The sequence below is a fragment of the Mustela erminea genome, chromosome 20 (assembly GCF_009829155.1).
Source record: "Mustela erminea isolate mMusErm1 chromosome 20, mMusErm1.Pri, whole genome shotgun sequence".
NCBI lineage: Eukaryota > Metazoa > Chordata > Mammalia > Carnivora > Mustelidae > Mustela > Mustela erminea.
In genome coordinates this window covers 1,561,583-2,691,625 of record NC_045633.1, presented here as the reverse complement: position 1 = coordinate 2,691,625, position 1,130,043 = coordinate 1,561,583, and the positions used below count along the sequence as shown (strand labels likewise).

General features: G+C 52.9%; 19 protein-coding genes, 4 long non-coding RNA genes and 1 pseudogene across 88 annotated transcripts; 9 read left to right on the top strand and 15 right to left on the bottom strand.

Annotated features, from left to right (window-relative positions):
* Window positions 1-29,716: 29,716 nt before the first annotated feature.
* On the top strand, window positions 29,717-33,279 carry C20H16orf82 (chromosome 20 C16orf82 homolog). Its single transcript, XM_032328618.1, has 2 exons — window positions 29,717-29,841; window positions 31,280-33,279. The coding sequence occupies exons 1-2, from the start codon at window positions 29,717-29,719 to the stop codon at window positions 31,794-31,796; spliced, it is 642 nt and encodes a 213-aa protein (XP_032184509.1). The 3' UTR covers window positions 31,797-33,279.
* An 81,033-nt stretch (window positions 33,280-114,312) lies between these two features.
* Window positions 114,313-144,320, top strand: KDM8 (lysine demethylase 8). 3 transcript variants are annotated; one of them, XM_032328591.1, is made up of 8 exons: window positions 114,314-114,477; window positions 132,273-132,775; window positions 134,369-134,535; window positions 135,295-135,427; window positions 137,482-137,526; window positions 142,503-142,652; window positions 143,442-143,534; window positions 143,637-144,320. In XM_032328591.1, the coding sequence occupies exons 2-8, from the start codon at window positions 132,290-132,292 to the stop codon at window positions 143,799-143,801; spliced, it is 1,239 nt and encodes a 412-aa protein (XP_032184482.1). In that variant the 5' UTR covers window positions 114,314-114,477; window positions 132,273-132,289; the 3' UTR covers window positions 143,802-144,320. The 3 variants fall into 3 exon arrangements, with proteins under 3 accessions (XP_032184485.1, XP_032184482.1, XP_032184484.1); XM_032328593.1 differs by lacking the exon at window positions 114,314-114,477 and adding an exon at window positions 114,506-114,720; XM_032328594.1 differs by lacking the exon at window positions 142,503-142,652 and having other exon boundaries at window positions 114,313-114,477.
* Window positions 144,321-147,921: 3,601 nt separating this feature from the next.
* On the bottom strand, window positions 147,922-223,603 carry NSMCE1 (NSE1 homolog, SMC5-SMC6 complex component). 4 transcript variants are annotated; one of them, XM_032328597.1, is made up of 12 exons: window positions 222,952-223,603; window positions 213,625-213,758; window positions 200,912-200,984; window positions 196,257-196,389; window positions 194,191-194,290; window positions 176,437-176,583; window positions 154,066-154,187; window positions 153,129-153,206; window positions 152,039-152,185; window positions 149,595-149,711; window positions 148,547-148,667; window positions 147,922-148,123 (listed from the first exon to the last, which is right to left on the bottom strand). In XM_032328597.1, exons 6-12 carry the CDS (start codon window positions 176,540-176,542, stop codon window positions 148,044-148,046), a joined length of 771 nt encoding a protein of 256 aa, XP_032184488.1. In that variant the 5' UTR covers window positions 176,543-176,583; window positions 194,191-194,290; window positions 196,257-196,389; window positions 200,912-200,984; window positions 213,625-213,758; window positions 222,952-223,603; the 3' UTR covers window positions 147,922-148,043. The 4 variants fall into 4 exon arrangements, with proteins under 4 accessions (XP_032184488.1, XP_032184489.1, XP_032184486.1 ...); XM_032328598.1 differs by lacking the exons at window positions 194,191-194,290; window positions 196,257-196,389; XM_032328595.1 differs by lacking the exons at window positions 194,191-194,290; window positions 196,257-196,389; window positions 200,912-200,984; window positions 213,625-213,758; window positions 222,952-223,603 and adding an exon at window positions 182,393-182,527.
* Window positions 157,455-167,030, bottom strand: LOC116581422. Its single transcript, XR_004282058.1, has 2 exons — window positions 165,845-167,030; window positions 157,455-165,807 (listed from the first exon to the last, which is right to left on the bottom strand). It is a non-coding gene; the product is annotated as an uncharacterized LOC116581422 (long non-coding RNA).
* Window positions 223,604-223,926: 323 nt separating the features above from the next.
* Window positions 223,927-259,300, top strand: IL4R (interleukin 4 receptor). Of its 6 annotated transcripts, none has more exons than XM_032327319.1 (11): window positions 223,927-224,053; window positions 235,395-235,553; window positions 243,325-243,412; window positions 244,057-244,195; window positions 245,103-245,254; window positions 246,590-246,741; window positions 251,349-251,505; window positions 252,694-252,790; window positions 254,402-254,480; window positions 255,878-255,927; window positions 256,729-259,300. In XM_032327319.1, the coding sequence occupies exons 3-11, from the start codon at window positions 243,343-243,345 to the stop codon at window positions 258,248-258,250; spliced, it is 2,418 nt and encodes an 805-aa protein (XP_032183210.1). In that variant the 5' UTR covers window positions 223,927-224,053; window positions 235,395-235,553; window positions 243,325-243,342; the 3' UTR covers window positions 258,251-259,300. The 6 variants fall into 6 exon arrangements, with proteins under 6 accessions (XP_032183210.1, XP_032183208.1, XP_032183206.1 ...); XM_032327317.1 differs by having other exon boundaries at window positions 243,322-243,412; XM_032327318.1 differs by lacking the exon at window positions 223,927-224,053 and adding an exon at window positions 232,295-234,190 and having other exon boundaries at window positions 243,322-243,412.
* A 31,066-nt stretch (window positions 259,301-290,366) lies between these two features.
* IL21R (interleukin 21 receptor) lies at window positions 290,367-323,869 on the top strand. 2 transcript variants are annotated; one of them, XM_032328076.1, is made up of 9 exons: window positions 290,367-290,471; window positions 309,879-309,949; window positions 312,526-312,628; window positions 314,966-315,165; window positions 317,899-318,044; window positions 318,976-319,153; window positions 319,439-319,538; window positions 320,722-320,806; window positions 322,427-323,869. In XM_032328076.1, exons 2-9 carry the CDS (start codon window positions 309,895-309,897, stop codon window positions 323,195-323,197), a joined length of 1,638 nt encoding a protein of 545 aa, XP_032183967.1. In that variant the 5' UTR covers window positions 290,367-290,471; window positions 309,879-309,894; the 3' UTR covers window positions 323,198-323,869. The 2 variants fall into 2 exon arrangements, with proteins under 2 accessions (XP_032183967.1, XP_032183966.1); XM_032328075.1 differs by having other exon boundaries at window positions 318,973-319,153.
* A 6,902-nt stretch (window positions 323,870-330,771) lies between these two features.
* GTF3C1 (general transcription factor IIIC subunit 1) lies at window positions 330,772-402,857 on the bottom strand. Of its 3 annotated transcripts, XM_032328070.1 has the most exons (39): window positions 402,561-402,856; window positions 398,334-398,543; window positions 394,439-394,615; window positions 393,750-393,893; window positions 388,898-388,994; window positions 384,104-384,227; window positions 371,328-371,495; window positions 369,417-369,532; window positions 368,044-368,350; window positions 367,274-367,491; window positions 366,772-366,885; window positions 364,998-365,134; window positions 363,878-364,031; window positions 361,647-361,750; window positions 360,298-360,479; window positions 358,575-358,847; window positions 358,158-358,303; window positions 357,184-357,281; window positions 356,550-356,646; window positions 356,259-356,436; window positions 353,555-353,696; window positions 353,050-353,185; window positions 352,572-352,653; window positions 352,242-352,430; window positions 350,212-350,369; window positions 348,471-348,613; window positions 346,679-346,760; window positions 345,910-346,022; window positions 343,838-343,900; window positions 342,851-342,944; window positions 339,240-339,412; window positions 337,745-338,032; window positions 336,578-336,837; window positions 335,514-335,794; window positions 333,881-334,436; window positions 333,088-333,139; window positions 332,109-332,301; window positions 331,585-331,781; window positions 330,772-331,284 (listed from the first exon to the last, which is right to left on the bottom strand). In XM_032328070.1, exons 1-39 carry the CDS (start codon window positions 402,779-402,781, stop codon window positions 331,275-331,277), a joined length of 6,477 nt encoding a protein of 2,158 aa, XP_032183961.1. In that variant the 5' UTR covers window positions 402,782-402,856; the 3' UTR covers window positions 330,772-331,274. The 3 variants fall into 3 exon arrangements, with proteins under 3 accessions (XP_032183961.1, XP_032183960.1, XP_032183962.1); XM_032328069.1 differs by having other exon boundaries at window positions 330,772-331,781; window positions 402,561-402,857; XM_032328071.1 differs by lacking the exon at window positions 366,772-366,885 and having other exon boundaries at window positions 330,772-331,781.
* Window positions 402,858-402,973: 116 nt separating this feature from the next.
* Window positions 402,974-575,685, top strand: KIAA0556 (KIAA0556 ortholog). 3 transcript variants are annotated; one of them, XM_032328072.1, is made up of 30 exons: window positions 402,974-403,068; window positions 421,540-421,595; window positions 451,206-451,282; window positions 458,418-458,587; window positions 460,331-460,428; window positions 469,308-469,439; window positions 473,342-473,470; window positions 492,906-493,179; window positions 494,141-494,272; window positions 508,982-509,154; window positions 509,633-509,698; window positions 511,016-511,137; window positions 512,230-512,332; window positions 516,587-516,802; window positions 527,418-527,555; window positions 542,635-543,502; window positions 549,551-550,276; window positions 551,076-551,281; window positions 553,573-553,651; window positions 559,296-559,473; window positions 563,775-563,940; window positions 566,675-566,832; window positions 568,161-568,225; window positions 569,075-569,185; window positions 570,886-571,025; window positions 572,615-572,716; window positions 573,176-573,336; window positions 573,422-573,510; window positions 574,077-574,514; window positions 574,545-575,685. In XM_032328072.1, exons 1-29 carry the CDS (start codon window positions 403,062-403,064, stop codon window positions 574,133-574,135), a joined length of 5,001 nt encoding a protein of 1,666 aa, XP_032183963.1. In that variant the 5' UTR covers window positions 402,974-403,061; the 3' UTR covers window positions 574,136-574,514; window positions 574,545-575,685. The 3 variants fall into 3 exon arrangements, with proteins under 3 accessions (XP_032183963.1, XP_032183964.1, XP_032183965.1); XM_032328073.1 differs by lacking the exons at window positions 573,176-573,336; window positions 573,422-573,510; window positions 574,077-574,514; window positions 574,545-575,685 and adding an exon at window positions 572,828-573,169; XM_032328074.1 differs by lacking the exons at window positions 566,675-566,832; window positions 569,075-569,185; window positions 570,886-571,025; ... (3 more) ...; window positions 574,077-574,514; window positions 574,545-575,685.
* Window positions 575,686-582,030: 6,345 nt separating this feature from the next.
* Window positions 582,031-779,531, bottom strand: GSG1L (GSG1 like). 2 transcript variants are annotated; one of them, XM_032328342.1, is made up of 7 exons: window positions 779,040-779,531; window positions 712,236-712,283; window positions 654,247-654,399; window positions 618,641-618,752; window positions 607,153-607,320; window positions 594,251-594,438; window positions 582,031-583,247 (listed from the first exon to the last, which is right to left on the bottom strand). In XM_032328342.1, the coding sequence occupies exons 1-7, from the start codon at window positions 779,386-779,388 to the stop codon at window positions 583,150-583,152; spliced, it is 1,116 nt and encodes a 371-aa protein (XP_032184233.1). In that variant the 5' UTR covers window positions 779,389-779,531; the 3' UTR covers window positions 582,031-583,149. The 2 variants fall into 2 exon arrangements, with proteins under 2 accessions (XP_032184233.1, XP_032184234.1); XM_032328343.1 differs by having other exon boundaries at window positions 594,368-594,438; window positions 779,040-779,529.
* Window positions 777,401-781,249, top strand: LOC116581251. The gene is made up of 4 exons (XR_004281966.1): window positions 777,401-777,512; window positions 777,653-777,803; window positions 778,015-778,154; window positions 780,394-781,249. It is a non-coding gene; the product is annotated as an uncharacterized LOC116581251 (long non-coding RNA).
* Window positions 781,250-803,342: 22,093 nt separating this feature from the next.
* On the bottom strand, window positions 803,343-904,588 carry XPO6 (exportin 6). 4 transcript variants are annotated; one of them, XM_032328572.1, is made up of 24 exons: window positions 904,092-904,586; window positions 873,311-873,401; window positions 869,614-869,726; window positions 868,451-868,648; window positions 862,229-862,388; window positions 860,352-860,429; window positions 852,354-852,807; window positions 848,970-849,096; window positions 842,385-842,494; window positions 833,753-833,861; window positions 831,337-831,426; window positions 830,094-830,163; window positions 823,832-823,991; window positions 820,477-820,569; window positions 817,675-817,819; window positions 816,165-816,311; window positions 815,093-815,282; window positions 810,686-810,841; window positions 809,598-809,712; window positions 809,250-809,421; window positions 807,718-807,879; window positions 806,909-807,007; window positions 806,517-806,747; window positions 803,343-804,040 (listed from the first exon to the last, which is right to left on the bottom strand). In XM_032328572.1, exons 1-24 carry the CDS (start codon window positions 904,092-904,094, stop codon window positions 803,939-803,941), a joined length of 3,375 nt encoding a protein of 1,124 aa, XP_032184463.1. In that variant the 5' UTR covers window positions 904,095-904,586; the 3' UTR covers window positions 803,343-803,938. The 4 variants fall into 4 exon arrangements, with proteins under 4 accessions (XP_032184463.1, XP_032184461.1, XP_032184462.1 ...); XM_032328570.1 differs by having other exon boundaries at window positions 831,337-831,429; window positions 904,092-904,584; XM_032328571.1 differs by lacking the exon at window positions 830,094-830,163 and having other exon boundaries at window positions 831,337-831,429; window positions 833,683-833,861; window positions 904,092-904,588.
* Window positions 904,589-931,431: 26,843 nt separating this feature from the next.
* Window positions 931,432-977,252, top strand: SBK1 (SH3 domain binding kinase 1). 2 transcript variants are annotated; one of them, XM_032327901.1, is made up of 4 exons: window positions 931,432-931,509; window positions 973,018-973,250; window positions 974,551-974,753; window positions 975,358-977,252. In XM_032327901.1, exons 2-4 carry the CDS (start codon window positions 973,025-973,027, stop codon window positions 976,207-976,209), a joined length of 1,281 nt encoding a protein of 426 aa, XP_032183792.1. In that variant the 5' UTR covers window positions 931,432-931,509; window positions 973,018-973,024; the 3' UTR covers window positions 976,210-977,252. The 2 variants fall into 2 exon arrangements, with proteins under 2 accessions (XP_032183792.1, XP_032183791.1); XM_032327900.1 differs by lacking the exon at window positions 931,432-931,509 and adding an exon at window positions 954,711-955,558.
* LOC116580978 lies at window positions 950,534-954,303 on the bottom strand. Its single transcript, XR_004281846.1, has 2 exons — window positions 954,132-954,303; window positions 950,534-952,258 (listed from the first exon to the last, which is right to left on the bottom strand). It is a non-coding gene; the product is annotated as an uncharacterized LOC116580978 (long non-coding RNA).
* LOC116580977 lies at window positions 968,396-978,043 on the bottom strand (annotated as a pseudogene).
* An 11,704-nt stretch (window positions 978,044-989,747) lies between these two features.
* Window positions 989,748-1,006,819, bottom strand: LOC116580641. 4 transcript variants are annotated; one of them, XR_004281746.1, is made up of 5 exons: window positions 1,005,928-1,006,819; window positions 1,001,937-1,003,794; window positions 997,209-998,317; window positions 991,281-991,459; window positions 989,748-990,359 (listed from the first exon to the last, which is right to left on the bottom strand). It is a non-coding gene; the product is annotated as an uncharacterized LOC116580641 (long non-coding RNA). The 4 variants fall into 4 exon arrangements; XR_004281747.1 differs by having other exon boundaries at window positions 989,748-990,292; XR_004281748.1 differs by lacking the exon at window positions 989,748-990,359 and having other exon boundaries at window positions 991,341-991,459; window positions 997,209-997,989; window positions 998,215-998,317.
* A 547-nt stretch (window positions 1,006,820-1,007,366) lies between these two features.
* On the bottom strand, window positions 1,007,367-1,011,886 carry LAT (linker for activation of T cells). Of its 2 annotated transcripts, XM_032327119.1 has the most exons (12): window positions 1,010,973-1,011,886; window positions 1,010,795-1,010,822; window positions 1,010,653-1,010,687; window positions 1,010,304-1,010,391; window positions 1,010,103-1,010,155; window positions 1,009,979-1,010,008; window positions 1,009,837-1,009,894; window positions 1,009,659-1,009,753; window positions 1,008,166-1,008,228; window positions 1,007,984-1,008,046; window positions 1,007,768-1,007,863; window positions 1,007,367-1,007,639 (listed from the first exon to the last, which is right to left on the bottom strand). In XM_032327119.1, exons 1-11 carry the CDS (start codon window positions 1,011,064-1,011,066, stop codon window positions 1,007,775-1,007,777), a joined length of 696 nt encoding a protein of 231 aa, XP_032183010.1. In that variant the 5' UTR covers window positions 1,011,067-1,011,886; the 3' UTR covers window positions 1,007,367-1,007,639; window positions 1,007,768-1,007,774. The 2 variants fall into 2 exon arrangements, with proteins under 2 accessions (XP_032183010.1, XP_032183011.1); XM_032327120.1 differs by lacking the exons at window positions 1,007,367-1,007,639; window positions 1,007,768-1,007,863; window positions 1,007,984-1,008,046; window positions 1,008,166-1,008,228 and adding an exon at window positions 1,008,235-1,009,409 and having other exon boundaries at window positions 1,009,595-1,009,753; window positions 1,009,837-1,010,008.
* A 101-nt stretch (window positions 1,011,887-1,011,987) lies between these two features.
* Window positions 1,011,988-1,019,810, bottom strand: SPNS1 (sphingolipid transporter 1 (putative)). Its single transcript, XM_032327118.1, has 12 exons — window positions 1,019,175-1,019,810; window positions 1,019,011-1,019,076; window positions 1,017,278-1,017,414; window positions 1,015,964-1,016,115; window positions 1,015,777-1,015,843; window positions 1,014,824-1,014,969; window positions 1,014,375-1,014,530; window positions 1,013,913-1,014,102; window positions 1,013,469-1,013,534; window positions 1,013,113-1,013,211; window positions 1,012,613-1,012,784; window positions 1,011,988-1,012,332 (listed from the first exon to the last, which is right to left on the bottom strand). The coding sequence occupies exons 1-12, from the start codon at window positions 1,019,413-1,019,415 to the stop codon at window positions 1,012,238-1,012,240; spliced, it is 1,587 nt and encodes a 528-aa protein (XP_032183009.1). The 5' UTR covers window positions 1,019,416-1,019,810; the 3' UTR covers window positions 1,011,988-1,012,237.
* A 5,659-nt stretch (window positions 1,019,811-1,025,469) lies between these two features.
* On the bottom strand, window positions 1,025,470-1,034,826 carry NFATC2IP (nuclear factor of activated T cells 2 interacting protein). 3 transcript variants are annotated; one of them, XM_032328040.1, is made up of 8 exons: window positions 1,034,389-1,034,826; window positions 1,033,499-1,033,571; window positions 1,031,198-1,031,315; window positions 1,030,422-1,030,502; window positions 1,030,145-1,030,331; window positions 1,029,011-1,029,155; window positions 1,028,784-1,028,893; window positions 1,025,470-1,026,611 (listed from the first exon to the last, which is right to left on the bottom strand). In XM_032328040.1, exons 1-8 carry the CDS (start codon window positions 1,034,785-1,034,787, stop codon window positions 1,026,453-1,026,455), a joined length of 1,272 nt encoding a protein of 423 aa, XP_032183931.1. In that variant the 5' UTR covers window positions 1,034,788-1,034,826; the 3' UTR covers window positions 1,025,470-1,026,452. The 3 variants fall into 3 exon arrangements, with proteins under 3 accessions (XP_032183931.1, XP_032183932.1, XP_032183933.1); XM_032328041.1 differs by having other exon boundaries at window positions 1,034,458-1,034,826; XM_032328042.1 differs by lacking the exon at window positions 1,025,470-1,026,611 and adding an exon at window positions 1,027,997-1,028,615.
* Window positions 1,034,827-1,041,241: 6,415 nt separating this feature from the next.
* Window positions 1,041,242-1,047,050, bottom strand: CD19 (CD19 molecule). Of its 7 annotated transcripts, none has more exons than XM_032326794.1 (15): window positions 1,046,902-1,047,044; window positions 1,046,405-1,046,659; window positions 1,045,899-1,046,102; window positions 1,045,476-1,045,790; window positions 1,044,345-1,044,455; window positions 1,044,063-1,044,111; window positions 1,043,715-1,043,803; window positions 1,043,167-1,043,280; window positions 1,042,926-1,043,030; window positions 1,042,769-1,042,837; window positions 1,042,603-1,042,662; window positions 1,042,449-1,042,505; window positions 1,041,811-1,041,903; window positions 1,041,602-1,041,709; window positions 1,041,242-1,041,448 (listed from the first exon to the last, which is right to left on the bottom strand). In XM_032326794.1, exons 1-14 carry the CDS (start codon window positions 1,046,987-1,046,989, stop codon window positions 1,041,612-1,041,614), a joined length of 1,707 nt encoding a protein of 568 aa, XP_032182685.1. In that variant the 5' UTR covers window positions 1,046,990-1,047,044; the 3' UTR covers window positions 1,041,242-1,041,448; window positions 1,041,602-1,041,611. The 7 variants fall into 7 exon arrangements, with proteins under 7 accessions (XP_032182685.1, XP_032182686.1, XP_032182687.1 ...); XM_032326795.1 differs by having other exon boundaries at window positions 1,044,345-1,044,452; XM_032326796.1 differs by having other exon boundaries at window positions 1,045,476-1,045,769.
* A 4,605-nt stretch (window positions 1,047,051-1,051,655) lies between these two features.
* On the top strand, window positions 1,051,656-1,079,832 carry RABEP2 (rabaptin, RAB GTPase binding effector protein 2). Of its 4 annotated transcripts, XR_004281674.1 has the most exons (14): window positions 1,051,661-1,051,862; window positions 1,052,328-1,052,537; window positions 1,055,566-1,055,723; window positions 1,057,863-1,057,973; window positions 1,058,061-1,058,408; window positions 1,058,626-1,058,721; window positions 1,058,834-1,058,932; window positions 1,059,783-1,059,938; window positions 1,060,713-1,060,890; window positions 1,061,024-1,061,035; window positions 1,061,118-1,061,173; window positions 1,061,393-1,061,509; window positions 1,061,931-1,062,213; window positions 1,079,821-1,079,832. XR_004281674.1 is itself a non-coding variant. In XM_032326801.1 (13 exons), exons 1-13 carry the CDS (start codon window positions 1,051,802-1,051,804, stop codon window positions 1,062,030-1,062,032), a joined length of 1,704 nt encoding a protein of 567 aa, XP_032182692.1. In that variant the 5' UTR covers window positions 1,051,661-1,051,801; the 3' UTR covers window positions 1,062,033-1,062,613. The 4 variants fall into 4 exon arrangements, 3 of the variants coding, with proteins under 3 accessions (XP_032182694.1, XP_032182693.1, XP_032182692.1); XM_032326801.1 differs by lacking the exon at window positions 1,079,821-1,079,832 and having other exon boundaries at window positions 1,061,931-1,062,613; XM_032326802.1 differs by lacking the exons at window positions 1,061,024-1,061,035; window positions 1,079,821-1,079,832 and having other exon boundaries at window positions 1,051,659-1,051,862; window positions 1,061,931-1,062,613.
* Window positions 1,062,569-1,077,559, bottom strand: ATP2A1 (ATPase sarcoplasmic/endoplasmic reticulum Ca2+ transporting 1). The gene is made up of 23 exons (XM_032326785.1): window positions 1,077,239-1,077,559; window positions 1,076,877-1,076,894; window positions 1,076,404-1,076,486; window positions 1,074,901-1,075,005; window positions 1,074,071-1,074,209; window positions 1,072,098-1,072,178; window positions 1,071,144-1,071,229; window positions 1,070,692-1,070,989; window positions 1,070,409-1,070,575; window positions 1,068,846-1,068,934; window positions 1,068,473-1,068,575; window positions 1,068,128-1,068,259; window positions 1,066,638-1,066,760; window positions 1,066,311-1,066,529; window positions 1,065,270-1,065,605; window positions 1,064,911-1,065,131; window positions 1,064,607-1,064,809; window positions 1,064,326-1,064,411; window positions 1,064,100-1,064,233; window positions 1,063,861-1,063,978; window positions 1,063,568-1,063,685; window positions 1,063,269-1,063,313; window positions 1,062,569-1,062,853 (listed from the first exon to the last, which is right to left on the bottom strand). The coding sequence occupies exons 1-22, from the start codon at window positions 1,077,354-1,077,356 to the stop codon at window positions 1,063,309-1,063,311; spliced, it is 2,982 nt and encodes a 993-aa protein (XP_032182676.1). The 5' UTR covers window positions 1,077,357-1,077,559; the 3' UTR covers window positions 1,062,569-1,062,853; window positions 1,063,269-1,063,308.
* Window positions 1,079,833-1,081,486: 1,654 nt separating the features above from the next.
* Window positions 1,081,487-1,089,834, bottom strand: SH2B1 (SH2B adaptor protein 1). 7 transcript variants are annotated; one of them, XM_032326789.1, is made up of 11 exons: window positions 1,089,733-1,089,807; window positions 1,087,936-1,088,113; window positions 1,086,740-1,087,752; window positions 1,086,356-1,086,457; window positions 1,086,020-1,086,111; window positions 1,085,739-1,085,914; window positions 1,083,718-1,083,930; window positions 1,083,321-1,083,532; window positions 1,083,013-1,083,184; window positions 1,082,450-1,082,549; window positions 1,082,147-1,082,274 (listed from the first exon to the last, which is right to left on the bottom strand). In XM_032326789.1, the coding sequence occupies exons 1-11, from the start codon at window positions 1,089,736-1,089,738 to the stop codon at window positions 1,082,256-1,082,258; spliced, it is 2,283 nt and encodes a 760-aa protein (XP_032182680.1). In that variant the 5' UTR covers window positions 1,089,739-1,089,807; the 3' UTR covers window positions 1,082,147-1,082,255. The 7 variants fall into 7 exon arrangements, with proteins under 7 accessions (XP_032182677.1, XP_032182682.1, XP_032182681.1 ...); XM_032326788.1 differs by having other exon boundaries at window positions 1,082,182-1,082,274; window positions 1,082,957-1,083,184; window positions 1,089,733-1,089,808; XM_032326786.1 differs by lacking the exon at window positions 1,082,450-1,082,549 and having other exon boundaries at window positions 1,081,487-1,082,274; window positions 1,089,733-1,089,808.
* A 10,857-nt stretch (window positions 1,089,835-1,100,691) lies between these two features.
* Window positions 1,100,692-1,103,906, top strand: TUFM (Tu translation elongation factor, mitochondrial). The gene is made up of 10 exons (XM_032327434.1): window positions 1,100,692-1,100,830; window positions 1,100,931-1,101,125; window positions 1,101,402-1,101,568; window positions 1,101,739-1,101,843; window positions 1,101,931-1,102,095; window positions 1,102,238-1,102,370; window positions 1,102,456-1,102,560; window positions 1,102,677-1,102,828; window positions 1,102,925-1,103,044; window positions 1,103,544-1,103,906. Exons 1-10 carry the CDS (start codon window positions 1,100,788-1,100,790, stop codon window positions 1,103,715-1,103,717), a joined length of 1,359 nt encoding a protein of 452 aa, XP_032183325.1. The 5' UTR covers window positions 1,100,692-1,100,787; the 3' UTR covers window positions 1,103,718-1,103,906.
* Window positions 1,103,907-1,105,694: 1,788 nt separating this feature from the next.
* On the bottom strand, window positions 1,105,695-1,118,426 carry ATXN2L (ataxin 2 like). 25 transcript variants are annotated; one of them, XM_032327418.1, is made up of 24 exons: window positions 1,117,908-1,118,426; window positions 1,116,158-1,116,194; window positions 1,115,914-1,115,970; window positions 1,115,758-1,115,829; window positions 1,115,262-1,115,412; window positions 1,114,342-1,114,466; window positions 1,113,407-1,113,498; window positions 1,112,792-1,112,992; window positions 1,111,648-1,111,823; window positions 1,111,373-1,111,486; window positions 1,110,508-1,110,720; window positions 1,110,348-1,110,419; window positions 1,109,819-1,109,889; window positions 1,109,349-1,109,644; window positions 1,109,202-1,109,271; window positions 1,108,577-1,108,723; window positions 1,108,381-1,108,453; window positions 1,108,100-1,108,287; window positions 1,107,705-1,107,834; window positions 1,107,497-1,107,618; window positions 1,107,122-1,107,334; window positions 1,106,735-1,106,978; window positions 1,106,426-1,106,462; window positions 1,105,695-1,106,313 (listed from the first exon to the last, which is right to left on the bottom strand). In XM_032327418.1, exons 1-23 carry the CDS (start codon window positions 1,118,204-1,118,206, stop codon window positions 1,106,431-1,106,433), a joined length of 3,195 nt encoding a protein of 1,064 aa, XP_032183309.1. In that variant the 5' UTR covers window positions 1,118,207-1,118,426; the 3' UTR covers window positions 1,105,695-1,106,313; window positions 1,106,426-1,106,430. The 25 variants fall into 25 exon arrangements, 23 of the variants coding, with proteins under 23 accessions (XP_032183309.1, XP_032183311.1, XP_032183317.1 ...); XM_032327420.1 differs by having other exon boundaries at window positions 1,105,695-1,106,158; XM_032327426.1 differs by having other exon boundaries at window positions 1,106,789-1,106,978.
* Window positions 1,118,427-1,130,043: the final 11,617 nt, after the last annotated feature.

Sequence of the window (1,130,043 nt, the reverse complement as noted above, 5' to 3'; positions counted from 1 at the left end):
AGAATATTCCCCGATAAACCAGTCTTCGGAGTGGGAGAAGATACTTACAAACAACATATCTGATAAAGGGCTAGTGTCCAAAATCTATAAAGAACTTACCAAACTCAACACCCAAAAGACAAATAATCCAATTAAGAAATGGGTAGAAGACATGAATAGTTATTTTTCCAAAGACATCCAGATGGCCGCCAGACACTTGAAAAGATGTCCAACATCACTCATCAGGGAAATACAGATCAAAACCACAATGAGATACCACCTCCTGCCAGTCAGAATGGCTAAAATTAACAAGTCAGGAAACAAAAGATGTTTATGTTTCGTGGAATATTATTCAGCCATCAAAAAGAATGAAATTTTGCCATTTGCACTGACATGGATGGAACTAGAGGGCATGATGCTAAGTGAAATAAGTCAGTCAGAGAAAGACAAACACCACAGGATCTCACTCACACGTGGAATTTAAGGAACAAAACAGATGAAAACAAAAACGGGGGGAAAAGAGAGAGACCAATCACAAAACAGATTCTTAACTATAGTGAACAAATTGAAAGTTGCCAAAGGGAGGGGATGAGAGGGCGGGTTAAATGGGTGACGGGGCTTGGGGGGGGCACGTGTGACGAGCACTGGGTGAAGGAAAAGAGAAGAGAAGGGAAGGGAAAAAGAAAAGAAAAGAAAAGTTAAGTTCCCCTGTGATCTAAACGAAAGCGGTGTTTGCAGAATCGGAAATACGTGGAATGACTTATTAAAATTTAGTAGGTAGACTTGATGGTCTTACTCCAGCCCCAGGGGCTCTGCGCCGGCTGCATCCTCTTTGGGAAAACCCTCAAGGCTGGCCTTCCCGGGGTGTTCGGAGCTCCCCTTCACAGTCACCCCTCTGTAAGTGGCCTGTCCCAGAGGGAGCACACGCGGGCAACACACCCAGGCAGGCCTCGCCCTCTTCCTGGTTCCATTGTCTTTCCAGCGCTCAGTGCTGCCTGAATCACCATGTAAATGAATTCACTTGCTTGCTGGTTCATTACGGCTCCCTCTGTTCACACACAAGCTCCAAGGGTTAAAGACTCTGTTCTACTCAACACTGAGTGGAAGCATCGAACACAGTGCTGGGAACACAGTAGGTGCTCAATTTAAAAAATAGTATTATTTTTATTAATATTATTTTAATAATAATTTAAAAAAGTAAAATAAGGACAAATGAAAGGAGATGGGAAGATTGAAAGACTCTTCTTCTGGCAGTTTCTATCATCTCTGTGAGCTAGGAGATCGGGTCATTTGCTAAGAGGGAGGGGGGTGTCCTCTGTTACAGGGAAACGGGAGAGTGAAGAGCTTATTGGGGTTTTCTAGGAAACATGGAGGATACAGCTGAGGATGGAGACCATAAGACTGCAGCACCATCATTCCGAGAGTATTGGTGGGTTCTTTTCTTTGAATGTATAACAAAAAGTAAGATGGACAGTTGGAGATCCCGTGGCCGGGTCTCCATGGATAGCTGTCATGGCCCCAAGGCCCCATGGCCCCATGGCCTCCGTCCATCCAGGCCCTTTGGCACTGCCTTCCTACCAGACTCCAGGACTGACCACTGAAGACTTGCTTTGGCCCGCAGGATTCCAGAAAACTTGACACAAGCTGAGATTTTTGAAAGTGCCCGTGTATTCTGACTCCCTCTCTTGTGGCTCTACTTCTGCCATGAGAACATGTCCAGGCTGGCTACATCGTTCTAGATCAGCCAGCCCCCAGCTGACCCACCAGCTGACTGGGGATGCCTGGGCAGCCGCCCCAGCCCAGAATGGCCAACCTACCCAACTGCCCCGTAGACTCAGGAGGAGCCATAAAGGGTTGTTGTTTTAAGTCATGAACTTGGGGTTGAGTTGTCGTGTGGCAATATAATGACAACACGTAACTGACAGAGGATATGACATAAGGACCAGCACGTGAAGTCATGAAGACCTTCGGCCAAGTGAGCGATGATTCTAAGTCATGTCTTCCCAGATCACTTTCCACCACATCACTCAGAGACGGTCACCCAAAGGCTTAGGCAAGATTGGCCCCAAGTGTTCGAGGCTGCTGGAAAACTCTCTGAATACAGAGATCAGTTTTGGCAGATCTCCCCAACGGTTACCCACAAACCCCCAGGCTGGGCCGGCAGGGGAATGGATAACAAAGTCTCTGGACCGTGTGGCACAGCAGGACAGTCTGGACATGACCCCATCGAATCCTGGCAGCAACTCCAGGTGGTAGATGTCTTGTCCCCCTTGTACAGATGGGGTAACTGAGGCTCAGAAGGAGGTCGTGGCCATCTGGACTCCCACAGCCAGTGAGCGGGAAGGCAGGCACCGGCTGCTCCCCGCACGCAGGCTCCTGAGCGAGAGGGTCTGGGCAGCAGGTCACGCCCAGCCTCATCCCCACTCCACGCCACCTCCTGCCAGCCCAGCCCCCCTCTCCCTTGCCCTGACTGGTCTGCTGAGTGCTCAGCCTGCTAGACCATCCCCCTTTGTTTCAAATCTCTTCAGCCGATGGAAGGAAACTTGGCAATTTCCTCTGCACACAGCTTTAAGTACACACACTGGCCAATCTTTACAGATTTAATTGTCTATAAAATTACTCTGTGTGCAATCCCCATATGGATCCTGAGGGCCCGGTCTGCAACTCAGCCAGGGCTCTCTCCCAGGCTGGGGCACAGCCACCGATTAGGGGCAATCTGCTCTGTGGGTTCAACACAAAATGAGGCTACTGACCAGATGTGTGACTCTGAGCGGGTGACGAACCAGCCGGGGTCCCGGTTTCCTCATCTGCGAATGGGAAGAATCACGGTAACTTGTCATGGGGCAGGAAAAGCGACAATCAAACAAGGCCAGTGAAACTCTTGGTACCAGGCCTCACACAGTGTGGCACCTACTGTGTTAAGATCTTAACCCATGCTTTTCCTTTCTGTTTTCTGGAGCCCTGTGTCTCCCCTCTGCACTGTTCAGCCCTGCGGCTACTTAGTCCCACACCTATTGACTCAGGGGACTGCCGGCGGGTGGGGGCCAGAGAAAGTAAGGAGATGCAAGAAATAAGCAAGTCTTGAGAGCTTCAAACCACCGAGCCCTGATGAATTCAAGGTACAAGGTTTGTACCGTAAGGAACAGACTGGAAAAAGAATAAATGAAGAACAAGGTAGCAGCCAGGAGCCATCTATCCTCCAGCAGGTAGCAGGAAACCCAACTCCAGGAGCCGACTAAAACCTCAACAGGACTTCACTGGTTCAGGTTCAGTCCTCAACAGGACTTCAACGGACGGGGCCGGTTGGAGAGCTGCTTCAGAGCAGGCTGGCCAGGAGCTCAACAGCGTCACCCCACAGGGTCCACCCGCCCTCCCTGCCTCAATGGGGGCTGCTCCAAACCAAGGCTGGAGGCTTTCGTGGAGACAAGGCCGCTGTCGAGGTTTCCAGGGCTTTCTTCTCACAAGGGGAAGGCAAGCGGGCATCCCCAGGTAGCTCCTCCCAGAGCCCTCCGGCCAACATTCTCTCTCTCTTCTCATTGGTCCAAAACAGGCCACATGCCCATCCCTGAGCCAATCCCTGGAGGAATGACTCAGACAGATTGGGTAAATCCAATGAGAACTCATCTCTGGGACTGTGGGTCTCTCCCCTCCAATCACTGGAGGGCTACGGGGACGGGGAAGGGAAGCAAAGCAGAGCTTCCTTAACTAGTGAAGTATTCAAGGCAAAAGGAAACAGATGAACTGAAGATTATATACTAAAAAAAAAAAACTAAAAATTATATTATCCATACTAAATCACCACTGCTCTGAACAATTTGGGGGGGGGATACACTTTATTCATTCAACTGTTATTTATAGGGAAGTTCCTGTGGGGCACTGGTGGTCAAGGCAGCTGTCATTGTCTCCTTTAGGATACCACACCCAGGTGGCAGGGAGGAAGAAACAGAGGGGGAGACAAACCAGGAGAGACTATGGACTCTAGGAAACAAACTGACGGTTGTAGAGGGGAGGAGTGTCGGCCGATGGGTGAGCCCGGTGATGGGTATTCAGGAGGGCACGTATTACACCCAGTGTTATATGCAAACAATGAATCATGGAACACGACATCAAAAATTAATGATTTTTTGTATGGTGACTAATTTAAAAAAAATACACAGGAGAGTTTAAAAGAAAAAGAAAAAAAAGGAGGCCTGACAAGCGCGGAGTATCAGGGACCTATCGCCTCTGATGATGATAACAATAAGTAGCTAACATTCATCGAGGTGTTACTGGCTGCCAACCATTTCATGTATTAACTCTTCTGATCCACCTCAGAGCTCTCTGACAGTACGTCCTGTTAATTACCCCCATTTTACAGAAGATGAAACAGAGGCACAGAAAGTGGCAGTAACTTCCCCGAGGTCCCACAGCTAATCAGTGGAAGACTGGGATTTAATCCAAACAGGCTTGTTCAAGCTGGTATGCTCTATGGCCTCTCTTTCTACGATGCCGAAGAAACTCACAGAAGACTCCTGCCAGGAATAGTCATTCATTCGCTTGGCAACCACTCATTGACTGTGGTACGTCAGACAATCCATGAGAGGTTTAAAATTCACTCATCCATTTCTTCGGCAAGCATTTTTGAATGCCTGCTCTACCTACTTAGTGTCAGGAGACACAGTGGTACTTAGTCCTGACCTAGCCCTCACCTTCATGAAATGCACAATCTGTGTTTTCTTGTGAGTAGTGTTGAGCACACAGTTAGCTAAAAGCTCAGGGCTGTCCTGTACAGTTGTACAGTGGGCACACTACACAAGGGCACCCAACCGATGGAGTGCATGAGGGCTGAAATCCACCTCTCCCTCACCTCACCAAATTCTGTACTCTGGCGCTCAGCTGAAACCCTCCCAAAAGACATCTTTTCTGTTAAGAAAGTTCTTTGACGCACCAAGCCACGTGCTAGCAATGCCACATCCACCCAGCAGGGGCACTTGCTCTAAATTACACGAAGGCACTAGGGAGAATGGCGCTGTCAAAGCTGCTCGGGCTTCCACCCCCACCCTCCCGCCCATTACAAATCAGGGTCTTGTTTGTGTTGATTGCACGGTTTCCACAAGAGCTGCTGCTCAACTATGCCTTTGGTTCCATTGTCTGTCCACTGGAGTGGTTTGACCTGAGCCCAAGACCTAGGCCTGCTCCATTTTCTCTCCAAAGAGCTGATCCTCAGGCACGTGGGTGGCTCAGTGGGTTAAAGCCTCTGCCTTCAGCTCAGGTCTTGATTCCAAGGTCCTGGGATCAAGCCCCACATCGGGGGAATCCTTGCTCAGCAGGGAGCCTGCTTCTCCCTCTCCCCCTGCCTGCTGCTCCCCTGCTTGTGCTCACTCTCCCTCTGTCAAATAAATAAAATCTTTAAAAGGAAAAAAAAAAAAAAAGAAAGAAAGAACCCCCCCCCCCTGCGACTACAGTTGAGAGTCCCTAGGCCCTGAGAATCCCAGCCTGTCCACCTCCACCCCAATCCCAAGCAGAGTGGAAGCGGCAGAGACCAGCGTAGCCACCTGATGCAAGCATTGCCCAAGGCCCTGTGGCAGGGGCTGTCAACCCTTCATGTCTACTCTATCAGACGCCGCCGCCATTCTCAGGCACCCCGACTCCCGATACACTTTGTTATGCTCTATCCTGACAGCCAGCACCTGCCCCTCTTCTCAGGAGGCCCACCTTCAGGCTGCTGGAGCCACTTTGCTTGTGTGCAGAAGGAGCCAGAAGTGGTTGGGGGCTTATATCCCGCCCGTGCCTCGGAAGCCCTTAGCCAGTGGATCTTGCGGGGGGATAAACACCCTGGCTGCCTTTCCCAGGCTGGCTCCAAAGAGGAGGTGCCACCGGCATGCCTCGGGGGCCTGCCAGTTAGAACAGAGCTCAAGGCCCACGGAGTGGAGTCCACCTTGCCTGACGTCACCTTTGTCCCGGCCTTACTTCCCTGCCGTGTCACTCCTTCACTCCCCTACTGATTTTCCCTGGGAATGCTTCCTGAGAAAAATCTTAACACACCAAACTTCGTCCAAGGGTCTGATTCAGGGAAATTGAACCTAGAAGCGGGCCAAGCCATGCATGCTGGGCACCCCCTCGGCCCTGCCCCTTTCTAAGCCTGCTCTGTCATTTTGGGAGACATATGTCAAGTGTCACATGGGGCCAGGCCTGAGCCATTTAACTAAATGCACTGGCTCCCCATGGAATCAATCGCTCACATTTTTTCCCCCAGACCTCCACGAGAAATGATTTGCAAAGCGCTCTCTCTCTCTCTCCTTTTTCCTTTTCTCTCTCCATCTCTGTTTCTCTCTCGTTAAACTTGGGTGATGGTGTTCAAGGACTCCCCGAGATGTTTCTCTAACTGACAGCTTTATGGGACAATAGCTGCTGATGTTATATGTGTCCTCAGATAGGCAGGTCTTTTTATACTGTGTGTGTCCCCATAAAAATGATTGGTTTTAAGTTGTTATTCTAATATTGCTGTGATTGTAACATTGGAGCCGACAGTCTCCGAAGGAGATGCGTGTCGAAGCCTGATGAATAGAAACGGGGAGGCGCCATCCGTCTGCCCAGCGGGAGCACGAGGCTGGTTGGCCACTGCACGCTGGTGGGTCGGGGCTCGGAGCCTGTTGTTTTGATGTTATTATAAAGATGCTGATTAATAAGTGATAGCATCGTAAATAATCCAAACTGCTTTCCAGCCTGGATCCACCCAGAAGTGGCTCACTGTGGCCCGAGACGGAGGAGATGGGCAGCATCCAGAAGAATGCAGGGAGAGACACACAGAGAGGCACAGAGGGACAGACGGAGAAGGGTGGAGGCTGAGGGGAAAACGAACCCAAGGGCTCCAACAGAGACTGGGAGACAGGGCCACGGGACAGCTGGACAGACGGTGGGGGAAATAAGGAGACAGAGAGACCCACGGACAAAGCACAAGGCTGGCCCGGGGACAGAGAGAGGCACAGACACACCAGACACACAGCCAGAGGCAGACACGGAGACAAGGACCAGACGAGATGTCAAGGCAGATGACCAAGGTCAGGACAGATGGGCGGATGGAGGCAGAGATTGACCCCAATCCTCAAACCAGGAGGAGGCAAGCGGAGACACAAACAGACCTTCTGTGGGGCTTGAATCTGGGACAGAGAAGCTACAAGGGTGCCAGCAGGAGGCAAAAAGAGAGAAGCTTCTAGGTCCTAGGTTTGCCTCATCTGGAAGTTCCAGTGCTCTGTGAGCACTCACGAGGCCCACTAGGCATATCAAGCCATATACATAAAATGTCCTTGATTCCTCTCAGCAGCCCTGTGGGGTGGGAAGTACTCTCATCACTGCCCTTTTACAGATCGGGACAGGGAGGCACAGAGACGTTAAGTGACTTGACAAAGGTCACAAAGCTAGTAAGTGCTGGAGAGATACTCAATCCCAGGCAGACGGACTCCAGATACCTTGCTTATAGTCCCAGTGCTGTTCCTCAGGACATCCAGAAGTTCTTAATCTGTGGCCCCTAAAAAGCCTTCAAGAGGTCCCCATCCTCCTAAGTTACCTATAAAATTGCAGTGACCCACAGAGGTGTCCCTGCACCTGTGACTATGCCTGGGACCACCGTCCATATCTTGTACCAGATTCTCTTAGAAGTTTATTGCTCAAAAAAAGGTCCCACTCTGGTCCAGTGTAACTTACCCCTCCTCCTACCTATTTTGCTGAAGAAGAAACTATTCCCCAAAGAGATCATGCCTGCCCCAGATCACTCAGAAAAATGAGTCTTGGAACCCCTGGGCCATGTCCAGGACTCCCCTCTGGGGTGAGACAGTGTGTTCCAGAGCTCCCAGGGGAACGCGAGGGGCCTAAGTCCAGCTCGTTATCCTATGCTGATGGGTGCACGGGACACCGTTGTCCAACCCCGACTCCCTATGCTGTCCATCCCTGCCCAACAGCGAACCCACTGGGCTCCTCGTCCTGGAGAAGACCCAGGCTGAGGAAGTGGGGACAGGGCTTAAGAGTTGCTGAGGCCCAGGACTAAAGGGGACGGGGGCTCCTGGGTTCACCCTCCCACGGCAAGACAGGAAGAACCCAGCTCAGGGATGGGAGCTAAGTTGATCGTGAAACCGATCGTCCTAACCTTACAAGGGACCCGATGATCCCAGGCAGAGAAGGACCACCAGAACGTCCCCCGCCTTTTCCACCTCGTCCTCAGGCCACCCCACTGTTTCTAAGCTGCCAGAACTCGGGAACTGTCAAAGCAAATGAGGTCCTGGAGTTCTAGCCGGGGCCCAAATCGTGGGAGATCCTGCAGACCACGGTGAGCAGTTCAGATTTTATGCCCAGCACCCCGGGAAGCCACGGGAGGAATATCAGCAAAGAGTGTTCTGGTTACACTTATGTTTTATTTATTTATTTGACAGAGATCACAAGTAGGCAAAGAGGCAAGCAAAGAGAGAGGAAGGGAAGCAGGCTGCCCACTGAGCAGAGAGCCCGATGCAGGGCTCAATCCCAGGACCCTGGGATCATGACCCAAGACAAAGGCAGAGGCTTTAACCCACTGAGCCAGCCAGGCACCCCTGCACTTACGTTTTCAAGGATCTGTCCTGTTGGGTGGTGGACAGACCGTAGTGGGCAAAGGTGCAGTCAGGAACACTGGTTAGAAGGCTGTTGCTGTGTCCACTTGAAGCAAGAATGGGAGAGGGCGGTCCACCCAGAGAGGCCAAGCAGACAAGATCACACGTCCTCCAGCCTCAGTGTGTCTCCGTGTACCAGTTGGTTGTGTCAGGACAGTGCCATGTAACAAGCATCACCTACATTAGGGGCTTAAAGCCGTCACTTCTCTCACTCCCGGGGCCGCAAGCTGACCACAGCAGCTCTGCTTGCATCTCACTGAGGCCCAAACTCAAGGGACAGTGACTAGTGGGGACTGCTTTTCCAAGGCTGTAAGGCAGAAAGTCCCAGGGTAGCAAGCAGGACGCGTGCTGTTCCTGAAGGCCTGGGCTCTGAACTCCCATGTGGTCCCTTGGCCAAAACAAACCTGACATCAAGGGGCGGGGTGGGGCTATTTTCTGAACAACAAACAAATCCACCACCTTCCCGTGGCTGCTTCTCAGCACTCAGCTAGTCTCTCCTGCTCCTCGCTACTCTCCTGCCCCTCCCCGGGGGGGTCCCTTCCCCAGGCTACCAGACCCTCCTGCTCCAGGCTCCCAAAAGCTAAGGGGTCCTGTCATATGCGCTTTCCAGACATTAGCTGCCTGACCCCTCCCAGCAATTCTGGAGAAAAGGACATTGATTTTCCCCCATTTTACAGATGAGAAAACAGGTTGTCCAAGGTAGGCCAGGAAGTATCAAAACCCAAAAAGGCCAACTCCAGAGTCTGGCATCTTTTTTAAAAAAAGAATTTATTCATTCATTTGAGAGAGAGAGAGAGAAAGAAAGAGCACAAGCAAGAGGAGAGGCAGAGGGAGAGGGAGAAGCAGGTTCCCCGTAGAGCCTGGAGCCCGACGTGGGGCTCGACCCCAGGACCTGGAGATCACAACCCGAGCTGAAGGCAGATGCCCAACCCTCTGAGCACCCCAGAGTCTGGAATCTGAACTAACCACATTCTCTGCCTCCCCACACCTAAGGCACAAGCTAGTGCCACGAGATTCACCTGAGAAGACCCAGAGTCCACACACTCCAGAAGGGGAAGCTCAGCTTTTGGCTGCGTGTCTTTAGGCAAACCACTTCCCGTCTCGGCCCCCTCAGTCTCCTCACCTGGAGATGGAGAGGCACACGCTTTCCTTACCTGCATGTGAAGGTTAAAGCTAAGGTGTGCCACACACCTGGCACGTGGTCCACTCCCCACAGAGCGAGGAGACAGCCACCCACAGGCGGTACGTGCCAGGGAGGCAGACGTCTCCTTCCAGACAGCCGTGTCTGTCGCCTTCACACCCGGCTCTCCAACCCCCACCACTCCAAAAACATCACAGATGACCCACAGCTCAACGGTCAACAGTGTCTGTTTTCCAAGACCCTTGTCCGTTGTGCTGACAGAGAAGCAGCCTGTGGAGCATTTCAAGCCCATCTGACAAAGGCAATTTTTTTTCGGCGTGAAACCGTCTTTTCCTGAATGTCCATACGGACACCCAGACAGAAAAAGAAAGGGACAGAATGAAAGGCTGTCCGTGGCACTCTTTCGCGGGTGATGGGGTATTCTGAGGGCGGACCCCAAGCTGTGCCGTCACCATATGAGGCTGGGGTCCATCAACCAGGGGTTCCAGGCTCTCACGTGCATGGTGGTGTCCCCAGGGGTGAGGTGGCATCTAGTGGCTCACCTGCCCGGTGTTCTCTGAGCTTCTCGCTGCATCTGTGCAGAGGCGTCGGACCGCAGGGCTGTGGGATCCCACCCCATGCCTCCTCGAGTCCCCAAGCGAAGCACAGCTCCAGTCGAGGGCCCGAGCCAAGCCCGAACACACTGGAAATGCCAGCTCACAGCAGACAGAGCTAGAAGGAGACTTGCTGCCCCAGGATGAGCACCAAACGGGCCTGGAGGAGGCCCTGGCAGCTTAGCCCCAGGGCCCCTGCATCTCCAAACCCTGGCCTGGCCCACCCAGCCGTGCTCCTCTCTGAGGAGCGACCCAGGCCAGAAAGGCACCTCCTTGGCCACTCCTCGGCTCTCTCTCTCACGATCCCCCACACTAGCAAGCCGAGGCCAGCCAACAAACCTCTCCCCTGGAAACTGCCCCTCTGCTCACAGGCATGTTGTACCATAGGACCCTGATAATGGGGCCACTCTGACCCTCTCTGGGCACGCATACAGTGTCCTGTTTGCAAAAGACAGACCCCCCCCCCCCAATCAAACAGGCCGAAGCAAAATGGGAATGTATGTGCTCACGGTAACAAAAATCCTAGGAGAGAAGAGCCGAGGCTTAGCTGGATCCAGAGACTCAAAAACAACAATTTATTGAGACTCTGTCGTGACCGAGCTTTGCTCTAGGTTAGCTTTATGTGTCAGGGTCGTGGGTGACCTCTCGCGCCACATGGCTATGCTAAGGCCTTTGCAACTGCGGGCCAAGAGAATGTCTCTCTCTCAAAAGTCCTAGTGAAAGCTCCACGGTGAGGACCTTATCTAGCTCCTATGACCATCCTGGGAAACAGAATCACAGTAGCTAGAAGGGGGTTAACTGACCCCGGCTGGGTCACTGGTTCACTCTCGGAGCTGGGGCATGGGGCGGAGGGGAAGAGTCCTGGCTCAGCTGCACGGACTCCGGGGCGAGGGTGGGAGAGGCATTACCCAAAAGAAAATCAAGGAGCTCCTCCCAGAAGAGTGGGGTGGCTGCCGGACAGACCCCAACAGCCGTTCTACAAATCTCTCAGGGATCGGGACGCCACACCTGTCAACACGGTTTCATCCCACGGACGGAGCGTGAGCTAGGCATGATGTGGCCATGATGTGTGCACAGAGGCAGAGAGCGGGACAACTCACATCGGTCACATGGAGCAGAGCGACGAGAAGTGATCCCTCCGCGGATCACTGAAGATTTTCAACTTCTCCGTCCCTCGTGAGCCCGGACTCTGACCACATTCTCATTAAGTCCAGGAGGAAAGAGATATCCCTTTGCAGAAGCACCTCCTCCTCCCCAGTTCACGGGGCTCAACTGAGGCTGGCCCCAGGGCTTCCCACCAAAGCCAAAAGGGTGCACGCGACCCAGCCTAGCCAATCACCTCACTCCGTGCCACTCCTGGCCAGTGACTGGTGCAGAGACAGGCCTAGAGCAAAGCCCGGACCCTAGGACTCCGTCTCTGGGACCTTTGTTGGGACCTCTGGGCCAGGGATGGTCTCTGTAGGCCGGACTGCCTGGAGGAGGGCTGCTGTCACCCTGAGGCCATGACGGAGCCGTAGGAAGAAGCAACCAGCACAGCTTCCGCAGAGGGAAACAGAAAGGACAGACGGAAATGTATTCTCAAGACACTGAGCTCTGAGCTTCTAGATGCAGCTATGCCTGCAGATTCCATCTCCTGGAGCTTTTGTCAATGCAAAGCAAAGAATACCTTTTTTTTTTTTTTTAGGTTTGATAAGTTAAAATCGGAGCTTCTGTCACTTGTAATCCAGAGAGCCCTGATTAACACATTCTCCCTCGAGCCATCCTCCTCCCTTTGGTTCTTACTGTTTGCTTGGTTACCTGTGAGGAAGCAGACAGAAATCAGAAGCAGCAGCAGCAGCACCAGGAGCCTGAGGAGGGTGTCTCTCCCCGGAGAGTCTCAGTGGCGGATGGCAAGTACCACCAGCGTATCTGTAAGATCCAACCTTCCCTACGCAAGCCAAACCGGCCCGAGCTGCAGCAGGGCCCCACAGCTCCACGCAGCCCATCTGGTGGGCTCTGGAGTGAAATCTCCCATCCGTGTCCCAGGACAAAGCCTCCCTTAGCCCTGTATTCAGGCCTCCTTTGCGACCAATCACTCCATGAGTAAGAACGGGGTTAAGACAGTCAGGGACTGCCTGATCCTTCCTTGTTTCTTTGTAGATGAGCTACATAAGTGGTCCCGAGGTCTCCTCTTGCTGGTGCCTTGTGCCATTTTATAGACAAGCTAGCTCATGGTCGGCCTGACTCATGGACCCAGAAGCCACCTGAATCTGTTCCTGATGCATTCCTCACCATCCCCCCGCCCCGAGAAGACACTAGACGTGTCCGCTGGGCCCTTCATGAGACAGCAAGATGGATGTGATGCAAAGAGCAGTCTCGGAAGTCGGATCGGGGACCCTGAAGTCCCCTCCCTGAAACTCAGTGCCTTCACTTATGAAGTAGAGGGCTGATGCCCACCTTGCAGGAATATGTAAGGAGTAAGTAGGACACATGGGCCTACCCTCAGGGCCTGGCACAGAAGGGGCCCGAATAAATTCATGTTGCATGGAAGGCAGGCGAGAGAGACGGGAGCTGGGGAAGGGGCCAGCCCAGCCCCATCTTCAGCATATCGCGGATACGGAACACTCACTCATCCCTCCTACCCCATCTCCCTAACAACCCCGCCACTTTCTGTAGTTTGCCCCGGTGTGGTCTGGTCCGGTCCTGACTCCACTCCCCGAGCCATCAGCCCTGGCGGTGGGTCACTCTGTAGCCACAACCCCTGTTCCCCCAGCAGGGGCTCCGCTATCCCGCCGCCCAAAAGAAAACAAAGCCTCCAGCCTGGTGATTCCAAGCCCCAAGAACCCCACAGATGACCTTCAGACGCAGCTTTCCCATCAGCCTTCTCGTTCAGCCCGGAAATCTGGGGCCGAGCCGCACCTGCCGCCTGACGCCCTCGAGCCCCGCCCACCTGAGACTTCCTGCGGCTGCAGGAGCAGGTGCTTTTGTTGACAGAACACCTATTTCGTGCCAGGTTGCAAACTGGTGCAAACCCACTCCAGCCCACAGATGTGTTTTGTTGGCCTGACAGGTGTTTAAATATTTGAATAACTTACTGACATTGAAATATCAGAAAGTCTAACAACAAAAATCTCCTTCAACACAATCTCTGCAACCTGCAGGGCCAGGGGCTAGCAGCCCCTCTGGACTGGAAATGGACCCCATTTGCCACGGTCTCTGCCCCATGGGCCCCTGCAGGCATTTGGAGGTAGAATTTCTGATGTAATAATAACACATTCTGGCATATAGATTAGAAAGTAGGAAATGAAACTAACTCCCCATTTGCAGACGACATGATTATCTATGTGGAAAATTCCAAGGAATTTATACACACACACACACACACACACATGAACTGATAAGTGAGTTCAGCAAGGTCACAGGTTACAATAGCAACACACAAGGACCCATTAAACTTCAATATACTAGCAACGAACGGTAGAATCTGAAATTAAATACCATTTACAATTGCCAAGAAAAATGAAACACTTAGGCATAAATCCAGCAAAATATGACAAGGGCTCTACACTGAGAACTACAAAATGTTGATGAAAGAAATCAGAGAAGATCTAAATAAATCGAGAAATATACTGTGTTCAAGGATTGGAAGACTCATCATAGTAAAGATATCCATTCTCCCCAAGCCGATATACAGATTTAGTATAATTCCTATCAGAATCCCAGCAAGATTTTTTTTTTTTTGTAGATAAAAGCAACCTTATTCTAAAATGTATATGGAAAGGCCAAGAAACCAGAATTTGAACTTTTTGTAAAAGCCGAAGTGGGAGGAGCCATACTCCCCACTTTCAAGATTTACTCTACAGAAATGAAGACAGTGTGCGACTGCTAGAGGAACGGACGCAGACATCAATGGAACAGAAATAGAAGACCCAGAAATAGTCACACATAAGCACAGCCAACTGGATTTTTTTGTTTGTTTATTGTTGTTGTTGTTGTTTGAGGACCCAGGACCTCCATGGGAAGTCCTTTTTTTTTTTTTTAAAGATTTTATTTGTTTATTTGACAGAGAGAGATCACACGTAGGCAGAGAGGCAGACGGTGGGGCAGGGGGAAGCAGGCTCCCTGCCAAGCCGAGGGAGAAGCAGGCTCCCCACTGAGCAGGGAGCCCAATACGGGACTCGATCCCAGGACCCAGAGATCATGACCTGAGCCAAAGGAAGAGGCTTAACCCACTGAGCCACCCAGGTGCCCCCAACTGGTTTTTGACAAAGGTGCAAAAACAGTTAAATCGAGGAAGACTAGTTTTTTCAATAAATGGAGCTGGAGCATTTGAGTAGTCACAGGGAAAAGTAAGAATAAATTTAATAAGTGAAGGGATGTCCCTCTCTTTTTTAAAAAGATTTATTTATTTATTAGAGAGAGAGAGAGAGAGAGAGCAGGGAGGGAGACGGTCTCAGGCAGACTCTGTGCTGAGAGAGGAGCCCCACACGGGGCTCGATCTCACAACCCTGAGATCACGACCTGAGCCGAGGGATGCCTGGGTGGCTCAATCAGTTAAGCATCTGCCTTCAGCTCAGGTCATGACCCCGGGGTCTTGGGATCGAGTCCTGTATCGGGCTCAGAGCCTGCTTCTCCCTCTGCTTGTGCCCCCCCCACCATCTCTCTGACAAATAAATAAATAAATACAATCTTCAAGAACAGCCCAAGCCAAAACCTAGAGTCAGACACTTAAGCAACCGAGCCACCCAGGCAGGCACCCCTCGCTCTGTTTTGTACACAGCTCTATCCCAGGCACCGAGCATACTCATCGGCAGATAGTAAGTGCGTAGGATGTGCCAAAGGCTGAGTAGTGATAAAAGCATCGTGTTCCAGGGATAGGTGTCCCTCCATATAATAGGAGGGACGTGTGGAGCACAGAGAGGTCAGGGAACTTGCCCGATACCACACAGCCAATACAGAACATACACGATTTCATGTGATCGTCCACTGATCGCCTTCTGCCCCCTTTCCGCCGATGGAAGAAACTCAAGTTCAGAGAGACCGCCTGGATTTCAGAGGCCCCACAGCTAGCAGGAGGCAAAGCCGAAACCCAATCAAGACTCTGACCGACCCCAGGACACCTGCCCCTGCTTTCCAAAGCCTTCCCGGTACGAGTTCTCAGATCATACGCAGGCGGCGCTGCCCCTCTCCGCAAACCCCATCTTTGCCAGTCGCTGCTCACAGCCTGCCGGCACGCGTGGCTTAAACACCATGGCTCCCCGGGGGTGGGGTGGGGGGCGCATTTCGCCGAGCCAGCTCATTTATTCATTAATTTGCTTTCCATATTTCCAAACAGAAAGCGGTCGTTCCAGGCAAGGCAAATCAATACCGTCCTCCGCGGTTCATCTTCATTCGGACCACGTCCCCGCACGCTCTCCCCGGCGCTTGCCACCCAGCCGCCTCCTGATGGGCTCCTGGATGCTGACGAATAGGATTCTCGGAGGCAGCCACGCCACGTTAGCAGATTAAATCATTAATATCTGCATCGGTCATTTTTACGAGCCTCCCTTACCCCAGACTCCTCACCACCCTCGTGTTGAGTACACTGTTAGCGAGCCGGGCGGGCACGGGAAAGATGAAATTGCCACTCCTGAGATGTTACAGGCTGCAAGCTCAGAATTATTGATACACCCCCCCCCCCCCGCCGCTTTTCTGAACTCAGGTATCCTGCCCAGAGTTGCGGAATTTCTTGAGATGGGAGATGGATATGGACTTGCTGTTTGCCACGGACCTTCCTTGTCTTCCTGCGAAAGGGGGAAAGGCAGTCTCCTCACACTTGTTCTGCAGACACGGTTTAAAATACAGCACTGACTCTTGGCCAACCCTTGCTAAGCACTGTCCAAGCAAGCAACGCTCCTTGAGGCCTCCCGGCTCCTTGCAAAGGGAGGAGGTACCATGAACTCTTTCACTGGGGTTCTGGGGCTTCCCCCAGATCACAGGGGGCGTGCATGCAGGTGCGCCTAACTCCAGTGACCGTGCTCTTGACTGCACCCACCCTCCCATCAGCTCCAAGAGTGCGCACAGGTATAAAGAGAACAGACGTTTAGTGTGACAGATGGAATGTCTGTGTCCTACCCCACCAACGCACGCGTCAAAGCCCTAAGCCCTAATGTGATGGTACTGGAAAGGGGGCCCTATGGGAGGTCATTAGTCTAGATGGGGTCACGAAGATGGGCTCTCCTAATGAGATCGGTGGCCTTTATAAGAAGAGGAAACCACCAGAGCATGTGCTCTCACTCTCTCCCTCTCTCTCTCTCTCTCCACCGTGCGAGGACACCGTGAGAAGGCAGCCGTCTGCCAGCCAGAAAGAGAGCCATCCCAGGAACCGGACCATGCTGCCACCTTTGGCGTTCCCAGCTGCCAAAACGGGGAGAAACAAATCTGCGTGTTGAAGTCACCCAGTCTATGGTATTTTGTTAGAGCAGCCGGACAAAGTGGACAAAGACATCATAAGCCTGACTCTGTGCAGGAGCAGGAGCTGCGGGTCAGCCCAGGAAGGCAGGGAGGACAGAGGCAAGATGCTGGAAGGCCCCCCCCCCCTGCCCTGGGAGAGCCCACCAACCCGAACGTCCCCCACCCTCAAAGCAGGAGAGAATTGAAGGCCTTTCCTCTTAAGTTCTAGAAAGTTCAACTTTATTTCCGAAGAAGCAGACAATAAACATTTTAGGCTTGGCGGGCCACACAACTCTTTTACCAGGCTCAGGGTCTGCCACTATGGCACAAAAGTGGCCACAGACAACAGGAGGATGAATGGGCATGGCTGAATTCTTTTTTTTTTTTTTTTAAGATTTTATTTATTTGACAGAGAGCACAAGCAGGAGGGGCAGGCAGAGGGAGAGGGAGAAGCAGGCTCCCCGAACAGCAGGGGAATGCCGATATGGGACTCAATCCCAGGACTCCGGGATCATGACCTGAGCCTAAGGCAGTGGCTTAACCAACTGAGTCACCCAGGTGCCCTACATGGCTGCATTCTAATCAAATTTTCTTTACAAAAACAGGCAGCAGGCCAGGTGTAGCCTGCTGGACATAACCTCCCATCCTGGGGGACGGGGATTTTAGGAGCAAGAGGGGTGTGTGATTTCTGGACCGGCGACCCTGAGCTGTCTTGCATCACACAGTGGGGCCAAGATGTAGGACATGTTGGCACAGGGAGGGGAGGACCAGAGCCCCCAACAACGCAGGCAGAAGAAAAGCAAATCCTCTTCTGTGGAGTGGAAGCCACTAGAATCAGCCAGGGTAACAGGGCAAAAAAGTCTCATGCTAATGATAAAATAAAATTAAAAAAAAAAAAAATAGTCCTTACAGCGGCAGAACAACACAACCATGGAAGGTGGAAGAAATAACCAGTGTTCACAGCTTTTGGCCCTGTGTTCGCTCTGGGGCTCCTTCTTACACAGCAATAGCTAACTGGCCGAGGAGACTGTGCCCCCCACTTGCTGTACAAATAATAATACAAGCATCTACTCTGTCTGCTCTTCCAAGTTCTTCATCAGGAACATGAGTATCATAAAACTTTTACTCCTACCCTCGCCCGATGTTCCAGCAATACTCAGCACTGTTTCACACCCCTTTTCTGAAACTCTTCCTCCCCTTGGCTTTTGTGGTGCCAGAGTCACGTGGTTCTCTGGCTTCTTCCCTCTGCTCCCAGGCTGATCTGACCGCAGAGTTTGGACTCACTTCATCAGTGGTCAGCTAACTGGGATCCCGGGAACCCCGCAGTTCGGCGGGAAGCACCGGAGAACAAGGAAAAGCACCCTGTATTCGGTCCCTCTCTTTGACGACACGTGTTGCCCCGGGAATCATGAACCCTTATCTCCTCTCCTTACCCAAAGCCTTCACCTGGAACCATGAACCTCACCTGGAACCATGTACTTCACCTGGAACCATGAACTTCACCTGGAACCATGTACTTCACCTGGAACCATGTACTTCAACTAATCTCGGACTTGGCTATCAACACCTCCTCTTGACTTCCCTGGTTCCTAACCCTGCTTCCTGTCCAAGGCCTCCTGCTTACCACTTGGATTTTAGACTCTCCGTGCTACCTTTTCATCTCTATCCTCTGACTTCTTTCCAGAACTTCCAGCCAGACTCACCCATTAGAGAAGACCTCTTCAGACTGATCTGTTCTTCTGACCGACACGGCTCCTTCCAGCTCCAGGACCCAGTATCTGACAAACATCCTTGGTTCATCCTACCCTGTGAGTGGGACTGGGGTCCCTGGTGACCGTTAATACTCATTACTAACCTTGGCAGCTGATTCAGTCTTCCTCTCCACCCCCAAGTCGTTGGGGACTTTGATGTCCAGTGCGAATGAACCAGTTCCCATCTTTACCTCCCTGGCCCTTAACCTCCCCATTCCAATGGCCTTCCATCCGCTTCAACCACCCACATTCATGAGCGTGACATGCTCGAGCTTGAGCTTAAGTCCCAGTCTCCTCCTTCAACCAGAACCTCCTATCACTCCAGCCAAGCCCCCCCACTTAGGTTTGTACTCACAACCCCTTCCATCTCTTCCTGTTCCCTCCCCACCAGTGATCCCTCTCTTACTTGTATTTTCAGCCTCTTCCTCATTCTCACCGTTCAATCACGACAAACTATGTTCATTCAGTCTGGAAAAAATGAACCCCCCCCCCCCCACCAGCAGCAGACGCTCTCGGTGCCCTATCCACAGCCCCTCCGGTTCTACTGGTGGCATTAAGTCGATCCAATGTCCGATTGCCATCGCCTTTGTCTTGTCACCTGAGCACTTTATCTGGTGGCCAGAGCCCACGCTCCCCGTGCACCTGGCAGGCCAAGTGCCTGGGATCTAACGCTTCCTCGGCCCCTGAGGTTCAGCGCTCACCCAAGGGTGGGAACTGGAGGATAAATCCTCCAGCCCCCTCGCCACTCATGGGCAGGAACTCATGTGTGTGTCTGTGCTGTTTTCTAGAACTACGCAGTGAGATTAAGCCCCATCTTCCCTCGGTGATTACTCCAACACTGGGCACACCATTTACTGACTTCCTTAGCTTTTATGTCTCACTTCTTCACTCCTCCGCTGGTGTTTCCTGGGATCACCTCCAAAACAAACTTCCTGCACGTAATCCTGTCTTGGGTCTGCTCCTCCCACATCTCCTCTCTTGCTTCTCGGTCTGGTACACCATGTACATGTACTCATCTCCCTGCCATTTAATCTGCGACCCACCACACTCTGGTTCCCACCTCTGGTGTCTCAACAAAACTGTTTTCTTCTGAATGTACAGAACTGCCTTCCATTTTATTTGGCTCCCGCCAAACTTTCACCGTTTTGCCCCACTCTTTCTTAGAACTCTCTCCTTGGCTTCATGATGCCACCCTCTCCGCTTTCTTCCTACCTCTCTGCCCCTCTCTGCTACCTCTCTACCTCTCTTCCCCATCAAGTTCTTTCTCAGCTCCTTGAAACGTCAGCTACCCTCTAAACATTGAGATTCCTGAAGACTCCCCCACCCTGGGCCGTCTTCTCCTCTTATTCTGACTTTGCACACTCTCTTTGGATGCCAGTTCCAATTAGGAGTGACCGGTGACTTCCCAACGCTCTGTCCACATAGCGCACAATTCCAAGTGTCAGGCCTCAACTCTAACTGCCAATCAAGTCCCTCCAAAGTGCCCTGAACCCAAATCATCCTTTCCTTGCCCATCTCTGATTAATGTCACAACTATCCACCCAGTCACGTAAGCTCCTTGGAGCCACCTAAACTGCTTCCCCTACTTCACCCAGGATGCACGATTCACCGCCCAGGCCTGACAGCCCTGTCTCTCCTGAACATCCCTCTTCTCCATCTCCATGGTCATGACCACAGGTCTAAGCCACATCCACATCATCTCTTGCTCTTTACCATTTCCCAGGCTCCACTGACTCCAACCCCACCCACCATCTACACTGCTGGCAAGGTAATTCCTTCCGAAGTGTAATAGGAACCCTTCTTCCCCTGCCTGAAACCCTTCCACGATGTCAGTACCCTCAGAGAAGACTCGAACCCATCATAGGTTTCCAGCCCCGTCCAGGAGCTCCCTCCGGCCTACTTCTCCAGCCTCGCCTCCCACCACTTTGCATGCTTTTTAGCCTAGGGACTCCTAACCCTGGCTAAACACTAGCATTACCTGGAGAGCTTTACCAAAATGCCAAAGCCTTGACAGCACCCACAGACACACTGAGAGGTGAGGTGTAGGCACTGGTATATTTCAAAAGCCCCATGTATTTCTCACATGCACCCAGAGCAGAGAGGCCCTGCCCTAACCACAGTGAACAGCTTCAAGTTCCCCACTCCTCCCGTGTTCTCCCATGCCTCGTGCCCACCCACCCCTGCTCCTGCAATACCCTCTTCTCTCTTTGCTTCACATGACTGACACCTAATTGTCCCTTAAAGCTCAGCTTGGAGGAAGTGTCCTGACACCCAGCTTCCCAGTCTGAGCTAAAAGCTGTCCTCTGAGTTCTCACAGTCCCCTCTGCTTTAGCCTGTGTAAACATTTGCCACACTGAGTGTGAACTGTCTATAGCACCATGTCACCCCAACACCAGGGCTTACACAGTTAGTAGACTGTTAGGTGACTTAATACCTGTTTGTTGAATGAATAAATGAGCACCATTCCCTTCTGGCCATTGGGATAGGAAGTGTGTTATCTTTTCACTTTGCCCTCCTCCTCTTCTAGTTCAATGCCAATGCACATAGTAGGTGCTCAGTAAATATTTGTCGAGTGAATCAATGAATGAATGAAACACAAGAATTAATGAATCAATGAGACACAAGAGACAAGCATCCACGCATCCACCCCCTCCTCATCTTCCCAGGAGAGCTCTGGGGAGCAGAGACAAATCAAACTGAACTTCCTACAGTTTTACTAAAATGGAATTTGCCAAAGACGTCCTGAAAAATGGATTTAATTAGGCCCGTTAATAGGGGAGTCATTGGTGGCTAAGATTTAAAGCTGAGGCTGGAAAAGGTATCGATGATTTTACCACTTTAAATTATATAGGAGGTTATTTCTTAAGCCCGCCTTAATTAGAAAAATGCATCTTGACAGAACCTCAGCTTTGGAGGTAAATAAAGCCAAAGGTAGGGGTGATATCTGATATTTCATCGAAATGGAGCACCAGGTATCACAGCAGAGTGCGAAGAGGCTCAGCCCAGGTGTGCTCAACCTGGAGAAGGGGATTAGTAGCATGGCACAGCCAGACCTCATTATGCTAATACTTGTCTGTACAACCCAATATGGCTTTTAACTGCAAGATACATCCAGGAGAGGAAGAGGTATGGTGGTCTCTAATGACAGCATGAAATTCCACGTAGGTTTTCAGAGCCCCGTGGATGTCTTGCATTCTGTTCTCCCCTTAGGCAGTCGTAGAGGTCGGAGTTCTAATGGGTTCGTTGATCAGTTCCTGGAAGGGATACCCCTTTATTCTTTAGCTTACCACTAGCAGAAATACCCAGCCATCCCAAGATTATGGGACAGGTAAAAGCAGCTCTGTGCTGGCGCTCTGGCTTTCTTTAGACCCAAAGAGCCTGGAATACCCATTGGAAGACTTCCCTGGGAACCCAGGAAATGTCCTGATACCTAACAAGGCATCATCCATTCTACAACACTTTATTGAATATCGGTAGGTGACAGGCACCATTCCAGGGCAGAACTGGGACTAGGATAGGACAAGAGGGGAACTCAAGTGTGAAGCTGAAGAGAGTGATTAAAAAAAAAAAAACTTCAGCAATCGGGATAACCAACATTTTCATGCAGTATCTTTAAAAATATAAATGAATGCAAGAGTATCTACAATGAATGAAGTAACCCAACTGTCATCACAGAGAGGATCGAAGCCTGCCCTTGCAGTACCTGCCTCACCCGAGCCCGCTCTGGGTTCGAGGCACTGGGGATACAGCAGTGACCCGATCAAAGCCCGTCCCTCACATAAATGCCGGGATGCGTGGGAGACCAAAACATGAACCAAATAACAGAGTCAAATATACAGGGCTGGTGAACGGTCTGAGGGGAGGGAAATAAAGCAGAGAAGAGGGTAGTTCCGCTGTAAACATCCCCAAACCCCCTCCGCACCCCAGACTCTCTACTACCCAGTGTAGCAAAAGGCATAGGGGCTCTTGGGTCACTCCAGGGACAGCTCCCAGTCCCAGGACCCACTTGCATGACATCTCAGGGCAAGTCACTTGCTTTCCAGGCTTCCTTCTTGCGCTCCATCCCCGGACACGAGGAAAACGAAAGTTCGTAACAACAAAGACATCTGTGAGCAATCGCTCTACAGGCAGCCCGGTGCCAAGCCCATGGCGTCTGTTCCCTCACGTCACACTCACCGCAGGGCAGCGACAGTGGGTATTTCGACCACATGGCAAGCTGACCCCCGAGGTCGAGCAGCCTGCCCATGGGAGAGTGAGGGTTTAAGGTTCTGCAGGCCGAGTTCCCAGATGTGATGTTGGGCACCTCCAACGAAAGCCGGGTTCTGTGCCTAAGTGACCTTGAGCAAGTCCTCTGGATCTCTCTGAGCCTTGACGTCCTCATCCGCAACATGGGGACACTCGGGAGGCTCCCCCTCCCAGGACCACTGAAGCCAGGTGTCTGGCCTTGGGTGAGTGCCCCTGAAAGTGAGCGCCCCTCCTGCCCCTGCCCCAGCTGCGGTACCAGTCTCCAAGGCGACAGGGCAGAATGGGCGGGTGAAGTTCAAACGCAGCCCATTTCCTATTTTCCTGACAGCCTATTTCATGGATCACAGAGGCGCAAGTACAGCTGCTTATTCAACAGAGGAAAGAATGAATTCATTTTCATTCCTTAATACCCGATGTGACCTATTCTCGGTTGATCTCTCCTTTCCAAGGCTGCAGCCCTTCCCGCGGACTTTCAATTTGGCCAGAAAAAGAAAATGTGCAGTAATGACAGAATATCCTGCCCGAAGAATGCTGGGAGCCGGAGCACCACCGTGCTGGTAATAAGTCCAAATGAAAGATATTATGTCACCTCGTTTGAATTAAACAGATGAACTATAGTCCTAGACCATTAAAAATGAACCAATCTGCTGGAAAGCTTCCAAAAGCTCAGCGTTCAGGGCCCCTAAAAGGTGCTCGGCTCTGGCGGGGTTTTATATCCTCATTTTCTGCCAATAATTCCTCCACTCTGCGAACGCGGAGGAATAATTTGATGAAAGGGAAGCTGGCCCTTCAGTGGTGGCCCCTTTCCAAGGACAGCCCTGGCTGCGCTAACTCGGGCCAGCCAAGTCCTCGCTGGTGCACCCTGCCTGTGAGCAGCCTGGGCGGGTGGGTGGGGCGGTTAATTGAGAAGCTCCAGGGAGACACAGGGCAGGCGGCCAGGGCCCATCTGCAGACTGGGTGATGCTTTCTCCTCCAGGAGTTAAGGGGTGCTCCCTACCTGCACCCCAGAAGCCCAGAAAGAGAGGCAGTCGGCAGTGTTGTCTCCATTTATAAACAAGGAAACTGAGGCACCAGAGTCCAGCATGTCTGGGGGCGATGGCTGCTGGGGACCCTCCTGGTCCTGCTCTGCCATGCTGCGACCCTCTAGGTCCCTGAGCACGGGGCTCCCACACTTTCCACACCAAGCCTTCCACAAACCCAGCAGCCTGTCCCTCAAGTTCCTATCAGCAAGCCTAGAACGCCCAGGTGCCCCCTGGAGTACACTGGACCGGGAGCCAGAAGACTGGGTCAAATCCCAGCTCTGCTGCGTACCAGCCACGCGGCCCTCAGGAATCTCCCTCGGCTCACTGAGACTCAGTTTTCCCCACCTGTAACTTGGGAGTTAATAAGACCGGGCTGTTCTCTAAAGCTTCCTCCACCCTGACACCCCACCACAGCCCCAAGGCCCACCAAACACACATTCAGAGCCCTCTGGCTTAAGGACTCAGCACCTGGGTGAGACATAACCATAGTCTCTCATTTAATCTACTTCGAAATGCACAAAGTCTAGCTTGCCTTCCATTGATGATAAAGAGGTTTTATATCAAAACAGCATCAGTCACTGCTTTAGAGGCTCTCCATGTGTTCATTCAGCAGAACTTTCTGGAACATGGGAGCCTCTTCCAGGCTCTGGGGCCTCAGCAGTGTCTGCACACACCCCCTCCCCAGCCTCAAGGCTATCGAGAGCTTTTACTGGCCCCCTTGCTCAAAAGAGGAAACCACGCTAAGGAGGTTTGGGTAAGGTGAGTGGCTGGCACAGCCAGTGGGACACAGGGCCTGTGCGGAATCCACGTGGGTCTGACCCCATAGCCACGCCACAGAGCCCTCAGCCAGAGCCGCCAACATGCCTAGGACTTGTGGGTAGTTGAAGCCCGACGGGGGGCAAGCCAGGGCCTCTGAGAACGGACGGCCCCTGACCCGGCATCTCACTAGATGGTTCTCACTAGATGGTTCTGTGCCTTAGATCATCTGAGGAGGCATCTCTTCCTCCTCCTCTTCACCGTCCTGCCGAGTGGAATCAGTTTCCAGGGGTCATACTGATGACAGTGACTTCAGCTCAGGTTAGGATGGCCTGCTTCTCCCAGGCGACTCAGTACCATTCAGGGTTTTTGTTTTTGTTTTTGTTTTTGTTTTTAAGATTTTATTTATTTGACAAAGACAGATCACAAGTAGGCAGAGAGGCAGGCAGAGAGAGGAGGAAGCAGGCTCCCCACTGACCAGAGAGCCCGATGCGGGGCTCGATCCCAGGACCCTGAGATCATGACCTTCGGCAGCGGCTTAACCCACTGAGCCACCCAGGCGCCCCAGGACCGTTCAGTTTTAAGACAGCAAGACCCACATCCCAGAAACCCCCTCGGTCACATGCTGAACAGAGACATCAATTCCCACAGCCTGGTTACTGCCCTGGATCCGTGTTCAGTGGCCTCTGCTAGCCAGAGAGGGGACCCCACCGCCCCTGCCATCCCCAGCCTCGGGGGGCACTGATCTCCCTCTGGTGGTCTCCCGAGACCCACTCCGCTCAGGCCTTGTGTGTTGCCTGAGGCGGACAAGGCAAAGCCGCCTGGCATCTAGCTCTGGGAGTGCTGACCTCGCCGCACCTGGCAGCCTGAAGCCCCCAGAGCAGGAGACACGACTTTCTCTCAGAAGACCTTCGGGCCCAAATCATGACCCCGCTGTCCAGGCAGGACTCGGCGGCCGCGGTCTCTTTGACCTCATCTCTCCAGGCGATTTGCCCGAGCAGGTCCTCCCACAACCTTCGGGGAGCACAAGGCTGGCTCCGGACAATTCGTGCTTACTGAGCGCTTACTGGGCTCATGGAAACTTCACGACAACCTAAGAAACAGTCAGCCTTCGGACAAGGCGATTTTAGCAGACAGGCCTCCATCCAAGCCCTGTTGACCCTCTGGGGTCACAGTCTCAGGGACAGAGGGTGCTGAGGGACAGCTTCTCATTCAAGCACTGTGTCTGCTACCCTCCCCCGCCACCCCCTCTGCCTCAGGGCTTCCTCAGGCACCCCAGAGGCTTGCTCAGGGAGCCAGCGGCGAAACCTCCAGGCTCAGCTGGAGATGTGCTCCACACAACCCCTGACAGGCCCCGAAGAAGGGGCCAAGTCGATCGGCACCTTCTCGACGACGCCCCCGTGACTGGCTTTCCTGCCCTCCCTGCCCCGCTGCCCCGTCTCTTCACAGGGCTTCCTGGGACCACCTCTCAGATGAACCACTGGCTCCAAGTCCATGCTTCCGGGCTGCTTCTGAGGGAACCCAAACGGGGACAGAAAGGTTAGGGCACTTGCCGAGGATCCCACAGCTGAGAAGGGGAACAGCCCGGATTTGAGCTCAGACCTCTGGCTTCAGATGCCGAGTGCTCGCTTAGTTTGCTGCACAGTTCCAGGCTTGACCTAAGGAATCCTGGTGCCCTCCTCCCCCTCCTCAGCCTCTCCTCCGTCTTCCCTCTCCCTTCCCTCCCTCACGCACGGAGTCCACAGTGAGGGCACAAGACAACTGTCTTGCCCCGGATTACGGGAGCTGGGTGACCGAGCCCTGAGCTTTCAGTCATCCCAGTCTCCTCCCGTTTCCTGGCACCCCCTACCCCTCACCCCGCCCATGTGGGGGCAAGTCCGTGACCTCATCTTTGGCCGAAGCTGACCATTCCAAATGGCCAGGTTTTATGACCAAATAATGCAGGCCACAGATCACACGGTGATTCAGTCCATCCTGGGGCTGAACCTCACAGAAACATTCAGGAAGATGAGGCCCCAGGGCTGGAGAAAAATGTCTGTTCTATTCATTACGTGCAATTAAAACAAGTCGAAGCTTTCATAGTCTGTTTGGGACACGACTTCCCAGAACTTCGCAGGGGATATGTCCTGTGAGAGACACACGTAAAGGGAGGCTTACTGCGAGGGAGAGGGGGAATGACCTACGTGTCCATCGGTTGGAACGGATGAATCAGGACATTCGCCAGGAGCATACTCTACGGCAGTGACAATAAACCTGAGCCGCGCACACTGCCCGGATGAGTCTCACACGCGTAACATCGAACATAAGTTGTAGACGCGTAGAGAACGCCCTTTATATCCAGATTAATAGCATGCGGAACAACTCCATGTTGGTTCAGGGATACGTCCTTCTATACTCTAAGTATTAAGACGTGCATCAGATTCAGTGATGGGCAGGCGATTCTGGAATGCCACAGAGAGACGCCTTGGGGAGGGGTACATGGGTTTGGAGGTTTATCGGTTTTGTCTTCTCAAATGGAGTGATGGGCACATGGGATGACACGGGTGTGCACCTTACTCCTCCCTTTTTGTCTGTGTAGGCCTTACATGATGTTAAGAGCTGGGGGGGGGGGTCAATCCCATGATTAACGCAGAGGAAGAATCACGCTTCTTCCTGGACGGATCACTCCTCCAGGTCATGGCTAGGCTGACTCTCTTTGTCTAGCTCCCTGGAGAAGGTTACAAAGTCCAGGGTCCTGCCATCAGGGACCCAGGTCCAGCCCCGGCAGCCACCTGTTCAAGTGCCAAGTGCACCTAAGTAGGGAGGTGCCCCCCACTTTGGGCCCCCAAGAATGCCTCTCCCTATCCCCATGACAAGTGGGCGGTCAGGAGCTGGGCCTCGGGGCAGACAGAGGACGAAAGGAGGTTACATGAGAACACGCGGGCCGACGTCCAGCACGGATGATCAACGCGTCCTCCCTGTGTGGTCCTCCCACCGCGCCAGCACTGGTCTGGGGAGTCCCCGGTGCTCACCGACCGCGCTGGACTCACCTCGCAGCCCGGGAGCACGCAGCAGCGCTCCGCAGGGAACAAAGGCGGATCCCCGTCCACGTGGGGTCCTGGTTCTGGGGTTTCAGAAAGTGTGCGTGTCTATATTTCCTTACGTATGTCTTCACACGGATATACCTACACACGTACATGCATATGGATACACATTCTGATGTGTATATTTGCCTCTACACAGATTCTTGTGGATTCCCATATAAACACACACACCGTGAATGTGTTTGCATACACACACATATGTACTTATGTGTATATTCGTATATGTGTGTGTGCCAATATGTTCTGTCTTAAAGTAGAAGGGTCTGTGAGGGCCTTTGCTGGAAGCTCTGGGCAGACCCTAGCCAGGGGTCCCCTGCCAGTCCTTAGGGTATCCATCCAGGGAGCGTTCTGGCCAGCGCTGCTCCATTTCCCAGGCTGGGAAGCTGCGGTCTGAGACGTTAGGTTGGTCACATGACGTCACCCAGGTGGAGGACACAGGCTGTGACCCGCCAACATGCCAGAGCCCCAAGCCTTACGGAGAGGGACAGCTATGCTACTCACGGCCCTGCCCAGGCTACCCTCCCACTTGTGCCTTGCCCCTGTGCCTGTGCCCCCCCCCACCCCGTCTCTCAACTGTGAGGTCCACCAGGGAGGGACTTCTTCCTGGCTGTCTCTTGAGGGTCTCACAGGGCACTTTGCATTTATTTCCTCTCAGTTAATGCTTGTGGAGGATGTAATCCCCACCACCCATGTGGGGCATCGTTAAAAGCACAGCTCCCAAGTGGGGAAGCTGAGGCTTGAACTCATGTTGATCTGATTTCCAAACCACTAAGCTCTGCCCTTCCTCGGGCATTAGTGAGGTGCCCACCACTCCGCCTGCTTCACAAGGAGGCTCTGCCGTTTCTAGAAGGCCATCTAGCCCCAGATCCAGAGGCCCCTGGACCCCACAACTGGCCTTGACCCTGCTCTTCTTCTAACGCCCACATCCAGTCCCTCGGCAAGCCTGTCCCCACTGCCCCCCACATGGCAGCCTGTTCAAACTCCAGTCCAGGGGCACCTGGGTGGCTCAGTGGGCTAAAGCCTCTGCCTTCAGCTCAGGTCATGATCCCAGGGTCCTGGGATCGAGCCCCACATTGGGCTCTCTGCTCAGTGGGGAGCCTGCTTCCTCCTCTCTCTGACTGCCTCTCTGCCTGCTTGTGATCTCTGTCTGTCAGGTAAATAAATAAAATCTTAAAAAAAACAAACAAAACAAAACCTCCAGTCCACTCATCACTACTGAAGCCACAGGTCCCAGCGTCCCCAGGGCTGCCCCTGTGACCTCTCCTCCTCGGGCTAGTTGGCTCTGCCTGCAGGACAGTGGCCTGCAGTGGTCACATGCGCAAACAGCATCCGGGCGGGGCAGCTCTGGTCTGACCCCCAGCCTGGGCAGGGACAAGGACACCACCCTCAGGTGGCTTCAGGTGCAGGCAGGAAGGAGAAGGCTGGACCCAAAGGACAAAGAGGTCCCCGAGATGCCTTCCTGAGACTTCAAGAGCAACCGAGAGAGACTTCCAGGAGAAGAGTGCTGGGCCAAGCCATGGCCATTGACACGGCCTTGCCTCATCCACAGGCTACTACTGACTCTGCTGCTACATGAGCCAGAGAGTAGGAGTGGTCTGGTCCCTGCACAAACCCCCAGGAATCCCCTCCAGTCCTCTGGCCCATGTGCACTGTGCCTGGGGCAGGCGGGATGGGGACAGGAGGGAACATGAGTCCCCGTAGGCTCCCCATTTGTCCCCAGCATTGGGGCTCCCGTCCCGCTTTGGACTCATCCAGGGCCAGAGCCAGCCCTGAGCCCCAGCCTGTGTGCCTTGAGCCCGGCCCTGCCTCTCTCCTACCAGCCCCCTAACGCCAGACCCGGTCCCCGCTTTTCACAACAGATGGATCCCACCACAACATCTCTTCTGAGATCGCTGCTAAGCCCTGCATCTGTCCTTTCCCTTGTGTTCCCTAGCAGGGAACGTAGGGAAGGGATGGGGAGCCAGACAGCTATGAGAAGCCCCTCATATCCCAGAAGGATCAGAATTTCTACAGCAAAAGAGATGCCTCTGTGTACCGCAGAGAGATGCTGAATGGCCCTGGGGCAATGGGAAAGGAATTCCTAACAGATGACAGTGATCATTAGTGCTGACGCGCTGATGACTGCCAAGGGGCTGAGGCACTCTCCAAGGAGTGCCTTCCTCCTCCACAGCCCCTACATCCCAGACAGAGCCAGCCAGCCCTCTCCAGACCCATACCATCAGGCCAAGCCCCAGGGCCAGCTGTATCCCAAATGCTAAGGCAAGAGTGGAGCTGAATCATCATGCTTCTTGATCTTTGGAGGATCAGGGATACACTTAAGACTCTGACAAAGGCTGTGACTCCTTCCTGGTGGGAAAGCAGGAGCCCATCGCAAAGTCTGCTACAATTTCAACAAATTTCCCCTTAGAACTCACCTATGACACCTTAAAGGGTCAATGACTTTTGTTTTAATTCATTCAGCCATTCAGTGGAAATCTCTTCAGTGTCCGCTAATAAGTGCCCCAGTGGGTGTTCTACAATATTTGAGCATCTACAATACTACTTAGCCAGGGTAGCCCGGCAGAATGCTCTACCAGCAGCACATTTGGCTGAGCCTCACCTCCTGGCACCATAGTTCTCAGCGCTGGCTGCGCGCCAGAACCCCTGGAGAGCAGTTTAAAATTCTCATGCCAAAGCCTCACCCAGATCATTTAACTCAGAACCTCTGGAAGCGGAACCCTAGGGCTGGTTGGGGATGCAACCAGGGGATAGAACCACTGCCCAGGAAGATCCAATCATGTTTGTTTGTTTTTTTAAGTTCCCTAGGTGGTGGGGATACACACCCTAGAGCAGTTAATTCATGCATACATTCAGCAAATGTCTAATGAGCATGTACTATATCCCAGGCAGGATGCTGGGCGTGGGGGGGGGGGGCACAGCAGAGAATGAGAGATCAAAATTTTGGCCCTTGCAAAGATGATATTCAAGCAGAGGGAACCAGCAATAAGTCACCAACACATAAAAAGATATGCAAATTGTGTTTCATGCCACAAGGCTCGTAAATTAGGAAGTGACACGAGGAATAATAGAGGGACCTTCTTGTAGAAGACAGGGACATTTCATAAGGACCACTGGATCTGAAGCTTGGAGGCCAAGGGCCTGAGGGAAGAGGTGGTAGGAAGAGCCAGTCCAAAGGCCCTGTGGCAGGTCAGAGCTCAGAATAGGAAAATGGCCAGTGTGACCCTGCCTCGAGGTGAGGAAGAGTGTGATATGGGACCAGGCTGACAGAGAGGAGCCAGACCAGATCTGGCAAACGACCTAGGATAAACTCCTGTCATATTCTCTCCAGTCCTCCCAGTGGTCTTGGCATGGAGTACGTGTCTCAGAAGAAGTGACACCCTAAAGAAATACAGTTCAGAAGGAGCTTGGCTGGGATGCACACCCAGGTCTCCTGGAATGGCAAAGCAGAAGCCACAGGCCCTGCAGTAATTAATTGTCCCTAGGATGGTGGTTCTCGCCCCTCACTGCCCACCTCCAGCCCCAGCCCCTGATGCCACTGCGGGGGAGGGGGAGGGCATTGTCCTTCCCACCCCCACCCCACCTCATAATCCCATCACCGTGGGAACAGAGCCAGCCAATCAGAAGGCTCCCCTTTGCAAGGCCACCCTATAAATTGAGCCTCCTCTTCCCAGATGAACCAGACCCGCCTACCACTCAGAGGCCTCCCAGGGCCCCCTCCCCCTGGATAAACCAGATCAGTTGCCCCCCACCTTCCTCCAGGGTAGAAACGGGGAGTCTGCTGCCTGGGATGTTCAGGACCAAGCTCCAGGCCTCCCAGCCCCCAGCGTAGAGCCCCAGCCCCCAGCGTGGCCACACCATGACACAGGAGCAACTCCAGGGCCCCTGAGACTTTCGGCAGGTAACCTGGGAAACCCGTGGACCAGCGAGAGCGGCGTGCTGAGCCTGCGACAGCCCAGCGAGGAGAAATGCAGGGCAAGTGACGCCAGCCTGTTGAGCAGCGGGTACGCAGGTGATGAGGAGAACAGTGAGGTCAGCCTGGTGGGCGGCACTCCCACCTTGAGGTTGCAGAGAAGGCACCGAGCCCCGGCGGTCAGCACCCCGACCAGCCAGCTGTGCGCCGTCTACTCGCCTAACCAGATCAGGAGCCGGCTGGCCAGCCGCGCCTGCAGCAGCAAGCAGCCTGGAGGGGAAAAGTGAGACCAGCCTGCCCGGCAGCGGCAGCAGCAGAGCCAGCAGCCTGACCAGCATGAGCTTCATCAGCCTGGGCAGCAGCGCCCTGAACTACCAGGTGAGCAGTGGGCTGCTCAGCTCCGCCAGCAGCCTTCCCGCCAGCCAGGCCAGCAGCTGCCAGAACATCCCGGTGGACGGTAATGTGCAAAGTGCGGTGAAAAGTCACACCAGTCTTCCGGAGGACAAGTCTGGGGGCAAGGTCAAAGCTGGTGACCAGAACACCGAGGGGAAGCAGCCCGCCCAGAGGTGCATGCCTTTATGAGCTGGCTCGCTGGCCACCAGGTTCTCAAAAAATACAGACGCGATGACCCAGCAAGGATAGTCTTCACCCAGAGTGGTTATGGGAAAAAACAAAGACCTTTAAAAAAGTAGACACTGTGTCAGAACCATGGATAGCGCCATTCATAGCCATGACCAGCAGGCGCCAGGTGGCGTGTAGTGAGCACTATTGACACCGAGCACTATCTCCTCAGACAATCAGCAAGCCACAGTGAGACCGTCTCTACTGAGAACCACTGTTGGGAAGAATGGCTGTATGAAGAGCCATCGGTGCTGGGTCCCCCTGTATCCGCCTGCACTGGCCAGACCACCGTGAGCCCCGGGGACAAACCAGTCCTAACAGGATCCATCAATGGCAAAGCCATCTGCATTGAGAACCATTGTAGTGGGATCACTGGTGCCAAAACCCATCGGAAGGGTCAGCTGTGACCAGCAGCAAATACGAACACTATTTAGAACCATCTGAAGTTAGAAACTCCCATGGAGAATCCATGCTAAGTGATGAACGCCATCTATAACCAAACCAATCATGATAAGCTCCAAGCTTGAACAAGCCCCAGCCTCGGCTGGGACTGTCCGCTGTCCAGAGCCAGCCAAAGGAAGCACCATCTGTGGGGACCCACAGCCCTGGGGGAGCTGGATCCCCACCCAGCTCTGGAAGAAGAGCTGCTCACAAGAGCCAGCAGCATCCTCCAAGTGAGCTTGCCCTTTTATTTCGAGCACTGTTTCCGGGTTGCTTCGGCCCAGAATCTTCCCAGGAGCAAACGTTCCCCGATGGCCCCATCTGTCTCCACATGCATCTCAGGGGAGGTAGAGACAAGAAAGGAGGCCAGAAATCGTCTTAGTTGACATGACTGGGACAGTGCTTCCTACAGTAGGGCAATGCCATGATCTGTGCTTCATAGTGGCAGAAACCAACCCAGCCAAGAACGGCCGGGATGAGACAACTCTGTGCCATTTAGCACACGTTTCCTAGGTGGGTGGGAAGGCTTGAGACCTCCGTCTACCCCTTCTCAAGACACTAAAGTCCTTCCCTGGGGGATGGCCACGCAGACCTTGAGGAGGGAGTGTGTCCACAGAGGGGCGGTGGTCAGAACAGTCCTGAAGACATCCACTAGGTTCTAGAAGGAAAGCAGAGGGGACACCAAACACAATAAATGGTGTCTGGAGAGGCTATAAGTGTGTGTCCGTGTGTGTGTGCCCGCCGAGGTCACAGGGACAAACGCAAACCCACCAAGGAACCATGTTGAGAGGAGGGCTCGGCTGCCAGCTCTGCATACCTCTAAGCGGGTGGTCTGGGGCAAAATGCTTATAATTAGTGAGCTCAGTTTCCTCATCTGGAAAATGGGAACAATAACCTCTATTTCATACACCCGGTTATGTGGGAACAATAACCTCTATTTCACACGGTTATGTGGGTTACGTGAAAATGCATATTAATTACCTGGAGAGTAGTACTAAATGTGTGTTTCCTCTCCTTTCCTCACTTGTCTGTAAGATGGCCACAGACATGGTTTCTGCCCTGCATTGCTCCCAGCACACAAAAGATCATGACTACTAACATAGATGATGTATTCTTGACCACATTAAAAATAAAAAAAAAAAAAAAGACGGAGCCATAGCATCTAGTTAGAAGTCAGAATGGATCAGCAGATGGTTTGCTGGGTTTCAGGGGTCAGTGTTTCTGGGTTTCAGGGCACCATGTGTCTGGACCGATAGGGCCCTTCCCCTCGTGCTTCAGTGCCTTCGAGTACATTCTCCCCTACTTTGTGCAGGCAAAATCACTCCTCAGGAGCCCAGCACCCATGACCGAGGCAGACCAGAGGGGCTCCCTACCCCCAGCCCTGCCTAAGGGAGCCCCTGTCCATAGGCAGGCCCTGGGTTGGAGGTGGGGGAGCTTCTGGGGAGGCTCTGCGGCTGCCTCACCTCCCCGCACCCCCATCGCTGCCTTGCTCTCCTGTCTCAGCTTCTGTGTGCCCTCTATCCTCCTCTGAGAGAGAGGCCAAGCTGTAGGCAGAGCAACGCTGGACAGCTGGAGACCTCAGACTGGAGCCACAGACTCCCTGGACCCCGTGGCCAAAATGAGCTCACCCCCTTCTCCTGACTCCCCTCCCCTGACCACTGCCTCCTGCGTCCCTTCTCAGCAAATGACATCATCCCACCCCATTGTTCCAGCGGGGACCCTTGTCACACTGGACCCCACCTGCCTCAGCCCCATGTCCCATCAGTCCCTAACACCTCCCCTCCCCTGCTGCTGCACCCCCCGCAATCCAGGTTGTCCTCTTCCTCCCAGACCAGTGGTTCCCAGCCCTGGCTGCAGAGTAGAACCACCTGGGGAACCCTTACAAGATACAGATGCACGGGCATCAGTGGTGTTTAAAGTCCCTTGGGTGATGACATTGTCCCTTCTGGGCTGGGAAGCACCACCGCCCTCGCTCTGCTTCCCTCGCGAATGCACTTTCCACCCCTGGGGTCTAAAATGGACACCTGCATGGACCAGAAAGCTACACAAGGGAGTAGGTATGGGGCTCAGGCACACTGGCGGACATGTACCCTGTCTAAAGAGAAGCCAGAAATCCAGAATTCTCTATGTAAGATCTCCTGATGAACAATCGCCACAAATTCAAATTCTTTCCCAAAAGGGGGAGGGGCAGGTGAAAATTTCTGAAGGCCATCTCAGGACCACACACTCAAAGGCTTCTGCTTCTGAACAGAGAACGCAGATATCTTTCTGGAACAAAAATCTGCATATATCCCTTAAACGCTTAAAAACTTCTGAATCTTCCCACTGTCCAAAGGATTAGACAGGGCATTCAAAGCTCTTCAACAAACTAACCTATGGTTAGCTTCCCTGGACTCCTGCTACTTCCTCCAAAACCTCTCTGTATGTACCACCTCACACCTGTCATAACGCATGCGGTAAAATGTCCCCTTCATTGCCCAGCTCTATGGATTTTTGACGAGCAGACATAGATGGGCCAGGCATCTGCCACCACAGCCTGAATACCAACTAGTTTCATTGCACCCCCAAAGTCCCCCTTTGCCCCTTTTGGGCAGTTCCTCCCACCCCAGCACCGCTGACCAGTTTTCTGCCCATATGGTTTTCCAGAACACCACGCACGTGGGATCACGCTGTACACGGGAGCCTTACAAGCCTGACCACCTCCGCGGTGCCATTTATGACTCAACCATGTTGTTGGTTTGGTGCCGAGTCACGGTCCACGGCCCATCAGCTCTCCGGTTGAGAGGCACTGGGTTCTTTCCCAATCGGGGTGGGGGGTAGGTTGTTGCGAAGCGAGTAGTAAACATTTACGTAGAGGTGTTTGTATGAACAGAAGTTCATCGTCTCGTCTGGGTGAATTCCCACGGGTAGGACGGCAGGCTGGGACGTGCGTCTGGCGTCGTTAAGAAGCTGCCCGGTCACTTTCTGAAGGGACCAGCACTTCGTCTTTGTCCGAGTCTGCGTTTTTCACCCCGCTCTCAACGTCTCTGTTCATTATCTTAACAATAAGAGGTCCTTTGTCTCAGTCTCCCACTGTTAACTGTTTTCTACAAGGGGAAACAGAGGCACACAGAGGCCTACTCTGTGTGAGTGAGTGGGGGTGGGGGCGGCTGGGATCTGAACCCTGGCAGTCTGGCCCCTGACTGTGAACCTCTCTACCCTCTTCTCCCTGCTTTGGATATTTAGGGTCCTGACATGCCCAGGTGACAGGCCGTCCCCAGACACAGTGCCCCTGGCCAGCTGTTTCTTGTCTCGAGCACCTTAAGTGTGGCACCTCTCACTGCATGTGCCTGCCTCCCTGAGGACAGGTGTCCCTCCCCCAACCCCTGTCATTTCCCAGTCAGTGGCAGCGGTGGCTGACGAATGAATGGACAGCTGAGAGACAGTGAGTGAAGGATAAATTGCTGAATCAGGTAACAGAAAAAAAAAAAAGGTAGATCCTCTCTACGACTTGCACTCTAGTAACTACATCCCACTGTCCCAAAACAAACGTGGTTCAGGATCCAAAAATTAAACACTGTTCGGCGTGCACGCCTGAGCCTCGGGCACCGCTCTACCCTTCTCACTGTCTGCCCAGCAGATCCGTCTCCACTCGGCTCTCTCCCACCCCAGCACGGGGGATGCAGCAACACTTGAAGCAAGAACCATTTTTCAAGCAGGCACGGTGATTTTTTCTTTCCTGTCCACTAGCTTGGTGTTCAGGGTGCAGCGAGGTTGGAATGATGGGTTGGCTGCAGGCATTGGCTCCTGAATTATTAACTGGGCTGGGGAGAGAGCTGCTTACAAATGCTGTCCGTCCAACAGCCCAGGCGGCCCCCAGACTTCAAACGGGCCTAGAGCAGGGAAACGGGAAGGGGAGGGACTCGGCTGGTGGGCCCCACACGCTGACCAGATCTGAAGCCTCTCTCCCCGAGCGCTCACTTGGCCTCCATAGCCTGGCCTGGAAAAAGTTTCTTTTTCTTGAGTTCTTCACACCACAGTTCTTGCTCTGTGGATGGCGGATACCTGACATCTCCCCTCCTGTCCGCCGCAAAACCATGGGCAAAAATGGATTGAGTCTAGGGATTAAGGGTCACTCTGAGCCAGGGGCTTGCTGGGTAAGCCAGACCCTTGGTCTGTGGCTCATTGTGGGCAGGGAGTAGAATAGGGTGCCTGAGGTTGGGTCTCTAGAAGCAGAGCCCGAGATGGGTGTTCTTGTAAGATTTATGGAAAAGGTGTTCCAAGGAGAAGGGGGGTAAGGGACACAGGATGGGGCTGGAGACTGGCTCCAGGCAGAACGCATGGGGAGTTCTGGAGCTTCTAATGCAGCTCTGAGTGGGTCTTACCATCTATCAAATGGAGGCAGGGCCTTTGTACCCCCACACCCTGAGTGAACACAACCTCCTGTGTGGATCAGCTCCAGCCCAAACAGGCAACTCTCCAGAGAAGGGAAAACCAGGAGCCACTAAAGAGCCACGTGGGGCAGGTAGTCCAAACTGGTATGGTGGCTCCACAGAGTGATCAGGACCCCAGCTCTTCTGGATCTCCATTCCACCCTCCTTAGGATGAGGTCCCCACCCTCATGGTCCAAGGTGGCTGCCCAAGCTCCAACAACACATGTCCATCCAACACAACAAGGAGAGCATGGGGAGGAAGGAGAGAAGAAAAACTTGACCCTTCTTTTATAAGGAGTCTCTCTAAAAGTCTCACACAACACAGCCACATGGGGCTGTTAAGGAGGGAAGGAAATCCAGTCTTTACTCTAGGAAGCGATGTGGAGGAATAAAAATAGGTTTTTTGTTACTAATAACAGAGGAAGGAACAGATACTAGGTAAATACTGCCTCCCGACCGTTCCCTCTAAAGAAGCTAGAGGACCTTTTAACCCTCTAAAAAAAAAAAAAAATCAGTCTTCTACTTAAAATGTTTGCAGTAGTTAGCAAAAATGACCCAAATTCTTGGCAACTCCTCACACGGAGAAGAGGAGTCTACTTCTCCATGCCCTGAATGGGGACCCATCTCGTGATTTGCTCTGACCAACAGGATGAGATGCTTGGCACTTCTGGGTCTAGGCCTTAGGAGGCCTTGTGGCTTCTCTGCACATGCTTTACACTCTGCAGCCATCCTGTGACCAAGCCTGGGCTAGCCCGTCACAGGAGGAGAGAGGCCATCATGAACCAGCCAGCCCCATGTGACCACCAGCTGACCACAGACATATGAACAAGTCCACCTAAGATCAGCTGGGCCTGACCCAGACCAGAGGATCCCCCAGCTGAGCCCAGCACAAGCTGCTGCCCTATAGGCTCCCAAGCTAAAGAAGACATGGTTGCTTTAAGTCATTAAGTCACTGTAAGTTTGGGGATTGTTTGTTACACAGCCAAAGCTGACTGAGAGCACTCTGATGACCTTCTCTTGTTCTCAGGATAAAGACCAAAATCCCCACCACCACCACCACGGGTCTGGCCTCTCTCTGTGGGGCCTTCGCTTCCGCAGACCCACTGACCCAGAACCTTTGCAGCTGCAAGTCCTCAATCTGGAACATGCTCTGCCCCCTCATGTGGTTACTGCCCACTCTTCCTGCAGACATATACCCATGCGTCCCTTCCCTGCCCCCCTCCACCTATCCGCTCTCCCCAGAACACACTCTCAGGCCACCATGTCCCTCTCTTTCACGGCACTTAGGGCTGGTCGTCACTTGACAATTCCTTGTGTGGTTCTTGGATTGAAATCTGCCTCACCCACAAGTCTTCAACTCCATAGGAACAGGGACTGGGTCTATTTTACTCACGTTTATGCCCCTGGAGCCTAGAACAGTGCATTTTCACAGTGAGTGTGACATTATGTCGCCAGCTTCTAGAAGCCTGCCTTGTACACAGTAGGTGCTCAATACACACTTCGGAAGGAAGGAGTTGAATCTGAGCACTGTGAAGGAAACTGGTCAAACCTTAATTGTAACGTTAGCTCTCAAAATATGAAAGGGGACAAAATGGGAGCCAACAGAGGTTGAAAGTGGCTCACGCACACACACTCATCAAGTCTGTCAAGGTCATGTACGTGACTGTCAACAGAGTTCCCTCTTGGGCTCATCCAAGGCCTCACCTCAATGGATGTCAGTCGTAGACCATGAAAGCTGATGAAAATCCTGCACTTTCGTATCATGTTAACCCCAGTGTGGACACAGGATAGCCTCACGTTGATCCTGGAATTCACAGGGGTTGCAAAGACAGACCCTGGGTTCAGAATCTCTGGGCATGTGTCTTGGCTCCAACACACACTAGCTCTATGCCTTGGAACACGTGCCTTTACCTTCTCTGATCCTCGGGGTCATTATCTGTAAAATGGGCATGAAAGCAGTCCCTCCAAGGGTTGTTGTAAAGAGTACACTCATTTGCATAAAGCCCCTGGGGCCCGGAGCACACAGTAGGCCCTCAGTAAATGACGGTTATCATTGCAATGAGCCCGAGGGCCGGCATGACTGTCCTTGCAGGCGGCTCCCCATTCAGGCTGTTTCTGTTACTTGTCTTCTCCCTGCCCTGCAGCCCCAGCTCCTGGCTCAGGGCCCGGCACAAGGTGGGTGGTGATGAATGTTCGCTGAACAAAGACAGAGAAACTGAAGAGGAATGAATGAATGAATTTGTTCAGCGTTCACGAGCTCTGGTGCATACTAGGTAGAAGGGAAGCAAGTCAGAGAGTAAGGCTCCACTTTGGACAACAAGTTACTCCGTGCTGGGGCCAGAAATCAGAACTGCCAGCTCACAGATCTCACTCGCTACCTGAGAGCTGGCAGCCCTGGACCCCAAGCCCACCTGGCAGCAAGCAGCAGGCTGACCTCCCCTGCTCCAAACACTTTGTTGGCTTGGCCCATAGGCCTTTGTGTTTATAAACCTGGGCAAACAGTGCAAAGAGTCCAACAGAGCCCGGGAGACGGAGCCCAGGAGGCCAGGCGCCTCACTCAGCCCGCAGCCTGCTGCCCAGGGGGGAGAAAAAGACAGGACACGGGCTCTGTTCCCACATAAGGACCATGCAGGTGACAACGGGGCAGGTCAGTCCCCTTCCCTGGCTTTAGTCTGCCCCGAAGGGACATGAAAGGGCTCTAGCAAGTCAATGGCTTTTATGTATTTTTTTTTAAAGTATTTGAAAACATCCCTGCACCCCACTGAATGAAAGTACCCCTAAATGAAACCTGCACCCCCCCCAAATGAAAGTAGACACACACATGCGTGGGAGCAGCGCTCTCTTGGGAGAAGGCTGGCCATGGGGCAGAGCTCAAGTCAGATGGACCCTCACACCCCACATTTGTCCCCTTCATGGTGCCCCAGGCCACAAGATTCTGGGAAAAACAATAGAAAAGATGGTTTTGACATTTGGGATTCTGAAACCACATCTCATCTGTCCTCCGAGGCTCAAACCAACCAGCGCCAGGCCAGGCAAGGAACAGAAGTGAGTGTGGCAGGGGCCGGATTTCAACCAGACGCACATGTTGTACATATCAAACAACGATTTTTTTTATTTCCATCAAGAAAATCTGTGCTCTCCCATTTGTCTTAAAATATGTGGCCCTCTTGGTCATCTGTCTTTCATTTTCCTGTGTGTGATGGAGACGTGGGTATCAAGAAATAGTTTACATTCTTCCTCGTCTGTAGAAGAAAACCAGTGTTGTAACGGGCAGAGATAATGGCAGAGAGTAGCTGCCATCAGCCTCCGGACAGGAGGTGACAGGGAAGAGTGGGGACCGTCCACAGGACAGAGACTACTCAGCTCCAGCCAGTGGCTGCCTTGAAGGAAGAGGGTCCTGGGGTGGCCATGTCTGCTATTTCTAGAAAATCAGAGTCCCAGGCCTTTTATGAGAAATCTCCTGATTTTTATTTCTATTTTTTATTTTTTAAAATATTTTATTTATTTGAGAGAAAGAGAGAGAGTGACAGAGAGAGCGAGAGAGAACAGAGGCGGGGAAGAAAGGGAGCAGCAGGCTCCCTACTGAGCAGGGAGCCTGACACGGGGCTCGATCCTAGCCCTGCGCTCATGATCTGAGCCAAAGGCAGATGCTTAACCAACTGAGCCACCCAGGTGCCCCAGAAATCTCCCAATTTTTAAATATTATTCCTCATTTTTTCCCCCAAACAACACACTGCTCCAACAAAACATATCATAGGTCTGGATTTACCCCAGAGCAACCAGTTTGAGCCTTCCACTCTAAGTCTGGCCTAGGAAGCCAGTTCTCCTTAGGCACTGGCTGCCTTCCTACCCTGAACTTGTCAAGATCAAGTCTGAGCTAATAACTCAGCAATGGGGGAGGGGGATGTCCCTCTTGGGAACCCCGCACAAGTTCCCTCCCGCCTGCCGCAGAGAACAGACATGCAATGTATGAACGAGACAAGAACACAGCTTGAGACCGGAAGGACCGTAGAAACAGGAAGGACAATGTTTTCAAAATAGTGACAGGCAATCCGTTTGACCGGGCTGAGGAGGGTTTAAACCAACACCCTGAGGGTTTACACCGGAAGACAGGAACCGCCAAGTGCTCCACACACCAGTGCCAGGATCTTTCTAAAACAAATCAACTGAGTTTCCGGCCCCCTGCTTACACATTTGCTGGCTCCCCATCGCCCTCAGAGTAACGTCCAAATGAAAGGGGCTTAACGCGACCTTGATGCCTTAGAGGATCCAGCTTCTTCTCTGGGCCCCTCTCCCCAACTGCCCCGTGTCCCCCTTGCTGTCCCCACGAAAGGACTTTTCCTTCTGTCTCTACTGGGGCTTTGTACAAATTTTCTCTATAACCTGAAACACCCTCCTCCTGCCCTTCTTTTCCTACCCAGCTCTCACCATAAGACTCAGTTCAGGTGTTGCCTCCACCAGAAAGCCTTCCCTGATCTCACCTCGGGCTGAATTTAGGTGTCGCTTCTGCACCCACTACCACTTGCTTCACTCCATCTTTGTCCAAGTCACTGTGAATTGTAACTGTGCACCAGGGAGACAAAACCCCCCGTGCTTAGCGCAGGGCAGGCACGCAGCACATGTGTGAGAGAAGGAAGGAGATCTGAGATGAAATCGACCCCGGCCTACAAATGCTCCGGGGTACAGATCTCCCTGGGAACGGAGGCTTCAGTGGGTACTCAGAGTCCCCTCCACCGTTTGGACCTCAATGAGCTGGAGTCGGCTCAAAGTTGACAGACATGCTGCTCAGAGGGGACAGAATTCATCAGCTGTCACACAGCAACATGGGGGCAAACCCGCAATGAAAATTCAGATCAGAACTCTGATGTGCTGTTGGCTTTTATTTACCTCCCCAGATGCCCCTTCCCCCCTCCGATAAGGGCTTGGGGGTGAGGAAAAGTCAAGGTGACAGAGTCAGTGGCTAGGGTGGCGCGGACAGACACAGAAGGTGTTTTCTCTCCCAGGTCTTCGTGGGCATTAGCTCCGTGAATTATTCATCAGAAAATCTGCTTGAGGTAGTGTCTTAGTCTTAATTTTCAATTCCCCTAATGCTGGCCAATTCTGTGCTGAAAACCACTCAATTATTAATGTTTCTAAAACAATATTTGTTTTCTCCGCATCTAGCAACAACCAAGGCCTCCTAGCGAGTGATCCTGCCCCCGGAATTCCCACAGAGAGGTCTGCCTTGCTGAGGAAGCGTTTCAGAGGGGTCAAGGGTGTGTGGGGGCACAGCAGCCAGACTGAGACCAGTAAGCCCATGCAGACACAGGTATCAGGAACTCCCAGGACAAAAGAAACTGTAAAAACAGCAAAAACAATTACTATGTATGGGCGTCTTGTGTGCCACTGGTAAAGCGAAACACTTTACTTTTACTTATTTAACCCTTGGTTTGCTTTTGAAATTCAAATAAGTCCTTTAAACTGAAAAGAAGTCTTAAAAGTGCATTTAGAATCAAACCCCTTTTGTTCTAAAATTCCGAGGGAGTATTTCTAGGGAAGACGGAGGTATTTCTGGATTAACAAGACTGGATCTGACTTGGACTGGATTCTACAGAGAATGGAGGGGGGAAATGGTAATTTACAGAAAATGGTATCAGCATGGGTACTCAGAGGCCCACACCCGAGAGAGAAGATTCTTAAGTCTATGCTGACATCGCAGAAGTTGTTCTCAGAGAGCTTAGCTTTATTTTCAGCCATCGGATGCTCTTCGAGAAGAGTGCCATTGGCAGGCATACCCAGTGTGACCACAGGGCAGGGTGGGGCCACTTCTGGAAAGAATTTCAGGAACCTCAGTGCAAAAGGTAGATGAACTTGGCTCCCTCGCCTCTAGGGTGACAGCCTCCTCCTCTCTATTAATACCTCTCGTTTGCCAAAACTTGGTATTTCTGATCCCACGTTTCTGCTCTTGGAGGAAAGCTCGCTCTGTCTTTGGCACAAGAGGGGACACCAGGGTCCCCAAGGTGGCTGAGATCGCCACGTACACATGCACATTCACCAGAAGGCAACTTTTCCTCCACAGCTTCCCTTGGCTCCGGAATTCCAAGTCCAACATTGCCTGAAAGCTTTTCTTGATTTGGAGCTTCCAATACCAGTGCCAAGGGGACTCGGTCAGCTTCGCCCCTCAGCGTGACGACGTCTTCGTTGCCGGCACAGTTTTGTACATTGGACACGCTGGTGGGGTTGCTTGCACCAAGGAAAGGCCACGGGGCAGGGCATGGGAAGGAGATCTGCCAACCAACACTCAGGCAGCTGGATGCATCACAAACACATGTTCCCCCAGCCAAAGGGCCATGCCAGGTGGGGAGGTTCAAAAGGCCATGTGGACCAGAACTTGACCCAGGGTGAGGCAAAGGCAGCATTTACCTCGGGTATAATATTTAGGGGGCTCAAAAACACTCAAAAATCACAATGAACATTTTTTTATAAAGATTTATTTATTTATTTGAGACAGAGAGAGAGAGCACGCACCGGAGCGTGGAGCAGGGGGAGATGGAAACAAGTAGACCCCCCGCTGAGCAGGGAGCCCACCTCGGGCTGGATCCCAGTGATGAAGTCCCAGAACCTAAGTCAGGTTCGGTGGGGTGAGGAGGTTCGGAGCCGACGACTAAAGAAAGAATTCTTAAGACGTCGTTGGTGCAAAAGGTGATTTATTAGAGCACGGGGACAGGGCCCGTGGGCAGGCAGAGATGCGGCTGCCCCGGGTTGTGAAGGTGGGCATGTTATATACCCCACGGTTGGGTAGGTGAGGACAAAGGGGTGTTCAGAAGGGCTATTGGGGCAAAGAATACTATCAGGATATTGAAGGCTTAGGTGCTATCGAGTAAAGACAATTGGAAGTCTGGTGGAATGTTCCATTCCTGCTATCAAGCATCCTTGTTAATGAGATTTAGGTTTAGAAGAAATTGAACTTTATTTACTTTTCCTTCTACCTCCGCCTCCTTCCGTTTTCATGGAGGGGAGGGTGACATTAGGGCTTGAGGAACTGAGTTCTGTGTCCCTGGAAATTGGGCTATTGATAAGGTAACTTCTTTGTTGTAATCTCAAGGAAATTTGCAAACCAAGGGAGACTCCTGTCTTGCAGGATTGCGATCTCAGCAAGTTAACTATTTATCATTTTATGGCATCAGGGGTGCCTGAGGAATGCTACACATATGGAGGGGAACAGATGAAGGGGGGGGTGCAAGGCGCCAGCTTTTGCTTTGTCCTCAGCCAGCCTCCTGCTCCCTCATCACCAGGACCCTGAGATCAGGACCTGAGCCAAAAGCAAGAGTCAGACACTTAACCGACTGAGTCACCCAGGCGCCCCTCACCATAAACATGTTGAGGCAATATGTCCAAAAATCGAAACTGATGCAAAATTACATAAGGCACAAAATGAAAACATTTTCAATCAAGATAGGCCAGTCACCGTGCTGTGGCAAGCCCTGTGAGAGCATAAGACAAAAGGGAAAAGTCAATGATACCAAGCCTACGTTCATTTAAACTGTCTGAATTTTGCTCATCCTAGATTTTTTTTGCAGTAACTTTGATTTTTAAAAATACGCATTAAAATATTATCTACCAACACAGGCTTCCAGGAAGATGAACTAGGTGTCCCTTTCTCCAATTCTTCCCACTTAGCTCTACTGAAAAGCCCTTGCCAATATATATAGAACAATCATGAGACTCGGAAAGGTGGAGAGGAGGAGGCAGAATGGCTAAGGGCATTGGGACCCAAGGCACGATATGACAATGAGTTCCCTAGGTTTTCTTTTTGCCTCATATATCCCAGACTTAGGACTGAAGAAGCCAACAGTCCAGAAACATCATCAGTCACAGACAAAAAGCCCCAACAGAAGCTGGTTCTTTCTAGCCAAAGGAATGTGAAAGGGCAACCTAACAATGCAGAAAATGTGCGGACAATAACCACTCTAGGGCAGCCAAGCACCACTAGAAGAGCTAGGCCTGTCCCCCAGCCCGTGCCAGCAAGGCTTATTAGTGGGGAACCTAGACTACCAAACTCAACGGCTGGAACGAGACACCCAAACTCTCCCAGGGTCCAGTGGGGAACCTCACCCCACAGGGTGGTGAAGAGCTGCCCATCACATTGGTATCAGTGGAGACCATATACAGAACCTGAACTTCAATCAGACAGTAATTAGACACCTCTCACTATCCCCCAAGTCAGAAATTTCACTACTGTCCAATGATAATGAAGACATCATGACCATGGTACCATGAAGACTAAGTGGGCACCAAAAATGAGGCTAACTTTCCTATCCAGCGAGATATCCATGATATTCCTAACTCCTAACTTTCCCATCCAGCGAAATATCCGTGGAGGCCTAGTCAGGAGGTGGGCTCCCAATTCTGCCCAGAAGTGACAAGGAGCCTCCCACCTGAGTGTCAACAGGGGTCGAATGGGTAACCCAGACTTCTATCCCCACCTGGTAGGAATGAGGTTAGGACCCTCTCATTCCCTGCTAGAGGAATGTCAGAGGAAGCCAGCTAAAAGAGAAGGTTTAAATAAGACTCGGATTCCTAGAACATAATACAAAAATGTCCAGGTTTCAATAAAATCACTTGTCAGGGTACCTGGCTGGATCACGTCAGTAGAGCATATAACTCTTGATCTTAGAGTGTGAGTTCAAGCCCCACATTGGGCATAGAGCCTACATTAAAAAAAAAAAAAAAAAAATCACTGATCATACCAAGAAAGAGCTCAACTTGAATGAAAAAAAGACAATCAATAGATACCAACGTTGATATGACAGACATGTTATGATTATCTGACAAAGATTTTGGAGCAGCAATCATAAAAATGCTTCCAAGAGCAATTTTTAAAAATCACTTAAAACAAATGAGTAAATAGAAAGCGTTGGCAAAGAAATAAAGTCTTTAGAGAAGACACAGAACATATAAAGGAGAACCAACGGGAAATTCTAGAAGTGAAAAATAGTATAAATGAAAGAACCCAATCGGGGCACCTGGGTGGCTCAGTTGATTAAACGTCTGCCTTCAGCTCAGGTCATGATCTCAGGGTCCTGGGATCGAACCCCACATTGGGCTCCCTGCTCACGGGAGTCTGCTTCTCCCTCTCCCTCCCCCTGCACATTCTCTCTCTCTCTCTCTCTCTCACTTGCTCTCTCTCAAATAAATCAATCTTTAAAAAAAAAAGAAAGAAGGAAGGAAAGAAGGAACCCAATAGATGGGCTCAACTGAAGAAAGGAGGAAACTAAGGAAGGAATTAGTGAACTTGAAGACAGAACAATAGATATTATCCAGTCAGAATAACAGAGAGAAAACAGACTTTATAAACTTGAATGGGGCACCTGGCTGGCTCAGTCAGTGGAGCATGTGACTCTTGATCTCAGGGTCATTAGTTTGAGCCTTGCACTAGGTGTAGAGATTACATAAATACAACAAAATAAAAATCTTAAAAAAAAATTGGGGTGCCTGGGTGGCTTAGTGGGTTAACCCTCTGCCTTTGGCTTGGGTCATGATCTCAGGGTCCTGGGATTGAGCCTCATGTTGGGCTCTCTGCTTGGCAGGGAGCCTGCTTCCCCCTCCCTCTCTCTCCCTGCCTCTCTGGCCTACTTATGATACCTCTCTCTCTCTGTCAAATAAATAAATAAAATCTTTTAAAATAAATAAATAAATAAATAAATAATAAAGTAAAATTGAACAGAGCCTCAAGAACCTCTAACATTGGAGTCCCTGAAGAGGAGAAAGACAGTGGGGCTGAAAAGGACTTGGAGATGTCAGACTTCACAAATTTGGCAAAGGACATAAACCCACAGATGCAAAAAGCTCAGCAAACAGGCTAAAACTGAAGAAATCCAGAACAAAATTTATTATATTCAATTCCTGAAAAACTAAAGAAAAAGAAAAAAAATTGTAAGTCAGTAAGAGAAACAGTACTTTAACAACGGGGAAAATAATTTGAAAAACCATGGATTTCTCATCAGAAGCACAAAAGCTAGAAGAAAGTAACCCATTTTTCAAGTGCTGTAAGGAAAGAACTCTCAACCCAAAATTCTATATTCGGCAAAAATATCCTTCAGGAATGAGGAGAAATCAAGACATTCTCAGATAAAGGAAAGCTAAAAGAATTTGTCACCATCTGGCCTACTTTAAAAGAACAACAAAAGAAAATTCTCCAAACAGAAAGAAAAGGATTAAAGAAGGAACCCTGGAACATCAAGAAGGAAGAAAGAACAATAAAGAGTAAATAAAAGAAATATGGGTGGGGCACCTGGGTGGCTCAGGTCATGATCCCTGAGTCCCGGGATCGAGTCCCGCATCGGGCTCCCAGCTCCATGGGGAGTCTGCTTCTCCCTCTGACCTTCTGCCTTCTCATGCTCTCTTTCTCTCTCACTCTCTCTCTCTCTCAAATAAATAAATAAAATCTTTTTTAAAAGAGAGAGATATGGGTAAATGCAGTATGTTTTCATCTCCCTTTGAGGTTTCTAAATTATGTTTGATGGTTGATTCAAAAATTATAATCCTATCTGAGGTGTTTCTAAATCTATGTAGAAGAAATATGTAAAATCATCTTGTAAAGGATGTAAAGAGAGGAAAGTCTTTTACATTTCATTTAAACTGATGAAATACCACACCAGTAGACTGTTAAAATTTATGTATATGTAATGTATATCCAGGAACACCGCTAAAAAAGGGCGTACAACAATATACTCTCAAAAAAGCACTATAAATTAATCAAAAAGGAATTCTAAAAATTATTCAAGTAACCCACAGGAAGGCAAGGAAAAGGAAACAGAGAAATTAAGAACAGGGAGAACAAGCATAAAACAGAAAAATAAGAAGGCAAACTTAACCCTTATCATATCAGTAATTACATTAAATATAAGGAGTCTAAATACATCAATTAAAAGAAAGAGATTGGCAGACTGGCCTAACTATATGCTCATTACAAGAAGCTCCCTTCAAATGTAACAATGTGAGTAGATTAAAAGTGAAAGGATGGAGAAGCACCTTGGTAGTGCAGTCAGTTAACCATCTGACTCTTGGTTTCAACTCAAGTTGTGATCTCAGGGTCATGAGATCGAGCCCCAATTCCGGCTCTGTGCTCAGCAGGGAGTCTCCTTGAATTTCCCTCTCCCTTTCCTTCTGCCTGCCCTCTATCTCTCAAATAAATAAATAAATCTCTCTTTTTTTTTAAAAAAATAAAAGGATGGAGAGCTATGTATCCTGAAAACTTAACCAGAAATAGCAAGATATATTAATGTCAGATAAAGTAGACTCCAGAGCAAAAATAATTATCACAGACAGAAAGCAACACCATATATAGATTAAAAAATCCATCTGCCAAGACGAAATAGCAATCCTAAGTTTGTGTGCAGCAAACAATAGAAGTATAAAATATGTGCAACAAAAATGGATAGAACTGAAAGGAGAAATAGACAAATATACAATCACAGTTGGAGACATCAGCACCCCCTCTTAACTGGTCAGAAATTCAGTAAAGATACAGAACTCAACAACACCATCAATCAGCAGGATTTAGTTGACATTTATGGAACACTCCACCCATTATCAGCATAATACATATTCTTTCCAAGGGCTCACAAAAGACAAACCCAAAGAGACCATCTCCTAGAATAGAAAACAAACCTCAATAAATTTAAATCATATAGAACGTGTTCTCTGACTATAGTAGAATCAAACTAGCAATGAATAACAGAAAGAGAACAGTAAAACCTCCAAACATTTGGAAACTACACAATACACTTTTAAATAATTTATGAGTCAAAGGGGAAGTCTCAAGGGAAATTAAAAATACATTGAAATGAATGAAAATAAAAATACAACATAACAAAATTTGTGGACACAGATTAAGAAATGTTGACAGAGAATCTATAGCTTACATAAATGCTTACAGGAGAAAAAAGTAAAACTCTCAAATAATAATCTCTGCTACCGTCTCAAGAACTGAGAAAAAAGATAAATAAGCTCATAAGGAAGCAGAAGATAGGTAAAAACAAAAAAATCAGATGAACTAAAAATGGGAAAACAGCAGAAAAAAATCAATGAAATATAAATCTGGTCCTTTGAAAAAAATCAATAAAATTGACAAATTTCTAGGAAGACTGACAAAAACAAAAAGAGAAGACATGAATTGCCCATATCAGGAAAGAAGCGAGAGATATTACTACAGACCCTGCAGGCAACCAGATGATAATAGAGGAATACTAAAAATGACCCGTACAGGCTACACCCATACATCTCGTAACATAAATGAAATGAACCCACTCTTTGAAAAGCACAGGTGGCCACAACCCACCGAGTATGAAACCAGCAATTTAGGTAGCCCTGTAAAGTATCAGGAAAAATGAATCTATAGTTTGAAAAATCCCAAAAGAAGTCTCTGGGCCCAGAGGGTTTCACTGGAGAAGTCGATCAAATATTTACAGAAAAAAATAACAATTCTACACAATCTCTTCCATAACATAGAAGAGGATGACCCTTTAGGTTCACTTTAGGAAGCTGCTGTTTCACTGACATCAGTATCAGATGAAGACAGTAAGACAAAAAGAAAGCTAACAGATCCAGAGTGAAGATGAGACAACAGGAAAGGGAGATGGACCAGTAAAAGGTACATCAAGGAGCAAAGGACCCCTGTGGGCCCCTGGAGCTCAGCCCCACTGGGGAAACCAGCTGAGGAACCAAAAAGAACTACTACTGGACACAGAATCGGTCCACTGGAGGACAGGGAGTCCGAGGAGCTCCCATGCCCCATTGGCTGGAAGTAGCCCCCACGTGTGTTAGCTCCCCCGTACATCTGTGTAGTATGCACACACAGCTGAGCGAACTTTGGAGGCTTTGGAGCAGCACTGTGTGATGGGGTTTTTACAATGATGGACATGCCCGGCACCTTGGGAGAAAGCAGAGACCTCACCGCGCTCTCACAATATGGCGCTAGGAGGAGCAGAGCAGCCCACAGTAGCCAGGCTGAACATGTCTGCCACAGACAATCAACAGAATTGGTAACAGATTAGGAATGGGTTGGGGGAGTGCGGGGTGGTGAGTGGCTCTGAGCAGGGTATGTTAGAGACGGCCATAGGTTATACAGGTGACATTTGGGGGACCAAGACTAACCAGTGCCATAGGGCACAACTGGGAACCTGACATCTGCTGTCAGGAAGGGTCCAGAAGAGCACCAAACGGTCCCCCACTGCTCTTCCAAGACTAAGCCTCCTTTGCAAAGGGTAAAGCAACCAGTTCTGCAGGAGGCAGTTTAAGGTGAGAAATATTAGTGTATCTGGGGTTTCTCATTTATTTCACGGTGCTCTAAAAGTGAACGTAATTACAGCAGCATTTCTTTCAGAAAAGCACAACAAGGTCCCCACCTGAAGGAAGTGATTCTGGTAGACTACGCTGATGACAGACTTGGCAAGTCTCTCGCAGTGCCTACCTGCCGACACATTACAATTTTTTTCTTGATAGACATACTCTGCTGTTACTCAACCTGACTCCTCTGAAACTGCTGCTGATAGCCCAATTAAATAGTTAGCTAAATATATTAGTGCACATTGCTGGGTATTTGGTCCTAATGAGGTTTATATGAAATGCATTTTCCGGACCACAAGAGCTCCAAAGGTGGAAATTGCTGGTGGCTTGGTACTCGTTGGCCACAGCCACTGGCTCCAGGTGAGCCATCCCTGAGAAAAAGCCTCTTGATAAACCAAGATGCCCAAGTGATAGCAAAGGAGGTAGACAGATGACTCAATATCCCCAAGGGTAATAATCAGTCTTAGGTCCGCTGCCACAACACATTACCAGAGACCAGGATGGCTTTAACCCAGAGATGTATTCTCTAGCAGTTCTGGGGGCTAGGAGTCCAAGATCAAAGTGTTGCTAACTACGGTTGCTGGGGAGAGCTGTCATCCTGGATCGCTGCCCCTCACACGCCCAGCCAGGGCTAGTCTTGGACAGATGCATCCCTCTAAACAGAAGTACCCAAATCCTCTCTGCTTTTGCTTATTCTGGTGGATCTGGGTCACCTCAGCCAGGAAGGGTGATTCTGTAATGGGGTATCCCATGCTCCTCTGACAGATGTTTCCTGAGCACCTACTAGATCCCAGACACCAGACACTAAACTGGACACTACAGCTCTTATGGTGAACAAGAGGTGCTATCTGCTCTCAGAGTCTGGAATGTCTGGGAGAAAGTGCAGGATACCATGGGAACACATAAGAGCATTCCCAGGCATGACCTCGAGAGCCCTAGAAGGCTTCTCCAAGGAGGAACTTGAATACTGAGTGACAGACAGTAAGTGATTACAAGTCATTTTTCCAGGTGAAGGACGTGGAGATGGTAGTGGAGGGGTTTCCCAGGGGTGCGGACGACACCTATGCAAAGACCCTGAGGTAAGAGACCAGGAAACACAGAAGAACAGAAAGGCCACCACGTCTGGAACAAATTCTTTCCTTCCCAGCTCACAGCAACACCAGGGTGTCGTAGGCAACCTGCCCCTTAGCTCAGAGGCCGGATGGTGCTTAGATCTTCACTGGCTTTACTTTGTAAACTTCTAAGACAACTAGAGTGAGCAGTGTCCTCTCACATCAGAGAGGTTGGAATGTTCCTTGCTAATCTGGGGTGGCCTCTTGAAACCCAAGGTGACTCTCAAAACACCTGCCTCGAGAGGCGGGCCTGGTCTGCTGATTGGCTTTTAAGAGTCAGCACTTTGACGTGACCACACCTCCAATGGCACCCCACCAGTCCACAACGCAGCCCCCAAATCAGGAAGTCCCTATGTTGTACCGTGAACCACGACTGGGCACTGGAATCAGAAAGACCAGGATTGGAGTCCTGTTTCTGCCTCTCCTGGAAGCATGACTTTGGGAAAGTGGCTCACCTCTCTGAGCCTCAGTCTCCCCACATACAAGATGAAAACCTATCCCACAGACTGGTTGCTTACTGTGTGTGTGGCAGAGGCTGTGCTGGGGGCCTGTGATTGGGTGGTGAGCCCAACAGACATGAGTCACTTTTAGTCCCAGCAGGGCAGACAGATCATCACCCAACAGATAATGATCGCGTGAGATTAGAGCAAGGATGGAAACGTACAGGCTGTCGGGACAGAGAGAATGGGGTGGGGAGGATCCGTTTCCATAGGGAGTCAGGGAAGGCTTCGTGGTGGAGGTGACATTTGAGTCAAGACCAGAGATGAATAATAGTGCTTAACTCTCAAGGGGCCTTGTGAGAAGTACACGATAGAATGCCCATAAAGCACCAAGCACAGCGCCGACCACACAGGTAGAACTCAAAATGTATGGGCTTTATTACCAGCCCCTAAAAGGTATGCCCCTTTATAGTGAGGAGCAAGCCTTGGTTTGCCGGAATTGTGCCTGGCACAGGCAGAGTCAACTGAATTAACAAGCTTCATATTTTCTCATGTTGTTGTGTTGCTTGCTACTGGAGTCTTTGCCTCTTCTCGTTCTGAAGGACAGTTTGACCAAGTACTGTACCCGAAGTCAACAATCACGCACAGAACCCTTAAAATTCATTAAAAGGATAGATCTCGTGTTAAGTGTTCTTATCACAATAAAATTTTTAAAAGCGTTTACTGAGTTCATCTATAATACTAATAGTAATAGGAGTAAGAGCAAGAGTAATATTTGTTGGCAGTATTAGTCACAGGGCAGTAATAATAGCAGCAGTAATAACGTTAGCAATTCATGCTATGGGCAACCCCCTTGGCGAGGGCACCATGTTGCGGTGGAAAGAGTGAGATTTTGAGTCAGGCAGAGAGCCGCACTTGAACCCCGGCCCAGCTACAAGATTGCCGTGAAGCTGCTTTCCCTCAGCCTCGGTTTTCTCATCTATGGGATGAGGACAACAATGTGCATCTCCCAGGGAGGCTGTAGGAACAGGGGACGTGCGGGTCTGATGGCTGGGACAGAGCAGGCCCACACTAAATGGTGGCTCTCGAGATGACGCATCTGCTACCCCAGGTAACTGAGCTCCTGGAATCTGCCACTCCACCCCCTTCTTTGGGGACAGACCCAGCAGCCACACAAGCTTAAGCAACCCCCGCCAGGAGCCACTACTTATCTGGGTTTGGGCGCCTTGGTCTGTTCATCACTCCCAGACCATGCTGGTCTGGGAAACAGGAATCCCTTTGAAAATAACTGCATTGAACTAAACTAGGTAACAGTTCTCGACTGAAATTCCAGTGGGTGGAGAAATGGTTTTGGCATAATTAACTGTCAAAAAATTCATATCTATCCATCAAAACATAAAATAACCCAATCGCAAAATGGGCAAAATATAGAAAAGGCAACTCATAAGCAACAAAGAATAAGGATGGACTAACATGTAAAAACCCCACAAAGTATCACGGGAAAAGAATTTTAAAACAATGACAAACCCTTTCAGATTGATCAAATGGAGAAAAAAAACACCACAAAACCTGCAGACGGGCAGGATCCAGGCTTGGTGAAAGGGTGGAGAAATGGGACTTACACACACAGTGGTTCTCAACTGAAAACTGGTAGGTTAGGGAGTACAATGACAGCAACTGCTACGATCTAGTTTATTTATGTTTTTGTAAGAAAAAGAGAGCATGAGCAGAGACGGGATGGGGGACAGAGGGAGAAAGAATCGCACACAGGCTCCCCGCTGAGTGCCGAGCCCAGCCTGACACAGGGCTCAACCTCAGGACCCTGAGATCGTGATCTGAGCCGAAATCGAGAGCTGCACACTCAACTGACTGAGCCACCCACGTGCCCCTTTTATTTTGTGCTTATTTTTATTTTTATTTTGCCTACAGCAATTTAAAAAGGGTGTATTATTTCAGCCACTGCTAAGTGAGTATCCTAGAAAACTACTCATATTCAGGTCCAAGGAGGCATAAACGGTGGTTGCTGCTAATATCAACTGTAACAGTGAAAATATGGAAGCAATCTCAACGTTGACAGATTTAGAAACGACTACATTAAAATAATACAATCATATTACGGAATACTATGGAGGAGATAAACAGGAAGAGCTAGATCGAGATAAATGACCACAGACAGGAATCCCAGGACATATTAAGTGGCATAAGAGTGTCACAGAATAATAAGCACAGTATAATCCCATATGTATTGGAACTAACAGAAGAAAACAATGTGCACTATTCCTATAGGAATGTGTGTGTGTGCACATGCATGTGGGTGTGCATGTGCATGTGTGCACAAATACACAGAAAACAGCTGAAAGCACATTTACCTGCTAAGCATTGTTACATCTGGAAAGGGGGATGGATCCAGGGGGATTTCAAGAGCTTCAGTATCAGCCACACTTGAATTTTTTTCAAGAATGTATCCATGTAAGAGAAGATATCTACACCACATGAAACAAACCAGCAAAGCATTTTTGTTCAAATTCTCTTGAGAATTCCCCCATGAATTGGCAAGTAGAAGACAAAACCCATCAGGAAAAAGAATGGCAGAAGACACCAACAGGAATTTTCCAGGAAAAGAAATTCAAACAACCGATAAACATAGAAAAGATGCTCCCTCTCATTTGTAGTCATAAAATGCAAAATAAGCCACAAAGAGATATTAATTCCCAACCAAACACACGGGCAAAAATTTTAAAGTAAAATATTAGCAAATGCAAGCAAGTGGAATGACCGGAATTCTCACACGCACTGCGAGTGGGACGTACATTGGTCCAAACACTTCTGAAGCCAGGCTGGAGCTCCCTCTCAAGTTTTAGGTAAGAAAACCCCCCTCTGAGCTGACTGTCTGCCCCCAGGCATGTACCTAGATCAACCTATGAACAAGTGTACCAGAAGGTTCGTAATCCCCTCAAATGAAAAGCAAACCATGTGTCCGTTTGGCAGAACTGATAAATACTCTGTAGTCAAGTCATGCAACAGGACACCAGGCAGCGGCAAAAAGGAAAACCACATGAGCGCAAAACTCAGGACGGCGGTGATTTTTGGAGAGGGGGGGTCACACCGTCACTGAGGAAGAGCATCCAGGACGGAGGTTCCATCCGTAACGTCCTATTTCTCAACCTGGGTGTTGATTTTAGTGTCATTTTTAAAACACTGTGTGTGTGTGTTTTTAAACACGGTTTTGTGTGATCGAAAATAAGCAGAAGGTACAAGGAAGGAAAGAGAAGAGAGCATCCTGGGTCCCAGCGTTGCCAGAGGCTTCCCTGCACTCAGGAGAGGTCGTGGGCTTTTCCGACTCCCTCCTGGAGCCCTCAGCGAAGACCTCAGGCTGGCGGAACCCTCCAAGAGTCAGCAATGGCCAGAGCCCGCTAGGACCGTCTGCATACTCGGCTCCCCACCGCTGCTGCAACCTTGGCCCTAGCGGGTTTGGAGGGAAGGAAGACGCTCACGGTCACAGCCGACCTGGGACCTCTGGGCCTCCCAAAGACCCAAGAGAGAGGGGGTGTGGACACGGCCGACCTGGACCTCTGGGCCTCCCAAGGACCCAAGAGAGAGGGGGTGCGGACACGGCCGACCTGGACCTCTGGGCCCCCCAAGGACCCAAGAGAGAGGGGGTGTGGACACGGCCGACCTGGACCTCTGAGAGGGGGTGCGGACACGGCCGACCTGGACCTCTGGGCCTCCCAAGGACCCAAGAGGGGGGGGGGTGCGGACACGGCCGACCTGGACCTCTGGGCCTCCCAAGGACCCAAGAGAGGGGGGGTGCGGACACGGCCGACCCGGACCTCTGGGCCTCCCAAGGACCCAAGAGAGGGGGGGTGCGGACACGGCCGACCCGGACCTCTGGGCCTCCCAAGGACCCAAGAGAGGGGGGGTGCGGACACGGCCAACCCGGACCTCTGGGCCTCCCAAAGACCCAAGAGAGCGGGGGTGCGGACACGGCCGACCCGGACCTCTGGGCCTCCCAAGGACCCAAGAGAGCGGGGGTGCGGACACGGCCGACCTGGGACCTCTGGGCCTCCCAAAGACCCAAGAGAGAGGGGGTGCGGACACGGCCGACCTGGACCTCTGGGCCCCCCAAAGACCCCAGAGAGAGGGGGTGTCCCCGGATCAACACGGCTGGCCGGTCTAGCCCGAGGGGTCTCAGCCTCCCTTGCCCACTCTCACCACCCCCGCCTGACCCGGCAAATGACCTCCCCACGCGCGCCTGGGCCCTGTCCACCGCCGGATCCAGCCCACGATCGGAGCAGCAGGAGCGAGACGGAGCCCGATGGCGGGCAAAGCCCTGAGCGAACCTTGGACGTCAGGGACGGGCTGGGGATCCGCGTCTCCCGAGACGGGTCCCGGCCGCACGCCCGGAAGCCCGCACCGTCCCCGACGCCCAGCGTGGGAGCCCGGCCGCCGCGGCCGCACCGACTTCCTGCCCACCCGGTTCAGCTCCACGAACCCCCCGAACCTCTGCCCCGAAGGAGGCGGCCGGGAGATGCCTCCGTCCCCAGGCCGCGCGGGAAGCGTCGCCGCGTCGCAGGCAGGGCCGGTCCCCGGCACCACAGGGCCCAGCAGAGGCAGCGGCTCACCTGCAGGAAGCCGCTCCTCCGTGGCGTGGCTGCTCCGCCTTCGGCAGCGGCCGAGCGCCCCCGGGTCAGCCGCCGGGGTCCCTCGGCCTCCGCGGCCCCGAACAGCCGCTCCCACGACGCCTCGTCCGGGTCGCACCTTCTCGGCGTCGGGCGACCACCCGCGACTGACCGGAACTTCCTGGAGTCTGAGTTTAAGTAGCCGGAGAGAGACTCTGATTGGCGAAGCCCATCCCAGCCTCCCTGTGATTGGCGGTGGGCCAGCCTATGGATAGGCAGCTGATGGGTCACGTGACCACTGTTGCTCCAATCAGCCGCGGCAGGGACGTGAAGGGGTGGAGTCATCCACCACCTGCGCGGTCCCTAGAAGGTGGAGAAGGCTGTGCACCTGCTCCTTGGACAGGTGAGAACATCTCTAGTCCTGGAGCCCCTAAGGACTGAAATGATGCCCCTCGGGGAACCTGCCTCCTGGAATCGGAGCGGAAGCGTCAGGGCTGCCGTGGGATACAGATCTCAAGCTGGAAGCAGGACCGTGACAACAGGTAAGAGGGAAGCCAGGGTCGGGCAGCGATGGAGTCCTGCCCCTGCCTCCTGCCTGCGGGCTGGGTGACCTGGGGCACGGTACGAAACATCTCTGAGCCTTCGTTGCCTCAGCCGCGTCACGTCATTTATCCTAGCACCTGCTTGGTAGGGTCGTGAGGATTACATGTTGACGGGACACGATGCCACGTGTTAGCACAGTTCCCAGAAGGGAGAAGATGCTCGAAAATCTCAGTGTGCTCTTGTGAGCCGAGGAACCTCGTCGGCGGACACCCGGCCACATCCTTTGATGCAGGTGGGCCTGAGGTCATTTACCTGGAACCTTTTGGATAAACAAACAAACTCCCTTTTGTTTGCCAAAGACGGTTTAACTGGTTCTATAGTGCCTGCGGCCAAAACGTGTCCTGAGAAGCACAGCGGTCAGAAAGTTGCTCCCTCTTAAAACACTTTCAAATCCGTTTCCCTGCAGACAAAGAAAGCCGTGGATCCGCAGCTCGTTACTGGGGATTGCATAAAACCTAGGCTCTGCTTTGTCTGTGCTTCTGATCATAGGCTGCGTATGTCCCATAACATACTCATGTGGATGCCATTTGCTTTTGGGGGAGAAGGGGTAGGGAGGTTGAGAACCACTGGTCTAGATCAAACAGTTGATCTGATTATAGCCTTTCTCAGTAATCTAGGAATGAGATGCACATGGAGATCCACCTACCCAAACCTGCCTTTTTTCAACCAGGCCACAGCTCAGCTCCTAAGGATGTGTCCAAAATCCAGGGTCACCACACATTCCATATACAAACACACACACACACGCACACACACGCACTGAGATCCCTGGGCATTTCTGACAGTGCCAGTCTACGGTCAAAGAGCAGGATTTCAGCTTGGGCTGTACAGACACACGGACTCCTCTGCATTAGAACTTTTTTCTTTCACAGGCTCATTGTATTTTTCATTTAATTACCCATTCTTCTTCCAAATGCTCACCTCCTCTGAGCCACACTTTGTGTTGGGCACAGGGGGCACAGAATGAATTGCCACCGTCCTGTAGAATGAAAGCTCACAGCCCAGTGGGGCGATCGGCCACAGAAATAAGCGTATGATGTGGCAGGTGTCAGAGGAGAAGAGCAGAAACTGGTCTACATTTCCAGAAGGAAACCCCAGGACTCAGGGTCTCAGAAGCTTCTCGTAGGCACGTGATAGGGATGTGGAGACTGTGAGGGACAAAGCGTGGTCAGCAGTGAGCGCGGTTACAGACATGGTCCGGGCAGGAAACGGGGATGCAGTTAATGTGACAGTCAGTAGGGTATTTCGGAAATATTCCATCTCTCAGTCTTCTGGTTACATGGCAAAATTGCATTTCCTTTGATATGAGCTGTGGCCGTATGACTGGACATGTGACATGGTTGTTAGCCATGATGTACGAGCTGGGATGTCCCAGATGGTTGGATTCTCTGTCCACCAGGTTCCTGCATGAAGAGGGGCTTGTGAAGGGCAGAAAGCATGACAGAAATTGAAATCTTTGCGGGAATGTTTGTTACCACTTCATGACCCAGCCTCGCCTCACCGATACAATCAGAGGCGGGGACAGTGGCGGGGACAACAGGGAACAAGGGATGAGGACAGGGAAGGACTGGAACTAGTAGATCCTGCCCCTTTCCTTTTCAGCGCTCCTTTCCCCAGGTCTTGTGCTGCAGAGTCACTGTCTGAGCCACGGTCACAGCCCGGGTCCCTGACACTAAGGAAGACAGACAGAGAAAGACACCAGGTGTCTTCATCTTCATTCCAGGAATTTCCCTTGATTTCCCCGGAAGGGGCCTGGGGAGCCCTCTCTCTTGGTCTTTATTACATTCTGAGGATTCCTCCTTCCCTCTGTGGAGCCTGCATTTTTCTTGAACTCTATCAGCACCACTGAGCAGCCATAAACCAGAAGCTGTCTGAAAGAGAATCTTCAGAGAAGAAAGTCAAATCTGGGGCTTTGTTCCTTGGGCACAGAAGAGATCCCCCAAAATGAAGGCCCCCCCCGGATGGTGCCGAGTCCTCCACATGTGTAGACTTTGTCGGGGCCCATGGTGCCAATTTCACCTGCTGGGATCCAGGGGGACTAAATTCCCGCAAATATAAGACGCCATCGATTGAAGGGGGCATCTTTATATCCCACTAAGAAAGAAAAAACACCGCCAATTAAACCAAGACATGATGCTTTATTATCACTCCGCGCTTTTATTTTCCGTCTGTTGAAAGGGCTCATTTAGACTTATTTAGACATAGATTTTTATACTCTATCACCCCGGTGCACATATAAAATGGAAAATTTCAGCAAAATAAACTGGTCAAGTTAGCCTAAGACATCTTCTCACGCAGAGTCCAACTCTCCAGAATCTCTTTTCATCTCAAACTCATTGATGTGTGCGTTTTTCACACAATGTCCTCTTCTGGGACATCAAGAGTGCGGGTGGTGTGACACTTCTTAAGAGAGCATGCCACCTTGTCCCATAGATTTTGTTTCAAGTCGACACTGACTCTTTGAGTTTTGATGCTGGTACTATTTTTTTTTTTTTTTTTAAATCTTGCCAGAAGTTCTCGGGCAACCATGTCACTATCACCAAGCCAGCGACAGTTGGGAGACACTGTGGATTCGAAGATGGACCCTAATTTCAGAAAGGTTAAAGTGTGTGTGGAGGGGGACACGGGTGTCTTTGGATCTTAGGACTCTGCTCCTCCCCCACTTACTGATTCTGCTTGTAAAGTACTAGATAAGAGTCTTTGGTCAGAAAGGTGTGGCTTCAAATCCCCACCACTCCACTTCCTAGTTCTGTGATATATTCTTCAAGGTTGGCTGGAATCTGCCACAGTCACAAACAGCCCCCAAATCTCAGCAGCTTACCCCAGTAAAAGTTAGTTTTATGCATATCTACTCAAGGTCAGAGCGACTGAGCAGGATGGCTGTCCTCCTCGTGCTAACTGCTTCGAACTTGTGGTCCCAACCCCTCAACAAAACCTGGTCCTCGGCCACCTGGATGGATGGGCAGGTGGAGAGGAACAGATTCCATAATTACAGAAGGGTTTTCCCAGCTTCAGCCCGGAACAGGCACCTAATCACCTCCACTCCACATTTCGTTGGCCAGAATAAGTCCAATGGCCCTGCCCAAAGGCAAGGAACTCAGAAACTTGCTTTTGTGGGTCCTCAGGAAGGAGAAAAAAGCCAAACAGTCGCGCCAGTAGTAAAATCTGGCACAGTGACGCTCGGCAATTTGCTAAGCCCCTCTGAGCCTTCGTTTCTTATCAAAAGGAGAGTTAGGAATGTGTCTGTGTCTTAGGGCTGTTCGAGGGGTGCCACATGGGACACACTTTGCATTGTGCCAGACCCACTCTGGCTGTGATGTATGATGACCTCCTAAAGGCCCACGGAGCGCCCTTCCCACCTGGGAACGACTAACTGCACCCCCCAAGGCATCTCATCTTTCAGATGGTAGAGTCCCAGCAACCCTATCTCCTTCTCATGATTTTCAGGCTCCTCTCCATTCAGGTCTCTCCCTGGAAGAGACCTTCATAAGAACTAATCACTCGTCTGTGTCTCTGCTATCTGATCCAGGCACCTCTGAACACTTGCTGTGTGACCTTTGCCATGTGCATAGCCCTCTCTGGGCCCTGGCTTCCTCATCCATGAAATAAAGTCCTAGCACAGCTCCCCATCTCCCTCCTCTTTCTAGCCCACTAGTGCCAGATACACAGGGTGGGGATGGGGGTAATGAGTTGGGGGGGGGGGGTAGGAGGGTTGTTGGCCTGTTGCCAGAGCTCTTGTTTTTCAAGACAAGGTGAAAATCCCCATTTTTGTCAGAAATCTGCCAGCTCTTTAAGGTTGACAACCATTTCTTAGGAAGAAAATTAACTCTATGTGCGGCAGACAAAGAATGTCAGTGGAGGCGTTTTGGCAAAGTTTACGGGCTTCCTCTACGGGTTGGGTCAGTGAGGCCGGAAGTGGGACATTTTCCCTTTGAATGGGTGTTCCTGGGCCCAAACCCCTTTCTATTTCCCCTCTCAAGGGGAAGCAGTCGTTCCCAGGAAGCAGTCTCTCCGAGAAGGACCACTAGGCAGCTGGAGGGGCCGATTCCAGGGAAATGAGGGGCTCAGGGGGTTGCATTTTGCTGGTGACCTGTCAGCTGGTGTGCAATGGTGTGCAGGTGTGTTTGTACTTGATTCCTTGAGGGGAGAGAGGCTGGAGTCTCAGGAACCAGGGAGCGGGAGGAGAGGAGACAGGGGACAGAGGACGTCCCCACTCACCCCCAGTTTGTCTCAGAGCCGAGCACTGGTTGCCCTCCATCAAATAGTCTTCCCAGCAAGTCTCCACCGGCCTACAGAGCTCGCAGAGGTACCCATGTCTGGGTCCCAACAGAGTTTCCGGAGAAGCCCAGGAATCAGCACTGTTTTAAACTGTTTTCATTTATCTGCTTTTGTAAGTATCTGCAGACAGCCAAGGCGGGGCTCATACTCACAACCCCGAGATCAACAGCGGGATCGTCCCCTTACTGGCCAGCCGGGTGCCCCCCAGCTTTGTTTTAAAAGGTCCCCCAGGTGGGTCTAAAGTGCTGCAGGAGTGGAGAAGCAGAGCGAGGGGCCGGCTCCCGCACGGGGCACTCACTGGGTGCCAGGCTTTCTGCAAGATTCCTCTGCAGAGGATTCACTGCAACCTCACAGCGGCCCGTCAGTGAGGCTGGCCCTGGTGTCCTCACTGCCCAGAGACGGGCGTGGGGAGGCAGAGAGGTTAACAACCTGCCCAGAGACGTGTGACTGGCAGGGGAGTCCGAGGTTTGTTTTTCTGACTCCAGGATCCGGAGGACGAAAAGTGGCGGGGGGTGGGGGGGTGGGGGGGGCAGAATTTGGAGGAGGGATGGACGGTTGGACGGATGGAACGGAGGAAGAAGAATGGATGGGTGGCGGGTGGGAGGAAGGGAGGGAGGGGAAAAAAGTCAGGGAAGAAGAAAGGGAGGCATAGTAGTGGGGGGGGGAGGGTTGAAATAATGAAGACGCAGAGAGGATGAGTCCATGAATTACGGGAGAGATGAACCGGGGCGAAAGGGCGGCAGGCTGCGGCCCTCGGCGAGCTCGGATCCTAGGGGACCAGGGCCGCCCGAGCGCAAGGTCGGCATTAGGAGGTCTCGGGCCGACGCCCTCCGCCCCAGAGGCCCAGAACCGCGCCCGGGGTCGCCACGCCGCCGCCCGCTCCCGCATCCCGCCGCCCGGCCGGGACGTGCTCGGCATTCGCGGCGGGGAGCGGGCGCCGGGCATCCGCGGGGCCTGGCTGCACCCTAGCGGCGACGCGCGGCACTGCAGCACCCTCTCCGGAGGCCGCGCGCGCCGCCCCGCCCCGCCCCGCGCGCCGCCCCGCCCCGCGCGACGCCCCGCCCCGCGCCCCGCCCCGCCCCGCGCGACGCCCCGCCCCGCCCCGCCCCGCGCGTTCCCTAGCAACCGGCCCCGGCGGCCCGGGTCCGCGCTCCCGCCGCGGCGCGCGGGCTGCGAACTTGAGCATCTCCAGGTCTGGCCTCCGCCGGCGGGAAGCGGGGGAGAAGCGTCTCCCGCGGCTGCTCCGGCAAAGGTTTTCTCTTTCTCGCCTCCGTGAACAAGGATCCCGGGATGGGGGGTGGGAGCAGGGAATGGTTTCAGTCCATTCAAACTGTCTGCCTCGGGCCAGCATCCGAAGAAGGTCCCCCCGTGATTCGGGGTCACGTCTGAAGCGGAGGGGAAGCTCTTTGCTGCAGCCCAGCGGCCGCACGGTGCAGGCGCCGCTTGGAGAGCGTCCCACGGAGGAGCCGGTCCAGGCCTGGCGGGCGGGCTCCATCCTGGACCCTCGCACAGGGACCGAAGGCATGCGCTTTGCCGGGCACTTTTATTATTTTTTATTTATTTATTTATTTTTAAAGATTTTATTTATTTATTTGACAGCGAGAGATCACATGTAGGCAGAGAGGCAGGCAGAGAGAGGAGGAGGAAGCAGGCTCCCTGCTGCTTGAGCAGGGAGCCCGATGCGGGACTCGATCCCAGGACCCTGGGATCATGACCCGAGCCGAAGGCAGCGGCTTAACCCACGGAGCCACCCAGGTGCCCCTGCCCGGCACTTTTCATACGTAGGCTCGTTTGACCTGCCGGAAGCCGTGAGGTTGGTCGTATGCATCCCCACTTGGCGGAGAGGAAACAGAAGCCCAGCGGAGTTAAGGACCCAGAGCCAGCGAGGGGCGATGCCCGGGTGTTAAGCCGTGAAGGCCCATCCAGAGCTCGCTGTCTAAAGGGCTCTGCTGAAAGTAGTCGCCGTGACTGTCCCCGGCCTACCAATAAAGACACTGAGGCCTCCAGAGGCTTACCTGAGGCCGCGTGTCTACCGTCTGCTGCCCAGACCCTCATTGCACGCTTTACCCCTGAAATCTCCCCTAGAACTCTGGGAACTGACCTCCTACAGCTGCGCGGCCGGTCGGGGAGTGTCAGGAGCCAGTCTCCGAGGCGGTCCCCAGGGTGCAGACCCTGTCAGCGGTCCCGATGACACAGGCTGTGTGCAGGGCCCCGTGTGCAGGCTTCCCCGGGAGGCTCAGAGGCTGAGCCCACCTAAACCCTCCCCATCTATCTCCTGCCTCCCTCCTCCTCCAGGTCCCGGGGGCCTTCATTCCACCCGACGACTCATTCCTGCCTTCAGTCGCTCTTTCCCCACTGTCTGCAGGTGCCAGACACTGTGCTGGACAGCGAGGAACCGTGGTGGACCATGTACTTAGTGATGAAGGCAGGCAACGAAGAAGTCGACCAAGGAATGCTCACGGTGATTCTGGATCCTAAGAAGTGCTGGGAATAAATGAGACAGAAAGGACTCCCTAGAAAGGACTGGGGTGGGGGACCCCGTGGTCACTGGGTGAACCCACCTTTGCCACCGTACCTATCGAATTCCGACATGTGTGCCAACGTCTGCAGCTGTCCCCCCACCAGGCGTGACAGCTCTGGTGCCGGCTGACTAAGGGAGCTCAGAGATGGCTGCCGAGTCCCCTGAGAGGCGTCTGCGCCTCACACTGGTTTCAGGAAGGGAGATCACAGTGATGGTCAAGGTCACTGAGCCCTTGCTCTGTTCCATCATATACCTCGTCTCCATCAATCCCAGCAACAGCCTTGCAGACAGAAACTATTGCTAGACCCATTTCACAGATGTGGAAACTGAGGTCACACCTCTCTCGAAGGAGAGCTAAGATTTGAACAAAAGTGCCCTGATTTCGTACCCTACTGTCTGACACCTAGCTGGCCTCAGACTCGGTGGGAAGTGTTTTAGGGAAGGTCTAAGACGTTGGTGTGTTACCTTGAGCAAATCACTCCCCTCTTTGTGCCTCCGTTTCCTGAAGCCCACCAAAAAGGGGTAAAGCGGAATGCTCATCACCTTGGCTGGATTGTTCATTTTGGGAATAAAATGAGATAATCCGATTAACCTGTCCAGCAAGAAAACTGGAATTCAGGAATGGGTTTTTTAATTAGAGGATGAATAAATGAATGAATGAACTTTATAAATGTTGGTTTCCTTCCTTGTTCTCCAATTCTATAATAACAGTAGTTTTTAAAAAGCAAATAACTTCCGCTGGGGCTGCTTCTATGTCCAAAATCCTGCATGCCACAGCCGGCCATGTCGGCTTGCAGACTGTCTTGAGGGCAGATCTCTGTCTTGAAGGCAGATCTCACTGGACAGTGGCACAAGCCCCAGTTTGTGGCTAACGTAGAAGGCAGGAGACCCCATCAAAGTCCTTCTGCTCAGGGTATTTGTGAATCAGATGGACCCGGGTCCAAATCCCCATCTGCACCTACTTGCTGTGTGATCATGGGCAGATGTCTTAACCTCTCTGATGTGTGAACTCTTCACTTGTTATAAAAACACCTGCCACACAGCACTCTCTTCAGGATGTCATCCAAGTCTCCTTTCCCTATGAAGTGGCGGGAGTGGGACACATCCAGAGCGTGTCACACACACGTACGTAGTTATTCACTTCCCGAACTTCAAGTCGCCCATTATTCTCTTCCTCGGGCTCCTTCCTCACACGGCCATACCCCTCACCCCATCCAACCCGCCAGCAATCCCTGGCCATTTCTGATCAGAATATAACCCTGATCCCAGGCTCTTCTTCCTCACTCTCTGTGGCATCCCTGGTCTCTGCTACCGTCCTCTCCCAACCCCCCAGACAACAAGAACAGCCTCCAAGCTGCTCTCCTGGTCCTGCACTGCCCCTTCCCACCACACCCTCTCCCCAGAGAGCAGCCAGAGAGGCCAGAGGACTTCCAAGTCAGGTCACTCCCCAGTTTATGCCCCCTGGTTGCTTCTCCTTGAACTCAGAATAAAGGGCTTCCATTGCTGTGCTGGGCATCCGCTGTTTGTCCCCCAGGTCACTGTCCATCCCTGTCCACCTGTTTGGTGCCCCAGAGGCAGATCTGAAGGTCTACATCCGCTTTGCCCCCTGGCTTCTGGGGCTCTCTTACTCGTCCAATAGGGAGTGCAAGCAGATCGGGGGCAGGAAGAGAGAGAGGTGGGGGTCTGCGTCCTCCCTGCTTGGCTAAGGGGTGGCAGTGGCCAGGTCCCTCTGATGGAAGCTTCAAGGGGCCTCCTATAGGTACAACTATTCCCAGGTTCCCCCCTCAGGACTACGGGTGACCAGGGGTGCCTCGGCTGCTGATCCCAGGGTGTTTGTCACTTTGCATTAATATCCTTCAACACTTCTCCCCTCTAGAACCAGGCTCCAGACCTCTGGACCAGTCCCTATATCAAATTCCCACAGTGTACCTCCTGTTACCTGTCTGGACAGCGACTGGTACTAAGACCCCCGTGATCTAGTCTCTGCAGCCCTGCGTCCTCTCCTTACGCTGAGCTACCCTCTGGCCACAGCCAGCTTCTTTCTGCTCCTCCTGCGCTTCCAGCCTGTGGCGCATCCAGCCTGTGGCCTCCTCAGAGTCACCGTACTTGCTGTTCCATCCAGCCCAGGACACTGTGCCTGGATTTTTTTTCCCCCCCACAGCTGGTCTCAGCCCAAATGTCACGGTTGAGGGAGATTGTTCCCTGGCCAGCTGTCACACACACCCGTGTTTGCTCCAAATGCTTCGGACACCAAGATGTAGGGTGTCTTTTCCATACCAACAACCAATTCTCCAACTCTTGCAGACACCATCTGGGTGTCCTCTCATTCAGTGTCCTACCATTCAGTCCGATTCTGAGGCTAACCACCCACGGATAGTGCCCTCACAGCTAAGGGCTCAATCCCACAAGACTCCCCAACTTCAGACGCCAATTACAAGCCCCAGCCGCCCCCCCTGTGCATCTGATAGATGGGCTATAAACTGGGGTTCCCACAATCCCTCCTCGGGTTTGATCATTCGCAGGAATGATTCACAGAACCCAGGAAAACAGTTTTCCTTGTTAGATTACTAGCTTCTTTTAAAAGGATACAACTCAGGAACAGACAGGTGGAAGAGATGTGCGGTGTGAGGTATTGGGGGGGCGGGAGCAGTGGGTGCATGGAGCTTCTGAGCCCCCTTTTGGCCCATCCCCCTTCCCAGCACGGTGATGCATTCCCCAACTTGGAAGCTCTCCAGCCCCCATTGCTAAGGGGTTTTACAGAGATCCCGTTACATAGACACTATTGATTAAATCATAGGCTATTGGTGCTTGAACTCCATCTCTGGTCCTTTCCGTCTCCAGGGAGGTCAGCAGGTGGGGCCGAACCTTCCGATGTCCTACTCAGGCTCTGCTCTCCTGGCAATCAGCCCCCCTAGCTACTGGGTCTCCCCTCCAGCCGTCATGAGCATACAACAGACACTCTTTAAAGATTTTATTTACTTATTTGACAGAGAGAGAGACACAGAGGGAACACAAGCAGGCGGAGTAGTGGGAGAGGGAGAAGCAGGCTTCCCGCTGAGCAGGGAGCCCGATGCGGGACCCTGGGATCATGGCCTGAGCCAAAGGCAGACACTTAACAACGGAGCCAAGCAGTTGCCCACAAAAGCCACTCTCACCACTCCGGAGATTCCAAGGGTCTTAGAAGTTCTGACAGCAGGAACTAGGCACGCCCAAATGTTACAATAAATGATATTCTTATCACCCCATCACTGAGTAAATTATAAGGGTCTTAATAAGAGCCCTGTCCTGGGGCGCCTGGGTGGCTCAGTGGGTTAAGCCGCTGCCTTCGGCTCAGGTCATGATCTCAGGGTCCTGGGATCGAGTCCCGCATCGGGCTCTCTGCTCAGCAGGGAGCCTGCTTCCTTCTCTCTCTCTCTGCCTGCCTCTCAGTGTACTTGTAATTTCTCTCTGTCAAATAAATAAATAAAATCTTAAAAAAAAAAAAATAAGAGCCCTGTCCTAGGAACTGGGGACAAAACCCAAATATATATGTTGTAATATCACACACCCTCATTAATTTCCTTCACTGGACTCGCATCAATCCAATATTCGTCCTGCTAAAAAGAACACCACAGGGGCACCTGGGTGCTTCAGCGGGTTGGGCTTCTGCCTTCAGCTCTGGTCATGGTCTCGGGGTCCTGGGGTCGAGCCCCACGTTGGGCTCTCTGCTCAGCGGGGAGCCTGCTTCTCCCTCTCCCTCTCTCTCTCTCTCTCTCTGCCTATTTGTGATCTCTCTCTCTGTCAAATAAATAAATAAAATAAAATAAAAAGAACACCACCTCCCCCAAATGGAGTCGCTTAAGCCATCTGAGCAAACCAAGACTTACTACCTAACCTAAGTACACGCTCAACCCATCAGGAATGTGACCTTTAACTAGACAACATGGAATTTCTGGATCAATATTGAGCATTTAATGATAGGCTCCCCTTAGGACCACGACCTTTCCTAAAGCGTACATCTCTTGCTCCCTCCACTTGCTGGATGGGATGCCTCCTGATTCATGGATCCTTCCATAAAACCAATTAGATCTTCACACTTACTCTGTTGAAGTTTTTTGTTTTGTTTTGTTTTGTTTTTAAACAATCTCCTTGTGTATTCGTATGCTTGGGAGTTTTGTCTATTTCTGCCTATAGACATGTTAGTTCTGCAAAGGGCAGTTTTCTCATTCACTGCTGAACCATCGGCCCTCCCTGCCATGCCTGGAACATAGGAGAAACTCAGTAAATATTTACGGAATTGATCCAAGAGCTGTCTGTTGTTCACTTAGAAGGAGAGACTGAGGACACGCGCTCTGAAGCCCTTGAAGCAGAGGGAGCCCTTGAGTGTCTGTTAAGAGGATGTGATCGTGGCTTTATTGCCTCGAACCTCTCCATGAGTCGTCTCTGGGCCCCAGAACCCTGGCAGCATGATGGTCCCCGCACGTGCTGCCTGGAGAAGGGGGGGGGATTTAGATAGAAGACTCTTAGCTCCGGAGACAGACACCATCTGGGCATCTGGGTTTGAATCCTGGCTCTGCTCTACCTTTCACGTCCCGGGACCTCCGTTTCACTCACAGCTGAAAAACGGGGGTCATTGTGAGGATGGCGAGATTGGGTATGTAAGGTGTCCGGCACCGCCCTCCCCCTGCACCACGACTGAGGACGAAGGATTAGACAGGATGCAAAGGGAATGTGTGATGTCGCTATGTCCCCAAGAAAGGGGCCCTGGCTGAGCCCCAAGTTGGGGGGCGTAGGCAGCTCTTGCCTCTGTAACCTGACTCAAGGGGTTCACCATTTGGGGTGCATTAAATTGAACACGACCCAAGAAAGTGTTGGAAGCAAAGAGCTCCTTATTGCTTGTGACAAGTAAAGAGGCAGGGAGATAGGTCTCCCAGCACCATCGCCCCGTGGGGTTAGTACAAGAAGCTTTTATTCAGTGGATTAGGGGGCAGAGGCGGGGAGTTTTCATATACATTAAGGAACTTATACATAGTCTATGACTTCTGCACTTTGGTTCAACTGCACACGTGTGCACACCTACCGTGCCAACAGGCCAGTGTACACACTGTATGTTCAAAAGTTGGTGGAAAAAATCCCTCTGATTGAGGACCTCCCATGGCATCCCAGCTACCGCCATTCCTGGGCAGAGTCTGAGCACCCGGCTTGATGGGACATCCAGGCTGAGAAAGGTTCGTGGAGCCCCCCACATGCAAGCACAGAGAGAAGCCCCAGAGTGGGTCCCAGACATCCGGAGCAATGAGGGCATCGGGGAAGGACCACGGGCAGCCTTCGAAAGGCTCACGGGCTTCCCTGTGTCTTCTCGTTGAGTGTGACATGGAGCATCCCCCCCTTCCGATCCCCACACACCCGGAGGTTAGCAAAGGGGTGGCGAGAAGCAGTTCTCACACTTGGATGGGAGCCTGGTATGTCCCACAGCAGCCCGTGTGGCCCGTCCTCCAAGGACCTGGGGAGAATCTCAGTGGATGATGAGTTGCCTTCTCCAACCCCTTGAATCCCCCCCAACCCCGACAGACCTTAAAGGCAACCCCAAGGCAAAAAAGCAAATCTAAATTGACAGAGACTTGCTTCCCACCACCCAGAGGAATGGAGTTCAAATGACAACTTATGACAAAGTGAATGAATAAAGGGGTGTCTGGGGGCCTCAGTAGTTAAAGCCTCTGCCTTCGGCTCAGGTCATGATCTCAGGGTCCTGGGATTGAGCCCCGCATCATCGGGCTCTCTGCCCAGCAGGGAGCCTGCTTCCCCCTCTCTCTCTGCCTGCCTCTCTGCCTCCTTGTGACCTTTCTCTCTGTGTGTCAAATAAATAAATAAAACCTTTTTAAAAATTTTTTTTAAGTGAATGGATAAAGAAAGTAGCATTTCGGGGAGCCTGGGTGGCTCAGTCTGTGAACTGCCTGCCTTCAGCTCAGGTCACGATCCCAGGGTCCTAGGATTGAGCCCTGCCTCTGGCTCCCTGCTCCATGGGGAGCCTGCTTCTCCCTCTCCCTCTGCCTGCCACTCCCCCTGCTTGTGTGCTCTCTCTCTCTTTCTGTCAAATAAATAAATAAAATCGTTTTTAAAAAGAAAAGTAAGGACAAGAAAAGAAAAACCAGCATCTTTACACATCCGAGTCTTGGACTGAGACTCCTTGCCACCACAGGGCACATTGCCAGGAGCCCCCACAGGACATATGTCTTCCTTGCGCCCTGAAAAACACTAGCTGGAAAAGAGAAATCTCGAGGGGCCCCGGGCTTCTGAAAGGCTGTCCTGGGCCAGGGACAGCAATTCTGTGGCATTCTAACAGGGACACGTAGCAAGGGCCAGGGGTGCACGTGTTATTCAATGAATCCCAAGAAGCCCCTCCCGGATGGTGTTGCCCAGTGCGGGAAGGAACCACTTTGAGAGGAAGTGAGCCTCCCGTCCCGGCAGGTATGCAAGTAGATGCCATCCGAGGTGCGGAGAGGTGACTCCTACTAGGGGGCTGGCCTGACTAAAATAATGAAGCTTAATAGACTACAAGTCTGTAAGTGAAGCCCAGAGTGATGGTGAGGAGTGAGAGCTGGGATGTTAGCGGGATGTACCGGGAACTGAGGAAGAGGAACAGGAGGACGAGAATAGAAGGAAGAAGAAAACAAGGGGCCCAGCTGGGAAGGGGATGTGGTTCTGCTCTTCTGATACAGAGAAAGAGTTCTTCGTAGGCAGTATTTCCCCAAGGGGGGGCCACGCACTCTGCAAGTCAGAAAAGCTTACGCCGAGCCACAGAGGAAGCCAACCGTGATCTCAGCAAACCCCAACACCATCCGATTCTCCATGCAAAGTCTGGAGCTCTGATTTCCGGAGCACATGGCCTCCAAGCGGAAGAGAGTTTGAAGAGGACCACCAACCCTTAACCCCACAGCACAACCCCAAAGCAACAACGATTGCGGCCACTCGCGGGCCATCGGCCAGAACTGGTCCCATGATCCCAACCATCTGGTCTCAGCCTGGGGTGATACGCCTTTCACAGCTCTCGGACACTGCTCATCTCCTTTATCAATAAATAAGTGGCTGGCCTCAGATTCAGAGCCTGCAGGAGAAAACAGAACATGTTACTGAGCCTACAAAATGCTCTCCGTTCCTAACGCTGTTCTTCTCGTGATTATCTCCTCTGTAGGGCAAATGACACCAATTTTCCATGTGGGATACCAAAGTAAGTGTTCCTTTCCCAAGAAATGTATTTATTTTTTAAAATGGAGTCCATTTCAAGATGATTATTAATTCTGTTCCAAGTCAAACTGGGCAGCACATATATTAATATTTATTTTAGAAGAGGTAATAGAATACATACTTCAAAATTCAGAAAGTATTATCGTATAGCTCGTGAAAATTCAGCTCCATTCCCAGACACACAATTCCCGTTCCTGTTAACACTTTTTATAAATGATTTCATGGATACTTTGGCTCTTACAAAGAGCACTGAGGTGAACCTCGCTGTGTGTACTCCTTTGGGAGTGTAAACGGGTACCTAAAGGATAAATCCCTAAAAAGAAAATCCTGGAGCTCCAGGTGTGGGCATATCCCTTCCCGTGGTTCAAGATGGCACACGGCTGCCATGTTAGTGGGACAGGTCATACACGATTTTATTCGTTTACTCAACACACCCTGAGAAGCACCAATCCTGGGTCAGCCCTGTGCTGGGAAGAAGTAATAGGAAGAGGCGTTGGATGCAGTCTTGACCTCAAAGAGTTCACAATCTAGTGGGAAAAGGCAGACACACAAGACAGTTGCTACGGTTATCTACCGCAACGTGGTTTACCACTCTGAAACACAGAGGCGCCAAGCAACAACTAGGAGGGTGGTGGAGTGTATGGGCCAGCAATTCAGAAAAAGCAGGGTCAGAATGGTTTGTCTCTGCTCCCTGATATCTGAGGCTTCCTCTGGGGCGACTTGAATGAAAGCGGACTGAAGGATCCATTTCCTCAGTGGTTTCTTCACTCCCAGTTCTGGTGCCTATGCTGCTAGCATTAAAGAAAAGGCTGAACTGAGACTGTCACCCAGAGCCTTCAACATGTGCCTCTAGAGCAGGGAAGTCACAGGGCGCTTAGATGTCCCTCAGGATGGCTTAGGGCTCCTAGAGCAATACTTCTAGAGATCACAGCAGAAGCTGCATGGCCATGGTTGACTCAGTCTTAAAAGCCACCCATTATCATTTGCACCACAAGCCAGCCGTCCTTCAAGCAGAGGGATGAGCATTTTGAAGCGGCCACACTGTCGATTGTCATACAGGATACGTGTTGTGGCAGAGGCAGGTCCAGCAGCACAGAGAGCCCCGTCCAAGAGAGACAGCTTCATTCCCTCGCAGAGCGATAAGAAGACACTCAGGGAAAGCCACTGAAAGGAGGTGACACCGAACTGAGAATTGAAAAGTACAAAAGTCTGAGCGAAGTTACCAAAGGCTAAAACGGAATGGGAGGAGGAAGGGAGGGTTTCAGGCAAAAGGAACTGTGTGTGTAACGACTTAGGGGTGCTTCGAAATGTTCGTGCTTAGAAAGCTGGGGAACTTCCATGCAGGAGGGTAAGAGGCCAGGCTTGGAGTCGTGAACGGGAGCAGAGATCTTAGCTTTACCCCTTACTGGCTGGGTGTCAAGTGAGCCTCAACTTCCTCACCTATAAAAAGCCCCGGGGTTCTGCAGTCGTTTGGATTATTCTAAGGAATAACTGAAATAAGACAGGGCCTGGCATAAAAGTGTTGGAGGCATGTTCGCCCCTGACATCACCATGAAATCTTGGCTGCACACTGGAATCATGGAGGGAGCTTTTAAAAGAACACTGATGTAACTAAAAGCGCAAAACTTTCTACACTCTGAAAATTACAAAACACTGTTGAAGGAAATTAAGGAAGACTGGAAGAAATAAGAAGACATCCCATGTTCATAGATCAGAAGACTTAGTAGAGCTCCCCCCTCTTAGCGAGAATTCCCAAAGGGATCTAGTTTCAACTCAATCCCTGTCAATAACCCAGCTGACTCAGTGTATCTGAAAATTCACATGGAAATTCAAGGAACCCAGAATACAGTCTTACATTCCCGAAAAAGACGGCGAAGTTGGAGGAATCAGCCTCCCTCTTTCGAAACGTACTACAAAGCCACGGTGATGGAGACATTGTGGTATTGACGTTGTACACCCATGGAACCAAACTGAGAGTCCAGAAATAAGCCCCTATGTCTATGGCCAATGGATTTGGGGTGCTGGTCCATTCAATGGACAAAGAACAGTCTTTCCAGCAAATGGTCCTGGGGCAACCAGAACCCACGTGCAAAAGCGTGAACAAAGTTGAACTGTCTCCTTGCACCACGTGCAAAAATTATTCAGAATGGATCAAAGACCTAACTGTAAGAGCTAAAACTACCTAAATGCTTCAAAGAAACGTAAGAGAAAATCGTGGTGGTCTTGGATTTGGATCTGAGATGGGACACCAAAATCAAAAGCAACAAAAGAAAAACTGGATGAATCCGACTTCATCAAAATTAAAAACATTGTACCTCAAAGAGCACCATCTAAAAAGGGAAGGGGCACCTGGTGGGCTCAGTCAGAAAAGCATGCGACTCTTGATCTTGGTGTTGTGAGTTCGAGCCCCATGGAGAGATGACAGAAAAAATTTAAAAATAAATAAAAATAAAATTTTTAATTAGAAAAGGGAAAGGACCACCCACAGAATGGGAGGAAAAGGCTATCAATTCCATCGCTAGTTTGTACCTACAATATGTAAAGAACATTCACAACTCAATAATACAACACGAATAACCCAATTTTTAAAATGGGCCAAGAATCTGAATAGACCCTTCTCCAAACTAAGATAGACAAAGGGCCAAGAAGGCTGTGAAAAGAGGCTCAACATTATCCCTGGGGACGATGCTGAACACCACCCCCAGGAGAGCCTGTCTCACACCCACCAGCTAAGCTAAAATCCACAAGATAGACAGTGACACGTGCTGGTGAGAATGTGAAGGGGTAGGGACACTCCCACCCCCCAGACGGAACGTAGAATGGTGTGGCCACTTCGGAAACAGTCTTCAAACTGATAAACATAGAGGGGCACCTGGGTGGCTCAGTAGGTTAAGTGTCTGCCTTTGGCTCAGGTCATGATCCCAGGGTCCTGGGATCAAGCCCCACGTTGGCCTCCCTGCTCAGTGGAGAGTTGGTTTCTCTCTCTTTGCTGCTCCCCCTGCTTGTGCTCTCTCTGTCTCTCTCTCTCGCTCTCAAATAAATAAATAATCTTTATAAAAATTCCTGTACAGGAATCTTTGCAACAGCAGAATTCACGATAACCAAAGAATGGAAACAGCCCGAATTCCATCAGTTGGTGAAGGAATAAATAAAACATGGTATATCCGTATAATAAAATACGACTCGGCAGCAACAACAACAAAAACGAGCTGCTGAGTCATCCTATGACTGGATAACCCTTGACAACAAGATGTTCAGTGAAAGAACCCAGGTTCAAAGGACCCCGTATGGATGGTCCCATTTCTGTGAAATTTCTAGAATGGCCAAATCTACAGAGATCAAAGGTAGATTTACTTGTGACCTATGGCTAGGGGTGGGGGTGGGGGGTGGACAGGGGAAGATGGGGAGGATTGGGGAGTGACCGCTAAGGGGTGATGACATCTTCTTGGGGTAATGAAACTGCTTTTACTTTTTTCTTTTTTTTTGAGATTTTATTTTTAGGTAATCTCTCCACCCCACGTGGGGCTCGAACTCACAATCCCAAGATCAAGCGTCTCGGGCTCCCCGTTCCTTAGCTGTTCTAGAAGAGTCTGCTTCCGTGATTCTGGAGGACGGGACAGCTGGCCAAGAGCCCCCGAGCTAGGAAAGGGGCAGGCTGAGGACGGAGAATGATGGACACAGAGGGCAGCAGAGCCCAGCAACACGTTCCACGAACAAACATGGGTCAGGACGCCACCGAGGGGCGGGTAGCGTTGTGCGTGGAGGTCAAACAGGATGGCTGTTTGCAGGTGACAGGGAAGGCTCCCCACCAAGGGTGTCCTCTACGGGGGTGGGGGGCACAAGGGGCTGAATCCAGCCAGGCTCTCCTTACCGATCCCTGAACTCACCGGGCTCAAGTCCCTCCCCTTTCTGGAGCAGGCACAGGGGGTTGGGAGTTGGGCTACCCCTTTCCAGGCGTCGGCCTCTAGTGAATTGACACCTCACTTCGCAACAGCACATCTATTTTATCTCGGTGCCTAATTGGAATCTCGATTTTAACATCCTGTTACACAAGACCGTCGTACAGATAACAAGACTGAATTATACTCATTACCATTCGGTGAGCGCAATGACGCGAAGCAAGCAACATCCTTTGGCAGCTCCTGGAGACCAGCTCCTATGGGCCCGATCCCCATTCCACAGACGGAGAAACCGAGGCCTGGCGAGGGAAGCGGCTTGGCCAAAGGCACCTGGTGGGAAGGGGAGAACTGGGATTGGAACCCAAATCAGACGGAGGCCAAGCCCTTGCCATTAAGACGTAGAGCCCTCGCAGCCCTGAAGTTCTTCAGTGACCAAGTCAGGAGACGGAAGTCCCCTGAGGCCGAGTATCTCCCTACTGGTCAGCACAGCGAGAACACTGGCATCGGTACCCAGATCCCTGTCACCGAAGCTGGCGACTGCTCTAGCTAGCTGCCTGTTTGTGGGGCACCCAGTACACAGCAAGGACATAATAATGTCAGCACCCTTCTTCCACGCCCAGGAGAATCACCCAGTTCAATTACCCGAGTGGCTTTCCTTCCAGGGACTCCCCGTTTCTCTGGCAGATCCCACAGGCATGGCCAAGGTTTCTGAGGATGTACACCAGCCGTCCCTGCTCAAGAAGCCCCCTCTGTTTTATGCCTCACTCGCTATCCTTGGAAAGCCCTGCTATGGTCCTCCCTTCTCCCAGCGCCCAGTACTTCTCTCCCCTCCCAGGCGCTCACTCCAGACGGATTATTCACGGTAAACCCATTTGTCCTGAATGCAGATGTAATATGTAATTCCCCAAGAATTCAAATGTAATTTAAAGTTATTTTCCAATATCTAATTTGCCTTTTATTTATTTAGGGCAATATTTCAGCGGGAGCCTCCAGCTAAAGTGCCAGTGTTTGTTTACGGGGCCGGGCCTCCCGACGGCGGGGAGCCACACGCCCCAGACTCAGACGTTACCGATTAAAAAAGTAATTACAACATTGAACACAGCCTTAAATAAAAGTGAAAATGCAGGAGACAGGAAAGGAAGCAAAAACATAAATTGGGAACAATGCCGTTTTCCCCAGACGTTTTGTAATATTTGCAGCCTGCCTGGCTGTATTAGCCACAAGCAGCAGGGAGGGGTGGGGTGGCTCTCCCCTGTAAAGAGGTGGGAAGAAGTTCTTAATTATCAGAGATCATCTGTCTGCCTGTTTCCCTGTCTTTTAGGGTAATGTCTCCAGTCTAACGTAACACTCTTACACTAAATGACCAAAATCACCAGTCAACTCAAACTGACTTAAAGAGAAAATAGGTATGTTCTGGCTCATGAAAGACCATTAGTAGTGTTGGCTTCAGGCATAGCTGGATCAAGGTGCTCAAAAAAATCTTTAAGCATCTCTCTATGTCTTGGCTTGGCTCGCTGCAGAGTTGACTTCTTTCTCAATCTGGCTTTGTCCTCTTGCTGGTTAAGAGAGAATCCTGGCCCCTTCAAGCTTCTGTCTTGCTTGCTTACCATTCCCAACAGAAAAAGGGTGCTTCTCATCCCATTGTTCTAGCCAAAATCTCAGGTGGGTCTCTCACTGGCCCTATCTGGGTCATGTGCGGATCCCTTGAACCGGTCACTCCAACCAAGGAGTTTCAGTCCTCTGGCTAGAACGGGGTTAGATTCCTACCCCTTGAGAACAGAAATAGGCTCAGCCTGGCCCAAACCACACAGATGAAGACCAGGGGGCAGGAGTGGTTCCCAAAAAGAAAATTGAGGTTCTTTGAGGGTTAAAGGGGCAATCGGGCAAATGCCATTGATTTCCACCACAGATACAATTTCTGTCTTTTTCCAGTACAGGTACTGCTTCTATCTTAGCTCTAGACCACACTTTTTACCTTGTGAGCAATGCAGTGTACTCTGTCCTCCATTGGTAGGAGTGTCGTAGGACTCTAATGGAGAATATCAAACATGTGGATTCCTCCCTCAACTTTACTTAAAGAAAGAAGTCCTCTGCTGCCAGTTATAGCACACTATGGCTAGGAAGAGATGACATTTTGCAATCACTAAGGGGGGCCTTCAATAGAAGGGCAGGTACGAGGGGCACCTGGGTGGCTCAGGGGGTTAAGCCTGTGCCTTTGGCTCAGGTCATGATCTCAAGGTCCTGGGATCGAGCCCGGAATCGGGCTCTCTGCTCAGCAGGGAGCCTGATTCCCGCCCCCCCCCCCCCCCCCGCCTGCCTCTCTGCCTACTTGTGATCTCTGTCTGTCAAATAAATAAAAATAAAATCTTTAAAAATAATAATAATAATTAGGTCCAAATAGCTATCTGGTAATTATGTCAAAGGGGAAACAGGAGGCAACAATAATATTTAAGGTGCTCATTGGAGTGCCTGGCTGGTGCAATCTGTTGAACTCAGGTCACGATCTCAGGGTCCTGAGATCAAGTTCCATTTTGGATTCCACACTCAGCGCAGAGCCTGCTTGAGATTCTCTCTCCCTCTCTATCTGTCCCTCCCCACCTCACACTCTCTCTCTAAAAGAAATATATCTTTAAAAAATTAAAAAATAGGGGCCCCTGGGTGGCTCAGTGGGTTAAAGCCTCTGCCTTCGGCTCCGGTCATGGTCTTGGGGTCCTGGGATCGAGTCCCGCATTGGGCTCTCTGCTCGGTGGGGAGCCTGCTCCCTACCCCTTGCCTGCCTCTCTGCCTGCTTGTGATTTCTGTCTGCCAAATAAATAAATAAAATCTTTTTTAAAAAATTAAAAAATAAAGTGCTCACAGGTCCAGCTTACACCCAAAACGTGACTGTGTCTATGAACGGGCCATCGACATGTAACACTGGGGTCCAGTTCGTGTAACTCTTGGCCACAGGTAGCACTAAAGAAATTGCATCATCCTCTCCCAGTGGGCATCCTGTACAGGACGGAGCATCCACGAGACCATGCAAAACCTAGCCTGCCCGGCGACCGCTTTAGGACCAGGAAGGAAGCAGCTGCAACAAGGGACCAACCAGACTCCTGTCCTTGCTGTGCCTGCCTTGGAGGCGGACAGGTTCCCGTTGGAACTAAGAAATCCTCTGGGGTTCCTAGATCATCTAGGGTCAGGGCGGGGAGCAAAAACCTTGAGAAAAAGGTTATAAACAAAAAAGGCGGGTGAGTGCCCAAGCAACTGATCAGGAAAATAAAAGCACTCTGCTTTAACGATGCCCCCCCATGTTGGTGGAAAAGTTCTTGCCGATGGTCTAGAAATAAATGGGAGAGCAGATGGGACTTGGCCCGCCTGGAACGCAGCAATTGCGCTAGTTGTCGCTGGCCATGCGCCAGGATCAGCTCTTCTCAAATGCTAGCTCGTTCCAGTCCGTCCTCCCAAAACTTTGAGAAGCCCCTTGGCCTTATTTTTCCTCTCCTCCCATCACAGATGAGAGAATGACATGTCAGAGACGTGAGAGCCCAAAGTCTACCACGGTGGAAAAGGGGCTAAACCCAGATTTCTTGCTTTCTCCTCCAACGCTTTCATACACAAAAAGCCTTTTTATTTCCAAAGGCAGTGGACAAACGGAGATAGGAAGCTTGTGTTTGTTGAGCACATCCTATGTCGGCCACGGTGCCCAGCGGCATCACACATGTGCTCTTCCCATCTCTCCCCGCAGCCCTGCCAGACCCCTGTGTTACCATCACCCCCTCTCAGTAACGGACAGCGGAGGCTCAAAGGGGCGAGGTAGCTCTCTCTGCATTCTTTGACCCTTTTGGGTCTCGGAAGGGATTCAGCATCTGTAAGAAGGAACCTAGAAAGTCTCTAGGAAGGGGCACCCCTGCTCCCCAGAGGGCTATCCTCACCTCTGCTCTCTGAGGCATCCCTGGGGTGTCCTTCTTTTCCCCAGAGAGACGGTCTATGCCTATGCGCACCCCACGGCCCTCGGGGACCCCCAGCTCTGCTAGCCGGCTCCAGTCAAGACAGGGATGTCTGAGCTAAAATAACATTGCAGGGATTCTGTAATAAAGCAAGAGACAGAGGGACAGACAGAGCCCGAGGGGACTCAGAGAAAATCTGGAAGGACAAGGAGGGTGTGTAGGGACAGGTCAGAAAGGACAGAGAGAGAGGAAGAGGGTGGACGGGCATTGGCAAAGGTAACAGAGGACAAGAGGACAAGGGAAGAGGCAGGAGTTCGGGTGCAAACACACATAACTTTTGTAATAAAGGAAAAACGGAAGTTCTTCATTCCATCTCTTTCGTCTCTAATCTGTACCCAGCGCTGTATTAAGCATCACACAGACAAAGTCCGCATTCTCAAGGGATTGTAAAATGAGGCCAATGTTCCGACCTGGAAAACCCAGATTCCCCCACTGAGATGTCAGAGAAGCCTTCACTGAGCTGCAGATGGGGCATCGAGAGTGCAGAAGAACTTTCCATACAGACAAGGTGGGGAAAGCCGTCCAGATAAAGGGAACTGCAAACACCAAGACCTGGAAACGGAGGAGGGCATGGTGTCCAGGACCAGCAAGGAGCGGGTTGTGGCCGCAGCAGAGCACAGGACAGAGCCGGAAATGAGACAGGGCTTGGTCACACTAGAGATGGAGACTTTATCTTGACGACTAGTGTCTAAAAGTGTCATTAAAGAATCCCCGAGAATTTGCCGATTTATACTTAGGGATTTATGAGTGCTCAGCAAGGATTTTTTTTTTCAGGATTTTATTTATTTATTTGACAGAGAGATAGAGAGCACAAGTAGGCAAAGCAGCAGGCAGAGGGAGAGGGAGAAGCAGGCTCTCCGTGGAGCCGAAAGCCCAATGCAGGACTCGATCCCAGGACCCTGGGATCATGACCTGAGCTGAAGGCAGCCACTTAACTGACTGAGCCACCCAGGCGCCCCTCAGCAAGGGTTTTTTTTTTTTAATATTTTATTTATTTATTTGATAGGGAGAGAGATCACAAGTAGGCAGAGAGGCAGGCAGAAAGAGAGGGAAGAAGCAGGCTCCCTGCTAAGCAGAGAGCCCAATGCGGGGCTCGATCCCAGGACCCTGAGATCATGCCTGAGCTGAAGGCAGAGGCTTTAACCCACTGAGCCACCCAGGCGCCCCTCAGCAAGGATTTTTAACACTACGGTGTGTTCACCCGACACCAGCACATTCTGGATCATGCCCCTGACAACCAGCGTAGAACGAGAAGATGTAGAACCGATACACAAATGATGTGTTTGTGCCAGATAAAGGCCAATCGGTGGCTTGCTTTGGCAATGAAGGTTCTTAGGGAAAAAAAGGTAGGAGGATTACTTCTCCCACGCCCCAAAATAAGAGAAGCAGTAGAACTCAAGAAAACCTGGGCTAGAACAGCAATTCATCTTTAGTAAGTGGCAAATTAGCTTCACCAAGACTACATCATCAATCATGTCAGGTAAACAATACTAATTTGAATTTTATCACTTTTATTTGTACATAGTTCCTAATTTGTGTGTGTCTGATCACTGTTTAGGAACTTCTTTTGTCATTGAGTCTAAAACATAATTTTTGTCACATTTTGACTCTGAAATCAGGATCCATCTTAAAATCTATGGCCTCTTACAAGTACAACTGACAGGGGTGCCTGGGTGGCTCAGTGGGTTAAGCCTCTGCCTTTGGCTCAGGTCATGATCTCAGGGTCCTGGGATCGAGTCCCGTATCAGGCTCTCTGCTCAGCAGGGAGCCTGCTTCCCTCTCTCTCTGCCTGCCTCTCTGCCTACTTGTGATTTCTGTCTGTCAAATAAATAAATAAATTCTTAAAAAAAAAAAAAAGTACAACCGACAGCACTTTTTCCTTCTAAAAGAATCCTGTATCTTACAATGAATGGTGGATTAAATTTGCATGAAGAATAAGTAGTACCTGGTTTTGTTTGTAAATAGCTGAGTAACATTACAATAAAAAATGTTTAAGCCAATATGAGGTATCTTGACTACTCTCTACAGAAATAGTTTATATAACACTTAAGCTGAGTACCAATGATGAGGAAGAGGCCATAAGAAAAAGTTTTAATCAACAGAAGTCAGATTTTCATATTAGGAAGACATTCCAGCACCACACTGGCTAGAAATGGACCAGTTTTGCAGGAGATCAGCTGAGAAATTATGAGAACATATATATGGAGAATATGTTTATTCACATATATATATATATGTAAAGATGAGAACATAACAAAGAGATGTGCAGGAGGTAGAATCAATGGTATTCAGCGCTGGATTCGATGTGAAAGGGCGGGATGTTGGGAAAGGGAAAGTGGGACAGGGAAGGCCCAAAAAGGATGGGGTTTCTGGATGGGATGAAGAAGCATCTCTAAGGCAGAGGATGGTACTTAAGGTTGGGATGCTAAGTTGTGGCAGTAATGATGGTGATAGCAACAGTGGTGTTGAAGACTATGGTGGCGATAGTGGTGGTGGTGATGATAACAGGGATGATGGAGATGATGGAAGTGGTGATGGTGAAGTGATAGTGACAGTAATGGTGGAGGTCATGGTGGTGGTGATGGTGATGATGGTGATGATGGTGGTTGGTGGTGGTGATGGTGGTGCTGATGGTGATGCTGGTGATGCTGTTGGCAGTGGTGATGATGGTGGTGATAATGGTGGCAATGATGGTTATCATGGTAGTGATGGTGGTGGTGGTGGTAATGGTGGTGATGATGGTGTTGACGGTGATGCTGGTGACAGTGTTAGTGGTGGTGATGATGGTGGTGGCATTGGTGATGGTCATGGTGGTAATGATGGTGATGGTTGTGATGCTGGTGGTGGTTGTTGGTGGTGGTGGTGGTTGTGAGGGTGGTGGTAGTGGTGGTGTTGGTGGCAGTGGTAATGGTGTTGTTGTTGTTGGTGGTGGTGATGGTGATGATGGTGGTGGTGATAGTGATAATGGCGGTGATGGTAGTGGTGATGATGGTGATGACTGTAGTGATGGTGGTAGGGATAATGGTGGCAGTGATGGTGAGGGTCATGATAAAACTGGTTTTAAGCAGTGATAATGGTAGTGGTAGAAGTAATAGTGATGATAATGATAGTATAGTAGGATTATAATCATGATGTCATACCAGGAGACCCAGAAGTAAAAGTTGGGGATTGGGCTCTCCAGCTGTCCCAACTTGATATCAATCATCAACCGGAAAGAGCCGACTTTCTCTAGGCCTCATCCATGAAATGAAAAATCACTCCTCTCTCCTCCTATCATGATGGTAGACATCAGCCTCACTCTCTAATCACACAATGAGAAATAAAATATAAATGAACACTAGAATCAACGGATTCCCCCCAACAGCGGGGAATAACCATTATTTACCCATAAAAATATTTTGAGGGTTATTAGCATATAAACTGTGATTAATTAAATTCACAAAAATTGTTTCTGCAGCATGTAAATGAGGTGGTGCCTGCTGGGCGGCACTGAAGCTTCACTCTCCTGGTGGCTGCTGGGGGGGACAGTTGGGGGGAAGTCACTCAACACATCTGCTCCAGAAACTTTGGGAAAAACTACAGAGCCCATCTCAGAGGTGGTTCTTCCCTGATCTCTTCCGCGTTCATCCTTCAGGCTTGGGTCTACACAATTCAGGGGATAAGTTTGGATGCCGGTGTCCCCATTTAGGAATTTCTTCACATCTATGAATCCTGAAGGGACCCAAAGATGACGGAGTTTGAAGGAACCAGAAGGGAGGAAATCAGCTTGATTTTAGTTCACTCTGACCGCTCTGTCCAGGAAAGGGCCAAAACTAACTCAAGGCTACATAGATTCCTTTCCAGGGCTTTCCACATCCACCCTAAATTCTTACAGGGTTTTCATGAGGTCAGTGAGACTCTGGATCACACACCCAAAGGAAGCTGGCCCAGATCGGCAGCCAGAACAAAGGGACAAGTGAAGGTGGAAGGGAGCAGACTGAGTTGTGCTGTAGTGACCTCCAGATCCGAAGGGTTAGACCACTGTCTCTGTCTTGCAAGCCTCCAGAGATCCAACTGGCTGACTCTCTAGCATTGGTGCCATGATGCCTGGAAGGTTTCAGTTACCCAAGAATGCATCTAGGTCTCCAATGCCCACCCTGGTGCAGACCAAGAACTCTTCTCCCTACAACCTACAACCGCGAGTCCAGTCTTTGTTTCTGCCCACCCCATGGTGCCCACCTCAGCATAGACACCTGCTCCTGTCGGGTTGCCAGGAGAAGGAAAGAACTGTGAGTGTCTGGATGGAAGTCCCAGTCCCTTCAGAGACGTGCCTTCTCCTAGTAGGACCCAAGTCCAAACTCAGCTAACACTCATCTGCACTCAGCCAGGTGCAGTGTTTTCCATTTCTACACACAGCTCTGTAAGTGACACCACTACTCAGGTTTTCCAAGTTGAGGAAATGGAGTCAGCTGTGCCTTGAGGAGACCAACACCACCAGATGGCTTTGACATGCCAGGCAAATCCCCCACACAGGCCACGATGCCCCAGACCACAGACAACTACCAATATAACTAGACAAGGCTCAGAGAGTTTCACTCTCCCCAAGAATACTTCCTTCATCACTGAGCGCAGCCCACTGTCCTGAGGCCTGCTTGCTCACCCACAATTCTCTTCCCCATTTCTCCCAGATGACCGTGACAGTTTTGAATGAAGCACTTTGGAAGTTCTCAGATGGAACCCTTTGAAGAAGGGGAAAGGGTTTTTCTGGGGGGAGATAAAAAGACTCAGATATATCCTACTCAGGTCGGATCAGGAGGAAGAGACGGATAGACCATGCCTGAGATTGGGACCAAGGAATCAGGGAGAGGAGAGCCTGGCCCAGAAAAGAGACCAGAGTCATAAGTGTCCCTAAGCCCTGGGAACTCCAGTAAGTCCAACTCAGGTCCCAGGCCCACCCCAGCAGGCCTGCAGATCAGAGCACCCGAATACCAGGAAATAGCAGCCACCAGCCACCAGCCACCAAAGAACCTCACTGGGACAGCATCCAAGCAGCTGCAAGGTCTGGAAGATTAAGTCCCAAGGGACCCAATAGTAACCCCCACGCGAAGTCCTGATAACTAACAGAATTAGAAACACAGCAGAACAATAGCGGGAGAACTCCGTTCTCTTTTGTGTCTCCCTGACATCAGTCCATGCAGAACCAGCCTAGAACAATCCCAGGCTCCTTTCTTCCTCCTGGCATGCACCCAATCTCTTGGAAAGATTGGATCTCTGCTATTTCTCCACATCATTCCTGCCCACAGGGTTTTGGAGTCCTCTTAGGGAAACCCAGACCCCCGGCCCCATAAATAACCTTTAGGGGGCCAGGGCTCTTCACAAACTCCATACTGATGTTGCATGTGAGTGGGCTGGTGCCATGGATGGTGTTGGTGGTTCCAGAACCTGTTGGGCATCCAGATCGCCTGGGGACATTTTCCCCCTGCAATTAACAAGACGAGTACCCAGCAGCGATAATGGTGGTAATAAATGGAACTGGTATCAGAGGGCGTAGAGTCGGAATGTGATTTGTCCCCCAGTCACCTCGTCCCCATTGGCAGTCCCCACAGGGGACCCCTGTAACCACTTTAGGGGGTTCCCCTTCTAGAGAGAGTCATGCAAATACAAGCAGACGCTAATAGACCCCCCCCAACTTCCCCTCCCCCCTTCAAGTGGAGACACCGCCAGGAAGGTGTTCATCATCCTGCTTTTTACACTTAATATTTATGGGAGGAGATGCCATAACAATGTCTGTAAATCTGTCTCATACTTTTAAACGGCTGTGGATAATCGTAATTTATTTAACGGGTCTCCTTCTGACAGGCCTTTGAGAACTTGCTAAGTGCATCACATTCTCTCCTTGTCTCCGCCTCACGAGACGCCTGTGTTATTCCATGAATTTCGAAGGCCAGGTCCTTGTACCCCCCAAAAATGATTTGAACAGGCGTCCTGGGATATTGTGATTTATTATAAGAAATAAGTCTGGTCTTTGTCCCTGTTTCCGGCCCCAAGAAACAGGAACAATCAAGGTGTCTTGAGATTCAGACCAAACCCCCATCCAACACACCTGACTCCCTGTTAAGGAGGGGACTTTTGGAAAGCACCTGAGGATGGGGGCTGGTTGCCAGGGAAACCAACCATGTGACTGAGGGACTTTCAGTCCTCTCCCCCCCACATACCCCCACCTTGAGCCCCAAAGAGAAGAAAAGGGGCTGGAGATGGAATTAATCACCAACAGCCGCAATTTAATCAGTCATGCTTATGTGATGAAACCTCCATAAAAACCCAGAGGAGAGCTCCTGGGTTGGGGACCATGTGGAGACGCAGGGAGACGGATGCCCAGATAAGGCCTGCAAGCTCTGCGTCCTGTCCCATACCTTGCTCTAAGCATCTCTTCTGCCTGGCGCTTCCAGCATTCCACCCTTTGCTTATACACTGGTGATCTGGTAAGTAACGCGTTTCCTCTGAGCTCTGAGAGCGGCTCCAGCAAACTAACCAGCCCCGAGTGTGGCTTGGTGGGAACGTCCAACTGGTAGCCAATCAGAAGCCCAGGTGCCAAACTGGACAAACGGGTGTTTGGAGTAGGGGCCGTCTGGTGGGCTGGAGCCCTAACCCGGTCTGACGCCATCTCTGGGTGGACGGTTGAGTCATAGGACGCCCAGCTGGTGTTGGAGACGTCCTTGGTGTGAGGACAAACTTGCACAGCAGAGCTGGGGTCAGGACTGGAAATCCTCAATCCTGGCCTCGCTGTAACTTCTGGTCCGAGTGTTCCCCCCACCCCCACCCCATCCTGGGCCTCAGCTGCTGGAGCCTCTGGACGGCCTGGCCTGGCTTTGTTTTTATTTTGTACTAAAGTTGCTATTTCTCCTGGAGGCTGCAGCCTCTAGGCTATTTCTCAGGACATTAACTTTTATGGCCATCGTCTGCCACTGTCTCTCGGGGTGGCCTTTGATTCCATTCAGGAGACCTGGGGATAAAGCAGCTGCAGCAAAAGTAACTGGAAAGTTAATATCCCAGGATACCCATACGACTGCCCTTCCCAGCGGGGACTAGTGGGGGGTGTCTTCTGGGGCATTTCTTTTCTTTTTTTCTTTTTTTCTTTTTTTTAAGATTTTATTTATTTAACAGACAGAGACCACAGGAAGGCGGAGAGGCAGGCAGAGAGGAGGAAGCAGGCTCCCCGTGGAGCAGAGAGCCCGATGTGGGGCTCGATCCCAGGACCCTGGGATCACGACCCGAGCCGAAGGCAGAGGCTTTAACCCACTGAGCCACGCAGGCGCCCCTGGGGCATTTCTTCCTGTCCCCAGCAGAGTGGAGCTTCCTCTGTCCGTGGCACATCCTTGAGTTCTTGCTTCCCTGCCGCCAGGCAGGCCCCTGGACCAGCAGTCTGGGGCAGCACCAAACACATTGCACCCTTCCCAGTCACGCCCCCCGCAGGCATCACTAATGGATCAGGACACTTCCCCCCACCCAGCCCTGTGGGGCAAGCTCTCCTTTCCTGACTCCGGACAGACATTACCAATCGATCAGCAAATAACAGTTGCCATTCTGAGGGGTGCGTGGTGGTCCATTGGGTTAAGCATCTGACTCTTCTTGGTTTCAGCTCACGCCGTGATCTCATGGTCGTGAAATGGAGCCCCACTCGGGCTCCACGCTCAGCTCGCAGTCTGCCCGAGATTGTCTCTCCCTCTCCCTCTACCCTACCCCACTCATGCTCTTTCTTTCTCTCTCTTTCTCAAATAAATGAATAAATCTTTAAAAATAAATAAATAAAAAGAAACTAGTTGCCATTCTGAAACCATCCATTTTATTTTATTTTATTTATTTGACAGAGAGAGATACAGCAAGAGAGGGAACAAGCAGGGGGAGTGACAGAGGGAGAAAAAGCCAGCTTCCCACCGAACAGGGATCCTGATGCCGGACTCAATCCCAGGACCCCAGGATCATGACCTGAGCCAAAGGCAGACACTTAACAACTGAGCCACCCAGGCGCCCACAACCATTTGTTTTCTATAAAAGGAAAGTGAGAAGAAGAGAAGAAAAGTTCTTAAATGGTGTATGTGGTAAGTCATTTTGGCCACATGGACACAGAAGCAAAGGCACACGTGTGGGGAGGATGGGGGACAGTCTGCTGGAAGCACCCTGAGTGGTCAGTCCTGGGGATGAAAAGCTAGCCTTGGCCTGGAGCATTCCCCAGTAACCCACCCTGGTTGGCTGATAACAATACTGAGCAGACCCTTGCTGAGTCTGGGGCACGTTTCACACATGAGGCCCAGTGGTGAGTCCTCCAAACACATTCATCACTTCTCATTCCTACACCATCCCCAGGTGGTGGATACCCATAGAGGGCATGAAGTCAGTCCCTTTCAAAGATGGACACTCAGGGAGTGACAGCACCAAGCCTCTCACTGTGTGAGAATCTAGTATGTGACGGTGATCCTGTGAGTGGGCTAGGATCACCCCTATTTTATACATAGGAAAGTTGGGGCTTAATGGGGTTGAGTCCTTTGGCTGAAGGTCACGGAGAGGGGATGGGAATGTAGACTGTCTCGTCTATCACCAGTGCTTACGATGACAAATGTTGAGGAACAGAGAAGAAGGGTTTGAACACACCCCCTCCATTAGCCCGATGCCATCAACGCTAAGCTTTATGGACAGTCCCCACTGCCCATCTCAGGGTAATGTTAGGGATGGGTTTAGAGCTGAGTCTGGGACCCTGGGACCATGCCATCTGCGGAACAGGGCAGGACAGAAGCATAGCATGGTCTCCCCACCCCAGGCAAAAGGTGACCAGCCAATCAGAAACCATGATCAAGGGGGCTCTTCATCCCCACGGCCAAGTGCAATGCCTGTCGTGGGTCAGGGGCCATTAAATACTTGCCCGGTGGTGGTGGATTCAGTTTTACTTTTATAGCAGAGCAAACTGTCCCAAAATGTAGTGGTTCCAGCCAATGGTCACTTGGTTCAGCGCATGACTAGGGAGGTCTAGCTAGATGGGCTCCCTGGAGCAGGAGGGTCTAAGGTGGTCCCTCGCATGCTTGCCGGCTGCTTCTGGGCCCCCAGGCGGGCCAGCCCAAGCATGTTCTACCGGGTCTCTCATCATCCAGCCTTCTTCCCTAGAAGGTCTAACGCCAGACAGAAGGGACTAACATCAGCAACCCAACCCTGTGGGCGTCCCCTAAGCAAGCTCAGATCCAAGATTTAGAGAGCTAGGCTCCATTTTTTACCGGGAGAAGCCTGAGTGGCTGTATGTGGTAAGTCATTCTGGCCACATGGTAAGTCCATTTTGACCACATGGACTTACCATGTGGCCTTGCCACACACACCACATACACCAGGTGGACTTACCACATACACCACATACACCAGGTGGACTTACCACATACACCACATACACTTTGTACTTTGTGGTTACAAAGTAACCACATAAAGGGATGGGAATATTTTGTGCCCACTTTCCTTGCAACGTGCCACCGCGTTTAAGTGAATAGACGGATAAATCCAAAGGCAGAGAGGGACTAACATGAAGGCACGTCCAGCTCAAGCCCCTGAATGGTGTCCGACCTCGGAACCTGTCGTATTATCCTATTCCCAGCGAGGAGCAGGGGACAGAGCAAAGCCTCTTGGTAGGGGTGCCGTGGCCGGCGGGGGACAAAAGGAGTCTGGAGCCTGGGCTGAATGGGGGACTCTGGCCAACGGGTTTCCATGCTAGCACCAGTCCCCATGCAGGCTTGTGTGGCTGGCAGGTTTCTGTGTCCCCCACCCCCCGCGTCCCCTTCCCCCCAAGTCCACATGCCTGCCTCTTGCCTAAGCCTCCCCTCTGCCCACCTGAGCATCCTTCCCAATCCCGCCTGTGCCCCGTGTGACGCGTCGCGCCATGGAGCGTAATTGCTGTAGTGATTACTTAGAGCCATTACATTAAGTTTTAAAACGCTCCCTTCCAATTGAACAATGTTTTTTCAAAGTCAACAGCTGGTTCCCAGCTTGAATGCAACCGTTAGGATAAATTAAATAAAAAGGGTAATAAAATCACAGTCTAAATTTAATTTCTGAAGAGTGCATAGCCTCCGAAGGGGGGGTAAAAAAAACCATTTAAAACATGCCTTTAAAATACAGCCAAAAAAGCCGAAGTTAATTCACTCCCTGATTATGTCATCTAATGGAGCCATGAACCACAGAGTGTCCCTGGTGTGGACTAAGCCCCGAGAGGTCACTCCCAGGACCCTGGGTGGGGCGGGGCGATTCCAACAGGGCGGGGCTATCCAACAGGGCACGGGTCCATGCAGACAGCCCCACACACAGGCTGAGAACGAGTTCACCTCATCCCTTGAGGCACAAGCACAATGAAAATGATGTCCCAGCCAGGCCTCCATCCCAATGCATCACCCCATTACCTGCAGCTGGCTCCTGGGGGGCGCTCAGGCCACCTCAAAATAGTCCACTCTGGCTTCTGCCAGAATTGCCTTCACCTCCAAATAATCCTTATTTGGAGGTAAAGGCAATTGAGGAAGACGAGGAGAGAGGAGAAAATCTCTTTGCTGTCCCTCCACTCACCTAAGAGCTAAACATAAATTTATAAAGGTGCCCCCCTCCCCTCTCTACCAGAAAGGCCAGAAGGAAATCACCAGAGGCACCTCTAGACTCTTACCCGCCCAGCGAATCGAGAGTAAACCTCACTAACCAGCCCTTACCTTCCGCGTAGTGACCTTCCCTCAGTCTGCTGCCCCGGGAGCTCCAAGTCCTTCTTCTCCCGTTACTTGTGTAGGACCATCCTGTCCTTTGTGAAGAGGCGAGGCTTGCCCAAGTTCGAACCGCACTTTTAGATGCTCAGCATTGCCTGTGTTCGTAAACTCCTGGTTGTTTTTCTCTTCTTAATCAGGGCCTTTGTGGGTCTAATTCAGGAGCTCCATCCATGAAACTAAGATGGGTAGAGGGAAAAAGAATTTGTTTTCCTCCCTTACTCCCTCCCCGGATGACAACTACCTTAAAAGGACCAGTCCAACACTTCCCCGCCCCGCCAGGGTTCAGGACCCACACCCCAGAGTCAGCCTGGACTTGAATCCAGCCTCTGCCATTTATTTGCCAGATGACCTTGGACAGGGATCAGCTCATTCCTCAGAGCTTCAGTCTCCTCCTCTGACAAAAGGGTACTAATTAATTCTTGCATGTGATGAATAAATATTTACGGAGCACCTAAGCTGCCGCAGGCCCTGTCCCAGGAACCCACAGGACAGCAGTGAGCCAGCAGACGGAAATCTCTGCCTGAAGGAGCAGATATCCTAGTGGCAAGGCAGACAACACACACACTCAGGAAGCAGTATATAGAGAATGTGAGTAGGAATTTGGGGAAAGTTAGAGAGGGAAGGTACTGTAATTTTAAGGTGTTTGGGGAAGGTCCCACGGGAAAGGGCCTATTAGAATACAGGCCTGAGGGAGAGGTAGGAGGGTAGGAGGCAGCCACGTGGATTCAGGCAGCGGGCACAGACATGCAAAGGTCCTGAGGCAGGTGTGCCTGGAGAGGCTGGGAGCAGCATGGAGCACGATAAGTGGGTAGAGTGGCAGGAAATCAAGTCAGAGCTAACCGGGCAGTAATTACATCCAGTTCCAAGGGCTGGTTGATTCATTCAACTAGCATTTACCGAGCATTTAATCCACACATCAGACAGAAGTGTTACAGGGAGGATTAAGTCAGACAAAGCAAGAGCAGCTCTTGGAAAATGCAAGTTCCTAGTGGCTGTTAACCACTCCTCCTGCGGACAGGTGGACCCCCTGCTTCCTGGCCAGGTGGAGATGGGTACACTGTCCCTGAGAGCCTAGATCCTGGCTTGGCTTTCTCCACCTGGAGGCTCCTGTTCCGGGGACCCACCTGGTGCAGCCTCAGCTTCAGAAATCGGTCACTTACCGTAGGGTGTGCACCCGGGCGTGCGTGTGTGCATCCATGTGTGCATGCGTGAACACGGTCTCTTCGCTGCCGATCTGCAACCCGCCTGCAATGTCACCATTATTTCCTTTTCTCCCTTGTTCCCACCAAGCCTGGGCACCCCATTCCATTCGCCAGCAGGCGGCGCTCAACGTGCCCCTTTCTCCTCCTTCCTCACATCCACGGCTCAGGCCGCACACATGCACACACACACACACCCGCACACACACAGAGGTAACCTGGGGGTTCCTGCTTTTTCAGGACCGCCCCCCACCGCCCCCACCAAGAAGCCCTGGGTGGGTCCCACAGACCAGTTCTACAGAAGTTCTGGGCCAAATGCTTAGGTTTCACGACTGTGCCCCAAAAGGGTCTTTCTTCACCCGAGGGAGAAGTCCTGAACACAGACAGCAACAAAATGCTTCCCACATTTGTGATGGGAGAAGGAGTAGGGGGTGCGCCCCTGTGCTCCGGGCCCCACCTTCAGCTGCGGCCCAGGCAAGATGGTTGGGGGCGACTTCGCAAGGGTTTCAGTGCCCGTGCACCCTAAGCGGCACCTTAAAATACAGACCCTGCCTGCCTCAGTAGTTCTGGGGTGGGGCCTGAGAACGGGCATTGCGACTAAGCCCCTGGATAGGCCAACACAGCTGCTCCAAGGCCACAATGGCTGATAACAGTAGGAAAAGCCCCCTTTCCCTCTCCAGGCAGATAATGGATATTCCCTAAAGCACCATTTATGAAAAACAGAATATTGAAAACACCCAAGGCTCCAGGTAGAGCAGGCTGGTCTGCGAAGGCCTGGGGTAGCCACTCAGCAGGCGCGGTACAATTAATGTTTAACAAGCAGCTCTCCAAGAGGGGAAGCCCGGGCTTAAGGAGCGCGCCCATTTCTGCTGTTTGCAAATACTTCCAACAAGGCCAGTTCCAGGCTACCAACATGCGGTCCACTGGCTCACAGAATTTTTGACAGTTGAAGAATCCATTCTCCAGAGCCAGGAACGGCGAATCCCAGGGTACCCCTTGGCGCAAGTGTGAAATCATATATATCATAATGAAATGGCTCTCTGTGTGAGGGTATGGAAAGAGCTCCTGAACATACTGGTAAGGGGAAAAGCCAAGGCATGATACAGTATGGGCGGTTGGCTATGTTTTGAGTAAGTAAGGGGCATACAAATACACACACACACACACACACACAGAGTGCTTGCACTCACATTAAGAATGGTTGGAAAAAGATAAAGTTACCAAATGTCAGCTAAGGGAAGAGAGAGACCGCAATCCTGCAGAGAAAGGGATTGAGGTGTTTTTTTTTTTATAAATCTCTTTCTATAGCATTTTGACATCTGAACTATGTAAATACAGCATCGCATCTGTTCCAGAAACTAAGTTAAGAAAGCAAGCATCTGAAAAATGCAAGCAAGAGACTTTTTTTTTTTTTAAGATTTTATTTATTTATTTGACACAGAGAGAAAGATCACAAGTAGGCAGAGAGGCAGGCAGAGAGAGGAGGAAGCAGGCTCCCCACTGAGCAGAGAACCCGATGCCGGGCTTGATCCAAGGACCTTGAGATCAGGACCTGAGCTGAAGGCAGAGGCTTAACCTGCTGAGCCACCCAGGCACCCCAAGCAAGGGACTTTGACATTCTTACTGGGGCCCAGGGTAAGAGTCATCCCGTAACTCTGACATGTAAGATGGGTCCCATTTCTTTATATTTCCAAATCAAGTCATAGTCCATTAGCGATGTAGATAGTAAGCTTGACAGCACTCTGTTCCTAGACACATCTCCTCTCTGTGGATCTTATAAACCTGCCAGGGTTCAGACCAAACTAATTAGCCACACCGCCGTCACCACCTCCAGAACCTTCGACATCTGCCCACCTATTCCCCAAGGCCAAAATGTCCCCTTCCCCCTCAATGGCAACCCCTTTCACCTCTGCATACCACTCCCCAAGATGGGCCAGCTCAATTCCTCTCCTTAAACTTCCAGCGTTCTTATGACCACATCCGAGTCTCCAGAAGTGCCTGTTAAAAATGCAGAGTCCTGGGCGCCTGGGTGGCTCAGTGGGTTAAGCCGCTGCCTTCGGCTCAGGTCATGATCTCAGGGTCCTGGGATCGAGTCCCGCATCGGGCTCTCTGCTCAGCAGGGAGCCTGCTTCCTCCTCTCTCTCTCTCTGCCTGCCTCTCTGCCTACTTGTGATCTCTCTCTCTGTCAAATAAATAAATAAAATCTTAAAAAAAAAAAAATGCAGAGTCCTGGGGCCACCCCAGAATCGGGGGGGGGGAGAACCCGGGAGTCTGCATTTTCAGGCAGCTCCCTACATTCTGGACTCCCAAGCTTAGAGAAAGGTCCCAGGGAGAACATGGGATAAAGAGCTCTCTTATTCCCTTCTGATGAACCTAAAGCAGTGAGAAAAGAGACAGCGATTAATTTTTCAATAATTCACACAGCTCCCTTCAAATCAGTTTGAATCAACTGTGATTTTTGTAAAAGTAAATCGTCTCCCAACATTGGTATTTTAACCGCTTTTAATACCAAATGATTACAACAGAAGTCCACCTCCGACGACAGACCCCTGCCACAAATCTGGAAGGTGGGTAGTAGGGTATGAACTTTTCAACCCTCAGAAAACTTTCTGTCCGCCAACTCGTGTCCAGAACGCTGAAACAGTGTGTCACATTTCATGCAAATTTGCATCATGTGACTTGGAAATCAGGCGATTTAAAAATATTAATAAAGACTCGCCGTATGCTTGGATTTTGAAATAATGCAGATCTTGCTTTACATTTATCCCACTGGGAAATTCAGTCTTGAATAATGCATAGCTTCAGGAATGAATCCCTTGCATAAATCTGATAAAAGCTGATCTGCTCTGATGGGGAGAGGTTGCGGGGGAGGGGTGAGACCCAGCACTTAACCCTTTCCTCCCCACGTCTCCCACAGGTACCCGGATGCTGCTTGGGGGTTCCTTTAGTTAGCCTCTTGGCTATGATTTCTCGAACCACTCACTCTGCTGAGACCTGTGCACCCATCCACTCAATGCACGTCTGTTAGGCACGCACTGGGCACCCACAGTGTAATGCGGACGCGGGATGGCAAGCAAGACCAGGTTCCCACCCTCATGGACTTCACACTTGGGTCCAGCCCCAGCAACAGCCTGAGAAGCCAGCATTATTTTTTCCTTAAGTTTTATTGATTTATTTGAGAAAGAGAGAGAGTGCGCACGCTCCTAAGTAGTGGGGAGGGGCAGAGGGCGGACGACAGAGCCCAACCCGGGCTCGATCCCAGGACCCGGAGATCATGACCTGAGCGGAAGGCAGACGCTGACCCGACTGAGCTACCCAGGAGGCATTATTAATATTCCAGCATTCATAATACTATTAATATTCCTGAGGACCAGCCCGAGGTCAAACAGCGAGAAAATTACGCAGAAGTCACAATGGAAGGCAGATGGTCTGAGTCCAAACTGTCCCAGCCGTGTGCATGAGGGGGAGGGTGTTTGGGAACCTCCGATCCAACCACGAGTCTGCTGGGGGAGTCGCTGTGACCGGGGTCACACTCCATGAGCCCATCCCTACCCCACCAAACATATATATTCACTCGAGTTCTGATATCAGAAGGGGAAATGGATATTGGGCAGGCAATCCTCCTACGGTGTCTGCGGCCAAACGCAGGCTCCAGGGGTCTGGAGGAAGGATCGCGATGTTCCAGTCGGACAAGAGCTGGGAAAAGGCAGACTCCACATAGTTGAACATTCAGAGGCAGGAGAAGGCATCTGCGGTCTTTGGAGACCCAGACACAGAAGATGGGGTGCCGGGTGCGGGGGAGCAGAGAACAGGACAGGAGCCTGTGGGCAGCTGCCATAAGGAAGCCCTCCCCCGTGCCTGGTGGCCAGGACCCCAGATGGAGGGGAAAGAGGTCCAGAGGTCTGTGCTGCTTTTCGCACATGCATGGACTTTGCATATGGACAGACGGGCCATCCCCACGTGGGTGTTTCACGCATCCCGTGACTTAAGCCTCTTGTTCATAAAAGCAAGGGATTTTTCTCCCTAGGGAAAGTCGAGATTACATGAAACATTACATTTCGCTTTGCTTCTGTCAAACCAACCCAAAAGCTTTCTTCTCACTTTTAATTCTGCATATCTTTAGGGCCCGGGGCCCTGGGAGGGGGGCTTGCTGTCCCTCCCGCACTGGGCACGTGGCAGGTGTATGAGCTCGTGGACACCTGCAGCTCCCCAGGCCCGCTTGCCTGATGAGCGGTGGTGACGCCGATGTACCTGCTTTTATGAGAATTTCTGGCCTCGGGGGTCCCATTCCTTCTATCGGCGGTATTTATGGCATTACCCAGAGGGTACCCACCTGTGCTCACAACTCTATCCGACCCACTGGGAGTGGCTGCTACCCCACCAGGCACCGAACCTCCCACAAGCCCTGACCTCCACATGTCCCTGTAGGCCTCCGGGGTGGGGACCAAGAAGTGGCGGGGGGAAAATTTTTGATTTTTGAAATTCACCTTTGTATCAGAGTCACTTGAGCTCAGCGTGTTCCAGAATAAAACAGCTCTTTCCGTTTTGATCTATAGCCATCTTCAAGCTCTAGAGCGAGTCGGGCGCCCACAGGGAGGGGCCTCCCCAAATATCAGACTGGCCTCTTTGGTTTCAGCCACAGAAATGCTCTTGAATGCGGTCGATCCTTGGGGTATCTGTCCAGCTCACAACACATTCCCCTTCCCCAGGAGCTGTATTTCTTGCAAGAATTTGTTGCTGGGGCCAAGAGACATGGGGTCTATTTCTGGGAGGGCCAGAACGCGTGAACATGGCCCACGTGAACCAAAAAATCTGAGAAACCGTATCTGTGCCTGTGGATAAGGAGAAACTTGGATGAGAGACAGGAGGAAAGAGCACACTGCTGCTTTTCCATTTCCCTGCGCTTGGCCTGGCCCTGCTCTGACCACTGGAGCAGCTGGACAAGTCTGGCTTCTTCCCGGAGCTGGGACAGAAAAGGACACAAGCGAAGTCCTTGGGGTGCAAAATGTAAGGAGGCACTCACTCTCGGGCTCCTGGAAGGGCAGTGAGCTCTTCTTGGCTCTCTGCATCCTGCTCCTTCTTGCCCTGACATGACCTCTGGGAGGAAGTGATCATTTGTTGTTTGCTAACAATGTAGCAGCCATTGCATGAGTCAGGATAAGCACTACCAGCTGCTGTAACAAAGAAATCACAACATATCAGAGGCTTACACAATAAGCTTTTCTTCTTGCTCATGGTGAGTCCCACATGGAGGCTCCTGGCAACCGTGCAGCCACTTTCTAGGTCATTCCTCAGGGCTCCAGGCTTTTCCCATCTCATGGCTTGACCATCCTCCAGGGCAAGGGGCAGCAAATTTTCCTGTAAAAGCCCAAAGGCAAATATTTTTGGCTCTGTGCATCATAGAGTTCACCACAATTGCTTAACTCTGCCCTGACAGCACAAATGCGCAGCCATCGATGATATGAAATGAATGGCCGTGGCTGTGTGCCAATAAAACTTTACTGACAAAAAACAGGTGGCAGGCAGGACGCAGCCCTGTTCTAAGGTACCAGAGCCATCTGCTGGCGCCCTTCATCCAGCAGACAGGGGTTTGGCAAGAAGGCTCATGGGGAGAGGATGTAATAGGCAGGTTTGGAGGTGATGTCGTGAGCCACAGATTCATCCTGTGGTCATTTCCCATGGCAACTGGGACTGGGAAATGCGGGCCAGGGGCTCAGAGGAAAAAGCACAGGGATTCTGGTGAGTGTACTGCCGTCTCGGCCTCACACATTCTACAAGCATTCTTCATTCAGTAAGTGGCAGAGAGGTTGAAAGAAGGATTCAGTGGCCCCAATACACAGCTGGGTATGCTGAGGCTCAAAGAGGGCAAGGAACTGGCTGGGGTCGCAGAGTCAGTGGCAAAGACCTGTGTGCTTTAAGCCTGCAAAAGCAGAGTTTTGAGGGAGACGAGAAAGAGACCGGAGCGCAGCCCTGGGGGAGGGAAACATTAGGGGAGGATAAAAAAAACTTCACAACAGAGGATGGGTCAGGGCTCAACTATGCTCAAGACAAAACCCGGATGTCAGCCCTGATTTCATCTTCTCCCTAACCCTGACAGGTCCTAGATGCAGACAAGGGGGGGGCTCACACCTCAGAGGACCCTGCCCCAGTCTCTCCTGGTAGCCACTTTCTGTCCCAGAATCCCGAGGAATCACAGAAGTCCTAATGCAAACCTGGCTTTCTGGGTCCCGACAAAGAGAGAATTCCCAAGACAGGAGGGCAGGATATATTTTGTTTAATGGCAGTGTTAACTTGACTTCTAAAGACGGGACACACGGTACAGGGATCTCTGTGGGTGCTCTTCCCCTGCCCTGCGGACAGGAGGGGCGGGGGAAGGCGTGTCCTTACCTCCCCGCCCAAGGCCACGTCTTAGCTTTGGCAGACTCCATCCCCCGATGCCTGAATCTTTCCCAACCCTACCAACTTCATCCCGACTCAGCTGCTCCCGTGCTGGTCTATACCCTCTTCTCCTCTGCCTGGACAGGGGCAGTGAGTATCCTGATGAGCCTCCCTGTGTCTCCTGCAGCCCCGCACCGTCTTTGGTCCGTACAGCAGCCAGAGCCATGCCTGCAAAGTGCAGCTTAAACCCCGTTACTCCTCTATTCAACATCCTCCAGCGGCTGCCTTGTACTTCATATATCATCCAGATGCCTTGTCACAGCCGCATCCCATGTTCACCTGCCCACCGCCTACTGTTCCCCAAGCTCTTGCTACTCTTTCACTAAGCCAGCCTGTTCCTACCTCAGGGCCTTTGCACTTGCTATCCCTCCTCCTCCTCCTTCTTCTCCTTCTGCTTCTTCTTCGATAGCAACCTAATAAGATGGTGAGAACTAATTAACACGATTCTCTAAATGGGTTCTTCTCAAAAAGCGCTCCCCAGACCAGCAGCATAAGCATTACCTAGGAGCTCGCTAGAAAGACAGCTTCTAGGGCCCCACTGAAGACCTACTGAATCAGAAACAGTGAGGCCGGGCCGGGCAATCTGTGTTTTAAGGGCCTTGAACACCAGATGATTCTGATGCCTTCAGGAGTTGGAGATTATAAACGGCCCCCTACTGTGCCACCCTAAGAATGGTATTTTTATTTCTGGGGGAACAAACTGGACCCCCAAAGAATGAGCAATGTATGGCCTCCGCCTTTCCTGTCACCTACAAATTGGATGGCTTGAGAAATATATCAGTTTTTAACACTTATTTTCTTAACCCGCTGACTCTCCCTGACTCTTGCCTTCTGTTTCGCTGAGCCAGGCCGGCACCAAAGCAAAGACAAACCTTCTAGACTGGTCTGCTCCTTTCTGGGGTCGGACCTGCGTCTCAGGCTGAGATGGTAGTCAGTTTGGGTGGGGCATGTGGGGGTCTCTGTCCCCATGGGTTACCCCTGAGATGCCCGTCGTTCCTGTCCGCATGACCGTTTCAAAATTCTTTCTGGCTTCAGAAGTTCTCCAGAAGTTCTTTGTGGCTAGAGACCCTGGGAAGTTCACTGAGGCTGCCTCTGCCCCGTGATCCAGAGCTGGGGAACTCAGATGCCCACAGGGGCTAGGCTGATCAGAAAAAGGAACCAAGGGGGCGGGCTGGGTCTGCGGGGAGCAGCAAGTTCCTGCTGGCCCGGTCTCCTCTTCAAGTCCAACTACAAATCTGAATTTTTCCAGGGAAATTTGAAATAGACAACCTGTTAAATGTTGGGAAGGAAAAAAAGAGCACGACCCAAAGCAGGCATCACTGTGGGCAGGGTACAGCCCAGGGGGCCTCAGTTGGGGTCTCTGGTCTTAGAGGCAGTCTCTTCCCCAGGGCCGGGCTGCCTCCACAGGGAAATGCAGGCCTGGCAGCACTCCCCCTCCCGCCCCCCACCCCCAGCCAAGCGCAGTCCCCTCTGTCATCTGTGGTGGGGTCCCATTCTCCCCCAACTCTTGCTCCAAGATGTTTCATGGCGCCTCAAATCCCTGCAGCTTCTAACGTCTCCTAAAAGAGAAGAAAAGCCAAAAAAGACTTATGAGCTATTTCTTCCACCCCTTCTGCTCTATTTCTCCCCCGAGGCAACGGCTGCCTGGTTTGATGAGAAGGAAAAGGGGGGAACTGAGGGAAGGAAGAACAATCGAAAAGATAAAGTCACATATCAAAATGCAGTGCTGCTCGGAGCACGGCAGCCCATGGGAAGAGGTGGGGGAGGGGACAGGGCAGCCCCACCGGGATCTCAGGCCCCTGCTCCGGGGCCATTCCTCTCTGCGGGACTGGGCCACGGTCTGGGTTACCAGAGGAGATGGAGGTGGTCAGGGAGGCGTCTCGGAGGAGGTGACCCTGAGACGACCCCTGCACGTCCTAGAGGGTGGCAAGCAGGAAAAGGAGTTTTAGGTCACCTCTGTCGGCTGTGCGGAGAAGAAGCTGTAGGGGCGCAACAGTAGCAGCCAGGACGGGGGAGGCCTTGAGGTTGTCTGCGTGGGAGATGGGGTGGCCCAAGCCAGGGGACCAGCAGAGGAACCGGAGACGGGAGGTTGCATTACGGGCGGATTTTAGAGGTGCTGCTGGTCAGACTCGCTGGTGTTGGGCAAGTAAAGAGAAGAGGGCATTTGGATGATGCCTTTATTTATTTATTTTTTAAGATTTTATTCATTTATTCATCAGAGAGAGAGAGAGAGCATGAACAGGCAGGGGGAGCGGCAGGCAGAGGGAGAAGCAGGCTCTCCGCTGAGCAAGGAGCCGGGTGCGGGACTCTGTGCCAGGACCCTGGGTTCATGACCTGAGCTGAAGGCAGTGGCTTCACCGACTGAGCCAGCCAGGCGCCCCTGGGTGATGCCTTCTTTTTTGCCTGGAGCACGGCTGACTGTCAGCTTGGGTCATTGAGTCATCTCCTTATTCAACAGTTCATTGAACACCTGCTGGGTGCCAGGCTCTGGCTAGACCCTGGGGGGAGCCCCGGAGATCAAGAATACAGGGCTGCTGCCCCAAGGAGCCACCCTAAGTGACTCGGGCTTTCGATGACCCACACCCCTCCCCCCAAACTGCAGAGAGGGAGGGTAAGACGGGGTAATGTGTCCCACACCCCGAAATGAAATAAACTTTCATGGAGTCAGCAGATCTCTACTGAGCACCTGCTGTGTGCCAGGTACAGTCCAGCAGTGAACAAGACAGACAAGGACCTTGCTTCGTGAGCACCTAACCTAACCTACTACAAATATCAAAGTTTGGCCTCACCTACCTTAAAGGTATGCAGAGCACTTAGATTAGCCTGCAGTTAGCCAGAAGCGTCTGACACAGAACCCATATATTTATATTTTTTAAAGATTTTATTTTTTTTGACAGATAGAATCACAAGTAGGCAGAGAGGCAGGCAGAGAGAGAGGGGGAGGAGGAAGCAGGCTCCCTGCCGAGCAGAGAGCCCTATGTGGGGTTCAATCCCAGGACCTTGGGATCATGACCTGAGCCGAAGGCAGAGGCTTTAACCCACTGAGCCACCCAGGCGCCCCAGAGCCTATATTTTCTAAGTAAGTCTTGACTAGCTCCGGTAATTGAATACTGTTCTGAAAGCGACAAACAGAAGGGTTATGTGGGCACAGGATAACTGTGAGGGTCAGCGGCTGACCCCGGCGATCGCCTGGCCGGCTGCCCCTGCCCAGCATCCCACAAGGATGTGTGCCACGTGTCACCAGCCCAGGGGGAAGATCCACACTGCAAACTCCAGGTCTGGTTTCTACTAAACACGTACCGCTTTCACGCCTTGGGAAAGTTGAAAAATCCCGAGTTGGGCCGTTGAACATGGGGGGCCTCTGTGGTCGGTTCAGAGCAGTGACGTGGGATCCCCGGTGGAGGGAATCCCGGAGGAGGAGAGCTCCAGGCAGGGGAAGCTGGAGCCTCAGAGGCCCTGGGGAGGGGTGCACACAGCACATTCGAGGAGTAACGGGGCCCCCCTCTGTAGGGTCTTGTGTGGACCAGGGGGAAGAGGATTTCACCCTGAGCTCAACAGGGACTCTTCAGAGGGTCCAGCTCAGCAGGGACCACCCCCTCAGCGACTCTGCCGTCCTCCCACACGCCGCCCTTGAGTCCCCAAGAGGGCCAGACCCAGCCAGCCACTGTCACGGGCTTCTCCGGCTCACCCAGCTCTGCTGCTGTCTCTCCGGGCTGGCAGCGTACATGATTTACACGTCCCTCCCTGGGATCGTGTATTTGGGGGCATCTGTTCCATTTGTGTTGCTTCTGGCCAGGGCTCTGGTGCCCCTTCACAGATCACCTCCCTGCCTCCCTTCCCGGCTCATTCAAACAGCTGGTTCCCGCTCACCAGTTCCCCGGCTCTAATTGCCAAGGGAAGAATTATAAATAAATGTGTACAAGCAGACAGATGCTGTCATTTAAAGAATCGATCCATCTAGCAGAAATGCCCCACTTAGGACTGAAGTGGCATACCGCAGAGCATGTGTCTCGGTGACACTCTTAATGAAATCAGAAAAACAATGGCGGAGCTCACTAATGGATTCCAAAGGAGCAGACGGCCAAGGACAGAGGGAGGGACCGTGTGGCTTCAGCATCCAGGACCCATAGGCATAAAAGAAACGCGGGGCTCCACGGCTGTTCCACACGTGCGTCTCTCCCCTTTGTCCTTCCTCCAACCCACTATGACGTCAAGTCGGGCTCATTCAGTATAAATCTGCGAGGCTCAGAAGCAGTGGCAACCCTCATGCCATGGCTTCTGGGAACCTTGATCCAGACGGAGGTGCCATCGGCTTTGATACCCCAGGGGCACAGTTAGGACACCCCCTAGCTCTCCTTGTGGGCAGGTTTGTGCTAAGAGCCTGCTGGAGCCAGAACCGAAGGGGCCACTGTCAGGCCTGGCCCATCAAAGTCTCCCATATGAGATCCACCACCATCACTCACACCCACGGACTGACGGACTAGGACTTGGAGGCTCCTGCAGAGGACGGAGCTTTGGCTGGAAGGAGTGTGGGTCCCTGAGTGCATATGTGGAGCAGAGCCTCCTGTCCGTTTGCATTGATGTGAGACAAGACAGAGAAATAAATTTACTGTCTCAGGCCAAAATTTGGGGAAAAGTTTTTACTATTAAAATCCTACCCTGACTAATACACACTGTGTCCCAGAATCCATTCATTCATTCACTCATTCACTGATCATCTAGTAAAAATAATACCTTCGCACATCACAATAATCTCATGTAAAGAATGGCATGAGCCCATTTTCTGGATGGAGAAACTGAGGTTCAGAAAGCTAAGGAACCCTCTGAAAGATGGACAGCTGATAATACGAGTAACAGCTATGATTTATCGAACACTCGGTATGTGGCAAACACTGCGCTACATGCCTCATACGTAGTATCGCCTTTATTCCTCAAAAATTCTCATAGGTGTTGTTATCAGCCCTATTTTACAGAGGTGGGAAGTGAGGCCTAGAGATATGAGTCAACTTGCTCAAGAGAGGGAGGAAGAAAGGAAGAACATACGATTCACACGAGAAATCTAACAGTGCCTGTGCTCCCAACCCCAAGAAGGAGTCTTTAATAACAAGCTAATCACATTGCAACTTAAAATACCAGCTTACCCCCAACCAGCTACCCTCGCGCATGCACACACACACACACACACACCCCTTAAAGGTTGAAACCGACACATCAAAATAAAACATATGGCCACCCAAATCTGCATTTATTACATCTAAATGGAAGAGTCACAGTCAAGTACGTGAATAGTTTAGCAGTTTCCAACAAGCAAATCACCGTACCAAGGCCCAGTTACCCACGAATCAACACACCCGTGCCCAGCTTTTGGTGCACCGGGTTGGAATGACAGTCCATCCTGTCCCTCCTGGCTGCAGTGTTTGGGTGTTCTCTCATTGCGAGTCAGTTATCATTTGTTAAATGATAGGACCCCCAGGAGCAGAAAGCCTTAAAGAGCCCCCCTCACCAAGTCTCTGCCCGCGACTGATGTCTGGAGAGCATGAGGCAAAGGCAAGCTGTTTGGCTCTCAAATCCAATAGAAAATGCGGATCTTTTCATGTAATCTCTGACTAATAAGCTTTAATGAAGAGGTTTTTGATGATTGTTGTTGAAGCCACAGGACATCCAGGGAACAAATGGGAATGAACAGAAATTCACTTTCTGGCCAATTCCAATAAAGACCAGAGTTCCCCCGCGGACAGCAAGAGAAAAACACAGCCACAGTCTTTGTCCAAATTCTGCTCATTTGCCTCTTTCCACGAGGGTTTTTCACCAGGTCTGACTATCCCCTAGAAAATTATTTACCGGGGCGCCTTGGTGGCTCAGTGGGTTAAAGCCTCCCCTTCGGCTCAGGTCATGGTCCTGGGGTCCTGGGATCGAGCCCCGCATCGGGCTCTCTGCTCAGTGCAGAGCCTGCTTCTCTCTCTCTCTCTTTCTGCCTGCCTCTCTGCCTGCTTGTGTTCTCTGTCAAATAAATAAATAAAATCTTTAAAAAAAAAATCTTTAAAAAAAGAAAAGAAAAGAAAATTATTCACCAATTTTTCTTTGAAGCCCTCATGGGGGGGAGGGGCGGTAAATCTTGCATTGTTATGTAAATGAAAAATCCAGTATCCCTCACCCCGTTTAGAAGTTGTATTAGTCAAGAAAAATTGGGCACCGCAGCTCTAATAGGTGCTCCCAAGAGTTCAAAGGTTTAACATAGCATAACCGATGGGGGTTGACGGAGGGCCTCAGCAGAGGGGGTCATGCCATCCTGCAACAGGAAATGACAGACCTGGAGCATCACTCTTGGGCTTTCAAACCATCCACGCACGGCCCATTGGCCAAAAACAATCACGTGGTTCTCCCTACCTGCGAGGGGAGGGGGAAGTGTGGGGGTGCGCACGCGTACAGGTAAGCGGTAACCGTCTCCGCTGCAGAGAGCAGCTCCCAATAAGTATAATAAAAATAAGACAATAGGATTAAGTTCTCCCTCGAAGGCTGTGCTGTGACAAGGCTCTGAGGCAGGACATCACAAAAGAAATCCGCAAGCTTTATAAATGCACCAAGGACGTTACAGCAGGAAGCTGAGATTTTCTCCTTGACCTCAACACAAGGACTAGGAGAGATCTGGGAAGGCGATGGGCGTCTCACGCGGGCACCCCGTGTGATGTAGGGTGTGTCCCTGTATCAACCTAAACCGTCTTCAGGCAAAACCAAACCATGGAAAGAGTTTTCTCTGAAGCAAAACAGAAACCAGATGGGAATGGAGAACGTTTTACGGAAGATAAGCATCCCTGGGCGCGCAACGGCACCACTGATGTGGGGCATGGTGCTTTCCAAAGATGACTCCAGATTGCATCTCTTAAGCTCTGACAATGTGACAAGGACAGACCTCTACCAAGAGGCGGACGAGTCCACATTCTCTGCCCGTAATTCTGAGTGGGCCTGTGATTACGGCAGAATTAAACTCCATGATTTCGGAGGCTTTGTTAAAAAGGCTGCTACACCCCAGTGGCAATGAACGCACCTGGCATCCGATCTTGGGTTCTAATCTTCTCCAATAATAGGAACCAGGGCTCCTTGGAGAAATGGCTGATGTGGGCACGAGGACAGGAAATAAATGCAACAAATCTGGGCATCTTAGAGTGCCAAAAGGTAAGGAAATGCTCACATGGGCACGTGTGCATGCACCTACACGTGCGTGCGCGCGCACACACACACACACACACACACACACTGACCTACCCTGAAGAGTTCCCCAACCATCAATGCTGGAACAATTCAAGCAACAGAATAAATAACATACTATTGGATGATGACCCGAAGTAGAAAATAACTAACCACGAGTCAACACAGATATAAATCAATGCTTGCATAAATAAATAAATTGGGAAGAATAGACAAATCTTTCATTCCAGAAGAATTCCAAGTAAATTCTGTAGTTGCTCTAGCCTCAAGGGGATGGAGTGACTCCCCACTCCCGGCGTGCAGGCTACACAGAGCTAGTGGCTTCCCTCCAAAAACTAACTGTGTCGAGAAGGGGCAGGAAGAGTGATTTTATGGCAGGGACCCCTCACCAATACCCCTGCAACCAAGTGATCGACATCAACATCTCAACATCAACAGCAATCGGTCCTGCTGATGATACGGATCCCGGACATGATGTGTTCAGAAGGGCCCTTCATCTCTGCAGTCTTTGTCCCCAAAACCCATTCCCCCAGTACAATCATGAGAAAAAACATCAGAAGGATCCCAACTGAGAGACATTCTGCAAATTGCCTCACTGGCGCTCTTGGAAATCATCAGAGCCGTCAAAGCAAGGAAAGTAGGAGAGGCTGTCCCAGCCCTGGGAGCACAAGGGACACATGATAATTCCATCTAACGTGGTATCCTGGATACCTTGGTCTATCCTAGGACAGGAAAAGGACCTTAGCTAAAAATAAAGAAAATCTGAACAAAGATCGGGATTTAGTTATAAAGGATAAGAATGTGTCCCTATTGCTTCATTAATTGTGACAAATGTACCTCAAGTTAAAAGAGGAAATGGGGTTTGGGGTTCCTAGGAACTGTGTTATTGCAGCAGTTTTTCTGTAAATCTAAAACGATTCTAAAATCAGGGTTTTTTGTTTGTTTGTTTTTGTTTTGTTTTTTGTTTTTAAAGATTTTATTTATTTATTTGACAGAGAGAGATCACGAGTAGGCAGAGAGGCAGGCAGAGAGAGAGAGAGGAGGAAGCAGGCTCTTGCTGAGCAGAGAGCCCGATGCGGGACTCGATCCCAGGACCCCGAGATCATGACCTGAGCTGAAGGCAGCGGCCCAACCCACTGAGCCACCCAGGCGCCCTGTTTGTTTGTTTTTGAAGTGGAACAGCTTCCTCCTGGTTCTCTCTCTTAGGACACAGACCTGAGGGGCCCTGCGCTAACACATGCAAGCTCCTCTCCTAGGCACTATCCTGAGATAGATGAAGAGACATGCATCTAGAGGTGTCCAGAGAGCCCCAGCGCTTCCAGACCCTGGAGTCTTCCCAGCTGTCACCGTCTCCCCGGCCTGGGGGACAGATGCGTGCAAGGGGGCCTTTCAGATGTCCCCAGGGTCTGGCCTTCTAGCTGTTCCCGCAGACACCCAACTGGAACATAGACAAGCTGTCCCCACCAAGCTCTGCTCACATTGTACATTCATGCAGAAAATAAATGTTTTATGAGGTCACGAAAGGCTGGGATGCTTTGTCACGCGGCATTAGTTAAATGGGACAACTGGTCTGCAAACCCGGCTCTGGGCATTGATGGCTTTCCTTGACACATCTGCCTTTACCTCTGCTAGGGGCCGGGCAGAGGAAACAGAGTCACAAGAACAGGGCCCTGCTCTTGCTCCTGGGAGTGTTAGAAACTGAGCCCTGTGAGAGGAAAAACAATGCAGGATCCAAGCAAATGTTGGTGAAGTGAAGGCTCTTGGTTTTCCTACCTATAGAATGAAGGTATTGAAGAAGGTGCTCCCCAGGGATTGTTCTGTCTCTGGGGCGTTGGTTGTGCGTGGGTTTTGTCTGCCCAGCACTGTTCCCCTTCTTCCAGTAAGAGCACCCAACTTCTGTGAACAGAACTGTCCAACCTCCTCTCTCAGTCAAGGGGGGAAACACCCCGTCTCAGCCCGTGGTAGTATCATACCCTCCTTACCCAGCAACTGGCTCAGGCAAAACCAGAGAGACTCAAACCAGGCCAGTGAGAGTCTTCTCAGGGCCCATTGCCGTAATTCTTAGGAAAGAGGGACTCTGCCTCCTCCGGAGTTGCCAAAACTTGGAGGTAAACTTGGAGCTGTCAGGGGCTATCATAAGAGGAAGGTCTGCCTGGAAATAAAACCAGCTCAGAGGAAAGAGAGGGCAAGCGATGAGGCAACATCATCTGAGCACCTAGATCCAGCCCTGCCTGAAGCAGGACTTCAATCCTTGCAATTTTCTGTCCTATGAGTCAATAATTGTGATCATTTGACTTGCATTTCTGCAATTTATAATGGGAAGATTTCAAATGCAATTCAGTGACAATGATCCATGCTAGCGTTTAAGTCCTTATTTTTATGCCCCTTATTAGTGTTAAGTTCATAAAATGTGCCTTTTTTGTCTTTGTAGCTTTACCCCCAGCCCCACCAGTGTCTAATAGTGCCTGGCACATAGGAGGGCTAAGGAAAGCGTTGCACTGATGGGCATCACCAGTCACTTTCACCCCAAGCCTCCTCTGGCTCTGGGACCTTATCTTCCCCTACATGTTACAGGCTGTGTGACCTTGGGCAGGTACTGCCTGAGCTTCCTTAGTCACCTCTTTTGTTTATTTTTTAATTAACACATAATGTGTTATTTGTTTCAGGGGTATGGGACTGTGACTCATCAATCTTACACAATTCACAGTGCTCACCATAGCACAGACCTTCCCCAATGTCCATCAGCCGCCACCCTGTCCCTCCTACCCCCTTCACTCCAGCAACCCTCAAGGGTTAAGAGTCTCTCATGGTTTGTCTTCCTCGCTGGTTTCATCTTGTTTCATTTTTCCTTCCCCTCCCTTATGATCCTCTGCCTTGTTTCTCAAATTCCTCATATCAGGAAGATCATATGATAATTGTCTTCCTCTGACCTTATTTTGCTTAGTATAATACACTCTGTTTCCATTCATGTTGATGAAATGGCAACATTTCAGGTTTTTTATGGCTGCATAGTATTCCTGTGTGTGTGTGTGTGTGTGTGTGTGTGTGTGTGTGTGTATCACATCTTCTTTACCCATTCATGTATTGATGTACATCTGGGCTCTTTCCATAGCTTGACTATTGTGGACATTGCTGCTATAAACAGTCAGGTTTACATGCCCTTTTGGACTACTACATTTGTATCTTTAGGGTAAATACCCAGTAGTGTGATTGCTGGAGCATAGGGTAGCTCATTTTCAACTTTTTGAGGAACCTCCGTGCTGTTTTCCAGAGTGGCTGCACCAGCTTGCATTCCCACCAACAGTGTAGGAGGGTTCCCCTTTCTCCGCATCCTCGCCAACACCTGTCATTTCCTGACTTGTTAATTTTAGCCTTTCTGACCAGCGTGAGATGGTATCTCATTGAGGTTTTGATTTGTATTTCACTGATGGGACTGATGTTGAGTTAGTCTCCTCTTTTATTTTTATTTATTTTTTTTTCAATTTTTCTCAAAGATTTTATTTATTCATTTGATAGAGATCACAAGTAGACAGAGAGGCAGGCAGAGAGAGAGGAGGAAGCAGGCTCCCCACTGAGCAGAGAGCCCGATGCAGGGCTCGATCCCAGGACTCTGGGATCATGACCAGAGCTGAAGGCAGCCGCTTAACCCACTGAGCCACCCGGGCGTCCCTAGTCTCCTCTTTTAAATTTAGTTTTAGTATCAATGTCTTCAGGAACACAGGCAAAGATAAGAGGAGACAATGTATACATAAATCACCCAGTTCAAGGTTAGGGCCCTAACCCTCAAGGAATGGCAACTATTCCGATTGTCATAAACAATCCTAATCCAAATCCCAGCGGTGATGATGGTGGTACAGTCCCCCCTCCCCACCGTCCTGCAGTCCCCATGGAAAATCAGCTGAGCCTGAGGACAGGACAGACTGCTCTACTCTTCCTTCCTCTTCATCCTCAGAAACATTAACGCACCAGGCTGGGAGCAGCTCCCAGAAAGCTCCCACAGCTGGGGGCCAGCAGGGCCAAGGCTAGGCTGGACCTGGCAAGGCTGGGATGTCTTTGCAGCAGGGTCCCGTGCGGATGGGACTGGAATGATCTGTAAGGAGCAGAGCCCAGGCTGCTCCCCCTTAAGACAGGCCAGGGTGTCAAGGTCCCTCCCTCCCCTGCTTTCATCCTGGACTGAAATTCCCACAGGAGGAAGAGCAGAGGCTCCAAGATCCCAGGTCCGTTCGGATTGCAGAAGGAGCCTGGAGATGGACAAGCAGGGGGCGAGGCCCGGAGGCAGCAACCGCAGGTTGGAAGAACATGCCTCCCCATGCCTCCTGGTGCCAGCAGTGCAAACAGCCTCACTCAGGGAGCTTTGCTGTAAGTCACCACCATGGGCTGTCCTGCCCTGCCCCTGCCCCCCCCCCCAAGCCTTCCTGCAGAGGGGCTGTTTTCTTTGCCTGGAACACCCTCTCCCCACGGCAATGTATCTGAACTACTCATCTTCCCCTTATTTAGTGGAGTAAGAGATGGCTTGGTGGAGACAACTTGTCTCTGCTCTGCAACATCCAGGGTTCCGCTGGGAAGGCTCCTACAGCTAGAGCTAGAATCTCCCAGAGGCTTGTTCCCTCTGTGCCCACTGCCTGGGCACTGCCCACGCCTCAAACACTAGGCCTTGGGGTGGTCAGACTTCTCACGCAACAGCCCCCAGGCTCCCGAGGGTGCCAGGGAACAAAACAGAAGCCGCCTTGCCTTCTGTGACCCAGGCCCACATTTCCATAGCATTCCTCCTGCCCTATTCTACCAGCCAAAGCAATCCCAAGCCCACAGACTCACCGAGAGAGGCACACACTGTACCTTTCAGCAGGAGCAGTGCCAAGGGCCTGTGGCCTGTCTTTAAAAGCGCCAACTCCTCCCTAGGCTTCTCCACCTGGGACCCGCGCTTGCAGCTGCCTGTGCCTCACCCGCCGGGACGCTCCTCTCTGTGCCTGCTGTTTCTCACACCTCTGCCTGGGGTTTCCTCCAGCCCGCGGGCCGCAAAAAACCTCACTCCGACCACGTCACTCCTGGCTCCCGAATTTTCCACGAGCCCCCGCTTCACTCAGAGTCAAAGACGAAACCCTGATGACAGCCAGAGCAGCCCCGCCCAATTTGGCCCCCATTTCTCTCTCTCTGACCTCGAGGGTTTCCACGCCCCCCACTGGCTTCCAGGACTCCAGTCCCCGCCCCCCCCCCCCCCCCAGCCTCTGCATGCTTTCTTCTGCCTTGAAGCTCTCTTCCGGCACATGAACACAGGACCTGGTCTCCCCCTTTCTGCAGGTGTCTGCTCAGAGGTCACCTTGTCAGAGAAGTCTTTGCTGCATAAAACAGGGACCCCCCCCCAATCCTACATACACCTGCCATCGCCTGGGTCTTCTTCCTCCACTCCATTTATAAATTACACGCATGTGCAAACAAGACACTCGCAGCACAACTCAGAGTTCCTCTCTCCAAGTGGCCAATTCTCTTTCCTTACTCACCTTGAATCTGACTCGCCATGTGAATGACTTTGGCCAATAGCACATGCCTTGATTTACCCAACAGAAGTGCCTTGTGCCACCGAGGCATCCAAGCCTTAAGAGCCATGCAGTTAGTTCCCTTCCCTTTCGTGGAACCCCACCACCGTCATGGAACCAAGCCCCGGCTTGCCTGCTGTGTGATGGGTGACCCCTAGTCCCAGCTGACCCAGCACAGACCACCAGACACTTGAGTAAGACCAGCAACACACAAGCAAGCTGCACCAAGACCCACTGAGCCAGACACAGATGACTGTCTGCAGTCAAACCACCTAGATGTTCTGTAGTTTTAATGTTTTAAGCTTTTCAGTTTGGGGACTGTTTGTTACATAGCATTATTTGCAGTAAAGCGTAACTGATACATGCATTTAGCCCAGTGTCTGCATGGAATACGTGCTCAATAAATGTTTGCAACACAAATGAACCGATGAATGAAAAAGAGGAAAATGTTCGTCCTGCTGGTCATGATCACTCTAACACTGAGCACAGTACTTGCCACATACTGAGGAGGGCAGGTCCTATCATCCAGCCTAAGCAACCCAACAAAAAACCTTTGGCTTTCAAAGGCTTAGGAGAAAAAAATCTCCTGGGACCCAAGGAGGAGGGGAAGGTAGTAGTGTGTGGTCTCTAAGGGAGCAATGCTTGAAAGTCTGTCCTGACCAGGATCTTTGGGCTGGCGGTGGCCTGGGCAGTGGTTGGTGTGAGACTCCAAAGAAATTCTGGTGGAGGAGGTCTGTGCAGCAGCAGGAAAAAGGACCCAACCTGGCCATGAGGCTCTGGGCCTCTCCCTCAAGTCGGCTTTTGCAGCTTCCAGAACCCTCTACCACCTGCTCCGCACCGATTCAGACATCTGTGAGCCCCTGAGCTGCCTCTCTCAAAATGCAGTTACCATCTGCCTTGGAGTTGTCCAGACAGCTAGTGAAAATGCAGAATCCTGAGCCTAACTCCAGAACTGCTATAGCAAAAAACTCCAGGGGCGGTGACCAAGAGCCTGGGTTTCAAGAAACCCCTCACTGCCCTAGGGGACCCATGGGCGCAGAACAGGAAGGGGGACCTGTGTTAATAGGTTGGAACCCTGGGATTCCAGAACAGGCTAGGGAATAGAGGCTGGAGACGTATAGCTGTCCTATCAAACCTCACCACCGCAGGGGATATAGGTCCTCATACGCACTTCATGGAGGTGAACACTGAGGTTCAGAGAGGTAGTAAGTATTTCAGGCTGCCTGACTTCCTATCCACGACTTTTTGCTTCCACTCCAGCGGCATCCAGTCAACAAAATACTTTAGGCTTTTGCCCTCCTACTCTTTTAAAACCATTTCAGGCTACTAGCTTCTTGCTGAGGTGGTAATGCTTAAGGAGAATGAAGGTACCCAAGGAAGGTTGGGTAAGTGACCAGCCTTAGGTCCTTCAGTGAATGGAAGATTCAGTACCAGGGGCGGGCGGGGGGGTAGGGCAGGGTTTCACACCACCTTTAAGCAACTGGAGTCAATTAAATGTCTCTTCTGTGGCCAAGCTGAACGTTGTTTTCCAGCTTAGAGTTTTGTTTGTGTGTGTTTTAAATAAATTTGGTGATTAAGCCACAAATGTTCCCAGCACATTTGGATATATTTAAATTACAGGCTGCTTATCAAACGGAGACAATTCACAAACACGGACATAAGCGGTGCCTTTTGTTGGTTCCCAGCCTTCCCGCGGCACTCAAAGTGTTCTGTCAGCTTGATGGCCAATTCCGAGGCTGCCTGGGACGAGGGGAGGTGGGGGGGGGGTGGGATTGGCAATGACACACAGGACGCCAAGCCCCACGGTGAAAGACTGTGATTCTTTTCTTTTATGAAAACATTTCAGTGGTGCTTATAACTCATCTCAACAAGCCAGTTTTGAAAACACAAGTTGGCAAAGTGATGTTTGTCTCTGCGTGGCATCCCTACTCACTGGGACGGGCCAGAACCCCATTCCTGATCACTGTGGTAGAGAATCCGAGGGTCCTGTGTTCTCTTTGGACCCTTTGCTGTAGGGCCTGTTTGGGATCCCAGAGGTCCAGAGTCCACCCTCCCATAGTCTCTGCCCACCCACTGTCTAACAAAGAATAAAAGAGGAAGGAGTAAGGGCAGACTTCCTTGTGAGCATGACTGCAAGTGGGGAGAGAAAAAGGTGACCATAAAGTCTGTGAGCATCTTCAGGGTTAGGCAAAAGATTTTTTTTTTTCTTTTATAGGCTGCGGAAAAGAATGAGGAAATGGCATGATAAGGTTGCCTAATGGGATAGTAGTTCAGAGAACATTCTGCCCGGTTCTTAGGAGGGGCTGTCTGCTCCCTTAGGCCTCTGGGAGGCCAAGGTTTAGGGGCTGGAGGAAGGAGAGAATTTAATCAAATTTGGTTAAGAAGGATTTTGCTCAGATTGATTACTACGGACAAGCAGTTCACTAACCACTTATAAGGCAAAGAATGGGAATTTGGAGGGTCTGTGTCTGGCCTGGCCATAGGTAAACAGGGAGAGGCATCCATGAGTTTGCCCTAAGTCCCACGGAAAAGAGGGTTCTTTGCAGCAAGTCATTTTCTGGAACACAAAAGGGTGTGTTCCAGAGGGGAATTCCTTCAACCGTCACTGTTTTCTAGGCACACAGGTCTCAGGCAAAATTCAGCATTGTCCCCGCTCAACGGGGGGGGTGATAATTATGATAATATTCTATGAGTTTAGTATTTTTTCCCAGATTTTAAAAATTAATTTTATTTATTTGAGAGAGAGAGAAAGAGAGAGAGCATGAGAACAGGAGGAGACACAGAGGCAGAGGGAGAGAGATGATCTCAGGTAGGCGGCGCACCGACTGCCAAGTCTGATGCCGGACTCAATCTCACCACCCTGAGATCATGACCTGAGATCAAAGAAATCAAGAGTCGGAACAGTCAGATGTTCCACCGACTGAGCCACCCAGGTACCCCATGAGTTTAATATTTTAAAGCGCTTTGAAAGTACAGGTTTGTAGTAAATGCTCAATAAATATTTGTCAATCTCTCTTATCTGTGAGCTTTTCCAGGGCAGGGGCTGAGCTCACATGATGTTTACTTTAAGACTAACACACTAACACCACTCTGCTGAATGGGCCTTGAGCAAGCCCCAGTCTCCTCATCTATAAAACATATTAATCTCCACCTAACTGGGGTCTTAAGATAATCACAAAATACTGAGGAGTCTCAGGGCCCCAGAAAATGCCCAGCACGTCCCTAGCCAGCAGTGACAAAGACCCTCTCTTTGAACTAATGTTAGCAGGCTCTTCTGAATCCTTTTTCTGACTGGACGTTTGAGCGCTGTCCTTGGCTTGTGGAGCCCAGTTTTAGCAAGAATCCTCTTGGGCCAGTTCAGCAAAAATTCCCCACCTCTGATATCTGATCAAATTCCTTATTCTCTACCCCTGATACCTTACCACTCTGGCCTGTGCAGTCGGTTTAGCAGAATTCCCCTTACCCCTGGTGCTTCCTCTTAGTAATGTCTATGCACTGTCCTAGACCCTCCCCTTGGCTATAAATCTGCACTTGTCTTTATTTGCAGTTGTGCCCCTCTTCTCCCTATCACCAGCGCCCCCCACCCCGCCCGTTGAGGAGGTATGTCGTCTGCTTTACCACCTTTGACAGGTGTGGTGAGTTTTTCTTCCGTACCAAGAAATGAATTCCCTTCCCTTTCCTCCTCGGACTCCAGACCCAGTACGAGCAGAACTTCCTACTGCCTCTGCTCCTCGCTTCGAAAGGCCCGAGTTCCTGGAAGCCGCAGGCAGTGCGCTCAAAACCCAAACCCTCAGGGATGCCCACAGCACTCGGGGTCGGGGCAGCGCTGGCCGGAGTGATTCTGGCCCCCCCACCGAGACCCAGGACCTTCCCACGTGCACGGGCAGTGGATGCAGCACGTGGGGGCTCACATTTAGGATCTGTGACTTTCCCCAAACACAAGGATTTGGCCCCTTTATTTCGCTGGGCATTTGCTGGCCTCTCTGTAAACCAGGGGGGGGAAAGGATCATCTTAACAGGACGGCCCGGATGGAATGGTGGATGCGACGCCGACAAGCCCACCTAGTCATCAGGGCGGAGGAAGTCGCAGGTGTCCCCCAGGTGGGAGGAGAACCGGAGGAAAAAGCCTCCAGCCGGCCGGTCTGCAGCCCCGAGCGGGACGGGGCGGAGCCGCCGCATCGATCGCTCGGCGCTCGGCTAGCGCTCCGTGCCGATAAGGTGAGCCCCGAGGGATCGATGCGGCGGCAAGCCCGACGGCCCGAAGGAGGAGGCCGGAGCGCTCCGACGGGACGGAACACGTCGTCGCCAGCCTCTGGGCGGCCGCACAGCACCCGCACTCGGAACCGGTGAGTCGGAGCAACTGCAGAGGACGGGCGGCTCCGGTTCTGTAGAGCCGGAGGAGGGGACCGCGCAGGCGCTGTGTGGAAAGCCGGGCGGGGGCGGGGGGGAGAGAGAGAGAGAGAGAGAGAGAGAGAGAGAGACGGCCTCGCGCGTGCGCCTTGGAAAGCCCGCGGCGGCCCTACGCGAGAGAGACGGAGCCAGACGGCCTGGCGCGTGCGCTCTGGAACGACCCGTGGCCGCTCTCCAAGGTAGCAAAACGGGCGTGCGTGGGGCGGTGAAAACGGAGGGCGCATGCGGCCTGAGCGCGCCTCCGTGCGCCGGTGACGAGCCCGCTCGACATACGCCTGTCGTTTCGGTTTGGCGCATGCGTAAAGCCCCCGTAGGCGGTGTGGGCCTGCGCCGTGCTCCGCTCCCCGCCTCGCAGGGGTGCCGCCCTAGGGCGCCTGCGCGGTTCCCCTCCGCCCCCGCGGTGGGGTCCCGCGGAGCTGAGTCTCGGTGCTCGGCAGGCCCGGGGTCGGCGGGGACGCCCAGGCCCGGGACGGCGCGGCCCGCAGGATGCCAGACGGACTCTTGCGCGGGTGAATGAAGCGTTCCAGGTGTCCCCAAGCCTCCCTAGAAAGCTCTTGGGGTTTTGCACAGCTTTCGGGGAACAGTGCCACGGTAAAACTGCAGAGATTTCAACACTGACCGCGCAGACTGTTCTCTCACCCAGAAAGCTGGTTCGAGGGTTCTGTTCCGGAGGGCACCCGGCCAGGCTTCGCATGACCAGCCTGCGCTCTTGGGGCAGCCCGAGACCTTGCTGGGGGCCCTTGGGGCAGGGAGTGCAGCAGTTGGATAAGGCCCACCTGACCCCTTCTGCGAATCCTGCTGAGATTCTTTTTTTTTTTTTAATTAATTTTAAGATTTTATGTATTTATTTGCCAGATCACAAGCAGGCAGAGAGTCAGCAGAGAGGTGGGGGGGGGCAGGCTCCCCGCTGAGCAGAGAGCCCGATGCGGGGCTCGATCCCAGGACCCCGAGATCATGACCTGAGCGGAAGGCAGAGGCTTCACCCACTGAGCCACCCAGGCATCCTTCCCGGTGAAATTCTTAAACCATTTCTTCAACCAGTTTAAAGACTATCCTGGGAGCTGCCTTAGGTTGTTAAAGATAAGAGAATTCTAGGATGACTATGGTGGGTTCCTAGCAGGCTTTCTTTTGTAACCCCCAGAACCCACTTGGGCTGTTCGCTAAGGAAAGACTAGTTTTCTTCCCTAATGTGCTCTGGGTGGGTGGTGACTTTAGGAAGTCAGGACCAGAGTCCCTGCAGGCTGTCTTCCATAGCCTATACTTGGCTCCTCTTTGTGCGTGTGTGCGTGCGTGCACGCGCGTGTCTTTAAAGATTTTATTCATTTATTTGACAGAGACACAGCGAGAGAGGGAGCACAAGCAGGGGGAGTGGGAGAGGGAGAAGCCGGCTTCCTGTGGAGCAGTGAGCCCCATGCAGGGCTCCATCCCAGGACCACCTGAGCCGAAGGCAGATGCTTAACAGCTGAGCCACGCAGGTGCCCCTCCTTTGTGCTTAATACCACCAATAGGAAGCTTTTCTTGAAGTCAGCATTAGGTTGATTTACAAAGCCCAGATCGAAGCCACTCAGAGAGGTTAGTTCCGATAGCCTTTATGGGAGCCCCATGCCAAGATTAGCCTTTTGTGCATCAATAAAAAGGCCCTGTTGATGCCAAGACACAGTCCACTGAGAAGCTATTCTCTGCAGTCTGTACCTTACCTTCCCCTGAAAGCTGTCCCCTCTCACAATGCTAGTACATTGGTGCTCTGAAAGGTCAGTTTAAAAAGTCAGGGCAGGGTGCCTGGGTGGCTCAGCCATTGAGTGTCTACCTTCGGCTCAGGTCATGTTCCCGGGGTCCTGGGATCGAGCCCCACGTCAGGCTCTCTGCTCGGCAGGCACCCTGCTTCTCCCTCTCCCACTCCTCCTGCTTGTGTCTCTTTCCTTGTCAAATAAATAAATTTAAAAAAAAATTTTTTTTTTTAAAGTCAGGGCACAAGAGCGCTTGATCTGACAACCTGCACCGTCACTTCCTTCCCCCAAAAAAGGCTTCTGTGAGCAACAAAAGGTCTCTAGGCGGATACCGTGGAGTTCTAGGAGACCGACTTGAATGTGGTGATATAGGGCCCCTCAGGCCTTTTCAGGATGAGGGTGACCAGTGGTCTCAGTTGGCCTGGAATGACCCTAACTTCTGATTTGTCCAGTCCTAACTATTAACTATTTAGATAAGAAATACTGAAATTTACATATATATGAAAGAAAGCTACTAACAGCCATCCGGGTACGTAGCTTGTGTAAAATGAAATTCTTGCTTGCACAAATGAGAGTTCCAAGCAATGAAAAACAACATTGGAGGAAATGCTAAGAATACAAAATTTTACAAGAGAAAAATGGATACCAAGCCCCCCCTCCAAAAGGCGGGGGGGGTGGCGACAGGGTCTTCTATATAGCCTCCTGGTTTGTTAGAAATATTCTGTAGTTAACCTTCCCATCACTGACCTCCAGAAGGCCGTTTCTCCCATCTCTGCTTAGGCCTTTTCATTTCCTGTGGAACCCTGGGAGTCCGACTGGAAGACCAGTCTACAGCACCGCTCGGAGAGACTTGCACGCCATTTATTTTTTACTCCCTCCTCTGGAAAGCTGTTGAGTATAACCTTTTATAAAAGGCAGTTCAGTGAGGAACTCTGGGAAGCCAGTCGATAAAGCCAGGTCTCAAGGCGACTCTGGCTGATGAATATAAATACCAAGAAGCCCCCCCCCTTTTTTTTTGCCAGACCAGTACATGGGGATGCTAGCGGGCTGATTTGTAAAGCCAGGACTTGAGGCCACTTAGAAAGGAGTTGCATGTAGCCTGTAACGGACCTTCATCTTCAGTGGAGGGCCAGAGCGAATGGCCGGTTGGGTGCAGGCCCCTGCTTGCAGCCCACGTGAGGCCACCTGCTCTGTCAGGTTCAGACAGTCAGCAAGAAGGTGCTTGGCCAGCCCGCGCAGGCCTGCTTCTCCTGTGAGTCCACCTGGTAATGGGAGCTAACGGGAGGGTTCCTTGGTAGAACATACCCTGGTTCCTGGTTTTCCGGAGACACCGGGGTAAATCGATTGGTTTGTAAAACTAACACAAAGCCTGGGTTTCACCTGGTCCCCAGACGAGGGCCCGATGTGTAAGGAAGCCGCTTTCTGAAACCCTTGATGAGTCCTCTTTGAGAGCCTGCCCCATGTAGTACCTACCGCATGGCCCCTCCGCCAGAGGCTGTTTGCTATGGCAACTGTTTAAAAGGCAAAGGCTTGGGGCACCTGGTCGGCTCAGTCCTTGGGCCTCTGCCCTCAGCTCATGTCCTGATCCCAGGGTCCTGGGATCCAGCCCATGTCCGGCTCCCCACTTGGCGGGAGGCCTGCTTCTTCCTCTCCCTTTCCCCTGCTTGTGTTCGCGCTCTCGCTCTGTCTCTCTTTCAAATAAATAAAATCTTTTCTAAAAATTTAAAAAAAAAAATAAAAGGCAAAGGTTCTAAGAAGCTGTAAGATTAAGATTGCTGCAAGATTGCTCAGATAACGACCAGCCTGCTTCCTCCCCGTGCATCGCTGCTTCGTGCTGCCAACAGACGGTCTTCTGGGAGGCTAGTGGGTTTTGGTTTGTTCTTTTTTGTTTGTTTGTTTGTTTTTTATTTTCTAAGATTTTTAAGCCATTTTAAGATTTATTTTAAAATTTCATTAGTGTTCCAGGATTCGTTGTGTATGCACCACACCCAGGGCTCCATGCAGTACGTGCTCTCCTGATTCCCTGTCCTCCTCTGCTCCGGAACCCTCAGTCTGTTTCTCCGAGTCCACGGTCTCTCATGGTTCGTCTCCCCCTCCGGTTTCCCCCAATTCACTTTTCCCTTTCTTCTCCTGGTGTCCTCCATGTTATTCCTTATGCTCCACAAATAAGTGAAACAATGTAAGTGACTTTCTCTTCTTCACTTACTACACTCGGCATCATCTCCTCCAGCCCCGTCCATGCTGGTACAAATGTTGGGTGTTCGTCCTTTCTGATGGACGCATAATGCTCCATTGTATGTATGGGCCACATCTTCCTTATCCATTCGTCTGTTGATGGGGCATCTTGGTTCTTTCCACAGTTTGGCGACTGTGGCCATTGCTGCTGTGAACACTGGGGTACAGATGGCCCTTCTTTTCCCTACCTCTGTATGGGGTAAATACCCAGTAGTGCAATTGCAGGGTCATAGAGTAGCTCTACTTTCAGTTTCTTAAGGAATCTCCACACTGTTTTCCAGTGTGGCTGCACCAGTTTGCATTCCCACCAACAGTGTATGAGGGTTCCCCTTTCTCCACATCCTCTACAACACTGTTGTTTCCTGTCTTGTTAATTTTGACCACTCTAACTGGTGTAAGGTGTTATCTCACTGTGGTTTTGATTTGAATCTCCCTGGTGGCTAGTGATGATGAACATTTTTTCATGTGTCTGTTAGCCATTTGTATGTCTTCTTTGGAGAAGTGTCTGTTCATGTCTTCTGACCATTTTTTTTACATGATTATCTGTTGTTTTGTTACTGGGTTTGAGGAGTTCTTTATAGATCTTGGATACCAGCCCTTTGTCTGTAGTGTCATTTGCGAATATCTTCTCCCATTCTGTGGGTTGCCTCTTTCTTTGGTTGACTGCTTCCTTTGCTGTGCCGAAGCTTTTTGTCTTGATGAAGTCCCAAAAGTTCATTTTCTCTCTCTTTTTTTTTTTTTAAGATTTTATTTGTTTATTTGACAGAGATCACAAGTAGGCAGAGAGGCAGGCAGAGAGAGAGGGGGAAGCAGGCTCCCTGCTGAGCAGAGAGCCCGATGCGGGACTCGATCCCAGGACCCTGAGATCATGACCTGAGCCGAAGACAGAGGCTTTAACCCACTGAGCCACCCAGGCGCCCCTCATTTTCTCTTTTGTTTCCTTTGCCTTTGGAGACCTACTTTGAAAGAAGTTGCTGTGGCTGATGTCAAAGAGGTTACTGCCTACGTTCTCCTCTAGGATTTTGATAAATTCCTGCCTCACGTTGAGGCATTTATCCATTTTGAGTTTATCTTTGTGTATGGTGTAAGAGAATGGTCAAGTTTCATTCTTCTACACATAGCTGTCCAATTTTCCCAGCACCATTTATTGAAGAGACTACCTTTTTTCCACCAGATATTTTTTCCTGCTTTGTCGAAGATAATTTGACCACAGAGTTGAGGGTCCATCTCTGGGCTCTCTACTCTGTTCCACCGGTCTATGTGTCTGTTTTTGTGCCAGTACCATGCGGTCTCGGTGATCACAGCTTTGTAGTAAAGCTTGAAGTCAGGCAACGTGATGCCTTCAGCTTTGTTTTTCTTTTTCAACATTTCCTTAGCAATTCGGGGTCTCTTCTGGTTCCAAATTTTAGGATTGTTTGTTCCAGCACTTTGAAAAAGGCCAGTGGAATTTTGATTGGGATGGCATTGAAAGTATAGATTGCCCTAGGCAATATAGACATTTTAACAATTTATTCTTCCGATCCGTGAGCATAGAATGCTTTTCCATCTTTTTGTGTCTTCTTCAGTTTCTTTCATGAGTGTTCTGTAGTTCCTCGAGTACAGCTCCTTTACGTCTTTGGTTAAGTTTATTCCCAAGTATCTTATGGTTCTTGGTGCCTTAGTAAATGGAATCACTTTTCTAATTTCCCCTTCTGTATTTTCATTGTTAGTGTATAAGAAAGCAACTGATTTCTGTGCATTGATTTTGTATCCTGCCATGTTACTGAATTGCTGTGTGAGTTCTAGTAGTTTGAGGGTGGAGTCCTTTGGGTTTTCCATATAAAGTATCATGTCATTTGTGAAGAGAGAGTTTTACTTCTTCTTTGCCAGTCTGAATACTTTTATTTCTCTTTGTTGTCTGATTGCTGTTGCTAGGACTTCTAATACTATGTTGAACAAGAGTGGTGAGAGTGGGCATCCTTGTCTTGTTCCTGATCTCAAAGGGAAGGCTGTCAGCTTTTCCACATTGAGGATGATACTCACTGTGGGTTTTTCATAGATGGAGTATATGAAGCTGAGGAATGTTCCTTCTGTCCCTATACTTGAAGAGTTTTAATCAGGAATGGATGCTGAATTTTGTCAAATGCTTTTTCTGCATCAATTGAGAGGACCATGTGGTTCTTCTCTCTTCTCTTATTGATTTGTTCTATCACATTGATTGATTTGCGAATGTTGAACCACCTTTGCAGCCTAAGGATAAATCCCACCTGGTCATGGTGGATAATTTTTTTTTTTTTAAAGATTTTATTTATTTATTTGACAGACAGAGATCACAAGTAGGCAGAGAGGCAGGCAGAGAGAGGAAGGGAAGCAGGCTCCCCGCTGAGCAGAGAGCCCGATACGGGGCTCGATCCCAGGACCCTGGGATCATGACCTGAGCCGAAGACAGAGGCTTTAACCCACTGAGCCACCCAGGCACCCGGTGGATAATCGTTTTAATGTACTGTTGGATCTTATTAGGATCTTGCTGAGAATCTTGGCATCCATATTCATCAGGGATATTGGTCTGAAATTCTCCTTTTGGGTAGGGTCTTTGCCTGGTTTGGGGATCAAGGTAATGCTGGCTTCATAGAGTCTGGAAGTTTTCCTTCTGTTTCTATTCTTTGAAACAGCTTCAGAAGAATGGGTATTATTTCTTCTTTGGATGTTTGTAGAATTGCCCCGGGAATCCTGGACTCTTGTTTTTTGGGAGGTTTTTGATCATTGCTTCAGTCTCCTTACAGATATTGGTCTCTTCAGGTTATCAATTTCTTCCTGTTTCAGTCTTGAATAGGTCTTTATAGGTTTCCGGGAATGCATCCATTTCTTCTAGGTTGCTTAACTTGTCAGCATAAAACTGTTGATAATAATTTCTGATGATTGTTTCTGTTTCCTTGATTTAGTCGTGATCTCTCCCCTTTCATTCATAATTTTATTTATTCGGGTCCTGTCTCTTTTCTTTTGGATTAGTTCGGCCAGTGGTTTATTGATCTTATTAATTCTTTCAAAGAACCAGCTTCTAGTTTCATTGACATGTTCGATTGTAGCTCTAGTTTCTCATTGATCTCTACTCTCATCTTGATTATTTCCCTTCTTGCGCAAGGGGTTGGCTTAATTTGTTGTTGATTTTTCCAGTTCTTAAAGGTGTAAAGAGAGCCGGTGTTTTCAGGATTTTTCAGTTTTTTTGAGTGAGGCTTGCGTGGCTGTGTATGTCCCCCTTAGGACCGTCTTTGCCATATATTACAGGTTTTGGACCGAAGTGTCTTCATTCTCATTGGTTTCCATGAATCGTTTTGGTTCTCCTTTGATTTCCTGTTTGACCCAAACATTCTTGAGCAGGATGGTCTTTAGCTTCCACGTGTTTGAATTCCTTCCACACTTTTTCTTGTGGTTGACCTCCAGTTTCTAAGCATTGTGGTCTGAGAATATGCAGGGAATAATCTCAGTCCTTTGGTATCGGTTGAGCCCTGATTTGTGACCCAGTATGTGGTCTCTTCTGGAGAAGGTTCCATGTGCACTCAAGAAGAAGGAGTATTCTGTTGTTTTAAGGTGGGACGTTCTGTATTTACCTATGAGGTCCATCTGGTCCAATGTGTCATTCAAAGCTCTTGTTTTCTTTTTTCTTTTTTTTTTTTAAAGATTTTATTTATTTATTTGACAGAGAGAGATCACAAGTAGGCAGAGAGGCAGGCAGAGAGAGAGAGGAGGAAGCAGGCTCCCTGCTGAGCAGAGAGCCCGATGCGGGACTCGATCCCAGGACCCTGAGATCATGACCTGAGCCGAAGGCAGCGGCTTAACCCACTGAGCCACCCAGGCGCCCCAAAAGCTCTTGTTTTCTTATTGTATGTTTTCTGCTTGGATGATCTGTCTTACTGAGAGTGACGTGTTAAGATCCCCTACTATTAATGTATCATATCAGTATGACTCTTTACTTTGTGTTGGCTTATGTAGTTGGCTGCTCCCCTATTGCGGGCGTAAGTATTTACAATTGTTAGATCTTCTTGGTGGATATACCTTTTAAGAATGATATAGTGTCCTTCAGTATCTCTGACTACAGTCTTTAGCTTAAAATCTGGTCTATACGAGAATCGCTACCCTAGCTTTCTTTTGAATCCCGTTGGCATGAAAGACGGTTCTCCATCCCTTCACTTTCAGCCTAGATGTATCTTTAGGTTCCAAACGTGTCTCTTACAGACAGCATAATATGGGGCTTCTCGTGGCCCCCTTCCCTGTCGCTCTCGACCCGCAAGAACGACCCGCAGACGAGGTTGAGTGGCAAACTTCTTTATTGTCAGTCTTCTACATATCTTGATCCGGGAACCCCGCTCCTCAAATTAAGCCCCTTATTATAGTATCAGTAGTTACAAATGCCCAATCACCATATCACGTGATTCACCTAAACACCAATCAGGAGGACTGCTAGTCACCTTATCCATGAGCATGTGAGATGCTCGTGAGCACCTACGTGACTCCATAGGTTTCTATTGTTCTACAGATCTTGTGCCTTTCCCAAAACTACAAGTTAATCATATACCCTCCTTGTGACTCCAGGCATTGAACGTGCGTCGTCCACGAGCGCACCCATTTTCCTTGGGTTAAACATTCACAGTCCCATTATCCTGGGCCTAGTCACCTACGTGACTGCCATCCACAAGTGCATGGCTCCCCACATCTCCCCCTTTTCTTTTATATATGGCAGGGATCGTGCCTGTCTTAGGTTGCCAATCCTCAACACACATGCTTACCCGTCATCGGGTACTCCCCCTGGCCGAGGAGCCCCTGTCTTAGGTTGCTATGGTGAGGGATCAGTCTTACCCGTCTTTGGCTACCGATCCAGCATACTAAGCCATATTTGGGGAGAGGTACCAGCTCCAGAGCCCACATACATACGTGAGTTAAAATTGTCACGCGTGTGGTAGACATATAGCCTGAGGAGGGAACAGGAGTCAGAGGGCAATAGAGCAATATTAATATACTAATGATCAAAGAAGGTAAGGCAGAAATCGCAGCATGGTTATTCCAATACTTCTAATAATTTTTACTTCATGCTGCACCTTTTATATTATTTTTCTTCTTATGCTTTGATTGTATCATATGTAACTGAGCACATGTTTTCTTTTTGAAGTTGGACCAGACCTTTAGAAATCCTCCTCCTATAAGCAATAGACATAAGATGATTCCCAAAATTCCTACTAGAATCCAGAAGGTATAATGTAAAATATTTCCTGGGTTAAACCCCTGTAAAGCATCTTTTAAAGTAGTCAAAATACGACCAGCCATTTTTGCTGGATCAGATATATCTAATCGCGCATGCCCAATGGTAGTGATTTCTCGTTGTAACTGTAAAAGATCTAGACTAACATTAGTATCATGCCAAATTCCCCGCAAATGGTTGTGTACTTTTTCCCAAGAAATATTATTTGCTGACAAGGGCGTCACACAAATATGTTGATAGGCACCATGGCACATGAAAGACATTTGCGCTTTTAGAGCAGAGAGTTGTGTGCCTAGATATTCTACAGCCTCTTCTATTCCATCAAGGCGTGCTAACAATTTCTGATCAACATCTTGTTGTATATGTAATGCTAATGAAATATTTTGAGATAACGCGTTAACATGATCAGCAGTATGTATGGTCTGTGCCAATGCGAAAGAGGATACCGTAGCACTAGCTATTAAAGTAATAAGAGCGCCTATTCCAGCTATTAGCATTCCAATAAATCGCCTTTTTCTAGACAGCGCATTTTCTAGTTCTAAGGCAAATTGATAACCATAATTAGCATACCACGGTCCCTCCACCTCAACAGGTAACAAGAAAAAAGGTGGTTGCATAACTAAAAACACATGAATAGGTACATTGGGATTATACGTATCAACGGGCACACAATTAGAAAGCTTACAATTAATACAACTTATGTGATAGAGACCATTATCCTTAATCACTTGCCCCCTCCCTATTACAAGCAAAAATGGTTTAGGTACACAAGTACGAAAAGTAAGACTTCCCGATTCCGGTATAGCTCTAGAATTATTAATAGGTCCCATAGCGGCGGCTCTTTGATCCTTGAAGATTCATCTCTTGTTCCGGCCTCAGTGGAATTGGCTCCATCTTCCGGAGGACAGGCAGCAGAACAGTCATCATCATTCTCACCATCAGCAGCAGCATCTTCCACAGGTTCTACCGCGACCAGCCTGGTGAGGCGTTCCGGTACCCAGATTGGAGCAGGCGCGTCCTGCGGAAAAACACAAAGAGAACCTCGGTGCCATCTAAGCACCGGGTCGGGTTTGGATAATTGGCCTTGCAAGTCTCCTGCCCCTTTCAGTGTCTTCCAAGCCCTGAGGGCCGCCGTGGCTATCTGTTGATACACCGCAGGGGGGTATGTACTCTGCACTTGGGCCCCGAGGTATGGCCCCGTGCCTGTCAGCATTTCCAAATTCCATTGCGGGTTACCCGCGGCTGCATTTCTCCGTGCTGTGTCCAGACAATTGTCCTGATTTTGGATTTTCCATTCTAGATATTGTCCTCCACTTAATATCGCCCTGGCCAAGTTGGCCCAATCCTCGGAAGCGAGATAGAGTGTTCCCAGCGACTCCACAAGGGAGACCGTAAAGGCTGCCTGGGGCCCATAGCTGCTAACTGCCTCCTTCAGCTGCTTCACCAACTTAAAATCTAGTGGCTGGTGGTACCTCTGCTGATTCTGATCTTCTAACACTGGAAAAAAACCTTTCCCCGGGCCAAGGACCTCTCTCCAATTCTCCGCGGCGCAGCCCGAACAATAGCACGTCTTGGTGCAGCTGGGCTTATAAGGCGGGGGCCACTCATGGGGTGGCGCTGTGGAGCTAGAATGCGGAAGCGGCGCAACTTTCGTTTTTAATTTTGATTGTGCCATAACTGCGGCTTCCGCCCCTGTTCTCAGCTGCGCCATTACTTCTCCCTGCACTCTTAACTCTCCTAATAGTTTTTGCAATTCCGCCTCTTTATCCTCAAGTTGTTGCCTCATGGCTCCCAAGTCTGTCTGGAGACCGGGAGATTCCTCCTTCTTGTTGTTTGCCTCTATCTTTCCTAGCTCCTGCAACTCGCTTTCTGACATCCCTTCTGAGCTTTCGCTTTCAGGAGTCAGGGTCTCGGGAGGAGCCCTTACGGGATTCTTCTTTCACTTGCTTAAAGACTTCCCCTCCCTGTAGTACTGCTCGCTGCAGGGGCTCTCGGGGGGAATGCAAACATACTTTCACCAGGGACCACACGGCGAGAGTCCCCGGGGATGTAGAGAGGCAGAGTTTTAAATCCTCGCCCAGGTGTTTCCATTGTGGCACATTTAAAAGCCCTTCCTCTATAAACCAGGGGGCAATCTCTGCTACTTCTTTTAAAAAGGCTCGGGCTGTTTTTGCCTTTAAGGGGGTACCGTTCATCTTGAGAACGTCTTTTAGGGGATCTTCCATTCTACGTCTACTAAGCTCGTTCCCCATCCCGAGGAAACTTTCACTTGTATCGTCCCTGCCGAGGGAACTTTCACTTGTATCGTCCCTGCCGAGGGAACTTTCACTTGTATCGGCAATTTCACCGGCCTCTTTTAAGAAGGCGCGAGCAGTTTTAGTCTTTAATGGAGTGCCATGAGCTTTCAAAAGGTCTCTCAATGGACCTTCCATTTTATAGCGGGCAAGTTCGTTTCCCATCTTTGGAAACCCTTACACCTCTGAGGAACCTTAAAAAATTGCCCACTAACAATAGTCCCCAGAGACTTCACCCCCGTCTAAAGACAGGAAATAGGCGCGCACTTTAGCTCGTCACCCTAGGGCCCTTTAGGGTGAACTTTCTCGTTGCTCTTACCCCAATCCTCGGTCCACGTCCAGAGTCGGGTTCCCGGGTTTCGGCACCAGATGTCGCTCTCGACCCGCAAGAACGACCCGCAGACGAGGTTGAGTGGCAAACTTCTTTATTGTCAGTCTTCTACATATCTTGATCCGGGAACCCCGCTCCTCAAATTAAGCCCCTTATTATAGTATCAGTAGTTACAAATGCCCAATCACCATATCACGTGATTCACCTAAACACCAATCAGGAGGACTGCTAGTCACCTTATCCATGAGCATGTGAGATGCTCGTGAGCACCTACGTGACTCCATAGGTTTCTATTGTTCTACAGATCTTGTGCCTTTCCCAAAACTACAAGTTAATCATATACCCTCCTTGTGACTCCAGGCATTGAACGTGCGTCGTCCACGAGCGCACCCATTTTCCTTGGGTTAAACATTCACAGTCCCATTATCCTGGGCCTAGTCACCTACGTGACTGCCATCCACAAGTGCATGGCTCCCCACACTTCCCGTTCTGTTTATCCTCCCATTTCAGTCCGAGTGCTCCCCCTCCACAGTATCTCTCCATTGATGATTTTCTGCCCCCCGCAGAGATCCGGCAGTGTATAATCTTATATCTTAGGCTGATTTCATGGGTGTTCAGAGTGTACTGGTAGATATGTAGCTCAATTCAGGGGACCGGTTGAAACAGGGTCTCCTACCTCTCCGCCATCTTGCCCCCTCCATTAATTTTAAGATTTTTAAGTAATCTCTACATCCAGCGTGGGGCTCAGACTCACAAGCCTGAGATCAAGAGTCCCACACTCTACCGACTGAGCCAGCCAGGCGCCCCAGAGAGCCTAGTGTTACTAAAGCTACTTTATGTGGCCAAGAGGAGACTGTCCCATGCGGGCCCTCTCCCAGAAGGCTATTTGACGTGGCCGTCTCCAGGAGGCCCTCTCCAAGGCTGGTTTGCAGTGCAACACAGGGGCTGCCTGAGGAGGCTGATTTCTGGAGACGGAACACAAGCCTTGGGAAGCCTGTCTGCGAAGCAGTGCTCGAGGCCACGTGTAGAGGCTTGCTTTATAAGGCCCCACTCAGCCTCACAAAGGGCTTCTGTTTGGGAAGGTCACCCTGAGAAGTCAGTCAGCAAAGTCCATAATCTGCATCCCAGGGAACCAGTTGGGAGCCCATTTAAAATCCTCTGGGAAGCCATTTTTCTAAGGCCACTAAGAGACCAGTTTACAAAGCTGGTGCATAAGGCCCTAGTGGAAACCGTTTTTACAGTAAGGCAAATAAGTGGTCTTCTGGGAGGCTTTTTTATAGACCTTTGTGAGAAGCCAGGATATGAAGTCTCTGAGGTCTTTTGGATCCTCGAGACTTCTTGAGGTCGCTTCTTAAGATACTGAGTCACTCTGACGGGGAGGAGCCACGAAGCCACCCTGCGAGGCCGGCTGATGGGCTCACATGCGTTTTTGTGGGTGGGTCGTGGATAAGGCCATGCTGGGAGGCTGGACTGTGAAGCCCTCCCAAGAGTTTTAAATCTCTGCATGCCCTCTTCCCCGCCAAGTGCTTTGGTTAAGTCATTCAACTTCTCTGCTTTAGCTTCCTTAGCTGTGAAGTGGGGATGATGATACTGTCTTCGGGTTTCTGTAAGAATTAAGTGCCTAGGGCATCCGGGACTTATAGCCAGTACTTTGTATGTTCTCGGCATCCTGGGGCCAGTGTGAGATTTGGTGAGATTATCTCACAGTACCGTCGGTATTCTACCTGCTGTTACTCACGAGCTGGGGAGAAATGAGCTAACCTGGAGCCCAGAAATAGGGTTGGGGCTGTCCCTCTTCAGTTCCCTGTCTGCTGCTGACTTCTTCATACACATGGCGCTAAAGGAAGCCATGCTTTTTCCTTCCGTTCTGTTCTGTGAGTTACAGTTGAGTCCCAGCGTGTCAGGGAAATCCGGACCGGGGTGTTATTTACTGCTGTATAACAAATCACCATAAACTTAGTTGCTTAAAACAATGTGTACTTATCAGTGTCTTTGGGTCAAGAGTCTGGGTGTGTCGTAGACGGGTCCTCTGCGTCAGGATCTCAAAAGGCTCCGATTATGGTGTCGGTCAGGACGACGTCCTTATCGGAAGGTTCAGCTGGACAAGGATCTAAACCCCTGTGGTTGTCAGAACAATTCAGTTCCGAGGGCCTCGCTTTCTAGCTTGCTGTTGGCTCTAGGCCCCATCGTCCGTTTGCCATGTGGGTCTCTCCAGCAGGGCCGCTTGCATCCCCAACGCGCACACGCCGGGAAGGCAGCAGGGAGAGTCTGCTAGCCGCAGAAGTTACAATCTCGTGTATCCTGAGCCAACGGGCATCCCATCACCTTTGCCATCTTAGGCCAAAATAAAAAAAAAAGGAGCCCACATACCAAACTTGCACACCTGCTGGTTAGAAGCAAGTCGTGATAGTTTTCTATTGCTGCCACGACAAATTACTTCAGACTTGGTGGCTTACGATTCTCTGGGTTAGAGGTTCAATATGGACTGACAGGGCTAAAATCAAGGACTCCATAGGACAGTATTCCTTTTTGGGAAGCTCCAGGGGAGAATCCATTTCCTTGCCTTGTCCAGCTTCTAGAGGCTTCCACACCCTTCAGTTTCTGACACCCTCCCCCATCTTCAAAGCCAGCAACACTGCATCTCTCTGACCCTTCTGCAGTCACCTCTCCCTCTGGCTCAGACTTTAGCCAGGAAAGATTCTTCCAAGAGCTCCTGTATTAGGTTGGGCCCAACCATATCATCCAAGATGCTCTTCCCATCTCAACATCCCTGTTCCTGATGGCATTTGCAAAGGCCGTTATTCTGTCTACTCGGTGGTAGGTCCTGCCCGTGCTCAGGAGGAGGGAGTTGGAGAAGGGTGTTAGTAACAGGAGGCAAGGACCACCGGGGAGCTGTGGCTCTCTCCCCGTCCCTGGATAGGAGGCACCTAATCCAGTTTCGTCACAGGCAAGTTTTCTTTCTGGCCTCCACCACCCACCAGGGGATGCTGGGTGACGTGCCTTGTGTGGGCCAGGTAGGGTTCTTTGTTAACCAAACCAGCCAACCCGGGCTGCCATAAGGAAGAAGACGTTTCTCGGAGGGCCCCAGTGGGACCACAGAACGAAAGGAAAGCTGGAAAGCTGCCCTTGGAAAAGAACAGGAAGGCAAGTGGCTGTGTGGTCTAGGAACCGGGGACAATCTGTGACAAACGGGGACCCTGGCAAGAACAGTCTGGTCCGGAACAGCCCGTAGGAGACAGCAAAGCACCGACTGTCCCCGCTCTAGCTGATCACAGTGCAAGTCATTTTCGGCTGAGGAGGCCTTCCGGTGTGGGTCCATATGCCTGGTGGGGAGGCTCCTGCGGCTCTGTCATCCCCCTGGGCCTCAGAGTCCTGCCCTTCCAGCCGCGGGGTAGGGAAAGCATGGAGAACGCTCCAGGAGGCGTGTGCGGGCCAGCCCTGGAGTGGCTCTGTCACGGACGTTCCCGCTAGCTACCACTTGGTGGCATGGTCCCATCTCATTGTGGGGGACACCTGGAGATGTCGTCTGTGTGCCCAGGACCAACGAGGACTGGATCCTGGCGAGCTTGAAGCGAGGACGCTTTTGTAAATAGAGTTTTATCTGAACGCGGCCATGCCCGTCCGTTTACATACTGTACACGCTGCATGGGCAGGGCAGTGACACGGTGACTGTCCCGCCCGCCAGGCCGGAAAGGTGGCCTCTCTGGCCTTCTACGGAAAGAGTACCGAGCCCCAGTGTAGAGCAGTCTCTGCAGAAAGAACAGTGGTCCCTGTTTCTTGGTATCCACGGAGATGGGGACGTAACGGCTGTGAGCCTTACCTCGTGTGTCGTAGCGCAGGTGGACAGGGATTGCGAGCAGTCAGGAATCCGGGACGACCTCCTCGCGTGTTAGTCCTTCTGCACGTCTGCATTCGGCCGGCCTGCCATCTGTAGGTAATGCCACCGAAGGCACCAACTGTGATATTTTTCCTTTCTCTGTGGGTTTTATGTATTTCCACGTCTCTTCCTGAGACGTTGAGACCTTGTTCCTTCGGGAGTCTTCACTGAGTCCCTGCTGGGAGCCAGACTCCGGGAAATGAGACCAGTTCCTGTCCCGGAGAAGCCCCCCAGCTAGCACGGCAGAGACGGCCATGTACGCTGGTATCCGGAGTCCATATGGGAGACGCGCGGTTAAAGAAAGAGCTGCTCCAACACAAGATGCTGTCAGAGGGCACTGGCGGGCTTCCCATACGGGGTCGTTGAGGATGGACCTCAAAAGTCGGATGGCAGTTTGCCAGAGAGGCGGGGTGTCCGAGGCATTCAGACAAGGACAGTATGTGATCCTCTCTGAGAAAACATTTCTCTGGCACCCACGGCAAGCCTGATCCTGTGCCAGGTCCACAATGTAGCCGTGGCTCCAGACAGACGAGGGCCATGCCCGTAGAGTTTATGCCCAGCCGAGGAGGCCACTGTAGAATCACAACCCGTGCGATGCCGTCACAAGGACGCGTGCGGGAACCTAGAAGGGAAGATGTCTGCGCGGTCTCTCTGTCTTTGGAAAATAACTTTAGATAATTTTTTACTTTTTTTTTAATCCTATTTATTTATTTTAAGATTTTATTTATTTATTTGACAGAGAGAGAGATCACAAGTAGGCAGAGAGGCAGGCAGAGAGAGAGGAGGAAGCAGGCTCCCCGCTGAGCAGAGAGCCCGATGCGGGGCTCGATCCCAGGACCCTGGGATCATGACCTGAGCCGAAGGCAGAGGCTTTAACCCACTGAGCCACCCAGGCGCCCCTTTTATCCCGTTTTGATTTAATTATTAATTGATTTTTTCATCACGATACATGCACTGCTCAATCCCCGTCCCCTGTTTCACCCATCCCTCCCTCTGTGCCCCTCTGGGAACCATCAGTTTGTTCTCTAGAGTTAAGGGTCCAGAGTCCAGAGTTTCTCGGCTTCTCTCTCTCTCTCGGCTCGTTTGTTTTGTTTCTTAAATATCACAGGAGTGAGACCATATGAGAGTTGTCTTTCTCTGACTGATTTCCCTTGGCATTATCCTCTCTAGCTCCAGCCAGTCATTGCAGATGGCAAGATCTCAAATTTTATGGTTGAATAATATTCTAACACACACACACACACACACACACACACACACTTACATCACATCACATCTTCGTCCGTTCATCTATCGGTGGACACGTGGGCTGCTTCCATGGTTCGCCTGTTATTAAAAATGCTGCAGTCACCCCAGGGTACACGTATCCCTTTGAATTAGTGTTTTTTGTATTTTGGGGGGGGTTTAGATACCCAGGAATGCGGTTGCTGGGTGGTAGGGTCGTTCTGTTTCTAATTTTTGGAGGAACCTCCGTATTCTTTTCCCCAGTGGCTGTACCAGCTCGCATTCCCACCAGCGCGAGACTGGGAGACGGTTCCTCTCTCCTCCTCCTCGCCCGCCCGTGTTTCTTGTGTTGTTGATTTTAACCGTTCTCACGGTTGGCGGCGAAATCTCACTGTGGTTTCGATTTGCCTTTCCCCGATGAGGCGGGCTATTGAGCATCTTTCCATGTGTCTGCTGGCCATCTGGACGTCTTCTTTTGGGGAGCTGACTGTTCGTGTCTTCTGCCCATTTTGTAGTTGGATTATTTGTTTTTTGAGTGTTGAGTTGTGTCGGTTCCTTATATATTTTGGATACTAACCCTTTATCGGGTATGTCATTTGCAACTATCTTCTGCCATTCAGTGGGTTGCGTTTTAATATATATTTTTAAACTCTCAGTGGTTGACGTCTTGGCCACGGGATGTCATCACAGATCAAACTTCCCCCCTCCCCAGTGTGATTTTATGAAAACCTACAAATGTACGTGTTTAGGTGTGCAACGTGGTGTTTTGCCTTAATTGTTCTTTCCCCCCGCCCACCTTCATGAGGCTAGGCTGGCAGAGGGGCCCCATGGCTGAAGACAACCGAGAGCCCCTGGCCGGAGCCAGCGCTCTCCGGGAAGCCCTCTGGGCACTCCTGCCCCCCACGAAAGAGGAGCTGGTGCCGGAGCTCGGGGAGAAGGTGGAGCCTGGCGTGGCGCGGCTGCTGCGGGAGGCCGCCGAGCTGTTCTGCGGGGGCCGCCGGAGCGAGTGTCTGCAGGCCAGCGAGGCCGTCCTGGACTACTCCTGGGAGAAGCTCAACACGGGCCCGTGGCGGGACGTGCACAAGGACTGGCGCCGCGTCTACGCCTTCGGCTGCCTGCTCAAGGCCGCGTGTCTGTGCGATGAGCCCGGGAACGCCCCCGCGGTGGCAGAGGCCCTCAGAGTCTGTGACATGGGGCTGCTGATGGGGGCGGCCATCCACGGGGACGTCCTCCTTAAGGTTGCCGCCGTCCTCCAGGCGCACCTCCGCTCAGGAAAGAGGCCCGGCGCAGCCCAGGAGCAGCCCAGCACGAAGGTATCTGGGTGGGGTTGTCACCCGCCACACCTCGCGCGCCCCCACAGCCCGGTTTTTTCTAGAAGGGAGGAGTCAGCTGTCCCCAGGGCCGAGGCCTGGCAGCATGCCGACCTCTGGCAGGGAAGAGCATCTCTGTGGATTTAGAAATGGAACAGCTTGGTCTGCTTTCTCGGTTTTTCCCCGCCACGTTCGCAAAAGCAGTGCCATTTCAGGAGAGATGGGGGGGAAGCTCTGTGGTCCCCAAGAGCAGCAGCTCGAAGGGCTCGTGGGGGCCAGCCTGCAGACAGCTGGAGCCCACACCTTCCAGACTGTTCTCGGTCAGCTCGCTGAAGCATCACCCACTTTCCGGGCTGCCTCGCTCTCGGGGCTGCCGAATCGGGGCGAGCTGCTGCCTCCAGCTGCCTCCGGGTTCCGTGGCTGGTCGGTCCCGCCCTTGAGGTCCTGGTGTGGGTGGTTCCTGGTATTTGGGGGCGCGAGGAACACGGCGCAGAGCCGAGGGTGGTGGCAGGCCCCGGCGCTGGGTGCAGCCCTGACCTGTGGGCGTGTGTGTTCACCAGGAGGAAATGGGTCGGTGATGCAGGCGTGTGGGAACACAGTCCACCTCACCTGTGGGTTAAAAAGGATAAAAAAAAGGCAAGAACAGGGAGGGAGCCAATTTTGGCTGTGAAATCCTCAGAGGAGGTTTTCCGTGATCCCCGGTGCTGCCGAGGACGCCAGGGTGCCATGGGCATGGTGTGTCGGTTGACCTTTCTGGGGGCAGGGCAGACCTGCCTGTGCCCTTGGACCTGCCCTTCCCTCTCCCATGCCAAGTCTGTCCCGGGGAGCATGAAGGTGGCCCCGTCCCCAAGGTGGTGCTCATGGGCAGCGCTGGGCGCTGTGTGCAGCTGAGGGGCACGGGACGCTCCAGAAGGGCCCACTCTCCTGGAGCCCGGGTTCTAGGAGGCTGCAGACAGGCGTCTTGTCTCCCGTGGTGAGACAGGTGGGCAGGCAGCGCCGCTCACACTGACAAGGGCAGGTGTGACGACCAAAGCGAGGGTGTACGGGCCGAGAACCAGGCCAACGGGAGGCCTGCGGGGTGATCCTGGGCACCCCACCTCGGAGGTCTCTCTGAGTAACGTGACAGATGGGGAAACTGAGGCTGGAGAGAGTGACTTGCTCGGGGCACCCAGCTGGCCGGTGGCTGAGGAAGTTCTGGCGCAGCCACTCCCACGGCCTCGCCGGGCCAGAGACCTGCTTTAGCGGGGCTACTCGTCTCCGCATGTTCCTGCCAGGGCAGTGGAACCTGGGCCAGGAGCACGTGGTCACGGGAAAGGGTCCTTGGACACCAGACGGCGTTTGGGATGGTGACTTTCCCTCTCGCGGAGACTCAGTGAAAGCCGTGCGTTCCTTTTCTGATCGAACTGACACTTGAGCTGGCCAAGGGAAAAGTCTAGGTGTTGCCGGGATGAGCAGGAGGAGGCGCAGGGACCGCGCCCGCCCCCGATGCTGCTGTCCTCAGTGACAGGGAAGCTATCCCCCCGGGGACGTGGATGTCCAGCGCCTGTAGCGTTAACTTCTCTGCGCTTGTTTCCGCTGTGTTTGGATTTTAAACAGAAAGCGAGGAATGATGGGGTTTCGGTTCCAGATGTGGCGTCCGAGAGACCGGTGCCCCGGCTGCGCTGTCCGTCCCTGCAGCATTTCAGGAAGCAGTTTCTGGCTCCCGGGAGGCCTGTGATCCTGGAAGGCGTGGTGGACCAGTGGCCGTGCATGACCAAGTGGAGGTGAGTGGCTCTGCCCGTCGGCAGCCCCCACTGCACCCAGAGACTCCTGGGTGCCTCCCTGCGTCCCAGGGACGTGCAGCCTCGCACGCAGGTCCCGACCATCCACTGGGCAGTGGCTGGCGTGCTACGGCTGCGAGAAGGAGCCGGGGTTTCCGAGAGGGGGGGATCGGGTCCGCTGTCTCCCGTGGGTCCTGGAGGGAGTAGTTCCCCCCCACGGCTCTGTGAAGAGTTGTGGCCTCAAATGTTCATGATGAGTTTTACCACGGACCAGCCACCCGGTGGGCATGCACCGTGTTTTCTCTCTGTCTTCCCTGGTTCCCGTCGTTGGGGACAGGTACAGTCATCAGCCCAGCTTACAGGCACAGTGAATAAATAACTTCCTGGAGGTCCCCGGCCGGTGACGGGCAGGGCCAGGCCCCCGCCAGCTCAGACGCCAGCGTCCCCGCCGTGCTGTCTGCTGTTTGCTCAGAGGTCTCTCGGCTCAGAGACTGGGGAAGCAGAGAGAGAACTGGGGGGCTGTGGGCCAGCAGGGCGATAGAACCGCCCAGCAAGAACCTTGGTAAACCAGCCTCCCCAGATCTCTCTGCAAAGCCACCTGGCGCTGGTGGGCACGTCACCCCACGTGTTGGTGCCCGAGTGCCCCCCGCCTGTGAAGAGGGGGTCACCGCAGTCTCACCCTGTAGGGTGGACACCAGAGGCGGCCAGCATGGCCACGTGCCCAGCAGGTCTTAGGCAAAGCCACACGTATCTGTCTCCTAGTCTGGAGTATCTCCAGGAAATTGCCGGCTGTCGAACTGTCCCAGTGGAAGTCGGTTCCAGGTACACGGACGAAGACTGGTCGCAGACTCTCATGACGGTCAACGAGTTCATCAGCAAATACCTCCGGGATGAGGTACGCCGTCGTGCCGCCTCGCCTCAGCGCTGCCCAGGTGTCCCGGCGCTGCAGGACGAGGATTTGGAGGGGCTGGTGGGGGGCCAGAGCTGCACGCTGACTCATTTCAGGTGCTTTTTTTTCCCCTGGTACAATTCAGTGGTGGTTTGTTGTTTTTTTTTTTTTTAATTGTCTTTGTAAGATTTTGCAGCCATCGCCACGAATTCCAGAACATTCTCATCACTCCCCCAAGAGATGGTGTGGCCATGAGCGTCACTTCCTCTTCCGCCCTCCCCGCTCCGCAGACAACCGCTAACCTGCCTTGTGTTTCCGTGGATTTCCCAATGCTAGACTTGGCGTAGAAGCGGACTTGGACAGCATGTGGCCTTCTGTGTCTGGCCGCTGTCAGCTCCGCACTCTTAGGGTTCCCTGCTGTGGCTGTCCCGGGCTGCGGACACACCACACTTGATCGCCAGCTGATGGCCGTTCCGGTGGCCTGCATTGGCTGGTGTGAAACTCGCCACTGGGCACGTTCCCGTCCAGGTTCTGTGCCCTCGTCTGTTTTCGTTCCTCTCGGGTGTGTCCCAGATGCGGAACTGCTGAGTCACACGTGACTCTGTGACCATTTTGAGGAACTGCCGCACGATTTCCAAAAGCAGGTCTATTGTGTTATCGTATGACGTTGTTCCCAGTGAGGGCCGGGGGTGGCCTCCCCTCCCTGAGGCCCGGGTGGCTGGGAACATAGCTCTTGTGCCCTGGAGCTCCCGAACCGTTCCTCTGGGCTTAGTGGGGGAGCCCACACGCGGCACACAGACCTGGGTGTCCACCCAGCCTCCGGGGTCACGGCCGCCCCTCCTGGCCCGGAGAGCCGAGTCCTTCCCGAGGTCGGGGAATTCCGAATCCACAGCCTGTGATTGTTCCCCACACTTCCCGCAACCCACACCCGAGGCAGCCCCAGCCCCTGGAGAGTTCAGATTCAGGTTCATCATGGGTCTGCTGCAGTGCCAGGGTCCCCGGGGTGGCCACGCTGGCTGACGGTCTGAAACACGGAAGAGTAACCCAGAAAGCCCTGAGTGCGGCGTGGTCGGCGCCCAGCGAACCTGACCTCGTCTTTGGGCCAGAATCTCCGTGAGAGCAGAGATCCCACAGATGGGCCCTGCCCACCCCGGAGGCCTGGGTCTGGCTTTGTTGTGACTTTTGGAGTCGTCAGGAGGAGGGAGTGAGGGAGAGGGGGGAGCACGGGGTCTCGAGGGGTCTAGAGCGGGGCCTCGCGTGATGGGAGCCTCTGAGCCCCCGAGACCCGGGCCGGCTGCGCTCTGGCTGCGGCTGGGGGGAGCGGGGCCAGCCTCCGGTGACCCTGCCAGAGCCCACCCACCCCCCGAGAGGGCCTTGTGGGGCCCGGTGTGTAAGGCAGCGATCTTTGCGTCCGTCTCATGGTGGGATGTTCACAGAACGCTCGTCTCCGGGAGTGTGGCCGGAAGACAGTCCGTGGTTAATTTGGGGAAAATAAGTGGGCAGACGCCATTAGAATTTAAAATACACACAGTCCTTGACTCGGTTGTTCTATTTTGGGGAGGACATATAAGCACCAGGACCAGAATATCGGGCTGTTCGCGGAAACGCTGGCTAAGGAACCTGACCGCCCGGCACCGGGGTGGTGGGATTAATGACACGTCCCGCCTGCGAAGTGTTTGTCAAAATAAAATCCAGACTCACCTGAGCAGCTGCTCGTGGGGTCGTCGTTAAGTGGAGCAAACATTTCAAAGTAATAATAGGATATGATTCCATTTTTATTTATAAAAGAAATCCTCAGCCGGGAGAAGGCAGCAGAGCCCGGGGCCCGTCCCTACAGAGGCAGCCCCAGATCCTGAGCCTCCCCAAGGCCCAGCTCTGCCTGCGAGGGGCACAGAGGGGACCCAGTGGGGACAGGACGCAGCGGAGGGCTGTGGCCAGCTGGTGGCCCGCGGCTGGGGTGCGCCGGCCCCAGGAGCTGGCGGGACAGCAGCCCCCGAGGCTGCTCCTCACGACTCACCAGGCTTTTCCTGTGTCCCTTCCGGTTTCCTCCTGCGGATCAGTCGAGCGACGTCGGGTACCTCGCGCAGCACCAGCTCTTCGACCAGGTGAGGCTGGGCCCGCGCTCCTCTGTCCTCGGCCCCGACGTCTCCCACCTCCCTGCCTGGGCTTCAAGCCCGGACGGCAGGAAAGGCTCTAGCAGCCTCGTGGGACACCTACGGGGGTGGCATCCACGTCCCCCTTACCGGCGGGCAGCATTGGTGAGCAGGAAACTGGCCGTGCTGACCCCAGGGCCACAAGCCTGGGGGGCCGGGGAGGAGGGTGGGGGGGGGGCCCTGGTGACGGAAGGAGGGGCCCATCCGGTAGAGCCAGGAGTCGGAGGAAGGGCCGGACCCGGAGGAAGGGTCCTAGGCAGCCCGGTGAGGGCGGCAGGCTCTGACCTGAACCAGAAAGAGCAGGTCGCTGCTGTCCTTGACTGTGGGTTTTCTCGGGGTGGGGGGTGGGGAACCCTGGCACATCCTTTACCCCATCTCTGTTGTCTGCTCACGAGGCCGTCTCCCCACGGCCGGGCCGGCGCACTCCTGGCAGGGGCTGGGTTCGGTTCCTCTGGGTCCCCAGCCCTGCTTGGCCCGACTGAAGACCCTTAGGACAGGGTGGCCGAAGGCTGTACGTGGAGGGGGTTTCGGGCTGGGGTGGAGGAGGAGTTGGTGCACCCAGGCCGGAGGCAGGAGGACGTTGCAGGGAGAGGCCCCCGTGCAGCGAGGCTCAGGGGCGCAATCTGGAGCGGGCCCCACAGTGCCGGGTGCGTCCGCCGGCCCGGGAGGTGCATTCAGAAGAGCAGAGCTCGAAGGCGAAGACGAAGCTGGGCCCCCACGTGGGCGAGCCCTGAAGGCCACACCAAGATCTCGGATTTATCTGCCAGGCAGCAGGGAGCCCCAAAATTAGGTTTCGGAGCAGGAGGGTCCGAGGAAGAGGAGGCATTGTGCGGAGATCCATCCGGGCGGCTGTGAGGGAGGGAGCCCGGAGCCAATAGTCCTGTGCCGGCTCCTCCCTCATGGTCAGCCTGAAGAAGGGAGCGTCCCTCGGCGGCCCCAGCGGCGTCCCTCGGCGCCCTGGGAGGATGCCGGCTCGCTGCCAGCCCCACCCTGGTGCCCCGTGAGGAGGGGCGCTCACGAGGGGGTGGTGGGACCCCAGGGGCTGCCTGGCAGCGAGAGAGCGAGGGTGTGCCGGGGACAGAGGGAGCCGCGCTCCGCTGGAGACAGAGGAAGTGCCCCAGAAGGTGAACAGCACTTAGGGGTGGTCCCACGGTGTGTGATTCGGTCCTTCCCTGCAGTTCGCAGAGCATCTACAATGAGTACGTGCACTCACCATTGCCAGAAAACATAGATTTTTTTTTTTTTTTAAGATTTTTTATTTATTTCTCAGAGTGTGAGAGAGAGCGAGCACAGGCAGACAGAGTGGCAGGCAGAGGCAGAGGGAGAAGCAGGCTCCCTGTTGAGCAAGGAGCCCGATGCGGGACTCGATCCCAGGACGCCGGGATCATGACCTGAGCCGAAGGCAGCGGCTTAACCCACTGAGCCACCCAGGCGTACCCATAGATTTTATTTTTAAACGTAGATGCAACAAAGTAGAGTCGAACCCGATCGCCTTCGCATGTTCAGAGCCGTCTGGTTAGGCTGAAATGATCTGACGGCTTATCCTGGGGAGGCCATCGGACTGTTTGCTTCTGTCCCCCCGCCCCCCCCGCCCGGGCCCGCAATCCCTTCACTCTGTCCTGGGAGCAGGGGCCAGAAGGCTACCCCCTCCAGGCTGGGCTTCCTCGTGAGCCCCTCTGTGCCCTGCTCTGGGTCCGGCCCTGCGGGGGCACGGGGACAGTCACGCGTCCCAGTGGACCTGAAATCAAGTACGGCGGCTGGGGACGAGCCCCCGCAGGAGAACAGGCCGCCTTGTGGAAGAGGCTGGGCGGGAAGGGGGCTGTGGGGAGCCGATGGGTCTCCAGGAGGTGAGGCTTCAGTGGTGACCTCCAAGCCCAGCAGCCTCCAGCCACGGGACAGACATTTGGCCCATTTCGTGTTGGGTTGCTTGTCTTTTGAGTGTTACGCGTTCTCTGTACACGTTCTGGGGATAAGCCAGTTTACTGTAAGCGCCGTATTTTTATGCCTGTCCTTAACTCTTTTATTCCGTCTCGAGACGACGGGGAGCAGCAGGAACGGACGTGCCCCTTGAGCGGGGCTGGAGCCGGGCGCCTGGCGGGAGGGAAGCGGCGGGGGCGCTGGACCGGGCAGGACGGTCGCCTTCGCGCAGGCGCAGCGCGGGAGGCCTGGACTGTTTCTCAGGACTGGACGGAGGCCCCGGCCCAGGGCAGTGGGAGGCGGGCGCGTGGGGAAGCGGGAGCCCCCCTGGAGGCTGCTGCCCTAGCCCGGGGAGAGCCGATGCCCGGGGAGGCGGAGAGGTCCGGACGGGTGCCGGTGGCTGCCACCTGCACACAGGGCGAGGCTCAGGGAGCGGAAGCAATCTAGGAACACTCTAGATTTGAGACCCGCGGGTCCATTCAGTGGAGCCCAGGGTGATGTGTCCGTCGGGCCAGAGTCGCCGCGGGGGGGCCCAGCAGGAGTGTCCAGAGGGCAGCACTTGGCCTGGGTGAGGACAGGGTTATGCCCCGAAGGGGGAAGATCCGGGTCAGTCGGCCTGAACCACAGCCCAGGAGGAGCTGGGGCATGAGTGGGCTGTGTGGCCCCTTGACCGGGGCTGCTCTCCCTGCCTGTCCCGACAGGGGACCCACGTCCCGTTGGGGCCGTGCCAGCCTCCAGGAGCCTGCGCACCCGAAATGAAAGGGGCCAGAGCGGGTGGGCGCAGGGAGCGCTGAGCTCTTCCCCAGGCCTCCTGAATTAGGATCCTCCCAAGGAAAGGGCAGTCTGAGCCAGCAGGCCCCTGCTGTGCCATCCCAAGTGACCAGCCTGTCCCCCAACCATAGTCCCCCTCCCGGGGGCCCTGTGAAGCCCCAGGTAAACTCGCCTCTCCCTTTCCATTTGACTAGAACAAGGGGAAGCAGTTTTAGAAGCAGACGGCAAAGTGCCTGATTGTTCTTAAGATGAACCAAGACCTTGAAGACATTTTGTCTTCCGGAGGACCTGGTCTTTCTCTTGGGTTCCCAGAGGTGTGTTTTCCCTCTGCTGCCCAGAGTGCCGCTTGCTGGGTCCTGCACTGCTTTCTGGGGCCTTCTCTGTCTCCACGATGCTCAGTGGCTCCCACCCAAAACCTCTTACTGACCCTTCTCCCAGGGACCCCATGTTGGGGAAGGTCGTGGTCACCACGCTAGGCCTTCCTCTAATTATCGGTCACATTGTGGGAGCGTTCCTTCTCTTGGGGGGAGTCTCTGAATCCGTGGCCAGTGGCTCTGATTACACCATTAGATCAACCAGTCACGGTCCAGAAATCCTGATGATGTCATCAGGGACCAATCGGCTTCTGAGCATTCCACAGGGCCGGGGTCAGTGTCCTCCCGGCAGGAAGCAGCCCTGTGTGACAGAGCCTGGTGGTGATGGAGAAGCGGGACGTTCCCAGAGGCCTTTGGGGTCTCCTGCCACCCCCCCCCCCCCCGACACACACACACACACACAACCAATCCAACAGGGGACGCCAGATTGGGAACCAGAGCAGTGGACACAGATGCGTTCCTCTCTTAATGCCCAGGCCGTTTGAGACCGAGCAGCCTGAGGTCCCTGCGGCGAGAACGCTCCAGCCATTCCTAAGGATCGATCGGTGGCTTCTGGGCCAGCACCCTGAACTTGGGGCAGCCATGACCGAAAGAATGGCAAAGTCTGCCTGCAGCTGCCCCTTCAGGGAGACGCCCTCGCAAAATCCCTGAGGAGGGTAGCAGAGGGGTCCCCCCCGCCCCCTCGCCACCCAATAGGGACCAGACCTCGGTTTCTGTGGGGCTTCCCCGAGCCTCCGAGCCACCCGCCCCCACAGCAGGCAGCCTCCAAGGTTTGGGGCTGCATGGGGCCGTGGGGACCTGGCATCCGGGGGAGAGAACTGGCATCTGACGGTGAGGAAACCGCTCCCAGGCCAGCCTTAGGAGGGCCCAGCCGGGGCTGCACCCAGCGGAGCCAGCCCACGGCCCCCTCGGGGTGTCTGGCCCCCTCACCAGCCCGGAGCGGGGGTGCTGGGGTCCTCTCTCTGGGTGGGGAGGATGCAGGGCTCGACGAAGGCTCCAGAGGGGATTACACACTGCCTGAAAGCCCCTCTTGTCGGCGGGTCGGGGACGGCGGTCCGGCGTGTATCGAACAACTTCTATGTAGTGTCTGGGTTTTGCTCTTTGATGATTTGTGTGGCTTACGTACTGGGATCCTTAGGTTTCCTTGTCACCTTGTGCGAGCTCTCCGCAGTAAGCCTCACGGACGGCAGTGCGCGAGTTTCTCCCTGTGTTGGCCTTTGTATCCGTGAACGTGTTCAAAATGCGCACGGGGTGACTGCTTTCTCCTTAGTCCATTTTGGAAAAATCTCCCTTTCCAGAGATTTGATAAATACGCAACCCCACTTTCTTTCTGGTTTTTCCTTCATTTGATTTTTCAAAAACGTGGCACTTGGCAGAACGTGGCGAGCTGGTGTATTTTTAGGAGCAGAACAGTTTTATCAGGTTTTCAAAAAAGAAACGAAGGTAAAACGCACATGACAGGGAGACAAATCGGGAAATACAATTATCTACAAGTCTTCCCTAAGGATTATATATTGATTTTTCTTTCTTTTATAAAAAATGGTATTTATTTGAGAGAGAGAGAATGAGCTCGCTTAGGTGGAGTAGCGGAGACGGACGGGCATAGAGCCCAGCACGGGCCCGATCTCGTGAGACCACAGCCCGAGCCGAAAGCAAGAGTCAGAGGCTCAACCGACTGAGCCAGGCGGGTGCCCCCGTGTGTTTGTTTTCTCAGTTGGTTTTTCAGTTTCCCCAAAGTAACAGGCAGACGTGGTCCTCTTGTCACGTGAAAGGGCAGTGTGTGTCCCGTGAGATGGTCCGTTGACTTTGGGGCTGGTGCGTCCCTGACCAGGGCTCGGCCCCCACGTGTGCTCTGACCCCCCCCAGATCCCGGAGCTGAAGCGGGACATCAGCATTCCCGACTACTGCTGCCTGGGCGACGGGGAGGAGGACGAGATCACCATTAATGCCTGGTTTGGTCCCCGGGGAACGGTGTCCCCCCTTCATCAGGACCCTCAGCAGAACTTCCTGGTCCAGGTGGGAGTCGCACCAGAGCGTCGGCCTTGGGTCTCCCCCGGCCCAGCCCTGCGTGGCCTGGTCCCGTTATCCGTGTTTAAACACCAGAGACCGGTGTAGACAAAAGTGAAAACAGAGAGGTGGTACCAGGCTCCCTGTGGGGCCCTCCCTCTGGCGGGGGCTGCTTCCAGGTGTGGTTCTGGGACCAACAGCCCCTGGGATTGGGCAGAACAGGGCCGGGGAATCCTATCGGGACAGAGCAAGTGCCCTCACGGTGCCTGTCCTCTGCCCACCCCCCACGACCCTCGCCCCGCCGGCCGTCCATCAGAACCAGGCTCGTTTCTCCTGCCAGCACCTCTCAGATGAGCCGCTGGATGATGCCCTGAGACCCAGACACGGAGCGGGTGTGTTTACTGCAAGGGAAGGGGCACCTGTTGTAAAACCACCTTTTTTTGTAGGCAGAGAGGTTTAACAGACGAGAACATTTTTCTAGCCCGGAGGCACTAGAATGGCTGAGAGCTGGGGCCCCAGATCCACTGCTTGGCGTGAACGCCAGCCCTGTCACCTGTCAGCTCGGTGACCTTGGGCTGCTCGGCTAGCCTCCCTGGTTATTGATCCGTAATATATTTGGAGGCTAAACCTATGCCTGGCCTGGAACAGGGGCAGGGATGGGGCAGTCTGGGTGCAGGGAACAGCGCGTGGAGAGGCACAGGTGTAGGAGGCTGGTGTGTTCAGGGACCTGCGGTCGGGGGCGGGGGGCAGCTGTGACACTCAGGGCAGCAGCAGAGTGACCAGTGACTGTCTCCCCAGGTGATCGGCAGGAAGTACATCCGGCTGTATTCCCCACAGGAGTCAGAGGCTTTATACCCGCACGAGACGCACCTTCTTCATAACACGAGCCAGGTGGGTGCTCGGAGGCTCCAAGTGTGTGGCTGCAGGTCCTCCCCACCCCCCACCTGCCCCCTCCCCGGAGACCAGGCAGGTGACAGGTCGGGTTTTCTTCAGGTTGACGTGGAGAATCCCGACCTGGAAAGGTTTCCCAGGTTTGCCGAGGCCCCGTTCCTGTCCTGCATCCTGTCTCCCGGAGAGGTCCTGTTTATCCCGGTTCGGTATTGGCATTACGTGCGGGCTCTGGACTTGAGCTTCTCGGTCAGCTTCTGGTGGTCATAGCCAGGGTCCGAGGATCTGAGACACATTCCCCGCTCTACCCCTACCGGTGCTGGCTCCCGGCATCTAGAGACAAGCCAGACCCAGCCTGTGCCGGAGCCTTCACTGGAGACCCCTCTGGGCACTGGACAGACACAGGGTGAGGGCGTGGCAAGGCGCAGGCTCCAGGCCAGTGTGCAGCAGAGGCCGGGGGGCGAGACCCCAGAAGGACGTTCCAGGCCAACACTCCACCTGGACACCCTGGACATCATGCGGCCTGAGGTGCTGGGGTCATGGGCTGGCTGTGTGCACAGCTACAGAGGGTGGGCTCTGGGGTCAGCTGCCTGGACTGAGACCCCGCCCCCAGCTTCCCTGCTGTGGAAGAGTTGGGGTACTTCACCGTGTGTGTGTCTCCATGTGGAAAACAGGGCAGCTCGAGCACCTGCCACGGAGAGTTCGAGAGACGGTGCACGGACAGAGCCCGGGCGGGTCCGTGAGCATTAGCTGCTGTCTGACCTTAATAATTACTGTGCTTGCCACCAACTTGTTTGTCATGTTTGGCCTGACAGGACAGCCCCAGCCCACAGACTCTTGAGGGGGCGCCGGGCACGGTCAAGGCTCAGCCCAGCCCTGCTGGCCGTGGCGGCGGGGAGTCTGGGGAGGTTTCTGTTGTCCCAGTGTGCGCCCGGCCTGACCCACGGCCTGACCCACGGCCGTGGCCATCTCCTAGCCTGCATTTTCAACTGCGTCCCCTGCCGGCAGCCAGTCCCCACGTCATGAAACCCCCCTCCGTGGCCCCCAGGGCCCCCTCCTGCCCATCGGTCTCATTCATTCCCCCCTCGCAGACAAAGCCTTCGCCTGGGGGAGCGGGTGCCCCTGCAGGTCAGCTCCACGTCCCCGCAGCGCCAGCGCCCACAGTCTCCGAGGTCCCAGGGAAGATTCTGGCAGGCTGGGAACCGGTGAGGTGCGATCGGGGCCTGGCTGGCACGTGCACCCCTGGGTAACCAAGAGCAGGGCGGGGAAGCATCAGCGGGCGGCTCGAAGTCTAGCCGCCCGCGTCCTGCACAGGCGGGCCCGGGCCTCGGAACTTCATCACACGGGGCTGGGGGCCGCACGGTTTGGAGCGGGGGACCGTCCGTGCATGCAGTAGGCGGGCTGTTGGCAGACGAGGGGGAGTCCGACACCTGCGGGGCGGGGAGACCGTGGAGCTGATGCGGAGTGAGGTCAGGGCGTGGCGGGGGCTCTGGGGACAGTGGCAAAGGCCAGCTCTTTGGGAAGTGAAACGGCGGGCTCTCTGCAGGGACTGCTTGTTCCGTTCTCAGGCGTTATTAATAGTTTCTTGCCTAATTTTTCAGATGAAGAATTTATACCACATAGTAACACCCCTGAAGGCAGCAGGGCATAAGATAGGAGCCACTGCGTCTGGCACGCTGGCCGTCGAAGGGGAATGGGCCGTATCTCAGGGTCTGCCTGCGTCACTCACAGCCGCCCCCACCCCAAGGGTGGCTGTGTGGCTCCAGCCTCCACGGTCCATCTCTCCCGCCTGGTGGCCCCACTCGAGCTCTGCGCCGCCGTTCTCGTCCACTGGGGGCACAAGAGGACACGGATGTTAACACATGACAGGGAGGCCTGGCCGCCTCTACCAGTCCCTTGTCAGGTGGGAAGATGGCAAAGCCGAGATCATGTGCCCTCCGTGCCGGGCCGCACGGCCACCAGCAACCGCGGCGAGCCGGAGGGCTGGCTTCAGCTCGGAGGAGCGTGGACTTGAGTCCGCTTGGAAAACGAGTTATCTCCAGCTATTCGCCGAGCCAAGGTGGGGCGCGCACGGGGCCACCGTCCCCCACCCGCCCCGGCTGCAGAGGCCTGCCCGGGGCCCTGGCTGGTGTAGGCACACGTGGCCCCGAGCCGGACGTGGCCCTGCCCCGGCATCCGGAGAGGAGGGACGTGGCAGTAAGGTACAGAGCACGGCGAGGGCTGTGAAGGGACCCGAACCGGGGGCACCGGGGACGCCACGTAGCACAGACAACATCTGCCGGAGTAACAAGGCCAGAACCAGCCACGAGGGCTGAGGGGGAGCAGCAGGTGCAGCAGCCCTGGGACAGGAAGGCGCTGGCGCGGGGGGGCACAGGGAGCCCGGGGCTGCGCCGGCCGCGGAGGGACGAGGGCGTGCAGCCAGGGAGATGGGTCTGCGAGGGACAGGATGAGCCCGGGAAGCGGAGCAGCCTGAGTGTCCCCTGTCCCATCAGTTCCCGCAAGGACCGTCAGGAACGTCAGCAGGGGCAGAGCAGGGATGACAGCGGGCAGGGAGGTGGGCAGTGGCCTGATGCCAGAAGCCTCGAGCACAGACGGTCTTCAGAACCGCGTGTGAGGTTCTGTCAGCTGCTGTCAAGGAGTCCCCGGGAAGTTCACGTTGCGTCAACACAGGGAGACGGAGACGCCGGCGGGCCCGTGTCCCCAGGGGCCGGGGGCTAAGAGCTTCTGGAGCCACAGCTAGGACTGCCCTGGACCTGCATGGTATGACTCTGCCCCTCCTCGATGGCCAGACCTGGCTGGTCAGGCAGGAAGTGGGCTGTAGGAACCCCCAGGGCCCTCCCAACCCCCGGCTCCAAGGTTCATCCTTTTGCCACCGACTTTCCTGCCCTCCTGTCCCCTCGGCAGGCTTCCCGTACCCTTCCGAGAAAGCCCTTCTCTGGTTAAGCCAGTGGGGATGCTTTCCGTTGCCCGCCCGACACTACTGACCTCCCCACACAGGCGGGGGGCACCCGGGGGCTCTCTGGGGGAGCTGCGCTGGGAGCTGCAGCTGGAAGCAGCCTCACAGCCTGGGAGCCGCACGATGAGACCCCCCGAGGCCGGGAGGGCCAGCCTGCCCCCAGCCAGCACCATATCACGTTCTAGATGCTGGACACGCCCTGTGCCCTGGGCTTGTGGAACGGACCACGGGTGGAGACCCCCACCCATGTGGTGCGCAGTCCATTCCCCGTTTGCCTGATAAGAGCATCTCGTTCTCTTCAGGAGATAACTCGGTGGCCCCAGGCAAGCCCCGATTTGCCCGCGCCCCTGGACTGTTGCATCCCCACCTCCGTAAGCAGCCGAGGCGCTGTTTGCTGGGGCAGGCGAGCCGGGGTAACGACACGCGCCCTCTTCCTCCCGGCACGGGCGTTGGTGTGTGAGGCCCGCAAGGAGGGTCAGCGGGAAGAAAGTGGCTGGATCTCCCAGGAGACCGCGAGCACAAGGCCCGCTCTCTGAAAACACGGCAGGGGCAGCGGTGTGGAGGCCTGGTGACCTCCGGGCCCGCCGGCTCTGGCCGGTCCTTCCTTGTTCTAGCCAGACGGGGCTGGGCTGACTGATCCGGGTGGAAGACACGGAGGCGGGAGTCAGGAGTGTGGCAGGTGCACTGAGCGGAGACGTGTGGGGAAACGGGCACCGGGGGCCGGAAGCTGTGACAAGATCCAGAGAGCGGCCGGGGCGCAGGCCAACGGCGGGAAACCAGGGAACGTGTGCGGGCTGAGGGCACAACACGTGCAAGACCTCAGCGGCCAGGAACAGAGGCGCTTTCGGAACGGCAGGAAACACCACGGGGTAGGGGGAGAACCAGGCCAGGGGGCCGGTGAGATGGGCCTCAGCACCGGCCCGGAGTCCTTGGTCTCAGGCAGCGCGGCACACTGACGGGGCAGGGGTGCAGATCGCCGCGGTGGGAAAGCCCGGATCCAGCGGGCCGGCTGCGGCCAGGAGCAGCGCCGGCGGGGGCGGAGGAGGCAGGGCGCTTGGACAGGGCTTGTGGCTGGCTCAATGCGGGAGAGCCGGGGTGGAGGCATCTAGACCGAGGGACGGCTGACGGCGGGGCTGCCCGTCACCAGGCAGGGGTGGAGGAACCCAGTGAGGAGAGCAGCCCCCAGCCATCAGGCAAGCTGCATCTTGGGCCAGAGGGTCTGGACTGTGGGAGGCTGGGGAGGGCTGGGGTTGATGGGACAGGGGACCCAAGCGGGGGCCTGAGGCAGAGCCGCCGGGCCGGTGTCGTGCGGGAGGAGCTCGGCCAGCTTGCCCGGCTGGGACCCAAGCCAAGGGGTTCTCCGTTAGCCGGAAGCCCAGGAGAGGACCAGCCGCCACAGGAAGCCTCCTGGGGCGCGCGACCACAGACCGAGGCTGCAGCGAGGACCCCTTAGTGACTTTATTCCAAACCTGCTCACACGTGAACACAAAGCAGGTGCGTAGGACACGCCGCTTCTCTCCCAAACCAGCTCTTCTGCAGCCCCCACAGCGCACCAGCTAGTGCTGCCGGGACCGCAGGGACCTCTTGGTGGCCCTGGACGTAGCAGCCTCCCGCTCCTTCTCAGGGTCGAAGACTTCTGGGCACAGAAAAGACCAGAAGGTACTGTGAGCAGCAGCTCGTGGCCGCAGCTACGTGTCGCCTGCCGAGGGCTCTGTCCTCACCCCTCCCTGCGGATCCCCACCCCGACCACGCTGCCGCCAGGAAGGCGGGGGTCACCTCCCACCCGGGGATGGCTGCCAGGGTGGGGGGGCCTCGTTCAGACCAGACGCGTCCCTGGGAGCTCCCCTGGGTTCTGAGAGCCCTGGGAAGTGTGCAAGCGGGAAGGCCTCCGCACGCTGCACGAGCCCCTTCAGCCTGGGGGGTCGGGTCCTGCTCACACAGACCTGCACGTGCGGAGCCCTTGCCTGAGCCCTGAGCGCTCCCCATTCCCAGGTGTCCCCTCGGTCCTGTCCCTCTCAGACCTCAGGGTGCAGCCCCCCAGCACCACAGGGACACGAACCTGGTATCTCGTGGGGCCAGTAGTCATTACAGTGGGGGCAGCGCGGCTCAGAATTGGACTGGAAATACTTCGCCACGCAAGGTAAGTGCATTCGGATCCCACACGTCTCGCAGCTTTGACCCTGAAACCAGCAAGGGGATGGCCATGGAGCCTCGTGCACCCCTCCAAGCTCACCACCCTTCCACAGGGGCGAGGAGAAGGTCCAGCAGGCTCCAGGGTTTTGTCCTCCAGGCCTGAGATGGACACGGAGAACCCCAAAGCCCTCAGCACAGGGGCGTGTAAGAATCGTTACTAAAGAATTCTGAGAAACGAATGTAGATGGAGAACACTCCAAACTCTAACAGCGGGGCGCCTGGGTGGGTTAAGCGGCTGCCTGTGGCTCAGGTCATGAGGCGTCCTGGGATCGAGCCCTGCATCAGGCTTTCTGCTCAGTGGGAAGCCTGGTTCTCCCTCTCCCTCTGCCCCCACCTGCTCCCCGCCACCGTGCTCTTTCTCTCGCAAATAAAAATCTTAAACGGAACTCTAATGGGCAGAACTTGGTGAACGGCAGGCCAGGCCACCCCAGGAACTCGGGCTCCCAGAGCACAGGGCCCTCAGAGCGTGCAGAGCCGAGCACATGGCTTCAGCCTTCCAGAAGGCCGTTTGGAAACGTGGAGCAAAGGCTTTAAGAAAATGTGTCTGCCGTGCCAGAAACTGCGCGTCCGGGAAGCCAGCCCAAGGCATCCGTTCCCGCAGAGCTGTGCAGAGACGCAGAGAGGCTCCCGGAGCGCAGCTACGGCGCAGGAGAGGGAGGAGTCGGGGAAGAACCCCAGGCGTCTGGCGCTGGCCCGCCCGCAGGGAAGCCCCGGCAGACAGGCCGCGCAGAGCAGCACAGCAGCGGTCCCCACGGCCAGACATTCCCACGCCGGCGCCAGGATGACACGGGCTACCCAGAGCCCCGGCCTAGAGCTGAGGGACCGGGGGGGGGCAGGTAGGCACGCGCATGCTGGCCCCGCACGAAGCCGAGCGGAGGCCCTCTGGTGACCCGCCGCGCCGGCCAGTAGGGTACCTGGATGAGGAGGCTGTGGCAGATGTTGCAGATCTTCACGGCGTCAGGGTACGTCTGGCGGATGTGCTGCTCCATCTCCAGGATGGCCCGGCTGTGCAGCGTGAACTCCCCATCCTTCTGCGGGACAGAACGAGGCGCGGCAACGGCTCAGCCCCTGCTCGCCGGCCCCTCGCCCGCCCGGCAGGCGCACGGCCCGGGGGGCTGCTCAGGGCTGCGTGCCCCTCGCGCGGCCCGTTTCCACCAGCCCCAGCCAACAGGTGTCCACGCCGGCCCCCCCGGCACAGCCGCGAGCCGGCAAAACCTAGGCCGAGACCGAAAAGGAAGCCAAGGTGAGGCTCCCCGTGCCCCTACCTCGGCAGCTCACTTGTGCCGCACGAGCGTGAACCGGGGGTGGGAGGAGATGCCAGCAGCCCCCTGAGCGAGGCTGGCCACAGCCCCCCTGCAGACCTCCCCCCAGGCACAGCCCTTCCTCTCCCCCCCAGGCGGCCCTCCTGTATTCCCCGTCCCGCCTTCAGCTCCAGGGTCAGCGCCTCCGTTGGGGAGGAGTGTCCTGTGTTTCCTCCGCTCCGCAGCTGCACCTCAGCGAGCCGCCTGCCCAGTCTCCGGCCCCTCCCAGACCATGGGCCCCAGGCGGCAGCGCCAGGCCCGGTTCTGCTCGTGTCCCCAGGCCTAGTGTGGGGCTCCGCGCTCAGCAGCCTGGCGATGAAACTCCCAGGGAAGGTGAAGTCGACCCAGCGCCGCGACCATGGAATGCCCGAGGCCCCACTGAACAAGCTCACATTCCCGGTCAGGCCTGAGTCACATTTACTAAACGTGGACTGTGTGCCTGGCCCTCATCGCTCATGACCCTGCTCGATCCTGTAGGGACCCTGTCACAGGGAGGGCAGGCGAGGTGCCCTAACCCCAAAGAAGACCCAACCTTCCAAGATCTCCCAGGCCCCACGGCGCAGCGGCCCCTGAGGCCTGGAGGTGCGGCCGTCAGCAGAGGCCCATGCTCCAAGGCTCCATGCCCCTGGGCGCCTCCCCAGACCCCGCCACTGGGACACAATCCTGTGTGTGCCCTGGATGTGCACAAGTTGCAAGGCCAAAGCAGGTGCTCTGCTGCACGGAGCGCATGGCTCCAGGGCGGACCAGCAGGTGACTACAGTGAGTTTCCTCCTGAAAATCCAGGATTTTCTCACCTCCCCATGAGGAGCAAGTACATCTTGTCTGTTTGGGAGAAATTTTGAAGTAAGTCCTGTCCCCCTGGAACGTCCCCTCCGGGCCCAGCCCTGGTCCCAGCCACGTGGCTGGAGCGTCCGCTGGGCGGTAAGGCATGAGGAGTCGTAGCTCAGTGGGTTAGCACCCAAGTGCTGCCCAAGAACATTCCCTCCTGCCGGGCCTGCCCACAGAGGAAGAGAGCCCAGGACACAGCAGGTATTGGGAGCGGCTATGACCCAAGCCCGGGCCTGGATGGGGCTCTGCCCCCGCCAGACCGGGGACATCACCCACGCCATGCAGCTGCGGCACGTCTGGCTCAGCACCAGAGCCGGGGGCTCCCGGTCATCACAGGGCAGGGGGCAGACCCGAGGCTGCAGTGGGCCCCGAGCAAGGACTCGGGCCACAGCTCTGGGGACGAGAGGCAGGCTCTCCCCGGAAGGGATGTGGCGCAGCACCGCACCACGAGCAGCGGCCCCCAGCTGCGGCTCTGACCACGGCGTGAGGAAGTGGAGGGCTGCCCTGAGCAGGCCGGGCACAGACACAGGCACTCAGGGCCACGGCTGAGGTCGGGTCAGCACGGGGCCAGCCGGCCTCGGGGTTCCTGGCAGCAGCACTGCCTTCTGCGAGAAAAGCCCGGAAACATCTGCTCTGCTCCAGTCAGCAGTGGCAGCCACGGGGTCTAGAAACGGGGACGTCAGCACCATCTGGTCCCTTCCTGGCCATCCCCAGCTCCTCTCCAGCACCTGCCCCCACGTCCTCCTGGCTCCTTCCAGCCAGCGTCTAAGCGAGAGGCCCTGAATCATGTTCAACACTGACGGCGAGAACCACCAGGACAGCGATCCTCCGGGAGCCCAGCACCAGGCGCTGGACACCGGCCATCCCATTCCTGCCGGGCTGCGGACAGGACTCCTCCCCGCTCACAGAAGAGGGGCTCCCGCTGCCCCGGCCAGGAACCAGGCTCAGATCTGATGCCAGAGCCGTGCCCTCCGCCCCACATCTGCAGCCCAAGGCCCCAAGCCTGGGTGCGGTCCCTGCTCTGCACTTCCGGCTGCCGTGCTGCGGGGGCCCCTCATGGGAGCGAGCAGGAGGCTCTGAGCCCTTCCCATAGGGTCCTGGTGAGCGTGAAAGCAGGTCAGGCACCTGACACAGCCCAGCTCAATGGACAACCACCAGATCGTGTGGTTTGGGAGGGAAATTTGTCATCAAAACAGTGAGCCAAGCTGGGGCACCAGGGGACGCACTACCTCGATCAGCCATTTGTTCTGTACGAACTTCTGCAGCACCTGCTCCGCCTCCTTCTTCCTCATCTTCTTGCCTTTAAGTTGGTCAACCAGGTTCAAAATATTTGTGGAAGACGCAAAGCCGGTTTCCGAGTCAATAATCAGTTCCAACTGGAAGACAGCAACAGGTACCACCTTTATCCATCGAATCGGTAAGAGCAATGTTTGAGCAAGAACCCCGATCAGCAAGTAGGGCACCGACAGCCACAGCCACAGTCCGTCCTTCTGCCTCGGTGCTCGGCCTGCGACATCATGCCAAATGACGGACCTTAATGCGCCCCGATCAAGAATCCTCTCTGCCCCCCCAAGGGAGAGAAGCTGGCGGATGAAGGGAGCGGCACCCCACACGGGGAAGCGTCGGGGGTGGGGACCGGCTGGAGGCAGACGGGACGGGACAGCAAAGCCAGGGAAGGGCCGGAAGCAGGCACGCTCGGGAGTTGACGGTCCCCAGAGGAGGCCCAGCAAGGAACGGTTCTAAGACTAGTCACCAGAGACCGGGACTGGCCAGATCTGGATGAGGCCAGAATGTCTCGACTGTCTTTATGTCCTGGTCCTTAGAAGATGCCCCCACGGCTGAGAACCACTGTGGTGGCCAGTGCTCAGCCGGGCGAGTGACAGGAAGGCTGAGCCAACGCACTGATGCTGGGGAGACAGCAGCGCCTCTCAAACGAGACTGCGGAAAAGGCCCGTCAGGCACCTTGTTAAAATGCAGACCCAGATTCAACAGTCTGGGGCGGGGGGACTGGGATTCAGCCTTTCTAGCAAGCTTGCTGCTGCTGCTGTGGGCCTGGACCATGGTGCGAGCACCAGGCAGTAACACTTGGTGGCCCGCGTTGCACACCCGGAGGCCTGGTGCAAAGCCAATCTGGCTCTTCCTTCCGTGGCGCCCTCCCATCATCAACAGGTGGCAGTGAGCTGCTCTGTGACCCCCTGTACACAGCCACCTGGGACAGCAGTGGTGACCCTCCAAGATCACGGTTTCCATCTCTGACCATGGAAGACAGCAGGTTCCCCAGAAGAAGCCCGGCCATTAAATAGGAGCTACTGTACTTACGGCCTTTCTGAACAGATCCAGCTCATTCTCTGCAAAGTCTGAGGCCATTTTGGAAACAGAAGTCGTTGCCAGATTCACCTACAAAAGAGGTCAGCACGGTGGTCAGGCTGGGCCCCTCACTGGTACCTGAGCACTGGTGTTGAGGGGCTGCCGGCCACAGCTGGATCTGTGACCAGTCCCTATGTGATAGACCTCTATCTCTAGCTCTAGTCTGCTTCTCAGAGGTTCTTAGAACTCCAAAGGTTGTGTACTACCTTCCAAACCCAGATACATCTGGGGAACTTGTCTGCACACTGAACGGAGATTCACGTGCAAAAGGCACTGACAAGTCCAGCAGTGAACAGCTCTGATTAACCGACGTAATCCAGTGTATCCATAGTCACTTGACACCACAGCCCTTCTGCCCTGGACGAGTGTGAGTGCCTGGCCGCGCCCCTCTCAGGTGGGCCTGGCTGGTGGGAGCCTGGTCTCCTTAGAGGGGCCTACGGCAGTGTCCTGGCCCAGACTGGGGGCCTTGTCTGCTCTACCCTGTTTCTCCCCTCGCTCCCCGGCCAGGAGGCCCCGATGGCTCTCAATCCCAGCGCCCACACCTTCTTTCTTCTCACAGGCTCCACATTTTATTCCAAACGAAAAACCACCTTCCTCCCTTTGATGCTAGCATTGCACACATTTGAAGGTACCTCTTGCATTTAGCTGTCAACAAACAAAACCCGTCTTGGGCAGTGAAGTGAGCCCTGAGCTGCCGGCCCCCGGCCCTGATCACGGCACGGGACACGGACAGCAGCGCCGGTGACCCGGTAGGCCGGACGGCCAGGCCAGGCCGAGTGTGCCGAGTGTGTCTGTGTCTCCCGCGGCAGGGCGGCTGCAGCGGGCACTGCCGCCTCCACCCACCGCAGTCCCGCACGGACCCCAGCAGAGGGCGCCGGCGCGCGCTCACCAGTGCGTAAACCGGTCTCCCGTCGTCCTCGGTGGCTCCCTTCTTGATCTCGATATACAGGGACTCCAGGACACTGTTAATGTTGTTGATAAAGTCCTCCAGCTCCTCCACGGCGGCAGTGCCTGGAGAGAAATGGGATGGGCGGGGGGATCCAGGACGTGGGACTGCCGTAGTCCTTCCATCCACGCGAGCCGGAACAGGAGAGCCAGGAACGGGTGAAGGCCCAGCCCGCTTGGGTCAGGGCCGATCGTGCGGCTTCTTCCTTCCTCCAAGACTCCGACCCGAGGGTGCTGCGAGCAGGGAGGCCCGCGAAATGGCGTCTGACCCTGCCCGGCTCTTCCTGCCCTTGCTGGAAGCCCCCACCTGCTGCCCCTGCCGGCACTGTGCCCCTCTCCGCACATGTCCCCACAAGGAGCCTGGCCCTGCGCCGCCTCACCCACGCTGGGGCTCTACCTTCTTCCCTTTATCCGCCATCCAGACGCGTACTGAACACTCCGTGCCAGCCTGCGTGCCGGCTCCGGGTCAGGAGTGGGGTGGCAGCAGCGAACGCCAACGATGACCAGACAGGGTAAGAGCACCGGCACGCACGGGGCACACCCCGGGGAGAGGCCCTGCAGCGGGCACTTTCCAGCCATTATCCGTCCTGTCAGCAGCCCTCTGAGGCAGGCACCAGTCTCCTCCAGATGGGCAGCTAGGCCCAGGTGCACAGGCGGCTGGCGCACCCACGCTGCACCCCCGGGGCACAGTGAGCAGAGGGAAGCCCAGTAGCATGGCTGCAGCCGGGGCTCAGATATGTATGCTGTCCTGCCTCCACGCTTCCCGGGGCTGCACAGGGAAGCCCCCTCCACTGTCCTGAGGCTGCCAGTCCATACATGGGGGGGGGGGTACATACAGAACCCCGGCAGCATTCACCATCCCTGGGCTGCAGGGGGGCTGAGGACAGGAGAGAGCCAGGGGCCACTGAGGCTGCAGCGGGAGGCAGGAGCCCCACGCACAGGGCCCTGCAGCCCAGGGGAAGGTCGCATCACGGAGCCTTGCGGAGTCGGAAGCAGAGAAAGGACACGGTCAACTTTGTGTCTTGGAATTACCCTCTTGTGTACCGTGATACTTTTTTAAATAAAAAGTTTTTTTTTAAAGATTTCATTTATTTATTTGACAGACAGAGATCACAAGTAGATAGAGAAGCAGGCAGAGAGAGAGGAGGAAGCAGGCTCCCTGTTGAGCAGAGAACCCGATGTGGGGCTCAATCCCAGGACTCTGGGACCACGACCTGAGCCAAAGGCAGAGGCTTTAACCCTGAGCCACCCAGGTGCCCCAAATAAAAAGTATTTCTTAATAGTTTTAACTGATTACAATAATTTCAACAGATTTAGGAGAAGCAGCCGGCATACAAACAGTATGATACCACTTAGGTTAAAAATAACGAGAAAACTAATGAAGTACTGCAGGAAAGGCCTGGAAGAGGAGCCACCAAGCTGATGGCTAAGGCCACTGCTAGGAGGGAGACGCAGATGAAGGTGTCAGCCCAGGACACTTCATCTGTGCTTGACTCCGCACAGAGAAAGATACTTCCTTGTGTACCTAAGGCCTGTTGAAGCTGAGAAGAAAAGGACCAGTCACACTGGTGGCAGTGAAGGTCACAGCCACGCAGACCATCCAAGGGAGAGTCGTGACCCAGGCAGGGGGCCCAGAAAAGCTAATGACAAGACCAGGACAATCACACCAACATGCAAATCACGGCAGGGGTCAAATCTTTTTAAGTAAACGTGTTCAAAGTTTAAAAAAGAAAAGAAAAGCCCTTCAATAAAAAGCCGGCAGTGACGAGGTGGTCCAGAGGCGCGGGACAGACGCAGGGAGAGCGGACGCGGGAATGCGGCCCCGGCTGCGGGGCGCTGGGAGCAGAGGCGGGCCCGGGGGTACTACTTCCTGCCCCCTCCAGCCTCCCGCCCCCTCAGCCGCATTCCTGCCCACTCGTTCCGGAGGACGCCTCAGGTCACACTTCTTTCCACGAATGTTCTCGGCAGCCCCCGGTACGCCGGGCCTTTGCCGACCTTCCTCTTCCACACCGAGGGCCGAGCACGGCCGGGGGGCCGGGGCCGGTGCAGGACGGCCAGGAAGCTTCTCCGCGGATGCGGAGCCCCGGCTGCTGCAGGGCCCAGCCTGGGAAGCGGCGCACAGCTGTGGGGCCTTCGGGAGCACAGCCCCGGGGGTGACAGGGCTCCTCGTGGGCAGGAGCCGCTCCGTCCGTCCAGTATGACACAACGGCACGTCCCACCTCCCTCTGAAAGTGATAATGCACATTTTCCACCGAAAAGGCCACTCTTGGGTATGGTTCAGAAAAAGGTACCCTGTGGGCAGATCACAACCCCTCCCACAGGACCGACTTTCCAGCGACCTCGTCCGCATGGCGATGAGCTAACAGCCCCTCCACGCCCTCCCCTCTCCCGCCCCTCCGGCGTGCTGTCCACTCTCATTTTGCAGAAACATGCCTGTTTTCACGGAGCAAAAACCACCTAAAAGACCAAAAACAAAAATACCCCAAAACAAAAAAAACCCACTTCCTACTGCTGTCCTTGTAGGAGCCAGCCACCTGCTCAAGAGCTCACGTTCCCTCTGACCACAGCTTCCTATGTCAAGGGCATGTCCGCACCCTGCCTACTGCTCACACTGTGCGTGGCCTCTCATGCCCTCTGCCACGCTATCTCCTCCTTAAGCGAGAGAATATACTTCTCTTGGGGCGCCTGGGTGGCTCAGTGGGTTAAAGCCTCTGCCTTCGGCTCAGGTCATGATCTCAGGGTCCTGGGATCGAGCCCCGCATCGGGCTCTCTGCTAAGCCAGGAGCCTGCTTCCTCCTCTCTCCCTGCCTACTTGTGATCTGTCAAGTAAATAAATAAAATCTTAAAAAAAAAAAAAAAAGGAATATACTTCTCTTGTGTTCAGGAACACCCTCTGCCCAACCCGAGTTCTGCGGTCATCCGCACGGTGCCGTGCTGCGGCCCCAGGCCCACCCCACCTTTCTGGGGGACCCCAGGTGAGTCTCACCCTTTTCTCCTCCCTGAAGGCCACCGACTGCCTCACTTCCAACTTCGCGAGTCTAAAACACATCCCTCTGACCGGCTCTCTAGCGCGACCCTCTACTCCAACCCCCAGTCTCCCACTCCCGCAGCGTCCTGGACACGCCCCCTCCCAGGCAAGGACCAGACCAGCGGAGGGCAGGTTCCCGTGCCCTGGCCTCCTGCAGCTCCCAAGCAGTGCCTTCCTCAATCACCTGGCTGCTCTGTCACCAAATCTGGCTGCCCCACTCATGGAGTCACCTGGTAACCTTTGCTGATAGCCATTTCCATCTCTAAACAGATCTTAGCTTTTTTTTTTTTTTTTTTTTAGATTTTCTTTCTTCAAAAGTATGATTTGGGGAGAAAATAATTCCAGATACCCATATCCAGAGAACTGGAAGGCAGGGAGCTGAAGGCCCCAATCTGAGGTCAGGAGGAGTGGCCGCAGCCTATCGGATGGACCCCCTCAATCCAGAAGGGACAACAAGAGAGCTCAAGGTGGTTCCAGCTCAGCCACCAAGAGGTGGGAAGGTGGGAAGATGGCTTTGGCCAGAAGGTTGTCCCACGTCCTGGTGCCCTCTGGGTCCTGCACGTTCCCCAGCCTGGCCCCCGGCTGTCAACCAGTCCTATGTGTCTCTGTCCCCAGTGCCCTTCCGACATGGTTCTTTTAAAGGCAGCCGGAACTGGGGTTGTTTGGTTGGTACCCAGCTTCCCAACAGGCCCATCAAGTGTCACGGGCACAGCGGATGGGGGCTTCCAGACCTCCAGTCTTCTGAGGAGCTGTGGGCACAGCCGCGCCCCCGCGCCCTGCCCTGCTCTTGAAGCCGCAGCGGAGAAGCTCTAGCCGGCAGATCTGTCCGAACGCCCTGGGCCGGAGGAGGAGCGGAGGATCCCTCGGGCCCCAGTACCCTGTAAGGCTCCGGTCATGATGCAGCGCCTGAGACGAAAGTCTGAACCACGCACTTTGGAGGCGATTACTTCCGGTCTTAGTCCCACCATGTTGATGACTTAAGAGAATCAAGAACCTCACTCCTCCCTTCAGCACCCCAAACCCACCGAGAAAAAAGACAGGCTTCTGCTAAGTATCAAAGTTGCCAGATTTGTGCGGTTTGAGCGGGATCAGAGGCGGGGTGCCTGCTTCCGATCAGCCCTGCGGTCAGCACAACGGGAGGACCTGCTCCAAGAAGCTGTGACAAGCAAGTCCCTGGGCCCACCAGCACTGTCTCCCCTCTGAGAGCAGGAAACCTCCACCGCAGGGCGCGCAGCCCCATGTCTAAGCCAAGCAGAGGTCTACAGCCCTTTGGAGCCCCTGGCTCCTCTCGTCTTGGGAGCAGGGTGTCCCTGGGCCTTCCTTGGAGGCTGGGGCGAAGTCACTGCAGACGAGCTACAAGCAGCGAGCCTGCAAGCCCGCGCTGTGATTCACAGGAGTGCGTGCGGGGCACTGTTCACTCGTCGCCTCACATCATCAGTACCAGCGACTGCGAGTCACGAATATCACCTTGATATGAGAGAGGCTTAGGGAGAGTCCCCATCACTTAGCAAGGGCACCCAGGCCTGCCCAACCCCTGCCGGCCTGCCCGAGCCCGGCGCACGAAGCCACAGGGCCTCCCCAGAACAGAGCAACCGCTCCTGGGAACACATGCCCTACCTGTGGGGGCTGAAAGGCCAAGGCCCAGGAGAGGACAGAACGGCTTTTTCTTTAGCAGGAAATGCCCTTTCGATGGGACAATTAAAGAAAGGGGACTCGGGGCACTCCACGGGCTGGGGAAGCAGCCCACAAAAGGGGACACTGTTCCGCGGACAAGCGGCTGCTTCATTCTGAGAGACTGCTATATATGGCCACTGCCGTATATATTCTCTCCTTTTCTATTAAAAGTCAATTTTGGTTCAACCAACAGCCCTCTTCTTGCTAATCAGGGTCCCTGCTTCCCAGCAGGCTACCAGAAACAGGGGCTCCCCACACACTGGGGCGGCGGGCGTTCAGGAAATTTGCTGCCCTAACTTCTAAGCAACAAACCGTTTTGTTCCAAACCAGGCAACTATAGATAGAATGTGCTATTTTTAGGCAGAGGAAATAAGAGCAAAAAATAAGACCCCAAGGGACCAAACCACTTGTGGGCCAACTCGCCCTCTGACAGGCCCCTCACCTGCTGGGGCCGGCATGGTCGCCCACCCGCGCGGCACTGAGGAGGGAGCGGGCCAGGCCCTGGATCGGACCTGAGAGCTGGGGCACACCAGGCCGAGGGGTGGGGGGGGCTTGGACTGGGAAAGGCTGGCGGGCAGGGACACGGGGCCAGAGAAGCTGTACAAGTGGTCACATCTCAGCCTGTGACCTTCCGATCAACTCCTAGGAAAAGGGCTCTGCAGACACTCAGCCACGCGGGAGAAAGACGGGAACAGGCAACAATGCCGCTTCTGAAGTCTGGTCCGTGACCGGCCCCGGAAGAGCAGGGAGGGAGCGAGCGGCCTTTCATGTGGCAACTACGTTCGACGTGCAGTCCTCTGCATCTGTGCGTCAGCTCACCGTGCACCCCGCTTCCACCCCCTCGTGATCTCATCAGGGCCTCGTGAGCAGCCACAGAGGCGAGCTGGGACACAGCAGTCTGGGCGCTCCTACAGAGGACATGGTGAGTCACGGAGCTGCGGGGCTGACCCAAGATCCCAGGGCCGGCGAGCGACGAAGTACACACTGGAACTGTGGTGTCTGGCCTTTAAGCTTTTGGTGACAAAGGACTTGAGCGTTCATTCAGAGAAAAAAGTTTTGCTTAGATACGCAACAATGTCTTGAGAATTACTTCAAAATAATATGCATTTAAGGAGGTAGCAGATGTGCAGATAAAGCAAGATTAGTCACGAGTTGCCATGTTAGCTGGGCGATGGGCTTCACTGTATCATCCTACGTTTCTGTTGGACTTTTCCCATTTAAGGGTTAAAAAAAAAAAAAAAAAGATCTCAATCTTCATCAACCATGTGACCTGACGCCTTGATCCTCAAGTTTTTGACTCCAAGAAGGGAAACATGGCAGATGAGCTCAGCCCGCTAACGGTATAGGGGACGTTGTGGGGAACAGGCTTTGAATAACGGACTCTTCCTGAATCTGTTGCTTAGAGAGCCATTTCCAAGTACACAAAGTTTTTTGTTTTTTAATCTAACTTTAGTTAGAGCGTCTGCTCCTTGGGCCTTCCTTCGAATGGCAGCACACAGAACTTCTTTCACCCTGCTGGGCACAGTTCTGGCATCCCGGCCACAGGCACCAAGGGTCTAAGACCTACGACAACACTACCGGGCTGGTGACGGCTTGTGTGCCGACCGTCTCTGTGTGTGCAGTAAACCCACCACCCGTCAGCCCGGCCCCTCGCCAGAGCTCTGTGGATCAGTGCTCCGATTGGCAACAGAGGAGTGCTCCCTCTGTCACAAAGGGGCCGGGGCAGGCAGCATCCCGAATTACAACGTGAGTCATCACAGAAAATTAAGCCTTTCAGCAGAACTTGACTGCTGATGCTATTAATGTGCATTTCACTTCATCTGAGCCTTTGAACACAGGTGGGCCATCTACCGTGGAGACGAGAGGCGGCCCCGACTCCCACACCCCCTACTTTCCCTCCAAGGGACCTTCCGGGAGTAGCTGAAGGGGGTCTGTGGGGGCTGACGGCCCATCCGCTAGACACAAAGTGGCTCTGGTCTATCCCTGGCGGGTGAGCTTCCCCCTCCCCGGGCTGTAGCTAACCCAAGCTGGCCGGTCTGGACAGAATCGGAGGCCCACACAGGCCAGGCAGAAGCCCCGATGGGGACAAGCCCAGATGGGGACAAGAGCGGATGCAGTGGGTGACGCGGATGTCATGTGTCCCACCGAGAGCAGGAGGACTCCTCTGCTACAGCCACTTGCCCAATCTTTGGATTTTTATGAGAAATCTCCCATTTGGTTTATTTTTTAATGTGGTTGTTAATTTTTAAAACACCAGAGGGAAATGAACGGTGCCCATCAACTAGGTACGTCCCACTGACCGTCCCAGTTTCCAAATTCCAATGTGGGCTGGGACCCTGCCATAAAGGGACACAATGACTGATGGGGCCACTGTGCTCCCTGACCCCGCAGGTAAGAGGCTGTGGCTGAGCCGTGAGTAACTCAGAGGCTGGAACTGTGTCACACTCATTCTTCCGAGGGACTGAATGCAGCACATGGCAGAGATGGCACGGGCTTCGTGCCAAACCACCCCCATCAAGCAGCATCACGATAAAGCCGGCCAAGTGAACTTTTTGGCTTCCCTGTGCATGTATAGTTATGCTTACACTACACTGCCTATCCAATATGCAATGGCACTTTGAAAAAACAACGTACCTACCTTCACTTAAAAATACACAATCGCTGAAACCATCATCTGGGCTTTCAGCAACTTGTAAGCACGGATCCCCTATCACCGTAACAAGTATGATCCTGAGAACGCTGGACATATGGCCCAGACTGACCAGAAGGTGACACAGAGACACGAAGTATGCTGCTAGGGAAAAAAGCACAAGGCACTGACAGACTTCCTTGGTGCAGGGTTGCCACAAACCTGTGATTTGCTTGGGAAAAAAAAAAAAAAAAAAAAGGCAATATCTAGAAAGCACAATAAAACAAAGCGCAAGAAAAAGAGGTCTAGAGGCCAGACAGAGATCACACGTAAGAACAGGACTCAGATCCACCATCTGCAGCCGCCAGCCCAGAGAAGCAGCCCCACATCTACAGTCAGCAACCCCGGCAGCCAGCCCGCCGCCTGGGAGCCAGGCTTCTAGAAAGTCAGACCACTACCGTTAGCCACCAGTTCCGGAGGCCCGACAACAGCCCCTGTGGTAACTGGTGCAAGAGGCCAGCACGTGCTTTGTAACTGATGGCTTCCCTAATTTTGGGTTCCTGCTTCCAACTTAGCGCCAGGCACAGGAAGCCGAATGGGCTCCCCTAACCAAGCGCGGGGCGTCTTGCTTCCCGGGAAGCGGTGCCAGCTGGCCTCACACCTCCTCCCCCTGCCACTGTCTCTGCCAAAGCACAAGTGAGGGGCCCGCGTCCCTCACTACAGCAAGCTCTCAACCAGCAGCCCGCCTAGCCCAATCGGGTGCTCTTTGCTTAGGTCCACGTGCCAGACTCAGCACAGGGCCCTGTTCCCGGGAGGTACAGACAAGCCGGCAGAATGGTGTGCGCAGGCCTACAGTGCCAGGAGGGGAGACTCTGGCCACCTTCTCCAATTCGCCTCAGCCCTGGAATGTGGGCCAGCTTCCCGTGGTCTCCTGGGAAGCCTGCCATAGTGCTCTACCCCTGCCCCCCATACACAGCCAGAACAGGGCTGGGTCCTGGCACCCCGTCTCCACACAGCTATGGGGGCTCCGTCACCCTTAGCCACACTCCTTCGTGATCCCACATGCGCTGCCGTGCTCTACACTCCCATCACCTGGGCCTCCTGCCTGCGCACGAGGCCCCTCCCCAGCTCAACGGCCACACTTGGGACTCCCTTCCATTAGGCTGTAGGGACCACACTTCCTGGATTTGAGGAGAAAATGCCAGCACCAGAAATTCAGCCCCATGGTCTGGATTACACTATGTATCAGCACCACGAATCTTCTGACAGTCACTACCCCATCTCCTCCCCAGGATGTGGGGTCAGATGACGCGGAAGGGTCACACAGGAGGGAAGGAGCAGTGAGGAGCACGCACTGAGCACGCACCAGGAAGCACTCTGTACCAGGCACGCAACAGAAGCTTCCCTGTTTAACCCTCCCGGCTTTCCCATGAGGTAGGTAAGATGTCCGTTTGAAAACAGAAAGCTGGGACTCAGAACCTGAAAGAACTTCTCCAAGTCCCGGCCTGGAACCTCTGTCCTCCCCAGCCCTCCGCTGGCCACACAAAGCCTCCCTCGTGCTTGGGAGTCAGTGCAAAATGCAATCCAAAACCAAAGGTGTCCACGCCTAGAAGTGCAAGGGAAACAACAGAGGCCCCGGCTCCGGAAATCTGCAGCGGCCACCAGCTCCGGCCCACACTGGGGGCTACGCCACAGTCACAGCGGGCTGGGATTTGCACCCATTGAGTCCTGCAGGAGCCAGAGATGTGAAAGTAGCATTTGCTTCCTCATGATTACGGGGCATGCTGAGCCCAGAGAGTCCTGTCGAAGCACAAAACAGCCTCCTGTTGTGGAGTTCTGTATGTCCAAACATTCACCCAGTTACACTGTAGAGGTGACTTTTCACGCGAATTTCCTGCCACTTTTCAGTTATGGGCGCATCCCTAATCCCCGCTGATTAAGTGGGAAGGCAAGCAGGCTTGGACGGTGGCCAGCTTATCAACTGTAGCTCCCAGTCAGAGGGGAAAGATGTGCAATAAATCATTAAAAACAGGGGAAATGGCTTGGGACCCAGCTTCGAATGACCACAGAGTCCTCCCTGGAAAGAGAAGCCACTTACAAACATGACCACACATGGGACGGAACACTCACTACACCAAAGTGTCAACCACAGCGCGGTGACTCACCGGTAACACGTGTCACCTAATGATATGCAGGGATCCTAACTCGGCCCCAGACGGCGGGGCAGATGGAGACCTGCACCCAGACAGGACAAACACAGCCATGGGAAGGCAGGTAGAAGGTCTGAAAACCGTGGAAAATACCCGCCAAACCCCAGTGCTCCTCTCCTACTGCGCTCACCATCTGTTTTCGGTGCGTTTCAGTTAACCATAGGTTTGTGTGTTTTTCTGCTTGAACGCTGTCTTATTTGTTCTGCTCCCTGAAATCATGTCCGATCTTCATTTTTTTTTTTAAAGCTAAAATTTGAGCTATTTTACCCGGTTTGTCCTCGGGACCAAGACACCAGAAGAACCCGCCAAAAGGAACACGTAACAAGAAGCACCGTGAATGACACAATGTGAGCGCTGGGCATCTGGACGAGAAGCCCACGGCAAGCTGGCAGCCGTTACAAAATAAATGACGTCGGGGAGAAACCCCACTGGATGCGAAGCCAGCAGGTATGAGCGACCGACTCTGTCTTGAAGAATCGCCCTGCCAAACACTTCTTCATCACACAGGAAGGAGTAACCTCACAGCGCAGACAGCAGCTTCTCCAACATCGTCAGACCCCAGCTAGGAGGCTGAGAGGACACGGACACCGCTTCTGTGTCACTGCTGCAAAAGTCAAAGGCACAACCATGACAGAATCGGGAGGAAGCAGCAGACCAGCCTGAACTGAAGGGCGGCCTGCAGCTCTACTGTCCCAACAGCAGCAGGCGCCGGCCTGTGGCAGCTTGGCGTTCACAACATGCCATGTCCAAATTCAGATATGCCCCAAGTGCAAATCCAGCCTCGATGTCAGAGATAAGATATTAGAAAACGGAAAAGATCTCACGAGTCCTATTTCATATTTGTTGTAGGTTGAAATGATATTATTTGGGATATTAATTAAACCTGTTTCCTTCAAACTCTTTTAACATGGCCCCCCCACCCCCCGAAAAGTCCAATTACCAATGTGACTCACATCAAATTTCTACCAGCTCTGTCTTACTCAGCAACTAACCTGTAATCTTCAAAAATGTCAAGGTCATACAAGTCAAGGAAAAGGCTGAGGAATGATTCCCATTGGAAGGCACCTAAAGAAACGTATGTAACTAATGTGCTGTCTGGCCCAGCAGCGGATCTTTGGCTAGAAGAGGTAGTACTGAGACAACTGGCAAACCCCAGTGGGTTCTGTGGATGAGAGGGAAGGCATATGTCAGTGTCAACGTCCTGATTTGAATGGTTATCCCATGACAGCTGATAGTTTAGGAGAATGCCTTTGCTAGAAGGACACATTCCCTAAAGAATTTAGTGGTGATGGAATTTCAAATAGGCAACTCTCAAGTGATCTCTATTCTTACAGCTTTTCTGTGAGTTTGGAATTATTTCAAAATAAAAAATAAGTTTAAAAAGCCCCCCAAGGAGCATCAGGCAAGGAAAGCCCTCGGCGAATGTGCCACTGACCCGGAAGGCACATTTGGCAGTGGTGGGGCCGGAGCCGACGTGAGAAGCAGCTGGGGTGCCGGGAGGCTGGGGCTGGTGATTCCCTGAAAACCCGACCTGTTCAACCAAAAAACAAAGGACCAGACCCCAAAACATTTTAACAAAGCCAGGAACTCAGAATTGTTGCCGTGCAGCTAGTGGGCTATAGCGATCTTGTGCTTCTGCTCAGTAGCACACACGAGAAATGAAAGAGAGGGGCCAACCGGCAATCAGGCTCCCGTTTGGGGCACCCTCAAACCCCACACTGGGCAACACCATTGCATGACAAAAGGAATTTGGGCCACTTGTGAAAGCTTCAGAATTCAGTCTTCCATGTTCGTTCTGTTTTCCAGGAAACTGGACCAAAGAAACTTTCCATGGCTTGACTACCACAAAACTACTTCCCAGCTCTCTTGTGAGTCAGACTTCAAGGAAGATGCTCCCCCGGATAAATTCCGGATCCAGGACAGAAAGGATGGATTTCCTGGATGCTACATCTATTTTCTCAGAGGCCCACACAAATGACGCAGGGCCCCACCGGACCGAGAGAATGAGACCTACTGTATGAACCTGATTATCCCCTACCTTTCACCATCTTGGGCAAATACAGGCTTTACGCACATTCCACACATTATGTTTGTAATCTTCACAAACGACCCCGGGTGCCAGGTATCTCCAGCCCTGCTTCGCAACTAGGAAAACGGAAGCTCTGAGTTTTAGTGACCTGACCAAGGTTATACAGCTCCGAAGCAACAAAGTGGCTTTAAATTCAGATTTTCTAAAAAACAGCTTTGGTGAGCTGTAACTGACATACAATGAACTGTGCCCATTTAAACAGCACGAGTTCATCGGTTCTGACATATGTATACAACCCTGAAACCATCACCATAGCCAAGGCCACAAACATTATCCATTGCCCCCGGGAAGTTCCCTCATACCACTCTGTAATCTCTCGCTCATCTCCCACAACCCTTCCTTACCTGTCACTCCACCCAAGTACACGCTGTCTAGGAGTGTATGTTACCGGATTCCTCCAACACGTAATCTCCTTTGCTTCGCTTCTTCCACTCAGCATATAATCACCCTGAGATTCGCTGATCCAGGAGCACGCAGCACCGGCTCATTCCTTTTCACCGCTGAGTAGTATTCCATCAGCCAGATCGTCCTGCAGCCTGTTTATCAGTTTGCCTGCTGATGGGCAGCTAGGTGTTTCCTGTTAGCGGCCATTACAAGCAAAGCTACACTGAACATTTAGGTGTAAGCCTTTGTGCGGACACATATCTTCCTTTCTCTTGAGTCTAAAAACAACTACTTGAAACAGAAATGACCATGTCATGAAAGAGCCCATGTTTTTTCAAAATGACTACACCATTTTAGATTCTGATAGATGGAGTGCCAGTTCCTCCATTTTCTTGACACTCATAATGCAATCTTTTCAATTTTAGCCATGTAAAAATGGAGAATGTTCCATGTGCCCTAGAAAAGAAAATGTATTCTGTTGTTTTGGGATGGAATGTTCCATGTACCTGTACATGTACCTGGAATGTCCCATGTACATGTTCCAATGTACCTCACTGCAGTTTTAGTTTGCATTTCCCTAATAAAGCTGAGTACTTTTCCGGTACTTATTGGCCCTCTGTGCATCTTCTTTGGTGAAGTGTCTGTTCAAGTCTTTTGCCCATGTTTTTCTGGCTGTATGTTTTCTAACTGTTGAACTGGGGAGTTCTCTATATATTTCGGATACAAGCGCTTTATTGGATATATGATTTGCAATATTTTCTCCCAGGAGCTTGTTTGTCTTTTTATCCCCATAAACAGTGTATTTCAAAGAGAAGTTTTTCAAATTTTGGGGATACAATTTTTTTTAATAGATCAAAATATACCCTAAATCTAGCACGTGGCTTTGGCCTAGTCTCCAGCCTGATCACAGTCATTCCTCTTCTTTTTTTTTCTTTTCTCAAGCAACTTCTTACCAATTCCATTTTTAGAATCTTTTAAAATTTTCATCTTTACAGTCATATTCCATCCTTTCATCATGTTTACCCTCATTTTTATGTCTACATATGTTTTTCTTTCTTTAAAATTTTGGGAGGTAGTTTTTTCTAACAGACCAAAATACACCCAAAATCAAGTGTGTGACTCTATTCTTTTCACCAGTTTAATATATATATATTTCCCCTCCCCTTCCTTCTCCCCCTGGATTCAGGTCTCTTCGGATTTGGTGTATATTTTTCTGGGGTCGTTGCTACCCTTTTAGTATTTCATTCTCTCATTCATCTATTCTTACCTGGATAAAATGACAAGGCGGAAAAACTCACCACAAAAAAAAAAGAACAAGAGTCAGTACTGAAGGCTAGGGACCTAATCAATACAGAAATTAGTGATATGTCAGAACTAGAGTTCAAAATGACAATTATCAAGGTGCTAGCTGGGCTCGAAAAAAAGCACGGAAGGTATCAGAGAACTGAATCCCTTTCTGGAGAAATAAAAGAACAAAAATCTAACCAAGTTCAAATTTAAAAAGCTATTAATGGGGTGTAATAAAAAATGGAGGCTCTTACTGCTAGGATAAATGAGGCAGAAGAGAAAATTAGTGACATAGAAGACCAAATGATAGAGACTAAAGAAGCTGAGCCAAAGAGAGACAAACAACTACTGGGCCAGAAGTGGAGAATCTGAGATAAGTAATAACATCAGACAAAACAATATTGGGATAATTGGGATCACAGAAGAAGAAGAAAGAGAGAGAGAGGCAGAAAGTATGTTGGAGTGAATTATAACAGATGATTTCCCTAATTTGGTGAAGGGAACAAGCATCAAAATCCAGCAGGCACAGAGAACCCCATCAAAATGAATTAAAAAAAAAAAAAAACACTTCATCATCTAATAGTTAGACTTACAAGCCTCAGTGACAAAGAGAAAATCCTGAAAGCAGCATGGGACAAGAGGTCTGTAACATAAAATGATAAAAATATTAGATTCGCAGCAGATCTATCCACAGAGACCGGGCAGGCCAGAAAGGACTGGCATGATATATTCAGAGCACTAATGAGAAAAATATGCAGCCAAGAATACTATATCCAGGTAGGCTGTCATTGAAAATAGAAGCAGAGATAAAACGTCTCCAGGACAAACAAAAATTAAAAGAATTTGCAAACACCAAACCAGCCCTACAGGGAATACTGAAAGGGGTCTTCTAAGCAAGGAGAGAACCTAAAAGTAACAGACCAGAAAAGAACAGAGATAATATACTGTAACAGTCCCCTTACAGGCAATACAATGGCACTAAATTCACATCTTTCAGTCGTTACCTTAAATGCAAATGGGCTAAATGCCCAATCAAAAGACATAAAGTATCAGAATGGATAAAAAAAAACAAGACCCATCAATACGCTGTCTATAAGAAACTCATTTTAGACTCAAAGACACCTCCATATTTAAAGTGAGGGGGTGGAAAACAATTTACCCTGCTAATGGACATCAAAAGAAAGTTGGGGTGGCAATCTTTATATCAGATAAATTAGATTTTAAGCCAAAGACTATAATAAGAGATGAGGAAGGATACTATATCATACTTAAATGGTCTATACAACAAGAAGATCTAACGATTTTAAATATCTATGTCCCTAACATGGGAGCAGCCAACTACATAAACCAATTAGTAACAAAATCAAAGAAACACATCAACAATAATACAATAATAGTAGGGAACTTTAACATTCCCCTTTACTGAAATGGACAGACCATCAAAGCAAAAGATCAACAAGGATATAAAGGTTTTAAATGACACAATGGACCAGATGGACATCAAAGATATATTTAGAACATTCCATCCCAAAACAATAGAATACATTTTCTTCTCTAGGGTACATGGAACATTCTCCAGAATAGATCACATCCTGGGTCATAAATCAGGTCTCAACTGGTACCAAAAGATTGGGATCATTCCCTGCATAATTTCAGACCACAGTGCTCTGAAACTAGAACGCAGTTACAAGAGGAAAATTGGAAAGAACTCAAATAGATGGAGGCTAAAGAGCATCCTACTAAAGGATGAATGGGTCAACCAGGAAATTAACAAATTTAAAAAATTCATGGAAACAAATCAAAATGAAACCACAACTGTTCAAAATCTTTGGGACACAGCTAAGGCAGTCCTCAGAGGAAAGTATATAGCCATACAAGCCTTTCTCAAGAAACAAGGTCTCAAGTACACAACCTAACCCTACACCTAAAGGAGCTGGAGTAAAAACAGCAAAGAAAGCCTAAACCCAGCAGAAGAAGAGAAAGAATAAAAATCAAAGCAGAAATCAATGAAATAGAAACAAACAAACAAACAAAAAACATTAGAACAAATCAACAAAACTAGGACCTGGTTCTTTGAAAGAATTAATGAGATTTATAAACCCCTGGCCGGACTTATCAAAAAGAAAAGAGAAAGGACCCAAATTAATGAAATCATGAATGAAAGAGGAGAGATCACAAACAACACCAAAGAAATACAAACAATTATAAGAACATATTATGAGCAACTATATGGCAGCAAATTTGACAATCTGGAAGAAATGGATACATTCCTAGAGACATATAAACTACCAAAATTGAACCAGGAAGAAATAGAAAACCTGACCAGACCCATAACCAGTAAGGAGATTGAAACAATCATCAAAAATCTCCCAACAATAAAGAGGCCAGGGTCAGATGACTTCCCAGGGGAATTCTAACAAACATTTAAAGAAGAATTCATACCTATTCTCCTAAAACTGTTCCAAAAAATAGAAATGGAAGGAAAACTTCCAAGCTCATTTTATGAGGCCAGCATTAGCTCGATGCCCAAACCAGACAAAAAGGAGAATACAGACCAATATCTTTGATGAACACAGATGCAAAAATTCTCACCTAAATACTAGCCAATAGGATCCAATAGTACATTAAAAGGATTATTCACCACGACCAAGTGAGATTTATTCTTGGGCTGCAAGATTAGTTCAACATCCGCAAATCAATCAATGGGATACATTAATAAAAGAAAGAACGAGAACCATATGACATTCTCAATAGATAATGAAAAAGCATTTGACAAAGTACAGCATCCTTTCTTGCTCAAAATTCTTCACAGCTAGGGATAGAGGGTACATACCTAAGTATCATCAAAGCCATCTATGAAAAACCCACAGCGAATATCATTCTCAATGGGAAAAAACTAAGGACTTTTCCCCTAAAGTCAGGAATATGGCAGGGATGTCCACTATCACCACTGCTATTCAACATAGTACTAGAAGTCCTAGCCTCAGCAATCAAACGGCAAAGAGAAATAAAAGGCATCTGAATCGGCAAAGAAGAAGTCAAACTCCCACTCTTTACAGATGACATGATACTTTATGTGGAAAACCCAAAAGACCCCACCCCAAAACTGCTAGAACTCATTCAGGAATTCATTAAAGTATCAGGATATAAAAATCAATGCACAGAAATCATTTGCATTTCTATACACCAACAGCAAGACAGAAGAAAGAGAAATTAAGGAGTCAATCCCATTAACAACTGCACCCAAAACCATAAGATACCTAGGAATAAACCTAACCAAAGAGGCAAAGAATCTGTACTCAGAAAACTATGAAATACTCATGAAAAAAACTGAGGAAGAAACACAGAAATGTAAAAACATTCTATGCTCATGGATTGGAAGAACAAATATTGTGAAAATGTCTACACTACCTAGAGCAACCTACACATTTAATGTAATCCCTATCAAAATACCATCAGTCTTTTTCAAAGAAATGGAACAAATAATCCTAAAGTTTATATGGAACCAGAAAAGACCCCAAATAGCCAGAGGAATATTGAAAATATTGAAAAGAAAACCAAAATTGGTGGCAACACAATCACAGACTTCAAACTCTATTACAAAGCTGTCATCACATCAAGACAGTATGGTACTAGCACAAAAACAGACACACAGATTAATGGAACAGATAGAGAGCCCAGAAATGGACTCTCAACTCTATGGCCAACTAATTTTCGATAAACCAGGAAAAGAATGTCCAGTGGAAAAAAGACAGTCTCCTCAACAAATGGTGTTGGGAAAATTGACAGCCACATGCAGAAAAATGAAACTTTACCATTTCCTTACACCACACACAAAAATAGACTCAAAATGGATGAAAGACCTCAATGAGAGACAGGAATCCATCCAAATCCTCGAGGAGAACACAGGCAGCAACCTCTTCCACCTCAGCCGCAGCAATTTCTTCCTAGAAACATCACCAAAGGCAAGGCAGGAAAGGGCAAAAATTAACTATTGGGACTTCATCAAGATCAAAAGCTTTTGCAGAGCAAAGGAAACAGTTAACAAAACCAAAAGACAACGGACAGAACAGGAGAAGATATTCGCAAATGACATATCAGATAAAGGACTAGCATCCAAAATCTATAAAGAACTTATTAAACTGAACAGCCAAAGAACAAATAATCCAATCAAGAAATGGGCAGAAGACATGAACAGACATTTCTGCAAAGAAGACATCCAGATGGCCAACAGACACATGAAAAAGTGATCAACATCACTCGGCATCAGGGAAATACCAATCAAAACCACAATGAGAGGGCGCCTGGGTGGCTCAGTGGGTTAAGCCACTGCCTTCGGCTCAGGTCATGATCTCAGGGTCCTGGGATCGAGTCAGGCTCTCTGCTGAGGAGGGGCCTGCTTCCCTTCCTCTCTTTCTGCCTGCCTCTCTGCCTACTTGTGATCTCTCTCTGTCAAATAAATAAATAAAATTCTATTAAAAAAAAAAAAACACAATGAGATATCACCTCACACCAGTCAGAATGGCTGAAATTAACAAGTCAGGAAATGACAGATGCTGGCGAGGATGCGGAGAAAGGGGAACCCTCCTACACCATTGGTGGGAATGCAAGCTGGTCCAGCCACTCTGGAAAACAGTATGGAGGTTCCTCAAAAAGTTGAAAATAAAGCTACCCTATGACCCCGCAATCGCACTAACAGGGTATTTACCCCAAAGATACAAATGTAGCGATCTGAAGCGGCACGTGCACCCCGAATGTTTATAGCAGCAATGTCCACAATAGCCAAACTATGGAAAGAACCTAGATGTCCATCAACAGATGTATGGATAAAGAGAATGTGGTCCATATACACAATGGAATACTATGCAGCCATCAAAAGAAACGAAATCTTGCCATTTGCAATGACATGGATGGAACTAGAGGGCATTATGCTGAGCAAAATAAATCAATGAGAGAAAGACAATTATTATATGATCTAACAGGAGGAATCTGAGAGGCAAGGCTGGGGGTCGTGGGGGGTAGGGAGGGAAAAAATGAAACAAGATGGGATCAGGAGGGAGACAAACCATATGAGACTCTTAATCTCAGGAAATAAACTGAGGGTTGCTGGGGGGTGGGGGGAGAGGACAGGGGGGTGGGTTATGGGCACTGGGGAGGGTATGTGCTATGGTGAGTGCTGTGAAATGTGTAAGCCTGATAATACACAGACCTGTTCCCCTGGGGCAAATAATACATTATAGGTTAATACAAAGGAAGACAAAAAAAGAAAAAGAAAAAGAAAATGAGAAAGAAAAAGAAAAGAAAGGGGGGAGGGAGGGAAGTTTCTCCTTCTGACGTCCAATTTATCAACTTTTATGAATCACATCTTTGTGTTGCATCAAAGAAATCTTTGCTTAACCTAAGGTCACAAAGGTTTTCTCCTACATTTTCTTCTAGAAGTGTTATAGCTCTGGGTTTTACATTGAGGTCTATAATTCATTTCAAGTTAATTTTTGTATATGGTGCAAAGCATGGTTTGAGGTTCATTTTTTAAAATATGAGGTGTCCGGGGCACTTCTGGTTGGTAGAGCACACAACTCTTGATCTCAGGGTTGTGAGCTGAAGCCCCTAGTTGGGTATAGGGATTGCTTAAAAATAAAATCTTAAAAAAAAAAAAAAGGGATGCCTGGGTAGCTCAGTTGGTAAAGTGTCTGCCTTCAGCTCAGGGCATAACCTCAGGGTCCTGGGATCCAGTCCCGCAGGGGCTCCTTGTTCAGCAAGGAGCCTGCTTCTCCTTCTGCTTGCCACTCCCCCTGCTTGTACTCACTCATGCTCTCTCTCCCTGACAAATAAATAAAATGTCAAATAAAAAATAAAATAAAAATAAGAAAAGAAAGTGTATCCAATTATTCCAGCATCATTTTTTGAAAAGATTATCTCTATTGAATTGCCTTTACATTTCTGTCAAAACTTAGCTGTCCATCTATGTATGGGTTTATTTCTAGACTCTCTGTTCTATTCCATTCATCTAGGAGTTTCTCTTTATGCCAATACCACACTGTCTTGATAGGGTAGCTACATCATACGTCTCAAGATCAGGTTGCTCTTAATTAACTTTAATTACTCAGAATCAGTTTGTCAATTTCGACAAAAGGCCCTGCTGGGATTTGCTTAGATGAGAATCACAGGATTCTGTACCTGCAGGATTCATGAAACCCAAGGCAAAGCAAAAGTTTTGTCTCAGTGTCCCCAATCCCCAGCACAGGAGCCTGGCCCCCATGAGGCCACAGCAAGATGAGGACCGCAGGCACGCTCACAGGCTCCGGCTCACCACCTCGGGTGCCCTCCGAGAGCACACAGGCCCTCAGTGCCACTCAGAGAGCCCAGGCCTAAGGCTTTAGACCAGCCTGTCACAACAAAACCTAAACTCTCACTAGCCCAGAGACCTGGGGAATTTTCTTCCAGCTTCATGACGGTAAGAGTTGCTGGAACCAGAGCCCAGAACAGAAAGCATGTTCGAGAAGCTGGACAAAAGGCCCTGGGAAACTGCGATCAGAATAATGACAGACTCAATTACTCCTCTGTTTCATAATTCTCCTAGAAGCGGAAGACATTTGCAGTTGGTAAAAGGGGACTGTCCTGGGCGTCTCTTCCAGAGACAGACTGATGATGTTAGGTCTTTGAAGTACTTACTTAATTTGAGATCATTTCTTTCCATCACTTCTCATTTTAAAATCTCTAAAATAACAATAATGCTTGAGAAAAAGCCTTTTTATTTTTAGATGAAGGGTAGGGGAAACAACCTCCAACTCTATCCTGATCACCCTAGCCGTAACCGTACATTGCTACCTTGATGCACAGATACAGCACGTAAAGTGTGAGGAATAAATTAATTCCTAGATATATTCTACAGGACTTTCCTAAATTAGGTCATAATAACCTTAAAGGTCAAGCAAAGGCAAAAACACTTTCATTCTTAGTACTAAGGCACCATGTGGCTCCTTGCAGTGAGCTATGAAACTTCCCCATTAGCATGCAAGCCCACATTTAGGACTTACATGAGAAACTGAAAGGGAGCAGGACTGAGCGGCCACGTAGATCACAGACTAAGAAAAACACTCTGATGCCCTGCACTGGAGCATTCTGAGGGGGAGGCTGAAAGTGCTGTAGTGCTTTTCAAGGAGCAGGGGCAGCTAGCCTGGCAGGTGTAAGACTCCTTTCCCATAAAGGAGGCCCTTACCAAAGACCTCTATCCACACCAGAGCACGCAAGTAGAGCAGATATGTTTTCACCAGAAGGACGGTTTCCCGACACAGCACTAATCATGTCCCGTTCCTGTTCCAAGCTCTTCCAGACATCCGCGCTGTCCCCGAAAGAAACCCCATTACTCGGCTGCACATACTGTGGGCTCTTTCCGATCTGTAAACCCACACATCGCAAGTTCCTGTCAGGGGTTTCCCGTGTCTGTCAGGGGTAGGTCCACGAAGTTTGGACACCTGGGATTAAACAAGGTTCAGCAGGTTTCCCTACTGTAGGAAAGCGCCGGGCCGCCAGTGGGGCTTCTCCACCCGCAGCCCCTCTTCTCAAGGGCCTCCACCTGTAACCTGGCGCCCCACACACCTCTCCTCACCCCTGCTGGCTGGCTCACCTGTGTGCTTTCCCCTCTTCTTTTGAGAGTTGAAAGCACAGAAAAACAAAAGCACAGCATATAAATGAACACCTGTATTCCCGCTCACGGGCAGCGGCGATCATCAGACCACACTACGAATGCCTCGTGTGCTTCAAGTCTTTTCTTGAATAAAAGAACAACTTACGGTAAAGATGACAGTGTGCTCTGATTTCTCCCCAAAGCCGAGCACTTCACAAGTGTGTTCCATATCCTTCTGGTCCACTCTTATGTTTTTTACATGCAGTTGTATGTATTCACGAACAATAAGTATTGTTAAAGCTGGGCCGCCTGGGTGGCCTTCGGCTCAGGCCATGATCCCAGGGTCCTGGGATCGAGCTTCCTGCTCAGCAGGGCGCCTGCTTCTCCCTCTCCCCTCCTCTGGCCCATCCCATGCTCTCTCTCTTAAGTAAGGTCTGTAAAAAAACATCGTGAAGTTTTACAAAAAGCTTAACGCAGAGACATCATACAGTAAGTAGAATTTAGGGGCGCCTGGGTGGCTCAGTGGGTTAAAGCCTCTGCCTTCGGCTCAGGTCATGATCCCAGGGTCCTGGGATCGAGTCCCACATCGGGCTCTCTGCTCTGCAGGGAGCCTGCTTCCTCCTCTCTCTCTCTGCCTGCCTCTCTGCCTGCTTGTGATCTCTGTCTGTCAAATAAATAAAATCTTTAAAAAAAAAAAAAAAAAGTAGAATTTACCCACTTTGTCACTCAACAGGGATCTACCCATACTGATACTCGACTAAGCCCAAGCTACCAATACTGATTTCCCCGACCTGCCAGCACTGGTCCTATTGTTTCTGCCATGACCTCCCATTACTGACAGCTCAGCCGGGCCTGGTCTCTGAATGCTTCGTGTGTCTTATCTTACCTCCTGTCTCAGCAGCCCACTGAGAAGATGCTCCAAATGCCCACAGCCGGCCAGGGCAGGGCGGCCGGCACGGTCTCCGGGTCTGGCTGAGTCCCAGGCTACGCTCTGACCCACTGTGCAAAGCGGCCCTCTTACCACCGACAGCCCCATGAGCAGCTTCTGCGGGTCCTGGCACTTTGTATGCACCTTGTCTCACCTTGACGCCCCACTACGGTGCCAAGGACAATGACCTGTCCTCACTAGAAAAATGAAGACACTCGGGCTGGAGAAGATGCTGGCGCCTTGGCGTAAGTGCCAACTATTTGGGTTCAAAGTCCAAATTCCCATCCCCTGGGCTAACTGTCAGATTTACGTAAAAAAATAAAAAGGAAAGGGTTGAAGATGAGATGAGAAACAGAACCCGGGCTGGCGCGAGACTGCGTAAGTGGGGCGTACCACTTGGCCGCCTCGTCCCTGAGCGCACGGCTCTGGGGCACTCATGAGCCGGGAGACGATACTCACGGTCATGGACCCGATAGCAGTGCTTCTGCAGCCGCCGAACGTCCCACTCCTCCAGCACGCCGTGAGTCATCAGCAACTGCAGGAACCGCCGGTGGACGTCGGTCATGACACCAGCCCTCCTAGGACCTCCCTGTGTGTGCGAAGGAGCTAAGAAAAGAAGCAGATGAAACCCAGTCACCTCGGAGCGCTCCGAAAGCCAAGTTCTGCATTGTGTACCAACTGACATTCACGACTAAATACTTGTTGTAGTTCTCGAGCTCAAGTGCATCCTGCCAAATGGCCCAAAAGAAAAGGACACGGGTCAGGGACAAGCCGACGAGTACCGGCAGGTGGGCAGAAGCGTGGATTCTGGAGCCAGCCAGGATGCCGGCACCCAGCCTGTGCTACCACGTGAAGCGGGTGAAACCGCACAACCGGACCTCCGTGTGCTTTGGTCTCTGATCTAGGGGACTAAGGACAGCAACAGCCTCCACGGACGTACTCCACGGACGTACTCCACAGTAACAGCCGGGTAACACACTAAACACTACGTAAGCGTTAGCTCTATTTACTTCTAGACCATTCTGGGTCTGGAACTCAGTCCGGCCACTTAGCAGATCGAAGGCCTCGGATAAAGTCCACTGGGGCCCCATTTTCTCGCGCTCAACTCAGAAGAGCATCGGCTGCCCAAAGAACTGCTAGGAAGTGCTCAACCAGTGCCAGTTTCCTTCTCTCCCAAACCACTAACGAAACAACTGTCCCCGTGGGGCGCTTTTTCAATCTCTTGCTCTCTACTAACAAGTTATCTTTCCACAAACCACCAAGATCAGGGCTGATAAAAAGCATGACACAAGTCCCGATCAAACAGCCTGCTCTCGCCGCGGAGAGGAGGCACCGTGCGGAGGCAGAGCGTGGGCTGAGCAAGTGGCAGGTGGTGCTGAGACGCCTGTTTGCCAGACCTGCTCGATCTCGAGAATCAGAGAACCTGTGCATGAAAAAGAGAGATCCCCGGGGCCCCGTTTCTGGAGGTCCAGACCGCCAAGGGGCCTGGAATTCTGAAGGTCTGACATTCACTTCAGGCGATGCCACCACCTGACAAGAAAATCGCTGTTCCCTTCGGCAGATGCAGCACGAAAACACTTCTAGCTAACGAGCTTCATCTCCCTCGGCCTCAGTCTTTTCAGCTGCAAGATGGGGCTAACACAAAACTATCTTTAAGACAGAAGATGCCATTTAAATGAGATATGACTATACTGGAGGTTGCCAAGGAGTTTGCACCTAGGACACACAAAACGGTTAGCTGCTGCTCACTGTTCTTTATAAACAGCACATCAACTGGACCTCAGGGGTGGGAAGGCACACAAGCTCAGGGCCAGCTTCTCCGACTGCCTGCTAGCTGTCTTTGAGAACAGCTCAGCAGTGACTCAACCTCAACAGGTCCTAAGCTGGGCTCATCTTCTCCTTGCCCCGTCCTCAACCCCTTTCTTCGCCTGAGTCCTTTCCACGAGTCTTCTGGTTTGGGCGGAGGAGTCCACGCAGTCACACAAACACCACAGGCCCGAGCGTCCAACTCTCACCCTCTCCTCCCCAGCCCCCACCCTCGGATCCCGCCAGGAACCATGTCCTGCCAAAGTTCATTTCCTATCACTAGGAGCAGCAACATTAAATCCAACAGCAAATTAAATCCAGAAAAAGTTAAAGAAAGTCAATAATAAGGAGCCAAAAACAATGAAATTAATGTACATTTGAATTCAACAAAACCAAAATTTTTCTTTGGAAAAAAAACATAACAAAAGCAACCAACCTCTGACAAGATTTTCTGAGAGAAGACTGAAAAATAAACACTACTTGGAATGAAAAGGGGGAACTAGTTGAAGATACAAACATATTTTTAAAAAAGACTTAAACAACCTAACAATAATCTGAAGTTGTAAATATACGCAAAGTTATGGAAAATCCATTTAAAACCAACTAAAGAGGGCACCTGGGTGGCTCAGTGGGTTAAAGCCTCTGACTTCAGCTCAGGTCATGATCCCGGGGTCCTGGGATCGAGTCCCACATCGGGCTCTCTGTACAGCAGGGAGCCTGCTTCCTCCTCTCTCTGCCTGCCTCTCTGCCTACTTGTGATCTCTCGCTCTCTCTGTTAAATAAAGAAATAAAAAAATCTTTTAAAAATTTAAATTAAAAAAAAAACAAACAAAAACCTGACCGAGGCTTCAAATGAAAGGAAAATAAAAAGGCCAGCATCTTTCAGAAACACAGCTCCAGGGGTCCAAAGCAAAACATGAATCGGATCTAGCAACACAGAAAGACTACTTCATGGTGACCAGTTGGGGTTATCCCCTCGGTGGCTTAAGATTTGAAAATCAATTGAATGTCATATGTCAATAATATCTCAATAAAGCTGGAAAAAAAATCAGTGTGATCACCACATTAACAGAATACAGAAGAAAAGCCTATAATCATCTTAAGGGATTCAGAAACTATGATTAAATTTAACAGTTACTCATACTAAATACTTTGAATTGAAGGAAACTTCCTTTATTTACTAAATGCTATCTACAAAAACCTCTAGTGAACATAATACTTAAGGGTGGCCTATTGAAAGCGATCACTTTCAAATCCAAATTGATCCAATGCAACTGAACCCAGGCAATTCTGATCAAAATCCCCATAGGCTGGGTGCATCTGGGTGCAATCTGACAAGACGATTCCAAAATTTACATGGACACGTAAAGGCAAAACAGCAAAGCCATTCAGGAAGAAGATAAAGACAGGAGGACCTGTCCTACCAGGTAGCGACTTATTTTAAAGCTAGAGTCATGAATAATGTAGGCTAATACTACAGACACGGACCAAGTAAGAGCAGGGGGACAGAACAGAGAGAACCCGGACACAGAAGTGCACACAGGTATGGATATTCAACGTGTTGGAGACATGGAACTCCAGCTCAAAGCAAGCTTTTCAATAAAAGATGCCAGAACAACAGCTCACCCTACGGGAAAAAAACAGAGAGCTCGACCTTCACCTCACACTAGGCACAAAAATCTTTTTGAGCGGTAAGGTCGTCAGAAAGAAAACACTAAGAAACGTTGGGCGACAATACAGAACATTCTTTAGGAGCCAAAGGCAGGGAAGGATAGCTTTAAAAGATATAATAATTAAAATAATAATGATACAAAAAGCACAAACCTTAAAGGAATATACTGATACATGTGACTTTGTTAAAATTAAGAAATTCTGTTCACCCCAAATACTTCAGAGTGGGAGCGAAGCCGAGCTACGAACTGGACAGCATCGGAAACTGAAGCCACGGAAGTTTCACGCTCGGAATAGGTAATGGGTTCCTACGAATCACTAAGGGGAAGGCAAATGTCAAGAGAAAAGTCAGCAACAGAAATTTCCAAAGCGGATGCACAAATGGTTCATAAATATATTAAAACGGCTCCGTCCTGACGTCATCAGGCAAATGAATATTCAAATCCCAGTGACCAATGTTTACTCATCACCAGATAGGCAGAAAGTTCTGAGTAACGGCCTGGGCTAAAACTCACCCACAGCTGGCGGAGGGCAAGCGCGCACGAACCACCCAGACTGTTCAGGCTGACTGGCAAACGTGGGTCTCCCCAGAAATCCACGAGTCCGTATACAAGTTAGAGAAACTTTTCTACATCTGCCCCAGGAAGTAGGTTTATAAACACACCGTGTGGCAGTAAAAACCTGGCAACAGCGTCCACGACCGTCAGTTGAGGAATGCCTAGGGAAATCGTTTATAATTAAACCGTGGAATTCGAAACTGCAAGGAAGCAATGACGGTGATGTAGAGCTACTCACATCACCTTGGACACATGCCATATACGTAATGTTATGCAAAAACAAAGACACACAAATATATATATAAAATTCACAACCGAGCAAAACCGTACGGAGCCGTCATTACAGGGACGTAGTAAAAACCGCAAAGAAAAACAGGGGAATGAGGAACCCACACTCGGGGCGCGGAGTCACCTTCGGTGAGGGGAAGAAAGAGTTCAGCGGGGGCTTTCGGGGTATGATAATGTTCTGTTTCTTAACTTGATGATGCGTATATGGGTGTTCCTTTGATTTTTATCCTTTGAACTTAAACTGCAAACATTTTTACCGATCTTGATTATAAAACGAAGAAATGGTGTAAATGTGTTACGTAACAGCCAAAATAAATGTCAGTAAGAAGGACCAACCACAGAACGTCATGGAAGGCTACAATTTAGGGGAAAGAGAGAAAAATAGATGGAGACAGGCGTGTTTTTACACAGAAGGCAGTTGTCTGAAGAGGGGCCGGGCCGCAGAGATTAATCGTGGCTAACTGCCTACCCAAATAATTAAAAAATAGAACCGTCTGTGCACTAAGCAGATCTCAACCGTCACCATCCGAGCGGCGAGCGAGGCATGGGGTGAGTGCTTCCCTCGTGGTCTCGCTCCGGCCTCGCTGGAACCGGAGGCCTGGAGCGTTACTGACCCGTTTTACAGATGAGGACACAGAGAGGGAAGGCCCCAGCGGATGCACAGAATTAGGGGTGGATGCGATAGGGGTGAGGGGCGCACCCCCAGCAAGGGAAGCCAGACACGGGGGAGGCAACCATTAAGTCCTGATCGCTCAGCGGCAGGGATCCCTTACCTACAATTCTCCAATCTAAACAAGGTCTTAAAACCCCACCTGTTAAGTGTGAAAACCTGACGGGACCTGAGGGGAGGCTCTTTCTGGCCGTTCTTCAGCTCCTTTGGTGCACATCTGCACATACTTAGCGGTGAATCTGATGACCAGCAGCTGCCCCAGACCCCAAGGAAGGTAGGACCTCCCATCGAACCTATGCATCATATTCCTCTCAAAAATCCCCCACACTGGGGCGTCTGAGCACGCCTCGCCTCGGGGCTTTAGAACACGAGGCTTGTGGGCTTGAACAGAGTTAGGGTTTCTGGGACCCGACCCAGAGCGTGAGCCCAGAGCGCGGCGAGGAACCGAGAGGTGGTCCGCGAAGGCCGTGTTTTCCCTATTCGGGGCAGGCAGAATTCTGGATTTTGCTCTGGTCACCTCATATCAGGAGGACATCGGTATCTGCGCCGGACACCACGGTTTCACAGCGTCTGTGGGTCGGGGGCCCTGGGCTGCAGCCTCCTGGCCTGTCTGTCCCCCTCGGGGCCTGTCTGTCCCCCTCGGGGCCTGTCTGTCCCCCTCGAAGCCTGTCTGTCCCCCTCGGGGCCTGTCTGTCCCCCTCGGGGCCTGTCTGTCCCTCTCCGGGCCTGTCTGTCCCCCTCCGGGCCTGTCTGTCCCCCTCGAAGCCTGTCTGTCCCCCTCAGGGCCTGTCTGTCCCCCTCGGGGCCTGTCTGTCCCTCTCGGGGCCTGTCTGTCCCTCTCCTGGCCTGTCTGTCCCCCTCGGGGCCTGTGTGTCCCCCTCCGGGCCTGTCTGTCCCTCTCCGGGCCTGTCTGTCCCCCTCAGGTCCTGTCTGTCCCTCTCCTGGCCTGTCTGTCCCCCTCGGGGCCTGTCTGTCCCCCTCCGGGCCTGTCTGTCCCTCTCCGGGCCTGTCTGTCCCCCTCGGGTCCTGTCTGTCCCCCTCCTGGCCTGTCTGTCCCCCTCCGGGCCTGTCTGTCCCCCTCGGGGCCTGTCTGTCCCCCTCCGGGCCTGTCTGTCCCCCTCGGGGCCTGTCTGTCCCCCTCGGGGCCTGTCTGTCCCCCTCGGGGCCTGTCTGTCCCCCTCGGGGTCTGTCTGTCCCCCTCCTGGCCTGTCTGTCCCCCTCCGGGCCTGTCTGTCCCCCGCCTGGCCTGTCTGTCCCCCTCGGGGCCTGTCTGTCCCTCTCCGGGCCTGTCTGTCCCCCGCCTGGCCTGTCTGTCCCCCTCGGGGCCTGTTTCCTCACCAGGAAATGAGGAGCCCCAAGCCCCCGGGCCCCCAGCGCCACACTCCGGCCCAGGCACGGGCCGAACCCGGGGCCGGACGCCCACCTTCCGTCCTCCGTCGCCGCTCCGCACGGCCCTCCTCCATCCCCGACAGCCTCGCGGCCCCGCGGCCCGATTACCCACCGCGGAAGCCGGGTGCAGCCCCCAGCGCCGGCGGCCCAGGCCGGAAAGGCGGGCGCGGCTCCTCCTTCAGGGCGGGGCGAACGCGGGCTCGGCGCTCCCATTGGCGGATGTCGCCCACTTGTCCCGCCCCCGGGTGACGCACTTCCTGCCGCCCAGTGCGCGCCGTTGCCATGGTGCCAAGGAGCCCTCGGGGCGGGTGCGGGCTGAACGCGCTTCTCCCGCCGCTTTCCGCCCCTCACCCCGCGGCGCGGCTGCCGCCTGTGGCCCTCCACCCCCGGCCCCGCCGTGGCACCCCGCGACCTTACGGGAAGGCGGGCGGGCTTGCAGCGGGACCCTCCCCCTCGTAGCCGCGGCTCCGCGGACCCAGCCCAGTGCCCTGTCCCGGGCCTCAGTTTCCCCATCTGCACAGCCGACCCTGCGGCCTCGGGGTCGGCACTGAGGGCTCTTGCCGCCACGTAGCTTGAGCCAGAATCCTGGCTCTGCCGCTTACGCGTCGCCAGATCGTGGGCGAGTCTCGGCCCCCAAGGACCAGCGCGTTCGCGAGGTTTAGGAGTCGCGCGGGGAGCGCTGGGAGTCAGCTGCGGGGCTCCTCGGGGGTCGTCAGGACCCGCGGGTGAAGTCGTGAAGAGAAGGAACGCACCGTCGGCGGGCGCCCGTTTGACGGACACTTGCATCTCCGGGCCTGGCGGCGGCTGCGGACGCGGTCTGGCAGGGAACGCGTGGCTGATCCCAATACAGCAGCAAGTGCAAACCTCTGTGCCTCTGGGACGGCGGCTTCACATCCCTACTGGCCCGGTTACACTCCGGGGATCTCGGACAGCTTCTCAACCCCTCTGGGCCTCAGTTTCCCCGTCTGCTGAGCGAAGAAGGCAATAGCATGTGCTGGCTGAGGGCTTGAGCCGGGGGCCGGGCCGTCCGGACCTGAAGGCTGGTTCTTAAACTCAGTACGTCTGACACCCAGGACGAAATACGGAGGCTCTCCCGCTCAGTTTGCTCACCCATGAAGCAGGTGTAATCATAGCACACTGTTGACGGGATCGCCGTGAGATTAAAGGAGTGAAGACCGGCAAAGCTCTGAGAGTATCTGCCATATAGTAAGGTCTCAGTCAGTGTGAGTTATCTCTACTAATAAAGTACTTTATAAAATGCCTTGGGGGCAGTCAAAGAGAAGAACAGCTCTAAGGAGACCATCTATGTTTTGTTTGTCCTGCATACTTTTGCACAATTTTGAATTCATTATCAATATTTAGAGCTGGGCATTTCGCATAAAACCCTAGGGTATCTGACAGCTCTTGGAAAATGGGGCAGTCTGGCCACACTAGGCCCGCATCCCCCTATGGCTGTCCTTGTTTAAAGCTTGGTAGAGACTATGTCCCTCTGTGACGACAAATGTGCTTTTGTGGGTGTAGAGAAATAAAAACGGGGGCCCGTGAGTACACGACACTGGGGACACTGATATTTCAGGATCAAAAGGCCGAGAAAAGCAATAGAAAGAAAGGAATTCAAGACCAAATCATACCGGAAGAGAACGGGCGGGAGAGACTCTTGAGTTACAGTGGGGTGTGGTCTGAATTGTCAGCGCTCTGGAGAGGTCATGGAGGACACACCCGACAGGGAGACCCAGAGAGACAGGAGGAAGCACGCGAGGTTGGCCTCCAAGAGAAGTGAGTGCCCGGAAGCTGAGGGAGTGGAGACAGTTGCTGACTGCTTCTAGGATGGGTGGTTTGGGAAGGGGAGACATGAAGACGGGCGCAGAGGGACTCGCCAATAGAAGGGAATAGACAGGATTACTCTTACCCTAGAAAGGAAGAGAGACATCTCTGAAACAGGAGGAAAGGGGGCAACAATGGATGGATAAAGGTTCCCCAAACCTTTAAAAAAAAAAACAAACTGAGGTGTTTCCTGTTTTCTCCATCAAGTAGCAAACTCTCATTCTGCTAAGCAAAGAAGCTAGGAGATGCTCAGGGATTTTCGGACAATCAAGGGTTTGGAACAGATGCCAAAGGGAACGCAAAAGTAAGCTTCCAGCTAGGGTTGGAACCATAAATGTGTAGAGAGGATAGTCATTCCGGATCCCTGGGGAGCCCCCCCTCCCCATACCAGGGGCCCCAGAGCAGAAACTCTGTGTGGACTCATCTTGGGGTGGGTCTTGGCTTAACAAATGCAACTGACTCTAGAAGCCAAAGCAACTGGAGGGTGTTGGTGGGGAGGTCTTTGAAGTCATCTGCCACCCCATGGACAGGGAGGAAGGGAGTGTGCTGAGAAGTTAGCATGGAAGGGGACAGCAACCAGAGGTCCCAATGAGTTGGCTTACCAGGTGACTGTCCTGTCTCAGCAAGTGTCCGTCTTCAGAAGACAGCCCACTCTCTAGCTGGCTCAGTGAGCATTAGGACCTTCGAGGACCTTCGATATGCCAGACATGGGGCTGTCTGCTTCAGGACAACTCTGCCAGTTCAAATATTCTTCTGGAAGTTGACTGTGAAAGGTACAGGAGCTCCGTGGACATAAATTCACTGTACGTAAGGCAGGTGGCCGACACCCTGGCTGGAGAGGAAGCTTGGGGGCAAATCATCGGCTAAGGGGTTGGTCTTTTTACTCTGAAGACCACAGAAGCTATCGGGGAGGAAGTAAGGAGATTAGGTTTGTAGTTTAGAAAAAGAACATCACATCTGTTCTTTTCAAACATACTGGGAACATTTACAGAAATTGACTGTGTACTGGCCACAAAGGATGTCTCAATAAATTCCAAAGAATCTATAGACCATATTCACGAACCACAATGAAGTAAAATGAAGAATCAACAAAAACACAACCAGAAGGAAACCCAAACCACTTGTAGTTCTTAAATTAGTAACTGAAAATGCTTCTGAGGAGAGGGTCCTGAAGACAGGATAATCTATTTTTTTTTATCATGTACTACTAGTATTTATGAAAAAATAAAACTAAACATAAGCCAGGTGTTCATTATATTACTTTTTATACCTGTGTGTATGTTGTAAGATTTTATAACATTTTTAAGAGAGAAAGAACATACATTTGGAAACTGAAAAATACATGTTAAAAAGAAAACCAATATGGAAATTACAAAATATTTAGAAATGAATGACCAAAAAAAAAAAAAAACCCCTAATATAATGAAACAGGTGGGATCCAACTAAAACAATAATTAGTGGGGGGATTTATAGCCTTAAATGTACTTAATACAAAACAAGAAAAAAGTGTAAGTGTTCAATGTAAGAGGTAGATACCTAACTAAATAACCCAGAGAAAACAGAAAGAAGGAAATAACAAAGCAAAAGGCAGATATGAGTAGAACAAAAAAGAAAATTGAGTTGATTATTGAAACCAGAAACTAGTGTTCTATTGAAGACTAAATACAACAGACAGACTGCTTGTAAGATTTATTGAAGCAAAATTATAAATGGCTAAAGAGAGTGTAAAAATTTGAGAAAGCATAAGAGTATACTATGAATAACGACGCCAATACATTTGAAAATCTAGATTAAAGGGGCAATCCTTGACAAAATTACAAACTACACAAGTTGGTCCTAGAAGAGAGATAGACCAAGAATCGTCAATGAAATTGAAAAGGCAGTGGGTCTGTTCCAACTCCTTAAAAGCCCAGGCTGAGAGAGTTTTACTAGAGTGATACACAAATGCAGACAAACAAACAAACTATATTGTGCAAACTGCACCAGAATACGAACAAGACAGAGAAATGTATCCAGACATTCTATGAGGCTAATCTAATCTTGATACCAAAACAAGACAGCAGAATTAAAGAAAATGTCAGGTCCATGTATATTATAAGCATGGATGCAAAAAAAATGGAGTCTCTTAGTGTCTCAAAAGACATTCTCTTATGATGAGTGATGTTGAGCATCTTTTCATGCATCTGTTGGCCATCTGCATGTCTCCTTTGGAAAAATGTCTATTCAGGTCCTGTGCCCATTTTTAATTGGATTTTGGATTATCTGTTTTGTTTGGTGTTGAGTTGTAGAAGTTCGTCATGTATTTTGGATACTAAGCAGGGAAATGCAAATCAAAACCACTAGATATTACCTTACACCCGCCAGAATGGCTAAAATTAAAAAAAAAAAAAAAGAGAGAGAGAGAGAGAGAGAGATAACAAATGTTGGCGAAGATGTGGAGGAAAAAAGAACCCTCGTGCACTGTTGGTGAGAATGTAACCTGGTGCAGCCACTGTGGAAAACAGTGTGAGGATTCCTCAAAAATTTAAAAACAAATAGCATATGATCCAATCATTCCATTAGTGGGTATTAACCCAAAGAAAACAGAAGCACTAATTCAAAAAGATACATGCATCCCTATGTTTATTGCAACATTATTGGCAATAGCCAAGATATGGAAGCAATCTAAACATTGATTAATAGACGAATGGATAAAGAAGCCGTGATGTGTATGTCTATATGAATATGAATATTATGCAGTCATAAAAAAGAATGAAATCTTGCCATCTGCAACAACATGGATAGACCTAGAGGCTATTATGCTAAGTGAAATAAGTCTGCCTGAGAAAGATACCATACGATCTCACTCATATGTGGAATCTAAAAAAACAAAATCAATGAATAAACGAACAAACAAAAAGCAGAATCAGACCTATAAATACAGAGAACAAACTGTTCCTTCACTGAGCCACCCAGGCGCCCCCTAACCTTACATACAACAACCAAAAGATACCAATTGTCCCCCATAAAAAAAGCCACTGCATCCCCACATATATCCGACGAAGTTGTAAATACTACAGCTGCTCTGGAGAGCAATTTGGTGTCATGGGAATGGAAAAAGCTCATCTCGCAACTCCGCTTCTAGGGCTTTAACTGGAGAACATCTCCCTTCGCTCTTGAGAGGTTTGCCAGTAGAAGAAACAATGAGAACATCCTAACTGCCCGTTAACAAGGAAATGAAGGGGCACCTGGGTGGCTCAGTGGGTTAAAGCCTCTGCCTTTGGCTCAGGTCATGATCTCAGGGTCCTGGGATTGAGCCCCGCATCGGGCTCTCTGCTCAGCAGGGAGCCTGCTTCCTCCTCTCTCTGCCTGCCTCTCTGCCTACTTGTGATCTCTGTCTGCCAAATAAATAAATAAAATCTTTAAAAATTAAAAAAAAAAAACAAGGAAATGGAAAAGCAGAATGTTCACGTGAGATGGATGATCATGTAGCATTAAGAGGGATGAATTCACTCCCAAGTGTCTATATAGATGAGTCTTAAAAGCATAGAGTGGGGGCTCCTGGGTGGCTCAGTGGGTTTAAAGCCTCTGTCTTCAGCTCAGGTCATGATCTCAGGGTCCTGGGATCGAGCCCCGCATCAGGCTCTCTGCTCAGCAGGGATCTCTCTTGTGATCTCTCTGTCAAATAAATAAATAAAATCTTAAAAAAAAAAAAAAAAGCATAGAGTGAAGTGGGGGAAAAACAAGAGGCAACGATGATTCATCTTCCAGTTACTCTGTATGTGAAACTGACCAAATGCAAAATGGCAATATTATATATTTCTAGGAGCTGAATCTATGCATATAAAAATATCTTCTTATTAAGGATTGGAAACACTGTCACAAAACTGACACGAGGAGACCTCTAGGAAAGGGAAGAGGGGGGTGCGATGAGGCTAAAGAAGTCTTGAGGCTTATCTGTAATATCTGAATTTTAAAAATAAAATAACAAAATTATATATTCATATCGTGTTTGTCTAATTTTCCAATAGAGACGAATACGCCTAAATGCCAACCGTGGTTAATGCTGAGTGCTGGGAACGTGGGTGGCCGTCACTTTGCTCACTTTCGCTGTTCTGTATTTAAAAACAATTTCTGAAAGGAAGAGCGAACATACGAAAATGAATGAAGAGTGTGTTTTTGTTTTTTCTAGAAGAACCTGGCCATCAGTGGAAAGGGGGAGAGGCAAGATCAGGTTTCACCGGAGCCCAGGTCAGACCCTTTCCACTTTCCCAGAATCATCCTCTTTCCCATCTACACACTCACGTATTTTTTGGATTCGTTACATTTCAGGCTGGATCCAGGGGAGGTAATGGGTATGAGCCAGAGAGGCAGAAAAGGAACGTGATTCCTCTCTACGCATCCTTCATCTTAGAGCGCTGGTGACAGGCCCCAGAGGTCAATTTTAAAAACGATTCCTGTTTAAAGCCCAGGAAGACTCAGCCACGGGATTGAGAAATATGCCCAGATATGGTGTAGACTGTTCAATCTTTCTAAAGGGCGATGTGGCTGTGCTCATCCGCAGTGTCTACATATCATGTTCTTTGACCTTGCAATTCCCCTTCTTGGAATCAATCTGGGAAAATAATCAGACACACAAAAGTTAATGGACAAAAAAAAAAAAAAAAAAAAAGAGCATCAGAGCCTTAATTTTATCAGGAAAGAAAGGCAACAACTTGAATGTCTCCAAAAAGCTAATGAAAGGAATGTCCAGAATAAATAAAAAGGCTGCAGATTATTTTGTAGCCTAAAAATTACGTTTTCAAAACACAGTTGAGGTCAGGGGGGAGAAAAAAGACATAATGCAGAATATTTTCAGAGAGAGAGAAAGCTAGAAGAATACATACACCAAAATATTATCAGTAACTATCCCTGATTGGGGGGGAATATAGGTAAATTTCTTTTTCTTGTCACTTTCTTATACTTTCCAACTGTTCACGAAAAGCACTTTTTAAATTTCATAATCCTAAGAAATACTATTTTTCAAAATAAATGGAGGGGCTCCTGGGTGGCTCAGTGGGTTAAGTCTCTGCCTTCAGCTCGGGTCATGATCTCAGGGTTCTGGAATCGAGCCCCACATCGGGCTCTCTGCCCAGCAGGGAGCCTGCTTCCCTTCCTCTCTCTCTGCCTGCCTCTGCCTAGTTGTGATGTCTGTCTGTCAAATAAATAAACAAAATCTTTAACAAAAAATAAATGGAGTCTGTGATCATAAAGATTTTTGGTATAATAAAATGGATACTATGTACAATTAGGAGATCATTAGAGCCATAGATATCCAGCCTCTGAAAACTGCTTTAAGCGAGTGAATGTTCCATATAACTAGATTATCCCTTCAACATGAGCATTTTAAAAACTTTCTAATTTCTGTACTTACCGTTCTAACATACACACTTATCTGCCACCGTGAGCAAACACTGACTTTTTGTGATGCGTACAAGGACATCTTGGAAGATAATGATTATGCTTTATGTCTTTACACAAAGCACCCCAACTAATGTATGCTGTTAATTATAAAAATGAAAAGATTGTGCTTGGGTGCCTGGGTGGCTCAGTTGTTAAGCATCTGCCTTCAGCTCAGGTCATGATCCCAAGGTCCTGGGATCGAGCCCCGACTGGGTTCCCTGCTCAGCGAGAAACCTGCTTCTCCCTCTCCCACTCCCCCTGCTTGTGTTCCCTCTCTTGCTATGTCTCTCTCTATCAAATAAACAAATAAAATCTTAAAAAAGAAAAGAAAAGTGGCCATACAAGGTTTAAAAGAGTATGTGACCACCAAGCCAACACTACAAGAAATATTAAGGAAGGTTCTATAAAAGAAAGAACCCAAGAGTGACATAGAACAGAAATTTACAGAGACAATCTATAGAAACAGGAACTTCACAGGCAATATGATGTCAATAAAAACTTATCTTTCAATAATCACTCTCAATATGAAAGGCCTAAGTGCTCCCTTAAAACGGCGCAGGGTTGCAGACTGGATAAAATGATGGGACCCATCCACATGCTGCCTACAAGAGACACATTTGGAACCTAAAGATACACACAGACTGAAAATGAAGGGATGGAGAAGCATCTTTCATGCCAATAGGCCTCAAAAGAAACCTGGGGTAGCAATTCTCATATCAGACAAATTCGATTTTAAGCTAAAGACTGTAGTCAGAGATACAAAAGGACACTACATCATTCTTAAAGGGTACATCCACCATGAAGGTCTAACAATTATAAGCAGGCAACTACACAAGCCAACTGTTACACAAAGTAAAGAGTCATGTTGATATGAATACATTAATTGTAAGGAATCTTAACACACAACTCTCAGATCATCTAAGCAGAAAATCAACAAACAAACAAGAGCTTTGAATAACACATTGGACCAGATGGACCTCGTAGATACAGAACATCCCCCCCAAAAACAACAGAATACTCATTCTTCTTGAGCGCACATGGAACCTTCTCCAGAACAGACCACATACTGGGTCACAAATCAGGGCTCAACTGACACCAAAAGACTGAGATTATTCCCTGCATATTCTCAGACCACAATGCTGTGAATCTGGAACTCAACCATTAAGAAAAAGTTTGGAAGGAATTCAAACACTTGGAAGCTAAAGACCATACTGCTCATGAATGTTTAGATCAACCAGGAAATCAAAGGAGAACTTAAACAATTCATGGAAACCAATGAGAATGAAGACACTTCGGTCTAAAACTTATGGGATTTGGCAAAGGCCGTCCTAAGGCAGACATACATAGCCACCCAAGCCTCACTCAAAAAAGAAAAGAAAAGAAAAGAAAAATCCTGAATATGCCAACTCCCTTTACACCTTAAAGAACTGGAAAATCAACACTAAATTAAGTCAACCCCATGCACAAGAAGGGAAATAAAGATTAGAACAGAGATCAATGAGTTAGAAACTAGAACTACAGTTGAATGCCTCAATGAAACTAGAAACTGGTTCTTTAAAGAATCAATAAGATCAATAAACCACTGGCCAAACTAAGAGAGGACCCAAATTAATAAAATTATGAATGAAAAGAGAGAGAGCTCATGACTAATACTATGGAAATAGAAATAATCATCAGAAATTATTATCAACAGTTTTAAGCAACCTAGAAGAAATGGATGCATTCCTGGAAATCTAAAAACTTCCAAGACTGAAACAGGAAGAAACTGAAAACCTGAATAGACCGATATCTAGTAACGAGATTGAAGCAGTGATCAAAAACCTCCCCAAAAACCAGAGTCCAGGACCTGACAGATTCCCTGGGGAATTCTACCAAACACTCAAAGGAGAAATAATACCTATTCTCCTGAAGCTGTTTCAAAAAACAGAAACAGAAGGAAAACTTCCAGACTCTTTCTATGAAGCCAGCATTGCCTTGATCCCAAACCAAGCAAAGACCCCACCAAAAAGGAGAATTTCAGACCAATATCCCTGATGAATATGGACGCCAAGATTCTCAACAAGATCCTAGCTAATAGGATCCAACAGTACATTGAAAAGATTATCCATCATGACCAGGTGGGATTCATCCATGGGATGCAAGGGTGGTTCAACATTCGCAAATCAATCAATGAGACAGAACAAATCAATAAGAGAGGAGAGAAGAACCACATGGTCCTCTCAATTGATGCAGAAAAAGCATTTGACAAAATGCAGCATCCGTTCCTGATTAAAACTCTTCAGAGTGTAGGTATACAGGGAACATTCCTCAACTTCATAAAATTCATCTATGAAAAACACACAGAGAATATCATCCTCAATGGGGAAAAGCAGACAGCCTTCCCTTTGAGATCAGGAACAAGACAAGGATGCCCACTCTCGGCACTGTTGTTCAACATAGTATTAGAACTCCTAGCAACAGCAATCACACAACAAAAAGAAATAAAAGGCATTCAGATTGGCAAAGAAGAAGTCAAACTCTCTCTCTTCACAAATGACGTGATACTTTATATGGAAAACCCAAAGGACTCCACCCCCAAACTACTAGAACTCATACAGCAATTCAGTAATGTGGCAGGATACAAAATCAATGCACAGAAATCAGTTGCTTTCTCATACACTAACAATGAAAATACAGAAGGGGAAATTAGAGAATCAATTCCATTTACTATAGCACCAAGAACCATAAGATACCTGGGAATAAACCTAACCAAGGAGGTAAGGGATCTGTACTCCAGGAACTACAGAACACTCATGAAAGAAATTGAAAAAGACACAAAAACCTGGAAAAATATTCCATGCTCATGGATCAGAAGAATACACATTGCTAAAATGTCTGTGCTGCCCAGAGTAATCTATACTTTCAATGCCATCCCAATCAAAATTCCACTGGCATTTTTCAAAGTGCTGGAACAAACCATCCTAAAATTTGTATGGAACCAGAAATGACCCCGAATTGCTAAGGAAATATTGAAAAAGAAAAACAAAGCTGGAAGTGTCATGTTGCCTGACTTCAAGCTTTACTACAAAGCTGTGATCACCGAGACCGCATGGTACTGGCACAAAAACAGACACATAGACCAGTGGAACAGAGTAGAGAGCCCAGAGATGGACCCTCAACTCTATGGTCAAATTATCTTCGACAAAGCAGGAAAAAATATTTGGTGGAAAAAACGTAGTCTCTTCAATAAATGGTGCTGGGAAAATTGGACAGCTATGTGTAGAAGAATGAAACTTGACCATTCTCTTACACCATACACAAAGATAAACTCAAAATGGATAAAAAACCTCAACATGAGGCAGAAATCTATCAAAATCCTAGAGGAGAATGTAGGCAGTAACCTCTTTAACATCACCCACAGCAACTTCTTTCAAGATATGTCTCCAAAGGCAAAGGAAACAAAAGAGAAAATGAACTTTTGGGACTTCACCAAGATCAAAAGCTTCTGCACAGCAAAGGAAACAGTCAACAAAACAAAGAGGCAACCCACGGAATGGGAGAAGATATTCCCCAATGACACTACAGACAAAGGGCTGATCTCCAAGATCTATAAAGAACTCCTGAAACTCAACACCCAGAACACAGATAATCACATAAAAAAAAAAAAAAATGGGCAGAAGACATGAAAAGACACTTCTCCAATGAAGACATACAAATGGCTAACAGACACATGAAAAAATGTTCATCATTATTAGCCATCAGGGAGATTCAAACTGAACCCACATTGAGATACCACCTTACACCAATTAGAATGGCCAAAATTAACAAGACAGGGAACAACGTGTGTTGGAGAAGATGTGGAGAAAGGGGAACCCAATTACACTGTTGGTGGGAATGCAAGCTGGTGCAGCCACACTGGAAAACAGTGTGGAGATTCCTTAAGAAACTAAAAATAGAGCTTCCCTATGACCCTGCAAGTGCACTACTGGGTATATACCCCAAAGATACAGATTTAGTGAAAAGAAGGACCACCTGTACCCCAATGTTCACAGCAGCAATGGCCACAGTCACCAAACTGTGCAAAGAGCCAAGATGCCCTTCAAAAGACGAATGGATAAAGAAGATGTGGTCCATATATACAATGGAGCATTATGCCTCCATCAGAAAGGATGAACACCCAGCTTTTGTAGCAACATGGACGGGACTGGAGGAGATGATGCTGAGTGAAATAAGTCAAGCAGAGAGAGTCAATTATCACATGGTTTCACTTACTTGTGGAGCATAAGGAATAACGCGGAGGACTTTGGGAGATGGGAGAGGAGAAGGGAGTTGGGGGAAATCAGAGGGGGAGACGAACCAGAGAGAGTGTGGACCCTGAGAAACAAACTGAGGGTTTTGGGGAGGGGTGTTGGGAAAGCCTGGTGGTGGGTATTATGGAGGGCATGTATTGCATGGAACACTGGGTGTGGTGCATAAACAATGAATCTTGGAACACTGAAAAAATAAAATCAAATTTTTAAAAAGTGGCCATAAATACATACATAAATAAATAAAGCTAAATATCAGTAAAGTGCGCACGTTTTAGTATGGAGAATCTGTTGCACTTACTTTTCCTTCTCGAGACCCTGCTTTGTTCTCAAAAACCATAGCAAAGCTACCAGGGGAGGTTTCCAGACAAGATGCAAGGTCATCGTGATCTCCTAAGGGACTGACCAAGAAAGGGAGTCAAAGGTTGAATTCAGGGCAAGCTACTCAAAACCCCAAATCGGGTGGCCTCCCACATAGGCCTTTTAAGAGTTCTAGAAACTCCGGTGACCCGTTCGCATCACAGTGGGGGTATCCCTTGATTGCTCTTCTGAGGGTGGTTGGTGAACTAGCAGCATCACATCCCACCCAGGGGCTTGAGAGACCTCTGGGAAGATGACGCTGAGGCGCCTCCCAACCCAGCATGCCCCCCCACCTCCCCCCACCGCCACTGACCTACTGGAGCAGAGTCTGCATTTCAACAAGACCTGCAGGTGAATGACAAGAAAGTTTGAGAAGCATTGATTTTGAACACACTTAAATTTATTCACCTCTCCCACCTACCATACTCTTTTTTTCTTTTATAAGATTTTATTTATTTATTTGACAGACAGATCACAAGTAGTCAGAGAGGCAGGCAGAGAGAGAGGGAGAAGCAGGCTTCCCGTTGAGCAAAGAGCCCAATGCGGGGCTGGATCCCAGGACACTGAGATCCCAGGACCCTGAGATTATGACCTGAGCCGAAGGCAGAGGCTTTAACCCACTGAGCCACCCAGGCGCCCCACACCTGCCAGCCTCTTAAAGCTTACTCCAACGAAAATATTTCTCTCTCTCTCTCTTTCTCTTATTGGGAGCAGGTTGTAAATCGTTTTGGGTTTTTTTTGCACATGCATTTCTTTTAAAATGGACAAAAGCAGAGAATTCCATCTTCTCAGCAGTCCTCCATTGGCTCAGCAGCTTCCCGGAACACTTTTTATTTTTTTAGGGGGCTCCCATGCCCAGCGTGGAGCTCGATGAAGGGCTTGTACCCACCACACTGAGATCAAGACCCAAGCTGAGATCACGAGTCGGATGCTTAACCCACTGAGCCACCCCGGTGCCCTATTTTTTTTTTTTTTCTGATTTGAAAATTATGAATCCCTTTAGGAGCAACAAATACTTCCAGATTGCTGCTTCTTCCCTTGTCTGCAATAAGAGGTTAGACATCGGGATTGGAGGTTGGTGGGACAGGGAAACAAAACCAACAACCGTACAGCAGGAACCGGTCATGAATTAAGGGCTCAGTGAATATTGTTGTCGTTCTGATGTCTTAAAAGTATTTTTAGTCTTTGGCATTTCATAAAATTTTCTTGATGTTATGACAATCGGTGATAATATGAGAAATATATATGATCTCTGATATACAGAGATATATAAAAATGATATATGGAGATTTATATGATATATAGGATATAATATGCAGTATGATATATATGATATGTAGAGATACATGATATATATATATATATATAGCACATACGATATGTAGAGATACATGATATAGATATATATATAGCACATACGATATGTAGAGATACATGATATATATATATATAGCACATACGATATGTAGAGATACATGATATATATATATATATAGCACATACGATATGTAGAGATACATGATATATATATATATAGCACATACGATATGTAGAGATACATGATATAGATATATATATAGCACATACGATATGTAGAGATACATGATATAGATATATATATAGCACATACGATATGTAGAGATACATGATATATATATATAGCACATACGATATGTAGAGATACATGATATATATATATATATAGCACATACGATATGTAGAGATACATGATATATATATATAGCACATACGATATGTAGAGATACATGATATAGATAGATATATATATAGCACTATTATCATAAAATAGAAGCATCATCATGTTTTCAAATCTCTTAATTAAAACTCACTTGTATCCCCACTAACTAAAAAGTACATAATCACTTACTCCTCACAATCCCAGTGCAGCTCTTTCTGCCCATGGGTCCTGTCCAAGTCCTGTAATAAAAGCCCCTTGTAAATGGTTTTGGAAACCAAGGTTAAAGAGAAAGCACCTACTTGACTCACCACATTTTTCATTTTCATTTAATTTTTTGCCTTCCTCCTACGGAATGATCGAGAGCCTTAGAAGGCATAGCGCAGGACGCTAGGATGCGAAGATGAGTCTTTGTCCCCATAGTCAGTTTGATTTAAAAAGTAGCTGATTAAAAAAAAATAAGATAGGTACCCATTAGTTAAGTGTAGAAAAGGCTAAGTCGTCTTAGAATTTACCAATTAAGCTAGTTTGGGTGTCAGAGACAGACTCTGGATAACTTAAGCAAAAAAAAAAAAAAAAATTATTGGACGGATATTGGGCATGTTTATTATTCGGGATAGTCAAGGTCAAGGTGCTGTAAGAAGCATCCCCCACATGTTACTTGGAAGGCATGCCGCACATCCCATGTGGGTCCACAGAGGCTCTGCTCTACACTCGTTCGGGGACTCAGACGAACAGAGGCCCCCAACTTTGTAGTCACATCACCCAAACATGAAGCCTCAGGGACTGGGCAGGGGTGTCTAGAGCCTGGAGGCTGGCTCAGGGGCTTTTTACTGCCTCAGCCTGAAAGTGACATGTGTCATTTCTACCTATTGCCATCAGTCAGAATGAGTCACATGGCCTGCCTCACGGCAGGGAGCTGGGAAACTTATGGGGACAAATGGAATAACCAGTGAGCTCAGTGTCTGTGGTACAGGGAGGTGCCCACTCCAAGGAAAAGCGGAAGCCTCCCCTCTTGAGTGGAACGGGGGTCTGAGCACCTGGGCAGGCCTGGCCAGAAGGAGATGTGGTCCCGCCGGCACGTCATTTGCAGATCTTTCTGTCTCCCATCTCAGGATCTGCCCTGGAAGGTGGGAGCCGCTCGCTGGTTCCAGCTGGGTTTTATGTTCCACCCAGGACAGAGGGAAGGGGACAAGCTGATCGTCGGTTCCACCAAAAAGGAGGGGTCACGTGTCCCAACAAAATGGTGAGCTATTACGGCAAAAGGGAGATGAATGAAGCCAGGTCAGCCTACCCAACTATGCGGGCTCGGTGTAATGGCGGTTTAATGGGAGAGGTGGCATTCAAGATGAATCTTGGAGGAAGGGGATGTGTTGGATGCAGAGGAAAGATAACCCAGGCCGAGGGCAATAGAAGAGGAGTGTGGACCCAGGAGAGTGGCAGTCATCCGCAAGAAAGAAAAATGAGCATGATCCGGAAACGTGGCTGTCAGTTACATTTTCAGCACAACGGCCCTGGTTTGTCTTTGCTCCATTTGGACACAAGTGGGTGGGGACTGCTTGGAATGGTTCAACTTCCATCATGACTTTGAGGTCGTGGTCTTCTGTGTTGGCTGCAATTCTCTGCTCTCCTCCACATGACCTCCCCTGTGGTTAGCTGACACTGCCTCAAAGCGTGATGGTCTCAGGATAGGTGGGTTGCTTCTTAGGGAAATTGAAGGCACAAAGGTGGAACCTGCTGGGTGGTCTTGGTATAGATTGGCAGAACACCAGATCGTCTTCTAGGATCTAGGAGTTAAGCTATTTCATGGGACCGGTGTAGATTCAGGGAAGGGGATGCACCAGATCGTGACTGCTGGGACACCGGGCGGTCTTGGGGCCATGTCTGGAGACCAGCTTCCAAGGAGGATGTCCCTGGGCTTGGGCGTCCCACCCCCAAGCTCCAGCATGAGGTATGCAGTGGGAAGTGAGTAGTGTTGGTGGAAAGAGAAGTTGGCGGCTGGGTTGTAGAGTCTAAAGAGTTTATGCCAACCCAGAGAGCTTGAACTTCTAAAACATAAATGAAAATGGTGACAGCTGGGGAGGGTCATGGAGGTCCTTCTCTTCATGCTGAGCCTTTTTCCAGATTTGCCCTTTTTGTCTTATTGGCCAGGATGGGGTCACATTGCCACCCCTTGTTGCAAACGAGTCTGGGAAAGTGAGAATCTCTTCGGTGGGGGAAAGGGATTGCTGTTGATTTATTCTCCAGATGTGGGCCATTGCAGGTTGAATGAAGTGGGAAGGAGAGGGGTACAATGGCACTGGGGGTAGGAGGATACACGGAGGTAGCCACCAGCAATGGAAAGCAGGGAAGGGTGTCCCTTTAGGTCATGCAAGAGGGAGTTAAGGCTGGGGTAGAGGCAACAGAAAGAGGAAAACAGGCAGGATGTGAACATGGATTCACCGGTGGAGTGTACGGATTATGGCGGCTCGTGCTTAGCTTTCATGAGAGGGAAGGGGAAAGAGAAAGAGAGACAGAGACAGAAAGAGGGAAGTCAAGATACGAATGTGGTTTCCATCTTGCTTAACTGAATGGTGAGGCCATTGACCCAGGCCAAGAACACAGAGAAGAAGCAAAGTTGGAGAAAGATGAATTTGGTCCTAAGGATTTGGAGTTTGAGGGATCTGAGAGTTAGCTCGAGGCAAATGTCCACAAGGCGTGGGCTATGAAGCACTAGGACATGGGTAGATGGTCAAGGTCAGATGGATAGATTGGGTGTTATCAGCCTAAAGCTGGAGAGTGGTCACCCCTTCTCTGTGGTTCTGGTTACTCTTGATCAAACTCGGTCCAGAAGCAGACAATCTTTCTGGTATCATCAGAAGGTCAACAGTCACCTCGTGCTGCGTCACTGTGCCTAGTCATTCCCCTCCCTTTGTCTCATCATGTAGAGATGTTATCATCTCACATCCTCACAAGAAGGATAGGATAATAACTATAGGATGAGATATTTTGAGAGAGAGAGAGAGAGAGAGACCACAATAACCTATCTTTTATTACAGTACATCATTACAATTTTTCTATTTTATTAGCACTTACGCTATTAACCTTTTACTGTACCTAATTCATAAACTAAACTTTATTACAGGCATGTATGTATTGGAAAAAACGTGGTATGTGTAAGGTTTGATACTGGAGTTTCAGGCATCCAGTGGGTATCTTAGGACACACCCTTTCCCCCTCAGATAAGGGGAGGACTACTGTAGTCAAAACCATGCTACAACCATGCTTCGGCAAGGTCCAGAAGAATGTACATCCAAGTACTCAGAGAGGCTCCTTCTGGGAAAAGGGATGGGCAGAAGAGAGGGTGTTTCCGGAGAAAATGTTCATGGACATCGTATACTTCCGCATTGCTGAAGCTTTGATACTGGGCGCACATCCGATGAGGGGAAAGTACAGTTAGAAACGAGCTGAACAAGAAAGGGAATGGCAGAGGAACAAGAAAGGTTGTGGGGAGCGCTTCCATCTAGAGGAGCATGAGAAAGAAGACGGGGGAGGTGTTTGGAGACTTAGGGGATAAGGATGAACGCTGGGAGAAGAATGAGTGGATGCAGAGGAGGAGACAGGAGAGCCTGAGAAAGACGGGCTTTGTGTTTCGTGAAACCTCCTTGCCGCCCCGAGACAGTCTGGGCGGTGTGCAGACGAGATATGGTCATACACGTGCGATGGGGTTTGGGGCAGGCTGCCGCCACTTTGGCCTATTAGTTTTGAATTGAAGTTATTTAAGAAACACCAGTGCCAGAAGGACACTCCCCTGTCCCTCTGACCTTCCCTTGTCCGCCCACCTATGTGGAGAGCGCCCTCCCTGCACCTGGAAGGGAGCGGTCCCCTTATCACCAGAGATGGGGAACTCGGGGCCGAGAAGGTTGTAGAAACAACTTCTTCATTAATTTCATTAACTTGCTTACCTCCAAACCCAAAGTGCTTTGTGTCGTCGTCAAATGCATCGTGTCTTTGTCTGAAAAGTATAAAAAGCTGCCTGCTCTGGTCGCTTCTAGGAATCTCAGAGTTTTAGGAGCCCCTATGCGTATGAAGTTAAGGTTGTCTTTCTCCTGTTCATCTGTCTTATTTCAGTTTAATTATTAGGCCTGGCTGAAGACCCTGGAGGCCAAGAAGGGAAAAGATTTTCCTCCCCTACGTAGAGAAATGTGAGCCCCTATGAGAACACAGGAGCTCGAGAAAGCAGAGAAATGGTATTTCTCAGGTATCTATCCTTAAAAGACCGGCCATGCCCTTCAAATGTCTCATCCACCACCTCTCTCTTTTTAGCTTGTCTTTGACCCACCACCCCACCTGAGATGTAAATGAGCCTGAACAAGGTGCACGCCATTTATCCTTGCAACATCCTGCATGACCATGGGACCGGTAGTCGTTGTGGTAAAAATAGGCTGTGCATTCGTCTTTCCCACGAAATTTTGTCTAGCCACAGAATTTACCAGAAACAAGAGAAGCGTAACCCCTGCCCCTCCTCTTCTCAGCAACAGAGAGACAGAGGCTTTGATACAACAGAATGAATAACGTACCACAACTAAGTTAGAAAGACCACTGAGAAAGGTTAGCAGGGGAGTGCTGCTTTGCCAGCCCACAGCTTTTGGGTGGACCCAATGTTCTAACTGAGATTACGGGATGCCCCAGATTAAATGAACAAGACGATGTGATAAGACTGAGCAAACACCAAGTCAGAGGAATTTGGATTATTCACTTGTGAGTGATTCTACTCCCCCTCTCTTTGGTATTTTTATTTGCTGTGTATTTACTGGTTTTCCTATGAACACACTGCAGAACTACCCATGAGGCCAACACACACATGAGTGGGCCAAGAAGCATTATCCATCTATGACCTCAGCTGGCAGCCAGCGCTCGTGCTAATGTGAACCCGAGTGGGCGTGGGGGCTGGACAGTAGGAGGTGCTCATCAAAACCCCACTTACCCAGGCCTCCAGAAGTCCAGGATTTCCACCCTGGTGTTGCCACTTTCTTTCAACAGTCACGCAGCATACATTTCTGTAATAATATATGCAATGGGAGACTTTTAGTGGCTCATACCAACAAAAAGTAACTTTCATAATAAGGACATTTCAGATCGAATCTGACCATGTTCTAAGGTAGGAGGTTCCATGGTTGGGGCAGCAACTCAACAATGTCATAAAGATCCCTGACTCTTCCATCTTTCCACTTTGACATCTTCCACACACTGACTTTTCTAGTGAGCTCTGCCCTCCTGTCACGAAATGGCTGCCACAGCTCCATGCATCGCCTCTCTCCATGTCAAGGTCCGACATCTCTTTACATTTTCCTGTCTTTATCAGAGGGGGAGCTCTTTCCCAAAAGCCTCTGGCACACTCCCATTCTAGTTCTGTTGCCCAAGATTGGGTCACATACTCATGCCCAGCTGGTAAGCAAGGCTAGGGGATGAGTACTTTATATTTTCGGCTTCTGTGGTGGGAGAAAAGAGCTGGGAATGACTGTTAGGTAGGCAACCAAACAACCACTGCAATTAACAATAATGAGAATAAAAAGTGTTAGAGCAGCTAAAGTCATTGATACATGTCAGGCACTGCTTTTAGGGATCAACATGCATTACTTGGGTTCATCCCAACCACACTACCATGAGATTGTGTTATTGCTGTTCCCATTTTATAGGCAGGAAAACTGAGGCTCAGAGAGGTTAGAAAACTTGCCATTGTCACAATCGGAAAGCCTACACTTGGCTTTGGAGAGCAAGGTCACCTCTCTTTGGAGAGCAAGGTCAGTGAGATAGTACTTGATCTCCAAAGACTCATAGTTCAGCAGAAGGTCCAGGCGGGAAAATAAATCACTGTAATGTAGTGAGGTAAGTGCTAATCCATGTGTAACAGGGTGTGAGTTAGCAAGAAACTGTCTGGCATCAGCATCCCAAGCAGACCACACTTTGTTTCTAATGAAATCTCCCAGAAAGGAAGGGAACAGACATGCTGGTGTGTGTGTATGGGGGTGGGTGGCGGGGAGAGAGGTGCAGTGTAGTTGGGCAGAAGCGGGGAGCCAAACCCCGGGGAAGGAGGCGGAGGCATTTGGGGGTTGCGCGACAATGCGACAGTGTTGTTCCGCCTTGTGGTGGGAGGTGACAGGACCCCAGTGGGACTGCATGATGTGACGAGGGGGTGCCCAAGCAGGGAAGGAGCAGTGAGGACACCCAACCTCCTTCTGGGGGCAGGCAGAATCAGACAATCGCCACTCAATGTGCATTTTGCAGATCAGAACCGAGAGGACTTTATGTAAGCATTTGTCCTACGTATGATGCCTCCACCATCATGTCACCCTGGAAGCAGGGAGAGACTTCAGCAACCACTGAAAGTCATTTTTTATTATACTCTGAGTATGAGGGCTTGGCATCAGGCTTAGTTTTATTGGGAACAACAAATTCCTATGGTTTTGTACATCCAGAGAGGAAGCCAACCTGATGTTACATCTGCGTGCACAGATGGGTAGAAATGCAGAAAAAGGAATCACAGCCACTGTCATAAAGAGAAAGGACCCAGGTAAGTCTCCAGAGATAAGGGGCAGCTTAAGTAGGGTCTTGAAGGATGAATAGGAGTTCACCAAGGGGACAAGAGAGGGAAAGGGTCTATGCAAAGGCAAAGAAGTATGAAAGACTTGCTCCCTCTCAAAACTGTCAGAATTCTGAGCATTGGGTAAATAGGCACAGGTGTCAGGAAAAGGGGTCAGTAAAGAAGACACAGGGGTATCATCTGAGCTTCAAGACCACAGGTAGGTGAAACTCTTAAAATGAGTCTGAATGAGAGGTTTCCAAACTTGCATTTTCAAGTAGCAGACTGTTTTCTTATTCGTGAACCCCTTTACAGAAGTTGAAATTAAATGTAACTGCGATACATACATCAAATATCATAGGGATACATCTTCCCCTTGTCTTAAATGCGGGAAGTATGGTTTTACTAATAAATTAAATTAAGCCTGACCCTGTGTGCCCAGTGACGGGCTGACGAGAAAGTTATCCTCTGTCGTAACCTGAGAACCCCCCTTTATCCAGAGTCACGTGAAAATCCAAGGTCTGATACAGTCCAGATGGTTGAGGAAGGTTTGGATTTCCAGGCACACAGGTGATGACTTTCAGAATGCCAACTGCCCTCTGCTGTCACCACGATGTTGGCCCCCTAATGCAGGACACAGGATTCTTTTCCCTGCTCCCACTTCCCTGGGGACACCAGACAGCCATTTCCCTCTGAGCGGGGCATGAACCACAGTGACTCCCCAGGACCTCTAACTACTCCTGGTCCTAGAGTGGGGAGTCGGCTCAGCTCAGTCCACATCTGGGGACCTCAATCTCCCCAAGGCTCTCTCAGTTTCAAGTTCAAGGGCCTTAACCTATCGGCGCATGGGTGGTTCAGTGGTAGAATTCTCGCCTGCCAAGGGCCTTAACCTAAAGCAGTGTTCTCTGAACTAAAGGTCAGGGTCCATCAGTGGTTTTTAAAATCAATGCTGTGGACCTGTAATGCTTTAAGTATTATATTTATTATTATTTAAACCTTGAAGGGTGAGATGAGTCATTTTTTATAAAATTTAATCGATTGTTAGCTTGTTTGGGTCATGCCTATATTTATTTATTTTTATCAACCCCCTAACATCTTTTCGATGTTTTTTTTGCCAGGCATCTGGTTAGGAACATGTTCAAACACACCAAAGGGTTGTAAAAAATTGTATTATGAGTTCCCATATTCCCACCACCCAGATTAACATATAATTTATTAGTAGTATATTAATTTTAATTAATAAGTTAATTAATAGTGATTTAATTAATTATTATAATTATTATATATACTATACAATAATTATGAGTTTAATAAAGTTCATATATATTTTTAATTTTTTAAGATTAAGGTGTAATTTATATACAGTGAGAATCACCTATTTTAGAACACACGTCTATGAATTTGGACAAACACAGTCAAGTCGCCACCACCCCAGTCACGATACAAAATGGTGCCTTTAACCCAAAAAATTCTCTCCTGCCTGTTTCCAGTGACCCTTCTTCTCACCCCTGGCCCCGGCAACCACTGGTCTATTTTCTCTCCCTAGAGCTTATCATAGAAAGAGAGTCACACAGCATGTAGTATCTTGAGTCTGACTTCTTTCAAAACACAAAGCACATTGGAGATTTTCCCATAGTGTTGTGTGTATCTGAGGACCGTTCCTTTTTACTGCCAAGAAACCACATGATGCGCCAGGCTTTGTTTATCCGTTCGCCACCAGCTGGGGTCCATTTGGGTTGTCTCTGTTTTTTGGGCAATTACAAATAGAGTCACTGTGCAGCAACATTTGCAGAAAGGTTTTCCTAGAAGTGTGTTTCATTTCTCTGGAGTAAATACCCAGGAGTAGGACAGCAGGTCGTACGGTAAAATATGTTTTACTTTGTAAGAAACTGTCAAGCTATTTTCCAAATGACCGTATCATGTTGCACTCCCTCCAGCAACACATGAGAGTTCCAGCTGTTTGGCATCTCCCAACCGCTTGGTGTTGTCAATGCACTGAAAAAATTTGAGTCGTTCTAATGTGTGATGAGGTTTTAATTTGTAATTCCCAGATGACGAGTGATGGTGAACATCTTTTCATTTGCTCACTTGCCACATGTCTATATTTATTGGGGAGATGCCTGTTCAAATCTTTTTCCCATTTAAAAAAGTTGAGTCGCTTTTTTATTGAGTTTTGAGAGTTCTTTATATATTATGGATACACGTCCTTTATTAGATATATAATTTATAAATATTTTCTCACATTCTGTGGCTTATCTTTTTAAGTGTCTTGGTAGTGTCTTTTGAGGAGCAGAAGTGTTTAATTTGGGTGAAGTGCAATTTATCAAATTTTTCATTTATATCTACATAAACATTTTTAAATAGATTTATTGAGATGCAATCCATAAATCATACTGTGCTCACAGGACCTGGGTGTCTCAGTCAGGTAAGTGTCCATTTCTCGGTTCTGGCTCTGGTCGTGATCTTGGGACTCTGAGACTGAGCCCTGCCTGCATGGGGCTCTGCACTCAGGGGAGAGTCTACTTGAGATTCTCTCTCTCCCTCTGCCCCTCCCCCCATGCCCTCATATATATGCTCTCTCATATAAATACATCAGTCTTTTATTTTTAAGATTTTATTTATTTATTTGACAGAGATCACAAGTAGGCGGAGAGGCAGGCAGAGAGAGAGGAGGAAGCAGGCTCTCCACTGAGCAGAGAGCCTGATGTGGGGCTCGATCCCAGGATCCTGGGATCATGACCTGAGCCGAAGGCAGAGGCTTTAACCCACTGAGTCACCCAGGTGCCCCTAAATACATCAAGTCTTAAAAAAATGAAAATAAATCACACAATGCACTCATTATAAAAATGTACGATTGCTTTAGTGTACTCACAGATTGGTGCACCTTTTGCCACAATCAATTTTAGAGCCTCTCATCCTCTCAGAGAAACCCTGCACCCCTCAACCCTCAATGTCCTACCCTGTGCTTCCCACCTCCAGCCCTGGGCCACCCTAGTCTGCTTTCTGTCTCTACGGACTTGCCTACTGTGGACATTTTGTGTAAATAGAACACGCAACTTGTGAGCCTCTGCAAATGGCTGCTTTCATTTAGCATCACGTTTTCCAGATTCATGGAGGGTACCAACACACCATTCCTTTTTATTCCCAAATAATCCTCTCTTGTGTGGATATGCCACATTTTACCTATCCAGTGACAGCTGATGAACATCTGGGTCATTTCCACCCTCTGGCTTTTACACATAAGGCTTCTGTGAACATTTGTGTACACATTTTTATATGGACACATTTTTTAAAAGATTTTTTTAAGACTTTATTTATTTATTTGTCAGAGAGCTAGAGACAGTACAGGCAGGCAGAGTGGCAGGCAGAGGCAGATGGAGAAGCAGGCTCCCCACGGAGCAAGGAGCCTGATGTGGGACTCGATGCCAGGACATTGGAATCATGACCTGAGCCGAAGGCAGCCGCTTAACCGACTGAGCCACCCAGGCATCCCCAGACACATGTTTTAATTTCTCTTGGGTTATATGCCCAGGAGTGAAATTGCTGAATTGCAAACTGCCAGCCTGTTTTCCAAAGTGGCTACACCACTGTCCATCTCCACCAGCTGTATACAATTTCTCTACATCGTCATCAACACTTACAACTGTCCATCTGTTTGATAATTGCTTTCGGGGTAGCTACAAAACATGGTGGTTTTGATTTGCATCTCCCCGATGATGTTGAGTGTTTTTTCATGTGCTTGTTGGCCACTTATATATCTTTTTTGGAAAATGGTGTGTTCAGATCCTTCACCATTTTAAAATCAGATCATCTGGACTGTTATTTTTGAAGTGTAGTTGTTGCTTACATAGCCTAGAGACAAGTCTCTCATCACATGTATGATTGGCAAAAACGTTCTTTGATTCTGTGGATCATCTTTCTGCTTTCTTGATGGAATCCTCTAAATGACAAAAGCTTTTCAATTTGAGGATGTCAGCTTGCCTCATTTTGTTCTTTTGTTGACTGTAGTTTCTTTTGTGTGTGTGTGTGTGTCATTGCTAAGAAACCATTGCCTAGTCCAAGGTCAGGAAGATTGATATCTATGCCTTCTCCTAAGAATTGTATAGTTTAGCTCCTGTATTTATGTCCCTGATCCATTTTGAAATCGTTTTTGTGTATGACATGAGGTAGGGATCCAGCTTCATTCTTTTGTAGGTAGATACCCAGTTACTCCAGCATTGGGTATGAACAAGACTGGTCTTTCTTCATTGAGGTATCTTGACATACCTTAGCACTCTTATTATATTTTCTTTATCACACGTCTGTCAAACTTTCCATTGCTCTAGCCATGGCGAAGTGGTGAGTTGCAGACACCACAATATTTCCTCCGAACACTTCAGCCTGCATCTCATTAGCTACAGTTCAATTTTTGTCAACGATCTTTTTTCTTTCTGATGTAAAATTTACACGCAACAAAGAGCACAAATCATCAGTGTGCCATTTGATGAGTTTTGGCAAATGCGTTCACCTGTGCAATGCAAATCCTTTATCAAGATCTAGAACATCAACCCCACCCGATAAAGTTCCCTCACATACATTTATTTTTATGTATTTGTTTTTGACAAATGCATGTGCCCATGTAACCACCACCCCTATCAAGATATAGAAAATTTCCATCTCATGCGAAAGTTCTTTCACTTCTTTGCAATTTATCCTGCCCCACCCGGTCCGCACCCTAGGCAGCCAGTGATGTCATTTATACCGCTCTGGATTAGTTTTGCCTCTTACAGAATTTTATAGGAATAAAATCATATGATGGGAATTGTTTTGTGATCAGCTTATTTCAGCCCTGACCAACCTTTTAAAACAAATATCAGAATGAATGCCATGTTGCAGGGTGAAATATTGTTTTGTTGACCTCTGCTTCACGTGTGTGTGTGTGTCTATATGTGCGTGTGTATGATTGTGTGGGGCCAAAATAGGAAATGCATTTCTTACTGTGGCTTATAATCAAAAAAATTTTAAAGCTACTGTTCTGGATCAGAGCCTTGTTTCTCTTCTACTTGTCTTTGTTACTCTCCCTGCCCCCTCACCTTCCCTGATCTTATGGCAAGCACCCAGTGACTGGTCTCACCTTCGTACCTTTGTAAATTTTGTTCCTTCCCTTGGGTCACTGTCCCCACCTCATCCCACTCACCCTCAAAGTGGAGAACTCCTATTCATCCACCAGATGCCCACACGGTTGGCCCCTCTCTAGAACATTTTCTCTGTTTGCATGGTTTCCTCTCAGAACTGGTATCACATTGTACCCTAATTACCTGGTGCCTCTGTCCTTCAGCTGACTACAAACTCCCTGGGGTTCAGGGGCCACGTCTTTGCGGTCCTTAGCTCCTAGGATGTGATGACACATAACAGGTATCCATACATGTTCATTGAATGAATGAACGAACCTCAGGGTTGGGGGTGAAAGAGTTTTACATCAACCAGCCTGATTCTTTCCCAAGGATCTTCCCGTTCCTGCTTATTTTATCGTGCTGTGCATCTCTGATTCCTCAACCATCGTGTTTTTATAACGGTTCAACCGCCCTGAGACTGTAGCCTCTCTCTACACGCCCAAGGCTAATCCTTTCATCACTGTTACTTCCTCCCAGATGTACTGAAGCGACAACAGCCCTTTCCAGGATGACGTCAAATCCTTATCTTTGTGGTCTCTGCCTCAACCCTCTCCCATCTTGCCCAAGTTATATTAACTCTGACTGGGGACGCGCGTGGAGGTGTGTATGGTGTGTGCGCCCATGCATGCAGAGAAATGTTCACCGAAATGTCAGCAGGGGCTACTGATGAGATTTCAGGTGACTGTCACTTAAATTTTTAAAGTTTTTCTGTATGACCCCAACTTTCTAATTGCATCTATTACCTACTGCTGTAGCAAATCTCCCCAAAGCCCTCAGAGCCCTGCAACAGAAGCATTTATTGCTCGCGTTGCGATGGTTGGCCAAGTGGCTGTGCTGATCTCGGCCGGGCTCCTTCATGTCTGGGCATAGTGTGGATGCTCTAGACTGGCTTTGGTTTGGCATTTGAGCAACTCTGCTCCACATTATCTCTGATCCTGTGGGTGGTGTCCTCACGGCAATGGCGGAAATGCCAGTGAGTGCAATGATGGAAACCAACGCCAAGCTTCTGCCTCCCATCACATCTGCTGATATTCCCGTCAATTCATGCGGGAGAACTCAGAATCCAAGTTAGAGGCACCGATAAGTTACAAGGCAAAGAGTGTGGATACAGGGAGGGTTAAAGAGAAGCCATCGTCGCAATTTCCTACGACACACATTCTGTCTTTCTATTCAGAGGTAGTAAAACCACTTTCAAGCAAGATGGCTGCCAGAGCTCCAGCCCTCACATCTTCCAAGCAGTACAGGCGAGACACCTACGGAAATGAAAGGACAGGTGGCTCTCTATTTCTGCAGCCCCAGAAGAATCTCAGCGTCTCACTGGCTCCAGTGAGTCACATGCCCATCTCTTACCAAATCACTAAGGCTAAGGGAACACAGTGCTCTGACTCGTCACTTCTGAGTCACCTGCCCACTTCTGAGCCAGGTAGAGTCCATTCTACCTAACTGATATGGACTGGGATCCAGAGAGGGTGGCTGATTGGAGGAACATCAAAGATGCTACGAGAGGCAGCTGACTTGGGTTGGGGGCCCCAGAAATCCCTCAGACAAGGACTGGAGCACAATTCACATGTGAAGGGATCCAGAAAGCTCCAGGAGAGAGTGGCACAGTGAGGGCTGGGGGAAGGGACCAAGGGCAGGAGCGTTGATGAGGAGGTTAACGCTGGGGGACCGGAGCTCCATCTCTCTGGACCCTCTGGGAGACCGCAGAGCATGCCTTTAAGTTGTCCCTGCCACATGCCCTGAGAAGTAGGGTAACTAAGCAAGTTCCCAGCCAATTCCAGTTGCTGTTGGCTGAGTCCCGCCCTGTGAGCGCTAACCCTCTGAGCCTTCTGCTCGCCTTGTGCACAGGCTAAGCCGTCTCCCGAGTCCAGAGCATGTCCTTGGGCAGTCGCTGGTGCTTGCGGTCAGAAGCTGGACTGGTAAGTGCTAGGAGACATGGGTGGGCGGTCAATACCATCTACTAGAGTGGGAAAAACAGGTTAGGACGTTAGCTCATTTTGGTCTGGGTCCTGCCCTCGAGGCAAGGAAGCATGTAGGTGCACCCTCTGGATAGAATCCCAGAGGAAATATGGCGGAGGGGTTAAAGGCACAGGCTGTGGAGTAGAGGAGATACAAGGTGTGGTCCGCTTTCCCCACTTGCGAGCTATGTGACCTTGGGCAAGTTACTTAACCTCTCGGGGCCTCAATTTCTTCAACTCTAAAATGGGAAGACACAGGGTGGTTTGAAGACTGAGACAACTGATTACATGGCATGGGGCACATGGTAGAGTTCTAAGAAATGAGAGCTACAGGGCTGAGTCCAGTCTGGAGGAATGACATTTCCAGAAGTATCTCCAAGTGTCCTGACACAAGAAGAAGGCACAAGAACGAACCCAGGGGTAAGTTGGGTTGAAGACATGGGTGATGCGCAAGGACCAGAGGAGGATATCACCAAGACAAGAAGCACTGATTGCACCAGAGTCTGTGCGAAGACCCAAGATGTCTGGAACAAGGAGACCACGGCCTTTAGGAAATGTGCTCTAGGAACGCAGCGCACACATCGGCTTGTCCCTTGTTTAAAGGATCTGGTGCTCTACTGCCTTCTTCTTGCAAAACACCCAGAGGGCCAGAGCAGGGTGCCCCCCTCCCCTGTTGACAGCTTTGCCGTGGCACATTCTTCCTCCTTCCACTGGAGTACCAAGATTTCCTTGCCACAGGCTGAGCACCCAGTCGAGCACTACAAGAGTTAAGATCAAAGATCCAACAGACTGGCTCGAGAAAATAGCCCAAATGTAGGTGAGGTAAGATTTTGCTGGCTTCAGACATGGCTGGATCCAGGAGCTCAGACAGTGACATCGGGACCTAATTTCACTCTCTGTTTCTCGAACCCATGAGCACCTTCTGTGGGTTTTCGTTTAGAGAAAGGACCTCTCCTGGTGTTTATAAGAGGGGACCCAACAGCAATGAAGGTGCAATCCACACCTTCCACACTCACAACCAGGGCAAAAGGGTATCAGTGCTCTTGTCCCAGCAGCCCACCAAAACCTTGAAGTTCACCCTGATTGGACACTAGCTGAAGGCACTCAGGTCACATGATTGCCCCTGACCAAGCTTGGTGGTCTTGAGGCCAGTGGCACCTCGTACACTGAACGACGTCGGTCCAGACCGCACGCTCCCACCCTAGGCTGGGCGTGGAGCCCCGTGCGTGTACGTGGATGGACACTTGGGGATGGGCCGATCCCCAGAGGCAAACAGGCTGTCACAGCAAAGAGGACAAGTGTGTGTGGGAGACAGGCTGTTCACATCTACTACAAACATATCCACAGTTTCGACGTCTTTGGCCAACTAGCTGAAGAAACAGAGCCACGCCTCCTGACAGGTCTGGGAAACACAGAAAACCCCACAGGAAAGCACCCAGTGTGGAACCCCATTGTGCCAAACACCCGCTTCCACGTTCCTTCCACTGTCTGGGGCTTCAGCCCCTCCCCAGCTGCTTCCTGCCAGGCCATCGTGGTTCACTCGCTGAGCCTCTCCAGGTCTCAGCACCCCCTCGGCCAGCCCACGGTTCACGCATCCATGCGTTCATTCCTCCCCGGGCCCTCCACGGCTGCTTGGGGTACAAGACGGCTGCACACAGGTCTACCCCAGGACCGAGCACAGTGCCTGGCCCATAGTAGGTGCTCATCCAATATCAGTTCAAGGAATAAAGGGACAAGACAAAGTCACTGCCTCCACCTGCTCGCTGCCTCACAGAGAAAACAAACGAAATCATAACGTGCCCTCCATCTGCGGCTCAAGAATTCTGCACCGAGGAGACACATCAGGCCTTTAAGCAAGAGGGTACTTTCCCAGCCCGAGGAAACAAGGAAGGGCATGGGCAGCCCAGGAACTGTGGGGACAGTGGCGCGGAGCTGGTGGGGAAGAAAGTCATACAATGGATCGCGTATCAGGGGCTGGACATTTTATATTTGCCTTTACGCTCTTGGAAAGGGTTAGCGTTTATCCGCAACAAAAGAGGAGAATGCTGCCTCCTCCTGTCCCCTCCGCTGGGCCCTAGGTCTCACTTGGATTATTGGGACAGCCATAGCTCCCTGAGGTTCACCATCCACACAGCGGTCAAAGAGAGGTTATTCTAAAGACTTTTTGTTTTTGTGTGTGTGTGTGAGAGAGAGAGAGAGAGAGAACATGCAGGGGGAGAAGCAGACTCCCCGCTGAGCCAGGAGCCGGACGCAAGACTCGATTCCAGGACTCTGGGATCATGACCTGAGCTGAAGGCAAACACTTAACCGACTGAGCCACCTAGGCACCCAACAGGGGTTATTCTAAAAGCCAAGGCTGGGCCTCTCACGTCCCAGCGTGGAATTCACTGATGCTCCATATCACCCGAGGCTGGTGTACAAGACCTTTGATAACAGGGCCCAAGCTGCATTGCTTACCCCAGCCCGGCTCCCCAGGGTGTACCTTTCAGCCTCCAACCCTTGCTCATACTGCCCTTTGTGACTCAGAAGCTCATCTTCCCTTCCACCTCCGTCAGCTTGCTCCTCTGCCTTCAACTGCAGCTCCCCACTCTAACAGAGACGCCCTCAGGACCTCTTCAGAGACCCCCGCCCATTTGTACTTTCCATGCTTTTTGTTCGCCTGGTTTTCTTCCTGACCACAGTCTGGTTACGTCTGACTGACCACTATTTCTTGAGTCGTGATTGCTGTGAGCTACAGATCAACCTCGGGGGAAGAGAAATAGGCAGAAGATGGGGACCCCACCCTTTGGGGAGCCCACCATCTGGCAGTAAGGTTTTCCGAGACCTGTGGTCAAAATCACTTTCTCTAGGTCAGAAGCCTGTTTCCTTTAACCCGATGGTCCTAAAGTGGGGGTCATTTTATTTTCCCTCCCCCAACAAGGGGGGCCTTTGGCAACATTCGGGGATATTATGATTGTCACGACTAGGAGGATGTTTCTGGAATCCGGTGAGTAGAGGCCAAGGATGTTGCTAAACGTCCTAGAGGGCACAGGGCAGCTTCCCATGGCAAGGGGTTATCCAGCTCAAAATGTCAGTAGTGCCAAGATTGAGAAATTCTGGTTTAACCCTTAAGCAATAAGGAGCTACAGAGTGATTCTTAACCAAGAAAGAGAGAGAGATTCAACTTTGCGAACTCCAACAGCTGAGTCATTGGTGGCCTGGAGGAAGACAGCCTGAGATGAGGGTAATTCAGGACCTCTTCCCTTTCCCCTGGGACATCAGGGAGGTAAGTAAGCAGGAATCTATCTTTCTTCAGCCAGAAACACTAACCCTCCTGTACGCTCCTCCCAGATAGCAAATCGCACCCATTGCAAAGTGTGCATGTCATGTCTATCAGGTTCCTGGCAGAAGTTTCTCTTTCCTGAGAAAGTGCATGCTGGCTCAGGACTCACCAGTTACGGGATCTGAGCAAGTTACTTACCCTCTCTGCACCGACTTTCGGATCTGTGAAAAGGACCTAATAACAGCACCTAACTCCCAGAATTTCTGTAATCAGCGTATTAGCCCATAATGGGGTCTGGGACACTGTGCCACACTATTATACAGGTATTAGTTCTCAGCACCATCCTGTCATTAGCACCAGCACCATCATCCCCACCGTTATCATCGACATCCATCATCGCCACCTCATTGTCATCAACATCCTCCCTGCACGCATCAGCATCACCATCACCACCGTCATCTTCATTATCACCATCACCATCATCTTCATCATACCATCATCACCATCACCATCATCATCACCAACATCACCATCGTCACTATCACCATCATCCTCACCAACATTACTATCACCATCATCTTCATTATCATCATCACCATGATCTTCATCATACCATCATCACCATCATCACCATCATCATCACCAACATCACCATCATCATCACTATCACCATCACCATCGTCATCATCACCACCATCATCATTCTTTCTCTAAACCGTCTCCTCTTTATGGAGACTGCCTTACCGGGGGTATGACTGGATGTCATTCTGCCCCAAGGGTGGTAGCAGAAAGGATCCGCTCTCAGCCTCTTTGACACGGTCTCCTGGCTTTGTTCACAGTGCTCAGCTCAGAGTTGCTGGCCATCCCTCTGTCCTCACCTGCCAAAACCAAAGGAGCCACACCAGCTTGGAGGTCTCAGATGGCTCTAACTTTAAAAATAATCCCACTGGATCTGTTCTGTTAAACTACAACCAAACAAAACCAATCCCCCCAATAAAACCAAGCAACAAAAACATAAACAGATGTTCGAGTCTCTCCTATTACATGGAGTCTGGAGGCTGGCCACCGCTGGCATGATTCAGCTGCTCAAAGATGTCAGGGAAGTATTTCTCACCATACAAGAATTCCAGATACTGGCTGCTGCTGGAGCCCCGATCTCAGATATCAGGGCTCCCACAATGCAGTTGTCTTGGCCTTCTCTCATGGTGGCAAGATGTTCTGTGGTCACAGCAGGAAGACCACTGCTATCAGGAATGCTAACATGTTCCAAGAGGTTCCCCCACCTCTGCCCAGAGTCAACCTAATTCCCCTTCCACTCCCAGTAGTGTTCCACTGGCAGAACTGGGTCCCACCCCCAGGACAAAGGAGGCTGAGAAAGCTGGAGAAGGAGCACCATGACCGGCCAAAACAAATCATGATTCACTGCCTCAGGCCAGGTACCTCGCTGCCCCCAGATAAAGTCGGGATTCTGTTGGCAAGGAAGAAGGTGGGAGGCGAGTATCGTGGTTCTACAGCAATTCAAGGTGCTATGGCTGCGTAACAAGCTGTCTCCAAACTTAGTGGCATTTATCTTGTTCAAGAATCTGTAATTTGGCAGGGCTCAGTGGAGACAGCTTGTCTCCGCTCTACTTGGAGACGGGTTAAAACAACAGCAACATTTATTTTTCTGCGTGATTTTGTAATTCTGTTGGAGTTCAGCGAGCTTAGCTCATCTCTGTTCCCCTTGGTGTCAGCTGGGATGACTCTGGAGCTGACCATCGAATGACTCACTCACTTACCTCTGGCCCTGGGCTAGAAAGCTCCAAACAGCTGGGGCTCCTTGGGCTTCTCCTCCTCTATGTGGACTCTCCATATGCTCTCTCCTGCACAGCTGGACTTTCCCACATGTCAGCTCAGGGTGTGAGTTGAGAGAAAGGGGTGGGTAGAGAAAAAGGGATGAGGGAGAAAAGAGTGGGTGGAGAGGAAGGAGGAAAAGATGGAGGGAAGGAAGGAGGGAGAAATCCAAGTGACACCGTTTCTCTGTGCGAAACCTAACCTCGGAAGTCACTGCATCATTTCTACCAGATCTTATTCCTTAGAAGGGACCCACTGAGGCCAGGTCATAGTGTAGGAGAAGGGAATTAGACCTTTTCTTCTGGTGGGAGGATAAATAACTGGACATGTTTTTTTTTTTTTTTTAAGATTTTATTTATTTATTTATTTGACAGAGAGAGATCACAAGTAGGCGGAGAGGCAGGCAGAGAGAGGAGGAAGCAGACTCCCTGCTGAGCAGAGAGCCTGATGCGGGGCTCGATCCCAGGACCCTGAGATCATGACCTGAGCCGAAGGCAGCGGCTTAACCCACTGAGCCACCCAGGCGCCTTAACTGGACATGTTTTAATGCCACATCTACCTACCAATGACAGAGACCTAAAAATAAAACAGACCATAAAGCATTGTGTTGGAGGGACAGCTGACAAAAAAACACTTTTTTCTCTAAAGATCCTAAAACTTATATCATGCTGCTTTTAGAAGAATCAGAATGGGTTTTGCTCAGGAAGGGAAGCCATTCCTCAATTTAGAGGCAGAGCACCCCTCTTGTCATAACTTCCAACCCTGGGTTCCCATCAGCTTTGCCATCTCCTGACTCCCAAACTTGAGCCCAAACAGCTCTTTGCCTGAGGGCTTGTCTCCTGGTTGTAGAAGCCTGTTCTGCTCCCCTTCCTGGTCCCTATCCCACTTCCACCCCCAGCATCTGTGAGCCCCTGGCTGACATGAGTACCAATACCCCAGCTCTCTCCCCCTTAGCGAGATGAATTTCTGGGATGTGTCCTACACTGTCTCCCTGAGCTCTGCAGCAGACTTGAGCCTTAGCTGACCAGAGACTGTCTTCTCAGTGATGGGAATCCGTGATCCCCATACCTCCCTTGGTTTTCCTGGGACCACTGACCAGGTAAGCTGCTGGCCTTAGAATCCTAATCTCACAGTCTGCTTCTGGGGAAAACAAACGAAGACAACTAGGTTTAAAACTTGGGGGACAGAACTTGGAGTTTCAGCTCTGATGTGGAAAGAACTTGGAAGGCATCACTGCCATCCACACAAGAGAAAAGCTGAACAAAGTCAAGGTTGAGGACTTCTCCCAGACCCTTCAGGGAATGGAGGTCGCAGGGCATTGGTGCCACCCGGAAGTCTGGGGAGACAAGGTGAACACAGAATTACACAGCTAAGATCAGCTTCCTGGATGCAGAAACCACTACAGCTAATAATTGGTAGGAACACTTAGATGATACTTTTTATAAATTACAGGAGGTTGAGTGTGAACTAGCTCAGGAGATGAAAACTGGGGGCCCAGGCTTAGGGGGATCCCATACTTTCATAGATTTTACCTCAAGGAGCCTACCACAGTCTCCCAGTGAATATCAGAGCGGAAAAAAAAAATCCCCTCATATTTGGGGATAGGGAGCCGGAGGAACATAACCCTTCTGAAATGGGCAGAGACCATTCTCCATAACAAAGGCCTGCCCCCAGAGGGAGGCTACTGTATCTGAGCGAGGAGTGAAGGAAAATTAGGTCAACTCCAACTCCATCGAGCCTTCCTGTCTCTAGCAAGGCAAGAAAAAAAACAAAAAAAGCCTAAGAAGTGCTTCTGAAGGTCACAGACCAGGAACTCAGGCCCACTAGAAAAATGGGATTTACTTATATTATTCTAGAAGGTTCTCCTCTCCAAACACCTCCTGCCACATCAACAGGGCTCCCTTCTAATAACAGTTCAGCAAAACTGGGAGAACTGAAGGACAAAAAGTATATAAAATAAATAAAAGACAATAAATAAATAAAAGACATTTTATTTAAGAAGGAATTCTTAGGAAAACCCAAAGACCACAGAGGGTTAAAAAAAAAAAAGAAAAAAAAAAAGGAGGAAACCAGAGATAACCAGAGCCTCTGGCATCTACAGCTACTGCAATATCGAACACAGCCCAGCTCCCAGAGAGATTAACATAAAGCCTCACACTGGCAGCCCAATTATCTCCGTTCCTATTATGCAACATATCGTGCCTGGTTTTCAACAAACATTTATAAGATATGCCAGAAGGCAAGAAAAATCATCGTCTGAAAAGATAAAGCAACCATAGGAACCAGATTCAGAAGTGATGCAGATTTGAGACTTAATCAGACAGGAAAGGAATTCAAAGTAACTACAGATTAATATGTTAAAGGACCTAACGGAAAAAAGTAGATAACATGCAAGAAGAGAAACTGACACTCTAAGAAAGAATCAGAAAGGAATGGGGGGAATAAAACACACTGTAACAGATATACTAACACTCTTGGTGGCCCCGTGCCTTGACTGCGACATAGCCGGTAAGCTTGAGGGTATGACAGTAGAAATGTCCAGAACTGATATGTAGAGAAAAAAAAGAATGAAGCCAAGCAAGGTAAACATCAAAGCATCTGTATCCAGACGTATCATATTCAAACTGCAGAAAACCAAAGGCAAAGAAAAAAACCTTCAAAGGAGCAAGTAAGGGGGAAAAATCCTTATCTATGAAGAAACAGGCTTCTTGTCAAAACCAGGCAAGCAAGAAGACAGCAGAGTGAAAAATTTAAGTATACTGAAGGAAAAAACCACCAACCTGGAATTCAGCATCCAGTGGAATTACCCCTCAAAAGTGAAGGAGAAGTAAAGACTTTCTCAAACAAACAAAAATTAAGGAAATTTGTTGCCAATAGATGGACCTTCCAAAAAATGTTCAAAGAAGTTCTTGGGAGAGAAAGAAAATATTGTCAGAACCTCAGATCTACATAAAGAAGAGTGTCAGGGAAGAAATAAACTAAGAAAAATTCAAAATTAGACTGTAAAAGAATCTTAATTGACCTAGTAGATAACTATTGAGAGTAATAATAGTACCGGGTGATGATCACACATGGATAAGCAAAATGAATGACATCAGTGTTACAGGGGGTGGAGGAAGGAGTCGAGAAAACATTGTTATAAGTTACCTGCACTGCTTGCAACACAGTATAACACTGTTGGAAAGTGAGTTTAGATTAAGCTGTAAATATTTACTGCAAATGTTATGACAACCAATAACCTGTTTTAAAAGGAAGATATACGGACGCCTGGGTGGCTCAATCAGTTAAGCCACTATCCTCGGTCCTGGGATCCGGCTCCTTGCTTCTCTCTCTGCCTCTGCCTGCCACTCTGCCTGCTCGTGTGCTCTCTCTCTCTCTCTGATAAATAAACACATAAATAGGGGCTCCTGGGTGGCTCAGTGGGTTAAGCCTCTGCCTTTGGCTCAGGTCATGATCCCAGAGTCCTGGGATCGAGCCCCGCATCGGGCTCTCTGCTCAGCGGGGAGCCTGCTTCCCGCTCTCTCTCTGCCTGCCTCTCTGCCTACCTGTGATCTCTGTCAAATAAATAAATAAAATCTTAAAAGAGATAAATAAATAAAATCTTTTTAAAAAGCAGAATGTATGACATCCTTGTCTTAAAAGAAATTTTAAAAAAAGGAAGATATAACTGATAAGGTAAGGGAGGAGAGAAAATTTAATCATATAAGATGTTCAGTGAAGACCAGAGAATGCAAAAAAGAGAATGTTTTTTAAGGAAAAAAAATACATGCATTTTTTTTTCAGTTACTAATATGGTCACTAGCAGCCCAATTGACAATCCCTTCAAATGTGAATGGTCTGAATACATCAACTAAAATACAGAGACCATCAGAGTGGATTAAAAAACAAGACCCAACGGCATGCTGTCTACAAGAAACCCATTTCAAATGTATACATGCACTTAGATGGAAACCAATGAGATAAAGAAAGATATACCATGCTAACATTCATCAGAAGAAAGCTGTTGCCATATTGACCTCAGACAAAGCAGACTTCAGAACAAGGAATATCAGCAGGGATAAAAGAAGATATTATGAAGAAAGAAAAAGAAAAAAAGAGGATATTATGGGGCACCTGAGTGGCTCAGTGGGTTAAAGCCTCTGCCTTCAGCTCAGGTCATGATCCCGGAGTCATGGGATTGAGCCCTGCATCAGGCTCTCTGCTCCGAGGGGAGGCTGCTTCCTCCTCCCTCTCTCTGTCTGCCTCTCTGCCTATTTGTGATTTCTGTCTGTCAAATAAATAAGTAAAATCTTAAAAAAAAAAAAAAAGAGGATAATATATAATGATAAAAGAGTCTGTTCTCCAAGACACGGAACAATCCTGAACGTTACGCATCTAACAACTGAGTGTCAAAATACATAAGGCAAGAACTGATAAATCTGCAAGGAGAAATGGACAAATTCACTATGGTCTGGCTAATAATATATTGGGTAATACTAATAACACTGGATGTTGGAGACTTCATTACCTCCTCAGTAGCTGATGGGTCCAGGAAGCAAAAATCCACAAGCATACGGCTAAAACAAACAGCACGATCAATCAACGGCATCTAATTGACATTCACAGAATACTTCACATGGAACATTCACCAAGACAGACTACATTCTGGACCATAAAACGAACTTCAACAAATTAAAAAAAAAATTAGAAATCTTATAAAGTATACTCTTAGTCTACAATACAAATAAACTAGAAATCAAAAATAGGAAGAGATCGGGGCACCTGGGTGGCTCAGTTGGTTAAGTGTCTGACTCTGAATTTGGGCTTAGGTCATGATCCCAAAGTTGTGAGATTGAGTACCTTGTCGGGCTCCATACTAGGCATAGAGCCTGCTTAGGATTCATTCTCTCTCTCTCTCTCTCTCTCTCTCTCTCTCATGTGCGCATACGCTCACGCGCTTGCCCTTCCCCTCCCCCTCTTAAGAAAATAGAGAGCTGGAAAATCCCAAAATATTTGGAGAATAAAAAGCACACTTCTAAATAGCACATAGACTAGAGAAGAAATCATAGGGGAAATTTAAAAAGTATTTTTAAATAAACAAAATAAAAACATAACTTACCAAAATTTGTGAGGTGTGGCAAAGGAAGTGCTCAGAGAAAAATCAATAGCATTGAATGCAGATATTAGAAATGAAGAAAACTCTAAAATCAGTAACCTAAGAGGGGCAAAGAAACCTATAAAAAGATGCTCGACAGGGACACCTGGGTGGCTCAGTTGGTTAAGCCACTGCCTTCGGCTCAGGTCATGATCCCGGCGTCCTGGGATCGAGTCCCACATCGGGTTCCTTGCTCAGCGGGAGCCTGCTTCTCCATCTGCCTCTGCCTGCCACTCTGTCTGCCTGTGCTCACTCTGACAAATAAATAAATAAAATCTTAAAAAAAAAAAAAAAGATGCTCGACATAGTATGTCCTTTAGGGAACTGCAAATTAAAATAACGATGATATGTATCATCACACATCTACCAGGCAGCTAAAAAATACTGACACCACCAAGTGCTGGCAAGAACGCATACGAGCAGAACTCTCACGGGTTGCTGGTGGGCAAGGGTATAGACTTTGGAAGAGCGTTTGAAAGTTTCTCACAAAAGGAAGTGTTCTCTGACCATACGACCCAGCAACTGCGTTCCTCAGTAGTTACTCAAAGGAGTTGGAAACATCCTCATGCAAAACTTGCACAGAAATGCTCACAGCAGCCTTATACCTAATTGCCCCAGACTGAAAGCAATCGAGGGGTCCTGTAACAGATGAACACATAAACAGCGGTAGAGTCAGAGGACGGAATTCAGCACTAAAAAAAGAAAATAAAAGAGCTCTCAACCACAAAGAGACACGGAGGAATCCTAATGTCACATTGCTGAGTGAAAGAAACCAGCCTTAAGAGACTATACGTGGGCTGTGTCCACCTGTATAACATTCTGAAAATGGGGACAGGAAACAGATCTGTGGCTTCCAGGGTCCACATTGCTCTATGGGTGGATACAAGTCATTTTGCATTTTGTGTGCTCCCTTTCACTCTCATTTATTTTGAGACAGAGAGAGTATGTGCAAGTGAGGAGGTAGGGGGAGAGGCAAGAGAGAGAGAGAATCTCAAGCAGACTCTGTGCCCAGTGCGGAGCCCAATGCAGGGCGTGATCTCCCGCCCCTGACATCATGACCTGAGCCGAAATCAAGAGCCAGACTCTTCCCTGACTGAGCCACCGAGGCACCTCTGGCTTACTTTCCACCACACCCCCACTGGCTTACTTTATTCTAAAAATACAGTATATAGGGGAGCCTGGGTGGCTCAGTTGGTTAAGTGATTGCCTGTGGCTTAGGTCATGGTCCCAGGGTCCTGGGATTGAGCCCCACATCAGGCTCCTTGCTCAGTGGGGAGCTTGCTTCTCCCTTTCCCTCTGCTGCTCTGCCTGCTTGTGCTCTCTTGCTCTCTCTCTGTCAAATAAATAAAAATCTTAAAAAAAAAAAAATCAGGGCACCTGGGTGGCTCAGTGGGTTAAGCCTCTGCCTTCAGCTCAGGTCATGATGCCAGGGTCCTGGGATACAGCTCTGCATCGGGCTCTCTGCTCAGCAGGGAGCCTGCTTCCCCCTCTCTCTCTGCCTGTCTCTCTGCCTACTTGTCATCTCTGTCTGTCAAATAAATAAATAAAATCTTTAAAAATAATAATAATAATTAAAAATACAGTATATAATACATATAATATGCAAAATATTTAATCAACTGTTTCTGTTGTCAGTAAAGCTTCCTGTCAACAGGAGGCTATTAGTTAGGTATTTGGGGAGTCAAAAGTTACATGTGGATTTTCCACTGTCTAGGGGTCGGCGCCCCTGACCCCTCCCCACCCATGCTGTTCAAAGGTCAGTGGTGTATGAATTTGAGTCCCTGCGTGTGGGTGTGAATGCGTGCGGTGGTGTGAGTGTGCCTCAGCGCGAACACGTGGAGAGTGTGGATGAGTGTAAGTCAATATGGGTGAGTGAGTGTGCATGGGTGAGTATGAAGGGCTGCAGGGGTGAGTGTTGGGGGAAGGTATGAGTCCATGACTGTGAATGTGTTTGGGGAATGTGAGCGAGTGGTTGTAAGGATGGGCGTGAAGGTGCGTGCAAGCTTTTCTAGGCAGGATCGAACCTGCGTCCATGAAGGCGATGTCTACAGCTGCCCCCGCTGCTCTTTGTGGAATCCATGTGAAATGCAGAATCCCCATCGGACCTGTTGGAATTCGCCGCTTATCTGGCCAAGCTGCATGTCCCTGCTGAGGGCTCTCCGCTTGTCTGCCTGGACTGCCCCCCTCGGGGTTCATTATACCCAACTGCTTGCGTTTCTCACTTGTCAGACCCCCAGGGCTGGGAGAGCGGGAGATGGGTCTCTATTTCTTACTCTCCCCCAGCCACGAGCTCAGGGCCTGACTCTTCCAGACATCAGTGTGTAGATGCTGAATAACTGTGGTTTTTCTTGCCTCCAGGCTCACCCCACCCCCTCTGCCTGAATGAATGCCTTTCCCTTTTCTCCCTCTCTCTGCCACACTGATCTATGGAGGGACCATCAGAGGCCACCTCCTCCAGGAAGCCATCCTTGACTTCCTGTTGACTGTCTATTGTCACATACTCGAGTTATGAGGTCTCAGAGAGCAAGGATCATGCTTATTTCCTATCTTCGTATCTGTGTCTTCAGCACTTGTCACAGGGTTCGGCAGCAGGGCCGAGAAAGAACGAATGCATGAAGAATAATGAAAGAGCACGGAAATACCGTGTCTCCTCCTCCAGGAAGCCAACCCTTACTCCCTGCTTCCCTGGCTCACTGCCCCCCCCACCCCCGCTCCAACCACAGCAACCCCATTGGGTTGTCCATGGCTCTGAGAAGTTCGTTTCTACTCTAAGACCAGGAGATCTTTGAGGCTGAGATGTGGTCAAATTATCCTCCGGGTCCCCAGCAATACAGAGCCTGAGTCTGCCCATCTCTTACCGCACCACCTCCCACTCTCCCCTCCTCAAGGCTCTCCAGCCAAGCTAGCCTCCAGACAATTCCTCCAACGTGCCATCCCAGGGCCTTTGCACATTCTGTTTTCCGTCCCTAGTTCCCCCCCCCCCCATATTCTCTTCAGGTTCAGTTCAGATATCTCATCAGGGACACCTCTCAACCACCAGCTCCACCAGCTCTGGCCTTATACCTCCCTTTCCCTTTAACTTTTCTCTTGGGACCTGTTCTTACCTGAAATACTTTATTCCTCAGTGTTTTTTTCCCACCGTCTGGTTCCCCATGGGCTCTTTCGGTGTGTCCAGTGGTTAGTGGTCTGTGGTGCCTAGGCTCAAATCCTACAGCTGCCGAGTGACTCTCAGCACGCTGCCCCTCTGTGCCTCAGTTTCCCCATCTGTAAAATGATTGATAGCAACACAGCTCCTTCCTAAGGCAGTCGTGAGGCTCGAACGAGTTACCGCGTGCAGAGCCTCGCAGCAGAGCTGACCAGGTTGCACCGGCTGATAGAAGGCCTGCTTCGCTCTCTGACTTCTTGGGGCGCGGGGCACACGGGAGGCGCTCAGTGAACACTGCACGGAAAAACACCCGCGGGCACTTCGCAGAAGCCAGAAGCCGGGCTGTCGGGAAGGGGTGAAGGAAGCGAGCTGGCCCATCCCCACCCCAGCCCTGCGCGCTCCCAGCCCCGCAGGCACCCGGCCCTCCGCCAAGCGCGGCTGGGGGGCGTCCCGCAGGTTTGGTCGGCGAGTCAGGGGTAAGCACCGCGGACTCCTCCGCGGGGGCGGCCGTGCGCCCAGGGGGGGCCGGGCCCGGGGGCCGGGGCTGCCCGCTGCGAGGTCCGAGACCGGCCTCAGAGGGCGAGGGGCGCGGTGCGCGGGGCTGAAGGCCGCGGGCCGCAGGGCGTGGGGGCGGGCCACCGGGCGGCGCGGGGCGGGGCGGGGCCTGCGGCGGGGCGGGGCGGTGAGGGGGCGGGGCCCGAGGCGTGGCGGCGTGGTGAGGGGCGGGGCCTGCGGCGGGGCGGGGCGGTGAGGGGGCGGGGCCCGAGGCGTGGCGGCGTGGTGAGGGGCGGGGCCTGCGGCGGGGCGGGGCGGTGAGGGGCGGGGCCCGAGGCGAGGCGGCGTGGTGAGGGGCGGGGCCTGCGGCGGGGCGGGGCGGTGAGGGGCGGGGCCTGCGGCGGCGCGGGGCGGGACGGGGCGCAGGAGGGCGGGGCGCAGGAAACCGGGGCGGGCGGGCTGGCGCGCTCAGGAAAGCCCCGCGCGGCGCGGGCAGGACAGGCGATCCGGGGGTCCCCCACTTCCAGCTCGGGCGCCGGCACGGCGAATGGACCCGGGGCGCGCAGGTAGGACGCGGGGCGGAAGCGGGCGATCGGCCCGGGGAGGGGTGCGACCGCCGGCGCGGCCCGGGGCGGCGGGGACCCCCGGAGCCGCCCCGACCTCATCGGGGTGGGGGGGCCCTCCCGGAGCCCGCCCCTCCGGCGTCTCGAGCGGCGCCCGGATCGACCCGGGTCGCCCGGGGGCAGCGGGCGCGCGGAGCCGAGGACCCCCGGCGCGCCCCCTCAGATTCGTGCTGACCCGGAGACGCCAGCGGAGACGGCCCCTTCGGGGACTTGGGGACGTCGTGAGCGTGGGGTCAGGCGGGACTTGAGCCACGCAGCCCCCTGGTCGCGGAGATCACCCCCTAACCCCGAGCGCAGGAAGTGGGTGAGGATCGGGTGGGGGCGGGGGAGTTCCGAAGACTGAACTTGGTGACCAGGTCGAGGCGTCTGGGGAAACCGCGTCCTGTCGACCCTTTCTCTCCTTATTTGAATGTTGGATGGACCCCGTTATAATAGAGGTCAGATACCGGACTAATTTTGTACAGGTTCCGTCTGGATCTTTGGAAATATTCGGAGTTAAATCGCAGAACAACCGTTTTGGTGGGTACGGTGTGTGAATCAGTCTGTTTTTCGGATGAGGACACTGAGGCCCCCCCGGCGGTTTAAATCGTTTGCCCGAGGTGACTCCTGACTGCAAAGTGTGCAGCAGAGTTCGGCCCCCGGTGGTCGGGTGCCAGAGCCTGCTGTCTTCCACCTGTCCATGATACTTGTCAAACTATCCCATAAACAGATTATCCAGGGGATTTTATTAAAAGGCAGATTCCCAAGCTGCCTTCAGTGAGATTCAGATTCAGTAAACCTGGGCGTCTGGATTTTAAAGCACACACACACACACACACACGCACAATCTAGATTTCTTAGATCAGGCAAGACTGATTACCTGGCAAACCCCGCGTCCCTGCTGCTGGGATTTGTCGATGACTCTCCAGCCAGCACTGATCCTCCTGAAGGCCTAGCGTCTCCTCTGTTCTCCCCCAGCCCTCTGTGAGGTTCCTCCCTAAGAGTGGCCTCTTTTAGAAATGTGGGCATCTGCTGGGACATCAGTGCCTTTACTAAAATCCTAAAGTCCGATGGGGAGACTGAGGGTGTATACCTCTCTCCCCCACAGTCAGGGGACATTCAGGGTCCTGCAGAGTCCTCCTGAGTGCCGTTCATCTGCCCTGTGGCTACAGGTGAGGATGCTGAGGTGTGTGGCATGGGAGGCAACCTGTCCTAGCCATCCACTCATTTATTAGCACCTACTGGGCTCCTGCTGGGCATGGCTCCAGTGGTGCTGGGGAGGGGGGAGAAGCCACGCATGGATGGGAAGGTGGGTGTGGCCACATCGCGGAAGGCCTTGAATGCCATGCTGAGAAGCGTGGCCCGGTGCACTTCACCTTTGCCTGAGCCCCAGACAACGACAGTGCAGATTTCCAGGCCCCACCCGGGACCTCCAGACTCAAATCTGGAAGGGAGGCCATGGGAAAGGAGCAAGGAGGGAAGCCGGCTAGTGAGTCAGTCACTCTGGTTACCACGGACCCAGTTACCAGCAGGTCTGGGATGACCTGAGGACTTCCAGATTCTGAGCAGTGACTCACTTGATTGATGTGCTTTCTACAGCACGATGCCCGGGGGTGCAGAAAGGTCAAGCTGGGGTAGGGAGGTGGTCCCCTAAGGCAGTCCGTTTCCTGCTGCTCTGATTTAGAAATGAAGCTGAAATGCACCATCAGAGGAGGAGAGAGCCTGTCCAGGACCCCCCCCCCCCGGCAAATCCCCACCCCTCTACCCCACAGGATGGAGGAGGGAGCTTGGGTTCAAGTGACCCCCTGCCCTCAGCTGCCTTTGATGGTACCTGGGAGCGGGGCAGGGGCAGAAGCCCCCCACACTAGGTGCTTCTCATTTTTCAAGTTGGACTTTCGTGAAGGTTGAGGACATGTTTTTTAAGATACTTGACGTGATTTCCCTCGCATAGTACATCACAACAAATGTTCATGACTCTTTTTGCCCATTAAGAAGCACAGTGTGGAGGTTAAGAGCCAGGGCTCTGGAGCCAGATTGCCGAGGTTCAGATGCTGGGTTTACAGTTGACTAATTTCTCAGGACCTCGGTCTTCCCATTTATGAAAGGATGGTGATGACTTTTTACCACCGTGGTGATGATTAAACGTAAGGATAACGGTCAGGTGTCCAGACAGTGCCTGGCACAGAATGAGCACAATGTGTTTGTTAAGTAAATAAATGAACCTCACTGGGTGGAATTTAATCTACCCATTTTGCCAGGGATGCGTGCAGTGGCCTTGGCCGAGGCCATATATTTGGAAGGGACAGGGAGGGATTTGAATCTGCTTTTCTTCCCATCCTGCGTTCCTTCCCACTGCGCCACTTTGCTCACTTTAGCCCGGGGGACAGCTTTCTGAGCATTTCCCGTGGTCATTTCTGACCTGAATTCCCTTGGCTAGGCTAGAAGAGAGGCCAGTGGCTGGCCTGCATGTCGTATGAACTTGCCCTTGCAGGACTGTGGACCAGAAGCCCAGCGGAGACTGAAGGTCTTGCGGTAGCCAGGGTGTCCTGCACCAAACAGGTTGTGTCCCTGATGTGTGACTTCTAGGAAGTCACTCCTTCTCAGAGCCCAAGGCAGAAGGGAGAGTACAGGCTTGCAGACTGGGCTGGAGGTGGGGGTAGGGGTGCTGGGTTCAAATTTAGACCTTGCTGTTTCCTATCTATGGGATCTCGAGCAAGGTGCTGAACCTCTCTAAGCCTCAGTTTGCCTGTCACTAAAATGGGTATTGGAGGGGTGTTCATGAGATAGTTTCCATAGATAGACACCTTGCCCACAGCTCAGTGATTACTGTTTCTCTTCTTAGGACAGTCACTTCTCCATACCCAGCCCCTAGCTTGCTCATTTATTTCTTTGAATATTTATCAGTATTTCCGGGAGCTCCCGATAGAGCAGTGGACAAAGTCTCTGCTGTCTTAGAATTTCAGTTCCAGTTAAGAAGACAGGCAAAACACAAGCAAACTGATATAGACAGCTCTACCCGCCCCACGCCTTATTTCTAATGCTGAAGTCTGCAGGCTCTGGAAACTGAAAGTTTTTCCATGACCCCATGGGAAGCGAGACCTGAGGTGAACTAATCAGGAGGCACTTTAATGTGTTTGTTTATGCTTCCCTGATACGAATGCTTGTGTGTCTCACTGTCTCACTGCCGAGGAATGAATGTGGGCGATCCGGGGAGTGCTGGACCCCTGGTGGGGAGGCAGGGTGCTGAGGTCGGGTGGGATTCTATACCAGGTGACCTTTCTGTAATCTGAGTTACCGTGAATTCTGAGACATGCCTGGTCAGCCCGGACTTCACACAGGAGAACAGGGAATATCCCATCAGGACTGGGCGCAAAAGTAAAGCAGGGCGAGTGCGGACGCCAGGGCAGCCTCTGTGAGGAGGGACATTGAGGAAGTTGCGGGGGGCAGAGGCTGGGGAAGACCGGGCCAGGTGGAGGGACCCCCAGGGAAGGTCTTATCCATCCCAGCAACCCCACTTCCCTGCTTGCGGCTTGTCCCTGGCTCTGGGTGCACAGATCTGTCTAAACATGCATGCCTTTCCCTTCCCAACAAGTGACCAGGCCTCTGAGAGTTCACGTTTGGCTCCGACTGACTCCTTCTCACCCTAGGGGTGTCAAGTTTGCTTTAGAGAGCCCCCCGCTTTGCTCAAACAGGCCTGGGCGCCGACTCAACTGGAGAGGATCACCAGCTGGGCTGGCATCTGAGTCCCCCCTCGCCGCCACAGGGAGAGAAGGAGGAAGTAGGTCCCTGTGAGGAGAAGAGAGCTTGGCCCCCTGGGTTTGGTGGAACATTTCCTAAAAGGGAAGGACTGTCCTTCTGAGCAGCAGGTTTCTAAAGGGATGGACCGCACACCAAAAAGTAACGGGTACACACATGCCTTGAGTGTTAGCACCAGGCTTACACTCCCTCAGCAAACATGTTAGGGACAGGGGACACAACAGTGACACAGAAGCAAGAGCCCTTGTGGAGCAGACATTCTAGGGAGGGAGGTGACTTTTGAACTAAGACCCGAGGTAAAAAACAAAAAAAAAAACAAACAAACAATCATGTGGACATCCAGGGAAATAAGAGAGGGATTCCTGCAGAGGGGACAGCAGGTGCAAAGGCCCCGAGGTGGAACCAAGCTTGGTATGTCTGACCCCCAAGAAAACTGCTGTGGTTGGAAGGAATTGAGCAAGACTGAGAGGGGAAGTAACAGAGGTCGGGGGTCGGGGAGGTAAAACAGAAACGAGACACCTGCTCTCATCCAGACTTTACAGATGAAGCAATGGGCACAGAGTCGTTGAGTGACTTGGCCAGGGCCACACAGGTGGCAGAGCACAGCTGTGAAGCCGGCAGCTCCAGCATCCTGTCCTCACCACGGTGTTTCAACACATCATGTGGTCGGATCCGGATCAGGGTGGTGTTTCCAAGGAACGAATCCTTGTACTTTTCATTTCACCAACGAGAGCCTTCCTGGCCCCAAACAGTGAGGACACGCCAAAGCACGGGGTGGGGGGCGGTGTGCGGAAGAGGATGGGTGGGTAGGCGAGCAGGTGCCTCCCCATTGCCCCGAGGAGGAAACTGAGGCTCAGGGTGGGGGGCTGATCTGGTGACACAACGCCGAAGGGACAGTCTGGGTTCAACCCTGAGGCTGCTGACCCGGGAGCCTGTGCCTTTAACTGCTGTTCTGAGCCATCCAGCCCAAGGAGTAGCGTCTCGAAGAAACTACCTTTCTTGGTCAGAAGTGAGGGAGCAGAGTCACCAGCAGCCATTTTGGAGAACTGGGGTGGCCCCGAGGTTTTCCTATGCCAGGAGACTGTTCTGCCTTTTCAAAAGAGGAAACACAACTTCTGTGGAGAGGAGAGACACCCGATCTGTGGACAGGCAGCCCTCCAAGCCCGTGGAGCCGCAGCCTCTTAACAATCTTGCATCTGGAGGTGGAGTGTACGCCTTCCAGAAGCCACATTTTCACAGCGGACAGCTCTAACTGGGAGAAAAATCTTCCCTGAGATTTAGCCAAATTAACTTTCCAGTAGCGTTCACGTTCTGGCTCTGGTTCTACCCTTTGGAAGTAGTAACCAGCGCCCTCCAACCTGAGCCCAGTTTTTCTCTTATTCGAAATTCAGAGTACTGGTTCTTTCATTCTTCCTGACTCAGGGAATTGTAAAGAATTCAGTCTGGCTTCAGACATGATCCAGTTGCTCAAAGTCAACCCCATTGCCTCCCACCAAAGCCTGCCCAGTCACCGGGGGAGGGAGACTATCACCTCCTTGGATTTGGAGCCCATACCTCTCTTGATACAACCTGAAATCATACTTCTGAGTGGTTACATCCCCCTTGGAGTTCACATTGGACTCTCCAGCTAAAACCTCCTCTTCTACGTTGCTGTCCATCAAAATTTCTTCCATTCTGAAACTCCTTATCTGAGGCTAACACTTGTTTTCAGGCTTTCTTGTTTTCTAGTAAATCTGCTTCACGCTAAGTGGCTGTGTTTTTTCCTCCAAGTACTCCTTTGGCTTCATTCCACAGGTCTTTCTTACACAATGTCGTTCATTGCTAAAATAATTTACAATTTCCCTTTTGGTTGCAAATGTTACGCACTTCAAACTTTTTTTTTTTGAAGGTGCATGGCTTTTTTTAAAGTTACCTTTGTATTGTTGGAGTCTACGTTTATTGCATAGTGATCAGTATTTATGACTTGTGTGAGATCGGTGATGACTTGTTGAGATCAGTGATGGAGAATTCGTTGAGGTCCTTGTAAGATTCCTCTGGTCAGTTTTTCTGTATGTTCTTCATGTATTTGAAAGGATGTATATTTTCTGGTGGGTGTAAAGTTTTAGAAATCTATGAGCTCAAGCTTGATCATGACATCATTCATATTTTCTGTTTTTGTGTCTGTTTTTGTTTTTTCTTTATTTTGAAACCCATATTGTTTGGCGCATAGAAATAGAATATATGAGTAGAAGGAGGGTTCATGATTTTTATACCTTCTTGGTGAATTGTTGCTCTTATCATAAAACACCCACTTTCTCTCTTTTATACTTTGTTGCCTTGAATTCCACTTTATTCTGTATTAATATTCCTATACCTGTTCTCTTTATATGCATTTTCGTGACTTTTCTTTGACCTTAGTCTTGGAGCTACATAAATTAAAAACAAAAAACAACGTACATCTCGGTCTCCGCTTGGCAACCCACTTGCTCTGTAATCTGCGGCAAGTCCTTTGGCCTGTTTGGGTCTTACTTTCCTCATCCATAAAATGGGGCTATGACTCACTTTGCCTCTCTCTCCAGTTCCTGTGAAAATAGTGACAGTCGTGGATATGAAAAGTGCTGCCAACATCCCTGTGCATGGGTTAGTCACTGGGTGTGAACATGGGCTGACGTTCCAGGCAGGGAGGGTGGGGGAGGACCTGGAGGGCAGGGACCCCTCCCCGAGGGTGAAGATCAATTTCACTGCGGCTGCCCCTGGCTGGCTGCCTCCTCTGTTCCCACAGACGATGAGTAAGACACGGTCTCTGGCCTGGAGCAGCTTCCAGTCCGGAAAAGGAGAGAAAGAAGGCACAGCTCAGTACTGCTGAGACTGGCAGGGATGCTGGGACAGAGGGACAGCCAGGGAAGGGCTGAGGGAAGAGCAGGGTTTGAGCAGTCAGGTCCCTGGGGGTGGCACAGGAGGTGCACATCGAGGGGGGAGTCTGTGGCACATTTGGGGACCGGTGGAGCCGGGCTGGGAGAGCGCAGCATTGGCAGGCGGGCCTCCTCCCCTACGAAGGAGGAAGGCGCGGGGCTTGCAGAATGTTGACTCTCCTCCCTTGCCCCCCGTGATGCTGCTCGGCCACAAAGAACAGGCGATTTGGGGAGGGGGGTGTGGTTCTCCAGCTCCACTCCGTTCTCATCACCCTGACAACCACATCCCGTAATGAACAAGAGCTAACAGGGACAGAGGGCAGGGGACCTTTGAAAGGGCAGCCCTTTGCCTTTGTAGGGGCTGGTGCCCAGGGAGGCTGCGGGGTCTCCCCCTGTGGCTGCTTGTGCGTCTTGGTGGCGGTGTCCTGGGACACCCTCGCCCCCGACCCTGGAGGACGTCAGCTGGTGGTTGGAAGCCAAAGCGGGACAACAGATTTGCGGTGTGGGTTTTGAAACAGGAACTGCTTTCCAGATTTTAAAAACTTAGGAAAAGGGGCGTGGAAATCTGGATTTCAAGCTTCTTTTCGAGATGTCAAGAGACCTAGCAATGCCCAGGCCTTCGCGGAGGTGACAAAAAGCAGCTTTGTGGGAGGGACAGTTGCCCTTCAGGACTGGCCCTGGGCCCACCGCGCTGGCATGTGTCATGTCATATGGGTCTGTCCGTCATGGGTCTGAGCGCCCGTGGATCCTTGGGTGGATCCTTGGGTCGACTCTGGGTGGGGGGTATGGCTGTGAGCCGCGAGAGCAGAGGCAGGTGAGTGGAGAGCCCGTGGCCCCAGAAAAGACCGCGGGGGGCTGGAATTGCTATCTGGAGAGGACTGCTAGGTCTGGGGTGGGGGGAGGTGCTGGCCCCCCGAGCCCAGAGGGCGTGGCCTCTCTCCTCCTTCCCTTCCCCTGCCTCTGTGCAGACAGGTGCACAGCTTCGTGCCTTGTCCCTCGGTATGCAGAAATGTGCAGAACGCCGCCTAGAACCAGAGCTTGGCCAGCCCCCCCAGAAGCTTCCCTCCTGCCCCCCCAAACCAGGGACAGTTCCTGACTTATGACCCCAAGATCAGTTTGTCTCCTTTGGAACTTCTTGTCAGTGGAGTCGATCTGCCCTTTGGCGCCCAGCTTCCTCTTCCGTATGTCCCGTGAGACCTGATGTGGCCACTGTCGGGGACTCAGGGTCTCAGAGCCTGTAGGTGGTGCTTGGAGATGAGCTTTTGTTCCCTGCTCCGTCCCTGCTGTCACCGGGCGCCTCTTCCGCCCCGTCTCCTTGTCTCCTTGCAGCAAGTGGTTCTGCCCTCGCTTCATAGATGAGGAGACAGAGGCCCTGAGAGGAACCCCAGCTTGCCAAGGCCTGTCAGACAATCAGGGCAAGGCCTGGCCACTCAGGCCCAGAGTTAGGCTTCTGTGTCTCCGAGGCACCAGGGTCCCTGCCTGAGTGGCTCCATCTGTCCGTGTGTCCCTGACTGTGCCAGGAATAATAGCGGGGGTGGGGGGGGACAGTGGGAAGAGCTCCGGGGAGAGACTCCTCCCCTGCCGTGCCCGTCTACAGACAGAAAGTGAACAGACAGCTCTTCCCTGTGTGGACCTGATTAGCCCGGCTCTGGGTTCGCCCAGGGGGCAAAGTCCTGGTTGTTGTTGAGACAAGTTCAGGGGTGAGGGCTGGGCAAACAGGGCCAGAAGCCACTTCCAGCCCAAATGCTTCCTGCGTCTGCGGTGGGGATAAAACTGCACCTGCCGCAGTCTTCGGGTTGATGTCAGGGTTAAGCCCGTCGGTGAAGTTCAAGTGCAGAGCAGAGTCTGCTGTGACCGAGACTAAGGCCGGGCATTCTGGGAGGTGGGGGTGGAAGTTACAGGCAGAAGGGCCCAGGGTATGGTCTCTAATGGCTGGAGGAACTGGGGACACGGAGGGGCGTTCACAGGGATTTCGACAGACCTCGGGAAGCGGGCCCGCTGGGAGCCAGGACCATCACTAAGACAGCCAAAATCTAATCAGTGTCCCCGGGGCGGGGGCCATAATCATGGTAATGCTCCAATTACCAGCTCTCCGAGGTCAGTTTCCCCGGTGGCCAAGTTCAGGGCCTGCATAAAGGACTCGAGGGAGATTCTGAGCCAGAATGGGTCAGTGTTGATCCGGCTGTGAGAGGTGGAGAATGGTAATTCCTGCTTGGGGGTCTGTGTCCACATCTTCATCAGGGACGGCTGCATTCAGCAAATACCCTTGCCCCCCTGCCCCCGCCGGGTGTGCTGAGCATGTCCTAGGTTCTAGGGCCCCAGCCACGAACAGGGTGGACACAGCCTCTGGCCTTGTGGGCACTGGTGTCCTGGGGGGGGGGGGCTTTGGACATGCACAGGACACGTGTGTATGTGATAAGCCACGAGGACTGAGTGCTGAGCAGAGAAATGGGCTTGCCAGTGACGAGGGGGCGGTTAGCTGCTACTCCAGACCACGAGTCTGGGTTCACACGTCCCTCGGGCTCCGCCTCCTCCTTGGGACCTGTGGGGACGTTCTGAGGATGGGCATGGCTTCCAGGTTTCTCCGTGGGGCCTCCCCACCTCTGCAGGCTTCCCATCGGCAGCTTGGACTCAATGTAGGTATAGCCAACCTGAGTGTCCCCAAGACAGTGTCCCCTCCAGCCATGTCCCGTGGTCTCCAGCCCGCTCCTGGCCTTCTCAGACAAGGCTCTGTCTCTCTCTGCACAACCCCCTGGGCTTCAGACACAGCTGATGACTCTCAGGCCTGTCTCCAGCCTGAGCCTTCCTTCTGAGCTCCAGGCCAGTAGAACATACTGCCTCCTGGATGCCCTCCAGGGGCCCACCACCCGCTTGGACTCGCCACGTCCACAGTGTGGCCGGGCATGTGATCTTTCTGGCGCCACCCATTGCCACCTACTGCCCAGCCTCAGGCCACTTCCGCCTCCCAGTCCCCTCCCCCCATCACCACCACCCATGAGCAAGTTAACCTCTACCTCCCACGCAGGGCTGAGTCTGCCCGTCTCCTCCAGCAGCCCCTGCCCTCCTAACCCAGCCACATGGGGCTCGAACCCCCAGCCCTTCTCCACACACAAGCTGGAGTGGACTTTTCAGGCGGGTGCACAGCTTCTCTCCTGCTTAACAGCCTGCCCTGGGGATGGACGGAGTCTGAATCACATGCTGTGCCTGCTTCAAAGTATTGTCCTCTGGCCCTGTGACCTCTCCTTTCTCTCTGGTGCTGTAGCCAAGGGCCTGTCTTGTGGGGAGGGAGCTGGGCTCTGCTCCCCCTGCTCCCTGGCTGTGCCCTCATCCTCATGCATCCCTTCCCCTGACCTTTCCCTCTCCTAAGACCCGTCAGGATCAAACATCGTAGTCCCCTCCTCACAGGGAGGACTTAAAGCATCTCGAACAGCGCCTGGCACTAAGGGGGCACTAGGTAAGTGTAGAAATAAAAATAGAATAGAAGACGCACGGTCGTTTATTGAGGGGGGTTGGGAGCTCTGGATGAGATGTTGCCTGTCCTCATGAGCCCATAGCAGGCTATTCTGTTCCCTCTCCACGCACCCACCCCTGCCCTCCCTGGAGAGTTCTCAGTCATTCCTCTAGGGACATCTGACCCTCGAGGACCCGTGTGGATCTTTCCCGAACAGCCCTTACCTTTCCTGATGCTTTTTCCCACACCCCCCGCTCTGCTGCCCCCCGGCAGGCGTCTTTGTCACACGCCCCTGCCCCCCACTCCATGGCACCCTGATCCAGGGCAGCCCCAGCCTTCTGGTGGCTCAGGAACAAACAACGGCGATCCATGCTCTTCCCCAAGTCCATTCTGTCGGCGAATCCCGTTGGCTCTGCCTTCAGCCGATCTCGAAGTCGGCCCGTTCCTGCTAATCCTTCCCGGCACCTGCTGCCTGGACCAGTGCAGTAGGCTCCTCACCAGTGCTTGCTTCTGCCCTTGACCCCATAGGCCTTTCAGACACACAACCAGAGGGATGGGTTGAAAAGTCTCATAGGGTCATATCTCTGCTCAGAAACCTCCAGTAACTTCTCTTTCCAAGTATTTGTCAAAGGGAAGGAGGAAGAAACGAATGAGTGAATGAGAGAATGAATGAATGGCTTTCCGCTTCGGTGGTTGCTGGCACATAGTAGGCGCTCAGAAAATACAGCAGGAACACCCGTGGGTGCGTGCGAGTGAGCGAGGAGCTGGAGTGCGCAGTAGGTCCACAGGGAGCCTGCTGGACCCTGTTGGGTTCTCACCTGCGGTGGGAGTAGGACCGGCCTACCGCCACCTGTCCCGTCCACCCGCTGGGCTGCGAGCCAAGGAGGCAGAGGCCAGGCCATTTTGGGACCCTGGCTGGGCCTGCATCACCAGCTGGGTGGGGCCACTGACGCAGCTGCCGGTTCTGGGAACCCCAGCCGGGCAGCAGTTCTGGGAAGGCTGCTGCTCCGGGGAGGAGTGTGTCTCTGGCCCCCTGCCAGGGCAGCCCAGCTGTCCCAGAGGACAGAGGAAGCTCCTGGCCGACTACAGTCTGGAGCTCCGGGGGTCAGCGGCTCCCCAGCGAGGCCACCCGGAGCCCCCACTGTCACTGGCTTCCTCTTCATATGCGCTTGTCAAGGGACTGGCTACATCCTCTCTGCCCATCCAGCCCCCCTTCAAGCCGGTTTGCGGTCAAGAGAGGGACGAGGAGTGGAGAGCAGGAGGCCCTGCACCCCATCGGGCTCAGGAAGAGCCGCCGGGTCACTTCCCGACTGCTGCTGGCTTCTGACATTTCAAGACTTGCCACTCACGTCCTCCCAAATAAAGAGTAAGTTAAGAGTACCTCACTGCCAGCAGGAGGGTTTTCCCACGTGTGGCAGGCTCAGATTCTCACCAAGGGCTGCTTCCTCCCTCCCTGACCTTGGCTTTGTCACTTGCCGTCTTGACCCTCAATTGCGGCCAACAGCACCACATCCCAGGGTGGCAGGGGCTGCATTTCGAAAGGCAGCAAAATCAGCAGTCAGGCACATGGGTCCTGGAGCAAGGCTGCCTGGGTTCAGGCAGCTTGTAACTTCTCCGTGCCTCAGTCTCTTCATCTTTAAAAGAGCGGGGAGGTTAAAGGCCCCCACCTCATAGAGCTGTGTGCATAGCCATTACCATAAGCAAAAACCTGGTACTCAGTGTTTAAAAATAGATTCTAGAATCTGTTACTCTTGACTTTCAAGCAATAACATTTAATAGATGTTTACTGAGCACACATTACATACGTGTCAGGCACTGTTCGGGTCCTGGGGACAAAACAACGGCCATAAAGCTCTGCCCTCTTGGGGTTTGGGGCTTGTATTCTCGTGGTCGGGAGACAAACAGTACGTATATAGAGAAATTTAAATGCTACAGGTGATCTTTGATACTCCCAGCGTCATGAGCTAATAAGCAGAATGAGAGTGTTTCCTATTTTGCCAAGATGAAATATGTTTTGGGTGAATTGCTTAGGACCTTTATCTTTTTTTTCTTTTTCTTTTTCTTTTTTAAAAGATTTTATTTATTTATTTGGCACGGAGAGAGAGAGAGATCACAAGTAGGCAGAGAGGCTGGCAGAGAGAGAAGGGGAAGCAAGCTCTCCCCCGCCCCCAGCAGAGAACCTGATGTGGGGCTCTATCCCAGGACCCTGAGATCATGACCTGGGCCGAAGGCAGAGGCTTAACCCACTGAGCCACCCAGGCACCCTCTTTACCTCTTTTTCGTAAAGGGTCCTTTGTCTTATTGATTTCTAAACTTCTTTATATATGAAGGCCCTTAACCCTCTGCAGTGTAGATTGCTATCTTATCCAGGTCTTTGCTTGCTTTTTTTTTTTTTTTTTTTTTTTTAATGGTGTATTTTGACCTGGGGAAGTTGAAAACATTTTTACAGTAGGATCTTTCCATCTTTGCTATCTACATCCTGAAATAAAACAAACATTCACACGTGTAACCTCCGTGGTACGGTTAGAGGTGGTGATAAGCAGATGACAGAAATCAACAGGGTGCTGTGATAGAGGTAACGGGGGACCTCTCCGTAGGTGGGGTTTCTGGGTGTAAAGGCTCGGAGCATGTCCAGGTGCTCAGAAGACTTGTGGGGGACGGGGAGGCGGTGCAGGGGAAAGGGTGGAACGGGTAGCAGGGGCCAGACGATCACGGGGCTCAGGGGTTTTTGGTGGTTTTGCTTGGTTTGGGTTTTGCATTTTCTTACACTTTTTAAGATATTTGTGACTCACCTGCAGTCGTTAAGAAAGCATAGAGGCAGGCTCCCCCAAGAGCACCGACTTCGGAAGCGGCAGTACAGCACCACGACCAGCATACGGACACCCCCTGGTCTCGCTCAGGAGGCACCTGTTTCCTCGGACGCATCTGCGCGTGCGCGCGTTAGGGTGCCTGTGCGTGTTAGTGCGCATGTGCGCAGTTGGTGCCGGGCAGTTTGGGCACGTGCCGGGTCTGCATCTCCAGCCCGGCCGCAGCGATGCCCGCACCCCTTGTGTTGCCTTTTATAGCCACGCGGACCTCCCTCGCTGCGCGCCAGCCGTGAGTCTGTCCTCCGTCTCTGTAATTTTGTCCTTTCCAGAATGTTAACATAAATGGAATCCCACGGGGTGCGCCCTTTGGATGCGCCGTTTGCGCTCTGGGGCTTGGGTTTTATTTCAAGTCGGAGATGCTCCTGGTGGCGGGGCCGTGAACTGTGGGCGTCTCTGGGCGGGCCCCTGGGTGGAGACGCCCTTCAGGACCCAGAGGTCAGTGAAGGGAACGAGCAGGGAGTTCGTGGCCTGATTTGATTTGATTTGATTTGATTTTTTTAAAGATTTTATTTATTTATTGGACAGACAAAGATCACAAGCAGGCAGAGAGACAGGCAGAGAGAGAGGAGGAAGCAGGCTCCCTGCTAAGCAAGAGCCCGATGTGCGGTTCGATCCTAGGACCCGGGGATCATGACCCAAGTGGAAGGCAGAGGCCCCAACCCACTGAGCCACCCAGGTGCCCCTCATGGCCTGATTTTAAAATGACTCTGCCCACCGCCCGCGTGGGGATGAAAACAAAGTGAGTCACGTCTGCAGTAACTCCTAACTTCCCCCCTTGCCCCACCTGATCCTTCTCTCAGCCCCAGACTGGGTTTTTGGAAAATCTTGTCGCTGTTCAAACCCTTAAAAACTGCTCATTGCCTAGAAGAGGGGTCTTTGACCTGAAGTCCTTACTTCGGCTGTGGGGAGATCTATGAACTCCTAAAATGAAATGCAAAATTTAATGGGTGAAACTTGGCATGCTGTAAATATCATGTTTGTTCAGCGAATGATGAGCGTGTAGGATGTAGGGGGCAGAGCCTTTAGGCTAAGCCTTTCTAGGCCTTGTGGGGTTTTCCGGCCCTGTATGTCACTTACCATTCTCTGGCCAAGTTTCATTCAGGTCAGCAGTGTTTCTTCCAAAGGGATGCACAGGTGTGATTGGGCAGTCACCTCCCTTGTCCTGGTGCTCCTATCTCTGTTAATATGACTTCCACTAGCTTTTATGTCTGTTTGTTTTTTTTAAGCTGCTTGTGGGGAGTTTGTAGACTTAAGCCCTAGGTCTTTCCTGCTGTTGCTGGTCCTGTTGCTGCGGCTGCTGATGTTTGAAATTGACAAGCAGCAGGGCCGGCTCTTCCTGGCCTGTTTCATTCATCTAGTTGGGTTCATTCTGTAGTTCTAGAAGAAGGTGAAGACACCGATATACTGGAATGCACTTTGGACTCAGAAGACAACAGACCTGGGTTCTGACACTAGCTCTCCCCTCTTGCCAGCTGTGGACCCTGATGGGCAAGTTACTTGACCTCTCTGACCTCAGTTCTCCCAGATGGAAAGTGGGGTTAACAGGCCATCTTGCAGGGTTCTTGGGCAGATTCAATAAGGTCATGCTCCTAACGCGCTTAGCTAAGTGCCAAGCACAATGTAAGTACTTGACAGGTGGGATTTAGTTGACACGAATCTTTGGCTGGACCTAAGGAAACAGTTTCCACTCCTCAGTTCTGCTCAGCTGTGACCTGGAGATGAGCTTCTGTGGAGGAGAGGGAACTGCCGCCTGTCAGAGAGAGAATGTGTGCAGGGCATCACTGTTTGGGTTGGCAGTGAAGCCTGGAGTGGCCTGCCAACTCCAGTGGGTCAGGAATCCCATGATTGAGAGTGTAAACTTGAAATTATTTTCTCCTGCCGTATGCTTGGCCCACGCACTTGGTAATTACTGTTTTTACATCTCTTATTTATCGCATCTCTGTCCTCCATCCCTGTGATATTCAGGGAGGCTGCTCATGGCAGGCTGTGACTGTTACTGCTCATTGCAGGCTGTGACTTCCCCTGAATGCAGCCCCCACTTGTCCATGAAGCCAGCTGGCATGTGCGTGTGTGTGGTGCATGCGCGTGAGCATGTGCGTGCGCACGCGGTTATGGGCATACACGTGCCTGTATTTGGATGTGCCCTCTGGAACAGATCAAAGATAGCCACCCTGACTGCTACAGATGTGATGTTTTAGTCTCCCCTGCCAGGGTGGCTTGACTTTATCATAGTAGCTCTTCTGCTGTGTGACTTTGTCCATGTTTGCTTGCCGTCTCTGTTTCTCTTGATTCAAAATCAGAGCTCAGGTGACACCTTTGCCATTTCTGCCGAAGGATGCTGTGGGCATGTGTGAACTTATCAGAGGAAAAGCCACCTGGATTTTGTATTTCACCTTTTCTGCCACAGGATGCTGTGGGCATGTGTGAACCCATCAGAGGAAGAGTTCCTGGAACCTTGTAGAGGACACCAGGTCTCGGTTAAGTTTGATGCTTCCTTGCAATTTGTGCACTTGGGGCAGGAACAGCCGAGAAACAAGGCTGTGTTCTTGGGGGTGGCGGGGTTAGTTTCAGAAAGCTCCCGACCTTGATTTGTTCCCATTCCTGGCGATTGGTGAAGGTGGTGCCTGCCAGGCTTCTGTATCTAAAGTTAGATACAATTGTATCTCTATATGAAGTATTGTGTATAATATATGGAACGTTGGAAAGTTGGTAAGTATTCTGACTCATTAAATTAATAAGCCATACAGATTTTGTGGGGAGATACTTAAAGGTTGCCATGGAGACATAGGTCTGCCCCCTTCCCCCGACATGTTGATCTAAAACAGAACAGACTCTTGTGCCCTGTTTGACTCCAAGAGTTAAAATCAATTACTATATGTTTATTGCAATGCTTCAGTCGTGCCTGTTTGAGCCCCGAATACTGTTAGCTGGGTCCTGTGTCTTTTTTGATGAATCCCCACCATTCTTGGGGTGCGTCCTTACTTTCTGAGGCAAGGATTCCAGGCTTATCGTGCACTTTCCCTGCTCCTGTGGTCAGCCGCTTCTTCCAGGAGCCCTTGCTCCATTCGGTGTGGAACGGTCCTCGAAGCCAAGACCTGGGTGCTGGGATGGCGCGATGATCAGGTGTAACACACGATCATAGCCCGGGTCCTTGACTTACAAAGAGCATTACAGAGGCAGTTGACAAGCTGGAAATAGGAAGGTTCTGGGATCCGATGGCAGTAATGCCTCAGTGTCATGTGCCTGGTTTTGATGGTTGCCTCCTGGCTATGTAGGAGAATGAAAGTCCTTTCTTCTGAAAGATGCACCGCAGTATTATGGGGTAATTTATCCATTATGGACAAACGAATGAATAAAATGAATAAGTGCCAGGGAAGTAGAGAGACCAAGAGGAAAGGTCTGGAGGTGGGAACGGGTTCGGTGCGTTCCAAGGGCGGCCGGGAGTGAAGATGTGCGGGTGGCAGGAGCACGGTGCACAGGTGCTGGGCCAGGCAGGGAGGGAGGCCGTGCCGGCCGGGGAGGTCCTGCAAGTGGAAAGCTTCCAACAGGGGCATGAAGGCCTTCCTGTGCTCCAGACCCTGGGTGCAGACGGCTTGAGGCACACACCTCACTTCCTTTTCGCTGTACGACCTTGAGATTGAGCTTGGTATCGTTTCCACTTTGCAGATAAGGAAGCTGACGCTGTGAGAGATAGGGTAACTGCCTTAACAGCATGCAGCTACCAAGCAGCAGAAGGAACCTGGAAGCCACGATAGAGACGCACGCAGGGGTGGGGAAGGCAGGTGCTCTCAGCATTGTTGGGAACATACCTCAGTACCTTGCTTTTTAGAGGGCTTTTGGCATTATGTGCTTGGAGCGTTGCGGGGGGAAAAGTACTCACTCCCTGTCCCCCGTGGGCGTTCACGTCTGAGGGTTTTTCTTAACAAAAGTGACCAGTGGCGACTGGGACTCTGACCGTGTCCGCTCATGTAGTGTTCACGAGACCCCAGTCAGATGGGAGCTGTTATTAGCTCCTCTTTACAGGGTAGGAAACTGAGGCACAGGGCCGTTTGCTCAGGCTCACAAGGAGTGACAGAGCAGGTGTTTAAACTTCAGGAAGCCCACTACATAGCCTTTGCCAAGAGGGGTGTTGAGCAGTATTTTACGGCATAGAAATACACACACTCTGAAACAGGAGAGGTTGTATTAGCCCATTCTGTTGAACCAGACACTCACAGAAAAGATGAGAAACACGCCAAAAGGTCGCCAGTGGTGGTTTCCCAGGTGATGGAGTTATAGGCATTCTTGTTTTGCTTGTTGGCTCGGTCCCTCTTCTCTAAATTTTCTGCAGTGATCAAATGTGGCTTTTGTAATATGAGAAAAGATCAACAACATACTTTTTTTTAAAAAGGGAAAGAAAGAAAGAAAAAGATAAAGGGACACCTGGGTGGTTCAGTTGGTTGCGTGTCCAACTCTTGATTTCCGCTCAGGTCACAAGCCGGTCGTGAGATCGAGCCTGGTGTGGGGCTCTCTGCTCAGCGGGGAGCCTGCCTCTCTCCCTCTGCCCCTCCCCCTGCTGAAATACATAAATAAATCTTTTTTTTTAAAAAAAGGAAAAAAATAAGCTTAAGGCAAGGATCAGGGGAATATGGGGTGATGGTTCTCCAAGGATGAGCACAGTTACCACAGTGTGTAGAACAACAAAGCAATAACAATAAACAAAGGCTAAAAATCCAATGGCAACCCATGGGGGATACTACGAATTTGACGCTTTGGATCTACAGTGGTATGGAATGATACTTAATAATATATTAAATACTAGGGGCGTCTGGGTGGCTCAGTGAGTTAAACCTCTGCCTTTGGCTCAGGTCATGATCCCGGGGTCCTGGGATGGAGCCCCGCATCGAGCTCTCTGCTCAGCAGGGAGCCTGCTTCCTCCTCTCTCTGCCTGCCTCTCTGCCTGCTTGTGATCTCTGTCTATCAAATAAATAAAAATATTTAAAAATATATATAAATACTAAAATTGAAGTTTTAGTAGGCAGAGGATGCTCTAAGTAAAATTAATAAAGTTCGTATTTATCTCCCTGTTTGTACAGATAAAAATCTGGAAGCACTGATATGAAGGTGTACAGGAGTTATTGCTAGGCCTTGTAATTTGGGGGGAATTTGCATTGTGGGTTTTTTTTTGGGGGGGGGAGTGTCTGTCCTTTCTGATTCTTATTCCCCAGTCTGTATTGTGGGATGCCCTTAACACAGTAAGGGCAGTGGACGATTCCATTCATGTAAAACACAAACACTAAAGGGAATCTACGGGGTTAGAAGTCAGAGTTGTGGGGTGATGACCCAAGGCAGAATGGCAAAACCCCAGGAGTGTTTAACAAGAGAGGCTTGTTTAGCTTGGGTCCAGCGGGCCAACTTAACTGGGCTTGGCTGAGCTTACTGGGCTCAGCTGTGCACCTGTGGCCAGCCTCAGGTCGGCTGCATGGCTCTGGGGAGCTCACTCACAAGACTGGGAGTGGCTGCCTGTTGACTAATGCAGAATGGGACTGCCTGTGACATGGCATTGTCCCATGTCACCATCCTCCCGCAGGCTAGCATGGCTGTGTTCTCAAGGCAGTGGTCGTGCAAAAGCACGCTTCTGCAACACATCCCCTTGCTAATATTTGGCTGCCCAAAGCTAGTAACACAATTGAGCCCATAATCCAAGGGCAGGGGCGAACGCCCTACCCAGAGGGGTGGTAGTGGTGGAGGCATTGAAAAGCTATGTGGATCCAGGAGGGGTGTGAAGAATTGGGGCCATTGACGTAAGTCTAACACACTCCACACACTCAAGCATCATTTTTATTACTTGGATATACCACCATTTATTTAACCAGCTCTATAAGGCTAAACATGTGAACATCTCCAAAATGGATTTAAAGGAATTGTAAATCTTTTAGCGCTTTATTTGGGGTTTTAACACACACACACGAAGGTTGAGTAGGGAAATAAATTGCTAAGTGTTGGGTTAGATGAAGAAAAATAAATTTCTTTGCTGCAGGACTTATCAGAGCCTTTACAAGCAAATGTGCATTGCGAACTTTCTAAAGTCCCAGGGTTGCTTAAATTTAGCAGGTCATGGGGTTTTTCTTAAGAAGTGTCTCTTGGGACAAGGCATTCTTTGGCTCTCATAATGGGCTTTGTGCATCTGTGTCATGTTTCATGATTACAGAGAGAAAGCATGCACATGCATGCCTGGCGAACACAGAGGGCTCATTGTTGGCACTAACCTGGCTCACTTTCTCTCAGCAGGTATCTTAGGATCTCCCAATGGGGTGGCTTTGCTCTGGGCTCACATTCCCCGTGAGCTGCCTGATCCTGGTGTGGGTAGGAGGCTCTGGTAAGTCCCCAACTCCCATTCATTCCTTTGTTGGGCCACTCATTCAGCAAATGTTTACTGGCCCTTTAGATGCCAGGCTCCTAGGATAATCAGTGAACAAAACAAAGATTCCGGGCCTTGAGGAGCTCACTATAGTGGGAGGGGACAGCTAATGATGTTGGTCCTAATTATAAATCAGTTGTAAAGAGTGTTAGAAAGTGATAGAAAAAGACAGCACGGAACGGAGTAGGGAGCACACACTTGGCGGGGCAGGGCGGGGTGGGTGCAGCACCAGATGCGAGTTTTGGACACGAGGTAAGTTTGAGATACTTATTAGAAATCTAGACTAGAAATTTCTTAGATTAGAAATTTCCTTGATTTGGCCTCAAAGGGGCAAGTAGTGGAGTTTCCAGAAGGTAAAGGTAGACCCCGCCTCCCGGGGTATTCTTCCGCTTCAGGAACCTTCCCCCATGCTGGCTGGGAAGCTCCAGAACCCCGCCCCGCCCCCAGCTTCCTGAAGACTGGCACACAGCTGGGACTGTGGTCTCCTTGTTTTGTGATGGACTCCTCAGTCCTGTCTGGGCTGGTTTCCGACTTGTCCTCCGGTGCCTGTCCCCCTTGCTTGTGTGACTCTGGCTGCTCAGAGCATTCCTGTGTCCCCGCAGGGAGCGTTAAGGTCCTGCGGGAGCCCAGCTGCTTCTCCGACTACATCAGCGTCTCCGTCTGTCAGTGGGAGATGGACGGGCCCACCAACTGCAGTGCCGAGCTCCGTCTGTCCTATCAGCTGAACTTCATAGAGTCCGAGTAAGCCTGGGGTGGAGCTGGGATTTGGGGGAGGCTGGGCCCAGAGGGCTAGGGATAGAGCGTGAGTGGTAGAGTTCGCTGTGTTGTGCGGTGGACCGTGGAACCCCGGATACGTTGTTCCAGGTGGGTCACTGGAACCATCCACAGCACCTGGGGTCCTCTTCTAGGCAGGGCTCAGAACAGTTAAAAGGACATCCTGGCATGTGCCACACACCAGAACATAGGGTCCACCGACAGAGACATTCCAAGGTATACCAGGCTGGATGGGCTGTGCTTCAAAGTGTGCTACAATGGCCTAGACCAGGGATCTGCAAACTATGGCCTGAGGCCCACACCCAGCCCACCACCTGCCTTTGTAAATAAAGTTTTATTGGCACGCGGCATGCCTATTCGTTTCTGCATTGTCTGTGGCTGCTTTTGCACTACAGCAGAGTTGAATAGTTGGGACACACACACTATGGCGCTCAAAGTCCCAGATATTTGCTATCTGGCACTTTGCTGAAGACATTCACTGACCCCTAGCCTAGCCTGTGAGACGTGGGGCACTGTCCACTGGGATAAACGGTGCTACCCAGAGGTACACTCAGACACACACACACACACACATACTCACATTGTTATGAATTCCTTAGTGCCTTTGTTTCTTCCCTTTCACTGGCTTTCAAGGGGGAGCCAAGTTCCAGGACCATGGCCATGGCCAGAGCCATACAAGAGTCCGTGGTGGGTGTGGCCTGTGGCTGTGGCCAGTAAGGAGAGCAGCGCTTGTCTGTTGTCCTCACCACACCCCTGTTCCCAGATCTGATCCTGGAGGCAGAGTAGTTGGGAAGCCGGTAGAGCATGTGTCCCGTGAGTCATGTTCCAGGAATACCGTGAACACAGTGACCTAAGGCCACCTCTCTGTCTGCAGGAACCGCACGTGTGTCCCCGAGAACCGAGAAGGTGCAGTGTGCGTGTGCTACATGCCCATAGATGACGTGGTCCAGGCCGACGTCTATCAGCTGGACCTGTGGGCTGGGAAGCACCAGCTGTGGGGCGGCTTCTTCCAGCCCAGCAAGCATGGTAAGTTGGGCATGGTGGACAGGGCCCAGGGTAGGGGCGGTTCCCGATCCCCAGCTGGGCTGTGGGGCAGGGGTGGCCGGGCTCCAGTTGGGAGTGAGGCGCAAGCAGTCTTCTGCGTATTCACAGACATGATGAGAAGTTTTTTCCTCCTTCCCAGGCCTCAGTCCTCCTATCTCTAAAATGGGACTGGGCTCCCTAGCACATCAGGTCCGCTTTAGCTTTTATATTTCAGCCCCCTGATTTTAAGTGCCCGGACTGGGGTCTTGAGATGAGGCTTCTGCTTAATGGAAGGCACGCTGGCTGCCGAGGTCCGTCGCCTGTTGCCTGGTCCGCCGCTGCTGCTTCAGACGGTCCAGACCACTGAAGGCTGATGTAACCTGGCAGCCTCAGTCCCCACAGCAATTCACCGTGATTCTGCTGTGGCATAGTGATGGCAGTTTAAAACACCATTTATTGCTGTGTGACCCTGGGCAAGTCACATGACCTCTCTGAGCCTCATTTTCCAGAAGAGAGTTATCCCCATTTTACATCTGAATACAATACAGAGAAGGCAAGTGACCTTCCTAAGGTCACACATCTACTAAGCCACAGAGGAGAATTTTCACCCGTATCCACAGAGTTCAGGGCTCTGCAGTTCCTGAAGGGCCTGCTTGTGCCACCCACGGGCAGTGGGTTGTTTAAAGAGACCAGTGAGCAAACCCATGAATTAAAATCATTTCTGCACACGTGCATTGATTTTAATACATATTTTGTAGCTATGATTGCCTGGATAGGATTGCTGAAAAGGAGACAGTTTTCAAACACACAAATCCAAATAAAAACAGTGAGTAAAAACACAGTACATAGACGGGGCCCATTGTGTGAAGGACAAAGGTGAAAAAGGCCAATTTAGGGTCAGCGGGGCTCACACGTTTTGCATTTCACTGTAGAAAGCTGGTTAATAACCACGAGTGCCAAGTAGAGTTTTAGCAACATTATAATTGGTATTACAGTTGTCGTGCTCTGCTGAGATGCGATCCATGTAGGATTCCAGAAATGTGCTACAGAGGTGTGGCTGGCTACAAATCTAAAGATTTATTTATTTATTTGGGAGAGAAAGGAAGAACAGAGGGAGAGGGAGAGAATCACAAGCAGACTCCCTGCTGAGCACGGACCACCCCCCACCAACGTGGGGCTCGATCCCCCGACCCTGAGACCATGACCTGAGCCCCAGTCAAGGGTCAGATGCTTAATGGTCCGTGCCCTCTGGGATCCCCCCCAGTTGACCCATGTCCTGGGGGCCATCCCCCTCCCCACACCCGGACAAGCTCCTCACCAGGCATCTCTTCTCCACAGTGAAGCCCAGGGCCCCTGGGAACCTCACGGTTGACCCCAACGTCTCCCACATGTGGCTGCTGATGTGGACAAACCCATACCCTACCGACAATCACCTGTACTCCGAGCTCACCTACATGGTCCACATTTCCAATGAAAACGACCCCACGGACGTGAGTGTGTGCGCCGGGGAGCTTCTCTACAGCCCTTGGGACTCGGGCGAGTGGAGACTCAGGCCCTGGGGCCCGACTGCAAAATCGGGGACCTAGGGCTCGACTTCCACCCTGGCCCTGTGCTGGGTTCAGTCCTTTTTCACGGAGAGAGGAGGCCCAGGCTCAGAGCCTCCCACCCCCACCGGACAAGTTCAGCCGTCATTTCATGCTGTCCCTCAGTCCCCATGGCATTGACCGTATAGGATGCTAATGGCATCCGATTCGGGCTTTGCCATCACGGCGGTGATTGTGAGCTTGCTTCTTAAATGAAGGTAGTGACAGGTTTTTAAAAGGGACAGCTGATGGACAGCAGACTGTCCAGGAAATACCAGCAGGGGCTGTATGCAGCGGTGGGGGGCTTGGCTCCCTTCTCTTTCAGTTTCCAGTGGGGACAGAGCTCATTTCCTGCCGGCCTCCTGTTCCCCTCACACATTCCCAGGGAGGGACAGCATCTGGACCCCTCAGAGCTGGGTTCGGATACCTGCTTCCGCTCACCAGCTGCGTGACCCCGGCCATGCCGTGTAACCTCCTTGTGCCTCAGTTGTCTCACCTGTAGTGTGGGTCTCACAAGAGTACCTACTCCCTGGGCTACCCAGAGTGCCGAGTGTATGACACGGACAGGCTCTCCCGCCCGGCAGCCAGTGCGCCGCAAACACTGTTCTTTTCTCCCGAGCGCCACAGGCCTCGGAAAGCCCCATCTGCCTTGCCCTCCCACACCTTGGTCTAGAAGTCATGACGTCAGACTCTCGGAGGGCCCCCTCTGAGGCACGCCCCGTGTCCGGGGACCCAGGCTGGCTTGGCTTCTGCCAGGGAGCGGGCTCCTCACGTCTTCAACTCCCACATCAGCCTCTGTGGCTGCTTCCTGTCTTTCTGCCTCAGCCAGGGAGGGGGAGGGGGTGTTGATTCACATCTCCCGGGCTCTCAGGTGTGGTTTCTCCCCTGGCATGGGGCCTGGGTGTCGGTGGGGGGAGCGGTAACAGAGCAGCCGGGTGCTCATAGCAGAGGCCCAGAAAGCGTGGGACGAGGAGCAGGTTCCGTTTTGGAGCTAAATCCCCGCCCCGTGTCCTGGGAAGTGCAAGGCTTATTAAGAGGGGAGAGAAGGGTGTGACCTATAGGGGCCAAAGACATGTTCCTTATTTGCTCCTGGTTCCAGGAATCTGTCCCGCCCTTGGCTCCCTGCTCTTAGTCTGTACTGGCTTCATTTTTAGGCAGGTTCTTGCTTCCTGCAGTGGCCAGTACATCCACCAAGAGCTCCATGCTCCATGCTCACTACCTGCTAGAGCTACAATAGGAAAGGTTTCTGTCGCCCGAGAGTCCCAGTAGAAGTGCTGGTTGCCTGGCTTGGCTCACGTGCAAATCTCCGAACCCAGCCCAGGCTGTGGGCAGGCAGGAGGGTGCGGGTGCTGTGCTCTGATTGGCCAGAGGCGAGCCACGTGCCCTCCCCTGGACCTGCAGGTGCGGTCAGCCCCACCTGAGCCAGACGGCTGGAGAATGAGGAAGGGGAGGCTCCCCAGAGGGAACCCCGGGAGGGAGGAACGGGGACGGGGACAGGGACGGCTGAGACCCACTCAGGGGCAGGACCTGGCCCCGAACTCCGGCCAAGGTGGGAGAATTAACCAGCATACCCAGGCCCTGGCCCCGTTGTCCCAGACCTGCTCCGGGCTGCCCAGGGCCTCGGAATTCTGGGTCCAGCTTCTCTCGTTGTGGGGCAGAGGCCATTGGGACACTCCTCACCCATCGCTCCGTACCCCGGGGACAGACCCGACCTGTGCCATTCCCCTGACTGGTCACCGGCCAGCGCTGGTCACATGCTCCTCGCTAGCCAATCACAGGCGAGGGAATGGGATGGCCGCGATTGGTCTGAGGATTAGCCAATGAGGGTTAAGCAGTGAGGATGGAGGCGGGAGCGGCCCCGAAGCGCACCTGTCCGGACGGTGATGGCGCAGACGCCGGGTGCGCGTCCAGCCCCGCTTGCCACCGCACTGCACGCACCAGCTGTGGCTCAGACTCGATGCGACCAACCCTGTTTATTTTTTATTTTTTGGTGGTATAATTGCCATACAATAGTGTATGCGTCTCAGGGGTCCGGCAGAGTGCTTTCACGTTTGTGCCTGTTGCGAAGTGATCCCCACCCTGTGCCCAGTGACCCACCGCCTGTCCCCCTATGAAGGGAAGAGAATATTAGTAGCTGCGGGCCCCGCGCTCTACGTTCCTCGGATGGGCTCAGTGGGAAGGAGACGTCCTAGAAATTGGCTGTGGGATTTGAGGGATAAAGCGACTCAGGGCCCTGGATGATTTCTGAACGAGGTTCTGCAAAGGACGTGGAGTTTTATCCTGGGCGTGGAGGGGTGTCTAAGAGCTTTCTAGATCGGGAAGGGAGGGAAAGGTAGGCTGCATGGAGGGAACCCCACGAGCGCAGGCGTGGAAGTACAAGGAGGCAGTGATACCCCGGGAGGAGTATGGTGGGGGGGACATGAATGCTATGTTCATGGTCGTAAAGGTTCCCATTTCCTGCGTGCCTGACATGTGCTCAGCTCCACCGGGATCTCTGTCCACTGGAAAGCCTTGCAGGTGGGAGGCTACTGGTCTCTCCACTTCAGTGACCAGGAAACCGAGGCATGGAGAGATGAACCGACTCACCCAGTGTTGTTGGAAATGGCAAAGCTAGGGTTGGAAGCCGGGATTTGAACTCCAGAGCCTGTGCTGTTTGTCCTACCTCAGATCTTTCTCTCAGGAGTGGCCTCCCAAACACCGGGCCTCTTGGCCGAAACAAAAGCCACAAGGAGTTTCTTGCAAGCTCCGATTTCTCTTCCGTTTCTTAGTAAAATATTTCCCAATCCCCTTCTCCTCTCCAGACTATACAATTCCTTTGGAGAACTAGGGCCAGCTGGGACTTCCTGCTTACTCATATTTAGAAAGAGAAGAAGGCTGTGCGTGAGGGTCCTCCTCTTCCTGCCTCCATTTCCTCCTTCAGCCCCTCCCCAGCCTCAGCTCCGCTGGGAAACTCTGCGACCTGTTGGGGCTCTGTGCAGTCCCTCCCCTCAGCTCACTTTACACCAGACCATTTCTCCAGGCGTGCATCCAACCTGCACACAGAAGCAGAGCTGCAAAGGGTTGGACCTGGTGGGGAGAGGAGCCCTGGGCAGAGGATTTGGGCTACTCCCATGCCATCGAAATCAACATGGAACCCAGAAGCTTGTTTGTTTGTTTGTTTAAATAAAAGTAATACTTACATGTAGTAAAAAAACTCAAATGGTAGGAAAGGACTTAGAATAGTAATAAGTTTCTCTTGTGACCCCACTGCACCCGTCTCCTGCCAGGAGGGGAAGGAAGGCCAGGTTAGAGCCAGCAAGTGGCCTTGGAGGCATGCATGCCCTTCCAGAGAGTGATGTATGGACAAGCAAACGTGTGTTCATCACGTATTAGCTTTCTCTTGCTATATAATAATATCACCACGAATGTAGCTGTGTTAATCAGCACGTGTTCTGTTGACCCACAGTTTCTAGAGGCCAGATGTTTGGGTACGGCTGAGCTGGGACCTCGGCATGGGCTCTCGCAAGGGTGTGGTCAAGGACTCGGCTATGGCTGTGGTCTCATCTGAGGCTCGACTGGGGAAAGATCTCTTCTGAGTGCCAACTGTGATGTTGGTGGCACTGTTCCTTCCAGGCTGCTGGACTGGGGGCTGCAGGTTCTCGCTGGTCCTTGGTGGGAGGCTGCCCTCGGTTCTTTCCCTGTTGTCTCCTAGCCAGCTGGAATTCTAGCCTTACAAGATATAACCCCATGCATGTGGTCCCTACCTACCCATCATTTTTGCCTCACTCTGTTGAATAGGAGCAAGTCACAAGCCCCACCCACACTAAAGATGAGGGGAGTACACACAGGGGTGTGATACAAGGTGGGATTCCAGGGGCCCTCTTAGAGTCTGGTTTTTTTTTTCTTTTTTAACTTAAAAGGTGGCCAACAGCACATACTAATTTTCATTACCTTTTTTGTTGACTAACAGGTCTTAGAAGTCTCTTCCCAGAGATTCTAGGCCAAAGTTTGGGCTGGAGTGTGAAGGCTCCAGAGAGCCCACAGAGAAGAGAGAGGCTCAGACTTTTTCTGTGCTGTAGAAAGGTCTCTGTTATACTTCCTCCACGCCAGGCACTGTCCTCCGTGTTTACCTGCATTAACCCTCACAACCACCCTGGGTGGGGTATGGACTTCTATTACCACTATTTTGCAGAAAGAGGGTATCCAGGTCTAGAGAGACTATGTCACTTCCGTAGGGTTCCACAGCTAGAAGGTGGCAGTAGGAACTTTTACCCTCAATTTACAGATGAGAAAGCTAAAACTCGGGTTGCCCCCATAATGTCTCATGGCTCATCAGGGAGCCTGGGCGGGGTGGGGGTGTGTGTGGCTGGGTGAGGGTCAATTCCCTGACTCCTCCCATTGTAGAGATGGCAGAGAAAGGCCCAAATCAGAGGAACAACAAAATGCCCAGGCTGATGGCTCTTCACCGCTGTGGGCAGCTGGTCCTTACCTTCTCCACCAAGCTGACGCACTAACGTGCCCCTTTCCTCCACCAGTTCAAAGTCTATAATGTGACCTACATGGAGCCTACCCTCCGGGTGGCAGCCAGCAGCCTGAAGTCTGGCGCTTCCTACAGCGCCCGAGTGAGGGCCTGGGCCCAGAACTACAACAGCACATGGAGCGAGTGGAGCCCCAGCACCACGTGGGTTAACCGTGAGTATCCACAGGGAGGCGAGGGCAGGCGGACCGTCTGCTCATCCCCTTCATGCTGTGGCTAGACGTCTGCTCCAGCGGAGCATCCGCGTTTCCCTTGCGTCAGGTGCCTTGAACCGCGGGTAACGGGATGACTGGCAGACTGGTGGAGTGGTCAGGGTGGGCACGCGAGGCTGCGGTAACAAATGAGCCCATGGCTCCCTACAAACACCGTAGGAATGCATCTCTTGCTCATGTAACACCCAGCATGAACCTAGCTGGCTTGGGGGGGGGGGGTTTCCTCCCTGTGGCTCCCTCACTCCCTGGGATTCTTAACCTTTGCGTGTTGTGGACCCCTTTGGCGGTCTGGGGAAGCCTGCGGACCCTGTCTCAGAATGCTGTTTTCAAATGTGAGAAATACAGTATGTGGAATCACAAGGGGAAACTAACTTTACTGAAATGAGGTTATAAAAGTATTCTGAAATATATTTGTTGTCGACGAGTATACGCTGCTTTATTAGCACCATAAAAATCAGACCGAGTGGTACTTCTTGTACATGCTGTCATTTCAGAGTAGATGAGCACAAGTGATATTTTGTTGATTTCTATTTGTGCTGAGCGGTTGATGAGGCCGTTAGGACTGTGCTTTCTCTGTCCATCGAGGGCACGGAGGGATGGTAAGGGGCAGCAGGAGAGAGGGCACGAGGGAACTTTTTGGAGCAGGTGACCGTGAATGAGCGAGAAGTAGCCATCGGTGTGCGGACACCAGCAAAGGTCTCCAGACGGGCATGCCGTGTTCTGAGCGCTCATGTATGACGTCCCCACGACAGTCCTGTGACATAGCGGTCCGTTAACCCCAGTGTACAGATGAGGCCTAGAGAAGCTGGGTCACCAGCAAGGATAGGACAGGGTCAGGCTTTGAACTCTGGTAGTCCAGGTCCAGAGTCACTGCTCCTGACCTCTGGGCTTCAGGAAAGAGAGAGCAGCAAGTTCAAGATCCTGGGGCGGCACTGGGCTTTGGAGGAGCAGGGGGACAGTGAGGCGGCCATGTGACAAGGGCTCAGAAGAAAGGGATGAAGCGGGAGGGCTTGATGGCAGCCAGCTCACGCAGGGTCTCAGGCGACCGTTTCCTGAGGCTTCGGTCTCCTGGAGGCAGAGAGCAGGCGGTACCCTGCACAATGCGGGCTGACGGCTTCCCTCCTGTTCCAGACTATGAGCCCTGGGAGCAGCACCTGCCACTGGGCGTCAGCATCTCCTGCCTTGTCATCCTGGCCGTCTGTCTGTCCTGCTACATCAGCATCATCAAGTGAGTCCTGGGCTCCGGCATGGGATGCCACCAGGCTGGCCGCCCTGGGGTATGCCGTGTAGGTGGGAAGCCGCCTCGGGACCTTTCTGCTTCCGGTCCCTTCGTTCAGCTAGAAGTATTTTTTTAGGCAGCTGCTATTCACAGGGCACTGAGGCAGCAGCCAAGGGCAAGGCTGACGAGGACCCTGTGCTCCTTGTGGCGAGACAGAAGATGCCAAGGAGCCATAGCTGGTTTCCAGAGCCATCTGTGTGCAGAAGGGAGTTTACCAGGGTCTCAGGGAGAAATGTTTGGGGTGCCGTGTTGGATGGGGGGGCCAGGCAGGCCTGACAGGGTGGAAGGAGCTGGGGAAGGACCGTCCTCCGGCAGCAGCGAGGTGGGTCACCCTGAGTACCCAGAGTGAGGTCCACGCACAAGGGGCACGTGGCAGTAGACAGAGGAATGCTGGGCCGTTGCCGTGGCGGAGTCTGCAGATCTGGGTTCGGATCCTGGCCTTGGAGTTGGGTAGCTTTGTGGCCAACAAGAGGCTGACCGTCTTGGGTCCCTCCTTTGTGGGTTGAAGGAGCGTATTTCATGAGTCCTAAGAGTCCCAAGAGAGTGCTGGGTCACAGTGGGCAGGGAGGGTAGAGGAGCCTTGTTGCCGGTGAGCTCAGATGCTTGGAATCCCAGTGTCTCACGGCCTCAGCCCTCCCATCTTGGAAATGGGTCTGGTGAGCCCTCACCCCACAAGGCTTAGCGATGGCTGGGGACTGACTGAGGGCAGGGGTCTCGCGCTTTGGGTCCCACACTCACAGCAGGTGCACAGGGAATGCAGGCTTCCCTCTTCTGGTCTCGTCACTGATGGCTCTGTGCGGCCCGAGGCAAGTCTTCTCCCTTCTCTGAGCCTCAGTTTCCCCTCAGCTGACCCCCCTGCCCCCGCCAGGAAGGCCCTTTCCCAGGCGTCACCGTGGCTCGCACTGTACCCTCAGTCGCCTCGCGCAAGTTCCCTCCTCGGAGAGGCCTTCTTGGATCACACTCTCCATTCCCCTCTTCCCCACCGTCTTTATTTTTATCCGTGACCCTGAAGTGGCTATGGCTGATGTCTGTCTCTTCTAGAAGGTCCGTTCTGCAAGGGCAGGGATTTTCTCGTCTCCTTCACTGCTGTGTTGCTGATACAGTGAGTGGCACGTAGTAGGTGCCCAGCAGAGGTGGGCTGCCTGACCGAGTGGAGTGGGCGAGGGCCGGTCAGAGGCATCTGAGAACCAATCCTCCCGGTGCTGACGCTGGGTGGCTCCAGCCAGACCCGGACGGAGAGAAGGAATCTGCTTCTCTCTGGGTCTCCTCAGCTTCATCGCTGACGGGGGAACCCGGAACTCTGTCCTGATTCCGTGGGGCTCGTTCCTACCAAAGACAGAAGTGGCCACGTCAGGAACTCCCCCCTCCTCCTGGAGCACGAATCTGAGAGTCATGCCCACAGTCCAGCTGCCACTGCCCTTCTGGGATTCGGGTTTCTTCCTCTGTTGAGTGGGATTAGGGCAGGACATCCAGGAACTAGTCATTGTGGTCTCTGAGCCCGTCATGGAAGAAGCATCAACCCGGCCATGATGTCCAATACCTCTTCCTTTTCTTTTTCAGGATTAAGAAAGGATGGTGGGACCAGATTCCCAACCCAGCCCACAGCCCCCTAGTGGCCATAGTCATCCAGGACTCACAGGTAGGAGCGGGGGCCGGGGACAGTGCTTGGGACCGCCTTGGCAGGAGGTAGGATTCAAAGCAGCTGGGATGTTAAGGATACCAGGTGGCTTTTGGAACTGCCCACCGGAAGTCAGGAAGATTCCAGGGTTTCAACAGCTTCGTGTGGTCAGTCACTAGGAGCCCAGAGGCCCTCACTCCTCGCGCCTTGGCTCCCATGGGTACTCTGTTCAATTGGAGTGCGCTCCTCTGGGTTGGTCACTTGGACTCTTACGTCCCTTGGGAGGAGGTGACCCGTGAGGTCACCTCCGTGTCATCTCCTGGAGAGGTGCCTATACCAAGACAGAAAGCCACAAGGTGAGGGAGATGAGGACAGGCTTCCTGTGTCTTCCCCTTATGAGCAGAAAACTGCCCCCAGGACACTGGCAAATCTCTCCTCAATTCTCATTGGTCTAAATGGTGCCACATGCCTGTCCCTAGAGCATTCCTGGGTAGGGGAGTGGGAACACCTAGAGACCAGCCACGAGCTAGGGGTGGGTCAGCTTCTCCACCAAGATCACCATGTGGGCTTTCCCTGGGCCATATCAGCATTCTCTAGGAGGGAGGGTAGGGAGGTGACACAGGCCACGTCTAGTACAGAAGAGCCGAGTGTCCTCAGTTCTCCAGAGTCTCTCTGGAGTCCAGAGGGGCTGGTTTTGAACCCCACTTCTGCCACTTACCTGCAGTGTGGACATGGGGCAAGTTGCTTCACTTCTCTGAGCCTCAGTTTCCCTCTTGTGGGCTATCGTTGTGCCTACCTAACTGATGTTGGACTTCATGGAGACAATAGATAGAAGATGTCTATCACAGGGTCTAGCACAGAGGAAGTGCTGTTCGTGTATCAGTTAGCTTTGCTGTGTAACAAATCAGCCCACAGTTCAGAGAGTCAGAAGGACAACCACTGACTTAGGCCTTGCTTGTGCAGGTAAGCGGTCCGGGCTCCATGTAGTGGTGTGGGTAGAGGGATCGGGGCTGGGCCCCTTCCCAGAGGCCTCCCTCAGAGATCCGGAAGTTGTCTGCCTCTCACCCGGAGCATGGAGGTGACTAAGCCATGTCGGTCATCGTGCTGGCTGACCCAGTGTCGCTTCGAAGGCATTCTCTTGGACAAAACGAGTCACCTGGCGAGGACAGATTTATGCGGTAGAAGGAGCTTCAGAAGACTGTGGCTGTTTTTACCATCAGTGCTAGCAACTTAGTACCAGGCAGTCTCACTGATTCCCAGGATGCTGAAGCTCTGAGAGCTACAGTGACCGGACTGGACCTCCGGCCGGTGTGATGGCAAGCCTTACGCCCTTTTGCAGCAAACGCTCACCGAGCTGTGTGCTACGCTCAGCTGTAAGGCCTCTCCACCCCGTTTCACTGGCTGTCTCTCTATTTTAGATGTCACTGTGGGGGAAGCGGTCCCGAGGCCAGGAACCAGCTAAGTGCCCGTATGTATACAAACTTGGGTCATAGCCTGTGTGGATTCAGAAGGGGTTGGGATTAGGGCAGTGGGCCCTCCTTAAGAGTGGGGTCACCCCCCCCCCACCCAACCTCCATGTCTGCCTTTTCCTCCTCAGCCTTCAGCACTTGTCTTGTGATACTGGGCAGGAAGAGGGATGGTCTGCGGAGGTGGGCATGGTGGCTGAGCCCCCTGAGTTTCACCAGGGGGTCAGGCCTCGGCGAACCCCCTTGGAAATGCAGTCCGGCCTGAGTAAGGCTGATAGAGGTTACAAGCCAGACCGTGGTTACAATTTGGTGTGATTACATACTGGTTGGCAGAGAGCCGCCATCTTCAGTCCTTGAGTATCTGGTCATCACCCTGGCCTCCCGTTGTCTCTGTCATCTCTAGCTCCTCCCCCAGGGCCTCCTGGACTGTCGGACTATCACGGTCCAGTCACTAGAGGGTTGATTGCTGGCCCAGCAGGGGGCTCCAGACCATGGTCATTACTTCTGCTTTGGTATTGACAGGTATTTTAAATATCATCGTCCCTGTCAGAGACTTTTCCTTGTTTGGTTATGTGTGGCCTCCAGAAATCCCAAAATAAAACACAGGCCCTGCCTGCAGGGAGCTCCCAGGGTAGTAGTGGAGAGAGACCGAGAGATTACTGATTATGAAGCCAGGAGGCCTGTGTGCAATAGATAGACATCAATCCGGAACCATTTCAGAGCTGGGCTTTGACGGGTGAGTAGGAGTTTTTCCTGCGGAGACGTTGAATGCTGACCAAACATCTCTCTACTCTCGCACGCAGACACTGGAGGTCCTGTCTTGCCAAGCTCCTTCCCTGCTTGCTGGAGCACAGCATGGACAGGGATGAGGAGGGCTCCAAGACGGCCAGAAGCGCGCCTCTCCAGGCTCCGGGAAAATCAGCATGGTGCCCCGTGGAGGTCAGCAAGACGATCCTCTGGCCAGAGAGCATCAGCGTGGTGCAGTGTGTGGAGCTCTTTGAGGCCCCGGTGGAGAATGAAGACGAGGAGGTGGAGGAAGATAAAAGAAGCTTCTGCCCATCGCTCCAGGACAGCGGGGGCGGCTTCCAGGAGGGCAGGGAGGACATCGCGGCCCGGCTGACAGAAAGCCTCTTCCTGGACCTTCTTGGTGGGGAGACTGGGGGCTTTTGCCCGCAGGGCTTGGAGGAGTCCTGCCTTCCTCCTCCTTCAGGAATTGAGTGTGCTCAGAGGCCCTGGGCTGAGTTCCCGGGGACAGAGCCCCAGGAGGCGTCACCCCGGGGCTGGGAGCAGCCTCTGCACCCCGAGTCTGCTCCTTGGGCCCCTCTGACCCAGAGGCCGGCCAGCCCGGCTTTCCCAGAGATGCCCCCCGTCGTCACAGACAACCCCGCGTACCGCAGCTTCGGCAGCCTCCTGAGCCAGTCCGCAGCTCCCGGGGAGGGGGACTCTGACCCAGAGCAGACTGAACGGCCCAGGGAGGTGGACCCCAGCGTCCCCTCCATCCCCCAGCCCGAGCCAGAGAGCTGGGAGCAGATTCTGCGCCAGAGTGTCCTCCAGCACCGGGCGGCCCCAGCCCCCGGCCCCGGCAGCGGCTACCGGGACTTCGCATGCGCTGTGAGGCAGGCCGGTGTCCCCGATGCCGGCGGGGTGGCAGGCTTTGGCCCTTCTGGGGACGCGGGCTACAAGGCCTTCTCCAGCCTGCTCCCGGGGACATCTGGGGACGAGGCCAGCCCTGGGGACGGGAGCTACAAACCCTTTCAGAGCCTCCCTCCGGGCGGCTCGGGGGCTCCCTTCCCCGTCCCCCTGTTCACCTTTGGACTCGATGTGGAGCCGCCACGCGGCCCTGGGGACCCGCCTCTCACAGACAGCGCCCCAGAGCATCCGCGTGCAGAGCCAGCAGGGAAGGCAGGGGACAGGTGCAAGACCCTGCTGGCCCCGGAGCCAGCCACAGACGCCCTCAGGGACGACCTGGCTGGCAGCATCGTCTACTCGGCCCTTACCTGCCACCTGTGTGGCCACCTGAAACAGTGGCATGGCCAGGAGGAGCGTGGCAAGGCCCACGCGGTGCCCAGCCCCTGCTGTGGCTGCTGCTGTGGTGACAGGTCCTCGCCGCTGGGGAGCCCCCTGAGGGCCCCAGACGCCTTGCCAGCGGGAGCTTCCCCGGAGGCCAGCCTGTGTCCAGCCTCCCTGGCACCCCTGCGCGTCTCAGGGGAGGACAAGTCCTCCCCGTCCTTCCAGCTGGCCCCCGGCAATGTGCAGAGCTCAGGCCAGGGCCCCGGAAAGGTGACCGTGCTGTCCGCAGAGCCCACGTGCACGAGCGCTTCTTAGGGGTGTCCTCTCAACGCTGCGGTCCGCAGGGCAGGACTGTGCCTGCCACAGCTGGAAGCCAGCCCTGGAAGGTGGCTGGGCTGGCAGAGTGATGAGGGACTTGGGAGACCCCAGTCTGAAGTGGGGAGGTGGTCCGACGCAGGGAAACAGACCAGACCGCGCGCCCCAAATCTCCCAGCCTTGGCCTGGGCTCAGCACATCCCATGGGAGTGGATGGCGTGCGGAGCGGGCCGAGGCAGCTTCAGAGATCGCGAATTCCTTGGGAACCTCGGCTTGTGCGCCAGCCGTTGGCCTCTTCGTGGGTCCCCAGCTTGTGCAGGGTGCTGTTCCTGCCATGCCCCCCGCCCGCTGCGAAGCCTGCTTTGTGCACCTCCTCACCCTGGAACTCCTGTCTTGTCCAGTTCTGGGATTAGCTGCTGCTGTCCCGTGCATTGGACGCCGAGCCCAGAAACGGATCAAGCCAGCCAAGGGGGAAGGACTTGGAGGCCTTGGGAAATGGATGGGTATTGAAGTCGGGGAAGGGTCCTCATTGGCCCAGGGGTGCCCATTCACCGGACAGACCTCCTTTGGGTTGACATTGGAGGCGGGATCTGGGTTGGGGGGGATGGGGCCCTTCATTAGGAGTGGGCGACAGACACAAAGGGACACAGACGATTGTGGTCACCAAGTTTCCGTCAGGTTCCCACATGACCGTTAAGACTGGGGGGTGCTCCGGGGAAGCAGGGGATCCCCAGAATAAACACAGCCAGCCACTTTGGGGCCGCTCTGGGCCTGCAGCCACGGGAGGCCAAACGGAGGGAACGCCCCCCCCCTCCACGGACCCAGCCTCACGGGGCGGTCCAGACGGTCCACACCAGGCACACTTCGCCTGCACATTGACCTGCCCCCTGGGTTGAGTAATGCTTGTTTGCATCTCAAAGATTATTTTCTCACCTGGGGTGTCTCAGCAGGGGAGGGTGGAGCAGGAGGCTGTGGCGTTCGGTATAAATAAAGGCTCTTTATCTCTTCCCCGCCCCCCTCCCCCCTTTATTAAACAAACATACTGCTAGACCTGGAGAGCACTTTATCTGTTGTATTTAACTCATTGGCTCTTCCCGTCCACAGGAATCGAGGTCCAAGAGGTTAAGTAACTTTCTATCTGCACTGGGGTTCCTCGGAGGCCAGGATTCAAGTGCAGGTCATTGCTTTAGGAGGTAATTCTAGGACACTTTGCTGGGGGGTGGGGAGGGGAGTCAGGGAAGGTCAGGAGGCAGGAGAGGGTGTGTTCCCCAACAGAGCTAGCCTGCGCAACTGCCCCTCACCCCTCCAGGAGCCCTGGTTGGCCCTGCATGGTGCATGCCTAAGGGCATCCCTGCAAAGGTGGGGGAGCTGGGGTCCGGTCAAGGGCTGTTTCCAGGGACTCATTCTCCAGCACTCCGGCTGCTCCAGGAAACACGTCCCCAGGCTGAGAGTAAACAATATTGGAGCAGCCTTTGGCACATCAAAGAGATGCAGACTGAGTATTGCCAGCAGCTGCTACACGTTGCCAAGGTCACACAACTAGTCAGTGGCAGACTCGTCCCCGTCCGTAGCTGAACCCAGGCAGTGTCTCCATTAGCCAGGCTGTCTGGAAGCGATCCCAAGCCGACAGCCAGGCCGATGGCATGAGGACGAATACACAGGATTTAAGCTCTATGTCGGTGATCACTCTGGTCTCTGAGTAGCTACCCTGATGGCCACACTTGCAAAAGAGGGGGCTCGGTTGTTTGAGGTTCCTTTCTGTTCTGGCATTCTACACAATGCATTGTTCTCTGCACTAGGCAAGGAACCCCAAGGCATTTGGGGGATGGATCCGCAGACCTCTTCTTTGCTACAGGCCCTTTATCCTGCCCAGACCTTGGCTTTCCCATTCGTAAAACAGGAAGGCTAATCAAGCCTGCGTCCTGGGGAGATCCTGGAGATAGTCTCCCTCCTCACCTTCATCATCTCTCGGGCTTCCTCCAAACTTCCCTGGGGGGTCTCTGACGGCTCCAGTCACCCTTGGTTAATCCTGATGTGGGAGCCCTACCGTCTTTGTCCTCCCTCTGTCCCCAGGCTCTCCCACTTAGGCCCCCTGCTTCACTGGTCAGGAGTTCGCAGCCTGGAAACTCACTCCTTCACCCGAATGTGTATTAACTACTCCCAGAAGGTCATTTAGTAATCCAAGGAAATACAAAAATTCAAAAACTACAAGCACGGATCAGAGTTTGAGTTTAGATTTGCAGGAAGGGAATCCGAAGGAAAGAGAAAAAGGAAATGTTGGCTCAAAGAACAGTTTTTGAAAGGGGGTTTTTGTAGCAAGACAAACAAATGTCCAGCATAGCGCTGTCCGGCAGAACTTTCTGCTACAAGGAATGGGTTTCATGCTGTCCACTGCAGTCCACGTGTGGCTGGTAAGCACCTGAAATGTGGCCAGTGTGGCTGAGGAACTGCTTCTTACATTTTATGGATTTAATTGACATTTAAATGTAAACAGCCACCTGTGACTGGTGATTCGAGTATTGGGCAGAACAGGGCTTCTAGATCATTTTCTTCCAACGTATCTTTGTCCATTGTCTCGGTGTGGATCCGGAAAGATGGAAGAAAGAATGAGATCTGGCTGCCCCAAACGTTTGCCCCTAGAGCGGCAGAGGAGGGGATCTGGCGGATCAGGCGGGTCCAGACTAGGATCGCCTCCCCCTACCCAGAGCTGGAAGTAGGCTCCGGGTGTGGGCGGAGCGAGACGCTGGCGGTGGGCGTGTCCCAGCGCCCCGCCCCCTCCCCCCCGCCGCGCGGGGCTGGACCAGAGGTGGGAAGAGCCGGAGGGGGGCTAGGCCTCCCAGACCCCGGGCAGCCTGAGATGCGCTGGTTTCGCGGGATCTCCCGGGCCCCCCCACACATCTCCAGCCTTGATTTTAGGATGATCCCCCGCCCCCCCCCCCCCGGGGGAGGTGTGTCTCTGTTTTGTTTTATTTTATTTGATACTTTTTTATCTTTTTAAATTTTTTGTACCCAAACTCCCTGCTTCCTGTTTGTTTGCGTGTGATTACTAGATTGGCACGTGCCAGTCTTCTCCAATTCAGAGAAAACATAAAGGTATAAAGAGGAAAGTGAAAACCACCGGAAATCGCATCCCCCGCCAGATCCTGGCGCCCTGTGGGCGGTCACCGAATGAATGTTTGTTTTTTGAAGGTGTAGCTCCCTGACATCCTGTTGAACAACCTTTCTGACATTATTTTCCCACGAAAGTTATTTAAAAAAAAAAAAATGAATAAGAAAGAAAGAAAGAGAGAGAGAGAGAAAGAGACCAGCAAAAAGTTTTTGAGCCGCTGCAAGGGAGGCATGAGCTCATCGGACCCCCACAGCAGCGGGACTCGCCCGTGACCAGAGCCCTGACTCCTGACCCCTCTTGGCCACTGTTTGCCCATATTTGCAGACCCCTCTTGCGGGTCTCAGAACACTGAGACTCCGAGAAGCAAGGGCTGTGCCCTCACCCTGCCTCGTTTCAACCCGCCTTTGCCAATCCGGGGCTGTGTGACTGTGGGCGAAGTGCTTGACCCCTCTGGGCCTCAGTTTCCACCCCATCAAAGACGTTTAGGTAGGAGAGGTAGCGTGCAGCCCGCAGGGGCAGGGTGGCGAGCAGATGCCGTGATGGGTGCCCAGCTGATCTGGGGATACCTGATGGGAGCTGGCCAGTGTCAGTTTTTCCTCAAAATCCCACCCTTTCCACCTGTTTACTGACAAGCCAGAGGCACCTGTCTAGTGCGGGCACTGGCTGCGCCCGACTGGCTGCCGGCTGGCTTCTTAGTCCCTGCTGCTCCCTAGTGGCCGCTCTGGCCCTAGCGTCTGCCTCTGTCCCCGGGGTTCCAAGTCTAGGGCATTGCCACGCCCAGAAAAGCGGGCCTGGGACATCCTGGTGCCCCGTCCCCACCTCTCTTTCTTTGCCTTTCTCTCCCAGCCCCATCAGCACCTCACAAAAGGGGCTGACATACATGAGGAGTTCAGAGTGCTCCAAGGATCTGCTGTGTGGCTGGAGGCCAGTCCCAGAGCCTCTCTGTGCTAAACCGGGAATGATACTAGTAGGATGCTCAAGGACCAGTAGTTAAAATTAAATACGCTAATTCATGTAAGCCTGAGAATGGTGCCTGCACAGGGTTAGTGCTGTGCAAGCTCGCCTTGTTCCTATTATACTGAGTGGGTCTGTGGCTGTTGAGGGAATGAGGGAACAAGACATAATTAAAGAGGGGGCGTCTGGGTGGCTCAGTCAGTTGAGTGTCTGCCTTTGGCTGGGGTCATGACCTCAGGATCTGCTTCTCCCTCTGCCCCTCCTCCCTCTGCTCATGCTCTCTCTCTCTCTCTCAGATAAATGAATAAAATCTTACAAAAAACCATAGTTAAAGGAGATAATGACATTCTAAATTTAATGCTACTTTATTGCAAAAAAGGTCGGCCTGGCACAATGGAAATCCAAGACAGAAATGGTCCCAACGGCATCATCCCACCAACTCGTCCAACAGCTTCTAGATGTTCAGATGCAGAGTCCGTGCTCGTGCATGTGCCGAGGTGTTGACCATGTGTGCCTCCGCATCTACCCATACACATTGTATCTTCTCCCTCGCACCCCTGCCGCAGGCTGGCCCTGCTTTCTGCTCACATTCTTCCATACCTCCCCCATCTCACAGGGTCTTGCCCAGACTCTGCTTCTCTCCTGCCCCCAGACCTGAGGCACCAAGCTTTCAACAGATCTTTCCAGAGAAAGAGAATGAGACAAGAGAGGCTGGGAACGGGCTGGAGTAGGAGCAGGCTAAGCTTACCTCGTCCCATGGGTACAGCTAGACAACGCTCACATTGGTGTAGATAACACAGGGCAGAAGGCAAGAGGTGCAGGGAGAGAGAGAGAGTGACGCTGAACCAAACTTGGAATCCTAGCTCCAGTCTGAAGTCTGACTCCAGCCACAGAATCACTTCTGACTCAAGTCATAAATGGATTCGTGACCCACGCTATGGACCTAGTCATGATCCTGAGGCCTGCACACTGACCCCAGCCACATGCTGACCCCTAGCCCTGGTCACAGACTAATCTTTCACCCCAGCTGTAGACTGATCTGCGGTTCTGGCCATCTGGACCCCTCGCTCCTATCCACTGACACCTCACCCCATCCAGGAACTAGCATTTCCTGATTTTCTGCTGGTAAATTCAGCTCGAGTTGGTCAACAAATCGGGCCCTTCCTCTTTGTCACAGACAAGCAGTGCAAACTGGCTGTTCTCTTTTCTAACCGAAGGGAACAGCAGGAGGAGAGGGTCCCTCTGCCTTCACCTGTGCTGCTTTGGATGTGATGTCTGGTGGTTTGGCAGCCGTCTTGTGATCATGAGGGGACAAGACTGGAGATGAAAGGTAGTGTCTGAATATGGCAGAATGGGAGAAGAAAAGAGTGTGGGTCTTTGATTACATTATCAAGTGATCAAATCAACCTCTGGATTCTTAAATAAACCATAAACCTGCTTTCATGTAAGCCACTACAGAGTTTCCTTTGCAACCATAAAACAGCCTTAAAGATTGTGATACATAGAATAACCTCCAAAGATACTCACATCCTAATCCTGGGAAACTGCGAACATGTTATGTTACATTGCAAGGGAAAATCAAGATTGAAAGTGGAATCAAGACTGCCGTTGGGGGGCAAAAAAGACTGCTGATGGATTGATTTTGCCATGGAAAGAATATCCTGGATTGTTCAGATGGGCCCGAGGCTCATATAATCCCAAAGGCCCTTCTAAGTGAAAAGGGGATGTAGGAGAATTAGTGTCCGAGAGAAATTTGAAGATACTGCTGCTGGCTGTGTAGATGGAAGAAGGGGGCCATGAGCCATGAATGTAGGTGACCTCTAAACGCTGGAAAAGTCAAGGAACAGGTTCTCCCTAGAGTCTCCGGAAAGAATGCAGTCCTGCCGAGACCTTGATTTTTAGCTCGGTGACACCAGTTTTGGTCTTCTGACCTCCAGGACTATAAGATAATACATTTTAGGGGCATCTGGGTGGCTCAGTGTGTTAAGCCTCTGCCTTTGGCTCAGGTCATGGTCTCAGGGTCCTGGGATCGAGCCCCGCATTGGGCTCTCTGCTCAGCGGGGAGCCTGTTTCTGCCCCGCCTCTCTGCCTACTTGTGATCTCTCTGTCAAATAAATAAATAAAATCTTTTTTAAAAAAAAAGATAATACATTTTATTTTCAAACCACTGGAGTTGTAGTGACCTGTTATGGCAGGAACTAGGGAACTAGGACATGGATATTTCCACGTGTCTGACTTGGGGTTCTGGACTCATCCCAGCCTTTTCTTCAAGCCCCAGGTGTATGTGCTGGGTGGTCAGAGGCCACAACTCAGCCAAGTCAGCAGGTCAAGCCTCTTGCCCACTCCCTATCTGAATACCAAGAGTCACCATTTTGAATTCTTTTTTTTTTTAGATTTTATTTATTTATTTGACAGACAGAGATCACAAGTAGGCAGAGAGGCAGGCAGAGAGAGAGAGGAGGAAGCAGGCTCCCCACTGAGCAGAGAGCCCGATACAGGGTTTGATCCCAGAATCCTGAGACCATGATTTGAGCCGAAGGCAGAGGCTTAACCCACTGAGCCACCCAGGCGCCCCACCATTTTGAATTCTTAATACTTTTTCAACTAGAAGACCTGCGCTTTCGTTTTGCTTTGAGCCCCTCACATTACATAGCCAATCCTGAAATAAGGCCTTTCCTTTTCTCCAAGGCTGAGCCCACCACTCTCTCCGGATCCCAAAATGCCATCATCTCCCCCCCCACCACCGCGTGTTCTAAGCTTCTTCCCTCTGAGGGCTTCTTCCCACCAACGCATGTCTCTGTTCAAGTCCCCTCCATCTGCAAACAATCAGAGGTTCCCTCCACCCTCTTACTTCTTTCTCTCCTTCCCTCCCCAGCCACATTCTTGAAAGCTGTCTGCTCTCTGTCTCCACTTCCTCCCTGTACGCCCACTCCTCAACCCTCTCCGTGTAGAAGCTGCCTCACCTCTGCCATGAATCTGCTTTCACCAAGACCGGCCGCCATGTTCTGGTCTGTTTCAATCCATACCTTTCTGCCCTTCATGGTTCTCCTGCTACTAGCTCCTTGCTCCTGCTCAGGCTCCTTTCCTAGGGTCTTCTCCTCTGCCCGACCTTTTTTTTTTTTCCCCCCCAAACATGGGATGGGGTTGGGCAGAGGGACTCCATGTCCAGCATGGAGCCCGACACAGAGCTTGATCTCACAACCCTGAGATATGACCTGAGCCGAAATCAAGAGTTGGATGCTTAACCCACTGAGCCACCCAGACGCCCCTCCTTTGCCCTACCTTAAACATCTGGAGTCCTCAAGCCCTCCCCCCACACCCACACACACACTCCAATCTCGTTTCCGTTGTGGAGGACGAAAACTTTTCTTATACTCTTCAAAGGTTCTTCTGGCTGGTCTAAGAATTAAATTGATGTGAGAAAGACTAATGGGAGGGGAAAAAAACCCACGTTTAATTAGGTACACGTGGAGATCCAATAATAAAATTCGGACCTGAGTAATGACCCAAAGCAGGCAATTTTTATATGTTTTAGACAAAGAAACACAAGTCTCTGAGGAATTGACAGGACCGAGAAAACATGCCTGGGAGCTTCGACTAGTAAAGGGTTCTAAACAAAATTTGGGTTGGGGCAATAAGGGAGTAAAAGTGACGAGGTTTGTTTATGCCTCCTTCTCGGCCCTGAATTTCCCACCTCTGGTCTTAGCACAGGGAGGGAATCTTTCAGATGGAAGATTTAGTTCCAGCTTTCAGAGGGACAGAGGAAGGGTCCCAGTGCCCTTCTGGCGTGGGCTGTCTTGAGTAACTTTAATTCAAAATAATCAATATACCAAAATGCCACATTTTGGGTTGCTTTCTCTGAACCCCATCACCGTAGAGTTAACTACCACTTTTAGTAAATCTGGCTGGCGTTTCATAAGGCAGGGACTGTGCGGCCCAAGGTAACACAGTGGCTGGCTCATAGAATGTGCTCAATAACATTTGTTGAATGAATGAATGAATGAATGAATGGTGTCTTCTAAATATATCTCCCCAGCCCCAGTCTCTTGCCTGAACTCCAGACCCATATACCCATCTCACTTCTCCAGACACTTCCCACATCCTACCTAGCACACATCACTATCTAATGTGATATTTTTAGGACATATTCACCCTTCTATTTCTTACCAGGTCCCCCCCATCTCCCCCACTAGAAGGTAGACTCCATGCGGACAGATTTTTGTTTGGTTGGTTCACCGCTGTATCCCCAGGGACTTAGAGCCCTGTGTGTGGTACACAGTAGGTGCTCAATAAGTACTTTCTGAACACATGGATATGGGTCCCCACATCTTAAAATCCGTATATCCCAAACTGAGTTCTTCATCACTCCCCCCAAACCTCCTCCCTCTGGGTCTCAGTTGCTAAAGCTAGAGAGCAGACATCACCCCCAACCCCCTGCCCCAGACTGCCCACTTCCTCCCTCGCTACTGAGATGCAGGCACGGGTGTCTCTTTCTTGCTTACAGTGCCTCCTAGCTCCCATTAGGCAAAAGTGTGGGTCACATAGGCTCAGGATAACCCGATATGGGACATTTACCCCAGAGCAACCCAGGTGGGGGACACCAACTCCCAGGTCGGGGGGCAGGGGCGGGCGGCGCTAAAACGATTTTAGGTGTTACATGGGTGTGACACGGAAGGGCACCACACCAAGAAGCAATTCCCTTTTCAATTCTCTTTCTCTTCTTCTGAGTAGCCTTCCACAGGTTACAGCATCTCGCTAAGATTGAATACCTCAGTTTTGGTTTCACTGTTTTTGTTGTTACAGTTCCCTTCTGTTGATGCTCAAGGATTCTGGTTATCCATTCGTGATGGTGATGATGCTTCCCCTTTTTTTTTTTTAATGCTTCTTGTTTAAGAATAAAATGATTTAAATAAAGTGAGTACATCGATATGAAAACAAGTTGATTACATAGTGGGGGAGGAAAAGAGGAAAGCACGTAAGGCATAAACCTGTGGCAGTGTGGGTGAGGGGCGCAAGTCTGGAAGACACTGGTCTACAGGCCCGAGTCCAAACCCAGTAGCAACCTGGCTCCTGCTCCTCTCGGTTTTTTCAGCCCATCCTATACCTTAGACACCATGACCTGTCACCCCGGATACCATGATCTGTTGCCCCTGGGCACTGTGACCTGTCACCCCGGACAAGGGGACCTGGTCATTCCTAGACACCGTGACCTGGGGCCCTAGAGTCTATGAGCTGATATGATGTTCTGATTATTGATAAATATATCTTTGGTCTTTATTCTGGCCTTTATTTAGAGGTCCTAAAACCCTTGGAATTTCCTAAGTGATTAGAACAATGCATGTCTTTTGTTATGTTAATGAGGTGACCTTTGGGAAGTCCCTAGGTCACCTAAGGATGGGGGCTGGTTGCCTGGGGAACCAACCTTATGATGGCTTGAAAGTGTCAGTCCTGCGTCCTTGACCTCTGGGGAAGGGAGAGGGACTGGAGATTGAGTTCAGTCACCAAAGGCCTGGGAGTTCATCAATTACAACTATTTAACAGTGTCTCCATAAAAACCAAAAAGGACAAAGTTCAGGGGCTTCTGGGCTGGTGAACATGGAGGGGCTGGGGGGATGGCGAGTTCTGGGGAAGCCTGGAAGCTCTGAGCTCTTTCTCTGTATCTTGTTCTAGAACCCCGTTCCTGCGTTATATATATTCCTTCATAGGAAACCAGCGATCTAGGAAGTAACATGTTTCACTGAGTTCTGTGAGCTGCTCTAGCAAACTATTCAAACCCAAGGAGGGGATGTTAGGACCTCTGATCTGTTGATCTGTTGCTGTTCGACCAGAAACGCAGGCGACCAACCCAGACTGGAGATTGCCGGCTGAAGTGGTGGGGGAGGGCGGCAATCTGGAGGGACCGAGCCCTCTGCCTGTGGGATCTGATGTGTCTCCAGGGCAGGGAAGTGCTAGATTGGGTTAACTGCTCGGTGCTGTGGAAGTAAGTACACACACTGAAATTGGGGTCAGAATTGTAACCGGACCCCTCCCCGAAGACCTGGGACCACCGGCCAACATGACCTGCCCACCCCCAGATCCATGATCCAGCCACCCGCAGGCACCGTGACGTGACGTGGCCATTCTCCAATGATAATGAGCTGCCTATCACTCCTTGAGCCCCAAGACCCGGCCATTGTACTCAGACCACAATGCGCATTTGCAGACCCCCAGACCTATGCCCATGGCCTTCCCACTACCAAGGGTGCTCCCCACTTCTCCATTTCAATCAGGGACTCCGATTCTGATAGGGGAACACTGTACCCTAAGATGGCTGACCAAACCAGCAAGGGACTTCGAGCCCCTGTCTCAAAGACCTTCCCTTCTTTCCCACCCCATTTCCCCCATGCGCCAAATGTACCAAGTATGGGGAAGTAGAAGGGTCGAAGTCCCCCCTCCTCCTTGTGCTCAGGGCTCAGACCTTTGGAGAATAACCTCGTCGGAGCTCACCAGTGTTCAATAAACCTCCGATCTCCAACGTCTCCGAGTGCCTCTTGGTTCTTCCACCAGGATCCAGTCCAGGTTCCACAACGATTCTGCCTGTCCAACATCTGCGCCTTCCTCTTCGGAGAATGGCACCTGGTCTTCCTGGAAACCATCTCTCCCGACCCTTAGTTCATGTTGTTTCCGTTGGTACTGATCTCGCTCCCAGCTTTCCGATCAGACACAAGACTCCGGCCCGGCCAACCAGAGCATTCCTTCCTCAGTTTATAGAGGGTTGGTTCAGGGACAGGCATGTGATTCAGTCTGACCAACGGGGGCCTTTCTTGGCATGATCTTTGGACTATTCGAACAAAAATCTATTCTTTCCTTAGAGCTTCCTAAGCGGGTAGGTGATGAGCCTGGATTTCCGAAGAGATTTTCTTTTTCCCCCCACCACTGAGTCTCACCGAGACCATCTGAGAAGGAAGCCAACCCAGGAGAAAGCAGATCCCAGAGATTGGGCCTTCCAGTCTGAAGGAATCATTTGGGTGCCTTGATCAATCTGTGCCTGAAATCACATCCTTGAACTGAAAAAAAATTTTTTATGAGCCAGTAAGCCCATTTAGAAAAGCAATTTCTGTTACTTACAACCACAAGCCTCGGTTGAAAAAGTTCATTTTTTATTGAGATTGAATTCACATCACCTAAAATTTAATCATTTAAAAATAAACAACTTTGTAGGTTTTAGTATGTTCACAATGTTGTGCGCTCATGACCACTCTAATTCCATCACCATCCGCTAGCCCCGTCACAAAAAAAAAAAAAAAAACCAACCCTAACCCATCAGCACTCTCAATTTCCCCTCTCTCAGCCTTCCAGCAATTAATGAAATATCATCTTTTAACGCCCACTTCCAGTGGACATTTCCCTGTGAGCCTGTCCCTGAACACAAGGGCAGAATTGTTCTTGCTTTAGCACATCCCTTTCTCATCACCTGTCCTAATTGCCAATTTTATTTTTTTGTGTTTGATAGTGGACTATTGCAAGCATACAGGAAGTCACTATTGGTGTGTCTCTCCTACCAGACACAGAGGACAGGGACTAGAGTCTATTTCCTCTTGTGTCTCCCAGCCCCCCAGCCCAAGCTGTCTGGCCCAGACGAATGGTTCCGTGGAGACACCAAACACGACGGTGAACAAGGGCTCACTCTCAACTTCCCAGACCCCCTCCGGGCCAAGACATCAGCATCATCGGCTGACTGGCCATGGAAGTGACTTGTTTGCGTATGACTTGGGTGGGGTGGGGGAATTAGAAGGAGGGGGGGACTACGCTTTAGCTGAAGAGATCACCTCCCACACACTGACATTTGATTAACCCAAAACTAAACTAACAGATGGTTGCTGAGTCTGGGTACCCCCCTAAAAATTTCCCCTTCTGCACCCACTTCAGATACATAGATTTGGTGAATGAGGAGGCAGAGTAAACCAGAGGCCGTCTGCACGTCGGCTTACCTTCTCTGGGTCTTGATTGTCCCTATGCACAAGTTAAAAACAGCCCGTACCGCCTAGGGTCACCTGAGGACTCAGGGAGGGAAGACCTGTGCCGCACTTAGTGCTGGCTTGTTCAAGAAGTCTGTTCAACAGGATGCTTTCGCTGGGCTCCCCAAGATGTTGCGTGAGATCGCTAAAGCCACCACACATGCTGTTTCCTTTGCTTGGAAAGAGCTCCTCTGCACCGCTTAAATACTCCATTACGTTTCAGCTTAAGCGCCACCTTCTCCAGGAAGTCCGCCGGCTCCCCAGACCCCGGTAAGGTGCCCTCTCCTCTGGGCTCCTTGGCACCTGTCCTTCCCCATCAGCCCAGGAAGGGATGGCCTGAGACATCCCAGAATGCCCAGGGTCCAGCACAGGGCGGGTGCTGAGTTAATGAAAGGGCAAAGCAGAACACCCATTGAAGAATGAGCAAGTGGTTTTTTGTTTTTTTTTGGTTGTTTGTTTGTTTTTTTTTTAAAGATTTTATTTATTAATTTGACAGAGAGAAATCACAAGTAGACGGAGAGGCAGCCAGAGAGAGAGAGAGGGAAGCAGGCTCCCCGCTGAGCAGAGAGCCCGATGCGGGACTCGATCCCAGGACCCTGAGATCATGACCTGAGCCGAAGGCAGCGGCTTAACCCACTGAGCCACCCAGGCGCCCCGAGCAAGTGGTTTTGTTCTCCTCCTTGGCCCTTCTAACTGGGACTGCTGGCCTGCCCTGGGCGCCAGGGCTCTGGCTCTGTCCTCCATGTGTCTGTCTCTAGAGAGAGAAGGTTGTGGATCAGTGACCGGTGCTGAAGCTGTGGCTCACACCAGCTCCTGAGGGTAGACGCCCGCCCCAGAGAGCAGCAAATGCCACGTACCAGGCTATTAGTTTTGTTTCTGGATGGTTCACTTAGTAGCCTACTGCCAGCTGGGATTTGGCAGGCCAAGATCGTGCTTGTTTTGATCTGTCCAGGACATGCTTCTCTTCCCTTCCCCCCACCCCTTCCCCCCACCCCCCAGTTTTGTGCATGGAGCTCCCCCAGCCTGGGACCATCTTCTCCCCTTCCCCCACGGCCAAGTGCAGTTCCCGCAGGGCCCTTGACCTTTCTGCAGGACAAGCCCTGTGGTTACTCCTCTCCCTCCTTCCCTGCCTCGCGGCACCCAGCCCAGGGTGCAAGCCGCCGCTGTCAGTAAGTGCTTGTTGATTGACTGATGGATGGTTTGGGGTAAACATTTTTGCGAGTTTGACCTTTCCTCTGTGTCAGTGCAGGGAAACCACAGCAGCCTGAACTTTCAGTAAAGAGGAGCCTCTTTGAGGAAGGGAGTCTTTGCAGAAACTCACCACAGCTGCCTGGAAACCAAGTCATTGCTGTCCTTCCTCCTGGGTGTGCAGCTCTCTTGGAAGACCTAGGTGGCTCTGGGGCACGGCTCCCTCCGGGCTAAGATGGGACAAGAGGAGGAGGTTCAGGACTTTGCGGCGGAGGCTCTTGATGTGGCAGGAGCCCCTGAGAGGGCTGGGGGTTGGAGGGCTTGCACACATGTGTGCACACACACCAGCATACGTGGGGGTGTGCACAGGTCTGCAAATGTACGTCGCATCTGTCACTTGGGTCACTGTCTGCTTTCAGATGGAGGCTCGGGGACCCTCAGCATACAGAGGGTGCTGAAAACTGTCCCCTGCCCTCCAGTCACCTCTTGCCAAGATCCAGGCTGTGCCCTGTGGCCCCTGCTGGAAAGGACACACGTGCTCACATGTGTTCAAGTGCGCATCGCGGGGACGGGGCCCCCTCACGCACCGGGCTCAGCTCTGCACCTGACCTCTAGTGAGCACCGACTGCCAGGACCTATAGGATGGGGCCATTGTACGTGCATATCTATGCACGCATGTGCCCCGCACTAGAGTACACGCACCGAGGGGGCAGCAGCTCTGTTGTCTTCCCAGCGACCTCCCCAGCACATAGCAGGTGCTCAATAAGCATTTGCTCAGATGCAAGTGTGCACGGTTACCCATGCCTACGCTTTTGCTTGCACGACAGTGTGCGTGCACTTTCACTTATGTGAACTTGGACGAACGGCGGTGTCGCCTGCTCCGCGTGAGGGCGCGCACACCGGGCCGTGCACCCCTGTGCGTGCGGACGTGTCTGAAGCGCGTGCGCGAGCCGGCGGCCGAGGCCCTTGCTGGCCCACGTGGGCACACGCGAAGAACCTCGCGCGGGCGGGATCCCACGCCTCCGAGCACGCGCGGCTGCGGGATGCGCGCGTTCCGAGTCCCCCACGGACGCTGGTAAAAAAGACGGGCACGTGGTGGCGAGGGGCTGGCCCTGGAGCCCGACTCTGCAGGTAGGAATTCCGGTGTCGCCTCCTCCGTCCCGCACGACAGACGCGTGAGTTTCCAGTCTCTGCGCCTCTGTTTCCTTATCTGTAGCCCTGCCGGCCGCCTAGGGCTGGTCTGGGGACTCAGGGAGGAGCCAGCCCCCGGCACACAGTCCTGCGCAGTCAGGACGCCTGTTGCCGGTTTTCTCTGTGTTGCGCACGCCTGTATGTGCACATCCGTGTCCCCAACACGCCCCCCACCCCACCCTGGCCCTGGAGAAATAAGGACCGTCTCTGCTGGGCGCCGAGATGCCCATGTGAGTTCCTGGGACATCAGCAGGCTCCCAGGCTTAAGAGGACCAGAGGAGGGATGCGTGGGGCTTTGCAGCCCCTCCCCACCAGCCATCATCCATCCTGGCCACGCGCCATGGAGGACCTGCCGCTCTCTCCTCGGTCACCTGACTCCAGCCTCCCCGCCTGGCCAGGCCAGGCTGTGCCAGGGGTCTGGAGAGGCAGAAATGAGATGAGGGTGAAGACCTCCCTTCCAACAATAGGCAGTCCCAGGGTGTGTCCACGGCCAGTCCATCTGGCGGTCAGATTCCCATAAACGCCTATAAAATGGAAAGAGCCTCCTGCCTTTGAGCGTCTGAAATGAGCTGTGATGTGCACAAAGGAAATGTGCCTCCTAGGAAGGCGGGTGATTCAAGAAGGGGGGACTCTGGGAGGGGCTGGAGGACAGGAAGGACCCCGAGGCTAATTCTCTCGCATCGAGTTTCTTGAGTGTCAGCACGGTTCGGTTCGGGGCGCGGGGGGTTATGAGGCAGGTCCCTGCCCCTGTGGAGCGTGAGGTCAGGTATACAAACACTGAGAACACATGATGAAGGAAGCAGGGGCACAGAGGAGGGACAAGTCACACGGATTGGGGGTATCACGGAAGTCTTCCTGTAGGAGGCAGCCATCTCCGTGGACATCTGAAGGACCGCGCTAGTTTTCTGGGAAACAGCCCAACCTGGCTGGAGCAGGTAACGCGAGGTGGGTGAGGTGCGGCGCAAAGCTTACAAACTGCCTACAGACGTGGAAGCTGACATTGAAAGACTCTTGTCATTCAGAGGCCAGCCCGGACTCTGCTTCCTGGGGTGAGTCCAAAGTGGGGGTGGAGTGGGACTGCCTATGAAGAAATAGCCGTTCAGTCACTCAAACGATGTTTAGTGAGCACCTACTGTGGGCCGGGCCCTGCTCTAGGGATTGGGGGTTCTGCAGTGAACGGAACCGGCAAATCCATGCTCCCGGGAAGCTGACGTGTGGGGGACAGAGAGCCAGGAGGCGCAAGGGGTGTGACGTGGGGTAGCACTGGGTGGGGTGGGGAACGGAGGGGAAGGAGCTGTAGGGGGAGCTCGGGGAGGGCCTGGCCTAGGAGGGGACATTTTGAACACAGGCTTGAGTGAAGAAAGGGCAAGAGCCATGCAGGTGCCTGGAGGGGTGAGGGGAAAGGGGAGTGTTCTAGGTGGAGGGAGCCGGGAGACAGAGACAAGGTCAGTGAGCTGCAGGGGAGGGCCTGAGCGTGAGTTCTGAGCGGCTGCAGGGCCGGGAGGGACTGACTCGCTGGCCACCGTGAGGGGTCCGGGTTTATTCTAGAGCGGCCGGGAGGTTTTGGAAGTTTTAAAATGATCGCTGCCGCAAGGAGAACAGAATGCTTCCAGAGGCCCAGAGATGGAAGTGGGGAATGAGCAGCCTGCCGTAATCGCCCAGAGGAGGGACGCTGGAGGCCAGGGCACCGTGGATTCTGAGCATGCCTTGGAGGTAGAATGGGCAGGCTTCCTGAAGGTGGCAAGGGGGAGCCAGCGCTGTGGCCGTGCTGGGGACCCAACCTCTCTGGCCTGACCCCAAAGGCAGGTGGAATGATAAACCACCTCGCCCAGGGTCTTGCAGCTCTAAGTCTGGGGTCATGTACCCCTCCAGCGTGATACCACACCAGGGGTCCCCTCCTGGGACCGTCGGCTGTCACAACTGGGAAAAGGTGCCGTTGGCATCTAATGGGTAGAGCCCCAGTTCTTATTCAGCGTCCTCCCATGAGCGCAAGACAGTTCCCACGGCAAATAATCACCTAGAGCTGATGACGGCCAGTGCTGAGATAGGGAAGCCCGGCTCCCCCAGCCTCTCCAGGGCCTTCCAGAGACCACTTCCACAGCTTGGCAGCCCCTCCATGAAAGCGAAGTGACCTGTTCCAAGGTGGCAGTGGGAGCAGGCAGCGGTGCTGACCATCCTCCCCGTGACAGAGGCTGGTTCCTGGAAGACTTAACATGACATCCTTGAGGCTTTTCTTCTCCTTTGCAATCAGCCCAAGCATCTGAGCCAAGATACCTCCTCTTGTAGAGGGTCTCCCAGGGCCAGACATGCCCCTAGCCCAGTAACCTGCTAAGAACCTTCTGCAGCTTCCACTGCCATGGGGTGGGGTCCTGGTCCCACTCCTTGCAGGGGAGCTCCTTGAGCTCTGGGCACCACTGACCCCTCCAGGCTATAGCCTTACCACTTCCCTCTTGCTGTGACTTCCTCTGCCCAGTCCACCCACACCATGGGGTCATTTTTTCCCCAAACAGGCTGTGCAATCACACCCCCAAGTCTCTGGCTCACCAGTAGCGGACTTGGGGCTTTGTTGGTTCTCTCCGGGCTATGCTTCCTTCCTCTTTTGGTCTGTTTTTATCACATTGATTTCCTTTTTATCATATCACAATGATTTCCTTTCTTGTACTTTCTTCTATGTTTATCTTACAGCTCTTTTTCTACCTTCTTGAGAGGGGTGTTCAGAACATTCATTTTTTATTTTTCTTCTTTCCTGATTTACAGATTCTAAGGCTACAAATTTTCCTCTAAGTATTATTTTGGCTGCACCCATAAGTTTTGATATACACTTTTTACGTCGTTCAGTTCAAAATTTTTTCTGACTTTTCCACTCTGGTTTCTCTCATTGTCCCTTAGGTTATTTGAAAGTGTATTTCCTGGTCTTTTAAGATTTTGCTTATTTATTTGAGAGAGAGAGAGAGAGAGAGAGAGGGAAAGCACAAAGGGAGAAGCAGACTCCTCGTTGAGGGGAGAGCCTGAAGTGGGGCTTGATCCCGGGACCCTGGGATCATGAGCTGAGCTGAAGGAAGATGCTTAATCCACTGAGCCACCCAGTTGCCCCAACCCCAGTCTGTTTTTGAAAAATTCTGGAGTGGCCACTCCTGTCTTTCCAACATGAAGAACGGCTCTTCATCCTTCCAAGTCCAGTTTGAGTGATTCCCTCCCCTGTGAAGCCTTCCCTGGACACTCCAAGCATATAATTAGCAGTTGCCTCCTGTCTGCTCCCATGGCCCTTTGTACCGACCATCGCTGTAACACCAGTAGGCACACAGTGATGCATCTGTCAAGACCTTTTCGGTTTCAAGTGGGGAAAAAAAAAAAACTCATCCAAACTGGCTGAAACCAAAAGGGAACTTACTGCCTGATTTCACTAAAAAGTCTGGCTTTCAGACACAGCTGGATCAAGGAGTCCTAATGCCTGATGATTCAATTCATGTCATGAGTCACTTCCTATAGGTTGATTCTATTCCATTCTGAGGCAAGTTCCTCCACTGTGACATGAGATATATAAAGTAGCTTCAGATGGCATATCCTCTCTGCTGTGAGCCCAGTCTTTGCCCCAGTCATTCCATCAAAAGTTCCATGGGGTCTCATGGGTTCTGACTGAGTCCTGCACTCTGACTACATCAGTTAATGTGATCTGCGGAATATAGTGGATTCGCTTCGGGCAGGGTCATGTGCTTCCCTGGGAAAGAAATTGAGCATGGAGGAGGGGTGACACCCACCCCCCCCAAAATCAGGAAGCAATTACCAGGATATAATTCTAGCATTTCCGATGCTGGAAAGCCCCAAATAAGGCCATGCTCCCATTACCTTTCCATATGCTATTGTCCCAGTTGCTTTATTTTTAGTCCTTCCCCACCGAGCTTGAGACCTTCAACAGTAAAGAGAATTTCTGTTCTATTTACCGAGAAAGATCGGAGGCTTCAGGGGACGGGGGTGGTCATGAGCCCACCTTCTGGACCTCGGAGGCTGGTACCCTGAGGCCGGGGTTTTGGCCCCAGGATCCCCTCGGGGGGAGCTCAGCAGAGGCCCCTGACGTGTGCAGAGCTGCAGTCACTCTCTGTCTTAGTCAGCTCGGGCTGCTGTAACAGAGCACGGCAGACGGGGCGGCGTCCACAGCAGACATTTCTTTCTCACAGTTTTGCAGGCAGGAAAGTCCAAGGCAGGGTGCTGGCTGATTCAGTTCCTGGGGCGAACCCGCTCCCTCACATCCAGACGGTCACTCTCTTGCTGTGTCTTTACCCGGTTATTTCCTCCATACATGTGGATGGAGGGTACAAGCACCCCAGCATCTCTGCTAATAAGGACTTGAATCCACTTCTGGATGACGTCCTTCCTGGCCCCATCTCCAAATACAGTTCCGCCCGGGTGACGGCTTCATTGTAGAAATTTTCGGGGGACACAGACGTTCAGTCCATAGTGCTCGCCTTCCAGGGTAAACCCTCCCATATCTTTCCCGAAATCAGAGTCACACAGACACTCGGCATGAAAGGAGGCTTCATGGCCCTGTGGTCCAACCACATGCTCAATCAATCCAACCAAACACCCACATCAACAGGTGGCCAAGCCTTGGTTTGCATATCACCAGAGACAGGAAGCTCACTATCCCTCAGTGAGACAGCTCTGACTGCGCTGGTCTGAACCTAAAGGTCAGCTCTCATGCTTCCCATCCTGGATCTTCTCTTCTTCATGCTAAATACCTCGGCTCCCTCATGGTTTGCAAACGCCCTCCATGCGCCCTCCCCCTGCCTTCTTGGTTCCTCTTCTGAATATACCCCAGCTTGTGTTTTGCTTCATTCTTAAAATGAAGACCCAGGGGCACCAGGGCGGCTCTGCTGGTTAAGTGCCCAGCTCTTGGTTTTGGCTCAGGTCGTGATCTCAAGGTCATGGGATCGAGCCCCATGTTGGGCAGTGCACTCACCAAGGAATCTTCTTGGGACTTTTTCCCTCTCTCTCTCCTTCTGCCACTCCTCCCACTTGAGCACGCTCTCTCTCTTCCTAAAATAAATAAAACAAAAAAAAAAAAATTTTTTTTAAATGAAAGCCCAGAACTGGACATAGGTTGCTGGAGCGGCCGCTGCAGTAAGAATAACCTCCTTTGTTCTGGGCATCACACCTCTATGAATGCATCCCTAGGGAGCTTCAAGGTGCTTTGGGCCATGACACACTCTTGAGTCTGAGAAAAACCTCCAAGCACATGTTGCTTCAGTGATTCTAATCCTCCTATCTGTGAAAGTGGCCGTGTGACCTAAAGTAAACCCATGTGTTTACTTTATCCTAGGTCAGTGTGTTTGGAAGGACCCCTACTCACATCTCCATAACTTGTAACGCCTTCGCTCCTTGCTGTGCCCTTTCCCCAGCACACAGGTGCACGGTGACCTTCCTTTGTTCATTTCCCAAAATTGAATCGCTTTACTATTCTCAGATTCTAGAAGCCATATATCACTTTTTAAAAAATCAATACAAAAAAGTATAAAACAATTACAAATAAACACTCCCATGACCTAGAAGTAGCCCCATTAACACTTGGAGCCAGACCGTCTGCGTTCCAATCCTGCCCCCTATTACTATGACCTACGCTTGTGGACAAGTTGCTTCATCTCTTGGACCTCCGTTTCCTCTGATCTAAAATGTGGATATTGAAACGTGGCCAAGATAGCTTTATACAGTGCCTGAAAGATGTTACGCTCCTTAAAAATGTGAACAATTCTGTTACCTTTATTCAGAATAATTGCGTTCTCCAGGGCTCTGTTTCTCTGGAGGGTCCTGACTAATACAGATAAAACTGTCTTAGTCTGCTCAGGCTGCCACAACCAAACACCACAGAACAGGGCTTACAGGGTACAAATGTATGTCCTCAGAGTTCTGGAGGCTGGGAGTCTCAGATCACAGACTCCCGCGGTTGCTCTCCGGTGAGGACCCTCTTTTCTGATGAGTCTGCACGTGGTGGAGAGGGCACACCCTGGTGTCTCTTCTGGTTCTTAGAAGACCATGGTCTTCTACCCTGGATCAGGGTACCTGATGATCTGATTTAACTTGACCTCTAGAAGGCTCTGTCTCCATATAGTATCACACTGGGACTTAGGGCTTCAACATACGAATTCTGGGGTGATGACAGTGGAGGGCGCAGTCTGTCCATAGCGGTAATATTAGTATATGTGGTGGCTTTGCGTGGAATGACCCCGCACGGTACTGCCTTATTTTTGTGACAGCCACCGAGATGAGTTGGCACTTACCTGAAGGTTCCCTCCCTCTGGCCACAGGGACCGGTCCAGGGATTGCCAGGCTACTCGTGCTGAGCCGCCGTTGACCCCAGACCCCTGTGCAGATGAGCCCGAGAGGCAATCCAAGGCAACCCAATAATCCCCTGGGATTTTTTTGGCCCGAATTTGTGTGAACCACTGTTTTCTGCTCCCATTGCCGAGCCGGGGAGCTGGGAGTTCTGCTGAGCCCCCCGCGGCATCCCGGAGCAGCTTGACCACCTTCTCTGCAGTAAATTCCCTGCTGTTGCCAAGCCGGCTTAGTTTCGTTTTCTGAGATCGCAGCTGAAATAATCGTGTTAGTCACGGGCGCTGAGTAATAAAATGTGTTTTGCTTCATTTTCTGGGATATGACAGCGATTTTGAGCTGCCCGCCCAGGATCGGGTTTATCCTTCTTCCTTGGTAACAGACCCTGATGGCCATCTAGCCATCGGTCAGGACTGTATGTACATCTGTGTCTACACTCGCACGCATATCAGAGTCTGCGTCCGCCAGTATGAGTTCAGATGTGGGTTCAGTGTCACGTACAGAGCCCCAAGTTGGTAGGGACCTAAATAAGAGAGCCTCCTCTCCCGTGTCATGGTGCAGAGGGAGTTGTCCAGTCCTCCTGGGGACCCACGCTCGCTCGCTGCTCTGCCCTCTCCTGAATTGTCTCCGTCTGCGCTGCCGCGATGCCCAACACCAAGCCCATGTTCCAGGCAGCAGCGAAATGGGCTTCACTTATTTGATTCATTTTATCTCATTAGTTTATTGTATTATTAGTTAGTGGCTTTAAACAACTGTTTTTCCACAGTTGTGGGTCAGGCATTTAGATGGGACGCAGCAGGGATCGTGTGTCCCTTCTCTGTGATGTCTGGGACCTCAGCTGGGGAGATTTGGAGGCTGGGGGGGTTACTTAACAGCTGGAGGCTGGAGTCACCTCATGGTTCATTCACCCGCTTATGGGTTACTTGGGTGGGGTCGACTCCAGACCAGGACGCTGACCAGTGAGCCTGCCATGACTTCTCTGAGATGCGCGGCTTCCTCACAGCATGGCTTCCCCGGGGCACGGGGGTCTTCCACGGCGGCTGGGAACACCCAACAGGGGTTCCAGAGTCTTTATTTGTTCATTGTTTGTTGAGAGAGGGTGAGAGGGTCAGAAAGAGCGGAGAGAGAGAATCTTAAGCAGGCCCCACACCCGACACGGGGCCAGTGTGGGCCTCGATCTCCACCCTGAGATCACGACCTGAGCCACAATCAGATGTTTAACCTTCTGAGCCACCCAGGCACCCCTGTTTGTTTTTAAACTTAAAAATATTTTAAAGCAGGGATGCCTGGGTGGCTCAGTGGGTTAAGCCTCTGCCTTCAGCTCAAGTCATGATCTCGGGGTCCTGGGATTGAGCCCCACATCGGGCTCTCTGCTCAGCAGGGAGCCTGCTTCCCTCTCTCTCTCTCTCTGCCTACCTCTCTGCCTACTTGTGATCTCTCTGTCAAATAAATAAATTAAATCTTAAAAAAATTTTTTAAAAGCGTAAAGTGACTCCCTATAAAGGCATGACTCTGAGAATGTACATGGCAATTCTACTCACATGACCTGATATTCTCACTTAATATATCATGCCTTTTGGTTTTATTTATTTTTTAAAAATATTTTATTTATTTATTTGACAGAGATCACAAGCAGGCAGAGAAAAAGGAGGAAGCACGCTCTCTGCTGAACAGAGAGCCCAATGTGGGGTTCGATCCCAGGACCCTGGGATCATGACCTGAGCCAAAGGCAGAGGCTTAACTCACTGAGCCACTCAGGAGTCCCTGATTTTAAATAATGTGGGCTATTTCTATTGTCACCAATGTTTATGGACAAATTATCCATTTTTAATATCTGCAGAGTATTCCATTTTATGGAGGCTTTATATATAATTAATTCAGCCTTCTTCTCCTGGTTCGTTTTGACTTTTGTTGGTTTCTGGGGAATCCAACTGAGACACCCCTCATCCTCAAACAGCAATCAGTGTAATCAATGGCTGGGGTGGTGGGTCTGATCAGCCTACCAGGGAGCTTAATTTGGGGCATAGATTTACAAAATCCTAAGACATTCTTATTGTCTTTTTGAATAGCATAGCTACTGCTCCAGAGCCTGATACAAACCAGTATCAGAGTCTTCCAGGTAAGATGATCATATCCTTTCTGTGTCATTCGTAACCGAGGGTACTATTTATTCATTTTTTCTTTATCTCCAGCCATCACTCTTGAAATGAACCCAAAGTATCAAGATAACTGAGTGAAAAGAGGGTTCCCAATTTCAGCCACATGTGTGTACAAGCCAGCCCTCCTGTCATGGCCCTCTAGATGTTGCCTTCCTTTCTGGTGACTTCCTAGGGAACTACTTCTTGCCCTGCTTTGGCTGTGACCTCTAACAGACCATCAGATCCGTCCGAGAAGCCCCACAATGTTGGACCTCAAAAGGGAAGGGATGAGGAAGGAGAGGTCTGAAATAAATTTTAAAAGTCCTCAATAAGTGGAGAGCAAGTCCACGTCCATGAATCAAAAGACACAACATTTTTGAGGTAAGAAATCTCCCCAAATTGTGCTGAATAGATTCAACACAATCCTTGCAAAATTCGTAGCAGGAATTTTCGCAGGAATTAATAAGCTAATCCTAAATTTTTTATGGAATTGCAAAAGACCCAGAATAGCCAAAACAATTCTAGAAAAGCAGAACCAAGTTGGATGACTTTCATTTCCCAGTTTCAAAATTTACTTTGAGGCTACAAGTAAGATATCGTGGCACTGGCATATAGATAGACATAAAGCAACGAAACAGAACAGAGGGTCCAGAAATAAACCTACATATTTAGAGTCAATTAATTTTCAAAGTAAGTGCCAAGATAATTCAGTGGCGGGGGTGGAGAGCAAGGATAATCTTTTCAACATATTGTGCTGGAACAATTAGATAGCCACAAGCAGAAAGATAAATTTAGGTCATTATCTCACACTGTACACAAAAATTAGCTCAAAATAAGTCATATTCTGAACAGAAGAACTAAAACAATAAAACTGATAGGAGAAAACATAAAAGCAAACTTTGATACCTTGAGCTAGGCACAGTGTTCTTAGATATGGCACCAGAAGTGCAATACACACACACACACACACACACACACACACACACACACACACATAAATTGGACTTCAGTAAAACTTAAAATGTAGGGAGCTCCAACAATTAGTCTTTCCATTAAAGCAACCATTAGGCTGGCAGAAATAACAGAATCAACTTTTTTGGCATTCTGGAATCTGATCAAAGCCATACAGCAGCGAGGGTAGTTTTTGAGGAAGAAAGAGATTGCTAAACTTTGGTTTTAAAAAAAAAAATGTTGTGGCATTTTTGTTCATCTTTCTACCATCTCTCATTCCCCAGATCAGTGGTGGCTGTGGGAACAGTAGCTACATTCTTGGTGCCCCTTGCTGGTATCCGAAAGGGCAATGCTGACCTTGTTTTCAAAGAATTATAGTTGTGCATTTTTGATGTCTGGTAGTTTCCTGAGGCATTTGTTCAGGCATCCGTCTTGTCCCCATTAAAATTCTTCCAAGACTGGAGCTGCTTCCTAGTATCTGTAGAAATAATTTAAAGACATATACTATGCAACTGGGGCATGGGATGACAGACAGAGCCAACAGCGGGTTGACCAGAAAACCTGGAAAGGAGGAGACTAAGGAGGAAGACACAAAATCTTTGCACGGCTTCCACCTGCACCAGAGAATCTGGGGTGCAATGCATATGCCCAGGGCTGAATTTATGCACACGAAAAAAAAATCTAAGAGGGCCCTAGGTTTATACCCCTGACTGATCTTTGAGCCCTTCACAAATAGGTGAAAAGCTAAGCACAAAGCTAAGACAGAGTTGTAGACAGCTTGGCTAAATATTGAAGAAATGTCCCAGTTAGAGCCAGTCTCTAAAAATTGAGAAAATACATTTTGTTTTGTTTTCATTTTGGCTCCAGGTGTCCATGGGCATCTCTGTGAGATCACTAGCTGACTGCTGAGTAACGGAACAGAGACTTCAGTGAACATACATGACAAGGAATATAGTTTTGCAAAAAAATAGTTTGGAAAAGTCACTAAAGGAATGGGTGTCTATGTCTCAGAGCAAACAACAAATCAACCCCTGTTGGGTCAGAAGGGCAGGAGAGAATCTGATTTCCAGAGTTATCACATTATAATATTCAAAATGTCCAGTTTTCAACAAAAACATATAAGGCATACAAAGAAACAGGAAAGCATGGTGCATTCACAAGAAGAAAAAAAAAAAAAAAGGAAAGAAATTGACAGAACTGTCCATAAGGAAGTGCAGACATTGGACTTACTAGACAAAGATTTTAAGCCAATTGTCTTAAATATACTCAGAGAACTAGAGAAAACCATAGATGAAGAACTAAGGAGAACCAGAATGATGTGTGTGTGATCAAAAAGAGAATATCAGTAAAGAGATAGAAATTATATAAGGGAATCAAAGAGAAATTCTGCAGCTGAAAAGTAAATAATGAAATAAAAATTTTACCATGGGAGTTCAACATCAGATTATGCAGGCAGATGAAAGAATTGATGACTGGAAGATAATAAACTGTTATTACCCAGTTGCAAGTACATAAGACAAAAAGAATGAAGAAAAATGAACAGAACCTAAGAGGTTTGTGGGATACAATTACACGTACATCAACATTATGAGAGTCTCAGAAGCAAAGAAGGGGCCAGAAAAAAATATTTGAAGAAATAAGGGCCCCAAATTTCCCAAATGTGAGGAAAAAACACGAATCTACACAGCTGTGCAAACACAAAAGAAAACAGAAATAGAAGAATCGAGAATTTAAAAAGGTGTGTCTTATAAAACAGTAACAAAATGGCAGTAAAGGGGGCTTCACGGCTAAGTTCTACCCAACATTTAAAAAAGAATTAACTCCAGTCCTTCTCAAACTCTTCCTCAAAAGAGGAACATTTCCTAAGTGATTCTGTGATGAAGACACCAGAAGAAAAGAAAACTATGTGTCATATCAAAAAATGAAACAAATAAAATTAATTTAGGGAAGAAAGAAAGAAAGAAAAAAGAAAAGAAAAAGGAAGGAAGGGAGGAAGAGGGGGGCCTGGGTGGCTCAGTGGGTTGAGCCTCTGCCTTCAGCTCGGGTCGTGATCCCAGGGTCCTCGGATCGAGCCCTACGTCGGGCTCTCTGCTCAGCAGGGAGCCTGCTTCCCCCTCCCCCAACCCCGCTTTCTCTGCCTGCCTCTCTGCCTGCTGGTGGTCTCTGTCAAATAAATAAATAAAATCTTTTAAAAAAAGAAAGAAAGAAAGAAAGAAGGGATTAAGAGAGAAAAGGGAGGAAGGAAGGATGTAGGGAGGAAAGAACAAATATTACAGACAAATATCCTTTATGAACATAAATGGAAAATTCTCAACCAAATGTTAGCAAACTGAATCCTGCTGCGTGTTAAAAGGATTATATACCACGACCAAACGGGATTGATCCCAGGTAGGCAAGGGAAGTTCAACATAAGAAAGAGAATCAATATAGCATACCACACTAAAAATATTAAGGGGAGAAAACCACATGATCCTCTCAATCGATGCAGAAAAAAAGCACTTTTGTGAAAAACCCCCTTTTGCAATAAAAATGCTCCACAAACTAGGAATAGAAGAGACCTCCCTCTACATGATTGTTGTTATACATGAAAAAACCACAGCTACCATCACACGCGACAGGGGAAAGACTGGAGATTTTCCTCCTGAGATCAGGAGCAAAGATGCCCACTTGTACCACTGCTAGTCAACATTATACTGAAAGTTTTAGTCTGAGCAATTCAGCAAGAAGAAGAAATTGGCAAGGAGGAAGTAAAGCTACCTCTACTTATGGATAACATAATACTATATCTAGAAAACTCTTAAGGATCCACAAAGAAATTATTAGGGCTAGCAGATTCATTAAGCAAAAGGCCAGGGTGCCAGATCAACATAAAAACATTAGCTGTGTTTCTCTACCCTAGAACAATATGAAAAGGAAATTAAGAAAGCAATTCCAAAAGCAATACCATTGAAAAGAACAAGATAGTTGGGAATAGATTTAATCAAGGAGGTGAAAGACGTACACACTGGAAACTAAGAAACATTGCTGAGAGAAATGTAGGATATAAATAAATGAAAGAACATCCCATGTTCATGGAAGAATTAACACTGTTAAGGTGGGAATATTCTCAAAGTGATGTATGGAGTGAATGACATCCCTATCAAAACCCCAAAGGCTTTGGTTGGTTCAGAAATGGAAAAGTTGATCCTAAAATTCATATGGAATTAGAAGGGACCCAGAACACCTGAAGCGGTCTCTAAAAAGAATAACAAAGTTGGAGGACTCAAACTCCCAATTTCAAAACTTACTGCAAATCTACAGTAATCAAAACAGTGTGATACTGACATAGGGTAGAAACAAAGATTGGGGCACCTGGGTGGCTTAGTTGGTTAAGCAGCTGACACTTGCTTTTGGCTCAGGTCATGATCTCTGGGTCCTTCGACAGAGCGTCATGTCAGGCTCTGTGCTCAGAGGGGAGTCGGCGTAAGGACTCTCTCTCTCTCTCTCTCTCTCCCTTTTCCTCTGCCCCTCACCCAACTCATACACTTACACACTCTCTCTCTCCCAAACAAATAACCTTTAAAAAAAGAAAAGAAAAGAAATAGATATCAATGGAATTGAATTGAGAGTCTGGAAATAAATCTATGCATAGATGGCCAATGATTTTTGACGAAGATGCTAAGACAATTCAATGGGAAAAGTGTCTCTTCAGCAAGTGGTACTGGGACTACAGGCTATCTACACAAAGAAGAATCTCCCTCTGTCCCTCCCAGCCCCACTAGTCTGTGCTCTTTGTTGATCTCTCTCTCTTAAAAAAAAAAAAATCATAATTAAAAAAATGGGCAAAGAACTTGAATAGACATTTCCCCAGGAGAATATACAAATGACTACTAAGTAGATGAATACATGTTCAGCATCATTAGCTAATTAGGAAATGCAAAGCAAAACCACAATGAGATGCCACGTCATACCCACTAGGATGTCAATAGTTTAAAAGAAAAAAAAAAGGAAAAGGTAAGTGTTACCAAGGATGTAAAGAAATGGAAATTTTCATAAACTGTTGGTGCAGTTGCTTTGGAAAATAGACCATCAGCTCTCAATGAATTACACATAGAATTATCAGAAGACCCAGCAATCCAATCCTGGGTATATACCCAAAAGATCTGAAAATGCATGTCTGCACAAAGATTTGCCTGGAGATGTCTGATGCAGTATTATCTATGATAAAGACAAAGTGACTATAATCCAAATGTCCATCAACTGATGAATGGATAAACCAAACGAGGCATGTCGATTGGAAACATTGTTGCAATATTCACATTACTTTACATTATAATAATATTATTGCAGTAGTAGGGTGTTATTCGGCAACACATAGGAATGAAATGCATACTACAACACAAATGAACCTCAAACACTTTACACTCAATAAAAGACAGCAGACACAAAAGGCCACATGCAAAATTCAATTTATATGAAGTACCCAGAAAAGGAAAAGGAAATCAGTATAGACAGAAAGAAGATTAGCTGGGCCAGGAGGGGGAATGGGATTGATTACAAATGGACACAAGGGATCTTTCCGGAAATGTTCTAAAACTGGGTCAGGGATCTTTCTGGAAATGTTCTAAAACTGGATCGTGGTGATGACGGAGTCCGAACTCCCTAAAAATCATTGCTTTGCGCATGTTCAATGGCTAGAGTTTATGCTATGTAAATTATGCCTTTAATAAGGCTGTTAAAATAAAAATAAAAAAGAGGAAACGAGCTGAAAGAGGGGTTCTCTCAATTATTTTTTTCCCCAGTAGGTCTTTGGCTGAAATGCAAATTTAACCACTTCCTCCCCACTGACCAGCTCTGAATACTAGTGGGGGTTGGGACGGGTGTCCAGAGGTCTTATCACACCCTCCTTCTGGGACTTTGGGGGCCATGCTTGTGAGTTACACCCAGACCCAAAGAGCCCCCTCAAGGGACCCTTGCCTCAACACAGATCTAGATCTGAGGGGGGTCACGGTCAACCCCATAAACAAGGCAGCTTCAGTTTCCACCTCCAAAATCATCTACTTTTTAAACACAAGGAGTTAAGTGACTCCCACTGCACCTGACCTACTCCCTAAGTCACCGGCCGGAGCACTTTCTTGAAAATGTACATTGGATTAAGCCACCCCTCTGATGAAAACCTCAGATGACTTCCCATATCCCTGGGAACCAAATCTACCTTCCTTGCCTTCCTGCCAGGTCCCACGCGGTGCCCGCGCACTGTGTGACTTCTGGCCAACCCCCTGTATTCCTTAGCTTGGTGGCTCTGCTCCACCGCACTGCTCACCGCACTGGAGCCAGCCCCATTCCTTCCTGCCTCGGTGCCTTTGTACTTGCAGTGCCTTCTGCCCAAAATGTTTCCACGACGGCTGGGTCCTTTCTGTCTTCCAGCCTCCAGCCCCTAAATGTTCCTGCCTTGACCTTGCATTGGTTTTCTGTGACACTAAGTACACTTCGCATTTCGTCTGTCCGTTAGTTCTTTTTGTCTGTCTCTTTCCATTAGGATACAGGCCGCACGAGGGCTGTCACTTGTGTATATTTCTGTGGGGTACCCCGAATACATAGCCAGGGGCTGGCTCAGTATTGTTGGGCAGAAGGCAGGGACCGGGAGAGGGGTTGGCCTGCTGGGCGAGTGGGTAGAAGAGTGGATGTGTGGGTTGGTGGGTGAATGGGTAAGTGGAGAGAATGGTGAGGAGGCAGGAAGGATCGACTGTCCTCGGGTTAACATACTTCCAGAAGCAGTGTAGTGAGCCATTAAGAATATATGCTTGGGAGCCCGAAGTCTGAGTTCAAATCCCAACTCTACCACTCACCAGCTGTGTGACCTTGGACAAGGCATTTGCCCTCTCTGAGCCTCAACTTCCTTCTCTGTAAAATAGGGACGAAGACGATGATGAGGCTTTTCAAAAAGACTTATTTATTTATTTATTTAGCCAGGCAGAGGGAGAGGGAGAATCTTCAGCAGACTCCGTGATCTGCACCCAATGTAGGACTTAATCCCATGACCCTGAGATCACCACCTGAGCCGAAACCAAAAGTCAGTTGCTTAACTGAGGCACCCCCAGTGATGAATTTTGAGTGAGATGATGTATCTTTAAAGGCTTTAAAAATCCTGGCACAGGGGCGCCCAGCTGGCTTAGTTGGTGGAGCATGAAGCGCTTGATCTCAGGGTTGTGGGTTCGAGTCCCACGTTGGGGCTTCCATTTTATTAATAAAATAATTAATAAAATTAAAAAGATTTTGAATTTAAAAAATGGGCTTTTGTTTTTTAAGATTACTTTAAAAATAAAAATTTAGAAAAAGAAAACAACCCCGACACAGAGTAATCTCAGCAAATTTTAGCTCCATTGTACTTTTCCTTGATCGTTCAACCGCCCAGATTCCTCTGCAACAGCATCATAAAACTCACCCTGAAGATCAAGAGAAAGGAAAGAAAAACAAAAGCCGGCTTCCTCCCAGCACTGGTTCTCTGGAGAACATGAGATATTTCAGCAGTGGGGGAGAGAATTTCTATAGGGCAAACATCCTTCAAATCAGCCACAGGGGAATTTGTACCAAGTTCCTCAAAAACAGCTAGAAAAAAGAAAAAAAAAAATAGAAGAAATAGTAGCAAGATGCTTTCTCTTTTCCTTTGGAGCACTCATGTGGGATAGCTGTAAATTGTTTCCCAAAAATGAGTCAGCTGGGGAGAGGTGGCTCTCACGTTTGAGCCAACCTGTATCATCCCAATGGTGCAAAGGAGTCCCCATCCCCCCGGGTCACATTTTGTCCTGGTTTGGCCCCATTGTCACAGCCTGGTGCAGGCTTAGGCACGAGGATCCATCACCACATGGCACTTCTTAGCTTGAAGTCACTTCTGAGCTAAGAAGCTTCTTAGCCTCTTAATGATGTTTCCTTTCTCTGAGCTTTGTTTTCTTCATCTGTGAAATGGGAGATCAGTCTTACTGCCTCGCAGGGTTTGTGGGATAAAATGAGATCGCGTAGGTGCCTTAAAAATGCAAGATCGCAACAGTAGTGATGGCAGTCAAGTTCTCTTGCTCTCCCTCTGAGGCTGCTGGGTAGGAGTCTGCTGAATTTTCTCTCCTGATTTCTTAAATATCTGCCAGAGAGAGACATCTAACCCTTTCATGGGCCCCTCTGGCTTGTCAGCCAGATGGAAGCTCTTTTGGGAATTTCTTTCATCAGGTGCTCCAAAAGGCTGCCCTCTGCCCTGGGCTAGATGTCTGCGCTTGACATCGGGGGGAAAGGAGGCACTCAGAGAGGTGATGTGAGGTGCCCGAGGGACTGTCCTCTCAAGGGCACGGAGTCAGGGTCCTGCTCCCAGCAGCTCTGGAGCAGGAAGCTAGGTTCAAATGAAAGGGGTCAGGAGAGTCTGGGACGGAGTTCAAGTTCAGACCCTCCTGGGCCAGGCAGGCCCCTGTGACGCCCGGGACCTCCGCGAGTCTCTGCCCTGGGCCCTCGGTCTTCTCTCTGAGCTGGGAGTTGGGCTCTGAGGACCCCGGGGCCCCCTGGGTGCCCTTGCACCACCCCTGCACCCCTCTGAGCCTGGGCGTCCCCATCTGTGGGAAGCGGCGGCTCCCAGGCCCTGCCTCTCTCATAGGTCATGACCGCGAGGCCTCGTGGTGGCCGCAAAGGTCTTCCTAGCAGGCGACCTTTGGTGATCAGAGCGCTCCGCCTGGGGCGCAGCCCCCTCCCACTGCTCTCTCACTCCCCTGGGGCGGGGCCAGCGGCCCTGGGGCGGGGCCTGCGGGGAGCGGCTCGCCACATCCTCCTCTTCCTCCCCGCCCTGCACACGAGGCCGGGAGGCAGCCGCACTCTGACAAACCCACCCGGGCCTCTCTGCCGAGGGAACCACGGGCTCGGGGGGCTGACTGTTCGCGGGCTTCTCCCTGAGCGGGACTGACAGCCAGGGCCGTCCGTCTGTCTGTCTGCCTGCCTGCCTGCCTGCCTGGCCACCAGCCGCTTTGCTTGACTTCCCCCATCTGTCTGTCTGTCTGCCTGATCAGCCCTTGTCGCCGCCGCGTGTCCCCTCCCTGGTGCGGCCCATTGGTCTCTTACCTCAGCCTCTGCCTTCCGATCTCGCTGGGATGTGACCCGCCTGTGCCCCGAGCCGGCTCCCTCTGTGTGGCCCGCCTGCCTGGAGCCCGGCTGCCATCCCTCAGGGTGACAGGTCCTATGCTTGTCTGGCTGGTGACTCCGGGCCAGGCTGTGGATCCCCACCCCCTAACCCTGCCTGTTCCTGCTAACTCTCCTCCCCCACCCCCACGCCGAGCCTTAGCTGCCGCCTCCTGGAAGCCCACCGGATTGCCCTGAGCACACAGAATGGATTTCTGAGGGAGAAGCTGGAACAGCAGGTAACAGCTCCACCCCGTCATCGTCTTCCGTGGGGACCTGGCATCTTCTCTGCCCGAGGTGGGAGGTCCTGGAGGGGTTTCACCCTCGTCACAGCCGGGAGAGTGAGACCAGCAGGGTTGGGGCCGGAGTCTTCTGTTGTGGCCCACACAGGAGGACCACAGGGTCTTTCTGTGGGTCTGCAGGGGGCCTGGAGGCAGGGACATGGCTGAGAGGACCCCCTGAGCTGTCTGTGGAAACCAGCCTCCAGAAGGTAGGGGTTGGGGAAGGAACGCCGATCCCGGACATGGTTTTGGGCAGCTGAGGAGGGCAGAGTGGGTACGGGTGAAGCGATGGTGTGGCATGGCACCTCCGGGGGGCCCAGTTTGGGGGCGAGGAGTAGAGATTTTGGACCGGGTTCCATGTTTTAGCTATTTTGTGTCATCGAACCCCTCAAAATGGGTTGGTGTACCCACTTCACAGAGAGAGAACGAGGTCTGGGTCTGAGAGGCAGAGCGATTTTCCCAAGGTGACTCCCCCGTGCGCAGAGGGGTGGGCAGGCAACTCGGAGGCTGGCCCTGTCCTCCATACGGTCTCTTTCTCAGGGAAGCCCGGGGGATGGACCCATGGAGGAGAGGGGGCAGGGGCGGCGTCGCGGGGCGGTGGTGAGGCTGAGCCTGGAGGCCTGTGGGAAGGAGAGCAGCGAGGGAACAGCAGACACTTTCCGGGCAGAGCAGGGCAGAGCAGCTGGGGGAGTGAAGGCTTCTGGTGGGGACGTTGGACCTGCGGAAGGAATGGTCAGGGGCTGCTCCTGGGAAGACATCTGCGTCCCCCTGGGGGAAAGAGAAGCGTGGGGATTTGGGAAGCGCAGGGTGGAGTGGGGGTGGGGAGGTGGAAACCTGGTGGGTTCAAGAGCCAGCGACAAGACTCCCTAGCTGGGTGAGTGCCGGCAAGTCTCTGGGCTTCGTCCAGCCTTGTGGAGTCTCAGTTTTCTCATCTGCAAAATGGGGATGCAACATTTCCATTCTCGTGGGACTAGTTGTGAGGATTGGAGGGCGTAAGAACATGAGAGATGGCGGTCTGCCCAGGAAGGCAGCTTGTAACCACAAGGAACCGGGAGCCCGCGGCAGAGAAGGGCCAGTCTCCGAGAGCGGAGCGGGGTGCAGAGGCACATTCAAGAACTTTCCTCCTGCAGCCTGTGTGGTTCTGGTGTCTCCCCCAACCCCAGCCCCCGCCCTAGGGCTCAGCACGCTGCTGACACCTGAGGCTCTCCGGCCATCCTTACATCAGCGGAGGCCGGGAGCCTCATTCTGCCCGTTTCACAGATGAGAAGATTGAGGATCCCAGGTCACGTGTGGCCACGAGATGCGGAGTTACGTTTGGTCCCCCAGTCGACTTGATGGCAGGGCCACACATTCTGGGCAGGGTCGCCTAGAAGCAAGACTCTCAGCCTGGAGGGCCCTTCTGAGAGGGGGTTGGGCAGGCTTCAGGGGGACAGCCCGGATCACCTGCTCCCCGTGCTGGGCTCAGCAGAGTCCTGCCCACTCCACGCCTGGCACCGTGTCTGGAATCCTCACCATCCCACAGGGGAGGGAAAATCCAGGGCCAGGAGAGGTGGGGGGAACAAGACAAGGGCCGAGCCCTGGGCTCCCACCTGCCCAGTGAGGGGTGGGGGTGGGGGTCGGAGGCCATAATGGGCTTGCGGGGCAGTGGGTGGGGGCAGGGGGAGGAAGTGGAGGAGGCAAAAACACCAGAGGCTTTGGGAGGCACCACGTTTCTCCCTGGTGCCTGAAAAATGACTGAATGAAAGGAAGAAGGCATCCTTGACTCAAGGGAGGAGAGCCAGCGCCTTCGGAAGGCGTGCAGGCAGGAGTGACGGCTGAGAGGTCCCCGTGGCCGGGTCAGGGGCGCGGGACCCGGGGTGCCCGCCACAGCGCTGGTGGGATTTGGGCCTGTGGAGTCAGCCGGGACGAGACAGAGACCCAGCTTCACCCCACGGTTCCTGTGTGACCTTGAGTGAGCCACACCACGTCTCCGAGCCTCCCTTTCCCCATCGGTAACATCCATTTCCCGTTTGTTGGGAGGTTTTATTCTACGTGTGTTTTTTTAAGCATCTGCTCTTGCAGCAGGCACTGTCCCAGGTCCTGGGGAGTCAGTGGCGCCGACGCACAGGGCCAGCGCGGTGAGGAGGGGAGGGGGCTCGGGCCTGGCTCACAAGGGTTAGGAGCAATTATGTTTTACATGAAATGTTGCTGGTAATCGCCGTCTTGTGATTCGCCGGAACACAGGGCATGCTGTCTGGCTCATGCTAAGCCTTTGGGGAGCGGAAGTCCTTATGGTGATCCTACTCTGCCTTTCACAGCTGGGGAAACTGAGGCTCAGAGAGGGGTAGGGGGTTGCAGGGTCACCCAGGGAGTGTTTCACGAGCAGAGGGAAGGCGGCTGTGAAGACAGGAGCAATAAACCCTTCCAGGAGGAGGGTCGTCTGTCCCCACAATCCCTTCCTCCCCTGCTTCTCCCATCTTTGCCAAAATGTGGGGGTGGGGCCCCCCTTGCACACACACCCCCCCCGGGCCCCACCTCCACCCCACCCCCGGCTCACAGGTGCCACCGCCCCCACTCTTTGCTCTGGCGTCTGGCCAAAGGGACTTTTTACGACAGCTCATATGCAAGATCTGAGTAAACCTGGAACTTCTGAAACATCCTGAGAATATTCCCCAGGGTGCAGGCAGGGGCCCCCCTGAGGTCCCCCAGTGGCTGGGGCCTGGCCTGCCGGTCCCCCCAGCCCCCAGGAAGGGTGCAGCCACCCGAATGATCCCCAGCCTGGCTCCCTGCTCAGGCCCTGGTCCTTCCTCACTGAGTGACCATAGGCAAAGGCGCTGGACCTCTCTGGGTATCTCCTTTCCTCATCCGCCAAGAGGGCTGCAGGATGTGGATTGGGACCAGGGACCGCAGAGCTTCTCCAGTAGGAATCCATAACACTCAGCCCACTTGGCCAGCGTGAGGGCAGGCTGGCGGGGTCCTGCTGCGTGGGGGTGGGGGGACTAGAAGGCAAGCTGCCAGCCCTGTCCCAACCCCCCACCTCGCGACCCGCAAGCATCCCTTCTCCCTCTGCCTTCCAGTTAGCCCGTCCTGGTCTGGGGGGTGAGGGGGCTGGAGGGAGGGGTGTCTATAGGAACCGAGAGGGGCTACGCAGGCTGGGAGAAGTCCCCGTAGGAAAGGCTTGTTCAGGCTAGGGAGGGAGAGACATCAGGTGTCACAGGCTGAGGTTCGATAGGACATTCCCCTCGTGTTCAACCTCTACTGACTAAGTTCTGACCCCGCGGTCCTGGCTCACCGGGGCTCAGACACCCACCACCCACCCCTTGGACTGGCAAAAAAAAAAAAAAAAAAAAAAAAAAACTTGTAAGAAGCAAGTAACCTTCCCCACAGTATGCCCGCCTCACACTCCCTCGGACAGGCCAGGGCACTGCCCCATTCTATAGGCAGGGAAAACTGAGCCCCAGACAGAGGGAGAGATACGCCTAAGGGTCCACTATGGGTTAGTGGGAGAGCCTCCTTTCTGATCGAGGGCTACCAGGCTGATTCTTCCCCAGCCTGAGAGCTCATGCTTGGCTAAGAAGTTTCTGTGCGACCCCGGGCAGCCCACTGTCCCTCGCTGAAAGTTCCTGTCACTATTCTGACGACAGCTGTCATGTTTGCTCAGATCCTCAGAGCTGAGGGTGTTGCTTGGGGTGGCGGGAAGTTCCCGAGGACTGTGTGTGATGGAGCTGATGGGGAAACTGAGGTCTCTCGGGGGGAGTGGGGGGCTGCCTGTGGGCCTGCGTCTTGTATGACTGAACACAGCAATTCTTTTTTTTTTTAAATAAGATTTTATTTATTTTTTGAGAGAGAGAGAGAACGAGCAGTGAGCAGGGGCAGAGGGGAAGAGAGAGAGAAAGAGAGAGAAAAACAGACTCTTCTGAGCAAGAAGCCTGATACGGCGGGACTCGCTTCCAGGACCCGAGCCAAAGCCAAACACTTAACCAACTGAAGCACGCGGGCGCCCCAGGACACAGCAATTCTTAGCCTTGTCCGTTCATTCACCGTTCCCCTAGCTACTCACTGAGCACCTGCTCTGCTCCAGGGCCCACTCCGCACAATAGGGATACTTTCTTTTGGGAGGGAAAGAGACACATTTCCCTGCCTCCGGGAGCTCGTGCTCCATGATGGAGACAGATCATAAACACAAACACTCACTAAACTAATTCCAATGTCACGACTGTGAGGAAGGAGGCAACGGGATGTGTGGCCCAGAGAACTGCAGAGGACACGTGGCGATTGCCTCTTTGAGAAGGCGACATAGAAGTCGAAACCAGAGGATGAGAAAGCGAAGAAGCACAAGGAAAAATGTTCTAGACAGAGGGAATGGCATGTGCAAAGGTCCTGTGGTAGAGCAGTGAAGCTTTTATCCTTATCAAGTACATCAAGATCCTCAGTGCACCAAATTTAAGGAAGAGGAGTCAAGGAGAATAACATTGGCTAAAACCCATTGCATGGGTTTTAACATCGAAAGTAGGCTTCAAAATCCATTTTGATAAAAAACGTCTGCTTTCATTAAGTCGGTCATGTAACAGAAGCTTTGTGCATCTACTGGGTGTCAGGAGCTCGTTAACCACTGGCAATTCAGCAGTAACCAAGAGACACATGGTCCCCGCCGGGCTGTTGGTCAGAACGTTGCTGAAAACACCCCGAGCAGTGTGCTCGGGTGGAGGGATCGACCCCAGAGGAAAGAGTGACTCATACTCTTCGGAGCGCTTGAAGACTGACAGAAGAGACGTCATTTGAACTTGATTTTGAAGCCTGAGTGGGAGGCTGGCTGGCCACCACAGACCGTGGAGAGTTCTGGTGGCTGAAAGGACACGTGCTAAGGTGTGGAAGCGAGGTGAACGGGGGACGTTGGGGACACTGTTGGGCATCTGGTGTACCTAGAGTGCAGGATGGGTCCTGGAGGCCAGATCCCGGAATGTCTTGAATGCCAGGCGAAGGGATTTGAGGTCTTCTCTGAAGGGCACTGGGGAGGCACAGAAGGACCCAGCTGTGATGAGGACCGGGTTGGAGATGCCCCGGCTGGACACTGGAGAGATCAAGGAGGAAGATAGGTGGGCAGGAGTCCCTGAAGACCAGGGCTAAACTGGAGCCTTTCTTCTGAGTTCCCTCTCGGGAAGTCCCTCAGTCTTGACACTTCCCCTTCTGGCGACCTACTGGCTCTTGTTTCTGGCATGGCTGGGGAGTCCCTCTTTGCCCACCTCATTTCTTCTTGGTCCCTGTGGGAAACGGGCCATTTTGTTTTTACCGCACTCCTGCCTTACCTTTCACTTTCAAGCCCAATCCCCGCCCAAGTCCCCCTGGAGATGGTGATTGACCGGAGACACTCAGCATTCCTGTTCCTGAATCATCCTTGAGGGAAAGGAGACACAGGGGAACCAACGCTTGGGTTCTTTCCAGTTTGGGGTGGTTGTAAATAAGGCTGCTGTGAACGCCTCGGCGCATGTCGGCCGATGTACAGATGTACGTGTTTCTCTTCGATGCGTGGCCTGGAAGTGGGATTCTGTTCAGCAGAAGTGTTCCAAACAGTTACACACAGAGAGTAAATTTGCATTTTCTTGATGAGTCATGTTTTTAAGCACCTTTTACTATGCTTATCGGCTATTTGGATGTCTTCTTTGGTGAAATGTCGCTTTAAGCTTTTCATCCCTCTTTTCAAAATTGAGTTTTGTGTTGTTTATTGTTGTTTTGTAGGAGCTCTTTATATATGCTGGATACAGATATAGATATAGATATAAATTTTATGTATATTACAGATATATAAAAATATATGTATAACACATTTTATAATTTTATATATATTATGTATATTATAAATAACTACATAAAATATAGGGATTGCTTATAGTTATATAAAAGAAACATACAGACACAGATTTATAGAAACAGATATAATCTCTTCCCACTTCAGTTTCTTTTCTATCCTCTTAATGAAATCTTTCGGTGGACAAAAATTCTTAATTTTAATGAGGTTCAATCTATCAGACTTTTTCTTTACAGCTCAAGCTTTCTATGTGCTGTTTAAAAAGTGTTGTCTGCCCTAAGGTCATGAAAGTATTATCCTCTGCTTACTTCTAGGAGCTTTATTGTTTTACCTCTGACATAAAGTCCACAAACTATCTGGTTGGTTTTTATGTGTGATGTGAAGTGGAGGGTCAAGATTTATTTTTTCCCATATGAAGATCCAATTAATCTTACCATCTTTTTAAAATTTTTTTAAATCATGCTTTCCCCCAGGACTTCGCAGTAGTGCCTTTGTTGAAAATCAAGTGAGGATAAATGAGTCTCTTTCCAACCTCAGTTCTTTTCCATTGCAGCAATGTTTATTTCTCCTGGCAACGGTGCCATATTATTTGTCTGAATTTATCTCAGTCCTTTGCTTTTTACTGTACATTTTCACACTGGCTTGTCAGTTTCCACCAAAGGAAATTTTGCTGGGGATTTTCTTGAAACTTGAGATTTCTTTGAAACTTCAGCTCTATTTGGGGAGAACAGACATCTTTAAAATATGAAATTTTCTAATTCATGAACATGTATGTCCCTCTATTTGCCTGTCTCTAACCCATCTTGTAGGTCTGTGCAGAGGTCCTCTGCATCTCCCACTAGAGCTCATTAGAGCATTTGATTTTTTTATGCTAGTGCAAATTGTATTATTTTTAAGTTTTCTTGTTTGTTCTTGGTATCTGGAAATACAATAGATTTTCTTCACACTTTATTAACTTTGTTAGCTCTTTCTTTCTTTCTTTCTTTCTTTCTTTCTTTCTTTCTTTCTTTCTTTCTTTCTTTCTTTCACAGAGAGATCACAAGTAGGCAGAGAGGCAGGCAGAGAGAGAGGAGGAAGCAGGCTCCGTGCTGAGCAGAGAGCCCGATGCGGGGCTGGATCCCAGGCCCCGGAGATCATGACCTGAGCCGAAGGCAGAGGCTTTAACCCACTGAGCCAGCCAGGCGCCCCTAGCACATTTTTTCAAGCCGGAGTTCCAGATACAGGACGAAAATAGCTGCCAAATCCAGTTCAGTTCAACTGACCACCAGTGGGAGACTTCCTGCCTTTGCTTTGACAATGTTTGTAGACCCCTTCATCCGCTAACCTCATGAGTGCAAGGCAGAGCAACCCAGCTGGGGACTTCATTAGCTAGTAAATATTTTTTTCTCCTCTTAGCAAGTGTTGCAGGGACAATACAGAATCGTACAGTATTATTGCCAAGTGTATGCGCCGTATTGTACAGCCGATCTCTGAAACTTCTTCACAACAGAAATTTCATGCCCATTGAACAACTCCTCATTACCCCCGCCCTCCATCCTCTGAAAACCACCATTCTGCTTTCTGTTTCTGTGAGTGTGGTGACTTCAGATATGTCATGTAAGTGGAATCGTACAATATTTTCTTTTAGTGATTGGCTTATTTCACGTAGCAGAAAGCCCTCAAAGTTCATTCATGCTGTAGCGTTCTTTCTTTTTAAGGCGAAATAATCTTACGGTCGGTGAAATTGGGTTGCTTACGCATCTCGACTGTTGCGACCGACGCTGCAGTGAACATCGAGGGGCAAATACCTTTGAGATCCTGTTTCCAGTTCTTTTGGATATCCACCCAGAAATGTTACCCAGCACCACGGTGTTTCCCTTTTAATTTTTTTTAAGATTTTATTTATTTATTTGACAGACAGAGATCACAAGTAGACAGAGAAGCAGGCAGAGAGAGAGAGGAGGAGGAAGCAGGCTCCCCGCTCAGCAGAGAGCCCGATGCGGGGCTCGATCCCAGGACCCTGGGATCATGATGTGAGCCGAAGGCAGAGGCTTTAACCCACTGAGCCACCCAGGCACCCCTCCCTTTTAATTTTTTGAGGAACCTCCATACTGTCTCCCATCGTGTCTGCACCACTCAATGATTCCACAAACAATGCATAAGGGATCCAGGTTTTCCACACTCTCACCAATACTACATCCATCCTCATACGTGGGAAGTAACAACTCATTGTGGTTTTGATTTACATTTCCCTGATGGTGAGTGATGTCGCGTACCTTCTCATACACCTGTTGGCCATCTTCTCAATCTTCTTTGGAGAACTATCTCTTCAAGACCGTTTTCTATTTTTCTTTTTATTTATTTGTTTTTAATGTAAATTTGAGCCATTAATTAACCTGCCGTGTTACAGGGGCAAAGTTTAGTGATTCATCAGCCGCCTAACACCCACGGCTCATTCCATCGAGGGGCCTCCTGAAGCCCGTCAGCCAGTTCCCCCATCTCCCCCCACCCACTGCCCTCCAGTAACCCGCAGTCTGTTTCCTATAGTTAACAGCCTCTTCTGGTTTGTCTCCCTCTCTGACTTCATCTTGTTTTGTTTTTTCCTCCCTTCTCCTACGTTCATCTGTTTTGTTTCTTAAATTCCACATGTGAGTGAGATCATATGAGAATTGTTTTTCTCTGATTGATTTTTTTTTGCTCAGCATAATACTCTCTAGTTCATCCACGTCTTTGCAAATGGTAAGATCTCCTTCTTTCTGGGGGCGTCTGGGTGGCTCAGTGGGTTAAGCCTCTGCCTTCGGCTCAGGTCATGATCTCAGGGTCTTGGGATCGAGCCCGCATGGGGCTCTCTGCTCAGCCGGCTTCCCCCTGCTTCTCTGCTTACTTGTGATCTCTCTGTCAAAAAAAAAAAATTAATTAAAAAAAAAGATCTCCTTCTTTCTGAAGGCTGAGTAATAGTCCATTGTGTGTGTATATATATACATATATATATATACACACCAGATTTTCTTTTTTTTAAAGATTTTGTTTATTTATTTGACAGACAGAGATCACAAGTAGTCAGAGAGGCAGGCAGAGAGAGAGAGGAGGAAGCAGGCTCCCTAGCAAGCAGAGAGCCCGATGCGGGGCTCGACCCCAGGACCCAGGGATCATGACCCGAGCCGAAGGCAGCGGCTTAACCCACTGAGCCACCCAGGCGCCCCGACCACATTTTCTTTACGCACTCATCCGTCGAGGGACATCTGGGCTCTCCTTTACCCACGTGTCCATCAGGCTATTTGTTTTGTTTGTTACTGGATTGTAGGAGATCTTCATATCATCTGAATATATCCAATATTTCGTTTTCGAAGATTTTTGACCATCCTGTAGGTTGTCTTTTCACCCTATTGACTGCTTCCTGTGCTGCACGGAGGGATTTAATGCAGCCCTGTGTGCCTGTGTTTGCTTTATGGTCTGTGCTTTTGGCGTCATTTCCAAGAAAGAAGTGCCAAGCCCAATGTTCTGAACAGTTCCCTTATGTTTTCTTCTAGAAGTTTCATGGTTTCAAGTCTTACATTGAGATCTTTAATTCATTTTAAGCTAATTTGTGTGTGTGATGTAAGAGTCTGTGCTCATTCTTTTTCATGTGGATTTCCAGGTTTCCCAACACCATCTTACCTTTGGGGGTATCATGGTATTTTAATTTTGCATACAGTTTAAACTTCATAAGACATTGTCATTATTATTATTTTAAGCAATTATTATTCATTTATATTTTTAATATTCTCTACAGCTTTTATTCCTTCTTTTAGTACCTTTGCTTCCCAACTGGTGTTATTTTTCTTTTGCCCCAAAACCTCACTTCAACGTATCTTTTGATGTAGTCTACTAGTGAAAAATTCTCTCTGCTTCTTTTTTTGGTCTGGAACATATCTTTATTTTTCCTTTATTTTAAAAAAGTGTAATTAATTCACCTACCATGCAATCCACTTTCCGAAAGCATACCGTTAACTTGGTTTTTGGCATGTTCACAACGTTGTGCGACCATCACCCTTGTTAACTGCAGAACATTTTCATACTCCAGCTCCTGATAACCACCCATCTACTCTCTGCCTCTATGCATCCGCCTGTTCTAGAAATTTCATATAAATGGAGTCATGCAATATGTAGATTTTGTGTCTAGCTTCTTTTTTTTTTTTTAAGATTATTTATTTGACAGACAGAGATCACAAGTAGGCAGAGAGGCAGGCAGAGAGAGAGGAGGAAGCAGGCTCCCCGCTGAGCAGAGAGCCCGATGCGGGACTCGATCCCAGGACCCTGAGATCATGACCTGAGCCGAAGACAGAGGCTTAACCCACTGAGCCACCCAGGTGCCCCAGGTGTCTAGCTTCTTAACCTTAGCATAAATTTTCAAGATGCACCTGTGTTGAAGCATCAATCAGTATAATCCACTCATCTGTATGACTGGATAATATTCTGTTCTATGGATATTCTATGTTTTGTCCATTCAATTGATGGACACTGGGATTGCTTCCAGTTTGGAGATATTATGAATAATGTCACTATGAATATTCATGGACAGAGGCTTGTTTGTTTTTTTTAATGGACATATATTTTCAGTTATTTTCACTATATACCTAGAAGTCAAATTGCCTGGTCATGGGCTAACACTATATTAACTTTGTGATTAACTACAAAATTGTTTTCCATAGCAAATGTACCATTTTGCATTCCCATCAGCAATGTATAAGGATTCTAGAACCCTATATCTTCACCACTTTTTATTTTTCTATTTTTAAAATAGCCATCTAGTGGGCTAGAAGTGATCTTTATCTGCATTTCCCTAATCACTGATGATCATTAGCACCTTCTCGTGTGTTTATTGGTCACTGGTATATCTTTCTGAAGAAATTTCTGTTCAAATATTTTACACATTTAAAAATCAGCTCCTCTAGGGGCACCTGGGTGGCTCAGTGGGTTAAGCCTCTGCCTTTGGCTCAGGTCATGATCCCTGGGTCCTGGGATTGAGCCCTGCATCGGGCTCTCTGCTCAGCGGGGAGCCTGCTTCCCCCTGCCTCTCTCTATCTCTCTGCCTGCACCTCTGCCTACTTGTGATCTCTGTCTGTCAAATAAATAAATAAAATCTTTAAAAAGGGGGCTCCTGGGTGGCTCAGTGGGTTAAGCCGCTGCCTTCGGCTCAGGTCATGATCTCAGGGTCCTGGGATCGAGTCCCATATCGGGCTCTCTGCTCAGCAGGGAGCCTGCTTCCCTCTCTCTGCCTTTCTGCCTACTTGTGATCTCTCTCTATCAAAAAAAAAAAAAAAATCTTTAAAAAAAATTAGCTTGTCTTTAAATCTCGAGTTATAAGAGTTCCTTATATATTCTGATACGAGACCTCTTACGAATATATAATTAAAAATATTTCTTCTCGGTGTGCCCAGGTGGCTCAGTGGGTTAAAGCTTCTGCTTTTGGCTCAGGTAATGATCCGGGGTCCTGGGATCGAGCCCCGCATCAGGCTCTCTGCTCAGCGGGGAGCCTGCTTCCTCTTCTCTCTCTCTCTGCCTGCCTCTCTGCCTACTTGTGATCTCTATCAAATAAATAAATAAAATCTTTTTAAAAAATTTCTTCTCATTCTGTGTATTGCCTTTTTCCTTTCTTGGTCATGTTGTTTGATGCACAAAAGTTTTAAATTTTGAAATAGTCCCATGTATTTATTTTTTTCCTTTGGTTCTTGTGTTTTTGGTGTCATTTCTAAGAAACGACTATGTGATACAAGGTCACAGAGAGTTAGAGCTGTATTTTATGCTTAAAGTTTAATATTTCTACCTCTTACGGCTAGGTCTTTAATCCATTTTGGGTTAGCTTTTGTATATGGGGCGAGATAGGAGTCCAACTCCATGCTATTGGATGCAGACCAGTCTCCAGACCTTGACTATTTCCCCTCCATCAAATTATCTTGGCATCCTTGTCGAATATCAGCTTAACGTAAACGTGTGAATTTTGACTTTGAATTTGATTCCATCGATCTCTATATAGGGTAGTATCACACTGTGTTGATTACTGTAGCTTTGTAGTAGACTTTGAAATGGAGAAGTCTGAGTCCTTCAATGTTGTTCTTCTTTTTCAAGATGATTTTGTCTATTCTGGCCCTTTGCATTTCCATATGAGCTTTAGGATCAGCTTTTTAACTTCTGCAAAGGAGCCCGCTGGGCTTTTGATAGGGATCACTTTGAATCTGTAGATCATTGGGGAAGACATCTTAACAATACTGTATCTTCCAATCCATGAACATGGGATAGGCTTCCATTTATTTGAGCCCTCTGTCATTCTTTCAAAAATGCTTAGTAGTTTTCAATATACACGTCTTACCCTTTGTTAGATATCTGTTTCATTATTTTGGATATTCTTGTAAATGGAATTCTTTTTTTTTTTTAAAGATTTTTTAAAAAGATTTTATTAAGGAGGGCATGTATTGCATGGAGCTGGTGCGCTGGGTGTGGTGTATAAACAATGAATCTTGGAACACTGAAAGATAAAATTAAATTTAAAAAAGATTTGATTTATGTATTTGTCAGAGAGAGAGAACACAAGCAAGGGAGTGGCCGGCAGAGGGAGAAGCAGGCTCCCCGCTGAGCAGGGAGCCCAATTTGGGACTTGATCTCAATTTGGGACTTGATCCCAGGACTGTGGGATCATGACCTGAGCTGAAGGCAGACACTTAAATGACTGAGCCACCAGGCATCCTGAATTACTTTCTTAGATTGTTCATTCCTGTTGTACAAAGATACAATTGACTTTGCATGTTGATCTCGTGTCCTGCGACCTTGCTAAAATTACTTATTAGGCCTAATAATAGGCCTACTTTTTGTTTGTTTTGTTTCATTTTGGCTTTTTGGTGTGGATTCTTTAGAATGTATATACAAGATCATATCATCTGCAAACAGAAATGCTTTACTTCTTCCTTTCCAATCAGGATGACTTGGATTTCTTTTTCTTGCTGAATTGTCTCGGCTAGAACCTCTAGTACCATGTTTACTAGAAATCATGAGCGTGGACAGCCTTGTCTATGATCTTAGAGGAAAAGATTTCTGTTTTTCACCATTAAATATAATGTTAACTGTGGAAATTTAAGAGATCTGTTTATTTTATATTGAGCTTGTCTTATTTTTTTTGAGGGAATTTTTTTTCTGGATATAAAATTCTAAGTTGGCTTTTTTTTTTTTTTAAGATTTTATTTATTTATTTGACAGAGAGAAATCACTAGTAGTCAGAGAGGCAGGCAGAGAGAGAGAGAGAGAGAGAAGCAGGCTCCCCGCTGAGCAGAGAGCCCGATGCGGGACTCGATCCCAGGACCCTGAGATCATGACCTGAGCCGAAAGCAGCGGCTTAACCCACTGAGCCACCCAGGCGCCCCTCTAAGTTGGCTTTTAAGTATGTATTTTTCTTTAATTTTTAAAATAGTTCTTCTATGATGTGTGTAGGTGTGTCATTGTTTGTTGTTGTTGCTTTTGCTGTAATTGTCCTTCTCGAAGTGTGTAGGATCTCTTGAATCTGTAGATTAATGTCCTTGCCTAGTTTTGAAAAATTCTTAACCAGTATTTCTATTATCGCTTCTGAGTTGTTCTCTCTCCTCTTCTTATGCTCCAAATACAAATATGTTGGACGTCTCCACAATATATATCTCTTTTGCTCTTTTCTGTATTTTTAAATACTTTTTCCTTTTCATGCTTCAAGCTGAGTACTTTCTATTCCAGCTCAACATTCCTGTCTTCTCGTGTTACTCTCTCTTGCTAAATCCATTCATTTCTTATAAATCTCAATTATTGAATTTGTTAGCGCTACGGTTTCTACTTTTAAAAATAAATTCCCTATTTCTGGTGGAATTCTTCACCACATTCATTTGAGTATTTTTAAACCGTGTTAGATACCACCACTTTCTGAATCACCTGTGTGTCTGTTTGCCTCTTGGATGTTGGTCATCCGGTACTGTTTCCAGGTTTGGCTTGTCCATTTGATGGAATGCTGGACGTTGTGCATGAAAAATACAGAGGCTCTGGGTGAAGCTGACTTTTTCCAGATAGGTTCTGATTTTCTTCTGCAGACATATAGCATGTAGACAGATCATCTTGTTATAGTTACAGCTAAACTGGTTCTGAGTTTTCCTTGTTCCAAAGGTATAACCTTTCCTGAATAAGTGACTATTTACCAGGGCCCATCTTCCTTGCCAGGGCTTGAACTCATGAAACTACAAAATCTCTTTCTTAATTTTTAAACTTGTTGCCAGATTCTTTTGGCTGGGTTTCTTCGGATGGGATGCCTTTGCAGTGACTTGGCACATGATTGGAGGGGAAATTGCATGCAGAATTTCACAGCACTTTTTTCTCTCCAGAACCCTGGCCTCCCAAGCCCCATCTAACTTCGTTGCTCTCTTGTGTCCTCTAATTTTTTTTTTTCCTGCTTTGTAGCTGTTCTCAGCTACTAGGTCAGTCTGAATCGGCTACTCCCCCATATCCAGAAATGGAAGTCCCCCTTCAGTTTTAATTTTGGAAACATAAGATGAACTGACATTTAAAATTTCATGAAATGGTTTGGGCATACAAAAAGGTATATCGAGTAATAGAATCAACGCCCAGGGTAACTTCGGTCAGTTCCCCCAAGTGTGGAGACCCCTGCCCGCCCCCCATCCCACTCCCCCTCCTGTTCTACACTATTCAGAATTTTGATTTTTTTTTTCTTATCGTCCACTTCAATTTCTGTATTCTTCCAGGACACACACAGGTTCATCTAAACAATATAGAGAGCTGTTTCACCCAGTGTTCAGGGGGCCACAGATGGTATTACTACACGTGTGTTCTTTGATCTTATTTTCACTATGCATTTTGTCGCGAGAGTCATTTGCTTGGCTGTGTGAAACCGTGATTCGTTCTCACATTGAGTCATGACCCCCCAAGTCGGCCTTTCCATTCTCTTGTGGATGGATACTTAGGTTGTTTCCACTTCTCACTGTAAGAGCAACACGGCTACAAACATTTCTGCGTGTGCTTCTCGCATGAAACCCCACATGCCAGGGTTTCATCAGTGGTTTACACGGGAGTGAAACGGCTGGGTCTCAATGAAGGAACCTGCTCACACTTATCACACCGTGCCACACTATTTCCCAGCCCACTCATTTCATTCCCACCAACGAGAGCGCCCATTACACCATGCCCTCAGCTACACGCGATGTTGTCAGACTTTTAGTTTTTGCCCATCGTGTAGAATTAAAACGGCAAGTCATTGTGGTTTTAATTTGCATTTCTGTGGCGGCTGTGAATTAAGCACTTGGTGTTCTCCTCCAGCTCCTACTTGAATCTGACTTCCTACCCCCCAAGCTCCTTCACTTCCCTGGAATCTCCTGAAATGCGGCTTTTCATCTGAACTACCTCGACCTGTGAAATCGCTCCTCGGCACTGGAGCCTGGCAGAGAAACACCTCTCCCCCAGCTCCGTTCCCATGCACGACCGTGCTGGACTGCTTCGCAAGCAATGATGTATTGGTGCTTCCAGCAAATCCTCAGCAGAGTCATGAGTCCCATGGTATAGATGAGACCACAGAGAACCAGAGGGGTTAGGAACTTGCCCGAGGACACCCAGCTGGGACCCTGCAGATTCTAAGCCGGGAGCTCTTGACTCCTCTGGAGGAGACCACAGAGCTAGGGGCTGCCACAGGGGACCCCGTAGCAGGGGGTCAGATGCAGGGCTGGGAAAGGGAGGGGATGTGATTTCTGGCTCGGTGACTTGACCATTCAGGGCTGCTCTTTCCAGAATCGAGCGGCTTGTTTTAGACAGTGTTCGATATCTCTGCACCCCAAAGAGTCAGACCCTTTTCAATCTTCTTCCAGTCCTCTGATGCCAGTGAGAAGCTCGGTTTGGTGCTAGTTTGCCTTAAACAACCCTTAAATCCCCCTTTTAAATGGACGCAAACTGGATTTTCCAACTTCTCGGTTTTTATCTCACTCAGACTTGAATATGGCCTTTTGTTTGCCTCCTAGTTTTACGGGTTTGTTTTTTTTTTAAAGATTTTATTTATTTATTTGACAGAGAGAGATCACAAGTAGGCAGAGAGGCAGGCAGAGAGAGGAGGAAGCAGGCTCCCCACTGAGCAGAGAGCCCGATGTGGGGCTCGATCCCAGGACCCTGGGATCATGACCTGGGCAAAAGGCAGAGGCTTCACCCACTGAGCCACCCAGGCACCCCCTAGTTTTACGGTTAATCGACCATTTCATTTAAGAAACACAGTATCTATAATCACGTTGGGCATTGTTCCCCATGCTTTAGAAATACTGGCTAATTTACGTCTCCCAAGGCCGCCGCCCCCCACGTGGGCACTGTTACTAGTATGTCCATTTTACAGATGAGGACTCTGAGGCCCAGAAAGGTTAAGTAAACTTCACTGACGTCACACAGCCTGTAAATGGCAGCGCTGGGATTTGAGCTGAAGCAGACTGGCCTGGAGTCTGCCTTTTAACCACTGAAGTATATACAATCTCTCCATTTCATACTAGTTTCCCGTTGATTGTAGGGATATATTTTCTTTTGAGACATGTTTATTGGAGTAAACAGGGAAGGCAAGGTAAAGATAAATAGCACGTAGATGAGAGCATCAGGGAAAACCTTGAAGGCAGTAAGTGGCCAGAGTTCTGGAACATTCCAAAGTGGCTTCATGGATGGAAGGATAGAGCAAAGGGGCCGTGAAGTCTGGGTTTAGAGGGATGGGGAGGGGGAGGTATTCAAGGAGAAGACTCAGCACAGGAATTTGCCTCATGCAAAGGCAGAGATGCATGACAGGGCCTCAGGTGCTCGGGGGAGGCTGAGTAATTCAGAACAGCTGACCAGTAACAACTAGAACCCAGCATCCTTGTATGGCACTTTCCGGTTCACAGAGCACAGTCGCATCTGCTTTCCACTGACTCTTCTCAACTGCCAGGTGCAGTGGGCATGATTGTCCCCGTTTTAGAGATGATAACCAAAGTCTGAGAGAAGAAATTCCAGAAAACAAATTTGCTATTTTTTGCTCCAAGCTACTCTGACTTCCAATTCTGGGCCTCTTGTTGTATTCCACTGTATCTGGTAACTTTGGTGGCAAGCAACAGAAACATAATTCACATGGGTGACCAAAATAGGGTGGGTGGTGTTTTTTGGGGGGAATGCGAGGGCTTAGGTGAACGAAAAGTCCAAGTGTGGACATCAGGTACAGCTGGATCCAGGTCCTCAAATAATGCCATGGGGACTCTGGGTCTGTATTTCTCAGCTTTTGAGAAAAGTTCAGGCAGGCTGTCCCTAAGAAGTGACAAAGATGGCCACCAGCTTCTAGCAGGCAGCCAAAAAAATACCCCTTTACTGGAGTTCTAGGAAAATGCCCAGACTGCTCTCATTCACCTTGCTTGGGTTGGTGTCCATCCCTGATCTATTCAATGTGGCCAGGCAGGTGGGGAGCCGTCTTGGCCAGGTCTGGGTCAGGTGCTCATCTGAAAATCAGGGGTTCCAGTTTTCTCCACGCAGACCACACAGGGACAGCGCCAGTCTGAGAAGCTCTTCCCAAGAGAGGAAGAGATGTCAGGCAGACAGAAGCAGCAGGCGCATCCCCTCTATCCCCAGGCACCTGGGTATCATGTGTGCTGAGCTGAGGAATTTGGACGGATGGAGAGCCTTGAATCTGGGCAAGGGAGTTGGTGCGTTATCTTATGGTCCAGATAGAGCCTCTGGGGAGTGACACAGACAGAGCTATGCCAGGCCTGGTGCTGGGGCAGGGATCAGAGTGTGGACCTGCCCATGGGCAGATATGAACCCCACCTCCCATGATGGGAGATGAATCCTCGAAGGGTGGTAACAGGACTCCTGCAGGGCTTGGCCAGGAAGATCAGTGTTCCTAAGGCAGATTTAAAAAGCTGTTGCTCCAACATTATTGTATTTTAATGGCGATGTTTTTCATTCCAAGGTGTACTGGGGAAAAATATGCAACTACAAATATTATTCCTTAGGATGACGCTGGAGTTGGATTTTTTTTTTTTTAAGATTTTATTTATTTATTTGACAGAGAGAAATCACAAGTAGATGGAGAGGCAGGCAGAGAGAGAGAGAGGGAAGCAGGCTCTCCGCTGAGCAGAGAGCCCGATGCGGGACTCGATCCCAGGACTCTGAGATCATGACCTGAGCCTAAGGCAGCGGCTTAACCCACTGAGCCACCCAGGCGCCCCTAGAGTTGGATTTTTTAAAACGAGCTCATTTATAGAAAATGTTAAACAAATGATTGCACACACACTCTATAAATATGGCCAAAGTTATGAAAGTGAGAAATTTAGGGACCTCTCGGCTAGATCATTCTGGGGCTCCTCTACTTCTGATGCTTTAAATTGTCTGTCAGCCACAGCCTTTTGTTGAGTGTTTAGGTGTCAAGGGCCATGCCCAGGGTTTTCTGCAAAATGCGTTCTCGAATTCTCACAAGAATCTGGGAAGCCGCTTTAGCGTCTCTGCTGGGCTCAGAGAGGGGAAGTGACTGGCCCAGAGCAACACAGCTGATGATCTCTCAGTGTGCTTTGCCACTCTTTGCTGAGTGACTTACTAGGGAGCTCAGAGGGAGGGCTCAGTGGGGCCAGCGTAGGTTCTGGGGAAACCTGGGGTGGGGGTCTTCCCCTTGTGGGCTCAGGGATGATGTCTGGAAGAAGCCATGCCTGCAACTTGATTCCTGCATGGGGCGTCCCTCTTGGCTCCAGTTCCGATTATGATCCTGCAACCGGGGGCCAGTCTGAGTGGGGTTTCTGGGCCTGGCCAGGGGGATGTCCCGCCCCCTGGCCTCTGGCTGGTGCCTCCCCAAGCAGGCACAGAACTGTGGTGCAGTGGGTGTTGCCAGCCTGGCCGGGGGTGGGGGGCGTCACTCCTTTGCCCAAAACACCAGCGTCTGCTCCTCCTGGGTAGACCCCTGACGTTCTCCAAAGAGGGCTCTCCTGCCTCCCATCCAGATCAGGGAGTCACGCTCACCTCCACAAGGACCGGCCTGGGTTCCCCGGATACTTTCCCGCGTGCTCGCTAACCTGGGCTCTGTGACGGAGCAAGGAGCCTGGTTATTGGGCTAAGCTCATCTTAGGCATCCAGTAGGGGTCTTCTTTGTGGGCCAACCTTGGATCTGTTATTCAGTAAGAAGCGGGGCTAACGTCAGCCCATGTGTCTTGTGGAAAGAAGGACACAGGGTCTCTACTTGTCAAATACCACTTTCTAACCAACTTCCCCTCCTGCCTCCCTGCCTCTGTCTTTTTCAGATGGGTAAATGCTCTCGTCCCATCTCGTGCACAAAGCTCCATCCATAGGCTTCCAGGGGTAGGAGAACAGCTAGCTCCTCCCTCTTGAAATTCAGCTCTCATTTGGGACTGTGTTAGGGGACAGGAAGAAGGTGGGAGAAATGGGGTTCCCAGGGGTGAGTCATCCGCTTCTAAGGGGCAGGAATCTTTGGGAACATCCACGGGCTCCTCCAACTCTTGTTTTTCTGAGGCAAGACTTCCAAGGGAGGGGGAGGACCAGAGGGAGGCTGTTCGGGATCCCTTAGTCCCCAGGCCTGGGTCTGCCTGCTCACTGTCGGTCTCTTCCAGGATCCCGAGAGCCAGCATGCCTTGTGGCTCGGCGGCCGCTCTGCTCCTGCTCCTGCTCCTGCTCCAGGGTGGTGAGTAGCTGCCCCAGGGTGTGTGGGTGGGGATAGCCAGGCTGGCATGTGTTACCTCCAGGACACGGCTAGAAGCTACAGGCCGGGGTATGTGGCCTCTGTTCACTTGGGGTGGACTAGCCAGCTCTCCATCAGTTAGAACCCGTCCCACCAGAGTGCCCCGTGGCTCGTGTGACTCCCACGTGGACCAGGCCATCTGGTCCAGGCTGTCTTCGTATCTCATTGCAGGCACGAGACACTTGAGTCTCCATTTCCACAGCTCTCTGCCTTGGCTGGCCCTCCACCCTCAGAGGGAGGAAGTCCTGCCTTTGGTCTGACCTCAATTTCTCTTCCTGCAATGACTCTCCTAGCCGATGTTTGTGGACAATCACAGAATCAGCAGGCTCTGGTGGTCCCCGCAGGGAGAGGAGAGGGTCGTGGAGACAGAAGTAGCCAAACCTTGAAAGGTGCCCCCAGGGGACCAGAAGGTGTTGGAGTCAGAGAGAGAGAAGTTAGAGACCAGAGCTGGGAAAGGCCAGGAGTTAGGCTCAGAAATCCGGGAGGCTTGAGGCGCCTGGGTGGCTCAGTGGGTTAAAGCCTCTGCCTTCGGCTCAGGGGTCCTAGGATCGAGCCCCGCATCGGGCTCTCTGCTCAGCGGGGAGCCTGCTTCCTCCTCTCTCTCTGCCTGCCTCTCTGCCTACTTGTGATCTCTGTCTGTCAAATAAATAAATAAAAATCTTAAAAAAAAAAAAAAAAGAAAAGAAATCCAGGAGGCTTTCCCAGAGGAGGCAGGACGGAGCCTCTAGGCTCAAATGGGGGTTGGACTAGAGACAGGGGTCCCTCAGCTGCGGATCTGCTGAATCTGCATTTCTCTCTGGTTTTTACCGAAAGACCCAGAGCCTCAAATAGCTTCTCCAGGAAACAGATGTCTGGCTCTTTTATTTTCCCCTTCTGAGTGACCAGCACTCTGTCCTGGGTCACCCTCCACGGTGCCATGCCTCGTGGGCACAAACTTCTGCTGCGTCCTGGGTGCTAGGCTTCACCTCAGTCTGCTCCCCCAATGACCCTGTGCGGTCTGTGCAGCAGTGACGCCCAGGTCACCCTTGAGGACACCAAGGCTCAGGGAGGTTAAGGGACAGGCCCACGGCCACACAGCCAGGCAGCGGTGGAGCTGGAACCCCAGATTCGCCTCCTTCCTGGGGACTGAGCTGCCTTGCTCTGATGCTTTCACTGACTGAGTGCCCGGTGCCAGCCACGTGGTCCACACCGGCGTGAGGTCACTTACATGTCCACCACGCCCTCCAAGGAGCTAGTGTCCCCAGGTTTCGGGGGCTGCTATCCCCTCTCCAATATTCCATTTCAAGATTGGGGCCAACCTTGTCAAGCCCTTGACCTAGGTACGGCAGCTCCTCCCTCAAGTTCTAAAACCCTGAGCTTGAACCACCAGGGTATAAACTGGGGGAATACCTACCCACATATGGCCCCACAGCCCCCGGTTTAGGCCCCACCGAAATCAGGCCTCTTTTCTCCACCAAGTGTCTGCACGGGCCTCCTGTGCCCACCAACGGGCCCTGTGCTCCCGCCTAGGGAAGGCTCCTCCCAGCACAGGAGGAGCCACAACTCCGATCCCTCGGTGGTGGTGGCAGGGAGACCTGTGTTAAGGAGGATTCTGAGGGTCGCCGGAGGGAGAGAGTGCCGTGATCGATTAGTGACGTCTGCTGTGCTCGCAAAGTGTAGCCCAGATGAGATTTTTCTTTCCTGGGTGCAAGTCTCAGCTGCCCAGACCCAGATGGGCAGAAGGCGTGGTCCCATCTCAGAGCCTCTGGGTCCTTGTCTATAAAGTGGCAGGGACAGCCGGCTAAGGATGCTTCCAGCAACGGTCTTCTTGGCTCTGCATCCGGCTTCTGACCTAAAGTGAGGGCCAGGCAGGAAACATCCCACCACCCCTCAGTTCTTCATCAGTCAAGGAAAAATAGAACAAAGCCACTAAGAATGAACCCACGTAAAAAGGGGAACACATTTCTGGTAAAGAGTTGGAGGGGGGGCGGGCGGAGAAATCGCGTTGGTACTCGATCTTACAGGACAAAACCAAGTTCCAGGTTATTACATTTATTTTGTTGCAAATTTAGAGAATGGTTGCATCTGTATTTTTAGAACCAAGGGGAGCGATTAACGTTGGGGGTGGGGGGGCACAGAGTCTCCCGGGGGGACCCCCTGGGTGCGCAGTGCCCGGGTCACTTGGCTGGGACGGTGGTGGTTTGGGCAGGAGGCTAATAAGCACATTTGGGCAAAATGGGGTGGAGGGGAGGGAGGGTGGTGAGAGGTGGGGACCGGCTTAGTTCGCCACGTTTGACATTCGGAGCCATCTGTCTGCATAGCCAGCCCTGGACCCCGGGAGTCAGGTGGCAGGGACCCCGTTCCCCAAACCACATCCTAGTGGCCTCGTGGGTTGCCGTATTCATCCCGGCCCTGGGGACCCATGCGTCCACTTGTCCTCCAGCCCTTGAAGAGGTGAAGGGGTGAGGCATCGTGCAAACTCCGGCCAGCCGCCCACCACCCCTGCTCCATCGCAGCCTCTCTCCCCCCTAATCTTCCAGCCTGGGGCTGCCTAGACCTCGTCTGCTACACGGATTACTTACAGACAGTCACCTGCACCCTGGAGACCAGGACCCTCCCCGCCGGTGTGCTCACCCTCACCTGGTAAGTGGTAGCCGCTGGGGGGCCGGGGTGAAGCAGGACTGCTGGGGACCATAGACCAAGGGGGACCTACTATGGGTCCCATGGATAGTTAAGCAATCGACATAATAGGTCCGCTTCCTGAGGGCTCTCTCAGCAAGTTCCCCAACAGCATTTGGTTTTGCCCCAGGAAAGACGGTTCGTGGGTGGGGAGCTGCCCGGCCCCCCTTGCGGACGGCTGTGCCGGGCTCACAGCTCCCGTCCGGGGCTCCGTCCACCTCCAAAGGCCATACTCTCTTGCCCACCCAGCCCTAAAAGTGGGCTTTTTTTTTTTTTTAAGGATTTTTTTATTCATTTTAGAGAGGGTCAGAGGGAGAGAACCCCAAGCCAACTCTGAGCTAAGCACGGAGCCCAACACGGGGCTCGATCCAACCACCCCAAGACCATGACCTGAGCCGAGACTGAGAGTCGGCCGCTCAGCCGACTGAGCCACCCAGGCACCCCCAGCCCTAACGGGATTTGAGACCTGAGGACCAACCAGACTCCCACGCGACTTTTATGAGCGCTTGGTACATCCCCGACGCCCTTCCGTGAGCTTCCTATGAGCAGAAGGTCGCTTCCCATCCTCATAGTTATTACTGTTTTACCAAGGAGGACACCGGGGTTCAGAGAGGTTGTGCAGCTCGCCTCAGGTCACACAGCCACAGAGTGGTGGAGCTGGGATTCAGACAAGCCTGATTCCAAAGTCCACGGACCCCTGTTCGCTCACAGGTGTTAAAGAACGGTGAGGGGAAGCTTGACTCCGGTCCCCTGCCAGAGACGCAGGGACCCTGGTGGAACTTTGCAGGGGGAGGAGAGATTGGGGTCAACCCCAAATACAAGGAAAAGGGGGGATTGAGAGTCAAGGAGCAGGGTGGGGCCAGTGGATGGAAAATTACCAAGAGGACACGTCAGGGGGAAGGGGGAGTGGTTCCGGCTACATGACGTCCCGGGGTTCTTGCTGATGACAGCCCAGGCTGGTCACACGTCACCTCGGGAAGGAGGTGGAGGAAGAAGAGATGACACAGAAGCCCAGAGGTCAGGGCCTCGTCGAGGAGAGCGCTCAGAGGAGCCCGAGCAGGGCTTGTTCAAGGAGAGAATCTTTGTTCCTAAGCTGCTGGGATTAAGAAAAGCTGGCTTTCCTCCAGAACACATTTATGGGCCTCCTGCTGAATCTTGCAGGCACTGGGAGCTCAGCAGAGCCCAAGACCAAGGAGGTCCCCGAAGTTCTGCAGAGGGGAGTGCCTGGGGAGACAGACGATCAGACAGACACAAGCAGCCTTCAGGATGCTTTTTTGATGACATGAGTGCTACAAAGAACAGGAACCGGGTCCAGAGGGAGTGACAGGGGGCAGGGGGTCAGGAGAGGCCTCTCTGGATGGGAAGGAGGCAGCCAGTGAGCTGGAGATGGAGCATTCCAGGCAGAGGGCATTGGCTGTGCAAAGGCCCTGAGGTGGAGAAGAGCGGGTGAGTTTGAGGAATAGTGAGGAAGTCAGTGGGGCCAGAGGCGACTGCATCATCATGAGGGAGAACAACAAGCTAAGAAGGGGAGAAGGAGGTCGAGGCCAGATTGCCCTGCATGGGTGTGGAGAAGTCACTGGAGGATGTTTTAGGCATGGAAGCGATGGGGAGTTTTTAAAGCCCCCCTCCCCCAGCTGCCGTGCAGAATTGCACTGATTGAGCAGAAGCTTCTCTTCTAACAGATATTTAGCAGAAAACAGAGTCTACACATCTGTATTGGCCTTGAAGGGTAGTCGTGCTCACAATCTGAAGGTGTTTGTAGGGGAATAAATAGCTGCTGAACTCCTAGACATACTTCAAAACCCATCACTTAATGCCTAGTGGGAGTAAAGAGGCCAGAGCAGTGCTCCCAACCCCATACCAACAGCCTCCCTTTTCAGCCAGAGCGAGGATGAGGTTCATCTGGCTTTTACCTTGGCCTTCAGCCCCGGTACTCCCTGGGGAGGGAAGGAGGCCAGAGGGCACCTGAGGTGTTAGCATCCTTCCTGTAGGACCGGGACCCAGCTGATGGGATTGACAGGGGCAGACTGAGGCTCAGGCTAGGCAAGAGTGGCCTAGCTGAGAATTCCAAAGTTGAGAGTCGCTGCCCTATGTGAGGTGGTGAGTTCCCGGTTCCTTGGAGGCACACAAGCCGAGCCCAGACACAACCCGTCAGGAATGCTTCAGGGGAGGGAACACCTTCCCTGGGACCGCCCCCCCGCCGCCGCAGCCTCACCTCAAATCCCCCCAGCCCCGAGCTTCTGGCTGCGTGCAGGGAGCCCCGCCAGCCTCCAGGCATGACTGGGTGCTCTCTCCTTGAAGGCAAGACCCATATGGAGACCTGGAGGACGAGGTCACCTCCTGCAGCCTCCTCCGCTCCGCCCACAACGCCACGCATGCCAAGTACACGTGCCATATGGATGTGTTTCACTTCATGGCCGACGACATTTTCAGTGTCAATGTCACAGACCCGTCCGGAAGTTACTCCCAGGAGTGCGGCAGCTTCCTCCTGGCTGAGAGCAGTGAGTATCCCCGGGACCTTGGAGCAGAGAGGAGCCCAGGCCGGTGCTGAGCCCTACGCCCTGCGGGCTGGCTCGCCCCCACGTCAAAAGGGACCTGTCCTAGGTGCTCATTTCTCCTGAGAGTGTGTTCGGTAGAAGCTCGACTGGGGTGTGATGGGTTCATACCTAGGTTTGGGCCTTTAACCAAGGAGAGGCAGCAGAGGCCGGCCACAGAGCTGGACCAGGGCCCAGGACTTGCCCATTTGTGACCCCGGACTGGCTCACTGTAGACTGATGGCCTTCTGCCCCCATTTTCAGGCAAAGCAGGGGAGGCCATGTCCCAGGAGAAGAACTTCCCTGAGACTTCTCCTGTTTATTTGCTCCACTGAGGCCCAGACTTTCCCTCCAGCCTGGAGGAAGGGGGGCGGCCTGGCTGGGTCCAGGACCAGGGCAGGGCAGGGATGGGCCCAGGAGGCAGCTCCCAAAGCAGGGGGTGAGAGGCCCATGTCCAGAGGCATGCAAGCAGACCGTGAAGAGAGGCCTGCCTTTGGGGAGGCTTAGCTCCTGCGGCCTGGGAGGTTGTCCCCAGATTCACAGTGGTGGGCAAGAAGATAAGAGGGCGTCCGCCATTCACACTCTGGGGATCCAGGTTCGCACCACTTTGCACACAGATGGGTGTGAGCAAAGCTTCACGCAGACCCAGACTCATGTACATGCACACACACACACACACACACACACACACACACACACACACCTGTAAATACCCTTCAGAGGTGCCGATGTCTTACCAGCAGCCAGTGGCCTGGACAGCTTGGGCAGGGAGCACTCACACTGTGTCAGACAGGTGCCGATGCGGACGCACGCACACACAAGCTCTCTTGGCCGCTGGACCCAGGCGTGGCAATTCCATGGAGCAGGGCCACCCTCCTGCCCCGGGAGCGCCGGGCCGGTAGCGCCCCACCCCTTCCTCTCCTGAGCAGAGTGTGTGCGGGGCAGAGGAGGAGCTGCTTTGCCTTGCAGGGGCTCCGGGTCACAGTTCCCTCCCACCTTCCCACCTGCCCTCCCTGCCAGGGTCTGAGGCCTCCCTGTGCTGGGATGTGAGAAGGAAGCGGCTTTTGGCTCCCCACCCACTCTGGCCCCTTCCTCCTCCTGGCAACGGGCTCTGCAAACCCCCGAATCCCTACCCGAGTCAGTCCACACGGCCCAGCCCCCGCCACGGGGAAGCAGAGAGCTCCTCCCAGCCCCGGCCCCGGGGAAGACAGAAGGGGGTTTAAGAATGAGTCCAAACAGATTCGTGGCTCAAAGAGAAAAGCCCTCAGTGGGGTCCTGGGAATGGGCACCTTCTCCCAACTCCGGCAGAGAAGCAAGCGGCTTTAGGAATTCCTTTTTTGCAACCCTGAAGGGTTCATTGGTGGATTTAATACGCCTGCTCTGTCCGGGGAGCTGGGGGCCGTGGGCGCAGTGTGGACTCGGGAGAACAGAACCTCAGCCCCAAGCAGCTCAGACCGCAGAAAAGGCGCCAGTGGTGAACAAGATCACACAGAAATGCAGAAAATGTTAGATGCTGGCAAAAAAAAAAAAAAAGTGGAAAAGGAAGAGAAGGCAGGAACTGGGGGACAGGAGCCTGTGGCTTCTCTCTCCCCGAAGGGACCTCCTTCTGCTACTGAGTTTGGTCCCCGAGAACTGTGACCCCATGAATGGGGAGCTGGTACCCTTTTAAAAGAGAAGAAACGAAAGCAGGTAACATGTTGTATCCTGATCACGATCATGAAATGAATTTGGGGTAGAGCGAAATAGGCGGCCCGGCTTTGACCTTGGCCTGCGAGGCACCCGGGAGGGTGTGGTGTTGTGACTCAGGCCTCCGCTGGGCTCTCCCTTTCCAGAAGTCTCGGAGCTCAGGGCCACCGAGGAGGGTCAGACTGGTCCTGCACACAGTCCTGCAGGAGCTCAGTAGCGCTTGCCTTTTTCATCAGCATCAATGAATATTAATGCAGCTCATTAGCATGAATGCTCATCAGAGTCTGGCTTCTCTGGGAAGCTGCAGCAAGAAAATGACATCATCGTTTAGAACAGAAACGCAGAACCGGTGCCTCTGAACCACACACGTTCCTTAGCAAGTTTTTGGATTAGGAGCTATTTTTTTTTCTTTTTAAGATTTTCTATTTATTAGAGAAAGAGCGTGTGCATGCCCGAGAGCGAGTGAGAGAGGGCACCAGTGGTGCAGGGGGAGGGGTAAGGGGAGGGGCAGGAGAAAAGCAGACGCCCCGCTGAGCAGAGAGCTGGGCAGGGGGCTCGATCCCAGGACCCCGGGATCATGACCTGAACCAAAGGCAGACGCTTCACCGACTGAGCCCCCCAGGCACCTGGACCAGTAGTGAACTCGAATGTTGGAGAGAGCGTCCCCCCATCTGGGGTTCCAGGCTGCTCTCTGGCCACCCTGGTCTGCAGTCCTGCCCGGCCTGAGTGGGGCATCTCCCTTCCATGTCCTCAGACCCCAAACCGGCTTCTCCCGCTTCCGCTACGCTCCCGCCCCTGCGGCGGCAACTCCAGTGTGGCCTGAACTTCTCATTTCTCCGACGTACAGGCCCGGAGCCCGGGGCTGCCTCGCCCAGAGTCACAGGGCGGGGTACGGATCCTGCCGACCCCACCACCAACACGGGGTCAGGCGACCGGCCACTTCCTGCCACTACATCCTTCTCGGCCGTGGCCCGAGCTCACCCCTTTCTTCTCTTTCCGGCTTTTCCCTCCAAGTCAAGCCGTCCCCGCCTTTCAACGTGACCGTGACCTTCTCGGGACATTATAACATCTCCTGGGGCTCCAGCTACGATTCCTACGCGCTGAAGGGCAAGCTGCAGTACGAGCTGAGATACAGGAAGCGAGGAAGACCCTGGGCCCCGGTGAGGCTCCCAGAGACCAGGGGCGGGGGACACGGTGGGCACCAGGTGGAGAACACGGTGGGGTGGGACGCTGTGGGTCGGGAGGGGGATCCGAGAGCCAGGGGAGCGGCTGACTCACAGCCAAGACTGCAACCAACCACCCCCGAGGCCCTCCCACTCCGTGCTGCCTCCCTTCATTTCTCCCGGGGGTGGGAGGCCACTCAAAGTTCTGTCCTTCCTGCCCCTGGTTCCTGGGTCGGGTTTCCTCCTGGAGTCGAGTACCTCACAGCAGAGGACGTTCCAGAGATGGGGCCTTCTGGAGCCTTCCCGCCTGGCTGAGGATGAAGCTTCCATCACCAAGGGAGTCTAGTGTTAGACCGTTGTTTCCAAGGCGCAGGCTTCTAGAACGACCCTTGTTTAGAGCACCGGAGAGTTCCCAAAGGGCCCGCTCTTTGGAACAGTCAAGGCTGAAGCCTTCTAGAATGATCTAGTCCTTCAGAGCAGACCCCGTTGAAGAATTTCGTACAGGCGGTTGTTTGGAATGTCCGCCGGGGAAGGCTTCCAGAGGTTATCTGTTGCTGAGATGCCTGTGGTCAAAAGCTTCCAGAAATGCCCACTCTGGAGAAGTCCGACTGCGGAACAACTCCAAAAGGGACCACTGCCTGGAATGCTGCTGGTTAGAGATTCCCAGCAAACAGGCCATGGCTACTCCTGGGCCAGTCCCGGTCCTCGCAGGGAGGGCCCCCTGCCAGGACCGGGAGGGGAGATCTGTTGGTCAGAGAGAGACCAGGTCAAGGTCAAGCTGAGCCTGGTCTTGTGGCAGGAGCCTGGTCTTGTGACTTGGCTGGAGACACTCAGCCCCTTTCGTGGCGGTGGGTAAAGGGGGCTTCTGCTGGAGGCCGGGGCTGGCCTCGGTGAGCCTGATCGGTGCCTCCTCTCCCTGCGTCAGCAGCGTCCAAGGATCAAGCTGATCTCGGTGGACTCGAGAAGCGTCTCTCTCCATCCCTCGGAGTTCCTGAGCGACGCAAGCTATGAGCTGCAGGTGCGCGCGGGGCCCCAGCCCGGCTCGTCCTTCCAGGGGACCTGGAGTGAGTGGAGTGACCCCGTCACCTTTCACACGCCGCCAGAAGGTAGGCGCAGCTCCTCGCGGGATTCGGTGCCCCCAGTACTGCCTGGGCTGGGGATTCTTCTCTCCCTTCTGCAGATGGGAACACGGAGGCCCGGAGAGATGGAGTCGCTGGCCTGGGGCTCGGGGGTGGGGGCGGGGAGGAGGTCCCAGACCACCTCACTTGCAGGCCCCCGCGGCCCTCCTGTGCCCTCCACACCAGCCCAGACCTGTTGCCCGCCACAGCCGCCCCACGGGGCCTCTGGGAGAGGTGCGTTCCCCGTTTACGCTGGGTCTGCTTCCTTCGCAGAGATCAAGGGAGGCAGGCACGCTTCCTTGCTCTATCTCCTCCTGGTCGTCGTACTCCCCATCCTCGTCTTCTTAGGCCTGAAGATCCACCTGCCTTGGAGGTGAGGTTCCGGGAGGCGAGGGGGCGGCGGGAGGGGCACGGGGGAGTCCTGGGCCACAAGCTGTCATCGCGACCGTGGCAGTGACAGGGGTGGTGGTAAGATCAAGCTCCTGTTTCCTGGGCACTGGGCAGCACCCGCCCGCCTCTCCACACCCGCCTCGGGAGCCGGCCCTTGGATGCTTCCCCCCCGTGGGCACATGGGGCAAGCAAGGAGGCACAGAGCTGGCAATGAACTTGCCCAAAGCCGCCCTGCTCTGAAGTGGAGGAAGTGGCCCTGCTCTCTGACAGGGACCCAGGCCGTGACCTTGTCGGTGGCGGTTATGCTTTGAGTCCCCCCGGGGTGGGGGGGCGGGGAGCGCGCCGGGCCACCAGGTGGGGGGAAGACCGGAGGGGGCCACCTGCCTCCTTCCTTCTGCTCTAGGCAGAGCTTTCACTTCTACTTTGATCCGTGAAGGTGTTGGGTTCGGTCTTCAGGAGAACTGCTGGCGGAGGTGGGGGCCGCGGTCAGGCTTTGCTGAACCCCGGGGGGGTGGGAATCTGCACATCCAGCTCCATGGGTGCATCTGTACCCAGAGGCTTTGCCGGAGACCGAGGCAGTGAAGCTGCAGGGGGAGGGAGCGCCGTTTGGGTGCTGGGTGCTGGGTGCTGGGTCACTGTGTGGACACCCTCCGAGTGCTCCCCGCACCCCTGTGAACCGGCCCTTTGCTTATCCCTGGTGATAGAGGAGGGGTGAGGGGCAGCATTTGCCCGGCTCGGAATAGGCAGCCGAACTTTTTTTTGTTTTTTTTTTAAATATTTGTATTCATCTATTTGACAGACAGAGATCACAAGCAGGCAGAGAGGCAGGCAGAGAGAGAGGAGGAAGCAGGCTCCCCGCTGAGCAGAGAGCCCGATGCGGGACTCGATCTCAGGACTCTGAGATCATGACCTGAGCTGAAGGCAGCGGCTTTAACCCACTGAGCCCCCCAGGCGCCCCGGCAGCCGAACTCTTAAACTCTAGGCACCTTCGCCAGACTCGCTGCCCCCATTTTACGGATGTGGAAATTGAGGCCTGGGGGCAAGAGGGGCTGAAGGGGGGTGCGTGGGTGTGCTTTGGGAGGGGCTCCGTCTCCTGCAGGACAAAGAGAGAGGCCGGGCGACGCTCTGGGGGATGGTGAGGGCTCACTGGTCTCTGTTCCTCCCAGGCTGTGGAAGAAGGTGTGGGGCCGTGTGCCCAACCCGCAGAAGTTCTTCCAGCCCCTCTACGTGGGCCACAGTGGAGACTTCAAGGTGAGTGCCCCCCAGCCCGCGGCACGCCCCCCACCCCAACCTCTTCACCTCCGCCGGCGCCCCAGGAACCCCCCGCCTGCCAACCAGGCTCCGGGCTCCGCGGTGGCAAAGCGCAGGAAATAGTTCGGGTGGGGCAGAACTGGTCCGAGAGCAGACACAGATCAGGCAGCCTGTCTGTCCCGAACCCTGGGCCAGGCCGGGGGGAGGGGCGGGCCAGGTTCCTGGAGTCGCAAACTGGCCTTGTCAGAGGTCCTTGAGACGGAGAGCGGGTTCCGGGAAGGGCGCGGCCCCACCGCAGAGCACACCAGCCCCCCAACCCCCTTCCCCCCCACCAGGCCCCAGCCACCCTTCGCCCGCCGGCGCCCACGGTTGTCTGTGCCCATTTACCGCTCAACACCCCCCCACGGGGGCGGGCAGACCGCAGAGAGGATGTGGTGACTGGGGGGGGGGCACCCCCTCCAGCGGAGCCTGGATGTCGGGAAGCCTGGACCGGAGCGTTGGCTGAGCTCCTGCTGCCTGCTGCTGCCCTGAGCTCCTTCCATCTTGATCGCGGCCCCCGGGGGCGGGGTGGGGGGGGCGCTCCGTGGTCCATAGGGCACCCCTGGGGAGACCGAGGCTCTGCGTGGGGAAGCGGCTCTCGTGAGGCAGGGGAGGAGCTCGAACCCCCAGCCTCACGGGGAGGAGACCTTCCTCCTCCGCTGCACCTTCCCTGAAGCCCGGAGGCCGCACCTGTTTGGTGTTGACTCACCTGGGCTGCACCTGTGTGCGAGGCCCTAGGCGGGGAGCTCCACAGGTGTGAACGCATCCCTCCTCACACAGCTGTGTGGGGGGGGGGGACAGGGAGGGCGTTCCTGGCAGATGGGGGGCCTCACCCGGGTCCTGAGGTTTCGGAGGCAGCAGGCTCACAACTGGGGGACTCAGGTTCTCGGGGGTTTTTACCATCACTCGGGTGGGGACCCTGTGTCATGTGTGGGACCCCAGGCCAGCGAGGGCAGGGGCGGGGCTTGTGCTCAAAGCTTGGGGCGGGGTGCTGCCTCGGTCCGTCGTCACCCACATCCCTTACCCAAGGGGCATACAGAGGCCTTTCCAAGTGGCTTGTCACTGATTCCCCCTGCGTGTTCATTTAGTTAATCCACCTTTATTGGGCACCGACTGTATGTGAGGCACTGTGTGAACCTCTGGGGATACAGCTGGGACCAGAAGAATCGAGGCTTCTGCCCTGGCCGAGTGTCCACTCCAGCGGGGACACCGACAGGAGAATGCTTGTTTCCTAGAAGCATCGGCTTCTGTCACTCCTGTCTGCATTGTCCATACAACTCAGCAGTCTTGGCCTCTGCCCCCCAGGCCCTATGCAGACCCCAGGCCGCTGAGCACTGGTTGTCTGGCAGGCTGCTAAGGGCAGTGGCTCCCTCCTGCAGGTGGGGAAACTGAGGCCCAGGAAGGAAGGGACAGCAGTGCGGAGCATCCCTGGATAGGGGCACACCGTGGCTCTGAGCCCTGGTGTCCTGTTTATCCTCCCGTGTCTCTGTCTGCTTTCTCTGCTATCTTGTCTCTATGTCTGTCTGTCCGTACCCGCCTTGCCCCTGTCCTGTCACGAGTGTCTCCCTCTTCTCTTTACAGAAATGGGTGGGCGCCCCCTTCACTGCCTCCAGCCTGGAGCTGGGGCCCCGGAGCCCCGAGGTGCTTTCGTCCCTGGCGATGTACAACCATGGCCCGCCGCAGAGCAGCACCAAGGGGCCGCAGTCCACGCAGCTGCCAGAGCCCCCCCACCTGGTGGACGCTGACGGGGTGCCTGGGCCAGGATCCTGGGGCCCAGCCCCCTCCCCTATGGGCGGCGTGGGTGGCTCAGCTTACAGCCAGGAGAGGGACCGACCGTATGGTGTGCTAGTGTCCATTAACACCGTGACCGTAGCAGACATGGAGGGCCCGTGTGCCTGGTCCTGCACTTGTGGGGATGACGGATACCCGGCCCTGAACTTGGACGCCAGCCTAGAGCCTGCCTCAGGCGCTGAGGACCCGCTCCTGGACCCTGGGACTACAGTTCTCTCCTGTGGCTGCGTCTCGGCAGGTGGCCTTGCCGGGCCAGGAGGGCCTATGGGCAGCCTCCTGGACAGGCTAAAGCTGCCCCTTGATGAGGAGGCGGGCTGGACCCCAGGGCCACCGTGGAGTGGCGGGCCCCCCAGAGAGGCATCGGACAGCGAAGCATGCTCGCCTACCGCAGGCCTGGACATGGACACTTTCGACAGCGGCTTCGCGGGCTCTGACTGTGGCAGCCCTGTGGAGTGTGACTTCACCAGCCCCAGGGACGAAGGGCCCCCCCGGAGCTACCTCCGCCAGTGGGTGGTCATGGCCCCTCCACCCGAGGGACCCGGGCCCCAGGCCAGCCAGTGAGGTGGATCCGCAGTCCGGAGCTGGCCGAGTCATTCCGCCTGGAGTTAGAGAGCTGTGCTCACCTGGGCCGTGGGGTGAAGGGGCCTGCGACCTTTATGCCCCCAGATGAGGCCCCTGAGCCCGGTGGACACCTGGTGTGCCTGTGTGATCCCAGAGCACACGGGTGTGTCCCTGTGAGTGAGCCGCACACACGCCCGTGGGCGCAGAGAGGAGACACATGTGCGTCCGGGATCGCGTGCATGCCATGACAGCCGCGGACCGTTCCCGACATGGGGAGGCCCCCCGGGTCATGCGCTGAGAGGCTGGTTCAGCGACAGCCGTGGGGCCCTCTGGCATCAGTCCCCGCCAGGCAGGTCCTGCCTCCAGGAGCCGTGAGAAGTCCCCAGGGGTCCTTTTCACTTCTCAGAGGAGGGGGATGGAGTGACCCTGAGTGTGTGAAGGTTTGTGGGGGCCTGTGGACCGAGGTCTGAATCCCAGCTCTGATGCCCCTGGGCTGTACCACCTTGGGCAAGCCCCTTACCCTCTCTGGACTGGAGTTTCCTGTCTGGACAAGGCGGGGTGTGGGGGGGCCCAGGAGGCATGACCCACTTTGGGGAGAAATTGGTGAGGTCACCCACTGTACAGGCTAGGACCAAGCAGACCGTCAATAAATTCAGTTTCCTTCCTTCGGGGGCCCAGACCAAGGCTCGTGCAGGCGGTGGGTGGGGGCGAGAAAGCAGCCACAGCTCTGGCACTTGGGGCGGGGGTGGGTGGGGGTGTGTGTGGGGGTGTTCCAGGCTTCAAGTCAGCCTGTCCCTTGGAAACATCCCCCACCAGCCACGATCTCCTTTGCTGGCTTCTGCAAAGGAGCCACTTAGTTATTCCCCTGTGCTCCCTAGTAATATTTATCGGGCACAGGTGCACGTGCTGGGTTCTGGGGTACGCAGGCAGGCCGGCGGGGGAAGGCGGGGGCGCGGAGGGGAGATCTCATTTGGCGCTCATGGCAGGGGAGGGGCAGGCAGGAATCTGCAGGGGGATCTTATCTGCTCACCCCTGGGGATCAGGCAAGTCAAGGTCTTGTTGATTTCTGAGACGGCCCCTTCAGTTGTGAATTGAGAAATTCAGAGAATCCGGTGGTGTTTGAAGGCGCCTGACCCGCCCTCAGTGCCCCAGAGGGCTTGCAGCTCGGGTTTTCCAAAACCAAAACAAAGCCCAACACAGCAGACAAGACCACGGGGGGGTTGTTTTCCCAGTCGGGGCCATCACCTTTGGAGACATCTTGTTCGAGGCCACCAAGCAGGGTTAGGGAGGCCGAGAGTCTGATTCAGCCGGCCCGGCTCTCCGAGCCCCAGGGACCCTCCCACGCCGGCCTGGAGCTGTCCGGCCCTGTCGGAGGCCCAGCTGGATGAGAAAGCTCTGGTTTTTCTCTCCTCTTGGCGGAGTCTGAGCTCCCAGGTGGTGCAAGTCAGTCCTGCACAAAGCCTCACGGTGACTCATCTGTAAAGTGGCATGGTTGCAGGAGGACCCCGAGGGAGTCTTTGGTAAGGAAAGTTCTATGGATGACTTCAACGGTGGCGCTGTTGACCTGGGATTGAAGTGAGGCTCAGTTGGGAGCGGGGGGGGGGGGGGGGGGGGGGGGGGGGAAGGCAGCTCAACCCTGCAGCACACAGAGCTCTGGGGCTGGGGGGCAGGGTTGGCGGGGCAAGGGGCCAGGGCTGGGGCTTGGTCAAGGGCTCTGGCCTGGGCCAGACATGGCTCTTCACCCCCTCTGTCTCCGGAGGGGACTCAGCCTGTAAGCAGGCTGCACAGTGGAGGCAGGAGCCGGCCCTCCTGGGAGGGTGGATTAGCAGGAGCCGGGTGGCTGGACGACGGAGGGACGGGTGGCTCCGCTGATGGGTGGTCGGGCGGACGGAGGAAGGGCTGGTGAAGGGCTGGTGAAGGGCTTCAGGGAAGAACATTGCTGGACAGAAACACAGCTAGAGACCCAGCTCATAAGTCGAATATAAGCTCCACGAGGGCAACAACTTCCTCTAGTTTGTTCCCAGCCCAACCTCCAGCCGGGCACACAGGCACTCGAAAAAGCCCGATCTGCAGTGCATCGTGTGCGCTTTATTTCCACGGCGAAGACGCTTCCCCGTGGCCGATTTCAAGATACCAACCGGACAACCCGAAGTGGGATTGGGAAGAGAGGTGGGTCATGGAGACCCTCCTAGGTGGTCGGAACCAGCCTCAGCACACCCCTGACGGGAGCCCTAGGGCACTGGGAGGGGCTGGAGGGCCTCAGGGAGGAGGTGGTGTTTGTTGGACTTTGAGAAAATGAATAGGAGTTGTTAGATGTTTGTTTCTTCCGGCTAGAGCTAGGGCCAGGAGGGGGTGACCGAACCCTGAGTACCTGCAGATGGGGAAGGTGGCCCCTGGTCACCCAGAGTCCAGGCCACAATTGCCAATGACTCTGGTAAGAGAGTCAGGAGGATTGCTAGCAATACCCCGGGCACAGAGTTCCCCTTCTGGGCCAGACTCTCTGCATCTGCAGGGTCAGAGAGGGTAGGGATGTCCATCTGACAAGTGAAGTGACGGTGCACAAGGGGCCAGGGGCTTGCTGGCCTGAGGTCGCACACTGGTTTAAAGGTCACAGTCGGAACTTGAACTCTAGTCTCCTGATCCTAAATGCAGCTCTTCCTCCCTTTGCTCTGCTGGGAGGGACTTAGGTCAAGAGGGAACAAACCCTTAGCAAGCACCTGTGAAGTGCCTGTTGCTTTGTCCTGGCGGGGGTGGGGGGTGGGGGGGTGGGGGGGTGGGGGCAGCTACCCCAGCTCTGGGAGTGGCTGACAGAGCATTCCATGGCCCACCCCCGCCAAGCCACACTACTGGTTCTGGGACATCTATGGGACCCAAACCAGTCCATGTGATATTTCTGCTGGGATTGTTGAGCGGTAGGGTTGGACTGAAGCCTGGGGCTGTGGGGTGAGGCCAGCACACAAGAAAGCAGAGCTGGGATTGGAGATAGATTCCTGGTAATATCCCCTGAGCGCCTGGATCCAGCCATGCCTGAAACCGCATCCTTATGGACTTTGGAGGTACATGAGTGTGCAAGTCATTATGTCCCCCTGGTATGAATCACATGACCAGGACTGGGCAGGGAGTTACAACTCCCGTTACAAGCAGAAGTGTTAGTAAGTCTCGCTTCTGGACCACAGCATGTACATGACCATTGTGATGCCCTCCTGAGTGTTGATCCTTTCCGCCACTGTGAGCTGAGACCAATGAGCTAGTGGCTGCTCCCTCAGGCTGGGCCCCTGTGTGAGGAGATGCGGAGAGAAGAGCCTCCAATGTACCCGAGATGGACATATGTCATGAGCAAGAAATCCATCCCAGGTGTGACCTGTCGAGATCTGGGGGCTGTGTGTTAGCTCCGCCTGACCCAGCCTGGCCCGACTGGGCTGAGGAGCTGGGCGCTTCCCCCTCTTCCTTAAGTGGGTCTGAGATGGGTTTGTGTTACTTGCGGTGCGAAGTGGCCTAGCATAACCAGGACCTCCTCCTGACCTGGGGAAGGACTAACTACACTCAAAGGGGCCAGAGGACGAGGCGCCACCCCTTCTCGCGGAAGACTCGGGCCTCCGCCTGTTGTCTCTGGGCCTTTGTTTCCTCTTCATAAAGCAGGGGCAGCCGTGAGCCTCTCAGCTTGCTGGGACGACTCCAGGTCTGGGAGGAAAGTCTCCACTGGGACGAGACCCACACACAAGAAAGCAGAGCCGGGTGTCTTCCTTTAGGCTCCCTGTTGGAGGGGAACCCTCTTCCCCCTCCCCTACCTGGGACCTGGTCTGGGGACGGGCCGTCGGCATCACGTGGGACACATCCCAACCGCAGTTGCCTGGACGCGCCATCGGAAGAGCCAGGGACAGGAAAGACAGAGTAGCGAGCACATACGTGCACTTGGCTCCCGGGAGCCCACCAGACCTACAGAACAGAAGGGAGAAGTACACGTTCTCGACAGGGAGGACATGGGACAGAGCTTGCCCACGGTCACGATGCATCAAGCCACCCAAGGGAAACAAGAAGAGCCAGGTCTCTGCTCAGACGTCACCTTCTCAGCAGGACCTCCCCTGGGCACCCCCCTACTTAGTAGTTTCTTCCCCCTGTAACATTTATTAAGCTCGAACCCATGTCTTACTATTCGTCATTCTTACTGTCGATCCCGCGGGCACGGGGGGTTTTGTCTGTTTTACCCACCACTGGTCTCAGAGCCCAGAAGGGTGCCTGGCCCGCGGCAGGTGCTCCGCGAATGCTGGACGGACGGGCGGCTGTGTGGATTAATCTGGTAACGGCAGAGCAGCGGCTGGCAAGGCAGTGGGCAGAGAGGGCGCAAGCGACTGAGCCCAGGAGGCAGCCACCTGCCCTGGACCTGGAGATGCCACAGAACGGGACAGGGAGACGAGGCCACGGCCTCTTGTGAAGTCTGTAAATGGGGCCAGAGACCCTCTCCCGTTGCTCACCCCAGGGGGCAGCGAGGGGCCTTTACCCCCATCCCTAGGGGCCACAGATGTGACAAACGGTTTTTCTTTTAACAGTGATGGCTCCAGAGGGGGAAAAAAAAACCTCATTCTGCATTTTAGGGGGTCTCCTGGAATACGGTCAGCTGCTCACCCCGAAGCAAACCCCGCCTCTGGCAAGCGGCGTGAAGAGGGACGGCTTTGGGGCAGCACGGCCCAAGCTGGCCCGCCAGCAGATCTGCCCACTAGCGGCCAATCTGCGACGCTCTTTTGTCTCTCTGTGCCTCAGTTTCTTTGGACACCAAACAGCATGAGGGCCCGTACCTCTTTCGGAGGCTGCTCGGGGTTGATCTGTGTCGAGTGCCAAGGATGGTGCCCGGCAAGCGGCAAATGCTCAGGAAGTGTTGTTTCATCATCATCTTCGTGGACAAGTCCCCCTCCCCCGCTGCACACCCCCTTCTCCATGCCCAACGACTCGGGCAACCTGGTTCCGAGCCGCAGACCCCCGGAGAGCCAGGTGAACGAGCCGCCAACAGCGCCGGCGGGCTGCTGCTGCCACCTGCTGGTGACCACGGGAACCGGACCGACGCAGCCTCACGCGGCGGCTTCCAGGGGCAGCCCTCCGCCAGGGTCATGGCAGCCCGCCGCCCTGGCAGTACAGTGATGGTGAACTGACGGGCGTTTTCATCGACCAGGGCGGACTTCTGGATGGGTGGCGGGATGTGCGCAGGGCACGGGACGGTGGGGGTGGAGAGGTGCCACCAAGCCGGGAGATCACACGTGTGACGCACGCCCACACGGACACGCACATACGTGCAGCACCTAGGTGCACAGACACGTCTATACACGGGATGACCTCCGCACGCAGCTGGCAAGTCCCTGGTGGAAGTGGGTCAAGGGTCCGGGGGAAGAAGGCTGGGTCGTCGGGGGAAGTCAGCGGGCGGAGATCACTCTCCGCCGAGGTCAGGGCAGAAGGGGAGCAGGGGGGCTGGGGAGGGGCCGGCAGCGGGCAGGACGGGGTCTGAGCGGGCTCCGGACAGGAGGTTGGCGGAGTCTGGGGACACGGCTCAGTGGGGGTGGACCAGGAAGTGGGGTGCTTACCTGGAGGGAAAGGGAGTAAATTCAGGGACACGGCTGGTAGCAGTGGGACATTTTATGTAAAAATGGCACCACAGGCCCGTGTTTTCTAGGAGTGCATGAAATGTATGTAAAGGCAAAAAAAAAAAAAAAAGTCTTAGGAGGGAAAGGAGCCTAGAGGCTCGAGTCTTACTTGTCATGTTTTAAGTGTTTTAAGGAGAATGCATTCCCACGTTGCTGATGGGGGTTAAAAGGAGTAAGAACCTTTAAAAGAGTTGGGTGTGGGGTGGGGACATGAAGCGCAGAGGCACGGATGTCCAGGCCGTCGAGTCCCGGTCTCCGGCAGGTGGCAGGCCAGGGTGAACGGGACCTGCACCCTCTGGGCTCAGTGTCCCTCCTCACCGTCCCTGCCTTTGGTCCGCGAGTCAGTCTAAGTGTGAATGTTCGCACCCATGACACGCACCTGAGTTTCCCACACTCTCTACCACTCCCCGGTATTTATACTTAACATGAGGCTCGCCTTCTTCTCATTTATGTGGCCTGCTTGGCCCCTGAAGGCATCTGTGCTCAGACCTTCGGGTCTGTGCTGTGGTTCCTGGAGCCCTCGGTGCAGAGGTTGGAAGGGCTGGACTGCCTTGGATGGACGGACGGGCGGACGGATGCATGGATGGGTGGGCAGATGGACAGATGGACGGATGGACGGATGCGTGGGTGGGTGGGTGGCTGTGCATGGATGGATGCGGGGTTAAACGGACAGACAGACATGGACAGATCACAGGTGGGCGGGGGTGGAGGGGACAGGTCACCTTCGCACAGAGTGGCTGGCTGGGGGCCGTGGGGCCGTCGTCATAGAAGCGCCTCTCTCCCCGGAGGGGCTACACCCTCGTCTCTCGGTCCTACCTCGCGAGCACTGGCCTGAATCATTCCTCAGGCACGGGGACAGAACGGGAGAGAACCGCTGCTGAACCCTACCGCGTGCTTACACTTGGGAGTCCTTGGGTGCCTCCGGTCCGCCACGGGGGAGGCAGCCCGTCCCCGTTTCTCAGGTGAGAAAAGCAGCTCTGAGACGGGAGTGCTGGGAGCGGGTGCCCGTTACCGCGCCTTCCTTCCGCCGCGCGACGCGCTCCCGAACAACGAGCCTTTGTGAAGTACTTTCTGTTCATAAAGCAGATCGCACCCCGTATTCTACGTGATCTCAAAAAAAAAAAAAAATCCCCCCAAACACGTGTTCTTTTTACACTTGAGTAAAGACGAGAGGGGAAGAAAATGATGGCTAAGACTTGGCTGGGTCTTGGCTGTGCCGGGGTCTCCCCCTCAGGCTCCCCACCCCGTGCTCTCTGTCCTGCCCTCATCACCCTGGACTCTGGCCCCCGGACGGAAACACGAGGCCCTGAGCTGGGCCGGGCCAGGGGCTGCGGGTCGACCATGCCCGGACGGGCTGCTTCTGGGAGGTGCAGAAGCCGCGGGCGCGACGCTGGGCCTGGGGCAGCGCCGACTGGGGGCCTGTCCCCACTGCCCCATGTGCTGTCGCTGGAGCGCCCCCGTTTTCAGCAAGATGGAGTCTGCGTTTTTAGAAAGGTGAAATGTCCATTTAAAAAAAAAAACAGTAGCAATAAAAAACAGTAGCTTCCGTACGTGTATGGAAGAAAGAAAGAAGAGCAGGAGAGAGAGAAAGGGCGAGAGAGCATCCGCCGCACAAGCCCAGGCCTGAGAGAGCATCCGCCGCGCAAACCCGGGCCACAGGCCCGTGACCCCGCGGTGTCCGGCCCGGTCCTGGGCCGGCGCAGCACGGCACACCTGCCGGAGCGTCTCCGGGAGACCCAGGCCTGCGCCAGCTGAGGGCAGTGGGCAGGGCCGTGGCGCCGCATCCTCCCTGTGGTTAACTGGAGCCTCTCTTCCCGGCTGCACCTGCCGAAAGCAGGGAGGCCCCCAGGGGATCAGAGATTCTTTAGGAAACACACAAAACTACATGTATTTTACTTCACTTTAATTACAAAATAAATAAATACATGCCAAGGGGTTTTTTTTAAAGAGAGAAGTGAAAAAAACAAACCGACCCCAGGCGCGCGCGGCTCCTCAACCCCAGCCCACGGGAAGGGCACCCCCACCCCCCACCCCCCACCCCCCCGCCGAGGCCGCCGCGCATCTTGCCAGGCCAACAAGGGAGCCCCAGGCTCCTCTCCGGGTCTGAGGTCCTGCCTAGAGAGTGGTCAGTCCCTGCCAGGGCCTTCGGTGGCAGGACACACAGCCCCGACCCGTGATGCATACCCCCCACCCCCCCGCCCCGCCGAGGTCCCGCCGCTTGGGGCACTGGGCCTTTCTGCCACAGCACCCAGAGCCGGCAACACAGTGCGAGCAGCGCCGGCTCCCGACCCCTCACGGCCACAGGACGACAACGCTGAGGTCCGCGCGGAAGGCGCTCTGCTCCCTGACGGTGGACGCCCTTGGAGGCCTCTCAGACTCACCAGAACCCCAGCTCCGCAGCGAAGGCAGGCAGCGACGGAGAGCCGGATCCGTGCCTGCGGCCACAGCTAGGATGCCCTGGGAACAAGAAAGGAAAAGCAGGGACCCAAGCCTTCCGGCAGCTGCTCCCTGACAACACCCGGCGGACCCAGCAGGGCCCTCGGTCCGGCAAGACCCCCAGAGCGGCCGGGCAGGAGGCCCTCCTCCGAGGTCCAGGCCAGAGGCTTGGCACAGACGTGGCCCTGCGCACCGAGTGCGGGTGCGGCGCACGCGGGGGCCAGGTGGAGCCCCCCGCCCCGGGGGAGTCACGCCCTCCTCAGGAGCCAGTGGCGGAGAAGGGGCTCACGGTGACCGCATTTGCCTCCTAAGTGGACCCACTTGTTCCAGTTGACCTCGTGGGGGAACACGCGGCCCAGCCGCAGCGTGCAGTCCAGCGTGGGCTCGTAGAACACGGTGGCGCTCTCGCTCGGGCTGGAGGGCGCCTGCACCTCGGGGACCCGGGGCTTGGAGAAGAGAGAGGCGGCCGCCGGCTTTCTCAGCAAGCACTTCTTAATGCAGCCCAGGGATTCCAGGCCCTAGAGACAGAGGGACACCCAGGGTGACGGGCGCCCTTGCAGACCAGGTCCTCCGTCCTGTCCTACCTCAGGGGCTGCAGGACCCCAGGGCAGGGGTAGGGGCTGCAGGGGCCCAGGGAAGACGGGCGAGGGGCTCAGCCGCCAGCCTGGCGGGCTCGGACGGCACCGAGCACGCCGCTCAGGGTGGTGTTGACGAGAGGAAGGGACCCACGGGAACCGCCGGACTCTCAGGCCGGGGCTAGACCTCTGGACAGTCACACCCCGCCCCCGGCCCTGGGAGGCTGCAGCAGGGGCCCCGGTGAGGGCCAGGCTCGGTGGGAGCCACACCTGCAGCAGCTCGAGCACGGCGATGGGCTGGAGCACGCCCCGGTAGTGGCGCAGCAGGCAGCTCTCGGGGATGCCAGGCCGCGTCATGATGTGGTAGAGCACGGCCTCCATCATGCCCTTGCACACCGGCATGTTCAGGTGGCCGTCCACGATGCGCCACGGCCGGGCGACGAACGAGATGTTCTCGCAGTCCCTGTGGGCGTGGCACGCGGGCATCAGGCTCGCGGGCGAGGGGACATGGCTCCCCGGCCGAGACGTGACGCTTGGGGCAGTCGGAGACCGGCCCCCACCATGGGGCCGGGGGTCCTGCTCCTCCACTCCTCCCTTCCCAGCTGGAACCAGGGGTCCCAACCCCCGGGCCCGGGGCCGCCGGCTGAGGGGCCTCGCTCACACTCAGCCCTAACCATGGCCGTGGGGGAGGACCCGGCGCTGACGTCTGGATTTACCAGCTCTGGCCCAGCCCCGGGGCCATGGCTGACTCCCCATGAGGCCAAGCTCACAGAGGTCTCCATGCCGATGCTCTACTCCTGTGTCTCAGACGGCAGTGCCCCCTGCCCCCAGCGGCTGCTCTGCTACACAGGCTCCAGGCGCGGGAGGGCCCAGGACCAGTGGGACGCTTGGCTCCGACCGCCACGACTGGGGCCTGGGAGGGCTGCAGGCGAGCCGGGGCTCACGGCCCCAGCAACCGAGGGACATGGGCACACGCGTGGGAGGCGCCCCCACACCAGGAAGCCCGTGGTTCCAGACGGACCCACCCACTGCCGACGTCCACACCTCGGCCCTCACGGCTCCTGCCTTGTTCCCCCAGCGGGTGGGACAACCGGAGTCCCACACGTTCCCAGGTCGCCGGGCTGAGAGCCGCCGCACCGGACCGTGGAAGATCTCCACGGGACCATCGCTGCCGGGACCCCGGGGACAGACTCCCCGCCCTCGCACCCACGCACCGCGCCAGGCCGCCTGGATCTGGGCACACACTCACTTTTCCCACGCTGCTTGCGAGAGGCCACAGACCACAGAGCTCTCGGCCGAACCTGACAGAGGAGGGAAGGACATGCGACCTAAGAGGAGGGGTCCGTCTCTTCCCCTTCCGTTCGCACGACGCGTCCTTCCGGGTTCTGGGGACAGAGCCACGAGCACGGGGACAGCAAGCCCATTCCTCACAGAGCCCTCCCCTTGGGGGGGGCGGCCCGAGCAACCACAACAGACTGGGCTGGGCCACGGTGTGCAAGTGTGTGTGGGGGCATTCCCAGGCCCCAAGGCAGCCCCACGACGGGAGGCAAGTGAGCGCCCCACCCTCCGCCCAGAAGCCCCGACCCCAGAGCTGCGCACATGAACCCCTAAGGCAGAAACTGCCCCAAGGAAATCAAGACGCCTCCAGAAAACCTGGGAAGAGGCCAGCGGGGAGCATAGTGAGAGCGTCTATACCGCGGGAAAGAACGCGGCAGGTCTCAGTCCCTGCACGCCCGCCAATCCGGACGGCGCGACACCCGTGTTCCTGCCGCTGCGCCCTCTCGCGGGACACAGCAGCCAGCGCCTTCCAGAACCACCCCTCCTGTCCTGCACTTGTCACTCAGACCCACTCAGAAGACCCTGAAGCCCTCTCGTGGAAACAGCGGAAAAAGGCAAGCCGTCCCCCCGCCAGTGCTGAGGCTAGGAAAATCTGGGGTTCCCAGTCTCAGGGAAGGCGTTGGGGGGGGGGGGACACTCAGGCCCCAGGACAGAGAATGGGCAGGAGGGGGAAGGTGGGATGAGAGACCAGGTTCATTCGGTACCTCTGGGGACTTCAGATCCTTCTGGAAGCTGGGCCTGACAGTGAGGCTGCTCCCGGCCTAGAGGGCTGGGAACCCCGCCATCCTCTTGGTCCTCCAGCCCGGCCCCCAGTACTCCGGGGGGAGACTCCTCTACACCTGAGTCCCTGGGAGCTGCTGGCAGAGCAGGCGCTGGGAGTTCTGGCTCCTCTTCTGCTGGGGCCCCGGGGCTGGGGACCAGGCGCACATCCTGGAGCGTGGGCCTCTTGGCAGGGGGCTTGTGGGTACTCTCGGGGTTGGCCTCCCCGCCCTGACCAGCCACGTCATGGCTCGTGCAGCTGGCACGCCTCTTGGTGCTCCGGGGGCCCTGAGAGGGCGGAGCCAGCCTCCCCACGGGGCTGTGCTCGCGGGCAGGCCTGCGCGGGGGTCTGGCCTGGGGGTCTGTTGTCGGAGGGCACGCATCTTCCTCTCTGCCCTTCAGCCTCACCGAGTGCAGGAGCCAGGGCTGGGCAGAGGCCATGGCCACCAGGCGAACAGTGTTGCCACCGACTTCCAGGACCTGGTGGTGCTCCAGGAGGTCCTAGGAGAAGCAGGAGACAGGCTGGGTCTGCGAGGGACCGCGGGGTCCGCACGCTTGCTTCCTCTGCCCGATGCATCTGAGCGTCCCAGGTAGACGGGAAGCCCAGCACCATCAGGACAGATGGCTCAAGGACGAGGGCTGGCTTCCAGCCTGGAGGGCGCCCGCTGGACCTGTGGCCCTGGGCAGCCCTGCCCCTTCCAGGCTTGGGGCGAACTTCTGAGAGCCGAAGCTGCGTGAGTCCTCCCAGGGAACTCAACACCGCAAGTGCTCTCGTGTCCTGCAAAAGCCACAACTGTCCCCACAGGAAGGACAGTAACTCCTCTTGTCCTCACGCCAAGCCCTGTCGCCCAGGTCCCTGCTCTGATCGAGGAACCGCACCGACGCTATCACCTTTCTTTTCATTCCTAGTTTAAAAACCCACCAGTCAGGATTCAGGAGATTTGCCCCAGTTCACACCCTGGAAGCAGGACTCATACCCTGGTCATGCACGTCCGGGGAGGGCTCGCTGTAAGCGCTTGTCACCTGGGGCCCCCGGCTGGGCTGCAGGGAGCCTGGGGAGCTGCCCGCCCGTCGCGGCTCACCTCCTGGGGCTCCCGAGGCCCCACGGGCACAGTCATCATGACCCTGCTCTCATCTCCTGCACCCACGAACACTTGTCTGAAAACCCTAGTACGTGATGTGCCCCCTGCTCCAACTACAGACCCCCAGAGCTGGGCCGGCCGGCTCCCACGGCACTCGCTTTAAAAGGTCCGTCTGTTACTACGTTCCTTGGGTTCAAGGGTCCCTGGTGAAAATGGACCCGGGCAGGTAAAGTGGAGAACCCCATGGTCCCAGCAGATGCCCCTACTTGTCTCCGTCCCACTCTGCTGAAGAAGCGGGGCCGAGGGTGCCAGCCCTTCTAACGTCCCAGAGAAGCTGCGTTATAGGCAAAGTCTCCCATTTTTAATCTTGGCAACTCATTTAACTTGGGAAGAAATCACACTACATGCCCCAAACCGAGCCCCTCTTCGGCAGCGTGCGTCCGGCCGGTGTGGGGTACCCTCCGCGTACCCCACGGTACGCCAGAGCACGGCTCACCTGCACGTAGTCTGTGAAGGTCCGGGTGCGCTCGGCGTCGGTCCTCTCGAAGGCGGAGAACCACCGGCTCAGCTCCACTCTGTCCACCCCGAAGCAGCCCGCGGCCGCGATGACCCCGTGCACTTCCAGGACAGCGCACACGTCCCCCGGCTCGTACCCGCACAGCTCCACCTGCTGCACGAACTCCTCCAGGCTGCAGGCGGTCCCCTGGCTCTGGATCAGCCTGGTGAAGGTGGCCGGGAGGCAGGAGATCCCCACGGGTAGCTCTTCCAGAGAAGGGACTGTGAAGACGAGGACTGGGTCAGCCCGGCCCAGGGCCCAGGCAATACTGAGGAGGAACACGCTCCAACACCAACTCAGCACCGCCCCAACAGGGAGGGGTCACCTTCTGGGTAGCCGGGGCATGGGCCCCCGGCGGCGGGGATGTGCCCCTGGGGCCGGGATAAACGGCAGGAAGGTAGGGCTGGGGTCCGGGGACAGGAGCCCCGGAGCTCTGGAGGGGGTCCTCAACTTGGGCTGTCCGGGCCCTGCCTTCCTGCTGCTCCTGTGTTCACTGCTCCTCAGACCCTGGGGGACCCCCGAGACCCCACCCTGAACTCCCACGTGAGCTTCCACGAGCCGGGGCTGTCGCGCGTGGCTTGTTGGAAAAGCCGGCTCTGCTAAGACCATGGTCACAGGTCTGGCCCGAGCCAAACTCCACACAGAACACCACCTGGGCCTCTGAACCTAAACGGAACAGCACGCACCCCAACAGGTGACGGGGAGGAGGCGCGCAGGCCTGGGAAGGGGCCCGAGCGGTCTCATTTCATGGAGAGGAAGGAGACACCCTCAAACTTGGGGCCTGGGAAAGCGAGGTTTTAGTAAACTACTCAGAGTCTCAGCGGTAACCCACAGGAGGGCTAGGAGGAGTGTAAAAACCGGAAACAAGCGAGGGCCTCTCTTTCAAAGCAAGAGGGCAGAGCCACGCTGAGCAGTCTAGGGCGGCGTGTGCTCCCGAGTCCTGGAGGGGAGTCTGCGCCCGGCCTGGCCCGTGGACGGCTCCCGGGTCAGCGGGCGGCACTCACCAGTGGGCCAGAGCCGCGTGGGCAGGGGGGTTCGTCGGAGCCGGAACGTCACCCGGCAGGAGTTCACCACGATGCTGTCGTTGGGGTTGAGGTTGCGGGTGCTGACGATGCCGGGCGCGCAGTAGCCCCGCATGAGCAGGTAGTTGGTGTGGGAGGCCTGGCGGGCTTTCACCTCGATGGCCCGGCGCTTGCTTCCTGAGCCTTCGTCCAAGTCTTCCTCCTCGTCGTCGTCCTCATCCAAGCCCCCGTCCTTTCCCAGACTAGGAGAAGAGCGTGGACCTGGGTGACGGAGCACGGGCCGAGCGCCTCTGCCGGCTCAAGAGAGTGGTCACCGTGGTCCAACCTCAGCAGTGGCCTGTGGTCCCTGCAGCCCTCCTCCCCCGACCCACAGCGTCTGGCTAGGAAGGGCAGGGTGGACGGCCGCTCCAGACTCAACTCCTCTGACCATCTCCCCACAGGCCATGCTCCCCAGTGTCTTTGTAAGGGCTGTTCCTTCTGGCAGGAGACCCTTCCAGTTTCAGTCCCCAAACTGCCTGCTGTTCCACTAAATCCCAGCTTAGCTATCAGGCCCTCAAGGAACCTCTGCCAAAGCTACCTTCCCGCCTCACCCCTCCTCACCACACTGTGCCAGGTCCCTCTCTCTGGCACAGCTAGGTCTCTCCCCAACTCTGCTGCTGGCTCCCCCGCACCTGGAGGCACCAGCGCGAGGCACTGGACTGGTCCCCAGTCCCCAGATCTGAGGTCCCGTCCCTGGGAGCGCCCTGCTGCACTGCTGACATCTGCCGTCTCACGTGCCAGCAGAGACAGACTCAGCATGTGTTTGTGGAGCGAAGCAAGACCAGGGGGACTGGGGGCTCTGCCAGTTAAGCGTCTGCCTTTAGCTCAGGTCATGATCCCAGGATCCTGGGATCAAGCCCCGTGTCGGGCTCCCTGCTTAGTGGGAAGCCTGCTTCTCCTCCTCCCTCTGCCCCCTCCCTGCTTGCGTGTGTGTGTGTGTGTGTGTGTGTGTGTGCCCACACTCTCTCTCTCAAATAAATAACATCTTAAGAAATAAAAGACCAGATGACGGAGTGAATAAAAACGCAGACACCCTAGGACAGCGCAGCGCCCGAGGCCCCCGGCGACACTCAGCGCACGCGTGAAGCCTGGTGACAGCCCCGTCCTTACCTCTTCATGACCTCGTTCTCGACCATCGAGCTGTCGACCACGACAATCTGCTCCGGGATCCGGACGTCCACAGAGATGAGGCCCAAAGAGAAAAGGGTTAAGGCGGCCACGCAGTGTCCTCCAGGGTTGTCCAGAGAAAACGGCACCCGATGACTTGTAGACCTGTTCGCATCCTGGTCTTGGAAGGAAAAATTATCAGGCTGGTCCAACTTGCCGGCGGCCAGGACTGTGCTGAGGAACTGGAACGACTCCGTGCACACGGTGCTCGGGAAGCGCCACGTAAAAATCCTGCGTGGGCACAAACGAGGCAAGGTCCAAACCGAGGACGGGACTTTGGAGGCCTTCACGGGGATGGGCTACAGCATTGCTGCAGATCTGAAGGCCCGCCAAGCCCTCTTTTCCACCTCAACATGCGCTACAGACGGGAGCCCGACTGGGGACGACGAATGCGCTTCCTGACACGATCACCTTTTCCCCCGGAAAGCCCCGAACCCGTGCAGAGGCGACGGGACGTGTGTGTCCACGTCACTGTCTCGGCAAGGCGACAGCGGAGTCAAGCCTGGCCTGGCCAGAAGCCTGGTTTTCCACGAGCCTCTGACAGGGGCCTAGGTCTGGAAGTCTTCAGGATGTGAACGCCGCCCGCGGCTCAGTCAAGCACGCTGCGGGGGAGACACGGTCAAGAACGAGCTCCCCGTCAGAGAGAAGGCCCCCAGAGACAGGCAGCTGGAGCTGGGATACAAGGTCCAACAGTCTCGTCAGACCTGGGCCTCGCTTCTGCTTCCCGGGCCACAGCTCTTCTTACTGCAGCCCGCTGTGCTCCAGGGACCGAGGAGACGGGCGGGGTGGGGGCGCTTGAAAAAGGCCCAAGTGTCTACACTCACAGGCAAAGGGATGCATGAGAAAGCGAAAGCCCCCATTCTCCTGTTCCGTCCTGACCACGGCCTCAGTGTAATCAGACGACTGACAAGAACAGCCCGGGAAAGAGGAAGCCCGTCAAGGCCAAGGGCTGCAAGGCCAAACCCCTGGGACTACTTCACAGACTTCCCCTTGTGTGGTCAAGGGGGTCGGTGGAACACATGCCGAGCCGTTTAGAGACCGGCCGCGCTGGTGGCTGGTGTGAGGGTCCCGGGCAACCTGCGGCATCCCAGACCACCGCTCGGACCGCTGAGGGGCTGCGGACAGCGTCTGGAATCCAGCCACGGGACAGCTTCAAACCGAACACACGGCTCGGCGCGGCCCTGAGCCTTAAGAATGCCCAACCAGGCCCCCGCAGGACGCTGTGCCTTTCGCGGGGCTCATGGGTACATGACTCACTTCTCCCCGTTTGACAGGGAAGGGAAGCATACCGCCGGCAGAACGGGACACGTCCCCAAGCTACCGAGGGTACTGCCCTTGTCCCCGAGCGAGTGGCACAGGCGCGGACGGACACCCGCTCCAGAGGCGGCTTGCCCTCCGAGCGGGGGCCGCGCCCTGCCCCAGCCCCGCCAGGGCTCACCTGTAGTAGGTCTGGGACAGCTGGTAGGACATGGGCACGAAGGGCAGGGCCCGGTTTTTCTTTGGGCCCAGCATGTGGTTGACCCGGCGCCGGTTCACCAGGCTCCTCTTCTGGCACTCCATGAAGGCCTTCACGAGGATGTGGTCCTTATACTCACGGTACAGGCGGAAAGTCTGCAACACAGCGAGGCCAAGGGTGAGCAAGGCCGGGGCAGAAGGAGCAGAATGTGGGTGCACAGAAGCGGGAACCGATCATGTGTGCTGGAGGGACTGATACGGGGCCGAGGGGCTGGGAGGCTGGAGCCGACGCCCGGGGGTGCAGGGCGGAGGGCCTGGCATCCGAGGTCGACTCTGATCCCCATCAGAGAGAAGGACACCAGACAAAGAGAGGCAGCTGGAGACAAAGGACGGCTCCATCTGGGGATATAAGGCTGCGGGCGTCAACGCAGAACCATCCGATACCACTCGCTTCCTGAGCCCTCGCCCAGCCCACCAGGAGGTCCAGCTGGCCGTGTCCACATAAACCGTGCCCAATCACAGGTGCTTGATGCTGTCTACACCATCGCTCCTCGTGGAGCCTCCACCCAACTGCTCTCCCGGCCCCCAGGCCCTGGCCACTCGCCACGCAGCCGCAGGGAGCCCCGTGCCTCCATCAGACCACACGTGCCTTCCCTCTGCAGAGGGAGCACCCAGTGCCCTCTCCGCCTGGCACAGACTCCTGAGAGCATGGCCCTGCCCACCACTCCGGCCTCGCTGGCCTCCGGACTTTCCCCAAGAGAGCCTCCCTGCCGCGGGGCCTGGCCTTTGCGACTCTCTTAGACCGCACCTCCCCCTGAATTTCACAAGGCTGACTCCTCAACTCTCAGCTCCGCCATGTCCCCCGCGGTCAAGTGTACTGAAATGACCTCATTCGCTTACTCGTCTCTCGCCCACCAGAAAGGAAATCCCACAGGAGCACATGTTCGAGGTCTGCGGCTGCCACGGCAGGGCCCGGCACAGAGCAAAGGTGGACAGCAGTGCCCGGCCCGCCGCAGATGCCCCTCCGGCCGGCCATGCCACCCTGGCTCTGTGGCTCGGATTCGGACCCGGCCCAGAGGAAGAGCAGCTCCAAGGCCTGCGGGGCCAGCAGGGTCCCGATGACTTCCGTTTTTGGAAAGCACTGGCTCCATCGGCCAGCTGACCGAACAGTGGATGTCTAGCACATGCCAGACCACAAGGAAGTTCCTGCCAGACCTGTCTCCTCAAAAGCACTGGCCAGGAAAACGTGTGGTCATGGTCTGAGGACTTTAGGCTTGGGAGGTTCTCTGCCACGCTGGCCTGAGAACCACGGAACCACGAACGGCAGAGAGGACGGAGGCTCATGGACTTCAAGGGACCGTCCAAGGCCACATGGCTGGGCAGGGCTGGGACCAACAACAAGGCCTTGTCTTCAAGCCCAGTGACCTCACCACTGAGCCACTGCAGAGGGACACAGAGATCGGAAGCCAAAGCGGCCGTCAGTGGGGTGCTGGGGCACCGGGTATTCTCCTGGAGCCAGAGGGGGTCTGCGCACACACTGCGCCTCGTCGGTCTGAGGCCCGCACATCACCCTCAACTTCTCTAGACAGCGCCTGCACGTCAGCTGTGGCACATGGGCCCGAGGCAGGGAGCACTGCACGGGGCGGAGGGCAAGAGGCCGGAGACCGGCCGTGTCGCCACTGCTCCTGCCCTGTGGGCAAGCGCAAGCTGGGATCCAGCTTCTCGTGGGAAGCCTGGTGTCTTCTGCTCTTCTCGTCTGTGTGAAGGCAATGACAAGAGAGCATATTCCCGACAGCTGCTGGTGCGGCGCAGGAGCGCTCACACCACGGACAGGGAAGGAGGGAGTGCGGCCCAGACGGCCACCCACTGCCCTGCACCGCACCTCTCGGAGAAGTGGGGCTGCAGGGAGCCCAGCCAGGATCCTACATACAGCCTCTGGCCTTGTGAGGCCTCTGACCCCCCCCAAAGCCCAGACAGCACCTGGAGACAGATCCGGAAGAATGAAAAGCCGCCGCAGCCGCAGGGCACAGGCCCTGGGGCGACGCGAGGACCTGACTTTCACCATTAACTCTGGGGCTGGACCTTCTCGTGTGGTGGGCAGGACCTCCCGAGGTCCTGCCCAGCTCGAATCCTTGCTAGGCAGCACAGCCAGAAGGGCCCTCCAGGGCCACAGGTACAGTCAGAAATTGGGATTTTTATGGGCAATGGTGGCAGTTAAGTTAAAAAAATAAATAAATAAATAAATAAATTTATTTATTTATTCATTCATTCATTTATATATATTCATTTATATATATATATATATATATATATATATATATATATATACACAAGCTCAGGTCCAACAAGACAGAGTCAGGGGCCAGAGTGGGGACTGTCATCATGGGACTTCTGGCCCACCCCACCTATTCCAGTCTCACACAAGGCCCTGGCGAGGCCCCACGACCAGCCTCCCCCTAGGAAACACACACGCTTCATGTGAGTAAGTAGGGTTCAAGGACTCCGTGGCACCAAGGGTGGCAAGAAAAAGGCGACTGCATGGCCCCCTACTAGACTGTCCCAATTGTCACCGCTGGACAAGCACCTGCACCTCATGGTGACGAATTCAAAGAAGACACATGAACACTCTGTCTCGGGTCTGCGGGGGCCTGGCCATTGCTGTACAAGGACTATGGTCACACCTGGCCACGCACTTTCCCAAAATCACTGCATTTCCCCCCCGAGTCTTCCTCATCTCCCTTACGGCCAAAGTAATAAGCACCACCTGCACATGTGGGCAGTGCCGAGGCTGGTGTGCCCCCGCTGTCTCCCCCGGGGTGCTCTGCCGTCTAGACCGAGTCCGGAGACCGGCAGCACCCTTAATCAGGCTCCCACCCGCTCTCCCGCCCCTCTCCGGGCCCACGTGCTGACCAATGTGGTCGTTCAGAACAAGGGAGGCCCGGCCCGGTGTTGGGGGCAGTGCAGGCCCTCCTCAACACCCCTCCGCGGGGCCCGGGAGCCACAGTCTCCCGTGCTGTGAGGTCACAGGCCCTTGCTTCTTCACGCCTCTGAAATGCAAGTTTCTGTGCTCATGAATGCGTGCTAATACCAGCAGCTCCCCAGGCTCAGGACAGGGTCAGATGAGAAGCACCTTCCTCCCTCCCACTGTCACTCAGCCAAGACAGAGCAGTGTCACTCTCTAATATGTGCTCAGGAGAGAGAAGCCCTCGGCCCGCAGAAAGGCCGCTCTCCCGCTCAGTGATCTCTAGCTCTCAGAACAGCTCGCCATCTCCAAGCTCTGACAGAAGGTCCGCGGCACAGGTCCGTCGCTCCCTCCGCTCTGTCCTGGCTCACCTCGCTACGGCCTCATATTCTGCATTTACATTCCACTCAAAGCCTCCGCCCGGGAGGGATTCTGGAAGTCACCGGATCCTGTCCCACACTTGCAAAATGGAGGAAGGGGGCACAGGAGTCTCTGGGGAAATCAGGCCACCCTCCCCCACCGAGTGCACAGCTGAGAAGACAGTGAGCGAGGGCCGCCCTCGGCCCCTGCCCCTGATGGCCCCGAGCCCCACGGCACTGCAGTGAGGCTGTCGCTGGGTCCCCGTCACCCACCTGAAATGACCGGCAGGACTCCATCTGGCTGTCCGAGAGGGCCAGCGTGCTCTGGACCAGGTTCTGGAGTACCAGGAAGTGGATGTCATCCACGCTGAGGGACAGTGGGGAGGGGGCAGAGCCCATGAGGCTGGGGGCCACGGGCACCGCTCAGCCTGGGCAGGTGCAATCTTTTATTTAGAAAAAGTGATCCCCCCCCAAGGTGACCTGAATGCCAAAACTATTCACAAATCAAAACAAAAGAAGTGGTGGTTTTTAAGCCTTACTAACAGGTCAGGTTTGGCAGGGAGAAACGTTTCTGCTTAGCAGGTAATGGGCGCCGTACCCTGGACACTGGTTGATGTGACAACTGACGAATGCAGTTAGCGCTGGGATTTTTTCCAACCTGTCTATGAGATCAAAAGTTGCATGCCCTATCTATTTATCAGATCAAGAGTTGTATCCTCTACCAACTGACCCAGCCATGTGCCCCACTTTGCTCTAATCTTAAATTTTTCTCCAAAGAAGCTTCTCACTAAAATAGAACTAAAATCAAACTGAACATTGGTTTTCCGACATGGAAAAAAACCAGCTGAGCTTTCTAACCAGAGCTCTGCGCAGAAAGCTCGTGGGCCTGGAATTTAAATCCTTTCTGCCTTAATCCAATTCAACCCGCCTTAAGGCTGGGCCACGATTCACAAGGCCAGGGTCAGCAAATCTTCTCCTGGAAGGGGTCCGATAAGGAGGACCTCGGGGGTTTCCAGGGCTGCATGGTCTGTCGCAGCCACTCAACCTGATGCTCTGGGACAGAAGCAGCATGGAGGGCACATGGGACAGGCGTGGCTGTGCTCTAGTAGAACTTTATTTTCAAAACTTTCAAAAAGTTCTAGTAGAACTTTTATTTTCTAGTGGGCGGGCTAGACCTGGCCCTGGGTGGTCCCTGGGCCAGGCCCCCGGCAGCCCGACCAACCAGCTGAAGGAAAGGCCCTTGGTCAGTCTGATGCTTACCTGTTCAGTTCATCTTCCTGCCTGGTTGGATCCTTTTCGTCTCCAATGGCCAAAACTCGGTATCTGAGTAAGGATGGAGAGACAAGCATGTCAGCGGAACATGGCCGACCGTCACTAACCAAGTGGAGGTTTGCTCAGTGTGGCCTTTCACTGCCTGGAGTGTTGGAGGAAATGTAGAGCTCAGCAAAATGCAAACAGTGAATGTCAGTTACAATGAGAAAAAACTACATTCTGCTCATCAAAGGAGCATGCTGTTAAAACGGTTGAGGAAATGAAGAATGTTCATTTTACTGACGGTTATCAATCAGCATGGTCAAGTGTTTACTGGCAGAGAGCCACCGTTAATAATTAAGGGAAGGGGATCTAAAATCGTGGGCCCGTTATGATTAAAAACAAGCTTAAGAAAGACGTCTGGAAGAGAATACCCAAACAAGAGAGTGGTTGTATTAGAGAGCAGATTATCGCCCCATCTGTGTATCTGAACTTCAAGTAATGCTGCTTCCTTCTGTTTCTACCAAGTAAACAAACACAAAAGAAGTCCAACGTGCTAGCCATCACGCCACACAGCCAAGCAAGGAAATACAAGAAATCGCAAGACTCAATTTTAAAGAAACATGGCTGTTTGTCTGTAAGACATTTCTTTGGTTTCTATGATCCTAATATCAAAATTCATCCTGGCAACAGTAAATTCTTGAAATTTAGTAATAGGAAAAGCTCCTTTTCAGAAATGGAATGATTTTCAGTCAAAGTAGTTGGATCCATTTCCTTTTTTGCCTGGCCTGCCAGGATGTTTAAGATCAAATTCAGTTTTAAAACTGCTACAGCCGTGGGGCGCCTGGGTGGCTCAGTGGGTTAAGCGTCTGCCTTTAGCTCAAGTCACGATCTCAGGGTCCTGGGATCGAACCCCGCATCGGGCTCTTTGCTCAGCAGGGAACCTGCTTCCCTCCTCCCCCTCTGCCTGTCTCTCTGCCTACTCGTGAGGTCTTTCTCTCTCTCTGTCAAATAAATTAAAAACAAACGAAAGAAAACTTTAAAAAACTGTTACAACCGGATGAGACATCTTCCCCCAGATAGCTCATGAACTCTCCTTAAAAACAGTCTCTATTTTAACTGTATTTTTCCATAACTAAAAGTTATCCCCATAAATTCACTAAAAATATGTGAAATTATAAATTACAAACAGGTAAAAGCGGGTCATTGAAGAGCTTTTAAAATTGAATATAAACCATGCCATTTGGAGTTCTGGGAATAGCTTGCTGCAAAAACAAACACAAAACACAAAAAACAGTATCAGGTGTCAACTCCGCAAAGGACTAGAAATTGCTCCCCAGGCCTGGCACACGCGGCACGACGTGAAGTATTTGTTGGTTGAATCAAAGAAGGCGATCTCCGACTGCGATTCGGGTAGCTGGCTGCGGCCGCATCATACGGCTCCCAACAGGAACAGATCAAAGACCGTCACTTCTACAGGAAGATTCATGAAGAATCCAGTGGCCAGAGGGACCGTCTCGATGAGGGTGTTAAGAAGGGATTCACAATTGGATTAAGCCGTGGAAACAGGCCTCGTTCATAAAACTCAAGATTTCCACGTTTCACGGCTTCTGTGCTCAAAGCCAAGTATGTTCTCTGCAGGTGCCCAGTGGCTGAGCTGGGTAGAGCTGGGACACTGGAGTCAGACCCACCGTGAAGTTCAGATCTTGGCCCTGTGGCTTATAAGCACCGTGGCCTTGGGTGAGCTACTTCTAGCTTGGAGTTTCTTTGTATGTCAAAGGAGCAATCCCAGCAAAAGCACACCAGTGGCTTGTGGAGGCCTGGGATTTGGTCTCCATGGGAGACACGGCAAGGCAGCAAGGCCTCCACGGGAGAAGGGAGGGGGTGCCCGACAGGGTGCTAGGGTTCCCAGGGGCCTGCCCATTTTCAAATCGCCCACGAGAGGAGGTGGTTCAGAGTCAAGAACATGGCAGGGTTACCTGTAAGGCCATGGAACCGCTGACCAGGGGAGATGCCTAAGGCCAGTGATGTTTCCGCCTGCCCCACAAGGATCACACAGAAACCTCTGGAAAGAACCTCACCTGGCAAACAGCTCCTGGAGCGTGTCCGGGATTTCAAGGTTAGGATTCTTTAGAGACGAACTGAACTTCTCTTTGAGCTTCTCCACAAATTCTTTAAACTCACTGGCACAAACCTTTCAGTGTGAGAGAACGAGATGTCAAGCTTTCTCTCCCCGAAGGGAGGATTCACTGGTGCATCAAAAAAACCCTGTAACAAACTCCCACAGCAGCAAGCTCCCGGAAACATGGACTGAGGAGCGTGGCCTCCTCGGCCTCCGCCTCCCCAGCCTAGAGCGCCTACCTGGGAAGGTGACAGACACCCCTCTGCCCAGGGATGTGGGGCAAGGAGAGCGCTGCTGGCCCTCACTCCTGCCCAAGCCCCAGACGGGAAGGCCCCTGTGGGTCCCCCACTGTCCTTCAGCCTTCCGTCCCTGCACGTGTCCACCCAGAGAACTCAGAATCACTCATGTCCTATCCTATTTGCCAGCTTTCTGGGGCATCCAGCCGTTTGGAATCTCTGAAGAGCTGCCTTATTCTCTTAACGAAATAGGCCAAGGCCCCACAGAATTGCAAAGCGGTGGGTCAAATCCTAACAGTTTCTAAGAGCAGACGCTACAGCCCCACCAGATGAGGGCCAAAGCCCAAGAACGGAGCTGATTTCCCAGACAGGCAGGGACAGTGTCCGTATCTGCAAGGCCGGCAGCGGCGCTGTGGGACCCGGACGACCAGACAAGAACCTACACCCCCTGCCTTCACGGTGGGACGAGCCCAGTGACCACACAAGGCCTACCTTTGGGTCTTCATAGTCACCTTTCCGATTCATGAAATCTCCCACAAGTGCCTTATCCTGGTACACCTCAGCGAGGCAAACCCTGCAGGAAGAGAGGACGAACGTGGGGTCTGGTGTTGTCATGAGCCTGTCTTCAGAACCACGGGACACATCTGGCTTCGGCTGACCACAAGGCATGACTTCCTTATACACCTGCTGGCTGATCACACTCTTAACAAGGAAGGATCTGGGGTCAGCCCACTCTGACTCAGGTCCGGCCTGCTGCTGCTCACGCTCACCCCTCTGCCTTCTCTGAGCTTCCGCCTGCCACACGTGAACTGAGAACAGCGACTCTCGCCGCCTGCCCTCACAGGCATCCAGCCAGGACCAAACGAGATGCCCTACGTGACAGTGTTACTGTGAGCTTTAACGACCATCCCGGACCCGGTGGTCACTATTCGTCGAAGCCCTCAATGTCCACAGACATCTTCATTGCTCTGTGACGAGAGTGCCTGACTTGCCCAAAAACAAATGCAGGGAAAGGCAGCAGGTGTTGGCAGGGTTCCCAGGAGCCGGAGACTTTCACTTCACAAAGAGCTTGCGAGACAAGAGCCCATCATCCCATTCTAGAGCCTGGGGAGGCGTAGCATCCCCCAAGGTCACACATCCGCTGAGGGCTGGGCCAAGTGGGCCAGGGTGGCCATGACTGGTAGTATCAGCCTCCTCCCAGGTGAGGGAGCCACCTGCAAGCGGACACACGCCCTGCGCCAGGCCACAGCCCCTCGTGTTCCCATCCCCCGGCTGCTGCTGGACACAAGGAAGGAGGCCGGGAAGCCCAAGTTCCAGAGCTCACGGCACTGCCAAGGCCCTGTCACCCTGGATCCTCTCTCTGGGTCTGTTTCCACTCTGAAAAGAAGAGGCACTTGAAGCAGGTGACCAGAGCCCTTTTAGATAGAAGAGTCTAAGACTCTAGACACGGGGGCCAGCGGCTCCCCACTGGAAGGCCCCCGCTGTCTCACCCACTGGCCTCTGCAGCCCCCTGGAGACACGTCTGGCTGCCACGGCTGGGCGTTGGGCACCAGCAGCGTGGAGCCAGCAGAGGCCAGAAATGCCACTAAACAGCCTACGGTGCATAGGACAGCTCTGCTCCGAAGCTATCAAAGGTCAACACTGTTGAGGCTGAGAAAGCCCGCGAGGGGCAGTCTTCTCCACAATCCGGGGCTGGGCTGTTCCTCTCTGCTACTCTGCTGACTGCCCGCAGCCCAACACAGAGCCGAGAGCCAGAGCTCAGGGCAGAGCAGCCAGTTGGTGCAAGCGGTCCTTCCTAACCCTGCCCTGTGTCCCCTCTGCATGATGGTCTCTGGCCTTCCACACTCAGGCCGTGCCTACGGAGGGGCTGTCAGGAGTCTGACAGGGCGGGCAATGGCGCTGGGCCCTGGTGGGGTGAGAACGAGGTGGGCACAGAGGCCTCTGCCCTCGCCGCCCGCTGCTGCGGGGATGGTCAGTCAGTAAGCCGCCTAGCTGGGATGGCCCGTTTCTTCCCAGGGAGCAGAGGAGAACGGCACCGACTTCCCAAGGCCGGCCCCAAGTCCACATGGCACTGGACACGCGGAAGGGCCGGAAGCAGGACCAGCCCTTGAAAACATCACAGATCCGAGCCCTGGGACAGGCTACGGCTGAGCAGGCGGATAGGTTGCCGCGCTCTGGATTTCAGAGTGGACTCTTAAGCAAAAGGGAGGAGAGAAGACTAAAAAGAACTAGAAGCATGGGAGGAACCTTGGCCCGAAGTTCCCAAAGTCCGAACGAGGCTTACTTATAGTTCAGGTAGGCCTGTGGGTTCTTGACTATGTAGCGAGCTCTCCGTCCGACCGAGTGGGAGGTTTTATCCAGAGACTCTTCGAAGGTGGCATGCAGGACGTCCCGCACAACCTGCCAGGGGACGAACGGGCCCTTCACCTGCAGCAAACACAAGCCGGGACGGAGAGTCAGACTCCTCCACGCCCGCGGCCTGAACGGAAAGGAGGGGGCAGGGTACGTTCTGTGGCTTCTCGCATCCTCAGACTGCCGCCTCCGTGCCCCGCGCCAGTGAGCTGCTAGCCCAGAGTAAGCCAAATCCGCCATGCCCAGGGGGAGAGGATGTCTTCTGGGAAGTAGCAGGTGTTCAGAGGGCACCGGCTGCAGAGCCCGGGCAGGGAAGGGGGCTCGCTGAAGGCAGGAGGCGGCCCAAGAACCTGCTCTCAATGTACGCAGGAGAGAGCAGAGTCTGCCGATGCTGAGCCGTGCGGGCTCTGCTGGCCCCTCCAGCTGCACGGAGGGGGGCCCCTCCAACCCCTCAGTGTTGCGATGAAAAGCCATTGCAGAGGGAAGGAACAGGTATTAGGGACAGCGACACATCTCTAGCTTGTTCCCGGGAGAAGGGATTGGGCTGGAACTTAGGAAGGAATGGGTCGGGGGGGGGGGACAGCATCTGGGAAAAGTGGTCAAGGAAAGGGATCCAGTGAGCCTGCAGGCAGAGGGCACCCGGGGCTGCTCCCCTCGGCCGGCGTGCTTGAGGACAGGGTGCACACACTGGGCTCAGAGGGAGCCACCCTACCCAGGCCACCCGGCGGCATTAGGACCTAGAAGGGGCCCGGTACTAGGCGGTGGCAGAACTTGGTCTCCAGTGGCTTCGGCGAACCAGCGCGATCGGACATTTGCTATCTCGATGCTCCCTAGGCCTTGCTGCAATCTCAGAAGATCCCAACGGCGCCAAGTGGCAGGAAAAGACAGCCCAGGGCAGTGAGGTCGCTCTGGGGAGCAGGGGGAGAATGTGATGGGGGCTCGGGCTCCAGGCCTTCCTGGAGGCAGTGACATCGCAGGAGAGAGGGAGCACGGTAGCGGGGAAGCGAGTTTCTCCCCAGCTGCCGGGGCTCAGGGACACGGGCCGGGAGGACCTGTGTGTGTGGGGGTGGGGGGGGATGGTGGCAGCCAGGCCGAGGCCATCACCACTCCACACTGATTGAGTACCCGGTGACTGAGCGGTCCCCATGCCGTTGGCAGCATGCAGGGGACCGCAGCCACGAAAACACATGACAAGCCTCTCTGCCTTGTGAGAAGCAGCCGCGCCCATGGGCCAAGAAGGGCCAGAAGCAAAGGCAGCAGCCGGAAAAGTCCAGTCCACGGGGCGCGGCGAGATGTGGTAATTCCTTCCAACTGGCAGGACCACCGGAGCCTTTCCAGAGATGATAAGCAGTTCGGAGAGACAAAGAGGGGAGTTTTCCAGGCAGATGAGAGTGGGAGAAGGGACACGGGAGGGCCAGACTCCCGGTACGGACAGGGAGACCCACTCGGGGCTGGGGTAGCCTGATCTGCGTATGCTAGCCCGAGGCTGGAAAGCAATGTGCGCCAACGGGAGTATTCGTTTGTAGGGTTCTGGGCGCTGTTCTTCCTGGCGGCCAGGCCTAACAGCAGAGAGGAGTGCCCTGCGGGCCACAGGGGGAAGGGGCTCCCCACGGCGGGGAACGCCACGCAGCGGGTACGGGCCAGGAAGGCGCGGGGCCCCGGGGGCTGAGTACCTTGGTGTTGAGGATGTTGCTGGCGATGCGGCAGAGCACGAGCAGCCCGTCTTCCTGCATGGACCAGGTGACCCGCAGCCGGGTCATCCTCTGCAGCGCGCTCTGGTCGGCTTCGTCGTGGTAGCGCAGGCTGCGGCTTTTCTCCTGGGGGGACTCTTCTGAGAGTACCAGGGGGAGAAGAGAGAGAGCCTCTAACAACCGGTCTGGAGCTGCCCCCTGGGGAGGGGAAGGGCCCCTACTCGGCTGGGGAGATCTGATCAAGGGTGTCGGGAGCCAGATAAACTAACCACACAAGACTCGGGCCTGGAGATACAGACAGATAGATACATACGTATTTTTATTTTTATCTTTTAAATTTTTTTCTTTTTACCCCTTTGGTCAAGTTTCATGGGGACAGGCGGGAGGCCTGAATGCAGCCTGCCAATCTCCAACTCTTCCCACTGTGGGGCTAGGCGCTCTGAAGGCCTCCGGGGCTCGCTCCGGGCCCCCACCATTCTCCTGTGTTGTTGCATGAGCCCTGGGGCACCGTGGCAACAAGGCACAGCCCACAGGGTTGCCTTGAGGCCTGAACCAGACTGGGTATAAAACACCAGGGCGGTACCAGGCGCCGATGTTTTGGAATATTTACTGTGTGCCAAGCATCACTTTGAGCTTTTTACATACGACAACTCATAATTAAAAATACTACTTTGCAGAGCGCCTGGGTGGCGCAGTCGGTTGAGCGTCTGACTCTTGGTCTGGGCTCAAGTCAGGATCTCGGGGTTGTGGGATCAAGCCCCTCATTGGACTCTGTGTTTGGCGTGGACTCTGCTTGGGATTCTCTCCCTTTCCTCTCCTTCTGCTCCCACCCCCGCTGCCCTCGAACGCACTCTCTCGCGCTCTCTCTCTCTGCAATGAGTAACAGAATCTTTAAAAAAAGATACTACTTTGCACCAGCCCTAAAAGGAGGCAGGTGTCCTCCCCATTTTGTAGCTCAGGAATCTGAAACACAGTGAGGTACAGTGATCTGCCCGAAGTCACACAGCCCAGTCAGTAGCAGACACAGGATCTGAACCATGAGCTCGTAGCCTGGCCACTAGGCTTTTTCAACATCTCCTCCCCTTGGGGAGATACTGAAGGCAGTTTCGCAAGGTAAACACCATATGCTACTGCCCATCCCAAGAGACTATTTGCTTTGGAAGTTTTTCCAAATTAAGGCAAAAGAAAAGTAGGGCGTGAACATTTGGGATTCCAAGGGACACCACCACCGTATTTTGCCTTGTGATGAATTCAGGTCTCTGTGAGCCAAACTGATCTCTCGCTATCTGGACAGGCTGCGCTGAGGGGGCCTTTCCAACGGACACAAGGCTACTTGGTACAAACACCAGCCAAAGAAACCACCAAAGCCAGGTTCCCGTTTAAACACCCTGCTCTCGTCTAAAAGCGACACAGCTAGGAGATCACAGGTATGACACACAGAGCACTCAAGGGTGGAAAGATGGTCGAAGGAACACGCCGGTCTCCTCACTGTCCTCCTGCCATCCTTGCTACAAAGACTGGCCCAGGGGAAGAGTCCAAAATGGTGGTGTCAGACACGCCTCAGGGCTTCCTGAGATTCGAAGAGATTCTGCAGGCCTGACCGACTCCCGCCTTTCCTTTAATTTGCAAACACAACAGGACTTTGGCCTGATTAACGTCATGCAGACATTAAAAACCAAACACAGGGAATGACAGGATTGGCCTGTGATGAGGATTTCTGCCAAAGACTTCCCAGTTTCCTCAGGTGAGATGGAGTTAGAACACTGGAGTGCGAGGGGTTTCCAAGGGAGCGGACAGACAGAGAGAGCACACGAGGAGCTTGCGGATCTGTCTGCCAGCTCGACGCGGGGGACAGATCGGCAACCACGCAGCACGAGCCCCCCAGATGGCAGGGAAAACAGAACTCTGAGTCTGAGGGCAGAGGTCACGATGGCCGCAGAGCCACGACTGCCTGTCTCCGGGCCGGGGGTACAAAGACAAGGCCCAGCAGACGCAAACGAGTATCACGAAACCTTTTCTCTTTCTCTTGCTCTTCTTTCCAGGGTCCTTCTTCAGCCGCTTGCGCTTCTGACTCCGCCCGCCCCTCACTCGCCGGTTCCTGTCCAGCGCGGGCTCTCGGTGCATCTCGAACTGCTCTTCCCGGTCAGCGCAGAGCCCGGCTCCCACTCTGGCTTCCCCCCAGATGTTCAACCTGCCGGTGCCTACAAACAAGCACGAGAGGTGGGCGTCTAAGGATGAGCCCCGCTGGGGCCAGAGACCCAGCAGAAGCTGCCATGGTCTGCAGTCACGTGGCCCCGGCCGGCCCCGCATCTGTTTCTGCGGTGAGCGCCCCGCACACGTACCTCCGGCACTGAGTGGCAACGGGCGCTTGGACAGAAACGTCTGCAGCCTCACCATGAGCCCATTTTCAGAAGCAGTGTTCTCCTAAAAGGCAAGTGCAGCCCTGGAATGAAGTAGGGCTTCCGCGAATCCCCAGGGGTCCAGAGCATCAGATGCTCAGAGCTGTTCAGGTTTCTGCAAAGGCCGGGCTGGGGGTTGGGGGACAGGCTGCTCGAGGGGCTGGGCTGCTTCTGGGCCCTCCCTCCTGTCCGGCCTCTGTCTCACGTCACAGAATCGGTTACCATGCACTGAAAAGACAGAGGCCGGGCCGGATCGATACACCTACCGTACATGAGGAAATAAATATTTGGGCCTCTGGTCGACGGCTGTTCTACCAGTTCAGAAGCAGTGAGCCAAGTCGGGTGAGATCGAGAGCGACGGGTAGCTCTGGCGGCTCCTGGTGCGGGGAGGGGTGCCCGCCCCCGCCTGGGACCCACCTACCTTCCTGGCCTTGCTGATGATGTAGCTGGTCCAGATCCAGTTGCGCTTTAGGTGCCCATAGAAACTGGAATCGAGCCCGGCGGCTCCCAGCCCGTCCCCGGGGATCAAGCCTTCATCCACGACTTCACGGCTTCCCCTAGGGGCCGGAAAAGCAGCAGAAAGAGAGCCCCTCTTGGGAACCGAAAAGGGAACCCCAGACACGGGCGAGGGTATTTTTTCTAACTTTTACCTTTCCCAGTAATAGCTAAGAGAAGCAAAGCACTTGTCAATCCGCCAGATAGGTAAAATTCCCAATTTTCACATTTTGGAAACTGATTTTTTGGAACAGTATGGCCCACGGCCACCAATCTGCCCCGCAATCCCAGAGCCTGGGACAGTCCCAGGCTGCCATGTGGAGCCAGACTCGGAGGGGCTGGAGCCCGTGGGGCGCGAGGCGCCGTGGCCCCGCACTTGGGGGTGGTGCGCGGACACACGTGGGGACGGCGTGTGCGGGGCGGGGACGCACGTGGTGTACTCCATCATGGCGCATTTGCGCTCCAGGTTGTGCTTGTCAATGGCGCTCTCCTGCTCCTTCTGCAGACTGCCCTCCTCGTCAAGGCCCTGGTCCTGCGCGCTGTTCTTCCTGACACGTGGGTAGCGCACCACACCTGGGAAACAAGACACAGGCATCCCTGACGCTGCCGTGCGGTGGCGGCTCTGCACGGCCATGGCGCGTGGCTGCGGCTGAGAGAGAGATCCTGCTCCCCAACCAGAGGACGGGCTCTGAAACTGGCAGAACATCCTCTTTGTAGGAATGCGTTCTCACTGATGTCAGAGGGTGACCCCGAGGGAAGGAGCTGTACTCTGGCTGACCTCCGCTAAGCAGGGAAGGTAAGCCAGCAACAGAAGAACCCAGCAGGGGTGGGGAATCAGGAGCAGAGGAGCCCCAAGGCTTCCTTCCTCGGGGGAAGCCTGTGGAGCTCCCAGGCACCCGCACAGAGGAAGCGGGAAGGAACACTGACGCACGTAGCAGTGGCTGCGGGGTCAGGATCAGCAGGGAGCAGCGGGACCAAGAGCTCAGTGTGGGGGGTCAGTTTCCCTGGGCCCAGTGGGGGGCCGGGGGGCAGCCAGATGTTTCCTGCACACCCAAGAGGTGCATTAACATAGCTGAGAAATCACATGCTGTTCATCCACAATAAAGAACACTGCCTTTCTTGCAAGAATTTCTAAACTACATTCGACTGCTGCTGAAGTCAGGCAAAGGCAGGCTACGGTGATCCACAGGGTACTAGCGACTGTCTTCTAACACCCTTGACGGCAGACCTGGGTGGGGACTGGCTGGGGGTGAAGGGGCAGAGCCCTTGCCCCACAGCTCTCAGCCGGTGTCTACATAAGACCCCATGTTCCAGCTGGGCTTCAGCCCATAAAGGCGGTGGGGCTGCTGTTCCCAGCTTAGAAATGGAGAGAGGCAGAGCTCAGAGAGGGCTTCCAAGGGGGCCCAAGGTCATGCATTTGAATGGCCAGTTGAGCCTGGGAGGACCTGAGGCCATGCTTCTCCTGGGTGTCACCTAGCTCTTGTGTTCTAAATGCAGACGGAGGTCATCCCCACACTGGACAGGGCCAGGAACCCTCACTTCGACGGGCTCCCTGGGTGCTTCTGGCACGCGCCCACGCTCAGCAAGCCCCCTGCCTGAAAGGATGCTCACGGCCTGTTAGACGGTGCTTTTCCCTCAGTTCTCGGGGCTGAACCTCCTTGAATGTTTGTTGAATAAAGGGACAATCGCTAAAAGGGGTGGAAATTCACCAATTGTCAAGCCTCAACAACTCTGGTGCAAATAACATACTGGTCCACAAATTTTTATCTGGGTATAAAATGCAGGAGAATTAGGGCACTCTAAAAATCTGAAATGGTAAAAGCCTAGCTCACTGAATGCCAGAGGCTTCTATGAAACACAGAGGTCCAAAAATCTGTCCAGACCCATCACATTAAAGCTTCTAAGTACAGGGGCTCATTACCCTGCCAGCACTAAGTAATTCTACCAAATAAATGTGGGCTCCTGCTTTGCAAAAAGCGACGTTCAGGACTGATCTTTTGGCACTGACAGGAGGACGGAAGAGGGGTCTCTCCCAGGGGCAGACTGGATGTGCCATTCCTCCTCCTCGCAGAAGCGGGGAGAGGAGACCAGACGGACTCTGGCTCAGAGGGCAGAGCGAAGGTCACACGCCCTCTATCTAGTCAATCAACATTTATGGGACGTCGACGGTGTACCAGGCACTTTGGGACACCAGGGGAAGGAAGTCCAATTTCCTGGGCCCAAGGAATCCCGAGAAGGGTATCAGAAGACAGTATAAGGTGCTGGAAAGGCTTTCTCAAAAGAGTCGATGCTCGATGTAGGCGTGGCCGCTGCCAGGTGGACACAGGTCAGGGGATATTCCAAGGACAGGAAGAAGACGCAAGCTAAGGCCTTACCCCAAACCCAACTCAACCGACCACCTGATCTGCTCATTTCTTCAACTCCAAAATATCTCCCTCGCCAAATAAACCAAAAAAAACACAACAAAATAAAAAACAAAAAACCCCGAACAAACAAAAACCAAAACACCCTACAAAATACCTCCCAAGTGCCCCCCTCCTTCAGGGTCACCAGCGGACGGCTCTCTTAGAGCAGAGTCATGGCTCGGCTTCTGCTCTCGGGCCCTCAGTCCGCTCCCCACCCAGCAGGCAGGGCCGACTTCTCCCTGCTCTTAGGACAAAGCCTGCGCCAAGTCCTGCAAAGCCCCCAGCGTCTGACTCGCCCCCACTGCTCCTCCAACTGCAGACGCCGCTCTTCCCGTAGCCACGCCAGCCTCTCCTGCCTCTCCCACAACACACTTGCTGTGCCCGTGCCTGCGGGGCTGGTCCCCAGCTCTGGGCTCGGCTGGCTGGGGCGGGGACGGCTGTGATGGGGCAGGCCCCGGAGATGCCAGACACAAGGTGCTCCACAGTTCCTACTGAATGCACGAGTGAATAAGGACCAAGCAGAGTGATCTGGATGAAACGTGTGTGGGGGTCTGGGAGCCCCCCATTCAGAGCCCACCGCCCTCCTTTCTAAGGCAGCCCCAAGGATACCCTAGGTGTCTGGGGAGCGGTATGAAAAGCAGCAGCCACTTCTGGGGTCCTCTCGCCAGGAACCCCGGTGATGACCCGGGAAGCAGGGGGAGAAGCAGGGTCCCACCCAGAGCCACAGTACCTAATGGGGTGTTGAGACAGACACACTGCAGATCGAACCAGTAGTTCTCCACGTCCTGCATGGAGTTCAGGACGTACAGACGCCTTTCGAAGGGCCGGCTGCTGTGGGCCAGGTTGTAATGCGGGTCACAGATGGTGGTGTCAACGATGACTGCGTTCTTCTTCAAGAAAATGAAGACCTAGAGGAGACACGTGGACAGGACGAAGAAAGAACCTCAGAACCGCCGCAGGTCAGCCGCCCGGAAACCTCTGCCATCAGGAGCGCCATTCACTCAGGCGTGAGAGACGTTACCTGGTCTTTATCCTGAAACTTTTCCGTGGGGCCGAACTGCAGCAGCCCCATGTGGCACAGCCTCTGAAGGTTCTCCACCACAGAGAAGATGTAACGTCTGGGAAAAGGGGGAGGGGGGCTCCAATCGCCGCGAGCTCAGCGGGGGTCAGAGGGTTGTACACTTGACGGTCAGAGGGTCGCACACTCGGCTGAGGGATGCCACTCGCTCGTGGCCACCCCCTTCCAGCTCGTGGGCGCTGGAGGACTGGCCTCAGGCCAGCCCGGCGAGGAGAGCCCGATTCTGCCCCTTCCCAACACCCAGCCAGGGCAGTGGAGTGTCGATCCTACATGGGAACTGATTCTCAAATGCAGGAGGCAAAAGGGAAATCCCTCCCCAACACTTGCAGTCTCTATTGGCAGGCTTTAGGTTCTTTTAACCTTGAAATGCAGAAATAAAATTGACCAGCCTGCACCTCCTGTGCCCCTGTGCTTTATCCACAAGGCTCCTAGGCCCGCGGAATGAAGGAGAGCCTCGTGTCTTTATGACCTGGCAGGCAGAACCGTTCCCACTTCCTGGTGAATGATCACTCAGAGCCCTCGCTTCAGGCGGGCTGCCGGACCCTCGGCCAGTCCGCCTCTATCCCGAGAGCCTCACCTCTTGTACAGGAGCTGCTGCCGGACGGGCCTGGGCAGAAAGCGGATCAGCGTGTGCTTCTTCAGAGGGTCGTTCAGAAACTCCTCAAGGTCGTCTACCTAAGAGGTCATATTCAGGATCGGCTCACCCTCAAGGCCAGGGTCAATGACGAGAATCATGCAATACACGCACCACTTACTGGGCAGTGGTCTCTCTGTACCCATTTTCTCCTTTTGCTGTCTTTATCGAATTTCTAAAACGTCTTTATGGTGACAACACAATTACTTGTCAGTCTTTCAATCTGTCTGACTGCACTAACTCTAAGAACAAGTCTTTAAAGTATTCCCCTTGACCTACCAGACAACCCTATGCCTGTCCGACCCTCTCCCTACCCAAGCATCCCACATACCCTCCCTCCACGTCCATCCATCTATGCACCCGCCCATCCACACATCCGATCTGCCCACCTGTCCATCCATTCTTTCCACCATCTCTCTCCATCACCTATGCTCCCTTCCTTCCTTCTACGCACCCATCCGTCCATCCGTCCAACCATCCATCCATCCGTCTGTCCGTCCATCCGTCCGTCCGTCCAACCGTCCGTCCGTCCGTCCATCCGTCCGTCCATCCATCCGTCCATCCAACCATCCGTCCGTCCATCCGTCCAACCATCCGTCCGTCCGTCCATCCATCCATCCGTCCATCTGTCCGTCCATCCGTCCGTCCATCCGTCCGTCCATCCGTCCGTCCATCCATCCATCCAACCATCCGTCCATCCGTCTGTCCATCCATCCGTCCAACCATCCAACCATCCATCCGTCTGTCCATCCGTCCATCCATCCATCCGTCCATCCCATCTTTTCCTCCCACCCTCCATCCTTGCATCCAGAGACCTGCCAAGTCTCGAAGCATTTTCCCTTGACTGGGTGAACACAGGTTTTCTGGCCTACAGCTCAGGGACTAGCGCCCGCAACAGCCCCAGGAGCCATCAGTACCTTGTAACTGACTTGCACAATCTGAACAAAGATGGAGAGAGGCAGGCAGAGAAGAATGTCACTGACGAGGGCCCAGCCGAAGCCGAAGTCCTTGTGCACTGGGATGGGAGGGACGTAGCGTCTCCACGAGGCTTCGTCCACATACACTAGGAGAGAATCGGGGTCAGCGCACAGGAAACGTCCCACTCATGGCGGGGGCATGACATCGTCCCAGCAGGTCCTGACTCCCTCTCATCACGAACTCGGGTAAAACCCTTCTTGTCAGGCTGGAGGCCCCCGGGTTGAGGAGGTCTAGATTACGACTTTCTTTTGATCAGGGCACCGTGGGGATTCAGCCAGTTCAGATGCTCAGGAGGCGGCGGCACTAGGACTCCTCTCAGGATGCCACTGGGCGTGCCCGCCTTGGGAGCACCTCACCTTTCTCCGTGGGGGGCTCCACTTCGGTCTCCAGGATGGTTCCATCTTGCCGGTCCTTGGGTGGGGCATCAGAGGAGGCCCCCAGGTCACTTCTGGAGGAGGGCGGGACTCCCACCCTGCCTGGGTCCTGTCTTCTCCTCGTACTGCCAAGGCCCGGCTTGTCCCCCAGGCGGCTGGTGGGATGCCCGTAGATTAAGTACCACAGAAACACGTGTATTGCCCGCAGGCGAGGCATTTTGGGCAGAAATCCTAGAGAGCGGCCGAGTCCTGGAACTGAGGCGAGACAGCGGGGGGGGGGGCAATGCTTGAGAACTCCCACCGATGCGCTCCAGAACCACCGAGGGCCGCCACGCCCCACGTGCCAGGGAGAGAGCACACATCCTTACTCTCACCGAACTTACTTTCCAGGGCAAAGGGCACAAATAACAAGATACTTACAATCACGTATCAGAAAACAAAGTGAGGAAGGGGGAGGGGGGCCGTAATCTCACCTAGAGGACAGGCAAGGTCCTCAAGGGGGCAGGACGAAGGCACGCAGGTACCTGGGGATGTGCCCTCCTGGGGACAAGCACAGGCGCTGGAGACACGCATGTGCCCGGCACGTTCAACAGAGGGCCAGGAGGCCGCAGTGATGGGCGCAGCAAGGGCGGAGGAGGGCGCAGCAGGTGAGCTGGAGTGTGCCGGAGAGGGCCTGCCAAACCTCCACACACGGCACCTGCCCCGGCTTGATGGGGCTGTGTAAAATACCCCCATTTCGAGGTTCTTTGAAAGCATCCTGTTTGTTGACACAAATGAAGTCTTGCCCAGCTTTTCCCGGGAAGAGAAACCAGGTGAGGGGGCAGGGAGCCACAGGAGCAGGGAGAGGACGGGTGGCCAGGAGGCCCTCCTCCACCGCCATGCCCGCTGGAGGGACACGTACACCGTCTTCTGTCTGCGCAAGTGCGGGCACTGGTCGGCCGCACCTGCTTCTGCCTGGGACAGCCTCTCAGGGCCTAAGCCCAGAAGACGGAAGGCAGGCTGCACTGCTAGGACAGGATGAGCAGAGAGGGAGGTCACAGATGGCCTCTTCTGCTTCAAACTGCAGGTCTCCGGGGCCATGTGCCCCCAACCAGGACATAGTCTATGCCCTGCCGAGTCACCTCTGTCCTCCTCTGCCAACGTGCATGTTTATGGCCAGGAGAGGTGTGAAGCTGCAAAGCGCCCCCCGCCCCTGCCCGGGCCTTCGGCACTTGCCCCACGCATGTTCACGTTGGGCGGCCTGGTGGGGGCCCAGGGAGGAGGCAGCCTTGTCAGAGAACAGACTCTGGGAAAATCATACGAATGTTCAAAGTCCTCAATGACCGTAACTACCAGGAGGGGTATGAGGTCAGGAGAAACCGATTTTCTGTAGCTTAGTGAACATTCCAGCCCACGGACACTGAGCAGAACGAACTCACCTTTATGACTAACTCCTCATGTTAGGTACGACCTGGCACAGTTTCACCCAAGCCTCCTGACAGCCCTGTGAAGTATGCAGGGCAAGAAGCATGCCCACTGTGCAGATGGAGAAACTGAGGCCAGCGGCGGCCATGGTGCCAGCACCTCCATGACCCAGCTAGCGATTGAGACCTGCTTCTTCCAACCACAGCCCCATACCAGAATGTGGCACGGCAAGTGACTCAAACGTCGCCGTGCAGACACCCAGGGTGCGGTGCCAGACACCCACGGGGAGCCGCTAGTTTACCTATAACAGGGCTGTAATTTTTGAGCTGGGTGATGCCCATCTTCTCATCGGTTTTCTTCACCCGTCCGCTTTCTGGTTTAGAGGAAGCATTCGGCTGAGAGTCTCCTGATCCACTTGGACCCTCTTTTCCTTGACTTTCCTCTTCAACTTCTTGAGGTGCTGGAGGCTGGGGCACCTTCACCCTGCGGTTCAAATACAAGGTGAACAGCATGCTGGGAGGAGGACTGGGAATGCGGACACGGTCCGCCCTCGGCAATCCGACGCAGCCACCGGACCCTGGAGTTTCCACCTCCGCTGCCTGTCGAGGGCAGGCAGATGATGTGAATGAAAAAAGTGTGTCGGGTCACTGGACATTCGGGAGTGACAGGGGCTGTGGGGACCTGCCGAGGGCACCCCACCTACTGGCCAGCTGCTACCTTGAAAGAAAGGTAGCCAATGTGCTGGGTCCTCGGACACTTTCAGAAATGCCAGAGACCTGGGGCGCCTGGGCGCAGCTCGGTCCTCAAAGCATCCGACTCGTGACTGGCTCAGGTCATGATCGAAGGGTGGTGAGATCGAGCCCCGTGTCAGGCTCTGGGCAGCAGGCAGCCCCACAGAGATTCTCCTTCTCCCTCTGCCCCCTCACCCCTGCTTGCATGTTTTTAAAAAATACATTTAAAAAAAAAAAAAAAGAAGAAGTGCTAGAGATCAGGAATTGATGCGAAAGCCATCAGCAACCCAGTTCCAAGTACATAAGCCACGGTCTGCGATCCCCATGGGACCCTGTGCCTGCCCATCGGCCACGTCCAGCTTAAGCTCAGCTAAGAATTTTCCTCCGGCCCTGAGTTTTCTCAGTCCGTGAGATAGTTTATGAACAAAATTAGAGAAGGCCTCAGAAAGGCAAGTAAGCTCACTGTGAGCCACCAGGAGACCGAGTGAGCTTCCTACTTCACAGGGCCCGAGAGTCAGAGTGCTCTGTCAACACCATTAGGCAGAGTGGAATGAAGAACGTTAGGCCACTTTTTCTTCCCCTTAAAAATCCAGAAATTGGGGGCACCTGGGTGGCTCAGTCAGTTAAGCGTCTGCCTTTGGCTTAGGTCTGGGGATCCCAGAGTCTGGGGATCGAGCCTTGCTACAGGCTCCCTGCTCAATGGGGAGTCTGCTTCTCCCTCTCCCCTACTCCTCTGCTTATCAAGCTTGTGCTCTTTCTCGCTCAAATAAAATCTTAAAAAAAAAAAAAAAAATCCAGAAATTACTCCTAAACCCATGAATACACTGGTCTCGCCTGAGTATAAAGGGCAAAAGTGCTATGGGCAGGGACACAGACCAGACAGCTTGCCCGTGGATTCCCGTGGGGGGCTGCCACTTGCCTATTTGCTGTGCTGGAATTGGAGATCCGGAAACGGACCTGCTCGATGGCACTTCTCACCAGCGGGTCATTCTGGTCCATGGACGGGTGCACGACCAGATCCACCTGCGGAGTGAGAGGTCAGAGTGTCCCAGAAGGGCAGGCGAAATGCTGAGGGAGCCCTAGCTCTGCACCTCGCTTCTCGGTGGGTGCCACCTGTTCTCATTAGCATTTCCAAGAGATGTCTGGGACCAAAACGAAGGGCCATTACGATTTCTGGCATCAAAATTCCTCGAGCTCCGCCACCAGAGACATGCTGCTCGGCTCAGGAGGAATGTCTGCCCTGGAAAGAGAGCCGCCCGCCTGGCAGTCCCCCGGCTGGGCTGTCCCGGCCCCCGGCCTCTGCCGCTACCTGGTGGCCCCGCTCCTGCTACCCCAGTGCAGCTATCTGAGAATTTCCCAGAGCCGCCCGCGTGTGCCGAGAGCTTCCATCTGGAAAAGGTAAGCAGCTTTCATTAATCCCCCCTCGCTGAGAGTGCCATCGTGGGACTCCTGCCAGGCCCGCGTCTAAACCAACTGGCGGAGGATTTAGAGCTTTTTTTGTTCTCTTCCCTCTCCCAGGGTGCTGAAGCTGAACAGTTCCGGTGGTGACCACTGCACGCGTGTCATCTGGGGTGACAAAGGGAAGAGCTCGGTGGAGATGAGGAGGGTGCGAGGGTGGTGGCTGTCTGAGATACGGGAGGCGTCCCGGCCACAGCCCCCGGGGAGCCAGGCCTTTCTTCCACCTCTGCTGCCGGCAGGACAGAGCAAGGTCAAGTCTCCTAGATGGATGGCTCTGGCCAGCAGGCCTCATGTGGACCGTGGCCCAAGGGGAGAGGCGGCGGACGGCAGGGAAGGCGGAGTAGCCCCAGGAGGGGGACCCTCCACCCGCGCCCTGCCAACTCTGTGGGGATTCTGCAAGGCTCTGGTGAGATGCAGTTGGGTAACACCTCGGAACGCTCACACGCACTGAGCAAACACAATGCATTCCCATTTCCCACGGGCAACGGCCCAGCGGCCGGCCCGCTCCCTGACGGCCCAATGGGTAGGACGCAGGAGTGAAGACCAACGTACCCTTGTGTCTGAGGTCTTGGATCTGTGTGCTTACGCCTGGCGCTCTGGCCCACCCTCTCCCTCCGCACCACCTGCTGGACACCAGGGCGGACAGGAGCTGGACACACGGCAGATTCCCAGGCCACTCCTGGACTGGGGGAGACTCTCTTGCCCTCATCACCGTCCTAAGAAGGCCACCCACCCCCTCCTAAGTAACTGGTCAGAAATCTGAGGGGCTGCAGCTGACGAGGACCCCCCCCTCCACGCCTGCTCCAGGAGAGGACGGACAGGCCAGGGGTTGGGGGCAGGGGAAGGAGAAGGGCCAGGCCATGGGACTGAGAGAGCAGACAGGAAAAGGGTGAGAGCTGCCCACCCAGAAGGGCAGAAACGGTGTAAGTCCTTTCTCACGCAGCTCTGTTTCTCACACTTCAAACCAAAAAATAAGATAAAGTAAAAAAGCAGAAATGACCTTGCCAGCTTATTAAGGAAACGCCACATCAGAGCACAGTTTTCTTAAGGAAGAGACTTACGACGCAGCCACAAAACAAGGGTCAGGCAATTCCCAGTGCCTGCCCCTGCAGCACCTGCCCTTGGTCTCTGGGCCCGGCAGGGCTCTCTCCAATTTCTCTGACCCTGAAAACTCTACGCCTTAAGACACATGCAGAGCTGTGGGCTCCAGTTGCTACGGGAATGGCCCCCAACCTTAAATTTCATAGAAACGGATAAACTCAAGACAGATCTACGGGTGCTCAGGGCATCGTGAGTGACCGCCGGCACTTCCTTGGGGGACAGCTCCTCGCATCTCCATGGAAATCGTTCTTGGTGCCCTAGTCTACACCTTCCACCTGCTACTGTAGCTGAGTCTCCACCAGCAGGCTCTGCCCGACTCTGATGTGTCACTCAGGGTGGGCCTGGGCGCCGGACCCCTGCTCTCGGGCCCACACATGCGGCCCCAAGGTCCAAGCACATTATCCTGCCTCTGCGTTTCCAGCCTCCCCAGGAAGCCGGCAAGGCCCCTGCTCCCCAGATGAGGAGGCACAACGCGCGACTGAGTTACTGGCAGCAAGGGAACAAGTGAAATCGGACGAGGGCAAGAGAAGCCCGACAAGGAAGCCTCCGAGAGCAGGAGGCCGGCACGGGGGGCGCCGGGGGAGCCTGCACCTTCTTCTTGATGCCGTCCTGGATGACCGTGGTACGGTACAGCCTCAGGAGGCCCTCCTCGGACAGGTTGCGCACCAGGCGGACGATGGACTTCTTACAGCACTTGGTGGACACGCCTTCTTGCTTCTCCTGGTCCATGATCATTTTCTGGATCCTGGGGTGTCACACAAGAAGCGGTTAGTATTCCCAACAATCTCATCCCGAGGCGGCTCAAGAGAAGCCGGCACTCACGGCAGCTTCCCGTGCTGAGCCTTTCCCCGGGGGAGCTAATGGGAGCTCGTGATTCCTGAGGATGACTCGAGGGGGCGGGGGGACCCTGAATGCCATGATGGAGATCTGTCTTCACCCTGTCTCCATGCTCACTTAACTCCCAGACAGGTGGACCAGGCTCCTGCAGTCGACCCTCAGGTCCGCAGCTCCTTCTGATTCCTCTCCTTGTGCAGCCACCCCCTAGATCTCACGGAGGGGCTGCAGGGACATTTCCAGATCACGGATTACTGAAGGGCAGGGCCAGCAGGACGTGAGGAAGGCCCAGCCGAACCTCTCCTGGCACAGAGGTGGGGACGAGGCCTCAGTTAGAGAATTAGGATGAGGCCCACTGGCCAAGGGCAAGGCTCCTTCTAATTGAGCGGCTCTGACGCTGGTGCCTCAGAAGACAGAGGTGGCCGGGAAGCGGTGGTGATGGTGGGTTAGAAGGACCCCCCACGGGGCACGGGGCCCTACGCGCACAGAGCCAGCCTAGCACACATGCTCTACCTACACCTCTATTTCTGCTCTCACATCCGACCGTATTTGAGCCAAACATCCCACGCAGAGCTAAGGAGAGTTGGTTAGCTGGCGTTACTGGTTGTCCACGCTTCTTCTCTGAGGAAAGAGAAGGGCCCGGCGCCTCCCCCACCTTCCGCTTCTCGCTCCCTCAACCTCCCCGTCTAGGGCCTCGACGCTCCTCAGTGTCTACACTTTCCGAATCACCCGAACAAGTGCTAAGCCCTCCCTCCTACACGGGGCAGCTAGGGGAGTCTTCTGACTCAGAAGCTGCTCGGTCATTTCCGTGACTTGTGACAGCCAGCTGGCCTGAGATGCACTGTGAGCACAGACAGACGGACAGACGGCCCCTTACGTGAACAAGCTCTCGATTAAGCGCAGGTTGGTGACGGCTTCTATGATCAGGTTCCTGCGTTTGAGCAGCCGGTAAGTTTCGTGGGGTTTGTCTTGGCCTGGGCCATGCTTCCCCGTCTTCTGGGAACCGCTGCTCTCCTAGAACAGGGACCGAGAGAGTGAGAACACACGGGCTCGGTGCGGTCGGGGGCCAGACGCCATCCCCGTGGGCGCACTCTGCCTCTTTTGGCAGTTTCTACGCCCACGTTTCAGGAAGGAAAAGTCAAGAGGACCATGTGTCTCTGGGAATATCGGACAGAAGCAGGGGTGGGCTGGGTTCATGCAGGTGCCCCTCGTACGTTAGGATGTGTGCCAAAGGACAGACAAGGGGAGCAGAGAAGCGCTCTTTCCCGTTCCTGCCGAAATGCCCACGGTCCTCTTCCCGGCTCCGGCCTTCTAAGAGTTTCCGTGAACTTGCTCCATGTGCCCTTGGAGCAGATTTGTTCAAGCCCCTGCGTGTCCCAGGAAGGGAGGGGAAATCCTGACTCCAGCGTACTTCCTGCACATCACTTGGCACAAATGAGCACCCCACGGCGGCCCAGGGCCCCTGCGCAGGACGCCCTCCTCACTCAGAGCAGCGCTTTCCGGAGAATGAAAAGAGCCAGCCCCAGATCACTTCCCTGCCGAGGGCTGGGGCGCTTCAGGAGAGGCACGGTTCTTTCCCGAAGGGGGGTCAGCTCAAAAGGGTTCAAGATTCAAGAAGAGGCTTGGGAGAGAGGCCTCTGTGCTCTCTCGCATCGAAGCAAACATTCTGGAGGGGAACCGCATGAGCAGCATGGCCACTGCCAGGGCGGGGGATCGGCGGCTGGAGAGCAAGGCGAAGACATGCTTGGCCCACAGCCCTCCAGATACGGCCTTTGCGCCCTCTTCTCGGCCCACGACAGAAAGGACAGCATTCTTCTGTTACTTAGGGAGCAGCTTTCTAAGAGGCAGAGAAAGAGCTGAGCCAGGTGGCAAGCGGGGGAATTCTAGGACCTGGAGGAAGCGTGTGTGCACTGGAGACATGTGAGCCTGAGCAGAAGGTGCCGTGGGGGTGGGGGTGGGGAGTGGGGAGCAAGGCAGACCCTCCAGAACCTGCTGGCATCCACCTGCTGGCAGGTTTTTTCAGTGCAACACAGTCCCAACCGGGACTTGAGAAGTTATGCCACCTTCGATGAGGAAAGGCCTACGGGTTTCTGGAAAAACCATAGAAAACCTTTGCAACCCCATGCTCCATCGCTTCTGCCGTAAGGCCTGTACCAAAAGCACAGGCCTCCACGCTGGCAAGGGAGAAGCAAGGGGAGCTGCACACACGTGGGTTCTGGTCCCTACTTCGCATCCATCAAGCAGGCAAGTCACTCACTCCCCAGGGGCCTCCCGGGTCTCGTCCTGGCCGAGACCCAACATCGACCTCACGGAGTGTCGTGAGGCCTCAGCAAAAGAGCAGAACAGCCCTGAAAGCCACCCGGATCCCAGCCATGCCCAGCGCAGGCTGCCTCGCCCTGACGCTGTGCTGCTGAGGCCAGGAGGCGCCACTGGTGAGATCCGAGGCACGTGCAAGTGACCAAGGACGGCCTAAGGTGAACTGAATCACATCACGAGAGCCGCGCTCCTGTGTCAATTGCCTTTTTAATCTTTCTAATTACGCTGATGAAAAGCATTTGATTCTACTGCGACCTTAACGCCGCGACCCCCAACAGCATCTGGCCAGAACGTACTGAACAGTTTCGGTTTTCCTTTACCTATTTTATAATTACCTTCCTCTCGCGGCCAATGATACCGGCCTTCCAGCTAAGGCAGGGCTTCTCAGCGCCGGCACTGCTGACGTCTGGGGCTGGGTAAGTCTCTCCTGTGGGCTGTCCTCGCACATTCTAGGAGATTAAGCAGCAGCCCCTGGCCTCACCTACCAGACGCCGGGGGGCCCTGCTCCCCCAGCTGTGACCAGCAAAAATGCCTCGTCCAGACATGTCAGATGTCCCCCGGGAGGCTAAACCGGCCGAGAGCGGGAAGAACTGCTCATCTAAACAACTTTTCCTTCCAAAATAAATTTAAGTAAAAAGAGTAAGTTGTTGGACATGAAAACGCTGTGTCAACAGCAGTGCCGGCTTGCTGGCCGGGCGGAGAGGCACACCAGGCGACCGTGAGCCGCGCAGTGCTCGTATCATTACTGATCCTGCTGTTGTTGCTGTGATTCTCAGGCGCAAACCTGGGAAGGCCAAGGGCCACCTGCCCCCGGCGCCCCCCACCGTGAGCGCTCACCTTTGGGTTTTCGTGCCTGACCTCTTCGATCACAGTTATGTCGCCGCTGCTGTTCTTCATGCTGCGGGAGCTGAAGGACACGCCAGGGTCTGAGGAGGAGCTGGTGTCCTGAAGGCTGTCCCGGCTCACAGAGCTCTGGCAGGGTTGCTCCTCAGCCACCCCCAGGGAGGAAGGCAGCTGCTTCTTCGGGGGGTGGAGGTTTCCGACTTTCCAGCCGCCTGCAGTGAAGGGGTGGTGGGGAGCACGACTGAACTGCGGCCCCGTCGAGGGACAGAGAAGGGCACGTCTGCTCGGCAGCCGGACCAGCCCCCTGCAGGCCCAGGATTCCATGGGGCTGGCAGGAGGACTCAGGTACATGCCTCCCCGCCGCCCCACGACCCTGCGCAGCTGGACGCCAGACTCCACCCTGCACGTGTTTCCGAAAGTTCTAACTGAGCTAAAAACTTGAGGGGGCCTCAGAGGCTGGAGGAAGGGGACAGAGGAAGCTGAGTGGACCCCTCCCTTCACTAGTGAAAACACAACAGAGAAACTGAAAATGGGCTAAGGAGAACTGACTCGCAAGCAGCCAGGAGACAGACTACGTGATCGTCTCCTCCAAACCGAGGGACTGCGAGATGCCGTGACACCAACAGGTCCCCAGTTAGGAGATCCTCGGGTGTCCGCTAAACTGAACGGGCTGTTTTCTGAAGATCACCAGCAGCTCAGATGGAGGGCACACGTGTCCCCCAGCCTTGCCCGCCCTCCCCCCAACCCCGAGGGCACCCCCCTACCCTTCGCCGAGGCAGAGTGATGAGGCTGGGCCCCGAGACCGGCGTTGGGGCAGGACTTCCCGTCACTCTGGGACGCTCGGCCTCTCCTCTTGCGGCCGCCCTCCTCCTCGCTATCGGACTCGGACAGCAGGGCGTCCTCCCCTTCGGGCGCGAGTGAGTCCTCCCGCACGGAGGCCAGGCTCGCGGTGGTCAGCAGCCGGCTGCGGGCTTTCTCCCTCTTGTACTGCCGGCTCAGGTCGCTCTCGTCCGCAAACGCGCAGGACACGTACTTGGTGGTGCGCTGGCGCCCTTCGTCTTCCATGAAGCCCTGGGGGGAGGCGAGGCGTGCTCGGTCCCCGCCGCAGGGGCGAAGACGCGTGCTCGGTCCCCGCCGCAGGGGCGAAGACGCGCGCGCGCGGGTGAGCGAGGGGCTCCCAGGGCCGCTTCCTCATCTTTCCGGCGCCTGCTCGGTCACCGCCCGGGCCCCGCACTGGCCCCACGGACGTTCCCTCCCTGTCTTCCTGTCCGGGCATCGCTCAGCTGCTGCTTCCACAGGCCTGTTGGACATGGTTTTCCCCACGGCCGTCCTGCACGTGCGTCTGCTCCATGGGACCATGAGCTCCCCGAGGGCAGGGTCCTAATTTGGCCCTCCCCACCTCCCCAGTGCCCGGCATAGGACTAGGCCCACAGGAGATGGTTTGGGAGCACTGAGTGTTAGCCATGCAGGGCTCGAGGGTTCAGAAATGTTGTCACGGACTGGAGGTCACCAGCTCCACGGGGACGGAGAATGAGGCCATCACCTACCCACACTCATTCTCATCTTCCAGAACAGGGGAAAAGGGGCTCCCCCGGGCCCTTAACGGTAGGCAGAGCAACATCATCTATATGCCAAGCTCATGCCGAGGCACACGTCACGCGCTCTGCAATCATCAGCTCGACTGTAATCATGCCTTCCAGCAAAACGGTCCAAATACTGGCAAGGAGAGAGGCAATGACAGGGCCGGAGTGCGGGCGGATTCCTAAAGGGGAGCACCAGACGCATACGGTCGGCCCACCTACTGCCCCTAGGAGCCAGGCAGATGGCGAGAGAGCGGGTGGCCTGAGTGGGGGCCAGGGCTCCTGGACAGCACCTGCTTTGACTGAAGGGGCTGAAAGAGGTTAGCCAGCCTCCTCGGAGCCCCCGCGCGGCTATGCCCCCTACGCGGCCCGTCTCCTTCTGACTTTTCAGGGCTGAAGGCTCATTCTGTTTTTAAATGGGAAACCAGCAACCACCAGCGTCAGGGAGGGGCCTGCAGGCAGCCACCTGCGGCTGAGACGGGCTGAGACAGCCCTGGGCTGGCACACCCCGCCTGCGGCCAGACACACCGAAGCGGGCACGTGACTCGCCATGTTACCTTGACAACCTTGAACCTCTGAAGAAGACGACACAGCATTCTGGCTTCCAGCTTTCCCACGTTCATAGCCACTCGGATTTCAGCTTGGGAAATGCCTTTCGTGCCTCTGCGCTCAACTGTGGGAAATGAAAATGTGTGAGCCGCAGCCACTGCGAGGGCGCCCGCCCACACAAGGCCAAGTCCGGTCCCGCCGCCTCGGGAAGCACAGGCTCGTCCAAGTGCTGAACCAACATGCAGGATAAAATATCCCCCTCTCCCTCCCCTGCCAAGAGCCTCTGAGCCCTCCTTCCAAAACGCTTCAGTGCAGCCTCCTCCCCTTGGAGCCATAAATGCCAAGTGGCCGGCTGTGGGTGCACTTGGCTCCGGGCGACCTCGCTTTTGCCCGGCAGCAGGGAGCTCACTCTTTCACATGGACTTTTCCAGATCCATGAAACCGATTCTTTCTTTCTTCTTCTTTTTAAATGGTTTTTAATTAAGAACTTTATCCATTTCCGTGGCCTTCTGGGCAGACTCAGATGCATTCTGAACACCTCAGCCAGCAGTGTCCCGTAATGCCAGTTGGGGCGGAGGGGGGCAGAGTGCTGCAGGGCCCCGCAGTAAGCGAGCGGCCGGCGACTGTGCTTTATCATCTGCTCCGTCTACTTTGTCAGCTCCTGCCCCGCTACATGCTGTCACTGTCTGTGCCTCCGAGAAGCCCTGTGGAATCTACTCAGTGGCTCTGGGACTGGGAACTCCACGATGGAGCCTGGCAGGCGTGGGGGCAGGGGTGCCCCCCGCCCCCGGTAAAGTACATGAACCACAGGGCAGGCTTGCCGGCAAAGGTGTGTGTTCAGAAATAGCTGCCCCTTTACTTCCTCCTACGGCGGGCACCTGAGGCTGCCAGGTACGAGCCATCTGGACAAAGGAGGGCTTGCAGCCTTGAACTCACACAAAAATCAACATCGGCACGAAAGGGAGGGGCACCTGGGTGGCTCAGTTAGTTGAGCATCGGACTCTTGATTTCGGCTCCAGTCATGATCTCAGGGTCATGAGATGGAGCCCCACGTTGGGGTCCACGCCGGGCATGGAGCCTGCTTGAGACTCTCCCTCTCCCTCTGCCCCATCTCCCCCCACCCAGCCAAGGGCGCACTTACGCTTTCTTTCACACAAAGAATCAGAAGAGGGGACTAGGATGTGTCACCATATCGAACTAGTAACCTGCTCAAAGCTGGCCTAAGAAGGTTGAGGATAGCTTTTCCCAAAACATGTTCTGAGGAACCCATTTGGAGGGATATTAAGAGTTGATTTAAAAAAATGCCAAAAAGCCCCTCAGAATGTCTGTGCTGATTCCCCGGCATTGCTTTGTACTGGCTGCCAACTTGCATTCTGTGGCCACCGTGCCTCCTCCCCTGTGCTCCTCCCCATGGGGACCCGGGGCCACCCCGTCTGCGGCTCTCGGTCACTGGTGTCTTACGTGGATTCCAGGGAATCCAGGGGAAGGGCGAGGAGTGGGGAGAGATGCTTTTCTCCCCACTCCTCACCGAACTCCGAGCCTGCAGTAAGTCCAGACAGATCTCAGACAGCGCGAGCGAGCTCTCGAATGTCTGCGTTAGAGTATTAAGGGCTCAGCTTCTTCGTGCCTTCTACGGAGGGCCCGCTCTGACGTCCTATTTCTGCTCCTCCTCAGCCCCACTCACGCGCTGGGTGCAGAGCATCCCCAGAGCACGGATGTGGGAACGGAGGCTCAGGACCTTGCTGCCGTCCTACAGAGCAACTCCTCACACTCAGATCCGACCCAAAGCCTGAACCTTCCGGGGAACCACAGGGCTCCCTGCCGCTGCCCAGTCTCAACCACACGCCCTCTCCTTCGCGAGCCCTGGTCTGCGGTGCGCGGGACCCACACGCCAGCAGGCACGCGCGCAGAGGACCTACTGAGTTCGTAGGTCTGCGTGAGCATGTCCCGCTCGTACACAATGTCCACCGGGGGCACTCCCTTGGAGATGACCTCCTCGTCCTCATCGTCGTCCTGGTCATGGTCGTCCTCGACCTTCCGTTTGAATTCCTTCAGCAGCCTGAGGCAGCGCACCATGACGTCCGTCCCTAGGAATGCAACACGGCATGGTTTCCCCCAAAGAGCAGAACACTGCTGGTGGCGGGGGGCAAGGGATGGGGGTAGGGGACACAGCTGAGACAGAGACCCAGAGAAAGGATCAAGTTCAGAATATTGAAAATAGCACGTCCTGGGGCACGAGACCTGAACGTGTCCTCCACAGAACCGTTTTTTGTGCCCTATAATTAGTAAACAAGGAAATGCAAATGAGAGGAATAATGAGGCACTGTGTCAGTCCTATCAAGCAAACAACGGACTTCTCCTGCTCAAGACAAGCTCTGTGACGAGGGGCAAGTCTGCCTGTCCACGCCAGCTACCCAGCACTGGCACCTGGCACACGAACAGCATTCTGAAAGGGGAGACCCACTGCCAGTAAGCTGCAGCAGCACTGTGGATGCGTTCTAGAACCCTCTGAGGACACTGCTGGAAGGCTTTCACCAATGATGCCAAGAGTGGGAATTTATTCCAAGAAAACTCCAGAAGGAGGCAAAAGCTGCCAGCCCGAAGAGGTCCACACAACACCGTGCACTAGCTTTCTGGAACCACCCAAACAAGGAGGGACTGAGCGGTGGGGTGCGGGCCAGCGCGGCCCTTCAGACATGCACGGTGTGCCACACCCAACCCACACAAGCACCACGGGAGAGAAGCAGCCAGCTCGGGCATGGCTATCCCGAGAGAAGTTGCAAGGGAGAGCAAAAACATCTCAACACTTCACTGGTCCCGCACCAGGAGGTCCTGGGACAGAGGAGTGCGGGGGCAGAAGGGGGGCCCCTCGAGGGTGGCCATGCCCTGCTACCTGGAACCTGTGAAAACGTGACCCTGTATGGAAGAGGGACTTGTGGGCATGAGTGAGTTAAGGCTTTTCGCTGTGGGGGTCGTCTCAGTCCGGAGAATCCGGGTGGGCCAACGTCAGAGTCCTCAGAGAGGGAGGCAGGAGCATCAGAGCGAGTGGAGGATGCCAGGCCGCTGGCTTTGAAGAGGGAGAGAGAAGCAGCCAAGGCAGGCAGGGGCCCTGTGGAGACGGGAAATGGCCAGGAAGCGGGTTCTCTCTGAGAGCCTGCTGAAGGAGTAAAGCCCTGCCGACATCACGGGTTTAGCCCTAGGACACCCATCTCAGACTTCTGGAAGTCTGAAATCATAAAGCCGCGTCATTTGTAGTCCCTAAGTCTGCAGTAGCTGTTAGCACGGGGATGCGGACGGTTTCTCCACCCGGACACCAAGGGGTATAATCCAGGTACCAGTGCCAAGCTGGTCTCTGTTTCCCAGCCATCTTGTGCAGGAGCTGTGGCCACCGAGGGCCTTCCCCTGGATGGAAATGCTCACACCGAGCACTGCAGACTGACCTCTGAGCAAGGTCAGGTACGACACCCCAAGTGGGGAAGGGGAGTCTCATGGGAGGGCAGAGCATGCGGATTGCAGGTGAAATTCACAAACAGCAACGCATCGCAGGGCCCCAAAATCATCCGACTTACCCTCGGAGCAGGGTCCGGCCAAGGCCGATCTACCAGAATCTCCTAGAAGCAGGCCTGGGGCAAATGGTCACAGAAGTGTGGGAAGCCTCAGGCACCGGTCTGGTGCGGATTTGCCTGCACTCCTCACGGTGAGAGCAAACCGCCCCCCCCCCGCCCCCCGTTCCGTGAGTTTTCAAGAGAAGAAACGTGACGTCACAGCACCGGCTTCCTCACGCCTTTGCTCCCCCCACGCCTGCCAGGCCCTCTCAGGTTTTCCCGCTTCCCAGGGCGCCGCCCTTTGCTTGGGGTTCGGGCCCTGCTCTCTCCATTTCTCCCTCTCCAGATGGAAGTCTAAAGGAACGGGGAGGGGAGGCACAGTGATGAGGGGGAGACTTGGGCCTGTCTGTGTGGGTGAAAATTATTTCCAGGCTCAAGTGACCACAGAATTGGATGTCGCACTGGTATTTCCTCCTCGGAGTGAGCACACCCAGCACACAGGCAGAACAGCGACCACCAGGTCATTCCCCACTCGGTCTTCCCCCGCTGTTCTCTACCCAAGGCCCTCCCAGGCCCGTCAGCCCCCAGGGGCCCCTGTAGTCCCTCAGACAGCGCTCCTAGACCGACCGCCCGCCCCCAATGTCCGAACTGTTCCCATCGCTTGAATACGCGCAGCGCGCCGGACACCGATGGAAGCTCTCCGCGTTTCATACAAGCTGGTCCTCCCCGCGGCCCGAGCAGGTGGCCGCTACCGTTCCGTGTCCCACTTGAGGATACCGGGAGCGGAGGCATTTGCCCAAACTCCCGCTCCTCAGCAAGGGAGAAGCTGGGATTTACCAGGCTGTCTGTCTCCCGAGCCCAGGTCCCCAACCATGGACAACATACAGCCCCTAACGCAGAGGCATCCGTGTGACTGAGCACAGCGGGTGACCTGGGGCCGGGGACGCGGGCTTCTGCAGAGGCGGTGGCCCAGGGCAGCACGTAGGGGACACAGTCCGGCACCGCTCACCAAAGCCAGGTGTTCTTTCTCGCACCCCGTTTTAGCTTCCTTACGGGCTGAACTGGCCAAGGAGAGATACACGGGGTGGCGCGGACATCAGCCCAGGGGGCGGCGGCGAACGGCCATGACAAACTCGTGGGTCAGAAGGGCGAGGAAGGAAGCCCCCCTTGGCCTTCCCAGCGTCTGCTCCTCATAGCAGCGTCAGGTCGGCACCTGAGCTCCCCTCTGCTCCGACAGCACGCGATGCCTGTCCCGTCACAGCCTCAGCACGGCGTCGTCCCAAAGGCCCCGCCGCTGCCTCTGCTGCCTGCCAGGATGGCCAGACCTTCAGGGGAGCACTGAGGGGAAGCGGGGCTCCGGGGTCAGGTGGACATAGGGCATCTCAGCTCTACGACCACTCGTTTTGGAGACTCTGGGGAAGTGAGCAGAGCTCCTTGCATTCCACTTAACAAAGTGAGAGGCCGGTGTTCTCCACCTCATGCCCAGAGGACACCCATGCAGAGGCTGGCACAGAGCAGTCAGCTGGCCCGAGCAGCGGGCACGTGCCCTGACCCTTAGATGGCACAGTCCGAAGCTGAGGGCCTCCAGAAACCCCACTGCACAGGCGAGTCTCCAGCATACTTCCAACGGAGGGTTCGGCTCAAGCCACTCAGACTGGGCTCAGCACGAGGCCACTGTGCTTCCAGAAGGCCAGGCAGGACGCATCCTGGCAGGATGGCTGCTGGCGGGTTAGGGGCCATGGGTCTGCAGCTCTAGCCATCCCATCCAGCATGGCTGATTTCCCTGCCACGAGTCCCAACAGCACTGACTTTCTTCTAGAGCCTTCAGACAAGGAAACCCCAATCATTTAACCAAGCTAAGGAGAATGTCTAGCCTCGGGGGGTTATAGGGAGAGTTGTTAAGCCCTGAGGCCGGTGGAGGAGGCAACACTGGGTAGTCTGTGGCTCACGCTCCAAGGAGCCACTGGGAATTCGTTACGCCAGCCTTCCGTACCTTTCCCACGGCTCTGCAAGTTTACCAGCCCCAGAATTCCAATTTTTATTCTTGGGATCCCTTCAGCTCCTATTTGGCTATTTTTAAGGCAATTTAAAGAGCCTGTTCCAGACTGCAAGTCAGCAAAAGCCGAAGCAGAAGGGGCCAGAGCGAGACCCCAGGCAGCACACACCCACAGGGCAAAAGGAGCCCACGGGTCTGTCTGAACGCCCACCCTGACGACCAGCCACGCTTCCCGGAGGAGTCACAGGCCTATTAATGGCACCCACGGACGCCTGGGCATAGGGCTTACTTCTCAGGAACAAAAGGCAAGACAGAACCAGCCAGATCACTGCACTCAAGCGTTTTAAAGGAAGAGTGTGCACTGATGTCCACAGTTCCACACGAATCAAGCACACGGTTCTGCTGTGCCAAAGATGCCGGATGGGCTTGCCGTGGCACGAAGGAAGAACGGCTTCGTTTCCATACTATGAAGAGCCGCAAAGAAGGGAAGGGGTGAATCCTTCCTGAGAACCCAGGGTGTGGCAGGTGCACCTGCCACTTTACGAGAAAGGAAAACAGGCTCAGAGGGTTGATGTGGCCTAATGGATGTCCTGGACCTAGAAAGTGGCCCTCCTCCCACACTGGGCAACCTGGCTGGGCTTGCAGCTTCCAGGTTCTGTCGGAAAACACCCTTCTCTGTAAAGGGACATCCTGAGCGGACATAAAGGGGACCCACAGCCCGTGTTTCTCACACTCCCAGCCAAGAGCTCACCTGGCCACCTAGCAGACCGGTGCGCTTAACCTGACGAACCCAGGAGAAAGCAAAAACGAGATGGGAACAGATGAGCGCCATGCCAGCTTTGCTCTTAAGTCACCCATGAGGGGCCAGTCCTACTGGTGAGCCAGGGAGAGGTTATGTAAATTCAGTTTTACTCGTGTCCTGCTCCCCGCCCCCCCGCACACCCCTAGATGGGTCTGGGGTAGCCAGTGCTAGGTAGTCTGGAAGCTGAACCGAGAAACCAACGCATGGGACAATCTGGAGGTAAGGGCTTTGGGTAGCTGCTGGACACAGAATTCAAGGGCTGCACTCCGAATGAGGGAGGCTGCTGCAGCCCAGGCACCAGAGTGATAGAACTGGTTAGAAATCTGGGCTCTGGGGACCCCTGGGTGGCACAGTTGGTTTGCTTAGGTCATGATCCCTGGGCTGAGATGGAGCCCTGCGTTGGGCTAAGTGTTTGGAGCCTCAGTTTTTTTCCTCTGTAAAATGGGCATAATCGTAACAGCGTGGCTGAACTAACCTGCAGGGAAGGACCTGGGGAGTGAATGCAGGTAAGCGCTCAGCCTCACGAACTGAGCACACTACCCGCCCCGTGATTACAGGGAAAGGAGCCAGGAGTGCTGGGAAACGAGGCGGCCAGTGGAGCTAGGCAGGGGAAGGCGAGAGGGAAGACCCCGGAGGCGGATTGCTAGAGGGCACCCAGAACTGTCTAGGCAGACATGGGCGAAGGCCGGCAGCAGGGCAGGGTTGAAGGGGAAGGCTGGCTGTGTGAGGTCTAGAGGCCAAGCAATGCCGCTCGTTATTTTGTATTTTGTAGCCCTGCTTGCCTTTATTCTGCAGGCACGTTTTGGTAATCTCTGCGGTGGTTGAGGGAGAGGGACTGGAGAGAAGACCGGCAGGGGAGCCCACATCTTCCGACTCTCCTGCCCTGGACGGCTGTCCTAGGCTGGCCCTGTCTTCAGCCCCCGCCACTGCTCTGGCCCCAGACGCTCGCCCACCAGCCACCACGGCCCGTGAGTTCAGCCCCAGCCCTCTCTTAGGGAGGCAGCCAAGGGCCCTGGTTAGAGACTCACACATTCTGTGCTCAAACCTCCACACTGGCTCTTCCTCGTTCTACGGCCCGAGGCAAGGGATATGTGCGCTGGTTTTCTCATCAGCAGAGGGAAGGAAAGAAAAGCACCCACATGATGGGGTGGCCATCAAGGATCCGAATCGAGCACCAACACTTGGCACAGAGCCTGGCATAATCTATGGATGGCTTTTCCACCTCTCCCTGGGCTCCAGACTGTCCACAAATGGGACAACAGAATGGAAGAATGTCCCCGGGTGCCTTCCTCTTTCCACCGCCCAAGATAAGTCGATGGAGCCGAAGTTCCCCGTGCTAACCAAGCAAGGTGACAAGGAGGCTGACAAACCACGTCCATAGAAGGGGGCTTGCAAGCTTTAGGACACTGGGAAAACGCTCTTAGCCGGTGAGGAGTTCCAGAGCCCCCATTGAACACCCAGGGCAAGAACCACCTCCCAAGCCCTTTGGGCTAAGTCAGGGATGGACCCATTTAGGTCCCTGGAGGTTCTCAGAGACCCACTGAAGGAAAAGGGCTGGTGGAAACCATGCTGGGCTGGGCATGACCGCAGTGGACCTTTCTTGAGGGCTCTGAGCAGGCACCAGTTAAGAATGGAGTGGCACCCAGCACGGACACATCTGTCACTCACTGGCCTCCCAGCCAACCTGTGGCCAGCCGGTCCCCTCTGTGACCAGGCACGTGCTCACACGTCCCTGCCCTCGCCTCTTCCGAGCCCTGAGAGCAATCTTGTCGGCCCCTCCCCACCATCAGCCCTGTGTGTGGCACACTTATTGCCATATGCCCCCGTCACACTCTGCAGACTAGTCCTCTGGCCCCTCACCACCTGCCCCCGCCACCCACAGCACGGCTGGGACAGGTGCACAGGAGCGGAGAGGGAAGGACTAGTTCCCACCAAGGTCACAGTCCCCAGGTGCTGAGCCCCTTCTCGAGTGGGAGGGCTGCTCGGGGCTCAGCTTGACCTGACCCAAGGTCTGGAATGAACACCACGGAGGATCTTACTCTGTAGTCTACCTTTCAGGTGCTTGCCTCTAGTCATTTTTTTTTTTTTTTTTTTTAATATTAAAATGTCTGTTTCTTTTATCTGTCTTAAATATTGACAGTAATTACCCTTCCTTTTTGAGCTGGGATCCTGTAGTCAACGTTGCCACTTTTAACCGAGAGATTTTGCTATTTTAACTATTTTACTGGTTCCACCACTGGGCCCTTCCCCCGGCCCCATGCCACTAATTTCCTAAGCTTTAAACTCCGCTCCTGACGATCTTTTTCTATCCTTTTCACGTTTATGTTCACCCTTTATCCTTTCTGTGTTTCTGATCTTCATTCTTTTTAATTCCACTCTCCTGGTTTCAAAGCTCTTTTAAACCTTTATCTTTATTTTATTGTGTTTTAATCCTTCTCGATATGGCTTATTTTTTTTCCTTAGCTTGTATACTTTAATCCCACTGTAACTTTTCAAAAGTCGCTTTGTGCCACTTTAATGATCTTAATTGAGTTCGCTGAACCCGTTACAAGTGTTTCTTGCTGTTCATTTTTAACTGCTTTACTGAGTCACGATCCACATTCTGTACCATTCACCTCGCGCACTGTGCACAACAGTGGTGATGTGGTCTATTCCCAGGGTAGGTGTATCTGTCCACAGTCTAATTTTGAACACTTCCCCACCTTAGACCTTGCAGCTGGCACCCTGGGTGCCCCGAGGCGCTCACTGATCTACTTCTAGATTCCCCACTCTGGACTTTCCTTCAAATGGACTCCTATAGCAATAGCCTTTTGTGACTGGCTTCTTCCTTAGTTGGATGGTCTTGGCACGCCTGCTGAAAATCAGCAGACCACGGCATGTGGGTGTACGTCCCACACTCTCAATTCTACTCCTTGATCGGTCTGTCCTTGTGGCAGTACCGTACTGGCTTGATTATTGTTGCTCTGCAGTAGTTTCAAAACTGAGAAGTGTAAGTCTTCCTACAGTACTTGATTCTTATTTCTCAAGACTAACTTTCTGGACACCCTGCAATTCCGTATGAACTTCAGAATTAGCTTGCCGAAGTCTACACATCAGTTGGTATTTTCCTGGTTTGGGGAGTGCTGCCATCTTTACATTAAAACTCCAGATCCAGAGCGCCTGCGTGGCTCAGTCGGTTAAGGGTCTGCCTTCGGCTTAGGTCTCAGGATCCCGGGACCGAGCCCCACATTGAGGCTTCCTGGTCAGTGGCTCGGTGGTGAGTCTGCTTCTCCCTCTGCTCCTCCCCTCGCTCGTGCTCTCTCTCTCTCCCCCAAATAAAATCTAAATAAATAAATAAATAAATAAATCTCCAGATCCATGAACAAGGGATGTTCCCATCTGCTTAGATCTTAAATTTGTCCACACTGTTCTGTAGTTCTCAGACTGTTTTATACTTTGTGTGCTTGAATGCATTATTCCCAAGTGTGTTATTTTTTTTTGATGCTACAGAATTGCTTTCTTAATTTTGTTTTCACATCGTTAATACTTTTGTATATTAACCTTGTATCCTGTAATCTTGTTGAATTTGTTCTTTCTTCTTAAGGGACATGAATTAATAGCTATGGGAAGAGTCTATATCCTAAACAGGGAAAACGGGGAATCCAGGTGTTCGGACCGCTTCTCCATCCTTTTCGGTGCTGGACAAGCCGCTGACTGAGCCCGTCACGCGCCCCAGGGCACACAACTTCTGTCACCTGCTACCAGTTGGCCATCATTTTCCGAAGAATCACAAAGTTAACTTCTCTTTCTCTTCCCCTTTGTTCTCAGCCCAAATGAATAAACACAGTATGACTAGCAAACACTTGAAGAATATAATCCAAATTTTGCAAAACAGATCAGTTCAGGGTGACCGTTTTTATAACCGAGGCTTTTTTTTTTTCTTTTTGCAAAGCAGATCACTGCGGCTTCCTGTAATGTACTTGAAATATGCCCAAATCCAAACTCTTTATTTACAGCTCTTAGAAACAACTCGTATATATCCAGGCACACCTGTAAATTTACATGAAGTAATCCATCATCTTTATTTATTATTTAAGTCTTGTCTGTGCTATAATGCCTTAGAGGGAAGGTTTATGTTAATTCTGTAAATTGGGAAGACAAGGCACAAGACAAAAAGACTAAAACTGCCTTCATCCCTTGTCTCCTGCACAAGGAGAGGAACCAAGTCCTGCCTAATTAAATTAAATTTGCTGAACACTTGCTCAGCACCTACATTGTTCCGAGCAGACGCTGCAGAGGCCTCAAGGATAAAAGTACATGACAGGCGGGGCCCCCACTCTCAAGGAGCTCCTGGCCTAGCTGGAAACGAGTCACATAGAGAAACACCTGAGTCACGCTGGGAGTGAGGGGCACCCAGCCCATGAGCCCAAGCAGCAGGAGGTGGGGAACAAGACCAGCCCGGAATGAGATGATTCTCCTGAACCGTCAGAACGGGCTCTGGGCTCTACCGGGCTGGTGTGTGACAATCTAAGATGTCTGATGGTCACTGTCTTAGGGGTCTGCCCACTTCAGCTCACGTAAGGAGCTAAAGCCATCACGATCATCAGTAGCCAGTCTTGGGGGGTTTCTGGACTTCTCTTGCCAACACTAGGCTTCAAGAAAACGGGGACCACACACCATGTGACGCAGACACACAAAGCAGGCGGCAGGGTGTCCTTGGGGGGTGGGGAAGATGGGCCTGTAGAAAGGCAGCAGCATCTCTCTGCCTGGCTGATGGCTATTAAAGAAATGCAGTTTAACGTTGCCTAATTTCACTTTTTGCAGGGAAGTTGAAAGGCTGACTTTTTAGGGACAATTTCTGATTTTTAAATACTCAGCAATGAATTCAATGAAAACACACACTGTGAGCCAAGCAAATCACATTGCTACACGTGGCCACTCACTAGTCTGTGGCCCCTGCTGTGTACAGGTCTTCTGTAAGCCCCACGACACTCTGGAAAGTCGCATTATTACCCCCAGATAATTCTGCTGAGGCGGGGAGAGGCCAAAACTTGCAGAAGGTCACCCCAACAGATGTGACAGAATGAGAATTCTGACCCAGGGCTGTCTGACAACAGAGTTTGCTCTGGTTGGTGTCTTAGTTGCAAGGGCAGGCTTACATTTCCAGGGACCCCAAGCCTGGGACAAGCTTTGCTCTGTGGCTGCCTGATCAGCAAGAAAGTTTCTTTAAGGGCGTCTCCTTCTCAGTTTCTCTTTCCTTTAAAAATATAATCATTCTATCTGTTTATTTTTAATGTCTTCCTTCCAATAAATCAGGAAATAAATTAACAGACCCACAGGTCATTTCGGTATTAAGCACGCAGAGCAGTCCCCAGGACACCTCTGGGACTTTCATCCCTGCTACAGGACCTGGCGGTACTTCCTGGCTTTCTTTCTACTGAAAAGGCTGACGCCACCTTTCTGGAGGGATCTCAGGCATTCGACCAGTCCCAAGTGCCCTTGGCACTGAAGGGACTCAAAAGTGAGGTCCCCTCTGGGGGCCTTCCTGACCGCTGGGGACACCTGCCTTGGTTTCTTCACCTGTAATGTTTGTCTGTTACCATCTCCTTCACAAACTTTGCTCCGACACAGGGAAGCCAGGCAGGATGGGCAGCGACCGATCAGTTCAGCAAGGTCAAGGAAGAAACAGAGCCCCTCAGACCAGCAGTTCACGGCCACTTGCCAAACATGACTGCCGACCTCCAGTACACAGAGCTGCTCACTGGGGAGGCTGCTGTCGGTCCGTCAGCACACTCTCTCCTGAGCTGCAGTGACAGAAGCCAGCCTCTGGAGGTTCCCTACTGTGCCCACAAAGTCAGGCTCTAACCTTTTTTTCTTATACACCTTCTGGTTTTCTTTGGCCTTAGTAACTTCGTGCTTTCCCACTGCCTTGGTCGTGTGCGTACCTGACACTAATTCCCACGCAGGCCCTCTGCCAACCCACAACCTTCTCTAAACACTCACTCACTGAGAAGCTGATCCTTTGCACGGACTTCCTTCCCTCCAGAGCGCTTCCGCCCTGCTCCCGTGTGGCTGGTTGCCATGGCGCCCATCACAGCGATTTCCCTTCACCACCTCCCCATGTTTTTCCTGGTCTCCCCCACGACCCGGACCCCACTTTTCCTGCCTCTTCTTTCGGTCTGCTGTTTGATGGTCTCTACCCTCCCGCAGCTTCCTGGAAGGGAACATGGGAGATACGAGATGAGCGGTTTCAGATCTGAATGTGTGAAAACCTCCGTATTTTCACAGTGGACTGCCGCGAAAGCAGACCAGAGAGCTCCAGATGGAAGATGCATTCCCGTTAGCATGAAAGCACTGCCCCGAGGCCAGCCGGCTTCAGTTACTACTGGAAGTCGGCCTTCTCCTCCCTGAAGTCTCCCTTGCTCCAGGTTTCCAAAGTCCCAGGGCGTTAGGCTTTGGTGTGGGGTTCGGCGTGTTCTTTGTGCGAGGCACCTGATGGGTCTTTTGCTCTCCAGAACTTGTGTCCTGCAGATCTGGGAGACTCGCTCACTGTCTTCCTTCTTCCTCTGCACACATTCCGTCTCTCCCCGAGCCCTTTGTGCAGACGCTGGACCATCTAGGCTTAGCGTCTTACTTTCGACTTAGCTCTGTTTCTCACCTCCTTTGAGTTTTTCTGAGAGATTTTTCTCCACTTTTTCTCACTACCTTCCCTTCTGCTCATTCTTTTGTTGCAATAGTCACATTTCTTCTATTTGCAAGAGCTCTTTTTTATTTTCTGCACGTCCCTCCTTGAGCGCTTCTCCCCGTGTTTTCATGGATGCAATGCTTTCTCTCTGCCAATTCTTTTAGGTTTTCTCTCCTCCTCACTTTGTTTCTATTTCCTACATTTGTTTGTTTCTGTTACATTCCTATTAGACTTCTCAAGTGTTTGGTGAAGCATTCAATTGCTGCCCAAAGACTTGGGTGTTGTGCGGGGTGGGGAAGGGGAAGGAGCAACTGAGTGGCCTTCCGTGTAGGCTTGAGTGGGCAGGGGCCAGCGGTTTTGTTGGGATCGCCCTAATTTCAGTATCTAAAAGACTTTTCTCTTGGACCGGTTGGTTTCTACAGAAAAGGAGCCTCCAGCCACCAGCCTAGGGGACACTAAGTCTCGCTGCCAATGTTCTAGAGCCAAATCTGGAACCACAGTGAGAGAACCCTCCCCTTTTAGTGTCCTATTTTCAGCACACCACCTGTCCCCAGCGGGGTCTGTGAATCCAGGAACCTTCCAATGCATCTTATCTTGAGAAGTAGAAAAAGCCAAAGCTTTGTGGGAAAGGGCCTCTTGACTGGCTATGCAGAGGAGGGGCGAGGGCTGGGGAAGCCGCAGTTTCCGACACACACAGCCAACCAACCCTCTGGCCTCCGGCACCATCCGGACTGGTCTTCAAAGGTACCTGGAATCGCCACATTTTTCATTTATTTCAGGGTCTGAGGCGTCAATTCTTGGCGACTGCCCTTCACTGGCATTGAGTCTCCCCAGGCTGCTCAGTCTGTTACTACTGTCCTTCTGCATCGAGCTCCAGAACACTGCTGACGACTCTCTGCTGTCATTCCTGTCCTAGTCTCTTTGTACCTGCAGGCTGATTCCCTTTACATCCCTGTCATCACTAGGGGAGAGGCTGGGGAGAGGGCAGATAAATGCGCATGTCCCATCTATCATCTTCTACTGAAAGCCCTGACCCTCAGCTTCATTTAAGAAGCTTCATTTAAGACCCTCAGCTTCATTTAAGAAGCTTCATTCGGTTCGTCACGAACAGCACGACATAAAAAAAAAATCAAGAACAGAGAAAATAAAAGACTAAGGAAGGTTTTTTTTTAAAGTTTTACAGTATACAGTCCTTAGTTTAATTTTCCTGGAAGGTTCAAATCCCCATCCATCACTTACCGATGGCTCAACCTTACGTAAATTACTTCGCATCTCTTACCTTTAATTTTCTTCTATGTAAAAGGTGACACTGCCACCAACCTTGCAAGGGCTACAGAATACTGAGATCATGCAACACAGCTCTGGTATTTTCAAAACGCTGGAAAGAAGAGTGGTTTAGCGTAACAAGGAAAAGATGGGACCTGTTTCTGGACACCACGAAGCTGAGATGTTGGAGGGACATCTGCCCAGAGACGCGTGCTGGCACTTAGGATTACTTTCGCTCAGCAAACATTTCCTGAGCACTTTGCTACAGGGGACCCTAAGCGAGGCGCTGAGGAATGAAGAGTCCAACAAATGTGCCGTCACCCCACGGCGAGGCTGAACGCAGGGAGAGAGAAAAGCTGAACTTGGAAGGGAGAAGTGAAAGCCGTCTGCACAGCCAAGGGGACAGAGGCTGTGACCTTTACCTTTCTTTGTCTTACAAGGCCCACACTCAGGGTGGATCTCTTGCAACGGGAGAGACACCACCTTCGCAAGGCCAGCATTCAGCATGTACTGGTACAGCCGCTTAAATGTCCTCTCGCACAGCCCCTGCCAAAACACAACGTAAGAGCTGCCGTCAGACGCGAGCGAGGCGATCGCAACCCCTGAAGTCCTGTCAGCAAACACAGGTTCAGGGTTAACCCGGGGTAACCGACTCCCTTGAACGAGAGAACACAGGAGGGGCTAAGGAGGAAAGCCTGCAAGTACGCCGTCGAGGAAACAGAAGCAAGGTCCAGAGCACTAAATACAAGATTCTATAAATGGTTTCGATGACAAAAGGGGCAAAGAGGTTTATTTGCTCGAAGATCCTGAAAGGACACGTAGGGCCGGGAGTGAGGCAGACGGCAGGGCAGAGCCACAAGGCGGTTTTTCATTGCATACTGTCAGTGCCTGGTTTTCTTAAATTCGAGTGTGCTATTAACACACACACACTCTCTCTCACAAAGCACACACACACCTTCCCTGGGCAATGGAAAAAAAAATAGAAAAAAAAAAAAATGTAGTGCCAAAAAAATTTTCAGTTTATCAGCGAAGCTTCCACAAAATGAGGAGGGGTGTGTGCACCCTACCACTCACAGCGCCATGAGGCGATGTGACCAAAGTGACCCCTATGTGCCTCTAACCGCAGGGGTCATCAACGAGCAGCTTCCGGCATAGGTCATGTTTTCCCATCTACACGTTTGTGAAAATGAGTGATTTACTTGCCAACGTTAAAGTGAGACTTCACTCCAAAAAAAAAAAAAAAAGGTTCTGGCCACACTTGGAAGAACTCGGGCAACAAATCCTGGGACTGTGGGTCCTCAGGGCGACCCCCGCGGGGAGCCAGGCCAGGGGTGCCCAGGCAAAGTGGCCCCGTCGGCCCCTCGCAGATCAGAGCTGAAGGTCAGCTCCTATCTGCTACCGGCAGGTGCCATCTTCTCTCAGGACAGCCAAGAGGAAAATTAAATATTTCTTGAATCCGTACCAACAGCAAAACCATTTTTTCCCTACTTGGCCTGTTTCATTCTTTCATGTATCCATCTTGGCCGCTTACTTGCATTTGCCTTTGCAACCCCTGGAGTCATGAGGCCAGTTCCGGCTACTGTAAGCCGTGGACGGAGCCAAGGGAGCCGTCCCTGGAGTCTCACGGCTTTCCTCTCCCTCTCTGGGAGACGGAGATGGAACAAATGTGCGCGGGCTGCCGCCACGTATGTGTGATCACCTCTCAAGGCCCGCGCGTCTCCCAGCCCTTGGGCAGGAGAACATACGGCTATCAAAAAAATACAGACAACTCACATATGGCTCATTCAAACACAGCGGCTTGTAAATGGGCTCTATCGTTAATCTAGCTGTGCCCCCAGCATCACGGAAAGACCCTACGGAAGTTCATCCATCAAATCCCAGCCCCTAACATATGGTCCTAAGTCCTGGACCATCCGAAGCAAGGGAGGATGATGCAGTCCCAGCTTCTGGGGGTCTGCCATCAGGGACTCACACAATCTGCCCTGCAAAAAGGGAAAGGAATAGCGTGAGCCTCCCCCACGCCCCAAAAAAGACAGCATCCATATTCATGGCATCAACCTCCTGTATCGGCTAATTATTCACTAAGTCCTGCTCAGCTCCCTCTGACCCTATTTCCAGCTGCCGACCAGACATCGCCAAGTGAAAAGTCTCAGATCTTCAGACTCAATAAATCCTCAAGTCGGATTTGTCACGCGCCTCATGCTCCCGCAAATGTGTTCGTCTTTCTGTACACTCTACTTGATTCATGCATTCATTCCACAAATATTTACTGAGCACCGATCATGGGCTTGGCCCTGGCCGTCCGCCTGCTGGGGCTTGAGCAGCAAACAAGTGGGCCTGCTCCCTGCTGTCCTGAGCCTGCCCTCAGCCCTGTCCATTTCGGGGAGACGCAATCACTCCAGCCAGACAGCAAAGATTCCTTCTCCTCCATGCCCGCCCCCCCATTCCCCCTCACATCCTGGGCCCAGTCATCGAAACATCTCCAAGGACTCCAGCAGTCTGCCACTTGGGAGCCCGGCTCTAGCCGCCAACATCCGCCTCCCGCCTGCACCTCCAAGCTCTCGTCCTGCTCCTGGCTTGTTTCCTCAAGATGCAACTTCTCGGGGCGCCTGGGTGGCTCAGTGGGTTAAAGCCTCTGCCTTTGGCTCAGGTCATGATCCCAGGGTCCTGGGATCGAGCCCCACGTGGGGCTCTTTGTTCAGTGGGGAGCCTGCTTCCCCTTCTCTCTCTCTGCCTGCCTCTCTGCCTACTTGCAATCTCTGTCAAATAAATAAATAAAATCTTTAAAAAAAAAGATGCAACTTCTCCATCCATGAACTGCAGCCAGCAGTTTACGAGGCTGAAGGCCACAGCCCAGCCCCTCAGCCTGCCGCTCTGGACCTCTCTGAGCCAGCCCCATCTTCCCTCCCCAGCCCCAGGTCTGTGACCCCTGCCCAAGCACTGCGACTGGATTCCCGCACCTCCGACACGTCAGCCCCGAACCGCTCTCCCGGGCCTGAAATGCCAGTTCTTGTCTACTTGGGGAACACGTCACCTTCAAAGCCCCGCTTGGCCAGACGTTGCTCCCTAAAGCTTCTCCCAGCTCTGAAGAAAGTGCGTCCTTCACGGAGCTCGGACGTCATCCTTTTAGATGGGCTTCGAGCCTAAGTATGTGTTCACATGGCTGCCCTCCGGTGACACCGCTCCATGACAGTGTAAGACCTGTCATCCTAACTTCTGTCACCGCGGTGCGGCACCCAGCTCCGACTCTGAGCAGACGCTTGCTGCAGTATTTGCTGGGTAAGTAACGGAACTGAGCGAGGCCATGGTGACCTGTGTCACCAGACGAGCCTGCTCTCCCCATGCCTCAGTGACCCGGCCGGGCAGAGGCTTCATTCTGCAGTGTGTGCTGGACAAGGAACGTGAAGCAGTGTGCAGAATTTGCTGCTTAAGCGAGGAGGAATTTTCTTAATTTCTACGAGGGTCCCTAAAGAAGCTTTATCGGTCTGCCTTTCATTTTCCACTTCTGATGGAGACTCAAATACCGAAAAATACTTCTTATCACAAACAGCACTGCATGTGTACTGACAAATGACACAGGCCTGCTGTCTGAGAGGTGACAGGAAGGAAGGGTCCTGGGGCGAGGCCGGTTAGGTGAGTGCACAGCTGGCCCGAGCTGACGGCTGTTGGGAGAAACTGCAGGCCTGGCCCAGGCTTGCCGGAGCCTCTGGTATTTCAAAGGAAGCTGGACACTTAGGTTTTTATGTGAACTCTCAATTAAAAAAAAAAAAAAAAAAAAAGCCATGTCAAATTACTTTTAACAACACACAGGCCAAATCTGACCTGTAAGCCCCAGAATCTGTGCTCTAAACAGACCCGGGATGGCGCGCCCCGGCGGCTCAGTCAGTTGAGCACCCAATTCTTGATTTCGGCTCAGGTCATGATCCCAGGGTCCTGGGATCGAGCCCTGGGTTGGGATTTTCTCCCTCTGCCCTTCCCCCTCCTCACATGTACACGCTTTCTCTCAATAAACACAGTTTTTTAAAAAAAGATTTTATTTATTCATCAGAAAGAGAGAGCCAGCCCACAAACAAGGGAAGCAGCAGGCAGAGGGAGAAGCAGGGCCCCGTTAAGCAAGGAGCCCTACGTGGGACTCGATTCCAGGACTCTGGGATCGTGACTGAAGCCAAAGGTAGATGTCTAACCAACTGAGACACCTAGGGTTCCTAATAAATAAAATCTTTTACTTTTATTATTATTACTTTTTAAAGATTTTATTTGTGAGAGAGAGCATAAGCAGGGAAAAGGGGCAGAGAGGGAGAAGCAGGCTCTGCACTGAGCAGGGAGCCCCCTGTGGGGCTTAATCCCAGGACGCTGGGATCATGACCCGAGCCAGAGGCAGATGCCCAACAGACTGAGCCACCCAGGCGCCCCAAATAAAATATTTTAAAGAGACCTGGGCATGTAGTAGATCTAGCATTAGAGGAGAGGCCCCTTTCCCTCTCTGATGGAACCAGAGACTGGGGCTTCACCCCAATGCAACAGCACGAGGCGAGGAGCACAGATTATCCTGGGGCCGATAATCCAGACTCCACACCACGTCCCTTTGTGGACTAATCACTGTGACTCAAATCACCTGACTTTAAACTTTAGGTTTTCAGTTCTGCCATCTTAAGCTCCAGGACAATGTTTCTGTCCCCTTTGCCATGCCGGCTCTTCCCTAGCTCCTGGCGAGGACTGTTCTCACCGGCCTGGAGGCGGCGAGGCCTCTCCGTGCTCTCCTCTCCCTGCTTCATTCCTGCCTCTCCTCTGGGGGCCCAGAGACTAAGCGGGCCAGTCTGTGCTTTTCCCCCAGCACCAGCTCGCCTGCATCTCTGCAAAGTCACCATGCCCTTTCCGTATCAAGCCAATGGGGAAAGAATTAGAAGTGCGCTTACGGAAGCACCCCTAAGTGTCCGGACTGGCCATTCCATATGAACTCGTACAGCACGTCCTAGAGCAAACTGTGAGTGTGGGGGGAGAAATGGGGCCAGTTAAGAGCATGAGGGCCTCCAACAAAGGACTGAGCACTTTCTTATCCTGTGAAACAAAGAAGATCGCACTTGTTTCAAGATGAGGGATGGTCGAGTCCATTAACGGCTTCCAACTGCCAGTCATTTAATCCACACTCGACAAGCAGGTCCAGGCTGCGGCACGGACCATTCCAGCCTGGCCCCCAGGCGGCCCCGGGCACTCACCAGTTCCTCCCTCAGCCTACCCAGGGTCTCCATCTGGTTAGTCCGTGTGCTCAGCACACCCGAGAGCTTCTCCATGAGGATGTCATATTTGCTCCTCCTGTGAGAAACACAGAACAATTCATCTTTTCAAACCTATTACTAAAGAGCGCCTGTTTTTTAAAGATCACAAGACTTAAACTGACAACATATCAGACCAGACCACCTGCGTCCTAGGTCTCAGCCACTGTCCAGGCCACATTCCGCACCTGGCGGGGTAGAGACCACAGCTTGGAGCGGTTCGGTCACATGGCAAAAAGCACTAAGTAGCGACGGCGTACAGACCAGACTCTCTGGCTGCAGCTGTCGTGATTCTTGAAAATGCCTTGTGTTTTTATAAAACCATAAAGTTTAGGAAGCACCTTCTATTTTCTGCACGATTCACTTGGTAAAGCGATTATTTAATAAAGAAGTAAACAGGGTTGGGCGCCTGGGTGGCTCAGTGGGTTAAGCCGCTGCCTTCGGCTCAGGTCATGATCTCAGAGTCCTGAGATCGAGTCCCGCATCGGGCTCTCTGCTCAGCAGAGACCCTGCTTCCTCCTCTCTCTCTCTGCCTGCCTCTCCATCTACTTGTGATTTCTCTCTGTCAAATAAGTAAATAAAATCTTAAAAAAAAAAAAAAAAAAAGACGTAAACAGGGTTTTCTGAAAAGTCAGAGTCAAGAGGCGAACCTAAGCGAACCTAGGTCTCTGCCACACCCAGTGCTCACTTCGCTGTCCTGACGTCTCTGATCCTGAGTACAGCTTCTCCTCTGACTTCCCAGGAACAGATGGCCCCAACTTCCACCTCATTTTTACTGTGTCATGATGGCTTCCAAGCTAATGGCCGCCAAGGAAGCTATGAAAGAGAGCGGAAGGCTCCCGGACTGTGGGTGCCAGGGGAAGGTGACCTTGGCTCTAAATGCCCACAGGCCTGGGGCAGGGAGGTTGTATGTATGGGATTCAGAGTCAACGCCCACATCTCCACTTTGACTGCCTCTCAAGGCATGAAAAAAGGCAGGCACAGGTATTTCCTGTACGTAGACCAGTACCGGGCACTGGGTCGTGGTCATGCTCCAGAAGAGGAAACCACGCTTCAGAGAGCTCAAGTGACTTTGTCCAAGTCAAGTACAGATGACTTAGTCCACTGTTCTCCCTGCCAGCCACGGCTGCCACCTGTGTTCTCTGTAGACACAGGCCACACGCCAGTGAGGAGTCTGCTGATATGGGTATTTAACCAATGCATAGTAAGATAAATAAATAAAATTCAAATTCTTGAAGCACGATTCTCTCTAAGGCAGGATTTCTAAAACACAGGTTTGAAGCTGAACTTGGAATTTTGACAGGAATACAGTGATATCATTACTCCTGGAACTCCTCGTCAAGAGTCTATCTAGACACATGTACCGGACGCTTCTCTGGGTCCAGGCCAGTGCTATGTAGCGGGTACTGGAACTCCTCAGTCAAGAGTCTATCTAGACACATGTACCGGACGCTTCTCTGGGTCCAGGCCAGTGCTATGTAGCGGGTACTGGAACTCCTCAGTCAAGAGTCTATCTAGACACATGTACCGGACGCTTCTCTGGGTCCAGGCCAGTGCTATGTAGCGGGTACTGGAACTCCTCAGTCAAGAGTCTATCTAGACACATGTACCGGACGCTTCTCTGGGTCCAGGCCAGTGCTATGTAGCGGGTACTGGAACTCCTCAGTCAAGAGTCTATCTAGACACATGTACCGGACGCTTCCCTGGGTCCAGGCCAGTGCTATGTAGCGGGTACTGGAACTCCTCGTCAAGAGTCTATCTAGACACATGTATCGGACGCTTCTCTGGGTCCAGGCCAGTGCTATGTAGCGGGTACTGGAACTCCTCAGTCAAGAGTCTATCTAGACACATGTACCGGACGCTTCTCTGGGTCCAGGCCAGTGCTATGTAGCGGGTACTGGAACTCCTCAGTCAAGAGTCTATCTAGACACATGTACCGGACGCTTCTCTGGGTCCATGCCATTGCTATGTAGCGGGTACTGGAACTCCTCAGTCAAGAGTCTATCTAGACACATGTACCGGACGCTTCTCTGGGTCCAGGCCAGTGCTATGTAGCGGGAACTGGAACTCCTCAGTCAAGAGTCTATCTAGACACATGTACCGGACGCTTCTCTGGGTCCAGGCCAGTGCTATGTAGCGGGTACTGGAACTCCTCAGTCAAGAGTCTATCTAGACACATGTACCGGACGCTTCTCTGGGTCCAGGCCAGTGCTATGTAGCGGGTACTGGAACTCCTCAGTCAAGAGTCTATCTAGACACATGTACCGGACGCTTCTCTGGGTCCAGGCCAGTGCTATGTAGCGGGTACTGGAACTCCTCAGTCAAGAGTCTATCTAGACACATGTACCGGACGCTTCTCTGGGTCCAGGCCAGTGCTATGTAGCGGGTACTGGAACTCCTCAGTCAAGAGTCTATCTAGACACATGTACCGGACGCTTCTCTGGGTCCAGGCCAGTGCTATGTAGCGGGTACTGGAACTCCTCAGTCAAGAGTCTATCTAGACACATGTACCGGACGCTTCTCTGGGTCCAGGCCAGTGCTATGTAGCGGGTACTGGAACTCCTCAGTCAAGAGTCTATCTAGACACATGTACCGGACGCTTCTCTGGGTCCAGGCCAGTGCTATGTAGCGGGTACTGGAACTCCTCAGTCAAGAGTCTATCTAGACACATGTACCGGACGCTTCTCTGGGTCCAGGCCAGTGCTATGTAGCGGGTACTGGAACTCCTCAGTCAAGAGTCTATCTAGACACATGTACCGGACGCTTCTCTGGGTCCAGGCCAGTGCTATGTAGCGGGAACTGGAACTCCTCAGTCAAGAGTCTATCTAGACACATGTACCGGACGCTTCTCTGGGTCCAGGCCAGTGCTATGTAGCGGGAACTGGAACTCCTCAGTCAAGAGTCTATCTAGACACATGTACCGGACGCTTCTCTGGGTCCAGGCCAGTGCTATGTAGCGGGTACTGGAACTCCTCAGTCAAGAGTCTATCTAGACACATGTACCGGACGCTTCTCTGGGTCCAGGCCAGTGCTATGTAGCGGGTACTGGAACTCCTCAGTCAAGAGTCTATCTAGACACATGTACCGGACGCTTCTCTGGGTCCAGGCCAGTGCTATGTAGCGGGTACTGGAACTCCTCAGTCAAGAGTCTATCTAGACACATGTATCGGACGCTTCTCTGGGTCCAGGCCAGTGCTATGTAGCGGGTACTGGAACTCCTCAGTCAAGAGTCTATCTAGACACATGTATCGGACGCTTCTCTGGGTCCAGGCCAGTGCTATGTAGCGGGTACTGGAACTCCTCAGTCAAGAGTCTATCTAGACACATGTACCGGACGCTTCTCTGGGTCCAGGCCAGTGCTATGTAGCGGGTACTGGAACTCCTCAGTCAAGAGTCTATCTAGACACATGTACCGGACGCTTCTCTGGGTCCAGGCCAGTGCTATGTAGCGGGTACTGGAACTCCTCAGTCAAGAGTCTATCTAGACACATGTACCGGACGCTTCTCTGGGTCCAGGCCAGTGCTATGTAGCGGGTACTGGAACTCCTCAGTCAAGAGTCTATCTAGACACATGTACCGGACGCTTCTCTGGGTCCAGGCCAGTGCTATGTAGCGGGTACTGGAACTCCTCAGTCAAGAGTCTATCTAGACACATGTACCGGACGCTTCTCTGGGTCCAGGCCAGTGCTATGTAGCGGGTACTGCAAAGCCTCGGTGTTTATCCACCTCTCTGCTGGAGTACGTGCGCCAGACCCCTGGGTGAAGGGCAAGCCCTGGGTCATCTGGCGAGGGGAGACTCCGAGTCATTCCCCGTGGTCCAGGGAAGGGGAATGCCTACTGCCCCTCAAGTCTCCCGTGCACCACGTGCCTCCACCACTGGACACTGTGGCCACGGACTCGGGGGCGTCCAGCCTCCTCGCCCAAGACCATGTTGTTCTAGGTCCTTCACCAACTCTGCCTCCCCTACCCTGGTCGCTGCACCCCCCATCAAGGAGGGCACGAGGTGCTGGAGGAGAGGCCTCCCTAAATGGTGGTGGACCTTTTCTTTCCCCCATTCCTATGCCAGGCAGTTACCCCAACAGGGAGGAGCAAAGAGAGACTCACTCCCACTCTCTGATGCTCAGAAGGGAGTGTGCACCCCTCACCACCTTGCTATCCGCCCGGACGAGGACACAAAGCTGAACGGCAACATGTCCCACAGCACTCGCTCAGCGGAAACCTCCCCTCACGCCCTCTAGAGCTGCTGTCGGAAAAACACGCCCATTTTAAACTGGAAAGAATTCACTCTCAATTCTGTCACTGTAACGAATCTAATTCGATTTATTTGTTGTTACTTTTACACTCTTCCCAGAATTTCCCCAACATGTTAACAGTTCCTACTGCCGGCCTGTGGGTTTACAGGATTTTTTCCTCCTTCTTTTCTGTATAATCTCCAAATTTTCTAAATCAGCATGACTTATTTTCATCAGAAATAGACCATAAATATTTTTCTTAAAAAGCTGTAGTCATGGGGCACCTGGGGGGCTCAGTGGGTTAAACCTCTCCCTTTGGCTCAGGTCATGATCTCAGGGTCCTGGGATCAAGCTCCACATCAGGCTCTCTGCTTAGCAGGGAGCCTGCTTCCCCCGTCTCTCTGCCTGCCTCTCTGCCTACTTGTGATCTCTCTATCAAATAAATAAAATCTTAAAAAAAAAAAAAAGCTGTAGTCATGTGATTCTGTCTCTATGATGTGTAGAGGTCTAATCCACGGCTGAAATATCACCAGAACCAAGTGTTTTGGGTCTGCACGCTGTACCTGTCCACGTGAAACCGGTTCAGGAGGAGGAGAATGGAGTGCTGCTGGGCTCCAGTGGGTAATCGGATCACATGGGACTGCATCGTGATGAGCCCGTTTTTGTTCAGAATTTTCCGGTGATAGTGGAGCTTCCCAGCATCAACCCTGGAGGAGAGAAGAGCATGGCTATGCCATTTTGCTTTGCTGGCGGCTTTCACCCAACAGTAGAGGCCTCTCCTGTGAACGTTAAGTGCTAGAGACACACACTTCCTATCCAGCCACTCCAAGGGACTATGGCCTCGAAAGAACAGGCATGCCTCAGCCTCAGCGCACCCCAGACCCCCAGCAGAGGTGGATGGGAGAGGGGACAGAAGCCTGGGGAAAGGGAAAGGAATGGGACAGGTCTCCAGTCCTGCAGTAGCCCATGAGTAAGGTCACGCTACACTCCAGCCGGCCCGATTTACGCCCGCAGCTCCGGCTCCCCTCAGAGCTCCACATTGCACTCTCAAGATGCCTGGTCTGGACACCATACGGTCGCCCCACGGTCTCTTCAAACAACAAAGCGCCGCCGCCCAATCATCACGGGCTGCAGACTGCCCCCGCGGCCGGCTGGAGAGGGATGGGGAAGGGAAGTCAACAGGCCTGCCCGGGAGCAGGGCACAGTCATCGGGGAGGCCTAGCATCTCAAGAGAAGAGAATCATGCTCTCACTTGAAAGCAGTGGTATGGAGGTCTCGCTGGAGCTCCCCTTGCCACCGGGACCGGCCTAATCGCTCCAAAATGCAGTAAGAGAAGTCGGGGAGTTTCAGGTCCGGGTCACCCTCCAAGCCTATCAAGGCCCTGTAACGCATGTCCTGGGAGGCAACGATGATCAGTCTCTTTCCCCACCTGCAAACAAGAACAACCGCATGGAAGAAATAACTTGAAGTGACTTGAAGAGAATCAAAATGTGAAAAAACAGAATCTTAGACAATCACCATTTTGTACTGCTTCTTAGAAATTCACAATGCCCCGTCTCCAAACTGCATGGTGTTTGGGCTGAACAGAACCAATCCTGTCATCTTGCGTGGAGCCCTCCACAGTCTCGCTAAGACACTCAGACCGAACCCCCAGGGCCTGGAATGTCCGGTGCACCCTCCACAGTCTCGCTAAGACACTCAGACCGAACCCCCAGGGCCTGGAATGTCCGGTGCACCCTCCACAGTCTCGCTAAGACACTCAGACCGAACCCCCAGGGCCTGGAATGTCCGGTGCACCCCCCACAGTCTCGCTAAGACACTCAGACCGAACCCCCAGGGCCTGGAATGTCCGGTGCACCCTCCACAGTCTCGCTAAGACACTCAGACCGAACCCCCAGGGCCTGGAATGTCCGGTGCACCCTCCACAGTCTCGCTAAGACACTCAGACCGAACCCCCAGGGCCTGGAATGTCCGGTGCACCCTCCACAGTCTCGCTAAGACACTCAGACCGAACCCCCAGGGCCTGGAATGTCCGGTGCACCCATGCACCCGCCACAGCTCTGCTTCTTACCCTCCTTGGCCCTGCTGGTCCCGAACAAGCTGCTTCCTCCGCCTGGCTGCTCCTCTCCCTCCGTCACAGACTGAGAATCTATGCTCTCTCACCTCAAACAGGCTTACGAAGTGAAACTGGCAGAGGTCAGCCGGGAAAAGCAAGTTTGAGACCAGGGGACCCGGCCTGCTGCTCTTCAAATGCGCTCAGGTTTACGGCACTGGACATTAAAATCCCGACATTCCAGTTAGCTGACTCAGGGACTCCTGCACGGCCGGAAGTGCTGAGTATGGCCCTCAGACAGGATGTCAAGTACTGATTAAGCACAATGCGAAGTACCAGAGATACCAAGATAAATAAAAGCGGTATCTCCCGGCAAGGAGCTCACGGTCGGCTGAAGGGGAAAGTCAGGAGAGGGAGCGATTACCCTAGGGCCCAAGAGCCGGCAGAGAGCAACTCTGGTGGCCAAGCCTATGAAATGCCATTACTCGAGGAGCCCCCAATCCAGCCTGCCTGTGTGAACAGAACGTGTGCACGGTAACCAGGGGATGCTCTCATAGGAGGGGACCCTAGAATGTGCAGTCAGCAGGGTGGGTGAGGGACAAGAAAGCAGAACCTCCAAGCTTCCGGAGGCATGAAGGAGCAGGCCTTCCTGGGAGGCAAGTGGTGTGGCCTGGCTGGAAAGTGGGGGTTGGGCTCCCAAGCGAGAAAGCAGAAGGTGAGCTCAAGGGGTCAGTGGGAGTCCACATCCTGAAGGGTCCTGCAGGGCCATCGCGGGGAGGTCAGATGTCATGACACAGGTCAGGGGCTGTAACCCCACACCCATCAGGATCACCCATGAGTCAATGACATTTTTAGGAGCTGAGGCGGTGCCAGGCATATTCTAGGTCCTAGAGATACAGCCATAAACAAGACAGGGTTTCCGCCCTCAAGAGTTTACACTCCGGTGAGGAAGGGGTGGCGTGAATCAACACTCCAGACTACGTCTGGTACTGGGGGTGCCTGGGTGGCTCTAGTCAGTTAAGCACCTGACTCTTGATTTTGGGTCAGGTTGTGATCTCAGGGTTGTGAGACCGAGCTCTGCGCAGGGCACCACACTGGGCACAGAGCCTGCTCAAGATTCCTTCCATATATATATATATATTCAATAAGTAAGTAAATAAGTAAAAGATCATTTTTGGTACAACAGAGAGTAACATAACGGTACCTGGGCAACAGGGATGCTTTCTGAGGAGCCGAGCTGAAAACTGACTAAGAGGAGGGGATAGAGACGGGAAGATGTGAGGCAGAACATTCTAAGCAGAAGAGTGCAATGGCCCTGAGACAGAAATGAGCCGTGCAAATTTGGGCCACGGCACAAGGAAAGCTCAGGCTGGCTGCAGGGCTACAGTGGGAGAGCTGGGGGGGCAGAGGGTAGGTCCCACACAGGCCGATGGGCTACGGTCAGCAGGCGGGGGCTGCAGAGTGTGGAGCACTAGGTGGGACACGACCCGTGGCTCTGGCCTGTATCACCAAGTGAAAATCAGTGCCAAGGCAGCTAGATCCTATTTTTTTGTTTGTTTTGTTTTTTAAGAGGAGCTAGAAATCCAGATTTTAAATATCAGCAATGAAATAAAATTAAAACCAAAAAGAACACCATGCTGGCTAAACAAAGCATGTATACAGGGCACATGTGCCCAGTTGGAAACACCTCCCAAGTGACCAAGGCACTGTTCATCACAATTCTGTCTTAGAGAAAAAAATGCGCCATGTGGTATGGAAAGTTCCAGAAAGGAGAGACAGGGGCGTCTAGCTGAGCGTCTGACTCTTGATGCTGGCTCAGGTCATGATCTCAGGCTCATGGGATCCAGCCCCGCATCCGGCCCTGGGCTTAGCAGGGAGGCTCCTTTATTTATTCTAAAATAAATAAAGAAATCTTAAAAAAAGAGAGAGAGAGAAAGAGGGAGAGAGAGGAAGAAAGAGGGAGACAGCAAGAAGGCAGGCAGGAGACTCTTGCATTATCCTGAGGCCAAAGACGGTCTGAGAAGGTCAAGTCCACAGGACTTGGTGGCCAGCTGAATGCAGAGTAAGTCCGGAGAGAAGGGGCCCCGGAGTCCCAGGTCTGCGGCTCGTACAGCAGGCACAAGGGGATACCCTGGAGCAGAGGACGTCACCGAAGAGGCAAAGAAGGGAAGAGGAGGCAGGTTTGGGGTGAAGGAGTTGTGATGCTCTAACTTCTGGGCACACTGAGGAAGGCGTTACTGAACTCTACATGTGGCACTTGGGAGACGTCTGGGGAAGAGAAAGTGCCCTTGGGAGCAGCCCAACATCTAAGGGGTGGATGGAAGTCGGGGAGTCCAGGACGGTGAGGATGGACCAGAACAGAAAAACAAAGCAGGAAGCCACGGGACAAAAGCTTTAAAACTCCCTGACCTGGGGTGGAAGGGTCAGGAACTTAGGGCCAAACAGCGTCCCCAGGCTGGTTAGTAGGAATCTTAGAGGGTAAGATTTCGGGGAAGAAATAAAGGCAGACATCAGCGGGCAGAGGCGTGAAGGAGAAAGAGCTCTTTCTTCCAGGAAGCACAGCTGCGAGCAGCAGGAGTGCTCTACAGCCCCAGAGATCCGAGGTCCAGGGAAGGTCCTATTGTAAGACGGGCGAGTCATTACAGCGGGGTTGGGAGCCCCAGCGGGGAAAGCAAGGGAATGCGGAGACAGGAAGACGTGGACACGTTGCAGAAGCAGCCGGAAGTCGGCCGAGTTCCCACCGGCAGCTTCTCCCTGGTCTGTGAAGTGGGAAGCGAGGTGGGAGTGGGGACTGGCTCCCTGCATTCGCCACTCGGGGAAACGGGAGCCCTAGCCTGGACAGGAGAAGGCAAGGCACTGATGCAAATGAAAGCCGGCTGCTCTGCCCCACTGCGCCAGGCCTGGGGACACAAGGGAAAGAGAAAACAGGCCCCCGAGCCAATTTAGCACCCCCAAGAGTGGGGTGCAGGGCGGGGAGCTTGCTTGGTGCAGGGCTGACACACTGACCGGTCTCCGCGCTCTGACTGTCCCCGCTTGGCTTCAAGGCAGGAGGGGGCCCGTGAGGCTCCGAAGCCGCGGAGCTTCCGCAGCTTACCTGCCAAAAGCTTCCGCCATCATACAACGGGGCTGTAAAGTCTTGGTCCTGATGTCATTGGTTATGTTCTTCCTCTCCTTGAAGTACCGGCAAGAGCCCTGGATGCCGTCCTTATTCTCCAAGATCATATGAATGGGGTAGACATCCTCCAGAGCGACTGGATCCCTCCGGGACTCCAAAATGCCGGTTTCCAAGTCAATCTCTTCATAGCTAAAAGGGGGAAAGCACACATACCAAAGGACACTCAGCTCCGGAAAAATACATACTTGGTTCCTCGCTCTCCTCTTCTTTTCTTCCTTTCTTTTTAATTAAAGATTGTTTTATTTTTAGAAAGGGAGCACTCCAGGAGGGAGAGAAAGAAGTAAAGAATCCCAGGCAGACTTCACGCTGGGAGCCCAAAGCAGGGCTGGATCTCACGCCCCTGAGATCGTGACCTGAGCCGAAACCAGAAACCAAGAGCCGGATGCTTCACTGACCGGAGCCACCCAGGCGCCCCTGGCGCGTTCTTCTGACGGCCTCCTGCAGAGATCAGAGAGCCAGAGCTCACTCCGTCCTCTAGTCCTGCAAATGCAGATTAGAGCAGCATTCCTGCCTTTCTATCCCAAAGAACACAGACCTCGGAAAGGTCTCCCAAATCCACCCCAGAAGCTGAACGATAGAACCAGAACCATCTTACTGGCCCAAGTCATGGCCGTTCCGTTTCCCTCCAAATCCAATGCCTGCATGTTAACAATTTTCACCTCTGAATCCTCAGTCCTGTCTTCTCCTGCAAACATTGATCCTGCGTCTCCCATTGTCCACCAAACACCCTGAATTCAAGGAGATCCAAATCGAAGCTATGACTGCCTCTTCTCCGCCTCCAACGGAGTCCCTCCTCTCCACTTTCTCCCAAATACGTCGTATCAATGTCACGGGGACGGCACTGACTTGCGTTTCTTCCTTTATGCAGCCAGCCAAGTCTGTGAGGCTTTCCTAACAAACCCTGTTCACAGCCTGAGCTAGTCTAGTTGAGGCTAAATCCCACTTACACTTACCGGCCCTTTCCTTCCGTGCCTTCTCTGTGATCTCTCTACCCGGCTTTATCCCCCATTCCCAAATCACATCTGGCACCACCTGCCAAGAGGCGGCTGTGGACTGCTGTCCTCCACCTCTCCAGCCGCACCTTCCTAGGCTTCTTAGACGGTTCCTAGTTCTCCATGCAGTCTTTCAACACAGGTGCACCTGTGGGCCATGTCTTAGGTCTCCCACCACACCATATTCTCTTCCAGGGATGATCCTGGCTCATGGCTTTAATAGCCAACCATACGGGATGACTGCCCATGTCCAGCTCTATCCCTCCCTCTGGCCTGCTTTCGCCCAAGGAAGCAACATGTTTACTGCACAGAATCGCCACGGATCACCCAAAGGAACCTTGAATTCCATGGGACTCAAAGTACATTCAGCATCTAGCCCACCTTCCCCGAGACTCAACAACCCTGCTCCTCTTCTGTGTTCCCTACTAACAGGGACGGGGATCAATATTCATTCAGGAGGCTGAACATCAGGAATCAGAAGCCATCATCCCTGATTCCCCCTCTCCAATACCCCATACCCAGGCACCAAATCCTCTTGATTCTTCTGCTTCCTACGTCTTGATGCCATCTGCTTCTCTTATGGATCTCACCTGCCCCACAGGAAGCAAAACTGATGCGGAGACCAAAGGCAAGAAAGAAATGTAGATGAAATTAAATTTCCTCATACCCTGCAGCCCATTGTTACCTAAGGCAGAAGAGTCAAGTTCCTCCAGAAAGCTCCCAACTGTTTTCAAGTTGATGCTTTGCTAGAGGGAACAACCAACCTTCGCTTGAAAACAGCCAGGCCTCCAGGGTCCTGTGAGTTTTCTTTAACATAGGAGAGTCTGTTTGGAAACCTCCCTTTGTCTTCACGTCCCCCAACTTGAAAGTTTATAAACTGGTCCCGCCCCCCCCTCATACAACCACTGTGCTGCTCTTTCTGCCCCACCGGTCCTGTTCCCATGCTTTAATTAAAGTCTTGTAGCACCGAAGACTCCTGCAGAATTCTTTCTCCGCCTGTTGGTTCCGAACCCCAACCGACAAACCACATCAAACCGGGATCGGTGGTGATGGGATTACTAAAATCTCTCAACTTCACACTCTGCCCTCAGTCTGACCCTTCTTTGGGGGAGGGGAGGCAGGGCTTCCAATGGTTCTTTTGATAAAGGATAAACTCTTTAAGTGGATTAAAGACCACTGATTACCTCTCCAGTCCTATCGCTAAGGGCAGAGAAGATTCTGTAGGCCAAACTTCATGGACTCAAATTCTGGTTTCCGCTCTTGCTAGCAGATACCTTGAACGACATCTCTTATCATCTCTGGGCCTGACTTTTCTCTCCGGGAAAACAGGAATGATTATACCCACCTCCTAAAATTATTGTAAAAATTAACTTGCGAGGGACGCCTGGGTGGCTCAGTGGTTTAAAACCTCTGCCTTCGGCTTGGGTGGTGGTCTCGGGGTCTTGGGCTCGCGGGGTCTTGGGATCGAGCCCCGTGTCGGGCTCTGCTCCGCGGGGAGCCTGCTTCCTCCTCTCTCTCTCTCTCTCTGCCTGCCTCTCTGCCTACTTGCGATCTCTGTCAAATAAATAAATAAAATCTTTAAACAAAATTAACTTGCTCTATGTCAGGATATTAGCAGCAAGTCCTAGCTCACAATACGCGTGCATGTAAGTCCCAACTACTACTATTCCCCATTCCCCATCTCCAGTCCTGCACCTCAACCACACTTATTTCTCCTCCTTTACGCTTTCCACGTTGGCGGTTCTCTCTCCAGAGTACCCTGCCAACTGGCCATCTAAATCCAGTCTTGAAGTCTCGTTTCCAGTATTACTTCTGGGAACCTCTCCTCACAACGTGGCTTAACGGCACAGACTCTATTAAGGAGACAGGCTGTGTGAGTTTAAATCAACACTCTGGTCACTTATCATCTCGGGAACGTTGGACAGGTTCCTCAATCTAGGACTCCGGTTCCTCTTCTGCAAAATGGGGACAGTGATAGCGCCTACCGCCGAGGATCAAGGGAGATCCACCTCCTGAACCTCCCAAAACAGGATCTTACAGTACAGTAACAGGCCAACCATAAGCAATCAACGCTGGCCGCTGTTGTGGCTGTTCTATTATTATTATTATTATTGCCAACCTTGCCGTTACGCCTACGTCTAGCTGCCTTAGGTTCTCCAGTCCAGCACTGAGAACGCCCCACAAAGGGTGGCTAAACTCAGAGTCTCCAGCCTCCATCTGAACTGACTTCCTTTCCACCACGAAAAAGGAGCACCCCCCCCCCCGCCCCAGTCCTGCTCACCACCACCCAAACACCTACACGGACCGAACGGGACGTCAGCAAACGACCCCCAACGCCACCCGAGGCCCGGGCTCCGCCAGGCCCGAGGGACCCCCAGCCAGCCTTACCGCCGCGCTCCCATCAGACCCGCGGTCCTGCCCCACCCCCACCCCGCCCCTCGGCGCCCCCATCGGACCCGCCGTCCTGCCCCCACCCCCACCCCGCCCCTCGGCGCCCCCATCGGACCCGCGGTCCTGCCCCACCCCCACCCCGCCCCTCGGCGCCCCCATCGGACCCGCCGTCCTGCCCCCACCCCCACCCCGCCCCTCGGCGCCCCCATCGGACCCGCGGTCCTGCCCCACCCCCACCCCGCCCCTCGGCGCCCCCATCGGACCCGCGGTCCTGCCCCACCCCCACCCCACCCCTCGGCGCCCCCATCGGACCCGCGGTCCTGCCCCCACCCCCACCCCGCCCCTCGGCGCCCCCATCGGACCCGCGGTCCTGCCCCACCCCCACCCCACCCCTCGGCGCCCCCGTCGGACCCGCGGTCCTGCCCCCACCCCCACCCCGCCCCTCGGCGCCCCCGTCGGACCCGCGGTCCTGCCCCCACCCCCACCCCGCCCCTCGGCGCCCCCGTCGGACCCGCGGTCCTGCCCCACCCCCACCCCGCCCCTCGGCGCCCCCATCGGACCCGCGGTCCTGCCCCACCCCCACCCCCACCCCTCGGCGCCCCCATCGGACCCGCGGTCCTGCCCCACCCCCACCCCGCCCCTCGGCGCCACTCCTTCCTCCCGCCCCCTCCCGTCAGACCCGGGGCCCCTCCCAGCGCCCTCCGAGGCCGGGCTCCGCGCCGCCCGCCCGCCCGCCCGCCCGCCTCGGGGCCAGGCCGCTGACCGGTCCTGGAGCTGGAGGTCGGGTCGCTCCCGGGGCTCTTCATAGAAGCTGATGCCCGGGTGGGTGGCAAGGGCCCGCCAAAGGAACTCCTGCGTGTAGGGCTCCAAAGGCAGCGGGAAGGGAGGCACCCGCGTCTCCAGACGGCTCCACAGCGCGGGCAGACACAGGCCGTCAAGCCCCTCCAGAGCCACCTCGTCCAACAACGACTCCAGCGCGTCCATTGCTACTTCAGTGCGCGGCTCCCCGGGCGCCTGCGCACCAGGACCCGAAAGGCCCTCCGGCGCGCCTGCGCAGAACGATCGCCGGCCGCGGGAGGCGGGCCGGACCTACGGATCGGAGGAGGAGTCCCAAGAGCGCGGACGTGACGTTGCGCCCTTTGGGGGCGGGCTCAGGCGTCGACGCTCCGCCGCCATTGGTCCGGAACCGCGCAGTAACCAGGGGAACTGCAAACAGTGTAGGGGCCGCTTCCGGTGCGAGCACCCGGAACCGCCGCCTCGAGGGATGGACGGTGAGTGTCCGCGGGCCCCTCCGGGGGGTCGGGCCGTTGTTCTGCCGTCCCTGCCTCAGCTCCCTCGGGCAGAATCCTAGGCAAGAGAGCCCTGGGCCACCGCTGCCTGACCTCGGGGGGCCTCTGGTCAGAGGGGCAAGGGAGCCCTAGGGGTCAGGGATGGGAGAAGAGGCCGGTGGGGGGCGGGGGGAGAGGTCAGTGGCTGGACCACGGTGCAGAGTTGCGTTGCTGTAGGAACCCGGTGCAGGTCGGGGGCCCGGGGGAGGCTTAGCGTGGAAAGCAGAGGCAGGCGTCCGAGGCGGGGTCTCGCGTGTCTTCCTCGGAGGTGGCCCGGTGAGATCTGGGAGGTGGTGTGGGGTCAGCGTGGTCTTGGGGAGCGCGGCCGTCGGCTTCTGGGAGCACCGAGTGGGTGAGGTGGGTCGGCGAAGCGGAGGGCGGGCTCTTTTTCTGCGCTTGGATGTTGAGCATGGAGCACTGTTCCGTGGGCCAGGAACTCTCGGGCCAGCGCCGCCGGGCAACACCTCGTGAAGCTTCATTCCTGCCCTTTGAGGTCAGTGGGGTCAGCCTGTTTGGCAAGTGAAGGAACGGAGGCTCAAAGGAATTAAGTTCACGCGCCCCAAATCGAAGAGCCAGCAAGTGGCGGAGGGAGTAAGAAACCCAGACGGACACTGTGTCTCTGGAGTTAAATGACAAGAGCTTTGAGATGTGGGGACGGATTTTGGAGGCCCTTCATTCCTGACATCGCAAAGGGAGATACAGCTGCAGGGGCACGTCGGGGGGGCTGGCTCGGGCCGTGATTGGAAATCGATTCCCCTTTCCAAAGGAAAGCTTCTCACTCAGTTCCAACCAATTATTTCCCTAGGACACTTCTCTAACTACCCTGACAGCCTCTCGGCCTGAAGGCCAGACGGCCAGATGCCGCCTCCGGGCCACTATTTAGAGTTCCTGATTAGAATCATGGAATGGACCCCTGGAAACAATCTAAAAATAGGCTGTTCTGACCTCCTTTTGAAGATAGGAAGACTAATGTCTACACAGACTGTTAGGATCTGTGCTAGAATCCAGATCATTGTTCTCGGGTCACCACTGTCCCTTGCTTTCAGGAATTTGTTCCTTGTATCCACTTAATGCAGTGGGGGGGGGGGGGATTTTATTTTGATTGAACAGTCTGATCTATACTTAAAAGACGTCTTTGCCCTTTGTACTTTGGAGGTACTATAAAAGGTGATTTCCAGTTTGCCTGGTAGAAAGATCAATGTAACATTGCTACAGAATAACAGTTCTCAAATATTTTTAACTGCAGGACACCTTTATGCACTTAACCTCGAAAGAGCTTTAGGTGTATTATATCTAGGATATTTACCATATCAGGAAGTAAAGCTGAGAACATCTTAGAACACTCATGTATCAACTACTTAAAAATAACAGTAAACTTGGGGCGCCTGGGGGGCTTAGTTGGTTAAGTATCCGGATCTTGGTTTTGGCTCAGGTCATGATCTCATGGGTTGTGAAATGGAGCCCCGAGATGGACTCCACACTCAGCAGGGAATCTGCTTAAGATTCCTTCTGTCTGCGGCTCCCCACACTCAGTGTGCTTTCTCTCTCTCAGTAAAATAAATCTTAAAAAATAACAGTAAGCCCATTACTTCTGAGTATAAGTAATAATTTTAATGAAAGATCGCCATGCCCCCCCCCCCATTAGTAGGAAGAGTAGCATTATTTTACATCGTCTCAAATCTCTTCAATGTCTGGCTTGACAGAAAATAACTAGACTCTCATTTCTGTTTCAGCAACCAAACTGTTGTGTCTTTTGGCTAGTGTATATGAAGAAAGTCTGGCCTCACACAGATTTTAATTGCCTGTTCAAATAACTGTAGACATTCTTTTTTGATGCTACATCAAAACTTAGCACATGGTAGTTACTTGAAGGGTACGTACAATGTGCTGAGACCGTATTGGTGAACCTTTTGTTCTCTGTTATATTTAAAATCCACTGGTTTATTTTGCCCTTTGTTCAGATATTTTACCCATGTATGATTTTATTACATTAGGCATTGGTCATTTGGAAAATGTTGGTTTACTGAGTTCTGCAAATCTTCCAAATGTTGACATTAAAAATTCCATTATGTAATATCAAGTGGAATGTCATTATACAATATCAGGAAAATCCTATTTGTTAATATCACCACCTGGCTCATTTTTTAGCAAGAAGTTTAAGCTGCTAAACTCTAGGTAGTAGAAACAAGTTTCATTTGGGCAATAAACCCGTCAGTTGTTTCCTTGAAGGGACTGCTCACTTTCTTTTCTTTTCTTTCTTTCTTTTTTTGTTTTTTTCCCTATTTGAGAAAGTGTCTGTGAGACACCCAGGTCTGAATAATTAGAGTTTGTTAGTTGTATTCAAGTAAAAATAGCATTCTATACATATGTGGCTAGTTCAGCTGGTAACTCAAACAAGCACACATAAGTGTTTTCTGGGATCAACCATTATATTTTGGCTTGTAGCGGAAGTGCTTGGTGTGTATTTGCCATTGTGTCACACAGAATATTGAAAAGCTGTGGACTCATGAGAAGAAATTAAGTAAAACTAACTTTTACTATTTCATAAGGATATTCTTAGGTGACAGTGATTTTTTTTGGTTGTTGTTGATTTATCATGAATACATGGCAGTAAAGAATACAACGACTACTAGGACAGTTTGGTGCCACTGCCCTGTAACAGTTTTACCTACTGCCACTGTCCCATCATCAGTGCAGATAGCAACGTGGTGAAGATGTCCTAGAATTGTGATGAAAATGGTTTTGTCCTTGTGAACCCCTCTTCCTCCCAGGGTCTGGGGAAAACAGTTTGAGAAACATCGCTATAGATCATTTTCAAGAAGTCCCGCTCAGTTGCTCTCTCATCATCTCGCTCACTCCTAAAGCGTTAGCATGGCCCGACTGAGGAACCTGTTAATTTACAGATTGGCTACAAAAAGGAAAAACTTGTTCTCTTTAAGAAAGCATTTGCCCTAAGATCAGATTTAGCATTCAAAGGATCCCTTTTACATTACAATTTTTAAGACTTAGATTTACACAACTTTTTAAAAAAATATTTTATTTATTTATTTGATAGAGACAAAGCGAGAGAGGGAGCACAAGCAGGGGGAGTGGGAGAGGGAGAAGCAGGCTTCCTGCTGAGCGGGGAGCCCGATGTGGGTCTGGTTCCCTGGACCCTGAGATCATGACCTGAGCTGAAGGCAGAGGCTTAACAACTGAGCCGCCCAGATGCCCCTTACACAACAGTTTTATAGGCACCTACCTGATGGGTAAAGTGAAGCATGCCATGATGAACTGAGAGTCTAGCCAACTAGATACGCCAAGCCTGGCCTTATTGAAAAGATGTTTACTTCCCAAACTTACAAAAGCTTAAGTATCTAGCAAGTGTCCCCAAACTGGATTATAATTTGGCTGATTTTTTTTTTTTTTTTTTAAGTGGCTTTTTTTTTTTTTTTTTTAAAGATTTTATTTATTTATTTGACAGAGAGAAATCACAAGTAGTCAGAGAGGCAGGCATAGAGAGAGAGAGAGGGAAGCAGGCCCCCTGCCGAGCAGAGAGCCCGATGTGGGACTCGATCCCAGGACCCTGAGATCATGACCTGAGCCGAAGGCAGCGGCTTAACCCACTGAGCCACCCAGGCGCCCCAATTTGGCTGATTTTGCAGGTCCAAATCACCATTGTTTTTCACATTTTTCCTGGCCCATTTGCTTTGGCTTTGGGCAAGTTTCAACTGGCTCTGCAATGCAGTGTGACGTGATGTTGATATATTTGGGGGGCTGTGTACTGGTGGATTCACATCTCCGCTGTGTACTCTGACCTCTCTGAGCCTCAGTTTTCCTGTCAATAAAATGGAGCTGATGATAAGACTTACTTTGTTTGATCTGGTAATCCACTGTTGAATTATACGAGATTAAATGTGAACACACATAACACCAAGTCTTCCTTGTAAAAAGCACTCGGATATGGTAGCGAATTCTTTTTTTTTTTTTTTAATATTTTATTTATTTATTTGACACAGAGAGAGAGAGATCACAAGTAGGCAGAGGCAGGCAGAGAGAGAGGTGGAAGCAGGCTCCCCCCGAGCAGAGAGTCCGATGCGCGGCTCAATCCCAGGACTCTGGGATCATGACCTGAGCCGAAGGCAGAGGCTTTAACCCACTGAGCCACCCAGGCGCCCCCATGGTAGCGAATTCTATCATTATCTGCAAATGGGCAGACTTCAGCTGGCAGAAGAGGGAGGGGGGATTCTGATGAAGCTCTCCAGCAAATAATAATCTGTAATTAGCCCTCTGTTTGTTTAAAGGAAAAGCCAACGCCTGGCATTTTTTATTTACCTGAATGTAAACGAGCAATGTGTGAGTCTTTTGCTATGAAGTGTTCACCTTTATGTTAAAGTCATTTCTTCCAGTGCTTTTGGAATATGAAATGGTTCAAGGAAAAAAAATATTTCTGCTCAGTTTTCAAGGAACATAATAATTAGACAAAAGTTCAGCACATCAACATAATTAGAAAGGATTTTAAAGCTGTTCATTTGCTCTTGCTCTCCCCAGAGCAGATATTCAACATTTCCCCGCTTATCCTGTTCATTTGCTTAGTACACTTTCTCAAAGAATTAATAATGCCAAGATGAAATTTAGCCTAGCTTGTCTAAATAATCCCAAACTGCAAAACGGGTGACGGTTGAATTAGTAAGATTTTGTTGAAAGTATGCTGTCAGCATGTCTGGTCTCTTCTGGTCTGGTACGGTATTCACCTGGGCTCCTGGTGATTTGTTCGTTTCTCTTAGTATTTAAAATAAACCAAGCCAAAAATGATGTGAACTAGAACAAAGCAGGCATTCAGCAGGCAAAATAAATGCATTGTCCGTGGAGTCTCTATGTTTGTTCTGTCTTCCTTCCTTCTTTGCACCCATCCTTGAGTTGGATCCAGTTCAGTGATTTTTAGCTTAGAGGAAGTTGACGCTCTATGTTTTGCTTATTCTTCCTTAGGACATTCATTTAGTAAGTCCACATTTCGGTGCCTTCTGTGTGCTGGAATCCAGAGATATCAAGACGAGTTAAGACTGGATCTAAGTGAAGAGTAGATGGGAGTTTATTGTAGTATTCTTTTTTTTTTCTTTTTCTTTTTAAATTAGGCTCCACGCCCGGCACAGAGCCCAACGTGGGGCCTGAACTCACAGCCGTGAGATCAAGACCTGAGCTGCGATCAAGAGTCACATGCTTAACTGACTAAGCCACCCAGGCACCCCTCCTTGTAGTACCTTAAAACTTTCTTTAAGTTGGGGCACCTGGGTCGCTCAGTGGGTTAAAGCCTCAGCCTTCGGCTCAGTTCATGATCCCAGGGTCCGGAGATCGAGCCCCACATCGGACTTTCTGCTCGGCAGGGAGCCTGCTTCCCCCTCCCTCTCTGCCTACTTGTGATCTCTGTCTGTCAAAATAAATAACTAAAATATTAAAAAAAAATTTTTAAAAGCTTTCTTTAAATTGATGTTTTTGAACATTTTTTTCACCTTAAAAAAAAAAAAAAGGAGCAATGTACCAGATTTGAAAATGAACTTTAAACCAGAGGTTACAAATTGGGGGCCTCTAAATGAATCAGCCCACAGTCCATTTCCTTGGTCCATAATGTTTTATTTTTTTCAAATTTTGAACAAGTCATCAGAACATTGAAAAATGGAGGGATTTCTCATAAATACCTTATTGTGGTATTTTCTTAACAAAGATCAATAAAATCTATTAACACCAAATCACAGTTGTGCATGGCAACAGCTTTTTCATAGCTGGAGCCAAATGGAGACCCTCCTCCAACAAGGAGGCACACTTTGCACTTTGCCACAGCACCTCCCTGAATGCCCCTGCCGCGCATTGTATGTGTTCCCTGCCTGGGCCCCAGAGGCATCTGAAGTTACAATCCTGTTCTTGTATTCACTTGGGTGATTTTGGAAATCCCTATGGATTACTGTTGTGCGGCACAATGTGCCGTATATACCTGTTCTCTTCATTTTAATCTGAAAGAAAAAATGGGGGATATATTCTCTGCCCGGAAGAACTTCATAATCTGATGAGAAAGCCAGTCATCAACAGCTAACTCTAATCCCACATTGGATTCCCTAGAAAGTAACATCTGCAAAGGTCTTCCCTTTCTCAAAGCAGCCTGGCTCCCTGCCTGCTTTTGTAAATAAAGATTTATTGGAACACAGCTATGCCCACTTGCATATAAATGCGTACAGTCTATGGATCTCTTCAAGCCTCAGTGGCAAAGGTGATTAGTTGTGGCGGAGACCATATAGTCCATACAGCCAAAACTCTTGACCATCTGGCCCTTTCCTGGAAAAGCTGGCCAGCCCCTGCCATGCAGGATCTGATTTGATTCTTGAGACAACTCCCTACGACACTCAGTGTCATTGGCCCATTTATAGCCCGCAGCCAGCAGAGAGCAGAACTGGGACTCAGCCAATTAACGTGTACGCTCCACAAAGCAGGCATTCAGCAGGCAAAATAAATACGTGGCCCACAGAGTCTCTGTGTGTAGAGTATGTCCTCAAAGACCTGTCTCAAACTTGTCCCCATCCATGTGTGGCCAGGTTGTTAGACTTGGGACGTGAGTCTGTGGGCAAGTCCAGGCCATGAGTCTGGTCGAAGAGCACAGTTCAGAAGGCCCTGCTCTTGCCTACCTCCTTGGCTCCCTCAGGATCTGACCCTGTGGCTGCGCCTCTTCCCAAGTAGGAGAGGGCTGCCAGGAGCAACGTGGTTAGTTGGGAGGAGGAGCTGTCCACAGCTCACTTCATGTAAGAGGAAAGAGGTGTCCATTATCCTCAATGGCACCAGACTGACTGCTGATGAACAGCTTGACCCTTGTAACTTTAATAAGTGGTCGCAATTGCCGTGGTCACAGCCCCTTAAATCTGAGAATTTCCCTGGGAAAGCCATGTGCCTCCCTTCCCCTATCCCTTGGTTGGTCTGCCAGTCTTAAGTCTCACATTTAGATACCCACCTACCTGCCTACCTTCATGTTCAGAGAGGTGTTATGGTGGCCTGAACTGGGTCCACTGATGAGCTTTTCCATATTTAAAAGTTGTGGTTTCTCATAAAAACCTGGATTTGTCAGTCTCTTGATGGAAGGATGCTTTGGCCTATGGGCCTGCATTCCCACAAAGCCCTGGTCCTCCAGCCCTGAATCTTGGTCCCTCTTGACCTTGGACATGTGATGACAGTTTGACCTCTTCTGGCTGATGACATCGGTCAGCAAGTGCCTTTTTCTTGCGTTGAGAATGTTAGCCTAAGCCTATAGACATCTGACATTTCAACCACTGCCCAAGCCAGCTCAGGAAGCTGGCCATTTCTCGTGCACACCATATTCTTTCCCGCCTCCCTCCCTTCCCCTTGCTGTGTTCCCCGGAAGCTGTCTCTTTCAGGTCACTTCCACACTGTGGATTGTGGTGACTGATACCACCTGCAAAGTTAACTCCTCCCACATGGTGGGGTCCCTTGGCCCCCTCATGTATCCTGCTGTGTCCCAGGTACTGGGCTTCATGCCTTTCCTCTTCCTTGGGGACAGAAACCCACTCTTGTTCCTCTGTCTAGCCAGCATTTGGCCCCAGGACTGGCACAGGGAGATGTTCATGAGTGTTTGCTGGGCTAACATTGTAAGTAGGAAAGAGATCAACTGGTTTGTCCCTTTGTGAATTGCTGGCTGGTCTCCATAAAACAGGCAGAGGAAAAGCCCTTGCAGCCAAGCCTACAGGTCAAGCTTCCAGAGATCTCACCTGGCTCCTCTTTCGCTAAGGAGAAAAGCATGGTCCCCCCAGACATTGTCCTTTGGAGTCGTTCGGACCAGTCCTAATAATGTGCCTTCACCTAGCTACCTTCACTACACCCCCAGCCCCTGTTGCAATCCCTCTACTTTGCAGTTAGCGTTCCTGTCCTCCCATTTTTTTCCCCCAGCGGGTTCACCATCGCTCCCACCTCCTGCCTCATTTTTGATTCTGATGCTACCTTGACCACCCTTAGCTGATGGATACTCTGGAGACAGCCCCTGACTTAACATGTCCTTGGGGGATAGGAGGGTTTTTGGTCAATGTAGCACCAGGCCGGAAGTTGGATCACCAACCCATTCAGGGACCACTGCACTCTGTTACAGACTCTGAGTGACTTTGCAATGCAATGTGTGTACATGCCTGTGTGTGTGTGTGTGTGTGTGTGTGTGTGTACGTATGTGCATGTGCATGCATGATCTCTCTCAAGACTCCCAGGCTGTTGAGGGGTGCTTAGGTGGCTCAGTTGGTTAGGTGTCCAACTTTTGGCTTGGGCTCACATCATGATCTTGGGGTCCTGAGATCAAGTCCCGCATTGGCTCGGCGCTCAGCACAGAGTCTGCTTGTCCCTCTCCCTCCTCACTCTCCTCCTCCCCCAACTCACTCAAGCACTCTCTCTCTCAAACAAATAAATAGATAAGATCTTAAAAAGGATCTGAAACTATTTAGATACCTTTTTATGAACCTGCCTGAAATCAAAGATTGATAGTGGCAAAAGAGACTTACCAGATGTAGTCCAGGGAACTTGATAGATTTCGGAACTCTTTAAGGATCCTATGGAAGAAAACAACTATAGAAGCCTGCAGGGGGCACCTGGGTGGCTCAGTCTGTTGGGTGTCTGCCTTTGGTTTGGGTCCGGATTGCTCCCAGCATTGGGCTTCCCTGTCGGGCTCCTTGCTCAGCAGGGAGTCTGCTTCTCACTCTCCCTCTGCCTGTTGCTCCCCCTACTAGTGCACTCTCTCTCTGTCAAATAAATAAGTGAAATCTTTAAAGAAAAGAAGAAGAAGAAGAAGCAGCAGCCTGCAGGGACCAGGCAGGTGATGTAAGTGACTGCAGTGTCCAGGGTGTATTTCATTATGCTGCTTTATGTCCGATTCTTTCAACACCTGTGTACACTTTGCATACCTGGCAATATTCATCAGTTTCATAAAGAACTCGGTTGCCTACTAATTCCTTGCAGTATGTGGCTTCCTCCATCTCTCTGTCATCGGTAGAATAGAGGTAAGAGTAGTCCCACCCCCTGGGGTTATTGTGAAAATTAAAAGCGTTCATTAAAAGCCCTTAGATCAGGACCTGACACGATAAGTCCGTATGTGTTCACTGCCATTAGGATGATGACGATTCTCTTTTGCCGGAGATGTGGCCACTTTCATCTTCACTGTAGGGAAAAACCTCTCAGACCTGCTGATAAACGGCACCTTGGACTTGACCTCAGTGGCAGGGAAGACAACCAGCCAGCAGGGGCTGGGAACCAGAGGATACCATGCCAACTGCCAGGCCACTGTCCTCATCCTCAGACCACTATTGCCAGGCAGGAAGGCAAGTCCTGTGTTGCCAGATTGTTTAGGTTTGCAAAACCATCCAGAGCTCAGGATTTTAAAACGTGTTATCTCCCAAGGTGTGTAAAAAAAAAAAAAAAAAATTTTTTTTTTTTTTTAAACATTATGGAGACCAAACAAATATTTGTGGGGTGGGTTCAGCCAGTGAGTAACTTCCAATCTGGTCTGACCGCTGTCATTTATCAGATGTTGGGGACGCGGCCTGGGGAGTCAACATGCCTGCAGAGGTGGAGGAACAGGTCCAGATCCATTTCTGTCCAGCACCCCACCGCCCCACCCTCCTAATGAGCCCTTGTGGTGGGAAGTCCTGCCTCTTGCATGATTTCAGATGGAGATTTTATTTTAAGCCTGCAAAAAGGCAACCCTGAAAAACCAGGACAGAGGATCAGATTTGCTTCCCAGCTCTCCCCAGCTTCCCGTTGGTGCCCACTAGGTGAGAGCTCATGGAGATCTACTAAGGAGACTCCAGTTCTGAGGCCGCATGACCTTGGGGGGATTAGTTTCTTTATCTCTCGGTGCCTGGACTCTGAATTTATAAAACAGAGATTAATAGTAGGACTTCCTCATAGGGCTGCTATGAGAATCAAAGGAATCCATCTATCTAAAGGCCTTAAAATGGTACCCAGCCCTTAATAGGATCTCAGTAAAAATGAGCTGTCTGAGGAAGGAACGCATCTTTTTCTTTAGGATTCCAAGGCAGCTCATGCATCCTTTCCTATGTTTTCCAGGACTACTTGGCAGCTCCTTGTGGGGGGAGGGAGGAGTGGAAAGCAGATACTCAGAAGACACTTTAATTTGGTTACGCACACGCAGGCTCACAAATGCAGTGTCCACACTTGTTGTGAGTGGGGGGCTGGGTTGGCCTGTGTAGTTGGAATGGGTTTGGGAACTTGTATGACGGATACAGAGGTCTACCAAAGTACATTTTAGCCTGAGAAGCATGCTGTCACATAAGCCACTGATTAGATTACAGAAGTGTGGCATTTTCTTATCTTTACTGTTTCAAATGAAAAAAAAATCAATATTTTCCAATTATCTCCAGTGGTGTATTAAACTCACTTTGTCATATTTCATTTCACCATCTGAGAAAGAGCAGGGGGATAGGGTCAGGAAAATACATCGTGAGAGAAGATGAAGTCTTCATAGCAGTTCATACTCATGCCTCCAGTCCTCCGGGCATTGTCCATTCAAAAATTCGGTCATTCATTCATTCACAGATTCCGGAAATGTCTCTGATAGCCATTCCATTCCAGGCACTGTTCCTGGTATGGGAAATTCAGGGATTAAAACAAAGCCAAACAATGACCATTTCTGGGGCAGGGGGTGCAGGGGGAGACAGGCCACAACTACATTAACAGGAAAAAGATCAGATAGGGGCTGTGCAGAGGGTAAAAAGTAGGGAGGGTGGTGTGCCAGTTAGTCCTCTCGGAAGAAGGAGCTCCCTTCAGGCTGAGTGAGATCTGACTGGTAAGAAGGAGCTAACAGGGGAGGACCCTGAGGACAAAGGACCCGGTGCAGGAAGGAATCGTGAGTCCAAAGAGCAGAGGAAAGAGTAGCGGGCTGCAGGTGTGCGTGGTGTGGATGTGAGCATGCGCAAGTGGAGAGCAAGCCGTGCAGAGGGAAACGCACTGGAGGGTTGAGCAGGCAAGGGATATAATCTCATTTTTAGTTGGCTGCCATGGGAAAAGCCCAAGAATAACAGAGACAGGACTCTTGCTCGGTGGCTCTTTGATGATCAAGGGCCTCGCAGAGCGGTGATGGGGAGGAAGGAAAGGTTCCGGAAGCATTTGGGGACCAGAGTCCAAAAGAACCTGCTGAGGTCCATGAACACACAGCCAGCCGTTTATGGGGGAGTGAGCCACTCACTGCTAAGCACCTACTATGTGCAGGGTCCTGTTCTAAGCTTTTCACGGGTACTATCTTAATGCCGACCACAGACTGAAATGGAATCGTGCTATCAGGGTTTCCAAACAGGTACTGAGAAGCTGAGCCAGACAGGCTGACCCACCGCCTACCCTCTCTGCCGCCGCACAGCATTGTCCCCAGGCTCTCATGTAATTATGAAGTCAGCCGCAGAATGCATGGCTAAGCATTTTTAGAAATGCACAAGCAAATGCACGTAACAGTGTGCAGGTTATAAATAACCATTTCTAGCTGCCAGCTGCTGTTTGGGTTTGGAGAGGAAAAGAGGATCTTAGCATGACTTGTTTATCTCAGGTAATTTGGCAGTAAACTGGGCTCCGGGAATTTGAGTTACACAGAAAATGCAAAGGAAGAGTGACAGGGATATTGTTTTGGGCTTTCAGAAGACAGAATGTGACTTAAAGTCCCCAGAACCAGCCTGGAGGCGTGCATGGGGAATTGGAAGGAATCTGGAAGTGTCGCAGAGTCCATGTTTACCTGTCTTCCAAACAGTCACGCTTTTTGTCTAACAGATTTCTGTTACAATGATGAGATTCCCTTAAAGGGCTCTCCCCGCTTCGCTGCAAAAATGGTCCGTGGCATCAAAGTAGCCTTCTGCCTAGTTGCCTATTCGGTTAGAATCTAGAAGCCTGCTTTGTTGGATCTGTAGAGAACTTTAAAAAACTTTTTTTTTTAGCTACTTGTCAGTATTTAAAACTTAGAAACTTTCTCCTAATACTGGTCTTCTCTAGAAAAATCCGATCCCATGAGACTGGGCCCATATTCCTGCGTGGAAACTGGCAGCTGGCGTCAAATAGTGATTCCCCGGGGCCACCTGGGTGGCTCAGTCAGTTAAGCCTCATTCTTGATTTTTGGCTGGGGTCGTGTTCAACAGCAGCACCAAATAGTGATTCCCCTCAGGCTGGACAGGAGCTCCCCAGGCTGCTGTGTCCCCGCCCTGCCACCTTATGTGCCACGGGTGTCTTTGCAAAGGCTGCAGGTGGAAGTCCAGGAAGCTGGGCTGGGGCTAAAGACCTGTGGGGCTGGGGTGGTAATGACAGTGGGGCTGGGGTGCTCGCGTTCCTGCACTTGGCACGAGGGGACGCTGGTAGCGATCAGGGTCTAGGAACACTGGATTAGCCGCCAGACTGACGGCGTGTTAATCCCATTCTTCCCCTTCCTTGCTCTGACCTTGGGCAGGTTGTGTTGTTGTGCCTAATAGGGAGTCCTGAGAGCTGTCACCTGGGGAAGGAGCTCCAGGGGTAGGTGCTCAGAAAGCACGAGGAAACCACGATTTCCAGACAGCCGGTCCAGACAGGTCTCAGTGTCCCTTTCCTTGTTCCTCCTTCCTTTTTCCTTTCTCATCTTGTCTGGCCATCTCATGCAAACTTTGCCCTTAAATAAAGGAGCAGGTTACCAATAGTGTATTGGCTTAGCCAAGAAACCGTTGTTCCAATTTCCAGAAACCATATTTTGTCATCATTTCATTCTTCTCTTTCACGCATCGTGGATCAATCTCTTGAAAGAAGACAGTTTGTCTTCCCAAGATACTGTGTTGTCTTTTCGGCAAGCTTTGGGGTGCTGAGGTTCGCAGAGGCTACTCTCTCTCCCTCTGGCTGACTCCCCCTTCTTGGGTTCCCTGATGGGAACAATCTACATTTTCCATTGTATTTTTTTAAAAATTTTGCATCTACCTTTGGACATTTAATATTTTAAGTTTCTTTTTATTTTTCCAAAAGGAAATAGGTCCATGTACATCATTCAAAAATAAAAAAATATAAAAAGGAACAGTGATTTCTTGTCTTTGTACATGTAGCTCTGGGTGGTTCTTCAAATAGGATGGGTGTGAGTATTTATTCTTATTTTCCTCTTAGACAAAAGATCGCATAGTTCGTATACTTTCTGCCTATCAATTTTTTCCTTATGTACAAGGAGCTTGTCCATTCTTTTTTCCAGCTTCCCAGTATTCTGTGCCATTGTGTGGATTCGCCGTATTTATTCATCCAGCCCCTACTGCCAGACCTACGGGTCATTTGCAACATTTGTTATTGCAGATTGTGATACAGTGAATACCTTTGCACGTCCATTTCCTCTTTGTAGAGGTAATTCTTTGCAGCGGATTCCTGGAAGTGCTATTGCTGGCCCAAAAGGAAAATGCACCTAGACTTCTAAGGATATTGTCAAAATACCTTCCAAAGGTGTTTTATATCCATATACACACCCAAAGTGTCATTCTGCACTTCCCCTCTCCTCAGTGCTCCAAAGTGCCAGCTTCCTAGCTCTTGCAAACAGTATGTTGTCAAACCTCTGATTTTTGCCAGTCCGATTAGTGAGATTAAGTGGTATTTCAGTGGGATATTTGACATTTAAATTAAATTCCACAGATATATAAAATGAGAGCAATATAAGCTCTCCTGTTTGGACAACAGAAGAAATAAGCTCATTTTTGTGACCTCATGGCTCTACCATCCCCCCAGTGGAGAGAAACAAGTTCTTTGTTCAAAGCTCCTTTGTGGCGGGGAGGTCCCAGCATGGGCCCTCTCTGCCGGCAGGATTTCCACTGGATTTATTCTCCAAAGCCCAACCCTTCCTGCCAAGGCTGAGCATTTCACCTGAGCAGACAGGAGTGAGCGTCTAATGCCAAGCCTGCCTTACCACTCTTGGCATCTTACGGCATTTACCCGGCTGCTGGCACGCCATCTTCTTTGATCATTGGGAAATCATTTTCATCCAACCCCTTTACTAATTGCTCTAGCAGTCCAAAGTACATTGAAAAGCTGCATCACAGAAAGAATTGCTTATATCAGACTCCCTCCCAGGTCCGTTCTCGTGGGCTTGTACTGGTCTTTAACGCCCTGATTAAGGATCCGTGTGGCCTGGTGGTTAGGGTTGAAGGTTCTGGAGCCAGACTGCTCAGCTGCAGATCAGTCTCCTCTGCTCACTAGCTCGGGTGATTAGGGCAGATTTTCTAGCCTCTTTGGGTCTCAGTGACTGCATCTGACAAGCGGGATAATAGTGCCTATTTCTTGGGTAGTTGAGAGGAGTACATGGGTTGATTTGTTGACTTAGCCTGGAGCTCAGTGCCTGGCACAGAGTAAACCCGACTTAAGTTGAGCTCACATGATAATCACAATGATTAATATGATTGTGATGGTGATGATGTTAGTGAAGATAGCCATTGGAGCACAGGGAGCCCTGTCACTTACAAGCTACGTTTCTGTGACCTTGAAAAAGCAGTTCAATCACCCCCTTAAAGTTTGCTTCTCATTTCTTCCTTGCTCATACCAGCGGGATAGTACTGTCCATCTAGAGCAAGAGTCAGCAGACTACAGCCTGGGAGCGAAATCCAGCTTGCCGCCTGTGTTTGTGAATAAAGTTTTATTGGAACACAGCGGCCCCCATTTGTTTACATATAGTCTAGTGCTGCTCTTGCAACATGATGGCCGAGTCAAGTAGTTGCACCAGAGACTTTATGATTTAATGAACTTACGGCCTATAAGGTAAAAAATATTTATTCTCAGGGGCACCTGGGTGGCTCAGTCGGTTAGGCATCTGCTTTCGGCTCAGGTCATGATCTCAAGAGTCCTGGGATCGAGCCTTGCATGGGGCTCTCCGCTCAGCAGTGAGTCTGTCCCTCTCTCTCCCTTTGTGATCTCTCTTGCTTTTGCTCTCTTCGATAAATAAATAAAATCTTAAAAAATATAAAAATAAAAAATATTTACTCTCTGGCCTTTTACAGGACAAGTTCACTCTTCTTCTACCCTTATAGGAAAAACAGAGGGAGTAATCACCGTGTGAATAACTTAGTTAGAAATACTGCACAATGATATGCATATGTATTTGCATACATTTCCATATGCACCAAATATTTCACATGTGGAGTAGACTATAGCAATGGTTAGAAAAGGCTGTGTCCAGGGCGCCTGGGTGGCTCAGTCATCAAGCATCCGCCTTGGGCTCAGGTCATGATCCCAGGGTCCTGGGATGGAGCCCCGCATCGGGCTCCCTGCTCAGCGGGAAACCTGCTTCTCCCTCTCCCACTCTCCCTGCTTGTGTTCCCTCTCTCGCTGTGTGACTGTCAAATAAATAAATAAAACTTTAAAAAAAAAAAACTCTTTAAAAAACAACAACAATAACAAAAATAATAATAAATTTTTAAAAGGCTGTATCCTGTGGACTGTACTTAATAGGAGATTTAGGGCTCTGTTAAGAGTAATTCTGATGCTGATTTTCCCAGCCTGATGGTTTCAGATGCAGAGGAAGACTCCCCGCCCCTCTGAAGGGTAGCCCTGAGTGTTATGGTCTACATCTAGAGCAAAGTAAAACCAAACGGTCAGAATATTCTAACCACTGAAAATAAGTCCAAAATGCAGATAAAATTTCTGAAGTCCTGCATGGGAGAATATTATACGCCTTCGTGTCTTTTTCATTTCTGGGGTGTTTTTTCCCCCGTTCCCAGGCACATGTCTGTTTTATAATGTGAGGTCCACATCTATCACTTACATTTGGCCTTATTTACCGTCTCATGGCAAAAAATGACAGGTCACCTTGCAAAATGCAGGGGGAACACCTCAATTTTGCAAGCGACATCTTTTGATACTAATGTCAGCTTCTCCCACCTCCCTCCCTGAGCGTCGTGAGAACACGATGAGATCTAAGTAGGAGGGTATTTCGAGACGCTGCAGTAGACAGGTCCGGTGTAAACACGTTCTTTCTGTCCTTGGCAGGAAGGAGCAGCCTCCACGCAGAGCTACAGGGAGCAGAAGGGGCTCAGTGGTGTGAGGACTGGGTGTTAGATTACAAGTGTGCGTAATTAGCCTGGGTTATCTTCATTGGACAATAAGCCAGTTATTTTCCAATTTAATGAATAAGCAGCTTCTAATGAACTCTGGTAGAGAGATTTGCGTTCCAATTTCAGTAGTTAAGTTTTGTGTTCTTTGTATTAATGGGTTGTTTTTATGGCCCATCTTAATGTTTTTCTTACTGTTCTCCATTGGTGTAACAGAATTTTAGGGATACAAAGCAACTCCCGAGGTGATTCACCCTGTCTTTTAAAATAAAAATAAAAATTAAAAAATAGGAAGAAAATATGGCCCAGAAGGATCCTGGGGGATCCTGTGACTTATCTACAATCTCATAACTGGTCAGCTGTCCACTGGACCATGTCCCTAAGTTTGTGTCTAACCAGCACCAGAAGGGCTGCAGCCAGACTCTGGGAACTGCCGTGTTTGCCCCTGGACTAGCTCTGCTTTCCTTCTTCCTGGTTTTGTTCTGGGGGCTCTCTCCCTGCTGGCATCTTACTTACCTAAGCACTGCCTCTGCTGGTAGAACGCTCTGGTCTGACCCCTGGTCTCCAAGCCTCCCTGTCACCTTCCAGCTCCAGGCCAATCTCCTGGCTCCCAGCCCTGCCGTGTGTGGCCTACGACCCGGTATGCCATCCTCTCTGGTCGGCCTTACAGCCTACAGTGAGTCCCTGCGCTGACAGCTTAGACCAAGGGCAGTCAAGGGTTTCTGGGAGTGGCCGCCCTGGTTCCTCCCTCCAGAGCATCGGGGGTCAGGAGGTGGGATAAAATGGATCCAACAGCCCAGATCCCCTGGTCCTTAATTTTGGGCCTTCTTCTTAGTTTTTTAAATTAATAAACCTTATTTTTTAGAGCAATTTTAGGTCCATGGCAAAGTTGGGTAGAAAGTACAGCGTGTTTTCGTAGACCCTCCCTGTCTGCACACAGTACAACCTTTCCCCACTGCTGGCATCCAGCATCTCAGTGGTACGTTAAGTGGGTATCTGTGGAACGCAATGACAGATCAGTTTCAGGTCACTTTGCTCCTCCTGGGCATTCTCGGTAGTCTGTCCCCCAACGAGTTTCAAATTCTGTCTTTCGAAATGAATTTCAAATTCCAGTTGACTGCAGTTGGGTTACTGAGGTTGGGGTCCTGTACAGCCTTGGAGCTCCCCTCCGAGGACAGGGACGAAAGGGAGAGAGAAGGAGGCAGCTTAGGGTGTCTTATGAGCTGAGCAGATAACCCAAAGGACATCTACTCTACCATGATCCTTTATAATCCAAGGTCTCCTCTAAGTTCTCTGGCTGCCTCTTTTCCAAATCCTTTATTAATATCGGCCCTAAATTCTGGCAATTGCCAGAGGTTCATCATCGCTTTTCCCCTTATTCTCACTTTCTTGGAAAGAGTGTCCTCCTTTGACCGGTGCTTCATCACCGGCTGTGAGGTCCCCCACCCTCTGCCCCCCACACCCATGTAGACTTACTGGCAGTCACCACATCCAGAGACAAACATCTTTCCTCCGAGACTCAGTCCCCGCTTCTTGCCTCTTGATAAGTCATTGCTAAGTCTTTTTGCTCCTGCTTTGGAACATTCTTGGGTAATGGGACGTGTGGTACTGATTTTCTCACAAATAGCCACCTGGGAGGAAAGCTGGGTAATTTGGAAGACACATGGGCAAGGCGCAGAGGTCCCCATGTTGCCTTTTAAAACCAAGGCAATCCATTAATTTTCCATCAAGGAATCCTTTTGTGATGGACACTTGCATAAAAGTTGTGAAAACTGCATTTGGAACAGCATATTTAAACCATATGATGTTGAGCTGTTGAATTTATGCATACTTTCAAATGTTAGTCTTCCAGTTTTCTAAGAAAAGCAACATTCTCTCTGAAATTGCCCATTATATAGGAAATGTGGGTGATTACTGCTAATTCACATCTGTACCATCACCTAGATAGCGAGTTTGGGGGTTTGGTGAAGCCCACTGGTGTGCACTGATCAAAGGTTATGTGTATGCACACTGTGGAAGGCATTTTTGTGGAAGGCATTTTATATAATTCCAAACAATTTAATAAAAATGTAATTCGACTGGGAAATCTTCCGTCGGCCCTGGCAGAGTGCAGATAATGTTCCAGATTAAAGAGCTGAGGCTTTGTTCGTTACAGTCAAACGACGCGAGTGTGTGAATTACCATTTCCTTGCCGTTGGTCTATTTCAAGAGTATGGCATTTTCCCACTATAATAATAGGCTACATTTTCTTAAAATCATTTGATTATGATTGGTCCCGTCTATTCAGTTTGCAAATAAAAAGCTTTTGTGGTGATAAACTAGCTGCTTTAAAATAGCCTTCATCTCTGGTTCTGCTTTTGAACTGCTACAGGTCAGACTCTGCGAAAGGCTGACAGAAGCCGGTCGTGCTCGCGGGAGAAAAAGGAGGTAAATGTGTCACTGGTGAGGGTGGGTGGGCGGCAGCTTTGTTTGAAGGGGGCCTTCCGGTGAGTAAGAACGCCTGGATCTCCTGCTTGTCCCTCTCGGAGTCTCCAGCTTGAATCCTGGTCCGGAAGATATCTGGCACCTTGAGGTCTCAACCAGAGTGTCACTGGTAGTAACAGTCTCTTGGGAAGTGTATCAGTTAGCTTTGTCTGTGTAACAAATTAAACCCATGTTTTAGGGATGTCAGCAACAGTGCTTTTAGGTCATGATTTTGTGGGTCGGCAACGTGGGCTCAGCAGTTCTGATTTCAGCCGGGCTCACTGTGCCTTTGCAGTGAGGATTATGTCACCTTGAGGATGGGAATACCAGAGCTTCAACTCTCTTTTAGTGCTTTCTCATCCACCAGCCAGCCAGCCAGCTTTGTTCTTCTGGGGGTTCAGGGGGTCAAGAGCATGAAGAGCGGAAGCTGTAGCCCCTCTTGAGCCTTGGGCTTGGAACCCAACAGCATGGTGTCCCTTCTGCCAACTTGGTTTTCTTTAAAGCAAGTCACACGGTCAGGCCAGGTTGGAGGGGTGGGGAAGTAGGCCTCACCTCTGCATGGGAAATCTACAAATACCGCGGCCATTCTTGAAACCTGCCGCACTGAGCCCACCTGCCCTGCGCCCGGCAGAGGGGATGAGAGGGACACAGCCCCGATCTCATGGTGGGTGCCGTATAGATGGAAGGGATGTGCAGTGGGGTCATCATAACGCCGTGTGAGAAGCACAAAGAGAGTGGAATTTCAGTACAGAAAAGGGCTCACCTGACTCTGCCAGTGATCTCCAGAAAGGCAGGCAGAAAAGCCGATATGCAGTCTGCCTCTTTAGAATGAGCAGCAGTTTTTCAAGCCAAGTGAAGAGCATGGTCAAAGTCAAAGTCAGACACAGATAAGGAAGGTTGCAAGATTACTGAGCCGATGGGGTGCCTGGGTGGCTCAGTGAGTTAAAGCCTCTGCCTTCAACTTGGGTCATGATCCCAGGGTACTGGGATCGAGCCCCACATCGGGCTCTCTGCTCAGTGGGGAACCTGCTTCCTCATCTCTCTCTGCCTGCCTCTCTGCCCACTTGTGATCTCTGTCTGTCAAATAAATAAAATCTTAAAAAAAAAAAAAAAAAGATTACTGAGCCGGAGGGTACAAAGTAGAAGCAAGGACCCAGACGGTACCTCAGGGCCCTCGGATCCAGTCTCAAGCTCCCCAGAGTTTGTATTGGAGTCGTATGTAGCCACAGATGGGTGTAGGGGAACCGTGCGAAGGCATGAGGCTCATCTTAAGTATTGACCAAATCTTGAAATTCGTCCTGTGTCCTCTGAGTTGGCCTCATCCTCAGCCAAGTGAAGCAGGTTGGGGTTGGACCGCAAAGGGCCGTGGGAGCTTTGCAGTGGCTGTCATCTTGTCCCCTCTTGTCTCCTTTCTCAGCTGTAGCCAGAACAGCCGGCGTGGGTTTCCTTTTTATTTAAGCCACCCGCCAGGGACGAGGGCTAGGACCTTGGTGCTGCTGAAAACATCTAGCTGTCAGCCCTGATGGCCATTCTAGAAACTGAACCAGAGTGAATTCTGTCACTCCTTCCTGGTAGGAACATTTTTCTGGAAGCAGGAGCTGGTGTGCGTATCTCCCACAAAGTCCTTCCAGGGTCTTGGAACAGGAGTGAGCATAGGCCCCAGCAAGCTCCCAGCCCCCCTTGATCAAGTGACTTAGTGTGGGCTCCCCCAAAACCAGGAATGAAGTATTTCAACCTAACCGAGGCTTTCGGTCACAGAGTAACATCACGGCATTTATCCACCTGAAGACGTTGGCTGGAAATCGACAAAACAGGGCAGCAGGAAAGGAGATACTCAGGTCCCCCTCTGTCTTTCTCCTTGGCAACAAGGACTCCCTGATTGCTGCTTTCCTGGCTCCTCCCATCATGCCGGTTGCCCGAGAGCACTTCATCTCCCTTCTGCAAAGAGAGTGGAGATGTTTATCACAATTTCTAAGTTTCACCCCAAAAGAGATTCAAATGCTTTCAGGCCTTTCTGGAAAAGATGGTGCGGACTCTTTAAAAAAACAGGGCTTTTGTTTGGTTAGAGAATCAAGAGACGGAGATAGCAAGCTGCCAGGATGCTCATCTTGATCTATGAGAACATGCTTTTCCTGCCCACTTCCTCTCCTGCAACCCGCACCCCCATCACCTGTGAAATCTGTATTTCCTGAGACTCGTACCTAACGCAGGATGCTAGGTAGAGATCAGACTCTGTCACCATGAAAGGCAAGGGGAAGACGAGCTCGTTGGAACAGACAGACAGGTGCCTTATGCTGCTTCGGTGGTGAGGTGACACGGGCCTGGTCGCACCAGGGCGGGTGAACGTGCTGTTTCCTTCCTGGGTCGGGACTGGGTAGTTCTCCATGTGGTCCTGAGCCAACCCGGCAAGGGGAGGAGAGAAGGCTATCCACAGTGAGCTCAGCAGGCCAAATTCAGCCCCAAGATGTGTTTTATTTGGCCCAGACCCTATTCCATTAAAAAAAAAAATTAGCTGTCCACATTTACAATTTGCGCATTAAAATGTGCACTTCTGGCTTCTTTGATAAAATGCAGAATGACAGCAGAGGCCTTATTCCCGTGAAGCAATGCTGGGCCTGGCTGGTGGGGGGGCTCCATTCTGCCGTCCCTGCCCTCCACACACACACACACACACACACACACACCTGCTGAGCAGCAGACAGCTGTCAGCAACCGCACTGTGACCAGCCCTATGCCAAGGGCTTTGTTTCGGTGGTCGAAAACATTGCTGCCCGTTAGAGTCACCCTGGAGCTTTTTACATACCCTGAAGTTTAGGCGTTTTTCCAGACCAGTTAAATCCGCATCTTTTGGGGTGGGACACCCCCCCCCCCCACACCCCAAGCCACAGGTGAGAACCAGTGCTTGGTCCGTATGAAGTAACCCCTGGCTCTCTGGCTCTCAGCTCGGGTCCTGCCCTGAGCAGTGCATGCCTGCACGGCCCCGAGACACCCCAGTTCTCAAGGCCTCCCACAGACACAGATGAACCCCCATCAGGTGCTGGAGGAGGGAGAGCTTCCAGGGCTTCCTGGAAGAGCCCCGTAAAGCGAGGCTTTGGAAGAGCCCCGGTCCTTTCAGAAACAGGCGTCCGATGGTTTACCTGAAGCCGGTAGGTACTTTCCATTTAGCTGGTAAAAGTATGCTTGGCCTTGTCTCTAACAAGTATTCGTGGTTTCTGCCTGTGGAGATTATATAGTGTTTATGGCCCTTGGTCTTGAATTATTCATGATTTTGAAATTGTGGTCATTGTAGTTTACTCAAAAATCATTAGGAAGTAAATTTATCACACAGTGTTTAAAAACGTGGAAAAGAAATCCACAAAGGAGGAAAAAGATCTGTGTTCATCAGCCCCCCAGCATCCATCCTATTGCCCATGGCACTGTGGGGCTCACGGCCATGGCACTGGGGACAGCACAGAGCTGCTCGGGCCGCACGAGACGGAGTTCCCTCAGTGTACTCCTGCCTCAGGTCCCGGTCATCTGACCTTGGCTGATTCTCTTGACCCCTCTCACTGCCTTTTGAGATTTCTGTTTACTAGGCAGTAATGCGTTAAAGTACCCCGCACAGTACCAGACCCGTAGTGAGCATTCCATAAATGTTAGTTGTTACATTATTTTAGTCATTTCTTAGCATGTCTAATATTTAACAGAGAGGTATTCGTGTCCTTGGACAGAGAAGGTGCCCGATGGTACTTCCTGCTGAAGGGATGTCCCTTGCTCCAGCTGCACTGGGAGCTGGTTCCATCCTTCCAGTCTCCTGGCTGTACGCCCCAGGCAGGCTCGATCCCGCGCCCCTACTCTGAACCAGTCTGAGAGTCTCCAGTGATAATGGACTGCCTTCCTTTGCAGCTGATTGGAGATTCTGAAAAATGCTCTTAACAGCACACTGATCTGCTGAGCTCACTTTGTAAAGGACTGCAAAAGTCGTTTAACTCAACCACCAAGAAAATGTTACGCTTTCCCTTTGCATGCACGTACAAGCACACACACTTGGACACATGGACACATGGACACTGGCGCGTGCGCCCACACACACACGCACGCACACACACACACACAAGTACTTCCTGCTGTTAAGCAAAGTCTTTCATTGCAAGGACTAGAGACTCCTTCCATCTTTGCCATGCAAAAGAGGAGCTGGAGATCACAGTGGAGGGAATCCAGGATTCCGGCTGCCTCCAGGGATGGGGAAGGCCCGATGACTCTCTCTACCATCTCGAACATGCCGCCACTCTGCTCTGCTCTGTCACGAACATGCCGCCACTCTGCTCTGCTCTGTCACGAACATGCCGCCGCTCTTCTCTGCTCTGTGCACCTCGTCGCTGTCTTGCTCTTCCCTCTCCTCCCGTCTCCCAGTTCAGACGCAGAGAGTCTAGTCTGATTGACCAGGTAGTCAGTACCAAAGGATATTTGGGGGACACAGTGCTCCTGCTGTCAGTGCCGCGGAGGCCCTCTCAAGAAGCAGACGCAGTAAGCAATGGCTGGTGTGTCCTTCGAGAAATCTTGCGTAGACATGCAGCTATGCAGAACAGATCTGTCCCTCTTTGTCCCCGTGATAGCACAACAACACATGACACCTTTTCCTTGGATTTTTTTTTTTCCACGTAATTCCGTGTTTTGGAGAGCATTCCATACGGACATGTGCTCGGACGTCATCCGTTCCTGTCTGTTGCTGCGTAGTGCTCCACTGTGAATTCACGGAAGCACAGTCCTTTCTCTGAAACCCTTGGGGCCAAATGTGTTTCGCTGTTTTAGAATTTAGAAAGTAACACCATCCAGTGTGGCCCGGGACAACACCCTATGATCAAACTCATTAACACATCTGCAGGGAAATATGATTATTCGTACTAAGTAGGATAAACAAAGGTTGTAAATTTCGTGTCAGTTCTGATCTGATCTGGTCTGGTTCTGATACCAAATAACGCATGTAAGGGAGTGTGGACCTGTCCGTAGATAATGTTACCGTTCCTGGTGGACAGCTCTCGAGGCTGTTAAGAGAATTTGCTAGCAGAAGCGCACTTTAAAGAATACCCTCGAGCAGACATCTTTGTGCACATGTCCAAAGCTGAAATTCTTAAAAGTAGAATGACTGACTCAAAGAGTTGCTCTTTTTAAAAACGGACATTGCCACTTGGTCTCCCAACAGCACGAGAGAGGCAAAGCTTTTGTTCCAGGCCGCCCTATAGCATGCTAACCACAGTGAAGTGTGGCTGTCCACCCCAGGACCACAGGGGCCACTCCCATATGCTCTCCAGTCCGCTTTTCTCAGGAGGGAGTAGGAGCAGGGCAGCTGTCCGGAGAAGGACTGGGAGGCATGTCCAGCACCTCGATTTCTAAAAGCCATTTTTCCTGGGCCCTTGGCTCTGAGCACCTTGCTTGACGGGTTGCCAGAGCACCAGTGGGACTAGCGACTTGGAAGTTTCAGACTCTGCTGGCGTGCAGTGAAGAGACCCTTCCCCTTTCTCATTTCCGATTCCAGGCTTCTTGCCACTTCAGCTTTCTGGGGAATAGAGCATTGGCCCTCCATATTTACAGATCTCAACCCCTTATTTAAAAATTTTTAAAAATTCTTTAAAAAGTAAAAAAAAATTTTTTTTGAAAAATAAGAAGAAGAAGAAGAAGCGTGGGGGAGGAAAAAAAAATACAGCAATGCAGGCTGTTAGCCCTATATTACAAGAGCCTGTCCAGTGTGACAGCTGACATTCCAAATCCGTACTTTTCCTGGAATGAAAGCTTTTAGTTCACATTTCTGGGCAGAGAAGGACTAAATCCATTTTTCATCCAGTTGCCAACCACATTCCCCATGGCAAAGTTACAACTGTCAGTCTTTTGGCCCCGTGAGGTCTTGGTCTCTGCAGCTCTGAGGGTTTGGAAGTGGTGGAGCCTTCATGCCACCGACAACTTCTGATCACTCCAGGGCAAACAAGTCATGTGGTGGGGCTCAAAGCCACTTAGCAAAGTAGGGGATCCTGGGAACCCTGGAGCCAAGTGGCCTAGATTCTTAGCCTACCCACCCCATCATTCAGGCCCGTTGCCTGTCCTGCCTGTGAGTTGACTTTCTCTTCTAAGGAGTAGGGATCATAGAAAGCCTGCATCGGAGGGTCCTAGGAAGAACTCAGTGATTTAATATGTGTAAAGTCCTGGCAAGAGTGCTTGGCACGGACTAGGAGCTCAGTAAATGTTGTGTGCTGTAATTTAGGACTGGCAAGGGCAAAGTCACCTGTTTATTTAGAAAGCTCATCCCTTCAGAGTCAGAGGTGGTTGAGAGGTCTTACCACGGAAAAACAGGCCACAGGTGGGCCGGTGTTCCTCACGCCTTTGTGGGTGATGGAAACTCATTGCACCAAATGGCCAGCCTACTCTGAGACCCCCACAGTCAGGCCAGGAGCCCAGGAGACATGTCCACAGATACAGTGCCCATAACCCACATTTGACAGCAGGGCTAAGATACGAGCCTCGGAAAGCAAAGAGAATCAATTTCTGATAAAATGCCAGGAAGGAGATTGACGCGTTGGAAACCTTTCTGGTATCAGCTTAGCTTCCAGCACAAGATTAAACTCTAGGAAAAACCCATCAGAGAGCCGCAATTTGTGACCAGAAAGAGATAATGTTGACAGCTTCCCCTTCCTGGGTCTGTTTTGGGTAAACAATGTGCCCTTCAAAAGAGCTTCATCAAAGTTTTCTCTATTTCCAGATCTGAGGCATGAAATTGCCTTGAAAATGTCTCCCTCTACCTCCCCACCCCCAGATTCACTTTGTGGAATACAGAATGTGGTTAGAAATGAGAATGATGCTAAGAGAAGGAGCTTCCTGTGAATGCCTCTTGAAAGGCATGTGTGCTGGGGGAAAAGGGCCTGTGGACACTTCTGGAAGAGCAGGACAGGGGCCATGTCAGTGCCAGGCCACGTGGGCTCCAGCCACCACTGCTGCCCGTGGGTACACTTACTATCCCCTCGCTGGGCCTCCATTTCCTCTGTGTCCCCCACTCTGACAAGAGCCGTTGGTTCTGTGACCCCCACTTTCTCCGGGTTCACAGGCTGTCTCTCAGACATTCAAGCGATAGGAGCCTTCCTCGAACTAGCTTCAGCCAGAAAGGGACTTCAGGTGCCTCACCTAGCTGAAAAGTTCAGGGGCGGACCACACCAGGCATGGCTGGAGACATGTTCTCGTTCAGTCCCTCCAGATTGATCCAAGCCCGCCCTCCCCGCCTCCCCCAGCAGGCTGTTCCATCTCAGAGCAAGCTGGCCACCAGTCGCCCCAGGTTCACTTCATAGAAGCAGGAAGACACGTTGGGGGGAGGGGTACAGGGGCTGGAGCCAGAAGGTCTGGGGTTGAATCCCAGCTCCTCACTTACTGTGTATTCACCCGCGGGCCTTGGTTTCTTCGTACGTAGAGTGGGGATGCTAGCGGCACCCTCCTCATCGTGTCTTCAGGGGACACTGCTTCACTCAAAGCAGGGCCCGGCGTGTAGTAAGCCCCGAGAAAGTGACAGGTATTTCTTCCTCTCCTTTCCGCCCTGTCTTTATATAATTCTCTCAACAGTGGCAGCCAGAGAGAACAGTTTGAGACCCACGGCCAGCCCAGGGTTTATGGCATCCCAATGAGGTGGCTGGAGTCGGGGTTGACCCCATGGGAAGCACTTGCTGGGGAAGGGGTGTTTGCGCAAAGGAGAATCAGGATCCAGTTCCCAGAAGAAGGCAGGGAAAGGTAGACAGTGAGTGGGCAGAAGGTCAAAGCTGTCCAGCACACGGCCACCTTGCGGTGGGGACGGTGAGGCCGACAACAGTGCCGTTGTCAGGTCCTCATGAGACCCTGTGAGGTAAGCAACGTTGTCCTCATCTTGCAAGTGAGGGCCCCTGGCTCAAGGCAAGGAGGCAAGCTTACCCAGTCCCCACTGCGAATATGGGGCTGCAGCGGTGCTGCACATTGTGCGCAGCATGGGAAGTGGCGAGTGCCTGTGTCGCCTCCTCACGTGAGTTCTGTGGCCGTCCCAAGCCTCATCATCCTTTCTTTTGTTTTTCAGCATGACTTCCACTTTCCTTTTTTTCTAGAGGACGGTTTTTCTTTGGTCCTAGAGGACCTCGCTCCTCCGTTGGGCCTTGGTGCCGGCCATGGGGTAGCTCCCATGGATCGCAGTTGGGGAAGAGGGTGTTCGGTCCTCCAGGGGGCTGCTGGAATACAATTCCTGCCTGCCTGGCTGCCAGGGGCCCAAGTCATGGGGATTCCCCTACAGCTTGGGAAGCACCTAGGCACCCGGAACTCTCACTTTCAAAATGTCCCTGATGGCTATGGCCTCTACTGTGTTGCAAATGACGGATTTCCTAATGTCCTCGTATAGGGACACACACTGGATAGCGTTGGCATGGCAAATAGGCTGCACGTGGCTGCAGCCTATTTGGGGCCATCTTGGAAGTAGGCCCCAAGAGCAAGGATCAGTTTCTTGATCTGTAAAATGGGCATCTTCACTCCTTCCTCCCCAGTCTGAGGACTCAGGGGAGGTTGAGAGAGGTGAACGCATGAAGCCCGGCCCCGCTCGGGTCACCGACTGGCTCTCCCACCGGCCACTTTCCCTCTTCTCCCCTAGACCCTATTGCCAGTTCAGAGTTACCCTGGAGGACTGCATCCGTCCTCCTGGGACCAAAAGACTGGGCACGTGAGTAGGGAGGCAGGGGCAATGACAGATCACTCCAAGCCAAGCTGGTCTGGTACTTACTCCCCGTGTCCCCAAGTGCAGTTAATGACCGCTGGATTCCAATCTGAGGCCAGTGAAGAGAGTATGTGCTCCACCCCCACCCCCACTCTATGATTCAGCCCCAAACTGTGAAGCAAATATAAGCAAATTCATTGAAGTGCTCCACTTCTTTTCTGTTCCTTTTTTTGATCTAGAAACCTAAACTCTTCCAAAAAAATATTCTTTGGGAAGCTCATACTTTGTTGATGCCCCTGAAGATGGTTGGCACAAGAGAGATGGAGCGGCAGGAGGGATCAAGGACAGGGCAGGGTCTAGCCCAGACTGTTGGCGCTCGCATCCTGGCTCTAGCTGTGGTGGCGTTGGCAAGTTAGCTGCTTCCGTTATGTAGGTCTGTGCCTCTGTGTCCCCATCTGCAGAGTGGAGCTGAAACGGAGTACTTGGACATGTGTGTGGTCCTCCCTTCTCCCCCAGGGGCATCCTGTGCAGCTGTGCTGCCAGCAGGGGGAGCACCAGAGGTGGGGCTGGTCCATCCCCACGCACCTGGCTGGGGCCCATATTAGACATTTTTCGTCTCTTTCTGATTCCAGAGCTAATGGATGCTGACTGTTAAGAAATTAGAAAATACGGAAAAGGTACACCAACCCGTCATTATTCTACACCTAGATCACGCCACTCACTTGCTTTCATGTTTCCTTTTGGCTCTTTTGTGCACACGTACCTGTATGTCAGGATTAGGATCGTGCTGTGGGACAATTAGAAATGCCTGCCCTCCAGGGTGCCTGGGTGGTTCCACAGCTAAGCGACTGATTCTTGATTGTGGCTCAGGCCATGACCTCAGGGGCGTGAGATCAAGTCCTACATCAGTCTCCATACTGAGTGTGGACCCTGCTTGGGATTCTCTCTCTGTTCTGTCCCTCTGCCCCCCCAACCCCGCTCTCTCTCTTTAAATTAAAAAAAAAAAAAAAAATGGAAAAGAAAAAAAGAGATGCCTACCTTCCATTCTTATTTTCAGCTTTTTATTTATTGAGCTGTAACTTAACATACAATAAAGTGGATGATCTTAAGTATATAGTTTTAAGAATTTGCGCAAGGGAGTACACCTGGAAATAGCCAGTTCTCAGTGGAATGTTCATCTTTCTAGACCTCATTCTATTCTTACAGTTCTATTCATCGTTTCCTTGGGGAGGTATTTGGCTGCACATAACAGAAAAGCCAACTAATAATGGCCTAAATTGGGGGTCAGCAAGTTTTTTTTGTAAAAGGTCAGATAATACATGTTTTAGGCTTCATAGGCTGCACTGTCTCTATCACAGCTCCTCAGCTATGTCATTATCCCAGGAATGCAGCCAATTCAATATGTAAATGAATGGGTGTGGCTGTTCCAATAAAACTTTATTTACAAAGATAGGTGGCAGGCCAGATTTGGCCTATAGGCTGTAATTGGCTCACCCTGGGCTGGACAGCAAGAATTCGTGTGGCTCCAGTGGCAAGAAATCTGGAAATACCCTCATAAGAAAAACCTAATTTACATTCCTCCCAAAAAAATTTGAGAATGCCAGCAATCTTGCCAATACTGGGTATTAACAGCCTTTTATGTTTTTGTCAATATTCTTTGTCCTCATTCCTGTGTTTTGGGTAAATGCTGCTCCCTCGTCTTCCAGCTCAGTGATTTTCTCTCTGTCTGTATCTAGGCTGCTCTTCACTGTCTTTTGATCTTTTTATTTTGATGATTAAATCTTTCATTCATGATTTCTAATTAATTCTTCTCCATACTAGGTTATTCTTGTTTGATGAAGACAGTGTCCCCCATTATCCCTCCAAAAGTATTAAATATACTTCAAATGTCTCTGTTTGCATCACTATCCTGATGTCTTTGCTTGTTGTCCTTCTGTTAATTGAGTTGGCCCCTCTCTTTCATGGTGTGAGTTTTCCTGGAATGTTCGGTGACTCATGAGTATGTGCTTCTTCTGTGTTCTGTGAGCTCCTGTTTTCATCTCTGTGGATGTATTTCTTTTTCTTTCTTTCTTTCTTTTTTTTTTTTTTTTTTGCAAGACAGTGCAAGTTGGGGAAGGACAGGGAGGAAGAAAATCTTGGGCAGGCTCCACACCCCGCCTGGAACCCAACGTAAAGCTTGATCTCATGACCCTGAGATCATGACCTGAGCCAAAATCAAAACTCAGACACTCAAGCGACTGAGCCACCCAGGTGCCCTGAACCCATTTCTTTTTAGCTGCCAGTGATCAAGTTAGAGGTGTGGAACTTGCTACGAGAAGTGTGGTGCTAATAGTTTGTCTTCTGAGCACAGGATCTTCTTTTTCCTTCTAGATATGTCCTGCTTTTCTGTCCCAGAGACCCCTAGTCACAGAATGACAAGCTAGGTGAACCAAAGAGCTACCTGTTAGTGCCCTCACAGAAGTTTGCAGTCCGTGTCTTTGAGCTCTGACTTCAGATTATCTCCTCGCAGAGAATGTGCTTCCTCCTGGTTTGGAGCAGCCCATGACTCCCTTCCCCTTTTGCAGCAAGCCTTCCCACCTTCTGGTTTGGCCCGTATTTCTTTTCATTGGCCCAGTTCTCTCCGCCATCCCTTTCCCAGGGACGTCTCGACATCCGGACTCTACCAGGAGCACCCCCTCTTTATTTTCCCGTGCTCTCATGGACTTTAAATGGGGCCATATCTGTGGGCTTGGGCAGGAGAGGTTGACATGTGTACTTGCCCTCGGTCTTTCCAACTCAGTTCAGTCTCAAAGTGACTTCTTGTGAACGGTTTTCACCTTCCTGGTCATGTTCATCTGAACAAGTTCATCTTTCTCTAAAAATACACTATGTTGGAACCAGACTGAACATTCCAACTATGAACTGATCCACGTAGACTATAGAGATGGTGTGCACTTCTTAGTAAGAACTGGATTCAGATACTAACTCGGCTCTCTACTCCATTGGCCAAGTCCATTGACTTCTCTAAGCCCCTGCCTCCCCACGTGTCAAATGGGAGGAATGATCATAGCACCCACCTCCAGGTTCATGAGACTATCAACTGAAACAGTACATCAAGAGTTTAATGTGGGGCTCGGCATACAGTAGGTGCCAAAACACGTTACTTCCTATCCTCTTATTTTAAGGAATTTCAAACACATTGTGTGTGCTGTGGCGGCGGTAGCTTTTGGCAGCCACAGCATGCTGTTAGCTCATACGAACCACATTAGCAAAAGGCCCCGTCTTTGTTTCATGAACTTGCCTCCAGCCAGACTTCTCTCCCAGTGCCTCTCCTTGTAGAGGACCTCTCCCTTGGCCGTGCTGCGCTCTCTCAAGCTGTTCTCGATCCGTCTCCAGCCTGTAGAGATTGATCTGAGCACGGATTTCGTCATCCAGCTTACTCCGTGTGCCTCCCATCCGAGTGTCATCTGCAGACTTCATAAGCAGCCTTCCACGGCCAGATCTAGCCATTGATCAAATGATGGCTTGGGATAGGATCAAGGACAAAACCCCGTGGCATGCCACCCTTCAGGGGAAGAGTAATTTAGATGACTGCACAAAGCTGATTAATTCGTCCAGTTCCTGTAATCGTCTGTCCTTGTGGCTTGATTATAATAATAGTAACATTAGCAACCATGTATCCATTCTTATTTGCCACAGACCAGGCACTGAGGTAAGCACTTTTCATATATTACTTTTATTATAAAAGTCTGCAAGGGAAGTATTTGCGTTATTTAGGACTCCGTTTAAAACAAAACAAAACAAAACAAAAACCTTTAGCTTTGGGAGAAGGACTATGTTACTTCGTTACAAGACTGCAGTGTAGGGGTGCCTGGGTGGCTCAGTCAGTTGGGTGGCCGACTCTTGATTTCGGCCCATGTCATGTTCTTGGGGTTCTGGGATCAAGAAGCCCTGTATCCGACTCTGTACTCATATACAGAAAATCTTCTGCTTGATTAGTCTTTCTCTTCCCCTCCCCCTGCTCACTCATGCACGCTCTCTCTCTCTCTCTAAGGTGAATAAATAAGTCATAAAAAAAGAAAAAGACTCTGCAGTGTGGCCACCTCCCAGAAGACAAGGGTAGGGACGCACCTGGGTGTCAAGAACGGTGAACCAGAGCCTACAACCTTGTAGGGTCCCAGAAAATCCTTCTCAGTGGCTCTTATCTTTAGGTCTGTCGGCATCTGTCATTCTTCACACTTGGTACAAACCAGCTTTCTCTCCTCATTTCACCGGGCAGAAAGTCATCCCACGAGCAACACCTGAGCTCACGTTGTTCATTTCAAGAGATTCAAGAGCTCCCAGATCCTCCCTGAGCCTGTCAGTCCCAGTTCTGCAGGATTAGTGGCCCTGCCTGGGTCAGGGGCCTGCTCCTAGTCCAGGCACATGCGGTGAGTGGCAACGTCGTCCTGTCTGGACATGGCCTGTGGGAGTCTCAGTGCTGTAACCTATGGCCACGGAACAGGTCAACGTCCAGAGGCCCCCTGTACATTTTATAAATGAAAGAGAGACCCAAAGTCACACAGCCAGTAAGTAGAGGGACCAGGACTTGACTGTGGTTTTGTCTGGTGCTGAAGCTCCTGTCTATACAACATGCATCCCATACCCTGGGCCACATTGTCCCAGGATGACCTCTATGATGAGGTCAGTCAGGGCTGGCCAGTGTCTCGGGCCAGAGAGCTCAGGGCCACCTTGTGTCATCACCGTGGTCCAGCCCCAGCCCAGGGCCCTGAGATCCTTGGCTCCCTGGCTTTCCTGTTTCTTTAGTGACTCAGCAGATGCCATTACAGAACTCAAAGCTTTGTGGAAGGACTTAACACTTAAGAGTATAACCGCAGATTTTGGAGTCCAGTAAAGCCAGATTCAAATTCCAGGGGTTTCACTTTTTAACTGGTGACTCTCTGTGCCTCAGTTTCCATAACTTTAAAGTGGAGATTATACAGATACCTACTTTGTCGGTTGTTATGATGATTCAGTGAGATAATAACATGTAAACCCCATGTGGCCAGTGCAGAGTAATCGATTCTATAAATCGTAGCAGTTTATCAACTCTGGAACAAGGAGAAAGTACAGGATTCCAGAGGAGGAAGCCTGCAAATGAGCCAACAGGATAGCGAGGGGGATGTGTGTTGGAGGAAATGACACTGAAGCTAGAACAATGAGTGGGTAGGCTTGGGGTATTGGGGTAACAGACAAAAAAGAACAGGTGCAGCACACACGTGAACATACACAGAAGTTCAGGGGGCCAGCAAGTAGTTTGTTGGGATAGAAGCAAAGGATATGTACTAGGAGCAAAGGGGGTGACTGGGGCCCCGTAGGGAAAACTTTGTTTGCTCATTCATACGTGGACTTGGCCAATATTTGTCAATTACCTGCTGTGTCCCCAGCACTGTCCATGGTCCTGTCGGTTCTGCAGTAGAGAAACACACAAATCCACACCGCGCAGAGCTCGTGTCCTGATGGTTAGAGGCAGACCCTGGGCAAATGAATGAGTGAAATATGAAGGGTGTCAGAGAAAAAAATAGAGCAGGGAAGGGGATGGGGAGTTCTGGGCCGGGGTCCCCAGGAAGGCCCCCGTGAGAAGGGAGCAGAGACTAAAGGAAGTAAGGGGGAGAGAGCTGGGACAGAAGTCCCAATGGTGGGGGCTGTGTGGCTGGGTTAGCGGAGGGGATGAGGGGCGGGGGGGGGGGCAAGGACACGGGGAGAGGCCGGGTCGTATAGGGCCTTGTGGCCATTTAACCCACTGAGCCACCCAGGCGCCCCATACCTTGTGGCCATTTAGAAGGACTTGGGCTTTTGTCCGAGTGAGGAGCACTTTGGGCAGGAGGGGGCCAGAACCGAACATTGTAGCAGCATGTGCTCTCTGACTGTGTGTATGACTAGACCCTGGGGCAAGGGCAGAAGCAGGAGATCACTGGGGTCCCCCGGCAGAATCCCCGTGTGATGGTGGCTGGGATTGGGGGGCGGCAGTGGCGGTGCAGAGAAGGGGCTGCGTCCCAAGCACGGTGAAGGGAGAGCCACGTGGATTTGTTTTGGGTTGGCCATGTGTGGGAGAGAAAGAGGGGAATCAAGGGCTTTTCAGGTCCTGCCTGAGCAACCAGAAAACAAAGGTCAGTTAATACCTGAAATGGGAAGGAGTGGGAGCAGCTTTTAGGGGCAAGGAATCAGCCCAAAACCTCTCAAGACCTTAAGCAGGCTACTGGATCTGAAAATCTGGAATTCAGAGGGAAAACCATGTCAAGCTTCATCTATCTGGAATGTGAAACCATTGATTTTTTTTTTTTTTTTCCCAGAGAGAGAGTGAGCACAGGGTGGCAGGAGCAGGGTCATGGGGGAGACGTAGAGGGAGAGAAAGACTCTTAAGCAGTCTCCACACTCAGCATGGAGCCGACCAGCGGGGCTAGATCTCCTGACCCTGAGTTCATGACCTGTGCCGAAAGCCAGGGTCAGAGGCCTTAACTGAGCCACCTAGGCGCCCCTGCCTTTTTTCCCCTTTTTTTGAGAAGGAAGGTAGGATGGGTCGAGGTCATTACTAATACATGAAAACAACTTCCTTAAGAAAATTATTTTTAAGCTTCTGGATAGGGCTTTGTCAGTTCCCACCCCTCCCTAAACCCAGCCTCCCCCTCTGTTGTAACTGTTGTCAGGAGCTTGCCATGCATGCATCCTTCCAGACCTTTCAGTGTGCCTCCATATACCCAAGTGTATCTGTAAAATACATGTATTTGGGGAGTGCATGTATTCTAACAAAATGGTATCATAATGAATGTGCTGTTGGACGATGTGCTTTTATAACTTGTAACTAGCCTTCTTGAACTACATGTTGGAGATCCATCCTTGGTGTTACAAATGAACCTAGGTCTTTTTTTTTTTTTCCAACTTGTTACAGTCTGGTTTAGCCAGACCATGGGTTATTTAGCCATTTCCCAATGGGAGGGTATTAGCATTTCGTACCTTTCTCCTCCAGCACCTGTATCTTTCCAGAGGCTTCCAAGGAGTGAAGTGGCTGGGTCTGAGTAAATCGAAGCTCTGCAGCGTTTTGTTTGGTCTTGTTTGGGTGGGTACTGCCACGCGGCCCCCCAAGGTGCCTCTGCCTCCTGACCCACCATACTTGGCAGGCTTGTGACGAGGGGAGCCACAGAGATCTGTGTTTCACAGCAAAGCTCAGTGGCGGGCTGTGAGTTGTAAGGAGTGAGGAGGAAGCCAAAGAGAGCATGGAAGCTGTGGACTATTGTCCCACTGTTAGAACCTGCCCTGGGACAGGACACAGGCTCCTCCAGGGGCTGGAAGAGACCCTCCCTGCCCTTTCCTTTCCTTCTATACAAACGAAATGCCTTCTCTCCTGCAGCCGGCAAGCCTGGCTTCTCTGCCAGCCAGTTTCTATTCCTAGACCTCCTCACCAGCTTGAAGTCATCCCCTTTTGACAAACACACCAGTCAAGACATTATAAAAACGCTATTTTTATTAGAGCAGACCAGCTCCTCTATCCTCGGGCCTCTTATTCTGCTACCAGCCTGCCGGCATTCTTTGCAGGCACCAGTCCCCCACCATGCACACCCCAAGCCCCCGCCACTGCGATGCCATGTCCAAGGGTTGGCGCACGACCAGGGTTGTGATTGTCACCAGCCCAGCGCCTGTTCTGAGGGTGTGATCGCAGCCCCTCTCTGGAGGCAGACCAGATCCTACACCCAGCTGCTCTCCCCAGAAACAGTTTAGCTCAGCCACATCCCACACGGGCAAAGGAGAGTGGCGTCCTTAAAAAAGGTTGCGTCATCTTCGTGTGAATTTCAGGTGGGTGTTGGCTGAGGTGGAATCTGCCTTTGGGGGTAGCTCGGGGAGCTGGGTCCAGGGTCCACCTGGCGTTCAGAGCGTGTGACATTGGAGAAACTCCTCAATATTTCTAATTGGCATCGTCTGTCTTCATTGCTAACACATAACGAGTATCTGTTCTATGCCAGGCCGTGTTCTGAACGGTTTATGTTTATAAGGGAGATGCTTTTCATTATCCCTATTTCTTTTGTTGTTGTTGTTGTTTTTTATGGAGAGCTAATTTCCATAGCACAAAATTTTACCATGTTAAAGTGTACAATTCAGTGGTATTTAGCATATTCATAGCGCTCTGCAGTCATCACCACTACCTAATCCCTAAAACATGTACATTACCCCAGATAGAAACCTGTACCCATTAGCGGTTACTCCCCATTCCTCTTTCCCTGGGGCTCAGGCGCCCATTATTCTGCTTTTTTTCTGTGCGGATTTGCCTGTCCTGGACATTTCATGTAAATTTCTGGCTTCTCTCACTCAGCATAATGTTTACAGGGTCCAGCCGTGCTGTAGCGTATGTCAGTACGTCTCATTCCTTTCTATGGCCCGGTGACACTCCATCGCATGGAGATAGCACACCCTGTTTATTCATTTATCCATTGAGGGACAAGCTGGGCTGCTTCTGCTTTTTGGCTGTTAGGCACTATGCTGCCAGAACGTCATCCCAGGTTGATAGCCGGAGAAACTGAGGCACAAGTACCATTTGCCACTCACCCAAGCAGGATGGGAACCCTACCCGGGCATCTGGCCGCACAGCCGAGTCCCAGCCACCCCTCCCGGCTGCTCAGCAGTCAGATGAAGACCCCAAGAATTAAGGGCCTGTGCCATACACGTCCATGGCAACCATATTTCAGACTTAAAAATTGGATCCTGTGGGGGTGCCTGGGTGAATCAGTCAGTTGGGCCACTGGCTCTTGATTTCGGCTCAGGTGATGATCTCAGGGTCCTGGGATGGAGCCCTGCATAGTTGGTGGTGGTAGGGGGGAAAATCTGTGCTCAGCGGGGAGTCTGCTTGAGGATTCTTGCTCTCCGTCTCCTTCTGCCCCTCCCCCTGCTCATGCCCTCCCTCTCCCTCAAATGAATAAGTCATATATATATATACACGCATGCGTATATATTATACATATATATATGGTCCTGTGGTGCAAGAATTCATCACACGTTTGGGACTTGGGTCTGTCTTGTTTGCATTCAGGACCCTGTAGGACGTTCTGGCTGAGTCATGATTGTTCATGCTGTCCAAAATGCATTTATCCATGCCCTTTGATGTAACAGGACTCAGCCATGCCCTGAAAGCTCATGGTCAAGCAGGAGAGATGTGCTATCTTGGTCCCCCAGGAAGCAGACTCTGGGAGGGAGATACATTGTTGGGGGTGGGGGGGGCTCTCTCGAATGACACCTCTGAGCGGGGAGGGAAGTAGAACTGGGTAGCGGGAGGAGTTGAATGGTGATGCAGCCTTGGTCATCCCAAAGGGACGTCTGGAGATGGGTGGCACTTCAGAGATGTTCTCAGTTCAGGCAAGGTGCCTGGGTCTTTGTACCCTTGGCATCAGGCCGTGTCTGAGAGCCAGCATCACCTGGCTTCTTCCTGGGAAAGGACCACCCGTCACTGGTCCCGGTATTGGGGTGACAAGGAGTCATCCGGGTTGCATCCACAGTGGCTTGGCTAAGTACTCCCCAACAGAGAGCAGTCCACAAGAAGGTGTCAGGAACACTGCTGGGGGAGGGCGTAACCCCACCTGGGATGGGGATAAGCAGGCAGGAAGGGGCATCGTCACTGCACTGTGAAGCCTTGAACCCCAAACCTGGACACCCCACTGCCAGCCCCTGAACCGCCCCTCTTGGGGGCCTCAGCGTCTCCATATAGCTGCCCCAAACCAACGTCAGCCCTGCTCCCTGCCAGCCCACTTCTCCAAGAACGGCTGCGCCATCCCTCCCATGACACGGCCCAGGCACGGCCGAGTTTTCAGTCCCTCCCCTCCCCGTGGCATCAAGCCCTGCACCTGCGCCTTGAAAATCTCTTCTTCCTGCCTCCTCCGTGTTGCTGTGAACACCCAGAGCAGCCTTCTACCTGCTTCCATCACCTGCTCTTGGCCACCTCCAGCCTCTGACCCAGTACCCCCATGTGGGTCCCCAGTGGTCTGGGGTTGAGGACAGAACACCTTGCTGTGGGCATGTGGCAGCTGGTGGTTGGTGGCCTGCACACAGCCCCACGCTGCCCTCCGCTCCCCTTCCGCAGGCCGGCTCCGGCCCTGCAGAGACATCCTCACTCCTCCCGTCCTTTGGGCCTTCTTGCCACACGGCCTTCACGCGGCCACCTGCTTTGCTTGCGGGGGTGCTTCCCTCTCTGCCCCAAATTACCCTGTTTGCCCTTCACCTTTTGGTTCCGTGTTGCCCGTCCACGAAGCCTCGGCTGACCCCCCTGCCGTCCTTGTGTGTCCACAGCAAAGGTGTCCCACATGCACCTCGGGAGTGCTGGGAATGGTAGATGACATAATACTGGGTGGTGGGCTCTTTTGTTGACAACCGGACCCCTTCCGTAGCCGGTCAGCTCCAGAAGGTGAGGGACCTGGTCCTGGCCTGGGCTGGGAGGTGCCCAGGGAGCCTGAAAGCGGCAAACCTGAGGAAGGGAAAGAGGGGCGCGGGGAGGAAGAGGGAAGGCGAGGATCATGGTCTTCCAAGGCGGGCGAGGGGTTGGGCACGGGAGATGACATGACCTGCTTCCCGTAAACTCCTACGTCTCCATGAGCTCACATGGCAGAGCTTTTGACTTCAGTGAGTGAGGGAACGTGGAATTTGGGCCCCTGAGTGCACTGCATGCCCCAGACTTGAACCTTCCTCAGTTTCCTCCCCCAACGCCTGCACCCCAGCACCTGTCACGGGCACAGTGGGCTTTGCCCTTCACCAGCCTAAAGCAGACCCGAAATGTCAGACACCAGGTGCCTCTTGCTGTCCCCTGAGATAAAACCAACGTGCTCTGAGCATTCTCTGTCCCACCCCCCAGACATGCTCCCGGTGCCCCTCACCCTGTGCTTCTGCACACCCTGCTTCCTGCCTGGATGCCTCCCCACCCCCCTCCTCTCCGCCATCCGCCTAGTGAGCTCCCCTACAGGTCGGCACCTCTGTCCTCTCCATAGAGCCCATCAGCCCTGAGTGGTGCCAGGCATCCGCGCCAGCCACCCCCCCACCGCCCCCGCTGGCCCCAGGAGCTTGTGCCTCCTCTTGGTCGCAATGATCCCACCAAGCATTTGTCTTTCAGACCCTGCTAAATTCTTTGAGGACAGTGATCCTGCATTCCTGCCTCCCCTTCTTTCCTTTCAACAATACCTTACGAGCTCCTCCTGTGTGCCAGGCACTGGTTGGGGGCTGAGAGGTCCACGGGGGAGTGTTGGTATGGCCCTGTTCTCCTGGCTCTGGTGTCCCAGCAGGAGAAGCACAAACTTCGCCAGTGGGTAGACTTTCAGAGAGTAGAGGCCTGGGGATTCGGGAGAGGCCCCAGGTAGGGCCACCTGTGGCCACAAGCAAGGAGGAAACCTTCCAGCAGGGGCTCAGCTTCTCTGAGTAAGAACCAGAGGGCTGTGAAGCTGGGGCCGGGGGTAGGAGAGGTGGGCGCGAGGTTGGGGAGGGTGGTGAAGCCAGACTCCATTCATCTCTGCCGGTTTCCAGTGCAGTGCTTGTCCCACAGGAGAAGCCAGGGAACGCTGTTGAATAAATAGCAAGGGCCTCGGAGGGCCCCCCGCTTCAGGGGGCTGGGGGAGGCCCCTGCCTGAGCAGTGAGCATCCTTTCTGGCAACCAGGGGAAGGAAGAGCTCTTTGGAGGTTCATTCCCTTAAAAGGAAAAGTTCTTTCTTTTTTCTTTTCTAAGATTTTGCTTATTTATCTGACAGAGAGAGACAGCGAGAGAGGGAACAAACACAAGCAGAGGGAGTGGGAGAGGGAGAAGCAGGCTTTCCGCTGAGCAGGGAAGCCCGACACGGGGCTCGAGCCCAGGATCTTGGGATCATGACCTGAGCCAAAGACACTTGGCAGCTGAGCCACCCAGGCGCCCAGAAGGAAAAGTTCTTGATGCAAATCAAACGGTGGTGGAGTGAGGGGAGAAGAGAATTGCGCCCAGGCCAGCCTTCTCCTATCGCCAGGCCAAGTGGCCAGTCCTTCGGGATGGGGAGGGTCTGACCGGTAGAGCAGCCACCTGAATGGGTTTAGCACAAGCCGTGGGAGAGCAAAAGCGGGCAGGCCTCTTCCTTCCCGTGATGCTGCAGACCCTGTTTCCGGGGCCCTGCCAGCCTAAGCCCCTTGCAGAGCTCTCCTCGGGAAGGAGGGTGGGAACAGCCTCAGCCCATCACAACTCACTTAAAACCCAAGTACCAAGGTATCAGCTCTGCTCAAAACACTCGGAGAGCTTCCCGGTGCCTGAGAAGAACACCAGCATCCTCACCACGGCCTCCACCCCGTCCACCGCAGTCCTCCCACTCCCCAACCTCGCTCACTGCTTGTCCGGGACACCACCATGCTCCACCTCTGGGCCTTTGCACTTACTCCTGCCCCCCAGAAAACTGCTCAGGCCAGGTTCCTGCAGCTTCTCCTGCACTTCCTGCAGCCTCCTCTTGAATGTCACCGCACCAGCGGCCTTCTCTGACCCCCTGGCAAAAACAGCACCTCCGTCCCCACCCCTCCGCCCTTCCCCTGCCCCCCCACCCCTGCCTTTCTCTGCCTTCCATTCCGCACAGCACTCAGCACCATCCATTTGTGCCAGTTACTCCTTTTTCTACTGCTCGCCTCCTCTCGTTAGCATGTCATAGCAGAGACTTTGATGTGCTCGCGGCGTGTCTCCAGAAGAGAAATTCGATGAATATTGAGCGGACAGGCGAATTTGTAAAATGAGGTCGGTGCTGTCCACCTCACAGGGTGGTGTGGTTTCCCGGCGCACAGTTCGCGTACTTCCACGGCTCGGTAGGTGGCTCGTAAAGTGTGGGCTATTTCAGTAGGTCCGTATTTATGTCTGCCTTCTATTTATGGCAAGGGGTAATGATTTTCCATTTACGGCATTAATATAAAGTTTCCTTTTTTAAAGTAAACTCATTCAAGATTAAAAAGAGAAAATCTATATATGCCAGCCTGAAAGATAGTTTATAACACACACTGCAGTTGTCCAAGGAAACTTTTCTGAGAGTTAAAAAAACAGCTATCTAGCAGATAGGTATTGCAGATGATTTTTTCAGGAGGTGTGGAAGAAAAACATTTTCACGTAAATAGGGTTTACTGTGTCCAGAAGTCCCGGAGGAAATCCTAGATTCTAGATCTACATTGATGTTCTGCAAATCCTGGCACTATGTTCGAAATCTCCAGGTGTGCGTCGGTATCAATACATACCGATACGTAGCAGGGCAGGGACATAATCAATGTAAGTTTCAGGCATCTGAGAAATAACCTAGATTCTTCCTTTGATTCTCCACCTGGTGTGCGCAAAGCAAGCCATTTTGCTAACCCAGTCTCCCCAGGGTGTGCGAAACTCAGATCTTTGCTGCTGTGGCTTGCCTTCTTTCGCTGGAACCTCTAGGGGGTAGTATCAGCTGATGCTTTAGTTTCCTTCTCGATTTAGCATCCTGAATAGAGAGCATTTTTTGTTCCTCTTTTGAGGCTGGGAGGACACCTGATACCTTAGCAGGGACAGTAGAGAGGGAAGCCCTCAACCATCCTTTCTCATTCAACTAATATGCATTAAAGCCTTACTCTACCTGGGGACCTAAAGAACAGGGTCTCCGGGTGAGGAGAGCAGAGCAGGAGGTAGCTGGGAGTCGGTTTTGAAGGAAGAATAGGAGTTTTGTATTTGAGATGCATTTGGATCATCTCTTAGTGTGGGTTTAGAGCCATCACTGGGAACATTCCTTAAGGAATGTAATTTCTTTCTTTCTTTTTTAAGATTTTATTTATTTATTTATTTGACAGACCGAGATCACAAGTAGGCAGAGAGGCAGGCAGAGAGCGAGAGAGAGGGAAGCAGGCTCCCTGCTGAGCAAGGAACCCGATGCAGGACTGATTCCAGGACCCCGAGATCATGACCTGAGCTGAAGGCAGCAGCTTAACCCTCTGAGCCACCCAGGCGCCCAGGAATGTCACTTTAATCCTTTACTTACTACTCTGAGCCCTAGGTCACGGACAGACTGGATTCAGATACTTCTGAGTATTGGCTTTACTGCTGTGCCAGCCAGAGGTCACCCAGGTGCTGTTAATCTCCCTCCCTCTCTCATTTTCTCTCTCTTTCTCTCTCCCCCCACCCCCACCTACCCTGCACGCGCACACACAGTTCAGACCGGCTCAAGTCAAGAAAGGTGTGTGACTAACAAGTCTGATACAGTGCTGACTTCAGGCATGGCTGGATACAGAGTCTCAAACGTGATCAAGATGATCTGGTTTCCATACGGTCTGTCTCTTTCTGTCCTCAATTCAGCTGCCTCTGTGTCGGTGTGACTCTCGGACAGATCTCTCCTGGGAACATATAAATATGTTCATAACAGTGAACTTCAGCAGTTGAATAAAAATGACTTCTCCCGGGGCGCCTGGGTGGCTCAGTGGGTTAAGCCTCTGCCTTCAGCTCAGGTCATGATCTCAGGGTCCTGGGATCGGGCCCCGCATTGGGCTTTCTAGCGGGGAGCCTGCTTCCCCCTCTCTCTCTCTCTGTCTGCCTCTTTGCCTGCTTATGATCTCTCTGTCAAATAAATAAAATCTTAAAAAAAAAGAAAAAGACTTCTCCCTTCGTGCTGGCTTTTGTGGCTCTCTGCTCCTATTAGCTAATAATTCCAGGGAAAGAGGGCCTGGGGGGCGGGTACTTTTCCCACAGATCCCTTAGCTGAGTCTGTTGGCCTAGCCCTGAGCCAATCACACTGCCAGGGAGAGGAGTGCCCTGGTTGGCCAGGGTACCACATGGCCTAAGAGTGGCAGAGAAGTGGTTTCTCAAGGGAAACTTGAAGTGATGTAACCAGAAGGAAACGAAAAACTCAGAGCCCACACAAACAACAAATGTGCTGGAGCCGCTTCGTTGCTCTGTGACCCTGAGGCCATTTGTCTCAGCTTTCAGAGCCTGTAAAATGGGCATTCAGATCCTAGAACACAGCACAACTGCACACACCCAAAGTAATCACCCCCCAGAGCATAACAGCCTGCAATGCTGGGCCCTGGTGACCCGGAGCATTTGCTCGTCTCCTTAATTGTTCCTCAAGTAGGACAGGAGCCTGGAGGGGAGATGGGGTGGGAGGGGTTGCCCTCTGAACTCTGCAGGGTCTCAAGACAGTGGTGTTTGCCCAGCCTCATTATTAAACCATCCAAAGTTATTGTTCTGCCCTGCTGGGACCTGACCCCAGCAAGGCTAGGGCCCCCGCATTCACAAGCCCTGGAAACCCACTCCGCAGCTCTGAGCTGCTTGGGAACACAGCTCACACACAGGCACTCGCTAGATCAGCCCTGTTTAGGAGAATTCCAATATTCTGGCCTCAGAGGAGTATGTGATCCCTGAAATACAGACTCTGTCGAGCACCTTTAAGCATAACTGATTCTTGGCATTTCTTTCCAATTCCATTTTTCGCCTAAAGAGAAAGAAGAGTCCGGCCATTGATAAGGTTCTGTGCTGTCTCTGGGGCCGGTGTCCTGGATAAAGATGATGGCAATGACGGTGGTGGCGGTGACACTTTGCGTCCGTGTCGCATCCAAACTCCTTAGACCCTTCACCGTCACTAACTTGTGCAGCCCCCGCACCACCCTTCTGGTCAAACCAAACTTCTGGCCAGTCCAGGAACATCTCAGGTTTTGGCAAGCCCCCACCCCATCCCAAACCTTTGCCCAACGCCTTTCCCTTTTTATGCGGCCCAGAAAATGTTTCAGGCTTTAAAATCCCAGCTCAAGTGGGTCCTGATGCATTCATTCCCTCAACCGTATTTAGGCAGGACGCACCATGTGCCAGACACGATCCTAGAGGCTTGGAATGCACAAGCGATCAAAACAGACCCAGTCCCTGCCTCAGTGGAATCAACACATAAAAAGCGGAGTAAATGCAATGATGGAGGTAGGGTATCCGCGGAGAGTGGGAGTCGGGCTGTAACGCACAGCAGTGGCGGGAGGCGAGGAGGAGCGGTCAGGTTTGGGGTATACAGTGGTTTCCCTTGGAGACTGGGGCCTGGCCGTGCCCTGGGGAGCCGTCTCAGGCCCCTCATTCAAATCCTTGGCATCCCATTTTTATACATTTCATTATGGTCATTTGTTTCTTTTTCGGGGGTCTTGGATGCCTTTGGTAATCTGTTGAAAATGACAGATGTTCTTCCCAGAGTGTCCGCTTGCATGCAATCAAATGGGTGTTCCTCGCACCCCCTGCAGGCCATCCCCCGAAGTCAGGGACCCCCAGGTCCACGTGTTTGCGTGACTACATGTAAAGCATTCGTTCCGAGCCCAGCGGGACCATGGGGAGCAGGCCCCTGACAAGTGGTTGAGCACAGCCCGTAGGTGCTCACCATGTACAAACGCCGGGTCTGAGGCTAAGCACTGGTACGTGTTTGTTGCAAGACCATAAGGATACAGTTGGCCTCTCACGAGCTTCTCCTTCGTGGGGTGCTTTCATTGTAAATGCCTCCATCGTCTAGCCAGACACTTGAAGCCTCCCCAAAGTAAAGCGTGCAGTGCTGGGTAGAGTCGGTGTCTGGCATCCGACCAGGGCTGGAGTGGGGCAACCCGAGCTGGTGCTTAGCCAGCCCTAGCACTTACCACCCGACAGCTGGATGGTGGTGAGGCTCAGGCTCTTCCCCCTGCCTCCCCGTAGTTGTGCCCTCCCGGAATTTATAATCTGCTCCAGAGAGTTGGGAAGAGGAAAGAAAAGGATCCTCAGTCACTTTTGCTTTTCTCTGAGTGAGCCTTCGAGCTGCCTTGTGAGGTACACCTTATTCTTGGCCCCCCTCCTTTTACAGACGAGAGCAGCAGAGGCTCAGCAAAGGTGAGTGGAGTTCAGGGTTCACCCCCAAGTCTCCAGATCCCCAGATAATTAGTGAGCAACGTATATAGTTAAATGCTAACAACTCAGCCTTTAATTATGCATGGTTGTGCCTCGTATTGTATATAATTTAATGCTAATTGCAGGGTTTGGGACTGAGCTGAAGGGAGTGGGGCGAGAATGGGAAGGGAAGGTTCATGGAGACTTTGGAAACTCAGCTGGGCCCTGGAGAGGATTTGGATGGAGGCTGGAGGGCAGGAAGTGGAATTTCAGGAAAAGAGAGTAGAAAAATTAAGGTGGACCGGGTAGGATGCGCAAGGGTAGGGAGGAGCCAAGGTAGCGCTCTTCAAATAGTGGAACTCAGGGGTCTGGGTGGTTCCGTGGTTGAGCATCTGCCTTCGGCTCAGGTCATGATCCCAGCGCCCTGAGACAAGCCCCACATGAGGCTCTCAGTGGGGAGCCCGCTCCTTCCTCTCCCTCTGCCTCTCCCCCAAATTGTGCTTCCTCTCTCACCGTCTCTCTCTGTCAAATAAGTAAATAAAATCTTAACATAAATAAGGAAATAAATAATGGAACTCTCTAGGTGTAAAATGAACCTAATAGTCACTGAGAACCTTCTAAGTACCGGGTACCGTGCGAAGTCCTTTCTGCCCGTTACTGCTTCCAGTCCACGTTTAACCCTACACAGGAAAGAAAAATCCAACCAGACAGGTACTGTTATCACTCCCATTTTAACAGAGGAGTAAACTAAGGGCAGTGTTGCTACTCAGAGCCAGGCCTGGTCTCAAAGCTCATGTTCTCCCCAGCTCAGTTCCGGAGACTGTCTGATGAGAGGCAGGCTAGTCTCAGGACTTGCTACTCCAAGTGTGGCCCATGGGCATTGCCTGGGAGCTTGTCAGAAATGCAGACGTGGTGGTGGGGGGGGGTGTCCTGCTCAGTGGGGAGCCTGCTTCTCCTTGTTCTGCTCCTACCCCCCTGCTCCTGCGTGCATGCTAGCTCTCTCAAATAAATGAATACCCTTAAAAAAAATAAAGAAATGCAGATGTGGGGCCCCTCCCTCCCCAGTCCTACTGAGTCAGAACTGCACATTAATAGAGTCCCAGGCGATCTGATCTGTGCGTGTGTTGGTTAGTATATGAGAAGCAGGGAAAAAGCATGGGGCTGGGCGCGTGCCTGAGCTGGTCAAGCCTTTGTGATGACATCTCCCGCCTGGCACAGGCAAATAAATGCATTCTGGGAGGGTTTGAGGTGCAAGCCCAGGGCCCAGACCTCACGAGCTAAGGTCTCCCTGTGGCCTCGTATTTCATCTACAAATGTCACGGAATGTTCATTCCACACTATAATGTATCAGTGGTCATTCTGATATTTCAAAATGGTTATGTAAATGGCCATGGGGTAGGGTGCCTATTCCCGGAAGATGCATGAGATGGGTTTCTTTGTATCTTAAATGGGGTAATAATAACCACTCTAAGAGCTCTTGCGAAGATCAAAGGAGAATCACGGATATGGAAATGCGCCACATCAGACCCGTGTTATGCTAGTTGGGACTGAGAGTCCTCCCCAGACCCACTGTCCTGCGAGCAGCTCTCAGAAGACTGAGGTTGTACATTCTCTTTTCCCATTCAGGGTGAGGCAGGGCTCAGTCCCAGAGAGGAAGAAGGCACCTCTCTGGGCATCTCAGGAAGCCAGCGGAGTAAGAGATTAGGGTCAGCTATTGCTGAATTGTTCGCTTACGTTCCGTAGGAGTCCCCACTTCCTGATTGCTGGGCCGGATGAGCCGGCAGGAAAACCCCAGTAAAACTCAGATGTGTCTGGGACATCAGGATGGGGGAGAAGATGGGAGTACATTCTGTCCCCGAGTGGGCCCAAAGAGAGGGGGATGTTGGGGTATTATGGGAAGCGGGGTGACGAGGAAGCGGTAAGCAGGTAGCAACAGCAAGAGTTCTGTAGGAAAGAGGACAGGAAGGGGGATTGGGCAGGAGTGACCTCAGGTTTCCATCCAGAGGACCCATTTCCTTGTAACTGGAGAGAGAAGATGGGGCAGAGACCTGGAGGAGTGAAACGGACAGATAGTGACCTTCCCCAACTGAGGCCAAGGAGGAAAGGAAGCCAGACAAGACGCGGGAGGGAAGAGAGGCTCTTTTACAGCCGGAGAAGCTGAAGGACGAGAATTTGGGGACGGACGGGGGTCAGCAGTCCCCTGTGGCCCAGAGCCTTTGAAAAGGAGGAACACGGGAAGAACTGTTGTATTTGATTAAGGAGGTTATGGGTCACATGTGGCTGGGGTTATGATAGAATAATGGTGTTAAAGCCAGATTTTAAGAAGAAGAGAATGCTGGGGCTTTTCTCTTCTCCCCGTGGTAGCAGTTAGGATTTTCATACAAATTGCACTTCTATTGCAAATGTCTTACTTGCCATTTAAAACTTAATCCATGTAACTTGTGACCAGAACCAAGCCTGTATTGTCTCTTTAATCCATCCCTTGGCCAAAAAAAAAAAAAAATTTAAGAAAAAGAAAATTGTGGGGAGTAGGAAGAGGGTGATTGGGTTATGGACATTGGGGAGAATGTGTGCTATGGTGAGTGCTGTGAAGTGTGTAAACCTGACGATTCACAGACCTGTACCCCTGGGGCAAATAATACGTTATATGTTTAAAAAAGAAAAGAAAAGAAAAGAAAAGAAAGAAACAGAAAATTGCAAAACGTTGTTTATAGTATGATCCTGTTTTTATCTAAAGGAATGTCTGTGGGGGCTCCTGGGTGGCTCAGTCGGTTAAACATCCAACTCTTGATTTCGGTTCAGGTCATGATCTCAGGGTCGTGAGATTGGGCTCCGGGCCCGGCTTCAGGCTGGGGATGGAACCTGCTTAAGGTTCTCTCTCCTTCTCCTTCTTCCCTCCCCCCTCAAAAAATAAATTAAAAAAAAAAAAAAGAATGTTTACGTTTGTGTGTGTATTTATAAATATGTATGTACATGATAAAGAAAACATCTGGGGGTTATGTTGGGGGTTTCACTGGTATATACGTATGTCACTTTAAATATGTGTAGTTTAGTCTACACTAATTATCCCTCTATAAAACTATAGAAAATTGTAATAGGGGTTATCTTTAATGGTCAGATTATGGTATATATGACATAATTCTTTTGGCTGCAAATGACAGAGACTCAGCAGAAATTTCTAAAGCAAGATCTGAATTGTCCAGACACTTCTTCAGACATGAGTGGGTCCAGGGTGTCAAATCATGACATTAAGGATCTCTCTCCATCTCTTGATGCACCTGCTGTCTCAGTTATGGGCCTCATTCTCAGTTCTGGCCTGTGTCTCATCAGCCTAGCCCCCACTGGAAAGAGAGCAGCTCTTCCCCCAAGAGGATCAGCACCATCCCAGGGCTGACTTTCAAGGGCCTGGCTTGGGCCACAGCTCATCCTCAGACCAGTGAATCACTGTGGCTACGGGTTGGGGGGGGAGGGGGGCACTGTGTTGAGAGGCTAAGGCCAAGGTCATGTGACCCAAGAGGCCAACAAAGGAACTTTCAAGGGCCTCTTAGGAAGACAGTGAACTAAAAAAAAAAAAAGGGGGGGGCGGTGCTGAATGATTCTCGAAAGGAAATCTAGAATTCTGTTGCCTAAAGAGGAGGCCTGCACCCACCAGTGTCTGCTCTTAAAGGAACCCCATCTGGGCCATAGAGTTTTGTGATAACTGTGTTTTAATAAGCATGCATAAGAAGAAAATGAGACCCCTCCTTAAACAACTGATGTGCGTTACATCTGGTTATGATCATTCAGGTAACTAAATAATGAGCGTGGAGAAAACATCAAAGCTCAGATCTTGGCCAGAGCCCCTGATCTTACAGGGCATGGCCAGAATGAACACTGTTGAGACCGGGAAACCAGCCTCGTCCCTTCTGTAGATGTTGACTGTGACTAAGACCCATGGGGCCATCAGACCATCTCTGGGGGCTCCAGGTCGCCTGAGCGATGCACCCAGGGAGCTGGGCCTTCGTCAAGCTCAGCCTCCTGCCTCTGTAAATAATTCCCCCGCATTCCGACATCATCCTGGTCTGTTTCTTCGTTTCAGGGTTACGCTAAGGACATGGTGCCTGACTTTGATGAGAAACATGATGAGTATTTAATATTGCTTCAGCAGAGGAACAGGTAAGATGAGCTGCTCAATGGCAGCCCTTCCTATTAGCCCAATAAAAGCCCTATTTCGATTTATTAAACAGCATGCAGGCTCTGCTTCACCTAGGAACGGGCTGCAGGCAGCCTCCACTCAGAGGCTCGGGATATTATCTGCAATCCTAGCTCCCGTTTCTCCACTCGCTGATTTAATTGCATCCTTGATTGAGCTGTAGCAATGGTTCTACATGTAAGTACCACCTCTAGCCTCCCTGCCACCGCTCTGGGAGAAGGTGGCTTTGTCATGACCAAATCTTGAACTTGGCAGGGCTGTGCATTAGTCACCGGAATAGCTCAGTCTGTGGTCATCCAGGCTCTGACCGGCCCGTGGAATCTGAGCCTGTCATCATGCCTCATTAGATCAAGGTGAATCGTTTCATGTCTGTGTTTAAAGGCGGTCAATATGTCATTTAACATGAAGTCGGTACTCATTTTGAGTGTGGTGTGCTAGCTCTGGAAGAATCCCACGGTAGATGCCATGTTTGGTGACCGAGGGCAAAGCAATGTGGTCTGGCTGGAAAGAGGCATCCCTCCTCACTGCCTGCCTCGGGCCCACGGAAGTTCACGGTCTGAACTGTGGTTGGTCCCCAGGCCTCAGGCTGCGCGTTAAGCTGGATTTGCAAACTCAGATGCCAGGAGGGGCCGGGCAGTGAGTGAAGCCAGCTCGGTGTAGACCGTGGGCACCTGGGAGGCCCACTTCCCAGCTGCTCAGCTCAGGCCAGTTGTTGTTTATGGGAACCTGGGCCCCGGGCTCCCTCTCCTCCAGGGTTGCTGGAGCAGCTGCAAAAAAGACAGAAGACAGACAGAAGCAAATTGCTTCTCAGATTTGGGTCGGAATCTCCTGAGTTTTAAAATGTTGGTAAGGCACTCAGATTAAAACACAAAACAACAGGAAGAAGGCTGCAGGCTCCTCAAACAGAGCTGCAGGAGTGGGGAGGAGGGGTCCTAATCTGGGCCTTGGTGTTACTGGGAATGAGTCTAGGGTCTTGCAGGCAAGAGAGCCCTGGGGCGAGGGGTGGGGAGGGTGGTGGCTGTCATCCTGTCTATTCAGCCCTCATCTGACTGGCTGGACTCCCGCTGCATGTTGCATGGACAGGTTCAGTCCTTGGTGTTACAGGAGTTGAGTATTCCGACCCCTTTACCACTGAGATGCCCAGGATCTCTACCAACACCCGCTCTTGTTGCCAGATGCCCCCATTTGAGGCAGCGCGACCCCTAGTGGCGAACTCTCGAACGGATACAGAACTCTTGAACAGCGTCTAGCTGTAGGAGCAGCTAGAAGCGCAGCCAGGCAGTGTCCTCTGTGCGGGTTGCCCTGTGCTCGCTCATCTCCCCGACCCGGGGGCGGCTCCGACTACCGTAGCAGGAGGCTTGTGCTGATTAGTCCAACATGGGTTTTTATCATCATTAATGCCATGGAGCAGGGTGTTTTTATCCTGTTCCTGGCAGGCTGGATGGTGCCACCGAACACCTGAGTGATCGTTTAATCATATCCTTGTGACTTGTCTGGGAGGACATTGTCATAGTTCCTTAGGAGCAAATTGCTTCTCATTAATCAGCAGATCAATAGGTGCACAATCAAAGGGCCCCAGCCAATAGCATAGAGAAGAATATCCAGAGACAAGGTTGTAGCACAAAGGCAATGAAAAAATATGTCCAAGCCAAGTTGCCATAAAAATTGGGGGACGTGTTGTCACCAAGAGGGGGCTGGCGTGACTCCCACTGGAGACATGAAAAGTGCGTGGCCCCCCGAGCTATTGCCGGGTGTTGCTTTAGAGACACCTTTTCTGGGGTGCCTTCCGCATGCCAGGCACCTCACCCCATCATTTCATTGTGCCCTCCCACTACGTGGTAAGGTGTAGCTACACTCCTTGCACCCATTTTCCAGACAAAGGAGACCCAGAGCGGTAAGCCGTGTGTCCAAGGTCATCGAGGCAGGAAGTGGTAGAGCTGGGCTCTACTTTCTGATTGATGTTTGGTATGACATTGTCATAAATTACCAGGAGCGGAGAAACCCGCCAGAGTTGCCACATTCACAATGACGGGTTTTGTGGAAATAAACTGCAGCTTATTGGAAATCTAGTTATATGACCTGGTAGAAAATCAGCATCTCGGCTGTGTAGTGTGCACAGACAGAAATGAAAACCTAGCCTTCTTACCCAGGTTGCCCTGTGACCTGAGAAATGGGGGGGGGGGGGGTGTGATCATTGGAGCCAGTTTCCAGGAGTGACCTTGCCCAGAACATAGCCGCCACAGAGGCTGGTGATGTTACTCTTTTCCTCATTCAGTAGGAATTCACTGAGTGCCTTCTCGGTGCTTAGCACTGCCACTGGCGTGAGGGAGAGCATCGTGATGAGGAAGGTACAGACTTTATTAGTTAGTGCTCCCGGGCTCAAGTGGAGAGAAACCCAGGGTAAATAGACCTTAAACAATAAGGAAAAAGTATTGGCTCATAAAAGCAAGAAACCAGCTTCAGGCATAGTTGTATCCAGGTACTCAGTTCTAACTCCATGTTGGAGTCCCTCGGGCGGGTACTTTCTTCATGGAGGCCACGGTAGCCACTGGCGGCCCCACACTTCCTTCCTGATAGTTCCAGTGAACGTCTTGAGGAGGGCCCTGGCCCCGGCCCCGAGTCAGTCACGCCCTGTGCCAGGTGAGGTGGCATGGTCTGACGGGCCACTCCTTGGCTATCTCCTTAAGCTGGGTGGCGGAGCAAGTGTATAATAGTAGAGTAAGAGTAGGAGTGGGGAGGTTCTGAAAGCGGATCTGAGAGGCTCGGTTTGGAAGATGGGGGAGAGTTGCCGGCGAGGCAGAACGGACAGGTGTCTGCCCATAGCCCTTGCCCTTGAGGAACTCCTGGGGTGCGGCAGGTGAGCACAAGGTCATCTATTTATAACTATGCCCAAAGAAGCAGAACATGATCTTGTGCTGCAGGAGAGGACCAGAGGAGGTGGAAGAGGGTGTGACAGCCCTGGGTCACCCCTGTACAAACCTCCCAGAGGATCCTTAGTGATTCTGGTCACTCACCTTCGTGAAAGATATAATCACACCTGGCACATTTGCTCAACAACACATCAACCAGACAGGGCCAAGTGCTGGAGGGTGGATGGCCAAGATGGGCTGTAATGCATCCCTCTAAATGCTGAAGGCTGGACCAGATCCAGGAGCCCAGCAATGGTATTATATCCTCCTGTGGGGGATGCTGACATCCGAAAGGGTGAATCCCAGAGCCCGTGGGCACTGACGTTCTTGGAGAAATAGCAGGCTCTCTGAACCACTGCCCTCCCCCTCTCCACCCATCAGGCCTGCTCTCAAATGCCACCACCTCCAGGAAGCCCCCAGCGGGAAGCCACTGCTCCTCATCCAGACTCTCCTCCCTCAGGGACCCTGTGACATGTTAAGGGAGGAGACTAGACACAGCAGAATGATGTGGGTGGGAGTGGGCTCTGGAGCCTTGTGGACCAGGCTTTAAGTCCTGGCTGCATCCTGGGCTCTGTGACCTTGGGTAAGTTTATCTATAAAATAAGCCAATGGAAGGACCAGTAAGGGAGTGAGAGGGACAACACCCAGGTGCCATCACCACCACCACCATCACCATCACCATCACCATCACCATCACCATCATTGCCATACTGCCGTAACAATTCTCCCTGAGCTGACATCCAGGTATTGCTGGAATGTTTGACCCTTGGAGAAGCTCTCAGGTCCCCGGGGGTAACTGAGGTTGGAGGGGCCTCGTGGCTAGCCTGGTCACACAGCAGCCACAGCGCTCTCAGGCCAAGGGGTTCAGCCAGCAACCCAGGCATGGCCACGCCCAGGAACAACAAGCCCCGCTTGGTCATGCCTCTCACCTGCTGGGCCCCTGTTTGTGCCCCTCCCACCCAGTGGTATCCCCCTGTCATGCTCCTACTTCCTCTCTGTCCAAAGAGCTCGGTACAAGCAGCCCCACAGGCCGCTACAGGCTAAGACAGAGGCTCCAGTGATGAGCACGAGGCCCATGGGAGCTGGGAGCATATGCATCTGTGTCTTCTCTCCCCTGCTAGACCTGGAGGGTCTTAGAGCCATTTTTTCCAGAAACAGGTATCGAGAACATTCCTTATGCTCAGCATGGTCCCCACATCCAGGGGTCCGTCTCCACAGTAGGAGGAGAGAATGGACAGACACAGCGAGAGTCTCCCGTGGTGTGAGGCAGCCAGCCCCTTCCCTGCATCCCTCAAAACCCGGAACCCAGCGTGTGGTGGGGCACCAGGTGGGCGGGGGCTCCTTCTTCCTCAGGGGAGGGACCTTGTCTGAGTTTTCTGAATCCCCTACACGAGGGCCCGCTTTTTATGCAAAGCAGGCTATCAGTTAAACAAAAAAACAAAAAGACACCACTTTTCTTCGATGCCGCGTGCATAGTGCGCATCACTGTCGGCTCAGCTGTAGCCGGGGAGTTCCTTCAGTGATCCCTTTCACAGTCTGGATAATTATCTCCTCATTTATCAGTTTCATAAATCCGTGTTTTCATCAATCATTCTGCTTAAAAAGAAGCACACATGGAGTACCAGCTCCGGATCCCACACAGCAAGTGGATGTCACCGTCACCACCTGCCCAGCGTCAGGAGACCCCCGGAGGGAGGTGGAGGCAGGCACCCTGTGCCTGGGTGGTCAGATTTTCCACTCTCTGGGCCCCTCCTAGGGCTCAGGCTCCCTGCACACTTTCCCCGGGGCCCACGGCAGCCTTGGGTGTTTTGCTCCAGAGAGAGCAAGGATGGCTCTGTTTGCCAAAGCGTCTCTTAGTGACTTGTGTTTTCCTTCCTTCTGTTTCATGCTGTTGCCTGCCCAACAATCAACTCCCAGGCTTCTAAGGCCGGCAGGAGATAAGAAGTCTGTAGTAAATGTTCCTGCCACAATTGTTGAAAAAGATGGATGTATCAACAGCTAAAGAAACATTTGAAAAACAAACAAAGAGATCACCCGTAATGCCACCACCCTCCTCAACAACTGATAGGATTTTCCCACGTATTACCTTCCACTCCTGGTCCACAAACCCACCTTTTTCCAACTTGGCACTGAACCACACAGTTCCGTTTTTATTCTGCCTTTGCTCCCCCTCCCCTTCCCCCCAATTGCAAGCAGTTCCTCACATCTGGACAGACTCTTAGTGATGATATCAGCTACGTGGTTCCATTCCCCGCTGTTGCACATTTGGGTTGCTTTCAGGGGTTGGTGATGACCGAACACTGTTGTTCCTGGTCAAGACTGATTTGCTGCAGTGGGCTCCCTGGGGGAACCCCAAGCATATGGCATTTTCTCTATTTTCATATTATGTCTGAATTAGCAGCAGTGTCTAAGTTTGCCAGGTTCAGTGTCCTCTTGCTTAGCTTTAGAGGTTGTCTTTGCTGTGGTGAACACTCAAGCCAGATTGCTTAAGTTTGCAGTCTAGCCTACCACCGTGCCTGCTGTGTGACCTTGGGCCAGTTACTTAACCTCTCTGTGTCTCACGTGCCTTGTCTATTAAAAGGCGAAAGATTTATGCGATCTGAAGAGAAACCAGAGTATGTGCCTTGTCTATTAAATGGCGATAATAAAAGTAATTACCCCATAGGGTTGTTGGAGAAGATGAAAGTCTTAATATAGTCAATCCTTGTTATTCATGGTTCCCTAAATATGAATTCATCTACTGACGAAAACTTATTTGTAAATTTTAAATATTTGCAGTGCTTTTGTGTTCATTCAAAGACAAGTGCAGAGTGGCAAAAAATTTTAGCTGCCCAACACACACACATTCCCAGCTGCAGTAGAACAAGGGAATACTTCACCTTCTTATTTTAGCTCTTACCCCATAAAAAAGTGGCCTTCTCACAGTATATACTGAGTGCCGTGTCTTACACATTGTTATGTTTTCCCTTGGTGATTTTGCTGTTAAAACTGTACCCTAAGCATGGTCCTGAAGTGCTCTCTGATGTTCCTAAGTGCAAGGAGGCTATGGTGTCTCTCAAGGGAGAAAAAACACGTTAGATGAGCTTCCCTCAGGCCTGAGTTACAGACCTGTTGGCTGCTGAGTTTCATGTCAGTGTCTCAACCATGTATCAAACAAGGTGCCTTTAAACAGAAACGCATATGCAGCAGGCTTCTGTAGTGATCATTTAATGAAACTGTTGCGACAGAGGCTCACAGAAACCAAATCCTTTATTTTCCCCTGGGAACAAGATTTCAGTATTCCCTAACTCAGGATTTGTGGGGACTTCATAAAACAAAACTGCTGCGAATAACAAGAACCAACTACTGTATCCGTACCACAAGTAGAACCAAATTTGGCACCTTGTACACACCCTTTATGTGGTTACTATTTCTATTATTTTTTTAAAATTTGCATTTTGCTAGTTTGATAGGAACTTACTTAAAATCACAAAGGGAATGCACGCTGGTTGCCAGGCAGCTTGGTGGTGTGGGAATAAATCCAGAGAAAACTCGAGAAAACTTGAACTAGAGGTCCAGCCTTGTTCAAACCAAGACCCTTTTAGCCAAAAGGGCATGAGCTAAAGCCTACTTTGATATATACCTTCACTGCATCAGAATATAAAATGATGACATTTGAGGTGTCAGGCGAGCTTCTGAGAACACATTTATTTACTGAAGCAAAAAGTCAGTCTGCCTGGTCTGACGAAGGTTGTTTTCTGATTTGTAGATGTTCTCTAAAATTCCTTGGTCCAAAGGCTTAGGACCTAAGACTCTTAGACCCGTGTTTTGTTAAACCCTGGAGAAGGTGCCACTGTCCACACAAGGTGGAGATGCATGAAATTGGGCAGTGTTCGCACCTGCCTGCTTTCCCTCCTGGTCCCCGCGGGGCGAGGAATGACGCGTGCCTGCGTTGCTGCTAACGTGCACTTGAGCCTCAGAGCGAAAGCAGAAACACCCCTGCAGAGCCCGGAACAGTCTCCCCCTTGCTGCTTCTCCGTGTGTGTAATGGGCCCCTGACAGGCTGTTTGTCGATGAACAGCTGGGCACCCACCACCCGGCCTCCGATTAGAGACGCTTTGCCCGTCAGAGACACAGTTCTCTCCCCACGTGGGGGTGGGCAGCGGCCCAGGCTCACATAACAAGGAGGAAGTGATTGTTTCTCTTCCAGGATATTAAAGCATCTGAAAACCAAGGACCCCATGCAGCTGAGGCTGGAGCACTTGGAGCAGGGTTTCTCTGTCTACGTCAATGGAGCCAATTCGGAGCTGAAGTCGTCCCCCCGGAAAGCCGTCCACTCCGACTTCACCAGGAGTGCCTCCCACGCCGAGGGGACACACGGTGAGCACAGGTCACAGGGCCCCGTGGAGCCACATCCTGTGCCCCTAAACTTACCTGCAAATGACTAGTTAACCTGTTTAAGTTTACTCACTTTGCCAGCAAGAGAGCAGGGGGCGCCTGGGTGGCACAGTGGGTTAAGCAGCCAACTGGGGATTTCAGCGCGGGTCATGGTCTCAGGGTCGTGAGATCGAGCTCCATGTCAGGCTCTGTACCAGATGAGGAGCCTGCTTGAGATTCTGTCTCGCCCTCTGCCCCGCCCCCTGCTTGTCTGTGCGTGCACTTCATTTCTCTCTCTCTAAAAAAAAAAGAGAGAGAGAGAGCAGGAGTGTGAGAAAGAACAAAATCCCTTTTTATTCCTTTTAAAACTTAGCCTTGGCCTCCATTACCCCCAGGGCAAAGGTGATGAGAGCAGTAAATTCCTGGCTTTTCCATTTTGCGATGCCAGTAATTGAAAGAAGTGTCTAGAATAATTTAAATTATACCCAATTTTCAGTGGCTCTGTCTTCACTTCAGTACCCAACCCTGCGTGATATTTAACTCCACGGTTTGTGCTGAGTGTATTTAATCCAGACTGCACAGACTTGCAATCGATCCTGTGTGTCCTGTATTGAAATCTCAGGGAGTTTGTGAAGTTGGTATAGGATCACGCCACCCAGCAGCCGGCCCAGGACAGGCACCAAAAACAACCTGGCGGGAAAGCAAACGACATGTCAGAGCACACGGGGTGGGGTCTCAGTTTTTGGCCAGGTTACTTTGTCTCTCTCCCGGGCCTTTGTTTCCCGGGCCATCTGTCAAATGGGACTGAGGGGGGCACCCATCCCGAGGACACCAGGGTGCCCTTGAAGGCAGACTGCTTTGTCTGGGGACCTGGCCTACTTCCTGCGTTACAGGAAGAACATTTGGAATGAGACAGAGCTGGGTTTCTGCCACTCTCTAGCTTTGAGAGCTCTGGCAATAGGGTCCTCCCTGACCCTCAGTTTCCTCTTCTATGACATGAGAATACTTAAGCCCACCTTGCCGGCTTGCCAGGAAGATTAAATGACATAAGAAATGTAAAATGCCCGTTGCACAATAATCTTGATTCATGTTGTTCTGAGTCACTGCCTTACAGGTATGGGAAATGTCCCAAGCCGTAACAGACAGCACAAGTCAAAACAACAAGGAGATAAAAGGAGAGAGTGATGTCCCCAAACCTTCTCCTAGGAGAAGAGACACTGCAGTCCAGCTTCAAGTTTAGCATGAGCTTCCTAGCACCCAGGGCAATGAGGGAAATGGGATGATTCTCCTAGCTCTTGGGGAGGAGGAGTCGGGCCAACCTGCTGCTGGCTGGGAGAAACAGGCCTTTCCTGGTCCAGGTTTCAAGGAGGTGCGGTTAGCAGGAGTCTCTTCTGTACTTGGGCCACCAGCGGTACCTTCACTCCCCCAACAAATATCTCTCCCTTCTCTCCTCTTTTACACAAACACTGGCCTGTAGCGCACCTGGCTTGTATCCTGCTTCTGAATCTCGGAGACTGTTCCTTTTGTATACAGACCTGCCCATTTCAGCTATGACTTACCCCCCATTCCCTTTCTCCTGAGCATTTGGCCCATTTTCTACCGGCCTGCTGCTACAAACAGGACTCTCTTTGCCTACAGAACTTCGGGCACAGGGGAGTGCATTTTAGCTGGAGGTCACTGGTCTTCCCTGGGTGTGAACTTACCACCAGTGCCTCGCTGAGCCTCTTTCCCTCATCCCTGTTGCAGATCATGGACGGAGAACCCTATTGCGAGAAGCGGAGGAAGCTTTAAGACGCAATTCGCGGACAGCCCCCAGCAAAGTCCAGCGCCGCGGATGGCACCAGGTCTGGGAGCCCTGGGCAGTGTCGAGACGCATGGCCCCTGCTCATGCTTTAGAATAAGGAACAGGGTTCTTGTGGGAACAGAAACGTAATCCCGGCATTGGGAATCCCTGTGGGCCTTGGTGCGTCTGGCAGGGCACCACATGGGTGTCCTTTCTGTGTGTGGTATTGGCCCCTAGAAGGTAGAGGGGTCTGGGGGTCCTCTAGTTCCCTCTCTGTGGCATGATCCTCCCCTCCAGGTGGGGGATGGGGCACCCCAGCACAGACTCACAGCCCCGTGGTGATAACCTGTTTACACAGCTATCTTTTTTAAAAAAAAAAAAAAAAGATTTTATTTATTTGTCAGAGATCACAAGGAGGCAGAGAGACAGGCAGAGAAAGAGGAGGAAGCAGGCTCCCTGCTGAGCAGAGAGCCCGATGCGGGGCTCCATCCCAGGACCCTGGGATCATGACCTGAGCCGAAGGCAGAGGCTTAACCCTCTGAGCCACCCAGGCGCCCCTACACGGCTATCTTTTACTGCGCACCTACTATGTACCTTTGTCCGCACGGCAGATTGGTGGGGCAAGTTTCCTTCTGTTTTAAGGAAGCCAAGGAAATGAATGCTCGGTAAAGCTAAGTGAGCTTTCCAAGGCCAACCACTAAGAAGTGACAGCAGCAAAACCCGAGCCTAGATCTGCGCTCCAGGTGCTGTATTCCTGCCCATGTAGTCCTCACCCTGTGGTTACTCACACTTGGCCTGGGGTCAGTGGGTCTCAGTCCCCACAGTGCATTCACATCACCTGGCAGTCCCTCCCCGCAGAGATTCTGACTCACTTGGTCTGAGGTGAGGCTTAAGCAATGGTATGTGATCCTTTTTAATGTGGTCACCCATGTTGGGCCTGATCTTTTACACTGTGCCAAATGGGTGGGTCTGTAGGAAATTTTTCTGTAAGTTTTATTGGCCCATCTTTGCAATCCATCACCTTGTAGGTCTGTAACTGTTGTCATTGTGCCCTTGATGAAACTGAGGGCCAGAAGGATAAGGTGACTTGCTCAGAGCCACATAGCCACTAGGGAGGTTTGAACCCCAGACCTGTGACCCCCAAACCCACTGATCTTCCCTTGCCTTTGTGGGTCTATAATGAAGTACTGAAGGGTTTTTCTGGCCCACTGAATCCCACAGCCTTATCTCAGTGCAGAAGAGCAAGGCCTATGGGGCCCACAGCCCGGAGGCCTCCTTTTGTCCCCAGCAATGAATGTTAATTTCTCATTAAGGAAGCCTTTCTCCACTTCCCACTTCAGACCCTCCTAGTTGTTTGAGTGCCTTCTATTATCGGGAGCCATGTTTGCATCTTAGACTGTGACTTCACGGCTGGCCCCAGAGCCTGTGCAATTTAAAAAGACTTGGCCTAAGATTAATTAGCATCCCTCCCCCCGCACCACACCTCTCCCTGTGGTCCCACACTTCACGGGGCCTAATCATGGCTAATTTCCTGGCTTCCTAATGCCATGAAGGCTGTAATTGTCCTTCTGCACTGTATCAGTCAGGGGTCAGTCAGTGCCTAACCATAGAGACCACTCAGGCCGTTGTAATCAGAGATGAAGGGAAGCAGGTGCTTACAAGCTCTCTGGGTGGCAAGAGGAGGGATCCCGAGTGGGAGACTGGGGGGCCTCCTGGAACGGCACCCAGCCTTCCAGCACAGCCTGCCAGGAAAGCCACTACCTAGGACACGGCGGGGCAGGTGGCGGGTCCGCATCAGGGACGCGTCACCCTAGCTGGCTTCCGGAAAGCAGGTGGCCACCACCACCACTCTTGGCCTCTGTTGATGCCGCGCCTGCTAGATCAGCCCTGCCCATAGCCGGTCCCACCAGGCTGGGGCACTTGAAAACTTGTCTCCTCGGCCACTGTGCTCAGCCCAGAATCAGCCAGTGTGTGTCCTGTTCTTTCCACCCCACTTTTGCTCTCCCTGCTTGCAGGAGGCCTGCTGATGGGCTGTACCTCGCTCGCTTCCAGAACGTCCACAGAAAGGGCATCCGGGAAACATAGACCGACTTTCTGGCCTCTACTGAACTCACAGGCGTCCTAGGCGGAAAGCGGAAGGGGTCCTGGGAGTTCAGCCCACCCCCCTACTATGCTGCTCCCCCTGCATGCGGTGTTTTGGGGGACATTCCCCCTTGATATGGATAAACCGGGGAGCATTCAGTGTGGTGAGAGGACTAGAAGTCAGGTCCCAAAAGACATCATCCTTTAATTTTAAATGAACATTTATGACCCTGACCCAGGCACTGTGTGAGGCTCTGGAGGTAGAAACAATCCCACAAGGCTGGGTTCTTGCCCTGGAGTCCCGGCTAGGACGATGGTGGGGGGACTGCCCCGCCTGCGAGGAAGATGTGGCAGCCGGTCCAAGCGCACGGAGGACTGGCCTGCTGGACTTGCAGATGAGCAGCTTGAGGCCTGGGGGCTGAACTTGTCCCCCGGAGAATGTTTTTTGGACTCAAAACGGTTTAAAAGAATCTTAGTCACTCACTAACATTTAAATTCAAAAGTTTTTCTGTATTTTTTTTTTTTTTTTTTTTTTAAAGCTCCATTCCGACTTCCCTGGAAAAATGGAAAGAGCTGTATGCTCGGCTTCCCCTTCCCTTGAGGCCGCCGCCAGCAGAGCGCGGTAACAGTCGCCCCATGAGGCCGGGTACCTGCAGACGTGGTGCCCACAGTCCCCACCACTCCCTTTAGCGCCCCGGGCTGAGGCCACGTGGTGGCTGCGGTTGGTGGCTGTGCTCTGGCTGCTGTTTCCCCAACCACGTGGCTTCCCACCTGGCCCGTTGGGGCCTTTGAACCCTTGGCCTGTGGGGGACAATTGTAGGTGCTGGAGTCAGCGCCGTGAGTGAGGCAGGCCGGGCCCTGCTGGCCTGGAGCTCACACTTCCTCCTCGAGCCTGGGGGTCATGGGGAGGCTCTGGGGGGCAGCCGCTCTAGAGAAGGGGGACAGCAGAGTCTTCCCTGGGGGCCACCCCTGACCTGGTTGCTGAGGAGGAGCAGAGCCAGCCCCGTGAAGGTCTGGTGGGAGTCTCCCAGTGGAGGGCGCAGTGGGGGTGGCAGGAAGGTGGGTCAGGCTGAAGGGTCCCTGGGGTGGCCGGTGTGGAGGGATGGAGAGGCAGAGCGTGGGGGTCAGGGGTCACAGGTCACAGCAGGCAGATGACACAGTGGCCGGAAGGAGCCCGGGAGGAAGTCTGGATTTCATTTTATTTATTTATTATTTTTTTTTTTTTTAAAGATTTTATTTATTTATTTGTCAGAGAGAGGGCGAGAGCGAGCACAGGCAGACAGAGTGGCAGGCAGAGTCAGAGGGAGAGGAAGAAGCAGGCTCCCTGCGGAGCAAGGAGCCCGATGTGGGACTCGATCCCAGGACGCTGGGATCATGACCTGAGCCGAAGGCAGCTGCTTAACCAACTGAGCCACCCAGGCGTCCCTGGATTTCATTTTAAATGCAAAGAATCTTCTGGAGGGTTTTCAGTAGGAGAGTTATGTGTTTGGGCTCACGTTTTAAGAAGATCCCCAGCGGCTGCATTCCGAAGGGTGCCCACAGGGCCAACGGGCTGTAGGAGCACCAGGCAGGAGACTTGGAAGCAGGGCTCCCCCGTCCCCCGCCGTGAGCCTAATGCAGCCTGTGTCTTGTCCCCCGGCCTCCGCGTCACAGCTCTGTCCCTGGCCCCGCAGGCCCCATCATCTCCGCTTCCTCGACGCGTCCCAGGCTGTCATCACCCGGTCTTCCCGTGTTGGTTTGCGGAAACCGTGCGGGAAAGAGACCATCTGAATCTCTCAGTCGGTCAGCCTGGGCCGGACGCCCTCTCCCGCCCTGCTAGGCTGTGACCAGAAGCGAAAAGCCTGCTTGGGGCCCTCAGCTTCTCTTCCAGGACAGTAGATAGATCCAGTGGACCGACCGAACTGTTGCCAGGAGAAAGAGGAACCGACTGGGTTTCCTTTGGCCCCAAGTAGTGGAGTTAAGTGGAAAGGTTCTCCGTGGTAGAAAGTACCTGGGGACAGGTTTTGGGGTACATAGGATGAAGAAGAAGGCAGTCTCGACCTCACCCTTTTGGGTGGGCTCCGCTGTCCTTGGAAGCAGCCAGAGGTTGGCAGTGGCGAAGGCAGCAGAATCCCCAGTGGCCAGGGGTGGCCAGTTCTCAAAAGCCACTCCATCGGGAGAGGTCCCACCGCCCGTTCCCGGTCCTGGGGTTGCTCCTGTGTGGCTGTGCCCAGCAGGGGGCCACATAGGCACTCGGTGTTTTGGCACTAACCACGGCCTGGTCAGCAGGGGACACGGAGGCCCAGCGCTCAGGGAGCCCCGAAGTCTCAGCCCACCCCCGGCTAGCCCCGAAGTCTCAGCCCATCCCCGGCTAGCACTTCTCCCCACCGTGGCCTCCCTGTCCTCTTCAGCTGGCTAGCTTGCCAGTTTTTCCGACTGTTGCCCTAAACTCCCTGGGGTCGCACGTCCCCTTCCCAGTGACCAGGACCAACACCTTCACCTCGTCCAGTAGAATAAGCTCCCTTCTTAGGGTCTTGCCCACCAACTAGGAAGCACTTTGTGGGTAGAGATGCCCCTGATGGAAGGGGCTGTCGGGATCCTTGCTCTCCAGAAGGTCCCACAGTCATCCAGACACTGGCTAAGAGCCTGACCTGGAAAACCCTTCCTGGGGACCCTCCAACTGTGGGAGAGCCAAGGAGGGGCCTGGCGGCTCAGTGTCGGCCTCCGAGCTGCCGCCGTGGCACCCGTGGGCTGGGCCGGAAGTGATAGATGGGCTCTTGCTGGGACTGTTCTTTCTCCCCCACCCTTCTCAGCCTCAGATCTTTCTCCTGCTATCCCTGGATTAAGATTTATGGCTTCCTCAGCCTTGTAATACTTGGGTGGACAACGGCCTAATCAGCAGAGCCGTCCTTTACCAAAATGCTGTCAGATTTGATGAACATCACCGGCTCTTAGCATTAAATTGGTAGTGAAGGGATTGGCCTTTCAGCAATTTGCTGTGGGGTGGGCTTTCCTTAAAGGCCCGGAAAGCAAGTTCATTGCCATGGAAAGCAGAGGCTTTGCTCTCACTCTGCTGCTGTATCCGGTTTTCTGTGGTGGGCCAGGCAGCTAAAGCACCTCCAGGAAAGCTCACGAGTACAAATGTGAAGCCCTTTCCTTTGTTTTCCTATTTCTGGGTTTTGAAAACCCCTGCTGTGAGGACAATAAATGAAACAACCCATAAAGCATCAGCTTTGACAGCGACCTTGTATGACGCAGACTGTCAAGAGTGTCGAGCGCTATTATTTGTAAGAGATCAGACAAATCCGGGAAGAACCTAGCAAATAAGGTAGATTTACTCCCCACCCCAAACCTGCCTGGCAGGATCTTCAGAGCTCTCCTGCCTCTAGGGGGAGCCACTCACATACTGCACAACCTGAACAACCATACAGGGCAACCCCTAGCCTTGATATTTCTCAACTGCAGAAGCTTGAATGCACACCTGTTAGAACGCTCTGCTAAGGGGGCAGTAGATACACACAGATCACTCTGGGCATGGCCTTGGGCTGGCAAACTGGAACAGGGGTGTCTGGATTTTAAATCCTGTCCTGGCACGTGGGTGATACTGAGGGGTCTACCCAGGTCTGGGCGCCACAGGGAGGCAAGAGAGAGCAGCCGCTTAAAGGCACCCACTCTGGGTAAAGCAGCATGCCAGGCGGGAGCCAGCCAGGAGCTCGGGCATCATCCTTGTGAGCCTGTGAAGGTGGGGAGGAGGCTGGGAGCGGGCGCCTCCTGGGGGCGGGGCCGGAACCTGCCAGCCTCGAGCTCCTTTGGGGAGGTGGGCGTCGCCATGTGGGGGAGACGGCTCCCCCATCTTCTCCAGCGGCAGCAGAGCCGCCTCCCTGGGGCTGGGGTAGGAGAGCAGCCAGATGGAAGCCTATTTCTTCCCCTCTCCAGCACCCACTCAGCATTGAAAACTCTTTCTGGACTACGTTAATTTTGTCAGATGTTGCTTCCTAAACGTGTTCTTCCATGGTGTGTGCTGTGTGAACTCCCTAAGGCCAGGCCGTTGGTGGTTACATTTTTATTTTTTTTTTTTGCTATCTTGACATGCTTCCAGAACCTTGTATGCAGTCAGGATTCAGTAAGAATTTCCCAATTAAGTGCCCTCATGCCTACTGCAAAACCGTCCCCTGACCTTCTGGCAAGGCGAGCAGTTGTGTCAAGCTCCGAGGAGGGGAGAAGGATGCTTCTGGGAAAAGGGGGGATGGGAAAGCGGCAGTGGAGAGAGACCTGCCTGCCCTCTCCTCCTGGGACCCTGGAGGTCGTTCTCGTATCTGTCATTCAGATCAGACCAGCAGAACTGCACTGAGGCCACAGCGCTTTCACTCGCCGGTGGGAAAGCCCAGCTCAGGCATGGCTGGATACAGGTGCTCAGACAGTGTAGCAGGGCTCATTCTCCGCCTCCTGACTCGGTTTCTCTCCATGCTGCTCTGTGTGATGCCAGGGGGGCCACCACCAGCAACAACCTTACATTCTGTCACCCTGCTGTTGGCATTTCTTGGCTCCCCTGAACCGATCACCTAGTCGCTCTGGGCCAGCAGGATCTAGTGCTCAGTTCTGCTGGGCCTGTCATACACACCAGCCTCCCGTGGACTCCGCTCCACAGGAACACTGGGATTGGGGGTGAGGAGAGAGAGGATTTCCCAAAAGAAAATCAGGGCGCCTTTGCCCGAAGACGGCAGTGAAGGGAGGAGATGGGTGGGCACAGCAGCCCCCCACCTGCCAACAAAACTTCGGCTCACACTACTGGAACTTCAGTGTGCATGTGAGTCACCCGGGCTCTTGTGGAAATGCGGGTTCTGATGCCTAGCTCTAAGGCGGGCTTGAAATGTAGCATTTCTCACAAATTCCCCAGGAGAAGCCAAGGCTCCTGGGGCACACACCGGTGGAGTACATGGAGTAGTGAGGTCCTAGTCTAGGCCTTCCCTTTCTAGATAAAGGAACAGAGAGCCATGAAGGGGCCGGGCTGTGCCCCGTGCCCAGCGCCCCTCCCTCTGCCCCTCCCCCCTCCACACTGCCTCCCCTGATCCCGCCTTCCTGCTCTCTCTCCTTCCGTCTGTCTCTCTCCCTCTGTGTCGCTCTCATTAAAGCATTTGGGCTCTATTGAGTGATTCCTGTGGAGGAGGGGGGAGCCTGCCCTCCCCGGAGTTCTGGTTGAAAATCTATCTTGGAGATGAACTTCAAAGCCCTTATAGCTTCATCCTGGCCCGAGGCAAGGAAGCTCTCAGGAGTCTCCTGGCCAGGAAGCCCCAGGTTTTAGGTATTCTGTGTACTGCTTCCCCTCCGTACAGACCTCGGCCACCATGGGAAATGCTCTGAGAGCAAGCTGATACAGCCCGGGAGGCCGGGTGGCCACACTCGGAGCATGGGGGTGGGGGCATCGCCAAGGGACGGACTGCCCAGGCGAAGGGGAAGTGTCCCAGAGCACCTTCCTTCTGCCCCTCTGCCTCTCCCCGTTCTCGGACAGGGGACTCCCCACCTGCATTTTCCAGCCTCTCTTTTTCTTTACTCTTTCTTGCCGAGATCTTTTTTCTCGAATGATCTATAACCATGCCCCTGCCTACTTTTTTGAGTGTTTGATAGTCTCAGGAAATTTCTTAATTTCCCTCTCTTCTCCCCAAAGGCCACTATAGTCAAAGCCGGGCACATTTCTTTTTCACGAGCCCACTGGGGACAGTCCAGCAGGCCAGTTTAGTACTGGGGCCGGTGGCCAAACTCCAGCTCTTGGGCTGAATCTGGCCATAGCCTGTTCTTAAAAATCAAGTGTTTTGGGGACCTAGCCATGCGCATTTACTTAGGCAAAATCTGTGGCTGCTTTCAAATGACAGTGGGACAGTTAAATACTGTGATGGAGACTGTGGGGCAGGCAAAACCTAAAATACGTCCTCTTTACGGGAAGCGTTTGACCCTGGTTTAGAGCAAGGCCTCTGGAGCCGTCCTGCTGGGGTTCAGATCAAGGCTCTGCGGCTTCCTAAGCTGTGTGACCTGCGGTGAGAGGCATGCAGCCTCGTGCCTCAGTTTCCCCCCGGGGTTGCTATAGGACTAAGTGAGCTTCTGACACACTAGGAGTGCCACTAGTGTGAAAGCGCTAGTGGTGGTGGTGGTGGTGGGGAACGATGCGATGTGACTGTGGCTGAGGAAGGTGTTCAGTCCTACCACGGAGAGGCCCGCCGGCACTAAGGCCCTGCATTGTGTCCTTCACTGAGATAACAGCTCGGTTCACCAAGCCTGCAGGGCCGCGGAGTTTTACGGGGTGGAGGGTTCGAACCCAGGACACGAGGGGAAAGGCAGGGTCTAACCCCTTGTCCCTCAGAGGGTGCTACGTTCAGTACACATGGCTTGGCCAATCTCTTCTCTCAGAAGCTGGGGCTCCCTAGAGCGAGGCCCAGAGCAGAAAGTTTAAGGAGGCCCTCGCTCTTGGATCTGTAACCCCTCTAAAATGTCATGTCTCGCTTATGCCCCCCACCCAGGCCCTGGCCCTGAGAAGTCCTGGGGGTGGGGGGAAACCCAGGGTCTCCTAAACCCATTGGATCACAACGCCAATTTGGGGACGCGCACTGACATTTTACTGATAAGGTATTTCACACCAAAAAGTTGCTTTAAAAAAATCGTACTGAGCATGCTTTTTGTGGTAGCAACCAGTAAAGACTTCTGAGCAGTGGGGTCAGGACCCACCAGGCTGGCTCTTGCAAGCCAGTGCCGGGCCACCGTGCCTCATAGCATGACTGCTGGGGGACAGGGACCTGCCACCTCACGGTCTGCCCCCTAAGGTGCTCACCCCTTGGAGGAATCGAGGCATTTGTTCCATTGCTTCTGAAACCATCTTCTTCTGTCTAGAAATCGGTGCAGATCAGAACAGAAGCTGGCCCGCGGCTCCACATTGAGCCTCCTCTGGGCTCTTCTGAAGATTTTGAGGCACGCGCAGATGAGACCGCCAAGGCCCAGGGTGCTGCTGGCGACCGTCCGCAGGTAGGACTGACGGGCCTTGCTTGTGTCACAGCGGCTCTCAGGGCACATGGCGACTTTCCTTCCATATGCCCCTGAGTTCTTTCACTGCGACATTCATCTCCCACACTGTAGCGAGCACCCAGACCACAGGCTGGATGCTCCACTAGGTCCCCGGAGGCCAGGTGTCAGGAAGGCTGGTGTCTGACCCCAGAGTAGCAACAGCATACAATCCCTCTACCGCCGGAGGGAGTTGAGGGGTGGGGGCAAGGCGTGGTGGGCTCAGGAGAGCTTCTAGGGTATCCAGGAGGGCTTCCTAGAGGAAGTGACATTTGTCAGAGTCCTAAAAGCTGGATGAGAGGGGAGAGGAGGGCGGACAGAACCTGATGGAAAAGGACTGCAGGCAGAGGGAATAGCACACACAGATGCCATGAGGCTGGACGTGTGGAAGGAGCGCAGTGCAGGCCCAGTGTGAGTCGGGGAGCGTGGGATGAAGTAAGGTTGGAGGGGCAGGGAGCAGGCCAGGAGGTCTGCACAATGGGCCTGGCGAGGGGCAACCATGGGTGGTTGGTTGCATTTTATTCCAAGGGCATAGCTTTTATACATAGAATGAGTGTGTAGATCATCTCCGTGGTTATATAGAAGCAAAATTATTAGCAGGCAGCTGGACAAAGTCAGGCCCCTAAACCAAACCCTGCCCCATTCACTGGGCCTATGTTCTGCTGTGGGTCCGGGCTGCAGATGTGACGCTCTCCCTCAAAGAACAAAAATCTTGCCTCCGTCCCTTTAAGAAATACATGTGACTCATAAAAGCCATGGGAATAGCATCCAGGACACATTCCTCTGTGGTGTTGCCTGTTTGTGTCTCCTTCTTGGCACACGAAGGACAGGTAAGGAGCAAAGGGTCACTTTGTTTCCTATCCTGGCCACAAAAGTCTGCAAATAAATTGGAAATTCTGTCTTCCTGGGGGAAAAAAGAAAAGAACATCCTTTTTTAAAATTATTATTTTTTTTTAATAGAATAACCCAATGAACGACCTTGTTCCCTACCCAGTCCCTAGAAATGAGATTTTACAGTAGGCAAAATTGTGGTGTGGACTTTACTGCCTTTAACGCCCACCTCCCACACAATACACACACACACGCACACACACGCACAGACACACACATGCACGCTTCTGAATCAACAGAAGGTGCCTGCTCAGGGTCTGAGCACATGTCTGTGCAAACAGCCTCAGTCTCCCTTCACTGGGGAGGCTGGTCCATCCCCAAGTTCAGTCTGTTGCAGGCTCAGCCACGCCCCCTGTCGGAGAACGTGTGCACACCCTTGGCCCTTCACGCAGGAAGTGGGGTAGTTCCCTCTCTCCTCCTTTGGCCATTTGGTCCCCCCCACCCCGCCCCGGTAAATGAACCTATAGTTCTTCCTTTGCAAGCTCCTAGGCTCCCCGCAGCCCCAGACAGCCTGCCCCTCACGAGCTATTAAAGCTTCCATTAGCATTCCTGTGTGCGCACGCGCGTGCTCAGAATCAGCACTCTGCCAACACTTCATTTTCTCCACCCTGAGTGCTTGATTCTATTTCTTTCTCCGCCCCCCCCCCCATCTTTAGGGGGCACTCCGTAAGGCTTCACAGTCAATTTCCCCTTGGAGTTATTTTCCTGCTAAGTGAAAGAGTAAAATGGTGACGCCAGTGTTCGGCCAAGGCAGAAGCCGTAGAGATGCAATCTGAACAAGAGAGAGAGAGAGAAAGGCGTGTGGCTAAATATACTCAGCCACCTCACACTGTTTGCGAGTGCAGCTCTGAAATGGAGCAAAAGGAGATGCGTGTGTGTGTGTGTGTGTGTACTTTTCCTCTGACCTTCACTGTTGAAACACACCAGCCTGTCCACCTTCCTTCATACCCTTAGTGATCTTCAATTTCTTGGCGGTTGTGAGTTCACAGACCGGCGTGCCACAGACATGCTCGGTTGGCCTCCAGTCCATTGACGTGCACGGGGCTTTTGAAAGAATTACTAGCTGACATTTAAGAATCAGGAGATTCCATGTCAGAATGTGAATTGGGGGCTTGCCTTGAAACAGGCGAACGTTTGGGAGCCCCGTCCTTACATGGCAGCAGCAACTGGGGCTGAGAAGCGGCCGCCCCCGGGGACAGGTGTGCGCTGCGCGGGCCACGGTCCCTGCTCCAGATTGTAGGCGCCGTTCTAGACACTGAAGATAAAACAGACAATAAACAATATGTCCTGTGCCAGTAGGCGATAGGGCTGATCAGAGCAACGGCAAAGGGCTGGAAAAAGATGAGATGCCCTGGGAGTGGTTCTGGAGAAAGACCGGGAGCAAGCCCTGCAGGGAAGAGCTTGCCAGGCGCGGGAACGGCAGGCACGAAGGCCCTGAGATTGGGGTGCGGGGGGGCATCAGTGTGCCTGGGAGCTGGGTGAGCAAGAGGCGAGGAAACAAGGTGAGGCCAAGGCTCAGATGGCCCGTCGTAAAGATGAGGGGTTCTACTTTGAGTTAGAGGGGCAGCCACCGTAGGGTCCTGGGCAGCTTAGGAACCCCAGCAAAAAGAGGACGCCTCTTTCCAGAGAGTTCTGCCAGAGTGCCAGGTCTCAGTCTTGTTGGGCTTTGTGTTGCAAGGGATAATAGGGCTCCATTTGTGTATCGGGAATGAAGCAAAGTGTGCACTCTGCTCTATTAGTAAGATGTCTTTTTTCCCCTGATAATGTGCAGTCTGTATAAACAAATTCAACTGATAATAAAGAAAATAAAAGTCCTTTCATCATTCCGCTGCCCCAGAGACCATAGATGGGTATACCTATCCAGGATAAAGATTTCTTATATTCATTATACATATGTATTGATTATATTCCAAGAGGAGGTGGTCGATCTGGAATGTTCCAGTCCCGGCCCATTCCTGGTGAGTGCTAGCTAGTCCCTGAGTTCTGTTACCGGCTCTGAGTTTTCCCTCCATTGTGTGGACCTTGAAGTGGGGTGAAGTGGTTATTTGCCCCCAACACAGTTCAGTGATCTCAAATCATTGTTATGGGCTGTGTTTAGAAACAACTAAACACCTGTCACAAGCTGTGTGTCCCCAGCAGCTCCTCCCCCTGTGGCCTCTGCTGAGGCCCATGACAGCTCAGCCCCTGCGGGTGCCGTGGAAATTCTCTGCTGCCATCGCTGGCCGGGCCTCCTCCAGGGGCTCAGCCCGCCCCACTGGTCCCCAGCAGGGCCCTGCAGCCTTCAGTCCGCCTTTAGCAATTTCAGTGGTGAGGCTTAAAACCTGTGCCGTTGCATGGGTACTTCTGTTTTAGATGACCATATAAATGACTTCCCGTGAGGACTGTTTTTGCCTTGTTTTGTTTTTGTTTTTGTTTTTTGTTTTTAAGATTTTCATTATTTATTGGGGGGAAAGGGGCAGAGGGAATGGGAGAGAGAGAATATCAAGCAGGCCCAGCACTGAGCCTGGAGTCCAACAAGGGGCTTGATCCCAAGACGCTTGGATCCTGACCTGAGCGGAAAGCAAGGGTCAGACGCTTAACTGGTTGGAGCCACCCAGGCCCCCCGCCTTTATTTTTTATTGTTATTTTCCCATAGATGGGATTATAGACCCTCTGCCCTCTCTGATAAGCCTGCCTTTTTTTATTCAACCAGATGTGGTAGCCGCACCTCCACACCAGTCCTCACTCGGTCCTCACTGAGCCAGTGTTTAGGTGTTGGGCGGCCCAAGTCTGCTTACTTTCCGTGTGCCTGCCGTGGTGTGGGGGAGGCAGGGATGGGTTTGACCCAGTCAGCTTTGGGAGCTGGCGCAGAGGAGGAGGAGGAGCTGAGGAGGGAACTGGAAGGCATGGAGACCGCCGGAGAGGACAAGGGACCCAGCACGTCTTCAGGGACGTGAGTCGCTTTCCCCACACCTGTTCTCTCCGCTTGTCCCTAGGGCACCAAGTCTTCCACTGACACCACGCCCTGTGATTTCCATCTCTCCCTTCTGGACGCCCACGGATGCCCTGACCCTGCGAGCAATACCGACAAAGAAAGGATCCTCTTAACTATCCAGGATGTGATGGTAAGATGCATTTCAGCCTCATGTCCCCACGAAGGGCCGGGGTCTCTCCCAGAACCAAGCCGCTAGGCTGGAGGTCGGGCCCCATGAGAGCATCTTCCCCTACACCTGGGAAGATGACGCTGGTCACAGCCAGATGTGGCTTTCACAAAAACCTTGGGCCCCCCACTAGTTTTAAAACAATACATGTGAAATTTGACTTGATGCTATTTTTTTTAAAGATAGTGGAAGCTTGTATTAAGTGAACCCTTCCTAAGTTCTGTGCACTGTGTTGAGTATGTTACCTCCATTCCTGCGTTAACCCTGTGAGTTAAATGCTAGGTATTTTCTTTCTTTTTTTTTCTTTCTTTCCTAAGATTTTATTTATTTATTTGAGAGAAAGAGAGAGTGTGTGTGAGAGAGAGCACAAGCAGGGGTGAGGGGTAGAGGGAGAGGCAGACTCCCTGCTGTGCAGGGAGCCTAGTGTGGGACTCCATCCCAGGACCCCGGGATCATGACCTGAGCCGGAGGCACATGAGTGGGCCCCCCAGGCACTCAAGTGCTAGGTAGGAGAGAAAGGAGGCCAGGCCTCAGAGGAACCCAGACTGGAAACCCCGACCCCATGACTCCTTACTCCTTGCAATTAACGATCGTAGGCTGGGAATTCCGCGGAGCTACTTTTGCTCCCCAGAGTGCCCAGTTCTCTGTAGGGGCAGCGGTCGGTTTTGAATATAATTGGTGTGCTGCCGGGAAGCGAGGGGCCGAGAGGTGGCCATCTGTCAGCTGAGCTTAGGATCTGGAAGACCTCTCCGTAGCGAACCCAGAGCTGGGAACAATGATGAAAAAATGTTTTTCAAAAATGAAATCCAGTGAGGAAACCACCAGCCAAAGCCAAATCGAGGGACTGTCTGCGAAACAGCTGGGCTGGGGTCTTCAGAACTATTGGCGGCACGAGAAAGCCTATTCCAGTTAAAAGAGGCTAACCAGATACCACAGTTAGGCTGCATGTGATCCTTGCGGGGGGGCCGGGGCAGGGTGGTGTCAGGGTGGTAACTGCTCTGAGTGTTGGGATGCTTTGGGAAATAGACAGATTTGAAAACTCGCTGTATTATATTGTATCGATGTGAAATTTCCTGAACTTGAGGATTATATTGTGTTTATGGAAGAGAAGGTCCTCATTCTCAGGTCTCCCGAGAATTGGTGAAGGTGTAGGTGAAGGGTTTTGGGGGAGCAGTATACCCTTCTGTTACACAATTCTGGTAGGTTTTCTGTGGGTTTAGCTTTTTTTTTTTTTTTAAATAAAGTTATTTATTTTTTTTGAAGCTAGCACATTAAGGAGGAGATACTCTGCTTCAACAGAGCTAAGCATCAGCAGAGAAAGAAAGAGAAAAGTTTAAAAGGAGACCGAGTTGAGAGGCACCTGGGTGGCTCAGTGGGTGAAGCGTCTGTCTTTGGTTCAGGTCATGATCCCAGGGTCCTGGGATCCAGCCCCCACCTCAGGCTCCCTGCTCTGCGGGAAGCCTGCTTCTCCCTCTCCCCCAGCTTGTGTTCCCTCTCTCGCTGTCTATCAAATAAATAAATAAAATCTTAAAAGAAAAAAAAAGGAGACGTAGTTGGAAAGGCTGAGTAGGATTGTATTGATGTTAATTTCCCAATTGTGCTGTTCTGCTTCATAATTATGCAGGGTGTTACCATGGGGGGTACATGGGATCTGTCTCTGTTGTTTCCTACAAACAGCATATGAAATCTACAATAAACATGACATAAAAAGTAAAAGCTAACTAAATAAACACAAATGCACATGTCCCACCTTCCAGAGGCTCAGATTCGGATCCTGGGTTTGGGCTCACGCATTTTTTTGTTTCGTTTTGTTTTGTTTTTTGTTTTTGTTTTTTAAAGCACCAACATACGTGAGTGTGATTTGCAGCAATGTTTGAGACCCGGAGCTTTAAGAAAAAACAGAGCTGCAGATCTCAAAATTTGATATGCACAAGAATCACTTAGGATATTTGTTTGAAATACATATTTTAGATTTCATTCTAAGTTAATGGAATTTGTATAGGAGACCTGCTTGCTCGCTCTCTTTCAATTAAATAAATAAATCTTTTTTTGAAGATTGTAATTCTGAATCAGAAGACCTAAAGATTTCAGTTTACCTCAGATGGAAGGAAAGTTTTGGATAATTTGGACTTTGTGGGTTAGGTCTGGGGACCATAAAAGAAAGGAATTTTAAAATTCGAAGTTCAAATCTTTCTTCATCATATAAAAGTGAGATAACTGTGAAGTAAAAAACAAAATAAAACAAGAACAAAAATCCAGGAGATTCATAAAAGCTAGAAAAGGATGGGAGGGAGCTCCGCCCTTGTCTTCAAAACCGTAATTTGTGCTTCCAGAAACTCGGTGACAGAGGATATTGCTTAAAATAATAAATGAAAGACACAAAACCATAATAGCTCCTGATGGCATCTCCTCTATTACAGATCAATTTCTATCCAGAACATCGACCATTAGGATCAAGGAAAGACAAAATTATGTTTTAAGGCGGCGAGAAAGTCCTAATGTATTTTAGAAATATTTTCCTTCTCTCTTTCTCTTTTTAAAGATTTCATTTATTTATTTGACAGAGAGAAAGAATGTGTGCACTCGAGAGAAAGAGATAGAGCACGCACAGGCAGGGTGGGGGGGCAGAGAGAGAGGAGGAAGCAGGCTCCCCACGGAGCAGGGAGCCCCATGTGGGACTCGATCCCAGAACCCTGGGATCCTGACCTGAGCGGAAGCCAGACGCTTAACCGGCTGAGCCACCCAGGTGGTCCTAGAAATATTTTCATAGAAAATTATTTTATTTAGGGTTTGACTGTTTAAAGAGGTGAAGTTTAGGTAAACAGAAAAGCATTTTGTGTAATTAAAGCATCATTAAGAAGATGAATACGAATCCTTCATATCTGGCTTTTCTCACTTTAGTCACATTCAAAGTATGTTTCAAACTGGAAAAAAAAACCAATTCAGAGAAAACGGACCTGTAGGAGAGGATTTATGAGTTAGGAGTTGAAAAAACTAAGCTGGATGTTAAGGTGAAAGTAAAATACGGTGATGAATAGAAGAGGGTGTGGCCAAGAGGGCTGCCGGGTCTGCTTCAGCTCACAGGTGTGTCTCCTTGGCTGGCCTCGTGCTGTGCTGGGGTCATTACTGTCACTGCCGTATTTTAATTCCAGTGTAGCTAACTGCAGTGTTATATTAGCTTCAGGTGTACCATCGGTGATTCAACAATTCTGTACATGACTCAGCGCTCAGCATGATAAATGTACTCTTAATCCCTATCACCTAATCTCCACCCCCCGCCAGCCGCCATGACCAGCTGTTTTTCTCTATAGCTAGGAGTCAGCTTCTTGGTTTGTCTCTTTCTTCTTTTTTTTTTTGTTTTGTTTTGTTTTTTAAATTCCACATATGGTGAAATCACATGGTATTTGTCTTCCACGGACTTATTTCGCATAATACTCTCTAGCTCCATCCATGTTGTTGCAAATGGCAAGATTTCATTCTTCTTGATGGCTGAGTAATATTCCATCAGATATCTGTGTCACAACATTTTTAGCCATCCATCATTGGACAGTGGGGTTGCCTCTGTAATTTGGCTATTATAAATAATGCTGTAATAAACATAGGGGTACGTGTATCTTTTTGAATGTGTGTTTTCCTGTTCTTTGGGTAAATACCCAATATTTATGGGATTATGGGATCATATACTAATTCTTTAGTTATTTTTGAGGAGCCTTCATCCTGGTTGTACCAGCTTCGGCTCCCTAGTGCACGAGGGTTCCTTTTTCTCCACATCCTATCGTTTCTTGTGTTTTTTATATTAGCCATTGGGACCGGTGTGAGGTGCGAGCTCATTGTGGTTTTGATTTACATCAAAGTGATGTTGAGCATCTTTTCATGTGCCTGTTGACCCTCTGGAAGTCTTCTACGGAGAAATGTCTGCCCATGTCTTCTGCTCATTTTTTAAGTAGATCTTTTTTTTTGGTGTTGTGTAAGTTCTTGACATTCTGGATACTAACCCTTGCAGATACCTTCTCCCATTCAGTACATTGTCTTTCATTTTGTTGATTGTTTCCTTTGCTGCGAAGACGCTTTTTGTTATTTAAAAAAAAAGAGTTATTTATTTAATTGAAAGAGAGAGAGAGAGAGCTGGGGGAAAAGGGCAGAGGGAGAGGGAGACGAGCAGATTCCCCGCTTGATGGGGAGCCGGATGCGTGACTTGATCCCAGGACCCTGAGACCATGACCTGAGCCCAGATCAAGAGTCAGATGCTTGACCAACTGAGCCACCAGGTGCCCCAGAAGCTTTTCATTTTCATGTGGTCCCAGCAGGTCATTTTCACTTTCGTTTCCCTTGCCTCAAGAGACAGATCTAGGAAAATAATGCTATGGCTGATGTCAGAGGCATTACTGTCTGTGCTTTTAGGGTTTTTATGGTTTCGGGTCTCACATTTAGGTCCTTTATCTGTTTTGAGTTTATTTTTGTGTGTGGTATAAGAAAGTGACCCAGTTTCATTCTTTCTGCATGTTGCTGTCCAGTTTTCCCAACACCATTCGTCTAAGAGACTGTCTTTTTCCCATTGCATATTCTTGCCCCCTTTGTTGAAAATTAATTGACCATATAAGTGTGGGTTTAATACTGGGCCTTCTAGTCTGCTTCATTGATCTGTGTGTCTGTTTTTTGTGCCAGTACCATACTGTTTTGAGCACTACAGTTTTGTAGTATATCTGGAAATCTGGGAATGTGATACCTTCAGTGTTTTTCTTCTTTTTCAAGAAGAAAAACACTGCTCTGGCTATTTGGGATCTTTTGTGGTTCCTCACAAATTTTACGATTATTTGTTCTATCTATTTGAAAAATGTTGGTGGTATTTTAATAGGGATTGATTGGGGTAGTATGGACATTTTAACAATGTTTGTTCTCCCAGTCCATGAGAATGGAATATCTTTTCATTTGTTTGGGTCATCTTCAATTTCTTTCATTAAGGTTGCATAGTTTTCTGCGTATAGATCTTTCACCTCCTTGGTTAGGTTTATTCTTAGGTATTTTATTCTTTTTGGTGCAGTTGTAAGTGGGGTTGTTAATTTCCTTTTCTGCTACCTCATCATTAGTGTATAGAAATGCAGCGGATTTCTGTACATTGATTTTGGATCCTGTGACTTTACTGGATTAATTTATCAGTTCTTGTCGTTGTTTAGTGCAGTCTTTAGAGATTTCTGTATATAGTATCATGTTGTCTGCGGTTAGTGACTTCTTGCTCGCCGAGTTAGATGCATTTTGTTTCTTTTTCTTGTCTGATTGCTATGGCTAGGACTTCCAGTCCCATGTTCAATAAAAGTGGTGAGAGCTGGGGTGCCTGGGTGGCTCAGTGGGTTAAAGCCTCTGCCTTCAGCTCAGGTCGTGATCTCAGGGTCCTGGGATCAAGACCCGTGTCTGGCTCTCTGCTCAGCAGGGAGCCTGCTTCCCTTCCTCTCTCTCTGCCTGCCTCTCTGCCTACTTGTGATCTCTGTCAAATAAATAAATAAATAAAATCTTAATAAAAAAAAAAGTGTTGCAAGTGGACATCCTTTCTCTAGTTTCCTTGTCCTGATCCTGACCTTAGGGGAAAACTCAGAGTTTTTTTTATCTCAGTATGATGTTAGTCCTGGGTTTTTCATACATGGCCTTTATCATGTTGAGCTATGTTCCCTCTAAACCTACTTTGTTGATGGTTTTTACCATGAATGGATATTGCTCTTTGTCAGGTGGTTTTTATGCATCAATTGAAATGACCGTGTGGTATTTATCATCTCTCTTGTTGATTTGGTGTATCACATTGATTGTTTTTCAAATACTGAACCATCCTTGCAGCCCAGTAATAAATCCCACTTGATCATGGTGAATGATTTCTTTAAGATACTGTTGGATTTGGTTTGCTGATATTTCGTTGAGGATTTTTGCATCTGTATTCATCAGTGACATTGGCCTGCAATTCTTTTTTTTTTTTTTGTAATGTCTTTATCTGGTTTTGGTGTCAAGATAATACTAGCCTCATGGAATGAATTAGAAAGTTTTCATCCTCTTCACTTTTTGGAATAATTTGAGAAGAATGGGTATTAACTCTTCTTTAAATGTGTGCTGGAATTCACCTGTGAAGCCAACTGATCTGGGCTTTTGTCTGTTCAGAGTTTTTTGATTACTGATTCAATTTCACTGTTCAAATTTTTTATTTTTTCCTGGCAATCAGCCTGTTCAAATTTTCTGGTTTTTTCCTGGTTCAGTTTTGGGACGTTTTATGTTTGTAGGAATTTATCCACTTCTTCTAGTTTGTCCAATTTGTGGGCATATAATTTTGCATAATATTCTCTTATAATCCTTTGTATTTTGGTGGTATCTGTTTTTGTGGCTCCTCTTTCATTTCTGATTTTGTCTCTCCGTGTCTCTCTCAATGAGTCTGGCTAGGTTTATCAATTTTGTTGGTCTTTTCAAAGAACCAACTCCTGGTTTCATTGATCTGTTCTATTATTCTTTTAGTTTCTATTTCATTTATTTCTGTTCTTTTTTTTTTTTTTAAGATTATTTATTTATTTATTTGACAGAGAGAGAGAGATCACAAGTAGGCAGAGAGGAGGGAGGGGCGGGGAAGCAGGCTCCTCGCCGAGCAGAGAGCCCGATGTGGGGCTCGATCCCAGGATCCTAAGATCATGACCTTAGCCCAAGGCAGAGGCTTAACCCACTGAGCCACCCAGGCACCCCTCATTTATTTCTGTTCTAATCTTTATTATTTTCTTCCTTCTGCTGATTTTGGGATTTGTTTGTTCTTTTTCTAGTTCCTTTAGGTATAAGGTTAGGTTGCTTCCTTGAGCTTTTTCTTGCTTCTGGAGGTAGGCCTGTATTGCTATAAACTTACCTCTTAGAACAGCTTTTGATGTGTCCCAAAGGTTTTGGACCATCGTGTTTTCATTTGTCTCCATGTATTTTTTTTTTTAATTTCTTCTTTGATTTCTTGGTTGACCCATTCCTTGTTCAGTAGTGTGTTATTTAACCTCCATGTATTTGTATTCTTTTCAGGTTTTTTTTTTTTTTTCTTGTGGTTGATTTCTAGTTTCATAGCATTATGGTCAGAAAAGATGCATGGTATGACTTTAGTCTTTTTGAATTGAGACTTGTTTTGTGACCTAATATATGGTCTGTTCTGGAGAATATTTCATGTGCATTTGAAAAGAGCATGTATTCTGCTGTTTTAGGATAGAAGGTTCTGAATATATCTGTTAGACCCATTTGGTCCAATATGTCATTCAAAGCCACTGTTTCCTTGTTGATTTTCTGCTTGGAAGATATGCCCATGGACATAAGTGTGGTGTTAAAGTCTGCTGCTATTGTTGTGTTACTATTGATTACTTCCCTTATGTTTATTATTTCCTGCTTTATGTATTTAGGTGCTCCGATATTGCTTATGTAAGTATCTCCAATTGTTATTACTCTTGGTGGATTATTCCCTTTGTGATTACATAGTGCCCTTTGTCTCTTGTTACAGTCTTTGTTTTAAAGTCTATTTTGTCTGAATAAGTATTGCTATCCAAGCTTTCTTTTCACTTCTATTTGCATGATAAATGCTTTTCCATCCCTTTGCTTTATTTTTTTTTAAGGTTTATTTATTTATTTGACAGGCAGAGATCACAAGTAGGCAGAGAGGCAGGCAGAGAGAGAGGAGGAAGCAGGCTCCCCGCTGAGCAGAGAGCCCGATGCGGGGCTCGATCCCAGGACCCTGGGATCATGACCTGAGCCGAAGGCAGAGGCTTTAACCCACTGAGCCACCCAAGCGCCCCCATCCCTTTGCTTTCAGTTTGCTTGTGTCTTTATGTCTGAAATGAGTCTCTTGTAGGCAGCATATGGATGGGTCTTGCTTTTTTTATCCACTCTGATACCCTGTGTCTTTTGATAAGAGCATTTGTTCCAAAGTAATTATTGATAGGTATATACTTATTACCAATTTTTTACTTGTTTTATGACTGGGTTTTTTTTTTTCTTAAGAGCTACTTATTTATTTTAGAGAGAGAATGAGAGCAAATAGGGGACAGGGAGAGAGAGGGAGAGAATCCTTAACCAGACCCCCCGCTGAGCATAGGGCCCAATGTGGGACTTGATCCCAGAACCCTGAGATCATGACCTGAGCCGAAATCAAGAGTTATCGGCTTAACCAACTTCGCCTCCGTATGCCCCATTTTCATTTTTTATTACTACTTTTTCTCTCTCCTGTTTAGCTTGCTTTCCGTTACTCTGACCTCCGGGTCACTAATCTGTTTTCCTTCCTCTAGCCTACTATTCATTCCTTCGAGTGCATTCTTCATTTAAGTTATCACGTTCTTCTTCTTTGATTAGTTCATTTTTATGTTTTCTATCTCTTTCTTGTCTCACTGAAGCCTTCTTCCACTGTTGAGTCCAGTGAGTATCTTTAGGACCATTACTTTAAATTCTCTATCAAGTACTTACTTGTCTTTGTTCTGTTTAGGTCTCTTGCTGTGATTTTGTCCCATTCTTTCATTTGGGATATTTTCTTCTGTCACCTCATTTTGTCTAACTCTCTGTGCCTCTTTCTATGTGTTAGGAAAGTCAGCTACATCTCCTGGTCTTGAAGGTAGTGCCTTACAAAGAAGAGGTCCTGTGGTGGCCTGCAGTGCAATGTCCCCTGTTTTCAGAACCTCAAGGATGTCTCCTATGTGTGTTGCATGTTCCTGCCTGTTGTAGCTGAGCTGGTGCTCCTGTCAGTCCAGTCGTCCGCAGTGGCTCTCTTTGCCTAGTGAGGGCAGTGTTTGGTCCCTGTGTTGTTAGCAGGCCAATCTTGTTCTGCCTTGGGCTTGAGTTGAGTCATATCCAGCATTTGCCAGAAATGCAGTAGCACCAAACTATAGGAAGCTTTCCCTGTGTTGTCCCAGAGAAGCTTTTGTTGGCGGGCGGGGCTTGCACAGACCAGATGTCTGCCCCCAGCCCACTGCTGGAGCCACACTTGGACTGGTATATGTAATTATCTTCTGTCCCCGGGGCAAGAGTCACTTTTAGCAGTACTGGCCCCTACCAAGTGGGGCTGCTTGCACACTCCTAGGCTTGTGACACCACTTTGGATGGGCTCCAGCCAAGGACATATTGGAGGGTGTATGTCCACAGGAGAACTTAGGGGCAGGCACACTGTAAGCAAGCTAGAAGGGGTTGGTGCTTTGCTGGTCCCCACAGGTGTCTATGTGTCTAGACTGGGGGACAGGTAAGGAAATGGCACTCATCGGCTCCTTTGTTCCTGGAGAAGTCTACTAAGATTCCTGCCCCTCTGGCACACACCGTGAGACTAGCAAACACATGTCGCACCCGTTCACCCTACTCGTTTTTTGAATTGCTGCTTCGGGGCTGTATCTTCTGGGCTGTCTCCCTAAGGACAAGGACTCAGTTTCCTCTCACTCTCTTGTATCTCCCAGAGCCAAGCAACTACTTTTTAAAGCTCCATGTGTCAAGCTTCACTGATTATAAGTGAGATTCAGCCCCTCTGGTGTTCAAAGCCATATGTTATGGGGATTTGTCTTCCTTACACAGGTTCCCTAGGCTGGGGTGCCTGTGGGAGGGTCTGTTTCTCTCCCTTCTCCACACCTGCGATGTCCCTCCCTCTGTCCCCGCTACGGACAGTCCCACAGGTCCGATTAGCTCCCGACTGCATCCGTGCTCAACCTGCCTTCTTCAATGTGGCCTCTTCTCTGTGTTTAGCTGTGGAGAGTCTGTTCTGCATCTTTGGGTCACTTTCTGGGTTATTTACACTGATGTGGATGTTATCTAGTTGTATCCATGGGACAAGGCGGGCTTAGAATCTTCCTATTTCACCACCTTCCCTGGGAATCCTGTTCTATTATGAATTATTTGAGTATTTTACATGACATAGTGAGACAAGCGGGTAATATCCCTTGGCCTGGGTATCAGGGCATGGCAGGGAGCTGTTGTGGCAGAGGGAACAGTGTTGTCAACACAGCTTGGCTGTCATTGTGTGGAAACAGAGGCCCAGTGATACCAGGCTTTCTAACTTTAAGAGAAGCCAGGTATCTGGGTTTGTTTGTGCTTGGTTTCTCCAAAAAAAATTTTTTTAAGATTGTTATTTATTTATTTGACAGGCAGAGATCACAAGCAGGCAGAGAGGCAGGCAGAGAGAGGAAGGGAAGCAGGCTCCCTGCTGAGCAGAGAGCCCAAAGTGGTGCTCGATCCCAGGACCCTGGGATCATGACCTGAACTGAAGGCAGAGGCTTTAACCCACTGAGCCACCCAGGTGCCCCCCCCAATTTTTTTAATGTTGATTACTAACTCACTATTTTCTATAGATTAAACAAAATATATGGCTGGCCAGATTCGGCCTGAGACCACTGGCTTGCAACCACTGGTTTAGAAAGCTTTGTGTCTTCCTGACAAGAGAAGGAGAGGTCTTTCTCCTTTCCAGGGACACTGGAGTTAGCACCTCTGGTACCCAGAGCCACTGGGGGGCAAGGTGCCCTGAATGTACCCAGAGATGCCCAGCTAGACAGCTCAGACCAAAGGACAGCCTGACTGATGGCATTAGGCCGTGCCCTGGGCAGGAGGGTCAGACAGCATAAGGCCAGCTGTACAGGAATTCTTCAGTAATGAGTTTGAATGATTCATGGGGAATGGTGCTGAGCAAGCACTCACTGCCCATGAAATGCTGGTCCAGAAGTGAGAGATAGAGTGATTCTTTTACCCAATAGAGCATTTCTGTACGTCAAGGCACCGGATGGTATCTGAGTTACTAACGCTTCCTTTGCAGTCTTAATGAAAGTAAAGACTAACTAACCTCTGGGTCACTACTGGAATAAATAATGCCATGTATTTCTTGCAGTTATAGCCTACGTAGGACTTCTTAGGTATTTGTACATTATTTTGTATCGCTTAATATGACATCTAACATATGAGTGCTTTCTCATTAGAAAAGAGTGAAATAATTCAGAGGTGAGTAAAATATGGAAAGCTCTCTCCACCTACCTAGCCAAACCATACCCAGCTTTAAGTTTTATTGAGGAACCCTTTAGTTCATCATTTACTTATTTTTCACTCATTCATTTATTGGCTTCTGTTTTGTTCATTTTTTAAAAAGATTTTATTTATTTATTTGACACAGAGTGAAATCACAAGTAGGCAAAGCAGCAGGCAGTGAGAGAGAGGGGTAAGCAGGCTCCCTGCTGAGCAAAGAGCCTGATGTGGGGCTCGATCCCAGGACCCTGAGATCATGACCTGAGCCAAAGGCAGAGGCTTAACCCACTGAGCCACCCAGGTGCCCCAGTTTTGGTTCATTTTTACTTTTATCTTGATTCTTGCCCTAAACTTGGTGCTTTAATTGATTGCTTTGGTTCTCTCCCCACCCCATGTTACAGCCTGTTGTGTTAAGCACTTAATTCATCTATTTCCAGTCTTGTTTTCTAATACAACAATTTTTAAGGCTATAAGTTTTCCTCCAAATACTGCTTTGTCCTTATCCCACAAATTTTGCTTTGTGTGTAGTGTTTTCATGATCATTTAATTCTAACTGGTTTGTGATTCGGGAGGGGAGGGAGTTCCCTCTTTATATAGGAGAGTTTTTATTAATGTTCCAAGTAAATAGCTTTTTTGTTTGCCTTTTTTTTTTTTCCTGTCCTTTTGTGGTAATTTCTAATTATACTATATTATGATCAGAGGATGGTTTGTTTGGTTTCTGGTTTTGGGGAGCTTTTGAAATTTTGTTTCTTGTCTACCAGATCATTTTTATGACTGCTCCATGTTATTCAGAAGAATAATACTCTTCTTTTGGTACAAAGTTCTTTATGTATCTAGAAAGTCAAGCCATTTATTGAGTATTTAACCTGGTGAGTCTTAAAGTATAGCTCAGACCACCCACATCAGAATCACCTGGACTTCTTATTAAAAATGTGAAATTTTCCACTCAAAGATACAGAATTAGATGGAGGGGGTGGGTTGTAGGGTCATAATGGAGTGTTTGGAATCTGTATTTTTAATAAGGCAGGAAATTTTTATGCTCATTAGCAAACTACTGCAATAGATCCTACTTAATTTTTATTTACTTCATCTAGTTGATTTCTCTGAACTTGCCAATTTTCCCTTATATTTCTCTGTTGTTGCTTTATATATTTCAAATTGCTATTACTGTGTGCATACAGAGTCAAGATATTTTCTGACAGGTTGGATATTTAATCCATTCGAATAGGTCAGTATTAACATCTGTCCCATTTAAAGCAGTAGGTATCCCTTTTCAATTTGAAGGTTTGTGTTCTTCTTTAGCCCCGGAAAATCTTCTGTCATCATCATCATCATCATCATCATCATCATCATCATTCTCTTTCATTGTGTCTGTTCTATTCTCTGGAGTTTCTGTTGCACAAATATTGGCCCACATTTATCCTTCAAGTCTCTTAATTTTTCTTTCACACTTTATTTTTGTCTTTTTGTACTGTGTTCTTATAAATTTGTTTGGTTTGATTTTCTAGCACATCTTTTATCTGTTTCTACTATTTAGTTTATCTTTTTAAAAGGTCAATAAAATTAAAACTTTTGGGATATCTAGTTGTTTCTTTTTCATGGACGAAATGTCCTCGTTAATGTCTCTAGGGATGTTAATTTTCTGTATTCTAGTCTTTTTCTATTCATTGTATTAACTCTCTTTTATTGGGTATTAGTTCTTTTGTTAATTAAATTTGGTGCCTGTCTTTCAGGGTGTTGATTTTCCCCAGATGTTTTCCCATTCTTGGTTGTGTTCTCATCTTTGTATTTGAGAATCCCACACCCTCTGCCCATCCTGTTTGGTGTAACATAACCCCAGGGATTGGGGTATGACATGCTGTGTACAAGCTCTGCACCTTAGGTATAGGCGCTCCTGCCTACCTTGAGGACGGTGGCTTCCTGGGGCATTGCCTACCCTCTGGGTTTCAGCCTATAGGTGAGCGCTTCTACACTTAATACACTGCGAAGGGGCCAGCAGTCCTAAAAACATCTTCCCAAGGAATGCCCCAGCACTTCCTCTCTCTCCATCTTGAGTCCGGACTCAATTACGTACCACTCCTTCTGTGGAAAATGTTAATGCCCATGTTTGGGTCTGAAGTTTCCTTTGCTTTTAGTTATTCATAGATGGGTTCTCTGCTCTCTGTCCTTTAGAGAGCGTTTGAGGCATTCCTCAAAATCTCTAGTTGGCTGGCGGCATTGTTACTTTTTCTCTATCCCCTCACCCCTGTCCAATTTCCCACAGCCAGCCCCTGCTCTGGGCAGGCTCAGGTGAGGCCGCAAAGGCACACTGATGCCAAGGGACACAGCCATGGAAACAGGCAGGCAGCCTCCAGGACCTTCCGCCCCCACCCCTGACGTCACTCCACTCCGTAAGACAAGGGTAGATTTTTTGTTTTCTTCATAGCAGTGGACGTTTGAGACTGAACTCTAAGGTACTTTAAGTTTAGCTTTGAATGAAAATTAGTGCAAGAAAATGCAAGGGTGAGTGGGACAATAAGAAAGTGTCAAAAACTAACAATATCCCACAGGTATTTGAAGCATATAACATATGACTCAGATTTGCCTGGCAACAGCTCCATCAGAATGGGTGGAAGGGAATGCAACTTGAAATATACACAGCGTGGACCCTAAAGTTAGGGCCCAAGTTGCTTTATTCTGGGAAGTTTGTGATCCAGGCACCACCAGGACTGAAACTTGGGCTGGCATGCCCTAGATTTGGCTTCTTGAAGCCTGTTGCACTTGTCATTTCTTCTAGAATGGCCATCTTTTTTTTTTTTTTTTTTTAAGATTTTATTTATTTATTTGACAGAGAGAGATTGCAAGTAGGCAGAGAGGCAGGCAGGGGTGGGGGCGGCGGGGGGGAAGCAGGCTCCCTGCAGAGCAGATTTCAGAGCAGAGCAGAGCAGTCCTGATGTGGGATTCGATCCCAGGACCCTTAGATCATGACCTGAACCGAAGGCAGAAGCTTAACCTGCTGAGCCACCCAGGCGCCCCTAGAATGGCCATCTTTATTGCTGGACTAGAAATTCCATGAGAACACTCTGTCGGCCTGGTTCATTCCTCTGTCCCTAATAGTTAGCACGTCATACCTACTGTTCAGGACAAACATACTCAACAACAAATATTGGTTGAATAAATGAATTAATGGAAGAAAAAAAAATTAACCCTTTGATGTCGGGTAAAAATCCTTTCTGGACCAGGCAGATGAATACACATGTGCAAAGCAGCTCATGGAGGGCAAGAGGAGTGAGTGGGAAATATCGCGACCAACAATGCATGCCAGACCCCAACGCCTTCCAAACCCCTGCCAACCAAATGAGACCTCACTGGGGATCTTACTGGGGAGCTGGGGGGCTGGCTGCGGGTCAGGGACCTCCACCCCAAAGATCACTGCTCCCTCTTGAAGACTGTCAGTCTCCATCGTGGCTTCACGGTCAAAACATCTGATCTTCTCCAAGGCAAACTCAGTATATCATGTGACATATAGAGCATGCTGTCATCTGAATTTAAAATGTTCTGTGAAAGCAGTCAGGGAGCACTGATTCATAACTCTCACGTCCGTGCAGCCCTTCAGCAACCTTGTCAGGTCTCCAGAGCCCATTTTCCCACATTGGAGGGGGGCCGGGGCGGGGGTTCTTGGGCCCAGAAACTTGCTTGAGGACCCAGAGCGGCTGGAGTCAGGCTCAGAACCCAGGTGCAGAACTTAGAGCCGTTCCCCTTTCTGAGTGTAGTCAGAGGTCTGCTTGCGTCACTAGCACTTAGCACACATATGAGCACGTTTTCTGCCCTCAAGGCTGCTTTGTGTCAAAAGCTCTTACAGGCGCCGCCTTTCATCGGTCCCACAGTCACTGAGCCCCTGACTTTCATCCCGCTCTAGAGACCCCTGGCTTCCACCGCATTGGTATCGGGCAGGAAATAAACACGGGCACCATGGTGCGGAGCCCGGACTTTGGAGTCAAACAGTCATTCGTCCAAGCTGATCTGCTGTTGCTAGCGGTGTGACCTTGCACGGGTCCTTGGGTGCCCTGAGCCTCGAAGACAAGGACCCCCACTGGGATGGCGGGAGGCTGCAACAAGACAAGGTTAGCTCGGTGCCCCGTACGTAGCAAAAGCTTGGTAATTGGTAGCTGGTGCCGCTGGGAATGTTAGATTTCACCGTTATTGCCAACATTTCCTATGTCATGGCACCTAGTTCCCTCCCTCCCTAGCCCCGCAGAAGGAGGCAGATCAGGACTGTAAGACACTAATCCACTGACCTGTCAAACCCCTACTGCGTTTTAGCAGGTGGTCTGGGCATCTGTTCCTCCCTCTGCCTCCTCCCTGGCTCCCCGTCCCCAGCAAGGGGACCTGATTTGTTCTCCACCTGCCGTGTTTACCGCCTAGCATCTGAGCAGAGGGCTTTCTGTTGCAAAGGCGTGAGCCCAACATTTTTAACTGAACACTGAAATCACATATGATCAGGTTGTAAAGCAAAGCTCTAATGTTAGTTTTCAGAGAGAAATTTCTAGAGGACAGCTTCAAAAGCAACCAGTATATCCCCCTGCACAGTATCCCTTTGAAGCACGGGCAGGTTGGCCTCCAAAGCGACCAATCCAAGGTCCTCACCCTTGCGGACGGAAGGGCTTTGAACCACTTCCTGGAGGTAGTGTGGTTCCTCACTCCGTCTCCCTGCTGCCCCAGGAACAGATGGTTTTAGATCACATCGGCATCCTGAGCGCATAGGTTCCTAAAGTTTGCTCATCCAGTGTGAGCAAATGTATTATTTTTCTTTTTAGAGAAGAGACCAGCCACGCAGAATCTGGGCTGCTTTTTCGTGTGTGTTTTGTCAATACAATTATGGCCTTGAAATTTGCATTAACTTAACAGAAGCAAAAGCAGATGGAAACAGGAAGAATTATTGAAATTCAGATTCTTCTTACTGCAAGAGGAGTTTTTAAAAATATCGCATCGGTTTAGTAAATTGTGAAAACAATATTACGAGGTCGGAGTTGCTATGTTTCAACTGTGTTTGCCATGTTCAAACTGCGTGTTTCCACCAAAGATGGATTTGAATGGAAGTTGAAAATGAGGCCGGGGCGGGGGGGACCCCCACTGCCTGCCCTCTTCTGGCTTTTGTTGACCTAGCTAAGGGCTTCGGCAGAGAACATAGCATTCTGGCCCATAGCCCAAGTGTGCACAATTGTCCTGTATTTATTTGGTCTCTAAGTGGCTTCCGCATTTACTGTTAGACATTTTACCACAGCTTCTCCAAGTCTGTGCTCTTTATTCTGACTTTACCCTTCATTGTTTGGATTTTGTTCTGGGAGCTTTTATCCGGAGAAGGGCTCAGGGTTGCTGGATTCCCTGAGCGTCTTCCCGTTAGGATCGGTGCCCTGTTATTTGTAAGTCTGGGCTACTTGACCGGATACACAAAGTCGGACAGACCCAGTGTCGGGGGCGGCTGCTTTCTGCTTTCTGAGTCATTCTTCTGGGGGGACGAGATGTGTCCTGGGGATGGAGATCAGTTACTTTTCAAACCTCTGGCTGTCCAGGGCCCTGCACCCCACTGTCCCTCCCATTCCTGCGGGGAATTTATTTTTTGCAGGAGTCACGGAAGGGATTTAAACATACATGTAAATGTATCATTTGTTCCTAATTATTAAACTGGAAACATGGTTATGAAAAAAAGAAGTAAAACAACAGAGAAAAAGAAAGTTCTCACCGTGCGACCCCCAGAGAGAGCACTGTTAATAGGTTGGTGACTATTTTTCCAAACTTTTCGTGTGGGTATCTGCACAGAAACTCATTTTTTAAAATCGGATTTATTGTACGTGTACATTCTTCGACAGGCTCATTTTGGCTTAAGTGTGTATCCTGCTACTTTTCTAAGTAAGTGCACAAGATCTACCTGGTTTTCCGTGAGGGCCTCTTGAGGCTCCATCGAGGTCTGCTCAGCGAGCATTTAACCCACTCTTCTTGTTGCCATTTGGAACTTTCTCGATTATCAGTGATCCCGGATCTGTATGCATTGACCGAAGGATAACTTCTCAGACGGACTTGGTCAAAGAGCGTAGACGGCGTTCGCTTCTGGTCGGTCGTTTGTCCCCACTGCCTCCCAGGTGCATCTCCCCAGGCATTCCCTGTCTCCTGCCCTATGCTGCCCCCTCCACATTGTCCCTCCGCGGAGCCCTGCTGTGACCCCTCCCTGCTCCCTGCCCTCCCTCCTCTGGTGCACACTGTCCTCCAGCCATGGCTGCCTCCTGGCCTTTGCCTCTGCTGTTCCCCCTGGCCGACTTGCCGGGGTCCCAGATCCTCCCTGGATGGTGGTTCATCAGCCAGCCTCCTCTGACCAGCTTTCAGCAGGGGCTTCTCAGCCCGCTCACCCTCTGTGCCGTTATCCGGGCTGGCTCTTTCCCTCACCGTCGTGGCCACAGCAGAAACACCCCTATTTCTTTTTTTTTATACCCCAGTCGTTCTGAGGCTTTGCCATCTTACCGCCCACCGTTACCCCAGCCCTTAGCGTGCCTGCGTGCCTGGATAAGTTAGTGGTGGCGGCCGTCGCCTCCTCCCCTCCTCCCCCAGTGCTTGGACCATGGCGGACGGCAAAGGAAAAGGGAGTCCCCAAACCCAAGCAGTTTGGAAATCCCAACTGGGCAAACTCCATTGGGTTTCAAGGCCTCAGGATGATTCTCTGTGGCTCAGGGCTCCACCCTCTGGCGGGGTGGGAGGGCCTCTGGGCCCAAGGTGCCACCCCGCCCCCCGCCCCCCGCCCCCGGAGCCGTCCTTCTCTCTCGTGGAGGGTGGCACGTAGTCGCAGCCAAGGAGCGCCCTGCTTCCTGAGTGTAGAACTTGGGGCGGATGACGGCCTTCTTTTATTTCGTCCTTCCTGTCTCTCTTCCGGTGCCAGTGGGCGGTGTTTCCGTGGGTATGACGTCCCCACACACCATACGGTCTCCTACGGACACCTCATCGATTCCCTCCATTAGACCACAGGCTCCTTCACAGGTCCTTGCTGGATAATCTTCTCTCTGTGCCTGGGGCTTGCTGGATGTCGAAGATGATCCATGAGGCCCAGATCTAGTGTCTTCAGAGAACCCTCCATGTGATTGACTTTGGATCCTTCTTAAGTACTAGCAAAAGGTTGTCCAGCCATGCCTCGGGGTTCCTTCCAGAGCACGCTCTTCTGAGCGCGCATCTTAGCATCTTTTGCCACTGGGACAGGCTCAGAGACTCCCATATCATCAAATCTCCGTTCCGAGTTCCACTTACACAGAACCGTAGGCACAGCCCAGCTGGGAAGCTCCTGCCACTACATCACAGGACCCCCTCTCGTTTCCATAACATGTCCCTTGTTTCCTAAGCCCCCTCAGGCCAACACCTTTGGTATCCATATTTCTACCATCAGGTCTTTTTAGGATGATTTATCTAGAATAATCGAAGTATTTTAGTGCCTCTCTCCTCTTTGTGAGCGGTCACTGGTTCACAGGGTCCGGGGGTTAGAACTTGGACAGCGTGGCAACTGTGAAGGTTACTGGTCAACCACCAATACCAAGCAAGCAATATTGATTCCTTCTCGTTTTCTCAGAGCTGTGTTAGGCAGCACAAGCTATGGGGGAAGGATAGCCAGGTGGACGAAACACACTGGTCTGCCCAGGTGGTCCAGTTGGCATTTTCTTGTCCCAGGGTAAACGGACTAGTGCCCTTTCTCCCTTTCAAAAGTGTTCTGGCTTCGGTGATCAATTTTCTGGCCACCCTATGTGTAGATCTTAATGCTTATCCTTCAGATTGTAAATCTGCTGTTGCATGGGGATGAAACACAGATTGACAAAAAATTATCAAGCAGCAATGGTTAAGTGCTAAATCTTATGACATCTTAGGTGCTTCTAAACATCCTTTGAGACATAGGACAGCTCCCCCGCCCCGCAACTGTCTGCCAGACATTATACTGTCTAGAATTTCAGGGGCATTTGAAGGTCTTTGGGATTTTATATTCAGAGTGTGGTCCCCAGACCAGCAACATTACCATCATCTTGTTAGAAGTGCACCTTGTCAGGCCTCGTCCAGGACACCCTGAATCAGAAACTCTGGGTAGTGTGGGACCCCACAGTCTGTTTAAACGAGTCCCCAGACGAAAACATCTGTAATGCACAGACACACACACACACACAGACGCACACTCTTAGTGACATCCCCGGCGTGTGGCCACAATTCATACCCTAAATACGGCTCTGCTAGAGAGTTGTTCCTTTGTCCCTGTCTTTGTCTTCTCGTCTTCAAAGCGATGACAACCCCATGTGTCGAGAGTCGAGCTGATCTTGGTAAATGTTCGTTTGCTGGGAATCGTTCCTGGGTTCTAATGATCTATTTTCAGAGGAGTATTTCTCAAAGTAACATATTTCATTTTTTTGCCTCTCTCCCTGACTTTTGGCAGGAGCTGAGAAAAAGCCTGGAACTAAGTGTAAATCTGCAGAGGAAACAAAGAGATGATTCTGGCGACGAGTATGACTCTATCGAGGAAGAGGTGCTCTCCGAGCCCGAGCCCGAGCCCGAGGAGCCGGTGCTGCTGGGCCACGGCAGAGAGGACCCCCCTCTTTCCAGCGGGAACTCCGTGCAGAAGGCTGTGCCCAAGGACCACGGGCCAGAAGGATGCCCTTCCCAGGGCCCAGACCCCCTCGTGGTGCTGGAATTCAACCCAGCTTCCAAGAGTGAGTTCCGTCTTACGTGAGCACATCTTTGCCTTCAGTGTGTTTGGGTCTGATAGTAGGACTTGAATTTCCAGCCATGTTTGGGGTTCAGCTTTGGGGAGACTGTCCCGCAGGCCAGTTAGGACTCTTCTGATTGTAAAGAGCCAAGGCTTCCAAAGGCCTCCAGAAGACCCTGAGATTCCAGAGGGCAGATGTCTGGCAGATGGTTTTGGGGGGGTCCTGTGTCTTGTAGGACATGTATTAGGATCTCCCTGCCAGCCGGTTAATACATTCTGTCTGAAACCAAAGGGACTATATTGGCTTGGCCAACTGAGGAGTCCAGAACCGTCAAGAACTCTCCCCTCCCCCACTTCCCCCTTCCCTGCTCCGTCCCTTCTTCTGTCCCGTCTCTGCCTTCCTTGGTCCTGGTACCATTCACAGCTGGGCTCTCCACATCCAGACACAGAACTGAGACACTGGCTTTATGCCTCCATCAGAAAGTGGATTCGTCTTGCTCACAGCTCCAGGCTGCGTGCTCCTCTGTGCCCCTGGTACTAGAAACTTCTTCCATCCCAGCCCTCCCCTCTTACCCCTTCCACGGCATTTCCTCGGCTAGGCTGTGAGCATCTCGGGGGCAGCAGATGCATTTTACCTGCTCTTTCCACCCTGCGATGTCCTTGGTCGCACCATTATTTTATGTATCACGCTGCCAATTAAATCAACCTCGACAGTTGCCAGACTTGTCCCTACTCGGAAATGTTAACCTCCAAAAACCTGTATCATAGACTGTTTTCACTCGTTTGCCCAAATGTGCTGCATTATTCACATCTCTGGTCCCAAATTAGCACAGTACCTGGCGCAAGCAGGGGTTCACCCAGTGTTTGTTAAATGAACACATGAACGAACCAGCAGATGCCTGAGCGGCATGCCCCGACTTTGCTGGCATTCTGTGTCTGACATCTAAACCCTTGTCTCCCTATAGGTAATAAAAAGGAAAGGAATTTGTCGGCGAAGCGGAAGGACAATGCTGAGGTTTTCATTCCCAGCAGACCCGAACTGAACTTGAACCCTCAGCCCTCTGCTGTGTTACCAGACCAGGAGAAGGCATGCTCAAGTAAGAGTTCTGGCAGCCCCAGAGCAGGGCTGGGGCTGGGGCTGGGTCCCCCTCAGTGCGATGCCTGCTGCGGGGGGGGTGGGGGGAGTCCTTACTGTGTGACACTCTTCATCAAGGCATGAGCTCACCTTTCACAAATGTATTGTTAGTCAAGGTTTCCAGAGAAACAGAACCAATAGAGTGTGCGCGCGCACGCATGTGTGTGTGTGATTCCAATCTGCGGGTTGAATCAGCCAGTTGGAGACCCAGAAAGATCCAGTGTTCCAGTACAAAGGCCATATGCACTAGCAGGGCCAGTGTTGCAGAGGAAGTCCAGAGGTAGTCTTCTGGAGAATTCTCTTATTTGAGAGCGGGTCAGTCTTTTTGTTCCGTTCTAACCTTCACCTGATTAGATGAGACCCCCCACATTATGGAGGGTAATCTGCTTTATTCTCCAATGCAAATGTTAATCTCATCCGAATACACCTTTTGGAAACACCCAGAATCGTGTTTGACCAAGCATCTGGGTTCCCTGTGGTCCATCAAAGGGACACATGACCTCACCCATCACAGCGCCTTTCTCGTTCTGCGACCAAGAGGTGGTTTTAACTGAAAACTTATTTTAGTTTTGGTTTTACTTTCTCATTTTGTTTTTACTCTTAATCTGTTTATATGGATAATGATGCGTGCAAATGGTACTGAATTCTAAAAGTACAAGAGTTGACAGTGCAGTCGGTTCGCCACTCTTCTGATGAAACGAGAGGTTACATTGATCAAGTACTTGTGCGAGCCAGCCCCTGCTGTCAGCTTTTAGTCCTATCACTTGTAAGTAAATGATCATCCTTACACATAGCCTTCGAGGTAGGTCCAGGGATTGTCCCCATTTCAAAGATGAGGAGCTGAGGCCCAGAACAGGGGATTTACATGCTGGAAAGTGGTTGACCTAGGCCCCAAACCCTGGTGGAGAGACTCCATGCTGTGTCCCAATCAGCACTGGAAGCCCTCAGTGAATCACTGCAGCCTGAGGCCCTGGGTCTCATCCAGGGGCGGAGTGCGCCCAGGGAAGCCGCTTGCTCCTGGGTTTTGCCACCCCAAACAAAGCACCTCACAGAGTTCAAGGCATCCTGGTATTCCAAGCATTTGGAAGCCTTGGGTGTCCTAGGCAGAAATCCAGCCCCAGCCAGCCGGCCTCTGTTAGACAAGCAGTCCAGCTGAGCCAGGGGCCCTGACCTCTGGGGCTGGCATTCCACCCACGTCTCCGGGAGCTGGAGGGACTGAGGCCTGGGCTTGGGGCAGGCGGAAGGAGAAGGGGCAGTAGCAGAACAGCCGGCGTTGACCAGGCTCAGCTCGAGCTCCGTGAACACCAGCCCTGGACTCCCCCAGCCGCCAGCTCGGAGGTAAGGATCTGAGAACAGGTCCTTTATTTGGGAGATGGTCCCTGGTTAGAGGGGCAGCAAAGGGAAGGAGCCCAAACTTGTTTTATCACCAAGCAAGTTCACTGGGCAAGTGGAGTGCCCTCCTGGCTGGGGAGTTCGGGGGGCAGAGCTGAACATAAGCCCCCGTGTGGGACCACTGCTCCCCACCCTAGGCCAAGGGAGCCAGGCTCTTCCACAGCCCTCCCAGGGCCAGCGGAGCCCAGAGCCAGAGTTGCAGGCTGAGGTCTAGCTGACAGACGGTGGGCAGGACACCAGCCCAGCATTACTGATCAGTTCCCATCACAACCCAAACTCCAGCTGAAGGAAAAGACACATGAATATGAGACAAGGCATTCTGGGTAGCAAGTAATTTTATTTTTCTTAGGGGTGATGGGAGGGCCCGCCGCGGCCCTGGGCTTGCAGCCCAGTAGCCCAGCAGCCCAGCAGCCCTGGCAGAAAGCAAACCTGCACACCTGCTTTAAGTCCTGCCCACGCACCTAGTAGCTCTGTGACCTCAGGCAGTTTGGTTAACCTCTCTGGGCCTCCGTCATCCATCTGCCCAGCAGGGATAAGAATGATACCCTCATCTGGGGGTTACTATAAAGCTAAAAGGGCTGGAGAGAGGCTCACCTGGCTCAGAGCAGCTGCTCGGTGGAGTCAGCTGGCACCGTTCACACAAATGCCAGCCAAGCCTCAGAGCCACTGTCATCCCCAGCTTAAGTCAGGGGCACTTCCGGGAGGGAGATACAGGTGCTGTCAGAGAAGCAGATGGAGTGGGTGCCAGGCAGCAAACTCCAGGAGATCCCTGTGGATGCTGTTGCCCCCTTCTCCCATTTCACAGATGAGGAAACTGAGGTTGAAGACCTGGAAGTGACCTGCCGAGATTAATAGGCAGGATGGGAAATTGGGGGAGCCACTGGGGCCAGCCATGAGCATCCTGGGGATGTGGCCTGGCCCACAGGCAAGGCCAGCCAGGGAAGCTGGGCGCTGGGGCCCAGGCCTGGGGCTGTAGTCCTGGCATCCTCCCCTCTAGCCCAGTCAAGTCCTGGATGCGTTTCCAGGCAAGGCAGCAGGTCATTTGCTGTCTTCTTTGACCTCACCAGCAACCTGTGTATGGAGCATCTACCCTGTGCCAGCCCTGGTCCAGGCCCTGGTGACCCAGGGAGCAACACACTGTTCCTGCTGTCTTGGTGTTTATATTTCAGTGGGCAGGGATAGAAAACAAACGGGAAGATGGGGTGGTGACAACCACCACCAAGACAGCAACTGGGTGATGGCTGGGCAGCATGCTTAGAGGAGGCCTCTCTGAGGAGGGGAGACGTGAGCTGAGACATGGTGAGGTCAAGGACTAGCCTTTTGCAGAGGAGAAGGCCTGTGCAAAGGCCCTGGGGTAGGAAAGAGTTGCTCAGTTAGCTCAAGAATCAGAAAGAAGGCTAGAGGCCAGAGCATAGCCACTGAGGGGAGGGCAGCTAAGATGGAGTCACAGGTGAGCAGAGGCTTTTATGAGCTGCTTTACATTTGAACAAGGTCCCTCCGGCTGCCACGTGGAGTGTGGCCTGTTGGGAGTTGTGGTGGCTGTGGGATGACCAGGGAAGAGCCCACTGCAGGATGCAGAAGGTGGTGACTCGGTCTCTGAGTCTTACCAGTGGCTGGATTCCTGATAGCAGTCTAGCTTGGTGATGAGACTAGTTGTGATTTACCCTGAACAGCCAGGTTAAGAAGCTGGGCAGTGGGGAACCCGCCGTGATAGGGCAGGGAGAGCCGAGACTCAGCAGTGACAGGGGATCCCGGACTTGTCGCTTGTCTGGTGTAGGTTCTGGGTCTGTGCCACTAGCAAAGGAGACTCAAGCAAGCCGGGTGCCTGGAGCTGGGTTCTGTGTCTGGACAGGTCATGTTCGGTGCTAAGCCCGCTGCAGGAAGAGTGGGGTCTGATCTCTGTCCTGCCTCAGCGGGGAGTGACCTGGGCATGCAGCCAGACCGAGCCTGCGGGTGGTGGAGTTGTCCACATCCCACTAACACGAAAAGCCAAAATCCAGTAGTAGAGCTTGGACCAAACTTGTCCCTGGGACTTGATGGCAAGAGCCAGAGCCTGGAAAGTCACCAGCGTGGAGCCTGAGGAAGGTAGACTTAGGAAGGGAATTGCTCTGGAAGTGGTATGTTGACAAGGGCATGTCAAGGTCAAAGCAGCTGATAGGGTTCGAGATGTCCTGTGTGCAGTTAGATAATCTGAGATATCGTCTATACAGGTGAGGAGTAAGATACATGGTGTCAGAAAAACCTGGTGAATTTTGGATCTATCTGCTTTGGTCAGAAGAAGCCAGAAGGAGAAAGAGAGAAGGGACAAGGGGACAAGGTGAAGGCCGGGTCAGCCCTCAGAGCCCCAGCGGCCAGTGGACAGTGTGGGTGGCAATCCCAGGTGGTGGTGGCTCTTTGACATCCAAACTAGCTCCACTGACCACTGCTTCAGTGGCCAAGACTCCAGTCTATACTGCTGGTGTCGACTCTTTGTGAAAAAATTAGAAAGGGTTTCCAGAAAGTTCCTCCAGAATGAGTTGCTCTACACTCCAGAGTAGTGTGCCACCATGCAGGAAGCCTTCCTGAGCCCCTGGTAGAGTGCGAGCAGGACCCTGCTGATCCAGCAACCTTCCCACCCATCCTGCTGGGATCACCGGACTTCCCTCCTTAATGTGCCTGCCATGGTCACGAGAGTTTCCATGACTAGGTAATAAAATGAAGAGCCAGCACTTACAAAGCACTGACCCAAAAAAGCCATGCTTTATACCAGACATATAATCTTGCATTTAACCATCTAAACTGCTCCGTGAACTAGACACTGCTGTTAGCAACAACTGTTATACAGAGGAAACCAAGGCACAGAGAAGTTGAGGAATTTGCCCTAAGTCAGACAGCCAGTGAGCGATGAAATCAGTGTTTGAAAACCTGACTGCAGGGGTGCCTGGGTGGCTCAGTTGATTACGCATCTGCCTTTGGCTCAGGTCGTGATCCTGGGGTTCTGGGATCAAACCCTGCGTCAGGCTCCCTGCTCAGCAGGGAGCCTGCTTCTACCTCTCACTCTGCCTGCCTCTCTGCCTGCTTGTGCGCTTTCTCTTCCTCTAATTAATTAATTAATTAATTACAAAGAAAGAGAGAAAACCTGACCATAGACTCTGTTTTCTTAACTACTCCACTGCGTGAGTGGTCCCTCCTGTGTCAACTAAAATTCTCTTTGCTTACTACATATCCACATCAGCCTGGTCCTAACTGAAAACATGCCTAAAAGTCAGAGCTGAGTCACTTGTGGTATTTTTTCTAATGTTCTTTGATGTAAATATATAACTGCTAGTATTTTTTTTTTAAGATTTTATTTAAACCTTTATTAAAGAGCGAGCGAGCGAGCACAAGGGCATACACAAGCAGGGGACGGAGAAGCAGGCTCCCCACTGAGCAAGGAAGCCCAATGCGGGACTCGGTCCTCCATGCAGGACCCTGGGGTCACAACCTGAGCTAAAGGCAGCCGCTTAAACGACAGAGCCCCCCAGGCGCCCCAACTGTTAATATTTTAAAAACCATGTAGCAACTAAAAGAGTTTTGAGGGACACCTGGGTGGCTCTGTCTATTAAATGCCTGCTTTAGGTTATGCCCACCCTAGTGACATCATCTTAGCCCCAGCATCTGCAAATACTAAATAAGCTCACACTGATAGGGCCTGGCAGGTTAGGGCTTCAGCATCTTTTATGGGGACACAATTCAACCCATAACCCATACCTTCATGGACAGCATTTTGCAAAGAAGAGCTTCGTTAATTTATAATTGGCCATTTTCCAGAAAGTTCTGGAATGTTCTAACAAATTACATGCAGTGTGTGGTGCAAGACTGACAAATACACGAGGAGACGGGAGTGAAGAGAAGACGAGGGGAGAAAAAGTAGGAAGCCAGGGGGTGAACAACTCCCTCTGCTTGTGAGGGAGTTCAGGAGTGACTCTGAGCTTCCTGGGCACCGTGGCAAAGGAGCCTATGTGTTCATGTAAACATATAAACATATGTCACTGGGTCCTCTGATGAAAACCAGATGACCAGCTGTCCCTGGTACTGGGTTCTTGGAGCCATTTGTCCCATCGTCTCCCTGCAAAAGGACACTGTCTGAGGTCATGGAATCTTCATTTTGAACAGATTTAGAGCTCAGCCTCTCAAATATCCTTGGTCCCTCCATAAGCTAAATTTGAAGAAAGTCAAAAAGCACAGCATGGTCACCACCCTCGCACTACAGTGGAGCCGCTCTTCACACGGGGATTTGGTTCTAAAGGTCAGAAAAAGTGCAGGCGGTGGCCCAAGAAACTCGTGGAAATCCCTCAAACTGATGATGAGAGGAAGTTTCCATGAGTGTATATGGCTCTGTACAGACCGCCCCTATCATCTCCAGTAAGCCCCAGAGCATCGTCTCTCCTCCAGGGCGGGTCCAATCCCAGCTTCTTGGCTGAGTCTCAGATGAAGCAGGTGGCTTCGTTTAGGGTCTGCGCTACAGTGAAAATGTGTGTTTTTAGACATTGGCATTATGCTAAGGGCACTGGATGTTCACGCCCCCAGAAGCACAAGGAACCTGAGACTTCCCCAGAAGACAGTGGAATCAAATCAGCTCACCCTTTCTAGGCAAAATCTGGACTGCTCACATGCTTTATATTTGTGGGGGGCTGTCTTCTGGGGGACATGCACCAGTGAGCCTCTTTACGTCTTCCTGGTGAATGGAACCTTTTATCACCACGGTGTCTCCTGTTCAATCCAGTGATGCTTGTTGCCCTAAAGCCCACCAGCTTTCTTTTGTGGTCACTGTTTCCATGGTGTGTCTTCTTTTTGTCCTTTTGCTTTCCAACTTTCTCCTTCCTTACGTTGAGGTTTGTCTCTTGTAAGCAGCATGTAATTGGGTTTTATTTTTATCCTCTAAACAATCTACATGTTTTAATGGGCACATTTAGTCCATTTACATTTAATGTAATTGCTGATATACTTGAGTTTAAATCTACTATCGTATTGTCTGCTTTTTATTGGTTCTGCCTGTTTTATGGTCCTCTTTCTTTCCTTTCTTTCCGTCTTTTGAACTGATTACTTTCTGTTGTTCCTCTTTTCCCTCTCTATTAGCTTGTTAGCTCTACATCCTTTTATTATTCTCTCAGTCATTATCCGAGATTGCAACACGCAGTCTTGACTTATTTGAGTCCACTTTAGATCACTAGCAAGTTTACACGGCTTCCCCTTCGGTGGAAGGACCTTACAACTCCGCAACTCCCATTCACTCCCCTCCTGACCTCAGTGCTGTTATTGTCATGCTTTTTAATTCTTTCTAGGTCTTAAGCCTCACTAGATGATGGTATCATCATGATTATGATTGCTATTATTTTTAATTTTACGTAGTAGTAATTCAGGTCGCCCATCTTGTTCACCTTTCTGAGCTTTGCACTCCTGGCTCTTTGCAAGTCATGCTGACTCTCCGGCTGTGGCCCCAAGTCTGTCAGCAGCTCTGCCCAGCCTCCCAGCTTTGCGGCAGCTCAGATCAGGGTCAGTAGCTCCTTGAGGGAAAACACTTCCCTCTCTGGGTTTCCTTCTCCTGTGTGCTTTTGACCCTGTAATCCTTCACAGCCCTGTTCACGCTCCACATCTTCAAACACATTTCTTTGTTTCAGACAGATTTGTGTAATATTTGGTCCAGGTTTTCTAGCTGTGCTCCAAGGAGGAGTTGGTCTGCATTAACATTACCAGAAGTACCACCTACCGCCTGCACTCTTTAAAGAGCTATTTCTCCCCTTGCCCCTTTGCCTTTGGCCAAGGTCATGAACTTGAATTTGTGTCAATTAAATGTACTTATGATGCGTGAGAACGTAATTCCTCTCTGTCACTGTGACTGTCGTGGTTCTAGTGAACCAGTTCTTCTGTCCTGTGCCACTCTAGTCTCTACCCATGAGTTTTCCGCAAGACTTCCAGAGACCTGTTGTCATCTTGAGGGTGAAAGAACATCGGTCTTTAATGTGGGAAGTTTACTGTCCGAGTTGTCAGAGTGCTCTAGGGAAGTGATGTATCTGAACCACTTTTCTCAGACAAGCTGCCAACCACAGAAATAAAGTAACACCCCTCAGCGTGATTGAATTAGAGGACCCTGACAGCCCGCACTTAGCATTTCTATCAGGTACCAGCGGCAGAAAGACCATTCTGCCGAAGCCCTGAGTCTTATAACATAGTTAGTCAGTGTTCCTTATTAATCACAAGTGACAGAAACCCAAACTGGCTGGAGCAACGAAGGAAAATGTATTGCTCCCAGACCTGGGAAATCCAGGACTATAGATTTAGCCTCAGGCATGGAGGGATCCAGGTGCCCAGATGATACCACCGGGAAGCTCTTTCGTCATCACTTAGCTCTAGTCTTCTCTAGTCCAGCAGGTCTCAAACTTGGAACGTGCATCAGAATTATTTGCAGAGCAAATGAAAACACAAACTTTTGGGCCCCAGCCTGTTTCTAATTCAGTGCATCTAGAATGGAGCCTAAATCTTTTAATCACCTGGCAAGTTCCAGTGGTGCCGATATTGCCAGTCCAGGGATCACACTTTGAGAACCATGTGTCTGGTCTCAGGCACAGCCCACAGGTGGCCCCCAGGGGCTCTAGGCTCTCTCTTACCAGCTCAGCAACCCTAGAGAAAGGGACGGCTCCTTTCCTAATAATTCCAGCAGAGCCCAAGAGCCAGCTGTCCCCTGAACGGATCTCTAGTCTGCATGGTCTGGGAGAGGCAGTTCTGTCTTTGCCCCAGGCTGGGCCAGGAATGTGGTCAGATCTGTCCAAACTCTGTAGCCCGAGAAGAGTAGGGAAGGGCCGGTTCCCTGAAGGAAAGCCTGGGTGCTATGCAGCGGAGTGCTGCTACGGGGAAGTCAGAAGCAACTGACTTCTGACTTCTGAAGCACACAGATGTTTGCTACCCATTCTCCAGGGGTAGGATACGGACCAAAGGACCGTCCTATCCAAGAGAAAAGAGTGGAACCATTCAGTGAGGGTGGCACGGGGAGCCTTGATTGCCTTCCTTGAAAATCATATGCATTCCCGGCGCAAAGAAGAGCTAGTGGCAAGAGGATGAGTATAAGAGTTAGAAAGACATCTGCATACATACAGACAGACAGAACTGTAGAGTCATAGCCATCTGCCATGGAGAGGCCCAGAGAAGCTCTGGAGATGAAAGAACACAGGCCCTGATGAGCCGTGTTTATCAGCTGTTTACAGCCGCCTAATGAGCTGTCCCAAAATCAGTGGCTTGAAACAGCAGCCCTTTGGCTTCCACTGAGGACGCTGCAGGTGGACTGGACGGTGTCAGACGGCCGGTCACTCAGATGACGGCAGGCCACTTGGCCTGTGGACCTCAGCTGGGATGACCTGTCTCTGTTCCACGTGGTCTCACTAGCCAGCATGTGGTGGTCTCAGTGAGGGCACACCCAAAGCATAAGTGCTTTTTTAAGACTCTGCTTAGTCACAATCGTCCAGTGACCTGTTAGCCCAAGAAAGCCACCAGGCCAAGCCCAGCTGGAGAAACAGACTCTACCCCTTGCACCACCCACCTCGAGCAGGGAACGGAGGAATGAGTGGACACTGGTCACCGTCTCTTACACCACAGGAAGCGTGTGGCCTGATAAGGCCGCACTTCGGTGAAATGCATGGCGGTGTGGAGTACTCAGGCGTGGACCTCTGTCCCGGCGCAGCCAGCCCCCTGTCCCCCTGCCAGTTGGATTTTAGAGACGAGTGTGGACATCTCTGGACAAAAGAGGGCTAAGTCAGCTGTTTCCCTGGATCTTTCACTGCACAAATCAGTGCCCAGTTTCCAGGCCAATGGGCACCCAACCACGGCCAGTGGGGGTGCACCGTGGAACCCAGAGGGCTCACGGCCTAACGGGGGCACTGCTACCCAGCTCCAGCCCTGTGATCGCCACATGGGAATGCTAATCAGAGGTTACCAGCTCGTATGATTTTTTTCAGGAGACACCAGGAATTCCAATTTTCAGGTGGATTTCCTCTTTAAAAAAAAAAAAAAAGCTTGGCATCTATTTCCAATTTGAAAAAAAAGTGAAAGTGGCACAATACACATCTGCTGCTGGATTTGGCCTTCGGGCTGCTGGCTTACGATCTTCTCCGTGAACCTTGTTCTCAGATGTAATATCCGCCCTTTCAGAGGACTCCCAGGTGACCTCCGAGGCCCCGCACATGTGGTGAGGGGTAATTTTGCTGAGACCCTGAATGTGAGCTTTTTCGAGTCCCGGCTAGCAGGTGGGAACAAGTCACCCAGCCTGTGAGCCGCCCGGCAGCCCTGCATACCCCTCTCCTCCCGTGACATGTGTTATATTCACGGCAAATCTCCTGTGTTTGATAGGCTCTTTGTTTCCTGGGGAGAGAGAGAGAGAGAGAGAGAGAGAGAGAAGACAAGTTTTGGCAAGGCAAAGAGCAAGTGGAGTTAACGGGAGAGGGATGGTTTTCGACCAGAAAAGAGCAGTGTGGGATAAATTAAAATGTGCAATTTGGTTCTTGCTGGTGGCACAAATTTATTGTGTGAATAAATCTGCCATTCTCTAGGTGTACGACGAAAATAAGTCCGCCCTCATGTGGTGTTCAGGCTGGTGCAAAACGGGCTCGGCCAAGTGAGCGTGAGAGCGTCCACACGAGTTAAAAGGTGGTGCCTCGTGTGTCGTGAGGAAATGCTCAGTGAACACGAACTGATCAGCAGAGAGGAGGTTCAGGAGGATGCAAGCGCCCTGTGTCCATGTTTCTGGAAAGCCATGGGTGGGGAAGGCTTTGGTAGGGGAGCTTCCGGGTTGACCTTCAGAGAAAGGGTGATTTACTTTCTAAAAGCATCATCTTAGCATAGTATGACTCAAAGGGCACAGGCAGCTCGCGGTGATCATGCTGTCGGGGGGAGTGTTCCCTCCCAAGAGAAAGATGCTTGGGGCAGAAGTGTTTTTGCAGCCAGAACTGGACCCCACTGGAAGAAAAAGCCTTTCTCAGTATCCTTTTTGAAGAAGAGGTGAGTCTAGGGTTGCAGCGACCAAGGACAGGTGGTGGTGTCTGGCACCTTCTTCTACCCTGGTCCCGGGCTACTGAGGCAACAGAGGGCGGGCCACTTGCCCACGGAAAGACGGTAAAAAGTCAGGGGTCGCCACCCAGCTCCCTTTAGAACGACTTTATACGTGCTCCCATGTGGGCCACAGAGGAGGAGCTCATGAATTGCAGGTTCTGCTTGTCCTGGCACTGCCCAAGACTTCCGTCAACACGGGGGTTTGCCCCGCCTCATGTCACAGCATGAGCACATGTGTTTAGCTTGACACACGACCTCAGTCGCTAATTTATAGAATCATCTATAGGATCAGAACGAGCCTTGAATTCTTCAGCTCTGCTTTCCTGCAGATGGTGGAGGGAACAGGACGCAGTAGTGATATTCACAAAAACCGAGACTGACAAAGTTTGGGGCCGAAATCATTTTCCGTACATGCCTTTGACAGAAATCATCATGCTAGGTGCCAGGGTCGTAGCATGAGGCCTGTTGGGCTGACATGGCCTCGGGCCCACATGAGAACCAAGGCCGAGATCTCTTCAACCTCCTGCCCACTCCAGGCTGCCTTGCCGTACCTCATCTGGCAAGCCCCGCCCACCGCAGGGCCTCGGCACCTGCTGTTCCCTTGGCAGGTGCCAAGGCGGAATGGCCTCCTTGTGTGGGTATTCGCGGGGCCCTGCCTTCAGGTCTCCGCTCAGGTGTCACCTACCCTAACCAAGGGGCTCAAATAGTGTCTTTTTCCCTGCCACCTCTGTCACCTCTGGCCTTTGCCCCACTTTGTTCCTTGTAGCGCTTGTCTCCACCTGCCGGTAGATCCAGTGTGCACCTGCCTGATCCGTGTCTGTCTCTGTCCCTTGACTGTGAGCTCTGGGAGGCGGGGTCGGGGTGGGGCACGTCATTCCCCAGCTTAGAGTAGGTCAAGAGCCTGTGTCATTAATGACCTTTGCCTTGCCAGGAACCCATTTCCACCTCAGCTACCCTGGGGGCGAGGGTGTGAATTTTTCTGTTCCAGCTTCAGAGTAGCTCAAGACCAGGTCCTTCAGCTTCCTTTGACTCCTCCTCCCTGTCCCTGTCCCCCTAGCTACTCCCAGGACCTGAGCCCCGTGTGGCCGTCTGCATCCCTTTTACCCACCCGCATTTCCACGCCAGTAAGGACCCCCTACGCCCCACCCCTGTCAGCTTGATATGCTGAGCTGCTGCCAGTCCTCCTTTCTGCCCTGTTGGGGTATTTGTTTTACCGTCCCATTCCCCCCCACCCGGCCCCGTTGCAGAGCAGACCAAGTCCCTCATAAGGAAGGCTGTAAAGTGGCCTTGACCAGGACGAGCAGAATCCCGGGTCATTTTCCCAGCAGCTCCTTACGTTTCTGTCCCTGGGAGCAGCATTGAGGCACTAACGAGAGACAGCACGTCGAAGTCAGACCATGACCCACTCACTGTTCATTGCCCTGGCCGGCCGGCCGCGGGCATTTGAGGTACCTTTGGGTGCCCCTGACCGTCCTGGGAGAGTGGCTTGGACTTGTTGTGGCCTTGGGGTAGGCTAGCCCTTCTGGCTCTATTGGCCTTCATAAGATTTCTTAAAAACCAGAATAGGTCTGTAAATACATAAAATTCAGGGGATTTCACATAGATTTCCAATTCTAGCTTTTCTTGGGGGGCGCGGGGAGACCATGCTGAGAGTGTAGCTCAAACGGCAGCTGCTGGCTGGAGCTGGGCTGCGGCCCTGGCACAGGGCATTCAAATCCACAGCCACTCCCTGGGCGCCGGGTAGAAAGTGATAGGCCCTCATTTTAGTTGAGCTTTCCCATAAAAACCCAGGGTCTCCCCTCAGCCCAGTGCCCGGCCGTACGGGAAGCCGGCCTGGTGCAGCTGCCTGCTTCCACTCCTCTGTTCCCAAGGCCGTTCCGGATGTGGCTGCTAGAACATTCCTTCAGACGCAGCATGCTGACACGGTGTAGTAGATGGTCGAGTGCCGCGTGGAATGCTCAGTACTCAGCGTGGATGGTTGGGCTCAAGGACTCAGTATTCAAAGGATGCTGTGTCATGAATCCTAAGAGGTCACCCGTGAATTCCCAGTGTGTTAGAGGCCGGCGTCCGTGTCCATCTTTGACATGACTGCGGGTTGATACAATCCAGTCGCTTCTGCCGAATTCAAATCTCTGGCACAGACCTGCTCCCAGACTCAGACTCGAGTGTGGACGTGCAACTTGTTGGCTCCACTTGGATGCCCGAATCATACATCTCGGGCCCAATGTGTCCAAACCTGAGCCCCTGCTCTCCGCTCCCAAACCTGTTCCACCGAGCCCTTGTCGCTCAGCCCTTCCTGTCTCCCAGCCACACCCACGTTGTCCGGCCACCCCAGGGGCCCTGCCTTCACTACATTTGCAGGATCTGACCGCAGTCTGTGTCCCTTCCCTGCCACTGCCACGTCTCCCGCTGGCTGCAGCTGGAAACTTCTAGAAACCTAGTCCCTTCTGTCCCCAGCTCAGCACCTAAGTCAAGTCAAGTCCTCCCCTCCTTTAGAGCCTACCACGGCTCTCCCTTTCACTCAGAGTAGCAACCTTGTGACCTCCACGGCTTGGAGTGTTCCCCCACCCGGGCCTCCTGAACCTGTCTCCCGGTCTCAACGTGTCAGCCCACACACGGCACCTGGCTGCTCCGGGAGCACACCGGAGCACGCCGCCCACGGGTGTGTCCACGCCAGTGCCTGGACCACAGTCTCACCCACCGCAGCCCCTCTCTGTTCTGCTCTTGCCTATTCCTCCGTAACATTTTCCGACATCTAACGCTCTGTTTTGTTGATCGTTTCCCCCAGCTACTTGTCCTACTTTACAAAGCCGGGTTCTTGATTCATCTCGTCAGTGCTGGGTCCCCAGTGCCGAGGACAGAGCCAGGCACAGTGGCCCTCAAGAAATATTTGCCGAGGGGATGAAAGTCAATTGGGAAAAGCCTCTTTAAGCATTCTCTTAGAAACATTTCAGGCAGTTCTATTTTTAAATGGAGTTTTTTTTTTTTTTTTCCCAATATGGAAAGATTCCACACATAAGTAATTGAGAGGGTGTTACAGTGACCTCCGTGTGTCCATTACCTGGCCTTCGCAGTCATGAATTGATGGCCAATGTCTCTTCATCTACATCCCCACCCACTGCCCAGATGATTAGGAAGGAAATTCGAGTCATCATTTAATTTTATCTGCAGATAGTTTAGTCTGCTTTCCTTTGCTGCATAGCCCTCTGCTGGGTGGGCGTACCGTGGTTTATTTCATTCAGCCAGTCTTACTGGGCTCTGTCTGCATGTCACTTTATAAAACCAATTGTCCTCTCCTTAGAACTTCTGGAATCGCCCACAGCATTGCAGGGCTTTTTTTCTTAAATTGGGATGTAAAGTCTTTGCAATTCTTGTTGCCCATGGAAAAGCAAAACAGGATAAAGTAAAATATTCCCAGATACCCATCTGTCTCCACGAGAGCATATATTAGTCCCCATAAGTACTTCGTTAGAGCTTACAACTTTTTATTTAGATGCGATTTCAAACTTAAAGTTGCAAGGATAGCGCAGCTGACCCTCCATAGACCCTCCAGCCGTACTCACCGGCTGGTAACATTTTGTCCCAGATGATGGATTGAGTGATTGATCAGTTTTCTTTTACATAAGCTCCAGGCCCAACACGGGGCTTGAACTCACGACCCCAAGATCAAGAGTGGGACGCTCAACTGACTGAGCCAGCCAGGCACCCCCTGTTCCCACTGATTTCTGTCTGTGCTCTGTGTGTATCTGTGTGTGGATGTGTGTGTGTGGATGTGTACGGGAGATTCAGTTGCAGACACATTCTCCTTTACCTCTAAACACTGCAGTGTGTGTCTCCTAAGACTGGGGCGATTCATTTCCCATGAGCACAGCACACTAAGGAAATTCAGGAGAGTAAGCATCACTATGATACCGTTATCTACGCCACACACTGTATTGGGGTTCCTCTACTTGCTGTAGTAATGTCCTTTCTGCCAGTGTTTTCCCACCCAGGATCCAATGCCAGGTTTGAAACCACATCCTGCTGCCATGTCTGCCCAGTCTCCTTTAATTTGGAATTGCTCTCTGGGCCTTTTTTTTTTTTTCCCCTTGTCTTGTGTGACCTTGACATTTTTGGAGAGTACAAGCCAGTTGTTTTAGAATGTTCCTCGATTCAGGTCTAACGGATTTTGAGCTGCACTCCGTGAATGCAGTCTAAAGGCATACCCCATTTCCACCTGCAGGACCCGGAAGCCGCCGCGAGAGACCCCTCTCGGCCACCCGAAAACCTGTGCATGAGGCTGAGGACCGAGAGGAAGACGCCTCAGCGGTGCTCAGGGCCATCCAGGTGGAGAACGAAGCTCTGCAGAGGGCCCTCCTCGGCAGAAAGACTGAGCCCTCCACCAGCCCACTGCAGGTGCGTTCAGGGGCAGAGGGCAGGGACCACAGGAGGCTCCCCGGGGACCCGGTAGTGTCTGAGCAGCACTTGCAAAAGGAGATGTTGCATAGGCATCCTGAACTCATATCTGCCCTGTTTTCCTGCCCCTGACCCACTGCTCCTGTTCCAGAAACTTCCCTGGCCTGGCAGGTGTTTGTGTTTGTGTCCAGCACCTTCAGCTTTGCACAAGAGGCAGGAGGATGGAGGCTTTGGGCACGCCTCGGTTACACACCCCACACTTCCAGCTGCTCCCCGGGCTCTAGCACTGGCTGCCCTTTGGGGCGTTCATCGAGCAATACCTGTTGTCTGTCTTCTTGGAGCTCAGTCCTTTGCCCCTGACATTTGTGTCTATGGGATCTCAGGACGGTCCTTGCACCTCTGTGCCCTGTCTGTCCATGCAGAGTAGACAGTGGATGGCTATCTTCTGACCTCAGATCATGTGACTATATCATTCTAGGACATGGAGGGACCAGCAGCAAAACCGTGGACCAGTCTGCTGAAGGGCAAGGAGGAGAGCCCTGAGGTCGGTGAGGACTTGAGCAGGTCAACAAAACCTTGTGCCCACTGTCCCCAGCAGCACCCAGGAACCTCCAGACAGCTTCCCTCTGTGGTCCCTGCAGGCCCTCCCGGTGCTCCCTGAGCACTGTGTCATTCTGCCCATTTCACAGATGGGGAAACCTGGGCTGGAGTAGCTTGCCTGAGGTTCCGAGAGGGAGGGCCAGAACTCACTCAGGCCCGGGGACTCCAGTTCCTTGTTACGTTTCTGCTTCCTGACAAGACAGCACAAAAACAGATCTTAGGACCCTGAATAAATAAATTGTATCTGTACCTACCTAGGTCAGTCAGGCCTATCTCAGCAAAGAGGGCCCCAGCAAGTTCAGACGTGAACGAACACCACACCCCGAAATGTGTTTGTTAGATTGTGCACAAGTCTAGGCCATGTACTCAGAATCCAGAGGTGGCTAAGTCAGATCAGATTAGCCCCTGGCCTCAGGGAGCTTGCAAACAAGCAAACAAAGCCATAAATACACAGATGACTGCAGAGAGACACAAGCGGAGAAGATAATAGATGGTGGCTCCCCTCTGGGAGGGCGGTCCGAGGAAGCCCCTTGGAGGGTCCTGTTTGAGCTGAGCCCTGTGTCTTAGGGAACGAGCCAGCAGCACGGAACAGCAGGTAGAAGGGACAGGGGAGTGCGTTGAAGTGGGAAGAACCTGATTAGTGGTGGGGATGGGGGGCCCCAGCGGGTAGGGGGACCGACAGGGCAGGGAAGGGACACGAGGTGGGGAGGGGAGGAGGGAGCTCCCCAGAGCACCGCTGAGGTTTCCTTTAGATGTCCCTCCTGTTCGTTCTGTCTTTCCCAGCCCTTCTTTCTCCTCGTCCGCTGACATTTCCGACTGGTCTGCGGACTGCCCACCCCGTAGGCATGATTTCTGGATAACCTGACCCCGGACCCGCAGAGCCTCCAATAACTAAAATCATTTGCAGATAGAGAACGGAGCACGTTTCTAGTTGAGATGATAAATGTCAAAGGAGGATTAAGAATGAAAGGGCCATAAGGATGTCACTAGAATCCTTCCGGGGAGTCTGGTTACTTTGTAGCAAACAGAGCAGGGGTGTGACCGAGAGGGGGAGATAAGATTTTGATGAGAGAAATTTTTCAGTAGCTGATTGAGGAGATCGTTTGCTGAGACCCCCCGGATCATAAGAAACAGGGATCTCTTGACTTTTTGCAGAGGTCGTGGTGGGGGTCCGGGACCGCAGCAGCTCCTGTAGACTGCGTCCCTCTCAGTCCTTTTCCCTCTTGCTGCTTCTGAGCATCGCCATGCCCCTCCCCCGCAGCTTCCTACAGCCCCGGCCACCAGCGCGACCAGCCCGGCCAGCCCGCAGGAGCCGTCCAGGGCAGCAGGGGGAGCCAGAGCCGTCAGCGAAGCCATTGACAGAATCGGCCTTTTGGGGAGCAGGTACTTACCCAGGTGGCTTCAACACAGAACCAGAACCCCACAGCGATGCGGCGATGAGCATCTCGTTGTCTGCGCCTTCTCTTTGCTTCTCCTGTGTTACCCCAGGCCCATGTAAAGCTGCTCCCGTGTACCGGACCCTCCCTCCCCCTCCGGCCCTAATGCACGGAACAGAGCTTATGTCTTTCCTGCCGGAGTGTCTTTGCTAGTCCGGTTCCGTCCATCCTGTGTAAGATCTTATCCACCCTCCCAGAGTAGCCCATGCAGCGGACAGTGGTGAACTCGCTGTCAGTGGGCCAGGGGTGGTGGGAGGGGCCCCACCCAGGCATCCCTCTAAGAGTCTGCAGTCCTCAGACTGGAAACCAGGGCTGTGTGCCCTGGCGGCCATGAGTACAAACCTACGGGTTCCACGCGGGAGAGGGCTAGTCCCTGAGGGTACTTCCATCGGATAGAGCTCTGTTTGTGGGCGGCACACGTGTCCCCCAGTGCTTTCTTCGTCATCAAGATCCTTGTGCTCTGGGGTCTTGAGGGTCCCCTGCCTTAAACAGCACATGTGGGGTGCGTTTGCAAACCCCACTCTGCTGAGTGGGGAATGCCTGTGGTCCCAGAAACAGGAGGCGCAAAGTAGGTGTGTGGCCCAGGAGTAGTGGGGGTTTTTAGTAAAGGTCCAGAAAGCAAATTCTTCAGGACTTTCACCTGGTTGGTTGGTTGGTTGGTTGGTTGGTTTTAATAGCCCTTCAAAAGGTAAAAGCCATTCTCAGCTCAGCTCGCAGGCTCTGTAGACTGTGATCTGCCACCCCCTTGCTCTAGACCCTTCCGAATTACCAGTCAGCTTCGCCGTCTTAGCCGTCTTTCCGGTCTGATGCCATCTCGCCCCAGACAACTTCCTCTCCTTGGCTCTTCCTTCGTGACTAGTTACCGGTTATTATAAGGGGCGGGGGGCAGCCCGTGCGCACCTTTGAGCTCTACGTGGGGCAGGGACTCTCTTCTCAAACCGCAGCTTCTTCTGAGCTAGAACAGTTGGTGCTGATGGGTCTGTTCCCTGGTGCGAACCATCTGCCACTGCCGGTGTGCTGAACCAAAACCCCCTTTCAGGCAGCAGCAAAGGCTTCTGAAAGTGCTCCAGGCCATCGAAAGCGACTCTGCCCGGCTCAGCACGGTTGCTTCAGCAACGGAGGAGTGTGTGCCAGACCCAGAGGTGAGAACATTGACTTACAGGGATTTCTAGATGCATTCGGCATCTCGCCCGAAAGCCAAGGGCGGAAGGGTCCCTCGGTGCCATCATCCACGTGCGGTGGGGATGGTGACACGGGTAAACGTAACGTCCCTCTGCCCGAGTCTCCATCCCCCTCCCGCCCAGCACCCAGGCAGGCATGGGATGGAACCAGGGGTCACAGCAAAGAGAAGCCTGTTCACACAAGAGGCAGTATAAATAGCAGGTAAGCCCAGAGGAGAACGTCCAACATCGCTGGCCACCAGGAAATGCAGATTAGAACAGCCTTCATGTCCCACTTGATATCTGAGCTCTAGGATTTTTTTTAAGATTTTATTTATTTATTTGCCAGAGAGAAAAAAAAAGCAGAAGCAGAGGGAGAGGGAGAAGCAGGCCCCCCGATGAGCAGGACTTGATCCCAGAACCCTGGAATCATGACCTGAGCCGAAGGCAGATGCTTCACTGAACTGAACCACCCAGGTGTCCCTCCCAGATTTTTTTTATGATGACCTCTAGGACTGGCAAGGTCAAAGCAGGCTCTCCCAGCTGGCAGCAAAGTAAATGGGTGGAACCCTCTGGAAAAGCAGAAAGGCCGGGCTCAGGAACAGCCTCAGAGACACGTAGGTCCTGCCGGCCCAGCGGTCCTGCTTTCTCACACTAAGGCAATCGCTGAACACAAAGCCAAAGCTCCAGGCACAAAGAGGTCTGCTGCAGACATGACTGGAAGTAGGGAAGAATGAGGAAGGAAAGAACCAGAAATAACATAAATGTCTCATGATAACGGAGCTAATCGGGAAGGCATGACACATGAGCACAATGCAGTGGTGTAAAAGGAGGGGAATTATCATTATGGCGATTATGCAGGATGAGAATGGCGAGGAGACAGAGTTAACTGCAGAAGGCGATGTTCATCTCCATTGGGTCTGTTGTGGCAGTGCGACCGTGCAAAGCCGCAGCCGTGCGACATGTTAATGCACGTGAACCCAAAGGCCAAGGCAGCATCCGGGCGGAAGGGTAACGGGGGTTCACGTTTCTTTTGTGTTAGAAGGTATGTGTCCCCCCATATCCTTCGCAGCCCTTCCTTTACCCAAGGCACTCACCACTCCCACGAATGGCCACGTAAGCCCTCCCAGAGCCATGCAGAGAAGTCCCATGACAGCAGAAAGAACCCCACGCCAGCTTGGACCCGAGCTCTGGCTCCGGTCTGGTGCCATTATTTAGAGGGCGTGTAACCTTAGACATACCTCTTAGGCTCTCTGATCCTGGGAGCGTGCGGTTGCACGTTGGGTAAATAACCCATGACCACAGGCTGCCATGAGGCTGTGAGGACAGGCACCTCGATGGCCTGGCCTACGGCAAGGAGGAGCCCGCAGATTATCAGTTGGAAGTTCGACATCTAGAGACATCGAGAAAATTCAAGGCTTTACCCCACCCCTCCACGCCCCCTGCATGAAACAGTTAGTTGCTTTCTCAGCCATGAAGATCCTAAGTGTGGTAAAACCTGAGGCACGTTAAAAGGAACCTGGATTGATCAAGTCTTCCTAAGGTGAACAAAAAACCTGGGGCACATGGAATTATCCAATGAAGGGAAGGAAATGATAGACTCTTATAGTAAATACCACAGTGGGGACCAGGTGGGGCTTGATCCAGCAGCTCACGCTGCGTCTCCACCATTTCAGCTGCATCCTGTCCGCACCTCAGCACCCAGGCCCGGCTCTGCTGTCTCTCTGGGACCCCTCAGTAGCTGGACTGATTTCCACCTCTTGCCCTCATCCCCTCAGGCCCTATGGTCAGGAGAGTAGAGCATGTCCACCACCCACAGGACCGAGAGGGGGTCATGGGCCCATCACGGAGCCCCCTCTCCTGGTGGCTCAGGGGACCAGCCACACTGCTTCATTGGACCAGTCAGGCTCCTCCTCCCCAGGGTGGGAAGGGGCCCATCCTCCTCTAGGACCACCCTCGTGGCCGAGAAAAGAGAAGGGGTGACTTACCGACCGGAAAATCAGAGGTTCTTGGTGAGAGCAGGGGAGGGGGCAGTGAGTGCCAGAGCCCAGGAGCTGCCCAACCAGCGCTTGCCTTCAGCCCTCACGAGGGATTATAACTAAAGCAAGCAATTCAGAAGCAGGTGAAAGCCATCGAATCCCAACCCTGGCAAGTTGTGACACTTCCTTAGTTAATAGACCCTTCAGCTTCTTCATTTCCAAGCCCCGCTGCAGGACTTCACACGTTTCAGATTGCGCGGGTTGTGCGATCCAGCAGCCCCTCTGTGAGGCAGCCTGTCCGCCGCCCATCTGGGCCTCCTCCTCCGAGCTGCCAGCAGCCAAGGTGAACTGTGCCACCTCTCCGGGCCTTCCTTCGGGCTCACCTTGGCAGGACAGCGCCCCTCCCCAGCACAAGTTCATCCACCTCCCAGTCCCAGGGGTTGAGGGTCCTCACTGTCCTGTGCACCTGGGACTCACGCCCGGTCAGCCCCCTGTGGCAGAGAAGGACAGCGCTGTGGGCTCTGCTGACAAAAGCCAGCCCTGTGTCCCTTCTTGGAGCTGGGAGCTGACCTCCCCCCTTCCCTCCCTCCCTGTCCCCAACCCCATCGCGTGGCAATCAAGGCGCGTCCAAACACACACTGCGAGCGATAGCACGTCTCGCTGGCTATTAATTAAAAAAATAAGTAGGGAACAGTTGCTGTTCATTTGCTCAACTCCCTGCTCACAGAACCGTTGCAGATTACCAGTGCTAATTAACAGAGGGCATGTGCACGCGGGGAATGCACCATTTTATGAGCGACTGATCCGTGGCGACCAGCACTGCAGTCAGGCCCCGCAGGGGCCTCGGGAAGCCATTCTGCAGCGTGACTGTTTACTGATGGCATCATGCAGCCCCAGACCAGACTGCCGACCCACGAAGGAGGCAGCGCTCGAATCAGCTGGGGGAGAAATGGCTAGAACTGGACCCTTAGGGAGCGCACCTGGGGGCCAGGATGCGTGGCAGAGCCTTCCCCGGTGTCCCGATCTCCCTTAGTCTCCACGACGGGATGTCAGAGAGATGATGTCATCATCTCCTGTTTCCCAGCCAGGCCGAGGGACATCAAGTGACTTGGCCAGGGTCCTGCGTTACCGACCCAGTTCATCTGCGAGGGCGGCCGTAACCGCACACCGCAGACGCGATGACCTAACAACAGAGATGTGTTTTCTCACCTTTGTGCGGGCTGAAGTCCAAGAGCAAGGTGTCGGCAGGTGTGGTTTCTGCCGAGGCCTCTCCTCCTGCTTTTCAGAGAGCCATCCTCTGGCTGTGTCCTCACGCGGTCTTTCTCGAGCATGCGCGCCCCCGGTGTGTCTCGGGAGCAGCGCTCCCCTTTCTGGAAGGACATGGGTCGGACTGGATTTGGGCCTCATTCATGGCCTCCTTTTACCTGGGTCACCTCTTTTAAAAGCCTCGTCTTCAAATACAGCCGCATTCTGAGGTACTGGGGTTAGGGTTTAGCGTCTGAATTTTGCTGGGGGACATAATTTAGCCCATAATACTGTCCCCAGTTCAGCCAGTGGGCCACAAACACTCAGTGATGGGGGAGCGAAGAGCACGTTCAGGCAGAATCTGTTGCTTTTTAGACATTTTTTGTTATTTGCAAACTCTTACAGAAAATACTGCTGGGGGGCGCCTGGGTGGCTCGTGGGTTAAAGCCTCTGCCTTCATCCCAGGGTGCTGGGATCGAGCCCCACATCGGGCTCTCTGCTCCGCAAGCACGGAGCCTGCTTCTCCATCTCTCTCTGCCTGCCTCTCTGCCTACTGATCTCTCTCTATCAAATAAATAAAATCTTTAAAAAGAAAATACTGCTGGGGTTCCACGGTAACTATGTGTTTTTTTAAAGATTGTATTTATTTATTTGAGAGAGAGAGAGCACAAGTAGATTGGGGATAGGGGCAGAGGGAGAGGGAGAAGCAGGCTCTGCTGAGCAAGGAACCCCACATGGGGCTTGATCCCAGGACCCTGGGATCATGACCTGAGCCAAAGGCAGACGCTTCACCGAGTGAGCCGCCCAGGCACCCCCAGTAATAATATTTTAAGTGCCTGACAAATAGGAGCTCTTTTAATCTTGGTAATAACCGTGTGTAAGGGTGCATTCTTACCCTCATATGGCTGGGGAAACCAAGGCCCTGAGTGGCTAAATTAACTTGTTGCTTAGTGATAAGCTGAATCCAGCCTGTCCCATTTTGATCCTTTGGCATTCTTTTCTCTTCGTTAAGGATAAATTGAGAATAAAAGGCGGAGACATCGAAGATGCCATCTGTGTGACCTTGGAAATCCTGTCCAACTGGGGCCATGCGTCCTGGGTGGGTCTCACGGAAGTGGAGTTCTTTGACCTGCACAACACCAAGCTTTATGTGTCGCCCCATGACGTGGATGTCCGGACCACGGACACGCCTGGGGAGCCGGGCCACCTGGTCAACAGGAGCTTCGCTGTAAGTGGCGGCAGTACCCGAGTGTGGCTCGGCCTCGTATTTTGATGCTTTTTCTCTGCCCACAATAGGGCTGTGGTGCAGGTGCGGGTGATACAGGTCTGGGGAGGGGAAGAAGAATAGAATCTTCCTCTGTCGTTCATTTGGGCAAAGTAGGAGGAGCCTGAGGGAAAGGTCCCGGTGAGGGCCTCCCCGGCCATCCCCCGAGCTCATTCCCGGATCCCTGCTCTGTGGGGTTTTCTTGGGAGGGGGAGCAAAGTGGAGCCCCCTTTCCTCCACCCTGTAGTTTACCCCAGGCACCGCCAAATGTGGGACCCCTGGGGGTCATTGAGGCCATTGCCTTCGTTTTATAGACAAAGACACTAAGGCCTGGGGAGGAATATGAATTAGTCAAGGTCACACTCCTAGAAGGTAGTGGGGCCGCGTTCATGGCCCCACTCAGGCCCCAGGCCCACACCCGCTCAGCGTCCTGCTTCCCAACCAGCACCAAAGCTTCCTGTCCTTTAAATATCTAACGGTCGAAAAGGGAGAAAGAGAGCGCTGGTGTTTGCTCCTGTCTCCGCCTGCATGTGGGACACAGAGGCTGGGAGGTACGCGGAGGCAGGCCGCCGCGCCCAGTCCTCTTTCCTCTTCTGTGCTTCAGCGTCCCTATTAGTTCCCTCCAGGAGGGGCCTGAGAAACTGGGGACAGCTTTGGCCTCTGTATACGGGTGGGCAAGGCACAGAGGTGACTTGTGGACAACTTCCCTTGGGCGCTCTTTGGCACCTTTTAAAATTTCCTCCCCTGTACTGGTATTCTCAATTCCAAAGAACAAGTTATTTATTTTTCTGAAAAAGTATTAAAAATGAAAACATTCACCGTACTTTCAGTTCCTGCCCCCTGCCAGGCACGGGGCATCCTATGTATAATTTTATTTATATCTAGTGGGACACAGGCTTGAGAAGCAGAAAGGCCCGTGTTTGAAGCTTACCATCTACAGCCTCGTGAGCGTGGGCGACTCACGTGACCTCTCCTTTAGTTTCTCATCTGTCACGTGGCACAGTCATAGCCCTCCTCTTGCAACAATATCGTGAGGATCAAATGTAGCACCACGCCTGGCTCTTCCAGAAGGCTCCAAAACATCAGTTCTTACTGTGTTTGTTATTGTTGTTATTGACAATATTGTTATTGTCATAGTATCGATACCATTAAGAAGTAGATATTCCCATTTAAAGACGAGGAAACAAGAAAGGCGAGCTCTCGGAACCTCAGTCCTGGGGACCCACATTCTGACCTTGACTCGGTAGCCTTTGGCAACTTGCCTGTCGTCTCTGAAAATCAGTTTCTCTGCCTCCTGAAAAATAGAACTGGAGGGTGGATAATCCTTAGGACGGGCTTGTCGGCAGAAGAAGTGGGAGTCTGGCTCACTTTGGCAATTTCTAACAAAGAACCTTGTTGCAAGTCTTGGGGTAGCTGGTCAGTCGACGGTCCCCCCGCCCCCAGGCCAGAAGGGGCAGCCCCAATGGTCACGTTGGGGGTTTAGGTGGCATCCAGAATGCATGAGCACCAAGGATGTCATCTTTTTGGGGGAGCAGGGGGCAGTGTTGGTTCGTTGGTTGGCCCTCCTGTCACTCTGCTGGAGACACACCATCCCAGGAGAGGAAGGCTGCTGGCCAGCCTGGCTAGGGAGGTGGGCACCTGAATGCCAGTTACACTGAGATGCCACAGCAGGGCAGGGAGGCAGTCCTCCCTGGAGAAGTTCAGCGTCGTTACTGAAAGGCAGGCAGGGGAGATGCTAGGTAGCTGAGAAACACCACCGTCCACAGGTTTAGACTGGGTGGTGATAGCCTGCTAAGACCAGCAGCTCTGTGACCTTGAAAGAAACAGGTCCCATAGGTCATGGCCCCTGGGAGGATCTGGCCTTGCGTTTCCTGCTCTGCTTCCTGCTTTGAGTCTGTAGGCGCTGTATACAGAACAGAGCCTACCGGGGCGATAAAAAGCGTCATTGGGTTTGACTGGGGCTGGTTCTCAGGATGACTTTCCTTTTCCTCTGTTCAGCGGAGGCTGGGTGAGCTTTGCTACACAATAGGCCGGAGGTTCTGGTGGGATCGGGGTTTTAAATTTTGGGCCCCAAGGTTGGGACAGGAGGCCGCCGTCTCCCGCAGGCTGCCCGATCTGTGGGCCCAGCCATGTGTGTGCGGGATTACCACTGACGCCCTGGCACGGGGTCTCCCCGATGGTCGTCCTATTTACTGGGCCCGGGACCTCCAGTCATAACTGCCTCTCGGGACCACACAGTTTCACTGGGGTTGATTAAAGACCCACAGCGCACCGGCCGGGACCGCAGACATCCCTTGGCCCGTCCCTACAGGAGCCTCGAGTTCCTCTCCGCATTTGCTCAATGAGAAACCAGGGCACAAGGAGGACAGGCAACTTGCCCCGGCCACACCGCGTGGAGTCGGGGAGCGCGGCTGCAGTCGCACCCGGAGGAACTGCACGTGGAGTCTGGGCTCGAAAGCGCAGTCACTTCAGTGGAAGAGAGCGGGAGCTGCTCGTGCTTGGTGCAGACGCTTTTCCGCTCTGCGCCCACTGCATCTCTTACTGGCCTCGCCAAGGCCCATGGCTTCGGGATAGTCCAAATGGATACACCAAGGCTCGCCTGCTTCTCTGAGTTCCTGACTTGAATTCCCACTGATTCTTCCTCCAAAGTGGAGCCCAAGTCTGGCCCCTTCTCTCCATTTCCCTCGTGGCCCCTAAGTCCAATCAGTGTGCCGTCCCCTCTTGCTGGCACTATGGAATGGCCTTCTGTCATTGTCTTCCAGTCCCTTCCACTCCATTGTCTACTCTGGGTCCAAAGTGATGTTTTACAAATGTCAGCCGGCAACCTTCCCCTACTTAAAACCCTGGCCGTGACTTTCCAGCCCACTTAGAAATAAAATCACGTGCCTCCTGTGGCCTGGGAAGCTGTCTGTAAACAGGCCTCCAACTCTGCCTGCTTCTCACCCCCCCTACGCCCGCACCAGGCTCCAGCAGTCACAGGGGCTTCCTTCTGCGCCTCTGATGCTCCCAGCTCACCTCACCTCTGAACTCTTCCAGAGTTCTGCCTTCTCCCCGTTTGGATTTCGGCCCAGATACCACTGTCTAAGCAAGCCCTTCCCTGACTACAGTGGGGAGGAGTCCTGTTACACACCATCCCAGAAAATGTCATTTTCTTCAGGGCACTTCTCACATTAAGAAATGATCTTGTTGCTTGATCATTCTCTGTCTCCCCTCCGTCAAGCTACACATCCTTGTCTTCCCTAGCCCTACTATATCCCCAGCATGTAAATGTACACCACACAGTTTTTTGTACTTTTTACTTGGAAGTCATCATACAATCACGGAAATTATTTTTAAAAAACTGTGCAGAGAAGAGAAAAATAATAGAGGGAAGTGAAGCCAAAGGTTGGTTTTTTTGAAAAGATTGACATAGTTAACAAACCTTTAGCTAGGTTTGTTAGCTAGGTTTGACAAGGAAAAAGGAGAAAGGATTCAAGTTACTGAAATCAGGAATGAAAAGGGGTACATTACTCGCAACCTGGCAGGGGGAGAAAAGATTATAAGGGAATATTCTGAATAATTTTATGCCAACAAATGAAGATATCCTGGACAACATCCTAGAAAGACACACATCACCGAAACTGACCCGACAAGAAGTAAAACACGTGGCTAGACCTACAGCAAGTAAAGAGATTGGATTAATAATAAAAAAAAAAAAAAAAAAAAAAACTTCCCACAAAGAAAAGCCAAGGACCAGATGGCTTCATGGGTGAATCATACCAAATATTTAAAGAATTAACACCAATCCTTCACAAACTCTTCTAAAATATAGAAGGGGAGGGAACACTTCCAGACTCATTCTATGAGGCTGGTATTACCCTGACAACAAAAACCAGACAAAGACATCCCAAGAACAGGAAACTATAGACCAACAATCCCTTATGAATAAGACATAAAAATCCTTGACAAAACATCAGCAAACCAAATCTACCGGTTCATAGAAAGATCTATACACTGAAACCTAGTGGAGTTGACCCCAGGAATGCGTGTTTTATTGCTCAATATACAAGAATCCATCAAGGTAATACAACATGTTAATAGAATGGGGGAAAAATAACCGTGTGACTCTTAATGAATACAGAAAAAGCATTCGACAAAATTCAGTACCCTTCTGTGATGAAAACCATAGATGAACCAAGAATAGAAGGAAACATTCTCAACCAGATAGAGGGCATCCGTGAAAACCCACAGCTATCGTCATGCTGGGGAAAGAATGCAGACTTTCACCCCAAGATCAGGAATAGGACAAGAATGACTGCTTTTTCCCTTTCTGTCCAAGCTTGTACTGGAGATTCGCCCCAGGGCAGTTAGGCAACAAAGGAAATAAGAGGTTAGAAAGGAAGAAGTAAAACTATATTTGTGGGTGATACGATCTTATATACAGAAAACTCTAAAGAATCCACAAAAATTACTGATAAAGTGTAATCAAGTTCAGCAAGTTTACAGGATAAAAGACCAATATACAAAAAAAAAAAAAATCAGTTGTATTTCTATACCCTAGCAATGAACAATCTGAAAAGGAAATTAAGGGGGAAAAAATCTGTTTAAAATAGCAGCAAAAAGTGTAAGATACTTAAGGTAGCCCTATTTTTAACTTCTTGAGGAACTTCCATATGTTTTCCACAGTGGCTGTACCAATTTAAATTTAAAAAAGAATAAGATACTTAAGAATAAATTTCACCATGGGGCGCCTGGGTGGCTCAGTGGGTTAAAGCCTCTGCCTTCAGCTCAGGTCATGATCCCAGGGTCCTGGGATCGAGTCCCGCATCGGGCTCTCTGCTCAGCAGGGAGCCTGCTTCCCTTCCTCTCTCTGCCTGCCTCTCTGCCTACTTGTGATCTCTTGTCTGTCAAATAAATAAATCTTAAAAAAAAAAGAATAAATTTCACCAAATAAGTGAAAGACTTATACATTGAAAAATACAAAATATTGTTGGTGGGGATTGAGGAAGACCAAATAAATGAAAAGATATTCCATGTTCATGGATTGGAAGAATTAATACTACTGATGTGGCCGTGCTCCCCAAATTATCTACAGATTTAATGCACTCTTATCAAGATTCCAGCTGCCTATTTTGTGGAAATTGTTAAGCTAATCGTAAAATACATATGGAAGTTTAAGGAAGCCAGAATAGCTAAAACAATGTCAGAAAGAACAAAATTGGAAGACTCACACTTCCAATTTCACGACTTACTACTAACCTTTGGTAATCGGGATTGTACGGTACTGGCATAGGGTTAGACAGAGAGATCAGTGGAATAGAATTGATAGAGAAATAGACCCTTACATCTACAGTCAATTGAGTTTCAACAAGGATGCCAATATTATGGTTGGAGAAAAAAGTCATTTTTTTTTTTTTTAGCAGATGGTAGTGGGACAACAGGATTTCTGCACATAAAAGAATGAAGTTGGATTTGTACCCTAACATTGTCTACCAAAACTAGCTCAATGGATCAAAGGCTGTAAAACTCTTAAAAGAGACATAGATATAAATCTTTGTAGCCTTGAGGTTTTCAATGAGGTCTCAGATATGATATCCAAAGCACAAGCAACACAAGAAAAAATAGATAATTCAGACTTCATCAAAATTTAAAACACTTTTACATCAAAGGACATTCATCAAGATAGTGAAAAGCTTACAAAATGGGGAGAAAATATTTGCAAATCATATATCTGATAAGGGTCTATCATCCAGAATACGTGAAGAAAAGAACCCTTAACAACAAAAGGACCCAACACCAGCTTATGAAATGGGAGGAAATATTTGCAAATCGTATATTCTGATATTATCCAGAATACGTGAAGAAAAGAAGTCTTAAACTCAACAGCAGAATGACCCAACACCTTAAAGAAAATATGGCCAAGGTACTCTGCATAGACTTTCCTCCAAAGAAGACATACACAGCCAAGAAACAGACGGAAATGTGTTCAACATCCTTCAAAACCACAGAGAGAGATCACTTGACACCCACAAAGGTGTTACTGTTTTTGAAAAGGAAGAAAATAACAGTATTGACAATCGTGGGAAAAGCCTACCTTCCCAGTGGGAACAGAAAAGAAAAATGGGGTGGCCATTGCGGACCGTAGTTTGGCTGTTTCTCCAGAAGTTAAGTGTAGAGTTACCACATGACCCAGCAATTTCACTCCTGGGTACAGACCCAAGGGAACTGAAAACGTGTTCCCACAAAAGCACATACATGGATGTCCACTGTGGTATCATTCATAATTGCCGCTAGGTGGCAATGACCTGAATAGCTACGGGCCCATGGGCCGATAAAGAAAACGTGCTGTGGCCATGCAGTGAAATAGTCCTCAGCTCTGAAGAGGAATGGAGCGCCGACATCTGCTACATCACAGGTGAATCTGGAAAGCAGGGCACTGCGCCAAAGAAACCAGACACAGAAGGCCATTTTAATACGATTCCATTCATAGGCAGTGTCCAGAACAGGCACTTCATAGAACCAGAAAATAGATCCCGTGGTTGCCAGAGGCTGGGGAAGGCAGGAGTGGGTAAGACTGCTAAAAGGTATGGGGTTCCTTTTTAGGGCGGTAAAAAAATATATATGCCAGAAAAAGATAGTGGTGATGATTGCACAGCCTTGGAACATACTAAAAAACAACAGAAACACCGAGTTGCACGCTTGAAAGTGGTCATTTGATAGATGTGAATGATATCTCAACTAACAAAAGTATAGAGAGGTCCCATGTGTCCTTGCCCAGCTTCCATAATCGCTGACATCCTATGTAACCATAGTACATTATCAAAACCAGAAAACTGATGTATCATGTGCAGACCTTCGTACACGCATGTGTGTGTGTGTGTGTGTGTGTGTGAGTTCTAGGCAATTTTATCACACGTAGATTCATGTAACCACGACTACACCAAGATACACAGCGACAGTTCCATCACCACAAAGGGAGTACCTCACTCAGCCCTTTTTTTTTTTTTTAAAGATTTTATTTTTTATTTATTTATTTGACAGAGAGAGATCACAAGTAGGCAGAGAGGCAGGCAGAGACAGAGAGGAGGAAGCAGGCTCCCTGCTGAGCAGAGAGCACGATGCGGGACTCGATCCCAGGACCCTGAGATCACGACCCGAGCTGAAGGCAGCGGCTTAACCCACTGAGCCACCCAGGCGCCCCTCACTCAGCCCTTTATAACCACACCTCCTCACACCTGTCCCTGACATTGGCAACCACTGATCTGTTCTCTGTGCTTTTTGTCACTTCAGGAATGCTATATAAATGGAATCCTATTGCCTGTAACCTTTCTGAGACCGGCTCTTTCCGCTTGGTATAATGCCTTTGACATCCATCCAAACTGGTGTGTGTATCAGTAGCTTGTTGCTTTTTGATTACGGTAATTTATTAAATTGGGGCTACTTCTGTGGGCAATCCAGCATCTGCCCGAGGGCGTGGATCTGCGTCATTGTGTTAATTCTGCAAGAGGAAAGCACCTTTGTTAGGAATTAGGGACCTCCAGCAAGAGGCCTACCCTGACCATCTGTTCTAAAAAAAATGCCCTTCCATTGGCCATGAATAATTCTCTCTTATTTTCTTTGTCCAGTGTATCCCTGACTGATTTTTTTTTCTTGGCAATTTTACTTGTTTGTTTCCCCAGCTGGTGCAGAGCTGGGACCTGGTGGGCGGGGCTTCGCCGCCTACCCTTGCATGTGGCTCCTGCACGAGGGGGTTTATATTGGGCAAGTGGGTAACAGATGTTGTCGATGCCTCCCCAGTCCCTGGTCCTTCTCCGTGTGTGTGCGCCTGCCTCTATATTTCTCTGATGGAGGATTGTCTTTCCGGCCCCGGGGGCCCATTTTCCCTCCCATGAAGCAGACCCAGACTGGGGGGGAATTGAGCCCCCAGGAGCCGCCCTCCACCTACACTGGTGGGAATTGGGGTGTGACTACCCCAGCTCCGTTGTCCCGAGGGTGGCCTTGCTCTGAGGCGTGTTCTGCTCTGGCTCCCACATTCCCCGGTGGCACCAAGCTCCAGATGCCGCAGGAGGGGCCAGCCGGGTAACACACTCTTTATGGAATGCCCGTTCGCCCTCGCCTCCCCGCCCTCCCAACTGCTGTTTCCTTTGGCGTCCTCATAATCTCCCCACGATCAGATCCTTGCCTCAGGGTCTGCTTGGGGGGTGGGGTGGGAGGGGTTGGTGAATCCACACTAAGACAGAATGAGTTAATGAATGAAAATGGGTGTGAATCCGGACTCCACCGCAGTGGCTGGCCACACCCCTTGCTGCATGGCTCTGGTCTTCCTTCCGGCACACGGGTTGCAGCGCTGGTCCTTCCCAGGGCTTTGAGAAAACCCAGGGCGGTCACGGCGGCAGCAGATTCTCATTCTGCCCTCTCTGCGATGAGCAGGTGTAGCGGACGCTTGGCCCGCTGGCTTGGCCCCTGCCGTTTGCTCAGCGCGCCTTGGTCAGCCCTCAGCGGCTTCCCATCAGCCTTTTTCTTAGAGACTCCCGTCTGCTAATGAGGCCCTGAGTTACCCACAGGTTAATGTTCTTTGACTTTGAACACCATGATTCCCACTTAGTCCTCCTGGTATCCCTCCTGCTGACAGAGATGTGATGGGAAATCAATTACGGTCCCCTCGCCTGCGTCCGAGGCTCAGCCTTCAGACTCTTCCTTTGTCAGGCAGCCACAGTGACCCAATTTAGGCCCTGACTTGGGGAAGGCATGAGGGGCACCCAGTGGATTTTGAGCTGCGCTGTCTTGACCCCTTGCAGCTGCCCGGAGCACTCAAAGTTCCTGCAGAGCTTGAGAAACTTGGCCAGAAGAAGTCAGAACCCCTTGAACTCCTCTCTCTCCCTTAACAAAAGTAGGCGCCTCCCTCCTGAAAGGCACCATTGTCGCTGAAACAAGCCCCCTTTGTTCTCTCCCGCAGCTGGCGCCTGGGCCTCCATCTCCTGGGCCCGGGCAGAACCCGCCCCCCGCCCCAAGCCAGCCAATCTCCTCCTTTCCTGGCTCTGTCAAGTAGCTGGCCGTCCAGTTGAGACCTTCTCAAATACACAGCGATGCTGCCTTTAGGTGAAAGGGACAACTCCAGCCCATGTCAGAGATGCTGTGGTTACCTCACTGCTACTCTCAGCCTTTAAAAGCAGGGACCCAAGCCTCAGACGCCTGCAGGGGCCAGACAGAGGCATATCCTGGGAAGACAGTGGAGTATAGAACAGTAGGGAATGGTGGGGACTGGGGCACCAGAGACCGTCCCCACCACCCCACTGGCTCCAGCCAGCAGCCACCAGGGGCCCATTGGGGCCGTGTTCTCCATGTCTACACCAAGCAAAACCCTAGTTCTGGGAGGGGAAGGGAAATTTCCCCATCGTTAAATGTGACCAACCATGTGTTTTTAATATGTCACGAGCCAAACAAAATCGGCCTGCAGGCCAGATCAGTTTGCAGCCTCTTCTCTAAACTTCCCACAAAGGGACAGCCATTAGGAGGTAAATAGCAATCAGTCATTCATTCCATCATTTATTCATTCAGCAAAGATGCTGTGGCTTCTATCATGTGCCAAAAAACTGTGCTGAACACGCAGGGTTCTGGAATGAGTTAGACATAGCCAATTCCCTGCTTCCAGAGCGCAAAGCCAAGTGTGTTGGAGGGGTGACCTGGACCGGAAAACAGGTAGTTGTGGGACACTGAGGAAATGCTAGGCTCAGTCAGTGCAAGGAATCGTGGGAACCTGGAGGACAGAGAAGTGGTATCAGGGAAGGGGTGACAGTGGGGGCAATAGCATATTTCTGCTGAATTTCCCCAGTGGGGGAGGCTGGAAGCATATTGCAAGGAGAGGCCCAGCCTGTGCAAAGGCCCTGAGGCTGAGCCTGGTGGGAGATGTTTGGCAGCAGCTGTTCTCTGGACAGGAAGTTGCTGGAGCTGAGTAAAGTCTCTGTATCTGGCTTTTTCCACCTCTACCTAAAGCCCCCACAATGTGGAATCTTGTCGGCACAAGCGGTTGCAACAGTGGGGTTTCCCCACTGCTCTGCCCCTCTGGCCTTGAGAGTAGCCTGGCCGGTGGACGGGAACCACACTCAGGAGTCCTGAGTCTTCGAAACCCTGCCAGGGAGAAGAGCAATTGCTGGGGCTCGGTGCCACAACCCTGTCCCAAGGCCTGCTCCAGTTTCTTTCTTTTCTTCTTTAAATTTTTTTCATTTTTGCATTTTTAAAATACCACAGGGTTTTGTAAAAGAAAACCAGACTCTGCTCGGCCGGGCTAATGAGATAACCCAAGGGGCGGCTCTTTGCCCGCCCTCTTCTTTCATAGCTCCCCGCCCCCAGGTCTCTCCCCAAAGCTGATTAAATTGATTAAAATAAAAGCCCGCTGCATTTTAAATTCAGTCTGAATGGCAGAGCAGAGAGGCCCACGGGGCAGCTTTGTGCCACAAAGTGCAGTCAGGGCCGGCGAGGTCTAAGAGTTCACCCTAGATTCTGTAGAGAAGGGAGGCCTGGCCTCCTGGCCCTCAGCCCGTTTACTTTGGGGAGAAGAAGAAATGGACTAACGACACCCCTCTCTTTCCTGGTGTTTCAGAGCATGAAAGACCCTTCTTTGTGGATGTGCCCCTTCCACCCACCGCTCCAGCTCCTTTTTGTTATCCGCAACACCAGACAGCTGCGGGACTTTGGTCTAGCCAAGATCAAGGTCTGGAATTACTGGACGGCGGAAGGCGTAAGTACGGACCCTGACTCCCCGTGGGGGTGTGGCGCATGGACGCACCTAGGCGCTGTCCAGGCATCTGAGTGCTGAAGTTGCAAGATGCTTTCGCAGAAGCCCCGCTGCCCTTCCTGCTGGGTGCAGCCAGTGCCCGGTGGGGCATTTCATGCCGCGTGGGCGGAGCTACGGGGAGCAGAGCTGCAACTTGAGGGTTGGGAAGTGAAATCAGGCCACCCTTGGGGGGAACTGGACGGATAGGAAACAGAAAGATTTCTTAGGTAACCACAAAAAGGTTATGTAACATGCCCAGAGTCACACAGCCAGTAAGCGTCAGCGTGAGAATGAACCCACACAGTCAGACTCGGCGCCTTCACTTAGCCAGTGTGTCTCAAAATTTAATCTGTGACAGCTTACCGGGGATCTTGCTAAAACACAGGTTCTAATTCGGCGGGTGGAGGGCAGGGCGTGAGTTTCTGCACCCAGAGGTGCCGGTGTTCCTGTTGTGGGGACCCCACTCTGAACATCCAGGCTCTTAACCTCTGTGCTCTTCTGTTCCCCCAGTTTCAGAATCCCTGCCTTCCTTCCTACCCCCACAACACCCCTACACTGGAGCACTTAACCTCTCTCCCTTCTCTGGACTTTCTTCGTGTTCTCATTTACACTTGTTCCTTCATTCCACGTGTACTGTTGAGTGCATGTGCCGCGGGCTTCCTGATTAATTTGGAGAACACTGATATGAAAGACACAGTCCCCGCCCTGGAGGTACGCCTTGTCTGAAAGCCGGCAGACAAGTAAATGTAAAAATAAGACGCAGTGTGCTGAAGGGCTCCGTGGAGGTGACTTTGAGTTTCAAATGGGAGCTCCTGGAATTCAGCAGGGAACTCAGTGGGTGAGGAAGGACAGGACCCCCCCTCACCCTATCTTGTTTCCCCTCTTTTGATAGGTGTGGGGACAATTGTTCTGTTTTCTTTTCTAATTTGTTCTCAGGGATGTGGTAATGCAAGGGAGATGAGCAAGGGGAACTGGTCCTCAGCTTCAGTATTGTCAAGAGAGACAGTAGGGCATGGTGGGGAGTGTGGCAAACAGGTAAGCACATGCTTCAGGTAAAGGGAAGGCCACTTGTCAGCTTCAGCTAATGGTTGCTACATACATATGCCAACCAGAACCGCTAGATGAACATTCCCGGGGAGCTGGGAATCTGGAATTTGTTAGGAGCCTTTCTGGTTTGTAAATGTTGACAGCTAATTTAAATTCTTTTGAAACCACCATATAGTCCAAAGCAAACTCATGTTTGGGCTGGAGTTGGCCTGTCTGGACCGCAGCCCCTGCAGCAAGGAGGGAACCTGCGTCAGGCTGGGTGAGCTCAGAGAAGGTGCTAGAAGAAGTACACACCTGAGCCACAGTGGGAAGAGACAGTGGCACAGAGCTGACGCAGAAAAGGAGAAAGTGTATTCCAGGAGGAGGGCCCCCCCCTCCAGTTCATCTCCAGTAGCAACTGGGAGGTCTGATGGTGATTCTCTGCAGCTTCACACCCTCCAAGGCTTTCCTTGACCTGGACGATCCAGGTCAAACCCCCGAGCATGACATCAGGGCTCCGTAATCCCAGGCACCAGGCCCCACATCTCCCTACCATCAGCCCCCACTCCCTGCTGTGGCCACACACCCCCACAAAGTGTCAGCTGCTGGCCTCTCCACCACTCTGCCTGGGAGTTAACGGATCGGCCCTGGCCCCTCCCATCTGGCTCAGCTCCAGGTGCCTGCCTCTGCTGCAAATTCCCAGAAAACCAAACATTACTTCTCTAGGAAGCCTGCCCTGACCTCTGACTCCAATGCCACTTCTGGACTTCATGAATATGTTCCGTCACCCCTGTACCGGGATGGACATCTGCCTCCCCCATACCACCATGGGCTCCTGCAGGGCCTGCATTGTCTCTGCCTCTGCTCATTCAGAGTGGTTATCAAATGAAGGAGTGAGTTCATTGCCCGAGAACCCACCAGTAATTTATCTTACGCCTTTTGATAGCCAGATGAGAGACAGAATTGGCATTTGCTGCATTTGCACAGGCTGGTACCCAAGGTCAGGGCAGAGCTGGGGGTCACGGTCGGGGGAGTCCGGTGCTTCTCCTCCTTCCCATGCCCTGCAACCCGTACTTCTTCCTGCGCAGACTCCCCCTCCCAGCCCCCTCCCCACTCTCCAGGGGTCCAGCTGTATGCTTAGGGGCTATCCTTCAGGCCCTCTCAGGACCCCACCCCTGTGTAGCCACAGGCGCACTCTGCAGGTGGGGCCCTGCTTGCTCATTCCCGAGCTGGCTGGACACTTCCTGGCAGGTGGTCGGCGGCATCTTCTAGAAGGAGCAATGAAACAGTGCTTGCTGCCCAAGCCCGTGCCCTGTAGCTCTCAGCCCTGTCATTGAATATAGATGTCTCTGGCCAAGAAAAGCGGATTTTATGTGCTGGATTACAAAGCAGATAAGCTTCATCCCTTATGGCCAGGCCCGCCTTTCTTCTTGAACCTGCGCTCAGCCTTCCCTGTGCACTAAGAATAAAGAAGAGGAGTAGGACATCAGGGGGTCGTTGGGGTGCTTCGGGGAGCCGTGCGGCCAGGCTCCGAGTCCTGAGGTATTTGTACACACGGAGCAGAGTGCGGAGGACTGCAGTCCCTGCCCAGGGCCGCCGCTTACGTAACACACACCCATCTGTTGCCAGAATTTACCGGAGGCAGAAAGCGCAAACAAATGCAGCGGCAGGTTGGTTTGATTTAATATTCTCCGGAGAATGCTATTACTGTGTGTTTTAGAGGAGATAAAATGAGAGTTTATAGGAAATATAGCTTGGCCTGCTAGACACGGCTGGTTAATACAGTGTTTTGTGTATGGGACTCCAAGGGAGAAAAGTTAAACGGGGGGTGGGGAGCAATTCTGACCAAGGCTTATTTAGAACATAAGAAAGGAAGGTGCTAGAAAAAGGGAAGGCTCTTTTATCGGAAAATACGATGTTGCCCGTCGAAGTCCTCAGGCTAACGTCCCTGGGCTCCCTTCTCCCCCAACCCCCACCCCGACCCCCCCCCATAGGCGATGCGGTGAGTGTGGGTGGGCTCAGGGGGAGGGACTTCGGGGAAGTGAGGACGAGGACTAGAATCCGGCCGCCCAGACAAACAGAAGGCGGCGCGCAGACATCTGTACTCGTCACAGCTGCCGTTTACCTGGGGCTGTGTCCACCAGGTGGCCGTGAGGCACCCAGTTAGGCACTCGGTCAACGTTTGATGCGTGAACAAATAAGTCAACAAACGAATCATCTCAGTTAACCCCCAGGAATCCTGTAAGGTGGCATCACTCCCCACCTTGTCAGGGAAGAAGCTGGAACTTAGAATAGTGAGCTCCTTGGGGGCAGAGAGACTGCGTCTTTTTTGTCAGCCCTGCTTGGAAGGGGCTGCCCAGAGTGCCCTCTTGAGAAGGATCTGGAACCTTCCTTCTGGTTCATAAAGAGAAGGGTGTTGTGGTGGATCAGTGATGTCTGCCTCGGGCTCAGGAGGAGGCTGTGATCATACGTCTGTCACATTTTTTCGGTACTCCTCGGATGGCGTGACTTGCCCGGCGGGTGACTTGCGAGGACACAGCTGGGAGGAGAACGTGAGGGTGTCAGTTTCTCTCGGCACCACTTCCTCTGCCGAGCCACATCTGCTGCGAGGAAGGAGCCAGTAGTCTCCCTACTAGAGCGTGTAGTAACCCATCCAAGCAGTGGGCTTTCGGCAGGTCCCCATGGTCTCTGTTTTCCTTCAGAACAAGTCTATCTTCGGTAAAAACAGGCAAGTTATCACCGTCTTTACCCATAGCATAACCACGCAGATGCCTCACTGGCCTGGTCACAACAGTGGGGGAGGCAGGACAGGCGCCAAGTGGTATCGTCCGTATACAGAAATGCTGCTCATTAAATAGTTTATGAATGAATGAATGCATGGATGGATGGATGGATGGATGGATGGATGTTAGATTTCCCCAGTGTGTATCTCTGTGATACTCCGTGATGGTCTAAGCCAGCACTGTCCTGTAGAACTTTCTGTGGTGACGCTACTGTATGATGTCGGCCCCATCCAGTTCGGTAGCCATGAGCCACAGGTGCCGGTGAGAACTTGCGGTGTGGCTGGTGCAGTGGAGAAACTGCATTTTATTTTACTGATTATTTTTCCATTGAGTTGTAATTGACATATAAGATTGTATTCTTGGACATTGTTGGTGCGTGACCTAATGATTTGGCATATGTCTGTGTGGCAGAATCATCACCATAATGAGTTTCGTTAACCTCTGTCGGTGCACATAGTTACAGAACATTTTTTTCCTTACGATGAGAACTTTTAAGACCGCCTTTCTCAGGAACTTTCAAATATACAACACGATATTGTTGACTACGGTTACAATGCTGTACCGGACATCCCCAGGGCTTTCTTCTCCCATAACCGGAAGTTGGCGCCTTTCGAACGCCTCCCCCCATCGCACCCACCTCCCACTTCCCAGCTCTGGCAAGCCCCAGTCTGTTCTCTGGATCATGAGTTCAGATTTTTTCAAGTTGCACATGTAAGTGGGATCAAACAATATTTGTCTTTCCCTGTCTGACTTATTTCACTTCGCATAGGGCACCCAAGGTCCAGCCGTGTCTTTGCAGATGGCGAGATCTCCTTTTTGATGGCTGAGTAATAGTCCACTTTGTGGATATACCACATCTTTTTCATCCGTTGGTCTGCTGGTGGCCACTTGGGTTGTCTCCATGTTTTGGCTGTCGTAAATACGATGCTGCAGCAAACACGGCACGCAGATCCCTTTCGGAGAGAGTGATTTCGTTTCGTAAAGACCAATTCCCAGATGCAGAATCGCTGGATCGCATAATAGTTCTCTCTTTCCTTTTTGCAGAACATCCATCCTGTTTTCTAGAGTGGCTGCTCCACTTTATAGATGGCCCTGCCAATAGGCCTACGATCCCCTTTTGTCTACACTCTTGCCAACACTCCTGATGAGAAACTGCATCTCAACACGTCATTTAATGTTAACTTCAGCAACCAGGAGGGGCTGGTGACTGTGTATTAGACACACGGCTCTTGGTGCTCACGGGGCCACGGTGGCCTGATAGAGGAGGCCGTGTCCACAGCCAAGGGAAACAAACAAGGACATAAATGAATAATGTTGATTTCAGGTAGCTAAGTGTTCTGAAGGTGAGGCAGTGAGGCAATGGGAATGAGGCCTGGGGGGAAGGAGGTTGGGCTGCTTTGAGTGGTGGGAGGCCTCCCATGAGGGGGCCAGAGCCAGAGCCAAGGCCCTGAGGCAGGAACTTGCTTAGCACTTGGTGAACAAAGGAGTGTGTGAAGGGAGGTCCCAGAGATAGGGGGGAACCAGGGGCCCTTCCTGGTTCAGATCTTATTCCTGGAGAGGCAGAATAGAGGAATGGTCAGAGCAAAGGCATCAGAGCCAGATCCCATGGGGCAAATCCTGGCTCCTCCTCTTAGCTGTGTGACGTTGGGCATGTTACTCCACATCTCTGTGCCTTGGTTTCTTCATCCATACAGTGGGGTAATTATTGTTCAGTTGAGTACACGGAAGGTGCTCAGAGTGATTCCTGGCTTTCGTGAGCTCTATACACGTGTCCGCTGCTAGGGTCATTACTGGAGGGTTTTGAGCAGGGGATAATATAGTCTGAGTGAGAAATTGAAAAGATCACTCTGACTGCCGTTGGGAGAATGGATTAGAGGGAACGGGGCGGGCTTGCCTAAAGGAGGCTTCTAGCATAGCCTAGCTATGGGTCATGGTGGCTTGGATGAGGGTCTGGTGCTTAGAGGGTGCACCACGGGGAGACTCACTTCATCCCAGGACGATATTCGCATTTCAACAAGGCCTCTGTTTGGGAGAGGAGGGAGAATTTTCAGAGACGCCAAAGGAAAGAGGTGAGTTCAGTGACTGCGCATGCGCCCTTCACCCGCCCCGCAGTCACGGACAGCCTGCCCTTCCGGTTTCATCTACCCCCCCACGTGATTGTAGCTCTCCTACCACTTCACTCATAGACTCTTTAGTGGGCCTCTCCAACAGATAAGGAATTTGCTTTCATATAAGCCCAGTGTCATGACCCTACCAGACGGTAATGACTAATTATACACTAATAATCATCAAATATCCAGTCCATGTTCAGATATCCCTAATGGTCTCAAAATTGTTTCTTTAGGGTTGGTTTGTTTGGATCGGGATATAAACCAAGCCCAGACGTGGCAGTGGCTTCAAAGTCAAAGGGGCTTTGGTGGGCTGAGTTGGCGTGGCCTGGTGGCTGTGCCCCGAGGCAGAGTCTAGGCAGCCTCGGGCCTGGGGAACACGGTGGCATCTTAGCAGGGTGGCTGGTGGGAAGGAGTCCAACCCAGGTGCATGAGAGTCTTTCTGAGGGGTTGACCCCAGGCTTCGTCCCGGCCCCTGGCAATCACCAGAGGGTGCTGACCTCTGACCAGAGTCCACACTCAGGAGGTTAGGGGCATGGTAACCTCGAGAGCCCCAGGAGTCCCGGGTTTGAAGCAGGTCCCCTGCCAGCAGGGGAAGAAGATGCTAGCAGAGAATTCAGCCTTTGGAGAAGGGGCCCAACAAGGCGTTCAGGATCCAAGGGGTAGTTTGGGATTCAGGACCAGACAGCTCCCAGCAGGAATGAGCGCACGGATGCAGAACCAGGACGGAAGTGGAGGCATGTGCACTGTGTTGTGCGAACTAGAGCGGGACGAGCAGTAGCAGGGCTGGGCAAGATGTCTGAGTGAGGGAGGGCGGCTCACCCACTATGCAGATGCCAGTCTAGATAAATTCCAGACCCCCTCGGGGGTAGGTGCCCCACCTCCTGCCTCCTGCCCACCTCAGCCAGGTCCTGCCCACCTCAGGACATGATTTCAGCAGCCTTTGCAGAAAGAGAGTGTCCTCACGAAAGTCCCAGGTCTAGGACCCAGCAACCTGGAGTGAGGCTCATGTTATCCCTCTGAAGGGAAGTGGGGGGAAGGATGGATGCCCCATGGAAAGCTGAAGTGCTATCTCTGTGAGAAGGGAACATAGGAGAAATGATATCTAAACTAGGTATTTTTTTCTTTTTCTTGGAAGAGCACAGAAGTCACATGCTGTTGAACTAATTCACCAGTTCCCAGATCTAAACCTTCCCCCAAGCTTACCTTCTGAGCCAGGCTTCCACCCTGGCCCCGAGACACTTGTCTTTGGCATCTCTGCCCAGCAAGGCACTGACCGTCCAACCTCACCCACCCAAGCCCAGGCAGGTCTGCCCCCAGCCTGCAGCACGCATCTGGCTCCCAGCTCTGCATCCTTCCCTCTTCCCTGCCCCTCGCTGCCAGTCTTCCCTCAGTCCTGCTATTTCCATTGCCAAAACCCGTCTCCTTCCAGACTAGCTGCTCCTTCCCCTCGCCTCCGGCCCGCTGACCGCCCCCCACCCTGAGCAGACCGCATCCCATCTGCCTGCTTCCCTCCCTCATCTGCTCGGCGCCCGTCTCATCAGCAAAGACTTACCGATCCCCCTCGCCAGCTCACACCCAGTCAGGGGAGGTCCAGGGCGATCAAAAGCAAACCGCAGTTCCCTGGGGCCAGTGGGGGAGGAGCCGGGGACAGGCTAGGGGCCTCAGAGCCACAGAGGGCCTCCGGGGAGGGACACGGTCCTGGTAGCTCGTCCTGGTGCATCCTGGCAAGACGGCCGTGATAGAGGCTATGCCCCCACCAACCATAGGCAGCTCGCAGACACATTTCGGCCGGCTCGTGTGGCATTTGCAAAATTCTTTGAATTGCCAGCTTTTAAACATTGGAACATTTTGCGTTAAAATACGGATTTTTGACTTCACTGAGAGATGAAGATCTGGTGACACCAGGCCATATCCACAGCCAGGAGCTCTGGGGGAGCCAAGTCACCGCACCGCGGTCCCCACCACCCCCACTGGTCTCCCTGACACAGTGACACATTGTTACGCCGCATCACCTCTCCAGTATATGTGCATGCATGTGGGTGGGGGGACCGCTCCCGGACCCCCGAACTGTTCCCCTGGCTCTTCCATCCCTGTGCAACTTGTATCTCCCTCTGCTCCCCATAAAACTGTTCTCTCCGCTGTGCCTTTGCTCCTGCTGTTCCCAGAATCCGGAATGCCTAGCCTGGCTCAGTATAGACCCTGCCTTTGGGGACATTGAGGTCCTTTTCTCTTCGCACCCAAGCCTCCTGCACACCCCTAGCCTGCCTCACACCCTTCGGGTGGCCTCCAGCCACACCCTTCCAGGCACCAAGTCCGACGCTTCCTTAGGTGTTCATCAGCTTCCTGAGCCTCCGATGCCCCAAACTGGTGCTCCCCTGGCCAAAGCCATCCCATGGGTGTGCCCCACTCAGCCCTTACAGTGCTGTCCAGCTTGGGGATCACTTGACAACATTTGAAACTTGGCTTTTGATGAACTGGCAACAATCTCAGTGTGGCGTCCACCAGCTGGTGCTGAGTGGCCCCAGGCACCCTCTGGACTGGGGGGCGTGTGTTCTCCCACTCAGCACAGGCCCCGCACCCCCACCCCAGCCCCACCACTGGTACTACAAGTGTCTGAGTTTGTGACCCGTTGATATACAGACTGTCATGAACTCCTTAAGATGAACCTTGCTTTCTTCTTCTGCGTCCCACACAGACCAAGGACCCCAAAAGCCCCCACCCCCCATGTGTTATGTATTTGATTGAACAAAATTGCAAGAATTGCTTTCTGGGGCCTCAGCCCAGATCTAGGGGAGTCCTGGCCTAGGGGCAGCGAGAGTCTGTCTAGGACCCACCCTGTGGGGCTTGGGATTCCTCCTCTGCCCGCTGCCAGCCTCTGCCCGGAACAGGGACTGCTGCAGTCTTAGCGGAGTGGGGAGTCTCCAGCCTACACTAGTCCCAAGCACCCAGACTTGGCCAGGACATATTGTCCAGACAGTGGACTGGGCACAAGACAGTGACGGTAGCTTACATTTCTAGAGCACTAGTCAAAGAGCTATGCATGTATCTGCTCATTTATTCCACCCAGCAGTCCTCTGAGATGGGTATGGCATAATCAGCTCCATTCTACAGAGAGAGAAACTGAGACACGGGACAGCAGAGCAGCTGACCAGTGGTCACATGACTACTGGGCATCTGGGGCCCATCACACACTCCTGCCTTTCAGTAGAGACTGTGGTCACCGGAGAGCCTATCGAGGCAGCGGTCACTGCCCCTCAGCCCTGGCCCCGTGGTGCCAGATGGCCTGAATGTTCCAGAGAGGCCAGAAAGCTCTCAATGTTTAGAAATTGTCAACTGGTTTTGGAAACGTGAATTGTTCCGGGAGCTAGCCCAGCCCAGATGTAGCTGTAGGGCCGCTAGTTAGTGACCCAGTCTGTCACGTTCCATCCGCGTCTATGGTCCCGCGTCTGTGATGTCGGGGGGGGGGGGGGGGGGGGCAGAGAACTTGGCCCAGAGCCCAGCCAGTAGTCGGTGCTCGTCAAATGTCACAGCGTCTCACCATCTTCTTCCGACATTCTACGTCACAAAAGTGATTTCCATTACCCTCCTTCCCCCAGGGCCGTGTAAAAGGCCGTTAAGGTCTCCTCCCCATAAAACATTCAAGTTCAGGTGCTCCAGGAAAGGAGCACGTTCAGTTCCCAGAGCCAGGCCTCAAGACAGATAGGAATTAGGACAGGACTGTTCCCTGTCCTTGAAGATCTTCTGTCCAGGCAGGGACAGGCTCCAGCTGGTAAGCCCAGCTCTGAGAGCCCAGAGGAGGCCCCTCGATTCCACCAGAGGAGGGGAGGAGGGGGACACGGGGAGGGCCAGGGGATTCCTGGAGAGGCCGGCCCCTGAGCCAGGTCCTGAAGCCTGGACGGTGGGTCCTCGGCAGCAGCAGCTCAATCCCCAAAGCCCCTTACCCCCAATACACCTACTATCTGGGAGAACCCCCTCCCAGTCAGCCCAGAGCCCCTGGGTCAAGCCAGAACCTGTAGAGTGTGGGACGCCTTTAGTAGGGCCTCCCCGGGTGCTGCATGTGCTCCAGGGAAGAGAGCTAGGTCATTCGGCATCCAAGCCAAGGAAGAAAGCAGCCTGGCAAAGTCGACTGAAGTACGTAGATGGAGATAGTATTAGTATTGTCGTATTACAGATGCATGACAGCCTCAACATCGTGAGTCCTCGTCAACTGTAAAGACGGACAGTGAAGTTGGGGTGTGAACAAGGAAGGACGCTCCCACCCACCACAAGCTGAGGAAAGGTGCACCCTCCCCACCCAGGGCCCAAAGCCACCACCACCGGGGCTGAGGAGGGAGCCGGTCCACAGGGACTTCGTGAAAGCTAGAAGTGGGGGCTGGAGGTCCTTCTAGGGCAGGTGATCCTGCCCATGGCCAGGCCTTCCCAGGGTCTAGCTTGCCCCAAAGGGAGATGCCCGTCAGAGTGGCTCCCCACGCACCAGCCGCACGGCCCCCAGGAAGGCTCAGCCTCAATGTCTTCCCTGCAAGACGGGCCCTCCCGCCCACCTCGCAGAGTTGCTCCAAGGCTGGGTGATGTGATGTGGCCTTTTACTTTTTTTTTTAAATACTTGTAACCCCCGATAATTGAAGCACCATCAGCTAGGGCCCAAGCCTCCCGGATCCCCACGCCCCCATCACGCCCTGAGGTCCCACCCGCCGGGCCCCATGCGGCAGCCTGCTTCCTGCCTTGTCTCCTCCCTGCCGGACTTCTTGGAGGGAGCTGGGCGGCCGACGGCTAGAGGTCAGGCGGTGCCCCAGGCTGTCCGCGGAATGTAGACAAACACACTTCGGGAGCCAGACATCTCATCAGGAGAGCCGGGGTGCACACCTCCTGATGGCGCCGGACCGGAAGTCCTCCCCACCACCCCCATCACCTCTTGAAATGAGAGTGTTTCTGTCTCGCCAGATGTTTCCGTGATGGAAGTCGTGCAGAACGAGTCATTGACGCTGCCCGCGCTGTCCTTCTCGAATAGCTGTTTCCTGATTAATTCACAGCACGCACCTGCCCTGCGCCTCCGCTAAACAGAGAACACATCCGTATAAACATGTAAAAGCGAGCTTTGAGAATCGACTTTTCTGACAGTCGGCAAATAGTAGCCTGCCATCCCACAATTGGATGATTGAAGCCGAGTTCCTGTGGTGTAGCACAGACTTGATGCTTCTTGTTGGAAACTGCGACAGAAACCTCAGTGGCCGTAACTTGGCGAACTGGAAATTCAGTTAGAGCTTCCTCGCCCAGCGGCAGGAAGGCTAAGGATGGGGGATGCGGAGAGGCGGACACCCCTGGGGTCTCAGAGCCCATATCTCAAATGCAGGTTGGCAGCCAGAGCGTTCATGCTCTTATAGTTCCAAAGTAAGGGTTGAGGGCCATTCACGTGCCGGGCACCTGCTGGGCCCTTGGACGAGACTGGTAGGGCCTCCACTGTCTGGAGGCTGAGATTTGGGTGGGGGAGACAGGATCTAAGCTAAAAGCTCATCAGCAAGACCATTGCAGAGACGGGAGGGAAATCAAACGAGGCGATGGGAGAGAGAGGGGACCGGATGGATTGGGGGCTCCAGAGAGGGTCAGGAAGAGCTCTCGGAAGACAAGAAGGAGCCAACCTTGCAAGTGTCTGGGGCAGAACTCCCCGGCCCCGGTATAGGTCCCAGGGTGCCAAGAGCTTTGCAGGATCATGGAGCAGTGACCAGACCGGTGTGTGGGGAGCGGGGGCAGGAGGGGGAATGTGACAGGAGCCCAGGTCAGAGAGGTCAGCAGGGGCCCAATTGTATGGGCCTCATTGGCCGCTGAAGGGAGCTGGAATTTATTCTCAGTGTCGTGGGAGATTGCTGGGTGGTTTTAAGCCAGGGGCTGCTGTGAGCTGATACGTTTAAAAAAAAAAAAAAGACTAGCTGCTGTGTAGACAATAAAGTGCGTTTGTGTGGGGCAGGAGCACAGTGACAGCGCGGAGAGGAAGCAGAGGCCGGTTAGGAGGCTCTGGTCATTGTCTCGGGGAAAGATGGGCACACCCCCACCCCCACCCCCACCCCCGGGGGCTGACAGGCAGCAGCACATTCAGGAACAAGGGGTCAAAGATTCGGGAGGGGTTTTGGAAGTAGCCCCTGGGGCCTTCCGTCAGACGGGATCCGTAAGTGAGAGAACGGGAGAAATCAAGGAGGACTTCAAGGTTGAGGCATCCAGTTTCAGGGTGGGACCATTTTTAAGATGGGCAAAGCCCAGGTTTGAGAAAAGTGGATCCAGAATTCTTTGGGGCATGGGGTGCCTGGGTGGCGCAGTTGGCGAAGCGTCCAACCCTTGTATTTGACTCAGGTCATGATCTTAGGGTCCTGGGATCAAGGCCCGCATCTGGCTCCAAGCTCAGCAGGGAGTCTGCCAGAGTCTCTCTCCTTCTCCCTCGGGCCCCACCCTGCTCGAATGTTCTCTCTCTAAAACAAGTAAGTCATTTTTTAAAAGATTTTACTTTATTTATTTGAGAGTGAGAGAGCACAAGCAAGGGGCGGGGCAGAGAGAGAGAAGCAGACTCCCGCGGAGCAGGGAGCCCGACCTGGGGCTCGATCCCGGGACCCCAAGATCATGACCCGAGGCCGAAGGCAGACGCTTAACCAACTCAGCCACCCAGACATCCCTAAATAAATAAATCTTTTTTTTTTTTTAAGATCTTATTTACTTATTTGAGAGAGAATGAGTGAGAGAGACGGTCAGAGGGAGAAGCAGACCCCACGGAGCTAAGAGTCCGATGCGGGACTCGATCCTGGAAGTCCGGGATCATGACCTGAGCCGAAGGCAGTCGCTCAACCAACTGAGCCACCCAGGCGCCCTAAATAAATAAATCTTAAAAGAAAAAAAAAGAATCCTGTTTGGGGCACATTAATGTTTAGACATCTGTTTGATATCACAGAAGACAGGTCTCACTGTCATGGCTTGGTGGAGAGTTCGGTTGGAGATAAAAATAACCAAGAGCGTCAACAGGAAGATGGTATTTAGGGCCTTGGACCCGGATGAGAACCCCCCTCCCCCAGGGAAGGGTGCGGGCAGATCCGGAGGCTGGGGTTGAGCCCTGGGGCAGCCTGAAGCAGTGGAACAGGACGGCCCCTGGCTTGCAGCGGTGAGAGCCAGAGGCAGGAGGGAAACTGGGCGAGCACAGGGCCCAGAAGCCCGGAAAGAAATCTGTAGAAGGCGGGTAACCCGCTGCACAGACACTACTGAGCCCCAGCTGAGGACTTGAGCCTCTCCCAGCGGATCTCCAAACCAGGACACTCTAGGGGATAGAAAGTGGGCGTTATGAGTGATTACTGCAGGACAACAGGAGTAAACCCGAACTGTCCCAGACTAACAAGGAAGCTTCTCCACGCCGGCAATTGGTGCCCTTGCCAAGGAGGGACCCACATAGAAGTGGGGGCAAAAGCCTCACGGGGACGAGGCCAAGAGACAAGGATGGAGGAGCAGCCGTGACAGTGACTTTCAGAGTTGAACAGACAAATCTGGGGGCGCCCCCACAACAGGCCCCTCCTCAGCAATGAGAAGGAATAAAACTCTTAATCACACAGCACGGCGAACCTCACTTCTGCCAAGTGAAAGAATTCAGGCCAAGAAGAGTACGCAGTGCAGGATTCCTTTTATATGAAAATTCTAGAAAATACAGAGTAATCTGTAGTGACGGGTCGCGGACACGCCTGGGAGCGGCAGAAGCAGGGAGGGAGGGATTCCCGGGGTACCAGGAGCCTCTGGGGGCGACGGATGTGCTCATGAGCTTGACTGTGGAGATAATACGCTGTAGTGTATATGCTCGTGTTAAAACCTACCACGCCGTACACTTGAAACACGCACGGCTTACTGTCTGCAGTACGGACTCTATTTCTCCATCAAGCTGTTTTCAGAGAAAGAGTTTTGCTCTAAAGGGGAATGGAGAAACAGGTTAGTGGCGGGAGGAGGCTTGACGATATTTTAAGCATGAACAAGGAAACATTCAATGCCTGCGTGGGGGCACAAGGGTTGTGGGAGGAGGGGGCGGGAAGCCTAAGCCAGGAATCCTATCGTGAAGGTTACGGTCAGTATGTCATGGCGGGGACTGGGGAAGGCCTCCCATCGGCCTGAGGTTCTCTGCCTTCCGTGTGCCAAAGAACCATCCGGAGACCCTGTTGCAAGTACAGGGCCACACCACGTCCCCTTGGCCATTGCAGCTGAGGTGGGGCAGTCCCTGGGCGTGCTCACAGGGCACCACCTCCAGGGCTTCCAGGTCTCTGCCCTGCGAAAGCCAGTAGCGCCCTCAGCTTGTGGGGCAGGGAGTCCATGCATCCAGGGCAATCAGGAAGGGGTCCGTGGATAAACACCCCGGCCTCCTGCTTTGGGAGGGACACTTAGGAGGTGCGTTCTGTGAGTCCCTGCAAGTGCCCCAGAGGGATGGAGCTCCAGTTGTGTACCGCAGGGCCCAGCTCAAAAACTGCTGGGGGGTTTTCTCCTGCCCTATCTTATCTTATCTTATTCCCTACTCCCTCTTGAGAACAGCTTCCAGATAAACAACCTATACCCAACCCTTGCCTCAGGCTCTGCTTTCAGGGCACCCAACAGAGGACACCCATGGAATCTGGGGCTCTGCAATTCACGTGCACATCAGGCTTTCCCAACGGCAGAGGTCCCAGGAACCCTGTATTAAAGAACAGGCAGTGAAGAACAAGAAGCCTTTCACAAAGGGGAGGGACCGGGCCAGCTCTGTTCTTGCAGAGAGTGAACTCTGGCAATGTGAAGTTGAGGTTGAAGGCAGCCAGAGACAGGAAGCAGGCAGACCAATTAGCAGGCTGGTACCAGTGTCCCAGCAGGGAGTAACGGTGCGAAGGCAGCAATCAGGCCGTGTGTGAGCATCCTTTGATTTATAGAGCACAGAAGGGTTCACACAGAAATGACACTAGCTTTATTTAACACCCCGGGCGCTACAGTTGTGTTTTTTTTTTGTTTTGTTTTTTCGTTTTTTATTTTTTTTTAAAGCTCGCGTTTCTAGCATCCCACCTGTTTCTTTTTGATCCCCTCCTAACAGACTTTGATACGTCAGCCTGATGCCATGCCGCTTCATTTTGTTCAATCTTGTGTTTTCAGGATCTTGACATCGGTGCCAAGAACGTGAAGCTTTACGTCAATAAAAATCTCATCTTTGAGGGCACGTTAGACAGAGGAGGTGGAGAGGCCCCGGCTGACCAGAGCTTCCCAGTTGGCGAGAAACAGGAGCAGGACGAGAGCAGGGAAAGGGCCCCGGGTGCCCCCTTGGGAGAAAGCAGAGAGGCCCGCACGATGGCTGGCACAGATGAGGAGCTCTCGCCTCCAGCCGGAGCCGTAGCAGATGTGAAGCTTCCTTCCCAGGGAACGTTACTTGTTGGAAAAATGAATCCTCCCGACGGCGCGAAGGACAGCTTGTCCAAGTTAGACGAAGGCGCGAGCTGCTCGGTAGCCCCAGCTTCGACGGGTGGTGCGCCGGCGGCTCCCCCGCTCTGCCCGCCTGTGGAATGCCCTCCCCTTGACCCAGAGCTCTCTCTGGCCCAACAGCTGGAAAACCTCATGAGCAGAAAAGTCTCCGAGCCGCCAGCGCAAACCCCATCATGGTTGCAACCTTCTGCCACAGGGAAGGGCGGGAAGCAGGCAGGCAGGAAGTCAAAACCACTGTGGCTGAGTCCTGAGAAGCCGCTGGACTGGGAAGGCGGACTTGGATCAGACACCACCACCAACCCTGTGGGGGAGGCTCCCAGAGAGGCCAAGGTCGGGGAGAAAGGCTCCAGGCGTGAGCCAGGGCGGCCAAACAGCTGGAATGTCCTCAACGGGGAGAGAGCCCAGAAGGTGACCCCCAGAGTCTGTGATGATTTTGACATCTTTAACCAGCCCGCCTGCCGGGAGCACCCTGCGAGTGGGAGGCGGGGCCCGAGGAAGGACCCCCTCGTCAGCAGTCACCGTGATAGCCCGCCGACCGGCAGAGGTAAGTTCGAGAAGCCTTCAGACCCGGGTGCCGTTGTCCCTGAGTGCGGGCCGCTGATTGGCACGATACCATTTGGCTCCGCAAACCTTTGTTTCATCTGGGAAGCTGGGGGGTGCTGGGGGGGTCTTCTCAACCAGTCGCCACAAACTCGTGGTCTCGGGGCCACGGAGGGGGCAGCGATGAGCCACATGGGCAAGACATTCTGCATCTTAACATTGTCTCAGTTTGTCGTTGCCACCAAGTTATTTCCCCTTTGCCCATTTTTCTCACCACGTGACTTTCCCACTCTAGGCTTTGTTATTCCGCCTCTGATGGAAACCTCGGTCTCTAGTGACCTCACTGTATTCTCCACCACACTGTCAGAAACGTAACACGAGTGGGACGATAACCAGCCCTTGGCACTTGCCTGGGTATGGTAGGTACTATAGGGAGTGGTGAGGACTGCGGCGCTGGAGAGGGCCAGCCCATCTAAAGCGGGCAGCTGCTACTGCACTCAAAATGCCTTCTGGCACTCCGCCATGCCAGGCCGATGTGCCAGGTCTCCCTTCTCCTTTTGTGAAGAGAAATCAGAAGTGTGCGATGTGATTCTTCAGTGTTGGCAGCAGATTGTGATTATTTTTAAACCACTATGTAGGTCAAAAAAGAAAAAAAAAATCTGCTGGGAGGACTCACCTGGTGTGTGAACTTTGCGGTAGATTCTGTCTGAGGAATCTGAAAGGCTGGGTTTCTAAATATTTGCACTCGGATTTGGCTCCCGGGAGAGTGTCAGACCGTTTGAATCCAGCTTCTGCTACTTCCAGGCTGGGGCTTGCAGAGCTGGGCACATCCGCTTTCTGAGCCTCGGTGCACTCCTCGGTAAAATGGGAACGAACCGCCTCCCCGCCCCTCCGAGTTGCGAGGAATGAATGAGGGGACGGCGTCACATAGCAGCTGGAGGCTGGGGTGTGGGGGGTGCCCTGGGAGCCCCAGATCCTGGGTCCTCCGAACGGAGCTCCGTGCAAGCGCAGACCACCCAGGCCTGTGTTCCCGTTCCCCATCACCCACCCACACAGGGGCGAGCTCTGAAATCCCTCCGAGGCCCAGTTCCCTGATCTGTGACATGACGCCAGCCACGCCCCTCTCCTGGGAGGGCAGAATGGGAGTCTGCATGGGCAGCATTTGGCACAGCGCCGGCCGCAGGTGGTAACTGCCCGTGATCGTCGCCCCTCCCCCCACTCCCTGATTCTGCCTCTTGGTGTATCTGTGAAGCCATCGCATCTGTTCCCTAGTGAATCCGGTCAGCATCTAGTCTGTTACCGTCCAGAAGACAGACCTCTATGGTCTGCACTCAGCCAGAGTCTACGCTTAGACATGCAGAGACCCCCAAAGTCCCGTAGGGCACGTCCCTCAGACTCAGGGCGTCTTTCCAGGTAAACAGTGGGCTCCCTTCCAGGCAGAGCTTCGCGCACCCCCGCCCCCGCCCCTCTGCCTCCAGGCTCCCCGGCCTTACACATTTCTGCTGCCCATCCCCACTCACCGTGAGACCGGTGTCAGAGAAGAGGGCAGAGCAGAAGAACCGAGAAGCTCTTTGAGGGCAGAGACTGTGTCTCATCTGTATCGGGGTCCCCCAGACCCAGGTGCTCGGCAGGTAGTATGGGCCCTCTGCAGGGTGGGAGGGGTGGTGTAAAGAAGGAACTTCGGTGGCTGGATGCGTGGCACGTTGTGTTAAGCTAGGCTTTCACCCAGGCACGTTACTCAAAATGATTTCATCTTCACGCCAGCCCCATTTGACGATCAAGAAAATGTGAGGCTTAGGTAACTTTCCTCACGTCCTGTGGCCAGAAAGGGTTAGAGCAGGATCTGAACCCAGGCCATCCTGCTCCAGCATCCACACCTTGAACCCAGTGACCCCCCCATTTCCGCAGCCACCCCACCGGGGAGAGCCAGGCAAGCCGGGGCCTTCCTGGTAAACAGACCCACAGAACCTCTGGGACCTTCGAGGTGATGGGTGTTATTCTAACTTGTCCACATTCAGAAGATTTGGTCTCATTTTAATTTCTTTCCAGGCATTTCGCTGCTTGGCTTAATGACACATTGAGAACCGAGCCCTGGAGATTTAATGCTTGTTAAGCCAGTCATGCTAAAAAGGAAAGTTGCTTAGAAATTTTAAATTACCCATTACATAGAGCCAAATCCCACAGCCGTGCCCTTCAGGAAAGCCGCCGGCCGAGCTCTCCAATGATGCTTGTAGAATGAGTGACTGCCTGAGTTCTTCCCTGGGGCCAGAGTCCTGTTGTCACCAAAGGATAGAGCCCAGAAATCCTTTTGTCCAACAAAGCATCTCATTGTAATGTCATCTGCATTTTGGAAGTGTCTGCATCAGGGGTCCGTTGGCTAGAGGTGAATAAAATTGCACCTGCCCCATTCGAGCGCAGGACCTCCAGAGACCAGAGGTGTAGCTGCCCATCGCCCAAAATTGGAAGGGAGAAGCAGAAAGCCAGTGGGCTCCCAGGAGACTTCTCCCAGCCCACTCCCCAGGGCTGCGGGGCTCTGCCTCTGCCACCTTCCCGCACTCTTCTTCATGAGATCCGCTTTCTCTGCTCTGTGCACAGGACAGGAGATGCCCCGTAGCCCAAGAGTGACCTTTCCCCCCAATGGCTCTTGCTCCCAAAGTCTCAGGGAAGACGCTGATTGGCCAAGGTGGTTTAGGTGTCTGCCCCCCGTCCAATCGGCCGCGGCCGGAGGCCAGTGCGCGGTGAACACACGCAGCTCGGTCGCGTCTCCCTGCCTTCATTCTCGTTTCCCGTTTCAGGAGCGATTAGCGTGTGTCTCTCGGTGGCGCCGTTGATTTTTACAAGTTCCTGTTTACCTCCACCAAGGGGTAGTTTCAAGGCTACCTTATACATATAAGTCACCTTATACTAGTATAAGTCATCTTATACTGGCGGCTCCCCTTCCCCCAGACTGTGTCGACTGCAGATTAAAGGACTGGCTTTCTGATGTCCATTCCAAGCATTCCAAGTGGGCAGGAATGTTGATACAGACAAGGCAAAGCTCCTACTCCTGGGGACTGGCAGGTGGTGTGTTCTGCTGCAGACAGAGGGAAACGTGGACCCCCAGCCTGCTCTCACATCCAAGAGGTCCAGGAGAAAGCCTGCACCTCTCTGCTTTCAGAACCCCACATATACATCTCGGGGAGAAAAAATCAGAAAGCAGGCACAGAATGAGAACAGAGTCCTGCCTCTCTCGTCCGCCCAGACCAAGACACACAGGCTGGGTCCCTGACAGACGACGTCTGTTCACTCTCCTCGGCTCACGTACAGACCAACCCAGGCCGTTCATTTCAGTCAATGCGAATCAGATGCCGATAAACTAATGTCATGATGATCCATATGGAAGTTCCTCTGCCAGATGTTAAAGCCTCACACCTGGAGGAAAGGAAGGATCTCCTGGGGTCTTCTTTAATGGCCGATGAGAAGTGGGGAGAGGGGGAAGACAGGTGTACCAGAGCTGGCAGGTGGAGAGGGAGTCCCTCGGCCCCCAGGCCTCAGCCCAGGCGCTACGCAATGGTGATGCCAGCCGTCCATCGCTGGGCTGGCAGACTTGGACTAAGCACATCTGTGCCACACGTTTTATGCCAGGCGCTGGGACACAGCAGGGAGTGGCACAAAGAAGTCCTCCCCGAGGAGGATGGGCCAAGAAGGACCAGCACTTGGAGATCCAAGAGAAGAGCGTAACTGGCAGAGGGCACAGCAAGGCTAGGCAGGAAGAGACTCGTGTCCATGGAACAGAAAGGCCCACACAGTGGAGCTGATCATTAGGGAGAAGGTGTGAGGGGAGGTTAGAGAAGCCAGAAGGACCACACTGAGGGCCAGGTTGGGGGAGGCCGTGGCGAGGAACTAGATGATCTTCATTCCCAGCTAATGGAGACAACAAGCCAGCTGGAGGCGTTGGTGATCAGTTCCCTTTCAGGCACACAGTGGGTATGTCTGCACCTTCGGAGGGGGCTTTGGAACTGAAGGTCGTGGCTAGGAGAGAGAAGCCAGAACTTGACCTAGAAATTGGAGCAGTGCCTACCTGGCAGCCAGGAGCTGGCAGGGTAAGGTCAAGGAGGGAGGGTATTACTGAGAGAGGACCAGATGGGGTCAGGCAGAAGCTCAGGACAGGGCTCCGGCATGGGGAGGCAGGCAGTCGCAGCCATGGAGAGAGCCCAGAAGTGCAAACACTCCTGAGCCGGCAGACAAGAGACTGTCTAATGGAAGAGCTTTGCCTGGGATGTCAAGCAGGAGGACTGAGAAAAAGCTTGAGTACTCAGAGTCATCGTGTACTTGCAGAAAGTCAGCTCAGTGAAGGGTTGTGGGAATTACAGGACTCTTAGGAAGGCAAGGGATGGAAAGCCGCCAGGGGTTTGACTTCAGGCATGGCGGCAACCAGGGGCTCACATGATGTCATCAGGACTCTCTGTCTCCATCTCTTGGCCCACATTCCCTGTGTTGGCTTCATTGTCAGGCAGGCTCCCCCCAAAGTGCAGCAAATCGACCACCTGCACTGCCCACCCACGGCCAACGTCCTGCCACCTGGAGGCGCCAATCGAAGCAGCCCCTTGTCTGTAATTCCTTTCCCAGCCTGGAAGATGCTGTCAGCACTTGCTTAATCTGGATGGTGGGGGGGGGGGGGTGATCCCCAAAAGAAGATCAGGAGAAGGGCAGGTGGGACTTGGGTGGGCCAAACCAGTAACTGCACAACAGGGCCCCAGGTTGCCGGTGTTGAGGGAGGTGGAAGCCCGGAGGGCACGGGGGTGCGGCCACGGGAGGGAGGGAATCGGGCGCAGCTGGAGGAAGCCACGAGATCAGGCCCGGCTTCCTTTTTTCTTTCCGGTAGGAGAGATTTATGCGTGTCTGTAGTGAGAGAGAGCAAGGTGCCCGCGGGGAGGGGGTGATGGAGGGTTCTGGAGAGAGAGGGTAATTGATGGAGCCAGGTCCCCCAGGAGACAGGCGGAAAACGGAGTGTGGGGCACAGTCCAGTATGAAAGGAGGAGAAACAGAACGTCCGTGTCATCAGCTGCCGGTTTTCCAGAATGACCCTCACGTGGCAGTTGGCCGTGGCATGGCTGTGAGGACAGGCCACTGTGGCGGCGCCCGCTGGGGCTTTACTCTTCCACAAGGAGGAGACTGTGGCCTTTCGAGCCACCTCTGAGGGCCAGGCCTGCACTCTCCACGTGCTGGGGATGCAGGCTTCCGTTCTCGAAGCCAGCCTAGCCACGCATAGGGGTACACTCTGACCTGTGTCGTCGGTGTCCCTTCTAGCACTTTCGCCTGATTATAAAATAATACATCTGGAGAACTCAGAAGATCAGGGGACCAAGAAGAAGCTGGAAGTGTTTTCTCTCCACTACCCAGAGAGGAGCGTATTAACACGTCGGCGCACACGGCCCCGGGCCAGGCTCTGCCGCAGCCCAGAGAGCGCGTAGTGGGCTTTTTTCCCCAGAGCGTTCCACCTGCCGTTAGACAGCCTTTGAAAACCCCGTCCGAGTCACATGACGCGACAGCCCCCTGGCCGCCCTGCTGGTGGCTGACTCAGGCATGGCCCCCGCCACCCCTCCACCCCCACCGTCCTGTGAGTCTCTGACATGCAGAATGGCTTCCTGCCAAGGTCCTCAGACAGTAAAAAGGTCTGCCCTTGGCTTGCATGGGGGTGGGGTGGGGTCTCCCTCTCAGAATATCCAAGGTATATTGAAAATTGCTTTGCTTTTGGCAAAACAACCAGATTCTAGACTTGGGTAGCGTCGATTTTTTTTTTTTTTTACCAACCTGAATGTTGGCGTGTGACAGGTGGTCCCAACGGTCCCCAGGCAGGGCAGACGATGAACACCCTGATCCCACCTGTCCAAGGCCCATGGGGCCTCCAGGCATTGTGAGAGAGCCAAGAGCAGCCACCCTGATTTCTAGAATGTCCCCCTTAGAGCGACCCTCACCTAGCTGAGAGCCGCCCCAGTTGGGACCATCCATAAAGGTTCCCTGCTTGCACACAGGCCACTAATGGGGCTTCCCCTGTCCTGTGTTCTTCCAGAAGACACTCAGTCCACCGAGACGCCGCCACGGTCCCGGTGGTGCAGCGAGCAGGAGCATTTGCTGCACGAGTCCTGGGACTCCCTCAGCGCCTTTGACCGCTCCCACCGCGGACGCATCTCCAACATGGAACTGCAGGGGGACATCCTGGACGACTTTCTGCGGCAGCAGAAGGACAGCCGCCGCGGTGACCAGCTGCCCCCAGGGGAGGAGGAGAAGCCGGAGCCCAGGAGAGGGCCGGACGACAGCTCCGCAGAGGCGGACGATGGCAGTGACTTCGAAATCCCCGTCTTGCCTTACGGACGGCGCCTGGTCATTGAAATCAAGTCGACGTGGGGGGACAGGCATTATGTCGGCCTTAACGGAATAGAAATATTCAGTTCCGAGGGGGAGCCGGTGCAGATCGCAAACATCCGTGCGGACCCCCCCGACATCAATGTTTTACCAGCTTACGGGAAGGACCCCCGCGTGGTCAGCAACCTCATCGACGGGGTGAACAGGACCCAGGATGACATGCACGTCTGGCTGGCCCCTTTCACCCTGGGCAAGCCTCACTCCATCTCCATAGACTTCGTGCAGCCTTGCCAAGTCGCCCTGATCCGGATTTGGAACTACAATAAATCTCGGATACATTCCTTCCGTGGCGTGAAGGACATCACCATGCTGTTAGACGCGCAGTGCATCTTTAAAGGAGAAATCGCCAAGGCCTCGGGGACCCTGACGGGAGGTAGAGTATGTCCATAAGAATGTCCCGGAAGCCCCTACCTGCTACCCGCTGAGGCTCTGAGGAGAAACTAGCCGGTGACAGATGGGTCTCTCCTCTTCCTGGGCCTGGCTCACTCCTCGCTTTGTGCAGCGCGGGGGGTGCACCCGCTGATCTCATTTACACACACCCCCCCCCCGCCGGGCACCGGCCTTACTCAGCTTCCCTAGCGCCCGAGTCGGAGAAGGGGGAGTTCTTCTGCAGCGAGTTCTTGAGGGGGGTGCTCCCAGGAGAGCCTCTGGTGCCAGGAGGCGCACCGGGATAGGAACCGGGAGACGCCGGGCCAGGATAGTGGTTGGGGGAGGCTGCGTCTCACCCTGATCCCAAAGGGAGCTCTGGAACAGAAGTTGCAGGATCTGTCCTGCCTTAAGGCAGAGCAGCAGGGCTCCCCAGGTTGGGGGTGTAACTCCCACGCCCTTCCAGGCAAGCCTCCAGCCCTCAGAAAGGGATCAGCAGGCACCTGGGTGGGGCCCCAACAGCATCTGCTAAGTCGCCTCCCCCACACCTAAGAAGCATCTCATTTCCCGACGGATCACAATGACGCTCGTTACGCTAGATCCGTTCATTAGGTCTAAGTGGTTCCTCGGGCATATGAATTTCACTTGCAAGTGCGTAAATAATAACAAGGAAGGCTTCCTAACCCAAATCAGGAGCTGTCCGGTGGGTGGGGACTTACAGCACAGAGAGGTCTGGGTTCCTGCTGTCCAGACCACTGGGATTTGGGGCCAGGTGACTCTTCTTGTCTCTGTGGTATCCCATCCAGCACCAGAGCACTTTGGAGACACCATCTTGTTCACAACCGATGAGCTCATCCTGGAGGCCATATTCTGCTCAGATGAGACATTTGACGTGGACCCGGAGAGCCCCTACAGCTTGCAGAGCGAGGAGACGCCCAGGAGACCCAGCACTGCCGGCAGCGAGGGAGAAGACAGGCCCTACACCCAGGCCGGCCCGTGGGCTGAGGACCGGGTAGGACTGGCAGGGAGGGGAGGCCCCCCCCAGAGAGATTTCTCCTCCTGACTCCGCGTGCAGCGGGCGGAATGAAGATGGATAGCCTTTAAGCTGTTGGTGCTACTGTTTTGACATTTCCCATTTTTCTACTTCATTTTTTGGTCCTCTATGTCATATTTCATTCTCTAATTATGTTTTATTTTTTTATTTTTTTTTTTAAAAGCAAAGTGAAGAAAGTATTCAAATTTTAATCAAAGCTAGGAGAAATCAGTTCTGCGTCGTCTCTGTAATTTAGAGGTTGGTAGTCTCGGGGGAATTTTTGCTTTGGGTTGTGTTTTGATCACTCACTGTTGTTTTTGATGGAGAGGACTAGAAACGCTTTGAATAGGCAGGCTTAGAATTAAAATAATGATCATCTCAGCCCTGGTTTCCCTTACACGTGTGGTGATCCAGGGGTGGAGCTCCATGTTGTCTCGTGTGAACTACCCTTGCAGGTAGAGACCGTCAGTATCCCCATTTAGGAAACCAAGGCTCAGACAGGTTAAGTGACTTGCCCAAGGACACCCAGCGCTACCGCTGTGTGTAACCAGGCTAGAACTTGCATGCAGGACTCCGAAGTGTGTGTTTCTAACTTGATAAAGCAATTTAAAAAAAAAAATACTTATTTGGGAGAGAGAGTGAGAGAGAACATGAGACGGGAGAAGGTCAGAGGGAGACGCAGACTCCCTGCGGAGCTGGGAGCCTGATGCGGGACCCTGGGATCATGACCTGAGCCGAAGGCAGTTGCTTAACCAACTGAGCCACCCAGGCGCCCAATAAAGCAATTTTTTAAGAACTAAAAGACGACCCTTAGGGAAAGGACCCATCCAAGTGAAGGATCAGGAATCTGGAGACCCAGGGCCCCCTTGGATGGCCTTGAGGCCCTAAGGAGAAAGAGGAGATGGTTACAGGGGGTGTGGGAGGGAGTGCGTACAGCTGGAGACCGAAGGTCGGAAGGCAGGGCCTGGCAAGGTCATGAGGCTGTTGGGGTGCAGGTCCCCCGGTGTTCACGGGTGAGAGCCCACAGGGGCCTGGCAGGGTATTGTGCAAGACTGCGGGTCACTGAGCTCCCTGCTTCTCAGGACACACAGGAGTTGTAGTTCATGTTGATAGTTGTCCTGATTTTTCTCGAGAGAAGCCAGAAATCTGGGTTTTTGTGGGAAATGTCCCAATTAAAAACTGTTGGCAACTAAGTGGGAAAGCTCTCAAACCTTCTGTGAGCCCCAGCGCGTCTGTGGTCTGGATTGGATCCATGGGTGTCCAGTCAGGAGCTGACCTTGAAGCCTTTCATGTGCCCAGCCCTTTCCGAATGCTTCTCATGGTCGCTGATCACGTCCAGCCTGTGAGGGACAGGGAGGAATCCTTCAGTCTGTCTCTGAGACAGGGAACCCAAGTTCTCTGGGAGGCTAGTGGCTCACCCCGAGAAAGTGACAGGGCTGGAGCTGCATCCTACCTGTCTGGGTACGCAGCTCAGCGCACCCACCAGGGAGAGATCCCGAAGGCTCTGGGAAGGCAAGGAGGCAGAGAAGGCAGGAGAAGGCACGGGGTGCCAGGCAGCGGCCTCTCCCTGGTGACCCGAGGTTGCTGGGCATCGTGGATCCTCCTGGCAGGCCTTCCTCACCCTTCTCCCCAGGGCCAGGCAAGGAAGGGCCTCAGGGGCCGGGCTGAGGGCACTGTTGTTCCTGGGACCGAAACACCATCCCCACCAAACTCTTGCATCCGGGCAACCATCTTCCCTACCTTTCACTCCTCAGCTTCCTCGTCTGCGACGTCCCAGCTGACAGCGTGGGGTCTGATGAGCCAAATGTATACAGTGCCGTGTGCCGGCCCACGCCGGCTGCCTCTGGATCGGGGCTGCGCCATCCTGGCTTCCCACACCCGTTGGGTTGAGAGCCGCTCTCTGCGGTTGAATCTCCCCTCCTTCCTGCCCTCCGCCCCTCCCCGCCCCCTCCCTCCTTCCTCCGGCTCCCTAGGACGCATCTGTTGGGTCCTTCCCTGTTCCAGAAAATCATCACCTTAGCTGGTGGTGTCAGACTCCTCCCCTACCCGAAAGAGTGGCTGGCGGGGACTCAGACCAGAACGGGGGGTTTCTAGGTCTGCCCATGTTACCCATCCTGGAGTTTCCACAGTGGCAGACAGTGCAAGAAAAGACAGAAGGGGTTACCTGGGGCTCGGGGTGCATAAATCCTTGGGGAGCGTGTCCAGCCAGCTGTGCGGGTATCACTAAAATCACCTCCTTTCCCTCTGCCCCTCCCCCAACCCGCACACAGGTCCTGGAGCTTGAGCCGCCATCCCTTCCGCCTGCCCCCGACGTAACCACGCCAGAGCCAGGCATCTACCACGGGATCTGTGAGTATCCTCTCTGGGGACAGTGTCCAGGGGCAGGAGGACCATCAGGGGCCAGGGGGAGTCATGGCCCACTTGGGGCAGGCATTCCCTTGGACCGTTGGGCAGGTTGTACGTTGTCCAGAGATGCCAAGCCGCGGGAGGAGTGGGGGCTGACACAGCCCTGACTGGGTCCACTGGCCCCGCCAGGTCCGTATCGCTTCAGAGGAGGGCTGCCTCCCTGCAGTCGGCCTTTCCGGAAGGGCACTCAAACTCAGGCCCGTGCGCAGGGAGAGCAGGGCTCTTCCCTGTTCCAGGTGGGGCGGGGGCGGCAGGAAGCCTCGCCCAGGGTGCTGGGTCTTCTGAGAAGACAGAAATCTGGATATTTATGTGAAACCTCCAAATTTTTAAGTGTTGGTGACTAATTTTGTAATATTTTAAAACACCCTATGAGCCAAACAAAACACGTATGTTCAGCCAGCCCGCTGCTAGTTTGTGGCCTCGGAGCAGATCCCATCTGGGCTTCACTGATTCCGTTCCCTCTTCTTTTCCCTGCTGACCCTTCCAGCCAGGTCCTCCCTCCCTCCCTGCGCCGGCCGCCAGCACCTGCGCTGTGTCCGGGGCATCTTCGGGTCCGAGGTCCTGGCTCACTGGTCCCCTTCCCCTTCCTTGTTCAGGAGACTCTGTCGCCCTCTGTTTGCAGTCACACCCGCTGGAGTCCCCTGGGGCGTGCTCTTGAGGGGGGTGGCAGGTGGGCTGGGCAGAGGGAGGGATTGGGCCTCGTGAGTCCCCTCAAGGCCTCTGCCAGCTCTGGAGCTGCAAAGACCCCTTGGAGAGGTCTTGAGTGAGGGGCCCAGGCCTTTCTACGCCCGTATCTACATGTCTCAAGGTTGTGGGCTGTGCCTAGGAGGGGGCAAGGCCAAGGGCGGTGCACCCTGTGAGCCCTCAGCCCTCAACACTCTGCTCCACTGGAGGAATGAGCCCTTCGGTTCCGGGGAGGGGGGCGTGGGACCCGGGCAGTGCCCACAGCATCCTTCACACCCCTCTGGAGGCCTCGCTATCACCTGCCTCCTCCTCCGGAAGCCCACCCATGTAGGAAGGACCCTCTCTCCCTCCCTCACCGCAGGAAGACAGTTTCCCTCTTAGAAGAGGGAAGATGCTGCCTTTGAAGCCGTCCGGCTCCTTACCTTCCAGAACGCGCGCTTTCTTCCTCAGTGACGCCGAGACTGCCGCACAATTGCTAGAACTAGCCTTGGGCAGGCAAGAGCCCGGTGTGGGGCTTGGTTTCACCTCCCGCACACGCACCGCACTGAGGCTTCCCCTGCCCTATCTCCCCGACCACTCAGTTCTTATTCTGTCCAGTGGTGGCCTTGGTGGCTCCCTCCCGCCCTCTGCCCTGTCTCTCTCTCTCTCACCTTCCCTCCCGTTGGGACCCCGTCCGCACAAGAACTCTGTTCCCACTGAGGCCAACAGTGGGCGGGGAATCAGGTCTCCCGGTCCTGGCTTGGATCACGTGCCCATCCATAAACCAATCACCGTGGCTCCCCGCGGTGGGGCGGGGGCAGAGGTGAGATGCTGAACATGGTTTGGCCAGCCTGAGTCAGAGCCCATCCCCAGAGTCCCAGGCGAGGGGTCAGCGCGCCCCGCTACCGCTGTCACGCTCTTGCTGGGGGTGTGAGTGCCCCAGCCAGGGAGGAAAGGGAGGAAGGTTGGCCCGGAAGCCGCCACTGTCCCCTTCATCTGATGATTTCCCCAAAGATGCTGTCTGTAAATGTCCTTCCTGCTGAACCGGCTCTGACCTTTCTCAGCAATGTATTCCAGTCCCTTCGGGAGTGATGGCCAGGAGCAGAGCTCATAGCCCTTTTGGCTGTAAGGAACCCGCGGTGTCTCTGCTTCTCTACTCAGTATTAAGAAGAACCTCCTGACCGAGCCTCTCTCCACGTTTGGACGCGTGTGATTTCCGATTCGCTCTTCTCTGAACCTTTTTGTTCCCCTGTCCCCCCACCCCCACTGTCTCTAAATTCCTAAACCCACTTCACCAGCCTGTGCAAATGGAGAGCACTTTGATAACGTGACCCGGGGGGAACGCGCCGGGGTTGGTAAATATGGCCAATCCTATTAATGTTTTGAAAGGGGATATATGACTTGCTAATTTGCAGATGACACTAATTTTGGGCGTTTTGCAAATATCAGCAGTGATGAATAGGAAAGTAGCTGAGAGAGTTGAAACGTGGGAGAGAAATAACAAAATTAATTTCCATTTATATAAATACTAATTGATACACCAGAGGAAAATGAATACGGAGCGTGAATATGAGCTCAAACAGGAGAGCGGGTGCTTTGGGAGCAACCCCGAATTAGATGTCCTTGCGGCTCCGTGGGCCAGACCAGCAAAGGGGCGGCTGGGGAGAGGCTGGTGGGGGGAGGGGGCGCTCCTGTTTCCCCCCCGGAGGAGGTGACATTTCCCCCTCCTCCAACTCCGTGCACTCTGCGTCTTGGGATCGGTCCCCACAGCCACCCTGTCGCCTGGGTCAGAAACATCGTCTCCTTCTCTCACTTCCGTACAAGCCACTGAGCGTCCCGGCGGTGCCGTCTTCAGAACAGGTCCTGCCTCTGGCCACTTCCCTCCGTTTTCAGAAGGGCCACCCCTTGTCCAGCGCACCTTATATCACAACGGCCCCCTCCCTGGTCTCCCTGGAGAGCCCAACCCCCGACCCAGGTGAGGGGATCGAGTCAGCCCCCTTCTTCAAAGTCTAACCCTCCAGAGGCTCCCCACCGCGGAGAGAAGAAAATCGGGCTTCGTGGCGTGATCTCGGATGCGTCCAGCCCTTCCGGCCTCATTTCCCGCCACTGCTGTCCCTTGGTCATCAGTTTTGTTCCCATCCCGAGCCTGCACCCTCGCCGTCCTCTCTGCCTGGAATGTTCTTCCAGGAATACTGAGGAATAGCAGCCGGGCCTCAGCTCCCACGCTTCCCCTCAGAGATGCCCTCCCTGACCTCCGCTGCTCCCCTCAGTCACCCCCTCCCCATGCCTTCTTGTCTTCATGGCATTCCTTACTCTCTGGAACGATCCTTTGTCTGTTATGGGCTGATTGTCTGTCTTCTCAGCCGTGTCTCCCAGAGATATTCTGCTCTGTGTTGACCCCGGGATCTCCAGGTCCAAGGACAGGGCTTTGTACATAATAGATGATCAATAAATGTCGGCTTACCATTAACTATGAATTGGGTGAAACTCCGTGATCTTACTTGGATTCATTTACCCGTGCTCATCCACTGAATACCTACTGTTTGATCCATCATTGATTTAAAAAGAAAAAAAAAAACTTTTATTGATCATCTATTTTCCAGGTACTGTTCTCGGCTCTGAGGGCTACAGCAGTGCACAGAGGCGACAGAGCTCCTTCCCTCAGGGAGCTTCCATCTTAGGGGAAAAGACAAGAAAACACGGAGGCAAAGGACTGGAGAATACATTGTGGGATAGCGACAAGTGTGGTGATGGAAAATAAAGCAGGGAGGGGGGTGCCATTTGAGCGGAGCGGTCAGGGAAGGCCTCTCTGAGGAGGGGACGTTTGAACGCGGGCTCAGGATGGAAAGGAGTGTATCGGTTAGCTTCTGCCGCAGACCAAACCAACCAAAACCTGAGCAGCTTCAGCCCACCGCTGTTTACTCCACGATGGGCTCATAATTCACTGGCTTGGCTGGGCCCCTCCTGGGCCTGTGCACGGGTCTGGTCTGCTGGCAGATGGGCTGGCGACCGAATGACCTCAGGTGCCTTCTCTCCTGCGTCCAGTGGTCGGGAGGCTGTTGGCCAGGGTGGTGGGGAGACCGGGCACGCCTGGCTCCTTCATGCGGCGGGACCCCCAAGTGTGGCGAGCTGCACCTGCGTGCTTTCCCATTGGCCAAAGCGTGTCACGTGGCCCAGACTGAGGGCGTCTTCTCAGCGGCCTCAGTGAGGGCGTGGACATACGGACTCCGCTTCTGGATGGGAGGAGTGGCAGAGTCACGTTGTAAAGAGTTTGTGGTCATTTTGCATGCCATTGCGGTGGTGAGAAGCTAGGGTGTGGCCCAGTACCATGCTGGTCCCACGTTTCCACTGCCCCCAGGACGCTCTCCAGGACGCCTCAGCACCATGGAGAGCAGAAGGATCAGAGGCTGCGTGACAGAACGTAGGTGGGAAATGACAGGCACATAGGAGAGGAAGCCGAGCTCCAGGAAGACTGGGCGGCTTGGCCTCCCTGGGCTTTTGCCTCTGCTCCTGAGCCCAAGGAGGTGGAGGCCACGTGACTTCCAGGCGGCCTTCTGTGAAAGTTGCCGAGGATGTGAATCTTCTGAACACAAGGCCGCAGGAGGTGCTGAAAGAGGCTCCAGGTTCTCCCAGGGTGGAGAGTTCAGTGGGCTTGGTCCTGCTCTAATGGGACCCCGTAAGGAGAGACAAGTTCTAGCCAAGTATTGGACAGGCCCTGACCAAGGGCTTCATTCGGTTTGAGCTCTCCGGGCAAATGGATGACTCGCCTGGACCGTATTGCCTCAGGACCACAGAGGGTCAGTTCTAGATGGATTCTGATGGACAGGGGTGAGGCAAGGGCAAAAAGATGGGGTTATCATTGTAAAAACGCTTCCTTACTCTGAATCCCGGGAGTCTCGCAGTAGTGCCCAGTGTCTAAAGTGTCCATTTCTGACGTCCTGTATCGACATAGCTGCCCGCGTGCAGTTCCTTATTTAAACATTCCATCTGGACTGAGCTCCTGCTGTGCATCAGGCACTGCGCCGGGCTTTGGGGACACAAAGGTCTAGCAGATCAGATAGAGTTTCTGCCCTCAGGGAGCTCGCCTCTGGCGGGGCAAACAGATGTTTACCAAATGGTCAGAAGATCACGCTGGTGACCAGGGCATGGAAGTTGGTGGCAGGCTGTGGGCGGAGGTTTGATGTGGTCAGAGAAGTCAGAAGGGCTTCCCTGAGGAAGTGAGCTGGGATCTGAAGGGTGAGCACAACGAGGCTACGTGAGTTTGGGCGGGAATAGCGTGGGCAAAGGCCCTGTGACAGGAGAGAGGGATGGAAATAGGAATGACTGAGACTGTCTGGGTGGAGCCGTGCCCCGTGGTGTGAGAGGAGGTCAGACAAGTGGGTGAAGCCAGGTGGACAAGGCCTGCTGGCCGAGCGGCACGGGGAGCCACGCTCGGGTGTGAAGCAGCCGGTTGGGGCAACGCGCTAGACGCAGGAGGGAGGATCCAGTGCTGGGTGCAGGTTGGTTGGTCTGGTTTTAAGGTTGTATTTATCTGAGAGAGACAGAGGGAAGAAGAATGAGCGGGGGGGGCAGCGGGGGAGCGAGAAGCTGACCCCCGCTGAGCAGGGAGCCCAACGCAGGGCTCGATCCCGGGACCCTGACACCATGACCTGAGACGGGAACCGGCGCTTCACGGACTGAGACGCCCAGGCTCCAGCCCCCACCCCCATGTGCAGGTTTAAACAACACTGGCCCATGCGTCCTGCAGACATTTCCAGAACATCAGCAGTGTCCCGGGCCCAAGGGTCCCTAAGAGAAAAGGGAGAGAGCCTGCCCCGAAGGCACTTTCATCTGAGTCGCGGTTTTCAAGCTGGTAGAACGCAGAGGCCGAAGGTACCTCCTTTCCCGTCTCCACACCCTCTGATGTTCACTCTTCTTCCTACAGGCCTCCAGCTGAATTTCACTGCCTCCTGGGGAGACCCGCACTACCTGGGGCTCACGGGCCTGGAAGTGGTGAGCAAGGATGGCCAGGCCCTGCCCATCAGCCTGCACCAGATCTCTGCCTCTCCCAGAGACCTAAATGACCTCCCCGAGTACACCGATGACTCCCGGACCCTGGACAAGTAAGTGTCTGTGAGAAGCCACCTGCAGACGCCCTCAGAGCCCTCCACTCCCAGCGTGAGCAGCAGGACGCTTCAGCCCCTGAGAGGCGGGGTCGCTCAGGCTCTGTGACTCCAGAATCAAATCTCAAATAGTGATTCCCCATTCTGCCCTCCCCAGCCACCCCGTGAGGTCTGTGGTCTTCCCATTTTATTCACTGATATGTTTTTAAGTAGGCTCCACCCACAGCGTGAAGCCCAACTCGGGGCTTGAACTCACAACCCTGAGACCAACCCCTGAGCTGAGCTCAAGAGTCAGACACTTTAGTGACTCTGCCCCCTCCGGTGTCCCCTGTGACTTCTCATTTTAGAGTCAAGGAAAACCAAGGCTTGGGAAAGGGAGGTGACCCCCCACCCCCAAAGGCCCCACGGCCAGAGGCAGGCAGGGTTCCCCTGCTCCCAGACACAGCCGTGCTTTGTGTGTTCTCCACCATGCTCAGTGTAGGGCCCGGAACGCCAGCTCTGCACCTGACCATGAGCAGCCCCACTTCGGGGGCTGAAAGCTTGCCATTGCTCGAGGTTGGAGGGGATGGCTCTGGAAGTGTCCATGGGTGCTTTCCTCCGCTTCTGTCTGATTGTATCAGCCCAGACTGGGGCCAGTCAATAAGACAAACCTGGGACAGGCACCGGCCCCCTGCTCAGGACAGCTGCCGGGCCTGCGCTCTGCCTGGAGTTGTAAACAGCAGGAGCCTGGAGGGGTCAGAAGGATGAGTGTCCCAGTCCTGGCTCTGCCCCTTGCCGGCTAGTAAGTTTCTTAACCTCTCCAACTACGATAGTAATGATAATAAAATTATAGTGCTATTCCTGGAGCCCCGACACTGGGGCTACACTAAGCACGTTACGTTTATGCCTTAAACAACCCTAAGAGGCCATCCCCTTTACAAATGAAACTGAGCTACCGAGAGATTAAAAACTGGCCAGAAGTCACCCAGACTCGTTCTGAGGGTCAGAGTCATCTGAGTGGATGTCTGTGGGAGACCTGTGCACGCAACCACGGACTTCCACTGGTTTCCCTGCCTCACTTGCCTTATCAGTAGGAGGGGACAGTAAGTCCCCTGGCGGGAGGGCAGGGAGGGAATGGCCACACCACAGCTGCACTGCCAGCTTGGCCCAGAGCGCCGCCGTCAATGGTACACTCCTTCCTGCTTTCCCATCGGGGGCCCCTTAACCTCACGCCTGCTGTCCATGTCTGCTCATGAACCACTCAACACCCCAAAAGCAGATCACCCATATACTTAGGCCTGGAGCCCGCTGGGTCAGCTCCCGCTACAAAAGTGATCCGCACACAGCCGGCCCCGCTTGTTCATCCACACCCCCCACTTCCCAAACCCCTCCCCCCAGATGATGTGAGCACAGCAGCTCCCAAGCCTGATAGCCCTTCACCTCTACACGGTTTGGCGGGTAGCTCGAAACAATAAGGACTTTAAAGAGAACGTGTCAGTACTGTTGTTACACTCAAAAAAATTAATGGTGAGTCCCTAAATTAGTAGACACCCAGCATGTTCCTGTTTCCCTGAAAGCCGCCTTCTCATCTTCCTTTTTTAAGTTTGTTTCTTATATTGAGATCCAGAAAAGGCCCTATGTTGTGATTGGTTGGCTTGAGGTCCAGATAAGGTCCATGTGTTGTGATTGGTTGGTTTGAGATCCAGATAAGGTCCATACATTGTGATTGGTTAGGTTGAGGTCCAGAAAAGGCCCAGACATTGTGATTGGTTGGCTTGAGGCCCAGATAAGGTCCGTACATTGTGATTGGTTGGTTTGAGGTCCAGATAAGGTCCATACATTGTGACTGGTCGGGTTCAGATCTAGATAAGGTCCCTATGCTATGATTCTTTGGTAGATCTCTTACGCTTTTTATAACCTCCAGGTTCCCTTCCATCTTTCTTCATTTTTTTGTTATGAATTATCTCTTAAAGAAATACTTGTTTGCCCTATAGAGTCTGGATTTTCCTGGTTGCATCTCCATGGTATTATCTAACCTGTTCCTCAGGCCCCTGTATGTCTTGTAAATTGTTCATTAGATCTAGCCATCTGATCAGATTGAGGTTTGACCACTGGGGCAAGATATGACATGGTGTGGGTGTCACTGCAACTTCCCATCAGAACATATAGAGTGTCTGGTGGTGAAGCTTTTCGTGACATTGGTGGTCAGTGCTCAGTGGCTAGATCCACTTGGTTACAAGATGGTGGGGCACTGAGCCTGTCACTCTTTTTTTCACCGATAAAGAAAAATTTTTCTTCAATTATTTGGTTACTCTGCAGTACAGTGCAAATAGGAAAGGCAGTCTACATGCTTGGTTCTTTCCCTTTATTTTTTAGTTTGCAAAAATCAAAAAATTGTTTCCCTAGCATACTTTAAAAGGTTTGCATTTGGTTACCATAAATCATGAATTTAAACAGACTGTGAAGGGTCTCAATTTATTGCAATTTTAACTTACAGTTGCTTTTAGATACCGAGAGCGCTTGGATCCTTTTTTAAAATAGTAGTCTGTGACAGCTCTCCTGCTTTCTGATGTCACAAGACATTCCAGGCTCCCTTTGTATATTTCTTATCCCAGATGTGGAATCAGCCATTTTTCCCAAGAAGCCTTGGTTCCTTTTAGTGTGAAATGGTATTTAGAGACCATAATCGAGCCCCTAGAGATGCTCATTGTTACTGGATTGGTCACAGTTTCTAGGCTTTTCTGTGGACAGACCTGGGAAGTATCATGTAGATATTCTTAGTGGTGTCTGTAGGCACTTCCCTTCACTATCAACTATAAACACTTTGACAACTCTCTCTACTTTCAGAATTGGGTAGCATTTTTGTATGGAGACAGCCCCATGTCTAGGACACAGGGGTAATTGCTTTTAGAAGGAAGTAGAAGGTTCTCCAGTGGACCTAATTCCACAAACACCTCCGTTTTAAATTGCTGAATTTCCTCAGTTTTAAGATGCCAGCAATTGTAAGACACACCATCCATCAATTTAATAACAGCCTTTTAGAGAAAAAAAAAGAAACATTACCTCCATGGATGAACACTTAGATTGTAAGATTTATTCCAAATCCTGAACTTAAAGATGTAAAAAGAAAAAATAAAGTTTATTTTTAAATCTAGAAATTCCTCCTGGCACGGCAGCCTCAAAGTCACCAGGAAATTAGGAGGGAGTCGGGGGAAGGGTTATCCAAGAGGCTGAGAGCTGGGCCCCTCTGTTCCTGGGGTCTGGGCTGCGGTGTGCTGAGCAGTTCAGGGCAGTCCGTGGCGGGACAGCTTTGGGACAGACACGGGCCACGTTGAGAAGGATGAGGCAGGTTGTTCAGAACAGGAGAACCAGAAACTGGCCAGGATAGGAGTGCAACGCGGGCCAGGGGATGAGTTCGTTCAGAACAGTGGCGAAGAACACAAGGGTGCTAGGGGAGAACACTCCCCTCCTAAGGACGGGGAGGGTGCTTCCCTGCGCTGTCGAGACTGCATGGTTACGGCCAGCCCAGCTGCCCACAGACACACCTCCCCCTTCTCGTGCTTTTCCCACACCAAGAGCTGCCAAGTTCGCTCTAGTGCCTTAGCATCTCTCTCACAGGGCACCAGAAGGAAGGAGTCGAATTCTTCCAAAATGTACCATGGAGCCAGTAGAGCCTTTTACGGAAAGTTTGGAAAGTAGAGAAAAGCATCCAGCTCGGTCCCCTCTGACACGAATGTGTTTTTCACTTCTTCACCATCCCTCCTGGCCACCGTCGTCGTCTTCCAGCAGTGAAATCATGTTCCACTTCACTGCTCGTCCTCACGGTTATCATATGAACAACTGTGCGGGTTTACTTAACCCTTTGTTTTACTCAACCACTTGGGGGTTTTTTTGGTTGTTGGGTTTTTTTTTTTCCTTTTATGCTAATATAAATAAACAGCACTGTAATGAATATCTTTGTGCAGAGAGCCTTTCCCACAAATATTCCTTAGAGGAAAACAATTCCAGAAACGAGATTGCCGGGTTAGAAGGTCCTGAAGGATGACACATGTCCCCCCTTTATTTTAAACCTGATGATCGCTTTGCCGCACTTTAAACAGCACCGACTGTTAAAAGACTTTATTTTGTCTGATTTTACAGATGAGACATGGCGCCTCAGGGTGACTATAATGAGTCCCACCTCCGTTTAACAAGCCCAATGTGTCCAGGCTCATACCAGGCAGGGTGCAGGGGGCTGTAAGCGGGTGTAGACCCCTCGCTCTGGTTTCTCCCACAGGTCGTGGCTGAGCCCCACCTCACCGCTCCCTTCCCGCTATTTGCAGGTTAATCGACGGAGCCAACATCACCATGGAGGATGAGCATATGTGGCTCATCCCGTTCTCGCCTGGCCTGGACCACGTGGTCACGATCCGCTTCGACAGAGCCGAAAGCATCGCTGGCCTGCGCTTCTGGAACTACAATAAATCTCCCGAGGACACCTATCGCGGGGTAAGCTGGGGAATAGCAGCCGCGCTCAGTCCACTGTCAGGGAAACGGCGCCTTGATGAATGGCTGGCGTGGCTGCCGGAGAGGCGCATAAATCTTCCAGAACTTTCCAAATGGAGCTGGGGGGTTACAGCCAGGGAGAGAGCGCCTTGCTCTTTGTTCCTCCTGCCAACAGCAAAGGTGGGCTCAAGAGCCCAGGGCGGACTTGGGACACGGAAGCACTGGGGATTGGGGGGTCCTCAGCAGGCCCAGCCCCCGAACTGTAGTGGTGGGTTGGGGCTCTGGTGTTCATTGAGCACTTTGGGGGCCAGGCCCTGAGCTGCAGGCTCTGCACCCATTCTTTTCAGGGGACCCTCACTCCAGCTTCTGGGAAGCAGATGTATACTCTCTTTTAGAGTCTTAAAAACTGGGGTTCAGAACAGTACGTTCACCCATCCCAAGGTCACACAGCGAGAGCCCCAGTGCACATCTGCTGGGCTGGGCGCCCGCGCTCCAGTTCCGTACCTCGTTCTCCCGCTTCTGGGTGTGACAAAGCAGGCATCTTGCCACACTGTGGGAAGAGAACACCAGAAGTGCCCTTAGCATGGGCCCTTCTGTCCTTGTGACTATGGACTGTGATATGCTCGTCCCCTCCCCACTACAACCCAGAAGTGATGGTGACAATGTCCCCTAAGATAGAGCTGTGCCGTTGGGGCCCTGAAGTCCTAAGGCGCTGGTCTGAATCCCCGCTCCAACCCCAGCCAGCCGTGTGACCTTTGGCCAGTGGCCTGCTTCCCCTGCATCTCCGTTTCCCCGTGTGTAAAGTGAGGAGGATGAGGATGATAACCTGCCTGGGGAAGGTGGTCGACCTCCTCTGCCACACGGACGTTAACAGAGCCAGGCCTCCATCCCGGGAGCCCCGGTGTGGCTCTCCACCATGCCTGTGCCACGTCATTTCTCTGTGGGCCCCGTAGAACCATGGGGGGTTGCCAGCGTGGAGTTGGTGGCCCCAGGCGCTCACCTTCTGGGGCGACAGCCCCTCGGACTGTACAGATCCTCCTGGGCCGCACTGGCGTCTCCCGGAGCGTGCTGTCAGATCAGCGCGTTTAGAAAGGCAGATAGATTGGCATTAAGAAAACATTCTCCGGGCTCAGCTCGTGCCTCTGGGCCCATATCTTCCGTTGAGCAAATCGGTCCTTCCAGATAAGGCTCCGTGACCTGGATTTGCTGCCTGGAAATCTTGGACCCAAAGCCCTGCTTCCAAGGCCTGGCCGCCATCCGCGTGGGCAAGCGGGTGACAAGTGGCCACAGTGGGAAGGAGGAGGCAGGGAGATGGGCGGAGTCTGGCGGGGGGTGGGGAAGATCCCGGAGTACAGCGGATGGAAACTCTGCGTCTCCCCAGGAAAACGCCTCGGGCACCTGTGTCCCCCAAGGCCCCGTGGATGCCCTGGGGACTGGTCCCTGGCGTGTGGTTAGAGCCGGGCCTTGCACGTTGGAGATGGGCTTCAGATCCCTGCGGCGGGTCCTTGGGCAAATTGCTTAGCGTCTTTGGACTCCTGGTTTCCATGGCTGCAGGATGGAGGCAGTAATAGAAACCCTGTCCGAGGGAATAAACAGGCGTGGGGAAGTCGGGCCCTTCCTAGAGGTGGGGGTCGTCCTGGAGGGGGCCTTCCGGGCCTCCACTGTGACGCCCAGCTTCCAGCTAGCTCCACACCCAGCTGCAGAAGGACCTCCTCTTTGGAGGCGAGCCCGTGAAACCGCAGGAGTCCCGCTGATTGGTCTGGTCCGGTTCCATGTCCCTGGTCCAATCATACGACCAGCGGGTGACAGTTCTGTTCATCCGGTCCAGCCCTTGGGCCAGGGTCTGAACCCACCTGAGCCAAGCCTGGTGGAGAGATGTAGGAACAGCCTTTTGGTCCCCATATCCAGCCTTGCCTGAAGCCACTTACCCTACACTTTTCAGGCTTACGTGCCCTGTGACCGGCAGCCATGAGGAGGGCCCCCAAAACGCTGAAGGAATGAAGGGCTCGGGGGCACATTCGTTATCAGTGGGACCCAGGGCAGGGCTCTCCTCTACACAGAGGAGCCCTTCTGTGTCTCCCAAAGGTGAAAATCTACCAGTGTGGTCAGCAGTCGGGCCCACGTTGCGCACCGTGAAGATGTGGGGAGTCCCGATTCCAAAATGCGTTGTCAGAGGGAGAGTGCTGGCCTCCTGCCCGCTCTGCTTACCCACCACCACCACCACCACCCCGCCCCAGGGAAGCCACTCCAGACCCTGCCATTCGGGCTTTGAGATTTACTGGTAGATTCTGGCCTCTAGTTGGTGATATCCGCCCCAGGCCAGCGGAAGACCTTGGCCCAGATCGAACCCATTTGGCAGGCTCTTGGTAAGTGCCTGTGACTCACCAGGCCCCGAGGCAGATCTAGTTGGCCCAGCCAGGGTCTCCGCGGAGGGAGGCCCGAAAGGTTGTACCACCTCAGGCGGCTGAGCCGGGCCACTATGGCAGGGGCCACACCTGCCTGTTCCCCTGCTGTCCGTCCGTCCAGCACACAGCTCAGTACCTGGCACCGAGTGTGGCCCAGCCAGGCGGTCCTGGTCTGAGAGGAAGGCCAGACCACGGGATGTCCCAGGCCTGGGGGCTCCCTGAGGGCTCCCCGTCACGCTCGGACATCCGCCCCAGCCCCATCGGCCCATGCCACTGGCCCGCATGCTGGCTGGCTGCCTTTCTTCAAGCGTGTTCCTCCTTTTGTTTGCCAGGCCAAAATCGTCCACATCTCCCTGGATGGCCTGTGTGTCTCCCCTCCAGAGGGCTTCCTCATCCGGAAGGGGCCGGGCAACTGCCACTTTGATTTCGCTCAAGAAATTCTCTTTGTGGACTACCTGCATGTTCGCCAGCTGCCCCCGCCGGCCCGGAGGTGAGGGCTCGCGGCGTCAGGAGTGTCCTTCCCTGTCCTCCGGCTGCTGGCTTCACGCGTAGCTCTGAAGTCGCTACCCAAAGGTTTTGAAATGATGATCAAACGCGTCGCTTTTCAACCTGGCGGTTTTCTAATGCTCTGCCAGGCGTCCGCGGAAGCCCGCGGGATGAGCCCACCTTGTCTGGGGATGTTTGGGTTCCCCACGGTCTGGAGGGCTTCAGCTCTTTTAATGCTTCGTTGCACCTCCTGCTGGGAAAAGAGGCTCCAGCCTGCGTCCTGTTCCAGAAATGCCCACTGGCCAATTCGGGGAAGGGCCTTCTCTCTTGTTCCCGAGTTCCTGGTTTAGAGAGATTCAAAGAGGAAATGAGAGCCTAACGTGTCGTGGGCGCGCTGGTATTTCTTGGCCCGTCTCAGCTGCATTAAGGTTGTAACGACTTGTAAATGCCACGTTCAGTTTGCTCATTTAACCCCCTCCCCCGCCCCCCACGTCCAAACGCCAGAGGCCAAGCTCACAAAACAAAATGAGTTTCCCTCCACCATGGCTGGGACCGCTTCTTGGAGCCGCACTGGGAACAGCCACGTAATTATAACAGCGCCCTTGAAACTGAAGAAAAACCGGCGAGGCCTGGAGCGTACTGACCGGCCCACGGACCCGGGAGAGAGGCCCCCAGGGAGGAGCGCGCCGGGGTTGAGAACTCTTCCTCCCAAGTGCTAGATCGTTCACAGACGCTTTGCGCTCATCCTTCAGGGAGTCTTCCCACCTGCCCTCTGGGGAAGGGGTTATTCTGCCCATTTTACAGATGCGGGCACTGAGGTCCCTGCGACTGAAGGCCCTTGCTCAGGCTCCCAAAGCAAAGACTGCAGGGTACGTCCCACCTTCCTGCCTCCTCTTCCTGCCGGCCTCCCATCCTGCCCCACGATCCAGCCCCTTTGGTGCTTTCCTACCACAGGGCCTTTGCTCTGGCTGCTCCTCTGCTCGGAAGGTTCAGCTGCGATGCTTTGTGTGGCTGCCTCCTTCTTAGCTCAGGTGCTGGCTCCCTGACCACCCCCTGGGGTAGTCTGCCCCAGCCCCGCACTCCCTCCCGTCCGTCACCCCTGCACGGGTCCCGCTCAGCCGTGGGCACAGCGTGCACTTGCCCTGTTCATGAAAGGGCCAGAGGGCTGGGTGGTCAAGAGCGGACTCCAGAACAGACAAGGTCAGTCCCCGCTGCCAGGGAGCCCCCCCCACCCGCCGCGTCCTCATGTAGTGTGCCGCCGGGGGAATAACTGACCAGCCATCGAGGCCACTGAGACCTTCCGCTTCCTGGTGCTGTTTTGTGTCTTTTTAGGCTTGACTCGCAAAGCCTGGAGCGGGCGACCCTGGACTACGAGGCGCCGCTGATGCCCTGCGGCTGTATCCTTCTCCCACCTGTCCGCGCGTCCCGGGACCCCAGGAGAGGGCTCGGCCCTTGTGGTAGTGTTGGGGTTCCGGCAGGCCGTGGCCACGGTGCTGGGGCGCCGCGCCGGGAAACCCGGGGGAGGATGGACGGCTTCCCGGGGCCTCGGGCTCACTGAGCACCGCTGCGGCGGGGGGCGGGGACATGGTTCCAGACCCCGCCCCCTGGTCAGCCGGCTGGCTGAGGTGTGCACTGAGGTTTCCAGAGGCAGCACCCAGGACTCCAGCTGGGAGAGGCCAGAGAAGCTGGAGCTCTCCCCAGGGACGGAACTGGGGGCTGTCCTTGGAGGCGAGCCAGGGGGAGAGGAACGTAGAAGTTAGGATAGCCCCAGTTTGCTGGTCCTTTCCCGGGCCTGGCACTGTCACCGTGCATTTGTAACTCCGTCCTCCCCCAGCCCAGTGCGGGGGCGCTGCGAGCACCCCCACGTCACAGCTGAGAACACAGAGGCCCAGAGAGGTTAAGGGACTTGTCCAAGTCCACAGAGCCGGGAAGGGGCCAGGCAGGTGAGTGAACACGAGCATCCTGGCTCTCCGGCAGCCTGTTCTGGACACAGTGCCCGTGGCGGTGATAGTGCCCAGCTTTTAATTCTTAAAGCACGCACATACATAGTTAAAATTCAAGACAGTTGGATGCCACGTATATTCTGTTGGGCTTCAGTCTCCATGAGAGTGTAAAAAAAAAAAAATGATGTTTTCCTTTTATTCATCTGTAGAAGCCCCTGAAAGTACAGCCCTGTGTTATCTTTGTCGCTGTTTTGCTTTGTTCTTGGAAAATTAAGCCTGTTTTTCCTTAATAACATCCCCTAGTCATTTTCCAGTTGCAACTCCTGACCAGCTGGGGTGATCCCTATTATATTGGTCTCACGGGCCTGGAGCTGTATGATGAGCGGGGAGAAAAGATCCCTCTGTCGGAAAACAGTATCCTTTTGAGGCAGACGGGGACTCTACCCCAGCAGAAGGGTGCGCGGGAGGGTGCAGAGAAGGACAGGAAGTGTCCTTGTAGGAGCCAGACCCTGGGATAAAAACACCAGTGGGCTCTGCTCCGGGTCAGATGCTGACCCCTGGGAGGGTGGGCACAGCCATGGGCAGCTCCCAGCCCCTGCTGAGGTGTCCATGGCAGGAGTCCTGCGGCCCAGGGATTTGGGAGAGGATAACCAGATGCACCCCGTCCCCGAGAACTACAAGTACTTTGGCAAGTTCTAAAGGCTCTGGCAAGGCCTGCAGGGAGCCTCCAGTGGCGCTGTATTCAACCCAGAGTGTCCTGAATTTCCTGACTACGGACCCATTTGTTCATGGAACGCCCCCCACCAGATTTTGCAAACTGCTAGCTCACTGAGTTTTTCAATATTTTAGCTTAGTTGCTAATATTTTTTTAAAAATCAGGGAGTTTCATGGGAAAACCTTCAGTCTTCAGCTACTCTTGAGAAATTAGTGACAGCCATACACAGTGATCATGGCTAGACCTGAGTATCCCCCGCCCGTCTGCCCCAACATGTCCTTACTGCCTGCTACCAGGCCCCCAAAACAAATTGCTAATATTGACTGAGGGCTCACTCTGTGAGGGCGTGTCCCATGGTGCCTCCTTTGCTTGTGAAGGTGAGTGCATTTGTCCCCCTTTTACACGTGAGGAACGAAGAGATGTTAAGTAACCTGCCCAAGGTCACGCAGCATGTGAGCCTAGAGCGGGGAGTTTAGCTCTACAGACCATTGTCTGACCACTGAACTGTCAGGCTTCTTCTTTTGATGTCACCTGCCTGAGCCCTCTGGGCCCTTGCCCTGTGATCCCCAACCCACCACAGGGTCCCACCAGAGCAGGTCTAACCCCAGAGCTTGTCTTGTACCCATCTGGGGTCCCTGCGGTCCCTCTGGATCCTTTTCTGCCTTCCCCTGGTGACACCATCCTCCTGGCCTGGGGTAAGTGATTCCTGGTGGTTTTGATGGTTATTAGTGAGTCGTCAGAGGGACAAGGCTTGTTCATTTTCACCGAGCCTGTTCACATCCGTTCTGGGACGCGGAGGTTTTTATACCCATTTCGCAGATGAGGAAGCAGGCCCCGAGTTGTTCTGTGACTTGCCTCAGACCTCACAGGTTGGAAGGCAGAGCCACAGCTGGAACTGGTTGGTCCAGATCCGTGATGATGTCCAGCGCTCGAGTAGCCATCACTGGGGTCAGGCTGTCCCCGTGCGGTCAGGCTCCCCGCAGTGTGTCCAGTCCCTGTCTGGTCCCCCCATGCCAAAGCCGTATCCAGCCATCCCTCAGCCCCTTCGCCAAAGGAAAAAACCTTCGAAGTTTGCCCTCCACTCCCCAGAGTGCCAGCCACAAATTTGTTCCTGCCTCGAGACGGCTCTCTTTCCAGCCGACTGTCTGCCTGGCCGCCCCCCCCCACCCCTCCCTGGCGCTGGCCACCTGCCCCCCACCAGCCTCGGCGCTCATTTTCCCCGGAATGGCTCACGCGGCTGTCACTCTCCCGGCGGCCCCGAGCAGCAGACGGCCGTTCTGCCCAACAGCCCCCGCGTCCTTTGAGCCACGCCGTCAGCGCGAGGAGGCTGGTGGCCAGGAGAGTGACGTGCGGCGCCTGTCACACTGCTTTGGGTTATGACAGCTTAGAGGCTCCGCAGATATTGCCGCCTTCCCCGACAGCGTGAACTCCCTGGAGGGCGTGTGCGGGGACGTCCGGACCCCCGACAAGCTCATCGACCAAGTGAATGACACCAGCGATGGCCGGCACATGTGGCTGGCCCCCATCCTGCCCGGCCTGGTGAGTTCATGGGGGCCCTTTGTGTCCTTGGTCTCGGGGACATGTCTTTCTTCCAGGGCAGGCTATCCAACGCATCAGAATGCCTGCGGGCTCTCAGGAAGACGCAGGTCTTCGCTGACACGTCTTGACGAGCCCCCTCTCGGCCCCAGAGAGAAGGGCCTGCAGGGGACCCCGGAGACCCCGTGCGGCAGGCGTCCGTCGGTCATCACGGGCAGCCCCGTCCCCTGGCTGCATCCCCTGTCCCTGCCCCTCCTTGAGGTCACCAGGCACTGGACCCTGTCCTGGCCCTGTCTCTGGCCTATCAGCTCTTGGGGTGACTCAGTTTCCCAGATCTCAGACCCTCCAGCTGCTACTTGTCCCTTGGGGGCCTAAGGGGGTGCTCCGTCCCCCTGGGCCTGGCGATGTTGGTCAAGAGAGAGGAGACAGGCCGGGTGGAGACGAGGTTCTAGCCCCGCCCCAGCCAGATGCTGGGTAGAGGAGTGCAGCAGGCCCTAGGGCATGAGTGTGACTGGCAGAGTGTCCCCTTTCCCTCCGTGTGACTGCCCAGGAAGACAGGGAGGGCACTTTCCTCTCCAAACATTGAAAGGAGCAGCATCAGCAGCTCTGCATGGGAGGTTGCCCAGTGTCTCCGTCCCCGAGCCCCGAGTGTCCAGCAGCTCCCCTGAGACCGGGCCCCACCTGTCTATGGCCATCTTGAGCTCGGCCAGCAGGTGGTTACCGTCATCTGTCACGTGACTCGGTGAGAGGCAGTGTCTGCAGCTGTCACTCTCTCCGCTGGACTCAGACATTTGTACCTGCTTGAGCCCCTTTACTATTTCCACGGTGCAGCCGGAAGGCCGGTCCAGCTGCAGCACCCCACCCCTGTGATCCCCAATGTCCTCCGGGGCCTGGGGCGGAACTGAGCCCGCAGCCCGCGGCCGACACTGAAAGCTCCTTGCTTTCTTCCGTCTTGCCAGGAGCCCCCTACTGTGGGGGAGTGTGTTGGGGTGGCGGGGGGGCGGGGGGGGAACGGACAAGCCGCCAGCCTCACCTTACTAGCTGATTCTGCCACTGATCCGGACAACCCCCTCCCCACTCCCCCTGCAGAGGTTCAAAGACACAGGCTGGAAATTACCCAGCAGCACCTTCGGGGCCTATCTGCTGTGCTGCTCATTTACAACCCGAGAAAGGACAGATCGGGGTCAAGGCGGTGCTGACCGCCCGGGGAACAGCGCTCCTTGACTCTGCGGGGGGTGGGCCTGCCCCCTCGGCCCAGGGAAGCCCCGCGCGGGGTTTCTGGCTGGACCCCCGGGAGAGGGAGGGGCGCACCAATGCTCTGCGGGGATTTAAATCAGGGCCACGCCAGGCCCAAGGAAACAGGCCTCCCAGAGCCAGTCGGCGGATTGTTGCGAATGCAGCCACACGTGACCGGACTCAAGATGGGCTTCCAGGAGAGGGAAGGCAGCGGGAACCCCACGCGCTGTGGCCCCCCCAGCTGCCTGGGTGCCGCCTCCAGCGTCCACCGGGCTCACCCCTGCCTGCACCCCGCGCCCCCCTCCCGGCGCCTGTTTCCAAACATGCCTGTTCTCCTGAGTTCCCGTCTCCGACAGGTGAACCGGGTTTATGTGATTTTCGATCTGCCCACCACCGTGTCAATGATCAAACTGTGGAATTACGCGAAAACGCCCCATCGAGGGGTGAAAGAGTTCGGCGTGAGTACTTATCAGCTGGGTTTTTCGAGATAATTGTGCTCGTTGGTAATTAGGCTGCTGGCAATTACCATTTGTCGCAGTTGGGTTTGCTTCTCTCTGTTGCCACCTTAGACACAAATGCCTGGTGCTCCGAGGCAGGGAAATTCACCACCCCACCGTGAACCCCAGACCTGCCCCTGGTGATGTGAATCACCCCCTGAAAACCAGAAAGTGGCCTTTCTTTCATCTTTTCTTTTCCAAGCCTCTTGGTCTAGGGCGGTCCTTCCCTCTGGGAGGCGACTCTAGGGCAGGGTGCGGGAGGCCCCCGGGGGCCGATCCCCGGTTCCGAGGGCCTGAGATCCCAGCACAGGCCAGGCTTGCTGGTGAGGCTCCCAGTGGTAACTCGCTTTGCCCAAGGCCACGGGAGGGAAGGGGGGACCTCTTGGCCCCACGACACAGCCCCTACTCTGTGTCCGCCAGCTCCTGGTGGACGACTTGCTTGTGTACAATGGGGTCCTGGCCATGGTGGGCCATTTGGTGGGGGGCATCCTGCCCACGTGCGAGCCCACGGTGCCCTACCACACCATCCTCTTCACCGAGGACACGGACATCTGCCGCCAGGAGCGACACACCGCCATCAGGTAAGCCGGGCCGTGGCCTCGCCTCACTGTCCCTAACGAGGACGGACAGCAAGGGTCGAGCCTTCCGCCTTCTCCCTCCCGGCAGCGATCAGGTGGAGGACCAGGACGTCCAGATGATGAATGAAAATCAGGTCATCACTGACTCGAAAAGGAAGCAGAGCCTGGCTGACCAAGGTCAGTTTCGCTGCCCCGCCCAGTGTCGCCTGCGGGACTCCAGGCTGTGTAGACAAGGAGCTGGCGGCGTCCCACACCCACACCCAGCCCTGCCTGCCCCTCGGACCCCTCTTCTCTCCCCGGGGGGCTGCGGGGGCAGAACAGGTGCCCTTCCTGAAGCCACCTGTAGCTCGCTGTGGCTTCTTGGGAGCCAGGCTTCGGAGTGCAGGCGGGAAAGGCTGCTAAGGGCAGACGTCCCGTATGGAAGGGGTTGTCCTGTGCCGCGGGGAAGCAGTGGAGGATGCCCGGGGTGAGGGCTTCCCAGAGGAGGTGCTGTTCGAGCTGCACCCTAAGACGTATGGGGACTTGGCCGGGCAGAGGGAACAGCATGGCAGAGCCTGCTGCGGGGGTGCGGGGCGGGGAGGGCGGCCACGGGTCAGCGTGCCCGGGGCGGGGCTCAGGGGCGGTGCCCTGGGCCGGCAGTGCAGGCAGCTTGGACCTCCCCAGCCTCCTGCAAGCCCAGGTGTGGGGCTGCCCTCAGGGACCGCGGCTGGGTGATGGCGCCTCTCTGTCCTCTCTCTCGACAGCCTTACGCCCCAAAACGTGCATAAGCGAAAAGGAGATAGCGCGACGGTGGCGGTGCTGACCCGCGGAGGAGGGAGCGCTGGTCCCAGCCAGCGGCGGCCTCTGTCACCCGCCCCGACCCAGCACCTGTGTCTTCCGCCCCTGTCCTCAGCCTTGGCAGCCTGGACTCCAGGGGCTGGACGAGGGGAGTGAGAGCCGACTTGGGTGACATGGCCTCCCTCTGCTCCTCCGGGGTGCGCTCCCAGGAGCCCCAGCTTGGTGCCTCCTGCAGGCTCCAGCAGAGCAGGGCCCCAGGCACCAACGCCTGTGCCCACAAACCCACTGGGCCACCTCAGGCTGGGACGGTGAGGTGGCCTGGGGGGGCCTCCCCTCCCTGCAGAGCGTGGCCACCCAGGGCCGAGCGGGACGGTGGGGAGGGGGCCTCAGCCACCAACCCCAACGTGGTGGGGGGCACCAGGGAAGGCCCCAAGTGCAGGTGCAAATAGCTCCCCTCCCCGCCGCATCCCTGCCTCATCTGGGGGCTGGTGGAGCCGGCTTAGAGGGTGGGGTTGTTCCCTGGTGCCGTGGGAGTCTAGCCAGGACTGCTGCGGCCCCTTGCCTTAACCCAGGCGAGGACGGACCGCCCAGGGATGTGTGTGTCGCGGAGGGAAGAGAGGGAGCCGTGTGCAGGATGGGCGGTGGGCAGCTTCACACCCCAGACGGCCAGCAGGGCTGCAGGCCGAGGACCAGGCCCCCAACCTCGCCCTCGAGCCCCAGGGTCCACCTCCCCTTCCATGGGAACTAGTCTGGGGGCGGGCGGCCCCTCCCTCTGGTCTGAGCTCGGGCTCCTCCTGCTCGATGCGCCGGTTCCTCCGTTGCTCAGTTGTCGGAGCAGGTGCCCTTGCAGTCACGCCGAGAGGTGACTGTTGCCCAGGCCCCCTCCCCCGCAGCAGCTTCCCCTCCAGTTGGAAATGTGCCCCGCACCCCCAGCCGAGTGAAGCTCAGAACGTATCTATTTCCATCGATGTAACAAGCTCGGATCAGGGATCTAATTGGTTTCCCAGTGGTGGGTAATTTCTCGTTGCAAATATTAATCCGCTGTCTTCCTGGCGCCCGCCCGGCCCCACCGCAGTGCTGTACTCCAAGTAGGTTCCTATGCAACCGAGAGCCCGGCAAATACTTTTATGAGCTTTGCAGCTTCGGCGGAGCAGCTATGCAAATGTGCTTTTCATTTGGAGCGTGGGGCCGATGGGAAGATAAGGAACCGTTTCTCCCGCAGAAGATCCATCATCTCTGTAGCTTCCAGGGCCCCTGGCTTCCGTGCTCACCTCCCAGACGTGGCCTCTGGGCTCCCAGAAGAGCTGAGGCCCGGGGGAACAGGGGGCTGATCAAGCTCTTAGGGACTGAAGCCGGTGCCGCCACTTAAAGGCAGCCCGGCTGTCTGTCCCCACACGAGGCTGGGGCACAGGTCAGACCCCCACTGGCTCCCAGAAGCCCCACTGCTCTTGATAATGACTGTGGCGCCATGCCATTGAGGAGGGGAAGAAAGCTGTACAGGCATTAACTGTAAAATAAATTCTATTTTTTTTCTCCTGCAAAATCAATAAAAGATGTTATTAAGACTGTGGGCCGATGTGCTGGATTTGGGGTCAGGCAGAGGAGGCCCGTGCTGCCTCCCAGAATGGAGGCAGAGGTCACTGGAGGCTGGTGGGAGGTCACGGGGCCCAGTCCCCTCTCTGAGCTTCCTTTTCCCCACCCGCAGAGGGGTTATGATCGGGGGCGATGCAGTCATTAGTTCGTGTCCGCCACCGTCTCACTGAGCCCGTGTCACAACCCTTCTAGGCACTATTAGGGTCCTCCCTTCACAGATGAGAGAATTGAGGCCCAGAGAGGTTGAGTAACTTGCCCAAGTCACGCCGTTTCGGAAGCCATTAGTGTACACATCCCGGGGTGACCACAGGAGCGCTGAGACAAGGTGAAATCCCTTGGGTCTTTGGCCCTGGGGTTTCCCTTAGGCTTACATGGATCCTAGCAGCCGAGCCCCCAGATGCCCAATTCCTGGGCCACTCCCCAGCTTCCTTCAGAGGTGAGCATGGGCGTCTGGGTGCATCAGCCCTGGGGAGGGAAGAGGGTTCACTTGGCAGGGGCGGGGGCGCCAGTTCTGGGGTACAGCTCACCGGGGTAAGCAAGCGGGCCCTTCAGAAACCCCATCTCTCTCCTCTGTCCCAGGCAAAGGGGAGAGTCGCGCGGGCCCCCGGTGTTGGCGAGCCTCCCCAACGTCCCTCCGTGGTGGCATCTCTGGGCCAGCCCCGGAGCTGCGGGAGGGCAGGCAAGGCCATTCAGTATTCCTTGCGTGGGCTGGGAGGCCCGGCGGAGCAGCCCAGCTTCGGGGCCGTGATCCGCCTCCCAGCCCCCAGCCAGAGCCCTGGTCTGCAGTCCAGGGGCAAAGCCGGCCCAGGAGGACCTGGTCAGCAGCACAGAGCATGTCCCTTCTGGGGCACAGTGGGATTCAGCGACAATGTCCCAGAGTTACCAGACCTTCAAGGATTTTAAGAAAAGCCAGAAATGCAGGTGTTTTATCTATTTTTAATGGGAAATCTCACTTGTAAATGTTGGCTCAACTAGACCAGGCAAACACAAGTGAGCCAAACCAGTGACCAAGCCCACATAACCCCGGCATCTCCTCCCTGCCTGGCCCCCCCCACCAGCCTGTGGCTCCCGGAACGCCCCAGAGCTGGTTCCTCCCTGGGAAGTCAGAGGAGGGAAGGCATCGTTCCTGGGCCCTCAGACCCCCGGGGCACAAAGGCAGGGCTCGGGTGCGGTGACCTCGGCATGCGGGAGGTGGCAGTCCTCACCCCACACGTTGGCCCTGGGCAGGAATTACCCGAAACTGTAACTGTCCCGTCCCGCTGGTGGGATGGGGTGGGTGGGCACAGGCTGGCACCCGGTTTGGGGTTCTGCCCCAGGCCACAGCTGACGAGGGGGCTAGGGAAGAGCGGCCTCTGGCCTCTGTCCCTGGGGAGACCCGCTTCCTCTGTCCAGCAGCGGGAAGGACCTGCTTCTGTGTGTGTGTGTGTGCGTTCGTTGGTCTCCAGACAGTCCTGCACAGGTGCCATGACCGCAGAAGGCCCCCGATGGTCCCCCGGAGCCTGCTGAGGCTGTCACTGCACTCTGACAGGTGGCCGTTGCCCCAGCCCTCTGCCTGTTTGCCGCCACATCCTCAGCTCCCAACCCGCCTAAAACCCCCTCCAAAGGAGTGTCTGGTGACTCAGCCCACTTAGATCCGGCTGACTGTAGGGGTCTGGACAACCCCCCGTTTCTCTCCAAGAGCGGGCAGCTCCTGTCCCCATCACTCATGGCCCCTCTGTCTCGGGCCCTGCCTGTGTCCCCCACCCAGTCACCTGCACAGCCCAGGCGGCCTTGGAGTGTGCCCAGGTGTGTGCATCTGGCAGGGGTGGGGCTGTGCTCCTGGCCATAGGGCCCCAGCTGTGCACACTGAGGCTTTCATAACAAAACCGTGTCCTTGGGGCTGAGCTGGGGCTCCCAGCCCCGTACCCGGGCTCCCCGCGAGAGAAACCCGCACCCCCTTCCCCTGGCCCCTGCTGACCTTCAGGGCGACCTCCCAGCGTCCGCTGGCTCCTTGGGCCCCAAGGGGCACCGGCCTTAGGAGCACTGGTGGAGGGCTCAGCCTCTGCTCTTTCATTCTCCCCACCGCTCGCCTCTCTCTGCAGCCCACCCTGTACGCCCAGGCCGCCCACACTCACTCTGGCCATTTCCAGGTTTGGGGGGGATCAGGAGGGCCCGAGAATGGGTGGGGGGGCGGGCTTGGTGCAGGGACTTGCGAGCTCAGCCTCCTGTGGTGGAACTGCTCCCACACAGAAGCCCCTTCCCACTCCCCCTGGCATCCCAGGGAGCCCCCAGCCCCCCTCGGCCCAGCCCCCTCCTGGCAGAGGCCCACTCCCCTGCCAGGGCTTCCCCATAGGTGGAGGCTTCGCTGGTGTCAGCCCAGGATGAAATGTGTCCCAAAAGCTATTACCGGGGTGTCGTGGGCTGGGCAGTGCCAGGGACAGGGCAGAGGTCCCGCGCCGGGATTTCCTGTCTGTCCGGGCAGTAAATCCCCACACGGAGGAGATTGGGTTTTCCTCATGACTGATGGTCCCTGGCTGGGCTGTTGGTCCTCAGTCCCGCAGCGGGGCCGTCCACCCGTGTGGCGGTGCGATCTGTTCCCTGGCCACGGCCCCAGAGTGAGGGGTGAGTGGCGCTAAACTGCAGCCTGCCCCCCTCAAGCCATGTGCCCCGGGGCGGCGGCGCCTGTGGTTGGAGGTCAGGCGCTTTTCTAACTCATCCGCTCAGAGGACATTCCCCCGATTCCTGCCATGGCCCCAAGTGGCCCGCCATGCCCCCGTCTGTGCAGCATCAAAGCCCAGACAGGAGCCTCAGAGAACAGCCAGCCTAGCCCTGGTGTGCCTCGTGCCTTCACCCATCCCCAGCCGGCATGGGGGAGGGTTAGCTCATCCCTGGTACCCCCCGCGGCCTGAGCCCCCCACGGTCACCTGCCGCAGCCCCCTCTCTGTTCACCCTGCCTCTGCCCTGCACCCCATCTCCCAGGCCTTGGCCCGACACAGCCAGGAGGAACTTGCCATGTCCTCCTCTGAAAATCCTCCTGCCTGTGGTTCCCTGTGGCCTTCCAGGTGAAGGCCACACTCCTGGCCATCACCTGCAGACCCCACAGGCTCCAGCCCCTGAAGACCAATGGCTCAGAAGCAGACGTCATGCCCTCACCTCAAGCTCCAAGTGCTGTGTCCTGTCACAACCAACACCCAACATTCCTCTTCAACCCCAGGGCCTTTGAACATGCTATGGCTTCTACCCATACTCCCTTGCTGCTTCCTTCAGTCCCTGCTGGCCCTTCCTGAGAGGCCCAGCCTCTCCATCCCAGCATGAATCGGGCCTTCTCTGGGCTTGTTTACATAGCACTCCTCCCGCTTGGAAGTGGTAGTTTTTTGTTGTTGGAATGATTTGAGTCATCTCTGTCTCTTCGCTGGAATACAAACTCCGTGAAGGTGAGGACTGTGTCCTCCTGACCCACCATGGCGGGGCCCCTGCACTGTCGCGCATGGCCCGCGGGAGCCCTCCCCTCCGTGAGAGGTTCATGGACGAACGGGACCCACCTTGGGTCTGTGGCAGTCTCGGGATTTGAACTAACTCCACGGCCTCTAACACCTTCCTCGGTCCTCACCTCCTCCCAGGGGACAAGCCCCCCCAGTGCGAAGGGAAGCCCATGAATCAAGCTGACGCTTCCGTTCCCTACAGAGACAAGTGTGTGGCCAGGAGAGGCTGGCTTTGGTGAGGGTGGCGGGGACGAGTGCTCCTCACAGCCACCAGCCAAAGAGGCAGGTCAGCTCTATGACTTCCTGAGGCCTGGGCCTGCCCATTAGCCCTGGGCTGGGGCCCCCACGGCTCCCCCTGGGAAGAGGGGGCTATGTGAGCCAACAAGAAGGCACACCCCCACGGCAGGCCCCCAAGCCCGCACAAGCCCGTCCATGTCCCGGACCAGCTGGGAGCCCGTGCTCGGGGCCAGCGGGCGCGCACATAGCACCAAGCGCCAACGCAGGCGTGTCGGGGTTGACGTGGACACAGGAGCCCGGGGAGCGTGGATGCGGGGACGCTGGGTGGGGGCACCCAGACACCTCCTGCCTTCAGCCCGTGTGGTCTTCCCTCCTCCCTGCGTGAAGACCACCCTCCCAGGGACACTCAGCAGGAGCCGCTGGGACCAGGCCTCGGGCCGGCCAGACAAAGCTTCCTTTCCCCTCGCCGGCAGCCTTCTCGCCGCTGGCTCTGCGGGACGGGAAGACAGCTGGGGCTCACCCTCTCTGCCCGACAGGTGCCCAGAGGGACAGGAGGACCGATGGATGGACGGATCAGGGGGTTAGAAAGGCCTTCAGTGGGCCGTCCGCATACCGTAACCACATACCACTTGCACGATTATTTATTGAGTATTTTTCTTCAAACCAGTTCTTTGTCTTTTTACTTAAATGCCTATTTTGGTTTCGTCCTAAGCAACAGCGTCTGTGAAATCACGACACTAAGGGGCCCGTTATACAGTTTTTCCTAATACACATTGACATAAACACAACTATTAAAATAGATTAAATTTTTGCCCGTATGTCAATTAAAATCATCTCCTGGACTTTGGTGGTCCAGCCGCCAACTACAGAAGGACCCTGGCTGAGGACTGAGCCTTAGGAGGCCTGGTGACCTGGGAACCCAGCCCCAGGGGCCGAAGCCCAAACTCCTGGTTCTGATGTTCGAGATCTTTGTCAGCGGGCCCTCATCCTCCTGCCAGACCCGTCTCCTGCCCCACACAGTAGGTGCACAATATTTACTGAGTGAATGGAAAATGGATTAATGAATCACTTGGTCAGTCAATGCATGCGTGAGTAATGAGCACACGTCTCTATGTGGGTGTCCCCTGGATCCTGAGACCCAAGCTATCCGGACCCGCCCCTGACCTAAGCCCAGAATCGGAGAGTCTTTGCCAACTTTCTCTACACGTCGGTCTGTTGACTTTCCATTTAGACGAGCTGAATCGGCCCTCGTTGTCGCATTCCTGGGGCACTGTGTGCACCAGACCACCCCTCCCCTCTCCCTCGGAGCCCGGGAGGGATGAGGCGGCAGAGATCCTTCTAGAATGCACAGTGGGGTGCACCCCAGGATAAAGCCCAAGCTTCCTAGGGAAGCTTCGTGTCCCTCTGGCCCAGCTCCCCGACCTCATCTGCGGCCGGATTTCACACCCCCTGTGGTCCTTCCTTCTCTCCATATCTATAGTCTGGGCTGCTGGAAGTTTCCTGTAATGTTCTGACAGTCTCCCTTGCCTGACAGCTAGACAACCTTCATGTATTCATGTATTGGCTGAAACATCTTTTTCCCAAAGGAGTCCTCCTGACCACTGCCACCGCCTCCCTCCCCCAGCAGGTGCTGCCTTTAAGACCCCATGGCCCCTAACTTTCCCCCATCAAGACGAGAGCAAACACCAACAAAGCACTATGTGCCAGGCTCTGTTTAAATGCCTCACGTACATTAGCCCAGTTAGCCCTCAGGACAGCTGTACGAGGTAGGTATAACGATTATCCCCATGTGCCCATGGAGATGAGGCACAGAGAGTTTAGGTCACTTGCCTAAGGTCTCAAGTGGGGGGGGGGGCTGAAATCTAAGTCCAGGCTGCCTGGCCCCCAGAGTTGGGCGCCAAGCATGCCACGCACTGTGCAACTGCCATCTGTCTAGTTCTCTGTCACGCCCTTCTGTGAGGACAGACACCCATCGGGTTGGCTCAATATCTTATCTCAAGTGCTCACGGCAGTGCTTGGCACATAGTAGGGGCACAGTGAGCTGTATCATAGGATAGATGGATACATGGAGTTAAATGATGAGGACGGTCATACATGGAAGGAAGATGGATGGACATCTGATATGAGGAAGGTTGGTGCCTGGTGAGTGGAGGGTGGATGGATGGACGCATGGACGGATGAAGGGTTGGACGGATGGATGGACGGATGGACGGATGGACGGACGGATGGATGGACGGATGGATGGATGGACAGACAGATGGATGGATGGACAGATGGATGGATGGACGGATGAAGGGTTGGACGGATGGATGGACGGATGGACGGATGGACGGACGGATGGATGGACAGATGGATGGATGGACAGACAGATGGATGGATGGACAGATGGATGCATGGACGGATGAAGGGTTGGACAGATGGACGGACGGATGGATGGATGGACGGAGGAATGGACGGATGGATGGACGGATGGATGGATGGACAGACAGATGGATGCATGGACGGATGAAGGGTTGGACGGATGGATGGACGGATGGACGGATGGATGGATGGACGGATGGATGGATGGACAGACAGATGGATGGATGGACAGATGGATGGATGGATGGACAGATGGATGGACGGACGGACGGATGGGTGGATGGATGGACAGATGGATGGACAGATGGACGGATGGATTGGCAGATGACGGACAGATGACGGAGGATAGATAAAGGGTTGGTGATGGATGGACGTATGGAAGTCTGCAGAACATTCTCTACTTGGGGGAAAGCTCTAGAAACCCATCTGGAAAGGGAGGAGTCTTCTTAAAGTCCCGGTTCTGACCCCATCTCTGCCATTCACTAGCTCTGTTATCTTAGGCAGGTTACTTCATCTCTGTGACCCTAAGTTCCCTCATCTTTATAACAGGGATGTTTCTCCAGGCACCTAAGCCCCAGGACTCCACATAAAGGTGCCTCTAGACATGGGGTCAAGGATCCCCAGGGGGTCAGGGCAGCTTAAGGCCTGGGCTTGAGGCCCTGTCTCCCAAGGTTCCCACCTGCCCGACCCATCCCTACCTCCTACCTTGCACACTTCTGGAATCCAAGGCAGCATGCCGGCCTGGCTCCAGGCTGACCCCAGCCCCCCAGACCCAGCTTCCACTCTGGGCACCTCAGTGTCTGGCCCTGACCCCAGCACACTCAGGCTGTCTCACCTTCAGGGTCCTTGAGGACCTGATTGGGTGGGGCCGTGGGGGGCAGCCACAGCCCAGAGAGCAACTGGCCTCCACACATAGCAAGAAAACAGGTTCAACAAGCATTTATTGTGCCCCTGCTCTGTGCCTGCTCTGTGCCCACACTGTGGTGCCAGTGCCAGGAAGCCCCGCCCACTCCCTGCCTCGGGCAGGGCTCTGCACCGCCTGGCACCCCCTGAACTTCCCGGCCCGCTTTCCGGGGCCAACGACTGTGTCTTCCGTGGCATCCTGGCTGCAGTGGACAGGGCGCCGCGTGTGAAGGTGGCTAAAGTCAGGAGTCGCTGTCCCAAAGTCGCCATGTGCAGCCCCGTGCATGCCTGAGGCCACCCCGGTTCCGTGTCCAGGGCCCTGAGCCCCAAGCGGTGGTGGGAAGGGCAGGCCTGTGTCTCCTACACAAGCTGGCCGAGTTCACAGCACACAGGCCAACTCTCCAGGGGCACCAGACCGGTGGTCTTGTGGCGGGGGGCCGCTTCCGATGGCAGCCTGACGTCTGGGGGCCACGCTGGGTCTCGGTCACACCCAGTGCCCCAGGACCCAGCACTGGCGGTTCAGCTCGGGGACCTCCTGTGTAGAGCTCCGGGGCCAGGAATCTCCCATGTGTGGATGGTGTCCTGCCAAGAGACGCGCTGGTCACACTCACAGCTGCCTTCCTCCCTCACGCACCCGCTGCCCACCCGTCTGTCAACCCACAGCAGCTGCCGGCCGCCCACGTCCCAGCTCAGCATCCGCCGTCCCGGGACCCCCCCCCACCCCGACACCCACCGCCAACACCCACCGCCATGCACTTCCCGCCCACCAACGTGCCCACGACCCCACTCCGACACGCTTCCCGCCCACAGTCCCAGACCCACGCGTGCACCTGCCCCGTCAACACACCATCAGCCTCTCCCACCCCGTTCACACCCCCAGCGGCCCGACCTCCCGTAGCCCCACGTGCCCGCCTCCGGAAACCCCCGCCTAGCCTCCCACTCACCCGCCCTCCGCCTCCCGCAACCACCGCCCGCGGCCGGGCCTGCTGCCACAGCCGCGGCCTCACCCAGCCCGCCAGCCTCCCGTGCCCACGCATCCAGCCGGCCCGTCCCCGCCGCTCCACTTACCCACCCCCCAGGCTTCCCCAAACTACAGTGTCTCCATGTGCTCAAGGAGCTGGGGGAGGGGTAGGAGAACACGCGGTGCGCCTGGGTGGCTCAGTGGGTTAAAGCCTCTGCCTTCGGCTCAGGTCATGATCTCAGGGTCCTGGGATCGAGTCCCGCATCGGGCTCTCTGCTCAGCAGGGAGCCTGCTTCCCCCTCTCTCTTTGCCTGCCTCTCTGCCTACTTGTGATCTTTCTCTCTGTCAAACAAACAAACAAAAGAAGGAGAACAGGCGTACACAGGGACTGAGAGTGAGTGCGTGGCTGTGCCCACAGGGAGTCCAGGCAGCGCCCTGGCCCAGGGCAAAGAAGAGAGACTCCACCACCGCCTGCCGCCGCCCGCTGCTCTTGGGAGCCTGGGCCCGCAGAAGGGCTGGGAGCGGGTCCTCGTCCAACATGCTGACTCCCGTGTCCCTGGGCTCCCGGAAGCCTGCTCCCTGCCGTCCCTCAAATGCCTCCCTAACATCTCCGACACACAGGAGCGGTGTCCACCCCACGCCGCGACCTGCTAACACGTCCTTGTACCTGCTGGAAACCAACCCCTCAGGGCCTGGCTCACATCTCCCCTCCTACAGGAAGCACCCCACATCTCGTGGAGGCCCTGGGCAGTTTCCCTCATCTTGGAGCACCTGCCCCAGTGGGACTCTCCAGCCTGGCCATCAGACCACGAGCCAAGGAGAATGATGGCCTGACCCGAGACAGAAGTTCGACAGCGGATCAGGGGAGGTGGAAGCAGAGAGAGAAACAGAGGGAAGAGAGACTGGGCTGGGGGGCCAGAGAGAAAACCAACAGCCACCTAGCATTCAAGGTCTCGACCCTACTTGATTCTAGCCTCACACGCCTGTGAAGTAGCTAGCACCCATTTTACAGATGAGGGAATGGACGCTCCATGAGGATAAGCAGCGGATTGACTCTTCCTGACTCCACACTTCCTCATTAAAGACATGTGTTCCAAGTCTTTAATGGCGCTCTAACGGAGGCTCAGACATTCTTGTCATCCTCTGGGGTCAGGCAGGTTCTTCGTAGCCAGCCCCACTGAGGTGGGAATTCCTGGTGAAGCCAAGCCCTTGCTTGCATACCTCCAAAGACAGATGGCTCACTACCCTTCCTCCACCCCCAAAGCAGCTCTTCCACATGGCAAAGCCTGGAAAGCCACGGGCAGGGGGGGGACGGCTGTGCTGATTTGGAGGGTGGCCGTGGGGGGTTTTGTGCTTTGATGTTTTTTTCTGCCTTGGATATTCTTTAATGTTAGCACTTTACTAATTTTAGTGTATTTTTTAAAGGGTGGGAAATAATTGGCAAACATTCTGGAACCATTTGGCCTCGGGAAAAATGTTTGTTTTGGCCCCAGCCACTGGAACGGTTGCATTCTTTGGAAGTGAATGCTGCCAAGATCTAGGTGTTTGGATTTAAAAAAAAAAAAAATCTAGGAGCAAATATTTGATTGCAGAAAGGTTTGATTCTTTTTCCAAATGAATATTTAGAAGTAATCGTAGCTGCTCCCACCATTGCCAATGGGGCCAACCCCGGAGCGTCTGCGGGAACAGAGAGAGAGATCATGCCTTTTGATGGAAGAGGAAAGGCCATGATCCCTATCCTTCCTTGAGTCAAGCTCAGGCTGCTTGTCGCCTGGATCCAGAGGTGGGTTTGTCACTGAGGACTGGAAGCCTCTTTTTTCCTTTGGCCTCCCGGGAGGGGCTTGGGGCCCAGAGCCATTTATAGTGGAGAGTAAGGAGCTCCGTCCCCCTGCATGACGAGCGCCCCCCAGGCCACCACCACCCGGTGCACTTTCCCTCTTTCAGTATCTTTACTTTGGGGCTAGTCACTAGCTGGCGGGGGCGGAAGGGGGCAGGGGGAAGCCCTTGATGCTATAGATTGGAGAATAACACCTCAGAAGGTCTACGGGGCCTGATCAAATGACATAAATTGGCGAAGCAGCCAGAAGCAACCATTCCTCAGCTCTGGCCAATTGTTGCCATGGAGAATGTGGGCTCAGATCTTCCAGAAAGTTCAGGGAAACTGAAAATCAGAATTTCAAAATAAAATCTCCTAGGCTTTCAATACTGACATTTACATTTTAACACGTTTACAGCCGTCTGTGGGCTAAGTAGCACCTCTCCGGCTGGCCGGTTCTGACCTCTCCTTCCCAGCCTGCATGCTTGTTCCAGGACTCTGTGCCATGGCTTCACACATTCTGGTCCCTCGGCCTGATGCCCTTCCCTGCTGTTTCCTGGTTACTGAGTCTCCCACTAGTCTTTCAAAGGCACCCCCTCTGGGAAGCATCCCACAACCTCACAGGCACAGGCCTTGCTCCCCCCATGGCTGCACGACAGGCTGCTGGTCTGTCTCTCCCCCTGGGCTTGTCACTTTGAGTTGTGAGGGTCTCCCCAGCTAACCCCAGTGCAGGTGGGGACTGAGTCTACTTTCATCCCAGAGCCTTGGCCCCCAGACCCCGGCCAGGCACACAGCAAGGGACAAGTGAAGAAACCAGGCAGGACTGGAGGAGGACGGAGTAATTCCTAAGCTTGGAGACTGAGCTCTGCCTGCCCCTCCTGGTCTGAGATTCTGTGCATGATGCGAGGCTCCTCGGTCAGTCTCTCCTGTGGGTACAGGCTTAGGGGGCAGAACTCTAATTGCAGTCTTGCCGTCAAAGTTTCCAATCCAGGCTCCACTGATTACAAGCTGTGTCTGTTAGTCTTCTTTTCTTTTTTTTTTTTTAAGCTGTGTGACTGTTGACAAGCACCTTCTCCTCTCTGAACCTGCAACGAAGGTCAGTTACAAAGGTTCAGCAGGCCCGGCGGGCCCCCAGCTAGAAGTCCATCCTATCCGACTTCAGACTGACACAGTAATAGCAAAATGCCTATGTGGGAGGGGGTTGGAGTCAAGCACCTCTCTTCCCAGATGGGGAGCCACGGCCCTGGGGTGGGAAGAGATCTGTGCAAGGTGCCACTCAGAGGGTGGAGAGCAAGCGCGGTGTCTTAAATTCCCTTGGAAGCAGCCAGGCTTAGCAGAGTCCTCGGCCCAAGTGAACATGAACGCATTTAATGTCCTGTCTCTTCCGTCCTCATTTCTCCGTCGTTCGGTGCGAAATCGCTGTCACGAACTCCCCCAGGGCACCAGGATCCCAGGAGATCCGCTTTCAGCTCTGCTGAATGGCGTGCAGTCACATCCTCTGTTCCGGAAAGGATTCACTGAGTCGGAAGGGCCCTTCTAAGCCAAGTCTGCCAGTGCCACCGCAAATGTGCCGAAGGGGGGACGGGGGCACTCACAGGGGGTGGAACTTGTCCGAGGCGCTCTGAAGCTGGTAAAGGAATGGATGACGGTGGGCACGTGGCTGGTGCTGGTGCTTCTGACCCCACGGCAGCCCAGCCCCGACCTGGCACCGGAGAGACAGGGGACGGCCAACGCCCCGGCCCGGCCCCACATGCGCTATCCAAGGTGCTGACGCCCTCTCTTGAGGACTCGCCGGTCCAGCCAGACCCTACTGTCTCGCTGCCTCAGTTCTTTCCTCTAGAAAGAGAGGGAGTGAGGGAGAAATGAATGAAGGTTGGCCCTGAGGTGTCTGGCTTTGGAGACCCTTCAGCTAGTGACACCCGTGTCCCTTTTCAACTCCTAAAATGTCACCACCTTGGCGAGGGCCCCAGGGCTGCTTCTCCAAGTCAACCCTATTCTGCAGATGTGTATCCCGAGGGCACTTCAGAGACTCTGGCATATTCGGGAATAGCCCTGTACTCGATTCCTCCCGGTTCCCCTACGAGGCTGTACGTAACGTGGGACACAGATTAGCTGAGCTGCTCCTTGTTGCTCTGTCCCTAGCCTCGCTTAATTCCACACACACTCATCATCTGCTAAACGAATGAACAAGGAAGGGTGTGGGAAGAGGGGCAGGTGTGCGTGAGAGCCGTGTGGAAGGGAGGGTGGGGTTTGTGGTCTACCCTATGGATCGCTTGTCTTGGGAGATCAAACGGGGGCCGCCCCAGGCTTGTCCTGGCTGGAGTCCATCTTCTGGCGACCCCACGACCTGCTCATCTGTTTTCGTGCTCAGGATCAGGCTGAGTCCTTTACTCTCTTATGACACGCTTTTTGGGTACCTACTGTGTGCCCGCCTCCACCGTGGGTGCTGGGTCTGCAGACAGGAGTGAGACACAAGCCGGTGCCTGTGAGTGAGACAGACGCATAAGGCGGAAATGACGAGGGCACACAGCCCTTACCGTGTGCCAGCAGCCGCTCACCGTGCCTCATGGGCACTGGCCCATTTAATCCTCAGAAATCTGAGTGAGGTGCCATTACTATGCCCATCTGATAGACAAGGAAAGTGAAGCCAGGACAGGTTAAGTCACCACAGTCTCACTGCCAGATTTGAACCCAGGCAGCCTCCAATGGCCCAGGCTTGTAACCACCATAAAATCCCACCTTCTAGACAATGCAGAGATGAACATGACCAGCATGGCAGAGGGGCAAGGCGGGGCTGGCTGCCATCCCCCGGGCATTTGAACTAGACTCAGAAAGCACTGTGAAGCTCACAATTCCACAAGTAGGGTTCGTTTCTTGCCCGGTGGAGGAAGGAAGGGGGCAGGTCTTTTCAGGCAGAAGGAACAGAGTGTGAAATGGGTTCTGGCAGGTAAATGAGGTTTTCAGGAGGTGTGAAAAACCTAGCACCGTTGGTGGCCGGGGGAGGCGAGAAGGTCTGTGCGGCTGGAAAGCTGGGCACACGCGGCGGGTGGAGCCAGGGTTGGGGGACTACGGGTGCCTGCGGGGAAAAGGCCCAGCTGCGCCCTCCGGGCGACGGGGGTCCATCCCACACCTGGGATTTGCACCTGAGCATCAGACTTACCCGATGTGGATTCCTCGGCCCTGCCCCAAACCAAGGAGTTGGAATTTCTGGGGAAATCTGTATTTTAACAACTGCCCCCCACGTGTTTCTGGGCAAAAGAAACGGTCACAGAGAAGAACAAAAGCACAGTGAGTTGTCCGGATTTGTGACCCAGGACAAATGACCTGGCTGCTCCTACCCTAAGTATCTTTTCCCGTAAAACAGAAATAGTCGTCAGCGTAAGTACCTCGAGGGGATGGAGTAAGCTAAGTCATTCGCTGGACACACGCTGATGGCCCACTGTGGGCCAGGCCCTGGGGTGGCCACACAGCTGAGGTGACAAGGCCCCTGTCCCCCCACATCTCCAATCTAGTGGGGGCACCGTCAGCAGAGAAGGGTCCCGAGAGCGGTGGGTGGCTGGGAAATGAAGCGGGGACAGGAGGGGGTGGCGGGAGGGCCTCTGTGGGTGTGTGTGGGAGGGGTCAGCACAGAGCCCGACACCCGCCAGGGGGGCCTAGGAGGAGGGGATGGGGGAGACAGCCCCAAAACCGTCTGAGGAGAATGGGCTGAAGAGGAATTGGCCCTAGAAGCACCCGTTTCCACCCAAAAGCCATCAAAGGGCCCAAGCACGGGACAAAATGCAGAGCTGCTCCTGGCCGCAGCTTTGGAGGGACGGGTCCTGGCTCGGGGCTGAGGGCTGCTCAGAAGCTGGTCCGCAGAGATGCAGCAACAGGGTCCCTCGGGCCCCCCGTTAGGAATGCAGATGCCCAGGCCCCGCCCCAGCCCTCTTGAGCCAGGAACTCAGAGACGGGGCCCAGCAATCCGTGTTTTAGGGAGCCCCCCAGGTAATTCTGATGTGAACACTGGCCTGGGTGTCTCAGCCCCCAGGGTCCCAGGTCTCAGAGGCCTCCAAGCCGCAGACCCGTCTGGGTGCCCAGGGAGTCGGCATCGACAATTATTTCAGAAACATTGTCTGCTTCCATTTCAATAAAGGAAGCGACTCGAGCAGTGCTCTATTGGATGTGATTTTGATCTAATAAAAATGCCAAGCTGCTCTGGACCCAGGGAAGTCTTTCTTGAAATTCCCTCTGCTATTTTGAGGGCAGCGGCGGTGGAAACCCATCTAGATGGAGCTCCCAGAAGCCACCTCTCCACCCGGCGAGTGACAGCCCTTTTGCCAAGGCCCCACCCGGCCTCACAGACACACCTGGCAGAATCAAAAGCTTGTCTCGGGCATTGAACTTGACGGCTGCAATCCGCTGCAAGCCCCATCTGCCCCCAGAAGGAAGACGCAGACACCTGGACCAGACGGCAGCATCGCCTCCATCAAATGTCACATCTGATGTGACACTCCCGAGCTAGCTGGTGGCATTGCAGAACCCCAGAGGCAAGTTTGAAAAGCATACTCCTTCCTCGGGAAAAAGAAATTGTGGCAGAGTCCATATCAGAGGAGCCCAAGGAAAAACAGCAACTTGTACCCAAAATCCGTGTACTGGTTGACGGGGAAGGGCCTGCTCCAGTGGGAAACAGCCGGACACACCCGGAGCAACTGAGCACAAGCCACAGGCCACACACCGTTCCAGGTTCTCAGAACACAGACTCGAATGGAACAAGACAGGGGGCCTGTTCTCCTGGAACCGAACTGGGAGCGGCCACCAAATAAAACCCAAGTACATAAATACAAAAAAATAATTTCAAGAGGGACAGGTGCCACGAAGGAAAGAAAAAAAGGTCATATGAGGACAGCGGGGGCAGAACGTTGCAGTCAGGGGAAGCTTCTCCAAGGAAGCAGTCTTCTGGCTGAGACTTCAAGGCGAGACACCGCCAGCCACGCAAGGGTTTAGAGGGAGAGCATCCTGGGCCGAGAGAAGGGCAAGTAGAAAGGCCCTGTGAGGGGATGTTCTGCATTTTCTCGCTAAGGCAAGGGGGCTGGAGCAGAAATGGCCTTGGACTCAAAGGAAGGAAAAAAATGGACCACCGAGCAGGGCTCTGTCCCCCAGCGGACCAGAGACCCCAGCAAGTCAGGGCGCCTTTCAGCTCCTTACTGCTTCCATGCCCACAGCAGAGCCGTCAACCCTCCTTCCCAGGGCTGGGAACGCCCGAGCAGAGACCTGCGCCCAGTAAGCCTTTAATAATGTGGGCTCGCTGACATTCTCCACCCCCGTTCCTCCTGCCCGCAAGTCAGCCCACCACAGAATCCGAGCAGCTGTTCGGTGCAGAAATATTGCAAAACTCGACCAGGCATTTCCAAAATATTTTCTTGGCCCAAACCCCACGAGCGGCTAAGAGGCTGCGTTCTGGGGACGGTGCTGTTTCCCTAGATGGCCTCATCAAGCTGCTTTCCTAGCCACGAGGTCTGCGAGGACCGAGTCCACAGGGGGCTGGTCCCTGAGTCCCTGAGTCCCTGGGCTGCGCCCAGAGTCTGGTAGACGGCTGCACCCAGCATGGGGGACCCCCACAGGCCTGTGGTAGCTCACCCTCGGGGCCCAGGGTTCCGGCTCTGGGGCCAGACGGGCTGGGTCCGAATACCAGCCCTGCTGCGTGTTGAGCCTCACTCTCCCCGCCTGTAAAATGGGCCATGTTTAGGATTAAATAAGCAGCTAAATGTAAAGTCCTCAGAACGCACACAGAGGAGGGGGGACCAGCAGACCTGGTGGGACTGCCCTCTCATTGGCTATTTTTATCATCTAGTCCAGGAATCATAATCGCTGCAGGATTCTACCAAGTGGGCTCACCTCTGGCCAAGGACGCCTCCCTCTCCAGCCCCTCGCCCTCACTGCCAGCCAGAGCAGGCGCCTGGCCTCTGCCATCACAGCACCTGCACGGACCCCACTCTAGCTCTGGCCGCACAGGACAGCCATGGTTGGGAGCCCCCCGGTCCAGGAACACAGCTTGTGCACCCCTGTGATCCAGAACCCAGCCTGGAACCAGTCCAGAGGAGCAGCTTTTGTAAAGATGTGTTGAGTCGATGGCTTTCTCGGAGGCCACAGGAGTGGCCACGTCAGAGGTAACTCGAGGGACTGAGGCCAGCTCCTCCCTTCCTGGTGAGAACCGAGTCCCCAGTGCCTCCACGGGCCCCAGGGGAAAGACCGCATCCCGGCAGCTCGGCTACCGGATGAAAGGCACACCTGGCAGAGCTGCTGTGGGATCGGAGGCTCCTTTCTTCCTGGGAAGCGGGGATCTGGCAAACCTCTGGGGATCCCCCGCCAGCCCTCGGCAGCCCCTTTCTCGCAGCCTTGGGCGGCTTCTCTGTGAGCCCCCCCAGGCAGAGCGTCAGGCTCTGGCAGCTTCGCCGGCTCTCCCCACCCCAAGCACGCTCCCTGGAGGACCGAGCCGCAGCTGTCTCCCTTCCCAGCTCCGCAGGACCGTCCAACTGCACCCAGACAAACAGCATGGGCACGCCAACCTCTGTCCTCTCTGGACACCCGGATGCCCCGGAGGACCCCCTCTGGTGAGGTGGGCGGCTGACCGCCACCCGCCCCAGGGGAATGCAGACCCTGGGCCCCGGCCCAGCACCCCCAAGGCCCCAGCAGAGCGGCCATTGTGTCTGGAGGGGTGACTCAGATACACGCGCTCTGCACCGGTGGCCCCAGCCCCTCAGCGGGGTTCAGGGCGGTCGCCTCCATACTGTGTCCTTTACAGACCCTCCCTGCTTGGGCTGCCTCCCCTGCTCCTACTGTGTCTTCTGGGATCACCTACATGGGTGCGGTCTGCTGCCAAGTCCTTGTCTCTGGGTCTGCCTCTGGGAGAACCTGAACGAAGACATCCTGACAATTCTTCCAGCAAAGAGTTCCTGAACCACCCACTTCCATTGTCATTGCCGAAGGCCAGGCCACGGTCATCTCTCCGGGGAGGGACTACAACAGCATCGAAGCTGCCCGCGGGCCGCGCTCTTGCTCCCCTCCGACCCTCTCCCCACGGAGCAGGTGGATGCGGGGTTGGCTACGGCTGGACGGAAGGACATGGAATGCAGACAGACAGACAGAGAGATGATCCAGCTCTCAGCACAGGTGCGGGAACAGATGAAGGATCTGGATGAGTCTCCTTCCCGCTCAAAACACCCCGGGCTCCCCACTGCATGGCCAGCTCCTTCCCCCGCCCCCGCCCCCACGCCCCTCTAGCCCCATCACCGGCCCCCGCATTACGGTCCCTGCTCCATCCACACTGGCCTCTGGTCCTGCCGCCCCTGCTTCGGGGACTCGCCCTTGCAAGCCTCTGCCTGGAAGGGTGAGTCCGGGGCCGGCTCTTTCTCATCCTCCAGGCTCCGGTCACTGAGGCGCCCGAGAGCCGCCTGCCCGGCCCTCACCCGCGCCCTCTGAGCACCTGCCTCTAGCCGAGGTGGCCTGGTTCGTTTCTGAGTCGCTTCTTACTTTCTCCCGCGCCACCCCGCAGAGGGAGGGTGAGCCCCACAAGGCAGAAGACTCTCTGCTCTCGCTCCCTCACAGCTGTGTCTTGGAGGGAATGAAAGATGCATTTCCTACAGGCTGTTGACCTGTGCATGAGGGCCCTGATGCTCCTTCCGGGAGGGAAAGCTGCCTGGCAGATGAAGTGGGTTAGGGCAGGGGTGAGGGCCATGGGGGGCCGGGCTGGGCGTGGAGGGCTCCTGCAGGTGCCCCAACCCTGGGTGTCCTCATTAATTCCAGCGCTTGCTCTTAGAGCCTGATGGGGTCCCGTCAACCCTTTCTTCATCCTTGGGCTTCGGTGATTGGGCTTCCCTGAGACCCCCAAGACCCAGGGCCCCCCAGGACCAGCCCCTTCCACGCAGGGCTGCCTGCCCATTCTGCAGGGAGCGCAGGGAGGCTCGAGCCCAAGCAGGAGCCTGGACGCTGGACCAGTGTTCTCAGCCTTCATTCCTCCTACGGGCTTCGGAGCCCCTCAGAGGGATTTCTGCTCCCTGGTCCCCTCTGCTTCTGGGAGTGCAGGTAGGAGAAGCCCCCAGGCACGAAGACGCAGACACTGGCTGCTGGAAGGCACTGGAGGGTCCTGAAAGGTCTGGGAGACACAGGCAGGGCGTGGGTGGCGTCTGCTGGAACTGCTCTACTGGGAGCCTCCGAGCTGTGCGACCTCTCCGAGTCTGAATTTCCTCCTCTGCACAACGTGGCTCGTAGTCCCAGCTGTCGGGGCTGGGGGTCAGTGCACCCAGGAGGTGGGGCATGACAAGCCCTTGGAAGGGGGTGTGGTGGGCGGGGAGTCCGTGGCAGGCCTTCCGCAGGCTGAGCGGAGTTGAGCTGAGTTTCTGCCATTTTAACATCAGTCTCACGTCCCCTCTTCCTTTTACCGGCCAGAGCAAGGCCCTTTCTCTCTTTTTACCAACCTTTGCTTTCTGGTCCCGGCGTTTGTTTTCCTAATGGGTGCCCTAGAGTCTGTCTGTGGTGTCCCCCACAGTGAGGCTACGAAGCCAATGCATTCCGCGCGGCCAGGAGCCTCGGCAGCCCACCCGAGTCCCAACCACTGTCCCCTCCCTGCCTTGGCTAGTCAGACCCTGGGGCCGTTCCCCCTTCTGGCCAACAGCCCACCCAGCCCGGACCTGAGCTGGGGCTCACCGGCCTGCCCCGAAGCACCCAACAACCTCCCTCAACTTCTTAGCATCCCATCTCCCTTGTGAGAGGACCACAGCTTCGGGGTGCGGGGGACTGGCTACGCCCAGATGCCAGCCTCAGTTTCCCCACCTGGAGGGTGTGTCTGCGGGAGCAAGCAGGGCTGCAGGGAGAGGTCGGGCTGGCTCAGCCCCAGGGTCCCCTCCCTTCGGATGGCGCAGGCGGGGTGCTGCCGACGAGGCCACTTACGGGCAGCGTATCGCTCGTGACGACAGTCTAAGCGCAGGTCGTCCTCCTCGTGCCCGTCCCCTTTCTCGATCCTGGAAAGAAAAGGACCCAAAAGCCCGTGTCAGAAAGAGCAAGCTGAGCTGGCAGAGGGCCCAGGACCTTTTCCCTCTGGGAACCCTGCGCAAAGCAACCTGGGCCATGGCCGCCGCCAAGACCCTTACCACGGCCCTATTAGATGGGTGCCGTGATCTCTGTTTTGTCCATGGAGAAACTGAGGCACGGAAAGCGAACGCGACCAGTCCAGTTCCAGACGGGGCTGGAACCGGTGGGGCAGGGAACGCCGAGCCAGCGAGGGTCTGGGTGCGGGCAGCTGCAGACCTAAGCCCTCACCCTCATCCCGCCGCTGACCGGGCCCGGGGCATGGCTGGGGCTGTGTTCCCCCACTGGGCTCGCCCCTGTGTAACCCAAATACACTGCGGAGCCCCCACACGGTCCAGCCCAGGAGTGCATCCCCGTAAGAGGAACACACTCTGGTCCCCAGAAGTAGAAACACTGACAATCACTTTCGTATCTGCTGAGGAACCCCGGAAGTGTTCCCAATTCCGTGTCTGTGGCCACGCTCGCTCTTAGATCTTTCCTCAACTCCTCTTGGCCTTTTACTTGCTCTGCGTCCCTCCTCCCGCTTCTTCTTTGCATGGAGATGCTCTGTTCTCTCCTGCAGGGAAGTCTCAGTCCCCACCCAAGCAAATGCCCCAGCCCCGTTTTCTGGTTCTTGCCATCACGTCTTACTTCGAATTGCCCAGCAATGTGTCCAGAGCGTGGGGCTAGAGAAGGAGGCATGGGGACGGTGACAGATGACCACCAGGCCATTGCAGACGCCTAGTGGAAGGGACAGAAATACTCCTGCACTGATCCTTCTGGTCCCCTAAGACTGCTCGTTCACTCATTCACCAGGAATGTCCAGAGGCCCTGCTCTGGGCCGTTTACTCCAGACGCTGTGTGCCCCGCCGAAACGTCTACCTCACGGTCTGCCCCCAGAGCCTCCAGCCCAGTAGACGACAGCGGGCACACGAGGCAGACTGTGACAAGCGTTGTATAACGCCGCCTGAGACTCCCCATGCCATCTGGACCCAGGGGCTAGGCCTGTGCTTCCCAGGAAGCAAACTTTAACACAAGTAGGTCTTCGACAAGTACCTTCTACGGCCCGGCTGCTTCCCGATGGCAGCACAAAACCCTAAGGGCTGAAGCTACAAGAAGGCATGTTGATGCTGTGGGAAAGTTCCATACAAGGAAAGATGTCCTTTTCTTTTTCTTTCTTTCTTTCTTTTTTTTTTTTTTTTGCATCTTTTAGTAGAAACATCTTTGTTTTTTTCCAGAGAGCACTGGCTTATTTAAAAAAGAAAAGAAAGGAAAAAAAAAAAACAACCTCCCACTCATACAGCAGAAGTCCCCCCCCCCTTATAATGACACCTCCCTGTGGTGGCTTCACCGCCGCTAGGAGCTTTGTGTTTATCATCTCAGAATTAAAACTTTTTTTTTAAACATATACAGCCTCAAATTAAACATGCTTTCATAACCTGGTTTTATCCTTACCCACAAATTTCCAGCATCGCTCCATGTCAGGACACATAAATCTCACTTACCTTTTCCCTCATATTGTATGGGGAGAACAGTTAAGATTCAACCCCGACTGACAGACACTTAGGGCGTTTTGTTTTTTTTTTAAAGAGTTTGACACTCTTAAAAGTAGTCCTGCATGTGTATCTGGGAAGATGCTGAGCTCCCCATCCCCAGAGGTAATCAAGACAAGAAGACCACCCATCATGACACTGCAAACACTGCGTGGAGGCTGGACCAGGTAACTGAGCCCACCCCTATCCCAGAGTGCCATCTGCCTGGCCATCCCCAGTGCCTCGGGGTCAACAGATGCCCGCCCTGCCACAGACAGACAGGCCGCACACGTCCTCTTGCATCTCTCAGCCTTAACCTTGAACCATTACTCCACCGACCCCAGGTTCCCGGTTCTCAGGGTTTCTTATCTTCTGAAATCCTCCTGTCCAAGCCTCATGCTGGGCACCTCCCTTGGGCTCTGCAGGGAGCCTTGGCCCCAGGGACGGGGGCCAGTGAGCCCAGGAGATGGGGTTTATAGAGAGAGGCAGCCCCACCTGGTCTGGTCCCTCCCACTCCCTGGGCTCCCAGACCTGGCACCAGGAAGCCCAGAATTCAATAGTTAACAGATCAGAGAACACCTGCCAATTAGCCGGCAAATACTGGAGGCCTCGTGCTGGGTTTGAGTACCAGAGTCATCAATGGAAGTCATCTGCAGGCGCTTGGGAGCCATCTGGTGAGGGGTAAGGCGTGTCAGTGGTTATGACAAGAGCTGAGGACCCTCCCATAGCCCCCAGCACTCCCCGGCAAGAAACACATCAGGACACAGGGATCTTCTGGGCACGACTGAGCCCTTGGGCCCTGTAGCGAGGAGGGATCATGGCCGACGGCAGCTCTGCTATCCCCAAGCAGCATGGCTTTGTGCAGCTCACCTGACTGCTCTGAACCCTATGGTCTAGAAGGTTCTACATGGCAATGGGCACACGGTGCTAAGCACGACAATAAGGACAAGCACCAGCACCCCGTTGGTGGTTGTGGACCCCGGAACTCGCTACCTGGCACAGAGCCAGGGCTCCAAACAGTTTAACCACCACGATTTCTAAACTCACTTCATCGGCGGGCTTCCCCGGTACATTTTAAAGTCCAAGAGAAGGGGATGGAGTTTATCTCGTTCTCCACTCGGAGGCCCCAGGGTCTAGCCTGGTGCTTGGCACCAGCATCCCCAGGAGTGTTCGCAGGCAAAGAAGAGACAAGGAACAGCACAGGCAGCCCGAGGCTCCGAGCGGCCCCGTGGAAACATCGGGGTGCTGAGCTCTGCGTAGGAAGAGAAGACCAACAGCGAGCGGCACTAGTGATGATTACATTGGATTCTCAACGGTGATTTCCTGCAGGAAATATTACGAGCTTTCTGAAGACAGTTTTGTTTTTTTTTAATGGTGGTGCAAGAAATTAACTACAAGTGCCTTGAAGGGCAAATAAAGGTGGGGGGGGGGACCGTGCTGGGACTGAAGCCCTGCTCAGGAGAGACACCCAGTCTGCAGCGAACACGGCTGTCCTCCGCGGGGGTCGGGCATCACCTCTGTGAAAGCCGCTTGAGTCTGGACATGTCCTGATCACCCGCCCGTGTGGCTTCCTCCTCTGATCCGTGGGCATCATACTGCACCAGCCTCTCAAGGGGGCTAGAGGAGTAACCGAATGGGCCCGTGGGAAGCCGAGTGCATCTGGCGTGCTCATCCTTATCACGATGGTCGTCACCAACCTCACCTCCGGGGATCTGGCGAGCTCATCCTTATCACGACGGTCGTCATCAACCTCACCTCCGGGGATCTGGCGAGCTCATCCTTATCACGATGGTCTTCATCAACCTCACCTCCGGGGATCTGGCGAGCTCATCCTTATCACGATGGTCGTCATCAACCTCACCTCTGGGGACCTTTACGGTCTGTCCATCTGTGACTCCTTCTCATGGTTCCAGTATTTTAACATGTTCACCAATCCCCGCCCCGGAGCCCCCCACCACCGAAGCCACGCCCCCTCTCCTTCCACTCCATCAGTTAGACCTGAGCCACGCGCCGCCTCTGGAAAGGGGTGTTTCGGAAGAAGCAGGCGGAGGGCAGAGAGCGCCCACAGGGAGTCATATGCAGCCTTCCGTCCCAGAAGAGACAGAGTCTTCACAAACTGGGGACAAGGAGAGTCAGGGCAGAAGCTAGGCTGGTGCCTAGCGAGGGGGGAGGAGCCCTAGGTGAAGGCGACGGGAACCGCAATACCCGCCCAGCCTTTCAAGTAAGAACAAAATACACTCATAAGCTGTCTAAATCTTCATTATTTGGGGTCTGTTTGCACCCACTCAGATCTATGTGCCACCAGAGTCACTGCCGCCACCACCATTAACCATCATCACCATCTTACAGTAGGAGAACCGAGGCTGATGTGGCCCTGGGACTTGCCCCCATTCGGTGGGGGCCAGTAAAGGCAAGAGCCCGGCTTTGCGGTGTCCGTGCACACTCCCAGCGTGGCGGACGGAAAGGCAGCAGCGTGACGACACTGACTGTGGGGCCGCGGGGCAGACAAGCGCACGCCGTGTGCAGCTGAATTCCGGCTCATCAGTGCCTGCATCTCCTGGGTGTCCCCACTGTGCCCCGCAGACCCCCAGGTGGCCAGGGACTCTCAGTCCCACCCACCCTGGGTCTCCCCAACCTGCGTAGTGAGGTCCCGGAGGGAAGCGGGGACCATCCAACTCCAGCTCTGAGAACTGCAGGCAGATGTGCCAACAGCTGTGCAGGGGGTGACTGCACGGTCACGCAGCCACCGCCCCAGGGACCCACCGCTTCCAGAATCGGGCTGCAGCTGGGTGCTGGCTGTCTTCTGAGAGAAGAGACGGCTGCTGGGGAGTGATGGAGGCGGAGAGGCTCCGACGGTTTGCGGGGGGACCAGAGCCACCGCCCCGTCTTCTCAGGAGGACCCCCAAGTACCTGCCCACCTAATTCCTGGGCCAAATGTGGTCATGCAGGTCAGGTCACCACACACAGGGATTCCCGCGGGGTCTTCTCTCTGCTGGGACAGCAGCCCCAGCACCTCGCCAGCACAGCCCTTCCAGAACGTTCTCTGTCCCCTGCGGTCTTGTCAGTACCATCCTCAAAGCCAGCCCCTCTCTCGCTGTCCCTGGGCTGGCTTGTTTCCAAGCCTCCAGCCACTTCCCGGTAGGAACTGGCAGTCCACAGCCCGTGCATACGTCTCCATCTGTCTGACAAAGGACTAGGTGTCGCCCCCCCACCTTAATTTCCAATCTAACTTGGACCATTTTTTATTTTAAATAAAATACAATAAAAATGAGTAACTAGAAAACAAAATGGGAAAAAACCCCACATTCGACGGCAAGCCTGGGTGTCTCAGCCATCTCAGCTTTCCGAGAAATCTTTCAAACTCCTACCAAGTCCTGTCCTCTGCGGGTGTGTGCAGATGGCTCTGGCTGGTGCTGGCTTCGGGGTGGGGCCCTTCCTTCAGCCTCTGGCCACGCCCACCTTCTGAGCACCTGCTCCGCCCTCCAGCCTGACGTTTCCTGAGCCTGACCTCGCTCGCCAGTCACGGATGGGCTAGTCTGGTTCAGCAGGTCTGGGGCAGGGCCCGAGACTCTGCGTTCTCACAGGTTCCCAAGTAAGGCCCACACTGTTGGCCCCGGATCACAGAAGAGCCAGGCACTGGACCCCCGGCTTTAGGCGCACGTGGGGCTCTGCTAAGCTTCGGCCCAGGCGCCCTTGGTGTCCTAGGCTGTGACCCAAGGGATCCAGGCCTCCAGGGGCCTCCCCAGGGTCCCAGCTACACAGGGGCAACACCTAAGGGCTGGCCACAAGGCCAGTGGGGTTGGAGGGTGCCCAGAGACCCCCTCGCCAAGTCCCTCCTGCTTCCCGGTCCCGTCCAGCTGGGAGTTCCGAAGGCCATTCCTCCTGAACTGGCCGTTCCTTCCAGATGCCCTCCCGCTTCCTTCTGACCGATTTCCACGCAAGGGCCCATCTGTGTCTCCGGCTCTTCCTTCACGCTGCGTCGGCCGGCCAAGGGTCCCGCAGTCTTCACGGGGCCACCTCTCATTTCCGGGTGCTGCCACAGGCCTCTCCAGAGTACGTGGCGATTTCACAGGACCCCCACGAGGGCGAGGAAGGGCACAGCGTCGCTGAGAAGTAATGTTCAGGCCGTGAAAGCGAAAACAGGTGGGCGAGAGGGTGCTGTGACTGAACCCGTCTCAGAGGCTAACTCTCTAGGGGACGGTCACAGAGGACAAAGGACACGTTTTGTCCTTTGATTTTGAAAGGACAAAACTCCACTTGCCGTGGAATACAGACTGGAATTAAGAGAAATGCTGGCAAATCAATGACTGTAAGTAGGAAATTAAGATTCCATAACATCATATCAAATGTGTCGTTCCAAGATACGGGAGATAAATGGATTTTTTTTAAAGATTTTTTTTTTTTTTTTTTTGCTCTTCCCATCTTCTGAGTAATAACATCATGATACGAAACATGTGGGGAAAATAACAGAGAAGATAAACATCCACGCTGTCAATGCCCTCGATGACTGTTCCGTGCACTTGACTTTTCTCTCCCGTCTCTCCAGAACTGTTTTTTTTTTTTAAGATTTTATTTATTTATTTGTCACAGAGAGAGAGCGCACAAGTAGGCAGAATGGCAGGCAGAGAGAGAGAGAAGCAGGCTCCCTGCCGAGCAAGGAGCCCAATGTGGGACTCGGTCCCAGGACCCCGGGATCATGACCTGAGTCGAAGGCAGCGGCTTAACCCACTGAGCCACCCAGGCGTCCCCAGGACTGGGTTTTTGACTGAGATCTCCAGATACGAGCACCTCGAGATTATTTTCAGAACTGCACGGGTGAGAAATTGTGATTTAGAAAAACAAATAATCCTTAGCACATGTGGGGCCCCCCACCCCACCTTTCATGGCCTCTATGGGGCTCCTACGATGCGTGAAAGACTCAAGACTTGGGTTATCTACAAAGCCCCTTCCTCCGCCTTCGAGGAGGCGGGCACACCTGAGGCGTGGGGCTGTTGAGCTTGGCTTGGGGAACGGGTCACACAAGCAAGACCATGGACAGCTCCAGGCAGCAAAGGTCCCTTGGCCTATCTGACTGGCCAGTGACCTGCCCAAGAGGCTTTTTCCGCTCTGCTCTTCCTCACTCTCTCCATCCATCCCCCTGGTGGGAAGGAAATAGGACAGCAGACATGGGTCCTTGTCCCGTGGGACCTTGCTGAGGAACTACGAGGTTAGAGCTGAGCGAGGTGGGGGACCGTTCACGGGGCTGTTACAGGTCAGAGAGGGGTCTGTCTCGCTCAGGGTCGAAGCTGGAGGCACACCTGAAGGATGAAAGCTGGGAAGGCCGGTGCGGAGGGGGCTCTCCTGGCAGAGAGGACAGCGGTCCAGTGGCTACCCGCAGGCAGAACCACCTGCTAGGAAGGGGACTGCCAGGGCCCAAGGAGTGCTGCGTGCAGGCAAGGGGACCAGGGTCTCGGTGAGGCTAGGAGGTGGCTGGGCCGCACATGTGACAGTGAGCAGAAATCGCTGCGGTGTTTCAGGCAGAAAACTGGGGCAGAGGTGTCCTGAGTTAGTAGCACAGTGAAGGGGCATCCCACTGGGGAGGGGACGCGGATGGGAGGGGTAAGGGCGGATGCAGGAAAACCATGTAGGGCTCACAGGGGTGTGGCTCGCACGCGCAGGACCATAGGGGGCAGAGAGTCGTGGTAATAAGCCTGGGTTTGGAGGAGACCATCATGAGTCGGTCCCGGCCATGCCACGTTTTGGTGCTTTTGAGAATCCAAAGTAGAAGCAACAAAGAGACAGATGTCTACGGAGCCGGGCGGTCTGGGGTGGACTAAGAATGCGGGAATCCTGGCACACATGGGGCCGCTGAGGCTTGTGTCAAATGAGGACAGAGGAGGGCCCAGAAAGAGCCCTGGGAGCATCGCCACTTTACAGAAGGGGAGGGAGGAGTGGCCAGCGGGGCCTGGGGAGGGGTGCGTATGCTGAGGGTCAGGGCCCCTGGGAGCTGTTTGGGGCAGCGGGTTGTGCTATGAGAGAGAGGGGACAAAGTGAAGACAGGCCCTTCCAAGAGCGTCCCTACAATGGACAGGAGAGCAGACAGCAGAGAGCCCCCCCATACCAAGCAGGAAGATGGGCAAAGGGGGGTGTCAGGCCCTCAATGGGGTAGGAATCATTCAAGTCTGTGCCTATCTCCCCGCTCTTGAGGTCTGGCTCCTCCATGCCTGCCTCGAGGCCCAGTGCGGCTGCGTGCGCCCCCGGAAGGAGGCCTGGGGAGGGCTGCTACGCCATGGGTCTCCAGCCGGTAATTTTTAAATCCTCTGGGGCCGCCAGCCCCCACCCCAGTGCTGTGGGAAGATGAGAGAGATCAGAGACTCCGGTCCAACTCCCACTCATAAATCAAACCGAACTGCTCAGACTTTCCTAAATCCACTTGTGTGCTCCCTCTCTGGGCCTTTGCCCGTGCTGCTGCTTGTGCCTAAGAACGCCTTCTCTCACCCGCTGCCCATCTGGCTGGCGAACGCCGCACGTGCCTCTGGAAACTTGGCTCAAGGGTCTCATCTCTGAAAGCTCTTTTATCCTTCAGCTGCCCTGGGCTGGGCCTGGGCCCTCGGCCTGCCGTCACCTCCAGGAGACCCCACAATGGCACCTTGCCGTGCTCCATAGATCCCGAGGCAAGGCAGGTGATGGGCGAGCCCGGGGGCCTCCCAGGGAGGATGCTGCCGCTCGCTCCAGCCCACCGACACCATGTGAGAGCGGGAGCCCAGTGCAGCCAGACCCTCCGCTTTCTCATGCAAAGCAAAAACCTTGGCGTCTTAAGGCGATTCTGATTCTTAAAACTCAGCCAAAATTTAAACATTTTTAAACCATCAGAGGGACCAAGCAAAGCACGTCTTCGGGCAGGATTCTCCAAGGGCCGCCAGCTTATGGTGTGTGCTGGGCTCCTTTCTCAGGCAGGGAGTGTCTTCCTTGTGCTGTTCAGAGGGAGGTTTCTGGCAGGGGTGTGGGCAGGGAAAGGGGGAGCCCCGGTTTTATAAAGTGAAACTTCACTGCATCATCTCATGTAATCCTCAAAAGAAAACCGTGAGGAAGGGTGCCAGCCCATTTTCCAGCCAGGAAAACAGAGGCTGCAGGAGGGGAAGTGACCCACAGTTAGCAAATTATGGAGTTAAGTTCAACCTGGTCGATTCCTTACGGAGGGCATCCAAGGTTAAATGAGTGCACGCACAGCCAGGCCCAGGAGCAGCCATGGGAAGCCCAGTCCCGCTCTGCACCGTGGGTAACAATGTAATTACTATGAAGAGTTAGTAACACAACTTATTGAGCCCCTGAGCTCCTAGGTGCCGGATCCAGCAGAAACCACAAAGACTGTTGCCCACTTTCTCTGGTGCTGTGCACACAGGAGGCAGGGACAAACCAGGCGGTAAATAGATTAACAAGTTCAGAGAGCGGGACGTCGCAGAGCGAGGCGAAGGCCGGCGATCCGATTCCACAGGCAGGAGGCCACCCAACCTGCTCTTCACCCCTGGAAGCTCCCAGACTTTCGCTCTCCCACGCCGGCGGCTTCCCCCAGGGAGGCAGGGTGGCTGTTCCCTGTGGCTGTGAAACCCTGCCGGGGTCCAATCCAACAGGTCTGGCTCTCCTCCACGAGTTGTTAAAGCAGATCCGAACATTAAGCATTCAGGAAAGCCGGGTCTGCAAATATTTATCTTTCATTCATTCGGCAGCTTCTGACCCTCCCCTCCGAGGCCCCATTAAGACGTCCTCCTTGGGGATGGCAGGCAGGGGACCTGGGGAGCGCTTAATTCCAGACGTTTCTCTAAGCAGCCGCTCAGAGTCAGGAGTAGGCTCCCCAGCCCCCGGTCCGCACGCGTGCACACTGGCCTCCCCGTGCACACACACCCCTGCATTTCAAAACCCCTGAAAACTGTTCAGAATCTGCCCAGTTAGTCCTGAGACCTGCATAGGCTCCCCCCAGAGAAAACTCAAAGAGAAGGGGGTGGCCTGCGGCAGCAGACCAGGCCCTCCCTGCCCCGTCAGCCCCAACAGGGTAGCATCTTGTCCTCAGTCAGGAGCACAGAGGGAGAGGCCTGGTGAAGTGGGCAGCAACAGTGGGCACAGCTGGGAGACCCTGCACCCTCTCCCCAGACACCACACCCACCCTCACACCGTGAGCCCTCAGCGGACTCCGCTCATTCACCCCTGCAAGCCCAACTCCCTCCTCACTGCCGGGCAGAGCCTGCTGACCAGTCTCGAGAGGCCACACGTCACAAGACTGTGGCCTGCTTCAAATCCCAACTCTGGCACTTACCAGCTGTGTGACCTTAGACAAGTCACTTTACCTCTCTGTGCCTTGATTTCACATCTATAAAACGGGAACACAATAGTACCTATGACCTCCCAGAGGCGTGGTGGAATTCACTGAGTCATACCTGGAGCAGAGAGCAGGCACCCAATGTCTGCTGTGGTTATTAATATGGTTATTAGATTCCTAATGCCTAAAATGCCATCTCCTAAGCCAATCGTCTTCATCATTACTAAGCTTTCTATGTCACATCAGCGGCAGAAGCAACAGACTCACAGATAGAAAATGCAGTACTATGCCCAGCACATTACCTGCATTACAAAGTGTGACTTCCCAGGACGCTGACGGCTCTGGGCTCTCCTGCTGGCCGTCAGAGGACACTGGCCCAGACAGGCTTAGTGCCTTGCCCCAAGTCACACAGCAGTGAAGCCACAGAACTCAGCCGTGAACCACGCACTCAGACTGAGGCTTTCCCGAAGTCCCTGCTCCTTCCGCCACCCTCCAACCCCCCAAGGAGGGGAAAACTTAGGCAGGTGAGCCCCTCAGATCTCTCCCCTGGTGTCTGTGGCTACAGTTTTGGGGACACTGGCCAGTGCAGGATTTCAGCCCTGCTGCTGCTGGGCCACTTGCAGACCTGTGCTGGGAGAGATCCATGTGCTCTGAGCTTTGTGGGGAAGTACCAAAAAAAAAAAAAAAAAAAATTAGAACAGCCCAGCTAAGCTGAAATGCTCTCCTTAGAGAGGAAGGGAAATAAAATTTGATGAACCTCTGCATAATGTTCAAGTTATGAACGCGTAAAGTGATATTCTGCACATATGCTGAGAACCAGGCATCTGCCCCCACACGGCCGGGGCCTGAGCTGTTAGGGACTGTTCCAACCAGGGCACTGGCAAACGGCAGCTTCTTGATGATGGGGTTCGGAGAGGTCCTGTCTTCTGCCTCGGTAGGACAAGGCTGCCTGCAGATGCCCCGGGTTCTCTCCTAGCCGAGGGGACAGCTGAGGATGCAGTGATAAGAGATGGCTTTAGACATCGTGCTGTGTATACGGCTGCTGTATATGGTTCCTGAGCACCTCCTGCGGGTCCTGTCCTATGCCAGCCATTGCCACCTTCCTGGTGAGCACACTGTCCCCAGCCGTGGGCAAGGTGGCCCCGTATGCCCAAGGAGTCCAAGCTTTCCAGCCACAGCTGTCTGGCCCCAGACTGGACACCTGATCTGGGACCCTAGCGTCGGGGGGCCAGAAAGCTGCATCTGACTGGTGATGGTGAAGTTTGAGCTCAAAGTGTGTGGGGCAGCCGGGCCTGAGGTCTCCAGGGAGAATTCAGTCGGTTATCCAAAGAAAAATAAAAAAACACCTGCTAGGTGCCTGGCCCAGTTGTAGGGAATAGAGCAGGGAACAAGACCACGAAGCTTGTCCATCCTGGAGCTCACAGCCTGTAAACTCAGACACGAACAGGATACGGTCAGGTTGTGTGGGTGCTCTGAAAACCTGGCTGGAGTGCACGGGGCGAATTTAGACCGACTGATTACGGAAGGCCTCACTGAGCAGCTGAAGTTCAAGCTGAGACCCGAGTCAGCCAGCCAGGTGCGTACTCCAATCAAGGGCATAGCAAGTGCAAAAGGCCTCGAGAGGGGGTGAGCTCACAGTGTTCAAAGCACAGAAAGGAGGCCCACGCGGCACAGGAGAGATGACGGGGTCTGCAGGAGTCAGAGAGAGGTGCCCGTGTGGCCTCTGTCATGTGACTCCTTGGTTTGAAACCTTTCCACTGCCTCAGAGAGTCCAGCTCCTCGATGCTGCCCAGCTCTGCAGTCTCCTTCCCCCTTCCCTCCTCAGACTCTGTTCATCAGTCCTGACAACCTTTCAGTGCGCTACCACTGAAGGGCATTATTGCACATCCAGTCAGCTCCCCTAGAAGCAGACCCTGTGACAAGGATTTGGGCATGCGTAGTTTAGTTAAGAGATGGTCCCAGGAAACATGCTGACTCTCTGCCTGTCTGTCCTTCAGCCATTCTCCACCACCCATCCATGTATGCGCGCACACATGCGTGAATTCATTCATTCATCTATCCTTCCACTCCACCAACCATCCAGCCACCCACCCACCCAACCATCCATCCATTCATCCATCCAACCGCCCACCCACCCAACCATCCATCCATTCATCCATCCAACCGCCCACCCAACCATCCATCCATTCATCCATCCAACCGCCCACCCAACCATCCATCCATACATACCTACACCCATCCGTCCATCTATCCACCCACCCAACCATCCAACCATCCAGCCACCCACCCACCCAAACACACATCCGTACATATACCCAAGCATGCAACCATCCATTCATATATACACGATTGATTGGCCCTTCTTCTATTCCCAACTGGACTCTGAGGACTCAGGGGATCTGATGTAGTCCCTGGCCTTGAGGAGACCTCGTCCTCCAGCAGTGATCAACAATCCCACTGCTGGGTCCCTCTTTCCACTCATTGCTGTAACAGAGCCCAAGAAGAGGATCTTGGTTTGTTCTCGGTATGCCCCTAAAAAGACATGGTTCTCAGAAGCATGGGGCTAATGAGCAAACACTGAGACTCAGTTCTTTCTTCTTGGTTTCTCAGGCTCTGATCACAAGGCAACCTCATACCCCATAAAACACCAAAATATCCCAGAAATGCCAACACAGTGGGGTCCAAACTCTGCCTTACCCAGCCTCTCCCTTCTACCCCACTACACCCCCAGGATGCTTCTGTCCAATCACTCTAGCTTTTGACTGGAGCCCTGTGGCTACTGAGGCCAAACCCTGGGCTTTGGATTCCCAATGATGGCCAGAGGTGACCCCATGTGCACTGACCTCTCCCGGAAGTACTTGATGGCCTCAGGTTCTATGAAGGTCGGCTCCTCCCGGTAGCCCTGCTCAAAGACCTTGCGCTTGTGCCGGAACTCAATGACCGTCTTGGTGTAGGAGTTGAGTGTGGTGACAGAGGCTGCCATGCAGCAGGTAAAGGAGCCCCACGCCAGGCTGCCAAGAGATGAGGAGAGAGGTGCCACAGTAAGGGTGGGCAGGGGACAGGAAACCGCCCCCCACCCCGCGCCAGACATGCATTCACCTTGCACAGCTGCCTTCTCTGGGCCACTCTGGAGCAGGTGCTACTGCCGAGAAGACCAAGATGAGGTCTCCGCCCCACTCAGTCTGTGCACTGTGATGCAGACATGACAGCCTTCATTACTGGGCCACAAGGAAAGAGCGAGACCTTCCATCCACAGGGGCCAGACTCAGGGAAGGTCACCAGAGCACAGGTGGGCCGCAAGGGGTCTTGCAGGATGAGCGAGCGTTTACCAGGGAGAAGGGCATTCCATGAAGAGGGAAGGGCGTGTGCAAAGGCACGGAGGCACGAGGCAGTGAGGAATAGCCCACAGACTGCCGGAGGTCTGAGATGCTGGAGCGCGGGAGAGTGCAATTAGTTGGAGTTGATGATAAAGAAGAAGCGGCGGGGGGGGGGGGGGGGGAGGGACCCTAAAAGCTGGTGTCCATGGTGGGTTAAATTACCTCTGTTCATGTTTGACCTTGGGCAAGATGCTTAACCCCCCCGCCCCTTACTCCTCACATCATTTTAATGGATGTAGCAACAGCACCAACTCACAACGTTGTTGTAAGGACTGAAGGAGATGGGCCGTCCAAAACACCTCAGACTGTGCCTGGTGCATAGAGCAGGCACTCAAAAGAAGTTCGCTGTCCTTACTACCACCAGCAGCTTCAACATTCTTCCTGCCCCTTCTGTCTGGCTTCATTTCCAAACTCTCCCTCTGCGAGATTAAGCTATCATGACCGTGTGGCACTCTTCACCCTTCCTCCAAGCACTGCCGGCAATTCTTGGCTGCGCTCACCTGACGTGGATGTGGGGCCAGCCAGAGCTGACAGCGGGAAAGAAGGGAAGGAGGTGTGGACCTAGCAGATCAGGGACCAGGCGCTGGTCTTTTCTGACCCGCTGTCCGTTCTAGACGTGGCCTCCCGCCTAGTTCCTCTGACCAGGACGGGGCAGTAACATTTAGAATCAGGAGCGGGGACCTGCCTGACTCCCGTTAGTTACACCCAGCCGGGTCTCCGCGTCCATGCTCTCCAGTCCCTGCCCGGATGACGGGTTTCCTCCCAATCGAGGCTCAGTGCTGCCTGCCTGTCTCACAGCATCCAACCTCCTCTTCTGCCAGCCGTCCGCTGGGTCTCTCAACATCACCGCCAATCCATTCCTCAAGGCCAGGGCAGCCCACCTGCCACACGCACTGCTCTGCTTTTTATCAGCCCCAGGCCACCCAGAAGGAAAGCAAGGGGAAGTGGGAGGATTCATCCTGTCTCCCAGGGATGCCCGATCATCACCTGTCCCTTATCACCAAAACTGCTAATGGATTCCTTGTTCCTTCGTGATAAGGAGCAAATGTAGACCTCCCAGAAGCTCTCCAGTATCGATGGCAGACAGCCATGGGCTCCACCTGGTCCGTCTTAGAGCAGCCCTGTCCGTCAAAGAGTCTGGGAGGTCACCCTGCCCTCCATGTTCACAGACGGTTGGATAAGGGCTGAGCATCTGACCAAAGTTGATCCAGTCAGATACTCTGCCGTCTCAGCAATGAAACTCAAGACCAGCTCAAAGTGGGATGGGTGTTTGAACTACAGAGGTGGAAATTCAGAACAGGAGGCTGGAGAACAAAGAAGCGGGCCTTTCCTGGGATTCCCCGACACCCAGGTTGGTTTGGCCTGACCAGTAACCGTTCTGTTAAGGGACCCGTGCTTCCCTTCTCTCAGGCCACACGGTTTGCGTGGAGCTGGCCTCATCCCCAAACTTTAGGGTGATTGCATGGCCAATACCTGGCCAATGAGAGCATCACTTCCCTCTGGCCACAGTCATTGGTTCACGGATGGGCGTGTGACACCCAAGTCAGGCTGATGAGACTCCATCCCGGGACTCTCGGTCCTATCTCTCCCGGGGTGCCAAGCTGGTGGGATTTGAGCCTGGAGCTGCTAGGAACTGTCTTGCCACCATGCAACCTGCTAAGGAGGCTGACTCTTAGCAGAGCCTTGAAAAAAGATCCAGGTCCCTGCGCTGAAGCCATTATCCCTGGACTTTTCAGTTATGGGAGCCCAAACTCCTTTATCGGATTTTTTTCTTTCTCTAAGCCAGTCTGAATGGGGTGTCTGTCATCAGCAACCCAAGTTCCTGCACAATTGCTTTCTATAAATTCCCTATTTTACATGGCTTAGTTTTAAAAGTGAATTTCGAGTCTTTAGGATCAGGGAGCTTATCTAGGAGCGGGTCCAGCTTCCAAGTCTGGTTACCCGACGAGGGGAGGAGCTTCTCTCCCTGTCACACACCCCTGTTCAGTTTCATGTCAGGCCTCACCACACCCTGTAATTCTCCTGTAGCTTTTCTTCCTATTATTTATTATTCTTTGTTCTTAAATGAAACTTTCTATTTTGGGATAATTATAGATTCACAGGCAGTTGTAAGAAATAACACAGACAGTTCCACGTACCCTGTACCCAGTTTTCCTCAATGGTAACGTCTTGCGGATACAGTCAGTCCCCAGCCGGCATATCGACACCAATAGTCAAGATACAGACCGTCTCCATTCACCACAATCCTGTTCCCATTTTACAGCCACACCCCCTCCCCTCCCAACCTCTAGCAACCAGTAATCAGCTCTTCATTTCTCTTACTTTGTCATTTTAAGAATGTTGCATAAATGGAATCACACAGCCCGTATTTTGGGGATCGGCTTTTAGCACTCAGTATACTTCTCTGGAGAGTCATCCCAATTTCTGCACCAACCATGTGTGCCCTTAGATCAGGCAGTTTCTCCACATCTGCACCAGCATGTCATGTTGTCGCTTTTTTTTTTTTTCTTTGAGCGATTCTGTTAGCTGTGTAGTAACACCTCATTGTGGTTTTCATTTGCATTTTCCTAATGGCTAATGGTGCTGAACATCTTTTCTCTTGCTTACTTGCCATCTGTTTATTCTCTTTGGCAAAATATCTGTTCATGTTCTTCTGCCCACTTTCTAATCAGATTGTTTGGACGCTGTTGTTGTTTACAGTTGAGTTGGGAGTGTTTGTATGGATCCTAAATACGGGGCCTTTGTGTGAGAGGTGGCTTACAAATGTTTTCCTCGGTCGCTTGTCTTTCCAACCACAGGTCTGTCACAGAGCAAGTGTTTCATTTTGCTGACATGCAAGGTATCAAATTTTCCATTTATGTTTTTGATCCATTTGATATCAAATCTAAGACCTCTGTGCCTATGTCTAGATCCCAAAGGTTTTCTATTTTTTTCCCTAAAAATTTTAGAGTCTTACCATTTGTATTTAGGTCCCTAAACCATTTTGAGTTAATTTTGATACCAGGCATGGAGTTTAGATCAAGATTGATTTTTTTTTTCCTTTTGTCTCTGTATGTCCAATAATTCCAGCCACCATTTGTTGAAAAGGCTACTCCCCTCTCCACGGAATGGATTTGCATCTTTGTCAAATGATCAGTTAGGCCCATTTGTGTGGGTCTGTTTCTGGGTTCCTTCTTCTGTCCCATTGATCTCTGTGTATCCCTCCCCCGACCACACAGCCTAGACTACTGTAACTACATATTAAATCTTGAAATTGGATAGACTAATTCCTCCCACTTCGAGTCTTCTCAAAATTGTTTTAGCTATTCTAGTTCCTTTGCCTTTCCTAATAAATTCCAGAATAATCTTGTCTATACCTACAAGAAATCTTGCTGAGATTTTAATAGGAATTGCATGAGGAGAACTGACTGTCCCTGGGGGCAGGGGTCCTGGCTCCCTGTGTGACCTCCACTGCCGCTCGGGGATGGGTGGGGTTTGTTACAATTCCAGAAAAGTGACAGTCGCGGCTCCCTGCTCTGCTCTCACCGCAGCCGGTGACGTGCCTCATGACAGCCTGATGAAGGGAATCTAAGCTTGGCGCGAGTGGGGGCGTCCATCCACAGCCGTTGGTTTGTTCGTGGTTTGTTTTCTGGGATGTGTGACTGTCGAGAGCAGTTATTGCTAAGTTTTCTGTCTTGGTAGGCTGCCCCTTTCCTGGTCTTTTGGCTACAGAAAGCAGACTTTTGGTGCGTTTGCGTGTGTGTGTGTGTGTGTGTGTGTGTGCGCCCGCGCGTATGCACCTGCACGTACACGGGCATCTTTGGCATTGCCGGGTTGCTGACTTCTTCATTTCCAGCCTGGGATGCGCTGGACAGGAAGTCCTCGCCGGTGTCCTGTCTCTTGGTCCCAGGTCAGCCGACTGTCTTCTCTCGACCAGCCCCTTGTTACGCTGGCCTTATGTCTCGTGTTCCAGGATCTTAGGTGTCTTTAGCAGGAAGAATAGGGAGACGTAGGTCTATTCCATCTTTCCAGAAGGGGCAGCCTTGCTTATTTGGGCTTTGATCATCTTCCCACCCACACCAGAACTTCAGCTTCATGAAAACAGAAGCTTTGTTTTGTTCACTGCTCTATCCTTAGCACCTAGAACTGTGCCTGGCACATAGGAGGTGCCCAGTAAATATTGGTAGAACGAAGAGATACAGATACGACCCAAACAGACTGAACGAACAGATATAAAACCACTGCACTGGTTTTCACGTGGGTGGGGGGCATGGGCTGCATCCACGAGTCTCCATCCTCCTCGCTGGGCCTCACCCCCGCAGCCCTCCGGGTCCCCACGCATGGCACCGTTTGAAAACCTTGGGACAAGTTTGCCGCTCGCACTTCTGAGTGGGTGCAGTGAGGTACGTGGGTGGTTGGCCTGGTTTTGGGAGCCGAGAGCAGAGTGGACACTGTGGGGGAGGAGAGGGGAGGGTGATGGGCTGGACAGAGAGGCTGTCAACCTCTTGGTGCTCTGGGAGCTGCAGGGCAGGCCAGGGCGGATGCTGGGGCCAGATCCGGGGATGAATAGAAGCCCTGCTCCGTGGGAAGACTGTTACCCCCAAGGGAGGCAGCCCTAGTCCTCATTAGGATGGATGGACAGAGAATCAGAGTGCAAGACAGGACACAGATGCTTGGTCTAGGCCACGCTCAGGGCCCCACAGCTGAGGGCCGCAGAGCTGACAGTGGCAGGTTCTGGGGGCCCAGCCAGTTCAGCCACGGCCAGCAGGCGTCCCCTCCCTGGTCGTAGAGGAAGGGAGGCCAGAGCCCCCTGCTTTGGGGGACGTGAGAAAGAGAGAGAGCTTCCAGCTTCCTGCTGAGCACTCTCTCGGTCTCCCAGCGGTGACAGTGGTGACAGCAAACACACCCTCTCCAGGGGCTCTGTGGGGCCAAGGTCCTTCGATGGTCACGGCAGCAGAAAGGCCAGCTAAGGCCTGCAGAGAGGGCAGGCCAGCCCTCGGGCCCCAAGAGAGGGAAGAGGCCAGCCGTCTGTTTCCGCAGGGTCGCGGAGATTAGAGGGCGTAAGGCAAAGAAAAGAGGGTAGCGGCCAGGCCATCCGCTTCTGGAGACTGGGTCTCGGGGCGAACAGAGAGGCATCCCTGCCTCAACCCGGTCCTGGCCCAACCTGCTACTCTGCTGTGTGACCTGTGCCAAACTGCTTAACCTCTCTGGGCTTCTAGCTCTTGTGAAGCTACAACTCTGTGATGCTCTTCTACCCGCAGTCTGCAGGCAGAACGCCCAGGACTGGGGTTTCGCTGTGCGCGTTGTGGCAGGACGGGGGCTTTCTAAAATCTTGCTCCATTTTGATCAAATTCGAAGCAGAAGGACAAAGCGACTAGTTTGCCACGCTCCCGTCATCACCAGGACAACTGCCATGCTGCCCTTCCCCGCGGGGGCCACCATGCAGATTCGGTGGTTGGTGATGCCGGGAAAGCGCAAGGCGGCAGGGAGGGGCAGGGATGGGGGTGACCCGGGGAGCAGATGCCCCATGGAAAGGGACAGTCACCACGCAACTCCAGCTCCCGGTGCATGTGGCAAGGCCAGTTTGGCAAGGACATAGCTTCTGATAGGAGCCCCAAACTTGGATTTTTACGTAAAATGTTCACCTTTTTAGATGTTAAAAACAAATACGTCTGTTATTTTTTTAAAAAACACTGTAATTTTTAATAGGTTTTTTTCCCCCTAGATTTGTGCGTATGTGTGTGTGAGAGAGAGAACGCAAGCGTGAGCAGGGGGACCGACGGGGAGGGAGAAGCAGATCCCCACTGAGCAGGGAGCCCGGTGTGGTCCTTGATTCCAGGACCTTGGGACCCTGATCAGAGCCCAAGGCAGATGCTTAACCAACTGAGCCACCAAGTCGCCTGAATCCATCTCTTATCTAACACCGTGGCAGGCGACACAACACATCTAGGGGCTGGTCTCAGCCCCAGCCCGGGGCTATGCACAGTTTGCAGCCCCTGGGCTCACTGGGCGTTCTGGGCCTTTGCTCTCTCTGAGGCTGCGTCCTGGTCCCTGAACTGGGCCTGGTAACCCGTCTGTGGGAGTTAGCACGGCAGGACCAGACAGCTTGGGGACCTGAGACACAGAGCTGGGGAAGGAAAAAAAAAAAAAAGAAAAAAAAGCCAGGCAGAAGGTGGGGAGGGGCCTCCAATGGGGTTCCGAGGCTTAGGGCCAAAGGGACAGGAGGGCACCCCCCTCCGGGGCAGCTGGAGCCCAGGGCACAGACGGCAAGGGGCTGCCTGCACACCCACAGGGTGTCACTGTGTGGACATTCGGGGCATGTGCCTCCCAGCAAGTGAGAGCAGCATTAGCAAAGGCTCAATGTCATTGTTACCACTTAGAATCACTGCCACTTAGGAGCACTCGCTGTGTACCAAGCGCTTTAAGAGCTCGGTACACATAGTCCCTCCAACAACCCTATGAAACACACATTACTATTATCCACTCCAGAGGTGGACAGACTGAGAGGCGGCTGCTTCCCTCGAACAGCAGCATTCATGGAGCACAACCTCTGTGCTAAGCACCGCACTGCCCCTTTCCACCCGGTCCCCATCATAGCTCCTCCCGAGATGCCCCTGCCTGGAGCCTCCCCTCCTAAGGTTCATGCTTTTCGAGGCCCCTTCGCCTTGAATCTGGCCCCATCACTAGCTCTCGACCAAGAGAATGCACCAGAAGTGACAGAGTGACTTCCGAGGCAAGGTCATAAAATAAACTCGTAGCGTCTGCTCAGATCTCTTGGAATCTTTGCTCCCCACAAGAAGCCGCGCCCGCTGACAGCCTCGCTGAGCCCCCAGCCCCCAGCCGGCACCCACAGCCGGTGCTGGGAGGGGCCAGCTTGGACACCCTCCCTGGCCACGCCCCAGATGATGTCATCGTGGCCAGCGACCCACTGGAGCGTCACGCGAGACCCTGAGCAAGGATGACCTAGCTAAGCCCGGTCAACCCACTAAACCGTAAGAAACAAGAACCCATTTTTATTTTCGGGTAAGGTGTCTAGATGAAGAGATACAGGACACGCTACTTGCAGGGACCCCACAAGGAGAAACTCAGGCCAGCCCCATTTTACAGATGAGGATACTGAGGCACGGGGAGGCTGAGTGACCTGGGGCGCGTCCACAGCCAGTGAGGGTCAGAGTGGGGGCTCTGCTCCCGTGCGCTCTGATTCCTCTGGCCTCGACCACGCCTCCACACTGTCAGCCTGCAGGGGTCCGGCCGTGCATGTCAGCGGAAGGTTTGAACCAGGCTGTCTGATTCCCAAGCAAGGAGCCTTCCCCTCCCTGTGCACGTGTCTCTCCGGGAAGCTGGTGCCCAACATCAGCTGAGCATCTCCCATCCCCCGCCTGCCAAGCCCCCGAGGCCTACCTGGCTCTGCTGGGTGGGGAGACAGAGGCCGGAGCTGTCTGGCCTCCGAGAGGGTCTCCTCTCTTGTGCCTGGGGTGGGGGCGGGGTGGGGGGGCAGGGACCAGAATTTTGACAAATGGCCTCACACATATTAAACAAGAGAAATGACACTGCACAGCCCTGGCGAGGCCCCAGAAGTAAGGGATGAAAAATGGGGCTGATCCATCTTGCAGGCCTCGGTGACAAGAAGAAATGGATCAGCCCCAACAGGGGCCGCACGTTGGGCCCCGGCCTTAAAGAAGTCAAATGAGAATGAGGCCAGCCCCGAGGGAGAAGGGAGGGCAGGAGGCCCGGCTTTCAGGGAAAGAAAGGTTCCCCTGGCTGACACAGCAGACTGGGTTTTGGATGCTAAGTGCCAGGATGGAGAGCTAGAGGCTTCTAGAGAGCCTCCTGTGGGAGGAGGGGCTCAGAATCCTATTACCACTGAAGGCTGTGGGACCCTGGGTGAGTGACCCAACCTTTCTGAGCCCTGGTTTCTATACACGCAACATGCGGGTTTTGCATATGATAACTGCATATCAGTAACAGTAATATTAGAAGGGCTGGTGTCTGGGGTGTCTGGGTGGCTCCGTCTGTTAAGGACCGGACTCTTGATGGCGGCTCAGGTCATGATCTCAGGTTCATGAGATCAAGCGCCACACTGGGCTCCACACTCATGCTCGGCGTGAGTCGGCTTGAGATCCTCTTTCTCCCTCTTTCTCTGCTCTTCCCCCTATTTGTGTGCTTTCTAAACAAATAAATAAAATCTTTTTTTAAAAAAAAGTGTTGGTACCGGGTGCCTGGGTGGCTCAGTGGGTTAAAGCCTCTGCCTTCAGCTCAGGTCATGATCCCAGGGTCCTGGGATCGAGCCCCACATCAGGCTCTCTGCTCCGCGGGGAGCCTGCTTCCTCCTCTCTCTGCCTGCCTCTCTGTTTACTTGTGATCTCTCTCTGTCAAATAAATAAATAAAATCATTAAAAAAAATTAAAAAATTAAAAAAGGGTTGGTAAACACTTTTAAAGAAGAGCGCTTGCCATATGTGAAACCGGGTGCTAAGCCCGTCTATAAACCGTCTTTGTGTCATCCTAGTCTCAGAGAGGCAGAATACAGAGGTTGAAGGTGTGGGCTCCAAGGCCAGGCCACCTGCGTTCAGATCCCAGCTCTGCCACTCAGCACCAGCTGGCCTGGAGAGCTGACTTAAGTTCCCTGTGCCTCCGTTCCCTCTCCACAAAGTACACAACCCAGAGCTTTGTTAGAATGATGACACGGCAGGGCCCGGTACACGGCAGAGACTATTACACACGTGCTCCGCACTCAAAAACGTTGATCCCTTTCCTTTGTCCCTTCTCTAGTTCCGATGACCAGCTTCCAAGGTCAAGAGCTTGGGCAAGAATGACCATAAGGAGGGAAGCACTGGGCGACAGGGAGCCAGAGCCTTAGCTGGTTTCCCTGCGCTGCTTCCACTTCGAGGGATCGGGGGTGGTGTGGGACGGTCCAGGTCCCTTTAAGGCACGTGTCTTTGCAGGGGGTGGAGCCCAGCAGAGTAGGAGGGGCACAAACCAGCAGCAGTGCCCACAGCTCTGGAAGGGGTTCTTTCTGACTTGGAGGTCTTCCTGCGCCACTCTGACCACCTTCCTCCAAAGTCTCTGTACCTGCTGACCCCCCCGGCCAGCACACTAGCTTATCCCCTCTTCCACTAGCCTGCCTGACCATATATTGTTCCCAGAGGACCCTCTCTGCCTGGGGCTGGGTCTGCAAGCCCTCCTCCGTGATCCCACGGCGGTCTGTGAACCGCCCCCCACCCCACCATCCACAGGATAGCTTATTTACTTGTCTCCATTGCCTGTTACAACAGTGTCTTGACCACTGCTGTACCCCCAGTACCTAGGAGAGCGGCTGCCCCCAAGTAAGCATGTGGTAAGCGCCTGTAAAATGACTAAGTAGATAAATGGTCCCCAAGCACCAGAATGGTCCAGATCTGCAGACCCCAAACATGTGTGGTTGCTCTTTCCAGCATGCATCCCATCTGATAACCCCACCCCACCCCCAACTTTCCCTTAGGGGACGCCCTTCCTCCTCTTTTGACCAACAATTTGGGTGGGGTCAATCTCTCCTCCTTGACCTTGTGACTCGGGCCAGACGAATTAGAGCAGCCCCCAATCTCCTTGGGGTCTAAATCATTGGTCCTGGGATGGACACATGACTTAAGCCAATCCAGTGAAAGCCATTACCAGGATGTTGGCTGGAAATCCTGGAAAGAAGCCCCATCTCTCTGCTGGTGTTCCCACATTTGTAAAATGTTAGTCTAGAGCTGGGTTTGATGAGTTTGCTTAGGAAAAAGCTTGCTTAGGGAAAAGCTGCTTGTGAATGAAGCCAACCAACACAAAGGGAACAGAGATAGGAAAATGGGGAGGGGAGACCGTCTAAACTCCTGATGAATCATCTGATCACCTGGATCCAGCTGTGCCTGAAGCAGACACTTCTGGTAGTGTCTGGTAGCTCACCCAGCATCCATTCCACCCACTCACCATTTGCAAGTTTTCGGTTTATTCCTCACTCCAGAGGTGAGTGTGGGCAAGCTGAGCCAATAAGGTCATGACATTCCCTCAGCTGCGGTGATGATTCAAGAGAGAGGAAATGACCTAAATTGGGCCCAGCAGAGGAAGGCTTGGGACTTTAGTCAATGTTGGGGAATGTATGTGGAGGAAGAAGCACCAGCTTCAGGAACGGCTTTCTCACCACCAGAAGGGAAGCCCACCCAGGGACAGGGTTCACATGTGCGGACCATCACAGAGGAAGAGCAGTCAGTCCTGATGATGTCAGAGACTCTGGATCAAACGCACCCTGAAGTCCATAACACAGATGCACCTTCCACTTACAGGAACCAGCGTATTTCCATATTGCTTGGAGTAGATTTTTCTGTTACAACACGAGGCACCTTAACTGTTCCTCCCAGACTTTTCTCTAATACACATTCTGTGTTTACACATACACAGGAGTCTATCGCTGATCCTGCCTTTCTTTGGCACACCCAGCTTATCAGACCTCCCGGGGCTCCCGCCACTTGCCAGCTCCCATCCCCACCTTCCCAGAGCGGCCTGTGTGGCATGGTCGGCAAACTTTTTCTGTAGAGGGCCAGGTAGTAAATACTTCAGGCCTGCGGGCCGCTGACTGTCGGTAGCAACCACAATCCCGTTGTTGTAGCCGGAAAGCAGCCAGACAACACATAAATGTTAAGTGTGGCTCTGTCCCCGTAAAACTTGATTGACGGACACTGAAATGTGAATTTCGTGTAATGTTCACAGGCCACAAGATGTTATTCTTTTGATTTATTTTCCAGCATCTTGCATGTAAAAACCATCCTTAAGTCAAAGGCTGTGGAAAAACAGGTTGTGGGCCTGATTTAGCCCGTGGGTCATAGTTTGCAACCCCAGCTGTAGGGTCTCAAAGTGCCTTTGGACTCCCCGCTAGCTACCTTTGCCCTCGTCTGCTCTTCTCCCCCGAGCTGGGCCAAGCTGCTGAAGTCCCAGCAAGGCTGAAGGTCAAAGCCACTTACCAGAACGACCACCCGTAGTCCCAGGAGTGGGGTCTCCAGTCTTCAGGGCCAAGACTCACAGTGACCTGGAATACTTGTGTGTACATCATGTGGGCTACCATTCCCAGGAGGCCTGTGGGGGGAGCAGAACAAGGCGTCAGGAGGCCAGGTGGGGCTCTGTCCCCTTTGTCCCATGGACCTCTTAGTATTGGGGGACAGCCTGGAAGAAGGGCCGTCGGCAGGACTGGAGCAGGAAGCAAGAGGGGGGCGGTTTTCTCAGCCGGCCAAGGAGCTTGAGCTTGAGTGAGAGGGCAAAAGGCAGGCCTGGGGAGATTAAACAAGGGAGACCCAGAGTTAGCTCTGGGCATAGGTGGACACACTTTTTCTGTTAAGTACCAGATAATATAGATACTTAAGGCTCTGGGATCCACGCGATGTCTGTTGCAACTACTTCTCCACTGCTGTAGCCCAAAAGAGCCATAGACAATACACACATGGATGAGTATGGCTGTGTACCAATAAAACTTTATTTACAAAAACAAGCGCTGGGCCGGATTTCACCCGTGGGCTATATAGTTCGCTGATGCCTGCAAACTGTAAGGTCATTTGGTCATTTGGGAGAAGGAGCCTAGGGGGTATTTTTCAAACTGTAGGTCTGGACTCATTAGACTAGTGGGTCATGAAATCACCTTCACTGATTGCCAGCGGTAAAAAAAAAAAAAAAAAAAAAGAGAGAAAGAGAGAAAGAAAGAAAGAAAGAAAGAAAGGCAACAAGAATGGAATAGAATAGACATGCCCAATACCATCAAGCTTAGCAAGAGTGAATATTATTTTGTGAATCTTTTTGGTTCTACGCGTACGTCCATGTGTGTGGTGACTGAAACATGAAATGTTTTTCTGTGGTTCACGGGTCAAAAATCTTTGAGCCCGCTGGCTGGGATTCCCACGGATCTGAGTGGGAATCCGCTTCCCCCACATTTTCTCCATGGAGAGCTGGGCAAAGCTTCCCTCTTTGAGCTTTGTTCAGATCTTTGGACCCTAAGATGAGGACTCTGACGGGTAAGGCAAAAGGTGGGTGAATGGGACAAGGCAGCTTCAATGCCAGTGCCTGGGGGCATAGCCTTGTTACAGCTGGAAGGGTTATTACAGCCCTGGGGGCATTCCCTGTGTGGACCATGGCATCTGGAGCCCTCACGAACCCAACCCTAGGACAGAGTGATACAGTGTGGGGAAGAGAAGGAGAGGATAACCAGAAAGGAAAGCAATCACGCTTGTGCACCTGCTGTGGGCCAAGCACTCGGGGTTATCACCTCTTCCTTTTCGTAACAACCTTCTAAGTATCAAGAAGTACCATGATCGGGACTATGTACCATTGTTCAGGTGGCCCACTGTACATCTCCATAGGGTCCATTCACGATGCAGTCTACATGCGTGTCTCTCCCTGGAGAGGAAGCAGAACCACGCCTGTAAGGCTGTGTATGTACAGCCGAGTATGATTATTCGCACTTCACAGACGAGAACACAGAAGCCTGGAGTGCTAAAGTCTGTCCACGGTTACGAAGGGGGTCGATGGCGTTGTCGGGGCTGGTGCCCAGATTCAAATGCCCTCAGCTGCGGGGCTTATCCCGTGCTGCCCAGCGCGCGTCTGTCCTGCCCTGGCTGCCTGATCACCCTCTTCCCTCTTCTTGAAGAGGAGGCAAGAGGAAAGATGCAGATGAACGGAGGAGAGGAGGAGGTTTAGCAGAGACGGAAGTTAAGAGGGAGCAGGGCTCTGCGTCCTGGGACTCAGAGTGGGCAGTGGAGGGAGAGAGCCGCCCTGCATTCCCACAGTGTGAAGATAAATGTTGAACGACTGGTTCTCCAGAGGGAAAAGAAAAGCCCTGATCCGTAGCATTTGCCGAGTTCCATGGTGCAGTGACTCCCACTATGGCCGATCTCAAGCTACCGATGTGACGTCACCGAAAGCAGAGCAGAGGTTGTGCCATCGGCGCTCCCGACCTCGTGCCCGCAGGCTCCAGCACACCTCTGGGTCACGCTCCAGCCCCTGGACCCCGGATGCAACGGAGACCAAAGACGCAACGTGGCTGCCTGCTTCTCTGAGCCTGGATCAGCCCCTTGTGGACACTTGTCGCTGTTATGGGACCGCAGGTGTGGCCTGGCGGGGAGCCCTCAAGTCAGAAAATCCGGTACGTTCTAGTCTGCATTTTTAGTTGTGCCCTGGCAGGTGGCACAGAACTGTCCCGGGCTGTCACAGCCAACACAGCACCCTCTTTGGTCCTCTCTGCCCTGGCTCAGTCTATTAGAAGGAGGAGAGTGGTGAGCCATATGGCTGTCTTATTTTTCTTTACTTGACACAGTCCTGGGTGAACTTGCCAAGAGGTACATAACAGATCTACCTTATTCTTTGGAACTGCTGCATACAACTCCTTAATAATGAAGTAGTGTGTTTTACTTAACCAATCAATTGACAGTTATATTATTTCCAGGTTTTTGCTCTATGAGCAGCGCTGCAATGAACGCTTCTCTGTAAGTGTCTCTGTGCTTACAAGCAGGGATATCTGCAGAGGGAATAAGAAGAAATGCTGGGTCATGAAGCCTGTGCATTTTAAAGTTGAGTCCATGTCGGGGAATTGCTCTCTTGTGTGGTAGCCCCATCTTGTGCTTCTGCCAGCTGTCTGGGGGGTCTTACCTCAATCTTCCCCGACGCTGCAGATTCCAAAACGTTAAATACTGTGCCCCTTGCATGACGCAGAGTGACTCTTCAACATCATTTAAAGTTTTGTGTTCCCTTCGTTCCTAGTGAGCTTGGGTGTTCTTCAGGACTTAGTTGACCATTCCTACCTCTGTCCTTACAGTGCCTGAATGTATCCTTTGTCAGTTTAAAAAAAAAAAAAAATATATATATATATATATGTACACATAGACATTTTCCCTTATCAGTTGGTAGGAATTCTTTATGTATTCTGCATACTAATCCTGCCCGTTGCATAGAAGACCGAGAGTCTACTGCTTGCCATTTCCCATGCGCTGCGCATCTTTTTGTTTTTAATTCATAAATAGACTTTGGTTTTTAGAGCCATTTTAGGTTTACAGAAAAAGTGAGGGGAACTTACAGAGAGCTCCCCTGTGCCCCCGGTCACCACTCCCACAGTTTCCCGTATGATTAATATCTGGCATTAGCGTAGTGTGTTTGCTAACCATTGACAAGCCAACGCTGATCCCAGTATTAACTAAATTAAACTATTAACTTAGTTTATGTTAGGGCTTTCTCTTCGTGTTGTATATTCTATAGATTTTGATCAATCTTTTTTTTTTTTTTTTTTGGATCTTGATCAATCTTTGGTGACACGTGTCCACCATTACTGTGTCGACTCATTTCACGGCCTTAAAAATCCCCTGTTCTCCACCTGCTCATCCCTCCCCTTCCCACCGCCCTGAAGCCCTGGCAGCCACCAATCTTTTTGCCGTCTTCATCATTTTGCTTTTTCTAGAATATCATATAGTCGGAATCGTATGGTGTGTAGCCTTCTCAGGTCGACATCTGTCAGTTAGCAATAGGCATGTACGTTTCCTCCATGTCTCCTCATGGCTTTCCAGTGCCGAATGATGGCAATTATGGATAAAGCCTCTTTTGTCCTACATTTTGGTATCTGATATCGTCAAACTTACCAGTCTTTTCCTTTTTGGTTTTTGCTTCCTCTGTCTACTTTTAGAAAAGGAGCATCGTGAGGGACCTGGGTGGCTCAGTCGGTTAAACATCTGCCTTCGGCTCAGATCACGATCTCCAGGTCTTGGGAATAAGCCCCATGTCCTCGGCCTCCCTGCTCGGTGGGGAGACTGGTTCTCTCTCTCCCTCTGCCCCTTCCCCTGCTCACTTACTCTCTCTCTCTCAAATAAAAATCTTAAAACAAAACAAAACAAAACAAACAAGACTTAGAAAAGTAGCACCATCAATACACGGTCCTATATTTTTATATGAATTCACCCAGAATTTATCTTGGTGAATGGCGTGAGGAAACTGTCTTTAATGAGTCGCTAATTGTTTCGAATCCTTGTAGAATGGTCTGTTCTTTCTGCAGTGATTTTAAATGACACTTACATTCCAAGCCCGACATGTATATGAGCCTGTGTCCTAATGTCACTCTGCTCCACTGGTCTCCCTCTGTCCCTGTGTCAATGCCACAGTGTTGTAGTTCTTATAAGTCACAAGAGAGTCTGTTCGCTGGGAGGGCAAGCCCCCTCTCCTCGCTGCCCAGTGCTCATTCCCCCTGGAACTGCTGCCCTACCCAGGAGCCTTGTGCCTTTGGTGGGGTCCCGACCCCTTCCCTAGCCACCCCAGTCCCTTTCTCGGGGAGGAGCTTTCTCTCCAAACGCCCCACAGTTCTAACCTCTTCAGGTCCTTTGGTACCCTGCCAGTCCAGATGCTCCCTGAGTTATGCGACCTCTGGATGCCTTGGTTTTCTCATCTATAAAATGGGGATCTTAGTAGGCACAGGTAGTTCTAGTGAACATCTACTAAAGAAAGAAAACTTTCATGAGAACAATCATTCCTTGGATTAGGGCAGTGGGGACATAACAAAAACTCCCAGCTAGACCCAAAAGCCAGACCCAGCCTGTCGGCAGAATAATTAATTTTCCAAATCGTTAGTCTGAAAAAGCATTGATTTCTCAATCGAATTCCATTTACTCCTAAATACGAAAGGCCGTGCTTTAAGAAAATGACAATTCACTCCGAGATAGGCTGGTGAGAGTCTCTGATTGCATTTTGAAGAGGCTCCTTTAAAAACCTGACCCTCACCCATGTTTCTGGAAGCAGGTCTGCTCTGGAGAGGGAGGTCCACAGTAGCGTCTGTCATAGGAACCCTCTGCAGAAGGAATGGTTTCCAACTCCTCTGGGTGAAAAAGTGACTTTCTGCAGAGTTCCTGCACGTCCTAAATTAGCATCAACTAAATGAATGGGGCTTTCCTGCTCCGTGACTGCTGCTTCCTGGCGGGAAGGAAACTCATGGCTGTAAACCTCATTTTCCAAATCCTGCCACCATAAACGGGAGCCCCGGCCCACAACCCCACGCGGTGAGGTGGCCATGGCTCATCCAAGCCTCTGGGGGACGCTGGAGGGCACTGGCGTGTGACGCTGATGGAGGCGCCAGAGCTGGGCTGGGTGTGATTCCTTCCCAGAGCGGGAAGGGCTGCCACAACTCCCAGCCCTGCTCAGACCAACAAAGGGAAGTTGGCTGTCCAGTCCGGAGGGGCTGGCGCGGGCCCAGAATTGAGAGACAGTGTCGGGAGGGTCAGAAGGTAAGCCCAGGGTAAAGCAGGGGGAAAACAAAGTGACAGAGAGTCTGTAGCTTCCAGCTCTGTCACTCACCAGCTACGTGACCTTGAGGGGGTGATGTCCCATTTCTATGCCTCAGTTTCCCCAAGTGTAACGTGGGGGTAATAACAGCACCTGTCATAGGTCGGTATGAGTAGCAGGTGGCTTATACTTGTGAAGCATCTAGAATAGTGCTTGGCAGGAAGGAGGCCCTGTATCAGTGCTTCTTGAATGAATGAATGAATGAATGCCTAAGACCCACTGGAGTATAGGTCCATCTGGAGTATAGGTCCTCCAGATGGCACCCTTGTCCAGGCACCAGGTCCGGAGTCCCAGCACACAGTAAGTGTTCGGGACGGATCAGGCGAACAGACCACCACAGATGTCAAGGTGTGTGGGGGCGGGGCGTTAGTCCGCGGGTGGAGAGTCCTGGGTCCTGGATACGGGAATGAGCAAGGCGGGGGACCGGATCTACTGATTTAGGAGAGCCAGTTGTCTACATGAGCCAATATCCAAGTCAACGTTCATGTATTTATCATTTGTTAATTCGATCTGTCAGTGAACACTTATCAAATGCTTTTCACAGGTCTAGTGCTTGGGGGCCGCTAACACAGACAGACCCAGGCCCTGCCCTCAAGGCCCCCGGGGTCTAATGGAGAGATCCGGACAACGAGCACGTGAGTTAGCAGGAAGACATCCTGTAGAGAGAGGTGCCGTGATGAAAATAAAACAACGTGACAGGGAGATCCTGGGGGCCGCTCAGACTGGATGGTCAGGGAAAGCCTCTCTGGGGAGGTGATTGTTTTTTTTTTTAAAGATTGTATGTATTTATTTGAGAGAGAGTGAGACAGAGCACAAGCAGGGGGATGGGGGGAGGGAGAAGCAGACTCCCTGCTGAGATGGGGCCGGATCCCAGGACTCCGGGATCAAGACCTGGGCTGAAGGCAGACGCCCAACCCACTGGGCCACCCAGGGGCCCCTCGGGAGGAGATGTTTAAGCAAAGATTTGATGGGAGCTGGAGGCAGCCACGGGGAGGCCCGGGGCAGAGCACTCCAGTAGGAGGGGGAGAGGCCTGGCAGGGGCCAGAGCTGGGGGTGGCAGGGAGCGGAGGCTCCCGCAGGGGGCTCAGGAGAAGGTGGCTAGGGGTGGGTGAGGAGGGCAGCCAGCGGCCAGCACCTTACAGAGCTCAGTGATGAGTCCGGCTTTTATCGTAAGCGCGACAGAGGCCAGCAGACGGCAGAAAGCGGCGCCTCGGTTATGTTGACCGCTCGTCCTGGTTACTGGCTGAAGAGGGAAGACGGCGGAGGGGCTGTGGAGGAGGGAGCCCGGCTGGGGCCCGTCCAGGAGGCCGCTACTTGGCCCAGAGCTGCTGGCAGCCCCTGGGCAGGTGTGAAGGTGGAGCCAATGGGACGTCGGGTGAGGGTGCCTGGACTTCTAGGGTGCTCTCCAGAGTTCCCGGTTGGGCCACTGAGCGGGCAGATGGCGGTGGTGGTGGTGCCGTCCACTAAGATGAAGACGGGGAAGGAAGGAAAACACCGGGGGGGGGCTGGAGTCCCATCTGGGCCATATTGGTTGGAAATGTCTATCTCCTACCCAAGCAGAGACATCCAGCAAGCAGTTGGGTATACAAGTTGGGGGTTCAGGGAGCAGTCCGAGCTGGGGATCAAATGCATGAGTCACTGGCACAGGGACAAGGGCCCGGGAGAAACCACCCAGAGAGACATTGTAGGAAGAGAAAACCCGGATGGAGCCGAGCCAATGCTGGGGCCGAGCGGAGTAGGAGGGGCGGCCGGAGCAGCCCAGGAGGGGCCTAGGCAGCGGGAGGAAGTGAGAGTGGCACGGCCAGCGCCAGGCCAAATAAGTGTGCCAAGACGGAGGCAGCAGCCGTGAGGTCAGAGGTGAAGACAGAGGGGCACTGCTGGATCTGCCAGCACGTGGGCCACTGGGGACAGACGCTCAGCTACGACAGGGCTGCAGCGAAGAGAGAAAGCAGCCAAGTCATCCCAGAGAGGGCGTCCAAACCCATGCAGAAGCAGGAAAAAGGGGTGACAGCAGGGCTCAGGGATGGATCCTGAAGAGGGGAAACAGACAATGCTCCTGTGCTCCCCCCACCAAGCTATCCAGTAGATGGGGTGGGGGGGGGGTGGGCTGCGGTCAGAGAGGCCCCGGGCAACTGCAGAAGCAGGGCGGAGGCAAGGAAGGCAGGGAAGCTTCTACACAAGCAAGGGGCTGGAGGCCCCCCAGAGCGGCTTCTCTCCACTGAGCACTTGAGGGTGAGTCCATGGGTGTGGACCTGCGGCCGTTTAGGGAGCAAGAGGAGGGCGGAAATAGTCCTTTCGAGGAGTGGGGACACCCTGTGTGTGAGCTCCCTGCTCACGAGCGTAAAGAGAGATCCGGCGACATGACAGGGACGGGACGGAGTGCCAAGCCATGACGCCACGCTGTGGGGAGCGGGTGTGGTGGACCCCGGCCCAGGGGCCCCTGCTGCGGGAACACAGCAGCCTGGAGCTGTGGCCTGGGGCAGGACCCGGAGCAATGACGCCCACCCAGCTTCTGGGACTCGTCTTGCCTCTGGCCTGCCTCTGTCTTGCAGGGTTTGGACATACTCTGCTGAAGGCATGCTCCATTTAATGGAGATATCAGAGAAGGAGCTGATTAATTAATTTATTATTAAAGATGTTTATTATTATATATTAAAGAGTTTATTATTAAAGATGCTGAGTCACTACTCCGAACACTCGGAGAGCATTCGTGTCTACATAAATATTCTTGGGTATGTGGGCACCGATCTGGATTTGCCAACAATCCTATGCGTGTCATGTTGGGACATCGCAGAGCTGGTGGGGACCTGGAGGAGGCTGAAACCTGATGAGATAGGGCAGGAGGGCAGCAAAGGGGAAGCTGGGGCGGCCTGACAGTGAGTTGATGAGTCCCTGAGCATGTACTGAGTACCTGTGGTGGGCCAGACTCTCTTCCAGCTGGGGGCAAGCCGACTGGTCTCCTAATGCTCTATGGGGGGGGGGGGGGACAGAGACACCTGGGGACTGGCATGGGCCAGGGCAGCCAAGGGACCCATGGGAAGCCCAGCTGGGCTCCTTGACCAGGCTTGGGTGGGAAGGTTAGGAAAAAATGTCACCCAGGGAAGGTGACCTCCAATCTGAGAACAGCAGGCTCAGAGGGACCAAGAGGGTGTGCCTGGCCATGGACCCGCTCTGGGAGAGCTCGGAGGCAAAGTGGCCTGGTGGGCTGTTAGCGCCGTGAGGCAGGGAGGGCACGTGGGTGAGGGAGCCGCTGCTGGAGAGATAAAGGGGGCATTGAAAACTGCTGGATCTCTAGGGAGTTTGGGCTTTGTCCTGAGGGCGAATGGGCAGGAATCAAGAAACTGTAAGCAAGAAGGTGAGAATCAGGTGTGTCTCACCTGTAAGATCTCTCTGGCTGGCGTGAGGAGGTGGGAAGCAGGGGGTCGGGAGAGCTGGCTGTAGGTCCCCAAGCGACAAGGACACGGCCAGGCCAGGGCTGCTGAGGTCAGGGGGCAGGTGAGCAGGTCGCTGGAGGGGGCGAGCTTTGCCGAGAAGGATGATTTCCCAGCCGACCCGCAGATGCTAGAGAGCCCTGCCTCGGGAGTCGGGAGGGACTGGGGGTAACTGATGGGTTTGACCCACTTAGCATCGGCCGAAAACTTTGAGCTTCTAAAGGTTGGAACTTCCTGACACCCCTCAGCGGAGAGGAAGACAGAAAAATAAATCCCTTATCTATAAACATCTAAAACATTCAAATGTTTGTCCGGATGGAGACCGGAGGTTGGCTCTGACTGTCCCTCGAGCCCTCTGACCTGGGGAGCACCCCATACGGCGGGGTCCGCTTGCTCTGAAAACCGTGACCAAGGAGCCGAGCAGAGGCTATGTTTAAAGCCTGCCCAGAACTATTTTTAAAGACCAGGCTATTTTTGGACACTCTCTCGAGAACCCGAAGCCTCTCTGAGTAGCATATTTCAGGGTTTAAAAAGTTCCTCCTTACACATAACCTAAATCTTTCCAGCTCCAATTTAAGCTAATTTCTGGCTCTGCCCTCCGAGGACAAGGGGGGGGTGAGCCGGTTGACTTCTTCTTGTGGGGATCCTGTGGGAGCTGGGCAATTACCGAGTCGCCCCTCAACCTTGTCTGCCCCGGGCTAGATCACTGCCATTCCTCTGCCCTGCCCACGAGGGCCTCCCTTTCAGGCCACTTGAGTCATTAGCATCATGCTTGTTTGGATTCTGCGCATTTCTCTATTTGCCTTTTACAGGGAAGTGGCCCAAATCAGAGGCAGCTTTAATAGGGGACCGTCCCATTTCAAGGATGGGGTTTACTGGACCGCCACCAGCCTCGTCTGCCCCAACCGCCTCCATCGAGCCCCACGGCAATGAACGGACTCGGACCCTTCCCAGCAGGTAGGGGCCTAGAAGGCGTCCCTGAGGCCATGACCCCAGTTCCCAGTGAGTTCTGGAGCAGCGCAGGGCAATGTGGTGGTGGGATGATTTTTTATGTTAAAATCATGGATTTGCGCTCTAGCGTTCCCTGTTACCCTCCTTCATTGGGGTAACTGGAGAGAAGATCTCAATGACTTTGGGGCACAGTTGTCACAAAAGACTGGGAAAACAAGGGTTCGTGTCCCAGCTTTGCTGATTTCCGAAGCCGACACGCAGATACTCGCTGAGAATGTGTGGAAGAATGGGGGAAGAAGCGGAGGCGGCTTCTCTCCCCTCCGCCTGGAGACCAGGTCAGGTTGCCTGGCCTGGAGGAGTGGGAGGGAGAGAGGACAGTGGGTCCCAGGATAGAAGGACTCCAGCTATGCGGACGCGCACAGAGCAGCCCCTTCCGGGGCTGTGGGGGCGACAGAGGGTTCTCGCCCGATCTGAGCGGGCGGCAGACAGCAGCGGACGCCCCGACAGTCTGGCCACGTGCGCAAAGACACAACCAGTCCGTCCTCAAGGTCGCTCAGAAAGAGTGACGTCATCCTAGGGCCTGCTCCCACGTAACTCTTCACATGCGCTAACCCCATTCTGGTGGCCTTGGACGTTCATAAGCCCCCCGAGACAGCAGTGGGCCGTCACCCGCTGGATGGCGGTAGGAGGACGCGGGGCAGGGACGCCGGCCCGTGCCGGGGTGGGAATGAGGAGTGCGAGCTGGAGCCCCCCGAGGCAGAGCTGAAGCCGCCCTTGACATGTCCACACAAATCACACACATCACAGTTCTGGCCCTCTCCCCCTGCCTTCTGCGTCTCCACCCCAGAAATTCAAACGCTCCAGGAATGTGGTCTTGACATTCTACCCAAGCCTCGACCTTGGGCTGCATCTGGGGCAACAGTCTCAACTCTGGCATGATGCGGGATACTTGCAGCCCTGTCTGCTGAGGGGGTGCCTTCTCAGCAGCCCCGCTCCAGGCTCTCAGTCCCCCACTCAGGCTCTAGACCCCACTGCTAAACAGAGAAGCCTGAGTGTCCCCTGTAAGTACAGGGTCCCCGAGTGGTGAGGGCAGGGCAGAGACAGCCCGTATGGACCGCTCTCTCAAGCCTCGGTGACTGCTCGACTCTCCGCCTGCCCCACTAGATACTGTGGCCCAAGAGTGAAAGTGAGGGGGACCCCGTCATCAACTATCCAGACCAGGACCTTGAGAGAAAAGGAGGTGCCGTTATTAACCACCCCGGGATAGCTCGGGAGAACTGGGGGGAAAGAAATGAATGAAGCAACGAGCCCCTGATCTCTCCAGGGACCCCTCCCCCCTGCAGATCACCCCTAACCTTGATTCAGGGCTCTCGCTCTGCCAGGGACCTTTCCACCCACTGGGTGCTCTGGGGCACAGAAGTCCCGTGTTCCGGTCTCCTCTCCAAGTCTCCACTTCACAGGAGACAGTGCCTGACAGGCCGACAGTGGGGGACTCAGGGGCAGAATCCCCTCTTTTATTTTTTTTTTTGCCCAGCTTTTGTTCATTCCACGTGTAACTACGGAGCACCTGCTAGGAGCCAGGGCTGGAGAAGGACGACTAGGACAGGTGTGGGCCCTGCCTGCTTGCGAGTCTCGGGGTGGGGGGGGACCAGGACACGGGCAGAAAGCAAAGGTTAAGGGCCAGAGAGTCAGGAGGTGAGCGGTACGGGGGTCACAGCAGCTGACCTCCAGTGACCCCCACTCTGGGGGTCCGGGGAGGCATCCCTGGGGAGGGGGTGTTGCAGCTGAGCCTCGGGGGTGAGCAGCTAACCAGGTCAGAGCTACCCAAGTGTGGGGCACACAGCCCTCGGGCGCGCAAGCTTATTTTAGACCAGAAGTTCCAAACCTCAGCATTACTGACATCTGGGGCCCGATACCCCTTTGTCGTGGGGGTGGGCTATTCTGGGCTTCTCAGGATGTTTAGCTGCATCCCCGAAAATATCTCCAGAGGTTACAAATGTCCCCTGGCGGGGCGGGGGATGGAGAGAGGGCAGCCGCACCCCGGGGCGGGCGGGGAGGGGGAGCCGCTGGTTGAGATGCTACACGTTTTTACAATGGGGATGTTTTGATTTTTCCCAGTTTTATGGTTCCCTTCTCTATTCATTGCAAGTACCGCTGGTTTTTCATTTCCGGTGGTGATCTGAAGCTTCCTTTCTGAATACATTCACGTTTCAAAAAAAAAGTGAGTGATTTAGAGGAAAATGCCACGGGAATGATGGCCCCGCGGATGCGGCGGCCTTCGCGGAGGGAGAGGCCCAGGACAAAGCGTGAGGCCCGGCGCACCAGGTGAAAGCAGCAGCCCCCAGTGGGCGCCCACAGCTGCAGGCTGGGGCGCGTCCCATTAGCCGCACACCCTGTGGCAGCCGCACACCCTGTGGCAGGCTTGGGGACCCGGGGGCCACAGGGGAGGCGTGCGTCCCGGAGAGCACACACTCTCCCTTGGAAGTTCAAGACCAGCATCCCTCCAGTCTGCGCACCGATGGTTTCTCTCGGGTTGGGCACGGGAGGACAGAATGGGCTTAACTTCCCGGCCCCTGTGGCATCAGAGAGAATCTGTACACACCCGAAGTTCGCTCTTTGAGGCAAGATGCTCGCATGAGGAAAGACACCAGGGGCTCTGAAACCGCGGCGGGGGCGGGGGGCGCTCACTGGACAGGCCCATCTCGCTGTCCTCCTGGACCGTGTGCTCACCGGGGCCACGGCGTGGGGCCCTCTCTTTGGCGTTTCCCTCTCTTTCTGCCTCTGTCTCTTCTTCTGTTTCCTTCTACCTCTGTCTTTGACTCTTCCCTTCTGTCCTGTGCTCTCTGTCTGTCTCTCTCTCCCAGGAATATCCAGTCCGTGCGCCCACGCTCCAGGCAGGAATACTCCCCGTGTTCGGGCCTCCCGCTGTGGGGCCCCCCTCACCTCCCATCTGGCCCCTGGGCTGCACAGAGAAAACGAGGATGGGTTTGGGGCCCCCGCCTCAGGCCTGGCCAGCCTTGAGAACATTCCTCCGACAGCTACTGTGCCGTCCACCAGTCACATTAGCCGAAATGCAAATCCTATTCTTCTGGCCGGTTAGATTTCAAGAGCTCTGGGCTGCCACACTTCCCTGCAGGGACGCTGTGATACTATCCAATTAGTTTCGCTGCCCAGGAAGCTGCCTGCACCCCAGAAAAATGAGCTGAGCAGCCGTCTCGCCGCAGAAGCTCCAGGGAGCAAAACCTCCGACAGCCCGCCCCTTCCCGAGGCTCTGGACGGTCTGCAGAGCCGCCGACTGTCCTCACGCGGTCTGGGAGGTCTAGGAGGACAGACAAGGTCCCCGCCCTCGCGGAGCTGATGGTCTTGGGGGAGGAAAACAGAAAATCAACACATTTAAAATTCAGAGTTTAATAAATGCTGTGAAGGAAAAGAAGTGGGAGTCCGTTCGGCCAAGGCAGGAGGGCCCAGCCCCTTTGGGGAGGTGACAAGTAAGCCGAGACCCAGGACTCAGGTCTGGGCTCAGATTCAGGGCAGGAAGGTTGGAAGTGTGCTGAGGAGGCACCGCGGGGTCCCGAGGCCTCTAGGGCTGGGGCGCTGTCGGCCTTGTCTCCTCGGAAGCCCAGTGGCTCTGCTGTCCCTCCCGCAGGCACCCGTTCTCCTGACCTCTAGCTCGGGATGCTCCCAGAGAGGCACCTCCTGCCCCCCCTCCCCCAGGACAGGAGCCCAGAGGGAGCCCCACTCAGCTAGGTGACAGAGGACAAAGCTGGAGTGAGGTGGGACAGTGGATCCTGGACTTGGGTGCTGTCTCTGTCAGCCTGAAGCCAGTGCTAAGATCTCCCGCAAGGTTACTTAGCATCCGGGGCTGCCTAGGTCTGAGCAAATCTCCGGGCGGAGGAGGTGCTCATGGAGGACGGAGAGGAGGGGCCCCCAGGAGCATCACCTTTGCTGCTGTTGGCCCTGGTGTCCCTGCCTGAGACCCTCCACTTGTCGTCTGCGTACTCAACTTGGGTGGGTCTGCCCAGAAGAGAGCTAGGTCTGCCTAGCTCTCTTCTGAGGAAGGCCCTGGGAGTCAGAGAGGTGCTCCCACCAGAGCTCCGTGGTGCTCAGAATGGGGACCAGGCTTCAAGGCCCCCAGATCTCGGTCTGCCAGGAATCAAGGCTCAGCTGGGTCCATGAGCTGCTAAGGCCCCGAGGCCAGGCCAGTGAGGCGTGGCTCTACGTAGGCCCTGGGGGCAGCCTGCAGCTGGATCTCTCCCCACCCCACCCCGGCCCCGCTCCCACCCCCATCAGCCCTGCCCGCCTCAGCAAGGCTCAGCTGCCCTGCTCCTGACCCAGGCCTCCCGGCTCTGGGGTCCACTCACCTTCCCTAGGCCTGGCCCAGGAGTGGCCCTGTGTACCTCACCCTGCCCCCCAAGATGCCAGGCGCCTTCTCCAACCAAACTGCCAGTTCCTTCCCAGGCAGCTGATTGTCTTCTAGGGCTCTGGGGAATACACCCGGGTCCCCATCGCCCCACCCTTGCATCCCAGATTAGACCAACTCTCCCATCCCCATATCCTGGCTGGGCCTCTTCCCCCGGCCAGCAGACCACTTAGACACTGTCATGGGAGGCAGGACAATGTGGTCTCTGGAGTTTGACCACCTACATCCAAAGCCTGCTTCTGACACTTTAGGACCATGTGATCTGGGCTATTCCGTTAAATCTGCTGTGCCTCAGTTTCCTCACCTGGTGGTAGGAATGAACCATGGGCACACAGAACAGGGCCCAGAGCACAGTCACTGCTCGGCAAGTCTGGAGGCTACGCTGGCTGCTGCCATGCCTCACGCTGACCTGATCCCGGGACTCCTGCTACAGTGCTCCACCTGCTGGGTCAGACATCCCTGGAGGCTGACACATGCTGGAGAGAGTCTGAGTTCTTCCTGTCCTGGGGACCAAGCTATCCCACGCCCCCCTAGTTGCCCCCTAGTACTCCCCGACCCCTCTGCTCCACTACTCTTGCATCGCCCTGCTTGCCCACCAGAGCACGGCGCAGAGGGCCCTCCATGTGCCAAGTCCATTTACAATACCCTTGCTGATACATCTGCTTGGCCATGACTCATCCCTGCAAGGGGGTCCAGGAGTGAGGTGCGTGTCCTCGTGGGGAAGCACAGAGGAGAGCAAATACCTGGGAAGTGCAGTGGCTATGTAAGAGAGGCTGCAGCGTGGGGCGCCCCCGCAGACTCTGAGGGAGGAGGAAGGCTTTGAAGGGTGATACCTGGGCTACGCGGTGACATGGGGTGTTGACTGTGTACGCAAGACAGGAATCTACACACACCACCTTGCTGATCCTGCTAGGAGATTTTACAAAGGAAGAATTGTCACTGTCTCTTTGACAGATAAGGAGACGGAGGCTCAGAAAAGTTAAGGTTCTGTGGTGGGCCAAATGGGTCAGGTCCAGAGTGGGTACCCCTGAATATTTCTCTGCTGCCCATGGAAGGGCCAGATTCTCCAGATAAAGGACACAAGCACCGCCCCCTCAAGCAACCTGAACCTCCAGAGAAGAGGTGTGACTAAGCATGACGATAAGAAAAATGGAAATCTGGCAGGGGAGAAGGAGGGACGGAGAGCCATCAGTGCCCCAGACCTTGCCTGTCTTGTCACTGGTTGACTCTTCTGTGGTCTCTACCCTAGTGGGTCTCAGAGCCCGCAGGCCTCACCAGGGTGAGTATGATTGCATGGCAGTGGATGGTGTGGCTCTATGCACTGGGGGTGGATGAGAAAGGCACCAGCCCCTCAGTCCAGGCTACTTCCCAGACCCCCAGCACACCTACCCGCAGACACCACGAACCTTCAGGTCTCAAACATGGGCTTAACACCCATCAGTCATCTCTGGGCAGCCAGCGATGTCTGTCTGGCCATCCAGCAGGGGACAGAGCTCCAGGTTGGAGGCAGACACACCTGGGTTTGAATCTCAATTCTGCCACTTCCCAGCTGTATGTCCGTGGACAAGTCACTTAACATCCCGGAGCCCCCATCTCTGGGCCTGAGCATAACACCCAGGCATATCCACTCATACAACCAGTACTCCTTGAGTACCAGCTGTGTGCCAGGTATTTTTCTAAGTCTTGGGGACCCAGTAGAGAGTATGACAGAGTCCCTGTCCTCAGGGAGCTGATAGTCAAGTAAGGGAAACAGACAATAAAGACGTAATTTCAAGGAAGAAACAGAATGAGGAGACAGAGTGGCTGGAGAAAGCTATTTCCGATCAGATCATCAGGGAAGGCCTCTCTGGGAAGGGGCTTCAAACTGGGACCTGAAGGATAAGGAGGAGCTGAACGTGAAAAAACCCAGGAACAGTCCCAAGCAGAGGGAACAGAGGTTGTCAAAGACTTTAGACGGGGAGAAGGTCTCAGTGTGGCTGGAGCCCGTGGAGTGAACAGGTGCAGGGCCGCAGGAGGTGGGGCAAGGAACAGCTTGGGAAGGGATAGGGATTTTATTCTAGAAGCCTCTAGAAGCTTTTAAGCAGGCACTTTCCCCGCTTAGTCATATGAGACATAAAAGCACAGAGGGCATGCTGGGTAAATATTGGTTAACTTGCATGTGCTCTCAACCCAGTAGGTCTCAGAGTCCCCAGGCCTAGCCAGGCCTTATAAATGTCATGTGGCCATGTGGGGCTCAGCTTTGTGCAGAGGGGGAGGGCAAGGGGACAACAGCCTCTCCTTCCAGGCCCGGTGTTCTCAGTGCTCTGTCTGCCCTTTGGCAGACTCTGCCAGCGGCCACCTTCCCAGAGATAAATGGTGGCCAAGCACAGACTCAACTCACTGTCTCAAAATAGCCATCAGGGAATTTCCAGCACCTGGGAAAAGCACACAGAAGGTACCATTCATGAGAAGAGTTTTCCAAGCGCAGAGCATTTCCATCAATGGGAAGTGTCCTCCAAGGGACCCTCAGGCTTCCCCAGCCACCTGCAGCAGCAGAGACCGTCCGCAGGAAGGGAGAGGGACAGAGGGAAGACGGGAGCCCGGGGAGACAGTATAAACCTTTAGGGCGAAGCAGCCAGGACAGGACACCAGGCCAAGGCAGGGCCCAGGGAAGGTGAAAGGGTGTGAAGGATCCTTGGAGGAGGCCAGCGGGAAGGTCAGCTCTTTGAGGGAAATTTGGCAACAGTTGCCAAAACGGAAAATGCACCTTCTTTTGACCCCAGCGATTCCACTGCTTGGAATTTACCTTCAGACGGATTTGTACATGTGGACAAGGATATTCATTGCAGCAGAGTGTTAAGAACACCCTAGAAAGTCCACCGACCGGGGACTGATGGGTTCAGTGTGGGCACAGAAATCCATGTCCCCATCCCGCCCCAGATCCCCGGTACGACTTCTACTCTTACTCCTCTTCAGTCACTCTGGCCTCCTCAGCCCCTCAGGGTGCCAGGCACAGTCCTACTCCAGGGCCTTTGCACTTGCAATCCCTCTACCTGAGCCACTCTTCCCTTGCAGCTCCACTTCTACAGCAGGCAGCTTCTGGGATGGCCCGCAATGATCCCTGCCTCCTGGCGGAACCACGATGGAATCCCCTCCCGTAGAGTACGGGCTGGACTTCGGGACAGAATACTGACGTGATGGAACGTCGCTTCCGGGGTTAGGTTTGAAACACACCGCGGCTTCCATCTTGCGCGCTCTCTCTGGCTCTTTGCTTGGTGTGCGATCTCTTTCTCTCTCTTGGATCACTTCTGCTGGGGGAAGCGAGCTGCCCTGTTGCAAGCAGCCCTCGGGAGAGGCCCAGGTCCAGCCCGTGAGGAATCGAAGCTGCCACAACCATGAGCGTGAGCTTGGACATGGCTGCTTCAGCTCCAGGCAAGCGCTGAGGTGACCGCAGCCCTGGCCCATGGCTTGACTACAACCTATGGGAGACTCAGGACCAGAGCTTCTGACTCACCTGTGCCTGGATCCCTTGCCCACAAAACCACTAAGTTGGGAGGTGACTTGTTAGACATCAGTAACAAATTCAACTTCCTTCAGGTTTCTGCTCAGATGTCTCTTTACCTAATAGCCTCCCCTTATCACAGAGTGAAGGATACTCCTGCCCCCCTTTATAGCACCCATCCCACCTAACATATCCTTTGTGTATTTAACTATTCACTACGTCTCCCTACTAGCACAGCAGCTCCCTGGAGTGGAAATGGTATCTGTTTTGTTCATTGTTCTGTCTCTGAAGCTTAGAACCGAGTCTGGCACGTAGAAGGTGCTCAGTAAATACTAAGTGAATAATGCCCAAGTGAGAAAGAATTGGGTAGATTAAAATATATTGACCAAAAATGACCCCCGAGAAATATTCATTGAGAAAAGCAAGGCACAGCAAAGTGAGTGCCCTGTGTTACCATATATACATTTTTAAATGTAGAAGAATTCCGGAAGGATAGAGAAGAAACTGGGAGAAGTGGAAGAAGGTCTCCTAAGGGGAGCTTAACTGATGTGGGGCTTGAGGGGCAGGCAGGGAAAAAGGAGGAACGGCGTTCCAGTCAGGATGGACAGCGTGGGTCTTCCTCTGGAGACCAAGATGGCGCCAGGCCAGGTGTTCTTCTGTGAGGCTCACCCTCACGCAATGGGCTCCTGGACACCCTCAGCTCCAGGCCAGCAGCCTCCTGGGACCTCCTGCTCCCTCCGCACCTCAATCCCACTCTGCTCCAGACCGAGCCAGCACCTTAACCTCTCCCAGCCTGGAGCTCAGAGCATGTTTTCTTGAACTGGGTTCATCAAGACAGAATCATGGGCTTTATCTCCTCCTGGTCACCCTGGGAAGTGTCCCCTGCCCCAGCACCACCTGGGGTCCAAGCCCTGGCTGTTCTGTCTGCTCGACTGGGAGCCTTACAGGCCTTCTTGGTCCTGGGGGATTCAGAAACTGCCGAAGGGGTGGAGAGCGGAGGTCGAGGTGGCCACACTGGGTAACCAGAACAGCAGGGCTGGGATGCCCCATCCCCCCACAGCCACTTGTGCTATAACCATGGCCAGTAAGTGTATTTTCATAGTCTCTCTCTCCCTCTAGGTCTCTCTCTAGTTCGCCTCCCTGTGTCTCTATTCCCTTCCCTGTGACTTCCTGTACATCTGTCTTTCCCGCTATCTCTGTCTCTAGGTATCTCTGTCTCCGTGTATCTCTAGGATTCTCTGTATCTGTGTCTGGCTTGGTCTGGGTCCCCTTCCCCGCCCTACATGAACTACAAGCATTGCCACCGTAATAACAAATCACTGCTCCCTCGAAAATCCCCAAACCATGGAGTAACCCCAAACCATGGTAATACCGCCATGGTATTACCGATTCTGTTACGGTCATCGTCCCAAGACCCACACTGGGCCCCGCGCTAAGCACTCAGTACATGCTCACCGCTTCAATCCTTGCAACCCGCCCGTATGGTAGGGACCAATGGTGGGACTATTACCCTGTTTGGGGAGCTTGACCAAAGACACACAGTTGGTGGTGAGGCAAGGATCCACGCCCAGGTGGTCTGCCCGTCATCCCCCCACACGATGGCTTCCCACCTTCTCTTCTCCACACCTACAATGGAGGACTTCTTAGGGAGTCTCCAGCCTCCCAAGAAGGGAGCTCAGGCTGATAAATGCAGCTCATGCCCAACCCCCCTCCATTCTCTATTGGTGGCCCAGCCTGGTCCAGGGGCAAGGAGACAGCTGCCTCTCTGAGCAGCAGGAAGACTTTGGTGTCCACCCCCCACCCCATGTACCCCTCCCACATGCAAGCACCCTCTTAGGTTACCATAAAGCAGGTTCTGTTACCCTTATCTCATGAACAACCATTCAGGAAGGCCAGCTTTGTGCCAGGGACTAGGGACATAGGAATGACAAGACAGACCCAATCCTGCCCTAAAGCTCACGCTCCACCAAGGAGAGTGCCTGGCACATGAGTGACATGGAGGAAAGCCCTGGGAGTAGAGGCTGGGCCTGGTTCCTGCCTCCATCGGTCGGGGACAACACAAACCAGTGAGCCTTGGCCGTTGGGATGTCCCAGGAGTTCCTGAATCTCGTTCCCTCCAGTTAATGGAGAACTCCATTGTGTCCAGAAAGACATAAGCTGTATCTATCTCCAGAACTCCCATGCTAAATCCTTCCCCCTCTCCCCTTCCCCACCCTCTTCCCCAGCCACATAAAGGGGCTTCAGAACACAGCCTTTTCCTCTACAACAGAGGTTTGTCCTCCGTTTCCCCACCTAGTTCCCTCCCCAACCCACTTGCCTGGGGTTGCATCCTCTACCTGCATAACCCCCAGATGACTGAAGTCCTGGCCACTGGAGAGAGGAGGGAGCAAGCTCCTCCTGCAGGCCTCCAGCAGCCCTGCCCACTGACCTGATTTCCCCCTAAGATCATGTGTCCAGGCCTTGCCCCCTTCTGACCACACGCCCGGGCTCTGCCCCTTCCTGGCCATACCTCCAGGACACCTTCCTGGCCATGCCCCTCGGAGCCCAGCCTTCCCTTGGACCAGTGCCTGGGCCTCTTCATGGTTCCCCTAAGACCAGGCCCCTGAGCGCCCAGCATCCTCTGCAACACCCACGCCACTAGGTCATTTAAAACTGCTAGAACGGAGCAGTTCCAGGACTATGGGTTTTACTTCCAGTTTTTATTAAACTTATTAAAATTCTCACCTCCTCCTATCCCCCAAAGCCCAATTTCTGCCTGGCCCTGTGCCTGGGGCCAGGCTCATTTGTATGAAAGGCCCAGTGGCCTGCATATTCCCCCCCAACCTTGCCTCCAGAGCTCGGAGAGGATGTGGCTGAATTTCAATCTCCATGACCAGGCTCGGCGAGCAAGAACAGGACACAGTCTCCCCTCCGAGCCCTACTTCCTGAAGACACAGTGGCTACCCCCAGCTGACAGACCTCTGTTCCTTTCTGGAAACTTCAGACTCCTCGGCAGGCCCTGACTTGCTTCTAACATTCCAGCTCATTCATTCAACAAATATTTATTAAGTGTCCTCTATAGGCAAAGCTTTGGACCGGCCACTGGGGATACAGCTGTGAATAAGGCACGGCCATTCCCTCAAGGCTAATGAGGAGGAAGACATAAATAGTGAAGTAAAATCAATTATTACAAAAACTAAAATAGAAAGACATAAGCTGTATCTAAAACTGGCAGACCACGGGCTGAATTCAACCTGCAGATGTTGGCTAGAGCTATAAAAAATGGATTTTTTTTTTTCCTTTTTGCCAACACTTAAGAATCTGGAGGATTTCCATTAAAATATGGGTGTTCTGGCTTCTCTTGGAAAAATCGGAAAGCCTGGCAACAATGGGTCCACATTTCCCCTCGGCGACCCTCCACAGTCTGGTGGGAGCTGTGCCATTTAGCTGGAGGCTGTAGTCACGGAGCCTCACAGGCCCCGCCGGGCCCACCTCTCCCTGTCCCTGCCTGGGCCATTCCTGCCGTGTTCCTGCTCTCACTCAGATTTCCTCCCAGGCCACTGAAGGCATTTATCTTCTCAGTCTCTGAAAAAGACCAGAGGGAGAGAAAGGTCCGTTTTACCTGTGTGTGGGGAAGGCCTGGAAAAGGAGGTAAGCTTTGAGCTGGGTCTGGCAAGGTCAGCATGGGCTCAACGAGGAGGGGCAGTGGGAAGAAAGGAAGGAGACAGGCAGCTGGCAGGGCCCAAGCGAAGGCAGGGGGTCATGGAACTGTGCCTCCTGGGCCTCCCAGTCAGGCTGAGTTTGGCATCACGGGTTCTCATGGGGCTGCAGACTCAGGGACTGTTCTGGTTCGGCTTCTTATCTCCTGGGACCTGCCACAGACAGGGGAGAATAACGCTACAGGTACAAAGGTGGGTCAAGAGGCTTGTGGAACACCAAAAGGCCAGGTGTCCAATGGGATCACCTCTAAGTTACCTTCTAACTCGGGCAACTGGAATTTAAAAACAAAAACAAAAAACCAACGTATTCTGAAATAATTATTGATTTGCAGGAGGCTGTGAAGAAATGTACAAGAATGTCTTGCACACTCTTCCCCTACTGTTAAGACACAGTTTGTATGGTCTTAGGATACAATATGGCGGCCAAGAAACTGCCCTTGACCCAGCCCATAGGGCTGAGTCAGATTTCACCAGTTACGCATGCACCTATTGAGTGCGCGGGTGTGTAGCTGTGTATAATTTTGTCGCATGTGTAGCCTTGCCTACCCATCACCACGTTAAGATACTTGACTTCACCATCCCACGACCTCCTAATATCGCCGCCTTTACAGTCACACCCATCAGCCTGCTGCCCCTAATCCCTGGCAACCACTGATCTGTTCTCCGTGTCTATATACGTTATGGCACAAATGTTACATCACAGGAATCAGGGCACACGTAGCCTCTAAGATCGGCTCAGATTAATTTCCCTAAGGTCCAAAGTTGGTTCCTTTTTTTTTTTTTTTAAATAGTTATTGAAGGAGAGCTGTTTCAGGTATACGACTTAGGGGTTTGGCAACCCCACACGTTAAGCAGTGCGCGCCACAATAAGCGTGGGTCGTCACCATCTGTCACATTACAACATTATTGACTATCCTCTCTCTATGCCGCACTTTTTATCCCCATGACTTGTTTTGTACGAACTGAGAGTTTGTACCTCTCAATCCCCTTTACCTATTTCCCGTCCCCTCGCCCCCCTCCCCTCTGGCCACCACCAGTTTGTTCTCTGTATTTAAGAGTCTGGTTTTTTTATCTGCTTGGTTTTTTTAAAATTCCACATATAAGTGAAATCCTATGATATTTGTCCTTCCCTGTCTGACTTGTTCCCTTAGCATTATACACTCTAGATCCATCCATGTTGTTGCAAATGGCCAGATCTCATTTTTTATGGCTGAGTAGTATTTCATTATAGGGATACATCCCAACTTCTTTACCCATTTATCTATCGACAGACACTTGGGCTGCTTCCGAATCTTGGCGATTGTAAATAATGTTGCAATAAACATAGGGGAGCCTGTATCTTTTTGAATTAGTGTTTTTATTTTCTTTGGGTGGATCCCAGGAGTGGAATTACTGGATCATACAGTAGTTCTATTTTTAATTTCTTGAGGACTCCATATGGTTTTCCAGAGTGACTGCACCCGTCTGCACCACACAAGGCTTCCCTCTTCTCCACATCCTCACCAACTCCTGTTGTTTCTAGTAGCTGGTTCCTTTTTTGTTGCTTAGTAGTATTCCATGGTGTGGATATACCACAGTTTATAGATTTATTCGTCCATTGAAGGACATTTGGCTAGTTTCCAGTTTGAGGCTTTTACAAATAAAGCTGCTCTGAACATCCATGTACAAGTTCCTACGTGAAAATACGTCTTCCTTTTTCCTGGGATAAATGCCCAAGAATGCAATGGCTGGGTCCATTTTTACTTTTGAAAGGAACTGCCAAACTCTTTCCCAGAGCGCCTGTAAGCATTCCACATGCCCACCAGCAACGTAGGGGTGATCAACTTTCTTGATAACTGGAATTTTATTTAAAAACAAAAAACTCCAGTTCTCCATGGGGCCCAATCTTTCCGCAGGCTCGGTCTTTCTGAGCAACCCCAGGACGATGACACGCCCGTCCCTGGCAGCCTAACTCTCCTTCTGCTACTCCCCGGCAAGAAGTCCACAGAAAGCTGGGCCAGGCCCTGCTCAGATCCGCTGCCGTGGGTCCGGCACAGACACAGACCATCAATGGTGCTTCATGGAGCCAAATCAAATCGCACAGAACAACTGCTCAGATCAGCAGAGACCCACAGCCCGTCAGAGGAGGCCAGATGCCAGCCCCCAGGTCCCAGAGCATGTCTTAACTCCCCCAGAGTCCGTCTTACTCAGCCTGAAAGGCCACCATCAGCAGGCGACCTTGAACAACATGAGTTTGAACTTCATTTCTCATGTGGATTTTTTTCAAGTACAGTACTGTAGATGTATTTTCTCTTCCTTACGATATTCTTAATTACATTTTCTTTCTCTAGCTTGCTTTATTGTAAGAACGCAGTATCTATTACGTATAACATATCAGATGTGTGCTAACGGACTATTGATGTTGTTGGTAAGATTTCTGGTCAACAGTAGACGACTCACAGTTAAGTTTCGGGGGAGTTAAAATCTATACATGGATTTTTCACTACATGGGGATTCAGTGCCACTAAGCCCCATGGGTTCAAGGGTCACCTGTATGTGCAAAACAAAACAAACAAAAACAAACCCTAACTCTCATCTAGAAAGCACAGATGTACATATAATATGTAAGCAGATATACCGTATACCCATGGAGCGAAAGTTCCATCGAAGAAAGGACAATTAGGAAGAAAAGCTTCTAACAAGGCTCCTAGGAGAGCAATGATGAAACCAAGGTTGAGAAACACCGTCCTGGAACCACATCGTGGCCCCTCCATCCCGGAGTCGAAGGGAGGAGGTTGTCCTAACTGGCAGAGGAACCCAGCAGGACCTTCTTCTTTTTTTTTTTTTAAGATTTTATTTAGTTTGACAGAAAGAGACAGCCAGAGAGGGAACACAAGCAGGGGGAGTGGGAGAGGGAAAAGCAGGCTTCCTGCTAAACAGAGAGCCCGATGTGGGGCTCGATCCCAGGACCCTGGGATCATGACCTGAGCCGAAGGCAGACGCTTAATGACTGAGTCACCCAGGTGCCCCGCAGCAGGACATTCTGAAAGGGTACTCCCGACCATCTCGCTTCCCCCCTCCCTGCCCTGGTCTAGAATCGTCTCTGGCTCCCACTGGCTCCAGAGGGAAGTCTGAACTGCCAAGCACGGCGGCCTCTGCAGCATTCTCTCTCCCCGTGCTCCCCGTGCTCAAGCTCTTATCAAAGCTGCGGGTGAGCTACGGATTCCTATCTCCACCCCCATCTCTCCTATGCCAGTTCCGTCAGCCCACCCTGTTGGCTCTACCTTTCAAACCTCTCCAGAGGCGAGCCACCTGTCACACCTCCAGCATCGCCGTCCTGGCCCGAGCAGCCTGCGTCTTCTCACATCCTCCTCGCTGAAAATCCTCAGGGGCTCCCCCGCCGCACCGCACCATGGCAAGCCCCCTCGTCTCCCAGCCCGGGATCCTCAGACTGCCACCATCCCGCCCAGCTTCCCACTTCCCCACCCCCAGCAGCACAGTCCCTGCCGGCCAGTCCCTGTGCCAACCTCCCTGAGCTGGGGCTGGAAACCCTTCCCTGGCTTCCTCCCCCAGGCCCTGGGGAGGAACCAGAAGCCTCGCACGGCCCACCTCTGCGTCTCCAGGCTCGTCCCATGGCCACCCTGAGAACAGCCCACCGACCTGGGGCCGCCTTCTTCCTGCCCTCTTGCCCGGAGCTCTCTCTCCAACCCCCTTCACCCCCACCGGCCCCTCAGCCAGCTAGCTCGTCCCACCCTTTAGGCCTCAGAGGGCAGCCCCCCAGCGGGACAGGGTCCCCTGTGACAGCGTCCTGGGACTTCCTCTTGCTGTCACAGGCTCTGCCACTCGGCATCCACTGCCTCCCCCACCAGACAAAGCCCCCCATGCCCTGCCCCAGTGCGGAGAGCCTGCTGCCTGCTTCCTGGCACCTGGCACAGGGAAATGCTCAAGGACTTTCTGTGGAAGGAAGAAAGGGCGGGACAAACGGGAGGGTGTGTGTCCCTGTCTCTCTGCCTTTGTCACCCGTGACCCCCCTGGGATCACCTTTCCGCCCATCCTTTAAGGCCTCATGTGAGGCCAAGCGTTTCTCCCAGTTTCTGTGGGCCCCCGCGGCAGAGGCCGGCCGCCACCGGCCCACCTCCGCCAGCGCCCGCCGCAGCAGTCGGCCGCACGGAGTCAAAACCCATTTAAACCACAAACCGAAAGTCCCGAGGCCCTCCCACGAGCAGAGAGAAGCCGAGGGGAAAGGAAGCAGCCCGGGGGCCAGAGGGAAGAGTGGTTCAGCGGACTGGCAGCTGCGAAGGGCCGGGGGCTGGCGCTGACACAGGGCGGATGGCTGTGGGGTGTTCTGTCTTAGGAAACCCGAGGGCAAGACCTGCGCTCTTCTAAGAAACTCGGGATGCACTGGTGGAATCGTGCACGTGCTAAGGGCCCCAAGCACAGGGCTAGCAGGCAGGGCTTCTCATCCAAACTGGAGCAACCAGGATGCGCTCGTTCAGTTAGCCCTGCCCCTGGTCCCCGCACCCCTGCCCCTTCTCAGCCCGGCGCGCAAGCCTGTTTAACGAGCAAGGCCTGAGCACACGTCATGTGCCCACTCGCTCCGCTGGCTCCTCCATGGATGGTTTCATTCATGGCTCCAAACCATCCTAACGCTGCTTTCTCAGAGGCAACACGGGGGCTCAGAGAAGATACGCAATCTGCCCAGGACACACAGTCCAATGTGGCTGGGCTGGGGTCCAGTTCCAGAGCCCACGCCCGCCCTAGGAGCCCACACTGTGAACCCAAAGGCTCAGGAACCACCCAGCTCATGCAGAGGGGTCTACCCATAGGCTTCACCTTTGGAGTTCTCGTGCATTTGATGAGAAGTAGCTGCGGGTCAGGACTTCAGGCCCCTGCTCTCCTGGAACCCGCCGTGTAGGGCAATGGTTCTCAACCGGGCGGGATTCTGCCTCCCAAGGAACACTGGGTGAGGTCCAGAGACATTTTGGTTATCATGCCTTGGAGGGAGGTGTTACTGGGGCTGCCGGTGGCTAGAGGCCAAGGATGCTGCTGAGCCTACCAGGTCCAGGACAGCCAACCCTCCCTCACCATGAAGAATGACCCAGCACAAAATGTCGTACCAAGGTTGAGCAAACCATGTCTGGGGAGAAGGGCGGGGCAGCAGACAAGTAAACAGATGAGTGTGGAAGTTCTTGGATCCACTCAACGGTATCCACTGAGTGCCTAAGGCACTGCTGGAAAGCCCTAAGCCAGGAATAAAGACCACACGGGGGCGGGGAGGATGGGGATGGGAGGAGGGAGGAGGGAAGACCCTCCACCTCCAAGGAGATGCCCTTTGAGAGGGGCCTGAAGGAGTCGGCAGAGCGTGGGAGGGCGGTCCTGCAGACAGAGCCCGGGGCCCGGGCAAGATGGTCTCCGAGTGCCAGGAACACCTCGGAGGGACTGAAATGCAGGAGACGAAGGGACTTAAGAGGAAGGCACAGACCACACTTCATAGTCAGGGGACGGAGCCTGGGTCCGATTCCACGAATATAACCTTCGATAAACACCAACGAGAAATGGCAAAAACAGACTTTGTCTTAGAAAAAAAAAAAAATCATGAAAATGGTCCAATTAGGCTAAGTGAGAAAAGATTCTACAGATTTTTAAATCCCAAAGGTTCTGGAACTGGAGCCCAGGCGAGAGCTGTACCTGTGGGGAGTTTCAACTTCAGGTCCCCGGGGAGTAAGCCGACTGCTCCTCAGGCAAATGCGTGGGGCTGGATAATAGTTTAAGATGTTAATTCGTGTTTTTTCCACTGTATTTTCTCCCCTTTTTCTTTGTCTCCAACCAGAGGCTCTAAAGTTCCTTGTCCCAGAGGTTTGCAGGGAAGGGGCAAGAAAAACCCACCCGCAAATCCTTCCCTTCCCCGGTTTTTTCACTTTTGGAAGCCTTCATTGACTGAGCAGATTAGGTCAGGGGCCTCTGGGGGTGGGGTGGGGGAAGGAGCGGTCTATACTGTCATCCTTAGGACAAAAAAAATAAAAAAAGTTGGCCTTTTCTTGGCTGGGGCGGGGGAGGGAGCTGAGGGTCTGCAAGGACGTTCTGTGGGCTGGCACTGACCACTTCCAATATTTTGAATTCAAAGTTAAACAGAGGATTACCATGTGACCCGGCCATTCCTGCCCTCGGAAAACATATGCCCGCACCAACACTGGTCCGTGAATGCTCCTGCCACCATCACAGCACACATGCCCCATCCACTGATAAACGGAGAAACCGGACGTGGCGGACCTGGGCTGTGGAACGCTGTTCCGCAGTAGAAAGGAATAGGATGCTGACCCCTGCTAGAACACGGATGAAGCCCGTGAAGACCGCACGCTCAGTGAAAGCAGCACGTCGTAAAGACCCTACAGGGTAGGATCTCGTTTATGCAGGATGTCCGCAAGGCAAATATGGAGATAGACCGTGGATGAGCGGCTGCCCACAGCTGGGAGGCTTGGCGGATGATGAGGAGAGTTAGTGGGTACCGGGGTTCTTTTCGGGGCGACGGAAAGGTTTTACAATCGCGCTGTGGTGATGGTTACTAAAAAGCACTAAACTGTACACTTTACATGGGAGAATTTTACGATCTATAAGTTATGCTTCAGTAAAGCTATTTTAAAAACAATGGAATTAAAAATCTGATCTGGGGCTTTCCCGGAAGGCCACACAGCTCTCTCCATGGCAACCACGCGCTGCTGAGGGGGCGTACCCTCCCGTTTGCCAGGGTCCTCAGGGTCACTGCTGTATTACACCCGGCTGGCTTTCCCCGCTGATGTCACCCACACTGTTCAGTGGGCACTGGATTTGAGAACTTGAATCAAGAGTGACGGGACCGCAGGTGCTGAAAGTATCAGCCTCATTCTCCCATCTCCTGTGTGGCCCAAGCGACAAAGAGCCCGGGGGACCAGAAGGGACTGGATGGACGGAGCAGCCGAGGCGCAGCAGCAGCCTCCATGGGCCCATGGGGTAGTAAAGCACATAGGCTTTCAGGACAGAACCGCACTCACCCCCGCCCCGTGCCTTGATGTTCTCAGCTATAAAATGGGGCATCAGGATAGCACCGACCATCACCGCCTTCCACAGAGGCGATGGGCTTAGAAGACTAGCACATAGCAGTTGCTCAGTAAATGCAAGCTACTGAGCCCATAGCTTCTTGTCTATACTTCCAAATTCTCAGAACTTCTGAAATCCAAAAGCTTCTTTGTAACTCATTTTGGACATAAAACCTGGCTTGACCCGAGCTCATTTAGCGAGAAAGCCTGACCTGAACGGATGTGAAACTACTGACGGTCTTTAATTATCCCCCTAGCATGAATATTCCTGGCTTTTACCGCAGAGATAGGAGATGTGTTTGCTTACAGGGTGCTGCCCAGCCCCTGCCGCAGTGGTAGGTAACGGATGGTCTAGGGAACCACATTACCTTCCAAAATTTGGAAAGTTCTGGATTCTAGGACACTTCCGGCTGGGTTTCGGGGACTGTGACCTGTGGGATGATGGCAAAGACGAAGATGGATCCTGTGCCTGTCTGGCGTTACATAAGACCGTAGAGCAGAGACAGGAGGCAAACAGTCCCCCCCAAATTCTGAAGACCTGTGCTAGGCCAGGACAGGAGCTCAGTACGAAAATTAAGATCTCTCCCAGAAACACCCCGGGGATCAGGGGATGAGCGTGGCACTGGCCGGATCGGCTTCAGAGAACAGAGTTTGGGGAGCCTGGGCGTGGGAAGAATGGGAACAGGTTGCTGGAGAGAGGATCCAAAACACTCCCAGACTCCCCACAAAGCCTGCAGGCCAAGCAGGCCCGCCCGCTTGCTAGCGCTTAATGGTCCCAAATCAGAGAAGAAGGCCCAGGCCCCTCACCCCCTGGAGCCATTACCAGTGCGGCCCTGCTCACCCAAACAGGACCCGGCTACAGGCACAGCCCCAGTCTGCCCATCCAGACCCCTGTTTAATTAGGAATCCGACTGGCCTTAGTCCTGGGTTCTGAGAGGGAGCCTCTAAATCCTTGGGATTTCCCAAGTGACTGGGGTGTCCTTGTTACGCACGAGCCCCTGGATCACACCCGAGTTTTTGCTAATGAACGAGAGGACTCAAAATGGGGGCCGGCCACCAGGCAAAGCCACCATGTGATCAGAGGGTAGGGCTTAGAGCTAGCGTCAACATCAGCCTCCAGGGGGTAGGCTGGAGGGTTAGAGAACGAGTTCAAGCGCAGGGCCTGAGAGCCCATCCATCCTGCCTATGTAATGAGCCCCCAGTAAAAGCCTCTGTACACCAGGCTCCAGCAAGCTGCCTGGTGTATGAACACAGTTGCACCACCAAGGCTATGCACCCCGACCCCACCACATCAGGTGGGCACTGAAGCCATGCCTTTGAGGCCCTCCCATACCTCGCCCTTAGGGTCTCTTCCTTGGATCTCTTCCGGCTTGCCCTGATTGTGTCTGTGACTCGTTCTAGTGCATGATCGCAGGGGCCTGTGGGAACCCTGACTTTGTCAGCCGGTCAGGAGGGAGGCTGGCCTGGGCTGAGACTGAATATGTGGTGGGCATCTGAGGTGGAGGCGGTCTGGCTGGGGATCATGGCGTCCAAGGCTCCCTCTGGGCAGACGGCGTGAGAATTATATTGCAATGTACCAGTGGTATCAGAAGACCCCCCGCCTTTGCTTTGATTTGGTTTTCTGCCAGACGCTGTCAGTCCTGCCCCAACGGCAGAGGCCACCTGCAGCGTGGGTTAGGGTGGTTTCTGTGTCCGTTAGCAGCTTCCTTCCTCAGATACTTACTTTCTTGGGTGGAGAAGAGTAGAGATTCTGGAAGGTTAATGCCTCAGGAGTGACTCTAAACCAGCGCCCGGCCGGAGCTGGTGAGTCAAGAGTGCTGCTTTCTCACCGTTTGGGTGAACAGTTCTGAGAGGTGTTCTGCACAGTTTCTCAGAGGGACCCCAGCAGGACTGACCCCCAGTCGCTCCCTGTGCTCCCCTCCGCATGAACACTCCCTGTAGTGACTTTCCTCTGTTCCTGTCTTCCACGGCACGTCCTGGGCTTACCTCCCAAAGAAACGACCATCACCCAAGTCTTCATCTTAGGATCTGCTTTGAAGGAACCCAGATCAACCTCCGCCCCTCCTGGGGCTCTGAGTCTTTCGCTCCACTGTTGACCTCCTGCTAATCTCCCAACCTGACAAGCCATTGGGATTTGCAGTGAACCTGCTCACCTGGGCACCCACTTGTCCATCACTGCGTAATAATCCTGCTTAGTCCACACCCTGGGCCTGTCTAGGGACCCAGGCCTGCCTAATCAGTATTTCATTCTCTGGAATGGAAACTGGCTCAGGAATGAGTCTATGAACCTAGCTGACCCAGTCATAGTCCTCCTTAAAGTTTTGCAGGAGCTGTTGGAAAGGAGCTCTCTCTACCCCCTGGAATCTTACATTAAGCCTGGAGCTGCTTGTGACCCTCTTCTCTCTACATGGACAAAGCCTAATTGAGAATGAAGTCAGAAGAAAGCAGAGTTTGGAGATACACATAGATTCTTGACGACATGATCACCTGGAGGCAGCCATGCCTGAAGCTCAACCACCTTGTATTTTCCAATTAGGTGAATCAAAGTGTTTTTATCATCACCCCCTTTCTTCTGTTAGCTAATGTGATTAGGTTCTTATCATTTGCAATAAAAAGAATCTTTACTAATATAGAAATAGATATTTCTCTAATTCAGACCCTCTTCATCTTTAGATGCAAAAATACACAAAAGTACTTGCTTTCTAAGTTATAGGTGAGAGACCCAGGCTGACCAGGGCAGGGAGACTGAACAGAGAGGATTATCCATGTGGGATTCTTTCAGCATAGACCCAAGAATTAGGGTATCAAGAAACTCATCCTACATAGTTACAATTGCCGCACTAAGAGAAACTCCAAGGTCCCCCAACCTCTGCCCGAAGCACACTGTGATGTCCACCTTGGCGGCCATGGAGCTGCTTGCTCCTCGGTCCATACCTCATTCTGAAAACGGTTCCTGAAACCCGATTCCAAACAACGACCATTGCCTTGCCTTGGCCACAAAATTTCCTTTTTCTCACTGCTTAACAAAATATTCTTACTGCCTTCTCCATGAGGTCTGCTTATTTCCCAGAAATGGTCACGTTTCTCTCCGTGCCGCAGCAGCTTTTACTAAAAGCCCACAGTTGGCTGGATTGCACAGAGAGTCTCCAAATGACTTTGTGTTTTTCCTAAGTAGATCGGTCTCGTTTTTCAGAGGAATTGAGGAAGAACAGATGTGTTCCAGCCAGCTCTCACATTCCTTCTGGGCTCTAAGACTCTGGTCACTGGGGGTAGAAACTCAGGGAGTTCTGTCTTCCCCAACACCTCTTGGCTAAAGTCACGGGACCTGGCAAGGGGCCACAGGCGGCTGGAGCCACCCCTGGTCTAGAACTGGGTTTTGCCCGGTCCTGAGAGCCCCAGGAAAGATGTGGCCCGCTGCAGGGCCGCGTCATGACTTTCATGGGCCCCACGCATGTTTGTCTCCACGGGCCTGTTCCTCCATAAAGGAAATATTAAAAATCACACTTTATGACTGCAACGGTGGAAAGACAATTATGATCCAATCTAGATTCACTCTTAGGTCTTCATTATTATTGCATTAATTTTTCTTCGGTGGCTTTGAAAAGCAGTCAAATCGAAAACATTTTCCCTAGAAGTACTGAGAGCTCTAGCCCCAGGCCAGTGGGCCAGCAATCACAGCACCCCCACCCCCGCCAAGTCCTCGGGGCCAAACCCCATCTGTACAACCACCTTCTGCCAGGAATGCAGCCCTGCTGAACGGGCCCTGCCAGCCTGTCTCCCTTCCCTGGAGAGCATGACCCCCTTGCCTGCCTCCTGCCTCCCTGGGACAGGGCTGGTCCCTGGGCCGTGATCCGCCCCTCGATATACTGGAAGCCAGCTGGGAACAATAACAGGACAAGCTCAAAGCGCCTTATGCAGCAGGCTGGGCCGGGGGGTTAACAACTTACCAGGGACGTGACTGCAGGCAAGAGGGGAGGCGCGCAGGGCTAGCCGCTTCTCCACGGACAGCACGTGGCGGCCGAGCCCGGTGCCGGTGCGCCTGGCATCACAGCCAGTGCTGGCGCTTGTGAGTCATCGGAATCACTTGGTTCGTTGTAATAACTGGTTATAATAATTGGGTTAAGTAGGGGATGCCCCAAGTCTGCTTTCCCCTCTATCCTAGAAGGCTTTGACCTTGGGCTGAGGACCCCTCCGAGTGAGCTGGTCTGGCAGCCTCCGAGCCCAGCCCTTGGCCCCCTCCCACGGGCTCGGTCAGTGGGCTTGCCCAATCCTTCGCCTTGCATCAGAGCTGGCCCGAAGCCCACCCCCTCTTCCAGGGCCCTCCTCACCCCTTGCCCTGTTCTCAAGAGGCTCCAGAAGGGCCAGGGGCTCCGGGGCCCGGGCAGCCTCTCTGCCGGTGTCCTGTCGCCCCTGTCTACTTTCTCCTTCCTCTCCCCGACTTGCTGCTTGGGTCTTTGGGCATCATCTGGCTCCCACATGCTTCTTAGTTACTGTTTTCTGAACACTTGACAGTCTTCTTCTTCCTGCCCGGTCACCCCTGCCGCTCGGTCCTATGGAAAGATCACAGGGCTTTGAGGCCAGCAGGAGCCGGGTTTAATCCTGGCCCCACAACTGACCAGCTGTGTGACCCTGGGCAACTCAATTAACCTCCGTGAGCCCTGCATCGTTGATCTGTCTGAAATGACGGCAGACAATCTTATTTTCTTTAGCAGTGGGGCTCTCGGGGTTTGTTTGTTTGTTTTGTTTTGCTTTGTTTTGAGAGGCGAAAACTTTGCTAAGCCCTTTGAGGCGGGGGAAGAGCCCGCACCTCCTACCCCACGAGAGGTCTGCTAGGGACCCTGGGTCAGAGGCTCTGGCCGTCTGGACCTGCAGAGCCCTCCTCGGAATCATGTTTCTGGCTGCCTCAAGTAAAACACACGGGCTGAGAGAGCTCTGTGGAAATCTAGTTAGCAAAACATTCAAACAGGTGTGCGGCACTGCAGTATTTGTCTTCTTCGTTAACACCCTAGGTAACAGCATTCTGCAAAAGCTCTAGTAAGCTCTTCCCTGTGGAACGAACGCACCTCAAGGTACGTGCCGCGACTGTGGCAGGAGAGCCAAGACACAGACTGTTACTTGGGACGACCGCGCAGGCGCGCCCCTCTGCGGAGTTCTGTCTCCGTTCACCGCTGAAGGACCTACTGCCTGTCAGTCACAAGTTCAAGAACTGAGGCTGGAACATTAGCCCCCATCTGGGCTCATGGACCCCCCGAGTTCTGTGGCCTCCAAGCTAGGAAGCTGCCCTGGGTCCTCTGCTTTCCATGCCCACCCAGCCAGCTCTCCTGAGCAGTCTGCAACCCGGCTCGCCTCCCCCCTAGCCGGACAGAGGGCGGGTGTGCCTGTCCCCGCCGCCCCTGCGTCCCTTCTCACCTCCTGGCCGGTCTCCTCGCCTCCACTCTTGCCCCACTCCGTCCACGCCACGGCCAGAGCCCTCGCCCCCAAATGCACACTTGACCATAGCCCCTCTGCTCCAGATTCTGGATGCCTCCCTGTCGCCTTCAGGGGAAAATCTGAAGATCACGGCAAAGCACCAAGACCCTCCCTTAGCCAGCTCTCTGGCCTTATCTGTAGATTCTCCTGCTCTCTCTCCTCTGCCTTCCCATCATTCTGAACAACTCGGAGTTTCCAGAATATGCCACCCCACTAGGCCTCTGCCCATGCTGTTCCCTCTATCCGGAATGCCTTCCCCAAGCTGTCCATGAGGGAAACTCTTGTGTTTTCTTCCAAGTGTCAGCTCAAAGGGATGCTTCTCCACCCCCATCCCCCATCCCCCGCCCTGGGCCCGGTACACAGAGGTCAACCCACTGTTTTCTAATTGTTGGATGAGCCTGTCTCTCACAAGACTGCAAACTTCAGGAGGGTGACGACGCAGCCGTTTTTCCTTTGACTCCCCCAAACCTACAGTGCCTGGTCCTTTAGGCCTTCACCTAATATTGGTTGAGTAAATCACTACAAGATGGACGGAGGAAAAAAAAGAACAAATAGGTCCAGAATAGTCCACGGTTCGATAGCTAGGAAGGTGTGAGCAGGACCCAAAACGGACACTACGCCACGAGGCTCACTCTCTTTTTCTTTGCTTTCCTTTCCTGTGATGGTTAGATTTCCACGTCCCAAGAGTGCCAAGTCACGCGCGTTTTGATCTGTGCGGTGTGCTGTAATCTCTTGAATTCAGCTCGCGATCTTGGCGGGGTCCCTCTGTTAGATGCACACACTTCAGTCCGGGGGAGATAATCTCCCTTACCAAAGGCTCATCGTTTCAGTTTCATTAAACAGAGGGTTCTTCCAATGCGTGAAGAATGGGATTAGACTTATAGAAATTCAATTTACATTTGGCTTTTTAGGAACAGATACCTTACACAGCCAAGCCACCACTATACCCGTCAGGCCGCCGGAAGTTATGGCTCCTAGGCTGCTTTTACTCCCTCCGGCACATTCCCTGCTTAACCCCTCCTGACCTGGATCTGTTGAAACAACTCCGGGCACCTGGCCACGTAATCCAGTGGCCTTTTCTTGGAGTCGTCTGTCTCCACCTCCCTGAGTCCCATCACAAGGCTGGCCAACCCATTCTCCCTAAAGCCCTCAAAATGCCTGGCTCTGGGGCTTTTCTGCACCATCTCTGCCCACCCCCACGCTAGTCCCTGAGCTCCCAGAAGTGTTGGCTCCCTTGGCTTCCACATGAATGTCTCAGAGGCACATAAACTAAAGCAGATGAGTGATGGGCCTGCCTCCCCCAAAGGGCCCCCCCTTCATATCCCTATGGAAGACATCATCATCCACTCATTCTCATAAGACACCGCTCTCTGCCTTGTCCCGCAAACACCATCCATCACGGGCCGTAAGATGTTCAGCTCCCGAATGTGTCTCCAGCCAATCCACCTCTCTCTCCTGCACATGGGAAACGCCACCAAAGCGGCAACTGTCCCTTTCTAAAACCCCAGTCCTTATGATTAGCCCAGCACCTGGCACGCGATAGATTTTCCATAACTACCAAAGGCATGAATAAGTGAGCAGATAAATCCTATTTTACGGACCGTAACACGGAGGCTCAGAGAACGGAAGTGACTGGTGTAAGGTCACCCAGCTGGAGGGCGAGGGGGCGGGGCACAGCCCAGCCTCAGCTCCAAGGCAGCTCCGGCACCCACAGTCCATTCCGCCCGAGCCCAGGGTTGGGCTCCACTGCCTGAGGCCCTCCCCCTTACCTGACAGCACCGTGAAGACAGCTGCGAAGGCGTTGAGCTTGAGCCCGTCGATGACATTGCTGGAGTGAAAGAGCTCGAGACACATGAGGCTGAAGCCAACCACCAGCAGGAGGATATAGAGCACCTCGGAGACCACTGACAGCCACAGGACCCCTGCACGACAGGGTCAGAGCGGCCGTGAGAGGAGGGACCCAGCAGGGCGGCCCCACCGGGCGTACCTCCCCCCCCACGCCCATCGGTGGGAGAACCCAGACGAGGACGGCAGTTCTGGGGTGCGTCCTGATGACACAGCGGATCACGGCCAGGTCCCCAGAACTGGCTCGGGCGCCCCAGCCCGAGTCAGGGGGAGCCCGAGGTGCTCGGGGGGACGCTTCCTAGTGCGGGACCCCTTCTGACAGGAGGGAGGAGCCTCCGTCCTGCAGCTGAACAGGGTCCCTTTCCTCATCTGCTGGGTGACGGTTCCAGGCGGGAGCTGTGTGATGGCCCGGAAGGCACCTGCCTTAGGACGAAGCGGACACGGTCATTTCGGAGCTGAGTGCCGGGCAGGTGACATCACCGGGCCAATCCCCAGCCCCCAGGGCTTCCCAGTGGCTAAACTGGTCAGGGCGGTGTTCTCTGTCGCCTGCAGCTACGGGCAGACTCCATTTTCATTGACCTTACTCCACTTTTTTCTAGAATTTACTAGAGCTCCTGCCATACCTTCAACCTCGTGGCCATCCTGGAAGCAGCCATGTTCTAGAGGGAGGGGCTTGTGACCCCGAAGAGCAACTCTGGAGAGAGCGTAAGCCTTATGACAGCGCCTGGTTCCAGCTGTTCCTGAAGGCCCACGGCACCTCTGCCCTTCCCGTGGTTTGGCTCCTCAAGTGTTTGTTTTCCCTGAGCTAGCACAGCTCCCTTTTCTCCCCAACTTTTCCATTTTGGGTTGCCATCATCTGCCACCTAGTGTAGGGGGCATATTCTGTTTCTTACACACACATACACACACACCCCGTCCCCCCTCTCCCGCCCCGACCACCACCACAAGACTTTCCTTTGGAGTGTCCCTTCCCTTCTCTACGTCTGTGTAGCTCAGTTGCAGATGACACGTCCTGGCTCCACTTTCGGGGACATGATTCCTATCCAGTCCATCGGAGCTTCAGGACCCCCCTGACTCTAGTCATTGGTTCCGGAATGAACCTCTCTATAACCTCTCTTCTTCACCTATAAAGCAAGGATCATAATAACACCTATTTCATAGTGCTGTCGTGCTGTGAGGATTCCATTAGACAGCCATGTGAAGAGCTTGTTCTTAGCATCTAGTGACAGCTCAATTTGTGCAATATTATTGTTGTTGTGTGGGAGGAACACGTCCCCACCATGCCCCAGGAAATGGAGCCCCGGGGGCGCTTGAGTGAGGAGAAGGGTCAAGAAAGAGAAATGCAATTGTGGGAGCAGGTAAGATTTCTGAGAAAAAGGATGGGTGAAGAAAATGTAACACATCCGGTGACTTACTTTCCAAGCCACACGAATCACTGTTAGAACAAGACTCAAGCTTTAGAGAAGGGACTATGGACCAGGCCTGACCAGCCAGAGATGGACGTATGACCCAAGTCAGTTCAATGAGAGTCAGTCGCAGGACTTTCACTGGAACTATTGGCAAAAAAAATTCCTTTCTTTCTACTAGGTTTGAGCCTGGGAGGGTGTAATGATGGAGCCGACGGAGTCACCAAAGGGCAAGGGATTTCCTAAATGCAGAGCCAGTGCTAAGGAAGGCAGCGCTGTGGGTGGAGGAGATAGTGTCCCATGACGTCGTTTGAGCCCCTGGATCCAGCCGTGCCTGAAGCTCCCAGTCATTTGTTCTTTCTATCACATGAACCATTTAAGTCCTTGTCTTTGCCTAAGCCAGTCCGAGGTGGAATTTCTATCCCTTACAACAAAGAGTCTCTTCTCCAAACCTGTCAAACATGTCCCTCCTACCTCTCTGCCTTTATAAAATTGTTCCTTCTACTGGGAACGTGCTAGGGACATCTAATATATACTATTTAGTGAATGAAGGCAATGGGCAGAAATTTCTTAGTCCTTATCTGCTCCCTGATGAAGAATCCAGATTCTGAAACACCCACTATCATTCCTAGCACAACAGGCTTTCAGAGCTGTGGAGAAATTCTTTCTCTCTATTTTTTTTTTTTTTTTTTTTTTGGCTACAAAAATATCACATCTCCTGGGCAATCCCTTGGATTTCTGTAAGAGAATAATGTGCTCTTGGCAGCCTGGCTGTTGTTGAAACACCCCCTGGCAAGGCACACTTATAGCCTCTGAGGCCCCTCTCTGGCCCAAGGCCCACCAAGGCAGGGAGGAAGGCAGGAGATGCGGGGCGAGCTGAGCCACACCAGGAGGGCGGCAGCGCCCACGGAGGCCTGGCCTCCCTCCCAGCAGCCTTGGCCCCTGGCTGCCGTTGCCCTGGTGGCAAGTGGAGGCCGCCCCTCACCACTGTGCTGCTTCCTGACTCAGCACCTCCCCCAGAAAGTCCCTATTCCCCACCCCCCCGGGGGTGGTGCTCTTGCCCCTGCCCACATGGGCTGAGGGCCAGGCCTCCACCCCCCCCCGCCCCCTCCCCTCACAGCGGCATGCAGCTCTGCTCTTACAGATGCGCTGAGAGTTGGGATGGGGTGTCAGAGGCCGAGATGCCCAGAAAATAAGTACGTTAGCTGTGGGGAAACAGGCACCAGTCTCTCTGATGCCTGGTTAGGCTTACTCAGGGTTCTTATTCTCTCCGGATTGATTTCCCTGTCCTGCCTCCCCCAATTCCCTTACCGCTCCACTGGGGCATTTCCTTTGTACAAGACTGACATGCAAATCCTCATCTCAGTGTCTGCTTCTAAAGGAGGCTGACCTCGGGCACCAGCATTCACCTGCTAACCTCCCGACGCCCGTATGACATAGTGAGGCGGCACCCGCTTTACAGAGGAACAAATTCTGATCAGAGGGACTAAGCAACGATACTGCACAGCTAGGAAGCGGTACCGCCTGGGTTCGAACCCAGGCTTCTCTGACTCCAGGAGCCACACTGAAACCACATCATTCTCCACCCTGGGGTGGGTCAGAGGGGCCCCGCCTGGGTTGGAGGGCACAGGGCTCCCTGGCCACAGCTCTCACCTCCACCGTCTCTGGCATTCTAGATAATTCCTGAACCAGGATTCCCACAAGAGGGTGGCCACCCAGTGGGATGGGGGAAGGGTAGACTTCAGTCCTCCCCGATCCCAGCAGATGTCGGGGTGAGGAGGGTGAGGGGTAGGCGGTCACAAGGAAGAGCAGACAGGTCTTGAGGACGCCGGAAGCCAGGCTGTGGAAGGTGCGCTTGACCCATGAGGCTTAGGCAGTGAGGTCCTCAGGGTCTTAGCAAGGGAAGGCCCCCCGGCAGGAGGGTCTGGAAGGCTGCACGGGTGGGGCGAGTGGCTGCAGGTGGGCTGCCAGGGCAACGGCAGGAGGGGGGGACAAGCGGGGAGCCCGGGAACTTCCGAGGCATGGGCTTGGGGGGACTCTGACCACGGAGGTGGTGACAAAGGAACACGGAGGAGACCAGAGTGGGGCCACGTGCCCTGCTGGGGCAACTGAGGCAGACGGTGAACGTTCTTCATGGAGAATGAGGTGATGCTCAGGCAAAAAGACAACGAGGGTCCACAGGAGTTGCAGGACCTCCAAAGGGCTGTCCGGGACGTAGCCGGAGCCCGGGCAGAAAGGTGCGGGCATTGGCCAGACGTGGGCGCTCACGACCGCTCGGAACAAAGAGTGGGAGACAGATCCACAGGAGCATCGGTACTCGGGGAGGGGGCCGGGGCCAAGGCTGTGAAGGCCACTGGGTGGGTGCCTCACCCGTCCCTCCCGCAACGCGTCTGTGCACACTGCCCCCTGCTGGCACAGGGACTCCTTGCACCCCTGTGCTTTCCCCAGTCCCCAGAGCCCACCCCGACCTTCACCCACCTTTAGGGCAGGCTGGACTCCACCCCCCCCCCCAGCGGCAGCCCCCAACCAGCACCTGATGTGAACTGCTCAGTACCCCAAGTGGGTAACACTGGGCCGGGGGTGGGGGGAGGCATCCACATATCTGGGCTGCCCACCAGGGAACCGTGTCTCCCCACAACACGAAATTGTCTGAGTCAAAAAGTGAAGAAGCTACTCCGTTCTCTGTTATTTTTAAAATTCTTATCACCTCAATCAAAAGAGTCCCTCTTTGGTGCTAATGGGTCCTTAACACCTTTCTATCACCTGTCAATTGTTTCAAGTCCGGGAAAGGGCTCAGGATCTCCAGCAGCTCCTAGGCAGGCTTGAAGGACATTTAGACAATTTCCTTCGGGGCCAGCGAGTCTCCATCAGCCCCATCCTCTCCTGCTCTTCCCACTGCTCTCAGCTCCTCTCTGACCTGCTCTGTGCCCCAGGAGCCCTGACTCCTAGGACCGTACCCCCCAGGCCGCCCCACCCTCTGGATGAACACTGAAGGGCACCAGCTAGAAATGGGGGGTGCGGTGGGAGGAAAGTCAGTGTTTCTCTGCCCTGTCCCCTGTCTTGTTCCCCTTCTCTGGCAGAGACTTCATTTTCTTACTTTGACCACAGCTCCCGAGGGTTGTGGGAGCCAAGCAGCTGCGGCTTGGCTGTTCCCACCCTTTTTCCTGCCCACCCAAGGCTGGTAACGGCTCCCCTCTGCTGCCAGCCTTCGGGGCCCTCAAATTCTCTTAGCCCTTCCCATTCCTCTATAAGGACTTTTTCATCAAAGCACCTTCACTGGGAGCATTCGGGGGATTCTGTTTCCTGCTGGGACCCTCCCCAGCACGTCGTGGTTTTTGGCAAGGGATCCAATTAGAGCAGCGATCCGAGCCAGTGGTCTCAGTGTGGGCCCCAACCCGCAGCCGCACGTGGGAAGAAGTGATGCTAATTCTTGGGCCCCGGGACCCATCTGTGTTGTAACGAGCTCTCCCGGCGATGCTGACGAGCTCACACATGAGCACCACTGATCAAAAGCTCCCTTTTTAGCGTAGGTATAAGAAAGTGAGTCAACTTCGGGGGCGCCTGGACCGCTCCGTCAGCTAAGCATCCATCTCTGGATTTCCACTCAGGCCATGAGCTCAGCGTCCTGGGAGGGAGCCCCGGGGCGGACTCTGTGCCGGGCTTGGCGTCGGCTTGAGATCCTCTCTCTCCCTCTGCCTTCCCTTTCTGCCCCTCCCACCCCGTTTAAAAACAAAAAAAAAAGTGAGTCAACTTCAGAAATTGAGTCCACGCTAGATGGGGGATGGGGTGGCAAACACAGAGAAGCAGGAACTTGAATAAGGCAACTTCAGGAATCACCGCAGAGGGCATGGCTGCCCATCCGTGCTCTTCGCGAGTATTCGTGTTACGGAGGCACGCACGTGTGAATGAAGGACACCCCTGGCCTGGATGACAGGGTCTTGCCTTGGTGATGCCCAGAAAGTCTCCATAATCCCTGGGATGATTGTTTCGCCTCTCTGAAACTTGGCATGAATGCCTCGATTTGCAGCTGAGACGTGGTGACCTCCCGGGGCACGAGAAATGAAATGGCTTCTCATCAGGTACGGGGCCGTGGGGTGACAGCTGATCCTGTTAGCCGCACTTCTTGCCTTTTTAAGAAACAGCTTCACGACACCAACTCTGACCCTCCATGGATGGAATTGATGGGTTTGCAAGAACAATTTCCCTCCCGTCCCCAGTCCCTCCCTAGTCAAGACGGTCCCCAGGGCCAGTGTAGCCGAGTGGGAGATCACCGGGTGGGAACCAGGTCTTGGATGTATGACCTTGGCCGGGGGCTTTCTCCTTCTATCCCTTGGTTTCCTTGTTTGAGAAATGGGTATAATAGATTTGTCCTGAGCGTTTAATGAGACAATATCTATAAATCACACCAGCCTGACACTTGGGAAGTATTCGAGAAAGCTCCATGTTACTATTACTTCCTAATGAGTATGATTATGAGCAATTAGAATAATTATAAGTGGCCATGGGGCACAGGTATGAAGAGCACAGAGCTGGGCCGGGTCACCTTGGTGGATGCCCGGCTCTGCCAGGCACTAGCTGGGAGATGGGGCAAGCGATATGCTCCCAATGGATATGTTTTCTCGCTTGGAAACTGGGGCTAGATATCATACCCACTTTGCGGGCTGTGTGAGGACACAGCGAGTTAATTGATGAGCAAAGTGCTTAGGGCAGTGCCTGGTGGACAGCAGGTTAGTTATATAAGCATGAACGGTTACTATTATTGTTTATGTTGTTATTCCCATGGGACATGGCCAAGGGGTGGGCAGCCTGGACAAGTCCTTCTCAGCCTCTGGACAAATAAAACCCATCTGGGGCGCAGAGGGGGACTGTTGCAAAATCTGGTGAAATCCCAAGGCAGGGCGGCATTTCAGGATAAAACATTTCCCCCCTCCCCCAAATCCATCAGTTTAATATGTCAAATCAATAAATCGTGGTGCTGTGGCTGCTGGCTGTGGGCTCAGAGACACGCCCCCTGAAACCCAGCATGTTAAATCATGTAAATGACGTGAGCCAGGACCTCCGGGGCTGCAAATGGCTTCATGACAGCTGCTGTTTGCGCAAAGTCAATACGGAGGCTTAGAGGCAGGGGTGCTCAGGGGCTGGGAGGGAAAGGCCAGCGAGAACTCAGGGACCTGCAGGGAGGGGCTCCGGGGCCCACTCAGCCCTGAGCCCTCCAACTGCAGATGAGACGTTAGCCCAGAGAGGAGTTAGGATGTGCCCACCTCCCGAAACCGACTGAAGGTAGATTGGGGTGGGGGCGGCCGTCCACCGCCCAGGCTGCTTAATATTGCAAGGCTGGGGAGCAGGGTAGCCCTCTGAGAGGCACAGGGATTGAGGTGGGGACAGGTGGAGGGGAGGAGCCGCAGCAAGGCGGGTGGATGGTGGTCGCACCACGTGTCAGCAGCCCTGAGTTCCAGCTGACGCTGAGGGACCTCTGCAAGGTCCCTGAGCCTCTGTGGGCCTCAGTTTCCCTCCCAGTAAAACAAGTGGATTCTCAAAGAAGCTGCCAACAGGCCGAATCCTGCCCACAAAAATGTCTTGTTTGGCCCACACAGTATTTTAAAAATATCTGAATTCATTATCAACATTTAAAAATAGGAGACTTCACATGCAATTTGATCCAGGTTTCTGGATTCGTGTGCAAAACGGGTGCACGCACAATTCGGGACCCTCGTCCCCGTAGGATGATGATTGTGGGGCCCAGCGGGGGCTGCTCCCCTCAAACACAGCACGTACTTCTGGGTCACTACAGACCCTGCATGGTCCCCTTCACCCTTGCATGGCCCGTCTGACTCTCGTGAGTCCGTGAATCAATAGCCCCCTGTTATGAAGATGGCAAAAGCGATTTTTATCCCTGACTCTCCACGGCAAAGTACACTTTAAGAGTCTGTACGGCCCTCGCTGATGCCTCCATGTAGGAACGAGACACCCGGCAAGCCCTCAGTCGTCAAGCTTGCTCAGGGACAGGGAAGGTTCCAGCAAATACCACGCCACACACCCCCCCCCCACCCAGGAGGGTGCCAAATTGCGAAAAGAGTTAGATTAAAAGGAAAGACAATTCAGCTCTAAAAATATGCCCACATCGAGATAATGGAGCCAGAACACGGATCTAAGAGCTCTTCCGGAGGGTCCGCCTGCCCACCCCGGCCCCACGTCCTTTGTGAGAAGGCCCAAGAAGGCTGGTGAGTTGCCAGAGTCATGGCGCCGGGAATCTTCTTGCACTGAGTCAGACAGAACCTTTTAGGCTTGGACTGGAGGTCCCGGTGGCGAGCCTTGGTGGCCACTCTTGTAGGATGTGTAAAAACGTCGGGTAACAGAGGGCTTGGGATGAGAATGCCATTCAAATGCCAACCAGCGTGAAGTTCAGGAAGCAAGGAGCCTGGGCGTGACTGTTCGCCACACCGCGATCTTTTCTAGAGTGCTCCTTCTCTAGAGCCTCTCAACTCAAAGCGGGTCTGCACACCAGCAGCAGCTGTAACCCCCGGGGGAGCCTGTGAGAAATGCAGATCCTCAGTCCCCACCCAGACCTACTGACTCAAGGTCTGCATTTTCACCAGGTCCGCAGCTGATCCAGACGCATGGTCAAGTGTGAGGAACACTGCTCTAGCCCACAAAGTTCAAATGCTGGTTCCCTTGACACGTGGGTCCTGAGCAGCCCTGCACACCTCCAACCCTCAGCACGGCTGCTTGCTGAGCATTCCACGCCCTCCCGAGCCTCAGGCTTGGCCTCAGGCCCTGAAGTGTTGTCCTCCCCGGGGTCGTCAAAGATCTCCATGTCCTCGATTCCAGAACATGCAAGTATATTACCTTACACAGCAGAAGGGACTTTGCGGATGTGATCATGATCTTGAGATGGGGACGTCGTCCTGGATTATTTAGATGGGCCCCATGTAATCACGAACATCCTTAAAAGAGGGAGGCCAGAGGGCCAGAGGCAGGAGCAGAAGATGGGACAACAGAAGCAGAGGTTGGAGTGATACGGGGTTAGACACGAGCCAAGGAAAGCAAGCAGCCTCCGGAGGCTGGGGGGAACAGTTCTCATCTGGAGCCTTCAGAAAGGAACACACGCCTTAGCCTCCTAAGGCTCATTTTGGAACTCTGACCCCTAGAACTATAAGATAATAAATCCATGCCATTTTAACTCAGTGGGTTTGTGTTAATGTGTTACAACAGCCATGAGAATCTAATACACCTTCTTTCTTCAGAGAAGGTCACCTCCTCCAAGAAGCCTCACCCCGGCCCCTCACTGCAGCCCCAAGACTGACCTCAGCAAAGAAGGCAGCCTCTCCACCCTTTCCAGCAGATCCTGTCCTCAGGTGGAGTGAGCCTGGACTTGGGGACAAAGAGGTCTGAATTTGAACTTGGATCTCTAAACCTCTCTGAGCCTCAATGTCTTTGGCCATAAAATAAAATCAATGCTATGAATCTTACACGTCTTCTGGACAAGTTAAATGAGATCACGGCTGCAAACATTGCCCCCCCCAACCACCCACCCCCGGTCTGGCTCCTGGCACATCACAAGTCCTCAGCAAACGTTGGTGTAGCAAGTTGACACTCCAGGACCGCAGAAATGAGTCCTCCTCCGAGCTCACACGTGGACAAACCAGTTGATCACCCCAACGGGATCTGACAAGGCCTTATTGCCCCCAGAGTTCTGCAAGGCTCTAGTGCCCAACAATTTAGAAATGACTCTAGCAGACATGCCCTTTAGAACCTGCTCTGTTGGAATCCGGGACCAGTCACTGAGCATTTGAGATGTGTCATGGTGACCTTGGCCTTCAGCGTCAGACTCCAGTGAGCTTTCTTCCTCTTTAGAGTCCAGAAGTGGGTCTTGGAAATAAACTCGGACCCACACAGGCTGGGGCCTGGGGAGCGTAGCGGGAAAAGCTGAGAAGACTGAGGTTGAGTTCTGGTCCCCAACCCCACACTGCCCCCTACCCCCACCATCGTCTTGACCAAGTGCTCTCACCTCTCTGGGCCCCCTCTTTCTCCCCAGATGGGGCTGCTGTGCAGGCAAAGGAAATAGAATAGGGGAGGTCAGAGGCTGTGAACTGGCCCCAAGACGAGTTTCTGAAATTTGTTGTTGTTGTTCTGTTTTCTGGGTTTTTCGTTGCCTCTCTTTCTCTGTCTGTCAGCCTCTCCGTGTGTGCGTCTCTCGCTTCCTCTCTTGGTATATGTGGTATTTTTAAAATTTTGAATCAGATGCCAACATTTAAAAATGGGAAAACCGCATGAGAATCTATCTAGATTCTTGCGGAAGCCTGGCAGGCCAGGGCCTCGTCGCCACATGAAGACATTGGCTAGAGCCGAGCGGTGGCTACTCCCGCAGGCGGGGCACGCCGTCTGCACTTGGCCACACTCCCCACCCTTCCCTATAGGATCCTGCCTTGGAGTGGAAGACACCCTCGAGGGGGAGCAGAGTCTTTTACAGTGGAGCTGGGAGGAAGTAGCGAGACGGAAAAAAGAAGCCAAGAAGTAGGCAGTCAGGGGACAGAAATGGTCAGGGCTCAGGGAAGATGTCTGCCTTCTGCCCAGGAAGACACTATATCCGAGGGACCTCCCAGATACCCACCGGTTCCTACTCCAGCTGCCAGGCGGGGAAGAATAGTACCCTCTAGAACACCTCTGCGAGCATAAAGCAGGACTGGGAGGGAGGAAAGAAGAGAAAGGCTTCCCCGCCGTGAGGTGGTGATGTGCCCAGTGCTGAAGTCATGGCCCGGGAATCAGACATCCAGGCAAACCCCAGCTCTGCTACGGACTTGCTGTATGGCCTTGAGCCTCAGTTTCCCCACCTACCCCTTGTGAGAATTAAAGAAGCACATCAAGAGGCATAACCAAGGCTTAGCTCATGGTGGGACCCAATGAATGCTAGCTGTCCCCATTCAACAGATGAGAACACAGAGGCTTGGAAAGCAGCAGAAAAAACTCATCTGTCCCAAGCCTGACAAAGCCAGGCTCAGCAGGTGGTAGGGAGATGCTATCATCTGGATTATCCAGATTCAGGATCTGCTCAGGACCCCAAGACTAGCCATGCTCTAGCCCTCTGTCCTTTGCCTCCCTGTGGCCCCCCTGCTGAATCTGTGGTCCCCTATGGCCTCAGTGGCATCTGATCTGTCATTTTAGAACAAGTGTCCCGTCTCCCTTACCTCACCTGAAAAAGAGCAGTCACTGAAGCACACCTAGTTCCCAAACCCAGACTCTGTGTCAGATATTATGGGGGATACAGAGGGGAACAGGACTTGGATCTAGCCCTCCGGGAACCCCAAATTTAATAACGACCATGTTATAAACCGTCATCCAGGGAGAGCCAAGCACTGTGCTGGGCCCTTGGAAAGAGAAACTCATCTCATCCTACAAGACCCTATGACCTGAGTGCTATTGTTAAGTCCAGGTTATGGAGGGGAAACTGAGGCACAATGTTGTTAACTACCCAGCTCAGGGTCACAGCTGGTAAGCGGCAAAGCTGGGTTTCAGAGCGCAGCCAGCCCAGCTCCCCCTCCATGACGAGCCTGGCTGGAACCCTACATTCCAGTGGAAGAAAGGGCATGTCCTGATGCGTTCACCCCCCCCACCTCACACACACACACACCAGGTGGCCTGGCTGGTTCCTTCCAACAAGCATTCAAGATAGGGGCTACATATAAGGACAGAGAAACACAGAGGAGGAAAGTAATCTGCCCCAGGTCCCATGCATTGGCAAGGGGAGTCCGGAGTGGCGTCCAGCTCGGCCTGAGTGCCCCCCCCAACCCACCCCCAGCCCTCTGCAAGGGTTCCACACCTTTTCTGGACCACGTACCTTTATGACATCTGAGGAAACCTAAGGACTCTTTCTCGGAATCATGTTTCTAAATGCATAAAACAAACATACATAGAATTGCAGAGGAAACTAATTACATTGAAATGGAGTCATCAAGACTTTTTTTTAAAGTCGATGTATAATAATAACCTACATGCTTCTTTATTAATGCATAAATAACAAGTTCTAAGAGCTCCCAGGGCTTCGAAGCAGCAAGAAAGGGACATGGTATTTTTGAGATCCGCACAAACCCTGTAATGTGTCATGAAAACTCTGATTCTGATGGGCGACAAAGTCCCAGGTAGGGCTAGGAGGGAAATACGACCGCCAATTAGAGGCTATGAGAGTAGAGTTGTAATATTTTGCTACCCACACTCTTGCATCCCCGGAGTTCTGCCTGCTGAACCTTCGGTAATTTCCAGGTTAATAAATCTCTGCTTAAAGCAGCCTTTCTCCAATATGCAAGTGATGGTGAAAAAACACGTTCCCAGACTGCCCCCCCCCCCCGCCCCAGGGAAGCCAATGCCACAAATGAGAGCAGAGGCTGGGGTCCACATTTTGAACAAGCGTCCCTGGTCGCTGAGACGCAGGAATCTTGTAAAAATGTAAATGCCCTTAATATATGCTGAAGTCAGGAAATGTAATACCTCCGGCTTTGTTCTTCTTTCTCAAGGTGGCTTTGGCTATTCGGGGGTCTTTGGTGGTCCCATACAAATTTTAGGGCTGTCTGTTCCAGTTCTGGGGAAAATGCGGGTGGTATGTTGAGAGGGATGGCATGAAGTCTGTAGATGGCTTTGGGCCGCATGGACCCTCTCACGGTATGGATTTCTCCAGTCACGCGCGTGAAAGATCTTTGCCTTTGGGTCCTCTTGGATTTCTCTCTTCAGTGTTGTAGAGTTTTCAGAGGGCCAGTCTTCCACTTCTTCCGTGAAGTTTGTTCCTGGGTACCTTATTCTATTTTTTTTTTTTAATTTTGTTCTTTGTAGTGCAATTGTAAATGGGCGTGTTTCCATCATTTCTCTTTCAGCTATTTCATTATTAGTGCATAGAAACGCAACAGATTTCTGTATATGGATTTTGTATTCTGCAGCTTAACTGAATTTATCAGTTCTAGTACTTTTTTTCGTGGAGTCTTTAAGATTTCCTATACTGCGTATCACACCATCTGCAAATAGTGAAAGTTTTATTTCTTCCTTACCAAGGAGGATGCCTTTTATTTCTTTTTCTTGTCTGATTGCTGTGGCGAGGACTTCGGGACTATGTTGAATAAGTCTCTCCCTTGCTGATCTCTTTGGAGATCTCCCACTGCATTTGAAATGAAACCCAGCTCCCCACCTGGCTTTCAAGGTCCCAGCAGGTTGTCAAACCACTGCACACCCTTGGATGTCCCCTCACCCACCACACTCTAGCTACCTCAGGGCCTTTGCACTTGCTGTGCCCTCTGTCCAGAATGCTCATCCAAGTAGCTACCACCCCCCAAACACATGTCACTTTCTACCCTTTGCCCTGCTTTATTTTTCATTCTTTAGAATGGTGTTATCTCTTGGTTTACTTATGTGTGGTCTGTTCCCCTTCCATAATGAGAGCCCCACATGGGCAGAGATTTTATCTACTGTGTTCAGCGCTATCTTTGAGAGCAGTGTCTGGCATGGCACAGGAGGAGCTTGGTAAATATTTGTTGAATGAACAGGTGAAGAAATGACACAAGCAAAGAGGAAGAAGAGGTGGCCAGACTCCTTCAGCAGCAAAGCTAAGAGAAGTGAGTAATCCAAGAAGGAGGAGCCGTTGTTGTGAATGTCACCCGAAGGTCAAGTAGAATGAGGATGGAGATGAGAAAAGGCCACAGGCTTTGGAGATCTGGACCTTTCTGTGTGTGGAGAGGGAGGCAGATTCCTTCAGAGGCCAATGCCAAGGGGAACGGGACTTGGGGGCTGGGATAGGAGTGGGTAATGAGGCAGGCAGTGTAGACCCCACGGACTTTGCTGGTGGAAACTGGCAGACCTGGGGAGGTTTGCACCAAGGAGGGAGAAGGCGAGGGCAGCCAACCTGGGGGCTGGTCATCTGGCTTTACTCCAAGACCCATTAATTCCGTTTCAGTGGAGAGGGACAAGGCAGGGACAAGAGCAGGGCTCTGCTGCCAGCCAGAGTGGATTCAAACCTCACTTCCTCCCTTACTAGCTCTGTGATCTGGGGCAAGTTATGGAAATCTTGCGGGGCCTCAGTTTCCTCATCCACAAAATGGAATGCCACCAACTCCCACATCAAGGGTTACAGTGTGGACTCAGGGGCCTATGAGGACACAGGGCCTCACTATGGCTCAGTGACAGCTCTGTACCAGGCTCAGAGGGCCACCACGGAAGGCCACTGTTGGGAGCCAGCCTGGGCCAGGCTTGAGAGTCTTGGGAGTTTCTGAAGAAGAGTCCAGGGAAGGCGAAGCAAACCAAGAGCAGGACTCCACAAGCATGGCTGGGCCACCGAGGTCACGTGTGAAGGCCAGAACTGAACAGAGGAGACCCCTTCACCCCAAGAGCAGTGAGAGCAGGGGAAGCCTCCTGCAGGGGAGTGGTCAGATCTGGGTGTCCCCACGCTCGTGCTGGCCGTCACCCGAGAGAGAGCAGGGAGGAACAAGCCTGGAGTCCCCGGCTGGGACCCCTGACGGCAATGGGAGAATCTGTGGCCAAGTTAGCAATAGACGGTTCAGGCCTGAGGGGACCCCAGGTCATACTAGTCTAACAAGGGTCCCACGGAGACAAGCACCTATGGTGGCCCAAACTACCAACTCCATCAACCCTTACTCTCACCACTCCTTCCCCCTGATGGCCACAGATGGAACCTTCTCACCGTGCAAGGTGGAGGGAACTTGAGCTGTAAGTCTCCTTCGCAGGGGCTGTGGAGGGACAGCGGCCTCAAGTTCGGAATGAGCTCCCGAAAGACTGACTCTTGTGGAGCAGGCCAGGAGTCTGGGACTCAGACAGACTGCAGCATCCACCCCCCCATGCCCCCATATTTGGACGTCCTGACCACAGGAGGGCCCCAGCCAAGACAGAGACCCTCTGTGGTCCTCCGTGAAGCCACTTTGATTGTCCATACCAACCGGCTCAGCATCGACTCGGGTCAGCGGCCACCTGTGCAACGGCCTTCAACTGCCCCCCTCCTCCTGACCTCATATCTTGCCCTCCTGCCCCTTGTCGGCCTCCTTGCTGTTTTCGCAGTAGTCATTCCCCTGCCTAAAACACTCTCCCACCGCATCTCCCCACCTCCTCTAAGTTTTGCTCAAATGTCATTCCTTAGTTACGTCTTCCTTGATTCCACTATGTCACATTGTCAACACCCCTCCCAGCATTCCCTAGCCATTTTCCCTTTTTACTTTTTTTTCCCCTAACATCTATCACCATACAGCAGCCAAAAGGATCGTTCTAGAATACAAACCAAATCTCCTTCCTTTAAGCTCTTCAACGCTCCAGTGCTTTCCCGTCACACTCAAGTTCCTTCCAGGACCGGAGGCGATCTGCACCTCCCCCCTCAACACACACCTGCCCAGCCTTTTCCATCCACAAACATACAAAACTCATTCCTACCTCAGGGCCTTTGCACATGCTTTTTCCACCTTTGCAAAGAACATGGGTATGAGAAATCTCTTAACGTTCCTCCCCTAAGTAAAGGCACAGTCCTGATAATAAATAAGAACTAACACTCTGCTTCCATGTCAGGAAGATAAGATCTAGGGGTAGCTGCAGCCATTTCCAGGATAAACCCGGGCTCCTGGAGCAACCCGCTTCCAGGATAAAGGAAGAGACTCAGCTTGGCTCTAGCCAACTAGTGGAGTACATGTCCAAAGTTGCCAGTCTTCCAACTTTTCAAAAGGAGCCAGAAATCCTGACTTCTATGTGAAATGTCTGCATTTTGAAAATATCAGCAATGCATTCTAATGTTTTCAAACATCGTGTGACTCAACTACGTACACAACTGAGCAGTGGCAGGGCCCTAGGATGCCAGTCCCCAACCCTTCCCAGAACTCAGAACCCAGTCATAGCTGAGTTCACCACATTTCATTTTCTCGGATGGCAAAAATTCATCCCAGAGAAGGCACGAGAATCGAACAAGGTCACCTAGCTCTGCATTCAGTGGACTCCGACCCAGGGCTTCTGATTCTTAACCACAGACCTGTATCTCCTTACTGTACACCAGGCTAGACCCCGCAGATGGGAAAATGCTATGCGAGCCCATGTCAGCCTCTTCAAGGCATGTTCAGAATAAGGGGGTGGGGGGATGTGTGTGAGCAGAACTCTTTTTAGGGCTTATCCCCAAGGGTGTATGGAGGGCTTTCCCAGGATGGGCTTCTTTGATCTGAGCAGGGTGTTCTTGGCAGGGAGGAAACTGATGTCTGATGCCCCCCGAGTCTCCCCTGCACTCAGAATCTCTATTACGCCGGGAGCCAGACAACCTATTATCTCTTGCCACTCCCCTCCCCCACCGCCTTGGCCGAAAGGATCCTGGTTTCATCACTCCAGCAGAAGGGTCTAAAAATATCCAGACTCACCAACTTCAGGGGTGTATTCTCTCATCTGGGAGGCTCCCACAAAGCTTTTGCCAATATAAATGGCATTTCCTTTGATATTTTTAAAGATCAGAGAATCCAGGAGAATATGCAAGCTGCATGGGCCTTTGAGATCAGAGCTCCCAAATGCCTCCCGGGTTTCAGGTTGAGGAAAAAAAGAAAGAAAGAAAGAAAGAAAACAACTTTCTTAAGGAGGCCCAGGAGGTTAGGTTTCCAGATCATTCACAAAAGAAGAAATGAATGTCGTTAACATCATATAGAAAAATAGATTCAGCCTCATTAGTAAGAACATTTAGATTCAAACATTCTTGAGACAGCACTTCAGACTGGGAATCTTGAGCAGAGATTTTTCAGCTGAGAGTGTCTGGTAGAAGGTGGCGAAGGGAAGATGGGTTTGCCCTATAGAAACAGTTACTTCCTCTTCAACAGACGTGCCATCTCCTTGTTTCCCAGGCCCCCATGCAGATGGGAAGGACAGAGTGACTTGTCCTGGCCACCCAGCTCTGAACAGAGATGTGCATCGCTTTAGAGAAAACGCACAGGAAAAGCTGGCGTGTGACCTCTCTGGCTTTCACCACCAAGTGCCCCCCGCCCCCACCCCAATCCCCATGTTGAGTTGTTGGTGTGTCCATCAGCCTGGGTCCCCGGCAGGCCAAGTTCGCTCCAGTCTCTGTACCTAGTGGTTCCCTCTGGAAGGTTCTTTCTTTCTTATCCCCTTTGCTGGCTCTTTTTCTCCATTGGGGTCTCAACGAAAGGCCCCAATCTATCCACCAATTCAACCTTCTTCTTCCCAGACCCGACCTCCCAACACACACTCTGCCATCTTGTTTGTCTTTCTAGCAGCCTCCCCACTTTGAAATGACCATATCCTTGGCTCAGTCTCCTCATCTGTGAAATGGGCTGTGGGACAACAGTTCCTAAGGGCCCTCCCCTCCTTGACATGACTTCTAGGTACAGACACCCCGTCTCCACCACCATTCCCTTCTCTGGTGCCCTGGACCATCCCAGCATCCCTTTTGGGGATAGAACTGTCTTTTTCTTGCAGGGACCACTGTGCCAGAGACCTCAACCCTCGTACTGGGGCGGGGCAGACCACCCCTTCCCAGTTCCAGGAGGCTGTGACCCAGGCCAAGGTGATTGGGTCAGGGAGGGGCGTGGGATGCACGCCGGACCAATCAGAGCCAGTCCCGGGCCTTTACAGAAACATCCGAAAAGGAGGTGTATCTCGCAGTGACTATGTCCAGAGCCCCGGTAAGAAGGAGGCTGGCTCAGGAAGGCCTAGCTGAGAGTCGGGAGCTGCCCGTGGAGACCACTGGATCCAGCTGTGCGTGACCGAGCTCCACCCCGATCGCTGAGTTCCTGGAGCCAGCAAATTCCTCGTTTGGCTCAGGCCTGTTGGAACGAGTTTTCTGTTTCTGCAGCCAAAACAGCCTCTAGCCTCCCCTGTCCCTGTAAGCCTGGCTGTCACAGCCCCCGGAATGTTTGCTTATGGTTAGTGTCTCCCCGGGGCTCTGAGCTCCCCCAGGGCAGGGCCTCCTGCCTCTCGGCCCCTCCACGGCCGGCCGCCCACAGCCTGGTCAAGTGACCAGAGGCGACAGAAACTCCCAGCTCCAGGTCCTTAATTGGGGAGCATTTCTGTCAGTCCTGGGAGCCTCAGACTCTGTGATCTGAGCAATTAACCTTTCTGCAGAGGCCAAGGCCAATTATATCTCGGGGGGCCATCTGTGACATCTGCGAAGCCGACTGAGCGCCTCGGCCTGACTCCTTGGTTTTTATAGGACAAAAGTGGCCTCATCAATCTCTACTATCACCCCACCCCCACAGCCTTGGTCTGGGCCTGTGTCCTTCCTTGTGCTCAGAACCAGATCCTGCCTCCTCCCCACTTCCCGCCGGGGAAGTCTCCCCAGTCGTCCACAGTGACCCTTGCGACCTCATCTGCAGCGGGACCCCTCCGCAGAGCTCCAGCCCCTCTCAGTGCCCTGTGTGGCGGTTGCAGACGTGGCCCTGAGACTTCACTCCTCCTTGTGTCTCTACCCTCTGCTCTACCCTCCGTGTGGACCTGGGGCTCAGCCATGTGACTTGTTGTGGCCAGTGGGGTGTTAGTGGTGGGACACAAGTGTGTGGCACACCCGGGCACGGCTCCTATTTCAACTTCTTTTATCATCACGAGGTCATGCCCAGACAAGCCCCGCGGGAGGATGGGGAACCCACAGAGTAGGGCTGGGTCCTAATCCCCCCAGCTGAAGCCAGCCTCAGTCAGCAACGCTCAGCCTTCACCTAGACAGCCGGGATCAGCAGGACACCCGGCCAACTCTCCGCAGGAGCTTGAGCTGCCCATTCCGTCCCCACGTACCCGCACAAGAAGTGGTCCGTAGGCAGAGATGAGGGACTCCACTTCCAATCCCCCTGCTTACACCTCGCACCTTCGCCAGTGCTCTCCCATCTGCCAGCCGGGCCTGCCCGATCTCCATTCTGGTGTGCCTGGCGAACTCCTATGCATCCTTCAATACCCAGCGTAAGTGTCTCACCCGATGCAGGCCTGCAGTAATGCCTCTTGCCATGCCTCCCCGGTGGTCAGCGGCTCAATTCCTCCTGCCCATGCAACACAGCCTGGAGTCAGAGAGTTTGGGTCACGTCCTGGCATCATCACAATAGCTCTGGAGATTTCGGGTGCTTTGCCTCACTGTGCTAAACCTCAGCCTCCTCGCCCAAAAACCGGGATGATGGCAGCAGCCCCTGCTTTACAGATGACCTATGGGATAGGCTGAGCACAGTGTCTGGGACACATAAGTGCACCACGCATCTGTTTTTCCTGCTGCTACAACACTAGTATCTGCCTCCCTCCTGAGACGGGGGGGGGGGGGCCTAGAAGTCAGGACCCACACCCCGTTCACCGCTATGGGCCTGCAACCCTGCCCAGAAAGGGGCACGTCTAATGGAATGATGGAGAAATTCTCCTGGCACCCACCGCTACCCCCTGCTCTAGATAAGCCAGCACTTCAGAGGCTCTTATGAGGGCACAGACAGTTCCATTTTATTGCTAGGAAAATCAAGGTTCAGAGAAGCGATGTAACTTGCCCATGATCACGGAGAGCAGTTAAGTGACGTACACCCTTGCTCACCCCTTCTGGTCTGGCCCGTATTTGGGACAAAGACAAATGCTGTGACATCCAAGAAAATGATTTCTCCCGGGAAAAATAGTAAAAGCCACAGTAACACAGCAAGTATTCCAATGCTATTGTCAATGTTAATATAAATATCATCAATATTATTACTATTATTTACTATCTTATGGGTGTTCTTCTAATCAATTGACCTGTTTCAACTGTACCATCTTTACAAAAACCTCTATGAGGAATGTGCTAAGATTATCCTCATTTTATAGTCACAGAAACTGAGGCACAGAAGGTTCGTCGATTGCTCAAGGTCACACCGCTGTTAAATATCAGAGATGGGATCGGAACAGGCTCCCTGGTGCCGGAGCCTTCTAGACCCTGAGGCAGAAGGGCTCTCATGGAGGACAGGACGCAAGCGGTTGAGACCGCCTCCCAGCATCCGTTCAGCCTGGGACTAGTGCCCTGTTCCGGGCTCAGCCTGGCCACCCCCACACGGCCTCCAGGCTTAACACCGCCCCTGCCTGAGCCCCATCAGCCTGACTTCTCTGTCCTTAATGATTCCCTGTCTTCCCATAAGAGATGCCCAGACACGTACGGTGCAGGTACACATACCTTGTCAACCTGTTCTCCCCTGTGGGAGCCTGCCTGCATCTCCCCAAACACTCCAGCTCCCTACCTGGAGTCCTCGGACAGGGCTGGGACCCCGATGCTCTGTTTACATACGACCACCTCCCCCTGCACCTGCCAGACCCTGGCACCCGCATCAGCCTGACGGGACTTTCGGAGTTTCCTGGCAGCCCGAATCAAGCGTGCCATTTGTGCACCAAACACAGCGTGGCCTCTCCCTGGCGCAGCCCTGTCCCCTCACTCCTCCCTTATCTTCTTTACTCCAGGCATACGGGTCTCTCTGCTGCTTGGCCATTTCAGGAACACACTGGGCATGCTCCTGCCTCTGAGCCTTTGCAGCCTCTGATCCTGATGCTTTGAACATTCCTCCCCCAGACATGCTCGTGGCTTGTTCCTCCACAGCCTTCAGATCTTGGCTCAAACGTCACCTCCTCAGTGAGCCATGTTCTGGCCACCCCGTCTGACTCCCAAACTCCCGCCTAACAGCCCCTTTCCCGCTTCCCCGTTCTCCACGCTTTACCACCACCTAGTAACCCTTTATAACTGACCACTCATTTTTGTGGGTATTTGTTTCACTCTTCAAGAATGTAAGCTCTGCGAAGACAGTGATTTCTGTTCCGTTTGCGCTCTTCTGTCCCCTAGCGTCGTGACCCCTGCTAAGAACGTAGGAGGCGGTCAGTATCTGCCAGATAAACAAATGTGGTTAGCTTGTCAGCTTTGATTTCAAGCTCTAAGACCACTGACTACCTGCTGTGTGGCGGGGGGTGGGGTGGTAAGACTGGGTCTTGGTCAGTTCCCACAAATCCTATGAGGGTCTGACAGTCACCACCCCTGCCCCCAAGCTCCCAGCATGCCCGCCGTCCTGGTCCACTCCAGGGAAGACAATTGGCATTACGCCTAAAGTCTGGTTGTCACAACTCTTGACTTCACAAAGCTTTGGGAGGTAAAGTAGTACACTCAATAACAATATTAAGATGAGCATTTATCCGGGTGTGAAGAGAGCAAGTATTGGTGAGACCGGGGAACAGCGGGAAAGCTCATCCCACAAGGGAGGGAGTATGGGATGCAACCATCTTGGAGAACAGTGGCTTTACCAAGCACAGCTGAACATATTCAGATCCTATGACCCAACAACCCTGATACCATTCGTGCACGTTAAAGTAATTCTTATGCCATAATATGGATTCCAGAGTGTTTAGAACACAGTTTGAAATAGAAAAAGAAAAAAAACTGGAAACAACGAAATGACTATCGACAGCCCAACAGCTGAATAAATTATGGTATATTCACACCATGGAATGTTATGCGGAACCACAAAGAAATGGATTATGTCTACACACATCAACATGGATGAATCTTAAGAATAAAATGTAAACAAGTTATAGAATAATATATATATACCGTGGTCCAATTGATCCAAAGTTCAAAAATAAGCAAAACCATACAGTGTATTGGGAGATACAAACTTGTTGTAAAACTAGTCCCTTTGGGAAGGGTCTGTATTGGGGGGGACCCTGGGCTTCAAAGCTAATAGCAATGTTGCTTAAATTGGGGATCAGTAAATGGATGTTGACTGGATTTGTATTATTGATTTTGGGATTTGTTTTTATAAATATTCCTTTTTCTATATTCAAATTCTGGACTGTGTCTGTTGTAATATTTAATAAAGTTATTTTTAAAGGAAAACAGTAATTAAGGTAAGCTAGAGTAGGGAATGGCACACTATGATCCAGGGGCCAAATCTGGCCCACCTCTTATTTTTATAAATAAAGTTTTATTGAAACACACCCACATCCATTTCTTCATAAGTGGTCGATGGCTGCTTTCATGCAGATCAGTGCAGAGTTGAGTAATTGCAACAGAGACCATATAGCCTACAAAGTCAGTATTTACTATCATATATTTGCTATCTGGGCCTTTTTATAAAAAGTTTGCCAAACCCCGGGCTGGAGCAGTGAACCAAATGCACGGACTGAACTTCTTTATTAAACAAAAACAAAAACAAAAACAAAAAACTTTTTTACTGACTTTTTAAAATGTCAAAGTAATACATGCTCATTGTGAAGAATTCAAAGAATACAGAAACATGAGAAAAGACCAATTTTCCATATAAAGTCATCACCCAGCAATAACCACTGGTAAAACTTAGGGAAATTTCCTTCCAGTTTTTTTTTTTATTTCCCCACGCATCTGTACCTCCCTCCCCCCGCCCAAATCAGGAGCACGCTGATTATGTGATTCTGTGCCCTGCTGCATTTTCACTTAATATCATCTCAGGAGCATTTTTCTGGGTAGTTTAATTACATTCAATTTTTGCTATTATAAGTAATGATGTGATTAGTATCCTTGTACACACATTTTTGTTGACAATATGAAATATTATATAGTCATCCAAAATGAATTCTTCAAGGAATTTTAATGACATTGAGACTATCACAGCTGCATTATTTATACCAGCAAAAAAGCCTGGAAACAATATAAATTGTCTGGCTCTGGGAGAATCGCTATGTGAACCTGGTACATCACTGAACATAATATTATGTAACTCCGAAGTGTGATGGTCAAGAGAAAATGCAAAAATGGCTGCCTGAGTCTCGGTTTCCTTCTCTGATCTTTTTTTTTAAAGCAGCTGACACAGATGAGCCTGTCCCTCTGTGTCAGAGCTGTTAGTATTTAACCAACTGAGCCACCCAGGCGTCCCCAGAGCTGTTAGTATTTAAAATAATAATGTATACGTGGGAATGGATACAACCACGCGTCTTGGTCAGTCGTGCATCCTACCAGCTGCTCAGTATTTTGAAGATCACCCCTGGGTTCACTCACACTTAAGGAAAAGTAACAAGTGTCTGGAAGGCGTCCGGCAAAGTGGCAGGTGGCCCTCTTCTGGCTCAGCCTCGCAGCCCTGTGATTATGGCTCCTGTGTCCTTTGCGTGGTAATCAGAGGACTGTGGTCTCGAATGGGCTTGGAGGAGAACCTACCTGCAACCAAGCAACGAGCAAACGGCTCCTGATGGCACGTGTCATGAAACCGCTACTACATAGGTACTGATTGGCACGAAGGCCAGCTCAAGCCTGAGTGGTGGGGCAACCACTGGTGGGGACAGAGAAGCATTTCCTTCCCAGGGGAGGTGCGTGCGCACACACACACACACGCACACACGTGCACACAACTGGTTTCAAAAATAGGAAGTAGGGACAGAGGCGTAGGGTGGGGTCCGAGCCCACGGCACGCGGCCAAGGAAGCCTGGTGATTTAGGGGGTGTTTGCCAGCCTTCTATTTCAGATATGAAAGAAATATTTGAAAGCAAAGAAATCCATGAACAGCAGAAGGCCTTGTGAGGCCATAAATAAAGACTGGGCATCCAGGACAGAGTCGTGAGCAAACAAATGACAACGGAGAGTCGCCCTGGCTTCCCGGGCTCATGCGTCCAAGCAGTCATTTATTCCGCTAACGCCGATCGAACACCATGCCGGGCACTGTTGGAGGCACCCAGGACACTGCTGTGAGTGGAACAATGAGTCTGCTCCCTTGGGGAGACTGAAAATTAAGGCACTAAGAAGTAAATGAGATCTTTTCCAGATCGGGACGGGCATAGCAGAGTGGCTGAGGGAACAGAATGGACAAAGGCACAGAGGAGGGCTAGGAGGAGACTTTGTGGAAGGCAATTTAAAAGTCCAATTAAGCTAGAGTGCAGGACGCCTTCATCTGAGGCCAGGGAAAGACAGTGGAGCCAGACTGCAGGAAATCTGGAGTGCCAGGTGAGAATCTGAACGTTCCTCCCAAGGCAATGGAGAACTCTTCCCGTTTGAAGAAATGAGTATTAAACCATCTGTTTGTTGCATATTGAATACAAAATTTACACCAGTCATCTTTTAGTGGTAAGGGGCAGAAAATTGAACCCAAATAGGCTTAAATAGAAAAATAATTTTATCAGCTGAAAGGTGTAAAGGCAGGTCCAGCGTCAGGTGCAGCTGGATCCAGGGTTTGGTCCTTTATCCCTTGGCTCCACCTTCCACTCTGTGGCTTAGGTCTCAGGCTCCATGCGGCAGCAAGAAAGCTGCTGGCAGCCCCAGGCAAGCGGTGGGCTGACTAGCTGGTTCCCGGAGGGGAGGTGGGGGGAAGAAAAAACCCCTGATTGTAACAAATGCTTCCACTGGAGCCGATTGGGGGCTCCCGATGTGATGTCACTGAATGTCAAGTTGAGGAGACACATGCAGAATCAGCTCTTGAGGCTATGAGAGACAGCCTCGGCACACCTGGGCCTCGATCCCGCTACCTTCAAACCCACAGGGCACGAGGTCCTTCCAGGATTGGCAGCAGATATTTCACTATCTCCTATAACCTCTGTGCAGTCTGGGATCCATCACTCTACCTGCTGCCATGGCTAGAGGACAATCTGAAGGCCTGGGTCTCCTGCTCTGTCCTCAGCCCCAGAGCACATGGCTTGAGGAAAGGAAGGGATTGTTGCCCAAGAAAAAAACCTGGATATAGTTACCAGAAAAAGGGAGGCTGGGCGGGAGGCAAAAAAGACAGATTGCTAGGATCAACGAGAAAATGGTCATAAAAACTCTATAACATGGGAAGCCCTGTGTAAGTTCCCTAACTTGCTGGATGCTTTTATTCCAAGCTGCTACATCTGACATAAAGACCCATAAAATGTGATGTCTCCTAGGAGCATGCAGTTCTGGGATGAGTGGTGCACCACTTCCTTTTCTTTACCTGTGGCAGACATTGCTAATCGATCATGGAACCCTCCCACAGATGCTGGGCAATGCTCACAATCCTTCCCCTCACGGCTGTCCAGGTAGGCACTGCCCAGTGAACAGAGAAGAGAGGAAATATGAAATCTCTTTGTTATCCTTGAGCGGGTCCCGTTCCATCACGAACCAGAATGGAGACAGGCCCAGAGAGGGGTCCGACAGGCCCATTTCACTGGGCAAGTTATCAGCAGAGGTTGAGAAAACCCCAAGGTCTTCCAACTCTTATACCTGATAAGAGCCAAGGTGCCTCATATGGAAGAAGGAGTCAGAAGCGAAGAAAGTTTGGGATGTCCAAAGTGGTGATGGTTTCCCATGGGTGTTCAAATAAACTGCAAATTCCCTACGACAGCCTATGGAGCTTTCCATAATCTGGCCCCTGCCTTCTTGTCTGACTTCATCTCCTACCTCTCTCCCACCATCCTGTCTTTCTGTTCCTCAAAACGTGCCAAGTTCAGTCCCACACCAGGGCCTTCACAGGTCTCCTCCAGGGGCCACAAAGACATTCACCAGCAGCTCCAGGCAACCACAGCTCCAACTCACTCTGCCAGCCCAGTAGGAGAGCCCCACTTTCTCGGCAAGTACAGCAAAACCCCAGAGCTGAGTCTCATGAGCCTGCTAGAGCCCAGTGTTCACCATGATCGACAAAAAGATGGAAAGCTCTGTGTGGCTGGCCCAGACCCTGTGCCCACCCCTGGAGAGTAGGGTCAGCCTCTTCCTGAGCACACAGACCGAGAGTGATGGAGAATTTACAGCACGGTGACAAAGGCGGTGGGGAGGACAGGCTCCACATTCTACTCTAGCTAAAAATGCAGAGTCCGTACCATTTGGTTCTCACCTCGAAGGAGAAAAATGAGAGACAAGATGTTTAGATGCTTATTTATTTCCTAGGGCCAGGAACTAAGGGTACAGAGGTGAATGGACTTATCCCATCTCTCCCCGTGAAGATCCTTCTGACCCCACACCAGATGGCATTTCAGGGGGAGCTGAATTGGGGAAATATCGAGGAATCTTGCCTGGGGTGGGGGGGAAGAAACCTCCTATGACATAAACATAATGTCCTCCTTCGAGGTATGCTTGAGACCTACTGTGTTCACTGTACTGCAAGAAGCCAAACAAACAAACAAACAAACAAAAAACCAAAAAACTCTCATTGTCTTATTTTAAGCTACTCTTGAGCCCACAGAGGCCGACACTCACATCCAGGCTCCTATACCATTCAGGATTAGTGGTATTGTGATCAATTAGTGATGTCTGTTGTGGGCAAAGGAGTGGGGAATGGGTGGTATGCCTGCCATGTATTTGCTGACCCTAGTCTATGGACTTTCTTGGGCTCTAACACTGCAGCCTAAGGCCAAAAAGATCCCCACCTGGACCAGAGCTGTCAGCGCACCAGGCCGTCTTAATTAAAGTGGGCAGAATAACTTAGTCATTATTTAACGAATGTAAAGGGCTTCCAGGAGTTGCTGGAAGCAGGCACCACCCCAGAGGAACTGCTGTGCATTCTGTCCTCCACCCTGGCTGCACAGCCTCTGTCTTTTATCATCTCTCCTGCTGTAAGTGTTTTCCCCGCTTGCTATCTGATCTTGCAAAATGGGAATGAAACATGTTTTGCTCAGGAAAATGCAGAGCAGCCCAAGGAGCGTGGGCCGGCCACTGGGTACAGCCACCATGCAGGGAAGCTGCTGTTCATCACCGCACGCTGCTGTCACCCCCCCCCCAGCAGCCTGCAGGAGCCCTGTGATGGGCTGAAAGGCCCTCGGGGAACCTGTAATTAAATCCCAGAAGATTGCCAATTCTCCTGCTGGTGAGGGGAGAAAAGAGCAAGACACAGCAGGCGTGTCCAGACAGGGCTGAGCAGAGACAACCAGCCAGGGACAGAGGCAGCTCGGGCTGCAGAGGCCAAGAGCAGACAATGTGGGGAGCTGGGGGATATGTTCAGTCGCAGGGAATGAAGGGCCGATTGGAAACAGGTGATTTCTGGCCAGGCCCAGGCTGAGAAGGACTTTCACATTCTATCAAATGGAAAGAAATCAGTCCAGATCCCTATCCATTCAAATATCTATGACCCATCACTCCACCTGGTAAACAAATATTTGCTGTGACTTGAGCCTCTTTTCAAAGCATAAATCCAATTGTATCACTCCCCTGCTCTCAACTCAAGCCTGATGTTCAGCAAATATGCACCCAGACAGCCATTCTGATAGCTCAAATATTGAAATACTTTCGTATCAGTTCATACAGATAAACAGTTGCTATCCTGAAGACCACCTCTCCCCACCCACGTAACCCCCCCCACACACACACACACTGCTCCTGCCCCTCTCTCCGAGACCTCAGGTTCCCCTCCGAGACTTGTTCCAGCACCATGGCTAGCGCTTGTTCTTCTGGTTGGTATCTGTTGGTTGTTTAAAAAAAAAAAAAAGATTCTAAATATCACTTTTAGCACTATTTAAAGTTCCATAGCCTTTCATCTGGTGTATCCTTTTTAACTCTTGCCCCTACTAACTTTTCCAGCCTCATCTCCTACAATACAACTACCATGAACCCCGACTACATGAATTCCTCACCATTCCCCCAAACGAGACACATTGTTTGGCACATTCTTCCTGCCTGGGGCTCCTCTCCCCACATCTTTCCTCCAAAACTACTACTTAGCTTTCAAAGGTTTTCTTGATTGTGCCCCAGTTCATAAAGGTGGGCTAGGAGGTCCAGCTGGGGTACTGGCTTGATAGCTTGGTACTACCCTCCGTATATCCAGATCTCTGTCTCGGTTTCTTTTCCAAGTTCCTGTTTTTGGTGATGTGTCTTAGATTGTAGTGCCCCTCCTACAATGAGGGCTCTGCCTTGATTGTACACGTCACCCACCCTTTGGGGCAGCAGCAAGAGATGGTGGGGAGACCGAGGCATGAAGATGTCACAGTTTCTGATAAGCCAAGCAAACCCCCTAAAGACCACCAGAAGACTACTTGCTGCCTTCCCCCAGTCCACTGTGTCCTCTAAGCAGCTGTGCTGATGAGCAGAACATAATAAACAAATTCATCAACATTTCATTTATTTACCCTTGCCGTGACCATGCCCACACATATCTCCTTTATCCATCACCCATCCCTCCTGCCTTGAAAATGACTTATTTCTCTCTCCTCTGTGCTAGTCTAGTTCTTCTATCTCTCTAGTGGCCACAAGAATGTCAAAACTGCAGTTTCCCCCTCTTCATCATGCCTGTGTCTCTGAGTATCTTACTGCAAAAGATATTTGTCTGATTCCATTGATCCAATATATTCTATTTCTCAAAAAAACTACAAAATATTTCCCAATATGCATGGCTGTATAATTACACTTTTTCCTTCACATACCTGTAACCAAATACATCTTATATACTTATTACTTAACTTGAAGTTTCCCCACTTGATTACAATAGATTGGCACCTGATCAATATTACCAATCACCTCTAGGGGAAGATGTGATTCTCTGATGCTGATGCTGACCTGGATTTCCAGTCCCTGTGACTCCCTCCCCATCTCTTTTCCCTTTATTCCTACTGCGTTTTGCTTTCTCTCGTGATCCAAGCCTTCAGCACTGCCTGCTGGACAGTTCCCCAGTACCATTTACCCCAAGATCCAAGCCCAACAATGAACAGTACTCAATCCTACGTACCAGCCTTTCTCCCAATCATAGACAGGTAGAGGTGGCTCATGCTGATGTTCATTAACCCTATGCCCCTTCATCCTCTACAACTGCCTTAACATGTCATCATTTAAGCATACTATTTGTGCGTACAGATTTGATAAATTGAACTAGTATTTACGGGCTGGGTAAAGCCTGCTGGTGGGATAGGGACTGGACATGATCCTAAGGCCTTACTCTGCCTCCCCTGGCCAGGATCTAGCCTCTGTGTGGCACGCAGCACACCACAGCCATCTCAGAACCACTTGTTGAACTACTGCCGCTGTCCCTGGGCTCCCAAGAGTTTCCATACCCCTTCCCAAGATGTGGACAACCTCCCACTCCCATGTCCTGGGCACACTCTGTCAATCCCATGCCCTATGACAAAGGGGCAGACTTCACCAGAAATCCACAGTATTTGTGGCCAAATCTGTGCCAAAAAGAACAAAGCCAGATAGTATTAAGGGAACCATTTTTTATGGACACTCAGAGGTAGTGTACCATGGTGATTAAGAACACAAACTCCAGAGCCGGGCTGTTTGTGTTCCAATCTCGTCTCCCCACATGCTAGATCTGTGACCTTGCACAAGTTCAAGGAGGCCCAGCCTCTCTGGGCTTCGGTGTCAACGTAAAATGGGAATAACAATAGAATCTTCCTCAAAGGGCTTGTGAGGATTAACTCATTTAATATGTATGAAGTGTTTAATATATAATACTTAAATATGTGATATTTATGCTTACAAAGTGCTTAAATCTGTTAAGAGCAAAATTACATATATGAAATACATATAGTGCATATATATATTCATAATGTATATGTAACTGTGTGAATATGTATCATTTTATATAGTATTATATATTATATATAGTATACACTATATATACTTATTGAACTATGTAGTAAATATTACATATCATATATTATAGCATACCATATATAGTATATTCAGCATAATATGTATGTGTGTGCGTGTGTGTGTATATGTGTACACACATTATTAAAGATCATGGGAAGCTGAGGGAGCAATGAACAAGCTTATTACACTAACACAGCCATCATTATTTTTAAAAATTATTTTCTTCCAATCTTTTTTCATTTGCATATGTTTCTGTACCATGCTGGACCAATAGTTTTGCGTCCTGAGTTTTTTTTTGCATAAATAATGTCATAATGTTGTTTCTTGGGGCTACATAACCCTAGACTTCCTTTCTTAATGGCTGGACAATATCCTAGTGAGCAGACAGACCTGAATTGACTTAGCTTGTATCTTTGTATCTGCCTGGGTTGTTACCCTTGTATCCGCCTGGGTTGCCTTAGGCGGCAAGTAACAGGATATCCTGATTCAACTACCTTAAACAATAAGGGATTTTCTTATCTCACAGAAAAGAAACCTTGGAAGGACAGCATCTCTGGGACTGATTAATTTAGCTGCTCAACAATATCATCACAAAGTCCTTCCCGTATTCGTGCTCCTCTATCCTGACAATGACGGATGATGGGTTGTCCTAATTCTCACCCTTACAGTCATCGTATGTTGTCAGCCATCCAGACGGAAGTAGAAGACACTCTTCTAACTCTTCTAAGAGTGAGAAAAGTTTTCCACCATCTCCCAGCAAAACTGGGCCACATACCTACTTCCAAGCCAATCACTGTCAAGGGGACAGGATAACCTTGCTGATTTAGACCAATCTAGATCCACTCCTGGGTTGGGCATACACGCTACATTCCCAGGAAGGGATACATGCGGATAGATGAACAGAAACAAATTCTTTTTGGAAGGAATTGGTCAGGGTGGACATATATTGGGGAGACAGCTAGTGTGCCTTGTTTCTTGTCCGGATGTTTCACTCACATCCATCTTGGAGGAGCAATTAAGTCTGAGCAAAGAGATTAAAATTCGTAAAGGAGGTGGCATTTGATCTGGGTTTTGAAGGATGTGCAAATGTCAGCAGTGGGAGGGGCCAGCATTTCAGGCTGCAGTTCCAGTTGGCATAGAGTCTGAGTCAGGCAGAAGAAGGCCATTTTCCAGGAAGAATGAATGTCCCTAGGAATCTGGGGCCTTGGGTGATGGATGTCGGGGGAAGGTGGGATGTAAAGCTAGACTGAGGCCAAACCGGGGGTCGGGGTGTTTCAGCGCTGACTGAAGGAGGCTGGAAGACTCAGAAACCTGGAGCCACGGGAAGCCACTCAAGATTTCAGAAGAAAGAGTTACAGAAAAGCTAAGATTTGGGGAAGCTTGCCTTACACGCTGGATGCACGGCGGGGGAGAGGTGGACAAAAGAAGACCAGCTAGGAGCAGGCTGCCTTTGCCCAAGGGTAGCTCCACAGGCCCACCCATGGCTGCATTCCTGGGAAGGAAGTGACAGAATTCCCACCCCCCCATCGGGGGAGGCAGAAACCACAGGACGAGCAGAGCTTTCCTGTCAGGGCCAAGGGACAGGGGTTGACAAGATGACTGATGGCATCATTAACCAAGCCCGCAAAGAAACAAAGACAAAGGATCCACCAAGAACGGGGTCCCACCTGCGGCGTGCACACAGTCCTTGAACGGTGGCAGCAGAGGGCAGCCCAGGAGGTGCGGACCATAATGTGTTCACGCCAGCATCAGAGGGGAAGGGGGAAACGAGCTGCATAAAACGTGTGCGCTCTTTAAGTCTGAGAGGCATGTTCCTTGAAACTTTTTGAACGCTAGTGGACGTGGGGCTTCTAATTGGATTTCAACCGAACGGGCTTCACAAGTATGAAACAGAGAAAAGGAATGACAGAGCCTTCCTACTGCTCCTCTCCTAGGAGAGGCACCAGACGTTAGACTGTGAGCGTGGGAAGCCATCTCTGAAACACTCCGTAACCACCAGTCTGTACTCCGTCCTGGCTCCATAAAATGCAGGGGACGGGGAGAGGTTATCCACGTATATGTCCCCTCACGTATGCCTTCCCTTGTCACGTCTGTTAAGGACTGCTACGCGCCAGGCACCGGGCTAGAAATGGAGCCCTGGTCCAAGTGGTTACGCTCTCTGCCTTTGCAGGTTCTCCCAGTCAGCCCAGCAGGGGACACAGACGAGTGTCGTCCCGTCGGTAACGGGTTGTGACAAGGAATCCCAGCGGAGAAACGAGGAGCTGGAAGACGTGACATCCGGCGCCAGGATGGAGGAGGAAGAGAAAGCTGCCTAAGGAGAAGTGGGCTGAAAGGCTGACATCAATCACTCTCTCATCTCATGATCACAGCAGCCCCGTGGGGCAGCGAGGACACTACCCTTGCTGTTCAGATGAGACTGAGACTAAGGCTCAGGAGAGTTAAGAAAACATGGTCAGAGACTGAGGCCGAACCCAGGCACTTGAACTCTAGGCTGAGCTACCCCCTCACCCAACCTGTCTTTGCTCACCCACGGGACTGCGTTGCCTCCTGCTCCGTCTCCTGTACCCAAACGGATCGTCTTCCAGTCCACTCTCTGCACAACAACCAGAGGGATCTTTTGAAAATGCAAACCTGATCTTGTCACCTCCCCTCAGAATCAATCCTTCAATGGCTCTCCCTCTTGCTCAGATGGGGGAAAGATTGCAAAAGCCTCCTGCAATCTGGCCCCTCCCATTTCTCCACATTCATCCTCTCTGTGCCCCAGGCACACTGGCTTTCACTCAGATCTCTCCCTTAATGCCATCCGCCTTCCAACCACAGGGTCTTTGCACATGCTGTTCTCGAACTGGGACGCTCCTTTTCACCTTTGCCCCCACAATGAGTCCTATCTTAGTAGGCTCACACCTGTCCCTCAGTTCTCACCTCCTCCAGGTCACCCTCCCTGCCTCCCCAGTCTAGGCAAGTTTCCTTTGTTGTGCATAGTTGCGAATCATCCTCTGACTTGGCCAAGGATTCTCAACCCTGGCCACATACTGGAATCACATAGGGAGAGTTTTAAGAACACAGATGCCCAAACGCCAGCCTAGGTCCAGAATCTCTAAGTGGCAGGGTGAGTCACCCACATTTCTTAGATATCCCCCAGGTGATTCCCGTGTGCAGCCACAGTGGGGAATCCGTGATTTATCACAACTTCCTCAGTGCGTAAATCCTACCTAGTTTCATTGTATTCATCAGCCACATTTGACAGACAGGGAAACTGAGGTCGAGAGGTCAGGATCAACATCACAAAGAGAAGCGAGTCCTAGAGTGTGGGTTGCAACCCCAGCCCACGTGATTCCAGAACTTTCTCCCCACCCAACGCTGCCCAAGTCCTCAAGACAGGGCAGGCGATAACTCCCATGAAGATAGCTTCCCTGAGGAGGCCCTCATTATGAATCACCCAATCCTTCCCGGTCCCTTTGCCCCAGGGCCAGTACTCAGGAAAACAAAATCCTTGTGAGCGGAGAGAAGATGAAACAGAAACCAGGGCCTCTTGTGTCTTGGGTCCACCCCACCCCAGAGAAAGGCATCTAATTGGATTCTGTTCAGCTGACAGCGAACTTCCTGCTGACGCAGGGATGGTGCCCGGGGCCGGGCTGGCGGCGGGCGGGGTCAGGGGTCTTCAGAGCGGCTCGTGGTCCCCATGGTGGCAGTTGAATGAATTCAGAAGCCACTGCCTGCTGAGGGCCATCCTGGTCCCCGTCCCAGGACCTGGAGGCCAGTTCAAACCTCCATTTAATATAAGCCAGAGACTGGCTCAGCACTTTCGAGTCTGGTTATGGATTCCTGCCCCTCTTAATCTTCCTCCCTGTGCACTAGGATGCTGAAAGTCTTTCCTTATAATAGAATGGTAATCCAGGGAGTGAATTAAGGGGTGGGGAGCCAGAAGCAATAGTTCTCAGCTCTGACAGCTGGAGAAGCATTTTAAAAATAATGGTGCAGGGTCGCCTGGGTGTCTCAGTGGGTTAAAGCCTTCGGCTCAGGTCATGATCCCAGGTCCTGGGATGGAGTCCCGCCTCGGGCTCTCTGCTCAGCAGGGAGGCTGCTTCCCCCAACCCCCACTCTGCCTGCCTCTCTGCCTACTTGTGATCTCTGTCTGTCAAATAAATAAATAAAATCTTTAAAAAAAAGAATAATGGTGCAGGGGCACCTAGCTGGCTCAGTCGGTGGGATATGAGACTCTCGATCTCAGGGTTGAGTTCAAGCCCCATTTTGGGCATGAAGCCTTCAATAAAAAAAAGAATAGAACAGACTAGGATAAATTAAATTAAAATACAATGGTGCAGGGTTCTCCCTCAGACCTAGTGAATCTGAATCTGTCAATGGGACCCAAGGCACCTGTATTCCTTTAAATTGTCCCGGGGTGTTTCTGAGGCACAGCCAGACTCAAGAGCTACTGTACTAGAGAAGAAATGGGTCCTTGCAGGTGTTGGCAGATGGAAATCTCGGTGTGTGGGGTAGAATGACACAACCCATCCTCCCTTCTGATAACAGTTGCCCAGTTTGACTTAGAGAACCACCCTCTCCCTTGCCCAATCCTGTGGTTTGGAAGCTCTCCCTCCTAGCCCCAGGGATGGCCTGGCCAACCAGAGTTTTGCATCTCCCTAATGACTGTGACTGATTCAGAAAGGACAAGTAGCCTAAACCACCCTAGGGAGAATCAGCCTGAGGCTTTTGTGGGTGCTGCCCAGGGGAAAAAAATCTCTCTTCCCTCTGGGATTGCTGTATATGGACCCTTCAGCAGTCATTTTGCCACCTTCTGGAAAGAACCAGCCCAAGAATGAAGCTTTAACAGATGAAAGCCAACAGTTGAACACAAATCAACTCCAGCGATATAGTCTGGATCCTGGATCCATCCATGCCTGAAGGTGGTTTTCAGTTACTTGGACCCATACACTCTCTTTTTCCTTGCAGCCGATCTGAGTTGCATTTCCATCGTGTGTGGTTGTTAAAAGTCTTGACTGTTGCAGTTGCGACTGGTACATCTGTCCCACAATGAGCTTGGTGAGGTGACCCAGCACAGAATGAGAGAATGAGGAGCGCGTAGGCAGGGTCCCAGCTTTCTTCTCTCCTCCACCCCCTTCTCCTTCTTTCCTGTCCTAATGGGTCTCCTTCGGCCCAGATCATACCCCAGGAAAGACCCTTGCCTCCTTTGGGTCTTCATTCAAATGCCATCCGCCCGCCAGAAGAGGCCTTCCTCCATGGTTAACCACTTCCACCACGCTGCCCATCTCCTCATTAGCTCTTAACACCACCTAACAAACTCGATGTGCTACATACTCATTTCTTTTCTCACTCCCCTTCTGCCCCGCCCCTTGTCGTAAGAGCTCCAAGAATGTAGAATTGTTTTCCTTTTCTTGACTGCTGTCTCCCGGGGCCCAACAGACACCCAGCACAAAACAGTCCATGTTGTTTGAAAGAGTGAATAGATTCAATTCTCTCAAGACCCACAGGGAGGTAGGTCCTATTCTCATCCCCAAGATGACATCATTAACCCTAAGAATTCAACAGGTAGGAGGCCCCAAGCACATAGAAGGTCCTCGACTGCGGTGGATCAGAACTGCTTTTGGTCAATTTCCAGAACAATCCGAGAAAGAAGGGCTGGGGGTGCCTCCTGCCTATCTCCCGGGTCTCTTGTAATACAGCACGTAATCTGACATTCGTGTCTTCATTTGGGTTCTTCATGGGGACCAATCAAAGGACAGCAAGTGTCCCATTCAGAGCTGCTACTGAAGGCTAACTAATTAATGCCAGGACAAAGCAGAAGACCCCGGGCCTCCCTCCAGAGCCATGTCCTGCCTGTGACCCGCGACAGCTCAGCCACATGGATGCCCGGCTCTGACCTCAGCCCAGCGTGCCCAGATGGGCGATCTCCACCCTGCTGCCCCCCAGCCCAGCCCCCTTCCCAGCCCACTGGCTCTTCTCTTGGTGGAAAGCACAGAGCGCAAAGGACCAGAAAAAACACTTTCCAGAAACGGAAATCCAAGCCTGAGGAACACGGGAAGAAATGAAGGGTTTTGCTGGGTTTTTGCTGCGGATCAGAGAAACGCGCATGAAGGTCACAACACGTCACTCTGTGCTTCCCGCTCACCGGAGAGGCAAACTTCAGAAGGCTGGGTAAGCCCTTAGTGTTGATCCCACTGTAGGGGTATGCGATCCCCAAGCAGGTGCTGGTATTAATTTTGCAAGTAAGTGTATCCTACTCTATGGCCCCACAGTCCTGCTCCTGGGCATACACCCCAAGGACCTTCTCACACAGGTCCTCAGGAGGACAGGCAGCAGCATCTAGGGCAGCGGGGAGCAGAAAACAAATTTAGCGCCCACTGCTAGGACAATAGGTGGCAATGGGAGGAGACACTTGGCTCCGAGCATCGGGCAGGGTCTGGACTTGTGCGCCCACAGCCACGTGGATGCATCTGAGACACATGGTTCTTCATGGGAACTTAAGAAACAGAGATCTACAACACACCCTGCGATTGACCTCATTCCTGCCCAGCGAACACTCATACCTCCAGCTCCTGGGGCAGAAGACACTTCCCCACCTCTCCACCTCGCTAACTTGGAGTCTGGCCATGCAACTTGGCTTTGTCCACCGGGATCTAGGCAGATGTGACTGTGGAGAGTCCCCAGCCAAGGCTTGGGTGACATCACAGATGTCTCTCTCAGCTCCTGCATTTCCACCACGGACATGAGAATCATCTCCAGGAAATGCTGTCTCCGGAAAGACGGGAGATGCATGGGTGGACCCAAACCCAACCCACCATCTAGAACCCAGCCCAGGCCACCGCAGCAAGCCCACCCAACCCACAGAGCCACAGGCAAGAAGAACAGTCCTTGTTTTTGAAAGTCACTGAGTTCTGGCATGATTTCTTGTATAGCCTTATCACAGAAAGAGCTGACTAATAGTCACAATATTGAAATCAGTTTTAAAATATGCAAAAGTGACACATGGGTAAGAACACATACGAACAGCAATGCATTCAGCAGAATTGCTGGGGGCCAGTTTGGGAGAGGGGGGATAAAGCGAAATCAATCAATCAATCACGTGCCCAGGTGCACGGACAACGGCTGATCACCACCTTGAACTGAGAGTAAGGCCAGCTCACACTCTTCCCCTGCGGTTCCTGCCTCACCAAAAGCCAAGTCGGTGGGGACAGAGACCTACAATAGTCCCGGGGAGGTTCACAGCTGGGGCTCAATAAATCCTCGCTGAACCAGTGACTTAAGGTCAAAAATCCAAAGACTTCCATGAACTCGCAGAGACCAGAACCCCCTCCTGGAAGGCAGCTTCACATTATCTTGTCAGAATGCAAACCTCCCTCAAATGTCTGGGTCTCTGCCACCTTTACCCCCCACGCCCAGAAACAGGTCTGAGGTCCCCGCTGCACTCAAGCCCGGATCTTCTGGAGGACAAGCCCCGATGCTGACCCCAGCCTGCCCCCGCTCCGTCCGCTGGCGTGGGAACAAGAGAATGAAGGCCGCGGAGCGAGCTAAATTAAATCCTTCTCACCAGCTCAGCCAGTTTATTTGTCAACTTGAGTCCTAAAGAGACGTTGATGGAAACTCCACGGGAAATAATGAGACAGCAGAGGGGGAAGCATGCTGCAGCCCAGAAGGAGGCAGCCAGCCGTGGGGCCATGAGTCAGGGCCTCCCCTCTCCTGCTACCCTCCGGCTCCCGCTCTTTTTTTGATTCTACATAAACCTCCCGGGACAAAAGCCACTGATGTCCAGAAAGGGAAGGAAAGAAGAGCTTAAAACGTGAGCTGTGAATTTTGCTTCCAAAGAATCCAGGATGCAGAAGCGAACCGGAAGCAGAGGAAACCCAGAGCCAACAGCGCTGGTACCCGCCAGCCCTCGGTTGAACCCCCCGCTCTATCCCTTTGAGGCCGTGCTTCTGTGATTAAGGTACTCAGCTTCTCCAAGCTTCGGTTTTCCCATGTGTGTGATGGGGCCCAAACCAGCCCCTATTCTACTGGGCCGTCGAGAGAATTAAATGAGACGGTCCAGGCACAGGGCCCGGCTCAGAGCAGAAGCTCCACCCAGAAGCTCAACTGTTTGCTGAGCACCCACTGGGCGAGCACCGGATGAGGCAGGCCGGGCAGTGCCCTCACGGAACTCGAGGTCTTGCACGAACAAGACCAACAACACAAACCCATGTCAGACAACGAGGTCATTCCAGGGGTCTGTGGGTCTGCGCAGAGCAGGGAGGCTAGGGAAGTGGTCTATTTTAGCCAGGGCGGTAGGGGAAGACTTCAAGGACGACACGGAAGCGAGGTCTGAGGCTGAGAAGAAGCGCGTTTGACATAGCGTTGGTGGAAACAGGCCCAGGAAGAACTGCGTTCCCGCTTTCAAACCCCCTCCCCGACCTGGGACGGAAGCCGGGAGGGCTGCTGGGAATGGCCCTTCCTCCACTCGGGTTTTATTAAAACCAAATTAAGGCCAATTAAATGCCAAATTAAGCTTATAAAATAGCTTCTGGCCTCAGGCTCCTCCCACCCAGAGTCTGCGAAGCATGCATGTCGTCAGCATCTCGAATGTTGAGCCCTTACTACGTACCAGGCCCCCAGCCATACCCCAGCCACAGAGATGAAGGGGTCACAGCTCGCAGGCCCTCCACGAGCTCCCTCGGGGGGCTGCTGACCGCTGCTGCTCACCGATGCCTCCCCAGTGCCTGGAGACGGCTGTCATCGGTCTTCGGATCAGGTCGTCCTCCTGATGGCTTCCCCAAGGTAGACCAAGTTTCTTGACATGACATTTGAGGCTCTGGAAGCCTAGCCCTGCGGACCTCGCCAGCCTCGTCCCCTCACGCCCCCCTGCCCCTCCCTGTCCAGCGAGGGCCATTAGCTGCTGTGCACAGAACAGGCCCCAGACAGCCATTCTGGAATTTGCCTGTGCTGTTCCTCCCACTTGCAACCCCCTTCCCTACCTTGAGCACTCAGCTTGTCAGACACACTGAGAGGTTATCGCTCAGTGACGCCTGCCGGATAACCTGATCCTTGCCCTCAAGCAAGGTCACATCGGCTTTGGGACCCACAGGGCAACTGCGCTATCACCTCAGACCCCTCAAACTGAGGACCCAGGGAATTGACCCCACGCCCTCAGGACCCCACCTGACCTTCACCCAGACTGCCCAGGACGCTAAAAATTTTACATGCCCTTTCCAGGGCCACCTGGGTGGCTCAGCAGGTTAAGCATCTGCCTTCGCTCAGGTCATGATCCCAGGGGTCTTGGGAATCAGCCCGATGTCCTCGGGCTCCCTGCTCAGCAAGGAGTCTGCTTCTCCTTCTCCCTCTGCCTGTCCCCCCACTCATGCTCTCTCTCTTTCTCCCTCTCTCCCTCTCACTAGCTAATAAATAAATAAAATCCTTTAAAAAATAAAAATAAATAAAAATTTTACATGCCCATTCCAATAGCAACCCAGCAAGGGAAGAGGGGATGCTGATATTCACAGAACCCTTACTGGGAGAGGGTCCTGATCACTTTATAAATAAAGGAACTGAGGCTCAGAACAAGCAAGGACACCGGGCTCGCAGATCAGACCGAGGGTCTGAACTCAGATCTTGGGTTCCTCCGGCTCGAAGTCATCCTCTTTCTACTAAGCCAAACCATGGTTTACTCCTCCACCCCCGGCCCAGGAGCCCTGCCAATCATCACCTCCCTGACCACACCCTCTTCCTTTTTTTTTTTTTTAATTGTGTTATGTTAGTCACCATAAAATATATCATTGGTTTTTGATGCAGTGTTCCAAGATTCATTGTTGATATATGACACCCAGTCCTCCATGCAATATGTGCCCTCCTTAATACCCAGCACCAGGCTCACCCAGCCCCCTACCCCCTCCCCTCCAAAACCCTCAGTTTGTTTCTCAGGGTCCACACTCTCTCTGGTTCGTCTCCCCCTGATTTCCCCCAACTCACTTCTCCTGTCCTTCACCCAATGTCCTCCATGTTTTTCCTCATGCTCCACAAGTAAGTGAAACCCTCTGATAATTGACTCTCTCTGCTTGACTTATTTCACTCAGCATCATCTCCTCCAGCCTTGTCCGTGCTGATAAAAAGATGTTGGATATTCATCCTTTCTCATGGAGGCATAATATTCCATTGTATATATGGATCATATCTTTATCCATTCGTATGTTGAAGGGCATCTTGGCTCTTTCCACAGTTTGGCGACCGTGGCCATTGCTGCTATAAACATTGGGGTACAGATGGCCCTTCTTTTCACTGCATCTGTATCTTTGGGGTAAATACCCAGTAGTGCAATTGCAGGGTCATAGGGAAGCTCTATTTTTAATTTCTTGAGGAATCTCCACACTGTTCTCCAAAGAGGCTGCACCAACTTGCATTCCCACCAACAGTGTAAGAGGGTTCCCCTTTCTCCACATCCTCTCCAACACATGTTGTTTCCTGTCTTGCTAATTTTGGCCATTCTAACTGGTGTAATGTCGTATCTCAATGTGGTTTCGATTTGAATCTCCCTGATGGCTAGTAATGATGAAAATCTTTTCATGTGTCTGTTAGCCATCTGGATGCCTTCTTTGGAGAAGTGTCTGTTCATGTCTTCTGACCATTTTTTTGATATGATTATCTGTTGTTTTGATATTGAGTTTGAGGAGTTCTTTATAGATCCTGGATAAGAGCCCTTTGTCTGTAGTGTCATTTGCGAATATCTTCTCCCATTCCGTGGGTTGCCTCTTTGTTTTGTTGACTGTTTCCTTTGCTGTGCAGAAGCTTTTGATCTTGATGAAGTCCCAAAAGTTCATTTTCACTTTTGTTTCCTTTGCCTTTGGAGACGTGTCTTGAAAGAAGTTGCTGTGGCCGATGTCAAAGAGGTTACTGCCTATGTTCTCTCTAGGATTTTGATAGATGCCTGCCTCACGTTGAGGTCTTTCATCTATTTTGAGTTTATCTTTCCACACCTCCTTCCTGATGAAACTGACCACCGAGACCCACCCCCACCCCCCACACCCGCTACTGTGTGTTCCCACCCCCTGCCTGAACCCTTTGGACCTGAGCTATTCCCAGCTCCAAACCGGACCAGTCAGATTCTTTCTCCTAGAGTCTGTGGAAGTGGGACCCAAAGTGTGAGAAGGTTGGTAGACTGCTGGGAGGCTGTGGTCTTCAGGTAAGGGGTCGCCACGAGAAGAGAAAGAAGCAGCTGTGCTGAGAAATAGGGGCCATAGCCTGGCCTGCATCCTTCCGGCACTCTAGAGTTCCAGTATTCTAATACTCATCTGGGCCCTGTGGGGTGGTCTTCTCGAAGAAAACCTTGCTGGTGTTGATAGTCTGAGCGGGCTTTTTGACCCTTGCAGTCCATCTTTCTTCTTCTCAGAAGAACTCCCGCCAGCCCCAATCTAAGGTGGTACCAAAGATTTAGGAAGTGCTCCCTGAGTCATCACCCCAGCACTAGAAGAATGAGCTAGAACTAAATGATTGACAAGGGACATGGTCCCCCGAGAGAGCAGAGGGGCACACAGGATGACCACTGACTCCCCAAGACTCCAAAACCCTATGTTCCACAAGGGCTTCCGGAGGCAATCATGCCTCCACACACTGCTGGAGCCTTGGCAAGACTAGGGGCAGACGTCCCGGTGGAGAAGGAGATCCCATCGGGCTGGGCAAGAGCCCCGCTGCAGAGACTGCTGGCAAGAACCACAAAGGGCTCTGCGGTCCTGTTCTGAGCAAGAATAACAAGGCAAGGATAAATGGGCTGCTCGGAGCCCAAGGTACGATGTCAAATCGTGACAGCCAGTGAGCAGAACTCCCCAGATTCTGCTTTGTTCCTGACTTCTCTGGCAAGGAAGAGGCTCATTTCAAGTGAAAAGGGCAGAGTGAGCACTATCAAGGTGGATCCCCGCTAGGACCCTCCATGGGGGACCGGCAGGCCCTTTGTTGATGGGCGGTGGGGAAGCTTGAGGAACCAGTGAGAAATCAAGTATCTGAAAGCCGGAATGGCATTCCTGATTTCAAAAAGAGCAAGAAATCTGCAAACTAAAAGGTGGCAGACACCCAGCCAGATTCTCGAGTTAACTGGAGCAGGTAATATTTTGAGACATTAGCTGAGGTTTCCCACAGCCTTCCTGAACCCGTGTCCTTTGCCACCCGTATTCATTGCTGCAGGGGGGAGGTGGTGCTGGGGGACGCAAGGCCAGCTCTCAGGCCACAAGAACAAGGATACTGAGCTGCAAAAGTCTGGTCTTTTAAGTTCAAAGGCCACATTTTATACTGTAAATGATATATTTAGGAGAAGAGAGAAAAGTCTGGGTTACCTCCCCTCTCCTCCATATCCTACGCTCAATAAAGCTCTCCTGGCCTAGGGGACAGAGGAAAGGAAGTCAGAGGGCATGACAGAGACTTTCATGTGTCACCAAGGCCCATTTCTTCTTCCTCGTGAGAACACAGTTAAACTACATGTCCCCATATCCATTGTAGTTGAAGGCAGCCGTAAGACTGAGTTCTGACCAAAGGAATGTGGGGGTGAGGGGATAAGTGAGCTTCTAAGCCTTAAGGACCTTCCACATCTTCCTCTACTCTCTTCCCCAGCCACTGGCTCAACAGAGAGTTTCTCCTTCCTGCAAAGGAAGGAGCCCAGACCCCCGGGTGAGCGGGTGGAAGGGAGCCTACTGCCAGAACACCCACACCGGACTTCAGGTAAGCAGAAAGTCAGCTTCGCTCGTGGAAAACCACTGAGATTTGGGGGTTTCTGTGTTATCACAGCGAGGCTTACTATACAAGGGAAAGTAAAGATGTTGGAATGGATAAGCAGAGTAGGTCCCTGCCCCCTCCCCTAGCGCACACACACATCATCATCATCATCATCCCATAAAGGAGAGAATAACAGACTTTAGGAAATCTTAAAGCAGAAAGAACTACCCGCTCTCCCAAGGAGAGACAAGGACACAACAAGGCTTGAGTTATCCTGCACCCGGCACAGTGCAGCAGCCTCTGAATATGAAAGGTTTCACGACAAATGGGCCTGGAATAGCCTTGGGATGTTTTTCAGGAGGCCAGACATGGTGTGGGTGCACCTGGAGAATGAGCAGAGCTACCGAAGCTTTGAGGTCAAGAAGAACCCAGTAGGAGTCGCACAGAACAACATATATATCCCCAGTATCTGACACATGATAGGCGGTCAATAAGAGTTTACTGGAGGGATTGATGGATGGATGGATAGGTAGATAGATGTATTCATAGATGATGGATACACGGATGGGTGGATGGCCAGTCAGATGCTTGGGTGGGTGATAAGTAGGTGGAGGGCTAGATGAAGAAGTTCTGGTTGGGCTCCTGTTCTTAGAAAGAAACAGAGGAAAACTTCATGATACCAGATTTGGCAATGATCCCTTAGCTATGATACCAAAAGCACAGACAACAACAACAACAAAAAATAAACTGGATTGCCTCAAAACTAAAAGCTTTCGGGCATCAACAACAGAGTGAAAAGGAAACCCATGAAATGGGAGAAAAATACTTGTATATAATAGATGTGATAAAAATGATATCCAGAATATAGGAAAAACTCCAACAACTCAACAACAGGAAAACAAACAACTGAAATCAGAAATGGGCCAAGGACTCGAATAGACATTGCTCCAAAGAAGATATATGGATGGCCAAAAAGCACATGAGGGGGCGCCTGGGTGGCTCAGTGGGTTAAGCCGCTGCCTTCGGCTCAGGTCATGATCATAGGGTCCTGGGATCGAGTCCCGCATCGGGCTCTCTGCTCGGCAGGGAGCCTGCTTCCTCCTCTCTCTCTCTGCCTGCCTCTCTGCCTGCTTGTGATCTCTGTCAAATAAATAAAAAAAATAAAATAAAATAAAAAGCACATGAGAAGATGCTCCGTGTCACCCGTCCTTAGGGGCATACCAGTCAAAACCACAGCAAGACGCCCTATCACACACACACGAGGATGGCTATCATCCAAACCAAAAATAACAAATCTTGGGGAAGATGCAGAGAAATTGGAGCCCTCATGCAGCATAAATATAAAATAGCAGAGTTGCTACAGACAGTGTGGTGGGTCTACAAACAATTAATCATCTGGTCGTCACGTGACCCAGCAATTCCACTCCCGGGTACCCACCCAGCAGAGCTGAGAGCAGGGGCTTGAACGGGAATTTGTACCCCCATGTTCACAGCAGCATTATTCACCATAGCCAAAAGGTAGACACAACACAAATGTCTATCCACAAACTGGAAAACAAAATGTGGTGCCTATATACCAGAGCACACCGAGACAATTTGTTTCTGACACCCTGCTACGACATGACTGAGCCTCGAAGACGTTGTGCCAAGTGGAATAACACAGGCACAAGAGAACAAAGATCGCACGACCCCACTTATGGGAGGTACCGGGAGCAGCCAAATTCTCTCTTTTTTTAAAGATTTTATTTATTTGTCAGAGAGAGAGCACAAGCAGGGGGAGCGGGAGGCCGAGGCAGAGGGAGAAGCAGGTTCTCCGCTCAGCAGGGAGCCCGATGCGGGACTCGATCCCAGGACCCTGGGATCATGACCTGAGCTGAAGGCAGAAGCTTTAAACCACTGAGCCACCCAGGCGTCCCTGGAGTAGCCAAACTCTTAAAGACAGAAATCAGAACGGTGGTTGCCAGGGGTCAGGGGGAGGAGGGAGTGGGCAGTTCGTGTTTAATGAGTGGTGAGTTTCATTCTGGGAACATGAGGAAGCTCTCCAGACGTGGATGATGGCGGTAGACAAAGGACAGTCTGAATGTCCTTACATCGCTGAACTCTATGCTTACAAACTGGTTAAAATGGTAACTTTCAGGTTATGCTTCTTTTACCAGAAGGGAAAAAAAAAAAAAACTTCTGTTCCCCAAAAGACAGCTGTGAAAAGGTAAGCCACAGAGTGAGGAAAGGAATTTGAGATACCTGTAAACAACCAAAGTTTAAAATATGTTTTTAAAAAAGCACAAACATTTTAAAACATCTATAAATCAATAAGAAAAAGACAGTCTAATAGAAGCGCCAGCAGGTGACACAAACAGGCACCATGGGAGAAAATTCATATAGCCAGAAACGTGAGAAGATACTCAACCCCAACAGTAATCAGAGAAGTGCAAAGAGAAAAGCACAGTGAGAGACCACTTCCTATCCATCAGGTGGGATATAGGTCAATATCTGATAAAGCGAAGTATTGTCAAGGGTAGATCAATAGGAATTCTCATACCGCATTAGTGGGCGTGCAAAGTGGTACCCCCACTCTGGAAATCGGGATGGCTTTGCTTCGTAAACCTGCAGATCCATAAAGTTGATGGAACAGTCCCTTGTCAAGGTCAGCACCGGAGTGGTGATTCTCACACAGGGGGCGGCTAGTCAGGGGGCTTGTCACACAGAGATGGCTTGACCCAGACCCAGAGTTTCTTATTTGGGAGTTCCGTGTTTGAGCCCGAGGATTTGCATTTCTAACAAACTCCTAGGTACTGTTGCTGCCCGTCTGGGGCTCGCACGGGAAGAAGGTAGGGAGTCTTCATGAAAACCCAAAAGTGACCCACCTATCCATTAAGAGCAGAATGAGCACACAGAAGATAAAGTCAGAAAATGGAATATTGCATAGTAATGAAAAATGCACAGACTACAGCTATGATTGCTGTAGACTGAATGTCTGTGTCTCCTCAAATTCATACTCTGGCACTCTGACTCCAGGGGTGATGGTATTTGGAGGTCGGGCATTTGGGAGGGGAATAGGTCATGAGGGCGGGGCCCTCGCAAATGGGATTAATGGCTTTGTAATCCAGCAGCGAGCTCCCTGACCCCTTCCACTGTGTGCAAAGACAGCTGTCTAAGATCCAGTGGCTGTATGGTTTAATTCTGCCATTGTAGCATGAAAGCTATGCCTGCATGAGAATGGGCATAGCTGTGTTTCAATAAAACTTTATTTACAACAACAAGCGGTGGGCCGTGCTTTGCCAGCCCCTGCCTGGCAGTGATTATTCTCTGGGATCGGGAGTTGCTAGTGCTCAAGAAGGGACACGTGGGGCTGCCGGCAGGGATCTCTTTCTCAACTCCAGTGGTAATAAAGTTTTTGCTTTACAATAGACGGCTAAGCTGTATATTTGCATTTTATGTATTTTTTAATTGTTACTATATTTCTCCATTTTAAAAAGCTTCAATAAATAAACCAAAGAGAAACAAAATGTAGCATCTCCATACAATGAAATAATATTTGGCAATAAAGAGCAGCCACATACTGAAACATGGCACGATGTGCATGAACCTTGAAAACAAGATGCTCAGGGAGGGAAGCCAGATCCCCAAAGTGCGCCTATTCTAGGATTCCACTCATAGGTGCCCCGAATTGGCAAATCGACGGGGACTGAGAGCAGATCGCTGATTGTTGAGGTCTGTAGGGACGGGAGGATTGAGAGGGGAAGGGCTTCTCTTCGGGGCAATGGAAATGTTCTAAAATTGACCGTGGCCATGGTGGTACAAGATTGAATGTACTAAAGGCCACTGACCTGTACACTTCAAGGAGTCAAACGCATGGTAAGTAGTTACGTTTCCATAAAGCTGTTACCAAAAAAACAAACAAAACACAGAGAGAGAGACACACACAGAGAGACAACAACCCCAAATGCTTTAAACTAATGAATAAATCCCCAACCTCTGGCCTCGCCAGCATAGATGGGCCCGACCAGGGCAGTGAGCGAGGCGACCACCCAGACACCAGCGTTGGAGAAGTCACCCGTGCTCCCTTCTGGGTGCAGGAGCTGCCCATCACTGGCCCCCACACACATTTCTCCCCGCTCTGGCAAAACACGTGCTGACTGCCAGAAGCCCAAGTGACCCCAGAGTCTGTGGACAAGCAGGGCTGGGGCATCCTTGCCAAGAGACGCTGGACTTTTTTCAACCCAAAATGAGATCGGGGAAAGCATAAGGGAAACGAAGCCTGTAGGAGTCGGGCTGGCTCGGGGAATCCACAGAAGGGCTGGGGAGCCAATTCCTGCGCAGCAAACCGGAGCGGGAGCTTTAGCCTTCTAGAACATTCCTTCTGAAAGGTTCCTTCTTGGGTTTGTAGTTCCAGGTGGCTTCGAGGCATGGGTAGGGTCTCAGGGGCCTGAAGCCCTCTGCTCCTCAATCAGGCAAAAGGCAATATATTTGGGGGGGCTCTGTGTCATATCGCAGGGCTTCTCAGAACCTCCGGGAAGCCCGACAGATGGTTGCAAATGAGAGGCCGCAGAAACCAGCAGATGGGATGCGTGAGGAGCAGAGGGTGCCGGGGGCGGGAGCAGCCGTGGGTCCCCTCTGCTGCCCCCTCCCTCTGCTCCACGCAGTCCCTCATAGCTGTGAGTCCATGGGGCCGCCTGGCTGCCTCGGAACACATAGCAAAGCCAACCAAAGAACTTTCGGGGTCTGGGGAGCAGAGGAGGAGCCAGGAGGCACCAAGCAGAGTGGAAAAACCTGTGAGGTGTGGCAGAGACAGCACAGGGACTGACGGAGGGAAGCATCACTTTGCTGTGTGACCTAAGGCAAGGTGCCCCTCTTCAGTTTCCTTGGGCGTAAACCAGAAATCACCAAAGGGCTGAAGAAAGAATCAAGTGAAACCAGGGGCGTGGAGGTATCTAGCCGTGCGTGGAACTCTGTGCATTATTCAATAAGGAGGAATCAATGCAAATTGAGTTACTTTCTCAGTGAGCTTTCTTGCTGGAGGGGCCAGTCCTACTAGATGGGGGAATACAGCGGAGCGTTCGAGCTGGCACTGACCGAGCCGGACCCTGCGTCAACCCCTCACATGGATTATTCCATTGTCAGAAGAATCCCACAAAGCAGATGCTACGATCCCCTTTTAGAGATGAAGAAAGTGAGCCATAAACGGAATGAGCGGCATGCCCACCCTCCACGGCCAATAAGGCAGAGCCAGGATCTGAACCCAGAGCCCACCCACTGCATTAACACTGCACTCAGAAACTCTGCATTTAAATCCCAGCTCTGCCACCGGCTGGGCCGAAAGCAGGTTTCTTAACCTGTTGGAGCCTCAGCTTCCTGTCCTGAACCGGGGTGGGGATGTGAGTAATAATGATACGACATGCCTGGAAGGGACTGGTATACAGCAGGCGCTCCATGCATGCTGACTGCATTGCCAGGACTGGCCTGGGGGAAGCTGCCCCAGAAAGGGAACCCCATTTCTTAGAGCACACAGTAGGCATGCTCACTATACTCAGCCTACAGCAGCCATGCAGAGTTTTTTCTTGGGGTCTCGGTTTTCTCATCTGCAAAATGGAGCAGATGAGATCAGCTCTCTGTGCCCTTTCGGCCCGGACGGTGTCGGACTCCTCTCTTGGAACTGGAAATGTACCAAGAGGGAAGACAAGTTTTGTGTTGGCCAGCGTGAGCCCCTGGGGAATCACAAGGGTCATCCCACGAGGCGTGACGACCCTTTCTTCCTGCCAGCCCTTTCTGGCCAACACGAAACTTGTCCTTGCCTCTCATTAGACCTCTGTCCTTCCCAATTGTACCTCACTTTAGGGTTCTTTTCTATTTTAGTAGCTCGTCTTGAGGCACTAAAGTGGAACAGTGAAGCACAAGGACCCCAGCGCCTGCCGGACAGGGGTTCCCACCCCGCTCTGCTGTCACAACCCGTACGGTCTTGCGAAAGATGACTTCATCTCTCTGGGCCTCAGTTTCCCCACCCATGACTTGGTGTACCAGCAGCACAAAACGCAGCGGGTTGTTGGGGGATCTGCCGGGTCTGGCATGTTGGCAAAATGGAAAAAAAAAATAGGAGTTATTATTTATTCTAGAGCATCTTGGAAAGAAAAACTCAGCACTCTAAAACCATGAATTGATAGATACCATTACTCAGAATGAAGCTTTAAAAATTAGACTTTCTAAATGAATCAAGGTAAAGAGAAATTGGAATTGAATACATGGGGGGGGGGTGTTCAAAGCCCAAATGGGGAAAGCAGTGCAAAGTAAAAACGCAGGACCCCTTGTTAAAAAATAATTGGGGCTCCTGGGTGGCTCAGTTGATTAAGAGTCTGACTCTTGATCAAGGAGTTGTGGGTTCAGGACCCACATTGGTCTCCATGCTGGGGGTGGAGCCTACTTAGAAAAAATTATTGAGAAATTCACGGTAGTGACACTAGAGCATTTAACCAAATGTGAGTCCCTTCTGTGCATGGGATGTTATGTGATGGTACAGGTCACATGCCCAGGGTGCAGGCCACGGTTCTGTATCTTGGCAGGGGTCTGGGTTACATGTATTTCCTAAAACTCAGTGAATTGTACATTTAAAACCTACGCAATTCACTGTTCCTAAATTATACCAATGAAATTATATTGATTAAAACAAGGAAACATGACAAAATAGGGTCACACATTCCCAGCCTATACCAGGCAGTGAGGTGCAGCAATGAGATGTAGGCATAGATGGTATGTTGAGTGTCATCTTCTTTTAGCCCTGTTTATGTATCCCTCGCCCCCATGTACAGTTGTACAGGCTGTGCACTGCCCAACCTTACGCCATGCACATAGACCGCAGTATGAAGCATGACCCACAGAGTTGCACAGTGAGTAACCTGCACAACGGAACGTGGTGAACCCGATTCGTAGATCTTTGTCTAACTTCCTTTAAAGGAATCATCTTGTGGCTCAAGTGAAAGCTCTTTGCGAATGCAAGACCTGGGCCAGATAGAAGGGCCTTGTTGTAAATTCCATTCTGGGGACAGGTCCAAGAACAGCCAGCCCATGGGAAGACTTTTCTGGGTTATGGAAAGGAGCCATCATCCTTCAAATTCCACAGGCCTTGTGCAGCTCAGCAAGCCCTATCCCCCCGCCACCCACCCACTGCCGAAACCCCTGCTCAGACAGGCAAAGGTCTGGATTGAAGTGTCTGAGCTAATTTCTCACACCAAAGTATGATAAAACCACAGAGTCATTTAGAAATTTAAATTACCACTGTTTACACTTAAGCGAGTCTTCTCACCATGGAGAAACTGTTTCCAATTATGAAACATGAAAGCTGGTCACCGTTTGGGGTTAATACGACGTTCTCTGAGAGAGCGAGCAGGCGAGACTACCCAGACATCTAATTACCTGGAAAGATAATCTTGAATAATTGGAATTAGGCAACTAAAGCAATTACTAGATGTTGTGATCTTCAGGAGCAGTCCTCCACCAGGCATCAGGATTTAAACACCTTTAATAAGAGCATGTAATTAGGGAAATCCAGAATTTCAGAGCAGGAAGTGACAGAACTAGCAGTTCAGAAGGAGGGAGGTGACAGGGACCTAGGCATTGTTGGAGAAAATGACGTTGGAGGTGGTGGGAGGGGTGGGTGGGAGAAGAAAGGGCTGGGGCGGGGGCAGGTGCTGCCAAAAGACCCCAAAAGCCTGGAGAGTGAGCCTGACTCTCACCTAAACTTACTGTGTGACCTTGAGCAAGGCACTTAACCTCTCTGGTCTCAACCATACTCTTCAGCCATTCAGTAAATGATTGTGGAGCCCCTGCCACGTGGATTCTCTTGCACATGGCATTTCTTCTACCCTAAATGACAGCCCCCGGGCCCCTTAAGCCCTAGAAGGACTGCCATCTGTCCTTCAGGACCCTCCCCGAACGGCCCCCCTCCGCACAGCCTGTCCACACTGTCGTCAGCCCCTTCCACAGTCCTCTGGCCACCTGTCTGGGCTCCAGGTCCACAGATGTGACCCTCCTCCTCGTCTGTCCCACACTGGAAAGCTCCCGAAGAGCAGGAGCTAGGGGTGACCCGCCCCCCTGCCCCCATCCCAGCTCCTGGCACACAGCCTGACACCAGGGAAGGCCACTCACTGGCCTGAGGCAGAACGGACAAAGCCGCCATGGCCCATCCCCGAAAGCAAGGATGCAGTCCCCCCACCCTTGCCTCCAGGAAATCAATGACACCGAGTCAGGTGGCCTGGGGTGTGCATTTATTGAGAATGACCAGGAAATGCTCTCTTTCTTTAAGATTCCAGCGCTCACTGCCTCCACAGAGGGACCAGGGCCATTCAGATGATTGATGAGTCCCACCCTCCACCAAAGGGCTGCAGGAAGGATCTCGACGTTGTCTGGGAACGGCAGGTGGGAGCGAGCAATGGACGTGTCAGCCACTGGGGCTGGTCTCCTGCCTCTTTGTGTTTGGAAGTTTCTGTCCATGGGGTGAAAGAATCAGACCTCTCTCTGTGTCAGGTTCCGGACTGCAGGTATGTTCCAGGTATGGAACAGAAGTAACGGAGCCAGCCTGGGGGCAAAGGGAGGACTCCGGAGAGGCTGGACCTTTGGACTGGCTCATGAGGGCCGACCGAGAGTTCCCCAGGCAGACAGAGTGGACAGATCGCCCAGGACTCACACACAGGCATGGGATACGCCGGCCACCCGGCGTGCTGGGGCTGTGGCCAGCAGGCTGACCTGCGTGGAGCTCCCATGTCAGATCCCGGGCAGCTGGGAAAGTTGCTTGTCCTCTCCCCTTCCCCTACGCAGCCTCTTCTGATCTATGCATGTTTCAGGTCGACGGCATAAATCAATAAAATGCGCTAAATAAATTAAGTGAGCAGCAGAATTGTAAATCGATTTCGGGCACAGAACAGAGAGGTTGAGGGAACCAACAAGAGACTATTATAGAAACAGAAGTGAGAAATGACTCAGGCAAGACTCAGGATTGTGGCCACGGAGCCACCACATTGTTACACGTCCCTGAAATATTAAACAAATGAAACCTACAAGCTGTGGAGACTGTTTCACAAAAAGCTGCCAGCTGGTGGCTGCCAGGAATCCCAGCTGGGAAACGGGGGGGCGGGGAGCAGGGGTGACTAACACAGTTTAGCCCAGGGGGGTCAGAGGAGACCACAGTCTCCCGAGCCAGACTCCATTTTTCCAAACCTAAATGGGCCACCGAGGGTCGATAACGGCCCCTGCTCCTCCTCCTTTCCTACCTTCCTTTTCTAGTGCATTCTATCTCAAAAAAAAAAAAAAAATTAAAATCAAAATTGTAACAGAGAAGTCACGTCTAAGCTGGGTTTTAAAGGATACGCAGAAGTTTTCCAAGGTACACAGAGGTGGTAAAGGCCGGTGGGGTGAGGGAACAGTATATGCAAAGGCACAGAGGCACCAAAAGATGATGGGGAGCTTGAGGGAAATGTGTTCGAGGGGGAAGGCAGGGCTAGAGCCCAGGGTCCACGCAGGGATGGTAAAAAGTGGAGTAAAAAAAAAAAAAGAAAAAGGCAGACTAGCTCCAGACAGATCACAAAGGGCCTTGAACACTGTGTTCCAATATCCCAGTATATTTACATTCAAGAGCCAGGGAAGGGGTTCCCAGCAGAATCCTGATACAGTCGGATTTTCACTTTAGAAGGATCATTTAGAATTCAGTGTGGGAAATTTTTGTTTTACTTTTTCTTGGAGTATCACATAGAGACGGGAAAAGTGCATCTATCCCAAGTATATGGCTTGATGAATTTTCCTAAACTAAACACGTCTGTGTAATGAGCGCCCAGACCAAGGATCAGGTCATCGCCAGCTGTCCGCGCCCTCTGAACACCCGTTCCCCTTTGGTCTAACCCTGACTTCTCAGGGTACAGCCTCACTCTGTTTTCCAGTTTTATATAAATGGAGTCATATAGTCTGTATTCTCATGAATCTGGCTTCTTTTGCCCAAATCCGTGCTGCTGTGCGCAGCTGTAGATGGTTCACCCCCCTTTCTGAATCATATTGTGCTGTGTGTACTGGTGGGCACTGAGGAAGAGCAGACAGGAAGATATGGGTGCAGCTTGATGACGGCCGTAAATCACGGGAGGCTCAATTAGCTCATTCATTCATTCGCTCATTCATTTTTCATTCATTCACAGTGAAAGCTCCACGGACCCCATGAGGGGAAGCTCCAAATTGCGGGGTTAGGAACTGGGGACACTCTCCACAGCACACCTTGACAGGTGCCTTGGAACCAGTCCTTCCCGGGGCATCTGTTGATACCTTCCTCCTTTAGGGAGGAAAACCGAGACATCTTCCCGGCCTCTCTGCAGGGATCTCCGGTGGCAGAATCATATCCTTCCTGCCTCTCCCAGTGCAGGGCCAGATTCTTTCTTCCCCTGCCTGAGCCCTTCCACCGTGGCTGCTAAGCATTTCCTTAGCTCGCTCCCACACCTGTAGGGGAAAGACTTGCGCCTGGTTCCTGTTTGCACCCTCAGCGCCTAGCCCGGAGCCTGCTGCGTGGTGGGTGCTCAGGAAATGTTTGTCAATCGAAAGGCACGTGTGAGACTGACTAGCACGCAGAGGCCGCACCGTCGGTGCTCAGCAAGGGAAAGCACCCAAACATTCAGGTCCCTCGTGGAGAAATCAGGAGGTCTCTTTGGGAAGACAAGGACCAGAGGAGACCTTAAGCAGCAAAGCAGGGAGGCTCAGGTGCACACATACACCTGGAAACCCGCCTGAGCCATTTCCAGCACAACAAGCTGCCAACCACCCTTGAACCCTGCGGTCAGTGTATTTCTTGCCTCCTCGGTGTTGGACACAACCATGTGACTTGCTTTCGCCAATGGGCTGTGAGTAGACACGATGGTGTTTTAAGGTCTTAAATGGGTTTGTGCCCTTAGCCACTTGGCATTTCTTTCTTTCTTTTTTTAAGATTTTGCTGATTTATTTGAGAGAGAGCATGACGGCCAGGGGGCGCAGAGGGAGAGGAGAAAGCAAACTCTCCGCTGAGCGGGGAGCCCGAGGTGGGGCTCAGACCCCGGACTGTGAGATCAGGGCCCCAGCCAAACTCAGACACTCAACCAACTGAGCCACCCCGGTGCCCTGCTCCCCTACATTTCTGCCCCTTCTTCCTGGCCGCCCAGAAAGAACACACATGGAACAGATGTGGCTGAGCCCAGACTACATCCTGGAACCAAGACAACCTATAACCAAGTCAACCCACAAACACGTGAGCCAAAAACACATGCTGAATGCCCCTGAGCTCCGGGATGGCTTGTCACCCAGCATTATGGTGGATGTCATGGACCAGCACGCTAGGTTCGAAGACTACCCACGCGATCGCAGTTATTTGGTAGGAGAGCATCCGGCCCCAGTGAACAAGAGACTGAGATTTTGAAAGACAAGGGAAGAGGAAGACAAGCAACACAAGAAGCGTTTCCTCTGCATTTTCAATATCAAGTTCACAGCGTACAGACACGCTGGCACATTTCATCCTGATACATTGTTCAGACATCTTTAATTCGGCCTCCTCCTCTGCCTCCCACGGCCTTGGTTCAAGTCTTAGTCCACTCTTCTGCCAGGGCTGCTCCGGGGCTGGCCCGGCTCCCTGAGGTCCCCAGAGGTAAGTAAGAAACCCCTGCTATCCTCAGAGCCCCCCAGCCCTGTGGCGGAGAAAGATGTAGGTACACGTAACTGTTACTCAGCTCTGATACTGAAGACCCGGAGGGCAGGGGGGGACAGTCTCAGTGTCCAGCTACCGGACCGCTTACACAAATTGTCTCCACATGATTTTACAGTTGTTCCAAAAGATGGGGGTGGTCTTATGCATTAGTGTGAAAAACAATTCATGATTTTATATACAAGTATTTATGTTTGTATATGTATGTGTGTGTTCCATACCTAACTGTCTACATCTATCTATCACCGTCAAGGACTAATAAACCAAACCATTATTAGAGAATACCTAGAGGGCTCATAAGAGACTCTCATTTCTCATTGATGCATTTAAGGATCATTGTCATTTTTATAACAAGAGTATATGCTGTTAAAACCCATGTTCATTTTTCATCCACTCAACAGGCTTTGCTCCTGGGTACCGGGGACACAGTGAGTCACAAAGGAGACAAAAGTCCCTGCCCTCAGGGAGCTGACCCTTGACACCGCAGGCAGGAATAAGTGACGTGCAGGGGTGGAGAGGGACTTCGCAGGAGAAAGGGCTGTGATGAGAGCATGCTCAAGGAAGGCTCCCGCTGTGACACTGAACCCAAACCTGAATGAGGAGAGGGACCAACTGTGCAGAAAGCGGACGGAACCGCATTCCCAGAGTAGGGAACAACAAGTGCAAAGGTCCTGAGGCACAGGCTCGTTCGGCTGACTCAAGGAACCATCAGGATTTGCGGGAGCTGCAGTGTGGAGAGGGAGAGGATATTGCAAGAGATGAGACCCAGAAGGTCAAGGCCAGACCCCACCGACCTCACAGGCCTCCACGAGAACGTTCACTTTTTCTCCGAAAGTACGACGAAAGCCAAGGGAGGGCTTTATACAGGGATTCACGTGAGATGACTTATGCCTTAAAAAGATCATTCTGACCCACGTGAATCAGGGGCAAGCCTGAAGGAGGTCAGCAGTTAAGAGATTGTGGCAGGCATCGGATGAAGAATGAATGCGGCCTAGGCTCGGATAAAACAAAAAGATATTTCCCATGGGAAGCACAAAACTACAACGGTCAGGCACCAACGAAGAAAAACGCGCGTCGTGGTCAAAACGCCAACGACGGACAGCCACTTTTTCCAGGGGACAGGGTCGGGAAACAAGGGCCGAGAGCGTCCTGAAGAAAGTGGCAAAGACTGGGCGCCGTCTGTAAAGGTCTCTGAAAGCATGACTGTGGCTTGCCAGGGGGAAGGAAGGTCAAGGAAAGAGGGGGAGCACTGGCCTGAGAGCACTCTGATCGCAACGCAGAGGTCTTGGTGGAGGAGGAAGGGGGAGAAACGTGCGCACACACACTCACACACACACTCACACACTCACTCACACACTCACTCACACACTCACGGAAGGTCTAGCTTTTCAGAAGAACCAGGCATTTAAGAGCCAAACCACTCAGGTTCAAACCCCAGTATCTTGCCTGTAGGACCTCAGGCAAGTCAATTAACACTCGATGCCTCAGTTTCCTCATCTGTGAAATGAGGATTAAAATGAGCCAATGCAGGGGTGGGGCGCCTGGGTGGCTCAGTCATTAAACGTCAGCCTTCGGCTCAGGTCATGATCCCGGGCTGCTGGGATCCAGCCCTGCATCGGGCTCCCCGCAGAGCAGGGAGCCCGCTTCTCCCTCGCCCTCTGTGATCTCTCTCACTTTCGCTGTCTCTCAAATAAATAAATAAAATCTTTTTTTAAAAAATTTAAAAATAAACCAAATAAAATGAGCCAATGCATGTGAAGTTCTCAGAACAGCGCTCAGCACGCAGTAAGCGCTGCCTAAAGCCAATTAGCGTGAGTCCCATGATTATTGCCGTGTCTGGCGGACCAGAAGGTAAGTCACAGAGGGAGCGCGTGCAGGGACAAGAAGGCAGGAGGAGAGTGTGCTTTGGGAGAGAACACACCTGGGCTCGAACGCCAGCCCCAGACTCCCGCTGTGGCCTCAAACCACACACGCCACCTCCGCGGCTGGGGGTCCGCGTCTGTGAGACAGACAGTCCTGATGGGAGGTGAGCACAGGATCTGGAGGGCCAGGTTGGGGATGGGCAGCTGTGTGACAAAGCCCGCTGATCCAAGGGACAGCTGAAGTGCTTGACAGCCAGTGAGTACGTGCAAATCGTCCTGCCACTCGGCGGCAAAGCCAACCCACTCAGCCTCCTTATAAACATTTTTACACACACAGCCAGAAGGTCCGTGGCGTGGCCGCCAAGCCCCAAAAGAAAAATCACAAGGCCAGTAAAACACAAAGATACCATCTCTCTGGGGCTCTCGGTCCTCCTAGAAGAAGCAAGAATAAAGGTCAAATGTCCCCAGGAGGAGGACAAGCAACCCACGTGCCGCCGTACAGGGACACATGTATACACACGCCACCGGCGCTCACACGTGTGTGCACACACCCATGCAGGTTCACCCTTGGAAACACACGCGTGCACGGACTCAGCCGGGCACACGAGCCCATACACGTTCATACGGGCACACGTGTGTGCGTGCTCAGCCACCAGCGTGTGTGCGGGCACACGCAGGAGACCCGTGTGCACCTATCCACGGGAGCACCTGCTCGTGCGTGCATACGCCTCTGACACACATGCACGCTTTCGTGTGCACACCCAGGCCGTGCTTCCTAGAAGCCAGATGGGGAGCCCAGGGGTCCCTGGAGCTCCAAGGTCTTGCAGTTTTTGGCTGAGGCCTGGTGAGGGGCTGCCTCCCGGTAGGGACTTGTAAGACACAGGACAGCAGAGGGGGCTCTAAAGCCGGGGCTCGGCCCCGCCTGGGCAGGGACACGTCAGGTGGATTCACGTCTGAACGGCGCAGGTTCCGCAGCTGGCAGTGGGGGGAGTTCGTCAGCCTCTTCCTCCCAAGGTCCTTCTTTACTGCCTGGGAGCACAGGGCCGAGCACGGAGGGGCCACGGCTCGGCGCGCGTGTGCATGTGTTAGCCGTGATATTCCTCGTGCTTCTTGACCTCAGCTTGGAAGCCGGGGCCCAGATGCTCAGTTCCAAACGTTAGCGGTGGCCACCTGCAGCAGCCAAACGGGGCGCCGTCGCTGGGAAACCAGGAAAGTCACTGAGCCGGCAGCTCCCCTCTGCCTAAAGCCTGCTCAGCGGGGGGTGGCTGAGCCTTTTCCTATGCCTGGGGGTCCCCTCCTCACGAGCTGCCACTCGGCTGGAGCTCACCAAGGGGATAGTGTCTGCAAGACACGAACCTCCCCAGCTTCCCTGGCACATGGCCCCCTCGCCCGTGCCACCTCTACCAACACCCGGGATGGGTCAGAGACAGGATGTCTGACCCTCCAGACACTCACCGCAGGGAAGCAGGGAGCCCGGCCCCACCAGCAGGGGGCGTCAGTGGCCCCACGCCCAGGCTGAGCATTTCTCCTGAGCCAGGCACCCGAGATGCCCCTTGCTGGGACAGTTTCTAGGACTGGACTTCTGCTTCAGTTTCCCCACCCTGGCACCCAGAACCAGAGCCCTCTCCTAATCTCCAGGCTGTTGGAAGACACCACCACACCTGCTCTCTCCTGGCTGCCCTCCTCCTTGGCGGCAGGGGGGAGGCGGGTCCGGAGGCGGCCAAGCCCCTACGTTCCTGGGCCAGCACGTCCTCCAGCATCTGCTCCCTTGCTCTCCCATAAAAACAAAGCCCCTGACTTAGCTGAGCACATGGCTGCCAGGATAACGATCTCATTTCCCAGCCTCCCTTGCAGCTGAGTCTGGCCCTGGGATCAAGCTCTGGCCAAGGAGGCATGAGCAGGTGCTATGGGCAACTTCTAGAAACCTTGGAGCTGACATGCAAGCCTTGCCCTCTCTAAGCTGCTGCCCAGAAGGCAGGTGTGACAGCCGGAGCACCAGCTGCCATCTTAGACCATGAAGACCGAAGCACAGAGACCATGGAAAGGGGCAGCAAGGTTCTGGACCAGAGCCATCATGGATTGCCTACTTTAAAACTTAAGATTTTATTTATTTATTTGACAGAGAGAACACAGGTGAGCAGAGAGGCAGGCAGAGGGGGAAGCAGGCTCCCCGCTGAGCAGAGAGCCCAATGTGGGGCTCGATCCCAGGACCCTGAGATCATGACCTGAGCAGAAGGCAGAGGCTTAACCCCCTGAGCCACCCAAGCACCCCCTACTTTGAAACTTTAATAAAGGCAATGCACGTGTCTCTTCTGAAGCCGACTATATTGGACCACCATTCCCTACAGCTAAAGCTAATCCTGACTGCTGTGCTAGCCCCACACGCGACCTGGGGCCAGCCCCTGACCATCCTCTCTGAGCAGAATCTCTGCACTCGGTGCTGTCCACTAGGGAGTGACAGACACAGGACATCTGCTTTGTCCAGGTGTGGGTGGACCTGGGTGGGTGGGCTTCCCCACCGGGTCAAATCCTGCAGCTGGGATGCAGTAACCCCAACACTGGTGTAGCCTGACCCCAGCTTCCGCACACCCGTCCTACCTCTCCCCCCATATCCCGGTGTGCACTGGAAGTATGAAAGCATAACCCTCAGGACCACCCCACTTGGGGGAAGGACAAGGTGGTCTTCCCCCTCCTCTATCCCCTTCCCGACTGCTCAAGATTATGGCTCTTTGGGGAGCCAACACTCGGAAACGCTGCTGGAGAAACCCTCACTGGGCTGTGGGAAGCACCTGGGCAGGGAGCGTCTCTGAAGGGCTCTGGGCTTGCATACCTGAGGGGGGGCCACACTTACCCTTCTCCGATGCTGGGGCCAGGTCAATGAAGCTGCGACATTTTTCACCTACAAAAAGAAAAGAAGGGTTTTCAGAATGCGAGTGGAAGTGAGAGCTTCAGGCATTTGCCTCTCCCCTTCCCCGAGCCTAGTCACTGAGCACCAAGTCTCTCTAACCCTTATTCCCGGAAACTCAGTCTCCCTGAGGGAATTGTGGACAGCGAACCTGCAAACTCAGCTAACCAGCATCGGGGATATGGTCTCCGGGCTCACCCCCGATCCAACCCATCCAGCCAGGTGGCTTGCACCTGCTCCACGCTCTCGGGCCCCTTCCACAACGCCCACCCCATGCAGACCCAGCAGGAGGAAGGCAACCCCTCACTGGGCTCCCCAGGGCTCCACACTGTCGTCACCAGACGGATGGTCCCAGGACACATGGCTCTGATCACGTCACACATGTACGCAGGTATATACACTCTTGCTCAAACCCTCTGATGACTTCCCAAAGAATGAAGCTCAAGTTCCTTCATGGGGACCCCTATACTCAACCCCGACACTCCACCACGAACCCTCACATGTGCTGTTCCCCCTGCGGGGGTCACGCTTCCCCTATCATGAGGTCTCACGGCGCCCTGGCCCTCTCCAACACCAGTCACCTTAGGATTCCACTTTTTGCATATGATCCTTGGGTGGGCGGCCCACAAGTTGTAAGCACCATGAGGGCGCACCTCGTATCCTCAGTGTGTCCCCAGCTCGGGAAAAGACAACTCTGTCTTCCCGCATGCTCAAGCCCAAACCCTGGCGTCAACCTTGTCTCCTTGTCTCATACCTCCACATCTGATCTGTGGCTCCGGTTTGGCCGTATATCTAGACTCCGACCACTTCTCACCCCTCCCAAGTCTCCCGCCACCATCCTCCATCTAGATGTCAAAAATTAGTTGACTATAAATGGGAGACTTTATTTTGCTCTCTCAATTCTATTCCATTGATCTATATATCTATCCTCATACTGGTACCACACTGTTTTTTGTTTTTTTTTTTTAAATACTGTTTTTCTGATTTTGCCTAGTCTGGGTCTCTTGCATTTCCATATATGAATTTTGTGTTTTTTTAAGATTTACTTATATTTTTTAGGGGTGGGGAGGGACAGAAAGAAAAAGAGAGAGAATTTCCAGCAGACTTCCCACTGAGCACAGAGCTTGACATGGGCTTCGATCCCACAACCCTGAGATCGTGACCTGAGCCAAATCAAGATTCAGACACTTAACCAACAGAGCCATCCAGCACCACTCTATATGGATTTTAAAATCAACTTGTCATTTTCTGGGGGGGAAAAAGACAGCTGGATTTTTCTTTTAAGATTTTTATTTTTAAGTAATCTCTACCCAGGATGGGGTTTGAACGTACAACCCAAAGATCAAGAATTGCATTCTCTACTGACTAAGACAGCCAGGAACCATGCCAGTTAGAATTTTAATAGGAATTGCACTGAGTCTGTAGATCAATTTGGGGAATATTGCCATTTTAATAATATTAAGTTTTCCAATCCATGAACATGGGATGTCTTTCCATTTATTTAGATCCTCTTTAGTTTCTTCTGTAATGTTCTACAATTTATGGAGTATAAGTTTTGCACTTCTATTGTTAGATTTATTCCTAAGAATTTTATTCTTTCCAATGCTATTATACAAGGGATTGTTTTCTTAATTCCATTTTCAGAGTATTCATTGCTACAGTATAAAAATATGATAAATTGATGTATATTGGCATGGAACCCTGAAATCTTGCTGAATTTGCTTATGAGTTCTAATAGTTTTCAGTGGAGTCTTATGATTTACTATATACAAGATCATGTTACCCACAAATAGAGATAGTTTTACTTCTCCCTTTCTAATCTTGACATCTTCTATTTCCTTTTCTCGCCTATTTCCTCTGGCTAAAATCTCCAGCATAATATTGAATAGAAGTGGCAGGAGCAAATGTCCTTGTCTTGTTCCTGATCTTAGGGAGAAATGATTCTTATACTATGAAGTATGATGTTTACTATAGGTTTTTCATAGATAATCTTTACCAGGTTGAGGACATTCCTCCTATTCCTAATTTGTTGAGTGGTTTTATTGTAAAATTGTGTTTGCCTTCTCTTTGATCTCATAATAACCTGCAATGACTCAGCTCTGAGAATCCCTATTTAGAGACAAGCAAACTGAGGCTCTGAGCTTTTAGTGACTTGCCCAAGACCACACAGCCAGTAATGATGGAGCAGTACTCAGTTCAAATCTGTAGACTCCAAACTCCAGGCCCTAAAATTTTTCCAGCTATCTATTCCAATTTGCTATGTCAGAACTTCTTACTGCAGCCGGCCATTCCCACTGAGTAGAGCTTCCAGATCCTGAAAGGAATCCCCTGAGAACATTTCCCCCCAACACACACCAGTGTAGACAGGGAAAATCCACCAAGGGCCAAATGAAATGGCTCTCACACTTCTATTTCTGCTACAGGGACAAGACTGAATAGAAGATGTTTGAGTCGACATGGTCAATGTTGAAGTTTAAGAAAAAATCATAGTAATGACATAAGGAAGAACGGATATTTCAATGGTCTAATCACTGAAATCCAAACACAGAAAGGAGTTTTTTCTCTAAACCCTGTTCCTCATGGTAAAAATTGGCTAACCCTTTGTGTGAAAGATATCAAACTGTACCATATTGTCTTACGGCTTTTAGAAGTAGCCTTTAAAACATCTTCGTCAATTATCATTAAGTTGATATGTTTAACTAAAAGATTTAATTGGGGAATAAAACTAAAGACAAGAGCACTTTATCTCTTCAGACGGAGGCTTGTCAATTAGATCGCGGAGCTGTGGCTTGTTACTGCCGCCTGATGGCAGCGTACCTTCTGTGAACCCTAGAACATGAAAGCTGGGAAGGATCCTAGAGCTCATCCAACTTAAGTAAGTGGTTCTCAGCCCTCGGAAGCCCAAGCCTCACCCAGAGAGACCATGATTTAATTGATCGCTGTGGGGCCTAAACTTCCGTGGGGTTTTAAAAATTCCCCAAGTAATTCCAGCATGCAGCTAGGCTGAGATCCGTACTCCAATCTGACTTGTAAAAAAGATCAATTTGCAACATTAAAAAAACAAGAGTAAGTCATCTTCGCGATGGATCGTAGTATTGCAATGGACGCTCCTCCGAGCAACAGTGTCTGTCGGTCAGAACAGCAGAGGGAACAAGAGCCTAAGTTCTGGGATCAGCAGAGCTGGGTTCAAATCCCGGCCCTGTCATTTCCTGCCATGTGAGTTCCCAGTCTTTCTGTGCCTTGATTTTCTTGAATTTTTAACGGGTATAGAACCTATAGGGGCATTGTAAAGACCTGACAGGGGCACAGAGCTTAGATAGGATGCCCAGACCAGAGCGGGTGCTTAGGACGGGGTGGCCATTGTCATCCTTGTCGTCAACAAACAGGACTCAGAGGAAACAAGGGGCATGGCCTCTGCGGGCTACTGAGAGATCAGACTGATGAACAGACCACCATCGTGGAGGTGGAGGTGGGGAGGAGAGCTGAGAGCAGAGCCCCCATCGCCAGACCTGCCTGTGTTCAGCATGGCTCCATCACTTACTAGATGTATGACTCAATATATTAACCTTCTGTGCCTCAGTTCCCTATCTGTAAAAGGAGAAACACCAATGCTAGTGTTTCTGTAGTACCTGTAACAGAGTGGCACAGCTAGGGCAGCTCCGTGGGCAGGAATCCGCACTGCCAAGTGGCAGCGGCAGGGACGGGACGTACGGTTTCCCCACGAGCCGGTGCCTGGGATGTGGCCCTGCACTGTCCCATGTCTTCCCCAAACCTATGGACACTGTCCGGTAATTCCCTTATTTTTGCCCCTTGAAGTTGCCCTCTCCCAATGCTACCTCTCACTCTGATTCCCTCTGGCTCACAGTGAGCTACTAAGAAACTACTAAGAATTGAGAAGACAAAGGAGAGCATCTCGTCCCCTGGAAGGAAAGTTCCCTAAAGACCCACTGTGTTTGTTCCCAGAGGCCCACTGGAGGGTAATGTTGTCCCACTTCAGAGAGGACGCAGAAAGCGGGAATTTGTGCAGGGAGAGGGTGGGGCCAACAGGGAAAATGTTTTGGGGATCCACGAGCTGCAGAACCTCCCCAGACCCCTAAGGAGATGTCAGAAACCTCCAGGAAACCAACCTGAGAAAGCTGGACACCGGGTTCTGGGCTCAGAGGCTTGGCAGAACTCCTGCACCCCTCTGGAACCAGAAAACCATCAGTGCAGCGAGGATGAAGGGCAGGAAGAAACTAGAAGTCTTGCCCCCAAAGTTCTGAAGACTTCCTGTGCCCCAGGGGCTGACGAGGAGCCACAATTATGTGGGGTCTGAATTTCTCCCTACCTTGGAGAGGGGAAGCTCAGTCCAATGAGATTCGAGAAATAAAGTAATGGGAGATTCCTTTCCTGTAAGAAGTGAGAGTACGTATTCATACCCCCACCACCTCCTGTAAGGGGTCCTCATCTCTGCACCTTGCCCCAAGGCAGGTGACCGATGGGGGGGCATGGTACCTAGCCCCAATGCAAGGGTGGCTGGCCCATTCATGAGATTTCAATGGCTGGCAGTGACTGAGGCAAACCAGAGGGGAGTGGGTACCCTAGTGAGGGTGTGCCCTGTCTAAAGGAATATGAAGTGACCTCCTGGCCATCTGGACCAGTCGGGCACCCCAGAAAGAGCTCACTGAAGACAACTGAGTGAAGGGAGTCTTCCCGGAAGGGTGGACAGGCATGAGGGCCTAGCAATAGCAGACGCGGCTTACCTCTCCCAGCCCAGGGGGTCAGGCAAGAGAAAGGAGGCTTCGAGAGGTGAAGCCACAGGGGACGGGCTGGCCCTGGGAGCTCAGCCACACTGAAACAAGCATCAGAACAGGAGATTCTGGGGTGGGACTCACGAATCTGCATTTGTAACAAGTTCCCAGGTGCTGCTGATGCTGCTGGTCTGGGAACCTGTTTTGAGAACCACTCCTTAGAGGAACGCATTACTGCCCCAACCTCAACAGGGAGAAAGTGAGGCAGGAGAGGGGGGGAAATACCCCAACCTTCTGATTTCCTACTATCTCCTCCCACTGGCCAGAACCAACGAGGAACCAGAGGGCACAGGGGTCATTCCGTCTGCGGAGGGCAGTCTCCCCCTTCCCACCAACTCCCCCTTTCTCCCACCCCGCCACCACCACCACCCCCGCCCCCCACCTCCCCGGCAGAGAGAGCTTGGAGGACAGGCTTCCACCACCACTATCTGGAAGGATCTTGTATATGTATTTGATTATTTGTTTATTGTCTGTGCCCTCCACGGGATGTATGAGGGACTTGTGGGCTGTGGCCCTTATTCCCGCGCAGATAGATGCTGACCGTGGTCCTGACCATATTCTGTCGCAGGTTGGAGGCTGCGCGCCAGGAAAGGATGCAATCGTGCAGAATTCTCCCCGACTCCCTGCTCCTCCTTACCCACCCTCCCTCTCTCTCTCTCTCTCTCTCTCTCTCTCTCTCTCTCCCCAAAGCACATCAAGCAGTGATGTGGGGAAATGTTTGAATGAATTCCGATCCTGACAAACATTCTTCTCTTAGATACCCACTGCCACTGCTTTGTATTCATACAACGGTGTTCAACCAACATTTACGGGGCGCCTCCCGTGTGCCCGGCGCTGTTCTAGGTGCTGGGGGCATAGAACAGCGAACCAAAAGGTAAGTCCCTGCCCTTGCCGCTCTTCCGTTCTTATATTAAAGAATATGTTAATCAGCCACTCAAAATCCTTGCTCTACAGAAGGGCATTCCCCAGCTCTTCAGAATAACTGCCTAGAGTCTCCGCAACAACCACAGGTCCCAGTCACTGCTGCATCTTCAATGCCTGGGACAGTAACAGGGGCTCCAGGCACGATCGTAGGTTAACGGATAAATGAAGAGCATTTCATAAAGGATTACACCAAATGGGGGATTCTAGTCTGTAGGATCCCACAGGTGTGGAGGCAAAGGTGAGACAGGAAGCTGAGCTGAGCTGGAGGGTCTTGGGGCCAAACAGAAAGGGGGTGTCTTCCCTACTGAGTGATGAGGAAGAGCCCCATGGGACAGCCATACCCAGTCTCACACCCGCCACAATGCACAGACGTCTGAATATCGCCTGGACACGACTCTTTGAACGTCACACACCCCCTCCTTTCCTGCTGCTTCATGCCTGAGGGCTTCCACTGTATAGCCTTACATTTTCCCACCTCTCCACCTCAACATTTCTCCTTCCACTTCTCGGTATCTGAGCCGTCCCTCACCTTCAGGATCCAACTCAATGCCCACACCACACTCCCACCAAGAAGACTGCCTTGTTCACCAAGCACCTACCCTCCCCGCAAAAGAGATGTCTCCCTGCTCTGAATTTCTGGTATTTTATCACAGTATCTCTCATTATACTGTCTCACTCTATCTCAGGCAGAGCTTGGCCCCTCTGGCTTGGCCCCCTTTGGGGCTGTAAAGGGCAGATCTCCCCCACCAGCTGGTGGAAGCTATCATGCGTTATGTTGTCCAAGATCCAGGATCCAGTGACCCTAGGAGAGCCCAGGACAAGCATCACAAGCGACAAACCTGGCATGCATCACAACTGAATATGATCAGTATCTAGCCCCATTTTACAGATGAGGAAGTGAGGCTCACACAGGCAAGGTGACCTACCCAAGGTTAAACAGCCAGGAGGTGGCAGAATCAAGGTGTGGGCTCAGCTCCCTGTCTTTCCAAAGCTCTTTCCATCATGCAAGGGACTAACTGTCCAGAAGCAGGACAGAGACCCAGGACATTCCACGGCCAGACAAAACTCCTGGCCTCGGGCAAATCAATAGTGTCTCTGAAATGTCCTTCTTAAGCATTTTATTATGGGAAATTCCCATCTTGTACAAAAGCAGAGAGACGAGTGCAGTGAGACCCATGTCCCCACCCCCAGCTTGGAAAGTGCCACTCTGCAGCCAGTCCTGTCTCTTTATGCCCATAGCCCCCATCCCATGGGGTTATCTTGAAACAAATCCCAGAAGTTGTGTCTAAATGTCTTTTTCTAAGGGTTTGCTCCCTCACTCAGAAAAGACAAACGGAAGGTCATTTCTCCCTAGACTCTGTGACATCACCGCATGGGGCCAATGGCTTTTGGCAGTGTGGGAAGAAAACATCTGACCTCAGAGGCCCTGACCCGCCCTCCCTGCCAACAGCTTCTGACCCACTGTCTGCAGGGATGCAGCTGAGCTGAGGGCGGGGAAGGGGAGCCTCAGAAATTGCCCTCAGCATAGCGGCTGGAGCTTGCCAGAGGACGCATCGATCCGGCCCCAACGGGAGCACCTGGCATGCGTCCCCAGCAGAAACGAAGCTTCCAGGAATCCACCGTGGACACAACCGGCCAGGTCACAGCTGCCCCCGCTCTGGCTCACCACTCCTGCCTGATGCCAGGAAGCCTGCCCCACAGTCCCTACTCTGGGTCCAGTCTACTTGAGGAAAAGGCAGGGGTGTGGCCGTGGCACGTGGCGCCCCATGCACTGGGGCACGCCGAGGCCAGCAGTGTGTGCTCCTTGGTGAAAAGCCCAGGCTCTGACTGCAAAGGGACCGGAGTTCAAATCCCAGCTCTGCCACCTGCTAGCTGTGGGACTGTGGGGGAACAGTGGTTTTTATTTATTTGGTTGGGGGGTTCATTTCCAAGGCCAAACGAGGCAAAACAAGACATCTCCACTTGGGATTTAAACCACCAGATGACATCTGCAGAAGGACCAGCTTGATGGGCTGCTGACCCCACCATTGTCACTCATCTGAGTTCTCAAGGCTCTGTCTTTAAAAAGGGTGCTCTTCACAGGCAAATGAAGGTGTCTGGGCTCAGAGGCCAGAAGACGTGAGTTCAAATCCCTCCTCCGCCTCTTCTTAGCCATGTGACCTCAGAAAGCGACTTTGTCTCTCGGACCCTCTTCCTCACCAGCGGAATGGCAGTCATCGGACACCTGGCTTGAAAAGCGGATGCTTGCAAAAGGGATGAAAACAGGAGAGGGCACGCAAACGCCTGTCGTCTGCTTGGCTCTGTAAACAGGAGCCATTTTTGGTTTTGGATTCCCTCTCTGGATCCTAGGTTACAGACACATTGCACTCTTCCCAAGGAGAACCGGGAAGTCCTTCCAAGCCAGAAGCAGGAGGCCGTAACGGTGCGACCTCACCCTGAGCAGGTGGAGGAAACCTGGCAGGGGTGCAGGCAGAAGGCAGGGGGTTGGCCAGAAGCAGATGCCCAAAGCTAGCAGAAGGTCTGGGGAGCGCTGAGGGTCGGCCAAGTTGCCCTTGGCATGAACACGCAGAAGCCGGGGTCTGGCTGGCAGTGGGAAGATGGGCAGCAAGTGGGAGGGGCGCTGGGGAGACCAGAGTCCTTGGCTGGGTCCCCAGATCCCCGGGTCTGAGGATTGTGATTTAATTCCATATCCCACCAGATGGTGTAGTTGAGGTTTCTGTGGAGGGCAGTGTGGGGAACGGCGTCGGGGACTTTTGGGGAGGGGACTGGCAGTCATACCCGTCTCACAAAGCCAGCCATCAAATGTTTGCTAACATATATGGCGCACGGACTTCATGCCAGGTCCAGCGCATTTTACAGGCTACCATGCCCACCTTTACTGGTGAAGAAACCGAGGCACAGGAAGACCAAGGAACTTGTCTACATTCACTCAGCCCACGGTGGGAGCCAGGGTTCAAACTGAGCCGGCTCAGCAAAGCCTCTGCATTTGGCCACGACGGCCTCCTCGAAGAATAAGCAGGTTCCAGAGAACTCCATTCTCCCCCAGGAAAGTCCCGGATGCCCTCCAAAGAGGATTCCACAGAGGACAGGAGAAATCATCGGCCACTAGATTGACCACATCTACAGATGCCCAGCCAACAGGACCCAAATGTGGCTGATTCTGAGTTTGGGTCTGAGATGCAGATTCCAAGGAACCTGACCCTCCTGGCAGACGCATGGTTTGTCTTTCCCTGTAGCAGGTGCTCTCGACCTGCTAGGAGAGCAGAGAAGAGCTGGTCCTGGCCCCAACAGCCTTGGCCAATGTGAAATAATTTTAACTGTTTGGCAAGGGCAAGAGTTCACACACCTTCGCTGGCTGAATTCAAGGAATTCAGCTCCAAGATCAGAGAATAAAGGAAAATGCCAGCAGATCTTGTGCGAAGCTTCTCCTCTCGCGATCCAGCCTGGCAGCGGAGTGTTGGCAAGCCCTCCCTTGGAATTCTCCAGAGGCCTCTGCCAGTTCAACTGACAGGGCAGCAGATGGTACACAGTTATCTGCTGATGATATTTTGATTTATTTATCTCTTACAGATGGTACCATGCCTTGATTTCTGGCAGGAGTCCAAAATGTGGGTCAACTTTTTGGGGATAATCATTTCTCCAAGTGGATAAAATCCTGGAGACTGAAATCCTGCCTGGCATCATGACCTCATCACCATGGTCTCCAGACGTAACCTACTCAGGCATTTCAGGCACGGTGGGAAAACCATAGGGGGAAAAAATGTTCTAAAGAACTTTCTAGCTGAAAGAAGCTAAATGCTTATCTTAAATTGATACAGTAGTAGTGGAATGTAAGAGCTCTGAGCTCAATAGAGTCTTGAGTTGAAGTCCCAGCTCTGTGCCTTACAAGCTCCATGACCCAGCCCAGACACTCTGGATCTTAGTTTCCTCATCTGTAAAATGGGTGTAATTGTCCTCTCTACCACATAAGCTGTGATAGAAACAGCTGGCGGTCCATCAAATATTGTGCCACTCCTTCTGTAGTGGGAGGTCATTGCTAGGAAGTGGCCACCCAGCCAGGTATGATATTTACCAGCAGCCTTACATCCTTGTGAGGTCATGTGACTCGTTCTATCGTGAATGGGCGAATGGTGCCTGGCCCATCCTGGAGATGCCTTTTAGGAAGGGGGCATGTCTTCGCTTTCCTCTGCCATCGAGATACAGAGGGCTCCGGGACCCCCGGGAAGTAGTGAAGGCACAATATGGAAATTGCCTGGTCTCCGAATCACTGCGTGGAGGAGAGTGCCGTGCGAATCACCCACACTGAAACGTTATGTGAGCAAACAATGAATTGCTACTATGTTAACCCACAGATGTCCACAGATTTCTTTGTTACAGCAGCTACTGTTGGCTTGTATGTAGTCAGGGATCAAATAGGACCATACACATGAGACAGCTGGTGCCTGACAAGGACTCAGTAAGTGTTCACAGTTATTAGTATCATCATCTTTCATGGGAGCTTGATAAATTAAGGAGATCGTGACTTTTTTATGCCATCCCATCTGTTGGATTTGGTTAAAGCTACACAAATCTGCTTTTTCTAATACCTCGGTCTTATTTCCACCCTTTTTTAAAATACCATCAGGAATCCATGAGCTGTCCTGTCTCATTCCCCAAAATCATTTTTCGAAAGACAAATTTAAGAGGCGCCTGAGTGGCTCAGTCAGTTGAGCGTCCAACTGTTGATTTCAGCTCAGGTCATGATCTCAGGGTCCTGGGATTGAGTCCTGTCCTCAGTAGGGAATCTGCTCAAGGATTCTCTCCTCCCTCTTTCTCTCTCTGTTCCTAACCGCGCCCCACCCCCACCCCCGGTTCATTCACTCTCGCTCTCAAGTAAGTAAATAAATCTTAAAAAAAAAAAAAAAAAGTTTGAGGAGTGATGCCTGATTGGCTCAGTTGGTTAAGCATCTGCCTTTGGCTCAGGTCATGATCCCAGGGCCATGGGATTGAGCCCCGCATGGGGCTCCCTGCTCAGTGGGAAACCCGCTTCTCTCTCTGCCTGCTGCTCCCCCTGCTTATGCCCGTGTTCTCTCTCTTTCTCTCTCTCTCTGATAAATAAATAAATAAAGTCTTTTTTTTTTAAATCTTTAAAAAAAAGAAATTTAAAAGGAGAAAGGGAGCATAGATCATTTTCTTGTGATGCATGGTGGCTAACATGTGTGACTATGGTCACACTATGGCATGACTATGGTGACGATGGTCCTCCTTTCTCTCGTCCTGGTATTTCCTCTCTGCCCTGGGCACAGAATTATCCAAATCAGTTACAGACGGAGGAAGAGTGTAAGAAGCACAGAGCCCACAGTGTCTGGATGTAGAAACAAAGACCCAGGGAGCGCCCACGGGTTGCCTGAGTTCTCGTCATTGGTCAGATACTGAGCTGAAGCTGGAACCCGAACCCTCTGCTTTCTGATCCAGGAGAAGGTAAGGGAGAATGAGAAGCCCGCAGTCCCTTGCTACAGAAAACAAAAGCAGACACTTCTGAGCACTCACTATATGCCAGGTGCTGTTCTAAGTCTCCACAGGTACTCACTGGTCTGCTTCTCAACCACATAAAGGAGGTACTGTTATTGCTCCCGTTTATCAGATGAAGAAACTGAGGCCTGGTGAAGTTGAGTACCTTACCCAAAGACAGAGATAGTACGTGGTGGATCCAGGGTTCCACCCAGGGTGCTGTAACTCAGAGAGAGGCCCCAGCTTTAATCGCATTTTGGAGAGAGATAACTTAGAAGAAAGATCTGACTTTTCCGCTTGATTCCAAGGAGCAGAACTAAACCAACTTGGGCCCAAGGAGCAGGTGTCCATCTGATCAACTCAAGAAGAGCCCAGCCGTAGAAAAGACCCCTCCAAGGTAACATTAAACTTCCCAGTGGCGAACAAACATAAGCAAGCCTTAGTGGAGGTACTGCCAAGCACTTCAAGCTGCCTGGAGTGGGCGGCATATCAGCCTGGGCCAGTGTTTCCTCACACGTCCCGTGAGTGGCTCATGACGGGGGGATATGGTGCTAAACTACCCTGAATCACATCATGGAGAATGATTTCCCTTCCCAACTCCCTTCCAAGCAACCCTGGATTGCTTCTAGGAGAAAATTTCCGTTTTGTGCTAGCTTGTCCTTAACATCATTCTAATACTTGCTAACCTTCCATTTCAAACAAAGAAAAAAGGCAGAAGCACCCAGCAAGAATTTGATAACATTGCTTTGTTTTATGCACGCGCGCGCACACACACACACGTGTACACATATTTCTTCTATTTTTAGCAAGTTGTGCTGGTTTTCTATTTCCAATTGTAATATAAAGTTTCCCTTTTAAATTCATTTAGGTAAAGAAAACGTGAGCCAATATAGAGAGAAAAAAATATAGGACGATCAGAGGTATATGGCTAAGAACAAATCCACAAAAGTGAGATGAGAAAAAGTAAAATGTGGGAAACACTGGGATAAAAGATTTCTGCACTTCCAGGCTGAGTCCAGGCCAAGAGCTTCCTGGAGAATAAAGGACCACCCTGCACAACCCTGAGAGCACCATCCAAGCCTTGGTTTATACGAATGAAAGTCTCTGGAGCTGTGCAGTGCACAGCCTGCATGACTGTACAGAGTGGCCATGAATATTTTTAGAGTAACAAATATCCCAAACAGAGGAAGGAAGTGGGATAATCTTCTGCTCGGCTGCCCTGAAACTGGCAGCCAAAAGTTCCTCCTTGCAAAAGATGGCACTCTCTGACCCCCCAACAGTGTCCCCATGCTCAGGGAGCCACCAGACCACCCAAGAAGAGCTGGCACTCAACCCATCCTCAGGAGAAATGGAAGAAACACAGGGACAGCATTCTTGTTGGGGGAAGCTTCAGGAAGATAAATAGCAAGGGAGCAGCACATTCAACGGGCTGACATCCTCAGCCATGAAAGTGTTTGAAGAGCAGAGGATCCCCGAGCTGATCTCAAAAAAGCTAGACGACACTGAAACCCAGCTCACCTAGGGAAGAGTCAAAATTAGCTCAAGAATGAAGAATTCAAAAAAAAAAAAAAAAAAAAAAGAATGAAGAATTCATAGTAAAAACATCAAAGTAAAAAAAAAAAAAAAAGAGAGAGAGAGAGACCTAGGTAAACACAGAACCAGAATAAAACATCTGGAGATAATGTGTTCCAACACCCCAGACATAACGGTAAAAGTCATAGGAGCATAGGAAATCTGCAAGTCAGAGGCAGTATGAACCCTACTGATCTCTCTCCTCTTCCTCAGAAGGGGTCTCACCTGGAAACACCTTGTTTAAAGGCTACAATGACACATTTCTCTATTCCTCCCGGGCCCCTGCCCCCACATCACAAAGGTAATGACCCGCGCAGGGTCAAAGCGGGCAGGTAGAAGAGAGACTAGAATCCGGGCTCACTGGCCTGCTGGGATCCTGGTCCCACACCCTACAGGGCTCTCTGAACCAGGGCCACTGAGAACAAGCCTCTCATGTCCTAGAGATTTCTTACACTGATTAAAAAAAAAATAAAAAGAAAATCAACTTACACTAGGTCAGGTCAGTCCAAAACATATTCTCTCTCTCTCTCTCTCTCTCTCTCTCTCTCACACACACACACACACACACACACTCTCTCTCTCTCTCTCTCTCTTTCTCATCTCTCTTGAGACCCCCTGCCTCAGTCTCTCCCCTAGCCTCCCTGTGTCTGCCCCATCAGCCATGGGGATGTTTACAGAACCCAGATCTGAATTCTGTTCAGCAACCTCCATGTTAATTTCAGTTCTCACCAGAAGCATCATGCCCTCGGACATTTATTAAAAATGCAGACTCCCCAAGATGCATATTCTCCGTGACCCAACAATTTCACTTCTTAGAACTCATCTTACGGACATACTCACACGTGCGCAAAATCACACAAGGTCAAGATAATGGCAGCATTATTTTAGGAACAAAGGGCTGCAAATAGCCTAAATGTCTCTTAATTAAGCAAGAAATATACATTCAATTTATGGAAAATTCACACTCATTAAAACAAACGAGGTAGCTCTCTCTCTCTCAGAATATTAACATGGAGTATTAATATTAATACTACAGAATACGAGTATCAGTATTACGTGGAAGAGGGGGGAGCTCGCAGAAGTGTGAGACCCAGTGCGCAGATAGAACAGATCGGATCAGCTCCCCCTCACCCTTCCTGATGTCCAGTATGGTCAGTTTGACCTTCCCCATCAGACGCCGTATTCCTTGCCCATTGCTGCTGTCACAAATTACCACAGCCTTAATGGCTTGAATGATACAAAAACCTTTCTTACAATTCTGTATGTCAGAATCCCAGTGTGGGTCCCACTGGGCGACAGTCAAGGGGTTGGCAGCTCTGTGTTCCTTGGGAGAGGCTCTAGGGAGGATTCTCTTCCCTCTCCTTCTAAGCTTCTCGGCTCCGCACACTCGTCTCCCAGCTTCCCTTCCACCATCTACAACCTCAGCCCTGTTGATTCTCTCCTCTCTGATACAAACGCCCCCTTCTCCCACTGTGGCTAAGATTCTCCACTTTTAAGGATTCGTGTGATCAGCTTGAGCTCATCTGGAAAATCCAGGATCATCTCCCCAACTCAAAAATCCTTAATTGAATCACATCTGAAAAAGTCCTGTTCACCACTTAAGGTGGCACAGTCACAGGGATTACTGTGGACGTTTCGGGGAGAGGCGACAATGTTCGGACTGCTGTGGATAGCCTGGATTCCAGCCCCCAGAACGTTCGTCACTCTCAAACAGACACAAGACCTCGTGATGATGTGCCCGTGCCTCTACCTGAAATGCTCTTTCTCAGCTGTCTGATTCCTATGCAGACCTTCAAGACAGAATGCTGATGTCCTCTCCTCTGTGAAGCCCTTCCTGGCTTCCCCAAGCAGAATGAGGGACACCACCAGCACTTTGAAAAGACCCTTCTACATGACACGTGTCACTTGGCCTTTGAACCATTTGCCTACCTGGGCATCTCCGCAGTCTGCAAGCAACTTAACAGTGAAACTGACTTATTCATCCACACGTCCCGCCATTCAGCACGATGCCTGGCACATGGGGTGTGGGGCAGCGGTGGGTTCACAGACACTGAAGGAACAGGTGACCAAGTCCTTTCTACAATACCGTGCCAATCCAGAACACAATTTTACGTGCCTGTGGTTGTTAGGATGATTCCATAGGCCTGACGTATGACAGAAGTTCGGTAAATATTTGCTTTGTAAATAAATTAATATGCACATAATAATAATATTATTATTTATTGAACATTTTCTACATGTGAAGCACTTTGCTAAGCTATTTATGAGTTCTGCCTGCCTATTAAACTTTTCATAATAACTCTCAAAGGAGCCCCACTGTATTCCTTTGGGCAGTTAACACTAGTTGCTGTCACAAACCCCCCAAAATCCCAAAGGCTTATCTTTCAGCCCCCTCTCCTGCATGACTTCCATCCACGCAGTGACTCAGGGACCCAGGCTCCTTCCGTGGCGTAGCTGCACCACAGTCAGGCGAAAGAAAGTGTGGGGAGGGCACACTGCGTGCCTCCCCACCTCAGCCTGGAAAGGACACTTCCGCTCATACCACACTGGCCACGCCAGTCACACGGCCAATCCAAAGGCAGAGGAGGCTGGGAAATGCAGGGAGCTCTTGGATATCGACAAGCATAGCGACCGCTGCCACGTCTATGACCTTCCTCATTCTATTGCTGAAGCAACAGAGGTTCAGAAAAATGGAGTCGCTGCCCAGGGTTTGCAACTAATGTGCGTCAGCCGCAAGTTCAAGCCCGTCTCCACGGACCACGCCCCGAATCATTGCTTGCTCACAGGTGCACAACCCACGTGCTCACAACTCAGGCCGCCACGGAGGGCGAGGCCTGGGATGCTGCTGAGTGGCAGGAAGGAAGGCCCTGGGGGTTGGGACCTCTCTGGATAAGCCCCGCTCGAAGACCCACACCGAGATCACGGGGAAGCGGCGGGGTCGCGTTTCCCCGTCTGTGTGCTTACCCCCGCCGGTATCAGTTTATTCATCAGCGTCTAAAGGATGACACAAGGCAGCTGTTCTATGCTGGATTTTCCCCTCCAGACTGCTGCAAGAGGGGAAACAAAATCTATTTTTTTTTTTAAGCGCGCGTCAGATGAAGCTTGAACAAAACCAATAACTCTTTGAGGACGAGCCACTCTCTGAGCTTCCCACAGATGCTCTTGGAGCGTGGTTTCTGGGGGTCATTTGGCAGTTGTTTACGTCTAGGAAGAAATACTGCTCCTTCCTCTGCGTGTTTCTCCTCTCCTCCTCCCTGAGACCTTCCCCAGCGATGTCAGCCCTTTGCACTTGGAGCTTAAAACAGTAATAAAAAAAAAAATGTCCCCTCATCTCCAAGTGGCTTTGCCTTGACCCGGGCTGCTGCACCCTCTCTCCAGACAGACCCTCTCATTCTCGTCCCCGCCGGTTCCTTGTCTCCCAGACTCAGCATCTCTAGGGCAAGACAACTACAATGCCCCATCAACTCTCCATTATTCGGGGCCGATTACTCAAGGAGTGGATTATTCGGACTTTTGGTCTCCTTGCTTGCCCCTCACCACCCCCCACCCCGGCACTAATCATCGGCACATCCATCCGCAGGCAAGGAAGGAAAGGAAAGTTTGTAGGACCCCAACCCACAAAGACAGGCTGATGACCAGCCGTTTCCATCTGGCAGGGAGGGGGAGGGGAACTCTGCCCCAAGCCCGCTCATCCTGCCTCTTCCCCATTCACGTGGGTAATCCAGAGTTTGCCATCCTGCGTCCAGAGAGAACTCGAGCTGCGGCCAACACGAGCCCAGGTTTTCTCCCCTGGGGGCTCTCCCACCAGCCGGTGATGTCTGTGCAGCCTGCGGGCAGGGCGGTCTCTTTACAACGCGGAATATGTCACAGGATCGTGGTGTGATGGCATATCTAATAAATACAATTACATTGTATTTATTTATTTGAGAGGGAGGGAGCAGGTGCCTGTACACGAGAGAGGAAACACAAGCAGAGGGCAGAGGGAGAGGGAGAAGCAGGCTCCCCACTGAATAGGAAGCCGGAGGCGGGACCCAATCCCAGGACCCAATCACGACCTGAGCCGAAGGCAGACGCTTAATCGACTGAGCCACCCAGGTGCCCAATACAATGAATTTTTTCTCTTTTTAAACAAAACAGAGAGAGACGGGCAGAAGGTGACTCACCCTCGCATGAAATGGCCTCTCTCACCAGTTTATCCAAGCAGGGGCTCGCTGTCACACACAAGACCCTTCCCCGGGCCAAAGCCCCCCTTCTTAGGAAATCTGAACTGTTGTCACTTACTTAAGGACTCTGGTAAAGACAGGGGACTCTCCTGGGAAATCCTACCCAGAGTCCACAAGAGAAAGAGCAGACGCTTGGCCCAGTGAGCGGAGCGCATGTCAGCCCAGAAGGGGACGGGAGGGGCCCCGGAGGATCCCCCATTCCACTGCTGGCCGCCTGGTCTCCACCCACTGCTGGGAAGCCTGCTGGGTCAGAGCAGCGGATGGGTAAGAGGAGGTCCTGCCTGTGCCTGAGAGTGAGACGCGTCCTTAACTCCCTCCCAGCAGACCCAGCCAAGCTCCAGGGCACCTCTCAGCCCCTTTACCATTTCTTTCGCATTCGATTGGCAAATCTTCATTGAGCACCTACTATGGGTCAGGCGCTGTTTGAGGCACTGAAAATTCAGGCGTGAACAAGATAGGAAGTTCCAGCAGAGGAGACAGACTGTAAACAGGTAAACAAAGAAGTCAACAGATGACAACAGCAACGTGCACTCTGAATGAAGCAGAACAGGGAGCTGAGCTAGGATGGAGTGAGGGGCGTGGGCGAGGCACCTTCGACAAGGTGACCAGGGCCTTCTCTCCTGTGAGAGCACGTTCTAGCTTTAACCTGATGAAGACAAGTCAGCCATGTAAGGATCCAGTGGGGAGAGCATCCCAGGGAGGAGCGTATCAAGTGCAAAGGCCCTGGGGCAGGGATACAGCGGAGCACAGCAGGGAGGAGCAGCAAAGAGGCTGGAGGACCGAGGGCAAAGGGGGTGCTGGGCGAACAGAAGGAGGGGACACGGAAGGAGCGAGCAAGGCTGGATCACGCAGGCCTTGGGCTGGGGCACACGTGGGGAGCTGTGCTGGGGCTCTGGGAAGTCACTGGAGGGAGCCAAGCACAGAGCGCTATGGTCTGATTTGCATTTTTAAAGGTTCTGTCTGAAGGCTGTGTGGTTGCAAAAGACAGAACCCACTCACAGGGCAAGGCATGGAAGCGTGTTAACACGGAGGGTTGTGAGGCTGTCTCCCTGAGCCCCGATGCAGGCGCTGCTGGGAGAGGGGAGCTGTCTGCAGCCAGAGCAGCTTCTCTCTCTCTCTCTCTCTTTCATTCTCTCTCTCATTCCCTCAGCTCCAGCGTCTTTCTTCCGGGCCCTTCTCTGCTCCTCTGAACACAGGCAGTCGCTTCAGCCCCAGCCTGGCAAGTGGCCCTACGGACGCGAGAAGCTTCCCACACGGAGCAACAGGGGACCCAGATGCAGGGACAACAGAGGGGACAGGCCAGACCCTCGAAGTTGAGGCTGGGGTGTGGCGGGCAGAGGACTGCCCTGCAGATCCCGAAACTAGGAGCAAGGAGCCGATAACAAACAAGAGTCACTGCGTCAAGGTCGTGGTGATGGCCGGAACATGCCCATGGCCGGCGTCCCGTGCCAGCCAGGCCTGGTGGGGCGGCTGGGCTGACAGCCACTCAGTTGGAACCTTCTGTGTGCCCTGCAGGATCCAGAGGAAGGAAGAGAGGCCACAGGAGGAGCGGGGGAGGGGAGGGGAGGCTGCCCTCCTCTTGCGGCTCATGGGCCTCTGCACCAGCCCGCTGACGGCCAACCCAGAGCCACCGCCACCAAGGCCCGCGGCAGAGCCAGAGCTGGCATCCTGGGACTCGGGCACGCCTGCGCCTTGATCTGACAGCGCTGCGATTACAGAGGAGAGTTCAGGAGACACAGTGGCCGGAGGGAGCCGGGGGAGCCTGGAGGCAGGAGCCTGGGAGGGGTCCCCTCTTGGTCCGGTCCACAAGGCAAGGAGGGAAGGAGGGAGACAAAAAAAGATCCGGCCCCATTAAGCAATCAGGAGACAGGGGGACAGTGAGTGAGAAAAAGACAGACGAGAAGACAAAGATCGGGACAGAGCAAGAGAGAGGTCAGGTTCAAAGCCAGGAGCCACAACTAACATAAAATACCTGTGTCCGTTTGCTAGAACCTCAAGTGGGGGCCTTAGAAGACAGAAATCGACTGTCTCACCGTGCTGAAGGCCAGAAGTCCAAGATCAAGGCATCAGCAAGGTACATCCTGGGCTCCTAGCTGGCTGACTTCCCATTCACAGGGTGTCTTCCTTGCATGCACGTGTATCACCAAATTTCCTTTAACTCAATTACCTCTGTAAACAGCCTGTCTCCAAACAAGGTTGCCGTCTGAGATACCAAGAGTTAGGACTGCAACCTATGAATTCTTGGGGTAGGGGGCACTGACATAATTCAACCCATATCATTACATAACCCCTCTGTGCCTCAGTCTCCTCTTCTGTAAAATGGGCATAACATTAAAGGTTCATTCTGAGGATTCGGTGAGTTGCTAAACACAAAGGGTGTCATGGAGTAAATACTTAATAAGTGTTAATTACATTACAATCTTTATTGTTGTTATTGGGTGTGTCAGGGCAGACTAACAGACCCCAAAGATGTCCACCTTAATCACCAGGCCTTCATCATCAGGACCTGTAAGTATGTTCCTTTCCATGACAGAAGGGATTCTGTGGATATGATTAAGGTTGCCAATCTGGAGATGGTGAGATTATCTGGGAATATCCAAGAGGACCCAATGCAGTCACATGAGTTGTCAAAAGCAGAGAACCTTTCCCAGCTCTGCACAGAGACAGATGCGACATGGAAAGACCTTGACCGCCTACTGTTGGCCCTGAAGGTGGAGGAAGGGCTCGTCAGCACCAGACCATGGCGACCTCTGGAAGCCAAAGACAGTCATCATCAGTTCACAGCCAGTGAGAAAATGGGGATCTCATTCCTACAACCCCAAGGACCTGAATTCTGCCAAGGATAAGCATAAGCAGAAACAGATTTTCCCCTAGAGCATCCAAAAAGAAATACACCCTGCCAACCACCTTGGTTGTAAGTGGGTGACGGCACCACTGATCTCCAGAACTAAGATCATAAATCTGTATTATGAAGCCACTAAATTTGTAGTAAATTTGTTACAGCAGCAGTAGGAAACTAATACATTCTGGAAACACCAGGCAAATGGGAGTGAGTGATCTGGTGGACCAAGCCCTCTGGCTAGAACCCAGAATGACATCAGTGTCCCCTAAGGCCAGTGAGCAACTCTGGCAACCACAAAAGTCATCTGTCCACCTGGGGGAACCCCGAAATGCCAACCTTTGTTGCTGGTACAGCATTTAAGGTAGAGAGCAAAAGCCAAGGTGTAGCTGTGCTGAGGCGGGGAGACACTTGAGGTCCCCGGAAGAGCAAAGAGAGTCCCAGGGCCCCAAACCACAGACCCTCCACCGAGGGCTGCACGATGGACCCAAAGATGTCCACACCTGACCTCCAGAGACTATAAATACATGACCCCACGTAGCAAAAGGGACTCTGCAGACATGATTAAGGATTCTGAGTTGAAAGATTCACCTGGATTACCTGGGTAGGTCCAAGGTCCTCCTAAAGGTCCATATAAAAAGGAGACCAAAGCCTCAGAGTTGCAAAAAAAAAAGAAAAGATGCGACAACAGAACTAGAGTTTGGCATGTGATGTGTTTTGAAGATGGAGGAAGGGCCACGAGCCAAGGGCTACAGGCCTCCTGGAGAAGCAAAAAAAAGCAAGCAGATTCTCCCCTGAAGCCTCCAGAAGGGACACAGCCCTACAGATACTTTGATTTTAGTCCCTCTCACCTCCAGAACTGTAAGAGAATTATGTCGGTTAAGCCACTTAAGTTTGTGGTAATTTGAGGGCTGCCCCCCATCCCCTACTCCCCCGTCCCCCACCGCGCCACCGCGGGTTTCCTTGGCAGCCAGCTCTGCCCTTCCCCCGGACCACGAGCGCAGCCTTCCTGCGGCCTCCCCGCCTTCTCTCGCACCGCCTCCCATCTATTCCAAGTCCCACCGGGGACGGACAGCGTCCAGAAAAGTAAATCCGATTGTGCTGCTTCCGGGCCTGCCCTCCAGCACTTTCTGCCACACTTAGAATAAAACCCAAGTCCTCTTGGTGGCCCGGGGGGACCCTAGACCAGTGGTCCTCAACTCTAGCTGTGCAGATGAGCCACCTGGGAACCCAGGAGGTGGGTTCAAGTGTCAGGATTTTTATCTCCTCACGTGGCTCCAAAGCACAGCGAAGACCCAGCTCAGGGACCCCAACAAGGTGCCCTCCCCGCCCCAGCCCCGCCCGGGCCCAGCCCCTCACGGTGCTCCCACCCTGGCGCATGCGCACTGCTCCGCACATCCTGGGTGCTGTCCAGCCTCAGACCTTTGCACCTGCTTCCCCTTTTCCTTCTTCGGTGGGGTTCACGCCCTCCAGGAGGCCTTCCTGAACCCCAGTAGAAGATCACACGTACCCCCGCACCCCCTGCCCCTTAACCCTCCCGTATGTGGCTCAGCAGCACTCGTATGCAACCGTGGGAAGACACATTCGTGTGCGAGCTCATGGCCAGGCCCTGCGGGCTCAGCTCCATGGGCGCCATGGCTCTCCCTCGGGCTCCTTCACGGACAGACGGCAGGCTCTTGTGTGCTGAAAGGGTAAACAAATGTTTTGTTGCTTCCCTTGGTCCCCGGTCATCCCAGGGGGGCTCAAGATGGAAACAAACTCGGCACCGCACCCCAGCAAAGAGCCCTGGATCTGGAGTCCGTGGACCCCACGGAGTCTCTGCTCCTCCTCATGGGTCCACTTCTCATCTGTAAAATGGGGGCGATGTCTTACTTCAGCCCGCTCTGTGGCTGTGAGCAACATCACCAGGCCGGGGACCCGTCTTGTCCTGGCTGCTGGCACCAGAATTCCTCAGGGGAACAGAAATTACTTTATTGAGGAATATGGCTCCACAAGTGCTCAAGGAGAAGGTGAGGACCCCGTCACACGTGCACACGAGAGGGCGTGCTGCGTCCATCAAGGAAGACCTCAGGGGAGAAGGGACCCCGAAGCCCGCACCCGCGGAGCAGCAAGCCTCCCGTCCTCCAGCACAGCCATCCATGTTTGCCCCCCAGAGGAGAGCCATCCATCCCCTTCCCATCTGACAGAGCCCCAGGGATAAGGGGGCCCCCATGATCCCTACCGGGGAAATCACTCCCTGGCAACTGGTCCCCAGCAGGAGAGGGAGAACGCAATCTAGGGCTTCCGCAGGGCCGTGACTGTGAACTCCACAGGCAGCCCCAGCATCCGCCGTTGTCCTTGACCCCGAGGGAATCTGAATAGCATCGGGGTCGGGATGGCTGGCTCCTGCTGGGCCAGCCTCGGCCCCTTCTAGGATGGAAGAGCAGGGGCCGGAGGGGAGCTGGGCGTGCTTGCCCACGTGGGGACTCCCGGTCAGAAGCGCTCCCAGAAGGTCGGTGAATGACGGCCCAGGACACAGGTCCCAAGGGCCACTTGGAGAGAAAGCTCACCCTGATTTCCAGCATGGTCTCCTGGAGAGTCCCAGGATTTGGAAGGCAGAGGGAGTGGCTGGGACCACATTCACAGGGATGGGAGGCAAAAAAACTGGGGGAGGGCAGGCAGAGCCAGGCCCCCCGACCTGAGCCAGGCCCCCTGGCTCAGCACCTGCAGGGCCTCCCTGCCCCTCTGGGGTTGGGGTCACCTGGGGACTCTGGGGGTGCATACAGATGACTGCTACCCGGCTCTACCTGCTGGCCCATGCATGACCACTAGAGCCTTCCTATTGCCCAAGAACCCGAATCCTGACTCTTACGTGAAGTCTCTTAATCTTTCCAATTTGAACTGAGAGGGTCCTACTTGACCTGAACAGCCACCCCACCCTGCCTGGTGGCTGGAATCTGGCCATGACCATGGTCCCTTTCAGCTCACGTGGACAAGGGCCGTGTCTTGGCGAACTGGTGAGCAAAGGAAGAATCCCAGGTCCCCAGTATGGAGCCAAGGGACATAACTGATTGGGAGAAAGAAAAAAAGCTTCTAGCTTGTTAACCCACTGTCATTTTAGGTGTTTGGCTCCGTGGTCAGAATCTTAACTAAGAGGCTTGGCCACGATTTCCACTGCCGGACCCCTGGGGAGCCCAGCCATCCTGTGCCAGCGAGTACCAGCAGCCAGCCCTGACCTTAGGTGATTCTCTAATCATGTCATCCCCATCCCACACCTACTTAGGAAACTCTGAGAATTCCCAAACTCCCTGGCAGCCCACAGCAGGGCCTTCACAACGAGCCCACCGTGTGGCCTCACCTTCCACACTCCCCCACGGTCGCGAGAGCTGCTCCAAACTACCCACGGCTCTGAGTCGTCAAGGTCACGGCCTCCTCCAGGCAGCTATCCACTCCCGCAGGCTGAGTCAGTCATGCCCTCCTCTGCCCTCCCACCATCCCTTAAACTAATACCCTATTAATACCCTATTAGAGCACACGTCATGAGGCGTTCTCGCTGCATTCAGCTGTGAAAGCAAGGGCTCTAGGGGAAGAAAGGCTGAAACCTCAGTGCCCAAACTCCGCAGCTGTGTGATCTTAGGCCAGTTGCTCAGCCTCTCTGGGCCTCAATTTCCTCATCTGTGAACTAGCAATAATACAGCTAAGATATGTAACAAGTCAAGAGAGAATGGCTACAGTGCCAGGTGTTCTGCTAGGAGCTGAGCACTCAGAAGGGCACCTGTCACCGTGCACCTTACACACTCACGGCAGGGATTGAATTGAAATAACATTTTATGCCCAAGAAACTTATTTCAACATAGCGGTGATAAAGTGATAGCAGGAAAGCAAAATGTGTGGAGGAAGGGGAGAATCCGAAACAGTCCGGAAGTGGGGAGGCCAGAGAAAGCTTCCTTGAGTGGGTGACATTTACAAAGAAACACAAATTAGGGGCCAGGTTGGCAAGTGAGGAGGAGAGCCACAAGGAGAAGCAGCAGCATATGCAAAGGCCCTGGGGCAGGAAGATAATTTCCTTTTCTAGGAACCCCAAAGGATAATGACAACAATGTTTGAGGTCTCTAGGCCCCAGAACAGCACTTGGCACACAGTAAATATTAACAGCTTTCTGCCGAGCGAGTGAGAGATTAATGACAGACTGTATCACCACACATCAACCATTGGCTGGTGCTGCATGGGCCCGAAGGAAGGCGCAGAAATGGGCCTGTCCTGAACCCTGCTCCCTCACCCTTTCCAGTGCCAAAGGCGGGAAATGCAAACATGTGGGTCTCAAACACAAGGTAAAGGCCTCAAGTCCTGGGGTGAAGACCAGCCACCGTCCACCAAACCCTGTTTCCCATTCTCCTATGATGTTAAAGCCAACATCTGGCTTCCCAGGCAGTAGGCACAACCACAGAAAGCTCTTGCCCCAGCTCAGTGGTGAAGACATCAGGCAAGCCTCCTCCACACTCTGTCCCAGAGTCAACCATGTGGACATTGGGGTGCCCTAGAGGGTGGTGGAGTAAGGAGCTGGAAGGAACCAGGGTTCTGGAATGGCTAGAGGGACAGGGCTGCCCCAGCAAGCAAGACTATTACCTAAGAGAGAAATAACTCTCCATCCTTGAAGCATCTGTATGTCTGGGTCTCAGGGGAAAGCAAAGAGCTTTCCCCTGACTGATACAACATCTGAGTCAGGACGGGGCCCTAGGAGTTTGGAGCAAGAAGTGGCCATTATGTGCTCCAGGAATCAAGGAAGACTTCTTGGAGGAGGATAACATTTGCACTATGCTCTAGGGAAGACTATGTTCTGAAGAACTAAAAGGGCAGGTGCGCACTGGGGGTTACTAAACAGCAGTAACAGACAAGGAAACAGAAAGAGAACGAGAATGGAATCCGTGTTCCAGACTTGGGGACCTGCCCGAGTTCTAGGTCAGGGAAAGTAAGCAAGTGGGGAATTGTTCGCGAGTGCTTCCGTCGCCCTACCCGAGGACGCGGTCGTAGCTGGAGAGAAATTCACAGGAAAAAATAAGACTCAGCTGAAGAATGGAGCCAAAGAACAAAGGAAGGGGAGGAATTTTCTTAATTTTCACTTAATTTTGTCCTATGGGGCCAGGTTATCTTCTGACAATGAATACCTAGTTACATTAAAATAAAATGTTTCTGGGTCTCTACGGCAAACTAGAAATGGGCTTTTCCTGCCCTCTCAGGAATGGAGGCGCTCTCGGCTCTTGCCTGGACACTGCCCAGCCCCACCAGGACAAGAGCCCAGGGCGGATGCCTGGGTGCAACGTCTCGTCCTCAGAATGTGGGTTCGGGGGCCCTGGGGACAGGGACCCCTGCGGGAGGCAGGTAGGGAAGAGAAATCAATTTCCACTTAGTTAGGTCTGAGCTCAGTGCTTTGGCAGAGACAGAAGTTACAGAGGCAGGCGATTTGGCCCCTCTGCCCGGGCCAGGAGCAAGGAAGGGGGACCTCGCAGGGCTGGGAAATGACTAGCCAGAGAAGGCCGGGGCAATGTCCTGTCAGAAGGGGTGGGGAGAGTCTCCTGTTTCCTGGGGTACCAGGGGGGAATGGTGACTCGGAAAAGGAAGCTCACCCACACCAAAGGGGGGTCAGATAAATCAGAGCTCCTTCAGTGAGTGACTCCTCAGAGTGGGTATGTCCTCGGTCACAAAGGAGAAACTGAGGCAGCTCGGCTGACAAACGGTGAATTTGTCCCTACTGTTTCCTAGAGCCTCTTTGCTTTCAGCAGCAGAGCTTTATCATGACTGACACTGGGTTCTAGGAACCCAAAGCAGGAAAAGGCCATGGACACGGGAAATTGATGATTTTCGTAATTCTAGAACAGGGGTCAGAAAAGTTTGTAGAAAGCTAGATAATAAACATTCTAGGCTCTGTGGGCCATTTGGTTCCTGCCACAATTCCCCAACCCTGACATTGTATCAAAAAAGCCACCACAGAGGGGCCTGGGTGGTTCAGTGGGTTAAGCATCTGACTTTGGCTCAGGTCATGATCTCAGGGCCCTGGAATCAGGCCCCACATCCGGCTCCCTGATCAGTGGGGCTCTACTTGTCCCTCTCCCTCTGCTTCTGCTCTTTCCCCCCGCTCATGCTTTCTCTCTCTCTCTCAAATAAATAAATAAAACCTTTTTTAAAAAGCCAACATATATATATACATATATATATGTATATATATAATACAAAAACAAATGACCACATCTATGTTCCAATAAAACTTTATTGACAAAACAGAACGTGGGCACAGTAATGTGAATACCCTCTTTTTTTGAGAGCGAGAGAGCTCACGACTGTGGTGGTGAGGTTGGTGGGAGAGGCAGAAGGAGAGGAAGAGAACCTTAAGCAGACTCCACGTGCTGAGCTCAGAACCTACCGTGGGGCTCAATCTCACAATCCCGAGATCATGACCTGAGCTGACATCAAGAGCGTGATGCTTAGCCAACTGAGCCACCCAGGCTCCCTGACAATGGGAATATCCTTAACACTACTGTTGTTTGTTTGTTTGTTTGTTTGTTTACCACAGTTAAAAATAAAATTTTTTAATTTTAATTAAAAAGAAAAACTAGGTAGTGGGCCAGATTTGGCCCCCAAGCTGTAGTTTGCCAACCCCTGTTCTTGACCGTTGAAGCATAAAGGCGCTCAGAGGGTACAGTCTGTTCCACGAGGAGACAGGTTCCTCTAACACAGGGTACCCCATCCATGACTGATAAGTAAGGGAAGGATGGTGAAATCATGGAAACACTGTGTCCATACACTTTTCCCCAGCATGTCAGTATTTTTTTTTTAAGATTTTCATTTACTCATTTGACAGACAGAGATCACAAGTAGGTGAGAGGCAGGCAGAGAGAGAGGGGGAAGCAAGCTCCCCGCTGAGCAGAGAGCCCGATGCGGGACTCAATCCCATGACCCTGACATCATGACCCGAGCCAAAGGCAGAGGCCTTAACCCACTGAGCCACCCAGGTGCCCCACCATGTCAGTATTTTTAAATAGGAACCTCAGAAATCCCTTTAGCAAGACTGAAGAACTTAAGAAAGAAGCTGGAGGTCTGTAGACGTGGCCTCCCTTGTGGCAAGTAGTGGCTCGATTAGCGGCTTCAAGGACGTCTGTGCTGTGGCCGGGATGAAGCCATCCACGGACTCGGCCAAGGGAGACAAGGCAGGGTATCCAGCCATCCCTACCTCCCCCGGAAGAATGGATTCACGACGAACACCACCCTTCCCGCTGCGTTTTTACGGTTGATAAAATGGTTTCCGTGAGCAGCCCGGGTCTTCCAGGACCTGCATCTCCAGAGGCAGCCCACGGGCGCCTCGGGGTTTAAGGTCAACGTGGAGCTGACCGCGAGGCTGGGCGCAAATGAACCCTGGGGGTCGGCGCGCTCGGGTGTTTACGGGGACTGTTCCTGGTTTCGTAGGTGCTCAGAGGAAAAGCTTCCCTAGAGGTCCCCAGCTCTGTTTCTCTTACTGGCCCTGTCTTAGCACATCCTCGTACAGATCATGAGTCTAATGGGGCACATTTCCGGCATGGGAGCAGTGATGCTACCCCCGCATCCCGCTGTACGGGTGAGAACTGCTACCCGCAGTGGCTGTTCACATTTATTGAGCACTTGCTGCATGCTGGCCTCGGGCTAACCAACACTGGGTACACCCCCTCTCCCATGAGGACCCGGTATTATCACCCCCATTTTAACAGAAGGGGACATTGAGGCTCAGAGAGGTTTGGGGACCCGTCCACACCAATAACTAGACCCCAAGAGATGTTCTGTCTCCTCCTGTCAAAACTGCCTACCTGTCCACCTTGGCCCCTACGCCCCCTCCTCCCTGCAAGTGCGCACGCCTGAGAATCCTGCAATTTGCCTCCACGTTTAGAGCTCATTATTCAAAAGACAGAGAGAGAACCCAGGGAGAGAAATTGGATGCTGACCTTCAGCAAAAGCAAGGCAAATTGAATCAGGAGCCGTTCTCGTGACTGGGAAAGTCAGATGGGTTTGTCCCCTGATTGGTAACTCCAAAATCAGTAGAACCCAGAGAGAAAGGCCACGAACAAGACAGCGGCCTTATTGTAGGAACCCCAGAATCACTCTGGGGTGTTCACAGAAAGAAGCATGAATGCTGATACTTAATGACAAACGGGAGCAGGGCATCTTCAAAGGACAGAGGTCGACTCCGCTTGGCCACAGAGCCGTTCGGAACAGAACGCAGCCAGGACGTGGTGCCGGTAAGATGTAAGCCACATGAGCTGCCAGGAATTTAAACTGTCCCGGCCACTATGGAAGACCGCTTGGCATTATCTGATGGAGGTAGCAGGTGCATTCCTAAGACCCAGCGTCCCCATCAAAGGTGTATGCCCTCCAGTGACTCTTGCACACGCAACCACAGAATAAAACCCTCGCCTGCAAGCTAATCGTAGCAGAAAACTCTACAGGTGGGAGAATGACCAACCAACCATCCCTGCACACCCAACCGGCACAGAACTCCAAAACACGACATATGACAAGTAGGACAAGAGACACAAATTACAAAAGGATGTGTAGAATCTGCTTCCGTTTGTAGCCAATTCAAGGACAGGTAAAATTAAATATGATGTTGTTTAGGGACACTTGAGGGGTAAAACCACGAAGTGACTAGCACGAAATTAAGGCTAGTAGTTAGCTTTGGGGAGAAGGGGTTCAGACGGAGAGGGCCACGCAGAGTGGAAGGTTGCATGATATTCTGATCTTTAACTGAGATGGCGAGTATATGGGCATTTTATTATTATTCTCTATAAGCGTACTTTTTTAAAGATTTTATTTATTTATTTGAGAGAGAAAGTAAGCAAACAAGAGCACGAGCAGGGGAAGGGGCAGAGGGAGAGGGAGAAGCAGGCTCCCTTCTGAGCAGGGAGTCCAATTCGGGGCTGGATCCCAGGATTCTGGGATCATGACCTGAGCTAAAGGCAAACGCTTCACCGACTGACTGAGCCACCCAGGTGCTCCTATACATGTATGTTTTACACATTCTTCTGCATAGGTGATATATTTGACAACTGAATTTTTTTTTAATTTAAAGAAAATGGCCTAGGAGTAGGACAGAGAAAATTCAAGGCCCTGTGAATGTTTAAGGGGCGCTCAGTTCTCCACACCCTCAGATGACATGCTCAAACATTCCCTGTAATATTAAAAATGCAGTTTTGGGCTTTAAAAACATCAACTAACAGTGGCTTCAATAAGAAGAAGAAGGCTGAAAGTAGGTGGTTAAGGGTTAATCTAGTGACTCAGAGATACAACTCTCCAAAATTCTCCGAGAGGCACAAAACAGCTGCTGCAACTCCAGACATCACATCTTCACCCAATCACTCCCACATGTTGGAAACAGGGAAGCATCTGGGATGGTGAGAAAGATTTTACTCATACACCTACATCCTTTCATCGAAAGGAAAATATTTCTCAAAAAAAGTCCCCAGCAGAGACCCACTTACATGTTATTCACCGAAATTAGGTCATTTCACCACCACTAGCCATGAGGGAGGTTGGGAAAGTCTCTGCCCTTTTCAGTCTCCTTATCAGTTGGACAAGAAGGATGACAAGGAAGGAGAAAGACTGTTCATTGGGCAGAAAACGTCAATGCCTATCCTAACCCACCCCCCTCAGGCAAGTTAAGTACATCTGTCCCACTATTGATGCCCTCGGATTTGTCAAATAACCCAGGTCCCACCTCGTATGGGAACTGAAGTCCATACCACACAGCCCCAACATGGACTTTGAGCTGTGTCTCTTTCCTCCATGAGATGCTTGAAGGATGCTTTGAATTGCTTTGATCATGAACTGGCGTAGAATGGTAAACTTCACTTTGTCAATCAGTGAATGCTATCAGATGAGGAAAGTCAATAAATCCTCCCCACCACTGTGATCTGGGCCAAGCTGAACTCTGGCGTATGACAGGACCCAGTCACACACAGTGCTAACAGCCTGTAGAAAAGAGAGAAGCTAGTCAGAGGAGGCCACTAGTCGCATATCAACTGGAAAACTCGAGCGCTGAGGAACCAAAACTTTACTGTTCTGGCAGGCCGTGGCCGGAAAGGGCTGGGAGGAGGGGGCAGAAATCCAGGCGGCACCGGCCTGCGGTCTTGCAGACAATGGCCCTGGACATGGAACATCTGTTTGCTTATTTGCCACAGTCCCCACTGCTCCCTATTGTCTCTCCAACACTGAGGCCAAGCATTTGGTGGCTGTTCGGCAACACGCTCACCTGGAACAATGTGGCTCACATGGCTCGTTTCACCCTTGGCCACTTTCCCAACTGGGGTTACCTGCCTGGCCTTGTAGCACTTGAGTTTGGGATCTTCGAACTCAAACACAGAAGATGGTCAGGTTTCCCGTTCTTTGGTGAAAGTGACACGTCTACTCTAACATCAATGGCTCCACTTGTTCTGGGGCGCTCATGTGGCGAGTGATTGAAGTCAAAGACTCAGCGCCTGGGCCCAAAGAGATTAAAATCAGCCCTCCTGTCTTGCTGGGCGTTGGTGACTCAGTCCACGCCATGAAGCCGGCATGCAAACGACTCTGCGGGGTACCATCTTTGTACAGCAGCTCGGAAACCACTCTGAACTCTGACAGCCACTCCAAAGGGCAGCTCGTCCTGACTGTTACGCGCTGTGTCATTCCAGGAAACCCAGGAGCTGACTTACAATCACAAAATCGGGAAGTCAGAGGAAACCCAGAAAAAGGCAGTAAGGTCATGCGTTTCTGCAACAATACTAAAAACTAGCACTCGTATGAAGCTTACCATGTCATGCTCCAAGTACTGGCTGCCCGATGGATTCAGTTAACCCCACTAAAGCTTGGGAGGGGGGTGCTATTGTCCCTATTTCAGACGGCATGTGGCAGCCAGCCTCTATGTGACTCTGTGTGGCTGCCAGAGAGCCTCACCTCCTGCTCTTCACACCCTCGTCTGATGCCCCCTTGCCCTGAATCAGGAATGACCCGTGCGACCGATTGAATCCTGCAGCCGTGACACTGTGATACTTCCAAAGTCAGGTACTGCGGGACGCCTGGGTGGCTCCGGTGATTAAGCCTCTGCTTTCAGCTCGGGTCTCTATCCCAGGACCCTGGGATCGAGTCCCGCATCAGGCTCGTGGCTCAGCATGGAGTCTGCTTCTCCCTCTCCCTCTCCCCCTGCTCCTGCTCGCTCGCTCTCTCTCTCTCTGTCTCAAATGAATAAATAAAATCTTAAAAATAAATAAAAGGCGCTGCAACTTCCGGCTTGGTCCACTGGGCTCCTTGCTCTAGGGAAAGCCAGCCCACCTCATGGTAAGAAGGATTCTGAAGCCACCCCACGGCAGGTGCACGTGGAGAGGGACCCACGCTGGCCAGCCCGAACTCAACAGTCATGTGACTGAGCACCACGGGGCTGACTCTGCAGCCCCCATCCCTGTCTCCTGCGATGTTGAGAGAGAGCTCCAACCCAGAACCACCCACCAAAACGCTCCCGCACTCCTGACCCATCGAAAACTGCGACCGACCAGCAAGGATTATTGTTAAGTCACTAAATTCGGCGTAATTCAGCAGGCAGCATCTGACAGCTAATACAGAGAGGGAAAACTCAAGGAGAGGGAGAGAAGTTAAATAATCTGCTCAGGGTCCCACATCCGGCAAGCAGTAGAGCCGGGATTCAAACCCAGGACACCTGTTCTGGAGCCCATGCCTCTAACCTATGTGGCTTCTCCAGGCACTTCTGGAAGAAGTTCAGTTTCTGTTTTACCTAAGCCCATTTCCCTCTTCCTGAATGCCTGTGCTCCAGATTTTATCTGCATGAACTCATGGCCCTGCCCCAACTCCTCCGGCAAAGAGTTTTCTCTCTATTTTATTCTTTCTGTTACAATGTAATTAACCAAGTAAGGCATCTATCCATCCCTCCTGTAGAAAAATCCAAATCATAGAGAAGATCCCTAAATCTCCCGAGTGCACCCTCTTCCCTATATCCAGGCCTCTTTTCCAAACTGCCCTCCTCAGTCTGCTGGATACCTTTCCAGACCTCTCTCCCGAGCCATTCACGTTCATGTTTATTTCTCCCCCCAAAAAAACACCACAGCGGAGCCACTATGGGGTAAAGTCCCACAGAATCGTGCTGAGCAGACAACAGTCACAACATAATACATTGTGCGACTCCTTTAATGTTAACACAAAGCACAGGCAAATTTATACTATAGTGTTCAGGGTTGTAGGCTTAAGTGGCAAAATCAATTGAGTGAATCACGGCGGTGACCACTGTAAATGCCAGGAACTGGGTACTTCTCAGGGTAAGAGTTGGGAGAGGGGTCATCGCAGAGGCATGAGGGGAGTTTCTGGGTGGTGGCAAGTTTCTATTTTGACCTCAAAAGCAGTCATATAAGGTTGGCTTTCTGTTAAGCAGAGCATCTCCATTTTATGCACCTCTTTTTTAAAAAGATTTTATTTATTTATCTCAGAGAGACAGAGAGCGCAAGCAGGAGTGGAGAGGGGAACCGGCAGAGGGAGAAGCAGACTCCGCGCTGAGCAGGGAGCCCGACACCGCGGGGCTCGATCCCAGGACCTCAGGATCATGACCCGAGCCCAAGGCAGACACTTAACTGACCGAGCCACCCAGGCAGGCGCCCCTTATGCACATTTCCATAAGCATAATTCACCATTTCTAAAGGCTTTGAGAAAACAGAAGTGTGCTGTTTCATATCAAATTTATCATTCTTTCTAGACACTGCTTTCCTCACTCACCAGTAAGTATCCACTTGTCACCTGTAGATTTACTCTGTTCCTTCCAACAGGAGCATGTTCTGTAGAGCGAACATTCCACCACGCACTTGGCCTTCCCCCGGAGGATGAACACTTGGTTTCCCATTTGAACAAGTCTGCAGTGAACATCTCCGTGTCCACGTGCATTTCTCCAGCCCCAGCCCCAGCAGCTGGGATTGATGCTACAAGGGGTGTGACCATTCAGGGTTTTCAGGGTTTTGTTTTGTTTTTAAGATTTTGTTTATTTATTTGAGAGGAAGAAAGAGAGAGACCACAAGTGGGGAGAGGTGCAGAGGGAGAGGCAGAGGGAGAAGCAGACTCCAGGCTGAGCGTGGAAACCAATGCAGGGCTTGATCCTAGGACGCTGGGTTCATGACCTGAGCTGAAGGCAGACTCGTAACTGACGGAGCCCCCCCACCCAGGCAACCCCGAACACTTACAGTTTTAATTGCCAAATTGCTGTCCATGATAGCTGCACTAGCATCATGGGGGGTTCCACCATTAGGACATGAAGCCCCCCCATGTTCTTACACCCTTCCCAACTCCTGATATCATTGAAGTGTTCAGTGTTTTTGCCACCTTGGGGAAGGAAAATGGTGCCTCCATTTCATGGATGAAGAAACAGGTTCGGGACCTGAAATGCTTTGCCTAGGACCACACAGCCAGGAAGCAGCAGCACGAAGACTTGAATTCAGATCTTTGTCTCTAAACCCAAGCTCTGCCCCCCAAGACATGGAATTTTGCTCCTTAAAGAACAGGTGCTCCTGAGATTTGCCACAAGGCTACCTGCTGTGGGCTGCAGGCAATGTGATGTCCCCAGGGTCACAACTAGATGAGGTACGAGCGGAGCCTGGCCTGGGGGGTTGGCAGGTAGACCACCACCTGCACGGAAATCATCAGAGAGGAAATGAGCCCAGAATGAACTCGACAAGGTGCTGCGAGGACCCTGATAGTAAATTAGATACACTTGCAACTGACACGATGCATTTAGAGCAAGGGCACACCAGGTTCTCGGCTGCTCCCAAGCAATGAGCCTCTGAGAGTGAAAAATAAAACAATCTATGAAGCTACAAACTGCAATAATGAATGATAACGGGCCCCAGAACAGCAGGGGAGAATTATTGGAAAATCAGCTAAGAGCCCATCAGAAGAGAGGCCCGGGTGGCTGGCAGCGGGAGTTGGTGACGTGTGGCAGAAAGAGGGCAGGGCCTGCAGTCAAGAGACGCCTGGCTTAAAGTGGCTCCCACCCCTGCCGACTAGGCAACCTTAAACAAGTCTCTGGAGTGTCTCAAAGACTCAGTCTCCTTGACTGTAAAATAAGAGTGAAAACATATTTACCGCCTAGCCCCGTTACAAGGATTAAATGAGATAGTGACTAGACAGGGCCGGGCTGCCAAGCACAGTTGCTCAGGCTGAACACAAACTTACCTGAGGCTCAGTGGGACTTCAATGGAACCCATCCTCCATGCTCAGAGCAGGTGGGTTTTTCAAATTTACCAAAGCCCCCGTGTGCCACAGCTGCCCTGAAAGGGCTGGGCACATAGTAGGTGCTTATAAACAGGAGTCTTATGATCATGGCAGCCTGATTTCCCACCTGGGGGCTCCAGGCACACTGACCATGGCCGTAACAAAACCTCCTCTCCAGAACCAAAAGAAAGCCCCAGGTCCTGAAAGCAAACTTTGCAGGTCTGAGCCAAACGGGCTGTGGCCCCACAGCAACCCACATGGGAAAGGCAAGGGGCGCCAGCAAGAACAAATGAAGCAGGTGCCCAGGCCGGAGGGCTAACCGTATCTTAACCATCCTTGTAACACCCACTTCCTGTACGTGGACATAATTGGCTCTCAGTGTCTGAGAAAGTCATGAATACATCAGAAGAGAGCTGCGCCTTTACCCAGGAACCTATAAAAGATCAGGGATTCTCATCCCCAGCCTCGCTTTTATAATGAGGACCAGTAAGGTCTAAAGTCAGAGAAAAGTGTGTTAGGACAGGAGAAGGCTGACAGTCGGTGTGACGCACCTGTCACTCTGATGGCCCTGGGGACTGCAACAGGAGTAAAATGTGACCCACGACCAAGGCAGAGAAATGCCATGGCAGGCCCTGGATGGAAGATAATGAGCTCAGGGGGGAATGTTCCTCGCACAAAAAGAGAAATCTCTAGGGCCCTTCAGTCTCGCTGGACGACCTACACTGGAGGACCACATTGCGATCCGATGGGCAATTTTAAAGAAACTAATAAGAAAAACACAGTGCTCTGGGTCGAAGGCCAGCCCTTGTTCAGCCAGCGGAGCCCCCCGATGTCTTGGCTTGGGTCTGCCAGAGTCCAGGTGCTGCCCGCCCATCACTCTCCCCTCCAGCAGCGAGCACCTGCAGATCGGGGACAGGTCCAGTGAGATCTTGCGCTTTCTGCACCCAGCCTATTGCAGGAGCTCGGGGAAACGTTCCTCAGTGAATGAATGGCAGCCGCAGAGAAATCAGGAGAAGAGCCCCTTTTGCTCCAGCCATAGGTAGCTCCTCCCTGGGGTTTGATTCTGCCACCGATCTGCCACTGTGTGCCTTTGGCAGAAGCCCAAAGTTCCCGAGCCAGCACGAAAAGCAAGATGGGACTGGCGCAAGAGGATTAGGTATGTACAGGGCAGCTTTTGCTGCAGTGAGAGGGAGTCCTCAAATCTCAGCAGATTTCAATACCACACACTTATTTCTTGTTCTTGTTCTATCAGGGCGACAGGTCGGCCACAGCTCAGTGGGGCTCAGCTGGGCTCAGCTGGTCCGGCCACGATGGGTGCCATGTGTCTTCTCCCTCTGAGACCAGACAGAAGAGACAGCCACTGTCCAGAGCACGGTGCTGTCAGGACAGAGGCAGGACCTAACAGTGGGCACATGATTTAGGTCGGCCAATCGGAGCGCTCCATTTGCGCCCCACCCCCAGGCCACAGCCATTGGTTCAAGAATGGCCATGTGATAGAAGCTGGCCAATGAGAACCTTCCCTGAGAGCCTTCGACCAGAGCCATGGGGGGTGGGGGGGGACAACTCTTCTGTCCAGTCTTGCAAAGTAGTAGGGCGTGAGTGCAAGACTACATCCTATATGATACCGTATCCTATATGACAGTGATGAAGGAACCCTCCGTGATGCCTGCATGAGAAATATGACTGGTGCGAGTTGAGCTGCTCGGGTTTAAATTTTATTTGGGGTTTAATGTAAATTGTGTCTCATTTTTATCCGTTTGCATTTCGATCTGATAGCCATGCAGCTAGAGGCGAACATACTGGACACATCCAATGGAGAGAGTCTAAGATAGGAAGGAGCCTCTTGTGGCATTTTTGGGCCCCTGTAGCCGATGGAACCTGATGCCACCTATACTTCTTTGTCAATGAAATCGATTTCTTTTCTTTGCATAAGCCGGTAGGAGTTCCATCATTAGAACTAGGAAGACTCTCAACTAATGCCATGGAGGGCACTATCGCCTTTCTAGATTCTGTCCTACTATGTGCCAGGCATTCAGCTGAGGCACACGTGTCACCTCATTGGTCTTTGCAGCTAAGCCCGTGAGGACCTCAGGAGCCAGAGAGCCTGGGCTCAAACCCCAACTGCACCGCTTACTGTCTGCGGGGATTGGGGCAAGGGACTACACTTCTTGCTGCCTCAGTTTCCTTATCTGTCCAATGGGGACAGGATGGCAGCCCACATCTCAAAGGGCTGTGAAGGCCAAGTGAGTCATTACATGACAACAGTGCCAGGCTTGTTGCAAATGCTCCCTCGCGCTCATTTTTTTTTCCCTTATTTTTCATCCGGATCCAGCACAAAAATAACCCGAGGCTCACCTAGGGTAAGTCACTTGCAAAGTGGCAAAGGTAATAGGCAACAAAGCCAGGACTGGAACACGCCTCTAGGATTCCAGAGTATAAACTCTCTACCGCCACGTTTTTCTGTTTGTGTCTTCAAATCTGTCTGTGGCAATGATAAGAGTAATATTAATAAGAGTTAGCACATGTTGCATGCCCAAGAATTTAAATCCTGGGCAGTTTTGCTTCAAAGCCTAAGCTTCTAACTCTCAGAGAAAAAAAAAATTAGTCCCTTTTTAATGCTTCTCCTGCCCTTCTATTAATACCAAGAAGAAAGTCTCAGCTCGGTGCTGTTAGGTCTTTAATGCCTCTCTAGAATATGCACAAAGAGAGAGCCAGTCTCCGGCTCATATTATCTAGAAGGGACCTAACAGGCCCTAAGCTTAATTTCTATGCTACACACCCAGGAAGTTGTGGTAATTCCCTCTCTCTAGAGGCAGCTATGGCTCGCTGGAGCCTGAAAGGCAGTGATTGGGTAGGGGTCAGGGTGGGGCCGGACTCAGCTTCCGGAGCTCTCAGAGCCCGCAAGGGTGACCCGCAGTCAGGCAGGTTCTCATTCCTGGCCCAGGTAAGTTACAGAGGGTGATGGATGGCAGGGCACTGGGGGGCCAGTAGCCTTCTCTGACACCACCAGTTGTCACACAGCCTGCATCAGCTGAGGGGCAGGGTCTCAAGCTGCCGCAAGCAGAGCTGCAGAGAACGCGTTGCCACACAGCATGCGATCAGGAGCCACAGACCGTGTCTGAGGACCTTCTCCACCACGCCCACCGCGAAGATCCGTGGGCAGCTCCCTGCCCGCTCTGGGTCTCAGTGTCCTCCGCTGAGAAACAGAAACAGCAATGCCTACCCGCAAAGGACGGCGCTAAGAAATCAGTGAGGCCACGCACGAGAAAGCACTGTATAAAGACTGAACAAACGTGAGCGGTCACCACGTTCATTACTGGAGTGTGTGTATCATAGGTAAGTGAGCATCATGAACATAAAGTCAATGGCTGACACTGGGGTGAGACGGGGCCACCTGTCTCTTTTTTAATTATCTTTGCTTTTGTACCTGTCTCTCGCACTGTGTTTTGCTCTTTCATGGCAGGGATCTTCTTAGCCATCTGGACAGCCTATTGCCTAAGGCGGTGCCTGGCACAGCAGAGGTATCAACAAATATTTGCTGTATGAGTGGATTGTGGATGATGCTTAAATGGTTAGCTGGATGTGCGGATAGATGAGGGCGTGGATGGATGGGGAGGAGGATGAAGGATTGATGGGCGGGGGACGGATGGGTGATGGGTTGGATGGATGGGTGATGGATGCGTGGATAGGTGGGTGGGTGACCAATGGATGGTTATGGATGGATGGGTGGAAAGATGAAGGAGTGATGGGGGAGGGCGGATGGATGGAGAGATGGATGGATGGGTGATGGGTTGGATGGATGGATGGACGGATGGATGGAGAGATGGATGGATGGATGATGGGTTGGATGGATGGATGGACGGATGGATGGAGAGATGGATGAAGGGTTGGATGGATGGACGGATGGATGGAGGGATGAATGAATTGTGGACGGATGGATGCATGGATGGGTGAAGGACTGGTGGTTGAGGGACAGATGGATGGACAGACGGGTGGATGGCTTGTGGGGGGATGGATGGACAGATGGATGGGTGGAAAGATGAAGGATTGATGGGTGAGGGGCGGATGGATGGAGAGATGGATGGATGGGTGATGGGTTGGATGGATGGATGGACGGATGGATGGAGGGATGAAGGGTTGGATGGATGGACGGATGGATGGGTGATGGATGAATGAATTGTGGATGGATGGATGCATGGATGGGTGATGGGTTGGACGGATGGATGCATGGATGGGTGAAGGACTGGTGGTTGAGGGACAGATGGATGGACACGTCTGATGGATGGATGGGTGATGGGTGGATGGCTTGTGGGAGGATGGATGGACAGATGGATGGGTGGAAAGATGAAGGATTGATGGGTGAGGGGCGGATGGATGGAGAGATGGATGGATGGGTGATGGGTTCGATGGATGGATGGACGGATGGATGGAGGGATGAAGGGTTGGATGGATGGACGGATGGATGGGTGATGGATGAATGAATTGTGGATGGATGGATGCATGGATGGGTGAAGGACTAGTGGTTGAGGGACGGATGGATGGACAGACGGATGGATAGGTGATGGGTGGATGGCTTGTGGGGGATGGATGGACAGATGGATGGGTGATGGATGAATGAATTGTGGATGGATGGATGCATGGATGGGTGATGGGTTGGACGGATGGATGCATGGATGGGTGAAGGACTGGTGGTTGAGGGACAGATGGATGGATGGATGGATGGATGGGTGATTGGTGGATGGCTTGTGGGGGATGGATGGACAGATGGATGGGTGGTAGACAGGTAGGCGGATGGACGGATGGATGGCTTGTGGATGGATGGAAGGATGGGGGATTGTTGGGTGAGGGCTGGGAAGCGGATGAGGATGGATGGGTGATAAAATCCAGATGCACTTTAGGATGCCATTCTTGAGTAGGTGAGGTTCTTAAATCTGGTACAGGATCCCAACCACCCAAAGCCCTCAAACACACAGTGTGTATATGTGTGATCGGTTGTGCCGTCCTGAGGGAGAATTTGGCAGAAAATGAGGATTGTGGGGGGAGAAATTTTCAAATACAAATGTAATTTTAAAATAGCTTCTGGGGGCGCCTGGGTGGCTCAGTGGGTTAAGCCGCTGCCTTCGGCTCAGGTCATGATCTCAGGGTCCTGGGATCGAGTCCCACATCGGGCTCTCTGCTTAGCAGGGAGCCTGCTTCCTCCTCTCTCTCTCTCTCTGCCTGCCTCGCTGCCTACTTGTGATCTCTCTCTGTCAAATAAATGAAATCTTTAAAAAAAAAATAGCTTCTGGAATGTGTCTTCTGTGAGTCCTCCCCAATCTCTTAATACTGGCCACACGCCCAGACCCACATGAGGGTTTGTATTCAGGAGGCGGCCAGTGAGGCCGGTCAAAGTGAAAGACCCTAAGAAGGCATCCGTCACGCCATTCAGCACAGCACAACCCCAAGGGGTACTGATTTCTCTCAGATGGGTTTTCAAGAATGGCCAGAATGAGAATGCCGTGGCTAATTGCCACAGGAACTTTCAGTTTCCGCCCCCCGCCCCCAGGGCAGGCCTACTGATGATTTGTCTCAGAGTTCGTCTGCCTCCTAGTCGGTCTCTAGGGGCCACACTGAGCCAGAGGTGGGGACAAGGCATCACTTCTCCATCCCGGCATGGTGTTGCTCACAGCCCCTCTTTCTGACGTCACTAAGGGGAGCACAGAGCAGTGGCTAACCACGTCTACAGCGGCCAAGGACACTTGATCAGGACTGACTGTGCATTAAGGCTGGAAGGACATGTAGGAGTCCACCGGAAGCCTCAGAGCAGCTTGCCAAGCGCACAGTCCGAATCCCGGGGACTCGGCCGCGTGCGCACTGCACGATCACTGGTGACACCGGGTGGGCGGAACAATGACTTCACACTTCTCCGTGAGCTGTGGAGACGGAGCAGGGCGTGGTGAAGCATGCCAGGTCACAGACAGAGGGAGCCTCACACAACCCTGAAGGAAGAGGAGGAAGGAATTTTCCAGGAGGACCAGATGGGGGTCGCTTTGGAAGGGAACCGTGCGCACAAGGCAGGGAGTCATGGAGAAGCTCTTGGGAGAAAGCAGCAGCGAGATGCTGGCCTGTCGTTCTGCCTGGCTGGCACCTGAGCTCCCCAGCTGTGGAAGTGGCATCCTGACTCTCCTCTGCGGATGACCAATCTGGGTCTAAGAGATTCTGTTGGGGCTGAACAAAGCCCTCGCTCTGGAGGGGAGCAGATGACCCAGGCCTTGCCTTTCAGAGCCACACCCCTCACAAAGACAGGCCTAAGGAGGAGGGCGAGTGACCCACGCCTCCCTGGGAGATTTGCTGGTGCTAAGATGGGGGGATAAAACATGGAGCTGTTAGGAGCTACTACATGAACAAAGTTTCCACAGAGTGAAGCCAACAAATGAAGCAGAGCTCTCAAAGGGGGAAGAAACACAGAAACAGAAGGAGAGACAAAGAAAGGTGAAGCGGAACAGAGACACTGAATCCTGTCGACATCCTGCAAGCACCTGGATCTAGCTGAGCCTGAAGCCCCATTCCCCCCGACATGAGCCAATCAAAATTCATCTTTTTGCTTAAGCTTGAGTTGGAATCGGCCACTTGGGACCAAATAAATTGCCTCACTTGTGTTTGTGTCCCAATGCCCACACTCAGAACCCAGGCCATGCGGAAGGGATAGAGTGGGGTGGATGAGATTCAGCCTGGCGCCTATGATAACTGGACCCCTGCGTCCCTGGATCTCATCCATCAATGTCTCCAAAATGGGGTGTCCAAGAGTGGGCAGCCCCTCTAGGTTATAAATGGAGGTCCGTTTGTGCATTCGTGACAGGCTTGACCAGAAGGGTAACCTTCATTTCCTGCCTATTTGAAGATCCCAGATTTTTTGTAGCAAATTGATGCAGCCTGAGTTGTAAGCTCAGTTGTGACCCCAGCAGACAGATCGTGCTCTGTAAATACCTGCCTGATTAATGAACTCATGCTATCTTATGTAAATGTTAACATAAATATGAGATACGAGATTCACTGGAGGTACCGAGTACCAATTCGGACAGAAGGTCCATTTCCCCCCAAAAAAAACCCAGCCACTCTGAGAAGAGGGTACATTTCCCAATTCCATGACCTGATGTTTGGTGGGGGTTGGGGGATACGCATCCTGGGGCTTCTGGAGTGTTGGCAGGGATTCTAACCCCACTGGAAAGGAAAATAAGCTGGAAGTAGAGAAAATCAGGACTTATACTGAAAAAGCAACTGGAATTCATTATAGCGAGATCAGCGGGGAGCCCCATCTCCTGGGTATTACAGAGACACCTGGCAGAGAAGAGCCAGCTCTGGCTCTTTACCAGAAGGTTCCTCTCCAGTGAGGACCCCTGACTTTCACGGTAGACATGTCTGGAGACGCAGGAATGCGGGAAAACCAGAAAGGCTCTTTTCCTTCATCTGAGTACCCGGCTGACTTTGTTCTCACTCTAGATGAGGGAAAGCCATTAAAACCAGGTAGACAGACCTTAGAATCCCCATATAAGCAGCCATACAATGTCTTTAAATTCACTACAGGCCATGTTTGCTTTGAAAATTAGAAACAAATCGAGGACAAAAAATGCATCACAACACCCAGAGCGGGCACTGTTGGGCGTCTAAGTAATAGGTTCAGTGCCCCTGGCCAGCCCCGGGGCGGGGGGGCGGGGGGCAATGACCTTGACCTTTTCGATCACTATCCCTGGCCTGGCTCACACTCTGACAGCTGGGGCACAGTCTGCTGCCCCTTCCCCCCCACACACACACTTGACATTGCCTCTGGGCCATCACCCAGGCCTCACACGCGGAACCCGCCCGGGTCTGAACTCAAAATCCCTCTCTTGTCTCTGAATAATCAAGAAACCCCCAAACCGTTTCCACTTCAGACTTCCCCCCCTTTCCAGGAATGAACACATCCGTTTGTGGAGGACAGAAACATCGGAGCTATCCTCAGGGTCCCTGGCTCCACATTCAACAGGCCCGCAGATTCTGCTGCCAACAGGCTCGACCTTCACACTAGGTCCTGAATCCATCGAGTTCTCTCGTCTCCCCCCGAAAGCCAAGCCACCAGCCCCTCTCACTTGGACTACCACCTGTCACCCCTCTTATTTCTGCCTCTAACCAACTTTCTCCACGCATCAGTCAGAAAGCTCTTCCGTTACATGCTAATCATATCCTATTACCTTCCTGCATAAAAACGCTCAAAGGCAACCCAGTGTATTGGGAACGGAGTCCAAATATTATAGCACAGCCAGCAAGGCTCTGCGAGACCAGGTCCCTCCCAAGCAACTCAACCTCTCTTATTCTGCAACAGCCCCAGTGACCTCTTTCGAATTGTTCAAATCTGCCCCAAATCCTGACCCCAGGGCCTTTGCGCTTGCTGCCTTGGCTTCCTGTCTCACTCTATTTCCTTCTTACCATCCTCTAGCTTTCCGCTTAAATGTCACCTCCTCAGAGAGGCCCTCTTCACCTCCACACCCCCCACATCTAAAGGAGACCTGCTCCCACACACACCCACGGGCAGAACAGTGGGCAGACCATCACGCCATTTATAAAGAAGGGTTATAGACGAATCCTTGAAAAACGCTACCCGTGCTTGGCCCTGGGAGAGGGAGTGGGTGGCTGGGAACAGGCAACTGTGCATTGCTTTTGCCTTTGAATTTCAAATCATGTGCATATATTATTATTCCAAAATTTTATCAAATCAAATAAGGAAGGCAAGAAGGGAGCAGGGAGAGAGCAAAAGGGACAGGGACCGGGAGAGGAAAGGGAGAGAGAGAAGCCGGGGCGGGGGGAGTGGTAGGGAGCAGGAAGGGGAGGAGGGGGAGAGAGATACTCTCGGGAAACTGTTCCAGGGAAATAATTCCACAAACAAAGATGATCTATTCAAGAAAATAATCATTGTGGCATTAAACTATAAAGGAACCAGAACGACAAAATAGACGCCAAGCAACACAGGAATGACTCAGAAAAGAGTGCTTTGTGAACACAACAGAGGAGTAAGACCCTCTTAATCACGATCATGATTGGGACTGCAGAAATGGGGAGAAATGTTTATGACAATAATTAATGAACAAGCGGACAAGAAAGGAGTCTCTTCAGGAGGGGAACTGGCGTCGCGGGCAGAGGAAAGCTGTCAGAGAAAGCGGGTCCTGAGCCCTCAGCACCTGCTCTAAGGAGACCACGACAGAAACACACCAGCGACTTCTCGGCTCTGGGCACAGGCCGCCGGGCTTGGAGACTGGAGACCAAGGCTCATCAGGGCCCACGGAGGACCAGAGCAGTGACAAAGGCAGCTGGGACCGGCGTTAGGACTCTGGGAGATCTTGCTGGAGTGACCCCAGGCAGGGTTGCTCAGGACTGGGCACCCCTGACACTGGGGGCTGGGTCGGTCTTTGCTGCTGGGACCGTGCTGTGCCCGGTGAGAGGTCTCACAGTAGCCCAGCCCTCACCCACTGGACACCAGGAGAAGCCCCCCCCCCGCCTCCATCATGACAAACGAATGTCTCCGGACATGGCCACGTGTCCCCCAGGGCGCAGAATCGCCCCCAGGTGAGAACCCCTGTATGAGGCAAATCACAGAGCCTCTCTGACCATCAGTTTCCCCAGCTGTAAAATGGGAGAGCACCTCAAACACGGGCCAGTTCTCTCTCCTCCTCCGTACACACTAATCACGGCTATATGTTTTTAAAGAATATGTCTATTAAATGGGTTCTTGATGGTACCTTTTAAATCCAATAAAACGGGCGAAGCTCCTGCTCCCGTGGGACACAAACCACCCACCCCCGTCCCTAGCTTGTCGGTGGCACATCTCAAAGACAGTAATTATTTATCATCTACTCACCCCCCGGGTTGCCATCCCGGTCTGGTTTTATAGCACACGTGCGCTCCCTCACAAGGGGCTTTAATGGGGCCACGATTAATTCATAAAATATTAGGCAGCACTTTGCCACACCATGGTAATAGCCCGAAATTCCACACAGGGTCTTTGTAGTTTAATGGCAGCTCAAATAATAAATTGCCTTAATGTCTTATTCAAGCTTTTCCGGAGACCGAAAATGTCAGCTCTAGAATTAGAGATTTCCTCATCCAGCCCTCAGCTTACAGATGGGGAATCCGAGCTCCCTCCTCCCGAGGGAAAGTGACCCGTCGGAAGTCTCCCAGCAGAAAGCCAGGGACGAGGGCTGTTCCCCTGGATTGCTGGGCCACCTCCCTGTCCCCAGGCCACACTCCCTCGGGGAAACACCGGGAATCCGCTCAGGATTCACTGGGGTCAGCAAACTGGGCACTTGTGACCGGCAGCTGGCATCGAAGTGGGCTCCGTGTTTAGAATTAGCCAGAGAGTGAGGCTGGAGTGGGTGGTTTAAGGAAAGAAAAAAAAAAAAAACAGCTTGAAAAGTTATTCTTCTACCACGTCCACCCACCTCCCAACTCCCCCAGTCACCTGCAGGATAACAAGGTCTGGGATTACAGCAGCTCCCGAGTGGGGAACGCAGGGAGAGAATGCCCCACAGCGTCCACATCGCCTGGGGCAGACTCAGCCCAGCTCCCCGCCAGCAGTCACCCTGGGCGCGAAGCCCGCTCTGGAAACTCACTGCCTGCCGGGTCCCAGGGGCCACCCACGTGCCCCTGGCCCTGGCTGTCTCCCATGGGCTCCACCAGCACCCAGGGTGGGGACAAGTTATTGACGCTCCGTGACGGACAGGTCCCTGACTCCTTGCGTCCGTCGCAGGGGCCTCCTCCAGAGTCCACAGGTGACACTCTGTCTCCCCCCAACCCATCGCCGTTGGAATGTCCAGAATCCTCTCCCAAGTACACTGCCACGCGGAGAGCCTCAAGTCCTCCACTCGCATTCGGTGTCGGGGCACCCTGCTAGGGCAGGGGCCCGGCAGCCCGGGCGAATCGAGGGGAGCCTCCTTCTGTCAGTCCAGCCGGCACTGTCTCCCTCTGATGGTGACTCTGAGTCTCATAGGACAAGGCAGACGCTTTTCTCCCACAGAAGCCTTTGACGCATGTCAAAACAGCTCCCGGATGCCCTAGAGCATTCTGTCTTCCATTCTTCCCTTGGCTTAAAATGGTGCTCCCCAACCGCCGAAACCCCCCACACAGTTAGCTGCATCTCCCCCTGTGGGTGAGAGCCGTGTGCCTGGCTCAGGTGCCCTAGAAGAGTAGGCATACCACAAGCACAGAATTCCTCTGTCCCTTAATTCCTTGAACTGCAGGCCATTGATGGGGGAAGAAGACACGGCGTCCATCCTGCTGTGAGCGTCACCCTCCCGGTTCCTCTCCAGAAGACCCAGAGGGGCTCAGTAATGTCCGTCCTCATTGGGGCCACCCAGAACTGAGCCCAGCGGCTTCAGATGTGCCTCTAACAGCGGAGAGGAAGAGAGGGACCACACCTCCCTCATACTGTATATAATGTCTCTATTGAAACACCAAGGTCGCATTCTGGTTTGGGAATCTATTTTTCGCTGTTGGCCCAGAGTCACAGTGACAACCACAGCAGCAGCATTGATAATGATAATAATACAAAGATTCATATGCATTCTGATTATGTGCCAGACCCTGTCCTCACATCAGATTCAGTTAACCAGAGCCTGGCCGCTGCTGGACTCACCAGCGACATCCTGTTTGTCCACTCTTTGGAGCGGAGTGCCGTATGTTACATTTTTCGATCTAATATTTCCTCTAGTGGGACACCGCCACCTCCGACCTCTCCCCAAGGCTCTGCACCCTGAGCCCTCCCCCAACTCCCTGATAGCTATGTATTTGGTCGTAGTGCCCCCATCCCATCTTGTGGGTCATGGAGTAAATGTTTCCACATCAGCACCAAGGACAGGTCCTCACCACGCACCACCTCAAGACACCCACACACAGGCCCTCTGGTCGGATCCCCAGACAACCGCTCCCGAAACTGGCTTATTCATGAAGCGTCAGGCTTGATGAAGTTCATTGGCTTCACAAACGCTCCATAGCCAGACCCGGTCCTCCAAAGCTTTACAGATAGCCATCCATTTAATCTTCATGACCACAACTGTGGAGTGGGGTACTCCTATTACCCCATGACAGACGAGGAGCTGAGGAACAGCGCAGGTCAGCAATGTGTGGTTCCGTATCGAGCGAGGCTGGAGCTGAGACACGCGCCCAGGTCGGCACCCAGCACGGCTCCACGCTGCAGGCTGCAGGAGCCGCGGGCCCAGCTCTCAAGGGCTCTTATTAAACACGTAAATAAAATGCCGTGAGGCCACGCGTGGACCAAGGGTGAGAGAACATTGTGGACCACAGGCTTGGTTTGGTTGGTGTTACTTGTTTTTAATCAAGGGTTTTGATTGCTGTAAATCTGGGTTCCTGAGGTCCCTATTAACAATGTATCAAGTGAGGTCACATTCTAGGCTTTCAAAGCTCACAGAGCACTTCTCCCCTCCAGATGGAGTCTGACCCCCCACCCGGCCACAACCCTGTGAGGGGAAAGTACTTTATCTCCATTTAACGGATTAAGAGACAGGCTGCCAGGGGCTGAGTCATTTACCCATGATCGCACACTCCAGAAGGGACAGAGGCAGGGTTTGAACCCACAACCTTGGCTTTCAGATTCCAAGACACCGTCTCTCTCCGGAGCCTCCTCTGACTCCTCACTTCTGCCCAAGTCAGAAGGAGTCGTCGTAGAGGGAAGGGGAGGACATGCGTGTCCCCGCGTAGACCCAGTGCAGGAGCGTGGAATGAGCTCCTCGGAAATGGGGGGAGTCTGTCTCCATGGTTACGCGGAACCTGAACAAAACATCACACACAGATTACCGTAGCCTTGAGCACCACCACTCCATCCTCCTGGCAATATAGCTTGAGAGACGACTGCCGGGCCTTCCAACCTGCCTGCCCGTTTCAGAGAGCCTTTCTTTTTCATTACTCCCATGATTAAACCTGGCACTTTATAACCGCTAAATGTTTTCTAATTATTTACAGGTTCACCTTCCCAGCACCCCATGAGATAATGATCCCGCTGTGCATTTCTGTAATATTCCGCCCGCCTCCAAAAACTCAAATTGAGTTACCAAGATTATCTCATTGATCCTCCCACTTAAGGCTCTGTCAGATCCATAGAAAGCGGTTAGCTTTGCTTTCAGCTGACACGCAGGGACACTGAGGCACAGACAGATAAAGACCTCTATCGAGGGTTTTACCGTAAATCCCTGTGTGGACCACAGACGGCATTCTGGGTTCTTTCTTTCTCCCCAGCCCTAGAACAGGGAGATCAGATGGGTTTCCTCTCATTACCAACCTCAGTCACTGATGACAGCTACTGGTCAATCATGTTAAGAAGGATTCCGAGGCAGCAGATGAGATTTTTATGAGGAATTAATACGATCAACGAAGGATGTCGACCATGGGTGAGGAAGGGGGTGGTGCTGGCGCCCGTTCTGTGTGTATCCCGTCTCTTCCTACGATGGCAGTCAGCATCCCTGGGAAGACTGCACGTTGGCTGTCAGCCAGGAGCAATTTTGTCCCCCGGAGGACATGTGAAAATGCTTGGAGATATTCTGATGGTCATTGTGACCCGCTGAGATGGGTGCTAAGGGCACGGAGGCTTTTAAATGCCCTACAAGGCACAGACCAGCCCCCCCACACACAACGAAGAGTCTATCTAAAATGTCAACAGTGCCAATATTGACAAACGCTCCCCAGAACACAGCCACGCACATACGCTCACACACGCACAGTCCTTGGTCCCCGGCAGGTCAGATGTCCACATGACATTCCCCCCTTGAACCTGTTCCTCCCTGTTTTTCTCCATCTCTCAGCGCATGGCATCACCCACCAGTCTCTAGGATCAAAACCCCAGGGGTCACCCTCGACTCCTTTCCCTCCTTGGCTGGCCTCTTCATCAAGTCCTGTTGCTTCTTCCTGCAAAACAGTTCCCCAACACCCCCCCAACACACCAATGCCCGTTCCCCTCCCCCACCCCCGCCCCTTCCAGCTTGCTCTACCGTCTCCCATGGATCAATGTCATCACCTCCTAACTTGACCCCCCAGCCACACCCACTGCTTCTCCATCCCGGCTCTGACTTCAGAGTCTACACACTTGCTGTTCCCTCTGCCAGATCTTTCCCCACATCTTCCCTGGGAAGCTCCTTTTTGACAGTCGGTTCTCAGGGAAAACATGGGGTCCCTCGAGAGACCTCCCTTCCCTGACCTCCCTTTCACTGTATTTCTCTCCCTCTGAAACCTCCTCATTAATTCGTTTTCTTGGGGCCTCGCCCCTCTTCCCATGAAAAAGGAATCGAACGTTGGTAAGAGTAGAGAGACCTTGTCTTTTTTGTCACTGAAGTCTTGTGACCAAAAAATTAGCCCCCAACCACAAAAACAAACACACACCAAAAAGCCCTTGGCATATAGCACACGCTCAAAAAACTTTTGAGGGAGGGAATGAATTAAATTCCAAGGATAGAAAAGAAAATGGAGCAAAGAAAGTGGAGACCCCTTTCCGTTGAGTGGGACCCAGGAGATGGAGACAGTCTCCCAGGCCCCAGAACCTAGAACCTTCCCTCCACTGAGCTCAGACCCTCTGGACACGTAGGCAGGTGAACGACTTGCCAACAGCTCCTGGGCCTCCCTCCCACCAGGCCGGGCAGTGCTGAGTGGCTGCCTGGCATCTCTTGGAGACAGCTAAGAGCCTAGTGTCTCTTTTCCCACCAGTATCTCCATCCTGGACCATCTCCCTGCACTCCAAGAGCTCCATCCAGATCCGAAGGCAGCAAACGGGCTCCTGCATCCCGGTGGAAGCGACCTCACCTCTACTGCACCTTCTTGAGTTCACAGTGACCCTTCAGATATTTTGCATTTTGTGGCCATTTTACCGATGGGTTAAGATGAGGCGCCGCTAGGTTGAGTCATTTAGTCAAGATCACACCGAGCTGGTGCTAGAGGACTTCTTCCCAGGACAGAGACCCAAGGCTAGCCATTTTTGATCTTCTGTTCCTATCAGCATAAGGCACCTGACGAAATATTGATGTAGATCCAGAACCCAGTGAATAGTCGTGTAACGAAAGAGCGAGTGAGGAAATAAATGGGTCACGGTGCCAACTCGTATTTTCTTGATTCAAAATCCAGTGGACATGTCTACCACCCTTTTCCCTCCTCTTTCTCAGAACCTGTGCTCATCAGAGGATGTGGGGCTTCTAGGTCAAGACCGGCGGCAGGCCAGGGATGCGTGATTTGCCCCCTCTTATCCATCTTTCAACCAAATGTCAAGGAGACCCACGAAGCAGTGAAATGCTACAGGGAGGGCTACAAACGGCATCCGTCGGCAATGATCTCTGCCCGACTAGAAAAGAATTTTCATGAATCCGCTTATCCTTGCATCCCAGGAAGAGGAAGCCTGAAGGGTTCCACCGTCCTGAGTCCACGACTTCACTGGGTGTGGCGGAGGGAGTGCCCATCCTCTGGAGCACAGAGCCACTCTGATGGAGACCAGGATCGCTCACCCCCAAGCTTCCAACCAGCCGGCCAGCCAGCATCTGTGATTCCCACTGAGGGCACATGCCCAAGAGCCTGAGTGGATGGGAAACAGTGCACTGCATTTTGGGTTGTCAAGACAACTGGGTGAAGATGGGGGGGGGGGGGGAATGTAGGAAGGGTGCACCTGGGGCATTGTGGTTTTCTACCCACCATTTCTGTTAAGGAAAGTAATTCCTCTTGGCCATACTCAAGGCTCGTCAGGAGGTGAGCAAGGGAGGTCCAATCTCTAGCTAGCAGAGTCACAAAATATTTTTTAAATCCCCGAAAACAGAATTCAGCTTCGCGTTATAAATGCCAGCCATCAGGACCAGCTAAGATCTTAAGACAGGTTGAGCAGGAATGTAACAGCAGCCAGGTGTGAGTGAGAAGGATCAAAGAGAGCCCGCTCTATGTAGGAGCAAATACAGGGCCTGGAGAGGCCGTTTCAGACCCAAAATGAGGAAGCACATGGAAAACGATCACACATAGGGTGCCGGGGGGACGATTCTACAACCTAAAAAGAGGAACGGTAGGCCCAAGATAGAGAAGAGAAGCACCTCTTTGAAAGGCACTCATTGAAGGAAGCATGGATAATTCATAAAAACATTTGTTTGTGTCCCTAAGGGAGCATAAACTCCAAACTCTATAACCAAGGCTTGGCAGATTGGAGACTAAGACAACAGATTGCATTGAGGAGAGCTGCCAGGAAGACAGTCCAGGTAAAATGGGAGCCACGTGAGGACAGGAAGGACTGTAAGGTCCCACAGATACAAAGGCAGAGTCACCCATCAGAAGCAATGAAGGGCAGACCCAGCCCTGCAGGAACCCGAACCAGCAACACAGTGTTAGTGACACTGAGCCCAAGACACTTAAAACTCTGCCCAAGGGAAGTCATTTGGCATGACTTAGGGACATAATGAGACTCAACTCAAGAGTCTTTTGTGTCTCTGCTCCTCTGGGTTGGACTTGAAATTGGGTCTTCAAACCACCTCCTGTCTCAGTGGAAACCCCACATGGCCCACCCTTAGAGGTCCCAGCAGAACCAGGCTGTGGGGCAGGGGACAGAGAGCAAGGCACAGTCAGAGCTCATCTAGCACAGTCTCACCTTGATCACTAGAGTAGAAAAGTAGGAAGGATGTGGGGATGGCGGCCTCTCTCCCAAATATCCAGAGAAGCCAGAAGCTGGAGAACAAACTTTCCCAACTATTCCAAAATGCAAAAGAATGGGACTACGCAAGACCTCCAGCTTCTGGTCCAGCATATAAGGACATGGCAAGTCACCAATCTGTCCTAACAGAACTCACAAGTGGAACAAGCTACATGGTTGGCTTCCCAAAGAGAAGTAAAGTCACAGGGCAAACCGCTGTCCCAAAACTGGAAAGACAGAGGGCTACAGAGAATTACAACCGTACTGAAGCAGAAACCGCCATGGGAACCAGCCCTGGCAAAGGGAATCTGGAACTATAACTGATGAGTTGCCAGAGGCTCAGAGTGGGCCAGTCTGAGAGAGGAAAACTCCAGGGAAGCCAGTCACTGGGGTCCCTACACTTCTGTGAGTTTGACCTCCAGAAGCTCTACAAGGTCCTCACAGTGAATATCAAATAAAGATCTTCCCATGATTCCAACAAGGGAGCAGGAAAGGAACTATTTTGAAATACACCAGAACATTCTGTTCTTCTTAAGGCCTGCCCTCCAGAAAAACTAGTTAACCAAATCCTAACCTGCTAGGTTATTATCAGAGCCTAACTGACATGCGGGAAGGCAAATACCCAACCCCAGCCAGCTCTAGGCCTGTCTACAGCAGTTCCTCAGACCCAGCCCATCACATCCAGCTGTCAGGAAAGCAATTACAGGGCATTCCCCAAGGCAAAAAAAAAAAAAAAACAATTTAAAGAGACAGAACAAGCATCAGAACCAGACCCAGAAATGGCAATGCTGTTGGGACTCTAAGACCAGGAATTTAAAACCATGATGATTAACATGTTAAGAGCTTTCATGGGTAAAGTAGACAACATGCAAGAACAGACGAGCAATACAAAGTGGAAAAACTAACAAAGAACCAAAAAGAAATGCCAGAGATCGAGAGCACTGTGACAGAAGTAAGGAATGCCTTTGGTACGCTGATGAAGAGACTGGACACGGCTGAGGAAAGAATCTCGAAGCTTGAGGATATCTTAATAGAAACCTCCAAAACTAAAAACAAAGAGGAGAAAAGACAGGCAAAAAATAGAAAAGAATATCCAACAATGGGGGGACAACTATAAATGGTGTAACATACGTATAATGGGAATACTAGAAAGAGGGGCAGGGAAAAGGAGAGAGGAACAAAAAAATGTTTGAAACAATAATGACTGAGAATTTCCCAAATTAACGTCAGACACCAAACCACAGATCCAGGAAGCTCAGAGAACACCAAGCAGGACAAATTCCAAAAGAACAAGACAAAGAGAATATTAAAGTTATGAGAGAGAGGCACCTGGGCAGCTCAGTTATTAAGCATCTGCCTTCGGCTGGAGTTATGATCTCAGGATCCTGGGATTGAGCCCCACATTGGGCTCCCAGCTTCATGGGAAGCCTGCTTCTCCATCTCCCACTCCCCCTGCTTGTGTTCCTTCTCTCGTTCTCTCTCTCTCTCTCTCTCTCTCTCTCTGTCAAATAAATAAATAAATAATTTTTAAAATAATAAAATTAAATAAAATCATGAGAGAGAAAATAAGAGACAGAGAGGTCAGAGAACAGAAACCAATCCCATAAGTGGTATTCTTAAAGAAAATCTTGAAGCAAATATAACAGTAGAAAAAAACAATACAATCAAGCCTTCTTAAGCTGATCTCAAAAAGTACCCAGTCAATGTTAAAAATCAACATTCATAAATTCCATGAAAAGTTCTCTATATTGAGGATAAATGAGGAAAAATTACACAAGAATTCAAGGGGACGAAAGATGCTTACAAAGAAAAAATTGGCTGACTTTAGACATCCTTTCTTCAACTTAGATGCCAGAAAACATAGGGTGATGTCCACAGGATATTAAGGGAAAAGATTTAAACCTGTGGGTTCTACACCCAGCCATGCTATCATTCATATCCAAAGACCAAGGAAAGCTATTCCTAGTGTTTGGTTATTTGTTTCTTAAGAGCTAAGAGGCGGGTCATGTGCACTGAGGATAAAGTCCCCCCACCCTTTCCATACCTACAAAGCCCTGATCTTGTCTCTGCTGCTCTCCTACCTCCTGGCTCACTCTGCTGTAGCCACATCCACCTGCCTTCTTCCTGCTCACCAAGCTCTGTCCCTACCCAGAGCCTCTGCATGTGTCATTTCCTCCACCTGCCCATGGCCCACTTTCTCTCACTCTTCAAGTCTCAACTTAGATATCCCTCCTCAGAGGGGGTGAGTTTGCCTCCTTGTGTATTATTCACACACACACACACAAACACACACACACATACATACACACACTCTAGAAGTTCCATAAGGGCAGTGACAGTGACCTACCCAGTCATCCTCTTCAAGATTATATCCCAGCATCTAGCATGGGACCCAGCACAACACTTGTTGCCATCATATGTCGCATTCAAACCCAGCCAATATATGAACAAAAGCAGAGGGAAAGTTAACTAAGGGGACTTACAATTAACCCTGAGACCAGGTAAATAAATAAATAAATAAATAAAATTGCAACTGTCATTACCAACACGAGTAAAAAACAGAATTCAAAAATTCAAAATTTGCATTATATGTTGTATTGCTCCGCATAGTCACAGAGAAATAGAAGTCTGAGCATTAAAAACAGAAATAACTGTAGTGTATATATATTTTTAAATCATTAGCTAAGAAAAAAGAAACGAAACCTAACTCATGGAATAAAAGATAAAACAAAGAAAATGTGTAAAGAAAAAAGACTAAAAAATTGGAAGCCTTCAACAAAAAAAAGGAGAAATGAGATTGGATGTATTTATAAATGTTGTTTGGTTAAGACACACCAGTTGTACCAGAAAACCAAATCTCTTGCCAGATATGCACTTAGCAGAAAGACCAGGAACACTGAAATGAAAAGGCTACAGAGAGACACATCAAGGGGACACAAACAAAACGAAGCTGGGATAGCAATATTAAAGTATGAAAAAAAATAGAACCCAAAGCAAAAAGCATTCACTAGGGGAAAACAGTCATTTTATCTTGACAAAAGATAAAATCCACAATTTCACAATGAAAATATAACTGTCATGAATCGTTTTGTGATGAATAATGTCGAATCAAACTTCATAAAAACTAAAACTAGCAGAGACACCAGTAAAAATGGAAAGAAAGAATTCTATGGAAGGGAGAGACTTTGACCTACTTTAGCTTTTGGAATATCAAGACAGCCGAGAAATAAACAAGAAAGCCCTTGGACAATACTAGCTATAAAGCTGCTTTACCCAACACACAGGGAATGTCCCTGCTTTTTCAGGGACATGTACCAAGACACTGCCCCCCAAATATTTAAAGATTATGAAACAGAAAGTTCACAGACCTCTTTGTCACTCAGCAAAACTAGAAATCGATGCCAAACGTTTCAGCAAATGAGACAAACCACTGGGAAGTTTCTAGCGCTCTACTAAATTATTCTTGGATTAATGAGAAATGAAACTGAAGTTTCAGAACCATAAGAGCCTGCGTGGCTCAGTTGGCTGCGTGCCTGCCTTCGGCTCAGGCCATGAACCCTGGGGTCTTGGGATTAAGTCCCAAGTCTGCCTCCCTGCTCAGCAAGGAATCTGCTTCTCCCTCTGCCCCTCCCTCTGCTAATGCTTTCTCTCTCTCTCTCCCCTACCTTCTCTCTCATAGAAATAAAATCTTAAAAAAAAAAAAAGAACTGTTAGAGACAAAATTATAATATCAAAAAAACATTTTGAAGAAAGCAATGCATTTTGAAACTCACAAGACAGGGCCAAAGTGAGGCTCAGAGGAAAAATCATAGCATTAGATGCATTCCTTTTTGTTTTTTGTTTTTTAATTACGGAAACAAAGTTTTCAGCTCAAATACTTGGAAACACTAATAAAACAAACCTCAAAAAACTGAGCCAAAGGAAAATAGACCATATTTGAAAATTAAAACAAATAATTTATACAGAAAACTGATTCTTAAAAACAGGCGGCGGCGGGGGCAGGGGGGAGACCCTAAAACAGCCTGGCAAGACCTGAGCTGAAAACTAAGGAGGGGAAGCTGGACCAAATGATCAGGGCCTCCAGAATGCGGATGTGACATCTCATCCCAGGTCCTATGTACGGATTTCAAGCCAGTGTGCATTTTCTGGAGGGTGTGAAAAGCAACATTCACCAGGGCCCATATTATACTCAGCAGACTCCAGCAAGAAAAACAAGGAGCCCACAGGACAAGGAGTACAAAAAGGAAACCAAACTTCTCCTTTTCATCCTAAGAAAATACTGTGCTAAATTTTACGCAAGTCAGTTCAAAACTCTGGATGAATAAATCCCTTTCTGAGGAAACACAACTCACAGAAAATTGACTCTGTGGGTAGAAAACCAAAGCGAACCACCACTAGGGATGGGCTGCTTCTGTCTGGAGTGCTCCTCGCCCCCAGAGGGCTGCCTTCCTCGGCTCATTCGGGTCTCGCTTCAAGGAAATTTCCATGACACCCTATCAAAGACTCTAATCTCAGGAACACCTGGGGGGCTCAGTTGGTTAAGCGTCTCCCATTGGCTCAGGTCACGATCTCAGGGTCCTTGAACTGAGCTCCGTGTGGGGCTCCCTCCTCAGCAGGGAGTCGGCTTCTCCCTCTCCCTCTGCCCACCCCCCATCCTGTTGATTCTCTCTCTCTCTCCCTCTAATAAATCAATAAAAGCTTGGGGAAAAAAAAGGAATCTCAAGTCTTCCCATCAGAGTTAATTCCAACTGTCTGCTTCCTATCTACCCCAGGAAAAGTGGTTTATTTGAGAGGGTGGGGAAGGGCTATTTTTATTTTTTTTTAAGATTTTATTTATTTATTTGACAGACAGAGATCACAAGTAGGCAGAGGCAGGCAGAGAGAGAGGAGGAAGCAGGCTCCCTGCTGAGCAGAGATCCTGATGTGGGGCTCGATCCCGGAACCCTGGGATCACGACCTCTGCCTAAGCAGAGGCTTAACCCACTGAGCCACCCAGGCGCCCCAGGGCTATTTTTAAATAACCATTCTTCTGACAAATCGAGCAGAAGGCATGAAACTGAAGGTCAGGGTCTGCGGATCTCCAAGGAATAACCAAAGACCAGCAACTAGAAGCAAGGCCTAGGGGAAGCCATCTGGGTCCCAGCACTAGCTCTGCAAGGAGGTCCTCTCCCCTCAGAGACAGAAGGTCCTTGTCCATAAAACAGAGTTGGTGGAGATCATGATCTTCAGAGAATGGGCTGCCTGTCACTGGGGCATATGAGGTCCATGAATGTCAGGAGGAAAAGCGTTATAGAAAAAAACCTATCAGGCTGAGTGGCAGAAGAGGGTATACCGGGCGTGGGCAGTCAGTTTTAAATGGGTGACCAGAGAAGACCCCATACATTTTATAGTGAGGGGTTGGGAATCTGGGAAAGTGTTTGCGATGAGGAAAGTAAGTGTAAAGGCCCTGAGGCAGAAGCATGGCGGTGGGCGGGGGTGGGGGGGGTGGGGGGTAGGTTGCGCAAAATCCAGCAGCAGAAGCGGGGAACGATGTAGTGGGACAACAGGAGCAACTTGGGTCCCGTTCCGCAGCCCCTGGAGGACTTCAGCTTGACCCAAATGAGATGAGGTCACGTGAGGGTCGTCATCCAACGTGTACGGGACCCCTCAGCTGACGATGAGGCAGAAAGACCAGTGAGGGGGGCTGCTGGAGACATCCGGGCAAGGGACCGTGCTGACTCAGCCACGGTAGCAGAGAGAGGGCGACACATGGTTGCGCTCTGGGTGCATCTTTCAAAGAAGCCAGCAGGATCGGCTAACGGATTGAGCGCCGCGTGTGTGCATGCGTGTCGTTTGCTGAGACGGGGTGAGAGGGGCAGGGTGTGGGTGTGGGAGCCGCCCCCGCCGTCCACAATGGTCCCAGCTCCGTCTTCCTAGGCCCATGGTAGGACGGCCATCCCCCAGCCCCTGAGGATGTTACATGTGACCTTGAGGTTGGTTCTGGCCAATGGCGGGTGCCCCTTCCAGGAAGAAACACATCCCGCCCTCTGGCCTCAGCAGCCATGGAGGCCCGGAGATGGAGCCTCTCTTCTCTAGGTCCCTGCTGAGGACAGCATGAGACACGGTCCCCACGGCTTCCCAGGTTTGCAGTGGGCTCCGGTAGCGGGAGGCAGCCTGCCCCAGCTGGGGAGGGCAGGAACGCAGGGGCTCGGCGTGGGCTTTGTTCATTCCCCTCGAACCTCCAAGCAGAGGGAACAACTCGAGATTCCTGTCCAGCCACCCCCCAGGACCACCCAAAAGCGCTCTCCCGAGGCAAGGCTGGGAGGCGTGTGACGTTGTGGGACAAGGCTGGCAGCCCGGAGAGCAGCCAGGGACAGACGGGAGCCGAGAGTTAAGCCTCTCCCTCCCCCTTTCCAGAACTGGACCCTGTGACAGAGCATACAGGGTGGACGGAGGCCCGGAGAGAAGGGAGGACAAACCGACACGGGCAGAGGGGCGTGGAGATCCACAAGTGGGTCCCTGAGGCGACAGGGCGAAGATCTCGTCGGCTCGCTGGGAAGCTGCCTCCCACAGACCGGGTTTCCTAGATGGTGAATGACTGGTAAAAATAACCTGGGACAGGGTGGAGAGGGGCCCCCCTACAGGGCATGGGTGGAGGTTGAGCGGCCAGGGGTGCCCTGCCTTCCCCACGGGCCCAGGGCCAAGGGAGGAAGGCCCGGAAGGGCCGCAGACCCCGGTGCTCCGGAAGAGAGCAGAGAAAGGGCCATATAGGCCCCCTCTGGCCTTCCGGGCTCCTTCAGGGCCCCCCCTGCTGCTCCCCTCCAGGTCCCCGGGCCTGTTCCCTCCGCATGCCTCTGTGTGTGTGTGTGTGTGTGTGTGTGTGTGTCCGTGTGTGTCCGTGTGTGTCCCTGTGTCTGTCTCTCTCCCTGTGTCCCTTCGTCTCGCTCTGCCTCTCTCCTCCCTACTCTGTCCCCTCCCTACCCTGGTCCAGCCGTCTACCTTGGACCGATCCCTGGGAGGCTGGGACACAGGACAAGGCCCCCAGAGCCGCTGGCCATCCCCCCCAACAGGGAAGTGGCCAGACCCCTCACCCTACCCCCGAGTTATCCAAACGGCCCCGGGCAGCGTCGGCCAGGCCCCCTCCCACGTCTCACCAACATCACTGCCCAGCTGCAGAGTTCGGGCCCCTCCTGTTCGTTTCTGCAGCGGAGGGACTGTTTGGGGAAGCGGGGATTCTGGCCTTCCATTTGGAGTAAATACCAACCAGGAACCCCTGGAAAAAGCTATCCAGAAAGCCTGGTACCATGACTCCCACTTTTTCGATACAGAAACTGAGGACCACGTTTCCTCTGAAAACTCAGAAGATGAAAAGTGGGAAATCAGCTTGGAGCGCCCAGAAGAGCAGGGAGTCCAGAGGGCAGAGCGGGGGGAACAGAAGGCAATCAGGGAGACACGAGAGCAGGAGGCAGGAGGAGCCCACAGGCAGGGGCTCGGGGCGGGGGGGGGGAGCACGAGGGGGCCGGCTCCACCCCATACTCGGCAGAAGCCAGCCCCAGGCCAGCCCACTGCCTCATTCCCAGATGCAAAATGACAGGGCTGTCTCCCAATGCTGGTGCTCGCACCAGCCCGTGTCCCCAAGACCCCCCGGGAGCTAGTTAGAAATACAGATTCCTGGGCCTCACCCAGGCCCACCAAGCAAAAAGTCCAAGGGCAGGACCCTGAGGCTTTGCATTCTAACAAGTTCTCTAGAAGCACTGGGGAACACAAGCCAAGGGGGTATTGTTGTTACGCAGCATTCCAAGGCAAGAACTCACTGCTACACCCCTCACACCCTCAGAACCACGCGGCTCAGGCAAAGATGTCTCCATCTCCGGCGCCACCCTCTGGGGTGTGACCATGGGACCAAGGGCACAAGTGACCAAGGCCTGGCTACCCTCTTGGGCCACACTGATCGGTTCAGGGCTGTTGATCCTCTGAGAACCAGTTCTGGGACTGTTTTGTTGGGATGCTGGGAAGGAAGACCTCGTTTTTCCCACCGAAATTCTTGGAAAGACAGGAGGTGAGCTCAAAGCTGTCAGGGACAAGGCAGGGCAGGAGGCACTTGAGAATGACGCTAACTCAGAGGAAGGCAGAGCCAAGGGCTGGAAAGACACAGATTCTCAGCAGCCCTCCTTGATCGGGACACGACCCATACCCAGAATCTGCTCACGAGACTTTCTGTTAAGAGACACGACAGGGGCGCCTGGCTGGCTCAGTCAGGAGAGTGTGCGACTCTTGATCTCAGGGTTGTGAGTTTGAGCCCTAGGCTGGGTGTAGAAATTACTTAAAGAGTTGAGGAGTCGGAGGGAGACACCTGGGTGGCTCAGTGGGTTAAGCATCCGACTCTCGATTTGGGCTCAGGTCATGATCTCAGGGCCCTGGGATCAAGCCCTGCATCGGGCTCCAAGCTCAGCATAGCATCTGCTGGTCCCTCTACCTCTGCTTCTCCCCCTACTTGCGCGCTCTCTCTCTCAAATAAATAAAATCTTTATTTTTTAAATAAAGATTTTATTTATTTATTTATTTGATACAGAGAGAGATCACAAGTAGGCAGAGAGGCAGGCAGAGAGAGTGGGGGAGGTAGGCTCCCTGCTGAGCAGAGAGCCCGACTCGGGGCTCGATCCCAGGACCCTGAGACCACGACCTGAGCCGAAGGCAGAGGCTTAACCCACTAAGCCACCCAGGCGCCCCAGTAAATAAAATCTTTAGAAAAAAAAATCAGAATCTATACAAAAAGAGAAACCATAGTTCCTTTTTTTTTTTTTTTCCTTCCACTTAAGACCATTTCAAATGAGTTTCTCTTGCTTGCAGTGACTCCTAGAGTCCTGGCCAATAGGGCTCACTCCTTTCTGGAACATCTGCCCAAGCGCCACCCATTGCCCTGGTACCCAGTCCTGGTCCCCTCTGCCCACAGGACCAGTTGAGTAATCCTACCCCCGCCTTCCAGATCACAGCGGACAGGACCAGCTGCGGCTCCCAGCACCATGCCGTCCCATCAGATTCTGTCTCAAGACCGTCAACCAAGAGATGTGGAATCGAATCTTGTCACCGGCAGAGCTGGCCTCTAGGAATTGCAAGCTGGCAAAAGGAGTGTTGGCTCGCTCCCCTCGGAAGTGTTAGCTTTTGGCCTGCAGGACAGGCTTTTTTTTTTTTTTTTTAGATTTTATTTATTTATTTGAGAATGAGAGAGAGAGAGAGCATGAGAAGAGGGAGGCTCAGAGAGAGAAGCAGACGCCCCGCCGAGCAGGGAGCCGGATGCAGGACTCGATCCCGGGACTCCAGGATCATGACCTGAGCGGCTGTCACTTAACCAACTGAGCCACCCAGGCGCCCACAGGACAGGCTTCTTATTTTTTAATCGAATCAGTTCCCAAATTTTAACCGTCAAGAGGTTTCCCAAAAATACCTGGAGTTTTGACAAAATGGACAAGGGGCTCCCATGGGAGCCCCCACCCGGCAATAAGAATGGGTGTCTGGGGCTCAGCCACTGCCCCCAGGTCCTCACAAAGCCCGTTCTCCCTCTAGGGCCCTATCCCGTTGTCCCGGGCTGGCCGTTGTAGGATTCGAGTTTGCGGGAGGGCCCATCGCCTCAGGCACCCAGGAACCCGGGTGGGGCCCTGCGAGGCCTGGCGATTGTGTCTCCGCCGGGACGCTGTGGGGGACAGCTGCCCCCACGAAACACACCTTTTTCCATACTGGGGCTTGAATCTGCTTCTGTCCTTCTTGGGACCGAAAGAGCTTCGCCACCACAGTCCCGCGGGCCACCCAGAGAGGTCCCAAGTCATGAGAGCCGCAAGAGCCTGGCATCCCAGACGAACAAGGACAAGGACCACACTGACCCCCTCCAGCTCCCCATGGGGTCCCACGGAGCACGAGCAGAAGAGCGGGCAGTGAAGAGGGGGTGACTGACAAGTCCGTGAAGTCCTGAGTTCTAGAATCCCTAATGCATTCAACACAGAGTCGCTCCACCCTTACTAAGTGCCAGCCTGTCCTGGTGCTGGCATGTGACATTCCATGACACGGGCCGAAGTCCTGTCCTCATGGCGCTGGCAGGGGAGCAGAGGAGAGAGATCATGATATGTCGCGGGTCACACAACAGTCGCAGCCGTGGCGGGAGAAGGGGGGGGGGAAGCGCTGGGGGGAGGGGGGAGGTCGCTGATTCACAGGACGTGGCCAGGGAAGGCCCCTGGGAAAGAGGACATTTGAGCCCAGGCCAGCCTGCCTTGCAGACATCTAGGAGAAGAGTCCCCAGATGGCCCGAACAGCAAGTACAAAGGCCCTGCAGCAGGAAGGCATGGGCCCGTTCAGGAACCAACAAGGAGGCTCTTGGGGCTGGGCAGAGTGAAGGGCGTGGGATCAGAGAGGCTATGCAGGTACATCACAGTGGGCCACAGGCGTGGGCTCTGCGCCTGAGTGAGACAGACTGCACAGGAGGGCTATGCACAGCGGAGGGAGGTGATCTGACTTGGCTTTCACTGCTGGGTAGAACGCGGACCATGGGTGCCGAGGGCAGAAGCAGGGAGCCCAGGTTTCGAAAAGCTGCAGGGCCTGGTCAGGGCCAGGATTCTGAATGAAGAGCTGCAGGACTCGCCAGCGGACAATCTGGGGACATGAGGACCAGAGGCGCCAAGGAGGACTCGTCCGAGGCCAGAGCTCCTGGAAGAGGGAGGGTTGTGTCCACAGTGGGGGGGGGGGGGCAGCCTGTGGCCTCCCGGGAGGGCCCCCTGCCACTCCCGCGGGATCCCAGACTCTGTGTTCACAGACCTGCCAAAAATCCATATGCTTCTGTGAAGTGTCTGCATTCTCAAATGTTGACGACTCATTCCAAGACTAAACAGTGCGGGGCTAAAGGAAACAGATGGAAAGTTCCAAGCGGACCCGCAGGCCGCAGGGTCAGTCGCAGCTCTTCCTGGGTGTTTGCTGGGTGCCGACGGAGCGCCCACACCGTCAGCTTTACCTCCAACAGGATTGGTGAGGCAGCTCCGATGGTCCCTGTGTCCCAGCCAAGGAAACTGAGGCCCAGACAGGGCAAGCCCCCAACCAAAGCCACACAGCAGGCGAGCCGTGGTGTGGGGGCTGGGGCCCCGGCTGTCTGTCCCCAAAACCTGTCCTTGCAGGGTTCTCTGTTGCCTCCATCATCCCGACAGAAAAACACACACAGAAAACCTTCATTCCACGCGTGAGGAAAGAAAAGGCCAGAGTGGAAATGGGACTTAGCCAGAGTCCCTCGGCAAGTTGACACTGGAGCCCGGACTCAAACCTGGGGCTCACGGCTCCCTCGCACAGCTCTTCCTCTGTTGGAGGAGCCCGGGGAGCCGGACAGAACTGGGTCGGTGGGGGTGTGGTGCCGCACAGCAGGCAAGAACCAGGTTCTGGAAACTTGTGCTTGGGCGCACATCCCAGCTCTGCCACTGGGTAGCTGTGTGTGCTTGGGCAAGTCGCTTCACCTCTCTGCGCCCCAGAAAAGAGCTGAAACCGTGGTACTAGGCTGTCAGAGAGCTGTTCTGGAAATGGGGGAAAACGACACTGGTCTTGGGCTTAGAGCCACACCTTTCGAAGTCCCAGTGTTCACCCATCCGACGATGCTAACACAAAGCCTGTCTGATAGTACACCGACACATTCCCAGTACTAGAAGCTTCCTCGGTGGGGACATCATGTCCATCCTCATACTCATGAAAAAGATCGTGGCGTGATTTAAGGGAGCAAGCAGAAGATCTGGGGGTTTCTGTAGTAAAGAAAGGGAAGTAAGAAAGGCCAGGGTCAGGGATCAGCTAGGGGCTTTTCCCTCCTGAGTGAGAATGACCTCACCCCACAAGCGCTGGGGTGTGCAAAGGAGAGGTTGTGTGTGGTGGGCACCTCCGTGAAAGGGGAGAGGTCCCCTGTTGGCCTCCCTGGAGGGTAACAAGACACTTGGAGCCCAAGAGAGAGCAGCACTCCTAACAACAATGAATATTGTTTCAAACAGTGTTTGCTGAGCACCTACTATGTGCCAGGGTCCTGAGCGCTAAGGGAGCAGCAGGGAACGGCAGGTGAACTCCGCCGCCACCTTCACAGAGCCAGTGGGCCATACACAAAACAGACAAGCAAGGCGGAGGTCAAGTCCGTAGCAAGTGCTAGAAGGAAAAGCAAGCAGGAAATGTGTGGGGAGGTCAGCTCTGAACTGGGTGGTCAGAGAGAGCGCAGCACTGACTTGAAGAAGTTTCCAGAAATAGCTCTGCGGCCATCTTCCACCTCTGACAGGTGCCCCCGGCTCGGATCCCCCATTCCGCAGGGGATCAAACTGGGGCTCCTGCCCAAACCGCACTGCCGGCAGGAGACTCGGGGAGCTGCCTTCCTTCACCAACGGTCGCTTCACCCATCCCAGGGCAAACAGAGCTCCCGCTTCCCGGGACCCCCGTGGCTGCCTCAGTCCCACCTCCCTCCAGGCATCCAGGCAAGCCCCCCTCGACCCTCCCCTGCAGCCCCGCCGGTCTCCTCGAGTCACCGACTTACTCAGGTTCAAACACAATCGAGATGAAGCCCAACCCCACCTGTGCTCCCAGCTAGCACCGCCCCACACCCCGCCAACCCATCTCCCCACCCCCAGACCTTCACTATGCCTTTTCCAGACCTTTCCTCTGCTGCACCACCCCCCCCCCGCCCGCGGAATACCAACAAACAGGCGACCACCCTGCCCTTCCGAGCATCTAATCCAGGGGAGAAATCCAATGTGCGTGAAGGGCTTGGGGTCATTCCGTGCCAAGGCCACATTGCCTTTCTGTGTGCCGAAGGAGGCTGATGCTCCTTCTTAGAGGAAAGAGAAAAGCTTGCTTTGTGCCCGGTCTGGTGAAATTGTGTCTGTTTAGGACAAGCTGCAGTTTTCCTTGGTGAACGCTGTAGATTTTTTCATGTGGGTAAAAGGGCTTATTCGATTTCGCCGTGACTGCCCAGAGTGGGGAGAGGCTCTTCTGGGCACAGAGAGAAATTGCCGAACAAGCGCTGGAGAGGAAGGAGCAGTTAGCAAGCGCTGCTTCTCCTCCCGAGGAGGTCAGGGTTTCGTGGCTGGCGTTTCCACTGGGGTGCACGTCAAATGCTGGGAAGCAGAGAAAGCCTTCCCTGTCGTTTGGCCGGGAGGGACAGAACATGGCCCTCGAGGTCTCAGGCGGTGGGGAGGGCAGAGAGCAGGATGTCGTAGGGGGCAGGGGGGCGCTGGGGCATTTTTTTTTTTTTTCCCCTCTTCAAGTGAAAAATAAATTAAAAAATGGTCACGGAACGCAGAAGAAAGGTTGCCATGGCAACAAAAGTTTGAGGCCAGGTACTTCTGACACCCTTTCAGGACCACAGAGGGGGCGAGACAGGATTTGGGCACCGCGGGATCAGCCAGGGAAACCATCCAAGCTGGCTCCGACCTCCCAAATTCCTCACCGGCTCTGACAGGCTGATAACTATTTTCCGCGCGCTCGGGGAGGAAAATTGTGATTTTCTGGGAGGGGCGATCTCTAGCCAACAGCGAGGAAGAGAACAGGGGAAACCGTGGGTTTGTTTTATTTACCCAACAAACGAGCCACCCGTGTTTTTACACACGGAGGACTGGGGAGGAGGGTCTGTGGCAGAGTGCCGCCCCCCCAAATGGTGCCCTTCCCCGATCCCCCCCCAGTAGCATCCATCATTCACTTCACCCTGACCCCCTTCTGTCACTGAAGATAATCGGGGCCCCCTCACCAGCTGGGACGCCTGGACGAAAACCTCTCTGAACCCCCAAATCCTCATCTGAGAAGTCGACCCCCCCTTGGAGTGAGCGCCGGGCACGGAGGTGTTGGCAAGGAGTCAGCCAGATCTGGCAGGTGAGACGTTCTCACAGTGCCTGGTGTGCCTTAAAGTCTCCATAAATGGAAGCTAACGTCGCTTTAAATGTTTTTCAATTAATAATTTTTATGAAAACTTCTCGGGCTTCAATCTCCCGTGTCAAGCCCCGGCTGAGTGTTCCACATAGGGAAATCACTGCAAGAGGTGGGCCGTGACCTTCAGGGAGAAGCCAGGAGAGACCTCCGTGAAGACACTCAGCCAGCCATCGGGGGGCAGGGACACCCCGGAGGCAGGGACCCCACCACTCCGGAGACGCAGCCTCGTGCTTTTAAGTCTGCGAGTAAAGGACGGACAGGGAGTCTGCGCTTCTACGCAGAACGGAAACCTGGTGACAAGTGGAGGTGATGTGTGGGGACCTCTACCCCGAGAAGTGCAGATGTCCCCCAGGATAACACATCATGAGGCTTCTGTGGAAAAGGTCATGGTCAGACTGAGTGGAAGGCCGAAATGTTGGCCAAGATACCTTTTGAGGTTCCTTTTTTTTTTTTTTTTTTTAACTGCATCCCAGAGTAAAGACTTGAGTTCTGAGTGCACATCAGAGGGAGTCTGATGGGGCCAGACCAGTTCCGAGGTTTAACCCTATTCCAACGGCAGGTGTGTGGAAAACGGCTAGCAGCACACAGGTGAGAGAGAAAAGTTCAGCGGGGCACCTCCAGGGGCAAGGCGGAGCGGACAGCACCCCAGGAAACCCCTGGCTTATCATCCCAGGCTCTCATCCAACGTGAATCCCACAAAAACCTACTGATGACCTCCTACCCGCTAGATGTTACCCAACAGCTGCGGATGCCCGTGAACCAGGAGGCCCCAGGCCCTGCCCTCACAGGGACATCCTGTGGACATGGGGGACAAGAAACTAGTGACCAGAGGCAGGCTCCAGAAAACCTCCGGTTGTGCCAAGAATGGTGGAGATAAAGGTGGGGACAAGGGACAAAGTGAGGGGACCCTCCTCCCCAGGGGATGGGGAGGTCTTCACGCCAGAAGACCCTGCCTGGCAAGCCAGGGTGGGGACCCCCAGGGTGGGGAGGTGAGGAGCCAGCCCCGGGGAAAAGGTGGGAAGGGGATTCCAGGCAGAGACGGCGGCCTCCTTGGGTTAATTTTACACCTTCTTGTCTCTCTGTCCTTTAGACAAACAAGTCAGGCCACTGGCTTATTCTAAACAAAGTCCACTGTCACCTGCCCCCATCCACAGCGGAGTACACACATAAACCCCGCTGGAGCGCAGGAGAGAGCTGGGCACGCACAGACTTGTAACCTTGCTGAGAGAGGTCAGTTCACTCAAGAGGGTCCCCACGCCCCGACCTAGAACACCCCAAGGTCTGGGAGGTGGTGCGGCCCAGCACCCACCCCAGGGCCTCACTGCCTGCCCCGGGGCGGGCAGGGAAGAGAAGCGAGGCCACGGAAACAGTCTCCTCTGCCTTCGGAAAAGTCACCCTCCCACCGCCACCAGCACCACCACCCCAGTTTTGAGCCCAGGCGAGCCGAGCGGTCCCGCTTTCCCGCCCCTCGCCCGCCGCCCCCCCGGCCGCTGCATCCTCTCCCGGGCGGGGGCCAGGACACCAAGGCTCCCCGCTGGGAACCCACCGCCCCCCCCACCCCGACTGTCGTGCTGCCCCAGGCCCGACTAGGAGAACGACAACCATCCCCGGCTCGGGGCGGGGGGGACCTGCGGCGTGTGGGGGGGGGGTCCTCGAAGCAGCAGTCGGTGCGACCGCCCCCAGGCGGGCCGGGCCGGGAAGGGGGAGCCGGTGCCCCGCGAACGAAGGCGGAGGAGGGGGCGAGCCCAGAGACGAGTTCTGGCGCGGGAAGGAGCGCGCGCCCCGCCGACCGGCCGCTGGGCTGGGTGCCCGGGAGACGCGCCTCCCCGGGGCGCCGCGACGGCCCCCAAGGCGCCGGGAGCTCGGGAAAGGCAGCAGCTCTGCCCGCAGCCCCGGCCCAGCGGCGCGCCCCGGCCGCCCCCTACTCTCCCGCGCGCTCCCCGCCCCCGGGCGTGCGGCCGAGCCCTGCGGAGCGCGGGGCGCCTCGGCGGGCGGCGGGGAGGGAGCGCGGGGCCGGGGCGCGGGCCGCGGGGGGCTTGGAGCGGGGCGCGGGGCGCGGGGTGCGGGGCGCGGGGTGCGGGGCGGTCCGGGGGCGCCCGGCCGCCGCTCACTCACCGGGCCCGCCGAGCTCCTCCTCGCACGAGTACCAGATGCCGGCGTGGAAATGCCTGAAGAGGAAGCGGTCGTCGCCCGTCTCCCAGCTGTAGGGCGCGCCGCCGGGGGGGCCGTTCCCGGCGGCGGCGGCGGCGGCGGCGGCCGTGGCGGGGGCGGCGGTGCCGTTGGTCGTGGCGTTGGCGCCCGAGTTGGGGCAGTTGGCGCGCCCGCCCTGGCCGCAGCCGGGCTTGGGGACCCGCTGCGTGCCCTGGCACCAGTGCGTGGTGAGGAAGGCGGTGGTGGCGAAGAGCAGCGCCAGCAGGTTCAGGGCCACGGCCAGGAGCGCTCGGCCGCGGCGGCTCGTCTTCATGCCGCCCGCGCCGCCGGGACCGCGCCGCCGGGGGAGCTCCGCGCGCGAAGTTGGCAGCCGGCGCCCCGCGTCAGCGGCCGCTGCCCGCCGCGCCCCGGGGCTCGGGCGCCTGCGTTCGGCGGCGGCGGCGGACGCGGCGCGGGCCCATGGCCACCCCCCGCCACCGGGGGGTGAGGGCGCGGCGCGGGGAGCGCGGGGCCCGCGGGGGGCGCGGGGGGCGCGGGGGGCGGGCGGCGGCGGCGGCGGAGCGGCTCCGGCGCGCCCGGAGCCCGGAGCGCGAGTGCACCTCGGCGAGGAGCCGCTGGCGCCTGGCAGCGGCCGCGGCGCAGGGACGCGCGCCCCTCCGTGGGGAGACACCTGCAGGCGGCCGGCGACACTGTTCCGGCGCCCGCCCTAAGCAGGGAGAGGGGGCGCCCCACGCCGGGCGCGGGCGGGGGACCCGGAGAGAAGGGACGCCTCGGAGGAGCCCCGCACCCGATTGGAGGGGCTGAGACGCGTGGAAACGCCGGACGAGGCGCGCTCTCGGAGAAAGAGGATCCCGGCGGGGGGCGGGGGGGCGCGGGGGAGGCCACAGACCCGGCCAGGAGGGGGCATCCTCCTCAGTAGACAGTACTGGGCTCCCCCAGAGGGACGAGGACCGGCAGGAGGGAGCCCTAGGAAGGAGTCCCAAAGGGTCAGGACGGCAAAGTTCCCCGGGCTCCCCCTGGCCAGGGAGCTTCAGGCTCAGCTGAAAGGGTTGCCTTCTGCGGGACCTGAACTGGCAGGACCCATCCGACGGGGTGTCCCCCCGCCAGGAATGCAGGGTTGTAGAATCTTGGCGGTTTGTGCTTTCTCTGGGAGTCACCCAGGGGGACTTAGACTGTGTAAACCAAAAGGAAGGGCTTGTCTGGCAGGTGAAAGCTACGGTCACCTGCGGTCTCTGTTCCAGCATGGAACAGCCGCCAAGGCGGCCAGAAGCGCCCCACACAGGATGTTGTGTGTGACAAAATAAACTTTGTCCTGCAGGCCGTCCCCACTTGAGATCCAGGGCAACACCACCCCATGAGGTCTGGACACCACGTTGTAGCTGCTAGGTAGGGGTGTCCTATAGACACCATCTGCCTGGATGCTTCCATGTTGGACTGGGGACAGAATGGTCAAGAGTACCGACTTTGGGGCCAGGCAGTTCTGGGGTTTGACCAGGTGGAGGCTTCGACGGTGTCACTTAACCTCTGGGAGCCGCAAGTGTCTATCTATTAAAAAAAAAAAAAGGCAGGGGGAGGTGTAATCAGGAGGCATTGTAAGAGATCCTGCTTGTAAAAAAGCATTTGGCCCATAGTAGGTGATCAGTAAAATGCCAGCCACTGCGATTAACATCTGAGCCAAGGTCAGTGGACCAAATCTGCACAGACCTTTTCGGGCTCTCTGGTGCAAAGCGGTATCGCCCAACAGGGAGCGCTCCCAGCCCCACCTTGTTCCGAGATGACCTGAACTCCCTTCTCACCAGCCGTGCATGGGGCCCAGATGCCCAGGGCTCACGACAATTAATTTTATGTTGATTGCAAGCGCTCATTTGAATTCTGCCCAAGCTGAGAGCTGCTCCAACAACCCCCAGCTTATGGGACAGCAGGGCTGGCAGAATTCAAGGTTAACAGAGTATGAATTGCCTTATTCTGGTGGGTGAACCCTGTGCTCCCGGTCAGCTGGCGGGTGGTAATAATTATGGGCAGTGCCCCTGGCAGGATCTCTGATGAAGGCTGGCCGGGGTCTCTAGATTCGTTCATTAGATCCCTTTTCTGGCCCTATGCAAGGCCTTCCCAACTATTTTGAGAAAGAGGACCTCCATGGGATAATCATGGAGTCGAGGGAATGGCTGCACAGAGAAAAAACATCATGGACAAAAACTTGCAAGGACTTCAGTATCACTTTTATTTTTTTTAAGATTTTATTTATTTATTTGAGAGAGAGAGACAGTGAGAGAGAGCATGAGCGAGGAGAAGGTCAGAGGGAGAAGCAGACTCCCCGTGGAGCTGGGAGCCCGATGCGGGACTCGATCCCAGAACTCCAGGTTCATGACCTGAGCCGAAGGCAGTCGTCCAACCAACTGAGCCACCCAGGCGTCCCTTCAGTATCACTTTTAAATAGCTGTGTAATATTTATCCCAGTGTGTCTGTACACTTCTGAAAATCAATCCCTCAGATGGAGACCTGTGACAATGGACATGTGGGCAGGACTTGGTGACCTTCAGGCTGGGAACTCTGCCCTGGGCATCTGAAGCCGGCAGATCCCAACCAAAATATGACTCAGGGATCACACTGTCTTCAGAAAGACCCTGAGGAAGCACAGAGTGGGGATGATATATTTTTCCGCTCGTTGAGCTCCCACTGGGTGCTCAGAACAAACGTTAATACCTATGATGTAAGGTGTGCCAGTGTTAAAGGCCAGGGGCAGAAATACAGCAGGGGGCAGGGCTAGAAGGGAGGGGGGCAGGTTGGGATTTTAAAGCAGGATTTCGAGGAGAGCTCACTGAGAAGATGACATTGGAGCAAAGGCTTGAAGGAGGGTCGGAGCAAGCCATAGGGACATCCCGGAGAAAGGAGGTTCCAGGAAGAGGGAGTAGCCAGTGCAAAGGCCCTGAGGTAGGGCAGTAACTAAAAGCAGTGCGGCTGGAGCTGAGCGGGCAGGGAGGAGAGTAGCAGAAAACAAGGGGGCGGAGGTGAGGAGGAGAAAGTGAGAGACCGAGGCCTGGGTAGACCCTTACGAAGACAGCGGCATTTACCCCAAGTAAGGTGGAAGCCTCTAGCAGCTCTGAGCAGAGGGGAGACATGATTTGACTTCGGGGATAGCAGGACCTCTCTGGCTGCTGGGTGAAGAAGGGCACCAGCTAGTGACCAGTGAGTAACTCCAGGCAAGGTAAGGCTGTTTTGAAAGCAGGTCCAGCCGGAGCCGCTCCAGGATGGAACAGAGGGCGTGAAGACAACCCTGGGGCATTTCGCTGGAGCTTCTCCAAGGACAGAGTTGCCATGGGCTGAGACAGATGGCCTTGGGAGAAGTCGATCCAGGGCCACACAGGGAAGATCACTGATTCCACACCAGGCCTCGGACTCGAGCCGTGGGGAAGTTTGAAACGAAGACTAACTCCTTAGGCTGCCCCTTGGAGAGGATGGGTGTTTTCAAATCGTCACTAGCAGCTGAAATCCCCTCGGGGGTGGCCAGGGGTAAGGAAAACAGCCATGGGGAGTTGCTCCGAGGGGGGAGATGGTGCTCCACTCCGAACACAACAAGGAAGAGGGGAGCTGGAGCGGAGGGGCAGGGCAGGGGGCGATGGTGGGACACCATTAAGAGAAGACATCGTGGGGCGCCTGGGTGGCTCAGTGGGTTAAGCCTCTGCCTTTGGCTCAGGTCATGATCTCAGGGTCCTGGGATCGAGCCCCGCATCGGGCTCTCTGCTCAGCAGGGATCCTGCCTCCTCCCCTCTCTCTGCCTGCCTCCCTGCCTACTTGTGATCTCTGTCTGTCAAATAAGTAAAATCTCAAAAAAGAGAGAGAGAGAGAGAACATGGCTGGACGGAGTCCCGCTGAACGGCGTTGGCAGGACTCTCACTTGCAGCTCCGGGGGAGATGTCCAGGGTGGGGATGAGGACCCTGAGTGGGTTTCAAGGGTGAAGGATTCTCGCTGAACGCACCCAGTGGGATTCTGGCTAAAATGAGACTAAGCTGGCCAAGGACGGAGCCCAAGGTCAGGGTTAGGTGAGGAAGAGGGCTCGGAGGGGCCTTACCCTGCTCTGGTTGAGGAGAGTCGAGTGCGGGTGGAATTTGTTTAGAGGCCCCGAAATGTGGGCCCAAGCCCCTGTTCCCCTCTCTTGAGCCACCGCCATAGGCCAAGACCTCCCGTTTCCCTGCTGCCCCCTGGCCGGCCCCGTCTAGCTCCCTCCCCTATACTTGCTCCTACAGATGAGCCCAGTCCCTTCCTGTATCCTAACCCTTCAAAACGGAGCTTGGGAAACCAGAGCATCCCCATCCTCTGGGCCCTCCTAATTATAACAAGGATTAATTGATTAGCAATTATTGGAGGTTTTTTAAAACATTCACTCTCACCTGGTAAAGATGCCATTTCAGGCTTTCTTTGAAAGCAACCCCCCCCCCCCAATCCCAGTGCTGCTGGATTTAGAGGCTGTTTGTGCTTGGGGCGAGTGCTCCCAGGAGAGGAAGGGACCCTAGAGCTCCGTGCAATCAAAGAAGTCCCAGGGGCTGGGTTCTGCCGAAGAGAAAGGAGGCAACTTCATTCGATCAGCCTGTCCTTTGAAACTGTCTTGGCTCTTCCGACAACTGTTGAAGAAGGATTTATCGGGTCCCTGCTCTGGGCCAGGCACGCCGCGAACAGGACAAGCCCGGTCCGTGACTCCAGGGGGCTCGTGTTCTTGAGAGGCAATGACAAACAAGGGCGCCGCGGATCAACCTGATAATTGTCCAGGGTAGTCCACGCAGCGGAGTGAATGAAAGAGGTCCGGGAGAGAGAGGCCAGGGCCTCGCTAAGCGGGGGGACTTGGAGCTGGAGAGCCTCGCGTGTTAGGTTAAGGGTGGTACGTCTGAATTTTCATCCAGGCTGTGCCACATCTGGGCTACACCCACCTCTCAGCCGATTTTCTCATCTGGGAATAGGGGTGGGGGATGGGAAGGCCAGCATGTGCTGAGCCTGGGGAGCCAGTGAGGGCTGGGGAGCAGGAGGAGCTGGCCTGGGAGTGTTTCCAGAAGGTGGCCCAGGGGGCCGGCAGGGATGACGAGTGGTGGATGGGAGATGAGTGTCTTGAAGGTACGCCAGGCTCACGCCACACACTGAAGGCTGCTCTGAGGACCCTCGAGTCAGAGTCTGTGAACTTTATTTGGCACCAACTGCGTGCCAGGCACTTCGGCCAGACAGAGATCATTGAACCCTTATGGGACCCTTACGGAGAAACTGAGGCTCAGGAAGGAGCCAGGGCAGGGGTCGGAATAATCCAGGGCTTGTCTTCCCGGCATCTTGGGGCGAATCAAGGGTCAGACCCACGACCCAAAGGGAACCCTCTGTCCTCACTCCCTGACCCCGCTCCTTGTTCTCGGCGCTCAGTGGGATTTTCCTCAGTCTCTGAGGTCTGAAGACGGTCTGTTTTACTCCAGTCTTGAGAGAGATGCCAGGAGAATTGGGGAGAAAAAAGATGTTTTCCGGTGTCCCCCGGACCAGCCCCTTCTTGGGCTGTTTTCTCCGAGCAGACCTTGGGAAGCGCTTCTTTGCTTCCCTCTGCTGCCCCCTAGGGGCCACAGCGGACCTTGCTTTCCGGGACTGGGGCAGAAGCCCCCCAGCTCCCCACCCACCACCAAGAAGCTAACACTGTCCGGGAGAGATCTGGGCGGAGCGGGAGGGGGGCCGGGGGGTGGGGGGACCTGGGACTCCATAAATGATTAAGAGCAGAAGTCTGGAGCTGAGTATCGATATTTATAAATTCCACAGTGATGCACAAATATATCATGAACAGTATGTAGCATATACACAAAAACCAGAAAAATTTAAGGGGCATAAGGACTAGATAAACACTACTTTTAAATGTTCCTGTTTTATTTGATAACAGCGCAACAGACCTTTCGGTTTTCACTTGGACATTCTTTTTTTTTTTTTTTTAAGATTTTATTTATTTGTTAGAGAGAGAGATACAGAGCGCAAGCACAGGCAGACAGAGTGGCAGGCTAGAGGCAGAGGGAGAAGCAGGCTCCCTGCCGAGCAAGGAGCCCGATGTGGGACTCGATCCCAGAACGCTGGGATCATGACCTGAGCCGAAGGCAGCTGCTTAACCAACTGAGCCACCCAGGCGTCCCTCACTTGGACATTCTTAATGGGTTTTTTTTACCGCTTACGATGAAACTGGGTGTGTTTCGTTTGTTGATTTTGGAAAAGCATGGGTTAACACGGCGTGGTGGTGGGTCAAGGTCTGGTTTTATGTAAGGTTCTTTCCATACATGATTTGAGCAGCTCTTAAAGCTGAAAGCGATGTTGAAATTTTGATTTACACAAAGATTGATCAATCCAAATGGAAGAAGTGGCTTGGGGGCTACACTTCCTGGGTATCGATACTCACATTCGAGTCCCATTCACAAAATAGAGAATCATTTTCTTTTTTTTTTTTAATGCCTTTTTAAAAAAATATTTATTTATTTGACAGAGATCACAAGTAGGCAGAAAGGCAGAGAGACAGAGAGAGAGAGAAAGGAGGAAGCAGGCTCCCTGCCCAGCAGAGAGCCCGATGCGGGGCTCCATCCCAGGACTCTGGGATCATGACCTGAGCCGAAGGCAGAGGCTTGAACCCACTGAGCCACCCAGGCACCCCAGGGAATCATTTTCGATGAAAATGGCTAAGCACATGTTCCTTGATGTCCATCACTTAGTCTTGCAGACAAATCAGCCGACTGGTATTTGCGTGTTTTTAGCAAACGAATTCAAATCCCCCTCAAAGTTTTCTTTTGAAAGATTTTGGAATTGGTGGAAATTTTCTGTTTTCAAGTCCTTAAAGCACGCCCACTTGGAGAGTTTTTGAAGGAAACATACTTTCATTGCTTTTCGGCAACAAAAGTTCATAAAAATGGAAGGGTTTCCAAACATTGCGTCCAGAATGTTCTTCCCAACACCTGAGTTCCTCTCAAAAAACAATGAGTCTCGTGCATTGTTTAAAAGTCACCTTCTTCTTGAAGGAGCAGATTAGGTGCATTGTCTTTTGGGGGACAAATAGCTGACAGTCACGTGTCACCCCAGAAGAGGCCAGCTAACGTGGGCACTTGTCTTTTCCATGAGAGAAAAACACGAGCCTCGCATTCAGCCTCGGCAGCTGTGGGAAGTCCTCCTCAGGGTCGCTCCACGTCTCATAACAAAGGATCACGGAGACGTCGTCTGTGGAAAGGTCTTGTTTTTAGCGGTAATAATATACGCGATGAATACAACAATGGAAAATATTGATTCTGCGCCAGGAGCTAAGCAGGCTCCCGTCTATGCATTCATTATCCCCACAAGCCACACGATGAGGCAGGCACGGGTCTGCTCCTCTCTGACAGTCAGGGAAACTGAGGCACAGAACTGGGCAGAACTCCGAGGGGTTGACCAGAAAGCTTTCTGAGGACATGACAGCTGTGGTTGTGATAGGCGATTCTGTCAAAAGGGAGACTGTTGGGGGGGGGGCAAGGGGGAAGTTCCCAGGCTGAGAACTTGGGGACCCCTGAACCTGGGCACCAGAGCTTTCCCCACCACGCAGGGGACACTGTGGGTTTCCAGCAAGCTGAAGTCCAGGACTGTGCGAGGGATGCCCGAATCCCACGCTCCCATGGAAGGTGAGGGGCAGAGAACTTGCTGGAAAAGAGTGGACTTCGCCTGTGTTGCCGAGTGCTGCCTTATCTTCCTCAGCTTTATAACCAGGACACGTCTTTTGGAGCCTTTTATCTTTACCACACAATCTGTTAACCAGCGTTAATCTGTTAACACACACACCTGTCTAACCTTCCATGCATTGGTTCAGTCTCCCAAGTAAAAGTAAAAGGACAACCGCTCAATGCCACACAGAATCCCCAGAGCTTTACACACATGACCCTGATGGTGCCCTTATATCCGCATTTTATAGATAAGAAAACTGAGGCTAGAAGAGGAGTGACCTCCCCAAGGTCAATGGCAGAGCTAAGGTTCAACCCCAGGCCCGTGACTCCCAACTCCCGTGGCCCAGGATGCCTTGACCTGGAAGGGGCCTCCTCAGGAGCCCTCTGAGAGGTCAACTCCATTCTGTGTGTTGGAAGTTTTGGACCGAAAAAGCAATCTGTTCTATTAGAAGAGGGTTTCATTGAAATTGTGGAGTCAGGGCGCCTGGGTGGCTCAGTGGGTTAAGCCTCCGCCTTTGGCTCAGGTCATGATCCCAGGGTCCTGGGATCAAGCCCCACATCGGCCTGCTTCCTCCTCTCTCTCTCTGCCTGCCTCTCTGCCTACTTGTGATCTCTCTCTGTCAAATAAATAAATAAAATCTTTAGAAAAAGAAAAGAAATCGTGGAGTCAGTGAAGCATGGAAGGAAGAACGGAACCCCCTCCTGGGTTAAGGGTATTATTGAGAGAAAATCTAGCCCTGGCCAGCACCCTCCAGCATGAGCAGTGAACCAAGGATGGCACGAGAAGTGGGTGACTTGGGGCTATAGATCAAAGGGGTTGTAGTAAGTCTTCACGCTCAGGAATGTGGATATTACTGGTCTCAAGGGGTCATAATCAATGGGAGGAGGAAGTAGACCAGGTGTTTGTGGCTTAGTGTGGCCCCTCCTGTGTATACCTGTCATCTGGCTGCACAGCAAGGGGGCCTGGACCCTGGGAGAAGGCGGAGCCTGCCTTCTTGGTGGTTTGGGAGAAATATAGTGGAGTTTGGAAGCTACTGTGCTTTCTGCCTGGGCTGTTGTTCTGGCTCTGATACTTATTTCTGTACCATATTCTACGTATTTCTGTGTCATACCTTTTGCCATATAACTTTGGAGTAGCCTTCCACTGTGGGTGCATTGCCCTGGCTCTTGGCTTTGGATTTGGCCATGTGACTTGGTTTGCCAATAGTATAAGATAGAAATATTGTTGGGCCGGTGCCAGGCTAGCCCTCAAGGTACCTTGCATGTTTCCAGATGCCCTCTGTCATTGCCAGGATAAGAATACACCTGAGCTAGGCTAGCTAGCCCCAGGAGGAGGACCTTGACTGACAGCCCCCCAGCTGACTTCTGGATAGGTGACTGAGCCCAACAAAGACCAGCAAAGCTCCCTCGCTGGGTGCAGGCTCGATCAGTCAACCAACCCACCCACAGGTCCACACGAATAAGCAAGTATTGCTTCAAGGCTCTGACTTTGGGGGGGCTCATTTGTCACATAGCATTTTGGGAGCAAAAGCGAACCGATCCGATTCTGGGGACATTGGTGTTCGTGTCCCTTCCCATTTCCAGCCCCAGCCCTGTCCCTGATGACCTGTGAGAGGCATGTCCTCAAAGAGGAAGGACACAGATGGAATCACGGGTGGCCCCAGGCATCCAGGCAGCAGGTCTAGGTCACCAGGAAGATGGGAAGAGGTCACATGGAGACTTCTCCTCACTAGAACTCTCAAAGCGTCTCCAGAATCAACAGAACTGGAAAAGAAAGTGGAGAGCAGAAATGGCCAACATTTGTCCCAGAGATGCTCGTAGAACACGCCTTCATAGAAACATTCCTTTGCGGTGGACAAGAGGGAAGAAAGAAAGGGGACTCACAAGGACATCGGCTGCTCTGTTGACCCTGGTGTCTCCTCATGACGTGGCGTCACGGGCAGCAGCGTGGCCCCTCTGGAGCCAGGCCGTGTGGGTTTGAACCCCAGCTCTCCTACCAGTCACTATGTCCCCTTGGCCGTTCAGTCTTTCCATGTCTTGGTTTCTTTGCCTGTAAAGTGAGAATAGTAGTAGCCTCTGCCGCAGACTTCTTGTGAGAATTGCCTGAGTAATACAGAAAATGCTTCAAGCCCTATTGACTCTACCTGAGAGTCTGTTGAGGGGTTCACCATAAGAATATTCATGGGATCCTGGAACAATGCTAGGGTTTAATAGGCATGGGCTCCTCTGTCTTGGTGTACCAGTCAGCCATTGCTGTGTAACAAATGACCCCAAACACAGTCACTTAAAACAGCAAGAAGCTTTTATTAGCTCTCAGTATCTCTGAGTCAGGAATTTAGGATTGGCTTGTCAGGGGGGTTCTGGCTCAGGTTCTCTCCCAGGGCCACCGTCAAGATGTCAGACGGGACTACAGTCCCTGGAGGCTTGATTTCCAAGATGGCTGCCCCCAAAGTTCATGCCGGCTGTTGGCAGAGAGCGCAGACCCCCCTGCCATGCTGGCCTGTCTACAGTGTGGCTTGAGCTCATTCTCAAGATGGCAGCTGGCTTCTTCAGAGCCAGAGATCTCGGAGAAAATGAGGCAAAGCTGCAATGTCCTTTATAGTCTAGCTTCGGATGACACACGGGGTAATGTCCATAACATTCAAGGTGTTACAAAGGTCAGTACCAGCCAGTGTGAGAGAGGACTCCTCAGAGATGTGAACGGAAAGCGGGGATCCGTTAGGGACCAGCTGGGAGGCTGTGGACCACCAGCTCAACCTCCAGCACTCCCCCACAGAAGGCGTACTTTCTCTTCCCAGAATCGTCTCACCACGTGAGAGCCGTCTTCCTTGCTTTCTCCATGCTTTCCTTTCTTGTTTTCTTCCTTCTCCTCATCCCTTCCTTTTCCTAACATTTTATTATTTATTTGAAAGAAAACATTCGCTCGAGGGAGGGGCAGAGGGAGAAGGAAAACAGACTCCCTGCTGCACAGAGAGCTCGACAGGGGGCTCCATCCCAGGACCCCATGATCATGACTTGAGCCGAAGGCAGGCGCTTAGTGGACTGAGGCACCCACGTGCCCCCTCCTTCCCTTATAATAGCTTTTCTTCTGATTATAAAGGTAGCATGTTGCAAAAACTTCAGAGAATACAAAAAAGTGTTCGGGTTGCCTATAATTTCACAATGATTGGGTACTCGTTTTGGTGGATAATTTGGTGTTTTCATGCAAAATTTTATGTACATTTTATAAAATCTTAGTAACACTGCACACTCAGTTTTGTATCAGGCTTTTTACATTTGAAATCCTATCACAATCACTGTTCAATGTCCTTAGATGTTGTTTTTTTTAATTTTTTTTTATTTTTTTTTTAAAGATTTTATTTATTTATTTGACAAAGAGAGATCACGAGTAGGCAGAGAGGCAGGCAGAGAGAGAGAGAGGAGGAAGCAGGCTCCTGCTGAGCAGAGAGCCCGATGTGGGACTCGATCCCAGGACCCTGAGATCATGACCTGAGCCGAAGGCAGCGGCTTAACCCACTGAGCCACCCAGGCACCCTTTAGATGTTGTTAATAGTAATAGCCATTAGTTAAATATTTAGGAATGTTCCAGACACTATATTGAGCTCTTCACATGGTTCACTTAATTAGCACAAACATCCTCCGGGTGGGCATTATTACTGTGCCAATTTCACAGAGGAAGAAATGGAGGCTCAGAAGGTTACATGACTAGCCTGGGGTCACACAGGAGATAAATGGCACCATGAAGACTTCTGTTCAGATCTGATGGCCCCAACTGCACTCTAATGGCTGCAGAGTGGCTCACTGTGTGGACATCCCACCACTACAAGAATAATCTTCTGTTGTTTGACAGTTAGGTTATTAGTAGTCACTCATTGGCTCATGCAATTGAAAAGCCCAGGGGGAGGTCTTGCTTCAGGTGTGGCTTGATCAAGCAGCTCAAAGATGTCAAGGACTTGGGTCCTCTTCAGCCTCTGGTTTCTCTTCTTTGGCATTAGCTTCATCCTTCTGCCCTTGGCTCCATACAGAAGTCCCCAGAACGGACGCCTTGATTCCTGACCTTACATTTTCACATCATGCCAGCTCTTTCTCGGACAGTGGGGAGGTTTTCTCTCTCTAGGAATCCCCAGCCCATGATTCCGGATGCCTCATCATGGACGGGGAGAATGCGACGTTCCGATTGGCTTAAGCCAGTCAGGATGCACCCCTGGAGCTGTGTGCGGCTTAGCCCCCACCCAAACATCACGGCTGAGACTGAGAGGTGGTACAGCTGTGATCTAGTGCCACTTAACAAACCTGTAAAACTCAGCAGCATAAAGCAGCAATTACTTCTCATGATGCTATGGGTTGGAATCTGGGCAGCCCTGCGCCTCTCTCCTGCTGTCATTCGTGGCCTGCAGTTTTCTGATGGCTTGACCGGGGCTGAGGGGTGGGGGTGGGGGGGTCAACGATGACCTCACTGGCCCATCCGGCAGATGTCCCTGTGCTGTTTGGGCTATCTTAGCTCTCCTCCTCGGGAGCCCTTCCCCTGCGGTGAAAGTTGCCAGACTTCTGGAGCTCCGTCTGTCCAAGGCACTCACAGGAGTCCCTTCTGTGCATTCCATTGGTCAAAGCACCTCAGCCCGGACCTCGGACCTCGAGGGAGGGCAAAGAGACCCAATCCCTTGCTGGGAGGGGCATGTTACTGGTAGGTGTGCAGACACTCTGCGACAAGTGATTAGGGCAGAGGCGGGCGTGGGTGGCTCCCTCTGCCCACAGATGCCCTGAAGACAGGATTGGTGTTAAACACAGGGATGTTCCGGGGACCAACACGCGGAGATAATCTCCGAGATCAGGGCAGGAGGGGCTGGGATTACATGTCTCCCTCACTAAATGGAGTCATGAAACTTTTATTAAGGGATATAGTTTGTCAATGCCAAGAAAACAAGGCAATTCTGGGCAGACTCATTAAGAGCAAATCCTTCTCCACCAGAGCAGGTGCCGAGTCTGATGGGATTGTGAAATGAGACGGCACAGGCATGAGGGGGGTGCGGAAGGGCTGGCTCCCCCGCCAGGCTCCTACCCAGTGCTTCCCCGGGCCCGGAAGACGCAGGCGCAGAGGGACATCTACTTTCCCGAAGTTTCTTTAACAAACTTAGTGAACGGGAGTGACAGTAGCTTCCAGGGGTGTGCCTGGCCACCTCACCATCAACTGAGGAGAGTCACATGTGACCTGGTCACTCCAGGAACCGGGACTTCAGTCTCTGGCCTACTCTGACTGGAGAGACACCCTCTGAGCTCTTCAACCTTCACCCAGTGAATGGGGCCCAGGGACCCCTCCCTCAGAAAACTGCGAGGCCACGGACACACAGACTGGCCATCTCAGAGCTGTGTGCTGTATGTCAGGGCCCCCTGAACCATCGTAAGACGGATACATATCCATTGGACATGTGGAAAATTCCTGGCATGACTTCTTTTTCTAATTTGAGCCAAGATTTTCTTTTTTCTCTTGAGCCAAGTTTTTGAAACCGGGAGATTTCACACAAACAATTGGATTCTCCACCTTCTCAGGAACATTCTAGAACTCTGCCAGCACTGGGCCTGCATTCCCAGCCAGCAGAATTAGATGAAGCTGAGTAATCGCCGCAAGCCAGTAGATGGTCTCTCCACTTTGCCACACTCCCTGCCACTCCCAGCTGTCTTACATCAGACCTTCTTTGCTCATTTACTCCCCGACCTAATCTTGGCAGCCCCTGACCAGACTTGCCCATCCCTGGGTTGGAGGTTCAGCTCCACTATCCTCAGAGCTGTACCCGGATGGTCATCCCAGTTTGCCCCCGGCCTCCAGAATCCAAATCTATTTTAAGCCTCGGGGAGGTTTAACTCCTCGAGGAGTGTGCATGCAGGTTCATCACAGTCCCTGGGCTACCATCTGACGGGAGCCTCCAGCCAGCACCCCGGAGGTATCTTCAGTCGGTCAGCAAACACTCAGCGAGCAAGTGTACAGGAAGCAGCCAACGGTGGCCCCCCCGGGCCAAATCCAACCCACCACCTGGTCGACCCACCTGCTAAGAAGGTACTTTTTACATTTTTAAATAGTTGGGGAAAACAGTCAAAATAATATTTTGTGACACCAGAAAATTCTATGAAATTCAAATTTCAGCATCCATAAATAAAGTTTTATTGGAACACGGCCCTGTGGATTCAGTATCGTCTATGGCTGCCTTCATGCTCCGTGGGCAGAGTTGGGCAGTGGCGACAGAGGCAAATGGCCCATGGAGCCTTCAGTGTTTGCCCTCTGGCCCTTTCCAGAAAAAGCTTCCTGCTCTGCGGCGTTTCTGCAGCGTTTCAGGCCCTGATCTGGGTACAGATGACAGAGAGCTGGTCTGATTCCCTAGGGCTGCCACAACCCATCACTACAAACCAGGCCACTTCAAACGACAAAGATGGGCTCTCCCAGTTCGGGAAGCCGGAAGTCCGAGATCAGGGGGTGCCAGGGCGTCACCGCCTCCCGGAGGCTCCTGGGGAGGGTCCTTCCCTGCCTCTTCCAGCTTCTGTGCCTGCGACTTTCCTGGGGGCTCCTCTATGGGTCTCGTATGAGGACACTTGTCATTGAAATTAGGGCCCACCGGACAAACCAGGATGGTCTCCTCTCAAGATCCTTCATTTAATTAAGGGGCCCAAGGGTCTAGGCTGCTTTTTGGCTGCCTGAGTTTGGGGTGGAGGCACGGAGGCCTCAGCAAGGGCTGCCGAGGAAGGGCTGAGGCTCTTGCCAAGCAAGGCAGCTGTGGCAAGATGTCAGCCCCTGCCTGGGCAGTGTTGGGGGGGCCGGGGAACACTGTGTTAAACACTTTGGACTTTCCAATATTGTTTAAAATTCATGTCAAAATAATACCAACAAATAATACCTCATAATACTCCTCCCTTGCCCTCTAAATTCTAGGCACACTGGTCTTCCTTCGGTTCTCAACCATGCCCAACCGATTCCTGCCTCAGGACCTTTGCACGGCTGTTCCTCCTGCCTCACAAGCTCTCCATTTGTCCCCACCTCAGAGAGCCTCTCCTCCACCGCTGACCATCCATCCAAAGGTGGCCTCTCCCGTGACTGTGTACGTCCCATCACCAACAGAGTCTTCGCGTGGCGCCGACTGAAATGGCCCCTGTGTAGTTCCTCAGTTGTTTCATATCTGGGCTATTCTGTCTCCTCCCCTGGAACACCAGCTACCCGAGGGCAGGACCCAAGGGGGAGGCAAACAGAAGAGGAACCATGAAGAGCCACTTTCAGACGCCCTCAGCCTCAGGACGCGGCAGGACCCGGTGACCGTGAACACAGGCTCCGTGTCAGGCTCCTCACGTGTTGGGATCCCAGACCCATCGCTTGTGCCCTTGGGCAGGACACTTAACCACCGCTGACTCAGTTTCCTCACCAGCAGAGTCGGGGAGGATGTGGAGACTCATTAAGACTCATTAAGATAATAGCTCGCTGGCCCCTCAAGGAGGGTTTTGTCCCTGCTTGGCAGCTAAGGGCCGAAGCCAAGGGCCAACAGCCCGGGAATGCCTGCTGGGGAGGGGACCCTGGCCTTGTGCTTGCAGGCTGGAGGGTGGACCCCCGCCCAGTGCCCCAGCCAGAGAGAAGCCCAGGCAGGAGCCTGCTTTGAGCCTAGGGAGGTGAGTAATGCATCCTTATTTTCAGTCCCTCCCCCAGCGTGGGGCGGAAGATGGGGGTGTGCCTTGGTTCCCTGGGGCCAGGATAGTCCTGTCTAACGAGGAGCCCCGGAATGTCAGTGCCCACAACAACACGTGTTTATTTAGTTCAGGAAAAGCAGCTCACTGGGGCTGTTTGATCTAGAATGAGCTGGCTGGAGAGCTCTGCCGATCTCCCCTGGGCCCGCTCGTGTGTGTGTGGGGAGCAGGGGAGGCGGGGGGCGGGTCGGCAGGGTTGCGGCTGGCATCCTGCTCTCCGCTCGACCTGCTCGCCTGTCTGGGGTGGATCCGGCCGCCCAGCTCAGGGCTCTGCGGCTGGCTGGTGTTGGCGAGCTAGGCTGACCTCGGCTCTTCCCCACGTGCCCTCCACCCCCTCCTGGGACCAGTGGGGCTGTCCCCGCTGACTCTTCCTGACAATGGCAGACGGGGACACACACACGGAGTCAGTCTCTGAAGGTCCGGACTCAGAAATGGCCACCATCACTTTCACTTGCCCTCTAAGCCCAAGTCACAGGGCCAAACCCAGAGTCAGGGGGTGGTAAAGAAATTCCTCCTCTTTAGTGGAAGAGTGGCACACCACAAGACAAAGCGGGTGAAGAACCAGGGCAACGGCGATCTCCTGCTCAGGGCTTGGTTGCTGGAATTTGGGGGAGCCCGTCGGAAACTGGACATCAGTGGCCTTTCTGGCCCAGTGACTTTTGAAGGTGGGAGGTCCGTTGCAGGGGTCCAGGACCCTAGTTGATCTCAATTCGAAGGCCTCAGGACCTTTGCACTGACCTGGAGGGACCAAGGGGAAATCCCCTTTCTTTGTCCATGGTCCTCAGAGGGTAGGCAGAAGTGGTCTCAGGAACATGCCCGAGGCCATGCAACAGGAATCCGGAAGCCTGGAATTCTGAATCTATAGCTATGCTGTCCCCCGTCTTAAAGAAATGAAACCATTGCCTTAAACTCCAGTGAGTGAAATGCCCCAACACAGCACTTAGTAGGTGCTCAAGAAATGTGAACCCCCTGGCTTTTCCCCCATCTGCTGCTGACCAGCCATGACGAGGCCCCCGACAGCCCAGAGGACCTGTTTATTGAGCAACGACTGTGCCCCGAGTTCGAAGCAGAATGCTTCTGTCACCTCCCGTGGCCCTTCAAGGTCCCTGGAGGAACGCGTCCTAAGGCTGCTGTGTAGATGCGCGCCCAGCACCAGAGAGCCTAAGTAAGAGATTTGCCCGAGGTCACACAGCTGGGCCGACGGACGTGGGCTGAGCTGCCCAGGAGATCAGCCCGCCTACAAGGGAAATAGTTCCACTTGAGAAACAGCAAATCTAACGCTCGGACTTCAGTACCGGTTTTGTTTGCCTCCCCCGACCCCAGCCTCAGTTTTACTAGCGGACGGGTCTGACTGACGTAGAACTGCTTCTATTTGGAATTACTTCGGGGTGGGAGTGGCACTACGCTTTTTCCAACATTTAGGACATGACCCTGCAGTGAGGACGCAGAAACACGGGAACTTGAACCCAGATCTGCCCGCATCTGACTCTTGCCTCCTCGGGGAGGTCAGAGAGACCCGGACTGCCACAGCCCAGCCCTCGGACACCTACCTCTCCAGCGGCTTCCAGAGGGGTCGGGACTGGGAGAGGAAGACAGAGAGAGGGGGCCACCCCCCCACCCCCACACACCCCCGGAAGGCCCAGGCCTGCAGGCTTGCCCCGCTGGCCCCCCTCACGGAGGGGAGGGTCTGGGCGGGGGGTCTGGCTGGAGGAGGCCCAGGGATCCAGAAACCCCCGTGTGGCCCCCTAGTGGGCACAGGTCACCTTGCAGGTGCCCATGGCCTTTGAAATAGGCTTTGTGTCTGGGGGAAATTCTCAAGTCAGGAGTCCGTCCCCACCCCCTACCTCCCGTGCAGATGGCGACACTGACGCCCCCCGTTTTATCAGATGTGCACGCTGGGAGCGAGGCAAGCCGCTTCTCAGAGCAGGAGGCCGAGCGGGCGCGGGGAAGGACATCAAGACTTCAGGGGCAGGCGGGAGGGCTGCTGGCCCCTAGTGGAAGCGTGGCCCCAGTGGAAGAGCTCCAGGCCTGATTAAGGACTCTCCCCGGGCAGCCGCATGTCCCCATCAAGTCGCCTGGGTGAGCGCAGACAGAAGGCATCAAAGCACCTTTCCCTACGGAAGTGGATTCCCTTGGTTGTCTCCAGGGTGAGTGGCCGGCCAGGAAGCTCCTGTCCCCTCAAGCGCGGGAGTCCAAGACTGACCCCCAAACTCAGCCCCTGGGGGACGGGAGAGAGAGGGCAGACAGACCACATGGAGAGAGGACCAGCGGCCACCACCCCCACGGCCTTCCCCTGTTGTCACATCCAAGCTGCCAGAGCAAGGACTGACCACAGAGGATGGGGCGGTTGACAGGAGGGAAAACCCTAAACCCCCGGGGCCCAGGAGGGCCAGAGGGAGGCTGCTGAGTCACCAGAGCCGGAGCAGGGGGATGGGGAGGGGGCCGGTTCCCATTATGGCCGAGGAAAGCCGAGGCTCATGAGTCGGGGGACCGCTGTGCGGCCCAGAGCAACAGGCCGCCAGGGCAGAGGGGAGCCAGCGCCCAGACTGGGGGGCTGGGAAGGCAGGGGGGCTGCTCACACCCACTACAAACAACACTGAGGCCTCAAGGCCGCTGGCTCTGAAGCTCTGGTCCGCTGACAGGGACAGCGGGGGCTCAGGGGCCGGCAACAGCTTTCACTAAGATCCACCCACCGCCTCCTGCGGGAGACCGGGAAAGGCCAGATATTACAGATGGGAGCATGGCCTACAGACTCACGGAGCCTTGGATCCGGAATCGAGTCCATTGTGGATATTCCAGCAGCCCTATCCACTGAGGGTCTGAAGTCTAAAATAAGGGCCAGAGGTCCCTCCCGCAACCCCACAGACACATGAGCTGCACCAGCCCCCTTAAAGCCACGTTGGAAAGAGGAGGGATAAAGGGCAAGGGATACCTTCTGAGACAGTTTTGATGGCAGTTTGACAGATTCGCCGTGGACAGCCGTGCAAGTTGCTCACTGTCCAAGAAGGCCTGGCTGAGGGGACAGGTACCAGCTGAAATCGTGCCCACCCTCCACTCTCCTTGTACAGCGCCACACCTGCTCAGAGGAAGAGAGCCTTTTGGAATTCGCACCAAGCCTGTCTAGAGTCTGAACTTTAACTGAACATTTTATCCGGAAGAGCCTGTTTTAAATCTGGAAAGAACGGGTTCTGTTAAATCCGCACATTTTTTCAAAACACATTTTTCCTGCCACCCGTTTTCCAGAGCACGAGGAGATCAGTTATAGAAGGAGGTACATTCTGTGCCCCTCTGACTCCCATCAGAGCACAGCACATTCTGTCCACCGCCTAGCACGCGTGCGGGTGCACTCACACACACATATCCAAGTAAAGCCATGGGGCACACAATAGGACTGCTCCCTCCCTTTCTGAAGGACAGGACTCCTGTGTTATCCAAGCTTCACATCTAACCCTTGACCTGGCACCCGTCACAGTGAAGACCATCAGCAAATGTCCGGGGATCAGTAAGACTGGCCCATAAATGACACGCGTCCTTGAACTGAGGGTGGGTTGAGGTGCACGGTCACAGCAGGGGGAACCGACACAGCCGGCCCTGGAGTCCACAATCCCCAGCCATGTAGAAACCCTAAGGACCCTTGCCCTCCTGGGGCCAGAGTGCCCAGGGCCTCCCGGATGCACAGCCCCATCTGGATCACGGGCAAACCTAATTCTGCAAACAGCTCTCAAAGCCCCCAGGACATGGAGGGCAGAGGAGCAGGACCCCTGGCTACGGAGACCCGCCGTACCGTGCGCCAGGAAGCAGGTCCCCTCCTCACACCCGCTGGCTTGACTCCCCACCACATCTCCAGACGAACAGGGCCCAGAAAGGGACGGGGATGAGACGGGCAGGCACCATGAATCCAGGACGCACAGGGACCCCGACTCTGAGCGCTCAGCTCCCTGTTCTTCCCACAGCTCAGGCACCACCCACAAAGTGCCTCCACTCAGGTCTGTCACGAGGAGGAAAACAGAGCAAAGCAGTCACAGTGTCTCTGGCAGGGAACAGAGCAAGATTTGGAATTCTCCGGACTCTGGAGCCCTATGGACCTGAACACGGACCCCAGCTTTGCCAGTGACTTGCTGTGTGGCCTTGGGCAAGTCACCGCCCTCTCTGAACTTCGATATTCTCATTTTTAAGCTTTTGGTCTGAAGGCAGGGAATCCTAGGTTGGGGGGGGCACCTGCAAAAGGGCAAAGCTGGCTGTGTCTGGGGGGCGGTGATGGCCTGTCTCCTCCTGTCTCTTCCAGCATGGAGGAGGTGGGAACCATTTTTGGAAATGCCACAATACAGATCATTAACGTAATAAAAGCCCCCAGAGCTTCCTCTGGGCTCCTGGCAGCGCCCCAGGCAGGCTCGGCAGGGAAGATTGAAATGCTCCGCACATCTTTCTCTGGGGTCTGAATTCGTCCTTCTTGAGTGCCCTTCAGAGGCTAGAACCAAGGTCGCTGCCAACTCCTGGGGAACTCGGGAGTCATCTGCTCCAGCATGGGAACGCGGGTAGGGATGGGAGGAGGCAGTACCAGGACCTCCCGGAGCCCCTGGGCCTCGGGCTCCACCTCTGTAAAATGGGGGTTGTGCCTCCCTCAGTGGCTCCAAGAATGACAGGGGTCCTCTCTCTTGACGTCAGGGAGAAGACTCACGTCTGGATGAGTCTCTGGCCTCAGAACCCCCCCACTGGCTCCAGACACCACTGTGAGTCTGAGAGACGAGGTCCCGGATGAACCTCCCACGGTGTCCCAGCGGCTGCCTCCACCTCACCGGCCTGCGTGGCTTAGACTGAAATAACCACGGAGACCTGGGGTCTCCCCTTGATTCACCCAGAGGGGTGTGTGTTTTTGTGCAAAGAGGCTGCCACACACGTAACATGATCTTATTCCCCCTGGGAGAAAGGTGTTCTGTACGGGCATATGTACGTAAATGCAAGGAAAGTTCTGGAAAGCCACCCACTGAGACCTTATTAAATGGCTTTGTAGATCTTCATGTTGTGTATCTTTCCAAGGAATATGTATTATGTCTGTAATAAAGGGGAGGTGAACGAAGCTTATTTTTATTTTTATAAAGGTTTATTTACTTGAGAGAGCGTGTGCTTGCGTGTGAGCTGGGGAGGGCAGAGGGAGAGAACCACAGCCCCCAAGCAGACTCTGCGCTGAGCTCGGACCCGAGGCGGGGCTTGATCCCACAACCCATGAGATCATGACCTGAGCTGAAATCAAGCGTTGGACGCTCAACCCACGGAGCCACGCAGGCTTATTTTTAAGAAGAAAATCTACCCATTGCCAAAATGCCCACCACCTGTGTCTGGCCTATGTTTCACTAAAGTAGTTTTTCAGCCCACCCCCAGCCCACCGCGGGCAGGCACCCGGCCTGGACTCAGCAGGGGCTTCCGGTGCTCTTCAGGGCCCCTGGGGCTCTGAACCAGCTTTGGGCCTAACCCAGGAGGCCGCATGACCTGTGCCCTGAACCACGCCACCCCCACCAACTCCAAGGCTGGAACCAATGAATTAACATGGATTTCTAAAGATGTTTCCAACGATGCACGCAGGGATGAGCAGAGAAGGGAGCCCTTGAACTAAAGAAATCCTTCACTTAAGAGCTGTTTACTCAAGTGCTTTTCCCTGAGGAGCCCTGAAAAGTGAGGCCGCGTGTTCGCAGCAGACACCCAGAAGACTGCAAATTCCCAGAAGACAGCAAATCCGGAAAACCCTCATGGGCTCGACATTTGGGGCGCCCGCTGGGGGCTGAGCCCTGCCTTCATTCAGGTGGGGGCTACCACAGGGGCAGTCAAGGTGGGCTCGGGAGAGCTCCAGAGGTGGCAGTCATGGAGGACCTCTGCTTTCCCCCCGAGCGGATCCCGGAGATGCCCCAGCGCCGCCAGACCACGTCCTCCTGCGTGCTCGCGGCACAGACCGGGACGCTGCCCGTCAGCTGTGCGTCCCTGGGCTGGTCACCGCGGCCATCTGTGCTGGCGCGCCAAGCCGCACAGAGCCAGATGCCTTCGCTTCCGGGACGAGGGAGAGCAGAAGTCCCGGTTTGCCCTGCTGGCCCAGGACGGCCGCTGATACTGTCCGCTACTGTCCAGACATCCTTGTATGCAAAGAAAAGCAAAACTGTTGGGTCTCCCCAACCATTTCTCCATCAATTTCTCCATCACGGCAATCTGGGAATCTGCGAAGTCTCCAGGCAGCTCCCGCCTGCTGGCCGGCCTTCAGAGGCCGTCACCCCGTGTCCTCACCGGCTTGCCCACCGGGGAGCCCCTCCACACCCTCCAGGGACGAGTTCGGCGGTCCTCAACCTCGGTGAAGCCCCCCTGATCCTCGGTCCCCCATCTGTTTTCCAGCCCCCAACCCCCGTCACTGTACTTAGCACATCTCCCTCGGCAACAACCTGTCTGTCTGTCTGTCTCCTCACGGGCCTGCAAAGTCCTGGCGGGCACCAGCTGCCTGATCAGCCTCCAAGTCCTTCACTTGCAACCCAGCACCTGGCTTAGGCAGGGATTCCGTAAATAATGTTTGTTTAAATCCAGGGCTGTCCATCAGGGCTCCCGTCAAGGGCCCAGGAGTCAGCTAGAACCATCCGCACCCCCTCCCTGCAGAGACGTCACTCTGGAATAAATGGTGACTCTTGGAAATGGGCAGGAGAGTCCCCAAGAGCCACAAAAAGCAGGGGCTGATATGGTCAAATGATCTCAGTGGACCTTATCAGCTCAGACATTTTGCAACTCTCAAGTCTGTAACTTAGCTTCTTCAGGATAGGAATCAGGCCCAGCAGGCTCCATCAGAAGCCTCGAGAACACTTGCGCTGTCACCTTCGCACGGAGGAGGAGAACCTGCGGAAACCCACGACACAAGCACGGACGTTGACGGGCACAGAAGCTCACTGCAGCACCGCGGGGGATCCGGGAAACTGGACACAACGTGAACGCCTGGGGCGGCCCCCGCCATTAAAATCAAGTTTTAGAAAAATGGTCACAACGTGATCATGAATAAAAAAGGCTGCAAGACAACACGAGCTCAAGTTCACAGAGCAAAACTGTGATGTATTTGTACGTATTGGGGGAAAAAAATTCACCAAAACAGTAACAGTGGTTTTCTCTGAGCAGGAGGACTAGAGGACTTTTTTAGCTTTCTGCATTCTTCACGACAATATGTCAGGAGGGAAGAAAAAGGCAACGGAAAAGGAAGCTGATCCTCCGCGGTGTGAGGCTGATGGCAGCAAGTGGAGGAAAGTGCTGGAAGCTGGAAGTGTTTCATCAGACCCTTCCCAGAGCCAGCGGCCAGACTATCGTGGCGGCCTGCCCGCACCCGAAGATGGCAGAGCAAGTGTCCTCTTCGGTGGAAACTTCGGTGCTGTCGGGACTGACCTAAAGCCGGCCGGCCATCCGTCTCTGGCCTCCCTGTCCCCTGCCTCAAATGCAGTCTCTGGGTTTGTCAAAGGCCTGAGAACATACCCCATTCCAGCCACACTCCTTAAAACCTGTGGGGCGGGGGGCGGGGGGCACTGCAGACAAGAGGGAGGAGTCAGGGGAACACCAGGGGAGCGGCTCCCCCAGCCTCTGCTTGCACACCTCCAAGGACTGGGAGCTCACTACGACCCACACAGCTGGGGCCATGCCCAGCAGTCTTGGAACGGAACGGCGGGGCCCACCTTACTCCCCGCAGCCTTCCCCATAGCACCCCGAGTCCCGAGTTCCGTCCCAGGGTGCAGCTCTCTTCGCCCCTCCCCCCACGGGCGTTCAAAGAGCCTTTCACCAGCTCAGGCACAGACCACACCCGGGCCTTTCCGCACGGGCAGGTGAGGCGGTATTTATAGCCCAGGGATAATTGGATGCTAATTCCTTGCTGCAAGAGAGCAACGGAGTTTCAATTTCCTCCTCTCTGACCTCTGAAGTGGGGCTAGCTGCAGCCGGGAGCGCACGTGCGCGCTGCCCAGGGACCCCTGCCCGCCCCCAACCCCCTCCCCGCACGGATGCTCATAAAAGGCCTCAGAAGCACAAGCCATCAGCCCCCAACTCCCTTCCTCCCCAGTTCTACCACCAAGCCAGCGGCCACCCTCACTGCGGGTGAGCGAGCCTCTTCCCGCCAGGGCTGGGTCCACATGACAAGCTAGCCTTGTCCAGGGGCGCCCGGCCGGCTCAGCTGGTGGGGCGTGCAGCTCTTGATCTCAGTGCTGTACGTTAGAGCTCCGTGCTGGGTGTAGAGCTCACTTCATAAAAGCTTTAAAAAAAAAAAAAAAAAAAATCTAGCCTAGTCCTGCCGGTCGCGTCACCGGGACCGCAGGAGAAGCTGCTGACGCGACATCCCAGAACTTCAGGACAAAGCACCGTCACCACACACGAACACGGCCGACAAGGCCCAGCTCTCAGATACACCCGGGAGCCCCGAGTGCTCCCCAGCCCCCAGCCTCTCCCGAGCACACCAGTCACCCAGCCCTCCCCGCTGCCGTGGACCTCTGGCAAGACTTTGGTCCACCGACGGCCAGTGCCTGGCTGTGTGTCTCGGGCAGCGTCCATTCTTTAGGATGCTGAGCGCGAGCCCAGGCCCAAGGAGCAGGGGTGGCGGACCCTACCTGGCTCCAAGCCCACCCGCACCTCAAGGGGAACCGTACGGACAAGTCCCTACCCTCTGACTCTAAGAAACAGGGCCCTATGTCTTCCTGCAGCTTAATGGAGAGGCGGCCTAGGGGTCCCTGCGCGAGCCGGCCCTCCTCTGCTGGGCTCTCCCGCGGCCCCACCGCAGGCCTGGTGGCTCACAGCCCTGCGGCCCACCAGGACAGTCCCTCCACCGCACGTTGGCCCCGGCGAGCTGAGTGGAAAGATGCTCCCTGACCAGTGTTTATATAACAACAACATAAGCATTTTATTTTTTCATTAAGCTTCTTAGTTTCTTAGTATCACAATGGAATGATGAGAAAACAAGAACAAAAACCCCACAGTCTGCAAATCTCCGACGAGAGCAGAGACTTCAAGGCAATCGGAGGGGAGGGCGGGAGAGGCTGGACAGAAGCGCCCACCAGTCCCAGCATCGAGTCTCTCCGGGCCGGCCGGGCCGGCCGTGGGGGCGGAATGCGAGAAGGCGGCGCTGTCGCCAACAGTCCTTGGCGTTTCGGCCTCACGGCTGGCGTCCGCGGGCGTGGCGCGGACCAGCCCACAGGATTCCCGGGGGTCTCCCTGGCACCTGGCCGCACGATCCTCTGCCCGCTCCCGAAGCCCTGGGCACTCCAACCAGCGCTGAGACGCACCCCGAAGCCAGCTCGGCCGGGTGGGCAGCGGACAGGAGCGTGGAGAGGGACGGGGGGCGGCAGCGCTGTTCAGGGCGCGAGAATCCAAGGGGCGGCCGGGGCCTGTCCGGGAGCCCTGTGTGGCAGAGGCGGAGGGAGGCGGGTGGCAGCGGTGGGAGCTCGTGTCCCTTGGCGACAAGCAGGCCGTGCCTAGAGCTTCACGGTGCCGGGGGGCAGGCTGTCATTGCAGAGTCTGTAGTAACGCAGGTCGTTGACCAGCCTGTGCACGTTCTGGGTGAACGAGGGCAGGTCCTGCAAGGCAGGGGCACAGCTGCAGCCCAGCCCCGCCGCCACCCACCGCACCCAGCAACCCCACCCCGGCTACTCGATCCCGGGGCGGGCCGCAGAGGTCTGCAAATGCTTTACAGAAGTCAGAACTGCGGCTCATTCACTCGCCCCGGGTCAGCAACGGCCCTATGGGGGCAAAAGAACAGAAGCTAACACCCCCCGGGTGCCCACCACAGGCCAGGCCCTGCCCCGGGCCACCCGGGTGCTAAGCCACTGAGCTTCCCCACGAGCCTGCAGCGCAGGTTTCGTTAGTGTCCCCGTGTGAAGGGTGACGAAAGGGAAGCACAGAGAGCTTCCAAAACTTGCCCCAGTTCCCACGGTAAGAAGGGAACCCAGACTGGACTCGCCAGTGAACACGGGTATGTCCACCAAGGCACACCTCTCCATCACCACAGCCGGCCAAGCCGTGTCCACAGACTCCTCCCTGCCCAGGGCTCCCGATCAGGAGGGACACCCCCGCAGGAGCCCACAGGCCTCAGGACACCAGTAGAGAAGGTCCCTCGCAGCTGGAACCCCCAAGTCTCCCCCAATCCAGCAAGACCACCCCAGGTCCGCCTCCTCATGCTTAGGCTGGGATCACTGGGGGCCAGACTGCAGGTCCAAATGCGGAATAACATCAACGGTGCCTGCCACTGCCATGGGGCCTGTGGGACCCCATGTGGCTGGCGGTGCCACGGGAGTACCTTCTGGAAGCCCGCTGGTGGGGCCCCTCAGCATCTTTCCCCTGGCTAACCTCTTCTCTTCTTCAAACTCATCTCAAAGCCAGCCTCTTGTCAAAGAGGCCCCAGACGGCGGAGGCCTGCCCCTCTGCTCCTCGTTCCCCAAGCGCCCTGGGTCACCTGCGTGTGGGCAGTGCTCACCGGCTCCGCAGCTGGAACCCTCAGCCAGAAGGCCCGCTTCCTGGCTCGAGCATTCCCAAGTTCTCCAACTGCCAACTACCAGCTGAGCTTGCTGAACCTCCGCTCATCTGCGAACTGGGATTAGTAACAGGACCTCCCCTCGGAAGGCTGCCGAAGGCGTCCACGAGCCAGGGCACGTGAAGTGCTTGGCCCAGTGTCGTGCACAGGAGGGCGGTGTTGCCTGTCTTCCCAGCAAGGCTCCTCTGAAGGCGGGGAGGGGCTGGAGCCCCAGCGCCCCCACAGGGCCAGAGAGCCAGCCAGGTTCAGGTACCCGTAAACAGATGAATGAAGGTGCAGGTTCTTTTACTTATTTTGTCCTCCAGAAAACAAACCAAAGGGGGGTCTCTTAGATCAGTGGCTCCCAAAGGCCAAATTCCAAATGTCCCGGGGGGGACACAGAGTAGGTCTCTGTGCATTTAATAGGCCCCCAGGTGCGCTGATCCAGAACTAGACCTGGAAGCCACTGCTTTAAATCAAGAGGTTGACTGGTAAGGACATCACGAGAAAGGAGTTAGGTATCAGAACTTGGCCTCAAGGAGCAGGAAGGAAAACCACCCCAGCAGCTACCGTGAGCTTCCAGAAGCTCCGGAGAAGACAGGACAGGCCCCGGGGAAAGAAAGATTCCAAGACAAAGGAAAACAGAGCTGCTGAGTCTAAGAGAAAACTACGCTGACGCACATCACAGTCGAGCTAAGGAGCGAGCAGAGTCTGTTCCAGCGGGAGCAGTGTGTCCGTCTGCACACCAAGTGGGGCTGCGGCCCGGCCACCGCAGCACAGAAGGCAAGGCAGGGAGGCCGCGGGATGGGGGAGAAAGGGTTCATTTTGCCGCACGTCAGGCGGTGAAGGATGAAACAGACTTGTCCTCGGGAAGAGTTCCAGAAGAGTCCAGCAGGCAAGTGCGGAGACCTAACGGCTGAGGAGGGCGGCTGAGTGCCCAGACATGACACCCTAGGACAGGAGAAGCTGGGCGCCGTGGGACTCAGACGCACCGGCAACCATGGCTCCGTGGACATCCTGGGCCTCTGCCTCCCTAGCCCCCACCCCTTCCCTGCCACGTTCCCCGGGCAGACAGCAGGGGGCGACAGGGCTCCTCCCAGGTCAGGCCCCGCGGAACCAGGAGGCCGGGGCAGAGCCCAGGGTCACAATCCTAACCCTGGCGGGACTCAGACATGTGGCTCCTGAGCACCAGTCTTCCCAGACTACAAGTCTGGGCTATAGCGGCTCAGGACCCAGGAGGAAATGCCTGTGGCCGGGGGTGCTGTGTGCTTGATGCGGGGCAGGGAGCCCAAAGCAGCAGAGGCAATCAGATGGACTGCCAGGGCCGGGGCCAGGGCCGATGGCTGGGCCGGAGAATGCACTTGCAGCAGAAGCCCAGACCGTGGGTAGGTGCGGCCCAGCGTTCAGCCACAGCACCGAGTCATTCCGGAGCCACCGGTGGGCACAGACCACACATGGAAGTGGCCGGCCCCTTCCTCCCTGAGTGGGCGCCAGGGTGAGAGCCCACGCCTGCCCGCCCTTTAGCCTGGCCTCTCTCTCCTCACCCGATCCATCTTGAAATTCCGCCCCAGCACGTTTTTCTGGTTGGCATCCACGCCGTCACAGCTGCTCAGAAACTCTGGGAGGAAGGCCGCAAAGAAGCCGTCAAAGTCCACAGAGGCCATGTTGTAAACAGCGATGCCGATCTCCTCCTGGAGCAGGTCGTGGGACTTGTGCACCAGCACCTGCAGCAGCACGTTCACGAACTGGAACAGCATGGTGGTCCGGAAGATCTTCTGCAGACAGAGAGGGCGGGCTGAGCGACGGCCCAAGGGCTCAGTCCGCCCCCGAGCCCGTCCACATGCCATCCCGTGGCCCACCCTGAGCCCCTCGGCCCTCGGAGAAGGCTGGGCCTCCGCCCGCCCCACCGCCCCTCCTTCGGAGAGAGGACACTGACCTTGTGGTACAGCTTCTGCTTGGTGTTGAGAGTTTCCAAGTAGAAGAGATTTTGTTTGAACAGGTGAATATCGGGCTGGAGAAAGGACTGTCCGAAAGCCTAGGGGGTGAGACCACTGCGTTAGGGGCAGCACTGAAAGCACCTCAGACCCCGCCCTCCTGGCCCCCCCACCCACCCAAAGAACCAGCACTCTGCTGGTTCCTCATGCCAGTGGCAGAACAAGGGTACCCACGGCCTTAATGCCTCCGATCAGACCTTGGAATGTTCCTGAGTCATCTTAGCTCTAAAGTCCTCCCCACTGGGCCTTACTTCACACATCAGTCTCACCTTGACCTTTTGTAATACACATCTGGACCCATTATGGATTCCACCTTTGAAGCTAGAAGCTACTCAAGTGACTAGTCAAACCTTCAGCAAACCCAGCGGACTCTGAAGCCTGCCTCCTCCAGCAGACCCCGGGGCCCTTCCCCCGAGAGACGCCACTCAGCTTCTGGGCAAGAGCGCCTCAGTGTGCTGCAGGCAGCCCCCTCACCCTTCGCAGCTCTGGACAAGGCAGAGAGAGAGGCACGCATCCAGCACCCCACAGGCCAGCTGCTGGGCAGAAACGAACTCAGTCTCACAAAACAGGCAGCTTCTCTCTACAGATGGAGACCAAAGCTCCAAGAACTTAACTACCTGCCCAGCTGCTAAGCGGCAGCACCACGCTCTGACCGGAGATGTGGAGCTTTCCCGTACGCCAGGGCAGCGAACCAAGGGACAGCCAGGCGAGGGAGCAGGTGGCACCCTCATGGGCCCTTCCCGCGCGTCACCTGCATAATGGCGCTGAACTGAGGCTCGTTCTCCATTGGCTCCTCGGCGACACCCCGCTGGACGCTGGCCAGGACGCTGGACTTAAAGAAGTGCCTCCAGTTGTGATGGAGCGTGCGGAAGAGCAGCTCGAACAGCTCCGCCTTCACGTCAGGGGAGGGGCGCTGCAGGGACACACAGACCTTCACAAGGGCCCTCCCTGCAGCTCCAGAGCAACACAGACCAAGCGAGCCTGCGACCAGCACCGGCACGGCACGGCACGGCACGGCACGGCACGTGTCCCGCCCACAGGCTCAGCTGGGCAGGTCGCCCTCTCGCGGGCAGCTCAAACCAGGCATCGTCTCGCAAAGACACGAGGCCCAGGTCGGGGCCGAGGGACCCTGTGTTCTTTGATTTTTTTCTAACAATTTTTTTCCTTAAAGACTTTATTTTTATGTAATCTCTACCCCACATGGCGCTCAAACTCACAACCCTGAGATCGCGAGTCACATGTTTTACCGACTGAGCCAGCCAGGAAAAAAGGCTACTGTCGGCAGAACGAGCAGAAACGCGGCTGTCCTATTTAGAAAGCAGCTGGTGTGACCTGTCGCGTCTTCGTCATGTAGTTCCTCTTCCCACAACAAAGAATGCTGTTCCCAGCTAACCTGTTGATCTTATGCAAAACAAGTAAGAAGCTTTAAAAGCAGTTCTGCCCTCTGTGAACAGGGGTTTCAAGTGCACCTAGAGCCACGGAAAGCAGCGGCAGAGGACTCCGGGGGAGGCAGCGGGTGGGACCGACGGCTCCCTGGGCCTGTCTCCGCGGTCCCCGGGAGCAGGATTCGCGGAGGGGACGGAGGGAGGCAGGCTCAGCAGCATTTTCTAACTGAACCGAAAATCTCCACGTCACTGGAGGGCAGGCCAGGTCACAATATTCTAGATGTCTCCGTAGAATTAAAACTGTAAAGCCCAGATAATATTTAATTCACTCTTGATTAAAATTAAATTGGGACCAGAGGGCACGAGCTCCCATGGCAGGAATCCTTACAGGACCCGAGCGTGTTTAATGATGCAAAGCAACTGACTTATTTAAGCCTTAGTTGGGGCAATTACAATGGTTAGCTCTTATTTAACTATCACATAAAACGTAGTTAAATCCACACCTATTCTGGATCTTGTCATTCCGAATGCCTGTTTTCTACGGAGGAAGAGCATCCCTTTAACAATAAAACCTTTGCACGGATCCAAGAACTAGCCTTAGAGTCTTGAGATCAATGGACGTTCTTACTGGAGAAAAGCACGTATTCACCTAAAGTTAGCGTTTGCCACAGCAGGCTGATCTCCCTCACCAACCAGCCTTGCTGTGCTTTCACTGGACAGGCTCGGATTAATCCAACCAATACAGAAAGACTGGACTGAAGGCATGCTTTCTTGGAAAAAATTATTTTTACGAGAAAAATATCAAGTTAGCTTTAAAACACAATGTGTTTTCTTCACTGCTTCACTTCCTCCCCAGGTGCAGACCGGAGGCAGCCCCGGGGGCCGGGCCCCCCCATACCTCAGCAATGATGGGATACACCTGCTCCATGCAGAGGGAGATGATGCTGGGGAGGAAAGGCTTGAACACCTGGCCAGGCTCCTGGACCACCACCTGCAGGATCTTCAGGAACTTCTCCACTACCCGGCAGCCAGTGCTGCCTTCGTTGAGGATGCTGTCGGCCAACTGTTCTCTGCAGACAAGGGGAAACGCGTGGTAGCCAAGGAAGCGTTTCTCTGCGGGCCAGCAGGAACACCAGCGCTTGTGACAAGCGAAGAGAAGGAGCAGAAAGCCCCAGGCTCTGTAGCCGGGGCCCCACTGCTTCTCCCTTGGGAGTCTGGAAGCCACGGAGAGCAGGTGTGCGGTTACCTGGTAAACATGTTGAGGAAAGTCTGTATGATCTGCTCTGTGAAAGGCACGCCCATCTGTACTCTAAGGCCTCGAAACAGAGTGAGGAAGAAGCTCAGCATCTCATCGGTCACATCTAAATGAAAGCGCAAAGCGAAAGGTCAGAAGCTGGCACACAGGGTAAGCAGAAGCCCGCGGCCTATGGCCTTCCTTTGACAAGCCGCACGACCATCTCGACTGAAGGCTTCCTGCTCGAAGACGTATCCCCAGTGCCCCCAGAGCCCATGATGGAAAGTGGGGAACCATCAGGGACATGCCGGGAAAATAGCTCTGGAGTCGTGAACCTCTGGCTGACCGCAGCTCACCAGAGGACGTGAAGGTCACCGGGCAGCCGTCCTTACCGGCCGGCACCCAGCGTCACTTTTCTCCCTGCGACCACTAATCCGGGCACTTGGGTCAGGGGTTAAGAGGCTGAAAGTGGATAAGGTGGATAAGGAGGGTGTCTTCAGGCTGAATGGCCCTGGCCCACGAAAGGGATTAATCGCAGAAAACACTGGCTGCAGATCTAAACCATCACCTTGGGCAGTGTTCTGGCTCTAACCTCACCCACTCTGCTCCCAAGAGGCAACCAGGGAGCGCGTGCGGACTGACAAGACTCGGGCGAGGGCTCTCAGGAGAGCCAGGCCACGGCACCGGGACAGCCTCTGCAGGGGACACTGACGGAGGGCGGGCACCGTATCAGCAAAAGCCGCCCTGCCTGCTAAGGAAATAAGCAGCACTCATGGGAAAAAGCTCTCTTTCCTCGCCTCTACCATGACCCCATCGCCTCATCCTCTCCCATTTTGCGCGGGGAGAAGGCAAGGACTTAGAAGTGCACGAGGCAAGATGCCCCAAGTGACTCTGGGCCACACAACACAGGCGCAAGACCCAGGTGAGGGCTCCCGGAGTGGGGGGTGGGGGTGCTTGGCCCCAGACTCCCCATAACCAACCCCCACTCTGCCTTCAGTGTCCAGGCCCGCGCTACCCACTTGGGTGTGCTCTACAGAGCCCAGCAGTCACTCTGGGACTCGGGGGCACCCGCCACCACAGGGCCTGCCGCCAGCTCCTACCTGACTGATGGATAAAAGCTGGAAAGAGGGCCAAGGAGACCTGCACGGACTCCTGCAGAGACTGGTAGCAGATCTGCCGGGACTTGGTGGACTCCCCGGAGATGTTCTCCACGATGTCTTCCAAGACACTAAGTGTCTGGTGGATAATCACTTTGGCTGCAAATCAAGACTCAGTGTGTATTAGGACCTGTCTGTGGACAAAGCAGGATCACGGGAAAGGGGGAGGGCACATATGCACACGTGTTCGGGGGACAGCTGCAGAAGTCTTGCTAAAAGAACACGGTCTCTCTTGATGGAGTGTCCCCCCCACACACACATCCTTTTCTCTCTTCTTTTTCCCCTTTTTACCGCCAGGACTCTGGTGGCCTGCCTACTCAGTTTTTTGGCCTCTCTTCTGCTTCTGTCCACCAGAAAAAGTCCAGAGAGAGAGGAAGGTACAGTGCAGCCTCCGGTTAGATGATGGGTAAGAAAGTAAGCCTCACGAGGGGGCTACCCCGGGCGAGAGTGGACATGTGCGCATCAGACTCGCCATCAGTTCCAGGTCTATGGTGAGCGGGGCAGTCGCACTGGTACCCGGCAGCACAGCTGCGGCTGCGCTCGGGAAGACGCCATCTGCACCCGGGGCCTGATGATACGTACGACGATTATCGTAGGATTTTGTATTATTAACCACATCTATTCCTAACGAGCCCCCGATGATGCCCCATGCAGCACCCCAAGAGAGCAGAGGCAATGGTCAGCCAACGGGCAGGAGCTCAAGGCGACGCAGCAAGGGCCCAGCCCAGACAAGCCGCAGAGGAACAGCAGGCGAGCACTCCACGGCCCTACAAGTGGGGCAGGACCCCTGTCAGGGCACCGGGGAGAGCCAACAGCCCAGTGCTGCAGGGCTGCTGGAAGGAGGTCAGACAAGTTTGAGAATGTGTCCAGCGAAGTGCCTGGGATATCAGAAAGTTCCACACAGGGAAGCTGCCGTCCCTCTCCAGCACTGGTGGAGCTGCCTCTCGCCCTCAGGCACAGGGCTTGCCCCCAGCTGCCCCCAGCAGGCCCCCGTAGCTCAGCCTGAGCTTGCCACTCAGCCCTGGCGGAGCTCCACAGGTAGAACCAGAGGCTGAACCAGAGCTGGGCTGAGAGCTGGCCTCCACCTGGCCGTGCTTCTGGGCCCCCAGGCTCCTCAGCCTCTAGGGGGCTGAAGCAGCTCCCAGGGAAGGTACGGCAGAAAGAATCGATCTCTGGAGGTGGATGCGATCAGGTTTGACTCCGGACTCCACTGCGTTCTAAGTTGCAGCTCCTCTTCTGAAATGTGGACAGAGATGACCCCGCCTCACTCAAAGGATTTTAAAATAATGGCTCACAGGGGCGCCCGGGTGGCTCCGTGGGTTAAAGCCTCTGCCTTCGGCTCAGGTCATGGTCTCAGGGTCCTGGGATCAAGCCCCACATCGGGGTGGGGGTGGGGTCTCTGCTCAGCATGGGGCCTCCACCCCCCACCCCCCGCCTGCCTCTCTGCCTACTTGTGATCTCTTTCAAATAAATAAATAAAATCTTTAAAAATAAAATAACAGCTCACAATAGGCTGGTCACACGGACACTGGAACGTGAGCCAAAGACATGGCATCCCACTGAAGGAGCCACTCACGCCCACTACTGCAAGCACAGGGACTTTAAGCCAGGACACCGCACTTGGGTCAGAGGTTTCCCCAAGAATACACAAGGCGCAGGGAAAGCAGTTTAGGGGAAAGCTAAAAGGGTAAAGAGACCAAAATCTGACCTCTGGAGTATAAGGAAATTGAAACAAGAACCAAAATGCATTCGCAGAAATGTACAAGAGGAAACTGAAAGCACCATTAAATACGTAATAGGAGAACAGGTCTATCACGTGTACCCCCACCGGACAGGACATTACCAGACCATTAAAAACAACGCTTTCAAGAACAAAGGGGCAGTGTGGTGAAGAATCAGGATCCGGAGCCATTCAGCCCCAGCTCTGACTCCTGACCGCACCCCGCACCACCGTCTCTCGGATTCTGAGCAACCTCCACCTGCCAAGCAGGGGGCGAGGGGCGGATGGGGACTTGACCGTGGAGACACCAGCAGCGCTGCGAAGCAGATGATCACCCCGAGCACGCCAGTAATGGGACGCACAGAAGCGATGTGACAGAGAGTACACAACACTGGCCAGGCGGTCTTCCTGCCCCAACGGCTGGAAACAATCAGAAGAGCTTCTGGGACGTTTTACGAGAATATGGTTTTGGACTCTGCAAAAACGTCAGTGTCAGGTAAAGCAAGAACAGGAATGCTTTTCTGTATTAAAGGATTGGAAAGATGTAACCAGCAAAGAGAACACATGACCCCGGACTGTATCTTGGATTTTTAAGAAGCAAAAAAGGCCACTCTGGTAGCGCCTGGGGTGCACCTGCCTGCGGTCTGTGTGTTACATGTTGTCACTGTTATCAGGCCGCACAGCTTGGCTGTCTTCATGGTGTCTGAGTTGTAAGACAGTATCTCGTTCTCTGAGATAAAGGTTAAGAATTCAGGGATAAGGTGTCAATTTCAGCAACTTACGTTATTTAATTATTTAAATGGTTGTTAAAATGAAAAAGTCGGAGGGGCAAGAACACAAGCGTGGTGAAACACTAACAAGCGGTAAATCCTCACTTAAGAAACACAGCCGTTCCTCTGCTCAGTCTTTCAGCTATGGTGTCGGTTTCAAAACGTGTCAGAGTAGTCAGCTGCAATGGAAACCTTCCCAGGCCTTCATGCTTTCACTTGGAGAAAGAGGAGAAAACCAACCTCACCGGGCCGCAGGGAAGACTGAACGAACATCTGTACAGAAAGTTCTGGGCCCAGTGGGGGCCCAGGGAACATGCCACAGATGTGAGCTCTGCCATTAAGTCTGTTCCCTGTGGAAATGGCTCCTCCTGTTCAGCAGATGGCCCCAGTATGGCACGGGGGGCAAGGGGGTGGCATCCGCTCTGCAGGGAAGCCGCAGCCACATACCCCGATGCTCTGGCCACTGAACTGTGAGCGAACGTACAAAGGCCGCGTGTCACCTGCAGGCCGGTGCTTGGAGCCGCTGGGAGCGCCACTGCACCATCCCTGCATCCCTGTCCCCGTGTAAGCACAGACTGGGGGGTGGCCCTCAGCAGCCCAAGGCCTCGAGTGACCAGAGTAACAAGCAGGACGTTGCCAACCCCTTAGCCCCAGGTGAACATGTAATAGCAGCAAGAAATACATCTTTCCTGGATTAAGCCACTAAGATTTTGGGACTGTCCGTTAACCACGGAGCCTATGCTGACTGACAGTAAGTTCGCGTAAGATAAAGGGAGAAAAGGCCATCGAACTTTCTAAGTGGGATTCCACACTAGCCACACGTAACCCCTGCGCAAATCACGTTGTCTTACACTAGTTTCCTCCCGGACTAAATCAGGTAACAGCAACTGACTCAGAGGCTCATGTGAGAATTAAATGAATGACAGAACGCTACACACGGAGACCCAGGACCAGACAAACACTGGGCCATGAAGGGCGGTGCCGGCCCAGCAAGAGGCAGAGATGGAGAGAAGGCGGCCCAGGCAGGGGCCCGCACCCTGGGCCCCCTCGCTCACTCTGCCGCTCTCACGCACCCACAGAGCCACAGAAGACACTGGAACAGAGAAAAAGGAAGACAACAAGATGCTAAAATGGTTACTTCCTAAAATACGGAAACGAGAGATTTAGTTTTTCCCGTCTTCATAGTATTCTAATATTTCTGTACAGTGAGCACTTACTAATGTTCCTGATTATAAAAATAATGTTCTTAACAAGAATGCTGAGTACTTACCAATATTTCTAACACTTTATAAAGTGTTTTTGTTGACATTCTATAAACAGTGTCTCCCAATGTTTCAGTATTGTCTTAGTGTGAAAATACTGTTTTTATAATATTTCTATAGGATTCCTGGAAATCTGATGCCTTCTACTTGAACTGAGTTTTCTTATCTTTTTCCTCTCTTTTGAATATAAACAATCAGACTTAAAGTGTCATTTGTAAAGATACCAAGTTTTTTCAAAGCCTCTAAAACACATGTTTTTAGAGAAAGGTTAAAAATAATTTCAAAAGACAGTACTTAAATCCTTTTTTCCCAACGTGCATAGGTGAAGAGCTTTGATTGCTTCTACGAGTATCTGAAATGGATCAGTTAGTCACTGAAGACTGTTTCTCCACGGAGGGCATCATCGGTGGTTGGCTTGTTTTTGACATTTTCACTAAGCGAAGGGGCCTCCCATACCGGAAAGAGGTGCAGCTGACACGGGCACAGAACTCCCCCGCCAGCGGCCATGCGACAACGGACAGGTGAATACTTCATCCGCCACAAAGGAAGACAGCGCCTGCCCTATCTCCCCGGCCATCCCTGCCTTGGGGATACTTACTGTCATCCAGTGGCATCTTCCTCTGCGGGGCGCCAGCATCGGGTTTCAGGCTGCGATAGTCCCGCGAGAGCGCGGAGATGAGGCTGGCGTGGTTGATGGAGCGCACAGGCCACTGCTGCTCGTTCTCGGGGAGGTTTGGCCACGGAAGCAGCAGGATATTGGAAAGGGCTCTGCACACCAACACCTGAGCCTGGAGGAGACCCGCACGTCAAGGAACGAAGAGCAACATGCAAGTGCACATGACACGGCCTAGGCACCTGCCACACACACACACACAGACACACAGAGTTCTGACCTCCCAGCTCCTCCTCACAGGCTGGCCTGGGGCTTTGGTCCAAGTCTAAGGTAATGCCGGGAGGGGAAACTGAAGCAGTGACACCTAGTCTGGGTCCAGCATGCTCCAGGGCCAGCCCCGATAACCTTTCCTGGTGCCAACCCTCTCCCGGCAGCAGAAGCACTACAGAGGGAGAAGTCACGGACACCGCAGACACTGGCCTCCGACACCCTCTGAGACGCTGCTCAGAACAGGGCTGAGAGCGCGAGGCCGCCAGAGCAGCTCCCACGGTCACTGTGCCCTTGGCGCTGGGTCAGAAGCAGCACGTTCACAGCCAGGTGCTCTCAAGTAACTGATCTGACTGCCCTCTGACACCACCTCTGTTTTGTTTGTTTTTAAACTTCTAGCCTGAGCCTCCTGAAGGATTTCATGAAAATCACTGACTGGATGGAGTATCTCTACCTCAAGAAAATACAATAGAAACAGACTGTTTGTAAACCAAAAGGAGCGCAAGGGGACTCTGCCATCACCAGCACATGGCCGGCTCTCAAGGCAGCACCCCTGGCTGCCTCCCGGGAGGAACTGTTCTTGTGTTCTGCACACTGTGCGGCCGCGCGGGAAGGGCCCATCGGGAGAGCACGGAGGCTGCCCCAAGTGCCACCTGTGGAGGAAACCGCCCCTGTCGGCGTGGCCTGTAAACTCCAAGTGCAAAAGAAGAGCCAGCCTCCTCCTCCTTGGCCTCCCCGAGTCTGAGCCACGTAGCTCCAGGGCTGCTGCGGGTTGGCCCCGGGGTCTCACCTTATCGATAAGTCGCTGAGCAGAGGCATCGGTGATTCTGTTGAACACCTTCTGCACCGCGGGGATGCTGATCAGAAAGACAGGCCGCACGGTGGTGGCCAGGGACACCAGTAAGTGGCAGGCAGACAGCAGCAACTTGTCCTGGACCTGGAGACAGAAGAGGACATCCCGGCTCACTCGCTCTCCGGGGGGGCCGCTACGAGAAGAACTTTAATGAGGTAGCCCAAGCCAAATACAGCGCTGGGAGCCATGATACCACCCAGGCTCTGTATCCAAGCCTCTAGGGATGATGGCCAGCAATGCGCCCTCCTCTGTGCCGCATCACAGCTCCTGACATCAAGATGGAAACAAGCCCCTCTGGTTCCTCTTGGCTTTTGTCTCCGAAACCTCTGGGCTCAGTCACTTGTCAGCTCCACAACCCCACGGCAAACCCCCTGGCGCACCATTCAAGCTACTCAGGATTGTTCATGTCACTCCGACCAAGCCGACCTCTCCCGCCTGCCTTCCTGCACCCCACCAGTCCCGCCAGGCTCTCCTGCTTCCTCCACCCGGTGTGCCAATCACAGCCTTCGTTCAGGACCCTCTGTCCTTTTCAAATTAGCCAAAGAGAAAACTACAGATAGAACCTAATGCTGGCAAGACTGGTGAAATAAGGCACACCGAAGAGTCATGGGCATGCAGAATTACTTTGGAAAGAAATATTAGAATCTCTTAGAACCATGAACTATCCCTAACCTTTAATCCCACTTACTCGAAAAAAATCAACCAAAAGGATAAAGCTAAGCTCGGGAGTACATACATTTCAGAATTACCTAGGGTGACTTTTTTTCAAATGGAGGTAACTTTGAAGTCCAGCAACAGCTAGGTAAATTATAAATTATATAACCCCCCCTCATGGGACACTGTAACTCATTTACAAATTACGATTACAAACTCAACAAAAATTTATGGAAAACAATACACTGTAAAGAGCAGAGCAGAATGCTACCCGTGGTTAAAACTACAAAAAGACAAACAAACATCTATATGTTACATAATATAAATCGGGGGTCTTCTCGAAGGACAACTGAGGAGAATCTATCAAATTTACGTGGATACACCTTTGACAGCAAATCCACTGCCCGGAATCCATCCTACAGGGATATATACACCAAGAACTAACTTCCATCAACAGGAAAATTATAAAACATCCCACTACAGAATGGTAGGGTTTCAGAGAGGGAACTAAAGAGTATCACAACTTTCTGGTCTATAAATCTGAATGGTATTTTACAAGGATATTCTAACAAGGAGCATATATTTATGTGGGACTTGGTTAAAAAAAATAAAGTTATATTTGAATTGATGTGGGCCGCAGTTCAAAAGGAACATGACATGACACGCTGTTCTACCACAGTGGTGAGAACTAAGGGTCTCTAATACCAAGCAAGATCTGGATTCTCTAGTAAGTGGGTATTTGGACAGAAGGGCAAGGAGTCAGCTACAAAGTGTAGTGCCGCTGTTTCAGGACCTTGGTGCTGATCAGAGGGGTGACCGCATCCATGGTGGTGGAGATGAGCGTAACAAACTGCTGTGTGTTCTGCCGGTGGGCTTCGCTGCAGTACTGCGCCAGCCAGTGCGAGTAAGCCTGCAGAGCAGCCAGCGACTGAGCGTGCCTGCGAAGGGAGGAGAAGATGCCATGTTAAAGGTCAAGGTCAAAATATGTTAGCATGAAAGGAAGAATCCCGCCCAGAGCATTCACTGTTTGTAGACACGTGTGATGGCACAGAAATCATTTACTTGCTCAGGTAGGACCTAAAAATGAAAACACCATCTAAACCTTGCCACCGCTGCCTCTACCACAGAAGGCAGTCAGCCCTCTAAGTAGCTCTGGCTCCTCTAGTGGAGAATGCACTTTAGAAACCAAGAGCCAGGGTCCTCAGGGGACCGTTCTTTCTGGGGTCTCATTGCTCCCAGGAACTTTTGTTGGAGGACAGAGCTAGGACTCAGGCAAACCACGTGGAAATCAAACTGAGCATCAACTCAGGAGGGCAAGCTGACCTCGGGGCAGGAAGAACACACAGCCACGTAAATATTAAACACCAATCTCCTATAGTACAAAAACAACTAGACAAATTCAGATTTTTACGATTTTCTAAAATAAATAAGTTTCTCTTTCCCTCTCTTCCCCTCTCTTCCCCTCCCCTGTCCCCTACCAACATGCACAATCTGGAGAGCTGGTCTAGATGACGGAAGGTAAACGTAACATGATTCATGATTGTTAGACCCTGGGTCAAAAAAAGAAAAAGGTTAAAGGACATTTCTGAGATGACGAGGAAAATCTGAGTATGGAAAAATAATACAGATACACACACACGCACACACACACACTCTTTAAAATGCTACATATTGGGGCACCTGGGTGGCTCAGTCAGTTGAACGTCCCAAACCTTGGTGTCGGTTCCGGTCATGATCTCAATCAAGGTCTTAAGATCCATCCCAACACAGAGCAGAATCTGCTTAAGATTCTCTCCCTCTGAGGGCAGGGGGATGGGGGAATGGATAAGCCCAGTGATGGGTATGAAGGAGCGCACGTATTGCGTGGAGCACCGGGTGTTACATGCAAACAATGAATCTTAGAACATCGTATCAAAAAAAACTAATGATGTACTGTATGGTGACTAACATAATAAAAAATTATTCAAAAATTTTTTAAAAAAGATTCTCTCCCCTCCCTCCACTCATGTGTGCTCGCTCTCTACCTCAAATAAATAAAATCGGATGACTTTGTTCCTAGAGAAACATGCTAAAGGATTTATAGGTGAAGTGACATGTTGGCTGCAATTTACTTTCCAACAGTTCACCTAAAAAAGTAAAAAAGTATGTGTTCACATGTGAATACAAAAAGAAAGCATAAGAAACAAAAGCCAATGGGGCAAAATACTCGTAACTGATGAATCTAGTTTGAGTGTGTAAGGGTGTTCATTCTCTTTTTCCCCTTTACTACAGGTAGTCACTTTTTCAAGATGAGAAGTTAGGTAAGAAAAGGTATTAAGTACCTTAAAGTACGAAAATACAGGTAATTCATAGTGACCAAGCAGTTACTTTGTGTTTTATATTTAGAATGCATTGATTCTCATACCCTTCAAGCTTTGAGTACCAAAATTAAGAAAAAGGACATCAGTGTGCCTTTGGGGTCTAGGAATTTCAGTCAATCTAACCAATGCACAGAGCTCCATAAGGCTGGAGAGAGGGGGCTCTGAAACTTCCTGAAACTATGTGCAAGATGTTGTGTTTATGAGCAAATTAGCATTTTTCTCGGCAGAAGCTTCACAGCTTTCTCTAAATTCTCAAAAAGGAAAGCTATATATATACACGCATATACACACACTCTTTAAAAAAAAAAATCCTAAACTGCTCTAGTAAATAAGACTCTATCATTTACCTAATTTGCAGCTCAAGAACTATCTAGAACAGGGGTTAGCAGACTTTTTCTGCCAACACCAGAGTATAAATATTTTGGGCTGTGCAGGCCATACATACTCTCTCCGTCACAGCTACTCAGCTCTGTTGCCGGGGCACAAAAGCAGTCACAGACGACGCGTAAATGAATGGGCGTGGCTGTGCTCCAGTAAAACTGGATTTACAGAAGCTGGCAGTGGGCCCGATTTGGTACAGGCCGTAGTCTGCCAACCTCTGCTCTGTTCTGGAGCAAGTCTGGGCACTGTGGTCTCAGGGACATGGCCCCACCTCCATTCCTCTAACCCTCCCACAGTCACTTTCCTAATGGCTCTCCACTGTCCAAAAGGCTCCTCTGAGTGTGGTCCCCGAACGTCCTGCAAAGTCACTCAAGTTCCCGTGTGACACACAAACACCCGAGGAGCCTCAGGCCGCCCTGCGGTAGTCAAGACTCTCCGAGTCACTCTCCACAGGCTACAGCTTCAGGCACTGGCCTACAGAATAAGACTTGAGGCTCTCAAGTTGTTTCCACTGTGGTCCGCCCATGCCTCCGCGGCCTCCTCTGCCACCACACACACTGCTGACCGCCCCCCTGACTGCGGGACCCCGCGACACATGCGTGTCTGGGCTCCTGCCGCTCTTCCCTCCCGGAGTGCCCACTCCACGCACGCTCTGCTCTCGGCCGTCACCTGCTTGCTGCATCCCACTTACTGCAACCACCCCTGCCCCAGACAACCTGCTCTTCCTAGGTGTGGAGGAGGGACTCCGTCTCTTCTTCACAGCAACCACCGCTGTCCCTTTTATCTATGAACGGACCGGGACTAGAAGACTCGGTCTTTCCCAAGAATGCACCAGCAGCCCGCTCTGTACTTACACATCGATGAGATCAGGTTTCAGGACTGACGGCACAGCAGTCTCAATGTTGTACAATTTTATCTGAGATCCATACAGAGTGACTTTGACCAACCTGTTGGCAAAGAAATCAGCAGGAAGAGACACTCAGCTTACGGACTACAACAGACAAAATGGACAAGGTACCAACGAAGGTCCCAAGGACAGACATTTTTCCATCCAAACAATTATCAAGACCAGACCTTCAATTTTATCCCAAAGATCTGATCTGAGATGTGCATAAAGGTTTATACAAAGATACTAAGGCATGACTTACAGAGCCAAGATATTCTGAACACAAAATAAATATCTAACAGGGAAATACAGTATAATATACACCATAAAAATACTTAAAATCCAAGTATTTTATGTTGTGTATTTTACGACGAAAAATAAGAAAAAAGTAAATGTTTCACATGGACAGACATATGATAAAGAAAATAGAGCAAAATGTTCACTGTAGAATCTAAGTGATGGGTATATGGGTGTTTGCTGCACAATTCTTCCAACTTGTCTTAAGATTAAAAAAATGCTCCTGTTAAAATATTTGAGGGAGGGGGCAGGGCATGAAGCAAAACCTTTTAGAACAAATTGAAGGGTTTTTAACTTCAAGCACAATCCTTTCAGAAGCAAGTTGCTGAGCCCACTGGCTGCCCACAGGCTCACTGCATACAAACGAGCCTTCAGTGCAGTAATGAGCCAGCTTTCAGGGAAATGGAAACGCCTCTTTCACTGGAGACCGATGTTCCCTTTTGGGCAAAGGGAAGAGCCGGAGGCCCAGGGCAGTTCCGTCTGTGCCTGCTGCGCAACGAAGCTCTCTAAGGGAGCAGGTCTGAGACAGACACCAGGGAAGCCAGAGGGCGTTCTCCTCCTGTGGTGCCCCAGGGCACAGCTTCTCAAGCTTCACCAACCCAAACAACCCACTGGGGAGCTTGTTACTGTGCAGATCCCTGGTCCGACCCCACAGATGGACTCCGGGGCGGCGAGGAGCAGCCAGCAAGTCTGCATCTGGCACTCCGTGCATGGGGACCACATTCTGAAAACCACTCCTCTCAGAAGGGAGTGGAAAGCAGGACCTGCCTAGAAAACCCCAAGCCTGAATCCCAAAGCATGCAGGGCTCGGGAGCAATGTGGGTCAAAGAGCCAAGGGCTCTCAATCGAAATTCTGGGAAGGGGCCGGCACGGTAACACGACACACCCACACGCACCCAGAGTGTAATTCTGCAAACCGCTCTCTGTTCTGTGCCCAGAGCACCTTTCAGCAGTGCTGAATAGACGCATAGCGGGCGAGCACCGCCACGAGTCCCCTTTACCGTTTCATCCTGTAAAACTCCACACCTACCTGCTGAAGAACAACTCCATCCCCCCTGCCCCAAGCCTGGCCCGTCACTGCCCTTGCTCTCTGGTTCTGACTAGTGTCTGTATCTCCCGTGAGTGGAATCACACGGTGTTCGGCTGCACGTCTACAGCACCTCGAGTGCCGTTCCGCACTAAAAACGACTGCTGAATGTGTCTTCCGCCACGGCTGCACTTGGCAGCTTCGCCAGTAGGTCTGCCGTGCGCAGCCTGCAGGCGAGAAGCCAGCTCATCCCACTGGCCACGAAGGTCACGCAGCCCTAACGAGGAGCCTTCTCTCGCACTCCGTTCTAAACAAGGACAGAACAGCCAAGTATCTCGGAGTACTGGGCCTGCAAACCCAAGCAGTGCACAAAGAGGTACACCAAGGCAGGGGCTCCGAAGTCTGAAAAAAGTCAGACAGGAAGAAAGACGCATCCCAGGCCTTGCCCAGGAAGAAGAGGAGGGGCGCTGGACGCGGAAGCCCCGTGGTCCGGAAGGAGCACAACATGTGGACTCAGGAAGCCGGTCACAATCCACTGTCCCTCTTGTGAACCGTGTGACCTGAAGCAACAAGGCAGTCCCGTCTCGGGCCACGGCTGGCTCACAGACCACAGATCACCCCCGTCCCTCAAAGTACAGAATGAAACAAAATGTGCAAAACCACTTTTTTGAAAATCTCCTATTACTGTGTGCTTTTACTATTATTAATCTGCCTTTTAAAGATTCACTTACAACTTAGTGATCTGTGCTTTTAGGCTAAGAGTAACAGTTAAAAGAAAACTCAGGTGTGCCAGTCACTAGGCTTGGGGCTCGGTTTTGCTCAGTGAGTTACCAATGATCCGGCTACTGGGCCAGTGACAGAGTCCGGTGACCTGACTTCGGGCTGGACCCACACCCACCCAGTCTTGATCTAATCAGTGCGCCAGCTCCCTTGAAACAATCTGAGCCTCCAATCACATTGGAAGCACCTTCTTGAATTCCGTTAACATATGGCATTATCGTTAGCTTCTGGGGCAGAAGAGCTGCATGACACCCTCTCACTCCCCACGTGCCTCCTTAGCGCCCGTCACCCAGTTACTGCTCCCCACACCGCCCTCCCCTCCGTAACCCCCACTTTGTTTCCTAGAGTTAAGAGTCTCTTACGGTTTGCCTCCCCTTCTGTTTTCATCTTATTTTTCCTTCACTTCCACCATGTTCATCAGTTTTGTTTCTTAAATTCCACACGAGATTGTACATTATTTGTCTTTCTGTGACTTATTTCACTTAGCATAATACACTCGAGTTCCATCTACGCCATTGTAAATGGCAAGATTTATTCTTTTTGATGGCTGAGTCACAGTCCTGTGTCTGTGTGTGTGCACGTGCGTGTACACGTATCCCACATCGTTATCCATTCCTCTGCCAAGTGTCTCACTTAATACTTAAGCACATGGGTTTGTGAGACAGGAGCGGGGGCCTGGGCCTGGGCAGTGGTCCTGAGCAAATGCAGCTGTACACGGGGGAGGGTCCCGAGGGGGAGGGTTCCGAGGGAAGGTGACGGAGAGGGCTGGTAGAGGTAGGGAACCATCTCTCGGGTCAGCTTGGACTCCTCAGGACATAACAGGACTGGGAGAAGTCCCAGCTCTGGCATCTGGCCACCCAGCTGGAAGAGGCTGCGTGACCGCTTGTCTGTCCTTGGCCTACCCGGCCTTTCCTGCTGTCTCTTTACCGTGGGGGCAGAGACGTACGATGGACCTCACCTGGTTTCTTCTGAGACCAATCCTGTCTTTTTACCCACAGACCCGTCGGCTATGAGCTGGGCACTGTGCTAAGTGCTTCCTCTCACTAATCCTCACAGTCAGCTGCAAGACAGCAGGTCCCTTCCACGTGACAGACGATGGGCCTGGAGTTCTCAGAGGTACGTGCTGCTCCGTGTGCAGCTGGCCACACGCTGCCCTCACACAAGGTCGAACGACCGGGCTCTGAGGCAGGGAGGGCACCACCACGGAGCCGCCACCTACCTCTCCACGACCGTGAGGGCGTCGCTGAACCGTGCGGCGAACACGTCTCCGATGAAGTACTCGGCCAGCCGGCCCACGGCCTGCAGGAGGGAGCTCAGGTCTCTCAGGGAGCAGTGCAGGCGCCGGCAGTCATTCTCCGCTGTGATGTTCAACCTGTGTCCTGCAACACAACAGCGCCCATGGGTTCCCGCGGGAAGAAGGTGCTGCAGTCACCGCTACAGCAACAGCTCGTCTGGGCAACTGGAGGGAGCAAAACCAACTGCCGAGGGCACCTGGGTAGCACGGTCAGTTAAGCGTCGGACTCTTGATTTCAGCTCAGGTCATGATCTCAGGATCATGAGATCGAGCCCCGCATCAGGGTCGGCAGTCAGTGGGGCGTCTGCTTGAGACTCTCCCTCTCCCTCTGTTCCTCCCCTGACCAACGTGTGTAAACTCGTACACTTTCTCTCTCCCTCTAAAATAAATAAATCCTAAAAACAAAAACTACTGTGAAACACAGCAACTTGCAGGCTGTTTCCCAGTAACAAGCCAGAACAGCGGGCCCTGCCTCCACCCAAACCGCACCCACAAGCACTGGAGGCCCAGAGAGAGCGAACAAGAGAGGCTCACAGCCCACAGTGTGCAAACATGGACCTGATGTGATTTCCCTTGGGCCAGAGGTAGCAACACCACCAACCCCGCACCCAAGGAAACAGGCGGGACAGTGCAGTCACTTGCCAACACACGTCATACTTCTGGGGTAGCACTAGTGTCCTAGACTGGCCCCTACACCTGCAAAGCTGCCCACTTTCCACACCCGGGCTGGCCACAGAATGCAGCCTCCGTGGGCAAACAGGCAGGATCCACCGCTCTGCAAAGAACAGGGTGGAGTCAGCACTCCACGCCCCAGAAGGTCCGAAGAAGCACGGTCTGGGATAAAGGCACAGGGCCTGGAGTCCGAAGACACAGGGGCCGAACACCTGCTGGCTCTGGGACTCAGCCGGCCCTTCTCAGTCTCCGTTCCCTGTCTTTAAAAAGGAAAATAATGCTCCTGTGGAATTCACTAGTGTACAGGCAAAGTCAGATAGCTTGCACAGGAAACCCTGTGACCTCTGAGGTATAAAGCATCACTCAGTGTTTGTGTCACTATATATAACAAAGAGCATGTGGTTTTCTAAGACCTGAAACTTTCTTTTCAATATAATTTCTTCACGCTGAGTGATAAAGGCACAAAGGTGAGGGACAAAATACTCGCCCTGCAGACCCTCCTTGCCCTGCAGACCCCTCCTCACAACGGTCCACAGAAGACAGTGAGCACTGCTGGGCGGGGAGAGCTCACTCTGCACTGGATCAAGTTCTGCGCCCTCACGCCGCGGGACAGCGGGTACCTGCACTGCCAGCGCTCCCCAAATACCAGCCCCTCTCGCTGCCCTGTCAGGCGTTTCCTCTCTGTGAGGAGACAAGAACTGGCTAAAGGCGACCCCTCCTGCAGCATTTCCCCAGACATCTTCCCAGAACCCAGGCCTGAGCACACAGCTCCCCGAGGGCACGGTGCCAAGCCTCCTGGGGCTCCGTCCCGGCTCCGTGGGAGAACCTGAACCCCCAGCATCCACTCCAGGGCTCTCACTGCCTCCTGCCATTCCCATTTCCCACCTGGACCCCCCGGGAGCCCCCGGTGCCTGAGGTCCCCGCTTGGACTCCCCCAGCATCCCTGGTCCCTCCTGCCTTGCATGCTCTCCCCACCCTGCAGACCCCCCCAAGGCCCTTCTGGGAGGCCTGCCCTCTCTCTGCACTGCCCAGCGGAAGGAACGGGCTTCCCTCCCGGCCTGCATTCCCCGCCAGGGCATCTCGGCGCACACACAGAGATACACTAAGGAGCCACACGTCTCCTCACAGACCATGAACTTCCACAAGGGCAAGGGCTGTGGCCAGGAGCTGGCACGGCGCCAGGTAGAGAACAGGCAACCGCAACGAGTGACTGAATGAGATGCGACCGAACACAGAGCAAACCGAGTCGGACCAGGTGTGTCAGGTGCTTGAGCTCCTCATGCAGCCCTCGGCCCCGGGAATGTTCCCGTGTTATTCAAAGGCCACTGTGGACAGGCACTGTGAGGCCGCAAACAGCAAGCCTGAACACCGCAGAAGGTGCCAGGAAGCAGCAAGTCGGAGGCCTCAGACCCTACACGGACGTCCGAGGGCTGGGGCTTGGAGCACAGCCTGGGACAGCCCCCGAGTGTGGGTCACATTCCAGGGAGCAAGAGGACCAAAGGAAGGGGCGGTGCAGGGAGGGACCCAGGCCAGCTTTGCCCCCCGCCCCCTGCTCCTCCACCCTCCACCCTGCACAGGGAGCAGTGCCTCGGGGAATAACACCGGTGGGGATTCCCAGCCCAGCCCACAGGCGGCCCTGCCCAGGCCCTGGGGCCGAGCGTCAAGGAAGGCAGGCCAGCTCCCCCGTCAGAACCAGAGGACGAGCAGCCGGCAGTGCCAGCCAGACGAGCCCACGAGCGGACAGAACCAGGAGGTACTTTGGTCCTGTGGAGAGAACGCTGCCTCTCCTCCGCTCCCAGCTAACAAAACACCACAACTGTGCACCTTCTGAACGTCAAGGATTTTCAGGGCTACAGCTGCATATCAACCTGTTGTTCCTCTGACACCAAGCAAGCTTTAGGGCTGTGGGAAGAAAACCTGAAGAAAACTCTCCCCAGAACAGGGTGTGGTGGTCTCATGGGCCGAAGAGAGAGGCTGGCGTCTCTTCCCAGAGCAAGGCAGCCGGCCGGAGTCTGCGCCCTCCCCGCCCCCGGGCCCAGCAGGCTCCACCCGGCCCACGGTTCTCAACGCACCCACACCGGACCCTACAGCGGCGACCTCGGGTTTACCGAAGAACTAGGTGCTTGAAGAGCGGCTACACAAAATGTTTCCCTTTTAAAAACCAAGCCAGAATACCACCCTACGTCGGGTTTCCACTGGAGTGGGTTCTCGGCAGTCACCCTAAGGGGCCTGCCCGCCCCCGCCCCCACATGACTACACCTGAGGCAGGGCCTCCTCCCCGACGCCCCTCCAGGGATTTTTCCCTCTTCAGTCAGCCCGGTCGGAAACACTGTCTCCCCAGTTCCTTAGGATCATCAGCGGTCCCCCCGCCGAGGGCAGAACACAAACCCAGCCACGGCCTGCTGACCCACGCCAGTCTAGGGAAGAGGTGAGGATTCTCCCCTCAGCGGAAATGCAGCCCTGGGTCCCTTCACTTCCTGTGTCCCCCTCCTGCTGAGAATCCCTGCCATCCTGAGCCGTCCCCTCTAACCCACCCCGAATCTGTCAAAGAGCAGTACTTAGGGTAGAAAACAGATGGGGACTGCCGTGATGTTAAACTATTAGTCTGAACCATAAGAAATTGCTGATAGTTGACCATTTCTGACCGACCAACACTGCAATTCCACACAATTCAACTGAATACACACACATGTGCCATGTAAGGCTCACAGTAATGCAAACTGTAGCTGCTTCCTTCCCGCTGTCTGCCAAGGCAGACACGTGCATAGGCAGGAAGTACCCCAAAGCAAAGTCGTCGCCCCCACCTCCAAACCCAGAACCCTCGAACCACCGGAGGCACAAAACGTGGCAAGGAGCCAACCTCAACTCGAGGGGCAGGCTTGAGTGTCCACCAAGAAAGCTGTTCCCAACTACCCACATCTTCTGTTCGGCTAAGGCTTTCACGTCCTCCTGACAGCAAAGAACATCCACAAAGGGGGACCCTCTGCTACACAGAGGTTTTCAAAAGAGAAAATCCTCTCCCCTAAAGCAAGTTACCCTGAAGCTGTCGAGATGCACTCTTCACCACGTCCAAAGGACAGCTTCCTGGCAAATCACACCTTAATGTTAAACAGAACTCCACCTTCTCTTTGTCGGGGGCTGGGGAGGCAGGGGTGAAAACCATTTGAGGAACTCCACTCAGAGAGAGCAAGTAGGTCGTAAACAAACCCGAGCAGAGCACAGAATGTTCAGAGACACAAGCACCAAGGACAGGACCTCTCCACCCACAAACGGTGGGAACGACCAACAGGAGCAAAGCGAGCTCCCGGGGGCCAGAGGGGCGCACAGCCGCTGAGGTGCCACGCAGCAACATGTCTTGCCTCGGACCTGGTCACAGATGTGGAGGCAGAAGACCAGCAAGAGTCGACAGGAAGACTCCCATGGATACAGACGCCAGAGACCAAACAATGAAAGGCTGGTGGGAAGCCGCACACAGGAACGGCGGGCTCACCCTGTCAGAGAAGACACACGGTCTCTGGGAAGAGTGGGCAAGGCTGCTGACACAGCACGGGGGTTATGTCAGAGGGTGCATGGCCATGGGACCAGGGAGCAAAATGTATTCAGAGTTTCCATTCTTTTAAAAGGCCTTGCATCGGAAACTTGGCTTGGGAGCCACCACGGGGTGGGGGAATGCTTCGTCGTGGATAAGAGAACTTGTTTTAAAATGGGAAGTATTTTTTTGGCCTGAGGGGTTTTTGCCCCTGGAGTGTGCACCAAGGATCAGCGCTAGGGGTGAGATTTACAAACAATCTGGAAAAGCCAAGCACACTGTGAAATTGCCAGCAAAGGGCTTTCGATGAGAACAAGTACGTGATATTGCACGTAGGGAAAAATAAAACAGATTATCCTTCTCGGATGAGAAGTTATCAGTATGTCTCAGAAAAAGGACCTAAAAGTCACTCAGACTTTTGTCCGAAGACAGACTCAATGCAACGTAGAGGCAGCAACACCCTCGAAAAGGAACACGGGGGTCCATGCAGGGGAGGCGGGAGGGAGTGCCTGCGCAACCTTTCTGATGATCCGGAATAATGTCTCGAGGATGCCGAGTACATTCTAATTCGATGAGTGGCCCTGAGGAAGAGACCACCGGGGCACAATTTCTCCCCAAGAATGGATGCTAGAAACATCGGTAGCATTGGGACACGGTCAAAAGGATTTTCGTTAATGTTGACAGCATATTCTACAGGCATGTTTGCTTTGAAAAGTGGTCTTTTTAAAGTTCTAAGTTGCTCTTAGCCGATCTACAAACTTTGGGGCATGCCAAGTCCCATCGACCTCCTGGGGCCCAGTGGGTTATTTAGAAGCTAATACAGTCATGGAAACAAACCGTCACAGGCCACCAAGAAGGGCAGCCTCAGAAAGAGCCTCTCGTGGAGGTCCTGCCATGAATAACAAGCTCGTCCAGGAGATGGCCTCTACCCTGGGCGGCTCTGTGCCAGGCTGAGACAACAGTTACACAGCAGAGGGACCGGAGGCCAGGGCTGGGCACAACTCCCAGAGGGGAAACACTAAAGAGGAGCAGTGTGAAACCAGCCGCAGAGACAGGAGGGGCTGGGGGGCTGTGGGGCTGGGGTGAGCACAGGTGCATCTGCAAGCACAAGGGTAAGTTGCTGGGGTTTCTGATGGTTTTGGCTAGCAAAACAGAAGTCAGGTTGGACTTAATTCAACTTTTCAATCATTCCCTGTGACACCATCTTGGGACAAATAAACATCTCCGGACATTAATTTCCCGTTGCGTGAAAAAGAAGCAACTGATACTAATCCTCCCAGCTGTGGGACAGGTGAGGGAGTTAAGGAGTGTAGGCGAATATTAAAGGGCCAGGCAGGTAATGCGCATTTGACAAATGGAAGCTATTGTTGTCACCAACAAAATAACCCCAAAATGCCAAGAAGAAACCCCAAGCAGGCACGGCCAACAAAGGGCCACCCCAAGTCTTTCAACCCAGCTATGGCCCCGCCTCCCGCGGCCACTGACCGGAGGAGAGCTGCCGATCGGACCTGCCGATCGCTAGCTGTCGGCCTGTTCTACACAAGTCCGCCTGCTCTGGAGCCGCTCCCGCGTCCTGCTTCCAAACACTCAAGAACAAAGAGCACATGGCAGGGAAGCCCAAGGCCATTTTCCCTAGCACACTTGCTGGCTGAGAAGACCTAAGGGAATATTCTAAGTGCTGGGCTTTTTATGTTTTTGTGTTTTTTTCTCTTCAAAGTTCTCCCTCTTTGCTCCCATTAGCTGCCCCCCCCCCAAACAGCTCTCCAGAAGGCCCTGTCCAAAGGAGTCTCACCTTCTGCCTCCCCACAGGTCCTTTTTATTATGATTCTTTAGAAAAGTCTTCCCTGTGCAGAAGTGAGGAGAGACAGAGCCACAGGGAAGTGGCGGTGGAGAAATCATGTTCCAACAGCAAAGACGGCAATAATTAAATATCAGCCCGATATTTTTTTAATGTTGGTTAAAGTGAGAAAATAAAAACCAGTTTACCTGACCCTGAAGTAACTATAAACTGCTGTAACCCCAGATAAACTTCTAAATTGTCCTGAAGAACTGGGAACTGAAAACAAAGAAACAAAGATTAAAAAAAAAAAAACATAAACGCAAATTTTAACAGCATTTTTAACATTAAAACATTATAAGTATCCATGGGGGGGTGGGCATCAGATAAAAGAAACTTCTCTGGGAACTTTTACAGGCAGCTAAGCAGAAGTGTCTCCATTCAGCGCCCTGCCCTCAACAACTTCTACAATTCACACCGCCAACTAACGGTTAGAGTAAGAAAGAAAACAACATTATCAGTTCCATACTCTTTTTCTAACAAAGCAGTGGATGCTGGGTAGGACTATCAGAACTGTCATGTTCCTAAAAGAGGACGTCAAACCCCAAATGGTCTAGACCTTCTAGAGCTCAGGGACAGGGCCTATCTACCTACCTTCAATTCCAAGGGAAACTGTTCTGGAAAGAACTACCAGATATGCCTTATTAAAGTGCATAACAAAGTGAAAAGACAGGCCAAATTTTCTGGAAGTCAGATTCCCTTAGTCATTTAGTACACAGGACCTTCATAGCCAACGCTCTATCTTTTCTTTCTAAAGCTGCTAACACACCATTTAGATAAAAGATCAGACTTTTAATGTGACAGGTCCCTATGCAAAGCAGCTGGAAAACACAACACAAGCCCCCCAGCTCACCTCGCCCTTTGAAGGCTTAGGGAAATCTCCCCAAATAATAAGCATCACTTAGTGAATGAAAGCAGTCCTTGCGCCCAAGAGCCTAGCACATAAACAGAGGCAGAGTGCTAGCGATGAGCTTTACAAAGGCTCACTTTCCAGCAATGTAATCTTTGTAAGTCCTCTACGGGGCCTGGCCATTTCTGAGTTACTGATGCAGGCCTGAAGGCAGGCGTTAGGAAAATTGCTATTACAGCCAAGAGTTCAGGAAAGAAAACCAGTACTTTCCAAAGTTGATTTAAAAATATTTGGGGGAAATGTTAACATTTGTTAAACTTCAGGGTTAGTTATGGTAATTATTATGTTCTTTTAAAAATAAATAAGTAAAATTTAAAAATACACACACACACACACACACACACACACATATGTGTGTGTGGATAGTATATATATACTATCCACACACACAAAAGTATCAGTGAGCAAAAAAGCTTACTACTCATGCTACATGTGCAGGGAAAAACCTTAGGCTCCTCATCCCCCTCCGAGAGGTGAGTTACCAGTGTTGAGAAGGCGTGCGTGGGAAGGAGCTCCATCACCTTGGCCACCACCTCCAAGCTCTGGCGCAGGTAGCGCTGCCATTCCGTCTGCTGCTGCGGGGGAAACAGAGAAGGATCAGCTCTCCTGGGAAGGCAGAGTCTTGACATCTCCCCTGCCCCTTCATCTGCAACCTCAAGTCCACTCTCACACAGAAAATCTTGAAGAAATGGCAAATGATGGAACTGGGTAAGAACAACCTAGAGGGGCGCCTGGGTGGCTCAGTGGATTAAGCCTCTGCCTTCAGCTCAGGTCATGATCTCAGGATCCTGGGATGGAGCCCCGCATCGGGCTCTCTGCTGGGTGGGGAGCCTGCTTCCTCCTCTCTCTCTGCCTGCCTCTCTGCCTACCTGTAATCTATCTCTCTGTCAAATAAATAAATAAATAAATAAATAATCTTTTTAAAAATTAAAAAAATAAAAAGATCAACCTAGAGTATTTTTTTTTAGTCCAATGAATTAACGTCATAAAAAGTTATTTCCTCAGACAGCACATGACCCACAGAGAATGGCCTAATTTTCCCCTATGGTCAAAGGAATACAGACTTCAAAAAGTCACTTGTGAAGTGCTTGAGCCCCTCTTATGACGCCCCAGCTATAGAAGTGTTCATGCATTCGTCACCTTCTGAGAAGGTAACCCTGACTGCCTCCTGTCAGTACAACGGACCACATCAGTGCCACTCAAAGTATCGCCTACAGGCAAGGCAGCATCTCTCGCAGGCTCGTAGAGAATGCAAACTCTGGCCCACCCGCAAATCAAAGTCTGCTTACCAAGCTGTCCCAGTGCTTCTCACCCCTGCTCAACCCCGAGAAGCACCATATGAAATCATACGGTTCACAAGACGTGAAGCTCACATTTACCACACACACACACACACCATGTGCCAGGCATGTAGCCAGTCCCTCCAAAGCTACCTTCATGTACCTGTCGGACACGGTGCTCCCCTTTCGGGAGAGGAGCAAATTAAGGCTCAGAAAAATGAAAGGCCTAGACTTCTACCTCCTTGGGGTCCAGGGCCTTTGGGCTCCAAGTACAAGGCTCTTTCTAAACCAAACATGGCCACCCCTCAAGGTCTCACCATGCCACTGTCACTGTTATTTGGAAAGGCATACCAGTGACCTGAAAATTCTGAAGTGCGTGGTGGGTAAGAAAAAGGAACATGGGAATTGTGTCCTTCGACCCATATTCTTGGATGGGCACACCAGCATCAATAAAGTCAAGACTGACTTTAAGACACGGATTTACAGGGGCGCCTGGGTGGCTCAGTGGGTTAAGCCTCTGCCTTCGGCTCAGGTCATGATCTCAGGGTCCTGGGATCGAGTCCCGCATCGGGCTCTCTGCTCGGCAGGGAGCCTGTTTCCTTCTCTCTCTCTCTCTGCCTGCCTCTCCGTCTACTTGTGATTTCTCTCTGTCAAATAAATAAATAAAATCTTTAAAAAAAAAAAAAAAAGACATGGATTTACAAAATACACTCAGAAGAGACTTCCTTTTGTTCTAGGCTTACATTTAAGTCGTGCTTTATTCCCACCTGCATCCAGCTGGCTCCTGTCTGTTGCCCAAAGTGGGGGGCAGAGGTGCGGAGGCGAGGCAGGGCGCGAGAGGAATCCAGAGCCCTACGGAGCCTCGTCTCACTGTGCACACGGCTGCTCGGCTCATAGCTCCAGTCCATACAGATAAAACTGCCGCCAACTTCCTTTTACAATTACGGAACCCAAAAAACGAATAGGATATACAGCTGACCCTTGAACAACAGGGGTCTGAACTGCGCGGGTCCACTTATGTGGGATTTTTTTCAATAAACACAGTACAGTACTAGAAATTCATTTTCTCTTATGAATTTTTTTTTAAGATCTTATTTATTTATTTGACAGAGAGAGAGACTACAGGAGAGGAGACACAAACAGGCGGGAGGGAGAAGCAGCCCCCGCCGAGCAGGGAGCCTGACGCGGGGCTCCGTCCCAGGACCCTGAGGTCACGACCTGAGCCGAAGGCAGCCACGTCATGACGGAGCCCCCCAGGCGCCCTTCTCTTACGATTTTCTTAGTAACATTTTCTTTGGTCTAGCTTACTTTATTGTAAGAATACAGTAAAATACAAAACACGTGTTCATCAACCATCCGTTTGTAAGACTTTCATTCAACAGTCAGGTTATCAGCAGTTAACTCTGGGGGAGTCCTAAGTCGTACTCAGATTTCTGACTGTGCGTGTGGTCAGTGCCCCTAAGCCCCGCACTGCTCAAGGTCAGCTGGAAAGTTCGAAGGCACAAGTCAACCAGTGAGCCTACTCTGGCCCCAGAGCGGCGAGCTCACAGGCTCCCAGTCTGTCCGGCCTCACGCCAGAAGCGACGGCGACTAGGGCCGGAGCGGGCGCGCGGCTTACATCGTCATCCAGAGTCTCGTCATCCAGCTCCTCCAGCTGGGCCTGGTTGTATCTGAACTGGATTCGATTCAACACCTCCGTGAGCAAAAGGACTAGTGCGTCTTCGTACCTACGTGGCAGAGAGAAATTCAACATCAGGTGACAGCGGGCTTTTAGCCTAGGATTTTGAAACGGCCTCCTGCACTCTGAAAAAGAAGGACGTCCCTGCTGGGTCACCAGACACAAGTAGCACGTGAACCAGATGTAGTTTGTGGGTGGACAAGGGTGTGGGTCAGAGCCGAACGGCAGCAGGGGATTTCCTCATGTCGCCATGTGCCGGGCATCTTCCTGATGCACGGACGGGTCCATCTGCACTGATGGATTGAAGGATCTTTTTTTTTTTTTTAAAGTCAGCTCCGTGCCCAGCATGGAGCTCAACGCAGGGCTCCATCTCATGGCCCTGAAATGAAGTTCCGAGCTGAGATCAAGAGTCGGACGCTTAACCGACCGAGCCTCCCAGGTACCCCCCGACAACCACTCTTCAAGTCTATCCTGCCTGATATTTGCCGTGCTACCCCAAATTTCTTTTGGTTACTGTCTGCATGGAAAAGCTCTTACTTTCAACCTATTTGTGTCTCTGAACTGAAGTGAGTCTCTCAGAGACATGCAGTTGGATCATGTTTTTCGTCCACTCTGCCGTCACTGCCTCTTAAACTAGGGAAGTTAATTCTGCACATTTAATGTCATTACGGCTAAGGAAGGGCCTCTGCCATGGTGCTACTTCTTCCCTCTAGGTCATGGCTTTCGGGCTTTCACTGGACTCCTCCATGACCACCTTCTGTCATGTCACAGACACCCGTGTGCCACTTTCATTCCCTTGTCACTCCTTTCACCAGGCATTTGTGAGTCGTTTTCTCCATGGCTGCCCTGGGGATTATAGGTAATTATGTATAAATATCAAGTTATACTGATTTAACATAGGATTCAATAATTCAATCCTTTTAACATCTAAGAGAGATGGCTAGTAGTACTGGTCTATTTCTGATGAGGAAGCCAGAGTTAAAAGAAGTTAAGTAAACTAGCCAAGGTCACCAAGCTAGGTGATCTGAACCTGGGATTCTGTAACTCAACATCCTATGCTCTCCCCATAAACCACCAACAGTCTTTGGGCCTGCTCTAACCTCATCTTTAGTTAGTTTTTAAGAACACTTAATACTTAAAGGAAGAACTGGAAAAAGCCTGGGGGAACCCTGCTCCTTTGACCTATATCTAAGAAATTCTCGAAGAAACACTTCAAGCTCCAGGCCTGGATATCTCCCATTCATGTTAAGAACCTACCTCAGAAGACACCAAGTCACCTGCAGCAGGTACGCCAAAAGGGCCAACAAGCCACTAATTTTCAAGAACAAACCGGCTGCTAAATCCCTGTCTGTCCCAGAACGTTTCAAAGATAGGTTTAGGGACTGCCCCTCCCCACAAAGCGGAGCATCCAGGCCAGGAACTCAGCACCACTCTATCCCACACTCTAGGCTGCTGGGGCTGTGAGCACATAAAGCACCCTGGTCCTCCACCTCGGGGAGCCTCCGTGGCGTGGGCACTGCAGGAAGACCGAGCGGCAGAAGGAGCACAGGGACACCATTCTTCCTGTGGGCTCATCATCCTGGCTGTGTCGCCCCGGCCAACAATCACCCAGGAGTGATAAATGGTTCTACCTTCGGCGTCCCCATTCCTGGAACCGGCCTCACGCACAGCCAGCCTGCACCCCCTCCTCTGCAGAGTGAGCTCCAGCTCCGTGGGGCCCCTCCTCTGAGCTCCTGTGGCAGCTGGGTGCTACCCTCTCCTCAGAGACCCGAGCTCCAGCTGCATGGGGTCCAGCCTTCTGATCTAGATGTCAGTAACTCCGCCTCGTCCCCCTGGACCCTCAGCCCTAGCAGTGGGGCTGCTTCCTGTAGTTCTCATCCGCTTTACTTGCTGTTTCCTTCTTGCTCTTCCAATCCTCCAACACCCGTTTCACCGCTTTCCTACACTGAATCCGTACAATAATTAAGTCTGGTTTCCATCTTCTTAACAGGTCTCTACCTAATAAACCATCTAAGCCCATGCAGGTAAGTTCCACACAAGCCAATCAGAGCTAAAAGGTATCCAGTGCCAAGATCAAATACAGTCCATCCAACCTAAGTCACAACCCCTGGCTGAGACTCTGTACAGAGGGTCTGCAGACTCCACTAGAGTCCTCCTGAACAGTCACACTGCAGAGTCTGGTGGGCACAAGAGCTCATTTTTCCATTAAGACGAAAACACTGACCACCCCTCCCCACAGTGTTTGCAAATGACTTAACCTAGGCTAGACAGGCAACTGAGCATGGCCCAGAAATGAATGCTGGTGGCGAAAATCACTAATAACATAGGCAGCATCTGTGGGAAAAATTGCCGATAGACTCAAAAATCCCATTTCAGTAGACTTCAGAGAAAAAGGTAAGATCAAACACTTAAGCCTGGAGCTTATATCTGCCATTTGCTCAGACAAAAATTCCTAAAGTTAATTATAGAAATTTTATGCTATAAATTGCTATACTGAACCAAAACATTTTCACAATTTTGCTAGGAAAGAAAATCTACTTCAGACCAGAGGGCAGATGAAACCTGTCATCTACAAATTATCTTGCTGAGCTAAAACAGAATTTAAAGACTTTGTATGCATAGGATAGATAACCTTAAATTAGACCTAAAACCCTACTGGCAATTAGCACCACTGGCACAAAAAAAGCTTATCACATAGAAAATTAAACCCAACTAGAAACCAGGCTAAAGCACACTTAGGTAGTACTTGCTCCCCCAAAGTGTCTGATGAGGGTAAGGAGAGCATATGGGGTGGCAGACTCTGGTTGTCTACCCAATACCCATTCTTCTTTTCTCCCTCAGTTAGACAATGGGCACTGAGGCCAACTGGAACTACATCTCCCAGCCTCCCTTGCAGATGGCAGTGGTTGAGGACATATTAAGAGAAGTCAGTGGGCAGAGCCTCTGGAAGAGGCATCTTTTGTCCAACATCTCCCCTTCTCATGTTTGCTATCTGAATCGTGGCGTGATGTCTGTAAATGCAGCATCCATCTCTGACCACAAAGTGACTGTGGAGACGGAAGCCATGCCCGAGGCTGGTAGAATAAACAGGTAAAAGGATCCAGAATACAAGTAAACATATAAAGAATTGAGAAGGCACTGACCATTTATCAAGGGAAAGACAATCAACAGAAGCCAACCTAGAGATGCCAGCACATTGGAATTACCAAAGACTTTTAAGGCAGCTATTGTAAGCATCCTCCATAAGGTGTTTCAGATAGAAGGTGCTAGGGACTAAACTGGGTCCACTTGAAATTATTATGTTGAAGCCCTAACACCCATGTAACTATACTTGGAGGTAAGGCCTGTAAAACAGCCAGTGGTATTCTGTTCTGTGAGCTGATCAACAGAGTAGGTAAATGGTCACGAGAAAGAAACCTGGAACTTGAAGAATGAAGGACAAAAGAAAGAGAACTGGCACGTGTCTGGGTAAGTACCACTTCTCTAGTATTTTCCAGACTCCTCCTCTCCTCCTAGGATCTTTAAACCGTTAATGATGGATGGAAGCAACAATAAAACATCTGATGGGGGTTTCCACGGATACGGATGTAAAATGTGGCAACCTCCATCAAAGAAGGGAGGACAAATGATGATGTGGCAGCGAGGCTCCTACACACACTTGCGGCGGTGAAATGCTACTGTGAAAAGCAAACAGGCTGTGGTGCGAGAGCAAGCTCTAGAAATCGCAAAGAGCTATTGTAAAACAATAAATACACTGAACAGGGAAACTAAATTTGTGTGAAACTAACAAGAGTCCCAAAACAAATGAAGCAAAAATGAGAGGGCTGAAAGGAGACGCGGATAAACCCACAATCACACAGAGTTCGCCGCTCTCCTGGTCACGGACAGAGCACGACAGAGGACACACAGAACCCCACCGCCAAGCTGACCTGACCGACATCCACCAAACACCCCATCCAACAACAGCAGAATACACGCTCTTGTCAACCACACTCTGAACAATCACCAAGAAGACTGTCATAAAACAAACCGTAGCAAATTGAAAAGAACTGAAATCACATGAACTATGTCTGCAGATCATAGTAAACAGAAGATAGATGGGAAACCTCCAGATATTTGGAAGTAAAACAACAAAGAGAAAACCCCAAGAGAGATCAGAAAATCTCTTTGGCAAACAAGAAAAGGGAACATAGGACAATCTGATGGGCGCGGCTAAAGCAGTAGTCAGAGGGCAATCTGCTGCACAACATGCTTGAACACGCAGTGGAGATAAACCTACAGGACCTGTGTGGCTGGAGCGACAAATGTGATTCCTGAGCACCCCAACATCGGAGTTAAATAAAACAGCAGCAACTGCACAGGCGTTCCGTAAACGCCGAGTGTAAGTACAAATGAACAAAAAATGAACAAATACACAGGCAAGTAACAGACAGAAGTCCAAGCCAGGTGACTCCAAAGCCTGGGGCAGGACCCTAGACCGCTTTCTGGACTCAATGCAGGAACTGAGACGCCATTCACTTGCTCTCTGCGGCCGTCAACAGCACGGACAACAGCATGAATGCCTCCTCACAGGACCTAGAAAACTCCTGGAACCCTGACACAAACCTACTTATCACCTTTTATTAACTGTCTCAAAATGCCACGTGCCACAAAGGCACTTCCTTTTCGCTAAGCAGAAAAACCCACCCGGAAAGAGAGGGGAGCAGGTTTTCTCACGCTCGCCCGGTTTGTTTACAGTGCAGCCCAGTGTCACTCAGAAGCCCTGGCTGGTCTGGGGCCAGGACTTGCCAGTACTCTCACGACAAAGGGGACCACAGGACATGACTCAGTAACTCTGGGTTGCTTAACTCCCTTCAGGTTTCCTCATGTTCCTGTAAAAATGAGTTTCTACACAGGTGGCTACTCCCACCGTGACGAGCACCAAGAGAAGGGAGGGCGGGCAAGAGAAAGAAGAGAACCGGCCCTTCTCCGCCGCCGGCAGCCGAGGCACGGAGCGCGCTCCGGCTCACTTCCCCTTCGCAACAGCTTGTAAGCAGACACAACGCTCCCCGGAGCACAGCACAGGAAAAGGAGACTGAACCTCAGGCCTTCGCAAACCACCACGTGAAAACGGCCAGTGTGGACCATGCACTCCAGCAGCAGCTCTGCTGGGCGGGCTGTGTTACAGAGCACATTCCTCTGACAGTGGGACATGAGCCCCAGCAGCTCTGATCAAGAAACTCGGGAGCATTCTCACTGAGTGAGGAACATGCAGCACTCCAATCCCCAAGCTCCTAGGTCCAAAAATAAATCCATGTACATATGTGCTTCTAAATGGAGAGCCTACAAAGCCTACAACACTTTGTTGTGATGAATGATGCAAAACCAATAGACCACAAGGGACAGGAACTGAGCGCTGTCTCTAACTTAACCACACCCACGTTTCCCATTTAAGACACCAAGAAAACATTCTTGACTAGTTCCTGCAAGATCAGTTACTTCTGAAATTCCGGTTCACGCCACAAATGTGATTCCAAAAGCACCTCACCTTCTTTCAGATGAGTTTTATCAGCTGAAAAACATCTGATCGCACTTATGTGCTTTTTTAAAATGAGGGCTCTTTAAAAGAGCCAAGGCTCTTCATCAGCCCTTCTGCAGAACTGCACATGTCTGACATATCAGGGTCTCTTAGAACCTACAACAGTGGTTGCCACATTTCAAAACCTTCATCTAAGGATGTGAGTACACACCTGTACAAATGTATAGCGTAAGAGGTAACAGGAAAAATACAGATATTAAAATTCAACTCTTTTCTCTGTGCCCCTCAGGGGACTACCTTATACACCGTCTTTGGAGCCGCAAGCTAGACCACTAGGCAGTGTCTGATCAACAAACAGTTCCCTGAGAGATGGTTACTATTCAATATACTATTCGAAAACCACAGACCAGCTTTGAAGGGTTGGGGTTTTTTTGTTTGTTTTTAAGGGCATAAAAGTGTTCTAAGTGTACGTTTAAAAACAAAAGTCATTAAAAATTAGAAAGCCTCACTTAGGATGACGATCGAATGATCAATGAGAAAAATTCCTAATGCGGTCAGGCTTCATCCCCGACAACTGGGACGTCAGAAGACAGACGCGTGGGCAGGCGGGTCAACTTGTGCAGGTGGAGGGCTCTATCACTTAACTCCACGGTCACCAGCGTGGCTAAAGGGCAGCAATGTCTTCTGCTACTTATTATCATAGTTGTGGTCATCACTGTGATCAATGACTGAGTGCCAAAAATAGGCTAACTACTGGCCCAGGCACTTTTTATGTACACATGATTTCCTTGAATCCTAACCATCCTGCAAGAGACGTCAGTACGTGCATTTTGCAACAGGAAATGTGATCAGCATATAACCTGACCAAAAGTAACACTGCTCCCACGAAGCAGAAAAGGAATTTAAATTCTAAACCAGCGCTCTTTCTGTTGGTACAAAAATATGCACAAGTGCATATTTAATACTAATAATCTGCTAGCACATATTTTCTCAATGAAACCATATTCTCCACACCCAAAACACATTTGTACTGTGCTTTAAAAAGCACCTGCATATTAATCATTTCCTCAGTTTACTTTTCCAACAAGCCTGAGAGATGAGAAATATCTACCACTAAATACAGCAAGATCAGGCACAGTCCCAGAACCAAAGAGTACAACCATTCAGCATACAAAATAGAGAATAAGGCAGATGTACCTTTTCTTTGAGAATCTCATTCAAAAACACTATTACTTAGAGTTGGCAAATTCACCAAAACAGGATCTAGTATTGTGTCACGAAGTCTCAGATACATGAGTGTGCTACCCATAAAACACATCTGACCTGACACCACAGCAACATGGAAGCTGTTGTGCAATCACAAAATCAACGGTTTGGGAACAAAAGTGCAAACGTTTAAACTTGGAATATGAATATTCTGTTCAGAATTTTTAGAAACTCGTAAGACCGCAGCAACACAAAGGGTTTGAGAGGGTCAGTCCGACCTCTGCTCGGGTGCGGATCCGCCTTACCACCTCCGTCAAGCGCACTTCTGGGGAAAGGCTGGTCACTCTCCCACCACCAACCACGGATGCCAGGGACTGAGCAAGTGTTCATAATGCACCAAGCGTTCTCGATACATTAGCTCATTATTTCATTTCTGAAATAAGTAACTATAGTGTACAGGAAATACACTTTCTGCCTGTAAGAAAAATGCTCTTGATGCGGAGAATGGGGAACCCTCCTAAACTGCTAGAGGGAATGCAAGCTGGTGCAGCCACTCTGGAAAACAGTGTGGAGATTCCTTAAGAAACTAAAAATAGAGCTTCCCTATGACCCTGCAATTGCACTACTAGGTATTTACCCTAAAGATACATGTGTAGTGATCCAAAGGGGCATGTGCACCCGAATGTTTGTAACAGCAATGAGATGCGGTATGTGTGTACACAAACACACACACACACACACAATGGAATACTATGCAGCCATCAAAAGATGAAATCTTGCCATTTGCAATGATGTGGATAGAACTAGAAGGTCGTATGCTGACCAAAATAAGTCAATCAGATAAAGACAATTATCATATGCTCTCCCTGATATGAGGACCTTGAGAGGGAGGGCGGAGGGTTGTGGGGGGCAGGGAAGGAAAAAATGAAACGAGATGGGATCGGGAGAGAGACAAACCGTAAAGAGATTCTTAACCTCACAAAACAAACTGAGGGTTGCTGGGGGGAAGGGGGTAGGGACAGGGTGGCGGCTGATGGACATTGGGGAGGGCATGTGAAATGGTGAGTGCTGGTGAGCATGTAAGCCTGACGACTCACAGTCCTGTACCTCTGGGGCAAATAATACATTATATGTTAATAAAAATAATTAATAAAAAAAAAAGAAAAATGATCTTGAGAAACACCCGAAGGGAAAAACATTTCCCCATTTACTCTTTTTAAAAAATACAATAAAAAGTACAAAAGTAGTTTTTGCTGGACTGTGGGATTATAGATAACTTTTCTTTATATTTTCCTATCTTTTGGCTAAGATCAAGTGTAGTATCTGTTCTTATCAGTTTAATATTTTCCTATCTTTTCCTAGTTTTTAAAAATATTTATTTTTCACAAGCCTTTATTATTTAGGAAATTTTCAAACATATACAAAATGACCACAAATATAATGAACCCTAAGTTAGCATTAATAAAGGTCAACATCAATTATCAACACACGGCCAACCCACTTTTCCCTCTCTCCTCAGCGGATTACTTTAAAACAAATCACAGATGTCTTATCATTTCATCCAATAAATATTTCAGTTTTTCATCTCTAAAATAAGGGCCATTTAAAAACAAAACACACCTAAAACATTAATAATACAAATTACTTTTTTAATCAGAAAAAAATATTTTAAGAAAATAAGATATTTAAAGGTGAAAAAATATATAAAATGCGCAATGACATAACTACCTAACCAGTTTACGTGACCCAGTCTCACTGAAAAGGTCTTGCTGCACGGCTGCCCCTGCAGGCCACAAGAAAAACTGGCAAAACTGTCTATTTCTAGTTACCAGCATTTCTGGGGTTTACCTGTTGAGAACAGCTTCCTTGTCTCCCAGACGGCTTTTAATTTTACTTGTCAGATAGTCCAAAAAGAGCGTCCAGATATCCAAGCAAGAGAAGTAACCTTCATGAGTAGGCTATGATGCAAAAGAAATCCAGACAATGAAATTACTTAATGCAACTGCTTCTTAGAAACACACCCACCGTGCTTATTTTCACCAGAACGGTGCGACCAGAAGCCCAGATTCCCTCCACTTCCTTGTAACCACAACTGGTATATTTTACTTTATTTAAAGACTTTATTTATTTATTTGAATGAGAGACACAGTGAGAGAGGGAACACAAGCAGGGGGAGTGGGAGAGGGAGAAGCAGGCTGCCCGCTGAGCAGGAAGCCCAGTGCGAGGCTCAATCTCAGGACCCTGGGATCATGACCTGAGCCACCAGGTGCCCCACAACTGGCATATTTTAGATGGTCTTCAAGACTGAGCCCTAGTGATCCTAGCAAGACAAGGGTGTCATAAACACATCACTAGGGAGAGACTATGCAGGACAAACTGAATTACAAAATAAGCCGAGTAGATGCCAATCTTTAAATGTGAGACTGACTGGGGTGGGGGTGGCTCTCACAGATCATCCAATTCAAATCTGTTTTAGAGAGAAAGAAACTGAAATCCAGAGTCATTTTATTGAAGATCAGGGGTAGAAGCAGGTCCCTTTACCCCTAGCCAATGCTCATAACTGATCGTATGCATACGGCAGTGCTTTTGGGAAAAGTTACCACACACCTACAAAAGCAAACAAGTCAAGCAGATAAAGACAATTATCATACGGCTTCACTTACGTGCAGCACATCAAGAACAGCATGGAGGACATCAGGAGAAGGAAAGGGAAGGAAGGGGCGGGGGGATCGGAGTGGGAGACGAACCATGAGACTATGAACTCCAGGAAACAAATCGAGGGTTTCGGAGGGCAAGAGGGTGGGGGAATGGGTTAGCCCAGTGATGGGTATTAAGGAGGGCATGTATTGCATGGAACACTGGGTATTATACGCAAACAGTGAGTCATGGAACACTACACCAAAAACTAATGAAGGACTGTATGATGACTAACATAATTTAAAAAAAAAAAAAACCCAGTGGCTCCAAAGGTGCCAAGTTTACATATCCGAAGGTTAGGAAAGTAACATTTGCAGTCTTCCTACAGAACAGACTGAAAATGAGCTTCATTCTGACCCTCAGGTGTTATGTCCTCTGCAGAAGGAGCGGCGTCCAGCAGGCTCATCGCCGTCTCTAACCAGGTGTCGATAAAGACAAAGTCAGGAGGGAAGAAAAGATGAGTCTCTGCAGGGTCCTCATGCTCCGATTTCGTAAGAGCCCTGAGATTCTACTTCATGCAAAAATCCACTATGTTCTCCACAACCTAGTCCTTCTCACACATACTCGATTTCCACCTGTGACCCCCAATCCCTTCTATATCCACTCAAATTCTTGCTACCTCCAAGAGCTCTTTTGTCTTATTTGTGATTACTTCACTGAGCCCCATGTCTGCCGGCAGGAACAGACAGGAAAAGAAGTAATACCATCATCTTCCAGGATCCGTTTCCTTCCATTTCAGATCTACAAGGAAATCCAGAGGCTTACAAGGGCGTAAGTGGGATTTATGCATTGGGTGGTAGCATGAGATGGAAGTTCTGTACCCAGGCTGAGTCCGAGACAGAAAAACTAACTTTTTCGGGTGCAGACGCAGGCAGAGTCCGACCTCACAACCCACAGCATCTCCCTGGAACTGGAATGCACAGCTTAATAAGGACCACTGACAGGGCCGTCCTCAGAAGACAAAATGACCATTTCCTGTCTCCACTTCATCCTCTGCAAAAGCCAGGATGTCCACAACACCAAAGGAGCCAGAAGAACAAGGGGAGAAAACAATAAGCCAGGTGGAAATAGTATGGGCGGCTTGTAGACAGGAGATGGAATCTTTCCTAGCTGCACTCGCTGAGCTTCCTAGGGTCGCACGCAGCTGTCCCTCCTTGATCTGAAAACACCCTCCCCCTCCACAGAACATAACTGATCATATGCATACGGAAGTGCTTTTGGGAAAAGTTACCACACAAACCCAAGGGTTATGGTTCTGTCAATTATTATATTGTATATTACATATATAAAATATATTTTATATATATATATTATATACTACAATTATACACATCCTCCCCCTGCCTCTGAATTGAGGATTTACCATGTGGCTCAAGACCAGAAAAGAGGGTGGGCAGGTACACCCTCAGGAGGACCTGAAACATGTCCCCACCTGCAGGCCCCACTGTGAGGCCCCTGTGCGCTGCGCATAATCTCACCTCTGACAACTGCTGTGGGTACAGATGGTTAAGCACATAAAGATAACAGGCTGGCTGCACTTTTAGAGTCATCCAGTGTTTCAGAACCCTCACAGACCCATTTTAAAAATCTATCTAGGGGCACCTGGGTGGCTCAGAGGGTTAAGTCTCTGCCTTTGGCTCAGGTCATGGCCCCAAGGTCCTGGGATCAAGCCCCACATCGGGCTCTCTGCTCAGCGGGGAGCCTGCTTCCCCCTCTATTTCTGCCTGCTGCTCTGCCTACTTGTGATGTCTCTCTCTCTCTCTGTGTCAAATAAATAAATAAAATCTTTAAAAAAAAAAAAAGCTATCTGCACTCAGATGTGTTTTTCACACTCCAGGGCTGACTGACCACTAAAGAGCCTGAGAAGTTCCTTCAAGAATTTAGCGACGCCTCCCTTCTCCAAGCACGTCACAGTGCATTGGTCTTTCTGATCACAACAGCCCCAGGAAGCGGACAGGTGTTTTTCTTCTTCCCATTTTACAGATGAAGAAACAAAGGCTCAGAAGCAAAGTCACCTACCCAAGGTGACAAGATAAGGAACAGAAAGAGAACTAGGATGTGGAACTTAAGCCTCCTGGCCCCGAGCCCTGTCCCCGGTGCCACACATCCCCAGGCACTGTTGTACGAACGACAGGCAGGTACGGCCGGCAGGTGGCAAAAGGCAAGACCGAGAAGGACCTGGTGACAATGCGGTAAGAGATGGAGCAGGAAGACGGGCATCAGAAACTTCTAGGGACACCTCAGCGAGCAGAGCAATGGTGGAGGCCAACGCCCGCAGCGGCTGGAGGCACCACACGGGACACTTCGGTGAAAAACAATGTAGGAAAAGAAACAAGAGAGAGGAAAGAGTTAACGGAAGATACAAATACCTCCTTTGTCTCATTATTATTCTTTCAGTGTGCAGTAACCAGCACTAAAATTTCTTAGGATTCTTTACCCAACATGGGGCTCCCGGAACTCACAACCCTGAGATGAAGCGTCGGAGGCTCTACTGCTGAGCCAGCCAGGCACCCCTTAGGAATTTTAGAAACAAAAGGCAGAAACACTTGAGTACACTCACAAGCCTCCTGACAAGAGGAAAGAATGTGTTCCCGCTCCACAGATAATTAAATTATGATAAATTAAGATCACACTGTTAATGAACAGATGAGAACTTAAAGCTCTATCTTGAGAGCACGTCACTTCCGACTCTTAAATCTTATCCCAAAGAACTCCCCCGCTCCCACCAGCTCCTGACCCTGGAGTGCACTCTGCCAGCTTTTTCCACTCTGCCTCTGCAGGCAAGGGCAGCCCAGCCTGCAGTGAACCGCACAGATCACCTTCCAGCTTCCTGCTCTTCTGCCCAATGCTCAAATCTGCTTCTGCCTGGACCCCAAAGGACACTGACTCCCACAGCCTGGGAGCCTCCGCCCAGAAAGGAAGGTGCTCATACAGGAAGCTGAGAGAGAACAAGGGAGCTCACCTGACAGTGACCTCAGTCAATGGAGGAAGAAAAAAGCCTGTTGTTTGCTTCAGGACCATCGCCATTTCTCTTCCCAGTATACAAAAATAACACATATAAATAACATAATACCACTAGGAGTTCAACAGAAAACGAGCACATGGGATTCTCAAGAGGGGACCACAGGTGATGAACACTGGGACAGACTGTGAAGGTGCCCACCATAGTCCATCTCCTTAGGTGAGGAAACTAAATCTAAGGAAATTAAGAACACTGGTCCAAGGACACAGACCTCATAGAAATAACCAGAGCTCAAACACAGAACTGTTTGTTGGGTTCAGGTCCAAAGAAGCAGGTGTAAGAGCTGCATACTTTAAAAATGCTATTAGGGGCACCTGGGTGGCTCAGTCGGTTAAGCCTCTGCCTTCGGCTCAGGTCATGATCTCAAGGTCTGGGATCGAGCCCCACGTTGGGCTCCATGCTCAGCAGGGAGCCTGCTTCTTCTCCCTCTGACCCTCCCCCTGCTCATGCACACACACTCTCTCTCTTTCTGCCAATAAATAAATAAAATCTTAAAAAAAAAAAACCAAAACCACACTTTTATTTAGCTTTTTTCTATACTGCGTATAAAAGGCAGATAGAAAACTTCACACACAGAGCAGAAGAGCAAAACATTTTCTTCCATTTTCCCAAATAAACCCCTTCTTCCTGACCTCTGCACCGGCTCCCGGTCTCGTTCATCTGCCACACTCACTCTAAGGTGTCCACCAAATCCTTTCTTCCTGGCCCCCCGGATGCATCTCTCTGGATCCGCCGCAAACTGTTCCCACCTTGCGTGCTTCCGGCTGCCTCCTCGCCTCCCCGTCTCGTCGCCTCCTCCCTTCCTCCTCAGGCCTGGAGAGCTCAGCGGGCTGCCCTTCTAGCTCTGCGCCCAGCAGCCCCTCCGTTCTAGCTCTGCGCCCAGCAGCCCCTCTACCAGACATCGTGACACATCCTCAACCCAGATTCTCCCCCACGTGCACCCTCCCCACTGCTCCCAGGAACAGGTCACCCTTACCCACTGGGGGTGCTTAATTTTACATGCCCCGGGGAAACTTGGCTCACCACTGTACCCTCAACCACACACACACACCCCTCCCAGCCTAGGCCCATGTCTCTATTTCAGCCTCATTTAAGCTACAACAACATTAGTGGTTTGAACTACCAAAACGGGGGTGCCTGAGTGGCTCAGTCAGTAAGGGTCTGCCTTCGGCTCAGGTCATGATCCCAGGGTCCTGGGATCGAGCCCCACATCGGGCTCCCTGCTCAATAGGAAGTCTGCTTCTCCCTCTCCCACTCCCCCTGCTTATATTCTCTCTCTCGCCGTTTCTCTCTGTCAAATAAATAAACAAAATCTTAAAAAATAAAATAAAAAAAATAAACTACCCAAACCGTCTACTTATAAAATCACATGCCCTCACTGACCCAGTAATGTCATCACCAGGCTACACCAACAGAAAGAGCTTCATGGAGAAGGACACCCAAAAGCATGCATGAGAATGTCCACAGCAACACCACTCATGAACACCAAAAACCCACAAGCAGCCCACATCAGCTGTGGAATGGACTTGCAGATAATGACTTACTCTATAAAGCAATGAGGGCAAAATACGGCCCCACACAACACAGGCGCTCTCACCAGCGGACACTGACTGTAAAGGCCAGACAGAACAAATACATACTGGACACTTCCGTTCAGAAAAGAGCTCGAACAGGCACAGCGCATCTGGGACATGAAGGCCGAGGTGGACAACACGTAGGGAGAGGGGAAGGGAAGGGACTGGCACAGGACGCGGGCAGGGGCGGGGCTGGCGGGCAGTGATGTTCCATTTCTTGATGGAGGTGGGGGTGACACGGATTTGTTTGTTGGGGAAAATTCATCAAGCTGTCCATGTATGATCTCTGCACTTCTCTGTGTGTGACACTCCTAGAAAAAGACCTTATTCTAGAGACACTCACAAAAGGATGAGCTCTGAGTGAGGTACAGAACTGCTGAATCGCTACAGTGTACACTTGAAACTAATTAACGCTGTGCGCTAAGTCTACAGGAATTAAGAAATAAATCACACATACACACACGTACACACGCACGTGCACATGCAGGACAGGGTATGACAGAAATGTCTGCAGCCCAACTGGCTACACAAGTCTATGAACCGACTGTACGATTACAATGGGTGAATTTCATTAAGATGTAAATTTTACTTCAATAAAGCTTTAAAAATACACGCACACGCACACATATATATATAAAAAGACACTGGGTCACAAAATGTAAACTCAGTGAAGGCACGGACTTTGCTTGCGAGGGTTCTATGTCTAACCCCTGATACACAAGACAAGCTCGAAAAGTACCTGTTGAATGGGGGCAAAAATCGGATCCACCAAAACTTCACTCTTAAGAGCTTCACTACTTGTAATCTCCTTGTAGAAAGTTTTAGTGACAGTTACAGAACTAAAGGCCCTAATTTCAGACTATCTGCATCTTTTGCTTCTCCAGCAAAACATGGTTAAGAATACAGACTCTATGAGTTCAGACCTGACCCCACCACTTACTCTTTGTGCCTCAGTTTCTTTATCTGGAAGATGGAGACAGATAGTAATACCCACCTCAAAGCATTTTAAAAAGGATACATGTGTCAGTCTTCACAAGGTAAACATCATATAAATGTTTGAGAAATAAAGAAGCTCTTTCCCCTGAAAGCAAGAGTAGACTTTGGGGGGGGTGGGCAGGATGAGCAGTTCTGGTGTTTTACCTGATGAAACGTGTACTTGAACAAAAGCGTCAAGAACTCCACCACGGGGAACTGGGAGTAGGACTCGATTCTTCGCAGGTGGACACTCACAAAGAGCCTCAGGAAGTCCGTGAACTTCTCAACGTAGCTACGTGAGACAGGAAAACGAACGGTGACAATTGGAACCCAGCCACCCCCTCAGAAGAAAATTCAAATTCAATCCAAATTTCTTTCAGTACAAAACTATACAGATTTAAAATATATTTTCAGTTAAAAATATAAAGGCCTGCAACAATTACCTACAGGTCAGGCAACCCTTCATTCCATTACCACCTGAAACATAGCAGAAAAGCAACTTTAATCCTCAGACACTATCCATTAAGGCATCCTATAAACTAGCGCTCTCACAGTTTCTAAACCTTCAGGTTATGGCCCAATTCAAGTGAAAGGAAACGGTACTAAAAAGTCGATGGACAGAGCTGTGCATCATTTTAATGTGGCAAGTCTGGAAGGCTGGCTGGCTTTGCTAGGAGGCCCAAATATTAAAATGGATGCGCTAAGAACCAAAGCAAAGTAAGACTAGACCAAAGGCATGGCAGCCAGGTGACGTACATTCAGGCTGACCACCCGACGCCTGCTCCGGCCCCCGCCCTCCGCGCCCAGCGGCTAACTGAACACGAGTCCGTCCCGGTCCACTCTGGAAGCAAAACTAAGGGAGGCGGGCTGCCCGAGCTGGACAGGCCTCGGGGACAACCGAGTCTGGTGCCTCATGGGGCAGAGGCGGCCCAGGAAGGTACAGTGACCCGCCCGAGGTTGCTGAGCCAGCTCACGGCAGAGTGGGACCCCATCGACTCCCACGCCAGTGCTCTTCCCTTTCACAGCACAGGGACTCCCCCGTTCACGTGTATTCAGAGTCCTTGCCCAGAGGAGTGCGGGTCACAGCCGTGAGGATAGAGACTGCTGCTACTGAACGCACAGCACACCTCACTCTCACGTTTCAGAAACTGTCACTGTAAGCCCCCCGACACCAAAAGGTGATGAGAAAATGAGACGGACGTACCTCCATAAATCTTATTTCAGAGACCAATAAGCAAAGATCAAGGTTCACTACAGGCCTTAGTGAAAGATTAATTATTGGCCACTGGCAATTCTGACACTCCTCACTGCAAAAACCTTTTTTTTCTTTTTTTTTAAAGCAAGGATTATGCAATAATAAAGGGAGAGCAGAAGACTCCTCCTCGGAAGAGCAAATCGGCCCATAAATCCAACGTCCCCTGCCGCACTGTTCCTGGGACCCAGCACCCTACAGGTGGCCCACCCGCCCATCTGACCTCCGCACCGCTGCTAGGAGCTAACATGTGATGTGTAAGCTTCTTTGCAGCTTAAAAAAACAAAAACGAAAACCATTCATTTGCTCGTAAGGAGAAAGGCTGTCTCTACGGATCATGGGACCAAGGCCACGGAGCACAGCCAGGCACCCGAATCCACAGTTCTCAGAGTCAGGGGCGAGGAGCCGTCTCTCCGTGCCTCGGTCCGTGCACTCTCCTGTCTCGCTCTCCTTGTCACGCCGCCTTCTGCCGTGGCTGTCCAGAGCCGTTACCGGCAGACGCTCGATTCCCGGCTACCCGTCAAGTAAAGGGAAGTCTTGGGGAAAGGGCGCACTGCCTCGATTTTAACCTCCAGCCCCATTTGTGCTGCGTACAGACAAGGGCCGTTGGGAAGCCGACACTCTAGGTTTACTTCATCTCATTCTCCCCCCCTTGCCCACCTTCTGGTACAGCTAATGAGCAGTGGCAAGTTAGAAACAGACGCCAGGGCAGAAGAGAAGCAGAGGCCTTGGGTCGGAAGCTCCTGAACAGCTGAGAACGGACATGGCTGTTTAGAACTAGCGCTCAGGGGCCCAAGCGCCGGGGAGCAAGCCCAGGGTACCGCTCAGGGCCCCGTTCTGCTTCCGGGCACCTCTCAGCTTTCTCAGGGTTAACAAGAAGCACAGGAGTAAAACATAAAACCAAAAGCACAGAAGTTATGCGTAAAAAAGCGTGACACTGACAACCTGGGACCACGTTTCTCTGCCTGATGCAAGCCATCAAGAACATTGTGCTACAAGTAAAACTCAAAGCATCAGGATACCTGACGGCTGGTGTGGGCAGCTGGACTTTCTGTTAACATACGAAAATACAGCCTTTCTCAACCAAAGCTAGAGGATATAAAATTGTGTGTTTGCTTACTGATGCCTTTGCATTCACAGAAAAAGCAATTATGAAATAATGAGAAATAAAATCTACATATCACCATATGGGATCATGAGCTCTTTTGTGATTATACAAAGAAAATTTCACACAAAGCTTGTTTACAGGGAACCAAACCAAAAGAACCTTATGAATCCACGTTTTTAACTTTAGGAAACCCTTAATAAAATTGCTAAATTTAAAAAGCACTAAGGTGGTCTTTAAGCACTTGACTTTATATTCTGCTATTTACTCTAAGAAAAAGGAAAATGCCTTAACTCTGTGTAGGTTAAGAACAAAATACAAGCCCAAGAAAATGGATTAAAATATGAACAACATTCGCTGCCTGGCAATCTATAAATATTTTCTAACTCAATACGATTTAACCACCTGGATGTTTCTGAACAGTCGATATGATGCTTTTAATATAAGTTTCCAATTTCCCCTCTTTCTGGTACACAGCGGTAGCGTCGCATTATTGAAAGCTGTGGGACAGACCAGTGACATCACCCAGAGGACGACGCCTCAGGGAACCGTGATGGGTCATCTTCTGGAGTACTTGGGAAAGAGAAGCAAGGTCGTTTCCGGCTCCACTCAAGGGGAGGGAAGGAAGAGGCCCAGTGTGTGCCGCGTTAACACGCGCCCTCATTCACACCCTCTCTGTGGACGCGAGTGTGCCGCCTGCGGGAAGCTCCCAGTGACACTTTTCCTCTCTGCACCGCACGATTTCACTCGGGGGAAGTCCAAGAGCAAAACTGCCGGGCCACATCAAGTGAAAGGGGGGGTTAGCGCTCCTGTACCTCCACGGCCTCCTCTCACGGTCCTGGCTACGCACGAGCAGCAGACTTGGCTCCTGCGCCACCTGAGACCTGCAGGCGAATCGTGAGGACAGGGCGGGGCGGGGGGTGCGGGAGAGGGGACAGGAGGCAGAGAGGGAAGAGACAACGCGCCTACACAGTTCGCAGGCACCAGGCACCTTCCCGGCTCGTCTCATCCCCTAGCCCCCCTAGCCCTTCCGGCTGAGCTCAGACTTACTGGCGGACACCTACCTGTCCGTTCCTCGTCAGGAGCCCCACACTCTGAAACCAAAGAGGATTACAGACACTATGCAGCACAGCATGACAAAGAGTCACGGCCCTTCTGAGGACACGGCCGACTCCACACTTGTTTTCATTACCTCTCATCAAGTTCTTCCAGCCTGCTCTTCACTGTGTGAGCATTGTTATCCTTGGTGATTTTCTGCAGGAGGTAGAAAGTCTGCTGGAACATACGTAGTAAATACTCCTCGAATTCCATAGGCACACAGTTCTTGGACATGAGTTCATTGATGCAGGACATGGCCAGGACCCCAAGCCGGCCGCGTTCCTGACCCAACACACAGTTCTGGCTGCTGCCGTTAACTGACGCCATCTTTCTGGCCCGGATGTCACAGCCAAAGCGCGCAAAGTGGAAGATGGTGGTTAGGAGGGATGGGGTGATGCTGGCAGACAGAGGAATCCAACTGAAGAGATGGGCCAGGCACTCCAAGGCCAGGGAACAGATATACTCACTCTCCGCATCAAGGATGGGGATTGGCTGATTCAACAGTTTGGCTGAACTAGGACTCTGCAACAGGTTACTCAGTAAGTCACCTGGAAATACAAAGAGCTCTTAACATACACACTATCGAGTTTCTTACAAACCAATTTACCTACAACAGAGAAAAAGCAAAAGCTATCTTTCGTTAAGCTCCATATTAAAGAGATCCATTAAAATGTAAAATAAAGCTACTCTTACTTCCCAGGGCTCAGTGCATTTTTCCTTTGGAAAATATATTTTTCATGAAAACATACAATTTGTTTATAAGCAGAATTCATCACAGTTCTTTTTTATTAAGTTATCAGTGCAGGGCACCTGAGTGGCTCAGTCAGTTAAGCGTCTGCCTTCAGCTCAGGTCACGATCCCAGGGTTCTGGGATTGAGTCCCACACATCAGGCTCCCTGGTCAGTGGGGAGTCTGCCTCTCCCCTTCCCACTCCCCCTGCTTGTGTTCCCCTCTTGCTGAGCCTCTCCCTGTCAGATTAATTAATTAAGGAATAAAGAAGAAATGTACGTGGCCCAAAAACCCCACATACACGAAGGAGAAAAGTCCACATTCAGACTTCCCCACAGCACACAAGAAGCCAGACAGCAGTGGTACCGTGTGCACAAGTGCTAGGGCAGGAATAACTTAACCCAAAGCTCTCCTTTGAGTACAAAGGAAGAGGGCAATCTTCTCAAACACAGAAACTCAAATAATATATTGCCCACAAACTCTTCTTTCTTTTTCAAAGATTTTATTTACTCATGGGTGTGGGCGGGGGGGTGGGGGCGCAGAGGAAGCAGCAGAATCCCCACTGAGCAGGGAGTGGGATCAGGATTTGAGCCAAAGGCAGACACTGAACCATCTGGGCCACCTAGGCCCCCACCCCCACCCCACAAACTCTTCTTAAGCAGGAGAGTGAATAGTGAAACCAGGGAATAGAGCAATAAATAGAAGCGAAGAATTAAGGAATGGAGCAGCTACGGCAAGGGACCAGAGCAAGCACAGAGTCAGATACAGAATACAGACTAAGCATGCGGAGGAAATCTCAGAGGGTGTGCCAGCTCACTCGCCTTTCACAAGCAAGAAGTCTCAAAATATATGGGCTAGAATTAAAACATGGAGTAAGAAACTGGGGTTTTCATTTTCTTTTCCTTAATCCCAGAGATACCTTTTACAAACTAATATTCCTTGTGGAAAAGCTATTCCTTTCATTTTAAAACTTCCCGTTAAATTCAAGTGAAACTACAATTTGTTTTTATTAAAAATAAAACGGAGAGCATCTGGCTGGCTCAGTCAGAAGAGCATGGGACTCTTGATCTCGGGGTCATGAGTTCAAGCCCCACGTTGGGTATAGAGATTACTTCAAAATAAAAATGGATATGATGCCACTTTGTCTTTTTATTTAGCTTACTCTCTCTGTAACTATGTACAAAGAGGCACCTGGAATGGTGTTCTTTCTGGACAGTGGAATACTGGCTACATTTATACACTGTATTTTGTGCTTTGCAGCAGCAGTTCTCAAACATTTTGGCCCTAGAACCCCTTTATACTCTTCAAACTTACTGAGGCTGCCCAAGAACTCTTCTTCATGCAGGTGATTTCTGTTGACATTCATCACATAGAAATTAAAATTGAAGTTTCTGAATACTTCAAATTTTTAAATTTTCACTTAAACACATTACATGGTAGCATTAAATATTCTTAAATGAAGAAAATGCATTTTGCCGCCAAAAAATAAGTGGGAAGAGTAGCACTGTTTGTACATTTTTGGAAATCTCTGTAATGTCTGTCTAGCTTAAAAGCAGACAGACTCTCTCTTCTGCTTCAATCTGTTGCAATATGCTGTTTTTGCTGAAGTGTATGAAGACAACAGCTTCATGCAGATATGAAACGGACACGGACGGAAGCGCTTCTGTGGCCTTCCCAGGTGACTGCAGCTGTTCCTTAACATGATATAAAAATTCTACTAGTAGTCATCGCTTAAAGGTTGATTGCAATGTGGGATCTGAATGAGTTTTATTCAGTATACTCACGAGAGAAGGAGCAAAAATGACAAACAACGTCCTAGTATTTTTATGGACGTGTATTTGACCTTTGGGACCCCTTAAAGGGTTTGCGGGACCTCCGGGGCCCCCAGATCTATTGCGAACTCCTGCCTTACATGATGAACACTAACAGATTAGTTAACCTTTCTCAGCTTCATATCCTCGGCCATTAAAATGAGGATTTGCGATTTATTAATAAGGGGTTTAATTTCTACCATTAAAAGTAAATTAGAAAGCTGTCCCCTAGCATCTTATGAGGTGTTCCTGGCTTCTGTTCTGAAAGAGCTACATTTTTTTAAAAAGATTTTATTTATTTATTTATTTGTTTGTTTGTTTATTTGAGAGGAAGAGACAGAGTGAATCCTCAAGCAAACTCCCCACTGGGCACAGAAGAGCCCACATGGGCTCAATCCCACAGCCCATGAAATCATGACCTGAGCCGAGTCAGACACATAGCCGACGAAGCCCCCACGTGCCCTGACGGAGCTGATTTAATACTGGATGAGACTCATCATGATCTCAGCTACCCACGCAGATAATCAGAGAACCTGGTTTCAAAGAATAATGCAAGAAGGATGTTCAGGTATAATCTGCACAGATTTACCCAGTTTGTTATGAGATTAATAAAGTGATCTTTATTTTTTTTTTTAAAGATTTTATTTATTTATTTGACAGAGAGATCACAAGTAGGCAGAGGCAGGCAGAGAGAGAAGAAGGGAAGCAGGCTCCCTGCTGAACAGAAAGCCCTATGTGGAGCTCAATCCCAGGACCCTGGGATCATGACCTGAGCCGAAGGCAGAGGCTTGAACGCACTGAGCCACCCAGGCGCCCCAATAAGGTTATCTTTAAACGGCTATGGTGGCTGTCCACCTGAGTCATATGGAGGCATCTGCAACTTTCTCACACGCAATGCCAAGTGACGGTTTCTGGTATTGCTCTGCTCTTCGTTCATGAACCGGGGACCACTTACAGAAGACGACGGAGTCAGACAATTCACCACTACCCAACTAGAAGAATTATCGGGGTAGAGAATTAACCAGGATTAAATGGAGGCTTCAGGAAAGGAGAAACGAACAGACACCATCTCAGTATGATCTTCGATTAAACCTGGACATTTCTGGGCCCCGAGACCTATTTAAAGTCTCTTCAACATTTTTAAGTAGAAATAAATTGTGGCTTTGAAAATGAAAACGAAACAAAGAAGTTGTCCCTATTCTTTAGCTCAGAAGAATTTTTCCAGAGTAGGATTGCTAAGGGGGGGAGTGGAGGGGGGAGCAAAACAACAAGAATAATTACGCGGCAAACAGCCCCACCCGATGTGCTATTACTACACGCACGGTGCTGCAGTACGCACTTTACAGATTCTCACTTCATGCTCACCGCTCTAAGGTAGGTATTATTACCCGCATCTAAAAATCGTTAGAATAACTAAGATACAGACACATTAAGCACTTCCCCTATGTTTCTCAGCTAGTAAGCAGAGCTGAAACAGAAACCGAGGTCTGTCCCCTAAGCCTATGCTTCTTTCCAGAAAGCAGGTTAACTAGAAAGACCACGCAGCCAGGAAAAGTGATCCGGAAGAGAGCTAATATTTAAATGCAGAAAAATATGCATGGTCCGAAGTCCTGAGTACAACGGCCATGTAGGCCATGACCACAACTTCACAAAGACAGGGACGGGCAGAAGGACAAATACTGACCGGGTGACGCAAACGTAAAAACTACTGAAGCGGGTAAGATGACCTATTATTTTTCTCCCCTCAAAACAAGAATCTCTGAAGACTGTTCTCGAAGAAAATGATTTTACTCAACTTTAAATGTCCCAGTCTTTCAGTAGGTTACAAAGAGTTTTTCACAAATCGTATTTTAATCCAAGTGGGAAGGAATGCCCACAGAGCAGAGCGACTCTGCTCCACGCTGCAGCTTTCCAATGCAAACCCGAGCAAGCTGGAACAAGCTACCTCTGCAGGAGGCCACCCCCAGATTAGAGAGCCCGAGGATGACTTCAGCTGCTCTGAACTGGGCCAGGCTCCGGCAGAGTACGCAAGCCCTGCCAAGAGGTCGGGGACAACTCTAGTGCATTTACTCAACTGGAAGTCACCCAGACGGGTTAAGCATTCGTGCAAAGATCCCTTTGGCTTTTTGACTTTTCAATTATTAAAATTTCATGTTTTCTATTCAGTTCTACATTTACAAACTGACATTTGGCCAGGATAATGACTTCTTCGTTGTCCTGTGCGTTGTGGGACACTTAGCAGCACCCATGGCTTCCACTTAGGAGATGCCAGTAGTACCCTCTCCTGTCATCCCGTTAGCCAAATTATTTCTCTGTGTCGCCAAATAGCCCCTATGGGGCAAAAATTGCCCCAAGTGACAACCAGGGATCTCACTGTAGCCTCAGTCCAGCAGAATGGGGAGAAACTCCATTCAAGGCGTCTGAGGGAGACCACGAGCTCACGGGAGCGGAGCGGCCCTCCCCAGCCCCATTTTCCTACACGTGGCTTCTAAGGGGAAATGTGGAAAGATTTGCCAAGCACATAAAGATCGGCAATCTGCAAAGTCCAGGAGAAAACAGGTATAAACTACTCTCCATCTATCAGCTCCCCGGAAACCTGCCAGTGCCAGGATACGTACAGACCCAAACTCGACAGAATGTGCCACAGAGACAGGAAAGACAGCGCCTCGAGTTCTATCGCAGAACAAGAGCAAACTCAGAATCTCAGGTATTTACACCATTTCGTTTTGTTCACTGCTTCCTCCCTGGCCCCGCCCTTGTCCAAGCAAAAAGAGGTGAGGCCGAGAGGGGGCTAAGGAAGGAAGAGGGCCGAAGCTGCCCCCGTGCAGCAGGAAGTCACGGCCCCAACGTGCGGAGGGCATGGCCATAGCGTCCCCCATTCAGTCCTCGGAGGACCCCTCCTCTCCTCTCCCAGCCCAGGAGGCCAGCAGTCAGGGAAGGCACAGAGAACACGGGGCAGAGCCAGGGCTCTAAACCAGGGGCAGGAGGAGGCGGGCAGATGCCGGGAGAGTGGTGGAGAAAGCAAACTTGGGGCGACGGCCGCGCACCTAGGCTGAGAAGGGTCTCCGTCCCCGCTCTGACACCAGCACTGGGACTCCGCCCCTCCACAAGCCCCAGTTTCCTAGCTTGTAAACGAAAGATAAAACCATCATCTATTTCACAGGATCCTGGTCTAGTGAGGCAAGTTTAAAAGATAAGGCAACAATTTGAGGAAGTATTCTGAGAAGCAGACCACAAGCACACTTCAAGGCTTTTTCTACATCCAGAATGTTAGTGGCCGTTGCAGGGACTAGTTCCTGGGCTTTATTCTTTGAAAGAGATCAGACCAAAAACAATGTTACCAGAAAGCATATGAGGAAAAAACCACCACAAGCCCCGGGGCTGCCAGAGAGCTGCATGGGGACTCGGGCAGGGCAGAGCGAGGCGGCAGAGTGCCGGGGTAGGGGAGTGGACCGAGTATCTGGTTTACTCACTGGGTTTCCTGTCCCCACTAAGATCCTCGTCCACAACAGTGAGCTCACGGTCACTAGAGTTAAACAACCTCTTACAAGCTCTCCTGCTTCACTTGGCGTCTTCAGTGCGCAGAGGCAGTTGAGCAAAACCATGAAAATAAATGTTAATTAAATCATCAGCACTGTCCAAATAATGGAACAGGACCCGACAGCTTTGCTTGCAACTGTCAGAAAGAGAAAAAAGGCGTATCACGTGAACATGTAAGCCTATTGTTTTTTAAGAAGTGCGCCAGCTTAAAAGCCTACTTCACTTCCCAGGCCCCCAACAGTCTCCATTTATTTTGCCTTTTCTCAAATATTAAAATTCAAAACTTCAAAAATGCTTTAATGGTGCCTAAGAGGCAATTTTCAAGAAGTACGAACCACAAAAAAAAAAAAAAAAAAAAGAAGAAGAAGTACGAACCACACTTTCAGGTTTTGTTTGTATGGAAATGTCAAGTCTGTTCACACTGTGTTTCACCTCACCTCACCAACAAAACCTAAGCAACGCAGAAGAGAGGCAGGCATCTATTTTGGATGTGTATTATCTGATCTTCCCCAAGCTGGCCTCCATCAAAGCAGAAACGGAGTTTGCTCAGCACATGCAGCTGAAGGAAGCCAACTAAAACACACAGCCTTTGGCACTGGAAAAATGATCTCTGGGAAACAAGTTTTATTAGAGCAAACCAGTAACTCCACACTGGACGTTAAGCTAGTATTCACTCACCTAAAACCAAATCCAATCCAACAGAACTACTCTTTGCAAACTAGTGTTTAAATGAAATGACACATTTTAAGATCAGCCAGACTGCAGGAGATTCCAGAGCGTGAGCTCATAAAAAAAAAAATCAAAGCTCTGCCTCATTTGCGATTTTTTTCTTTAATCATCAGGTATTGCAAAATGTAGATCTGCTAAGTCATCGCAAATATCCACGTTGAAAATGAAAGTCTGCTACCAAGTACAAATAAAGTTCAAATCCCTGTCGGCTTTTAGTACACTCTCAAAGTGTTGAATTTAACAAGTCTAACAAATGACTCTCTAACAGTTCTTAATCCAAGTACGATAAATGGGATCCGGAATAAATTAGTATACTATGAGCTGTTCTCAAAACGTCACGCTGTATTTTCAGCTCCACAGCAGCTCTGCAAGAATCTGAACTTCCGCTTATTAACAACAACAGGCTACATGAAACAGCGCAGGCTTGGAGGTTTCTGATTTCAACAGCCCATTTCCTGGGGTAAAGGAGAAAGATGGAGAAATCATTCTCATCAGCCCCACCAACCTTTACAGGAGAGGAAGAAGTGTGTGCAACCCACAGGACATACTCTACTTGAAAAGCATCTGTGATCATTCAGTGTAAACACAAGCATTCAGAAACTAAAAGTGTCTGCTCAGACACAATTTCCTCTATCTATCCTTGAAAGTAGCCATTTTTAGGCAAAATGCACTTTGACTTTTGAAAAAGGTATTATTGTAATTGTGGATAATGAGCCACCAGTAAATGACTTAGTGATCCTGCAAATATGCCCACGCTTGACCAAACTACTCGGAACTGATGTAAAGTCACTGCTGATTACGGCACGCTGATCTCATCTTCCCCGAGCCCCAGAGGGAAGAAGGCCCTCCGCACCCTCTCTCCCCCACCACCCGCTCCTCCTTCAGGAAGCCAACCAGCTCCTGCACAGCAGACCTGTCAAGCCCACGGGCACATGCCAACCCCAGCATGAGCAATACACCATGAAATCTGAGAAAAAAACCCACCAGAAGGGACAGCCACCAGCTCTAAACTGAAGGGGAGGGAGGTGGATGAGACGGTCGGGGTGTCATCTCTCTGACAGGTGAGGAAGAAACAACACGAGTTGTTCAAAGTGTATTAGAAAGCACAGGTACTTACGAAGAACTAAGCAGAGCTAGCTCCTCAGAACACATGGGCAGAAAGGCCGAAAATAGATCAAGGAAGAGTCAGCGTCTGTATCTGGCATAGGTAGCAATCACTACCCCATCGAGACCCCAAACTGCATTTAAAAAGAGGAACACCATCTGTGGTGGGCAGACCATACCACTTTCTCCTGAGGTCGGGGACGGCGGGGGGGTGGCAGCAGTGACGCTGTGTTTGTCCCATACGGTCTCCAAGATACCTATCAAGAAAGCAGAAACGGGGTTTAAGAGAGAAATGAAGTCTAACCTATGAAAATCAGACTGAGAAAAGCGATCTTGTATCTCTGATCAAACACCAGTATTTAAACACCCCTCTCTCCAACGTACGCCCAACCGGACATTCCTGGACACCACCACTCGGATGGTCCAAACCCCATTTATCATGCCCCAAATACCTGCCGCTACTCTGCTACGCTGCTCACCCAGCCAAGGGCTCCATCCCACAGGACGTCGGCCTCAGGCTTCTGCTGGCCCATCCGGCCTTGCCCCCACAGAAGCTGCACGCGCGCAACAGTGCGCTACTCCTTCCACACCTGACCTTCCCCCCAGACGGACGGCTGCTATCTGCCCCTCAGAGTCACACCCGGCTGTCATCTCTCCCAGAAAGTTCTGTCCACTCAGTTCTGCCTGCCATCTACTGTAACTCCTAACACACCTGTTTTAGCTGTCTGTCTTTCCCCCTAGTACCCTAGGCCCCTCTAGTACCCCATATTAGAGGCACAGACTGTATTTTACTCCTCTCTGTATCTTTTTACAGAACCTACCACCTAAGATGATGGAGCAAAAATGCTTTTGAAAATAATGTGTTTTCAAAATATTTAGTATTATAATATAGGTGAACCTCGAAGTATCACAATATGAAAAAGAAGCCAGACACAAAAGGCCACATACTGTATTTTTTTTTTTTTTAAATGAAAAGGCCAAATAGGAAAATCCAGAGAGACAGAAAGATAAGTGGCTGCCAGGGGCTCGAGGGGGGAGAAGGGTGGTAAGGAAATGTTAAATGTTCTGGAATTAGATGGTATGATTGTTGTGCAACCTTATGAATATATTAAAAACCACCGAGTGGATTTTGTGCTTTGTGAACTAATCCCAATTTTAAACATTTGAATGTCTGCACAGTAGGACACAGAGGTATCAGACATGGTCCTTGAGTGCAGAAATAGGACCTCTAGTTGGGGCATCAGAGAATGTGCTCTGAGGTATGGGCTCCCCCTAGGAATGTGGGGAAAGACAGAGGCAAATGACAAGTTTACTTTTGATCGAGCATTCCTCACCGACTTTAAGTGCCCACTGCATGTCTGTAACCCCTAAAAAAGAAAAAAGTTCCTAGACATCCAAGAGGAAAGCCAGGCAGAGAAGTGGAGATAAAAAGGCTCTTTCCACTACAACACCCCTTCAAGCAGCAAGCCTAGGCCCTCTTCCGCACTCAAGGGCCCCGGGCCCGGGCCGCACCTGCACCCCCTCTAGAGCAGCCCGGCCAGGCAGGGCCACCGCACCCCACCCTCACCCCACCTTCCACCCCCTTCTGTGGTTTGCTTTTGCTTTCTGTTTCGCCCTACTCCCCACATGCCATCACGAGGCTCTGATAAAACAGACAAGATGACGAAGAAAACACTACTTACAACGACAGCCTCGCACACCTCGTGCTATGCTACACCCGGTCTTCCTTCGCGGCACAAAATTTGTGACTTTCCCACCCTGCTCTCCTCTGGCTTCTTCTGATCTTAAATTCGAATCCTCTCTAAGCAGGTGCTCGCCACCCACCTTCCTGAGAAGGCAGCGCTTGGCATTTCAGTCACATCCCTGATGTGACTGGCGGGCCAATCCATAAAGACAATAAAGGAAGGAGGTCACCAGCACGTTCAGGGGTCCTACTGCGGGCCGGACACCGCACCCGGCACGGGCAGCCCGCACCGTGTTCTGTTTTTCGGCTCCGCCACAGCCACAATGAGAGCGACTGCTCGAGATGGCAGAGCGTCAGCGCCACACTGCTCACCTGTCAGCAGCCCGAGCACGGCCTGCACCTGGTCCAGCAGCAGCTTCCGCAGCTCCTCCTTCCGAGCCACACTGAGGTCCTCACGGGGACAAGCCAGCTCTTCTGACGTTGTCTTCAACATGATCAGCCCAAGGGGGGTTGTCAGAGGGGACTGGATCAACTGCAGGCAAAAGGAAGTTCTGAGCAGGCTGTCCAGCCGACGAGGGTACAGGAGGACAGGGGTAAGAGTAAACCCAGCGTCCCTCCATGGTAGAACCTCGCCAGCACGGGCCACATCACTCAGGGCTCTGCAGTCCATTTTAGTTCCTTCTGTAGCCATTCAAAATGTCTTCTCATCTCAAAGGACTAAGGTTCTAACCATGAACATGATGCTCTTTCACACCCAACATGACAATTTTTTTACACATCTACCTTCCCAACAGAGCCTTGGTCACTCTGCCCAGACTGATGTAATAGTGAGAGAGAAATGTGTAAACCAATTTGCGATACCTCCATTTCCAAGCTTTGTGATACCTCCATTTCCAAGCTTTGCCTACTTCATGGAAGTTTGAGATTAAGCATGTGGTAGAGCAGAAACATGCCTACACATCACTCACCCATGACTTCGTCATCGACAACGGTTATGATTTTACAAATACCTATGTCGCACGTTTTACTCTATCACCTGCAATAACCACTGTGCTCTAACAGCTGTCTTAAGCAAGAGACAGAAAAAGGTACCCCTTCAACAGCATAATATTACTTAGATCTTTCTAATCAACTTCACAAAATTGAAAGCATTACTCACCAGTCATTTTTCAATTTCCAGAAATGGTAAAAGCAAGCTGCCACTAAAATTCTGTGGACTTACAGGCTACACTCTAAAAAAGGGCACACGGGGGCGCCTGGGTGGCTCAGTGGGTTAAAGCCTCTGCCTTCGGCTCAGGTCATGATCTCAAGGTCTGGGATCCCCCCATCGGGCTCTCTGCTCAGAGGGGAGCCTGCTTCTTCCTATCTCTCTCTCTGTCTCTCTGCCTACTTGTGATCTCTGTCTGTCAAATAAATAAATGAAATCTTTTAAAAAGGGCACACAACTGAAGGAACACTTGACCAACTTCTTTAACCAGAACGATAAATTATTTGTTGACTCAGTCTACAAAGTGAGGGAGGCGGAGGGCACGGGGAACTGCGGCGCAACAGAACACACCTCTCCTCCACGTGAAGCAGCCCAGGGCACTTGCCTTTCTTTCGCAAACAGCTCTCCCCGCCAATGGAGGGAAAGCTCATCCCCAAGAGCAGGAAATGCCTTCACTGGCGGGAACTCAGGATAAACTCAACTGCCCTCAGGAGCAGCATGACATGAAAACAGGGGCCACGGGCAGCGTCTTGAAAATGCTGTCTACTGCATCAACTCTCCTGAAGGCTACAACTGCAGACCAGCCTCCACGGGCTTTCTCGCCATCCTCTGCAAGTCTGGGCTGCTTCTAACGTGAGGAGACGCAGGACGGAAAGAACAAGAAATCCCTGCAGCGACTTTCCTTTACCAAATAAAGAAGTGACCCTTCACGCACGTCTCTTCCCTTCCATCCAGAGGCCTGTGGGTTACCGCTCCGCACTTTAGGGTGACGGCCGTTACGGAGGAGGGCTCCTGCTGGGATGAACACCGGGCAGCGTACGGAAAAAATAAACCACTGATTTCGATTCCTGAAACCAGTACTGCACGGTATGTTCGCTAACTTGAATTTAAGTAAAAATTTGAAAAAATAAAACAAAACAAAAATACTAAAACAAGTAAATAAAAGCGTTCCATTACTTCCCTCCCCCGACCTCTCCTTCTGTTTCTCTCCTCAACCTCTTTCTTCTCTGTTTCTCCCCAAAGCCCTCATTCTTACTCTCCCGGCTCGGAAGGCCACATGTTCCACTTGACAATGCATTTCCCTGTAGAAAGGAAAAGTTCTGTGCTCTGTAGGGAGTAAAAAATTCCTGTATTATGGAAAATGCAGCCGAAAGCCCTTTCTCTCATTTGGAAAAAAGGAAGACGGCCAGGCAGAAAGCCAGCTGAAAATGAAACTTGTTTTTACCTGCAAGAACAACTAGGTCAAATATTTTTTTCTCACTAGCTTTGTGTCCAGGAGACTTGTCAGTAAAATACTGTCTCCGTTTGCCATCTTCACATGTGTAATGGATGCTCAGAACACAGGTCATTCTGGGGAATTCATTTTAACAGAGAATAAACACTTTGAGGGTGAAGGTCAGGTTCTTAGTGTAAGCTTCTGAAAAGGTTCATGGTTTTTACTACACCACCGTATCAGAAACGAAATGGCAATTCCTTCTATGCTGCTCGTCCTTTAATTACCTGGTCCCAAGCAGGGTGACCCCAGGTCCAGCCCAGCGGATTTCAGGAATCTGAACGGACTCTAGAAAGGCACGGTATTTGGGCTTCTGTTTCGGGGGGAGGAGGGGAAGCAAAGGTCACTTTCCACTTCAACTACTTCCTGCTCCAGCGGCTACAGAGGGTGCAGCCAATACACAGAACTCAAGTGTCCTTCTGGGGCCCAAACTCAACTCCCCTCGGCCTGGTATGTGGCCACAATGATAGCGTAAACTGCACAGATGCCCAGCCAGCCAACACAGAGTTAAAAACAAAAACAAACAACTCTGCATCCCACACGGCAAGTAGAACATGATGGAACTGAATCAGAAAAAATCTTTCTAGATGGTTCATTCAAAGGATCGTCGTATGGGGCACCTGGAAGGCTCAACTGGTTCAGTGACTGACACTTGGTCTCAGCTCAGGTCAGGTCTCAGTTCATCTCAGGACTGTGTGTTCAAGCCTCACAATGAGCTCCACAGGGCCATAGGGCCCACTTAAAAAAGGGGAGAGAGGGCGAAGGCGCCTGGGTGGCTCAGTGGGTTAAGCCTCCGCCTTCGGCTCGGGTCATGATCTCAGGGTCCTGGGATTGAGCCCCGCATCGGGCTCTCTGCTCAAGCAGCAGGGAGCCTGCTCCCCCCTCTCTCTCTGCCTGCCTCTCTGCCTACTTGTGATCTCCGTCTGCAAATAAATAAATAAAATCTTGAAAAAAAATTTTTTTTTAATTTTTAAAAAATAATAAATAAATAAATAAATAAGACATAGGATGGTGAAATTGACTCCAGAACTGGTCTGCTTCTGTTTGACACTAAAGAAAAGTTTACTTTATCATCATCATCAGAAACATCATCAACTGGAGGTGTCTCGGTGGCTGAGTTAGTTAAGCCTCTGCCTTCAGCTCCGGTCATGATCTCAGGGGCCTGGGATAGGGTCTGCATCAGGCTTCCTGCTCGGTCAGGAGTCTGCCTGTCCCTCTGACCCTCCCCCTGCTCCTGCTTGCTCTCGCTCTCTCTCTCAAATAAATACATAAATAAATAAATACATTTTTTCTTTTTTTAATGTCAGAAACTGAGCACCACTATTCTTTTTTTTTTTTTTAAGATTTTATTTATTTATTTGACAGAGATCACAAGTAGGCAGAGAGAGAGAGAGAGGAGGAAGCAGGCTCTCCACAGAGCAGAGAGCCCGATGCAGGGCTCGATCCCAGGACCCTGGGATCATGACCCCAGCCAAAGGCAGAGGCTCAATGGCACCCCGAGCACCACTATTCTTGACATGGCTTTTTTTTTTTTTTAGATTTTATTTATTTATCAGAGAGAGAGGGAGAGAGAGCGAGCACAGGCAGACAGAGTGGCAGGCAGAGAGAGAGGGAAGCAGGCTCCCTGCCGAGCAAGGAGCCCGATGTGGGACTCGATCCCAGGACGCTGGGATCATGACCTGAGCCGAAGGCAGCGGCCCAACCCACTGAGCCACCCAGGCGTCCCCTTGACATGGCTTTTATGTTGCTATTTATGTCACGGATAAAGGAGGGAATAATGCGACAAGAAGGATTTAGAGGCCACTTTGCCCAATCCTCTTGTTTCACAAAGGAGGAAACAGAGGTTCCCAAAGGGGCAGGAGTCGCTAAAATCAAAGATGATTTGTGACAAAAACGGAAACAGACCCAAACGCACACGCTCTCTCCAGTGCTCGCTCCACTGTGGTGTCTCGAAGTCACAAAGGCCGCGTGAGGTAAGCATGAAGGTGGGAAGAGGGAAGTGGTGAACAGAGGAAGAAACCAGCCCTTCCAAACTGCACGAGCACTTCACCTAAATATGCTCTTCCAAACTGTCATTTGTTACCAGTAATTATACTTCCAGGGCAGACAGAAAATGTCTATCCTCCATCCGAGGAAGTGACCCCAGGTGGGTGGACACGCAGCTCCTCCCCACCGGCTGCTGCCAGGACCAGGCATCTCCGGCTCACATTCCACTGCTTCTTCTCAGGGGACATGCCACTAGCCCACCTAGGAACGCACTCCCACTCTAGGAGGGTGATGGAGAGTCACCACAATGGTGCTCATCCTGGAGTAAAGGGAAGTGTATCAGAGCGAGCCCTCCCCTTAAGTCCTACCAGTCCAGCTTCGCTAGCCTCCTTGCCATTCCTCAGGGTCTTTGCAACTGCTATTCCGTCTGCCGCAAATGCTGTTCCCCTAGATAGCCACATGGCTCACTCCGTCGCTTCCACCTAGGTTTCTGCTCAAACGGCTGCTCCTCAAAAAGGCTTTCTATCATCAGCCCAGCTACAGGACACCTTTCTCTCTTTCTCCTTACTCTGGATTTAATTTTCCTCGTCTTACTTATAACTACCTATAAGCTCACTTATTGTTTATGGATGTCTGCCCGCTGGTTTAAGTTCCACGAAGGCAGGGACACTGTTTTTGTTTCATTACTTTATCCCCACCAGATATCTAGCACAAGGCTGGTATTCAACAAATACCTTACTGAACCAATGAATCAATCTCCTTTGCAGTATCGACCCAAAAAATCTCCAGATAAACGCATCACTATACAGAACCAAAAAAAAATTTTTTTGAATGAAGAATTTTTGTGCCACTCTGAGGCAATCTGAGAGAAGGAATAAGGATACTATATTTTTTCTTAGCTGTCCCATCATTCAGATGCCTTGCAGAGAGAGCAGTCAGAATGTTAGAAAATGTCCTGAACCTATCTATAGTCACTGAGACACTGATTTTCAGAGAATTTTATTCCTATAAACTGTACATAATACCCATTTCCTGCATACTCACAACTATCTCAGTAACATGAAACTGCTTCCAACTTCAGTCAGGATTCAAATGAACAACAGCATCTTTCTGCCTGGCTTTCAGGTCCCGCCCTTACTCTCATGACTTCCAAATCCTGACCTGTGGCCAGACCTCTTTCCTGAGCCCCAGATCCACAGTTCTCAAAGTCTCACTAGATATCCACAGAAGAACACACAAACCATGAATGCGTTTTCCGCCAAACTTAACTCCCCGCCTTCTACCCAACTCCATTTCCTCTCCCTTCACCCCTGCCCTGGAAGACCGGCGACCTGAGCCAGGAACTTCCCTGCCCTCACCCCTACCGCCCCGCACTGACCAAAGCCTCTTGACTGGGTCTCCTAAGTGCCCCATCTCCACTGCCCAGGAAGGTCTCAGGGCCAGGTCCTCCCTGTCTCACTCACACTCAGGACTCTAGCCTTGCCCCTCTGCAATCGAGACCCCTACTGTTCCAGAGCTGTCTTTCCAGCACAAAAATGTGGCTGTGTGTTCTCCCCTCTACACACCTTTCATGCGCTCCCAAGGAAGGACTATGAATTACAAACTGAAGTCCCCTGCAAAAGCAAGGCCCTTCCTGGCCGGGCGCCGGCCCATCAACCTGGCCACTGACTCAGCACCCCAGCGCCTCACACCTCACCCAACGACGCTGAAAACACGTCAGTTCCTAAAGGCTGAACGCTCGGCCGTCACTGCACTCCACACACACCTCCACGCCGTAATTAGCCACGGTGCTGGATAATTACTGTTTGCACAGCTAGTCACCCCACCAAATTAAAACTATTGCTCACCCCTGTACCCCCACACCTGGAGCAGTACCTAACAGGTTTTCAAATTTTGCTGAATAAAATCTCACAAGAAGTTAACAAAGGGATTGGGTTCTCCCCGCTCTTTTGCCACTGCACGAAGGTACAACATGTCTCAAGAGTGCAGAGTTAAGCGAATGAGTTCATGTACCCTACAATGAGCTCTCTACTATGGTTCCAAAATGCTGATCTTAAAACTCATCTTTAAGAGAAGGAAATAACCACTTCTACAATCAAACAGTTTATGAGATGAGGTATATCCTTACCTGTAAAATGTTCGTAAAAAAGTCATGGTAGAACATGGGCCAATCTTGACGGCCAATGTCAACAATAACTTTGCAGAGCTTGTTCCGGATAAAGTAAGGTAAGGTTTTGTGGTGGGCCAAAAGGAGTTTGGGCAGGCAGCTGCGGATTTCCATCTTATCTTGAGATGGGACCCCAAGCCACATTTTATTGATCAGATTCTGAAACACAAATACACATCTTTGAAGTTAACCATCTCTACACAAAAGTAGCTGGTTTTCATCCACTGGTTAGCTACATCATCTCAAACAAAACCCCTGCTTTTAAACAAAGGTTTAGGGCAAACTGGCAATAAGAATACCAGGAACATTTAAACCCTGTAATACAACAGTCTCATTCCTGGAAAGATGTGCTAAATAATTTCACAGAAACAAAGGGCTCCACATGCAAAACTTTCTATTACACATTGTCTCTAATGGCCACCAAAAATGACAAAAACAAGTCTAATATTCAAAATAGGAGAATGGCTTGGTCAATAATGGTATAAGCACTTAGTGGCATAAGCAATATGATTACAACTAGGTTTTTAAAAATGCACACAGAGGGGCGCCTGGGTGGCTCAGTGGGTTAAGCCTCTGCCTTCGGTTCAGGTCATGATCTCATGGTCCTGGGATCGAGTCCCGCATCGGGCTCTCTGCTCAGCAGGGAGCCTACCTCCCCCTCTCTCTGCCTGCCTCTCTGCCTACTTGTGGTCTCTGTCAAATAAATAAATAAAATCTTAAAAAAAAAAATGTGCACAGAAAGACAAAAACTGGAAGACAGTTGAGATAAGTGAAAATGTTTGTGGCTGGGATAATGGTATTATGGGTACCATCTCTCCTCCCAAAGTGTTTTTCTTTCATTATCTTTCTCTTTTAAACAACAACATGGAAGGAAAGGTTGCGTGTTAACACAAACAACCTACCTACCAACCGAGCGCCATCTCACCTTTCTGGGTTGGAAGATGGAAAGGTGCCCCAGGACAGCAGATACCCTGACAGAGGCCGTAAGTGGGAGGAAGCCCCTGAGCTGAGCTACCATTCTTTCCCAGCCATCTGCACACTGAAGCTAAAGTCCAATGTCAACAACCTGGCACTGCGACCACAAAATACTTTTCCAAACAGCAGAAAGTCGTTTGACAACTTACCTCAAACACCGTTAAACTATACATCATGACATAGTCATTCCTGGTGCTGGAGAGGAAATACAGGCAGAGTCTCCAGGCTCCTAATTGCTGGGCAAAGTTATCGAGAAGCTCCTCTAGAAAAGTTAAATAGCAACAAAAGAAGGCTATGAGGGACATGAAATCAACACAAGGCTAAGCTGTCTCATCAGGGTTTTTTTTTTAAAGATTTTATTTATTTATTTGACAGGCAGAGATCACAAGTAGGCAGAGAGGCAGGCAGAGAGAAAGGAGGAAGCAGGCTCTGCTGAGCAGAGAGCCCGATGTGGGGCTCGATCCCAGGACCCTGAGATCATGACCTGAGCCAAAGGCAGAGGCTTTAACCCATTGAGCCACCCAGGCACCCGACTCATTAGTTTTTAAACACGTATTTCTCCGTACCATGTGACTGACACCAAAACCACTAGAAAAATCCAGCCATGTATTCGCGGTAGAAAGGACAGACTGTACATTTTTCTGACTCTAACGTGACCACGAGCGTGGATAGTGTGTTTGGCCATCTCCAGTCTAATACCCTATGGGCCCTTATTCAGGCAGAGAAACTTGCACTGTTAAAGTTCTTACTTAGCGCGGGCGCCTGCGTGGCGCAGACAGCTAGGCATCCCGCTCTTGATTTTGGCTCAGGTCACGGTCTCAGGGTCGGGAGATGGAGCTCCGTGTCAGGCTCTGCGCTCGGAGTGGAGCCTGTTTCAGGTTCTGTCTCTCCCTCACCCTCTGCCCCTACCTCCTCAAAAAAAAAAAAAAAGTTCTTACTTAACCTAAGTATGGTCAGTTATAAAATACCACGTCAAAAAAAAATCATTTCACCGTATGAGTGATGGCTGATTATTAACCTGCTTCCTCTGGAGTACCGGCTATATATATTTCTTTAGGACTCACACTGTTCACACAAACACAAAATGATGGCTAGGGAGGCAGGACAAGAAAATATTAAGGATAACCTTCTTAGTATAGGACAGGGAAAAATGCAAGAGAATTAAAGATGGATAACTCTCTTTATTTGGTCTTCATTTGGTTTTATTTTAAAATACCACACCAAAAACAGTCTGTAAGTCACAGCAGCAATCATGGGCTTGGAAGCTGCCAGGAGCAGCCCAGTCCACAGCCAATCAGTTAGAAATGATTTCCTCCTCCTTAGACGGCTGGTAGGATCAGCCAGAACCCCAAGATAGCAAGCACTAAGAGTCTGTCACCACATCTCTGGACCCACTACCGCTCAGTCACCTTGACCTGCTGCTCTGGTCATGGAATACAACACAAAAGGGGTAAAAATTTTAAAAATCAAAATAAGCATAAGTTTAAGAGGATAAAAAAGTAATTAATTTAAAAATTAGAAAAAAAAAAAAAAAAGCTTTGTAAAAGAGTAAAAAGATAAACCTCAACAACCCTGGGGCGCCTGGATGGCTCAGTGGGTTAAAGCCTCTGCCCTCGGCTCAGGTCATGATCCCAGACTGCTGGGATCAAGCCCCACATCAGGCTCCCCCAGAGAGCCAGTTTCCTCCTCTCTCTCTGCCTTGCCTCTCTGCCTACTTGTGATCTCTGTCTGTCAAATAAATAAAATCTTAGCAAAAACAAAACAAACAAACAAAAAAACCCGTCAACAACCCCAACAGATTCTAGGAAGCGCCTGGAAAAGCAGGAAGTACAGCAGCCTAAAATCCTAAAATCACTGCTCTGTTAGCACTCTACAGCCCCACTGAAAATCCCACACAAGAAAGCCTACTCTTCCAGCTAAGTGAAAGTCCGTAAGACCCCCAGAGCAGGAGCCGAAGCAGAGAGTGACTCCGGCCGGGAAGGAGGAACTCCGGGCTAGAGACCGCCGCTCGTCTACGGAGTCTCACTCCAGGTCATCACTGCTCCTCTTGGAGGCTCCGGCTTCCTCCACTGTGAAAACGACCGGCCTGTCCCCCGAGTTTCCCTGCAACAGTGTATCTCTAGAGCACTAACAACATGCCTTCGGGAGGGTGGGCAGAGCCCCTTTCTCCCACCTCACCACGAAAGCCTTCAGTTTACCCAAGATACCAAAAAAGCAGCCAGTGGTTCCAGCCCACACACTCAGACCAAGCCCCAAAGACTAGATACAAAGAGAACTGAACTGACGCACACCCACCATAGAGAGCCAAGCATCCAGGGATCCCTGTTAGCCTGCATTTAAATTAGACATCTGTAGTATCTGGTTATTTAATACTATTTTAAATCAGATTAGAATACGATTTTAGTTCAGAGGTTCCACTTTTAACTCATGAACACTGAAAGTGAGCAACAGCTGCTTTGCCAACCAAAAAATTAAGAGAAAAACCAAAAGGATCTCAATAAGCTAAAAATAGGACTTCAAAGATATTAGTGTTGGGATACAGCAGACTGATGTAAGGGGCAGATCCTTCCCCTGCTTTGGTAAAAATCACCAGTGGTATTTTTACTGTAAGTATAAGGTACTCTGGTAGCATAAAACTAGCGAGAAGACAGATCACTCTGGAGGCAGTAGGGTCAGCCCAACTGAGTACTGAGAGAGTCTAGGAAAGCAAGCCGAGTGGATATTCGAGGCCAAATGCCTGATTATCTATTGGGTTCGGCTTCCGTCAGCATCCCTCTGTTTACAAATATTCTATTTCTCTACAGTATACTCCCTCAGAAAAGACAGGCATGCATACGACAGGCCTAAACGAGATGACCAAGTTTAAAAGTTAAAAAAAAAAGAGAGAGTAAGAAATTTACAGCTACCAGGAGCTGATGTGTCTGAAGAATGCAAGAGAAAATGGATTACAGGACAAGGTCTGGCCACCTGGAAACCCAGACTCCAGTCAAACTCTGGACCAAAGAGTCCTAGAGACAGAAAAAGCCCTCTCCAGAGGCAATGAACATGAGGTCCGTACAGAGCAGTCAGACATCCGAGGGGAAAAGCCTTTAGGATGGCATAGAGAAGAAACATCGCTTGTTTTGAAGTTCGGGGGTTAAGTGTGGACTCAGAGGGGACAATAAAGATTGCTCCAGGAATACAGTGCAACACGTCTCCGAGGCAGAGATCGGACTCTTGAGTACACACTGTAGTTTACAGTATGCTTTCATGAATATCGTTCACATAAATGAATATGAAATTCAAAAGGAAATTCTACAAAGCCCTGAGGTTCCCAGAAAACCTAAAATAACTATATCTACATCTCTGTGCTGTTCGAAGCCTTTCTTCATCAAAACCTGCAGAATGGAAGAGACAATGGCAGAGATAAGGAAGAAGCTGCAAGAAGCCCCCAGAGGAAATACCAGTTAAAGGGTCTGTGGGCACTAGGTTAGGTCTGGATGAGACTTCCATACACCGAAGTCATGTCATTTTGACACTTTCATGAGGTTGTATGTTTGTTTGTTTTTTTAATTAACAGTCGCGGGCTTCTTTTGTAGAAGTTCAACATCGCTGAAATTAAGAACAAAGCAGTGGGCGGGGTTTTCCACACTTGGCCAAAGGGAAGGAAAGCAAACACTCTGGATGAGTGTGGGCCCGGCGACCCCAGCCCTTGCACCGCTAGATCAGCAGATGCCACCGACCAGCAAGATGAGAGCAAGAGTCCCAGGGAAACGAGCAGCCTTGACCCGTGCAGGCCGCAAACTCCTTCCTCCTCACCAGGGCCTTTCCCTCTCCAGTGACTCGTCCACTCAACACCTCACTTACCTATCTCACGTTTTCTTTCATTGGTTGTACAATCGTGGAAAAATTCTGTCATCAGACTTTCCAATGCCCTGAGGGAGGCTTCTTCAGATGCCTAACAAAGGAATTTGAAAGAAAAGAAAAAGATCAGTAACTGCATCTCCTCCAGGTCACATTCGTAAATTGACTTCCTCAAATGTCTTGGCTCAACATTCTTCAAATGCATGGGATTCAGAAAAACTGAAGGGAATTTCCCAGCTGGCTCAAATCCCAAATTTCCAGTATACCCTATAAATTCATGCTACTGTACAATCGATTTTCAATTATTTATGCTAAGGAAAAAGGGAACAAATAACTCAAAATATCGTTCCAGAAATATGTTAAAAGCAAATTAACAGCCCCCAGCCCGGACCGAACAGACGGAGTGAAGAGACTAGGGGAGAAGGTTAGGGCGCCCGAGAGACTGCCTGTCGATGATGCATTTACCCCACATCTAAGTAACGGGCCGTATTTGGACTGAGAACTGCAGTCAAGCTGCTGGGGGTTCTGAAGGCACTTACGGGGTCACGTGTTCCGACAAGTCTCAATTTCAAATGAGCAGCCACCAGAGACTAAGGGTAGGACGGCTAAGAGGCAAGCTGAGCGGGAACTCAGAATGAACGCGTCCCAACCGTGGCCCCCCTGACAGCCAGACTCTCAGCAGAGCGGGCCGGGCGGAGGAGAGGAGGGCTCGACCCTGACGCCCAGCCGCTCCCTCCTCCATGCGGAGCCCCGGCCCGCTTACTCCTCTCCCACTCCGGTGGGGGACGTCCTCCGCAGCAGAGCTGGAGTCGACACTCCGCTCACCCATGCGCGGAAAGGTGAGCGCTCCTAGACCATTTCTGAATTCTCACTGGCATTATCTACCCAGAAAGGATCAAGAGCCAAGCGCAGTTCTGATTTCTTAATTATCTCTTAATTCCAGTCTCCCCAGCTTCCCCTCCTCCCTTCTCCACACCCTCTCCATTGAGCGCCCCCACCCCCCACTCCCCCGCAGTGAGAACAGACTATGCAAACTGTCTTTTAAAACGTGTCCACACTCAGATGTATGTATCAAACCATAATCTTACCGGAGGCCTCCACTTGGTAACCGACTTTTGAAGACACTGAGGAACTGAGCCACCTCTGTGGGTAAATCGGCTCTTAGGACTGGTCCTAATTACAGAGGCGGGGTCAGGCTTGCACCAGCCCAGACATCAACGGGCAGAGCACGCACACCACAGAACACAAGGGGACCACATTCAAACAGTTCCGGGCATGGCTGTCCCTCCCATGCTGCGGTCACATACAAACGGCTGTGCCATGACAACTCGCAATGACATGCCGAGTGATGAATTACTGTAAGTTTTAGCTCTTCGAGGTTAGCTGAATTTTGTATTTATGGTCAAGATTAGCCCTTGAACCTGGGTGGCTCAGTGGGTTAAAGCCTCTGCCTTCAGCTCAGGTCATGATCTCAGGGTCCCGGGATCGAGCCCCGCATCGGGCTCTCTGCTCAGCAGGGAACCTGCTTCCCCCCTCTCTCTCTTCCTGCCTCTCTGCCTACTTGTGATCTTTGTCAAATAAATAAATAAAATCTTAAAAAAAAAAAAAAAAAAAGATCAGCCCTCGAACCTTACTCTTCTTTTAAACCAATGTATCAGCTCAACTGAATAATATCCTTGGATCGCAGGTTAATCTGAATTACACATTTTGGGGCACCTGGCTGGTTCAGCCGGTACAGCGCGTGACTTCTTGATCTCAGGGCCGTGAGCTCAAGTCCCATGTTGGGCCTGGAGCCTTCTTGAAAAAAAAAAAAACCTACACATTTTTTTCAAGTGGTGAAATAACTGAAGGGTCAGGCTAAAAGAAGCCTGAAATCTTTTTCACCTTTTTCAAGTTTTTGTGTTGATCAAAACATCCTCACTGTCTCTTTCCTCAGTAAATGCTGAAAACTCAAATTCCTAAACTGAACTGCTGTAAGTAAAAGAGTGCCTTGGTCTGTTTCATAAATCGACTTAGGATACCAATTTCATTTGAAAAAAGGATTTGCGATTTTAAAAAAAGTTTCTGGAAAGATCTGAAAGAATCAAAGGAAAAACTCACAAGCAACTTACTGGCAGAAAATTAAAATTAAAATTAACATAAATTAAGAGATATCTGTTGAACTTAAGTCAGTTATTTAGTTAAAATAAATCAGTTGGTCTTCTGGAGCCAAAATGGGTCTCTGAAAACTCAAGACATTTTCAAATCCCACCTGCTCCACAACTTTTTCTTGTAGTGAAACATTTCATAGCTGAGCCTAGTAAACACCTGAGCTCACCACATTCAAGCAACCAACCATCTATTTTGTACTGGTTCTTGAGGCAGAAGTTTGTGAACTCGCCAATTCCTAGCCATGTATTAAATGCTACTGGGGCAAATTCGGGACAATCTCTCCAAAAAATGCAATTCTAACTCCATTCCCAGTCCCATCCACCCCTCCCCAGCTCAAACCCGAGAAGCATTCCAGCAGAAAAGCAGAAAAGATTTAAATATCCAGAAGGATCAGACTATGATGCCCTCCACCAAACGATGGTCACATGGAAACAGAAACTCTAAAACCTAACCCAGTAGTATCACCAGGTACTTCCCAACAAGAACAAACAGCAGGCTGCTCGCATTTCCAATCACCCCTATTCTGTAAGTGCTGATACCTACCTCACAGTGACCCGTGGAAAGCTGCTATGTACACTCTGAAGAACTATCTCATTCAGTTATGGCTACTATCATTTGTATTTGGTCTTAAATACCAAATGAAAACAGACCAAAACACAAAAACAAAAAAAGAGAGAGAGAGAGAGAAAAGTGGTCAGGTCTACTCTGAAACTGGAGATTCATGTCCTCGGGCTTTACAGGCTTTGTCCAAACATATCTAGTGAGGCTTTTCCAACTGGATTTCAAAAATTAAACTATGTAAGTTTACAGGAGACAAAAAGAAGGCTGAAGAAGACTTGCCAACGTCATACAATTAGAACAGAGATGGTAAAACATAAAAGATAGGCTCAAGACCAGCAAATGGCCAAAGGATATTGGAAAAGTCACCCCAACTGGCAAGAAAGCTACTGGAACCTTTGCCAGATGTTTCTAACAGATGACGAAGTCAAAATCAAGATTGCTTGGGTTTAAGAATTAAAAGCAAGTAAGGAAGTGGTAATATTCCAGCAGACTACCCTTCCTAGCAATAAAGGGACTAAAACATAAAACAAAAACCAAGTGCCATGATGTGGTAGGAAGTGAAGGTCCCAATTCCCAAAGACTATTCAAGCACTGCACTAATTTATGAATCACATTCAGGGTTCAGATACACCCGAATGCTTCCCAGCTTGTGCTTGGGACGGGAGATCCCGATCTTGAAGAACAAAGGAAAGAGAAGATCAAATTAAAAGCAAGTAAGGCATATTCACATGAAAAAAATTCCAGTTGGATTACAGGTATAAAATGTGAGAGATAAAATAATAAAGCTTCTAGAAAATAATACAGAACATCTTCATGACGTTGGGGTAGGGGAATACTTAAATAAGACACATAAATGCACTAAACATAAAGGAAAGGAAAAGATTAATTAATCGGAGCATTCATCAAATGGCACAATGAAGAGAGTTCAAAAGAAACCCACAAAGCAGGCAAAGAGATCTCCAACATAAATAACTAACAGAGGACTTAGACGAAAGACAAATGACTCATTTTTTTTGGACTGGCAAATAGTTCATCATAAGAAGGTATTCAAAAGCCTATACAGAACGTAAGTGCTCAACCTCATCAGCTGTCAGGAAAATGCAAATTAAAAACCCAACAGTGTTACCCATTCACCAAAATGGCTAAATTTAAAGGACAGTAACAAGTGTTGGTAAGGATGTTGAACAGCGGGATTCCGGGCATAGAGTGTACACTGGGATAACCACTTCAGAAAACCATTGGGCTGAACAGAAGATATGTGCAAATGACATATCTGATAAAGGGTCAGTGTCCACAACATATAAAGAACTGATACAACTCGACACCCAAAAAGCAAACAATGCAATTAAAAAATGGGCAGAAGACATGAACAGTCATTTCTCCAAAGGCATCCAGAGGACGCATGAAAAGATGCTCATCATCACTCATCATCAGGGAAATGCAAATCAAAACTACAATGAGAGACCACCTCCCACCTGTCGGAATGGCTAAAACCAACAGCACAAGAATGACACACGTGCTGGCGAGAGAGAAAGGAGCCCTCGTTCACCGCCAGAAAGCAAACGGGTGCCGTCACTTTGGAAAACAGCATGGAGGTTCCTCAAAAAGTTAAAAACAGAGCTACCCTATCTCCAATAATCACACTACTGGGCATTAACCCATATAAAAACACTGATTCAAAGAAATACATGCGCCCCTATGTTTACAACAGCATTATTTACAATAGCCAAATTATGGAAACAGCACGAGCATCCATCGACAGATGAATGGACAAAGAAGATGTGGTCTATATACACAATGGAATATTATTCAGCCATAAAAAGGATGGAATCTTGCCATTTGCAACGACATGGGTAGAGCTAGAGAGCAGAATGCTAAGTGACATAACTTGGCGAGAGAAAGACAAATACCATATGATTTCTCTCACATGTGGAATTAAGAAACAAGTAAGAATGAGCAAAGGGGAAAAAAGAGACAAACCAAGAAACAGACCTTTAATTACAGAGAACAATCATGGTTACGAGACGGGAGGTGGATGAGGGGTGGGTCAAACAGGAGATGGGGAGTAAGGAGTACACCTGACAGGAGCACAGGGTGACGTCTGAAGCGTTGACTCACTATACTATAAACCTGAAACCAACAGAACACCATATGCTAAGTACACTGGAATTTAGAATAAATAATTTAAAAAAAAGAAAATCAACGGCAGCTGAACACATGCACACCTTACGATCCTGCAATTCTACTCCTTGAAACTCACAGCAGAAATCTGTACAAATACATCAAAACAAGGTACGCAAATGTCCACGGCACCATTACTCATAATATCCAAAAAAATCAAAAGAACCCAAATGACCATCACCAGTGGAATGGATAAGTAAGTAGTTTATTCACCAGAAGAACAGTCAGAACAACAAGAACGGATGAATACTGCTACGTGCGGCAACACGGACGAAGCCCACAAACACGACGCTGACGAAAAAGCCAGAACACGTCCTTCATTACCCTCTGTATGCTCATTTTAAAAGCAAGCACGGTGCACCTGTGGTGCGTTGAAATCACAATAGTGGTCACCTTCGGGGAAGAGGGGTTCCGAGATGCTAGTACCATTCTGTCTCCTTGATCTCGGTATTAGGCACACAAGCATGACCTTACATTACTTCTCTGCAAATACACACACATCATTTAGAAAATCAATGTCGGAGCACCTGGGTGGCTCAGTGGGTTCAAGTCTCTGTCTTCGGCTCAGGTCATGATCCCAGGGTCCTGGGATCGAGCCCCGCATCGGGCTCTCTGCTCAGCAGGGAGCCTGCTTCCTCCCCTCTCTCTCTGCCTGCCTCTGCCTACTTGTGATCTCTGTCAAATAAACAAATAAAAATCTTTAAAAATAAATAAATAAAAATAAAAAATGAATGTCATACTTATTTTCAGCGTTCAGGTTGGTATTTTCAGATGCCGAATTTAGAAGGTGTGTTTTTTCTTCTACTAACACAACTACTGAGAGCAACTGGGGGCCTGCAGGTCACATGTGAGTGGGAGGCCACACCTATTTGTTTTCAGAGCTATTGAGGGCGAAACACAGGATTACAATCCCGAAAATCTGTGTGCTTCCCCACGACTTCCCTGGCTTACCACAGCAGCGAAGTAAAACCCTGGGGCAGGAATCGAAAATAAACCTGGGTCAGAAGATACTCTCAGAGAGCTATGTGAATATCTCAAATAAACCAAAGTTTTTTGCTCCAGAAAGACTTAAAATCTGGGAAGTGGAGGAGCTTTCAGCTGTGCCTGCTCTGACTGCATCTGCTCCTTCTAAATTTTTTTTTTTTTTTAATTTGTCAGAGAGAGAGAGGGAGAGAGAGCGAGCACAAGCAGGCAGAGAGGCAGGCAGAGGGAGAAGCAGGCTCCCTGCGGAGCAAGGAGCCCGATGCGGGGCTCGATCCCAGGGCACTGGGACCCTGACCTGAGCCGAAGGCAGCCGCTTCACCAACGGAGCCACCCGGGCGTCCCAGCATCTGCTCCTTTTCTACCAGTGCTCCCAGTTCAGCAGCTCAGAGCCGGATCTCCTATGGACTCATTTATTAAGGAGCAGCGAAGTCAACCAACACCAGCAATCGCCCAACAAATCGTAAGGAAGACCTGAAAGGGCAAGATCCCGTAATCTGACATCTTTTCGGACTCTTCCCTCTCTCAGCCGTGCCCGCAACTAAGGTCATCCGGCTGGCTGGTTCCTGCTTTCCGCTGTCTTAGATTTGCACCTTTTCCCTCACCACAACTTCTCCCAGGCCCTAATCCCCGCCTGTCAAGGCTACCGTAACTTCTCTCAGCTTGGTCGCCTTGATGTCAGCTTCCCCGATTCCAATCCAATCTGTGCTTCACACCAGATAAATTCTTCTCAACACTGATTCTTTGTCCCCAACTATTGTAAATCTAGCTTTAAAGAGCCTTTGAATCTGGACGGCCATTCATTCGACAAATCAGCTCAGTGCTCACTGACTGACTCTGCGTTAAGCCCCAGAGATATAAGGGTAAGTAAGACCATCCTGGACTTCAAGGAACTGGAGGAAGCCTGCGGAGACACGGGGAGAGCCTATACAAAAAAGGAGAATACAATGGTTTCCATCATCTAGCAGTGACAGAGGTATGGCTAGATTCAGGAGCGCAAAGGGAATTAACTCCGTCTGAGGGACAGAAGGAGAGCTTCCAGAGGAGGTAACGTCTCTTGTGTTTTAAACAATGCAAAGAAGCTTCCCAGGATGAATGGAGAAGGAAAGGCCGCCTGATTCTCCACCGCTCACCGCAAGCAGCCATCACCCCAGTCTGAACACTCACCGTCTCCTAAGCAATGTCGACTCCACCCTACATTTGCTGCTGGGTCTGCAATTCACAGTTCTACCATCATGAGAAGTTTTCACAGAACAGAAGTTTACAGCACGGCTTCCTTCTTTGCATCCTGAGTCTCTGTCATGTAACCAGTACTGCAGTTTTGCCCGTGGCCCTGTTCTCCGGTCAGTTCCACATGCCCTGACGGGATAGCACAGGCTCTGGGCTTGGACTCCTCGGTGTGGGTTTTCCAAATGCACCTCAACCTCGGCCTAGTTATTTAATCTGTCAGGGTTTTTTCCCTTTTTTTCCTTTTGTGCCCAACTGGGGATAACAGAACCCAACACATGGGATCATTCTAGGGATTAAGTAAACTGTATAAAGCACACGGTGAACACAGTGCCAGGAATAAAGAAAGGGCCAAAAGCGCCATCTGTAAGTTAACACTTCATCAGTACTGGGCCTCTCTCCTTAACCAGAACATGAAGTGCCTGGAAAAAGACACTGCCTAACACATCTGCACTTTCTACCACATTCAGCATGGACTGCTGCTCAGACATTTTAGACCGAATTCAGGAGAGAAAAAGGAACAAGAAGACAGTATCACTTTCAGTTTCTCAGGAACACTGGTGATCCCTCCAGATTTAAGATTCATGTGACTATTTAAATTTCCCCCTTTAGGGCCTCTGACACAGTGACCTTTGCTCACAAGCACTCAATAAACATTAAAAACAAAAAAACAAAAAACAAAAAAAACCCCGAGACTGCTAACAATGTATCTTAAAAAACACTGAGACTGAAGGTGGATGAATGGGCCCTTAGGGCGCCTACGTGACAGGTTTCTCAAGTCCTGGCTTAAATCTGTTGGGTTTTATCTAATTGCCTCTATAACACCCTTCCTAAAGCATAACCTTTGGGGCGCCTGGGGGGCCCAGTCAGTTAAGCATCTGACTCTTGATTTCTGCTCAGGTCTTGATCTCAGGGTCCTGCGTTCAAGCCTCACATTGCTGGGCTCTATGCTGGGCATGGAGCCAACTTTAAAGAAGTAAAAAGTAATAAATAAAGCATAACCTTTTTACAAAATCGATGCTGGGGGAAAAAAATGACTCTTTTTCAAAGAAGCTTTAATCAAGTTTTTTGGCACCTTTTCCATGAGCCACATGTCACATATCCTAGAGGCGAATCAGATGAGCCTCCTATATTTAGGTTCACAGCCTCCTTGACACCAAACCTAAAAAAATGAGGACTAGCATCCCAGAGCCCCATTCAACATTCCCGTGGCATATCCAGAACCATGTTACTACTCCACCTGCCTGTGTATAAAGAAGGTATCTGAGAAAAGCGACTCTGTACTAGCCGCTGAGCAAGGCTGCCAAGGGCGCGAGGCATGCCTGATGTGTCACGACAGATGCCATTGGCAGAGACATTCGATCTCATATAAACTTCTGGGAACCTAACAGGATCATCGTGGCTATTCAAACTCCCCACTCTTTCTCCCCTACTCTCTTCACGGCAAAGAAAACAGATGAGCAAAGAAGACCCTCCGGCCCTCAGGCCTGCCTACGAACAGGAGAGGAAATACAAAGCTTAAAAGACGGCATGACGGGAATCAGTGTGACATCTGGCCCCTCTGATGTCACCGGCTCAGACTGCTAAGAAGACAGGAAAGCCTGGAGAGGAAGCCCCAGCCAGGAGGGCAACATTCACCGGTCTCTTCCCACTTTCCTGTCTCTGCTCCGTGTGTCTGAAAGGGCAGATACTAACCTTTAAAAAGAAAGAAAGAAAGAAACCACAAATCATGATTAAGTAGAAATCTCACTTAACCTCTCTAAAAAGAGTGTCGAAACCAATTAGACCTTGGAAGTCCAGCGCTCACTGGGGCAGGCTGTGAAACCCGGTGAGCCGAGTGCCTTGCTCACACAAAGCTCTGTCAAGCCACGCCCGTTGTCCAGCTGTCCCTTAGTCAGTCTGTGATAGAGAAGTAGAGGCAAGGCTAAACAGAGGGGTCATCTAGGGCTCCAGATGTACAGGGAAGTAATCAACTCCACAAATTATGTACAGGAGTTACAGGAAAAAAATGTTTTCTACTGCAGGAAAGAAAGGGAGACACTCCATGTTCTAGGAAAGCAAGTCTGGGGCGATGCACTTACCATGAGTCCGTGAACGGATGTCTGGAACTAACTACTAAAATTATGCATTTGCCTCACAAAGGCTGCGTACTGTCTTGCCTACAGCGTAACCCTGAAAATATGTGCCCTTTAGGAGTAACCATGGATATAACTTTGTGCAGTATCATCACACAGATACTAATGCATGATGAGCAGATCAATATCTGATTAAAACACGAACTTCAGCCACATATGAACAGAATTCTAACCATTAAAAGACGTTTTTCTGCATCAAGCTGACCAATGGCAAAAAAAATACCTCCAAGTATTTCTTGGGTTTGGGTCAGACTCTTCCATGAACAAAAGGGGTCTGCTTCTGGGGACTAGGAGGTAGAAACAGGGTAACTGCCAGGCATCTGGGCCAGAAGGTGCAACTGGTCCCCCTGTGGTGGTGATCAAATTGAATCAACTTTTTCTGCCCCCCACCCCGACTAATTAGAGGAAACATCTTGTACACGGAGGACAGTATGTTTGATGCTGGGAAAACCTATCCATGTACTGTATGGGACAATACATAAAAACAATTAAGAACCAACTAGCTACCGCTGGACAGGAGCACCGGTTTCAAAAATTTAGAACAAATCTAAAGAAGATTACAACATCATGACAAGTAAATGCTATATTCTAAGACTAGATCCTGTGCTTAAGGGGAAAACACGCTATGAAGGACAGAACTGGGCCAAAGGACAACACTGGATATGGGCAGTAGATCAGATCAAAGTCCTGAATCAATGTTACATTAACTGATGTTGATAACTGCACTGTGGCTCTGTAAGAGAACATCCCTGTGAGAAAATACACTACACGGGGTCAATGGCCAGGACGGAGGTGACTTCCTCTCCAACAGTTCAGAAAAAAACCACTACACGTGCATACATATATATATGTATATGCATATATACATACATAGAAAAGGCATAAGTAATAGGGCAAACAGGGCAAAATGTTAGCAATAGTGGAGTCTGGGTCAAGGGCATGAGAGTGTTCTCGGTACTACTCATTCCTTGCAATCTCTGTCAGCTTGAAATTATTTCCAAATAAAAAGCTTTTTTAAATGTAGCCATAAAAAAAAAAGAAATCTTGCCATCTGCAACAGTGTGGATACAACTAGAGGGTATTACACTAAGCAAAAAACTCAATCAGAGAAAGACAATCATATGATCTCACCGATATGAGGAATCTGAGAAACAAGGCAGAGGATCATTGGGGAAGGGAGGGAAAAAAGAAACAAGACAAAGCAGAGAAGGGAGACAAACCATACGAGACTCTTAATCTCAGGAAACAAACTGAGGGTTGCTGGAGGGTAGGGGTAGGAAGGATAGGCTGGCGGCTGATGGGACACTGGGGAGGGTCTGTGCTATGGTGAGTGCTGTGAATTGCATTAGGACTGATGAATCACAGACCTGTACCCCTGAAACAAATAATACAGTACATGTTAATAAAAAAGTAAAAATAAAAAACTAGAAGTTTTTTAAAACTTCTGTTAGATTGGTACCTCCGACTTTGCTCTGCACTGCTCCAAGCTGCCTGGGTAAAGAGGAAAGGGAAAGTGAGAAACACGGACCAAGAACAGGCAAGAGGAGATTGACGGTTCTCTCCGATGCCAGGTTTACTATCACACGCTGTTTTCTAAAGAGGATAGGACACAGCCTAGGCATTAAAAATTTTGCACCTGCTGGCTGGGCAACAAGCATATCCCACTAGGAGCTCAAATACATGTAAGTTACATGCTTATTTATTTAGATTACGTGGAAGGCTTTAATTACACAGCCAGAAAAGCAAATGATAATAGTTATTGTGCAAGAAACTGTCTAACATAACTGAGTAACAGAGCCCCAAATAGGCTCTCTCCTCACAATTCCATCTGCTGCGTTTTCCCAGGTACTTCTCCCAGGAGGATGAATATTTATATCTGCACGCCTAGTCAATTAAACGCAAGAGATACTGAGAACGTTAACATAAGGCATGCTACCAAGAAATCCTAAAACAGAACCACCGAACCTTAAGAGAGAAACCCAAACCCCAGAGAACAGCAAGTCCAACCTCGTTTTGAGAGAAGGAAAACGAAGCGCAGAGAGAGTATCCTGCCCAAAGTCGACCAGCTATTGTTGGTGAAGTGACGGCCCTGAGCACGGCCACCAGAGCCCTCTCTCCCAGCAGCAGCTCCTCTACCCCTTAAAGGAGGACACAGCGTTCTAGGGCTGTGAGGATGCTGAGTGAGCTGGCGCCACCTTGCAGAGCATGAAATCGGGGAATGAATGAACATGAAGCTGACAGAGCACAATAAATGCATGCTGCCGATCTAAAGCCCCAATCAACGCTACAGCTCATACATAAAGGGTTTCCCAGCAGCTGCTCTTACTACCTGCAACTGTTTAAGGGCAAGTTTGTAAAAACCCACGCCACCTTCATCCGGAATTATTCCCAGAGAGCACTGGCATTTTACATACCAGTTAAAATAACATTTATTTCATTTTGGCAAAAAACGGCAGGCCATTTCAGACTGCTGGGTTTTGAAGGAGCATCATCACTTCCTTTCTCCCTTCCAGGTTCTAACCGGCTGCTACACAGTCACAAGCAACCCAGTGCAGATCGAAGTCCAATGTCCTCTTCACGACAGGCCAAGCTGCAATGCCGCCTCCTTCCCATCCTGAACTGCCCAGTCAGGCCTAGCAACAATAGGAAGGCAGGACATGGCAGGTGAAGATAAGCAGGGGAGAGAAGTCCAAGGCCAGAGCTAGGCAGTGTTCTGACACAGAGACCTCACACCTGGAGACACCAGCCAGGGGTGTTGGGCTCTTCCCAATGCAACCCTCATGAATAAATCAGGAGCTACATCCTTCCTGTGGGAAGGAAAGAATGAGAAAGGGAAGAAAGCACCCAGAAGAAGGCTCCAGTACTGCTCCCACCCGGGGTACAGACGACCACGCCTCGAATGTGCACCAAGCCAGGAATGAGGACACAGGCGCACCCCTGTGAACGGACACTCTCTACTGTACATTTGAAAATGGTAAATTTCACGTTTATTTTACCATACACACACACAAAAAACCCTTCACTGTGGGGGAAAAAATATGTTAAGGCACCAAATTTCTAATACATTAAAGTTAAGTATAAAGGATGCTTAAGTAAATAGTTAAGTAAACATAAAATAAGCCTGCAAGTGTGACCTATAAATCCTACAAAGAGACAAAAACAGGGAGGACACAGATAGCAAAAAAAAGACAAAAATAAAATCGAAGTTGGTGATAACTCTTCCTACCCCGCCCCCAAAAAGATATTACGGAACACTGAAGCCATTTTTTTTTAACCTATTAAGTTTGCAACAATTTTCTTAAGACTAAAGAGTGTTGAGGGGTGTATTATCTACAGCTGGATAAACTGGTATAAACTTTCCAGAAAATATCTGACGACGTACCTTAAAAATGTTCATACTAAATCTAAAACTATTTTAAAATAAAAGGTTTATTAAAAAATGTTCATACTCTTGGGTCCTTCAGGGAATCTAGCCTAAGGCAATTTTCTGAAATACAGAAAAAGCTCTTTGCGAAAACATTAATCACATTATTATTTACAATGGCAAAAAAAACGGAACAACCCAACTGCCCAAGAATCCATGCAATGCAATATTACACAGCCACTGTAAATATTTATGAAGTATTCGATGATCTGGAAAACCACTTATACTATAATGTTACATGGAAAAAACAGAAGGAAAAAAGTGCATTTACAGTGTGATCTCAGCCATATTTAAAAAGTAAACAGGAAAAAAGACTAGAAGGAAACAAAATGCAAGAAGTTGAATCAGAGGACAGTGAGCCCCTGCCTGTTTTGTACTTTTAACAATAACCTACAGAGTTCAAAACACTTTTTCCTAAAAGGGGAAAAAATAACTATGCAAAACCAAGAGGTGGCAGAGAAGACCGTGACAGCGTCAGCACCTACTTCAGTCACCAAACGGTACGAGAACGAAGTAGCCACAGAAACTCAGCTAACTCACTGGTCACAAGTCTCGGAAGGCTTGACTACTTTTTTAAAAACTAAATCCCCATGGGAGAAGAGGGTGCAGGAACCCTGTGCTATTTGTGCAACTCCTCTGCAGGTCTCAAAGTACTTCAAAATAAGATGTTTACGTTAAATAAATAAATCCTTGGAAGATCACTACTCTTTCTCTCCAAACAGAATGTGGAATATAGACGGATAATTTCCTGGGCTGGATAAAAGCACAGGGCTCCTTTTGTCATGAATTAAATAAAAGCCTTTTCTGGAACGGATGCCTTCACAGAAATCATCGGGGCTGCCTGGTAGACAGCTCGCGCTGCAGCATGTCAAAGCTTTCGTCTTCAAGAACTGACCATTCTTCCGTGGACATCTGTGGCTCCACCTGCCCTAACGCGGCCCTTCTGCTTCTCCACCTCAAGCCCCAAATTCTTTGCCTCATGACTTCCCTATTTCTGCTCTGAAACCCAACCCAGGTGCCAATACCTTTGGGAAGCCTTCCTTGATACAGCTCTCTAATTTGGTCAGGCTTTTTTTTTTTTTTAATATAGTTGTACCCCTCACAAGGCTCTATTTCTGCACTTATCCCCTAGCACAGTAATCATCTGCTGACATGTACCTCCTCATCCAGAGTTACAAAATTCCAGAAGTTAAAAAATTCTAGAACTTATCTTCACCCTTTCCATCCTCACATTAACTGTAGAGCAGATTTCTTCCCAATTATTTTGCAATGCTATTACAAGAAAGCCCTCAAATTCACCAACAGGTGCTTCCTCCACCTCCTAACTTCCCATTTTGGTAAAAAAAAAATTACCAAATTAGAAATCACACCATAGGGCGCCTGGGTGGCTCAGTGGGTTGAGCCGCTGCCTTCGGCTCAGGTCATGATCTCAGGGTCCTGGGATCGAGTCCCGCATTGGGCTCTCTGCTCAGCGGGGAGCCTGCTTCCTCCTCTCTCTCTCTCTGCCTGCCTCTCTGTCTACTTGTGATCTCTCTCTGTCAAATAAATAAATAAAATCTTTAAAAAAAAAAAAGAAAGAAAGAAAGAAATCACACCATAAGGATGCCTGGGTGGCTCAGTGGGATAAGTGTCTGTCTCCAGCGCAGGTCATGATCTCAGGGTCCTGGGATCCAGCCCCGCACTGGGCTGCCTGCTCAGTGGGGAGCCTGCTTCTCCCTCTCCTACAATTCCCTCTCCCCTACTGTTCCTGCTCTTTCTCTAATAAACAAAATCTTACACACACATCCACGCACACACTTCGTACCACAAGTCTTTCCTTTTTCTTTTTTTAAGGTACTCCTTGAGAGGAGGAGTGTGCCCGGGAGTGGGGAAGGACAGAGGGAGAACGAACATGAAGCAGACGACACCGGAGCGCAGAGCCCAATGCAGGGCTTGATCCCACAACCACAAGATCATGACCTGAGCCAAAACCAAGGCTCCGACGCTCTACTGAGTGAGCCACCCAGGAACCTCACAAGTTAAAAAGTCTTTTCAACCTTCCCTCCGTCATCAGCAGTATCCGCAGGAGCCCGGCACTCCTCCAGCAGTAGGAACTGCTCTCCTTTCCTTCTACTCCTAGGGCATGGTGAATCCAAGACCCCAAACTTAACCTTCTACTCTTGAATTTATCCAGGACTTCTACTTCCTCACTAAGAACTTTAACTTCCTCATCTTTTCATTTGTATCATCAGTTCCAATAGTTGAATTTCTTTGGAGGATAACCTTCGATAAAGTAAAGACTCTTGTAACTCCCAAGTCACAACCCAGAATGATAAAAAAAACCCAGGTTGCACTGAGCTAGGAGGTCAGCTGGACCCATTCACTAGCCAAGCAACTTGTTCTAGACACTGCAAGAAATACCTTTTTAAAATAACAAATGATTTATCAAAGGCTTTGAAGGTCACTGGCAATCATCAAAACCACAAGGGGTAAATGTCAAGGAGTATGTGCGGATAAAAGTGGTCCACTCAAAGCCCTTTCACTTTCGAGCTGTTCATTATCAAGGTATAAAGGGGTATTCTTTTTCTCAAAATCTTTTCTGATATTTCTTCGAGGTCTTTGAAAGCCTTCAAGTATCTTCTCTTCATAAGAACTCTCCTTTAATGGGGCGCCTGGGTGGCTCAGTGGGTTAAAGCCTCTGCTTTCAGCTCAGGTCATGATCCCAGGGTCCTGGGATCGAGCCTTACATTAGGCTCTCTGCTCAGCGGGGAGTCTGCTTCCTCCTCTCTCTCTCTCTGCCTGCCTCTCTGCCTACCTGTGATCTCTCTGTCAGATAAATAAATAAAATCTTCAAAAAAAAAAAAAAGAACTGTCCTTTAAGATTACAATAGGATGGGAATTTTCAGCACTTCTCAGCCAAGTAGGTCTGTCCACAAGTGTCTGGAAACATGGACCGGTCACCCCCACAGTAAAATGAGATGAAGGCCACCTGGTGTTCCTCAAAGATAACGTATGTGCCTGGGTCCTTAATTCACTTGTGAAGACTGGAAAGGGCAGGTAGGAGGACGAAAGAGAGAAAGTATGATGATTTTTAAACAAGAAATGTTTACAGTACAACCCAAGAGTTTCAAGAAATGTCAGATTTACAGAGATGCTCTGACCTATATCCCAGGACAGGTGCCTTCCTTTAACCAGCTGGAGGCGCTCTCTGCCATTAGGGGAGTTTCAGGAGAAAATAAAATCCGAGACACACTATGCACGACTGGTAAACTCCCTTATGAAATTACTTCATATATTCTTTAGCATTCTAAAATAACATTCTGGTTCATAAACCCAGTTAACAATTACCAAAAAAATCACTTCACCAAGGTGAGCTCTGCAGCTTTCTGGCAATGGAATCGCCTTCCTACAATTAAACCTGTTTTTTTTTTTTTTTTTAAAGATTTTATTTATTTATTTGACAGAGAGAAATCACAAGTAGGCAGAGAGGCAGGCAGAGAGAGAGAGAGGGAAGCAGGCTCCCTGCTGAGCAGAGAGCCCGATGTGGGACTCGATCCCAGGACCCTGGGATCATGACCTGAGCCGAAGGCACTGGCTTAACCCACTGAGCCACCCAGGCGCCCCCAATTAAACCTGTTTTTATGGGATGTTATGACAAACACAAAGCCAAGTGGGGAAGAAAGTAAGCCTTAACCACATGGATCATCAGAAAAAAAAGTTTAGAAAATGATAAGGTTATACAGTCCCACCATTAAAACAAACACATTAGTCAAGTCCAAATTTTAGTATACAGGAAATGTTAGTATTCTTATTCTGAATAAAATCAGCAGCATAAGATTCACCAACCAAATGTGCAAGCCATTCCAAACATAACTTTATGGATTCTAAAATTCAGCCAAACTACATTTAAAAAAAAAAAAAAAATTGCTGGCTGACCCAAAAGAAAAACGTACAAAGATAAGACGACCAGGAGCGGTCAACAGACATGGGAAAAATACATATGGCAATAAAAAATCAAAAGACGTCCCACTTCACTGACAAGTAAAGAAAGGCTTGCACATGACGTGCCATTTTCACTCTTCACGTTAAAAGAAGTTGTCATGGTCGGCCAGGAGGCAGGGAAACAGGAAGTGAGTGCACCAATGACAACAGAAACTGGTTATCTTTCCACAGGACTAGCACCATCTATCAGAATTTTTAAATACACTTACTGTTTGTCCCGCAATTCTTCTAGAAATTTATCCTACAATTTCACAAAGTAGATAAAGTTATATTCAACATGTTTACTACAGTATTAGCAGCAAACACTAGAAATCTAAAAAAGCCAACATCAGGGAATTAGCTAACTACCTTAAGGCAGGCATACCAAGTTCTAGGGCAAAATGACAAAAAAAGAATCCACACTCGGGGTGCCCAGGTGACTCAGTCGGTTGAGCATCCAACTCTTGATTTCAGTTCAGGTCATAATCTCGTGATCATGGGATTAAGCCCCAAGTCAAGCTCCGCACTCAGTGTGGTGTCTGCTTGAGATTCTCTCCCTCTCCCTCTGCCCCTGCTCACACTCTCTAAAATATAAATAAATCTTTTGGTGCTCTGGGTGGCTCAGATGGTAAAGCGTCCACCTTCAGCTCAGGTCAGGATCCCAGGGTCCTGGGATGGAGCCCCACATCAGTCTCCCTGCTCAGCAGGAAGCCTGCTTCCTCCTCCCTCTGCCTGCCTCTCTGCCTGCTTGTGATCTCTCTCCCTGTCAAGTAAATAAATAAAATCTTAAAAAAAAAAAAAGTTTAAAATAAAATAAAATATAAATAAATCTTTAAAAAAAATCCACACTAAAAGATATCTTAACTGAGTTACTGAACTTCAGCAACATAGATTTCTTCTAACAACCATATATAAAAGGCAAGCTACCTCTAACTGGGGTAAAGGGACAGCACTGTATGAATTCGGCTAACAATGCTTTTCTTTTCTTTTTTTTTTTTTAAGATTTTATTTATTTATTTGACAGAAATCACAAGTAGGCAGAGAGGCAGGCAGAGAAAGAGAGGAGGAAGCAGGCTCCCCATGGAGCAGAGAGCGCTATGTGGGGCTCAATCCCAGGATCATGACCTGAGCAGAAGGCAGACGCTTAACCCACTGAGCCGCCCAGGCGCCCCAACAATGCTTTTCTACACACCATTCAATTGCAGAAAACAATGGAGAAATATCAACAAAATGCTTACGAAAAGAATACACGAACCCGGAGGATTACCATTTATGGAGAACAACAGATAGGCATACTCAAACGTGAAATAACTCAAGGAATATAGCAACCATAAACTCTTCTGAAAAAAATTATTAGGGATGACTGGTGGCACAGTCAGTTAAGCATCTGCCTCTGGGACAGAGCCCTGCAGTGGGCTCCCTGCTCAGCAGGAGGCCTATTTCTCCCTCTGACTGCTATTTGCCCTGCTTGTGCTCCCTCTCTCTCCTTTCCCTGACAAACAAACAAACAAACAAATAAATAAATAAAATCTGCCCAAAAAATTATCAGCGAATCAATGTTGAACAGATTAAAAGGGTCAACAAAACGCTCAATCCCAAATGGTAGAACCATGTCCAAGGATCTGCAAGAGAGAATGCAAACCCAGAATTTTATACCTCGCCAAGATGTCCTTCAAGCATAAAAGCAGGCATTCCTGATTCGTCACATAAGTGATAATAAAATCTAGCCAGCAGGAAGATGAATTAAAGACTTCAGATACGAACCACAGTTAAAAGAACCGATGGGGAACACTGAATCCTTTAAAATATAAAATGAAGGGGTGCCTGGGTGGCTCAGTGGGTTACAGCCTCTGCCTTCAATTCAGGTCATGATCCCAGGGTCCTGTGATCGAGCCCCGCATCGGGTTCTCTGCTCAGCAGAGAGTCTGCTTCCCCCCTCTCTCTGTCCACCTCTCTGCCTACTTGTGATCTCTCTCTGTCAAGTAAATAAATAAAATCTTTAAAAAAATAAAATAAAATATAAAACGAAGACTAAATACTGGCTATGGTCATGGAACATACTATAAATGCTCTAAAGACCCTGACAAAGTAAAATAAGAACCAAGAGTGAGAAGAGGGAAATAGAAGGAATGTTCTTATTTTTCCTATTATTAAGTTCACTGATACTGCCCAGAACTAAAACATGGAATATATTTATTAAAAATGATGTCATCTGGGCGCCTGGGTGGCTCAGTGGGTTAAGCCGCTGCCTTCGGCTCAGGTCATGATCTCAGGGTCCTGGGATCGAGTCCCGCATCGGGCTCTCTGCTCAGCAGGGAGCCTGCTTCCTCCTCTCTCTCTCTGCCTGCCTCTCTGCCTACTTGTGATGTCTCTCTGTCAAATAAATAAATAAAATTTAAAAAAAAAAAAAAATGATGTCATCTTCTTGGAGCACTGGGCTGATTCAGTCAGTAGAAAACACAACTCTTGATCTTGGGGTCATGAGTTCAAGCCTCACACTGGGCATAAAGCTTACTTAAAAATAAGTAAATAAAATAAAAATGATGCCATCTTCTTAATAACTTTCATAATCTTTTTCCTTAACCTACGGGGATTTATCAAGAGCTAATGATTACTGAAGCAAAGATTCATTTGAAATTTGACAATTCCTTTTTCCGTTTCACTTGTTTTCTTTTTTTGCTATTAAATTCAAGTGACCTCAAAGGCATTATGCTTAGTGAAAAGAGTCCATTTCAAAAGGTTACATACTGACTACAGTTATACACCATTCTTAAAATGCCAAAACTATACACAGAGAAACAAGTGGATGCTAGGAGAGAGGGTACGGGGCTAGAACACAGAGAGCATTAGGCTTGAGGGAGTTCTGTGCTGATGGGACCGCCCTGTACTTTAACTAAGGTGGTAGTTACACGAATCAACATATGGACTGAACTGCACAGAATCATAATACAAGTGACTGTAGGTGAAAACTACATGGGGTCTACAGTCAGTAACTGACATGGACCAACGTCAACTTCCTGGTTTTGACACTGGACACAGCTATTAAAGATGTCACCATGGGGGCTCATAATCATCCTTTCGCAACTTTCTGTATTTAAGTATTTCAAAAAGTATACACTTTGTTAAAAAATACAAGTAATAGTAAATTGATTTTTCCTTCACTTAAAAATGAACATGATCCCAGAAATGAGAATGATCACTTTTTAAATGAAAGTACGCATTTTAGGACTCCTTCTCATGTATCCAGATAGATACATACATGCAAAAACACACGGATATTCATGTAAGGTTAACCGTAGTTCAGGCTGGTAGGATTTGGGGTAACTTCTTTTTCTGCCAGCATTCTTGGCACCTTTTAATACTACTTTGTTTTTAATAAGCACATGTCATTTTTGTAAAAATTATCCAGTTATTACTCTTTTGTAAATAAATAAAGACATCTTCCCAGGTCTGCTTACAAGCCAATTTAGAAACCAATGATTTTTTTCCCCTCAGCTGCATTCAGCTCATAAAATACCTTTAGCTTTCCAGGGGGTCTGAGACCAGAGATCTTTTTCATGATGACGTCTGTATAAAACAGCCACAGGCTCTGTGAGGTACCTGAGCCACTGCACCTGCTAGACCTAATGGGCTTCGCTGAACTCCTCTGTGGCAAGTCAAGCCACCCTCCTCACTGCTGACGTCCTGTCATGTGGTCCAGCTACCACCGTGCCCGCAACCATCATCCTACTCCTATGGCATCAGAGGACATGCAGATACCTAGCTTTGCTGCTATCAGCAAACTTCTACCATCCTGCCCTTTCTGTTAGGAAGTCGGTTTTACAAGTTTTACGGTTAGAGGACTAGATGTACTATTCTTCCTGGGACAGTACACCCAGTTAGGCTACAGTTCAAGTGAATATGCCTATATAAATGTGCATTGGCTTAAGGAGAAGCCTACTCATACGGAAAAAACATGGGCTGTGTAGTTAGAACCGTGAGTCTGAATCCCATCTCTACCAACCTGCTGTGTAATTTTGGTCAAGTTACTTACCTTGCCCTCCCTGACCCTCAGTGTCCTCATCTTCCCAAATGTACAACGGGGGCAGATAGGACCTCCCTGGCCGGGCTGCCGTTCAACTGAACGAGGTACCGTGCGCAGCGCACACAAGGGCCCCTCAACGAGGACGAGCACCGAGTGTCACGATGAAACGCGCAGACCTCCCGCTCCCTCTCGGACCCCAGCCTCCTTCCTCTCCCGTCAGCCTCCTGCTCCTCCGTCACTTCTCTCTACACTGGGAGTTTCCTCAGCCTCCACCACCCCTTCCCCCGCCACACCCCACCCCCACTGTGCCCCAGTACTTCTCCCAGAGCAATTCCTGTCTGGAGCCTCCCCCTAAGTACACATCTACACGGCATTTCTTGTAGCGACTTCCCCTGTCCGCCTGTCCAGCGCCCCAGCCCCATAAACCACCACCACCACCACCACCCTCACTCCCCCTGCCTGTCCCCATCCCGTCTACTTGCGCAGAAGAAAAATGCCCTTATCAGAGCTTGCTGGCTGCGTGGGTTTTGGAAAAAGACAGTGCTTACTATATTCATACTCTATCAATCTTACCACACTCTCCAAATACTGCCATTGTCATTTACTAAGGTCTAAGGCCCACCTTGACCTTCCCGGATATTTTTTTTTCAACCCTGCCTCTTCTGACTGCCTCACTATGTGCAGAATGCTTAAGAGGCACTGGAAATGCAGAGGCCTAAGACTCACCCTGATAGGGACTCCTAAAGACAAGGAACTAATCCTCCCACCCACAGGCTTGGAGTGGGACTAAACGGAGACCAGAGGATTTGAAGAGTCTTTCTTATACTGTGCTCTTCAAACTTCTGAACTGTTTGACACTTACTAGAAGAATGTAGTCTTATAATTTCTATATAGCAATAACAAATACATCAAAATAATAAAAGCCAAAAGAAAAAACCTACGTATAATAAAAGATGGTAACTGTTAAGCTACTAGCTGAAAGGCCTCAAAGAGACGGTATTTAGGGTGACCTTGAAAGGGTAGGGAAGGTCTCACCTGCAAAAAAGGAAAGGAGAGCAGAGCAGAGGGAACAGCCCTGAGCAAAGGGAAGTATGAAGTGTGCCCAGTGTACTGGGAATGACGGGTGGTTTGTTATGGCTAAAGACATTCCAAATCAATCACCTTAAGCTTTTAATGGATCATCTTCAATCCGTACTGAGAGGACGAAGAGTAAAACTGAAAAATCCAAGACCCAAGTGCTTCCCATCATTCTGCAGTAACAAAAACCTGGTCTTCGGGGAGTCTGGGCAGCTCAGCAGGTTAAGCATCCGACGCCGGATTGCAGCTCAGGCCAGGACACAAGGCCCATCCTCCCGCTGGGCTGAGGATTCTCTCTCTCTCCTCCCTCCCTCCTCGCCTTCAATTCTCTCTCAAAACAACAACAGAACAAACAAACTTGGTCTCTAACGAAGGGGGCCCTCTGCTCTGAATGATCTGGGGTCAAAGTGCACGCTCCCAGCTGAGCTCCACAAGGTGGCCCGGGTAGGAAGGCAGACGATGAACCGCTAGGGGGAGAACCTGGAAGCTGTCAAGACACTACGAGTGCAAAAGCAAGAGACGTGGCCTGACCAAAGTGGACAGAATGGAGAGAAAGGCTGGGTCAGAACACGGGTCAGAAGAGCATCCACAGGTCTACAAGAAGGGACTAAAAGTGAAGAGGAAGTTAAAGATGACTCAGGTTTACCACTTGAGTGTCTGTGAATCAAGTCATGAACAGAACCAGGGCACGGGATGGGAGGGGGTCACTAACCTGAGGCAAAGATGATGGATTTGGTTTTAGACGTGTTTGACCTGATGTCTTCGGGACACAGGACGATACCAACCGCAGGAGAGTAAGGCTGAGTTCTCTGGGACACACAGGTCCTAACTGAAGCCATGAGAAAGACCCAGGGAGACTGAACCAAGGCAGTAATGTCATGGGAGCCAAGAAAAAGTCCAGTGGTTGCCACAGGCCCAAAGGAAAATTCCGTGTAAGGACTGAAAAGAGGCCCTTTACACTGGCTCAGCACACAGAAGTTAGAGGCGATCCGGAAAAGTGAAGACATTAGGTCAGTACACAATGCGCGTAAAACGTGCCGGCCGAGCGCAGCGGCCCCAGCTCAGGAGCCCCTCCCTCCTCACCCCAGCCTGTACTGTCACATCTTCCTTGACTGGGACACACGTACCGACAATCCACTTTCGTAACATCATCGAGACCCTTGTCCTGCCCCACGCCAACCCCCTGCATCTGAACCCAGCAGGAGCTGCCCACCCCCCACAGAGCAAAGTCTCCTGTCACCTTCCTGTCGGTTCTGTACCTGTCATCTCCATTCCCACCAAATCCAAATCACCCATTAAGGAAAACCCCCACTCTCCCTGTCACCAGGTTAGAGGCTGCCAAACCGAGCTTGACCTTTTCCTTTACCCCCGGATTCTAGAATCAGTTTTTCAAGCAGTAAAAACTCTTACTGTTAAGTCCTCCTCACCCTGATTCCATACCCAAGAACCGACCTTTGTCACATCCAGACATGCAAGGTATCATATCCGTTTCCCACACTGATCTAACCCTGCACGGAAGATGGATTCCTTCTCCTTCACGGAAAACACAAAGCCAAACTCCTGAGAGTAGTATGGAAAGCCCTCCATGATCTAGCCATAAACCGCCTCCATGACCTTCTCTGCAACTACTACTTGACAAAAAGCACCAGAGCCAAACCAGTCTATCCAATGGTTTGAACACTACACCGTTAGTTACAGCCTCCTCTTCTGAAATACCCTTTCTCTGCAAGCTCTCATCACAGGGAACCTCACGGACTCCCATGCTCTAACGGCCCCGGAAGCACCCAAGACCTCGTGGCATTCCCACCCCAATGTAACTGTCTCCCACGCCAGAAACCGTTCCAGGCTCCTGGGACACATCAGTGAACAAAGTGAAGATCCCAAGCTCTAGCGAGTCCATATTTAGCAGGAGGAGGTAACAAAAAAAGACCTCATAAATAACGTTATGTATATAAAATGTTTAAAAATGGTAAATGCAGGGCACCTGAGTGGCTCAGTTGTTGGGCAGCTGCCTGTGGCTCAAGCCATGAACCCAGGGTCCTAGGGTCAAGCCCCACATCGGGCTCCCTGCTCGGCGGGAGGCCTACGTCTCCCTCTCACTCCCCCTGCTTGTGTTCCCTCTCGCGCTGTCAAATAAATAAATAAATAAATAGAATCTTTAAAAAATAATAATAAATTTTAGGAGGGGGCGGGAGCCTGCGGGCCTGCGGGGCCGGCACCCAGTTCTGAAGGGCAGCGCACAGGGTGAAGATGCGATCACTGGGTGCGCGAAAAGAAGTCCTGCAGGGTGGAGCCGTCTCTTCCAAGAGCGGCGGAGGCCTGCAGAACACCACGTAGCCTTGGTCCAGGGACATGCAGGCAGCCCCGGCAACACTGCCAGCACCGGACAAATCACGTGAAAACTGGGCTGGAGGGCCCCAATTGCAGTAACTAATTGGTGACTGGGTCTTTAAAGTTCCATAGTTGGTTCTGGGGTATTGTGTTTTGAGAAATTCTTTCTAACCAAATGGCCTAGTCTGGCCCAGTCAGAGTCTGTTGTGAGGGGGCCTGGAGGGCTCATCATGATCCCTGGGATGGAGCCCCACATCGGGCTCGCAGCTCAGCGGGGAGTCTGCGTCTCCCTCTGCCTGTGCTTTCTAAAACGAATAAATAAAATATTTTGTAAAAATAAAATAAAATAATTTAATAATAAATTTTAAAAAATAAAAATAGATGGGGCGCCTGGGTGGCTCAGTTAAGTGTCTGCCTTCAGTTCAGGTCATGACCCCAGGGTCCTGGGACTGAGCTCTGCATTGGGCTCTCTGCTCTGTGGAAAGACTGCTTCTCTCTCTCCCACTTTCCCTGCTTGTGTTCCCTCTCTCACTATCTGTCTCTGTCAAATAAATAAATAAAGTATTTTTTAAAATAAATAAAATGGTAAATGCTACACAGGGCGCCTGGCTGGCTCATTCAGTAGAGCACGCCAATTCTAGATCTCAAGGTCATGGGTTCAAGCCCCACGTTGAACATCAAGCTTACTAGAAATAAATAAATAAGAAAGAAGGTCAATGCTACAAAAAGAAGTAAAGCAGGCTGTGAAGGAGTGGGTCAGAAGCTCCGGGGAGGACGTGAGAACCAACCACTGCTGTAGCGCCCGCAGAGGGAGGGACGCTGACTGCGAGCTAGAGAGAATGGAAGGCCAGCGGTCAGGGAGCGCGCTCCCCTGGAGTTCTCCCGCAAAGGGGAACAAAGACATGGGGCAACAGCCGACCTGGGTAGAAGCAGTAAAGAAAGGTATTTACCATGAGAAGACCTGCCATGTTTGTGTCCTGCAAGTACCCAGCCCCTGAGAAAGTCCTCAGCACTCAACAAACGTTAATTCCTACACTTTCCCTTGACACCGGCGATTCTGTCATCTTACTGGCTCATACCAGATCTGTACAACTACCTGCAAACTTTTCCTAACCCTTCAAGACTCCAACGTGCCTCCTGGGAGAGCTCCCCTGGCACCTCTGCTCCGGAGTCCCCCTCGGCGGGGCTGCCTTTGTCCGCACGCATTCCTGCCCTCTCACATCACCACGGCCTCTTGCAATGGCTGCAATACAGCCCCATGCGCCTCACGGGAACGGCTCCTGGAGGCCAGGCGCCACTAACCCCCGTGGGGTCAGAAAGTAACAACGGAAAGCTCTCACTGTGCTCTGCCTCTTGAGCCGGACTGCCTGGGTTTGAAGCCCAACTTCATCACTCAGCTGCAGTGTGGAAGGGCCCTGGATATTCTCATCCATTTAATGAGAAATAAAAATAGCATCTATCTCCTGGCATTGTCGGGAAGAGTCACGGAGTTAACATGTGTAAAATACAGGGCATCCTCTAAACTCTATAACTATTAACTATTGTATTATTATATTGTACCCAGAGTACCTAAGATTATAAGCTTGACGTTGGAAATCAATCAATTATTTCACGAATGAATAAACTGAGGCATTAAAAAGCTCTGTACATTACAGTCTGTGTTTTCGTTTACTTTACCAGTAAAGTAATGTCGTCATTTGAACCGGGTCATGTCTAATTTTCTCAAAAGCTGTTCAAGTCATTTCTTGATTACCGAACCTGCCTCCCAACCTAGCTCTAATTACGCGACTGCCTACAGACCCTCTGAGGACCGCGGACCCTTTCCCTAGCATCTCCCCACACCCCCGCGGCTTCTTCATACCTCCCGCGCATGGGGGGGACCATGGAACAACACTGATGACCAAGTGTGACACACCACCTGAGTGGCCGAATCTAAGGTCTGATTTTGCCTCCGTTATAGTGACCACTCACCACTTGTTATGGGAATGCCACGGAAGGGGACATTCAAACTTAAGTCTTTGTAACCAAAACAATTTCCTAAGCAACTAGAGAACCACTAATTTAAGCAAGAGCTCGGTTTTGCACACCATTTCCATAATAACCAACAGCTCACTCGGTATTAGGTAACAACTTTTCAGAGAAGTAGTGGGAACCTCTGAGATATTACATCACTTAGGAACTCATGGGAATTCAACAAAAGCCAATGATTTAATCAAATGTACTTACAGTACAGTTGTTAGAGTAATTCTGGACTACACTACACATTTTTTTGTTCTTACATTTTTATTTATTTAGTTGAGAGAAGGGACAAGCAGACTCCCCACTGAGGAGGGAGCCAGACCCAGTGCTCAGCCCCAGGACCCCGAGACCAGGACTCTAGCCTAAGTCAGACACTTAACCAGCCCCCATCACCATCTACCTCAGAACCAAACAAAATATAGCCGGGTGGCGTTCCAATGATCTTCCGCGATCTTCCGTGTGAGACCCGCGCATGTGCGGATGGACAGGCCCCAACTTACAAATGGTTCAACTTTAGGACGCTGCAAATGCAATTCACAATCAGTAGGAACCATAGTTGGAATTTCGACTTTGGATCTATCCCTGGGCCGGTGACATGCCGTACAAAATTCTCTCGAGATGCTGGGCAGTGGCAGCCGGCTACGGCTCAGTCAGCCCACGATCACCAGGGTCAACAACCGACACAGCCACAACCATTCTGTCCCTCGTCTTCAGTGCAATATTCAGTAAGTGACATGAGATATTCAACACTCTGATATAAAACGGGCTGTGTTAGATGGTTCTGCCCAACAAGCCACCCCTTGTACGCTTACCCGTTCTAAACACATGGAAGGGAGGCAAGTCAGGTGTAGTAAATGCATTTTTGACTGACAGTATTTTCAGCTTACAAGGGGTTTATCGGGACATAACCCCACTGTAATTGGAGGAAGATCTGTCCTGCCTAAAAGCGCAGGCCTTGCAGTAGAGTGCCTTGGTCCAGATGCCGGCTCCACCCAGGAATCCTACAGCTCCTCTGTCCTCAGCCCCTCTGGTAAAACTGGCAAGAATGGGGGCGCCTGGGTGGCTCAGGGGGTTAAAGCCTCCGCCTTCGGCTCAGGTCACGGTCCCAGGGTCCTGAGATCGAGCCCCGCATCGGGCTCTCTGCTCAGTGGGGAGCCTGTTTCCTCCTCTCTCTCTGCCTGCCTCTCTGCCCACTTGTGATCTCTCTCTAAGAAATAAATAAATAAAATCTTTAAAAAAAACTGGCAAGAATGTAACCTAGCAGGGTGGTCTTGTTAACCAGACCAGACTGACTGACACAAGAAAAACGATCGCTAGCTCACAGCAGATCCGTAATAAATGGTGCTCTTATCACATTATACCATGTTCATCTCATCAGGATTGAAGTTTTACAAAGACATGAAAAACACTCAAACAGGGGCTCCTGGCTGGCTCAGCTGGTTAAGCGTCTGCCTTCGGCTCAGGTCAGGTTCTCGGGGGTCCAGGGATGGAGCCCCGCACCGGGCTCCCTGCTCAGCGGGGAGTCTGCTTCTCCGTCCCCCTCCACCCCTCCGCCCTGGCTTGTACAGGCGCTCTTACACGATCGTCTCTCAAATAAATGAATAAAATCTCTTTAAAAAAAAAAAAAAAGGCGGGGGTTGGGTTGGGGCACCTTGTTGGCTCAGTGGGTTAAAGCCTCTGCCTCCGGCTCAGGTCATGATCTCAGGGTCCTGGGATCGAGCCCCGCATCGGGCTCTCTGCTCAGCGGGGAGCCTGCTTCCTCCTCTCTCTCCCTCTCTGCCTACTTGTGATCTGTCAAGTAAATAAATTAAAATCTTAAAAAAAAAAAAAAAAAGCGGGGGGAGAGGTTCAAACATGTGTCAACTATCACTCCTAAAAGTAAAAATGTTAAGTAAGAAATAAAAAGGCAAAAAAGTTCCTGGAATAAAGCAAGAGATGTGATCCCAGGGGGAAAATCTCCTCCTGTAGACACACACCAGGCAACGATTTCCTCGCATTCTGGTGACAAGGCCTGCCCCACCCACACCCCTGACCCTGGATACCTACAGGATGTGAACCCCCAGTGTGAGTGATGAAGAAAGGATCTGATGAGAAGGTCCTAATCTGGTCACAGTCACTGTGGCCACCCCTTGCCTGCTTAAGTATGTGAGGTCGAGCTTACAAAACCCTTGACTCGAAACTTAGCCCCAGAAAAACATGTACATTGTAATCATGGAGTCAACTACTTTACAACAATTGCTCAGAAGGGGCCATTTTCATAATGTTCTGATTGCCAATTAAAATGAATTCTGGATGCAAGGATGCTTGGCTAGCTTAGTCAGGAGCTGGTAAGATTCTGCCAACGGGGGTCCTAAACCTCCATTCCTGGCAAGCTCCCTGAGGGGAGGAGCTTGTCTGCCTGTTCATCAGACACTTCTAGAGCCTGGGGTCCGGTGGCAACTTAAAATTCAAGGAGAGATTTCGACACCCCTGTTCTGGGCAGCATCACTCACAACAGAACATTATTTAGTGTTTAAAATGAAGGAAATCTGACACATGCTACATGGGCGAACCTCCCGGACATCACGCTGAGTGAAGCCAGGCACTAAAGACCCAATACTGCATGATTCCGCTTCTGGGAGATACCTAGAGTCGTCAAATTCCCCGAGACAGAAAACAGAGCGTGGCCGTAGGGGATGAGGAAGAAGGGAATGAAGTTATTGCTCCATGGGTAGTTCCAGTGTTAAGATGAAAAACGTTCTGGGGATGGGGGGATGTACCTTCACCACAATGTAAAAGTACGACGTGACCCTGGAACAACATGGCTTTCAACTACACGGGCCACTTACACACGGAGGGTTTTTTTTTCCCCCAATAAAAGCAGCACAGCACTGTAAATGCACTTTCTCTTATGACTTTCTTAGTGGTATTATTTTCTGTCGCTTACTTTGCTAAGAATACAGTATAGAATACATACAACATTCAAAATAAATATCAATCGACAGGTAACGTTATCAGTAAGGCAACAGGAGACTAACAGTAAAGTTTTGGGGGAGTCAAAATTATAGATGACCGGGGCACCTGGGTGGCTCAGTGGGTTAAAGCCTCTGCCTTCGGCTCAGGTCATGATCTCAGGGTCCTGGGATCGAGTCCCGCATCCTCTCTGCTCAGCGGGGAGTCTGCTTCCTCCTCTCTCTGCCTGCCTCTCTGCCTACTTGTGATCTCTGTCTGTCAAATAAATAAATAAAATGTTTAAAAAAAAAATTCTAGATGGCTTCCCACATCATGGGGGGCAGCGCCCAAGACCCCCACGTTGTTCAAGGGTCAGCTACTGAACTGTAACACCTAAAAATGGCTAAAATGGTACTTTTTATGTCCTATGTATTTTACAACTTAAAAAGAAGAACCAGGAAATTAACGGAAAGACTAAATGAAGGAAGGAATACTGAGTACGACCTTCACCGCTCACACAGTGTTCTATCTCGTGCCTCCGGGTTATTCATTAAGGGACTCCTACCACCATATTTTACAGATGAGCAAACTGGGCCTCAGAGAGCTTCAGCGATCGGCCACTACACTACACACCGCATCTGCTACCCGGGGCTGCTCAGCATTCACGGTGCCTTTTACCGCTGGCTGGAGGCCGCCTGAAGACAAGGGCCAGGACGGAGGTCTTCTTTCGATGCCCAGAAGCTAACGCAACACCCCACAGGCCCCTTGAATGTTTTAAGGAGTCGCACCGGCCTGAATACCTGCATCACCGATGTCATTATGTCCCTTTCCCTGCGAAGGCCCCGACAGCACTGAATGGACAGCCTTAGCAACGCTCCCGTCCCCGGAGGTGCTCCAACACAGCCCGGGCACTGCAGCGCTCCCCCTGGGGCGTGCTGTGTACCCGGGCTGGGGCAGATAAAGGGTCGGACAATTTCATCTCGGAGGGCACCGAAGCCACGGCCGTGGAGCGGTCGGGCTCGGGAACCAGGATCCCTAAACAGATGGGAGCACACAAACCGGAGCAGGCGCCGGGAGCGGCCCTGGGTCTGAGAAACGCGGAAAGCAGCATCTTCCCAAGAGGCGGCTCCTGAGCTGGACCTGCAAGAATGAAGCTCCCCGGGCACGACCAGGGGGAAGGCCGGGGCGTGAAGCGCAAGCAGCCGCCCGCCCGGCGTGAACGACCCCATTCTGGCTCCGCTATTTATCCCCCGGAGAGGCGACCTCTGCACATGCCCAACCCATAAAACCACGGCCAAGCCCCCATCGCACCCCGTGGGCTACGCCTAACAGAAGCGCTGGAGGCAAAGGGCCAAGTTCATACCGTGCCACTGTCACTGAAGAGTGACCTTGAGCTCGGTAACTAGCTGCCCGGTGCCCCGGTCTCCCCCAGGTCAGGAGGGCGCGACGGACCCCGCGTCACTCTCTCACCCGGGCCCAGGCACACCGTCCGCCCTCCTCGCGCAGCAGCGCGGCAGGCAAACAGCCTACGCGGGAAGGGAGGCACCCCCAGATGCCAGGGCAGTGCCCGCTGCGCCTCCAGGTCCCTCCCAGGCCCGACACGGCCCCGGGGGGAGGGGAGCGCCGAGCCGGGGCGGCCGAGCCTGCACGCGTGTGTCCCCGCCGGGCCCGGCACGCGGCTCTCCCCGCCGCGGGGAGCAGCGACGGCTCAGCAGTCCCGGGGCCCGCGTCCACCCGCTCAGACCCGGCACCGCGGAGGGTAGGGGCGCGGCCCCCACTTACCATGCTGGCCGGGGGAGGGGCGGCTCAGGTGAGCTGGCTCTCGAGCTGCGGACACGTCCCGCGCGCACAGGTCAGGTCATGGTCCCGGCGGGCTCGGGAAGTCCCCCGCCCAGGCCAAGACAACCGCCGCCGCACCCGGGCCCCGCGGGGACCCTCTAAAAAGAGCGCAGCCCCCCGGCCCGCCTCATCGGGGACCCCCTGAACGATTCATCTAGAACCACCCGCCCCTCCCCAAGAAAACGGAAAAAAGCAGGAAATGGGGCTCGGAAGCCGGGGAGAGGGCAGCGGCTCGGGGGGGGAGGGGGCGCCCCGCCCGGGCCCGACCCCCGAGGGGAGGCTCCGGGCCCAGGCAGGGGCTCCCGGCCTCCGCGTCCAGACGCGGCTGCGGGCGCGGCCCCGAGGCTGAAGGGGCGGAGGCCGAAGGGGCCTCGGCGGCGCGGCCCGGGCGGCCGGCTCAGGGAAGGGGCCCGCGGGCCCGCGCTGTCCTCGCCGCCTCAGCCCGCACGGCCGCCGCCGCCGCCCCCCGGAGCATCCCTGCGCGCGCCCGCCCCGGAGCCACCCGCTCGCGCCGCGCGGCCGCCCCCGACCAACAGCCCCAACGCGCCGGAAGTGGCGAGCGCCCGGCGCGGCCCCACGGCGCGGCCGCCGGGCTGCGGCGCTGGAACCGGACCAATCCGGAATCGAGCGGGGAGGGGGTGGCGGCGGGGCGGGGCCGCACCTGACGGCTCCCTCCTGGCCCCGCCCTCCCTCCTGGCCCCGCCCCGCCGCCCGTCCACGCGGGCCGGCGGCCATGTTGGTAAAGGGCGCGGGTCGGCCATCTTAGTAAAGGGGCGGCTTCCCTTTCGCTTCGGGAGCCCATTCATTCCGCGGGTCTTCAGGGAGCGTCTTCCACGCGCCGGGCTCGGGGGGCCCGGAAGTCCGTGGCCCACGGCCTCTGCCCTCGTGGAGCCTGCGGGCCTTCGGTTCACGCCTACTTGAGCCCTGCTGCGGCCCAGGCGCTAGGACTGGTGCAGTAGACCGTGCGCGAGGAGGCCGGAAGCAGCGAGGGCGAGTGAATCAATCAGCCGTCAGAAAGGAGGCGTGAATGTTGGCAACAAAGTAGCAGCGGGCTGAGCTAGAAAATGCCGGGAGCACGGAAATGTAAACGGACACGCGAAGAATAAAGTCAGGAATGGAAAGCCTGGGCAGAGCCGAAGGAGCCCAGAGGGGCGGCTGCCGGCTCGGTCGGGGGCTGATCTCGGGGCTCTGAGTTTGAGCCCTGCCACGCGTGTAGAGACTACTTTAAAAAAAAATGGGGGGGGGGGGGGTCCTGGCTGGCTCAGTTGGTAGAGCAGGCATCCCTTGATCTTGGGGTTATGAGTTTGAGACCCATGTTGGGTATGGAGATTACTTAAAAAGAAAATCTTTACAAAAATAAAAATCAGATCAGAAAATCTTTAAAAAATAATAATAAACAAAATAAAAGCTAAAGAACAACAACAGCAGAGGTGCTGAGGGGGTAGAATGTGAGGCGTTCCTGTTCCTATCCAACACGCTTGACTTGTGAAAGTGCTGATTTTTAGGAACAGAGGCAGAAAAGAACACCGACCCATGAGAGGTTGAGCCCTCGCGTGTTCCCACCGCATGGACTAGAACAAATTTGTATGACCCGGTGTTTTTTTTTTTTTAATATTTTATTTATTTATTTGACAGACAGAGATCACAAGTAGGCAGAGAGGCAGGCAGAGAGGAGGAAGCAGGCTCCCTGCAGAGCAGAGAGCCCAATGTGGGGCTGGATCCCAGGACCCTGAGATCATGACCTGAGCCGAAGGCAGAGGCTTCAACCCACTGAGCCACCCAGGCGCCCCAACCCGGTGGTTTTCAAACCAGTGATCACCCATCCCACCCCTGCGTTTCAAAGATTCTCACTCAGTAGGTCTGGGTGGGGCCTAGTTGTTTTTTTTTTTTTAAGATTTTATTTATTTATTTGACAGAGATCACAAGCAGGCAGAGAGGCAGGCAGAGAGAGACGGAGAAGCAGACTCCCTGCCAAGCAGAGAGCCCGATGCGGGGCTCGATCCCAGGACCCCGGGATCATGACCCGAGCGGAAGGCAGAGGCTTTAACCCACTGAGCCACCCAGGCGCCCCTGGGTGGGGCCTAATTTACATTTCTAAGTTACCAGATGATGCTAATACTGGCGGGTCCTGGGACCGCCCTTGGAGAGCTGCTGGGGGAACTCCTGACCCCCCCACCCAAGAGCAACAGCTTTCATTTATTCCCTCATCAACTATTTATGGCAACCCACTAAGGGACATCCGTGGTTCTGAGGATTCAGTGCCGAGAAAACATACACATGTGCTCTTATGAAATAGATGCGTTATTATAAAAGTATTATATGATAAGTCATCAGTTATAATTGTGATAAGGGTGTGAAAGAAAAATACAAACCACCATGAGAATTAATGGCCAAGGGATCTAGGTTAATCACCAGGGTAGAAATGGGGAGGAGGTCAGGAAATGACATTTATTTAAGCTGAGGCCTGAAAGACGCCTTGTAGCTTGCTAAGCACAGAGAGGAGGCATAGACTATTCTAGGCAGTAGAAAGCAGCATGTATTAGAGAATCCGTTTCTAGGCAGAAGAAACGGCATGTATTAGAGAATCCATATCCAAAGGTAAATGGATGAATCAGAACCAAGATCAAGCAACTTGACCTTTCTTGGCTCAGCTTAGTGGGATGACCAAAGGCTGTAGGATAAGACGGATTTGGAGTGGAATCCCAGCTCTTAGCACTCACTGAAGAATGTTAAGCGCATGACTATCAAAGTCTTGGCTTCCTGTGTAAATGGATGAAATAACAGAAATTCAAGTCAGACTCAATTAGAGGTATGCCTTTGACTCCCATAATTCCCATAACTGGACATCTGGAAATAGGTCAGGTTCAGGCCACTAGACTGTTTCAGTCCACGGAACATGCATGCTTGTGAGTTCAGGTCCCATATTAGGCAGAGAGCGAGGAAGGTCGGGAAAGGGAAGAGAGGAAGAGAAGTCAGGTTCGTGCTGGGAGTAATGGAGGCCCTGGGTCCATTCCGTTCGGATTTTCTTGGCTCTGCTCTCCTCAACGGATCAGCCTTGTCCTCCAGACGACTGCTAGGAACAGCCAAGACCACAAGCATCCAATCTCACATCCAGCAAGAGAGACCCCTTATCTCACATCCTTTCTCATGGTAATAAACGTTATCCTACTGGTCCTGGTTGGCCCTATGCCTGTCCATCCCTGAGCTAGCCACCGTGGAGGAGGGTGGAGTTGATATGATTGGCTTTGAGAACCCTCTCCTGGAGCTGATTTCAACTCTTCACCTGGCACATAAGGCATGCAGTAAATCACAGCTATTTTTAATTTTTCTCCAGGGATTTTGTCCAAGTCAACTAAATAACACTTTGTTATTAATATTAATCTCAACCTGTCTACTCCGAAAAGAAGATTTAAGGCTGCTATTACTTTTTGTTGGCACTCCAGAGATGGCCCCCATCCATCTCCTCCGGCCCATTCCTATACTCTCCTGTCTTGGTCCCATTAGTTCAGTTACTCATTCAACAAACATCTGGTGAGTATCTACGTTTTGCCAGGCCTTTTCCTAAAGACTGAAAACTCCGAAATGAGTAAGATTCAGGCCAGTTGTTCAGTGCCTCATAGCAGAAAAAATGCCAGCACAAGAAGGCACTATAATAGAGGCATGTGCAAACCTAAGTACGCAGAAGAGAGGAAGAAGCAACTCACTATGGACAGAGGAGTGACTGGAAGGTTGAACAAAGACGGTAACATTTTCATTGGGTCTTGCTGGATGGACAGAGCTTCTCCTGACTGCTACAGAGGCCCCACTCCAAGGTCTCCCACGGCATCCAGACTGTTTCCATTGCAAGTGATGAGATTGTAGCTCTGGAATTTGGAAACCTATCAGAGGGGAAAGGGGACTTTGTTGTCTCATGTAAGAGAATCCTCCAAAGATTTACATTGATTTCAGACATGGCTGCATGCAGAATCTGGAATGTCATCGCAGAACTCTGTTTCTCTCCATTTCTTGGCTCTGATTCCTTGACCAGGGGTCCTTTATTCACACCGTCCCACTGGCATATCTAGGCTTTATCTTCTCGCAGATGGAAGCCTGGCAGAGAAGAAAGCGTGCCTCTCCTCCAAGTATTCCAGGGAAATAATCTTCTTGGCTTTGACTGGATCACTCCTGAGCCAATCACTGTGACCAGGGGAATGTGATGCGCTGATTGGCTGGACCTCTACCCCAATTTCCAGAATAGCTCTTCCTACGGCTAAAATCTCTCTGAGCCCCACCATAGCTCTGTGAAGGCCCCCGAGCGTGAGGAATTCTCTCCTCTTTCCTGCAAGGAATTGATTTCTCAAGAGGCAGAGGTGTTATCGCTCAATAGGGATTTAATGAATAAAGAAAGGATGAGCTTCTGGCACCCTCTGTAGGTGACAGGAACAGTCTCTATTTAACATGGCATTCAAGGCCTTTGAACCTCCCGCCACACTCTCTGGTTGAGTTTTTATTCTTGTGCAGCTGGATGGCCTTGAGCAGGTCACCTCATCTCTCTTTTACCTCAGTTTCCTCATCCATAAAATGGGAATGGTACTAGTACCCACGTTAGATACCTGTATCATTTGGCTTCTATCAGGAAATTCTCGTTAGAATTTGAAGAATTGACAAGGGAACTATTTTTAAAGAGGTGTAAGAAACCCTGCCAAAGATCCTACAGTAGCCCCAGTCTAGTAACAACAGGACTCTGAGTGCCACTAGGCCTGGAGGGGCAAGAGGAGGAACAGTTGCCAGAACCTCTTTAGAGAGGATGGTGTGAGCAGAGCTTGGGGAAGCAGCCAGCCAAGGTGTTCCTGCAGGGAGGAACCCGACCTCACTCTCTTCCCACCGTCTATCTCCTGCTGGGGATCCCCATTGGACAAATCCATCCAGAAGCCGGAGAGGAAGGGAGTCTAGTGATGTGGTTGTTGGGGCCAACTTCCTGGACACAAGGGGGAAGGGGGCTCCATGGAAGAGATCCAGCAGAACATTACCGTGACTGTGGCACAGCACACGATGTTTAGAACTGTGGCACATGGAAAAGATGTTCCACAAGGTTTAGACATTAATTATTGGTTATGTTTCCATCCAAGTTGCAGCCCGCCTTTCCCATCTCCTTTCCCTCCGCAAGCCCACCGAGCTAGACTTCTCATGGCTCCTGGAAAGCAGCAGGCTCTTCCCTGTCTCAGAGCCTATGGTTATGTCATTCCATCATTTTGGAATGCCCTTTTCATCTATCCCCTTACATTCCTACTTACCCCAAAGACACAATTCAAATGTCTCCTCCTGAATGACCTCCTCCCATAAATAAATAGCAATTTACAAATATTTATTAGTACGAATAAAGGAGAAATCTTGTCTGAAGACTTACCTAGTTGGGACATCCACCAGAAATATCCAATAGGAATTATCCATGGGCAAGGCATGATGGGAGAGAGACTTCTAATGCTCAGCAACATCAGCCTCGGCTCTTTTCCAACTTCAAGGGAGGTTTATACTTCCCCACTTCTTGCAGCTGACTAGGACAGTGGCAACTGGGTGGAGGTGACTGTGTCACTTCTGAGCCAGAGCGTTTCCTTGCCTGTCCAAGTCCCTCTGATTCTGCTTTCCCCTGCCACAGAGAACTCTGAGGCATCATGCTGAGACTGGGGGGGAACCATGAGATGGATGGTATGACTGCATGGGGCAGAATGCTGCCCTCAACTATACCAGGCCAGCAGAAAAAACAAGAATCAAACTTTGTGTTTTGAGGGACTGGGACTTAGGGGTGCTTGGTGACTGGAACACACACACCCTGACCTATCTTGACTAGCACACGAGACTATGTGTGCTGGGTAGTCTACAAAGAAGGGCCCCCATTGAACCATATCTGTCAGAATTCCCATCTTTGTACAGTCCCTTGACTTTGACTCTGGGTTGGCCCTGTGAATTCACTTCTGACCAGTAAAATGGAATGGAATTGAACATGACTTCCAAAGTCAGGTCTTAAAAAGCTGCATGGTTTTTGCTTGGGTTTCTTAGGTATTTCTTTGGGACAAGCCAGCTAGCATTTAAGAAGTCTGATTACCTGAGAACCCCAAGCTGTGAGAAAGTTCTAACCAGATATGTGGGAAGACTGTGAAAAGAGAGAGTATTGCCTGACCAGCTCCATCCATTACAGTTGGCTCAGCTGAGGCACCAGCCATGGGAGGGAAGAGGCCATCTTGAACTATTGAGCCCAGTCATGACTTGGGAAGACTCCAGCTGCTGACACTTCTCTGACTGCAACTACGTGGGAGGCCCCAATGGGAACCACACAGCTAGGCCCCATCAGTGTGCAGGACTAGAAGGGACAACAATGAGTGGTTATTTTAAATCATTACATTGGGGGATAAAACAACTCATAAGGAGCCATCACAGCTCCTTTCTTGGAGCCCTGTCAAAAATCAGTTGCCTATAGCTCCAATCAACCCCTGAGCAACCCCCTATCATAAGACCTGGCCTATCTCTGTTGACTGGGTCCTTAAAGGACAGGAGGTACCTCGGGCTCACATTATGCAAGGTCACCCCTCTTCCAACCCCAAAACACACCCAGGTCTCCCAGCTTCAGTGAGCGCCAGGTGACCTTCTGGATAGAGACCTTCCAGCTTGAGGCCAACTCATCACCTTTACTGTGAGCTAGCTGAAATGGATTTCTGTTGGCTTGGGAAACTTCAGTAGAAATGACAAAGTGAAAAGTCTGTGGATGTTGCAATACCTCAATTCTGAACAATGTGTGTAATAGTTATTTTTATCTAAATTATTTCCCGAACAAGATCTAAATTTAGGAAATCCAGTGTGTTATGGAACAATAATTACTTTTTTAATGGCACACAATAATGGGGAGGGTAATAAAAGATCACAAATGGATCCAAAAATACGGTGCTGACAAGAGAGAAGATGGGCCCTGGACTGCGGACCAATGCATACGAATTGAGTACAAAATACATCTATTTTATATGCAGATTAGAATGAATAAAAAAATGTAAAAGGCAGAAAATTAAAAGAACAGCTTGTTACGAAGCAGATGACAAATGAGGAAATAAACTAAGGCTGTAACAAAGGAAGATAGAAAAAGATTCATTACGTGATGACTGTATGCATCGTCAAAGTCTTCAATACAGGTGTGACCCAAGTGTCAGCTGTTCCTTGTCCTCTGGCTCCTGTGTGCTTTGGTTTTGTGCAACTTCAACCCAGATACAAACTTCTGAGCATCTTTAAGTTTCCCATAACAATCCACTCATACCAAAGCAGTGTTTCCAGTGGGGGTGCAGCTGGCCTCGTATGAGAGACATCTCACCAAGTAACGTGATCCTGGTCACCAAATAATGACCATGCCTCCAACCCCCAGCAGTCATTACGACAAGCAAAACCAAGCCCACATGTTTCTAGTGTTCCTGGAGGCAGTATTCCCCTCAACAGAGAAACCCTGCACCAGAGCAATAGGAACCAATATTTACTGAAGATTTCATAAGGACACAGAAGAAAGGACTTACATCGCACATTCCGTAGCAAGCAATCTAAACCCTTCATTCTCATTTTCTGCAATTGTTCATCCGTCAGACTGCTCCTAGATTATTTTTGCCTTAGCTCTTTACCCCGCATAATGCCTGGCTCTCTCCTTTATCTTTCTTCCCTCCAGAATTTCATTCCAAATCTCAAGTTTCCCTCCTATGATGCAGAGAGGCACGTCAGCATTGCCTGTGATGCTACCCCATCTTTGTATATTCATGCTTATCATGGGCAGTGCAGAGGGCCCTCTCATTAATAGAACCCACCATTAATAGAAGGTGGTAGACCCACCATTGCTGGTCACTTGACCACACTCAAGTGCTGCATCAACTGTGTTTGCTCTGGAGCATTCCCATATACAAAGTTGTCTCCATCGTGTGAAACAAGAAGTGTGTGGATGATGCGGGGATATCTGGTTTGGTTTGGTTTGGTTTTCATGTCGCTTCTGATAACTCCAGTTTTGCTACGAAGGACCACCTTTCCTTGATACTCAGTTTTTGAAGTTTTTGGGTGGGGCTGACCCCACTCCCTGGTGTCAGAGGTAAGCCTGTGACCCAAGATAATGTGGTTTCTGTTCATCTGTTAACAAAACCAATGCCATAAAAGCCAATCTTATGCATACACATAAATGAGCAGGTTTACCTATAGGAGAAATTCACAAAAGTAGAATTACTAAGTCAAAGGGTAAATGCCTTTGTGAACTGATGGATTTTCCTGAGTCGCCTCTGTAGGATTTGTCTACTCCTACCAGGTATAGGACTGTATCTATTTCCACACAGACTGGCCAATAGGATATACTGTCGATCTTCTGGATTTTTGCCCATCTGAGAATTGACATCACAATTTTCATTCTTTCTTTCTTTTTGAAATTTTTATTTATTTATTTATTAGAGAGACAGAGAGAGAGAGAGAGAGCAGAAGCAGGGGGCGAGGCAGAGGAAAAGGGAGAGGGACAAATATATTCCCCACTGACTGGGGCAGGGTGTTCCCAACTCAGGGTTTGATCCCAGGACCCAGAGATTATGACCTGAGCCAAAGACAGATGTTTAACCAACGGAGCCACCCAAGTGCCCCGACATCATGATTTTTTTGTGAACTGTCTGTTTTTGTACTTTGTCCCTCTTTGCTCTTGAGTTGTTGGGTTCTTTGGCCACATTTCTAGGAATTCTTTATGCAATATGGAGATTAACCCTTTGCGGTATTGACTTGCAAATATTTTTCCCAGATTTTTGTCTTTTGACTTTGCTTATGGTTTTGCTTTTTCAATGAAGAAGTTCTGATTTTTTTTTAATTGTTGAATGAACCAATCTTTAAGGGCTTCTGATTTTTGAGTCATATTTAATAAGGATGGTTCCATGTCAATGTTTAAAGGAATTTACCCATATTCTCTTCCAGTACGATCTACATAGAATTTACTTAGGTGTATGGCATGAGGTACGAATCCAATCTCTTGTTTGAGCTAGGAGAAGCCAAACCCAAACCAGGCACAGAGTAAGGTGATTGAGTTCCCAGAAAGACACCAGACCTATTGTCAGAACCTGATGCATGGAACGGAAGAAGTGCCCACAACTGGCCAGGACAGCCAGGGCAGCACCACATTCCAGGAAGGTGACAGCAAACCCAGGGTCCCCATCAGCATGAGGATACAAGGAGATCAGGAGAAGGACCTGGGTAGCTGCTTCCGTTCTCCATGCTAGAAAAAATAAATAAATAAATTCATTGTTCTTCTGCATCATTCAAAAGCATTTTAAAGTTTCCGTCATACAAAAAAAAATTTTTTTAAGTAATCTCTACACCCCGCGTGGGGATTGAACTCATGACTCCGAGATCCGGTGTGGCATGCTCTTCCGACGGAGCCAGCTGGGTGTCCTCCTTCATATAGATTTTATGCGTTTCGTACTAAATTTATTTTTGGGTCTTTTACCTTTTGTGTTGCTGTTGTGGAGGGGGGTCACCACTTCCATTATCTCTTCTAAGTGGTTGTTGTTAGTAAAAATAGAAGAGCTCGGGCATCTGGGTGGCTCAGTGGGTTAAGCCTCTGCCTTTGCCTCAAGTCATGACCTCAGGGTCCTGGGATCGAGCCCCACATTGGGCTCTCTGCTCAGCAGGGAACCTGCTTCCCCTTCTCTCTCTCTCTCTCCCTGCCTCTCTGCCTACTTGTGATCTCTGTCAAATAAATAAATAAAATCTTTTAAAAAAAAGTCTGTATGAAGGAAACCTCCCTTCCTCAATTTCTTAGAGACGACTGAAAACCGAGGAGGGTGTTTTCGCTGATTCCAAGTCCTGAATGTTCCCTGAGGAGAAAAAAAAAAGAAAAATTCACGTGTCCTGTGGTACCTCCTAGCCTTTATGCAGGCTCACTCCTTTTCCACGCCCTCTCCCTTTATGTAGTAAATTGCTTTCTTGCTTTCTTTCTTTTTTAAGATTTTATTTATTTATTTTAGAGAGCATGAGCCCAAGAGAAAGAGAGCGAGTGAGCACAAGCAGTGGGAGCTACCGAGGGAGAGGGAGAAACAGGCTCCCTGCTGAGCAAGGAGTCCAATGTGGGGCTTGATCCCAGGACACACCAATATCATGACCTGAGCCAAAGGTAGATGCTTAATGGCTGAGCCACCCAGGCACCCGACTCATTAGTTTTTAAACCTATGTAATAGACTCCTGTCAGACTTCCAGCCCCAGATCAAATATCGCTTCCTCTGGGAAGCTCTCCTTAACCTCGCTACCCGAATCTGGGTGGCCTGTACTTGTCCATCACGGAGGTCGCCCCAGTCATTGTGCTGCTCCATCTACGTGCTGAGCCCTGAGCTGTGTGGGGAAAATAAAATTGATCAGAGCCAGCCTTTGGCCTGGAGGAGTTGACATCAAAAGAGAAAAGTTGAGGGGTGTCTGGGTGGCTCAGTGGGTTAAGCCTCTGCCTTTGTCTCAGGTCATGATCTCAGGGTCCTGGGATTGAGCCCCACATCGGGCTCTCTGTTTGGCAGGGAGCCTGCTTCCTCCTCTCTCTCTGCCTGTCTCTGTGCCTACTTGTGATCTCTGTCAAATAAATAAATAAAAAATCTTAAAAAAAAAAAAAAAAGAGAGAGAAAAGTTGAAGAACAGCCCAGTCTGCCAAGATTTAAAGACCATCTCAGGACACCAATGGAATAAAATGGCACACACTTCCATGCCAAGAGAGATTCACTCTGGGCTGAACCCAGTGGCCTGGGAAATCTTCAAAGAAAAGGCAGAGCTCAAACATCAAGAGAAGCTATGTGCACACAAATTCTCCCAGGGACATTTTGGATTCAGACTCTGGTCAAACAGCATGCTGCACTGGATTCAACAGCAGGCAATTTGGACTTTCGGTGTCAGCCTAAATGCTCACCTGCCACACTATTTGTTATAGGCTGAAATTCTCAAAATTATTTTAGCTTATATGAGAGAAAAGCAATTCAAATTGCCTCTAACAAAACAGGTATATATTCTGGTTCATATATATTAAAAGTCTGGGTATAGGTGGCCTTCAGGCATAGTTTTATCCAGGGACTGCTACTAGGTCCTTGGAACTTGATCTTGCTGTCTATTAGTTGATTCTTTGCTCTTGGCCAAGCTCTCCCCTAGTGTTGGACCTTGGCTGTACCAGACTTACCCTCTCAGGAATAAGTCTAAAGGAAAGAACAGTTTTCTTCCTGAATTGTTCTGGAAAGGATTCTACGACTTAATCTAGATTAGCTTTTGTTGAGCCATCACTTTTGAGCAGGATGGAATTTAATTTGAAGTCCTGGATGATACTTATCTGTACTCTGTCACTCCTTTATTTCCAGATCTTGGTAACCTCCAATGAGGAAGGTTGGAGAAGGGACAGACTGGCAAAGGGACTTCTCCCTGCATAAAGGGAGACCTTGGCCTGGCACCTCCTCTGGGAGCAGGAACCTGTTCAACATACCATGACACATGTTGTAGAAACCTTTAGTAGACAGGTCTGGATTTTCTTTAAACAATCAGTGAATCAAGGCTTCTGCTGGACAAAATGGAGCCAAAAAGATGTGCTAGGTCCCAAGGTTGACAATAGTTGCTAAGCCATCCCCATCTTCCGGCCTGCTTGAAGGAGCAAGGTGTTCTGTTCGGTAGCCCTGAGCAGCATTCTCTTATCCGCATGACTCACTTTGGCAAACAGAGCCTGGCATGGGAACCACTGGGACAGAACTGGTGGCTGAGCCTGGGCTGAGCAGGCTGGAGCGTGGTTAGGAACGGTCTTGCATCCACGTGGCCCAGAATTCAAGAGGCTGCCACTGTTTAGGCAGCATATGTGACAATAAACAAAAACCCATTTGTGCTCATTTAAATACAGTGACTGTATATATATCAGGAATGCTTCAGCATCAAGTAACAAAGACTTAAAAATGAGGACTTTTTTTTTTTTGCCTAATAGTAAATAAACGATATGACACTATGTAGACTCAGCTGTTCAGTGGTGTTATGGAGTCTCTATGATTCTCTTAGCCTTGCCCTCGTGGTGGCAAGATGGCTGCTGCAGCACTAGACATTGTGTCCACATTCTAAGTAAGAAGAAGAGGGAAAGAGAATGTGCCAGCCACACTGGGCCCTGCCTTTTTTGGATAAAGGAAAAGCCTTCCTATAAACCTTAAACAGCCTTCTGCTCCCATCGTATTGATCAGAACAGAGAAAAACAGCCTCCTTAAGCAGCAAGAGTAGCTAGGAAAGGAGACAGTCTATTTTACTAGACTATAGTGAATATAGAAAGAGTGAGGAATACCAGACAGCGTCAACCACAGGAAAGTTTATTATAAACATGGTGGCATAATGTTTTGGGGACATCAACCTCTGTTCTTTTCAATTTCCTGATTTTTTTTTTCTTCCCTGCCATCCAGCTTAAAGTTGTGCTTGTCCCCTCATGAGAAGAATGTGAAAAAGTGAAAAACAAGAAAAAGGCATGAGTCTGGCTTTTGTGTCTCAATACTTTAAGTCCTTATCAGAGAAACATAAAAGCCAAATATAAGGTTTTCCACCTTCAGATCAGGAGTATTTCCCTGGGATATAGGGGAAAAGAGAAAGAGGAGATGTAATGAAAAAAGAGAGAGTTTGGAAAGTCTCTGAAGGCCAGACCCTGAGCACTTCTTCTTCTGGGGGAGGCCGCAAGACTCCAAAGAAAGGTTTGAGAAAGTCCAAGAGTGGATGGAAAAAATGCTTCCCAGAGTACCTTGGTTCCCAGCGGGCATGAGAGCAGCAGAATGATCCCTGAGCCTTGGCGACAGTCCAGGAGAGGCCAAAGCAGTTGCGCAGACAGAAACTGAGTGGCCTGTGTAAGCTGACGACCAGGGATGGATGGCTAAGAATGGATGTCTTGGGGCGCCTGGGTGGCTCAGTGGGTGAAGCCTCTGCCTTCGGCTCAGGTCATGATCTCAGGGTCCTGGGATCGAGTCCCGCATCGGGCTCTCTGCTCAGCAGGGAGCCTGCTTCCCTTCCTCTCTCTCTGCCTGCCTCTCTGCCTACTTGTGGTCTCTCTCTGTCAAATAAATAAATAAAATCTTAAAAAAAAAAAAAAAAGAAGAACAGATGTCTTGGGCACACCTGCATGGGCTTCAGGACTGACACTGCCCACCATAGCCAGGCATTTTAGAAGCCACCCAGGAATTAGACACATTCACACACAAAGGTGCAGGTGCCATCTTGGCTTGCAACAGACATGGCGGTGAATTATGAAAAACGTACCCTTGAGTATGTGGACTAAAGGGATAGTCCATGACAGAGATGGCCGGTAGCCTCCCCCAGCATCCATTCTCCCCTTGTCCCCCAAGAATGAACCCCTATTTTTAGCTGAACACATTTCACAGACTCTCTTGCAGCGAGGTGTGATCGTGTGGTGTCCAAAAAGTCATTACAGAACTGCCCTATGGGATTTACAGGAAGTCGCCTTCAAAGAGAGGGACCTGGGAGCCTGGGTGGCTCAGTGGGTAAAGCCCCTGCCTTTGGCTTGGGTCGTGATCTCAGGGTCCTGGGATCGAGCCCCGCATTGGACTCTCTGCTCAGCGGGGAGCCTGCTTGCTCCTCTCTCTCTGGCTGCCTCTCCGCCTACTTGTGATCTCTCTTTCCCTCTCTCTGTTAAATAAAAGAGAGACAGACAGACAGACCTAGGAGCCTGGTGGCTCAGTCAGTTAAGCATTTGACCCTTCATTTTGGCTCAGGTCCTGGTCTCAGGGTCGTGAATTCGAACCCAAGTCAGGCTCTACACTGTACCTGGAGTCTGCTTAAGATTCTCTCTCTCTCTCTCTTCCTCTGCCCCTCCCCGCCAACTCATTCTTCCTCTCTCAAATAAACGAGCAAACAAACAAGAGGAGGCACCTGCTCTTTCCCTGCTTCCCTGTTGTTACCTGGCATAAGGCGCTCCAGCAGCCATCTTGGTCCAAGAGGCAACCTTGAAAACAGAAGGGGGAGGGGAGCGGAGCCTGAGTCTCTGGGATGTGGCCTGCCTGCCTCTGGACAGGATTGACATGCATGGGAGACGCACTGCATCAAAGTGCCACAGGCCGAGGGGCTCAAAGAACAGAAACATATTTTCTCAGGATTCTGGAGGCAAGGTGTCAGCCGGCCTCCCTCTTTGGCGCGTTGGCGGCCATCTTATCCTTGTCTTCACAGGGTCTTCCCTCTGTGTGTCTGTGAGTCCAGTCGTACCGGATCGGGGTCCCCCTGAATGACTTCATTCTTACCTTCCTCACCTCTGTAAAGCCCCCTTCTCCAAACATGGTCACAGTTGCAGCAGCTGGGGTTAGGACTTCAGCACACGCCCTGTAGGGGGGCCACAAGGTGCAGCTCCTACACACCCCTGCTTGCAGGAGCCAGGCCTACCTCGTTCCGCAGCTCTGCGTAAGTCACGGTCCTGCCCTTGTGGCGACTCAGCTTCCTCTCTTGTGAAGCCCGGGGCTTAACAGGTCGATGGCAGCTGTTGTTCATGTTGCTTCTCAAAAGCTCCCTCTAGGGCTGCTTTTCAGCTAAATTTAGGGCCAATCTGTCTCCATCGTGGGCTTGGTGTAGCTGGAGAAGAGTGTGGGCAGACTGACTCGGCGCTGGCTGTGAGCCCACAGCCACCCTCCTGGCCTGCCTTCCTCTCCCGCCGGGGGGCTACGTAGGACCGGCTCAGGCCCTCCACTGACCACCGACATCCTCCCATGATGCACTTGAAGAAGTTGAGGACGAGGCCTGTCCCTGTGGTCAGCCCTCCCTAGGCTTCAGAGAAGAGACAAGAGTTCCATCTGACATCTGACATCTGACATCTGACATCCATTCGAGATGCCCTTCATGCTTAGCTGGAGAACCGTAATTCTACAGATGGAGAAACTGAAGCTAATCCCTACCTTTATGCCAGGGTCTGGAAGCCCACCTCTCCCACCTTCTTGAAAACGTCCCTCTTTTATATTTTCAACCCCTTCCAACTGGTCCCATCCCATTAACTTTTTAAAGATAATTCATGGAAGCGCCCTGGTGGCTCAGTCATTAAGCCTCTGCCTTCAGCTCAGGTCATGATCTCAGGATCCTGGGGTCGAGCCCAGCATCGGGCTCCCCGCTCAGCGGGAAACCTGCTTCTCCGTCTGCCACTCTCCCTGCTTGTGTTCCCTCTCTTGCTATCTCTCTCTCTCTCTCTCTGTAATTAATTAATTTTAAAAATAAATAAAAATAAAGATAATTTACCAGTTTAAAAAAAAACCCTAAAAACAAAAATGAAGTTATATTTGTCGCCCCTGTTCCTTACCCTCCCCATACCCAAACCCCGAACCCACATTTTACTGTTTTCCCCAGTGTTTTTTATGCAAATATAAGCAAATACAGAAATAGTGTCATAGTTCCTATTTTCCCCGTGACTTACACAAAAGACGGCAAGCCGAATATACACTTCCTCCCATGGCCTTTCCCCCCACTTAATAGTATACCCCAGCAATCTTTCCATTACAGTACATAGAAACTTTCTTCATTTTTTTATAGCAGCAAAATATTCCGTTTATGCCTGTACCATGGTTTATTTAATCTGTGCCCCACTGGGCTTTTTCCAGTCTCGTGAGAAAAAAGTCAACAACAACAATGACCAACACACACACACACACACACACACACACACACTTTTTTCCATGCCAAGTAGCTCCATAGCATAAGTTCCCAGAAGCGAGACGCTGAGTCAAGAATAAAAGCACCTGTCATTTTGATAGATAGTGACAAATCGTCAATCGCAAGAATTGTACAAATTTGCCAAACCCCTCAGAAAATGTACACAAGTGGCTATGTCTCTTTTGGCTCCCTAGAGTCAGAAGAAAAATGACAAACTAGGGGAAAATATTTGTAACCCAAATCACAAATGAAGGACTCCCCTGCCTAAGACATGCAACACTTGAAATCAATAATAAAAACACCAGTGAACCAATAGAAGAACGGATTAAAAACATAAAAAGATAGTCTCTAAATTTCCCCATACCGATGAAAAGCTGCCAAGTTCACCTGTAATAAGGGAAATGAAATGTCCACCAAACAAACATACCTGGGTGGCTCAGTGGGTTAAGCCTCTGCCTTTGACTCAGGTCATGATCCCAGGGTCCTGGGATCCAGTCCCACATCGGGCTCTTTGCTCAGCAAGAAACCTGCTTCCCCTCTCTCTGCCTGCCTCTCTGCCTACTTGTGATTTCTTTCTCTGACAAATAAACAAATAAAATCTTTAAAAAAAAAAACCAAGAGGCTATTTTTCACCTGTTAAACAGTGACCAAAAAATCCAAAAGGTTGACATTCCCTTATTATTTGTACATTTTCTTTTTTTAAGGTTTTTATTTATTTCAGTAATCTCTATACCCAACGTAGCGCTTGAACCCATTACCCTAAGATCAAGAGTCACACCTTCTTGGGACTGAGCCAGGCAGGCGCCCCCATCATTCACACATTTTCAAAGTGTTCTCCTTGGTCCTCTCCGGGCGCCATCCTATTTCTCATCTCTACTCCACAAGGAAACTTCTAGAAACATCTGTCCAGTGTCACTGCTTCCATGTGCATGCCTACCCCAAACACTGCCAAGGCAGGAGTTCTCAACCAGGTGTGATTTTGCCCCCCAGGGGACATCAGGCAATGCTGGAAAGAATTACCGTTGTCACGGCTGGGGTTGGGGTGTTAGCAGCCTTCGGAGGGTAAAGGTCAGGAAGGCTTCTCAACTTCCCCCAAGGCAGAGGACAGGCCCCGCACTGCAGAATCATCCCGCCCAAGTGTCAACAGTGCCAACGTTGAGATCCCTGGCATTGGGATTATGCCTGGCGTCCAATCTGGTGGACTTTTTCTAAGTTTTCATGGACCTTGACCCCTCATCATTCAGCATGTTGACTGGCTCTCCCTTTCTCCTTTCCAAAAAGCTGACTTCTCTGATGCTGCCCTCCCCTCCATTCCCTTCCTAGGTTCCTGCCCCATCCATGGCAGTCCAGTACTGGGGTTCCTTGAGGCTGGGGTCCTCTCACTCCACACTGACCCTAGTTGACATCGCACGCACCCTTGGCTTTAATCGCCGTCTGGCCGAACCTCACCTTAGACCTTCAGTTTTGTAGCACTAACTTCCTGCCCCACGGTTCCACCCAGATGTTTCCAAGGTCCCTGGCACCCATCAAGCCCAGCTTGCCTTCTGGGTCCCCCATATCACCCTCAGTGACTGGTAAAACCCTCAGTCTCGAGATGCTAGCCGGATGTTGGGACAGGATCCTCAATGTCTTCCTCTTCATCAAGCCTCACCAAGTCCTGAGATGTACCCTCTAAATATCTCTCTAATTCATTCACTTCTCCCCAGTCTCACCACCACCAGTCCTCTCCAGATCACAGTCACCTTGACCCTGGACCACTGTGTCATCCATGTGGGTTCTCCACCACCGCCCAGCATCCACAGGGAGCTTTTCTTTTCTTTTTTTTTTTTTTAAAGATTTTATTTACTTATTTGAGAGAGAGACAGTGAGCGAGAGCATGAGCAAGGAGAAGGTCAGAGAACGAAGCAGACTCCCCGTGGAGCTGGGAGCCCTATGTGGGACTCGATCCTGGGACTCCAGGATCATGACCTGAGCCGAAGGCAGTCGTCCAACCAACTGAGCCCCCCAGGCGCCCCTCACAGGGAGCTTTTCAAACCCCACATCAGCCTCCACTTGCTCTTAAGATCAAATCAAAACCCTTTACCCACTTATCTCATAGCAGCAGAGAGGGTCCTCACCCCAGAAGACATTACAGGGGACTTTGCACCTGAGATGTCCCGTAATTCAGGCCCCTGGTCACTTAGAGCCCTTAGTGTCACTTGATACAGTGACACTTGAATGACACAGACCTGAAGGAATTGAGTGACAACCTGTGTTGCCGCTTGAGGCAAGAATGTTCCAGACAGAAGACCAGGAAGTGCAAAGACCCTTGAGGAACAAGACACATTGAATCTATTTCCCCCACATCCTTTTTGGCGGTTTGTGTTTCTTTATTTTGGAACTGCCAGTTCATGGTCTTTGCTGTGTATCTTCTGGGGTTCGTGGGCCATCTCTTTCTGATTTGGGAGAGCTGATTTTGGAGTAGGATCTTAGCCTTTATCTGTCATTTGGATTGCATACTTTAAAAATAGTTGACCATTTGTTGGGGCGCCTGGGTGGCTCAGTCAGTTAAGCGTCTGCCTTCCGCTCAGGTCGTGATCCCAGGGTCCTGGGGTGGAGCCCCGCATCCATCTGGGCTCCCTGCTCAGCGGGGAATCTGCTTCTCCCTCCCCTGCTCTTCCACTCACTCGCACACTCTCTCACTCTCTCCCAAATAAATAAATTAAATCTTTTTTAAAAGCTTAAAAATAAATAAAAATAAATAAAAAGAGCTGGCTGTGTTTGTTTTGTTGGCGGTAGTTTTTACTGTGTAGAGATTTTAACAGTTTTTATAGTCAAATTTATGATTTCTGAACGGGGTTTCTCGCCAGCAGGACACTTCCCCATTGAGATTTTTTTTTTTTATCCATTCGTATTTTTTCCTAATTCTTTTATATTTTTAATGTTTTGAAAACCTTGATCTGTCTGGTGTTTTCTATGCTTTAAAGAGTGGAATATGCAGTGGGTAAGGATCTGGATTTATCTTTTACAAAGAAAATAGAGTAGCCCATCTTTTCCTCACGAATTTGAAGTGCCCTCATGCCAGATATTAAGCTCAAATCTACCTCTTTACACTAGCTCAGCAAGGCGGAGGGCAGGGCTCTGCAAGCCAGCTTTCTTCTGGGTCAGCGCAGTGTACACTCTGCCCACAGGGGCGCTAGAGATCGATTTTGAGGCTGAAGAATGAGAAGGACCATCCTGCCCCTGGAGCTGGGACCCGGGAGCTAGGGTGATGCTAAGGGGTGACTTCAGGGGCTTTAGCCCTCCTCCCGCTTCATCAGATCCCGGCCAAGTCATCCCACATAAGCATGTTCTAAACCCACTGTCGCCTCAAAACGAACTCCTCTTTCTCTTTCCATCAGATTGCCTTCCCAAAGATGTCTACAGAGAGATTCTAGAACGGATCATACTTGGGTTCAGAAGGAGAGATCACAAAGGCCTAATGGGGCTGCTGTCCCAGACATGAGACCCGCCTCAGGGGACCTACACACACACACACACAGCTCACCCAACCCGTGCAACTTGTCTTTGCAGAGCGGAGCCCACGCAGGGGGTACTGACTCAGAGTTGGCATTCCCAGCCCCTCAGTCTCTGGGTCTCTGGGTCCTCCTCCCAGCCACGTACCATTCCAGAAGAAGCACTAAGGCCTCAAGGCAAAGTCCCCTGGTGCCAGGGATCCAACCCATCATAAGACAGGATCATGTGGCAGCAGAGCTCTTGCTGGCATCTGTTGGCTGCTGTATGCAGGGGAGGGGTTCTATTTTGTGTGACTCCCCAAGGACAGACTTAGGGGTCAAGGGTGGAAGGTGGGGGGTCCTTCCCATTGCCAGCAGCCGTCTTGGGAAGGCTTGAGTTCCCCATCCCTGATCCTTTGCCTGGAGCACGCTCCCTCCAGTATTGACATGACTCACCACTCATCTCCTTCAGTTCTCTGTCACTCAAGTGTCCCCGTATCGGTGAGCCCATCTGTGACCGCCTAATCTAAAACTGTAAGCCTCCTACTCCATCCCTCTTCCCTGCCTTGCTTCCTTAGCACTCAAGATCACATATTTTATTAATTAATCTTGCTTATTATCCATCTCCCACCACTAGAATATAAACTCCACACTGGCAGGGTTTTGTCTTGTTTTGTTTTGTTTTATGTTCTGCTCATTACTGAATTCTTCGTGTCTAAAACAATGCCTGGCACATAGTAGATGCTCAACAAACACATGTAGATGCTCGACAAATATTTGCTGAATGCGTTCCTCCCCACCATCTTCGCGGTAGGTGTTGTTTTGAATCCCCATTTCACAGAAACTGAGGCACACGAAGATGAAATAACTGGCCTTAGCAGCAGCCATGGGTTTCCAGTCCCAGACGTGCTGTGCCCAGCGCCACCGCCCTTATCTCGATGCAATATTGTGGTTACAAAATGCTTATTGCAGCCTTGTCTGGAACAGAGGAAGCCTGGAAACAACCGAATTTCCCATCAGTAGGGGAGCCGTTAAATAAATTACAATACTAGGCATCCTGTAGTAGCCTATAAAATCAACCCATAAATGAATTAAGCAAATCTATATGCACCTATTTGGAACAAGCTCCAAGATATTGGTGAGCAAAAAATTGCAGGATGCAAAAGAGTGCATTGCATGTGTTCTTATCCATAAAAAAATAAACAGGAGAATCCTATCCACATGGGTTGGCTATGCAGAGAAAAGTTCTTGAGTGGATACTGTAGAAAGGGTCGACAAGGCAAAGGGAAGCTTGGGTATCACTAGTGGGGGAGACTTTGCACTCCATCTTGTATTGTTGGGATCTTAAATCATGGCATGATTTCCTTTTTTTCAGAATTGTAAATCTTCCACATTGTTTAAAACTCAAAAAAAAAGGGAAAAAACCCTACAGGACTTGTACAAAAAGTGGGCAGTCCCCTACCCCATCTCTTTGTACCACAGGTCTTTTCCTAAAGGCAGCAAACTCAACTCTTTTAGACGTTCCTTCTGTTTGCTCTTCTCTTTCTAAGTCAGGGTTTCTCAAACTTTAAGGAGCATGTGAGCCACCTGGGGTCTTGTTACAAATACGGGTTCTGATTCAGCTGGTCTATGGTGCGTTCCAACATTTTCCATTTCTTTTTTTCTTTCTTCCAGATTTTATTTATTTATTTATTTACGATAGCGCGAGCGCGATAAAGAGTGCAAGCAGGAAGAGCAGCAGGAAGCAGGAGGCACAGGTTCTCCTGTGGGGACTCGATCCCAGGACTCTGAGATCATGACCTGGGCTGAAGGCAGACGCTCAATGGACTGAGCCACCCAGGCACCCCACATTTTGCATTTCTAACTAGTTCCCAGGTGATGCTGATGCTGCTGGTCCATGGATCATTCTCTAAATGTCGAGATTCTAAATAACATGCTAATACACCTATCTCTTATTTTTCTGCTTTCTGGTTAAAATAATTTTTTAGTATTTATATTGTTAGGCTTGGTAGATAATAGTCACAGTTCAGCCACATGGTATGCTGTGATTACATTTCCCTTATTCCCTTATTGGGCAACTTCTTGTTTTCCCTGCAGTTAGTAATTGCTTAATTTTTTTTTCATTTTGCCTTTATCAATGCATTGTCAAACTCTCCTGACAAAACGGAAAATCTCTTCTTGATCGATCCATATACGTAATATGCTCTAAATCTTAGAGCTTCTGTCCTCTGGGTCCAATATAGAGTGGTTATTCCATACGTTTCCTCAATTAAAAAGACCAAGAAATAGACGGTAAACAGAGTTTGTGGCAGGAAGCGGAGTTGTTCCTTGGTTATAAATTAGGACTTAATGACTGTTCATTGTATCCTAATTTCCCTTTTTCCTTTTAGTAATACTCCACCCCCCACCCTGGTTTTTGGCTATGCACATTTCTGTGCTGATAGAGGCTGAATTTCCCAGTCTTCTTTCAAGCTGGAGGACTAAATATTTGCTGGCAATAGGAGGAATGCCACTTCTGCATCACTCCATCTTTCCCCCTCCTGGAGGACTAAAACGAGAATGGGGTTTCCATAAGCCAGCTTCAGCCAAGATGATCACCTAGCTCCAGAAGTTTACCTGAAAAGAAATAAAATTCTGGGGTGCCTGGGTGGCTTGGTCGGTTAAGCATCTGCCTTTGGCCTGGGTCATGATCCCAGGGTCCTGGGATCGAGCCCCGCATCTGGCTCCTTGCTCAGCGGGGAGCCTGCTTCCCTCTCTCTCTGCCTGCCTCTCTGCCTACTTGTGATCTCTCTCTCTTTGTCAAATGAATAAATAAAATCTGAAAAGAAAGAAATATATTTAAAAGAAGGAAAGAAAGAAAATTCTGCCTCGTGATAAACTTGGACCAGACCTGGACTGACACAAACCTTTTCCCCGTGATCTAATTCACATGCTCCTCTGGGAAGACACTGGCGTTTCTCGATGGAAAGCTTGAACCACATTCTCATAAACCTTAATTCGAGTAAGACCTCTTCTAGGAAGTGAGCTTCCTGTCCACTCAGCTGTCCGTCAGTCAGTGCCACTAATGATCCAGAATCAGACATTCTATTTTCTTGTGTCCAACAAAGAATATCTATAAAAGGGAAAGGAATCTTTGAACCGAGCTGGTCATAAGGCTCTTTCTTCATGGCAAACTTGAAATAAAACTTTGGCATACGCTCCTAATTAACTTATCAGAAGACTTGTTTGAGCTGCTGTAATGTGGGGCCTCTTTGTTACAGTGGCTTAGCTGCACCCTAATTAAGGGAGAGAGAAGAGCCATTGCCTACCCACCCCCACTGGGCAGAGAATCCCCTGCAGATGGGATCCTTTCCTCTCTGGGCCTCTCTGGGTCCTCACATGCACTGCTCAGTGCACGGCCTGGCCTCGAGCGTGTGCCTGGCGACCACTGAAATTGAAATTGAAACAGGAGCTGGTGGTGCTTATATCTGCCTCTTTTCCAGACTGAGAGGTTCATCCCAATGATCATGGAGGTATTGAGTGAAGGACTTTGACAAACAGCTGTGCTCAGCGTGCCAAAGGAGAAGGTGTTTTGTCTGAGCTTCAGAGAGCCCTGGGAGAGAGGGCCAGGCCAGGAGATGGAATTGAACTGACCAGTTACCGTTGCCAGGCATTGTCTATGCTCTGACTCACGTAAGTCCCCCGGGAGCCCACAAGGTGGCCATTTGGAGTAAACCTTAGCCTGTGTGCCCGCCCAGCATCCATGGGGGTGAAAGGGATCAGGGAAATGAACAAAAACCAGAGAGGTCCTGCGTGGGCCAAGAACAACTCCGTGTCATGAACTAAGGAGACGGATTAACTCTGCCTTCCGCACACCTGAGTCCTAAATGGAAACTAAGGAGATGTCGGGGAACATCCTCTGGGGCTTGATTGTAGCCTGGGTGAGGCCTCGCAGGCACCATTCTCCACATCCGGGCCCCGGGGCTGCGGGGAGGGGGGGCGGCGCAGCACTGAGCTAGGAACCCAGCAGACGGCCCCTGCCGGTGACCTGAGTGTTTCCAAATAGCCAGGTGTGGGCCCTGGGTCCCCTGGGAAAGGCCTGAGTTCCTTTTCTAGAGGCTCACTGTATTCTGAAAACATAAAGAAATGCCAAAGGCAGGGGTGCCTGGGTGGCTCAGTGGGTTAAAGCCTCTGCCTTCGGCTCAGGTCATGATCTCAGGGTCCTGGGATCAAACCCCACATCAGGATCTCTGCTCAGCGGGGAGCCTGCTTCCTCCTCTCTCTCTCCCTGCCTCTCTGCCTGCTTGTGATCTCTGTCTGACAAATAAATAAATAAAATCTTAAAAAAAAAAAAAAAAAAGAAATGCCAAAGGCAGCCTTATGAAGACCAAAGGGTGTCTTAAATGTTTACACTTGCATAATAAACACTTTGAACATACACATGGATCCAGGAAAATATAGTTGTTCCGTGCACAAGATAATTGCAGGATTCATAAAGGACATGGACTCAGGGCACCCCATGGGATGCCGTGGGGAGGATGTGGTCTGTGATGGGGACACGAGGACATGCTTTTAAATGTCCCAGGAATGTTCCTGGTCCTCACACCCGCCAGGGAAATTGTCATGTCTGAATGTATAACAGTATGTAGAAATCGTATCAGAAGCTTACACTGAATTCTCTTTGAGAACGTGAGACCAGGCCCAGATTTCCCCGATGCCCTCAGCGGGTCTGTGAGCCTGGCCTGAGCCCAGCAGGACGACTGGGGCTGCTCCTGAGTTCTAGGCCAGGGGAAGTTTCCCTGAGGCGGCAAACACAGGAGCTGAGGACGCCAGGCCTTCAAGTCCAGCACCCACAAGCTAGGGGGGCCTGCCCTTGCGGGTATGTTTCTGGCCTACGGGCCTGGCATACAGATTGTCCCTCTTGGAGTGGGGAGTGAACGTTTGGCTGAGATTTAAGGACTCAGACCCTCCGAGATGCTTGGGGCAGAGTTTGGAGCTGTCTGATGTCCCTAATCTTTCCTCCCCAGCTGGAATCAGCAGAGGGTAGGGGCAGGAGAGAGAGAAAGGTGGGGTCTCAGACCCCTACTAACTTGGTCTGAGCCTCTGACCCCACCCCAAAGCCCAAGAGCCTGGCCCAGTCACCCAAACAGGAGACAGATAGAGCTTCATAACCGCTGAGAATTAAAACCTATTGATTTTCCCCATTAGCTAGAGAACGCCATCAGAGTGCATTAAAAGCAGGCAAAGCACCAGCCTCGTAAATAATTAACATCCACAAATGACAACCCATGGGGCCCAGGGGAGGGGGGAAGGGGCGCCTGGAGGCTTGGGACACCCTGACCCCTTCTGACTCCCACCCCAGGGAGCCATAGCCTGGCCTGGCCTGGCCTGGCCTTCCTCCTCCTCCTCCCCCGACCCCGAATCTCCAGGCTTCCCACTAACCCCCTCTACTTTCCCCCTCTCCTCCAGGAGACACCAAGTCTCCAAGGCAAGCAGCGGGGAAGATAGAGCACTGAGCCGAGAGTCCAGGTGTCTGGCTCTGCATCGCCGTGCGACCCCAAGGGAGTCTGCCCCTTTCTGAGCTCCTTCCCTCTTCTGTGGAGGGCTGGGGTTGGATGAGCGGGCTTCTAAGGACGTGTACAGGTTTGTGGCTCCTGAGAGGGATACGACTGACCCAAAGCATGCAGCAGGACTGTAGCAGAGCCCATACTAGAACCTAGGCCGACCTCTCTCCAGCTCAGCCTCTGGGGCACCTTTGTGCAAATCAGAGCAAGTCCCCCCTCTTTGGACAGACCGATTCACAAAAGGCACCCCTCGAGGCGGACTGATGTTAAGAAGGCTCTCTCCGGGCTGACCGATTAGCAAAAGCAACCCCCCCCATACACACACCCACGCCATCCCTAGGCTAAAGACACAAAGCTTGGCAGAGCAGACTTGGGGCTCGAGCCCCCCCACTCGCCAGCTGCTAGGCTGCCCTGTGCACTGTGCGCAGCCTAGACAACTCCGTGGGGGGGGGCTGCCTCCCCAGCCCCCACCTTCTCTTAGCCAAAGAGGGGCAGATCTGTCGTTCCAGCCAGTGGAATTCAGTTCAACAAATATAGATGTTTCCTTCCGAGCTTCTCCGCCCTCGCCCGCCTCCTCAGCCCCTCGGTCGACCCAGGTTCCTCCTTCTATCCGTCGGGCCTCGGAGCCCCGGGAGAGGCGACTCTGCAGTGCTGACGGCCGGCTACAGGCCTGAGGGCATCACCTTTGTCTGCCCGCCTCGCCCCGCACCCTCCGCCCCTGCACCTGCTCTGCTCTCTCTGCTCCTGAGCGCCAAGAGAAACTGCCTGCTCCTGAAGACCCAGCTCAAAGTGCTGTCCCTCGGCTCGTCCCTGTCTTCCTCGGACAGACCAGCTGGTTCTCGACGCTGGGCCCTTGCCCCTGCTGGCCCCTCTTCCCGGACAGTCTCCCTCCAGATCCTCCGGCTGCCTCCTCCTCCTCCTCCCTCCTGCTGCGGCCGCTGCTGCTTCTGGTCGCAGTGCCCAGGTCACCCCCCACGGGAGGTCTTCCCCCGGCCCCCCACCAACACCCCTGCCCATCGTCACCCTCCCGCACATCTCCCTGCTGTGTTTGTTCATAGCCCTTTTGCACACTCAGAATTTACGTTTCTTCCTTTGATTGGTGTTTCCAGGGCCGCTGGGAACGGTGTGTGCGCTCTGAGCTGCCAAGGAGGCGAGTGGGGCTGAAACCCGGCCTGGGACGGGCCCTCCCCGCTGCCGTTCCGGGGGCACCTGCCCACGCTGGCACCATGTAGATGAGCTGGGGTCCCACCAGCCTCCAGCCAGGACAGGCAAGGCCCCACCAAGGTGGGAACAGCGTCTTCCCTCTCCATTGCCCAGCGCCCAGCCCTGTGCCTGACACATAGAGGCTTCCAGTGTCTCTCAAGCAAGCAAATTCTATGCAGGTTCCTTCTTCCCACTGTATTCCCACACTCCTCAGGGTCCCACACCACCTCTGGGTCCCACGGGGCAGGGGAGTGGGTGGGAACTAGACCCAAAGTCAGCAATGATGGCGACTGTTCAGAGAATGCGGTGGGCGGATCCAGGGGTTGCGGGGTGGACCTGGGAGTGGAGGCGTCCAGGAGATCTCCCTGGAGCTCCCCAGTCCTACCTGGCTCCCGGAGGTGCCTATGGCTGGCTGGGGAGGCCCAGGCACTCTGACCATAATCCCAATGCCCAGTGCCACAGAGAGGCTGCTGGGCACAAGGTGACATCTCAGGGTCCTGCTGAGGAAGGCAGACTCAGGTGGGGGTGGACCTACGGCGCCGCCCCCCCTTCCCTCGGCTCCCTGCAGCCGCTGCCCGCCCCTCCGGCCTTGCCAGCTCTGGCGGGGAAGGAGTTAACCTCCAGGCTTCTCAGCGTGAATGTAGAGCTATTAATACCCACAGCCAAGCGGTCTGCTGGAGCAGCCGCTGGAGTCGGAGGGAGCAGGCAGCCGAGGGAGCAAGCTCTCCAGCCAGAGCCAGAGCCAGAGCCAGGACTCCGAGGGCCCGAACTTTCCTTGGGGGACAGCAGTGGGCACGGAGCCAGCTTCCCCTGCTCTCCTCCTGCCTTTGAGCCGGAGGTCCTGATCCTGTCTCCCCGAGGCCACCGGTGCCCGCCGCCCCAGGAGGGCAGAACAAACTTTCTTGGGGAAGCCACCCCTGCCGCCCGCGCCCTGCTGGCTGGACAGGGAGCAGCAGCAAGACGTCTGGACAGACAGATGAACAGATGGACAGGGCACCTGAGAGCCTGCCCGCCCAGTCCTGACCCTGACAGGCAGCAGCCTAGTGGGCAGCAGAGGGGCCGAGTTCTCCGCGAAGGGCAGCGAGGGGCCCTGCTGGACCTCGGTCTACCAACCAGCGACCTCTGAGTGCAGGCGGCTCCCTGGAAGCCGCTTCCCAAGGTCCAGCCCTGTGGGCCAGGACAGGAGTCCCCATCCGAGCCACAGGCTCCTTCAGCCACCGGGGCGACGGGGAACCTAAGGGAAAAGGCACAGGTGGCAGGTGGGCAGGCGCGGGGCCCCGAGGCCAACCGGCTGCTGACCCTGGAGCGCTCTGGCTCGGTTGTCCCTGCCCAGGCTGGGGACGATGCCACCGAGGTCCCCACCAGCCACCCCTGCCCGGTTCTGGAGCTCCCTCCAGCCTGGCCCCTGGGCTGTGGAGCAGAAGATGGGCCCGCCTTCTGCTTCGTGTGCTTCCACAGGGAGGAGGAGGAGGAGCTGCTGGAAGAGGTCCCACTGCAGAGGTCAGTGCCCCGGGGCTTGGGCAGGGCGAGGGCACAGGGCTCAGACCCCGGGACCTTCTCTGTGGGTCATGGCTTCTCCCTCACTGCCGCCTCCCCGAGTCAGACGCTGAGACACCTGGTTGGCACCGCAGCTTTCTCTCTGGCTCTCCCATTCGTGCCTTTCCTGTCCTCTCCAGTGGTGCCCACCCTGCTCAGAGCCCTCCACGGCCCTCCACCAGGATAGAGTCAGCAGTCGGCTGGGCGTTCAAGGCCTGCGTGATTGGGCTGACCCCACCCACCTCACTGGGCTCTGCTCCCCTGTATTCACCCCCACTAAAACTGCCCACACTTCCCTTTTCCCTGGTTCCCAACCATCCAGGCCCAGTGGCAATGTCTCTTCCTCCAGGAAGCCCTCCAGGAAGCCCCCGCCCCACCCCAAGCTGAGAGAAACCTTTCCTCCCTGCACTGCACTGATAATGTTCAGTCTTTGTTGAATTACTCGATGGAAAATGTCTGCGCGTCTATAAGCTCGAACGTGTGTGTGTGTGTGTGTGTGTGTGTGTGTGTGTGTGTAAAAGGAAAAGAGCAGTGACAGGGTGGAAATGAATGTTTGTGCGGCTGTGTGAGCATTTGGGGGGGTGTCTGCGCATGTGCATACGTGTTCGTGGGAGTGGGTACAATAAGTTCTCTGGACCTATGTACGTGAAGGTTTGGGGACTCCTCCCCATGTGAGGGTTCATGCCCCAGGGACCATTGTCCCTTTTGCCAGTTCTCCCCACCCCCACCTGCAGGGAAACCCAGGCTCCAGCCAAGTGCATTACCCAAGCTGTGACCACAGGCTCTGGGAATGGATAGAAAGTCTGCAGGGGACACAGGGGTCACCTCTGCTCCAGCCCAGCCCGCCCACGCCTCCATCACTGCCTGAGTCAGCACTGCCCTGGGTGGGGAGGAGGGTAGGCTGAGGGCTGACCCGGGGGGCCCCTGCAGGCCCCTTTCAGGAGGGTGAGAGGTGGGGACTCCCGCAGCCTGGACAGTTTCCTCTCTCCCTGGATTTCTCTGCTGGACCCCCAGTCTGTTAGTTTCCCTCTGTAGGCCTTTGTCCCCTCATCTGATGAATGGGGAGATAGCCCCTGCCACGGTTGTCCGTTCATGACTCCGTAGGGACTGAGACCCTGACCCCCACCCCAGAGCACCAGAGCCCTCACCGTCCCAGGGTCACGGCCTGCCAGGAGAGACAGACAAGCAAACAGATCAGTGTGGCAGGGGTGTGGGACCGATCAGGCGTGGCTGCACTGTGCTCAGGGAGTCGGATGGGAAGACAGACCCCTTGTGCCTGCAGCGGCCCTCGGATACCCTAGATGTCTGTCTTACCGTCGGGGTCCTTCCCCAGGTGGTGAGTGACGTTGAGGAAGGAGCATCACGGGGAGTGGGGACAGCACGAGCAAAGGCCCGGGGGCATGAGAAAGAATTTGCAGGGGGGTGGGAAGAGATGAGGGGGCGAGGTCCGGGGGGCCCAGGTCACAGGCGGCCTGGATTGCCGAGCCAAGGCCTAGATCCATCGGTGGTGAAGTGAGCACAACAGGAGCCTCATTGTGACTATCCATGGTCCCAAAGCAATGGGCTCTGAGAGAAGGATTTTCTCATAGGAGGGGCTCAAAATGCTACAGGAGGGAAGACGGCACGGGGACAGAGGGGACCAGAACCATCTGAGGGGGTTGTCAAAAAATACACACTTAGGGGGCACCGGGGTGGCTCTGTCAGCTAAGCATCTGCCTTCAACTCAGGGTCCTGGGATCGAGCCCCGAGCCCGGCTCCCTGCTCAGCGGGCAGCCTACTTCTCCCTCTCCTTGTCACCACCCCCCCCACTGCGCCACCAGCCCCCTGCTACGGGGGACCTGCCCTCTGCCTCCTGCCCTGGGGAAACAGTGGCCTGAGAGTCTTCTTTCCAGCTGGTGCGTGCTGGACCTTTAAGTCCCAGAGAGGGGACACCAGGCTGGGCAGACAGTGACCACAGGTGCCGGAGCTAAAAATACTGATGATGTGGACGCTCGGGCTGCAGGCAGGAGCGGGTGGGAGGGAAGGCTCTGGAATCTTTCTTTCCTACTGTAGGAGCGGCAAGTGGGCAGCGAGTTTCGGTGGGGTCTCCCCTTAGGGGCTGAGAGAAGCTGCCCCCGGCCCATGCCCTTCTCAGCCCTTCTCCAGCCCCTGAAGGTTCCTGGATGCTCTCCCAGTAGCCACTGCCGTCCTCAGTCGCCCCGAGTCCTGCCGATTCTGTGGCCTCCTGCTTCTCTTGGGAGCCTCTGTAAAACGAAAGAGGTGACTTTTCTCAGGCACCTGAGCGCAGAGAGGACTCATTTGTAAATTCAACACGCTTTCCCTGAGGTCTGCTGGGCGCCGAGGCCACGGGGACGGCCGTGACACAGGCACGCTGCCCTGGAAGAGCTCGCGAGGACAAGATGGGCACACGCTGGAAGGGTTGCGACATGTCCCAGGCGAGGTGCTGTAATAGGGGGGCGAGCCCCGAGAGTCTGGGGCTTCTGCTGGGGGGTGATGTCAGATACCAGCCCGCCGAGAACACATCTGCATTGAGGAAGGCTTGTCACTCCCCATGTGGCTTCCCAGCCACCTACCTCTGGCGCTTGGATGGATTAATTAAGGCGACGCTAGCTGTCAAAACAAATAAGCCTAGAAATCATGGTGGCTTGGCACAGTAGAGCCTATGTCCTACCCCTTCAGGGTTCCAGAGGGGCTGGGGTCCAGGGGAGACCGCTCCCCCTGCTAGGTCTTTTGGGGACTCAGGCTCCTCCCACCTTGTGACGCGGTCATCACCCAGGGTTCCGAGATCTGTTGCTGGATTGTCTGCAACCGTGGGCAGACGAAGAAGAAAGAGCCCAGGAAGGACATGTGAGGTTTTAAGAGCCCAAGCCGGAAGTGGCGGGCTTGATCTCAGCCCACACTTACTGGGCAGATTTGCAAAAAAAAAAAAAAAAAAAAAAAAAAAACCCAACAAACAAACAAACAAAAAATCACCCTGGGAAATGTAGTCCAGCTGTGACAACCTCCTAGGTCTAGAAAAATGAACTATTTGAAATATCTGAAAGCACCTGGCACGTGACGGGTGCCCGGCGTGTCCGTCCATCCGTTCATTCATTCGTGCCACAAAGTTCGCTGGAGACTGCAAGGCGAAAATACCGTCTGTGTGGCGTGTGGCCAACACGGGAGCCAAAGAAAACAGAAGTAAACAAATCAATATGCTCGAAACCCACTGTTAAGGAAATAAGCAGAGGGATAGTGGGGAAGACACCCCCTTTGCAGAAGGTGAATGGGGGAGGCAGGGATAGTCCATCCGAGAGCTAAAGAAGGAGAAGGAGCTGGGCACAGTGGGGGTAGGAGCATCCCAGGCACGAAGAACAGATGTGCCAAGGCCCAGGGGCAGATGAGAGTTTGGCCAGCATGGTTCACACAGAGCACCCGGTGGGGAGAGCTGCAGGATGAATTACAGCGTGGACACGGGGTACCGGTGCGGAGGTCATGTTGAAGATGGAGGGGCCGTGGAGGTGGCCTGGACCAAGGTGGACCTTGGAGATGGGGAAGCAGATGTCTCCTAGGTATAGTTAGGAGACAGAATTTGCTGATGGGCTAAAGGAAGAAGGGAACGGAGGATGAATCTGAGGTTTCTGGGTGGGAGAGATGCATGGGTGTTGGGAAGGTGTGGCAAGAAAATCAAGAATTCTGCCATGGTGTCTTCAACTGGAGAAGCACGTGAGCTGTCCAAGAAACGATGATGTCAAGTGAGGGCTTGATCCTGAAAGTCTGCGGCTCCAAAGGGGAGACTCTTGGCTGGTGATAGACCGTCGGAGGCCTCAGCAGAAAGGTGGGCACTGGAAGCCGTGTGTGTGAGTGTGTGAGGTCCCAGCAGCCAAGAGAAGAGCGGCTCCAGGAGAAGGGGGAGCAGACAATTGGCCTCAAAGACGCCAAACAATCAAGGGAAAAGAGAACGGATTTGGCGACACGGAGGTCGGGAGGGGACTTTGAGAAGAGACCTTTCTCGAAGGGTTGGAGACAACAGCAGGTGTGAGCCGAGCCGGCCGATTAGGACGGCGCAATGAACACATACATCGAACTTCTCCGAAACCCCATCAAAAGGAAGGAAGCAAGAGGGTGCTTTAAGGTCTGCATTTGGGTCCCGTGTTTGCTTCCGAAACAAATTACCGCAAACTTGCTTGCTTAAGACCAGACAAATGTATTATCTTACAGTATGTCAGAAGTCCAACACAGGTCTCACTGGGCTAACGTCAAGGTGTCGACAAGGCTGCCCGAGGAAGCTCTTTGTGGAAGAACTTTCTGGAAGTTCTAGGAGAGAATCCATTTCCTAGTCTTTTCCCAGGGGCCCTTTCCCAGAGGGGACCCACATTCCTCCGCTTGTGGTTCCCTCCCTCTCCCCCACCAACAGGGAGCATGGTAGCCTCTCTCTGATCATGGCTGAGAAAGACAGGTTTTCTGCTTTTTCGGCCTTGTGTGCTTAGATTGGGCTCGCCTAAATAACCCGGGATCCTTTTCCCACGTCAAGGTCCTTAACCTTAACCACACCAGCAATGTCCCTTTGTTCCGGAGAAGGGGGAGCAACATACTCAGAGGTTCTGGGGATTAGGACACAGACACTGGGGCCTCGGGGGGTGGTGGGGAGCAGGACGGATGGGTCAGCAAGAACTGATACATTGCACAGGAGACAGCGGCAACAAAATTTTGAATCTGGAAGGCAGATGAGCCCTTGGTAAGCGATTTCCCAGCCCGATGACCTTGCACCTGAAGCCAGCCCCCAGCTGGGAGTGAGAAAAGCAAGGAGCTCGAGAGTTAACCCCACAAAACCGCCAAAGGCTCCAGTGGCGTTAGTGGGCTAAGTACTCCCTGGAAGCAGGAGGAGAGCGGCCCCCAAACAGGAGGGTCAGTGTAGGAAAGGCTGTCGTCCTCGGATCTCCTTCTCCAGCTACGCACAGCTGGGCGGCTGCCCCTCTCCTGCCCCGACAGAGGCGGAAGGTTTGTGCTCCAGAGAGACTAAAACACAGGAGGGTCTCCACACTGCAGGATGAGGACGGCAGTTCTACACCCAACGAGAAGGATCAGTTCCAGTCCACATCCTGAATCCGGGAGGCTCTGCCCCTTTACTCACCATCACCTGAGATCTTCCTCCTCCTCTGGGCTCCCTGGAACAGTGAGGTCAGGACTCAGCTTTCCAGGCAGGACTCGCCGGAGTTCTCTCCCTTCAGCCTCCAAACACATTAATGAGTATTCGGTTAGGGTTGTCCGTCGGGTTTCCTGTTCCTTCTCTTTGTTCTCTCCCCACACATTTCTGTTTTCTCTAAATTGCCTTTTGCGTGTCTGTATTAGTGTTGCCCCTTCTCGCAGAGTCTGATGCATCAAGAGAAGAATAGGTTGGCATCAGCGGTTTCCCAGCGACACGGACTGGCCAGGATTCTCTAGATTGAACCCCCGAGCCCGCCAGCACCCCGCCCCAACACAGGGCTACTCATCAGCTTGCTTTTATAAGTTGTATTTTTATATTCTTTAACCAAGGCATGATTAGAGTGGAATGCAAAGGTCTTACGGGGTTGGTTTAATGAGTTAACGCAAGTACGCACCTGTGTAACCCACACCTTGATCGAGATCTCGCACATTGCCATGTCAGGTAACACATTTTCAGGTCTCTTCACGCCCTGACGCCTAGCTGCCCCAGCACGCGCGCAGACACACACACACACACACACACACACACACACACACACACACACAGCCTCACTTCTATCCGCCCTGTAAATCTCTTAAGCATGAACCAGGGACGGCCAACACTGGAGAAAAACCTGTGATAGAAGAAGCAGGACAAAAAGAAACAGAAAAACACAATTTGGAGGGAACAGAATACACAGGGGAAAGGAAACCTAAAAACACAACGATGATGACTATATTCTGAAATGTAGGAAAATACCTACCAGCTATGAAACAAATGCTAGATGCTATTTTGGAAGATAAAAATACTCTGAAAATGAACAAAACAAAGAAAACGTCTTAGAAATTCAGAATATTGTCCAGAAATAAAAAGCATATTTAAAAGAGTAACAGGGGTCAGCAGACTATGGCTTAACAGGCCTGTCATCTGTTTTTTTTTTAATAAAGTTTTATTGGAACACAGCCACATAGACACACCCCTTTCTTTAAAAATATGTCCTATGTACAATGGCTGCTTTCACATAAGCGGAGACCATATGGCCCATAAGCTTCAAATATTTCCCACTGGGCCCTGAATTTTAAAACATTGACCACTGGATGAGAAGATAAACACATTTTTCAAAAAGTAGAGCAAAAAGGTAAAGATACATGTGTAGGTTTGGACTCTCCAGTCAACAGATGCTATGATATGGAGCTAGAAATGCAAGAAGCCCTGGGGAGCTGATGCTCATAAAAATAAAGGAAGAGGAAGCAGGACTGGACAGAGAGAATCTTCAGACCATGACATAGGGCCGACACCTGTGGAATGGCTGCTGGAAGGAAACAGATCTAAGCAAAGAGCACCTGACCTAGAGGCAGATCAAACCAAATCTTGGCCAACCAGGAGCAGCTCCTAGAGGAAAGACTGTTCATCCAAGAAGCCCCTCACTGGGCAGAAATGACCAGGCCCTGGTGTCTCTGCTGAGCTCAGTTGCTGGCAGGGCTGCCCAGGAAGACCTTGGTCTTGGTGCAAAGGCCATGGCAGAGCTCAAAGTCCCTGTAGTTGGAGGCTGCCAGCGCTTGCACTCCTCACAGCTGAGTGACAAGTTTTTCAAGAAAGAAAAACTCAGAAGGGGCACCTCCAGGACTGCTACTGTGTGGAAAGTAGGAAAGAAAGAGAAAGAAAATGAAAGGACCAGCGCAGTAATCTCGCCCCTGAACAAAAGAGTTCCAGAAAGAGAAGAGAGGAAATAATCAATGAATTATTTCAAATATTTCTCAGAATGGAAAGACCTGAGTTTCTAGATCAAAAGTGACCACTGAGTATCCAACCAAAGGATAAAAATAGACCCACACCAAGGCCACTTGCCAGTAAATTTTAGAATACAAGGACGAGAAGAATATTCTACAAGATTCTATGAAGGATCAAGAATTGAAATATCAGGCGCCTGGGTGGCTCAGTGGGTTAAAGTCTCTACCTTCAGCTCAGGTCATGATCTCAGGGTCCTGGGATCGAGCCCCGCATCAGGCTCTCTGCTCAGCGGGGAGCCTGCTTCCTCCTCTCTCTCTGCCTCTCTGCCTACTTGTGATCTCTGTCTGTCAAATAAATAAATAAAATCTTAAAAAAAAAAGAATTGAAATATCATCAGACATCTCATCAGCAATCCTGAAAACCAGAAGACAATGAAGAATGAAGTAGTTTTCAAAAGTATGGAAGAAAATTATTGTCAGCCTAGAATTCTATACCTAGCCTAACCATTCATAAAATGAGAGGAGGAAAAAGATTGTTTCAGATTTACAAGTGCTCGAAGATTTTACCTCTCACACATCTTTTTTTTTTTAATTTTGTATTTAAATTCAGTTCATTAACATATACCGTATTATTAGTTTCAGAGGAGAATTTAGTGATTCACCAGCTGCAGGAGACACCCAGTGCTCACTCCATCGCGTGCCCTGCCTAATACCCATCGTCCAGTTACCCCGTCTCCCCACTCCTCCCCTCCAGCCGCCCTCAGTTTGTTTCCTAGAGTTAAGAGTCTTATGATTTGTCTTGCTCTCTGTTTTCAACTTATTTTATTTTTCCTTCCCTTCCCCTATGTTCATCTCTTTTGTTTCTTAAATTCCACATATGAATGAAGTCATATGCTCTTTGTCTTTCTCTGACTGACTTATTTCGCTTAGCATAAGACACTCCAGTTCCATCCATATCATAGCAAATGGCAAGATTCCATTCTTTTTGATGGCTGAGTAATAGTCCATTACATATACATTGGAATATATATATATATATATATATGGTATTGAATCCATATATATAATAGAAAATGGGGATGTAGACACACACACACACACACACACACACACACACACACACACACATCACATTTCCTCTACCCATTCATCCTTCAGTAGATGTCTGGACTCTTTCCATATTTTGGTTATTGTGGTCCCATGCATCTTTCTTAAGAAAGCTCCTGAAGGATGTATTTCACAAAACAAGGAAGTAAACCACAAAAGAGAAGGACCTGGGATCCAGGAAACAAGGGAGCCAACACAAGACCAAGAGATGAAGGCATCTCCCAGCTAATGGTGAAGGGAAATCCCTGCGGCAGCGGCAGCATCGCTGGGCAGCAGGCCTGGTGGGCAGACCTCTCACACTGAAATAAGTCAGGAGGGGAGTGCCTGCCTAACTCAGTTGGTAGAGCACGAGACTCTTGATCTTAGGGTTGCGAGTTCGAGCCCCACGTTGGGCGTGGAGCCTACTTAAAAAAAAAAAAAGTGAAATAGGTCAGAAGGTTCTAGAAAAGATTTCTTTAAGGAGATGAAAGTGATAGAATACCTAAGTATTTTGACTTTGGAGAGATTTACCCCAGTAGGAGAGAATGTGGACCACATTAGATATAAACACATAGAAAAATCAACTTTTGTGCAGAAAAGGGAAAGAAACTTAAAATCTTAAACTTCTGAGAGAACAAATATTTGCAAGACACAATTGGTCTGATAAAAAAAAAAAAAAAGCTCTGTCCTTTGGATAACAAGGACTGTTATCCAAAGTATACAAGGAATTCTTAAAAAAAAAAAAGAAAGAAAGAAAGAAAAGAAAAAAGAAAGAAAGAAGAAAAGAAAATGAGCAGCTCAATTTTAAAATGGGCAAAAGATTTGAACAAATACCTCACCAAAGAGGATCTATAGATGGTAAATAAATATATGAGATGCTCAACATCCTATGTCATTAGGGAACAGCAAATGAAGACAACAGGATTTACCAATACACACTTAGTAGAATGGCTAAAATTCAAAACACTGACAACACCAAATGCTGGTGAGGATGTGGAGCAACGTTCACTGCCGATGGGACTGCAAAGTGGTACAGCCACTGTGGAAGACAGACTGACAGTTTCTTACTAAGCTAAACACAGTCTTACTGTAAGATCCAGCAATAGCCTTCCTTGGAGTTTATACAGATGAGTTGAAAACCTACGTCCACGCAAAAATTTGCACGTGGATAGCAGCTTTATTTATAATTGCCAAACTGGGAAGCAACCAAAATGTCCTTCAACAGGTGAAGGATAAACTGTGGTCTGTTCATACAATGGAATATCATTCAGCAATCAAAAGAGATTAACCTTCAGGCCACAAAAAGAACCCTAAATGCATATTGCTAAGAAGCCATTCTGGAAAGGGTACGCACTACAGGATTCCAACTATCTGATATTCCGGGGGAAAAAAAAATCTCTAGAAGCAGTAAAAAGACCAGCGGTGGCCAGGTGATTTGTGGGGAGGGTCAGAGCATGGGATTTTTTTAGGGCGATGAAATGATTCTGTACGATAGTGCGATGACATCATACGTTTGTCAGAACTGGTAGAATGTATGACACAGAGCCAGCCCTCAGCCCCAACTGTGGACTTTAGTTAATAATAAAGAATCTATTATTTCATCCATTGTAACAAATGTACAGCCTTAATACAAGATTTTTTTAAAAGATTTTATTTATTTGACAGAGAGAGAGAGAGAGATCACAAGTAGGCAGAGACGCAGGCAGAGAGGAAGGGGCAAGCAGGCCCCCGGCTGAGCAGAGAGCTTCATTCCAGGACTCTGGGATCATGACCTGAGCCGAAGGCAGGGGCTTAACCTACTGAGCCACCCAAGGGCCCCAATACAAGATGAATAACAAGGGAAATATTAACAAAAGGGAAATAATAACAAAATAAAAACAAGGGAAACTGGGGGCATGGGAGAGGAAGGTCTATGTCCTCTCTGCACGATAGTTTAAGCCTGAGACTGCTCTACGGGATAAAATCTTGGGGGTGCCCGGCTGGCTCCGTCGGTAGAACACGCCACTCTTGATCTCGGAGTCATGAGTTCGAGCCCACGTTGGGAATAGAAAATACTTTTTTAAAAAAATCTATTCTCAGAAAGGAAAGGGAGGGGGAGAATGTGTAGTCTTCCACATGAAGCTGTTCCCAACGTTTCCACAATACGTAGGCACCGGCAATGTTCCGGCGCGGCTGTATTAGGAGCGTGGGAATAGGAAGTGTGTGGGGGGCGGATGTAAGGGAGTGTGTGTGAGGGAACTCAATCCTCATCTTCCCAAGTGGGGAGCTGACAGAGAAAACCTAAAACTGGAAAGAAGCGATGAAGGTGCTAGGTAGCACAGCCAGACGTAAACATTCCTGCAGTTGAAATGACTGTCCCCAAGCGGTGGGAAATGGGAGCGGAGGCTGCTCGTGTTTCTCGCTTCCAAGCCGTGAGCACGTTTAACTGGTATAAGAACGCAAGCCGTCTCTGCAAAAGGATCGGAGAAAAACAGTAAGAACCAAAGACAGGCAGGGAGATGGCAGGGCAGCAACCTCGGTCAGGAAGCTCGGCACACCGTGGGGGGTGAGGGAGGAGATGCCCGAGCCAGTGTGTCCGCTGGAACCATCCTGGGACAAGAACCAGGTTGGTGGGAGAGGGAGGCAGGGGAGTCCTGAAGAAACAAGGTCCTAAGGGCGGCTTGGCCCCACAAGGAGGAGGGCGTCCCCCAACCCAAGCAGATCGGAGGAAGCAAGAAGTGAGCAGCTGGGTGGGTTTGTGCTTCTGCGACGGGCGGCCCTGGGATCCAGCTGTTTTCTCGGTGAAGTGGGGGCCACGGTTGGAGGAGAAAGGAGACGGTGGGAAGGAGTCAGCCAGCACCTTGCTGCTCAGAGTAGGGTGGACCAACCAGAAGCTGGGGACAGCCAGAGATGGGGGCTGGGTAGACAAGCCAGATCCTTGGCTCCACCAAGAGCCCTAGGAGAATCACAGGCAAATGGAAGTTTCCCATCCCAGAGCGAGGAGGGAAAGCAGCTGGCGGGCAAAACAGGGGTTGCGCAGCAGCAATGAGCACCCCTTCAAGATCACGAGCTAGGAGGGAAGCTGCGGGCCCCGTGCAGGAAGCTCCTGCAAAGCTGGCTTGCTCGGGGCAGGCAGAGAGAGGGTGATGCTTACCATCCTGCCAGCCAGGGACCCCGACAGGGGGAAATGGGAGATCTTGGCAGGGGGGCGGGGCGTGGGGTCATTATGAGATCTAGGGTGTAAGCTTGGGAGCAGACGAGGCTGGGAAACCCAGAGGCCTGCTGTCGGCTGCCTGAAAGTTTCACCGTCTTCCCACCTCCGGAAGTTTGCTCCCACAAACCTAAAGATGGTGAGAGCAAACGGATCGATTTGCTCTTGGGTGTGTGGTCTGCACATCATGCTTTTTGAAAGCTTCCCTGGAGATTATAACATGCCGTAGAGTTTGGGAGAAACCCGCAGGCGGAGACAAGGAGACCCAGACACGGAGAGAGAGAAAGGGACACGCAGGGGACAACCAACAGGTGCCCTGGGGTGGGCACAGCCTAGTGAAGTCTGACCAGGAGAAGGGGCCTCAGGTGAGTCAGGGCGGCGCCACATGGCCTGCGCTGTAGGTGAGCTGAAGATGGGGGTGGCGTGGCCTTCCTCTGGAGGACCAGCTCCTAAGCAGGGGCCTGTGTGCGCGTGTGTGAGGGACAGACAGGCCGAGACAGAGGCCCCCGTTCGTCCTGCGCTGTGCGAGACCGGCCACTAGAGGGAGCGCTGCGCTCACACATCAGGGACGGGTCCCGCAGGTCGCGGCCGGAGGCTCTGGCCTCTTGATCCCGCAGCTCCTAGGTTCCTGCTACAGATCTCGTAGCCACACAGCCCTGGATTTAACGGCAGTTCCCACCACTTCCAAGGCCCCGCGACCTTGGCCAGGTGACTCAGGTGCTCTGTGACCCAGTTCCATCCGCCGTAAAATGGGCACGGCCACGGCCCCAACCTTCTGGGGTTGTTGGCAGCATGAACGAGGTCGTTCCCGGACGCCCAGGGCCACCCCGGGGGATGCTAACCTGACGTGATGCTGGAGGAGGTTTTGCTGTCGCCTCTGTCTCTCTCTCTCTGCTTCTCCGGCCGCCCCTTTATCCAGCCCAGATCCAGGAAAATGGATAGGGGTTTTATGACACTGGGGGAGAGCAGAGGCTGGGTGGGGTCGGGCAGGTGGTCCCAGGGGCAGGGACAGGAGAAGCCCAGTCACCTTCTCTGCCTGCTCAGTCGTGCCGGTTCTCTTGCCCTGGAGCGCTTCTCCTCCGATGGCTCATTCCTGGCCGTGGCCTCACCCTTCCGGCCACTGTACCTTCCTATCTCCTCGGGGGGACCCCGGGAACCAGCAGCTGCCCTAGCCTGACAACCACATCATCCCTGGGGCAGTGCCATTGCCTGGTACCCAAGGGGCTCGGAGGGGCGCTCCTTCCCAGCCCCTCTCCAATCTGCCCCCCACCCGGCTCCTGCCCACAGCAGCCAACATCTGACCTGTCAAGCCGCACCCCAGGGGGACCCGCATTTCCAGGTCTGCAGACATCCCCGATGCAGAGGTTGCCGTGGGAAGAAGGCCCACAGAAGCAGCCCACATGGGGGCATAGCCCGCCCTGACATGAAACACTGATTTGCCAGTATTGTTAAAAGCAGGGCATTCCATCCTCAGATCTGGATTTCCAACTTCTCTCGAAACCTCGGAGGCTCTAAGAGCCTGAGCTTACACTCCCACATGGCCAGAGTGGGTCCCAGGGGCAAAGAGGCCACCGTGCAGGTAGAGCCTGGACTCTCTGGTTCCCCACTGTCCCGGCTCAGGCCGTGTCCCCCAGCCAGGGTCCCTCCCCGGCCGCTCCGAACGTCTGTGAGCCTGTGCTGGAGAGTTCAGGAACCACCGCTGGCCCGGGGCAGGTTGCAATGGAGAGCTGGAGGATGGAGTGCCCCCCCCCCCAGAATGACAGCGGATCCTCAAGGGCAAGGAACACTGGGGACCCGAGAGCTGCTTAGTCCCCTCACCTGTTCGTGGAAATTGATGGTCCAGGTGCCCAGAGTAAACCCCACACCCCTCACCTCCATTGTCCAATCTGTCCACAGAACCCCCGCGTCTCCCCACCTCTCCTCCTACTGCCCCAGTTCGACCTGCTGTCTTCTCTCCCCCAGCGGGGTGCAGGAGCCTCCTCCTGTCTCCTCTTGCCCCCCAGAGGCCGTCTACCCCACAACAGCTAGAGGGAGCCTGTGAGCCCTCCTTGGCTCAAAACCCTCCAAGGACTCCCACCGCGCTCAAGAATCAAAGCCAAAGACACGGTGGCCCTAAATGAACTGTCCTCATTACCTCTCATCTCCTCCCCTGCCGTTCCAGCCTCTTCATGGTTCCTGACATCCCAAACACACTCGGACCCCAGGGCCTTGGCACTGGCTGGCCTACTGTACCCTGCCCACCCACCCCACCCCCACCGCCCCGTATCCGCAGGGCTCCCTCCCTTACCTTCAAGTTTCTGCCGGAGTGTCACCATCTCTGTGAGGACTTCCCTGGTCTCCCTGCCCCCGACCGGGATTCTGTTCTGTTCCGTTCGTTGGATGGCAGAGGTGCGCAACAAATACTTGGTCATTGGATAAGGACATGAACGAACAGGTGAAATGAGGGAGACAATGGTAGCGAGTGGGGGGGGGGTCGGGGGGGGTTGGGGGGGCGGGGCAGACTGCCAGATTGTGGGTCACGCAGGGCCCCAACCTTGGGGTTTCCTGCCCTGTCGTGAGCCTCTTGCAATCTTACGAGCTTCATCTTTGAATTTGTGAGTGAGGTCTGAAGGGACACCCCGCCCGCATCCCCCGCGTGGGTTCTCAGCGGCCCGCCCCTGGTCTCACGCAGTCACCACTGCTGTCCTTTGCAGAAGGTGGGGGGGCGTGCCCAGGGTGCAGTCAGGGTCCATGCTGCGGAGGCAATGGAGGGGCCCCGGGCACCGATGACGGGCTGCACTGGCCAGCGCGGCCCCCCATGCCCAAGGGAGCGCGACACTGAACAGTAACTAGAAACCCACCAGGACGGGCTGCGAGAGGGAGCTGGTGGAGCTTAGCTCTGCTCTCTGAGCAAGGGCCCACATTCTGCAGCTGCCCTGGTATCACGCGCTCACCTCTCCCCAGTACTAAGTGCTCTACCCGCCGGAGCTGGGGAGGCGGTGGTGGTGACTGTTATTCAGGACCCCCCAATTAGAGAGAAATGGGGCTCCAGCAAGAGAAGGCACCCGGGGCTCCTAGAAGAGCTGGCCCCTGGCCTGGAAGACAATATTCCTTGGGCCCTGCACAGCGAGCAGGAGGCTGAGGACGAGCCAGGGCGAGCTCCTTCCTCCCTGGCCTCGGTTGCCACATCTGTGAGCTGGGACGAGAGCCCCCGCACATCTTTACAGCAGGGACGGGGGCACACATTGCAGACTTAAACGTGGGGCGACGTGTGCGTGGCTGTCACGGTGCCCGACCTGCCGTGGGGCTTGTCATCGTGGTTCTGAAGGGTTCCTGGGTCAGGGCTCAATTTTTGTCCCCATTCTCCAAAATGTTCCAAGGGAACCTGGCTTTAGCCCCCAAAAGATGGGTACCAGGGGACCGGCCCTCAGTAATGACGTCAGGCCCAGATGTCAATAGTTTATAGGACCTTGGTGAGGGCATCCGACCTTGAGGGTGAGTTCAGACCAGCCCCTGGGGTTGGATGCACAACCTGATGGTCACTGCAGGTCTTGGTCGTGGCCTCAGACCCCCGTGGTGGCCGCAGACAGACTGAGGGACACCTGAGAGGCACCAGGCGTCTCATTCCCCCCCCCATCCTGCCTGAGCCCCCATCCCTCCCTAGCCATTAGAATTTGAGCCATTCTCCAGGATCCACTTAATTAGCCAAGCTCATTAACTCCCACAGGCTTTTCCTCCCCACCTAATTAACTGACTTAATTAGGGCTTACAGACCTGCTCCCACCCTGCCCACCTCCGCCAGGCCCTGACTCGGCCGAGCCTCCACGAGGCAGGGCGTGGAGCGGATGTGGCCAGGGACCTTCTAGCACCGGCCCCTCTGCCCTGTGTCTCTCCGAACTCCCCCGACCCCAATCCCACCATCACCCCCAGGATGCCAAGACCATGCGCCACCCGGGGAGGGCGGCAGGTCATAGGCAGAAATTGACAGAAATTGGGGAGTTGTGATGGGGAGGGCAGAGGGGGAGAGGTGGGAAGAGGCGGAGTGGAGTAGGACTAGAGGAGGAGGTGGGTTGGGCATCGTGGAGATGGGTGGGCTCGGCAGCCTGGGGCTGGGGGCCTGCACTCTGGAGCCGGCTGGGTTTGAGCCCCACCTAGGGTGTGAACTTCAGCAAATGCCTCCCCATTCTGTGTCTTGGAGACAAGGTGACTGTAGCCTCACTGCACGCTTGTCATGAGGTTCAAATGAGTTGATAAGGGCACAATGCTTAGGACTTGGCCTGGCACAAATCTGTGTTTGTGAAATAAGCAGGTAGGGTTGGACAGAGGTCCCCTGAGGGCTGGGGGCTGGAGGAAGGGAGGGGGCGACCAGAGCATCCTATCCCCAGGAATCAAGGCGAGGCTCTGAGAGTGCCAGTAATGGACGGAGGCTGCCTACAGAGCAGAGCCCTTGGCCTGGGAGAGGTTAAAGGGATAAGGACACAGCGTCCATTCCTACCCCAGGGCTGGAAGAGGTTGGCCTTGCTAGTTCAGGACCTCTAGTGCCGTGCCCCAGTTTCCCCATCTGGGGGAAGGCCTAGCCTTGTGGAAGTACCCGGCACACCCTTGATGCCTAATGCATCAGTCCCGAGAAGAGAGGTGAGGTGACAAGTACTTGGGGGAAGGTGCTCAGCTGCTCTTCACCTCCCCTGGGCCCGAAGCAAAGACAGAGGGCGGTGCTCGCAGCAGGCAGGACGCAGGCCAGACAGAAAGCAGAGCTTCCCGGAGTTGAGGGGTATGAGTTCTGCAAGGTGGAGGAAAGGAGGTGTGCCCAGGCTGCTGAGCGGGCTCTAGGGGAGAGATGGGGGGGGGGGAGGGATACCCAACAGTGAGCAGGAAGCGGGAGAAGGGGACTGAGCACCCAGACGGCCCTTTCCTTCGTAGCCCCCGCTCCCCGCTGGCCATCCCAGCGCAGCCGCCACCTCCTCCAGAAAGTCCTGACCTCTGTCTCTCCTTTGTAGTCGGATCTTGGTCAGAATTGGACCCTTTATTGGGGCGATGAGAACAGTGTCTCCCCCACTGGGCTAGAGGCTCCTGAAGGCAAGGATTGTCTGTGGAGCTCACCTGTTTATCCTAGTGACCCCTTCCGGTAGGTGCCCGTTATCAAGTGTGAATGAATGAATGGATGCCTTGGCCTAGAACCCAGAGGTTCCTGAAAGAGAAAAAGACCCCACGTGGCAGCCCAGGAACCCACCCACAACATGCTCAGCTCTGAACCCACCCAGCTCCTCAAGTGACCCCAAGAACAGGAGCAGGAGGTGGACTCTCAGAATCCGAAACCTCTGCTCCTGGGCAGGTTGAGCTCCCTCTGAGAATTCCCTTTCACAACCTGGGACGCTGAGGAAATAGTATGGGAACAGATGGCAGAATCATTCACTTACCCCTGTATTTTTTAACACTTCAGAAACCCACATTTATACGTAGTATAAAGAACTTAGGGTTGTAAGTGGCAGAGACCCATGTCCAGCTGACAAGCACAAAAGGAACTTTAAGGGGATTACATACTCAAAAAGTCCAGAGCCTTCAGGTATGGCTGGATCCAGGGGCTCAAATGATAGTATGAGGATTTTGACTCATCATCTCTTGGCTCTGCTGTTTTGGCTTCAACCTCTGAGAGGTTCTCCCTGGTAACACTAACTCTAGACTTATATCTCTCTCTTTTGGTTCAATGGGAAGAGAGTTCTATCCTATTGCCCTGGCTTGGGGTACAGACCCATCTCAGAAATAATCAGCGTGACCAGGGGGCTGGTAGACACTGATTGGTGCGCGCTGGGTCACAAACCCACTCCTAGGGCCCAACAGATGAGCCCCTCCTGCTGCTGAGAAGCCCCTAACGTGTAGGAATACGGGTCCCCAAGGGAAAATTGGGGTAATGTTGCTAAAAGATGCGGCGGAGAGTTGATGCTGGATAAGAGAGTTAGACTCTCTACTTGGACTGTATGACCATTAAGCCAACACCAGGGCCCGCCAGTAAGTGCTCATCTTGGTGGCAGGCACGGTCAGTCTCAACCCTGTCTTCCTGGGCCGCCCCCCACCCCCACTACTGCTTGCCAGCCTCCTCATCAGTGCTCCTCACCCCTGTTATCTGATCCCGCTGCTCTGCTCACATCCACAGCCCTGCCCGTCCCCGCCGCAGCTCCCCTGGATCCTGACAACGTCCAGGAGCTGAGGTATCACACATGGTCTGAACATCTTAGGTGCACATTCCACTCCGTCTCTGAGCGCTCCCCAGTGGGACTTCCTGTTGCCCACCTGGGTAACCCTCGGGCATCGCCTTCCTGGCTCGCTTCTCCGCTCCCCTCCCTGAGATTATCTACCAAATAAACTACTTCCTTTCCAATCACTGTCTCAAGGTCTGTTTCCGGGAAACCCAAACTAAGACATCATGAAATCCAGACCCCTGGGGATCGTGTACTGAACAGCACTTGCTTCTTTCCAAATGCCTAGATTCCTGGGGATAGCTTTGGTGATTAATCGCTGAGGAAGGAGTTAGGACTGAACCAACTCTGGGTAGCTTTGCTGCGTCTGCTCTGAGGATTCCAGAGGCGGCTTCTTGTTCCCCTGCCATAAGCTTGGGGGTGGGGAGGACCTATCAGACCCTCACTCCACTTCCCAGACAGAGAAGTAGCCCCAGCCAGCCCGGAAAGAAAGCAGCAGGTCTGAGTGCAGGGAGTCAGGGAGCCCAACTACAGCCCAGTCCTGTGTTTGTCAGAGAATATGAGGGGAGGTCATTCTAGCTAATTCCTGGATCTGGCTTTAGAAAACACAGAATCGCATTCTGCAAAATCTTTTTTTTTTTTAAGATTTTATTAATTAGTTGAGAGAGAGGGTGATCTAGAGAGAGAGAACATGAGCAGGGAGAAGCAGGCTCCCTGCTGAACAGGGAACCCAAGGCGGGGCTCAATGCCAGGATCCTGACCTGAGATCATGACCTGAGATGAAGGCAGATGCTTAACTGACTGAGCCACCCAGATGCCCCTCTTTTCTTAACCGCCCCCCCACCAGATCCCATTTAAAAAGACTTCCACTGGAAAGCCTGGGTCCTGAAATCTCAGGGTCCTGAGATCGAGTCCCACATTGGGCTCTCTGCTCAGCGGGGAGTCTGCTTCTCAAACAAATAATCTCTCAACTAGATAAATCTTAAAAAATAATAAAATAAATAATTTTGAAAAAAATAAGTAAATAAAAAGACTTCCACTGAGTAATTTTAAACTATTTTGAAAATCATAAGAGAAAATACAGAGATGTAGAAACCTGTGTGTATCCACAGCTAGAACCAACGTTAATATTTTGTTATATTTGTGTCAGATATATATTTTAAAAGATTATTTATTTATTTATTTATTTGACAGACAGAGATCACAAGCAGGCAGAGAGGCAGGCAGAGAGAGAGGAGGAAGCAGACTTCCCGCTGAGCAGAGAGCCCGATGCGGGGCTCGATCCCAGGACCCTGAGATCATGACCCAACCAGAAGGCAGAGGCTTTAACACACTGAGCCACCCAGGCGCCCCTGTGTCAGATATTTTTTAAAAAGATTTATTTACTCATTTGAGAGAGAGAGAGAGCGCGCACGCGCACGCACACACACACACACACACACACAATAGCAGTAGTGGGGGGGGGGGCAGAGGGAGAGAATCTTCAAGCAGACTCTCCACTGAGCACAGAGCCCAAAGCCCGCCTCAGTCCTGGGATCCATAGCATCGTGACCTGAGGAGTAACCAAGAGCCAGATGCCCAGTCCACTGAGCCACCCAGGTGCCCCCCAACCCTGTGCCCACTGTTTTTAATGAATGGAAGGAAGGAAGGAAGGAAGGAAGGAAGGAAGGAAGGAAGGAAGAAGAAAACATGACCCAGAAGAATGAGTTCCCATTATCTACCCCGACCCCAGGCCCATCTCCTAGATTCCATCTCCAGGAGCAGCCACTGTGACCATGTTAGAGCTATCCTCATATCCGTGGGCAAGCTTTCAGCTACGAGGAGAATTGCCTTCAAAGCTGCTCCAAGTACAACTCAGCAGCTCGGCAATGTCATAAAGGAGCAAGGTTCTTTCCTCTCTGCACTGCCATTATACTGTACTTCCATCATCAGTGGCATCCTGCTGGCTACGGTCACAGACTTTGTATTTCGACACGGGAGGTGGAGAGCTCATCAGGACTCTTGCAGGAACACTGTGTTTCTCACTTCAGAATATATTCTCCGAAAAGGCAATGAGGGATTTAAAGATCGCTCACCTCCAGCTGCTGTCCATCCCGGGCTCCCCTCCTGTCTTCCTTCGGGTCCATCTTGGGTTCTGGTGGAACTGTTGGTTTTTCGTTATTGGCAATAGCTTGACTTGTGTCTCCCAGGGGCGCTGGAGGCTCCTGTTCCTGGCTGTGAAGGGCTTCCGTAACCTTTGCTCAGAATGTCACCGTGGTCTTCAGCTTCCTAAACCTGATCTGCTCTCTGAACCACTTAGTCGCCGGTGCCACCAGGACCTCTGGCCGTATGGATAAGCGGGTCACCAGGGGCAGTGCCCTGGGCATGATGGCGGCCATGAGGGCAGAGGGCACTTCCTATACTATCGTAAGGCGGACCAGCAAGCCAGGACTGCCTTCCCTTTGTCATGACAGGGGGACATGAACAATAAGGAGCATCACAGAACATACACCACACTGGGAAAATCCCCAAGTGCCATCATTTTTCCCCAGGGTGGGGACTTCCAAAATGGCGACACGTCAGTTTCAGTCCAGCTAGTAGAGTTACCCAAACTCATCTGGTTTGAAACGAGATGTCTATATCCTAGAGGACAGGGGCTCTGTTTTCATTCCTTCCCCAGTCCCCAGCAGTAGCGGAAACTTTGCCACATCGGTGAACACATCAGTGATGTAGCCAAAGGGAAGTCCTGGGATGGATTTCTGGCCCCTCAAGCCTCCCTGAGCAGGGAGTGGCAAACTGCCTGCCTGGGAGCATGAGGACACACCCCCATCCCCAGGCAGAGGAAACCTAAATGGACACCCTTTTTCTGACGTTTCTTCTGTGCTGTTATGGAAATCCTAGCCAAGTTTTATCTTAGGTTCTACTGCCCAGATCACACCCATGAAGATGCTCTCTGAAGGGTGGCATTGCTGTGGATACAAAACTGCGAGCTGGCAGGAGTGGCTTATCCCCAGGTGTCAAGGAAAAGGGAACACGGCATAACAAATAGTGGTTTTAGTTCCTCCCTGCAAATATGTTGTGATGGGTTCATTCCTCCAAGAAGAGGACCAAGGATGGGGTGAGATATTGCAAGCGGGTATCTTACCGGGGAAAATGCTTGGGCAGGGAAACCAGACGGGAGCCAGAGGAGGCTGGGTGAACCATCAGGTTAGAGAGACCCAGTGCTTGGAAGAGGAATCGAAGGAAGGGGCGATAAGAATGCTAAGAAAGTTTTGATGACGCCAGTGGGAAGTCCTTGAACCCCAGACGCCCAGGAGGGAAGCTCTGTGTCTCTAGGGAACTGGACTCCTTCTAGTCTTCAAGGCACTCAGTCCTTGTCTGGGATCAGCTAGAAGAAAACAAAACTCTTGGTCACCATCACCAGTGGATCCCTCCTGTGGATCACGGGGTTCCACATGTATTTCTCCCTGCTCCCACTTTGTAAAAGCACTCCCGCCTTCTTCTAGTAACTGAGCAGGGTACTTCTCTCGTAACTTCTAGAAACAGATTAGGGTCAGGGAAGGGAAGGGACTCCTCTTCTTGCCTGCTGGTTCCAAGCACACGGAACCCAAAGTGACCTGGCCACAGCCGCAGCTTAAACTTTAAGGGGACCCTAGATGTGTCCCCTGAGAAGAGTGTGCCCCCTTTGAGGACCGGGACTTCTCACCCTGCAGAGCTTGGAGTGGTAGTGGGGGGCGGGGAAGGAGGGGGGCGCTGAAGGGGGGAGATTTGAATACCCACAGTGCATTTTGGCAAACATTATCTAATTGCATTGTGGGAAATCAAATCCCCAGGCCAGGAATCAGGAAAGGTTTAAGCAGCAGGTGGACTTGATAACCTCGGATCACCATGGCTGGGAGCATTTCCAGGCCAGATTCTGCTCCTGTCCCTCTCTTGGTCTCAGTTTTCTCATCTGTAACAAGAGGAAAACGCCCTCTAAATTCTAATGTTCCGGGGCTCGCGTACTAGACACAGGAAGACATTTCCTTCCCCTCTTTCTCCCTCTCTAGCCTCCTGCTTCTGTCTGCCTCATGACTTAAACCCCTCCATTAGTCTGTTTGGGGCAATAAGGCCTTACTGGGAGAGGTGTAGAACAAAGGGTGAAATTGGAAACTCTGGACCATGGGCAGGGCACGGAGTGGGGAGAGAGGAAAGGCAGACAAAGAAAAGAAACCTGGCGAGGGTGCGGATAATTTGAGTGGAGAACAAAGAAGAGGAGAAAGACATTCTGTGCAAAGAAAACCGAGGGTAGAAGGCAGGAAAATCTGAGAAAGCACATATTCCAGGAACACTGGCTAAGGCCAAGGCTTAATGGAGCAGAGGGGACCTCATTAGGGAAGTGTAGAGGCCCCCAAGGCTCCGGGGTCTGAACACCAGGATAGGGAAGTTAGATTTCTTGCCCTGGAAGTAACAGGACATCCTTGGCCATATTATGGAGAGAAGCAACCCAACCCACATAGTGCTTTGCAGAGCTGATGGTCCTCCAGTACTTGGATTCTAGAACAAAAGCCTCGAGACAGAAGCAGGAAGGAGAAAAGCAGGGGACGTAGGCAATACTCTCAGACGCGGAATTTGCAAAATGATGGCCCATGGTCTAGATTTGGCCCCGAAACACATTTCATTTGGCCCATTCACTATTTCCAAACGTGGGGATTGGTTTTGAATACCAGAACATCGGAAGACGTTATGTCCGAATATGGATTTCCTGCTTCTCTTGGAAGGTCATCTGTCCCTACAGGCCCACGACGCTCCAGTTTGCCACATCTCACCACTTCCTATCACCGGATACCTGACCCCAGTCCCTAATTTATGCGATCCGTAGATCTTCGAGCCTGTCATCCCTTGTTCTAAAGATCTAGACACAGGGTGCTTGTGAAGAGTATGCTGGGTGGAGAAAACAGTCTGAACAAAGGAAGAAACAGGGAAGGTGCAGGATGTGTTGGGGCTTTTTCACTAATGTGTGTCTGGGGCTGCGTGGACGAGTCTGAGAAGGAAGGGAAATAGGGCCTGGGAGCAGGAGCGACCCCTGTCTCAGCGCCACCGTCGTCCTTCTGGGCCCCAAACACCAGCATCAGACAAGGCTCCTTCCTCACACCCCGGTAGTGCCTCTGCACGCCGCTCCCTCCGTTTGGAATCCCCTGTCCTCTCCGGTCAGCACTGTGCCCCTCGGCTGCCTCCCAGAGGAGTCGCTGACTGTTCACCCAGGGGGTCCCAAACACGACCTGGACTGGATAGAGCCCCCGAGGCCCCAGTTCACGACCTCTTCCCGGAGTAGACTGGTAGTTTTCCGAAGTCTTGCTCGAAAGAGAACGGATGGATGGATGGGTGGGTGGGTGGGCGGACAGACAGGACACACTGACGAATGAATGAGCGCACACACGCGGTTGCAGAGCTAGGCTGTCCCCCCCCCCCCCAAACGGACCCATGCTCCGCCCCACAAGAACAGACTGGGACAGTCTGGGGCAGTCTGGTCCCGCAGGGGCCGGGAAGCTGGAGCAGGTGACCCTCTCAGACTCCCCCGAGTCCTCTCTAACCTCGTTCTCGCCCCCCGTGGGCTCTGACCTAGAAAAGACGGGGGGTCGGAAGATGGAGAGGGAACCCACGGGCGCTAGGACCCTGCGCGGCCGGAAGGCGGGGTGGGGGCGCCGCGCGCAGCTCCTCCGGCGCGGGGAGAATCTGCGCCCCGCGGCGCGCGGCGGGAGGGCGCGGCGGGAGGGCGAGCGCGCGCCGAGGTGAGTGCGCGTGCGCGAGAGCGCGCGCCAAGCGGGGCGGACAAAGGGGCGGGCGGCGGCGCGCGAGCCGGAGGGCGGAGCCGCGGGCCAGGCGGGCAGGTGCGCGCGGGCCAGAGGGCGGAGCCGCGATGCAGCGATGGAGCGCTGCCCGGGCGGGCGCCGGGGCCGGGGCCCGAGCACCGGGCGGATCGCAGGCGGGAGCCGCAGCCAGAGCCCGGACCAGGCCGGGGTCCGGGACCGCAGGGCCGGGCTGCTCGTAGCGGTGGCAACGGAGCCCCCCAGCGGCTGAGGGGCTACCTCCCAGTTCCTGCCGGTGGCCCGGACTCGGCAAGCCCCCGCAGCCGGGGAGCGCGGGGATCCCCCCCCACCTCCAGGACCCAGAGACCCCCAAGAAAGCGGGAGACCCCTCCAGATCCAGCAGAAAGCGGCCCCCCAGCTGGGGAAAGCGGAGACTTCCTCGGTATTCAGAAGAGAGTGACCTCCCTACGGTACGGCTAAGACTCCCCCTCTTCGATCTGGCCCCCCCAAGACCTAGAACGCAGTGACCCCCCCCGTCCGGGATTGCTGGGACACCGCCCCCCGCCCGGTCAAGAACCTGGTCGTTACAACTCCACACCTCAAGACACGAAGACCCAGCTCAGAACGCCCCTAGATCAGGGGGTTCCTACACCCCCCAAATTCCGGTAACAGGAACCCCAAATCTAGGGAACTGAGGACGGCGCGAGAGCTATCCCTCACCAGCAGGAGGCCTCGGGGCCCCCCCTCTAAGCTCCAGGACTCGGGCGACTGAGCCCCTCGCGGCGCCCTTCGCATCCCAGCCTATGGTTGTGGCGCCCTGAGCCCCCCCGGGCCGGGCGGACGGAAACCGACACGGCGCCCAGGCCCCCCGCCGCGGCGTCCCCGCGGCCCCAGCCCAGGTAAGCCGGGCCCAGGTGAGTGGCCGCCGAGGTCCCTAACCCTGCAGGTGGGGAAGGAAGTCCTGGGTGAACACGGCCCCCTCCCCAGCGTCGCCATGGAGCCGAGGCTGAAGGACGTCTCTTTGTGTCTCGCTCGGAGGAGCCGCCCCCTCCTCCTCTCCCTTCCCCCACCTCACACCCTAGCCCTGGGGTTTGGGCGCTGCTCCCGGGCCCCAGGGGGGAGTAGTGGTAGAGCCCCTCGTGCCATGGAGAGGGAGGGAGGGAAGACGGTGGACAGTCTCCCCCCCACCCTTCCGAAAACTGTGAGCCAGGAGCTGTTGGACTCTGGGTCCTTGGAGTATACATACCCCCCCACCAAGGGCAGGCTGAGTTCCCAAGTGAAGTCCCCCCTGGGAAGGGAAGATTTGGGGATGTCCACAGGTGAGGGGGCCTGTGGCTGTGGCCCTAGGGTGATGGCCGGGGTTTGGGGTGTGTGTCTTTGTCTGTGAGAGCGCAGGGAAGGGGTGTGTTTGAGATAATGGGTGGGAATCCTGTATTTTCTCCGTGATTCCATTGCCCCCCCCCCTCCCCCACCCAGGCCACAAGGAGGGGGTCCCCCAAGTCATACTTTGTATGTTTTGCAGGAGGGGGCAAGCTCTTTCCAAAGTGAGGCAGTGGTTTCTGGGGAAGAGAGGTAGTCTGGACGAAGAAGCCATTTCAGGTCAGGGCACCTTTCTGTCCCCATGTGCCCCATGGCCGGCAAGCCCAAGACCTTCCCTTCTCCTGACCTCCGTAATTCCCAGGGCCAAACCTCAGGTTGGATCCGTGTGTCCTGGACAACCAAAGGACCGTTCTAGGTCCTTGCTTTAGCTTTCCAGTCTGTACACAGCAGTCATCCAGCCCGGCCCTCAGGGAGGTCCTGCTCCCCAGGCCTCACAGCTCACGTGAAGAGGAGAGGCCCAGGGGATGTCATACCCTGAAATTCTGGATCAGAGGTCCTGAGAAAGGTCTGGACCTTGCTGAGGGAACACTCCGGGCCGCTGGGGTTCCCCCAGTCTCTTCTCTCTGAGCCCTGCATAGGCAAGCGGTGATGCTGGGGAAGGCAGGGCGTGGGACAGGTAGCCCCACTGGGAGTTTCTTTGTTCATTTATTTACTCAACAAACCTTTAGCTAGTGTCTGTGAGGTGCCAGGCTGTGGACGCAAGGGCTTTTTCCCCCACATCGTCCTGATTCTCTTTCCTGGTCTCTCCAGGTCAGGAGACCCTGGGCTGCTCTCAGGCCACTGGCGGTTGGGCCAGTGGAGGTAGGCCTGGTCCTACTGGTCAGGTCTAGCTGACCAGTCCTGACCCCACACTTGCAACCCCTGTTCATCCTCCTGCTGCAGCCTTGGGGGCCCTGAGCCTGGGTGCCTGATCCCTCTCCTCCCCCATTCTCAATACCAAGTGCCCCCACCACACCGGCCGCTAGCACTGACCCAGGAGAGAGGAGGTGACCAGCAGGAGAAGAGGTTGGGGGTGCTGCGGGCCAGACCTCTGGCAGTCCCTCCTGCAAATTCAAGGACAGTCGAGGCAGGTGCCATCAGCCCGAGCTATAGGGAAGCCAGCTGCTCTGAAGACTGGGTGACCTTGGACAAGCGTGGGGCATCTCCCCGAGATAATGACAGAGAGTGAGCCACTCACTCTGCAGTGTAGAGACAGATCACAGCTGTGCCACGAGGCGCACCCAGGTGTGTCTTCTCCCTCTGTGAAGGAGTTCATTTCCCGAGGAGCCCAGGGTCTGATCATGTGACCCACAGGCAAGGTGTGGAGTGAGAGGCCAAACTGCAGAGATTGGAGTCACTGTGACTAGGGAAAGCCATCAGAAGGCCAGAGGGGGACAGAGAGTAGATCGCCCCTCCCCCTTAACCTGCAGTGGCTTCCCCTGAATCTGGAATTGAGCACAAGTCCGAGCCGTTTGTGGCATCAGCTGTCACTTCCCAGTCACCATCTTCTACTTCTGGCTCCTCCCCCTGTGTCCTCTGACTCCCTCCCTCCTCTGGGACTGGTGCCTCCACTTGAGAGGCCCCACCACAGGATGGCTCAGAAGCAGCTTTCTGCCTCAACCTCCCCATTTGACCTGAACTGGCCTGACCCAGAGTGCAGAGCTGAGTTGGACTGGCTGATGGCTGATAGCTTGGAGACTGCAGGACGTGTCCTCGGGTGCTGGGAGACGTCGTCTCCGCATCTAGACCCTGGGCCCCAGGAGATGGAGCCAGGTCTGTCTTGTCTACGCCGCAGCAGCTTTGTCCATACTAGAGACCGGCGCTTGGTACGGCACCTGCGGTAAAATACAGCTTCCAGATGCGGTTCTGGTGATCCAAACAGTGTTCTTCTCGTGTTTGCATTTGTTGCCAGCGTTGGAAAACAACATACGATTTCATAGACGAGTTCTGATTTTTGGATCCTCTTGAAGAATCAGATGTGGCCTTCCCAGGCCAGGGCCAAAGAATCACCACCTTCTTTAGGGCACCTGCCCTCCAGCTCACCGGGGGCCTCCCCTGGCCTGCTCACTCCTTTACGGGACCTGCCAGCCCCTCCTGTAGGTATCTGGGCTTTGCAAGCCCAGGGCGGAGACCAGAAAATGTTTGCCCAGAGCGTGACCTCCGTCTGTATGTGTTTTGGACCCGTGGGTGTTCCTTGCCTCTGCCATGGCCAAGTTAGGACAGCACAGAGCAGTGTCCCTCTGGGGTGAAGTGGGGAGGTGAATCCGAATCCCTGAAGCCAGAGCATCCCAGCCTGGCCCCACTTTTACTCTGGGCTCCATCCTGTGACCCCTCATTGTGCTAGAAGGAGGCAACCACCAAAAACTTGTTTTTAATTGTGCCACTTGCTCAGGAGCAAAAGTCCAAGGCCCTAGGCCCAGGCATTGCTGAGGACTCTTGGGGGAGGGCTGCTGCCTGGGCCTCAGTTTACCCATGTGTCCAGAAAGGAATTGGACTTGAGGTTCTCTCACTATAAGCTTCCTCCTTGCTCTAACTTTCTAGGACTGAGTTCAAGCTGCTCTTAAGTTTTGGTCAGGCAGGAGAGACAGGGGCCTGGACACAGAAGTCACTCAAAATTATTGACATTCCCTAAACATTCATGAAACCAACGGGTGTTGCCAAGCGGCTGGGCTGGGGGCCAGGGGCCAGCACTGGGCCCCAGCCACAGGGCATGGCCCTGGAAGGGACTGTGCCATCTTCCTGGATAAAGATCCATAGCAGCCCGAGGTCAAGGGAGATAGAGCACCCTGCTGGGGGTCACAGGCTCTGGACTCCGTGGGTTTCCCACTTAGCTGCTGTGTGACCTTGAGTCTGTTACTTACCCTCCATGTGCTTCAGTTTACTTCTGTGGAAAACAAAGATAATACCTACCTCAAGGTCATCGCGGGGTAAGTGAGCTACAGCATTACGAGGGCTTAGGAAAGGGTCTGGCATGTGAAAAGTGCTCTTTTTACAAGGGAAATCGGCAAGTGGATGACTGTGACTTGGTGGTCACGCCTCTCCGGTTTCCCCATAGCCAGTCCGCGGAGCCCACACGCCGTCTGCTGTCCCCAGGAAAGGGGAAGAGAGTGTCTGAGGGCCCGTACTGTGTGGTGCTTAAGAGCGTGAAGCGTGACCCCATCGGGGGTGGGGGGGGGTGGGGTGGGGTTCTAGCCCGAGAAGGCCCTTCCAGAACCTTGCGCTGTGGCTCTCGGGGTGGGATCTAAGGCAGCTTAGCCATGGCTCTGTAGTCGAGGCCTCCTTCTGCCCACCTCTGCTTTCTAGGTGAGGGACCTGCTCTGTCTGCTGAGCGAGCTCCCAAGGCTTTCTGCCCCAGGCGGTTGGGCATCAGGACAGAGTCAGGACCAGCATCTCCAACAAATCCTGAGTCTTACCCAAACCACCCACTCCCTCCCCTGCTCCCTGGACCCCCTTTCTGGCCGCAGAAAGCCCAGCAGTAGCCCTGAAGGGTCCAGTCAGAGCCCCTCCTCGCTACCTGCCACCGCTGGGCCACAGTCCAGAGAGAGAACAGGTCGGGATTCCCAACTCAGACCCCCCTTGGGGAACCGGGGAATATCGGGGTTGGGAGGAAGCGGTGGAACGTTTTCCAATGTCAAGTGCTCTGTGCCGGACCCTGGGGCACTACCTTCTCACTTAGTGCTGAGGACAGCCCTACGTGAACCCAGAGGGAGGAGTCTCGCTGCCCGCCTCTGGGAGCCACCAAAGTGGAACTGGCCTGGAACTCCCGGGGTTCAAATCCGCCCTGTACCGTTCCCTGGCTATGTGACCTTGGACAAGGCAGCTGTCCTGTGCCTCAGTTTCTCCTGATGTGCTATGGGGGTGATAATAGCTCCTTCATTCTCAAGTTAGGGTGAGGACTAAATGAGCCTGTTACAAGGAAAGCCTGTCAGCTGTGCCGCTACTTCAGCGTCTGCTCTGTCACTTCTGCCACACCCTGCGGGGTATGCAAATGAGCTGGTCCCAGAGGGAGGAAGCCACAGTGATTCCCCCACTGCACCAGCTCGCCTTCCCTGCGACTTTAGCCACAGAATGTTCCAACTGCCTCTGCTTGTTGGGATGGCCCTGAGGGACCTCGGTGGGGGCTGGACAGGACAGAGCCTCCCATCCTCCTGGTCAGGCCCCAGAGAGGCTCTACAAATCCCCACTCCAGGGTAGCTCCCCCGAGTCTGCCCGACAGCTCCCCTCACCCCCCCACCATCATGGGATGGCTTCCCCTTCCCTAGCTAAGGCCACTGCCCTGCAGGGAGATCTTCCCCTCCTGAGAGCTCAGATATCTGCTGGCCCTGACCACCCCCCCAGCTGTCTCCAGAAGGGGCAGTGAGGCCCCCAGTTAACATATTTTAGTGGCAAAAAGCATGATCTCTAGACCCTGCTGTGTGACTTTGTGCAAGGTGCTTAACCTCTCTGGGCCACAGATCTCTCATCTACAGAAAGGGATGGTGCTTGTACCCACCTTGGAGGGTCACCGTGAGGACTAAGTGAATGAATATTTGTAAAGGGAATGGCAGTGAGTACCCCACTAAAGGTTTGGTGTTCATGTTGGTCCCCGCAAGTCCTGAGCAGAAAGGGAATGGTAGCCCCACTTTTACAGGTAAAAAAGTGGAGACTCAGAGGGGAAAGTCTTTACTCGAGCTGCCATATCCAGGATTCAGAGAACATCCTGCCCACTTTTCCACCATTCACACACAGTTCAAAGGGCAAGGCCAGCCAGAAGTGCCCAACAGGACCTAACCTGGGCTCTGGCTGCAGTTCCGGACATTACCACCCAGCTTTCCTGCTCCCACACCTCTGCTCACATGGGACCGTGACAGGCAAGCACTGCAGCATGGAGGAATCTGCAGTGCAGGCCCCCGGAACTTTTCCAGAAGTTTTTTTAAGTCTTCCCTCATCCCTTCCTCTTTAGCCACACGCCTGGGGTGGTGGTGGAGTTGCTACAGGGGGCTGAACTCCAAGTCTCTTAAGGGTGAGCTAGGTCAGGTTTATGCTGTCTCTTCACTTCCCAGAGCTTGGCAAACATGTTGGCTTCAGGAAGGGTTTGCTCAGGCCAGGGCTTTGGAGGGCGTGTCACCAAGTGAAAGCCAGGTTCTTGCCGTGGCCTCCGAGGCCCCGCACACTGCCACTCCCTCCTCACTTCTCACACATTCTGCCCCTTGCCCCCAGCCGCTCCTCTGCACCCATGATGGCCCCCTCCACCACAAAAGCTCCCCCACCACCTTGGGGCCTTTCCTGACCACCACCCGTCCATGGTCTCGCCCCTCACCCCAACATTTCCTCACCTCTCCCTGCTCTGTCTTCCCCTCTAGGACTCTGTATTTTCTGACCCACATCTCCTCGCTACCTTCAGGATTCCCTCCTAACTAGGCAAGAAGCTCCTTGAGGGCAGGTCCGTTTGCTTGGTTCATGAATGGATTCCGGATCCGAGAACAGTGCTCAACAAAGATTTACGGAACGTTGGGGGGCCGGACAGATAGCGCTAAGCCGCTTAGTCATGTGACACCAAGCACAGTCAGCTAATCTTTCCTTCTCTGTTTCCATTTCCTGAGCTTTAAGGGACATAATAGGAATAATAATAGGTTCTCCAAAGACACTCGAGAGGCTTAAACCAGTCTCTATATATACATAAAGGACTTAGTACTTTACATGGTTCATAAATGTTAACTATTATTAATAACCTTCTAACCTGTACCTTATTATCCCCATTTTACTGATGAGGAATGGAGGCCCAGAGAGGGTAAGTGACTTACGCAGGGCTTTGTGGCCAGAAATTACCCAGGAATGCCTGAATGTGGGCTCCAGCCTCCCGCTCGGCTCCAGCCTCATTCCCAACTCTGTAGGGGCTCAGGAAGGGGTGAGGGCTGTAGCCAGGAAGGGCTCATTTCTTCAGGGAGCCTCTGGCTCACCCAGTTGTCTCTCCAATGGTTGCCACCTGTCCACTGGTGGGTCCCCAGCTGCCACCCCTGGGCCGGTCAGCGAGTGCCAGGCCCCCTCTGTGCTCCCAGCCCTCCATTCCTGTTGATCCGCTGGGTGCGGGCCGCCCACCTCACCCAGGCAGCAAGGCCCCTGCCTCCTCCCACACCCGCAGGGGCTGCCACAGGCACTTGGCCCTCAGGCAGGTGGGGAGGGGTGAGGCCCGGGACCGCTCCTTCCCCCACAGGGTCTGGCTGGAAGGGCCAGAAGAGGCAGAGAGCCCGTTCCAGCTCCGGGCACCAGCTGCAGGCGGATAGCATCACAGGCTATTAATAACCACCAAGGATGTGCCCCAGGGAAAGGGCAGACTGCGCCAGCTGGAGGGGAGGCCGAGGCAGAGCCTCGCAGCAAGGGGAACCCCAGGCTGCCCCTAGCGAGGAGGGCAGTGGCAAGGAGGTTGTCGCAGTCTCGGCTGCTCGATCTTGCTCCGTCTTCCCACCCGATGGCCTCCGAAGTCCCTTCCGGAAACGTGGGAGCCGGGTCAGATGGTCTTCGAAGTCCCTTCCGGCTAGCGCAGATTCGGGGGGTGAGATTCAACCGAGCCCAGACAGCGCCCATGTCCAGCGTAGAAAACCAAGCTTCAGGCAGACGGTGCTGAGTCGCAGCGAATCCACGACAGGTCAACCCATGGTCCCAGACCCCTCTGTCCGGCCAGTGCCGGTTTCATGCTCACGGAGGCCCAGTGCCGGCTTCATGCTCACGGAGGCCCAGTGCCGGCTTCATGCTCACGGAGGCCCACCCCGTTAGACGGGCGTTGTCAGCCCCCTTTCACCGATGGGCAACCTGAGGCTCAGACAAGCGGCACAGCCTGTCCAAGGTCACACAGCAAGAGGGGTGGAGCTGGGATTTGTACCAAGACAGGAAGCAGGGAAGTGATGCCAGAATACTCTCCTCCTTTTGAACGGGATGCGGAATGTTTGCTGGAGTCTCTATTCATGTTGAAGGACCAAGGGGAGGGAGAGGCCTTACCTGGAGCCGCTTGAGGGCTCCCTGGGGCCCTGCCCGCCCCCCCCACCCCGATGTTGCATGTAAAAGTGTGCATGGGTGACTGGGGACTTTTCACATAGCCTTCTGTGACCCGTGAAGAGTTAGGAACTACTAAATAGTTCATTGGATAGACGGAAACTGAAGAGAAGGGGAGGCAGGGGCTGCCAGGAGCTCCCTGGGACCAGCAACAGGGGCCAGGGCTCTGCCAAACACCTCACAGCCTTCCTGGGGCCAGAGGGCCAGGCTCTGGGTGCCCCGACTCCCTGGCAGCAGATAGGAGAACCCCCATGTGAACACATTTCTGCACTGGGGTAAACAAATGAGGGTCAAGGACCCCCTCTGGGGAAGACGGCAAGCAGCAGAGAGCCAGACTGGGACCCTCACCTTAGGGACATAAAGAGGGCTCCGCTCAAGGTGGGACGTCACGGAGCATCCAGGGGCCCCCACCTTCCTGAGCATGGGCTGGCCCACTGTGGGGACCCGGGCAACCAAGCTGGGCCACTCCTCCTCTGGCCTTTGGAAGGGGATCCCAGCCCTGGGCTGTGGAGCCTGGGTGGATGGGGGTGACTTCCCCTTGGCTTCGTCTGGACCATCAGCCACACCTAACTTTTACTGCCTAGACCTAAAAGGATCTTACCTAGTGAAAAGTTTCATTCCTGCCCTGCCTTCGTCCACTCAGTTCCCACTCCTCCCCGCAGAGACTGGTTCATGCATCCATTCATTCACCAAATAGTGATGAAGTCCCTGTGATGGGCAGGCACTGTCCTAGCTGCTGGGGGATCCGCAGGAAACAAAACCAGCATCCCTGCCCTCCTAGCGCTGAAGTTCTAGTGGCGAAAAGAGAGGGTCACGGTAGATCTCACCAGGCAGTAGATTATATAATACGTTAGAAGGATACCGTTTACTCGGGGACAGTAGAGCAGGATAAGGGGAGTGCGGTAGAGGAACCCTAGTTGAGAAGGTGTCGTTTGAGCAGAACTTGGAGGAAAGGAGCCATGTGGCCATCTAAGAGCAGAGAGAACAACCCCCAGGCCAGGAGCTGGCATGTTTGGAGCATGGGAGGGAAGAGACAGTTCAGAGGGGTAAACTGAGGGCTCCTGTGAGGACTTTGGAATGAAATGGGAGCTGATGGTGGGTGCTGAGCTGGGGCAGTGTGCCCCGAGTGGGCTGTGGTGGGTGGGGGGTGCTAGGTAGGAAGTTACCACTGTACCCGTGGGACCGGGAGGGCTCAGACCAGCGGGAGTGAGGGCTGAGAAGGTCCAGTACCTTTATTAATGTCTGTTGTGGATTCCGGAGCTCCTTCATGCAAATACTTGCACGTGAGAAACCTATTCTTATTCCCCTGCCCCTCCCTCCCATTTCAAAGTAGGATACTAAAGCAAGTGAGACAGAGGCCCAGAGAGGGCGAGGGAGCTGGGGGCAGCCGGGGGCAGCCGCTGTGCCCCACCGAGAAGCCGCTGTCTCCTACAGGGCTGGGGGAGGGCCAGTGGCACGGCCCTCTGGGGGACACCGAACGTTCTATAGAAATTCGGAACTCATTCACCGTTTAAGCTGGCCACCCATTTCTAGAGCTGAGCATACAGACACATCAGCATGCTACAAAATGACTTAGGTACAAGGCAGCTCTTGTTTAAAGTAGCAAAAAGCTGGACATGACCCAGTAGGGGTTTGGTTAAATAAATGGCAGTGTATCCGGCCCTACCTTTCCAGCGGCCCCAGGGAGGGGGGCCTGGGTTCCAGTTCTGCGGTGGTCCCTCTCTCGGCCCATGCCTGCCTCCCTCCGAGGGCTTCTCCCGCCTTGCACAGTTGTGCCGGCTGCCTGGGTGCTGTCCTCACCTGTGGTGCTGAAGACGGTGGGGGCAGAGGCCAAGAGTAGAGAAGACTTGAGGGAAGTTTGGGGTTCAGTCCTTGTCTCTGCCCTTTCCTGGCTGAGGGGCCTGGAGCAGGCTGCTGAACCCCTCTAGGCCTCTGCGTCCTTCTCTGTTACACAGGCGTGCCATGAAGATGACAGCCCCAATGTGAAGCATTGGCATGTCGAGAAAATGAGTGGTGACTGACACGATACCAAGCTAGGAACAATGACACAGAGTGGCCGGGCTTTTGGACACTGGAGTGATCATGCCTGGGTTTGAATCCCAGCTCTGCCATTTATGGGATGATCTTGGTCAAGGGACATGACTGCTCTGGGCCTCCGTTTCCTCATCTGTAAGTTGGGGTAAATAACAGGCCCCATGTCACAGGGTGTTGCAAGGCTTAGATAAGTTAATTTCTCTGAGGCCCTTGGCACACCTCGGGGATCCTCAGTGTTAGCAGTTCTGTCACTTTCCTCTCTCACAGCACCTGTGGCCTCTCGGTCCCCACCAGTGGCACTCCCAGCCACGCCCCACTCTGCTATGCTGCGGCTGGGCTGTGAGAGGCGGAGCTCGCCCCACTGTGCAGAGGCCCTGGCCTCCAGCCCAGCCCAGCCACTGGCTTTCTGAGGGCAAATGGTACCTCACACAAGCCCCTGGGAAATTAACTGTGTGCCTGCAGGGGCCTGTTCCAGAGAACCAAGACAGAAAAAGTTACAACTCACCAAACACCTAAAGAATTATTTACCCAGCGTTTGTCACACCCTGGCTAAGCCCTAGGACTACCAAGGTGATTAAGGCTTGAGGGTTGCTTTCGAGGACCTCTTGAGTTTCTTGCTGGATTGTCAATCCCCTTCAAAGCCCGTCTGTATGTCACTTCCTCCAGGAAGCCCAACAATCCCCTCGGTCTCACCCTCCTTGGAAATGCTGGAGCCCTGACGTGGCATTTCTGGCCTTCTGATTATCTGAGTCCTTATTTTTTCTGCCTTCCTAGTTCATAGGTTCATATCTTCTACCTGATGCATTGCTCTAACCCCCTCGCCCCATGCCAGCACCCGGCACAGTGCCCAGGCCTGAACAGACATACTTCTCTGGAATCTTTAGGTTGCAAGTTACATAAACTCAACTTAGAGTGGCTTAAGCCAAAAAGGAAGACGTATCGATGCATGAAACAAATGATCAGGAGTATAATTGCTTTCAGTCCTGCCTGGATCCAGGTGCCCAGAGTTCCCAGAAATCCCTCCACCTTACAACTCTGCTTTTCTCCTCTGAGGTTCACTCTCCGCCAGGCCAAGCCGGCCCCCAGCAGCTCCAGACTTTGCCCTCCAGCATTGCATCCCAGGGACTGGGAGGCATCTCTTTCCCGATGGCTGAAGCCCAAGTTCTAGCTCTAGATCCCAGGGCGTCAGCTTTGGTCACAGGTCTCTGAACCTGCTGGCCAGCCCGGCTGCATCCGGCCTGCCCCGAAGCCTGGGTGGAGACAGTTCTCCTGAGCCGTGTGGCCTGAGAGAGGGGCCATTCCCTGAAGAAAGGGAAGTTCATGCTGAGCAGGAAAAAGCACCACAGGCTGAATGCCTGAGCCAGGCAAGGCGTGGGTCAGATGTGGTCTTAAGACATGGATAAGGAAGCCTTAGAGGGAGAAGCTTGGAGGCAGGAAAGGGGGCTGAGGGTATCTGAAGCCGGCTTAGCCGAGTAGGCTGGGAGCATCACGATCCAGCCCCTCACTCTCCACAGAAGCAAAGTGGAGCGGCCCCCCGCCCCCGTCCCCACTCAGTACCTGAAACGATGCTTTTGTTTTATGGCTGCTTTGGTGACACGGCGTTTCATAAGATGAACCCAGAGCAGTGACCCAGCGAGGACCATCATCTGTTCGATGGACTCCTTCCAGGCCAGGGCTTGGTTAGAGCTAGTCTTGGGGTTTGCCTGCGCTAAGGACACAGCACGGGCGCGGTGACCTGAGGAAGGGGACCTGAGCATGGGGACAGAGAATCTTAGACTTCCAGAATGAGAGTAAGAAAGGCCTGGCTGATGTCACTTGGTCCAGCCTCAAACCCCCACTGCCGATTCCCCAACAGAGGGACATCTAGGTCTCTGCTTCTCTACCCCCAGCGACTGAGAACGCATTTCCTCCTTGTCATGACACGAGAACTGTCTCATTGTGCTGCTCTCTGCTTGGGTTTACCTTTAGGATCCTCCGAGGACACTGTGCATAAGAGCATGGGACCTGAAGCCTGACAGCCTGAGTTCAGATCCAGACTGGTTAGCCCATCAGTTCCTCTGTACCCCTTTCTGTAAGATGGGTTCATCAGAGTAGCACCTACCGCCCGGACTTGTGCTTGTTAAATCATTTAATCCATCATGGTTAGCCCAGCACTTGGCATGTGGAAACATTCAATAAGTATTTGCCAGTGTTCTTTTTTTTTTTTTTTTAAAGATTTTATTTATTTATTTGACAGAGAGAGATCACAAGTAGACGGAGAGGCAGGCAGAGAGAGGAGGAAGCAGGCCCCCTGCTGAGCAGAGAGCCTGATGTGGGGCTCGACCCCAGGACCCTGAGATCATGACCCGAGCTGAAGGCAGCGGCCTAACCCACTGAGCCACCCAGGAGCCCCAGCCAGTGTTCTTATTCTCCCAGGAGACAGGATAAGAGCAGGACCCCCATCTTTACAGACTGGTCACCCCCTCCAGGCAGTTGGACACACAGAGGTTCAAATCCTAGCTCTTTGGCCTCCTGGCTACATAATCCTTGGATTAGACTAGTGCTAGCTGCTGTAACAAAGAAACCCCTCTACTCAGGAGCCCTAACCCAACGGTCATTTACTTCCGGGTTCCGTAAGATGTAGAGTGGGCAACCTTCATCGGCAAGAGACTACCCACAGCCAGGCACCCAGGCTGCTCCTAGCTCCTAGCTCCACTCTCTTTGTTGGTTTGTTTGTTTAAGATTTATTTATTTCTTTGAGAGAGACTGAGCAGGGGGAGTGGCAGAAAGAGGGAGAAGCAGGCTCGCGGCTGAGCAGGGAGCCAGTTTGGGGCTCAGTCGCAGGACTCTGGGATCATGATGTGAGCTGAAGGCCCAGGCTTAACTCGCTAAGCCACCCCGGCGCCCCTCCACTGTCTCTTTAGGACCCAGAGGCCTCTGTATCAGGCCCGCTTGTGGGAGGAGAGAAAAGAGAGAAACCCCGCCCACTCTGAAGAGGCCCCGCCCATCCGTGACTGCCATCATTTCTGCTCCCATTCTAGGGGGAAGCTGGTCACGTGGCCACACCTGGCTGCCAGGTGGGGGTGTGGGGGGGGGGGGATAGACCTCCCTGCTCCTGCCACAGCTCTGCCTTATAAAAGAGGAAGCACAAAGTTCCGATGGACAGTTGGCTGTCTTTGCCAGAAGCATAGTAAACCGCCAACCTCCTGGGCCTCTGTGCTTCATCTATAAAGTAGAAAGCACCACTTGATCGTGGCAATGGACATTTACTAAAATCCTGGAATTGTGCCTACTATGGGTACATTTCATGGTGTGTACTAGGTTAAGCTGTTTGTTTAAAAAACGGGAGACATCTTGGCCTTCTTGGGATACTTACAAGGACTCAGCGAGTGAAATTTTGCCAGCCTGGCACTGTGTGTGTGTGTGTGTGTGTGTGTGTGTGTGTGTGTGTGTTATGGAAGGGAGGTACCAATGCATTGGGTGGTTATGCATATAAGAGAGACACCCTGCTCAAGCCACGTGCCAACAGGAAGTGGTAGGTGGTTGGGTCTTGCTTCTTGCTTGGGAAGCCCTCCCAGCATGTGGCGGAAGACCCAGCCCACAGGGCCACAGCCACAAGTGCTGAGGGGAAGGCCAGGTGACACCCACCCCCTTCAGCAACAGAGGTGAAACCGAGGGCCTTCCTCGGGGCCAGTGAGGACACACACTCGAGGTGCAAGGCATGGGGGGGTCCCCCGGAACAACAAGGTCATCTTGAGTGTGGACCATGGACCATAGTGTCAACCGCACAGGATGGGGGGGGGGGGGGAAGCAGTCAGGGGCCTGCACCAGCTGCTGCTGGAAAGGTCACAGTTACCCAAGTCCACAGCCACCCCTTCAAGGGAGATGAAGGTAAAATGTTTTAGATCAAGTTCCCGCTGGTACGTGCCCTCAAGCACTCGGCAGGCAGCAATGTCTTACTTTCCCCTCTGGCCTCAAGTCCCTGCCTGAAAGAAGTTGCTCTGTCCTCCCCGTTGTGGGGATTAAGTGAGTTAATACGACACGGGAAGGGCCTGGGCAGTGCCTGACACCCAGTCGGCTCTCCGCAGGAGTTCGGTGGATGCACAGGCAGCTTCAGCTCAGGCTTTGCGCTCTCCTGAGCCTCAGTTTCCCCACTTGGATACCCAGGGATCCGGACGGATGTTCCCCCAACATTCTGGCTTGGGAAAACTGTGGTTAAGAGCGCCAACTTTGGAACCAAAGCCTTCTGACCTTGGGCGGGCTGTATGGGGCGCTCTGCCTCCTTCTTCTTCTCCCAAAATAGGGGTCATGAGAACACCTACCACTAAATGGTGAACACGAGCCCGTCCTCAGAGCAGGGCCCTACTTCAGGGTTAGCTGCTGCTGTTGTCACAGATGGGATTCTCCCTGCCGTAGAGGTGTGGTCCTCGAGGCCCAGACAAGGGACTCGCTCAAGGTCACCACTCAAAAGCGGCGCTGAGCAGGATCAAGGGCAAGCCTGCTGAGCCCCGAGGCCTGTGCTGTTTCTGTCACTCCCCACTGTGCCTCTTAAGTCACACGCGTGGTAACTGGGTCAGAGGCAGTGTGTACCTGGGCCGTGACGCAGCGGCAGGGGCGGCTGTGTGGATCGGTTCCTTGCCGCCCGCTGACGCCTTGCAGAGAACAGGCCTGAGCGGAGAGGATGGTTGTGAAGGAGAGAGGGGTCAGTGGTGAAGACCCCCAGTGCCGGGCCCTAGGAACTGAGGGAAGGGATGAGGGCAAGCTGGGTCAGAGGTAGCCCCTTCCCCCGGAGACCTCTTGGCTTGTTGACGGGGACAGACAGGGGACAACGCTGAGATCACCCCAAGACATTTCAGCAGGAACTCTCAGAGAGAGACAGACAGACCCTGTGTGAATCCTGGGGCTCAGCAAAGGCAGGAATCGGCACCTGGGGCAGCAGGGAAGGCTTCCTGGAGGAGTGGGACCTGGGGACAGAGATCCAGAAGATTGCAGATGGGTCAGCGGGAGGTCCAGGCGGGCAGCAGGACTGGCAGAGGAGAGGAGAGAGCAGCAGTGCAGGGTGGTGGTCAAACCGCGGGCTGGACCTGGATCGCAGGGGGCAAATGTGGGACCCAAACCCACCCCGACCCAGACTGGTGCCTACACAGTGCAGCTCTGAGGCCAAAGCAGCAGCAGAGCAAGCCACGCTCTCTTGGGGTGGGGCGAGAGGTAAGAAGAGCTTCTAGCGACTTGCAGCGGCCAGTCAGTCTCCCAGAGGACGCAGAAACAACCCCAAATGACGGGCAGGGCCACAGCCCGAGGTGGGAGCATCGCACACGTGTGTGTGCATGTGCGTGCACGCCCGTGGCCAGCCCCGCGCCGCGGCCCTCCGGGAGGCCACACACCACATCCTGGAGAAGTAGGTCAGCAGAGCAGCCCAGCAGTTTCTCCCCAGTGGGCAGGGAGAAGAGTTCAAGGCCAAGAGGGTGTGGACTCCTTGGAACCCCGGAGGGAGAGGCCTGCACTCTCCCCAGAAAGGGCCATCCCTGTCCCGGTCACATCAAAGCAGATCGCCTGCATTCCCTGGCTCAGAATTCTCCCCACCCGGGGAGCAGGGAGCGTGTGGGCCTTCTGCAGAGGTTGGGACGGGTGACCCCTTCCAGCACGGAAAGCAAGGAAAGACCATCATGGGCAGAGGCCTCCACTTTCGCCTAGTGGATGGCTGCAGTGAGAGGGACCCAGTACTGTCCGGTTAGAGCGGGGACTGCGCTGAGCATTGGTGACAGGTGCCGCAGCCCGGTCGGGGGGTGGAGGTCAGGGCAGCAGGACCCCGCGTCTGTGGGCCTGGCACCATCCCTCCCTCTGCTGGGGGGCAGGGGCGTCTAGGAAATGAGCCAGTCCAGGCTACAGAAGCGCCCCTCTGAGGGCATTCGCGTGGCGTTTCCGACAGACTCCTGGCATATATTCAGACCGAAAGAATTCGGAAAGGCAAGGCAGTGGCTGTGGCGGGGGAAGGTTCTGTAGAACAGGGTTTGCTCTTGAATGGAGGGGAAGGGGGCTGAGTCGGGGGAGCAGGATCCTGAGGCAGCAGAAGGGGCAGGAGCCAAATCAGAGGCGGGGAGGAGGGCCCTCTGCTCCCCCAGCCGGCGGGAGGACGTGCAGATGGAGCTCCGTTTGCGGCTGGGTGGGAGGCCAGGAAGTTCCCTCCTGATGTTCCTCCTCTCCGTGTGAAGTGGGAGGCTGGGTCGTGCCAAGAGGGAAGGGGAAAGCAGAGGAGGAAAGGGGAGGGTTTGGGCCTGGAGGGGAGCCGCTGGGCCGGAGTGAGCACGCAGGGCTCCTGAGGTGCCCGCCCTGCTCACAGCCTCCTCAGGCCAGCCAGAAGGAACACCGATCCCAGCACTGAGAGAGCACAGGCGCCTGGCACTCACAGAGGGCTCACTGGGTACCGGGCACCCAGCAGTCCCCGGCCAAGTCCTTTAATAAGTCACAAGCCCATAGGGAGAAGGCACTCTTCTTTCCTTTTTATCGATGGAAAACTGAGGCAGGGAAAGATGAAAGTGCTTGCCCAAGGCCATCCAGCCGGCAGGTGACAGAGCCGCATCCAACGCCAGGCCGGCTGGCTCAGAGTCCGCCTGCTCTCGGAGAGCCCGGGGCTGGCGCGCAGGGGTGGGGGCTGGGGGAGTGCTGGCTGAGTCACCTGGGATTGGAGGTAGGAGGGAGCGAGGTGAGGGCAGAGGCTTCTGGAGGATTCCTCACGGGCCTCTCCTGCCCTACACGCACAGACACAAGCGCACCTGCTCTGGAAGCCCGGCTCCCCGGCCCAACCCCCCCACCCCCACCGACAGACAAGAAATGCAGGCCCAGATGGGCGCTTGCTGTCATCCCAGCCCTGGACTCTTCCCCCCCAGCAGCTCTCTGCCCCCCAACACCATCTGGGGACAAAGTCAGTACCTCTGACGGGTGGGTGCGGTGTGCATGGATCCCAAAGGGGCCAGTCAGGCTGTGGATGGGGAGGGCTGGGGCTTGGCGGGACGGGCGCTCTGCCTTGTGTCTGGGACTGGGGTGGGGTGGGACAGGGTGGGGCCCTAGGGTTACGCCTGTAGCTGTGTGGACAGGAGCAGGGGGGGTGTTGTCTGTGGCAGGGCAGGGGGGGAAGGCCGCCACGGGTGTAGCCGTATCAACACCGTTCTCCCAGAGTTGTCTGAAGAACTGGATACTGTGAGCCTGCCCTGGACCTCACCTTCCCCACCCCCTGCCTTCCGTTCTCAAAAGCCTAGATCACCTTTTATAAGCATATATAATTCATGGGGTATTGTCACCCCTCTTGGAACGTAAGTCCCATGAGGGTGGGATTCTCTTTTTATATCTATAAAAGATTTTATTTATTCATTTTTGAGAGAGAGAGAGAGAGAGAGAGAGCGCACACATACAGGGTGGGGAGGGGCAGAGGGAGAAGCAGACTCCCCGCTGAGCAGGGGGCCTGACCGGGGCTGGGGGAGGGCTCCATCCCAGGACCCAGAGATCAACCAGAGCCAAAGGCAGACGCTGAGCCGACTGCGCCACCCGGGCACCCTGAGGGCGGAATCCTTACCTATTTGTGTAGTGTGGTGTCCCCACGGCTCTGAACAGCAAGCCGCTGGGGAGCAGCAGGTGCAGATCAAGATCTACGAATAAGAGCACCCGTGTGAACTTGGTATATGGAGGGTCTTTGTGTGACATAAACACCTGATGCCATGTCTGAATGACAGCTCGAGACAGGCCAGTGGTACTAAGTGGGGACTGTGGGTGTCTCCCCAGAGTGCTGGCTCAGGTCTGGCCTGAAGCTTTGGGGAAAAGGGAATGCAGCAGAGGTGCCTGTCGCCCCCTTGTGGTCATTTTGAGCCTGGCAGCCGGGGACCCTAGGTACTGGGGAAGAAGGTGGGTGGACCAGGGGGCCGGGGCTTGACATCACATTTCATGCCACCTCCCCCCGTAACAGGGAGAAGATGAGCGTGGGCTGCCCAGAGCCCGAACCACCCCGCTCCCTGCCCTGCTGTGGGCCAGGGACTGCCCCTGGGCTGGGTGCAGGCGTGCCCCTCCTCACTGAAGACATGCAGGCACTGACCCTCCGCACGCTGGCCGCCAGTGATGTGACCAAGCACTACGAACTTGTCCGGGAGCTAGGCAAGGGCACCTACGGGAAGGTCGACCTCGTGGCCTACAAGGGCACAGGTGAGCATCTGCCGGGTGGCGGGCTTTGAAGCCTGGGCTGGGGACTTGTCTGGGGCTCTCGGTGCTCTCTTCAGGAGCCAGGAGGTCAGCAGGGAGACTGGTCCCGGCGGAGAGACATAGCCTGAGCAGCCCAGGGAGACCTGGGAGGGGGTACAGGGCCCAGGCTGGAGGGTGGGGTGCTTGGGGACAGCTGAGGGGCTGACCTGGGGACATCTGGAGCTCAGGAGAGAAGTCCGGGCTGACCCCAGGGAGGCAGACAGAGCTGAGAGTGGGTCCTTGGAAACAGGGCACCGTACTTAAGGAGGCGTGGGAGATTCCTCTGGGAGGTCATAGGCCATGTCCATTTCTCGGATGAAGACATTGAGACCTGGCGATCCAGTCACTCAGCTGAGGTCATACAGCTAGAGACGCTTTGAGCCAGGACGAGACCCATCTCCAGAAACTTCTCACTCAGGAGCACGATGCCTTCCCCACACCAGACGCTCACAGCGGCACTCACAACCAGTTCCCACAGCTGCACATACCGGGGGTGGGGGGCTCTGTGCCAGCTGACAGCAGCTGGGGGAACTCTGGACATGGGGTTCCCTGAACTTTGCCCCTTGCTCTCTGTGTGACCTTGGACAAGTGGCTTAACCTCTCTGTGCCTAGGTTCCTCCTCTGTAAAATAGGGTAGCATTTAGGCTCGCCCACCTCCTAGGGTCATTAGGAGGAGCGGTTTGTGAATGGTGAGTGCAGGGGGAGGGCCTGCGATTCATGTGTGCTCTGTGGACACGTGTGCCACACACAGTTTTGCACCCCCACGGGGTACAGATGGCCGCCCAAGAACAAAGGCGGGGACACAGGCCTTGCACGCACTCACCTCTCCCTGCTGAATTCCTTTTTATCATCCAGTTAACAAACATTCATTGAGCAGCAATGATGCACCACAGGGTCGTAGACACCGGGGAGAGGGCAAGGAACAAGACCGAGATTCAGGAGGGTATGTCCGGGGGCGGGGGGCGGGGGGGGATCCACCAGATGAAAGAAGCGTGTTGAATGTCAGACAGAAAAGGAGAGCGTGGAGGAAGGAGCAGGCGGTCCTCACAGAGCTACCGGCTGGGGCAGGAGACCCAGGCTGACCCCTGAGTCACTGCATGGCCTCCAGCAGGTCCTTTCCCCTCCCGGGGCCTCAGTTTCCTACCAGTAGGATGAGGACAGACCCACACAGCCTCCAGGCGCGGGTAGGCGGACACAGGCAGGCCTAGGGGCACTGGGCGCAGGAACTCAGGGACCTTCACTGCTGTGGCTGCCTCCCCGTCAGGCACGAAAATGGCGCTGAAGTTTGTGAACAAGAGCAAGACGAAGCTGAAGAACTTCCTGCGGGAGGTGAGCATCACCAACAGCCTCTCCTCCAGCCCCTTCATCATCAAGGTCTTTGATGTGGTTTTTGAGACAGAGGACTGCTATGTCTTCGCCCAAGAGTACGCGCCCGCGGGGGACCTGTTCGACATCATCCCTCCTCAGGTACTTGGTGTGGTAGCCCAGGGATGGGAGAGGGCCCGCCCGCCCCCGGGGGCTGACGGAGCCAGGCACTCCCAGGGCAATGGCAGGGGGACCGGATGAAGTCCAGCACCTATCTGGGGACAGCGGGGACACAAGAGGGGAGCCGAGACAGCGGGGCCACCAGTGGCTTCCTAGAGGAGGCGACCCGGCGTGGGGGGAGGGTGCCAGGAGGACTGTGCGTTTGGTGGGGGTAGGGGTGAGTCTATGCCCGAGCCCAGGGGGGCGAGTGGCAAGGCCTGTCAGAGCCTTGACCCTATAAGGGAAGCGGCGGCGCAGTGGCAGCGGGCAGGGCTTGGGGAGACGGCGCTCGGGACCCTCCGCTGGGGGCAGGGACCAGGGAAGAGGGTGCGGGGTGACAAAGAGGGGACCAGGGAGGGGACAGGCGTACGACCCGCCCCCGGCCCCCGCAGGATGGGCAGTGGCAGCAGCGGGTACTGACCGGCTGGAGGAGACAGCCAGGGACCGGAGGGGGGTCGTGGGCCGCCGCGGGGTGCAGCTGGGGCAGCCGTCCCGGAGCGCGCTCCCCGCTCCAACGCAGTCCCCCAACCGCACTCCGGGCCGGCAGGTGGGGCTCCCCGAGGACACGGTGAAGCGCTGCGTGCAGCAGCTGGGCCTGGCCCTGGACTTCATGCACGGGCGGCAGCTGGTGCACCGCGACATCAAGCCCGAGAACGTGCTGCTGTTCGACCGCGAGTGCCGCCGCGTGAAGCTGGCCGACTTCGGCATGACGCGCCGCGTGGGCTGCCGCGTGAAGCGGGTCAGCGGCACCATCCCCTACACGGCGCCCGAGGTGTGCCAGGCGGGCCGCGCCGACGGCTTCGCGGTGGACACGGGCGTGGACGTGTGGGCCTTCGGCGTGCTCATCTTCTGCGTGCTCACCGGCAACTTCCCGTGGGAGGCGGCGTCGGGCGCGGACGCCTTCTTCGAGGAGTTCGTGCGCTGGCAGCGGGGCCGCCTGCCGGGGCTGCCGTCGCAGTGGCGCCGCTTCACGGAGCCCGCGCTGCGCATGTTCCAGCGCCTGCTGGCCCTGGAGCCCGAGCGCCGCGGCCCGGCCAAGGAGGTCTTCCGCTTCCTCAAGCACGAGCTCACGTCCGAGCTGCGGCGCCGGCCCTCGCACCGCGCGCGCAAGCCCCCCGGGGACCGGCCGCCCGCCGCCGGGCCGCTGCGCCTCGAGGCGCCCGGGCCGCTCAAGCGGACGGTGCTGACCGAGAGCGGCAGCGGCTCCCGGCCCGCGCCCCCCGCCGTCGGGCCCGCGCCCGCGCCCGTGCCGGTGCCCGTGCCCGTGCCCGTGCCCGTGCCCGTGCCCGTGCCCGAGGCCGGCCTGGCGCCCCCGGGGCCCCCCGGCAGGACCGACGGCCGCGCGGACAAGAGCAAGGGGCAGGTGGTGCTGGCCACGGCCATCGAGATCTGCGTCTGAGCCGCCTCCGCCGCCCTCGGGGCCGCGCGCCGTGCTCGCCCTGGGCCGGGCCGCCGGGAGCCGCCCTGGGCCCGCGCCCAGCCGTGGCGGGGCGGGGGCCGCGGCGAATCCCACCGCCCCCCCCTTCCGCGGCGGCGGGACGGAGTAGCGCCAGGCAGGGCGGGGCGGCGGGCCCGGGCGTCCGTGCGGGGCCGGTGCGGACACAGCCACCGAAAGACCTCTTGCCCCGCCTGTGGGGCGGGGGCTTGGCCCTCGGGAGCCGAGCCCCGCAGACCCGCGGATTCAGAGGCCCCCCTCTTCCCCGACACCCGGAGCAAGGGAGCTTGCGGGCAGACTCCCCCCCCATACACACACACACCTCCCGAACCCTGGAACCCCGACTAGTTGCTCCTGGCCCTTTGCAACCCCTGGCAGACCGACCCGCCGTGCCACCGCGGGTCCTCCCTCCTGGCCGCCCCACCCTGCGCCCTCCCCCCAGTACGCGCTCGGGCACAGAAGGGGACGGAAGTGTTGGGGCGGAGAAGGGGCTCCTTAGGGCCCTCGAGCGCTGGCTGGGGGAGGGCGAGGAGCTGAGGGCGGGGTGGTATTCAGCGGCGCCCTGCGCTTTCCTGGGACGCTGGAGCGGAGAGGCCAAGCCTCCTGCAAAATGTAGCAAATGCCTGGATGTGGCAAAACTGTGTGTGTGTGTGTGTGTGTGCGTGTGTGCGTGTGTGTGTGTGTGCGCGCGCGCAGGCATAGGCCCCGAAGAATCCAGAGACCCCACAACCCATTCCCCTGAGGTGAGGACACTGAGCCCAGAAGGAGGGCAACTTGCGCCCAGCCGCACAGAGCCCTGCGAGATGGAACCTGGAAGCCCTGTCCCCTCCACCCAAGGAATTGTCCTCCAGATTCGAGGAGGGGAGGGCTGCCGGGCGGGGCCGCGACCGCCCTGCGAACCCGGGACTCCGGGAGTGAGTGCAGAGCCCAGGGGCCGGCCCAGCTCCCCCTGCTGGCCTCACCGTCACCAGGCCGGGGAACCTCAGACCCCCTCCCCCTGGCTCCCTGAGCCCAGACACAGTGACCTGGGCCAGGAGTGTCCCTGGGTTTCTGCTGGGGACCAACATGTCAACCCGGGGCTGCCCCCGTCCCCACATCTCCCAGGTTCCTGGTACTGGAGTGGGCCGCCGTGGGTGTGAGGGTGGAGGCCCATGGAAACCTGAGGGGTGAGTGTGTGAACAGGTGTGTGCATGGCGTGAGTGTGAGTCGATGCCCATGTTTGCGTGTAGTCTCGTGTGTTCAGCGACGGCATCCAGACGCCTCCCAAACTCCGCCTGGCCCCAGGATCCTCCCCAGGCAGCTGCCCGTGGGTGTCCACACCTGTGCGTCACCACGCGCCCCTCAGGGAATCTGGCCGGGAGGCACCCAACAGTGGGTTCAGGCCCCGAGGCAGCAAAACAGGAACCCAACCTCACCCAATGTTCCCTCGAGCCCCCTGACCTCGCTGTGGAGGCCCGGGACCCCGCAATAACCTCGACATGGGTGAGGCCGCTCCTTCCACCTGGCAGGGGCCCAGCCGCCATCCCGGGCGCACCTGCCAGGGCCTACCGGGGTTCTAGGCCATTGGAGGCGGCTCTCGGAGGAGCCTGGCTGACCAGAGAGGGCCCAGCCTCCCTCTGGCCTGGAACCCGCGTCTCCACCCATCCCTCATTCCCACTGCGCATAAAGGGCTATGGGTCCCCCTGCCCTGCCTGGGTCCAGTTTACAAACAGTGTGCGGTGGCCCCAGGGCCTGGCCCCGCTCCCCTCCGTGTGCCCAGCCCTCTGGAGGCCCCCCCACTCTGCCGTGGGCCCTGGGGCCCTCCAGGTGCCAGGTAAGTAGCAATCCCTCTTCCCACCAAGGGCCGAGTTTCAGAGAAGGGCCCCCCCGTCACTGTCCCCGGCCCCCCTGGAGCCCATCTGGGCCACCTCTCTCTCCCAGCCGTGACTTCTCCTTTTTTGCCTTAGGCCTCTTGACATCCTGTCTCTCCTGCAATAACTCGGACGCAAGATTCCAAGTAGATGTCCCTCACCGTGCGCCCTCTCTCTCTTTCTCTGTTAAGATCCTATCTGGGAGTTTCTCCCTCATCGTAGTATCTAGAATGTTAGAGTTGGAAAGGGGACCGTAGTTAGTTAGCCCGGCCCCTACGTTCAGAGGCACAGGGAGGGGCAGCAACGGCCCGACGCCGGGAGCCGCCCCGAGCCAGGCCCGCTCCCTCAACGTCGGGCCACCCGCCCCCCGCCGCTGCTGGTGCCCCCCTCTGCTAGTTGGGTTGGGACCCTTTGCCCCTTAGGAGAGGTGTTGGTCACAGACGTTTACCTCAGTTTATGTCACTGTCGAAGAAACAAATAGCAAAAAATTAATAACATCGTAGACACAAAGACTTAGAAGACAACACACAAAAAAATCTTCCTCTTTTCGATTCTTCTGTGAAGGTGTGTGTGTGTGTGTGTGTGTGTGTCTGTCTCTCTCTCTCTCTCTCTCTGTCCCACCCCGGGCAGGCCGGGTCATCCCTGATCTCTGTCCCAGCCCCTGTGCCCCCACACTGCCCCTGTCCTTTGGTGCTTCCCAGAGGCCCCTCTGAGCTGGCCTGTGGGGTGTGGGGAGCCCCCTGGGTGGGAGGCAGGGCCACAGGTTAGCTAGAGGGCCTGCCATCAGGCCCACGGAGAGATCCCCAAGGCTGCCAATATTCCTTGAGCCCATGCTGTGGCCGGTGGGACCGTCTCGGTGGTTAGCATCAGCATCCGAGCCTGGCTCAGGGCCTAGGCAGAGCCCCAGTTCCCGAGCCCTAGCCCCTCATGTCCTGCCACCACTACCCCATATGTTTGTAAATACTCTGGCATCCTTTGGCTCTGAGAAGGTTTTTAAATGTGTTATTTACTTCTCTAATGATGACAATTGCTATAAAATAAACAAAAGTCTAGAAAAATGACCGCGGGGTGGCTGTCTTATCTCAGATATATATGGGGGCACACAATGACTCTTGAGCTGAAAGCTTAACAGATTTTCTAAAGTGGGGTCTCCAGAGTCTGAGAGCAAGTTCCTCACGCCTCCTGGGGCCTGGAGGAGTCTGGAAGGCAACAAGAAGGACCAGGGTCTGGGAGGGAAGGGGCCAGGGCTCGTCCCTGGCCCGGTGTCCAGCTTCAGACTGGGAAGACAGAAGCCAAAGCCCAGAGGAACGTAGTAAATCAGTAGGCTGCTTTACCCAGTCACCGCCCAGCAAATATTTACTGAGCACCTTCTGCGTCTCTCCCGAGATACGGCGGTGAGCAGGCCTGATGGCATCGCTGTCCTCAGGCAGCCAGCCACGGAAGGGTGGAGACATTACTCATGTTCAAGGCTGGGTGCTGGGGGAGTGCAGGACTGGGAAGCTCATCAAGTTTGGGGGTGTCGGGAGCTCACCGACAACAGAAAACCCGAGGATTCCGAGTTCTCAGTGCCACGGGGCATGGCCGGGTGAGAGGAAGCTGAATGGGCAGAGTTGAAGGCAAAGTGTAGTGGTGAAGAAGTTTCATGATTCGGGGCGCCTGGGTGGCTCAGTGGGGTTAAAGCCTCTGCCTTCGGCTGGGGTCATGGCCTCAGGTCCTGGGATCGAGCCCCACATCGGGCTCTCTGCTCTGCAGGGAGCCTGCTTCCTCCTCTCTCTCTGCCTGCCTCTCTGCCTACTTGTGATCTCTGTCTGTCAAATAAATAAATAAAAATCTTTAAAAAAAAGGAAGTTTCATGATTCCACATATATTCAGCAAGAAATGTATTACCTTCTCACGGATAAGATCCTTTGCTCGTTCCAGACCCTTCAGTAGCTCCGTATACCAGTTAGGGTGGAAGTCCTTCCAGTGGCCTCCAAGGTCCCACTCCATCCCCTCCCCCGCTCCCCCGTGCTGCCTCAGAGCCACACTGGCCTGGCTGCGAGGACCACCCAGCATGCTCTGCCCTTGGGGCCCGTACCTTTGCCCAGGACTCTCCCAAATCTCCTGCTTCCCATCCTGCAGGTCCCTGCTCAAATATCGGGCCATCAGAGAAAACTTCCTGGAGCAGAAGCCCCTTCCTTAGCTTCGTTGGGCGCTGAGTGCTCACCACCACTCCCGATTCCGTGTTCATGGTTGCCCCCATCTCTGCCTGCTAGCACAGAAATTCTGTAAGAACAGAGTCAGTGTTTGGCCAACTGCTATCCCCTCCAGACCCCCATGCCTCGGGGAGGGCCCGCCACAGGACAGAGGCTCCCGGTGGATTTGTCAGCTTAATAAATGAATACCCAGTACCATTTCAGGGGCTGAGGATACAGCAACAAACAAGACAGATAATCCTGGGGCACCTGGGGCGCTCAGTCAGTTGGGCGTCTGCCTTTAGTTCAGGTCACGATCCCAGGTCCTGGGATGGAGCCCCACATTGGGCTTCCTGCTCTGTGGGGAGCCTGTTCTCTCTCTGCCTCTCGCTCTCCTACTTGTGTGCTCGCTCTCTCTCTCTCTGTCAAATAAATGATGGACTATTTGGGGAATGGGGGACACAATCTCTAGTCCCTGAAGCTTACTTGCTAAAGAGGAAAACAGATATTAATTAAATTACATACTTATCTATGAAATGGGGTGGGCGTAAAAGAAAAATAGGAAAAGAAAATAAGAAATGAGAAAAACAAATCTACCCAAGCTAGATCAGAGGGGAAAGGACTCGTCCCCAAGAATTTTATCTAGGATACGTTAGAGAAAAACCCTGTCATTTCAAAACATCTATCACTTCTCTGCAATGATGAGGGTGGACACCCAAAGGCTTCACAGAACACTTTGGTGGATTATTAAGGGGGGAAGTGGAGATCTCCAAATGCAAACAGTATCCGTGGTTCACGAGCCTTAGTGTACAAATACCTAAAATTTAAAATATAAATAAAATAAAAATTAAAACAAACTTAAAATAAATATGATAAATAAAATAAAATAAATATAAAAATAAAATAATAAAAATTTAAAAAAATAAAATAAAATAAAAATTAAAAATTAAATAAAATAAAAATTTGAACTGCCAATGCGACAGAGAATGCCAGGACTTACCACTAGGGGGCCTTGGTTTTCTGCTGACGCTGCTTCTGTCTGCCGCTTAGGGTCACTCCTGAACTTCCCTGCCAACCGGCTCTGTCATGCCCCAGGGGCTTGACCAGAGGGGTTTCCAGCCGCTCCTACACACTATATCAGAACCGGACCAACCCTTGTAACCCCTTAGGTCCTTCCATTTAGCCTAGGTCACCTACCCTTGCTCTTGGCAAGTGCCTTCTCGAGGGCACTTAGTGGTTTCTCCTGCCCATAGTCTCCAGGCTAGACTCAGTCCATCAAAAAGGCTCCAGTAACAGTGAACTTCAGAAGGGAAGGAATCGTATTCTTCATATTTCCCCCTTTTCTCCCAACATGCTCCTTGAGTTCTATGCAGGTTTTCCTAGCTACTTGCTAGTGGAAGCTAAGCGTGCCAAGACAAGGCACGAAATGGCAGCCTGGGCCCTCCGCTCAGGTTAGGATCCCTGGGTCCTGGGAGAGAGAGGCCCTAGTTGGGCTCCGACCTCAGCAGGGAATCTGCTTCTCCCTCTCCCTCTGCTCCTCCCCCACCTCCCACTCATGCTCCCCCCGCCCCCGCGACATGCACTCTCTCTTTCTCTAATAAATAAAATAATTTTCTTTTTAAAGGGCAGCCTCAAAGTCCATTACACCCTTCAGGCAAGGCAGTAGATGACAACTCAACCTACTTACATCGTGGAGGGAGGGAGTCCCCAAGCAGCATTTCTCTGTCAAAAATGTAGAACCTTACCCCCTATCGCCATCTAGTCCTATTTCGGGCTGGAAATGTGGGGGATATTTCCAGTTCTTTACTGGCAGTTGAGGAGAGAAGAATGTTCATCAACCCGGCCTTGGTTTTTGGAGAAACAGGGCAATGGAGAACTTCAGGAGTTTTCATCTGGAACCAAACAAGGGGAGAAGCATATGGTGGTTCCAGAGGCCGGGAGGGCACAGGGACAGTCGAATAAGCAGTCTGTGTAATCAACAATAGCGTAGTGTACACTTGAGATTTACTAAGGGAGCCTATGTTAGGTGTTCTCACCACACACACACACACACACACACACACACGGTGTGAGACAACACATACATTAGCTTGTGGTGACCATTTCACACTGTACACCTATTTCAAAACACCAAGTTATACAACCTTAAGCATATACGGTTTTTATTTGTCAATGATACCTCAATAAAGACAAGAAGAAGAATAAAAAGAAGTAGGCTGGTCATGGCCTGACTCGGGAGACCATGAGCCCCAACTTGGAAATCCTCGGAAAGATCAAGGAGGGGCTGTCCTTAATATATGGTTGTCCCTAATATGTGGGAAGGGGGCTCTTTTGATATTAGAGGGAAACAGAGGGTCCCTCCAGAAGGTGGAGGCTTTGGGGTTATATATATATATATTTTTTTAAGATTTTATTTATTTGACAGACAGAGATCACAAGTAGGCAGAGAGGCAGGCAGAGAGAGAGAGGAGGAAGCAGGCTCCCCGCTGAGCAGAGAGCCCGATGCGGGGCTCGATCCCAGGACCCTGAGATCATGACCCGAGCCGAAGGCAGAGGCTTTAACCCACTGAGCCACCCAGGCGCCCCTGGGTTATATTTAATTACAGCTCTGATAAGGACCCTGGGAGGCAAAGAATAGTGTCAGAGGGAGTAGACATCTGCCATTTTTGCCCGCTTGGACCCATCCGTCCCCCCCTTTGGTGGCCAGCACCCCACATTTCCCTTCCGTGTTCTCGATCCCTGTGGTTCAGGTGGGACGGATTCTTCCCCCACCCCACCCCGCATGGGTTCCATGGTGTGGCCACATGACCCAGGTCTGGTCAACTAGCACATTCCATCCCCTGAGCCACAGCAGTTGGCTCAGACAAGGACATATAACCCAAGCGAAGCCGCTCCCGGCCTTTTATTACACCTATCCTAACACAAAAGTGTTCGCTTTTCATTAGATTTTTCTAAGTCTGTGGCATGCAAGGCTGGACCTGGCCACCACGTGGGGAGATTCTGTCCAAGCATGAATATGCTCATAAATCCATCTGAGTCTGGTGACTGTAGCCTGCAAATAAAGGAGTTCTAACCGATATCCAGAGAAATTTACTCCACAAGACCCCTGAAACACCCGTATCTGCCTTACAGATACAGTCCTGACCAACAAATGACCTTGATCACGAGAGGCCACTGAGCCCTTCCAGGGGATGGACGCTCACTTCTGAAGCCGAGATTACCAGAGTATTCGCCAGCACCCATTTGGCCCGAAACACCAGAAAACCCAACTCAAAGTAGCTGATGTGAAAGCAAAGAAGTAAAGGTCCCTAAATAGAACCAACTTCAGGTGAAGCTTAATGCAAAGGCTTCAGCTGTGACACCAGGATAGGTCTCTTTCCCCAACTGCTCTATTTCTTCCGGGAAGACTCATTCCTGGACTTCGCACCTCTCTCCTCCTGGCGCAGAGTGGCTGCCAGCCACCACAACCTCCATCCTCTCCAGAACGACGCCCAGCGGGAAAGAGCGTGAGTCCCGGTCCCAGGCAGGGTGTCCTGGTTGGTGCGTTCCCGGTGTGTGCTTGATTCTGATTGGATCCTGTCCCCGTCGCTGATCCAATCACATGGGCAGGGCAATGCGGTTCTCTGATTGGCCGAGGCCTTGTCACGCCCTTCCCTCCCCCCTGCTGGGAGCGGAGCCCCACCCAAAATAATTGCATTTGACAGTGGTTTGGGGGGGTGAGGTGGGAGGGTGCGGGGCGGAGGTGGGAGGTGCAGAGGGGGAGGGAGGCCCCATGCCTCGCTGAATCCCAGGACCCCAAGATCATGACCTGAGCCGAAGACAGCCTCCTAACTGACTGAGTCACCCAGGCGCCCCTGAAAACTTCCTGAATTTGATGGAAAACATGGATGTGTCCATCCAAGAATCTTATTGAATATTATTTTTCGCTATTTATTATTGTATTAGCTGAGCCATGTAGGAAATTAGGATTACCTTTCCTTTCCGCACGACCTTTTATTTTCTAAGCGTAGGGAATTTCCTTTTCTTATTTGTGTGGAATCAGCCATGTACTTATTATGAATCCAACCCCAATCTCTTGTTTCTCAAGAGGTTTGGTTTGATTAAATGGTTTCCAGATTTAATCTTCTAGGAAAGGGTTAGAGGGACGCCCCTCTTACCCCCGTTCCAAGATGAGCCCACGAAGCTTCGGACCTGATGCAGGATTGTCCCAGGGTCTGTCCCTCTCATCATTTCCCGGAAAAGTCTCTCTCCCTCTTTTCTACTGGAGCGCCTACTCCTGTATTGAATAACGTTTCTCAAACTTGATTTACTCTTTCGTTTTGGTGGATCACATTCTCCCATAGCCCAATAAAGTAAATTTTTAAAGATCTTCCAAATGCATAGTATGGGATATTGCCAGATTTCTTTCTAAAAGACTGATTAAGAGTTTGTCTCTCCATCTGCAAAAATGACAGTGTGTGTCCCCTAAAACCAAGCAGACACTCCTTGTTGCCTCCCGCTCAGAATAAAGTGCTAATTCACCCGAACTTTGATTTGCTCTTTGGATTTTGCCATTTTTCTTTTGCTGTCTGTATGGGCTGGTTCATTTATGTGCCGGGTTTGCACATGGAAATCATCCTTTAACTTAGCTTGGGTACCTTTCCCATAATCTTCCCTCTTGAGTTTAACATAGATTCATCTGGAAGACTTTTGCTGGCCTCTGGGCTTCTTTTCTGGATTTGAAAATTATCCCCAATCCATATATTTTTTTTTAAGATTTTATTTATTTATTTGACAGAGAGAGATCACAAGGAGGCAGAGAGGCAGGCAGAGAGAGAGAGGAAGAAGCAGGCTCCCCGCTGAGCAGAGAGCCCGATGCGGGGCTCGATCCCAGGATCCTGGGATCATAACCGGAGCGGAAGGCAGAGGCTTAACCCACTGAGCCACCCAGGCGCCCCCCCAATCCGTAGATTTTAAGTATAGTTCCCTAAGTGTTCTCCTAAGACTTTCATGAAGGGTTCATTCATCTTTTTTTTTTTTTTTTAAGATTTTGTTTATTTATTTGACAGAGAGAGAGAGAGAGAGAGTGCACAAGCAGGGGAAATGGTAGGCAGAGGGAGAAGCAGGATCCCCGCCCAGCAAGAAAGGAGCCTGATGCAGGACTCAATCCCAGGACCCTGGGTTCATGACCTGAACCGAAGGCAGACGCTTAACCGACTGAGCCAACCAGGCGTCCCAAGTACTAATTCATCTTTAACCTACTTTTTGCTGGAATGAGGTACTGATCCAATTTTATTTATTTCTTCCAATGGACAGCCAGTTGTGTTGGCCCCAGTTACTAAGTAAACTGGCCTCTTCGGACCGAATTGAATTTCCGATTTTGTTATGATTTTGACTCCCATAAGATAACGGGTTCCATTTCTGGGCTGTTTATTTAGTTGCCATGGTTGTGGATTTGTGGCATTTTGCATGTGCAATGTCATGTAGAGTGATCGGATTTTTTTGAAGGCCCCGTTGGTATTTTGGTTGGAATGACACATGGGGACATTCGTGCTTTTCTGATGTTTTTAACTTGCCCCGGGTCCTGATGTGAGCGCTTCTTTATCCTTCAACACCGTTTTCTCCTCGCGGAGCTTCTACCCCTTCTCTGTTAGATGTGTTCCCCTAATAATAGAAATGTGGATGGAATCTTTTCCTTTTTCTTTTTTTTTTTTTAAGATTTTACTTATTTATTTGACAGAGAGAGATCACAAGTAGGCAGAGAGGCAGGCAGAGAGAGGGGGAAGCAGGCTCCTGCTGAGCAGAGAGCCCGATGCAGGGCTCGATCCCAGGACCCTGGGTTCATGACCTGAACAGAAGGCAGAGGCTTAACCGACTGAGCCACCCAGGCACCCTCTTTTCCTTTTTCTATTTCTAGCCAACGATTTCTTACAATATCAAGCTGCCATATCTCTACTTTCTCAGTAGTGAGCATTTCATTGTTTTTTATTTTATCCCGGTATCTTTTGACTAAACCTCCAAAAACTGTTTTGTTTTGATTCTAAGGGAAATGGCTTGTGTATCTAGAATGGTGTTTGGTGTTAGTTTGGTTGAAGAAACTTTATGATACTTAAGTAGTTTCTTCTTTTTTTTTTTAAGATTTTATTTGTTTATTTGACACAGAGAGAGAGAGAGAGAGTGAGCACAAGTAGGGGGAGCGGCAGGCAGAGGGAGAGGCAGAAGCAGGCTCCCTGTTGAGCAGGGAGCCCCGACGTGGGGCTCGATCCTGAGACCATGACCTGAGCTGAAGGCAGACACTTAATTGACTGAGCTCCCCAGGGGCCCCTTTGTAGTAGTTTTTCTTAAAAGAGAGCAATTGAATTTTTTCAGCATCCATTGATATGATCCCAATGTTACTCTCTTTCAGTGTAACGTGAAGAATTATGTTGATGAATTACTCGATATGGAACCTGTCTTGCATTCTTGAGATAAGCTCTATTTGCTCAAACTATGGTATTCTTTTGATATTGGATTTAACCAACTGAGCTACCGAGGCACCCCCCTAATAAATAAATACTCTTAAAAAAATAAAAATAGGGGCACCTGGGTGGCTCAGTCAGTTAAGCATCTGCCTTTGGCTCAGCTCATGATTTGGGGTCCTGGGATCAAGCCCCGCACCAGGCTCTCTGCTCAGCAGGGAGTCTGCTTCTCCCTCTCCCACTCCCCCTGCTCAGGCTCTCCATCTCTTTCTCTCTCAAATAAATGAATAAAATCTTTAAAAAAATAAAATAAAGTGGAGGGCTTCTTGGAATGGTTTACGTAACACTAGAATTACCTTTGCTTTTGTCAGTTTAAATTTTCGGAAGATCAGCTAAATTCTTCTTTGAAATCATCAAGGCCTGGTGCCTTTATAAATAAGCTGATGCACACATGAAAGGTATGGCGCACCACCACCAACAAACCCGCCATGTAACAGAAATGTAAGTTATTACTTGTCTGGGTCACCGAGGTTCAGCTTGGCTAAAAGGGAGTTGGGGGGCTCCCCACTGGGTTTTCCTAGTGGCGGTGCCGCAGCCGCCCGGACTGGCTGGAAAGTTACTTGGGACTTGGTGGACCCTGCGGTGTGATTTCTGGTTTCTCTCCTCCCTTCCGTTCTTCTCTGTGATAACCCCATACCTGCTTTAAAGTCCTGCCAGTTTGTTAACAGGACAAGGCTAGGTAGCCAACAGAGAGGGATTCTGGGCAGAGAAGGACACTTAAAGGTTTGAAACCCACCCCTGCCCTGGGCAAATTGGACATCCGTGTGGGGCTGGTTTCTTGGCTGTGAAACAGATTTGTGTGAGGTTTAAAAAAGATGAAGGGTGCACAGAGTCTGCACATATTCCACAAACGTGTCTCCTCCTTACCTACCCCCCCGAGCCCCCGCCGACTCCTGGCAGAAGAGGGCTATGCTTCGTTGAGTGGGCACGGGGGAGCCACAGCAGGTCCTTGAGGTGGGGAGTCACTAACATCCAAGAAAGCACGACAGGAAGGGTTTAGCGCCAGGAGGTGGATTTAATTAGCCTAATGTTACAGGAGAGGAAACTGAGGCCCAGAGAGGGGAAGACCCTTGCCCAAGATCACGCAGCTGCAAAGCAACAGTGCTGGTATCTGAACCCGGGTCTTTCTGACTCCAGGCCGCTCAGCACAGGGCCTATCCATTCCCCAACCCTGGAATCTGGGAGACACCCCCAGCCCTCCACAGCCCACTGTGCAACCGGCCTCTTGGGAGGGATGAGCATCTCCCCTGGCGCCCTAGAACCTTCGGTACCTGCCCCCGCATGAGTCACTCACCGGAGCCAGAATGAAAGAACCCACCTCCTCGGGGAGTTCTCTGTGTGAATGCATTTCAGGTTCCTGTCTTAGTCACCACTTCTCTTGGTTCCCACCCCTCCCCCCATCCCCGACTGCTGGGAGCCTCCATGTCCCCTGCCAGACCCACCTGTGCCACCCCCACCGGGCTCCGGTCCTCACTGTGGTGAGGTTTTGGTGGGGCTGGTGAGGCTGAATCCTGAGATGTGGGCAGGGTGACTGGGGGGGCAGTGGGCCCTGTAACCACCACTGGCTTCCCTTAGCCTAAGTGAAAGCTGCGAACTCGGCAGATGGACAGTCGCGGTGTTAGTAAGAGCTGGCATCTCCAGAGCGCCCACTTCAGCCAGACCCTGCTCAGAGCCCTTTGTGTCTACTAAGACATGTAAACCTCCTCAAAGCCCATGAGACACCGGTGTCCCTATTTTATAGCTGAAGCAATCAAGACTCAGAGAGGGGAAGGGGCTTGCCCCAGGTCACAGAGCCAGCAAAGGACAGAGCAGGGTGTCCCACTCAGGCAGCTGGACTGTCACCACGATGGGCATTCCAGCACCGACATTGTCTCAAGGGCCGGGCAAGTCTGAGTCCCTGCCCTGGGCCCGGTCCTGCACCTTGAGCCCAGCCCAGCCAGAGCCCCTGAGAAGGGCCAGCAGGGGCCAGTCCTCTGGGGAAAGGCAGCAGCTCTCCCCATCCTGGGGTGAACTCTGGGCCAAGCTACGTGTAGCCTCCCCGGCTTGCCAGGCTGGTCAGCCTCTGGGCCTTTGTCGGTGGTTTCCTTTGCTTGGAACACCCTCCTCCTCCTCTCCATGGACCAATCCCCTGTCCCATACAACTCAAGGCAGAGGCACCTCCTCAGGGAAGCCCTCCGGGTTATGCACCCTCCCAGAACTGCACACTTCCCTAGATTTGGGAGTCCCAAATCTGCCACTTCCTTGCTGTGACCTTAGGCAAATTACTGAATCTCTCTAAGCCTCACTTTACTCATGCGACAAAATGGGGCCAATGATACCTCGAGGGGTTTTTGCAAGGAGGAAGAGGTAAGCCTGGCTGATAACAGGGCAGGGCCCACAGCACTCAGTCCCCGGGCTCATCTCCCAGCACTGATTTGTGTACCCCGGGCTGTAACCATTGGTGTCTGTCTCTCCCTCTGGACCGCGTGTTCTGCGAGAGCAGAAGTGGTGCTCTGTTTCCACACCCATGCCAGATCCCAGCGCATGGCCTGCCCTGCGGGAAATCTCAACCCTTATCCTATGTATTGGCTGAACGGCCCGGGGTCCAGCTTCCCACTCCCACTTGGTGCTGAGGACTGAGAGTTGCTCCTTCCTGGATATGTGACCTAGGACAAACCTTTTTTTTTTTTTTTTTTAAAGATTTTATTTATTTATTTGACAGAGAGAGAGAGATCACAAGCAGGCAGAGAGAGAGGAGGGGAAGCAGGCTCCCCCCGGAGCACAGAGCCCGATGCAGGGCTGGATCCCAGGACCCTGGGATCATGACCTGCGCTGAAGGCAGAGGCTTAACCCACTGAGCCACCCAGGCGCCCCAAATCATTTTTTTTAAAAGATTTACTTATTTATCTATTTGACAGAGAGAGGGACAGGGAGAGAGGAACACGAGCAGGGGGAGTGGGAGAGGGAGAAGCAGGCTCCCCACCGAGCAGGGAGCCAATACAATGCGATGAGGGGCTCCATCCGAGGACCCCAGGATCATGACCTGTGCCGACTGAGCCACCCAGGTGCTCCAGGCGAGCCGTTTAAATTAACCTCTCTGCCGCTCCTTGCCCTTGATGGCCAAGTGCGGAGGACACTAGTCCTGCCTCCAAGGGCTCTTGGGAGGATTAACGGAAGTGCTGCTTAGAAGGCACTTAGGACCGAGCCCACCCACTGCAGGTCAAGGAGTGTTCTTGAAGTGTTGTTGAAATGTTGCACGTTTCGGCCTGTTCCGTGAACACTCGGCCAGCTCTCACTTCCCGCCCCAGGGACCTGGGGTCAAGGTCCCCACGAGCGCCTCTCCCGCGGCCACCCCTGGTGTTTCTCAAGGCCCCACTCTCAGCGGCGCCCGCGCCTCACCTTCCAGCATCTGAGGACAGGGGTCCCGAGTATGGAGCCGGGAGGGCGGTCCCCACAACCCGAGAGCAGAAGACCGTGGAACCTTGTCCTCCTGCTGAACACCAGTGTCTTGACTCTGCCTCCCCAAGCCTCTGAAGATACCATCGAGCTGGGTTTGGGGAAATGCGGTCCAAACTGGTGAGGTTTCGGTCGTGTCGAAGACTGAGTCCCAGCCACTAGAGAACATGGTGTCATTCAAGGCTGGCCTGTGGGCTGGCCTGTGGACCCCAGGCCCATGGGGCCACTGAGGGGTGAGTAGGAGCCCCTAGAGTGACAAGGCCAGTCGGTGGTGGGGAGGGGGCGGCTGGGGCTGAGCTGCGCTTGGGGCTGCTTTGGCCCCATCCCCCACCCCTCCCGCCGGCCCGGCTGCTGGGTGACAGGAGTGCTGTGGTTTCTCTTGCAGCGTCAAGGCTTCTCCGGGCTCGCTCTGCTCTGGCTCCCCAGGCCTCCTGCTTGAGGCCCAGTGGGGCGCCAGCCCACAACTCCAAGGTCACGTCACCCCTGAGAAGAGGGAGCCTCTCCCTGGTGGCAGGCGCCAGCCAGCCATGCCCCCAAGTTACCTTCCGGGTCCCCACCGGAGCCCGCAAAGACTTCTGGAAGGCTCCTTCACTGTGCACCGGGTGTGGGGTACCCCTGCCTCCCCCCGCGACCAAGTGCTTTCCCGCTCACTCTCTCGGCCCCGTCCCCTTCGTGCCCGTGGGTGGGCTTGTCGGATAAGCCACAGGACATGGGTTAACTGGAATTTTGGACACCCAACGAATCGTGTTTTGGGATAACTAGTATGTCCCAGATACTGGATCTGGGATTTTTATTTGCCAAATCCGGCGGTGTGACTAGGAGACCTGACAAAGCCAGCGGCAGGGAGGGACACCGGTCCCCCTTTCCCTCAACAGCACCAAACTCCTTGGGGACCTTTGTCTCTGCACTTCCCCCCCCCCCGCCCTCCCTTCTGCCCCCTCCCCTCACGGACGGACCCCCAGGAGAGGGAGGGAGGAAGACCTCCGCCAGCTCGAACGTCCCGTCTGCGTGGCCTTCCCAGCGCCCGGCGGTTCGGTTCCTCGCACCCGCCTCCCCTCCCCAGGCCCTTCTGCTCACACCTGGCACAGCGCTTTGAACCGGCGGTTTGGGCTCTGCGTCTCCACTCCCAGCTGCTTCTGGGGGGGGGTGGTAGAGAGCAGAACACGTGTTTTGATGTCTCGAGTGAAGAGGCCACCGCAGATCAACGCTCCAAGCCAATCTTCGCACGCACATCCTCTGCTTCACGTCCCGGTACAAGCTGCCCATTATCCAGATAAGAATACTGAGGCCCAGAGAGGTAGAGGCCTCCGCCCCCCACCCCACACAGCTGGGGACTGACAGACTGGGGGTCTCTTTTCTCTTTTTTTTTTTTTTTTTTTAAGATGTTATTTATTTATTTGACAGACAGAGATCACCCACCCGTAGGCAGAGAGGCAGGCAGAGAGAGAGAAAGAGAAGCAGACTCGCTGCCAAGCAGAGAGCCCGATGCGGGGCTCGATCCCAGGACCCTGGGATCATGACTTGAGCCAAAAGCAGAGGCTTAACCCATTGAGCCCCCCAGGCGCCCCATGGGTCTCTTTTCAACCCCCAGGATGCCCAGAGAGGGCCCCTGCCTCCTCGGAGACCTGGCTTCCCTGCAGTGGCTAGGCAAGCCCTGGAGGAAGGGGCTGAGCTGTGAAGGTCCCCGTTCCCCCCGGGTCCCCTAGGCCTTTTCGAAGGGGACCTGGTGCTGAAGCCGCCTGGTGAAGCCTCATCCCACCCCCCACACCCCCACACCCCCCCGACACACCCCCACCCCACCCACCCCCGTCCCACGGCTGAGGCTCTGTGACGTTTCCCCTCTGAGGATCGGCCACAGCCGTGCTGGGCTTGGGGAGAGCGAGGAAGAGGAGGCCCTTCGCACTCATGGGAACCCAAAGTCTGACTGCTCAAGGCAGCCAGACCCGAAGGCGTGGGGCTCAGGAATGCGAAGACCCCTTTCAGAGCCAGTCAGCTGGGCGCCAAGGCCCCGGGCAAGTCACTTCTCAGCGCCAAGACTCCATGTCTTCGTCCAAAACTGGGATTAACAATGCTTCCTAGAGCACAGAGCTGATGGAAGGATTCAAAATGGCCTTCAGAGCTCCTGGCCAGCTCAGTCTGTGGAGCCTGCCCGCCTTGATCCCAGGGTTGTGAGTTCAAGCCCAATGTTGGGCACAGAGCTTACTTAAAAAAATAAAATAAGGGCCCATGGGTGGCTCAGTGGGTTGAGCCTCTGCCTTCAGCTTGGGTCATGTTCTCAGGGTCCTGGGATTGAGGCCCCGCATCGGGCTCTCTGCTCGGCAGGGAGCCTGCTTCCCCCCTCTCTCTCTGCCTGCCTCTCTCCCTACTTGTGATTTCTCTCTCTGTCAAATAAAAAAAATAATAAATCTTTAAAAAAAAATAAAATAAAATAAGGGTCACCTGGGTGGCTCAGTCAATTAAGCATCAGACTCCTGATTTTGGTTCAGGTCATGATCTCAGGGTCACGAGATTGAGCCCTGCGCTGGGTGTGGAGCCTGCTTAAGATCCTCTCTCTCCCTTTCCCTCTGCCCCTTCCTGCCCTCCCCGCAATGAAAAGTGAAACAAGAAAATATTTTTTAAAATGGCTTTAAATAATAGAAATAAATGGTTAACACTTAGGATGTATTATATACCAGACACTGTTCTAGGCACTTTACATAACACATTAAATTACTTAATCCTCTCAATGACCCTAAGAGGTAGGACTATTTATTTATTTATTTATTTATTTATTGTTATTTTGCGGTCTCCCTGCTGAAGCAGAGAGCTCGGTGCGGGACTTGATTCCAGGACCCTGGGATCATGACCTGAGCTGAAAGCAGAGGCTTTAACCCACTGAGCCAGCCAGGCGCCCTGAGGTAGGTACTATTATTATCCTCACTTTACAGATGAAGAAACTGAGGCAGAGAGTTGAAGTCACTTGCTGCTGGAGTCAGTAATACGAACTGAGGACTCAAAGGTCCAAGCTGCTTACAACTACAACTTCTGTGTAAAACAGCGTAGAAGTAGTCCTCCAGGTTCAAGACCACCAGCAGAAACGGCCCATGAAGAGAAAGATGTTATAGAACAGAGCAGAAAATCCAAAAACAGGTCAGGGGAATTTTGAGGATGTGACACCATTTCAGATGAGTACAGAAAACACAGATTAGTCACTAAATGGCGCTGGGGACCAGGTTTTACCACCTGAAAAAAATAATAATAATAAGTGAAAGGCTGCTCCGTGCCTCCCCCCTTACAGCAAGGACAAATTACATTGGAGACTTAAATGGAAACAATAAACCACTATGTAAAAATTTAAAAAACAAAAACAAAACAAAAATACTTCTCGTAGCAAAAGGCCGGGTGATATAAACAGCAATCGAGAACTAACACGGGGAGAGGGGGCTTGCTCTGTGATGATTCACCAAGCTGCACACTTCTGATCTGATACTTTGCTGCGTATGTCACACTTCAGAGGCCTTTGTGTTTGTTCTGATTTGTTTGTTCATTTTTATAAAAAGGGCCAAACTGGGAAAGTGACAAACCGGGAAAATATATTTGCTCCCTCGAATAACAAAGAGTTAATTTTCCTAATATGTAAAGCGTTCCTAGAAATAAACAAGAAAAAACTACCTGGGAAAAAAAAAGTGACAGTATATACAAATGGATCTCAGAAAAAAATACGATGACTTTTAAACACACAAAGAGATGTTCATCTTTTCTTCATGAAAAGAGAAATGCAAATTAAAATGCAGCTAGATGCCTGACAGTTTGGCAAAAAGTTAAAGAGTTCAATAGCGCTCTGAGTTGGCAAGGATGTGGGGAGACAGGCGCTGTCGGATTATTGCTTGTGGGGGTGACAGCCCGCCCCCTCCCCCGAAGGGGAATTTGGAAATATCTATCACAATCCCACATGCTTGTTCACTTTGACCCAATGACTCCACTTCTAGGGATTCGTTATATAGAGAGACTCCCACGTATGGCTGAATGGCTTGTGAATAAGGTTGTTCACTGTGACTTTTTTTTTTTTTTGGCAAATTATTGAAAACTGTCTAAAATGTCCATCCCTGTGGAGGGACAGGGTCACAGGGTGATGGACATTAATGAGGGCACGGGATGGAATGAGCACTTGTTGTATGCAGCTGATGAATCTGAAACTAATAATACACTCTGTGTTAATTAATTGAATTTAAATAAATTGAAAAAATAAAATTACAAATCAATCAATCAATCAATCAATCAATTAGAGGTCCACCCCTGGAGAATTCAGGAAGGAACACCCATATCATGGCGAACCATGCAGCTGTGGAACGGAATGGGCCCCCCGGGGAGGCCGTGAAGCTGGCTCGTCTCCCTAGACTGCTCGCCTCACAGGACACTGTGTCCACAGGCCCTCTGCTCTCACATGGCTGATCTGTATACCCTGACCATTTTCTGGAATATTCTTATTTGAACAAAATCAACATATGACAACAGTTTTCCAACAAGTGGGAATAAAGCTTCTGGGAAACAGAGCATCTTTTTCTAATTTGTACAAAGACCCTGATGCCTCTCTCCAGTCTTTTTTTTTTTTTTTTTTGTAACCTCCACACTCAACATGGGGCTCGAACTCACAACTTCAAGATCAAGAGCTGCCTGTACCACTGACTGAGCCAGCCAGACACCTTCCTCCTCCAGTCTTTTTTATTTTTTTTTAACACCCAAGAGAATTAGACTATTATTTTGCCTGAGCTGCTGTAGTCATGTCTTTGTTACTTACAACCAGATTTAATTCTAATTGATAGAGCAACTAATTTTTTATAAAAAATTATAAATAGAGGGTCACTTGGGTGGCTCAATCAGTTAAGCATCTGACTCTTGATCTCAGGTCATGAGATCGAGCCCTGAGTTGGGCTCCACATTGAGCATAGAGCCTGCTTAAGATTCTCTCTCCCTCTCCCTCTGCCCCCCCGACCCGACACACACTCTCTCTCTCTTTTTTAAGACTTTATTTTTTAATAAGATTTCATTTATTGGGACGCCTGGGTGGCTCAGTTGGTTAAGCAGCTGCCTTCGGCTCAGGTCATGATCCCAGCGCCCTGGGATCGAGTCCCACATCTGGCTCCTTGCTCCGCAGGGAGCCTGCTTCTCCCTCTGCCTCTGTCTGCCTGTGCTCGCTCTCGCTCTCTCTCTCTGACAAATAAATAAATAAAGTCTTTAAAAAAAAAAAGATTTCATTTATTTATTTGACAGAGAGAGAGAGCACAAGCAGGGGAGCAGCAGGCAGAGGGAGAGGAAGAAGCAGACTCCCCGCTGAGCAGGAAACCCAATGCAGGGCTTGATCCCAGGACTAGATCATGACCTGAGCCAAAGGCAGGTGTTTAACCCACTGAGCCACCCAGGTGCCCCTCACAGCCTCTCTCTTTAAAAAAAAAAAAAAAAAAAAAAAAAAAAAAAAAAAAAAATTTAAATAGGAAAAAATCCATCTTAAATTCATATGGACTCTCAAGAGACCACAAATACCCAAAATTATCTTGAAAAAGAAGGAGAAATAAGTCTCACACTTCCTGATTTCAAAACTCATTACCGGGGCACCTGGGTGGCTCAGTGGGTTAAGCCTCTGCCTTCAGCTCGGGTCATGATCCCAGGGTCCTGGGATCAGGCCCCGAATCGGGCTCTCTGCTCAGCAGGGACCCTGCTTCCTCCTCTCTCTGCCTGCCTCTCTGCCTACTTGTGATCTCTGTCTGTCAAATAAATAAATAAATAAATCTTTAAAAAAAAAAAAAAAAAAACTCATCACAAAGCTACCATAATCAAAACAGTGTGGTACTGGCATAAAGACAGACATAGAGACCAAAGGAATAGAATAGAGAGTCCCGAAATAAGCCTTCACATACATGGTCACATGACCTCCACCAAGGATGCCAAGACTACTCAATGGGGAAAGGACAGTCTTTTCTACAAATGGTGTCGGGAAAATTGGATATCCACATGCAAAAAAATAAAATAAAATAAAATGAGAGAGAGTTGGAACCTTACTTAACACCATATACAAAATTGAACTTGAAATGGATTAAGATCAAACAAAAGATCTAAAACTATAAAATTCTGGGGTGGGGGTCAAAAACAGGAAAGAAGCTTCATGATACCGGATGCGCGATGATTCTTGGTTACGATGCAAAAGGGTCAGGAACAAAGCAAAATTAAGTACGTGGGACCACATCAAACGTCAAAGCTTCTGCACATCAGAGAACAAAATCAATGGAGTGAAAAGGCAACTCACAAATGGAAGAAAGTATCCACTGATCATATATCTGAAATGGCGTTAGTGTCCAGAATATATATAAAGAGTTCCTACAAGCCAACAACAAAACACCAAAAAACTAAGATTTTTAAAACGGGCAAAGAATTAGAAGAGACATGTCTCTAAAGACAATATACAAATGGCCAACGTGCACATAAAACGATGTTCAGGGGCGTCTGGGGGGCTCGGTTGGTTGAGCATCCGGCTCTTGATTTCGGTTTAGTTCATGATCTCAGGGTTGTGAGATGGAGTCAGGCTCCGCACTTAGCACGGAGACTGCTTGAGATTCCCTCTCTCCCTCTCCCTCTGGCTCTTACCTAACCGTCGGCACGCTAAGTAAGTAAGTAAATAAATAAATAAAATATTTAAAAAGAAAAGATCGTCAACGTCATTCATTAGGCCACTGCAGATTAAATAATAAAATATCGCCACATATACATTAAGATGACTATTATAAATAAGTAGAAAGTAATAAGGGTTGGCACGGATTCAGGGGACTTGGAACCCTTCTGCCCTGCTGGGGAGGGGAGGTAAAATGGGGCAGCCACTACAGAAAATAGTATGCTGTTCTTTAAAAAAAAAAAAGAGAGAGAGAGAGAGAGAGAAAAGAAAAGAAAAATAGCATTACCATAGTGATCCAGCAAGGGCACTTTGGGTAAGTACCCCAAAGAATGGACAGTGGAGTCTGGAAGAGATATTTGCATACCTGTGTTCATTACCAGCATCATTCACAACAGCCGAGAGGTGGAAGCAAGCCCAGGAGTCCCCCAAGGGATGAGTGTGTACGTACACAGTGGAATAGCTTTCAGCCTTAGCAAGGATGGAAACCGTGTCACCTGCTACAACGCGGATGAACCTTAGGGACGTGCTAAGTGAAATAAACCAGACACAAAAAGTCAGTGCACGATTCCAATTATGCGAGGCACCTAAAGTAGTCAAACGCATAGAAACAGAAAGCAGTCGGGTGGCTGCCAGGGCCTGGGGGAGGGGGGACATGGGAAGGTGTTGTTTAATGCACACAGAGTTTTAGTTTTGCAAGAAGAAAACGTTCTACAGATCTGTTGCACGGCGACGTGAATACACTTAACACAATTCAACTTGTACCCTGAGAAATGCCTAGATGGTTGAATTTTCTGTTATGTGTGCTTTTTTTTTTTTTACCACAATAAAAAAAAAGAAAAGCATTTAAACGCTGCGGTGGGCCGCCAGTTTGCTCTCCCCTTTAGACAATGCTCCCCGCCAACACCACCACCACCACCAACACCACCACCCCCCCACCGGGCCAGGGGCCGGTCGGGTACCACTTGCTAGGATGGCAAGGATGGGGGTCGGGGGGTGGCGGAAGGGAACTTGTCACATAAGAGGCTGGCCAGCTTGTCTTAGGCTCTTTCTCTTACTCGGTTCATTCTGACAATACTTGCCAGGCATGGACTCCATGTCAAGCTCCAGGCCCCGGAGCCACAGAGGTGAGGAGGGCAGCTACCAGTCTGGGGAGCACAAAGACAGACGCTGAACACAGGAAAAGATCGAAGCTGATGATCCCCATTCAGTGGGGTAGCAGGATATCGGGTGACTGGGAGGGCCCGAGATTACAGGGAATGGACAGGAAGGGCTCGGAGAAGGGGAACTTGATCTGAGATCCCAGTGACAGGAGCTTGGGGCCCCTGAGGATGTGCAGAGCTCCAGGCACCCCGGAGAGGGAGAACAGAGACCTGGAGGCAGGGGCAGGCGTGGAGGCCGCACGGCGGGCGGGAGCCGGAAGGCTGGGCTCGGGAGCGCTCCGCGGGGAGGAAGGCTCCAGCACTCCCAGTAGCCCTGTGTGCAAGAAACAGATAAAGCCCCGTCTTCCATTGACATAAACTTGCTTTGTGGGTTCAAATGTATCATTCTCTTTTACGATAAAAAAAGAAATTAGAACAATTAACTATATTTTCCTAGAGAAAGGCTGAGTCAACAGACACGCATCAAACTCTCGTATTTGTCTCCACACATCCAATAGCTGCTGAATCTCTGAATTAGCTCCTTGGCACGGTTTAAAAACCGCTGATCTGGAGCGCCTGGATGGCTCAGTTGTTAAGCGTCTGCCCTTGGCTCAGGTCATGATCTCAGGGTCCTGGGATCGAGCCCCACATCGCGCTCTCTGCTCAGCGGGAAGCCTGCTTCTCCCTCTCCCTCTGCCCCTTCTTCTGTTCCTGCTCTCACTGTGTGTCTCTGTCTCTCTCTGCCAAATAAACAAATGAAATCTTAAAAACAAAAAACATGGTTGGGTTACAAACACTGGGGAGGGTATGTGCTATGGTTGAGTGCCGTGAAGTGTGTAAGCCTGATGATTCACAGACCTGTACCCCTGGGGCTGATGATACATTATATGCTAATAAAAATTAAAAAAAAAAAACCACTGATCTGCTTGGGCCCCGTCACCCTCACTCACCCCCACTCAGCAGAGGGATGGACTGAGGCCTAGAGCAGGTAAGGAGCTCCAAGCAAGCCCAGGGGTGAGCAGGGGTTAGGTCTGGAGGTTAGGGTTGCCTGACCCCGAGGTCAGTGGTCGGGAGACCCTTGCTTCTGTGGGGCCCTGCTTCCTTTATGGGGAAAACCTCCTCCCCAACCTCTGGGCAGTCCGGACGGGGCCGTGGGGCCTGGCGGGGACAGCTAAGGGTCAAGCCAGCAGCCTGCTGGCTGGGCTGGGGATGTCTGGGCACCCCCAGAGGCAGCCGCCGCCTGCTCTGCAGGACCATCCCCTCACTTGCTGCTGGGCGTCCAGGCCGGCTTAGCCCTCTTCCAGGATCCTCCGGGCCTGCCTCCCCTGCCAGCGCATCTCTGAACCAAACAGCCCAGTTGGAGTCTAGTGCTTGCTCCCAGGAACTCCGACGGAGCCGGACGGCCTCTCAGGCTCCCGCAGCCTGTGCGGTGGCTGCTAGGGTCCCAGCCCTGCCACTGAGTGGCCAGGAGCTCTGCCTGGCTGGGAGGGCCTGAATCGACACGTAGGACTTTTCACCACAGTCATAGCTGCCCGAGCCAATTTTCTCATGAGGGTTCTTTTAAATGACTTCCTTTTTAAACTGAAATCCAGGGGCACCTGGGTGGCTCAGTGGGTTAAGCCTCTGCCTTTGGCTCAGGTCATGATCTCAGGGTCCTGGGATTGAGTCCCACATCGGGCTCTCTGCTCAGGGGGGGAGCCTGTTTCCCGCCTCTCTGCCTACTTGTGATCTCTTTCTGTATCAAATAATTTTTTTTTAATTCTATCTTTAACTAAATAAATAAAAAAATAAATAACCTGAAATTCATTTCCAAGGCAACTAAATGGAAAGCCAGGGTTGCTTGCCCTAAGTTCAAACAAATCCAGCAAAATCAAGTCAACTTAAAGTCCATAGTGCTGTCTGCTCAGGGGCCCTGAGCTTGAGGCTTCTTTCTCTATGGGGAAAGGCAGAGCCCCGAGTGTCTCAGGGCGTCAAAGGACAGCACCCAGAAGAGCCTCTGTCTGTAACCAGACTCGGAATTGAGAAGAAAACGACTTTCTCTCCCCAGGGTTTAAGGCGAGTTCACACTGCCTCGAACGGGCACTGTCTACAGCACATCCAGACTGTGGCCACGACCCCTTTCCTTCCGAGTCCTGGCCCCGTGGAGGGTTCCCAGCTGTGTGACGTTGGGTGGGTGACTCAGCTTCTCTGTGCTCAGTTTCCCCATCTGCAAAATAAAGTTGATGATGGCGCCCACCTCACTGGGGTGTCGTGAGGATTAAAGCAGGGAGTGGAGACGGGCCCTGCGGAGAGAAAGTCGGACCCAGCGGCTGTTCAAGTCGGAAGCCCGCTGGGGTAGAGAAGGGATGAATGATGGGCAGGGAGAGGACGGCCCCGGGGAGCCCCTCTGGGCTGCAGCCAGCCTCACTCGCAGACCGCCCTGCACCCGCGCTGCCTCCTGTCCTTCGCTCCCCAACCCCCTGAGCCCCTCCCTGCTCTGCCCAGGCTGCTTGACTGGCTGCTCTCACAGCCCCGTGAGGCAGCTCGTTCGTCAGGCCTAGCCCACGGAAGGGAGCCCTGAGGCCCAGAAAGGAGACATAATTCCTCTGTCTCTGTGTGCAGCACACAGAGGGCAGGAGGAAGACGCAGGGGATTCTGGGATCCCCCACCCCCATCCAGCCTCAGCACCCCCCCCTCCGTGCATTATCTCTAGGCGGCAGTGGCTGAGCCTCCCAGTATCTCTCCGATCCCCCAAATTTCCGGTTCCCCAAAGACAACTCAGGATGTGGGGAGGGAGAGCAGGAGAGAGACAGAGAGCAGGAGAGAGATCACAGAGAGAGACAGAGAGCCACGGAGAGATGAGAGAGGCAGAGACCCAGAGACGGGCGACAGAGGGCCGCCAGAGACAGAGAGACAGGGCAGAGAGACAGCGCTTCCAAGACAGATGAGCAACAGGGGGAGGCAGGCAGAGATGGGGGCACACAGTGGAGAGAGAGAGCTAGAAAGGGGAGGGTGGCCCAGAGATGCAGACCCAAAGAGGAGACATGAGGGGAGGCCTAGAGCCTGAGGCGGAGGCAAAACTGAAAGTGGCAAGTGGGAGAGAGAGTCGGGGGGTGTTGGGGTGGAAGGCACGAGGTGTTGGGGGGGGCATCCGGAAACCGAAAGAGAACTGGTGAGTGTGGGAGCCAGGTGGGAGAGGGTGAGGAAACCTCGGAGGCCCGCTCAGGCGCACAGGGAGGCGGCCTGGGACAGGGACCCAAACACGCAGGCCAGAGAGCTCCCAGGGAAGGAGGACAGAGCCCCACTTCCCCTCCTTTCTTGGAACCCCCACAGGGCCACAGATGCCCTAAGCGCCCACCCACTGGGCTCATGAAGCCCTGTGTCCTCCAGAAAAGGGACTGTGTTCAGACCCAGCCTCTGCAGCCCCAGAGCCAGCAGCCCCTGGAGCTGTCCGGCTGCGTGTGCTCTGAGTGGACCCGGCTGCCCACCCTGCTCAGAGGCAGAGGGGGACAGAGGCCTGCGGGTGGACCCGGTGGGCACAGAGGAGGCAGTCGGGAACAGCGGTAGCCTAGCTGCTCAGGGAGGGAGCGCTAGAGCCCTGCTGGGTCCAGCCACCTGCCCTCTGTGAGCCTCAGCTTCCTCATCTGTCCAGGGGTGATAAGGAGAAGAACGCACTCAGGGTCACAGCGAGGACCAGACATATGGGAGATGCGTGGCACTGCGTGGGATATGTATGTGTCTGAAGGTGGGCCCGTTGAAGGTCGATGCTCCCCAGCATCCTGTCGAGATGAGTCAGGGCCCTTTCATTTGCAAATGACAGGAACCCAGCCAGAGCTGAGCCAAGAGAAGGAAGGCTGTTAATAAACTCAAGTAACTAAACAGTTCTTGGGTGGATCCAGCTTCAGGCACAGATGGATCCAGGATCTCAACCCCCCATTCCCAAGAATCTTTCTCCCTGACGTGGCACTGCTCACCTTTCTGCTGCCTTCTCCCTCGGGCGCCCTTCCCATGTGTCTGGCAGCTCCAGGCTCATGTCTTCCCTGTTGGCTGGTTCCAGAAGACAGAGAGAGAGAGAGTGCACGCCTTATTCCCCAGAATTCTAGCAAACGTCCCTGTGCAGAGCACGATTTACTCTCTGTGGAATTTCTCTTTTAGTTCGCCTCTTTGTTTTCTCCTATGCACTAACTTTTAACCAGAACTTGGCCTTCCTTCCCCCACCTCAAAGTGGACTTTGGGTTTGGGATTCTGTAAGTAACTTTGGAATGTGCTGTGTGACCTCAAGCAAATCATTTAACCTCCCGGAACCTGTTTTCTTTCCTGAAAGAAGGGTTCCTCCAACCCTATATAGACGAGGGTGTGGTGAGACTCACTGAAACGATGAGTGAGTGTGGCACATAGTAAATGTGGAACGGGGCATCTCAAAGCTGTCTCCTTCCTACCAGCAAGAGCCCCTAGGTTTGGGAGACTTCCCATCTCCAGTCCTTCAGAACTGGGGGTGGAGCTTCTGACACCAGCCTAAGTCAGTCAGCACATGGCATTCTGGGCCAGCAACTGGTTCAGGGCGTCACATCCCCCAAGTTAGGGCAGCTAGAGTCATGTAGGGCTTTTGATGGAGATGCTCAGATACCTTGCCCCATCCCCCACGCTGAGAACCCAGGAGCGCGCGGTCTACAGAGCTGCTAGAACTGTGACCACATGAGCGGCAACTACAAATGGAGGCACTGGAGAAAGGAGGGCTGAGGCAAAACGAGAAGGTGGTGATAATATTTAGGCCTCTGACTCCAGGCGCACCTGATCGCTTCCAACCTTCTCAGCAACGAGGGATCCCTTCTTTCTACTTCCAGGGACGCCCTTTGGGGCTATGGACCTCAGAATGGGAAGGTTTTATGACCGAGCTCCAACAGCCTCAAGGGTGCCCAGAGTTCAGAAATCTAGTGGCAGAGTCGTGACCAACACGAAGTCTCCTGCCTTGTACTCCAGGCTGCTCGCCACCGGACGTGGTCCTCTGTCTGGAACCTTGGCTCATCAGCTCCGAGACTAAGGAAACTGAGTAAATAAAGCAAAAGTAAGGAAAACCTGGAGAGATTTTCCTGAGGGGATCGAGGCAGGAGGGAAATGGGGGGGGGGGCACGAGGAACGGATGCCTGGGCCAGACGGGGCACAGGCCTTGAAGTGTCCTCCTGGGTGTCTCTGAGGGGCAGTTGGAAGAGGTGGAGGGTGAGGAAAAACCGGAGTCTGGAGCTTTCTCACATGGGCTGCTAGGCGTTCCTCGTCAGCCCAGGGTGGCCTGATTGTGGTTGTGATTTGGTGGAAATGATAGCAGCCATGGTTATGTCAGAAATCTCTCTCCTGCAACGGACAGAGAGTCTGGCTCAAGTTAGCCTAAGCACACACACACACACACACACACACACAGCCCATTGGTTCTTTAAAAAGTAATAATGGCTTCAGGAACACTGATCTGAGCGCCTGGACGGCCTATCAGAACCCAACTTCTCTATTTCCATTTCTGTGCTCTGCTTGCCTCCGTGGTGCGTTTATTCACAGGAAGACTCTGTCCAACAGAAACGTGCAAACCGCGCCAGGGAGCGCCTCTCCCTGCAGGCCCGCATGCCCACTGCGGTGCGCAAAGAGCTTCTGTTTGCCAGGAGTTCCACCAAAGTCTCAGGACCGGGTCTCATTGGAGTTGGGTCACGTGTTCCAATCACTGGGCCAGGGGGTGAGAGATGACCCTGGGCCATGGCGCCCTGGGTCCCCGCAGAGCCGCAGGCACATTTCCGTAGCGAATCCAACGGCGCCTCAGCGTTGGAAGAAGGCAGGGATGGATGAATGCTTGAAAAGGGAAAACAAAAAACGTCCTCCAGGGGGTCATAAGGTGGTCTGCAGATTGCTAATAAGAACATTTTTTCCCCCTGAAGTCAAATAAGTTCGGGAAATACCAGATTCGGCGAAGATAAACACTATTTTATCCCAGGATCTCTCTCGAGCCATTACCTTCCTGCTGCGCACTTCGCTCGGCAAGTCAGAACGCTGCTTCTCCCACGCGCCCCCAGCCACCGAATCCTTTCCTCAGAAGCTTCCCCCGGGACTCAGGGGCCACAAGATGCCTTTTGGGAAGCGCGACACCTGGACCACCCCAAAGAGCCCAAGAAGTCACGGTCAGCGTGTCGTCCCGTTTCGTGGCGCGCTGGCCCGAGGGGCTGCTGCCGGCGCCTGCCGCCCCCGACTCGAGGTTTGCTTTGGCCACCAGAAGCCAGCAGTTATGGAGAATTCGGTGGGGACCACGGGGTGGAGACGCGGAAGTAGCCACGCGCCCCCCGCCCCCAGGAGGGCACTGCGCACAACCCCTGCCAGGGTTTTGGGACCACCTCCCAAAGAAACCACTTGCACCAAGACTCTCGCTTCAACGACTGCCTCTGAAAAAACCCAAATCGAAAGAGCTGTTGCCTCGCCATGGCTTTTAGAAGCACCAGATGTCTCCTCCGCCAACTGCAGAGAACTCTCTCTCATAACTACATCAACCTTTCCTCCGACAACGACAGACTCCGAGGGGGGAAAAAAGTCTATTTCTGCTACCCAGCCTCCAGGGGAAGCTTGGAGGGATTCTTCCCACAGGCCACCTCAGTGGGCTCAGATACCCCAACCCCAGCCCCACAGACCTCATTACATTGACTTGGTCTGTCCTGCTTGGCTCATCGACTGGAGGAAGCAGAGCCCCATGTTCTTGCGGGTCCAAGAAGCAAAAATGGGAAGCTGTTCCTGCTTCAGGGAATGCTGCTAGCCCCAATCCACCAAGGAAAGAAGTACCCCAGTCACCTTGGACTTGCCCAGGCTTCACAAGGCAGGGCTATCACCACGCCCCTTGCCTCGGCCCCCAAGCATCTCCTTCGATGTCCTCTCTCTGTTGTGCCTCCTTCATTAGCTAGCCCACCACCGCCTTTCACGGGGATACTCCCAACAGCCTCCTCTCTGCTCCCACCTCAGGCCCTTTGCACATGCTGCTTCTGAGGCTGGAACACCTTATGCAACTCACCTGCTTGGCGCAGACAGATCCATGACCCTTAAGCCTGTTTACTGTCTCTTAAAACTGCCCCAACCCCCACCCTCTCTACCACCACCCATTCCCTCCTTGGGCCTCAGACTCTCTTATTATGAAATCATTCAGCTTTGCAAACACTTAAGAGAATCATTTATCAAACACTTGTGAACCCAACCCTGCTTAAGAGGAAGACAGGACACTTGTCACCGGGGCCTTCCTGAAATCCTTCCCAACCACTGCCCACACTCTGCCGCAGGGTGCCTCTCTCCTGAACTTGGTATTCCTCATCCCTTCGCCTACCTTGCGTTCACGTGTATCCCCGAACCATATAGACCTATTTTCGTGCTTTCAACTTTATATAAATAAAACACCTTGCTTTGCTTTTCTCATTCCATATTCTCTCGGTGATGTTAATCCTCCCTGATAGGAGCTGCCCCAGTGGGCTCATTTTTACCTGCTGGGAGCATTTGCCCGTAGTGTGACGGGGCTACAAGAGCTCGACCCGCTCTCCGGGTGAAGGCCTCCATCTGCCATCACCATTACCATCGCCAGGCTGCCCCCGCCTCTGGTATCCGCCCCCTTAGCCTGAGGGCTATTTGCTCAGGATTTTTTCCCAGGAATCTGCTAGGTAAAGGGACACACCATCTTCAGCCTTTACTGATGTTGCTAGATTGTTCTCCAAGGTGTTTATACCAACATACTTTTTTTTTTTTTTTTATGATTTTATTTATTTATTTGTCAGAGAGAGAGAGAGAGAGCGCAAGCAAGCACAGGCAGACAGGGCAGCAGGCAGAGGCAGAGGGAGAAGCAGGCTTCCTGCCAAGCTAGGAGCCCGATGTGGGACTCGATCCCAGAACACTGGAATCATGACCTGAGCCACAGGCAGCTGCTTAACCCACTGAGCCACCCAGGCGTCCCCAACATACCTTTCTGATAAAGCTTCCTCAGCCCAGGCACAAAGGTGCCCCTTTCCTTGTCTGTTTCCTCCAAATAAACTCTGCCTTTTGCCGTCCGGCCCGTCCGCCCTCTCCCCGGGCCTCCCCTCCCCCACTTCTCCAAGCGGGCCTCTTACACGCCTCCCTTGGACAGCAGCCAGCACTTTCGACAACAGCCAGAGCAAGGACGTTGGCAGCAGAACTCCAGAGGCCAACAGCTGCGGATAGAACCCCCGGTTTGCCGCTTCGGCTGCGTGCCTTTGGGCAAGTCACTTCTCCTCTCTGGGCTCGGTTCCCCAACTGCGAGTGGCGACACCCCCAGTGAACCAGCCACAGGGGAAGGGCAGTGATTAAATGAGATAAGTGTGGAAACATGGCAGGTGCTTGAAGATAACTTGTTACTGTTGCCTTTGAAGGCCCCGGAGGAGGCCGAGAACTGTGTGCATCACTCTGGGCTACTTTGTCATATGCAAGAGAAACCCCAGGTCAAGCCGGTTGAAGACAATTGGGAATTTATTGGCCCACATAACTGGGAAGCTGGAGGGGGGCATCTCGCTTCAGGTGTTACAGGGTCCAGGAACTTGGACGCCAGCAGGAAGCTGGTCCTGTCCATTTCTGGGCCAGTCTGTCCCTTACACCACCGAGTAGGGGCTCGAGGAATGTGTGCTTCCAGTTTCCCAACTGCCATGAACAAGAACAGCTTCGCCTTCCAGATTGATTCTTCCTGCTGGCATCCCAGGGCCAATCCTCAGCGGCCCAGGTTGGGTTTCATGCCCGGACCAGAGCCAGTCACAGTGACCGAGTCAGCCACCAGAAGCTGCTCACAGTGTGGTTCTCAGAACGGGGCTGTCAGAGGCCCTCGGTAGCTTCTTTGAAATGCAGACTGTCAGGCCCGGACCTACTCACTCGGGATGTGCATTCTGGCCAGACGTCCAAGGGAATCATCTGCACACCAAGGTCCGAAAAGGCTGCTCGGCACGTTACCTTTCAGCTGCCCCGCAGTCTAGTCTACCCATTGCTTTAAAGATGGATGAACAGGGGGCCGAGGGGACGTGGTCTTGCTCTAGGTGTCCACTTCGCACCCAGGGCTCCCCAGGCCCTGCCTCCCACCATCCCAGACATCATGGGCCGCAGCCATGGACTGTCTCATGGGGGGCCGTACTGAAGCCCAGAAGTGGCCGCCTGGCTTGGACTTGCCTCGCGCCCACGTGCCAGAGCTGTGTCTCTGCCGACATTCGGTGGCTCCCAGGACTGGGTCGGGACCGTCCCAAGCGTGGCGGCCCCAGGGTGGAGGGGATGGAGACCCTCCCCCCAGACACACACATGGGCTTGTGCGCGCGCACACACACACACACACACACACACACTCTCTCCCACATGGCCCCCTCACGTGGACCCCCACCCACTGGGCCCCCCAAACTCAAGAGCGCTACAGACCACGTCAGCCTTTATTCTCCTGCAGAATAGGGCCAGGGCCGGGGTGGTTCATTCTCAGGCTTCGTCAGAAGGTGCAGTGCTGGGGGCACACAGGCTGTACCCCAAAGGGATAATAAGTTAGGGGGGAGACTCTCAGACTGATCTCAGGCTGGCATCAGGGCGGGGTGCCATGTAGGGTCCCCATCCAGAGCCCTGCCGGCTGCCCAGCTCAGTGGGGGTGGGGGGGCTCTCGGCGAGGCTGGTTCCAGGTCGGGCTTGGCCTCACGCTGAAACAACAAGGCAGGAGGGGGGAAGGTTTGTGAAGTCGGGAGGTCAGCGGGGGTCGGAGGGGTCCCTGAAGGAGTCAGAGGATCGGGCGGGTGGGGGGGGCAGGGCGGGGTGGGGGGCCTCTCACCAGACCCTCAGTTAAGGCCCTGCAGATTCTCATAATCCGGAGCTCCCTCTTCCTCTTCCTCGTCCTCATCCTCCACCTTCTGGGAGCTCAGGACAGCTGGGAGGGGTCGGAGGGGGGTCTTGAGCTCGCGGACCCCCCTGTCCCCCCTTCCCCAGGCGGGCTCCCTGAGCTTCGGCCGCCCCCTCCATTCCCACCCTTCCCCAGCCCCACACACACCAGGTTCGGTCCTAGCCATGGGCGGCAGCTCCTGGGACACGTTCACATACTCCCGGCTCCCATCTGCAGGGGGCAGAGCAGAAGGGGGGGATGGCCACGTGGAGGGCAAGTGAGCAGGACTCCGAAAGAGGGCCACAGCCAGTGAAGGACAGAAGGGGACCCCCCGGGCACTGGCCACTCACCCAGAGACGCGTCTGCACTCTCCTCGCTCTCAGGAACATTCACATAATCCTCCCCGGACTCCACTGCAGGAGAAGCAGGGCCCCCCGGGCACCGTCACCCAGAGCCCTGCGCCCAGACCCCCCCATGGCGTCCCAGCGGGCCAGCCCCAGAGCCCTACCTGCTGATTCCAGAGGCTGCCCCACTGCCAGCCCTGGGCTGGGGGCGCCCACAAAGGCCTTGGTGACAGCGAGAAGTAGGGCAACCTGGCCACAGATGATGAGAGGGAGTGGAACCATGGGAGCAGCCAGACGACAGACCCTGGCATGTCCCCCAAGCTGGGGCCAGGGACAGACAGCCTACACTCTGGGTGGCACCGTGTGCACACAACACTCAGGGCCATGCTGAGTCCGAGGTGTTGTTCCCTGTGGGTCTCATCAGCCAGACCTGCCCTGAACCCCACTCTCATCTCGGTGCCTTCCGGCACCTGTCACCACCAGCGCCATCTTGTCCTTTTATGCGGACTCATTTCTCCACGAGGCCATGGACGAGGCGGGCTTTGGAGCCAGAGGTTCAAACCCAGCTCTGGCACTAACAGTCGTGTAGCCTCACACGAGATACCTAACCTCTCTGGGTCTTGGGGTTCTCATCGGTAAAAGAGGCTGAGCGACGGCACCCGCCTCCCAGGGCTGTTGTGAGAACTAAAGCAGAGAATATTGAAATGGGGCCTGTCCTCCAACAAGCGCGTCTGGTAAATAAAGAACCCCTCCTGTCGCACAGCTGGGACAACCGAGGCACAGGAGGGGAAGAGCTGGGCCCAACAGCACCCGGGAATCATGGGGTTTAATAAGCTAACGCATGAAACACTCTTAGGAGGGCAGGCGGTAGGCCCCGAGTTAGCTCTCACCCTGACATGAGAGGTTTCCAGTAAGTATGGGGCGTGGGGGGGGGTGATGATGAACCGCTGAATGACAAGAAGAGCTAGCACAGATGGCGAGCTGGCTGGAGGACGAGGAGTGACAGGAAAGCAGACATGGGAGGCAGCCCCTAACAGGCGGCACGAGACCAACACGAAGGGAAAAAAGCAGCTCAAAGGAAACTGAAATGATGCCGGAAACAGAAGAAAACTTCCCAACTGCCCCCCCCCAGCCCCCCAGACCAGCTCTGATCCATCTCCTTAGAGAGTTACAAGATGACACAGCCTCCGTGACACCAGACGGGAGACTACGGGGAAGGAATGCCAGAGACCAAGAAAGAGCTTCCAGGCGGAGAGACAAGAGAAGAGTCTGAGAGGCGCGAAGTCTACGAGACCACGTAGGCGACAGAAGACAACGAAACAGGAAAGATGACAGGAAAAGGAAGGAAATCAGAGCATCAGCGCAGAAGCCCACCCTGAGGGACAGGTTTTGTAGAAAGAGAGAAGAGAGACCACGGAGGGGCCGCGAGCGTCGCAGAAATCACGGGAGAGGGACGCGCCGGGGGGCCGCAGCCCGGAGAGTCACGAGGGCCAACTCACTGGAGAAGGCGCTGTCTCGGAGGCCGGGGTTGCTGGTCACAGGAGCCAGTGGGACGGTGGTGCTGGTGGCCGGCGTGCTGTCGGGAAGCACCTCCCTGAGGGGAAGTCAGGGGAGGGGGAGGCAGATGAGCAAGAGCCCCCAGGGCCGCGGCCCCCGGGCCCCCACCTGGCCACTCACAAGTAGCCCTCGTTGGGGTAGTCCTCCTCCTCCTCGTCGTCGTCCTCACACACGGGTGCTGGGGTAGCGACACAGCGGTCAGCAGGGCCCAGGCCGGGCGCCAGCCTCCCTGCGAGCAGGGCACCCGGGGCCCCAGACGTACCCTCGTTCTCGTAACTTGCCACACTGTTGGCTTTGGAGAGAGAGCGAGAGGGAAGCTGAGTTGGCTCAGACAGGCTCTGTCCTCTGCCCAGCCCCAGCCCTCTGGGCTCGAGCCTCACACTTACCACCATCTGAGTCCTGCCGGGAAGACGGCATGCGCGGGGGCTGCGGGGACCTCCTGGGAGTCAAAGGTCAGAGGTCATGCTAGGATGGGGCTCCGGGGGGCAAGAGGGGTTGTAACCGGGAAAGGGACCCCCCCCACCCCGCCCCAGTCTACAGAGGTGAGGGGAGTAGAGGGAGGATTCAGAAGGGAGGGCGCTACTTACGGGATAGGGAGCAGGTCCGGCTGGCTCAGAGGTGGATAGGAGGTCACAGGCCCATAGGAGGCAGCTGATGGCCAGGGCACGACTGTGGCTGAGGACACATGAGACCAAGCTCAAGGAATGAGTCCGGAATGTTGCCCCTGTCCTCATGGAGTCCTTGATGGACAGACTCACCCTGGGACCCCTCCCATGCCCTGGACAGGCCTGATGACACCCCTGTCCTTCCCCGTCCCCAGCTCCAGTCAAGGCCATGTGGGCAGCCACTAGGACCTGAATAAAGGCACACGCTCCCTCACATGCCAGGGGACCCTGTCCCCTACGCCCAAGGGAAGGGGACCCCCCAGGTACTCACGAGGTCGTTTGAGCACGATGCTACTTGGGGTCAAGCTGGCAGGAGAGACAGGGCTTGGTCAGGGGCAGGAGAGGCCCCCACTCCCAACCCCAAGGCCACACAGGGCAGGGAGGGGGCCATAAGGGGCCCACGGGCAACTCACCTGTCAGAGGCCGCCGTGTCATAAGAGCCTGGGGAAGAGAAGTCAGTGAGACAGGAAGGGGGGGGTCGAGGGGGAGAGGGGGTAGAGCAGGGCAGAAGAAGGGAGGGTTAGGCCGGCGTGAGGGGCCAAGGAGAGCCGGGGATCCCTGCAGGGGCGTCACCGGGTGGCCCCCACTCACCTGGCAGCTCCCGGCAGCGCACGCACAGGGCCACGACCAGGAGAGGCAGCAAGACGAGGCCCAGCACGTAGGGGATGAGGACCACGGCCTCCATCTGCAGCGGACGGCGCGCACTAGGCCCGGCTGCCCGCCGCACACCCTCGAGGGCTGAGCTGCCACAGGGTGAGGGCTGGGCCAGCAGGGGTGCGGGAGCTGAGTGGGCAGCCTGGAAGCCTGAGCGCCGGCAGCTATGCCTTCCTTGGGCCCGTCGCTGGGCCCCCTCCCCTTGTTAGGCGGCGTGGGGGGCGTCCGCACGGGCTGGAGGAAGCCCCGTGATCCCCAGGCCCTCCGGCCAGGCTCTGGGCCGGAGTGTGGGGCGCCGGTCCCCCCTGCGCAGCCGCTGCGCCCCAGCCCTACCTGCCACTCGGCTAGGCGCCTGCTTCTCTCAGCGCCTGCCCGCCTGCGGCAGGAAGCTGTGGTGAGCCCCAAGTGAGGGCAGGAAATCATCAGGCTCAGCCTGGCTGCACCGCCCCCTTCCCACCCCCACCCAGCCAGTGGGGAGGGGGAGGAAGAGGCCTGAAGAGCCACCCCTCCACCCCGGGGCCCTCAAGAGGGGTCTGCTGGCCTCTGGGACAAGGAGCAGCAACTCCTACCAGAAGGAAGGCAAGACACTTACAGGCCGGCCAAGAGCCACAGCCTCCGTAGCTATGGCTGGAGGGGGCAGCCGGGAGGGAGGCCTTGCCTCTGGGAGTTCCGAGGGGCACGGGGCAAAGCCCACCCCACCTTGCCCTGGTTGGCCTGCCAAGAGGGGCGGGCTCTCGGGGAACCACGGGCGTGACTCACGGTCACACAGAGCTAGCTCACTCCATACCCTTGTTCGCCCAGCCCAGGAGGGCAGGGATTAGCCGGAGGTCCCACTGGAGCAAGCCCATGGCCGCCGGAGTCTTGGAGCTAGGGAGGGGGCATGCCCTGCCGTCTAGCAGTCAGAGGTCAGTAACATCCAGAGAGCCAGAGAGACTCAAGCAGGCACTTGGGGTCTGGATACAAATTTTATTCAGTTACAAATAGCACCAAGCCCCTGGGGCCGCTCCTAGGGAGGGGAACCCCCGCCCTCCCGGACCCGCCACCCCTTGCCCTTGGCTATTGCCGATGTAGTGTGTGGGAGCTGGAACGTGGCCCAAGGCCACTCGTAGACGCTGGGCCGGACCGAAGGTTTGGGCCCGGGCTCCTTCTGGGGTGGGCCTGGGTCAGCTGCGGTAGGTATGCAGGCGGCAAGCCATGGCCCCTCAGATGAGCACACTGGACACAGGGACCCGGGTGGAGCGGCCTCGCTGGGGTACCACAATGCGGTCGTCTGTGGGCCCTGTCTCACGCAGCAGACCTGCCGGGGGCGGGTGGTGGTCAGAGCCAGGGCTGGATTGACAGAAAGACGCAAAGCCAGGGAGGGGGACCAAGAGACAGTGGAAAGTAGACGGGGCAGCAGAGCCGTGGGCACCGTGGGACGTCAGCTTGGTGGACAGGGGGACCCAAAGCTGAACGGGGGAAGGGTCGTGGGCTGAGAGAAGCCGGGGACACGGGCTGGGACAGACAGACGGACGAGCCGGTAGCATCGTGAAGCTGGGCGAGGCGCCACGGGTGGACAAAGGGAAGCCCCCACTGACCCTGCACGTGCAGCTGGGCCCGCCGGCGGTCCCCCTCGATGAAGATGGCCGTGCCCAGGAAGGCAGCCCCGCCCAGAGCCCCAACGAAGGCGCAGAGCATAAGCGAGAACTGCAGGGCCCGGAACTCGGACAAGAAGGAAGGCGGCCAGCTCCGGCGGAGGCGGTCGGAGATCTGCAGGGAGACGAGGGAAGGACAGCCAGGAGGGTTGGTCCCGGAGAGGGAGCCCCGAACTCCAGAAGAACAAAGTCGTCGGGGCCAGCAGAGAGGGGTGGTCTGGAAGACCCGGGAAAGGCCCGTGGCCTCACTGTGGAACGGGAACGTGCAAAGACCAAATGCCACCCGCCCGGCTGACGGTCCAAGATGAGGGGGGCCTGGCACAGAGCAGACACTTCACTGGGCTCAGCCGCTGAAGTCAGCCCCAGCTTAGGCCGACAGCCAGTGCCAGAAACATGGCATCTCCCGAACCGCACCCCAGGCGCAGCCGAGAGGCAGTGCTCACCAGGCCAATGAGGTAGGGGCTCCCGGCATCACCCAGCAGGTGGGACAGCACAATCTGGAAGGCCTCAGCAGTGGAACGTCGTGTGGGAATCACCACGTACTGGGGGAGGAGGGGCAGAGGGCAAGGACACGGCCAAGGCTCAGCCCAGGCTGAGCCCAGAAGGAACCCCAGCTCAGGGGTGTGAGTGGGCTACAGGCTCAGACTACAGGCCCATGTGGGGCTGACTCTGGAGTCGGTCTGGGTTTGAGTTTTGAAAAAGGGGTAAAAGCTATAACGAAGGCAGGTGAGGCCTCCTGCCCCCCGCTCCTTGCTCCCACCCGCCTCTGGGCTAACCCTGAAGTGACCCACCTACTCACCAACAGAATGTCAGCTACAATGGCCCAGTTCATGGACAGCAGTGTCTCTCCAATAAAGATGAAGATCTGGGGGGTTGAAGGGGGAGATAGGAGAGGGGGGAAGGGGCGTTGTCTCATCACAAGAAGCGCCAACATCCGGAGGGTATACTGTGTACAGACCCACCGGTGGACTCATTTAATTTAATCCTCAGCACAGCCCTGTGAGACAAAGCTATTATTCCTGTTTGACAGATGACGAAACTGAGCACAGAGAGGTGAACTCGCTTGCCAAACGTCACACAGCTGGGAAGAGCCAGAGCTGAGATTCGAAACCAGGCCTTCTGGTTCAAGCTGTCTTCAAACCACTATACTGGTTGACCCCCGTCCCGCCCCCTGGGCACCCCGGTCCCGCCCCAGTGCACCCCAGACCCAGAACACCCCCTTTGATGGCCGCTGGCTACTCACATAGGTGGCCACGATGCTACCACGGGCACAGGCAAGGGACAGGAAGAGGAAGGGCGCAGAGCCCAAGAGGCCAGCAGCGCAGACCAGTGGGTCAGCCCGGGGGTTGGAACGGCGGAGGCGGCGGCTGGTCTCCACACCCAGGCCCACACCCAGGACCCCGGTCAGGCAGGTGATGAGCCCAAAGATGAGGCTGGGGGCAGGGGGAGGGGCATGGGGGCCAGTCCTCCTTGCCCCGCCCCCGCGGCCTGGGGAAGAAGACGGTCCCTCCCAGCCGCCCACACGACTCAGGTCCGTCCGGGACCCCATGGGTCGTAGAGCTACGAGAGGATGGTATCAGCCCTTCGCCTATTTCCCAGCCCAGGAACCTGCACTGGGAGAGGAAGTAGCCCGAGTCTGAACCAGTGACCCTCCACTCCATCCCCCGTTGCCTGCAGACCACCTAGCGTCGCCCCCATCTGGTACCTGTCAGAGGAAGAGCAGGAGTCTCCAGGAAGGCAGGGCGGGGTCTCCCCCAAGACCACACGGGAACGCAGCAAGAACGCAGGAGCCCAAAGAGCCAGGGAGCCGGTGACAAAGGCCACAGCAGTGAAGCCAAGGGAAGAGAGGATGAAACTAGGACTGCGGACATTTGGGAGGAAGGAAGTCAGGCCCCACTGAGGGGTCAGGGCTCTCTCCCTCCCCGGCTTACTTTAGTAAGGTCAGGACGCTGGGGAGGGAAGCCGCCTTGGCCTCCAGATCTGGGCCTGTAATTCAAACAGCTGCCGCCAGGGGGCAGTGGTGACCGGATGCCTGGCCCTGAGGGCCCCCCAGCCAGGCAGAAAACAGACCGCACTCAAGTAAATCTCCAACTGGACAGCAGCCCTCCTGCCCCGGGGAACTCAGATGTTGGGCTAGAATGGAACTAAACTCACTTTCTTGCCAGAGCCCTCAGATCTGCCCACCAGGAGGTGGGGCTGAGGGGCGGGGAGTCCGAGTGGCGCTCCACGGCTCCCCTTGGGGGCTCGCGTACCACCAGGAACAGCAGCAGAACAGCCACCACCCCTAGACCTGGAGTCACCTGGGGAAAGAGCAGACTTCAGGACAGGCACAGACAGGGGCACACTGAACCCCTGGGGCCAGCAGGAAGTGAGGGTGTACAAAGACAATTCGAGCCCCAAGGCCCCAAACCCCCAGCAGCCGTCTGCTCACGGGCAGGCTCTGAGCCTGCGTTCCGAGGGAGAGGCAAATGCCACCAAGGGCCCCTGTTTCCGCAAGCCTAACTGCTCCCTCTTTGGTAACAGCACCCTAATTTCCTTTTGGGAAACTACTCCCCCCACTTCTCTTAATCCATGTGGTTCAAACAGGGTGGGACTCGTGACCCAGACTGGGCCGACAAGAGGCATGTTAACCTCCCTGGCCTCCGTGATTGATTCAAAGGCAGGCACGTGACCCACGTTCATCTAATCAGACACCATCTAGGACTATTGCTCAAGGATCCAGGGTGCCGAAGTCTCTGAACGGGAAGATAAGCGCGTGGAGCTTTGACTGGCTTGAGAATGACACTGACACAGAGCAAAGTAAAGCGGAGAAAAAGGGTGTCTGAGTTCCTGGGACGGAGCGGGAGTCCTGGATCCAGCGTCACCAGAAGCTCACCCTGGGACTCTCTATTAGGTGGCTTTTGTCTTCCGGGGCGCCTGTAGCCGGCAACCAGGAGTTCTGTTTAGCAGGTGGCTTCGTGGTGAGGGCAGCCAGGCTCCCTATACAGGCTTGGCAGAGTAGCCACTGCCTTAAAGGTGAGGGGGTGGGGAGGCTGGTGTCTGAAGGCAGGAAAGGGAGAATCCATGGGAAGGCTGCGGACCTTCCCCCAGGCTTCGCCCACACTCACCCGCAGAGCCCAGTGCCAGTCCCCGGCCACATCCTTCACTTTGGAGCCTGCAATGTAACCCAGACCACTGGGGGAAGGGGACGGGAGACAAGAGCGGACGGCCGGTCAGTCCGGCCCCACGCCAGGTCCTCCGGCCTCCCGCGCCCATCCCCCCACCAGACCCCCATGAGCCCTGAGCCCCGCTCACCTGCCCACTGGGATGGCAAAATAGAACACGCTGAGCATGCGGCTCCGCTGGTCTGCCACGAAGAGGTCAGCGATGAGGGTGGGCGCAATGGTGGAGTAACTGGCTTCCCCAACCCCCACCAGGCCGCGGGTCAGGAGGAGCAGCCAGAATCGCTGGGAAACGAAACATGGGAAGTGGCACCCCGCCCTGCAGCCGGCCCCCCGGCCTCCCTCCCCAGCCGGCTCTGGAGAGGCGAGGCACGGATGGCGGGAGAGGCCTGAACTTGACAGACCTGAGCTTGAATCCTGGCTCCACTACTTCCTAGCTGTGACTTTGGGAAAGCAACTTAACCTCTCTGAGCCTCAGACTCCTCATCTGCAAAAGGGGGAAAATAATAGCTTGCTCACATAACTATCACCAGGATTGGACAATATAAGTTTTATTTAGTACGTTGCGCCCGGCGGAGGCGTGATAAATCTTGACTTCTACCACCCAAGACACCCCCCGGTGAGTAAGGGTCTCAGGCAGAGATTTATTTGTCCACCAAAGACACCTGAGGTTAAGGACAGGGTAGGATCTGGCCAAGGAGAGTACATAGTGCCTGGTACATAGTGTCCTTAACCTGGGGCTAAGGACAGACTTCCAGGGCAGAGAGTGAGAACAAACAGAGGGGCTTTCAAAGGAGCAAAGCAGCAACAGCCAGGGAGGCAGGAGGAAAACCGGGAAGACTGGCATCACTGAAGCCAGAAGAGAGTTTCCAGAAGGAAGTGGGTCAGTGGAGCCCGAGGCTCCCGGGGGATCTAGCAAGAACAGGATTAGGAAGTAGGAGCCACATTTAGCAACCAAAAGGTCACTGTTGACTGTGGCAATGGAGCGGTGGGGGCACGCTGGCAGGCAGGGTTCCACGGTGAGTGGGAGGAGAGGAAGTGCCAGCCAAGTGAGAGCCTCTCCCTGACTGCTCCTTCACCCAGACTGCCGCTGGGTCAAGGGGCCTTGTGGGACGTCCGGGGAGGAAGGAGAAGATGGTCCAGGTGAGTTCTTTCCCGGGTGCAGAACTGGAGTGCGGAGGTGTGTGTGGAGGGGGTCAATAATGGTCAGGGGAAAGAGGGTGATGGACAGAAGAATGTTCTAGAAGAACAAAGGAGAGGTGGGCAGATTAACTCAGGCAAGCAGGGGATATACTATGGCATGGACCCAGGGAAGAGCAGAAGTTTCCCAGGCCCAGTCTTCAATGATTCCCAAGAGCAGCAGCCAAGACCGATGGGCAGTGGGGCCCGGGGGCGGGGCGGGGGGGGGGACCGGAAGCAGCAGCCAGCAGCCAGCATGGGGCCTCACCTCTCTGGGGATGAAGGACGACCCCAGTGTCACCAGGGACCAGAAGGCGATGCCCCCGCACATCAGATACTTCCGATTGTACCTGTCACCCAGGTAGCCAAACACAGGTGCCAACACCATGTAACTGGAGATGAACACTGAGGGGAAGCAGAGAGTCACCGCCCGGCCCCAGGACCCCTCGCCCACCCTGACCCCAGCTCAGGGAGGCCAGGGGGGCCAGGATTAACTCCCAACCCTGAAACAACCAGAGCTCTGGCCACAGAAGTCCAGCCCGTCTTCAGCATCTTTCACACCTTCCATTGTGGAATGAATGGCCCAGCTAACCCATCACTTCCTCCCATCCAGCCAAGAGCAAAATGCCGACTCTGCACGCCGGCTCGCCCACCAGGCACTATCTTATCCAGCCTCCCGACCTCTCCGACCTGGTGCTCCTCCACTCCCCCTTCTCTGCATCCCAGAGGCCCCACTGCCAAGCCCAATATCGTCCTAGGACTTCTGATGCCCACTGTCGTCCCCAACGGGGACATTTCTCCTCGCACCTGAGCATCACAGAACCTTCAGTCGGATACCGTCCCGGCCCCCACATGTCCAATCTCTCTTTATCACAATTACCCGGTTCTCTTTTACAAAATACTCCTACTGAAAATCATCTCATTCTTCGTTTAGGTTAAGGACTGGTGCCATCATTCCCAGTACAATGCCAGCTCCATGAAGACAAGGGCCTTGCCGGTATTGGCCGTGGCTGTATTTCCCCCACATACAAACAGGTGCTTGGTAAACGTGTGTTGAATGAGAAAAGTGAATGGCGCTGACAAAGACCTGTTTCTCCTCCAACTCAACACCTTCTGAAAGCTTTGCAGACCTTGACCTGTAGATTGCTCTCATTCCTCTAGACTTTGCCTTGAATACCTCTTGGTGCTTTTTCTGGCCTGGGGCGGAGCAAAGAACCCTTCAAGATCTTTCAAATTCCTCTCCTCTTGCTTGTTGTGTGACTCCAGGCAAGGCTTCTCTAAGCCTCAGTTCCTCTATAAAAATGCAGACAGTACTATCTACATTTTCTGTAAAGTAATAACGACACCGACTCTTGGGCTGATGGGAGGATTAGACGGGCGTAAAAGGTCCTGGCCAAGTTATGTGCATGTTATCACTTCTTCTTCCAGGGCAAGTGCTCAGAAATGTCCAAGAAACGAATGAAGGAAAAAAGGAAGGAAAAGAGGATTCGGCCTCGGTTTTGCCTCTTCCGTAAATCCCAAGGCAAGGTTCTGAACAAATAAAACTCCACTCTCTCCACTCCAGACACCCCCCTTCTTGCATTACTTATTGGGGGCCTACCAGGCTCTGGACACTGTACCACACATTTTATAAGCATTAACGTGTATATAATCCTCACATCAGCCCTACCCGGTGCTCTGGGTTAGGACTGGTTCCACCTCCCCCACAAGAAAAGTGAGGCTTAGAGAGATGGAGGGCCTTGCCTGACATCACACTGAGTAAGTGCAAAGCTGAGATTTAAACCCAGGTCTGTCTTGACCATTACACTCAGCTGACTGCCATTTAGAATGTGGTATCCTAGCTAAACTGAGGACGGCCCAAAGCAGAATAAGGGCCATCTTCCCCCCTCCACTAAGTCTGACCGCTCTACCTCTACTGAGGCCAAGGCATGCTGGCTCATCGCCCCATATGGGGGAGAAAAGGAAGAAACGCTACCGCGCCCGAAAGGGACCTGCACTCACCGGTCTGGATGAGGCCAGAGCTGCTGTCTCCGATGTTGAAGAACTGCTCAATGTCCGGAAGGACGCCTGGGAAGAAGACTCGGGATGGGCTCGGCGAGGCAGCCGTAGCTCCAGAACCTCCCCACCCCCTTGCCCTAGTCGGACGCCCTCCCAGAAGTCAGTACCCGCCACGGTGAAGCGGTCCATGTAGTTGAGAAGGTTGATGTAGCACAGCACGGCCACGATGAGAGCCGAGCGACGCGGAGACAAGCCGGTGATGCGCTGCAGCCCCTCCCGGTCCGGGACCCCGGGATCCTCGGACTTGGAGTTCCCCAGGGACCCCGGCAACCCCGGGGTGCCGGGCGCCGGCCCGTCGTCCGTGTCATCCGCCTGGCTGAGGAAGGGCGCGGTGTCGGGCCCGGACATGGTCCCCGGGGGCCTCGCCCGCCCGCGCTCCGGTTCCTACCGACGATCCCACCTGCGAGGGGAGGAGGCTGGAGAAAGGGGGCCGGAGGGGAGCCCGGCGAGGGCGGTGCGCCCAGACACCCGCGGGCGCTGGCCCGGGAGCACGGAGCACGACTGGGACGGAACCCGGGCCCTGCCCGTCATGCCGCCCCGTCCCGGCAGGCACCGCGCGCGGCGAGTGACGCCGGGGACAGAGCGGGGAGGGCGCGCTGACCCCACCCCCTGCCCTGCGGGACGCCCCCCTCGCACCCGGCGGGACCCCGCTGCAGTCGCGGCCGCTCAGCCCCGGCGCCGCACCACGGCCGCCGCCATGTTGCCCCGCAGCCGATCACGTGACGCCGCAGCCGCGGAGGCCGCCGGCGCCTGGAGCCAGCCCCGGACACGTGACCGCCGCCGGCGCCCCGTCACGTGACGGCCGGGCGGTCGCCTGGGCAACCGGGGCGGGCCCCGGCCGGGCCCGCGACGCCCGCGCTCCCGCGGGGAGTCGCCCCGCCCTCGGAGTCTTCCTCCGGGGCGCGCTGCTCATCAGAGAGGTCGGGCGGGATAGCGGCGGCGGAAACGGTTCTGAAGTCGCGGGTCTCCGGAGACCCGTCCTCCGCGTCCGGCGTCGGCTTCCGACGCGCTCAGGACGCGCGGAGCGGATGAAAGCGGCACAGCGGCCCCGGGGCCGGCCCCGTCCCTGTGCTTCCGGCTCCCCGAGCTGACCGCCCGCAACGGCGCTTCCCCGGGGACGCGGAAGGCTCCCGCACCCTCCGGTGCGCCTCACCTCCCGCCGAGCCCGAAGCCCTGGCGCCCTCTGGTGGTCTCCTCTGGGATTCTCCTGGCTGCGGGTGTGCACTCCGAGACCCCAGACCCGAGCCCTGGCACCAAAGAATAGCTTGGGGTGGTCCTTGCGTGCCCCAGCTCCGGTCTCCAAGCTACAGTCGTAACCGTACACTCCAGCTGCGATTAATACACTTCCGGGGCGCCCGGGGGGCTCAGGGGGTTAAAGCCTCCGCCTTCGGCTCCGGTCGTGATCCCAGGGTCCTGGGGTCGAGCCCCGCCATGGGGCTCCCTGCTCTGCGGAGAAGCCTGCTTCTCCCTCTCCCTCTTCTGCTCCCCCTGCCTGTGCTCTCTCCCCTCAAGTAAATAAGCAAAATCCTTTTTCAAAAAGATTTTTTAAAAAGACGTTTTTAAAAGATTTCATTTATTTGAGGGGCTCCTGGGTGGCTCAGTGGGTTAAACCTCTGCCTTCGCCTCAAGTCATGACCTCGGAGTGCTGGGATCGACCCCGAACGGGGCTCTCTGCTTAGCAGGAAGCCTGCTTCCCCGTCTCTCACTCTGCCAGCCTCTCTGCCTACTTGTGATCTCTCTCTTTCTGTCAAATAAATAAATAGTCTTTAAAAAGAAAAATAATTTCACTTAAAAATTTTTATTTATTTGAGGGGCGCCTGGGTGGCTCAGTGGGTTAAAGCCTCTGCCTTCGACTCAGGTCATGATCCCAGGGTCCTCAGATCGAGCCCCGCATCGGGCTCTCTGCTCCTCAGGGAGCCTGCTTCCTCCTCTCTCTCTGCCTGCCTCTCTGTCTACTTGTGATCTCTGTCTGTCAAATAAATAAAATCTTTAAAAAATTTTTATTTATTTGAAAGAGAGCTACCCAGCACAAGTGATGGGGGTGGGGGGTAGCAGGAGAAGCAGGTTCCCCACCACCAGGGTGTCCCATCAACGACATGATTCCAGGACCCTGGGATCATGACCTGAGCTGAAAGCAGACGTTTGACCGAGCCACCCAGGTGCCCAAAAGACCTCTCTTCCAAGCAGATTTCTAAGCCCTTCTACTGAAATTATTGAGTCGCATGGGGAGAGCATGGGATCCCCAAGAGGTCTTATCAGAAGCCATTTAAGTCATGAATACCCCCTCATTGGCATCACCCCAGATGATATTTCATGTTTGATAAACTTGAGCCTGGCCTTCCCCGAGGGTCTAAGGGAAGGAGGCCGAGAGGAACTTCAGATCACAGTCTAGTCCCTGAATTTCCTCAACAAACGATTACTGAGCATCTACTATGTGACTGGCATTATGCCAGGAGTCAGGCAAAGCAGATTTAGTCCCTACCCTCAGGAGGCTTATCTGGAGGAGACGGATATCCATACACATGTAAAATTGCACCTGTGAAAAAGAAAACACAAGCTACAGTCTGAGAAAATATTTGCAAAGTCGTGGCTCAGTCGTTAAGCATCTGCCTTGGGCTCAGGTCTTGCCGGGGCCCTGGAATTAAGCCCGGCATCGGGCTTCCTGTTCATGGAGAAGCCTGCTTCTCCCTCTCCCCCTGCTTGTGTTTCTTCTCTCGCAAATAAAAATAAAATCTTAAAAACAAAAAAAATAAAAAGATAAAAAAGAAATATGGGCAGCACCTGGGTGGCTCAGTTGTTAAGGGTCTGCCTCTGCCCGAGTCATGATCTCAGGGTCCGAGGATAAGCCCCACCGCAGCCTCCTGGCCAGCAGGGGGTCTTCTTCTCCCTCTGCTCCTCCCCCTGCTCAGACACACACACACTCTCTCAAATAAATAAATCTTTAAAAAATCAAAATAAACTCAGACTTGCATTTGAGAAGATCCCTTTGGGTGCACTGTACTTGGCTGACCTGACCTGTCAGGCACTGGACTAGGCTGCGGGCAGCAGCTTGCTCCAGGGTGGGATGGAGAGAGGGAACCGCTCGTCTGGGGCAGCTGAGTTGGGTGGGCGATGGGGCAGATATGGGGGTTAAGAGGCATCTGACACCGAGCTGGGGATTCTGGAGAACAAGATCACAGTATTTGTTTCCAAGGAGCTTACAGTCTAGCAGGGGAGGCAGAGACCAATGCATGGAAGAGTGTGCTAAGCCAGCCCCGGGTCCCGGGCTGAGCTGGGACGCACACAAGAGGACATGACCAGTGCCACGGGGGGACCTCACAGAAGGAATGACAAGGGTCGGGAGACGGGAAGCTGTGAAGCTATCGGGAAAAAACAACTGCACCTTGCTCCTCCGAGTGTGGTCAGCGACCTGATCGCAACACCTGGGAGCTCGTTGGAAATGCAGCGTCTCGGGCCCCGTGGCTTAATGCTAACCACACGTGTGCATTTCACAAGCTCCCGGGCTCAAGGGTTCAAGTATGAGAAGCGCTGCTCTCATCATAGGTCAGGCGCACCCGGTCTTCCATCTGGCTCTGCATTGGGTGCCAGTGAGGTCTGGGGCGGGTTCACTGCTCTGAACTTCCTTTTCTCTTCTGGGGAACGGGAGTAATACCACCACCGACCTTGCAGGCGCTTGAAGGATGAATGAGATCATGAAAAGTACCGACGTTGGTATGTGGCACCGAGTGTGCCCACTCTAGCTTTGAAAGTTTGTTTCTAATTAGGAGAGATTTGTTTGTTTGCTCTGTTTTGTTTTGTTTTCAGGAAGAGTTTAAAAAGACCACCCAGTGAGGCTCCTGGCTGGCTCAGTCCATGGGGCATGCGACTCTTGATCTTGGGCTGTGAATTCAAGCCCCACATTGCGTGTAGAGAAGACTTAAAAATAAACTCTTTGGAAGGGCGCCCGGGTGGCCCAGTTGGCTAAGTGTCTGCTTTTGGCTCAGGTCATAATCTCTGGATCAGGCTCCCTGCTCAGTGAGAAGTCTGCTTCTCCTTCTCCCTCTGTCTGCAACCCTGACCCCAGCTTGTGCACTCTCTCCCAAATAATAAAATCTTTAAAAATAAATAAAAATTAAAAACGAAATAAAAAAGACCACCTGCCAAGTGATCCTTTGATCAAAAGGATGAATAATTTTCTCATCATAGAAGACACACAAATTCTTTCACAATGAGTGGTCTCAGGGCGCCTGAGTGGCTCAGTGGGTTAAAGCCTCTGCCTTAACCTCAGGACATGATCTCAGGGTCCTGGGATCAAGTCCCGCATCGGACTCTCTGCTCAGTGGGGAGCCTGCTTCCCCCTCTCTCTCTGCCTGCCTCCCTGTGATCTCTGTTTAATAAATAAATAAAATCTTTTAAAATAAATAAATAAAAATAAAATGAGTGGTTTCTAGGGGTGCCTGGGTGGCTCAGTCGGTTAAGCGCCTGCCTTCGGCTCAAGTCATGATCCCAGGGTCCTGGTATCAAGTTCTGGATTGGGTTCCCTACTCAGCCAGGAGCCTGCTTCTCCCTGTCCCTCTCCCCCTGCTTGTGCTCTCTTGCTCTCTCTGCCAAATAAATAAATAAAATCATTAAAAAATAAAAAATAGGGACGCTTGGGTGGCTCAAACAGTTAAGCAGCTGCCTTTGGCTCAGGTCACGATCCCAAGGTCCCAGGATCAAGTCCCACATAGGGCTCCTTGCTCAGCGGGGAGCCTGCTTCTCTCTCTGCCTCTGCCTGCTTATGCTCCCTCTCTCTCTGACAAATAAATACATAAAATCTTTTTTTTTTTAATTTAAATTTTAAATTTTTTAAATAATAATATTAAAAAAATAAATAAAATGAGTTGTATTTCTCATCTCCTCCTGAGCCTTCTTCCCCTCCTGGGGAAGAAGAAACTGGAATCTTCTAGCACTGGAGGTCCAGTCACTTTGGTCAGCAATCTGGCAGGTACCGAAGAAAGAGCAGACAGGGGCAAGCACAGTCAGTGACTGGCGATTCCACTCCTGGATAGAAACCTGAGCAAACTGTGGGGTCTCTACAATATGGCTTGCAACAGACACAGCCTGGGGCTAGAAATCCTCAGAGAGCACTGATTTTACACAGGATGGAATGTCCCCTTCCCGTGAAAGCCTGGAGGTCAGCAGTGCGGGGCTGGTGGGACCTGGGCTCCTTCTCTCCTTGTGCTGTCCCACGTGGCTTCCTTTCCCAAGATCACCTCCTGTCAGCAGCAGGAAGAAACCAAAGGAGAGGGGTTCGCGCTTGGCCACTTTTGGAAACACCCTGTGAGGCGCATCCCTCCCCGACTTCCACCCACGAGGCCAATTTGGCGCGCGGCCACGACAGAGACTGCCAGGAGCTGTTGTCACCGGGGGTGCCGTGACTCCGGAAGGAGGAGGAATGAAGGCAAGGGGACAACTCATGGTCTCAGTCAGTGGGGCCGTAGCAGGGTCCCACGAGGGCCACAAAGACAGAAATCCTCAAGCAGACACAAGGTGAGTATACTCCCGTTTATTGGCTAAGACTGAATACACATTTTTAATGTGTCCAAACATTAATGGATATAAAAGATCCTGAAAAAAAAACACGAAAGTTATACCATATTGTGGATTATTTAAATGTTATACAGGCTTCTTTCTGTTTTTCTCATATTATAAGGTCAAAGGAATGTTGTATTCCAACGAAAGGTTTTAGAAAGTGACATACTTTTGCCAAAATTATACCACGTATCAGTGGACTATTGATGGCTTTATTGGTAGACAGCACTTGAGAAGACTGGCTCATTTTGGGGTGAAAACAAAACTTGGATCTCACATGTGAAGGTGAAACCAAACGGTTTAAAAGTACCCCTCAATATTCAGCAACGAGTGCAGCCTGGAATCGACCAAGGAGAACCCCTGGCTCATCATGCAGGAGACAATGCCAGCCAACGTGCACACTGGGCTTTACTGACTGGACTTCAGCCCTAGCTCGCGGCCTAAAGGTTAAAGGACAAGCTGACAAGCTCACCGCAGGAAACATAAACCATCTAAACTACTTTTAAATAAGAAAACAAAAAGCAACAAATGAGAGCACAAAACAGTTCACACTCCTACATTAACATGGAGTGTTTCTGCCTGGTGAAGGGCACCCCCTAAATAACCAGACACGAGTGCCGTCCTGAGCGCTGTTTGCACCCATCAGGGCAGTGCACAGAAAGCGATCCCCAAAGGGGAAGAAATCCTCCCCAATAACTGGCGATCAGATGAATGGACACTGAAACACGCCACTACCTTCCACCCACCAGACCGGCAACAACGAGAAAGCGGGGCGGCAACAAGTCCTGGTGGGGACCCCTCAGGGGAGGCTCAATGACCAACAGGAAGAAAGCTTCGGTAGAACCATGCCCGGCGGCTATGCCGGAGAACGTTCCACGCAAGCGTGGAAGGGACCCACGGAAGATGTCATCATGGCTTTGTTTACGAGCCCGGGAGCTGGAGGCACCCAGCTGTCTGCCCCTAGGACAACGTGTGGGACTCTGCGGAGCGGTCCCGGCACCGAAGTGCACGGAGGAGCGACATGTGTTGAACAAGAGAAGAAACAGCCCAAGGTCTGCAGCAGAGTAAGACCACGTGTCGCAGAAGTATATCCCCCCACGTGACAGCACATCTGACAAGGATACATTCATGTTCAAAGTGAAACGGGCGCTCGGCGCGACAGGAAAACAGGGAAGACAGCGCCCTACGCCCGGAGAAGCCTTTCGTGGACGAGCACCCCGAGAGCCACACAGAAAAGCTCGGATGTGCTCTATTGTGCCTTTAACAACGCGTGTGCATCAGGAAGCCTGGCTCTCAGGGGTGCTGGGGTGAGGAAGACATTCGAGGCTGAGAATCCACACTGTCGTAGAGAAGGGTGACCCGCCATCCGCCCTGCTTGTGTGACCGTGTGTGTGAGCCGGCTTAGTCCCCCACGGAGCACGCGTGTGCCTCGAGCCAGCTTCATCCGAACCCGCTGAGGGCCGCTGTGGGTCTCAGGCAGGCAGAAATCCCAGGCCTGGAATCCGCACCCCCGCACCCCTACTTGCTCTAAAATGGAGCGGTTTCGTACAACAGACGTTTTGAGGAAGGAAAGGCTGGGGGTGAGGAACACATTCTCTGGGTCCCAGGGGCTGCCAATGCAACAGACCACGCAGATGGAGTCACAGTCCCCCCAGGGTGGCAACAACCACCACTTAGCTAACCAGGGAACTACAGGCTTGAAACCAGGGTCAATGGAGGGGGAAGGTCACTGCTCAATTTTGCATCAGCTTAAGGATAAACCCATATAGGGCCAAAAGGGGCAGCTGTTCTCCCCAAGTCCAGGTTGGGCCTCCAAATAGGGAGGGGGGCTTTCAGCCCCAGACCTCGATGAGGTCCCCGGATTCCATACCCAGATCAGCAGGCAGCTCCTTGCCTGAAAGCTTTGTCCCATCAAAGAAGAAGGAGAGCTTGTGGCCTGAGAGTCCCATGGCCTCCTCGTACCGGGACATGAGGTTCTTGAGAGGAGAGTCCTGGACAGAGAGGAAAAAAATGAAGGTTAATAACTTGAAAAGAGGGGGCGGCACCTAGCGGGCTGTCGGGAGAGCGCGCGACTCCTGATCTTGGGGTCGTGAGTTTGAGCTTACACTGGGTGTAGAGATTACTTAAAAACAAAGCTTAAGGGGTGCCTGGGTGGCTCAGTGGGTTAAGCCTCTGCCTTCGGTTCAGGTCATGATCTCAGGGTCCTGGGATTGAGCCCCACTCGGGCTCTCTGCTCAGCAGGGACCCTGATTCCTCTCTCTGTCTGCCTGCCTCTCTGCCTACTTGTGATCTCTGTCAAATAAATAAATAAAATCTTTAAAAAACAATAACAAAGCTTAAGGGGGCACCTGGGTGGGTCAGTGGGTTAAGTGTCTGACTCCTGGGTCTCGGCTCAGGTCGTAGGATCGAGCCCCGTATCAGGCTCCATCCTTGGCGCGGCGTTGGCTTGTCCCTGTCCCTCTCCCCCAACCCTGCCCCTCTCTGTATCAAATAAACAAATCTTTTTTTTTTTTTTAATTTTTAGGGGCGCTTGGGGGGCTCAGTGGGTTGAACCTCTGCCTTGGGCTCAGGTCATGATCTCAGGGTCTGGGATCGAGCCCCTCATCGGGCTCTCTGCTCGGTGGGGAGTCTGCTTCCCTCTCTCTGCCTGCTTCTCTGCCTACTTGTGATCTCTCTCTGTCAAAACAAATAAATAAAATCTTTTAAAAAAATTTTTTTTAAAGATTTTTTTTTTTTTTAATTTATTAATTTGACAGACAGAAATCACAAGTCAGCCAGAGAGAGAAAGAGAGGGAAGCAGGCTCTCCGCTCAGCAGAGAGCCCGATGCGGGACTCGATCCCAGGACTCCGAGATCATGACCCGAGCCGAAGGCAGCGGCTCAACCCACTGAGCCACCCAGGCGCCCTAAAAAAAATTTTTTTTAAATACAATAAAATCTTATTTAAAAAAAAGAATTTGAACGGAGGGGCTGAGAACTTGTAGAGACGGACAGAGGGCTCGGGACAGGGAGACCACAAGGGAAGGCGAGTGGACAAAGAAGCCAGCACAGCTGGGCTCCTCTCTAGGGGACTGGGCCACGGAGCCCAAGGCTCAGGATGTGGGCTCTGGGTCAGGCAGGTTCTGCAAGCCCCAGTTCCTCACATCCCAGTGCAGCATCTGTCCCCCAACGCAGCCAGCCCAGACCACACACGGACTGAGGATGACCTGAGCCGGAGGCCAGGCTCTCCCACTCTACTGATGCCTGACCCTGAGCCGGAGGCCAGGCTCTCCCACTCTACTGATGCCTGACCCTGGGCTGGAGGCCAGGCTCTCCCACTCTACTGATGCCTGACCCTGAGCTGGAGGCCAGGCTCTCCCACTCTACTGATGCCTGACCCTGGGCAAGTGTTACGGATCCTCTGTGGTCCCGAGCCCCGGTGAGTGCGAGAGGGACCTTATTTGGAAACAGGGTCTTTGCAGATGTAATCGGGTGAAAGGGAGGGCACACACTCGGTGAGGGCGGGCCTCAGCGACTGATGTCCTTGCAAGAAGACGCACGCGCAGAGACACACAGGGACCACACTACGTGACCACGGACGCAGAGACCAGGGTGATTCAGCGGCAGGCCACCCCCAGAAACCAGGAAGGGTTCTGCCCAGGGTCTCTGGGGGAGTGTGGGCCTGCGACACCTCGGTGTCTGACTCCAGCTCTCCAGGCTTCAAGAGAATACATTTGGGTAAGCCACCTGGCCTGGGACATTCTGTGACACAAGCCTAGGAAACCAACACTGCAAGTCGCCCCCCTTCTCAGGACACGCGTCCCTGCTAGCTAAAGGCGGGTTACAGCAGCAGTTTCATCTAACTTGGCTGTGCAACTCACCAAGCCCCTGACCGTGAATTCTCTCTAGCATGGGGACTGTCGCTTAGAAGCCTGGCAGTTACTCTGACGGGTTTCACGGTCACAAGGGGCCTTTCCGTTTTACGCAGGAGGAGTCAGGAGACCAGAGCAAAGGTTCCTGGCACAGTGGGGGAGAGAAGCTGAACAGCGGGCTTTTGCCAGGCTCCAGGATGGGCGGGAACCCGAACCACTCGGGACCAGAGGGAAACCCCCTGTGTTAACTGGTGGGAGGGACAGGAGGGCAGAGGGCCGGGGACAGGCACGCACAGCCAGGCCTCCCACTCACCGGAGACAGTGAGACTTCCAGCGTCTGGTGTTTCTCCTTTCCCTGCACCCGCAGCTGGAGCACTTGGGACATCTCTGAGGTCTCGGGCGAACTTGCTAGCACCACGCAGTCTGCGGGAAGGAGGACCAGGAAGCCAGGCCTGAGCGGGGCCTGGAAGCCCGGCCAGCTGCATCCCCGCCCTGTGGCGAAGGCCTCCTCCAGGCTCCACCTGCCCGCCTTCCTCTCACCAATGATGTCAGCCACTCCGAGCTTTAGTGTCCTGGGAGTAGCAGTAGGGGACAGCTCTGTCTCTCCAAAGAGCAAGAGGATCCTGCTTGGGGACACCCCGAGACGAGTGGCCATGTGGTCCACCACACGCTGTAGGGGCTCCGACTGGGGAGGGGACAAGAAGCAGAGGAGGCCACCTCCTGACATGCCCTGCCGCACCCACCACTCCGACGTGTCCCTGGCCTTTGCTACTGGCTGAGCTCCTCAGCGGCGAGCTCCACAGATTTCCCTGGAAAGGACAATGGCGCAGACCACAGCCAAGTGGACCTCGTGCGCCCCTGCGACGGACCGCTCTGGACAGGTCCCCAGCTCTCGCAGACAGGGGCAGCTACGTCTGCCTCGGTAAGAAAAGCCAGGAAATCACTCATGGTGCAAGCGGTGGCAATGAGCTCTTATGTTTTGAAAGCATTCGGCAGGGGTGCCCGGGTGGCTCAGTCAGTGAGGGGGTCTGCCTTCAGCTCGGGTCATGATCCATCCCGGGGTTCTGGGATTGGGCTCCCTGCTCTCTGAGGATCTGCTTCTCCTCCTGCCCCTCCCCTGGCTCATACAACAGCACATGCACTCTCTCCCCCTCCCAAGTAAATAAAATCTTTCATAACAAATAAATCAAGGCCTTCTACATCTGCAGGGCGGCCGAACAAAGATGCGCTTCTAAAGACGGGCTGCGTGTTTGCGCCGTCTGGTTTAGCTGCTTCCGAAGCGTGGTTACGGCTCAACCAACGGTCGCTTCCGTGACCACCGTTGTTCCGGCACCGGGCTCCTCCCTACAAACACGGTCCTCTCACCGGGGAGCGGGGGGAGCTCCGAATGAATGAGTGACACCCGTGTGGGGATGGCTGCCATCAAAGCAAGTGCTCATGGGGAGCACGGGGTCCGAGGGAAGGGGGCTAGCAGCCAAGCCTCTCGGGATGCTTGCCCGGAGTACTGAAGGATGGGTGGGCGGCGTGCCGGAGAAGGCAGGGTGAGGGAAGAGCGACACGAAGGCACGGGGCCGGGGGGCCCGGAGGGGACACTGCCCCCCTGTGCCCACCCACCGCGCTCGCTCCACCTACAGCTCGGGGGAACCTTCTCCCACCGGCCCTCCAGACACTTGCCATTCTGACGGGCAGTCTGACCACATCAGCCCGGCACCGGATCTTCATCGGGAAGAGTCGGGGGCTCTCCGGAAGGGTGGGACCCTCCACCAGGACCACCTCGTCCTCCTGGTGCTGGTGATCCTGGCCCTGGCGCTGCTTGGGACTCAGGCAGGAACGGAGATCTTGGAGGCGCTTGCTCACCTCCCTGGGGTGCAGAAAGGACTCTGGGTCAGGCAGGGGGCGGCACCCGCCAAACTTTCCTTCTCTAGCCCAGCGAGCCCCCTGCCCTTGGCACCTTAACTTCTGGAGTGCCCGCGTATGCTTTCTGCTCTTGGTCCGTGGCAGAGGTGAAGGCAAAGGAGAGGTGTCTTGAACCCTGCCAAGAGAAGAGAGGGCTGGGTGGAGGAAGAGGAGGGGACCCCAACCCAGCAGCCCCCCTCATGAGCTATGGACCACTGTGGCGCAAGAGCGGGAGAGCTCGAACCAAAAGGGAGCATCTTCTAGCAACATCATCCTGGGGACAGGGAGGTAACGTCAGGAAAATCTGAAGCCTCGTTTCTATACTTCCATGACCTAAATATTGGCAAGGAAAAGGCCTAACGCTCATTCCTTCCTTCATTTGTTCATTTATGTATTTTAAATGCCTAACATTTCAGGTAAGTCACTTCCCAGGTGAGTACCTGGGAACATCCAATGGACACCAAGTACTTACTACATGCCAAGTGTTAATCTACGCGAAAATTTTGACACAGGTGCCACCATTATCCCCATTTTCTAGAAAAGGGACGTGAACCACAGAGCTAGTTAAGGAGACAGGCAGCCGGGCTTGAAGCACAAGGGCCATCCCCAGAGCCACACCTGTCAGAAGCCAGGATGCTCCATTCCACTCCCAGGGGCGGTCCCGAGGGCCCAGCGCTCCTCCCGAGACCCTCATTCCTCACCTGGGCCCGCAGGCTCCCTCCACTCCCTGCATCCCTTCCCGGAGCCCCCCAGGATCCCGCCCACCTCAGCCCAGCCCTCGGGCTCCCCCTCTGCTGGGGCGGGGGGCGGGCAGTGCCCCGCGTCACTCACAGAGACGCCTCCTTTGTCTTCTCTTCTGCGTCCTTACTCCTGAGCTGCTTCTTCCAGGGAGACTCTGGACACGGGGCCTCCTCAGCACGGGGACTGCTGCAATCTGCCATATCCGTCTCTGGGGACAGAGAAGGAAGCGGACGAGGTCAAGGAAGGGAGGGCAGCAAGAGGCCAAGCAGAGGCATGCCAGGGGCTTCAGAGATCCCAGGAAAGGAGGGGACCGAGGAGCCCCCACAGGCGCACACGCGCGCGCACACGCACACACACACACACACGCACACACGCAGTAGCGCTGGGGAAGTGCTGGAAGGGCGTGAGTCCCAGGGAAATGCCTGCCGCCGAGAAAAGCAGGAGCCGGAGTCTGGCAGAGCGGAAGTTCTGAGTCGCGCTCTAAGGCAGGAGCCCGCGTGGTGAGGGTGGACAGTCCCAGTGGGACCCGCCGCCGCGAAGCCGCGGTTCACTTAATCTCTTCTCACTTCTTTGATCAGCTGCACCCACAGGTACAAAATAAACACACCCTAGGAAACACGTATTTACCTAGTGCGCATGCACTCCTTATGACACGTGAATGTACTACTTAGTTATGTGACAAAACAAACTTCAAACCAGATGCTGGCATTGTTTTAAAAAACGGTCCTCTTGGGGGACCTGGGTGGCTCAGTTAGTTAAGCGTCTGCCTTCGGCTCAGGTCATGATCCCGGGGATCCTGGGATCGAGTTCCACATTGGGCTCCCTGGTCAGCAAGGAGTCTGCTTCTCCCTCTCCCTCTGTGTGCTCTCTCTCTCAAATAAATAAATCTTCAAACAAACAAACAAAGGTTCCTCTTATGTCCTTCCTGTACTTGACTGGATGGGCAGAGCAAGACTATGGGGTAGGAGGTGGCGGGGCACAGAGAGAGAAGGAAGCAGAGGTAGGTGCAGGTCCTCTGAGCCCGTATTTCTCAAATTTCCTCCATGTGGGCATCACTATCGCATCGTGCCATCCATACCTCTATAATGTTGAAGACCTTTTTTAAATCCCTCACTGTAACTAGGATTTCTTGTAATGGGAAACTAGAGATTTATTTTAGAACATAGAGGCTCTTTCCCATCTTGTTAGCCACCCACAAAGGATCATCACTAACCACAAAAATAAATATAAATACTGCAAAAACAAAGCAATAATCATAAGTCCGAGATCAGTGGTTCTCGACCAGAGGCAATTTCTCCTCCCAGGGGACATGTGGCAATGTCTCAAGACAATTTCTGTTGTCACAGTGAGGGGGAGAGGGGGTTGGCGCGTGTGATACCGGCCTCTGGTGGGTAGAGGTCAGGATGCTGCCAAACATCCCACAATGCCCAGGACAGCGCCACACAAAGAACGGCTCCGTCCGAATGTCAGCGGTGCCGAGGCGGAGACACCCTGTCCTCGATAAATGTGGCAGCTGCTAGAGACCCGAGATTCGGCCTTTCTGACAAGCTCCTGGGAGATCCCCAGCACTACTAGGCCTCCATGTGGGGCAAGGGCAGAGGGACCCTTGGACCTGTACACTCCAGGTACCGCCCTAAAGCATCAATGTAGCCCAAGAGAGGGCTCTCGACACATTCTCTTTGATTAACTCTCACCAAAATCCTTTGACATGGACCCACTGTTCTCCCCATCTTCCTGATGACAAAACTGAAGCACTGAGAGAGGAGCCTGCCCAAGGCCACACAGCTAGCTACCAGAGGGTAGAGCTGAGATTCAAACCCAGGCCAGCTGGTTCCGAAATCAGCTCCTGATCATCCTACCACGCTTGCCCATGGTGTAGAGTCTTGGTCCAAGGTCTGCATTTGCCCACAGGATCACTTCCTTATCAAACTTGATTTGCCTTTGGGTGGTTTGCAAAAGCCACCTCACTGGGGGAGGACCAAGGCTGGCAGCCCTGATAAGATTCAAAGAACACCACGCTGGCTCCAGAATGTTCCCAAGGAACTTGTTGCCGATGTACCCAGATGTTACAGATTCTCAACAGCTCCTCCTCCCCGGCCCCCAGCATTGCAGAATCAGAATCTTTGGAGATGGCCTAGAAATCTGTAGATTAGCACACTCTTGTGCCCATCGGCTGGGGGTTAGGGCGGTTTGGCAGCGTTCCCTACGCCTCCTGGTTAACGCTCCATCTCGATTCGGGACTGGAGCTTTGTTCTGGGTAGGATGCAGGAGTCAGCCCTCCCATGCCCTTCCTCTGAGCCTCAGGGAAAATGGGCCACAGGGCTGTAAACTCCAGGAATCTTCCTCAGAGAAGCCAGCACTAGGCTCCTCTCCCCGGAAGCCCCCGCGTACCTTCCTCAGCCTCCGGGGGACAGAGTTTCAGGAGGGACTGGTGATCTGGGATGAGATGAAGGCTGCTTTTCACCTGTAAAGACAAAAGGGCCTCAGTCCCCCTAAAAGGGAAAGCCAGAGGACTCTTTCCTTCCTCCAGCCCCCGAGTCCAAGTCCTCTCTGGCTCCGGGGGAGGCAGGAGCCCCGCCTGCCCAAGCTCCAAAGCGGAGTGCCCTTACGACTACGCCCCCTTTCCCCCAGACCTTCTGAGGAGGCCAGCCTAGGTTGCTAGCCATGCCCCCGGCTCGGAGTCCTGGGAAATCCCAGATCCGCGGCTCACCCTACCCTCTGCGGTCCCCAAGCTCCTCTGAACTTCCATGACCCCAGCTTCCCGGACCCTCCGCCATGGGCCCCAATCTCCCAACCCGACTGGCCCCAAACCCCAGTCCCAGGTTGGGCCAGCCCCTCTCGGAAGCATCCGGGGTCCCAGCCCCGAAGCCGCGCTCCCTGCTCCCAACACTCCCGCTCGCGGAACCCCAAATCCCCCAAACCTGTCCACCAACCCTGCACCTCCGGCCCCACCCCCGGCTTCTCCCTTTAGTCCCCCCAGACCGGCCCCAGAAGCCTCACCGCAGCCGCCCCGGCCCCGGCCCCGGCCCCGGCCCCGGCCCCGGCCCCGGCCCCGGCCCCGGCCCCGGCCCCAGCCCCGGCCCCGGCCCCGGCCCCGGCCCCAGCCCCGGCCCCGGCCCCAGCCCCAGCCCCGGCCCCGGCCCCGGCCCCAGCCCCGGCCCCGGCCCCAGCCCCGGCCCCAGCCCCAGCCCCGGCCCCAGCCCCAGCCCCGGCCCCAGCCCCGGCCCCGGCCCCAGCCCCGGCCCCGGCCCCAGCCCCAGCCCTCCCGGGCCCCGCCGCACCTTCCCCGAGTACACCGGAACGGCCGGTGCCTCCCCCGGATCCAGCAGCAGCCGCCGCCGCCGCCTGACCGGTGCCCGCGCGGCTCCGGCGGGTGGCGCGTCCGCCCCGTCGCTGTCGCTGTCGCTGTCGCCGTCGCCGTCGTCCCGGCGGGCGGCCGGCCCGGAGGGCTCCGCGGGAGGGACCCCGACCGAGTCCACCGCGCCGCGCGCCGCGGCGACCTCCAGGACATCCTCATCGCTGTCGCTGACCAAGTCCACAAACTCCGAGTCCAGCGTGCGCGGGGCGGAAGGTCGCGGGATGCGAGGACGACGACCCCGGCCGCCCCGGGACCCGCGAGCCCCTCGCCCGGCACTGCCGCCCCGAGGCCGGCGGCCCCGTTTCCTCAGCGGCTCCGCCATGGCTCACAGCCGCCGCCCACAGCCGCCCGCCCTAGACACCTCGGCCGGCCCCCTCCAGCGACTTCCGCCCGTCATTGGGTGAACCTCCTGCTAGTCAACGCCTCTCCCCGCCCACAGCCCCTGGCTTCCCCTCCCCGCCTCTTCATTGGTCGCCGCTCCCGCCCATCAAGTATCCACCACTAAAACCAAGGCGCCAAAGATTCCAACCAACCTCGGCGCAATCAGCCTGGGTTTCGATTCGCTCCAGCTCACCCATTGGCCGGCTGCCTCCCTCTTGACCGGCCCACTCCGGTCCCATTAGAGACCTGGGTGCCCGGTGGGTGGGGGAGCGGGGCATCCTGGGAATTGTAGTCCTTAGGCCCTCAGAACGCCAGGTGTTCGAAAGCGGCCTCTCGAAGTGCCTTTCTTTTATTTATTTATCGTGTATCATTTTTTAAAAGATTTTATTTATTTATTTGACAGAGAGCGAGAGAGATCACAAGTAGGCAGAGAGACAGGCAGAGAGAGAGGAGGAAGCAGGCTCCCCACTGAGCAGAGAGCCCGATGTGGGGCTCGATCCCAGGACCCTGAGATCATGACCCGAGCCGAAGGCAGAGGCTTAACCCACTGAGCCCCCCAGGCGCCCTATCGTCTATCATTTTTTAAAAGTAATTTTTACACCCAAATGGGGGCTCAAACCCACAACCCTGAGAACAAGAGTCACCGGCTCTACCAATTGAGCTACTTCTAGAAACCAGCAAGAGGAGCACCTGGGTGGCTCAGTTCCTTAACTCTGACCCTTGACCTCAGCTCAGGTCTTGATCTTGGGGTCTTGATCTTGGGGCGGTGGGCTCCACAGTGGAAGCTACTTAAAAACAAACAAGCGAACAAAACGAACATGAAAAACCCACGGTGCAATTAGGCTTTAGCCCTCTGGGATATCCTCGTGCAGTGTTCACCGCCACTAGGTTGGGGGCCAATTCCACTAACCGCCATCCCCAACCGCAGGTGCAGAATCCACACGGAACACACCCCGGCCCAGCACTCCAACCCCACTCAACTCTGAAAAGCCTTCCACGTCACACAGAGCCTCCCTCGCCCCCAGCGCCTACTGACCAGCCTCACCCGCACTGTCAACCCAACCGGCGCCCATGGGACGCCCGCCCACCGTGGACACCGGAGCACCACACGCTCGCAAACAACACCTGGACGGGCAAATCCAGAAGAAAACTAAGAGGCTTAGTTCTCCCGGTTGAAAAGAAAGGGTGTGACTTTCCCCCCTCTCCCTGCTTTTGTTTCAGAATTTTTCTTGGTCCTTTCCAAATGCATGTAAATCTCTACCGTGGTTAAGTCAGCCTCTAGGAATTCTCATAACTCAGGAACTGGTAGTCATCTTTTTGAAATGCAAGCCTTTTGGGAGATAGTTCCGGATCTCCCCCCTACACACACACACACACACACACACACACACACACACACGCACCCGGTCCTGGGGAAAACAACCACCTAACTCTGGTGGGGGCCTTGCTACTAGATGTGGAACCACCTCTGGTCATAAATAAGCGAGAAGCTTGTTTCTCCCCCGGAGAGAAGCCCAGGGCCATGATAAAGTTAGCGTGAACTCTGCGGGACAAACTGTGCTGCCAAATCCCCATACTGGAGGCCTAGTTATTGTTTATCTTGGAAAGAAAATGGGGTTTTTAAAATTTTATGTTGAAAACAGGTTAAGAGGGCATCTGGGTGGCTCAGTGGGTTAAAGCCTCTGCCTTCAGCTCAGGTCATGATCCCAGGGTGCTGGGATTGAGCCCCACATCGGGCTCTCTGAACCCTGCTTCCTCCTCTCTCTCTGCGTGCGTCTCTGTGATCTCTGTCAAATAAATAAATAAAATCTTTAAAAAAAAAAAAAAAAGGAAAGGAAAGAAAACAGGTTAAGGGGTTGTACCTGCTTTGGCTACCTGTAGAATTCCTTGTGTGAAACTGAAGGAAAAAAGTCGTATTCACAATGAAGTTGGGGGACACCTGGGTGGCCCAATGGGTAGAGCGTGTGACTCTTAATTTCAGTGTCCTGAGTTCAAGCCCCACCTTGGTAGTGCAGCTGGACATGGAGCTGGACATGGACATGGAAGAATTGTTGAGATGTTTTCAGTGCGAAAAGGTGATTTTTATTGTAACCCGGGACCAAGACCGGTGGGCGGAAGGAGCAGCACTTATGGCTGTAGGAAGCTGGTGGCTTATACTTAGTGCTCAAGGGAGAGGGGACATGCAGGGAATATGAAATCATAAATGACTTCTTCAAATATATATTTTTAAAAGATTTTATTTAGTTATTCTAGAGAGAGGAAAGGAGAGTGTGTGAGGTGGGGGCACAGAGGACACAGAGGAAGAGGGGGAGAATCTCAAGCTGCCTCCTCACCCAGCACAGAGCCCCGCTGGGAGCCCACACGGGGCTCAGTCCCAGGACTCCGAAATCACCACCCAAGGAGTAATCAAGAATCGGGTGCGGAACCCACTGAGCCACCCAGACACCCCATGAGTTTTATTCTTCAGGGGAATGCCTGCAATGTGCATCACATTCTGGTTTAATGTTTTCAATAATAAAAAATGTTTTTGTGGGGACGCCTGGGTGGCTCAGTCGGTTAAGCAGCTGCCTTCGGCTCAGGTCGTGATCCCAGGGTCTTGGGATCGAGCCCCGCATCAGGCTCCCTGCTCAGCGGGAAGCCTGCTTCTCCCTCTGCCTGCGCTCACACACACACACACACACTCTCTCTCTCTCTCTCTCTGGCAAATAAAGAAAATCTTTATTAAAATACCTGTTTCTGTGTCTCTGCTACCTTGGCGGAGGTTTTCCGCGTTGGAAGATTTTGTTTTTTCTTTCCATTTCCCAACACACGCACCAACCACACCGCGCGTCTCAGAAGCTACAAAGCCTCCGCACATCTGCTTTATTTGCGACTCCTGCTCCTCGCGCACCCCAGCGCGGTGCAGACATGCCCCTTCAACGCTTCACACTTCCTACATCACCTCCAGCTGATGACCCCCAACCCCTTGCCCCACACTTCGCACACGACACGCACACGGCATACGCCCCGTACCAGCGCCTCTCAACACGATGTTCACATCACTTGTACTTCATCCGTCCATCCATCCAGGGCAGCATCCTGGCCACCACGCACAGCCCAGTCCCTCTCCCTTCCCATCACCTAACATCCCCAACACAGGCGCCCCACTCCGAGTAGACGGGGCCCAGCCCTATTGGAAGGGCATAGCCCCAGCAGATGGCGCTGTGTACCAGGGGACAGAGGCCAGTCCCCAGCCCGACTCCCACCCCAGGCTCCGGTAGAGGGGACCCTAAGGAACTCCCGGTCCCGGGAAGCCTTTGGCCACTCTTGGTCGTCAGGCTGAGAGCAGAAAGATTGCACCCAAAATCCTTCTGCCAGCCTTGGGCCCCACCTAAAGGCCGCTGTCAACCATGGAGGCCGGGGGTGGGGGGGCGGTGTGCAAGGACCTTGGAATGTCCCTCAAGCCTCCTTCTCCAACTTTGCTCAAGAGCTAGAAGTGGTCGGGCCGCTGCCAAAAAGCAGGTCATGTGGACACGGAGAAGCTCTGGACTGTGACTTCGTCCTGGACAAGTCTCTGCCCTGGAAGGAGCCCCAGTCCAAACGATCTTGGTGCCCTCTGGCTCCTGGCACATAATACTGGCTGCTGGCTGAGTGCTTACTACAGCAGTGTCTAGAGCTTTCCATTTCATTTAAGACTCATTAAGGTAGGTATAATTATTATCCCTACGTTACAGACGTCTGTCTGCAGCACGGAGAACTTGAGGCACAGCTAGAGAGGGCTGAGCTGGGATTCGAACCCAGATAGTCTGATCCCAGAGGACTGGACTAGAGCTGGAATACCTCTGCTGCTTAGCTCTGCCCCCGCCCCCTTCCACCACACCTCCCTGGGTGGCCCAGGAGGGGCGCCATCCTCTAGGGGCTTTCCAAGGCGGTCCTCTCTCCTCCTTCCGCACTCATTTCTGGAGCTCCTGATCGCTGCCACCACCTGGCTGGGTACCAGGGGCACAGAGAAGACCCGGACATGGATTCACCCCCAAGAAGGCAGGATGTTTTCTCCCGGAGTCACCTGTTCAGATGCTTCAGGCCCAGGCAGGAAAGCTAAATGGAATAAAGGAGGTGGGTGAAGGGTAATAGGGAATGGCAGGGACTGTGGCAATAGGGAGAGCTTAGGGACGCCTGGGTGGCTCAGTGGTTAAGCCATTGCCTTCAGCTCAGGTCATGATCTCCGGATCCTGGGATGGAGTCCCGCATCAGGCTCTCTGCTCAGCAGGGAGCCTCCTCCCCCCGCCACAACCCCTGCCTGCCTCTCTGCCTACTTGTGATATCTATCTGTCAAATAAATTAATTAATTAAATTAAATAAATAAATAAAATCTTTAAAAAATTTTAAAAATAAACAAAATCTAAAAAAAAAAAGCATCTGCCTTCAGCTCAGGTCATGATCTCAGGGCCCTGGGATTGAGCTCTGCATTGGGCTCTCTGTTTGGCAGGGAGCCTGCTTCTCCCTTAAAAAAAAAAAAAATCTTATTTATTTGACAGAGTACAAGCAGGGGGAGTTGCAGGCAGAGGCAGAAGCAGAGGCAGAGGCAGAAGCAGGCTCAAGGCGAGAATCCATCAGGGATGCTGGGATCCCAAGAATTGGGGTGTTGTTGTTGTTTTTAGGATTTTATTTATTTGCCAGAGAGAGAAATCGAGAGAGCACAAGAGTACAAGCAGGGGGAGGAGCAGGCAGAGGAAGAAGCAGGTCCCTGCCAAGCAAGGAGCCCAGTGCAGAGCCTGATGTGGAACTCGATACCAGAACCCTGGAATCATGACCGGAGCTGAAGGCAGATGCTTAACCAACTGAACCACCCAGACATCCCAGGATTGGGGTTTTAAGCCCCACATGGGGACAGAGGTTCAGCGGAGGCCCCAAGAAAGCACAGAATGGAAACCGCACGCCTCGCACAAAGCGAGGAGCTGAGAATGGGCTGTCTGTCCTGGGCGCAGAAGACAAGAAAAAAAAAATCCATCCACAGACCTTGGGATACAGTACAGAAGCAAGTCACCCAACAGGGAGCGGATGGGAAAAGCCATGGCAGGAAATCAGAACCCCGAGGTTCACCAAAGCATGGACTTGGATTCCAACCAAACCTCTGGAATGAACGCCTACTCGGAGATTCGTGAATACAATGGTCAGAAACCTGTGTTGCCTGTAAGACGGTGGCAGAAACCAAAGCAAGCTGGCCCCCAGGGATGGCAGAGGAGCCCAGGGGACTCAGGGGACTCCTGGAGGCAGGAGAAACACAAAGAGGCCAAGAAACCTTCCGGTGGTGAAATGAAACTCACCACCCCATTGTAGAGATCCAACCCATTGTACAGGTAATAGTAACCACACCGTGTCCCTCCCTCGTGCTGTTTTATAACTGGGGGTTAAGCAAGTTACCCGAGGTCAGTTAGCAATCGAAGTGTTTCGCTTCTCTGTGACTCCATCTTCTCAGCTGGAGAATGAGAATAATTTTAGCATCCCTCCCTCATAGGAGTTGCAAAGATAAAATGAGACACGACCTGTAAAGCACTTATTAGAACCACGCCTGGTACGTAATAATAGTGTTAATACAGAGAAAGTTAAGTTTTAAAGGTTCAGAGATAAAGAAGAAAGAGCGGCTCTTGAAAAAAATGGGACATTATGAAGAAAGAATTGGAGCATTAAGAAAAGGAATTCTGGAGGGGCGCCTGCGTGGCTAAGTCGGTTAAGTGTCGACTCCTGGTTTCAGCTCAGGTCGTGATCTCAGGGTCATGAGATTGAGCCCCACATCAGGCTCTGTGCTCCGTGGGGAGTCTTTCTGTCCATTTGCCCCCAAATCCCCACCCCTGCTCATGTTCTCTCTCCCCCTCAAATAAATAAAATCTTAAAAAAAGAAAAAAAAAGAGGGGCACCTGGGTGGCTCAGTGGTTTGTGGTTTGAGCCTCTGCCTCTGGCTCAGGTCATGATCCCAGGGTCCTGGGATCCAGCCCTTACAACTAGCGCTGTGAAGCACCAGCATGTGGCCTCAGACATGACCCTCAGCCGGACATTCATTTTCCCATCTACAAAATTGCAACAAGGGAGGGTGTCAAGACGGAGCATAGGCTCTGGGATTAGATTGTCAAGAATTCGAGTGCGGACCCCAGTGAGGCAAGCTGTGGGCACATTCCTTAGCTTCTCAGCCTCCGACTCTCAGCTCTGAACTAGGGTTGTTTATGAAGATAAAATGAGCGAATATACAAGCGAGGGAGACGGGCACAGGTCCAGCCACCGGAGGGAGAAGGCCCCTTTGTACCTACGATGCGGCTCTCCCTCCTCTGCTGGATTCCAGAAGCGGATGCGGGTACAGGCATCCTCCTGGGGGTACAGGCATCCTCCCCCCCCCCATACAAGGGCGTTACATCAAAGGATCGGAAGGAGTCATTGAGTTTATTGGGGGAGTGCAAGGGGAGCCAAAGTTTCATTGGTACACACACACCAACACACACACACACACACACACACACACACACACACAAATACACACATCTGAGGCATCGCTGCTCCAGCAGATGACTTGCTCAGGGTCCCAGATTTCAGAATCAGGTATGGATCTCCGGGGCCTAAGGAGGCCCAGGCTATGGAGAAGAAATGGTGACGGGGAGGTTCCAGAAGCCCGCGCCCTGAGCACCCGGCCTTAGGAACCCTTTCCCCTGTCGTGCCCGAGAACCAATCCCACCCCTACTCATCTCCCTTTCTCCCCTTTCCTTAAAGGGCCGTTCCCAGCTCACCTGGAGGGACTCATCTAGTGCTCCAGGCGCCCATATGACCCCCTCCTCTCCAGGCTGGTTCTGGCCCACTGAGATTATCCATGTCCATGTTCTCATAGGAGTCTGCATCTGATTAGGACCAGGAACAGCAGGAATCAACTAGAGCCAGCAGGAGGCTGAGAGGGGGGTGAGACCCAGGGGACAAAGGGGACAGAAGCAGAAACACCCACCTTCCTCATGATTGGGACCAGGCTGGGCCCGAACGGAGCGGACTTGGGGGGTTGTATACAGGATTCCTCTCATATCCTCGTAGGACTGGGAGCCTGCTTGGGCAGGAGAGTTGGAGGCCTAGAGCCAAGCTGGGCTTGGGGAAGGGATATGCAGCCTAAGACACAGAGGGAATCTGAGGGACAGAGGAAGGTGGAGGACTTGACCCAGGCTGTACTGGGAAGGAGAGAGCAGGGTCGCCGTCAGATTCAGGACCCTTGTTAAGGGTCTGGTCAGATGTGGGTTAGATTATGATCACAGTCAAGAAGAGAACCTGCAGAGGTCAAAGTCAGAGTCGTGAGGCGGTTGCAGAGACAACTGGGGTCAAGGCTGCGGTTTGTATGGGGCTGGGGTGAGGTGGAGGTCAAAATCCAAGTAGGAATTGCACTGGGACCAGAGCTGATGTTTATAGTTAGGGGTGGGGTAAATACTGGGATCAGGATTGGGGTTGAGGTTAGTGTTAGGAATCGATTCAAGGCCAGAATTACACCAGGAGTCAGAGTCAAGGTCAAGGTTGAGGTTGAGGTTGAACCCAGAGGCGGAGCTGAGCACCAGGTCAACCCAATCTGCCCAAGACAGGATGGTTCCTAGCATTTCTCACCAAGAGAGGTTGCTTCCCTGCTGGGGTCCCAGGCTGACCCATGGGGGCTCAGGAAATCTAGAGAAGAGAGGGTAGTTATTTCTCCTGGCCTCCAGGTCCCCAATACACACACCCCCCACACGCCCCACATTAATGGGACTGTCTTCACACTTGCCTGCCGTCCTGGTGACTGGCTGGGCCAGCTCTTCATCCTCATTCTCGTAAGACTCGGCTGCTGCAGGAAAAAAGAGAACTCCGGGGACCATTCTTGCGCCTTAGGGGCTCCACAGCCGTCTGGGTCCTCCCAAGCCTCCGAGGCCCCCCCAAGAACCCTGATTTACCGCTGGAGAAGGAGTCTGCATCCTCAGGACCCAAGGCTCCCTCCTCAGGGTTCTCATAGCCGCTGCCATCTGGAGGAGAGAGAGAGGGGGGTGTCCAGCGAGGGCCCACAGTCCACTGGGGAGCAAGCGGGGGAGCCGCGGGGGGACGCGGTCTTACCCTGGGAGAGTCGATCCTGCCCGCGGTTGGAGTCATTCTCGTAGAACTCGGAGCCCTCCTCGCTGTCTGGCTCCTCGTAGGCCTCCCCTTCCTCCTCTTCTGGGCCTGGGGTCGGGGACGTGAGTGGGAACCGAGTCACCGCCCCCTTCCTTCAGGCCCCAGCCCGGAATTCCTGCCGCAGACCGCTCCAACATCCCTCCCGTGAGGACGCCGCCCCCCCCCCCCGCCCCCAATCCATCACCTGCCGGCGGTGGGCTCCGGGACCCGGCGGCTGCAACCTCCGGGACGTCGCTGCGCGGGCTTCCGTAAGCCTGGACGGCGGCTCCCAGGCCTGCAGCCCACCTCAGGGCGCGTCCTGGCCGGAGGAGCGTTGGAGCGGGAGAGAAGCGATGGGGGCGGTCACGACTAAGGGTCTGCGAGGCTGGGCAGGGCACGGGAAACTACCCGCTCCAACCGGCCCCTGGACTCTGGGTCCCGGACCCTCGCCCGGAGCGGAGAGGGCGGGATCTGCGCCTGGGGGGCGTGGCCTCAGTCTCCGGGCTGGGCGGTGCGACGCTCGGAGCCCGCCTTCTGGTCCCGCGCCTGGGGGGCGGGGCACTGCGCTCTGGGGGCGGGCTCAGGTGCTAGGGGCGGGGCTCGAGTCTGGGCGGGACTCCGCGTCCCAGGGGCGGGCTCTTTTTTTCTGAAGGCGGAGCTCCGAGCTCGGGGAGGCTGGGCGCTCCGGGGATTGGAGCGACGAGAAAAGGGGTGGGGCCCTAGCTCGCCGAGAGACCCGGCGGCGCCTCCTACCTGTGCCGGAGGTGGGAGTGGGAAGCGAGAGCACGTTCCCGTACTGATTGTGGGCCCCGCCCCCCGGGGGAGGCGTCACTTTGAAGAACCTGGCGGAGAGAGGGGAGTTGCCCTGTGAGGCCGGGCCCTCGATGGAAACAGAGTGCTGTGCATTTAGCTCCTCTGTTCTTGCGCAGCCCGCGGAGGGGTCTGGGATCACCCCCGGGAGGTCTTCACAAGGGAAGGAAGCTTTAGAGCTGGGCTTGGAAGTTTGGGCGGTATTTCAACGGAAAGGAAAGGAAACAGTAAGTGCAGAGCATTGAGCAGAAGTGCAGGGATGGGAGACTGCGGGGGCGCCGGCGTCATTACCTTCTGGTGGGATCGGTCATTCGCTTTCTTTTCCTCCTGAGTATTAGGGCTGGTGAGAGTTAAGGGGCGTGATCAGAGGAGGCAGGGTGAAGATTGGCGGGGCGCTGGGGAGGTCCCTTGGGTCAATGGAGGGGAGGGGACTTCAAAGTCCAAGGGGCCCGGTAAGTTTGGGGGTCGGTTTGAGGTATGGGATGAGAGAAAGGTGGTTGCTGGAGTAGCGGGTATGAGCTGTGCTGGGGAAGATGGGTAAGGTGGGCAGAGGGGCTGGGGGGCATGACTGACCTCTTCGAAGTCGAAGAAAGCTCACCAGGGAACCCAGGCAGAAGATCAGGTAAAGTAATGGCACAACAGGGACCTTCCAGCCACCCGTATCCAGCAGCCAGTACCGTACTGCTGGGGAGAAGCAGCTATGAGACGGGGACCCCAGGCTGGCGTATTGGTTCCCAGCCTCAAGACCTCAAAGGGCCAGAAGTCTGGGAGACATGGACAAGACACAGATCCTCAAAATGACAAGCTACAAGGGGAAATGGCCTCCCTCCCTCTGAGGTCAGGGACTGCGCCCCAGAGCCTGAGCTGGGGCCTGGGGCCGTATCTGTGCAACAAACCACGACCATAGTCAGACTCTGTGTTGGGATTCAGGGGAGCGTGATGATAAGCTTCCTGCTGCAGTTGAGGACAGTCGTGTGCAAAGTGAAGGTCAGAGTCAAGTTCACAAGATTAAAGGTGGGAAGCAGCAATGTCCTGGAGGGAAGTGTGGAGTCAAAGTCGAGGTTGAGTTTGAGAACGGTCGTTAGGGTAGCATGGGAGGATTGAGTTAAAGGGGACAGAAGGAGCAGCACACTGTGACCAGTCTGATGGCTAGATGGCTGAGGAAAAGGAAGGATACCCAGGTTCCTGGCTTCGGCCCGTGGGCAGGTGGTAGTGGCTTTCATATACCCAGAGACACCCAAAAGACCACGCTTGGGGAAGATGTCGCCGATGTCACCTTTGGTTTTGTATATGTTGAGCGGGGACATCAGAGGACAGGAAATGGCCGGGGGTGAGGTGTATGGAGCCTGGAATTGAATCACTAAGGCAGGGTGGCCTAAGGAGGTCAGACAGAAAGAGAGTGTAGACAAAGACAAGAGAAAGTGCTGAAGGGATAAGACGATGCCTCCGAGCTCCAACAGTGAAAAGTGGGGGAGGGAGGAAGACCCTAGAGAATGGGAAGGAGCAACCAGCGGTAGGAAAAGACCCAGAGAAGTAGTGATGTGGAAACAAGGGAGAACAGAGGGGAGTCAGCAGTCAGTGGAGAAGCTGGGATTTGGGGTGGGTCTGGTACTAGCTCTCAGTTTGGGGGTGCCAAGGTTGACCGACTCCCAGTTCTTCCCAGTAGCCCCCACCCAGGTGCCCCACAATTGAGAGAAACTCTACCTGACTGGGCAATGACCTTCAGCTGCATCTCCTTGGTCATGTTGCCGTGGTAACAACGATAGATGCCAGCATCTCGAACAGTGGCCTGGGGCAGCAACAGAACAGCCCCTCCCCTGAGGGTGCCCAGGACCCACATCTCTCTGCCTGGGGCGTCCTCCCTCAGGTTTAAGCTCAGCAAGGAGATGTTATGCTTCTTGGGGCGCACGTGGGTCCAGGAGATGGGGCCTCTGGCCACGGAGGCAGGGGGCACCTCACAGGGCAGCCAGAATGTGGAGCCAGGGGCCACGGTGAGGTCTGGGGCAGGGAGAGCCAAGGCTAGGAAAGTGTCAGCCTTGGGGTCTCCTCCCCACAAACCCTCCAGTTCCCAGTCACCATCCCCCGTCCCTGGAACCCCCACTTCCTCACGTCCTCCAGGCACCTTACCTTGCTTGAGGCTCTGATTCAGACGGTCCCTGGGCAGGGCACATTCAGGGTCGGTCTCCCAGATCTCAGGGTGGTCTTGGGCCCACACGTACAGCTGGGAGCTTGTGGGATAGCCAGAAGGGGGCTTGGGGCCCTCTGAGGACCTGTTCCCCAGGCCGCAGCCCGAGTCATTCAAGGCCGAAGCATTCCACCGGAACACCTCCCCTAGGAAAAGACCCAGGACCAGATACGGACACATCCAGGAGAGGCGAAGACATACAGAGACCCAGAAAAGCAGAGACAGAGAGGAAGACCCCGAGAGAGAGAGACGAGAGTGAAACACCGAGCAGCTCGGGGCTGAAGTCATGAAGCCGCAGGAGCTCTGAGGGGCCACCTCGAACAGCTGCGTGCCTGTCCCTCGGCCCTTCCACACCCTCCCTACAAAGCCGGTTTGGACAGCCCGCCCCCATCTACGGCGGGTCTCCCTCTTCTCATCACCCCCCCCACCGCCCCAGCCCGGACCTCACCACTGCCCGCCACGCTGACTGTCCAGCCAGACTGCCAGGCCTGCTCGGAAGGGGGCCCCAGCTGGCACAGGTAGAAGCCCCCCATCTGGTCGGAGACGTTGAAGACAAGCAGCTGGACGCCCAGGGACCCCTTCTGGATGACCACGTCTTGGGGCCCGTGGCCCAGATCTGACTTAGACCCATGAAGCCAGGCCTGCGGCTCAGGGGGACCATCTGAGGGACTGTTGAGACATGGTAGCTCAGCTTTGCCTCCCTCTGAGGAGAGAGAGAGGGAGGGAGGAGAGGAAATCTTCACCCTCTTGATTCCTCACACCAGGTCATTACCCAAGGACTCCACCAGCCGGGAGTGGAGGAGCTCTGAGTCCTCCCAGCCCCTCCCTGAGTTTTACAGACCACAAAATGAAGGCCTAGAGAGGGCAGGTGACTGGGCCAAGGGCACCCAGCCAGCCCCGCGTTTCCAGCCCCAACTCTCTCCCATCTGTCCCTTCTGGACATACCTTTAGCATTCACCAGCAGTGTCTTCTGGGGCCGGACTCCCTCGGGGGTAAGGAAGAGGAGGAAGAAGAGGAGGAGAGGAGGTGGCATGGCGGCCAGACTCCCCGGGGCGCCCAGCTTGGCCGCGCGGGGGATGCTGGGGCAGGCGGGGGCCTGGGGGGGCACTGAAGCATGAGTGCCTGTGGGGGCGGGCGGGCGGGCAGTCCCCTGAGGGAGGAAGGGGTGGTCACACCTTCAGTCCCCTGCTCCATGCACGCCTCCAGACCCACAAAGCTTGTCTCCTCCCTGCCACGCTTGTATTTTCATCCGGACGCTTACCACCGTGTGAAAATGACCTTGGCTGTGTGTCTGCTGGTGCACTTTCTGTTCCTCCCACTAGAATGGAAGCCCTTCGGGGCAGAGCCTTGGTCGTGCTCAACGCTGTACACATCATGGCTCTGGGACGGTTCTTGGGGCATCACAGGCACCCAGCAAATATTTGTTGAATTGAGTGGCTGCACACAGTAGGCCTTCACGTAATGGGAGACCGCCCCAGCCAGCGGCTGAGAGCACAAGCCAGGTTGTGTGCTCAGCCGTCCTGAGATGATCAGTGAGTGCCCTTTAGTGTCCCACGTCTCTGGGAAGCCTCTGCCTCAGTTATGGAAGGAACGCCTTTGGAAACGGGGAAATCGAGGCCCCCCAAAGGTCAGGGTGTTGCCTGAGCTCACACAATGAGCTGGTGGTCTAATGAGCACTAGAACTCAGGGGTCTGGACTCTGAAATCTGTGCTTCCACCCTCCCCGGTGCAGTGTCTCTCCTTCTTCCTCCTCTAGCTCTCTCTCTCTCTCTCTCTCTCTCGGCCTGTGTGGATGTTATGTCCATCTTTCACTCCGCTGTCACTCAGGGAAAGGGGTCCAGAGACCCAGGAGACCTGCTCACTCAGTTGCCCGTTCCCAGGCCCGGCTCGCTGGGCTGCAGCTTCCTGTTTGCTCGAGGCAAACCCCACGGGACCCTCCAGCTGGCAGGGCCCCCACTTCCCTTTGGTTGGGTTGGGGCGGCTCGGAGGGGGAGAGTGAGGCGTTGGGGAACGCAGACCGTGAGGCGGCAGGACTCTGCTTGCCTTTCAACAAAATCTCTCCAGTCCCCTTCCTTAACTTTTAGGCCGCCTTGGGGCCACTTTTCAGACTGGAGCAGATCAGTCCCCAGCTCTGAACGCTGTGGTGGCTTTTTCCGTACCTCAGATAAACACTGCCAACCGTGGCCGCCAGCAGCCTGAGTGAGGCTGCTGTGAACTACAGTCCCCACCTCAGCCCTCCACGGCTCTGCCCCACACAAAACCTTCGAGCTCGCTTCTCTTCCTCCTGGATCCCTCCTTGGCTCTTTGCTCCCCCGGCTCCTTCTCATCCCTCAGGCCTCCATTCGAACGTTACCTCCTCAGAGAGGCCTTTCCTGACCCCCTTGGTACTTCTGATTTCACACTCCTGTTTTCTTTCCTTCCCAGCATTTGCCCCGTCCCAAACATGCTTGCTTCTTTGTTGATCTGTCATCTGCTTCCTGCCCCCAGAATGTTCGCTGGCTCTTCCACAACAGGGATCTTGCCTGTCTTGTTCTCCGGCATCTAGTAGGTGCTCAGGAAGTATTTGTTGGCTCAAGTGGAAAAGTTCCGAAAGGAAAACTAGGCCAGGAGGGGGAGCTCTCATGCTGAACCACTTCCCCAAATCTAGGAAGCGAGGTCAGTTACAGACCCAACAGAAAAGCCCTCATAAGAAAGAGTTGTCCAGTACAGGCCCCAGCAGGAAAAGAGGTACATCTGTGGTTGCATGGCCTGCAAGAAAGTGATCCCCCCTGCAACTCAGCCAATGACAAAGCATCATCACCCTGAAGTGCTTTTCTCCAGTGGACTTTCTTCCAAACAACAACTCCCAACTTCCTCCTTCTTTTCCCTAAAATAACATTCCTCTCCCTTGCTGGTTGGGCCAGCCTCTAGTTTTGCTGTAGCTTGCTTATCCTGAATTGCTATTCTGAAATCAACCCAGTTATTGCCGGGAAAGTACCTTTTATTTTTAAGGTCCGCAAAAGGAAGGAAATTAGGAAGAGCAAAGAAAACATTCTCTTCACGTCCCGCACACGCACTCAGTCACCAAGGCTAGTCCAATTTTCATCCCCAATATTTCTAGGATCCACTTCCTCCTCTTTTTGAAATCTTCCCTTCCAACCTTCAACAGCCTCTTTGTGAGGTGTCTTCTGTCCCTTTTGCTTTCTACCTACACTCTCCAGAGAAAGAACTTCCCTTGGTATTAGTCATGTGCATCTCCTGCTCAACAGCCTTCAAAGGCTCCCAGGGTCTCAGGATAAACTCCAGGCCTGATAGCTGACTGGAGCCTTATAGTCATCATTTCATCTTTTTTTAAATATATTTTTTAAAGATTTAATTTATTTATTTGACAGACACGTCACAAGTAGGCTGAGAGGCAGGCAGAGAGAGAGAGGAGGAAGCAGGCTCCCCGCTGAGTAGAGAGCCCGATGCGGGGCTTGATCCCAGGACCCTGAGATCATGACCTGAGCCAAAGGCAGAGGCTTTAACCCACCGAGCCACCCAGGCACCCCATCATTTCATCTTCTTCTCAAGAAACTCTGCCTCACACACACAGAATCTTAATCTTAGGGCAGTCCGCTACTGAGCAAGAGTTAACCTGGCCAGATTTTTTTAAGTTTATTTATTTGTTTTAGTGATCGCTACACCCATCCTAGGGTTTGAACTCATGACCTGGATCCTGGGATTAAGAGTCACTTGTTCCTCAGACTGAGCCATCCAGGGCCCCTAATCTGGCCAGGTTTGCATTTTCTAAAACTCCTGATGGATGCAGTGTGGAGGGGAGATTAGAGGGAGGCCAGAGAGATCAGTAAGGAAAGTATTCCTTCCTTCCTTCATTCTTTTATTCACCAAATGTTTATTTACCTTTTTTTTTTTTTTTTTTTTTTTTTTTAAATCAGGCACTGTGCTTAGTGCTGGGAAAACAACAGGGGTTAGGACACCTCATGGAGCTTTGACTCAAGTGTTGGGAACTTGGACCGGTAAAGGGTGACAGGTAAACAAGTTAATCAATAAACAATTTCAGATGGCAAGGAGTCATCTAATAGTGGACAGGTGATAGAGGTAGCTAGCTACTTGAAACAGGATGGTCAGGGAGGGCCTCAGTGAGGAGGTGGGGAAAAGCCTAGTGTGTTCAAATAAGGTCATGCTTAGTTTTGTTAGGAACTGTCACACTTTTTTTTTTTTTTTGCAAAGTTTATTTAAGTAATAAATATCCAACGTGGGCTTCAAACTTGGGACCAAGAATTACATGCTTTTCCAACTGAGCCACCAGGAACCCCAGAAACTATCATATTCTGTTCCAGAGTGACTATAACATTTACATTTACCATCAGGAATATAAGAGAAGTCCAGTTTTTCCACATACCAACCAGCATTTGGTATCATCATTCTTTTTAAATTTTAGCCATCCGGGGAGGTCTGTAATGGTATCTCCTTGTGGTTTTAATTTGCATTTCCCTAATGGCTGAAGATGGCGAACATCTTTTTGTGGGCATATTTGCTGTCTGTGACATCAGTGAGTTGTCTATTCCTGTCCTTTGCCCATTTTCAAAACTGGATTGAACTGGAAGATTTTTAAGCTGACACATGTTTTCGCAAAGATCACTCTAGTTGCTTTGAGAATTAATCAAAGGAGCCAAAAGGCGCCACAGGGGAGCTCTAAGGACGTGTTGTGGAAGCTCAGGGGAGAGAGATTGTGTTAAAGAAAGACGGACACCGGGGCACCTGGGTGGCTCCGTGGGTTAAGCCTCTGCCTTTAGCTCCGGTCATGATCTCAGGGTCCTGGGATCGAGTCCCGCATGGGGCTCTCTGCTCAGCGCGGAGTCTGCTTCCCCCCCGCCACCGCCTGTCTCTCTGCCTGCTTGTGATCTCTGTCTGTCAAATAAGTAAATAAAATTAAAAAAAAGGAAGAAAGACGGACACCTTCTGGAATATTCGGTCCGTCGGAGGTGGAGCTTGCAGGACTTAAAGGCTGCTGGAATGGACTTCACAGGGGTCGGAACGGGTCCGGGGAATGGGAATCAAGATTCTGGACTTGAGTCTGGGCCGCCCGGCCCCCTCCAAAGCAAGACGTCGGGTCGCCTGTCGGCCGGCTCGCCGATAGCGAGACCTCGACCTCGATTTAGGGCAGTGGCCCGGCGAGCAGAGGAGGGATTGGGGAGGCCCGGGGACGGGGCGCGGGGATTCGCAGCAAACTCCGACCGGCGGGGTATCCAGGCGGGGCTGGGGACGCCGAAGTGTCCGGTGTCTCCGGCGGACGGCGCGGGGCTCCTGCGCCCCGGAGAGCGGGGCCGACGCAGCCCTGGCCCGAGGGACGCTCCCCCGGGGCGGAGGCGCTGGCCCGGCCACAGCGCCCTGTAACGAGAGCCGGGCTCCGGGGACCGCGCAGGAGCTGGCTGCGGCGCGCCCAAGAGACCGCGAGAGCTTCGCCCTCCCTCAGGCTAAGGCCGGCAGGCGGCTCGGAGGAGGTGCGACCTGAGCAGACCGTCCAAGGTCACGCGGAACCGCCAGAAGGCCTCTGATGAAAGAACTTCTTGTCCTTCAAACCACCGCGCCGCAGGAAAGAGGGCGGGGCGGGGCGGGGAGGGGCGGGGCGGGGCGGGGCGGGGCGGGGCGGGGCGGGGCGGGGCGGGGCGTGGGCCCGCGGACCCGCTCGGGTTCGGAAATCTCCGGGCCGGGCTCGGCAATCAGCCGCCCGCTCCGGCCTGGGCCTCGAGCCAGGGGCCGATCCGGAAACAGCCGAGCGGATCCGGAAACAGCCGAGGGGACCCGGAAGGGGTGAGCACCGTCACCAGGGAGTGCTGGAACCCGCCGTTTGCGCGGAGGCGATGGCGGCAGCTGTGCCGGCGGCCGCGGGCGAGGATGGCCGGCGACGGCGGCCGGGGGCCGGTAAGTGAAGGCGCGTCCGTGCACGCAGGGGGCGGCCGAGCCGGAGGCGGGGCCGAGCTCGGAGCCGGCGGACAGGGGGATGGTGAGGGGAGACTGGAGAACGGGGCGGGGCCATGCCGTCTGGAGAGAGGGGGCGGGGCCAGCGGCCCGCGGAGGAGGGGGCGTGGTCCGGGGGGTTGAGGGGAAGGGCCAGTGGCAGGTGAGAGGTGGTCCAGTGAGGGAAGGGGCGGGACCATTGGAAAGGCGGGGTCTAGTCTGGGAAAAGGCGGGGGGGAAGGCGGGGCTCCAGGCAGCACATGGCGGCGCGAGGCGAGAAGGAGGCGGGGTCAGGTGAGCGGGGCGGGGCCAGGCGAAGGTGTGAGCATCGCCGCTGCAGTACTAGATTGTGGACTCCTGGATTTGATGGTTTCGGGTACAGGGGACCCGGGAGCGATGGGAAAAGAGGTTGATCCCCGTCCCCCACAGCCCTGGACCCCCAGCCCCAGGAAGGGGCGAAGCTTGAGGCCGAGTCAGAGGAGCTGGGCCGGCTGCGGGCGGAGCTGGCGGGCGCCCTGGCGGAAATGGAGACCATGAAGGCTGTGGCGGAGGTGAGCGAGAGCACGAAGGCCGAGGCCGTGGCTGCGGTGCAGCGGCAGTGCCAAGAGGAGGTGGCTTCGCTGCAGGCCATCCTGAAAGGTGAGGCCGAGAGCGTCTTCCCAGACTCCCCCGCGGCCCCATAAGAGCGAAATGCGTGGCAAGCAAGGGGTCAGGGGCCACTGATAGGCTGCAGGGTAGATTAGCCGGGTTGCCTAGCACAGGGCAGGCCTCAGGGCCCAGAGAAAGGGGTGCCCTTTTCTGATTTGCATAGAGGTGCTGCCCGTGCTAGAAGCAGCTCTGTGAGTTCCAGCTAAGTTTAGCTCCCAGCTTCTGCCTGTTCCCTTGCCACGTGTCATTTCTTGTCCCTCACTGATGACCGATCAAGCCTGAACGATGAACAGCTTTTCAGTTCCTGGAACCCGCCTCCATCTCCGCGAGTCTAACCCTCTGGTTTCCCGCCTTCCCCAAGCACCTGTGCATTGGCACTGCCCCGTACATGTTCAGGCTTCCCTTCCACTCTCTGTCCTTGAGATGCACCAGCTCCCCGCGCCCCAGACCCCCAGCCCCTGCTCTAATTTCCCCTTTCTCCAGTCAGAGGCCAGAGTCTCTGAAATAGCTTCCAGTCCTGTCCTACCCCTCGGCTTCTGTGTCCCCTGCGGAAGCGACAGCTCTCCTGGACTGTGCCCCAGCCTTCTCACAGGCCTGACTCTGTAGTCTAGCCTTGACATGGGCTTCCAGAGTGAACTCCCTAAAACTCCCAGCTCACCATCTTATTTCCTTTTCTAACAACCACTGTTGGCTCCAGGCTTCTCTGGGCCGTATTTCCCACATTTCAGGCATTCACATACCACCTGTGAGCCATGGTTGTCTCCTTGTTCAACTTACTCTGTTATCTACCCAGTGTTTGTTCTTCTTTCTTTTTTTTTTCTTAAGGTTAATTTTTTTGACAGAGAGAGACACAGTGAGAGAGGGAACACAGGCAGGGTGAGCTGGAGAGGGAGAAGCAGGCTTCCCATTGAGCAGGGAGCCCGACACAGGGCTTGATCCCAAGAGCCTGGGATCATGACCTGAGCCGAAGGCAGACACCTAACCACTGAGCCACCCAGACGCCCCTCAGTATTTGTTCTTTAAATAGATCCAATTTGGAGGGCGGGGAGCACATGGGTGGTTCAGTCAGTTAAGTGTCCAACTCTCGATTTCAGCTCAGGTCATGATCTCAGGGTCATAAGATCAAACCCCACACTGGGCACTGCACTGGGTGTGGAGCCTACTTAGGATTCTCTCTGCCTCTCTCCCTCTGCCCCTCCCTTAAAAAAAAAATAGACCTTTTTTTTTTTTTTTTTTTTAGATTTTATTTATTCATTTGACATAGAGAGAGATCACAAATAGGCAGAGAGACAGACAGAGAGAGAGGAGGAGAAGCAGGCTCCCTGCTGAGCAGAGAGCCCAATGCGGGACTCGATCCCAGGCCCCTGGGATCATGACCTGAGCCGAAGTCAGAGGCTTAACCCACCGCCCCAAAAAATAGACCTTTTTTAAAAAAAGAAAACTCATACATTTATTTTATTTTTTTAAAAAATTTTATTTATTTGTCAGAGAGAGAGCACGCACAAACAGAGGGAGAAGCAGGCTCCCCGCTGAGCAAGGAGCCCAATGTAGGGCTCAATCCCAGAACCCTGGAACCATGAACTAAACTGAAGGCAGATGCTTAACTGACTGAGCCACCCAGTAAATAAACTTTAATGTTTATTTTAATGTATTTTTATTTGAGAGAGAGAGCGGGAGGGGGGCAGAGGGAGAATCTCAAGCAGGCTGAGTTGATCACAGAGCCCCATGCAGGGCTTGATCTCATGACCTTGAGATCGTGACCTGAGCTGAAGCCAAAAGCTCAACCAACTCTGCCACCCAGGTGCCCCAATAGTTAATATTTATTGAGCACTTACTATGTGCCAGGCTCTGAGTTAAATACTTTATGAGTATTTATTTAAGTCATCTCTGTACCCAACATAGGACTCAAACTCACAATCCCAAAATCAAGAGTTGCCTGCTTTTCTGACTGAACCAGTCAGGCGCCCCAATTTATGAGTATTTAATCTTCATAACAGTCTCCATGAGGTTGGAATCAGGATCTGTTCCCATTTTGCTGGGAGGCTCTGAGGACCAGAGAGGTTAGATAACTTGCCTAAGGTCACAGAGCTAGAAAGCAGGCAGTCTTTCCAGGAAGTCTGGAAAGAGACCTTTAGTTCTAATGTTGGTACATGTTACAATAAATAACTGCAAATAAACACTGTTGGGGCTCTTGGCTGGCTCAGTTGGTGGAGCATGTGACTCTTGATCTCGGGGTTGGGTTTGAGCCCCACATTGGGTGTAGAGACCCCTTAAAATAAAAATTAAAAAAAATCTTTAAGCCTGGGGTGCTCAGTCAGTTAAGCGTCTGACTCTTGATTTCAACGAGGTCATGATCTCAGGGTCGTGAGATCGAGCCCTTCGTCAGGCTCCACAGTGTGCTCGGTGCTGGGCGTGGAGCCTGCTTAAGATTCTCTCTTCCTCTCCACCCCCATCCCGACTCGTGTATGCACACTCCCTCTCGGAAAAAAAAATTTTTTTTTTTAAGAAAAAAGTGGCCCTGTTCCACCCAGCATCACCTCCACCTCCCACTGACCTGTAGGATGAATTCCAAACTCCTTGGTGTGGCATTCATGGCCTCGGGAGGCGTCCGCCGCCACCCTGTCCCCCCTTTCTGGCACCTCTCCTCGGGCACCTTCACTCCAGCCTTGCTGCGTGCCCAGCCTGCCGCCCACCGTCCCGTTTCCCAGCTCTGAGCCTTTTCCTCTGCTCCATGACCCTGTCTGTCCTTTGTCACCTCCACGGCCTGGCAGCGTCCTCATGGCCAGGCAGGCAGAGCGAAGATTTCCTTCTTCTGGGACTCAGAAGCCCCAGGAATGGTCCTTTGGGGCCTGCTGCATTGTAACTGTTTCCACAGCGGCCTTCCCCATCAGAATGGGGGCTTCTGATGTCAGCGTTCACGTCTGATTCAGTTCTCGATGACAGCGGGCCCCACTTGTCACCCGGGGGTAGAGCCGGCATGCCTGAGCCTTCGTCTCCACTCCCTTTCCCGCCTCTCCAGACTCCATCAGCAGCTACGAAGCGCAGATCACTTCCCTGAAGCAGGAGCGGCAGCAGCAGCAGCAGGACTGTGAGGAGAAGGAGCGGGAGCTGGGGCGCCTGAAGCAGCTGCTGGCCCGGGCTCACCCCCTGGACTCCTTGGAGAAGCAGATGGAAAAGGTTGGGGTTTGGAAAGACGTTGAGGCAGCCGGGGGGTGGGGAGGGAACCATGAGGCACTGGTAAAAATACTGGGAACCCAGTAAAAATTGTAGGGGTAGCTCATAGTAGCTTTGTACTTGGCAGAGTCCTGGCTCTCCCACTCGCTGGCAGGGTGGCTGGGTTTGTTTGCCTCCAAAGTGAAGGAGATGATGCAGGGGAGGAGCTGACACCGAGGACAGCACTCGTGCTCTGGGCACTGAGAGCACTGCTGGACAGAGTCTGTCTCTCTTGTCTTTCCCCATGAGACCCATTTCACAGATGAGGAAGGCGAGGTTCAGAGAAGTTCAGGAAGTCGCCCCAAGTTATGCACGGAAGAAAGCAGAGGAGGGATTTACATATCAAGGCAGCCTGGTTCTGAAATTCTTGTTGTATTTTTTTTTGTTTTAAATGAGTCATTTATTTATTTATTTATTTGTCAGGCAGCGATCACAAGCAGGCAGAGAGGCAGGCGGATAGAGAGCGAGGAGGAAGCAGGCTCCCTGCTGAGTAGAGAGTCTGATGTGGGACTCGATCCCAGGACCCTGGGATCATGACCTGAGCCGAAGGCAGAGGCTTTAACCCACTAAAGCACCCAGGTGTCCCTAAAATTCTTGTTCTTAATGTCTGTGGCTTATCACCCCTTCCTTATTGGTGTCCTTGACCATGGGAGGCAGCTGATTTGCCGAACTCCGTCTTTCAAAGCAAGTTCACATCATTACCTCGTTTGATCCTTACGGCAGCCCTGCGAGGTAGGGTAGGTGCTTACTGCATCCATGCAGGACGAAACAGGCTCTGGAAGAAGACCTTGGGTAGAAAGACAAAGATCAAAATAGCCCAAGAAAGGAGGCTGGCAGCCCACATTCTCAGCAGAGGCAGCTGTTTGCATTCCCAGCGATCCTAGGGAGCAGGGCCACGGCGGGTGAGGGATCGGGGCCTGGGGATCAGGAGCCCAGTGCAGTGAGCAGAAGGACAGCAGGCCTGGAGTCCGGCAGCTCGGTTCTGGCCCGCCTCCTGTGTTCAGCCATTGGCCACCCAACGCATGGGCCCCTGCACGGTGTGTCTTTCCGGGCTTCAGATGGGACCAGAGATGTTTGTTTTGTTTGGGCCTGTTGCAGCTGTTCACATAGAGATTTGGAGGGCTAGAAACTGAGCCTGCCTGAGACGGGTTTTTGAGTGATTCAAGAGGTACAGAAGAAGATGGGAGACTGGCAGGTTGTGGCCTTGGATAGCGGAGTGGGTGACCTAACACCCACAGGAGGGGAAATGGTGCTATGAATGGTTCAGATTTGGCCATACTTGGGATAGAGGGGGCTGTGTGACAACCAGGTGGAGATGGTCAGAGACCATTGATTGGCCCTGCAGGTTCAGCAGGGTCCCAGACCTGAAAACAGACCAAAAAGAAATGGCCAGCAGGTGGGAGTGGGGGGAGTAAAGGACATACTAGGATGAGATTTAAAAACCCAAATCAACCGTAGCTTAAATAAGATAGAAGTTTTTTTTTTTTTTTTTTAAGTCCACAGATACACATTCTGGGACTGATAATCAGCTCAACAAGTCCTTAGGAACCCAGGTTCCTCTTCTGGCACTGTTTTGCCATAGATAGCTTATTGCCTTATGGTCCAAGGTGGCTGCTAGTGTGCCAGCCATCATGTCCACACTCTAACAGTCAAAAAAGGAAGAGGAGTAAAGCACACCCTCTCCCTTTAAGGAGTTGTCCTGGAAGTTTGCATTAACATCTCATTAGCTGGAATTTAGTCACATGGCCATGCTTAGTTATAGGGGATCTGAGAATTGTAGATGGGGTTGTAGAATTTAGGGCATGTGTCCAACTACAAATGTGAGCGTCTGTGATAAAAGAAACAAGTGAAAGTGGATGTTGGGGAAGAAAGGGATGAGGAGTGATTGGCCCCCAGGCGGATCGTTGTGACCCTGGCCCCTTTGCCTCCTGGGGAACCTGGGCAAGGCCCAGAGCCTCTGCGTTCTTATTTACAAAATGGGGATGGCTAGTACCTTCTTGGGAGGATTACAAGGGCTGATGTGCTTAGAGAGGAGGCTTGGAACAGACCTGAGGGGTCCAGCTGCTGGGAGGGGGCTGCTGCTGCCTGACCCCCTTCCTGCAGGCCCACGAGGACTCGGAGAAGCTTCGGGAGATCGTGCTGCCCATGGAGCAGGAGATAGAGGAGCTGAAGGCGAAACTGCTCAGGGCAGAGGAGCTGATTCAAGAGATCCAGGTGAGGGGGCGGCCAGGGGGTGGCTGTGGGGAGAGGGGGCGCCTCAGGACCCTGGCCCCCCAGCCTCTTCCCTGCCCCTTCCCCTAGAGACGTCCCCGGCATCCCCCTTCCCTGCACGGCTCCGCGGAGTTGCTGCCCCGGTCCCGGGACCCGTCGCCCCCGCTGGAGCCTCTCGAGGACCTGAGTGCAGACGGGGGTGCAGCGGCCGAAGCCTTCGCCCACAACTGTGATGACAGTGCCTCCATCTCTTCCTTCTCCCTTGGCGGCGGGGCCGGCAGCACCTCCCTGCCCCGCAGCCGCCAGGCCCTGAGCCCCGAGCAGGAAGAGACAGCTTCTCTGGTGTCCACGGGCACCCTGGTCCCCGAGGGCATCTACCTGCCGCCTCCCGGTTACCAGCTTGTCCCGGACACCCAGTGGGAACAGCTCCAAACGGAGGTGAGCAGAGGTGGGGGAGCAGCCTGCCGGGGGCGCTCGCAGCCTTCTCTTCCTCCCCCGACAGGCTCACTGAGCCCCTACTGTGTGCACGCCTAGAGCTAGAACCGGGGATCAGGCAACAGAAGCAGGGCGGCCCGCTGGGAGCTGCCCCCCGCCCCCAGGTGCAGAAGGCAGGCCTCCACTTGGAGGCCAAGACTGAGGCCAGCATCTGTGGCAGGGGCGGCAGCTGCAGAAGGACCTGGAGAGAGTCAGCCAGGAGCGGGATGAGCTGCAGGAGGGTCTGAGACGGAGCAACGAGGACTGTGCCAAGCAGGTGGGGCCCGCTCTGCCGCCCCCGCCACCCCCCTCCCCTGCCCTGTCCCCGGCGGGGCCCCGGCCACCTGCCTCCCGGCCCCGACCTCAGCCTCCCCTCCTTCCGCCCACAGATGCAAGTGCTCCTGGCCCAGGTCCAGAACTCAGAGCAGCTGCTGCGGACCCTGCAGGGGACTGTGAGCCAGGCCCAGGAGCGGGTTCAGCTGCAGATGGTGAGGGCTCGGGGCCGGGGCCCGAGGAACAGGCGTGCGATGGGAACTGGCTGAGAGGGGCCCACAGAGAGGTCAAGGCACCTGTCCTGCCCCACCCTAGCCCAGCCACTCCCGCCGCGCCCTGGAGTCAGGCCGGGTGCACAGAAGGTGTCCAGGGCCCACAAGTCGGAGCCCTGGCCTGGCCTCTTTGAAATCCAGGTGGTGCGACCTCGCTCACAGCGTCATGCGTGATGCTTAAAAGCGAGGCTTGCAAATTCAGGTGTTCCCCAAGCCGGGAAGTGGAAATGATTCAGTCGGGCCAGGAGTAGACCAGAGGGAGCAGCGTGGCAAGCCTGGAGGCCCGCCTGGGGCTCTGCTGCCCTTCGGCTCTGTGATGGGAGCCTCCACGGGACTGCGAGCTCGATGTTGGCTCGTTTTCTGATTCGTCAAGAGGCCAGGAGCCCGGGTGCTTCTACGTGTCGCCAAGCTTTTAAAGTTGGTAACTGAGAGCGTATGGACCCAATGGAACGCTCGAGGTGGCCTGCCCCTTGTGACCTCTGAGCCATTGAGCAGAGTGTATAAAGAGCTTGGGGGTCAGGGACGTCTGGCTGGCTAGCTGGTGGAGCGTGCGACGCTTGATCTCGGTGTCAAGTTCGAGCCCCACACTGGGCACCGAGACTTCTTAAAAAAAGAAGAAAAAGAGCCCGGGGGTCAAAGGCACTTAATAAGGTGCTTCTTTCTTTCTCCGCAGCCGAGGGTGTGGGCTTGCTGGCCATCAGCGCCGTCGGGAGGAGGGTTCAGGGTTTGGCCTCATCGGGCGCTGGCGACGCCCTGTCCCCCTCATCGCCTCCTGCTGAATGTCCGTCCACAGGCAGAGCTGGCCACGTCACACAAGTGCCTGCGCCACGAGGTGAAGCGGCTGACTGAGGAAAACCAGGGGCTCCGGGCCGAGCAGCTGCCGTCTTCAGCCCCCCGGGCTCTGGAGCAGGAGGAGGGCCCCGAGGAGTCGCTGCCCAGCTTGGTGCCGGTAAGGGGCGGGTGGGTGCTGAGAGCGTGGTGGCCACCCCGCTGGCCCTCTGCCTCCACACGCAGCAAGGCCAGGGGACCTTGCAGCAGACCCGGGCGGCTGTGTATTCGCTGCACCCCCTTGGCCAGCTCCCTCGATCCTCGTCTGAAAGAACGGGAGCACAGCGCCCGGCCTGGGCGTGCAGAGGGCGGGAGTCCGCAGCATGCGCGACGCCGAGGAAGCGGCGACTTCGAGCGAGCCGCAAAATTGAACTGATCGTCAGCTTGGTTTATAAGGAGCGGTCGGCAGGGATCCGGGTGTGGCGTTTGTTGACTGAGTTCATTAGAAGCGCGAAGACCAGACCCCAGGCCCCTTGCCCGCCCCCGAGAGCCATGGTGGCTGCCCCCGATGCACGCTCCCCGTGCTCCCTGACAGGAGCTGTCCTGACCTTTGTCGTTCCCTTGCTCGATTTTGGTGTCTTTTTTATTGCACAGACACACCTGCCTCGACAGCGGAGAGCTAACTTGGGTTGTTTGAGCTTTACAAAGGGGTGTCCTGCCCTGGGCATGCTGGGGGGCACCCTCCCTCGGCGCTGTGCCCAGGGGTCCTCCAGGCCCGGTGGCGTGGCTGCCAGCAACACTTCACTGCTGTCTCTGTGCATCGCCTCCACTCCTCATGCCGGGCACTTCGGTGGCTTCCCTTTCACGTGTCCGCCCAACCTCCCACCCCCACCCCGGGACGGTGGCCCCTGTGGCCTCCTGCCCACCCCCCGGCAGTGACCGGCCTCCCCTCCAGGAGCTGCAGCAGCTGGTGCGTCACACGCGGCAGGAGGCACGGGCCCAGCAGCAGGCCCGGGAGCACGAGGCCGAGCGCCTCCGGATCGAGATCGTGACCCTGCGGGAGGCCCTGGAGGAGGAGACGGCGGCCAGGGCCAGCCTGGAGGGGCAGCTGAGGGTGCAGCGGGAGGAGACAGGTGAGGGTCGGGGAGCAGAGCCACCTCTGGCCTTGCTCCCGGGGGGTGGGGGGGCACCGCTGGGGCGCCCGGAGCAGGGAGCTGGTATAGGAAGGAGGAGCCCTGACCTCTCTTTCTTTTCCTTTCCACGCAGAGGTGTTAGAGGGTGAGTACAGGGCTGGAGCCCGGCCGTGGGGGGTCAGGAAGGAGGGCGGCCGTGGGCCTGACAGCTGGCCCCTGACTTCCAGCCTCCCTGTGCAGCCTGAGGACGGAGATGGAGCGGGTCCAGCAGGAGCAGAGCAAGGTGAGGCTGGACTCTGGGGCCAGAGGCCCTGACAGCGGCGCCTCTCCGCCCCCTCCTGCCCTTGCTGCCCCCGTGACGCCTGGTGGCAGGAAGCCCAGCCTCCCAGGAGGTCCGAGTCGGGGTGGTGCGGAAGGAGCTCCCCCGCGCAGATGTGGCGTGTCCCCAGCCGCACACCCTCCCGTGTGGCGCGAGGCCCCAGCCCTGCGTCCTGTTCCCCAGGCCCAGCTCACAGACCTGCTCTCAGAACAGAGGGCAAAGGTGCTGCGGCTGCAGGCAGAGCTGGAGACCAGCGAACAGGTCCAGCGGGACTTTGTACGACTGTCCCAGGCCCTGCAGGTACGGCGTGTCCCCTCCCCTCGGCAGCTGGGATCCGGGTGGCTCAGCCGCGGCCCCACGAGGACAGCCCCCAGTCAGGGGTCCTCGTCCACCTCCCGAGGCTGGCACCCTCCTTCCCCTGGGCTGCTGCTCAGACGCATTTCGGGTCCCCACAAGCCCATCTCTGGGGGACGTGTGGAGCCCTCGGCCCCGAGCCTGGCCTTCAGCTGGTTGGCTCGGCCCCTGCCTGCCCCTGCCCACCCTGGTCAGGCTGCTCTCGTAGGACCCGTTTCTTCCCTTGAATCCTGGTTCACTGTGAGCTGGGGAAGGGGGGTCCCCGGGGAGGCTGGTCCCAGGCCCTTGCCCTCGGCAGGGCTGGCGGGTGGGGGTGGGGGCTTCGTTGTCCCACAAGGGCCTCTTCCTCCCTCACCGGACCCCACAGGTGCGCCTGGAGCAGATCCGCCAGGCAGAAAGTCTGGAGCAAGTGCGTAGTATCCTGGGGGAGGCGCCCCTCAAGGACATCAGGGACATCAAGGACACCTGAGGGGCTGGAAGCCGCCCCCCCTTGGGGAGACTGCCTTTCCCTGCCCCGGAAACAAGGAGCCTGGGCTTTGGCAGGGGCGGTGGGGGGGAGCTGTCTCAGGATAGAGTCTTTGTCCTCTCCAAGCCTGGGGTTAAGAGGATGGGGCCACCACTGTCCTGCCTCCCCGGCTCCTCCTCCCAGGGTGGCCGGCCTTCTGCTCCCAAGGACGACACCTGGCTGGGGGTCCCAGCCCCCTCCAGGAACCAAAGGTGTAGACTTCGCCCTGCGGCTTTCTGGCTGCCATGCTGCCTCTTGGGTCCCAACCCTCCTGCCGCTGTCCCCCGAGCCAGACTAATGGCTGTGCCTCTTACGGCGCCGTCCCTTCCCTGAGGCACAGCCGAGCTGCGGGTGGTGGCCGGGCGCCTCCAGCCCGTGGCAGCCCGTGCCTCCACATGCGCGCGCTGGGACAGGCCGCCGCTTTCCGGACTGCATGACACTAAGACGCTTGTCCCCGGGGGCCTGACCCAGGCCCCGAGATGTGCACGGAGGCAAGACCAGACTTTTCTGTCATTTATTTTCAATAAATAAGCAGCTCAGCTCAATCCGTCGCCTTGTCCCTGCAAGCCCCATGGGGTCGGGGAGGGGAGGTTTCTCCAGAGCAGAAGGGAAGATGGGCTGCGGAGGGCCGTGGAGGAGGGGGGGGCCCTCGTGTTTATAAACAGAAAAACGTCGGGGAGTGGAGGGGACTGGGAGTCTGGGCCGCGGCTCTGGCTGCAGATGCGTCACTATGGGGCGGGGGAGGGGCAGAAGGACCGGTTACTTCCTTCTTTCGTCTTCGGGATCTGGAAGGAGAAAGGGAAGAGTGAGGCTGGGGGGCAGGAGGGGAGAGGAAGAGTCCCTCCCGCGCCCTCCGGCCCCTCCGCGCCCGCACCGTCCCCTGGAGGGTCAGTGCAGGCCCCCCCACCCCCGCCCCAGACTCACCTGTGTCCCGGCCCCACTCCTCCCCAGCCCTGCAGCCCCCGCAGCGGACAGCCCAGCGCCCAGCGCAGCGCAGCGCAGCCCCGCGGCCGCCGAGCGGACCCGCAGAGTCCGGACAGCGGCCCGCCCCGCCAGGAAGCTTGGCCTTGGCAGCGGCAGCGGTGGGGGGACCTGGGGGGGCGGCGGAACAGCGAGCGCTAGTGACCTCGGGTGCCACCGAGGGGGAGAGGGGCGTGCGTGGGGGCGGGCACAGCAGCTGGGGCGGGAAGAGGGCGATACCTGTGACACGGTTCAAAGAGATGGAGGAAGGGGAAACGGGTTATCCTATGGCCAGAGAGGACAGAGAGAGGACAGGTTACGAAGGGTGGAGGCCGCCGTGGGGGGCCAAGAGGGCTGAGGAGGCCGCGGGCGCCTGCCCAGGCTCAGAGGCATGGGGGCTCAGGGAACGGGCGCTGATCCTCTCGGGGCCAGGGCACCCCACTGAAAAGGAAGGGGGGGCGGGCGCCTTCGCAGCGCAGAGGGAGGGCTTATGGGGGGACCGGGGGGCAAACAGGGCTCGGAGGAGGGCTGTGGCTTACCCTCCAGGTAGTTCCGAGCAATGAACTTGAGGAGCTCATCGAGCCCAATGACTGGAAATGAGATCTTCAGGACCATGAGCCACTGGGTGAGGTCCAGAGCCCGGAGCTTGAAGATCATCTGGGACGGTGGGTGGAGGTGGTGAGGACCGGTGACCCTCTCAGGAGGGGCCAGGCAGGAGCCCCAGACCACCCCAGCCTGCCTGCCCCTCCCTCTGTCTGCACCGCAGCCCGGAGCGGCTCCCCGAGGGGCACAGGGTGGCGGGTCCCGGCCCCCGAGGGCTCCCCGCACTCACCGGCAGAGGGTCGACGTAGAGAATGAGGAAGTGGAGCGACATGGACAGGCAGATGGAGCCCACCAGCCACACGTTCACCCAGGGGGGCATCCGCAGGAGGGACTGGTTCTCCGACAGGCTGCGAAGGGGGACCGGGCGGGGCCCGGCGCGGGGACAGCAGAAAGCACAAGTGAGCAGAGAGGAAGCGGGAGGGCACAGCGGCCTCTGGCAGGCGGCAGGGGTGGGCGTGCGGCCCTCACCTGTTGAGAGCGTTGCACATCTCGATGGTAACCAGCACGGACAGGGCCATGGTCATGGGCTCGGGGGCCTCAAAGACCTCACAGTCCAGGCCCTCAAAGTCAGGGTTTTCCTCGTTGCACTGCATGAAGTGAGTCTGCAGGGGGCGGGGTGAGGAGCTGGGATCCCACAGGCGCCTCCACGCCTCCCTCCTGCTCCCCACCCTCCTCCCTGCTCTGTCCCCCCTACCAGCTGGTTGTAGGAGACGTGAGGCCCGTCATCTGCATACAGGAACCACCAGGCGGCCGCTCCCACAGTGGCTGCACCCACGTAGCCTGCGGGAGACAGAAGATGGGAGTTGGGGTCACGGCTGGGGAGACGGGAGGCGTCCAGAGGGCTCACGGCCACGAACGGCTCACTGGGGAAGAGGGGCCACCGGGGCGGCCATGCTAGGGAAGTGGGTGTGCCACCCTGGGGGTTGGTCCCAAGGGTTGGGAAGGACTAGGGGGTCCTCCATCCATCCTGCTCACCCCCAATCGCCATGTAGCGGAAGAAGAGCCAGCCACTGATGAGGGGCTCCTTGGGGCTCCGGGGGGGCCGGTCCATGATGTCCAGGTCTGGCGGGTTGAAGCCCAGGGCTGTGGCCGGGAGCCCGTCAGTCACCAAGTTCACCCACAGCAGCTGCACGGGGATCAGGGCCTCGGGCAGCCCCAAGGCGGCGGTCAGGAAGATGCTGCCAGAAGGAGGCGGTCACGTGTCTGTCCTGCCTCCTGACCCATGTGGGTCACCACCCCCACCGGCCCCCAGGGCCAGCCTCCCGCCCTGGCCACTCACCAGACCACCTCGCCCACGTTGGAGGAAATGAGATAGCGGATAAACTGCTTCATGTTGTTGTAGATGGCGCGGCCCTCCTCTACCGCAGCCACGATGGTGGAGAAGTTGTCGTCGGCCAGCACCATCTCGGACGCCGTCTTGGCCACGGCAGTGCCAGATCCCATGGCAATGCCGATCTCGGCCTTCTTCAGGGCAGGTGCGTCGTTGACCCCATCACCTGTCTGAGGGCAGAGCGAGAAGGTGGGACGCAGACCCTTGCACATAGCCCTTCCTGGTGGGCTGAACCTCCCTCTTGCTGCTCCGGTCCCCAAGGCGCCCCCCAGCGTGCCCCCAGCAGTACAGCCCCGCCGTCCGCTCACCATGGCTGTGATCTCATCGTAGGACTGCAGAAACTCCACGATCTTCGACTTGTGGGACGGCTCCACGCGGGCAAAGCAGCAGGCACGGCGGCAGGCCTCCCGCTGCTCGGCCAGGGGCAGGTCGTCGAACTCCCGGCCGGTGTAGGCTCGGTCCGTCACCTCTTCATTCTCCCCGAAGATGCCGATGCGCCGGCAGATGGCAATGGCTGTGCCCTTGTTGTCCCCAGTGATCATGATGACTCGGATTCCGGCGTCCCGGCACAGCTGAATAGATCCTGTGACCTCCTTGCGGGGTGGGTCCAGCATGCCCACCACGCCGACGAACGTCAGGTCCGTCTGGGGAGACGCCAGAGAGCAACAGGGTCAGGAAGGGACTCGGGAAATGAGCCAGGGAGGAAGCTGGGGGGCCGGAGGGATGATGGGAGATGGGGCCGGGCGTGCAAATCTCAGTGGGGCCTCGTAAGCCCAGGGGCGGGAGATGTACCTTGCTCACGTGTGTGCCTGGGGATGTGGCACTGCTCGGCCCAGCAGAGGTGGCCGCCCGTGTTTATTTCAAGGAAAGAGCTAGAACCGGGAGTTAGGGCAGTGGCTTCTGCTTTTGGAGGGGCCACTCGCTGGGTCTACAGGCCTAAGCAAATCCAGGCTACCTGCCGGGCCACTGGGTCCCGACAAGAAAACGAAAGAATGGACTCGGGTGCCCTTCAGAGAGCCAGTCTGCAGCAAGGTAAGGCCCAGGTACCAGAGTGCAGGTCTAGCCCCGCTCTCGCATTGGGAATATCTTATCAGGGAAACATGGGGAAGAACTGAGGATGCCCGGGGACCACATGGGTCTCTGGTCTGGAGGCAAGGGCCTCGCCTCATCTGGGACAGGTTCACGGCCACCGGCAGAACAGCCCTGGACTCACTAGATGGTTCCTATGGTCCTTCCAGATTCTAGGTTCTTCCCTGTGACTCTAGGGTCCATGACGCAGCAGGACACACTGTGGGCAGAGCCAGGGGAGGCAGATGACTCTGGGGCAAGCGGGGCTTCCGTCCACTCACCTCATATTCCATGAACCTGGCAGAGTCATCCAGGATCATCTCTTCTCGCTTTGGGGGGCTGTCTCGGGTAGCCAGGGCCAGGCAGCGCAGCGTGTCCCGGCCAGTGCCCCACTCCTTGATCACGGACATGATCTTGTCCTTCACCGGCCCTGTCATGGGCACCCGGGTGGTGCCAACTCGCACGTAGTTACAGCGGTCAATGACCCCCTCAGGGGCACCCTAGGAGACCAGGCGAGGTTTCAGGGACCCCTTTCTTCCAGGGCACAGTGATGGAGGGCAGGGACAGGAGAGGGCTCCAGGACCGGGAAGAAGGCTTCTGATTCTGACCTTAACAAACATCTTGTTGCCCACGGCAGCCCGGGATTTGGCTGGGGAGCAGTAGACGGACATGGACTTCCTGTCCCGGGAGAACTCCAGGGTGAATTCCTTCTTCATTAGCTGGCGGATCACCTGGGAGAGAGGAGACAGACAGGGAGAGGCCAGACATGAGACGGGTGGGATAAGAATGCTGCATCACAGAAGGGCGGAGACCCAGACCCTGAAAAACACAGTCAAAAAGGATCTGGAGGTCAGAGCAGACCACAAGCCGAGTCTCAGACTGGAGCTCCGTCTGGTACCTACAGCGCAAACGGAGAGAGCTTTAAGACTGGTGCTGTGGCTTTCTTACGCTGTCCAGTTTAAAGCACAACGAAAACAGGATGGCCCAGCATGGCACCATCTAGAACTTCCGGTGGTGATGGGAATGTTCTGTAATCAGAACCATCCAATAGGGTGCCACTGAGCCCAGTTCCTCAGCATGGAAAAATGTGGCTGGTGCAGCCCAAGAGGTGAGTTTTTACTTTTATCTCGTCTTAATTAATTTAAATCGCAATAACTACATGTGGGCCCCTAGGGACATGCTTGCTATTGGACAATACAGACCCAGTGCCTGGCACGTAGTAACAAATATGCCACAAAATCAAACGCGAGCCCTTTTCCACCCAGTGCGTCATAGAGACGTCAAGAGAAAACAAGTGTAAAAGTAACAATGAATAAGAGATAAGGTGATGTTTATATTAGCACTTGTAAATTTCTTACACACTCTCTAATGAGAGATATTTATTTGTTTTCATTATTCTTGTCTTATTAAGTAAAGCAGCAACTAGGGGTGCCTGGGTGGCTAGTGGGTTAAAGCCTCTGCCTTCAGCTCAGGTAATGATCCCAGGACCCTGGGATCAAGCCCCGCATCAGGTTCTCTGCTCAGCGGGGAGCCTTCTTCCTCCTCTCTCTCTGCCTGCCTCTCTGCCTACTTGTGATCTCTGTCTGTCAAATAAATAAATAAAATCTTAAAAAAAAAAAAAAAAGCTGCAACGAGCATCTTGTATATCCAAAAGAAAACAAAAGAATGAGCGATGTGGAGAACAAAATATGCAAGAGGAGTGCAATATACACGTTGAAGAAACATTAAAAGCAAAGTCTTAGAGAGGAACAGAGTGGGGTTTGTTCATCCGGACAAGGGAAGCACCACGATGGGTGGCCATGGCCTGTGCCCGATGCCTTCCGTCCGGCCAGGGACACATCAGGAGGCATTATCATCAAGGGGGACTGCAGCGAGACGGCGGCAAGGGGGCATCGGTCCAGGGGCAGGAGGGCCTACCCAAAGTCGGCCTGGCCAAGAACAGCTGAGGCCGGCTGCCCGTACTGGCTAGGGTCCTGGCATGGGGCACAGAGCCCTGCCCAGCTGGACTGGCGGCCTCTGCCCCCCAAGGTTCCCTGGGTCCCAGCCTGTGTGACCCGGGACAAAGAAGGACCCCATGAGAGGGAGCGCCCAGGCTCACCGAGTTGCAGGCATTGGCCCTCTCCACCTTTGAGAGGCTTCTCACGTCCGTGTTGAATACATTCATCTTCTCCACCAGGGTGGTGAGCGCCGTCTCGGTGGCCTCACCCACCTTCTCGTAAACACCTTTGGTCTGAGAGGACAGAGGAAGAAGAGGAAGTAAGTGCTGGGCACTGCCAGCCCCTTGCTCCCACCTTCCTCCTAGAACGGGAAGGGGGCGGGCCACTCCCTCCCCTTCCCACCCAGGAGAGGCCTCGGTACAGAGCGTCCCCTGCCCACGGGGCCTGGCGAGGAGGCCCCGCCTCGGCCGGTTGGAAGGGGACCGTGTCAGGAAAGGAGAGGTTACCTCATTGAAGTCCAAGGCGGAGTCATTGCAGAGGGCACAGATGGTGGCCAGTTCCACCAGCCCGTCATACTGCCCCGCGCGGATGGGCTTATCATTCTTCAGGCTGGCAGCGGGGCGGGGAGGAAGGAAGGAAAAGAGACAGGTAGAGCAGAACAGGGCCGAGATGCAGAGAGAACACGGGGAAAGTGGCGAGGGACAGTTGGGGACATGGCCACCGATGTGGAGCTCCATCAGGCGGGACAGAGAACAAGGCCAGGGAAGGAAGAGGAGAGAGAAAGATACAACTAGAGGCAGGCCCCCGGGGGTAGAGGTGTTGGGGGGAGGCGTCTGCGGGGGGCATGAGGAGACAAGGAGAGGGCTCCAGGGAACTTACACCTCTCCTTCCGGAGCGTAAGTGGAGCCAGTGATGGAGAACTCGTTCAGGACACAGACGTTGCCGTCCACCTTGTCGATGATAAACATCTGCAGGGAGAGGGGCCATGGGCACAGATGTCCAGCTCTCAGCATCCCCAAAGGCACTTGGCACCGAGGGGAGGCAGGGGCCGCATCTCTCTCCCAGCTGCCCTCAGAGACGAAGACAGCCTCCTGCCACTCCCTGGCCGTCATCCTCCACGTTCGGTGCTTACGGCCCCCGAAAGGAAGTCCCTAGTTTTTGCAGGCCACCCTGCAGGCCCCCTTGGATGAGTCAGTGAAAGGGGGCATGCGTGGCGAGGTGCAGGAGAGCCTGTGGCCCAGCTTCGCTCCAGCCGCTCACGGCCAGATCTTCCCGTTTCGCAGGAAGAGCCAGAAATCCGGGTTATTTTCCTGTGCAATGTCCTGACTTTCGAATGAGGGCCATCAACCCATTTTTAGGGGACAGGGCAGGAGCCTGTGGTCTGGCTTGGAAGCCTGGGCTTTGGAAGGTCCTGGAGAGGAGCCGCCCACCGTGAACTACACCCAGCAGGGGAGGGATGGGGCTTCAGAAGGGCTCCGACAGACAAAGGTTCTGTGGTCAAGTAAGTGCACAAAAACCCTGGCTTAAATGAAGGGGCACCGTCCCCGGCCTTGACGGGGGTTTCAAGTGCAAGCAAGCACGGGGTCTCCCCAGGGAGCACGCGGTACAGCCCTTCTCACTCTCTCTGACCGCCAGCCCTGAGTCTCGGAACGGCAATTGATGCTGGACGTGCTGTTTCACTGAACTCGGTTTACGGCAGGGGTTCTTTGCCTGGGGGTCCCTGAATGATCCCCCCCCAACCCCAATCCCCCTGCCAAGATGTCTGGAAACATGGGAGGGGGGGAATGACGGCTCTTATTTTCTCTCTGACATTGAGCATTTCCTCTCAGTCACGAACGCGGGCAGCAGACCACATCGATACTAGCACGCCTATGCCTGCCCCAACAGGCCCACAGCTCCTTCCCGCACAGATCGCCCTCAGAGCCCTCAAAATAGCCAGCGGGCTCCCGACTGCTTGGGCACCCGCCGCTGGGCCTGCTGCGGAATGCATTCAACCCGAAGCAGAAGTGCGCACGCATCGCCAAGGTGCCTTGAAGATATTTGGATGACCGTAATTCAGTCGTAGGTTTCCTCCGTAGCCCAGTGTAGTTTTTAAACAAGAGCCCTGTGTGTTTTATTTTTTTACATTTAAACTATCATCCTGAGACGAGGTCCAGACTGCCAAAGGGATTAAGCGCGCCCCGGTTTAGGAAATGCTATTCAAATGGGGCCCTCCAGGCCGGCCACGGAGGACGAGTCCGGGGCGGGGGCAGGGGGAGCCAGAGGGGCCCTCGCGCGTCCTTTCCATGGCTGGAAGGGTGGCGACCTATACTGGCCCTCCGCGCATTTCCTTCCCCGGCCAGGGGGAGAAGCTGCCAGCGATGAAGGCCTGACCCCATCTGTGGAGGGTTTATGTCACCCCAAAGGCCGTCTTGGGAGTGGGAGACCCCATCCGTCCCTGACCTTGCACACAGACATCTGGTTGGTGGTGAGGGTGCCCGTCTTGTCGGAACAGATGACGGAGGTGCAGCCCAGAGTCTCCACGGAGGGCAGGCTCCTCACAATGGCATTCTTCTTTGCCATCCGCCGCGTGCCCAAGGCCAGGCAGGTGGTGATGACCGCAGGAAGGCCTGTGGGGAGGCGGCGGGGGACGTGAGGCCCGCAGCCGGCGAGTGTTACCCTACTGGGAGAGGGGCCCTCTGCAGATTCGGCCAGCCCGCGGGCGGAGAAAGAGAGCCTGCCACACCTTCTGGGATCGCAGCCACAGCCAGGGCCACGGCGATCTTAAAGTAGTAGATAGCCCCCCGGAACCAGGAGCCCCCGTGGACAGGATCGTTGAAATGGCCAATGTTGATGAGCCAGACAGCCACACAGATGAGGGAGATGACCTTGGAGAGCTGCTCCCCAAACTCATCCAGCTTCTGCTGCAGGGGGGTCTTGTCCTGCTCCGTGGCGGCCATCTGGTCACGGATCTTCCCAATCTCGGTGCTCACACCCGTGGCGGCCACGATGCCTACGGCCTTGCCAGCGGCAATGTTGGTACCCTGGGAGGGCGGCCGAGAGGCGGGCAGTGAGGCGAGGGGCGGCCCTCCCACTGCACCCCCCAGCGGCGGTCCTCATCTCGCCATGCACAGCCATGTCTCTCCCCCCCAGAGGCCTCTGGGTCGGGCGCGTGCCAGCTGGCCCGGCCTGGCTCACCGAGAAAAGCATGTTCTTCTTATCCTGGTTGACAGCTCGGGGGTCAGGAACAGGGTCTGTGTGCTTGATGACAGATACAGACTCGCCTGCCGAGAAGGAGCCGCGAGGTTTTCGGATGACGTCACGGCCTCCCTCCTCCCATGCTTTCTGCCCCTAACTCTGGCCCTGCTTGGTAGGACAGGGCCTGGGAAGGACCTAGCAGCCGTTCTGGAGGAAGCTGGACTCTGGCCAAAGCCACTGGAGGCAGGAGGGAAATCCAACGCACTTGGAGTAAGAAGACCTTGACCTGAGCCCCAGCTCGACCCCTTATAAGCTGCGTAATTTGGGATCACTTAACCTCTGTTCTCTGTAAAATGGAGACGATAATACATAGACTTCAGAACCAGGCCTTGGCAAAAGCGAAAGAAGCTTTTTCATGGCAAGGGGCACAGTCACCGACAGAGCACCTTCCAGGGAAGGAGATGCCTTCCTGTGGCCACTGGGCAGGGGGTCAGGGGACCACCCCGGCCTTGCCTCCTTGGACCACAGGGAAGGCTCGCTGGCTCTTCACCTTCTCGCTCACAGTGAAGAACCTGAAGCAGCTACGGTTTTAAGTGCATCCAGACCCTCTAGCTTGTTCTAGAATCTATGGGTCCTCACTCAGGGCAGGAGGGGGGTGCTGTGGTTTTGAGGCAGCAAGACAGCTCTCTGGGTGTCTGAATGTCCACGTGGAAAGACGGGGTCGATGACCATCTGGAGAACAGGCACAAATGTCCTGCTCCCTCCCATGACCCCTTGTGTTTCAGGCTTATGAAGGTGAACCAGGTTGGGCCGTGCGGACGTCACGGGCGCCAGGGGGCCAGGAGGGGCCGGCTGTTCTCTTCATCCCTCTGGAGCTGCATCCCTGGGGGTCCCCTGAGCTCCCCACCTCCTCCCCGTGCCCCATGAAGCATCCTCCCCCCCGGCCCACCGGACCTGTCAGGATGGACTGGTCAACCCGGAGCGTAGTGGATTTGATGGCCAGGATGCGGATATCCGCGGGGACTTTGTCCCCCACTGTGGAGAGAGGGGGCGAGAGTGAAGTCAGTCGAGAGAGGAGTTTTCTTCCTTCCCAAGGAAAGCCCGATCTCCGTCTGACTACCTCACCTGGTTCCTCAGGGCACCGGGGCCGGGTGCCCTCCCCGGGCTTGAGTCAGGCCCTTGGCGTAGGCCGCCAGAGCCCCAGCACGCATCCCCCATCAACACTCATTCCAACTGCCCCTGTTGCTTTTCTCTCCTCCCTCGGCTGTGAGCCTGTGAGAGGGCCCAGTGCACGGCACATAGCACATGCTCAATAAACAGTGACGCTGAGCCGCTGAAGGGGAGATTAGGAACCATGCAGGTGTGTCATGAGACAGCAAAGTAGAGACGGAAACAAGAGGGAGAAAGGTGGGGAGAGGAAAAAAGTCAGAGAGACCGGGTGAACTGCAGAGACGCACCTCGGAGGGGAGAGGAGGCCACGGAGTCACGGCGGGGACAGGGGGAGGGGAACAGGAAGAAACAGGAGAAAATACGAGAATGGAGAAAAATCTGTGCAGAGCAGGACAAGAGGTAGAGCCCGAGGGAAGGATCAGAGGGCAGGAGGAGAGGGAGAAGCGGCAGGGGCCGCGGGGGAGAGGTCCCGCAGGGCCCGGCAGAGACCGGCGGAGACCGCCCAGCAGAAACGCGCCAGGCCCTGGGTTGCGCACCGGAGGGAAGGCAAGAAGCCACCCACAGTGGGTGAGGTGAGTGAGCTGGGGCGACTGGCGGGAGAGAAGGAACGGCCGAGCAGGCCACAGGAGATGCCCAGGAGGCGTCAGCCCAGGAAACCACCTTGCAGGTAGGCGGACAAGGCTGATGACGTCCGCCTCCCCCGCCAGACTTCAGGGCCTCTGTAGAGGCTAACGGCCTCTGAGGGCCTCTGCTCATCTCTCCCGGTCCCATGGATGGTCCTGGGGCTGGGGTTCATTGGGCCGCTTTCCTTTCCCTGTTTCTAAGGTTCCTCCTCCTGTGCCAGAGGAAGCGGACGGAGGAGGTCGGAGGTCGGAGACAGAGTCGGGCGGGACACCCTGTCACCCAAGCCCGAGCGATATTTATAGACATTCGTGGCGCTGACTCTGAACTGTCACTGTGGCCGGACGGGCCTGCGATGGTGCCCTGGGGTCTTCAGCCCCCCTCCCTCCCCCTCCCCGGGCCTCCCGTAGTGGCAACTAGGGCGTCTAGGGGAGGCGAGCGGGCCTAGATACGTTCCCCTCTGCCAGGGGCCTGGAGATGAGGGAAGGCCTGCGCAGGGCAAATAGGAAAACCGCTGAAGGGGGCAGAATCCCAGTAATCTTAGCCACCCAGCCCCCACCCTCCCCGGGCAGGCATTAAGTGTCCCTCAGCAGAGAGGCGGGGCCCATCCTGAGCTCCCCTCCTCCTAGGTCCCGTGCTCCCTGCTAGGGCCCGAGTTTCCCTTACATGGTTGGGGGCTTGAGCCTTCGGCCCCCCTCCTCCCTTCTACCCTCACTCCTTCCCCTTCAAGAGGCCTCAAGGGCACCAAGAGGTCAAGATTTAAAGCTGACCAAGCTTGGGGGTGGGTGGCAGGAGAGAAGCCAGGCCTCGGGAGGGGGGTGGAGACGGTGCCGTTGGCAGGGACTAGGCTCCACCTGTTGCTTGCAAGTGCTGGTGAGAGGAGGGGGAGCAGGGGGTCCGCCTGGAGTGTCAGGGACAGGACTGGCTGTTCCTGCTGAGACTGTGACGGGGAGGGCTTCTCTGGCCACGGTGCCCTGGGGTGACCTCCTGAGGAGTCGGAGAAGGAAAAGCAAAGGCTCCGCCATCCCAGCTCCCTCCCGGACAGCAGAGTCAGGGGCCCCCACCCTCCGCGTACACATCCTCTTGGCCTCGAGGTCAAGGCCTCCCTACCTGGACCACTCACTCCCATCACTCACCAGCCACCTCCACGATGTCCCCGGGGACAATGTCCCGAGCCTTGATCCTTTGTACTGACTTGCGGTCAGCCCGGTAGACTTTCCCCATCTCGGGTTCATATTCCTTCAGGGCCTCGATGGCGTTCTCTGCGTTACGCTCCTGGGAGGACAGAGTGGAGGCGAGGGGGGGTCAGCAAAGGGAGGAAGGTTGTGGAATGGGAGGGGACTGGCCAGGGAGGATCAGGACGGCCAGGGGCCAGAGTCCTGGGGGACACAGGGACATGACAGAGGCAAGGGCCGGTCACACAGTCCTGGCTCCGGGCATCAGGGAGGAGACAAACCCCGCAGGAGGGTAGGTGTGTGTGCGGAGGAAACTGTCATTTATGGCCCAAGACAGGCAAGGCAGTTCAGGGGAGACAAAAAAGGAGAATCAAAGAAAATCAGAAATCAAGGGACAGGAAAAGTAGAGCGTGATAAAGGACGAGAAGGAAAATCAAGCCCGCGTTGATTGACCTGCTACTATATGCCAGGCATACAGGGCCGGTAACTCCACAAACATCATCTTTTTCCCTCTCAGCACAGCCCAGGGGAAGGATGATTAGCCCCATTCTGTGAGGGCGGACACTGAGGCTGAGCGGGGGAAGGACCCTTCCTGGATTACAGAGCCAGCTAGGGACAGCGGCGACACCAGTCTCCTGTCTCTTTCCCGCACTCCGTCCCCTTTCCAAACTGGGCACTAGGAACAGAGAACACTTCCCAAAGGAAGTGACGGAGGAGGAGGAGACTGGGAGGGAGGCCGGCTTCACGTTTAGGGTCAGGATGGGAAGGAGTGAGGCGGGGTCACGGCGCACCTGCCAAACGCCCACGATGGCATTAGCAATGAGGATCAGGAGGATGACAAAGGGTTCCACAAAGGCGGTGATGGTCTCTTCGCCTTCCTCGAACCAGGCCAGCACCTGTGGCGAGGGGAAGGGAGGCTAACGGGGAGGAAGCCCCTCCAACACATAAAGACGGGCCCTGAGGACAGGAACACGCGCAGGAGCAGACCGGGCTGGGCATCGCGGGGGATACCGCAGCGCCTCCTTGGTCTGAGGTCCTACAGGCTCCAAAGCGCAGACCCACACGAGCACAGCCGCTGCTCTTGGGCAGCAGGAACCAGAGGGTGGAGACAGGCCCAGCTCGAGGGTTAACTGGGAATGCTTTTGGGTTTCCCTGGCCAGGCTGTTGGCCTGTAAGCAAAGCTCGCGGGACACACAGACCAAGGACCCCCGACAGCCACATCCATCCCTTGGGAGCCAGAACGCCTTAGGGAAAACCCTGTGGTCCTTGCAGACACTGTGGGGGAGGGGGGCCTACAGCCCTCCCCAGCAGCCCAAGGCGGGGAAGCTCCAATTTCATGAGGGAGCAGGAGGGGGATAGAGTTACGGGGCCTCCAGTACACACCCCACCCCAGCTGTCGCCCCTGCCAGGGAGCAGCCACAGGCAAATGTCAAGGAGCAAATCTGAGAAGGGAGAAGGGAGGCCCTGCCAGCGAGTACTCGGGGACCCACAGGGCCTCCATGAAGGAGGCCAGGCGGCAGGGGGCGTTCCTTGCCCCCAGTCTTGTCTTCCGGCGGGGCCAAGACGCTAAGGAGGACGCTCCAGGAGGCAAGCGGGCTGCTGGGTGGTGGGTGCCGCGGTGGGTGGGGTGGGGAGGGCTCCAGGGCCGGAGAGGCGGCGGCCCTGCGGCTGCGCGCGGCCCCGGGGAGGGCGGGCAGGCTCAGGCCGGGCGGGTGAGCAGGGGGAGCCCGGGCGTTCCAGGCCTGGTGGGCGGCGGGCAGCGGAGCCCCGGGACGGGCGAGGGGTCTGGCGGCGCCCCGGGCGCGCGCGGAGGAACCCTCGCTCCGGCCGCTCCTTCCCGCCTCTGGGAGGGGAGTGTTTGCCGCGGCCAATCAGCGTCGGGAGGGCGGGGCGGGGGCTCCGGGACGCTCGGCGATTGGCTGCGCGCCCCGGGGCACGCCGGGAGCAGCGGTGGCCGGAGCTCCGCCGAGTCCGAGCCTGAGCCGAGCTGGGGGGACCGGCGCTTGGGGGGTAACCCGAGCCCTTGAAGCCCTTGAAGCTGCGGGGGTGGCTTAGCTTCGGTGTTTTGGCTGAGAACACCCTTAACGCTTAAAATAAAACCGGCCTGTGGGGTGTGGAGGAGGACCAAGGCATACGCGCATCGGCGCCCCTCCCCCACCCCCAGTTCTGGTCTGGGGAAGAGGATGCTGAGGGCTTGGACCACTGGAGCCGACGAGCCGGAGCCCCCGCGCGCCTAGGTGCTTCAGACCCCCGGCCCACACCCCGGCCAGCCCCCGACGCCTGCCCGTACTCACGAAGGAGATGCAGGCGGCCAGAAGAAGGATCCGCACCAGGAGGTCTTCAAACTGCTCTACCACCAGCTCCCACAGGGACTTCCCTGCGGGGGGAGGCAGAGGAGGGCGGGCCCCGGGTTAAGGTCTGGTGGATGAATGGCGGGACTCGAAGGGCCGGCGGGGATCCAGGGACTGAGCGTGGCCTTCCAGGCTGAGCAGGAAGGTTCTGCTCGGTACTGAGAGGGGACTGAGGGAACTCAGCGGGCAGGCGTCCAGACCCCGGCCCCTCAGAGTGGTGGAGGGCACTTAGTTGCTCAAGGGCTGGAGGCCTCATGGAGCAAGTGCGTGGGAGCCGCTGTCCCTAGCCAGATTCTAGCCTCTGGGAGGGAATCTGCCCCGGGAGTCAGTAGGGAGAAGGTGGGGAGAAGGGAGTGGGGCACGGTGGTGGGGTGCGGGTCGGTCATTAACAGAGCTCAGGGATTCCGGTGACTTACCTTCTTCAGCAGGGAGCTCTGTCCGGGGGAAAAAAGAAGAAAAGGACATATTCATTTGGGGTTCAGTGTCATGTCCCCCACATGCAGGATTCTGGCTAAGGTAAGAGAACCGGGCCACCAAAAGGGCATCTGAGGTTCACCAAGGTCATCCCATAAATCCTCCCAAAACTCTAGTCTCAGGGACCCTGTCTTGTTAGTCTCCTCTTACCCCCTGAAGGCCCTGGACCATGGCCCAGCTCTTCCCTAAGGTACTCCAGAGGGAAAGACTCCAGTGTGTGTAAGTGTGTGAGTGTGTGTCTGTGTCTGTGTTGTGGCGGGGGGACAGGAGGGCGTTGCCAGCCTCTCCTCCAAGGGACACTTACCATTGGGGCCGTATTTCTCCAGATGCCGCTTCACTTGGTCCGAGCTAAGGCCTGTAGTCTCGCTCACCCCAAAATAGGCCAAACATTCTTCTGTGGTCTTGGAGTGTGCAGCCTCCATTGTGCTCCCTTCCTGGGGGCCAGGGGGCGGTGTGCTCCTTCTGGGGGGGTTCTCACGCTTCGGGGGCCTTCCTCAGTGTCCACCTGCCTGTTTGTCTGGGGTTTTTGCTTTTTCTCTCCTGCCCCCCCCCCACGTTTCTCTTCCTCCCACGAAGCTCTGACCCCCGTCCCACTGGCAGCAGCCGGCCACCCCCCCAACCCCCAGCTGGTCCTTATGAGGGAGTCGGGGGGGCCGGGCTCTCCCCCCGCCCGGATCAGGGATTGGCTGGCTAAGACTCTGGCAGGAGGGGTCAGAAGAAAGATATTTCTGCTGACAGAGGGGGAACAGTGGGGCTGCAGCCTGAGATGTCACTCATGAGGGAAGCTAAGGTGGCCCCAGCCCCAGGGAAGGGGGGGCAGGGAGAGACTTCACCGTCTGTGTTTTGCTGACCCCTCCCTCAGTTGCCTGGACTTCCTCAGTTGTACCGAATTTCCTGTTCCAAAGTCCAACCTGCAGTTCTTCCCTCCTACTCGGGGGCCTGCACCTCGCTCCTTCCTGACTCCCTCCTCTGCCGCCCAACCTCTTTCTGCTGCCATGGTCTCCTTCCTCACCCAGTTTGCTGAAAGGGCAGCAGATACTCCAGCCTTCCGGGGATGGGAGAGGGGGACAACATCCTTTGGGGGCCACAGGAAATGGCTCTAGAGGGACAAGGGGAAATAGGCAGGGGAGAGGGTCAAGGGGACAGGGCAGAAGACGGTAACCCTACCCTCGGGAGGGGTTGCTGCAGCCATCAACAAGGGATTTAGTGTCCAAGCCCTGGTGAGCAAAGCCAGGACTGCCTGTCTCTCTCCCCCAAACTCCCCCCTCTCCATCGCTCTAACTCGGCCTCTGGAAATGTAGCCTTTAGGGGGCCCACCCGTCCCTGGCAGGGAATCCTCTCCCCAAGAAAATAGGATACCCAGGCAGCCAGGTAATCCAGGAGGCTACAGAATGTGCTGATGATGGCGGGGAAGGGGCCAATGTTTCAGGATGGGGGCAGTCACCCCAAGTCATGGAATGAGGGCCCCCCCATGCCACAGTGTTAACTCAAGGGGTTCACATGGCAGGTCCTAGAAGGTATGTAGTCCACACTCTGCCCTGGCCCTGAACTCTTCTCCTCCAGGGGAGCGAGGCTCCGAGCGAGGCTGCATGCTCAGGTGCTGGGCATATCCCACAGGAAGGAGGCGTGTGGAGGAAAGGGGGCTGGGAAGCTGGATAGAGCAGAGGAATGGGGAGGGGACAGGTTGATGGGGACAGGTCTAGGGGGAAATAAGGACAGAACGGAGCTGGGGAGACAGAGCCGGGGCCGCCAGGGTCAGAGGGAAGTCTGAGGAGCAGTGGGGAAAAGGGACAGCGGGGAGCCGGCCCGCAGCAGCCAGGTGGGTGGGGGCCCAGGGCTGGGTGCAAAGCCACGAGTTGTTGCTGAGCTGCTGGCCCTGGTGTCAGCTTCCTTGTCGGAGCAGCTGCTCCGAGCCCCCCACCCCCACCCCTGCTCCTAGATGGGGGCGTCTTTGGGTTGCTACCAGGGCAGCTGCTGGAGGAGCAGACAGAGGGTGGCCTGGGCTGTGGGGCAGGGGAGGGAAGGAGGGTAGGGAAAGGCAGAGTTTCGGTGAGAGTTACTGGGGGGGGGGGGCTCAAGTCCTCCCTGCGTCTAGGCCTTCAGCTTCCGAGAGGGACAGTCAGAGGAGTGTGGGCCACTGAAAGGCTTCTCCGGGCTGCTTCCCCACTGGTGCTCAGGTTCCTAAGCAGATGATGGCAGGGGGACAGCGAGCGGAGGCAGGGGAAGCCTCGCTTTTGGCTAGCGGGCAGGCCAGGCCCGCAGGGGTGGACGGCACTTAAGGATTTAGCCCCCCCATGATTGTTCCCTCCTCTGCCTGGACTTGGGGGGGAGGGGAGCGGCTGGGGTGAGTTGAGGACACGGTGCTCCATCCCCCTCCTCTGCATGGCTCCCAGGAACCCCTCCCTGGAGCTGGGACCTGAGGAGGGGGCTCAGACAATGGGGGCCACGTCCACAGGCACCTCCCTGTGGCCCAGCACCCACCTTCTTGGGCCAGAGCCCGACTCAGCATCTGCCAAGCCTTTTGGTGCTTTCTGCCTTCCCCCTGCCACCACCTGCAGGACTGACCGGGCACCGAAAGGAGCAGGAATGCCCAAACATGGAGAGGGGGGAAGACCGGAGGGGTCCAGGCTTCAGGGGAGCCGCGAACAGGACTGAGGCCAGGGGGCAGGCTTTACAGGACGCTGCTGCCAGCGGGGGCCCTTTAAGGTGACCCCTCCCACCTCCCCCAACTTCCCAGCGGGGAAGCTGAAGCCAGAGAGGGACAGCCACCCCACAGGACCTGCAGAAGGCTGGCCACCAGCGAGGCTGAGGGTGTGGACTGGGATGGAGGAAGGCACTGGTTCTCTCGGATCCCTCCCCGGGGCTCTCCAAGCCCACAGCTGGAAGGTGTTCCTCCCCTCCTAGGAGGGCTGAAGCTGGGAACAGAAGCCTGGTTCTGAAGGACAGGGACACAGGGCCTGGCTGGACCTGACGGGTCCCAAACTTCAGCTCAACCATCCTTAAAGAGAGGCTTAGAAGGAAACAGTCTCTTAGACTTCTCTGGCCAAGACGTGCAAATCTTGGGGTGGGGGGGTGCTCCTCGGCCCCCTCCCCCCCACCTTCAGAAGGCAAGTCCCTGAAGCTGGCAGGGTTTGGGGGGAAGGGGAGCCTCAGAGCACCAGTTGCTGCTAGATTAGGAGGAGATCAGGTCCTGCTTACCCCGGGGCGCCACAGCCTTCACTCACCACTGCCTTTTCCAGAACACAGCACCCAGCTCCCCAAACCATCCCCTCCTTTGCAAGGCCAATTCTATCCCCAGTCTCCTGAGATCATGGTTTGAGGGAGCCCCAGGGATTAGACAACACTGGGAGAGCCAGCCGGCTTCCCGAGCTCGCCCCCAGCCTGGGTGGCCTGTGAGCCCAGCTGTCTCCTGTCCGTCTCCCAACAGGACGCAGGGCCCAGAATAGCAAGGTCATAAGTGTGGCTAGGGCCTCCTGGAGGTGGGGACGGTGGCTGAGGGGCTTGAGAATATAGGCTCCACGCTGCACTGGGAGGAAGCTGAGAGGCGGCAGTGGGTGGAGGTTAGAAAGGAGGAGGGTCAAGGGAAGAGGGATCCTTTAGAACCCGGCCCCTCCTTGTGGGCACCCACCACCCGTAGAGCTGGGAAACCCAAGGGTGCCCTCCGTTGGAAGAAGGCACGGCTGCAGGTCAGTTCAGAGAGCAGAGCCGGGGCTGAAGGGGGGGGGTGTGCCTCAAGGAGGGAGAGATGTTGCAAACTCATTCCCACGGGGCTGGGAAGGTCATGTGAGGGCAGTGGGCCAGTGGGGACGGAGCAGATGTGGAGTGCAGAAGGCAGAGCCCGTGAGGCCGGATCTCTGGATTTTCAGGAGAAGCCGGTCAGCTGAACTTCTATGTGAAATCCCAGCGGAAACACTATCCAGGCCAAGCAAATCATGTGTGCAGCGCCAACCCAGATAAAACTTCCCACTTGACAGATGAGGACAACTGAGGCTTAGAGAGACGAACACCTTGCTGAGGCCAAACAGCAAAGCAGAGGCAAAGCCAGGCACGGCAGCCAGCGTCCTCTGCTCTCTACCGTCCAGCTTCCCAGCTTGGCCCCAAGAAGGGGGGCAGCCAGACTGCCCTAGGGCCCCTCTGCAGTCGGGCTCTGTGGCCGCCGCATTCAATCTCTCCCAGTACAGCCGCTGCGCCCCAGCCCTGGCCCCACAGTCTCTCTCTGCCTGTTTTCTGCCTGAAGTAGGAAGCCTTCACTGAAGAGTTCCAAGCAGGAAGGGGCCTCCGACGTGGTCCGTCCTGCTGCTCATGCTCAGTCCCATTAAGAGAACTTGGCCGGAGACCCTGGGAAGCACTGTTCGTTGGGCTCTGCACTCGCCGCTGCGCCAATAGCACAGCCCGCAGGAGAGCCGGAGCTGAGAGCAGAGCGCTGGAGGGCAACAGGGACTTGACCTGACACAGCCTTCCAGCCTCTCCGCTCCCAAGCGGGCAACACTGAGTGGGCTGCCTTCCTGACCCGCCTGTCCCGGCCCCCACGGCAGACACGCCACAGCCGTCGGATGGAACTGAGATAAACCCTTTTATTTATTTATGCTGCTCCATTTTGTTTAAAACAACAACAACAACCACCTTAAAGTAACTGACAGCCCTTCCCCCTCACCCTGCTTCGGGCTGGGGGGTGGTGAGTGGGGAAATGGCCCCCAGGGGTGGGGCTGACCGGAAGAGCCCCTCAGGGAGGTAATGGAGCCCAGATCCCCTGCCCAGGGGATGGGGCACCTGTAGTGTATGGACTGGGGAGTGAACAGGGCTCTCGAACCTCTTCTTGTACCAACGCGGATGCCCTTGGCCGTCAAGGGTCAGGAAGCACGTGGGGAGGGGATTCCTACCGCTGCTCTAGGTCCCCACCCGGCGCGATCTCACCAGCTTCGCGCCGGGGAGCCAGAGGGGTGGAGAAAGAGCGGGGCAGGGGTCACACGAAGGAGTACTGGTTATTAATGGCTCTGGGATGGGCCCCCTCGTCTCCGCCGCCCCCTAGTGGTGACTGGTGGAGCTGCACCGTCGGGGCGGCCCCGGGGTCCCCACCAGATCCAGCGCCTCCCTCGGCCTCGGTGCCTGGTGCTACGGCCTCTTCCAATTCAACCACGGGGACCAGCTCAACCACGGGGACCAGCTCTTCCTGGACCCCTCCACTGCCCGCTTTCTCTTTCTCTTGCCTCTCTTTGGCTGCTGTGGCTGCTGCTGCCGCCACTTCTGGCGCCCCCGACGCCTCTTCTGCCCCAGGATGTGGGGGATCTGTCCATGAAGGGGGTTCAGGGGGCTGGGGCGGGTCATGGGAGGTGTTCGGTTCTGGAGATAGGAATGGTAAGAAGACAGACTGTGGAGGGGCCGGCTCCTGCGACCGGCCTCCCTGCACTTGTTCCCCGGGAGCCATGTGCTATCTCCCCCACATCCCGTCTCCTGAGCAACCCCCCAGTCCATGGAAGATGGATCATGGGCGGCGGTGGAGGAGGAGCACACTTACACACAGTCACTCGCTCCGGAGGGCATGAGGGTGGAGGAGGCATCGGGGTAGCATCGATCTCCCTCGCACACCCCTGCATGGCTCCCGGCCTGCTCCCGGCCTGGGGGGGGGGGGAGGGGGCAACGTGGGGACAGATGGGACGTTGGGGTGGGGAAAAGGGAGAGATCAGACAGGGACATCAGACGTCAAGGGAGGAGGGGGGCGGGGGATCAAACCAAGCACCCCAAGAAGGACAGGCCCAAGGCAAGACTGCAACCAAGGGCAAAGACGAGGCCGAGGAAGATGAATCCAGGAGACACACGCGTGATGGAACACAGGGTCCGATGGAATGGCGATGCACCAACCCAGCTTCCTCCCGGCTCCGGCTCGGAGCCGCTGCCTCCCTACGTGCTCAGTGTCCTGCTTCCCCTTGGAAAGCCCCACCCCCAGGAGCCTTCACTGCCCTGCTCTCCCTTCCGAGGCTTCTCCTCCTCACAGCCCCCCGCCCCGTCTTTCTGGCACACACACCTCCTCACTTCTTGGGTGCACGGGCACCTCCTCCCCTGCAGACCTGCTCTGCTCACCCTGCTGCCGCTGGGAGGACACGACATAGCTGACAAGAACAACGTCACTGGAGCCTCCAGACTCCAGAGGGATGGGGTGCACCCGGAAATGCTCGAGCATATCGAAAATGGACTGGAACCACAAGTGCTGGACCCGGCACTGACCCTCCTCGTTCAGCGACAGGCGCAGGTGCTGAGGGCAGGGCGAGCAAGGTGAAGCAGGAGCCCGCGCCCCTGCCCCTACCAGAAGCCTCCTCCCCGGGACGGCCCCGCGCCCCCCGCCCCACTCGCAAACTCTGGGCATGGAGCACAGCCTTTCCCTCACTCACCTTGGCCTTGCCCTGGAAGTTGAAGGTGAGGACGTACTCGCCCCTCCTCGTCTCACTCTGCCGCACCAGGAACACCCCGTGGGAGCCAGCACCGCCCGCCAGCACGAGCTGCGCGGCCTTGAGTCGAGAGAGCATCCCGTGGAACCAAGGGTGCCCTGAGAGGGGCTGGTCCCCTTCTCCTCCCTCTGACTCCCCCTGGAACAGGAAGGATCCTTCAGGGAGGAGAGAGGGAGGGAAACCGGGCTGTCAGGGAGGCCTCCCCCGTCCTGGGAGAGAAGCAGCCTTGCTTTCCCGCCAGCCGTCACTTCCGCTCCCCTGGGTCCGATCCCTCAGGATCCTGAGACCAGAGTTTCGGGAAGGCGGGCCCCTGGGCCTGGAGGCAGACGCGGGCGCTCACCTCTGGTACCTGCGGCCGTTTCCGGAGTGTCCAGGGGCGGGTAGGGGGCTGAGAGGGGGTGAACGGTGCCCGCAGGGGGCCCCTCTTCAATGGGGATGCGGGGGGGCAACTCTGGGGGAAGCAGTTCCATGGAGTCAAAGTGGGAGGCGGCAATGGAGGCGGAGCTGGGGGAGATGGACGCTGAGGGCCGGTCTGCAAGGCCCCCATAGGCCCCTGGAACAAAGAGGGGGGAGGGCAGAGTTGAGAACCGGAGACGCTACCCTGCGTGCTGGCAGTCAGCGAGCCGAGGCGCCGGCCCCCTTCCTCGGCCAGGCGCCCGTCGCTCCGACCCACGACCCCGGACAGGCTCCAGGCACTGAGGGGCTGTGGAGTGACTGAGGTCACCCCGGGCTCCGAATGGGCCCCTGTTCTTTCTGAATCAGCTGAAGTGACAGCAACTGTTGCAGGGCGTGCGGATGATCCCTCAAGGACTCTTGTATTAAGAAGCATCCTTTTTCGGCCTACAGGACAAAACCCCCAATGCTCAAAGGCATCAAAGACCCTCCTGCTACTAATTGGCCCAATCGAACCACCCTGAGCACCTCGACTGGTCTGTAGTCCCAGAGCGTCCGCACCGGCCTGATGGTCCTGTCCTGCCCTCCCACCGCAGGGGCCTGATGGTCCGGTCGTGCCCTCCCACAGCTCCAGGGCTCTCCCCACCCTTCCTCCAAGCCCTGTTCTTTTCTGTCGCCTCCCCTGGGTGAAGCCTGTCTGTCCCACCTTCCCCGATGCTCCTCCTCCTCTGAGCTCCCAAGGTGCTTCCTGCTTGTGCTGCTCAGAGGACCCCAGGCACAGGCTCTCCGCTGCGGAGTCCTGCTTTTCAGAGGGAGTGAGAGCTTCTCAACTCAACTAGACCGGGAGCCCTCAGAGAGGGCAAGAAGTGCGTCTTGGGTGGCTCTGGGTTCCTCCGTCCTGCCCCAGAACCTAGCACAGGCTCGGGAATGCACCCGGGCATTCCCAAATGTCTACTGTGTCTGCAGGCCTGAGCCCACAAGAATGGCGTAGCTACACGTGGGGTACAGAGAGCAAAGGGGGGGGTAGGGAGCGAGTGGCACAGTCCCGGTCTTTGTCAGGGGCCGCTGAAAAGCCATTGACCCTCCTTGGTCTTAGCTGCCTGCGGGGCCTGGAAACAAGGAGATGGAGCCCATGGCCTGTGAGGTCCACCTCGGCTCCAAGATCCTTCAGTCCACGTGTTTACTTGGTGAGTACAGCCAGGAGGCCAAGCACCAAGAAACCGAAACTAGAACAGAGGAGCCGGACAAACGGGATACTGGCGTCTGGAAGGTGAGCGGGGCCGCGTGGACGCAGGTCTGTGGCGTGCTGGGTGGGACTGGGCCTGCACACGTTAGGCCGAGAAGTAAAGAGTCAAAACATCTAATAGCGGGCGCCTGGGTGGCTCAGCGGGTTAAAGCCTCTGCCTTTGGCTCAGGTCATGATCTCAGGGTCCTGGGATCGAGCCCCGCATCGGGCTCTCTGCTCAGCGGGGAGCCTGCTTCCTCCCTCTCTCTCTGCCTGTCTCTGTGCCTGCTTGTGATCTCTCTCTGTCAAATAAATAAATAAAAATGTTTTTAAAAAATTTAAAAAATTAAAAAAAACAAACAAACCATCTAATAGCATCAATATACGTACAGAGACGCAGAGTAAAAGCAAAACAAAGATGTGAACGAAGTGTTCCAGAAGCTTGGGGAAGAGCTGTTCTCTCCCGCCAGAATGGAGGTCTGCTCGAGGCTTGCGGAAGAGGAGGAAAGGCCGGGCACGCAAGGCCGGGCGGGCACTGGCGTGGGGCTCGCGCCAGGTGGGCACGGGGATGGTTCTGAGCGGCCGACTGTGGCGTGGCGCGTTCTGGACCAAAGTGAGACGTTCGGCGGGAAGGGGTGGGCAGCTGAAGGGCAGGAATGGGGGCACGGTCGCAGTCGGGAGGGAGGGCCTGAGCCTGGCCGGGGGGCTCTGAGGTCCACAGCCCTGCAGAGTTCCATCCTTACCCTGTGACAGGCGGTCATTGCTCTCGCTGGCTCCCAGCAGCAGATCCTGGCTGGGCAGACTCTCTGAGTGATTCAGGCAGGGCAGCTCCAGGCTGTCCGTGTTCTCCCTTGTAAGGAATGAGGTCCCAGGGGCCAGGGGAAGGGTCATGGGGCGGGGACTGGTGGCAGGGCAGGGTCTGTGGAGGGGGGGGGGAGAGGTGAGGAAACTCAGCAGGTGAACAGCCCAGGGCTGCTCCCCAGCCCCTCCTGGTCCCCTCGGTGACAGCAGGCAGGTTCCTCACCCCGGACTCAGGCATTCCTGGATGTCAGACACCCAGGCCTTCACGTGTAAAGCATCGGCTGTCTCCAGGATGTATTCTGAGGGGCCTTCCACCTACGAGGCCAAGAGGAAGCCCGCAGGCCACGTCCAGGTCCAGAGGCCGGAAGCCACCCCTGATGAGAACAAGAACATCCTCCCCCTCTTCCCTCCTCCCAGGGAAGCTACAGCCCCAGGGACACACTCTCAAGGCAGTGGACCCACAGGCACCTCCTCCCGTGAGGTCCCTGGCTTCCATGTGCTCCAGGAGCTCCCTCCCCAGCGCGAGCACTCCCGGGGGGCAGGAGCCCAGAGCCCCTACCTTAACCACAAACGTGTTCTCCCGGTCGGGCATCTCCAGGGCCGTGGTTGTCCGCACGTCTGTGATGGTAGAGCAGGGAATGCTGAGCCGAGGCCGAGACGCCTGGGTGGGGCACGAGAACAAGATCCAAAGGCTGGTGAGCAGGGGGGCCTGTGCCTCCCTCCGGAGACGCCGAGGGAGTCGGACCAAGGGTCTCAAGGCTACTTTGTCAATCCCGCCCCCCCTTCCCCCCCCCGAGTCAGGAGCTAGCTCCACACACCCAGGGGAGCACGGACGCAGAACTAAACCCAACCCCACCAGAGCGAGCCAAGCTAAGCCCGGGGGCTGTTCCACGCGGGTGGCTCGGTCGCCCGCTCCCAGCCCCCCACCCTCCGGGGGCCTCACCTTGGGCGGCACAAAGAACTCCAGGCGACTTCCTCCTCTTCCTTCTCCATCACTCCGGAGCAGCAAGCGACACTTCTGCCACTGAGGCTGCCCTCCTCCCCCTGAGGTCGGCCCAGCTGCCCCTCCTCCCCGGCCTACTCCAGCGGGGTCGGGGGCCGCCTCTTCAGCCCCCATGAAATTCAGCAGCTCTTCCCTCTGCACCGTCCCTGCTCCGTCCTTCAAGGCCCCCCCGCCCCGACTGAGTCTCAGCCGCTCGAATCGGTGAGTCCATCGGTCCCCAGGGGATGTTCCGTCACTAACCGGTCCCCTGCCAACGGTCCCGGCCCCCCCAGAGGAGTTGGAGTTGCTGTTTCCACCCAGGACCGGGGGGCCCGATGAGGTCTCGAGGGTCCCCGCTGGGGAGGGAGGGTCCGCGGCCCCCCGCCACTGCAGGATGCCACGGACTGAACCGCGGACGGAGCGACCCACTGAGCGGAGGGAGAAGCGTTTCTTGAGCTTCGGCTTCGAGGAGGTCGTCGAAGAGGAAGAGACCGAGGAAGGGAGGGGGCCGGCCAGGTCCTCGGATGATCGAGAAGGGCCCAACACAGCCAGGGGCCCACCCACCCTGCAGCTCTCAAGGGACAGGTCCTGCGGCGGGATGTCCACACCAGGACTCAGGGGCGCCAGGATGGGTGGCGAGAGGGAGCCGGAGGCCCGGGCCACCTCGGCTTCAAAGTGCTGCAGGAAGAGCTCAGCAAACCGGCGGGAGAAGGCAGCCTCGGCCCCCGGCCCCGCATACTGAGGGTGGGAGGCCAGGTAGAGGCGAAAACGGCGGGCAAAATCCAGGGCAGCAGCCCGGGCATGGGACTCGCAGAACTCCCGCCAACTAGGAGGAGGGGGAGGGGGCAGTGGGGGAGGAGAGGGGGAGGCCCCATCCTCCGGGGACGGGGAGCCATTCATGATGGTCCCCAGGAGGCGGACAGGGGGAGCGTGTGGGGAGGGGCGACCAGAAGACGCGGGGTGAGCGGCAGCAGCTGCGGAAGGAAGAGAGGCACATACACCCGTCACTGCTGAGGTGGGAGCGGGGCCGAGCCCCACCCCCAGCCGGACTCCCCACTCTGGTCAGGACGCCTCGGAGAGCCACGGGGAACAGCACACCGCACCCCCTTCCCTCTCCCAGATCCTCCCGCCCCCCCCACGCCCCAGTCGGCACCTACCCTGCTGCCTGCCCAACCCCACTCCCCCTGGCTCTGGTTCCAGGAGTGACAGACCGCCGGCCGGCCGTGGAGCACCTTCCTCTAAAAAGGAGCCTTTATCACGCACGCCACCTCCCTTCTCGAAAACAGGTCCTTCAAGCTCTATCACATGCTTCCCATGTGCTGTTCTTACCTTTCCCTGCAACAGGCTTTAATAAGCTCGACAACAGAGGAGGAAACCGAAGCCCAGAACTGGACTCCAAGCCTACGGTTTTGCCCACTGCATAGCGCTCGTCCCCGGGGCCTGGCTGCCCCGGCCTCCGGCACAGCCCCTCCCTGCCCCAGCTCTCGGGGGAGGTAGGCCTGTAGTGCTTACAGACCCTGCCTCACGGGTCCTGAGGTCCAGCTCTGAGGAGGGAGGCTCCTCAGGATGCGTGATGGATTGAAACCGCACTCGTCCTGAAGGCAGACCCCAGGGCCCAGCACCCCTACACTCTACCGTCACAGTGGGACGGAGCCTCGAGATGGCCACCGTCCGATTCTTTGGGGACCCTTCAGCCTGGGGCCCAGAGGCAGCAGCACCAGGCGGGGAAAGGCTATGGGCTGGGCTAGAGCAAGACTCTGTTGGCCACAAAATAAATAAGACATAACAGGGAGCTTTTCCACTTCCTCTTCCTTCACTGGGGAGTGTGCCCTAAAGGCTGGTTAGCCTGATGGTTAAGGCTATGGGCTCTGGAGTCGGACTTGGGATGAAATCCCTGCTCTGCCACCTATTAGCTGGGTGGCCGGGAGCAGACTGGATGTCCTCTCTGAAGTGCAGATTTGTAGCTGTAAAGCGGAGCTAATGATCCCTCACCCCTAGAGTCACCGGGGGAATCAAATGGAACATGTCAGGGCTCGACACAAAGTAAGCACACAATGAACCACCGCCGTTAATACTATCTTTATGGGTTCCGATTCTTCCGAGAGAGCAGTGAAAGCAGAGGAGGCTTCCCAAGATCTTACAACTAGCAAGTGGCAGAGCGGGGCATGACATTTACCACCCATGGCTCTTTTGTTAGGGTTCCTCCCCCATAGTACACTGGAAGATGACTGGGACCCGGACTGGGGGGGGGGTGGACGGACGGGGGCGAGGGCAGCTCAGGGAAGGCTCCGCGATCCTCAGCCGTATGCTCAGACCGACAACCAGCGACCCGTGCCCTGCCTCCCTGGCCTAGACCCTACCCATTCAGATGGCTCCCACCGCAGGGACCGTTCCCCACCAACGAGAAGCCAAGAGATGCAAGAGTCATGGAACACAGGGGACCCGAGCCAAGAGGTGCAGACACAGCAGAGACCGATCTCCAGGCAGAGGCCACCGCGGCTCACACAGGCCCACCCCACCCTCTGCACCACAGGCAGACCCAGCCCCCGGCTGGCCCGCTGACCCTGCGGCTCCCGAGCTGGTGACTCAGTTTCTCTCCTGCCAAGCAGGACCCAGACCCATCTTCCCGGTGCACCTGCCTCCTGGCTCAGTTCTGAAATCTCCCGAAGGGCGGGTGGTGGAGGGTGCAGGCTCCGCTCCCGGCTCGGACCCCCCGGGCCCGGTGGTCCGTGCACTCCGACCCGACCCTACTGCCCGGACACGCTCGACCCGCCCATTCCCCGGGGCCGCAAGCGCCTCGGCAGCAGCCGGGTCCGCCGCACTCTGCGGGGCCGAGCCCCCTCCTGCCTCTGCCGCCCCCCTACGCCCGCCCCCACCCAGACTCCCAGGCGCCGGGGCCGGGTCGCGAGGAGGGAAGAGGTACTTGACGAGGGGGGTTCCGGTTCCGGTCCCACCTGCATCTCGGTCCCCGCGGTCGGCTCCGGCGGCGGCGGCAGCGCCCGCTCCTGCCCCTCCCCCCGCCCTCCGCGGCTGGCGCGCAGGCCGCGTCTGCGCAGGCGCCGGGACCCCTGTTCCCGTCACCGCAGGAAGCGACCATAGAGAAGAGCGGCGGGAGGGAAGGGCCCCTCACTCACTTCCGCCCGCCGCCCGGGCCGCGCGAAGCCTCGGGGCGGCCGCCGCCGGGGGGTCTCGGGGGGCTCAGGGGTCGCTGCGGCGGCGCCTCAGAGGGGCCGCCGGGGCCACCGCGGCAAGGGGACCCCCCAGGTGCCGTCCCGGAGACAGCCCGGCGAAGAGACGCCCGCTGAGGGGGTCGAGTGCCGACGCCCCCCGTCGTGGGCCCGAGTGGCCCCCGGGGCCGACACCAGCGAGAGCGGGAGCCCCTGTGCGGGGCGCGCCGCCGCCTGAGCGCCGGGCCCCGCGGCCGAGGGGTTCGCGGGGCGCCGCCCCCCGCGAGCCGCGCCGGGAACGACGCCCTGACCTTGGGGGAGGCCCCGCGAAGAGGCGGAGCCTGAACCGGCGACCTTGGCGTCTCTGAGCGGAGGCGCTGGCGGTCCCGGAGGCTTCGTCCGAGACGGGAAGGGAAGGCGGAGAGAAGGCGGTCACGCCGGCCTGGGGACGTCGGGGCCGGTGGGCGCACGGCGCGGACCCGTGAGGGCGTCGCGGCCGCATGCGGACATGTAGACGGTCGTGGACTCCGTGAGCACGAGGAGGTCCGGACGGCCGGCCAGCGACCCGGCTGCAGCCGCCCGAAGGGATAGGGGAGTCTTGGCTGCAGCAGTTGGAAAGGAGCCGATCGAGCGTTCTCGGGAGCTGGCGAATGACCAGCCCGGGGCTGTGCGGGGCCTCTGCTTCCCCTGCTCCAGCCCCTCCTTGCCCGCGCGCCTGGCGGCACCGGCAGGGAGGCCCGTCCCAGTGGCCACACGGCTCTCCGTGGCGCCACCCCAAGTCCTAGCAGCTTCGAATTCAAGAAGGGACCTGCTGCTGTTCCGAGGTTTCTTGCAGTAAAATGTCCAGACCTGACCCCGGCTGGTTGGCTTCGATCAGATCCTCCTCCGGGAACACGACAGACTGGACACGGATAAATGCCCCGACTCGCCCAAGCACGGTGGCTCAGGGCCGAGGCTGCCCGGTGGAGTCGGAAATGTCACTGAGGAGGGCAGGTTGTGGCCCAGGCAGCCCTCCTCCCGCGCTCTCCCCTGCTAACCGGTCTCAGATCGCTCTCAGATGGCCTTTGTTAAGGTCTTCGTCAACATTTTGTCCATCCATCTTCCCAGTTCGGGGGAAGATCTTCGTGAAAAAGACTCTAATTCTGTGGCCCCCTCCCGCCTCCCTGAAGCCCTTACACACCCTTTCTCTGTAGTTTCCAGTTTCTGTGATTTCCGCCCAGTTTCTAAGAGAGAGACACAGTGGGGACTAGAGGAAGGCCACAGTCTGGGGTTGATGAGTTAGGTTTGGAGATGCGTCTAAGCTGTCCAATAAAACAGATGTTCTGTGTTGACACGCTCCAGGATGGTAGCTCCTGGGCACTTGAAATGTGCTGGTGGGACTAGGGATTTAAACTTGAATTAATTAAAATAGCCACATGTGGCGAGTGACTACTGTGTTAGAGCAGGGGCGGTCTGTGGGCAGCTAGCCGAGCTGTCCAGCAGAGATAGCTGCAGTGTGAGCTGCATAAAACAGTTTGGGGAGGATCAGAAGTGAGAGTTGAAGCTACTGGTTGAAACCATGGACATGATCGAGATTGTCCAGGCAATTATCTGTAGAAGGAATAGGGCCCAGGACCTAATTCTGGAAAACAATCCACGCTTATCAGGTAGGCAGCCAATGAGGAGTAGAAAGTGCTGAGATGATGTCTTGGGTCAGGTTTCCCAGAAGCAGACCTGGAGATGACGTGTGTGCAAGTGACTTCATCAAACAGTGCTGCCAGAAGAAATCGGTAAGAGTGGGAGAAGCAGGAGAGGGAAGGAGAGAAAACCAAACGAGTGATTCCAGGCAAAGAGAAGTTCAACTTGATCCTACAGGGGAGCTCTAGACGAAAGATTTGTCCAGAAACAAGGGAGCGGGGCATTCCCTATACCTACAAGCCTTAGCTGTTCACCAAGCGACACTCCTGGAGATGTCAGTTCATCAAGACAAAGCTTCCTGGAGTCTGAGGGCATCCCTCGAAACCAGAAAAATAAAGAAATCTGGACACTGCGTTGGAAGAGGAACCACACCACAAAGACAATGGGGTATGGGAGTACAGAGCATGCGCGTGGGGGCACTTGGTCAGACACCTCACGAGCAAATGATTATAAAGGGATCCGTGGCATTGCCGCTGCCTCCTGTTTTAAAACATCGGTGACTGATGCTGTGGGGTCGCGAGTGGACGTTCAAAAAAAAAAAACATTCTTGAGATGTTTTTGGTGCCAAGAAGTGCATTTATTGTTGCATGGCGACAAGACTCATGGGCAGAAAGAGCCTTAGCTTTGCTGTATGAAGCTGGTGGTTATATGGATCGTGTTCAAAGTGGAGGGGACATGCGGGGAATATTAGATCGTAAATGTTTTCTTCGAATTTCTGCCTGTAAAACTGCTTTCGCAAGATTCCTCTGGTGCTTATCGTTCAGTTGGATGTTAACTATCGGTGACACATACAGACAGTCATGAGACCCTTTACAGTGTAGCAGCCAGCACGTATTTGATCCTTATCAGAGCTACGCAGGCTTTAGCTCAGCCTTCTGGGCTAAAGGTGAATATTTTTCTGCTTCTATCCCTATCAACTAACACTGTTTAGGGACTTTAGTGAGTAGCTGTTTAAAGATTTTGTTTATTTGACAGAGACACAGCGAGAGAGGGAACACAAGCAGGGGGAGAGGGAGAAGCAGGCTCCCCGCTGAGCAGAGCCCGATGCGGGGCTTGATGCCAGGACCCTGGGACCATGACCCGAGCCGAAAGCAGATGCTTAACCAATTGAGCCACCCAGGCGCCCTATGGTGAGAGTGGTTTTAAGGAAGTGGTAGAAGGGGCGCCTGGGTGGCTCAGTGGGTTAAAGCCTCTGCCTTCAGCTCAGGTCATGATCTCAGGGTCCTGGGATCGAGCCCCGCAATGGGCTCTGTGCTCAGCAGGGAGCCTGCTTCCTCCTCTCTCTCTGCCTGCCTCTCTGCCTACTTGTGATCTCTGTCTGTCAAATAAATAAATAAAATCTTAAAAAAAAAACAAGGAAGTGGTAGAAGCAGAAGCCAAATGGTAGTGGGCTGAGGAATAAATGGAAGGTGAGGGAACCGGAGGACGAGTACGGAGAGCTGGCCTGAGGGAGACCTGATCACGAGGGAGGTCTACAGGGGCGGAGCCAGTAGAGAGGATCCTGTTGGAAGGAGGGAGGTTTGGGGAAGGTGGGAATGGTGGGATCCAGGACCCACGTTAAGCCAAAGTATTAACGTAAAAGGGAGAAATACTTGCTTCTCAGGAACAGGGTATGTGACAGGATGCTTTTAGCTCTCAGTAATGAAACCCTTCAACCACTCCCAATGTAGGGGAGCTTCAGCGTGAAAAGAGGGGGCGCTTTCTGGCTCACAGAATTGAAAACCCAGAGGTAGAATGACTTCGGGCGTTTGAACGTGGTCTCGGTCTCTCAGCTCTGCTTTCCAGATTGTCCCCTCACAGGTGGCAAGATGGCTAGCAGCAGCCCCAAGCATACACCCTACTAGCTCCACAGTCGTCGTGGGAAAGATCATAGCCTTCCCGATGGCTCTGGCAAACACAACAGGACTGAGTCTCATCAGCTCTGCCTGGGTCGCCCGGCATAATGAAGAACTTGGTTTTTGTCTCCGCTTCCTGGCGCATAACTTTGAAAGTACTTGGAAGTTACCAAGTGATAGAAGTGCCCTTTAAATCCCACCCAAGTTTTAGCTCATGAGGTCACTAATGGCAAGCCCGTAGACAGCTTCAGGATAAGGGCTGGTCACCAGAAAGACTATCCTGGTGACTAGAGGGTTGCGGTTTTTATTTTATTATTTATTTATTGACATATAGTGTATTATTAGCCCGAGGGGTACAGGTCTGTGAATCGCCGGGTCTGTACATTTCACAGCACTCACCATAGCACACACCCTCCCCTGTGTCCGTCAGCCGCCTCCTTATCCCTCCCCCTCCCCCCAGCGACCCTCAGTTTGTTTTGTGAGATTGAGTCTCTTATGGTGTGTCTCCCTCCCGATCCCATCTTGTTTCGTTTCTTCCTTCCCTAACCCCCAAGCCCCCCACGTTGCCTCTCAAATTCTTCCTATCAGGGAGATCATATGATAATTGTCTTTCTCTGATTGACTTATTATGCTCAGCATAATACAGAGGGTTGGGATTTTTAAAAAGATTTATGCATGCATGTATGTTAATCTCTACACCTATCACGGGGCTTGAACTCCCAACCCCCAGACCAAAAGCCACATGTTCTTCTGACTGAGCCAGCCAGGCACGCCCGAGGGTTGGGATTTTGAGCTGCTTGTCCAGGGAGAGGAGGGGGATCCAGAAATTGAGTTCAGTCACGTGGCGATGACGTAATCAGTCACGCCTAAAACAGGAAAGCGGGTCTCCCAAACCTCACTCTGTGTCTCTTCGTTGAGCTGTTCCTGACTTGTATTCTCGACGCTAACTGTTATCATACGTATAGTGTTCTGCATTCTGTGAGTTGTTCTAGCAAATTATCACACCTGAGGGGGTTGCGGGGTCACGGGAAACTCCCTGATCTGGAGCAGGTTGGTCAGAAGCGAAGATGACGGGGTTCCCCACTTGCACCTCTCCTCTGAAATGGGGGCCGTCTGGGGGGGACTGAGCCCTTAACCTGTGGGGTCTGAGTTAACTTCGGGCCCTCAGTGGCGGAACTGAACTTGAGTACACTAGTACTCACCAAGTGTGATCACAGGGGATAGAGTTTGCTGACTGGTGAACCCTGGCTCAGAGGCCAGTCGTGGAGACCGGGATGGGCGGAGCACAGCAGAGGCAGCTCTTCAGAGGATAACCGGGGTCTCTGGCAGAAGGGGAAGTGGTTGCTTGTGGGATTTTCCTGGAGGCTCACCCCACTCCATCCCCAAGAGATGGGGATTTCTCCTCTTTCGTCTTCTGGGATGTCAAATCCAGCTTTGGTGCTTTGGTCAGGATCCCCTGCCCCGAATCCAGGGCTGGCACGGGGGCAGGTGGCGAGGGAAGCAGAGAGGAGACTGGGGCTGTGGTCCAGGACGGGCTGGTGCTGACCTGGCCCGGGCACTACGGTGGGGTTAGCAGCAAGGACAGTAGCCGGTGAGACTTCTGAGGAGACACTGCCAAGGCTGGCTCGTGAGGGAAGAGCGAAGACCGCCCTGGAGCTTCCAGCGCGTCCGTTGAGGGCCTCGAGGACAACGTCCTGAGCCCTAGTGCCCCAGCTACTAAGTTGCTGACCAGCCTAGTGCTCATGTCAAAGACGCCAGACCCCATCCTCTGAAGAGCAGCAAGAAATCCTAGAAAATCATCAAGTTTAACTTCCTCACTCCAATCCCCATTTTATAGATGATACAGCAGAGACTTCAAAAGTTACGGGGGTTCACCTTTATTTTCAACGTGATTGTGAATACAAAATTGGCTTTCCACTGAAAACATCAGGATACTTAACAAGCCCGACGCATAGGCTCAACTGAGATAATTCAGCACATAATTCCTTCAACCAATCCTTCTCCACCGGAGTGTTGGTTAGGCCCTGCTCAGACTCACAAAAACAAGCTCTTACTGCCATGACCTGGTGAGACCGGGAACAGCAACAACCCCACAAACCAGCCAACAAGCTGGTACGATAATAAGGTAATTTTAGAAATTTAGGTGCTCCCGGGGCACCTGGGTGGCTCAATGGGTTAAGCCTCTGCCTTTGGCTCAGTTCATGATCTCAGGGTCTCAGAACAGAGCCCCCAGAATAGAGAGAGAGTAGAGCTCTCTGCTCAGCAGGGAGCCTGCTTCCTCCTCTCTCTCTCTCTCTGCCTCTGTCAAATAAATAAAATCTTAAAAAAATTTTTTTAGGTGCTATGAGGAAAACCAAAGAGGACCAGTGAGGAGAGGGTGACGGGGGGGCTACTTTAGATAGAAGAGGTGACACTGATATCGGAGGTGGGGCTGAATGATGGGACAAACAGCTCTGGGAAAGGCTACAAGGAAGAACAGGCCAGGGAGAGGGAAGAGCATCTACAAAGATCCTGAGGTAGAAACAACTGGGGGATGTTTGCAGACCACAATGGCCGCCGTGGTTGGCAGCGAGTAAGGGGAGAATCATACTGGATGAGGTCAAAGAGGTGGGCCGCAGGGAGGAGTCTGGATTTTTATAGAACAGCTTTACAAGGTAGAATTCCCCTGCATACGGTTTGCCCATTTAAAGTAGGAGTTGGGGTTTTATTCTAAGTGTAGTACGGAGTCACGGGAGGGGTGTGTGTGTGTGTGTGTGTGTGTGCGTGTGCGCACGCGCGCGTGCATGTCAACTTCTGATCCAAGCTTAACTAATTAATTACAAATTGAAAGGTAATCTTTATTTTTATTTATCTATTTATTTCATTAATCTCTACACCCAATGAGAACCTCAATTTCACAACCCTAAGATCGAGAGTCACATGCTTGGGGTGCTTGGGTGGCTCTGTTGGTTAAGTGTCTGCCTTTGACTCAGGTCATGGTCCCAGAGTCCGGGGATCGAGTGAGGACCCTGCTTCTCCCACTCCTGCTCCTTCCTCCCTCCAATCCCCTGGCTCATGCTCTCTTGCTCTCAAATAAATAAAAATTAAAAATCTTAAAAAAAAAAAAGTTGCATGCTCTACGGACTGAGCCGGCCAGGTGGCCCTCTGATCCACATTTTCAGGGCTGATCTTGACTACTGTGCGGGCATGGGTTTGCGGTATTGAGAAGAACCGGAGCTGGGAGAGCCCCTGTAGAGGCTGTGAGCTAGCCTAGGTGATAGAAAATCCCAGACTGGGCCACAGGGTCAGCAGTGGAGACAGACAAACAATGACATCCAAGACATACTTTGGACAGCAAACCAGCAGGACTGCGTAAGTGGATCAGACACCAGGGTTGAGGGGAGGGAGAAAGGCAGCACTGCTTATTCGGAGGTGGAAGCAGAGCCTGGAAGAGAATGAGGGTCCCGTTTTGGACGTTAGGTCTGTAACACCACTTGGCGGCACGCTTCGATTTGGAAGGCTCATTAGTAGTTCAGGCACAATCATACAGAGCCCGACAGTGGCCCAGGCAGAGGATACAGACATAAAGGAAGTCCAGTCCTGGTCCCACTCAGGCCACTCGGTCTCAGACAAGTGAAACCAAGAAATACGTCTTAGGGTATTCAGTGCCACGGGACAGGTTCTCTTTTAGGAGGTATCTGGATGCAAACAGGCGACCGCGACAGTCTGGCGTAAGGAGTCCGGTCTTCTAAACTCCTCTGTTTTGCCCTCTTCTGGCTTTTGGCTTCATCACTGATCAGACATGACAGGCAGAAGCTGCAGGCTTTGCATCCAGACCCAGCCACACCCAGAGTCAGAAGGCAGCCCATCTCTTTGGTGTCTCCTGGAGGGCGAGAGCCCCTTTCCCGGAAGCCCCCAAAGTAGATCATTGCTGACCCATCATGGACCCCAAAGAAGTCACACACTCAACCCTAAACAAAGCCCCTGGCAAGGAGACTAGGCCCACCAGAAGTAGACGAGGCCTGTCAGGATTTATTCCCGGCACTGGGGAAAGGACCACCTTGAACAAAATCAGGGCCCCGTCCGTAGGAAGATGGAAACATGGGTGTTAAGCAGGAGCTCACAGACTGCTGGGGGGGACCCATTTCAGTTCAACAGCCTCTTTTTAAAGAGTTCCAGATTCTGCACCAAGAACATGTCTTTAACTACAGTCACTCAAAATGCATGTCTGAAAGAGAAATCCCTTTCTCCAAGCAAACTCACAGCCTCCTCGAGTCCTGATTGTTTCCCAGTTCCTTTGTCGTCCGCCCGCCGGCCCTGCCACCCCACCTGCTAGGTTTCTCCAGCAGCCGGCCTTCCTTTTTCTCCTGGCACTGCCCACAAGTCTCGGCAACTCTGAGCCCACCCTATTGCTACCTCACTAGCGGCCGTGCCAAACTGATGCTCCCACAAGCCACATGCTGGACGTCTGTATTCCCTGTGGCTGAATCCCCGCTAGCACGTCTGCTCTCCCAAAGTTAAAGTTACGCGGCCTCTCTTAGGCTCCTCTGATACCGATACGGACACAGGACGATCTAGGCTTCTCCAGTCAGATGCATTCAAGGGAGGCTTTGAATCTGCCTGGCTTTGGGGGCCGGAGGGTTGGGAGGGAGGGAAGGCCACCTTCTGGAGGCAGAAGCGGCTTCAGTGCCATGAGCAGTAGGTGTCGCGGATGAGTCTAAGGCCTGGCCCTTGGTGTTTGGTGGTGGTGGCGGTGGCGGGAACCCCACTTTTCTTCCCACATCAGATCAGTTCCATGGCTTGGGAGCGGTTTCTCTGGCCCATCCCACACTTCTGTAAGCTAACTCAAACCCCTAAACAAATCCTTCTTCTGTGTAAACCAGCCAATGGAAATTCTGTTGTCTAAATCAAGACTTCCAGCTACTGGGGCGCCTGGGTGGCTCAGTGGGCTAAGCCTCTACCTTCAGCTCAGGTCATGATCTCACGGTCCTGGGATCGAGTCCCACATCGGGCTCTCTGCTCAGCGGGGAGCCTGCTTCCCCCCCACCCCCTGCCTGCCTGCTTCTCCGCACACTTGTGATCTGTCAAATAAATAAAATCTTAAAAAAAAAAAAAAAAAGACTTCGATTACAGATGATACTACAGTCAACAGCAACAACTCTACAAAAAAATCTTCTCTGTTCGGACTCTTCTGAGAGCTGGGTTTCTCCAACTTCAGTCATTCGTGAACCACCTGCCTCCAAATCTGCCATATGTTTATATTCCCATAATATTATCTACCACATGCCGCTTCTTAAATAGACTTATTATTTATTTATTAATATTTTTAAGAAGATTTTATTTATTTACTTGAGAGTGCGCACGAGCGAGATAGCAGAGGCAGGAGGAGCAGCAGAGGGAGAGGGTGAGGGAGAAACAGACTCCCCACTGAGCAGGAAGCCTGATGTAGGGCTCCATCTCAGGACCCCGAGATCATGACCCGAGCAGAAGGCTGCTGCTTAACCAACTGAGCCACCCAGGTGCCCCTAAGTTGACTCATTGTCTAATCTCAGTATTTGCCACCCCAGTTTTCTGTTTCAAACAATACACATTCCAATAAAGACAGCACATCTAAAATAGAAAGCATTCGCTCAGTACCACCCCCCAAAAATCTTACATTCTCATAGTGGCCAATAGTGTCTCAGAAGAAACACCCGGAGTGGAGAACCTGAGGAACAGGATCAAGACAAAGAAAACCTTTAGTTATGGCACAGCCCTTCCTAAGCAGAGATGACGGGCCGGAAGGCCAGGAGGACACACGTCTTAGCAAGTTCTTCCTTTTCTTTGAGCAGTAAATTGGCAGCGCAATGACAGTATGGGGTGGTGGTCAAGTGCACGCTTTTCTCCGAGTTGCGTTGTTCTGGGTTCCTAAAGCACCCTGACGCTGTTTTCTCACCTGTGGCGTGGGGAAAGTCCCAGCTCCCGCCACACAGGGCAACACTGGGCGCGTGGCACGTGAACCAATACGAAGCGTTTGCACCAAGCCCCATCCATGCTAAGCTCTCGCTCTGTTTCCCAAACTCCTCCGAGCTTGGGAAACCGTGTGAGTTATAAATAAATACAATTTCCCTGTCTGGGCCCAGAGCCTCCTGAATCATCACCTCCAAGGGAGGAATTAGGGAATCTCTCTGAAACCACATGCCGTCCGCGGAATCTCCGGAGCTGATGAGTTTGGGAGAGATCAATCGGGCTTAAATTCAGCAGCTGCTGTTCTCACCCCTGGGTGACGAGACGATGGGTGTCGGAGTTGAAGGTCAGGTGCTAGCCTCGCACTCACTCATTCAGCCGACACAAGGGCCCTGCGCACTCACCGGGGGCCCCGCCCTGAGTTCGGTGCCGGGGCCCCGGCAGGGACGAGACGGACTCCGCGGCCCGTGCAGGCGCCGGAAGCCGGCCGTTACCCTCGGGCCCTCTGCATCATCTGCAGAACTGGGTGGCTGGCTGGGGCGCCGGGCGAGGGAATTAGCGCTTAGTCCGCCGCGACAGAGGCTCCAGGGGTGGACGGCAACGCTGCGCGTCCCGCAGGCTGTGCGCCAGGGGTGGGTGTTTCGGGGTCCCGGGGTGCGGGACCCGGAGGCCCCCGGCCTCCGTGCCAGCTCACGTCCTCCCGGAGCCGGACGTCAGAGTCTCCCCCGTAGGGTACCCACGACTGGGCCCGTTTCGCCGACCAGGACACAGAGGCTCCGCGCAGAGGCGGGTCGCACCGGCGCCCGCTCGCCCGGGGCTCCCAAGCCCGTCTCTCTCAGCCTGGCCGCAGGGGCCCCTCATACCTCCCGCGGCGGCTCCACGGCCGCCAGATCTCTGGCCAGACCCGCGCGGGGGTCGGACCGCACGGACGCTCCCCCGCAGGCCGCGCCGGGGCCGCAGCCTCGGCCTCCCGGAGGCCGGCCCGCTCCCTCGGAACCAGGCTTAGCCCTCCCGGCCTCGCACGCCAGGCGCAGCCCGCACGCGCCGCGCTGGGAACTACAACGCCCATGAGCCTGCGGGGCGCCGCGGCGCGACGGGACGCGCTTCGTCACTGCCCCGCGCCGCCGGAGACGGCCGCTTTGCGCCCGTCCGTCCGCGAAGCCCGAGCGCGCGCCGGAAGCCGGCTCCCTCCCTGCCCGCCCCGCGACACGCCCGCCCCTTCCGTCGGCGTCGTCGGCGCGCGCCCGGAAGTCGTACGCGGCCGTCGAGAGTGGAGGCTGGAGGGACCCCGACGTGCCCTGCGGACCGTCACTTCCGCCGGAAATGACCTCCAGCCGCCCGTGCCCTTTCCTCCTCGCACGCGAGGGCGCCGGGGCCGGGTGCGCGGGGCGCGAGGGCGACCACCATGGCGGCCGCCGCCCTGCTGCGCGCGACGCCCCTCCTGAGCGGTGAGAGGGCGGGGACGGCTGGCGGCGCGGGGCCGCGTGGGCGTCGGCGCGGGCGGCCGGCTCGGGCCCGCGCCCTGACTGCTGGCCTCTGCCCCGGCAGGTCTCGGGACCGGGCCAGCCCCGCTGCTGCGGGGCCTCCTGCGGCCGCCGCGGGCCCCGGCGCTGCCCGGCTTGTGCCGGGGGCTGGCCGCGGAGGCCAAGAAGACGTACGTGCGCGACAAGCCGCACGTGAACGTGGGCACCATCGGCCACGTGGACCACGGCAAGACCACTCTGACCGCGGCCATCACCAAGAGTAAGCGGGGGGAGGGTCGGCGGGCCGGACGGTGCGGGAAGCCCCTTCCCCGGACGGGACGGGCTCCGGCGCGCAGGAGCTGGGGAGCCCCAGGGGCCTCTTTCCGGCCTGGCTCGTGGCCTGGAAGCAGAGGCTTTGTCCTCGGCAAGTCGCAGGGCCGGACTGGGAGGCTTCGGACCCGGGTTCTCCCAGCCCCGGTCGGCCCAGTCGCGGGAGGGCCGGGTGCGGGCCGCCTCCCTCGGGACGTCCCTGCGAGGCTGCGCCCCTTCCCCGCAGTTTTAGCAGAGGGAGGGGGAGCCAGATTTAAGAGATACGAGGAGATTGACAACGCCCCCGAGGAGCGCGCCCGCGGGATCACGATCAATGCGGCCCACGTGGAGTACAGCACCGCGGCCCGCCACTACGCCCACACGGACTGCCCGGGTCATGCGGACTACGTTAAGGTGAGGACGTGCTGGCGGCCGGGCCGGGGAAGTGTGGGGTTTGTGGAGAAGTTGGGACACTCGGGGTGCACGCGTGGAGGTCGCGGAGGTCGGGGCTTGGCCGCCCGCAGGGGGTGGCGGGGAGCCGGCGAGGAAGGTCCTGGAACCCCGCTGCTTTCTGTCCTCCCCAGAATATGATCACGGGCACCGCCCCCCTCGATGGCTGCATCCTGGTGGTGGCGGCCAATGACGGCCCGATGCCCCAGACCCGAGAGCACCTGTTACTGGCCAGACAGGTACTCGGAGCCCAGGGAGGGTGGAGAGAGGAAGCGTGGGGAGCTGGTCGGCGGAGGACACCGCGTCTTCCTCCTTGCCGTCCGCAGATCGGAGTAGAGCATGTCGTGGTGTACGTGAACAAGGCGGACGCTGTCCAGGACTCCGAGATGGTGGAGCTGGTGGAGCTGGAGATCCGGGAACTGCTCACGGAGTTTGGCTACAAAGGGGAGGAGACCCCGGTCATCGTAGGCTCTGCCCTCTGTGCCCTTGAGGTGAAGGCGGGGTCCCGCAGGGGCTGTTACTGGCAGAGGATGGGGCTGGATGGGCATCCAGAGTTCTGCTCCGAGCCTGGGGAGTGTCTCTTAGTAAGAGGAGCAGAATGACAACTTCAGAGTCCTGTCACCTCCCCCGTAGCAACGTGACCCTGAGCTAGGCGTGAAGTCTGTGCAGAAGCTGCTGGATGCCGTGGACACTTACATCCCAGTACCCACCCGAGACCTGGAGAAGCCTTTCCTGCTGCCTGTGGAGTCCATTTACTCCATTCCTGGTGAGGCCCGGGTTCACGTGCACGCGTCTCTGGCTATATGGCCCGACCCAGTGTCCCTCATGTACTTCCTGTCCTTTCTTTCCAGGCCGGGGCACGGTGGTGACCGGTACACTGGAGCGTGGCATTTTGAAGAAGGGAGATGAGTGTGAGTTCCTGGGACACAGCAAGAACATTCGGTCTGTGGTGACAGGTACAGAGAAGACGCTCTGGGACCCAGGGGCTGGCTTCGGGGTCTCCCTTCGCAGATCCTTTGCGCCCTCCCTCTGCCCCAGCTCCTCCTCCCTGGTCTCGCCTCTTTCCTCCTAGGCATTGAGATGTTCCACAAGAGTCTGGAGAGGGCAGAGGCAGGCGACAACCTTGGAGCCCTGGTCCGGGGCTTGAAGCGAGAGGACCTGAGGCGTGGCCTGGTCATGGCCAAGCCCGGGTCCATCCAGCCGCACCAGAAGGTGGAGGCACAGGTGAGGGCTCCAGGTGATGGGCGGCGCGGAGCCGGACCGTGGCGTGCAGAGGCAGCGTGCCCAGCGGGCACAGCTTGACCCTCGTTGTCTCTCCAGGTGTACATCCTCAGCAAGGAGGAGGGCGGCCGCCACAAGCCTTTTGTGTCCCACTTCATGCCGGTCATGTTCTCCCTGACCTGGGACATGGCCTGCCGGGTCATCCTGCCGCCAGGGAAGGTAATGCTGGGCACAGGGAACGTGACGGGGTGGAAGAGGCCGTCTGTTCGGTGACTGGTCCCGTGAAGCTAGTGGCGGAAAGGTCTGGCTGGGTGGGTTTGGGGGAGGGAGTCTCCACCTAGTATTCCCGGGGCTGAAGTAGGGAACAAACAGCCCGTGTTAGTTCACCCACAGAAAGCTCTCCCAGAAGAGGAGTCTCCCAGTTGAGAGTTCCATCGAACACGGTGGCTCAGGAAGTTTTGTGACTAAGAAAACTGCATGACCCATGGGTTCCTTGACTTTGTTTTCAAGAGTGAGCATTAGGAGTGCCCGTCACAAGTTCTTTCCTGTCTTCACATGGGCGTGCATCTGTCCGGCAGCTGGGGTCTCCAGAAAGCATCTCCCTGTTGCGTTTCAGTGTAGTGCACGTTCATTCCTTAACTTGGAACTTTGGTAGGCAGCGAACAGGTGGACGGCTGCCCTGAGGGCCGTGCATGAACCCGCTCTTTGCCCCCGCCAGGAGCTTGCCATGCCCGGGGAGGACCTGAAGGTCAGCCTTATCTTGCGGCAGCCCATGATCTTAGAAAAAGGCCAGCGTTTCACCCTGCGCGATGGCAACCGGACCATTGGCACTGGCCTGGTCACCGAGACGCCGGCGATGACCGAGGAGGACAAGAACCTGAAGTGGAGCTGAGTCTGGACTCAACTCAGACTCCACTGAAGGCTGCACTGGCCGGCGTTGTCGCCTGCTACTGCTGCTGCCCCTCCCCAGGGCACGGGCTGCAGCCCAGCCGCGCGCCAGACTGACCCTTCCCCTGGTCAGGAGGGGCCCCGGGGCCTGCTGGGTGAGGTAGGTTCAATAAACTGTTCTGTGAATAGCGAGGGACGTTGTGTCATGTGTCCTTTGTCTAAGCTGGAGAGGATGGGGGTAGAACCGTGGAGCACCGGACGCATCCCTGTTGCTCTGTAAGACCGTTTGGAAAAGCTCCGGTCTTAAAGCGGTCAGCACTGCTCTGACAACTTGAGGAAAGCTGGTCTAGCGAAGTCGGTGTGGCTGCCTCACGAAACACTGGTTGGACCGTTGGCTGTCCTGGGGGGGAGCCTGGGGACTCCTCCCTCAGAGCAAGCATGGGTTCCGCTGCGACGCCAAAGCCCCCTCCTGTCCTCAGTGGTTTGGAAGCCCGTTCATGCCCACCTCCCCTTGTCTTAGGCTCCAGGATACCGGGAACTGTGTCACCTCTAGAACCAGCAGCCAACACTTTGTGAGGACCCTGGTTTTAATAAGTCAGTTTCTGGGCTCCACGGTGATTCCAAACACGAGAGCGAGAAGTTGCAAACCGAAGTGTGCATTTTGAACACATCCTGAGATTTAAAATCAAGGACTGTATCAGATGTGTAGGGAGTAAAATGCTGAATAGGGGTTTTAAAAACTTGAACTTGACTGGCCAGGACGCTGACCCCAAACAAAAAAAGGTGAACTTTTAGCAGGGATGAACAAGCACCCCTTTCAACCTCGCTTCCTAATAAATGAGCACACTCAGCGCCGACCAGCCATCCGGAGCGGGGAGGCTCTTAGGCCCGACCCGAGAGCTGTTCTGAGTCGGTCCAATCTGTGCCTTCAGAGCAGAGGCAGAAAAGTGGGCTCAAGAAAGGGACAGAAGAGCTTCACAACTGTCCAGCAATAGGGCAGTTTTGCTTTTACTCTCCTTAGCGTTTGAGGCGAGGCCCGGTTTTGAGAGTTTCCTAAGACCCTCTCCTGAGCCTCAGGACCAGGTCTCAGACCGGTCTCCACCTGCAAATGCACCGCACACATCCCGAGCCCAGCTGGCTTCCCCGCGGCTGCTTTCTCCATCACTGCCCCCCGGATCCAACTGCCACCCTCCAGGAGAGCTCCACAACCTTGCACGCCTGTTCCCGATGAGCAGGGCAGAAGCTGCCCCCGCCACCTCAGCATACCCACCCATTACCACGTCTTAAACCCTCACCCCTGGAGCTCTTCCCAAGTCTGTGTGACCTTCACTTTTCCTGCCCTGCTGTCTACCCATTTTCTCTGGCTTTGGTCCCAGCTCAAACATCCCCACCTAACCGCGAGTACCAGCCCCATCCCCTGGATGCCCTAAGGGGGAAACGACCTTCACTCAGGAAATGCAGTAAGAACTGCAACCGGTTTCCTTGGAAATAACCAAACGCTTCTGCGATGTGCTGTTTTACGTCCCACACGTTGTACTTTGTGCCATTTAGCCCCTGGTTCAGCTCTTGCTCCCCTAAACGAGGCTCAGCCCAGAGGTCTCCCCTCTGCTAGTGGCTTAGTCTGCAGTGCCCACCGGCACACACCTTTGTGTGCAGGCCATTGTTTCCGGGGGCCGAAACCACTCAGCAGCTTCTCGGTGCAGGGAGGTAGAAGAGACTCACGAAGTACTCACACGAGCAATAAACACCTGAAACTGCACCTGAAGGCGAGCGCGAAGTTCCCGGGACGCTGGGGGCGTGTGGCAGTGGCCGTGGCAGTGACCGGGCAGTGACCGGCACAAGCACCCTCGGGTCGACCGCCGCGCTGCCCTGCTGTCGGGCCGACCCAGGCCTCCCAACACCGGACAGCTACCGTCTCACTCGGTTCTCCAGAGGAAACCAGAGTCAGGTTAAGTTAGTTTAAAATTTTATTTTTTTTAACTTTTTTTTTTTTAATATTTTTATGTAATAAAAAGTAAAAGTCCTTGTCCAACCATCCTTGTGGGGCATCTGTCTGTCTGTCTCTCACGCAGGTCACTCAAGTTAATGGGGAAGAAAGAAACAGGGGGCCCAAGTCTGAGGTTATAAATAATAGAAAATAAAAGATCTTCCATCTCCAGCGGGGGATAGACCAGGACGGGCGGGCAAGACGGGGCGGGGAGGGGCAGGGGCAGAGCAGGAACCCCCCACCCCCGCTGGACCCTGGCCCTGCCCACTCCGAGGCCCCTCCCCTTCAAGGTGCTTGGCAGGAGTTCCCCAGCTCCCCCGGGGGAAAGGGGGGATGGGGGGGGCTGGGACTGGTCCGAGCTGCTGGGGGAAGAGACATAGGTCACTCTTCCCTCCACTCATGGAGGTCTCAGGTCGCGGCCAGGACAATCTTCAGTTCCCCGGGGGTTGGAAGGGGAGCTGCTGGGAGGGATGAGACTGAACTGGTCGGAGGGGAAAGAGAAGAGAGCAGGAGCATTAGAACCCGAGCAGCCGTCCCTCCGTCCAGTGCCGTCCGGTCTGGGGTGTGGGGGAGCGTCTGGGTAGGAGCGGCCTCCTCAAGGTGTCTCATGGGGCTGTCAGAAGCACAGATCAATCGCTGTTTCCCAGTGAGCCAGAGCCCTTGCTCGTGCGCCCAGCTCAGCCCCCCACACCCCAGCCTGGCCCTGTCTGCTGCGCTGACCTTACCTCGGCTAAGTCAGGAGACAGTCGGGGTCACTGAGAGCTGGGGAGGCAGTGGGGAGGGGGGCTGCTGGATCACAACTGAGCGAGGACGGAGGGAAGCAATGGACAGAGCCAGGAGCAAGCCCCCCGCGGCGGCGGCTGTGGCTTCTGCCCACCCTACATACTTCACAGACAGGTGCAGGTCGGCGGGCGCCCTGGGGGCCGGCCCTGCCTCCACGACCCCTCACTCCCCTCCCAGAACCCGAGCATCCTGCCCCACCGGCAGCCCGTCGGCTCTTCCATGCCACATGCCCCCAGCTAACGAGAACTCACGAATCCTGTCATCGGGTCCTCCTGGAAATCCAGGCGCCTGGCCAGGCTGCTCACCTTGGGGGTGTCCGATGTAGGGGTAGGGTGAGGGTGTGGAAGCTGAGAGTGCAGGCACCCCACTCTGGGGCACCGCGCCTTGGGGGGGGCCCCCATGGCTCTGGGGTGGGTGCAGCAGCATCACCTGGGGCGGGTGGGGAGCCCCAGGGTGAGGGGGCGGGGCTGCTGTGATTCCAGTTTGGACATGGGCCTGCGACGAATAAAAGACAACCGTGAGCACCCCAGAAGCTAGACGTGGGCTCCGAGAATCCCAGTGTGAGGAGCACTCAGGAAGGAGCACCAAGGAGTCAGAAAACAGGACAGCCCCAGGAAGCAGGTCCCTCGGGTTCTTACCTGGGTAACGTGGGCCATGTTGGTGAAGCCGTGGGGCAGCTGCTGGTGGGCATGGATGGCATACACAGCGGCTGGCTGGGGGAAGCTGCTCTGAGGGGACTGGGCAGAAGGTCCCGGTGGCAGAGAAGGCGGCGTGCCTGTCAGGGCCCCTGGGTGGTACAGATTCTGCTGTGGCTGTCCACTGCCCAGGTGTGGGGCCTGCCCCGCCTGGTGCTGTCAGGGGAAGAGGAAGGGTGAGTGCCACCCCAGTCCTCAGGGACCAGGCCTACCACCCACTGAGCCCGGTCCTCTCCCACTGGGGAACGACCCAACTCTATCCCCCTCTTGCAGCCACCCGTTCCTGCCCCGACCGCTCAGCTCTCCCATGGCAGGCACCTGGACGGGACTGGGGGCCGCATGCTGCGACTGCGGCTGGCTCCCAGTAGGCGTGGTGGCCGGCTGCGGCTGGTGGGCATGGAGCTGCGTGGCGTGGTGTGGATAGGACTGGTGAACAGTGGCTACAGCGGGAAAGAGGGACAATCAGTGCTAAGCACACCAGACAGGGCTAAGGAGCAAGGTCTGAGGAGGAGGACACAGAACTCACCATAGAGGGCTTGGGGGGTGGGCTGCTCTGCAGAAGGGTACTGAGGGGTGGAGGACGACACGATGGCCTGGGGATGGCTCCCCGACGTCAGCATGCGTGGGTTGCTCTGAAGCATGGGGGCAAACACCGGCTGGGGGGGCAAGGAGAGAGGTGGTCGGACATCCTGGTGCCTGAGAACCCGTGCACAGCACTACGCTGTCCTTGTCACAACCCCCCGGTCTCCCGGTCACGACGACCCCAGCCAGCAGATGCCATGTGATCTCTGCTTCAGATGACAGCGGTGCCTTGCTACAGGTCCTACCAGAGCCAGGACAGACGCCTGAGTCTGGGTGATGAACACAGGGGAGCCTCCACTCTGTCCTCCAGCCCCCAACACCAGCCTCCGCCTCAGGTACCTGCGAGGGGTAGTGGGCCATGGGCTGCATCATGGCGGGCTGGCCGGGGAACTGCTGCGGGGTGTAGGGGATGTAGGAAGAGTACGGCGTGGCAGCCACCAGAGGTGGGCCGGCGGCGGCAGCGGCCTGCATCATCGGAGGGGCTGAGGCTGGCTGGTGTTGGTCCGAGCGCTGGGGGGGCAGGGAGCCTGGCGTGTGAGGGGAAAAGGACCGAGCTCAAGCTCCATCTGCCAGGACGCAACCAGGCAGCTCTGCTGACCAGCCCCGCCAGCTCTGCTCACCTTTTGCTCCCCGGTATTTGCCCTGCTGTCCGGGCACAGAATTGGATACAGGGTACGGATACATCTGAGGGGCCTAAGGATGAGAACACAGACCAAGCTGAACAGCTAGCTCACAAAGAACCAGAACAGGCCGGACCTGGTCCTCAGCCGCTCAGCCCAGCCTCGTCGCCCGGGGCCGCTCAGCCCCTGCTCTCACCTGGACAGCCGGTCCCATATGGATCTGAGGTATGTAGGAAATGTACTGGGGGCTGTAGAGCCCACTCTGGCCTGCTGTCAGCACCGGGATGGAGGGAGTAGAATGAGTCCGGGGCCCCGGAGAAGTGGGGGTACTGGTGGATTTATTCTGTAAGAGACAAGGTGGGGACGCGCACGTCTGGCTTCTGTGCGCCTCTCCTGTGCCTGGGAGGGCAACACAGCAGCGCGCCGCCTGCCACACACGCTCTCCCCAGCGTCCTGGTGAAGCCTTCCGCTGGAGCCCCTGGGACAGGTACTCACCAATTTTAGGTAAGGAAACCAAGACAGAAAAGTGAAATGGCTTGACCGTGATCAGCAAGCTTTTTTTAAGTACAGGAGTTCAAGCCAAATCGGGGGCCTGAATGAATCCCGTGCTCACAACGACCCCAACATATGTTCCCCAAGCTGAATGCTAAACCTCAGGGAGAAACAGGTAACACTCACCAGACACACCACGACCCCTCACCCCCAAGGGACACCTGTCCTCCCCAGAGCGGGCCAACAGCCAGAGAGCCTCCCTGTGCTCGGTCACCCCACTTGCAAGCCTCCCTCGGGGAAACCAGCCCTCACTGCCCGCCCCGTCTCACCACAGACAGCAGAGGCTTTGTGGGATTGAACTCCTTGGCGTTGGGGTTCAGTGTTGACTTCTTCACTTGTCTGAGGGAGAAAAAGAAAGTCAGTCCTCGTGGCCTGCTCCCTCCCCACCGGACACCCCCCGCTCCCCACCGACTCACTCGGCGACGGGGCCCTCATCCTTGTCCTCTCCCTTGAGGAGGCCCACCGGGGGGCTGCCCGTTTGGCTTGGGCAAGGTGGCGGGGGCGGCTCGGGGCCCTCCGTGCCCCCCGCCGGCGGCAGTGGCGGCTTGTCTTCCTTGTCTGACGCGGACTCTGTCTTCGAGGGGACTGGGGACCCCACGGGCTCCGAAGTCAACAGACCGCCAACCTCCTCCTCTCTTCCTTTGGCCTCCTCCTTTACGACCCGCGGAGGAAACGGATCCAGGCCGGAGTCAGGGGAGCCGCCGGGCTGCAGCTGGCAGGAGAGCGGAGCAGCCGGTCCCCGAGGGTCCGAGCCGGGCCCGGCCTCCCTTCTCGCGTCCGTGCTCACTCATCTCTTCAAACCCGCCGGGCCCAGGCCTGCGCTGCTGCTTAAGCCCCTCACCCCTCTTCATCCGAACGCGCTAGCTCACGCCCAGACTCCACTCACCTTAAACTGGGCCCCAAATTTCCTCAGTTCTTCCAGTTGAAAGCGTTTCTGTTCGTTCTGAAGGCCAGGAACTATAAGAAACAGGGAAAAAAGGAGGAAACACACTTTCTTACAAAGTGGTGGCTACCATGCCAGCACCCCAAATGACAAAGGGGGAGAGAAAAAGCTCTTAAGAATCCTACAGAACTAAAATTACACAACTGACAAGGCACGGTTTCGGAACCCCCACAATTCTTATTACTAATTACTAAGTGCTCCCCTCATCAAAAGGACGTCACACCTCAGAAAAACAAAAACAAAAGAAAGGGGGTGCCTGGGTGGCTCAGTCAGTTAACCATCTGCTTTTGGCTCAGGTCATGATTTCGGGGTCCTGGGACCGAGTGCCCACTGGGCTCCCTGCTGAGCTAGCAGGGAACCTGCTTCTCCCTTTTCCCCTCTGCTCCCCATTTATACCTACTCTGTCAAATAAATAAAATCTTAAATAAAACAACAAAAACCCAACAACACCGCCCCCCCAACCAATTCTCACCTTTCCCAGCTATCCGGGACAGCTCCTGGGACTCCAGAGTTCTCCCAGGTTCCTTGGCTGGAAGTTCTTTTACTGAGCAAGAAGAGACATGTGCCTGAAGGTCTTCTGTCCAGAACCACACTTCATATTGTCCACAAGCCCTCAAACACCTGGCTCTTACCATCTGTGGGGGCCAATGAGATCTTTGGAGAAGCAGGGGAAATGGAGCCTACTGCAGGATCCACAACCGATGATGTCACAGGGACGGAAGCTGAAGAGGTCGGTACTGCTGAGCCCGTGGGGGCATCAGGACAGGAAGCGGAGACTGGGGCAGGAGCAGCCGACTTGGGAGAGCGCGGGGGGTACATCCGGCCCACTGGAAGGAAAGGGAAAGCTGTGCGATGGTTACTGCTGTTCGGTGAGGAAGAGGCACAGGGAACCCACTAGAAAGACCGAGGAAAGTTTACCCCCTTTCTTACATGCAAGGTCACAAACCTACGTGCCCAAAAAGGCAGGTAACACAGGCGGGTAAGATGCGTTCCCGGGCAGCACAGAAGGCCGGAATGTTTACAGAGGTGCCCACGACATGGGCCAGCAAACTAGCGTTCTGCTGCAAGACACACTCAGTGCTTGCAGAACTTTCTCTATTTCCAAAGAAACTGGGAATTTTCTATGCCTCCTGTTTCAAAACGTTGACAACTAAAAAGTTGCTCTTTTTTTTGTTTTGGAAGTAAGCTCTGCGCCCAATGTGGGGCTTGAACTCACGACCTGAAGATCTAGAGTCACCTACTCCACAGACTGAGCCCACCGGGCGCCCTGATTACTAACAAACAAAAGACACGCGCCGGCCAACACAAGCCAGGGACAGCTGCGCGGGCACTGCTACGCCGAGGGAAGCAAGTTCTTCCCTTAAAAGCATAAATCCAACCAACCCCCCAAACCTCTCTTTTATTTTAAAACGGTCTCCCATCCCAGCACTCCAACAACTGACACTGACAGTTCCCCTCGAGTTTCTATTTCTCCATAGAACACTGCGGGAATTTTACCTGCAGGAGGCGGCGCAACAGAAGCTTCTCCAGAAGGCCTACTGCTGGGTGAAGACAGAGTCTTGGCACCACCTCTCAGGGGCCGCTGTGCCTTAGGGGACATGCGGGAAGGGCCTAATTTTTTTTTTTTAAGATGGGAAAGAAGAGGCAGAGTATCTGCTATTACATTATCACCAACGCGTCCCCCTTCCAGACCGCCCATCCTTCCCACGATCCTTCCCGCTTCCTTCCTACCCTCTTCCCTGCCCCCAACGAAAGCCCGCTTCAGAACTCACCTCCATTGATACCACGCGTCTCAGAACCCGGGCCGGGGCTGCTACTGTCAAGGTGGTGAGGGCCACGAGGTGGCAAAGAGCTAAGGCCAGGCCGGCCACCCCGGGAACTACTGCATCGAACTCCTCCCCGGGGACCTTCCCGAACTCGCTGGGGTAGAGGGATGTACTTTCCCTCCCTAGGGGGAGAGTTCAAGTAAGGTCAGTTAGTCATAGAACCCACACATTTTGGAAAAATGAAGCCTTTCCTTCTAAAGTGCATGTACATGCACACACAGGCACGGACGCACGGACGGACACACGGACACACACACACACACACACACACACACACACACACACGCTCCAGCTCTCTGCACTATCCCCACATTAAGATCTATTCTGGTTAAATGTTCTGTAGTTAGAGGCTTATGACCTTTTGTGTCAATCCTGACCTGACCAACCTGGTCAAAGTTTTACAATTCTACCACTCCTGACCTATGAGAGGAGGAGTATCATGTGGTAGTTCAAGGTATAGCTTTTACATGTCACTAAATACTGGGTATGCTTTTTGGTTTTTTTGTTTTTTTAAAAAAGATTTTATTTATTTGACAGAGATCACAAGTAGACAGAGAGACGGGTAGAGAGAGAGGGGGAAGCAGGCTTCCCACCAAGCAGGAGCCTGGGATCATGACCTGAGCTGAAGGCAGAGGCTTTAACCCACTGAGCCACCCAGGGGCCCCTAATTTTGTTTTTATAAAGGGAGAAATGAAGGCATACTTATGGATGAATACACAGAAGAAAAGAAGACTATCAAAACTCAAAAAAAAATTTTTCTACCATAGGCTTTAGCTTTGTTACCTTAGACAAACTATTTATCTGCTCTAAGCCTCAGTTCTTAAACCTGAAAATTGGGAATAACTCTGTGCCAACCTACATTTACATGGCCATGAAGGTTAAACAGGAGTGTACAAGGCTCTTGGCCCAAGCCCTGGCCTGTACACAGCCCCGACAGAGCAGGCCGCCCTCAGCAATCACCGTGCCGCCAAGCCGGGGCTCTCCCGCCCCGAGCCCTGCCGCTGCACCGCGTGCCCAGCAATCACCGTGCCGCCAAGCCGGGGCTCTCCCGCCCCGAGCCCTGCCGCCGCACCGCGCGCCCAGCAATCACCGTGCCGCCAAGCCGGGGCTCTCCCGGCCCGAGCCCTGCCGCTGCACCGCGCTGTGCTTCTCCTCCTCCGTGCGCCCGTCGTCATTCTCCATGGCAATCCGCAGGCGGTACTGGGGGCTCGATTCAATCTCCCGAGCCAACTGGGCTGCACGCAGCTCCCGCTGACGAAACTCTTCTGAGTTGTCCTTCTCCAAGGGCACCCTGAAAGGACCACCACAGACCACCACCCCCATGCCAGGGGACAAGAAAAGAAAAAGGAGAAGCATCTTTGAGTCCCACCAGCAGCGCAGGCGTGCGGATGTTTAGCCTCGTCAACAACTTAGCGTGCATGTAACGGGCAATCTGTGAGGCTCACGTCGGGCAACAAGGCCCATGTCTGAACCAGGGCACTTCTACTCGCATGTAAGTATGTTTTAAGTTCTAGAGGAAAAGAATGGGCGAGTGGACGAGAAAGCAGCTAATCCTCCCCATGAGACGGCCTGGTACTTTGAGGGGACAATGACAAAGGCCGACCAGAAGTGGGGAGAGGGCGACCCGGACTCCCAGCAAAGCGGGAACACATGCCACAGCCCCGTGCCTCAAACTACACCCTCTGCGAAGTACCAAGAGACTCACGTGTACGAAGAAAGACTGCTGTCATACGTGGTCTTCACACCATAGTTCTCCTCGTTGAACCTGAACATTTCGTTGGGGTCCCAGCCGTTGGACTAGGGAGGGAGGAAGGGGAAGGTCTTACAGCGCGGTAAGGGAAGCAGCAATGACCCGGCGTCCTCCCCCACAAGCTGAAAAACACACAAATCTGCCCAAACCCAGAGTGGAAACGAAGAACAAGGGGGGCAGAAACACGAACTAATCCTTCCGACTGCGGCACGGACTGGCAGCCACTCGTAACACCAAAGTCTTAAGACCTGAGGAGTCCATTTACAGGTGTATGTTCTAGAAAATGTTGGTATATATTACAAGGGGACATAGTCTAAAGTTCAGTAAGGCACTATTTTTAATAGCAAAATAATGGTAACAAATACCTATCAATGAGGAAAAGGATAAATACATTTTACTGTTACTTATAAACCCATATATATATGTACAACTTGACAAAACAGGTGAAAGCAATGACTGGATCTATATACCAATATGAAAAAAAATCAAAAACAAGAATCAGGGAAGGTAAAATTCTTGTGCAAGTTAAATACACCACAATACTGCATTAACTCATGAGAAAACTTAAATGTTTCAAAGTCCTTGTTTTGGGAAGGACATGGGTCTACTACACAATCCACAATCTTGTCTATGCTTTGTTAAACTGAAGGGGAAAAAGTCTTGAAGCAAATGTTAATAGCTGTCAATTGCAGATAGTGGGAAAATAGGTATTTTTGTTTTGTTCTTTTCTGTAGCTTTTCATTTGGAGTCGGACAGCCATCAACAGGCCATAGTAAAAAATCCTTTTCCCCGCTCCCCAGAAGCAACTCCTGTTTCCAAGAGAGACATCTCGGTCAGCGACCCGCACTCGGGCAGCAGCACGCCCGGCTCTCAGAGAAGGGGGGCCGTACCATGTCCGATTCCAGGTCATAGTCATCGCTGTTGCTGTCGCCCCCTTCCCAGCGCTGAAGCACCTTCTCTTTGTGCTCCCCGTTCACCTTCGAGTTCATGGCAATGGCTGAATCAGTGAACTTATCTGTGGGGGAGTTGAAGATCAGGAGTCGGCGGATTATTCCACAGCCTCTTCCAGCATCCCCACCCCCAGTAAGTAGTTGGGGAGCAAAGGAAAATGTGGGTCAGGGTGGTGGAGGGGTAGCGTGCGGTGGTACAGCACGAGAACCTCATCTTAACACTGCAAGAAGACTAGGGCGCCTGGCTGGCTCAGTGGGTTAAGCGACTGCTTTCAGCTCGGGTCATGATCTCAGGGTCCTGGGATCGAGTCCCAGGCTTGGGCTCCCTGCTCCATGGGGAGTCTGCTTCGCCCTGACCTTCTCCCCTCTCACGGTCTCTCTCTCATAAATAAATAAAATCTTAAAAAAAAAAAAAAAAAAAAAAAAAAAAGAGTTCAAGAGGACAAAGGAGTTGAAAGCGAAGCAACGGACACCTGAAGGATCACCACACAGGCCAGACTTCGTCCTACTGTATCTGAGACGTCAAGACATATTCTCAAGAAGAAAAACCTAGGTATGTGGGTGGCTCAGTCGGTAAAGCGTCTGCCTTCAGCTCAGGTCACGTTATCAGGGTCCTGGTACTGAGTCCCAAATCAGGCTCCCTGCTCAGCAGGGAGTCTGGTTCTCCCTCTACCCCTCCCCTTGCTCATATGATCTAATACTCTTGTTCACTCAAATAAAAAAAGAAAAGAAAAGAAGAGAGGAGAAAAACACAGCTCGCCTCCTCAGAAAAAAAAGATGGTAAAGGGGGAAGGAAACACTCCAGTCCTCACGTAAGTGCTCTGCGCCCTCTAGTCTGACAGAAAGACCCAATACGATACCTTTAGTAGCATAATTGAAGTCAACATTTCGGAAGTGGACGAGCATGACATCGCTTGGCTTAAACACCATGGTGTCCACAATGTCTTCCCGACGAGGGCCACCTGCTGGCTCAGATGCTTTCCGGTGTACAGCGTCTACTGCTAATTCAAACTAGAAAAGTCCCATTTCCAAACAGTAAAGGGTCAGTATCAAGAAACGTGATGGTAAAGAGATAGGACTATTTTTCCTTTACCCTTTCTAACCTCATCCCAACACCACACTGGCACACAGTCTTCTCAGTATCAGCCCAGGACTAAGAATTTTAATGTTAAAGTATTCAGCCTTCCAGTCCCAACCCACATTTCTTACTGCTTCTAGCGCTACTCTGAGACAGGCCTAGAGAAGTGAGTAACACGACGCTGCCCAACACCACTCAGCGCACAGCTCCGATTAGCCTATCTCATTCTCCTCCCCGTTCGTGAAATTCCAAAGCCCAGCTAATTTGAGTGCGCTGACCTTGGAGCTCAGAGTCTTGAAGATACCTTCGTAGGTGGTGCCATTCTTCACCCTCACATCACAGGTGGAGCCCTGAAGAGTGGGGAGAAGGAAGAGTCTCCAGCAAACTGGTGCATTACAGTCCTCAAACCAACTAGGGGTTAGATACCCACTTACCACAACAGCTGTAAGAAAATGCAGCATTCTGGAATTGTTGTAGACACCCTCGAACACCTACCAACAACACAGAATTGAACAGCCAGTCAACAGATCACCCTCCTTCTGAATACCCACACTCCAGTCACCCACTCTGCACGTGCTGGGTCCCTACTCTTCTAAGCCCCACTGACTACTTGTGCACATGATCTGTCTTGTATGCTACATGGACCTCTGTGCTTTGAGGGTGGGGAGTGGCACTCACCGGAGACTGTGGGGGTCCCTTTCCTGTGCTCTGTCCCCTATGAGAAAGAAAACAAGAAACTAATTAAACACATTTAAAAAAAATTTATTCATTTGACAGACATAGATCACAAACAAGTAGGCAGAGAGGCAGGCAGAGGGGGCAGGCTTGCCACCAAGAAGAGAGCCCGATGTAGGGCTCGATCCCAGGACCCTGGGGCCATGACCTGAGTCATGAAGGCAGAGTCTTTAACCCACTGAGCCACGCCGGCGCCCCAGTTAAACACATTCTATCCCTCTTAAACACAGTCATTTCAAAGCACTTGGTATTCTAGAACCACATACCCTGTGAAGACGGCTGATTTAGACTACAAGCCACTTATCGACACGATTTCCAACTCCCGCCTTCCAGAAGAGCGGTCTAGACTGTGAAAGCCAATGAACCCATTTCCACCAAGCGCTCCGGAAGCAGAGCTCACTCAACAGCGGCGGTCAATCCGACACAACGCTCTCACGGTCTCCGAGGGGCCAGGGCCCCGTGCTTCCGAGAGAGAACGCTCCGGTGGTCGTTGGCCAACAAACCGCCCTCGACAGGGCGGCGAGGGCCGCGGGAGCGCCGGCTGGGAAGCGCGCAGCTCGGGCACACGACCTCTCACGAAAAGACCACCACTTCCCCAGCCTTCCGCCCCGAACTCCGCGAGGAGGCCGCTCCCTCTACAACCCTCCCTCTCGGCCTTTTCAAATCGTTCAATGCTACCCACTCCGCCAGGGGTCCCCGATCGCCCGCTGCCCAGCTCCTCGCCGGCTGATGTAACCGTCGGTTGAGCAGGGCGATGAGGGGGCCGTTGGCGGGGCCGGGGGACAGCGCAGCCGCAAAAGCCATCCGCCGGGAGGCCTCGCCCGGTCTGCGCTTGCGCGGTCCAGCCCAAGGGCTCCGAGTCCCCCCCCCCGCGGCCGGAACGCACTGCGCCTGCGTGCACCGCCGCTCTCAATTCCACGAAGCCGCGCACAGACGGCACCGAGCGGGGTGCCCGGCACTCATCCACCGACTCCAGGCGAGCCCCTCCACGCGCACTCCCAAGCCCTGCGCTGCAGGTTACCCGCGGCTCCCGAATGCCCGGGTCGTGAGACAGAGCATCCGCGCGCACGTACGGGGAGCGCGCGCGCCGGAGGTCCCCGGCCCGCAGTCCTCCCGGCCGTCCCTCCTTCCGTCCCCCCGCCCCCCGCGCTCCCCTCCTACTGGCCAGAGCGGGGAGGAGGCGGCGGCCGCCCGCTCCCAAGTCCCTCCCTCCCCATTGGCCAAACTGTGGGCCGCGCGCCCCCCTCCATTGGCTGCGGCCGGGGACCCCTTCCCGCCGCGGACTCCCCATTGGCTGCAGCCGGGGACCGCGAGACCCTTCGCGGTAATGGAGCCGGGGACCCCGAGCCTCGCCGCCCCCCCAAGCCCTCGTTCTGACGGCGCTGGCGGGATGCGCCCCGCCTGCCCGCAAGGCCGGAGCCCCGAGGCCCGACGAGGCGCTGAGAGCGGGGCACGGCCCGCAGAGGCCCCGGTGGCAGCCCAGGGACCCTTTCCCTCTGACCTGTTCGGACGAGCGGGGGCCCGGCCCCAGCCTCACGGGAGCTCCCCGCTCGTCCCGGCGCCCCGCAGAGGTGGCCGGGCTAGGTTCCCGCCTCGCGCGGCGTCCCCGGGTCCCGCGCCGCCCCGGGTCCCGCGCCGCCCCGCGCCGCCCCGCAGCCTCGGCTCCAGCGCCCGGAAACCCGCCCCTCCTCACCTGGCGCTGCCGACAGCCGCAGCCCCCGGCCTCTCCTGATGCTGCTGCGGCGGCGGGGGCTGCGGCGCCACGATGCCCTCGGCTCCCCGGCGGAGCCCGCTCCCGGCGGCGGCTGCAGGCCCCAGGCAGGGCGAAGCGGCCGCGGGAGGCCCTGCGGGAGCCGAGCTGGAGGCCAGGGGCCCCGGGAGGCCGCCGTTGGGAGGGCTGGCGCCCCCGGGAGGCCGGCGGGCCGCGGCCTGTGGCGTGGGGGGCGGCTGCTGGGGCTGGGAGGTCTGTTGTGGCGGCTGAGGCTTCAACATGATGGCAGCGTCCGGAAGGGGAGTCGGGGGGCGGGAGGGAGAGAGGAGGCCGCGGCGAGGCGCCCGCGGGAGGGCGCGGGCAGCGAGGGCGCCCGGGAGGCCGCGGACCCGCCGTTGGCGGGCGGGGGGCAGCCCCGCGAGGTCGGGGGTGGAGAGAGAAGACCGCGGCGCGAGGCAGCGCCGCGAGGCGGAAGGGGAGGGGGTCTCGCGGCCGGAGGAAAGCGAGAGGGCGCGAGCCGGCCTGGCGCGCGTGCGCGTCGCCGGGGAAAGGGGAGGGGGAGGCGCGCGCGGGCGGGAGCTCCCGACGGGGGAGGGGCAGGGCGGGGGGAGCGGCGGCGCGAGATGTCCGCGCGCGCCGGGGCGGTTGGCGCCGCGCAGGAGAGGCGAGCAGGAGAAGAGGCGAGTCTCGCGCCCCTAGCCCTGGGCGGGGAGAAGGAGCAGCGCGGGCGCTCACGCGCGCCGAGGATTTAGGGTCTCTGGGTCTCCAGCAGCCCTAGAGGTGGGCGGCCGCTGTCGCCTCACAATGAGCGTGTGAAGCGCTGGGGGCGGAGCCCAAGTAGCCGCGAGGAAGGAAGAGCCGGCCGCCCCGCCCCCGCCGGTGGCGTAGCGCCGGGATACCTCCGCAGTCGTGTGAGATGTCACCACGTAGCGTGCGGTTCTTCCGCCATTTAGGCGCCCGTGGGCGGAGTCTGAGTGCAAAGAAATCCCGGCTCTAAACACGCGACTGCGCCTCTTGGTCTTCTGGCAGGTTTCGGGAGTCGCTCCTGTTGACCTTGTGTGCTTCGGAGGAAAGACTGATGGACGTTAAAGTTCCCGGTTTGAAACTCAGCATGTTGCAGATGAGTCTGTGCTAAATCCGAAATCATTGTAAGCCTCAGTGGTTTCTCCATGCCCTAGGATGAACCCTAAACTGTGGTCACAAAGAAACTGAAGACAAAGTACCTAAGGTCTGATTGAAAATTCTTCAGCTCTGCCACGAAGCCAGCCTTCACTCATTCAAAATCAGTTGGGCATTAGGGCATGAAGCTAGATGCAATGGACACGACCGTAATTCAACCTCTTCCTGCCCTCCCCAGGTTCCAGCTAGTGGCAGGCTCAGACGATTAGATGAGATTAGGTCACCACAGGGCACCATGAGAGCGGATAGGAGAGACCCCGAATCCAGCGCTGGGTGGTGAATTTCTAGGCGGGGGACGTGACAAATTAGGAGAACGTCAGCGTGCCAGAAGTATAAAAGTGGTTGGAATAAATGAGACTGGAGAGGTAAGGACCCTGGGACTTGATTTTAGAGAGACTTGGACATTGTCCTCTAAGTCCTGGGGAGTCTTTCGCTGACAACAAAGAGGTCAGATTTGCATTTTTAGAGATTACTCTGCGGTGAGAAGGGAGTAGAGCAGTGATGAGTCTGTGTTCTTGATCACAGTGAAACTTCCAATAGCTCAGTCTCCCTTGGCTCCAGGCATTAGCATTGGAACCCTTCCCAAACCTCTACCACAAACCCGTACATACGTAGGTCTTACTTTAGAGGAAGTATTCCTTCAATCCTCTCTCACTCCAGGCTTCTATGCTCCTTTTAGGTTTGGCCCGAAAATTTACCCCCACCTCATTCTAAGAGCTCATTTAATTCTTTCTTCTTGCTTCTGTCAGCTCCCTGTGGGTTGGGATCTCACCGTTACTGTTCCAGCAGTACCTAGCACAATGCGGGTAGTCAATTAAATCCTTGTGACAGGGGGTGCCTGGGTGGCTCAGTGGGTTAAGCCGCTGCCTTCGGTTCAGGTCATGATCTCAGGGTCCTGGGATCGAGTCCCACATAGGGCTCTCTGCTCAGCGGGGAGCCTGTTTCCTCCTCTCTCTCTCTCTGCCTGCCTCTCAGTGTACTTGTAATTTCTCTCTGTCAAATAAATAAATAAAATCTTTAAGAAAAAAATAAAATAAAATAAATCCTTGTGACAGGGGCTCCTGGGTGGCTCAGTGGTTTGGGCCTCTGCCTTAGGGTCAGGTCATGGTCTCAGGGTCTTGGGATCGAGCCCCGAATTGGGCTTTCTGCTCGGCGGGGTGCCTGCTCCCCCCATCCCCTGCCTGCTTCTCTGCCTAGTTGAGCTCACGCTCTGTGTCAAATAAATAATCTAAAATTTAAAAATGAAAAATAAATCGTTGTGAAGAGAATGGATTTGAGTGGTGTCTTAAAGACCATGTCTCCTGGATGCTTAAGTCACACAATTCAGCGTTCTCCTGGGACTCCCGCCACCTGTGTGCCCTGCCACCTCATTCTGGGTGCTTCTTTCTCCCCCACTCACATTCTGCTCCGACCCTCAAATTCTAAGTTTTAGCCTCACGAAACTCCCACTTCCACGACACACTTTGCTCATTTTCAACTCTTCTCTTACAGGTGCTATTTCTTCACTTACCTTCTCATTCTTCAAGGTCAGGGGTCAGCCCTTTCGAACATCCTGTTACTGACTCGCTCCTCCAGGCTCCCCGAGCACTGGGCTGGTTTTGCTCATACGAAGTCTGCGGTTATAAAGGGCAGGGATTATAGTCACCCATTTTCCTGTCCTTCTAGAGCTCTAGAGCTCAGTGGCTGGCACGCGTCGCTCAGACCGTTTGGTAAATGAATGGGATGTTGTCTTACGCGCAATTCAGAAATTATGTCTATCACCGTGATCTGATATGGACTGATTTCCAGGATATATTATTACGTGAAGAAAGCAAAGTTTATAGTCGGAACTATGCTACCTCTTGTTCAAGGAAGAAGGGGAAATAAGGAAACAAAAGTATCTGCAATTTTTGGCAAAGAAAAACACAACAGTGGGTGCCTGGGTGGCTCTGTTGTTTCTAGCGTCTGCCTTTGGCTCAGGCTGTGAACCCAGGAGCCTCGCCCTTGGCTCAGGTTGTGATCCCAGGGTCCTGAGATGGAGCCCTGCGTCAGCCTCCCTGCTGATGGGAAACCTGCTTCGTCTCCTTTTACCCCTCTTGCCCCACCGCTCCAGCTCGCTCTCTCGCAAATAAATAAATAAACAAATAAGCAAATAAAAATCTTTTTAACAAAAGGAAAGAAAAACATAAGAAGTGAAAACTCACACTAATAAAATTGATTCCCTATGAGGGTTCGAGATAAATGAAGTTTCCTTAGTTGTTCTAGTTTCACATTCTGGTGGAAGCAAACAATGCAATACAGACATAAATAAAGGAACCCAACTCTATTTTGGATGAATAAACTCACCCCCTGGAAGGGAGAAAAATAGAACCAATTCAAGTCACTTTTGGGTACCCTCTGTTCTAAAGAAAAGAACTGCAGGGGCGCCTGGGTGGCTCAGTGGGTTGAACCTCTGCCTTCAGCTCAGGTTATGATCTCAGGGTCCTGGGATCGAGCCCCGCATCGGGCTCTCTGCTCAGCGGGAAGCCTGCTTCCCTTCCTGTCTCTGTGCCTGCCTCTCTGCCTGCTTGTGATCTCTCTCTGTCAAATAAATAAATAAAATCTTAAAAAAAAAAAAAAAAGAAGAAGAACCTCAAATCTTGAGTTATCTTAGTAAGTTGCAATAGTGGTAGCGGCGTGGCAATTCTGGAATTATTCTGAGTGTGGGGATTGAACGTGCGAAGTGAACATACAGATGTTGCTGGGAAGCAGGGAAGAACAAATACGGAATGAAAGACGTGAGCAAGAACTTCGTGGGGCTGGACTGGAACAGGACACATCAGTGTTATGGGAAAGTTACAGGGGCTGGAAGATGATAGATTGATTGATCTACACATACCTAGCTCTCAGATCTTGGTTTCTAAATATTCCACAGAAAATTCCATGGTCCAGGGCCCCTTGAGGGCTGCTTCCTGATTCCAGCTTGGGCGGAAGCAAGGAAGCTACCAGGAGAGTTTGAAATATTTTGTTGTGCCAGAAAATAAGTGCTAAAATAAAGTATTAGGGCATTAAAGAGACATGGGAGCCAGCTTAAAGAGGCCAACTCTGACATAATTGTGTATCGCAGTATGGAAGTATAATAATAGATTATAATCCATTGAACAAAAGAAGAATCCATGCATCCAGACTCTTAATAGGTATAAATACGCACGCACACACACATAGAGAGTAGAAACATACAGGAGAAATAACAGGACTGTATTCTTCAAAACTGCTCCAGGGCACGAAGGATGAAAGGTTGAAGAACTGCTCTAGGTTGAAGAAGGCTAAAGTCACTAACAATAAATGAACTGGATCCTGGCCTAGATCCAGAAATGAACTGCTATAAAAGACATTGATGGGGGGTGTGCCTGGGTGGCTCTGTGGGCTGAGCATCCGACTCCCGGTTTCGGCTCAGGTCACGATTTCAGGGCCCCCGTGGAGCTCCACGCTCAGTGAGAAGTTGGCTTCTGCTCCTCCTCCCGCCCCTCCCCCCATGCACGCACTCTGTCTAAAATAGATAAACAAATCTTAAAAAAAAAAAAAAAAAGACATTCTGGGTGAAATTGATGAATTTGTAATATAGACTATAAAACATTCATGATAATTTCCTGAGTGTGATAACTACTTTTAGTTTTTAGTAAAAGTATATTCTTAGTAAATACACACTGAAGTATTACGGGGCAAGGGAATATGATAATCCAACCTGCTCTTTTGTTTTGTTTTGTTTTTTAAGATTTTATTTATTTGACAGACAGCAATAACAAGTAGGCAGAGAGGAGGCAGCAGGCTCCCTGCAGAGCAGAGAGCCGGATGCGGGGCTCAATCCCAGGACCCTGGGCTCATGACCTGAGCTGAAGGCAGAGGCTTTAAACCACTGAGCCACCAAGACGCCCCAGTGGTGGTCTTTAAATGTCCCTGTAAGTTTGAAATTATTTTCAAAATAAGGAATTTACATATAAATAAGTAAAAATTATTTGATACTCCTAAAGTAAGGGAACGGAGTAAGAGTAAACCACCTAATTATAGACACTGAACACCCACAAACTCATTGATAAATTAGGTGAGTAGTTTTCAGCTCTCCAGTGTTCCCTGAGGCAGCACCTTAGTGTTCACTGCATTTTATCCAAGTGTATCTGAGTCATTCCAGTTTGAGGCTCAAATGATACCAGGACCCCATTCACGCAAAACAATAAGGCCATATTCCTCACTTAAGACACGTCAGAGAGTGTCTGGGACCACAAGAGGGGACATTCCCTATAAAGGTCAACTCGACTGCATCTCCCCAACATGCATCCTACAAGGACAATTTTCCTTCATAAATGCCAAAACATTTTTCTTTTCCTTTTTAAATTTTAATTATTCATTTGAGAGAGCAAGAGAGCACAAGCAGGGGAAGAGGCAGAGAGAGGGGGAGAAGCAGATTCCCCACTGAGCTGGGAGCCCGACACAGGACTTGATCCCAGGATCCGGAGATCAGGACCTCATTGATGCTTAACCATCTGAGCCACGCAGGTGCCTCAAAACATTTTTCAAGAAGAGGCTGCATCTGGTAGCAGAAAGAACACAGGCTATGTCCCAGGAGACAAAAATTCTAGCTCTGCCTTTTTCTCTTACTAGTTCTTCCAACTTGAGCAAACAATTGGACCTCTGCGACCCTGGTCTCAGTGTAAAAGGGGAGGCTGGACCAGGCAGAGGAGGGGTCCCAAGCTCAAATGTGTACACGGCTAACCTGGTAATAAGAGGAGGGGAGCAAGGAGGCACCCATGACAAATTGGAGAGCGCGCATCTGTCTAAATGGGGACCCACTTCTCAGCTCCAATCAGCTTCTGCCAGCATAGCCAGAGATCTTAACATGGAACATTCTCCAGACAGATCGCACTATTAGGCAGCAAAACAAGCCTCAACAAATTCAAAAAGATCAAAGTCATACCATGCATATTTTCTGACCACAACACTATGAAACTAGAAATCAGCCACAAGAAAAAGTCTGGAAAGAGCCCAAATAACACGGAGGTTAAATAACACGTTACTAAACAGTGAATAGGTCAAATAAGAAATCAAAGAAGAAATGAAAAAAAAGTTACATGGAAACAAATGAAAACGAAAACACAATGGTCCAAAATCTTTGGGCTGCAGTTTGAGCAATTTTAAGAGGAAAGTTTATGGTGATACAGGCCTACCTCCAGAAGCAAGAAAAATCTCCAGTAAACAACCTGACCTTATACCTAAAGGAGCCAGAAGAAGAACAACAACAAAACCCAACATCAGCAGAAGGAAGAAACTAATAAGGATTAGAGCAGAAATAAATGATACAAAAACTAAAAACAAAAACAAAAACAAAAACAATAGAACAATCAATGATCTGTTCAGATCTTTGAAAAGATAAACCTCTACCCAAACTCATAAAAGAGAAAGAAAGAGAGAGAGAAAGTCAGGGGATGAAAATAAACAAAATCACAAGTGAAAGAGGAGAAGTAACAACCTACGCACCACAGAAATACAACAGTTATAAGCAAATATTATGAAAAAATATATGCCCAAAAATTGGACAGCCTAGAAGAAATGAATAAATTCCTGGAAACATATAAACTTCCAAGGGTCCTGGGATCAAGTCACATATCTGGCTCCCCACCCAGCAGGGAGCCTGCTTCTCCATCTCCCTCTGTCCCTCCCATTGCTTGTGCTCTCTCCCTTTCTCTCTCTCTCTCTCTCAAATAAATAAATGAAATCTTGGGGCTCCTGGGAGGCTCAGTTAAGCGTCTGCCTTCAGCTCAGGTCATGATCTCAGGGTCCTGGGATCGAGCCTCGCATCGGGCTCTCTGCTCAGCAGGGACCGTGCTTCCTCCTCTCTCTCTGCCTGCCTCTCTGCCTCCTTGTGATCTCTGTCTGTCAAATAAATAAATAAAATATTTAAAAAAAAAACAAAAACAAACAAACAAACCTCAACCAAAGAGGTGAAAGACCTGTACTCTGAAAACTATAAAACACTGATGAAAGAATTTGAAGATCCACCTGATACCAGCACAGGTCAAACTTCTGCCCATTCAAGTCTTCAAGGATGGTGTTAATCTCTGCACTTCTGCTTAACTACTTTTTTTTTTTTTTTCGAAGATTTTATTTATTTTGAGAGAGAGGGAGAGAGAGCACAAGCCAGGAGGAGGGGCAGAGAGAGAAACAGGTTTCCCGCTGAGCAGGGAGTCCCATGTGGGGCTCGATCCCAGGACCCCGAGATCATGACCTGAGCTGAAGGCAGATGCTTAATGACTGAGCTACGCAGGAGCCCCTGGTTAACTATCTTAATAGGATGTAGGGGTTCCAGGGGCTTTCACTTAGCTCTTCCTGCCATAATGTCCTCCCTCTCAAGGTCCAAGAAGAGCCAATGTGGAGGTCCTGTCAGTTGCCATAGATGTCTATCCTAATTATTAATTTTCTAATTGGAAATAACCACAGGTTGGGACTGTGGATCAGCTGAGCCCTCTGTGAGTTGGACTTGAGCTAAAAATCCATCTATTACCTGACCACCATAAGCCCCCACCTTGACTCGTGGGCCATCGTGCAATTGGATTCCCCCGGGAATTGGCATCGATTCAGTATCTAGTAATTCTCGAAGGTCTGGGTATTTTCTTTTCTCTAATGCACATTCTAGTAAGCAGTCCACAGTTCTTTTCTCAAGGAGACTCAATCTCCGTCTTTTTAAAGATTTTATTTATTATTTATTTGACAGAGAGAGATCACAAGTAGGCAGAGAGGCAGGCAGAAAGAGAGGAAGGGAAGCAGGCTCCCCACTGAGCAGAGAGCCTGATTCGGGGCTCGATCCTAGGATCCTGGGATCATAACCTGAGCCGAAGGCAGAGGCTTTAACCCACTGAGCCACACAGGAGACCCTCAATCTTCTTTTTTTTTTTTTTAATAAAGATTTATTTATTTACTAGAGAATGTGTGTCCAAGACCAGGGCGAGGGGCAGAGGGAGAGGGAGAGAAGCAGACTCCCTGCTGAGCCCAGTGCAGGGCTTATTCCTGGACCCTGAGATTATGACCTGAGCTGAAATCGAGATCAGACGCTTACCTGGCTGAGCCACCCAGGTGACCCTGCAATCTCCTTTTTAGAAAACCTTTATCTGAAGGGTTGGGGGAGAGAATGCAGTGGGGTAGGGCAGAGGGAGAGGGGAGAGAAAATCCCAAGCAGACTCCACATGGAACGCAGAACCTGAGGCAGGGCTCATTCCCATGACCCTACAACAATGCGATCACAACCAGAGTCCAAACCAAGAGTCGGCCCCCAGCTGACTGCACCACCCAGCTCCCACCCCCTCAATATCCCTTTTAATCAAGGTGCTCTGAATCTATGCTGACTGGGAGAGAGTCCGTGGCTTTCCACTGTAGGGACTCAAGTTAGATATTTTGGCTATCAGAGCAAGACTCCCCCCCACCATTATATAGATCAAGCAACTTTTTAGTAGGGCCGTTCATCTATTTGCTCTTAGGAACATGGTGACCAATGAGCCACCACCCACGTCGGCTGTGGGCCGACGTATTCTGATTACTGGTATGTCCCTGCTGCCCTTTCCAGCGGAGGTACTGATCCTATCTTTGGTGATAATACACAGTCATTTAGCCTCTGCTACTCAGGTTCCCATTATCCTCGCGGCAATCAGGCCTCCCATGTGATGAACCTATGGCATGGTTAATCGGAGCAATGACAGAGCTTTCCAGTAATGCTGGTGCTTTCCTCACCAATGTATTTCTCAACACCTTAGTGGAGGAAATGTCTTCTAGGATTTCTCGTGGAATGCAGTTAGGAGGTAAGTATGTTGATCGCACGTGATAAGCCTGCTCCGATATTCCTATCAGTCTCAGCCCTTGGAGTCTTTGTTCCACAGCGGGGAGGGAGGTCGGGCATCTCAGCTTCATCATGGTAGGCCAGTGTTGAGTTTGAGTTTCAGTCAGCGCACTAATTAGAGCCACATGCAACCGCATGAGCCAACACGTTAAACCCAGACTGTCGGGGCGCCTGGGTAGCTCAGTGGGTTACGCCTCCACCTTCATTCAGCTCAGGTCGTGATCTCAGGGTCCTGGGATTGAGCCGCAGATTGCATGGAGCCTGCTTCCCTTCCTCTCTCTCTGTCTGCCTCTCTGCCTCCTTGTGATCTCTCTCTCTGTGTCAAATAAATAAACAAAATCTTTTAAAAAATTAAATAAACCCAGACCATCCCGTAAGGGCACCTACATCAAAGAATTTGACCCAACCTAGGCTATATTTTCTCACTTGGCCTAATACCCTTAGGATCCCCTTCCATACATAGTCTCCAGGTATTTTGGTGATATATATTTAGCAAAGTCTTATAGCCGTTTTGCTACATAACTTATTTCCTCCTGGGTGATAGTGTGTACCTAAATCTTTTGGGTTCAGCGAGATTTGATCTTCTTATGGATCTAATGGCGACAAGAAGTGGTTGTGATTATGACTGTTCCTCTCCCAAGGAATCTGTCCCAGGGGAGGTTCCTGCAGTTTTCAAGCAAGGAACACTCGTCTCCCCAGACACTGGAAGGCAAGCTATTTCCACTGGCAAGCACTCAGAAAACAGGTATTCACGATTTTCAGTTTCATCCTGGTTCAATAGGGGATTCTTATTCCAAGTTTTGGGATCCCATTCTTTCTCTATCAGTGCCTAGAACCGCGTATAGGAAACTTGTGAGACTGTTATTGTAAGGCACTGCCTCACACAATTCATTCCTAAAATCAGTTTAATTAGGGTACAATTAAAATACAGAAGTTGAACATACTTAAAGGGCAAAATTTGATATATTTTGACATATTCATATACCTGTGAAACCATCACCACAGCAGAGATAGTGAGCGTATTTTTCATGCCAAAAAACTTCCTTGTCACCATTTGTAATCTCTCCCTCTCTGAACTCCTTTGTCCCCAAGCAACCATTGGTCTGCTTTCTGTCACTTTGGATTATTTGCATTATCCACAGCGGGAGCCGGCACATATTTTCTGTAAATAGCCAAATAGTAAATATTTTAGGTGTGGGCAATAGGCAAAAATGAAGATATTATACAGGTATTTGTATAACAAGAGAGAAAACAATTTCTTATTGGTGAGATTAGGAATAGAATAAGAATTGAGCACAATTTTTATTATATAAGTTTACTAATGAAGTTTCTTTAACATTTTGTCTACCTGTTGTTCAAAGTTAGTGTTCCCTCTCATCAAATTTATCACAAACTGGGGTGCCTGGGTGGCTCAGTGGGTTAAGCCTCTGCCTTAGGCTCAGGTCATGATCCCAGGGTCCTGGGATCGAGCCCCACATCGGGCTCTCTGCTCAGCGGGGAGCCTGCTTCCCCCTCTCTCTCTCCCTGCCTCTCTGCCTACTTGTGATTTCTCTTTGTCAAATAAATAAACAAAATCTTTAAATAAATAAACAAATATATAAATAACAAATTTATATATTTGTTATATATTCAACAACAAACAAATAAACAAGACAAAAATAAATAAATAAAAATTATCACAAACCTTTATCTGTTAATTCTGATTTGTAACATGATGTTTAAAAATGTCTTTCACACAGATAGCTACTGCCAAATACAGAAGTCAATCCATGAGTGTATGATTTTACTTAATCATATTCATCATTTGAAAAACACTTCTAGGGACGCCTGGGTGGCTCAGTTGGTTGGACGACTGCCTTCGGCTCAGGTCATGATCCCGGAGTCCCGGGATCGAGTCCCACATCGGGCTCCCAGCTCCACGGGGAGTCTGCTTCTCCCTCTGACCTTCTCCTCGCTCATGCTCTCTCTCTCTCACTGTCTCTCTCTCAAATGAATAAATAAAATCTTTAAAAAAAAAGAAAAAGAAAAACACTTCTAGAATTCTATTAGATTTCTCATTCGATAGTTGCTTTTTAGCATGTTGCCACCTTGCAGTTTGATCACTTCCAACTGAAGGTTAAATGGAATTGCTTTAATCACACAAATGGATTTTGAAATACGAAACTTCCTTTATACTTGTATTGAAGTCCTAAAATTGCTGCTGGAATTGAAGTTTGAGTTTGGAAAATATAAACAGCTGTTTCAAATTTATTGGGGAATGGAGATTTTTTGTTTTAACTTTTTATACCCTGTGTGTAAAGCAGCTTGCCATTAGTTTTAATTCCAACAATGTTGTCGAAATTGCTTTACAGCAGTGTAAGGTATGTATGTAAGTAATATTTTGCCTTATAATTTTAGGTTGAGTTCATTAAGAAACAATGTCAAGGGGTGCCTGGGTGGCTCAGTGGGTTAAGCCACTGCCTTCGGCTCAGGTCATGATCTCAGAGTCCTGGGATCGAGCTCCGCATCGGGCTCTCTGCTCCGCAGGGAGCCTGCTTCCTCCTCTCTCTGTGCCTGCCTCTCTGCCTGCTTGTCATCTCTCTCTGTCAAATAAATAAATAAAATCTTTTTGAAAAAAAAAAAGAAAAAAGAAACATTGTCAAGTCTGCAACAAAAGCTAGTTACCAAAACAATTCAGTGCTTGACAGTAGTAACTAAGTGTGGTTCTTCATTCAGAAAAATTTCAGTCTAAAACCTGAGTCCAAAAAAACCCCACAAGAAGGTTAATATTGCTAAGACATCAAATTGCTTTGTGGTAGGTTAAGTTAGAATATTCAGCTTCTGTGTCTAGTAAAAGTTTATAATGGTAAAGTCCACAAGAGCAAATTAAATTCATATAACACATTCAAATCATTTCTGCAATGTACCTGTGGATGAAATACAATTAATAATTCCAGGCTTTAAACACCTTACATTTGTCACAAGCTTTGTAAATTTGTCCAACTAAGACTTTTTCTACTCCACATAGATTTTTACCACCATCAGTGTAACACATCTTAGCAGATTCCACTTCAGTTTGTAATGAATTAGTGTTTCCTCAATTTCTTTAAAAATATTTTT

Bases quoted from the DNA above. Each gene is read 5' to 3' on its own strand.
- KDM8 (XM_032328591.1), top strand. From the start codon at position 132,290: ATGGCTGAAGACAACCGAGAGCCCCTGGCCGGAGCCAGCGCTCTCCGG. The intron at 132,776-134,368 runs GTATCTGGGTGG...GATTTTAAACAG, and splicing joins AGGAGCAGCCCAGCACGAAG to AAAGCGAGGAATGATGGGGT. The intron at 135,428-137,481 runs GTACGCCGTCGT...CCTGCGGATCAG, and splicing joins GCAAATACCTCCGGGATGAG to TCGAGCGACGTCGGGTACCT.
- GTF3C1 (XM_032328069.1), bottom strand. From the start codon at position 402,781: ATGGACGCGCTGGAGTCGTTGTTGGACGAGGTGGCTCTGGAGGGGCTT. The intron at 350,370-352,241 runs GTTTCGTGATAC...TGGTACTCTCAG, and splicing joins GAGCAAGAGAAAGAGAAAAG to AAGAGTCCCCCCAGGAGAAA. The intron at 342,945-343,837 runs GTAAGCATCAGA...ACTGTCCCTCAG, and splicing joins CAGGAAGATGAACTGAACAG to CGTGGATGACATCCACTTCC.
- GSG1L (XM_032328342.1), bottom strand. From the start codon at position 779,388: ATGAAGACGAGCCGCCGCGGCCGAGCGCTCCTGGCCGTGGCCCTGAAC. The intron at 618,753-654,246 runs GTAAGGGGGAGG...CTCCCCCCACAG, and splicing joins TGTCTTCACGGTGCTGTCAG to GCCTCCTGGGAATGGTAGCC. The intron at 583,248-594,250 runs GTGGGGAAACTG...GTCTCTTGGCAG, and splicing joins CCCGCAGACACACCCTCCAG to GACACCATCCACACATGGGA.
- C20H16orf82 (XM_032328618.1), top strand. From the start codon at position 29,717: ATGACTGCCAAGGGGCTGAGGCACTCTCCAAGGAGTGCCTTCCTCCTC. The intron at 29,842-31,279 runs GTATCCCAAATG...CAGATGAACCAG, and splicing joins GCCAAGCCCCAGGGCCAGCT to ACCCGCCTACCACTCAGAGG.
- NSMCE1 (XM_032328595.1), bottom strand. From the start codon at position 182,432: ATGGAGGAGGGCCGTGCGGAGCGGCGACGGAGGACGGAAG. The intron at 152,186-153,128 runs GTAAGTACAGTA...GCTGTCTTCCAG, and splicing joins TGGATCTGTTCAGAAAGGCC to TTGGAACTGATTATTGACTC. The intron at 148,124-148,546 runs GTTCGTGTCCCT...TTCTGTGCCCAG, and splicing joins CTGGCCCCACGAGATACCAG to AAGTCTTCGACCCTGAGAAG.
- ATP2A1 (XM_032326785.1), bottom strand. From the start codon at position 1,077,356: ATGGAGGCTGCACACTCCAAGACCACAGAAGAATGTTTGGCCTATTTT. The intron at 1,075,006-1,076,403 runs GTGAGTACGGGC...CCCTCGCCACAG, and splicing joins TGGCCGCCTGCATCTCCTTC to GTGCTGGCCTGGTTCGAGGA. The intron at 1,064,234-1,064,325 runs GTAGGGGGGACA...CGCCCCCTGCAG, and splicing joins ACGTCTCCTACAACCAGCTG to ACTCACTTCATGCAGTGCAA.
- IL21R (XM_032328075.1), top strand. From the start codon at position 309,895: ATGCCTTGTGGCTCGGCGGCCGCTCTGCTCCTGCTCCTGCTCCTGCTC. The intron at 309,950-312,525 runs GTGAGTAGCTGC...CTAATCTTCCAG, and splicing joins CCTGCTCCTGCTCCAGGGTG to CCTGGGGCTGCCTAGACCTC. The intron at 319,154-319,438 runs GTAGGCGCAGCT...CTTCCTTCGCAG, and splicing joins CTTTCACACGCCGCCAGAAG to AGATCAAGGGAGGCAGGCAC.
- TUFM (XM_032327434.1), top strand. From the start codon at position 1,100,788: ATGGCGGCCGCCGCCCTGCTGCGCGCGACGCCCCTCCTGAGCG. The intron at 1,100,831-1,100,930 runs GTGAGAGGGCGG...CTGCCCCGGCAG, and splicing joins CGCGACGCCCCTCCTGAGCG to GTCTCGGGACCGGGCCAGCC. The intron at 1,102,096-1,102,237 runs GTGAAGGCGGGG...CCTCCCCCGTAG, and splicing joins CTGCCCTCTGTGCCCTTGAG to CAACGTGACCCTGAGCTAGG.
- ATXN2L (XM_032327433.1), bottom strand. From the start codon at position 1,118,206: ATGTTGAAGCCTCAGCCGCCACAACAGACCTCCCAGCCCCAGCAGCCG. The intron at 1,111,487-1,111,647 runs GTGAGTTCTGAA...AAAAAAAATTAG, and splicing joins GACGCGTGGTATCAATGGAG to GCCCTTCCCGCATGTCCCCT. The intron at 1,108,724-1,109,201 runs GTGAGACGGGGC...TGTCTCTTACAG, and splicing joins CAAAGCCTCTGCTGTCTGTG to AATAAATCCACCAGTACCCC.
- RABEP2 (XM_032326801.1), top strand. From the start codon at position 1,051,802: ATGGCGGCAGCTGTGCCGGCGGCCGCGGGCGAGGATGGCCGGCGACGG. The intron at 1,058,722-1,058,833 runs GTGGGGCCCGCT...TTCCGCCCACAG, and splicing joins ACGAGGACTGTGCCAAGCAG to ATGCAAGTGCTCCTGGCCCA. The intron at 1,058,933-1,059,782 runs GTGAGGGCTCGG...GTCCGTCCACAG, and splicing joins AGCGGGTTCAGCTGCAGATG to GCAGAGCTGGCCACGTCACA.
- SBK1 (XM_032327901.1), top strand. From the start codon at position 973,025: ATGAGCGTGGGCTGCCCAGAGCCCGAACCACCCCGCTCCCTGCCCTGC. The intron at 973,251-974,550 runs GTGAGCATCTGC...CCTCCCCGTCAG, and splicing joins CGTGGCCTACAAGGGCACAG to GCACGAAAATGGCGCTGAAG. The intron at 974,754-975,357 runs GTACTTGGTGTG...CCGGGCCGGCAG, and splicing joins TCGACATCATCCCTCCTCAG to GTGGGGCTCCCCGAGGACAC.
- CD19 (XM_032326794.1), bottom strand. From the start codon at position 1,046,989: ATGCCACCTCCTCTCCTCCTCTTCTTCCTCCTCTTCCTTACCCCCGAG. The intron at 1,045,791-1,045,898 runs GTAAGGTGCCTG...ACACTTTCCTAG, and splicing joins GAATCAGAGCCTCAAGCAAG to CCTTGGCTCTCCCTGCCCCA. The intron at 1,042,838-1,042,925 runs GTAAGACCGCGT...TCTCTCCTCCAG, and splicing joins GCAGGATCGACTCTCCCAGG to ATGGCAGCGGCTATGAGAAC.
- XPO6 (XM_032328571.1), bottom strand. The intron at 833,862-842,384 runs GTAAACCCCAGA...TCTGCCACGTAG, and splicing joins AAGGAAGCTGTTCTCAACAG to GTACGAAGACGCACTAGTCC. The intron at 831,430-833,682 runs GTGAGCTCGCCG...TTTCCCCCGCAG, and splicing joins GCCGGACAGACTGGGAGCCT to CAGCAGACGGAATGGCAGCG.
- SPNS1 (XM_032327118.1), bottom strand. From the start codon at position 1,019,415: ATGTCCGGGCCCGACACCGCGCCCTTCCTCAGCCAGGCGGATGACACG. The intron at 1,016,116-1,017,277 runs GTGAGGCCCCAT...TTCGTTTCCCAG, and splicing joins CGTCCTTCATCCCCAGAGAG to CGATTCTGGCTGCTCCTCCT. The intron at 1,015,844-1,015,963 runs GTGAGCGGGGCT...CCCTTCCCCCAG, and splicing joins TTTGCCATCCCAGTGGGCAG to TGGTCTGGGTTACATTGCAG.
- KIAA0556 (XM_032328072.1), top strand. The intron at 551,282-553,572 runs GTAGGACTGGCA...ACCCGCACACAG, and splicing joins GCCCGTGGGCTGAGGACCGG to GTCCTGGAGCTTGAGCCGCC. The intron at 573,511-574,076 runs GTCAGTTTCGCT...CTCTCTCGACAG, and splicing joins GCAGAGCCTGGCTGACCAAG to CCTTACGCCCCAAAACGTGC.
- SH2B1 (XM_032326786.1), bottom strand. The intron at 1,085,915-1,086,019 runs GTGAGGAACCTG...CCCCCTCCACAG, and splicing joins CAGGAATGCCTGAGTCCGGG to ACCCTGCCCTGCCACCAGTC. The intron at 1,083,931-1,085,738 runs GTAAGGATGGAA...TCTTTGTTCCAG, and splicing joins CAATGACCGCCTGTCACAGG to GGGCCTATGGGGGCCTTGCA.
- LAT (XM_032327119.1), bottom strand. From the start codon at position 1,011,066: ATGGAGGCCGTGGTCCTCATCCCCTACGTGCTGGGCCTCGTCTTGCTG. The intron at 1,010,392-1,010,652 runs GTGAGTACCTGG...ATGTGTCCTCAG, and splicing joins CATCGTGCTCAAACGACCTC to CCACAGTCGTGCCCTGGCCA. The intron at 1,009,754-1,009,836 runs GTGAGTGGCCAG...ACTTCCCCTCAG, and splicing joins TACCCCAACGAGGGCTACTT to GGAGGTGCTTCCCGACAGCA.
- NFATC2IP (XM_032328040.1), bottom strand. From the start codon at position 1,034,787: ATGGCGGAGCCGCTGAGGAAACGGGGCCGCCGGCCTCGGGGCGGCAGT. The intron at 1,030,503-1,031,197 runs GTGAGTGACGCG...TTCTCTTGGCAG, and splicing joins AAGACAAAGGAGGCGTCTCT to GGTTCAAGACACCTCTCCTT. The intron at 1,028,894-1,029,010 runs GTGAGAGGAAGG...TCCTTCCCGCAG, and splicing joins CGGAGTGGCTGACATCATTG to ACTGCGTGGTGCTAGCAAGT.
- IL4R (XM_032327315.1), top strand. From the start codon at position 243,343: ATGGGGTGGCTTTGCTCTGGGCTCACATTCCCCGTGAGCTGCCTGATC. The intron at 244,196-245,102 runs GTAAGCCTGGGG...CTCTGTCTGCAG, and splicing joins CTGAACTTCATAGAGTCCGA to GAACCGCACGTGTGTCCCCG. The intron at 246,742-251,348 runs GTGAGTGTGTGC...TTCCTCCACCAG, and splicing joins ATGAAAACGACCCCACGGAC to TTCAAAGTCTATAATGTGAC.